Source organism: Marmota flaviventris, chromosome 9, assembly GCF_047511675.1.
Source record: "Marmota flaviventris isolate mMarFla1 chromosome 9, mMarFla1.hap1, whole genome shotgun sequence".
NCBI classification, from domain to species: domain Eukaryota; kingdom Metazoa; phylum Chordata; class Mammalia; order Rodentia; family Sciuridae; genus Marmota; species Marmota flaviventris.
The window spans coordinates 116,672,196-117,825,628 of NC_092506.1; the positions used below are offsets into that span (position 1 = coordinate 116,672,196).

The following is a 1,153,433-nucleotide window of genomic DNA, read 5'->3' on the forward strand; positions in this document are numbered from 1 at the left end:
TATTTGGAGGATCCTTCATCTTTCTTACTAGTAGTTTCTTCCTTGTGTTGTGGGCACAGTGGCTGTTCCCCCTTAAAGACTGAAACATTTTTTCCCCATCTACTAAGCTTTTGATGGAGCCAAAACTAGCACAGCATGTATGTAAGAGGGTCAGGCACACTATCTGCCCAGCCCTAGTTCTGAACAAGGAAATCAATATTCCACAGTGTAATTCACTAGTCAGAAGTAATCGCCCTCCATCACAGCAGCATGAGGCAGTAAATTCATTACAATGAGTTTGCTGCTACTTTGGCATGGATGTCAACACTCTTGTTTTACAAACACTGCAGACACCCTGGCCTCCTGATCATGTTTGCATTAATCCATGTCTTTTTGCTCAGCCACATATAGAATCAGTCTTCCAAACATTGGCACACTAGGAACATCTGTATTAATAACTCATCGTTCATTGTCTTTAAAAATATAAAAGAGTAATCAGTCAGAAGAAACCCAAGGCAGAGGATGGCCTGAGCTTTGAATCAATGGGAATCAAGCAAATTTGTGAGTAGAAGTGTAGAATGTGCTACAGCACTGAGCCACGCCCCTGAACTATCACCAAGAAAGTCTTACTGACTAAATAACTAAATAAATAACTTTGGTGGGCTCTCTCACCCATGTCTTATTTGGAAACATTTTCTACCTATTTTCCATTATTTCCTCTGCTTTCTCCCAATTCCTTCTCCCTGTATTGCCTGCCATTGAAGAAAGTTATCTAAGAAGAACCAATTTTAAAAAGTAAAAAGCAACTCCAAGACTGTTTCCTATCTCAGTGTTTACACCAGGCATTTGGAGACTAATATTATAACTCAGAGGAAAGAAAGAGTCAGGTCAGGCTATACCTGAAATTATGCATCATCTATACCTTGAGTTAGATTTACAGTGATCTGAAATAGACACTAACCCATCTCTTTGGTCTATGTACTCAGTTTTAGCCATCTGATGAATAACCCAGATTAGCTACATGAACCAAATCATTGCCGAAGAACACCCAGACTTGATTACTTCAAAAGATTCTTGAGGGACAGGAACTGGCTATATTAAATTCCAGTTATCTAGTGGCCAGTGGTTTCTGGCATAACAGGTACTCAATATAGGCTTATGAAAGTTATCACTTCAACATAAATCTCATTTCAGGACTCCTGGAACATTCATTCTCAACCGAAAGTTGAAAGAGGGGTTCAATAGATTTTTGTTATTTTTGGCATTCAAATCTACATCAGAACTGTCTCCATTCCATTTTTTTTTTGTAATCATTTTATCTCCTTTCTTGTGCAATTGTTCCTAAGAGTCACCAAGAACCATTCTAGAAATTAAAGATGCAAGAAATGCCACCCTAAAGAAGAAAATTAATTTCATTTGAGATTAGTTATGACACCACATATGTTTATTTACTTCCACTATTTATTGAGGACCTAAAAAATCCAGGCTTTATTATAGGTGCCAGGGCTAAAATAGTGAGTAAAATAAAAATATTTCCTTCTCTCAAGAGGTTTCTAATTTTATAGAGAAAAAAGTCAATAATAAAAGTATCTCTCTCACACATACAGAGAATAAATGTGCTATATACAGGATATTATAAACATACACAATGCAGGAGTCAATCTATGAGGCAGGAAGATCTTGTGATTAGATTTACACTGAGCTTCCAGGGATGAAGAGAATTTAACTGCGCAGGTTAAGGAAAAAGGACGTGGTAACCACAGGAAGACCCTAAAGAGAGAAGAGTAGTGCAACAAAGCAAACTTTATCCCTGGGTGGGCACCATGGATAATGGCTGTAATCCTAGGGGTTTGGGCATTTGAGGCAGGAGAATATTCTGTTCAAAGCCAGCCTCAGCAACTTAGCAAGGCCCTAAGCAATTGCTTACTACTTTTTTTTTTCAGATACATGGAGATTTTTTAATGTAAATGAAATCAAACCAATATAATTGTCATTTATTTTGCATACACACTATACACAATAATATGCAGGTGAACTTTTTGAATATAAAATTTTGTGTATTCCAAGACATTCTCAAAACTTAACTCAGCTCATCTCAATTACTGGAGGAGAAATCTATTGAATTATAACCTCTACGGGAAGGGACTTGGAATGTGTGCATTCTTTTTTTTTTTTTTTTTTTTTAATTTTTCATTGTTGGTTGTTCAAAACATTACAAATTTCTTGACATATCATATTCCACACTTTGATTCAAGTGGGTTATGAACTCCCACCTTCACCCCATACACAGATTGCAGAATCACATCAGGAATGTGTGCATTCTAAAAAAGTTCCCACTTAGTGACCCCTCAAAATACACAAATTCAGGAACTAGGAATGCAGCTTCAGTTATAGAGCATGTTCTCATCATAAACAAGGCCCTGGGTTCAACCCACAGCACACAAACAGAAAAACCAACCAACTAAACAAACAAAAATAAATCCCAAACAGAACATGTGATTTTTCTTATCTTCATAAATAGTATCATCAAGCTTGGTTCAACCCCCAAAACTTGGATTTATCCTTGACTTCTCCCTCCTCTATACCGACCTGCAGTCCACCAGAAAACTGTCTCAGAAAATTGATGGCATCCTTATAAGGTATGTTCCAATGTGAAAGTTCTCTCTGACTTTGCTACCACTATCATCTAAGTCCCATTATTGCTTGAACAATTCTATGCCACATCCCTACCTATTCTTCAATAGCCTTTACCTGGCCTCTTTGTTTCTAACCTTTATTCATGCAATAATGTTGGAGTCAGAGTTACACACATACACACACACACACACACACACACATACACCCCTTATCATTCTATGATACATTGCAGATATTGGCCTACTATAATTAATATTGACAACAGTCTTTGGGTTAGCTAATTTTTTTTATTCTAATTTACAGATATGGAAATTCAGATATATAAAGCACTCAACCTCACCAGAGGTGAAGCCAGATCTTTAATCCAGGTGGCCTGATGAAACCTACCAGTTTAGTTCACTACTACCTTTATTTATTTATTTTCTTTTTCATTTTCATTCCAATCCAAGATGCACATTGATTCACTTAAATGTCTTGGAATTTGGAGGTGTGTCTTCTAATTGGTGGCATGCCAGGATTTAATTTTTAGCATTTTTCCTGTGGTATAAAAAATTTTATCGTGTCTTACAACTGACAGCTCTTAGAGTTGGTGAAATACAGTGTTAGCTGAATGGATGGATGGGAATAGGTCAGGGGGCTGCTCTGGATATCCATGCTTCAGGCTTTGTATCCTGGGTAACAAGACAAACACAACATGTTGAACACTATGGAAGAAGGATAGAGAGCTATATAACCATCATATTACTATCAGTATTTAATATTTCAATCAACTAGATTCTAACTTATCTAACAAAAAGGAGATAAGATAAAATAACATTAGAATATTCTACTCTAAAAGTTCCTTGGTAACTTTGCTTGTTAACTATTTAATAATTAGTCTTTTCAGTATTTCTTCTAAACTGTTCTTAGAAGTTTTTTTTTTTTTGTTTTGTTTTTGTTTTAAGAATTAAACTCAATCCATTTTCCATTCCTCTATATGATTTGAATTAGATGTTCCTAATTTTCATCATCATTATTATTCCTCTCTGTGAGTCATGTACTTCTAAACAGCCCAATGTTTTCTTGTGTTGGAGGGGGTGGAATTCCCTACCAGCTAGACATGTCACTTGCTTTTCTTTTCATATGTAACTTTATATGGATAAATTTGATTGGCTCTTTGGGGGGGGGGGGTTAGAATCACAATCAGTAAGAATATTGGTCTAAAACCATGCCTTAGTATGGTAACCAATGTGTACATTTATCTTTCACTTTGTAGTTTATGAAGTATTTTAACATATTCTGTTTTATTTAATCTTATTTAGAACTCTCTAGAACTGTGTGGAGAGGCAGGCCATCAATTGCTGTGCATCGTCTTGGTTGTATTTCTCTATGAATACTCTCAGGGATCTGAAATGAGTAGTTAAGTCCAAATTAGTTAATTAGTCAAGGAGATACTGGGGTCTCAGCAAATTTTGGAGGTGTTATTCTGAGTTGTAAGTCTGCAATGAGAAACCAGAGTTTACCAATGAGGTCTGTGGCACCCTAGCATATTAAGGAATGGGATAAAGGAAAACATCAGACCATGGTTTGGGCAGCTGGAACCCCTAAGCTCACAGCATCTGTGGACAACACTGTCCATTCACTCTATACACATGCACATCTTCTATGTGTGTCAAGATATATAAAGGTTGAACAACTTGTGAATGTTAGAGCAGACTGAACCTCTGTCTGGATACCATCAGTCGAGATGTGTTTTGCTGGATATTAAAGGAGGTGCCATTACCACTGGTCTAGGAGAGCAATGTGTCAAAAGAGCTGTGGAGTGAAGAGCTTGCATAGCATCATGCTAGGGACTTATATCTCCCTGCACCATAGATGCTAAAATTTACTCACCAACCAAGTATCTATTTCCCAGAGATTCCATACTATTCCAGTGGCCCTTGGAAAGATTTGGAGCTCTGGATATTTTTCAGGAATAACCTGATAATCTCTGGGGAACTAAAACTCAGAATAAGAATATACTGTTCAGCTCATACTGCCTGCTTTTTGTCTCCCAGTGATTCAAAATCACTTTCACAGATTGCCCCCCTCTGTGAAAATGAATTTCCTAAGTGAGATTTCCTGGTGTGCCAGATAGTGTTAGGACTAGGTGCATGCTCAGAACACATCCTCTGTGGTTAACCTAGCACTATTGAGCAAGAGCAGGTGGCTAAAACCTATTAACACAATGTGGTACTAACCCTTTATATTAAACAGGATTAGCAGTCCAGCCATTAAATAGAGCTGTAATGCCAGAGGTTTTAAGACCCTCCAGGAGCCTCAAACCTCTGGGAGTTTTTACCTTCGATTCTGTTTAAATCCAAGAGTCTTTCACCCTGCTGGCAGCTCCAGAGTTACTGCTGAGGCTTTAGGGAGAAGCTGTTATGAAAAGCTGAGGTTGTTGCTAAGCAAAGGAAGTCTCAGGGAGGCAACTGACAGAGGAAAAGCAACACCTGGTTAAACTGAAATTGACATGAGAGCTCCTCTTGGCTTTAAGCTGCTTTTGTCAGGGTTAGAGTTCCATCCGCCTAATATCGAAAAGGCAATAAGCATAGACAATCACAGCTCCTCCAGACATGCATTTTCCTAGCAGTGGGAGAATGCAGTGAGAAATATGGCACACCATAAGGGTGAGCAAATTTTGTTTGTGTCTTGGAGTCTGAGCAAATTGTCAATGTATCTTCAATGCCCAGTGCCATTTGTCCTCTGGTGAGGAGACCTGTGCCAGGAGCAAGGATGGAGCTCCTGCCTCTGAGAGGACTCACTGTCCTCACCCAGAGAAAAAATACTATGAATAGAAACAGCTTCTTCTCTGGCTGAGGATACAGCTCAGAGGTACAGTTCCTACCTAGCATGTAAGAAGGCCTGGGTTCAATCCCCACAATGGAGAAGAAAGAAAGAAAAAAGAAGTGACCTCTTTCTGTTGAGGAGATAAGGAGGTCTCCAGGCCTGTCCCCGACCAAATGAGCACAGGAACCCTAACATCTATTGTTTAAGTTGTTTCAAATCAGATGAGTCCAGAACAGTCAATTAGCATCTTTTTTCTTGGGGGTCAGCATGATCTACACAATACTGTGCCATGTGTGTTGGAAGATTCTGAAGACCTACTCAGGGTCTCTCCCTCCAGGCATCCCTTTCCTTGCAGTAATAATAGATAAAGCGTTTATTTTAAAATAATCTTTTCTTATGATTGAAATGTCAGCTACTCAGGAGGCTGAAGTAGGAGGATTGAAAGTTTGAGTCCAGCCTCAACAAGTAAGGGAGATTGTCTCAAAATAAAAAATAAAAAGGAGTGGGGATGTAGCTCAGTGGTAGAGTATCCCTGGGTTCAATTCCAAGTACTGGGTGGGGTGTAGGGAATAGCAGAGCATGAGAACATGCCAAAAAGTGTTGATCCCAGGTGGAAGTCAACAGTGTAAGCATCCCTTTCTCTGGTGAATAGAGATAATGAGAGAAGCTGAGACTCATCATGCATTGCACCTACAATTTCTGCCTACCCCTAACACCCATTAACAAAGAAAATAGATAAAGGGAACATCATACACAAATTCACCCAGTCTATTCCTACAAGGCTGTCACTGTACACATCCAGACAGAACCCCTGACCTTGCAGCTGGACTGGATCTCCTATGAGTCATAGCCCTTTATATCTCTTATTTCAAGACAGGAGTAGCTACTTCCTGTTCTCCTTTGTCAAGCTCAACTCTTCCTTGTTAGAATGGTAAGTTCTAAGGGCAACAAAGCACTACATAATGCAAGTTAACACAAAGAGGGGGAAAACGTTATATTCTAAGACCTAGTACCAGGGATTTAAAAATTATTTACAATAATGTGGCAGGGAATCAATGGAGCAGGCTTGGAAAACCCTGCTCTGCCAAGCATTAAATGCATAGAACTGAGTACCTTCCTTTGGCTTCTGTAAATTAATCTTCCATCCTTCTCCATCCTGCTCTACACCCAAGAGGCTGACCTTGACTTCCAGCCTCAACCAGGTCCCTTGTTGTTTGGCTTCAGGCTGGATTCTGCTGGTGGGGGGTGACCACAGGAAATCAGAAGAGAAAGAAAAAAAGAGTATGGGTTATTCATTCCCTGGGCCCCTTTCGGCTGGGCTGGAGTTGTTAGTAGTAACTAGTACTTGTATAAAGGCCTCAGGCTCCCATCAGTAAGCTCTCCCCTTGGAAGACCACAGATCTAACTAGATGCTTATAACCACTGACCCTTCAAGCCCAGGGATAGTGGCAGCTTTCCACTCTTGCTATACCTGGGGTGTCCTGGTCATTCTTTTTAACCCCAAGCATATCATCTTCTCGAGCCATCCATGAATCTGGCTCTAAATGCCTTTTGGGTTATATCATTTTCTTCAATAAAATAAAAGGAGCAAACAAATTAACAACAAAAACAACAACAACAACAAAAAAAACCTGAATGATACACACATAGCTGGATTAAGGAGATACCAAGGAGGCACTAAAAAAAGGATGGCTGCAGCTCTACATATAATAAGGGCATTTAGAGCATAACCAATGTATAAGAATTTCAAAATGTTAGTAGCTCCTATAATCACCCAGGTGGGCATTGCACCGTCTCCCATCCTGTTACCATTCCTTTCTCATTTTTACAAATAAAGAAGCCAAGACTCAGGAAGGTCACATGAAATGGCCCATTATAATTTTCCTGTCTGCAAGGGTTTGGGGGCAACAGCTTACAAATCCTTTTAGGATGGTGAATGTCACATGCTATATATAGACCATGGCATATAAAGGAAATATGTAAGAAGTTCTTTCAAAAGGGTCAAAACCCTGACTGCATTTATGTTCTCTACCAGTGATTTTTCCCCCCACCAATCAACGAATTTAGTTTCCTTGCTCCCTGGGAAGAGCTGATATTCTAGCAGAGACCTTATCTAATTCTTTGTTTTGGTACAATGTCTAACATGTTTTTGTCACTTAATGAATATCTATTAATAGCCTGTTATCCATGGGAGGCTCTGTGCTCAATGCGATCACTTGCTGTTTCACACACAGGCAAAATAAGGGATCAGGTTTGTTCCACATATCCTAGATCTGCCCTGAAATGGCTTTGGGGGGTAATTTAGATCAGCTTTCTGCCAATGGCCAGCACAGGGCTGGAACTGTGACAGTCTAAGTAGTGTCCCCCATGTAAACCAGTGCTCTGGCCTTCTGATGTCCCTGTGCACCTCCAATAGCCTTGATAGTGTGATGAAGATGCTTCCTCCTGTCTGATACAAATCCCTCCTGCCAGATTCTGCCTGTTGCAATATCATGTACCCAGGGGAAAAAGGGAGCCAGTTATAAGTAGTGCAGGAGAAAACAGGTAAAAATGAGAGAAAACCCAGTGGAGAATTCTGACAAAGGGCTGAAAGGCAGTAGCCTCATCATTCAGAGGGGAAGAGCAAGGAAGATTATGTTCTTAAGAACTTCTGGGGGCAGTCACACATTCATCTAGGGACAGGTGTTGAACATCCACCTGTTCTAGGCACTATTGGGCAGTAAGAATACAGAAATCAGTATGGCATAAGCCCTGCCAACAAAAACATTTCATTTAGAAAGTTGGAAAATTATATAACATTACTATAGTTTATTGTTGACCCCTTCCCATACTCAGGGTATACCTACTATATTCTATAAAGTTGTGATACGAACAAGATAGCTTCTGTCACCCTCTTTATGACATTAACACTTCAGCAGTTAGCCAATAACCTCTCCTGACAATTATGCAGATACTATACAGTATTCCCCCAATATCTGCAAGGATATATTCCAGGGTATTCTGTGAATGACTGTTAGATTTTTATTGCTGGGACCAAAAAATCCCACAAGAACAATTTAGAGTCAGAAAAGTTTATTTTGGTTCACAGTTTCAGAGGTTAAGTTCATGGTCAGTGGACTCCATTGTTTGGGGTCCAAGATGAGAAAGAGCATGATGGCAGAAAGGTATGGTGGAAAAATACTCAGCTTATGGCAACCAGGAAGCAGAGTGAGAAAGGGAAGGGGCTACAGGGAAGATGCACCCTTCCTGGGCATTCCCCCAGTGAACCACCTCCTCCAGCCATACCCCCACCTGCACCCAGTTACTGTCTGGTTAGTCCATTCAGACTAGGATGAACTGATTTGCTCATAGCTCTCATCATATAATTACTCTACCTCTGAGTATTCCTGCATTAATACAGGAATTTGTGTGTGACATCTCATATCCAAACCTGAATGATGCCTGAAACCACAGATAGTATAGAATTCTATAAATACTATGCTGTTTTTCTTATTTATACATACTATGATAAAGTTGAATTTATAAACTAGGCACAATAAGAAATTAACAATGATGATTAATAATTAAATAGATAGAACAAGTATAACAATACAATGCAATAAAATTTAGTTAAAACTTGTGAATAACTTCTAGAATTTTCCATTTTAATATGTGTTGATTGCTCTTGACCACACAAAACTCAAGCCACAAATGCCAAACCTCAGATAAGGAGGAAGTGCTTTGGCAACTATGAGATAGGGCTTTTGTTGAGATTAAATGAGTTATTATGTATGAAGCATTTGAAATAGTATTTGACCTATAATAAGCAATATATAATTATCAACCACAGAAAGGTAAAATATGAACTGAAAGAAAACCTGAGGAATTAATGTGCGCTCAGTGTTCAGAGAGACCTGGAGAAAATGGTGTTGAAGTAAAAATGCGGAAAACAATTTGGTGTTAATCAGGCAAAGGTGGGGTACTATGGTTTGGATGAGGTTTGTATTGGCACCTTGATCCCAAGGGTGATATTACTGGGAGGCAGTGGGAGACTTTTAACAGTTGGAGCCGATAGAGTTGCCTTGGAAAATTGGAAGCAAGCCTTCAGAAGGGACTATTCCATCATTCTCTGACTTCCTGTTTGATGTGCTTGATCTCTTTGACATACATGTGCTCCTACCATGATGTGATGTAATCAGAAGGGACCTCACCAGAGTTGAGTCATTGCCAGAGCCATGCCCTTTAATTTCAAAATCATGAGCTAAATGAATCTCTTCTTTTTTTTGTAAAGTTAGTCTGCCTCAGGTATTTCTTTATAGTAATGAAAATGGGCTAGCACAGACAAAGGAACTGTGCAGTCACCATTGCTCAAATAATTTGGAATAGGGAGTGTTGGCTGGAGAGGAGATAAAGACAATGCTGATAGGATGAAGCTGGAGATGACCTCAGGGCAGGTTGTGCAAAGCTTTGTAGGTTGCACAAAGGGTAGACTAGAGTCCAGTCCAGACCACACAAGTTAAAACTGCCCTTTAAGAGCATGTCCCCCCTCCTAATAAGCACTCAGCCTCCCCTATTGGTTAGGAACAACGTTTCAAAGGGAAGCCTAGATTGACTAGAGCTGTCTTTGATATGCATGGGCCCTGGAAGCTGAGTGGAACCTGGCAGCATCAATTCATTTCACAGCAGAGAAGCTGAGGATAGCTTGCAGATGCTGAAGCAGTACCACTATGTGCAGTGGCCTCTGTAGATGCCAATCTATCCAACAATGCTCTACTCACTAGAAGATCACTCATGAAATTACCCAGAGTCTTTCCTGTTTAAATTCACCTACTGGGGGCTGGGGTTGTGACTCAGTGGTAGAGTGCTTGCCCAGCACATTTTAGGCACTGGGTTTGATCCTCAGCACCACATAAAAATTAATGAATGAAATAAAGGTATTGTGTTCATTTATAATTAAAAATATAATAAAAAAGTAAAAAAAAAAAAAGAATTCACCTAGGAAGTGACGTTTCCAATCAAATGGAGAATTAGAGTAATGGAAGTCAAGATCCCAGTCTTGTTGCACCATAACTGTGAGAAGAGAGGGACTAAGGCTCTGGATAATCAATGTCCCCAGCACTAAGTGTGCTTGAGGGTAATATGCAGCTCAAATCCCTAGTTAATGGGGTCATTCTGGGGAAAGACCTGAAGCGAGTCAAAAACAGGTATTGAACTAACTGTTTGGGAGCGAACAGTGAACCCTCTCCAAGGGTTCTCAATAGTGAACCGTCTCCAAGCTGCAACTGGAAGCAGACCACAGAGGCTGAGTCATTGTCCTTGGCTGCCCCAAGTCCACAGATAAGAGCTTAGGTACAAGGGTCCTCAAAGGACTGATGCCCTTTCCCCTGTCATGGGTCTCTTGCCTTCTGGCTCTAGTCACTGTGATAGTGCTGCTGAAGCTCCATTTTCCACAGAACAGCAAGAAGGAGCTGGCCTTTAAAGTGCTCCAGTGGGGCAGCTTCCACTGCTCACAGACCCTGTCCCTTTCCACCCAGATGGCCACCATGGCCTCAGCATGAATACTGTTTGTCCTCTGGACAAAAAAGAAGTTCTACTCATTGGTTCCTTAGGACAGACAGGATTACCTGCCCTGCCCCCCACAAATACATCTTTCTAAAGGAGGCTGTGCTCAGAAGTCCTTCAGTGACATTCCCTCTAAGGAGATGGTCCAAGAACTTCTTGGTGTCTAGTGATTATAAGGACATGTTTTTTTTTTTCTGACTTAGCTAATGCTCTGAAGGAACTGGGCCCTATTTCCACAAAAAAGAGAAAAAAAAATGTGTACATGAATTTCATGTCAGTTGTAAATCTTGTATCAAAGACTTTAGTATGGTGCCCTAGTTAAACTACTTTTATTTTTTTTTTTTACTATTTATTTATTTATTTATTTATTTATTTATTTAGTCAGTCCTATGGATTGAACCCAGGGTACTTAACCACTGAGACACATCTCCAGCCCTTTTCTTTAATTTTTATTTATTTATTTAGAATCAAGTTCTTGCTAAGTGGCTTAGGGCCACACTAAATTGCTGAGGCTGCCTTTCAACTTGCAATCCTACTGCCTCAGCTTCTGGAGCCTCTGGGATTAAAAGCATGTGCTACTGTGCCTGGCTAATCTAGCTTTAGGAGAATATACCAGTTAAAGATTTCTACTTTCATCCTTTGAAGAATCACAGGAACTGTATTTATCCACTTGCCTTAAGCAACTTAAAAACCAAATAAATATAGAAATATGCAGTTTTTCATAGGTGGGCAGCATGTTCCAAGCATCATAGGATAGGGATAGGAGGAGAAAGCAATGAGGTGAGGCCAATGATTGTTTCAGTTTCCTGCTGGAGAGTTTCTAGACTTCAGTGCAAGAAGTTTTCAAGACAGAGTTAGTGTTCATGGGAGCCAATGCAGCCAGAATTTTCAAGGAAGAATGTCAGAGAGAAGAAAGCTGCACAGAGAAAGAAGGCTCTGGTATGTGCAGAAGGTTCCCACCTAAGTCTTCCTCTGGATGCTGATCAGCACATGCACAAAATTATTGAGTGGTGGGGTAAGAACCCCCCCCCCAAAAAAAAAATCAATACACATCACACTGGTATAAGAATAGTTAATTGTTTCTTCTCCCCTGGACCAAGGAGGAAAGTCCTTATTCCACAACACTGCTTGGAAAGCATGGAAAGAAGAAAGGAAATGAGGGAGGGAAGAAATGGAGGAGGGAAATCAGCTGTTTAACATGGCAAAAGTATATTTCTTATACATGAAGCAGGAGTGGAGCCCAGCTCACGTGCTTCTGGTCAGCATTCAGGGTAAGAGGGTTAGTATCTATAGTCAATCATGACCCTAGACTGTAAAACCTACTTTGCCATATTCAATGCTGGGCTTTCAGGGGTGTTTTGGACTGGATGCACCTCAGCAAGTTGGAGAATAGAGACTAGAGAAAGAATACCCATCCCGTACCCACCCTGTCCTTAAAGCATATCAAGTCTACTTTCCTTATTTGGAAAGAAGTAATCACATCGACCCAGCTATACAATGGCAGGACTTGAAAAGACAGTCTCTGCCAGGACAGCCACTTCTCAGCATCAGTCCTCAACAAGGAGGTGAAGTCTATAAAGAGAGAAAAAAAAAAGAGAAAAATCTGACAGAAGTGGGAGTTCTCTCAACGACTCATAAAGAAAGATAAGGGGTAAGTGGTGGGAATTAATGTGGTTGCCAGCTAAAATTCAAATCAAGGATCTAAAAAATCACCCCCAAACCAAAAGATTGTTAATCATAGTATTGACCATCCCATTGCAAACATCCATTTTTTTCTCGTCCAAACCAGTTCAAGTTTCATCAGATTCTCATAAACTGATATACATTATTGACCATTCAGTTCCATTTAAAAAAAATCTTTTTAGTTGCAGATGGACATAATACCTTTATTTTATTTTTTTTATGTGGTGCTAAGGATCAAACCTCACACTTCACACGTGTGAGGTAAGTTCTCTACCACTGAGCTACAATATCAGGCCTTCAGTCCCATTTTTGTTCATGAAATCATCATCATACTATCAATAGCCAGACTTTTAGAAAGTAAGGGGCAATTTCATAATATTTTAACAAAGTAGTCAAAATTATTTTTTTAAATGGCTTTTTCTTCTTTTGCCCTGTTTTTACTAACAACATGTTGCTTCTAATTGTCATTAATAAAGAATAATAAATTTCTGGAAATTTTGGTTTGGCCTCTTTTTGGACACTTTCTTCTATTTGGTTGTAGCTTTTTTGAGGGTATCAGTTATGAGAAACCTAGGATGTCCTTTGGGTAAGACATAAATCACATTAAGACAACTTCTTTGAAGTAGTTATCACCCCTCCAAAAAAAAAAAAAAAAAAAGAAAGAAAGAAAAGAAAAATGTGCCCAGTGCTGTGGGTTCAAATCACAGAATTTTTTTTATTCCTTTCTATCTTGAGAATATTTTTTGGAAAAATCCTCAAAGAATAACTCAGTCCAGTAAGCCAAAGTCTGGTTCAGTCTTGGGAGACAGTCAAGGGAAAACAACTGCAGCTAAAATCTTTCTTGAACACAGAAAAAAAATGTGAGTATAAATTTCATCTGGGTTGTCACTGGCTGATCCTACACTTACTGTGCACATGTAGGGCCTGTATCTTTCCAGGCTCTTATTTGTATGAGAAGTAAATATAACCTGAAAATAAGTTTTGTGTCCCTAAGTCTGGGTATAGTATGTGTGATAGCCACTGATAGGGTTAAGATATCTGTTCCTATGCCCATGTATGAGTCCCATGAATCAGGTTGTAGTCTTATCACATTTGTATGTGTTAAACATGTTCTCCAAAAAATAAAATGATGTGACTTCCCATGATGAGGGTGTTTGTAGCCCAGTGTAGGAAGTTGCAAGAAGTGATATTTTGAATGGGACTCAAAATTCTCACAAAGGGAACAAAGAGCATTGGGAATGGTTTTGTGCCTGTTGTTGTGGCATTGATTACCAGCATCATAGAGAAATCTATAGTAGAAGGACTTGAGAAGTCATGGCCATTGAGATATATGGATAGAAAGTTAAAAGCGAGAACCCAAGGAGTCATAGCTCAGAGAGGGGATATAAGGACCTGAAGTAACTCAGAGAATCAAAGGCCAGCTGTCTTCTTGTCACAGAATTCACAAAGCATTCATAGACGTATCCCTGAGGTCATTTGGTTATATTTTTGGTGATCTGATGAAAATTTTGGGAGATTGTGGCACAGCACCCATTTGTAGCATGATAGTTTTTAAATAGAGACAGAAGAACGTTTTCACCATTTCTGCCAAACTTCCCAACAGCTCTATGGGCACAGAGTTACCTTCCTCTGCCAGATATGGGAAGAAAAGATAAGTTATGGGAACTACATTGCTAATGGAAATCAGTGCTCCAGAGGGAGGTCTTCTTAGAAACTGGCTATAACAGCCAGGGAGCAAGACCTATACAGTTCTTTTATGGACTCCCTAAAGTTGTAAAATATTTAAAAATCATTCCAAAACATCAAAGATGAAAGGGCCCTGGGAGATAATATGCATGTCAGTACTTATGGACACCAATTTTTAAAACTATACAAGATTTCACTTGAGCTAGAAGGGAGGTCTATACCAGAGGTATTAGGATGCAGTCAGACTGTGTCTGTACAGCTTGGAAACAACTCTGTAGGCCTTGTGGCAGTCTGTGAAGCCCAGAGAAATGCTCCAAGAACACCCAACACTACTGGAGATTTTATTAAGTGCCGTGACAGTGCCCAGCAAAGAAGATTTCTAGCTGAGACTCTATAGAGCCATTTAGATATGACAAGACTGTAAGTCCCTGAGGCAAAGAATGATGATAATTTTAAAAGTCTACAAGATCCTGCACAGAAGGTCATCTGTGACCTCAAAAATGCTAATGCCTCCGTCCCTGTTGCCAAGGCTTTAACAACACGGAAACAGCAGCTGGTCACGTGGAGACCACAGGAACTTGCATGTCAATTTTCTTTACCAGGAACTGGGCAGAGAAGATTCCCAGAGTGCTGTTGATTGATAGTAGAGAAGCTGCTGCAGGAAGTAGAGGAGAATGGAGCTTAGGTTGATTCTAGAAGACTTGCAGATGCTAGACACTCCTCAACTAAAATGGTGCCTTGAGAGGTCACATTGGGACATGAAGCTTCACTAGTGATGAATAAAGTTGATTCTGAAGGAAGCAGAGAGACATACATTGATAGGTATTTATGAGTAAAAGCAGAAGGCATCAAAAGCTAAGCTCTGAAGCTCGAGTGTAGTCCCAGCTCTGGCCTCTGGGGTAGGAATTAACATGGATATGGCATAGCACGTATATGGACATTGTCCAGGACATTCAGTCCAGGTCATTGAAATTTGTGAGGGTGGCAGTCAATCTTGTTCCCCAGGCAGGGCTCTTTAAGTATAGGCTTGTGGCTCTTTTATACCACTATTCTTCTTCTAAGGGACTGAATAGAAGAAATTCATCCAAGGAAACTACCCACTAGTAGTACTGAGGAAATGATAGCCTCTGTGATGGCGTGGTGAAGAAGAGCGCAACATTGCAGAAGCAAAGGGATCATCCTTTTAGGGGAGTGTCCTTGTAGCTGCTTCTACAGAAAGCAACTCAAGGAGAAGCTACATTTAGCTCTCAAAGAAAAATATCTAGAAAGCCCTAAGACTTTGTGTGAACAGTGTCCATTATTGAGGAAGGTAGATGTATTAGCTTTCCATTGCTGCTGTAACAAATCACCAAGTGCACAGTGACCTAAAACAATACACATTTGTTATCGTAGAGTTTGAAAGTCAGAAGCCTAAACTCAGGCTTCCTGGACTATATCTAGATGTCAGCAGAATGGGCTCCATCTGGAGGCTCTGAAGAACCCTTGCTCTCTCCAGCTTCTTAGGGGCACCTACATGTCTTTGCTCGCAGCCTCATCTTCCCTCTTCAAAGCCAGCAGCATAGGATATAAAGTTTGCTCTGTCCCATCTCTGCTTGTTTTGTTCCTTCTCTGACTTTGACTGTCCAGTGTCCCTCTTATAAGAACCCTCATGATTACATTGTGTCCTGTGGAACAATCCAGAATAAACTATCAATCTCAAGATTGTTAAATTAATTGTGCCTGCAAATTCTATGTTGTCAAGTAAGGTAACATATTCACAGATGCTGGGGATTAGGACACAGCTTTCCTTGGGAGTATGTGGGAGATCATGATCAACCACAATGGTGGGCAACTTGTGGCAGAATAGAGTGATTCTGAGAGCACACTCTGTGATTCTGAAGCTATGTCCTCCTGAAAAGTCCAAGGTAGAAGCCACTCTGTGAATTAAAAGTAAGGGAGTTCAAAAAAGAGTTCCTCTACAGATGTCTTTTTTTCCTGTATCAATGGGACACTAGCAAGATCATTAAAATATGACAAAGTGAAGTGCGTAGCGGCCAGTGTCAGCCACTGGCATTCAGTGGTAATTCAGCATTATATTTGGGACAGCGTTGATAGAGCTCTGTGCTATTGTTATAGAACTCCTAAAATCCAAGCATGAGGTATGAGGCTTTCTGTAGCTATGTAGAGAAATATGCTGGTATAAAACCCAGGACTGGATAAAGGAAACTGAAGCATGACACTGGGTCTAGGAAACCACACCCATCCATCTAATCAGATCTCAGTTCCAGACTATCTGTAACTCAAAAACATCTGCCAGCCTCTCAAGCCACGGGGACTGTGGAAAGGACTTCCCCAGACAAGAGACAATAAGTGTGGCCTTCATGCTCAAAGAGCCAGGAGTGGACAAAAAGAGTTTGTTGAGGTGGTTCTCTTTGAGAAGGCCAAGTCCTTGCTTTATTCCCAGCATAATTAATAGTGAATCTGTGAGCGGTGAACAAGAGGATGCATTACCCAGAAATTCTTCAGAAAAAGACTACATGTGCTCAGCAGAGTACCATAGCTGTCTGCCTCTTCAAGGTCTTTCCCACTGCAAATGCATTCTGAATAAGGTAGGTGTATTATGTTCTGTTGCTGAGGTAACAGACTACCATACACATACATACTGAGTTAAACAACATGTGTGTGTGTGTGTGTGTGTGTGTTATGTTATAGTTCTAGAGATCAGAAGTCCAAATTCAGTTCTACTAAGCTAATTCAGGTGTCAGAAGAGCCCATGTATTGTGACTGACAAGGCAGGGTCTAAATACATTGTCATGTTGTAAGAATCAGATAACTGTGAAAGCCAATGCTTTCTCCAGAGCTCCCCACCATGTCAGTCAAGGGTTATTTATGCTGAATCATGGTTAGAATTCTCACTCTGTGCAATTCTGCTTTCTACCCATCATTTTCCTCCAAGCAGTATTGATCCCTAATAAATATCTCTTGCATGCCAAAGAGAAGAGGCAATGTCCCCATGCCTCAGAGAAGTATGATCAGGCTTCTAACCTGAAGTTAAGAGCACAGATGGACATGACCACAACTCAGTGGCAAGGAAGAACATCATCCTGAGGAAAAATAAAATCTGGACAGAAAATGCTTGTTCAGAATAAGGGTTCCTGGGAAGACATGGTTTGGCAGTGTCTGCCATGACAGCCAGTTCCTGAGGACCAGGCACCTGGCATGCTGTTGTGCTTTGAAGGAAAGTGATTGAGCATGTACCTGTGAACTAGAAATCAATAAACTTGGAGACCCAGCATTTGGCCCCACTGTGGTGATAGCAAGAATTTCCATGAGCAAAACCTCTGGGTAGCATAGACAAAAAAGCATTGTCATTCTTAGCAGTGACCATATATAACAGCCAGCAGGAATGGTAGAGGAGCAGTGTGGAATTTCTGTTTTTTTTCTCTGCCTGGCATTGGAGAGAAGAACCCTTTATCTCCTGCCTCCTCTTCTTTTGGACTGAGTGATTCCTCAAGTCTTAGATAATTGAGGAGAGAGTACCCTTCAGAGGCAGAGATATCACTTCCTATTAATGTGGGTGGGCACAATGGCTCTTGGATAGCCAATTGGAAATATAAAAGAGATGTGGATGCATTTGCAATCAAGATTGATGGAACAAGTCATAAGGATTGCATTTAGATATTCAAATTGGCACATTCACTAAAGTGCATAATGCCAAATTAATATTAACACTTTAGAGCTTCCTTTTCACCTGTGTGGAAGAAAGGTTGCTATTCAATTTTCCTTCAATATAAGAGGTTCAAGAACTATGGGTTATGGAGAATGCAAAATGTGACAGTGGATAGAAGGACTTACATTTCTTTTCAGAAAAAAAGGTAGAATACTGGGGAAAGATAAAACTTTGACTTCAGTTTTATGACCCCAGTTGTTCCCTCTGTGTCCTTCTCATGTGTCCTGGAAGCAGGTTGCTTACTTCAGAACATGAGTCACCTTTCGCCATGTTATAACTACAGGGGTTACTACTCTTGCTTGCAAGTTGAAATTAACTAGTCTTAGAAGGAATATTGAGTGTCATTAACCTGCATCACTATGCACCAAACACAGCAATATGAAAATCATGGAACTGCCTCTAATTTTATCTCCCTAAGGCAAACTTTGAAGACGTGCGTTTCCTCATGAAACTGGGGGTGTTTATTTGCACATTGGTGGATATGGAATAGACACAAAGGGTAAAAGTTCTACAACAGCATCCAGGGAATAAATAAGACCAAGTATGAAAAAGTGAATATGAACTACAACTGGTACCTACTAATGTCACACAGGCCAAGCCAAAGGGATACAGACAACAGGAGGGCTGTTCCTTCACCTAGGCGCCTTGCATGACCCAAAGAAACCAATTAGAGAAAAGAAATACTCTCTAGGCTCTCTGAGGACATGGCTGGAGTCCCCACTTTCATAAGGCAAGTAGCCCTTGACTGACTCTATTAATTAGCTGTGCCACAATCCATTCACAGACATGTCACAAGTAATTTGTTGTTAATAATAAAGTAGCAAATTTTGACAACGATTTTATTCTTTGTAAATTATATTTATGTACTAAGACTTCTTTGGTTGTAACTTACAGATAGCCAAATTACATTAGTTTGAACTTTCCTAGTTCAAACTAATGTAATCTGAAGCTCTATGGAACCATAAAGGCAACGGATGCTCAGAAGCTACAACCAGGAATCTACTATCCCTGGTACAGCCTCACTCCACTTACCCTGCAGGATAGTCTCCTTCACATGGCAGGAGATGTAGCCACAAACAAAACACAAGCCTCACATGTCACATAGTTTGCAATGAACATCCAGATTCTCAGTTCAAAATTTCAGTTTGAACATTTTTAGGAACAATTCTGATTGGTGTGTCGTGGGTTATGCAATCATTCCAGAACAGTCACCTGTAGACAAGGAGAGTAACAGAAATCCATGCTTCTCAGGTAATTCTGTACCACCCAGACAAGATCTCCAAACAGCTCATCAGCTGTCACTCTGCTCTAATCTTCTACCTCTCTCATTCACTCTTTTTCTTCTCTGAAATATACAGGCTAACAGCAGATATTGTCCTTGCATCCTGAACTCCTGTCCTAAAAGTGAAACTATGCTATTCTCCTAACTGTTCTTGAGGACACTACCTCTCCAATTCTTCTCTCAAATGGATGTTGTTTGTTCTTTGTCCCCAAATACCACTGAGCCTGAAAAAGCCCTTCTTGCTTCTTGTGGATGCCGCAAATCACCCCTTCCCTTCTCTATTTTTGCCCCTCTGTTTTCAACATCTATTGACCCACTGATTATTTCCTCTTGCTCCACTATCATTTCTGGTACTGCCATTTCCATATTGGAGGCCAATTCATCCAACATTCTGCTGTTTCAGGTGGGGATGCAAGAGTGTATAAAAGACTAAAATGAAAGGAAATACCCTACTATTCCATAAGACAGTGGAATGAGAATTCCACTGTGATACCTGTGTTGGTGATACCTATGTGAATCTATTGTATATTTTATGATCTAGAAATGCAGAGTTTGAAGGCCACAAACATCAAGAAGTGGTAAGGAGAGGAATATTCCAATAACTCTGGAATGATCAGTGCATGCTCTATACATGTGTTGAAATATCACACTGTATCCTGTTAATGAATAATTATTACATGTTCATTAGGAAACACAATTTTAATATTTTAAAGAGGCAGACTCAGCTTAGACTTTTGATTGTTGGTTTTGTACGTAATGCAGGGAAGAGGACACTGGAGATGTGAACCAGCATAGTCAAACTCATAGGGACTAGAGGCAGCTTTTTCCATTTGAAAACTGTAGGGAATTTTGATTAGCCAGGCCAAGACATAAAATTAGTGAAGTTACAAAAGGGTGTGAGAAAATTTTACAAAGAGATTTAAACTATAGAAGGTTTTTTATATCATGTTTAACAAGTTTTTTTTCTCTTTTCTGATATTTGCAATAAGGGGTATTTAAATAGTTTAAATGTACATCTGTATTTTCCAAATTATGTAAGAACTTACTTTACAAGCTCTTTCCTTTGACTTTGAATCTATGAGGGAGGAAACTGTCTATGCATCTTTATATCTTCTAGAACTAATGCATAAGATCATAATGTTGAAAGAATTATAAAGAAAATATAATAAAAATATATATCAACTAACAAATGATAGTTTAAACTCTAGCAACCCACCCAATTCACAACTCAGAAATGAAAACTTTGAGAACATTTTTAAACATTTTTTTATCCTACTCTAGAGAACCATGATGAAGCTGCCTTGTGCCAAGGAGCTTATGAAGAGGGCTAAAGCTTGACATGACTGGACTGGTTTATAGTTTGCAAGATTATTTTGAGGTACAATATTTTTATTAAATCCTCTCCAGCAAGTTCAAGAGAGAGGTGAGAGGTAGGTCTTATTATCCCTACAATCAAGAATATAAGGCAGAGATTTTAAGCCACTTGGCCAAGGTCATGTCTTAAATAAGCAGCAGAGCCTGAACTTAAACTGGGATCTTTGGTTCTGCGCATGGAGATCTCTGTGCTGTTTCACACTGCCTCCAGATTATAGTGAGGACATCTGACATTGAAGAGACTGTAGGTAACAAGTGAGGCTGTTATATGGCACTGCTATAAAAAAAATCCAACGTAAAAGCCATCTGTGCTAATAAGTGTGTGAATTGCCTACAAAAATGGCAATACTTTAATCCTTTAACCGCTTGTGCTATTGGTCAGACCCTTGCATTGTGTGTAGTCTGAATCTTGGTCTTTCAAGAGAGATGTGCAGAAATGTAAAAGGGATTCAACCTATTATATCTGATCTATGAAAGAATATTATAGGGAGGATTATGTTCACCATCTCCACAGAGGTCATACCCTTGCAGGAAATTAGCACATTGCAGCAACACAAATATAGGCTAGACCTAAGAAAAAACTTGCTGCCTGTAAGAGCAGTGAAAGGCAGGGAATCTGTTTTCAAAGCAGGATATGAAATCTCTATCACTAAAGATTTTAAGAATAGGAGAAATTCTGTTCAGAGTAACTTGGAAAGCCCAGGAGCTGAAGGATGTATAAAATTAACTCTGCTTTCATTTCATCCAGGGCAAGATGTGGTGGTAGTGACTTTGAGAGTTACCCTGACCTTATTATTTCCATTGATCCATTCCTCCCACCTTATGTTACTGTGCAGTTTGCTCACTACAAGTTAATTTGTTTTACTTTCATTATTATTTTTTAATGTGATGTATGATCCACGTTTCCATTCCCAAAGAAAATGTGCTCTATGAAAGGAACCAGCTGTTGGTGATACCTATGTAAAACAGCAAATGGAAAAAAAACTGAGCCACCTATTTTCTGTCTTGGTTCCTTGCTAAATCCATAACCATGTTAGAAACATCACAAGACATTTTATTATATGCTATTAGTTATTTTTCACACTCTTCACCAATTTCTTTATTCTATTTTCTTGTCCAGAGCTAAGTGATTATATTTGTCTGCCTTATTTAACACTCATATATGTGTATATGTGTGTGTATAATTATGAATCTTTAATGCATTTCTTCTTACCTCTGTGTACATTTTTGGGGGGTTATGGGTAATAATTTTTTTAAAATGACACATTTTCCCCTGTTTGCATCCATGCATCCCTGAGGTGACTTTCTCGGAGAGACTCACCCTCTCAAATGTAGTCTTAGGTAGAGCCTGGGCTTAAGAATATCATAAAATGGGACAAGGCAGTGGCTTTAGATGTATTTCTCCAGGGCTCATTCCCTCTTTCTGCTTTCTTTGAGCCCTATGACCACCACAGGAAGTAGCCCAGATAACCCTATTAGAGTGAGAAGCTTTATGAAGGGGTACAGAACTGAATTTTCTGCTCAAGATACCTATGAAATCTAGGATCCACCAGCCTGTCAAAAGAGGACATGTACCTGAGTTCATCCTGGGTGACCCAAACTCTAGCCTCTGGCCTCTGAACATGGTTGCTTAAAGTCTGTAGCTTTTATAAGGCATGTTACATGACTACATATAATTATGACAGTTTATAAAAACAGGAACAGCATGATTTGTTTCTAAACTCTCCCCCTTTTAACTTTGACTTAGCATTTACTCTAAAAGTTGGTATGAGTTTCCCTGTTCAATCTTTTATACTTTTGTTATAATAAAATTATGTTTGTGCAAAATTCATACCTCACATATTTATTGGAAGCCTACCATACAATAGGCACTTTACAAGCTTGAAGAACACAGTACACAAAACATAATCATTACTTCCCTCATGGATTCTACACTGGAACAGGAGACAAATTAAAACCAACAAAACTTTGTTTATGGCATTGTAGGGGAGAAAAGATACCTTTGTCTCAACCATTATATGGTTCATGTCTGAAATTCCTATAGTTAAAGAAAAATTAATAAGACAAAGCATAATAATAAAGAGAAGAAGAAGAGAAGAAGGAGGGGGAGGAAGAAATGGAAGAAGATGAGGAGGAGGAGGAGGAGGGGAGGAGAAAGAGGAATAATAAGAAGAAAAGCATGGAAATTCATTTAACATAAGAGGTTTTGTTTTTTTTTTTTATTTGTACTGGTATTAAATCCAGAGGTGCTTTACCACTGAACTGCATCCCTAGCTCTCTTTATTTTTTATTTTATTTTTTTTTATTTTGAGATGGGGTCTTGCTAAGGTCTTGAATTTGTATCAAACTTGTAGTCTTTCTGCCTCAGACTCACATGTAGCTGGGATTATGGTTGCATGAAACACCTCCGGCTTAATGTAAGTTTGATATGACAGAAGAACATTCACAAATTAAGCCCAAGAAGTTGGGAAAAACTGAATTTTGGGGACAGTCATATAGAAATATGATCAAAGGACAAAAACATCTGATGTGATGGTAAGAACCTTGAGGTAACTTAGCAAGGCCTGGTGATTCAGCTTTTTCCAAATGGCCCTGGATGACATTTCTTTCTTACAAGTATGGTGAGAACACCTCTGAAATAACTTATTTTGGCTTATCTGTTAGGCTTTATGACTTGCTTTAGGGGAGAATAGGCTAGAAGGACTCTTATGAGATTTAGTGTCCCAGTTCCGCAGATTTCTCAATTTCCTTCAACTCAAAATCATCAGTATGTCAATGTGCCTTTACTTTGGATAGCATACACTGAACCCTATCAGAATGTTAAAAATTATAAGTACTTTGAGAAAAATACAAAGCAGGATCAGTAATTTGTCATGTTCTTCTTGACTAAAACACTCAGGGTCACTCCAGGTGAATTGGATGCATGAAATAATCACGCTAGAGACAGAGAAAATTTTTCTCTGGGTCCTGTGATGGCTCCTCTGAACTTAAGAGTCTGCAGAAATAGAGGAGAGAGAGAGAGCACATTTTGAACCCTTTTATTGAGGAGAAGCCATTCAAATGAGGCAAGGGTTCAGGTTTCAGGGGGTCAAGTCTAGCTTCCTGATGTCTGCTGTCAGCAGGTTGACTGACATCTAGGAAGGCCACACAAGGCAGAGCAAGAGAAGGGGACACACAGAGAAAGTTTCTCTGGAACATTTTATCTCACACAGGGCAAAGGGGTAGTATTACAAAGAAATAGGTTAGTGTAGCTCCTGAAGATACACCCTCTACTTCCTGGGCTGGGACAAGCCCAAGTCACCAGGAAATGTAATGATCAGTTAGAGCCTCTTGCTTCAGGATGGAAGGCCTGGGTCATTCAGAGTGACTCCCACAGTAATTTAGACTGCAGAAGGCTGAGGATGCAAATTTAGATGAGATCACCAGGGTAGGCCTCATTTGAGGGAAGACAGGAGGAGGTGACATGCAGATAGGTGGGAGAGGAGCACTCTAGTTAGAGGGAAGTAGGCAAGGCAATGCAGGAAGAAAGTAAGAAATACAAAGTGACTGAGCTCTGGGCTTTCTGTTAGATTGTATATGTTTTTAGGGGGAAAACAAGCTATCAAGAAGAACTCTTGTCTGAACAACTTGACAGACCAATCTTCTCTCCACTGGGAAAGGAAAGAACAAGAATAAACACGTTATGGGGAGAAGATCAGGGGTCCAACTTTGAGCATAGCAAAGTTCAAGATGTTGATTTATATCCAAGTAAAGATGCTGAGATGGAATTTGAATATTCAATTTGATGTTTATAAGAAAAGTCTCCTGAAGACGCAAGACTGATATTGTTTGAGTCATTGGCAAATAGACTAAAATAGTCGTAAGACTGGATGAAGTCATTAATAATGAGAACTCGAATCAGAGCCATCCAAAATTAAGCAATTATAGAAAAGATGAGGAATTGGCAAGAGTAAGAGAGAAAACATAGCTAATTGGGAGGAAAATCAAGAGACTTTGGCACTTTAGAAATTAAACAAATAATATGTAACAAGGAAGAAAAAGAATATGTAAATGAAGAATATTCAAGCAAGGTTCTCAAATGCTGTAGACCGGTCAAAGGCAGTAGATCTGAGAATTAACCACTGAATGTAATAATGTGGATGTCATCTGTGACCTTTATTGAGGAGATCATTTAAAAGAATGATGAGCAAAACCCCTCTTTGAGAGATCTGAAGAGAGAATGAAAAGAGAAATCTGCACAGCTGACATAGGTAAATAACTCTTTTGATCTTTTTTAGCAAGGGGCTCAGAAAAGAGAGGGAGAGGGAAAGAGAATAACCTTATGTTTGCTGATGGAAAATACCCTACAAAAAGAAAAAAAAAAGATGTAGGAAAGAGGAGAGAACTGTATAAATAAATCCTCAAGCAAGGAAGATGAAACGGGAAATAATATAGAGCTGGAGAGAGTGGCTTAGATAGGATAAGTAAGGAATTTCTAAAAAAAAGTCTTGGACATTCCCTTCCATTTGAAAACTTTTAGTCATAACTGAGCATTACTTTACATATTGCTCTGACACTTATTTAGGTTATTATAGTATTCTTTTTATTAATATGTTTGAGGATTAGCTTATCTTGTGTTGAACATTGCATAGATGGAAGAAATACTACTTAGTCGTGATGGAATCTCATGTACAATTATCTTTAACATTTTAAGAGCTTTGCTTCTGTGTTTATATGTTAAATTAGCTTATAATGTTTTATGGTCATTGTCCAGTTTGGGTCAATATCATACTACAGCTTAAAATTAGTCAGATAGTTTTGCCTTAAACAAAAATCTCTATCTAAAATAGTCTCTGTAAGGAAGAAATTATCTCTTTATTGGGAATTTGTTGAAACCTATAAACTATCCGCAGTTCTTTTCTATGGCGAAAGCTCTAGACCAATGGCTCAATTCCTTTATGATGATTAGTATATTTAGATTTCATGTTTCTTTTGGAACCAATTTTGTCTTCTGTATCAATAAAATATAGATATTTATTATATATTAGATGAAATATATTATACATTATACATTATATAGATATGTATATACATTATACATTATATAGATATGTATACATTATATAGATATGTATTTCATTTTATATGTTAAATGGTGGTGGAAACAAATTTGTTCAATATATTGTCTCATCGGCATTATAGTTATGTCATATGTTTCATTTTTACTGTATTGGAAAATGCATATTGGAATATAATGTTTTAAAAAGTATCATCATCACATTCTTTTTTTTTCCTTACATAGACGTATGAAAAATATTAGCACACAGATGTTATTTCTAATTCCAGGAGAACTTATATAATTGTGTCTGATTCTTGCAAGATCTTTGAGAACTAAATCAGAAGACAGATATAAAATGTGTATGGGTAAATTAAAATATTAATAACAAATGTAAAATGAGAATATTTGATTTCTGACAGGTGACAAAAAATTGTAATAATCATGACCTTGAAACTAAGAGGAAAATTTCTTTTAAATAAAGCTAAGAAAGCAATTTTATGATAACACACAAGTTTAAACCTAGATACAATTTTAAACATTTTACTAGACCTAGCTTAAAAGTCTTTGTATCTACAAATTACTTAAAGTTTCTAATTATTTAATATTGAAATTAGTAGCCTATGATTTCTTCCAATTTTAACCAATACCAACTCAAAGTACTTGGGGTTTATACTTTTCTACTTACACTTCTTCCACCCCCCTCTCTTATTTGCCATATGTTTTCTATTTTTTTATTATTTACAGAATCAACTTTTGGTTTCACTAAAAATTTCTATAGATTCATTTAGTTTTATTGTACCAATTATTTTGCTTTTGTTTTTTATTACTTTATTCATTTGTGGTTTGTTTTTCTTAGTCAAGATTTGTGATTGAATGCATAAATCATTAATGAATAACTTAAGTTCAATAGTTTTTTTTTTTAAACTTGCACATTTAAGTCATAAATTTCCCACTAATTTCTACTTTCACTGCAACCTACAATTTGCATATATTTACTTTCTTTGTTATTTGTGTCTAGCTATATATAAGCCTATTGTGATTTCTTCTTCACTTCATGAGTCCTGGACATCCCTGCTAGGAAAGGAACCCAGTGCTGCCCTCATGGATATTTCAACCAAGGCTGGCAATTTTATTAAGTTTCAAAATGGAACTGGGTTGAGTTAGATTTGGATTTTGCAACAAGAACCTCAGACTTCCAACAATTCTTACATTCCTTTCTTCTGTGACATACGCTCTAATAGTTCTTTTACTTCAGTATACATTCACTACATATATCCAAACGTTTTGTCCTCTTCAAAACATGTCCTCATTTCCCAGTTCATTCAAAATCAATGTGATAGGTTTTCACTGAAATCACCCTAAACTCCTTTTCTTTCCTTCCCTCATATTCACCTGGAAAGGTTCCTTTTCCTGCACAATCCAAATCCATGCCTCTTCTGTAACTTTTCCAGAACAATTGAGAGCCACCAGAGAAATAGCCAAAACTTATTAACTGAATTTATTTATTTTACTTGTTTGTTTATTTATTTATGGTACTAGGTATTGAACTAGGCACTCAACCAGCTATATCCCCTGTCTTATTTTGTATTTTATTTAGGGACAGTGTCTCACTTGAGTAGCTTAGTGCCTCACATTTTTGCTGAGGCTGGATTTGAACTTGTGATCCTCCTGTCTCAGCCTCCCTAGCTGCTGGGATTACAAGGGTGTGCTACCGTGCCTGGCTAAATTTATTTTCTGACCATGATCCTCAGGAACACTTAACATCATCTGGAAATTCCTCTAATTTATTATTTTATTGTAGTTAAATACACAAAACATGAAAATTACCATTTTAACAGTTTTAAGTGCAAAGTTCTAAGGCATGAACTTCTGTTGTGTAATCATTACCACCATTTATCTCTAAAATATTTTATCATTCCATACTGAAATTGCACTGCATTCCATACAGAAAATTTTACTTATTAAATTACTCCCCTCATTTATCCTCTGACCAGCCCCTGATAACCAACATTTTACTTTGTCTCTATGAATAGAACTACTATAAGTCCCTCATATGAGTAGAATCACACTATATTAGTTCTTTTGTGACTGGCTTATTCCCCAGGTAGCATGTTTTCCTTAAGGTTTACCGGTGTTGCAACATGTTTCAAAATTTTCTTTCTTTTTAAGGCTGAATAATATGGCATTGATCTTTCATATCACATTTTATTTATCCATTCGTCTCTCAATGGACCCTTATGTGGTTTCTACCTTTTGGCTGATAAGGAAAAGACTGTATGTGCATGAGTGTGTAAATATTTTAGTGTCTGTTTTCAGTTCTTTTGTTTATATCCAGTTGTGGAATTGATGGATCAGATGATTAAATTTTTAAGGAATCTCTGCACCACCTTCTACCATAGCCACGTCATTATATATTCCCACCAGCAATGCATAAAGGATCTAATTTCCTTATATCCTCAGCAGTACTTTTCTAGGTTTTTTGTTTGTTTTTGTTTTAATTCTAATGTATGGGTAATGATAACTCCCTGTGCTTTTGATTTACATTTCCTTAATAATTAGTAATTTTGAAATCTTCTCATTTGCCCATTGATCACTGTATATTTTCTTTAGGGAAAAATAACCATTCATGTTCTCTTCCCATATTTTATTTATTTATTTACTTTTTGTTGTGTTGTATATGATATTAGACATATGATTTGCAAATATTTTCTCCCATTAAATTTTTGCTTTTATACTATTTATAGTGACATATTTATTTTTAAAATTTTTTATTCTATTTTTTTTAATTTAAAGTGCTATTGCTATTTTGTGTCATTCCCAATAAATCTTGCCATACCTAATGTCACCAAATTTTCTTCTAAGTATTTTACAATTTTAGCTCTCATGTTCAGGTCTTTAATCCATTTCAGTTATTTTATATGTGATTTAAGGTAAGGGCCTGATTTTATTGTTTTCACATGGATATTTAGTTTTTCCATCACCATTAATTGAAAAAAACATCTTTCTTTTCCCTTTGAATTCTCTTGGAAAACTTACAGAAAATCTTTTGACCATACACATGAGGTGTTTGTTTTCTCCAGACTCTCTATTCTATTCCATTTGACAGTATGTCTACCTTTATGACAGCACCATTCCATTATAGTCACTTTGTAATGAATTTTGAAATCAGGGAGTGTGAGACTTTTAAATATGTTAATTTTCAAGATTTTTTTTTTCTTTTTGCCGTTTAGAGTCATTGAAGTTCCATAAGAATTTTAGCATGAAGTTTTCATTTCTGTAAAAAATGCCTTTGGAATTTTGATAGAGTTGTTCTATTGGATCTGCACATCACTTTGGGTAGTATTGACATCTTAACATGAAGTCGTATAATCTATGAACACATGACACCTTTCCATTTATTGACATCCTCCAATTTCTGTTAGCAATGATTTATAGTGTTCAATGTACACGTCTTCTGCTTTTTGGTTAACTTTATTCCTTAAGCTTTTTGTCTTTTTTGATATAATTGCAAAATGGAATTGGCTTCTTAATTGGCTTTTCTGATTGTTCCATTACTGTAGACGAATGCAACTGATTTTTGCAGGCTGATTTGGTATTCTGAAGCAATACTGAATTTATTAGTTTGTGTGTGTGCCTGTGTGAAAGAGAGAAAGAAAGATCAATTTTTAGGACTTCATACATATAAGATCATGTCTTCTGTTAGCAGATAATTTTAACTTCTTCCTTTCTAATTTGAGCACCTTAAACTTATCCTTCACTCTTCGTAGCTCTAAGTAGAAATTCATGTACTATGCTAAATCAATGTGTTGAAAGTGGGTGTCCTTGTTTTATTTTTGCTGAAAGGAGAACTTTGTCTTCCACCATTGAGCATGATGCTAACTGTGGGGTTTTCACATAATCTTATGTTAATGAGGTAGTTCCCTTTATTCTTAATTTTTTGCATGTTTTTATCATGAAATGTCTTAAATTTTTCAAATGCTTATTCTGCATCAAATGATATGAACATATTTGTCATTATTTTGTTGTTATTGTTTATTTACTTGATAAATTTTTGTATATTGAACCATTCTTGCATTCTAGAAGAAACATCTACTTGGTTGTACTGTAAAATTTTTTTAGTATGCTATGCATTTGATTTATTGGTGTTTCATTGAAGATTGCTGCACCATATTTATCAGGAATATTGTTTTGTAGTTTTGTATGCTTGCAATGTTTTTAATCTGCCTTTTGTATCAGAGTGAGGTTGACTTAAGAAAAGGATTTACTATGTGTTTGTAAGAGTTTGACAAATATTAGTGTCAATTATTCTTTAAGTGCTTGGTGGAATTTAATGAAACAATTAGGTACAGAGCGTTTGTTTTTTAAGAGGTTGCTAATTACTTATTCAATCACTTTACTAGTCATAGGCTTTTTCTGACTTTGTATTCATTCATGATTTATTCTTCCTTGTTTATTTGTTGTGGTTTGAATCTGAAAAGTTATTCAAATGCTTATATGTTAAAGACTTGGTGACAATTCAGCAATGTCCAGAAGTAGGGAGTTTGGGAAATTATTGAATCATGAGGGCTCTAATCTTACCAATGTATTAATCTATTTGATTGATATGTTGGTTGATCTGAATTGTCAATTTGATTGGATTAAGAGATACCTAAGGTTAAAGGTTTCTAGCTGTGTCACTGAGGACAGTTTTAGAAATGATTGGCCTTAGGGATAACAAACAGGAGAAAAATCACCCTAGGTGTGGGCAGCAGTCCAATAGGTTAGGAGCCTGAGTAGAACAAAACGTCAGAAGAACAAGGAAGCATCAGCAGACACAAACTCAATTCTTCTTGGGTTGGTGCTTAGATTGCTGCTGAGACCCCCTGAGGACATCAGACTCCAACTCCTTCACACTTCCAAAGTGGATTCTGACAAGTAACTTGCCCAAGAGTTTCCAGGCCTTCCATCCTGGGCTGGGGCTATATCCATGGATTCCTTTTGTTCTGGGATACCAGTTACTTGGACTGAACATTTACTGGTTCCTCCAGCTCTCTAGCCTGCAGCTGGCCAATGTAAGACTATCCAGTTTTGCTCCTGTAAACCAATCTAATAAACATCCTTTGAACATTCATACCTACATGTAAATCCTGTTGGTTCTGTTCCTCTAGAGAACAGAACAATGGATTGATAATTTGAATGGACTACTGGGAGGAGGTGCTTACTGTAGGCAGGTTGGTCATAGTTGGAGGAAGTAGGTCACTGGGGACTATACCTTGTCCCTGCTGGCTTTCTCACTTTCTCTGATTTTTGGATGACATGAGCTGTGCAGCTTTTCTCTACCACAACTTTTCACTATGATATTCTGCTTCATTTGAGACCTAAAACAATGGAGTCATCCAACCATGGACTGAAGTCTCTGAAACCATGAACCAAACAAATCTTTCCTCCTCAGGTATTTGTCATAGTTAGGAACAGCTGACTAACAATTTTCTTGAAAATGTTTTCATCTAATTTGGATTATCTTATTTTTTGTTTTGTTTGTTCTTATGTTTATTTTCAATACTTTGTTTTTCTCTAAAATCACTAGCAACATCCCCATTTTCAGTTTTAAATTTAGTTATTTGAATCTTATCTTTTTTTTTCTTAGTCATTTTACCTAAATTTTCTTAATTTTGTTGATTTTTTTTCCCAAAAAGCCAATTCTGAGTTTCATTGATTTTCTTTATTGGTTTTCTCTTTTCTATTTTGTTACTTCTGAGTTTTTATTATTTCCTCCCATCTGTTAACTTTCTGTTTGGTTTGTTCTGTTTCTCCCCTCTCTCCTCTTTCTCTCTTAAGATGTAAAGTCAAGTCATTGATTTTAGACCTGCTTTTTTTTAATGTCAACAATTAGATCTATAAAACTATAAACATCTTTCTTACATTAGCACTGCTTTTGCTGAGTTCCATAAGTTTTGGAATGTTATGTTCTCATTTTTATTTGTCTCTAGACATTTTCTAATTTCCATTGTGAATTCTTCTTTAGGCCTTTGATTATTTAAGAATATTTTGTTCAATTTCCATGTTTTTATAAAATTCTCTTTTCCTCCTAGTTTTGATTTTCCAGCTTCATTTCATTGTGACTAGGAAAGAAACATTGTATACTTCATATATGTGTGTGTGCATGTGTGTGTGTGTGTGTGTGTATGTATATATATAATTTATTATGACTTGTTTTGTGGTCTAGAAAATGATATATATTGGATAATGTACATTCAAATAATATGCATGTGTATTGTGCACTTGAGAAAAGTGTGTACTCTGTTAGTGTTGGTCAGAATGTTTTGTATGTTATTATCATTAAATACTTGCATATATACACATATGAAATATAGATCTATAATATTGTTCAAGTTGTCTATTTTTATTGATATTCTGTCTGAGTGTCTTATACATTATTGAGTCACCCACTTCTGTTTTAGAGCTATATATTTCTTCCTTAATTTTAACAATATTTGTGTCATACAAATTGGAATTTAGTGCATGTATGTTTGGAATTATTATATCTTCCTGATGAATTGCCCCTTGTGCCATTTTGTACTATTCTTTGTCTCTTACAAAATTTAATACACTAAATTCTATTTTTTCCTGATGCTAGTGTAGTCATCCTGTTCTCTTTTAGCTAATTTTCCCATATACTTTCTTTTACTCATTCTTTGTCTTTCAACATGTTCAGATGTGTGCGTCTAAAATGAGTGTTGCGAAGCAAATTGTTGGATCCTGTTTTTCTCCCCCTAAATACACAACTTTGTTTTTCCATTATGTCCTCTTATATGTATAGCTTAGTGAATTTAATCTATTTAATTTAATCTCTGATAAAGAGATACTTAGCATTGTAATTTTGCTCTTGGTTTTCTTTGTGTATTATAAGGTTTTTCTCTCATTTTCTGTATTTCTATCTTACTTCGTGGTTCTTTGCTTTTTAAAAAATATATATTTATTTTCTATTTTTAGGTGGACACAATACCTTTATTTTACATTTATGTTGTTCTGAGGATCGAACCCAGTGCCTCACGCATGCGAGGCCAGCACTCCACCACTGAGCCACAACCCCAGCCCCATGTTTGCTTTTTTGTAGTAACACATTTTAATTGCCTTCTAAATTTTTTTTGTGTGTATTTTCTACAGATATTTTATTTTTTGAAATGTTTTATTTGTTTACTTTCTTTGTGCATTCTTCCAAAATGCATTTTGATATATCATATATAAGGGAGTATAATTTCTCATTCCTCTGGTTGTACATGATGTAGAATCCCATTGGTCATATAGTTATATATGTTCATAGGGTAATGATGTTGGATTTATTCTACTATCCTTTCTACCCCTACAACCCTCTGCACCTTCACTTCCCTCCACATAATCTAAAGTAACTCTTTTTCCCTAGCTTCTTCCCATTGTGAATTAGCATTCACATACTCATACATTGCTGATGGGAATGCTGATTGGTGCAAGCACTATGGAAAGTGGTATGGAGATTCCTTGGAAAACTTGGAATAGAACCACTATTTGACCCAGCTATCCCACTTCTTGGTTTATACCAAAGGAGTTAAAATCAGCCTATTACTGTGATATAGCCACATCAATGTTTATAGCAGCTCAATTCAAAATCAGCAACCTAGGTGCCCTTCAATAGATGAATTAATTAAAAAATGTTTTACACACACACACACACACACACAAACACGATGGAATATTAATCAGCCTTAAAGAAGAATAAAATTGTGGCATTTCCCAATAAAAGGATGGAGCTGGAGAATATCATACTAAGTAAAATAAGCCAATCCCAAAAAACCAAAGCCAAAAGTTTTCTCTGAAATGCAGATGCTTACAGATATTTTCTTTTTGATTGTTATGTGAATTAAATGTAACATCTGGAAGTTATAACAATCTATTTTAAACTAATACCACCTTTAATTCAGTTGCATAAAAAATTCACTACCCTATAATCCCACTCACTTGATGTCATTTTATTTAGATTAATAACTATATTTTCATGTATTATGTAATCACTGAGAAGATTTATAATTATTTATAATATATGCTTTTATTTAATTAAAAAATTAGAAATGGAGTTACAGACTTACTTGCAATAATATTTTTATGCTTTTCTTTGCATTTATACTGACCAAGAATCATATCTATTCATCTGCCTTAAGTTATTATTCACTATCCTTTCATTTCAACTAAAAGAATTCCCTTGACATGTCTTCTGGAGCAAATGTACTAGTAATGAACTCATTCAGCTTGTGTTTATCTGGAAATGTGTTAATTTCCCCCTCATTATTGAATAATAACTTCTTCAAAAAATATAGAATACTTGGTTGATGGTTTTCTTCTTTCAGCACTTTAAATATATAATCTCAATGCTTTCTGGATTTTACATTTTCTGCTGAGAAATCCACTTATAATTTTATTCAAGTTCCCTTGTTTGTAATAGTTTGTTTTTCTTTTACTGTTTTCATGAATCTCTCTTTGTTTCTTATTTTTAAAAGTCTATTATACTGTGCTTTGCTTGGATATTTGAGTTATACTTGAAATTGTTAGAGATTTTTGCATTTCTATATCCACGATTTTCTTCAAATTTGGGCAGTTATCAGACATTATTTTTTTCAACCAAACTTTCTGCCCTTTTCTTTCTATCTTTCTCTCTCCTCTTGAAGACTCCCATTAAGTGTATGTTGGAAAATTTTGATGATGTCCCATAAGGTTCTTAGGCTCTGTTGACTTTTTCTTCTCAGACTCAATAACTTTATGTGGCCTTTCTTCCAAGTTCAGTTATTTTTTTTCTACCTATGTAAGTCTGCTATTGAACTTCTCTAATAAATTTTTAAATTTAGTTTTTGTATTTTTTGGCCTCGGTACTTCTACTTGTTCCTTTTTATGATTTTACTTTCTTTGCTCACATTTTAATTTATTGAAATGTTGTTTTCCTGATTTTATTTGGCTCTTTGTGCTTTTTTTCTTTACATCTTACATCATATTTAAGTCCATTGTTTTAAAGACTTTGCCAATCAAAGGTCAAATATTTTCTCTGATATTAAGAAGCTAATCCATAATAAAGCAGGGGATAAAAATAATAGAAGACCAGATGAGTAGATAAAGGGGAATGAAAGGAGTGGAGGAGGGATAGGATAGGGAAATTCAGTGGAATTATGAATCAGACCTAACTGTCTTATGTATACACATGAATATACCATAATAAATTTCAGCATCATGTACCTCCACAAGACACTAATTAAAAAAAAAAAAAAAAACAACTAGAAGTACATGGCAGAAGGAACAGTAGAGTAGGGAGAAAGGAACAGGGGGTGGAAAGAAGAAAATGGAAGGGGAAATACTAGGGGTTGAATTAGAACAAATAATATTCAATGCTTATATAATTATGTCATAGTCTATTCCATTGTCATGTATAACTAAAAAGAACCAATGAAAATGAAAAAAAAATATAACAAATTTTTGTCAAGTAAGTCATATGCCTGTTTTTCTTCACGGATGATTTCTGGAAAATTATTTTGTTCCTTTGAATGGGCAGTGCTTCCCTGCTTCTTTGTTATTATTTTGTTTGTTACCATTTGTTGAAAGTTAAGCATTAAAAATTAAACAGCCAGGCATGTTGGTGCATTCCTATATTCGCAGTGCTGAGAAGGCTGAGAGAGAGCATTTCAAGATCACTTTTGAGCAATATAGTGATTCTGTTTCAAACAAAACAGAACAAACAGAAAGCAGCCATCTCTACAAAGGCTTTGTGTTCTGATTCCACACACCAAAGGCCTTCATTAATAAGCAGGGCATATTCTAAACCTTGAGATCATCTGAGGGGGAAAGCTTAAATTATCTTCAGGTCTTTTTTGATCATGTATCCCGGGTATATTTTTTGTGTGTGGGGGTCAACTTTTAAAACCATTATTTTTCCATGTGTCTGGCTGGGCATAAGGGTCCTGATTTTCTGAACAGACTTAACCCAACTTTTCTGGCCTCATATGTTTTGTTGTGTTTGTTACCTGTCACATCTCATCCAGGCGTCTGTGTATTTGCATTCTTCCTGAAGCTTTCACGGATGAACTACAGCCTTCTCTACAACTTTTTCCAAACTGTGGTGTCAGCTATGCCACTATTCCTTGTCTATGCTCTTTGTTAGGAAATACAAAGACCAAGATTTTAGGCATTCCATAGACAATTTAGATCATTGTGAATCATATCTAGTCTACTCTTCCATCTCTGGGAAGAAACCAGGAGCTGGTCCACCTCCAACTGCACTATGCCAACCAGGCCATGGGACAAGGGAAAGTAAAACTGTGATAAAATTCGCTATCAGTTTGAATGTGCATTTTCCCTAATTGGGTGTTTATGTGGATTCTGTAGATATTTTTTTCTGTTTTTAAGAGTTTCCATAAAGTTAATTAGCCTGTTTTTAGTTGTGTTTTTAATGTTCTCATGGGGTTCCTGAGTTCCTGAGTAACTTCCTAGTCTGTGCTGATGTCACTATTCCCCACTCATTGTTCTTTATGTTTTGTGGATGATTACTTCACACATTTCCTCTCTTAAAATTTTCAATACCCTCTTCCACCCCTCACTTATAATAACAAACAGTTCACACTAGAAAATCTTTGTTGAAATGATATTTTGAGTAGCAGTGCTCCAAATACCAAATATACATATATAATTTTTCTGTATATGCATGCGCGCACACACATATACACACACACACATACATACACACCAACAGAAATCAAAAGCATAGCACATCCATGAAAATATTAGGTATCTCTGTTGTGGGGCATACTGTATTATATGGACTGAATGTTTTAAGTTCCCTCACAATTGATATGTTGAAATCATAACCCTGAAGTTACTAATGTTGAAAGTGTGGTCTTTGAAAGGTGATGAGGTAATGAGAGTGGAGCCTCCATGAATGGAATTCGTGTCCTCATGAAGAGACCATGTCCTTACAGTAAGGATACTACCATTTTTGAATCCAGAAGTAGGCCTTCAGGAGATACCAAATATGCCTGTATATTCTTCCTGGACTTTCCAGACCCCAGAACTGTGAGAAATGAATTTATTGTGTTATTAGGTATACAATATATGGTATTTATTATAGCAGCCCAAATATTCTCAAACACAGTGACATTGTAAAGCACAATTTGCTCCATTAAAAAAAAAAAATTCCATCACACTAAACAAGAGAGATAGGATTGGTGTTCATCTCGTCTCTGTTGGTGTTTTACTGTTTTCCAGAGTCAAAACCATGTTTGCATTTGGTAGGTAAAATATATACTTGATTTTGGAATATTGTTTTAAAATATTCATTGAGTCATCCAGAGCTTTCCAGAGAGTGTTTTGTAGTAGGTTCAGACTGCATTATATGCTATTCTGCCCCAGGACTTATATAATTCAGGTGCTAGAAAATATGTGATAAATGTCTAAATTTTTTTTTACAAACTCCAGTATAAGCCACAGAGCAGATACTTAAGATCCTGGAGCAAACTGTGACTTCTCTATTAGAGAACTACCTTTAACATAGAAAGCAGCTCATAGTAAGTTACTGGAGTATAACAGATATTGAACACCTAATCAGAGAAAGTTAAATGATTGTAAACAGCAATAGCATATGAGCACAATGTCAAGTCCAAATGCAGGCAACTTTTTTTTTTTTTTAAGTTTTATCTGCTAAGTAAGTCATACGTGTAACTTAAAGGCAAGGTCCAGCAAAGTAAATTCTACCCACTCTGAGGGCAAAGTACATTTTATAACCAAGTTTAACACAAGTGGAATTCTCAAGTGTACTACTTTAACAGAGGTAGAGTGCTAAAATGAATATTTTTAACAATAATATATCACAACTACCAAATTATTAAATTGGACGAAGCTGAAACTTGTCTCACATTCAAGCAGATGCAAGAAGTACAATTATGTTTCACAAACAGATGTTATTTGTATTTTATATCATACCTTTGGTCCCTCCACTCACACCTATGGTCTCATTGTGATGTGAGAAGGTCCCTATGGCCATATGACAAAATAGCAGAAGAATTTGATTTGATTTCCAGGTATCAGTAAAAAAAAATATGTTGGCATTGCAAGAAATAGACACTCGCCTCATCATCCCAAAGGCATGACAAACAGTATTAAAGGGAAACCCTTTGGGGGTAGAACTAATCATCTTGCATGGAGGGGAGAGCTGTTCAGAAGAAAAAGTACAAGCTAGCTCCTTAACAAATGGCTTGGATGATTAGTTAGCAATGATAGAAGTAAGACTAGATGTTTATAAATAAGGGGGCTTGGGGATAAAATATGTAGATTATCCTCTGAAAAAGAATACGAAGTATCTTTATCTTTTCTGTCTTCATTGATGCCCAGGAAAGAGAATACATGGCAGAGAGCTTCAAAGAGAAAGGTTGAGGAGAGCTATCTATATAGTGCCTCTGAAAACATCAGAAATAGAAACATGACACCATTTCTTGGGTATCTACAAGTCATTTAGCAGAAATTGAGTCCATTTAACTGTTTCCATCTTGGAGAAGCATTAATTTGCCTTTATTATAGTATGGATAAATATGTCCCTGCATCTCTACCTATTCCCACCCTCCATAGCTTACAGAATACTTTATGTGGACACATAGTATCATACAAGAATGATTTGTATCAAAAGACATATTTAAAACCAAAAGAGATTTGGCCATGATCTAAGGAACATAAGTTTCAAGACTTTCAACTATTTTATCACCCAGAAGGAGTCAGCCCAAAATATTAGTGGAATAGTTAATTTTTCAAAAGGTTCAGCTGAGGCGCACTATATGGCTACTTTCCTCCATGAATTAGTATGTACTATACCAAGCATAGATGCATTATTCTGTTCTCCAGCAGCTATAATACATGGATATGGGAACCAATGGCTTGGAATAGGATGGTTTCTTTCAGTACCACAACCAGTTAGTATATTCCAGTTGCAGAATTTCTGTTTTCTGTCTCTTCAACCTTGAGTTATCCTAAGATAGAATTTCAAATTCCCAATCTATGGAGAATTGGAGAGTTCTTCTAGGAGGTACAATTGTCACCTTGTTAATTTGGGCTTCTCATGTGAGGGTTAAACAGAGGGGCAAAAGAAGTTAATAGAAATGGTGGGCTTAATTGGCTTTGTTTATATTGAAGGGATAGAATTGGTCCTGCATAATAAGGACAAATGAGTTGGTTACTTCATTGAGATATCTCTTAGAACTCCAATGCGTGATAACAATTGTTAAAAAGTAGTTATAGAAAACACATCCAAAGAAGTGCAAGAAAAAAAAAACTAATCACTTGGATCCCTTGGGGAATTAGACTCTGGATTGTGACAAGCCGTCCATGGGTTGTGTGTAAGTCACTGCACAGAGAATCCTAGTGGATAGAAACATCTGATGTCTGGGAATGACCAGTGAACATTTTCTCTGGTCAATTGGGCAGGGACATTGTGAATTTCTATCCTGATCTGCCATGTCCCACAACACCTGAGATATGACCTGCCAAAATACCAATCAATCTGCATGCTGCAAGACCTTATCCTTACCTTTGATGTACTCCCTTAAATAAACCACTGGAGCTATCTTTCTTTTGTCTAGTTCCAGCTCTTGGGTGGACTGGATGTTTCAGGGGCTCCACATTTGTAAATATATTTCTGACTCTTAGTCTTTTGTTCTTCACTAACTACTTTATAAGTTTTCAGATGACTTATACCCTCCTTAGTGGGAAAAAAGAACCCCCCAATGAGACACTGGCCATCACCTCCATTACTGGATCACCCTACCAGATATGTACCCCTGGCCAGAATAGTAGTTGTCCAGGAGTAAGGTGAATCCAGAATTGCTGGAAGAGGAAGGAGATGATGGGGATATCCTATAAGCTTGAGACCAGCTGCAATGGTGGCTGCTCTCCACCATCCACCTAGTTTGCTTAAGTTTTTCAGGAATTCACAATGCACCAAAACCTTAAAGAAGACTTGCAAATTGCTGGACTTGTGTTCCCACTCCCTGCACTTTAGGGGAAAGCGCAAAGGTGGTATTTTCTCACAAATCACACATGCACAGAAGCATGTAAAGTGTACCTTTTATATTAGAGGAAGGGGGTTCAATATAATAGGTAGGCACCTATTATATATAATACCTACCTCTACTACTGTCCTGCCACAAAGCTCTACTCCTCAACCACTGTCACAAAACTTCATTCATGGAGTGTATAACCTCTCCTAATGCTTCCCAACTTTGATGAAACACCGTGCTTTAAGGAATAGGACTCACTCCCTAAGTCCGTTAAAGTGGTTAGATGACCACTCAAATGTGCAGGGGTTAGCTAGGTGTGGTGGCACATGCCTGTAATCTCAGCAGCTCTGGAGGCTGAGGCAGGAGGATTGTGAGTTCAAAGTCAGCCTCAACATAATAAACTCAGTGAGACCCTGTCTCTAAAAGGCATTATTGATCACTCTTTCCCAGCATAATCTATTCCCATCTATTATCAATAGATTATGGCTGGGATGTGGCTCACTTGTCAAGTGCCCCTGGGTTCAATCCCCAGTACCAAGAAAAGAAAGAAAGAAAAAAAAAGTGCAGTGGTGTTTATATTTTATAGCAAACTTGAACGGATGGAAAGCAGGAAATGGAATCAAGCTGAGAAGATACATTCCCCTCATCCTTCTCCCAGAGGACCACTTGGATGCATAGTTTTTGAGTGTATACTATCCAATGAAACCTGTGTTAAGTGGCAGTAAACCTACAGCAACCTGCTGTCTTGTCCACCCTCGCTCACTGTGAAGCAGGAGCCAGGATGGTAAAGCATAAAAGCATTGTGTTCATTTAGCTTGTTAGTATCTTATTGTTGCTCTTCACATTTTCCTTATACCCACTATCCTGGGTCTGTAATTCCCAAGAGGAGATTCAACAGGTCTCATTTTCTAAGGAATCCTGGCCAAAATTTGAGCCTTCTTCTGCACACATCCATTTCTACTTCCTTCCTCTGCGCCCCCCCCCCCCCCCCCCGCCAAATGAATTATATCCATTTCTAACAAAAGACAACTCTGCTTCACAGTTAGGTCCATCTATGTTTTGCCTACTTGTCTCACATCATGTTTTCCAATTATTGACTCTCTTTCATGAATTGTCATTTTTCTTCTCAATTGAACCATTCTCAGAAGACCTCAAACATGTTGCAACACTCCCATATTTAAAAATCTATGCCTTATCGTCACCTCCTCCTCCAGCTACTGCCAATCTCTACGATATTTTTTAGCAAAATTTATTTAAGTGGGACTTAATTCTATTTTCTTGTCATCTATTATTTTTTAAAACATCCCAAGATTCTGTCCTCAGCACTATATTTTCTAAAACTTCACATGTCAATGTCCTCTCCTTCAGAATAGGATTTCCCCCACAAATATGTTGGTCAAGTTTCATTTGATGCAGTTGATCGTTGCCTCTTTCAATACATTGTATTCTGGGATACCACTTGTCCTTCCTCTTCCTACCTCAATGACAACTCATCCTCATTCCCTCTTTATTGATTAACCTCTTGTTCCTTGCCTATGAGGGTTGCATTACAGATCTCTTCACTCTCTATTTGTGATTTCTCATTAGGTGATTTCTTCCAGATCCTGTTTTTCTATTTATCTATATCCTGATAGCATCCAAATTTTTGTCCTCAATCCCAATCTTTCCCCAATACTTGCATGTCAAACAAAAATCTCTAATAAATCCTACAAGCCTGTGTACACACACACAGACACACACACACACAGACACACACACACACACACACACTGAGAACACACTCCTTTACTCACTTCCAGAACAATGCAATACCCCTTTTTGAGTTGGTCTCATTGGAAACTTATGAGGCATTATTGATCACTCTTTCCCAGCATAATCTATTGTCAATACATCATTAAATCTCATTTGCATTCCTAAAAATAACTTTTAGATCCTGATGTTTTTTATGGTCTCCACTGAGAGCATGTAAGGGAAGTCACCAAAATGTCTAGCCAGGATGACTGCAGTCATTACAAATCTACCTCCTTTTTTCTTCCCTCCCTCTTGCCTCTTTCCTTCCTTCCTTGCTTTTACTTTCTTTTAATTATAATGATTTTCTTTCAATTATAATTGATATTTTACTTATTAGCCAATTTGCTTCAAATAGTAGATTAGATCATTTTATTATTAGTTTACAAACTTTCAGTAATTTCCCAGTTTACTTTGATAACACAAAACAAATAAATGTTCTTATTATACTTATAAGATCTTACATAGTCAGGACACTGGCAACTTTTGTCATTTCATCAGTTAACTCTGTCTTAGGCAGCCTAGGCTCAGACCCTTGTAGTTTTTCCAACATGCAAGTGTGAACCTTTCCAACGAGTTTTGCATCTGCTATTTTGTGTGTTAGTAATTCATTTTCATAAGATCTTTATTGCTTGCTCTTTACAATATTCAAATCACTGTGCAGTTTATCTTCTCCTTTTTGGTTTTTATAATAATTTGTATTTCTTCATTCTTTATGTTTCTAAAATAGCATTACCACTGCCAATATCTTACATATTTACTTAATATATTCTGTCTTTCCCATTAGGTCCATGAGAGTTGACATAATGTTTGTTCATCTTTGCATCCATCTAGCACTTAAAGAACTAACTGTATCATGGTTGGAATTGATAAGTATTTGTTGAACTAAATGAAATGACTTAATTGTTCTTTACCACTAATACACATATTCATGCTTAGATTTATTTATTTATTTATTTATTTAAGCCATCTGCTATTTTCCGTGTGCTTATTTATGTTTTCTTACCTTAGGGATTTTAGGCTTCTCCCAATTGCTGCATTTTTTTCACATTAAATATTGCAAAGTTGAATTTTCTTATTTATTTTAATGTTTTGAATTATGAACTAACTCACTTTCCAACCATTTTCCTCTGTGAGAGCTCCTCCTGTTCTGTGGATTATCAAACCACTTTTAAGAGGTAGTTTCACAGTTCCTTTGCCAAATTGTTACTAATTTTGCAGATTCAAAACCAATTCTACTTAATACAAAAGTTTGAGTTTTGCATCCTACTGCAGTCCAGACTAGGGTCTCTGATTTCTTGCAGCTATCATTGTTTTATTGTGGTCTAGACAGAGGTATCACATCATGTTTTGTTTTGTATTTTTTTTTTCAATTTGAAGGGGTTTTCCTTGAGTGACCATATTTTAAGGCACCTAGTTTTATTAAGAAGGAAATTTCAGCTGCTCTATACACACAGGACTGGCAACTGATTGGCATTGCAGTAGGTGTTAAGGCCTCTACAGTCTACATCCTTTCTATTTCTCATCACTAGTTCTGTAATTTCATCATCTATACACTTTGTCTGTGTTTGGAATAATGGAGTTAGTTTCTTTTTTTTTTAATTTCCAGTCTCAGTTACATAATTTATTTCTTTCAAAATATTTTATGTAGAAATGTTATGTGTTTGAATTTGAAGGTGGCTTCTCATATTAGTTCACAAGAGTGTTGACTAGAAACCTCTACCTTCATTTAAAATTTCTGGGATAACTCCATGGACCAGCATTTCTCAATGTATGATTGGTGGTAAAAGCGTGGTACTTCATGGTAGATTATGGTGAGACTCTGAAGAGACACTTAGTATTTGGAAAAATTTCCAATTATCTGAAGTGAATTAATAGATGATGTATTAGTTTTTTTCTGGCTGGTGGAACAAATTACCACAAATGTGGCAATTTAAAACAATATGTGTTTATATTCTTACAATTCTAAAAATCAGAAGTCAGAGAATCAGACATTATTGGGAAGAATCATAGTGTCAATAGGATCACACTGCCTCCAGGGTCTCCAAGGAAGAATCTATCCCTTGCCTTTTCCATCTTCGTGTGGCTGCTGGTATTCCCTGGCTCATTGCCCTATCACTTTAATCTTGAAACCAGAATCTTTGAATTTCTCTGGGCTTCATCTTCACATTGCCTTTTTTCTATGTCAAATTTCTCTCTGCCTCCCTCCCATAAAATACTAAGGTTTGAATATCCCCACCAAAACTTATGCTGAAATTTTATTTCTCTATTTGATATTAAGAGGTATGGCCAGGTGGGACTTTCAACAGGTGACTGTGTCACATGTCCTTGGCCTCATGAACAGATTAGTCTATTCATGGATTAATGAGTTAATAACTTATCTTAAAGGTGGATCTGTTATAAATTTCAGTTTGGCTCTTTCTCTTGAACGTATCCATTCAATGTGATGTCCTCTACCACCTCAGGACACTTCAGAGAATCCCCCACAACAAGAAAGGTCTTTTCAAATGCAGTTCCTCAACCTCCCAGCCTTCAGAACTTTGAATTGGGTAAACCCATTTTTAAAATAAATTTCCAGTCTAATTTATTTTGTTATTGCAACACAAAACAGACTAAGGCATATGAGTACATATGATTGCATTTAGAGTCACCTGGATCATCCAGGATAATCTCCTCATCTAAAGAACCTTAACTTAATCATACTGTAACCCTCACCCCCACTTTTTCATTTGTTTCTTTTTAGTTTGTTTCATTATATAAGATAAAGTTTGTAGACTCCAGTGTTTAGGACATGGATATTCTTTGCCAATTTTTTTTTCAGTCTATCTACCACAAATGGCAATGGTGAATTTGAACAACAAAAAAAATTGTCCTATCTCTCTCAACATCCCCAAAACAATTTCAGAGGGAGAATGCAGGAATGACCAAACATATGTGAACAGAGACCAGGAGAATGGATCTATACAGAGGGGGAAGAAAAGGATATGAGCCGAATCACAATGAGAGGGCATATCAGAGAAATTAGTGTTTTGAGATGATTCTGTTACAGGGGAAATTCTAAGATAAATGTTGAATACCAGGACGATGATGGAACTTCCTTTGGCATCCCTCATTCTACATAGCTTGATCGATTTCTGGACAACACTATTTACTGGTAGAATTAAAACAGTTAACACTAGCTATGAATAGCTAATGGGGGAAAAGCCTGTAAAACTTGTTATGTCGTGATCTTCTATTTGAAATTATAAAAGTAAAAGTCTACTACTTTGGAGGCTCTCTGAGTGATAGGAAATAGAGATGATGTTGAGATATGAATTTTAATTCATATCCTAGACCACAAATTCCAGTATTTTTCCCCAAAGTGGCAGAAGAAAGTAGATCAATTATTTTAATTCTCATTGCTAAAAGGTATGTTGCCTAGTTTTAATATTCTATCTCAAGTAATTTTAATGCATTTCTTGGAAAATTCCTCCCTTTTCTCTTTTGTCTTTAGGGCTGTCTCCTAGTAATTCCAGAAGCATAACAAGCTCATAGATCCTGAGGACTGGGGCTACACAGAGATCAATACATTCATTTCAAGTTCACTAGGATCAACCAAAGGTCAATGAAGGTCCCTCAAAATAAATTGAGACATTTTCTTCTAGGAAGAATGTATTTCCTAAAATTGGGGAGGAGAGAGAGTAGGACCCCAACCTACAGGGGTCACATAAAAAGAAAGGAGGGATCACATAATGTTCAATAGACCACAAAGTTCATCAAAGTAAAAAAAAAAAAAAATTAGAGATTAAGTCAGAACTCTGCCTAACAAATTAAGCACACTAAGAGATATTTCCTGTACAGAAAAAGAGAGCAAATTCTCAACAAATGCATTAAAATTATTTGAGATACAATATAAAAACTAGTCAATGTACCTTTTAGAAGTGAGAATCCAAATAATTGACCCACTTTGTTCTACCACTGGGAAAAAATACTGGGGAATCAGTGGTCTAGGATGCAAATTAAAAGTGAAGGAAAAACCTTTTCTCTCAACCTTTTAACATGATCTCTGAATATCTCCAACCCCTTATAGAGCCTTCAAGGTAGCGGAGGTCTTCTTTCTAAATGTAAATAAACGCTGAAAGAGCAAATGTACTGGTCATTTACAGACTTCAGTGTCAGTATCTTCGATAAACTAAGCACATATTTTCTCCACTCCAGTTCTCAGGACTAAAGTAAAAACTTTTTTCTTTCTTCCCTCCCTTGTTCCTTCTCTTCCTTTCTATGTCTTGTTTTAATTAAATAATAATGTTTATACATCTTTATGGGGTACAGCGTGATGTTCTGGTATATTTATATAGTATGTAATGAACAACTCAGGATATTTAGGTTATCCAGTGTCTTCAAACATCTACCATTTCTTTGTGATAAGAGAGTTCAAATACAATACAATGTTGTTAACTATAACCTCCTTGTGTATGTAATAGTAAGCCAGAACTTATTTCTCCTATTTGGTTATGACTTTGTGCCAATTAACCAGTCTCTCCCTGCATCCTCTTTCCCCTATCCTTCCTGGCCTCCAGTGAGTATTCTTCTGCTCTCAAATTCTATGAGCTCAGCTTTTGTAGTTTCCCAAAATGAGTGAAATCATGTATTATATGTCTTCCTGTGCCAGCTTATTTCTTATTTCATACATTATGATCTCTAGGTCAATGTGGAGCACCACTAAGAAAAGAAAAAGAAAAGGTAGACACTGAGGCTGTGAGCTTAAGTCAGCCTCCAAAAAGAAAGGGAAATTCTCTATCATGTACCCAGCATACTCATGGAAAATATCTCATTGAAATTTTCTCACCAACTCTGTGAATGGTAGGACTACTACGTTTTATAAATGAAAGAGAACCTCTAAGGGACACTGACTGTTTAGGGTCATGGTGGGCAAGAAGCCCAACTACGTCTCTACATCTTATATCATGGTCAGGAGCATTCTCAGCAGGGGTTTTGGAGGGGCTGGATTAGAAATCACAAAAGAGATGGTAATTTGCATTTCAAGTGGCTCACAAATTGGATGAAGGAGGTAGTTAAAATCCTCTTCCCTTATCTTGCTCCCTTTGCAAGGTGGGATATGTTTTCCCACCTTCCTGATCTTAGCAACATTGCTTTATGTTTAAATGACCCTGTTCCAACTGCCACCCAGGGCAATTTAAGGACAGGAATTGTGTACTATTCAGTGTGACCTGTTCCTGCTTAGCACAGGTTTGCCTCGAAATAATTGGTAGTAAAATGACAGGCTCTATGAAGGGATGAGTGTGGCAATAGTTCGGAGCATCATTTGTATCCAGCCAACAGTTATAAAGTGCCCTCTGCTCAGGCACTGTGCCAGGTGCTTACAGACAAGTTTTGTTCATTAATTCTCACATAACACTATGATACAGTTATGATTATTATTAATTAACAGTTGCAGAAAATGAGGTTCAAAGAGATGAAATGACTTGCCCAGTGTTTCATAGCAATTGAGGTTGTTAGGATTTGAGCATGTCTGTCTTGTGGCTCCTACTGAATATCTTCCCTCTGTGGATACAACTCCCTATCTGAACCAGCAGGAGAAAACATGGTCTTTCACAATGGGAGCTTGAGATAAAGAAAAGAAAGAAAAATACCTAGGGATGCTTTAAAATACAACATGTTCAATGCCAATAGGTAAAGGGCCATCTGACCAACACGCTGGGGAGCCATGGGAATTTGAGGCGATCCTGGGTAACTGGGGTTAATCAGAGAAGGCCAGCCTTCCTAAAGGAGGTGACATTTAAGCCAGCAGAGCCAGCAGGTCTGCAATGCAGAACTCTCTCGCTGAAGAGCACGCTATGCTCACTTGGAAGTGGGTGTAATTAAGTCCTTCCCTGAGCAGCTGCAAAGCATGCAGGTTGCTGGGACTGCCGCTGGTGTATTGCTAGTGCCCCCCTGTGCACAAAGGAAGAACTGAGCAGTTGATGGGGCAAGCTGGGGTGGCACTGCAGCTACTTCTTCACTTCATCAGGAGCATGCATTTCATTCTTGACTCTCCCAAATGCCAAATTTTGAAACCCCTTCTTTAGTCTCAGCAGTGAGACTCCCCTTTTCTGCCTCACCTGATGCAGCAACTAGCAAGCTTCTGTCCCTAAAAGTGCTTTCTGAGTTGTCTCCTGCAGGTTCTCCTTTTGTAGGTGTGCTCTGGACTGGATAAGCTGGAGATTTTCCCCAGGGACAGAGCGGGATTTTAAATCCCTGGTCAGAGGTCCCTGCAACAAAGACAACCTGGATTCCTTCAAAGAGCCCTGGGCTAAGCCCAGAAAATGTGAACTCAAAATGTTTGTGTCTTGCCTAACTGTTTCACTGGGCATTTGTTCTCTGGACTGCTGTTTCTCCATCTACAAAATGAGCACTGTCTCACACTGGAGTTGACCTGTCTTCATCCTGTTCATGGCTCCCTTCTGCATCTTTCTTTAACTTGCTGGGACAGTAGATTTTCTCACCTCCTCTCCCCCATTCCCCCATTCTCTCCTTCCATTTGGAATCAGTAATAACCAAATGAATGTTTTAATGGGTTAGATGGTTTATTTAGACTAGAAAATAAAAGAGACACTGAGATTTCTCTGGCTTCAGTGTTAGATTCTATGTAATAATTAGCTCCCACCCTGAAGATGACCACACCTTTGTTCCTTCATTTAGTGCAGTTCAACATATATGTATTCAGTGACTGTTATATGAGAAATGATCCCTCTACCTCCCAACAAACTGAGAAGCTAGAGGGATTCACCCTTGCATCTTGATCACTGTGATGAAGTTGTATCTTCATTATGTTTACATCTCTGTAAAACGATGTATCTATGTAGACAAGAATTTGTGAAAAAAATAATAAAATGTAAGAGGCATGTTGACTTGATAATGTGTTGGGAAGGTAAGAATGGACAGCTTTGAGCATTATATTTTTTTCTATGCAAATATACACATGGACCATAGTCAGTATTTATGGGTATAATAAGTTTAATAGATACAGAGTACCAGAAAATTGTGGCAGCAGGGAGCCACTTTCATAACAGCATGTAAAACGTCTCTGTACAGATGGCCCTTCAATGTCAGCATTAAAGGAGGAAGTTCACATACCCAGTGAAGCAGGCCAGGGAAAAGAATGAATAAATGGATTCATTCATTCATTTATTTGTTAATTCATTCATCTAGTCTTGGAGATATCCACATAATTAATGCATAGTCCTTTCCCTGAAGGAAATCATAGTGGGAATCAAACACAAAAGAGTCAAGAAATGTTCTTTGCCAGGTGAACACAAACCCAAGATGTGTTTCCTAATTAACAATTAATGGTAGCTTGCCATCTTGACAGCTCATTGTTTATAAGCAATCTTCCAGTAATCAGTATTATTATTTATTATTAATATCATTATTCACTCTGTTATCTATTGTGGTTACTCAGAGAAGGGAAGTGGAGTAAAAGAGAGAATTAAGAAGAGGATATTTTAAATGGAAATCTGAATAGGGATTATAAGCATGAAAAGAAATAGCCAACTCTTAACATGTAAATGAGCCCCAGAGTCATGCATTAACACCTTAGCCTCCCTGACCTCTACTATCCCAAGGGCAGTAAATGGGGTGGTCCATATTATTCTCTTCTCTTCTTCCCCCAGCAGAAACTCATTGCTGCTTCATCTCCTGCTGTTGGGCTGTGCTGATCAAGGCCTGATCTTCCCCAGTGATTCAGATGCATGGGAAGTTCTTCTCCTTTCACATACTTTTCCTATTTGCCTCTGATCCAGAATGTTGGCCAAAACTGAGGGGAAAGGGCTGGAGTGCTGCGGATATCAGCAGGACTCTCTCCTCACCTCCTTATTAGATATCCAGGACAGTGTGGGGAGAGACAAATCACATCCTCTGTCTGCATTACCCACCAATGGCACCAAGGAAACTTTACAGAAGGGGCAGACTCCTTGAAAGGAGGGGGTCTCCTGACCCTAGCCCAGGAAGACACCACTTGTGGGTTTTCCCCGTTCTGCTTCACTGGCAGTGCAGAAACCTGGGCACTGGATAGAGGCGCTCTCAAGTCACTGAGCCGCTCCATTCTTGGCTTCCTTTGGGTTAATGTAAGATTTAGTCTGATAAAAACAGAAAAACAAAACTCCCACTTAACCCCATTTCCACCTTTACTACCAAAATTCTTTTTTCTCTCAAGGACTTTAGGTTTAAAGTTCATAGGAATAAAATAAGTCCCTTTGCCCTCTTCCTCATCCCACTTCAAATAGCATTAAGCACTCCTATAACAAAAAAAAGGTGTGTCTTTGAAAATTCAAGGATTGTTATTATATGGTGTGACACAAGCTGCCATCTTTAATAATTTTATTTTACCTTAGTCTACAAGCAAAGTTTCTATAAGAAGAATGAGTAAATTTGGTGGAGAAGATTAACAAAAATCAGATTTTCTTTTTCTTTTAAGAAAGGTATGGAGGCTGAAAAGAAACAACAAAATACCTTTTAACCGAGAGAGGACATCACAGAAGGCCCCACATTCTGACATCTATTCATTTCATGTTTTAAAACAAGTATATCTCAGCATTAAAACTGAACATGGGAAAAATAGAATGTGGGGAAGAGCACGGCAAGGAAGGGTTAAACACCTCTTTTCTTCTTCAGCAAGATGCTCTGGGGACACTAGAAGAACCCTGGTCAATAGACAGATATATTGACTTGTTATTATTTAAAGTTGTTTAACCAGGTAGAGATAAACGAAAGCTTTCAGCAGCTGAACTATCACACAAATCACAATTAAGGTGGCATATGTGTTTGGAAGACGTAAAATCAATTCCCGCGAAGATAATGTTTTAGTCTCTATTTGAACTTGAAAACAGAAGTAAATTTTCAGCGGCAACAGCTGGGCTTGCTCCATTGAGGAGGCTCTCTATTAACTGTACAAGAAGGGCTTTTATTACTTCTTCTAATGGTTTTCCTCTATGGTTTTGTCTTCATCAAAAAAGCCAAATTGATTGCTGTGGTGCTGTTTACCGATGTGGCCAAGAGGATGGAGGCAGCTGGGCATAAGCTCACCCCAGTGCTTGGATAGACCTGCGTCTTTCCTGCTGCTGTCTATTGTTTATAAAAGAGAACAATGCAAGCCTGGGGCTGCTGGTTTGACTGGGTTGGGGAGGGAGGGGTTTTGTTACCTTCTCAGCTTTACCTCCTTAGATACTGTCTTCCCAAGAGCTTGACTGAGTAGGGGCTCGTGTTAGGAAACACAGGGAATTTGTACATTTAGAAGAGCTTACAATGACAACTCAGCAACAGCATATGAAATCATCTGTGCTACTGCTCATAGAACTCCAATTCATGTCTATTTGGAGTTTGATGCTTATCCTGATCGGAGAATAGAATAAACGGCAAGGCCTGATGTGGCTAAAATGAATAATGTTTCCATATTTATGCTGATTAGGGGTTGAAGTATTGGGAGTGGAATCTTTATAGTAAATGCAAGTGTTAGGACTGGGTGAGTGCAAAAACAAACAGGAAAAAAAAAAATTGATGATGTGAGTGGTCAAAGTCTTTTGAGAATCATGTACCCAAATTTCTAACAGTAGGATGTGACCTCTAAAGACATTTCCTCCTACATTTAATATTTTAACCATATGAAATTGTACATGAATGAGTGTGTGGGGGGTGTCCTCTCAATTTTATTTTACACTCTTGGAAGCAGAGACCACATTTTGTGCCACTAGAATCTTTATTGGATCTAGTATACTGCCAGAACATAGCAGATACTCTTAAAAGGGGGCCATGGACAACTGGATTATTACTGGTCCAGTGACCTATAACTAACTCTCCTGAGTTAGCCTTTGCATTCTGTATAAACAATAGTTCACTGGAAATACTGCCAAGTTAATGTCTTGCTCACTTTTTGTTACCCCTGTACTTAGGCAACATTGAAGACTCAGTGTATGCTGGATGGAAATGAAGGAAGGACAAAGGTGGTCCTCTTGGAGGTCATAATACTGATGAGTAAGAAGAATAACCCTCTGGTGAAATAGCAATGAACCAGGAGCCAGGGAACCGGGATGACAGCTCTCCTCTGCCTCTGACTACTTGTGAGATGGGGACCAGTCATTGACCTCTGTGTTATAGATGCTTATCTAAAAACTATGAATGCTGACACCCAAGATTCTTATAAAATAAATTGTCACAAACATAAATGGTTAGTATTACCATCCAAGATAAAGCAACAAAGAAAAAGCAAGATTAAAAGAGACTCTGTGTTCCATTCAGCCCTATTTCCTTTCAGATAAAGAAGCCAGTGAGGAGGATGGACATTGCCTTCTCGGTGTCTTTCATATCCATACGTTTCTTTCAACATTTTGACCACTTCTGCATTAGACACTCGTGGTCACAAACAGGAACCATGCAGAGCTCGCTCCCTGCACCTTCTCTACACTTCTGGTTCTGACTTTTTCCTTTTCATTCTATCCACTATATCTCTACAAGGCCTCTGCCCAAAGGATTGTTTTGTTTTGTTTTTCTTCAGCTCAGAAGCCCTGAGTTCTGGCTGGGGTTGTAGCTCAGTGGTAGTACACGTGCCTAGTATGCAAGAGGCTCTGGGTTCCATCCCCAGTAACTAACACACACACACACACACACACACACACAGAGAGAGAGAGAGAGAGAGAGAGAGAGAGAGAGAGAGAGATCACAAAGCCATGTCTTCACCAATGCAGGTGTTGGAAAAGGAGCAAACATATAAACTATCTGTTGTCTTTTAGTATGGGGCAATGGTGGGTGACCAAGGAAAAATGATAAACAGATGTATACAAGATGGACAGAGAATTGATGATAGAGAGGCAGATAGAGAGATGGGTAGATATAAGGTATTTTATATAGAAATACACACTTAAATTATATAATTATACCTCAAATCAATAGTTCCTATTTGCCTAAATGGAGTAATATCTAAGTCAGTAGAGTTAATGTTTTGTAGTTTATAATCTGTCTTTCTATGCTGCAATTTTTATTAACTTTTCTTGTTTTGTTCAAACTAAAAAAAAAAACTATTTATTCTTAATTTTATGACACTCTGTTGTGCATGTAGAGCCTGGAATTAACTATTTCCTCTCTTTGGTTCTTCATAGGACTGCCAGGTTCCCTCTGATATGTTGTTTCCCTAAGGCTCTCAGAATCCTACATAGTTCAAGGTCTCACATGAGCCAACACCATAGAGCTTGTTCCACTATGAGAAGATGGACAGGGTCAATGCAGAACAGTACAGCCATTTCCTGATCCTAACACTGGAGCCAATAGATTGTCTAAAAACTTATGTGTTTTCTTCAAATAGATAGAAACCCCTGACCTCCTTTCTAGAAGCTCACAAAGAAGGCAGACTTACCAGAGACTTAAGTGACCTGTTCTGTGTTCAGCAAAGAGTGTCCAGTGTGTTTTGGAACATGAGGTCAACTCTGCGGCCAGGAGGCAATTTGGTGTTGAATTGGAAAGAGCATCAGTTTGAATCAGATGGACCTGCCTTGGATTTTCAGCCTTGTCAGTCTTTGGCTGGGAACCTGTGTTTCAGTAAGGATGACACATGTCCCTTTGTTTTTTTTTTTTTTTAATACTATGTGAGCTAACACACATGAAGACCCCTCACCCAACTTATGACTTCGGTATATATATATATATATATATATATATATATATATATATCAGCTTCTGCCTTCCTCTGCTCTCCCCCACCTGCCTCTTCATGTACACACACTGAAATCATCACATTGCTGTTGTTCAGGGATGTGTCTGGTGAGTTATGATATTCACCGATAGACTTCATCATGGCACTGCAACAAATCAGGTGTCCCCAGCCAGTATCCCTCACCCTTACAGCAACTTCTGTCTTTTGTCTTAGTGCTTCCTTAACAGATTCTCATTTCTTAAGGTAAGAATGAAGAGAAGGAATAGGAGCAATTTGAAGAGTGCTGAAATTGCCTATAGAATAGAGATTAATACAGGAAAAAGTGAGACAGGGACAATAGGGATTTCTGAGAGTAACTCAGCAAGAAATTCACATCAAAAGGCATATATTCAAATGAGCAGACTAACTCAGTACTGGAGTCACTTTTTTTTTTTTTTTGGTGGTGCTGGGGATTGAACCCAGGGCCTTGGTGTAGGTGAGGCAAGCACTCTACCAACTGAGCTATATCCCAGCCCTCTGAAGCTAGTTTTGCACAAGCTGGAAACTATGAGACAGAAACAAATCACAAATGTGGTTGTCCATGCTGCTGTAGAACTGAGATTAAGACTGGCTGCATTAAGAAGAGTTGGTACCTGTGTATCTGAGGACCTCCAGTGAGTCCCTTTACTGTCCTTGGCCAACTCAAACACATAGGGACTATTTCTCTATTAAGCTGATTCCCCAAAGACCTTTAGTCACAAAAGAGATAGAAACAGAAGTGATTTGGTCTTTTAACCAGAGCAACTGTTCTTGAAAATCCACCCTGTAGGAAACAAGATCACAAGCAAAAGAGCCCAATCTGCTGGCTGTGATCCTCAGGGACAGCCAACCAGGAAGGCACCAGACATTCTCTATGCATTTTTAGTTTGTTTGTTTATACTGAAATGACTACACCAAAGCACAGGACAGGGGGAGAAAGGGAATAGTCTTTGGACACACAGAATCTGGGCACTATGCTGGACTTCATTTCATGGGATCCCAACCACAACTCTAAGAATATGAACTTACATTATGCCTTCTGGACCATCAATGTGTGATAGGTGGGAGTGGTTTGGAAGAGGGTGAAGAGAGCAAAAAATGAGGAATGACATTAAGGAATTGGCTACCTCTGTGACAAACTTCTATAGGCAAAGAGCAATGCCAGAGATCTTTTTTTTTTTTTTTTTTAATATCACATCTCTTCTTATACACACTGCATAACCTTACCATGGAGTCATTACTTACTTGCTCTGCTGTGTGTAGGGGGAAACTGAGGTTCAAAAACATCATACTATCAACTTCCAGGCAGAATCCAGACTTAAACTCAGCTTTCCCTGAGCTGAATGACCCTGCAGCTTCCCCTTTTAGGCAGTATACACATGGACCTACACTCATGTGGCTATGTGTGGGACATATACTGATAAGGCCATTTGAATACAGCCAGACACCCTGGTTTCCTCTCTAGTACTAGGAGGGTCTCTCTGGGAGCACTGAGGACAAATGGAACAGACTAAACCTAACTCTATATTATTTTTTTAAATTTTTTTATTTGTTTTAATTAGTTATACATGACAGTAGAATGCATTTATGCACTTTGATATATCATACATAGATGGGATATAATTTCTCATTTTTCTGAGTGTACATGTTGCAGAATCATATTGATCATGTAGTCACATTTATACATACAGTAATAATGTCTGTTTCATTCTACTATCTTTTCTATCTCCACATTCACTTCCCTCCCCTTCCATCACTTCCCTCTACCTAATCTAAGGTAACGCTATTATTCCTTAGTGCTCCCTGCCTTATTGTGAATTAGCACTATATTCTTAAGTCATTCAAATGAAATGCATTCCTCTTAATCAGAGGTAGGCGCTCTGATGAGACTTGGAAGCATAACATCCCTCCTTGAATTTGCAAGTAAGCATCAAACTATATGGTAAAATCACAAGTAGAACTTGCATCACTGTAATGTATAGATAAATTGTTAAAAAAAAAAAAAAGTCTGAATCTTCTCTAGTTTCAATGGTTCTCACAAAACCCAGGGGATAATGGTCTGACCTTTTGTGTAGCACAAGAACCAAATCCCATCTGGGAGGTGGGACAGCTGGGCTGTTTTCCTCCTTCCCTCCTTAAATCATCTGTTACTTCCTGACTGCCTAATCAGAGAACTGCTCTCCACCCTTCCAATGAAACAAGCAATAAAAAACAGTACCTTTTTAAGACAAAATCAAGAGATAGAGGAAATGGAGGATGAGAAATGAATTGCAGATGGATGATCCAAGGAGCTAAAGTTCCTATGGAATTAAAGTGGGAGGCAAAGAAAGGAAATCAGGCATCCCTTGTGGATGGCAGTGGATATAATTAGATGACTCAGGAAAATGCTGATGTTGCTTAAACATCTCCACCTGGAGGTTCTACAGATCTTTGAATATGCCAAAAACTGCATGGAATCATATCCTCCTTCTAAGTGTTCAGAATCATTCATCTTCCACCCATTTGGCTCAACTGAAAACATGGACTATTTCCCATATTTGGCATCCTCCATCACACCTGCCTCCAGTCCCTTCCATCAGATTACCCCTCTAAAAACCATCCCAACTTGCCTGCTGCTTCTCATTCCTCCTCATCCCTTCTCACCTGAAGTATCCCTAACATGTTTTCCTCCCCTCATTTTAACAGATGCCTACTTAATCTACCTGTGGTCCGAGAGATCTTTCTAAACTGCAAACATAATCTGGTCACTCCACTGCTGAAATCCTACAATGTCTTCTCTTTTTCTTTTCCGGGAAAATCCAGCTTAATATTCCCTGTAAAGTTTTTGAGGATCTAAAGCTTGCCCACCCTTTCCACTTTTCTTTTGCCATACTGCATTGGCCCTCCCCCTTCTTGGGGGTAGTCTGCACTTGTAGTTTTTTGACCTTGCTACGCTTCTTATACCTCTATGTGCTGGTCAAGGATGCCCCTCTGCTGTTTGCCACTTGCTTCTTTTCTCTCCTTTTCCCTGGGTAATTTCTTTAAGCTTCAGCACACACAACATGGAGTTGTGGAAGGGTCCAGAAGAGTGACTGAAGTTCCACTATCTGGGTTATGTGAACTCTAATGGGCTGGTCTAGCCTTTGAATAACAACCTAGCATGCTGTTTGGGGGCGTTTATATTATTTGGGGGGGGGGGGGTTCTGGGGATTGAACTCAGGGCTTCCTGCATGTTAATCATGTGCTCTGCCACTGAGCTTCAACCCCAGCCAGTATTATACTTTTAAGTCTGGGCTAGAACACTCTTGAAGATAGACACTCTCTCCAGTTTGTATGCTCTGTCCTTGTCTTTTATAACTACATAATACCTTTTTCAAAAAGTAAGTTCTACTCTTTCTATTTTTTCTTCCACACTCTTATGTTATCCTACCAGAAAAATATCTAATTGATGTCAATTTCTAAGCTGGTGTCCTTCAATAATCCATGACTCAGAAATATATTTCTGCTTTTTTAATATTTATTTTTTAGTTGTAGTTGTACACAATACCTTTATTTTATTTATTTATTTTTTTAATGTAGTGCTGAGGATCAAACGCAGGGTCTTGCATGTGCTAGGCAAGTGCTCTACCGTTGAGCCACAACCCCAGCCCCTGTATTTCTGTTTTTAATTTTAACAAAGAAATAGCATACAAAATATGAGTTTATTTTTCACAAATCAAATATCATTGAAATGAAAGCTCAGGAACAGTGGGAACATTGAGGAAAGTCTGAGGGAAGAACACAAAAACTAATGTTTAATTTACAGCTAACTATGTACCACATATTATGCTAACTCTCCTATTTACATCTAATATCTAATACTTCTAATAGTCATTCTTCTGTGGTGGGTACTAAGAGCACCACATTATCAAAGATTAGACTGAAGTCCAGAGACAGTAACGAGGTGGTCCAAGACAACATAACCAGTCATTTATTGGTCATAAATTTAAAAAATAGTTTGGGCCAGAGTTGTGGCTCAGTGGTAGAGCACTTGCCTAGCATGTGTGAGGCACTGGGTTTTTGATCCCTGGCACCACATAAAAATAGACAACAAAAATAAAGATATTGTGGCCATTTACAACTAAAAAAATAAATTAAAAATAGTTCCCCCAGACTGCATCATATTATACTTCCAAAGAAAATATCTCATTTGAGGACTCTGATGTAAGTGAAGGGATGTATTTCATGGGAGATAGCAGTTAATGGACAGAAAAAAAAAAAAAAAAACTGTTACTATCGCTGAAGTAAGAGATGATTTTAAACACTTACATGCAAATAAGTCAAGTATTTTGCCCCAGACTACAGCATTTTAGGTAAGTCTTATCTGGAAAAGGTCAGCTTAGAGAAGCATTTAACAGGTCCACACTTAACCTTGGCCAGTATCCTTCACATGTGTGCCAGGGCCCCACTCCCAGCTATGGTTTCCTCTTCATGAGTAGAGTTTAGGGAGCTTTGAGGCTCAAGGGAACATAATATGGTCAGTAATCCTGCATGGGAAGGGAACTTTAGATTCTACAGGTTTGGCATTCTACATGCTACTCTCTCCTTTCCAGGAGGTCTTGTACCACTTTCATCATCTACTGCAGTATAGACTTTTGGTCATTTATAGTTTTAACTCCTTTTATACTGTTCATTAATTTCACAAATATTTATTGACGCCATCATAAATTCCTGAATATAGAATGCACCACGGTCCTGTTAAACTTTCTTTTTATAGTCATATAGCTTTATGTTAGTATACTGCCTATCTTGGTTGTTTACATTCCAGCTTTTTATCCCTGGGGAAAAATCGGGGGAATAAAAAAGCTCTCTAATTATCTCTCAATATTTGTTTTGTGGTATGCAACCATTTTCTTACATCTCTATCATTATACTTGCAATACAATACTGTAATTTTTCTCTTTATACAACTATTTTCATATCTTAAATACAAACTCCTTAAGGGGACTTTCCAACTAAATGTGATGCATGAGCAATGAATAAATGGAGAAATGTAAGGCAAAAATGAAGATTTCCTAATGACAAGACAAACATGTTTAAAGAAGGTAGTGTTATTTGTATCTTTAGCATTTTGGTTTTCAAAACTGATCATAGGGTTTAGTTCCAACTTTAATTGTTTGCCTCCTGAATTTTCAATAAAGTAAGTAATTTTTTCAACAGCAATCCAAACTGTGGGAAAAAATGGTAGTTGCCAAGTACAGTCTCTTGTGTTTTATTTTTTCACTGTAATTTGTTGTGCTCTTTGCTGATTGCAATCCTAGTGTTAGAAAGTTAAGCATGCACATTTGCTCATCTGGGTGTTTCCAATCCACACCCAATTCTCCATCCTTTTCCTAATTTGATAGGGAAATACATGCACTAAATATATCTCCAAAACCACTTCTCTATGTATGTGTTTTTAATAGAGTATATTTTGGTTGAAGATACTGAAAAACACATCCAATAGTTTAATGGCTATGCTTAAGAATAACTAGATAAATCCTCCCTTGTGGAATAGAGAGATAACAGCGAAGATTTTCATTACCTTGAAGTGGACTGGGAAATAGGAATGTCTGCCAAAGGCGAGTTGAAGGATGCTTGCTAGATGGATTGACAGGTAGGGAATGGATAGATGGCTTAAATAAATAGATGAGGAACAGTCACATTAGGGAGGTACATGATTGTGTAGATGAAATTAGGGTTATATAAATGGGAAAATAATATCTGAATGGCTAGGTGAGTGGTTAGCTGATGGAAGTACAAATCGGTACCTTGATGTTTGATGGAGCTGAGTGGCCAGATGGAGTGAAAGATTTATAAATGCCCATGCCAGCAAAAGAGCAGATTGGTGAGTAAATGTTGCAGTTTGAACAGGAGCAGAAGAAGGTCACCTGTAAAGGGGAAGAGGATGATGAAAAGGAAGGAGAACAAAGAGAGGGAAAGGGAGTACAGGAGGTATGAAGATGGTCAGGGGAATAGGAATCCCATTTCCTCTACATCCACAACTCATGATTTTACAATAAGCCTAAGGAAATTGGAAACTCTCAATCATTGGTATCTAGTGTTTACTTGCCATTTTGATTTACAAAGAGCATACATCTAGTCTATCAATTTGTCTATATTCCATCCCATAGGGGGTAGACTGAGTCATAAAAATTCCTGATTAGCCTTTGCCTATATGTGAAGTTGACAGAAATATCAACCCCATAACTTTAGCTCAGGGTGTTTACCAGAAAAGGTGCTTGTGTTATGAAACTGAAGAATCTTAATCCACATTCTACTGAGTTTCCAAACCATTGCCAATCATTATCTAGGCTTTATTTGGAGAAAGCATTGAGAAATCCAGTGGGGACAGGTTAAAAAAAAACAAAGATTTTGAATTAAAGTATTCAGAGGGGTGTAAATAAATTCACAAATGGTGCAGATGAGGAAGCAAAAGCTAAGATCAAACACCCATGGAAGTTCACATTCTTGGTTAATGGCAGAGCTAGAAAGGCTTCATGGAGCTACAAATTATTGAAGAGAAACTGAATTGTAAGAAATAGGTTAATATTCATTCTTTCAGAAAAGCAGATGAATGTGTGACAAAGGAAGAGGAGTTAGAATTATTTTGGAAGAGAATGATGCTTTAGAAATGGCAACTAGATGAGTGAAGCATCTTCTCTAGGGCTCTCTGTCATGCTACTTATGGATATATATTCCAGCAAAGCCTAAAATAATAAAAATTAAACCCATGTACACACTTTCAAGAATAAATGTACATCATCATGTATTTGCTCATATCCATCCACTTCAAAGCAGTATTACTTTAGTGGAACCAAGCAGCAGGGTTATTAAGAAGTGTAATGCCCAAAGTTAGCAGTATCTGGTCACTATTTTTTCAGAAACATCTGTTCTGATTTCATTTTATCCTATGAAATAAATAGTTTAGTCTTTAAGGCTTCAACTCCATTTCATATTATTTGTAAATAGCATAATATAGAAAGAAAGTGTTTAGAAGGCTTTCTGCCCTCTGTGTCTTTGTGTGTGTGTGTGTGAGAGAGAGAGAGGGGGCGGGGGGAATAGGACAGGAAGGGAGGAAGAGATAGGGGGAGGAAGATGGGGGAGATTATTCTCAATTTTTGGATTGCATTTGGTCTTCAAAGTCTAAAACACACACATGAGAGAAACATAATCTTCTTCACTTGTTTTTTCATTCCTGGAACTCAAATGATATCCTAATAAACAGCCCCCTAAAAGTTACAAAGTTCTTCAAACTTTATTGATACACTGCACAATCACAACCATCTCATATTCATCCTGAATTAGAAAAGGTTACAACTACAATGTAACATGCACAAAATTCAGGTAGTATATTCACCCTTGATACAATTATTGACAGAAATCAAGTCTTCATTGAATTTTGAAGGAAAAATATATAAGAAAGAAAATAAAAGGAAAAAGAACTCTAGAAGGCTGACAAAGTTATACTCCTTTATCATGTGATAAATTTTTAAAGCATTTGAACATAGATTTGTTTTAAGGATCATTGTGAAAATGGGCACACCCATTGTTGGACACGGCTATAACGGCACCATTGTTAAGTCATATATATATTTTTTAAAACCTAGAGGACTCTGAACTTGACAGATACATTTTCGTACACCCACACATTCCTCACAACTGCACTTTACATGTCACAAAATTTTCTGAATGATTAAAAATTCTCCCTTTAACTAATGCAAGGGCAGCTATTATTACTTATCATTGTGATTATTGATATCCTTATACATCTGCCAAATAACATAGAATGTAGTCCCACAAGGATGGTAAAGGGTCCACAATCTTTCTTTCTCTACCCAACGGTGTGAAATAACTATGTGCCTTAAAAGGGCACCATTGGGGGGGGGGGGGGGTAAAAGGAATCTGTTTCAAAATACTGGAAATTAGGTTTAGCTGACAACTTTCAGGAGAAAGACAATTGCATCTAATTAAGTCCACCTCACATTCCTTTGGACTCAAAGTATTTTGCACCTGAAGGCTAAATTGCACTGGTTCAGCTATATCATTTTGCCACATCTTTTAATTGCAAAACTATTTCTTCTTCCTTTCATTTACTTCTCTTCTCTTAAGGAAGAAATGAGGGAAATGAGACTGGCATTTTTATTTGTTTGCTTTCAGTGATCATTAGGAGTCCTCATCATATGGCATCTCTTTCAAAATGTTGTCTTCCTAGTTACACACCTGTGAAGTTTTACCGCAACTGCTCAAACTTATTTGTCTTAAAAGAAAGAGACAGAGAAACCTTGATGGGAGGGGAAGCACTTGGCTATGAGAATTTCCAGGAATGGGGGTTGTGCAAAATAAATATAAAAGAGATTCTTGCCATTAGAGAAAAAGAAAAAAAATGCATTTTACACAAAAGAAAAACTTTGTTGCTTCCCCTAATTCTAAAGGGACTTAATTTTGTTTGTGGTGAGGGTGTGTTGGGGGAGTGCTGGTCCTGGTATTGCAAAGCCAGTTTTACTTTCTCAGTGAGAACTCAGGGTCCAACTGGGGAAAGAAACTCTTCACCAGGGGTCCTTCATTTTAAGCCTCTCCCTTCCCTCTTTCTATGATGGGGCAGCCATGTTACAACTACAGAGAAAATTTGCCCATTGGCACTACAAATATTCAATTTCTATCCACTTGTGATGTCATGTTACTAATAAGCTCTCCCTGGGATCAACTGCCCACTTTAGAATTCTCTGCTCTTTTGATGTAATAGTTCTTCAATGTAAATAGAACTTGCTACCTCCTCCTTGTTCAGGGCAAGTTGACAGGTTTAATGCAGACTCAGACCCTGAAATTTGCCTCAGTCATGGAGCTCCAAGAATCTCAGAGTACACTTCCCAATTAACAGCCTAACTTGGAAAGTATCCTCCAGTAAGAGGTGTGAATTTCAGAGGGGAGAGACCCATTCTTCTTTGCAATACCAAGTCTTCCCTATTCTTTTGTTCATTTTGAGCACACTTGCAGCTAAAATACTGTGCACTGTACTCTCTATAAAAAATATGTGCATGTTTTGACAACTGCTCCCCTACATCTTCACCCTCCCCAATAAAACAAGAATAAGAAAAAACTAAATACACTTGTTTAGACTTGCAGATGACTGTATCAGGCACTTGGCATTAAACTACTGAAAAAACAGCTTGGCTGGAGCCTTAACACTAGCACTTTCATTGGCATTACTTTGGTGGTAGTACATATTAACTTTGGGGAAAGGGAAGGGTTTCAAATAACTGCTGTTGCTGAATTCTTCTCACCTAATCTGATAAGCTGCACTTGGTTTCCTTTGTATGTGTTAAACCCACAAATGATATATTGCCCAGAGACATATTTCTTTTTCCTGCCCTTATCCCCTTTTTACCCCCACCATTGGCACTCCGAACAAATCTGTCCAGCAGGCCTTATCCACCCACCCTCCATATGTAATGTTGAAAAAGCATGTGTAAGTGTGGATGCCATCTTTAGTAAACATTTACTACATACTTCAAGATATTGGGCAACAGCTCTCATCCCATGGAGCCATTCCGACCTAAGTGATTCAAATAATACAGAAGCTGGAATATGTCCACTGAAATGAAAAGTCATTTCACTTCCAGTATCCCAGTTGCCTTGGGTCTTATGTTCTTGGTCTTCCGTATTTTAGAAAGAAGAGGATTGGACTTAGCATACTTTTCACTCTGAAACATGGCTGGAATAGGTATCCATCAGAGATGTTTCCTAATATCCAGTGGAACAAGACAGAGCAGAGTTCCATGGTGACCTTAAGCCCAGTATTGTTGGGTTTGAAAGCATACAATGATCTACTTGGCCAGAGGAAGGACCCCTTGCAACATAACAGTTCTTAGAGTGAGGAACAGGTACAGGTTGTCCATTCCAAGCACCATGTTCTCCAACACCATCCACTCCCCAAAGCCTTCACATTTATTTTACTCCAAAGTAACAATTTAGTACCAGTAGAACACTCAAATGACACATTTATTTCTCATAAAATGTCTGACACAACCCAATTCCAGATGCTGAGTGTGGGAATAGATATGAAACGTCCATGCCTGACCTTAATTCTGAGTTTGTGCCAGCTCATGATTGTCTCTGGAAGTTGTAATCAATAGGCTCTTTTTGGCACATCACTTATATTCCCAGAACCTGGTTCCTAGTAGCGCACTAGGAAAAAAAGATGTCTGTTGACAACTGGCAAATGCAATATTAATTTTGTTCCCATTAGCTCTACTTCTTATGACAGTGCCTAGCTTTCCATATGCCAAGGCAGTCTTCAATTGTACATATATTTCCCCACTCTGGGTGTCATATTCATGTTGCCATAGCAGAAAAACACAAAGAGGGCACTTACGTTGGAGGAAGAGATCAATTAAGCACTAAGGGAATGGAACTCTATTACAGAGTTCATATTTATTCTCTATAATGTAGGCCTGGAAAAGATTTCCAACTGAGGCAGGGCAGGTCTGTAAGAAAGTCATTGTTGATGCATAGAAAAGCATCCCCTCTTTCTCATGCCCTCATGTGGTTTTCAATGCTGTTTTTTTTTTTTTTTTTTTTTTTTGAATCTCAGGCTCCCTTGTTGGCTGAGTCCTTCTTGTTTCAGGAGAATGCGGAAAGATCTGGTCCACTCTTCTTTATATGCTAGGTCTATTGGAACACAGGAAGCTGGGGACATCCTTCCCAAAGCCATTAGAGAAGCAGCCTGTATCTGAGAAAACTGTGTCACTTACACTTTCCCCCTTCTGTTTGCAGTGTTGTGTTAATCAAGTGCTTAGAAATTAAGTCAGTTGCTCAAGTGCCCTCAGCTCAGAAGAGCTTCCTGAAACAAATACCAGAGTTGTCAACACACCCGCCATGTAATTGGCCTCCATAAGCTTTTTACTGGATGGTTTTCAAACAGATCAAACCAGAACTGGGACAGAAAGGAAACACTTAGAAGTAGTCCACTTTGGAGAATGGACTGCTGACTTTACATTGCAGACACAGATGTGTGTTTTCCTTCATGTTCTTGCTCCTAAGGAAAATCTGCCTTGAAGAAGGTCTTGTAAGTTCCTGATATGCACTTTCTGGAAAGGCTGAGAGAAGCATGAAAGTTGGTAGTACAATCCTTTGAGCACGAAAGAGGAAACGCAGTACTAATCAAGGTTTGTCCAGAGCTGATCTGCTTCCCAAGAAGATGTTTTAGCAACTATAGACTCTCCTGGGAATAGTGAGTGACTGGTTTACATTGCTACTTTGGTCCATCTGTTTACAGGGTTTAATTTGGGTGGATGGGTTTCCACATTCTAAAGAGTCCATGACACAGGGTACAGCTTTTCTATGTTGTTAGCCTGTGAGATCATTGGCTTTCACATGATAAGTTGATAGGAAATTTTGAAGATGCCAATGTCTGTTGATGGTAGAGGAGAGACAAAATAAAGTATAATAGACACAATATGATTAGAGATTAATATGGTGATGAACTGATAGTAGTGGGGAGAGAAATAAAAAAAAAACATGTTAGATAATTACATTGATAGATTGATAAATAGAGTAAATAGATCACTAGAGAGAAAGACAGGTGGGTAGACAATTGGATGGAGAGATAAATCAGACAATTGGGTAGATGAATAACCATATGATTACTTTTATAGATCACTTGATAAAACCTAAACAGCCATTTATTGATCATTTTTTATGTGCTATAAAAGAGAAGTACTCCCCTTAATATACTTCCCCCATTTTTTTAATTGTTGTTGTTGTTTTTCTTTTGGTCACTTGACTTCTACATGTTTAGTTTTTAGTTGCATGCGGAGCCCCTAGCTTCTAATGCTCACAGCTAGTAGAAAAATGAATAGGGCAAAGTGATTAGAGAAGTTGGCAAGATTTTATATGTATGTGTGTCTGTTTGTGTATATGTGTGGCTTACACAAATACACATATTTGTATATAGTGAGATAACTCTCTAGAAAGAAAAGATATGGACCCTAATGAGATTTGACAATCGTTTGAATGGAAGATATGTACATTATAATCAAGAAAATGATTCAATGCTCAAGAGACAGAAGTAACAAGACACATGGATATAACTCTTACTGTGTATCATATTATTAATCAAGTTGTGTCTTCAGGGTGTTTATGAGGCACATTTTCTTTGCTCACATGAAACTCATGTTTTGGGGTATGTGTTTGTGTGTGTGTGTCTGCATGTATGTGTGCATGAAAGTTGCTTGCTTGTAATGATTATGGGAAGAGAAGCAGACAAAAAGGAAGGGCCAAGATTGCAGGAGCAGATTCCATTTTGGGACACACCAATAAATGATTATCCTACACATGGTAGAACCCTGCCCACCCCTCCCCCCAATCCCATTCATTCCAACTGGAAAAAAAAAATCACAATTAAAAGAAAAACAAAAAACCAAAAATATATCAAGAAGAAGAACAGAAACAAGTGAACAAAAAGAAGCCCAAACTGGTTTGCCCTCCGCAGTGTAGATTAAAGTCTGTGATATGGAGAAGCAGGCGTTGCTCAGAGGACCTAGGGTTTCTTATCAAAACTTGATGAAGAAGTGGGCAAAGAGGGTCCCTGAGAGCCACAGACAAGCCAGCGCTCTAGAGGCCGAGTTTACACCATCAATGACTGCTCCAGGCCCTGTGTAGGGGAAAGAGAGACAGACCCATTAGCATGTACCCACAGGACACCATACTCATCTCTGACAAGCAAATCCACAAACATGCTTCTCTGTGAGCATTCCCCCAAGTCCAACCCCCTCCCTTCCAAGTCCGCAGAAATGGAAGATGCTCACTGGAAGGGATTGGAAACTTAAAGGATGCCCTGAACACTATTACCTGCTCTGAAAGACTGAGCTTAATAAATATATAGGGAAGCTGAGGGTAGTCATTTAGGCCCATGGTCCCAAAGGTTAGGGCAACAGACAGGGCTCCGTGGTAAGGCAAGATAGCCTGGCCTCTTTAAAATCAGGGCCTCTAATTGTCCTCTCTCTATGGAGATGGAATCCAAAACAGAAAAGGCTGAAGAGGGAAAAGATAGGCATGGGGGGAGGAGATGGTTCAGAGAGGTGAGAAGTAGGTGGTGGGTGGGAAGAAGGAGAAAGGGATGGAGATATTTTGCTATCAGCAGAAGTCTAGGTGCTAATGAGATGGACTTTTCATCTTCAACACATGTAATTTAGGTGTTGGGGGAGGGTTCTCCTGAAGCTGCTGAGGAAGGATGGATAATTATTCTCCAGAGCTTGAAGAGTGGGAGTGAGTCTATCCAAACTGTCAGCAGTGCCTCTCCAACAGCATCAAAGAAGACTTGGCATCCCTGTAACAAACTGCCACCTGATGCTTCCTTGGCTTCTAATTCCCTCCCTCTGGTCCTTTCCCATATCCCTACTGAGTCCTTCACATTCTACTGGGAAATAAGAATACAGAATCATGAGCACTATTTTTCTCCTCAGCTTCTATGCCTCAGGAAGAGAAACCACATGAATCTGGATTGTCCTAGTCTGCCTTGGCCTCAGGGCAGATGTGCCAGTGATGAATTCTGCCTCTGTGTTCCTCCTCCACCTTTATTTGCAAGCACAGTGTATTCCAGGTGAAGCAAAATGGAATATGGTCAAAGGATTAAAAGACCAGTGACAGGGGAAGGAGATGCAGACAAATAGTGTAGCTCTTCCATTGTCTAAAACTAAGACTTTGCTGAAGTAAACTGGCCTGCTAGTAAAAAAAAAGCTTTAAAGAGCTAACATGGGGTGAGTCTTCTTGGACTAGACTCAAGCCATTTGAATTGCTTTGCCTACTATGAGACTGATTCATACCTTTTGCTTAGTAAATTCCAGGTCTCTCACTTTAGCAATAAGTATACAACTGTTCCTACCTTAAGGACTTCAACATAGATATTTTTTCTCTGACTTATAATGTGCACAATGCTCAGGTGGACTAAAAATTATATTTACTTTATAGCTGAAGTCCAACTCATGTTGCTGTGCATTTTAGCTATTGAATATTCACAAACAAGGGCAGGGTGCAGGTTCTAAAACAGTTGTCTGAGTTTCATGGAGGCTCCCCAACAATTTATGAGTATTAGCCTGATTCTGGGTCCTCCAGGAATCCTGGTGCACATCCTAAAGACTAGCCTATATAATGTACTAAGTTGGAAAATATTCAAGTGGAAGCTCCATGTCATCCTCTATATTGTCTTCTGCAAAAGATGATGATTTAGGTTTTTAAATAAATTTATAAGGAAATGAGCAATTCAAATTGTTAAGGCTCTTATGTTAATTTAAAAGCATTATTCTATATATAAATTGCCACACACACACACATAGAGTTGCTCCTCATTCTCTAGAGAAGATTGTTCTAGGACCCTGTATATATATACCAAAAATCTGCAGATGCTGAAGTTCATTATTTTAAAATGCCACATTATTTTCGTAAACCCTACATACATCCTCTTATTTGTTTGTTTAATTTGAAGTACTGGGAAATGAACTCAGGGCTTCATGCATGCCAGGCAAATGCTCTACCAGTGAGCCACATCCTCAGCTTGTCCTTCTGTATACGTTAAATCATGTCTAGATTACTTATAATACCTAATATCATGCAAATGCTATGTAAATAGTTATTACATTGAATTGGTTAGCAAAGAACCATAAGAAATAGATGTTCAGGACAGACACAATATTTTCCATCTATTATTGTTGAATTCATGGGTGCATAACTCATGGATACAGAGGGATACACATGCATGGATACTTTTATTTAAAAGTATCTTCCATTTTATATATATATATATATATATATATATATATATATGTTAGATTAGTTAATGTATATACATATATGTGTGTGTGTATTCATTTATCATGTTTATATTAACTTGAAAAACAATTAAAGCCTATATTTCACTTTAAAGAAATGTAGGTGTAGAGATCTTATTTTTACTGGTTCTACCTATGGACTTAAGCATTTCTGTAACTGTAATGCTACGAGCACTGCTCTGGTTAGAGCTAAGATAGAGAGGAGAGAAGCATAAAGGGAAAGCAAAAACAAGCAAACAAAAAAAAAGTGATGTATGGAATTAGAAGGAAGTGGAATCCTAAAGAGAAATGAGTGTTTCTTGTGGTTATGGGTAAGATGCTTGGTGCTGATCAGGTGGAAGTTTACAGATATCTTCAGTTTCTGCTGAATGTACCATCAAGTGGGAACCATGAGGATGACTTAGAGATATGTAGGCTGCCCAGCTTTCAGAGGATAATTGTGATGACACAGTACTGTGCTCTCTATCTACAATTCAAAGAATCTAAATAGATTCTTTGCTTTTGATGTTTTCAACTCTACATCTTCTCTATAGAAAGTAATCATTTCCCCCAGTGGTCATAGCATCATGTGGTAACAGGAGCAACCAAGTGGGGACACAATTTCTCTAGTGCCTCTGATGTTTTCTAGTTGAGTAACACCTCTGTGGGCTTTTGTTCTTCCATCTGAAAAATGAAAGTAGGTGGAGCTTGATGACTTGTATGATTCTTCCCCTATTAGCTTTCTGAGCTATCTTATAAATGGAACTTCTATATCTAGTTCTAGAAGGAATAGCTTATGAGCACCCAGACAGCCTTCTCCAGGGGGTATAAAATAATCAACACCTTGGCTTTTAGCACCACTGCATGACAGCTCTTCCTGAAACATGAAATATTACTGGACCCAATAGTTTCCCTTTTTGGTCCCAATTCCCAGGTAGTTCCAGAAAGTTGTGAGGTTCTTTAGAAGACATGATGAGCAACTGCTCTGGAGCATCAAATAAAATTTGCTGCCAAAGTGCCTTTGGTCAATCAGACTGTGAAAAATGGCTGGGCTATTGCAGCCAGAGAATAAGTCTAATCCATTCTGATAGAGATTAAAACCAACACTGCTTTCCTCATAAAGATTCTGGACATATTTGAGATTGACTTCAGGGCCAAATGACAGGATTGTTAGAACTATACAAAAGGGTTCTCAGGCTTTATTTAGAGCAGAAGACAGTGGCTCACATCTTTATACCACTCTCTAAGTTGCAGGAATGTGAGGAATAAAACCATTAACAATGAACTGATTTTTAAATCACATATTTACAATGATCCTACTTGACTGGAAATGAGGAAAAGAAGGTACCAGCATTAGGTCATTCACACTGGACTTCAGTATGCTCTAGTCACTTTCTTCACTTGGGAAAATGCATAGTTTGAAAAAGTGATGGATTGCTGTGCTTTAATTTGGTGCAGTTTGAAGACCCTCAATGACCTCTTGGGGCTCACATTTGGTCCTTAGACTGCCACAGCCTTTTGCATACTTGTTTAGTGAATCTGCAGAGCCAAACTCTGTACCAGGGGAGGGATTGGCATTGAAGGAGCTCTTCACTCTGAGATCAGCAATGCTCCCATAAAACCTTGAACATTCATTTCAGAATCAGATTGAATATGTTTTTCTACACCATGGCTTCTTTAGGTGAAGGCTGCATGAATTTTCATGTTACCCAAGATTTCAAGACATTAACTTGAGTACCAAATTCATGGTTCCCAAGATGATGTCAATTTTAACTTTAATAAATATAGTAAAGAATTCAAATGTTTTTTTCCCCCTTTTCTTGGCTTGTTGGAATGTCTGTTAGTGGTAATAGGGATAAAAGTTAATTCTTACCTAAAACTTAGACTCCGAGATTTGGAAAAGCAGGGTAGATTTTCAAGGAGGTTTTCTCCTTGAGAAAACTGACCCTGAGGGGCATCTGGATAAAGGCCAGGGGTTTCAAGAAAAGATGGGACTAAAAGTTGCAGGTGGGAAAAACATCCACTAGGAAGACAGGAAACATTCTCTGTGTATTCTGCCTCCTGGACCTCTCTGTGTTATATATGAAGCCCTAAATATTCTTTGGGGTAACATCACTTATAATATGTAAGTGCAACTATTCTGACATATAAGTGGAACTAATCCTGGAAACTTTGGAGTCAGACCAATTTGGCTTTAAATCATGAGTCTTTGGCTTGCCAGTTACGTGGTCTTAGACAAGATATTTTGTCTTCTCTTGTTGAAAATAGACATAATAATACAGAGTTTACAGGATTAAAAGATCAAGATGATCAGTATTGTGCCTCTTGGAAAGTAGTTATGAGATAGAGGTAACTGCTGCTATGGGTTAGTGGTTCCACCCTCCCTCCACTTCAGTTTCTTAGTTGCGATTAATATTAGGTTATTTAAATCTTTTCCAAATTCATTGAAATTGGGGTGAGATTTGGGTAAAGGAGTGAATGAAAAAGTGTGGTAGTGTAATGGTCACATTGCTACTGAGAGAGGCCATTCTTTGGGGGGCTTTGGAGGATGAGGGACACTGACTGAGTAGGGAGAGATCTAAATCCAAGCTCAACAGTAAAGACCAATGGCAAAGGGGCAGTTCTCTGCAGAGAAAATGGATCTGGGCCAGACTTGGAGAAGTCATAGTACTTATTGGATGTCTCCATGCCCAGACTCTATTTTCAGAAAAAAAAAAAAAAAGATAGTCACAGTCTCTACCTTCAAAAAGCCTTTCCCCAGTAGGACAGAGACAGTTGGACTTTAAATAAATAAACAAGAAAAAAGACAAATCCTTTTTTTTTTTTTTCAAATTCTCTAGGTTCTGGAAAGAAATTCATTTGGAACAAATAACCTCAAATGTCTTTCATCTCAGGAACATCCTGCCTGTTGGGTAGTCTTAAAAGGATTAAATTCAAGAGTTAGAAAGAACTGAATTTTCATTCTTTCTACCCACTAGCAGGAAGACTGGATGAACAATTTCTCTAGAATATTTTTTTTTAATACATAAAATGGGGAAGGGTAGTTGCATCTACCTTGTAGATTAGTTAAAACAGTATGTAAGTGTAAAGTCCCTGAATACAAATAAAAGATGAATACATATAGATTGAATTAGAATTAGGACCACAATGCTGATTTTGAAAATAGCATGTTGTATGGGGATCCTGTACAAAGAGATGCTTTGGGATACTAGGTTTTCAAACACTGCCAAATACCAGCTGAAAGCAAACTTGGCTGTAGTACTTGAGTGACCGGATTCCTTCTGGAGGACCTGAGGTGGCTGCTAAACACAGATAAAAGCTTCCTCACGAAGACCAGTCATTCTGAGGAAGTGTATTCAGAAGCCCAATTCTTTCTCTGGGCAAATGCCACATTTAAGGAATCCTGCTCTATTTATGTTTAACAATGACTCAATTCAAGAAGAATGGCTGCTGCAAATATCAGGCTTCATTAATTTTTTTTTCAGGGAGATAAATTGACAGTGAGAACATGTAATTATGCCCTTTCTCATTATTCCAGTCCCTCCTCCTTCACCCTTTCGAATGCTAAAAATTAATTGCTTCCTTCATGCCTGAAGTTGAGCATCTTTAAAAATAAAAGCTGAAATGAGGATGCAAAGGCAGAAAACAAACTGTGAATGACAACAACAAAATACCTTGAAAACCAATATGCAGAAAAATATAAGTCAGGTTTCAGCATATAGAAAAAAGAAAAGTGATTGATAGAAAAAACTCTAGAAATGGCAAAATGTCATAAAGGTCGACTATTGTGTACACTATGGGCCAGAGGAGAACTATCTGTCCAGACTTAAAGTCCAGCAAGAACAAGACAAATAATAAACAAACACATAAACAAAATAAAGTCTATCTTTCAGAGGCCTACTTTGGGAAGCAAAGTGTACTATATACTATATTTTTAAGAAACAAACATGTTTGAGGACTTGAAATAAAATTAAACCATTTCTACAAAATAAGAACTAGGAACATGTGTCTAGCCACATGCACTTGCTGCTTGCATTCAGAGTGTGGCTCCTCACCCTCTTGCGCAGCAGGTGTTGACAATCACAGTATGAGGACTCAGTATAATGCTCCTGGCAAAGGGATTCTCTCCTCTCTCTCTCTCTCTCTCTCTCTCTCTCTCTCTCTCTCTCTATATATATATATATATATATATACACACACATGTGTATATATGTACATATATATATATATATATATATATATACACACACACATGTGTATATATGTACATATATATATATATATATATATATATATATATACACACACACACACACAAACATATAAACTTCCTAATGAGATCCTACCTTTTAAGAAATTCTGAAGTTTAAAAATGTAGTGTACATTATAAGGAATGAATGTATTAGAATGTGTCTTTATTTTTCTGTTCTGGATCGTAGTATAAATATAGCACTTTCTTCAACAGCAGCAGCAGACCAAGTAGCAGTAATTTTACTAAAGTGGCAGGTGGGAGAGTGAGCACATTTAAAAAAAATAGAAAGAAAGAAAAAAAGAAACTCACAGGCAAGTTGAACTTGTTGATAGCACAGTGAGATCAATGGAATATCTGAAGTCTAAAGAAGATACAGTTTTGCTATGAAATTTGGATGGGTTTTATAAGTATAATTATGAACTGTGTGACCTTCCTAATGAGGAACCAAAAGGATAATGATGTTCTCGGTGATTAAAAGAGGAGCAAGGAAATCTAATTAGAGGATGTGTGTGTTACACTTGTTGGTGAAACAGAAACCTATTTTCAGCAGTGCTGGGCAGATGAAGGCTCCTCATTTCCCTTGAAAGGGAACTTTCCCTCCATTGTCTTTAATTACAGAGAAAAATGTGGCACTGTGTTGTTTTACAAGTAAGATTAACCGGGCTTTCAGCGCAAGGAAAATGCATGGATCAGGAGGGAAGAAGGCAGCCATCTTCGTTTTCCTCTCCTCTCACACTCCCTGTTTTCTGTTCATCGCAAAGACAAAAGCTTAGCAAGTTAATACCAGAAGTTAATTCAAATCTGTAAGCTCATCACAAACCTGAAGGAGACAAGACTTTGTCTAAGCTGTGTGTCTGTGCTGACATCAGCACACACTGAATGCTCAGTGTGAAAGTCTAAATGCTTAGGCTAATAGCCAGATGTCAATGATTCACATGGAGGAGGGTGGGGGTGCAAGGCGATGACAAGGAACCTCATCAGAAATGAAATGTGAAATGTCTGCATTTTTTCCCCTAATATGTTGACATCTTGCAGGTTGGGGAAAATACAAATGATTACACTTCTGTCATCAGCCAAAAGCAATGGTATTTCTCTCTGACTCATTCTCTCCCACCTGGATTTATATTGTCAATTTGAAAAATAAAAATCATGTATATTTATCAGCAGGAAATGGACAAATAGGTTCAGCATTTGATGTTTCTGCAAGAGTGCCTTCTTAAACAGTGAACTGAAATGTTTGATAGAGTTTCCCTCGCAAAGCAGGCTTGGGAGGGGACCCCTAAATTAAAATTAGAATTGGGCCAATTGGAGGTTGGAATGCAAGTAAAGTAAGAGAAATAGTGATGTGGCTTCCCTGAGGGGAGAGAACTACAAGTCCTTTAGAGTATTTGGCCTTTCTTTGGTTAGTGAAGAGTTTCAAATATATGGAGGCTGTGACTGATGTCCCTATTGACTGGGAGATTTATTTATTAATTCCACAATCATTGACTGGGCAACAACCATTGCAAGATACAGTGCTGCATCCTGTAAATGCAGAAACAAATACAAACAAAATATAAGCCGGAGGGCAAAGCACCACAAGAGCCCAAGAGATGAAGGATTTATTCTTCAGTGGAGCTCAGAAACGCTCTACAAATGAACTGCCATAGAGTTGAGTCTTGAAGGATAAATATGATTTTATCAGGCAGAGAAGAGGACAAAACCTGTATGTGTTACCCTTTAACACACGGGAAGAGATAGAGTATATATAGGTTTGAATGAAAGGTGGGAATAAAGTCAGACTCCAAAACCTGGTGTTGACACTCCTGTGGTAAAATTCCTATGTTGGGGAAATTCTGTTGCATCATTTGAATTCTCTAAGCTCTAGGCCCCTGTGAAATAGAAAGAATAACAGTGCTATCTCAAGGAATTCTTAAGTATCTGAAGGTGTGTGTGGCTGACAGTTAATAGATGGAAACTATTTCTTCATTCCTTTAGCATAGCACCTATCATATTCTATGATAATGGTTTGTTTCTTTGTTTATTAAAGGTCAGAAACTCTGTTCCTCCTGATCCTCCATCCTAAATATGATTACTGGCATAAAGTAGGCACTAAATAAATATTTTTTGACCAGATGAATAAATTGATGGTTGAATTCAGAGTGAAAGCAGATTCATGAAAGGTTCATTGTGATGACCTGGGGTATAGCCCAGCCTAGAGGGTGCTTGAAGCTATACGGTAGGTAAATCTGAGATTGCATACAGTCTTAATGTCATGCTTCTTTGGTAGGAAAGAGTTTTCAGCCAGGTAAATGACAAGGTTCATTCTGAGGTTTGGAAAGGATGCTTGGCCCTACTGGGGCAAACAGATTGAAGAGGAATTACCAAAGATGAGAGGACCCATGAGAGCATATTGTAATTGTTCAGATGAGAATGGGGAGTGGGAAGTCGGATGCAAGGTTGAGATCTACTTGTTAGGACTCATTGGCTCACAGAGTGAGAGGAAGTAAGAAATGATGGTAAGGGTTCTAGGAAATGTATGTAGGTACAAAGCAAGTCAAATGCTGAAGAGAAGGGTCCCTTGGGGAGAAGGACTGGATTTGAAATTTCCAAGGAGGATTCTGGCAGGGACAGTGGTCTGTCACTCAGCATTCCGGAGAGTGCTAAAGATACAGATTTGGAAGTCATTTGACTACTTCTGAAAGGCTACCAATCTTCTATGTGCCTAAAATTCCCTTGGAGAGTTTGCTTTAAAAGCACATTCTCAGGGACATTCAGAAAGATTTTGATTAGGTGGTTCCAGGACAAGGCTCACACTCTTTTTTTTTTTTTTTTTTTTTTAAAGCATCCAGAGTAAGTCCTATGTAGGCTAAGAAATAATTCTCTTAAGATGCTTGAAGATGTGGAAGATTCCTTCAACTCTCACTGTAATCCTCCCCTGTACTGACTTATGGGACACCAAGGAAGTCACCTCCTGTTTATATCAGAAATGCCAGAAATGGGGAATTAGAGGTCACCGGGGTCTAGAACCAACAGAAAGTGGGTGTTGGGAGGGAGAGAGACCCTGGTAGCCTGAGGTGAATGGAGCTTGAGAAAGTGGTAATTGCAAATGCTGATGTGGTGATTTCCTTTTCTGAGAGGACATGCTAAAGAGAAGTTTGGAGTCTTCATGCCCACTCTTTGTATTCCTCCTGGAAACACCTGGGGAAATGTATAGCGGTCAGGACACCTTAAAGGAAAGGAAGGAGAAGACGGAAGCAGGAGTATGTGTGGGGTGAGAGGAGTGTACAAAGGCAGAGACGCTAAGGCTCAGCCCACAATTATTAGTGGGGTGGACTTGGAAAGGACTCTAGTTGAAAATTCAGTTTGGAGATACAACCTGATATGCATATTTATTCTGGAAGAACAGCTATTAGCAAAGAAAAATAGAGATTCTGCCCTTAGTCTTTCAGGAGCTGCTTAGTTAGACTGTAGGCATAGCTACTCCAAGGGCACTGAAGCTTTGCCTGAGGAAAAACCCAGAGCCCAGATGTTGCTTTAACTGGAGTATTTTGCCATGCTCATTTGCAGTGACAAGATTCCTATGAGTTGTCCGTGTGCCTGATACTTAACTCTTAATGTAACTAATTTTTGTTGCTCAAATTTCACAGATAAAATGTGAGAAATCTGTTTTTCTCTGCAGTATCCCCCCTCCTTTTTGGCTTTGTGTGCGTTCTCTGTCCCTCTCCCCTGCCAGTTCCAGTAATCCAGGCGTTTATATGCCTCATTAAGCACATCGCACTCTCTGCAGTGCCAATGTAATCAAGTCCAGTGTCTTCCTTCTGTGCACTCCAAGGACAGAGGGATTGGGCCTCTTGCTCAAGGCCCAGAGGAAGCAAAGTGAGTTGGCATGTTGAGGGAAAGAAACAGAGTGGTAAGCACATAGTTCTGGCAAGACTTCAATGTGCCAGGGCTCTAGGTGGGCCGACAATGGCTGAACCCACTCAATAAAGCTAAGGAACACTTGGAGCAAGCTCCATTTCAAGAGCACAGGGGGCATGCCACCATCTCCAAGGTTATGGATCGCAGCTATGGAGATCTGTCCCTCATCCTGCATCCTCAGTTCTTCTCAATTCAGGGAAGACATCTAGAAACCTAAAGGTAAATTGGGTGTTCTTGTTCTTTTCTTGTATTTCAAAAACAACTGAGAAACAAACAGTGTGAAGGCTTGTCTACTAGAGTCAGACCATAATTCAGTCCTTCTCTCTATAGAAGCTGGACTTTTCTCTGCATTCTGTTGCCTTTGCACAAACTTTGGTTGCCTGGGGCTGAGGGAAGTGGGTGTCTAGTTCGATACTTGAGCTGAATTCTACCTGGGCAACAGTCCTGTCTCTGTGGCTCTGTGCCAGGTAGTAATTGGTGTGATGAGGAAGAAGTGCTTCATGCAGATGTCAACCACTGGCTGATTTTTGGTGATCACCCACATGCTGTGTTGCTATTCACTTTTCCTAATCATTTCCTGTTTCAACCCATTCACCCACCCATTGTTGCCATAATCTTCTATATTTTTTGTTCCTTTGAAATTGCTTTTGTCCTATTTTTATTTTTTCTTTGCATGTAGGTGCAGAAATATACAAAGGGTATGTATGAGGGAAGCATGTTTTGCTGGAACCTATAGGGACATAGTTCAAGGGGCTTCTCAAAATATGGACTTACAGATTGTGAGGTAAATACAAATGAATACCTGGGAATAGTGTGTGTGTTTAGATAGTATGAACATATGAATTTTAAATGTAAAATTTGTCTTTTAGCAGAATGAGTAGATAAGAGAAGGGAGAATTTTGCACAAGAGTAGAATCCAAGCAAATGGCTTATTTGTATGGGGTTGCATCCAGATCATCTACCATATCCATGATGGGTTGCCAAGCGTTAACAATTAGTTTGGAAGTGTAGTAAAGCCCTCAGGTACTGAAATTAGAGTGTATGGTTGCAAATCACAGCTCATGTGCTTATAAATCAGTGAGATTGAGTTATCTGCCTCACCTCTCAATTTCCTGTGTACAAAATCTGGATAAATATGGTATTTATAGACTCATTCAGGGAGACAAACCATGTAAAATAGTTAGTTCAGTGGTGCTATACATAGTAAGTAGTTTGTGGCTATCATTAGCTGTAATTATGAGGCACTGAGCACTAGGATGAACAATCATGGTCAGCAGAAAGGTGGGCTGGCTGGACACTATTACTCTGATATTGTGCTGCATCTATTGCTACTCAATCCTAGCATTAGAGAATTAGTATGTGTGAGTTCCACAGAAGACATTTTACACAGAAGGCTTTTACTGATGAAAATACCAGGCCATCTGAGACTGACTTTCTTCAAGTCACTCAGCCAGCAAACAGCAGAGCCTGATCTTAAAGACTCTCTGAGAACTATTTCCCTATAACATCCTGTCACATTTCATTCCTGGCCACTGAACTTTGGGCATCAGGAGCACAACTTTTTTATTTTAGCATATTCATGCATTCTGTCAGTCACAAAATTTTCTTGACCAGTTACTGTGTGTGGGTCTCTGTGTTGGATTCTACGGATCAAGCCAGATATGGTCCCTAGTTCATGAAGCTTATAAGCTAAATGGGAAGAAGGACTTTAATTGAATACAATAGTTAAAACAAAAGCAAAAGTTCAAGGAGAGGATTATGCCCCAGAAACAAGGAGCCTATCTGTCATATCTCTACTGTATATCATAAACAGTGACCTGCTCATGACAGGGACTGAGTATATATTTGTCAAAGAAGGCTAACCAACACACAGTGAGTACAGCAGGCAGAAACAAAGTATGGGAGTGTGTACAGTGGGGGAAACTGATTTAAGAAAGGTCAGGGAAGGCTTTCCTCAGGAATAGGTGATGATAGGTAAGTGGATCCTATCAGGTGAAGTGAGACAGAGTGAACATTAGGGACTGGAGTGTGCTGTAATTGAAGGTCAAAGGAGATGGAAGAAAGGAAAGCAGGTACAGGAATGGAAGCAGTGATAGCATGGGCCATGACAGAGAGGCACATACCAGGGGGATTCACAGTACCTAGCAGGTATGCAAGAGTTTTCAGTTGGCCACATATTATGAGTATTATCCTACTGACATTTCATAGTGACACTCTTTTATAAGCAGGCCAAGAGAGCATCATCCCAGTTTCAGCTCTACAAACTGAGACCTACCGTCTTTGTGTGCTGTCAAAGTCACACACTTAAACCTATTTTGGGGTGCCCTCATTTACCCACCTCACCAGCCTTTTAAAGCAAGCATTAAAATCCCAATGGTATATGAGGTAAGAATGGTATATGAGGTAAGAAATCTTCATCAAGTATGCAACTGACTTGTGGCTGAACTGAGATGGAAATCTATGTCTTTGCTACAAACTGAATTTCATCCATCCCTCCAGAATTCTTAGGTTGAACCTCTAACACTCAGTGTGATTGTATTAGGAGATGGAGCATATAAGGAGGTATTTTAGGTTAAGTGAAGTCATTGGAAAAACCCTGATCCAATACTATTAGTATCCTTATAAGAAAAGACACTAGTAAGTTTCTCTCCACTCCTGTTCCCTCATAAAAACTCAGCAGAAAGGCTACATAAGGAAACAGCAACAGGTGACAAGCCATGAAGCAAGCCCTTACTCAAATGGAACTGACCGAACTCACACTTTGGATTTCTAGCCTCTAGAATTATTAAAAAAAAAAAAAAAAGTGGTCTGTAATTTAAGTCACCCAATCTGTGTCATTTTATTACAGCAACCTGAGAAGATTCATATGGTCTTAGTATACATTGGCTATTGTTATCTGTTATGACACATCTCTTTCCTTAACAGCAGAGAGAGACGAGAATTCAAGTCATCTGGTTGTCGGTCCTAGGCCTTTCCATTGTCTGTTTTCCCTGCTACTGACACCCTTACGAACTGAAGACATAAGTGAAGTCACAGGCAGGACAGCACCCTAATTCTGCTCTTTACCTGCAGTGTCCTCAAGACTAAGGGATGTACAGTTAAGGTAATTAAGGTGTGACAGGCTATGTTAGTCTGTGATTGCCCTGGATACAGAGTTGTGAGAAGTGACAGTTGCAGAGATGATTTTAGGTCTCTAAAATTCAAATGTTATCACTTTCCAAGTGATAAGCCCTACTTAGAAAAGTAGGGCTTTGAGTTTTCCATCTCTGGAAGAAGAGCTGGGCACTAACTGCTGCCTTTTCCAAATATACAATGGGTGTGTGTTGTGTGTGTGAACGTGTATGTGTATGTGTGTGTGTGTGTGTGTGTGTGTGTGTGTGTGTGTTTGTCTCTCCCCCCAGTTATCATTGCTGGGTAAATACTCAAGTACTTAATAAAGGAGTCGAGTTTTATATCTGATTTTGTGCCTATTCATTAGCTACATGCTTCAGTCTTTAGTGTCACACAACCTCTTTGGTCCTCCTTTTACTTATCTGTAAAATGGTGTTAATAACCTGTTTTATGCTACTGGCTTGATGCCTAAAAACTAGTAAATATTTGGCAAATAGTAGGTATAATATTCATATACTTCTATTTTAAAATAAAACTTTATAACTAAGTCAGTATCACTCTTTGCTTTGGGCTAAAAGAATGAAACATTCATACTAGGGTGACTTCTCCTTAAAGACAGTCATCTAATAATCCATTTGGCTGGGTTCCTCTTGATACTTCTGTATGCAGAAATACTCCTTCTTGTTAGAGGCAACCAAGTAGAAGTTTATTATTTGGGGGCTGAAACCACTTCCCCTGAGATTTATAATGATATTCTATAGCTCTGTGTGTGTGTGTGTGTGTGTGTGTGTGTGTGTGTAAGCCATCATATTCTACATGCTTGTTATCTAAACTGTGCAAACCATACCCCTTGAAGTCTATCCACTATGGAGAAGTACATCAGGGATGGGGAGCAGGCAAGCCTATCTTTGAAGAAGGCTTATATACAAAAGCATAAGCATTCAGGCAGGCAGAGGAAGGAAGGAACATGCTGTACCCACCTGCCACTGCTGATGAGGGGCTTATTTCTAAGACACACACAGCACAATGCACACACAATGCAGAGAGAAAACAAAGACATAGATCACACATTTCAGATGGTTGGTGGACAAAGTTTAGTTCATCTCAATGCTGAAAGCTTGTTCAGGGTCTGAGATGCACATGGAAATATGGATCCCTCCTCATCCTACTTACTGGATGCTTCCCTCTAACTAAACCACAGCAAATAAACACATACATACACAAGTAAAAAAAAATTAAAAAAAGAAAAAAAAACCACACACACACACACACACACACACACAAATAAGCTGGCCCTGGCCCATGGTGTGAAATGTCGGACAAGAATATGCACATAGCGGGGTGGGAATATGAAGTTAAGAAAGGAAAGGGCTTCTAGGAGGCCAGTCATGGCTCCTGAGACCTAGTTCCTCTGAAGTACTTCTGTCCTATGGGAGAAACGACTTCAGAGGAGGGCCTCATGCTGGAGTTGTGAATAGAGCAGTCATCTGGTGAGGACTCAGACCTCTGCTCCATTCATCTCAGTCAATGAGAATATGGCACAGCAGTCAACATGAGAATCAAGATGGCAGCAGTTGACTTAGTTTAACACCATAAATGAAAACTCCAGAATCACAGAATTTTATTGTAGAAGGTATTGGATCTTAAAATCATATCTGGTTTGTCCATGCAGAACTTAACAAGGTAGTACAGTTGAACTGTCTGTGGTTGTCTTCTTTATTGTTTCCACATTCAAATGGATTCGAAATTTGGTTTAGTCCTTTTAAAAGGAACAAACTGCCTTTCAATGATCAGGAGAATGAATCACTTTGCAAACATCACTGTATCACATGCCAGGGAAATGACAGGGAGAAGGAGTTCTTAGCTAAGGGTGGTGATTTGAGTAGTATGGATGGACACAAGCCAAGCAGATCATGTTGTCCTCCCTCCTGGGTCCCTGGAGCTCCCCCATGTGGCTGAGCCCACTGCATCCAGGCGTTCTGCACTCACCATACAATGTGATGCTGGCATTGGTATTCCCAAGCTTGTTTGTGGCAACACAAGTATAGTTTCCATAATCTTTCTCTGAGACATTGAAGAAAGTCAGAGTGGATATGCGGCCTTTGTTCTCAATCCTCACTCCATCCAGGCCCGTGGCTAATCTGAAATAAGAGAAGGTACTGTTGGTCTGGTCCCACCAAAGGAAGGAAACAGCAGACAGTGGGCACTGAGAGAATGCAAAGACCTCATAGACAAATTCTGTAAAGAGGCTTTCTTTCCCCAAACCCTTTTCTTTAAGTAACTCAGTCCCTCCAACTCAAACCCTAAGTACCACAGACTCCACCAAGAGGAAAAATGAAAGGATAAGCACACTCAACACTCAAAATGTTTTGATTTCTAGTCATCAGAGACTACCACATCTAAAACTCATCTCAGATTCTGAAACGAGATCAGTTCATTTTGTCTCTTTCCAGCTTACTTCATTTTTATTCTCCTAGTTCTAAACCGAGACTCTGTCACTAAGGAGGCTGTAACACATTTTGATTTTGCCTTATCTTTCTCCTGTACTTTATCATCTTCCTTCCATGTGAGGAATGGTCCATCAGCTCTGCTTCAGAGCTGCCCTAGTTCAGAGGTACCTGGTGTCTTCCTTGAACCACTGGAATTCAGCCATCGGGACCGCAGAGGCTTCACAGCTCAGGATACCCTTCTGGCCAACCGAAACACCAGTATTCTTGGCTTTTGAGATATAGGGAGGGTCTGTGGACAAAATAAACAAGGAAACAAACAACAAAACCATACAGAGTGATTCCAGTGAAAGATGAGAGGCATGTCCAGCCATTTGCTGTGTCTGGTGACACAATTCCTTCCCAGTAAAATAACAGAGAAAGAACTCCCTGTAAGACACTGTGATGAGAACAGCATCTTCTTCTGGCCTTCAGACCAAGTCTAAATTAGCAGTTGTCTCCACTGGCTGAGAGTTCTGAGGGTCTCAGGAAGACTCCATGGACAGACGGCAATGGAGGCAAGAATGGGACAAAGCCATCTGTAAAGAATCTTCCTGATGGCAGCCACTTGAATGTGGGTCTCTCAGCAAATGGTACTGCCATTCCCTCTTCTCCCCCTCATCTCTATTCCCTCTTCTCCCCCAGAATTCTCGGACGGCCGGTCAACTCACAGTTTACAGTGATTTTTACTCTCCGCACATCGGGTGCGGCAACATCATTCAAGGCGCTGCATTCATACTCCCCAGACTGGTCCCGCTTAATGTCAGAGATCTCCAGGTACTCATCCTCACTCACAAAGCCCTGGCCTTCTGGGGAGAAAGAGATAGAAAACAATAGAGAGACGGTTAAACCAGGAACAGCGCCACAGTAGATAGAATAGTTATGGTCGTGACCAGTGGGTTTGAACAGCCCATCAACGATATAGGGAGGGCACTGTGAAGAGAGAAATCCCTGCCTGAGTCTTGGATCAATGTTCTTTCAGCCAAGTCACTTTAACTTTTTAAAGACATTTGATAAGAAAGGCATATCAACATTTTTCTTACATGTGTTATATAGAACACAAGCTACTAACTACTTCCAGAACAAATAAGTGAATATTTTACATTTTAAGACAAATAAAATCAAAACAACTGGTTTAGTTTCAAACTGAGGTAGAGAATAACTAGTTTGATTGAGGCATTTTACAATTAATATGTATTTTAAAGCATCATGTTGTATACAATAAATAAATACAATTTTTATTTATCCAATAAAAAATAAAACATTTAAAAAACGGTAAGGAAGAAAGAGTGAAGAATAACTGAATGAGAAAGCACCATGTGACTACTATGTATTAGATTCTCAATAAGCATTTGCAAACATAAATAAATGGTAGTTAGCTTCAAATGATAAATCTGTGGTTACTAAAACAGCCTAGGTATTTTAATACCTGATTTTGAACGCATTTGGGAGTTATCCTTCTCAAACACTTGTGAAATTTGAAACTCATGATTCAAAATAGTTGAGTACTACAAAATTTGCTTTGCTTTCATCCATCATTACGTGCTGTTGTAACAATCTGGGTCCTCTCCCTTTCTGATTATCCCATTCCCTATAGTTCAGTGTGAGAGAAGAGCCCCTGTGTCAAATTTTCTGAACTCTGTTGAAACACCTGGCTGTGGTGAAAACCCAGCCAGCAGGAAGGTCAAGAAGGCACAGCCATCTTCCTTTCTCATATACCTGCTACCTGGTTCCTTTTGAGCTCAGGGCAATTGAAACTCTTTATAACTTTCCCCAATACCCTATAGGGTTATATTCTTACCATCGGTGCTTATTCAACCATATCTGGGTCCAGCCCAGGTGTCCGTGGAGAGGAGCTAATGGTGGGGTTGGAACTCAGGTGCTTTGGCACCCTGACTCTGCTACAAGTCCAAGCTTTGAGGACCTCCCACCTCTCACTGTGCCCATATCCCCAGCTCATTTGCTCTTTGGCACTTGGTGACTACCCATCTCCATCCCCTACCTTAGATCATATCTATCTAGGATGAAATGTCAGTCTTTGGATGTTGTTGGCAAAGTCATTGCTAAAAAGTATGGTACACCAGGAAAATATTTTTTTTTCAGGGCTCCTATCTATATAAAAATAGAAGTCATCACCATGAACAGTACTTTTCTTTTTTTAAAAAAAAAATATTTTTAGTTGTAGATAGACATAATACCTTTATTTTTATTTATTTATTTATTTATTTTGTATGTGGTCCTGAGGATAGATCCCAGTGCTTCACATGTGCTAGGCAAGCACTTTACCACTGAGCCATGACCACAGTTCCCCCATCAGTTCTTTTCTGATAGTTCAATCCCACATAATTTCATGGGGAAATATTACAGTAACCCAAAGGAATTTGTCACACCACCTTTCTAGAACCTGCACCTGGTGACAAGGCTCCAAGAACTACATGGGTATGATGTTCAGAGTCAATGGGGAACCTGGAAGAAACCATGCGAAGAGTGTCTGCCAGGTGCTGAAGAGTGTCTGAAGTGTGTCTCCCAAGGGGGATAGAGCAACTCCACACTCCCGACCTAGCATGGGCATGCCTCCCTGAATGTTATCGCTCACCCCACCTATCCCTAGGGGTGAGAGAAGAGCTTAGAACATTTTGCAGAAGAGCATCAGGATGTGGTACCTCCAGGGACCTGAAAGCGGGCCCCATTTGCTGAGATCTCAGGACAGTGTTGCTACTCAAGGACTCCACCCCAACAGCCATTCTGTTACCAGACTAGATCATATTCAGACTCCTCAAGGTTAATCAGGGAATGCAAGCTCCTTCTCATCCTTTTTTCCCCCCTTTCTTTTCTCTTAGAATCTCAGAGTTAAGGGGATTCAGAGAGTATTTATTTTGGGAAGTCTAACAAAGATAAAACTTACCTTTCCTTTTGGAACAATGCTGGCTGATCAATGTGAGCATTTTTAAGGATGAAGCAACAATAAAATCAAACACCAAAATGAATTTCCAGTCTCACTTCACTGTTTCTACAATGAATAACAATGGCAGAATGGGAATTCTGGTCTCTTCCTCCTAAGACTCCATTATTCTTTGAAAATATACCATAGAGTATTTGTTAGAAGTAACTGGACCACACTGCATTTACTCCAACAAATGAGCTATCTGCCCAGGACCTGGCAGGAACCTCCGGCAGAGTCACTGTTTCCCCTTCCTTGGGGAGAACAAGAAAGACCCACTCATGCTGCACAGTGGACACTGGCCATATGGATAAAACCTCCTGATAAAGCATCATCCATGCATGCCAATTAACTGAGAAATGTGTGCAAATCAACTGAGAAGTGCTGACTCACATAAAGGCACTGGGTGGCTTCAAAGAAGGAAGAGGCCATGAGCATTTGTATGAGTAGGACAGATCCTGGGTCCTTTGTGGAGAATTACCAGACAACATGACCACTCTCTGGAATGTGGGAACTTATTTTCATTTGCCGCAATGCTGCTTTTATGGGATGGATATGTGACAGCAAAAAAAGGAAGGAAAAAAAATACATTTCATGTGAAATGGGGATCGTTATGATAATACTACCTCATTAAGCGAGAAAACGAATTTTGTCAAGTTCGTCCGATAAAGTAAGTGCTTCTCAGATTTTAATTTGCATATAAATTCCTCAGGGACTTTTTAGAAGTTAGATTCTGATTCAGTTGGTCTGGAGCAGGGTATGGGATTCTGCATTTCCAGCAAGTGCGCAGGTGCTGCTCATGCTGCTGGGCTGGAGACCATACTGAGCACAGACATCATCAGGCAGCACACAGGACTGGACACTGGTTCACTCTTACTCACACACTCACAATTATATAGGTCTATGTGGTTGTTTGGATCCTAAATGTCACCTAAAGGCCCACGTGGTGGATGCTTGATCCCCAATTAGAGCTGTTTAGGAGATGGTAGAAACTCTAAGAGGTGGGACCTGATTGGAGATCAGGAGAGATGTGCCCTCAAAGAGGATAGTGGGATCCTGGCCCCTTTTCCTCTTTCATCTCTCTCTCCCTTTCTGTTTCCTGACTATGAGTTGAGTGGTCTTCCTCTGTCACATGCTCCCACCATGATGTGCTGCCTCACCATAGGAACAAAAACAACAGGGACAACCAATCATGGATAGGACCCTCTAAAAATTGTGAGCCAAAATAACCTTTTTGTCTTAAAAAGTTGAGTACCTTGGGTCATTGGTCATAGTAACAGGAAGCTGACTAATATAGTCTATAAAGGGCATCTGGTTAAGAAAATACACTGAGCACCCCTCATACTGAGATTCCTGTGGAGTTTGCATCTCAAGAGACACACTAATTTAGGATGTCAGGGCTCAGAAGATACACTGAGGATGGGAATCAAGACATTTGAAAATAAACATTGTATCAATTCTTTGTGATTAGAAATAGACAAACAAAATCCCCCATAAACACAGACTCCTTTCCTGGAAAATAGGAAAAGGCCCAGCAAAGGAGACTTATATGTTCTTAACTATTTTCAATGCTTGGCAAAATATCTGAAGCACAACCAATCTGGGTTGCTAAATGCCTGGAGACCTAGGAAACCAAAAAGTTGAATGCCTGCTCTGTCCTCTCTGGTTCTAGCTGCAGTATAAAATTTTAATTCCATGCTGTAGAGAAGGAGGTAGAAGTCAACCAGTGTTTGAATCCCCTTTGCTAGCTTTCAGGAAGCCTCATTGCTAACTATGGAGTTACAGGTAGATATACAGGGCTGGGAGAAACATCTGAGAGAATCAAAGGGGATGAAGAAGACAGGAGGAGAAGGAAGAATTTGTTGGAGTGAAGATGGGGAGAATGACAGCTGGGATAGGCAAGATGGCCCAGGTAGCCACCAGAAGATTCTGGGCACTCATTTAAAAGGGATTATTTTAAAGTCTACAAGACTATAGTGTGTGTGTGTGTGTGTGTGTGTGTGTGTGTGTGTGTGTGTACCATGTCTGCCCAGAGTTTCTCCTTATGGTGCAATGTCCTATAATAAGCCAATAACCAAGAGGTATTATGAACCTGCCCTAAGCATCCAGGCATATCACATACGATGACTGAAAGCAACAGAAAGCTTATTCTGAATGAGTAGCATAAATGCAGGGGGAAAAATGGGGGATGGGATGGTTGTTGCCTTCCAAGGAAAGAGTTCAAAAAAAGATAAGTTCAATTCATTATATAAGTGAGATTAAGATCTGCAAGGATACAAATAGTGCCATTTATCAGGGGATGTGGGAGGTCAGCCTCTCAGATATAGTATGCATGCGTGGGGGAGGGTGAGCAAACTTGTGGATGCACAGTCACAGAATACAAAGAATATGCAACAGCCACAGTCAGGAACTGCTCTGTCTTACAGTGCAGGAGCAGACAGAGAAACTGTTTGAGAAAGAGAAGGCTGCTTTGCTTGCTTGCTGTCCCTGAGGTTATCGGCAGTCATTTAATTGATACCTGTTATGTGCAAGGTGTTGTGTTGGACACGTTGGGTGGTGGAGAGATGATTTAGGGAAAAGATCCTTCACCTTGGGGGGGTCAGCAATCTCATGAATCCAGATCTTGAAGCAGTTTGTGTGTTTCTGTATTAGGTTTAATATTTCAGTTCTTTGTCACTTCTAGATCTTTCACATAAGGTAGAGTAGGTCAGAAAGGTGTGATACAGAGGGAATAAATCTAAACATCTGAGAAAAAGAGATCTACCAGGAAGCCCAGGGGACAATCCAGAAGCTTCTTGACCTGCTTCCCCTCTTGTGCATCCCAGGGTCCCCTGCCAGGGGCATCTTAGCCACTAGTCTTGCATCAGATTTCCCTTCTAATTTCTCAGCCAATTCCCAAGAAGCCTAGATTTGGAAACATGAAGGGTCAATGATTTTAGCCTTCACATTTTTGCATTAACATTCCTGATAAAATATATTTTCTTCTGCCTGGAAACTCCTGGGAACAAATTTAGAGTGTGGCCTGTTCCCTTACCTGACTACGCACATCATCAAAATAATCATCCTCACCTTGAGACAAAGCTCAACTGGCCTTTCTTTTGAAAATAACTGAAAGTTGCACCGTAGGTGTCCCCATATTCACTGTCTCTGTATAAATGCTGCATACAGCTGTGGCTTTATCTATGGAAACTGCTCTGTGAGGTTAAATGCCAGCTCCTATAACAGCTTTTGCCATGAGACCTGTCAGGAGGTGACTCACAGAGAAACATGCGCTGGAGTGAACAGCAGATGAGATCATGGAGGAGGGCTGAGAGTGTCAGGTGGCATAAAAGACAGGAAAAATTACGGAGAAGGGGAACTTGGAGGAGGAAGAGAGAGGGAGAAGTACGTGGCCCGAAGGAAGCCAGAGGGAATGAAGAGATTGTGGGCACCACAGTTGTCTATTTGGTTCAAATGAGAGAATTTCTAGAAAATAAGAGAATTAATTTCCCTGATGCCCGACAGAAAGGACCCTTATATATGATCCCAGTTGATCTTGAATTTGGAAAGTTGGAACTATATATACAGGCGATTGTGTGCATAATTATTTCTGGCCTGATAAGCTACAATGAAGCTTTTTTATTCATGTTGGGAAATAGCCTTTGCCTACTGTGTACCAACGCTAGCCAGCAATCCTAGCTATCAAAAAAAAAAAAAAAAAAAAAAAAAAACAAAGACTTTGTGCCCACCAAGAGCATACTATGCTTATAATGACATGAGAATTGGCTGACATGCTGTGTATTTGCTGGAAATCCTGCCATGGAGGTCTGGAGCAAGAAAAGGAAGCACTCAAGGCTATCTGTGCCCACCCACCCCAAAGCTTCTTGCTTATGAGGTGAGTAGGATGAGGCAAGGACTCAGAATTTCCTGAAGGGAAGTGTGCTGAAATCCACCCACTCTTTTTTTTTTTTTTGCTGTCCAGGATATTGACCAACAGAACATCACCACAAAAATAGCTCTGAGCAGATCAAAAGACCAGCTTTCTTGTCATTGAGCTGGACTAAATTCTGGGCCAGGGATGCAGAGCTGACATGGAGGTTTCTGCCTTTTCCCTTGTGTGCTGATGACAGCTGGGCTTGCACACTGGGACACATGGCTTTGGTACTCAGCCACAGGTTAGAGTGTTAATGAGAGCCATATGGAATATGGAGGGCAGGATCATAAGGTCTCTGGACTCAGGCAAATGTTGGCCAGGAAGGTGAAGGGAAACAGGGGTGCTGTACTTATTTCTAGATAATTGTCTTATTCCACTTTAACTAGATCCAAAGGATGTTCAAGCAATTCATTTAATATGTTCTTTAGTTGACCCCTTTCCATGGGGAGACAAAGAGTGAACAGGGTAGAAGGAAGCTACCTTCTAAAAATGTGAGTGTTTGGAATAGGTAGGGTTCTTCCTCCTTCCTAGAGATCTCGTGGCATGATTACCAATCATGACACAACAGTTCTTATTTTGAAGGATAAAAACATTGAGACTATGCTTGCATTTGGAATTGCTATCAGGTTTTAGCATTTGGGACACAGTTGGGCCCACAGAATCTGATTATTATATTGTTTGCTCCATACCATGTAGTAGTCATCCCGTTGTCTGAATGGCAAGCACCCTGAGCAGAAATGACATTTTCCACTACTTTGAAGTTCTTAGGGCATCTAGTGTGGGCTAAATATACAGCATATGTTCACATTATACCTAGTGGCTAGAGGTCAGGAATCTCTGTATCTGCACAAAAATCCCCTCTCTTCTTCTTGTTATTTTGACCTGTATTTTTCTCCTCTGAATATTGAAAGAGCTCTCCTTAGAACCCTTGGCAGTAAGCAGTTCTTTCCCCCACCCTTAATTAAGCCAGGGAGTGTGGACAGCAGTGCCAAGCATCTTCGCCTGCTCCTGGCTTCCAGATCCACTCTTTCCTTCACTGCATTGGAGTTAATGAAAAGTGTGATAAACCCACTATTTCATTTTCTCTTAATTAATACAAGCAATTGAATTGTGCTAAAGTCATTTTGGTTTGGAGAGTCAGCCCTCTGGGTCAATGTCTCACTTGCTGGCTGTGACAAAAGCACTTTGTCTTGGGCTCAGACAACCTTTCTCAGGCTGTGGCCACCAGGATCTTCCCTGGGGGAGGGGTGGCCTGCCCCCTCCAGGGCATTCTTGCTGGCTGCCATCCCTGAGGCTGACAGTAAGTTGGCTAAGGATAAAATCAATGTGTTCCTGTGAAAGTTCCTTGAGCTTTGAGTAAGGGAAGAAGTATAGCAATAAAGCTCCTTGTAGCTGGGGGCACAGAGAAATTCCCTGGCAGTGGTGAGTGTCTGAAGTCCTTCCCTCTATGAATGGGTGAGAGTGATGGAAGCAGTTTCTATCCCCTATCTTCTGATTGGGGATAACTGAGAATAATACAGGAAGAGAAGGCATCAAGTGACTTATCTGGTATAACTGGCCCCAAAGATAAACACAGAGGAAGTAGAGAGTTTTGCCCAGTTGGTGGACAGGAGGAGGCAATGCCAAGGACCGCACCCCCCACATAATCAGGTCTAGTGTTCTCTGCCCTTGCCAGTCCCCAGCACTGAGAGCCCCAAATATAACCACCAAGAATATAAAGACAAGAGTAGCTTCTTTCAAAACCACAGTGGATGTTTAGACAGACTGTGCTTGTATTCTGTTCTGAGATGGGATCATTATGTATAGAAGAATTTGGACGAAACTAGATTCTAGGACTTTTGGCCCATTGGGGGTGGTCCTAAATGAGTGACTCCGAAGGATGCAGCACATTCCTTTTGAATGAAAGTGCAGAGCATGTGCCAGACAGAGAAGTGAGTTAGAGTCTGTAAACAAGTCAAGATGGCGCCTGGATTTTGCAGAGGGAGTGGTTTGTGAAGTAAGCCAGCGAGCCATTAAGTGTGGAGATTAATTTTATAGGTTGACTGGTGTATCTAGTTTATGTTAATTAAGATAAGCTGTGTGGAATGTATAAATACCCCTCCTGTCCTACAATAAACGGATCCCACTCCTGCTGTATCAATCTACACAAGTTGTTCATAACCCCCCGGTTATTTTGCTGCAGCCAGACTGCGGCAGATGGTGACCCCGTTATGGGGAGCCCCGGGACACTCGGGGGTAAGTGACGGAAAAAAAAGCTGCCTGTCCCTAGATAGGACGGGAGCAAATCTGCTCGTCCCTAGGCAGACAGGGCGAGAGGAAAAATGGCCATTTTGAGAAAATGGAGAGGATTGATACAGTATGTTTGTGTCTTGTTTTGTCTTGAAATGTTGTATTGTCTTTGTGACGAAAATATGGAAGGGGTTAAAAAGTAAATTTCTAAGGAAAGAGGCACCCCAGTGGAACCAAGAATAGTTAGGACATGTGTTGATGGAAGCCCAGGAACTCTAGTCAGAAAGAAGAAAGTTCAGAGGAGGAAGGATTATCAGGAAAAAAGTTGCAGCAAAAGGCTATTACTGAATACTTTTCTTTACCGGAGAGTGCCTGAATTGGCTTGTTGGCTGCCACTTGTGCAAGCCGGTCATGGCGCAGCAAGGACTTTCCAAGCGGTGGCAGCCGGCTCTTCCCCGCCCCCGCCTAGGGATTGGAATGCAACTGCAAGAGCCCAAATCCAGACCTGACCTGGAGGCATAGTCTCGCAGGCTCTTGCTCCCTGTGCCCAGAAGCAGTTTGAGTCCTGGACTCTCCCCAGGGCCATCTGGGGCTGCCCGGGATGCTGCAGGCAGAAGACTGCCCCCCCACCCCTTGTCCCTGAAGTTTGATCATTTCCAAGGCCAGTAACTACAATGGTTCTCTCACACCTGGAAGCTAATGAGTAATGAGCACTATTAAGGCTTATTTCAAATGTAAAAAACCTTGAGAAATGTACTAAATTGTTCAGAAGGTTGTTTTCTTAGTGGAATGCTACAGGATTTTCTTTAGCATCATTGCCTGAGTTCTGCCTTCATCCCAGTGCCGGTGAGGACAAGCGTGGAAAAATTTCCAGTGTTACAGAAAACCAGACGAAACTTCGGCTGAGAACCGGACGAGACTTCGGATCAAGCTAGCTGCCTGCAGAACTTACCTGGACTGTGATTTACCTGGACTGTGAGTTAATCTATTGAGACACTGCTTTACCTGGACTGAGACAACAAACTGTAATCTACAACAAATTGTAACTCGGTATCTTTGCTAATGGTGTCATTGCTGGTATAATTTTTCCAAGGGCTTCTTGCATGGAGCCATCAATTGGCTTGGTATTGTGGCATTTTGTATCCTCCCCTTCTGCTTGTAGCAGATTATTTATGGTGTTTGTGTAAAAACCACTATGGTCGTTATTTAAATTAAATAAAAGGGGGAAATGTTAGTCTGTAAACAAGTCAAGATGGCGCCTGGATTTTGCAGAGGGAGTGGTTTGTGAAGTAACACCAGCGAGCCATTAAGTGTGGAGATTCCTTATTGGTTGACTGGTGTATCTAGTTTATGTTAATTAAGATAAGCTGTGTGGAATGTATAAATACCCCTCCTGTCCTACAATAAAGGGCTCCCACTCCTGCTGTATCAATCTACACAAGTTGTTAGTTACCCCCGGTTATTTTGCTGCAGCGGACTGAGGCAGAAGAGAGATTTGGACACACATACACACACACACACACAGAGAATGAAAATGAGGAGGGTGAGAACTGAAGCTTAAATCCATTTGATGAACAGAGTAATGTACTTGAGTTAAAAATAAAGGAGCTAGCATTTACATTCTAAAATGTGTTTTAATATAAACAACACAAACAGTTCAGATCAAAACAATATAGAGGGAAAAGGGAAAAAAGACACCACTTTTAAATAGCAGAGTCTAAATAGCTAAATTATTGACAAAATGTTTAAGGATATATGAAAACCTTTTGTTTTACAGGTTTTTTTTATTATTATTATTACTATTTTATTTGCCCTCTGAACCAACAGAGTTATTTCAGTATTGACAACTAGAGGCGAAAAGAGTTTTGAGCAGTAAGGCTACTGCATTTATAAAACAAAATAAAACTCAATAATTGAAAAACAACAAAAAGACCTGATGAAGGCATTGAATGAAATACTGATGCTGTCATCTGTATAAATCTTGAGAGGTGGACTCAGTCTTACTTGCAGAAGCCTAAGCAGGCATTGACAGGCACCGAGGCCTAGTTTCTTGAAGAAAGCAATATTCTGGAGGAACAAAAATGTATTGAGCCACAGTGTTACTATCTAATCCAAGAATTGCATGAGAGCACTACATTTTTTGATACTTGAGGCAGAACCTAAGGGCACTTTGCCACTCAGCTACAACTCCAGTCTTTTTATATACTTTTTTTTTTTTTATTTTGGGACAGGGTCTGAATTGCTGAGGGCCTTGCTCAGCTACTGAGGCTAGCCTAGAAATTGTGATCCTCCTATTTCAGCCTTGTCAGTTGCTGGGATTACAGGCTGTGCCATGGGGGTGGGCTTAACTGAGGGCACTTTGCAAAAGTGAGTTCTTGATCCCACAGTAGACCTAAAGAGTCTTAGTCTGCCAGGGTTAGGTGTGTATGAACTCTAAGTATTTACAATAATACACCAATCTCAGTGTCAATGATTTAGCTTTTGCAAGCTTTGGGAAACATTAAAACACCTACTGAATCTGACTCACTTTCCCTGGAGATTTATTTATAGTCCTGCACCACATAATGATGTTTTAATCAACAACGGACTATATACATACAACCATGGTTCTATATAATTTTAAGGAGGTGCAAAATCCCTATCCCTAGTGACATGTTCCCTGTCATAGTGCAATGTATGACATGTTTGTTGTTAAGCTGATGTTCACAAACCTGCGCTGCCAGTGGCATAAAAGTATAGCATGCACAATTATGTTCAGTGCATCATACTTGATAATGGCAATAAAAACCTACCTCGCTATGCTGGTTTATGTGCATACCGTACTGTATTTCTATTGTTATTTCAGCATGTATATCTACTTATAAAAAAATGGTTGACTGTGCATCAGTATGTCCTGCTTTGCCAGCATCCTCTTCATACACTTGTGGTACACCACAAATCTGCATTGCATCCAAAAGCCACGTTGAGTGAATGACCACTAAGTTACATTCTCTGAAGTTTATACAATGAAATCATGTAATCATGCACTTAATTAGAACATAGCATTGCTCACAAACAGCATTTAGGAACATGAGCATGTTTTTATTTTGACACCAATGACACATTTGTTGTTTTGTAGAATGAATATCCTGGGACAGCCCCTTTGACAACTGCTTTCCCAGCACAATTATTAACAGTTGTCTTCATCTCTTAAGGGTACACTGGCTGTATGATAAATTGGGCAGCTATGGTCCTACAGCCTGTGGAAATTCTGCCATCTGGCCCTGGGTGTTGCTTGTTGCCAGCACCCATGCTTTTTAATCTAATGCGAGGCAGTGGTTTACCTCCAAGTATGCTTTGGACCTGTACATGCAGTACTCTCCTAGAGTGGTCAAGAAAGATCCTCTGTGCATGTATTCACCATAAGCTTGTAGGCCATTGGGAAGAGAGACAATAACAGGTGCCTGGAACCAAAGCCAACCAGAGAGGGCTGCAGTGCTGATGCAGGGTGGAAACCCAGCTAGGGTTCAAGGGATCCTGGCCCAAATCCCGGGCAGAGCAGATACCAGATCTATAGTTTTCTGAAATGGTTTGGATGCCCAAACTCCCAAAAGAAACAGCCCTGGGGTGTTCCCAAGCTGTTGAAGAAAATGCCTTTCTATGAAAAAGCATGGCCCAGTCTTTGAAGATAGGCCTGGACTCAGTCTCATTCTTCTTGTTTCCTCCCTTTCTTTCCTTTTCTTTGATTTTCTCTCTTATCTTAGTTCTCTATTAGCTCCCAATAGAACAGCCGCATGACAATGATGTTAATTATCAGTGTTCATTAATATTTTTGAAATGCATGTATTAGCTTCCAGGCAAAATACCCACTGGCCCAGCCCAATTGGCATGCAGGCAACAGCCAGAGACATTCTGCACACTTCATGGAGCATAAAGGTCTGGGCTCTGAAGCATCACAGGGAGATAGCATTGCTCACTCACTCAGCTCTAGCAGCCAGCTGAGAGGAAAGGATTAGGAGCTGTGCATTCAGAGGGCACAGACTCTGCTCTTGGAGGCAAGGGTGCCCCATTGGAAACTTTCTTGTCAAGGGCAATTCCCATCTGTACCTTGAACTATTCTGGGTGACTCGATATCCCCTTTGCATGTAAATTGAACTAAGTTTAAGCGGACCTCTCTCTAGAAACTTCCCTTTTTCCCCAGGCCACCTCTCCTAGCCTGGTCACCTTAGAAATGACTTCATACACATGACCTTCTACAACTCCATGTCAGTAGTAGGAACAATGAATAAAACCACTGAATTAGAGATCAAAAGACCTGGATATAATCTTAGTTTTGTTCTAACACAATATGTGATTTTCAATCAGTAATTTTTAGCAACCCCAGCCTCAATTATTATTTTTTCTATCAAATACAAAAAGTGTATCAGGTTAGGTCACTATCATTTTCACTGTTTTACCATTTTTGATAACCTAGCAATGTGGTCCCAATCCAGGAATCTTAAATAATTCCTTAAGGTTTAGAAATCTGAAGATCATGGGGTTGATGGACAGAATTCAAGCTCAGCAGCTTAGGCTGCCTGACCTATCAGGTACTGTAAGGCCCCTGTAGTCAGAAAAGATGGTGCATAACTGCCCTAGATTGCCCCCCACTTTATCTGGTGTCTTGACAACTCAGGCAAAAAAATAGAGACACTATGTCAATTTTAAGGTAGCTCTCATCTGTTACTGTGCTATAGCTGTTTGGTGATAGGGAGGAAAGAGAGGTTTTGACAATTATGAAGGACTGTGTGTGTCTGAGGGTAATGTCTTGTGTTAATGGGGGAAATTAATTCTTTCCTTTCCTTTCCAAGTCTCCTATTCATGCAGATTTTGACAAGTAGCTGTTCTTTATTCCCTCTTCTTGATGGGTGGATTGGAGTAATGTCTTGTAGGTGTAACTAATCATCCACTTACATGATTTCAGGCCCATTTTCATGGGTTCGAGGGTACACTCGAAATGCAGGAAAATGATGCTTTTCTATGATTTCTGCCCTCCTCGTCCTTTGCTAAAATTATCTCTTCATAGTTGCATGGCTTACTTTGATAATCCTTCCAACTAGAGAACAAATATTGAGAGATGAGGAAAAGGGCATCTGAGGAAATGAAGATGCTTGGTACTACATAAATCATCCAGTTCATGTTCACCGTCAGAACTTGTCCAAGGATACACCAGATGAGAACCAAGTGCTGAGGGGACAAATGGAAGGCAATGAATGTAAGGTTCTGGTCTTCCCTCTATCATGAAAACAGCCACCGCCCCAGAGCACTTTACTTCACCTAGCCTCAGTCTCCTAATATAGAGGTGATCTGTCTATCTTATGATATGGATCCTTCAGCCACTGTTCTTTATTAATTCTGTCCATGATGGTCCTTCAGATCCAATATGCAGGGTTTCTTATACCTGTCATCAAATAGCACCCAGTATTTATGTGGAGATGAACTTGTGGAGAGTGAAGTGTGAAGGTGTGGATTTTTTTTTTAATCTTGTTTCTGCTCTAGGTACTTGGACTGGCTCTGGTTTTGGATGGTGATGCTGCTGAGCACACTGTAATGTGATGGCTCAGACAAGGGCTCACCAGCCTCTACAGCTCCACTCCCCAGGCCCTGTGTAGAAATCCACCTGCCTCTGCTGGAATTTCTTGTACTTAGTGGTCACTCCCCCTAGGTCTCTATTCATATTAACATCTTTCCTTAGAAAAAAATGAAGAATCCCATAGACAACTGGACATCTTTCCCTCTAGCTCGAATTCTTAGGTTGAGTTTTATGGTCTTGGAAAGCATGAAGCCTCCATCTTGCTGGAAGGCAATGTTATTCTGTGTGAGAGAGACAAGGAACATTGGAAGGGGGACTAGTCTCCAACACAATAAACCTGGACTGCAATATCCTCCATCAAGATGTGTGGGTGGAAAGGGTTGGTGTTTACCAAACCATACAGAGCAGCTGCTGGGAGCCTCTTATCTATTGATACATGAAGAATTAGGGCTTCCAATGAAGGAGACTTTTGAAGGGAATAAGCCATGATGTGGCCTTGAGTTTACTTCACTTTTATCAACTCTAAAGTTTTTTTTTCAATTATAGAATATTGCATATTGATAGAAAATCATGGAATTAATGCAAATGATATTTGATATATATTTCTTTATATATATTATACATGCATACAGAGACAGATGTATGTGTGGCCTATACAAGTAAGGTAGGGAAACATTCAACAGAGCAAGGAAAATTTATAGCCATTCTTTTACAACTTTCTCATTTAGAAAATAGCATTGTACTAGATTGGTGAACAATCTCTGTTCACAATTGGATAAGTTATTTAGCTACCCTAGTCTCCTATCCTATCAAAGATGAATACAAAGAGATCAGTCTAGATGATTACTAAAATGTGTTATTAGTTCTAATTTCTGTTAGTAGATGGTTGAAAAATAATATATATTTCTTCTAACCATTGACACAATGGTGTGTGTGTGTGTGTGTGTGTGTGTGTGTATATATATATATATATATATATATATATATATATATAGAGAGAGAGAGAGAGAGAGAGAGAGAGAGAGAGAGAGAGAAACTAAGGACTGCATTTCACCTGGAATCTCATGAGAACAACCAAAGAGATAAAAAATAAATTAAAAAAAAAACTCCAAAAGGTTGGAGCTTAGCAAATCAGAAGGCAATTCATCTTGAGAAGAAAACAAGTGATATTTATATTATTAAATCACAATTACAAAGCAAATCAGCTGCAGAAAAGAAGAGATCATTTCCATCAATTATTACTGAACTGAACATAATTTTTCAATCACTAGCAGATTGTAAATGGGAGCTACAGCTCATCCAAGAACTCTTCTATTATAGGAGTTATTAATCAGGTATTAACTTTGTCGAATTAGCAAGGACACTGACGAGATGGTGAGGGAAGCAGGATACAGGAAGGACGGGAGGAGGCAGCCAGGTTAATTCCCGTGACAGGCACAGAGCACCCTAGAAGACCAGGGGTCAGATACCTATACAACTAGTCCTGCTGATGTGTTGAAGAAAGCACTTAGCTCTTGTGTTTACATTCCGAAAGAGTCAATGCATGACCAGGTACATATAAATAAGTAATGCATAATTTACTGGCTATTTGGCTGTGTCATTTGGAGCACTGCAATGCTGACCGTTTGCACTGAGACCTTTCTGAGTACTCTGAGTCTGGTGTTTAACTCTGACTGCTGCTTTGTTGCAGGTTCTCTATTTAGTCCCTGATAGTCTGGGTGCTTCAGACTTGTTGGAACATGTGGGCCATCTGCTAATCTCAGAGCCTCATGTAGGTTGGTGGAAATCTTTCTGTGCACACCTTCAATGTTCTAAGGTTACAAAAATGACTCCTTATAAGTCTTGGTAAAAAAAAAATTCTATGAATTAAATGACTTTCCAAGTTCTTTGGGCCCCCTGCTTTCTATCTTCCACTATCTTAACCACTTTTTCAAACTTGAGCCTCTTATATTTCTATGCCATACTGAATAGCCTCTAATTCCCCTACACTGCTTTGCTCGCTCTCTGGGTTCTGTCCCTCTCTTCTTCTATAACAAGACAGTCTAATCTGCTGTGAAACTTATTTGTGTTTTGTTCTCAGAGCTGTAGAAAACTGGAAGGGAAGGGAGGCGTGAGCTCTCCCCCATCCCAACAGGTGCAAGGCTGGCTTTGTGTATTCTCCTTGCTGAGCTCCTTGCCTCCGGGTTGTTAATGACTTTCATGTCATGGGGTCTAAGGCAGTTGCTAGGCACCCAGATTATTACCACCCAGGCTTTTGTTTCAAAGAAACAAGCAAACAAAGAGTCTGGGCTCATGGAAATGGATATGGGACAGGCTGGGAGAGGATGGACAGTCTGGGCGTGGGGTTCTAGAGGTGACACCTTAGTTGGCCAAGTACCTGTGTACTTCGTGTGCAAATCACCAGCAAGTGACAGCTCCTGAGGCTGTGTGACAATGAGGCTAGATCTAGAAGCCATGATCAACTTGCCCACCCGTCCCTCCCCCCCTTTTTTCTCTTTCTCCCTCTATCCCTGCCTTGATCTTTTATTCAACAAACACTTTTTGAGCTCAAGACAATAAACCCATTACTAGACACTAAAAAAAAAAAAATTGAGAATTTTTAAAGCATTCTGTGTATTTTAACAAGGGAAGATAGTCTTCCCAAACCTGCCTTAGATTGTATTTATCACCAGCCAGAGGGATAGGGCCTGAAGAATTTAACTAGAAATTTACAGAATAGAAGTCATATGTGTTTTTTATATGAATCCTTCCCTGCTTCTTGATCCCCAGGAAACTGACTCAGCCTTCAGATTTCCATTGGGATGTCACCTCCTCAGGAAAGTCTGCTATTTGGAGATTTCCTTTTTGATCCTCCCAGCATCGTTCTCCCCTGTTTCATCTGCTTTTTTTCTCCTGGGCATCTGACTTCCATGAGGTACTCCAACTGACCCCCTTGCCTTTGGATTCTAGGTGGCATGTCCAGTGAGACACCCAGCAGTTGATCAAAGGAAGGAAATAGGGAGCTCAGATGTGTTCACCTCTGAGGCCTGTGTCACTTCACCAAAACAGACAGTCCCTCTCAAGTCCACTCCTCAATGCAAATTTTCCCTTTTTCTTTCAGTAACTGCCTCACTTGCACCTTTGAACTCAGGGCCTTCAGTAGCCCTGCTGTTATTAATCAGGAAGCCTGGAGTATGGTTTATTCACACCTCCTAAATAATCCCTTCATTAAACCTAGCTAGTGTTATTCAGGGTGGAACCTGCCCCTGGTTTCCTGCTAGGTCTTGAAGGACACACCTTCCTTGACCTTAAGGTCTTTGTCTGATGTTCCTATTCTAGACTACCATAAAACCTGCATTTATGATTACACTCGTCACTTTAGAGTCCTGATTTTCAGCCTTGTGATTCTATCCCCAGGGGTTACTTGTTAATATTTGGGGACATTTTGGTCACCATAACTGGTTATAATTGGGGTCAGGGAGATATGCTCCTAGATCAAGGAGACAGAGGTCCAGGGATGCTGCCAATGGTCCCACAGTGTGCAGGGGACACCTACGAAAAGGAAAAGTCTGGCTCCTAATGTCACTAGTGCTGAGGTTGAGAAACCTACAATGAACATGGAGACACCTGTTTAATCACCTACATTTCCCACTACAGGGACAGAGATTCTGTAAATTTCAGGATCATCTATCTCATTTCCAGTGCCTAATGCAATTCCTGACATGTGGTATGGCCTCACAAAAGATTTGATGAAAAATATGAAAAGTAAATATTCACTAATGAAACCCAGTCCTAGTCTTGCATCATCTAGTGCTCTGAGAAAAAGACTGATTGTTCATAAATAAACATAAACCTAGCAAAAACTAGCCTCCCCCCATGCATGGTGTTTAAAACCCTCATCAGGGTTTCAAGGAAAGAGTATATGCTATACAGATGGGAGGGATGGGACAAAGCAACATCACTCAGTATGTGGAATAAATGGCATTCAAAGCAGACTTACAACATTCTCATTTCAACAGCAGATCTGGGATGCATAAAAGGCAAGCAGGGGCATAGAATGAATAAGGTAGTGGTGATAGAAATTGTAGAAATAATATTGTAGGTCATTTTATAATTTTTTCTAGATTCCAGAGAAAAATTACTGATGAATCTTGGTTAGTGAATTCTGGTTCCAGAAGAAAATTATTTCCTTTTAAATAATCCCAGGGAAATTACAGCCATGCACCAACAGCTCTATCCATGTTTTGCCTTCTCAGGACAGTTTCTCACTTTCACATGTTCATCAAGAGAAGAGTCATACTCTGCATAAAGACATGCTAGGCAAAATAGTTTCATTTCAGTTTAAGATACTAGGACTGGCTGAGTGTGGTGACACTCACCTGCAATCCCAGTGAGTCAGGGGACAGAGACAGGAGGGTCACAAGTTCCAGGTGTTATAGTTTAGATGTGAGGTATACCCTAAAAGCATATGTGTGAGAAATGCAAGAAAGTTTAGAGGAGAAATAATTGGGTTATGAGAGTCTTAATCTAATCTGTGAATTAATCCCCTGATAGGGATTAACTGAGTGATAATTCAAGGTGAGTAGGGTGTGGCTGGAGGAGATAGGTCATTGGGGGTATGGCTTTGGAGCATGTATTTTGTATCTGGCAAGTGGAGTCTCTGCTCTGCTTCCTAATCATCATGTGAACTATTTCCCTCTGCAATACTCTTCCACCATGACATCTTGCCTCATCTTGAGCACCAAGAACTGAAGTCTGTTGTCCACGGACTGAAATCTCTGAAATCTTGAGCCCCCACATAAACTTTTTCTCCTCTATAATTGTGCTGATCAGGTCTTTCAGTCACAGTGGCAATAAATCTGACTAATACAACAGAGCAGCCTCAGTAGCTTTTTGAGACCCTGTCTCAAAATTTAAAATTAAAACAAAAAAATTACAAAGGGGTTAGGACTGTAGCTCAGTGATAGAGTGCCCCTGGGTTCAATTCCTACTACCATAGATAAATACATAAAAGACATCACGACTGCATCATTCAATGAATGCTTATTGAATTGGATCTTCCAAAGCACATTGTTTTATAAGTAGTCTCATTTATATGGTCTATGATTTGAAGACTCCAAATGATCTGAGAGTCACCTTTTATGTCTATTTATTTATATATGAATGCAACTTCTTCCAGAGTCTATGAGAAATAAAGTTTAAGTAAATGAGTATTTGCATCCAAGTCCTAGGAGAGGCCAGCAACAGGAAAACTAATCTTAAAAGTTCATGATGGGAGGAGGATTTGAAAGGGCAAGGACAAATGCTCAGTGAGCCAGAGTCCACCTTTCCAAGGTGAAGCTTCAGTGAACTGATATCTAATCAGGAGGCACCAAGTACCTCGGTATCCTGCCCTCCACTGTTGGGATGCACTGCTGCCTCTTCCATACGCTGTTCATAGTGATAGCCCCTCTGAGGGCTTCAGGGTGAGCACCAAGAGCAGATGATATGAGGGAACCAGCACCAGGGGCATGTGGGGGACTTGGCACTAGTTCAATTGCTGGAATCAAGTAGAGTTTGTGGCTTCCTATAACTGATTAAATGGCATCTATTGCAGAGAAGTGAGGGGCTGCTTTCAGATATAATCAAGTCAGCTCTATAGGAAATAGAATGGACTGACTTGTAGGAAATCCATGCCAGCATATAAATTGCTTCATGACTGTAGGGACATATAATATCTGCACATAGCCAGTATGCACACCACCTAGAAATGGTGTGATTTTCAGTCTAAAATGTCAATTTATTTTTTTCCACTAGGATTTAATAATCATGCACTGACCCTGGACTGAATAAACATGCCCAGGGCCCTGACAGTATAACATTTGACTCACCCTTTTCCTGGGAGACATTTGTAATTTTATGAACAGAGTGTAACACCATTATAATAGAATGTATCACATAAACTTAGATATATTACAGGTCAAACTCTGTCTCCTAAAATGTAACAGCTACTTTCTTAAATGGCCTGATCTAAATCCAAAGCTCCAAATGCTGGCATTGTAAAAGAGCTTCATAGGATTTGTCTAAATAATCTCTGCTTAATTGTACACTCCTTAAATTCAGCACAGGATGACAACATTCCCTTACCTTGCCAATATTCACACAACACATCATACACCATCGGATGGATGATTCAGAGAAGCCACATGGTTTGTTAGCTAGAAAAGTAGCCTATAGTATTCACTCAGCTGAGATAACCTACCTGCTACAGGTGAGTGGGGTGTTAACTCAAGAGTCACTTTATGCTCACAGGGGAATGCCTCCACTATTAATGATTATATCCTATACATTTCTCATTTTTGGTATTGCACTTAATATAACTGTCATCATCCTCATGAACAGAAATCTACCAAGGGGCTTGGGAGGGCCATGGTAGCATAAGTGGAATACATCAGCTGCTTTCCTTGCTAGCTGAAAAGCAGAAGAATTTCTAAATCCTTTAGTGTCAGAGAACTTGAATCCCTGAACTTTTCATGGATATTTCAGTCAAGCTCAAGAGTAATTTTTTTTTTTTTTCATTCTGGGGGTAGTCTTAGATTTCAGTCACCCAAACATTTGAGAGAAGTAACTGTAAGACAAGAGAAGGAATGGATGGTTGCTTGAAAGTAACAACTATTTCTAATTGTGTAACAAAAACTGGAACAGATATCCCCTTTAGCAAAGGTTAAATTTTCAGATCTATCCATGACAAAAAAACCCCCTAGAGCTGCCACCCAGGAGACTTGATTATATATCCTGTCTTGCTAGAGAGAGTCCTTGTTTACATCTGTTGTTCTGTTATGATTATGAATTCTACTACTTTCATTTCAAAATAGTATCAGTTTAGATAGTACATTATGTAGTCATGCTTCATTCAAATCACTGCAGACTCCAAAGAAGTTCTCTTTTGGAGAGTTACACATTCTAAGTCAATTTGATATTGATGGCGTACAAATTTACATAACACCTCCTTTGTCAAATTAATTACTAATTCATTAATCCTACATAAGAAAGATTCCCTATGATACACCTAATCTCTATCCCCATGAATCTTACATTTTAGTTGGGGAAGAACAGTCAGCTGTTAACATAATAGTTGATATGAGTAAGTGGTTAGTGACTGTACCAAACTTAAGTACTAGAATCCTCTGTCTGTGTCACTGATATCCTACATTAAAGATTCATTAAAGTTATAAAAAAAGAAGCTGCTTTATTTGGATTGGGATATGGGAGTACAAGCCTAGGATTTTATTATCTAGTATTTGCTATTGTTATGGTTTGAATGTAGTATCTCCTAAAAGCTCATGTGTGAGACAATCCAAGAAAGTTTAGAGGTGGAATGATAGGGATATGCAAGTCTTAACCTAATTGGTACAATAATCCCCTGATAAAAATTAACTGTGTGCTAACTATAGGCCTGTAAGGTGAGACTCAGGAGGTAGGCCACTGAGGGCATGGCCTTGGGGTTTATACTTTATCCATGCTGAGAAGAACTCTCTCTTTGCTTCCCAGTGCCATGTTCTGAGGTACTTTCCTTCTCCACACCTTTCCATCATGATGTCCTACCTGTCCCGGGCCCAGAAATATGGAGTCTATGGGCTAAGCCCTTTGAAACTATGAGCCCCAAATAAACTTTTTATTCTCTAAAATTATTCTTATTCCGTGTTTTGTTCACAGCAGTGAAAAATCCAACTAAAACAGCTATCTCATCCTCATAGCCATTCACATCCTTCCTAATACATTTTCTCTGTTCCTCAGAGAGGCATCTAGGTAGGTTGAGAGGAGCCCTGAGAATTGAAGCTTTTGTTGAACTTCAGTTAAGGATAAACATTTTCCCCTTGTTAGGGAGAGCACAGTGAAACAGAAGAAACAATACATAAACATATGAAACTTTAAATAATAATGGAAATTGAAGTAGCAAGTCAGAACAAAAGAAAAGATGTCCAAGGCTTTGTGAATTAAACAGCTAATAATTTTCATAATTGCCAGAGGAATTTTAAGGCAAGAGAGGTCACACTGGGCAGGGGATTCTAAAACTTATTTTTAGTTAATTATTTTATGGTTTAAAGATTTTAATTGGAAGAAAACGCCATATAACTAGTCTAATACCCACATGATGTGTCTTGTTCATTTCCACCTACACTGTTGTCAGGAGCAATAGAAAGTATTTGAAAGTACTTTGTCTTCTAGGTTAGTCCAAAACTACATTATTCATCCATTCATTCAACAAATGATAAATGATTCCCCTTGTTTTCATGGACAGGTAGGTGAGAGTGGGGGACCTACTTACTCCCATCAAGAAGCATCACATGTGGGAGCTAGAACAATAGTTAGCATGCAAAGTGTATTGGATTTGTCAGAGAAAAGTTATCAAATACATTTGTGGTATTATTGTTGTATTGTTCAACATAGTCTGGTTGAAATTATCTAAAGGTTTACACAATAGTTTTTTATAATACTCTATTTTTACAATCCCCTGGTTAAAGAAAAGCTTATTAATCATGATCATTAATCCAACAATGCCTGAGTTAAGCAGCAGGAATACAGATACTCAAGATAATCTCTCCCTTCAGGGAGCTGGCAGTCTCCCGGTTTCAAAGATGATGACAAAAGAGTGTGATAAGTCCATTAAAGAGTGAAGCATTGGAGTCACAGAGCAGACAGAGCAGAGCACTGGACTGGAATGGATGGTTTCCAGGGAAAGATAGCCTAGAGCTAGACCTGGAGAGGGAAGAGGAACTAGCAAAGCCAAGAAGTTTTGGAAGGGCATTCCAGGCAGAAGAGGTGTTGGATTCCCAACTGACAATCAGGAGGAAGTCACTTTGGTCTGAAAGCATGAAGGGAACCCTGAGGCTAGCAAAATAGGTAGGGCCAGTCATGAATAACTATTATGGTTTGGATGTAAGGTGACTCCCAAATGGTAATGTGGAAGATAATGCAATATCACTCAGAGGTGAAATGACTGGGTTATGAGAGTCTTAACCTAATCAGTGAATTTCTCCATTGATGGGATTGACTGAGTGGTAATTGAAGGTGGATACTATGTGGCTGGAGGAGGTAGGTCATTGAGGGTATGACTCTGAGGTATATATTTTGTATCTGATGAGTGGCTTCGCTCTCTCTGCTTCCTGATCACCATATGAGCTGCTTCCTTCCACCATTCTCTCCCACCATGATGTCCTGTTCACCTCGAGCCCTAAGGAATGAAGCCTCCTGTCTGTGGACTGAAATCTCTGAAATTATGAGCCCTCACATGAACTTTTCCTCCTCTAAGATAATTCTTGTTAGGTCTTTTAGTCATAGTAATGAAGAACCAGATTTTGAATTCTCTCTGAAGGAATGGCTGCTTCCAATATGCTACAAGATCAGTAAGACAAGGTGTAAGAAATGCATCATCTGTTTAAAAATGTATGCAGTTTATGTGTTGAAGTTTTGGTACCAAGTGTGGAAGGTTTGGTAGCAAGCCTGTGGTGCTACAGGGAGGAAATGGAAACTTAAGAGGTGAGGGCTAGTTGGAAGCAGGTATCACTGGAGGCATCCCAGAAAGGGATATTGGGACCCCAGGCCCTTCCTGTCTCTTGTTTTGCTTCCTGGACACCATACAGTGAGCATCCTACTCTGCACATGCTCCCACCATGATGTGCTGCACCACTGCAGGCCCCAAGGCAACGGGACAAAGCAACCTGGGACTGAAACCTTTGAAATCTTAAGTCAAAATAAATCTTTCCTCTTTAAATTTGATTATCTCAGGTATTTTGCCACAGGAATCAAAAGCTAACAGTTTACAATACAGTTATTGAGTGAGACTACAAACATACACATCCATGCTAAAACAGAAGTGGGATTAATGATAAAATAATTTATCCTTTCAAAATATTTATTGAATGTCTACTCTATTCCAGGGACTGATTAATTACTGATAATACTGTAGTTAATGCTACAAAAATCATGTCTTTCTAATTGAGGGTCTGACAGTAAGCATATAATGAAATATATAAATATAATACCAGACAGTAATAAAGACTATGAAGAAATGCTGAAACAATAATGATAAAACCAACTAAAACGAATTGAGTAATTAGTACATTCTAAGCCTGTGCCAAGAATTTTCTTGTTTCACTCTCTATGGTGAAGGCTGTTGTATGTGGCCCAGATTCCCACTTGCAGACTAAAAAACTCATTCCCTAGCTGCCTGCAGTACTGCTCAATCTCACTGTCTCATGGGATTGTGGAAGTGGGCTGCATCATACAATGCCATTTTCCAGTCAGTGAATGATTCCATTTGACTAGTATTTAATATCTACTTTGTGCCAATCACAGTTCTATGCACAAGGGAACAGCAAGGAACAGGGCAGGAAAAGTGTCTGCCCTAGAAAAGCTTGGGATCCTGGTAGGCAAGCTGGTCAAGAAACCAATATTATCTAGTCTGTCAGTGTTAAGTGGTGCAGTAAAATAAAACAAAGGGAGCTTCAGTTGCTTGAGAACTATGGGGGTGTCCAGTCTTTCTAGGTGGCCAGAGAAGCCCTCATTGATAAGCTGATATTTCCACAGAGACCTAAAGGAAAGGAGGAAATGAGATCTTAGGATATGTGGGTGTTAGGGGAGGTAAAGATATCTAAGCAGAAAAATAGGAATGATATACAATCTGTGCACAAAAGAGCATGCGTGGCTAGTAGAATATCCAGGTCCCCACTGAGATCTGACTTATCCTCAAATAAGAATGAAAGTTTCATAAATCTGGTTATGTTCCACTCCCTTCTCCAGGACAACTGCAGTATAGCACTCCCAAGCAGGAGCTAGAAAATGTGGATTCCAATCTTGACTGCAATTTAGTTATGTCTAGGAGCAAGGTAAGAATGGTAATTTCTTTCCCACTTGCCTTAGATGGTAAAGTTCTTATGAGTAGAAAATATATAGGGAATAAGAATAAATCTACCACTGTAATGCAAATGTTATTAAATATTTTGTTTTAAGGACCCGCTGACATCTTAAAACATTGTTGAGGACACCTAAGAACACAATATTTAACAAATTAGAAATGTAACTGAAAATTAAAATATTTGTATAATAATTCATTAAAACAATAACTACTTATATCATAAATGTATACTACTATGGAAAATAAATATTTCCCAAAACAAAATTTGATGAGAAGAATTTATACATTTTGGCAAATATCTTCACTATCTAAGTTAGATTCCTATAAATCATATTGAATACTTTAGTACCCAAGTTTTTATTCTTGTTCAAATATATGGAGAAAATGTGGCCTTACACACAGATGTAATTAGATAAGAAAACTTCTTAATAGCATTTTCAGATAATTGTGGCTTTTCTTCTTTGTTATACACCCAAATTCAGCCACTAGTAGTTTCCTGAAGTTTAGTCTCAATGTAGAATCTGAAACCATATCAATGATGATTTTGTATTCTGTTACTTTAAAATTCACTGGTCTGAACCTCCAGGTGCAGATGGATACCATTTTTGCCACTGAGGACCTGAGGAGAACAAAAAGGGAGAGGACAACAAGAACGTCTGCTGGTTTGTCCTGACTGATTAAACTGGGATATTGATCTATTTCTGCAGTATTACTCAGACTTACATAGCTGATCCTCCTCATTAAGGATAAGATGTATGAGGCTGCTACTAGTGTAACATAGTACATTGTTTTAGACTAAACTGTTTTTTTTTTAATAAGTAGGAATATACTCTAAAATAGATAGGAAAAATTATATGGTAACTACTTAACAAAATCCATAGTTGTTTCTTATCATTTTCAGGTATTATATGCTGTACACAATTGTAAGTGCTACACTTTCACATAACTTGCACTACAGAAGGTTGCTTAACCAGCAATCACCAGAAACATAATGCTTTGTGCTACAACTTTATGATGGCTACAATGTTACTAGGTGATAGGAAATTTTCAGTTCCATTATAATTTTATAGGATCATTGTCATAATATTGAGTTCATCATTGTGTATCATAAATATATAAAATGTAAATATTATACCATGTGTATATACATACATTTATAAACAGACATGTATCATTATAGATCCTATTTCTCTTGAAGACCTTGAGTCATAGAAAGTTCGTCTTTTGCTCCACACATCAATTTGGTATAGTAACACTAATTATTAGAGCATCTTTATTCACTGAGATATGCAGATCTCACAAATGGTAATATACTTCACTGTACAACTTTTAAAAATTGGATCTTCTAGTATCATATGCAACCATACCATTAAAGTCTTTAGGCACTGAGAACCTGTCAAATTCATGCAAACAAATAAAGGTTTCCAAAATTTAATTTTAGCTGGGTAGCTCAAATTCCATTTTTGGCAATGAATGCTGTCAGTTGTTTTCCTCCAAGTGACAAGCCCTCATCATTCACTTTCAAGAAAATATTTGCCAAATTTAAGTGCAAATAACCATAATTTATTTGTCAGTTGTTCTTTTCAACAAGTATGCAGTCCTTGGCAAAAAAAAAAAAAAAAAAAAAGTGGTTACTACAGCTGGCAACTCATTTTTCCTTGAGAAAAAAATTGTACTTTGTTTTTGTAGACATAATTCTATTTCATCTGAGAAATTTCAAAAGTCATGTATTAAAGAGTTGAGATATAATAAAATTAATTTCTACTGCCTCAACTAAAACACTCTTAAGTTAAAGTGGCATTTTTTTTTTTTTTTACCATATGTGGCAATGAGGAATACTATACCTACTAGCAGAGCTCAAGTTCATTAGCTTTATTGTTGCTAAGGTTCTAGCATGTGTACCATCATTGCTTTTGTGCTAACAGGACAATTTTTAAAAAGCAAATAATTCTTAGTATTGCTGCAAAAATAATTTTGACTTCATAGAAAGAATAGTTTTCACCTCACAAACCCTCTGAAAAAGTCCTGGTGATCCCAGGGGTGAATGAGTTTTACTTTGAGAATTATTCTCAAAATAGAAGCTTATAGACATTGAAGTAGGCAGCAAGAAGAAGATGAACATTGACTAAACTAAGTGAAATTTTAGTAGCAAAAATTGTTGACTGATATCCTGACAGCAAGGAAGAATAAGAAAAAACTATAAAAAGTTTGAATTCAAAAGCATATCAATTTGAGGCTATCTTTTGCAGGAGCAAATAACCATGCACTTCAATAGTCTGGAGAGTTTCACTGAAATTCACTGCTGTACAATAAGCCTTGCTCAGAATGATGACCCTGAGTCATTAAAATAAAGTTATGGAATATAAAATGTACTATGATTAAGAAACTGAGAAAGGGAAAGATTCTTCTTAGGAAGAATCCCTTAGAAAGAGTTCCTTATCAATAATTGGAATTTTATAAATTGCTTTGAGGTTTTATTTAGGTATTTATTTTTGTGGACTACTTAATTTCAGATGGTGGATAAACAAAGCATCTCAGTGATTAAATAAAAGCCTAGGAAATTTGGTAGTACTATTTGTCCCACTTTACAGATCGGCAGTTGGGCTGCATGAGATTAATGAGGTACCCAAGAATATGAGAATATAAAGTATCAAAAGAGAACAAAACATGATTCAGGTTGTGAGGTTGTGAAATGTATATTTTGTTTCTGGCCCAGTTTCCTAACATACAGATCCTTTATAAAACCCTTTGAATCTCTAGAGTGACAAGAGTGCCTTTTGTATGCTAATAAGATGATTGGGATCAGGGGGCCCCAGGGTACCATTATGACGGGAGGTGGTCACCAGAAAGATCAAGGCAGGATAAGATAGTTGGAACTGTCAGCCCCTACCCCATCCCCCACTCTTAACTTCTGCCACCTCCAGGGAAGGGAGAAAGTCAAGGGCTGAAGGTTAAATTGATTATTAATGGTCAACCATGTGATCAATTCCACCTATTAATGAAACCTCCAAAAAAGCTTAAAAACCTTGGGTTTTGGAGTTTTTTGAGATTCCTGGAAAGTGGAACCATACCCTTTTTTCCATGTTTCTCCTTGTGCATGTCTTTCATATTGTTCTTTATCTATATCCTTTGCAATATACATTACAAATGGGTAAATGCAAGTTCCCCCGCTGAGTTCTATGAGCTGCTATAGGAAATTAAACTCAAGAAGTAGGTACTAGGAATCTGGGCTTAAAGCAGATTGATCAACTGGTAGGTGACAGAATACAACTTGTGATTGATGTCTAAAGTGGAGGGGAATCTTGTGGGGTCTAAGCCTTTAACTTGGGGAACTGATGCTATCTTCAGGTAAGGAGAATTGAATTGAATTGAATTGAATTATAAGATTCCCAGCTGGTGTCTTAATAGTTGGTCACAGGTGGGGAGAAAACCCTGCACATATTATAGTGACCAGAGATACAATTTTTAAGTGTTATACAGTTAATTGTTATACAGTTGTTAACTGTATAAGAGGAAAAAAAAAAAAAACCCTTTGGTATCTCTTGCTTTTTTACCACCTTTCCTCAAGTCACACAACCATACTGCACCAACTATGATAAAAGATTAAAAAAAAAAAAAAAAACCCTCATCATCTCGAAGAATTTGAATCCCACACAGGAGATCCCAGAGAAGCTGTATGTTGGATGATGTTAAGCATGAACTCTGCCTACCAGTGATTCTGAGGTGGGAGCAAGTGGCATTGGAAAAGAGATGATTTATAACATCTAACTTATACAGTTGGTTTTCCTTCTGGCTAGATTCTCCTTGTAAAGGGTCCTGAGAGGAAGTCTCTCTGCCATGAAACGACAGAGAACAAAATTTAAATTACATTGCACCATAATCTTTCTGGAGGGGAAGAGGGAAGAGAGGAGATACATTCAATAATAAAGACAAAACATCTTAATTCACCTGACCCATCACTTAGACAAACATGGAAGTCATAACTGTAAAATGAATTTCTCCAGAGATATGGTATCTGGTGATCATTCTTGAATAATTAGGTTTTGCTATAAAGTAGTGCTTTAGGTTTGACCAGGAAATTGTCCATGAAAGTCATATAGGTGAGGAGTGGGTAGTAAAGATGGCAAAATTCCCAGATATTCAACAAGATCATGAACATTCTCCACCGTCTGCTGCAATGTTGCAATGTCTGTCACAATCACAAGTCATTAAAGAAATTTCCTTATATCAATTCCCTGGATTTCTCAAGGTAAAAACTATGCACTAATCTGGAACAATGAAGCCAGAACTTTGAAATCTTGACTCGTGTTATTGAAAGTTTCCTCAATTTTCTCCTCACTATTTCTGTGTAGAAATTTGCAAGTTTCACTTTGAAGGTCTCATTCCACCCACTACCCACACCAGTTCATCTCCTTGCCTCCTCATTTTGTCCCATTTGCCACCATCTCTTTCCAAATACTATTTTCTATTGCCAAGTTCACAGTAGTCTTTAGGTTCATTTTGACACACTCAGATGACAGCAAGCAGTTTCCTAATCTCTGTGCCTACAGTTGGGTCCTAGTAACTCTCACAAGCTCTGAGGGAAGTTCTAAGTTGTTTTTCTTTGAAGTGTGGCTCTAGAGGGGCAGCACTGGCATCATTAGAGATCTGGCTAAAAATGCAGAATCTCAGATCTCACACCAGGAGCACTGAGGAATTTAATAAGATTCCAGGTGATTCTTACTCATGTCAATCTTGGAGAAGTCCTGCTTTACTGTAGGGGGTCTGGTCTTAGACCCTACTCTGCCTCACTGTGGGATAGCTCATGGGCCATTCAACCTCATAGGTCCTCCATTTTCTCATATGCCAGGGGGGCCAGTTGGAGAAGTAGGCTCCAAAACTTTTCTGATCAGTCACCAGCATCATTTAAGAAGATTTCTGAAAATTCAGGTTATTAGTTCCCTGTCCTGGGTGTTTTGATTCTTAAGTTTCTGAAATGATGACAGGTATGAGCACTGCCGATCTAGGAACCCTGCATATTTCTCAAATTCAAAGAGACTTAAATTCAAGCAGAGCTCAGCCCCAGGAAACCCATGCAGCATTGCACAAGCACTTCATTGTTTTGAGTCTGTTTCTTCATCCTGAAAACAGAAATAATACTGAGTTTGGAAGATTAAATAATTTATGTAGCTTATGTAAATCACTGAGACATAAATGAAATGCACTATTTCCCAGTCTTCCTTTCATTTCCATGAACTCATCATCCATTTACTACTCTGCATATCCCCCCTCAAGGCTCTGCCCTTGCTATCTTTGGCCTGGGACATTTTTCCAGATAGTGCTTCCTCCATGCCTCCTTCAGGTCTCTCCTCAGAATTCATGTGATCAGGAAGGCCTTTGCTGACTACCCCATATAATATCACAAATATTCCCTACCAGGGGATTCCCAACCTTCTTACCTTGTTTCTGAATTATCAGAGGACTTTGCACCATCTGGTGTTATACATGCACTTAATTATTTGTGTATTTTCTGATCCTTAACCCCATTCCACCCCCTGTCTTCAGAGTAACCAGGATAATTTAAAACTTCAGGAGCACAGGTACTTTGTTCGGTTCATTGCTATATCTCTAATGCTTGGAATAGTGCACAGTTGCTTTACATTTGCTAAATGTGTCAAAGAATGAATAAATACCTTTTTCCCCATTAATCATATCTATATATTTTAAAAGTTATTTTTAGTTTTTACGGCCCTTAGCTTCACAGACTAATTTATATCTAGGAAAACAAACAAATTATTGATGCTTCCTTAGGGTTTTCTAAATCAATTCCATATAGACTAAACTCCTCTATATATTAATAGTTAATTAGCCATATTACTGGCATCTGCATTTGTTTTTCCATTATTTCCTCTTGTGTAATTAGTAAATGAGTAGATTCATTGATAGAAGATCCAAACAACAAAGTATGTTCTACAAAATGTAAGAATAGTTCTTACCTATAGCAACTCTTTTCATTCCCTTCCAAGAAAAAAGCAGGTTATCAGATTGTGGTGCATACAAACGTTACACGTCCTATGCAGTTCTGTATATAGAGGTAAATGTATACATATTGGATCCTTCTCTTTTACATAAGTGGGATAATGATACACTTATTATTCCACAACTTTTTCATAGCTAAATACAACATTTTCATGGAAACATACCTTTCCATGTCTATGTGTTTCTGCCTCATTCTTTTTATGGGCTGCATAAAACATATACTATAATTAATTTAAATGTTTTCCTCAGGTGGGCTTTTGGGTAATTTCTAATTTCTCCTCATCATGTTGTCATGCATATCCATCTGCACACAATGTATATCTGGTTATAGTACGAGAATTTCTTCAGAAAGTTTCTTTCTTACAGGAAATGCTCAATTAAAACTTGATCAATGCTACCACACTGAGCTACACTGAGCTTACAAATTTTCACTCCCAACTCTGGTCTGTAAGGATGACTGCCTCCCTTCTGCTCACCAGAACCCATGCTATTTATCTACTTGAATTTTATTAAACTTACTGCTGTAAAACATCTTCTGGTTATAATTTGTCATGCGTTGATTTCTAGTGAAATCAATATCCTTTTTATCTTAATTATGCATCTCTATTTTTCTATTATATATTTCCTGTTTATTTACTCATTTTTCCCTATTAGAGTATCCTTTTTATCCTCTTTCATTAGATTATTTTGTTAGAATTATTTTCATATTTCATGCCTGGCTCCTTTTTATTTCTCATAACTGTTGTAGATATTTTCATCCAGCCTGCTATACATCTTTTAATTTCATTTATGTCTTTCACTTTAACAAGTTTTTTAATGGTTGCCAAATCTGTCAACTTTTTTTTAATAACACCTGCACTTTGAGTCTTGCTGAAGAAATTATTTCAAACTCAAGGTTATAAAAATATCCTTTTTCATGCTCTTTCATTTTTATATTTAACTCCTTTTGAAATTCACTTTGAAATCTTTCAAATATACATTTTAAATAAAACAATTATTTAAAAATTTCTCATCACTAACTTATATCTGTTTTCAAAATTGAAAAATGTAAAGGTGAGGATAGGCTAATTTGTACCTTCACATTCTTTCACATTCCTGTCTTTCTTTTGCTTATGAATTAGACATCATTTGCCTTCAGCTTCCTCCAACACACACTTATCTAGGGTGATAAATTTTGATCTTCTCAACTATGCCAGTTTCCCTTTCCACCTAAGTCCCCCTTCCCTTCAGACACAAATTGAATGCCTCTTAGAGAGAAGACCACAGCAAAGGGAGGTATTGTGGAGGAATAAAGTCAGATACTACACAGAAAAAATTATTTTCTCAAGCTGGTTCAATGCCTATGGAATAAGAAATGGCTTTTAAAAGGAATACATTGAAACAACCAATTAGTACTTTTGTACGAAATCAGCAACATAGTGACCCAATATCTTATTTCTTACTTGATATCTCTGAGTACATACAAAAATGAAGAGGTGCCTCCAGCATAGGGTCTGTAGGGTTTGTGGCATGTAGATGAGTCCCTTCTTTTCTTGGAGACTATGACCCCAATCAGCACCCAGGGCTGGCACAGAGTCTATATCATTAATATGTAACTAGTATGCATTCATCTGTTTTGGACCACATATTGAACAAAATAAACTGAGGCAGGTAATTTTACTTTTTCATGAACATTTGTGTATTTTTATAGAGGTTCATTATAATAAGGTAGCTTCAAAGTTGAAAATGGAAGGAAAAGGCCACCTAATATCTTTTCCTTTGTGGAGGGGGAGAGGGCTGCACACAACAACAAAAAGGAAAAGATAAGACTGTTCTTGGGCTGAGAAGTGTAAAACTAAAGGATAATAAAATTGAACTGATGGAGTTTAAAGACTCCTCATTACCTGGCCTGAGATATGGCACCCATTGTTGCTAGTGGCTAGAGATTATTTCTCAGCCTGCTGCAGGCTGATAACAGACTCTTCCACTGGCCTGAAGGCTCATTGTTCTGCAAGCAGGGATGGTGCTTGGACAGAGGCAGAATTGTCCTTGGCTTGCAAAGCTCTGTAGCTTTGGCCCTTCTTCTTCTTTCAGTGGGATTACAAAGAAAATCAAGAGTTTATATCACCTGAGAGATGCTCTGGGACTTTTCCAATCCTCCTCCTTCAGCCTCTTGTGACCTAATTTGAATCAGGGTAATTCTGAAAATAAAGTGCTGAAGTATTCTCTTCCTGGAGAACAATGTCACATTAGTCAACTTAAAAAGACTTGCTCACAGCACAAATTGTCTGTACAACTCATTTTGCCCCTTAATTATATTCCACCTTGTTTTATTATTTAAAGGCATCATATGAGTCAAGTGTTTATACACATTTAAAACATTGCAGTTGAAAATGGATTTGGAGATGGAGCTTAACACTCTCGTGAAATACGCTGGCACATTGAAGCCCAGGCAGCCGTAAAGAAGATGCTCACGGGAGGATACTGAGTGGGGAAATGAACTTTCTCCTCCTGCTCCCCAAGGCAACACTGTGAGAAAGGGGTTTCTGGGTCAGGAGGAAAGGGAGCCAAGTTCTGTCACATTAGTTGAAATCACAGCCTTTCACACATCTTGTAACTAAGTGAGAATCAAGAATTTTAAAATGCAAAATTTAGACTTTTCCATCCATTAATCCACCTGCTTCTAAAAGGGGGAGTGCTGGCTACTCCAGGGCGAGGTACTTAGCATGAAGGACAGGGAAGGTGGATTAGATAAATGCGAGGATTCCAGAGTCATCCCTTTGCCTTTTGACTCCACATAAATAAATTTACATTTGCACCTGATCTTACCACCTACTGGTTCATAGAATGTGCCCCTTCATGTGGACAGAACTGATCTCCCCAGTTTCCCATTCTTTCTAGTTGCTCATCTAATAGCCTTCTTTCATCTTTAAATTGCTCACTCTTTCCTGGTTGTTTTTTTTTTGTTGTTGTTTTTCAACCTTATAGACGCCAGACACCTTCATATCACTAGAAACAACTCCTCAAACTGCAAATTCCCCTTTAGTAGTACATACCTTTCTTTCCCTCGATGTTTGAACTAATTGTAAGATCATGTTGTATTATGATCTTCTATTATGCACCATCATCTTCCAATGATGCAAAATTATACACTAAACCACTAGTACCTTTTTGCATAAAATGTTATTTTTCTTTTTACAGGACTCTATAGATTTGTGATTTGTACTTAATTTAACTGTGTTGATTTTTAAAATCATTGCTAAAAAGTCACATTGCAATGATATCAAACACTTGCAGTGGTTAGACCACAGCTACAAAAATAAGTATTAAGTCAATGTTAAAATCTTTAAACTATTTTTTTTAAAGAAATTGATTGTATAAGACAACCTCCTAAGTATCACAAAGTAGCATTGATTAAAGTAGTTTCAGGTTAATCTATTTGCCGAAACATTACTTTATTTTGTAAGTGAGTAATTAAGAGAACACTTTGGATTATGGAATCTGCTGCACAGACTCAAGGCAAAATGACTCTCTCTTTTCCTGGGGGCTAGTGTTAGGGAGCAGTGTCACACTGAGTTGGGCTATTTATAATGGATCTTGAAATTACATGTACCTCCCAGAACTCTTTTACATTCTAGCAACATGGATCTAACTGCATTCCCTCCCAGTCACAACCAAATGCCCACAGGCACACCCCATGCAAGATGTCCAGGGTTATACTCTTGTCCTCATTATACCTTGTCTTCTACATTTTATTGAAAGTAATGATCACCCCAACCAGTGAGATCCAATTATGATTTTTTGTTTTATTGGTTTTTAATCATTAAAAAGAAAACAGAATGAGCACTTACTGTTTTCTGAGCTCCATTTATGCTAGAGATGCACAAATCAATAGAGATATAAGGCCCTTATTCATATAGAATTTAGGATCTATTAGGGAAATTTTGAAGCAAAATAAAGAAAAATATTTTTAAAACATAAGGAAACTAAAATAAAATCATGATGATGTAAGTAAAACAAAGAGATGTATTAGACAATGACTGGGTGTTTCTGTAGATGGGAAGATCATGGGAGTTGACCCTGATGGTCAAGAAGGGAACAGCCATGTGCAGTTACAGGGAGGACATCACAGGTAGAGGATACAGCATATGCCAAGGCCCTGTTATGAGGATAAGCAATAGATGGCGACCAGAGAAAAGTTTTTTGAGGTCACAACAGACCTGGCAAAGCTCAGGTTCTTGTGTGTGTGTGTGTGCATTTAAATTTAGAGAACATTGATAAAAGTAGCGAAAGTAGTAGCAATACTATGAGCCACCCATGTTTATTGGGTGCCCTTTAAATGTATTAATAAGTACTATTGTTATCCTAATGATAGGATATGTAATTAAGTAATTTTCCCAAGGTCATCCCAACATCAAGTGAAAGGTCTCTCGGAGCTGAAACAGATTTTCTCCTTCCTAGGTGCATGCTCTTAACCACTCTACTCAATTGCCTCTCAGATATGGATTTGTAAGTCATCATCACATTGTTTGTATTTAAACTGGAGGACTGTTTAAGATCTTTCATTAAAAGGTACATAGAAAGTAAAAGGTGTTCCAGAACTTTACTCTCCAATGACTTGACATTTAGCATATGAAAAGAAAAAAAAAAAAAAACCCAGCTGGAACTGAAACAGAGCTCTTGAAATCTAGGAAGAAACTTATGACAATTGAAAGTCAAGAAAAGAGTGGCTCAAAAAGAAGAACATGATCAACTATTTGAAGTAAAATGAGAACTGGAAAGGAGGACACATTTGTGACACATTGTTCAATACTGATTTTGGTACAAGAACATTCAGCAGAGTAGCAAAGAAATGAATCCCAGAAGCGCTATTGGGAGGAGGGACATTGGCAGCAGGTACAACACTTGGTCTATGGCACAGTGGGAATGTGAGTAAAAAGCATATTTATATCCTTATTATTCAGTTACTGATAGCTGCATAACCCCAAATTTAGTCTCCTAAAACAACAATAGCAATTTATTGTCTCTCATGATGTTGGGGGTCTTAAGAATTTGGGAGTGACTTGGTTGAGGGTTTCGGGCTCTGTGTCTTAAGGTTGTATTCAAATGCAGCTGGGGCTGTAATCATCTGAAGGCTTGACCAGGGCTGGATGACTATTTAAACTGGTCACTCACATGACTGGAAATTGGTTCCACTCTATCTGGCTCTCTGTATAAGGGTGCTTAGTTGTTCTTACAACAAAAGATTGAGTCAGAATCTGCTATGTGCATAGGACCCAGCCTTGATAGTCACCCACCATTCCTGCCATTGTATCCCACTGGTCTCACAGCCCAGCTTATTCAGTATGGGAAAAGATTCACAAGAGCATGATTATTAGGAGTTGAAGATCACTCCATCCTGGAAGTTGGTTATCAGGCCCTATCTAAGCAAACCCTGATTTTATTCAGGATAGCCAAAGACTCAAATGAAAACACTCAGCAATTCAGGATGTCTTACAGCTTGGGGGGCCATGCCACTGAATGGGAACTTTAATAAGATTTGAGAGACATTTATACCAATATGTACCTCCTTGCTATTTGCCTTCACTCTTTCTTTGCCCATTTCTTGTCTGGAATATAGTCACAATAAAGGAAAAGCAGCTTTAGACGGTCCTGCCCTTTTCTTGTGAAGAAAAACTACACATTCAAGACTCAGCTGGGGATGCCTCTTTTAGGAAGTCTTCCTGACTAAATATATATAACTCCTGTGTGTGTGTGTGTGTGTGTGTGTGTGTGTCCGCACGTGTGTATGTATGACCATGACCCCTGACTATGTTTATGCCTCTTTTCATTTGGTACAGGAGTCCACTACAACATTTTTAAATTGTCATTTATTTGGAGTTTTATCTTTTGCTTCTTGATCGTATAATCATCTAAGGCAAGGTCAGTATCTCATTTGCCTCTGTAGTCCCAGTGCCTAGCACATACTAAGCTCTACAAAGTGGGGGTGGGGGACCTCTGTTGATTAAGTAACTTACTTTAGGTCTATCTAGTAGGTAGCCAAGGGTTAACACAATCCATTCCTAGCAGGCTTATCCATCCCTGGAAAAGCCTACCAAGCACTCATTATGAAGGACAATGCTCTGTAATGAAGTCTTCTTGCATATCTTTGGTAATAATCATCATAGAGGGAGAAAATGAGCATCTCTCCATAATATTTATATTTCCTAGCAGCAAAGACATTCTCTTCTGTAATTCTGCCTGTAAAAGCAGCAAGGAAGCCAAGAATGTACAAGTTCTCCATGGTAACTAGGTCAAAGCAGCATGCAGCTTGGCCAAGACTTCAGATAAATGGAATACATGGAAGTTTGCTGCCAGCAGCAGGAACTGTGTGGAGCACTAGAACTTGCACTGAACCATCTCACTCGTACCCACAGCCTCGGCAACAGTGGCCCATTCATCATCTCGACAAAGACAGAGAAAACTGGGCCCAATGGCATTCTGTCTCAGGACCTCAAAGGGTCTTGCTGACATCTGAGTCTCATCAAATCAACAGGCCAGCAAGTGAATCAACAGTCTCCAATCAAAGTCATTTAAAAATGACCTTTATGCTCTGAACATTAACACAAGAAAATCTACCCTAAGCCACCGAAGAACTCTTTCCATGGATCCTTAAGCTATTAGATTGCTTCTCTGAACTGCAAGCTAGAGAACTCACTCACTGGGCTTGATAGAGGAACCATATTAAAGCATCTGGTAAGAGAGAACAGCTGTTTAATGCATAGCAATGAAAACTTCTAATTCAAAGAAGTCAACCCTCCATCAAGAAAAAGAGGTGCCAAACAGTCGCAGCCAAATAAATGACTGTCCTCAAAGCTATTCCTAGGGGCAGGATTCCCAGTCAATGAACAGATTTATAAAAATTAATTTGTGAGTTTCTAAAAATTCATGCAAAGGAAGAAAATAGATTTAAATGTGAGAAAAGAGTCCTGAAATAACCACAGACATAGAAACCCCGTCTTCAGGGTACTCTTTATAGGACAGACCCAATCTACAAGCGAGGCAGGGGCCTTGATTCCACAGATTTTAAAGAGCAAATCCTAAAGGAACTTGGTCAGTGATCCAAATCCTCCCTACTGGTGCTTCTCAGGAAGATGGGATGTAGTGGTCTTGGATGGGCATAGAATTAGGGACCTGATAAGGAGTTTAGATTCTGAGAGCAGGTACTTCTCATTCATCACCAAAGTCAAGATTCATAATCCATTAGTACAGTAAGGAACAGATTTATAAGGGGTTCCAAAATCCCTGCAGAGGTGGAAGTCCAAACAGAGCCCTATATTGGGAGAAGAAACCAACAACACTCTGCAACCCAAGGCCAATTAGCTAGCAGGAACCAGCAGTACACTTGCCAAACCTCAGATGTATGGTTGAGTCATCCCTGGAACAAGTGACAGGAAGGATGGGAGAGACAGATGACTTCAGGTGAGGGAGAGGGCCCTGTTGGTGTCACATGAAGGAATGACTGCCCTACATTTACCAGCAGGCAAACTGAATATACATCAGCAATCATATTCACAGAATCATAATCATGGAGTCAGAAACATTAGCAATGGAAAATGACCAATTTGCTTGGATGGCCTGCCTTTTGCCTTTGCAGCTTTATTCCCTAGAGTAAATTGCTTGGCCCAGTATTTATCCTTTTTATAATTTTCAGTGAGAAGACACCAGAGCAGGATGCACTCTGGAACCTGTGGTCATGGAAAGATCACAAGAAGAAGTTGGCCTCAAAGGAGAGTATAGAGCCCAGGGGATAGGAAATAGTAAAGTCAAATATGAGCCAGGTCTCAGAGGCCCTCTGGGATGTCCTTGTCGGTCCTTACTTAATTCAGATGTGTTCAGTAGCAATATCAAGCACCCTCTAAGCCTTCCCACCTATAAAAATGGCAGGTTACCCCTATCCTCCCTTTCAGAACTGATCGTTGCTATAGTTTGTTGCTATATTTTGGTTTTGTATATCAATCCCCTGTTTATACTCGTGTCCACAGGATGCGGGGTCCTCCACCTTGAGCCTCAGCATGTTTGTTATATTGCAACAAGGACACTAGCCTAGGTTCCATGGGTCCTCCTCTGAAGTCCTGGACTTTATTGCAGCTACTGCTGGAAAAAATGGACAGTCTTTCTTGGCACCTTGGCTTTGTGGCCACCTGTCTAAGAGGAATGTGCTGCCTGAGTGCGCAGTAACTGTCCCCCTGGGCTTGGTTCCAGCCCTGTCTGTTTTAGCTTGCAGCTGCAGAGGTCCTTCTGCCACCATGATGAAAAATGTGTTTGCCATGTTGCTGGTGTATTTCATGAGCTCTGGACCTTCGGGTCTTTCTTATTCCCTGCTTCCCACCTGCTTGTGAGGTTGCTGCCTGAGACACAACAGAATCTGTGGAGTTAAAACAAAGGATGGGTTTTGGAGGGTTTTGCATAGAAGCTCAGAAAGGGTCTACCAAATGCTCTATAGCTATGTGGTTAGTTTAATTCTGCTTTTCTGTTATTGCATTTTACTGAGTTACTGAGTTTACTGAAACAAAGATGTTACTTGGAGGGGTATTGAAATTTGTCTTATACATATAGCTCTGGAGAACACACTAGAGAAATTCATTAACCTCCTGCTATGGGCTGAATTGCATCCCCCCACCAAAGTTCCCACGTTAAAATTCATACCCTCAGTACATCAGAGTCACTGTTGTTGGTAGACAGGATCTTTAAGAGGTGATTTGGATAAAATGAGGCTGTTAGGATGAGCACTAATCTGATCTGACTGGCATCCTTTTAAAGAGAGAAGATGAGATCACAGACACCCACACACATAAAGGAGTGGCCATATGAGGACACAGTGAGAAGGCTGCCACCTGCAACTAAAGAGAGAGGCTTCCAGAGAAACAAAATCTGCTAACACCTTGATTTTGGACTTCAGGTTCCAGAGCTGTGAGAAAATACATTTCTGTTGTTTAAGTCACCCAATCTGTGTATTTTGCTATGACAGCCCAAGCAAACTAACACACCTCCCTCCAGGCAGAAAGACTACACACTCCCTAAGTGGTACTGTGCCACACCTTGGGTGAGTGCTGAATTCACATGAAACTGCTCCACCTCAATGCAGAAACCTGTGTTGTCTCCAGCATACCTTATGAATAGCAGATATATATACAGAAATTCCTTTTTATATAAATTCACAATAGACTGACATGCACACAAATCAATCTGTGTAGCCCTGTATAAATGCCCTAACCTTTCTGGGCCTCAGCTTTCTCATCTGTAAAATGGGGATGCTAAGAGTATCTACCTCAAAGAATTGTTATAAAGTTTTAGAGAACCCTGAATTGTCCAGGTCTATCAACTATAGAGTTACATGTTAGATAATAACATTTCAGTTAAAGAAGGGTCTCCTATGTGACAGAATTCCCATACAAACATATCTGCTTGTAACAATGTAGTCATCTAGGTTTTGTGTAAGTTCAATGTTGTGCAATGCCAAGAAAACTTGAAACATATCACCTTGGTTAAGTGACTGTATATGTACAGTCCTACTCAGGTCTGTACATATATGTACAATACATATATGTACAGACCTATGTATACACACCTACTCAGGCTTTTACCATGCACATTACACTTAGAGGTAAATTTAAAATAAAAAAAAATCATGTTCTTAAACTTGAGAGGAGGGGCTGGGGTTGTGATTCAGTGGAAGAGTACTCTCCTAGCATACATGAGGCACTGGGTTTGATCCTCAGCCCCACATAAAAATAAAATAAAGATATTGTGTCCACCTAAAACTAATAAATAAATAAATAAATAAATAAATAAATAAATAACTTGAGAGGACCTAAGAAATCATACAGCATTTTCATCATTAAGTATCCTTTAAAAAGAGTTACCCCCATGAATCCCATTTTTTAAAAAAATATTTTGTATACCAAACAAATTGTATTATAACACTTTTAATTGAGTGCAGATATCTTTTTAATCTAAGTCTTCATTATGCTGAATTGATATGATTTTACTAAAAAAATATGTAAATGGACCACCACAGACTTCTGGTAAGCTTTTCAAACACTGAAAGTAATGGATGGGTTCTCATGACCAACTCTGTGGAATCCTGGGGCACTCCAACCTCTTGGGTTGAAGTCCACGGTTGGAGATCAAACCCTTAGCTTTCAAATGAAGATGCGGAGCACCAGAATAACCTGCCCAAGATGGCACTTGAAGCCAAATCCACAGATGCCATCCTCAAGGTCCTTGACCCATACTTTGTTCCTTGCTATGTACTCTTGTCCCCAGAGAGTCTGCATGCCTAAGGACAGGTGCAGATGGAGCATGTATCATATCCACAGAGAATCTCTTCCTCTGGCAGAGTGACAGCCAATGTCCCCTCTCCTCTCAGACCAAATGAGGGCATGAAACATAGGACAAAGACTTCAGGCAGGAGTGAGGAGGCTATCAGTCTTGTTGAAATCCTCAGAGTCTGCTTTTAGGGGAGAGCATGCCTGTTGTGATAAACTTAACTTTGGTTTTGGGAAAAATCACTCTATTGTTTTCCTTTTAATTGTGAACTCTTAGGTTATGTAGAGAATTCACATGGAAAAGTTTGGATTTATAGATGAAAACATTTCTAAAATTCAAACCTTCTATCAAATTTATACATTTATTTCTGAGATAATAATAAACAATATTTACTGAGAGATTGCTTTGTTCATTTTTAAATATGTAGGGTTTTAAAGGAAAAAAAGAAATAATAATGGTAGATAGTTAAAACTGAAGACTTTAAGGAAAGTAGAAATCCAGAAAGTGTGGAAGGTCTGGTTGTGTATATATTACAACATTATCTACACTGAAGTGAAGGTCAAGGCATGGTGAAGTGTTATAACATGGTATATAATAAGTTTGTCTCTGTGATCAAGAAGCCCTATGATCAAATCCAATTCTTCCTCAGGTGCAGTTGAGCATACCTGTGTAATCCCAGCAACTCCAGAGACTAAAGCAGGAGGATCAGCAGTTGGAAGTTAGCCTCAGCAACTCAGCCAAGCTCTAAGCACCTTAAAGAGGCCCTGATTCAAAATAAAAAATGAAAAGGACTGGGGATATATCTCAGTATTATAGTGCCTCTGGATTCAATCCAGGTACTGAAAAAACAAAAACCTTAATTATTCTAAGTTTAAACTCTGCATTATAATATAAAATTTCTCTCAATTTTTTCAACTTGTAAAATGGGTTAAAATTACCATTCCTACCTTTAAGTTAGAAAATCATTAAATCAATAATGCAAATGAAAGTACAAAACAGAGAGATACCAGCACACAACAAGTTCCTGATAAATGGGATGTATAAGGAGGAGAATAAGATGAGAAAAAAAAAATGAGTAGCAAGAAGAGACAGAGAAGAAGACATGCAAACTCCATTTTAACAAGTATGCTCCAAAGAGTCATTTGCATCAAAATTCTTGTTAGTCCATGTAGAGAATCTGAGAGCAGCATTGGGGGGAATGAAGTTCTTAAAACTGGAAAACTAAAATACATAACTGTTCATCAATTCTAAACTTATTATGAACCATGTTTGTGCTTATCCTTCATTTATTCATTTAGTGACTTGCTAAATAATCACTGACAATTGTCATACTTATCACCAAAATGATACTGGCAGAGCCCAGTAAAGTTATTAACTTTGGTTGTCTTTACTCCTTGGCATTTAAGGTTAATTGATGTTGCATTTAAAGGCCCATTGGTTGCTTTTAGAGTATGAATAAGGGTAGCATGTACCCATGAATAAACAAAATGCTATGCTGAGATGAAGAAAATTAATTTGGGCCAAATATAAGCATCAGTAATTATTTTAATTGAAAAATAAAGGGCAACTCATTAGTTGACAACCCATCAAAAATACAAGGAGCACATGAAAGTAACATACATGGAATTGGTTCTTAATGTCACTCTTCAGGAGAGTTGTCCTAGTTGATCCGAGAATTAGCAACCAAGGAAAAACCAACTTTGTTTCAACAAATTAAAATGAACATTGTCCCTTGATTCATGACAAATGATATACATTGCATTATCTTGTAATTACTTCATTAACAAGTATTCACGATGACTCCTGTTTGGAGGTGTCAGCTAACACATCTCACCAAGCTGCTGTTTGAGGTAAAGTGGTCCAATTATTTCTGTTTCTTTGTTTTTACTGAGGCATAATTTACATAAAGTGAAATGCACAGATCCTAAGAGTTTAGTTTGGTGACTTTTGACAGGTGTTAGCACTCATGCACCTAGCAACACAATCAAGGCATAATTCATTTCCTTCTTCCCTGAGTTTCTTCTGGGACCTACCAGTCAGTTCCCACCCACCCAGCTGATACCATCTGTGCCCCACAGCTACAACAACTAGATTTCTATTAGGACGAATTAGTTTCAATGTTTAGAACATCATGTTAATGGAATCATATAAATGTAATATTCTTTGTCTAACTTTTTCTGTTCAAATTTTTTTGAGATTTGTCCATATTTTGTGCATAAAAGTGAAAATTTTCTTTTTTCTTTTTGTTGGATAGCATTCCACTGATGAATCTACCATAATTTATAAATTGATTCCCTTAGTGATGGACATTTATATTGTTTCTAATTTATTCAACAGTTGTTATGAATAAAGTATTCTTATGCAAATATTTTTTTGTGGACAGATCAATTAACTTGTTTTTAACAAATACCAAGAGTTGAAGTTACCATGTTATAGTGTAGATGTGTCACTATGCTCTGTTTTGATACTCAGTGTAGGAAGTTCCACTTCCTTATCTTCAGCAACACTTGGTATTGTGTCATGTGATTTTAGACATTGATTTATGTGACAAGGGTTCCAATTGCTTTAATGTAGGTCTAATTCTCCATGGCCAAAAGAAATGTTTCAGAATTCAGATTCAGCCTTTGCAATATGTACCTAGTTAAGAACACCTAATCTCAAATTCCAAAATCTGAAATGCTTCAAAATCCAAAACTTTTTGAGGATCATGGTTAGTACTCAAAAATTTCATATTTTGAAGCATTCCAGATTTCAGATTTGTATTAGAATGCTTGACCAGTACTCAAAAAATGCTGGTTCTCAACTCTTCATACTATGGTGAAAAGACTGTCTCCATATGTCACACAGTTGCCCTGGGTGACCACAATGTTGTAGGGATGCTGGGGAAGGCTCTCTGGACCAGCTGATATAGTATGGGCAGAAACTTGAAAGAAAGAATGATATTCTCCTTTTAGGTTACTCATTTATGAGTACAATGGTACCTTAATAATAAGAAGAATGTGTCACAAAGGTTTTGGTGATCTCAGAGGACAGGGAAGGGACCTGAGGAATAAAATTCTTCGTTGTGGAAACAAAACAAAATACATTCTGAACTTAAGACGGGATTATTGAAACCACATTTACAGTCTTTTAGAAAATGATTCTGAGGGAATATATTTGGAATATAAAGTGTATTCCTTCCCTCTCTTGGTGCTTATGAAGCACATTAGCCCAAACTTCAGCAAAATCCTAAAAAAAATACTTTTATTAAAACTATTGCTTCCAATTTGTTTTTCTGAGCACCCCTTCTTTTCCCTGCACAATATCCTTTGTACTCAACATATTTTAAGAAATATTGATATAAAACATTGATGGCAAGCTTAATTTTGTTTTCTTTTATCAGTCATTTTTAGCAAAGCATAACCAAGGGGAGCCTGTGAAATAAACATATTCTGAAGAGATTAAAATTTGGGTGATAACTTGTTTTTTTTTTCTTATTTACAAGCTCACTGGACAGAGGCCAAATCTAATTCAATGCTTATTGAGTTCCACTGCACATTAATGGTACTCAGTAAACATTAATTATTAGTGGTAGTTGAATAAATGATAATGGTGATAATGATCATGATAATGCTATATTTTCAACTTTGCTATAAACGAAAACATCTGAGAGAAATCTTGAGACAGCCTGTAAAACCCAAACACAGCTGGGCTCTCTCATCTCCAATGGGGAATTTTCACCCTGAAACAAATAACAGTTGCTACATAGAGAAAAACAGGTTGTTCTGGGTCACTGAGAGACTGTTGCTCAGCCCATCATGTATCTAGTGACAAATTCCAACTGTCAGAATTTTGTAAGTGTGATTGAGACAGTCAGTACTACTGTTGTGTCCCCAAGGGTTTGATTTCCTTGTTATCCTCTGTTTCCTCCAGGTAGGGCCAATATGACCTGGATCACCATCTGCCACATTTGCTAATATACCCAAGGGGCCATCCCTCTTTTCTTCATTCATCTGTTTCCATATTTGTTCAATAAGCATTTTGAGAACAGACTGTGGGGTCCAGGTTGGAAGGTACAAGGCCACTGAAATGGGTGGCTCCTGTCTTTGCAGAGCTGGCAGTTTGCTGCATGAGTCATGTCATTCTTCCTTTATCATCATGTTTTCCTTGCTAGGCTATCTTTTCTCTTCCTCCTTTTCCTTTAAGACCCAGTTTTACGTTGAGTTCTACCAGGAAACATTCCCTGATCATACTACCTGGCTAGATGGAGTCACAGAAATGTTAGTGAGTGGGAAGAAATCTGAGAACTCTTCCATTTTAGTCTCATTTTCTGGTAGCTGAAGACACAGAAGACCAGAGACAGGATCTGGGCACATCACCTATGGTTGGTCATGATCCCTACCTTAATAGATACATCACATTACTACATTCTAATATGCATTTTGGTGTTGCCTTCTCAAAACTAGTTATAAGCTTTGAATAGTTTTATCAATGTAGGTATGTTTATTTTACTCTTTTCTCACTGCTTCAGGATAAGATCCAAGCTTCTCAGCTTGATGTGCCAGGGTCTTATTAACTGGCTCAAACCTACCTTTCCAGCATTACCCCCTGCTATGTGACTCTTTCCATTTGATGCCTTGGACTCCCTGGGTCTATCCTACCACACACCTTTGCAAACACTTACACTGTCTTTGCCAGTAAAGCCTAGGGCTTCTTTACCTGGAAAACCTGTGTTCTTGCTGAGAGTTCTTGTTAAAATATTATGTCTTGTGTGAAACATTATTTGATCACTTCTTACCATGTAGGCAAAGTTAATCAAGGAACTCATTCTACAAGGGTTTTTTTTTCTTTTTGTACATTTTTTCCTATTATACTGTAATATCTTTTGCCAAGTTCAAGAGCACTTTGAGAATAGAAACTGCATTCCACTTATTAACACCTCTCCTAAGAACAACTTATTTTCCATGCTCTTATGAACATATTCTCGTGGTTTTCCTCCTACTTCCTGGAACTTCCATTTTTGTTCCCTTTGAAGGATCTACCTATTTCCCCTGACTTTTGAATGTTGAGGTGCCATTGGACTCAGGATACAGCTATCCTGCTTATTTTTACCACTGACCTCTTTGGTGATATTACTGAATGTCATGGCTATAAGTATGTTTTTTTTAATAGAAATGGCCTCCATGTTTGTGCCTTCAACCCTGGCCTACTCTCTAAAATATAGCTCTAGATATTCTGCAATCTAATAAGTGTGTCATGTTGGTCCAGTATGAACCACATTTTTATTTTTCTCTCAAAAACTACGCCTCTTTCTCCGAGAAAATTACCAAGTAACTGGTAAGTCAGGTCAAAAACCCCAGACTCATCCTTGTCTCACAACTTCCTCCATTAGCAAATATTAGTATTAGATTTCAAATATCTTTTAGACTCAACCATCTCTCAACACAGGCACGCTTCTTGCAGCCCCTCAGTTCATGCTATCTCTCATTTTGAACCACTACAACCTCCTCACTTTTTTCCCAGCCTCACATTGTTCCCCTCCTTCTGTTCATCACAAGTTTGAGAAAGTTAAAAAGAAAAAAAAAAAAAAAACAAGTAAGTCAGCTTATGTTATTTTCCTGCCTAAACCGCAATAGATACATTTTGTACTTGGAATACAATCCAAACTCCTTGCGATGTCCATTCTTTGGGCTCATCCCACTATTCCAACCTCAATCACAGTCATTCAGACATAATGGCCCCCTTACTCTTTCTCAAGCATGCTCCTTGCACAGATTTTGCCTATTTTTCTTTCTGTTGGATCCCTCAGCCCCTAAATACCTACTTGGTGCCCTGCCTCATCTAATTTAGATCTCTGCTCAAATATTACCTTCTCAGAGGGCATCTGTGGCCATGGTGCATACACAACTTCACCTACTCACTCTATATCCTTCTACCTGCTTTATTTTCATTCATAGGATTGATCACTGCCTGAAAATATGTTATATATTTCATTCATTCACTCACTCACTCACTTATTCATTCATTTATTTATTTCTGATTATGTGTTGAGTTCCTGTTTTAATTGAGGTCTTATTCTAGGGGCTAGGTCTTTTTCAATGGGCAAATCATGTAAAAGTCTGACTCAAGGAAATTACAATTTTGATAGAAAAGGACAGATCACATTGGTGTAGCAAATAAATAAAGGATATTCAGGGCTAGTAGGTGTTAGCAGAAAAAAAAATTGATAAAGAAAGGGATTGGGTGTGGTTTTTGAAACTACCCAGTGGACAAGTAAGATTTCACAGGAAAAAGTGGTACTTAAGCAGAGACTTTGAAAGATGTGAAAGTGTGAGCCATCCACATATCCAGAGAGAAAAGGTAGCAGTGATTTCAGACACTATGAGACTGATGTGGTAAAGATTTTAAAGATGCTTCAGTCAAACAGGGACATGGGGAGGATAAAAGGAGTTAATGCCAGAAAGACATTAGCAATGAGGATACATGAGACCTTGATGTTCACTGTAAAGATTCTATCCTTAACTCTGAGAAAGAGGGGAGCTCACTGGAGGGTTTTAAACTGAAAGGGTATCCCCTATTTTAAATAATTCATTTTGGTGTGGAGGGTAGAATCAGAGATAATGGTTAAAAGACCCATGTGAATCTCTAAAAGGATGATAGTCCCTTGCATTGAAGAGGTGGGGGCTGAGATAGTGAGGTTTCAAATTCTAGATATAATTTGAAGGTAGAACCAGCAGGGTTTGTGGATATAAAGGTATAGGGTGTCAGAGAAAGAGAGAAATGGAGGATGACTCCATTATATTGTGGTCTGAACAAGTGGGAGGATGGATCTGTCTTTTACAAGGATGAGGAACATGAGAGAGGAACTGGTTTAAAAGGCACTAGGAACTCAACAGTTTGATTTGTGGCATAGATATTCAATCTGAACCCATGCAAAGGCCAAGTAGGTAGATGAATATGTCCTGGGAATTCAGGGGAGTGGTTTGAGCATCATCATCACATGAGAAACACTTCAACTCATGATATGGGATTCATTCATCTTCTTTTGACCTCAACATGAGGGCTTTTATCTCTAATTTTCATAATAGTACCTGGCACAGAGTCAGTGCTCAAAAAGTAATTTGAATGAATGAATGAATACACTAATAAACTGCATTTATCTTAGGTACATTATAAAAACTTCTTGAATAAATGGCCCAGAGAGGCTAGTACAGTACCTGGCATAGAGTAGCTTCTCAATAATTAGTAGAAAAATGATGGAAAAATTAAACATGACCCAATATAGAAATGGCATCACTTGTATAGATTCAGAATTGAGGACAAAGAGCTATGAAATAAGAGGTTCCAGCTAGCTTTTTCTTTAAAGCTAGAATAAGTTGGGAGGTTGAATCTCTGGGTAAAGCTGGATAGACAAGAAGTTTACTTGCTGATAATTTTAACTTTCCCGTAGAATCAAGGGAGTGGAGAAGGATGGCCATGGCCAGCCCTCTTATAGGCTGGACACAAAGAGACAGCAGGGAGAAGGGAATGGAAAGGACTCTGAAGTGAAACCAGTTCCTCCTCTTATCAGACAACTACAGAGATGCCCTTTGCCCTTCCCTTTATACCAGCCAAGGAGGAAATGGACATATTTGCCTTAAGGGAGTAAAATTTTCACACTGATTCCCTGGTGTGCAAAATAAATATTCTAGAAGCCTATCAATTTCTTGTCCTACTATTCCCCACTCTCTAGTTTTTAATTCAAACTGTTTTCACCTTCTGCTTCCCTGTCCGTGTCTCTTTATAGTTTTCTTGGTTTGTTGTTCTCTTTTGGGGTCTGCTAGCTGCTGTCTTTCTCCTCTTCTTTCTGAATTCCCATTTCTTTGTTGAAAAAGGCCCCCAGAAAAGGAGAAGAGGAGAAAGGACGCCTGTAGCATCCCACTGGGACAGAACTGTAGAAAAAGAATTGGCAATTTTGAAGAGCCTTTCCCTTTTTATTGCAATGTTTTGTGCCTGCCCGTATCAAATCTTTAAAAGATATACTAACATTAATAATACATAGTTTGCTTTGTTCAATTCAATTTTATCTTGATCCAAAGGCCTTGGAATGCAAGACATAGGATCTTGTTTATGCCATGCTTCACAAATAACAGGATGATTGCTCCTACCCTGTTTCTATATGCCTCTTTTCTCCTCTGTTTTGTTATTGGGTGCAAAATAATTTTAGTTGGTTGTAGAATCCCTTACATCCTCTGCCAGGGCTCCCTGAGATTCATATCCTAGCTGCTGCCAGCCCTGCTCCCTATAGGGAGCCTTTTCCCATGACAGGGCTTTGGCTGCCTGCAAGGTCTCCTTACTTGTTAGTCTCCTTTATGATGTTTGCCATGTCCACCTTGGATCCCAGGAAGCTGTGGTATGTGCTGCCAACTTTCCTTTGAATCAGAAAGTTGTTCTCAAAAACATTTCTCTAGATGCAAGAAGGGCAATGGCAGCTGATAAGTGTTGGGTTTTTCTTCTCATATAGCCCTATGAATCATGCACATACCCTATGTGCTGCTGCTACTCAGAATATGCCTGCTACTTATAATAAACCCTTTAAAAATAGAGATTTTCCTTCTGGTTTCAGTAGTGTTCAAGGTTGGGCATTTTGCAAAAGTATGAAATAAAGTTGGCTTCTTCACACAGAGTGAGTTCAAGTAAAAATTGGTCTTGGTGTATTTCTTTTTTCTTTTCTCTTTGACAGCTAAAGAAAAACAAGGAAGTCTTTCCTCTCTAACCACATTTCTTCCCTTTCTGTCTTGTTCCATATAGAAGTTGGTGAAACCCTAATGATTTTCTAAGAAGATGGTTCCACATGAGGAAGGGAAACAAAAACCTCAGTAACTGGAGTGTCTTCAGTCAGCAGAAGGGGAGGGGGAAAATAAAACAAGTAGTATTTTTGTCTTGGAATGTTTCCATGCTTTTTCTGACAAATAAACAAATAATTTACATCCACTATTAAGGATATGGCTATTCCTTGTAATTATTCCAACCAAATAGCAAATAATCTTTAAAAAAAACAAGCATTTGTTGTAGAAACTGGTCTTCTTCCAGCTCTGTACATATACCAGACCAGGAGATGTCTCAGGGGACTGGGACATGAGACCCTGTATCTTCAAGACCTATGGGCATTACCCTTTAGAAGAAACAAAGGGAAACTCTTAATTGGCTTAGACTCAATTTAATACAACTTGTGCTTTGAGAAATAAACACCCGACAGGGAGCAAATTTCTACCAAAATGGATTTTCTCTCTGTAACTGTGGTTGACTTTTCCCCGCCTAGAGTGCTTAGTTCAAAGTCCTACTCATTGTCACCCCCTTGGAAGCTTCCCTTAGCATTCATTTTGCGTTTATATTACTTCAACCCACATTATTCCTTCTTTCCTATTCCATTCTGTTCCATTTTACTCAGTGTGCCCTTATTGAGCATCCATCCATAAGATCTCTGTTTCTGACTTTTAGGAAGTCTATTAAGTTGGAGTGACAAAGCTAATAACACTGTTACTGATGACTATAACAAGACAACTACTACCTCAAATAGAATACTCATGTTTTAAAAGAAATTTCAAAATACATGCTAGAGATTAAGAGAAAGAAATTGAAACAACTATGGATATGCTGTGTAAGGACAGCTTCTCAGAAATCGTACCTATGTGAATGAACATATAATCCAGAGTGCATTAAATTAGACTACATGTTCATCAGCTCCCTTTAGGAGAGCTCATGCAGATTTTAGCCTCACACACTCATATTTTACAAGGATCCACATACATACAATTGTGATATTACTTGGGGCTTATGAGACAGGTATTTTAGAGAGAAATTTGAAATACTTGCTCTACGTGATCGGTTAAGCCATGTCTCACAGTCCATACCCCTATCTGTTGATTCATTTCATGGAATCTTACTGATGATGAATTTTGTGCTGTGATAGGTACTGCAGGTAGAGTCACAAAGAATAAGGAAAAGCTGAGGTCCATAAGGAATGAGTAGTATTTTGCACAGGTCATCAACAGGATGTGGAACAAAGATATACCTGATGCTCCAAGACAGTCCCACCCCAGCAGCTGTGTGCACCATACGCCTCAGAGCCTTCCATTATGGCTGGAAGTGCCATCTTGCAACAAAGAAGTAACAAGACATGTGAAGGATGTGTTGTGCAGCTGACACCCACCCCTGGGAAGCCATACTTGTCTCATATGAGACAGATAAATGTCTGATTTTAAGCCATTACCTGATTGTCTGTTCCTGGCAGTCACACATATTCATATGTTTATTTATTCATACAGCAAATATTTATTGAATTTCTACTAGTTGCCTGGTATTGTTCTAGATGCTAAAGGTAAGACACAATAAATAAGATAAACTTGGATCCTTCCCAACAACTCATATTCTAATGTAGAGTACACAGACAATATAAATAAAATTCTCTGTGTGGAGGGGGCATTGTAGTGTGAGCTTGTATGTGTGTGTCTGTGTGTGACAGTGACAAATTCTGTGGAGACAATAAAGCAGGGTAACAGAGAATGCAGGGCTGAGGCTGGAAAAGTTGCTATTTATGGAAGCTGGTCAGAGAAGTATTAATGTGATCCAGTGAGCCATGAGGATTTGGGGAGAAATAATATTTCAAACAGGGGTGAGAACCAATACCACTTTGTGGAACTTCAGGGAACATTATTGGAAAGTATGTTAAAGGAGCCTTATTGGTTTGTGTGGAGTGTGTGGAATAATGACACAAGAAGACCATGTGATATGGGATGTTTCTGATGACAGTAAGGCCTTTGACTTTGACTCTGTCATTCCTTGAAGCAATTGTCAAAGATACAGGAGAAAATTATGACACTACACCAAGATGGGATGCAGCATATTCTGTACTTTTTTTTACATACTTTTTTCAAACTCTGTGTGTAGCAGTTCAATATATTTGCGTATAGTCAATATTCATAAACAAATTTCTCTGACAACTTTCAAAATATATTGACTAGAACTCTACCTCTTTAATTGGATGGAATATGAAAGTATGGAAAGGAGTTCATGGTTTTAGAAAACATTAGACATTTGTCTAAATATTTTGTCTATTTTTATAGATTTCATTTAATCCCTCTGCCTTAAATAAGGGGATAAAAGAGAAAAATATTTTATTTCAGTAATTTAACTTTAAATCAAATGAAAAGTATTGGTTGCATTATTTAAGCAATGTATTAAAGTGACTTTACAAGTGTAGGCATTCAAAGAGAAATAAAATTTGGATGTTTTGCACACAAAGTATATCTGAAAACCTAGATATCAAGAACAGAGACCATCAATCAGCTTATATTATTTCTTTTCTTTTCTTTTTTAACCAGGGATTGAACTCAGGAACACTCAAACACTGAACAACATCCCTGGTTCTATTTTGTATTTTATTTACAGAGAGGGCCTCACTGTTGCTGAGGCTGGCTTTGAACTTGTGATCGTCCTGTCTCAGCCACCATAACCACTGGGATTATAGATAATGTGCCACTGTGCCTGGCAGCTTATCTTAATTCTTATGAACCTCACAGCCTAGTAAATGAACATAGCTGTCCACATTACCAAATAAACTAAGTGTATTCATTATATTGAAAGAAATACCAATTGTTAACTCAAACATTTTCCATGCAACTTCAGGGTTGTGACTTGTCTATTAAATTTCAGACAGAAGAATTACATAACTTCTCCCCAAGATGTTTTGAATAACAATGTCTATGGATGTTAGCACCAGTCCAGATTGCTTGACTATATTTTTACTCAACAACTTCCCCATAAAAGAAGTTTCATTTTTAGGATTTTGGAAGGCAGTTATGAAGAGGGTCCTGATGTTTTAAAATAATACATATCAAGACATAGAGTACTTTACTGGTAACAGTATACCTTGTAGATTTGAAGAGGAATGCAAATTCACATCTTGAATAAATTTGGTTGTTCCAAGCCTTAAGGGGAAAAAAATGAAATCCAGCAGAATTGTGTGTGCTATACAGATGGATTTGAATTTAAATATGGGTAAAATTCCTATGGAGATGCTATTTTAGTCCTTCTGGAGTCTTAAATTTAAAAAAGCCTGCTTTTAGAATTCTGTGAGCTGGTGGTGATAGGACACCTTAAAATTCAGCTAAAGACTTAGATCATAGCTGGTCAAGCAGAGAAAGAATAGAAATAAACTAGGTGAGGCCATTAGGGACTTAGATAAAGCTGGGACAATCCTCAGTGTAGAACAGTGAGGAAAGGGTTCTTCCAGGCACAAGGTAGCACAAAGACAGAAGCCAACTCAGCAAAGACTAAGCAGGCAGCCTGCAAAAACAATTTAAGCTTAGTTGATATGGTGCACTGATAGTCATTCCTAAGGATGGCCCCTAGTAACTATCATCCTAGATCCCTCATGAGAGTTGATTCTCAGGACTTCTGAAGGTTCTTACCTCAGTACTAGATCATAGATATCCTTGGTAGATCTGGCACAATGTGATGATCTACAAGAATGGAAGTCTGATAGTTGCCTGTCCAGGGGTGGACCAATTCAAGCATAAAACCATTCATCTTAGAGATGGGACATCAGAGTTCGTGCAGAAGAGTTTCATCCACAAAAGCCCAAAGACTAAAACTTTAATGTTTGGTACTAAATCCTGTCTGACACATACTGCCTTGTGATATTTGGCAGTTGGTTTGCATTTCAGTACCTAAGCATCCTAAAATGACCCACAGGAATACTAACAGTAACTAGGCTGTAGGGTTGTCCTGAGGATAAAATGGGTATTATTCAAAAAGACATGCTACCATTGAAGAAGAGTTTAACAAACTTTAATTATTATACTAACTGGTTAGCTTCAAGATATGTTCTGTCAACACAGAGCAATATTCAAACAATAAGCCAGCATCCTGAGACAGTATGCTAGTTCCTGGGAAGTAGAATGAAAAGAAAAACTCAGGACCTTAAGCATACAGGACTAAAAGAACCAAGGCAAAGCCTATTTATCTTGTTTTGGGCTTAAAGTCATATCTGAAGAAGCTGTGAAGATAAAGGTAATAAGTTGTGAAATGTAGCTCTAGACTTGCTTAATTACCTCATACATCAAATCAGGACACCGATTTTAAAGTGAAGTCTAAAAATGGGAAATCCAAGTAATTATTTAGAATGTTTAGGGAAATTATGTTTCATCATTAGAGCCTTAAGAGTAGATATTTAGTCTTATATCCCCCTTTAACTAAAATGATTCAACTCTTTTAAGAATTGAGATATATCAATCTTGCCTTGTTGTTTGTTAAATATATAAAATCCTGATCCAGATTGGTTAGTCTGGGTCAGGGACTGAAATATATAAATTTATAGTAATATATATTATGTATATGATCAGGTAAGTGTAGACAAATTTAGGAAATACAATCTCAGGAGGAAAGGTAACCCCTATGCTAACCATGGCTTGAGGGAAGAGCTTTCCAGGGCAAATTACAACAAGAGACAAAGGGTTCTGAAGAAATAGGCTAAGTGGTCCTTGGGTCTGGTTGACTGGTCTCTTTACTGGTTGTGGACTTACATGGTTCTCTTTAACCAACAGGAATCCCAGTCCCTGGTTTCATAGTGCTGAGGCCCGTACTTCAATGGCATAGTTTCTTTCTTACCATTAGCTCTGGGACCTATTACTTGCAAGTTGTTCAAGTATCTTGGGCCTTCTATGCATATTTGCCCAAGATGTTGAACAGAGATATGGACAGTCTTGCATGCCAATGGGCACGGCTTTCATGATGAACTATGGTAGAAATGATCATAAGGTCACATGGTTGCTCTAACTTCTAACATGAGCCCTGCTCCAAACCCAGTATCATTATCTATAGCTGATTTGTCTCTTTAAACCTTATAATTTTAGAAATAGATGATACGTTTTATGAACAGAATGGGCAAAAATTGAATAAAAAGAAACTGGACAGACAGGGCCCAGGTGCACAGAGGGTTGGGTCCACCCATTTCCCCGCAGGGGCAGGACTGCCCCTTCTGACCAGTGCACTACCCTGCTAGAGCCAAGATCCAGCCCAGACGGCTCACAGCCCACCCAGGATCCAAGATTTAAGTAGGCCGGGCCCCATCCCCAACCCCCCCAACCATCCTCCCTCCACACCCCACTCCTGCCGAGGGGCAGACACTGCCAGAGCCTAGCCTTTGGTATAGGATGGCCCCTTCCTACCAGCAGACTACCATGGGAGGTCAAGCCTAATGGCCCAGATCCACCCACTCGAACTTTTGCAGGTCCCAGACACACGATGCAGTAGCATCCATCGAGGGATACCAACAGGATCTAGAAGCCCAACATCAAGGTGAGGAACAGACAATCTGCCCAAGTACTATAGGGAAGAAACTGTAATATCTCAGATTCACACTGCAAGAAAGGAAGACATATAGACAACATGAAAAGGCAAGGGAGGAAAGTGCCCCCCCCCCCAAAAAAAAATAGGACACTATAATTACAGAATCTATGGACAGCAAAGTTGATGAAATGTCAGAGAAGAAGTTCAGAAGTCTCATAATTAAAATGATCTGTGAATTAACGAATGACCTAAATGAGCAAATACAAGCAAAAATTGATCACTCCTACAAAGAGATAAGAGAGCAAATACTGGTAGCAAAAGATTACATCAAGAGAGAGACAGAGACGCTGTGTGTGTGGGGAAACAGTCAGAAATCCTTGAAATGAAGGATACAATAAATCAAATAAAAAACTCAATAGAAAGCATAACCAACAGACTAGATAACTTGGAAGAAAAAAATGTCAGATAATGAAGACAAAGTGTACAATCTGAACAATAAAGTTAATCACACAGTGAAGAAAGTTAGAAATCATGAACAGAACCTCCAAGAATTATGGGACAGCATCAAAAATCAAATGTAAGAGTTATTGGAATAGAGAAAGGCACAGAGTTTCAAACCAAAGGAATACACAATCTCTTCAATGAGATAATATCAAAAAATTTCCCAACCATGAAGAACGAATTGGAAAACCAAATACAAGAGGCTTACAGGACACCAAATGTACTAAATTACAACAGATATACACCAAAACACATTATAATAAAAATGCCTAGCAAGCAGAATAAGAATAGAATCTTAAAAGCTGCAAGAGAGAGAAATCAGATCACATACAGGGGGAGACCAATTTGTATCTCAGCAGATTTTTCAACCCAGACCCTCAAAGCCAGGAGATCATGGAACAACATATACCAAGCTCTAAAAGAAAATGAATGCCAATATAGAATCTTATATCCAGCAAAACTAAGCTTTAGATTTGATGATGAAATAAAACCTTACATGATAAATAAAAGTTAAAAGAATTTACAACTAGAAAGCCCGCACTACAGAACATCCTCAGCAAAACATTCCAAGAAGAGAAAATAAAATAAAAAAAAAAATGATGAAAATCAGCAAAGGGAGGGATTACACTAAAAGAAAATCTCATCAGAGGAGAAACCAAGTCATGTAAAATACCAAAAACAGACAAAAATGTCTGGGAATACAAATCATGTCTCAATAATAGCCTAAACTCAATAATCAAAAGTCATAGATTAGCTGATTGGACAAAAAAAAAAAGACCCAACAATATGCTGCCTCCAAAGAGACACATCTCATAGAAAAAGACATTCACACATTCACAGACTGAAGGTTAAGGATTGGCAAAAATCATACCACTCACATGGGCTGCGGAAGGAAGCAGGGGTTTCCATCCTCATAACAAATAAAGTAGTCTTCAAACTAAAGTCAATCAAAAAGGAAAAAGAAGGACACTACATACTTCTCAAGAGAACCATACACCAACAAGACATAACAATCATAAATATATATGCCCCAAACAATGGAGCAGCTATGTTCATCAAACAAACTCTTCTCAAGTTAAAGAGTCAAATAGACCACAACACAATAATTTTGGGTGACTTTAACACATCTCTTTCATCATTAGATAGATCTTTCAAACAAAAGCTGAAAAAATAAACTATAGAACTCAATAATACAATCAATATATTAGACTTAACTGACATATATAGAATATTCCAATCTTCAACAAGAGAATATACTTTCCTTCTCAGCATCACATGGATCCTTCTCTAAAATAGACCATATACTATGCCACAAAGCAACTCTTAGCAAATATAAAAAAGTAGAGACACTACCTTGCATTCTATCAGATCACAATGGAATGAAATTAGAAATAAATAATAAAATAATAAATTAAATCCACTCCAACACCTGGAGACCAAATAATATGCTACTGAATGAACAGTGGGTGACAGAAGACATCAAGGAGAAGATTAAAAAGTTTTTAGAGGTGAATGAGAACACAGATACAACATATTGAATTCTCTGGGACACTATGAAAGCATTTCAACAGGAAAGTTCATTGCATGGTGTTCATTCCTTAAAAGAAGAAAAAGTCAACAAATAAATGACTTAACACTACATCTCAACACCCTAGAAAAAGAAGAACAAATCAACACCAAAAGCAGCAGAAGACAGGAAATAATTAAAATCAGAGATGAAATCAATGAAATTGAAACAAAAGAAACAATTGAAAGCACTGACAGAACAAAAAGTTGGTTCTTTGAAAAAATAAATAAAATTGACAGACCCTTAGTCATGCTAACAAAGGAGAGAGAAAACTCAAATCACTAACATACGTGATAAAAAAGGAAATATCACAACAGACACCACAGAAATACAGAAGATAATTAGAAATTATTTTGAAAACCTGTACTCCAATAAAATAGAAAATATCAAAGGCATCAACAAATTTCTAGAGTCATATAATTTGCCCAAATTGAATTAGGATGATATACAGAATTTAAACAAATCAATTTCAAGTGACAAAATAGCATACACTATCAAAAGTCTACCAACTAAGACAAGCGCAGGACTGAGTGGATACACAGCCAAGTTCTACAGACGTTTAAAGAAGAACTAATACCAATACTCTCCAATTTATTTCAGGAAATAGAAAAAGAGGCAGCACTTCAAAACTCATTCTATGAGACCAATATCACTCGGATTTTAAAACTAGGCAAAGACACATCAAAAAAAGAAAACTTCAGACCAATATCTCTAATAAAAATAGATAAAAAATTCTCAATAAAATTCTTGCAAATTGAATACAAAAACATATCAAAAATATCATGTACCATGATCAAGTAGGTTTCATCCCAGGGATGCAAGATTGGTTCAATATATGGAAATAAATAAATCTAATTCACCACATCAATAGATTTAAAGATAAGAATCATATGATCATCTCAATATATGCAGAAAAAGTATTTGACAAAATACAACCCCTTTATATTCAAAACAGTAGAAAAACTTGGGATAACAGGGACATATCCCAACATCATAAAGGTTATCTATGCTAAGCCCCAGGCCAACATCATTCTAAATAGAGAAAAATTGAAGGCATTCCCTCTAAAAACTGGAACAAAACAGGGACACCCTCTTTCACCACTTCTATTTAACATAGTTCTTGAAACACTGGACAGCGCAATTAGACAGACAAAAGAAATTAAAGGGATATACATAGGAAAAGAACAACTCAAATTGGCACTATTTGCTGGTGATATGATTCTATACCTGGAAGACTCTAAAAGTTCTACCAGAAAACTTCTAGAAGTAGTAAATGAATTCAACAAAGTAGCAGGATATAAAATCAACACCCATAAATCAAAGGCATTTCTGATAAATCTTCAGAAAAGGAAATTAAAACCACTCTAAGAATTCATCTCACTCCAGTCAGAATGACAGCTATTATGCATAGAAACTTCAATAAGTGTTGGCGAAGATGTGGGGAAAAGGTATCCGCTTACATTGCTGGTGGGACTGCAAATTGATGCAGCCAATATGGAAAATAGTATGGAGATTTCTTGGAAAATGGGAATGGAACCACCATTTGACCCAGCTGTCCCTGTCCTCGGTCTATATCCAAAGGACTTAAAAACAGCATACTACAGGGACACAGCCACATCAATGTTTATAGCAGCACAATTCACAATAGCTTAACTGTGGAACCAACCTAGATGCCCTTCAATAGAAGAATGGATAAAAAAAAATGTGGCATATGTACACAATGGAATATTACTCAGCAATAAGGCATTTGCTGGTAAATGGATAGAGTTAGAGAAGATAATGCTAAGTGAAGTTAGCCAATCCCAAAACCCAAATGCCAAATGTTTTCTTTGGTATAAGGAGGCTGATTCATAGTGGGATATGGAGAGGGAGCATGGGAGTAATAGATGAACTCTAGATAGGGCAGAGGGGTTGGATTGGAAGGGAGGGTGCATGGGGTAATTAATGATGGTGGAATGTGATGATCATTACTATCCAAAGTACATGTATGAAAACACGAATTGGTGTGAATGTATTATGTATACAACCAGAAATATGAAAAATAGTGCTCTATATGTGTAATAAGAATTGTAATGCATTCTGCTGTCATACATAAATAAAAAAAAATTAAAAGAAAAAGAAACTGGACAGATGATTTTTAACAAATTCCTGGTTAATTGTGAACTAATTTCCAGGAAGTGTGTTAGTGATGGCATGACCTCCAGAAATGATAAGTAAGACTCATATTTGGCTATATCATGAAGATACAGAAATACATTCAGAAGATTGTGATTCTATGTCATATTTTTGTGTGAAAACAAAGAAAATCAAGGATGTGGAATATGTCTATACTGTTAAGTTATACCATAAAAGCCTATGCAGGGGAGATCAATAGAAAGCCTTCATATTAGAATTTGTTTATGGTGATGTATTAAACACACTGTTTATGGATATGTACAGGAATTTCTTGAAAGATCTATTCCCTCCCTTCCCTGCCATTGCTCTGCTGACACTCAGAGCATATCTATCCCCTTGAACTACCTGCTGTGTAATAAAATAGTGTGTCCTCCTTTAGCTTCATAGTTTCCTCTCTACTCATCTTGTCATCTTTGGCCCTTTCCTTCTCCTTCCGTTCTTACTTTTTCTCTTGTTTCCTGGAACTTTTCCATTTGGGGGGGCCCTCCCTTTCTCATTGGTGTGCCCTCTTTTAAATTATCCATAACCTCTCACTGGACGACCACCAACATACTTTCTTCTGAACAATTTTCCCTTCACCATTCCTTTTGTTTGCCATTGTCTTCCTCCGCTCCTCGTCCCCTCTCCCTTCCTTCCACCCTCCTCTTGCTTCTCTTGAGCTCCTGCTCTCCCTTGAACCTTTTTGGTTGCTTTCCTCAGAACTCTCAGGATGACAGAATGGGGACACTGAATACAGTTACAATATTGTCAGCAGCTCAGGGGAGAATAATGAAAAGGGGAAGAGGAAAAAAAAAAAACAGAACATTTTAGTTAGATATCAGCGCTACCGATTCACACTTAATATGTAAAATTTTAGCCATTTCATTGTTCAGTGAAATAAGAGGTTTTTTAAATGTGAAAATGTTTGGGGGATGAGGAAGGATATTTAAGCATCCCTGAAATGTAAACCCATGTTTCACAATGGCAGCAAGAGGATTCTGCTCTACATAGGGAGTGGTGAGCCTTGGCTTAATATTACTCTCGATGACGATGACAATGGTCACAATGATGATGATGACCTGATTTTACTTTCACATCCTGTATGGCAATATTCTAAGTGAAGGGCTGATTGGTAAGCCCTGTTGCACAGATGATAAATATGAGCTCAAAAATATGCATGACTTTTTCCAGATCCCCCAACTAGGAATTAGAAGAGGCACTGGTAGCCCTTTCCTCCACTCTACAACTTGCAGTTGTGGGATCTCAGCACTAATAAAAATAGTTTGACTATAGAGGCAATATAAAGTGCTGAAGCTTAAAAAACTAATAAGTAAACTTTTTATATTTTTATGTATCACTTAAGAAATATATTTAATGAAAATTTTAAAAATGTATAGCCCATCTGCTAATGACATGTTATTGTAATTTGGGGGGCTAACTCTATAGGTAGGAAAATCACTAGTCCCTCAGAGTTTCTCATGTTACTGTCAGTACCTGGAACCAATCTAGTCCTTGAAAACCTGTAATTCACAGTACACACTGCAGTAGTAATTGCCATAACTTCAATGGCTAAGATGTACTGATCACCTACATATTGTCCAGAAGCATGTATTTTCCTGTCCAGACTTTTGTATGTAGTGCTTTACTTAATAACAACAACAACAAAAAGATTATATTTGCAAATAGAATCTAGTAGTGCATTAAACAGACGTAGTGTGACTAAAATTCTTCCAAGAAAACAAACATGTTTTAGTTTTCTAACTATAAATAGTCTTAGAAATTCCCAAAGTAATAAATTTAATAAAAATTCAATATATATGAATGATCTCAGTGAGATATCACTTTAAAATTAGAAACTAGATAGTAGAGGGAACTGGGACCAAACACAGAGCAGGCCCAGTGGCCTGCTGAGGGGCAGAGCCGCCCCCCACCCCCCTCGCCTGCCAGGTAGGGGAAGGGTGACCACCGACAGAAAAGGCCCAGTGGCCCGCAGCGGGACAGAGCTTCCAATCACTCCTGCAAGGTAGGCGGGCCTGCGACCCACCGGCAGAAGAGGAGCAGCCGCCTGCTGAGAGGCTGAGCCGCCCCCTCCCCCTGCGCCGGCATAGTAGAGGGAACTGGGACCAAACACAGAGCAGGCCCAGCGGCCTGCTGAGGGGCAGAGCCGCCCCCCACCCCCCTCGCCTGCCAGGTAGGGGAAGGGTGACCACCGACAGAAAAGGCCCAGTGGCCCGCGGCGGGACAGAGCTTCCAATCACTCCTGCAAGGTAGGCGGGCCTGCGACCCACCGGCAGAAGAGGAGCAGCCGCCTGCTGAGAGGCTGAGCCGCCCCCTCCCCCTGCGCCGGCATAGTAGAGGGAACTGGGACCAAACACAGAGCAGGCCCAGTGGCCTGCTGAGGGGCAGAGCCGCCCCCCACCCCCCGCGCCTGCCAGGTAGGGGAACTGTGACCACCGACAGAAAAGGCCCAGTGGCCCGCGGCGGGACAGAGCTTCCAATCACTCCTGCAAGGTAGGCGGGCCTGCGACCCACCGGCAGAAGAGGAGCAGCGGCCTGCTGAGAGGCAGAGCCGCCCCCTCCCCCCCGCGCATGCAAGGTAGTCGGAACTGAGACCACCATCAGAACAGGTCAGACCTTCAACCGAGAGACAGAACAGGCCCAGTGGCCTGAGGAAGGGTAGAGCCGCCCCCCCCCCCCACGCCTGCATTGTAGGCGGACCTGCGACCCACTGGCAGTACAGCCCCAGAGGCCTGCAGAGGGGCAGTGCCGCTGCCTGCGCCTGCAAAGTAGGCAGAACTGCGACCACCGACAGAACAAGCCTAGCGGCCCGCAGAGGGACAGAGCCGCTGCCCGCGCCTGCAAGGTCGGCGGACCTGCTACCGACTGGCAGAGCAGGCCCAGCGGCCTGCCGGCGTGGTAGGCACATTGCCCCAATTGGAGGAGGGGCAGAGCCGCCGCCCACGCCTGCGAGGGACACTTTGCAACTATACAAGACCAATATAAATATATAGGGGGAAAATTCAATAGCACAACAGTTTCACCAAGAAGAAAGGAACGCGAACAGTATGAAGAGACAAGGAAAGAAAGGACCACAAGCATTGCAGGTCAACTCAACGTTAGAAGAGGTAATAGCTGCAGCTGATGGAATGTCAGATAAAGAATTCAGGATATACATGCTTCAGATGATCTGGAGTCTCAAAGAAGACATCAGACAGCAAAATCAGACAATGAAAGATCACTTCAACAATGAATTACATAAACAAATCCAAGAAGCAAAAGCTCAACTATACAGGGAAATAGAGGTTATAAAAAACAAACAAACAGAAATCCTAGAAATGCAGGAAGCAATAAGCCAACTTAAAAACTCAATTGAGAATACTACCAGCAGAGTAGAACACTTAGAAGACAGAACATCAGACAATGAAGATAAAGTATTTCAACTTGAAAAGAACATAGACAGCTCAGCAAGACTGTTAAGAAACCATGAGCAGAACATCCAAGAAATATGGGATAACATCAAGAGACCAAATTTAAGAGTCATTGGGATACAGGAAGGAACAGAGTTTCAAACCAAAGGAATGAGCAATCTATTCAATGAAATAATTCGAGAAAACTTCCCAGACTTGAAGAATGAGACAGAACCCCAAATCCTAGAAGCCTACAGGACGCCGAATGTGCAAAATCATAAGAGACCCACACCTAGACACATTATAATGAAGATGCCCAACATACAGAACAAGGAGAGAATTTTAAAAGCTACAAGAGAAAGGAAGCAGATCACATTTAGGGGTAAGCCAATCAGGATAACAGCTGATCTTTCAACACAGACTCTGAAAGCTAGAAGATCCTGGAATAACATATTTCAAACACTGAAAGAAAATGGGTTCCAACCAAGAATTGTGTTTCCAGCGAAATTAAGCTTCAGGATGGAAGATGAAATTAAAACCTTCCACGATAAACAAAAGTTAAAAGAATTTGCAGCTAGAAAACCATCTCTTCAAAACATCCTTGGCAAAACATTACAGGAAGAGGAAATGGAAAATAACAATGAAAACCAACAGTGGGAGGTAGGACACTAAAGGGGGGAAAATAATCAAAGTGGAAAACAAACCATGTTTAGTAACATAAATAAACAAATATGGCTGGAAGAACAACCCATATCTCAATAATAACCCTAAATGTTAATGGCTTAAACTCACCAATCAAGAGACACAGGCTAGTAGAATGGATCACAAAACAAGACCCAACAATATGCTGCCTACAGGAGACGCATTTGATAGGAAAAGACATACATAGGCTGAAGGTGAAAGGTTGGGAAAATTCATATCACTCATATGGACTTCGGAAACAAGCAGGAGTGTCCATACTCATATCAAATAAAATAGATTTCAAGCCAAAGTTAATCAAAAGGGATAAAGAGGGACACTACATACTGCTCAAGGGAACCATACACCAACAAGACATAACAATCATAAATATATATGCCCCAAACAATGGTGCAGCTATGTTCATCAAACAAACTCTTCTCAAGTTCAAGAGTCTAATAGACCACCATACAATAATCATGGGAGACTTCAACACACCTCTATCACCACTGGACAGATCTTCCAAACAAAAGTTGAATAAGGAAACTATAGAACTCAATAACACAATTAATAACCTAGACTTAATTGACATATATAGAATATACCACCCAACATCAAGCAGTTACACGTTTTTCTCAGCAGCACATGGATCCTTCTCAAAAATAGATCATATATTATGTCACAGGGAAACTCTTAGACAATATAAAGGAGTAGAGATAATACCATGCATCCTATCTGATCATAATGGAATGGAACTGAAAATCAACGATAAAAGAAGGAAGGAAAAAGAATACATCACTTGGAGAATGAACAATAGGTTACTGAATGATCAATGGGTTATAGAAGACATCAAGGAGGAAATTAAAAAATTCTTAGAGATTAATGAAAACACAGACACAACATATCGGAATCTATGGGACACATTGAAAGCAGTTCTAAGAGGAAAATTCATTGCTTGGAGTTCATTCCTTAAAAAAAGAAAAAAAACAACAAATAAATGATCTCATACTTCATCTCAAAATCCTAGAAAAAGAAGAGCAAAACCACAGCAAAAGAAGTAGAAGGAAAGAAATAATTAAAATCAGAGCTGAAATTAATGAAATCGAAACAAAAGAAACAATTGAAAAAATTGACAAAACTAAAAGTTGGTTCTTTGAAAAAATAAACAAAATCGACAGACCCTTAGCCATGCTAGCGAAGAGAAGAAGAGAGAGAACTCAAATCACTAACATACGGGATGAAAGAGGCAATATCACAACAGACACTTCAGAAATACAGAAGATAATCAAAAATTATTTTGAATCCTTATACTCCAATAAATTAGAAGATAGTGAAGGCATAGATAAATTTCTTAAGTCATATGATCTGCCCAGATTGAGTCAGGAGGATATAGACAACCTAAACAGACCAATATCAATTGAGGAAATAGAAGAAACCATCAAAAGACTACCAACTAAGAAAAGCCCAGGACCGGATGGGTATACAGCAGAGTTTTACAAAACCTTTAAAGAGGAACTAATACCAATACTTTTCAAGCTACTTCGGGAAATAGAAAAAGAGGGAGAACTTCCAAATTCATTCTACGAGGCCAACATCACCCTGATACCTAAACCAGACAAAGACACTTCAAAGAAAGAAAACTACAGACCAATATCTCTAATGAACCTAGATGCAAAAATCCTCAATAAAATTCTGGCCACTCGGATACAAAAACATATCAAAAAAATTGTGCACCATGATCAAGTAGGATTCATCCCTGGGATGCAAGGCTGGTTCAATATACGGAAATCAATAAATGTTATTCACCACATCAATAGACTTAAAAATAAGAACCATATGATCATCTCGATAGATGCGGAAAAAGCATTCGACAAAGTACAGCATCCCTTTATGTTCAAAACTCTAGAAAAACTAGGGATAACAGGAACATACCTCAATATTGTAAAAGCAATCTATGCTAAGCCTCAGGCTAGCATCATTCTGAATGGAGAAAAACTGAGGGCATTCCCTCTAAAATCTGGAACAAGACAGGGATGCCCTCTCTCACCACTTCTGTTCAACATAGTTCTCGAAACACTGGCCAGAACAATTAGACAGACGAAAGAAATTAAAGGCATCAAAATAGGAAAAGAAGAACTTAAAATTCACTATTTGCAGATGACATGATTCTATACCTAGCAGACCCAAAAGGGTCTACAAAGAAACTATTAGAGCTAATAAATGAATTCAGCAAAGTGGCAGGATATAAAATCAACACGCATAAATCAAAGGCATTCCTGTATATCAGCGACAAATCCTCTGAAATGGAAATGAGGACAACCACTCCATTCACAATATCTTCAAAAAAAAATAAAATACTTGGGAATCAACCTAACAAAAGAGGTGAAAGACTTATACAATGAAAACTACAGAACCCTAAAGAGAGAAATAGAAGAAGATCTTAGAAGATGGAAAAATATACCCTGTTCATGGATAGGCAGAACTAACATCATCAAAATGGCGATATTACCAAAAGTTCTCTATAGGTTTAATGCAATGCCAATCAAAATCCCAATGGCATTTCTTGTAGAAATAGAGAAAGCAATCATGAAATTCATATGGAAAAATAAAAGACCCAGAATAGCAAAAACAATGCTAAGCAGGAAATGTGAATCAGGCGGTATAGCGATACCAGACTTCAAACTATATTACAGAGCAATAGTAACAAAAACAGCATGGTACTGGTACCAAAACAGGCGGGTGGACCAATGGTACAGAATAGAGGACACAGAAACCAATCCACAAAACTACAACTATCTTATATTTGATAAAGGGGCTAAAAGCATGCAATGGAGGAAGGATAGCATCTTCAACAAATGGTGCTGGGAAAACTGGAAATCCATATGCAACAAAATGAAACTGAATCCCTTTCTCTCGCCATGCACAAAAGTTAATTCAAAATGGATCAAGGAGCTTGATATCAAATCAGAGACACGCCGTCTGATAGAAGAAAAAGTTGGCTACGATCTACATACTGTGGGGTCGGGCTCCAAATTCCTCAATAGGACACCCATAGCACAAAAGTTAATAACTAGAATCAACAAATGGGACTTACTCAAACTAAAAAGTTTTTTCTCAGCAAAAGATACAATAAGAGAGGTAAATAGAGAGCCTACATCCTGGGAACAAATCTTTACTCCTCACACTTCAGATAGAGCCCTAATATCCAGAGTATACAAAGAACTCAAAAAATTAGACAATAAGAGAACAAACAACCCAATCAACAAATGGGCCAAGGACCTGAACAGACACTTCTCAGAGGAGGACATACAATCAATCAACAAGTACATGAAAAAATGCTCACCATCTCTAGCAGTCAGAGAAATGCAAATCAAAACCACCCTAAGATACCATCTCACTCCAGTTAGATTGGCAGCCATTATGAAGTCAAACAAAAACAAGTGCTGGCGAGGATGTGGGGAAAAGGGTACACTTGTACATTGCTGGTGGGACTGCAAATTGGTGCAGCCAATTTAGAAAGCAGTATGGAGATTTCTTGGAAAGCTGGGAATGGAGCCACCATTTGACCCAGCTATTCCCCTTCTCGGTCTATTCCCTAAAGACCTAAAAAGAGCATGCTACAGGGACACTGCTACATCGATGTTCATAGCAGCACAATTCACAATAGCTAGACTGTGGAACCAACCTAGATGCCCTTCAATGGATGAATGGATAAAAAAAATGTGGCATTTATACACAATGGAGTATTACTCTGCATTAAAAAATGACAAAATCATAGAATTTACAGGGAAATGGATGGCATTAGAGCAGATTATGCTAAGTGAAGCTAGCCAATCCCTAAAAAACAAATGCCAAATGTCTTCTTTGATATAAGGAGAGTAACTAAGAACAGAGTAGGGTCGAAGAGCATGAGAAGAAGATTAACATTAAACAGGGATGAGAGGTGGGAGGGAAAGGGAGAGAGAAGGGAAAATGCATGGAAACGGAAGGAGACCCTCAGAGTTATACAAAAGTACATACAAGAGGAAGTGAGGGGAAGGGGAAAAATAATACAAGGGGGACAAACGAATGTCAGTAGAGGGGGCAGAGAGAGAAGAGGGGAGGGGAGGGGAGGGGAGGGGTGATAGTAGAGGATAGGAAAGGCAGCAGAATACAACAGACACTAGTATGGCAATATGTAAATCAATGGATGTGTAACTGATGTGGTTCTGCAATCTGTATATGGGGTAAAAATGGGAGCTCATAACCCACTTGAATCAAATTGTGAAATATGATATATCAAGAACTATGTAATGTTTTGAACAGCCAACAATAAAAAATTAAAAAAAATAAAAATAAAAATAAAATTAGAAACTAACATCATATTTAATTGACAAACCACTAGTTGTAACTCAAAGAAAATAGAATAAGATTAAGAATGCCAGTTTATAATTATTAATAATCAACATTTTGGTAAATTCTAGCCAATGCAACACAATAAAAAAATAAAGTAAAGGAATGCCTAAAGAATAAGGCAAAAATAATCTTTATTTAAAATTGAAATGATTTTCTATCTCAACAAGCCAAGAATTGTATATATTTTATCAAGATTGAAAACTTGAAGTGATATCTTTTAAAGTAACCTAGTATACTCAAGACAGAAAGTTATATTTTATGCACCCTCACTGAGAGTAAGGAGAGACATCTGCTTCAAAACTGTATGGAAGTAGACAACCTTCCAGGTTTCTACTAAAATAACTCACAAAAAGTTTTCTACTAAAAATGATACTCATATTTTTAGAAAAACTGAGATTGAGGAAAAAATTATTTTTTATAATTAAGCCAGGATAGTACTTGTGATAAGGGACTGAACATGGATTGAAATTCTTAGTTGAAAATTATTAAAATAATTTTCAAATCATGATATAACCAATCTTTATGAAACTAGAACATTGAAAAGGATAAGAAGTTAGTATATACCTCTGTAAATATCTCTTCACTCAGGGAATGTCTTAAAACAAAGGAGAGGATTGAACAACCATTAGTAAAATAAGAGCTAACTCAAGTGGAAGCATTACTTAGCTATTGCTGAGTAACAAGTCACCTTGAAACTTAGCACTTAAAACAATAAATATTTATTATCTCACACCAGTTGGGAAGTCCAAGAAATTAGAGAACTGCTTAGGTTCTGGTCCCAGGTTTTCCATTTGGGTACAGTCAAGTTGTCATTTGTAGCTATAATCATTTGAAGGTTTGATTGTAGCTGGAGGATCCCCTTCCAAAAGGGCTCACTCTCACATCTGGTAAGTTAGTGCTGATTGCTGGCCAGGGTTTCTCACCATGAGGACTCTTCATGCCTTCATATTATGGCAGCTGGATCCCTTCCCCATGGATTGTTCAATAAAAAGGACAAGAAAAGGGACAAGCGTGGCTTTTATGGCTTAGCCTTAGTTACATGCAATCACTGTGAGCTATAATCATACAAACTAATGCTACTGCAATTTGGTAGAGAACTAAACAACAGTGTGAACATCAGGAGCAGGGATCACCAGCAACCCTTTAGGAGGCAAGCTGCCACCATACCTTATCCCTGGAAACCCAATGGATTTGCACTATCAATGCAGTTTCACCAGATTAGCAAATGAGTGTCTCCAATCCCTCAATAATTCAAATTCTTCCATCATTAGTATGTACCGGAAATATCAGAGGACAAAGAAAATAGTACTACTTCAAGGACACAGAAGCATAACAAGTGGAAGCCAGCTAGACACTGAGAAATGACTGAGGAGTTCTACATCTGAATGTGTGTTTCAGAAGAAGCATTAAAAGGGATTACACAAAGGGCAGAAAATACGGAGCAAGGCAGCATCCACTTACCCCACAGACCACACCATTTTTGAGAATATGTATTAGAAAATATAGAAGAAGAAAGAAAAAGGAAGATCATTCACAAACATTCCAGGAAGAACACACTTAAAAATGACTTTCATTGCACATCAATGTGAATGGACTTAATGTGACTGAATTGCACATTTAAAAATGGCAAAGTGGTAAGTTGATTGCTATGTATACTTTATCATAATAATAAAAAAAATGACTTTCAGGACCCTAATGAAATTGTTGAAAAATTTCTGATGACTCAAATGAAGCAAGAAAATATGGCCTCTGAGAAAAGACTGAAAGAGGCAAAAACTAAAGAATAATGAACTAGAATTCAAAAAGAAAAGTTAACAAGATGAAATAAAATGCCCAATTTACTAAATATAGGGAGCAAGCCAAGGGGTCTTAAAAAACAATAAAATTTAAATCTATATGAGATGTAAACATATTTGATGTAAGCCTTCAAAATATCAAGTGTGTGATTCAAAATCCAAAAACTCTCCCAAGATACACAGGAAAAGAAAAACATAAGGATATAATGAGGGGAGAGAAAAAGATGACTGGTAAGGAAAGTGTCAATGTGCACATACTGTTTCTTCAGAACAAGAATTTAATACCTACTTGCTTTCTTCTTCTGCAGAAGTTGTTTGGGCATAATAATTGGCTGACCACATGCTAAGAGAAATCAGTTGTTAAAAGAGACATTCATGTGGGGAGTGGTGGCCCACACTTATAATTCCAGCAACTTTGGAGCCTGAGGCAAGAGGATTACAAGTTCAAGGCCAACCTTGATAACTTAGAAAGACCTTGAGCAACTGAGAGAAATCCTCTCTCAATATAAAAATAAAATAAAATAAAAAGAATGGGGGATGTAGCTCAGTGGTAAAATGTTCCTGGGTGGCTCAATACCAGTTTCAGAAGAGAGAGAGAGAGAGAGAGAGAGAGAGAGAGAGAGAGAGAGAGAGAAATCTCCACATCTTTATGAAAGACTTGTGAACCCTACAGATTAAAAAAAGGATATCTTCATAAATTTATGCAATAAGTGGATTATTCTAAAAATATTGAAATAAGAAAACATGTGCTCAGATTGCTGTACTTCATTACTAAAGGCCAAATACAATAAAAAATAAACAAACATCGGAGATCTAAAGATAAATATTATGATTCTTGGATTTTATGTGCCCATCATATTTGATGGTAACACAAAAATCTTTCAACATATACATTCTTTGAGAGTTGGTGATGATGATGCTCATTATTGTGTCTGTTAGCACCTTACCACAGCTATTGTTGCAAAAACAGGTGTTCCATAAATGTTAGCTGTACAAAAGAAGACTGCATTCTAATCATCAGGAAACAGAGCACTCACACACCTTTTCAGTAAAACTTCTCTTGAAATGCATTCCAGACAACTGAAGATGAAAGGAAGGGAAAACTAGCTAATGGTGACTACCAGGGATGCCTGGCATGAAAGGCCCCAGTTGGGATCTGATTTAAAGAGATGAGGCAAAGCAATTGTTATAAATCTAATAATTAAGCTAAATGCAAATACTGATGTTTCAATATCTGACTTGTGATAACAATTTCACAAGGCATTTATGAAAATCTCCAAGAAACACACTGTTAAGGGAGGAGAGAGGATGACAGAGAAGCCATCACAATTTTTGTCTCAAACAGGAGACATGAAAAACATTCACCAAGCTTAAATCATTAGATTTACATAGGCTGAAAATGCTTCTGGGAAATTTAAATCTAAGGACCAGCATGAATAAAAACAGGATATACTCATCTCAAAAAAACTATGTAGGATAAAATCAAAGAAAATGTGTTTCAAAGAACAAAAGATATGAAACACGAAGGCAACTAGACAGAACAAAAAGCAGAAAACAAAAAGATGACAGGGAACAAACACATCAGTTTTAAAAATACCTGCAAGTGGGTTAAACTCCCCATTAAAAGGAAAGAGAGGCTCAGTTCACATTATAAAAGGAAAGAGAGGCAGAGAAAAAGGGAAAAGAATATATCTCTATTCTGTTTTCAAGGATACATCTAAATCTCATTAATACAGGTTTTTTTTAAAGGATGAGAAATGTATAAAAAATTGAAGCAAGAGATACAACAAATATAATATTAAAGTTAGAAAAAGTTACGTGCACAACTGAAATCTTTAAATTACAATACAAAGGATACTCTTATATCGTTAAAGGTAGATATGTGGCGTCCCCCCAAAAGCTCATGTGTGAAGCAATGCAAGAAATTAAGATGTGAAATAATTGGGTTCTGACAGCCTTAGTCCAATCAGTGAATTAATCCCCTGATAAGAATTAATTTAGTGGTAACTAAAGGCAGGTAGGGTGTGGCTAGAGGAGGTGAGTCTAGGATTATGTGCCTTTAGGATATGTGTTTTGTGAACTGAGCTTATCTCTCTGCTTCCTGGTGCAAAGTATCCAACTGCTTTCCTCCACCACCCACTTCCACCATGATGTTATGCCTCACCTCAGGCCCCAAAGTATGGAGTCTGCCATCTATGGATTAAGACTTCTGAAACTGTAAGCCCCCAAATAAACCTTTTATCCTCTACTTTTCTTAGCAGATCTTTCCGTTACAGCAGTGTAAAAGCTGAATAAAATAACATTACACAAAATATTAAGACCAAATGTTTCAACATACCAAAATATGATACCCTTATGTATCAGAAACATGGATCAAGAATGATAATTTTCATAATTTTTTTGAGAAAGATAGTTTGATTAAATCTACCTGTATGAGTAAAGATTTCTATGGAAAAGGGGTATTATTATTTAATATAATAAAGTAATTCACTGAAACCAGCATTATGATTCATAGAGAAAAAAAACAAATATTTCTTTCACTAAAATGAAAATGAGTTTCCATTCACTGCTACTATTATAAATATTAGGGTTTTTCTTTTTTGTAGCAGTAACACCATTTAAATTCTTTCCAAAAATAAATTAGGAGAAAACACTAACCAACTCAGCTTATAAGGTTAGAATTTCCCTGATACCAAAACCAATTATTAAAATTCTATATCACTTTCCCTCATGAACACAATAGATGAAATACCCATAAGAAAATATTGATAAATTTAATCCAGCAATTTTTAAAAAAGTATGAATATGTTGTAATCACATGAGATTTACTTAAGGAATACAAAGTTGATATTAAAAAAATTTCACATAATTTATCATAAGGTTATCTTATGATAAATAGAGAAATAGATGACAAACAAAATATCTGATCAAGCATACGTACTTTACATACTCTCTCTCTCTCTCTCTCTCTCTCTCTCTCTCTCTCTCTCTCACACACACACACACACACACACCACACCTGTGTACCAGCAACTATTAATAGAAGAGAACTTCATCGGTCTTATAAAGTTTATCTGAAAAAAATCTAAAAAGGATAATATATTTAATAGGGGAAATTGAATGCTTTTTCTCTTATCAGAAATTGGACAGGAATATCAGCTATCACCATTCATACTTAATATTATATGAATTGCATACTCAACCAATAAGACAATAAAACGAAGTAAGACAAATATTAAATACCAAGGAAGAGGTAAAATGTTCTTATTATAGAGGACATAGCAATTTCCGTAAAAATCTTAAGTAATCTAAAAATAGTGCTAGAACAAATTAATAATTTAACGATATTACAAGATGCAAAATCAATATATAAAAGTCAACTTTATTTCCACATATTTTTAATGAACAATTAAAATTAAAATTTTAAAATTATCATTTGCAATGGTGATTGAAAACATGAAATACTTTAGAACGGTATATTGAAAGCTACAAAATACATGAAAATAATAGAATAGTACCTAAGTAAATGGTAGAATGTATTTTTAAAGATGAAAAACTCAATGCTGCTAAGAAGTTTATTGTTTCCAAATTTATTTATAATTCTGATGTATTCACAGTAAAGATTTCAGCATCATTTTTGGGTAGATATTGTTTAACTGATTCATAATTATGTGAAAATATTCAGACATAGATTGGCCACTATTTTGGAAAGGACAAAGATTTGAATTCATCCTATTTGATTATAGAACATTATCAAGTTACAGTAATCAAAACAGTATGGTGCTGGCATAAAGATAGAAATATGGAATGTTCAATTGATTTTTAACAAAGAAACAAAAGTCATTCATGAGGAACAGGATAGAGTGATTTTGACAGGTGTTTTGGATTAACTGGATGGGTATAGCAGGGAAAATCATCTCAACCTTTATCTCATACCATGCACATGAATTAGTTTATATGGGTTTTATACTTGAACAAAAATCTAAACTTCTATAATGTATAGAAGAAAACATAAGACAACATTTATCACTTTTTGTTATATCTAAATTTTTGATAAGACATGAAAAACTGGAATTATAAAATGAAATAATGATTAGTTGGACTTCATTAAAATTAATGTATTATTTCTTGAGAAGCATCATCAAGAAAAAGGAGAAGACAAGGCACAGTCTGAGAGAAAGTATTCTTCATGCATATATCTGACATAGACACATATTTAGAATATATAAATAACTACATAACTCAATTAAGAATGGTCAAAACACTTGCAGCAATGTTTTACAAAATAATATATATAAAGGGCAAATAAGCACTTGAAAAGATGTTCAACTTCATTAATTGATATGGTTTAGATATTAGGTGTCCCCCAAAACCTCAAGTGTGAGACAATGGAAGAAAGTTTTGAGATTTATAAGAATTTTAACCCATCAGTGAATTAATCCCCAGATGGGATTAACTGATTGGTCACTGTAGGTGGGTATGGTGTGGCTGGAGGAAGTGGGTTCCTAGGGGCATACCTTTGAAATATATATTTTATATCTGGTGAATGGTGTCTTTCTTTCTTTCTTCTGCCTGATCATCATGTGAGCCACTTCCTTCCATCATACTTTTCTATCATGAGGTTCTGTCTCACCTTAAGCCCCCAAATAAACTTTTCCTCCTCTAAAATTGTTCTGGTCAAGTCTTTTAGTCACAGCAGAAAAAAAAAATGACTAAAACATTAATCATCAGAGAAATGCACTTAAAACCAAATATATTTTACCAAAACACCTATTAGAAAAAATGACACAAAAGAGAGAATACTGTATGTTGGCAAGCACATGGAGCAACCGTGATGCTTACACAATGCCTATAGTAAAACAAAATGGAACAACTCCTCCAGAACAGTTTGCCAGTTTCTTATAAAGTTAGGTGTGACTCCAATTCCACTTCTATGTATTTATTCAAGAAAAAAAAATATAAATCTGTGTTCACAAAAGCTATGTACATAAATATTCATAGCTACTTCATTCATAATAGTCAAAAAAGTAAAATAAACCAAATGTCTATCAACTGGTGAATGAGTAAACAATATTGGTATATACATAAGATGGAATGCCACTCAGCAAAAAAGACGAAAGAACTCCACAAAATAACATGGATGAAACTCAAAAGTTGAGTGAAAGAATTCAGAAATAAATATGTACATATTAGAAACTTACACAAGACTTTACATATTTTTCTAGAGTGTATATATATTTTCTAGAAAATGTCTCATATAAAGTAGCAGAAAGCATAGTGTTTGATCAAGTGGGTATTGGAGTAAGTTTGGGGAAGAAGAAGAAGGCTGCAACTATCTGAGTTAATGGTAGCATTCTATATGTTGTTTGGGGTCATATAAATGTATAAATTTGTCAAAATTCACTAAAATCTATACTTATATAAATTATCATCACAAGATTCTTTTTTAAAGTTCATGTTCTTACCTTGTGCTCACTGTCTGCTCAGCAATTTATAGTTGACTCCATTTATATTTTTCACGAGTCATGTAGAGACCAAAAAATTAATACACAACAACATATAACCAAAGATGTTTTCTTGGTTCTTAGGCTTAATACTAATCAGAATAATCAGTAGAGCTGCAAAATGAAGGAATTAAGAGGAGAAGCTAAATTTATTTATGCTACAAATCTGTGGACATTACTACTGAAAGATGAGGGCATGTAAAATGAGAAAGGGGAGATCCAGACAGTTTAAATTCTCATGGATGCTGAGGGAAAAGAGAAAAGTTTGCCATGTTGTAAATGAAATGGAAAAAAAAATGGCAGAAAGCATCCTTCAACTATTCTACATATTATTTAATACATTAGTCCATTTGGGATCACTTTAAAGATTTGGGTAAATTTAGGTTGCATTAAGCTATTTTTGTTTTCTTTATTGGTATGATAAAATCTGTTTCCATGTAATCCAATGTCATAATTAAACAAATGACAAATGAGCTCAGTGTTGAGTTACAAGTGTTTTGTACTTGGTGCTTCAAAAACACTTACCTTTTATATATCCAATGATACCATGATATTTCTTTTTTTGTAAATTAACAATATTCTATTCTTAAAAATTACTGAGCAGATATTAAATATTCTCATTGCAAAAACTGATAAATATGGGATGTGTTGCAAATGTTAATTAGCTTCATATTTCTAACTTCAACATATTTTATCTTTATCTCCACTGCCTAAAATACCTCTCTTCTCCTGCACCTCATCTGTATCATTCCTTCTTTTGACTATTTCTGCATCAGGTTTTATGAGTCATTTTAGTGGTGCCTCTTACAGGAAGTGATTCCTGATTCTCCCAGATTTCATGGCTGTACTTAAATAATCCTTTCTATGCCCTTGCACAACTTTGCTTAGATGACTAATGCATTTACCTTCACTTCCAAGTTACTATGTCTATGTCTCTTTAAACTGTGACCTTCTGGAAGAACTATAATATTAATTATCTTTCTTATTCCATTTTTATGCATAGTACCTGATATGTAATTGACACTCACTAATTATTTCTTTAAAGAATTAAATGAATGAATGAATAAATAATATTATTTCCAGTTGCAATCAGTTGAACCAGTCTAGGCTCCAATTCCCTTCTCTGTAAAGGGGCATACTAGTTCCTGCCCATATTTTCTTTGCTTTAATTAATTAATTTACCAATCTACCCTCTAATAGAAACCTTTATAAAGACAAAAAGAGGTGAAATCAAAGTGGCATGCCAATACATTTAAAGAATAATTGTGGTAAAAAAGTGATAAAATTGGCAATATGTCATCATATTATTTTATTAAACTGACACATACATAAAGTCAATGTGAAGAAAGTCTCGAGTACTAAGCATCCAGCAGAAATAGAAGTCTTGGAGGGTTCCCTGATCTGAAAGAGTAATGGATGAAATCTAATGAGACAAAGCTAAAGGGTGGGTTTTCTGAGCGTCCTGCTGGGTATTAGAGGGCCTGGGCTCCTGGGAAAATCATTCCAGGTAGAAACCATGTAGGAGGCTTCTAGGTACTTTACAACTTGAGGAAAATCAGAGGTGTGGGACATCAGGACATTCTGAAACTGTGACTCAGAATATTATGGCACACTGCCTTCAGTCTAACTGCTTTCACATCCCTAGGGATAGGAAATCTTGCTGAAAAACTATCTAAAAATTTGTAGGAAGTTTGAAACTGGGTCAGGAGTAAATAAGAGAAGGGTGACAGGTAGGGGAGAGATTGAGGTATAAGTTGGAATGCAGTGTAACCCAGGATGGCAAAGCTCCAAACAGTTTGCCAGCTAATTTCCCAGAGCTTCCCATGGCCCATGGTGCTCTGCAGAAAAGGCTCATTTCTTCATCAGTAGTGCCAGTAATATCTTTACCACCCATAAGGGAGAGAAACTATTTCACTGCAGATATAATTACTGCATCCGGTTCCAATCGTGAAGGGACAAATAAGCCCAGGCTCAGTGCAGCAGGAGGAGGCCCTAGAGATGCTCCTGATGAAAGCATTTATGGAACTGTGATGGTGTAAGGAGCAGAGGTGAGCTAAGCAAAGCTTCTGGGGAACAGGAGAGAGCTGGGGAAACAAGACGGGTAGTCTTGTTTTACTAAACATATCGTTAAAACCAAACTATTTCTAGCATCCCCAGGGGTTACTCTCACCAATAAGTGATTCTAAAGTAAGAAAGCTGTTAATATTTGAGAAAAGAATAAATAAATTAAAGCATGAGAGAGGAGGAAAAACGAAAAAAAAAGTCAGAAAAAACTACCCTGGCTGTCTCTATCAACTAGGGAGGCTTCACACTTTTTAGGCTACCAAGGGGAAAGCACAGTAGGAGGGGGTACCTGGGCTATGCTTTAAGTATTCTTTGGGAGATCAATTCCCTTACCTCCTCACTCAAATCCAGTTCTCGTTAGTGTGTGAGTCAATCACAGCCTCCAAGTGTGCAGCCCAGATTCAAAGTGACAATCAACTATTTTTGTTTGATGAGATCAGTTTCCCTTGACCCTGTTTACCTCCAGTTGAGGTTCTCTCTCTTGCTGAGGCTGGAGTATTTAAGACTGGAGAGCCTACTCAATTGAAATGTTCCCAGCAACCCTTGCCTTCTCATTTCCCTCCCTCCTCTGAATCTTATATGCAGTCAGACAACTAACTAACCATTGTTGTTACACTGGAGAGGATATGATTCCTATTACTACCATGTCTAGAGTCATTTCTCAATCTCAGCATATGGGAGCTAAGACTGAGCATTGGTGGAAGCCTATGATAGCAGGTAATCTTAGGAGGAAGACAAAGAGAAAAAGAGCCTATAGGGATAGGAAAGCCAGAATTTTGGTGTTACACTGAGAAATGCCTGGTGTACAATGCTATTATCATTCCCCCAATTTGTTAAAATCAAATCATATATTGAGGAAAGTCATTGCAAAGCTTGTTGGACCTCTCTTTGTGAAGTTGGGGAGATTTCCTGAGCAAGTCATCCGTTTCCCACAAGAACTTTATTGGTCAGTAATTGAAGAATACATTCTCTCTCTCTATTCTATATATAGGTCACCATGATATAGAAACATAGACTAGAGCAAATGTTTCTACTTGGTTCAAATGTTATATAAAGAAGACATCACATAAGAGCATTTGATATCCAGCATATGTTTTATTGTTTTTGTTTTAGGGAAAAGGGGACCAAGAGTTTTACTGGGCAAATGGAAGAAGACCACTTTATATATAAAATTGCAAGTTCCTAAAGCCACTAAATCTTGGTGTGTCTTCCCCATATGACCTTCTCCTACACATCAAAAGTCTCTTACAATCTCACACAGATGGTGCTTCCTCTACATAGCATCCAGTCTAGGCAGATCCCCACTTCCTTCCCTTTTCCTTTATTCTAGCTCACTATAGTCATTTAATAGTAACTCTTTGATCACCTTTGAAATGCAAGGCATTTTGCTTCATGCTACAGAAAATCACATGTATCCAAGCCTTATTTCCTTTAAAATCTGGAACAAGACAAGATGTCTGCTCTTACCAATCCTATTTAATACAGGTCCCATGTACATAAATGGGCAGTACTAGAAATTCTAGCCAGAGCAATTAACCAAGAGAAGAAAATTAAAGGGATAAAAACAGGAAAGGAAAAAATCAAATTTTCACTGTTTATAGATGATATGATCCTATACATAGAAGGTTCAAAAAGCTCCACCAAAAGACCGTTTGAACTAATAAAATCAGCAAAGAAGGAAGTTATAAAATCACAGCTTTCTTATAAATCAACAGCTTTCTTATATATCAATAATGAATCTACCGGAGAAAGAAATTAGGAAAACAATCCCATTCACGAGATTAAAAAAAAGATAAGGAAAAAACCCAAGAATAAATCTAACCAAGGAGGGGAAAGACATCTGCAATGAGAAGAAAGAAATTGAAGAAGATATGAGAACATGGAAAGACCTCCCATGTTCATAAATGGGCAGAATTAATATATTAAAATGACAGTACTACCAAAAGCAACGTACAGATTCAATATAATTGCCATTAAAATACCAATGACTGTCTTCTCATAACTAAATAAACAAACAAAACTAACCCTAAAATTCATTTGGAAGAATAAAAGACCCAGAGTAGCTAAAGCAACTCTATATCAAAAAAGCAATGCTAGAGGCATCACAATTCCTGACTTAAAATAATACTGCCAAACTATGGTAACAAAAACTGCATGGTACTGGCATAAAAAAAAAAAAACAGACACATAGACCAGTGGTGCACAGTAGAAGGGATAGAGAAAAACTGCACAGATACAAAGGTGTCAAAAACAAACACCAGAGAAAAGAGAGCTTAGTAATAAATGGTGCAGGGAAAACTGGTTAGGCACACGTAGAAAAATAAGACCAGACACTTATCTCTCACCCTGCAAAATGAATCAAAGACTTTGGAATTATACCAGAAACTATGTAGGGTCAATACTCCAGCATGTAGGTACAGGCAATGACTTTCTCTTTAGGATACCTAAAGCTCAAGAAATAATGCCAAGATTCAATAAATGGGATGACATCAAACTAAAATGATTCTGCATAGCTAAGGAAAACAATTGAAAGTGTGAAGAGAGAACCTGCAAAATTGGAGAAGATCTCTGCTAGATACTCTTTTGACAGAGGATTAATATCTAGAATATATAAAGAACTCAAAAAACTTAACATCTAAAATGAAAAGAGAAAGCCCAGTTAATAAACCTAACAGATACTTCTCAGGAGAAGAAATATTAATGGCCAACAAATTTATGAAAAAAAATTTAAATCATTAGCAATTAGGGAAATATAAATCAAAATTACACTAAGGTTTTTATCTCACTCCACTCAGAATGGCAGCCATCAAGAATATGAACAATAATAAATGCTGGGAGAGAATATGGAGGAAAAGGAACACTTTTATACAGCTGGTGGGTTTGTAAATTAGTTCATTGTAAATTAAGAAATCAGTATGGAGTTTCCTCAAAAGACTAGGAATGGAACCACCATATGACCCAGCTACACCACTCTTTAGCATTTATTTTAAAGAATAAAAGTCATTATATTATAGTGATACATTCATACCCAGGTTTATAGCATCACAGTGGAGTTTTATTCGGCTGTAAAGAAAAATGAAATTATGCCAGTTGCAGGAAAAAGTATGGAGCTTGAGATCATTATGTTAAGCCAAACTCAGAAGGTTAGGAATTGTATATTTTCTCTCATATGTGGAAGATAGAGAGGAAAAAGGAAAAGAAAGGTAGTGGGGAGGGGTGGATCTCATGAAAATGGAAGGAAGATCAGTGGAGTAGAGAAAGGGAATCAGGGCAGGCAGGAGAGACAGGAAAAAGGGCAACACTGGGGAATTATATTGCACAATTTATAATGTTATGTTGTGTGCAGGTATGAACATGTAGCAACAAATCTCAGCATTTTATACAACTATAATGCATCAATAAAAATTATGGAAAGAAAAAAATACGTAAGCCACATGTACAACATCTGTTCTCCAATGGCCTAAGTATAGGGAGGGAAGAGAGGAATCCCATTTGGCCAAAGTTGGGTAACTGATCCCAAGTAAATGTCAGTGCATAAGTGAATCGATCAATTAAGACAAATTAAATCTTTGCTCCTTATGAGGTTTGCCCAAAGAAGTGAAAGCTTTATAAGGACATGGTCTGGGTATGTCTCTCAATGCCTTGTTTATGGTGAGTGTTATGCTGTGGACATGAGGTGTTCCCGCAGAGCTCCTGTGTTAATTTAGGACTATTCAGATGTGAACTTCTTAGACTATGAGAATTGAGTGGGTGGTAACTGTAAGCAAGTGGGGCACAGCTGGAAGATGATTTCAGGCAGCATTCTCCCTACCTCTTTCATATCTGAAAGAGGGCTTCTTAGAGCTGGTTTGGCCCCAAACATTCTGCAGTGCAATGCTGACTTTACAGGTCTCTCCCCTGTCAATCTCGATATAAGTATAAAATGGGGACTATGTTCCACTTGCCTCAGTTACGTAGTGTCCTGTACATTGCATGATGAATTTAATCAGAGCTACTTTGGCTGTAAGTAATGGAAACCCAATTTAAAATAGTTTAACCAAGGAAAAGTGATTTATAGAAAATTTTACCCTAGGGATGTATAGGTTTTTTGAAAGAAATAAAAATGCGTGTGCAACCAGCAAGGTAGAGGGAACTGTGACCACGCACAGAGCAGGCCCAGCGGCCTGCTGAGGGGCAGAGCCGCCCCCCACCCCCCGCGCCTGCCAGGTAGGTGGAACTGTGACCACCGACAGAAAAGGCCCAGTGGCCCGCGGAGGGGCAGAGCTTCCAATCACTCCTGCAAGGTAGGCGGGCCTGCGACCCACCGGCAGAAGAGGAGCAGCGGCCTGCTGAGAGGCAGAGCCGCCCCCTCCCCCCTGCTCCTGCAAGGTAGTCAGAACTGTGACCACCATCAGAACAGGCCAGACCTGCAACCGAGAGACAGAACAGGCCCAGTGGCCTGAGGAAGGGTAAAGCCGCCCCCGCCCCCGCGCCTGCAAGGTAGGCAGAACTGCGACCACCGACAGAACAAGCCTAGCGGCCCGCAGAGGGACAGAGCCGCCGCCTGCGCCTGCAAGGTCGGCGGACCTGCTACCGACCGGCAGAGCAGGCCCAGCGGCCTCCCAGCGTGGTAGGCACATTGCCCCAATTGGAGGAGGGGCAGAGCCGCCGCCCGCGCCTGCGAGGGAGACTTTGCAACTATACAAGACCAATATAAATATATAGGGGGAAAATTCAATAGCACAACAGTTTCACCAAATAGAAAGGAACGCGAACAGTATGAAGAGACAAGCAAAGAAAGGACCACAAGCAATGCAGGTCAACTCAACGTTAGAAGAGGTAATAGCTGCAGCAGATGGAATGTCAGATAAAGAATTCAGGATATAAATGCTTCAGATGATCTGGAGTCTCAAGGAAGACATCAGACAGCAAAATCAGACAATGAAAGATCACTTCAACAATGAATTACATAAACAAATCCAAGAAGCAAAAGATCAACTATACAGGGAAATAGAGGTTATAAAAAACAAACAAACAGAAATCCTAGAAATGCAGGAAGCAATAAGCCAACTTAAAAACTCAATTGAGAATACTACCAGCAGAGTAGAACACTTAGAAGACAGAGCATCAGACAATGAAGATAAAGTATTTCAACTTGAAAAGAACATAGACAGCTCAGCAAGACTGTTAAGAAACCATGAGCAGAACATCCAAGAAATATGGGATAACATCAAGAGACCAAATTTAAGAGTCATTGGGATACAGGAGGGGACAGAGTTTCAAACCAAAGGAATGAGCAATCTATTCAATGAAATAATACGAGAAAACTTCCCAGACTTGAAAAATGAGACAGAACCCCAAATCCTAGAAGCCTACAGGACGCCGAATGTGCAAAATCATAAGAGACCCACACCTAGACACATAATAATGAAGATGCCCAACATACAGAATAAGGAGAGAATTTTAAAAGCTACAAGAGAAAGGAAGCAGATCACATTTAGGGGTAAGCCAATCAGGATAACAGCTGATCTTTCAACACAGACTCTGAAAGCTAGAAGATCCTGGAATAACATATTTCAAACACTGAAAGAAAATGGGTTCCAACCAAGAATTGTGTTTCCAGCGAAATTAAGCTTCAGGATGGAAGATGAAATTAAAACCTTCCACAATAAACAAAAGTTAAAAGAATTTGCAGCTAGAAAACCATCTCTTCTAAACATCCTTGGCAAAACATTACAGGAAGAGGAAATGGAAAATAACAATGAAAACCAACAGTGGGAGGTAGGACACTAAAGGGGGGAAAATAATCAAAGTGGAAAACAAACCATGTTTAGTAACATAAATAAACAAATATGGCTGGAAGAACAACCCATATCTCAATAATAACCCTAAATGTTAATGGCTTAAACTCACCAATCAAGAGACACAGGCTAGTAGAATGGATCACAAAACAAGACCCAACAATATGCTGCCTACAGGAGACGCATTTGATAGGAAAAGACATACATAGGCTGAAGGTGAAAGGTTGGGAAAATTCATATCACTCATATGGACTTCGGAAACAAGCAGGAGTGTCCATACTCATATCAAATAAAATAGATTTCAAGCCAAAGTTAATCAAAAGGGATAAAGAGGGACACTACATACTGCTCAAGGGAACCATACACCAACAAGACATAACAATCATAAATATATATGCCCCAAACAATGGTGCAGCTATGTTCATCAAACAAACTCTTCTCAAGTTCAAGAGTCTAATAGACCACCATACAATAATCATGGGAGACTTCAACACACCTCTATCACCACTGGACAGATCTTCCAAACAAAAGTTGAATAAGGAAACTATAGAACTCAATAACACAATTAATAACCTAGACTTAATTGACATATATAGAATATACCACCCAACATCAAGCAGTTACACTTTTTTTTCAGCAGCACATAGATCCTTCTCAAAAATAGATCATATATTATGTCACAGGGAAACTCTTAGACAATATAAAGGAGTAGAGATAATACCATGCATCCTATCTGATCATAATGGAATGGAACTGAAAATCAACGATAAAAGAAGGAAGGAAAAAGAATACATCACTTGGAGAATGAACAATAGGTTACTGAATGATCAATGGGTTATAGAAGACATCAAGGAGGAAATTAAAAAATTCTTAGAGATTAATGAAAACACAGACACAACATATCGGAATCTATGGGACACATTGAAAGCAGTTCTAAGAGGAAAATTCATTGCTTGGAGTTCATTCCTTAAAAAAAGAAAAAAACAACAAATAAATGATCTCATACTTCATCTCAAAATCCTAGAAAAAGAAGAGCAAAACAACAGCAAAAGAAGTAGAAGGCAAGAAATAATTAAAATCAGAGCTGAAATTAATGAAATCGAAACAAAAGAAACAATTGAAAAAATTGACAAAACTAAAAGTTGGTTCTTTGAAAAAATAAACAAAATCGACAGACCCTTAGCCATGCTAGCGAAGAGAAGAAGAGAGAGAACTCAAATCACTAACATACGGGATGAAAGAGGCAATATCACAACAGACACTTCAGAAATACAGAAGATAATCAAAAATTATTTTGAATCCTTATACTCCAATAAATTAGAAGATAGTGAAGGCATAGATAAATTTCTTAAGTCATATGATCTGCCCAGATTGAGTCAGGAGGATATAGACAACCTAAACAGACCAATATCAATTGAGGAAATAGAAGAAACCATCAAAAGACTACCAACTAAGAAAAGCCCAGGACCGGATGGGTATACAGCAGAGTTTTACAAAACCTTTAAAGAGGAACTAATACCAATACTTTTCAAGCTACTTCGGGAAATAGAAAAAGAGGGAGAACTTCCAAATTCATTCTACGAGGCCAACATCACCCTGATACCTAAACCAGACAAAGACACTTCAAAGAAAGAAAACTACAGACCAATATCTCTAATGAACCTAGATGCAAAAATCCTCAATAAAATTCTGGCCACTCGGATACAAAAACATATCAAAAAAATTGTGCACCATGATCAAGTAGGATTCATCCCTGGGATGCAAGGCTGGTTCAATATAAGGAAATCAATAAATGTTATTCACCACATCAATAGACTTAAAAATAAGAACCATATGATCATCTCGATAGATGCGGAAAAAGCATTCGACAAAGTACAGCATCCCTTTATGTTCAAAACTCTAGAAAAACTAGGGATAACAGGAACATACCTCAATATTGTAAAAGCAATCTATGCTAAGCCTCAGGCTAGCATCATTCTGAATGGAGAAAAATTGAAGGCATTCCCTCTAAAATCTGGAACAAGACAGGGATGCCCTCTCTCACCACTTCTGTTCAACATAGTTCTCGAAACACTGGCCAGAGCAATTAGACAGACGAAAGAAATTAAAGGCATCAAAATAGGAAAAGAAGAACTTAAATTATCACTATTTGCAGATGACATGATTCTATACCTAGCAGACCCAAAAGGGTCTACAAAGAAACTATTAGAGCTAATAAATGAATTCAGCAAAGTGGCAGGATATAAAATCAACACGCATAAATCAAAGGCATTCCTGAATATCAGTGACAAATCCTCTGAAATGGAAATGAGGACAACCATTCCATTCACAATATCTTCAAAAAACATAAAATACTTGGGAATCAACCTAACAAAAGAGGTGAAAGACTTATACAATGAAAACTACAGAACCCTAAAGAGAGAAATAGAAGAAGATCTTAGAAGATGGAAAAATATACCCTGTTCATGGATAGGCAGAACTAACATCATCAAAATGGCGATATTACCAAAAGTTCTCTATAGGTTTAATGCAATGCCAATCAAAATCCCAATGGCATTTCTTGTAGAAATAGAGAAAGCAATCATGAAATTCATATGGAAAAATAAAAGACCCAGAATAGCAAAAACAATGCTAAGCAGGAAGTGTGAATCAGGCGGTATAGCGATACCAGACTTCAAACTATACTACAGAGCAATAGTAACAAAAACAGCATGGTACTGGTACCAAAACAGGCGTGTGGACCAATGGTACAGAATAGAGGACACAGAAACCAATCCACAAAACTACAACTACCTTATATTTGATAAAGGGGCTAAAAGCATGCAATGGAGGAAGGATAGCATCTTTAACAAATGGTGCTGGGAAAACTGGAAATCCATATGCAACAAAATGAAACTGAATCCCTTTCTCTCGCCATGCACAAAAGTTAATTCAAAATGGATCAAGGAGCTTGATATCAAATCAGAGACACGCCGTCTGATAGAAGAAAAAGTTGGCTACGATCTACATACTGTGGGGTCGGGCTCCAAATTCCTCAATAGGACACCCATAGCACAAAAGTTAATAACTAGAATCAACAAATGGGACTTACTCAAACTAAAAAGTTTTTTCTCAGCAAAAGATACAATAAGAGAGGTAAATAGAGAGCCTACATCCTGGGAACAAATCTTTACTCCTCACACTTCAGATAGAGCCCTAACATCCAGAGTATACAAAGAACTCAAAAAATTAGACAATAAGAGAACAAACAACCCAATCAACAAATGGGCCAAGGACCTGAACAGACACTTCTCAGAGGAGGACATACAATCAATCAACAAGTACATGAAAAAATGCTCACCATCTCTAGCAGTCAGAGAAATGCAAATCAAAACCACCCTAAGATACCATCTCACTCCAGTTAGATTGGCAGCCATTATGAAGTCAAACAACAACAAGTGCTGGCGAGGATGTGGGGAAAAGGGTACACTTGTACATTGCTGGTGGGACTGCAAATTGGTGCAGCCAATTTGGAAAGCAGTATGGAGATTTCTTGGAAAGCTGGGAATGGAGCCACCATTTGACCCAGCTATTCCCCTTCTCGGTCTATTCCCTAAAGACCTAAAAAGAGCATGCTACAGGGACACTGCTACATCGATGTTCATAGCAGCACAATTCACAATAGCTAGACTGTGGAACCAACCTAGATGCCCTTCAATGGATGAATGGATAAAAAAAATGTGGCATTTATACACAATGGAGTATTACTCTGCATTAAAAAATGACAAAATCATAGAATTTACAGGGAAATGGATGGCATTAGAGCAGATTATGCTAAGTGAAGCTAGCCAATCCCTAAAAAACAAATGCCAAATGTCTTCTTTGATATAAGGAGAGTAACTAAGAACAGAGTAGGGTCGAAGAGCATGAGAAGAAGATTAACATTAAGCAGGGATGAGAGGTGGGAGGGAAAGGGAGAGAGAAGGGAAAATGCATGGAAATGGAAGGAGACCCTCAGAGTTATACAAAAGTACATACAAGAGGAAGTGAGGGGAAGGGGAAAAATAATACAAGGGGGACAAACGAATGTCAGTAGAGGGGGCAGAGAGAGAAGAGGGGAGGGGAGGGGAGGGGAGGGGGGATAGTAGAGGATAGGAAAGGCAGCAGAATACAACAGACACTAGTATGGCAATATGTAAATCAATGGATGTGCAACTGATGTGATTCTGCAATCTGTATATGGGGTAAAAATGGGAGCTCATAACCCACTTGAATCAAATTGTGAAATATGATATATCAAGAACTATGTAATGTTTTGAACAGCCAACAATAAAAAATTAAAAAAAAAAATGCGTGTGCAAAAGGAACACCAAGGATGGCAGGTGGACGGAGCTGGACCTGAAGGTCTTTTAAATATATTCTCAAGGGTACTCATTCAGGAGGGAAGAAGAAAACAAACCTTTCTGAGGTTCCATCAACCTCTGGCCAAATGAAGGAGCTCAGTGTCTAAATTAAAGTGCATTATCTCCAGAGGTGGCTGCAGGATGCTAGTGTGGAGCCAGCCTGCTTATTATTTTCTATTGAAGCCCACAATTTTTGTTCAGCAGCAAGAGTCACTGTGGACCCACTGCTGAGGCCAATTAGATCTACAGTACTTGTAAAGCTGGTCTCAATTTTATCAGTGTCCAACTGATTTCAATAGCATAATTTGATATAGCAATTGCATAGAGAAGGCTTTGCAACAGACGCCAGGCAGCACTGGATGCCTTTCCAATTCCAATTTTACACTTGCTATGATACACGTTAATATCCATTTTTATATTATAATCTGAAAAGTATTTGGAGTAGATACCATCAGATTCCATTCTTCCTTCTTCCGTAAAGAGAAAGTATTATTACTAATTCCTTTCTGGTTAATAGGCGGGGGAATGGAGACAGAGGTTTAGTCGATTGCCAGATTTACATAGAAAATGAATAGATCAGAAATGAGCCATTCCTAGTTAAATCTAGCCACAAGAACATCTTGTTTCCAAGCTCTCTTACTTAAAACTTTTTTGTATTTTTCTAGTGCTCTAGGAATAAAGACCAGAATCTTCATGGGCTCTGTATGATCTGGTCCCCCATTACCCCAACTCAGATCATTGTTTCTCCTGCTTTCTCTGCATTCAAGTATAAGCTCTGTTTGTTAGGAGGCCAGCTACCTTTCCCCTCAGGACATTTGGACATGCTGTTTCTCACCTGAAACCATTTTACTCAGCAAGCCCCTCCATATGCCAAGATCTCTGTCCCTCTTGTAGTTGACTTCCATAATCTTTGAATGCAGTCAAATTTTAGTGCAGTCAAACTTTACCTTAGACTGGGTCATATATCCCTGTTACTCATCCTCACAGGAGTCAACATACATTGAAATTAGATATTCTTAATTAAATTATGAATGATTATCTCCTGCTCTATATCATAAGCTCCATAAGGGCAGGAATGCCATCTATCTTGCCTATATCAACACTATTATTACTAAGAGGCAAAAGTGGATATTCTTAATGTGTACAATGAATGCAGGAATGCATGGATAAGAAACAAAGACAGAGAAGTCTTTATAAAAATGAACAAAAAGTTTTCAATTCCAATTTTATATTTGAGTTAGTTGAATTTTTCCCTATACATGTTAATATCCATTCTTATATTTATTTTCTAAAAGGTCTAGGGAAGAAGCTAAGCATCATTCTAATAAATGCAGTTCATTTCCACATACGTAGTTTCTCAATTCAGTATGGGAAATATTAAGTAAAATTATGAAGTATGCTCACATGTCAAGAACCACATCTAAAGACATCATAGTTGTTTGCTTCGAGGTGAGTTAATTCACCTGGCCTAGGGCTTTTCCCCCTAGGCAGGCAGATAAGGGGTCACCACTAATCTCATTATAAATCCACATTTCTCCTTCTTCAATGGTTAAGATCCCACTCCAGAGCATGGGTTGGGGCATCAAGGGTACCATGAGTGACACTGGCTAACTGCATCTGTTTGCCAGAATAGCTTGCTCTACCCTCCCCCTGCTCACACAAAAGAACTGCAGCCTCCCAAGGAAGAGATTCTCAGGAATTTATGACTCAATCAAATCACCCAAAAGGAGCATAAATGGGATTAGTTTTAATATTGTTAAGTTGCAAAAATACAGGCATATGTGCATGCCAAAGCGAAAATGTACGCAAGCAAAGGGGGAAAACATATGGGCACCCATATGGTGAAAAGCGCATTGCTAGACCTTCATACACTTCTCATTTACAACAAGAACCAAAGTTAGTGAACATAAATTTGCTTTGCAAAAATGTGAGAGGAACAGCTTGTTTGCCCATAACTGTTCCACTGAGCAAGATATGTATAACCTTGATTTCTCATCTCAGACACCTCTTTCTCACACTGTAGGGATTAATTAGGCTCTAAACATGGCTTCAGATTAGAAACAAGGATCCTGGCTGCCTTGCAGAGACAAAGAAGTAGTAGCAAGACTGGATGATGCGGCAGGTCAACTAATAGGCAATTCCTATTAGTGGCTGAAACTTGTACCTGGGATGGCTCAGAAGAGAAATGAGGTTGGTAGGTCTCAGCAGGCTTATTTTAATTGAAGCAGAGGAACAATGGGGACCTACAGCAGACAATGGCATGAATGTGGTTTTGATTCAGAGGCTGTGCTTTTGTTAGAGCAATACTGCGTGGCGATAGAAAGTGCCTAGACAGAGGAAAGTTGGTGGGGAGTAAGAAAGGAATATGTGAGAGTGTGGATGATGCTTTAAGTTAGTGAGCACCTTTGGGTGTCCCAGATAACAAAAAGAATTTGATAAAAAAAAAACCCACATCATTTTACATTGCACTTGTTGCAACCTTAATTCATGGGAGCCATATTTGTAGAGAATTAAAAAGCTCCAGATTTGACAATCAGGAACTAGGTTCTTTTCATAGATCTACAATTTTAGTTAGCTGTGAGTCATTTATCATTACTTAACCTTTCCATCTGTTTCCTTACCCATGAAACAGGCAGACTATTCCTTCTCTGACTTATTTTAGATAACTGCTATAAAATTGTTTGAGATGATGCATATAAAATAGTTATAAATTACAAATTCTATAGAAGCATATGCACAAATAGGTTAAAAATAGAAAACTATATATTAGTTTTACTTATAGTTGTATTATTTTGAAATAATCAGTGATTTAGAAGAAATTGTAAAAATAGTAGACAGGTATCATGTACTTATCAGTCAGCTCCTCTATCGGTGACCTTTTATGTGATTGAATGTATACACACACACACACACACACATATCAAATATTCACATACATGCATATGTACTATAACTACTCTGTGGAGCTTATTTGGATTTAACCAGGTTTTGCATGTACTGTTTTTTCATGTATTTGTGTATGGTTCTGTGACATTTCATCACACATGTGGATTCATACACTTAAAACAGCAATTAATATATTATGCTGTTCTAGCACCAACTCCCTCCTGTGGGTTTCTCCTTCCTGTGCCCTAAATTCTGTCAATCATAGGCCTTTTGTGCATATTAAAATCTTTCCATCACACAATAGCTAAGGAAGTGAAATCATACAGTGTTTTACTATAAAGTTTCAATTGATATGGACTCTTTTTATTCAGCATAATGCCCTTCAATTTCATCCATGTTGCTGAGTATATTAAACAGTTCATTCCTTTTTATTGATCCATAGTATACCATGATATATTTGTACCATATCTTGTTTAACCACTCACCCAATGAATAACTTTTAGGTTGTTTCCAATTGTGGATGTCACAAATAAAACAGATGTATTACTCCTGACTTTTAGGCAGATGAATGAAACACTGAATCACTGAATGAATAATCCAGGAGTACCAAGAATTAAGACAGGAAGGCAGAAGTAGAATAATAGTAGATATGAGCACTTTTCTCTCAGGGTTGCTGGGCCATTAAAGAAGTTAAAACATAAAGTGTACAGAAGAGTATTTGGCACACAGTAGAAGCATTCATCATAATACCATCATAAGTAGTGTTTCGGAGAATGCATTGGAAGACAAACATGGCACAACTGTAATTTAGGAGGAATGCATTTAATATGCATTCAACACTATTACATGTTTTCAATTTGTCTTCTATTTTCATCCCTAAAATAAAATCTGATGTAGTCGACATAGAGTTCCATGTCACAGTCATAGGAATTGAAGATAATGGAGATGAAGTAATGTTTCTAAAGTCACTTGACTTCTTAATAACTTAGCCCGGATTTCAAGTTCAGGTCTGTAAGACTTTGAAGTCTGTATTCAACTTACGATCTAACACTACCCATCTGAAGGGACTGACACCTAACAATATGTGCAGGTTAGTGCTTCTTTTATTTGGACTGTCAAGGACTTGACCATTTGTTTAAGACTTTTTCTCAGGAATTTGTACAGTAACAAATATATAAAAGCTATAGTATAAACAGTCATGGATCAATGCATTTCTTAACCTTAACATTTGGCAGGGTGAAGAATAGAAGTTAGAATTGGCCAAACAGGTCAGAACTATGGAGGATACTATGGAAGACTTCTGGCAACCTCACACATCTAAAACAATGCCAGCCATTACTTCCCAGACAGCTATCATCAGACCCTTTCATCACAGTCATGATACCCTTTCCTCAGAGGTCCTCTCCCACCACTAGTTTTTACCCAGGATTAATCAATTTAGTTATATGGATTCTTTATCATAGTACATTAGAAGCAAATAATCAGGAGAAATGTGATTTTAAAACTGCAGATACACTAACTTCAGAAAAATTAACAACACATTAAGACCCAAGTTTTCAGTTCTGCCAATATGTCAATGAAATTGACAAAGTTGCATTAAAATAGGTTGGAAATCATAATCTAGAACACACACACACACACACACACACATATATATATATATATATATATATATGTGTGTGTGTGTGTGTGTGTGTATAATTGTATTATTAATCATGATTAATATTATTATATAATTATTTTATATGATTATAATTAATATATTTTATAATATAATTGGATATTATTGTATTACATATCATTATATAATGCATAATGTAATATATATAATATAATTGTGTTATATTATGAGACATATTATAAAATATAATTAATATAATATAATTATATAACATATAGTATAATTATACATTATATACCATATTTACATTTTTAGAGGTGTTCCGCACTTGGGATAATGGGAGAAAATGTGTTAATAGTCTGACTGGAGGGAAGAAATAAAAAATAGAGAAACTATACCAAACAGAACAACTTCTAATGGCTATATTTCTAGTCATCCCAGTCTCCAAATGCTGAGGTACAATTGATGTGTATAATGTTAATATTACAATATAAAGATGAGGTTAGATGGCATTCACTAGACTGAAGGAAAAGAGAAGATAACATGGTTCATTTTTAAAGTGCTTCCATTAAAAGTGACTCAAGTCAATGCATACAGGCATCAGCTTCAGTTACCTAGAAAATTCACCTCTGCAAAATAATTCACTCACTTGCTCCCTGAGGTATTACTGTGTATGGGTAGATTGTAGGAGCAACTCACTCACAGGTGAATGGCTGTCATCTTAAAATCTCAGTGGAGGGAAGAAAGAAAAGAAGACTTTATTATGTTTCCCAAACATCTGGCCTTCCCAAATATGCCATCAGAAATGGGGCCAGGTGCATAAGGCATTAGAGTGATCACTGGCTTAGAGGGAAAGCTGCTGTCTTAGAACAGTGGCAGTTTCCTGTGCCTCCTCCACCACTCCCAGGCAGCACTCTTGTTTTCACATTACTCCTGTGCCCCAAACTCATGATGATCTGGCTCCCTTTCTCCTGTTCTTCAGAAACAGAACTGAAAATAATTCTTGAAACTTGGTAGATTCACAATAAATACCAGACACACTGGCCACTGGCTAACCCCGTCACCTACCCTATTTGAAACCTGCCTACCCTATCCTGTGGAAATCCCTTAGAGACAGCAGCCTGTGATTTTCTCATTGCCCTTGTTTCTTGAGCTTTGGGTCATTTGGTTCATATTTCTAGATGTGGGAAGTCTTTTAAGTGCCATGTTCTATGGCAAATCCATATGAATATATGTTTTTAATTACGCCATTATCTACTATTTAAAAAAATTAAGTATAGCTTTTTATATTTAAAGAAAAATAATAGATATATGATCAGTTGCTCTGTGGTTTGCATGTCAATAACAAAACCCAAACACATATTTATAGAGTACTTTTTAAAAATATGTTCACAACATTTCATCATGATCCTGTAAACTTTCCAGCTTTCCTGAGAAGCGAGTTCCATGTCACCACTTCTGGAAAGGTCATTTCTGAGAACCCTGGCATATTGAAATATTGCAAAGGAAACAGGTAGTCCAGAGGTTTCCAGCTGCCTACTCAGTCTAGAAATCAGAGAAGCTGGAAGGCTTTTAGACCCACATCTGGAATCCTTGTGATTCTTCATTGCTTTTGTAAGAAAGACTTGTTGGTGATGTTTTTTTGTTGTTATGAGAAAACAAACCTGAAAAGCAAAGCCACTTCAAAGAGGCTCGAGGAGAGTGGCAGAGATGGAAATACTGGCACCATGAGAACTGGTAATTGGCAACCAGAGCTCCCTTCTTTGCCTCCCCTCATCCCCAATCAGTTTTATGCATTTATCAGTGCCCCTTACCTGAACCCCTTCATTTTTCAAACACCTATCATTTTGAGATCATATCCCTATATTTTGAGTTGTACTTCTCTTCGTTATATTTATCAACTTTTTATATTTATGACATTCATCATGATTTTGGACCCACCAAACTACCATTATTATTCTCTAGTGTAATAATGGGTTTATTTTTACCTCTTCCTATAATTCCTATGAATTGGTAGCACAAACATAGACAGTCATTTTAAACCATTAACATGAACATTCTTTTTAACATTTAGTCATTGTTCGATTAAAATATTTGTTCCTAAATGAAAAAAGATATTTATTCATTCCCATTTTATAGAGCTACAAATTTAAGCCATGTATTAACATTTTTGGGATCATAGCTGTCCAGTGAGTTAAATCCTTACATGTAATCCTATTGGAATTTCAAAGGAAATGTCATTGCAACCTTTATTTCTTATTATTCCATGCAGAACTAACCAGCAACTTTTTATAAAAATGCTGCTTGATGTTCAAGTTTTATTGGATGTTCCTCTAAACCTTTAAGTCAACTCCCTATGTCCAAGTAGATGGAGCATTCTTCTAAAACATTTTTTTTTTAAATATTGGAAGTTACTTGGTATATGCAAATTTTAAATTTGCAAACTCTCCAGGTTCCTAATCTATTCAAACTTTGGAAACAATGCTTTGAGTAGAAATGTTTAAATGGTATTGAAAGCAGGGAGGGGAAAGACAATAATAGAAATGACAGATAGGGAAGTGAAGGCCTAGATGACAAGACAACGCCACCTCAGAGTGAAGCACTGCCATCCCTGAGATTTAAAGAGGAGAAGATCCTTTAAATTTAGACTTTGCTGTGCTTTTTTGAGGCCAAATTGCAGCTATTACATTATATATAGATTGGGAATATTTGAATGAATCTCCTTTCTTTTAAAAAGGAAATTGTACCATTAGAAAGAATTGCTTAGAAAGACTTATACTAAATCCAAATGCCTTTTAAAATATTTCTAGGCTTAGAGAACTATATATTTAGGATCAAATAAGTACATTCTGATACTGCAAGCATTCACAAATATATTTTACTTTACTAAATACATAAAAAGTGTTCTGATGGTTAGACAATTTTTTGTATAGCATAAATTCAAAAATTTTCCCTGACTTTACAACAAAAGCTCCTGGTGCCCTTATCTTTTGGAACATATACTATTGCTATATTTGTATTAAAGGTGATCTTTGTGATGTCCTTCACATATATTTTAAAATTCTTGTTAATATTTCTTTATAATATTGACATTTTGGGTTTCAATACCTGAGGTCTTTATATAAAGATTGTTAACTAGATTTATTAGCATTATCTTTCCCTAATAATAAGACAGGGAAAGAAATACAAGTTCTGAATTTCTGTGCAAGAAAACAGCAATGCTTAAGTAGTGCTCCTAGTGATAAATCCAGTCCCTTATTTGGTGCCATTGATATACTGATGTTCCAAATTAGGGAAAGAAAATCACGTCATTTTTTCCTATGTGTCTATATTTATCTTTCAAAATGCCTTGAATTTTAATTTACACACAGTATAACACACTTATTTTTAGCATATGGTTGTAGTAGTTTGAACTAATTTCAATACCAATGTAACCACCATTTCATTCAAGATATAGAATTTTTCCAAAATTCCCAAAATTCTTTGTACCCCTTTTCTGTTCATTCTCCCCAAAGTCCTACCCTAAGCAACCACTGGCATACCATCTATAGGCTAGCTATGCCTGTTCTAGAACTTCATGTAAATGAAAACATGTTGTATGCAGGACTTTATGCTTAGCTTCTTTTCCTTGGCCATTTTGTTATGTGTATCAGTGGTTTGTTTCATCTAATTAATGAGGGGTGGTCTATTGTTTGAATATATCCTAAATTATCTATGTGCCTATTAGTGCTTAGTTGGGTTATTTCTACTTGGAGGAAAAGAGAGCTATTATAAACATTGTGTGCAATGTACTTTTGTGGATGTATGGTTTTGATGTATTTTGAGTTAATATCTAGGAATAGAATTGTCAGGTCATACTTTAAGTGTATGTTTTAACTTTATAACAAATGTCAAATTGTTTGTCATGGTGCTTACACCATTTTACAGTCCCAGAGTGGATGGACATGAGCTTCAATAGTTATCTTCACCAACACTTGATATCATCAGTCTTTTTAATTTTGGTCTTTCCAAAGGTTGAGCAATGGAATCTCACTGTAGTTTAATTTTCATTTCAACATTAATGATGTTGAGTATGTTCTTATATGCTTATTTGCTAGTCATAGATTTTCTTTTGAAATTGTTTATTCATATTGTTTTTTGTTTATTTTGTAGTGGGATGTTATTTTGCAAGAATGCTTCATATACACTAGATTTAATTTTTTTCTCAGACATGTGTACAACATATATCTTCTCTAAGCCTGACTCAATTTTAATTTATTCTTATTGATGTTTTTAATTTTGATGAAGTCTGTTAAGGGTTGAATTGCATCCTCCTCAAAAAGCACTTTGAAGTTCTAATTTTCAGCACCTCAGAATGTGATCTTGTTGGAAACAGATTATTTACAGAGATAATCAATTAAGATGTGGTCATTAGTGTGGGCCCTAATACAGTGTTACCCTTACCCCTTTAGTGTTTCCCTACTTTAAGGGAAAATTTAACACAGGAAGAACTCCATGAAAAGATGAAGGGAGAAATCAAAATGATACCACTAAATATCAAGAAATGTCAAAGATTTACATCAATCACCAGAAGTCAGGGGGAAAAAAGCATACAAGAGATTCTCCCTCTCACCTATCAAAAAGGAGCCAAACCTGTCATCACCTTGATCTTGGATGTACAACCTCCTGAAATGTGAGGAAATGAATTTCTATTCTGTAAGTCATATGGTTTTTTGATATTTTGTTAGGGCAGTCCCAGAAAATTAATACAGAGTTTTTTTTTTTACCCATTGTTGGGGTTTATTGTATCATAGCAGACCTTTGTCTTTCTCAAGATTATTAAGATTTACTCCTGTGTTTTATTTTAAAGCTATATTACTTTTAAATCACACATAAGATACACTCCACACATTTTCCTAATCACTATTCACTGAGTTTCATATTGAATTTTCTAATGTCTAAGACAGTACTTATTTCTGTTACAATTCCTAGAATTAATCATAGTTTCTAATAGTCATGCAAATATACCACATGAATTTGTGCCCACATTTTCAAGTTCAATTTGGAGTGAGTTTAGCTTCCAAGAGGATAAGGCTCAATGCCCCTTTGGTTCCTTCCCACTACATTGGAGATGAAGTATTAATACTAATTTTTGAGTGCCCAGCAGAGTTCTGATATTATTTCTAATGTCCTTTTTTACTCAAGGTGGACTGTTTATGTGCAGATAAGACAGGTGTAGCTTTGGATTAATATTTACAAAGTTCTGAAGCAGGAAATCTCTTTCCTCTTGGATTCTCAATAATGCCAACATTCCCAATGACAATGTATCACCTTACCACTCTACTGCAAGAAAGCAGATATTACCTCCAATTAAGAAATTAACATCTTCACTGAAATTTACTTTTATAAAATTTTGTTCCTTATAGTTTAGAAAACAAAAACCTTTTAATATTATAAAAAGTGCTATGAAAATAATTCAGTAAATTTCCTCTATAAATTCTTTTGGACTGGAATACTCAGAAGCTGATAGAAGTTCCTGTTTGATTTTTACATTGTTGTATTACAGACACATTGCTGTTTTCTGATTCTTGGAGTTCTGTTGTGTGTGACAGTCAAGACTTAAATACACTAACTCTGAATGTTTTCCATACATGAATACCTTACCCTTGACTGATAGGTGTCTCCATGTCACAGTTGGCTCTGGTCTGCCAATAGCAAGACACAGCAGGGTCACGCTGCTTCCCTCATTCACGGTGATGTCTGAGGATATGTTCATGATCTGAGGAGGAACTATAAAGAAACAGAAAAGAGAAGAAACACCTGAGAACTATTCTTTCCACTTAAAAGATGTGTTATCATGATGAATATTGTTCTCATTCACAAAAATTTTATGTTGCTTGGTTAAATAAAATTTTGGCCACCAACAGCATTTACGGTGTTCTCCTGAAAGGCAAAGCTCAGTATTTTATTTGGTTGAAACAGGAGACAGGGGCTTCTGTGTTTGATGGTGAGGGAACAGAGGAAATGAAGACATGGACATTACTGCTATTGACTTAAGGCAAAATCAAAGCAAAAATACAAAGTCTTCCAAGGGCCCAGTCTATCCATATACTCATTCCTTGTATTGGAATCAATGGCTGAAGTGAGTAACCATGAGTAGTCCCCAAAGACCTTTTCAAAACTCTTACCAAAAAGATCAAACACACTGAGATAGTTAAGATTTCCTAAGCATTCCAGATCTTTTCAAAAATTTTTGAACTTGTACAAGAATAGTCCATCCTGGAATTTTCTTCTTCTTGTTGCTTAACCTAAAAATTTCTGACCACTCTTAAAACACACCCTTAAACACTCAGTGAAATTTTCTCAGACTCTTTCAGAGTTATTTGGCTTTCTCCCTGGACTCAACCAACAAGCATTAATGTCCCTGCTGCTTTTGTCAACATGAAATTGTACAGACACTCTTCAACTTAGGATGGAGTCATGTCTAGTAATACATTGTGACTTCAAAATAACCTAAGTCTAAAATGCATTTAATATACTTAACCTCCCAAATATCATAGTTTAATAACCCAGTACATTGTGGAGTATAGGTGGTTTCCCCTTGTGATCATATGGCTGATTTGGAGCTTGGCTCACTGCCACGGCCCAGCATAGTGAGTTTTATACTGTATAACATTAACCTGGGAAAATATCCAAAATCAAAATTCAAAGTAAAATTTCTACTGAGTGAGAATGATTTCCTATTAATGAAAAAGTTAAAAAAATAATAAGTATAGCCATCATCAGTATGGAACTAAACTGTATTTTAAAGGTATGGTATTCTAGTGGTCAGGGCCAGGGTTCTGGGTCCATTTACATCAAGATTTGAATCTTGGCTTAGCTCCTCATCTACTGTATTTCTTCATAAGTAACCCTCCTTTAACTCTTTGAGTTTGGTGTGCTCACCTGTGAACTGCAGGTGACACTAGCAACTAAATTCACAAAGTTGTGAGGTTTAAATGAAATAATGACATAATAGAGTATCTGATTTAAAGGAAGCACTCAATAAGTGTTAGTTGATAGGACAATGATGATGATGATGATGATGATGATGATGGTGATGATGATGATGTTGATGACAGCAACAATAACATCTTTCAAAAATATCATTTTCCACTCATGGGCCAATACCATCTCTCTGTATCTTTAGCACTGCAGAACATACACAATCCCTTATCTTACTACCTATCTTGCCTATCTCAAGCCTTGATTATCAATTCAACTCAAAGCTCATTATGGAGAAAACCTAGATTCCTTCTCAATTTTTACTCCACATCACCATTGTTCTGGTTGTATTTCTCACTGATCTTCACAAGGACATCTGCAATACCCTCCAATCTGAAATCTTCCATTTGGTCTCTGCAGTTTTTGGTCCCTCTAATCTATTCCTTACTAGGCTAGAGTGATCTTTTCAGGCAATAATCTAACCAAACTACTCTCCTTTGTACTCCTACAGCTCACCATGACCAACCAGATGTAGACAATCTCCTCTGCATGACTAAAGGGCTGGGCACTCTAACCCCAAATCCACTGCCAATCTTCCTCCCCAGGCACAGTTACCTCTAACACAGCACACTGTGTATCTTCACTCTACCTGCAATATGAGAAAAGCATAGGTGCTTCCATAGTGTTGCTCCTCCTCCTCCTTTGTTGATTCTTTTCTTATAAAGGTATCTTTTAAGATACCTTCTTTTCTTATAAAGGTATTCAAATGTCACCTCCCCTCTGCTGTTTTCCCTAAACTCTTCTCACATCCCAAAACCATCTATTCAGGTGCATCTTGTCCAAACCTGATTCAGGAAGGAGACTGAGCATGTGGCATTACAGGCAATGTTTTCATGCCTGTCTCTTTCCCAGGAGAGCAAGTGGTGGAGGTCAAGCAGCGATCACACACATCTCTATTTCCTCAGTGTCTGGCACAGAGGCTGGAAAGATTGCATGCTTAATTCCTCTTTGAATTAAAGATTCAAAGAACAGATTTAGCAGAATTCCAAAAACTAGGGTAGTTAAAACTTTGAATGGGAGATTTCAGACACCTAATATGTTATTTCCAATTTTCTTTCCGATCTTCAAAATAAAAGGAAACACAACAGAAAGAAGGCTTACAGTCATGCTGATTTGTATGTACTGCACTTTAATTATGAATTATTAATTATAAAACAGGTAAAGCAATAGTAGATTATAAACCACCTTGAGTCAGTGACAAAAGAGAATTATAGCTGATGCTCAATTCAGACGACTATGCAGCCTGAAGTTTTATGTGGCTGAGACCTTACAGGTAAGTCTTTTCAAGGAGAAGCCATAAGTAATGAGCAGAACATTTGAGCTCTTAAGGGAATCCACATTAGCAAATAAATAAAAATTGCCTAGCTTATAAATCTGCCATATTTTGTATTATTTCTGCATTAGGAATTGCCCTGAAATTTCAGTGCACATATTTTACTGAAATACACAGTGGGAAAAAAATAGTGTACATTCTAACTACACTGCAATCTCTTGAGAAAATGGTTCTACCTGTTTTTCAGTATTTTCTAACTTGTTAAAAAATAGTTCTGGGCTTAGAAATGCCAATACTTTTTTTTTTCACTTCTGTAAAGCAACAACTTCAGTGCAACTTCCAAAATATTCTCAAAATAATGTCTACTTTAGCTGGAAGTACTAGGCCATCTGAAAGTCCCTTTTGTAGACCCTAGAGACTCTCCAGAAGGAAGCTAGACACAGCGTGAGGAAGCACAGTCATGGTGGTGAGCCAGGATTTAATACATTGCTGCCATGGTGCTGTGGAATGCAGTGCTCAAGCACAGTGCCTCACCTCAGAGCCATTATTTCCATGGACATTGTATCTCATTGGATGGTTTGAGGGCTGGATGAAAAGATATTTGTAAAATTCCATAGATGTTCATCACGATCTCCTCATTCTCCTGGAGCTCAGTCAATGTTACCCATTAGGAAAGTTTCCTGAAGTGGGATTGCCAGTGGCAAGCCAGACAGTCCCACTAAGTCCACAGTTCTATCTCTCCTTTTCTGCAACTGGATAATGGTCTGTCATTTATCAAAGGAACAAGTAATTTCAAAGGTGTGAGTAGCCAAGTGGAGAACGTGGTTTGGCTTTGTTTATTTTTATTTTTATTAATGCAGTGCTGAGGATCCAACACAGGGTCTTGAGCATACCAGACAAGTATTCTTACCATTGAGCTAGCAATCCCCCCAGCTCTCAGAAAGTGAATTGGGAAGAAGGAAATACTTTTTATTTTCAATTATGGTATTCTCAGCAACCAATGTTAGTAGGTAGCTTTGATTGTAAACTGTCTTGCACATGCATTATCTCACAGATTCCTTAAAATTAGGAGATAAATTGAATAAATATTCCATTAAAATAAAGAAACTGAGGCACAGGGGGAACTAAGTAAATTGTCCACAATTACAGAATTCATAAATGGCAGAGCACATATTATAGTGCCTTTTGATTTAATCTCTTTTCAATCCCCCAAACACAATATTTATATTCATTCGCTTTTGCATATTGTTTCCTTGGCTTCCTAGTCATCCCAGAGCGTCTTCTTTCAGAGCACTTGCCACAATAAACAAAGTCCTCTCATTCAAGTCTGCTTCCCCACTCACCTCCGTTGACAACAGGGATCCCTCTTAACCATTCTTGTTTCTCCAAGGCCCTGTGCATTTTTTGCCAAGGGAGGTATTCAATAATGCTAATTTAAATCTGAAGCAAACTTGGCAATACTATTAAGACTTACTCTTGCTTTCATGATAACTTTTTGCAGAAAAGATCACTTGAGGATGGCTTTAAATGAATCTCCATATTTTGGCAAGAGATCATCGTTCAATGCAGATGAGCATCTGTGGCAAATGAGTCTATATATCACGCTAGTGCTTATAAATATACAAATAAACACAAAGAATGAATAACAATCTTACTTTAAATGCCTAGATTACTCAAAGAAAATGAAATCTTAGGACCTGAGGAGCCTAACTAAAGGATTACAAATAACAGTGTGTTTTTAAATCATGCCCCAAAAGTTATTTACCTTCAGGAACAATTTTTTGGCTTTAATACACACATACACACACACACACACATACACACACACGTGTCTCTGTTTGTGTGTGTGTGTGTATATATGAATATATATGTGTGTGTGTAAGTGTATATATATATATATATTCTTAGACATACACAGTAATTTGTGTAACAACATACATATTAGATATTTACTTATGCAACAAATCTTTATTATGGGTCAGCCATAGTTTTAAGTAAGGGGACTATAAGTGATTTATAAAGTCCAACATTTAGTGGGCCTGAGAGATGAGGGGGAAAAAAAGTCATAAAAATGAATACAAAAGCCAAAGCTGTATAAGCATTCTGAAAGAAAATGTAAAGTCTAAGGAGTGATTGTAACAAGAGGATCCTATTGTACAAGAAGACATTTGGCTCCTCTGTTGATAGTGTAGGCTTCTGATTATCTTTTTACTGGGTGATGGGTTATAACAGGCCGTTTGCACAGGCTATGTATTCAGCTCAATGAACTACTATGGGACTTCAAATGTGGTCATCTTAGATAGATGATAGATGTATAGGCAGACAATCCATTACCAGATTATAATCGAGTATTTTAAGGAAAGGGGCAGATTTGTGAAGGTGTCTTTGGGGTCTGGGTCACCATGAAATATGTATGCATTCTTTCTATTTATAGTATATTCAAAGACTCTTTAAGTACCCTAAACACATTCTCAAGCTTGACCCTTCTTCTCCAACCTCATTGCTATTGATTGAAAATGAGTAGAAAAGACAATTGTCTCATGTTTGGAATGTTACCAAAATGTGATCATTTTCTAGCACCACCTTATAAGCCAAATCCCACACACTTAACACCTGTAAATGTCTTGTTTCTACCTAAAACCTTCCACATCTGCTCTTTGGTAAACATGTAAAGGACAAACTTCTTGGCAGGATTTATAAGACCTTTTACAGTCTGGCCAAAGCCTAACTGCTAGCCCTTCTCTGGCAGGTGTCTCCAGGGCTAATAGAGACCGTACAGCCATTCTCAAGTGATCTTTTCTGTGCCTTCACATACACAACTCCTTTTGTTTGGAGAACATATCTCCACTTCTATTTCCTATGAACCACGGATACTTCAGTACTTAGCTCCTTCACAATGCCTTAGTTGCTCTACCTTCTCTTCCAAAGGCATTCTCAACCATGCCCTCATTATATCATTATCTTTGCAAGTGAGCCTTTTCAAGGATGGGTCTGTTATCTTTATCCTTGTAAGCCAATTCCTGACATGTACTAGCATCCTTCCTTCCCTAGGTGTAATGTATGTGTGCACAGGATTTTAATTGAGTACCACATCAAGAGTTTCAGGGAGAGGAAGGGCAAATGTCAATTTCTAGGATGGAAATACTCAGCGCTCTTACATGCTTACTTACATGATTTTTTTCTTCTGGATTTAGGTTACTTTCTCAGAAATCTTTGATAATGGTCCCAGCTCCCCCCACCATGCCTGCCATATCTAAGTCAAGTCCTCTTGCTACATTCTCAGCTTAAACTTTCCATTTTTCTGTAGAATACTTATAATGCTTTGTGCTTTTGTATTCATTGTTATGACTTTTTTTTCCTTGTTTCTCTGGCCCACTAAACTTAAGGCTGCATAAGCCATTTATAGTCCCAGTACTTAGAAATATGGTCAGTGCATAATAAAAATAAATTTTTTTTGAATAAATAAATACCTAGTATATATACTGTGCTATGCAAATTAATATGTACTTGTAAGAGCAAGCTTGAATTAGAAAAGACTTTCCTGAAGGCAAATCATTTTTTGTGTGCAAAGCTAATTGAGAATTGAACTGTGTGACTTTGACAAGTGAGTCCCCACCCTGCACACAGTTGATATGGTGAGATGGAAAAATCATAAGAGAGGCCATGTACCAGATTCTGGAACCCAATAGACCTGAATAACCTGGGATAGGTTTTACTTAATCTAACAGGGCCCCTGAATTCTCATCTGTAAAATAAGGACAAAATTTTTATCTCTCCAGTTTTTTTTTTTTTGTTGTTGTTGTTGTTGTTTTGTTTTTAATAGCAAGGATTGAACTCAGAGGCACTTGAGCACTGAGCCACATCTCCATCCCTTTTTTTGTATTTTATTTAGAGACAGGGTCTCACTGAGTTGCTTAGTGCCTCGATAAATTGCTGAAGCTAGCTTTGAACTCCCAATCCTCCTGCTCCAGCCTCCCAAGCTGCTGGAATTACAAGCATGTACCACTGTGCATGGCTTCTCTCCAAGTTGTTGAGAGAACTAATGTCACCGTATACAATACACTAGTACAGTGGCTAGAAATAAGTATTTAATAAGGTATCATGGATAAGTGTTAACAGTTACTGTTCTTTCACATACTCATTATTGATGTTGTTCATGCTATTTAGAATAAGAGAAAAGACTTAATCTATGCCTAATGGAATATTTTCTAAATCTCAGTTACTTTTATGTTATGGATGGCTTGGGGAGCAGGAAAGAGAAGATTTCCTTATGGTAAGTTAAATTAAATATAATAAATAAATAAACTTAATTAATGACATTAAATTATATATATAATATACATTATCTATAATATATATAATATATGTAATATATAATATATTGTTTTAATTATGTAATACAATCTATAATTACAATCATGTAATGCATATTTATATAATTTATGTATAAATTATACACACATGTGTATATTATACAAATATTATAATTTTATTATACAACTTGTATAATTATTCAAATAATTTTGCAAATATGTTAATTCTATAAATAATATTATATAATTGAGTATTAATAATATAATTATAATATTATAATATATATTACAAATTATACAGTATGCATATAATAATTATAATATGCATATAATTAATGTGTATTACTATTCAGAAATTTCATTATCTTTATATGTGTGTACACACACACACAAGCACATACACACATACTCTGGCTACTGAGTCAGTATTTGAAAAATAATTGCTGGTGTCCTCCTCTTTGACAAAGCTTAATCAAATTCATCAGGCACATCTCACACACATGTAGAGAAATCACTTGGCTCTCCCTATCTGTTTTCCCAGAGGGAACAGGGTACAAGGTTTCAGCACAATGTCCTGCTCAGCAGGAACTTGTTTCTCACCTCAGCTGAGAGCACAGAAGCAAAATTGACATAAGGCAGACTGCAGAGGTGACGGCCAGTTCTCCAGGCACCAGCCTTGCCCATCCAATGAGGCCAGACATCCATCATTCTTAGCAATACAATAAGTAACCCTTCACATACAATAAATTATTTTTACTTCATTATCTTACATTAACCTGATAACATCTCTGAGGTGCATAACACAAGTTAAAGAATTAGAAGTCTGTGAGTTTAGCAGGAGGTAGGGACACAGTTCCATCCCAAGGCTCAGTGCCAGCCCTGTTGAGATGTGACGGTGCAGCAGAACACTGGCTTTGGGGCACTCAGCTGCTGACTCTGGTACTGAATTGACTGTACTAACCAGACACCTGTGTGCAACTGAAATCCTCTGATCTCACTCATTTCCTGTGAGGTAAAGTTTATGACACCTGTTGATGGGTAGATGGCTTAATATGTGTCAAAATGACAGTGACACATATAGTGAATGCATGTCTTTTCTCTACCACAGAGAGTCCCGACACCAGCAAGAATTCTGGGGAGATGATTTTTTGTTAACAGTCAGTGAGGTTTGGCCAAGATGAGGAGCCATTGCCTCATTCTAATGTTGGGCCCTATTTTGAGCTGAGCCTCAGAGTTCTGCCCTCACCCAAACCCTGCTGCCCACTAGAGATGATTGCTCATGTCCTGTTCCACACAAGTCTTACAAGGACAGTTTTCCCAATATGTATACTCTACCCTGCTTCTGTCTACACATAGGATTTGAGTCTTAAATGTTTTATTTAAGACTGCATGGCACAGTTTAAAAGCAAAAGAGTCTCTTGATTTTGAGTCATAGAGGCTGAAGTTTGAACATCATTTTTTCCAACTATTTCCATCATGATTTTTGAAAAAGTAACTTGAGCTATTAAGTTTCAGCTTCCTTGACTGTAAAATGGACATATGAATATTTGCCTCACAGGGATGTAGAGATTAGATTAGAGATAATGGTTTCAAAGTGCCTTAAATAGCTATTATTATTGTTTTCACTTTAATGTTATTATTATGCTCAGGGAATAACAAAATATTAAGAGACCACGTGAAGGCTAATAGAAATATGAAATGCTTTTCATTACAGTTTTAAACATTTAAGGCTAATTTATAAAAATAATACAGTAAAGGCTTTTAAGGATCTAACGTTTTATTCTTGTGGGGTTACCTTTCTGCATTTTAATAGGAGAGTTTATTTCCTAAACCAGAGGCAAGAATAAATTGGGAATTGTGGTATTTGTGCTAGGCTGGCTTATGTGATATGTTACATAAAATAGCATGGCAATGTACAGAGAAGTATTACATGACATGTAAGGAGAAATGGGTTCTAGTCCTCTTTCTTCCAGAAAGCTGTGTGATTTATCAAATTCATTAACCCATCTGACTAGTGCTATGTATAGGTGTGTGTGTTTTCTGTGTTTTTGTTTTGTTGTTTATTTATTTATTTGTCTTCAGAGTTCTAGAATGAGGGAAATAGATTGTAAATTATCAGGTTTCTTCTGGTATAAAACTCCTTAAATTGATTTTCTAGCAGCATTGCAAGCCCAATCTGTACTTATGCAAGAAAGAGGATAACCCCCTACAGTAGTAACAAAAAAAAGCTCACATTTATTTCTTTGAGCTTAGCATTGACACTATATATACCTCATTTTCTTTAATCCTCAATATATTCATAGGAAATGTTCATTATTAAAAATCAACATAAGAGTAGGCATGTACTTTAAGGGAACAGAAATGAAAATCCAAAAATACAGGCTTACATTTATGGCCAATTCACTTTCAACAAGATGTGAGACGACAATTCAATGGGAAGAAGATAAAATTTTAAAAAAATCAAGTTGCTTGGACAACTTGATATTCACATGCAAAGAATGCATTTGGACCACAACTTCACATCACATGTAAAAATAATAAATTCAAAATTGATCAAGGACCTAAATTTATGAACTAAAACTTAGAAGAAACCAGTGTTAAAAAAAACTCTGTGATTTTTTTATTAGGCAATGTTTTCTATATCCAACATGATAATTGCAAACCAAAAAAAAAAAAAAAAGAATAAGTTTGATTTATCAAATATAAGAACTAAAAATGGGCAGTATTCATTTGAAAAGATATTTAGCATCATTCTTCACTTTACAAGATGCAGATTAAAACTATGATAAGATTCCACTTTATACCCATAGGATGATTATAACTAAAAAGACAGATAATGTAAAGCTTTGGCAAGGGTGTGAAAAAAATTGAAACCCTTATACACTTTTGGTATGAATGTAATATGTTGAAACATTGGAAGACAGTGGGTGCTTCCTCAAAATGTTAGAGTTAACATAAGATTGAGAAATTTTCAATCTCAGTTATCTAACCCTCCAATATAATACATCTTGTACACAAATTTTCATATAAATATGAAAATAAATATTTATAGTAGACATGTTATAGAACCCAAATATCCATCAACTGGTGAGTACATCCAAATAATCAAATATTATATAGCAATGAACATTAGTGCTGATATGTGTTCCCATATGGATGAACCTTTTAAGCACTATAAGTAGTGAAAGATGTTTTCTAAAAATGAACATATATTGTATTATTTCATTTAAATGGAATATCCAGAACACAAAAATTTAGAGGCAAAAAAAATGTAATGATTTTACTTCTTGTCTGAAAGTTGGCAGAAATAGAGAACAATTTGAAGTGATTGCTACTGGGGTGGATTTATGTTTTTGTTGGGGTGATGAAGCTATTCTAGAAGTAGTGGTGATTGTTGAATAACTTTGTGAACATGATAAAAGCCACTGAATTATACAGAACTTGCTGTGAATTTTATAGTTTGTGAATTATATTGGCTTACAATCATTATAAAAAAAATCAGTTCTAGCCCAACAGCTGTCGAAAGATGGAACCAGTACTACTTACACTATAAGGAGGGAAAGCAATTTAGTACCTATGGGTTCTCAGAATTCATTATTATCAGTTATTGATTATTCGTTGCATGATGCTGACCTTGAATCTTGATATCATTTAGATCTGAAGTGTCCCCCAGATTTTCATGTTTTAAAGGCCTGGTCCCAAGAATGGCACTTTGGTGATGAGAATGGAACATCTGAAGATGGGGCCTAGTAGGAGGTCTCTGACTCATTGGTGGCATGCCCCCAAAGAATACCCCATAATCCTGGTCTTTTCCTATTTTTCCATTTTTTCAGCCATAATATGATTGATTTTGCTCAGCCCTGTACCACTATCTGTTTTGCTAACTTGCTACAGGCCCAAAAGTAATGGGATCAATTGATCATGAACTATAAAAACCTGAGCAAAAATAAAGCTTTTCTCTTTCTAAGTAAATTTCCTCAGACATTTTGTTATAGTGACACATGTCTGCATAACTGTTTATCTCTCATTACTTGTGTTGATCAGCTTCCCATTGCTATGAAAATAACTGAGACAAACAACTTGACAAAATAACTGAAATAAACAACTTAAAAGGAAGATACTTTGGCTCCAGGTATTAGAGGTTTCAGTCCATGGCTCCTTAGCCCAACTGCTTTTTCCCTATGGTAGCATAGTACATTATGAAACAGTTCAGAATAGGCCTGTTTTCCTCATGATAGCAGAAAACAAAAAGTAAGAGAAAGGGTTAGCAATCCCAATATTCCCTTCAGAGGTATGTTTCTAAATAACCTCACTTCCTTCCATGAGGCCCCACCTCCTAAAGGTTTTGCCACCTCCCAAGAGCACCATCAAATGAGGACCAACCCTTGAACAAATGAGCCCTTTGAAGACATTTTAGATCCAAACCTCAAAAATTGAGCAGTACTGATTCCCATTCCTTTCCCAAGGTAACTCATGCTCTAGCCATGTCAGCCTGTTTGGCAATACTCCAAACACCCAATACACATTGAAAATCCTAGAACTTTGCATATGCTCTTCTCTCTGTTCATGTGCCTTCTTACCCTCTTATCCACCCTACCAATTTCCACTCATACTTGAAGACTTATACTGATAGAATAGCCAGTTTCCAACAGTTATTTCCATGTAAATATAAGTCCAATCCACAGTCACTAATGATTTGATTATATTTATTCCTGAGCATTTACCAAGTGCCTTGTATGTGCTTTGAATTATTCTGAGGGTAAAAAAATAAACAGATAAGGTCCTGCATGGATATTGTGAAGCTTAGTGTCTAAAGGAACACTAACACCAATAAATTTATAGACTCTGTGAATTCATACTCCCTACAGGTCCTAGTATAATTTTATGCAGGAGGTGATCACACCAGCCAATGTAAGATTGCTACTTTACGTGTGCCACATAGTGGGACAAGGCTTCAGGATAGCACATAGTAGAGTGCTGGTAGCAGGCCCGCCTTGGCCCCTGGGGACTCAACCCCCAGTTCTTTGTTATGCATGTCAATGTGGCCAGCTCACAAGGCCATGACGCGGGCTTGCGGTTCCCTGTTTATCTGCCTCGCATATATGTGTCTCTCGGGAACATCTTGACCTGTTCGAGCCTCCTGATAGGGGATGGTGACGTGACGGTAACCCAAGGACACAGTTATTACTCTTCCCTCCTCACTTTTGAGTAATTTCCCGCAGCTGTTAAAAAGATATATAAGGGGAACAAATCTGGCAATAAACGCTCACACGCTCCCTCCTGGATGAAGAACCTTGGTGTCCTGTGTATTTTTAACCCCGTTGTCCCTCGCCGGACTCGGCTCCGTTAGCCGAACGCGGCATCTGGAGGTCCCACCGAGATCCGGAAAATAGGGGTAAGCGTACGGGGCTCACCTTCTAAAGGTAGAAGGGGGAGGATTGGTTTAAAGGTAATTTAAAGAGACAAAGTACGTACCATGGGTAACTCAACAGCGAAGGTTCATCTGGCCAACGAACTAAAAGAGCTATTAAATACACAAGGAACAAAAATAAAAACTAAGACTGCAACCGAATTCGTTGAAGTTATAGCCCAGGCTTATCCTTGGTTTCTGACAGGAAGTTTTCTCAATAACAATGATTGGGATTTGGTTTGGCAACAGCTTCGCAGGGCTATGTTGTCCGGAGGGGATTTTTTGTTGTGGAAAAATGAAAATCAAGAGAGGTGTCACGAGCTAGCCCGAGTCAATCAAGACGCCAGCTTCCCACGGCGTAACCTCGAAATGTTAACAGGCTCAGGACAATATGCTGTCATAAATCAGCAAATTAATTATGATCCTGGGGGTCTATGCTCAGATAGCCTCAGCTGCGGTCCATGCCTGGAAAGCCTTGCCCGTTTCTAAGACTGAAGCAAAAATTTCCAAGATCTCTCAAGGGCCCTCTGAACCTTATTCGGACTTTATAGCCCGCCTAATGCAGGCGGCTAGAAAAATATTCCCTAATCTGGAACAGGCTATGCCACTTATTAGACAACTGGCATATTAAAACGCTAACACTGCCAAAATGCTATTAAGTCCTCCCGGGCCAAAAGCATAGATGACATGATTCGAGCATGCAAAGATATAGATGGGCCTCATATTACTGGTCAGGTTTTGGCTGCTGCCCTTAAGACTGGAATACAAAAATCTGATAACAGGGGAACCTGCTCTAAGGGGTGTTTTAAGTGTGGGAAAGAGGGACATATAAGGAGAAACTGCCTGGAAAGGAGCAAAAGTGCTGGCAGAGGGATGCTTGGAATTTGTCCTCGATGTCATAAAGGAAATCATTGGAGTAGTGAGTGCAGGTCAAAATTTGACATCCAGGGTAACCCAATACCGTCGGGAAACGAGAGCAAAGGCCAGCCCCGGGCCCCAAAAGCCAAAGTGTACAGGGCAATGTAGGGACGAAACAGTGCCGCGGGGAGTGGGCGTCTCTGCCGCCTCCCCATGACCAACCCCTTTCTATCCGGGAACTCCCCAGGGGAACACCGGGAAGTGCAGGATTGGACCTCAGTTCCACCTCCCGAGCAGTACTAACTCCACAGATGGGTCCCCAAACCCTGCCAACTGGAGTCTTTGACCTTTTGCCAGAGGGAATTATGGGACTGATACTGGGAAGGGGCAACACTCTACATAAAGGGCTCAGAATTCTTACAGGTATGGTTGATGGTGATTACCACGGGGAGTTAAAAATTGTTGCCGAGGCTACCCAAGGGATCGTTATTATTCCTCCCGGAGAACGCATAGCACAATTATTGCTGCTGTCGGTGGCGTCTCTACCCAGCCGCGCCCTACAGGCAGCCCGGGGTAATGGCGGTTTTGGTTCCACCGGCTCCCCTCAAACCTTTTGGGTAGCACACTTGGACTCCCGACCACAGTTAACCATTAAAATACAGGATAAAATCTTCAAGGGGATATTAAATTCAAGAGCTGATGTCTCTGTTATCTCTAAGAAACAATGGCCATCTGCTTGGCCTCTCCAAGATCCCTCAGCTGTATTACAGGGGATTAGGCAGACGAGACCAGAAAAAAGTGCCTCCTTTCTAAAATGGAGAGATGAGAAAAAACACAATGGTTATTTTCAGCCTTACGTAGTGGCTGGACTCCCCACAAACCTTTGGGGAAGGGACCTACTTCAACAAATGGGAGCTATCCTCACCACTCAGACCCTAAAAGGGAATAATAAATTTGTTAATGACATGATGTTAGATATGGGATGGCTTCCCGGAAAAGGACTGGGGAAAAAACATGAGGGACATGCAACGCCTGTGGACCCTACAGAAGAAATTACCAGAAATGGAGGAAATTGGAGGGGGCTAAGAAATTTATCCTAGGGGCCACTGAAATGCGGCCACGTCCTCTATCTATTACTTGGTTATCAGATGACCCTGTGTGGATAGAACAGTGGCCCCTAACTAAGGACAAATTGCAGGCCACGACCCTTCTGGTTCAGGAACAGCTTAGGGTGGGGCATATAGTGCCTTCCACTTCCCCCTGGAACACTCCTATTTTTGTCATAAGAAAGGGGTCTAAAAAATAGAGGCTTCTCCAAGACCTGCGGGCTATTAATAATACTATGCAGCCCATGGGACCTTTACAGCCAGGACTACCCTTCCCCACGGCTATCCCTAAAGATTGGCATCTTATTATTTTGGACCTAAAAGATTGCTTCTTTTCTATTCCCCTGGCCCCCCAGGATTGTAAACGTTTTGCTTTCTCTTTACCTTCAATAAATTTTAGGGAACCCTATCAACGGTTTGAATGGACTGTCTTACCTCAAGGAATGGCCAATAGCCCTACTATGTGTCAGTACTTTATAACAAAAATTCTGCAACCCTTTAGGCAACAATTCCCAAACTTTTACCTCATCCATTATATGGATGATATATTGTTGGCAGGCCCTGATAGGAAAGCACTTTTCCGGTCTTATGAAGTCCTCCAGTCCCTGTTAAAGGGGGCCAAACTGATTATAGCCCCAGAGAAGGTGCAGATTCAGTATCCTTATAACTACATAGGATATACTATTAACAAGGTAGGGATCACTCCCCAGAGGCCTCAATTTCAGGTGAACCAGCTCAAAACCCTGCACCAATGGCAGACATTTCTGGGGGAAATCCAATGGCTGCGGCCTTCCCTCCATGTCCCTACTGGTGAACTTAAACCCCTGTATGACCTTTTGAGAGGAGACCCCTCACCCACCTCCCCGCGAAAACCTACTCCAAAAGTAGATTGATAGAGACAGCCTTACAAGAGATGCAGATGATGCAGGTGGACTACTCCCAGTCCTTGTTATTCATTGTTCTGCCATCAAAACTCACCCCAACTGGAGTCTTTTGGCAGACTGGTCCTATTTATTGGGTTCACTTACCTGCATCCCCCTCCCGGGTCTTGATACCTTTCCATGATCTGGTAATACAATTAGTTTGGAAAACAAAATATCTAGGAGATGCCTTGTTTGGGAAAACCTTTGATGTTCTCATATTACCATATAATCAAGACATTCTTTCTAAATTAAGACAGGAACATGATCTCTGGTGTCTTTTCTTCTGTAGTTTCATGGGACAGGTTGACAATCACTACCCTAAAAGCAGGCTCCTTGAAAGTCTAAAGACATATCCAATAATTTTCCCAAAGATCCTAAAAAAGGATCCTCTCCCGGGGGCACAAACCGTCTTCACTGACGGGGCCAAAACTGGGTTTGCTGTCATTTCAGATGGGACCCAAGTCATCCACAAGAGAGTGGCCGATTGTTCGGCCCAAAAAGCGGAGGTTGCAGCCTTAATATTGGCCTTACAGACCTATAGCTCGGTGCCCCTTAATGTTTTCACAGACAGTCTCTATATCGCCAAGCTCGCCTCCGCGATTGAGACGGCACCTTATATTGGAAAACAATCCACTATCATGGATCAACTACAAACAGTGCAGCTTCTTATATGGGCTAGGGCAGACCCCCTCTTCATAGGTCACATTAGAAGTCATTCCGGACTTCCAGATCCTCTGGCAGCGGGCAACACCATGGCAGACGCTGCCACACATGCCACTAATTTTATATATACAATAACTGAATATGATAAGGCCCTACAACTTCATAACATATTTCACCTAAACGCAGAAACTTTGCGCTTCCACTCAGGATGTTCCCGGGATCAAGCTTTAAAAATTGTCTCCCTATGTCCTACTTGTGCACCTTTTATCCATTCCCCTTCTCTGGGAGTCAACCCAAGGGGCCTTCAACCAAACGACATCTGGCAAACTGATGTAACTCATATTCCTAGTTTTGGAAAACTGTCTTTTGTGCATGTCAGTATAGACACGTTCTCTGGTTTTATCTCCGCTACTTTACATTCAGGAGAAAAGGCTAAGGACGTGATACAGCACTATGTTAAAACCTTTTCCCTTATGGGAACCCCTCGATATATAAAAGCACATAATGGCCCAGCTTATATTAGTCAAACCTTCCAAAAATTTTGCTCACAGTGGGATATTATACACAAAACAGGAATCCCATATAACCCCCAAGGACAGGCCATTGTTGAACGGGCCCATCAACATCTTAAAACCTATTTGCAAAAAACAAAAGAGGGGGAGATATACCAGAATTGTCAGGGACCACAAGCACTCCTATGCATAACTCTATTCACTTTAAATTTTTTGCTCACTGACGCCGAAGGCCGTACAGCGGCGCAGCGTCACTTTTCCCCTCCCACCATACAAAAAGCACAGATAAGATGGAAGGATCTGGCTACAGGGAAGTGGAAACCCCCTGCTCCACTCTTGGCTAGAGTGAGAGGAGCTATATGTGTCTTCCCTCCAGGGACAGAAAAACCCATTTGGATCCCGGAGCGCTGCACCAGACCAGTGAATGAAAATTCAAGACAAAATGAAGTTCCCAAGATGGCTGATCCTGCCGCTGTTGTTCCCACCCCTTCAAGTGAGTGCCGAGACACACCTCATGAGCTGGACCCCACTTGTGGCATTCCTTCTGGACAGGTTTGTTGAAGGAGGGCTTAACCCCCCACCTGGGAATATTCATGAATATCTTTTTGGAGCCCCTTGTGAGTGTAAGGGAGGGCCCCGGCACTCGGCCCCCTCTGGTTATACCCAGAGCGTTGATTGTGGGACTAAAGTAGCCTACATGGCGGCTGAACTCAATCAAAACATCGGAGGATTTGAGCAACCAAAATGGGTATGTGTCAATAAGCCCGGACTTAATGTCCCCAGTTCGACCGAGACTCTTGGAAGCTGTTCCGCCACTTGTCATTACACCCCGGCAATGCACATCTCCTGTTATACATCAGCCTCAATCTGTGTTAATAATCAAGGAAAACAGTATTTTGAGGCCATCCTAACTAACACCCGTGGAGAAGGGGGGACCACCTATAATTTTATTCCTTTTCTTGGTGACCGGGGAGGAGAAGGCATCACGACTCGGTTAACGGAGGCAAGATGTGAGGGCGTCATGGGTAAACCCTCCTGCTGGCCCATGCAGGCCCCCATCGGAGTCTCTGATGGAGGGGGACCCACTGATGCTATCAAACACCTTCAGGTGATTAAGCTTTTAAAGCCGGAGATCCCTAAGCCTACATACCACCCCTTGATATTGCCCAAATCCCAGGTTCCTGATTTAGATGCCAATACATTAGATATCCTAGAAATTACTTTCTTTACTTAACAGTTCCAATCCTACCCTTGCTAGTGATTGCTGGCTCTGCATGACGGCAGGTGCAATCATGCCATTGGCAGTCCCCATTAATTATACCATTGATGATGACAACACATGTCAATCTGGGCTACCCTTTAAGGTGCAGCCTCTAGGTGGTTTTATGTCTTGCCTTCTGGGCATGATGCAAAATAATACCTATGATGTTGATGTTGGAGTCTCTTCCTTTGGGAACTGCTCATTAGTAAAGAATTATTCTTCACCTACTCCGCCCATTTGTCCCCCTAATGGTACAGTTTTTATGTGTGGTGGAAATTTAGCTTTTCCCAGGCTCCCAGCAAATTGGACTGGTGGTTGCGTTCTGGCATTACTGCTTCCTGATATCACGATTATTTCAGGAGATGAACCCCTACCCATTCCTAGCCTAGACACCCTAGTTAGAAGACATAAGAGAGCTGTTCAGGCCTTACCACTCCTTGTTGGCCTTGGAATAACTGCTGCTATGGGCACAGGCACAGCTGGACTGGGTACGGCTATACATTCTTATCGCCATCTATCTCAGCAGCTTATAGATGATGTGCAGACCCTATCTGGCACTATTAGGGACCTACAAGACCAAATTGACTCTTTGGCAGAAGTGGTCCTCCAAAATAGGCGAGGCCTAGACTTACTGACTGCCAATCAGGGGGGAATCTGTTTAGCCTTAGGAGAAAGGTGATACTTCTATGCCAATAAATCAGGCATAGTTCGCACTAAAATCAAGGAGCTTCAAGAAGACCTAGAGAAAAGGAGAAAAGAATTATTCGAGAACCCTCTTTGGACTGGGATGAATGGGTTCCTGCCCTACCTTCTTCCCCTCCTGGGGCCCTTACTGGGTCTTCTTTTGATTGCAACCTTGGGACCTTGTGTTGCAAATAGGATAACTCAATTCATTAAGGACCAGATTAACATTTTAACCTCCAAGCCAATACAGGTTCACTACCAACGCCTGGAAATGGACGACTCCGCCCACGAGGTGTACTTACGACCCATCCGGAGATGAGATGTAACTGGACAGGAGCCAATACCCAAGCCCTTCTATGTATGCCTGCTTTTGCCCAGGTCCCTAATTTCCCTGCCGACTTGGTGCCGTCATCCCAGACCCTTACGTTCAGAAAGCTCCCTGGTCATAGCTATCCCACTGGCAAAGATGATGACTGGGATCCGCAGTTGTGTCCTGCTGGCCATGACATCCTTACTGAAAAGTGTCCGTTTACATAGGACAAGAGCTGATCTTGTAGTACCCAGTGACGGGCAACTTCCACGCTTGCACTGCAACCTAAGCCAGGGGAATGGGGCCTCCCCAGAGACGGGTAAGCAGTGCAAGGGCAGTGGATGACCTAAGACAGGGGCTACTTGATTCCCATTGACATGCAAAAAACAAAAAAGGGGGACTTGCTGGTAGCAGGCCCGCCCTGGCCCCTGGGGACTCAACCCCCAGTTCTTTGTTATGCATGTCAATGTGGCCAGCTCACAAGGCCATGACGCGGGCTTGCGGTTCCCTGTTTATCTGCCTCGCATATATGTGTCTCTCGGGAACATCTTGACCTGTTCGAGCCTCCTGATAGGGGATGGTGACGTGACGGTAACCCAAGGACGCAGTTATTACTCTTCCCTCCTCACTTTTGAGTAATTTCCCGCAGCTGTTAAAAAGATATATAAGGGGAACAAATCTGGCAATAAATGCTCACACGCTCCCTCCTGGATGAAGAACCTTGGTGTCCTGTGTATTTTTAACCCCGCCGTCCCTCGCCGGACTCGGCTCCATTAGCCGGACGCGGCAGTAGAGGTTTTTTCCTGGTCAGTGAGTGTGGTGAGGAGTTTGTTCTGGGAAGACCTGGGTAGAGGAATTAGCCTATGGAAAATCTTAGTACAGACAACGGAGCTTGGTCCACTTGGATGACTGTGGTTGAAAAGAATAAAAATCCTGCATGTTGATGCTGGAAATGCAGATAGATGCCAGAAGTAATAGTTCCTGGAACAGGCACTAGGTTTTAAATCTTTATCATAAAAGTAAGTGGAAGACCCATTAAAATATTTAAAGATGGTGATATGATGATGATAGTGATGATAGTGATAGTGACAAGGGTGATGGCAATGATGGTTATAGTAATGATGGCTGAGGATGGTGACAGGGATAGCAAGACTTGGGCAGGAGACATTTTCACTGGAAATTGACCAGGCTGTAGTGTAGCAAGTGGATTAGAAAATGGCCAGCAGGTTTTCCAGGCATAAGATGGTAGTGGTTTAGACAAATATCAAAGCAAGAGAAATGGGGACAAATTTAAAAGACATAATTGGAAATAAAATTAATGAAGCTTGGAGATTGAAAGGATATGTGTTAAGTGTCAAAGACCTTTTCACACTGGTGTGTGGTTTTCAATGTTTCTCTCACACATGAGAACAAGTATCCTTGTAATCAAGGAGAGTTGTTTGAATTTTGACACAATGACTGGTAACTGGTAGGTGCTCTATTAATGTGTGCTGAACCTAATTACTAATGCAAGAAGAATTTTCAGAATGCATGAACTCTCAGGGAGTATCCAGCAAATTGGAACAAGGTCTAATTGACGAGGTCACATCCTATGCTTGAAAGCAAGACCAGATCCATGTTATTTGGTTTTATAGACTCTGTGAATTCACACTCCCTACAGGTCCTAGTTTAATTTTATGCAGGAGGTGATCAGATCTGCTCTGTTTTGAATGCATTTTTTCCTTCTTGGTTCTATTTTGATGAAAGGAATGATAGAAGAGAATAAATGATTATTGTGTTACAGATACATGAATACATGTGAGGGGCCAGGTGACATCACAGACCACTCATGCTTCACCAAATTCATTTATAATGGCTGTCTGCACTGTGACTCTTGCAGAAGTTATTTATAGACTTACATACACATTTCCTTTTTTAATTTGCACAATTCAAGCAGCTGACCAAGATCAGAAACCACATGCAGTAAAAGAGTCATTTTCATCACATTCTGCTCTTTCTGGGGCATGGAAATGCCCTCCCTCTGGGAAGCTACTTTTGTTCCATCCTCCCATGAGTGGTGATTGCCCTAGAGAGTTCTTCTGGCCACACACATATTTAGGATCATAGGGTTTAATTTACATCATAGAAGTTTCAAGTCAAAAAAAGACCTTAGGGATCACCCAACTCTGCCACCTCTTTTTGTGGAAAAGGAAACACTTTGGTTCCAGTCCCAATTCTGTCAAATATTTGTGATGTGGCAGCCAAGCCCCATGACCTCTGTTAACCCAAATCTCTCCCTCACATCAGGGACCCTCAGAATATCAGGTTTCCCAGGAACTTGTTTCAGACCTCTCTATTTCTCTACCTTCCCTCTTTAAAATTGTCATATCTATATCTTATTAACACAATCTGAGCTCCCCCACTCTTATTCATAGAATGACCTTGAATGAGTTACTTAACTGCTTTAATCTCTGTTTCTCAAACCATAGAACAGGGTAGTGACCTTAAGTAACTATGAGGGTCACTGTGAAGAAATAAGGGTAAATGAACATAAAAATACTTTAAATGCTTTATCATGGTGCTTGGCACATAGTAAATGTCAGTATTCTATGTTCTTCATTCAACTTCTAGATTTTTGTTTTTGCCAGAAACTCTCATTTATTGAGAACTTAATAAGTGTCAGGAGGCACCACACAAAGGGATTGCCACACTTCACTTATTTTCTCCTTCAGAAAGCTCCATGAAGCAGTTTTAATACTTCATGTTTTAAGGATGAGGAAACAGAGGCAGTGAGGGTTAAATAAGTTTCCCAATGTCATGCAGTGTGATAGAAATAAAGCTGAAATGGTTACACAGTTCTGATCAATGGTAAAGTCCCCAGTCTCAGCCTCCGCAGGTCACAGCCCAAGGTGACTCAAGTTTGCTTGGCATCCTAGCTTGACAACCTCCAGTGTGGACACACTGTGGTATGTATTGAGGCATTCTTGCAGGCATTGCAGCCAAAGTTTCTCTCACCCTGATTGATTAGAAGAGCGGGTAATATTAGAAGGACCTGCCTCAAGGAGTAGATGTCAAAATCAAAAGAAGTAAAGCAAGGAACATCTTGCATCTTCCCATTATCTGCTTCTAGTTCCTTAATCTCTGATTTTGCTCTCCTGGATCACGGATGATTAATGTGAGAAGTTGGAGAAGGAGTGTGCTAGTCATCTTTCTGGTTCTGTAACAGAATATTTGAGATAATCAGTTTATCAATATGAAAGAATTATTTTGGCTCACAGTTTTGAGGTTTTGGTCAATGGTTAGTTGGCCCTGTGCATTTGAACTTGTGGTAACCCAGTATATCATGGCAGAAGAACATGGTGGAGGCAGCACACTCACTTTATGGCAGTTAAAAGCAACATAGTAGCCAGGCCCACTGGTGCACAACTGTAATCCCAGCAGCTCAAGAGGCTGAGGCAGGAGAATTGCGAGTTCAAAGCCAGCCTCAGCAAAAGTGAGGCACTAAGCAACTCAGTGAAATCCTGTCTCTAAATAAGACATAAAATGGAGCTAGAGATGTGGCTCAGTGGTTGAGTGCCCCCAGGTTCAGTCCCCAGTACCCATCCCCTGCCAAAAAAAGAAAATAACAGAGTTCCAGATGTGGTGGTGCACACCTGTAATCCCAAGGGCTCAGGAGGCTAAGACAGGAGTTTCGCAAGTTCAAGACTGACCTCAGTAACTTAGTGAGACTTAAGCAATTTAGGAGGAGACCTTGTTTCAAAAAATAAAAAAGGGCTGGGGGTGTGTCTCAGTAGTAAAGTGCCTCTGGGTTTAATTCCAAGTCCAACCCACAAAAAAAATTAAGCAATAGAGTGAGAAGAAGGGCTGGGGTCCCAATATCACTTTCAGTAGCCTAAAATCTCTCACTAGGTCTTCTCCTTTAAAGTCCCATCATCTCCTAACTGTTCCACAGGCTGGGGACCGAGCCCTCATAACACTGGCTTTTAGGGACACTATCCAAACAACACCAAGGGACATTTCTGTCCCAGAATTTGTTAGCCCCAGCTCTCTAGCTCTCCCCAAATTCCCTGAAGCCTCCAGTCTTCAACCTCAGTACTACCAAACTTCAGTTTTTTTCTGTCCATACAGATGGCAGTAGAAGGTTGTAGAAGCTAATAATTAGGCCAAATGTACCCATTCCATGCCCCTACCTGCCCTCCCAACAATGCCTGTCTGCAGGTGCTTTCTGATATGACTTACATGTGTATTACTTTCTGATATTACTTTTTCTATTGCCCTTGTCTCAAATCTTTAGAAGGAAAGGGGTATTTCCATAACTTTCCTTACACGTCTGTCCTAGAACCCTGCCTAGCACCTAGTCTAAAACTGTCCTTTTCTAGATTCTACATGATTTCAATGAAAGAAGGTGTTTGTGAATGTATAACATTAGACTTGGCCTATAGATGTGCTTTATCGTGTATATGCTTCAAATCACACTACTGTGAATGCCACACCAATCCCTGGGCTAAAAGAATTGAACCAGTGAAATCAGTCTGATCCAGGGCTGAGCAAATGCTTTGAAATCCACATCAACAGACAGTAAACTCACCCAAACACTCTGAGCCTCTGTGATTTGATCTCGTTGATGGCCTAGTAGCTAGCAATTGGTAGTATTTGATCAACTCCTGCCCTGATGTCCACCACAGTCCACCCCAGAGCATTCCAAAGATAAGGATGGATTGCAGGTCCCTGATGAACTCTGCTTACTTGAGGCTCAGGTGGTGTCATGACTGAGCTGGCCACCCTTGGGAGACAGCCTGACATTTGCACTATCCATCAAGAATCAGGGGTACTTGGGCTGGGGATGTGGCTCAAGTGGTGGCGTGCTTGCCTAGCATGCGTGAGGCACTGGATTCGATTCTCAGCACCACATAAAAATAAAATAAAAGATATTGTGTCCACCTAAAACTAAAAAAATAAATTAAAAAAAAAAGAAAAAGGGGGCACCTTTCCCAGTAATTTCCCTCTTTGTCTCCTACTGGAGATGCCACCTTCTCTTACCGCCCTGTGCTCCCAAGATTATCTCATTATGCTTTATCCCCACACACAAGTTGCAATCATCATGTGCCCATGTCTGAGATGGAATTTGAAGGAAGAAATTCTCTGGGAACACACAGAGAAACTCTTCATCTTGGGAGGCAGATGGGAACTGGAATATCTTTAAGAAGTGAGGTATCTGTCCATTAGCTTGCTCATAGTTACAGGTACTGTGGGAAGAGTGATAGGACATGGAGCTGACATCTCATTCTTCCATTACTACAGGAACATGAGCAATGTTTTTGTAGTAGGAAGATGATATTGTTTTTCTCAAAATATTCTAGTTATAAACAAGATGACAGAAATGTATATACTTTCAAAAACAAAAATTATAAAAAAATATATATAATTAAGTATTATCATGAAAGAAAATAAAAGCTATATGTTGGGTTCCCAGAAATTCCAGTGGTTCAAACTTAAGAAATTTTTACTCAGTCTTTTAGCGCAGGGGTTGGGTGTGGCATTTGCAGCAATGGGATCTGAATCATATACAAGATAGAGCACATCTATAGGCCAACTCTAATCTTATACACCCCACACACCTTTTTATTTCGTTTTAAATCATGTAGAATCTAGCAGAGGACAGGATTTCTAAAGTGAATGAACATGGTTGGATTTATAAATAGAAAGAAAATAGTCATTTGTCCCCAAATACTTAATAAATATGTAACTCTTACATAGCCTTTTTCCAAATCTTTAAAACTTCCCTCAATTCTAACAAACCTGGAGATTCTGGAAATAAGGATTTCATTTGCATGTTTTTATACTGGGAAAGGTGAGCGGGGTCTGTGACTGAATATCACTGATAAAAACATGATAACTGAGTCTCATTACAGCCAAAGACAAGTCTCATATTTTAGCATTTTTATTAAAGCTTTTTAAATTACTGAGTGTCTGGTATATTCAATACCAGCCTAAGTGATTTATATTAGTCTATCCCTAGATACTCCATCTAATAAATAACTTGGCAATCTCCTCACCCATAAATATCCCTGGCCCCAGCAAAAAGCAATTAAAGCACGTTAAAAAAAAAAAAAAGTGAATTCCCTGTACTCCAGACTGCAATGTCATTGGGTGCTTCCAAAAGAATAATTCACACTCTTTACCAAGGAGGGGTCCAGTGTCCCTACTCATCACCTGTCCATCAGGAATTGACACTCCTATTCCCTAGAAAAGCAAAAGCAAGATACATACAAATCTGTCTTTAAACATTTATCTTGTCCCAAAGATTCGGGAATTTTAACTGTGTGAAATACTACTCCCAGAAATAATTGTTCTATAATATTTTAGACAGCTTAGAATAAAAATAATGTACAAAATCCTTTTGGAAATCAGTTGTGCCAAAAATGTCTAAAATACATTAAATACAAAGGCAGGCGACTAAGAGGTTATTAGAAGCTCCAGAGTCACCAGCCCAGAAAATATTTCAGGTTAATAAGGTTTAACCTGTGTGCCAGGTAAAAAGCCATTGATATTTATGATACCACTGTAGAGTCAAGTTCAATTCTTTTAGTTGCAAAGGAGGCTGCTTTCTGGAAAAAAAAAAAAAAAAAACAACGCCTCTTCACTGGCCTTTCACAACCTCCAGGAGTGTGTGAAGGAAAGGCTGGGTCCTCACTTCCCACCTCTGTAAATTAGTGTGCTCTGCATTGTGTACACTGTGTCAGCACCCCAGCAGGAGAAGAGAATCTCATACACATAGATATCTCCTTACACTCAGGGAAACTGACAGGAGCATTTCCTAGAGTAGAAAAAAGAGTGTCCCATCCAGGTTTTATAGGGATTTCCCCAAATTACAATCCCAGTGAGTCTATGGCAAACTCATCAGGAGTTACAGCGTCTTGCAGCTTAAAATTTAATTCATCTTCTAATCATATTTTCAGTTGTTTCATTAAGCATTGTATTTTTATGTTCTTCACATTCCAGATAATTGTCACATACATATTATCGGAAAAAGGGAACAGTTGCCTTTTATAATTTCACATGAGCCTAATAACCCACTGTGTACAAGCTTCGCAGCTTCTGGGTACATCAAAGAGGTAGACAGATGTTAGGCAATAGTAATGTCACTACACTTGAACTTGATTATAGGGCTGTGAAGTGGGGGGATTTGGAAAGAAAATATTGTTATCTTTTCATTTACTATGAAGAAGAAAGAGCAAAAACTAAGTCTCATTTCCATAGCTAGAGTCAGAAGATTTGGGTAATAAAATGAAGGGTTTGGTGAATAAATATTTTATGTTTTTATTTTTGCATAGAGACGTATCCTTCTTTTTCTCTGTGTATAAGAGATTTATTCCAACCAGGTTCTCTGTACTCACCAGAACTCTGCAAACTGCATAGTATCTGTTCTTTTTTTAAAATTTCAAATTATTTAATCTTTTGAAGAACTGTTTATGGTTATAGGGTTACAACACCATCCTACTTTCAAAAGTACACCCAGTTTACTCCTGCCTGTAACACCCCATCCCTTTTATCCCAGTTTCTATAACTTGTTTTTATTTTGCTTATCATCCAATGCTTAGTTATGTAAAGCAAGCATAAGTAAATAAAATCACCTTTCCTGATACAAAACACAAAAGGAAGCAGAGTAGACATATATACTGCTTTCCCATATTTATAAAAATATACCTCTTCAGAGCTAAGTAGTATTTCTTTGTATGAATATTTTATAGTTGATGGAACTAGTGCCCTGTCCACAGCAATGTGAGCTGATTGCAATTTTAGTTTGTTGCTGTTACAAGTCCCCAAAAGGTATGTGAAAGCCTGCGTGTGGAAGAATTCCCAAATAGGGACTAGTTTGAAATATAAATGCATCTATAGTTTTGATGGTTGTTGACAGATTTCTTTCCATGAGGGTTTTACAATTTTTCACATCCACTAACAATGTGAGACAACCTATTTTCCCAAAAGTCCTGTCGGCAGCATATATTTCTAAACTTTGGAATTTTTGCCAATTGGATAAACGGGAAATGGTATTTCATGTGGGTTTGATTTCATCATTGCACATGTGTCAGGGTGACTAGTATCGTCTTCTATTAACTCTCTGTTCCTGTCCCTTGCCTAAGCGTGCTGGCTTCCCAGTGTCCTTTTTAATAAGTAATCAATCCTCATACATGAATTAGAGTTGATTTACTGTGTTGCTTAGCTCTCCATCTCAGGAGACAGTGGGCCAGGCTGCTTCCTGGCTCTTTCATTTGCTGGCTATGTGATTTTGGGGAGTTTCTTAACCTATTTGTATTTCAATATTTTGAATCTATAAAATAGACATACAGTTAGTACCTAAGAGGTAGAATAGTTTAAGGAATGAGTTGATTCACATGAAGTAATTAAAACAGTGGGAGTCAAGGAGTCGAGGGTCACTGGCCTCACATATTGCTTCCTGCAAATGTTCCCAGGGGCTCTCTGTTGCCTTGTGGCTTAGACATTGGTCTATATCCACTTTGGGCAAAGAAAAGGCTTTGTGGTTCTATCTTCTATCTCTTGTAGGCAAAGAATTCACCCCCAAAGATTCAGCCTAGCAAACAGTCTCTGTAAACAAGCACAGCTGTGAACTGGCGCTTCTCATAAACTTAGGTACAAATGTAAAGGTTGCTTTAAATTTATGTCACCAGAGAAAAATGTCGAATGCTCTCAGGACACAGCAAGATGACAAGGGTGAAAATGTGCTGGCACATACTCAGTGGGGGCCGCAAGCCTTCACTTTTTTTGAGCTAAAATTAATGAAGTTCTTTCCTCTTTGGAGAGAGAGAAGAAATACTAAAATTTAACTGAGGAAAATGTGATAATTAAAGGCAGAAGAGGGTGGGTGAGGTGGCAAAGTTGACCCTGATATATGTATTTATTGCTTCGCTAAATATTCACCTATCTGCCAAGACAAAGAGGTGGGGTGAATCAAGAATACAAGGGCTGACCGAGGTGGCACATTCCTTGCCACCCCAGTTACTGGAGAGGATGAGGTAGGAGGAGTGCAAGGTTAAGGTCAGCCTCAGCAACTTAGCAAGACCTTGTCTCAAAATTAAGAAAAAAAAAAAAAGATTAAAAAGTATTGGGATCTAGCTAAGTTTCAGAGCATCCCTGGGTTCTATTCCAAATAACCACAAAACAAAACAATAATAAATAATGAGTAAAAAAGAGTAAACATATGCATGTTATAAAAAGGGCAGAAAGAGCTCAGGAGGATTCCTATATTTAAGGGTTTAATATGGTGAAGCAATATGGAAAGAAGATAGCTGTGACCAGAGATTCATAGAAAAGACAGAGGCAAGGAATCTGCTAATGTGAATAGCTAGGTTTCCAATGCAGCAGAGGGTAATTTGTGACTTGCAGAAGAGATGAAGTAACCCTCTAAGTGTAATGGCAAAGGCCTTCATCCCATTTATTCTTTTAGGAAAAAGCCTTTTTGCTAATTATCCAACTTATTGGAAGATGTATTGCTTTGCTTTGGTTTTGGTTTTTACCTCTGAATGAGGCATCTCCTAACTTCTTTTGAAATGGAAAAGATAAAACCTCCATGAATAAAGTTGTTTGACACTGTCACTCCTGCTGTGACACTACATTCAGCCAGTGAGTAGAGAGGGACTCCTCTGTTCCTAGAGAAAGTGTCAAACAATATGTGCTGGTGTCCTGATGCAGCCCTGTAACAGTAAGCAATCAGTTCCCGGTGAATTTCCTTTCTCCCAGGGGTGTAAGCATGAGAGCTTAGATAGGGAACTTGCTGCAGTACTTCTCAAAGTGATAAAAACTCATTACCATTAGATACCATACCATGGGAAGTGCCAGAAACAGTAACACAGTGTTTGGGAGGATTCTAAGTGGAGCTGGGATTACACAGGGGCTACCTGTATGTGGCAGAGACTCCAAATCATTTTCCTATCAACCCACTCCTCACTTGCCCAGGGCTTGTACTCTGGCCATTTGTATTGAGGTTGAGGGACAGACTAAAGAGTACATGAAGTAATTGAGAATAAAAAGACTGAAGAGGGAGAGAGTAGGGTCTAAAGAAAGTATAGGCAGAGGGAGAGTGGATCCTAGCTTAGAAACAGGTTCAAAATTCCTGTCTCCATTTTTCCCCCTCCCATACAAAACCTGCTCCAAAAACAGAGAAGAATGGAAATAATGAGGTCCTTTGTGGCCCTGGGAAGACAAGTGAAGGGCAGAAGTGTCACTTCCCACCCCAGCTCATTTACATTCTTCTATTTATTTTTCCTCTAAATTAAGTGACATCTAAAAAGCTTGATAAGGCAACAGACAAGAATTAGTAATTACTTACCAAAATACAATAGTTACTCAAAGGCAACAGAGTAGAGCCAGGCAAGGAACTCTCCTCTATCCATTTCTCTTAAAATATTTTAAAAGTCCAGAGATTTCCTGGTTTGGGAGAGATGCCTACCTCTCAAAGAGCAAAGTGAATGTCAAGGCTCAAATCATGTTAAATTAAAGCTGAGATCATTTAGCAGGTTGTATCATTTTATCTGTGTTCCAGGAGTCCTCCACAATCATATCAGTTTTACTTTTTCTTTCATTATTTTCTCTTCTTCAATCTTCTGCTGCATACAATGTCTAGCAGTACATTAAGAATGCAGACATTCTTAAGTACTCGTAAATTTGTATATAAAGATATAGTAATATCTTCCCCCATGAACTTGACTAAAAAGTATCCAACCCAACAGGCAAAATCATATCAATCAAAGTTACCTTACAAACACAAAAATAGTAGCCAAGGAGACTGACGAAAACAAACCTCATCTTTGATATTAGCATTTCCACATGAATCCCACATAAGTCAGAAGGAGATATATCTGGAAGCACAGAGAACACTTCAAGAGAAGGAAGTGCCCTGAATGTAGATTTCACCTAATTTCTATGGCAGAAAATAAAAGTTGTTGAATTGTGTGCATTAACCAATCCCAGAATAGCCAGATGCCAGGAAATGTTTGAATAGTGCAATTATGTTCCCTTTGCTTCATTGTGTGATTGTGCCATAGTGTAGTCTGGTTCAGTTTAGTCTTTGTATGGGAAGAAAAGTGGGCCAAAGGGTAGATTCCTGGTGCTAGCCAATGCAACATTTTGGCACATTATAAGTCAGTTAATGGCATTTGAGTTTCCATGTTGGTTCCTGGAAGTACCTTATTGTGAACTTTCTAGACACCTGGACCATTTCTCATTGCATTCAAAATAAAATTTCTGAGCCTTCAGAATCAAGTGCCACATGAGGCAAAAGGGGATCTACCTTATGTTAAATAAAAATTGTCAGATGTCTTTGTTTTAGATGAATCATTTGTACTGGATCCCAATAGAGAAGGCTCATGGAGTCACTCATGCTAATGTCCCATCCACCACACTAAAACTAAGTTATTTATCTGATCCTTAGAGAAATCAGGATTAAAACAATAATTATCATTTTTTCAAAGACACCAGGTCCAATTTGGTATGAGAATGATATTCCCTTTGCCTTCATCCTTTCATAAAAAAAGGTATCCTGATGTAACTGATATTAACCAATTATTTTTCAGTTGTTCTGTCTCCCTTTCTTTGCTTTACAAGGAAAGCAACTTGAAATGACCAATCTATTTGTTGTCTTTTGCTTCTTCTTTCATTATCCCTTTTCTGTCTATAAAGCCCAGATTTTCTGATTTGCTCATTGGAACATTTGTTGTATTTTATGAAGAGTTGCCCAATTTGAGAATTAAAAATAAACCAATTAGAATTTTAAAGGCAGTTGTTACAGTTTGTCTTTGGACACTGATAAAGCTGACTCTGCCCCACTGTGACTGGTCAGCTCATCTATGCCACAATCAGGAAATGGCATAGAGGGAACCAATATCTTCCTCTGTCAGGATTTCCCTCTGAGTCTGGGGCCCTTATCTGTATTCTCAGAGAAGTGTTTCTCAAACATGAGAGGGCATTCATGTCACAGGGATTGCTTGTGAGACAGAAGGCAGGGCCCCTAAACCCAGAGGTTTTGGGTAGGATCCAAAAATTTCCTTTCTAACAAGTCCCCAAGTGATGCTGATGGTGCTGTTCTGGAGACTACAATTTGAGAATCACTGTGCTTTAAAAAAAAATTATGAACCACAATGCACCCAATTTAGAATTGGTAAAATGGGTCAGGCATGACAGAGCACCACTCCTCCAGTCATGTGAGACTTTGTCACCTTGGGAGGAAACTAAATGTCAAAAATTGGAAGTACTCCTCCTTTATGGAATCTATTCATCTCCTCTTCTCCAGTATCCCTGGTATTTTATCTCTGTTTTGATACTCTATATTGATACAACTTCATCTTCCTGAACTTTTTCTTTCTTTCCCATGGAATAATGAAGGTTTTCCTTTAAATACACTAAATGCAGTAAACAATGTTATCCCCCAACCCATGTCTCTGAAAGAGATGGAGATACGCAGACATTCTCAAATATGTGGACAATGCTACAATATCCTGTGTCTACAGCATATTTATCCATTTATCTCCACTTAGAGAACTCCTATTCATCCCATTAAATCATTTAGGTATGATTTACCTTCTACAGTCTTCCTAGACTCTCTGTAACCAAACTGAATTAAATCCTCGCTTCTACTTTTCTACACTGTGCTTTCTTCTATTGATATACTTCAAGCAATAAATTCAACTTAGGGTCTTTACCTATTTGGCATTCCTGATAAATGGGAAGCATCTGTTTGCCTTTGCTAATGGATAGTAACCACTTAGAGGGCTCTCTTTATAATCCCCATTTCCACACAAAGCATCCTCACTTAACAGACATAGAATAATTGTTGCACATACAAACTGAATGGTAGACTTCGAGTCAAGCTGAAAATAAAGTTGCTGATTTAACAGGCTTGGTTATTTGTTTTTCCCTGGAGACATCCATTTATTCCTAAGTCACTGTGGACAAAAGATTAGAAGAAAGAAAGGGAAAGAGGGCTTTAAACTGATGCACTGACAAATGACACCCCACAGGGAAGAATGCAGCAAATTCACCACAAAAAAAAAGGAGCTAAAAAATGTGGAAATAGCGAAGGGCATAGCTAGGTGGCATCTCTGTGAGAAACAGAAAAATAATTAATTTCTGTTAAAAATATGATGATATTTCAAGATATGATTAAAATATAATCAGGTATTCGGGGCAGAGATGCCAATGACACACTTCAACAAAATATATAAATATAGTTCAAAGTTAAAAGGAAGTTTGAGTGTTCAGAAAGGAAGATGCAGGTATCTAGAAGACTCACTCATTTGGAACATCTCATTATCTGATAATGTGGGATGAATAATGCATTCCTGTACATTTTCCCCAGATTGCCCCATATTCTCTCTTTCCAAACTCTCTGCCAATCTGACTTCACAGATGAAAGTGCCCGAAGCTGAATTGGATCTACTCCTATGTTGGATTTTGAATGCAAAATGAGAGGAGAAAAGATATTAATTTGGAATCACCATCTAACACCTCCTTCTATCCTCTTCCCCAAATTTTTTGCTCTTTATCATTTTTGTGCAATCACTCAGAGTGAAGAGGTAGGCTTTGGAAAGCCCTCCTGACAGTGACCTCTATAGGAAGGACCTGTCCTGCTGCAGCCTGCTGTGGCCTGCAGATGCAACAGCAAAGAGGATGTGACAAACCTAAAACATAGATTACTAAACTTGAGGGGGAAATAAACCACCTCCATCCACAATTCTGGCTGACAAATATCAGCTAAATCGAATTTCCTTGGTTCCAAGTCAGATTGTGTGGCATAGTCATCAAACTGTGTTTATAAGTTGATATTGTTTTAATCTGAGCAAACACTGGGCCAAAGGTACAGAGTTTTTGGTTGGCTCCTATTTACTCTAAAAGCCTCAGACCCTGGCATGATCCTTGTATTTGGTCTTCAACACTGTGTCTAATGGGAATCTCTCAGGGACAGAATCAACCTCAAAGAGGATAGCAAATGAGCCGTTTCTAGCAAGTTTTCACCAAGCAAGTTAGGAACCAGCTTACTCCTAACACCAGGAACAGACTCATGAAGCTTCTCTGTGATCAGAGGTGGTCACAGGAGAGACAATCTGGCTGAGGTATATTGAAGACAGTGGGTTTCTTGGCCCAGGCCTGGTAGGTACTGTTCTCATGGTTTAAAAAAAAAGAACCTCTTCCTGAGACTTGTAGTTCACTAGACACTATGGTATGGACATTGTTTGATCATGTCCCCCAAGATTCATGTGTGGGAAGCTAGGTTCCCAGTATGGTAATGTTGAGGTTGTGGAACCTTTAAGAAATGGAGCCTAATCATACCTAATTAGATCACTGGGGGGCACTGCCTTCAGAATGTTGATGTTGGTCTGGTGAGATTCTCTCTCGGAAAAAAAATGGGTTGTTGTAAATGATTTTGGTTCCCTAGATTTCTCTCTAGTTTCCTGTCTCTCCATATGTTCTCTTCTGCATGCTTTCCCACCATTGTGATACCATGGGCCCTATTAAATCCAATCAGAGGTCAGAATCATGTTTTTGAACTTTGAGAGTTATGACTTCAATAAACCTATTTTCTTTACAAAGTACCCCGTTTTGAGTATTTTGTTATAGTGAAAGAAAACAGACTAAATAACAAGTCAAACTAATCCAAACCTTAACTGTTTAGTTACAAGAATGACCCTATAAAGTCTCCTTAATATGTATATATTACTAAGTCATTGACTGTCCCTTTAACTGTAGGTGGTTTACACTAAACATTTTTTTAAAAAGAAAGGCCAAAAAGGAGAGAATACAAACTATTCTTTTGCTTAAGCTTTATGTCCAAATTAGCCCTAGTTGAAATTTTATGTTTCTTCCTATTTTGGAAGATTTATGTGCCTTACTTGGGTTTCCCATGATGAGAACACAGCTCCTAACACAGCTCTTCAAGAATATGGCCTTGAGGAGTCCCTAAGAAAATGGTAGGATCATTGGATGATTGAGAGCAGCCAGACCCTTTGAGAGGGCAGGGGATGAACATTGGAAATGTCAGCAATTATCATGTTTGATATATTTGCTAGATGTACTTAGGAGAAAAACTGTTTGTTTGTTTTGGGGGGTATAGGGAATTGAACTCAGGGGCATTCAACCACTGAGTCACATCCCCAGCCCTATTTTGTATTTTATTTAGAGACAGGGTCTCACTGAGTGGCTTAGTGCCTCACTAAATTGTAGAGCCTGGCTTTGAACTCGTGATCCTCCTGTCTCAGCCTCCCTAGCAGCAAGGATTTCAGGCATGTGCCACCGTGCCAGCTTGTTTTATTTTTTTTTTAATGAAAAGAAAACAGCCAATCTAAGTTATTTTAAATTTATCTTCAGAGGCAGCTCAATCTTCAGAAATGTTCATAAGATTCTCCTGGCTGACAAATCCATTCTGAAGAAGGGAGGCAAACAACAAAAGTGCACAAACACATGGATTTCTCAGGATATGGTGGTGAGTAACCACATCCCCTCACCCAATCACTATGAATCAGAATTCCGGGCCCTTGTCATCACCCAGGCCGGTCAAATAACTGTTTATGTGATCTTATTCACATAAGTGCTGTATCTGTGTGTAAGGTTGCATATCTCTTGTGAAGTGAGATAAACAAAGGATGACCTCTTTACAATGTAAAAATAACTTCACAGGACTGTATACAATGTTCTTTATTCTAATAAAATCATAGTCAACAATAAGGGAACCATATTATACTCAAAAATGGGCATATTGTCACTTAGAAAAAATACAGGTCTCACTTGATTCTTCTCCTGGTGCTGTAGTCTGTGCTAGTCAGCTTTACATCACTGTACCAACATACCTGAAATAATCAAACTTTAAGGAGGAAAGGTTTATTTGGGCATATGGTGCCAGAGTTTTCTGTCCATGGTCTGTTGGCCCCATTGCTTTTGGGTCTGTGGTGAGGTAGCACATGATTGCATGAGTACCTGGTGGAAGAAGCTGCTTATTTGAAGGTAGTAGAGAAGCAAAGAGAAAGAAAGGGGCTTCAGTCAATTATCTTCAAGAACATACCCCCAGGGATCTACCTTGCTCCAAGTAGGCCCCCAACTCTTAAAGGTTCCACCACCTCCCAATACGTTCTGGCAACTAAGCCTTCAATACACGTGGGACACATTGGGGACACTTAATCAAACCATAACACAGACCTATGCAAAGATCATTGAAAGCACTGAGAACATTTTGGGACTTTGCTTTGAATTACGGAAGCATTAAATTTTAGAAATGAATGACATATTAGAAATTGCCAAGTGATCCAGTCCTCAGATCCTGCAAATCAGAGGACACTTGCACAAGGTCACACAAACCAAAGGGTATGTGGCATCTAATCTCATTAACCAGCCTACAGAAGCTGAAGAGAAATTTCCTTGGAATGTAGGAAGGAGAGATGGCTCTTTCAAATTTTGAGAAATAGACCCCAAATTCACAAATACACATTTCCCATTGCCGTTATGAGGAAGAAAGGCCTACTCCTTCTTCCTTCCTGTGATTTTCTATCTTCTGCTGGCTGGTCAAAGCTGTAGCCCCTGTGGTCTGTGACTATCAGACCCTTCATAACCGTTTCAAAGCTTCTCTTGATATTAGTATTAAATTTTCCTATACTGGGCATTGCTGACTGGAGAAGTTTGATTTGAGTTGTGCCCGGATCTACATATTGAATATTGGATTATATTTTGGCCATTGAACTATGCTGAACTTGAGGATTTGACCCACTTGAAACCCACAGGGAGGAGAGTCTTTCTTTCACAATATATGTGCATACTTAGGTCTCAGTGTTCCCTTGGCTAAAAATGAGTCCTGATTTCGTAGGTAATACTGATTGTATGGAAAGAGACATTTTAAAATCTCTTATTCTTACCCTACTCCACCAAGTATATATGAAAAGAACAGAGACTGAATAATAATAAAATAATAACACCATCATTTTGCCTTTTATTGTATTTAAAGCTCTTGTTATTAAGTACAGTGCTCAGGGAAGGTGCCAGATTAGATCAGTAGGAGCTGGAAAGCAATTTAGATTCCGCACGTGGAGGAAGCTGTGGCGGCAGTGGTGGATTCCAAGGTCTTTTCCCCTCAGTCATGGAGATAGACAGAGGAATCACATCCATTAGAAAGAAGCTAAAGAGGCATCTATATAAGCTAAGCTAAGTAGAATAAGGAATTGGGGACTCTTGGTTTTCTTTATTTCTTTTTTAAAACCCTGGAGACAGAGAAAAGCCTCTGCTTGCCTGTCAGCCTGGTTCCAGGATGTTGCTGATGGCCCCTAGCCCCCGCCCTTGGAAAATGGAGTGCTTGCTAATACTGATACCTGGGCTTCCGTTATGACTCTGGTGGACTGAACTAGAAGGGGACCTGACTCCAATGCCTTTATCAATCTACATCCTTTATTTTATTAAAAATTCAATTCAAAATTGGGAGTTCATAACCAACTTGAATCTAATGTATGAAATATGATATGTCAAGAGCTTTGTAATGTTTTGAACAACCAATAAAAAAAAGAAAAAAAAAAAAACAAAGTTGAACTCTTCAAGAAAACTTTTCTTGGTTAACCTTGCCTGATTCACTACACTCATTAAATTGTGTCTTTTCTTAACAAACATTTACTAAGCACCCTCCCATATTCTAGGAACTGTGCCAGGCACTCAGAAAATAAAGACAAATAGGATTCCATTCCTGCAGTGCATGCTTTGTAAGAGGAAAATATGATGGGCACACAAAGAGTGTTGGGCACTTTACAGAGGTGTTATAGGTACAGGGGAGTCAGGAAAAGCTTCCCAGAACAGTTAATACTAAGAATTTTTCAGGAGTATTTATAGATAGCTAACTTTAATTTATTATTTTAACATTTCCACTCATTTCCTTATGGAAAAAATGTGTTTCTATTTGATGGAACAAATGAAAAAAAATGAATACACACACATAAAATTAGAGGTTATTTTTTAGTCCCTACTAACCAATGAGAATACAAGTAGATAAAGAGGATTTAGTGAGGAGAGTCTACCTGTGTGTTTCCTGCTTCCCTAGTATTTCTCCTATATTTGAATACCCTCCCTCCCTTTTTTGCATTTAAGCCCTATTCACTTCTTCACAGCCCAGTTTACTTTCTCTCCTCTCTATAAAATCTTTTGAAACCATTCTGGCTCATATTTGTTTCTCATCTCACTATTTCTTAGAAGATAATAAGCTTTTTATTTCATTCATTCATTCATTCATTCATTCATTCATTTTGCAGTGCTGGAGATTGAAGCCATGGCCTTACTCAGCAATAAAAGAGAATAAAATCATGGCATTTGCAGGTAAATGGATGCAGCTGGGGAAGATAATGCTAAGTGAAGTTAGCCAATCCCCAAAGAACAAATGGCAAATGTTTTCTCTGATATAAGGTGACTGACTCATAGTGGGGTAGTGAGAGGAAGCATGCAAGAAATAGACAAACTCTAGATAGGGCAGAGGGGTGGGAGGGAATGGGAAGGGGCTGGGGGTTAGCAATGATGGTAGAATGTGATGGACATCATTATCCAAAGTACACATATGAAGACATGAATTGGTGTGAGCATACTTTATATACAGAGATATGAAAAATTGTGTTCTATTTGTGTAATAAGAATTTTGATGCATTCCACTGTCCTATATTTAAAAAAATAAATTTTAAAAAAGAATAGGAAAAAAAGAAGATACTAAGCTCATAATAATGACAACAACAAATAACTTTAAATTGACCTCTGCAGAGTACAAGTATGTTAATATGGATATACCATTTGATTCTCATATTCTCATAATATCTGCTTTCAGACTCTATACTCTTCATTTTGCAGATTGAAAAAAATGCAAATATAGCTAATGATTAATAAAAATCCAACCATACGTGATTGCTGTAAGTCACACAGAAGTAGCTCTGCAAGAAACTGAAGTATTGTCTGTACATTCCTTGCCTATGCTTTCCCATGACCTGAGTTGATTATCATCTAATTGTTGAGTGTTTTACCTCTTGAACCGTCCCTTGACTTCTATAGGAATTATACAGGCAAGAACAATCTTTTAGACTCCTTATTGTCGTATGCACATGCCCAGTCCCATTAGAGCCCAGCTCAGGGTAAATCATGAGCAAGTAGTTAATTAACACTTCAAAAAAAAAAAAAAAACTGATAGAGGTTACCATTTCAATCTCTGATGCATAACATGATCTCTATTTATATCTAATTTGAGAAATGGGAGAAAGATGAAATCTCAAAAGATAAAAGGAGAGAGAAAAAGAGGGCTAGAGAAGACAAAAGGGAGCCAGGCATGATGGTGTATGCCTACAATCCTAGTTAATAAGATGTTAATAAAGATATTGAAGCAGGAGGATTGCAGGTTTGAAACCAGGTTGGGCAATTTCACAATACCCTGTCTAAACATGAAAAAAAAAAAAAGATGAAAAGGGCTGGGCATGAAGCTCAGTGGTAGAGCATTACTGTGTTCAATCCCTAGTAGGAAAACAAACAAACAAACAAAACAAAAGATGAGAAAGGGAATGGGAAAGAGAAGCAAGAAGGGGAGAAAAAAAGAGGAGAGAGAACAAAAGTGAAGGAGGACAGAATAGTGTTGCCTATCTCCCACTCCTAAATCCATCTTGGGTCTTAAAGGGAAGCAGGTCTACAGAAAATCAAGCAAGTGCTACAAGGTTATGAGGAATAATTGATGTTTTTGTGGGGCAAAAGGGAAAAGGAGGGGTTGAAGATGAAAGAAGTCAGGAGGGAGATGGAAAAGTTTTCAGGGTCACAGGATGCATTTATCAGAAGCTTTTAAAGAAGTGTTTAAGAGCAGCTAAGCTGTTGCTATGGAAATAGGTAAAAGCTAATCCATTATCTGCAACCTCTGGGTGCCACCAGCTTGCCGCTGGGGGGCATTCTGCTTTTTATTAATATTTCTTTTTCTTTTCTCTCTTCTATTTTTTCCCTATCCAAACACATCACTAGAATTGAAAAAAAAATTAATAAAAGCTGGAGGAAAGGGAATTCGACTCCTTCAGAGATTATATTAACACATGAGGGAACCTTCACCCTATGTGTCAACTCGTAAAGACAGAGGAGATTATTTCAAGAAGATAAGACAGAAAAAAACAACAACAACAATATATGAACACCTGGAGGGATAAATGTCCTGTCCCTCCTGAAGCCACTTGTGTCCTTCATACATCTCTGAAGTTTGAGCTAAAGCCCACAGAATTCAGCAGATGCCTCCTGGTTTTAGACCCAAACTGTGGACCTTCATTGGAGCCATTCAAGAGAGTTTGGAGCTTCAGAAAGAAATCAGCAGAAGGCATTTTACAAATATCCCTAACTTCACAGAGAAGCTGTGACTGAGCCACAGGCTCACTCTGAAGCAAATGTATGTAAAGTTAGTATCATTTCCCACAAAATTACCTGTATAAAATATAGATCGTAATCATTCATACCTTACATAAGCATATCTGTGGTGAATGCTAAATATGTCTGTTATGCTGTTATTGTTATCCCACAGCTTCCTTCCCCAACTACTTTGTCTTGTCACAATTTTTTAGGCAATAGAAATTTTTATCATGATTTTGGGTGAGTAGTTGTGATTTCACCCCATCAACTTTTGGAGCTTGGTTACATTTTTCCATCTGCCTACAGAATTACAGGCCCAACAGTTACATAAAATTCTTAGTAACTTCTTGGCAATACATAAACATTCAAAATCATCTATCGCCAATACCTAATCATTCATTTTTATCCCCTATATGCTTAAACCTGAAACTGAAAGCCAATTTAGTCTTTTTCGACTTCTCAATTCCAGCACCCAGCAGGTCACTCCATCTTGGTCATATTTATTATATAAGATGACTTATATCTCTTCATTCCTCTTCATCTCTACTACTGTGATCTTAATTGGGGCTCTTATCCTTTCTTAGATGAATTAACTACTTTCTAACTGACTGTCTTTAAGATTTTTCTTTAGAGAGCAATATTTCTAAAAAGCACTTGGCTGAGCTGCTTAAAAATCCTTCACTGGGTCCTCAGCTCCTCTCCCACCCTCCTTAGGATAATCAGGTACTTCACCCTTTACCCCTACCTATATACATTTACAGACACTTCACTTACTCCACTCCTACATGTGTTCTGGGTTCCAAGTTTGCCTGTCTTTCCCACTACCTATAAGCTCTGTGACAGCCAGGCCACTTCAGCACCTGGGCCGGTCAGTGCCTAGAAAAAAACAGGTGAGCAATAATTGCTAGTTTTGGGTCAGAAATAGGGATTCATGACCTCCCTATGCTAATGAAAGCCAACATGCAGCTGATGTTTCAGTGGACTGAGAAAATTATTCCCATCCAGGGCTCCTCTGCAAAATGAATTCATGTGTTACTTAATCAGTTCTGTGAATTTAAATTCTGAATCATGAGCTCACTTAGAAGGAGATGTAACTGCTAAATACCACATGTAACTCAGTGACCAATGGCAGCACAGGCAAGCAGGACTGTGGGCAGACAAATATATCTATTGATATTAAAATGTAAAACAAATTATGTTCCATTTTGCAGCAGATTTACCTTTCCAATTGAAATTACTGGGCTGAAGAGCTCCTAGTCTAGTATCCACACAACCACATCCTTAGCAATTCTTTGAGAGAAGCACAGTTACAAAAGGGTCACACTTGAATTAGACAAAACTGAAGGCTTCCAGGGTTAAAGAGAATTCTTGCAGGCATTTACAGTAAATTTCCTTTCCTCCCAGTCATGCATGAAGTGAAAGCACTGACTGGGGAGAATCAGGAAAGAATGTACTTGAGTTATAAAATGTGTTCTTGTTTGAGCACAAATGATTCACACTTCAAAATGAGGGCCTGGCAACATAGGTTCCTCAAAATTAAAGAACTGAAGCACTAGAAATTGATGTTTTCAGGGTATGGTCTGTAATTACTTAAAGTTTCTAGAGAAATGATGGATTCAGAAAGGGGGTAACAAGATTTTCTGTGAAGCACTGCGTAGAAACTAGGGCTCTCAGAAATAAGGAAAGGCTAGTGGGGAAAACATTGGAGGTAGGACCCAAGGGAATCACTTTGTTGGAGTTTGTTGGGCTGTAAGGAGAGCCGTTTTTGACCTTTATGTGACTAAGAGGGAATCTGTAGACCAAGTTGAACAACTGTTGTTTTTACTAGGCCAGAAAAAAAAAAAATGATCTCTGGTTAGAATTGAAAAATGGAACTTGAATTAATAGTGAAAACCAGAACTACATGTCCATATTATATCTTATTTATATATAGGTTATATCTCATGATTCTCTTATTCATTTAATAGCCCAGTGTAATGATATATTAAGATAAAAATAATGAGGAGTATGAGGAGGGAAGGCAATGTCTATGAAACAGAGATTTTCAACATGGGTGAGTCCTGGCAGAAAGTTATCCAAGCAGGATGGGTGCTTTCCAGGAGACCTTTTGGATGGGAGGCACATATCACTGTATAGCTAACGACTACTTGGACTGGGTGAATCTAATATTAAGATGAGAACAGGCAAAACTCAAATGCCATCAGTGGTGGCCCAAAACACTGAAAATGCTTTCTGGTTTCCTCATATCCACTGGCTTCAGTAAGAAGAGACAGAAGTCAGTAAGACATTTCTAGCCAAGACTGCCCCATAACCCCTATTCACTTTGCTGCTTTTCAAAGCATCTGTCTCTCCTTGTGACAGACAGCTCTCATTATATTGGCCATGACCAATTTTTTTTTCTATTTATCAAGATAAATGCTTACATAACATTGTAACTCCATGTCATGCTAACACTCCTCTGAGATATATGTTATTAACCCTCAACCTACAGACAAGACATATGTAGCCAGTTCATCTCAGACATAAAATTCAAAGCCAGGATGCTTGACCTCAAAGCTTATGCTTGTTAACACTCTGTTATGCTATAGGGCAACATGGTGTTTATAGCATAAAGAATTTGTGTTAAGTTTGCCACTGTAAATGAGAATCAGGAAGTGTGTACGGATGACTGTGTATTTGGAAGGTGGCCATATCTATCTCCCACTACCTCTGAGTCATCTGTTGGCTTTCTCAAAATTCACCTTCTCCTTGGGGTAAAATTGTTTAATGAGTACAGAGTTTCACACCAGAATGATAAATGTTTTGGAATTATATGAATTAGTACTTGCACAACATTGTGAACTGTTCACTTTAAAACAGCAATATTTTAAATATTACTAGCAATGTCCTGGGTGAACATGTGCAGAGAGTCACACTACCATGCAAAATGGAGAATTATAGTGTCAGATTGTTGAGAATCATCAACCCATTGCTTTGTCTCTTCCGTAAGAAAACTGAGACTAAAGGAACAACTTGACTAAAAACACAAAGAATGTTGGTGGTGTCCCAAGCCATGGAAGCCAGCTCTCCACACTGATTCTAGTCTAGGGCTCTCTTGATTGGTTTATACTAGTTGCAGTGGCCCTTGGTTTTAGCTAATCAAGTTTCCAAGAGCTAAGATATTCTTCTTCTCTTCAACTCTCTAACAAAATAAACTTCACAAAGACAGAGTTCTTATTTTCCTGGCACCTGAGAGTATCCAAAGACTGCAAAGAACATCTTGCACAAAGCTGGCAGACCCAATCCCTTCAATACCCAAGCTTCAGAGTTTGCTTTAGCATTACTTCACCGGAGTGGACAGTTTTGTAGATTCTTTTCAGATTGTCAGTCCTCCACTGTTTGTCCACTGGAAGAAGGGCTTAATAGACATTGTTCACTGACTGAATAATGTGGGTTACCATTTTAGGAACGCAGTATAAACTGATTAAACCAAGGAAGTAATCCTGCTGTACCCCCTAAGGTTTTCTAATGAATGTGACAGGCACTTAGAAAGTAGGTTCCTGAAATGATGTGATGCGAAGGTATTCATTTGCACTACTCCCAAGGGAGTTTTCCCTTGTGCGCATGCATTATGCACTCCACAGTGTCGAAAGTCATAATTATGATTTCTGTAGTTGGGTTTTATATGCTGGGTTAATCATGCTAGGCAAGCTCACTAGGTTTCACCTTCCTGGTGACTGGACAAAACAGATGTGGAGTAGTGGATAAGACACCTAGAACTCCAAGTCAAAAGACCAATATTCTACTTCTGTCTTCTTCATGTTCTCTGAATACAGCCTTGTGCATGCCTCTTATTATTGGAGGACTTCTGTTTTCCTAGTGTACAAAGCAAAAAACATAGTAAATATCACCATTTAAAGTTGTGGTGAGATTGCAACAAGAAGGTAAAAGTGAAAGTACTTTACCAACTGTAAAAGAAAGAAAGAAAGATAGAAAGAAAGGAAGAAACTGTAAAAAATTCTTTTGTTATTAAATAATCATTACAATGTCTTCATAATCTGTCAGAACTATACCCTTGAATAGTAGAAATGAATAGCATATACTAAGCATTTATCACTAATGTTTTTCTACCTCATAGGGAGGCCTCTGTGTTGTCTTCTCCTTTATTCACCAGATCTGTCCCTAAATCATGCATTCCCTCTTCTCAATGTCCGATGTTTCTTTTTTGTTTTTTGTTAGGGCACCTGGGATTGAACTCAGGGGCACTCAACCACTAAGCCATATCCCCAGCCCTATTTTGTATTTTATTTATAGACAGGGTCTCACTGAGTTGCTTAGTACTTTACTTTTGCTGAGGCGAGCTTTGAACTCACGATCCTCCTGCCTCAGCCTCCTGAGCTTCTGGGATTACAAGTGTGAGCCACCATACCAGCCAATGTTTCTAATCATACATGTGAGTATTCAGCTTTTCAACTTTAGCTGATGTGTGCCTTGAAAATCTACCGATAATTTCATAGCAGTTTCAATACTTGGACCAAGTTCTCACTGCTCTTTACTTTTGAATGTTAATTTTGGAATGATATACTTGCATTACCACCACCCCAGCTTGATTTGTTTTGGCCACTAGCTCTCACATGACTACACTGAATAATACCCTCAGGAGTTAACAAACTTACAAACTCCCATCTCAGCTCTATCCCTTGCTCAGGCCCATATCTGGGCACCACTATATATCAGGTTTGACATTGACTATTGCATAATGAAACTTTCTCATGCTCCCCAAACCACCCCCATGCCTGTATTTGGCATTTCACAAGGCATGCAATAAGCTCTTAATTTTCATTTAATTCTCTAGATATGTAGAACACAGTACTTTCCACATTTATGTCTATAAACATTTGCCTAGACATGTTTAAACAATTTGTTTCCTAATATTTCTCATTTATCTGTCTGATTAACATATATTAAGCATCCAATGATGACAAAGCATGGTATTAGGCAATACAAGTAAAATAATTTGTAGGGCCAGGCACAGTGGTGCATGCCTGTAATCTCCGTGGCTTGGGAAGCTGAGGCAGGAGGACCGTGAATTCAAAGCCAGCTTCAGAAAAACTGAGGTGCTAGGCAACTCAGTGAGACTCTGATTCTAAATAAAATACAATATGGGGCTGAGGATGTGACTCCATGGTTGAGTGCCCCTGAGTTCAATCACTGGTACCCCACTCTCAAAATAATAATAATTTGTAGAGGAGAAATATAAAGTATATATTAAGAATTTGGAACAACAAACTAAAAATGTTTTCTTTTTCCTTAATCTTTGGTGAAAAACTTGGGCCAACATTCACACCACATTATTGTTTGTGTATAATTAAGGAAGTTAGAGGCATAGGGTTTGATGTTTGAATTAGTTTGTCTTTTTGAGCACAGCATAGAGGAGGAGGGTATCTGGATATTTATTTGTTAAAACTTCTATTCCCTCAGTATAGCTCAATTTATGGGTGTTTTGCCCTGAATCACCCTAATAGTACATCAAAAGAGGTATACAGCTAGAAAAACTACTTGTTAATAGACAAAATCACTGGGCCAAAATGTTCAAAATTATTTCAGAGATCTAAATAATATGTGGAATATCACAAATGAGTTTTTCAATTTATACTAACAAAATTTTTTTGAAGGATCACTGTTCCAGGCACTGTGATAATGTTAGAAAAAACAATAAGAAGGGCATTCCACAGAAAAGCTATTCACTGCTGGGAGTCACCAGGCTGCATTTTCTGTTGACTGATGTTGAGTATTCTCATAGACTTTGGAAACACAAGGTATAGAAATATGGTGGAGGGAAACCTAACCAATCCTGGAACATCAGGGGAACATCTCAAGGAATTAAAACTTATCTAAGTCAAGATACAAATAAGTTGGTAGTATAGGAGTAAAACTGTGGTATCATGATGTTAATTAGATGGGAAGTGATGAAGGATATAAGGTGAATTCAGCACTCCAGATTAAGTGACCAGACTACACAGAATCCAAAGGTAGAAAAGCATGTGGTGTATATGGCAGCAGCCTCAGTAAGTGACAATGAAAGGAGTTTAAGCAAAAAGGAGAGTTTGAAAATAAGAATATAAGCTGATATCCTAGATTACAAGGGAAGAAACAGAGTGGCTCAAGGAACAGAGAGGGATCAGGGAAATATGCACAGTAGGAATCCAGGAAGTCTTCTCTCCCACTAACCTTCCTCTGTTCCTGAACCCATCATTCTTCTAATTTTTTTTTCTTAATGGTAAGAAGGCTTTCTACCATTTTCTAGGCCAAATGTGGAAATGACTGTAAACAGCTGCGATGCCATCCCTTCATTGGAAATGGCTAAAATATGTTTTGGCTCAGATTTCAACTTCTTCAAGAAAGGGAGTCATTGGCATCACCCTGATCAGGTGCTACCTATAACCCACTGAATACTGTCTAGGAAATAAAGTCATATGAGTCATGTGTTTGGACTGGGCACCCGCAAAGGGCTGCAGACCAGACCAATGTAAGTTTAATCACAGTAACTGAGAATTGGTTGGTTGCAGGAGGCCCTATTATGTATTAACTATGTAAGACACAGAGAATTAACTGGTTGATGGCCTCAGCTGTAGCCAATTAAGTTTTCTCTAAGCCCCACTTCTGTTTTTCTATAAATTCTGTGTGATCACAGCATTGGGTGGAGTTCTCAGAACCTACTCTGGTTGCTGGGAGCCATCCAACTTGTGAATTGTGTTTTATTTTGTTCTAATCTGTTCAAATAAACTATATTTGACATAATTGGCCTAAGGAATTTTCCCTTTCAACATAACCATGTCCCAGCGTGGGAAGACTGGGGAACAATAAGGAGAGATGGTGCATTTGTTCCAAAGGAGGAAAACATGGTGAACTAGAGAGACTACTAGATGTGTTTCTCTTATAGGAAACCATACTTAATCCAATATGTTCATGGCTTGTATCATAAAACTTATTGTATTGCTAGAGGGGAGGCCAGGTCCTAAAAGGACTTGAAAAATACATTTGAAAGAATAGAATCTAATCTTGAGGATGATGAGAAACCCTTGAGGCATTTTTTGAAACACCTAGAGGGGTGGCAGAGAGGGTTAGATAATGTTTTATTTTTGTTTATTATGAAGTTTGACTCAGAAATAGATTAGATCTGACATATCCTCTAGAAAGAGCACTCTTGCTGCAGTTCCAAGGAGGGATTGGAGGAAAGTAATAAGCTGTAGTCTAAGATGACAGTTTGGTAATTAAGGTACTGGCAGAAGTCTGGTGTTGTGCATAATAGTGTATGTGAGTTGACTTTGGTCATGTGTATGTGATGCACAGACAGAATCCTGGGCAATCAGTGGCATGGTTAAGGGGTGTAGTGCAATTTGGAAGCTAATGTAACAAATGGGAATGGATCATTGGTCAGGATATCAGGATAAAAGAAAACTATTTCTTTTCATCCTTTTTCGGAACCTCCCCCCTTTCTCTGCTTATCAGAAAAGAAACTTCTATATTCAGCACTGAGCAGTATCAGATAGGTATACAAATGCCAAGAGACATAGACGGAAACAAGACCTAAAATTAACAGCATTAATCAAACAACTTCAGCACCAGAAATTTATCCCATGGAAATAATCACTGACATGCAAAGCTCTTTATGCATGGCTGCTTATTGTCATGTTATTAATAGAAGTAAAACGGCCTAGAATCTAGAGGCAACTTATATTTCCAATGTTTATGGATTAATTAAGTGAATCATCTCCATAGGTTAGAATATTATGTAGCTGTGCTGGGTTGAATATACTCCAAAATTCAAAAGAAAGAGGAAATCAGAAGGTACAGCTGACATGATCAGAAGGACATTGAATATATAATAAAAAGTTCAAAGGCATGGTGTCACGGGCTAAATCATGTCACTCCTCCAAATTCATGTGTCAGATTCTTAAGACCCACACCTATGAGTGTGATGAATGTGACCATCCCTGGAAAAAAAATCTTTATTTATAGAAGTAATTAAGGTTAAAATGAGGCCATGAGGGTGGGCCCAAGTGTAATCTGGGTAATGTCCCTACAGGAAGAGCAGATGAGGACACAAACACACAGAGATGGGAGATCATGTGGTAACACTAAGGCAAGACCGCCATCTATAAGCCAAGGACAAAGAAGAAACCAACTCTGTTGACACCTTGATGCCAGACTTCTAGCCTCCCAGATTTTCAGAACTGAGAAGTACATTTCTGTTGTTTAAGCAACTCAGCCTGTGGTTGGCTATGTTATGACAATCCAAGAAAATTAACACACTTGAACAAAGAACAAGAGGGTCAGTATTCACGGGACAGGAGTTCTTGACAGACAGGAAAGAGAAAATATTTGAGGAGCAAATGGCAAAGAATTTCCGAGAATTAAAGAAAGACCCCAGTCCTTAGAGTAATGGGTGAAATAAAAAGAGAAAAAAAAAAAACCTTATTGAATGTTGAACCAGAAAGTTAAAAATAAAACAAAACTAGAATATATTTCTAGACGTAATGAGAATGAGGAAATTTGCAGGATGTCATAATGAGAAAATCTTAAAAATCACCAGAGAGAAAAGATAGCTCACATGAAGCAAAGAAAAAAAAAAGACAAATCAAAAGATTTCTCAGTGTATTCAGAGAACAACAATAACATAACACATCCAGGTGACAGGAATGGATATAAGAAGCAGAAGTGAAAAATCAGTAAAATACAGTTAGTTTAAATGTTGATTAAAAGCAAAATTGTAATTTTCACATTAAAATGCTGATATTTAATGTCATAGATGAGCATGTCTAAAATTTTTAGAAATTTTCCATGGTTATTTTCACATGCAAGTGCATTATTGAGGGAGTACCATAAAAGTCATGTGGACTTTGAAAAATATTTATTGGTTGGTCCTTTACAGATAAAGTTTTTTGACCTCTGGTCTAGATGAAAATGATATGGAAGTATATGACAAGAGTAAATATTTTGAAGAGAATAGGGACTTGAAAGCATACCACCCCCCTCATCTTTGGAAGGAGGCATGATATGCTGACATTCTTTAATGTCATTAAGAACTATAAATATAACCATGCATGCAGACTGAAATCTTAAAGGTAGTTGTGGAAATAACAGGAACAATCTATTTTATTCTTAAATTTGTAAATTTAAGAAAATGGGATGAGAATAGAGTTTTAAAATCTTTATAAACTAACTGAAAGTCAAAAAGAGGGGCAAGGAAACTAACAGAATACATAAAACATATAATATGTTTAATGCATCTTGTGCCTTTTAAATATTTTAAAATATGTTGAGACTGTTGAGAGGAAGGAAAGTGGGAAGGAAAGAATTGAAAGAGGCCATCATGTTTCTATTTTTTTCCAATTCATATTATCAATAAAATTTTGGTGTATATATACACAGTGGTATAAACACTTGACATGAGACCCACCCCCCACTGCATTTTAAATTTGTAATATGACCCTATGGTCACAATGACAGCATCAGATCTCTATAGTTTATTCATCTCAACCAAAACTTCATGCCCATTGACAAAGTATTAATTTATTTCCCCTAACTCCTGGTAGCAACCAACATAGTCTTCAATTTTATGAATTTGACTATTCTAGATACCTCATATGCTTTTGATTCTAGCTTATTTTACTTAGCTTAATGTTCTGAAGATCCATCTATATTGTCACATATTACAGATTTTCATATTTTCTTTTATGTGTGGTACTAGAGATTGAACCTAGGTGCACTCTACCACCAAAATATACCCTCAACTCATCTTTTTTTGAGACATAGTCTCCCTAATTTGCTGAGGAAATTATTAATTTCCTCATCATTGTGATCCCTCTGCCTCAGCTTCCCCAAATGTCTGGGATTACAGTCTTTCACAGCATGCCTGGCAAAATTTCATTTTTAAGGCTGAATAATATCTGATTAATAGTATATGCCACATTTTATTTTTCTAATAATTTCTCAATGAACATTTAGGTTGTTTCTACATCTTAGCTATTGTGGACAGTGCTGCAATGCCCATGCAATTGATAATAATACTTTGAGATCTTAATTCCAATTATTTTAGGTATATACCTAGAAGAAGGATTGTTGGATCATATGGTAGTTCTATTTTGATTTATTTTCATAGTGCCTGAGTCATTTAACATTATCACCAACAGTTCCTAATCCTCCACACTCTCACCAACACTTGCTATCTTTTTTTATTTTTTTTTATTTTCTCTTCCCCTCTCTCTTCCTTCTCTCTCTTCCTCTCTCTCCCCACCTCCCTTCCCCCATTTTTTTTCTTTTTTTGCCTTTCTTTTATATATATATATATATATATATATATATATATATATATATATGTGTGTGTGTGTGTGTGTGTGTGTGTATGTGTGTGTGTGTTTTGAGACAGGATCTCACTAGGTTGTTCATGGCCTTGTTAAGTTGCTAAGTTGCTGAGGCTGGCCTCGAATTTGTAATCCTTCTGGCTCATTCTCCAGAGTTGTTGGGATTACATATGTGTGTCACGACATGACACTTGGCTACTTTTCTTTATTTCTTTCTTCCTTTCATAATAGGAAGTTGATATCTCACTGTGCTTTTGATTTGCATGTCCCTAATGATTACTGGCAATGAACATTTTTCAAATACCTGTCATTTATTTGTATGTCTTCTTTGGAGAAACATCTATTCAATTTTGCTATCATTTTCAGGTGATTTGTCCTTCAAAAATTCCTGTGTTTTGGAATTTTGGCCTAACTTCCAGGCCATCCAGGGAAACTCAGCAAAGCCCTGTCTCAAAATAAAATAAAAATGATATTTGCTAAGAGTTGCTTTATGGCATATTATATGGTCTATTTTAGAGAAGAATCCATGTGTTGCTGAGAAGAAAGTGTATATGTTTGGTGCAGGTTGAAATGTTCTATATATGTCAGTTAAGTCTAAATTATTGATTATATTATTGAGTTCTATAGTTTGTTTATTCAACTTTTGTTTGGAAGATCTATCCAGTGGTGAGAGAGGTGTGTTAAAGTCACCCAAGATTATTGTGTTGTGGTCAATTTGGCTCTTGAACTTGAGAAGAATTTGTTTGATGAACATAGCTGCAATATTATTTGGGGCATATATACTTATGATTTTTATGTCTTGTTGTTGTATGGTTCCTTTGAGCAGTATGTAATGTCCATCTTTATACTTTTTGATAAACTTTGGCTAGAACTCTACTTTATTTGATACAAGGATGGAAACCCCTGCTTGCTTCCGCAGTCCATGTGAGTGGCATGATTTTTCCCAGCCTTTCACCTTCAGTCTGTGTATGTAGTTTCCTATCAGATGAGTCTCTTGAAGGAATGGCAGCTATTATGAAGACAAAAAACAATAAGTGTTGGTGAGGATGTGGGGAAAAAGGTACACTCATATATTGCTGGTGGGACTGCAAATTGGTGCAGCCAATATGGAAAGCAGTATGGAGATTCCTTGGAAATCTGAGAATGGAACCATCATTTGACCCAGCTATCCCTCTCCTCTGTCTACACCCAAAAGACTTAAAAACAGCATACTACAGGGATATAGCCACATCAATGTTTACAGCAGCAATTCACAATAGCTAAACTGTGGAGCCAACCTAGATGACCTTCAGTGAATAAATGGATTTAAAAAATGTGGCATATATACACAATAGAATTTTACTCAGCAATAAAAGAGAATAAAATCATGGCATTTGCAGGTAAATGGATGGTGTTGGAGAAGATAATGTTAAGTGAAGTTAGCCAATCCCCCCCAAAAAAACAAATGGTGAATGTTTTCTCTGAAATAAGGAGGTTGACTCATAGTGGGGTAGGGAGGTGGAGCATGGGAGAAATAGATGAATTCTAGATTAGGGCAGAGGGGTGGGAGGGAAAGGGAGGGTGCAGAGTATTAGCAAGGATGGTGGAATGTGATAGACATCATTTTCTAAAGTACGTGTATGAAGACATGAATTGCTGTCAACATACTTTATATACAATCAGAGATATGAAATATTGTGCTATACATGTAATAAGAATTATAATGCATTCTGCTGTCATTTATTTAAAAAATAATAAAAAAGAAATAAAGGACATAAGAAATGTAAAAAAAAAAAAAAATGGCAGAGGGTGTAGCAAAGTGGTGGAGTCCCTGGGTTAAAATCTCCAGTGCCTTGGGGGAAAATAAAATAGATCAAGGATCCTCAGTGTATTGGTGAGACCTTTAAGAGACAGAGCCTAGCACGAGGTCAATGGACAAATGAGGTTTCAGGCTGGTTCTCCTGGAATGCTGAGTCAGTTCTCATGAAAGCAAGCAGTTGTAAGAATGAGCCTGACCCCAGATCACTGTCTGGCTTCTACATGGTCTCCTCCTTTTTTGAGCATTCTGCCAGATCCCATCCAACATTAGTTTCTCACCAGAGGCTGAATAAATGGGTATCCTTATGGACTTTCAGGCTTCAAATTGTGAGCTAAATAACCCTTTCTATTTTTCTATTTAATTTATTTTTGTTTTAATTTGTTATTTCATTATTTTTTTGTATAATTAAACTTGGGCTTGATTTGTTCTTTTCTTACTCCTAGAAGTACACAATTAGGTTGTTCATTTAAAATCTCTCTCTCTCTTTTAAAAAATAATGCATGCGTTTATTACTATGATCTTCCCTCTTTGTGTTGTTTTTCCTGCATCCCTTAAGGTATTAATAAATCTTCAAATTTTTCTTTGATTAATTTTTGTTTAAAAGTATGTTTAATTTACACTGTTTTGGAAATTTTCAGTTTTCCTTCTTCTTTGGCTTCTAATTTTATTCCAGTGTGGTCAGAAAATATACATGACAATGTCAACTTATTTTTTACACTTTGTTGATTTTTTTTTTAAGCTAACCTGGTCAATTCTGGAAAAAAGATCTATGTGCACTCAAAGATAATGTGAATGTTATCATTGTTAGAAAATTCTTTAATTTCTGCTAGCTTTATTTGGTCTGTGGTATTGGAAAAGTCCTCTGTTTCCTTGTTAATCTGCCTAGAAAATATATCCAGCGTTAAAAGTGGAGTACTGAAATATATCATTGGTAATGTCTTGCTGTCCACTTCCCCCTCAGTTTGTCAATCTGTTTTGTATATTTAAGGGCCTGATACTGTTCACCTATATATTTACAATTATTGTATTTTCCCGATATAATGTCCTTCTTATCTTTATTTAATGTCCTTTTTTTCCAATTTACAGTCCATTTTGCATTTAGTGATTTTATTACCTTTAGTAACTATTTGCATGGACTTTTTCTATCTATTCACTTTTGATCTATACTTTAAGAATCTGAAGTGAGTTTCTTGTAGGCAGAATATATGTAAGCTGTATTTTTTTTTTAATCCACTAGGCAAAGAAATGTGCTTTAATTGTTGAATTCCATATATTTAGATTTAAAATAATTATTGCTAATGAAGTTCTACTATTGCCATCATGTTAGTTGTTTTCTTAGTCTTGTAGTTCTCTTGTATTTTCCTCTCCTGCTGTTTTGTCTTTTGCTAATTTTTCTCTGATATCTATATGATCTGATTCCTTTTTAGCTTTTCTGTAAATTCCATAGATTTTTACCTGTGTTTCCTTTGGGGGTCACATAAGAATCTTCTAGAGACAATAGTCTCCTTTACACTATTAACAATTTTTGTTCAATCACATGCAAAAACTTTGCACCTTAACTCCTATCCTCTTTATGTTATTGTTCTCATAATTTACATATGCTAATATTATGCATCTTCAAACACATAGTTAATTGTAGTATTCTAGTAGTTTTGGACTTTTACACTAGAATTTAAGTGATTTACCCACCTCCATTACAGTAATGCAGTATTCTATATTTGTTTATCAATGAGTTTCCTATTTTCTGATGTACCATGTTACTTTCATTTCAACTTGAAGAACTCCCTGTAGACTTTGTTACAAGACAGGTCTAGGGATGATGACCTCCTCAACTTTTGTTGTTGTTGTTTTTGCCAGAAACTCTTTTTCTCTCTTTTTGGAAAGAAAATTTTGTAGAGTATACTAATTTCAATTGACAGGGTTTTCTCCTTCTGTCTATACCCTATGGCCTATAAAGGTTCTGATAAAAATCCCTTCATGGTTATATGGAGGTTCCCTTGTAAGCGACCAAGTGCTTTTCTCTTTGTGATTTCAAAATTGTATCTTGGTCTTTGGTTTTGACAGTATGACCACAGTGTGTCTTGATGGGGATATTTGAGGGTTAATTATAGTTGTTTAACTCTGGGCTTCTTGGATTTAGATGCCCCTTTCCTTCTACAGAGTTGGGATTTTACAGTCATAATTTCCTTGAGGAACGGTCCTTTTTCTTTTCCTTCCCCTTCTCAAACTCCTATAATGCACAAATCAGTCCATATGGTGGAATTCTATAAGTTTCTTAAGCTTTTTCCCCTTTTCTAATTAAATTTTGCTTCCTCTGATTGACTTATTTCCAATGACTTATCTGAGTTTGCTGCTCCTCCCTTCTGCTCTCTGCTGTTGAATTCTGTGAGTGGATTTTTTTCAGTTCAAATATTATGTTCTTCAGCTTTTTAATTTCTGTTGACATTATAAAAATATTTTAAATTTCTTTGTTGAAATCCTCACTTTGTTCATCTAGTGTTCTATTGACCTTGGCCTGCATCTTTATGACTGTTATTTTTAATTCTGTCAGTTAAATTATATAATTCTGTTTCCTTGGGTCAGTTTCTGAAGATTTATTTTGTTCCTTTATTTGGGATATGTTTTCTTACTCCTCATTTTCTTTCAATCTTTGCATTGGTTCCTGCACATTAGGGTGGGTGTATCCCCTAGAGCCTTCAGTGACAAACATATATAGGAAATTACACCCCCAACCCTCAATCTGTCCAGCCAGAGACCATGCAGGCCTTTACCAAATCTTTCCTGACTCAGGGAGAAGCAGGCAACTGTGATTTTGGTCAGCTTGGTATACTGTGATCCAGGAGGAGGAGCTTATGTGTTTACTAGCTCAAGTTGCCACCTCCATTCCCCCCCAGGCTTCTGAGTGGTAGTGAGCAAACTCAAGTTCCAGGACTGGGAAGCAGAGGTCAGTCTTCTGGGGGAGCCCTCTCAGGAATGTTGGGGTTCCAGGCATATTTACCAACCATTCTTCTCCCCTGAAAAAAGCCAGAGGCCCATGGGTTCTGTGCCAGACACAGGAACTCCCTGAATCTCCCTACAGCTTTAGTGGGTCTGGTTTGCAGGAGCTTTTCACTTAGTTTCTGGATTGCTAAAAAAAAAAAGGTAATTTGTTTATGAATTGTCACTGAGTTGGTGAAAGATGGTCCAGGGCTGCCTACTCTGCCATCTTGCTTACTTCACTCCTTTGTTCCTTATATTAGGAAGAAACTAAACAAAATGTCAACCATTGTCAATTTCTGGATATGAGGATTAAAGGTTTTATAAAATGTCATCTTTAATATTCTACAATTTTTAATTTTCTGAAGTAAGACTTTATAAAAGATTGATTAGTAGTGTGATTGAAATTTAACCCTATCTATAGGCTCATATATTCATAAACATACAAATAGCACATGGGATGCATTCACATCAAACTTTTAAGCAATTCTTCTACAGATCTACCATGTGAAACACAGCCATAGCAATGACTATCCTGTGAAGAAAATGGTAAATTATGAATTATTTTAGTCTTTTTGTAAGTTGTGTGATGATCTCAAGAGAAGGACCAGAAATGAGACAATTTCCTTAGTTGGGTGACCAAGCTGTTTCTTTGATGAGATCTTAGATGGTACTTACCATCTAAAACTACAATCTTTTGACTACAATTAATTAGTTACATAAGTGGCCATATTATTACTCAGTAACCTGTCTACAATCAACCCATGCTATAAACTTGTTCTCATTAATGCTTTTTTTTTAAGTTTTAGGAGTTGACAGACCCCAGTCTAAATGCTTAGGAAGGGGCATCCTTCAGTGAATTAGCTATACTTGAGGTCAAACTGATACCACTACATAACAGGTGATGAAACAGGTAATGTCTCATGACAGCTTAATAGATTACTCTATATATAGAAGCACATGTAAAAGAGACATTGAAAAATAAATCTGTAACTTAATATTGATGTTTTTCCTTGCCTGTGAAAGTGGACTTTATCTAATGTCTAAGTCTTATGCACATAAGAATGTCTCTCGAGTTTGCATCTCTGGGTTTTCAACAATGAATTAATTACACTGGCTTCCACATAGAGATGCCCAGCCTACTTAGCTTTTACAGTGATGTCTCTTCTGTTTGTTTACAGTGCAATTAGAGAATCTTGTTTTCCAAATTGAGTTTGCTGAGTTGAAAGTAGTCTTCAACCAATGCTTTGAGATTACAAATCATATTCCAAAGGAAGAGAAAAGAAACCCTCATTACAGCAGAAGCCTGAAGGAAAACAATAGCACTAAATTCTACCAGAGGCAGAATAGAAGGCTTTGTATCCATCACTAAGCAAAAAATTGAAAAATATATATTTTAAAAAGTAAAAATAACTCCTGATTCATTCTTAAGTCCTAATGGTATCTGTTCTGCATTTGTGGAGCTTTTCTACAAAACACCTTTGTCCACAACTTGTATTCATTTTAAGGTACGACAGCTCCAAAGCCTTGGTAATGTACAAGCCGTCCTTTTTGAATGTAACATATTAAACAGTTCGCTAGGCTTACAATGGTTCAGAATGTCAAAAATAAAATTGTACCAGTAACTCTGCCGGTCTTTGTGCCAAAGCAGTAGAGATGATTTTTGAATAAGGAAAACAACGGTATTCATCTGAGCTTGCTAACAACACCCAATGACACATGCTGCTGTACAATACTCTGACTCTATCTCAAACACGCATTAGGGAGCATTATCATATGCAATATTACATATTCAAGAACTGACAACAATTGATGCATGGCTGGGAAAAAAAACAAGATATTGAAGTCACACTTGGGTTTTACCCTGTGGAGATTACTCTGCAGGCTTAATTTGTACTTCCCTGAATCAACAAGCTCCAGTCCCTACCTCACTTCATTGAAAGGAAAAAAATAAAAAAGCAAAAATTTTGAGTACCAAAATTTACTACTTATTTGTAAAAGAATAGTAATAAACTTAAAATGTACTCTGACTTTATCTGTTATTTTTCTAGGGCAGACAGTAATAATTGAGTGGGGTCCTTATATGAATCAAATAAATCTGAGTGTGAATCACAGAATTAAGGATGCCAGCAAATTGTCCAGTTGTCCATCTGCATGTGACCTCTTCCAGACAATAGCTGCTGTGCATTTTTCTACTAGGTGAAAAGGACAGTGGTTTCTCCTAGTCGAGTATTTTATCCACCACCACTAATTACAAATTCACATTTTTGACTTGAGTGACATTATCAGGGACATAGCTTAAATAAAGGAGAGAGGTTACATTTTATACATATGTGTGATGAGGGAAGTCCAGAAAACTGAGGGTAAAAGCATATGCATATCAGGTTTGATTCTCAAGCATGGTGGTGATACATGGTTCATGTGTAATTGAAATGTACCTAAAAAATGTAGACACACCCAGTGATGCCTTTGACGGAATACCCACTGGAGGCCAGAGGCCTTCCTGCCCAGTTTCAGAGGCAGAGAATCCTCCTGCTCCAAGGTTTGCAGAGCCTGAAGAATCCATTTGCACTCACTCCATTAAGAGCTGTTGCTCAGTACAGTGGCACATGGGGACGAGTTGTTCTAAGAAAGACGATCAAGCTCTGATAGACTGAGACACACTGAAGACAGAGTTGAATCTCAGCAGTCTAATGGGCCCAGTGAGGCAGTAAATTTCACAGCAACTTGACACATTAATATAGAAGTACAGTCTGTTATATCAAAGGGAGATTGTCTTAGTCCTTAAGGAGAAACCAGCAATCCAAAAATGAAAAGTGGGCACTGGTGACTTGTGAAAAATGTAGTTAACACTGAGAGCAGAAGTGCAGAGCTCAAAGCCTTTCCTGGTTGGAGTTCTCATCAAGGTCAGGCTCCAGCCCCTCCTGGAGACAAGGCATCCCACGACATCTACCTCTCCTGTCTGGGCTGTTGGGAATCTTGCCATCTTTGTGCCAGGGAGAAGGAGAACCAGCAGTCTCATGGACAATATAGGCTCTTTATAAATTATGTTTTTCCTCATACTTTTGTTCCACGGTAGTGCTTGGATCTATTCTGGTACCATACCGCAGGGGAAGAAAAACTTAATTACCCAATAATAAGGAGGTATTTTGGCAAATTGCAGAATATCCACAGGATTAAATGTGATGAATCTGTTTAAATTATCATTATAGAGATTAAATAGGAAAAATGGGAAATATGTATGATTTAATGTTCAATGAAAATGCAAACTACAACACTACCAGAGTAAATGTAAAACCATGGATTCATGGCAGTTAGAGGATTGGACAGTAATATGTGAGGAGGGAACTAGTTATATTGGAAAAAAGAGATTGTGGGTATGTAGGGTATTTTTTTATCATTTTGCAAATTCATTTAACAGTGTTGTAACATTATATTCTTAGTCATATATTTTTAATGAACTATCAGAAATAGGAGTTAACTTAATTTATTAACACCTTTTGCCTTTCTTGCTTAGTCATTATCTAATTCTAATATATTTAGGAAACAAACTTAATTTTATCTCATACCTGTAGCTAAAATATAACTGGAGTGGAAAAGTACTTTCTTATGTCTATAATTCAATCCCTTCTTACTTTGCCTTACTTACTTCTCAATGGCTTTAAAAAATAAACCTGGTCCTGTGTAACATAAAGTTAATTTAACCAAATCAATGTGCACTAGTATGGCAGAAGAGTGAGCTACTTAGGGGAGCTTTCCATCATTCTGTTTTATTCTGTTGTGTTTTTGTTTCCAAAAATGCTCTAAAAGATGCTTATCACTATGGTAAGGTTGATTGAATGATATTATCAGCTTGGGTTCTAGGGGTTTTGAGACCAGTACAGGCTGTTTTATGCATTTTGGAAGACAGTCTGAATGACACATATCTGGGGTGAAAGCATCTTGAGTCTTAAAAGAAAATGATCTTTAATGTGCTAGGATTAAAATAGAGAGAAACAACTAAGTGTGACTTGCCCCAATTAAGGAAAATGTCATTCCTTATACCAAGAATTGTATAATGCCTCTAATCATTACAAAGACTAACCAACTCTCTCTCATTTACATGGCTGTGGGATAATATTATTATTTATGTGGATGCCCATCAATATTTTAATATCAAGCATAGTCAGGCTTTAGTATAAGTGAGCAATTTAACTGAGCTCATCATATTATATCTCCGTTGTCTAAGTATGTGTTTAATCCATACTGCAAAGGAGCTAGTCAGATCATAAAGACTTCAAGCCAATCTCTCTCCTATACTTTAATTTATTTGTGATTGTGCATGCAGTTACTGGATGGCAGGCAGTCTTCCAGAGAAAGAGGAACTGCGTCTCACCTGCTCTGTTCTTATATGGGTAACAGAAATTGTTTCGAAAAGTGAACTGTTTTGCTGGCCTCTGATGGCTAAGCAATGAGGGTAGAGTAGGATGTGAAGCAGAAAAGAAATCTGGGCTCCTTATCTTGTTCCTATATCCCCAGCTGTTAAACCTGAATGTGGACTTGACAGATTCCACAGGTTTCTTGTGAACAATCGTAACAGTAGAGACACATTTTTATTTAGAGAGAATCTTTTCCTTTTTACTAAAGAATAGAGGTAATATCTATGGGGAGAAACTGAAAAATGGGGCTTCCTCTGCTTGAGTTTGAGGCTCAGGGTTGTTGGGGAGCACTGTAAAGCCCTAGGGCATTATCTCCTGAGAAAGGAATTCCCAGGCACTCTAGGTATTCTTATGAAAACAGTCACCTGTCAATAATAAAGACTGCTCACCCCAACCCCAGAAATGTGTGTAGAGCAGTAAACAATAAACCCTCAAGCTACAGCTTTGAGTGAAACCAATGGTCTTAGATTTAGCAGAAACAAATCATTCACTTCTCAGTGTCTATACAGAGCTATCTAAGCATAAGCAAAATGAGAAGAAATGATGTGGCAACTATGCAAACTTGTGTATATGTGTATGTTGGGTGGGGGGAGGAAGAGATTGTACAGAAATATATACAAGATTCTTCTAGAACTAAGGGTGAGAATGATTTCCCACATTTTTAACGATAGAACAAACTAAAAAAGAATGTTTTGGGCTGGGGATGTGGCTCAAGTGGTAGCACGCTCATCTAGCATATGTGAGGCACTGGGTTCAAGTCTCAGCACCACATAAATGTAAAATAAAGATATTTTTAAAAAAGAAAGTTCATTTAATAAAACAGAAATTTATACCAACACAATGACATTAAAAAAGTAGATCACAGACAAGTAAGCAAGCAGAAGGGCAAGCAGTGTACATGTAGAAAATATCTAAGTAATATCAAGAAATAGAAATGAAAATACTAACAAAGTAGGAAGGTTGAAGTGATACCTTTCATTCAACCAACAGCAACAATGGCAGAACCAATGGTAGAAAGCTGCTAGCATGTAGAAGGCAGGCGAGGATCATCTATGGTAAGGCTAGTAGGGTTCCTGTAATATTCAATTAAATGAATGAAATAGAGAAATATTTTCAAAGATAAAATGTGAGAAAATGTCACCAAAATGAAGGTAGAACTAATTTGAAAACTGGAAGACACATTGAGATCCAGGAAGTTTTTTATGGATAGTAGTCAATACTGAGATATGCTTTTCATTTAAGTAATGGATTTTAAAGATTTAAAAAATAGTAATTGTTCAGCCATGTAGACAACAAAACGAATAACCTACAAGAAGGAAATAATCAGAGTGATCTCAAGCTTTTTCCATAGTAACAGTCACTGCCAAGTCAGTGGGAAAATATCTTTAAAGTTCTATCCCAAAATAAGTCTGCTTGATCTAACATTATTGTACTCAGCCTGGTTTTTGTGGTTCTCCAATAAAAGGTCATACAAACATTTTTCAAATAGGAGTGAACCAAGAGAATACAACATCTATGAATAGAATCCTACATGATAACAGAATTCAGTAAATTAATTCATAACTCAAAATAAGTGACTTGAATAATGAAGAAGACATGACAAGAAATACAAGGGTAGAGTCATTTAAACAACTTTGAGAAATTGCATCTACAGAACAAAATAAACATTTATATATTTGAATATATAAACAAATGCAATCAACAGATACCAAGTGATGAAAAGAGGGAAGATGGGATAAAATGTGGACTAAAGAATATGCTTATTATCTGAATTCTGGTGTTGATTTTTATAGGTGCAGATAGATTTCAAAACCTATCAAAGTATATGCTGTAAATACCAATTTATTGTATATCAAGTATACCTCAGTAAGGCTTTTTACAAAATCATGTCCTCATCTTTATTGGAGAGAATTGTTTGATAGTGTTTAAATTTAAAACACATTTGTTTTTAAAAAGGAAACCTAGATACAGGGAAACTAGCATCTTAATGATTTTTATAATCTTTCCTTCTTCAGAGGTAAGGGACATTTTAAGTGCGTTAATGTTTTTATTTAAAATAAAATACAATTTCAATTCTATAGATTAGAATAACACATCCATTTATACAGCTAACTAGTTCACTGGATCTGTTTGGGTGCATGGTGCTGGTCTCTGTGTACCAGGGAGGTCTATGTAAAATGTTCTTACAGAACTGTTCTCTCAGTGAAGACAAATAATAACTGATAGATAATAGAACTTCAAATAATAGAAGCCAGGTAACAATTAAAAATCATCATAAGTAAAATGGGGACAATTGTCAAAATGAGCAACAAGATTTAAATGGTAGTAAATCAGGATTCAAATTTTCAAAATTGGAGATTTGAATTGATATATGATATCTTAGAGGCAAGAGAGACAAGTTTTCCTTAATTTGTACATTTCAAAGAAAGTAAGTATATGACCAGGTAATGCTAGTAGTAGAGTTACCAGGAGTCTAAGGACAGTTACCATAAGTTATTACCTCTCACCATTTTCTTAAATATTAAAATAATTTAAGACCCACAATCCTTTAAAGGATTTAAGTGAGCTAGAACCATACAAAATGCTGGCAAATGCATTTAATAGTTATTCCTTCTGCCCTTAGAGGGCTCAAGACTCAAACATCCACATATTTAAAGAAAGGTAAATCACTGAATGTTGAGTCTGAATTGACATTGACAATCAGGATACATGACTGCCTTCTAGAATGGAATCATAGGGATTAAAATAGCTTCCTCTAAAATACCCAGTGCAGAATGGGTGCACTGAGTCTACAAACCTACATGATGGTTGTTTACCAGTTCCCAAATGTGCCATAGGATGGACAACTGTTACCTGGTAGAACAATCACATGGTTTCTTTGCCTTTCAACAGCTACCATACTAGAAAAGATCAAGTAAAAAATCTTCGTACCTGCTCTGCACCCCACCATTTAAAATAACAAGGGAAAATCAAATTTATCTCTGAGATCCTCAATTTCAGAGAACCTAAAAAATATATAAGTTTTCCCTGGCATATCCCCATTTACTTCAGAATTCTTTTCCCTACAATAACCAGATGGGTCATGACTGATTACACTGAACTTCTATGAACTTAACTCTTATTCCAGATGCTATACCAGATGTGGTATATTTGTAAGAGCAGATTAAAACAGTCTGGGGGGCTTGGTTTGTGACCAGTGATCTAGGGAATGAATTCTTTTTCTTTCCTATGAGAAAGAAGAATCAGAAGCATTTTGTATTCTCAGGGAGTGAACAATAGTGTACATTTGTGGTGTTCCCAGGAACTATGATAATTCTTCAATCCTCTGACATAGTCTGAAGAGCCATAGAATGTCTGGACAGTCTGTGGAATGTCACAGTCATCCACTATATCAGTGACATTGTGCTCAGTAAAACAGGCAAGCAAGGGGTGGCAAGCATATTGGAGGTTCTGGCTGAAAGTACTTACTCCATAGAGAAGAAATAAACCCTGGAAAGAGTCAGAAGTCTACAACATTCATTAGTGAAACTTTTAGATATTTGGTAGTCTGAGACATGCTGAGGCAGCCTCTCTAAAGTAAGAGATGAATTACTGCATTTCACACTTCCTACCACCAATAAAGAAGCACAAACAAGGCTTTGGAGCCATCTGCAGTTTCTGGAAGCTGTACTTTCTGCACTTGGGCATACTGATCTGATTCATCTACTGGGAAAAAAAGAAGGTGGCAGCCTTCTTTGACCAAAGCCCAGAACAATAAGGTGCTTAGCACCAAGTTCAGGTTAAGATGCAAGTATACCTTATGCATAAGCTATAAGACCAAGAGATGGTATGGTATTAAATCTAGCTACTGTGGAGAAACATACTGGGTGGGGTTTATAACAAACCCTAATTGAAGCACCATAAGGAAATTTAGGGTTTTGGATTAGGCATGCCTTCTCCAACAAAGAACTACATACCACTAAGTAGGAAACACTGCTCTCACACCATAACCATCAGGACCGAAGACTTCTGTGACCCTCAAAAGGTACTGGGTTTCTCCCTATCAGTAAGCATGCAATTCTGCAGTAGACTCCAGTTGAGTGTCCCCTGATTTAATCAAATCCTGATACAAGCCACCTGGAGATAGGGTCAGATGCCATAGTTTGTGATTCAGTCTCCATGAATCCTGTGCCATTATCTTTGAATGCCAATCGCAAGCCCCAGGTTGTTTAACTTGTACTTCTAACTGGCCTGCTATGAGTCAGGGTTCCCCTAAACCCCTCCTCAGATTTATTCAATTTCCTAAAGCAACTCACAGAACTCAGGGAACGTACTTGTATTTATCAGTTTATTACAAAGAATGGTACAAAGGGTACAAATGAAGAGAGTAAGGCTTATGGAATGGAGTCCAGAATGTCCGTGACCTCTTAGGATGTGTCATCCCTCCCGCATCTCCACACGTTCATCTAGTTACACAGAAGTTCTCCAAAGCCTGTCTTTTGAGATTTTTTGGAGACTTTATTACATTGGCAGGATTGATTAACATTTTGTCTATCAATGATCAACTTAACCTTCAGCCTCACTGACCTGTTTGGAGATTGGGGGGGGGGGTGCCTTGATCTTTCTGGTGATCAGTCCCCATCTTGAAGTAACCTGGAAGCTACCATTTATCAGTCATTGCATTAGCATATGAAAGACACATCTCTTTGTAGATTCCAAGAAATTTAGTAGTTATTCACCAGGATATAGGACTAAGACTAAATATTTATTTTACAATATGACAATCATTCCCCAAATAGCTTCAAGAACGCTATTTGGTCTGGGAAGAGATGAATAATCTGCCTATGGGACATCAAATGACCATGTGTTCAAAACTGAACATCATGATCTTGGTTCTTCAGGCATATCAAGTTGTAACACTGAGTATCCTAAGGGCAGTCAATCATAAGATCACACACAAGCATGATCACAGGAAATGAGAGAGCCACACAATTAGTGGCTGTTACCAGATTTCCATCACAGTTGCAGTGTGCTCCTCTCTCATCTCACTAGCAATACTGAAGATTTGACCAGCTATTGCAGGGGGACAAAGGACTTGCTCTATTCCTCAATAAGTCCAGGTATTTGCTCCACAGGCAAGAAATCTTGAACAATTCCTTGAATTAAAGTAGTCACTTCAAAACAAAGAGGGTGCTGCGATGGAGACAGGGCCATGGGAATCTTATGATTCTATCACATTCTGCATTTCCCTGAAGCCTCCCATCGAATGGAATTGTGAATGGCCTCTTATAACTTCAGTCAAGGTGTCAACCTGGTAGCAATACTCTGTAAGAACTCTAATGTATGGGGCAGATTTTTCAGGAGCTGGAATACCTGGATACAGAATCACATGACGTAAGTAAAAGTAACTTTGATTCTCATCACTAATAGCAATTCACTTGAGTAATCTCTCTTTCAGTTCATGCAACTTCAGGTAGTTGGTGTAGATGGTCTGGCTCCTAGAGGTGTAGCGCTTCCACGTGGCAATACAGAATGAGTCCCACCATGCTATAAGCCATGCAGGCTGCCAGGCAGCCTACCAGGTTACATGTAGCTTCTCATGCTAAGAGATCAGCAAACAACAACAAAAAAGTGATCATATTGATATTGATAATCAATTCTAATCAACAGGAAGTGGTAGGGCTGCTACATCATGTGGGGATCAGGTAAGACTATGTTTAGGATACAGATGGTCCACTGACTCTAAAGCCCTTGCTCTTAGCCATGACTCAAATGAATTAAACAAGTGGCAGCTGTATCACATTGCACAACTGCAGAATAAACAACAGAGTGAAGGATGGGGTTGTGGTGTGGGCTGTTGTCAAAGACACCCCCACTTCTGGTTGTTCTCTGTTTACTGGTGCCCTTTGCTCTGGGGCCTCCTGGAGACTGTTTCCTTGGCAATTTATCTGACAGCTTGCTGAACACTAAACACACATTTTATAAAAATATTTTTTTAAGTTTTTAAGGCTAAGATAATTATATTGGTGCTTTCCATAATTCTATGGAAGAACCAATATCTCCCAGAAACCTCTGAAAAACAACTTATTTAAAACCAATTTCCTCTCAGATCATAGATTGCCTGTATTTCTCCTCACTTCCCTCTGCTCTTCTTTTCAGATTTACACAAAGCAAGATTGTTGTTCAGTAGGAATCTATCTCCTTCTGCTTGTTATCACTGATCTGATGTTATATAATCTCCTATCTATGGTGCTGTAATCATTTCCACAGCAACTCAAATGGGTGGATTTGAGAAGTCATGAGGAAGCAGCAGGAGGAGAGATGCTTTGAGAAATGTAGATCCTCAAATCAGGAAGGTGCTCTTAATCCCAAAGAATTTGAGTTCAGACACGAAACCATTTTCTCTCTTTCTTTCTCTTCAGAAATGTATTTCATATACTCAGTGGTTCTTAAATTAAACACTGAAAAATCTGCCTCATTACGTGTAGAGTACAAGAGAACTGCACTTTGTACCTTTTATGTCTGACCTTTCTATCAATTTCTTTTGGCAATATTAAGCACCTGATTCTCCAAGTTCTAAGAGGTTTGATGCATGACATGTTCTGAAGATCTAATCATAGGATTAGTGAGTTTGTCACTGTGAATTTTAATCCCCCACAGTGGTGAGGAATCTCCTTCTGTACCACATTGAAGACGTCAATTCATCTCTTTTGGTCTCAGTCTCCTTATCATTAAAATGTGGACTATAAGGATCATGTTTCTTTGTGCAATGATGGGGACTAATTAATTTAATTATTAAGATGCTATGTAACTGCTTTGTATTATTCTGTGTTTTAACAGAAAAATAAAAGGAAACATTGTTCCTGCATTTCAAAGAAATGTTAGCACCTATACATTTCACTAGAGACATTTATGTGTCTGTGTGTATATAAAGAGAGGAAGAAAGATTGATGGGCAAACAGATTGATACTATATAGTGGGGAATAAGGCTGTGCCCAGCTCTACGGCATAGCAATCAAATGTGATATACTCAGGTGGGGAACAGGCTGCGAGAGGAGATGAACACTTGAAAAAAAACACAGATTCTGTTTCTAGGCAAGTATCCTTAATAGTAAAAAATGAGAGAGTAGAAATACAGAAAATGTGTGTTATATAAACAGAGTTGTTTCCAAATAGAAAGCTATACAAGGAGCAATATCAACTCATCAAGCTAAAGTAAGACAGAAGCCTCTCTCCACGCTTTGTCTAAGTAAGGGATATTTTCCAAATGTGGCAGGAGCCATGAGCTGCTCTTAATACCCAGCATTTTCCTTGGGTGTAGCAGCATATGTGCGTGCATGCAGAGGTATAGTGGAAGAGGTCCCAGTGCACTGCTAAGCCATGGAGTTAAGGGAAGGGAAAGGGGAGACCATAGACCTTTAGGGGAAAAACCCAGGCCAGGTTCAACCTGGGGGTTTGACTGTCATCAAGGGGGAAGAGGAAAGATTATAAGATTACAATGTACTAAACTATGTGAGACAGAAGCTGGGGGCCCAAACTGCTGAAATATTTTTTATTGCTTAGGCTTAGGCCTTGTCCAGACTTCAAGCTAGCTATGTGTATAAACTAGAGATCTACCTAAAACAGAGACTGAGTTCGCGCGTAAATGGCAGTACCCATAGCAAAGGACCCACCAAGCATGCCTCATTGATATCCTTTGCTCAGACTTTCTGAATGCAACCTGGATTCTCAGAAGAGAGCTTTCTCTGCTACACAGCTTCCAAAATTCATAATGTGAGGTTTGAAACAAGGGACTTAGTCAAATGATGTCCAGTCAAAACCAGTTTGTGATAGGCTGCTTGGCCTTAACTGATGATGAGGGTACATCTTGATAAGCCTTTCCTAAGTTGAAAATGTCTAAAGTTGAAAATACATTGAATCCTCCTAACCTACAGAATACCTTGGCTTAGCAAAACACTATAATATAGATATCAGTGGCTTTCCATTGTGTTTGTATGGCTGACTAGAAGCTATAGCTTGCTGCTTTTGACCAGTATTTTGAAAGAAGATTGTATTGCATACCAGTAGCTCAGGAAAAGATCAACATTCAAAATTGGATATATGGTTCCTTTTGAATGCATGTCACTTTTCCACAATCATAAAGCCAAAAATTTGTTAAGTCCTAACATCCTAAGAAGAAGATGTTTAATTCTCTGTGTACCTTGAATGTGGTAAGCCCACAAACTATTTGCCCTTTTGATCTAATAGTGTCGATTATCTACTGTGTTACACATGCAGTGAACCTAGCAATACACAACAATACACAATGATATACTAATATCATTATAATAAATGTTTTAACAAACATTTTATTTATAGGAGCACTCTTCATTCCTCTACTTCCTGAAACCTTTACATTTAGTTTTACATTAAAAACCTTAATCCTAACTTTGACTTTCTTATGAGCATTGTACCAACAATTCCACTATGACCAACTCATGCAACTATTATCATTCCAGGAGATATCATGTTCATGAAATTCTAGAGAATGAGTGATAGACAAGGAGCACAAGAAAACCTACACAGTAATGACTACAATTTTAGATAGTGATGGAGCAATTAAGAAAGTAGAAGTGGGTACATCATGTCAGAAGGTTAGGCAGGGGAGGCACATAGGTGTCCAGGAGAACAGCAGCCTGTGGAAAAGTCTGGGAAAAGGATGACTGAGAAGCAAGTTCACTGCCCCTCATAGGAAACAGCTTGGAGAATGTGAAGACCAGTTAGAATACTAGTTGGCTGGAGAGATGAACTTTTGGAAGTACTCAGTAGAAAAATAAATGATAGAAGGTAGGCAGAAGCTTATCACTCAGAATCTTGTAGACCATGGCATGGAATACAGATTTTATTCTAAATGCCATGAGGTAGCAGTTAATGATCAAAATAATATAGCCTGGTTTATATTTATATCAACCAGGGTATCGTGGAGAGGTATTGTGGGAGAGTCTCAGTGCACTGCTTGTAGTATTCAGAATGGACCGTGGTGGGGCTGTCAGGAGAGATGTAAAAAAAGTGAAGCCAGGCAGAAGATTGAGGAGATCAGGGGGAGAGATAATGGCTTTAACAGACCCTGGAGAGAAATGGTGGGATTCCAGATAACACTCAGAGGTATAGCCAATGGGACTATTCATAGGTCAGATGGTGGTGTTAGAGGCTTGGGTAAGAGAAAAAAGATGACTTCTAGGACTCATTGAATAAACAATCAATTAAGAAATGGCTAAAATAACTAATTGGTTAATTAATGATGTTTGTCCTAGAACTCTGAAAAACAAATTCAAGAGGAAAGTAAAATTCATTAGGTTGAAGGAAAAAAATATGATCATAATGATATGATCATATGATCATAATGATAACATTTTAAGAGGATTTGCTAGTGTGAAAGAGTATGCCAAGTGTGTAAATATATTTTCTCATAACAATCAAGAAGAAAGTTGTATTACACTCTGTTTCTGCAAGCTTAGAGAGATTAACAAAGATTATTAATGCCACACTATTAATGAGAGAAAGAGAAAGGATGGGTGCCCCAACCTCTGCTCTTTATTATAATCCTATAATGTCTCACTTTCCTGGAAAGATACAAAAATGTTGAATATACCAAGAATTATGTGAATAAGTACAATTTTATCTGAGAAGAGATAGGATATTTTTTACTATTAACATAAAAAGGCATATTAAAGAGACAACATTTAAGGTCATAAACACTTAAATAAATGAAAGTTAAATGATACTAAAATAACAACAGTTTTCACTTATATAATTGCCAAAAATATTTTTAAGTGATTACTTCCAGTCTTGGAATAGATATGGGATATTGCAGCTCTCATGTGCTTGTTGAATTTCTAAACTCCTTGAAATATATGCATTGGAGAAAATATTGAGAATACAGCAATAGCTATAATAATGACATGATTGAGTAGTAATATTTGCATATTTAGAATAAATGAGACACAAGCTTTTGTAATTTAAAATTATCATTTGCATTCAGTTTATAAAAATTTTTTGTAAAAATTTTCATATCTGCAAATTTCTAATTCATGAAGTTCTTTGTCAAATAGTGAGTACTCTATTCATTTCAGGAAATTTAATGAACATAAGTTATAGAATCAATATCACACATCCAGGAACAGAGAAAAATAGTGTACATTTCCAAAGCGATGGTCTGATTTGCCTCAAGAGATTCTGTAGGTTAGGGGTGAATATCCAGTTTTATTACCATGTCCATAATAGGTACAAATGTTTTTGGAAAAATGAGTAAATCTGTTCATCAATCTAGTACAATGCCCTCATTTTATAGATAAAACCCATGTCCACTGGGTGGACACTTCTAGCTGATGGCAAACCCAGATATAACTGGCATTTTTTATTTCCCGTATTTTCCAGCTCCTGGTTCAGAGCTTTCTTTTGCTCTTTTTCAAATGTGCATGTATCCTATAAAATTAAATCCATATTTAAAACATTTTCTTGAAAATGTTTGAATATGTTTTGACCTGCATTGGAAAATACCACTTTCAGTAAATATGATCTGAGTTTCATCTGAACTTGGGTACTATTCCTGTTGGTGATGACTTTGATTTTAGTCTTGTGGTTTATAGCAAGGTTGAGAAAGAATAGTCACATAAGGAAAGAGGAGCAGGAGGTGGTGGGGAGCATACTGAGAAAAGTATCCAAGGAGAGGAAGATTTTTAAAAGTAAATTAAAAAATATGGCAGACTGTGCAAGTAATAATATTTCTACAAAATTGATAGTAGAATGGAATGGTCCTAGCATCACATAATAAATATTCCCCTGTCCTGATGCATGAAAATCTATGGGTAAGTTACTAACAAGCAGACGGTTCTCTCTAACACCTGTCTGTACCACAACCCTTCTACTTCTTTTTTCTTTTGCTGAATTGCAGAATTCTATTAATGAAAACTCTGAAGATTCTGAAACCTATTTCAGCTTCAGCAACTGCCCACAGACAATCAACTATAGTACTGAAAAGGTTCAGGAATTTAGAGGAGATGGGGCATTCATTTATTTCAGAGACTCCTCAGAACTCCCCAAGCCCCAAAGAATTAGGACCTGTGCATCCATAATAAAACAGAAATTCCCTTCTATGACATTTAAAGGTCTTGGAGGAAATTAACACCAGCACTTAGGCTGTTAGGGCTTCAGGCATCAATAGGATGGATCACAGGCAGCAGCCAGAGGAACTTTGGATTGGTTTCCTCTCTTGCGCTATGCCTAACCAGTGCCTCTGTTGTTTCTCCTTGGGAACGACAAAAGATGATTCCATTATAAGCCATACTACTATGGTTTGAATGTGTTCTCAAAAAATCACATGCTGGAAACTTGATCCTCAGTGCAACAATGATGGGTAGTCCCCCTAATGGAGAGTGTGTGACAGGGCTCCAGACCCATGAATGGATTAATGCTTATTTTAAAAGGTTTTGTGGCTGCAAGTTTGATCCCATGCTCATCTTGCCTTCTACCATGCGCTATGAGGCAGCAACCAGGCTCAAATGTGGCCCTGCAATCTTGGCCTTCCCAGCCTCCAGAAGAGTAAGCAAAAAAAAAAAAAAAAAATTCTGTTCATTATAAATAAACCAATCTGTGGTAGTCTGTTACAGCAGCATTAAAATGGACTAAGACACATGGACAGCATGTGCCTGAATTAGATTTGGCTGCAGGTCAAATATTGCTTTTCCTAACAGCTACTTACCCTCTATTGTTGTTGGCCACAGTTTCAATGAGTAAATGCTACAATAACAAAGTTAAGAGAAGTAGTTTCAAATTACTTAGCATTGGATATGGTCCTGACTCAACCACTTGTTGGCTGTGTGACAATAATCAAGGGATTTAACTTCCCAAACAATGGATTTCTACATAAGTATTACTGAAATTAATAATATTGTGTCTATAAGAGTGTCTTTTTGCATGTTGAATGAGAAAATGATTTTGACAAGGCCTATTACAGAGTTATGTAATCAGGAAAATTTAGTAGTGATGATGATGACAATGATGATGTCATCTAGCTAAATTATCAATTGCAAAAATGCCTAAAAGGCCAGATGGGTTTGAGCAGATTTATGTCTGTCACTGTCTATATCTTTGTTTTCTTGTGTCTCCCTCTCTTTTTTTCATTTTTTTCAACAAAACTGCCAGTTGGATTCTGCCCTACAGCTTTGTTTCTGAATGACAGCTATTCTATGAAAGAAAATTATCTTTTGTGAAAATAACTTTTGTGTTGAGGCCAGTAAGCAAAAAGCATAAGAAGAGAGAAAATGACAAAGACACCGAGTGGCTTTCCATACCTACCAGCTACTACAGTCCTCCAGGCTCATAGTGAAAACCTCTAAGGATTCACTCCATCAGTCGAGTTGTGCTTGGTCTCTGGAGAGACACATGATTTCGGGTACAGGAGGCGGGAAGGAACCTATCTTGCTTCTGTGATTAGCAGATACATTTCCATACTGAACAGAGCTTCCAGTCTTGGGGAAACTATCTCCCTTACTCTTAAATCCTAAGCACCATATCTGTCTTTCACAGAAGATGTGAAAATGGCCTTTGGTTTAAAAATATAGCAAAAGGGTCCATTGGAATTGGCTTCCCATTGACAAAGCTGTGCTGCAAATGGACTAGATTGCTTAAGAGGATTCTGGAGGCTGTAATCCTTCCTCCCAGGTAGCAGGGCTGATGGTTTTGCCCACATAGCTATCTACAGCATACCTCCCTGAATCACTTGAACCTCCAGGAGCTGTATCACACCCCCTCCACTCTACCTGTGCCTCTTCTCTATTATACGGGATCTGTGTAGACAGCATGACACCATCCTTTTGGCTAAATATAGAACACACACAGACATGTCTACTCAAAGAGTGTGATAATACATAAAATCAAAGAAAGAGAAAGAAAGAACATGCTACTTAGTCTATGAAGTCTATACTGTTATTCTCTCTATTCTTCTAGCAACTTTTCCCAGACACTTTAGCTCTAAAACAGCTTGATTTCAACTTATTATTACTGTTCCTTTTCATAACATGCCATATGCAAAGATATTAAATAATGGAGGAACATTTTCTCATTGTTAAATTTGAATAAAGCTGAAACGAAAGAAGATAACATAAAGGCATTGAGAAGAGACTATATTTAACCTATCTCTAAAGGCTTTTATCATATGGTTGACTTACATATGTCTGGCCTATGATTATTCAAAAGATCCTACTGGCCTCTTATTCTTAATTCCTTCCTGCTAACAAGCTTTGGAATAGCCCCACATTTTATCAGAGCCAAGGGAAAAAGTAAAGAGACAAGATCAGATTCCAATTGGTACTTTAAGCTCCTAAAAGGTTTTGTGGTAAGTATTGACAATAATTAATGAAATAAATGATGAACAGCAAAGCCTGAGAAGCACAAGATTTACACAGAACACAGCGACAATAGAGATGGCAAGGGCTGTTAGCAGAGAAGATGGGAAGCAGGGCTCGGCCACAGTTAACCCTACAGAACCAATGGCTTCATGACTCCAGAAATTTTGAATTTCCTTATATAGTATATGTAATATTTGGATAAAACATAAGAGAATAATGTATGTATGTATATATATATATATATATATATATATATATATATATATGCAAGCAACATTTACATATGTGTGTTACTTTACCCTATTAAAGGTATTCCTTTAAATGTTGTGTAATTTTATTCCATACATTTTTCTTAAGCTTTTTCTAATCACTCAAATTCTACTTGGAATTTTTACTTGCTTTTTTAACATTTTACTTCTTTCTCCTTTTCTTTCCCGACTAAACTCAAATGCTATATCTTCCATGAAGATTCCTCTCCTCGAACAACTCTCACTTCACTCATAGCTTTATCCACTGTCTTACTCAACATATAATTAATAAACACATCCCAGGTATCAGAAACTATGATTGGAACTTTGTGTTAGTCAACTTTCTTTTTTTAAATTTTTTTTTTTTTAGATATTGATGGATCTTTATTTTATTCATTTATTTGTATGTGGTGCTGGAATCAAACCCAGTGCCTCACACATGCTGGGCAAGCGTTCTACCGCTGAGCCACAACCCCAGCCTTGTTAGTCAACTTTCAATCACAGTGACAGAATACTTGAGATAATTATATTATAAAGAGAAAATTTCTATTTTTGTTCCCAATTCTGGAGGTCTCAATCCATAATTGATTGGCTCTGTTTCTTTGATGGTGAAGCACCACATCACAAGGAAGAGAGAGAGAAAGAGAGAGAGAGAGAGAGAGAGAGAGAGAGAGAGGATCCCTCATCCCTCACAGTCCCAATGACCTAAGAACCACATCCAAGGTCCCACTTCTTAAATGTCACACCACCCTGGGGACTATGTGGGCCTTAGGGAAAAATTTAAGATCCAAACTATCATTTGATGAAATAGAAGTATAAGAGATTCTTAACCTAGCTTTTGCCCACATGGAATCTGCAGTATTGTTTTCTTCTATTCTCATATGACTGTGAACTGACCTCTTTTCTATTGTATTTATTCTCATTTTTGATATGTGTATCTGTTTCACCTATTGGACTGTTTATTGAAGTTAGAAACAATGTTTTAAAAACATTCTCTGTCAGTGGTGGCTCAGTGGTAGGAATCTGGCTTACCATGTAAAATGCCAGTTCAATCCCAGTCTCTCTCTCTCTCTCTCTCTCTCTCTCTCTCTCTCTCTCTCTCTCTCATACACACACACACACACACACACACACACACCAATCTATCTACCTATTCTTAGTCTCTTAATCCTAAAATATAATTGGCTATCAAAAAGCTTGTCAAAATAGAAGAAAATCAAAGAAGAGGCGAAGAAGACATGTTAATGCTCAGTATTTCTGATTATTAAAATAATTTTCCAGCACACAATCTCTCTGAACATGAAATTGAATATGCAACTAATAGTCACCATAAAAACAAGTATCAACACATTTTATTTAAGAAAAAAATGCTCTCCTTTTAGCTCTAAGCAGTGCTTAGAAAATTTCATCAACACATTGTAATATTAATCAAGAATAAGTTGGTACATAATGTTTTGTGTGCCAAAAAATACATTTGCACTATAATTTGTTTCTTAGAGAGGCCATAGAGAGAAGTGCAATGAGAATGGCCTGCCTCCGAATTTAATACAAATAACTCCCTGATTGATCCTCTTTTATAAATTGAAGTTTGAGTCACTTATTATTCTTTTCACCATAGTTCAGTCAATATTTGTGTGGATTTTCTAGTTTCCTGCCTGCCTCTCTCCCTCTCTTCTGTCCTCCCTTTCCTTTATCTTTCCCTTCCTACTTTATTCCTTCCCCTTCCTTCTGTCTTTTCTTTTTTTTCCTCCATTGGATATGAAAGTCAATTTTTCACAAGCTTCTCTTTAATACAAACTGGCTTTTATTTGGGTAGTTATTCTTTATTCTTAGCTCAGTCCTAACTTTTAAGCAGGGGAACTTTACCTGCTCTGTGATCAGTTTTATCACTTGTCAGCAGATATAAAATAAAAACCTAAGCCAAGCACAAAACAAAGATCTTTGACCCAGAAATAAAACCCATAGCAGCAGGCTCACATTTCACTTTCTCTACTTGGCTTTGGTGGACTCTACTTATTCCATTACCAAAAGGTCAACTTGCAGGAAGCCCCCCAAGTGCCTACACCTACTTGTACATAAAGAAGTCTATCATGTTGATTTGTATGTATTGTTACACTAATGGGATAAGGCAATACATGGTATTTTGTCACTTGTCTTTTTAAAACTTAACACTATTACTCTTCCCCTATATAAAAGCATATTGATCTACCTCATCATTTCTACCTGCTCCACTTATCCATAGCAAAACTGAGCCATGGCATATCCTAACATCCCTATTCAACTTGTCTTCTAAATATTTATGGATAATATCTTAAACTTATATGACTGAATAATCATTGTCTACGTCCAAATGAAATGTTACTGAGTTCTCCAGACACAACATGATAAATAAAAGGAAAGTTGCCAAATTCAAAGTCAAACTTCAGAAAAGAAGTATGGTAGGCTCACTTTAGGCTCCCCCCTGAAGTGCTATACCTGACTTCTCCTGCAGCAGCCTCAGAGATACCTTGATTGAATCTAGATACGTCTACAACTTAGGATGGTAAACCTGAAGAATAAGGAAAAAATGTCCAATGATGCTGTGTTCTAAGAAAGCATCTGACAAGTTTAATTGTCCTAGAGACCAAAGGAGACACTCATGTTGTGGGGGTGGGAGCTGTTTAAACAAACATTTTTGATTCAGTATTTAATTTGAGATATTTACAAAGAAGAAGATTCTGCAAATGACAAGGTGTTGACATTATGGAAACAGTCCTCACATATGCATAAATGTGGAAGGACAGAAGGCCATAATAAGGCATTCCAGCCTCTCCAGGTGGAGGGTTCTCTCTCATTATTTGAGATGATGAGTGACTGTCATTTATTTGATATGAAATGGATTGTAGGAAGAAGTCTTTTATTGCAGCAAATTCATCTTCCAAATTGTTTTCCTGAGGCTAAAAATAAAGAGCATTTTAACTTGCATGCACACCAACTGACAAAAAATGTCAGCAATCCTGATATACTGTGCATGACAACAAGAAAATAATTTGAGCCAAAAATTTATTTATAATTCAAAGAGGATAATTCATACACTATTAAGTGAGAAACTATAAGAATAGATATTTTTTCCCACAATAGGTAAATTCCAAAACTCTTTAATGTATACCATACTTCATAATTCCCAGTGAAAAGTCATCATTTTTGTGTGGAATCAAGTGGTTTACATTAATCAAATTTGTTTTCCAGTTATAAGTATCTAATATACACAAATAAAACGTGCTTGAGGGGATGAAGGAAGATTCATTCTGGGTTCTCTGTTCTTTTCCATTCTCTTCTCTGGGGCTACTTTGTTCACCCATACTCACTGGCAAGTTGCTCAGAGAAACCCATTGTGAAATGACCACTTGGGGTTAAAAATATAAACAAAAAAATTCTGCAGCACCAACAACTATCTCTAAAGTACCCTTATTTTTTTTAAGGAAACAACCCCATAGTTAACATTACTACACAATCTCAGTTCTTCCTAGAACTGCTCGGTTTTGTAGTAATCAATCTTACCTTATAAATAAACTCATTTGTCAAAATATGCTTCTTGGTTAGGAAATGTAGCCACACTATCCATGCTACAAAGCAATCCTCCCTACTTCTCTCCACTTTACAACAGCCAAAATCACCATCCTCTCCAAAAAGACAACTGGAAAACATCTGATGAAACTAAACCTTACCAAGAAGAGAATGACTTAATCAGCATTAATTGTGTTTTAAGAGTAGAGTTCATACAAAGCCATGAGTCTCTAATTCTAGTAGATATGTATTGATTGGTCCATAAAGATCTTCCTAGTTCCCATCTAATTCCATATTACCTAACCATAGATACATACAACTCACTACTATTTCTACATTTAAGTTTCCATATACAGTAATATTTTCTCCAAATGGGGTATGGATTGGGTGAATATCTGTTTATATTTATACATAAAAAGAGAAACTACCAGAGTCCATGGCATTTTGGGTACACACAATGGTTACATTGTGGCATTCTATTGTACCAATATTTCCCTATTGTCCTTAATGCTCTTAATCATAAATATTCCATGCATTCTCTATTCCCTCCAGGCACTATGAGTCATGTCTTCTCAGAAAGACAGTGTTCTCACGGGCTGCCACTCACAGCCATTGTGAGAGACAGACACTTCGGCATGCACTATGCAAGTGTTTACTGAATTCACAAATAGGAGACAGCTTCACAGAAACACATATCCCAGCAGAGCCTCCTGCACAGATGTCAGATTTCTGTAGAAGCCTCCCAGAGGCTCTCAGATCCCACAATGGACTATTTTTAGTCCTGATAATTAATATTGGAGGAGAAAGGGAGGAGGATGAAAATGTAGCTCTGGCAGAAAGGCAATTAACATCTATACCATATATTCTCACCTATGAGCTGTGTTGTTTCCAAAGAAATAAAAAGATAAATCCTCCCTGAACATACAGATTTTTATATTACACTTACTATGAAGTACATGTTTAATTCTTCCCCTTCAAAATTCTAGAAATAGCTTGGTCTTCTAGGTTAATTTATGCAGCAAACGTTATTACAACCTGGATTTTACTACTACAAAAGAATCTCTTTGTTTCTGAGTGTCAGAAAATAAGAGATAGCTTCTCACACATTCCAAGTCATCTGGATCAATAATTGCTATGAGATAACTTTGGCAATGCCTTCCTGTTCCTTTGTATGTGGTCCCAGTGTCTTATTTTTAACATATTTCACCATTCCCTTCCAAATTTGCTCAGATTTGTCTTGTGAATGAAGACCTTTGCATTGTCATCAAATTCTCTTAAGAAAGGGTGCTTTTGTGCCATATATCTTAAATCCAGTCCACATTCATATATAAATCAACCTTGAAGTCCCCAGGGTCCAGAAATACAGTGAAAAGGATCAGGGGCCTGGGGGGTGGTGCACAATGAGGCCAAACTGCTATGAGGTAGAGCTTGCTTCAGTTAACTAAACCCACAGCACAGTGCTGAAATCTTAGAGGGTGAAAATATACATCAGAAGGATTACTGACTTCTTAGATTCCTTAACATGGTCTTTTATAATGGAATTTTGGTTCAGTGTCCTCTCCTTGGAATACTGTGGTCTCCTCCCTTCTATGAAACTTGTGGAAAATCCAGTCTTTCTGACAGCCTCTCCTCTACTTTCATTCCAATCTGTTCTTCCTCTGGTTGCCTCAGATATGTTGGGGTTGATTAGAAGTCAGTGGGTTTTCTAAGTCTATATGCCCAGCCTAAACTTCACAAAGATTTACATTTGTTTATTATTATGTCTGCCAGGCATCTCCTAGTGGTGCATCATCATAGGAACCCCAAATACAACACATCACAAACGGATCTAACTTTTTCCTTTAAACCCATTCTTACTCAAATGCTCATACCTCAGTTGCTGCTGCTACAACCTCCTCTATCACCCAAGATGGACCTGTATGTAGTTTCTATGGCTCCTTGCCATCTTCCTCCACTTCCATTTTACCACCAGTCCAAGCAATTTCATCTTCAATAGCTATTTTACTTTTTTAAAGGGATTTGTGAATACATATATTATTCTGTATCTATACAATCATTCTTCTGATTCAAATCCTTATCATTCCTCACTTGGATGACTATAACAGCTTCCTAAACTACCTTGCCATTTCTGCATTCTCCAATTCATTCTCCTTCTGCCAGGGGGATATTTCTGAAATATCATTTGAACTATATATTTGCCCAGCTTAAAATCTTTCTGTGGTTTCTTGTCATATGAAGGATAAAATCAGAACTTAGCATGGTATATAAATGGCCTCTGATTTTTACTCTAATCTCTTGCATGGCTAAGATCATTCCTGCCTGGTATACTGTACTCCAGCAATAGTAAACTGTTTGAAGATACTCTCATATATCTGCCTTTTTTATGTTTTAATTTGATCATGTCTTTCTAACTAATTTAATCACATTATATCCAAGATTTTTCAGTGTGATCTTTTATCCTGTAAGCTCCTGCTCCAGATCCTTCCCTGATGGAGTTCACCTAAAGCATGTGCCACTTTGTGCTAGCCCCATCACTGAACTTACAAAGTGAAGTCGTCCACCAGAAAGCAAACTCCACCAAGGCAAGGACTTTGTCTTATCATGGTTATAGACTCCATACCTGAAGCCCTGGTTTATACTCTATACTTATTATCAAACATTTCCAAATATCCTTTAGGAAAGTAAAATCCACAGTATGAAGATGAGCAGGAGCCTGAATGCATGTAATGTATTGGGCTCCATGACTGTACTAAACACTAAAGGTAAAGTCCCTAAAAGTAATAGGGCAAATTAAGGAGTCTTAGTTAGGAAATTAAATTATTCCCTTGCTTTTTTGTGTTTGTTTTCCTAAGAATATGTGAGAAGAAATCTATGCTTTTCTCTGGGCTCTCCTTCCATTTCTTCTATATCTATACTTTCCCATAGCAGATCCTTGAGCTTCCCTGAAGATTCAATCTGGGGCTCTCTGTTCTCATGCCACTTTCTTCTCCTGGGTCTCCTCCTTCATTCCGTAACTTCAGCAATCATTTCCTTTTTGATGGCTTCCAAAATCAGCCTCTCTAGCTCCAGCCTTCCTTCTGAACATTGATCCATTTCTAACCAGAGGCCAGGCGGTTCTCCATCAGAATATTCTACCTTCAATTAAAACAAGTCATCAAAACAGAATTTACCCTTTCCCCAAAAACCTCCTCCTCAAGGCTTTGTGTTTTGTTTCATGGAACCAACATTCTAAATCACTCAGCCTTGAAAATGCAAAATCAACTTTGTCATCTTCTTCTTCTATGCCTCCCACATTTAATCAGGAACAACAGCCTTTTTAATTAATATGGATGTGGGAAAATTAACGAAGTTTTCAGACATGACAAGTAGGCTGATTTAATTGATGTGGAGGGTATATTAAGACACTGACAGAATGCAAGACCAAAATGCAAACAGAACCAAAGGCTGTGGGAGCTTTGAATTCTGAGCTAAGGAACTTGGATTTTATTCAAAAGGACATTTTGAAGACAGTTTACTATTATAAGAAGCAACTTTTAGTAAAAATTAATCTGGTTTTGGCATGTAGAAGGGTTAGAATGGTGGGAAGGAAGCATTTAAAATGAAGAATATTGTAGTATAATCACACACTAGTTGTGAGTCTCTGGTCAGGCATTGAGCTTCTCTGAGCTTAAATATTCTCTCTAGAAAATAAGTCTAATAATATCTATGTTAGTAACATTTCGTGGTTTAGACATAATGCATACAAAAGTACCTGTAATAGTGCCAGTATATTGGAGGCCCTAAACTATTTGTTCACAATGACTTGACAATATTCACTGATATCCAGGGGATTTTTCTTATATCACAGATAAAATTCAGTCTAGCTCCAAGGAATGCGAAGAATTTTCCTGGACACCCCCACATTTAATCAATGCCCTCAAGGACCTGCTTTGCATCCTTGGTTTAGACCATGAACTATTTCATAGCAACAACCATGGGAGTCCATCTCCCATCTACAAAGCATAATTAGCACCCAATGCACAGTGAGAGTTCATCCTATATTGATTGAGTGGATGCATGAATGAGTGAATGAATGAATGGAGCCAAGTTCATGCTTGTCAGTGACCGGCTCCCTTTCATCTTTGGGTATATTCACAGCTATCTGAGCCAAAGCATAATTTTCCAGTTCTGTGAGTACTTTAGAGCTACCCTCGACACCTGTAAGCACATATTATCTGGTGCTTGGGTCCCTTTTCTTCTTCCCAAGTGCTCTCGAGTACACTCTAAAGTTGTTCAAATTGGCAGAAGGAATTTCCTCTTATATCTTCAAGAAATAAGGTAATAAGAATGCTTCAGTCCTATTTACATTAAAAGTTAATGTCTTTATTTATTCATCTCCTTTTATGGATCTATTGTGCCTTCTTAAATCCATCTTCAGCTCTTTGGGTTTCTCTCTGGACAGAGTTGCCCTTGCTTAAGCCGGATATATATATAGAAATGGGCAATTAGCAGCCTCATAAACTGCCTGTTGGGGAGACACTCTTCCTGTTCAGATAATGGCAGCTGTCCCAGACCTCCCAGACAGACTCTGACTTCCTTGACCTCTACCCTGCTCTTTTTAGACCTCAGCTGCCTGCTTCTCCTACATTTGTCTGAGCAACTTCTTTTGCGGGATAATGTCTGAGTGACTTGGCTTTATAATTTGAGGGAAAAGGCAAGGAATATTAGGCTTTTCCCAGAACAGTTGACCTCAGGAGACCCACCAACATCACCCAGCCCTCCTTCCATGTCCACATAAAGTAAAGCTACACTGCAAATATCATATCCCTAGCCTTTCTCCCTCCCAACAGTTCCAGAGTTATGGAACTATAACTCCATTCAGAAACCAAACAGGACATGCTCCTGAACTTAGGAGCTAAAGAAAAAGAAGCTGTAAAAATACATTAAGAACTAGAATTGGAAAAAAAATCTGGAAGTAAAATAAGAAAAAATCTCTTGGCCTTTGGACTAGAATTGATTAAAAAAATGTGAGCAGTTCCCACCACACACACTTATTATTTTAGTTAATGCTCTTATAGTCAGTTTGGACAACCGCATATCAAAATTGCTTCCCAGGAGTTTCTGTCTATTAGGTTTTAATTCCATAAGTAAGAGTAATGTGACTTGGAAGAAAGAGGTTACTGCTTGGCTTGTGTTAAAATTTTGTTTTCAGACTGATCTGAATTTTAATCATATCACTATTTAAGTAAGTGAAGGAAGTTACCACCGTGATTCAGTGGTAGATACCCAACAAATACTGGGACACCTAACAATTACTATTATTATTACTAATCTCCTATAACTACTAATATTTTGTTTTCATTATTATTTTGGAAATTAAGAAATGATTAGGAATTAAAAATCTTAAACATCAATTATCCCCCTTAACCTCTGTGTTCTTACCAGGGCGGAGAATGTTCACTGGGGTGAAGAAGCACCCCATCTATAAGGGCATTATGGGATTCTGGTGGGGCCTGAATGGACTAATCCACATCTGAAGTATATGATGTTTAAGAACAAATATTGAGGCTGTGATGTTTTCCAATGAGCTTCTTTTCTAACAGCCAGTCACTACTTTGGGCAAATAGCAGGAAGTATACAATAAATACTGTTTGAGCCAAACTGATTTTAGTCAGGACCTTGATTCCTACATCCTAGTGTTATTTGTCTAGTATTCATCATAAAGAATTGGTACTAGAAGTCCACACTGTGTATTTGAATCCCAGAAAGAATAGAGACAGAGACTCAAAACATCTGCTTTCCTACATTGAAGTATGTCACATAGTGGTTAGGGTATGGATTCTACCGTCAGATTTGGGTTCCAGCTCTGCCTCTATTAGTTCATTCATTGTGTGATTTTGTGTGATTTCACTAATCTTTCTAAGATTCAGTTTCTTTTTATGTAAACCAACACCACTGGTGACAATGCCATAAAGGCAAAAAGAAGATTTATTGGAACAATTAAATAAATCAGTACACATAAAACATAGACAAGAGTGCCTGACATGAAGCATGTACCCAAATAAATTCTGTATGTTTTACTTCTATTGGCAATTGGAGATCTGTGCATTTAGTTAGTAGCCAACTTCTTAAACGTTCAGAAACACATTGTTCTCAGAGATACAATAGTATTTATCTTTTTTTTTTTTTTTCCTCCTTCTGACCACCAGTTCAGGGATAAAGGAATGCTATTTTTTTTTTTTTTGAACAGAGGAGGCTGTTCAAACCCTGCCATTGAAGCTTGTTTCCTTGATTTTAATTAAGTGAGGCTTTACAGTACTTCCTTCAGTAAAGCCAGTGTAATAGACAGGAGGTTAGCTGGTTGAACCGAGACTCCAGGGTGTTAGTCCCAGCTTTGCTGATGATACTGGGAAATCTAACTTGGTGTCTTGAGGTAGAGAAGAATTAATAAAAGTGACTGTGTTGCTCTTTGCAAATATACTTTGCAATAGAAGTAATCAATGACAATAATAGAGGACTAGAGCCTCTAGGGAGTAGACTTGATTTTATCAGTGGGCATACTTTGGAAAACAGACCTCCCTCTACACTACTAAGAGCTGTTGGTGCTTAGATGCCATCTGGGTATTCCAAATAAATGTGCAAGATTTCTTTAGAGAGTTAAAGGAATTCTCTGATCACTGTAGAATAATCATATCAATTTTGATTCCTTCCCCTATATTGTAGATCTTAATTTTGTCACAAACTCTAACATGTCTGGAATCTATTTATTTCTTACCATTGCCACTAAAATCACCCTAATTTAAGCCCTTAATTCTCCTTGTAACATGGAAAAAGGCTTACAACTGATTTCTCTGTTACTGCCTCACTATAATGGAGGACTTATTTCATACAAGAAAATGATATTTTTAATAAGCCCAGAATTAACCCCATTGCTTCTTTGATTTAGGATCCTCACTGGTGCCATCTCTTCTTGAATGAAGAATAATCATCCAATCTTTCACATGCATGGCATTCAAAGGAGGGAATGCCAAATGGAACTAACATTTAAGACTACATATCTTGTGTCAGGAATTTTCTCCAATGACATAATAAAACAAGTTGTGTTATTATTTTCATATACAGTTCAATGGAACTGAGAATCAGAAAGTTTTGATAATGTGTCAAAGATCTTACAGTGAATATTTGACACATATTATCTAAACTCTGGTTATTTCCACCAAGCCTCACTGCCTCCTTTGCAAGCTATTCATGGAAGACTCCAGTTGACATTTTTAGCCTTATCTGTTTCTCTGCTAAACAAGCCACAATTTGTTCACCAGTATGTTAATATTTATACTCTACACCCTTGTACAGAGTGGTATGTCTAGCATACCTTTACTACCACACTCCGCCTCCACACTAACACTGTGGCTTAATTTCTGTTCTTTCTCTAAAGAACCAGTAGAATGTCACTCATTTAGGAAACCTTCCTCTATTTACAGTAGCAATCCACATCTGTGTTATTACTTCATCATTGCAGTCGTTTGCATGTCACTTGATATTATGGTTTAGATATGATGTATGCCCAAAAAGCTCATGCATAAGATGATGTAAGAAATTTAAAAATGAAATGACTGGGTTACATAAATCAAAGGCATTTCTGTATATCAGTGACAAATCATCAGAAAGGAAAACTAGCCCATTTTCAATAGCCTCAAAAAAAAAAAAATACTTGGGAATCAACGAAAGAGGTGAAAGGTATACATAATGAAAATTACAGAACCCTAAAGAAATAAATCAAAGAAGACCTTAAAAAATAAAAAGATCTACCTTGCTCTTGGATAGGCAGAATTAATATTATGAAAATGACCATACTTTCAAAAGCACTATACAGATTTAATGCAATTCCAATAAAAATCCCAATGGCATTCCTCAATGAAATAGAAAAAGCAATCATGAAATTCATTTGTAAAAATAAGAGATCCAGAATACCTAAAGCAATCCTTAGCAGGAAGAGAGAAGCTGATGGCATCACTATACCAGACCTTAAACTATACTACAGAGCAATAGTAACAAAAACAGCATGGTATTGGCACCCAAACAGACTGAATAAATCAATGGTACAGAATAGAAGACACAGAGACTAACCCACAAAAATACAATTAACTTATATTAGACAAAGTTTCCAAGAACATGTATTAGAGAAAAGATAGCCTCTTCAACAAATGGTGCTGGGAAAACTGGAAATTGATACACAACAAAATGAACTTAAACCCCTATCTCTCACCATGCACATAACTCAACTCAAAATGGATCAAGGACTTAGGAATAAAACTAGAGACCCTGCATCTAACAGAAGAAAAAGTAGGCCCTAATCTCCATCATGTGAGATTAGGCCCCAACTTCCTTAATAAGACTCCTTTGGCTCAAGAATTAAAATCAAGAATCAATAAATGGGATGGACTCAAACTAAAAAGTTTCTTCTCAGCAAAAGAAACAATCTGTGAGGTGAATAGGGAGCCTACATCTTGGGGGCAAATCTTTACCCCTCCACACATAATATATAGCACTAATCTCTAGGGTATATAAAGAACTCAAAAAGCTAAGCACCAAATAACCAAATAACCCAGTCAATAAATGGGTCAAGGACCTGAACAGACACCTCTCAGAAGTTGATATACAATCAATCAACAAACATATGAAAAAAATCTCATTATCACTAGCAATTAAAGAAATGCAAATCAAAACCACTCTAAGATTTCATCTCACTCCAGTCAGAATGGCAGCTATTATGAAGACAAAAAACAATAAGTGTTAGTGAGAGTGTGGGAAAAAAGGTCTACTCATACACTGCTGGTGGGACTGCCAATTGGTGCATCCAATATGAAAAGCAGTATGGAGATTTCTTGGAAAATTGGGAATGGAACCACCATTTGACCCAGCTATCCTTCTCCTCAGTCTACACCCAGAAGACTTAAAAACAGCATACTACAGGGACACAGCCACATCAATGTTTATAGCAGCACAATTCACAATAGCTAAACTGTGAAATCAACCTAGATGCCCTTCAATAGATGAATGGATAAAAGAAAAAAAGGCATATATACACAATGGAATATTACTCAGCAGTAAAAGAGAATAAAATCATGGCATTGGTAGGTAAATGAATGGAGTTAGAGAAGACAATGCTAAGTGAAGTTAGCCAATCCCAAAAATCCAAATGCTGAATATTTTCCTTGATATAAGGTGACTGATTCTTAGTGGGACAGGGAGAAGGAGCATGGGAGGAAGAGACAAACTCTAGAAAGGGCAGAGGGGACGGGAAGGAGCATGGGGTTATTAATTATGGTGGGATGTGATGATCATTATCATCCAAAAAACATGTATGAAGACAAGAATTGATGTGAATATATTTTGTATACAACCAAAGATATGAAAAATTGTGCTCCATATGTGTAATAAGAATTATAATGCATTTTGCTGTCATATATAAATAAATAAATACATAAATAAATAAAATTGTATATGGTCTCCTGCAAAAAAAAAAAAAAAGAAAGCAAGAAAGAAATGACTGGGTTATGAGGCTTAAATAAATCAGTTAATTAATCCCCAAATGGGATAATTGGGGTGGTAACTATAGGTAGGAAAGGTGTGACAGGAGTGTGTGGGTCACTTGGGGGTATGCCTTTGGGGTATATATTTTGTTCTGGTGAGCAGAACTTTCTCTGCTTTCTGATCATCATGTCCTGAACTGCTTTCTTCCATCACACTCTTCTACCATGATGTTCTGCCTCACCTCAGGCCCAGAACAATGGAACTGGCTATGTATAGATTGAGAGCTCTGAAACCATGAGCTTTTCCTTGTCTACATTATTCTTGTCATGTCTTTTGATCACAGCAGAAAAAAACTGATTAAAATACCTGCCCTCAAGTATTTGATGTGTGGGAACCATCTAATCCATAGCTATATCTATGGTCTCTGACATAGCACAGGGAGATTGGAATATGCTAACTCTACTTTGGGTGAATAAAAATAAGTGGAAAATGATATGTGAAAATTACTCTTCTCCTGTACTGACATTTGCCTGGTTTTGTAGTCACCATCATGCAAACATTTTTTTTTTCCTCCTTAAAAATTCAGGTTAGGTTAACATTTTTCAAATAAATTTAGCAAGGATTTTTTTTTTTAATAAATCAGTCTATATGAATCAAGTAACCATGCATGTGCATGAGTATCAGTTAATCTACATACTACTTTTTAAATATAATATTTCTACTACCACCCAAGTCATTATAAACTAACTCAAGTATACCAATGATCAGATTTTCAACTCTCCTTTACATAATAGGACATAGTAAAATATAAATCAAAGGGGATTTCTTAGATGTTCCTTGAAGTCAGTAAAATCACTCTGGAAAATGCACTGAAGAAGGAGTCAAACTGCTATAAAATAGATATCTGGTTAGAAATCCCTTTCCAGTAACTTTTAACTAAAATAAGATGATGTGTGAAAGCTCTCTCAGTTTGACCTTCAGCAGCGCAATTCTAGGTTTCTTATTTCCATTGATTTCATAATTTATAATCAAGTCCACTGACAGAACAGGGTTGAAACCATGGTAAAGAGCCATTTGTATCAGGTTATCTCAAGGGGTAGTTAGCTACCAACTAGCCCTAGGGAGAAATAAACTTATTGAGAAGAACATTTGAAGTAACTGCCACTGAAGAATAGCTTGGAAGTGGGGACACAGTAGGAGAGGCTCTATTGTATTTGTCATGACTTACAGCCAAAGAAATCACATCATTATTTCCAAAGGAGACTCTGGTCAGACATTTCATTTGAAAACTGTCATTTTACAAATGTTTAATTACTTCTCAAATGCAAAGGATGACTGCAAATTTGTAATGTGTCGTGTAAGAAGCTATCAACCTCCACCTCCTTGAGTCACTGGAAAGAAAAACATTTTACATACAAAATTAAAGTGGTTTGATCACTTTGTATGCAAAGTGATTTTTCTGTCTTCCCTATGGCTTTGTTCTCTGATCTCATCTGTACCTCAGGGGAGATTTCCAAGTTGAAGTCCCACAGCGAGGAATGGCTTCTTTCTCTCTCTGCTCTGTTCATTTCAGGTATTCAAGATTTATTTTAGTTCAAGCTGCACAGCTAAGAAATCATTTGAAAATTAGGTTCTGATTTTAATTAGGAGAACTCCATGGCATTTCTCTAGAATTCTTTGAAGACCTTGCTCATTTGATTTTCATGTAAAATTTGAAGCTAGGATATTTTTTAATAGGGGTAGTTGTGATTCTAATGATGTTGTGTGTTCATTTTAACTTGACAAATATAACTTAGTAATTTAAGGCCCTATGTTTAAATCCAGAGTGGCCATAAAACAAGAAAGGAGAGACTCTTGACCTTGATGCTCTGAGTCCACTGATCTCTTCTCCCGGAATTTACTTCAACCACCAGCACTTATTTCCCAAATCTGAATACACTGTCATTCAGCTCAAATGCCTTTTTCTTCTCAGAGCTTCCCATGGTAACCAGACAGAGTCATGTCCTTCAAATGTCCACAATATTCTCATGCCATGGACAGTCAACAAGCGTGGGATGTGGTCAATTTCTTTGTTATTCTCTCCTCGATTTTAGTTTTTAAGTTATTTGAGATCAAGCTGTACAAAATACAAATTTTGTATTTCACCAAAGACAAGCATGCCCTAGGCACTTAAAATATAAATTACATTAATGAAAGAACAAATTTCCTCAGATTATTTATGTTCTAATTGGAAGTAAATGGAGAGAAAGGGGAGGAATACATTTTGAAGCAGAGAATGATTGGTTAGTATTGTGAGATAGAATTCAAGGTCTCTATGGATCCAAACATAATGTAACCGGAAGAACAAGAAGTAACTAAGGCTATGGTGATCAACTTTCCTGCTTCCCAGGACTGAGAGGCTTCTCAGGATGGGAAAACCTGACATACCTTGGGAGTTGGTCACCCTGCTCAAGGCTGAAGCTGATTTACCATAGAGTGGGAGGGGACAACCCATAGGGACAATAGCCTATTCGTGGCCAGGGGAAGGTATTGTTTTGTGAGGAGGTACCTACATACTAGAATCATTAGCATAAAGTATATTCAAGGGTGTGGTGGAACATGAGATTAGAAAAAAAAAGAGAGGCTATGTAGAGATAAGTCAGGGTACAACATACACCTTTTGAAAAGGAAAGGAGGCATGGAACACAGGGGCAGAGAGGCTAGTAAGTCATTTGTCTGGATTCATCTGAAGACTCTTTTGACACTTTACTTCAGTATCATGGCTAATACTAGTTCTTGTACATTCCCATAAACAGGAGAGAGAGAGAGAGAGAGAGAGAGAGAGAGAGAGAGAGAGAGAGAGAGAGAGAGAGAATTAGTTCAATATCTATCCACTGCCTGGCAAAATGGATTCCCTTCTTGTTCATTGAAGTTTTCAGTTCATCCAGGAGTATATGAGGATGGGAAATGAATAGAAATCAAGGTTGACAGTAGTTCTTGTTCTAAGCATGCTGTTTGGAAACCTGAGAGCTTGAAGGCTGGCCAATGTTTTGTAGATATCTTGAGATATCTTGCTTCATTGCCTTGCACAAGAGCAGTATAAACCCACACTGGTCACAACTGCTTATCTGTTCACTGAGGAGGGGAGAGCAGCCATTGCTCAGGATTGCAGTTCAACTTCTAAGTGTTTAAAAGATAGGATATGGAAAATAGAAGTCCTGTTTATGCATAGGCTCCATTCTTGGAAAAAGCAAACTTGCAGCCCAAGCTTCTGACTGTGGGGCTCAATTTGTACTGCCCCAAATTGTATAATTATTTCCTGTAAGAATCTCTATAGCTATTAACAGGCATGGTAATGGAATAAGGACTTACAAACTGACTCTTCATTTGGGCCTGCAGATGTTCAATGGATAACTAAAAATGGAAAAAAGAACATGGCATTTCTGCCTTGAAATTGCATCTGTCTCTTTTTGCTACACTAAATTTTGAGTCAAATTCCTTCTCAATTCTGCTTGCATACATGTTAATTATTTCAGGAGTATTCATATATGTATCTGGTAATCTTTCCTCTTCAAGGCTGAGACAAGATTTTCTGGAACATCATAAACAATAGATTGTCAATCAACAGCTTTACAATGGCATATTCCAGACCATCAGAGCAATGTCTAGAAGACTAGTCATTGTCCTAAACATGAAGGAACTCTACCTTGCCTTTCTGATTTTTTGTTTTCTCTGTTCTTCTCTTCTCCAGTCACCTTGGATTCCAGAAACAACACACCTCATTGATAAACATCTTGTGACTCTTCCCAGGGAATGTTCTTACAAGGCTCCATGTGGCTATGCTCAGACAAAGATTAACCAGACCAATTTGACCAAGACTGTTTGGCCTTGTATATTTCTTGACTCCCCATTTTTGTTCCTTTTCCTAGATGAACCTAAATGTCTTGTTAACTTGTCAAAGTCAGGGCTGAGGATGCTTGTCTCCTAATTCTTCCCAGAATGGCTATACTCAATAAATTTCTTTTTACATCACCATTATTTTTCCCATTGTGTTTTGGGGGTAACTAGCTGGATCTGGTCTGTTAAGGCACCCTAGAGTTTGTCTTCTGGCCTTGGACACCATTAACAGTAACTAGCTGCTTATTATTTACCAAAGGCTACAGAAGCACTTATTAAATGGACTTTCATTTCATCAAGAACGATTGAGGAAAACATTATCTTACTCTATGTACTATCCACATTACGAAGTCTTTTTCTGCAACTTGGAACTGAAAGTTTTGGTGACTTAGTTTCTAAGTGAACTTTCTTGGTACTGAGCAATGAACATACACTTATTCTCATTGTGTAAACAACTGATGTTAACTAGACAATAAAATGAATACTACTTTCAACTTTATGCCCAAGTAGCAAACTGAGCCAATCATAACTCTTCTTATTTTTCTCAAGTTCTATATCAGTAGGATACTCTGAGAACCATTTTATCCCAAGGATCTTTTCAATGTGCTAATTCAATAATTTGTCAGAATTGGAGAATTTGGGAGAAGAGAGTATAACAGAAGTGGAAGCTGGGAGTTGATAATAGGCAAGGGCAGAAGACAAAGCAAGCAAGATGAAATTGGATCAAATTGGCAGTGAGTAGTCACAGCAGAAATAGAAGCTTCAGAAGCCAAATAAGGTTAAACCAAAAAATATGGTGCCCTGGAAGGTACAGAAACCATAGGAAATCAAAATGGAATGGACCCGAGGAATTTCTCATTCACAGACAGAACAACCACATATTTGCATAGGGCCTGTACAATCTTGATAGATGCTAAGATTGCTGTGTTCATTCTTCAATTCTTTGTTCTATGAGCAGGAAATTCTACCTCTAGAGTACCAGCAAAGCTCTATGAGCAGTTTCACATAGTATTCACGCTCACAACCTCATTTTATCTAGATAGCTAATGTGAAGATGGTCAGAGGTAATCTGTGACAAAGAAATGTGTTTAGAGGCTTATTCCCAGACAATGTCATATTACTAAAAGGAGATTTAAAATTAGATGTGGCAGAATGGATTGAAAAAAAATGGTGAAAAAAAAATCCCTTTTTTATGCAAAGAAAATGGCATGGGATGGGCTATGGCTCCGAAGGGATTTCCCACTTTATCCACATCTAGGTCTCCTGACTGACTGATAGCTCTTACCCTGGAGAAAAACAAAAGATATCATAATTTTGCTCCTGATAAAATTAGCACATTTGCACCCTGATAAACCTTTCCCAGTTTACATACAGATACACACCCTTTTACAAAAGTAGGAACTCATTGTTCAAGAATCTGAACTAGGACATCCTCATTGAACCCTGAATTGATTCCAGCAAACCTCAGAGACAGCTACATTTTCAGATTGTTGCAAGAACTGCAAAAACTCAAACATGCATACAAAACAAAACAAAACTATCTAATTGATTCCATACATGTAATCATTCACCTATAAGAGAACTCTCTTGAGATACTCCTCTGCTGAATGGTAAAAACACTCTAAAGAAAGTCAAGGAACTAGATATTGAAATGTCGGCTATTTCTATCACTTCCTGGCATAACATATCTTAGTGAGGAATAGCTGTTCATGTTGAAAGATAAAGCAAAATAAGGAGTTTTAATCAGGCTTGAGAGGGAGTGGTCATACACGACCTATAAAACCCCAAATATACTATCTATATACATATACCATATACACTACCCAAAATGATGAATCTTGAAAAATACAGAAATGCCTTACACATGAATCAATTTATTTGAACAGGGTAAAAGGAAACAAATCATGCTCTCAAACGCTTTCAAAGGTAAAATCTTCAGGTTGGCATTGATGATAAGATAGGCATTTTCCCCAATAAAGTTTTATTAGAGATCTTAAAAGCTAGAGGTCATATCTGAGAAAATGTATGCATATGGAAACTATCCATTTTCATAAATATTTGCTCATTGGACATTTTCATACGTCTAATAATACACTGAGCTTTACATTTTTATCACCAACTGTTTTAACACTTATTACTTTAACAAGTACTTCCTAATGTTCACCACTATACTGAGTGTTTGACAGCTTTTATTGCCAGGGGACTCATTAGGTGTAGAGTCTAATTAATATTAAAACTTGACACATTCATTATATATATATAAATAATGCACATATATTTTAGTCAGGAACATTTAGATTCTATAATGAATTTTAAAATTGGCAAAACAGTCTTTGAGCCTCAAGATGGTTACCTTTTAATTCATCAACTTTTAAATTTATTTTAGATGTGCTTAAGGTGTAGGATACAGCAGAGAAGATAGAGCAAAAAATAAAAATTTTAAAGGGCAAGAGGAATAATGACTCCTGCAAAGGATCTACAAATGTGGCATTTGTGGTCTCTGAGACAATCATTATAACAGAAGAAAGAAGAGAACATAAATTACAAGATCCATCAGAACTTAAATAAGTCCTTGCTCTGCCATTCATTAGTTGAGGAATCCTGGAGAAACTGCTTTTTTCCAAACCTTGGTTTGTTCATCTGTAAAATAGAGCTAATAATGGTTTTGTCCTAAAATGCAGGGGTTGAATGAAGCAATACATGAAAACTACCTCCTAAAGTTCTTAGCAGGAAATCAATAGACATGGGCTTTTATTAGTTTTAGGAAGAACCTATAGAAAAAGGTACATTTTAGTTGTGGGCAGAAAGTGAATAACCAAAGATAAAGAAAGATGGGGGGAAAAGTAGATTAGTGAGAGCAAAAGCCACAATACAAATTGGTATAAAGGTTAATTTAAGTGAGAGGAAGAGTCAATGAATATAAACTTCACTTGAAGAAGTGGTCTGCTTATGTTTACCTGGTTCCCTTAACACCAATTTGGGTAGAAATAAAGAGATTACTATATAACATTGTTTCTGAGACATTGTTTCTGAGATAACAGCTCAGATTAATGCTACCTACACTCATTAAAAAATGTTTTGTTACACATCTTCTCTCATTCTTCCTCTTTGGAGGCATGGCTTGAAGTGTGGGGGTTTTGTTTTTGTTGTTTGGTTGGTTGTTCTGGTGCTTAATCAATGAGCTACATTCCAGCACCTTTTTTTTTTTTTTTTTTGAGACAGGGTCTCACTAAGTTGTTTAGGGCTCACAAAGTTACTGGAGTTGGCTTTGCACTTGTGATCCTCCTACCTCAACCTCCCTCCCTAGGATTATAGGCATGCACCACCATGTTCAGCTCAAAATGTGTTTCAAAGTTGGAGATGAAGAACAAACAAAACTTTTATATGAAATATCCATGGACACAAATATCTTAAGCAGCAAAACAAAATTCACCCAGCCATTATATGGTTAAGATTTTATACATACATACTTGCTTAAGAATGCACATATTGATAAGAAAAATCCATAGATTGACTACTCAAATATAGTGTCTTAAAGCTACAGAACATGACTTCTATTTATATTGCCAGCAGAGTTAATTCCATTATATATATTAAATGTAGGAGTCTGAACACAGTATTAGTACATGATTATTATGTAATTTGTGTATTAGCCTAAACAAGTCTATTCTAAATGGGACTCAACTGATGGTAGGATGCAGTTGAGCAGGTGACATACAGATGCTGAAAGGAGCCTGGCTTAGAACATAAATATGTCCATCTCTGTGGGTGAATGTGGATACAAGCAATTTTCATGAGATCTAATCAATCTGTTATTTATATTTCTACAATATGAAATAAATGGCTTATAACTTGAGTGCCTCTTATATTCTCCACCCTCTGTAATACTTTGTACTGACCAAGAAACTTTTGTGAATAACTTTTGTAGCACCTTAAATGTGACAGTATAACTATATGTGTCAATACCTTACAACATTGTTAGTAACTTAAAATCGAAATCATTCATTTCTGTATTTCCAGTTCATATCAGACCAATGGAAGATACCCTATAAATGTTTTCTGAGGAACTGAGTATCATCCATCCCAGATCAAACTACTGTACTCTATAGCTACTGAGGTTTTTGAAAGAAAGTGATCACAGTTGCTGTTTAAATCGTATTCTTCCCAGAATCCCTTATAAAAAATGAATGTAGAGATTTATTGTTCTTCAGGCCACTCTTCAGCTTAGAGTGAGATATTATTAGCACCAAAGTCCTTCTCCAACTACAATGCAATGATGAGGGCGGGGCACAAGCAGCTTCTCCAAAATACTGCCCCATATACCAGATCCAGATTAGAAATCTCCTGAAGATAGAGGCCATTCCAAAAAGCAATCAACCGATAGCAGGATATGGCAGAAAAGGTGATTCATGGACCCTGAAGAACCTGGCTTTAAACATGGGTACATGATCCATTAGTAGAAATGAATCTAGCCTCAAGCAAATTCCATGTGGCCAATGCCTAACTGTCCTGTGCACTCCTGGTGCTTTCTTGGTATCTCAAAAGCACTTAATGAATGTCTGTGAAAATATGAAAAAATAAGAAAACTAATATTTACGTACCTTTCTATTTATGGTAGAACTTAAATCAATGAACAGAAGTTAGAGCAAACACCAAAATCTAAAATGCCACTCTAGAACCAGTAACATGCAGAAATGGGAACTTTCAGAGTAAGCTGGCAGCAAATGCAAAGGATAGAATTTTGCTGAACAAGGGCAATTACTTAGTCCATGGGCTAATATTTTTTTCTTTGAAGCTGAAATTCAAAGGTAGTAACTGAAGGCACCAAAAGATGGAGGTTTCCGAGTCCTGACCAGCCTTGTCAGCAGGACTAATTTGATATACACTTAGAGGTTGGCTAGCATGAGTCCAGATATTTCCCTGGCTCTGGGAGAGGCCAACATAAAAAAGTGAGGTTGACAGGTCTTGATAATCAGGCTTAAGAATTAAGGATTAGAAAATGCTGAAACAGGGAGGAAACAGGCACATCATTAAAGGGACAATTGGATGTATCTCATAGACTTGAGATTTTCACCCAGATAAGACTCACAGGAACAAATCAGCTTCAAATTCAGTGGGGAAAAAATCTGGTTATTTTTCTAGGTTTAACAACCACAGAAATAAGAAATATATAAATGGGTAATATGAGCCTCATAGAGTCATCTTTCTTTGTGCGGAAATGCTTGGTTAGTTGATGGTATGACTTCGAGGAAGCCAGATTACATAAATGATATTCAAATAGCTTTGCCAAGAAAGCAGATAGTAACTCAACTACATTTTTCTACCAAGATATTAAAACCTTTGAAAATTGGTTCTTTTTTTTTTTTTAACATTGCAAAATTGGATTTTTTTTGGTTCTTTTCAGAAGAAGAGAAAAATATTTATGAAGCTTATTAGTGAGCAGACAGCATTTTACCTGATAAATATAAACTATCCCTGAGCTTCCCAGTGTCTTCTTTACCATCTCCCAGGGGAACAGAGCAGGGTTCTTACACATTAAAATAAATCTACAGTGCTTTATCACCTTGGGTCCTGAAGGGGTTGAAGGCAGTGTCAAGAAGATTATTCAGAGCTTTTTCTTTTCTACTCACAGTTCTGTAACCTTAATTTAGTGTATCATCACATTCACTATTTTATTTCTAGGAAAAGTGGAATAAATACATGTCAGGATGCACCATATGGAAAGCTCATTTGCTTGGACATATTACCACCGGACTGCCAAGGATCTCCTTCTCTATTCTAGGATGTGTTCTAAGGAGAGGCTGAGACTGCCCAATGTTCCTAGGTCCAGGACTGGACTAGATAAATGAAGTTCAAAGCTATGTCAACTAGTGACCTAGGCCCTTTCTTCTACCAAAAAATACCAGAATCATGACAAATATCTTCATGGTTCTCTATTTACCTTGAATAGCTCAGATAATTGTTTTAACCCTACATTTCACTTAATTATTAAAAATCCATTCATTGAAAGACTTTAGAGAGGTTTGTTTCAATCTGGATCTTAAGGCAATACAATTTTCCAAAGCCTCATTTATCCTCAGAAAATTTAAACTAATTTTACTAAAATAAATAAATAAATAAAAGTCGTTACATAGACCCTAACATATGAATTTAGCAAACAGGTAAATAGGTATGCACAACACTGATTTGCATATCCAATCAGGCATTGTGAAAGCATATTCCCAATTGTGCATGTAAAAACTGGTTTTATATGCACTTTATGGCTTCAAACAATGGGCAACCTATATCTTAGGGCTCTGTTTTCAACTTCTAACTTTATATATTTACCATTTCAGCTGTCTTTCCCTTAAACTTGAATATGGTCTGAAGGCTACTTGCTTAGGTTCAACATCCTCCTGTATGGCTTTTGTTTGGGAAAATTCTAAAGGATGACTTAGGATCCTCATCCTCTGGCAAACTTCCTGGGGCTTCCAAGGGCAGTGGAATAGAGTGACTCCAAAAAATGTAAAGTTTTAAGAAAGTACTGCTTGTTGATGGCAAAGATTATCTTGTTTGATAAAATCAATTTTGTTGACAGCACAATCTGAGATCTTCCTTGAAGTTGATTTTATCAAGTAATACATTAAGTTATGTCTGACAGTAAGAGTTTGGTCAACAAATTTTATTTTCTGTCAAATTTCTCTGCTGGGCAAGGCATGCATTATGAATTCTTGTCTTTTATCTCTAAATATAGCTCCATTTTAGAAAGGAAAAAAAATCATGACAAAATATAGTGGGAAAAAATGAGTCTTTTTCCCCCCAGTTTATTTGCTTCAGAGAGGACTTTTCAAATAAGCCATCAATCATTCCTAAGCCTTATCAGCATTTGAATATGTTTTTATTCTTTATGAGTTTTGGGGTTTTTTTGTTGTTGTTGTTGTTGTTTTGTTTTTTGTTTTTGCCTCAAGAACAAGGGATAAGAGAAAGCAGATTAGAAATAAATTGTCCTTTAAGATGTTTCATATCTATTCCAATTTTCATTTTGCAATGGCAGAAGAGCTCTATTTTATTTGAAAAATGAACTGATCCCATAGTTTTAGACTGAGGAATTTAGATATTTACAGTGTACTCAACTGTTTCCAAGAAGGGGGACCTCTAAATAATTGCTTGTCACCATCCTAGATCCCAAAATGATCCAAAAGGACTACCTTATGCTGTGTTTCTTTCTCCCAGTAAAAAAAATAATGTTGGATGGCCAAATACAATTGCACATATCTTATATCACTGTGATCTTTTGGAAAATGTTCCTTTCTGAAATTAAGCTTGTTTACAGAAGATCGTGTGTGTAGTAAAGGAGTAGGAAGGTCTTAGCTTGCAGATAAAGTTGACTTAGAATCTTGGGTTCTGATCCTGAGTATATGGGCTTAGTGAATCCTCACTAACAAATTGGGCGATAGTGGAAAACAGCTATTTCACTCTCTAAGACCTGGGTTGGACATCTTCAGAGATGAATAAACAGGACTAAATAATCATCAAGGTCCATTACTAATATTCCATATATCTGTTCAATTGATGACCCTATTCACAAAGCAAAAACCCTTGAAACTTGGGCTTAGGTATGACAATAATATTTAAGTTAAAGTCTTCTTTTACTTCATTATATTTTGGACAGAATAAGGAGAACTAAAAAATGTATGACAATATTAGAGGTTCTGGTCTATAGTTTGCTATAGCGAGCTATTTCATTCATGTAGATGTTTTTGAAAAACTTTCATATGTAATCACAGCAGATATTATCACTACTCTGTTCGATAGCTATTCCCACCACCAATAGCAATCTTCTTTCTAGACAACAGAGGCCAGTTTCTTCTAAAGAGCTCAAACAACAGGAACTCATTTTTCTGAGGTTGCCTTGAAGGTGGGATATAGACAGATCATCAAATTTTAATTAGCATGGTAGATAACTGAAGATGCTTTCTCTCCCAAAGAAAAAGAGGCATGGGAGAAAGTCCCCCTTACATTTATTATTCTCCTAAATATTATCATGTCCACATGTTTGCCTGAAACAGCTGCTACTATCTTATTCTTATGGTTCAACGCACATGCTTAGAAAACAAGAAAGAATCTAAGTCTTAGAACTATAATTGCAGTCCTGACTTCCACCCTTCTCCTAAATTTGTAGTATCTTCATTTTAAAACCCCTTTTAATTGGTGTTGGTAGGAAATATTGCTGCTTTTTTTTTTTAACTTGAGAAAAACTATCAAGCAATACTATGGGCTTTTCTCATCATCTTCATTTACTGTCTTACAAATCCCAATCTGCTCTAGCTTCATTTACATCCCTCATCATTAGGAGAGGAGAAATATCCTAATTTGATGAGTCATCTTGGATGGAAAAGCAACATGCATAAACCCCTTTCTTGCTCTTGGTCCATGAACAAACCTTGGACCTGTGCTGCATGATGGCAGAAACCAGCCTCCCTTGGGTGCCTGAACTCTCCTAGCTCTTCTTGTGACCAGAGGTATGGGTATCTGATTCTGACATTCAATATTGGAAAGCCCATATGCCTGAAGATATAAACCATAGTCCACTTTTTTATTCTTATCAGAAATGAAGGTGCAATTTTTATCTCTATTTTCTCCATTTATATCTCTTAGGCTGTTTTGAACTTGAGCAGTACAAAGAGATATTACTGATTGCCCTTCAAACTTTAACCATTGTATGTTTTATTGTTTGCAGCAAACAACATTTTGGCATGTTTGCACATATTTTCTGAATAGACAAGGACCACCTTTAAAGTCAAAATTTATTTCCTTAGGTTCTTCTGTCATTTCTGTTCAGAACCCAGATCTGGTATAATCCTGGTTACTGAATAACTCTATCACTTGTCATGAAGGCACCCGGGAATAGATCTGTCATCTTGATTTTTTTTTTTTTTTTTTTTTTTACAATATGGCAAGAACATCATTAGTTAGGTATGCGATAGATGTATGGAAAAGGCTGAGCCATCATGCTTCTTTATGTTCTCTGGTGAAGAAACTCCTCCCTGCCCGTCTGAAGAGTTGGAATGAATCCAGATTTGAACAACAGTTATGCTGAAGGCAATGACTTACACGAAAATGTGGAGATGATCAAATTTGCATAGTCTGGCTAAGTGACAACTGAGAGGCGGATATGGCAGGGCATATATACAGTTCACATATCAAAGAAAGAGAAAGTGATTACTTAGCCTTGCTGAAGGTGGGGAAACAAACAAACAAAAAGAATAGAAAAAAAGATACATTCAGGCTAAATATCATGGAACCATTTAGGAAGAGACTCTTTTGAGGCTACATTATGTCATAGTAGAAAGAGGATGAAATACTGAAAGTAATATAGCTACTAGAGAAAGACAGACCTTAGTTCAAGTCTCAGCCCCATAACTTAAAAGATATCTGACCTTACAAAAATTACTTTACTTTTATGAATATAAATTTTATCATCTTTAGCCTGGAAATAGTATTGCCTGCTCTTCTATGTCACAGGCTTGTGAAGGTCTAATAAGTTAATGAATGCAAAGGAAATGCTTAAATCATAAAATATTACATAAATGTCAGATAATGATTTGATTGTAGTTCTGCAAATTCCAATCTCCTCCCTGACTCTCCCCACTCTACCACTCTGTCACTTGCTCTGATAAAGGGTACTAGAACAAGGATCTGAAGACTTAAAAAGATACTGCCTAATTCTTCATGTGGCACAACCATGCTGATTCTCTCTCCTAGGAACATTTACAGAAGGGACTCATTCAGGCAGAAAACACGTCTACAGCCAGGTCAGTATGACTGCCAAATTTTCATTTCCAACTATGTGCTTTATTAGTAATCTGAATATATACACAAAACTTACATACAATTCAATAGCCTTCTAAAAACTTTTCAAAGTTTTGATTGTTTATAGTAAAAACAACAAAAAGAGTTACTAATTTGACATGTGTTTTTAACAAATATTTCATGATACATTCGACATAGCATTTTAAAATATTATATCTTCTGATTTTACTTATGTATTTATTCAGGTACTGGGAATTAAAGCCACTGAGTTACTGAGTTAAGTCACCAATCACTAGAATATTTTTTTTGTTTGTTTTTTTTGCTTTGTTTGTAGACATGATCTTATTCATTTGCAAAGGCTGGCCTTGAACTTGAGGTGGAACAATCCTTCCACCTCAGCCTCCCAAATCACTGGAACTACAGGTGTGTGCCACCTGTTTTCTACTTTTAAATATATTTCCTCATATTGCTAATCTACTGAATTTTTGGTAATTTTTTTTCCCTTATTATAGTAGTTTTAAATAAGCAGAGTTAAAAACAAATATATTTTTGTTGCTAAATTAGTTTCAGGATCCTTACCTTGGTTAAAAAAATAAATGTCCCAAAACCTATGGATAAATATATGCTAAAAATTTGTGTATATGTACATGAATTATACCTAGACCTCATATGAGGTTACTTTCATTATTTTTAACATTTAAGTGTTTAACCCACTTCTTAATTCATTTGGATTTTTTTTCTTGAGATAAAATTTACATACCACAGATGTTAAGTGTATAATTTGATGATATTTGAAGTGTTTATGTACTCAATAAACCAATACCCCAAACCAGAAAGAATGTTTCCTTAGAGCAGTCTCTTAAAACTTTCCTTCAGAAGCAGCTAGCATTTTGATTTCTATCGCCATATATTCATTTTGCCTAATTTTAAGCTTTATGTATATGGTTTTATATAGTATATATCCATTGTATCAAGTTTTATAAATTAACATAATGTTTCTAAAATTCTTTGCAATGCTTACACAGTCATGTTTTAATTATTTTGCTGAATAGTATCTCATTTTATGAATATATAACGATTTATTTTACCAATCCCTTCATGTATACCGGGTTGTTTCCTCTCTTTTTGGCTTTAATGAATGAATTTGTTATAAACATGTTGTACAAGTCTCTTTGTGGACATATGTTTTCATTTGTCTTATGTAAATACCAAGGCATATAATTGCTGAATCATGATAGAGATGCATGTTGAGATTTAGTAAAAACTACCAAATGTTTTAAAAATCATTGCTGTTTTTCACTCCCACCTGCAAGAATCACGATTACTTTGCCTGTCATTTATACGTTATTTCAACAGTCTTTTTAGTTTTAGTTATTCTAACAGGTGCTGGTGGTATTTGCTCTCTCAACTATGAGAATACACACACACACACACACACACACAATTTGTGTCCTGCTCTTTTAACTTATCATTGTAACATACACACTCTTTCATCTTACCAAATGTTCTTTGCAATTTTAATGGCAGTACAGTTAGCCACCATTTCTTTTCAAACTAGAACAGGATTTATTAATATTTTTTAGTGTCACAAACAACAATGTGAAGAACATTTTTTTATATGTGAAAAGCTAAATTTTAATTGTTCCTTATAAAAATTTAACAGATTATCATCACTGGCTTCAGAGATCAGAATATTTCAAAGGCCCTGGGTATATACTGCAAATTGCTTTCTCAAATAACTTATGCCATGCCAAAAATGCATGGCAGTGTCTTTTCTAACTACAGCTTCCCACTATAAATGTTCCGTTTTTTAAATGCCAACATAGTAATTGGAAAGTGACATTTTAATGTGTAGTATATTCATACTTAAGTAAATTATATTATTTTGCAAATATATTGGATTAATAATTTTTATATCTTTATTTGAAATACGTATTGATTTCTTATTTCCTTAATCTACTAGTGCTTTTATTTTCTTTAAATCAATAATTATAGCTTATTTACAGAATAATAATATTAACTCCCTTTTTAACATTTGCAATCAATATTTTTTCCAGCTTTCTTAACTGTTTGACTTTATCTGGAACAAACTTCCACAGACAAAAGTTGACATGTCATAAGCTAAAGAATATGGTGACCTCAGGTTGCACCTGGGTCCAATGATGAAAAAAAATTAAGCAAAAAAAAATCATTTTTAGATGTTTCTGACATTTTGAAAAGATATTTTTGTTGGCTTAACTAAAAGGAGTGGTTATTTCTCTGTACTATGTTACTAATTTCTGAAAGTATCTTTAGAATTACCTTCTATGTTTTATATGCAATAAAAACATCATTAATTCAGGAAATGTGAGTTAGTTGATCATATTTAAGATGGTGTTTGTGTAGTCCAAGTACCAAGTGGAGGCTTGATTTCATTGTATATAATTCTCATAGGTATTTATGTTCTGACCAGTTAGACTTCATAAACATGCTGTGTTGTAAACTTAAACTGAGCCATATGTTGCTTTAACCAGATTCTGGGGATTTGTTTTAATCGGATAATGTAAGACATGCAGACATAGGAAAGACTGTCACAAAATAGAAGGTCATTATACTCATAGATTACTAGAAACAGGGGGAGGCATGCCATGCTGTGCTTCATGGGAAAGCACCAATGTTGGTCAGGAGTCAGAGGGAATAAGGAAGAATCATGGGCAAGAGCCATTATTGTCATTTCCATGGGAAGGAAAGGGCAAGGCAGTGTGATCAGGATTAGTATTGGTTGTTTTGAATAATTTCAGACTTAATGCACATGTTTACAGAAACATGCTTCTCACATTCCTGTATGTTTCAAGTAGAATTTGAAAAACATTCTTTCTCACAGTTTGCAAATAGGAAAATCATACTTTTCTTTTTATCTGAATAATCTTCAATTCCATTCATTTCCAATTCTTGTCTTCTTTCTAACCTGTTTCTCTTTCTCTCGTCATTCCTTTCCAGGTTACTGCCCCCACTCCCATGATGCCTTCTTGCTTCCTGTCTTTTCCTCCCTCAACTCTGCTCATACCTGGGGCAATCTAATCTTTTGTAAATACTGCTTTTCTTTACCATATACTTGCTTACAAATTTGTCAGTTTTGCCCTATTTTATATCATATCAAGCCCAAAATTTCCAAACTACATCAAAATATTCTTTGTCATTCTCTTTTTCCTATTTGCCTTGACTTTTCCAAATATTACCCTTGATATAAGGCCTAATTCAAGCTCCACCTCCATCTCCAAGCACTGACTTATTTTCACCAAAATTTTCTTCTCTGGGTTTACAAACATCAGCTCTGATTGGGTTCCCCCTATTATTGTTTATTGTACGTGCATCAGCCTTCTCTGACTCGATGCTCCCTGAGGGATTAATGTACTATTTGGTTTGAATTATTCTTTTCTTTCTCCCTTAGAGGGCACTTTACATTATACCTACAGTTTAGTAAATCCAATCAATTTATTTGGGATGTTAGAACTATTAGATAATTCACATCATCTCCATAAGAATTCCTTCAATAGATATATAGAGCTCTAGGCCATTATCTATCTTATATCTCCTGTTCCTAAGTTTTTGAAGCAATTTAATAAGCATTTCCCTCTAGTCTGTAACCAAAATACTCTTCTAATTGCAATAGATATATAATGGATCTGCATGTTTTTCTCTCTAGATTTATATTTCATTCTCTATTTATAGCCTTTCAGTGTTGGCAGGTGTGATGTTTCATCATTTGAATATATTGCAAAAAAGGTCATTTTTAAAAAGTCATACATATGTGTGTGCATATATATACACACACATATATATTTAGAAACTTCTTTTTAAAATGTTCTATATTCAAGAGATATTTTCAGCAAAAGAATAAATCTGAAAGCGTATATAGTCCAAAACCCAGGCAGCTTGAGTAGTAAGTACATTTTATTTTTTTTTCAATCTATACCAAAGAGCAATGAACAGTTTGCTTGAATTCTAGAACTGCTTCTGCTTCTTATTATGGTAGAGCCATTTATTTAGCTACATCAAGATGCCCCGATTGAATCACTATGTCCAAGAGGAAGGCCTATTCATATAGATAAGCTGATTTTTCATATTTTTACCAGCTCCTTCCCTCATCCTTTGTGCATATTATCTGCATTCATATTAAGATATGTGTATTTTTTAAATCAAAATCTAGTCACATTAATCACATTTTTCTCCCAGTTTAAAATCTTTTGCTGGTCTCCAAATTTCTTATCTTCATATTTAGTTTCTCATAGTATCTTACTTTTTCCTTTTTGCCCACCTTTATCTGCCCTTCTGTGTTCCAGTCCTCCCCACTCCCAGAGAATCTTGAATAGGCTGTGCTGCTCACAGATGCATGCCTGTAAACGCCGCTCTCCCTTGCCAGTTGGGTTTGCTTCTAATCATCCTTCCAGAATCTTACAGACTTTTATAAAATGTTTCCAGTCGTCCCCACAGAGGCAATGACAACTTCCTCCTCTACATCCCACTGTACTCTCTTCAAGCATCTATTAATATTACCTGAGGTGTTTTATCTATTAATGGTTATTTGTTTTATTTATACCAAGTGCAGTGTGCACCTTTAAGAGTGGGACTACATGTAGCCTTATGCTTTACTCATAGGAGAAATTCAGTTTCCTAAAAATTTAAGTGGTAACAGGCATTTAATCATAGAAATAAAATACAGTGCAACAAATGCTACATTAGAGATGAGGTCGATATGCAGAGAAGCTAGCTCTAACAGCTCTATTCAGAACATTTCATTTTGGTCAAGGCCTGAAAAACTCCTAAGACCCAAGAAAATTAGTAATCGTGAAAGACATTGGCAGGCATGGCCACAGCCCTCCCAGCACAAGCATGCTACCACTCTGTGCAAATCCTCTGGCAGTGCACTGTTGTACGTCACTTTTCATATTACATAACCTGACATTCAAAGGTCACTTGCTATCTTGGGCCACACAGACAAAAGGAAGGTGAAGCAGAAGAAAAATCATCAGAAAACAAAAGGCAAACAACAACAAAAACCCAGGAGGCACATACAGGAGTCCAGATGAGAAGCCCAAGACTTGTATTAAAACCATAATTTTACATATAAAGGAAAGTATTAAGGTAATTAAAAGTAGAAGACTTAAAAAACATATTGTGCTTATAGGAAAAAAAGAGACAGAAGGGTCTAAGTTGGCTTACCGGCTTTTGGCTTTGGTGACTGGCTAGATTATTTGGTTCCAAGCTAAGAAATAGCAGCTTTAATTAAATTTGGATTCAAATATTGAATCTAGGAAATTCAAATTCCGTGGATACTCTGTTGTTTTGTTGTTGTTGTTGTTTTCATTGCTAAACCTGGAAATTCTAATAGTGGTTTGTTTGATAATAGAGAACAGAAAAGAAAGAGCCCAAAGTAGGTATGGAGAACTAAGAGATTTTGCTTTGGACATGTTGGGTCAAAGCCACTTGTAGGATACTCAGGTGTTGTGTCTAGTAGACAACTGCTCAGGAGCTCAGGAAACGTGTCCAGGCTGTTGTAGTGATGACTAGGGCTTGGATTGAGGAGGTCAACATGAACAAGTGCATATAGAAAGCAGGGGAAGTCATGGGTGAAATTTTGAAGACACCTATCATCCAAGGTTGCACATAGGAAAAAATATAATTTAAAGAGAATGAGAAGTAGTGGGGAGATGCACACAGACTGTGGAGTGCATGGAGTTATAGAAACAAGGAAAGAGGATATTTCCATGGGGAAAGAACAGCAAATAGCTTTAAAGTGTATTAAGAGATGAATTTTAAGAAGAAATAATATCAGTCACTTGGATGCTAATGGTAACCTTGATATGAACAATTTCTATAGGAGTGGATTTAGAACATGCTCTTCCCCCTCCTCAATTCTCATAAGCACTTAAACCTGGTGAATGAACTCATTTGCCTGTAGTTGTCTTTAGGTAAATCATATAGTTATTTTTTCCATGACAGGATAGTTTTATTAATTAATATATTAAGCCCTGCAAATAAATGATAAATAATTGTTGGGACAGTAAATTGCAAATATTTCCTGAGTATCTATTATGATCTAGAAGGAATGCTAAGAACTGAAGATATGGCTAAATTATGTTAAAATAATTCCTAGACTAAATGTCTTAATTTCAGATTTAAAATTCTAAATGTTAGGCTGAAAAGAGCAATTCAACTAGGGGTCATCAAGTGACCACTAGTAATGACCTCTAGTGGTCATCAAATATCAAGTGTTTAGTGTACCTGTATAAAATCTGTTCTGTCCCTAGTAAGGAACAATTCTGACAGATCTTTCAGTACAAGTGAAAGAGATTCTTGAATCTTATTTTTAAGCAAAAAAGTAATCATAGGAAAGCAATTTATTTTTACTGTCATCATCTTAATGTATTCCAACCAGGCACAGCTGTCCAGATTGACCCTATGTGAAGGAAGCCAGACCTAGGCATTCTTGGGAAAGTAGCAGCCTTGGGCTGCGCCTGCCCACCCACACATTTTCAGGGTACATCAGATGATATATGATATCCAGCCCTTCCAGATTTTCTCGTTAAAACAGTGTATATAATAAAATGAAAATAACGATGTTATACCTACTGTGTAACCACCTGTCAGTAAATTTATGAACAATTAGAAAATGAAAGTACTTTCCAGGGAGCAATTTGTAGAAGCAATAAAATTCTCATACTTTTTTCCAGAAATATAATAGGACAACAACTTTTTACTTTCCCCCCACCCCCGCAAAACGGCTTCTGCAATAATTAATCAACTCTGGGTTTTGTTGTTATTTTTAACGTTTCAGTTCTTCCAAATGCACTGGATAGGCACAGCTATGGGCAATGAAAGAGTCATTTCAAGTTTTTTAGGAGAAATGAAGCTTAGAGCCCAGAATATTTCATGTTTCTTAGGTAGTCACACTTCTCAATAAAGTTGGGTTTATGCACACTGTCTCAGGGGTTTTACCACTCTGAGACAGAGGCAACCTTTTCCTAGTGAAGCAAACATTCAGTCCAACACATCCAATCAGAACATATGTGCTCTTCTCCTTTAACTTTATTAGCAATGGACCCAAGGTCTGCAACAACCTACAATAACAAAAAATGATGATAATAATTGCTAAATTTTATGTAGTACTTTACTGTGAATGAAATGTTTGTTGTATATTATTCTCATTGGCATGATTGCCAGAGATTATTTCTAATTTAGAGTTGAGGAAATTGAGGCTCAGAGAAATTGAGATGCCTACAGGTACACAATAAGCAAAAGAACTAGATATCAAACCCAGGTTTCCAACTCTAAATCCTTCATTTGGTCCACTGAAGGAAGATACTTTCCCCATGTCGATTAAAACTGATTAATGCTTTCAAACAGGATCCACAGAAGACAAAGACATAATAGCCTGCAAACCCAAACATGCTACCTTGGCCAGAGAGAGAGCTGTCTTCCTGGCACCCTAGTATTCCTTCGAGGACCATGAAATCCGAAAAGCAGGTTCATTGTCTCTTTGGGGCTTCCTCTCCATTGGGGTCCTGTATGGTCACTGAGTTGTCAGAAATAACTAGCCAAGGCCAACAAAGAGGATGGCGCCAGCCTCCTGCCGCTGCGAAAACATCAATTTTCTAGCAAAGCTGTGTTTTTCCTCAGAGCAATTGGTTAGTTCCTCTCTCTCTGCTATTTCACCCCCTCCTTTTAATCTTTTTTTATTTTTATTTTTCATCTCAAGTCCTTCCCTTTTTTTGTGTGCATTTCGCTTTTTCAGTGGCCTTTTTATAGATTTCCACGCTTCTCTCTCCTCTTTTCATGTTTGGCTCTTTTGTAATAGGCCTTCTTTCTTTGCTTGTCTTTGTTGTTTGACTCCTCTTTTGAGGATGCCTTTCCCCTATGTTCATTGTTATTCTCCCTGAGATTTTTCTCTCATCACTGGATGGACTTGAATTTTGATCTTTACTGCTGGACTTGAAGCTATGTTATCTTTCTATGGTTTCTTTGTGAGTGAGTTTTTTTTTCCCCCTCATCGTTTTTCTTGGTGTAAAAAATCACATATTGTTTAGCAATCTATGGAATTCAGTTGGCAGCTTGTGTTTGGCCTAAACATTTGTTCTGTGTTTGATAATCAATTATTTTAATTGCAACTGTCAGGGCTTAGAGATGGGAGGAGACAATGACGGGTCTCTTTTCTAGTAATTGAAAACCAGTTCCGATCTTGTAGTTTCTACAGATTCCATAGAGGGGAAACTGATTCCATGACTCCTAAACATAATAGCTCAATGGACAAATCCCAAAACTGTGATGCTTTCATTCACATGTTTCCATGACAACCTTAATATTTACTTCATAAAATCTTAGGGAGTGGTTTAGGTTTTTGTTTGTCTGTGTGTAATTGAACGCCAAAATTGCATGCTGAAAAAGAGGCAGATTTTAAATGTGCAATAAGATGAACTTCTACGTGGGTATTCACTCACCTAACTACCACATGGATTAAGATATAAAAACATTCCATCATTCTAGAAGCTTCCATTTTGTCCTTTGCTATTTAATATTTTCCCAAGAGATTACCCCAATTCTGACCCTCTTGAATTTCACATAAACAGAATCATATAAAAAGTACTCTGTCTTCTTTCACTCAACTTAATACATTTGCTATTATTCTATGTTATTATGTTATTATGTGTTTGATAACTGGTGTTCTTTGTCACTGTTTTTCATTATGTATGTCCCTTAATTTATTTATTCCTATTCTTTTATGATGGACTTTAGCTGGTTTCCAGTTTGGGACTATTTTAAATAAAGCTACCATAAACATTTTTATTTATATTTTCTGATAAATATACATATACTAATTTTTCTTGAGAAAATACATGGAAGTTAAATTTGGAGATGTGAAACAGGTGTAGATTTAGATTTAATAGAAATAACCCAAGAGTTTTCTAAGATAGTTGAGCCAATTCCCAGCAGCAATGTTTGAATATTTCAGTTGATACATTATCACCAAAACAGTATTGTCAGTCTTTTTAAATTTGAGCCATCTGGTAGGTAAGAAAGAAGGTTGGAATTTTAAAGCTAACTATATTAAATATGCCAATATTCCAAACTATTGTGTATCACACTTATCTTAAGTGGGTCCTTATACTCATCTGGCTTCCCTGACTCCTGAACCTTTGACTGCTTATTTAGTGTCCTCTGCCACTGAAACTGGACAGTTCTGTGCTTGACCTTGTAATTCCATCATCTGAAGTGATCAGCGGAGCCCTCAGATGAAATCATCCTCTGCTATGTCCAAGCTCAGATGAAATGCAATACTTTAGGGCATGTAATCTGGCTTCAATAATGGTTGCAGCATGGGCCATGTACTGTCCCTGTTAAGTCTAAAGCAGTCACAACCTATGCAGAAAACTTACACCAAAGGAAGACATGGGATGCAATGAGGAAACAAGGTCAACAAAATTTCTCTCCATCCTTCCTGACAATGGATGGTTTCAAGGCACACTCCTTCTTTACAGCCTGTTTGTAGACTTCCTGCATGGCTGAGCAGGAATGCTTGCCAAGTTGACTGCTGAGTCTCCCCGTGGTTTGCTGTTGCTCTGCAGCATTGGGAAGGCATCACTGTGTGTTGCTTCTCATTCTCTTCCTCTTTCTCTCTCCCCCCACTTTCTCTGCCCTGGGATTTTTCTCCCAATTTAACATCAGCATCCAATTATTCCTTCAGGATCTATTTTTTAGAATGAAGATACTTTGTTAAAACATTTCTTAAGGTCTTAAATAGATTTGGCCAATATTACCATCTATCCATCAAGATAGTATAGTCAGTCTTTTTAAATTTTAGACATGTGTTAGATAAGAGAGGAGGTTAGCACTTCTAGAGAAGAACCAATATATTATCTTCATTACCAGGACTGAGAGAGTGAGAAAAACAACTTACCTGAGAGTTTAAGTGACCATGTTCTAGTCTGACTTTTATACTTGTGAATTGCAATGCATTACTCTGTGGCTCATACTCAGGTTCATTTTCTTGTTAAAGCTCTCAAGGACATAGTAGAAATGTCAGCAATACCTTATTAAGGGAAGAGTAATAACAAGTATGCTATCATATGGAATTTCTTATCCAGTGTTTACCATTCATATTGGTTTTTCTTGACCTTTCTTTTAAAGAAAAGCATGTTCTAAAATTAAGATACTATTTTCATCAATGATATTCTATTATACCATTATCAGTAAGATTTTTTATAGGTGACATATTAAATGGACTTGATGCCCAATGAATAAATAATAAAATGACAAACTAATTACGCTGCTTCACTCAGATGGGAGCCTAGTTCTATTTGTTTTAGGCTATTTTTACTGTTGTTTTCATATTCTTTTCTTCCAAGCCATCTTCTATATAGCTCTGATTGCAACCCTTGCTGGTGCTGTTAGCATTCATCTGTTCTGTCATTATTTATTCATCAAGTGTCTAATAAACACTAGCTGCTAGGTTTGGTCCTAGGAACAACACAAGGAACATAAAGAGCTCAGCCTCTGTATTTATGAAAGTTGAGTCCAGTACAGAGAGACGTTTGTCCAAAAATTAGGAAAGTATAGGTAATAATAGAACAAGTGCTTTGAAAAATAAAGAGGGAAGCCTATCAGAATCAGCTTTTGAAAAATATTAATAGTTAACTAGATGAATGGAGTTGGAAAAACATTGAAGGGAAACAATAACATAAAGACATTCAAGAAGGAGAAGACTTAAGAATCATTATGCTCTGAAAAAGGACTACTTGGGCTGATAGGATTGCAAAATATGTAGGGACTGTTTCCTTTGTATCAGCCAGATAGGCAGCTATGAGTCACAGGTCTGATGAGTAAAGGCCATCATAAGAGAGATCACAGTCTTACTAGAAGCAATAAGTTCTAGACAAAGTTCTTTCTGTGTGTATGAAGGGGGTGCACATGCAACATGGTTAAATCGTTAGACTTTTTAAGGATACCAATCTGTTTGCAGGGGTAATTGGAGGTTGCTAAGATGTGAAATCATTAATAGGGGATGGGACAAAGAAAAGGTGTGGAGTTATTGTTTAATGGGTATAGAGGTTGAGATGATGGGACAGTTCTAGGGATGAATAGTGGGGATGGTTGCCCAATACAGTGAATATACTTAATGACATGAAATTGTACACTTAGAAATGGTTAAATTAGCAAACTGTGTTATACATGTTTCACTAAACAAAACACCTTTAAATAGGTTTTGCAATAATTCACATGAGTGATAATTGTTTCCTATACCAGATTGTTGAGTAGTAAGGTTAGAAAGATATGGAAAGATTTGGGAAATATTTTTAAAGAATACTATTTAGTATGACAGCAATAGATAAGTTATTCATCAAAACCTTAATCTTGCTAGGTCCATGAAGGTAATCTTGGTGGCACATGAAGGTAATCCCAGTGGCTTAGAATGGTGTGGCAGAAGGATCTCGAGTTCAAAGCCAGCCTCAGCAACCTAGCAAGGATCTAGCAACTTAGTGAGAACTTTTATCAAAAATAATAATATAATAATAATTTTTATCATTTTATATATATATATATATATATATATATATATATATATATATATATATATATATATATATATATATATATATATAAATAAATAACTGGGGATGTGGCTCAGTGGTTATTTGCCCCTGGGTTCAATCCTTATTCCCTTAGTCTTTTCTTCTCGTGCATATAGCTGGACTATGTTCCAGACTGTTGGGGACTTAAATTAAAGGAATGTAGTGGCCTGCTCCTTTGGTTATAAACCTGGCCCATAATAAAACAAAGAAGCAAACAAAATCTCTTCCCTCCAAAAAAATCACTACCTTTTTTCTTCAGGCTTTATCTACTTTCAGTTGGCCTGCTTGATGTCTATGACCAAAGTTGATATTGTTACCAAGTCATCATGTTTTGAAGATGGCAGAGCCTCCTTGAACATGCATTTCTGAATGACCGCATGGAGCCTGTCTGTCCCTTTGTTCTCTGCACCTATGTTTCGATCATATGAACAATCAGTAGAGCTTAATTGCATTAAGCCACTAAGATCTTGAGCTGTCAAACATTTGATTTACTTTACATGGTATCTGTTATGGAGTGAATTGTGTTGCCCAAAATTCATATATGGAAGCCCTAACCCCTAATGTAATGGTATTTAGAGATGAAGCCTTAGAGGAGGTAATGGAGGTCAAATGAGGTCATAGCATAAGTTCCCTAATTTTATAGGAATGGTGTTTTTCTATGAAGAGGAAGGAAACCCACAGATCTCTGTTTCTGCATGCACAGAGAAAAGGCCATGTGAAGACACAGAAAGCAGGCATTGATGACAGGGCCAGAGAACATGCTTTCACCAGAAATTGCCAGGATCTTCATCATGGACTACCAGCCTCCAGACCGTGAGGAAAATTAATGCTGTTTAAGCCACCCATCCTGTTGTGTTCTGTTATGGCAGGCTGAGAAGACTGTGATTGGCTAAAGGTTCTAAAAGGAATGTTGATGTCCAGGAAAATGCTCATGCTTCTGACTCATTTTCCTAGATACATTGAGGTTCTAATCACTGGGAAAGGAACACTGGGTATAGTCCAGATTTGAGCTTAGTTCTGGAGGTGTTGACTTGAGGTATCCCGAAGACACTCAAGATAAATTGTCAAATCAGCCTCTGGAAAGCAAATAGACATGGGCAGGTCATAATGTATTTGACTTGTTTTTCAGTTGAAGAAATTTTCTTAATTGTTTTATGAATATATGATTTTTCCCCTCTCAAGAATGAAAATCTCCTTGGACTTTTCTTCATACACCCCACAGTTTCTAACAGTATAAATAAATAGCTAATTTAACTTATTTCTTAAGAAGTGTCTGGGTATCCAGTTGGAATAGAACTGCCCAGAGTTATCTTAGGATGTTTAGGGTAAAGCTACACAAATAGATCAGTCATTCATCTGCAACAGCATTTCTGAACATAAAAGTGTTTTCACTCTTAATGAAAAAGAAAACTCAATAATTGTGATTACCTTCTCCTTTGCCAATGTCCTTGCTTCCCATTAAAAATATAAAAATAAGGGCAAACATTATAGTGGGATTAAATTTAATTCTATTAAGCAAACATTATTGCGAGCTATCATCCATATGGCACACTTCAGGGGCTTGGGTGGACACAACCAATCTGTCCTCCAAGTGCTTAACATACAGTGTGAGAAGGTTTAGAAAAAATCCTATGAAGGATTCTTTAGGTTACCCTTGGTATGTAGTAAAGAGCCTAATGCAGTTATTATGATCAATGAATTCTCAATGAATATATTTTCATATAGTACTTATTTTGTTATTTTTTGGTACCAGGGATTGAACCCAGGTGTGCTTAGCCACTGAGCCACATCCCCAGTACTATTTTTTTTGCTTTGAGACAGTGTCTCACTAGGTTGCTTATAGTCTTGCTAAGTTGCTGAGGCTGGCCTCAAACTTGTGATCCTTCTTCCTCAGTCTCACAAGTCACGGGGATTACAGATGTGTGCCACCACACCTGGCCACATAATAGATATTAATAAACATTTGGTGAATAAACAAATGAGATAATGGATAAACTATGATATTAATCTTCATATCATATATACTTATATATTTATAAATGCAATGTTTATTATCTTTCCACTTGTTGAAAAATAATGTACAAGAAAATGTCTACTCTCAAGAATAAAAATCTAGAACTTCAACCAGGAATGAATTTCAGAGACCACTACACCTTCATCTTATACAGTATGAAATAGATATTGGAAAGTTATTCTTTGTTCTAAGTTAGCACAAGCAATGAATATTGGAGTCATTTTCTAGATATTTTGACTCACAACACATCTCCTAACTGTGCGATTATTTTCTACAAAGGGAGCTCTGGACCCTTGCATTTAGAGGATGCTGGCAAAATGATGCCACTTCAGGACACTGCATTGCTGGAAAGAGTACCTTTTCAACATAGAAGGAAAGAGAAGCCTAGCTGCTGGTCTGAGACCCATTTTAGCAAAGAGATGTGCTGAATTTACTAAAAGAGAGCTGAGGCACCTAGGAAACTGATTCACTGAGGAGAAAGCTCCAGTAGCTTGCCAGAGGGCATGCTATCAAAACTTAGAAGCAGCATCCCAACTTTTCACCTAACTATGTGCAAGGTGACACTTGGGGAGATGTGAGAGCCAGCGAGGCAGAAGCCCAGCTGGATGACTTCCTAACTTGGAGCTATCCCTCTGACACCTGGGCCCATCACTCATTACTATAAATCACGCTCAGGCATTCCACTCTGGAAAAACAATCATTACAGCCCTTCTACCTAGTTCTGTTGTATGGAACTTGAAAGTTGTTCCTGAATCCAAACAGATTATTTTCACTACTAAGAGTAGAACTTTGCATAATCATCATGTTTACAGGCCAACTAAATGTAAATATATGCAAATGCTTTGGCAAAGTAGGCTGGCCCTCAGGCCTTCCAAAAAGGCCTTCCTTGCTGTAAAAGTTGAGCATTGCCCATTTAGAGGGAGAAGGATAAAGAAACTGGTAGGAGAAGAGAGGGGAACAGGTAACTGTAGAGAGTGATAAAGTAGGGAAGAACAGGTAAACAGAATCCTTGTGTAAATAAGCAAGACATGAATAAAAAGCAAAGCCCTTCCAACCTGGCTCATTTCTTTTTATCCACAGTGGCTGGAGCCTGGGGACCATTTACTCACATGAGACAGAAAATCACTGCAAGGCAATAGTTTTTGAGAGCAATGGGAGCATGTTCCACATTGCATAATATCCAGATATTGGTTCCCCTTCTTAAAGTTAGAGAAGGCTATAAAACCACTCTTGCTACAGCCACAATAAGGACTTGATAGTTGATGTTTCTGCTAAACCTTAAAAGGATCTGTTCATTCTGGCAGAACTTTCCTGCCAGTGTACCCACAGACCTCTGTAGCAGAACGTGGAAAGGACGAAAACAGGATGGATATCCTAAAACCTGAGCACTGAAAAACCCCCATGATTAGCACATCATCTCTAGCAAAATGCAATGAGCAGTGTGGGTGGGATTGCAAATACTGGTGGCTGGCTTGCTGGATGGAAGAAAGAATTGGGAGTACTGTAATTAGCACAAGAATATGTCTTTACCACTCCTGAATCAAGAATTATGTTAAGTGAAATAAGCCAGACATGGAAAGACAAAAACTGTATGATCTCACTCATGTGTAGAATTGTAAAAAGTAGATCTCTCATACATGTTGAGAGTAGAATAATGGTTTCCAGGGTCTTAGGAAGGGAGGAGTGAATGGAGAGAGACTGACCAATGGTACAATGTTATGGGTAGAGAGGAGAAATAAGTTCTGCTGTTTTACTGCATTGGAGGGTGACAATAGTTATCAATAATGTATTATATATTTCAAAACAACTAGAAGGGGTTTTGAATACTTTTCCCTTAAAGGAAAGGTGGTGAGTATATGAGATGATGAATTACTAATCACCTTGATTTGATCACTACATATATATTGAAGTATTACTGTACACCAAAAATATGTAGAATAATTATGTGTCAATTAAAAGAAAACAAGAAATAGAATTGGCTCACAGTTTAGTAAGAAAGGATTCTAAGGTAAAACCAGCAACACTTTACAGTAGCAGCTATATAATAGGTGATTCTACATTATTTTTGCAGGTATATATGTGTCTAAATCAATTTATTTCCATTTTTAAATAATATTTTCATCCCATTTATAACTAAACATGTATTGAATACTTGCCAGGCTGATTTAATAGGCATTTTTGTGCATCTAATACATGTTAATCCTAGGAATACATTGGAGGTTAACCATTCTTTTGCAGGGGGAGGGGTACTGGGGATTGAACTCTGGAGCACTCAACCACTGAGCCACATCCCCAACCTTATTTTGTATTTTATTTAGAGACAGGTTCTCACTTAGTTGATTAGTGCCTCGATAAATTGCTGAGGTTGGCTTTGAATTCCTGATCCTCCTACCTCCTCCTCCTACCTCCTCCTCCTCCATCCTCCTCCTCCCTAGCCACTGGGATTACAGGTGTGTGCCACCACGCCCAGTGGGGTAAACATTTTGGTCTACATGGAGGTAATGACTTTGTCACCATCTTTGTGGAGTTTGTATGTTGGAGGGGAAGTCACACAAGTATCACTGAGGTTACAGTATTGTATGACAGAGTCATTCGTTGCTAGGATTTTGAAACTTTGAAGGCTTGAGTTCAAAGAGCATGTTCTGATATTGATAAAAGGAGGACCCTGCACTAGGCAGTCAGAAGTGGGTCACTGAGATACCATGAAGGTCAGAGAGAGGGTAACGGTCTGGGATCCTCACTTTTCAGTCAATAAAACAAACACCTAAAATAATCAACTTATAAAGTATTATTTTGGCCCACAGTATTAGAGGTCCAGTTGTGACTCAGTGATCTTGTTGTTCTGGGCCTGTGTCAAAACAACACACTGTAGAGGAAGCATGTAGCAGAGAAAAAGCTGCCCACCTCATGACCAGAAAGTAAGAGTAAAATGAGAAGAATGGGATTCCTCAATCCCCTTTGAGGACATACCCCAGTGACCCAAAACCTTACACTAGGTCCCACCTTTTAAAGTTTCCTCTACCTCCCAAGAGCACCTGGCTGGACACTAAGCCATTTTCACATGGCCGTTTGGAAGATAACCAAGGTTCCAACTGTAACATGGCCACCATGATCTTAGGCCCCCATGACCATCTGGGCACATTGGTGAAGACCAAGAACAGGGTGATATCTGAATGGCACGTTGACCCTCTGTTCTGAATCTTATAATGGAAAAAAGCCAATCATTGGTCCCTTCACTGAACAGCCACCTTGTCAGCTCCACATCTACCAATTCATAGTCAGCAGGCATCACCCAGATAGAAACAGGTGGAGAGGCAGCGTGGGCCTTTGTCTCAGAGACACCTAGGACTGCCTGACTCAGCGAAGTGCACCCTATATGATGGTGAAGCACCTTTGGATTTGACATATTATAAACTCCCAAATGTGTATTCATTAGGGACATATTAGTCAAAACAGGAGTCAAATCTAATGCCGTTGAAATGCACAGAACCAGATTTCTGATGCTGACCAGAGCCCACTCACATCCCATCAGAGGACCTTCTCACCTCAGACTCTTCTCCCTTCTCACAGCTTCCATGGCTACCTCTTCTGGCAGCATCTCACTGCAGGGCTTTTGGGTGTGAGGTGCTTCTACCTCCTGCCTGGCACTTTTTCAAAGTGAGTTTCCTTTGAAAGTTGCCTGGGCTCCTGCTGATTGCCCCCTGGTCTTTCTCAGAGCTATCCTTGGGCGTCTTTTTAATGGTCTGACCTTAATTGCATTTTCCTGTATGTGCTGTGGCAGTCAGCATGCAGTTTAATAAAACATTTTCAAGCTGTTGGGGCCATTCTTCCCTCCCTACCTACATCTTATGCAGTAGAAGATTTTAAGCCTTATTTTTAAGGTGATTGATTTGGTGTGTTTTCCACTTTCTTTCCTGCTGTGGGGACATTTTGCCTCTATGTGTGATAATTTTTTTTTTTAAAGGGACTTTGATTTTCTTGTCCCCTCACTTTCTACCCTGCTGTTGCAGAACCAAGGACTGGGAAGCTTTATTCCTCAAGTAGCTATTTTGCCTTCTCTGATTCTGTTAATAGTTGTTGGTGCTTTGGATTAGCCATGGTCAGGGCTCAGGGCTTGTCATTCAACACTCACATGGATGGGGTGTTTAAAGTGGGCACTTGGGGATGTGTGTGCTGTGGCCAGAGCTTTTTTTTCTTTTTTTCCTTTTAAAACCGAGAAAGAGATTTGAATCTTATTTTATTTTTGATGTAATGTCAGATAAAGGGAATTAATTCCAAATAAAGAGATTCCATTTAGGATGTAGTAGTGGACCCTAAAACATGTGCTAACGCAAAGGTCTCTAATTTTTTTTTTTCATAACATAAGGTCATATTGATGCTAAGATGGAAGGGTGGTTCCTAAGGAAAATAAAACCTCTGTAGAAAGCTTTGATAAAGACTCAGTGGTGTTTTTTTTTTTGGCTCAAAGATGTCTTCTTTGTCTCTTGATGGGGGAATAGTTTCTCTTCCTCCATCTAGGGAGGTGACTATGGAACAGCAGGCCATGTGCTAACTGCCCCTGTCTTTTCTTTCCCCTTCTGTTATCCATTCTCCTCCTTTCTTGGCCCTATTCATTTTCAGTCTTATCCTCCATTTGTAGCTCTGTGGCTTTCTGCAGGCATCTTGAAGATCTTCTTCCATCTCATTACTCTCCTCTTTCCTTGCTATATCTTCCAATCCCAATCCTCCTGCCTCTGCGTCCTTGGGCTCTTTACACTCTTTATCAACAGCAGAATCCAGCATCAAACTCCCCGCCCCCACATCTCTATTGAACAAGCTCAGTGTTAAACTTTTTGGAAAGCTATGTGCCAAGGACTGTGGATGTTTTGCTAATAATAAATTGAGTACAACATCTCTATCCTGGGTAAAAAAAAAAAAAAAAAAAAAAAAAAAAAAAAGAACATTAACTTTGTCACTGAAGACCAGACATTTTGTCCTCAAATAATTTGTGCTTTGGAGATGATACACATTCCACACTGAGATCAGATCTCCCAGGCCACAGAGTGGTTTTCAGACAAAACTTATTTCCATTTAAATTTACCCTTTGACATTTCTGGAACACAGAGGATCTCTTCTACCAGCCTATAAATTTATTTACAATCTGTTCTCCCCCCTTAAAAATTCTAATAACTAAAAAGAGCCAGTAACAATTCATAGTTCATGATTATCTGTATAAAGCTTATTCTTTCCCAATACTAACTGGAATTTAGGTGGAATCTTGAGGGCTGTCTATCTGTAGCTTTATTAATCACCATTCATACATCAAGCCAAAGGAATTCCCCTCTGCTTTCAACTAACAAAAATCCCATAATAAAACTCCAACTCTCAGAGGATGCATGGCTCACTTGCCTGGTGACTGTAGATCACCCAAGTAGCTGTTCTGTTGTCTTTGAAGGGGAAGAATCTATCTGAACAGAAATTAAGAAGGAATTAAGACTTTAAAAAGGGAAATAAAAGTGAGAAAAAAAAGAAGAAGAATTGGGAGAGGATGAAACCTGTATTTCAACAATATCTTCTTCTAAAGCTGTTTATGATAAAAAGAAGATTAGGTAGCTTGAATCCCAGCAATATTACATTGAATCCTAGATACCTTCTCTCAGATACATTCTGGCCTGAGAACATCAACCCCATCATGACAAAATAGCCTTTGGGAAAAGGAATCCTCCTGGCAGTACGCCATCCAGCTCTTATAAACTGTTAACCGTGGTAATGAACCAATCCAAGAGACATATTAATAATGACATGAAGAGACACATTTATTGTTGATTGTTGAGATGGTGGCAGATTTATTGCCAGGAGGGAAGGCTTGGCCCAGCAATGGTGCAGTTAAAAACAAATTGAATACAGGAACAAAGAATCAATAATCTAACAGGGCAACTTTTAGTTTGCAAAATACAAATATAAATTAATTGACCTGAACACAGTTGCTAACTGGTCATTAATGTCTGCTCGCTGGCCAATTGGAGCACATAATCCATCCCATTAAGTTGATTGCAACAGCCTGGGTTCCCGCACTTCCAACTCACCTGCCAAGGCTCCATTGGGAGCACCTAGTTTGAGGTGATTTCCAACACCACTGAAGGAACTCTTCCCCAGAAGGTCTAAATTATAGTCTCGTTTTACAGGTTTCACTAAGAACTTCTTTATTCAACAGATATATTTTTGATGCCTAGAGTGTACAGCAATCTATCCTAAGCACAGGGAAGCAAAGGGAATAAATCCAAGCTGTATGTTACTTTTTGTGGTATGGTCTCCTTTTATCTCCACTATTTCTCCCAGTAAAATCTGTCTTTGAGAAGCTTTTTATCTCCTAAGAATGGTTGACATTTTTTCTTGATTTTTGTAGAAAATGTTAATGAAAATATATTTATGGCATATTGGTATTATTGTTCTAGATTTGCAAAATGTAATGTAAACGTCTTAAAGAGCTATTTTTGTGGCCATGCTAATTCAGATTGCTGTCCCTGAGTTGTGCCTTCTGAAAAATTATGGAGCCATCTCTGGTTTTTGCCTTCAAGAATATTGTAATCTAGGGGGAAAAGAAAGTTAGACCGAGCAATAACTGAAATCTTCAAAAAAGATAAAAAAGTAGCAGCAGCAGCAATAGTGGTGGTGGCTGTGGCTTGGAAGCTGCTGCTGCTAAAGGTATTAGAAAGCAGTAATGAGGTAAAACAGCAAGTGGAATTTCAAAGAAATTTAGCAGCTTGAGTGATTTAGCAGCTCTGTAACTGTGTTGTGCAATGCAATAGCCACTAGCCACATGTGACTATTTCAAGTTAATTAAACTTAAATAAAACTGATAATTCAGTCCCTCATTTGTACTAGCTATAATTCAATCTCAGAAAAGCCACAAATATAGAGTATATTCATCATGACAGAAAACTCTATTGGGCAGTGCTGCCTTAGGTAGGATTGGAAATCCAGAGAAAAGAAGAATATTCAAGACAGATGAATTGTGTAAGAAATGGAAAATAATCCAGGATATTGGATATGAGGGGCTGTACAAGAATAAATGCAACTATGTGTTGTATGGCATGCAAAAATGAAGAAACACAATCCAAGACTGAAAGAGCAGGATTGGCACTGGGTTTTTCAGTGCCTGGAAAGATGATCTACGAGGTTTTGACAATTTTATTATCAAAAGAGAGTCACTAACAATTAATTGCATATTTTAGAATAGCTAGTCAAAAGGATTTTGAATGTTCCCAACATAAAGAAATGATAAATGTCAGAGGTGATGGATATGCCAATTACATTGATCTGATCATTACACATTGTTTACATATACTGAAATGTCACACTGCACCCCATAAATATGTACAATTACTGTGTCAATTAAAAATAAGAAATATGTTTTAAAAATCATGAGGAGACAAGACACGATCAGATATATGCCTCGGTAATACTTTAGCAACGTTGTTAAAATGAATTATAGGAGGGAGAGACTGAGGATTGGGTGTCAATTAGGTTGTGACAGTGAAAAGACAGTAGAGAATGAGATCCTGCACTTGATGATAGTGGTCGTGCGAACAGAAAGGAAGAGAATGATTTTATTGGACATGGCATCTGCTTTAACCGAGAAGCAAAAGAGAAAGAAGAATCAGAGCTTAAGCCTAGGTTTTACATGAGGGTGGTGTTTCCATGAATTGGAACGTGATTTAAAACAGGAGAAACAGGTTGGAATCAAGAAGACAAATTCAGTGTGGAACATGTTAAGATAACACTGTGATCTACAGATTGAGGAGCTCAGGACAGAATTAGAAATAAGATATTAGAATTTGGGAAGAAATTAAGGACTGGGAATGTGGATCCAGAGCTGATATTAACTATAAGAAAAAAATGTATAATTACTGAGATAAATCAAATGGAAGGAGAGTAAAAAATTTAAGGTGGACAGATTTTTTTTTTTTGTATCAGAGATTGAACCCAGGTTTCTTAACCCCTAAGCAACATCCCTAAGTCCTTAGGGCCTCTCTAAGGTGTTGAGGTTGGTCTTGCACTTGTAATCCTTCTGCCTCAGCCTCCTGAGTCACAGGGATTAGAAGTATGTGCCACCACACTGTAAAGAAACTAGACAGAAGTTTATTATTCAGAGATAACCTGACAAGGAGTGCTTACCTATGTATCACTCTGAATCTGTTCATTTAAAGGTATGGAATGCAAGCAAAAGGGCTGAGGGCAGGCTTTCATTGTAGACTGAGCTGGGATCAAGCCCTCTACTTATTACCTGGTGCCCTAGAACAATTTCCTTAGCCTTTCTGAGCCTCAGTTCCCTAATTCAAAAAATAAGGAAAATGACCAAGTGCAGTGGTGCATGCCCATAATCCACACTGAATTAAAAGCTGAGGCAGGAGCATCACAAGTTTGAGGCCCGTCTCAGCAACTTAGCAAAACGCTGTCTTAAGAAAAAAGAAAGGAAAAGAAAAGATAAAAAAAAAAAAACTCAGCATCACACTACAATGATACATATATACCCATGTTGATTACAGCACAATTCATAATAGCCAAATCATGAAATCAGTCTAGGTGTTCACCAATGGATGAATGGATAAAGAAAATGTGGTATATACACAATGGAGTTTTATTTGGCCACAAGGAAAAGGAAATTATGTCATTTTCAGGAAAACAAATGGTATATAAGATCATTATGTTAAGTGAAATAAGTCAAAATCAGAATGTCAAGGTTGCTATGTTTTCTCTTATTTGTGGAAGCTAGAGTGGAAAAAGAAAAAGAAAGTTGTGTGTATGAGATCTCATGAAAATCAAAGGAAGATCAGTAAAATGAACAACAGGGATTAGTGGGTGAGAGGAGGGGAGATTGTGTAATTTCTGGGGAGTAATATTGTCCAAATTATATTGTGATATTGTGTGCATGTACAAATATGTAACAAGCACCAATTTTAAAAAGTATTGCGGGGGGACTTTGGTAAAGTGCTGCAGGGTTCCATCCTTGGCACAGTGAGAGAGAGAGGAGGAGGAAGAAGAAGAAAAGGAGGAGGAGGATAGAAAGAAGAAGAAGAAGAAGAAGAAGAAGAAGAAGAAGAAGAAGGAGGAGGAGGAGGAGGAGGAGGGGGAGGGGGAAGGGGAAGAAGGGAGGGAAGGGTAGGGAAAGAGATGAGTGGAGAAAATTAGGGAAAAGAATCCCAACTTCTGGTGGTTAACAGGAAAATATGATTGGGTCTTGGGAGTTAGCTCCTAGCATGAAGAAAGCCCTGAGTTTGATCCCCAGTACAGTAAAGCAAATAAACCCTGAAAATGGAATTGGGTAATATCTCTAAAATGATTGCCATAGTTTATGATTATTAAAAAATAAATCCTTGAATCCTTTTCCTATGATAATCTTACTTCACTTTCATTGCTCTTCAATTTCTCTACCTAGAGAGGAGAATTATTAGTGAAAGAATAGCCAAAGGGGTTTCAATATGCTTGCGAAGAACCAAAATAGGAACAAGAATTATGGACAGTTATTGTTGTTAAGACACTATGTTTAAACGTAAATGTCAAATTCCCCAAATATGTATTTACTTGCTACATGTAGGAAAACATTACTACTCTAGATTCCATTAGTCTTGATATTAAACTATGACCAACCAAACTTGTGAATGGTGAAGTATACTATGTGACTGTTATTATAGTCATATGTTACTATTGATGGTACAATGACACATAACATATGTTATGATATGAGAGTCATGTTGAACTTTCATCTAAACATTAGAAGACTTTATAGAACATTTACTAATTTACCCTTCTTCTAAGGTACAATTGCTCCTTTGCTCTCAGCAATAGGAACATGTGAAATCAGATTGCTGTATTTACCAGACCTACCCGTAGACTGGCTTCTTAGGAAATAAGCTCAGATCACCATGTAAATTGAGCAGAACTGTAACAGGCATTTTAATTTTTCCTTCATCTCCACATCAGTGATTATTTTGAGAACAAGCTTTATTATGAGTCTTCTGTTTATTTAATTGTATTGCAAAGAAGGCAGATGACAAGCCCAGGCCTTGACACTTCTCTTTTTGGCTTCTATATGTATGACCAAATCACTGGCAGCACCTTCTTGGATCAGGTTGAAGAGAATTTCTGCCTTTGCTCAAATCAAGCCCACACACTTTCCAAGCCAGGACTCTCAAACACAAGGGCTCTCCTCTTGGCAGTCAGAACCAGTCATTGTCAGCCATGGCAAGGAATTTATCCCACACTAAATTTTGTTTTTGTGTTGTTCACCTTGGAAAATATCATCTCTTATTAGTTTTATAATCAATAGAGTATAAATGTTATAAAATGAGCATGTCCCCCCATTTCTTTTGTAGCTGGAGGCTGAACCTACATGTTTAGTGGAAGGTGGGATGAAATTCAAGAAGCTACAGAAGAAATAGCCAGGAGGCCTGTGAAATCCTGAGTATGTGTGTGTCTGTGTGCATCTGTGTGTGTGCACGCACACACACGCACGCACACACGCACGCACACGCGCTCACATGTGGGTTGTGGGCTTAGAGCCTAAGCAGAGCAGAACAGTCTCACATTTCTCCTTACAATAATGAGAGAAGATGACTGATAAAAGGAGAAATCATCTTTTTATATAAATGTGTTTTGAACTATGTTGTCACCAACTATACAACACATCACGAAAGGTATTGCTACCCAGGAGATTTGGTGGCAGCAAACATCAATTCTGTGCTGGCTACAGGAGGTGTCAAATTTAGGTAACAGCTGAGTAATATGATGTGAGAACAGGGATAGATGGTTGTCAAGAGTACTAGACTGAGGGTCTCATTCTACCTGAGGACAGGAGAACAGGAAAGGCATGGAGGGAGCCTGCAGGAGGATGCCCTTCTTGTGAAGGAAGATTCTCAAGATATCTTTTCTTATAGGATGCAGAGGGTATTCTGAAGACAACAGGGCATTTTTGAGTCCTTCTATGTTGTAGTTGCTTCCTTAGTTACACTAACTCTTCGATAAAGGGTGGAGGGATGGATGGATGGATGGATGGATGGATGGATGGATGGATGGATGGATAAGTAGACAAACACATACACACACACAATACACCCCCCACCCTCCACCCTCCCCCACACACAAGTAAAAACATTTGATGTAAGTTGTGGAGCTTACAAATGTAAGAGAGGAACTGGGAAGGACAGATGTCTTATTTTTCCAATTTCACTAACCAAAAAAGCCAAGAATGCTCAGTCACCTCTAACTAGCAGTATCAGCAAATCCTAGGAACCCTAGAGAAAACACAAATAGGAAAGAGATTAAGATCAACTTTCTCATTGCTCTGCCAGAGGGTAAAGGTAGAAGATATAAACAGTAGAAGATCCTGGTCACATCAAATTTCTAATACAATTTATGTTTAAAATAAATAAAATGGTATACCTAGAAAGGAATTCCATACCATAAATTCAGCCCTTACATTTCAAAATCATGGAAATGAAACCTAGATAAGTTCTTTAATTATTTTGCTTGCATAATGTTTTATTTGTACATATATATTGAATTTGCAGCTTAGAGACCCTTGTCAAAATATTTTTTTTTTCCAAATGGAAATACACACACATACACACAGGATTAAAGAATGCACATATGCACATAAATAAAACTAATTATATTAAATTCTATTCTTCATCCCAGGAAAAGAAGCCTAGCAAAGCAATGTCCTGAAGACACAGGCTTGAGATGCTCAAAGTTGAGCTCAGGCTGTGGAGTGAGTGTCCTCATGCCCAGACGTGTTCCCTTCCACTCTTCCACCCTGCCTCTGTGAAGAACAAGTGTGATTATAATTTAAAATAGAGGCTGAATAAATTAAATTTATTTCAGGTTGACTGCTTGCTTTTCTTTAAGCTCATAATTACACATGTTAATTTAAATGACTCTCTAATATTTGGGAGAAGAAGTGGAAATAACTGAATAACTGGCAAAGAGAGGGAGGGAGAGAGAGAGAGAAAGAGAGATTTGTTACAAAAGAAAAGTTGAAAATAGTTAATTCCCTAAAGAAAAGCCCTGTGTTTCTGTCTCCTTCACCCTACTGTAAACACTGCAGGCTCCCACTGCCCCCACCCCAGAACTGTCTCCTTGATATCCTCTCTTCTATGTAGCAATCTAGAACTTTTGCTTTGTTTTGTTTTTTTCTTACACAGGGGAACATTTGCCTGTCAATCTACTTAGCTCTGAATTAGTAGTACGGTACAGGCAATACATAATGCTTGGATATAGAGTAAAAACAACTGGCATTGAAAAGATGCTTGGCTACTTTCTAGCCAGTTTGATTCTTCCAAATCATTTTCAACTCTCTGCATCTCCATTTCTTGTCTTTTGACCTGGTGACTTCCTGCTCTGTCTTCCAGGGCTTTTGTGAAAAATAATCCAAAAGGATAATGCATGTAAAGTGCCTTGTTGACTGTTGTAGTTTGATAGCTTTTTTTTCCTGGTAACAAAAACTTAACTCAACTGGATAAATGGAGTGAAGTGAATTTAAAGTACTTAGTAGTTCCATTACCTCTAGCTAAGTTTTCAATCTTTCTAAGCCCCAGTTTCTGTTTTTGAAAGATGTGAAGATGATGTATATTTTGTAGGCTAGATGTAAGGATGTAAGATGTAAGGTTAGATGTAAGCCTTATCTAAGATAAGGCTTATTATACTTAATGTGACTATGCAGAACTTGGCTGGTACTCAGGGAAACCTAGGTTTAGGCTGGTTGGGAAATCAGACTTCTTAACATATAAAACTAAACTTAGTGTAACACCCAGTTTCCCCATGAACCGACTCTAAAGACCCGAAGTCTTCCATATATATGGAAAGTGCATAAGCTTGCTGTGGAGTCTTATATGTGAGAATTCAAATAATGCATCATTTTTAGCCCTCTGAATAAAATTGGACTTCATAAAAGGTGTCCATTCCATGAAAGAAAAGAGCTCACAGTAAATAGATTTCTAACGTAGCCAAGAGAGACTATTGAGAATATCAACATTAGAGGAACAAAGATAGACTTGGCCTTCCTGTTGCATCCAGCCCTCCCTAACAAACACCAGCAACAGCCACACACCACGGGCAGGCATAGATCTCTGTGTAGTTTCAGAAGGCTGAAGAAGTAATGATGATTAGAATGACAATTAGATTCTGGATCCTCAAAGGAGCCAGGGTTTTCAGTACTTACACAGGATAAAGTGGAAACATTTAAAATGTGTATCCCTGGAGGCTTGAGCTACTAGAAAATTAATTATCTTCTTCTTCCTTGCTCTCAGCTTCTCTATACCATTTATGGTAGGTTTGGAGTCCCACCCTCATTGTTAATTCCCTTTGTTGAACTTTGTAGATTTGTCCTTAATTTCTGTTGGCACAATGCAATGTCAATAGCAGAAAAAAGAGAAAAAAAGAAAAGAATTCACAGAAAACCTGGGAAATTTCTATCAATCTGGAGCAGAAGTAACTGGACATGGTTGACAGAGGAGGGCATTGGTGTGTGCTGGAGAGACACTAACCTTGGAGTCATATGGCTATGGTTCAAGACCTTTCTCTGCTACTTACTCACTGGGGGCCCTAGAGGGTCTCCTAACCTCTGTGAGCTGTGGTTATCTAATTTTCAAATGGAGATAAAATTCAATACACTCCAACCTCCCAGGGCTTGTTGTGAGGATCAAATGAGACAGAGATTGTGACTGTCTTTGTAAGTGCTAAATAAATGCATGGGTTTCATGTTATCCCTGCTATAAAAGACCTCCTTATGCATCACATTCAAGACCTCCTTCCCTCCAAGGAACTTTCCCCATTTCTGTCTACACCAAGTCATGGGGACAATGTCAGACTCACCCCTCACCCCTGCCTACTTGCAGAGGTGTCATGATCACCATGCCAGTGTGCTATCACAGTGGAAGAATCAATCCATTCTTCTGCTGACCTTACAAACAAACATTTGCTGAGTGCCTATACTGCCTCACACAGCATGCTAAATCCTGGGGATAGATATGATAAATTATGATTCTTGCTGTTCTCTGGAAATAGCTGATCTCAGAAACTTTACCTACTTTCAAACTAGTAAATTCATGTTGAATCTCAAATACCCCTAAGTTAAACCTGTGCCCTTATTCCATAGTACCAATGTGATGTCTGTGTTTTCTTTATCCCTAAACCCAGTGGGCCAAAAACTGTTCTTTCTGAGTGCACAGTATCCAACCTCCCCAGTTGCTACCAAGACCACCAACATTATCCCAATCTCAAAAATATGGGTGATATCATTTAATCCTTCTTCTTTAAAGGCATTGAGATTAATGTTCTCCATTTTCTTGGGATAATATCTCTTCATCACTTCTCTATTTCTACAGGTGGACTCACAGTCCACTCTCATCACAGCATTTAGATGGTGGGAGCAACCTGTAGCCTCTCCTTGTTCCTCCAGCTTATTCCAGACAAATGCCAGGTGGATTTTCCTACCCTGAATGACCTGATCACAGTGGCAGTCCCCTTATTCTGGGTTTCCTTAACACCTATGTATGCATTCTAATCACATTACCACACATGCTCACATGGTGACTTGAAATGATCCTTTCAGTGGCAAAATTAACTCAGGTGTCAGTGATCAGATTTTAATGAAGACAGCTTCTTGCAAGGAGATGGACTTAGAAATCAATTAATCAGATATGTGGCAAAGGATGCTTTATACAGTAAAGGACAGGCACTGAGGTTAGCCACAGAGTATCTCTCAGTTCCTTACATAGAAGGAAAAAGAAAATAAAGCTGGGAGTCCTGTGGGAATCATCTCCTCATGCTAATGGCACCTAGTTGGCAGAAGTTGTGAGATATTAACATTCTCAAATGGACAGAAGATAAATAAACATTTTTTTTAAAAAACAGACAAGTTGCAGCTCGGAAATTTTTCAGTTTTTCTCATTGCAAAATCAATATCCATCAGCAGTTTGAAATTAAAGGCAAGATTAGGCCTCAGTTTTATACACACCTTATTGTATTCCAAAAGCTTTCTACTCAGTCAGATAAATCTTCTTTAAGAGGATTAGGAAACTTTCATTATCTTTATCTAACCTGAACTAACACTAAGTCTAAAAAATTAATCTATAGACTGGACAAAAGCTGATAACTCCTGGGAGGAAGGAGAATGCTTGGGCTTCTTTCTCATTGAGCAGTGGGGTCTCTACATCCATTTCAGTAATTCAACTGGTTTCTAAAGTGAGAACACATTGTCACATTGCTACCAAGACAGAAGGGAGCACAGCTCCCAATTTCCTTCGGTGTTGCCTCTTTGAAAAGAGAAAGACCTATCTGTCTAGTGTTCCAAGAGCAGAGCCTCCCCTTCCACCTCTACTCACCCCGATGTTTGCATTTGGGATTCATAGGCTGCCTCAAATAGCCAGAGTCAAGGAGGGCTGAATCTGAAATGTGAAGACTGTGAGGAGCTGACCTTTGGGCTAGAAGAAGCTGCTGCCCTGAATCTCCTCCATCCTCACACTGTTTCTGACCAGAGGCTGGGAGGCCTCCAGAGAGATACCATAGGCTTCCTCATTCCTGTCCAAAGAACTGCTCAAAGTGCATTATAAAGAACATCATCCCCCAAAGCCCAGCATCACAAACTCTTCATGGCCTGTATTGACTTTGATGTGCTTACACAGTCTGTCTCATTCCTTAGAAACCAATAGCTTTGTTCTATTTGAGTCTGTTTCTGCACAGTGCCTGACAGTTATTTTTTATTTCAGTGCCACATTTCCTGAATGTGAAGATGACTTTGTTGTCCAGGCCACAGAAGTGCCACTGACATGTCATTTCCAATGCTGAGAATCTCAGCTCCTCTGGAACCAAGCCCAGGTGGTAGGTGGAATAGCTAGAACTCCCCCATTTTCTACATTCTCAGAAACTTTCTGCAGACATTCCAGTTCATCTCTTACAACTATCCCACCAAGTGCCTCCCCCATCCTTTGAGATGTATCAGATGTGACTGTTGTCTTTATCTCCAGATAGTAGGCAGTCTTGTAGCTCCAAAAAGTGATCATTGCCCAGCTATTCCGTTGGATGGGACATGTATGGAGAATGGGCACAAGAAGCACCTAGAGGTATCTGTCATATGGCAGTGTCTGTATCTGAAAGCATGTGGGAGTGAGAGAAGGACTCATAGGATGGATGGACGCCATGCTTCAAGCAATATGGCTGTCCCAGGGACTGCTAGGGAACAGAAGTTGCAGCAAACGAATCCCTGGTCCAACACATCCATTACAAATGGCCCACAGAGGCAAACCTGGATGCTATGCTAGCAAAGAGTTGCTCTGTTCAAAGAAAAAAAAATGGACATTCTGAATTGTGGAAGTGACTGAATGTGAATAGATACTAATACCTAATCAATCACTTACCATGAAATCAACTGAAATGAATAGCATATTAAAAAAAAGCAGAGATGAGGACATCTTTTAATCAAAGATGTGGTACACTCTCATAATCTTAAAGAAAAAAAAACTGTTGACTCGTTGGCAGATGTGATATTATAAAAGGAAGTTGCTAAAAACTAAATTACAAAAGGAGATCTTAAGAGCTTAGTGTATGTCCCAAAGATGTCAACCAAGGATGCTCTGAGAAATGTCCATCTAAACCTCTCCTTTGGTGGAGAAGGGATGTCCCTCTAGATGATGGAATTTGTCTGCTTGGAACTTAATCCCTACCGTGAGACAGTATCTCAGAAAATGTTTTGCACAGTGATGGCAATTGGATCAGTCCAAAATAAGTTCATTTTGACTGCTGCCTTGCCTCCAAAGGGTTCTCAAATTCTCACAAATTCTACCTGAATGAATTTTTAATTCTTAATATTTAGTACCTAATATCTGAGATTATGACATTTCTTTAATTCTGTGTTTTTATGCTACAAAGAGTAACTTAAATTTAAAACTATTTTAAAAAGCAAACATGATACTGTGCCTGATCTATACTAATTATTAATTAAAGAGAGAACGAGAATTCATCTATTCCACCTATGCTCCCTCTGGCAGAGGGGAGGGAGAGAAAGAGAGAAGGGGCAGAGGACTAGCAAGGATGGTGGAATATGATAGACATCATTATCCAAAGTACATGTATGAAGACACAAATTGGTGTCAACATACTTTATATACAACCAGAGGTATGAAGAATTGTACTTTATATGTGTAATAAGAATTGTAATGCATTCCACTGTAATTTTTTTTAAAAAATCAATTAAAAAAAGAGGATGAGCTAAGCCATTCTACCCCTGTCCTATATCTTTTTAATTATATGTATTTGCTTCCAACATTGACATGGAGATATTTGAGTAATGCCCCTCTTGGCTCTAGGCTCCATTGTAGAAATGAAAGAGTTTAAACATAGAAGCAATGCCAGGCAGGAACTTTTTGACCAGCATGAGAGTCCAACTCAGAATATGCACAACCAGCAGCTATGCAAAAATAAAGTCACATGATTTCACATCAACATTAGCCTTTTATTATAAAACAATACTCAGAAAGGCAATAAAAAAGTGTCTTGAGTGCTACTGCATTCATATATCATTGAATATATCATTCCCCATCTCTAGCATGCCAAGTTACTTAAGAGGTTTAACTGGTACAGGCAAAACAATTTACTATTGAGAACAGAAGGACTAGAGACAAAATATTTTTAAAAAAAAAACTTTCAAAAGATATTCAGTTCTCAGTCTATGTATTTAACAAAGTAAACTTTTGTGCCTTTTAACATTACAGAACAAACACTAAGATCCCTCTTCCCCTCCATCACTGAACAGAATGTCGGCCCTTGGTCCAGGTGTGACTTACCTTGCACTATGAGGTGGACCCGGGAAGTTTTGGGATGATTGTCTGTCTGAACAGAGCAGGTATACGGACCTTCATCATACACATCCACGTTTTGGATCATGATGCTATATTGGGTCGGTGTGTTGACTAAGATGATCACACGAGGGTCTATGGACCACTTGTCATTGCCAGCATAGAGTATTGTGCTGCGGTTTAGCCAGGCCACCCGAGTGACCCGATCATCTATGGTACACCTGTGAGTGACATGGGGATAGGATGGGGAAAGAGAGAGGAAGAAAGGAGAAAGAGAGAGATGATAAGAAATTATATTATCAATATAGTAGTGTATCTCAAGAAGTAAATGAATCTACATAACAGTGCTACAAGGAAACAATCAATTATTTATGAAAAGTCCTAAATATAAGGTAAGAGAGGTTTGAATCATTCTGAAGAACTGATGATGCAAAATCATTTCTATTTGATGTAGGAACATATTATGTGAATATCTTCATTGTGCATTTGGTTTCCCTCTTATTTTCCCCTTAGGCTTATATGAAAATTAGTTTATATTTCTTGAGCACATTTACCATCTTGTGGGAGAAATGGCCCAGAGGCACAGGGGTGCAAAAGTGGATCAGTATTTCAAATAGGTCACAGATAATCCACAAAGCAAATACTTAACTTTTAGTTAATCAAAACTTGAACTTATTTACCTCCAGACCTTCCAGGTGTTGATAATCTCCTTGTACCCCTAAGCTGCCCAAAGCCTGTGAACTACAGTTTATTATAGGGGTTGTAAAATTCACCTTGGAAAGCCAACATTTTTTGAGAAAGTCATCACTGCCTCAAGATTTTAGGGCAGGGAACAAGGAAACTATCAACAGCACACCCCTTCCTTTATGTACTTTTCCCCCTGCCCAGTTGAGAATGAAAACAATGTTATTTTCAAAGTGGAGAGTCAACCTCACCTACTTGGCCCAGGCTATATATGCAAATGGAATTTGCTTGTTGATATGTATGACCTTCAGGCTATCAACCCTCATGCAGAAATAAATGTACCTGCAGGTGGGGAAGAACATTTGCAGATGAACCATAGGAGTTTGAACATGAAAATAGAAACAGGAGAAAATGGACTCCTTTATAAAAGTAAGTATGCTCCGAAGGACCCTGGTGTGCTTACTTGCTACCCATGGCTGTGTACAGGCATATGCAATGACAAATAGCAGCAATAATGACCTAGCACAGAAAGGAACCTGGGAACTCCAGGGAAAAGGCCTTGACTCTCTATATCTGATCTATCACTCAACATGCAACAGAGATCCTTCAGATAAGGTTCAGAGATAGGAGAATACCAAAGAACAGGCATTGACAAAGAGACCAACCTGACATTGCCTGAATGACCCAGGGTCTTGGAGAACCAAAAAGACATCTTTTTTTTTGAAGGGGTCAAGAAAGGTCCTCTCCCTCACTGGTAGAAGAGATAAAAATAATGCTAGCCTCCAATTACCAATGTTTTCTTCATCCCAGCCCACCTGTCACTCTGCAGGTACCAGTGACTGTGAAGTAGGGATGGAGTGGTTTTCATAGGGGTGGTGCCTTCATTCTGTGGTAAGGAAAAACCGTTCTTTACTAAATCCTTTTCCTATTTTTCCATGCTATAAAAGCATAAAAACAAATAAAAAGAATGTTTAAACATGTGATCAACATAAAGTGTATATGTGTATAATACAAAGATCACAAAAAAATCAAGCTAGTCTTTTCTTCCTCATCAACTTGCAGTGCTCTTAAGTTCTTGTTTCATGGACATCTTCTCATAGACATCTATTCACATGTATAAAGCTTGTGTTGGCTTGCTTTTCACCCGAAGTACATTCATGTGCTTATATTCCTATTGAAACTCTAATTACAGATCTAATTCTGAATCATTTCCAGGTAAGTCTCAGATCAGTGAGGTGAGTTTTGGAGGTCCAGTTGCATTCATTATTGTAACCTGATAATTAAGGTGCCATTGAATGATTCTTTCCTACCCTCACGGGTACATCACTGGTATAGGTATACCTCCATATCCTGGGGCCCTAGTGTATTTTTGTGCTCAGTTTTATTTATTCTTTATCAATCGTCCATTTTCCTTATGAAAACTGAAATCCTAATGGAACTTCCTTGCTCCTCACTTTCAAAATAATTTCTTAAAAGAAAAAAGAATAATAAAATTATTCCTTCTCAGTTTTCAATGATTAATAGAGACTAATGTATAAGATTTCATAAAGATGGTTATATTTTCATAAAGACCAAATCCCTGTTTCAATAACTCCTCCAAAAGAATGAAGTTCTAATAGTAGAATTCCAGGAATGGGCAAGTGTTAAAGTGGATGAAAAATTGGGACACAGTGAAGGGGGTTACCTGCCAGTCTCAGGTACCATACATATCCCATGTGCAAATATTTTTAAAATTTTTATTTTGGTTAGCTGTGTAACCCTTTGCACATGTGTAAATTGGCATAAAATTTATTTAAATTGTAGTTTCAAAGGATTTATTTCTTGGCCAGTAGAGAATATGTTCATTTTAAAATGTAAAAAGTCACAGAATTCCTTGTGCATGTGTGAACATCTGTGTGTTCAATGAAATTTAAACACCACAGTGATTGACACTCATGATTATCCACTTTCAAAATACATCTAAAAGCTCTTCTTTAAAAGTCATAAAATGTGCATTATTTTCTTTTAAACTTAAAAAAAATTATATTTCCATTATATGTTCCCTGCAGAATATATTTTATACTTGAAAATATTTTATTGATCACATATCATATTGATTTGCAACAAAAAATATAGGGATTGAAATCTAAATTTCTTTTATATCCTATGACTATAAACTTCCAATTTATAATATTTGCTTTTAAAATGAGTTATGATTACAAACATAAAATAGATAAAGCAACAAAAATATATTGCACATTTTAAGTAATAATCAGACATATAAAAGTTAATTTTTCCTGTAAATATAGCTCTTAATTACATTGATAAGTCTTTTTATATCATTAATAAAAATGTCACATACTGCTAGAATGAGATGGAGTTTAGGAACAATTCTATTTCTCTTTTTGCTTTTAGAGAAACCTCTTCACATAAGCATAGACATGGAAATTAAAATTTTGTGTAACAATGACACTCAATTCTTTGGATACCTCCCAAGATATATACCAAAAAATCACATAGGAATATAATTTCAAAAATTATTTTAATAATCTCAGTGCTGACAACTCCATTAGTTCCTCTTTCAATTTCTTTTAAAGAGATGAATTGGAAAATACCTGATATGTAAACAGGTTTGGAACCTAGTATTATATTCACTCAATTTCTTAAAATCTGAAAAGTATACTCATAACACCTTTCCAGGTCTTATTAAATAACTATAAAACATAAGATATTCATTCACCTGGAGAACCTTGTTTAACCCAAAGCACTCAGTAATATTGGGGAAATCAGAATACTGTTTATATTAATGTGTTAAATCCATCCTCAGTAAGACAACATCTCTGATATCTGAGTTCTAATTTGATGACAGAGAATTCACTGGCTTTGCAATGAACTGATGCAATAATGTGCTCTACCATTGTCTTTGGTACTTCTCTGCCTTACTTTTGTAGGACTCTCCCAAAAGAGTGACGTATATTCACAAGACTATGATCCTACTTAAAATAAGATATACTCCATATTTGTATAAATATGTCAAAATTGGCTCTAGTGTCATGTATAACTAAAATGAATACAAAAAAAGTGACACTGTGCATAATAGGCAGATGATGGAGTTGACAAAAAAATTCAAGGAATATTGTTTCTTGGACATTTTGTAATGTGGAAATTGTTAGAAGGGAGAGGCAGAATTCAAAACTAATCTTACAGAATGTCTCAAGCAGATCAGTTTTAGAGAGTTTCAGATATTAAAATACATTTCCTTAAAGCTTACAATTCTTTTGTAGAGAATAAACAAGTGTAAGATTGAGCACATGGAGCACATGCAAATTATAATGGGGTCCAGAAGGGGATGATGGCTTTGAAACATATCAGTTCAAATATACTATCTCTGGGCTGGGGATGTGGCTCAAGCGGTAGCGCGCTCGCCTGGCATGCGTGCGGCCCGGGTTCGATCCTCAGCACCACATACAAACAAAGATGTTGTGTCCGCCAAATACTAAAAAATAAATATTAAAAAAATCTCTCTCTCTCTACCTCTATCTCTCTCACTCTCTCTTAAAAAATATATATACATATATACTATCTATGGCCAGCACACTCTGTAAGCCTGGCCACATAGCCCCTGGCAAGGCTATGTACCCCTTAGTATAAAATACTTCAGATGGATGGTCATGGTCCAATTAACTAGCTCTTCAACCTGGACCTCATTAGTGGACATGGAGAGAAATAGAAAGGAGTAGCTGTGTAGACCTCTCTGTGATAGGGCAAGAATGGTCATCAACTTTATACAGTTCACAAAACCTATGGACAATTATGTTGGCCGAGGAGAGTTACTGTTCTCATGATGTTTCTCTGCTGGAGAAGAAAGTGTAGCTTCATAGCTTCTTTTTTTCTTCTACACCATAGGACTCTTCTATAGTCCTATGAACAGCAGGAGAAGGAACTCAGGGAAGAACTTTAAAAGTCTGCTTAAGTGTTCTTCTAAACCTGTTCTTTCCCTGCTGTTTGGGGCAATATCCTGAATCCTCTTTAACAAGAAACATATATGGGACATTTTTTATATTAAAGAAGACATCCAAGAGGCAAGTTGAAGAAGGTTAATGAAAACTTTCTGATCTCCTGAGAACTCTTTCAGAGATTTTAAATCCTTACTTTTCAAGCCAACTCTATCTACAGATCCTTGATAATATAAAACTCATTAAAACTATTACATACAACAGCTAACCTTATATATTTCTTGTACTGCCCCAAGAAAAGTTGTAAGAACTTTACATATATCAAATTGCTCATTCCACATAACTACCCATTGAGAAATGCTCTATAATATCCACATACTATAGATTAGGAAACTGAGGCACAGAATAATTCAGTAATAATCCTAATATCACAGCAAATAAAATCATAGCAGGGGATTCAACTTCTGTAACAGCCTGGGATTGGAGTTCCTGTACTTATCAGCTAGGAGAACCTAAGCAATAAGACCAACTGGATTTGGCTAGCATCGTTCAGTTTTGCTCAAATTATTAATACTTATTTAATTTTTATTATAAATAATAAAATAACTCAAGAAAAGGAAAGCTATTTAGAAGTGACTTTCATAAGTTTTAAACTCCATGGAGTCACATTTGGGTAAAAGGTAGAAATAAGAGTCTGGAAGAGCAAAGAAAAGCCTAAAAGACTTCCAAAGGCAGAGATCCACATGATCAGAGAGGCAAAGTGTTATTTTGCACTCCACTGGATAGTGAATAAGAGATTAGGATGTGGGCTGTTTTGTGTAGTATTTATTGTTTTTTGTTTGTTTGTTTGTTTGTTTTGTTTTGTTTACTTTTAAAGGAGTAGTTGCAGTTGGGGAAATCCATGTGTTAACACAGTGGTTACCTGCTGGGCATGGTGGTGCATTCCTGTAATCTCAGTGGCTTGGGAGGCTGAGACAGGAGAATTGCGAGTTCAAAGCCAGCCTCAGCAATTCAGTGAGCCACTAAGCAGCTCAGCAAGACCCTGTATCTAAATAAAAATTTTTTTAAAAGGACTGAGGATGTGGCTCAGTTGCTCAGTGTTTAAGTGCCCCTTGGTTTAATCCCCTGTACCAAAAAAGAAAAAAAAAAAAAAAAAAAAACAGTGGTTGCCAAACTTTGGTGTGCATCAAAACCACAGAGTGCTGAGCCCAACCCCCAGAGTCTCTGGTCAGTGGGCTGCAGGGGATCTGATAATCTGCGTGTTTGACAAGTACCCAGCTGATGTTAATGCTGCTGATCTGGGGATGCTTTCTTGAGAACCACTCACTTCTTAAATCAGACAAGAGGCAAGTTCAAATTTTGATTAAAATGATAAATTGCTTTGAAAAGAAATCAGAAAGATTTAAGTTTTTAAAATTTCCTTAAATTTTGTTTTTATTTTTGTATTTTGTCTAAAAAATTCAACAGAACATGTGCTATGATTCATTCAACTGATGTTTAGTGAGCACCTAATGTATACCATAGAACTCTCTAGGAGTTGAGAATATAGCGAGGAATAAGCAATTTCCCTTCCTATGAAGCTATACTTACTGAAAGACAATGAAACATAGAAGTGTAAATATATTCACTTCCGAGAATGACACATCATAGAACACAAAGCAGGATAAGGAATGGAGAGGGCTATGCGGACTGTGAGCATATTTGGGACACAGTGATCAGAAAATTCCCTGCTGTGGCCCGTGTGCCAGATGTTGAATATGTACAATCCTAAATCTGAATGCGGTAAAATGAATGTCTGAAAACCACATGTAACTTAAAAATAAGTGTCATATCTCACACATATTCACAGATCACTTAGGTAATTTGTATAGCTGAGAACCAGGTCTTTTAAACTAGCCTGACAAATCATCTCCTGGTGTATTTATAAATTTGTAGATGTTAATGTTGAAAGGATGGTTAATTGATATTTTGGAAAAATGGCAAGTCATAAAAATATATTTATATTTCTGCCATTTTTATTGGAATAATACCTAAAATATGGTGCACACCCTTTGCCTGAGTAGACAATGGGGAATATAACTATACATGTGCCTTCCTGTGAATTTTATACTACACTACACTACACACACACACAAACACACACACACAAACACACACACACACAAACAAAAGATCTCTATTTTTTTAAATGTAATGCTTTCGTCTCTATTATAATCTAGAAACATGTAATACATGCATATTCTGGAAGTTATATAACAACAATTAGATTTAACTATTCAAATTTGCACTCATGCACATTATCGTTGGTGGGGAGAGGGCTCCTTTCATTTGTCTCAGGCTAATAAGAAAAATATAGAGGTGACTTGCTGTGTCAGTAGTATATTCCTGCCAGTGAATGCTGAATGATGCTGGATCTGCCATAGTAATGAAGGCCCCAAAGGACTGGAATGAGCCCACAGGGAAGGAGGACTTAATCATAGTATGGCCTGTGCTAAATTAAAAAGTGATGGCCTATGGTCGTCAGTGCTATGTCCACACTGCCACTTGGGATTTAAATTTGAATAAAACATCATCTGGTCCATTATATGAAAGTTGCAAAATTAATTTTTAGTGGTTATATATGTATAAAATTTATATTTTCAGAATTGAGTCACACAAGGTTATGAGTTTAAGGCATTGATACCTAGTTTTATGATTGTATGTATATAAAATTTTTTAAATGTTAGACTGGGAATCTATGAAAATATCATCTCTCTTCCCATTTCCAGTCCCTGTCTTTAAAATGGCCTTCTCTAGAGTCTTGAACTTAAGAAATACCAATAAAGATGATGAGTTAAATGTGAAAGTCTTGAAATGCATTTCTCTGAATTTCTTTTGCTAACTCACCTTAGTGTTTTTTTGTCTTATTATTTGCTGTTTTTCATAAATCAAGACCTAAGTGAATTTCCATTAAGAAGAATCTTAATATATCAAATCTAACTATGCTACTTGATACAATATATCAAAATATGTTATTAATGCCAGTTCAAAAAAAAAAATGGAAAGAAGATCTTGCTTTAGAAAACTCATAGAGCAATAATAAATGAATTTTTTTTAAGGAAAGGAGAATAGGCAAGCCAAAATGAAATATTTTTAGATCAACTCCCAAGGCATTCTAAATAGCAAAAGCTGTTCTCCTGGGAGGCTTTAACTCCTCAGTTATTTCCTGAGTTACAAATAGAGCCAACTGTAGAGCATCAACAAAACCTTAAATTATGTAAGGGAAAACTTTATGATTCAGATAGTCGGAAATTCAACTGGAGTAATAACTCTGCTAGAGCTAATATTTGCTGATAAGATATTGGTAGGGAATATATCTGAAAGACTCTGCAGAAGCATGGAGAGGGATAAGAGTTGCTTAGAGAGTGTATGGCAGAAAAATATTTCAGTGGTGCAAGAGGTTGACTTGGAAGGCTGGTATGTATGTACCATCTGCAGCTTGTTCTGCAGGGAAGGCAGTGCTGCTCTAACACCAGCTGGAGTGGGAACATCACACTAGAACATAGAAAGGGTGAACTTTCCTGTGTCTGTGTGCACGTGCATGTGTGTGGAGTGGAAGAGATATTTCCAGAGGCAGCATACACACATGCATATAGGGTGAGAGCCCTGAAGAAAAAAAAAAAGGAGCTGAAACCCCACCACACTAGTGCAAACAGTGTCACCTGAGGCAGAAAATCAGCTTCAGGATGATGATGTGTTGTGGTTTCAGCCATGAACGATGATGTATGAGTTCATCAGAACAGTACTCACTGTGTCCCCACATAGCTTCTTGTTCCCGAAGCACAGTGAGAGCTCTACCTGCATACAGAGAGCAACTTCACCCTCTGCACAGCCCATATGAGGCAGTGGACTGGGGGATAGTTCAGAGGAAATGAAAGGGGTGTCTTACATAGAGAGATGGTTCTATGAGGCAATCAGGAATTGCTTTCAGCTACAGAAGAAGGCATAACCCACCTGGCTGGGGAGGAGAGAGGAGATCTTCTAGGTTGGTAACAGAGAGAAAGCATAGGGTAGCAAAACATTAATTATGAAAAGAAAAGCTAGCAGAAAGGCAAAAGAAAGCTCCCTGAACAAAATAATGAATGAATAATTGAGCTAGTTTACTTCTAGTCTTTAAGTCACTCTGTAAATCCAGAGTGTGTTTTGAACAGATCATTTTTGCCTCCCAAGGGGACAGGGGCAAGGCCAACATGGAGAAAACAACAAAACCCATCAAAATATTCAGTGCCTGCCTTCAAGTGTCATCTGTTCTTAGGCAAATGACAGAGAATGAGAGCATGCGAAGACATCCTTTCACATCTAAGGGAACCATAACAACTATAAATTCACTCCCTCTGCCCCCCTCCCCCATGTAAAAGCTATTTATTAAGCTCCTACTATTTGCTAGATACTCTTACTACTAAGACGCTAAGCAGAAAGTTACGGTCTCTATCCTCATGGAACTTTCAGCCTGATTGAATCAATATGCAATAAACAAAGTGAACAGACCTTCCATTGGAAGATAAATTGAACAAAGAAGATTGCTGCAATGATCACGTAAAGGAGGTGGCTTGGGCAAACCCTACTCAGACATATAGTCTAGAGATATGCTTCTTTGAGGAAGTAACTACTTAACTGAGGTTAGAAACTGAGAAAAAAATTCAGGCATATTGGGTCCAGAGAGTTTTTTGATTGAGGGAAGCTGGTGTGCAAGTTCTGTTATAGAGGTTGGCTCAGGTGAAGAACACCTGGAAAACAGAGTGGCCCAGGTGGGGAGAAGGGAGAGGTGAGAGCACATGTAGGTCCCATAAAGCTGGGGAGAGGCACATCTTACTGAAAAGTGTGCACTTTTTTCTAGTTGTAATGGGGAACCACTGAATAACCTTTAAGTGAGAGGCATGGCACGATCTAATTTATGCTTTTTATACGAATAATCTGGACTTTCTTTGCAGAATGAATTGTAGCAGGCCAGAAGCAGAAAGCAGTGAAGGGACTATTGTATCCCTGCCAGAAAAAGAGTATGCTTATGTGACAAGAAAGTCTGTGCATTAAGGAGGGTTGGGGGAGCCTGAGTGAAGGAAAGAGTGAATAGTGGATGGGGATTAAAGTGTTGATGCAAAGTTTCTGGCCAGCCCTTTTAAGGATTTGGCAACTAAGGGGGAAAAAGACATGAAGATCATTTGTTTGTTTTAATATTGGAAAGAGATGGGCACTAATTCATTTTGCAAATATTTAGTGAATACCTACAAATTACCTGTGCATTTTATTAATTTGCTAGGATTGGACAAGGACTGATTCTGCATTTCTGAATGCTCCATAATTATGCCAATGTGCTGAAAACCAGTTGCACTTTGAGTAGCCTGACTTTAGGCACTAGAGATGTAACTGGGAACAAGACAAGAATTCAGCCTTCTTGCTTTCCATAGGAGAGCATATGTAGATGAGAATGGGAGCAAGTGGTGATACAGAAGAAAGAGAATAACTCACCATCAGAAATTATAGTAAAGCAGGAAAAGCATTACATCTAAAGCACATGAGAAAGTAAACTTAATCTACTGTTTCATAAGTGAAAGAAAAATACTAAAAATGTGCATAGCCTTGTCTACAGGAATAAGAAAGCAAGGAGGCAATTGTATAATGGTTTCTAATTTCTTCAAGTATATGGCAAACTTGTCAGTTGAATGTAAATGGAAAGATAGGAGAGGGAGATGAAGAATGCAAGAAAATGTAAAAAATCTATTACAGAAAATGAGAGCAAAATTGCTATGGAACTGTACTATGTATAATTAGCTGGATGTGTTGTGGTCCCTTTTGCATATGATGGTCAAGAATATCTAGTGGTAACACTCAGCCTGCTTTGACTCTCTGGCAATGCTCAGCTTCAGGCATAGAAAATGGGATGATTGGTTGCTCCAGTGTTGGGTATGTCAGAGGAGCAAGGGAGAAGAGGCCAAGGATGAGGGGAATTAAAACCTATTAAGTAAGAAGTGAAGATAGCAGCAGCTGATGGATAGAAAAAACATGCTACACTCAATGCACTGGAGGTCTCAATGAGGTTCTTGAACAAATGCAGTAGAATAAAATTGCACATGATGGAAGTAGGAATATGTGTTGACCATGCATTGGTGGCTCTTGTCAATGAGGGAATCAACTTACAAGCCAATAGAGCATATAAGTGGATTTTGACAATATTGAGAATGATATTGGTAGCTTAGATTTCTTTATGAGATTTGATGACATATACATAAGTTGAGTATTATATAGATAGTATATTGTGTTGCTAAGGAGAGACCTTGGCATCAGACAAAGGCTCTGCTACTTACTAATGGAGGGCACAAGGACAGGCATTTTAAAATATTTCTCAGAAATTCCATTACCTGATCTGAAAAGTGGGATGGAAATTTTTACATTACAGCATCAATCAATGTTATTATGAGGACTAAAGGAAGTAATGCATGTGCAAAAGTCATAATTGTACTGGGAACCAAAGACAGCCTGTTCTGTAACTACTATCAGAGAACTCTGTTTCATCATTTGGATAAATACAATTCAACATCTGTGATATGGGAATCCATTCAGGTTTAACCATGTGTTGCTGAGTGTATTTGCTTATCATCTTCTGAAGTCTTCTCCTTCTGTATTCAAACATACAAAAATTAGATTTCGAATCATAATGGTTATGAACACCTATAATACTGCTTCTCAAGAGGCTGAAGTTAGAGGATTGAAAGTTCAAGGTGAGCCTGGGCAACTTAACAAGACCCTGTCTCAAAATAAAAATAAAGGAATCTGGGGATGTAGTTCAGTGGCAAAGCACCCCTGAATTCAATCCTTTGCACCTTCCTCCCCTCAAAAGAATAGATCTTGGGTTGGGGATATAGCTCAGTTGGTAGAGTGCTTGCCTGCCTCACATGCACAAAGCCCTGGGTTCAATCCCCAGCACCACAAAAAAAAAAAAAAAAAAGAATAGATTGATTTAACATTGTTGAATGCAATTTCAGAACAAATTTATTCTGCTAATAGATCAGAAATAATATCACATTTATATTTTTAGCATTCCCTAGCTAATTGATGCAGTACTTTTCCAGGCAACCTATAAATCCTTATCTACTTCCAATAAGATTCTGTTTTTCCAAAAATGCCCCTCTCTTCAGTTTTCTATATTCAACCTATATGAAGTCAGTAGTAGGATTCCATTTCCCTCCAAGTTTCATTACTTTAGCTGAAGCCAGTGAGACAAGTTTAACTCTTAACTTTGTATTATTATCAAGCCCTTTTCACAGTGTGTTGACATAGTAGTTGATGGGTTGGTTTCTAGATTGATGACTTGTGGTTGGTAAAATGCTGTATTCCTAAAAATACATAATTGGGAGATCAATCAATACAATTGTGTGCACCTGAAAGAGAATTCAGTTGGTCCACAGGCCCTGACAGCTCATGCAGCGGTATCCTTGTCTTGGGAAGCTTCACTATATAAAGAGGACAATCCCCAGTCTAGAACCATTCTCATGCAGACTGAGACAATACTGAAATCGGATGCAAACTGTCCAAGATGGCACAAGGTAATGGAGTGAGGTGGATGGGATAGGATGACAGGTGAATGGGCTAAGATAGGTCACAGATTCAGAGAAATACACTCCATCCTCTTAAGAGACATTGACTGCACAGATGCATCATGAAAAAGTGAAAATGAGTCCTTAGGGTCTTTATTCCCAAACCAAAGACACACCCTTAGCTGGTCAAGTAGTTTTACAGTGATAGGAATAGGACTGCATCTTAGAATGGATGTAGGACAAGCACAGATTTCTGCAAATAATTTTACTACAGAAAAATGCATTGGGCAAGCCACTTATGTAATATCATCTCTTCTTTAAAAGTCACAATCTGGCTTTGAGAGGCCTCCTTTTATCCTCCTTCTTCTGTTGTGACTGATTTAAGGCAATGCCATTTCAGGAGCAATAAGCCCTCTGTAATGAAGAAAAGCGTCTTTTCAAGGTGAGAATCATCAAAGAATCTCCTTTCTCAACAACCAGCTCCATTTTCCTTGCCCCTCTGGTCTTTGCCAATGGGGCAATTCCACGTGGAGTTGTAACACATTGACTCCCACACCTGCCAACTTGTCTCCTACAGTTGTTCCAAAAGCTGCCTACTGGCTGGTCAAGGATGCCTTAAAAAGCTACTCAAAACAATTCATAGTATTTGTTTGCCACCTGCTCCTTCTCTGCCCTCCCTTCATCCACAGCTGAACAGCTTTAAAACTCAGCCTCCCAATTTGTTCATAATACTTGGCAAAGAAGTGAGCAAAATGAAATTAAAATGTTTCCAAGCACACACCATTCCAATTCCATTCAATAGATTATCCTGACATATTTACTCATGGCCATGTCTGTCTCAGTATCATCCATAGAAAAGTATAAATTAAAATTTTAAATTAAAAGCAGAGAGTCGGGGGAGCCTGATATCTTTTTGAAGAATGGTGCAAGTCAGCCACAGGCTCCCTGCATGAGTATCGTGGGAACAAAGACTCCGGCACTGCAGAAATTACAGCCCACAGATTTCTCCACAAACACCTTCCCACATATAATGTACGGGATCACAGAATACCAAAGACAGGCTAAACCTCAAAGGTTATTCTTCTTCCTCCATTATTGTTCATAAACAACCCCCCCCCCCTCTTTTTCCTGGCTCAGGTGAAACTTATCTATAACTACTAAAGGACTGATTTATATATTAAATCAAATAATGGGCTTTAAATTGATTAGTTTGTATTCTATCTGTAGGATTCTTGTGTAGCATATGGGTTAAGGGAACACATATTTTAATAAGAAGTACATGAGTTCCAGTACTCCCAAACCTTTATGAGCATCAGTTTTCTCACTTAGAAAATGGGAAACATATTTTTAAAAATCATAGACTATGGTGAATATTTCAAGAAACAGTCCTCTCTGATATTATTATCATTGCACTGACCTGCAGTGAATGGTCACTAAATATTTGTTATTATATTTCTTTAATTGCTGAAAACTAATGATATACCAAAGGTTATAATGATTTTGAATTTCCCCTAAAATTCATCTCTTAGTCTATAGATATCATGGATTATGTAGCTTGGAAGCAGGGCATCCATCCCCTTGGCTTCTAACCCATAGACCATGCTGTGTCAAGTTTAAAAAATAGAGATTGTATGTGTTCATGTAATCCCGGTTTAATGGCCAAGTAGGAGACTGATAAGTTTGTTTGATTCATCATGTGCCATGCTAAATAGATGGCATATCTGAATACTACCTTATCTGAGTTTTTAGAAAAATAAATTCCCTCATTAAACAGACAGATGGGCAGGGACAGATTGGGGAGGAAGGATGGGAGACGAAGCTTTCACCATTCATACAAGCACTTCTTCAGAATGTCAACTTTCTGCCTGTTTAAAAATATATGTTATGTATTTTTAATAAGCCAATCATCTTTCCCAGAATAGTGGCTTATTTTATATAGATTATGCGAGCTATCTCCCCTTAAAAAATAAAATAGAAGGAAGGCAAACTTCTTTCCTTCTGCCATGAAAGGCCCAGAGAGAGAGAGAGACTCCCTCAGGGCAATAAAGTCACAGGGTTAACTTCTGCAGATGTTACCAGTTCGGCCCCCAGAGTTGCTGCTTTCAATTTATGTCATGTAGCCTCCTGAACCCCAGGTTTCTAATAGGGGAGGAAGAGGGTATTCTTAGCTCCTGGGATTCTCTAGATTGTTCAGAGGGAACCAAAACAGCAGGAAGTTCGACCTGAAAGCAACCTGAATTACTCCAGCCTTCCCCCTGTTACTCCCATCTTGAGTAAAGTGTGGAAGCATGTATGTGATAATTCTCAACAGTATGTACAAAGCCATAATAAAAGCTGAGCCTACAGATTGCCAAAACAGATCGTCCTTGCATAGACACTTTCACTGAGGGGTTTGAAAGGCAATGGCACAGAAATAAAATTTGTCATCATACATAGCGAGAGTTGAGTTTTCTGATTATGTATTTTAAATAAATAAATAAACTGGAAAAGAAGAAGGGAAAGAAAAAGAAGGAGAAAAGGAGAAAACTCCAAAAGGAAAAAAAGAAAAATTAAAACTTTTAGATTGGATGAAAATATAAAATTGACAGTTCACAGCAGATGTACCATCCTGATTGTGTTCTACTGAGGAGAATATTGTAAATAATTATGCACTTCCTGAGCATACATTAACTACTGATTGCATTTTTCTTTGACAATTCCTCTGCAATACTTCATTACTTGGCATCCAATGGATCTGCTGCTGGTGCTCTTAAAACTTGACCTCGCACTGACCTTGCTGGTGTCTGTCTGGGTCTCCCACTCTCCTTTTCCCACACACACCTCAACTAGCACAAGCCTTAGTTAGGCCACCTGTCCAGAGAGAAGAGTCTCCTACTTAAATTAACTGTGGGAAAGCAAAGCATAGTCTGGATAAGTTAAGCCCTAGGGGATTCCAGCAGAGTGGAGAATTACTCCTGTCTCAGTTCATTATAATGAATAATAAAGAGATAGTTACATGTGCTTTTTGTTAAATTATTCATCTTGTGCACTGAAGAATCAGGGCAGTAATATGTAAAGGAGAAAACTGGTATGTCTGGGTTCCTATAAATACCCAGTACAAAGCATTTCCCAAGATCCCTCTCCTTCCCTCATTAAGGGTGGAAGTACTCAGGGACCTTGGATAGAAGAGGCTTCCATCCCACCCCTCTGCCTCCCTCCTTGACCTCTCTGTGCAGCTATCTTGAAAGCTGAGACTGTTCATAAAGTACTTGTTATTTTAATGCAGCTCCAAAGTCACTTGAAGCAACCTGAGGAGCTCAGGGGCTCTCCTTCTTTGTTTCAGTCACTATCAAAAGGTAATCAAGAGAGTAAGATTTGTTTCCAAACCAATAAGGCTTTTCAGGACCCTCCACCATCCATAGTTCCATCTTAGCCACGATCCTTGTCCACTAAGAATAGAGCTATAAATTCCCACCAGACATAACAATCTTGATTCTTCACTCTAGTCTACCTGATCCCACTGTTACTGTTATTCGTTCATGCTTAGGACAAGAAATCTAGAAATCTTTCATTGTGATCTTCCCATCATCTTCATTTTTAGGTAAATGGACATAGGGAATGGAATATTTGGGGGTTAAAGAATTTACTCCTCCAAGAAATAAGAGAATTTATTCTTCCTAGACTTTACCAATCAAGCTTTGGAAAATGATATAAGACTCCTAACTATCATTTATCCTGTTCATACTCTAAATGATTCATATTTAATACCACTGAAGTTAATGTTATTAGCCTTAAATGGTATGGTTCATACAAGACGCTTTTCCCAAAGGATGCTTAACCCCATTTCCTACTGACTTGTGCCATCATTCTTGATATTGTGGTCAGATTATTGTCCACTTGTGACCTTGTACTGACTTCAGGAAATGAGGGCAAGGATTCCATCTAATATTTGTTTGCAAAATCATATCTAACACAGAATGTATAGTGATGATGATTGTTGACCAAGTAGAGAGAAATAGAGCAAAGAAAAGTGGAGATGGGTGGGGCACTGGGGTATCACAGGACAGGAAAGATCTCTGAGGGTCCTCAAAATCCAGAAAATGAAAAGAGTTCATTTTTTCAGCAATGAAAATCAAGAACCTGGGCTGGGATGTGGCTCAAGCGGTAGCGCGCTCGCCTGGCATGCATGCGGCCCGGGTTCGATCCTCAACACCACATACAAACAAAGATGTTGTGTCCGCTGAAAACTAAAAAATAAATATTAAAAAATTCTCATTCTCTCTCTCTCTCTCTAAAAAAAAAAAAAAAAAAAAAACAAGAACCTGAACAAGAGTTCTACATGATGTTGAACATGCCACTGATGACCATTAGTATTTGGTTCACTGCCCAAATATGTGTTGATTAGTTGCAATTGTGCTCTGGTGGAAGTCAGGGGAATTAGAAGAGAAGCTCTGTTTTTTAAGCAGAGGGACTTCCTCAGAGTTCCAGAGCAGGAGCACATTCTACTTTGGCCACTGGGTGTTGGGAGCACTTATCAGTAACCATTTAGGAATCCACAGGAAAAATATTTCCACCCATATTTTCTCACCTGATAATGACCTCTCAAAATAACAATGTTAATTTTTTTTTTCAGAAGCAGAGTATGGACTAAAAACTAAATAGCAACTAAAGAGCATGAGCCTAAAGGGTAGATGTCTACCCTATTCTGTAAAGTTCCTCCATCCCATCTCTTTCCTCACTCCCTTCCTTCCCTTTCCACTCTCATTAGCAATTTACCCTAAGGCGTTTCTCTATCTGTGCTACCCACATTCTCCACTTTTCCAATTGACCAGTATTATGAAAATCTATATCGTAAGCATATAGGCAGTATATGGGTGAATAGAGTTCTATCAAAGTATTTAGATAAAGCAGACAATCTCTTACAAAGCTAGATAATAAGACAGGCCAGGAGGTTTCCCCTTGAAGGAATCTAATTAAGAACAAAGCAAATTTACATTAACATTCTCCTCTAGGCATTGCATTCACCTCTGAAGGTATTTTTGTTGTAAAATCCAAAAGAGAAACCTTAGTGTTAGGGCAAAGAGGGGAAGCAAAAGTAGAGAGAGTTAGAGAGATTTGTAATTTTGCTGTAGGTGGAAGGGCCATCTAGGGAATGGAAATTCAAAGGCCTCTGATACAGGAAGCATTTGAAGCTCCAGGAAACTAAGCAAGGCTCAACAGATGGTAGGGGAGGGAACCTGGCCTGCCCATTGAAGGCTGAACATTTTAGCTGAGTGAATGGCCTCAGGGAATAATCAGATTTATTTCCTTTTGTATTTTTTTCAATGGAAAATAGGTCAGTTTCACTTGCTGATCCAACAAAGAGGAAGTGTCACCAAAGTCAGCACATACAAGTTAAGAGACCCATGGCAGAGTGGCCTTCCTCTTAGAAAATTATATGAATTTCAAAAGCACCTTTTATTGACTTTGTGGAGTGACAATTGTTGCTTTACTTTATTAGTTTATTAAATACTTGTAATACATTATATAGGTGATTCAGGAAGCTTATGAAAAGGAGCTTATTAAACTAACAAGGGACTCATTCTCACATGGAATACTTAGGATTTTTAAAGACATTCTTACATAGTCACCCTCTCTATAGCCTTCCCACTCATTCTAGCTCTTCCCTGGGGTCTACAAATAAACCCAGTGCTTCTTCCTCATGGCAATTTTTTAAGTCATATTTTTATCACTGTCATCAAAATATCTGACAAGAACTATTTGGAGGAAGAAAGGTTTATTTTCACTCTCACTTTCATAGGTTCAGTCTATGGTCAGAGAGCTCCAAGGCAGAAACATCATGGTGAAAGGGCAGGCAGGAAGAAAGCTGTTCTGCTCATGGCAGCCAAGGAGCAGAGGAAGATGAAGCTGGGGACAATATAAACCCTTCCAGAGCACACCCCCGGTGATCTACTTCTTCCAACAAGTTCCCACCTCCCAATAGTCCATTCAGCTATCCGAGCCCTCACGCTCCAATCATTGCCTAAGCCCAATATCTGAGACTTGCTGCACTGGGTACCATGCTTTCAGCACATGAGCCTTTGGGGGCACATTCTAGATCCAAACCATAATAGCAATTCTTCATGAAGATGAACAAAATTATGTTATTCACTTTAAGTTTTCTCATTTTGAGGTTATGTTTTCCCACTTATTGTGTTTAAATAAGCTACTATTAATATATTCTTTGTTCATATGCAACAGTTCATATGGATGTTTACCCTATGGGAAGAGAGGCCAGCCTTGAAAGGTGAGTCATATTAGAAAGCAAGTAGAAGTTATAACTTAGTGGTTTCATTTTTGCCATGTTAAAATTTGAGAGCACATATGTAAATTTACTCCAAATATTTGAATGTACACAATATTTCATTCTGACAATTTTCAAAATCCTTGGAAGTACACACATACATGCACATCCTCTCATATAAAACATATAGCTCTAATTATACTCTCATCTCCTTGAAAGTGATACTTAGTTTTGTACTAAAAATATCATCAAATGAATAATCTACTTTAAAATTTTTTAATGAAGTATAAAACTTATACTGTAAAAACTAGAATTTATTGGATAAAGTAAGAAATATGATATTCAAAAATAAAAAAAAATATTTTTGTCAAGATGGAAATAATCTCTAAATTGATCTGCATCTAGTGCAATCTTTATCATAGTTCCTGCTGGCTTCTTTGAAAAAATGGACAAGGTAATTCTAAAATTCATGTGAAAATTTAAGAGATCTAGAATAACTATGTGCTCTTGAACAAGGAGAAAAATGTTAAACCATTCCCACTTTCCCATTTCAAAACTTAACTAAAAAGCTATAGTAATCAAGATAGTGTATTGATATAAGGATGAATATATAGAATGATGAAATAAAATTGAGAGTTCAGAAATTTTCATATTTATGACAAAATGGTTTTTGACAAGTGTACCAAGTCAATCAAATGGAGAATAGGTAGTCTTTTAAATGAATAGTGCTGAGAAAACTGGATATTCACATGCAAGTGAATCAAGTTGTCTGTTTACCTCACACTATATACAAAAATAACCCAAAGTGTATCAAAGTCCTAAAAGTAAGAGTGAATGTTTTAAGATGCTTAGAAGAAAATATACATATAAGGTTTTGTAACCCTGTATGAAATAATGATTTTAAAATTATTAAAAGCATAATCAACAAAAGATAAAAAATAGATAAATGTTTTTTTCATTAAAAATAATAACTTTTGTACTTTGAAGAGCACCATCAAGTAAGTGAAAAGAAAATCCACAGAATGAATTTTGTTCATATGACTGAGATCAACATACTATAGTAATGGAGTCACAACAATGTTTATAGTAGCCCAATTCACAATACTCAACTTATGGAACCAGCCCAGCTGCCTGTCAACAGATGAATGAATAAAGAAAATTTGATATATATGCAGAATGGAGTATTAGTCATAAAGAAAAATAAAATAATGTCATTTCCTGGTAAATGTATGGAAATGGAGAACATCATGTTAAGTAAACTAAGCCAGACTCAGAAAGTCGAGAGTGAAATGTTTTCTCTCATGCAGAAGATGGAGCAAAATAAGGAAAAAAAAATAAGGGACAACCCCATGAAGATAGAAGTGAAATCAATGGAATACAAGAAAGGGATTGAGGAAGAAGGAGGAGGGACACAGAAAGGGAGAAACTGAAAGAACACACCAAATTATACTATGTACTATATTATTATAACATGGTAAATTGTACCTTTATGTATATTTATAAATCATCAATTAAAAATAAATAAATAAATAGAAGAACGACCAGTAATAGAGGAAGGCAAAGGAGAAGGAAATGGAAAGAAAAAGTAAGTACTGAAGATTAAAATGGAGAAAATTATATTTCATGTATATCAAAATGAAACACATTATTATGTGTGACCATAGACACTATTAAAAACATTTTTTAAAAGAAAAAATACACAGAATGGGAGAAAATTTTATATCTGATAAATGGATATGTTTCTTGAATATATAAAAGCATGTCTCAAAACAACAACAAAAAAGAACTGAATTAAAAAGAAAAATAAATATTTCCCCAAAGATAGGCAAATGACAAATAAGCACAGGAAACAAAGCTGGTTATTATTAGTCATAGGAGAAGTGCAAATCAAAGCCATTATGAAAGCTGTTTTATGACCACAAGACTTGTTGACAGAGAGAGAGAGAGAGGGAGAGAAAAGAACCAAATGAACTCAGGAACAAGGCAAAGATGTTTCCACTTACCACTCCTTTACAATTTTGTACTGGACATCATACCAAATGCAGTAAGATAAGAAGAGGAATGAAATTGAGGAGAAAACACAAAAACCTCCTTTATTCACAGATGACATCATCACCTTTGTAGAAAAAGTTTGAAAGAACTGATTTAAAAAGAAAAAAAAAAAAAAAAAAAAACCATGCACGTAGAATTAAAAAGTAATTATAGCAAAGTTGCAGGATAAAATAGACAAAAGTCAATCACTGTCCAATACCTCCCAGAAACAAGTGCAAACTGAAGTTAAAAACACAATGATGTTTTTATTAGCACTTCAAAAAATTGATGAAAATTTAAAAGTTCTGCTCTGTGAAAGATGCTGTCAAGAGAAAGAACAGAAAAGCCATGAATTGGAAGAAAATGTTTGAAGATATATATCTGATAAAAGTCTGGTGCTGAAAATAGGTGGAAAACTCTTAAAATTTAACAATAAGAAAATAAATTATGCCTTTTAAAAATGGGCCAATGACCCTAAAAAGACACCTCAGCAAAAAAAAAGAAATACAGATGGCAAATAAACATTTGAACCAAATTTCCACATCAGATAAATGCATATTTAAAAAAAAAAGATATACAATTATTCAGTTATTATCAAGACCAAAATCCAGAACACTCACAATATGAAATTTTTACAATGTTGTAAAGAAACGGAGAATTCCATTCATTGCTGATCAAGCAGAAAATATAAAATGGCTCCCTCTTATTTTCACCTTCAATTTTAGCTATTTAGGTTACCTGTGGTCAACCATGCTCCAAAAATATAAGGTGAAATATTCCCAAAATAGGTAGTTCATAAGTTTTAGACCATGTGCTATTTTGTGTAGCCTGATGAAATTTTGATTCATCTTAATCTTTCCTTCTCAAGATGTGAATCATCCACATCTCCAATGTACCCATGCCATATACATTATCCTCCCATTAGACATTTAGTAGCTACTTCACTTATTAGATAAAGTGTCACAGTGCTTGTATTGGAGTAATTCTTATGGTAACTTACCACTGCATTACAGTGACTCATCACATAGGTACTATATCACTTCATATCACCAAAAAAAGAGGGGTGAGTACAGTACAAAATGATATTTTAAGAAGAGAGACTACATTCATATAACTTTTATTTTAGTCCATAGTTATAATTGTTTTATCTTATTATTAGTTATTGTTGGTAATATTTTACCGTGCCTAACTTATAAATGAAACTTCACCATAGGCATGTATGTATAGGAAAAAATATATAAATAGTTTTCAGTACTGTGTATGGTTTCAGGCAACCACTGGAGGGTCTTAGAATGTATCACCTAAAGATAATAATGGACTAATGTACAGCCAACTTTGAAAACAGAAAGTTTCTGGGGAAAAAAAAAAAGAAAAGAAAGGAAAGAAAACTAAACCACTTTTATCATATAATCCCACAATTGGCCTCCTTACTATTTTCAAAGGAGTTAGGTTCATGCACACGAATATTTATGACAGCTTTCCTTAAAATTGCCAAAACACAGAAGCAATCAAGATGTACTTAAGTAAATGAATGAATATGTGTTAGTCAGTCTTTCATAATTGTGACCCAAATACCCAACAAGAACAACTTAGAGGATGAAAGATTTATTTTGCTTCATGGTTGCAGTCCATTGTTGGCCGACTTAGGGCCTGAAGTGAAGATGAACATTATGGTGAAAGTGCTTGGCAGAGGAAGGCCGCTCAGCTCATGGCAGCTGGGAAATAGAAAGAGGGGGGAAGGGATTCAAGAGAAGATAAACCCCCAAGAACACACCCCCAGTAGATGCCACCTCCCTTTACACCATTCAGCTATCAGTGGATTAATCAACTAATAAGGTTGGAGCCCTCAGGATCCAATCATTGCCTGAAAGCCCACCTCTGAATTTTGCTGCATTAGGTACCATGCTTTTGACATGAGACTTGGGGCACCTTTGAGATCCAAATAGTAATAGGTTACAAAATCTCTGTATATCCAGACAACAGAATATTATTCATCACTAAAAAGAAATGAGCTTTGAAGCCATGAAAATACATGGTGATAACTTAAATGAATTTTATTAAGTAAAATATATCAATCCAAAGGCTAAATTACATGATTCCAATTATATGACAAAAGTACGAAGATGGTAAAAATATAGTGGTTGCCCGGGGTTAAGGGGATAGATAAATGAAGAGGGGGAGCAGAGAGGATGTTCAGGACAGCAAAATTACCCTCTATGACACAATAATGGTGGATATATGTCATTGTGTATTTTCTCAAACTCATTAAATGTAAAAATACAAGACTAAACCCTAATGTAAATTAGGAGTGATTATGATGTCACAGTAGGTTTCTCAATTATAATGAATTAGTGGGGACTTTTACAAATGAATAGGCTCACTGTGATGCCTACAATGCCTTGGAATTCAGCAGAGTCTCCACAAGAAAAAAGGACCTCACCAGATGGGACCCCTCATTTTTGAACCTCCAGAAATATGAGCTGAATAAACCGTTACTCTATGAACAATTTAGGTGGTGATCCTCATTTATACCAATAGAAAATAGTCCAAGACACCTGGTGAACCAGTAATTTTACTTCTAGGTATACATCCAAGGCAAATGAACATATATGTCTGCACAAAATCTTGTTCAAAGATGTCCATAGTAACATTTCCATAACAGACAATAGTAAAAGTAACAGAATTGTTATAACCTGATAAATGGATAAAAAATCATGGCATATTCATTCAGTGAAATGTTATTCAGCTATAAAACAGAATAAAGTACTGATGCATAGTCAGTATGAGCCATACAACTCATATTGATCATGAATGAGCTTTAAAAATATGCTAAATGAAGGAAGTAAGCCAGTCTCAAAAGACCACATATTACATGATTCCATTTAGATGAAATGTCCAGAAAGGGCAAATCTATAGAGATACAAAGCAGTTTACTGGTTGCCTAGGATTGAAAAAAAGAGGATTAGGAGGAAATTGGGAGTGATTGCTAAAAGGCATAGGGTGGCTAATCTTGGGAGAAATGAAAATGCTAAATTTGGACGCATAGATAGTTGCACAACTCTGAATATGTTAAGAATGAATGAAGTGTATAATTTAAATAAGTGAAATTTATGGTTACATAAATTGTACTAAAAAATATAAAAAGGGAGAAACATGCTTATACCACGATGGGAGTTGCTGTTTAAAGAGATATTCTCAGTGCTCACTTGATGTTCAGGTGATCACTATTGTGATTATGAACTAGGATTATGAACATATGTCTTACATGATGGCTGTCCTTGGGAACTATTTGAGGAAAACACTAGAGGCTGGCAGATACCATGCATTTTCAAAGAGAAATACAACTGGAGAGATAATTTTTACTCAGTGTCTTTATCTTCCTATTTTTCTTGTCCTTTGGGGATTCAAAATGCTTTACAAACCCACATGTATTTCAGAATGTGCTTTATTGGTTGCCTAGGATTGGAAAAAGATTAGGAAGAAATTGGGAGCTAAAGGCTGTTATTGCACATGGAGTTGTGTTAACCTCAAGTTCTGCAAACAATTCTGGTTTATATATGGAGCTGAATGGCCATTGCCAACCCTCTGAGCAATGGACATGCCTCTCACTCATCCTCTCAGGTTTGGATTCCAAATGCTCCTGATCAGACATCTGATCTAATGACTCCTATCCAGGCTTATGTTCTCCTTATTATTGGCCCATAACCTCTTGGGTAACCTGTATATTTTAGCAATGTTCTTGTCTGGGCAATTATCAGCATTACTTCCTATAAAAGATTAATACTGATGGGCAATAGTTACTCCAAAATAGGATTGTGCCTTGGCAAGATGATAAATGATACCCTACTAGTCAGCAACCCCTCCATGTCCACATAAAGACAGTCATAATGTGCCTTCTTCAGGGCTGAGAAAGAATTTCAAAATCAGAACCTTAAAGAGAAAAGGGCTTGAAGTGAAATCAAATGAGAAAATGCATGATCTAGGGAATCAGAGTGGCAGTGGCCAAGCTAATTCAATAATTGTAATGATTCTTCATTTATGCATCCTAATTCTGAAGTTTCCCAAGGAATTATTTTCTTTAATATCAACAATACTGGCAATACTGTTGATCAGCTCTTTCTCTTACTGTTTTCTCTGGAGAGCTATTAGGCAGGCCCCTGATTGAATCAATGTGATGGGTGTGTGCCCAGCTTCATCAGTGATGTTGGTAAGCCACACCTTTAAGTGAAGGATTCAGCAATAGAAGCCACCTGCTGGCCCTTAGACACCTCTCTGCTTTCTTTCTCTACTCCAGGTGGCATCCTCAGTGTTGGCAATCATGGTATTAGTGATAGTAGAGAACCATTTGGAATGATCTCCAAAACTGCCAGCATTTCTTCACCCAATCACAGTCTGAGATTGTCTCCCCAAGAGTGGAGAATAAATAATTGGAAGGGAGTGAAGTTAAATGATTATTCTTCATGTTTTGACACTACAGGACTACCCTGCCCAAAGCCTATTTTTCTGATGGAATTTCGTACCTGAGCTGAGAGAAGCACTAATAAAAGAAACCACAAAGACCACAAGAATTCACATTATGCAGAAGGGGCTGTGAGGAAACTTCTACATCTCATTTTTATTTTCTAACATACCATCTTAAAAAAAAAAAAAAAAAAAAAAAAACACTGCCTTCCCTATTTTTTTTTTAATGTTAAAAAGGTTAAAGGGGGGAACAGGCTCTTTAAAACATTTGCAAAGAGAGATGAAATCTGAGAATTTGAATTAAGACAGAGCAATCAACTTGGGGACACTAATTAAGCACCTGCAAAGGAGAAATTGTGATCAGAGCCAAGGGCTGCCTATGGCAAACCCAAAGCATTTTGTGCTCACAGAGCAATAAAGAGGTGCCAAGGAGCTAATTAGCCATTCATCTAGAAAGCTGCCAGAAAGAGAAAGAAACGTTGGGGCCCAAGACCTGTGGAAAGGACCTACGTTATCTATAAGTAAAAGTTGATCTCAATAAGATCTTCCTCATACTATTTGCATAACAAATCTAACATACTAATTTCTTTTCTCTAAGACTTTGCAATGTGTGAACCTCTTTCAAGTTGTGCCCAAAGATGGAAGTTCCATGTATGCAGGAGCCATCTGATTGCTTTTCCTTTTCATCCACATGCACCAACATTGCAAAGTTTCCCCATTGTTCAGACTGGGACATAGAAGCAAAATATGTTGAGGTCACCCAGAAGAACTAAGCCTCAAACTCATATTTCTCTTTTTATTACAGATATGAAGTCATTTTAATATGTAACAGATATGAAGTCAATTTAATATATAACTTAGATATGAGCAGGTACAATTTTCCAACAGAAGTATAGCTCAATATAAACAAAACAATTAATAAGAAAAAAATGAAAGTTGATAGAGATATTACTCCTTGAGGAAGAAAATCTTTGTGTGTGTGTGTGTGTGTGTGTGTGTGTGTGTGTGTGTGTTGAGTTTGAAGTGGACATTATTTCCCAAGATGCATCTCCTATAGTGGAAGTATAAGTCATTTAGAGTCACAAAAACTGATATCAAGCCTAACCCCTGCAACTTACTAAATGAATGATCTTGGGTAACTTAATGAACCTCAATTTCCTCATTTCTAAAACTGTGATGACTTAATCCAGAACTGGAATGAAATGAAATGAGGAGTTTCTATGAGAGGTTTGTAAACTGGAACTCCTGAGTCCAGGTGGCAATATTTCTATGGTCCTCACTCCCTGTTTAGAAGGTAGACTATATTGTTTCCCAGAGTTCAACTGCAGGAAACCCAGTGATCAGATGGCAACCTGCACCTGAAAAGATACAAAACAGATCACTGAGGGGTCTTTGATAAGTGATTGTAGGCACACCACTCTGCATGGATCTCCTCACCTGTGGAATGAAAAGAATGTATTGTAACATATCTAAGATCCCACTCAGTTCTAATATCCTATGATTCTACTTAAAGGTACCTCATAATTTTGCTTCCTTGCCTTATCCCTTTCTGAATGTTCATCTCCAATTTTTACTAGTTTTAACCCCTTTTCATATTGTTATCATATCACCATAGACTTTAATTACATACTGAAATACTGGGGAATGATATTGGCCAAATTATAATTTTTATTGTGTACATTACAAATATGGCTACCAAATCTCACCAGGATGGTATAATTAAAAATATTGAAAAAGCAAAAATACTGCATACTGAAAGACTTCAAAAAATACTTTTATTAAAAAAAATTTAGCAACCAAATACTGCCAAGCAGTATGAACTAAAAGACTAAAAATAAAGAACTTCCCATACCTGTCCTAAGGATTTTAAATCTAAACTACTCCGAATTGATAATAATAACAGAAAGTTAGCTACCATCATTTTCAAGTGTCTGGCATTTGTATATGTCAGATATATGTAGGTAGTGTATATATATATATATATATACATATATATGAACTCGACAATGCATTCCAATCATTAAGGTGATTCTCTAAACATCTATAAGTGATTTTATAAATTAATAAACTGAGTCTTGATAAGGTCAGGTTCAGGTTATATAGTTAGCAAGTGGGACAGCTGGATTGACTATGAAGCTCATGTTTTTATCCCTAATTCATATTATATCTTTCTATAATAAAGGAGACTATATTAATTGACACACAAGAGTATTAAGTCATTTCCATTGGGGGACACAGTAAATCTAAATCGAATTCCTTCATTGACTGGTAGAAATGTTAATTTATATTTTTTACCTAAACAAGGAAAGAAGCAAGGTCCCAGGGATATTATGAAAATAAAGATTATAATTATAAAACCAGTGAATTCATGAATAAAACAAATCTGAAGTGCCTACTATGTACTATATACCTCTTATGCACAGAGAATTAACAGTGAAAAATGGACATAACTCTATTCTTTGGGGGCTTTGCCTTTGGTATGTATTTGCTCAAAAACCAACCAACAGACAGACAAATAAATAACCTTGTGGTCACTCTTCTGAGATGATGAATGTCTCCCCAACGTTGATTTTCTTTCCTTGAATTTCCCATTTATCTTAAAGCTATAGGGAAAAAATATGTTTGGGCTCAAGATTGGTTACAACTATTAGATATTTAAGACTCTTAATCTCTTTGTACCTACCAATAACTCTCTCATCATCTTCACCTATGTAACAAATTATCTTTAGAATATTTATACTTATATGAGGTTTATTTTTAATTTGATATCTGCACTCACTAATGTTCAAACCTGATTAAATTAAAATTATCAACACAACTTTTAAGTGCATAGTTTTGGATTAGACCTGCATCAAAAATTACTCCTAATTCATTCTCGCCTTCCAAGCCTGCATCAGTCCTCTATTATAATACATAAGAAATGGATTTTCCCTTTTAGTTTCTGTGGTCAGTGAAAAAGCTCTTAAATACCTCTGAATGATGCCAGTCTTAGTTGAATTCAGAAATACATATGACATCTTCCCCTTGCTACTTTGACAGACTTAAAATTAGTCATCTTTGGGAGACTGGCTTTGGTTTCCTGAGTGCTTTTGAAATAAATCATAAAATGCTTTATCAAATTTTGAAGTCAAAGCTTTAGTCTTCTCTCACCTACATCTATCTTGTCCTATCATTTTTCATGACACACCTCGTCATGACATCCTGGTTTGGAGTCACTGTTACCCATAGTGCAGATTCCCCTTCGACAAGCTGCAAAAAAACTACAAAGACCAGAAATGTTCTAAAATGAAATGTAGCAAGCATCCTCTTTGAGAAGAAAACATTAATTACATTTTTGAAGGAGTTATAATTGGATTTTACTTCTCCCTATTTTCATAGTTATTCAAGCTATGGCATTAACACACTCCTAACATCTTTTATTCAGTCATTTTGAGAAAAGGAAGAAAGATTTATTTGTAATTATCAGAAATAAACATAGTTCCCGGGAAGTAAACACAAAGGAACAGAACCTGGCTTGAATCCCACCTCGTTAAAGATGCAAATTAGGAACAGGCCATCGAAATGGGAGGTTTCACTAATCCTCTCTCAACAATGTAAATCATTAAATTAGCCTCTGGTTCAATGGCATCTGCAGTGTGTAACTTTGGATTTAATACAAGGGATCCCAAAAGGAAGAGCAACTTCCTTTGGGCCTCCATTATTGCTCTAGTTGGTATTTATTTTGAGTCATGGGACAGGAGGGTTATTCATTTAATACCTATTCTTGCCTGCTGTCATTTTATTGTCTACCTATCCTATAGAGCTGTCCATTCCTTGATTCTGGTCCATCTGTGATCTCACTTCGAGCCTTCTGGTATATTTCCGGTTGATCAGCATCAGGCTGTCCTTTGGGCGTTGGCCCCAGGTTCCCTGAAGCAGATGTGTGCAGATCATCAATTCTAACTCAGACTGTGCAACTTGCCTTTGGGGGACATGACAATTTCAAATACAACAACACTGAAAATGAAAACAGAGATCACAATGTCTCACATTGGAAAATGGAGTTTTAATAATGATCTTCAAGTTTTCTCAGTAAAAATTGGCTGAATCAATGGAAGTCTGACCTAGCCTCCCCAAGAACTCACCCAGTGTACCCAAACTGACTTTAGAGAAATTTGCAAAAAATAGATTCATATAGAGTCACTTCATTGAACAACATCCCAAACCCCTACTCCAGATCAGAAGTTGTTCCAAAACATCAAATGCTATGCAAACAGTTTTGATTTATGGAAAGTACATGAAATCTCTAGAACAAAGTATACTTTACCTCTTATTATTCCAAATCCTTTACTACTCAAAACCTTCAGTGGGAGAAAATTCTATTCCTATCTCCCAGTGTTCTGAGAAGATTCCTTACTTTTCCATTTATCTTAGGTTTTCTAGGATTATTAAAACATCATATTTGTTTTAAGTTACCTGTTCTGTCATATTGATGTCCTATTCTGGACACATCAACACAGGTTGACCACTGGTGGTTTTCTTTCCATCCAAATCCATTTTCTGAATAAAACTCTCCTTCTTGAAGGATATTAAAATTATAAGGCTGTGAGACAGACCTGGTTTGCAAATTTGCTGTCTGCTATACTAGAAAATAGATACCCATCTTGGATATCAGGATCATTTTTATGCTAATCAGCTGCCCCAAGATATTTTAGTTTCATAAGTCACACAAATATTTTAGGGTTATTGGGCATAGACCATAACTAATCCCCTTTTAAGTAAAAGCTACTGTAAGTATTGTAGGCACTTAATGAACACTGAATAATAATACAAATGACAATTTCCTTAGGAAATGATTTTACTGTCTCAAATTTATCACTTTTTGGAATTTTTACCCTTTACTATGAGAGCAAATTTTTCTTGATTTAGCTTTATCCTGCTAAGGCCAGTTTTACCATACTAAATATGTTGATTTGAATGCTCTGCTCAAGGCTTGGACTTCTATTGCTCAATCTATGTAGTTCTATAAACTTCTCTGCCTTAAGGCTGTATGTATAGATGTATCTTTTTTCATCTGGATAGCAAGAAGTGCCATAGCATTGATTTGTGATTTGAGATCCCTGACACAAATCCTATGCTCCTCTGCAAAATTTAATACACAGCCTTCCCTCAGCATAGAAACTATTTTTTTTATTTCTTCTTTTTCTATTCTTTTCTTCTTAATCCCTCAAATACTCAGGGAATTAAAAGCAAAACATATTTAAATCAGTTTCTCCTATCTTAATCTCACCATTTTATGTCATATCATAGTGTTTTCCATCTGAAAGCAACCCTCCTGTTTGTCACAAAATCAACTTCTAAATTGAAGTACTAAGTACTAAGTATTTAGAAAGTGATTTGGTTCTTGTAATATCTCTAGTCTAATTTGCATCCACTGCTGTACTTTCTTTTGCAAGCAACTGAAAAGCAGAGGGCTAGAGTTTTTTTAAGTTAAATGTTTGATATAAAACAGATATTCTGCTAATTTGCTTTGCAAATTGAGTTCTCTGTGATTTACTGCTTAAAGCACTCCAAGAGACTTTAAAAATCTAGGGATAACTAGCTGTGCAATTTACACAAAGTCACTTACCCATTCTGGTTTTCCCTTTCTCCATCTGGAAAATGACAGTTCTATCACCTATTTCTTTAGAAGGGATGTACATGAGGATTCTAAAAAAAAAAAGATGTGTGGAAATGCTGCCTTTTTTGGATATAAGTCATCTGCAAAGATAAGCATTCTTGCTTTTTCTGTTTGGGAATTATATGATTTTTTCACAATTATGGACAGAAATTAAACTTGAAAAAATACCCACTTGTCTAGTCTAGACACAACATCAACTATTTTTTTAACAAAGAAAAAAAATGCTGAATTCGATGAGTACATTTTTCAGCACCTGTCTTCTAGGACCAGGCCAGCAAATGACAAAAATAAGATGAAAACAAGAACACTGAACTAGTACCCACAATTTAGACTTCTCTTTGTCACCAACTTTGAAGCATGGGTATGATCTTGGAAACCAAAAGTTTTTTTGAGCCACAATTATCTAATCTGAAATACAGAATATTAGATGCAGTGGTTGCCATACCTTTCCAATTAGAGGCTCTAATTTAGAATCCATCTCTTTTAATCTCTTTCAAGGAGTGATATTATATTCCATGGGACCTGGAAATAACAGTAGTATCACTGTTTTTGGTGGAATTGATACTGGATAACCTTACATTAAGTAGAACCAGGCTGCATTTTAAGCAAAAGAGCTTCTAGCAGACTAAATTTGTGAAAAAAAATAAATAAAAGTTCCTTTTTGTGCATTTGACAAACAAAGTTAGTAAAATGAGTCAACTGTGTCCTTTGAGCACCTAAGCTCTCCCATGGATTATATGTGACAGGTAACAAATCCTGAGACTGCCATTTCAGTCTATAAAACAGGTCTCCACAATTATTTTCAATACATTTCTAAGCTTATTTCCAGAATATAAAAAGAAAACACTCAATAAGATAATTTAGATTGTGAAGGGTAATTTGACTGTTATGTCAGGATTTTCACAGGATTATATGTTGAAGTTTCTTCACTGGAATAAGCCCCATCTTTGTTTTCTCATTGATTTGGAATGACAAATTTATGAAGAGTAAAGACTGCTTGGATGACTGACAGCCTAAATTTTGCACTAATGGTGATGGTTTTGTTCTGAGGAGCAGGGCAAAAAGTCTGTGTATTGATAAAACTTTGATTCTAGAAGTCAAACCAATCCCATTCCTAGCTAAGGGTATTGGAAGGAAATAAAATGTCTGCAACCTCATCTCTTGGTTCAAACCAGACATAGTTTCAGAGACAGCTCAGAAGAAAATTTGCTTAGCTATATATTTGAGTGAAATTGTTCAATTTCATAAAATGATATTTAACATCTCTGGAGGACAGGCAGGAGGTGTCATGAGGCCTGACAGAATTCAAGAACACTGTCAGTAGAGTCAGCTCAGCCCTGTCATTTACTTACCTGGAAGATCCTGTGTAAATGAATAAACCCTAAGGAAATCTTATCTCATGAGCTGAACTTTATAAAAGGTATCAATAGAATGGGATAGATACATTTTGCTACAATAAATGTATTCTGTAACTTCTCTGTAAATATGTTAGCAGAAGATTAAATTGCCTAATACCTTAAATAAGCATTTGTAAGTAGAAAATTATGGGAGTGTTCATACCTAATCCTAGGAAATCATGACTTTTCTTGTAGCAGAAGCTACATTCAAAGCAAGTTTCCTGGACCTGCATAGAATACACTTCATTACACTAGTCCAAGAATATTAACCAAAATATGGGTTTAGATTTCACTTAGGCCAGGTTTCCAAACTTTAGTGTGCATACTCTGGAGAATCTGTGACAATAAGATTCCTTAGTCCCACGTCCAGAGTTTCTAAATCAATGAGACTGTAGTGAGACCAGAAGAATTACATTTTTAACAGGATTCTGAGTAATGCTGATGCCACTGGTGTGGCAAGAACATGTTGGGAACCAAAAGTGTAGATGTATCAAAATCTCCCAGTGCTTCTTGCTATTATTAAAAAAAAAAAATCACCATTGAAATGGGTCAAAAGAAAGCTCAGAAGGATCACATTGCATGGACTGACTGACTTACTTCTTACTTTCTGAGTTCCAGAGCTTGAGGAGATAGAATGATTAGTGTATCAAATCACTCCTATTTCTCTTTCCATGGGCTATGTATAAATATATTCATTCAATCACCCATCCAAATGGTATGTATGCGTGACGCATGACATGACTACACGTGTGAGTGCTGAAAAACAATATGTGCATGTGTATCAGGTACAGTGCTCAAATCCAGGTTAGATCATAAAAGAAGAGAGTCCATGACATAGCCTCACCTCAAGCTTCAACCAACAGGATTCCAGAATATGCTGTACACCTTACCTAGACCGTAACTGTTTAAAGGGAAACATCATAAGAAATTAGAGACCTTTTATAGAAAAGTTCACTTATATAAAGATGACAGGTTAAACAATCATTTCAGAAATTTTCTTCTTATTAAAAATCTTATTATTCAGAGAATGATAAGATCAAATTTTGATAAAGGTCTTACTAGGAGGAAGATAGTGTTCTGCACATATTAGTCATTTTAGAGCTAAAATAATTTGAAGAGGTAGGTGCTACATTTCCCACTGGGACAGGAAGAAACTGAGGCATTGCTCATAAATTCTTTACTATTAAGATCATTTTACCTATTATAAAATATTTTACTTGAGAAACACATTTGAGTATGTGAATTATTTTCCTTCACTATTCATAGCTCCTGATCTTCCCTCTTGTTCCCTGGCCAAAATTGCCACTGAGCCTACTAGAAGCTCTCTGGACCAACTGGAGACTAGGTTAGAGTATTTGCAGAAAAATAAAGGTTCATTAACTTTCACAGAATCACTCAAGCTCTTATTTCCCATTCTATCTAGGTCTGTGTTATTTCTCATAGTGACTAACTCCATTTTCTTCCCAGTCAGATGGCCTCTACAGTGTGATAGAGTGTACATAGTATGCATTTTTAGAGTATAGGATAACAGTTATTGACTGTTGGCTACATGTCCAGTGCTGGCCCACACCATCCAATGAGAGTACTTGATGTACTCCCATAGGGAGTTTCAAGCATTTTGGGTGAACAACTTATAATTTTTTATCCTATTAGCAAATTGGATCCCCTTAAATGGAGAATAAAAGGCCCATGTACATCCAGTGTCATTACCAAGTCTGAATAACATGATTATTTTCATCATATAAATACTCGTGTACTCAGCATAAGAAGAATACAAGAATTTGAAACCAAGGTTCTTATTTCTCCAGAAATCTATTCTTGTGCTTGTGACTAGCTTAGGGTACTATTTTAAAGAGTGGACTGAGAAATCTAAGTGCCAAGTTGACGGTATTGACAGATTCAAGGGTGTTGATTAAGGGACATGATATGGCAAAATACCCTCCTGGTTGCAACCTAGTGTTTGCAGAATCATAAACTTGCAGAACACGTGCTTCAATCAGCTGGCTGTGTAAGAATTCAATCAGCGTTAATCTAACACAATGCAGCACCTGCTCCCCAACTGATTTCTAGTGTTCTTCAATCAAAAGCAGCAGAAGAAAAGCATCATTTATTGCAAGCAATGTTAGCAGACCTGAAAATTCAAGAACCTGAAGTTCAATAGGAAGATCAGGTTTGCCTTTGCTCCTCTTTCTCTCCTTGTGGATGTGTCAGAGGGAAAAAAATGAGTTGTTTTTCACAAAGAAAGTGGGAGAAGGTTGAATATGTCCAGCACAGAATTTACTCCATATGAAATGAGTTCTGTAATTAGGTGCTGGTAATTAACACTCGTTGCCATGCCACTCATGCATCTATAGGATCATGCATCTTTTGGGGGTTGGCAGATTTTCTCTATGCTAAATCACGGAACAGAGAGGACAGATGATATTGGTAGGCTGTATTAAAGAGAACTTGAATATGTTGTTAAGTCTTGGAGCTAAATCCAGCTGGCCAATTGGGTGGAAATTAATAAACTGCTCATTTTGTGGAAAATTAATAAATCATCCAAGGGAAATATTTTTACTTCTATAGAAAGGAAATCACAGAAATATAATTCCCCTTCAATGTTAAGCTTCCAGGAGCAGGAACTAGCAGGTCTTGTTCAGAGCTTCATCCCTGGTAGTTAAAAGATATGTGGCTCAAAAGGGGTGCTCCAAGAATGTTTGCTGAATAAATAATTAAGTAAAGCAAAGATTTTTCTTGACACTCACATACCATGCCAAAATCAATAAATAAAAAAGAAAAAAGAAGTGCCCACTGACTACAGTGTTTTAGTTGACCATGGAACATCATTTTCCATTGCCTTTAAGGTTCTCCTGAATAGAAATAACGTAATTTTACCAAAGCAAACCCGTATTAAGAATGCAATTCATACTTTGTAATCCAAATGCTTAACTTGATGATATAATGAGCATTATTTGACTTAAGATAGAAAAATCTGTGACTTACAAGTAATGGAGAATTTGGGATCATTGGAGAATATGTCCTCAGTTCTGGCTCTTTGCCCAGAAGGATTATTTTATAGCAGGTTGAATTCTCTACTAATTATCTTCAAAACAGTTGGACTACTGGATAAACTATTTTAATGCACAGTACAAGAGCAAATAAGGATAATTAAACTTTGATTTCAGACTAGACTGACAAGTAGAGTAAGTAGAAAGACTGTGTTAAAAGATAGAAGTACAGGAAGACACTATAGGAATTATAAAATCCCTCATCAATGCTAAAAAGTATAACTTAGTATGCTACAGCTAATTTTAATAAATTTCTACCTTAATCCTGATTATTTAGTTTGCTTTGGGGAATGCCCAAATCTATTCTACTGGGGCCCTAAATTATTCAGAACAAATTATTTTTAAAAATCACTTGATTCTGTCAAACACATACAGCTAAACAAATTTGTACCTAAGTATCCAGTGGGCTAAAATAGTAGTAATATTCTTAAAATGAAATATATATATGCACACATATATATACCTACACACACAGAGAGACACACACACACAGACACACACACACATACACAGACAGACAGACACACACACACACACACACAAAGATTTAGCTGAGAGATGGATGTTGAAACCATACTTCATGGGAAATGTTATAAAGCATTCTTGCCAAATGAGAAATCTGTAGATTACCTAGGTAAGCAATCAGCTCCAGATTATAATTGCCAATTTGAGAAAATTTCACCAACAATTAAGCAAAATCAAATAACCCATTTGAGGAAGTGGAGTGGTGACAGGCCACCACCTTCCCCTTCTTGTTAAGGTTTACTGTAATTTGTTTTTATTTTCCTTTAGAAATTGAAATTCCATTTTGTTTTATTGGGCTTGAAATAATCAAAGAGCCACCACAGAGAGAGCCAGGCACATCTGAACAGTAGTCTCTGAGTGATTTGGTTTCAGATTGAAAATAAGGGTTATATAAGGCTGGCTGGAAATTGTTGTGATCCAGTAATAAGAATTTTAAACTCAAAACTACAGAAGAGCACACAATTCATTATTCCAGTTTATCATACCAGATTAGTTCCAGAAATTAGAATACAAAATAAATTCCCTGCAGGATAGTTGATAGAGGCTCAGATTTGATTTTCTTCCTAAAACTTCCCACAGTTCTGCCATATTTAACTATCTCAGTGAGGTCATTTAAGTTTTTTGGAGTTCAACTTTCTTCTTATAAAGAGTGAGGTTCCTTCTATGTCTGTAAACCAATGTTTTTTTGTTTTTTTTTTTCCCCTATGGAAGCTTATTGTGTGCCAGGTATTATGCATAGTCAAAAAGAAACAAAAATAAGCTATGACCTTGTGTTACCTACTATTAATTTCTTCCTAAATCTCTGTGTCCCCCTTCTTTCTTTATGAAAGAAATCCAGCTGATGGGCCTATAACAAACACATTTCTTCCTATATTTCTTTCAGCAGAGGTGGTCATGTGATCCAATTCTGTCCAGTGAAAAGTAGATGGAAGTCTACCAGGGAATTCTGGGAATTTTCTTCTTCCAGACACTGCATTTGCTACTTTCTCCTTCTTTCATTTTGTTCTGGTCTAAAGTGAAAAATCACAGATGGATCTTAGGCAGGCATCTTGAGACAAGGAAATGATAAGCACAGGAGTAAAATCCATAGAGTAAAGTTGACATAGAGAAAGGGAAGACAATGCTTAAAGGCATAAACCAACTTCTACCTAGTTCTTCAATTCACATCCTCTGTCATCTTAGTTGAAAAATCAACTCATATTTAATTCTGCTACACTATTTGGGTTTTTTCATTTGCAGCCAAATGCAACCTCAACTGACCCAATGTTTCTAATGCCCTTGGAACATTTAGGGGATTACAGGCAAATACAGAAATTAATTACAAAAAAAATGTGGTGAAGGTTATGAAAAATATCAGGGTGGCAATAGACCATTATTCAGTAGCACTGCATCTTAACACTTTAGTGAATTGCCTGTCCTTTTGGGTCTGGAGGTCAAGTAAATGTTCCTGAAATAGAGTATGCTTCATAATCCTTGAAACAGAAGTGCTGTTTTCACTCTGTCCATGAAGAAATTATCTTCATCCATTTTCTGTTGCTAATATAGAATACCTGAGATTTGGTAACCTATGAAGAAAAGATATTTATTTTGGCTCACAGTTCTGGATGTTCAAGAACTCAGTGCCAGCATCTACTTAGCTTCTGGTAAAGGACTCAGGGTGGAAAAGAGAGGGGAAGTGCACACAGGAAGAAGAAAGACTGTGTGGTGAAAGAGAAAAAGGGAGGGTGCCAGGCTCATGTTATAACAATCTAATATCACGATAGCTACCCCATTCTCATTGGAGCTACATGAACCCCTCATGAGAGTGAAGACTCTGTGACATCATACCTCTGAAAGTTCCCAGCTCTTATTGAAATGATTAGCTTGGTAATTAGATTTCAACATGAATTTTGGAGAGGACAAATTATACCCGAACCATAGTAGAGATAGAAGATGTGGTACATTTTAAGCAAACAACAACAACAACAAAATTGTATAATGAAAGACATGAATGTGAGGGAGGCATAGGCAGTACTAATGGGAACATGTGATTTGAATTGGCAATGAACCAGGAGATAAGGGGGTTCAGCCCAACAGCTTATATAATATATTAAGAAGCTTGGTTTTACTTTGAAGGAGATAGACGCAGAAGGCTTTCTTGAGGGCACTTAATAGCTTCACTCCTCTAACCTACGTTTAGCTAACCCATGGGAAATGCATTGGAAGATTGGACTGCACAGTATACTTATTAAAAGGCACATAGGATGAGAGGAGTTGTTCTCAAACAAGACAGAAAAGCCAAATTAAGAGATCTCACTAGGCACATATTTTGACTATTTCTCCTTCCTGATATCTGCTAAAATTACAGGAAAAATACAAAACATGGTCATATAACATCAAAGGACACAGGAGGACAATGAACACAACAATCTTTCAATAAAATCCTGATAGTATGGATAATGATGAAGAGAAGGAGCCACAACTCAGGAGAATTCTCTAAAAATAATGTGATCTTGTCAAACAGAATTCCAGAGCAGCATGGAATTAAGGAAGAGGTATGGAAGGCAAGAATGGAGAGTGGGGTTGAAAGAGTAACCAATCAGTTATTTCTCAAACCCTTCCTTTACTTTTTTGCATGTAACACACAGGCAGCCCACTATTGACCCTGACAAGTAGAACAAATTATTACAAGGAAATGAGCTTCTTGAGAGTTATCCCTGTTATAGCATTGGAGAATGCCCTCTCCTAAAAGTCACTTCTACATGTATGGTTAAAAAAAAAAAAGTGTGACCTGACAATATATCAGCTTAAGCACTTGTAGTACCTAAGTAATTTGGATTTCATGGGAGGAACCAGAGGGGAAAAGACATCTAGACTACCAGTAGCAGAGAAAACCCACACTAGCTATAGTGAAATTTGATTTAGTTCATCACTAAGTGTATATAACAATTACAAAAAGAAAGTCTGTAATTATTTTTTAAAGGCCAGGATAAATAGAATTGCCTATAGAAGGAACAGGGAAGTGAAGAGAAGATATTTCATTTAAGCATCTCTAATTTGTATTCTCAGAGATTTAAAGTGGCACAATATCAAAATAAAAAAAGATAATATAAAAAGGTGACAATAAGTGAAACATAACAATCCCATGAAATTAAAAATATTACTATCGCATTAAAGTAAAATTAATAGTCTATTAGAGAAATTCTCTCAGAATAAGAGAAAAAAAGACAAAGATGGATAACACAGTTAAAGAAGAAGAATACAAAATGGTTAACTGTGGAACCAAATTCCATGGAATACAGCTAACCATTCAATGGTTTACTCTTTTATCTCATGTCCCTTATTTCTTCATCTTTGAAAGCATGATAATATTAGTCCTTATCTTATAGAATCGTTTTATTTTTTTTTAATTGATTTTAGTAAAGATACAAAAGGTAACATAAGTGGTGTAGATAGAACAGTCCCATGTAATAATATTAAACACAAACAGAGATACAGTCACCCAAGAAGTCCAGCCTTGAGCCATCACTGTTCCAGAATTAGCATGGAGAACCCTGAGAAAATTATTGAAGGATTAATGGACAAAAATATCTTCTAAAAAAAACTTACAAACTGTATAACAAGTAAGATGAAAGTAAAATGACTTAAATAAAAGTATGTTATTATGAAAGTCCAAAACATGAAGAATTAATCAGCAATAACTTCTAAATAAAAATAAATATATCTGCATGCTCACATGGAGAGGTCCTCTGTACAAGATACATTATTAGGATTGGCACATTTTTTTAAATTTTGAATTCTGGATGAAAAAAGTTAAATGGGACACAACTAAACTCTTCCCCTACTCCCGTTGATTGAGTTATAATCTCAGGTATTCTATATTTAACAACGGAAAATGGATGAAGATACTTTCTTCTTCTACAGAATGAAAACATCACTTCTGTTTTAAGGATTATGAAACACACTCTATTTCAGGAACATTTACTTGTATATTTAAAATGTTCAGCATTCTGTTTTTGATATATGTATGTATGCATTGCAACATGATTGTCACAATCAAGCTAATTAACACATATATTGCTTCACATAGATACCTTTTCCTTTGGTATGGTAAAAACATGTAAGTTCTACCCTTTGAGCAAATTTTAACTTTGCAATACAGTATTGCTAACTACATTTACAATGTTATACATTAGATTTCCAGAACATATCCTTCAATCATAACTCTTTGTACCACTTGAGCAATTAATCTCATTTTGCTTATCTGCCCCTCACCCAATACCAACTCTTGGTAACCCCCACTGAATTCTCTGTTTCTATAAGTTTGACCTTTTTTACATTCTAGTTAGAAGTGAAATCATGGAGTATTTTGTTTTTCTGAGATATATATATATATATATATATATATATATATATATATATATATATATATAGTTTTTATAAGGTTTAAGGGCATTCATTTTCTACTTAAGTTATTAGTAGTGTTTATCCTTAAAATATGTTTTGGGTGTGAGGTGTCCCTCAACAGCTCACATGTGAGACAATATGAGAGGGTTCAGAGGGAAATTATTGGGTTGTGAGAGCTTTCACCCAATCAGTGAATTAATCTCTGGATGGAATTAATTTAGTGGTAACTGGGGGCATGTAGAGTGTGACTGGAAGCAGTTGAGGTGTGGTTGGAAGACGTGGGGTATTTGGGACATGACTTTGGAGTATATATTTTTATTTGGCAAGTGGAGATCACTCTCTCTGCTTCCTGATCATTATGTGAGCCACCTCCCTCTGCCATACTCTTTCACCATGATGTTCTGCCTCACCTCAAGCCCTGAGGAATGAAGTCTGCTGTTTATAGACTGAGACCTCTGAAACTGGGAGCCCTAAAACAAATTTTTCATTCTCTACAGTTGTTCTGGTCAGGTATTTTAGTCGCAGTGAAAAAACTGACTAAATGAATTTCTTTATTTTATTTATTTATTTCTGAAGGACAGCTTTTTCTAGTTATAGTATTCTTGTTTAATAGTTTCCTTTTCATAGCCCTTTAGATATGCCATCCTACTGTCTCCTGGTCTGCAAGATTTCCATTTAGAAACTGTTTCGTTTTTTTTTCAATATTTATTTGGTTGTAGATGAACACATACCTTTATTTATTTTCATGTGGTCCTGAGGCTTAAAACCATGGCCTCACATGTGCTAGGCTGGCACTCTACCCCTGAGCTATAGCCACAGCCCCTAGAAACTGTTTATAATCTTAGGAGGAAGAACATGAGACCAATTGCTGCTTTTCTTTTTTCTTTTTTAGATATCAAACCCAGGGCCTCACACATGCTAGGCAAGTGCTGTTACATTGAACTACACTCCCAGGCTGTTGGTACACTTATAATGTATGAATAGATCACTTTCATTGGGTGGTTCCACTTATGAATTATTTATTTATTTATTTATTTTTACTTTAGGATGATTCAAAAGTGATATGTATTCAGTAGGAACCATACCTTTCATTCTAAATGTTGATCTTTTGTTTGGCCATATGCAGAATGATAGTCCTCTGTGATGCTGGGCAGTGACAGTAACCTGCAGCTCCCAGTCAATTTCATAGTCTGCTGAGTAAACAACTGGTACTCTATAGTGTACTATACTGCTAAGCTGTGGTATTCAGAAGGTTAAGTGCATTAAGTGCATTTTTGACTTATGATATTTTCAACTTATAATTGTGAATTTATTGGTACTATCCCCATTGTAAATTGAGGAACACCTGCATTGGTTTGCTTGATGGTGTCTTAAAAGTAAATTTCACTCATTTATTTTTCTTTTTTACTTCTAAATAGATAATTTATAATGACATATTTTTGAGACTGATTATTTTCTCTGCTTGATTGAGTCTACTATGGAAATGGCCATAGCCTTCTATAGAGCTAGAATTTCTATTTCATATTTTTTGCAGGGGGGAGACAGGTAAGGCTCCTATATTTTTTATTTAACTTGTAATTCTGTTCATAAATTGGTTTTCTGATTTGTTCAGCTATCTATTTGTGTTCTCTTATAGTTTACCCAGTTTTTTAAAAAAAAATGTTCTAATTAGTTTATATGACAATAGAATACATTTTGATACATGGTACACAAATGGAACACAACTTCTCATTCATCTGGCTGTATATGGTGCAGAGTCACACCAGTAGTGTACTCATGCATGTATATAGGATACTATATACTCATTCCTCCATATACTCATTCCTCCATCCTTCCCACTCCTACACCCCATCCCCTCTCCACACTCCCCTCTGCCTAATCCAAAGTTCCTTCATTCTTCTCTACCACTCCCCATTATGGATCAGCACCCACTTATCAGAGAAATCATTCTGTTTTTTGCTTTTATGGGTTTGGTTTATTTCACTTAGCATGATATTCTCCAGCTCCATCCATCTGCCTGCAAATGCCAAAATTTCATTCTTTTTTAAGGCTGAGTTACTCAGCTTATTAAAGGCAATTATTTTTTTATTCTATTTCAGGTAGTTCATAGATTTTTATTTTTTACGTTAGTTGCTAATATTTTATTCTTGTGCTGGTGTCATGTTTCCTGATATTCATACTCCTCATGACTTTGCATTGGTTTCTGTGCACTTAAAGAAGTAGATTCCACTGTCATTCTTTATGGACAATTTTAAGAGGAAAATCTTTACCAGTCAACCTGTCCAGAGATTTTGGAGGGCTGGTGAATTTGTTGTTAAAATTCTTGGATGGCATAGCCTTGTTCCTGGTTCCTGTGTCTGCAAACAACTAGATCTAGTGTTTGGTTTTACAGGACTGACCTGGAACGTGTGTCTTCTGAAGCAGTCATGGAGCCTGTGTCTACTGGGGTAGGCCTAAAGCTTGGATACAACTGGATGAGCCTAATGCCTGGCTCTAAAGTGGGCATACCTGAAGCCTGAATCCACAAGGACCAACCTGGCCATAGGGTAAGTTCAGCCTCAGTCCATGGGTCTAGCCTGGTGATATGGCAGTTCTCATGACTATTGGATCTATAGAGACAGACCTTGTCATGAATCTGTGTGGTTCAACTTAGAACAAATGTTCATAGGAATGGACCTGGTAGCTAGAAAGATGAGGGCAGATCTGAGGTCTGAGTCTCCAAGTGTAGGTCTGAGTCTTGAGTACATGGGGGCTGACCTGGATCCTAGGTCTGCTGAAGCTTGGAGCCATAAGGACTGACCTTTTAGAGAGGTAAACCTGGAGCTTGAGGCTCCAGGTGCCAGCCTGTGTCCATGAGAAACTACAACTCAATTATAATATGCAATGAAAGGGTAAAAAAGTAAAAGTTATTACACAGCAAAAACAACAAAATCCAGTTATGCAAGGAACCAGAAATTGTAGCTATCTGATATATTTTCTATGTATATTACTTGAGGAATAACTGAAGACAAATTGGCTTTGAGTAAAAAAGAGTCTGCCTTGTACTAAATAAGGGTAGACACAAAGAGTGTATTACGGAGTGAAATAAGTGGTGGAATTATAAGAAAATTAATGACAATAATCCTAAACTAATAGCAGAATTGCAGGCCTAGAAATCAGCTAGCCCAGACATCAACCAGAGGTTAGTGGGCACCCCAAAATGCCTTTGGTATATTGTTCTCAACATTGGAATGGGAAATGACAATAAACAGAAAGCATTATGAATATGTTGAAGATGCGTGCATTTTCTTGGCAAAAACAAAAACAGTTGTTTAGATACTCTAAGCAAACATAAAAGGTGAAAATAGTTCAGGTCAAAGTAAAGGTTCAAACTGAAATGTGGAATAAATTTGAGCAATTAATGCAGAGTAGGAAAAACAATCCATTTAACATGGCTGGTAAGAACATTTCAACTCAAATGGTTAAGAGACTGTGGCTCTGAAGCTACTGAGAAGTAAAGACATTCTACAGAAAGCACCATTTATAAAGTTCTAATATAAATGCTCTTTATTGACTTTAAACCTTTAGAATTGACTGAGAGACAAAGCAATAAAGTGAAATATGCTTACAGACAGAAGGTTAACATCGGTGAAAGTTAATGTTCAACCAGTAGAAGCTGGGAGTTGGAAAGAGTAAGGAACATAGAGAGGCTGTTCCAGTGCTCAGATCTCCACTGTATAAGTGGTGTATAAATAGGCCTGACTGAAAGTTAAAATATGCAGAACTAGAGTGTCTATTTGTTTTACCTTGCACATGCATTATTTGGATAAAATGGAAAAACCACAAAGTTGAATGCATTGCACATAATTTGCTAGAGTCAATCACCTTGATACCTACACAGACTCCAAGTCTTTCTGCCCCTCAAAACTAAAGTGTACGAAAAGCTACTAAAAAAGAGTAACAGAGTATGATGATGATTTTCAGTCCCATTCCTGGGTACAATTGCCCTTCTCTGGTCTTTAGAAATATTTTTTTCATGATACTTCTTCCTAGATGTTGAAAAGGATGCTTCCTGAAGATTAGAAGAGCTGTGCTTGAGGGCAAGTGCTGTTTAAGAGGTAAAAGATATAGGTGTGTTCATATGATGTACTAAAATCCCATTATGCAAGTCTGTTCCCTCTCCTTGAACCACACCCTTTGAAGCCTCCACTTCAACTCTGCATAATTTAGCATTCCCCCTCCCTCTCAGAGGTCCCTGAATGAAGTACATGGTTTTGGGGTATGTGAACCCGCTAAACTGGCAGTGTGTACATGTAGCTGAATGAGTTCATCTAATTAGGGGTTTATTTGTTTGAGTTGTACATGAATATACCAAATTATATTATCAGATCATAGTCCTGTTTCTGATTTATTCCTTCTTTGTTCTTCAAGGCTTCGTACATCTAAGCAATTAACCTCTCAAAGAGCTGGAGAACACATAATTATCCTCATTTGTCTAAACGTCGCCAAGATGGCCGCCTTTCAATTAACCTTCTGGGGATGGAAGAAAGTTGGAGTGATATAGTGATCATTTTTAACCTTACTATATGCTTTTTTAATGTAATTTAATTGAAATAGCCAGATGATAAAATAGTCAGATACTGTTTCCACAGGTAAAAGGATCAAGGGGGGTTTGAGGGAGAAATGACTATGGAAAGTTGACAGAGCTAATGGAATAGATGATGCATTGTATGAAAAAGAACTTAGGCACAGCAAAATATGGAACTGTATCGACGTGTTTCTGAGCCAATGCCCAATGGAATGCCAGAGCCAGATAGCAGCAAACACATATGCTCTAGCCTTTAATTATCTCTAGCAGACCCGGGGAGATCAAGGAATAAATGATATGATTGCTCTAAGCATGAATATTAAGGAAGGAGAAAGAAATTGTTATTAACCACTTAGTATCAGCCAGCATTTTGCTAGGCACTTCAGGTCCAGGATCCCATACATCACGTTTTAGTCACTTGAATGTACCAAACAACATCTCCCTGGTGTCCATAAACAGACACAGAGAATAAAATGAAGGCACCCTGATAAAGACTTTTTGTAAAGATACATTATTATACTCAGCAAGTACATAGCCGAGAAATGGTTCAAAGGTATGGTTTTTTGATCAATCTGCAGAATTATTTCACCAAATAAAATCAATTATTCTAGTAGAGCGATCTACAATATCATATCTTATAAATGTTTTCCTTACATATACTCTGGCTGTGTGTGTGTATGCTTTAATGATGATACATACAGACATATCACATTCTAAAATTGATGATGACTCAGATTTCCAGTTCTGAGTGGACTCCTTAAGAGGAATATTAACTTATGAAGAATATTAATAAACATGAATATTTCTCCTAACCATGTTATAAAATAATTCATGAAAGCACTGTATTTGTTGGGCTTGAAAATTTTTAACTTGGGACAGATTTGATAGCTCTCTTCAAAGAAATAAAGGGCTGTCATGTAAAAGAGGATAAAGACTTATTTATAGAAAGTAGTAAAATCAAAGGCAGAATTTCCAAGATGATAGAAATTGCAAATTTAAATTTCACCGAAAATCAGTGTTTCAGTGTGCCATGATGGAATGTGCCTCATGTCTTGAGGTACTATATTTGGAGTTGTTCCCCCTACAGTGAGTATTTGAAGGTGGTACTAAATGGGCATTTGGGTAAGAAATACTGGAAAATGTTTCCTATGCTGCATAAGGAGATTGAAGAATTTATATAGCTCCTTATGATTCTTTAAGTTATAAATCTATTATTTACAATGCTCACACTCACAAAGCTAATGATTTTACCTATAGGGATTAACATTCCTTTTCTTTCCCCTCAAATGTACCTTCTTTATTCCCTCAGTGATCCCTAGCCTGTAAGGGAGTACCATTTTTTTTTTCCCACAGGTACACCATGAATAACAACAGTAAGCGACTCTCCAATGTCAATTACAATCCCATACTTGCAGGATCTCACTATGTAGAATGCAACTTGGTGTGGAAAAATAATCCTCATTATACTTAATACTCAATTCTGCTCCAAGGTCTTCTATTATATTAAGTGAAGAACTGAAAACAGCCAAAAATGGGACAGAGGTAAAACTCACCTGGATCTAGCTTACCCTATTGGTGTTACTGGAGAATAAGAAAGTTAGAGAATAAGGATATGTTTTTTTAATCCTCTGGAAATATTGAAAATTCAGTAGTTGTAGAATGTAATAAAGTTGGGGAATTTATCAGTGAATCTGAATAAGGCAGTTAAATACAAATAGTAACACCTTTTCTTTACACATACATGGCTACCAATATCATCAGATATATAAAAGCAGACTGAAAAAGGCTTAATGCTTTCACAAAATAGACTTTTAATTAAAAAAAAACTCCTATCATTTCTAAGCTTTTTAAAATATAATAGGCATTGGTCAGTTCCTACACCAAGTTTCTTATTTTTAGCTTCACAGGTCATAAGTTTCACCTGCCTCAAAATAGAAATGGAAAGTATTTAACAAATTTAAAGGGATTCTCACCAGCTGTCACTTATCTTCTCTGGAGTATTCTTACAAGCTGTGTTCTAACCTCCTGCAATGATATTCATCAATAATGCAGAGTGGATAACCCAGTGTCTCCACCAACATCCATGGAACACCTTTCACTTGCCTAATGGAAACAGGTCAGCACCCAGTGTGGTTTGTCATAAAAGGTGAAGCCTATCAAGCAGACTTTTTCTCATGTTCTTAAAAAAAACTTTTAATTTTGACATATTTTTAGACTTATAGAAGGTTGCAAAGACCATATACAGCACACCTGAGTACTCTTTATTGATTTAACTTCTGATATAATATGATGTTAAAATCAAAGGACTTTAACATTGGTTCTACACTACTAACTAAACTGAAAGCTTTATTCAGATTTCAGCATTTTTCTTACTGATCTCTAGGACCCCATCCAGTCACAGACACTGCATTTATTTGTTCTGTCTCCAAATTATCTTCCAATCTATAATAGCATCTTGGTCTTTCCTTGTCTTTCATAACTTTGGTGTTGACAAGTAGCAGGCAAATATTCTGCAGAATGTCTCTGAGTTTGTTTGTCTAATAGTCCCTCATGATTAGACTCAGGAAGCATATTTCAAAGCAGTTCTTCTTATTGTATCATATCAGGACATACATAAAATTCATGTTACATTATTTGCAATGTCAACTTTGGTCAGTTGGTTCAAGTGGTGTCTGTCAGGTTTCTCCACTGGAAAACTATTTTTTTTTTCCTTTCCACTGTTTATGTAATTGAAGGCAGTCATTAAGTCTAGCTCTAAGGGAGAGAATTAAGCTGCACCTCCTGGAAGAGGGGATATCAAAAACTTTGTAAGTCATTAAAACCAACACAATAGGGGAGGAATGTAGCTCAGTGAGAGAGCATGTACTTAGCATGCTCTTGGTGCCCTGGGTTCAATCCATAGCACGCGCATGTGCACACACACACACACACACACACACACCACACATTAAAAAGCACTAGGGGAAGATACTTTGATACTATGCAAATATCTTGTTTTTCTTTTAAATTTTGTCCACTAATTTGAGCATTTATCAATGGATCTTGCCTCAAGCTGCATTATTTTTAACTCAATTTCACTTTAATGGGATACATGGATACATTTAAATAAATTACCATATGACATTATCTCTATTAAGAAATAAATGCTTAGTGTTTACTAAATATCTGTAATATAACCAGTAATCTTATAAGCATTCCCCATTTGTAATATAAGGGCACATTTGAGTGTGTGATAGTGGATCTCTAACTCTGGTGTGCACTGTTATCTTCAATGAACCTTGTTAAAAAGGAAAAGACTTGGCCATGTGTATTTTTGCTGAACATGTATTAAATGTCAAGCATATTTAAGTGGACTAGAGTCAGATGTAAACTACAGAGTGAGAAATGGCTGTCTATTAGGAAGAGCCTGCTTTTTTCCCAGTTAAAAATATATCAATGACAAAAAATAAAATAACAGTTGTATTCAGTCATGCAAAACCTCACAAGAAGGATATGTCCTGAAAAATTCACCGTTAGATGATTTTATCATTGTGCTAACATCACAGGGTATACTTATGCAAACCTAAATGTAGCCTACTACACATCATGTTATATGGTATAGCCACTGGTGTATATATGATTCATCTTGAGTGAAACGTGCTTACAATCATGTGGTACATGACTATAGTTTAGGGTTTATGGTATTTATTTTGGATACAAACTTCCTAAAGATGAAAGTCATCTAATCAGAACAATAATCAATAAGTAACATACCTGTGCTGTGATTAGCAGGGTGACATACATTATAGAAGAGATACAACATATATATATAAGATACAACTCTACTTAAAGTTGCTCATAGTCTAGTTGTGAGAGATAAAATGATTAGTTAAGTAACTGTTTACTAGTTGTATAATGGGCAGTCTTTTTGCTAACCCTAATACTAATCAGAAAGGAGATATAGGAAAAGCAGGATAGGCTTTGTAAAGGAAGCATGATGAAAGATGGACTTTATGTGTGGTAAAGGGTAGAGAGGAAATATAGGAAGATGCAAACACTGAGTCACATGTTCAAGACTGACCATGCAGAATCAATACCAGGAATGAGAGGCAGGTAGATGAATTGTATCTTCTTAGAAGCACACTGGAAGTTCAAAAATATAATCACACTTGATGTGAATAAAACAAGGAACCAAGGGCATACCAAAGGGACAGCCTAATGTCAGAGGTGCTTTATGAAAAGCCACCCATTCCTTACTCCCTTTATCTCTAAATAAACCCTCATGTGTTTCTCTGCAGGTTGATATGGATCATCTGGATAATATGGATACACTCAATTAATATGGATAAGAATTGATGCTGTATGATGACATCATGTATATATGATCTTATCAAATAGAAAATATAGAAAGAACTCAAAAAAGTTAACTTCAGACCAAATATAAGCAAACACTGTTAAAGGTAAGGTAAAACTGCCCAAAACATAGTAATAGAAATTCAATCATAGAAATTTTTCTAAATTGATACAAATTGATAAAGCAACTTAAAATGAATTACTTGATTTTGACCCAGTTTTATGTGTTTACTTACCTATGAGGAAATCAAGGCTCAGAAAACATTGTACCTTGTCCAGGCCAACAGAGCTAACATTTGGCAATCAGATTTTTTAAGGTCAGACCATCATGAATTGTTAAATTACACAACACTGTTGTTTGTATCTGAGTAGGTGTCCATATGTGTGAGTATAGATATGCATGTATACATGCATGAACATGTATATAATATAGATAGATATATGGTATGAGCATAAATATGGTTTGTATGAATAAATGGTATATATGTTGTATATGCATAATGGCATATGTAGGATATATATGCATAAGTGGTGTATATATGTTGTGCTTGTGTATAAATATATACACTGCTATATGTGTGTTCACAAGAAAAGAGCTCTTCCCTTCCCTACCCCTTTCATCTCACTTCTTCCTTAAAATAACACAACATATATGTAATAGTGTGAAGCAAATATTGCACCAAATATCAACAATCTTCCTTAAATACACGAGATTACTCTGTCTCTCACAACTGGCAGAGCCTATTTGAAAGAACCTGAAAGCATATTGTTTCCATGTGTCTGCCCTTCATTCCTCACTTTCTAAGCCTTTGTCCCATGGGTGGTGGTGGCAGGAAACCATTCCTGGGGAGGAGGAAAGGGGTGGGAGTACAGCTGTATCTCACAGAAATGTACCGCGGAAAATGAGATTGGATGTTGTTTGCAATTGATTTTGTAGAGGCGAATGAGAGGAAGAATATAATTAGCGGAACCACAGGATACTCAGGATTGCAGACGGACTTTCTCGAAACCCATAAAATGCTCCACAGGTACCCCCCCCCACCTTCCCCCACATCCCTCCACCCCAACAAGTGATCAGGTGCAAGCTCGCCTTTCTCTCTGGAGAGAAGGGAGGTCACCAGTTAATATAGCTCCCCCTTGGAGGAAGAGCTGTCACAGTGAAATTGTCTGTATTTATTTTAATAAAAGAAAGGTTTGGTTGTGATAGTGTCTGACACTGGGCACATTCTTTCTCTCTTTTAAGTTGTATCATCTAATAAATATGTATCATTTCTAACAGAAAGCACGGGGTCAAACTCCCACCCCAAGAACATGGGATTAAGAAGAGGCTATGCTGGCTGCTATTGCCAGCTCCGCCGCAGCATGTCAATAAAACTCTGAGGTTCATCACATTTCATTCGCTGACAAGCGTGGCCTTCCAATTCATCTCTGAGCTACCGCTTCCCGCTCAGCATGAAATCGGACCCACCAAAAAGCAATTTCAGTTTCTGCTTCTTGCAGTTTCCAGTTTTGATGCGGAGATCTAGCACTGGGCAGCCTGGCGGTCAGGGAAGGAGAGGGGAAATAACATGCAGTTTACAAAAAAAAAAAAAAGTTATAAATGAATTTTAAAATCCTTCCAGCTCAAATCAGCTTAAAGCACATCTCTCTTCCTTTTTAGTATAGGAGATGTCTATCTCTCTCTAACAGTGTGCAGCATTTAAACAAAGTTCATCTTTGCTTATCCCAAGGCCAGGGTCTGTGTATGCTCTGTATACACCCAAACTTCCCTCATTTAAAGAAAAAAAAAGGCACACAAATTTCCTGCTTGTGTTCCTACCTCCCTTTCCCCTTAGTTTCCAATCTTCTATATGGAAGAGCTTGGGAGTTCCTGTAAGATTTTTGAGGGAGCTCATCACTGTTTCATTCTGCAAATGTAATGTCATCAAGAAAAAGATGCTTTACCATAAAATTATAATGGCACTGTGCTTCATAATTCATCATGTGCTTTATTTGCCGATTCATTAATTAATCCATCCAAGATTCCGGGATAATGGCCTCTAATTCTACAGGTGCAATAGTTTGCCGTAATTGCTCTAAATTACAATTACCTTTTCCAGTTTCCAGGAAGGGTTTGCTAAGAAATCATCCCATGTATCAATAAGCTGAATATCTTTATCATTGTATAATAAGAGACATTAAGAGTGTTACAAAATGAACTTTCTTTATTATTATAAGTCAAAATTACTTTCCGGTCACCTAAAGCACAGCATGTTCTTTAAAAATAATTTAAATTATAATAACGATCTTCCATCACTGTACAAAACTTAAAACATAGAGGAGCACTAATCACCCCAAATCTCCCAAGCTAGATATACACAACATTTTCATAGATTATACCTAAGATGGACTCAGCCAGAAGCCTGAAACTAACCAAAGAAGTGGAATTCTAGCCCATTTCTTGTACCATTCACTGTCAACACTTAAGTGCATAAGTTGCCAACATGTGCTGCAGGCAGGCAAAGAGAGGCAGTTATCCAGGGCCATTTGCATGTGTGCTCCACCTGTGGAAAGCTGTTTGCAAGAGCTATCAAGATTCTAAAACAGGGCTGGGGGTGTGGCTCAAGCAGTAGCGCGCTCGCCTGGCATGCGTGTGGCCCGGGTTTGATCTTCAGCACCACATACAAACAAAGATGTTGTGTCCACCAAAAATTAAAAAAAATATATTAAAATTCTCTCTCACTCTCTCTTTAAAAAAATATTCTAAAACATTCACAGCTATTGTCTCAGTATTTTTGTGCCAGGAAGCTTTCCTACAAAAAGGATCTTTTTTGTATTGGGCCTGCAAATAAATTATAGAAAAAAATTATTAAGGTGTCAGTCATTGCAATGGAAATGACCTAAGTAAACAGTGACAGAGAACTGGGTATTTAGATTATATGATCTCTCCAGGACAGAATACTGTATAGACAATTGAAGATTCTTATGAAAATTGTGAATGATATGTAAATATTTGTTACAGTCTAAAGGGGTAATTATAGGATAACTTGGACTGTATGAAAATACAGCATGCAAGTCAAAGTATATCTAGCCAAATGTTTTTTTTGCCTATCCAGCTGGTGGGACTAGTGAGAACTTCTCTTTTTTCATATTTTTCTTCTTAGGATGTGAAGACATTTCAAATGAAAACATTTCTAATTTTTTTTTTAAATTCGGAATAAAAAGCATAGTAACCATATTGTTGCACAAACAACAATGCCACTAAATATCTCATCTCCCTAAGTGGTTATCTGCATGTAAATATTTTTCAGTTGATTTATCTAATGTGCTAGTCACAGAGTAGAGTGTTCACTGGAAACACCTGGGGGAGGATGCTTCAGAACCATTTCTACTTCTACATTAACTGCAAGCACAGGGGTAAGAAAACTGCAGAAATCTAGAGAGCTGTGGCCAAGCTCACAATGCAGCGAAATAATGAAAGTGTAAAAGTTAAAGTCAAAATATCAATTGATAAATCTTGACTTTGGGCTCTGAAGCTTGACAGGAAGCCTATAGTTGGTGCTGTTGGTGCTGGAGTGGAAACAGGCCGAGAGCACTGGCTTATCGAAGACTCTTTTTAATGTTTTATTTGAGTAATGGGCCTTGCAAATTAGCACCCCTGCGGCCTGAAATACATATCTTTTCAAGGACACACTGGTTTTCAATTCGACAGGTGATACAGGAAAAAATCCCCAAGGGGAGCTTTGATTTCTGTACTTTACAGACACAGTTATATTTTATTCCAGCTAGGATGATGTGGAAGATAACAGAGAGCTCTGAGGGTGATCTGAGGGCTTGGAGAGTAAATGGAGCAGAAAACAGCTCACAGTACAAAGGAAGGGAATACTCCTGGGAGGGAAGGAGGCTTCAATCCCTTCTGCAATCTTAGTGACACCTAATGGGGTCTTGGCCATCTTCCCTGCTCTTGGGCAAGGGAAGATGGGCAGGGAGTACATACCACCCATGGCCTTAACCCTCAGCAGGAGTGGTTACTCTCACTATGGCTCCTTATTATTGGATGCTCTCCATATAACTCTTGCCCTCAAACCTGTTTTTCGCACTCACACACACACACACACACACACACACACACACAAGCTGTATTTAATGCTAACTTTTCATAAAAGATCCTTTACTTTCCTCCTTCATTCACTAATCCATTATAAACATACTTACTGAGCATCTATCTACTATTTGGTGGGTATCATACTGAATGCTACATATATGTGGGTGAATAAAATACAATTTCTGCCTGTGAGCCATTCACAAAGTGACATTGTGACATAGTGTCAAGAACATATGGAGATTTGGATTTTATCCTAGGCTCCTCTACTGCTAACTCAGTAACAGAGATGTTGAATAATTTATACATGATTACTAACTTCCTGTTCCAGACAAGGTTTTTGTCCTTCCAAAATTCATATGTTAAAATGCTGACCCCAAATGTGATGCTGCTGGGGAGTTGAGACTTTCAGGAAGTGATTAGTTCCTGAGAATAGAACCCACAGGATGGGATTAGTACCTTTATAAAGTGAGATGTGGGAGTTTGCTTTTGCTTTCTGTTTTCAGCTAGGTGAGGATTCAGAGAGTTTTCAATCCAGAAGAAGACACTTCTCAGAAAAAAAAAAAAACACACTGGCACCCTTATCTTGGACTTCCAGTCTCCAAAATAGTCAGGAATACATTTCTATTGTTCTTAAGCCATCTGTCTATGGTACTTTATTATAGCAACCTGAACTAATCAAGACAATTCTCATTTTCTCATGTATGAGAGTAGAATAATGAAACCCACCCAACAAAGTTAGAGGGAGCAATAGAGGTAAATACATGTAAAGTGAATGACCATGTTTTATGCTCAATTGATGGCATGTTTTAAATCACAAACTTATCTGACTTCCCAAACAAATTCATGTTACTTTAGAAGAAAAGTCAGTATCAATTAATTTTCATATCTCTCTCTGTGAGGTGATTTAGCAGAGGAAGTAGTTTCCAACTCAAAATGTATTTACAGAAGGAAAGGTAGTATGAGGGGCCATTCCAGATGAGAAAGCTGTTCTGACGTCTTACCTGCACCCCTCCCCTGATGGGCAGGTAATGAGAGCAGAGTGAACCTATACTCACTCCAACCTTGATCCCTACTGTCACTAAAGTGAAAGTCCCAGAAGGTCAGCACTAAGAGGCAAAGTGCAGACTAAGGTGACCTGTACTCCAGAAAGAAAAGTCCCTCCCAGCAGACAGGGGAGGCAAAAATCTATCTATCTATCTATCTATCATATGTCAATCACCAATCAACTGTAATCTACCCTGGGAGGGTATTTATAACCCACTAACTATAATCTAGAATGTACCAATTTATTTATCACATACTGACCACAATTATGATCTAACCTATTATCAATCTACTTACCTAACTACCTATTTATCATGCATCTATCACCAATCAACTGTGACCCACGGTATTTTTTATCTAACATGAATTTATTATCTATTTACTATAATCTAATCTATTATCTGTTTGTATACCTATATACTTATTACCTGTCTATTTATCACCTAACATCTATTATCTAAGTATCATCTATTTATCTGTGTATATATCTAACCTGTAATGGCTTTCATAATTCCTGAAAGTATTGAGAAGAGTGGGCCCTATGAAAGATTATATGTAGATAAAAATTGTATCAGGAAAATTTAATTTAAATTACCTCTCTGGGAGATGCAATTTAATAGAATTTCCTTAAAAAATACATACTCTTTCTATTTGATGTAACTTTAATACATACATTTTAAAACATCAGAGGCTGATGTAATTTATTTTTAAAGCCAGCACTCAGTGGCTTAATTCCATAATTTTAAATTAATTTTTAGGCAAATCTTAAACTGAGTAAATATTTATTAAGAACATGCACAGACTCAGCATTTGGAAAGAACCAGGTGAGACTCTTACATAAACAGCATTTAAAATGCCCCCAAGATATGAGATAAGAAGTGTTCTTCCTTGTACTTATTCTTTAAAACTATCCCCAGAGAAATATAGAAACAGGGCATCAAAAAAATTCACAGAAAGAAGAATTTATTGTCTGTAAACATCTAAAAAATGATCTTACTCATTAGCAAGAAGCCTAAAATTTTAAAAAATTAAAACGTTGAAGTAATTTGTACAGCTATCATACCATAGTAACAAATAGTGATGAATAAATAATAATAATAATAATACAAAAATGACAGTAATAATATTGAGAAATGCTGAGAAGGGTCCTGTGGAACTGGTACCAGTTTCCATGGTTGACAAATACATAAGATGAACTCGTTAGGTCTAACTGGATGCTTTTGATCCAATGATCTTACTTTTTGGAATTTAATTCAAAGTAGTAACTGGAGATTAAAATATAGATTAATGTCCAAAGATGTTATCAGAATCTAATTCTATTAGTAAGAAAATGAAGATAATTTAATATTCAATACTATATAAGACTTGAAGAATCATATCAATGTTATAAAATAGCATGCTATATTCTTTTGTGGCAGTTTTGAATAGTTTTTAAAAATATTCATAAGGAGGAGTTCTTATTATCTATTATCTTGTGTGAATTTTAAATGATGTTTATATAAGGGACATATTTGGTGTTTTCCCAATGCCGAGCCTGTACCATATACTTAATAAGTGATTACTCAATTGTAGACAAGTTTTAAGTGATATTTTACAACTTGAGAAATGTCTACAGACTTGACTAAAAAAATCAAAATTCCAAATAGTATGCATGTAACAATGATCCTATGCAAAAAACACAAAACATGTATAAAGCAAGACTGGTAGGAAAGATTAAAATTTGAACAGTGGTTGTATCTGATTGGTGAGATTCTTAGAAATATTTGTTTACTTCTCCCTACTTTCTTTACTTTCCAAATTTTCTAAAATTAACACAAACTACATTATAATCAAAGAGTTAAATTTATAAAAGTCCCTTTTTGTCTAAAAGAAGTGAACAAACTTGAACATAAATAGAAAGGAAGAAATAAAAGACATATAACTAGAAAGGAAGAGCCCTTAGAAAGTGTAAGTAGTTCGAAGATAGGATCATCCACAAAGTAGATTTTCCCCTACCTGCAAAATTTGCCTCTTTTGTTGGAGAGAAATAAAGTTTGAACTCTGAAAATTTATGGTTTTTGAAAGATAAAAAACAGAGACAAAGAGTTGTGCTGAATTAGGAGGCTAGGATGGTATTAGCTGGGAATCTTTATGGGTGAAATTTACCAACAATGGGAAAATGGAAAGGGTCTAGTGTTTCCTTTTGCATTCTGAACTGGGTGAAGAAAACCTCCCTTTTCATACTTATCACAAGGTGGAGTGACCACACACCTCCTTCCCAGACTGCTGGAGAGACAAAGAAATGAGATGCAGGGACTACTTGCAGTCCTCAGAGGACTCAGGTTTTGAGGACTTAGTGACTTCACTCGAAGTTGCTGCCTACTGTTTCCTCTTCAGCCCCTGGATGAGGCATGCTGCTCTTTCTCAGATCTCAGAAGTAAACTCTCCTCTATCACAGGAGTGGAGCAGACACAATTTTGTTCATTATAATCTCTAGCCCTATAGGTAGGTTCAGGTGTTAGGTACATCTGCAGCTGTTAAAATTTGGTAGAATTGTTTTAACAAAAAGAAAATAAAGTTATTAATACTGAATGAGAATCAAAATGAGTATGCAGAATGATAAATCACAATATATCACAACGTTTAAAACATCGTGGGGTGTGTTTTTAATTTTATATCATGTGCATTCCTGACAAAAGATATTTGTTATGACTAGGTATTTTGTATGAGAGATGAATCCCGCCTGCATTAGGAAATTTTTCTCAAGATGTTTGGGTTATGTTTCACCATGACTAGCCTCTTTCACTTTTACCCCAGTACCTGAGGTGACCCTGCACTTTTGATGCCAGGATCCCACTGGGGAGCTAGGTGGAGCTCACCACTTACCAGATCAGCAAGGACCTCACTGTGTTGAAAGTGCACAGGGAACACATAAGCATGGGCTTTTCCTCATTCAATTTTCCCTACCTGGATCCCATTTTAACTCCACCTGACAGAGGTAGACGGAAGTGAGAAGAAGACAGAGCCAGACTAGAAAGAGACAATGATCTCCTAGCAGTAAAATATCCTTTTTACAAATGTTACAAACAGATGACCATCTGGACGCATGACCTCAGGGTCTTGGAAGGAAATGATTGACTGGAAACAGCATCATGGCTTTGCAATGACTAGGCTCTCCCCCAGGCACAGGGAGATGATATGAAGAATCTGAGTCTTCTACAGCCTGACACACAAACAGAGTGTTGTAGGAGGAAAGGATTTCCACTTGAGCAAGGGACTTCAGTTAGCAGGACCAAGTGTTATGGGTTGGATCTGTAATGTCCCCCAAAGTCTCATATATTCAGAGGTGGGGGTTTAGAAAATAATTGGATCATGAGAACTTTGACCTCATCAGTGGGTTAAACCATTGTGGGCTGAATGAACTACTGGGAAATGGGACCTAGTTGTACAAAGTAGGTCACTGGTGGTATGCCCTGAAGGAATTTATCCTTCTCATCCCCGAAAGGTTGGCCTTCTATCCCAGCACCACCACTGCTGTCTGCTTCTCTGTTTGTTGGCTGCCATAAACTTAATAGCATTCCTCTACCATGCCCTTCTGCCATGTTGTTCTGCCTTACCTCAGGCCCAGGAGCAATGGAGCCAGCCAACTATACACTTGAACCTTGGAAACCATGAGCCAAAATAATCCTTTCCTCAAGTTGTTTGTGTCAGATTTTTTTGGCCACAATAATGAAAAGCTGATTAACACACTGAGGGCCTGTCAGTTCTTGGCTTGTTGGTGTGACATGCTATCCTAGAAAAGCCAGTAGGTCACACATGCTTTCTGAGCAGTCAGAGGGAGCAGCATTCTTCTGTCTTTTCAGAAAGAGAAATAAGTCTTGCTCTATGTATTGTGAAGGTACATCCAGCCTGATAAATGGTTTGCTTTTTTGTTTTGGTTAGTATTGGGAAGGGTAAAAGTAACATCTTCCTCTCCTGAATTTGGAATTCAGTGAGGGAATGATGGAGTGAGTAGGGTCATGTGTCACTTCTACTCCTGACAGAGGAGGTTGTTTGACTGTAGCTACCAAGGATTCTCTCTTACTTTTCCCCTGATTGAAAATAATAGTATCATCCCAGGCAGGTGCCCAAGGCGCAGCATCAAGCAAACTGAAATATGTGTGTGTGTGTGTGTGTGTGTGTGCGCTGTGATCAGGCTACCTGAAAAAGAGGACTCAGAAAGGGTTGGTGGCCACAACGGCAGACGCTTTCTCACAGGTCCAACGGCATAGAGCTCCTTCCTCCCTGAGGAGTAAGCAAAGAATAGGGAGAGAGGCAAGGAGCTATACTCTCTCAAAAAATCCCTCTACAATGACAACAACAACAACAAAGAGCTGGAAAAATTGATGTGTTTTCTTAACAAAACCACAATGAGATGATCATCAAACTTCAGCAGATGGAACAGAATAAACTGGGTCCAGGTTCTATCAACTGCTACACTAAAAAGTACTCCCTGAGTGTAAACTCTGCCTGGAATAGTCCTCTCTCCTGAATGCAGTTCTACAAAGGCTTAGGGTAAGCTCATAAAAATGTCTGGAATTGGATACACATATGGGCCAGTCACCTGCTTCTTTTCCCAAGATCTACAACAGTCCAGACACAGCAGCAGAGAGAAAAGACACAATCTTGGTAAAACTTACATAATTCCTAAGTGAGCCTGAGGAATTCCTGAACTGAAATGGAAACATCCCCTCATAAATGAATAAAGAAGCCCACTGGTTTATATGTTAATCTTAAGAATATAGCCCAGGTACAATTGAGTTATACCTGGATATTTGAGATTGATTTATTCTGGATATTTGGTTGAAGTGAGGCTATGATCTGATAGGACTGAAGATCAAGACTTGAACCACATATTGACCAAAGTATAGTCCTTGCAACTGGGAGTGGGCAGCCAGCCCTGCTCTGGCCACACCCTTCTTCCAAAGGTACTATTGTCTCTCTTCTTGGGCAGCTCTAATAAGCTTTCCTTTGAGCTGTTTGCTTTGCTGTATTTGCTTAGTGCCAGAAAAAGATAAATAGTCATCCATTTTAAATTCCAAACTCATTTCCCCAAACATTTGTTCTAAAGTCTCAAAAAGCTACTTGCAGTTAAAAACTGGACTTTCTAAAAAAGCCTGTCAATTCAAAGTTCTTGATGAATCCAGGCACTTAAAAGTCTCCATGAGTTCACTGGTGTGGCTTTCAACAACTCATCAGAACACATATATTTCTCTAATTGGCTCACTATTTACCCAAGAATTCATTCTGGATGGAATTATGGAGATACAGTTTCTAAATGTCCACTTTATTGTTAACTCTAATTCTACAGCTAAAAACTGACCTAGGAACCAATTATTGAGATAACTGGCAAGAAAATTAGCTGGAAATACAGCATAGTCAATGGTGACCTATTTATAAAATTCTTCCTCAAATGTCACACAACAACGTATGCCATTACCTTGCACATGTAGACTATTTTATAACTACAATTCAACACATACTTGTCATTTTTTCTAATAGCCTTATCTTCAGCTTTTTCAAGTGAGGCAAAACTATATCTTAGAATTTTGGATAAATTAATTAAAATGAGATAATTTAGCCAGAAATAATTTAAAATTATATTTAAATTCTAAAACCTTCATGCAGAATCTCTATTTCTTTTCATGACATTACCCCACATTAATGGACATCTCAGGATCTAAAATACAGTTTGATGTCTCATTGATTTATCCATTTGTTCTTTCATTCTCTTGTTCATTCACATTACGTGCCAGAGCAGTTGTTTAGCAATGGAGACAATAACTAAACTCTGGGTGAGACCAGAGCTAATGCTGGTGTGTGTGTCTTGCAGGACACTTAGTGCAAAGTGATGCACAGTATAATGCTCACAGTATATATGTATGCGTGGGGGCTGGGGATAGGAAACATTATAGAAAACTCAATGCTTCAGATGCATTCTATAGTTAGCTAGGAGACAAGTGAACCACACACAAAATCATCAGGACAAATGTTTGACCATGTGCAAAGCAAAGGTTGGCTGAGGAGGCTACAGCTGGTAGTAAAATCAGCATGGCGTGGTGAAATATGAGTGACAGGTGGCCTAGCAGCAAAGGCTGCTTTTAGGAAAGGGTGAAGACCTCAGATGCTAGGAGAAGGGCTGCAAACTCATTTCTTGGAGTAGATCCGCAAAAAGGAAGCTTTAATCAAAGAAGCGTGATTATTTTGAAAAGATTGCTCTAGTGGTAGAAAAATGGATGGCAACAGAGGAAAATGTGAGGGACAAATTGGGGACATCTACATCTGCAATGTTGATGAGAAATCCTTTGCAAGCCTGTGTTGATGCCATGGTGGGGGGAAAGCTGGACTGCAGTCCAGGAAGCCTGGATAGGAAATTAGAAAGTAGTGGCAAAAACAAAACAAAACAAAATATCCTTTCTGAGGGCTTTCAAGACACATGGAAGTGAAAGAAAGGAGAAAGAGAGGGAGAAGGAGAAAGAGGACAGAGAGAAAGGCAGAAAGATGTGACAAAACTGTGAAACTTATTAAGGCTATTTGTTTTTTGTTTTGTTTTGTTTTTATATTGGAGGTATTTATGCAATGAAGCAAAGAGAATGTATGGTCTCTTTCTTCTTTCATTCTAACAAGTACCTAAACTCATGTAAAAAAACACTTTATAAGTTATTTTTAGAGGGGATGCATGTGGCAAAGAAACTTTCTGCATTTAAAATAGTTTGTAGATCTAAAATGGTTGATTCTTATCATATTTTAAAAAAAGAGAAAGAGAAGGAGAGAAAAAACTGCACAGATAAATACATAAATTACTCCAATCAGCTGGTTCTCTCCTGTGTCTGAAATGTAAAGACAACCATGGATGTGATAGCCAAGCTGGACAGTCTTGAGGGACAAAGATGGTCAGTTCTCACTTGACAGGTCTACACTCAAGAAGAAAGCACAGTGTCTTGGGAAGAGCTCATTAGTTCACTGTAATGTCACCTTTAATTGGCATGCTTGCTTTTTATAGTAGCTATCTATCATGTTCCTTGCTTATTTATCAAAAGTCATTAGTAGTTATAGGGAGATCTGTAAGTCACCTGTCAGCCTTCCATAGGTCTGGGGCAAGATTTAGAAGAGAAGGCCAAGTGCCATGTGGAAACCTCCAAGGCCTTATCCTTACAGGTAAAGGTGAAGAGTTTTAACACCATCACTGTAGTGTCATGAAATTGTCACATCATCACTTTATTTGCTTCCCTACTATTCATGCAAATTTCATAGCACACTATTAACATCTTGTAACTCAGTAAAAATATACCAAGGGAACAATGAGAAGTGGAAGTGGATTAGAATGCACCAATCTGACCTCAGAGATGATGTTCTGGAGCTGCCTCCACTAAATCCCAAAGAATTGACTATACTAGAACACAGAGAGAGCCTCAACATTCACTTAACCTCAAGAGACCCTGGTATACCAAGTCTACTGAATAAACAACAGAACAAAGAATGGGATAATCACTTATATTTCAAAGGTGTTCAAACCACAGCATCCCTTTATATAAAGAATGACAACAGTCAATTTGAAATATACATTTACTTACCAAAATTATATATCCAAGTCAAACTGCTCAATAATATTGGGGGAATATTGACCTGATTTTTTTTCTTGCACAATTTCACACATTAGGTGAGGGAGGTGTGACAGCAAAGTGATTCAATTCAGCCAAGTGATTTGGGTTGAGATCCAAGCACTGCCACTTATTACTGTGTAATGAAAGCAAGTTAGTCACTCACTCTAAACCCCTCAGTAATATACCAACTTCTCAGGGGTAAACACTAGGAGAGTCAATTAGGTAAAAACAAACAAACAAATAAAAAACACTTAGCACAGATTGTCATGTAGTAAACATTCAATAATTCTGGTGGTGTTAACCATGAAAGGTATGGCAGGATAGTGTTTTGGAGTATTTACCTATGTTTCATTTTCTACTAAATATAGCTACATTATCTTCCATTCTCTGTCCTCTTTTTTTTCTTCTCATTTTATTGAAGCAGCAAAGGCATTCCAGGCTTCCTGCCTTCCAGGCATGATTGTTAAAAACAGAAATGCAAAGACGAATCACATACCTTAATCCCTGGCCTTAGAGTTTCTAAAGTAGACATCCTGTATAAAATATTTGTAAGCCTACTTGTGGAAGTACACTGCTCTCCAGCTTTCTCCTCTAGCTTCAGATGAAAGGAGAACTCCCTGGGCAGTAAGGTGAAAACTAGAAAATCACAGATAATGTAGTCTGCTCCAGGCCATGGGATACACATTAGAAGTGTCTGCATGGGGTGTTTAGGGGACAGGACCAGACAGTCACACAGAACCTCCTAAGAAAACCACCAGGCTATTATAGCTCATAAGTAGCTGAGAAGGGTCTGTGGAAGCCTTTTAGGGTGTCTTATGTACGTTGATCTGCAATTCAAGACCACATAAGTACAAGGACAAGGTACAAGGATCTATCAAAGGATAATTGCCAGATCAGTAGGTTCCCAGAAACAGAACCCTCCTGTATCACCCTGTCTCCAACATGGGACATTAAGTAAGTGCCCTAAACAAAAAGGATAACAGAAAAAAGTGGGGGAGAAAATACTGAAATGATCTAGCTCCTTCTGAATTGACCAAGAATAAGCTGTAGCCTCCAGAAAGAATGAAGACATGAGACAAACATTAAGTTCAGTTTTTAAACAACAATAATAATATAATAATGAAATTTTTAATTTTGCAGCTTTGACCTTATAAGATTCTTTCCAGTTATAAAAGAAATACTGAGCTGTTTCCCAGTACTACTAAGGATGAGGTTAGGTAGTTTAAGAAAGTGGGGGCTGTCAGGCTGCAGGCTAGGAAAATCAACTGCTATAGCTAGAAACAGGATCATGAAAGACGAAACAGATATTCAGAATGTGGAATTCTTTGTGATAAAAAATAATGAGTCTGCTTTTGCCTGTTTCTATTCCTTTAAGTTACAGATCATTCAACAGACTTAAAGGACATAATTCCAAATGCCAGTAGTTGCTTTAATCCCTCCCCTTTCCCTGCCAAACTCCTCCCTCCTTTTTACTTTTTCAGTACGAAAGAATCTGAAACTCAAACTCAATTTCATGTATCCTATATTCAGTTCTTTCCTTACTCCTTGCATAACGAGCCTCTGTGCTTCTGTAGCACCTGGCATATACTGCACATTCATCAACACTTATCACCACACTGATAACTAACATTTATTGGGGACTTACTTTGGACTAGACACTGTCATAAGCACTATATATATATACATCAATCAACTAATTCCCTCATTCTTTGGAGGTGGGTGCTCTGAAGAGCTCCTTTTTTCAGGGAAGAATACCAGCAAAGATGAACTGTGTCTCTCTCCTGGAGCCCTTGGGTTAGACCAGTGGACACCCAGGGGTTCTAAGTCCAGAGCCATGCCTTTCAGAACCATGCTATTTACCCTTTCACTGGTACCTAGAGCTCAAGGGAAATAGAGCTTCCTTTCTTTATTTTTGCCTAGTAATTTGAGCTCCTTCATTTATCTCTTCCTCAACAAATAGGTTTTGAGTGCTCTTTCTGTGCAGGATACTATTCTTCTTGGGAGGAAAGTCCTCTTTTGTCAGGATTCTGACAATGCTGTGGGCCTTTGGTACATTCTGCATAAATGGGATCCTAATGTCTCTCTTCCAGACTCAGTCATTCTCAATTTCAGCCGCACACTGGAGTCATCTCAGCATCTTTATAAACATACTGACATGGGTTTGGGATATAGTTCAGTTGTAGAGTGTGTGCTTTGCACATTCAAGCTCCTGGGTTCCATCTCCAGAACTGTAAATGAACATACTGACATGTGGCACCATATCCAGAAATTATGATTTAATGGACCCCAGATATGTACTGGGCATTGTGATGGTTTCCGTCTCCCAGCGGTTGAAATTTCTGCTCTGGAACCTGTACTCTGGAAAATACTCACAGAATGAAATATCCTTCTATAGCCACATGAAATTATTTCCTGAGATAGATTACTTCCTTATGTTATAAAATCTCACCCTTTAAAAAGAAAGATGGGCATAATATCACACTTCCAGAGAGGCAGGGGTGAGGATGAGGGCAGGATGAGAATCTGAGACTTTTGTGGCTCCAGGCTTCCCAGACCAGTGTGACAGGTGGGAAGAACCAGAGCTGAAGGGGAGTGTCAGGAACTCATTTCCAGGGCTGGGAGGGAGGGAGGAAGAAATGTGTGTCAAGCAGCTCACCAGAGACCTTCAAGTGCAGCATACACCTTTGATTTATAGGGGAAATTGATGAAAGAACACTTCTGCCCCCCTCCAACAACCAAGGTCCCTATGGAACACATAGTCGACCACCAGGACTGTTTCCTGTCTCTCCCAACCAAGCTCCTTTAGCTCTGGGCAGAAAGAGAGTTGTGAATTATTTGAGAATATGCTGAGAGTGTCCTGCCTGGGTGACAGGAGTCTCATAAATCATTCCTTTCTGTACTTGATCTCTCTTTCAAGTGGAGTAATGTCAACTCACTGGGGAATCTGATGCCCAGGAATCAACATGAAGGCATGATTTGGGTGTGTAGAGCTGCAAAAAATAACGGCAAGGGAAATGGTAGAAGAACCAGCAAGAAAAAAAAATGTAAAACAACACTAATAATCACAGTAACTTCAAATACTGCCAATTAGTCCGCCTTCTAGAAATTTTTATCACCAGCTAACACGTAACTTATTTGTTTTTTGAAGCTCTCTCCTCACTTGAATATAGACTCCATGATGACATGCATATGGCTTGTGCCTGCTGTAACCCAAGGGCCTAGAATAGTATCACGTACACAAAATGCATAGAAAATCACAATTAAATATTTGCTGAATTAATTAGGTACAACAAGACCAATCTGCCACACATTTAGCCCGCAGGAACTCATTTAATCCTTGTAATGATTCTGAAAGGTACACAGTACTGATGTAAATTATAAGTGAGGAAACAGAATCGTATGGGTTATAAGAGTCCTCCAAGTTAATATGTAACCAAGTAAGTATTTCCATATGAACATTTTTTGCCACCAAACTCATGTTCTTTGTGCCACCCAATTCTATGTCCCAGTGAAAAAAGAAAAAGGAATAAGAAGGTAACAGGAGGAGAAGAAGGAGAATAAAGATAAGTATATGGTGGAGATGGATGAGGAGGAGATGAAATAAAAGCATAAGGAGGGCTGGGGATGTGGCTCAAGCGGTAACGCGATCGCTTGGTATGCGAGGGACGCTGGGTTCGATCCTCAGCACCACATAAAAATAAAATAAAGATGTTATGTCCACCAAAAACTGAAAAATAAATATTTTTTAAAATCCCTCTCTCTCTCTCTCTCTCTCTCTCTCTCTCTCTCTCTCTCTCTCTCTTTCTCTCTCTCTCTCCTCTCTCTATCTCTAAAAAAATCATATGGAAAAGGAAAGAGAATAATTAAAAAGTTCAATGTCAAAAGAAATGCTGATGCCTCTGGTGAAAGACGCACTCTCAGATAAAACAAATTGGTGAGTGACTGTGGGTCAATGCGCCTTATGCATTGTTTTATATAACAGTGTTATTTTTTTATATATGTGTTTTATATAGCACACACAAAAGCAGCTATACCTCATACATACCCTGGCACCTCTTTTAAAATTCCTAAAGAACTGACATTTGACAATACTTACAATACATATTCTGCTGCAGTATTTCATTATGTCCTGGAGTTGTAATAAGGCAAAACTGAACGCTCCCACTTTGCAGATTTACAGGCTACAGTGGTATTAAATTGTGCTTGGAGAGACCAGAGATAATCTAGGAATACTCACCAGCCAGGACTCAAGGGCCTGGGAGACAGGCTGCTGCCCTTTCAAAAAGAACGGCAATGGGAGCCTCAGATGGCCACCAGAATTCACTGCAAAGCCCAGACCCTCAAGATTATATGCACACATACACACACACAAGGTTAGACAAAGGTTAAATGACTTGACCAAAGGTTGAACAGGGGTCATACCTGGGTTAGCATAGAGTACCAAAAGATGCTTATTGTTATTCCAGGTGCTATGTGTTCTGGTTCTCCCTGACAAATGTGTTGTCTACTATGTTCTAAGGTTCATTAGCCACAGTTTAATTAGACATTGGCTTTTGGAAAAAATTTTGAACCCATTGTATCTGTTCAGTCCAAAGTGGTACAGATGAAGAAAGGATTTAATCCTGGTATTAAATATTTCTAGAGATTAAATTACTAGTCAATGTAGTTTGCAATCAAGTGACTTCTGAAGGATAGTCATGGTTTTACCAGGAAGAAAGAGACACCTTTGGAGGTCCTGAGCAAGGGCAGCTGTCAGGCACTGATGCTCTACAAAGAGGATGAGAAAACAAAAGGACACTCCCCCACTCAAGATAAGAAGAATTTCTCTTGTTTGGCCTCAAATGGACTTTTTTTTTTCCAGGACACAGTGCTCTGAGTCATCACCAGGAAAACAAACCAACTGCTTGTGTGTTGCTTTCGAGAGTTCAGATCGTATCTACTATTGTGCCTTCTATCAGCCTCACTGGGCAGAGAGAGAGCTGTGCCAGGTGCAGTTGACTAATAGAAATATGTTTTTCAGTACTGAGGATTGCAGGGCTTGTTGCATGCTAGGCAAGTGCTCCATCACTGAGCTACACCCCCAGATAAAAGTATGTTAAAGTAAGAATGTAAATCTACATGAGGCTGCCATACAATGCTTTAGAGATGCAATAATAATAATTCAACTAAAAAAGAAATAAATGTTAATTAATAGCACTAACCCACCCATGTACTAGAAACAACTACACAACTTAACCAATCAAGTCCCATGTTTGCAATTCTCTAAATATTTCCATGAAATTGTCATAGGTGCATCAAAATAGGTTTGAAATCATAATCTATAGAGTTTATATATCATATATGTATATATATGTATATATATGCACACATAGATACATATACATTCATTTTCAAATGCTGTATCCATTCAACTATTACTTTTCTCAAAATAATAGAACTCTAAAAACATGCATTTAAAGAATTACCACAAGTAGTGTATGTGTTGCTCAATTTAAGTTTTTATAGGTGTCCCCACATCTGGGACAATGGAACTTAATGTATTAAGATTGTATTATTATCCCCTCCCCCTGCGCCAGCAAGGTAGACGGAACTGTGACCACCCACAGAACAGGCCCAGTGGCCTGCTGAGGGGCAGAGCCGCCCCCTACCCCACCCCCACCCCCGCGACTGCCAGGTAGGCGGAACTGTGACCACCGTCAGAAAAGGCCCAGTGGCCCACGGAGTGGCAGAGCTGCCAACCACTCCTGCAAGGTAGGTGGGCCTGCGACCCACTGGCAGAACAGGAGCAGCGGCCTGCTGAGAAGCAGAGCCACCACCTCCCCCCACGCCAGCAAGGTAGACAGAACTGTGACCACCCACAGAGCAGGCCCAGCGGCCTACTGAGGAGCAGAGCCGCCCCCCACCCTCCGCGCCTGCCAGGTAGGCGGAACTGTGACCACCAACAGAACAGGCCAGACCTGCAACCGACAAAAACAGAACAGGCCCAGTGGCCTGCGGAAGGGTAGAGCCGCCCCCCCCCACCCCGGCGCCTGCAAGGTGGCGGACCTGCGACCCACCGGCAGAACAGCCCCAGAGGCCTGCAGAGGGGCAGTGCCACTGCCTGCTCCTGCAAAGTAGGCAGAACTGCGACCACCGACAGAACAAGCCTAGCGGCCCGCAGAGGCACAGAGCCACCGCCCGCACCTGCAAGGTAGGCGGACCTGCTACCGACCGGCAGAACAGGCCCAGCGGCCTCCCGGCGTGCTAGGCACATTGCCCCAATTGGAGGAGGGGCAGAGCCGCCGCCCGCGCCTGCGAGGGAGACTTTGCAACTATACAAGACCAATATAAATATATAGGGGGAAAATTCAATAGCACAAAGTTTCACCAAGCAGAAAGAAACACGAACAGTATGAAGAGGCAAGGAAAGAAAGGACCACAAGCAATGCAGGTAAACTCAACGTTAGAAGAGGTAATAGCTGCAGCAGATGGAATGTCAGATAAAGAATTCAGGATATACATGCTTCAGATGATCTGGAGTCTCAAGGAAGACATCAGACAGCAAAATCAGACAATGAAAGATCACTTCAACAATGAATTACATAAACAAATCCAAGAAGCAAAAGATCAACTATACAGGGAGATAGAGGTTATAAAAAACAAACAAACAGAAATCCTAGAAATGCAGGAAGCAATAAACCAACTTAAAAACTCAATTGAGAATACTACCAGCAGAGTAGAACACTTAGAAGATAGAACATCAGACAATGAAGATAAAGTATTTCAACTTGAAAAGAACATAGACAGCTCAGCAAGACTGTTAAGAAACCATGAGCAGAACATCCAAGAAATATGGGATAACATCAAGAAACCAAATTTAAGAGTCATTGGGATACAGGAAGGGACAGAGTTTCAAACCAAAGGAATGAGCAATCTATTCAATGAAATAATACGAGAAAACTTCCCAGACTTGAAGAATGAGACAGAATCCCAAATCCTAGAAGCCTACAGGACGCCGAATGTGCAAAATCATAAGAGACCCACACCTAGACACATTATAATGAAGATGCCCAACATACAGAATAAGGAAAGAATTTTAAAAGCTACAAGAGAAAGGAAGCAGATCACATTTAGGGGTAAGCCAATCAGGATAACAGCTGATCTTTCAACACAGACTCTGAAAGCTAGAAGATCCTGGAATAACATATTTCAAACACTGAAAGAAAATGGGTTCCAACCAAGAATTGTGTTTCCAGCGAAATTAAGTTTCAGGATGGAAGATGAAATTAAAACCTTCCACGATAAACAAAAGTTAAAAGAATTTGCAGCTAGAAAACCATCTCTTCTAAACATCCTTGGCAAAACATTACAGGAAGAGGAAATGGAAAATAACAATGAAAACCAACAGTGGGAGTTAGGACAGTAAAGGGGGGAAAAATAATCAAAGAGGAAAACAAACCATGTTTAGTAACATAAATAAACAAATATGGCTGGAAGAACAACCCATATCTCAATAATAACCCTAAATGTTAATGGCTTAAACTCACCAATCAAGAGACACAGGCTAGTAGAATGGATCACAAAACAAGACCCAACAATATGTTGCCTACAGGAGACGCATTTGATAGGAAAAGACATACATAGGCTGAAGGTGAAAGGTTGGGAAAAATCATATCACTCATATGGACTTCGGAAACAAGCAGGAGTGTCCATACTCATATCAAATAAAATAGATTTCAAGCCAAAGTTAATCAAAAGGGATAAAGAGGGACACTACATACTGCTTAAGGGAACCATACACCAACAAGACATAACAATCATAAATATATATGCCCCAAACCATGGTGCAGCTATGTTCATCAAACAAACTCTTCTCAAGTTCAAGAGTCTAATAGACCACCATACAATAATCATGGGAGACTTCAACACACCTCTCTCGCCACTGGACAGATCTTCCAAACAAAAGTTGAATAAGGAAACTATAGAACTCAATAACACAATTAATAACCTAGACTTAATTGACATATATAGAATATACCACCCAACATCAAGCAGTTACACTTTTTTCTCAGCAGCACATGGATCCTTCTCAAAAATAGATCATATATTATGTCACAGGGCAACTCTTAGACAATACAAAGGAGTAGAGATAATACCATGCATCCTATCTGATCATAATGGAATGGAACTGAAAATCAACGATAAAAGAAGGAAGGAAAAAGAGTACATCACTTGGAGAATGAACAATAGGTTACTGAATGATCAATGGGTTATAGAAGACATCAAGGAGGAAATTAAAAAATTCTTAGAGATTAATGAAAACACTGACACAACATATCGGAATCTATGGGACACATTGAAAGCAGTTCTAAGAGGAAAATTCATTGCTTGGAGTTCATTCCTTAAAAAAAGAAAAAAACAACAAATAAATGATCTCATACTTCATCTCAAAATCCTAGAAAAAGAAGAACAAAACAACAGCAAAAGAAGTAGAAGGCAAGAAATAATTAAAATCAGAGCTGAAATTAATGAAATCAAAACAAAAGAAACAATTGAAAAAATTGACAAAACTAAAAGTTGGTTCTTTGAAAAAATAAACAAAATCGACAGACCCTTAGCCATGCTAGCGAAGAGAAGAAGAGAGAGAACTCAAATCACTAGCATACGGGATGAAAAAGGCAATATCACAACAGACACCTCAGATATACAGAAGATAATCAAAAATTATTCTGAATCCTTATACTCCAATAAATTAGAAGATAGTGAAGTCATCGATAAATTTCTTAAGTCATATGATCTGCCCAGATTGAGTCTGGAGGATATAGACAACCTAAACAGACCAATATCAATTGAGGAAATAGAAGAAACCATCAAAAGACTACCAACTAAGAAAAGCCCAGGACCGGATGGGTATACAGCAGAGTTTTACAAAACCTTTAAAGAGGAACTAATACCAATACTTTTCAAGCTACTTCAGGAAATAGAAAAAGAGGGAGAACTTCCAAATTCATTCTACGAGGCCAACATCACCCTGATACCTAAACCAGACAAAGACACTTCAAAGAAAAAAAATCACAGACCAATATCTCTAATGAACCTAGATGCAAAAATCCTCAATAAAATTCTGGCGAATCGGATACAAAAACATATCAAAAAAATTGTGCACCATGATCAAGTAGGATTCATCCCTGGGATGCAAGGCTGGTTCAATATACGGAAATCAATAAATGTTATTCACCATATCAATAGACTTAAAAATAAGAACCATATGATCATCTCAATAGATGTGGAAAAAGCATTCGACAAAGTACAGCATCCCTTTATGTTCAAAACTCTAGAAAAACTAGGGATAACAGGAACATACCTCAATATTGTAAAAGCAATCTATGCTAAGCCACAGGCTAGCATCATTCTGAATGGAGAAAAATTGAAGGCATTCCCTCTAAAATCTGGAACTAGACAGGGATGCCCTCTCTCACCACTTCTGTTCAACATAGTTCTTGAAACACTGGCCAGAGCAATTAGACAGACGAAAGAAATTAAAGGCATAAAAATAGGAAAAGAAGAACTTAAATTATCACTATTTGCTGATGACATGATTCTATACCTAGCAGACCCAAAAAGGTATACAAAGAAACTATTAGAGCTAATAAATGAATTCAGCAAAGTGGCAGGATATAAAATCAACACGCATAAATCAAAGGCATTCCTGTATATCAGCGACAAATCCTCTGAAATGGAAATGAGGACAACCACTCCATTCAGAATATCTTCAAAAAAAATAAAATACTTGGGAATCAACCTAACCAAAGAGGTGAAAGACTTATACAATGAAAACTACAGAACCCTAAAGAGAGAAATAGAAGAAGATCTTAGAAGATGGAAAAATATACCGTGTTCATGGATAGGCAGAACTAACATCATCAAAATGGCAATATTACCAAAAGTTCTCAATAGGTTTAATGCAATGCCAATCAAAATCCCAACGGCATTTCTTGTAGAAATAGAGAAAGCAATCATGAAATTCATATGGAAAAATAAAAGACCTAGAATAGCAAAAACAATGCTAAGCAGGAAGTGTGAATCAGGCGGTATAGCGATACCAGACTTCAAACTATACTACAGAGCAATAGTAACAAAAACAGCATGGTACTGGTACCAAAACAGGCGGGTGGACCAATGGTACAGAATAGAGGACACAGAAACCAATCCACAAAACTACAACTATCTTATATTTGATAAAGGGGCTAAAAGCATGCAATGGAGGAAGGATAGCATCTTCAACAAATGGTGCTGGGAAAACTGGAAATCCATATACAACAAAATGAAACTGAATCCCTTTCTCTCGCCATGCACAAAAGTTAATTCAAAATGGATCAAGGAGCTTGATATCAAATCAGAGACACGGCGTCTGATAGAAGAAAAAGTTGGCTACGATCTACATACTGTGGGGTCGGGCTCCAAATTCCTCAATAGGACACCCATAGCACAAAAGTTAATAACTAGAATCAACAAATGGGACTTACTCAAACTAAAAAGTTTTTTCTCAGCAAAAGAAACAATAAGAGAGGTAAATAGGGAGCCTACATCCTGGGAACAAATCTTTACTCCTCACACTTCAGATAGAGCCCTAATATCCAGAGTATACAAAGAACTCAAAAAATTAGACAATAAAATAACAAACAACCCAATCAACAAATGGGCCAAGGACCTGAACAGACACGTCTTAGAGGAGGACATACAATCAATCAACAAGTACATGAAAAAATGCTCACCATCTCTAGTAGTCAGAGAAATGCAAATCAAAACCACCCTAAGATACCATCTCACTCCAGTAAGATTGGCAGCCATTATGAAGTCAAACAACAACAAGTGCTGGCGAGGATGTGGGGAAAAGGGTACACTTGTACATTGCTGGTGGGACTGCAAATTGGTGCAGCCAATTTGGAAAGCAGTATGGAGATTTCTTGGAAAGCTGGGAATGGAGCCACCATTTGACCCAGCTATTCCCCTTCTCGGTCTATTCCCTAAAGACCTAAAAAGAGCATGCTACAGGGACACTGCTACATCAATGTTCATAGCAGCACAATTCACAATAGCAAGACTGTGGAACCAACCTAGATGCCCTTCAATAGACGAATGGATAAAAAAAAATGTGGCATTTATACACAATGGAGTATTACTCTGCATTAAAACATGACAAAATCATAGAATTTGCAGGGAAATGGATGGCATTAGAGCAGATTATGCTAAGTGAAGCTAGCCAATCCCTAAAAAATAAATGCCAAATGTCTTCTTTGATATAAGGAGAGGAACTAAGTACAGAGTAGGTTTGAAGAGCATGAGAAGAAGATTAACATTAAACAGAGATGAGAGGTGGGAGGGAAAGGGAGAGAGAAGGGAAATTGCATGGAAATGGAAGGAGACCCTCAGGGTTATACAAAAGTACATACAAGAGGAAGTGAGAGGAAAGGGAAAAATAATACAACGGGGACAAATGAATGACAGTAGAGGGGGCAGAGAGAGAAGAGGGGAGGGGAGGTGAGGGGAGGGGGGATAGTAGAGGATAGGAAAGGCAGCAGAACACAACAGACACTAGTATGGCAATATGTAAATCAATGGATGTGTAACTGGTGTGATTCTGCAATCTGTATATGGGGTAAAAATGGGAGCTCATAACCCACTTGAATCAAAGGTTGAAATATGATATATCAAGAACTATGTAATGTTTTGAATAACCAACAATAAAAAATTTAAAAATAAATAAATAAATAAATAAAGAATGAGAGAAGAAAGAAACACTTAAAACATTAATCGACTGTCATTCAAATAAAATAATTTCTTATGTCTGTGGAGTTTTATTATTTAGAAAAACTAGTTTTAAAGGAATTAAGATTTGTACAATATTGGTAAAACAATAACTGTTGTTTTAAAGTATCACATTACACTCCAGATTTCAAAATTTTTTTAAAAAGCTTAATTTGTTTAATATAAAATAATCAGTGTAATTGTGATACTGTTATTGATTTTTACATCTATTAAATAAATTTTTATTTCCCAAATAAAAAAATAGATTGTATTATAATGTTAATTACCTCAATGGTAGTGGAAACAAACAAACAACTAAAATAATCTTGTCTTAATAAAAAGGTAGATATTGGCTAAAATGCTCTAAAAGCAAGTGAAGAATAGTAGTTAAGGGAAAATGACTCTGATTCTCCCTTGATAGATACTAGGTCAATTATTTTCTACACTGTTAAATGTAATTTTGATAGTACAAAAATGTAGTGATGGAATTTAAGAAGATCCCTCCCTGGAGAAGGACCCAAGTAATAAATTCTTGAAGAGATGATTCTCTGCAGAAGAGAGCTGATCTGGTAAACCTGGATCAGGGGAAGCTAGAGTGTTTACTGGGCTCAGGAACAGATGTTATCACTTTTGGGAAAATAAACTGAAACTGTGAAACAGGCACAAGGTGTGGACAGAAAGTGACTGAAAAACTGCTGGACCAGGAAAGGAGAGCCCCAGGAACTGGCCTTCAAGACCCTGTTGTTTACCAGTAAGATTAAAACCTAAAGATGGCTAATAACATCACATGAAGCTCACATTTGCAGAAAGAGAATCAGCTGATGAGTGGGAGAATGAAAAACTAAACATGCCCAGGAAGAATTTTAAAAAGATCATTTTGGGACATGTGAAGTCTAAGGGAGGTGCCACATACACATATTCTCTGGTGGAGAATAAAGGTATGTACTGCTTTATTTTATTATTGCTATTTTTAAGCCATCCAGGAAAACTCCCAGGTGTAATGAAATATTGCAGTCTGTGGCGTCCAAGAGGGTCACCACATATGGTTATCTGGTACTCAAAATACATGTGACTAAGGAGCTAAGTTGTTCACTTTAAATGATTTACATTCTAATTAAATGTAACTCACATCTAGTGACAATTGTATTGAGAAAGACAGATCTTAAGACTCAAGAACCAGCATAAGACTCAAGAAAGAAAACCATTTGCTTAGAAATTAATTTGGTCCAAACAAGATGTACTGAAATAATTATGAGAAGGGTCTAATCCTCCTAATATGTCTGATAGTGATGCCAATCCATGTCAATTTTAGTTTATCTAAAATGCTCGGTTCTCTTCAATAAAACTAAGACAAATAAATGTACCACTATTCCCCATAACCACAAATGATAAGCCACTAGTTAAACATGATAGCAGAATGCATTTGGATTCATGAACATAAATGGAACACAATGCTTCATTTCTCTGGTTAGATGTACAGTCGCACCACATGTGCAGTCATACATATTCCTAGGGTAATGATGTTCATCTCATTCCATCATTGTTCCTGCCCACATGTCCCCTATCTTTCCCTCCTTCCCCTTTGTCCAATCAAAATTCTTCCACCCGCCCCCCCCATTATGGATCAGCATCCACTTATCAGAGAGAACATTCAGCCTTTGGTTTTTTGGGATTGGCTTAATTTGCTTAGCATGATATTCTCAAACTCCATCCATTTACCTGCAAATGCCATAATTTTACTCTCTTTTAATCCTGAGTAATATGGAATCATTGTGTATATATACCACAGTTTCTGTATCCATTCATCTGTTGAAGGACATCTAGGTTGGTTCCACAGTTTGGCTATTGTGAATTGAGCTGCTATGAACATTGATGTGGCTTTGTCATTATAGATGCTGATTTTAAGTCCATTAGGTATAGACCGAGGAGTGGTATAGCTGGGTCAAATGGTGGTTCCATCCCAAGTTTTTAAGGAATCTTCATTCTTAAACTGCATTTTAAATGTATCATTGTGTATGCAAAGAGCATTACCAATTCTGTGTGGTAGACAATGAGGATGTATGGTAAAGCTTGGCAAATGATGGTAGAAGAATGTGTATAGGCAGTTAGAGGACATAAAAGACTACTTTTTAAAAGTTTAAAGAGAAATGATACAAGCCTAAATTAAATCACTAGTTCAGAACTTAAAGAAGTGAATGATCAGAAAATATTTATGATTACAAATTTACTGTCCTCACTGACAACAGAGGTATGGGTGATACATGGATGGAAGATTCATGGACTAATCTTAGTTTCTGATTTGAGTGACAGATGGAGATTATGATGTTATCAAGAGAGAAAGGGCTTATAGATAAAGTAAGAAATGGGGAGATATTTGATGAGTTTCTTTTAATTATATTGAGTTTGAGGTTCCTTATGAGATATTTCCATATACACATCTCAGGAGAGAGGCCTACACTAGGAATACAGATGTGGCAGTCATTGAGATAAAATGGCACTTTTTTTCTGCATTTTATTTTCTTTTATTTTTTTTTTAATTTTTTATTGTTGGTTGTTCAAAACATTACAAATTTCTTGATATATCATATTTCACACTTTGATTCAAGTGGGTTATGAACTCCCATTTTTACCCCATATACAGATTGCAGAATTACATCAGTTACACATCCATTGATTTACATATTTATATAGAGAAAATTCTGAGGGAGGCTAAGTAAAATAATGGGATCTGGTCTGGGCCTGACCTCCCCTGGTAGGCTGCTGGTTGGAAGGGGCAGTCCTGTGCCAGAGTCTGAGCTCCAGTGGGTGTCTGCTGGTGGCGGAATGGACCTATGCCTACTGTGAGCCTGGGTTTCACCAAGCCACTGTGGGTGGATGATTCTATACCTAGAAGACCCAAAAACTTCCAACAGAAAACTTCTAGAACTAGTAAATGAATTCAGCAATGCAACATAATATAAAATCAACACACATAAATAAAATGCATTTCTGTATATCAGTGACAAATCCTCAGAAAGGGAAACAAGGAAAACTACCCCATTTACAATAGCCTCAAAAAAAAAAAAAAAAAAAAAAACAAAACCTTGGGAATCAATGAAAGCGAACAAAGGTCTATATAATGAAAACTACAGAACCCTAAATAAATAAATCAAAGAAGACCTTAGAAGATGGAAAGCTCTACCTTGCTTTTGGATTGGCAGAATTAATATTATCAAAATGACTGTACTACCAAAAGCACTATACATATTTAATGCAATTCTGATCAAAATCCCAATGACATTCCCCATTGAAATAGAAAAAGCAGTCATGAAATTTATCTGGGAAAAATAAGAGACCCAGAATACCTAAAGCAATCCTTAGCAGGAAGAGTGAAGCAGCTAGCATCACTATACCAGACCTTGAACTAAACTACAGAGCAATAGTAACAAAAACAATATGGTATTGGCACCAAAACAGACTGGTAGACCAATGGTATAGAATAGAGGACACAGAGACTAACTCACCAAACTACAATTATATTATATTACACAAAGGCACCAAAAATATGCATTGGAGAAAGAGCCTCTTCAACAAATGGGGCAGGGAAAACTAGAAAACCATATGCAACAAAATGAAATTAAAACTCTATCTCTTACCATGCACAAAACTTAACTCAAAATGGATCAAGGACCTAGGAATAAAACCAGAGACCTTACATCTAATAGAAAAAAAAGTAGGCACTAAACTCCATCATGTGGGATTAGGCCCCAACTTCCTTAATAAGACTCCTTTGGCTCAAGAATTAAAATAAATAATCAATAAATGGATGGACTCAAACTAAAAAGTTTCTTCTCAGCAAAAGTAACAATCTGTGAGGTGAAAAGAGAGCCTACATCTTGGGAGCACAAATATATAGGGTATATAAAGAACTCAAAAAACTAAGCACCACAAAAACAAGTAACCCAATCAACAAATGAGCCAAGGACCTAAACAGACACTTCTCAGAAGAGGATATAAAATCAGTCAATAATATGAAAAAATGTTGAACATTGTTAGCAATTAAAGAAATGCAAATCAAAACTACTCTAAGAGTTCATCTCACTCCAGTCAGAATGACAGCTATTAGGAAGACAAACAACAATAAGTATTGGCAAGGATGTGGGGAAAAAGGTACACTCATACATTGCTGGTGGGACTGCAAATTGGTGCAGCCAATATGGAAAGCAGTATGGAGATTTCTTGGAAAATTGGGAATGGAACCACCATTTAACCCAGTTATCCCTCTCCTTGGTCTATACTCAAAGGATTTAAAAACAGAATATTACAGGGACACAGCCACATCAATGTTTATAGCAGCACAATTCACAATAGCTAAACCTAGATGCCCTTCAATAGATAAATGGATAAAAAAAAAGATGTGGCATATATACACAATGGAATATTACTCAGCAATAAAAGAGAATAAAATCATGGCATTTGCAAGTAAATGGATAGAGTTAGAGTACATAATGCTAAGTGAAGTTAGCCAATCCCCAAAAAACTAATGTTGAATGTTTTCTCTGATATAAGGAGGCTGATTCATAGTGGGGAAGGGACGTGGAGCATGGGAGGAATAGATAAACTCTAGATAGGGCAGAGAGGAGGTAGGGGAAGGGAGGGGCAAAGGGTTAGAAATGATGTTGGAATGTGATGGACATTATTTTCCAAAGTACATGTATAAAGACATGAATTGGTGTGAATATACTTTGTATACAACCAAGGATATGAAAAATTGTGCTCTATATGTGGAATAAGAACAGTAATACTTTCTGCTGTCATATATAAATAAAAAAATTAATAAAAAATAAAAATACACACAAAATTATTGTTAAGATAACAGAATTCTTAAAGCAGAAACTTAATATAGATGATGATTAAAAGAGAGACCTTGGCCAGAATCTTTTTAGAAGTATATTTGAAATCACAGGAGGTACATGACTCAGATAAACAATATAGTAGAGAGTGTGTTAGTCAGCTTTTCATCACTGGGACAAATACCTGATAAAAACACCCTATGGAAAAAGGATTTATTTTTGATTCATGGATTCAGATTTTTCAGTCCATGGTTCCAAGACAGAAACATCATGGTGGAAGATCATGATGAAGGAAAGCTTATCAGCTCATAGAAGCCAGAAAGCAGAGAGACAGAGAAAGAAAGAGGGGGAGGGGCCAGGGCCAATGGCATATACCCAATGACCTACTTCCTCAAAGTATGTCCCACCTGCCAACAGTTTCTGTCAACTCCTCATAGTACACTAAACTATCAATGGATTAATCCAATGATGAGGCAAGAACCCTCATCTCACTTCTCCAAAGTTCCATCTCCGGACACAGCTATGCTGGAGCCCAACCCTTCAACCCATGAGTCTTTGGGAGACATATATCCAAACAATGACAAAGATCAAGAAGGTGAAATGAATAATATATGAAGGAGGAAGAGATAACTGATGTAGCAATAATCCATTGCAGATTAGTGAGAAGAGGATTATAAGAGAAAGTGTATGGTAAGAGATGCAACATCTGGAAGAAATAATATGGGTATAGATAAAACTTTTGGGCATGTGTATGTGGTTGAGAGGAATTAGATCATTCCACTTACTGAGACTAAGGGGTGTTAAATGGAGAGCTCAAAAGATAAATGAAAGTCTGAAATGGGAATTTGAAGAATGGGAGAGAGATCTTGCCATAATAAAAGAAATAACTGTTGTGCTTACCTTGAGGACCCAGCTGAGGCCAGAGGCCACAAATTATACTGTCACAAATCCAGAGTGTGTGATAATTTACTCAGCTGTGCTCAGCAGCTTAAGTATGGAACAGAAAATGTGACTGTCATGTTGGTCCTCTATGGTGAGTGTGGTAGGAGAACAAGGCTACAAAAAGAAGGAGTTGTGCTGAAAAATACACGAGATGATCAACAACCGCATCAGAACTGAACAGGGAAAGAAATTACTTGAACAGAGGTGCATGAATTGGAGAAAAAGAAGGGCTTAAAATCTCTAAATTTTAAGACATGTTTTTTAGGATGGAGCACATGAGAGCCAAAAGCAAAGGAGAAAATCACTATCACGTCAAAGAATAATAACTTTTATTTCATAGTTTTTATGAATGCTAGATAAAATAATCCAACTAAAGCACTTATCATAATTCGTGTTACATGGTAAATATTCAGTAAATGGTAAGAAACAAGCACATCTCCACAAGTGGAGTTTCAGATTCTAAGGTTAAAAAAAAATTGTGATAGCCAGTCCCTTCTAAAATGTCCCTTCAACAATCCTTTCCTTATATAAAGTCTTCCTACGCTAAATCCTGACTGACTTGAGCACTTAACATAATGTTTCAAAAGTAATGGTGTCTGACCCACAAACCTAGGTCATAAAAGGTGATCCAATTTCCACTTTGCTACCTCTTGAATCATTAAAACAACCAAAAAGACTGCACATTCTATCAATAGCCAGCACCCATTTGCCAGCCATATAAACGAGCCATCTAACAAGTGAGTGCTCCAGTCAACATTGTGGTTTCACATGCAGACATCATGACTGTATCTTCATAAGAAACACAAGCCTGAATAAACCCATCTAATTCATTCTTGATTTCCTCACACACAGAAACTAATATGGGAGAATGAACACTTATTGCTTGGATCCACTAAGTATTGGGAGTAATTTACTACCAACAATAAATGTATAATATAGAATTTGGAACCTAAAAAGGGGGCACTGCCAATAATAAAGGGGATATGAGTGTAGAAAGGGTATTGAAATGAGTGAACTCCTGAAGATGTTCAAAAAAGCTATTGGCTCTTGAAAAGGTCATGAGTGAGAGTTTAAAGAGAAGAAAAGAAAATGTTACAAGAGACAGAAATGTGATTAAAATTCTATGAGGCAGAAAGTTTAGTGTCACTGTTGCCTGCAAAAATATGACAAGTTCCAAATGAACCTAAAGAACTGTTGGATCTAGATAAAATTTGGGGCAGAGCATTGAAGAAACCACCTAGAGGCAGAAAGTTTAGTGTCACTGTTGCCTGCAAAAATATGACAAGTTCCAAATGAACCTAAAGAACTGTTGGATCTAGATAAAATTTGGGGCAGAACATTGAAGAAACCACCTATGTTTTTCATGATGTTTATAATAAGATAAGGGAGATAGGGGAAGGATTATTACATATAAAGTACCTAGGTCTTATTAGTGTTGTACACTCCCAGATTCTCTAGGTAGCAAATGATGTTAAGATAAAAAAAAAATCTGAGGAAAAAAAATAAAACCTATTGGGTAAAACTTAATACTAAAGATAAAACTTAAAAGTATGGCTTCAGATTATTTTGTTGGGTTCCTTTAAGATATGAGAAAAATCTACATTGGTATCTCACATAACCTTCCAGTGAAGGAATGGAGCTTCTGAGAAGCTTGAAAATATTGTTCTGCAGTAGAAGCCCAAGACAGATGGAGTCTTATCTGGAATATATTTTTTTTTAATTCTTTTAACTCCAATAATATTTGCAGGAGATCTAATCATTGTTTAAAAAATTCTATTGGTAGAAACCTTGCTATTGTTGTGCTACCTTGAGGACCCAGCTGAGGCCAGAGGCCACAAATTATACTGTCATAAATTCAGAGTATGTGAAAATTTACTCAGCTGCGGATTGAAAAGAACAGAGACAGTAAAAAAATGAAAGACTTCTTACATCTGCACATAAGAAGGAAAAATAAAATGTTCAGCTGTAAAAGTAGACTATGTTGAATGGAAAATGAAAGATGAATGAGAAGGTACATTCAAAAGCCTAGAAACCAAAGTTGAACCACTGCCAATTGTTCCCAGGTCTTGATTCTGAATTGAGGAAATGTGATTGTGTACCTTGTTGGATTTCAAAATTGCTATGAACCAGTAACTTCTACATACATCCTTTTTTTGGAATAGGCCAATCCATACTGATTAAGCCATGTCTGTTCAACCATTGTCTGTTGCATTTTTGTAAGAATGTGTGTGCATGTGCATGTGTATGTGTAATCACTGGTAATGATTCTTCTTTAGTTCACAGTCCTTCTAATTGAGAGAATCTCTATATTTAAGAGAATATACAAAAGGAAATACACCAGAGGAACATCATCATCACCTAGACCCAAGATAGATAATAAGATGCTGCGTTTCAAGTGCGTGCTGAATAGAAACTTTTCAGTGCACTGTGAGGAGATGAATGGAGCTTACATTTCAGAGAGACGTCAATCAGTAAGGGACAGCAAGTGAAGTATGTTAACTAACTTCTAACATGCACCCAGCCATTTTTGCTTAGGTAATCATGCCCTTTTGTAGAACTCCCCCCACACTGAATTATGTTTGATCAGTGTGTACAGTAGAATACAGAATTGACAGTGTATAACTCTTGAGCCTATGCTATAAAATACAATAAAGTTTTCACCACAATCTGTCTGTAGATGCCATGTTATGAGAACACTCAGCAGGCCTTATTGAGAGGACCACATATTAAGGAAATGAAGTCTCATACCAATCAATAGCCAATACTAGTTTGCCAGTGTACAAATTAGAAGATCCTCCAGCCCAATCTGAGCCTTTACAACTGCTGCCTTGCCCAATATGTTGAGTAAAACCACTTCAGAGTCTCAACTAGAAACATGCAGCTAAGTCACTCTGGATGCATGCCTGATCCACAGGAATTGACTGATATGTTAATTGTTATTTTAAGATGCTAATTTTCAGAATAGGACATATAGGAATATCAAATAAATATTAGTTCTAGATGATGAAATATTTTATGACTACACAATATGAATGATGCAAATGAAATGGATTTTGTTCCTTGGAGTTGAAGAGAACATCTCAAAATCAAGTGGATGGATTATCTCTACCTGGACAGTGTTGCCTGCTGGAACATGAAAAAGACCTATAATATAAAACTGTACTTTCTTAGTCTCAAAATTATTCAGTGAGTAGGGGTAGGTGAGCTGGAAATAGGTCAAGGTCTATAAAAATAAAGAAAGAAGGCATAGTATAACAAGGTTAGGAAAAGATGGACCTCTTCCCTCTTTGTTTTTATGAGTAAATGATCAATGTTATGAATGTATTTTGTATATCATGGTATTCAATACATTTGATCCCTTGAATTTTACTTGTTTCACAAATGTAATAGCAATCATAAAGACTATGAGGATGAGAAATACGCAATCTCAACTTTTTAGCACATCAAATACTCTTTAGATCTTGTACATGCTAATATTTGTAAATAAGTGGACTGAAGATGTAGCTTAGTCCAGGCCCTGAGTTAAAACTCCAGCACAATAAAAATAAATATGTAGCATGTAGCATGTAGGTGTGTGCATGAATGATCACATAACTGGAGAATAAAGTTATTATTTTCCTTTTTATTGATTTCTCTGCTATAATCACTTATATACTACTATTATGTACTTTGTATATTTCATTTAAAATAATTCCCTGAATAAATATAGAGTAATTTTCTTGGTCATTCTCATATTGCTGACTTTTACTTTTTCACCAATTAAAAATCATGCTGTATAGAGAGCTTCTGACTTTGAGTTATTTCTTAATGAAAATTTTTCTTGGGTGAAATTACTGGATTAAAACGACCCTGGGTCATTTTAAACAGAAAAAAAAAAGTAAATTTATTCTTTCTTCTTTATTCTAGTCTAGACTTAGAATAAACTATAAAATGCCATGGGGATTAACTAAAATGGGGAACAAGAAGGAAGTCAAACTTCAGGACATTACTATTTGCTATCTCAGAGATAAAAGGTACAAATTGTGACATTTGTTGGACCAAAGCCATTGGTGTTTCTCTGTGCTTAGAATATACTTGAGAATTTTTCCAAAATCTCACTCTAATAAACTGCCATACCTTCCATTTCCTCTCCCCTCATTTTATTGGTCAGTGTTTCTCAGGAAGTCTGTACTTTGTAGAACACCTGATCAATGTACCCTGGGCAAAATTATCAAAAACACATGTCCTGATCATCAGGCAGGCATTGGGCCCCATTGTTGTGTTGCTCTCCTCACCGTAGAAAACAGGGCAGAGGCTGAGATGTTAAGCAGATTGCCTAGATCTGAATGATAAAAAGTTAGTGAAGCATGGATCCAAACCATGTCTGTTCTTTTACACATTCCAAGTCAGTGGGATTTAGTGCCTTATAATCAGAGCTAATCTAAATAACGTGTTGATTCCTTTCTGAACTTCAGAGATTGGATTATGTGAAAGTTCTTTTCTTAAGTCACATAGTTTAAATGTCTATTCATGTTAGTTTTTTCCATCTTTCTTGTGAACATAGTTTTAAGTGGTGACATCTCTACTCCATATCTAGGAACTAAAAATTCAAAGTTTCCTAGAGTGATCAGCTCACATATTGAAGTTCACATACTCCTTTGTCTAAAGGCTTAAGTGCCTTGACCCATAGCACAAATACACACAAGTATATGGACCCACCTCTACTAGTGTAAACTTCTATTGTATTTTTCAAATTTGAGCTGTACAGAGAGTACCCTTTTTTTGTTTGTTTGTTAGTACTGGGGATTGAACCCAGTGATGCTTTACCACTGAGCTACATCCCTGTCTTTTAATTTTTTTTATTTTTATTTTTATTTTGAGATGAGCCTTCAATAAGTTGCTAAAGCTCAAACTTGTTATCCTGCTTTAGCCTCCTGAACTGCTGGGATTGCAGGTGTATGCCACCATGCCCAGCGAGAATGCTAGTTGACTTATGAAAATAGCAACTTGGAAGAGTAACACATACAAAGAAATATACAACCTGTCCTCCATACGTCTCATAGATTCCTATGTTTGGACTTTGTTTTCTGCTATATTTTGCATTCAAGAAAGCAGCTCCCTGCCTTTTCTATACATTAAATGCTGAGTTTGTCATACTGTAGTTATTGACTACTTGTAATGTTTTAAAAATACCAGATGTATCCTTTATTAAAAGTGGCATGTTTTGTAGTGCATTGACTATTTTACAGATGGATCAGCTAGTTTATATTAATTAAATCAAAACAAGGAAAAAACCATAGTGATTTGTGATATGTTCAACAGTGCATAGGAAACTGTCACAAAGGTGAAAAAAGTCCAGAAGGGTTACTAAAAAGGCAACTGAAATATGGTGCCTTTGGCATCAGTATTACTTGGAGCTAAAGACTATAGAGGAAGAGCAGAATATAAAAAATAATAATAATAAAATTTAAAGAAATCTCCTAACTTCCCAGTTGCCTATAAGCAGGTTTAAACAATTACCCGAGTTAATTTTAGATTCTTATTGGCCAGACATGACTTCAAGCAGAGCTACACGGCAAATCTTGTCATTATCTTCCATTGGTCTCCCCTATGTATATGCATCTTCCCATATCAATTGCCCCTTAGCCTAAATCTGTTTTCCTTCATCTTGTCAATTCTGTAAAAATTTATAGTTCTTTGTTAAAATACTACATAAGTCCAAGTTCTAATAATTCCATTGAGTAGCTGTTTCTCCCAGACTGCATTTGCAAATAAAATTTTTATGTATTTTTTCTTGTTAATCTGATTTTGCAGGACTTCACTCAATGAACCTAAGTGGGTAGAGGGAAATGTTTTTGCCTCCAATATACTAGAATTCTGGAACTAGCTTCCCTAACAGTTGAAATACTGGAGATATAACTGACCACAGACCTGAAGCCATGAACTAAGTTGTTGCAGATGCACAAAATGCCATTGGGGCAGGGCACATACCAACCTATTAATTTCCTCCTGGAAAACCCCACCAGCTGATAGCCAGATAATAAGCATGTCATGCATTTCACAATAGCCAAGTTAAGAGAACAGCCTAGATGTTCATCAACAGAACAATGGATTAAAAAAATGTATGTATGTGTGTGTGTGTGTGTGTGTGTGTATGTATAAAATGGAGTTTTATTTAGCATTAAAGAACAAAATTATTATGTCACTTTCATTCAAATGAATGGAACTGGATAGCATTATGTTAACTGAAATAAAATAGATTTAGAAAGTCATATGTTTTCTCTCATATGTGGTAGTTAGAAAGGAAAAATAAAAGGAAAAAGGAGTGGCGTGGGCAATCTGATACAATTAGAACGGAGACTAATAGAGTAGAGGAAGGGGACCATGGGTAAGGAGAAGGAGAAGGAAAAGTGGAGGTAATGAGGAATTAAATTGATCAAATTATGTTATGTGCATATATGAATATGTCACAATAAATCTCAGTATTATGTATAATTATAATGCACCAATAAAATTTTAATTGAGAAAAAGATGTTATGCATTTGTGTATGCTGGCATGGGAAGACAGTTGTGTAATAAGAAGATTGAAAAGGAATGATGAGAATAAAAGTTTTTGTCCATAATATTTTCTGAATTCTTAAATGACGTTATTATTCAAGTGTACTAGAGCCCAAAGCAAACTTATCATCTTCATCATCATCATCATAATCATCATACTTAGTAATTTCTCTTAAGTCAAAATAAGTTGCCAGGCCCAATCAAAATCAAAGCTCTGTTATACCCTCTCAGCTTTGCTACTTAGTTTAGTACACCTTGGTCCCTTGATCTCTTTTCTGCTTCTTCAAATTATTTCAACAAATACAAATTAAGAGTGCAACCATGAATAAGATAGATTATTGATTTGATTTTTGTTTAATTTTCCCCCTTAAAAAAGATCTTGGTTGGTGTTTGGGTATAATCTGTCACTCCTACATTTCCATAGGGCTTAGAAGATTCAGATGTGATGGAGACAAGCCTGTGCAGAGGAAAATAGTCAGGAAAAGATTTGAACAGTTGAACACACTTATTTCTATCATCTGCATTTTTTACAGCAGCTTTATTTGTTTGTTTTTTTAGAGATTTTTTAAACTTGTTTTTATTAGTTATACATGACAGTAGAATGCATTTATGTACTTTGATATATCATACATTGATGGGCTATAATTTCTCATTTTTCTGAGTTTACATGTTGCAGAATCATATTGGTCAAACAGTCACATATATACATACAGTAATAATGTCTGTTTCATTCTACCATCTTTCCTATCCCCACTGAAGAAATGAAAAGAGCAGTAGTAGCTCTATGATGTATCTATTTACATGTTCATTTAATTAATATCTGTTCCTCACCTGTACCTTGACTCCAGAACCTAGGGAAGGAGGACCAGGTAAGCTAGATTCCCTGTGTTATTCCCAGAGCCTCACCTTGTGTCTGATACATCATAAATGTACACATTCTATTAGTTTATATTTGTTAAATGAATGAATTTGATATTAAATAAAAGCACTTGAATATGGGTAGAAAAATCAGCCCCAGGTGTTAAGGTTTTCTGCCCTGAGACATTCTTCAATGTTTCTTCAGACTATTTCTGTACCATCTGCACTGGTAGGGAAGAAAGGCCAAGGGAGCCCTCTCAGTATAATTTATTATATTTATGTAGCACCTATCACCTTGTTACTGGATCTAGGTCAGTGATTCCCAAGGTTTATTTTGTAATATGGCAGAGTATCTCTGTGGGGCCATAACTGCTTAAAATAGTCTCAAAATAAAATTAACTTCATTCTACTTAACTTTTAAAAAAATAAACATGGTCCATAAAAAGGGGGAAATTACCAACACAAGAATATGATTTTCTCAACTACAAAATTTCCAGGGATGCTGGTCACCAGAGATCTGTGCTTTCCCAAAATAGTAATTGATTCATTTATTTGTTTATTTCTTCAGTAAATATTTGTTAATCATTTACAAACATCATATCAGGTACTTGAGATACAACAATGAGTGGTGCCCATTTCCTGCTTGAAAGTTCTTCATTTAAATGGCAGTGTGGTGGGAAGACAATGGAACATAAAACCCAAAGATTCATATCCAACATCAACTGGGAGGCAATACTGGTAATAGGGAGTGAATTATTCTATGCATCTGACCTTTCCTTGGCATCTAATTTCTTCAAAATTAGCACTACCTCACGATGCAAGACACTTGAGCAAAACTTAACTTGTCTCATATATTCATCTCTGTTCAAAGACACTAAGATTGAGGTAACCAGACTCAGTCCCATAGTCTGCCAAATAAGAACAAAGCTAAACATCCTCATCAGAAAACCAATTTTGTTACACAAATACCTGCTTTCTTCTAAGCATATCTAGGCTAAAAATCTGATGCTTTAGAATATAAGAAAGCACATGATCATTGGAGTCCTAAAGATATCAGTTCAAATACTAGGTCTGCCTCTTATGCACCTTGAGCTACATAACTAGTTCTCTTCTCCCATAAAAAAAAAAAATAGTAGTTCTAAGCTCTTGGCATTGGTATGCGAATTAAATGAGAAAAACATTCAAGGCTCTTAAAACAGTTTCAAAGATAGTGAAGTTCAATAAATATTCTTTCATTCACAGAATAGTGTAAATCATTATAACATTATAATTTATAATTATATCCAAACAATGGCATAGTTCTAAATATATTTTAAGTTGCTCATTCACTTAAACACCATGACATTGCAATAACTAAAAACTGACGTACTTTAGTGAATGATGCAAAATAATGTTTTGGTTCTCCATGCTGTGAATGTCTGGTCAATGATGTCAGAGCACCATCCACATAGTACAGACATAACAATGTTCTTATTAAGTTATTACACTTAGTAAGGTATGCATAAGGGTGCATAAGAGGCAGACCTAGCATTTTTATGACACTCCCCCAAAGTTCACATGTTGAAACACTACCCCTAATTAAACTGTATTATAAGGCAGGTTTTAGGGAAAATAATTAGGTTCAGGTAAGATTGTGAAGTTGGATTCCACATGAAGGAATATGAAGAAAAAAGAGTAAAGCCTGTATTCTCTAAGCCATATGAGCACAGCCAGAAGGTGGCTGTCTACAAACCAGGCAACATGTCTTCATTAAACATTGAATATGCCAAAACCTGGGTCTTGGATTTCTGAGCCTCAAGAACTGGGGAAAATAAATCTGAGACTGAAGTCACTCCATCTATGTTATTTTTGTTACTCGGCCTGAGCCAACTAAGACATTAGTAATGCAAAAACTATAATGATTCAATCATATATTTTACATAATATATGATACATATTTGGGCACTTTATATATAGGATGCATTTAGTAAGTACATACATGCATATAGGTAATGACTCCCTCAAAATGTTAATACATACTTTTGCAAAAATATATATTGAGGTACTTGTTTTCAACATTAATTTAAAACAGATTAAGTCAGTATTCCAGGTAAATTACAATATGTCACAGTAAAGATTTTCTCTAAATTTGCCCTGTGTCTTCTGCTTTCTTCTCAACTCCTTATGTACTCCCAAGACAAATGCAGTCATCAATATGATTGATCAGATGGTGGGGCCATGTTCTGGTGCAAGGTTCCAGTGCATTAAGATATCATGCACTTGAATGAACTTTCTTTTTTTTTTTTTTTCCTACTATATGTTCAGAAATTGGTAAGCTGAGCCAAGGCCTTTTTCTTGGACTCTCCCTTTCTCTCTGTGTGATAATACTGGTTATTACTTCCAGTTACTGAACCATATGGCAAATGGCACATACTTGAGATTTAGGCTCAAAAGGAGGTAGGAAGCCCCATTAAGGACATGCACACCCCATTTCTAATAGATTTCTGCATTAGGATTTGTTGGGAGCTGGAACAGCCAACAATAAAGCAACACTTCCCACCCACCTGCCTCTATTCATCTCTTGACATCTCCCTCCTAAGTCAGCCAAGAAAGAGATTATGGGAAGGGCACCAGATCAGATCAGAAATAGAACAGCTTTCTGCCTGAAAACATTTTTAGAAACTGCACAAAATAATTAGTAAGATCATGGAATTTTCTTTCTTAAAAATATTGTTTTTTTCAAAAAGAAATGATCCTTCCTAAATCCTTGATCTAGTTGGAAGAACATAAGTACTTCTTTTTCTGGAACCCAAAGGAAAAACTAAACTTATGTATTAGAATCCAGAATAAGATACAAATCAATCAAGCATGCTGGTCTAACATTTCTCTGCACATTCCTCAGAATAGGGAACATCTTCTTGAGGTTAAATCCTAATTGCTTTCCACAGAGATTTCCTTTCATTCTTACATTAAAGAAGCCTTAAATGTTTCCCATCATAACATTGAAGTATTTACATAACATAAAGGGGGAAAAAAGTACCAATACTTATTCCTACCTTGCAATAAATTCAGCTCATGTTCCAGGAGACAAGAGGATATGTGACCATTTTGCTAGGCAGAAGGTCTTTACAACAGTGAAAATTTAAAACAGTGTATATATTATAATGCTTTCTTTCAGTAATACACACCTGCTCTAATCACCTCATGTCACAAGATTCTTGAAGATTAACATCAACTTTGCTCTGGGTACCAAAGTCACATTTGCCTATTCTGCCCACAGTTAGCATTCACTACATTTTTAAATGTGTTATGGTTTGTGCAGAGATAGTAAAGAATAAACAAAGAATGTGACAATAGAAAATGTTATGTTGCAACTCCTCTACTGATTTTTGGCAAATAACCTACCCTCTCTGCAGTTCAGAGTGCTCCCAACCCATTCACATCCTTTATTGTACATGAAGACAATCCATGAATTATAGCCAGAGTTTTTCCGGAAATCACCAAGACTCCCCTTTATTACTTTTATTTTGTTGTTTTGTCTCCCTGCTTCAAAATCTTATGACTTCATTCTGATATCTACTTCGAGTTCCTTGAATTGGTTTGTCCTAGTTCTTAAACTCAGCTCACTCCTGAGAATTGTCTCTAAGATTTGTCTTGGCTCATTTCAAACTCTCTCTCCACCTCTAGCCATGAGTAATGCCAGCCTGGTGGCCATGGGCAATAGTACAAAGTGTTGGGTGGAAGGTCCCAATGCTAACTACTTAAGTAGATTCTCTTTTTGCCTGTTATTGAGAAAGCAATAAGTAGCAGAGGTGTGTAGGTGGCACACAGCAAGCATTGAGTGTCTGATGTTCATTGAACAACAGTCAGGCTGCATTGGGCACTGCTGGGGAGATCCACACAGAATACCCCACTAGGAAATCTATAGAGGTTGAAGAACCCGAGCCAATAAATAAACATGTGCAAATGAATACAGTACAAATGGAGCAAATAAGTGCTGAGGGGACACAGAAAATATAAAGAGAAATGATTCTCCAGAGAGTGGGAGCTATAAATACTCACTAGAGGCTACATTGGTGAAACACAGTCTGACCTAAAATTCATGAGCATGTTTACTGCAGTGAATGAGCTTATGTAAATATTCAATATATGGAAAAGCAGGCAGTTCATTGATAAATCACACCACCCCAGGAGAAATGTTCTCAAACACATACACAGAATACACACATGTTCTTCTACCAGTTGCTTTACTCTGAAACAAGGCCACACACACCTTCACACACACGGTGCACTTCATGACTATTGACTGCATTTTAGGGACCCTAACTGACTCACAGAGATAGGCAGCTGAAGATAGTTTCTCCAGAGTCAAACTCCTTTATGCCAAGGCCTGTGGAGCCATGGTCCAGCATGCCAGGCAATTCATTCCAACTTCCCAATAAGAGTTCATTTATAAGGACCGTGCTCCATAAAATCCATCGCTCTAGTCTTTGACAGAGATGAATTATAGTTTACAAATGATTAAAATATTGTTAATGATGATATCAAGATACTTGAGGCTCTGAAAGGGGAACTTTGAAAATGAGACATTACCAGGACCTCTGAAGTCTTAAGCACTTGTCAGTTCATGTTTTTAAAAAGCACATTAGTTTTATCCAGTATCCATATAACCTTTTTCCTCTCCCTTGCTCTGTTTCCCTGGCAACCATTTCAAAGTACTGCAAAAGGCCCTGCTGTCTTGAAAAAAGAACAGAAAAAAAGGACAATGGTCTTAGGCTTTCTCCCTTTCTTGAGGATTTTTCTCCATCTTCCCAACCACTTCCCTGGCTCTTGGAGGTTTCAGTCTCCAGAGCCATCTCACCTTCAGTGTGTGACTACAGGTAATTAAGGAGGTGGGTGTTAGGCCAGGTGGAAGTAACTTCTTTGAGATTGTGGTTAGACATTCAGGGTCAGCTGGGAGGCCTTGAAACTGGGCTGGAACAGTACTTAGCACAGAAACAGTGACAGAAGCTTTCAGCCAGGCTCCTCCTGCTTTCAAACCTCCTAGCTGAGGGAGAGGTGTGTGTGAAAGGCCGGGATACTGGCTGTCAGCTGCCACTCCAAGGAGCCCACCCAGGGATGACAGATAAACAAGTGCTGTCCCAGGAATAGAGCTATGTGGAACCAGCAACAAAGGCACCTTCCTGTGCCCTGCCTGCCCAGTCTTTTCCAGTGATTTCTTTTTCTTTTTTAATAACAGAAAATTTTATTATCCTATCCACCCTAACTTTCCTGGCTCCAGAAAATGTACAAGGAGAAATGCAATGCTTTACAGGATTCCCTATCATACTCAGGACAAAGCCTCAGCTAACAAAGGTCAAAACTAGAACTACAGGCTGATGCTAGACAGGCGTGCACCTGTAATCCCAGCCACCAAGGGGCTGCGGCAGGAGGATTACAAATTCATGGCAAGCCTTGACCCTGTCTCAAAAATGTAAAATAAAAATGACTGGGGATGTAGCTCAGTGGTAGAGCACTTGCCTGGCAAGTAATAGGTCCTGGGCTCAATCCCCAAAAATGCAAAAGACAAACAAAAAACAAACTTGAGGCTCTCATTCACCATTCTGGATCAGTTCTGTTAAAGACCCCCTTTTAAGGAAGCAAGGACAGATATGGACTCCCCTCTACCCATGTGCCAGAAACCATGCTAAAAGATTTATTCCAGCGATCTCTCAGAATGCCCCCCCAAAAAAAATCTCCCCCCAAAAGCTCCATGACTAGATTCTATTCTCATTAGCATTTGGATTTACCTCTGCCCACCCTCCTCCCGTTGCTTACAGACTGTGTTGTTTGCCCCAGGTCCAATAACAGTTCAGAGTGGCCTTTAAACCTAGCTGTTTCTAACTTTAAAAATGCCATGGTGTTTCTGGGAGGGCTTGCTGCTTTCTTGGCATCCCCTGTAAGGGCTGAACTGAGAACAGCCCGAGGATAGGATTAGGAATTTCATGTAAAATAAATCTGGGTAAGTCTTTGTCACTCACTCACCCCAGGAAAATATATCCCCCAAAGAGGATCCTAGGGAACCTCCTTCTTACTGATGTTATTGCAGTAATACAGCCTCACAGAAATTGATTTTGGACAATATATATGCATGAGTATATATTTGACACTCCAAGAAACAAACAGAAGAATGAGATATAGTGCTGTCCTTTCAGCTGGGGATGTAGCCCAGTGGAGGAGCACTGGTCTAGTAATGTGGATAAGGCCCTGAGTTCAATCCCCAGTAACACCACACACACACACACACACACACACACACACACACACACACACGTACTGTCTCTCCAAAAAAAGGTGGCTTAAGGCTTTTGGTGACAAAAAAAAAAACCTTGGATATTCACAGAGCAGGAAGGATGAGTGCTCTACCACTCACTGACTACCTTACCCTGAACAAATTCTCTGAGCTTCAGTTTTCTTATTTATAGAGTAAGTACATAAAGTCCCACCTCAAATGGATAGAAGCATTAAGTGAGATAATATGAACAAAGAACATGTGAGAAGATAATGGCAGACACTATTACTATTAGCTCATATTACAACTGTGGTCATAAAGGTACAACAGAAAGACAAAATAGTAGAAGGTTCCACAGCTCAAAGTCATTTTTAAGAATTTTCAGAAAAAAAAAAAAAAAAAGATGAACTTGAGCAGACACTGAGTACAAACCGATAAAGGAACTGAGCTTGACTCTGTATTTTTAGAGGCAGGAAAGAAGACATGAGGGCTTTTAGGCAGCTGGGAAACACATAAATAAAGTTACAAAGTTGAGGAGAATTTTAGAGGAACCAGTTTGGTCATAGAAGAGTGACAGGCTCTTCTGAGGAAAATGGAAACAGAAAAAAGTTACAAGATGGGCCTGGTATGGGAGGCCTTAATGTTGCTACTTTTCCCATAGATGAGACCAGATGTTACAGCCATTTGTCAGATAGGATCCCCATAGAGTATCCTTAGTAATTACCAATCTGTGGAAATCTCTTTCAGTCACATTAAACATTGGGACCAACCAGAGCTCACTAGAAGATGATGCAATTATAAGGAATCAACCCAGTGTATCTTCTTCATTTCTCAGATCTTTAACTCAGCAACTCAGGTGACACACAGAACATCAGAAGACAGAACTCCAAAATGGAGGGGAAGTTTAAAAAAAAATGAAAAGATAACTAGACCAAGCTAGTTGAGCTAGAGTTAAAGAGGTATTAGCTGTGTCAAGAAGAATCCGTTCTCTGAAGTAGATTTCAGAGAGGTTAATGGAGGGCACCACATGCTGTCTTGGTGACTTGAAGATATTTTAATAGGTTTAGCAAGCAAGTGCTTGAAAGGGTTTGTGTCATCCTATACCAAACCCTTATCTTACTCCAACAGGTTCTTCTGTTTTAGTCATTTTATTATATATTCTTTTATCCTCCAGCAGCCTGTTTTGGAAAAAAAAAAAAAAAAAGTAACAGTCGAAAGCAAAATTAAACCTAAGATTATTCAACACTGATTCTTTCAGTGAAGTTACATAACAAATTGGTCTTAGGAGGGGTACAATATTTCAGGGAATTGTTGAAACACTGACTAACACAAGGTTCTAGAGTTTGGCTGAATTTAGTTAGCCATATTGATCCATTTGCAACCGGCATCATGGAATCCTATCTCGTTCATCACTTATTCCTCTCTTCTATACTTTCAATCATTCACAAATATTTAGTAGATACCTGTTTACTATAAGGTGGTTTTCTAGGGCAGGAGACACAGGGAAGACTGCAAGAAAGTATCCAGATTCATGGCACTGATTTGGGAAAAACACATTAAAATACACTAAATAAATAAATAAAATAAAAGCACACCCATATATTTTCTTCATAGCTGAGTTTGGACTGTGCTTATGGGAAACACAAATGAACGTGGCTGAGGAAGGGTGAAAACCAGAATGAAAGAAAATGCATTAAGTGCTGCACCTGTACAGGGGAATCTACAGGGCCTGTGGTCCATTCTTAGGAATGTGTCCCCTGCTCTGACAAAAATGGAACACCATTGGAGGATTCTGAACAGAGAGGAATTACAAAAGGCTGTACTTTAACAGGATGGTTCCTCTGCCCTACTGGGAGGGTATTATTAGTGGAAGCAAGAAAAATAAATAGAAGTTGACTATACACTCCAGGAGAAAGACTATGAGAACTAAGATCAGGGAGGTTGAGATGAAGAAACTAGTAAGTGCACAGATCTCCAATATATTTCAGAGGTAGATCTGGTAAGACTCATTGGTTGATTAAATATAGTTTATATAATGAATGTTTGTTGACCCCTAAAAATTTTACATGTTGAATTATGAACTCCCAATGTGGTGTTGTTAAGAGGATTGTGGTGGAGCCCTCATGCCTGGGATCGTGTCCTTAAAAAAGGAACCTTACAGAGTACTGTTGCTCTCTTTCTACCATGTAAAGAATAAATGAGAAGATGGATGGTTATATGCAACTTGGGGAAGGCCATCACAAGAACCCAACCATGCTGGACCCTGATCTAAGTCTAAAATTCTGGCCCCCATAACTATAAGAAATATATTTCTGTTGTTTATAAGCCACACCATTTGTGGTACATTTTGTAACTACCTCAGCTGAAGAAAATAAGGTATATGATATAAAAGGAGAGCCAAAGACAGAATTAGGCTGGTTTGACTAAGCAATAAGAAGGATGAAATTATCATCCAAGGAGATAAGGAGATGGGGGAGACTGCCAGAGGAGCAGGTTGTCAGGGTGTTTGAGTGGGTGGTAAGGTACTGCAGTCTAAAGACCCAGGGGGTTAACTTTTGGTAAGTTAAGTTGGGAAAACCTGTTAGAGATTTAAACAGAGATGTCATGTAGATATTTGAACATGCAAGTCTGGATTTCAAGAGATATTTCAGGGCTGAATATATAAATATGGATGTCTTCAGCATACAGATGGTATTAAAAATCATGAAACTGGATGAGGTCATCTGGAGAGTCAGCAGAGACAGAAAAGCTGACGGAATCAGAACTGAGAAATCCAATGTTTCAGCATTGAAAAATTAAGATTTGGTGAAGGAAAACCATTAGTTGAAAAAGCAAGGAGATGTGGTGGAAGCCCCGTAGCCAGGGAAGTGGTAATTTTTAAGAAGCAGCAACAAAATCTGCTTAGACCACTGAGTTGGATTAGATGGAAGTCATAAATGTCATTGTCAAGGATAATTTTGGTAAAAAAAAATAGGCATGTATTTAGGACTAAAGGTTTATGCTCCCCCTGCAAATATATATAGATCTCTAACTACCAATGAGATAAGATTTAGACCCGGGACCTTTGTGAAGTAATTAGGTTTAGACAAGGACTTGAGAGTGGCCATCATGATAGAATTGGTGTCCTTGTAAATGAAGACACCATTTCCTCTCTTCCTCTCTCTTCTCTTTCTCTCTCTCTTTCTCTATCCATTTCTCTCTATCTGTATCTCTGTTCCTGTGTCTCTACCCTACTTCATGTAAGGACACAGTGAGTGGCCATCTCAAAGTCAGGAGGAAGTGTGCTACCTAATAGGAACAATCCAATAGGAAAAAAAAAAGATATTTATAAGATTTATGATGCAGAAAAAGATGCCAGGATCCAGAGCATAGGTAGAAGCTCAGCTTCAGATAAATTTGACTTCACCATTCATTCCAAAGGAAAGGAAAGCAAAGTGTTTGGGTCGATATGGTGACATGTGCATGCTTCTTGTATGATGGCAGCCACATACTCAAGGAAATAGCAGCAGGTCAAGAATGAGAAGGGGAAGGAAAAATTGGAGATCTGAAAACCATTTTAACATAATTTACTCACTTATTCATGCACACCTATTTGTCTAGCAAATATTTGAATTTCTATGTGAATCCATGTGTAATATTTTAACAATAAAAGGATAATAATAGATGTTAAGCTTTTGACAGTTATCTACCTTGGCAATATAGAAAAATTTTTGTAAGGAAAGTTTCACCCCATTCTCCTCTAAAAGGCACCCCAGGCCTGTCTTTGGGTATTATCACAGTATATTTTGTACAATTCTGAATACACAACTCAGGTTCATTTGCTGGACAATATCACCTACTCAGTGTCTTTTAACAATTCATAAATTGTTTAGAGGATAGAGCACCAAAAAAGAGGGGGATGTTTTTAGTGCTGTCTTTTCACCTCTTCACTTGGGGACTCATTCAGGTATAGAGCAAATCTGATCATGATGCCTATTCTAGTTTGAGTCAAAAATTCAACCTGCATTGTGTCTTCCTTTAACTGAACACAGATCTTCCACTTTACCATATCCAGTCTCCTTTTATTCTTCATGGCTTCTGGCTGTGTTTTGGGTTCACCTTCTGCATGCCCTGGGTATCCATTCATAGAAGTTACAGATGCTAATCCTAAGATGTCCACTAGTATTTAATGTTCTGTGACATCTTGTGATGCAGAAAGACACAGCTGTGGGTGAGGGGAGACAGGATCTGGAATACGGGCAGAAGTTCAGCCCATGATGAAAACCAAGATTGCCATCCATTCCAAAGGTAAGGAAGGCCAACACATAGCCCTCAGACATCCATTTGGAAAAGGGAAATACAGTGTTGATGAGAGTCAAAATTCATAGCTATACATATTTAGAGACTATTACCTTGAAATTTTATCAAATACCAGATTCATTGCCATTGTATTAGTGGACCAGAGGCCAAGGACCTGCCTATGGTAAAAGATAAATTTACTGAGCATTTTTCTTCACATTTTTAAGGGGCTGGATTCAGAAAGGTAATTAAAATACATGATCTCATTTTATCTTCACTCCAAATTCAAGAAATAGAAATAATTAAACTGATTTTACAAATGAGGAGCCTGACACTCAGACAAGATGCAACTTGGGTAAAGTCAGGCAGCTATTAAGTACCAATGCTGGAATTCAACCAAGTTCTGTCTGTATCCAAAGCCCTCTGCACTTAATCACAACTTATTTTCTGAGTCTCTGAGCCCTTCAGTGAACTATTTTGCAAGCTTTGTGTCTAAAATAAAAGTGCCTGTATATACTTGAGCTGCTCAAGGAGGAAAGTCCACCATTTCAGCTTCTCAGCATATGTGCTTCCAACTATTGAAGGGGAGAAGCTAGGCTTCCCCAAAGAAAAGCCCAGTAGCACTATCTATGCATTTCAGTAAGTGGGTTGGGAATTGGACTCATGGTCTAATCAACCCACACACACGTACAGTATTTAAAGGCACAAATACTACAGAACGATACTTCTCTAGAGACTGGATGTTGGCAATGAACAAAAGGCTAAACAGCTGAACCAAGGACCCAAGAACACAAAAACAGGCTTGAGTGTGATCAGGCATGATATGTGCATGGGGAGGAGTGTTTTTGTGTAGTTTGGGTGATAGATTGGTTGTGTTAATTAATTGTGTATTTTGAAGTTTGTTTCTACTTCACACCAAGCATTTCCTTAAAATAAGAAAAAGAAAAAGAGATACAAAACAAAAAGCCTAATCTAATATTCAACAAACATTCTGCACCCAAACAGCACATCTTTGTCTGAAACCTTAGTTCCAAGAACCACTTACAGGCTTTCATCACCACATTATAATATTAATCAAGACTCATAATGCAGAATGATTTGCATGCCAACAAATATATTTACACTGTAAATTGTTTGTTGAGAAGCCTTGGAGAGAAATGCAATTCATTGCCATAGAACTGAATAGTAAAGAAAAATCCCCTACTAAAATCAGGAGAAAATAAAGCATCTGTAGATGCAGATTCTCCAGAGCCTTGAGTAAGAGATTTGTTAGCATTCCTCCCAACTCCTTGCAAAAAATTTAGCTCCCAATGTTTCAAGAAAAATCAGTTTCACTGTAAGTGTAAGTTTTTCTCCTCTTACTGACATAAAATTGTGCTACAGCACAATTATAGCTTTCATAGGGAGAAAGATGGATAGATAATAGACAGACAGACCTCTTTCCTGAGGCATACCTGAACAACTTAGGCCTCCCAATTGCACCTTGTTGAGTACTTCTTATAAAGACTGTCAAATTTATCCACTTCTCTTCATTCCTATAATTACCACTACAGTCATCACTACCAAACATCTCCTTCCAGGACTATTGCAATGGTAGACTTCTGGTTCTCTGCATCGACTCTTGACATTTGGTTCCAATGTAATGATTTACATCACCCAAATGCAGTTAGGGTGATATGAGCTTGTATGATAAACTGCACGGTTACTCTTCTCACAGGGTTCTTCATGATCTGGCCACTCCAGTCTACTTGCCACTCTCCTCCACTCTCTGAGACCTTCTAATAGCACCTCATAGAGATGACACTCTTTCCCTGGCTCCCAGCCTATCTCACGGATCCTATTGATACACTCTCTCAGTATTCTACTTCAATTTCAGAGCACTTATTATAGTGAGCAATTAAATAATCATTTTTAATTCATTTAATTTAAAGTCTATCTTCCTCATTCTGATTCATTTCCATAATATATTCCTGAATTATAAGAGATGCAAAGTCCAAGAACAATATACTAGGAAAGTGCTGTTGAAAATATAACTGTCTTCATTCATTCTCTCCTATGGCCAATATAAATTTAGTGCACATTATCTCTAAGTATAGCTACCTGGTTATCTAGACAGATGCATACATATATACCTACATAGCCATACACATACCTATATATCTATATGGATAAGATAAAATAACAGATGCAAAGAAGGTGGGAGAAACAGAGAAACAAAGAAGAGGGAGAAACAGAGACTTTTTTTAATCTACCTAAGTGCAATGATGGTACACACAGGTACTGAGTCTCAATGGAGGTAAAATTCATTTTGGAGTTGTGATCAGTGGAAATTTCCTACGGAGGAAGTGGACCTGAAAGGAGCACTAAAAACATCTATTGCTTGACCAGCAAACCCCAAGATCTCTACTGCACCAAAAGGAATTATGGGGAAAATAAAATAATCCTTTAATTTCCAGGTGCCTTTGATTTTGTATTTACATTTGTCTTCCTGAGTTGTCACCACTGTGCGCATTGATTTTAATTGTATTTCTTAGCAGGCAAAGAAAGGCCATGATGTTAAGTGGAAAGAAGACTTGCTTGGATTCAAAACCTAACCTTTACATAGTCATTCAACAAACAGTCATGCATTTAACTTTGATCCTGTACATGTGCTGAGGGATCGCTGAGAGATGGCCAGAGAGCTGTTATGAGCTGGTAAACACAGAGCAGGGAGCATGTCAGCCCTTCACTCATAGTTAAGGGATGCTTCCTGGAGATACAAAGGCTAATAAGTGATTGCTTTGAGGGACTTAATGGATTAGGGAAAACAGACTAAAGAAATGGATGTAATGATGCATAAGGTGCAGTGCAGAGTTCTACCAAGGTGGAGGGTGAGGGACTATGATATTGATGAAGGGGCAGACTCAGATGACTTCAAAATTCATGTGACCAGGAGCTAAGACTGGAATGTGAGTGACTTTCAGAGTGGTGCAAGGAAGTGTGATGTGCTGGAGAAAAGAGAGATCTTCACAAAGTCATAGGGGTCTGTGTGGCTAGATTCTGAAAAGCAAGTATTTCAACAAGGGCATGGAACTGAAGCTCCACAGAGTCCTTGGGTGGGTAGGTGGGAGAGAAATAAGCATGTTGGAGAAGTTGAGGTGGATAAGAGGGCTTGGCTGACTCTGTACCCTACTTGAGTGTCTGGAAGTTTTTTCCTGTCGACAACAGGCACCTTTAGAAAAGTTTTCATTAAAATATCAAGTGCACAGAAAATTAGAGACCAGTCAGGCATGGTGGCAGTTGTCTGTAATCCCAGCTACTTGGAAGGCTGAAGCAACAGGATAACAAGTTCAAGGACAGCCTGGGCAACTTAGTGAGACCCAGTCTCAAAATAAAACATAAAAAGGATTGGTGATATACCTCAATGGTTAAGTGACCCTGGATTTAAAAAAAAGAAAGAAAGAGAAAATTGGAGACCAATATAAGATTGAACCATAGGAAATTGCTGTTTTTAAGTTAAAAATGATCTCATATTTGCATTTTCCTATTGTTCAACCTAAGTGTAATGGACACTTGTATACCATTATGTGGATTTGGTAATTTCTGATATTTTGTCATATTTTCTTCATCCTTTTAACTAAAATATTTTAAAGTAAGTTATAGCAAGTATGTCATTCCACCCATAAATATTTAGGATGCACCTTTGAAAATTTGATGTTTCTACAGAAACACAATATGTTTATGTGCTTAATATAATCAAAATATAGCCATTCTTATCACCTGATAGTTAGTCAATATTTAAATTTCTCCAGTTACACAAATGTACATTTCACACCTGCTTTAGTCAAGCCCGGATCTCACTAAGAACCATAGATTTTACTTTGTCATTATATTCATCAAGTAAAAGAATCCCCTAAAATATTGTTTTTTGGCAAAGCATTTGGAGTAGTTGTTTTATCTCTAAAATAAGGATCTTAATATATTTTAAGAAATAGAATTACTTGAACAAGTAATAGATTCATCCCCGAGGAAAAGAATTGTATGTAGTTACAGAAACTAAAGTATGAAATGGTTACGTGACTGGTCCTAGATCACACAGTTTGTTAGTTATGTCAGTATTTTCAAAGTCTTTTACAGTTGAAAAACACAAACAATAAAACATAATATAGATTTGTTATTGTCAAGTTACAGTCTCCCACACATCTCCAAAGCATAGGAATACCATGAACAATGCTCCCTTCTAACACTGTGGCTTGGCCTTGGCTTGGCTGTGCCATAGAGCAAGTGGCTGAAAGCAGGCATTCTGTCCATCTGCTAGGTCAATACAAAAAGCACCATGTCCCTAATCTAAGCAGTTAGTTGAGAAGCCATCCTTCTGTCCTCAGAATCCTGTAAATGGGTTATAAGAAACCATGCTTGGGTAAGATAAGTGTTAGAATATAAACGTGCTCCAGATGTGATCTGTGACTTACTTGTCCCTGTAACCAGGGTAGCAACAGCTGTGTGGTTCAAGCATTGACTTCATGACTCAATTACAATTAGTACTAATAGTACAATAAGTATTTGAGTACTATTAGTAATATTCTAAATATCTCTATACATGCATATGATAAAGTGTAATTTATAAATTGAACTCAATAAAGATTAACAACAGCAGGGTGTAGTGACCCACATTTGTAATCCCAGCAACTCAGGAGGCTAAGGCAGAAGTATTACAAGTTTGAGGCCACCCTCACAACATAGTGAGGCCCTAAGCAACTTAGTGAGATCCTGTCTCAAAATAAAAAATAAAAAGGCTGGGGGATTTTGCTTAGTGGTTAAGTGCCCCTGAGTTCAAGCTCTGATACAAAAGAAAAAAATTAGATTAACAACAAAACTTATGATAAAATTCTATAATAATAACAACACACTGTAACAATGATTGCACATTAGAATGATTATTCAGGAAAATAAATGTTACTTGAAGGCAAGCACGGTAATCCTGTGATGAATAATGGGCAGGTAGCATATACAGCATGAATACACTGGACAAAGGATGATTAATGTCTCAAGTGGGACAGAATTGAATAGCCCAAGATTTCATCACACTACTCAGGACAATGCATAATATATGGCTTAAGATGGTTTATTTCTGGAATTTTAATTTAAGAGTTTCATACCATTGTTGACCTTAGTTAACTGAAACTACAAAAAGCAAAAATCACAGATGTGTGTAGGAGTGGGGGGCATTCTACTGAATACTCATAAGAGTGAATGTACTTTCCTATCTAGTTTTTGAAATAATCTGATGTTAATGATATTAAAACACTCTGAGAAGAATCATTATAATAAGAGCACAAAAAAAGTAATTAGACTGCAAGAAATAATTGAGACACTTCGAATGAAATGTTAGTATTTTTGAATGTTAAATTACCTGGGTTTCTTGGAGGCCAAGACAAAAAGAGACATGCAATGAACATATAATTTCTCCGACTTATATTTCCTTTCATTAAAAGTGTTAGTATCATGGTAATCACCACCTTCATCACTTATCATCATCATCACCATCATCATCATCATGATTATCATCCTCATTGTCCTCTATCATCATTACCATCACTACCACCACCATCATCATTATTACCATGGCACCATTAGGTCGTGTTAGTCAGCTTTTTGTAGATCTGAACAAAATATCTACCAACAACAATTTAGGAGGAAAGACTTATTTTGGCTCATGGTTTCAGAGATTCAATCCATGGTCAGTTGATTCTGATGTAGAAACCTCAGAGTGGAAGGGTATGGCAGAGTAAAGGGTCTCAGCTCATGGCAGCCAGGAAGCAGAGAAAGAAGAAGGGACCAGGGACAGATATACTCCACAAGGCTGCCCCCTGACAGTGACCTACTTCCTTCAGCCATGCTTCATCTATCTACAATTTTCACCACCTCCAACCAGTCCATACAAATTATTATTCCACAAAATAGATTAATCCACTAGTAAGATCAGACCCCTAATAATCCAATCCATCTTCTAAAAGTTTAACCTCTTGGACATTGCTGCATTGCCTAACATACAAATTTCTAGGGGAACATTCCAGATCCAAATCATAACAAGGTACAGCTATGTTTCACACTTAGTAGTAAGGAAAGAACCTACCAAGTTAACTCACTTTATAAACCTGTGCTCTTTGTGTTAAGTACATGGTATTATGCCTAACAGCATGAAAAATGAAATGATGGACATATATATGAAGTAAATGAAAAACAAAACTACACCTCTTAGATGAGATGTGTTGGCAATCAAATAAGTAATTTCTATATTACTTAAAATAACTCCAATTTACAGAATACCCTACTAAGAACCATAACTTGTTCAAAATCTTCAGACCTATTCCTTAATTTAATCTACACAATAACACTATGAAGGCAGAATTTAAGAGCCAGAGTACTTAACAATTTACAGAGTTAATTGGTGGAGTTGGGAATACACTTACATTTGCCTAACGTGCAAAGTGATGCTCTTTCTATTACACTCTATAGCTTCCTGGGATCACAATGCTCTTTGGGGATGTATCTCAGTGGCTTTCCTAGCATAGGCAAGGCCCTGGGTTTCATCCCTAAAACCACAGAAAAACAATTTCCTTTTAATTTACATGTTCAGGAAAATTAGATGAGTTCATCTCTAGGGAAATCTGTTAGTGATGCATATAATGACCATATTTGATGGCATGACTTGTAAACATCTGAACGGAGCTACTGATTAATACAGAATAAGAGAGGGAAAGAAGAAAAGCTGGCAGAAATCATGTTACTACAGCATCTCAGGTTTTCAGATGAGAGCCTTGCAGCCTGCACTGGTCATGTCAACACCATGCTGCCTAGCTAAGTGAAAGGGCTGTCACTCCCCATGATTTAGTCACCCTGCTCTTACTGAGCCATTCCTCACCCTCTCTCATTTCTCATCCTATCACAAGGACAATGCAATTGGTTCCCAATATGAAAACTCAATGTTAAATAAATCAGCCTGTGAATAAAAAACAACTACTTCTAATCCCAGAAAACTTGTTTTGGCTGGTGATCACCAATGCTCCAGAGCTCTAAAACTCAAAGGGATGATGGCACTGTTATAAGGAAATTAAAGTGAATATTTTGAGATGTTCTTTAAACTGTTGGATGACTGATTAGTGGGAGGCATTGATCTTGCAGCACAGAAATGCTCAGAAGAGGGAAGGGGAAAATAATCAGAAAGTGAAAGAAATCCCTCTTGTCAGCTTTGCTTTGGTTTTATGTGCTGAATGAGGAGTCCTTATTCATATATCTTGGTCAGGACCAGCTAGACACTGGAAGCACGGATAAGATGATGTTCTATATTTGGTACCTCCTGCCTTGAAGCAGGTCCACCCACTCATTGCTTTCTCAACCTAACATGCACATGCTCATTCTGGGCATGATTTCCTACTGGGTTACTTTGCCTTACCTGCAGGAGACAGGTCTCCCTTGAGACCAGCAACATCAGGGACTGACCACATGCCTCTGCAGACAGAACACCTAGGTATAGACATTGCTTTCTATAATGAACCATATGATATGGCTTAATATCCAGGGGTCAGTCTCCCCATCTGTAAAACAGGGCTTTTAATATCTACTTTGTAAGATTATTGTGAGGATTAAACCTTGTAAGGCATGAAAAGTTCTTGTCATAAAATCCACAAATATTAAGTGATTTAGGAGAATTATGTATTTTCTCATTCTACCCTGTTTCCATAGAAGACTCCCATTCCATTTAGCAGAATCAAACAGGAATGGACAAAAACATCTTTTCACTCTTTTCCAACCTCTTACTCACTCCTAATGAAGAAGCAGTAACTTCACTGGTTGGTGAGAATCTGTCTTTACTGGGGCCACATTTAAGGGTAATGGAGTTTAATAGTGACCTTGTATGTTCCCCTTGCTCCACCAAATTCACATCCTAGCAAGGTGGCAGTTCTGCTCTATCAGGGCTTCTTCAAGGCCAGCAGAGCTGACACATGGCCTCACACCTGCTTTCCTACCCTAGTGTGAAACCTCCTTGACTTTCGGTCTTGTTTTTTCTCACTGAATTTGATGGGACATAACCCTCTGTTCAGATGGCTGGTGTGAGCACCTGGCTCATACTGATTTCTCCCCAGGGAAGGCCACAAGATCTAGTTCCCATGGAGGTAACATCTTCTAAAAGTGATGCCAGGAACTGTGGGCTTCAGGGTAATAAATGTCCACATTCTTGTTTCTGTTCTTACTTTCCAAAGGACTTCAGCGGGAGGAATGATACAAGTAAAAACTAAACGAAATGCTGTGCATGGTGGCTCATGCCTATCTCAGTGGCTCCGAAGGCTGAGGCAGGAGGATCACAGGTTCAAAGCCAGCCTCAGCAGCAACTTAGTGAGGCTGTCTGTCTCAAAAAAAAAAGAAAAAGAAAAAAGGGTCTGGTGGTGATGTGCCTCAGTGGTTAAGCACCCTTGAGTTCAATCCCCGGTACGAAAATTTAAAAAAAAAAAAAAAATCATTAACCAGAACATAGTGAGAATAGCCTGTGGTATAATTCCAAATGTTACATATGTTAATAATTACTATTATTAATAATATTAATTGTAATTAACACATCATTCATAAGTGTAATAGTAAACACAATAATTATAATTGTGGTTAGTATCTAATATTAATATTTTTGTTATCCAAAACATTCCTTAAGGGAAGATACTACCAGGCGCTTTTGACCTTTAATGTGAAATTTCTAAATTGGTGACAACATAGACCACAAGCTCTTAGAATTAATAATAGTTATTAATCCCTTCTGATAAGGCTCCTCTTTGTATTTCCTGACATGGACAGACAGTTATTCTGTTCCTCTCTGAAACTTTTTGCTTCTTAGTTAGCAAAAGAACCCAAACCTGGAGTTGAAAACCTTTCTAGGCTTACAGAGAAGCAAAGTCCAAATTTTCAGCAATCTATTTTATCAATGAATAACCTGAGTTCAAAGATGGGACAGCAACAGAGATTAAAATATTCTAGAAAGAAAATTTTTAAAAAAATATATCTTATATCTGCCTACTTCTACTTTCCAGACACAATGATATCCCAGTAACAAAAATCACATGTGACACTCTGAGCTTTGTTTCTAAATGCCACACCCTACTCAAGAAAACCAAGACTCCTTGAAGGAATGCTTGACTTCCGGACTGGGCAAGAGAAAGCAGAAGATGAATTTAAAACATCCTGTTTCAGAAAGAAAGGAAGTGCTTACAGAATGATGAAAACATATATAAAGGAAACGGGGAACAGCTGGATGGGACACCAACTGACCAAATATAGGACAAATGAACATCTAAATAAGTAACTCAAATGATTTTAACCCACCGAATAAAATAAAATTTCAGAAGCATGTTGGAAAACTGAAAAATCATTCTTACAGAAACAAAATACCTAATGATATATAAGGGATGATGAGTTAGGAAAAAATATCACCTTTTCAAAATCATACCAGTAACAATTAACCTAGGCAGGAATTGTCAATGGATGTTAAAACAAAAATTGGATGAAGACAAGTTATTTACACTGTCTCAAAATATTTTGTCAGAAATTACTCATTTCAATAGACAAAACAGTAACATTAAAGTGGAGTACCCTGGTGACAGCAACCTACCCAAGCAATAAATATTAGCATCATCAATAATGAGGCAAACCTGCTTCACATGACTCTTAAAATGACATATCAAGAAAGACACATCATATGTACAGTATTCCTGCATCAAAACAAGTCCAAGCATAGGGCATATCAGAAGACCTTGTTCCCTGTAGCCTCACATTAAAGAAGGGGCTGATATCTTTGGGACACTTTTATAAGGGCACTAATACCATCAGCAAAGGCTTCATCCTCATGAAAACAAAATTTCCCAAATGCCCCACCTCCTTATAGTCCCACATTGAGGATTATAATTTCAATATACAAATGTTGGGAAAAGTCAAACATTCAGAAAATAGCAGGGAAATTCTACAAAAAAAAAAAAAAAAGTCAATATCCTGAAAGAAAAAAAAAAAAAAAGCTGGGACTTAAGAAAAATGAAAAACCAATGGACTGTGTGCTCTCTTCCCAGCTCCTGAATGGAAAATAAAAATGCCATAAAGGTCATTGCTATGAAAGTTGAAAAATGTCTAATAATAACCTTGTACCTTGCACTAAATGATAACGTGGTATCAGTGTTAAATATCACTATTTTTATAATCATAAGAAAATAAACTGTTTTCAGAAAATGCATACTGTAGTGCTGAGGAAACTGGGCCTGAGGTCTTCAGTTGACTCTGCAATAGCCAGAAAAATACTGTGTATGTACATACATTACCTGTCTCTGCCCATCTGCCTACCCATAGAAAGCATGAGAAAACAAATGTGACACATGACAAGAGTAGGACAATCTTTTAGTGAGTGTTTTTTTTTGTTTTGTTTTTTGGGTTTTTTTTTTTTTTTTTTTTGCTAGTCTTAGGATATTTCTATAAGCTACAAATTATTTAAAAGTGATAAGTTCAAAAGAAGCTTATATGTGTAGATTATACTTACTAGAGCAACCACACATATTAGTTAGCGTGTTTCATCTCTCTAAAAGAGTCTTGTTTGGTTTGCAAGTGTGTGCTCACATAGGCTAGTTAGTCATATCTTCTCATTTTACACATAAATAAACTGAAGCTCAGAGAAGCTATGTCATTTGTCTGAGATCAATAGCTAATATTAGCACATGAACCTGAGTCCACATTAAGTATACCTTAAAAGCTCTCTTAGCTAATTTCTGCTTAACTGCATTTGACTGACATGCTGCATTAATGGGTATTGTCCATTCTTTCTGTGGGTCATATAGTCTGCAGTCCACAGCATGCTGAGTTCCTTTAAAAAAAAAAAAAAAAAAAAACTAATGAGTTTCTCTCTGGTTTACCAGGCACTAAGGTATTTAATATTTGAGCCACATGCTTACCAAGAGTTGGTTTTATCTTCTCCCAAACCTGTTCTTAAGAGGTTTACTTATATAAGTAAGTTATATGATTTACCTGAGACCCTCATAAACTGATACAACATGAGCATGAAAGGAGAACCGCTGTGTCCATAAAAACTAACCTGAATGTTTTGGAAAGATTCAATAAAACAAGCTGGGAAAAGAAAAAATACTGAAATTAAATTAGATATGGAAAATAATGCACCATAGAGGAGAAAAATTGTTAAAAATCTAGAAGTATTTTGTACTCAGATTGCTTCACAATAAGAACCTTCATGCTTGTCTGTAAAGAAATCCACACTAGAAAGCATGGGTGGTGACTTCTGAATATTGTCTGTTCAAAAAGATACAACAAGTCCCCATCAGCAGATTCACTCCCACAGAGGATTTGTGCCACACATCAAATGAAGGTGCATGCATATGTGCTGGTTTATTTGCAATGCTTTTCCATCAGTGGTTAAGAATCACCACTGTACATAGCTCTTTTATCTTGTTTTAAGAACCTCCTTGTTGTATTTGAGACTATAAAAGGAGTTCTATTATACTTATTTTTAAACTATCCCCAATTACCTGCAACTCCATTCTCCTAGGGTTAGATTACATAACAGCACTAGACACCATCTATGATTCAGACTTGGGGAAGGACATGCTCCAAATTCTCTGTATTTATATATAATGCCATCAACTCATTTTTGGCAGGGTATTTTGTGATCCATTTAAATCTTCCCCTTGCCTGCAGACCACTGAACTATCCATTCTCCAAATTTCAGTACAACTAAAGCAAGATGGGAAGCACTGTGGTTCCTGCAATCTAGTGGTCTACTAATTAAAAGAATGTAATTACAGAGATATATATGGAGTCCTCTCATCCTTTGACCTGGGAAAAAATTAATGTGTTTTCCTTCTATTTTTTTAAGCATTTGGGGGATCTGCATAATTATCATATATTTACTTTGTTTTGGTCTGACCTAGAAACTTAGAAAATGCCAAGAAAAAACTGAAGCATTTTGAAATAAAAACAAGAAACACCTTTGTACACCTTTTTTCTCCGAATGTCTGCCTAAATAAAAGAAGAAAAACAGAGTACACACCTTTTGCAGTGGACACCAGTCTGGCTTAAGGAGTCAACAGGCTTTCCAGATGATGGTCCCTAAATTTTGCATTTGTGTGTGCTACTTTTGTGTCACTGTGATCAAATACCTGATAAGAACAACTGAGAGGAAGAAGTTTATTTAGGACCCTACTTTCAGAGGTCTAAGTCCATGGTCAGCCATGGAAGAGAAAATTTACTCAGCTCATGGCAGACAGGAAGTAGAGAGAGAGAGAGAAAGGGAGAAAGAGAGAGAAAGGAGAGAAGCTAGAGACAAGATACAGTCCTCAAGGTCATGCCCTCAGTGACCCATTTGCTCCAACCATGCTCCTCCTGCCTATAATTAACACACAGTAGTTTATTTAAATTATTAATCCATCAAATGGATTAATCCACTGATGAGGTTACAGCTCTTGTAACCCATTCTTCTCTCCTCTGAACATTACTGCATTGCTCAATACATGAACTTTTTTATGTGTGGGGTGGGCTTCATATCCAAATCATAATTGAATTATTGTCCCATGCAAGACCATGGGGTTGATGGAAGCAGACAGTGGTGGGAGGAAGCAGAGAAGAAAGTGAGGTGCTGGTAAAAGCAGCATTTTATTTGATAAAATTTTAAAGAGCAGCTTGTGCTGTGGAGAAAGAATCTCCAAGTAATAAATGTCAGGTTTATGAACAATTGAGTCTCTCTATTCCTGAATGAAATTGCTCTTTAAGGTCAGCACCATAAGTGCTCCCTCTGGTGAGGAAGCTGCTCTGCTGAGTAGGTTTGTGGCAGTCTCTGTAGCATTTTTAATGAGGAGGAGGAGGATGGGGGGTGTCAGTGTTGTATATTATGTTACTGGAGTATGCTGAGTATTTTACTGAAATATGCTGAGTTGTTTTAAAAAGGTGACATATTCAGGCATCATCCTTAAAAAACATGTAACTGGAGCCACTGTATGTCATTATTTAATGCTAAAACTATACCCACTCAACAAGACAAAATAGCCTCCTTAATACCAGATTTTTGGTCCCATAGCTGGAACTCACTTCTCAAATAATGAGAGAATTTTCATTTCAACATCTACTCCAAACCCTCAAAGTAGATGCTCCTGTTGGGTGTTAAAATTAAGGTACACTCACTCATACATTGCTGGTGAGACTGCAAATTGGTGCAACTGCTATGGAAAGTAGTATGGAGATTCCTCAGAAAATTGGGAATGAAACCACCATTTGACCCAGCTATCCCACTCCTTGGTTTATACCCAAAGGACTTAAAAATCAGCATACTATAGTGATACATCCACAACAATGTTTATAACAGCTCAATTCATAATAGCTAAACTATGAAACCAACCTAGGTGTTGAATGGATAAAGAAAATGTGGTATATATACTCAAAGGAATATTTCTCAGCTTTAAAGAAGAGTAAAATTATAGCATTTTCCAGTAAATAGTTGGATTTGGAGAATATCATGCTAAGAGAAATAAGCCAATCCCACAAAACCAGAGGATGAATATTTTCTCTAATATGTAGTTCACAATAAGGAGGGGAGCACTAGGGAAGAATAATGTTACCGTAGATTAGGTAGAGGGAAGTGATGGGATGGGGAGGGGATGTGGGGATAGGAAAGACAGTAGAATGAAACAGACATTATTACTGTATGTATATATGTGACTGCATAACCAATATGATTCTATAACATGCACACTCAGAAAAGTGAGAAATTATAGTCCATCTATGTATGATATATCAAAGTGCATAAATGCATTCTACTGTCATGTATAACTAATTAAAACAAATAAAAAAATTAAGTAGTATAACAAAGCAACAGAAATCCTCAACATGCAAAGGGAAGAACAGGCCTGAATAAAAGCAGGCATGTGTGTGTGTTTGTGTGTAAATATGCATAACCCAAGACTGGTTTTGATAGGTAAAGGTGAAAGTGTTATATCTCCTCTTCTTATATTTGTATGCCAGGGTCAAACAGAAATTTCATCTCATTGCTTCATCATATACAGAGAAAGAAGATGGTGGAATATGGATTATGAACATTTAAACATTCCAGAGTATTGAAGCTCTGCAATTGAATCATAACAGCTTATTTTCAAATGCTATTCTGAAGATATTTGCAAAACTGGGGAGACCAGAACAAGGTCTCAACTCCAAGCACTTGTGTTAATGAGTATATGTCTGGAAAAGGGAAGGAAATGATAGCAATTCCTGGTGATTCTGGAGCAAAATCCTTCTGATTTGATTTTGGGGGTAATATTATAGACAGAAAAACAGTCTAGAATTTCAGCTTCTATTTTCAAACATTATTCAGAAGTCAACAATTACTTGTTGAATATTTACTATTTCAAACATTATATTAGATGGTAGGAATACTTTAGTACAAAATGGATATAGCTTTGTTATACTCTTGATAGAAAGAAAGCAAGAATTTGAAGTCAGTTAGCTTCATGCTGAAGTAACTGCTTTCATAACAGGAAGAAATGAAGAAAGGATAGAAGGAAGGAAGGAAGGAAGGGAGGAAGGAAGGAAGGAAGGGAGGGAGGGAGGGAGGGAGGGAGGGAAAGGAAAGGAAAGAGAAGAAGGGAGGAAGGGAGGGCTAACAGGGAGGAAGGAAAGAGTGCTAGCTTTCCATCACTTTGACCAAAACACCTAGCATAAACAAATTAAAGGAGGGAAGGTTTAGTTTGGCTCATAGTTTCAGTCTATGGTTGGCAGCTTCATTGGTTTGAGCCTGAGGCAAGGCAGACAATCCTGGTGGGAGGTCACGGAGTAGGAAAGTTGGTAAGCTCATTGCAGCCAGAAGGAACTGGGGTGAGAGAGGGTGGGGGAGAAAGAGAAAAGAGAGTTCTCAGCAGAAGATAAACCCAGGGCAGGGCGTGCCTTCAGTGGCCTACTTCCTCCAACTAGGTTCTCCCTCCCAGTATCCAATTCTACCACCAGTTTAATAGATTAATTCACTGATGAGCTCAGAGCCCTCATGACCCAATCACTTCCTAAAAGTCCTACCTCAGAACACATGAGACTTTGGGAAATGTTTCAGGTCCAAAGCACAAAAGATGAGAGAGAGAGAGAGAGAGAGAGAGAGAGAGAGAGAGAGAGAGAGAGAGAGAGAGAGAGAGAGAGAGAGAGAGAGAGAGAGAGAGAGAGAGAGAGAGAGAGAGAGAGAGAGAGAAAGGAGAATAGAAAAAGAATAAGAATAAGGAGAAGGAAGGCTGGCAAACAAAGCATTGATAATTAAATCTGTCTCTACCCTGGCAAGTGATGTGTCCCCAACTTCCCCATAATGGCATTGAGGTTTACTTGCTTGTCAGCATGCAGAGCTAACAGTACAATTGGTTTTCCTGCCAGGGTAGCTGAGTCAGAGGTATCCAAGCCACATGCTTTAAGGTTAAGAAAACACCTTCCCTGTGTCTTTGTAAGCCAAGTCTCCCACTATATCTTTGTTGCACTGTTTAATGCTGTGGCCATTTTGAATTAAGTTCCAGAGGACTTTGGTAGAAGCAGTGGCAGCTGGAATTAAACAAGTTACTGCAGAAAGAAGCCTGTGATAAAATGTAGTGCAAGAAGAAGTTGGAGAAGGGGGCACTTGGGGGGTTCAGTGACTGACACAATAGGAAACAGAGATGATGAGCAATCCTGTGAGTTGATTTGTATTTCCTAGGGTTACTGCAGCAGGGCCTTGATAGACCATATGGTCTGGCCTTGACCCTTAAATCTCTGCATGCCCTCAGAGCAGCAGCCCTCACTGTGGCTGGCTTCCACTTCTTGTTATTCTTGGCACTAGGAGTTCTGATCACAGGGTGGTTCAATATCATAATCCAAAGAATTAGATAGAAACCATCTGGAAGAGCAACCAACTTTAACCTTGAGGGCTATTTGAAAATAACCTTCATCCACGGAGCCCTGTGTTCACATGGAAAAAGAGGTTATTTAGAGCATATTTCAAAAATCATCAGGGTCTTGGGAGCCATCCACCTCAGAAGAGACCAATATTTAACCAAGAGAGCTTTGATATCTATAGAATGCATTTTTCCCTATCTGCTTAGTGCCAAGTTTCCAGTTATGTGCACAATGGGGATGCAATAAACAGAGCCAAGAAGGTAACAAAACTCACTGCAGGATGCTAAGGAATAGAAAGCCGAAAAGCCACGCCTGTAATAAATCAATTAGCCGATTATTCAATAGAGGAAATGCAGCTAAATATACCAATGGTTCTTTCTATGGACTTGGAAGGCAAAAAAAAAAAAAAAAAAAAAAAAAGGAATAGCTGAGAAACTGGAGATGAGCAATTTATCCTTTTAGTATTATTATTATTTTTTTATTCGGATGCTCTCTAGATTTACCACTGAAGTTTTCACTGAACATGTTAATATCTACATAAGCTTGTATGGCAACTTTCATGTACCCGGCATTCTCAGCATATGTCCTATTCTCAATAAATCTGTGAAACTTCATCAGTTAACAATAACAAAGTAGAAATATAATTCTCCATAAAGCCACAGAGAAAGTAAATGAAAATGCACAGAATATAAACTCAGAGTTCTGTTTTATGGTTCTCTGACTTAACTGTGGCAGGCAGTGATTCTTCACAAGAAACTGTTTCTTGTCAAGGTGACTCTTCAGAAAAGAGTTTTGTGCTCTTAGGGAAAAAAAAAAAAAGGTTGCATCTCACGTCTATTTAACACTGCATGAGATAGGCGCTAGTGCTGCCTCTTCTTCTAAATGAAGCATAACTGCTCAGCTAGGCAGGATGCCGGAGCAGCTCAGGAGTGAGCCAGGAATAGTGCCTCTGTTCTTTGGATTCAGGCCAAGCAGCCCAGAGCCCAGAATTCTTCCTTGGGTACCACCATTGTAGGGTTGCCATTTTCCACAACACCAACTCTTAAGTTCAAACCCTTGCTCCTATCTGCATTTCTGGGAGACGAAATAATGGGGAAGATAAGATACCTGGATAAACTCCCCTTTCCTACCCCCTGATATAGCAAAAGAAGGGACAAATTACTAGCCACTACTATTTTTTGCCAAAATCCTCCTGCAGAATAGTAAGGACCTTATTATCAAAGGGCTAAGATTAAAATCTGTATCCTAATTATAAACAGATTGGAAAATGCATGCAAAAGGAACACTCCACAACACGGTGCATAGCATGTTATGATGATTAAGAGTGAGATATGTATTAGGAAAGAGAACCCTTTCTTTCTGAAAATTTGGTAGGGCCCTACCTTAGAACACAAGGGTCCTAGTGAAAACAATATGGCTGCCAGGATGGGGCCAGCTACTGTTGCTTATAGGTACATTTGTGTGACTATAAGGAAGGATGCCTATTCATCCAGGATGTCAAAGCCAGGTGTCCAGGAGCAAGGCTGCACAATGGCATGTGTGTGGTGGCTCTGGGTCCTGGGAGATAGAGCAGCTGAGTAGGCTAACTTTATGCCCCCTTTACCTTCTTCCTACCCCTGTGCAATTAGAACACATCCACTTCTCTCTGGTTTATATAATAAGATTATCAATGATATTTTTCAGAGAATGATTCCACGTTTAAATAAAAACATCTAAGGCCACTGTGAGAAATAGTAGTTGCTCCACATTTAAAAATGATCCCTGAGGGATCAGAATTAGCTAACTTGCAAAAGATAGCATAACCTGGGAAGAAAGAGACTCTGGACTCAAAGTTAGAGTGTGATCAAAACCCAGCTTAGTTCCCCTTTAGTCACTTAATTCTCATCTTGTCTTGAAGACCTGACACACATTGGAGAAGCACTGTTTGGAGCTGTGGTATCAGAGCTGTTGTTCTCTTGCTCTGTCTGATAGAAGATAAGAATTCAGGGCACAGAACAAATCACATAACAGCACAAGGAAGGTAGAACTGACTGGCAGGGAGGGGCTGAGACCCAGGGAGGGCCAGAGCGACAGACAGACAGCAACAGAGGCACCCTGAGAGGTGACATATGATGACACATCCTCTTTTCTCAGCCTGCAGCTCCCTTCTAGGAAGGAGGCCAACATAAATTCTTCCACTCAGCAGTGCCTAGATAGACCCAAAAGAAAACAAAAAGGGGATTAATCTCGGCATTGCAGGTGCCCCTCAGCCACTCTGCTAATACCCGCCTTCCAGGGAGGGTTTGATTTGAGGAGGGTTTTGCCAGGAGCTGAAATACCAACTGCAGACTCCCCCCTCCTCCCCACACATTTCATTTTATTTCTATCAAGCCGAGCTTCTGATTGCCTCACTCTGGAGGGTTGGCAGCGGTACATTAACCTGCCGGATCGTGGTGAGCGACGTGGGCTGCCAACGTGGCTATCAAAGGGCCTCTTCTGTATTTGCTGGTTCCTGGAGATGCTGACAAAAAGCAGCAATAGAAAAGCTTCAGCTTCATGGTGGTATTTTCTTGCCTCATAATTAACCTTCACATTGGTAAACATGCAGTGAGGTTTGAGTTGAAACCATTCTCCACCCCCATACTAGAAGCTTCTTCACTTTTGAAAATGGGCACAGCACACAGTTCATAGGGGACTGACATCTTCTATCCGCTCTCCTTCTTGGATGGCATGAAGCTCAATTCTCTTCTGCGTTTCTTCTAGATGTTATCAACTGCTCTGGCTTTTAAATTTTTATTGCCTCTCTTCCGTTCTCTTCTGTGCATATGTGCTGCAAAGGGTTAAGTGATCCGCTGAGCCTCAACACACTTAGAAATAACTCCATCAATCACCATGGGTGTGCTGAAAGGGGAGATTATTGCCCATGCACATTTTAATTGAGTTTATAAAGAGAAAGAAAAAAAGGCTCAGAACTTAGCATCCACTAGTCTGTAGTCATAGTAGAATAGCAAGAATTTGGCTTTCAAAGATTTCTGTTCCAAAATTTTGTCCTTACAACACAGCTTGCCTGAATGGAACTTGGGTCATGCTGTCACATTTTACCTATAGTGGGGCTCATTTTAAACAGACTACTCTGCATGTTAAGCTTCACCAGGGCCCATTCCAAATGAAGCACCTGTTAGAAGGTTACCTCACACATACAAATGCAATACTGATTAGGTTAAAAATATGCATCTACTCGCTTCCTCTCTACTGCTCTGATCCACACACTGAAATAATTTCCACTAATTAAGTCTATTAATTTTTTTACTAATGTTTAGAGACAGGGTCTCACTGAGTTGCTTATGGCATTCTATCTGCTTAAGAGCACTGTTACCTCACCAGGTAACCATACACTAACCTCAGTATGGCCTATTCACTGTATAGGCAATGACCAATAAGAATGGGCAATGTTACATATAAATGATGAGGTGGGAAGGCAGGCTTAGTGCCTCATGCCTGTAATCCCAGCAGCTCAGGAGTCTGAGGCAGGAGGGTAGCAATTTCAAAGCCAGCCTCAGCAAGTAAGTGAGGCTTAGTAAGACCCAGTATCAAAACAAAACATAAAAAGGACTGGGGATGTTGCTCAGTGGTTAAGCACTCCTGAGTTCAATACCTGGAACCAGAATAAATAAATAAATAGATAGATAGATGAAACATCAAGGTAAACATTCAAAAGTGTAGCTCTTTCTTGGGTTTTTCCCCTTACCATTAACATCCACACCAAGCCTTTACATTCTTCAAGCTCTGTGTGTAGACTGGAGTTAAGATTCACCACCTATAACCTCAAAGAGTAGGGAGATTACAAATGCAAATTTATTGTGCAAGCACGTTACCCAAAACTTCAGCTGACAAAGTTTGACTTCCAGGCTACAGAATGAATTGGCTCTTTTTTTCTGAGATCATCTTCATGGCCTCACCATGTTCTTCTCTGTCCTATTTCTACAGAAGTCTGTGTGTCCCTCTAAACAAGGATCATTGTTTTCTGTTGCTCTTGGACTATGAACATCATCAGGGCTGAGCATATAATAGGTGATTTTTTTTTTTTTTTTTGTTTTTGTCCTGGGGGTTTAAGCCAGGGACGCTCAACAAACTGAGCCACATTCCCAGCCCTTTTTTGTATTTTGTTTAGAGACAGGGTCTCACTGAGTTGCTTAGGGCCTTGATAAGTTACTGCGGCTGGCTTTGAACTTATGATCCTCCTGCCTCAGCCTCCCAAACTTCTGGGATTACAGGCATGTGCCACCATGTCTGGTGTGATTAATACATACTTTTATCAAATAATACAAATAAGATCACATTGATTGACTGCACAGTATTTTTATTAATTCCTTGAATATCACTTAACCCAATTTACTTTGGAATATTTTTCCCCCAATCCAGCCTTACAAGTATGTATTCTGGGCATAAGTGAGCATCCAGGAAAGATTGCTGTTGGAAAGAAGAAAGTGGTTGTTTTTCTGCATTCAATTGTTCTAATTCATGGATGATCTGAGCATATTACTAAATATTAATTGAATCAGATGACTTACTAAGTACCTAGGCAGCATCTTTCTGGATGCTAAATTTCCTAGCTAGGCCTAGAAAGCACATCAATGACTACTGTAGCTGGGGCACAAGAGTTAAAGAGCTGATTGAAGGCTATCAGAGCTACTTGTAGTTGGAGTTTTGCTTGATGACATTGAAGGTTTGCTTGCTTATTGGGTTTGATTATTTGCATTGCGTGATTATAAGGTATATTGCTCTCAGAATTGATGTGATGTGTTGTGATTGCAACAGCTTTTTGTTATGTGACCTGATAACTGATTGGTTCAAGTGAATTTCTCTGCAGAATTATGTATCCATTTTCCTCCCATAACTACCAAATGCACAACTAAGAACTGATTGAGAGAAACAAGGACAAACTGTACATATGTAACATCCATCACCCAAGTCTCCCTGGCAGTGTGAGATAGGATTACCACTCCCGGAACAGACCAGCAGGCAAGTACCACTGCAGAGTCTTCTCTATGTGTGGGTGGCAACATATTGCCATTGAGATTTCTGTCCCAATTAATGCAGCTGCTTCTCAGTTGACAATCATTACAGTGCCACAGATGCTGGACCTACATACCCTGTAGAGTCTCACAGAGTACAAATGGGTTCCTTGGCCTCTTTCAAAGAATGGCACTTGTGACTCCATGGAGACATAAGATCTGGGACACTGTACCACAGGGTAGAAATATTGCCTACCACATTTAGCCACAGCACACTGCAAAATACCAAATAATAATATAAAAGACAGGAGGGGAGATGTGATTGGGTTGCATCCTCTTTTAGAAATATTTCTGTATGTTATTTAATATTTTATGGCACAGCTACAGGAAGCATGCCTTAAGCATTCATGTATAGACACCTATATAACAAACCCTGGTGGTAAGTGTATCCATTCATTTCACAAAGATTCTATGGCTTAGAAAGTTTACGTGATTTGGGTGCCACATGCAGTGCCACTCTGAGCAACTGGGGAAGCCAAGTCAGAATGCTCACAAGTTCAAGATTGGCCTTGGCAATTTAGTGAGACCCTGTCTCAAGGGAAAGAAAAAGAACTTGGATATAGCTCAGTGACAAAGTATTCTTGTGTTCAATAACCAGTACCAAAAGAAAAAAAAAAAAAAAAGGACAACAAAAAATGTAAAAAATAAACCTTACCTAATTTGGTAAATACAAAACAGTTATGGAGCCATAGGTATGTCCCAGGTCTGTGAGAGCAGCAACAGCTGTGCTCTTTGAGTTCTGGAGAATTTCACCAACATACAGAGGGATCCTCTCATTAGCCCCATTATCATCAAAAGAATGTAAGGTGCAGAAAAGCAATCTAACAGATTGCACAATAATCAGCTGCCAAGTTGGAACACTTCTCACATTACCCCGCTTACCACAGTCTAACACAGACTTTGTTTCCCCAACTAAATAATAAGCTTCTGAAGGACTGGATCTCCTTTATTTATTCTGTTATACTCTCCAAGCACTCATAGAATATTATGTACAAAGACCCTCACCAGAAAACAATTATTATTTACATCCTAAGAAAAAAGCCCCATCTGTTGAGAGCTCAGTCAGAAATTGTCCATTCTAGAACCTTCCATCAATTCTACTCAGGTGCCTACACTTCCCTCAGTCTGTGTCAGGATTGTTTGACTCAGGGGGTAGACTCTCAGAAAGATCCAGTAAGAGTACTGCACAAAGTAATCTTCATAAACATAATTTCTTGATGTCCAGAAAGATGATGCCTGAATTGAAAATAGAATGGAATAAAACCAGTGGGTCTTTCACCTGAGAGGATTTGGGACTCCCAGGAGGACATCATCATCCAGCAACACGTGCTCAATGCCTGGGTGTAATATTAATACGTGAACTTTGCCACTGTTCATTCGCCCAGCCCATGCTGTCTACTGATTTTTATACTATGTTGCATAATTAATCTGTCAACATCCTGTGACAGGGTATAAATATTAATAATATGATCACGCAGTTAGCTGTTTTCTTTAAAATTCAGTGCCAAGGAGATAAATCGGCCATTTAATCTTGCTAGATTCCAAAAAGGGGAGGAAGGAGTGGGAGAGGAGGTGCGGACAGGAAGAAGAGGGAGTAGAGGGGGTGGTGAGCTAATTGACAAGGGAGCTTTCTTATTTGAATCTGGTCTCACACTTGTACTTTCAGATGGATGTTTAAAAGCAGACCACTTTGAAACTAGCGTCCTTCTTTTATTCCCATGTAATGAGATAAACCTTTTTTCTCTACTTTTCTCTGTACTCAAGGGAAGGAAAACTCTGGTCTCTCCATCTGGCATTCCTCATCTCTGGATCGGCATGAACAGTAAATTCCAGGGGAGACCTAAGCCAACCATCCCCTTTGTTTCCTGAAAGAAGAGAGGTTTATGTTCTCCTGGAAGGCTGACCAACAATAATTTAGAAGATCCACAGGGCAGCAGCAGCACTGAAATGCAGATGTGATTAGATAAACCAGGGAGAGAATGCATGTTGTGTCATTATAGCTTTACATAAAGTGTCTTTTCCCATTTGGCTTGCCAAATGTTCTTTGTTTGCATTAATCAAACAGCCCTAAAAACTTACAGTTTCTAAGAACTCTGCAGAATTGGGCTTCCAGCATCACTGTGCTGGCCCTAGGCTACCACACTGGCTGAAGCTTTTGGCCCTTTTTTGTCTTGCCACTCTACATATGCATTTATTCAACCAAGAATATTTCTTGATCATGTACTTCAAGGAACATAAAGTTCAGCATTAAGATAAATATGAATAACAGCAACTATTAGATAGAAAAATTACTAGTAAAGCAAGAAAAATTCTGAAGCATTTTACATCCTTTTTTCCTATGGAATTTTGCAGTCTTGTTCTGATAATCATATTTTTGTTGTACCTTTTATTTATTTGTGCATTTTACTACCACTGCAATTCTTTCTCAAAGACACCATGAGCAAATAAGAATGTGTAAATGAAAACAGAAATGGACAATTCAAGATCATACAATTTTACCAAATCATTTCACACATGAGGAAAATCAAGGCCCAGGAAATTAAATGAGTTGCCCACAGTCCTTACTCACAACAGAGGTAAAATTTGATACAGGCATCAACACTCTAAATTTAATGCTTCCAGTACAAACATACTTTTGGATAAAAATATAAATAAAATAATTTTGATTAAAGCTTCCTTTCATTTAATTCTAATATATGATTAATAATATTGAATTGCATTTAAGTTGTGTATTTCTTTAAGTTCAAATGAGCCATGATAAAAGTCCCATTGAAAGAATCTGAGGACACTCTTCCTATAATATTCTTACATATTTGAGGATGGTATTGACTTTCCCTCACTTTTACTCAAGTTCCATTTATTAGCTTCTGGGGGTCCCTGCATTCCCTAAGTCGTGTTCATATTTAAATGGTTAGTTTTATAGGCTTATTTGAGGGGGGAGAAGGAATTAGGAAATGCTTCAGAGTTTTTATCATATTCTCCAAGTTATGGGTGATGATAGATAGATAGATAGATAGATAGGAAGGAAGGAAGGAAAAGAGAGGAAAGAGACTGCTTGCAGGTTTGTAGCAAGCTGGGAGAGACCTGGAGGCCACCCAGGCTTTTCTACTGGAGCATTCAGCCTGAATGTGTGGTCCCTGACTGACACAGAATGCTAATGAGGCCAGAACTCCAATCTGTGTATTACAAATAGGAACCAATGGCAGATCCTGCCATCAGCTCTCCATCACTTTGTTTTACAGGGTACCGAAATGAAAGGGTTGCTTTAGATTAAAAGATTTGTTTAATGGTCTGATTAATTCATTCCAAACAGACCAAAGCTGTTCTATGATTCCCCTTTTGCTCTTAACCTTTCCAGTTTGTTTTCATGCAGGCTGACTTTCCTTTCTTCATTTATTTATTTATTTATTTATTAATGTTTGTACTTTATTATTCAGTAACTGCTACTATAAATCTGGTGTAGATCATGTGGACTCAGAGTATGTGAGGGTGTGAGAGAAAGAGAGAGAGACAGAGAATGTGTGTATGTGTGTCTGTGGGTGTGTGTGAGTGTGGGTGTGCGCACGTGCATTCCAGGAGAAGAGTCCAAAGGTTTCTTAAATTCAAACTTGTCATCATAATACTCATCAAAACACATTATTAGGCCTTAAACAATCACTGCCGAGCTCACTACAATAAAAGAGCATGCGCCTGTCCTGACCTTCTGTACTGTGGACATGAGTCCAATTGCTTGCTGCAGTGTGCAACATTAATTAATGGTATAGATCTCTGGCCCACATTGGGCATAAGACACTGAGGGATTTGCTGGCTCTAATGAATGTGAGGGGTTGTAAGAAGGATCAGCAGGTGTCAACAGTAGGAGGACCAAGCACAGAAGCTTTTTGATGGAACATTCAAGGGCTTTTTTCCTTAGTATATTAACAGTGAGTTGTTTGTCTCTCTTTCAGATTTTTTTTTCTTTCTTTCTTTTTGGCTAAATACCCTATTCATACCCTTTCCAAGTTTGATATCTGGGGAAATGGCTATAACCATTGCTTGATGCTATGAGATTTTTGGCAGTCAATAATAGGAAAAATTTAGATTAAAAATCACTATTTAGCTTCCGTAAATTCATTAGTCTACAGATGCAAATGGAATCATGACAGATCTGAGAGTTACCAGAATATAAGAGGTAGAGATATTTTATGAAAACTGATAAGCAGTTGAGGATCACATGTATGTGGAAGGTTGCTAGTCCACAAGTCCACGTAAGCAAGTGTGTGTTTGGCAATATTTTGGTGTTTCCCACACTTTGGCAAATGTGAGGGAGTCTAGGCTATTTCATGTATATACTTTTAGAAAAACAATAACTAATTAATTGCAAATAACTTAGTCATAGAAGGACAATGAAGAGTATATCTAGTTTATGAATTTTAAATTTTTGACTAAAGGGATTTATAAACAAAGACTCATGGGGAAAAGTTACCTATACAACACAATTGTAAAAAATATTGTGCAGCATGTCAACTTTATTTATCTATTATTTACATTTCCCCACTTATTTCTTTATGTTCAGTCCCTCTCCAGAAAGGCTTAAGGGAGTTCATCAGGAACTATTAGTAAGGACTATTTTTAGAAGTTAACATCAAAATAGTACACATGAAAAGCAGAGGAAGAAACTGTGGTGGTTAATTTCATGTGTCAACCTGACTGGGCTGTAGAGTGTCCAGATATTTGGTCAAGCATTATTTCAGGTGTGTCTGTAAGAGTGCTTTATTTATTTTGAGTTAATATTTGAATCAGTTGACTATGTAAAGCAGATTGCCTTCAACTGAAAATCTCAATAAAACAAACAAACAAAAAACAAGGAAGAAGGAACTTATACCTAATTCTATGAGCCAGGCATTGGTCTTTTCTCACTGTGACTTCCAATTACAAAATCAGGTCTTTCTATTTCTCCACCTGCAAGACTTCAGACTGAAAATACAACATCAATTTTCCTAGGTCTCCAAATTTCCCACTGTAGACACTGAGACTTCTAAGCCTCCATAATCATATGAGACAATTATTATAATCATATGTGTATGTGTTCACAAATGCATACATATATATTTGTCACTTATTATCCTATTGGTTCTTTTACTCTAGAGAACCCTGACTAAACCAGATGAGTGTGGGCCAGAACAGTGATGATCAGTTTTCCAAACATAATATAGGAAGTCTACATGACAGAGAAGGAATTCAAACACCTTTTTGAAACCATGTAAAAATAATACTGAGATTAAATAAACTTTTATGTCAGACCTCAGCAGAAATTTAATAACCCCCGTGATCAGAGATTCACAATTAAATGGTGTCTTCTATTAGATGGTGTCTTCTAAGAACTTAAATTATAGATATATACTTTAATAAATTATATATATATAATTTCTCCATGTGCATCTTGAAATAAGCTATTTTTACTCTTTTGTAATATATTATACACCCATATGTGGAATTTTTTTTTTCAGAGAAGGAGCACCCAGAATAATTAAGTCATTCAATCCAGAGAGGGCTGTCATGTCTTTAGTTTCATCTGCAGCATCTCTATACTATTCTAAGTCTCTGCAAATTTTTGAATTGGAAGTTTCATTTTTTCCCTCATCAGAACCTTGGGATGCTGTCTGGAAGAGACAGTGGTGACAAATCGACTCATTTAATAAAAAGAAGTGAATGAAGTGAGGGGGAGGAAATAAATGTGCTGAGACTTAAGAGCTGCAGGTGTGTCTCCTTATGGAGCCATCACTCACTACTCACAGATGCCGACTGGGTTTCCATGGAGACAGCTGGGCATGCAGGCACCCAGGCCAGTCTATCAGCCCCTAGCATGGCATCTGCATACTTACCAATAGAGATGGATTATGCAAATAAGGGCCAACTTTTCTGTGGTCCTCATAGGTTCAATTTTCTTCTTTGCTGCAGACTAGAGGTTTCTTAATAAAGTGAATGCTCAGCAATGAGAGTAGCCTACGCCACAGAATGCTAATTCTGGAAAGGCATTTAATTATACTAAGATATGACCTCACTTATACATGAGATCATGGTTCTGGCTTTTCTACTCTCTTTGTTTATTTTATTTTGTCTTTCTTTTTGATTACTGGTAAAATTTGAGAGCTATAAATTACAAATGTCTTGTCAAGTTCTTCCTTAACTTCTGAGAAGAATAAATGTTTTCTCTTGAATATTTCTTCCCTTAATTTTGGGTAAAAATACTATCTCATCTCTTTAAAATAGGTAGATTGATGCAAAGACTCAAAGGAATAATGTTATTGTTTACTATATGTATATAAGTATACACATTTACTATATAAATTTGGGTGCATTTACTTTGTATCTATATATGTGTATACACGGGTTGTATATTTATTACTTTAAAAGAGACATAAGAGCTTCTCAGGGTAGAGTAGAAATCTAATTTCTGATTTTGAATTTTCTTTTATTTCACTGTGTGAACTTGAAAAGGTCAACTGACCTCTTTGGATCCCAATTTATTCATTTAATTCAAACATTTTGGAATAAACACATCAACATCTTTCATTTCTAAAAGTTTTAAAGTCCCTACTTTCTTATGTGAGACAAGCAAGAGCAAAATGCTCCAGCTGGAGCATTCAAAGCTTACTGGTTACAGTATGAAAGCCAATTACTAAACCTGGTCTTATTTGTCTTCATGATGTCAGGAGTCATAAATTTTCCAAGTAACATACCTCTCTACTAGTTCAGCATATCAAAGCTTTACCTTAGTGGAGTCAAGTTATATGCATAAAAGTCTAATGCCCCAAAGGCAATAAATACAACACAAGAGGCCAGATTTAAATGCCACCTCATAACAATTCCACAGTGTATCATTACCCTGAAACAATTAACTCTGGGTTTTCCTAGGTGGCTTGTTTCTTGCCAAATTTTACTCCTAAGCAACTTACTCTCTATCAACTAACAGATTTTGAAATTTTGTTTTTACCTGAAGTCTCCATGAACACAGTTCAATCACAAAATTATCCTTAGCAAATATTTAAATACAGTCATCGCTCAGTAACTCTGTATCCATGGAAGAGTGGTTTCGAGAACCTCTCAAACAATTCATGGATTCTCAAATCCCTTATATAAAATGGTGTAGGATTTGCATATAACCTATGCACATCCCCCACATACTTTAAATCATCTCTAGATTACTTACAATGACCAATAAAACGAAAATACTATGTATATAATTGTTATATTGCATTAAGAAATAAAGGCAAGAAAATCTGTATATGTTCAGTAAACACAGTTTTTGAAATATTTTTGATCTATTGTTAGTTGATTCTGAGACCATAGAATCCTAATACATATACAGAGGCATTTGATACATTCTAAGCAAAAAAATATACGGAGAAAAATAAAAGTCTAGTACTCCCCAAAGACATTAGTAAAACATTACCTAATAGTGTGTTCTCTTGTATCATCTAATTTATCACCTCTCCCCCCACTTTAAAAACATAGAATTATTAGCTAAATTTATTAAAAAGTCTAAATGAGACTAAGTAAAACCTAACTCCAAATCCAGTGGAGAAAGAAACAGTATGCATTAAAATAAGGTCTGAAATCAATTTGATTCGAAATACTTATTCATTTAACAACTACTATGGGAATATGTTTTTAAAAAATCAATGCAATATTATAAATTTTGTTAAAATATTTATAACTTAAAGCAATTTCTAAGTCCAGGTTTTAGTCACTCTGATTTAAGGATCACAGAGACATAATTAGCCAAATTCATTTGATACTGTTATGGTTTGGATGTGAGGTGCCCCCCAAAAGCTCACGTGTGAGACAATGCAAGACAATTCAGAGTAAAAATGACTGGGTTGTGAGAGTCTTAACCCAATCCTGATTGAGATTAACTGACTGGTGATGGAAGTGGTAGGGTGTGGGTGGAAGAGGTGGGATTTGGGGGCATGGCATTGGGGTATATATTTTGTATCTACAGAGTGGAGTCTCTCTCTGCTTCCTGTTCATCATGTGATCCACTTCCTTCTACCACACTTCCACCATGATGTTCTGCCTCACGTCTAGCCCTGAGGAATGGAGCCAGCCTTCTATGGACTATGACTTCTGAAACTGTGAGCCCCCCAAAAAACTCTTACTCCTCTATAATTGTGCTATTTGGGTCCTTTAGTGACAGCAGCGAAAAAGTTGACTAAAACAGATACTAATTACTAATATAATAGGAAACAATATGGAACAGGCCAACAGATAGACCATATGCAAAAATAAAACTTACCCACAATTGCAACAACATTCCTATGAAAACATCCCATTATCTATAGTAATCAGCCAGGAAATCCAAGTGCTATAAATCAGACTTGGATTAAGTATGATCACTATTGCTATCGACAATCCCAAATTTTAAACAATAATCATGGAGACCATCAGCCCAACATGGTCAAGAGGTCAGGACTTAATTCATGATGAACAGCTCTCCTAAACTTTATTCCCAGTTCTAATTTAGGGACTAACTAGCAGAGAGCCAAATATATACCCTTAACCAATCACATATGATGACCCTCTTCTAATGAGGCCTGTCTACAGCTTCCCTCTATGGAAACAACCTCCTCTTGGGGCCCAACAGAAGCCTTCACTTCTTATACCACAAAGTTTCCTCAATCTTCTGCCTGCCAAAACGCAAGTGATGGTGGCTGACCCTATTGCTCCAGAAAGATCTAAATAAACAGGGGTGGCTTATTCTCATTTGATTTGACCTGTTTTTATTTCTACAGTGATAAATATTTTTGTTTGTTTTATTTTAAGTAGGCTATGAACTATTCTTAGCATCATGTTTGTGCAATTTATTTACCTAGGCAATTTCTTCTTACATTGCACCAAAAGAACCTGAAGTTGAGTCCACAGGGCATTTTCACAAATAAGAATGACAATGGTGAATACCAAGACAAAGATCAACCCATTCAATATGCATCACAGCTCTTTGCTTTGAATAACTAATTTACTTCTCAGAACAGTCCTATGAGACAGGTCTGTGTTAACTCTATTTAACACAGGCGGGATGGAGTGGCCAAACCTAGGCTCAGTCTCACCAGCTCCTATAAGTGACCATTACAACATTCCAAACAGCTCACTGCTTCTGTATCTGTGGTTTGTGTCCATATACCCAATTTAATGATGCTTGTAATATAAGACAAGATGCCTGGTGAAAGAGAAGTTTTGCAAAAAGTTTTCCATAAAATAATAGCAAATATTTGTTTTCTTCATTTAATGGAGAAAATTTAGGAAAAAAAAAAAAAACAGCAGAAAACAGATACAATGTAATGTTTTCTATTATGTGTAAAACAGCAACCACAGTCATCTATAGAATACAAAATATTTTTAAGTGATCAAAAAGTAAATTTTTGCCAATACTCTAGTATTCTTCTGTCTGTCTATAGCAGAATTACATGGAGCCTTTGTAGCATGCACATGACTAAACCTTACCCCAGACCTCTAAGGTTTAGACTTCTTCTGAAAAATATGAGGCAGGCAGGTATATCTTAAAAGAAATCTCTGTAGATAATTCTGATCTTGTGGAGAAAAAAAAAAAAAAAAAAAAACCCTCCCTTGATTGAGAGATCTCAACCTAGAGATGAGGAACTCAGATCTAAATTGTCTAAACAGACAGATGATCATATAAATGGTGCAGTGAAATGATAAAATTTTTGTTGTTGTTGTTCTGGGGATTGAACCTATTGCTGAACTACATCTCCAGCACTTTTTATTTTTTTATTTTGAGACAGGGTCATGTCACTAGCCTCAAATTTCTAATCCTCCTGACTCAGCCTTTTAATTTGCTGGGATTACAAGCATGCACCACTGATCAACTGACATTAAAAAAAAAAAAATCATATAAGGAATTTATGAATTTGTCCAAACACAGAACCCAGGCTTGAATTTCCACTGTTTTATAGAGCTGAATATGGATTATGCATTCTCTGCTTAACTGGACAATAAGAGAGGATGTAAACACTGGAAACAGCATCAGAAGTTCTCTCTACCCACACCCCATCCCCCTTCATCTCACAATTTATCCTAATTTAGCTCCAACTGCTCTCCTTACAGACCAGCAGGGCTTGTAGAGTTTTCCTTTTATTGGTTTTTTTTTTTTTCCTGGCTTTGAAAGCTTTCACTACGTGGTTGTCGTGGAAGGGAAGAGTAATGAAAATTGTCATTAATGAAAGTAAATACTGTTCATTACTTCAGCTGTAACTCATCGAAAAACTAAAATGACTTCGTAATTAAAGTGCTAGCCAAAATTAGGCATTAGAGTATAATAATTAATTTAAAATTGCACACAATGGTACAAATCTAAGGTAATAACTAAAATGAAAAGGAAGGGGGAATGATATTAACATCAGAGATATCTTTTGGATAACTCAAATAAAGTAAGCAATTTCACTGTCACTTCTAAGGAAAATGAATAGCTTTGATTCTGACATCTGGCATTTCCCAGTGTGGTTCCCTTTACCTTTTCTTACCCACCTGGCAGGTAAAGATAATAACATTTACCTTTTGTGCTCCACAGGAATATTAATATTTTAGAAGGACTTAGAGATCACTATGAAAAAGACTCATTAGGGAAAATAAAATTATTATGATATAAGTTTAGGTTCCTATAATTTGTGGACTTAGGTTGTGCCATGTAGGGTTTTTTTTTTATCTAGTCATCAGAGGCAAGCATAGTAGGCACTGAAGCAATGTCTGCTGAACTGAATATAGTTCACATCTTACATAAAGAATGATTAATTATCATTCTTCAAAATTAATTTCCCACCACTTAGAGATACACAGAGAAACCTTAAAGTCTTTTTTAAGTTCTATGCTCTTCTGAGTGTATATAGGAGTTGGGATTAAGTGTGTGATGGGAGAGGAAGCAAGCAGCATAAAGAACAGAAAAGTTCAAGTCCAGACTAGTCTAGACCATAGCCTCAGGGAGTTACACACTCACCTGGGGACATGCAAACTCAGACTGGGCCACAGGCCAGAATTTCAGAATCAGTAAGTTGAAGGTAAGGCCCAGGAATTAGTATTTCTGACAAATGTTTAAGTAATTCTGATGCTGCCTCTCTGAGGACCAGACTTTGAGAATCAGTGATTTAGGCTGAAATAAAACTCCAAATTTTTCTGTTAACTGAGGATATGTACTCTGGCTTCCACTTTGCTATAAATAGATTGTACCCCAAATTTAATATGCATAGTGACAAAAATTCTAACATTCAGTTCAAGTCATACTGTGTGCTATTTCTTTGGACCTATATTTCTTTATCATAAGCAAAAATATGCATCCAGTTAATGAATGGACACATCAAAGAATCGTTCGTTTTACTAATTAAGTCTTCAGTTGTTAGCAAAAAGCACTTTGTGAATATACAAATAATTCAGTTTTTACTATTTGAGGACAAATCATACATCTTTGTTCCATTTTCTCATCTGTGAAATGGGAACAATAGTCCTTGCCTGGCTATCCAATACAGCCATTGTGAGAAATGTGTCAGCTTTATGTTAACAAAGAATTCTTGAATATTGTAAACTGGTTTATAAACTTGGTGTACTTATTGAAACTTACTGAATGAGTATAATGTGTTGTATATACTCTCAATAACATTTTTATATGCCTATGTATGAGAAACTGATGTGACTCAATTTTTGAGAAACCAGCCTCTACCTCAGGGCAAAGCCTGTCCAAGGAAGGGAGTGTGGCTCTTGTCCTTGGAAAACCCCACAGAGCACTCCTAGGCATATACCCACCCTGCTGAGTTGTTTGTCTGCAAATAAAAGGAGATATCTGTGGCGCCAGGTGTCCCTGACTCAGGCTAGGTGAGAACCCATAGCAACCCCCTAGCAACCACCAATCAGCATGAGACAGGGAAAATACCTGGGATGCCAGATGACCCTCCCAGTAGTTTATGGTGGTTGATAACATGTTGGGAAACCAGGTAGTTCAGCAGGTATTCCACTTGTGGCTTAAACCAATCAGTTCAAACGAATCCCCCTCTTGTACTAACCAATCACCCCTACCCAACTTGTTCCCGCCAGTGAATGTGCTAATCAATGTTAAGAGTTGTTGTTTGATTTTCCCATGGTGTGTGATGATTTGCTAAAAGATGCTATGATGTATGTAAAGTCCCTGCCTTCCCCAAAGAGGGTATAAAACTGCTGCAAACCCTGGGCTTGGGGCCTCTCAGCATCACCAGTTGCTGTGTGCATGGAGGACCCAGCTAGCTTGCAATAAACACCTCTTTGCTGCTTACATCAATCTTAGTCTCTGGTGGTCTTTTGGGGGTCCTGAACTTGAGCATATCATGTACAGATAATAATAAAAAAGATATCTCTCTTTTACACAGCAGTGTCTTCAATTCCTTAATATTCAAGTATTTTAGAACTTAGTGTTGGGCCCTCTTCTCTTTTGATTATGCCCAAGCCTGCCCAATCAAAACCCATTGCTAAAAATATATTTCTTTGGATAAAAAAATGTTTTTTGTAGTCCTGATCGGTATGTCCAAAAAGCTCTTCAATCCTGAACTCTTGCTCTTTTTCCCTAAAACCCTACCTTCCTCCTTCCTAGTTTAACTCTATTTTTTCAGTTAATCGTGCCAGAAAAAAAATGGAAATCTTCCTTGACATCTCTCTCACCCTCAACCTCACATTCAATCCATCATCAAGTCTATTGATTCTGCCTCCCAAATGTATTTATAATCTATTCACTTCTCTCCTGTCCTTTCACTGTCACCCAGATCTAGGATAACACTAGCTGTATCCAGGACTAGTACAAACAAACAAACAGCTCTCCAATTCAGTAGCTACTCACTTCTCCTCTTTACCTGATAGACCTGTTCTTTCAAGTTCACCCCTAGACAGAAGATACTGAAATCTCTTTGAATGGCCAATATCATCACCATCATCATTGTCATTATCATCATCATGATAAATAACAGAGCACTTTCTATAAACAGGCACTTGACTCAAACCATTTTTTCCTATTAACTTATGGAACAACATTATAGATGCTCTATCATCTCACTTTTTTTGAGAAGAACTGAAGCACAGAGAGTTTGATTAACTTGCCCACAGTTATGCAACTTGTACACACAAAGCTGCAATGCAAACCAGGCAACCTGACAGGGGCCATCCCTGTTATGTATTCTATACCATCTCACATGTCCCTGAAATGTCACTGCTTAGATTATACCCATAATGGCTTCCTATTCTTTTTAGGATAAAATCTGTTGTCTTTACCGGGAGTTTAGGTGCTTTCTACAACCTGGCCTTGCCACTGAAATTCACCTAGCTTCACCTTCTGACTCGCTCCTTCACAGGCCACCAGCCAGCTATGCTAGCTTTATTCCTTTATGGAAAGATGTCAGGTACTCTTCTCCTTTGGGAACTTTGAAGATGCTATTTCAGCAGCCTGAATCTCATCCCTTGGATGAAGAGGCTTTCTCTGACCCTACAAATCTAAATTAAGCTGTTGTCTTGTCATGTTTATTATATGCTATATTTGATAGCACTCTACATTTACATATGTATTTATTCTATTGTTTATTTCCGATCTGGCTCCAGGAGGGCAGGGACCCAGTTTCTCTTGTTCACCACTGTCTAGGCAACCTCATACCGAGAGTACAATATGAATAAAAATATGAATATCCTTACAGAAAACAATAATAAAGAAAAAAATATTTTTAAAAAATAGGCTGCAAATCGGGTGAAAGGAAAGGTGATGGATACTTAGAAAAAAGAACTGAAAATGAGAAGAAGTGAAGTTTACAAGGAATCAATCATGTTGGATTAGATAAAAGATGAAGAAAATGGAATTTGACCCTGACCTCCGCTTAAGGCCTAGGAAAAGAGATTACATGAACTATTTCTGGAAAAATGGACCAAAAGAATCATCCCATGGAGCAATGTGGGTTTGATCCTGGAGGTTGTACTTGAATACCTAAGCAAAATATAATCCTTCCCATGGGGAGGGAAAGTGGAAAGAGCACCAAATAGCCATGAGGGAATGAGGTAAAAGCAATATACAGAGAAATAAACCTTAATTTACTTTCTGTACTATTCAATGCAAGGCTTCCTGCAACAGACACCCTTAAAAACCAGTGCCAGCATGTGTCTCTGATCTGACTGAGCCATTATTTAGCTAAAGGCACAGTACTGTCCAGTGAGGAAAAGGAATTCCCAAATCTCCCATCTATACACTGCCTTAGTGAAGTTGCATTGGGCCACAGTGACCTCCCCCACAGGTTGTTACTTCTGAAAAATTAAGCAAGGTGTCTCAGATGTTATGGTTTGGGTGTAGTCTGAGTGGCCATTATGGGTCTATTATGAATAAAAGCTTGTTCCTCTGGTAGTAGTCTTGGGAAGTGCCATGGAATCTAGGGGAAGTGCTTGGGCCATTAATGGCATGACCACTGGAAATAGATCTTCAGAGAGGGTTATTAGAAAAGTCAAAATCTGTCCTCTCCAGTTTTCTCTCTGGTCCAATTAGTGATAGAATCTCTTGCATGCTCCTGCATGTGCTCCCCCCATGACCATCTGCAGCCCGCCCAGAATTGAGTTAATGCAAGCATCATGCCTTAGAACCTCCAAAACTGTGAGCTAAATAAACTTCTCTTTTGAAATTAGTTGTCTCAGGTATTTCATTGTAGTAACTCAAAGTTGCCTATTACTCGGGACTTGCCAGGAATTAAGACCAGAGTGTTCCAACTTCTTCATAAAGATGGGGAATAGGAAAAAAATACCAATGGAACTTCACAGAATAACAAATGTGTTTACTTTGGCTGTGCTTTTACTTGTTACTTTAGAACTCAGTAACTAAGCAGTGAAGTGGTCATTGCACAGGTTGGTCTTCCAGTAGGATGACTGTCACTGATTGCTTTACTTGAAATGGTTTGGCAGCAACTCTCAGGAAAAGGCCCACTGTTGCAACAGATGCTAGGAAAGCTCTGTTTTTGCCTCTCCAATCAGAAATGTGCATACATGCACCTACCTGCCAGGTAGCCATGAGATGCATGAGGACCAACATGTATAGCTGGCTGGAGCATATCCCTTCCAATCCCTTTGGTTATGCTGGAGAGTGAAAAAAATATTATTCATCACAGAAACCACCCTGAAAACTGGGTAAGAAAGAGACTTTGTCTTTGCTATAAGGACATAATGGAAAAAAACCCTATAACAATAACTATAGTTATTGTTTCAGAATAGTAATTTGTATATAAATAGAAGCAGTAGTGACAACAGTAAGATTATTATTACCTCCTTATGCTTACCTGGCATAACATAGTTTTCAAAAACTATCATGTTATTGGATTGATTGTGAGGAGTGGTAGAGTCCCCATCAGAAGCTGAGATCCTGGTTCCCATAGGTCCTGAGCCATCTGCAGCATAGTTGATATAGAGTGCAATAGACTTGTCCAAAATCACACCGTTGCAACTGCAGAAGACTGCTGCCATACATTCTTTGGACAACTCATCTGAGACTGTCCCTATTCCTCCAGGTCATATCATCTACCACCCACACTGAGTTTGTATTAAGTGATCTTCTCTCCTGCTGAAGTCTGATGCCCTGGAGGGCAGGCAATAGGTGTGTTCAGTGTTTGATGATTGTGATTAGTGTTATCACATGATTGGCACCCATTTTTGTGGGGAAAAAAAAAAAGGAACACATAAGCAAATGAACCATAAATAAATGGGAGATTGTTTGATTATAAGCCCAGATATCTCAATGTCTCTACATAAGAGAACACCCTCTCCCTTGGAACTGTTTTATTTGGTTATAAAAGCCAGATAGTGAGAAGCCCCTTTATTTCTTTTCTCTTTTGTTTTCTTTAAAATGAGACCTTGTGGCTATTGCCTAATCCACCTTTACAACATAAAATCCCAGGGCATTGTCTTGTATAGAGAGACAATTATTGCTCCCTGTCATCTGTGATAGAGTTAGCTATTTCACCTGCTTGATCCTCACATCCAGAAACAAAGGAGAGAGAGAGAGAGAGAGAGAGAGAGGGAGGTGTGTGCAGGAGTGTATTGAGTACAGAGAATTAAAACATACTTTGACCTATTTGTTGTAAACACTTCATTATACTGAGAACTTTAACAGTCTCTTTTGAAGCCAACTTAATTTTGAAGGAGAAGTGATGGATTTGAAGATTGATGTCATTAGTGCTTTTAGGAAACTCCTTCCTAGCTTTGGTGGCTGACTGCCCCTCCCCCACCAGCTGCCTATTTTCCTGACAAAGATTGTGGGCATTAGTACAAGCTTTTATTCCTTTTGCTGGGATGTTTCCCTAGGTTTTTAATAACATCATGTCTTTGCAGGTCATGAGAGGTCTGGAAGAAGAGCAAGTCAGGGTGGAAGGGTGCAGAAGGTTCAGACGGAGGGATTAGCAGCTGCACATATGCCACCCCCCAGTAGCAGGATCCAGTCCCAGGTGAATGAAGTGGAAAGCCTGCCTTCCAGAGCTCCAGTGTGTCACATTCAGCTGAGTGAAAGGCTGGCTCCAGCAACCCGTGCCTGTCAATTGTGTTTGTCTCCAGTCCATGGAATTTTCATTATTCATTATTCGCTGGGCTTGGGCAGCATAGGAGCAGCCGCTTCTGTCTAATCCCCCCCTGATAATGTATTTCTGATAAGCATGACGGAGCCAGTGCTCCTGACAGGATTCACATTTCCAGCCGGATAAAGTGCCATTTACATGAAGCAGGCTCTGTGAATTCAGATCAGGAAGATAAGGGCAGGCAGTGGACTCAGAGCCACTTTTCACTGGGATTATAGACTGGGGCTTGGGGGTGCTTCCAGCTCCATCACCCCCCAACATACCCAGAGGATCAGCCCATGGACCACTCTGAGTGTTGGCATGAGGGGACTGATAGGGATTTTCTGCCCTGACTCAATGCCCTACACTTGAGAACTCTGTCATAGGACAGTGACAAGAATTAGATTTGAAGTTCTCAGTTGCCTTTATTTTTTATCCTAGGATTGCATACCTCTTCATTTCATTAAATGGATTGAGTATTCTGATAGACTGGGCAGAAGAGTTTGGCTCTATAGACAGAGAAGAGCTACAAGAATCAAGAACAAAGAACAAAAAGCAGGTTGGTTGTTTCAAAATTACTTTGCTTTTAGATGGGGACAGGGAGACAGAACAACAGAAAAATACTGATTGGTAAACATCAGATTACCTCAACTTAGTTTTTTAAGGATTAAAGAACTAAAGGCTGAAAGGATTAAAGCAGAGGGATTAATTTTCATGTTGTATAGTCAATTTCGTCAATTTGTCAATTTGCCTCTCTCATTCTCCTGATTTCTTGATAGGTTAGATAATAATTCTGTTTCAGTTTGCAAGGGACATTAGCATGAGTGACTCCATTTTGACTTTTGGGATGGTCTGTTGAGACTTAGTACAAGAATCTACTCCAAAGCAATAGCCCCCTGAAATTTTTATTTAACATCCCTAATAGGTGGAAGCAGCCACAAAGTCATTCTAAATCAGAGGGGAATGGATATGTTGTTTTTTCCTCAGGGCCAAAATCCATCCAAAGAAATCACAGTCTTGCCAGCACAGTGGCTCATACCTGTAATCCCAATGACTCAGGAGGCTGAGGCAGAAGGATCACAATTTCAAAGCCAGCATCAGCAACTTAGTGAGACCCTGTTCCAAAATAAAAAAAATAAAAATAAAAATGGGCTGGGGACTTGGCTCAGTGGTTGAAGGACCCTGGGTTTTAACCCTGGTTAAAAAAAAAAAATCAGAAAGTCTTTACTATCAATTTGTTATTCGTAATTTTGCATATGCATATATATATATTTACATGAATTCCTTATAGTTATGGTTTAGATATTAGGTGAAAGGAAAGCAAGGAATGGGGAGACAGGCAAGGGAGAAATGAAAGACAGAGACCAGGCAGAGATACAAGGAGAGGTTTTTTTTTTTTTTATTTTTGTCAGGCTGACAATAAAGGCCATCCCTTTATAGGAGAGAGAGAGGCAACACAGACTTGGGGTTGGAGACTTTAATGGAGGAGGCTCAAGGATTAGAGCTAGGTGGGTCCTAATGTGGGCATAAAGGGTTGGGTTGGTATGAGGGAGTGGTGAGCCTTTCTCAGAAAGGCCCTTGGGCTGAAAGTGAAAGTTTTCTTAAGATGGCCATCCAGATACTAAGCAAGGACCTTACTTAAGGTATCTTCCAAAAGCTCAAACGTAAGACAATGCAAGAAGGTTTAGAGATCCGAAGATTGGATTATAAAATCTTAACTTAATCAGTGCATGAAGCCCCTGATAAGGATTAACTGAGTGGTGACTGCAGGCAGGTAGGGTGTGGCTGGGAGGTGGGTAGATAGGGACGTGCCCTTGGGGTTTATATTTTCCCCGGAAAAGGGAACTCTCTCTCTGCCTTCTGGGTGCCATGGCCCTTCCTGGTTTTCTCCGCCAGGCACTTCTGCCATGATGTTTTACCTCCAGCCCTGAGAAATGGAGCCAGCTGTCTATGGACTGAGGCCTCTGAAACTGCGAGCCCCCAGATAAACTTATCTTCCTCTAAAATTGTTCTTGTCAGGTCTTTTGGTAGCACTCCAAGGTAGGAACCTTATGCCAAAGCAAATGCCTGGTGTATCTTGACTATTCGACATCATTTGTGAAAGGAACAGGATTAGCACCAGTCAAGGGAATCCAATCAATTCAAATTACTTGGGAGTGTTAAATGCTCTTTGGGGCATACAACATATTCTTTATATTTTTATAACTTAGACATAGTCTGAAAAATCAATCATTTTGAAGGTCTTGATCAATTGTCAGCCCACCAGTGAAAGCACACACTCATGATCCAGGGTTCTAAGTATTTCTCTGTCCTCCCATCTCTCCAGTCACATCCCTATACTTGGCTAGATATTCCTTATCTTCTGTTGAATTCATGCTAATAGAGTTTCATGTAGGTTAACAAAGGGGATATATTCTGAGAACTGCATCTTTAGGTGATTTTGTCATTGTGACAACATCACAGGATGTACTTTACACAAACCTAGATGGCATATGTCAATCAATTTGTCTTCCTGATGCAACAAAGAGATAGAGGAAACTAGAGACACATGAGGTTGTTGCCAGTATAGTACAGTGCACTATTCTATGGCAAACTTTTTTATTTATATATGTAAGAATATCATCCAAAATAATAATTAAAAGTGTAGTAAATAACCAGTAAAAGAGTTGTTAATTATCAATTATCGTGTGCTGTACATAATTGTGTGTACTATACTACAATATGACTAGCAGTATAGTAGGCTACACTGGTAACCCCATAAACACATTATATAATGTATTGCACTACAACCTTACATCAGTAGGTGACAGGAATTTTCCACTATATTTTAATGTTATGGAATCACCATCATATTCATAGTTCTTTATTGACTGGTATGTGGCACAAGACAGTAATTTGTTATTTCAATCTACAGGCCTCAGATATTGCCCTTCAAACTCTGCCTTTTACAACCTCTATACCTTCTATGTGGCACAGGGGCTTGGTTGCATCTGGAGCTGCTTTATGCTCCGTGGTGGCTCCCTGTGCTCTCAAGTGAAGACAGCTACTGAACTAAGCCACGTAAGGCCCTCAGGCAGAACCAATTCCCACTCGGACCATACCTTCTGTCTCCAGTTAATATAATGTTTTTATTGTTGCTATTGTTTTGTTTTGTTTTATTGCCTTAACAAGAATTATATAAAGAATGACTCCATTTGGAGTTCCCTATGTCCACTGTGCAGCTTCCAAGCACACATTGTTGTTGTCCCCTCTTGTATATTGCTAGTCCCAGTTCCCTCATGTTACCAGGAAAACATCTTCTCAACATGGACACTGCAGCTGAATTACTGTCTCATTCCTATGCTCCCATAATACACTGAGCATGTTTCACCCTGGCTCTTCTCACATTTTATTCTAATGTTCTCAAGAATCTGTTTCTGCTATGAGAACTCAATACTACATATTATTAACATCTTCAGGGCCCAGAGCAAGAGCTCAAATAGAGGCCCAGCTTCCAGACAGATCTAAAGATGTATAAGTTAAAAATCAAGATGTGAAATCACTTACTAAAGTATCATTTTTGATGTTTTTACCTTAATAAATAAATTCCTTCCTCATGATTTACAAACCCAGGTTCAAATTTAGAGTCCTTGGATTCCCTAGGGTTCTTCATAGGAATGCAGTCATACAAGGTGAACTATCCTGATTTCTGGCTCTCCTCTAATCTGTCCTGTCCCCTGGATTCATCTTGTTCATGAAGGGCCTGGTGTGAGACTGCTCTGCCCACTATCCCTGCAAATAGCCATTTCTTGTGCCTGGAGATCACACAGCAAGTCTTAGTAGCACGATCTTAGGGAAGAGGCTGAGTCCATGGAATAGAGTTGGGAATGGTTCTAAAATGTAATTTGGTGATCTCAGACACAGAGTATTTTATAAAAAAATATGCCATAGGCTTCAGGTGATCATTTCCCATGGTTCTATATTGCCCTACTTCCAAGAGATATAACACAAGGATTCCAGAGTGTGGGGTCCAAGGTGTGCATCCCTCTTTCCTAGGCCAGGAAAACACTATACTAATCTCTATCTAACCAACTGCTAGAACCCAAGAAGAGCTTAATAATGATTGGATTAATAGCCAAATAAAAGAATGAAGAAATCATTATTTGAAAGCACACAGGAAGTTGTACCATGCTGGATACAAATAGGTAAAGCAAAGTCTATCTTTACCATTTAAGTATGACGACGGGGCTCTGAGTTTGAAAAAAAAAAATGTGCATTTCAACAGACATTGCCTGTTAAGTTTAGTCAGAAAGATAATATTTCATACAATTAGGAGTTAGCTCAATTTTGCTTTAAAGTGATAAAAAAAGACATAATGGGAAGAATTGACTATAAAGCCAGGCTTAATTCTTATTGACCTTAGTTTCTTTACCTGCTTGGTGGGAATTACAGTATTATACTTTTAAAACCTAAGCAAAACATCTTGCTCTAGATGTGGAAGGTATATATTGCTTTCCTCTTTTCATTTTCTAAACCTTGAAGAACTATTTTATTAGTAGCCAACAGTATGACTAGCAGAGTAGCTACTCTGCTGTTTGTTAAAATTCAATAAACTAAAGAATAACAAATGATGAGATACCTATGGTTCAGCAACATGGTAAACTCAGGTAATAGAGTTATTTTATCTTTCTGCAAACACATAAAAATATCCAGTAAAAATATAATAAGGCCAAAATAATTAAATACCCATTTGATTACAAAGGAGAAAGATAAAGAATCACCTAGTACTAGGGAACTCAGCATTACATTTCAAGGACACTGGGGGCAGCCAGGAGGGCATCTAACCTGGATATGGAGTCTCTGGGGCTGGAAGATGAGGTTTTGGCATCCATGAAAACACAGACATGGTCATCCATATAAAATAGGAAACAAAACTAAGACCCTTTCATGAAGTCACCGCTCTCAGACATCTGTCAGTGCAATGGAGGTTGAAGAGGGGGCTCTACTATCAACCCAGAGAAGGAGACTCTGAGTCACAGTGTCTGAAAAATCACATCCTTAAAAACATAAGTCATATGTGGACAGAGCATTGGAAATTACATGATGCAAAAATCTCCTCTCATCTAGGTACTTGGATATACGTTGCAAAATATGTTCTAGGTGACAGTTATAGCCTAGGAAATACTGACTTGAAACTTCAGCTCCTATCCATATAGCTCAGAATCTCCCTGCTGTCTCTGGTCTGGTTTGAGCCTTCAATTGTTCACCATTCTGCATTAAGTGAGCTGTGGATTTTTATATATGTTCTATTATGATTTCTTCAGGGTTTCTATCATAAAGAAGTGTAGAATTTTGTCAAACCTTTCTTTAGTGTCAATGAAATAATTATGTGGTTTTTCTCCACCATTCTATTAATAAGTAGATTACATTAATTGATTTTAAGATGGTAAAATTTGCATTCTTGTGATAAGTCCTATTTAGTTGTGATATACATGATAATCCTTTTTATATATCACTGTGCTTAGTTTGCTTGTATTGTTTTGAAGATTTTTAAATTTATACTCACAAGAATTTTTTGTAGTTTTCTTTAATATGAAGCCTTTGGTTTTAGTATCACAGTATAATGATATCATAAAGTGAGTTGAAAAAAATACTTCCTGATCTTCATTTTCTTTTTAAGTTTGTAAAGAATTGGTGTTTATTTCTTTTTTAATTATTTTATAGAATTAATCCGTGAAGCCATTTGGACCTAGACTTTTCTCTGAATAGTTTTTGTTTGTTTTCTAATTATAAATTAATTTACTTTTTCTGGTCTACTCAGTTGTTTAGTTTCATCTTGAGTCAATTTTAGAAGTATGAATCTTTCTGGCAACTTTCCCATTTAATCTAAGTTATAGATTTTATGGATTTTCAGCTGTTCTTTGTATTCTGCTATAATTCCTTCTGTCTGTTAAGGTCATTAGTAATGTATCCTCTTTGATTTCTGATTGTAGTAATTTGAAACTCCTCTCTTTTTCCTCTTGATATTTCTAGATAAAAGTTTGTTTTTAAAGAATCAACCAGTAGTTCTGTTTTAGAAAAGTTTTTGACATAGACTTTCATTTCATTACTTTTAAACCAAAACTGAGGAAGATCTCAAGACTCAAAGTTGGTGAGAACATTAAGAGTTCAGCAGATCTCTCTTACACTATGTGCAGAATGAGCAGTAACTAATTCCCTATATAGTCAAATGTAAGGGGAACACTCAGAATTCTTAAAAAAAAACTTCTAATCCAAAGAAACAAACTTCATTAAATATTAGCAATTATAAAAAGCTCTCAGATATAATTTGAAATCTCTTACAGAGGAAAAGCAAGGAGACAGGTACTTTCTCTTTTTTCCAGCTTTTCTATTCCTGTGTTTAAAGAAGATGCTACATGCTGATGTCACTCAAAGCTATTCTCTGAGTCTATGTTTCAGCCTATTCTCTGAGCTTCAGACTTGAGAATTCATAGTATTTATTAAATGTTATTATGTGACACACAACATTCTTTGTGTTTTTATGCAGGACAGATGACATCCCTGTCCTCAAAGAGACTATTTTTTGAACCAAATTGAATGTTTACCTTTGGACATGTCCCTGAGATGTCTGCAAGTCATTTTAAAACTAATATTTACCAAATATTACTTGATTTCTTTTCCTCCAAATCTATCACTTCTCACTATGGCCCCAATCACCTCAACTCAGGCTTCACCATCTCAGTAAACAGCACCATTAATTACCAAGTTCAAGACAAAATCATTCTTGGTTACTCTCTTTTTCTCATAATCAGTAGAAAATCTTGTAGCTTCTGACTCAGATTTGTATCAGGAACAAGTCTTCTCCTTGATTTTACTAACCCATACCCTCACTGTGATCTCTGTACTCTAACACTTTCCCATCCTTTACCTTTTACCCATGAACTGTTCTATACCCAGAACCCAGAGTCATCTTTAAGTGAATCAGACCTCATCGCTGGTCTCCTTATCAAAAGCTTCTTTGTGGCTTCCTACTGTACTTAAGTTAAGTACTTCAGTTAAGCCTGAAGTCCTTGATATATGTAGACTTAGCTGTTCCATCCCTGTTTGGCTTTCCAGCTTCATTGCCCCATCATGAACCACCCCTTGCTTACTCAGTAAATCTGTGCTCACTATCCTTCTGAACTATAAGCACTGTTCAATGAATGCGATCACTAATCAACCCCTAAGAATTTCCTAGAAATGGTTTCTCAGAACTCCTTTGTAATCCAGTTACAACATCTTAGTTATCTCCCTATTAGAGTTTCTGAGTCTAACAAAATAAATGCAAATTCAGTGTATAACACAGAAATTTCACTGGGTCATCCTAAACATCAAAAGCTGTGGTATCAATGATGGGTGTGTATTCCATCCTGAATACTATGGCAGTACATCAAGTCAAAGGCATTTCAGAGAGTAAATTTTCTCCTGCTTCCAGAAACACAGTAGAGCAAAACTCCTTCAATTTCCTCTGGAAATAAAGTCTCATTTCCATAGGTGGACAGCAAAAGGAACAAAAGGGTCTTTGAAGCAATTTATTGTGCTATTTCCCACCTGCTATTGAAAGTTAAATGCTTTTTCTTCCTACCACTTAGAGTTGACTTAGAATTAAAGTTGGAAAAATAAGAATCATAACTACTTTCTTCAAATGATCATAACTGCTTGATAGAAGGTCTTTAACATGCTCCCACTCTAACAAGTGGCTGTTGTTTTCATGTTTTGGAATGGCTTAATTCTGTACATGAGAACATCCTCAAAAAGCAAGTGCATTAAGCTGTGACAGCTTTCCACTGACCTAAGCAATTGCATTAGGAAAACACCATTAGCAGCTCTCTCTTTTCATCTGTTCTCCTTCCTCCTCCCCACCAGTAAAAGCTATGTTCAATACTACTATTAAATTACCCTTAGAAATACGCTCCTCAAAGAAAATCAATGCACATGTGTTTTAGCACTTGTCACAGATAGATCAAACAGCCAATCTAGTATATATTATTCCACCCAAAGGTTTACATCTTAAATGAGTTTCTTCTCTTGGAACATTTTACAAGCTCACATCTAAACTAAGAAAAGGAAAAAAGGGTGAGTGAGGATGAGTAAAAGAATAGAAATAAATCTTAGTATTATTCCATGTATTTCCCCGCTGTGGCTCCGTAGTATTTAATGATGAATATAGGACAACCTGGTGGCAGGGATGGTACATAGTAGCAGAGAGCCAAAGACTTAATGCTCAAATATGCTATGGTTGGACTTATGATATGCATCTCTTTACTCCAGAGTTTGCATGCACTCCCTCTTATGATCATTTTCCCCTGTTTAGTCACCATTCATCTTCTACCCACAGAAAGCAAAATACAGTTGTTAAGGAATTAGAAATAAAACTGGTGAGTGACTTAATACTTTGCAAATATACCAACTTGGGCAGTTCATTTAATCTCTCTGGGCGTCAATTTCTCTATTTAAAAATAGGAACAGTGACAGTATCTAACTTAGAGAGGTATTTTGAGAATTAAATGAGTTTAATAAGTAAGGCATTAAAAACAATGCCTGGGCTGGGAGTGGAGGTGCACGCTTGTAATCTCAGCAGCTCTGGAGGCTGAGAGAACGATCACAAGTTCAAAGCCAGTCTCAGCAGTGTTGAGGCACTAAACAACTCAGTGAGACCCTGTCTCTAAATAAAATACAAAAATAGGGCTGGGGATGTGGCTCAGTGGTTGAGTGCCTCTGAAATCAATCCCTGCTACCAAAAAATAAAATAAAACAATGTCTGGTATATAGGAAGTCACACTGACCATGTGCTATAATTATCCAGTGTGCTTATCAAAGACACAGATATCATCACTAATAAGGACATCTGATACAAATTTTATGAATACTTTTCACTTCTAGTCATACAGAGTAACTAAATGTATTGAACTAGCCTCTACAGCCAAAAATAACTATGAAATATGGGATACAACTGCTTTCAGGCAATGAAAATCAGAGAGTACAAGTCTGAATGGCTGAGACAAGGTGAGCCCCACAACAATCCAAGTTGTCCTGAAGAACAACTCTATAACCACATTGCAGAATTCATCATCAGTCAGAGCAGAAGCATTATGTTCCTGCAGAGCTGAAGTGGTAGACATCATAGTTCAAAGCAGCTGAAAGTGTTGGGATTCATAGGGTGGCAGACCGGAGAGGAGGAACCAGTGCCCAAAGGAAGCATCCCAAGTCTCTCTGGGAGTTCCCTACAAGTCTGGGATGATGGAGTCCCCACAGGGAGAGACACCAGCAGTTTACCAGATGGCAGCTGCTGTGGAATTAAGAGTAGAACATAGCTACTGTGGACACTGCTGGGGGAAAAACAGTGCTTGGAGACTTTGGAGTTTTGGCTCTGCTCGAATGATTAGATCTGCTTCTAAACACACTGAGCTCTAGCTGTGGCAGCAAACAGGGGTCCCCTAAGAGTAAGGACCACATACAGAGCAAACCCCATGCTAAGTCCTCTCAGGCAAAGTCTCAAATGAAAACCAGACAAAATCCAAAGTGAACATAAAGATTGGAGACTGAGTCTTGGCAAATTAAATTAGCATCATCAGCTGGTAATTGAACTGCCTGCTAACACAAAAATCAATAATCTTCAGAGTAAGGTAAAGAATCTATAGACTCTGCAGTATGTTTTTCATAATACCAATGTTCCATCAGAAATTGATACTCACCAAAAAAAAAAAAAAAAAAAAAAGGTGACCTGACCTGTGTTTAAGAAGAAAAGCTACCAATAGAAACTGAACCTAAAGTAACTAATGTTGGACTTGGCAGACACATATTTAAGTCAATTACTTTACATATATTCAAATAATTACATAAAAGTATGTTCACAAAATTATAAGAGAATATAAATGTACAGAGGTAACCTCAACATACAAAAGGAACCTACAAAAGAACCACATGGGAATTTAGAACTGACAAGTATACCACTGAAATTAAAACTCACTGGTTGAACTCATTAGCATATTCAAAATGGCATTTAAAAAGTCAGTGAATATGAAGACAGATAAATAGAAATAATCCAATTTTAAAACAGAAAGAAAATATATAAGTTAAATTATAACTACCAAATGAGCTAATTTAGAGGCAACTGGGGTCCATGAAAAAGAAGGGAATTATATTAGGCACATATATGAAGATACAATGGCAAAGTACTTCCAATTACTATTTTCTAAATTACCAATCTATTGATCTTAGAAGTTCAGCGAGCATCAAGAAGGATAAATATAGAGAGATCCATCCACACATAGGCACATAATAATCTAACTGCAGAAAACCAAATTAGAAGAACACATTGAATAGACTTAATAACACCAACAATACCCTGACTTCACATCAGAACAATAGATGGTGGAAAACAATGGAACAGTCTCTCTAAATTGCTAGAAAGAAAGAAGAAAAATCAACCCAAAGATTTTGCAGCCAGCACAAATTTCACAAACAAGAGTGAAATAAAGACTTTCCCACAAATGAAACCTTAGAAAAATTGTTGACAGGAAACCTGCACTATAAGAAATCTTAGAAAACATTTTCAATTCCAAGAAAAGTGATACCAGATGGAAATGGAGGTCTAAAGGCAGAAATGATAAATAAATAAGTAAACATAAATGACTATGTTTACTTCTTGCAGCTTACTTTATAAAGATGACTCTTTAAAGCAAACAATAACAGAATAAGAGTAGTTCAAGAGAAAATAATCACACAGAAAATAGGGGAAGGTAAGTTACATGGAAAATAAGAAGTGAGAATTAGTAAATGCCAAAAATAAAGTGTAAAAACTTAAAGAAATATACCATTCGACATAGAGAACAACTAGTAGTAATAATAGTATAGTTACAGATAAGAAACTAATACAAGAAATAAATTGATAAATTAAATTAAAACTATCGGACTAACTTAAAAAGGAGTCTGGTCAAAGAAAAATTGAAAAGAACAAAACAAAAAGTACACTTAAAAAAACAACTGGCAATATGGTAGATTTAAATTAAACAAGATAATAATACATAAAATGTAAAAGGATTTAAAATTACAATTAAATGGCAAAAATTGTTATGCTAGATTGGAAAACAAAACCTAACTACTACCTAAGACACATTTGAAGTATGTAGAAATATACAAGTTGTATGTAAAAGAAGATACATCATGCAAACAGCATGCACAGAAAAGCTGATATAGCTATATTAATATCAGATAAAATGACATCAGGTAAAGTGCATTGCTAGAGAAATGAGAAATATTACACATTACAAAGGAGTTTTCCTGATAAGTATACTAATCTTACATATGTATTCACAAAATAACGGAGTATCAGAGTATCAGAATCCATAAAGCAAAGACTAAGTTGAAGGGAGAAAGAGACAAACCACAATAAAAATTGTATACTTCAATTCTATTTACACAGTAATTATCAGAAAAACCATGGGGGGAAAAGAGGAAGGAAATGGAAGATATAAAAACATTATCAACCAACTTGACTTAATATACATTCTTATAAAATGTACATGGGTGTTCACCAAAGAATATAACATATCTGTGGCCAAAACATAAGCCTAATTATAACTTTGAACATAAATAGTAAAACACACATACATGCACACACACACAATACACAAGCCAAAACCACGTAGTTCTAAATAACCCTCAGGTCAAAGAAGAAATCACAGGGAAATTACAAAATATTTACAGCTGAATAATAATGGAATATAACATCTCAAAATTTGAGAGATGCACCGAGAGCAATGCTCACAGGGAACTTTATAACTTGGAATATCTCTATTAGAAATGAAGACATACAGTTAAAAAAAATCTGTATTTCCAACTTAAGCTGCTAGACAAAAAGAACAATTCTAAACCTAAGTATATAGACACAAAGAAGTAATAAGTATACCAGAAAATATTAATGAACTAAGAAAGAAACAATAGAGAAAACTGGTTAAATTTTGTTTCATTGAAAAGATTAGTCAAGTTGACAAAAATTCCAACAAAGACTAATCATGCTGAAAACAAAAGGCCAAATTACCAACATCAGAAATGAAATTGGCACTGTCACTAAAGAGTCCATAGATATCAAAAGTATGGACAGAAAAAGCATTCACAACTTTCCCCCTATATTTGACAACTTGAATTAAATTTTTAAATTCCTTGAAAAAATACATTTTACATAAAAACCTCAAACTCCCATATAAATTAAGGGGATAGAGTTAATCAGTTTATGGTAAATCTTACATTTATTTAAGGAGGAATTAACACTAGTCTTACACCAACTGTTTCAGAAAATTGATAGAGAACTCTCTCCATTTCTAAGAAAAACAGAACTCTGATTCCTAATCCTGACAAAAAATATTACAATGAAACAAAATCACATACTGTATGCAGGAGTAGAGTGGCTCATTCACTCATTCATTCAGCCCAGATATTTTTAATAGTTCTTTATGCCAGCAATGATTAGATTCAACTATATGAAGCTTTTGTCTCATATAGTAGTAAGTTAAAAAAAAAGAATCAGGTCTGGGGACATTTCCAGTGGCACAGCATTTGCCTGGCAGGTGTGAGGCTCTGGGTGCATTCCAAAGCACCACTGTTTTAGTCACCTTTTTTGCTGCTTAACTAAAATACCTTACCAGAACAATTGTAGAGGAGGGAAAGTTTATTTGGGGACTTACAGTTTCAGAGCTCTAATCCATAGGCAGATAGCTCCATTCCTCTGGGCTCCAGGTGAGGCTGAACATAATGGCGGAAGAATATGGAAGAGGGAAGCAGCTCACATGACCAGGAAGCAGAGAGAGAGAGAGAGACTCCACTTGCCAGATACAAATACATAGCCCAAAGCCATGCCCCCAATTCCCCACCTCCTCCAGCCACACCCCAACTGCCTTCAGTTACCACTCAATTAATCCTATCAGGTGATTGATTTACTGATTGTGTTAAGGCTCTCACAACCCAATCATTTCCCCTCTGAACCTTCATGCATTGTCTCACACATGAGCTTTTGGGGGACACCTCACATCCAAACCACAACAACCACAAAAATAAATCAATTAATGAAATAAAAATTTGAATATCAACAGTTAAATTGGATTCAATTTCCAATAAGAGGTGGGAACCACATACAGTTCTCTACCTAAGAAAGTTCATAATTTACAGGAGGGCATATGTCTCCTCAAATGTCAACAAGAATATGTGATAAATGCCCCTGCTATAGTACATCAAGGCACTTTAACAGCATGACTAGTGAGAACATGAGTGAGAAATCCCAGCCGGTTCTGTCTTGAAGTGCAATGTAAGCAAGTGTTCAGTAGACAAAGAGGAAAAGAATTCCCGGCAATGGGAAAAGAATGTGCAAAGGCACAGAGCTACAGAAGCACAGCTGGTCGGGGAATAGAACCATGCATCTTTTTACAGTAGAGTTGATGGAGCATAGGGGTAAGACCATTGCTCAGGTGGTAAAGGCCAGAGACTGGATCCTGAAGAACAACAAGTTGTTTGTTTGTTTGTTTGCTTGTTTGTTTTTCCCCAAGAACTTTAATGAACATTTTTGGGATCATATCTTTCACTTTTGGAAGATACCCAAATCATGAAGTTTCTACTGCACTGGTTGGAGAAAATGAAACAGGACTATTGAGCAGGCATGATTTTTTCTTTCCTTGTTTTATTTTCTCCTGAAACCTACCTGCTGCTGAATATTGAAACAGATTTACAGAAATTTTGGATTACAATGAATTTCTCTTGGCAAAGTACATAGGATTTGAGAGCTGACAGGAATCATCCTAAAAAGCGGTGACATATCATTGGTTACCCTATTAATATGATTTTGAGTGTGCATTGAAAGGCTATCTTGGACCTCTGGCCAAACTGCTACACTTGTGAACTGCCTAAAGCTTAAAGATATGAATATAATTCATATGCCAATACTTTGTTATTTTAAAACTCAAAGAAAAAAATTTTGCTTCTTGTGGGAGGAGAGAGTTGCCTCTCAAAGAACGCTACTCTCAAAATAAAAAAAAAAAACTGTCTACAGAGTTGAAGTGCTACTCACACTTTGGATTTGAAAGGAAAAAGAGAAGAAACAGCAAAAATTAATGCTAAAATAATTTTAATCAATAATGCTAATGATCTTCTTGACTACACCATTCACTGAGGCCAAGAAGCAGCACAAATGACTGATTAAACATTCATTTTCCTTGTCCACTGTGATTGTGGTTGGAATAGTCAGTAAAATACCCAAATGAGGTAGGAAGACAGAAGGAAGCAACCAGCCCAAGTTTCAGGGGCCTCAATAACCCATACATTAGACTCTGACCACTCCAACTCTCCTCCGATGTGAAAGGTTGAGTTAGGAACCTCAGTGGGACATAGCAGCCCCGTGGCATACTCACTACATACCAGGCACTGTGCTAAGTGCTTCATCAGGATTGTTTCATTTAAGGTCATGTGGACATACAGAGTTTATATGTCATGTTTAGCACTGTAGAGTATAAATCTTAACATTTTTAATATTATATTTCTAAATGTTCCTTAGGGTTAATAAATGACTAGAGTATCCAGTAAGTATAATACACTGATAGCCCATTTATTTAAAAAAAACATATTAACAAATAAAAAAGTTTAATTAAAAAGTGCCATCTCAGAGCATTTATTTATGATTTATAGCTAAATTCTATGAACCCAGCCTCTGAGTGGTGCAGGTTCTTCCCCATTTGACACATACTGACTCCAAATCGGGCTGGCTTGGAAGCCAAACATTAAGTCTCTGTGTTCTTCGACGTGGGGATGTCACTATCCAGGATTATGTCCCTCCACCTTCAGAAGTAGGATGTTGGTGCCCAATTATTTGTATAGGTTGCCAGACTCGAGTGAAGTGAAATCAAATCAAAGATAAAAGGGCAGGTCAGACCTCAAGTAGCATTCTTCCCTGGGAATCATTCTGTTTGAAGTTCAGAATTTGACTAGGTGGATACAGAGGTGGAAAAAAAGGAAGGGGTCTGGGTATGAAGAATTCTCAGCACCAGCATGTCTAGGCTTGGATAAGAAGAAAATACCAAAGAGTGATGTGGAAAATGGAGTTGGTGGCTCTACCTTCAAAATGTCTGCTTTTGGGTTCTCAAAATGGTTTCAGCCTGAGGGCTGAAGGAGGGAAGAGGGACACTGTTATATACCCCAATAGTCTTTATAAAGCCCGTTCTTCATCTCATCTTGGCTTGCATTTGCTGGATTTGTTTCCTGTTTACATAAATATTCTAGGGGTGGGAAAAGAATGGAAATAATTAATTCCCTTCTTGGGCATTCATTCTAGTGTTTGACAATCTTCCAGGTGCTTTTAGAACTTAAACTGACTGATTGTCACAACCAGAGGGCTTTATATGTAACATCTGGCACAGTTGTAGGTGCTCCAGGAGTGGTGTACTAACCCCTACCAGCTCTGCGAATAGGGTTTAGTATCTTATAAGAGCCCCCCAAATACTACTTAAACCAACTGAACTGCCCCCAGCTGCAATCAGAACTCACTTCTTCTCTAGGTTGGAAATGTGGTCATTATTCTTCCTATTAAAATCCTGCCTAGAAATAAAGATGCTTATTAAATCCCTCTTTCTTCTCTTTTTGACATCAAGGGACTTCAATTCTGTCTGCCTTTCCTTAGAGTTGCTATTCATAGAATGGCAGGTCCAGAAGAGACTTAACAATATAACCCAATCAATAATTATTTCCAGGGCTGATCAGGACCCTCGCAGCTCTCCTCCCCTGCAGTGCTGTCTCATCCAGATGCAGCTTCCTACAAGAGTCTGATTAGGCCCCAGGAGAGTGTGCAGGAGGAAAGCAGGGTCGCTGTTTGGGCTTAAAGATCTGCCCTGGACACGTCAACACCTACTCCTTTCAGTGACGGTTTTGTGTGTTTTCTTCTTATATTTATAATTTCGTTAGATATCAGAGTAAGGATGAGACAGATCCTTTGCTGGCTAATTAGAGCCCCATGTGTTAAAAAAAAACCCACCACTCTGTTGCCTTACAGTGTTGGCAGTCCCACAAGAAATTAATAAGAGCTTTAATCACTCAGAGACTGGAAAGGTCAGTGCCCACTAAGGGTTCAAATGCAGAGACAGCAGCACAATATACCCTGTTTTTAAAGTATAGCAACAAAATGCCATCAGTGTTAAGAGAAAAATGCTCCATCAACAGGCAGATGGATAGAAGCATCAACTTGGTCATGGGACTGAAAGAACAAAATCACAGAACTGTTAGCTGCTGTGCTCACATTATATATACAGCAGTGTTGGCATCTCTTCTACATAGTTAATTGCTCCAACTTAGAGGCACTGGCTTGCAGCATTAAATACCTATACTAGGAGGGTCCTCTGCAGTTTTAGTCTAACTTCTCTCATTGCTAGCTGTGAAATCATAAGGAGTAAATTAGATGGTGAAGCAGCATGTTCATACTCAGGCCATTCCCTGAGCAGCTGAGGCTACTTCCTCCATGCCAAGAACAAAGATCCTCACACTGCCCATTTCACATTACACATGAGTTTTCTCAGTTGCACTACCTGTGGAGGAAGTTGAACTTGAACAAGATAAGGCAATCAAAGGCAGGAATAAGGCAGAATACAATGTGTTGCACTCAATGTTTCCACCCACACTGCAGAAGGAAGAAAATACAACCAAAGAAATCATCTTGATACTTAAAAAATTAACATTAGAAACCAGAGAGGGAGCAAGTTTTAAAGTCAAATAGTACAAAGAGGATAAGAACTGAAAGCTGAGGAAAGACTATTAGAGATAGCAATTAGAAGGTTATTGAAAATGTTTTAGAGTATAGTTTCAATAGCATGATAAAGTAGAAAACCAGATGGTCTTCTCTTTTCTTTTATTTGCCTATTAAAAGTGGCTCCAAGATTTAGAATGCAGCTAATATTCTACTTCCAGCTATATTTAATTGCTTGCTCCTTAGAACTACAATGATCTTGATTATCTTATCACTAATTCATATCCTACTCTCCCTTATTAGAAAGATTGTGTCATTAGTTATCTTTTTGTGTATATCTCCCTCACTAACTTGAATTCTCCCTGAGGGCAGGAGTCTGTTTTTACTAGTACTTTTCCATATTTCTCTAGCATTTAATACAGTGATTTCCACATTGTATGTGCTTCAAAATATTTGTTGAAAGCAAAATGGATTTGATCTACATGGAAGTCCTATAATGATAATTTCGCCCATATACAATTTAATAAATGATCCTGCCCTGAAAATACTAAGTAGTTCTGTGTAAGTTAGAAACTTTCAAGTTAATTTAAAATACAACTGGTTCTCTCTCTCTCTCTCTCTCTCTCTCTCTCTCTCTCTCTATATATATATATATATATATATATATATATATATATATATGGTTTCTTTGCTTTTGAATTTAATTTCTGTGAGTTTGGAACATGTTCATTTTTAGGCAATGCACATTTTGATGGTATTTTAAGAAAATCTTGATTCAGACGTTTCAAAATCCAAAGGTCATGCACATGTGCATAGTTCTTAAATAAAAATTTATACCTGGAAGCAATTTCTAAATTATAATTAGGTAGCATTTACAAAGTCCCTTTTTTTTCTTGGTAATTAGAACTCTGAACATATTTTCCTACCAAAAATGTATGAAGATGGTCAATTAATTTACTGGCTGAGTCCACTGAAGCTTCTTCAAGTACTGGTACTACACAAGTACTAGTCAATGATAGATAGCATCCACCTACAGAAAATGGTTTATTGTATCATGGTGAGTACATATCCAACAGTGGGCATCTCACATTTTAGTACAGCAGTACCACCAAGTAGGAATTCTCTTCTATGCACTTAGGTTAGGTTCCTTTCTAATCTGACTCTTCCATATTTAGAGAAAAAAAATCTTTAAAGGGTCACCATTTCTACCTCCTGATTCAAATCTAAATCCTTGGTGTAGATATATGCTGAGCTCTATGCCCAGCTCCACCACTCATATTTGCCGTCTATACTCTTCCCTTCAGCGACATAGAACTCCTGCAAATTGCCAAACTCCCTGCCTTCTCTCACATCTCTGCTACTTCCCTGTTGTATTGCTCTCTCCAATAAACCTTCCCTTGGATAATTACTATTTGCCCTCAACCTCATTGTAAATACAGTGTAATTCAGATAGCCAGCATTCCTTTTCCTAAAAGGTCCAGATAATGAAGGTTTGGTCCCTGTGGTGCTATTGGGAGATGATGCTATTTGGAATGGTGGAATCCTTTAGAAGTGGGCCCTAGTGTGAGGTCTTCTGACACCCCTAGTGACATCCCTGATTTATTCTTCTTTTTCTCTTTTGCTTCTGGACATGAGATGACGGCTTCCTTCACCAAACTATCCCACCATAGCAATTGCCTAGCATATGCAAGGCCCTGGGTTCAAATCCCAGCATTGCAAAACAAACAAATACCAACCAACAAACAAACACTATGAAATGCCTACTATGTACCAAGTTCTATGTACTAGAAACTGGAGTGTAATTAGTTAAACTCATTGCTTCCTGAATTAATCAGGGTTCTCTAGTGCAACAGAAACACTAAGAGATTAGATATAGACATAGATATACTTGTAGATACATATACAGATGAAAAGAGACATAGACACAAATAGAGAGATATACTGATTTTAAAAATTAGTTTATGTAATTTTGGATACTGGGAAATTTTCTAATCTGCCATTTGCAAGCTGAACACTCAAGAAACTCTGGTATAATTCAGTCTTAGTCCAAAGACCCGAGAATCAGGGGAATCAATGGTATAAATCCCAATCAGAAACTAAGAGAAGATGAGATAAGATGCCCCAGGGAAAGCAGTGATGCAGAAAAAAAGGAAGGTATTAAATTCTGTATTATTGACATTTTGTTCTATTCAGATCCTCAATGGATTGGACGGTGCCTACCAACACTTAGGAGGGTTGTCTACTTTCCTAATCCGCTAGTTCAAATGCAAATCTCATCCTAAAACACCTGCACACACATTCCCAGAGATAAAGTTAAATATGGTTATCCCATGGCTCAATCAAGTTGACACTTACCCTAATGGTGTTTGTTGTAATGAGAATTTGCTACAGGGAATTATGGGAAGATTAGAATTTCAGATTTCTGACTCAGACAGAATAGAAGGTTCTTGTGACTGCAGCACCACATGAGGCAAAAATACGATCTCCAATAGTATACAGTTATTCATAAATGTTCTGAACTAAATGGAATGACTCTGTTAGAAGTGAAAAGGTTACACTTAATCAATGTGAAGTCTTTATTATGAACTTAAAAAGCATCTTTCCCCAAAGACCTCAGTTCCATTTCTACCTGATTTTAGTGACCCCCAAAAAATCCTTTGCTATAAAGTTGAAGCCTTTGCCCTACCTGGACGATTTTACCAGTTTCCTAACTCGTCTCTTTGTTTCCAGGCTCACCAAATTAAATCCATTCCTCATTCTTTCATGATTAGTCTTTCTAAAACATCTATCAAGTTGTGTTTTTTTTTTTCCTTTTGATGACTCACTAGTCTTTATAAGAACATCAGGTTCATCATCTTAAATCACAGGCTCTATGACTGTTTGCAGGATCCTCTACTATATATAGTTCACATGGCAGGGACTTCTTGTGATGTATGTGAGGATGTGAAGGGGCTGCACAAACATGTAATACATCAGAAGAAAGGGGACTCAGGGGATAAAGATTGAAATGTTTCCAGTGACTGCACTTCACTGTTAAGATCAAGTTCAAAGCACTTAGCAATGATATTTTAGGTGTCTTTAAGACAGAATCTGACCTCCTACATTAGATTCTCCTCATCCCCACTCCCAAAACATGATGCATCTCTAAGATTTCTATGGATTGAGAAATGAAGGGAACCGTTAAGAAGAGTGAATATAGACTATCCTTCCAAGGAGGTTAGTTAGGCATGAGGAGAAAAAGAGAAAGAACTGTGGCTAAAAGAGAACATGGTGTAAAGGTACTTTTCAAAGTTCTTATTCACTGATGTTTTACTCTTTAAAAAAATTTGTTTACATGTTGTCATAAATATATATGTGTGTGTGTGTTTGTAAATATATATATTCTATTGAAGACCCCTTTTATGTATATATACATATATAGACACACACACACACACACACACATATATATATATACATATATACATGTACACATATATACATACACACACATATACATATGTATACATATACACACATCAAGGTTAAAGGGGGTCTTTGTTAGAATAAAATCCTGGAAGATAAAGAAATAGATGCAGGTTGAAAAATGAGACTTAAATGCTAAGCTGAGATGTTCTGAAGCGAGACAATTTGGGCATTAGATACAGATAAGACAAGGGGAAGAAAAGACAGCCTGGGGTGGTTTGTGTGTAATTTTCCTCTATGTGAAACAGAACATGAATTTAGTGGATGCAAATATAAAGGGTATTAAGAGATGTTTGGAATCTTGAGGAAATGAAAAGTTTCAAGATGGTTCTACTGGAAAATGAGAGAGGTGTTAGCCTGTGGTCTCAGAGGGTTTTTAATATGCATAAGAAACCATGTAGGATGGTATTGATTCCAGTTTGCATGGTGTCGTGATTAAACATGACCATAGACAAATGGTCACTCCTGGGTCCGTTTCTACTTTAGAAAAAAATTGGAAAACTCCTTCTTCAAAGAGCTAAAAAGCAAATCCTATAGGCTTTGCTGGCCATATAGTCTCTGTTGCAAATAACTCCATTTTTACATTTAAAAGCATCCATGGACAATATGTAAATGGATGAGTGTGGCTTTGATCAATAAAACTTCACTGACAGATACTAAATTGGAACTTCATATGATTTTACATGTTATGAAGTATTCTCTTAGATTGTTTTCAACAACTTAAAATTTAAATAACATTTCTATCTCATTGGTCATATAAAAACAAGAAGAGGGCTGATTTGCCTCTTAGCCATAATTTACCTATCATTCACTACAATATCTCAAATGCTTTTCTTGGTTTTTCAGGCACTTTTACCTTCACAACTGTTTGGTGATTATGTTTAATTTATTTCTCATTTATAGACCATCTGGACTTAAAAACAGACAAAATGCACTTACCCTAACTATAGGTAAGACTTCTTGTTTACCCCTTCAAGAAGGGATAGCCAGATGTTTAGGAAGCAAGGAGACTACTCATCAGGTAAAACTGAGAATCACAAAGCAAGTTCAAGAGGCCTGAGTAAGTTGTTGTTCTGTTGTGGGATTGCCTGATAACATTTCCACAACCCAAATATAACACCTATGTGCAACCTGCTTTTTCTTCATCTTAAGACTGCAGATAAAAATCTCCCCTCTCCAGAGCTATATTCTCCTTTTTCAAAACCATTGGTACAAAAGGGAGGGAGATACAGTGAGTTGAAAAACAAACAAGGAGAGCTTCTGTTCTTTATCAATATCATAAGGTCAGAGGTGAGTAGGGAGCTGGCATCAGGAAACTCCAGAATCAGAAAGCAACCATTTACCTTCATGTATATAATTCTGCATTCCTGTCCTCTCCTAATAAAAAGGATAAGTCCCTTTAGTTTACCTGAAAACTCACCATAGAAAGGAACAGGCCAGCACAAGGAAGCTGGCTGAGGTGGCATGAGATGCAGGTAGCTCTTGTAAAGATGATGGATGTTGCCAAATGGTAATTTGCTCTGTGTGGTGGCTGTGATTGATCTGTGGCTTGATGCAATGGTTGAGACTTTCATATTCAATCTTAAAATATATCATGTCATCATACAATGGGAGTTTCGCATGACTGGAGGAGAGGGGCTGGGATATTGCTGAATTATTGAAGATGATACATGTTGAAAATAAAATATTTCTTAAGACTCAAATCTACTAAACTAATGGAAGCCAGTGTATATAACTGTATTAATATAAAATTCCAAAGAAATTGACTTTGTATCTATATTGACTCTATAGTCCTAGATAGGAAATTGAAGGACTCAGGGCCACAGGTGGTATTTTCATTGCTTCTTCTTCTTTTTTTTTTTTTTTGCCTGTGGAAAATAAAAAACGGATCTATGAAGCAGACAGCTGGCTGGGAAGATGATCCTCAAGGAAAATCAGGTTTGCTGTTCTGGAAATATGCCTAGGTTATCAGAGGTGATCTTGTAACAGGGACTGAGAACATCTTGTAATTCCCTGAAATAGAATATCAAATTTGTCGGGAGACGACTCGGCTTTAGCAAGAGGACTGGGAAAAGGGCAAACGTGAAATTAGAAAAATCCATATTTTAAGGAGATAATAAATATAACATAATTAAAAAAATTGTAAAGGAGGAGGTACCTAGCAATTATCAGGGGAAGTACTTATGTCTGCAGAATTCTATACATCAACGTGAAGAATATTTTCTATACATCAACGTGAAGAATATTTGTAATACAAGAATAAACTTTAAAATATTGGTCAATGAAATAATTTATGTGTTACCAAGATATTTTAAAATAATGACCATATTATGGTGATGTGCAAGGGTGGGACTTATTCTGATTGGAGAGCAGGTGGAGAGATGCAATTTGTGTTAGGAATGAATAAACCTGGATTAAATCCCACAAAACTGAGATAGCTATTTCACTAATCACATTAGACCATGTAGGAAGTTAGGACAAGAGGCTCCAAATTCCAGCCATTAACAAAGGAAACAACTGCATAAATACTGAGCCTGAAAAAAGAGAAGATCTTTGTTTCATTTTTTAGATTTTATTTTCTTATTAAAATTCTCCATTCTTTGATCCGTTTTGCTAATCTCTTCTTTTATCTCTTAAACATGTTTAATGTGTCAATTTGGCAGGGCCACAGAATCCAGATGTTTGGTCAAAAAATTATTTCAGATGTTTATTTAAGGGTGTTCTGGAATGTAATTAATATTTAAATTGATGGGCTCTGATTAAGGCAGACTGCCTTCCATACTGTGGGTGGGCTTTACCTAACCAAAGTGTTGAACAGAGCCATGACTGAACTATCCAGAATAAGAAGAGAATCTGCCATCAGATGGCCTTTGGACTTGAACCACAACATTGCCTCCTTCCTGGGTCTCCAGCCTATGGACTGTGTCAGTCTCCATGATCATATGAGACAATTTTTTCAATAAATCTCTCTCTTCTCCTCTTCCTCTTCCTCCTCTTTTCTGTTTTTCTGGAGAATCCTAAAAAGCATGTTAATCATTACCTGCTAAACCCACTATAGGGATTGCATGTGGGTCTACCTCTATTGTCTTTTGTTTTATCGATTATCGATTATATTTTTTTGACTTTTCACACATTTAGTATTTTTATGCTAGATATTTTGTGCATAAAAGAAGGAACAAATGCTTTCTGGAGGAAAATATCTACAACCTTATGACTTCTTTGTACGCAACATGTTGTATACACTACAAGATTACTAATAGCTGACTGAGAAGAAAATAAGCAGACCCACAGCTGACACTTAGAGACAGCAGACAAAGACTTTGATTAAATATGATTTTTTTTTAAATTGAGGAAGAATAGATGTAACAGATGGAAAAATGAAGAGTTTTAAAGGAGTTAAATGTTTACAATTTTGAATTGCATGGAAATTCCAGAATTAAAATATATAATATCAAAGATCATAACTCAATAGGCAGATTTAATGGTGATTGGACACAGACTAACCAGTCTGGAAGATAGGATAATAAACCTTAATCAAATTGAAGAATGGAGAAGAAAGAATTTAAAGAGTTATTCTTAATGTTGCCTTTACAAGAAATTTTTGTTAAGACACAACATATGTATGTCTGAACATATGATATCAGTACTTATTTCTGAGTTGTAAGATAAGTGAGTTTTACATTTCTTCTTATAATTATCTACACTTTCCTCAAGATATATAATGACAGATATCATCAGTAAAATATTTTAAGTATATTTTGATTTCCAAAGAATAAAACATAAAACTCAATAAACAAATATATTTGTAACTTGGAGGCTCTTATGCCGTTCATCATGGTCAGAAGGAAGGATATGCTGAACCTTCCTGCAGTGATGTATGCTACCCCACAATCTGCATAGCCTGGCAGTCATGTTGAATGCTAATATTCCTCTTCTCCTTCCAAGGTTTCCCCTGTCTGAATCCTCAGCTGAGAGAGTTGAGAGGGTCTTACCTTCATGGTGAACACAGGAAAATTTGAACAAATGAATAAACAGGTGAATGAAACAAAGCATAATATTTTTTAAAAAATGAAGGTAAGAATTTTCTTCCTGACTATCTTTAGCTTGCAAAGGTCAATAATAGGCAGGGCCTTCATCTCTAGGTAATGAGGATCTTGCTTTCATATGCAAGTCCTTATATCCTATTATCACAAGAACTTGGTATGCCCCTTGTCATCATTCTGCCAAACCCAGCTTAGGAAAAAAAAAGAAGCATTTTTTTTTTTTATTTCACAGATAGGCATTTGAGGGAAATCTAATTAGGTTCCCTAGTGCATGTGCAGAGCACTAGCAGGTATCTAACATATACCTGGGATATCAATAGAGCTCTGACTTCAAGGAAGCCACAGACTTAATATATACTATATACTATGTCATGTAAATGCATGTGCAATCTACCTTTTGAGAAAAATGTTGTCAAATGCGACAAGTTCCTTTATCTCATACTAATTCACTGATATGTGCCATTGGACACCTGGGAATTTGACAGTGTGGTGGTGGCAGATGGAGGCAAAGTCAGGACTTCCAGAAATGACTGAATTCATGGCACACATCCAAGCAGTTAAGTCTCAGTTATGTCTTTGGTGATAGGAGGAAACACTAGCAGTAGAACAATTAAAGCTTTACCAACATTATAAACTAATAGGGCATTTTGTACCTATTTTCACCTTATTTGGTTTGTGTTTCCTTTACATTTAACTACTCTCCTCAACCTTGTCCTTTTGAAGGGGTCCTGTTAAGATACTTGCCAAGCAAAATGGCACATGTCTGTAATCCCAGCTGCTCTGGATGCTAAGGCAGGAGGATTACAAGTTCAAAACCAGCCTCAGCAACTTAGCGAGGCCCTAAGCAACATAGCGAGACCCTGTCTCAAAATAAAAAATAATAATAATAAAAAAATAAAGGGCTTGGGATGTGGCTCAGTGGTTAAGTGCCCCTGGTTCAATCTTGGTACCCCCCAAAAAAGTGTATGTTCACCCCAGTGTTTGGATTATAAAACATTAAACATTGAATAACACAAGTCTATAATTGTTCAATCAATCAAATTGTACTTCACTTAAATATATTATCAACAATCCATCTCTGAGTGCTTGAGATCATAAGGAAAGTCATTCCTGGCTGGAGAGGTGGGGTGGCAGCTATAGACTGGACTGTTCTTTTGCCCTTTCCGGCATACAAATGTGTCAGGGTTACAGGTAAGTGCTTCTGAAGCACTTCCAGTGGTATCTTCACCATTAGTATGACAGAGGCAAGATGAAACTGAGCTTCTGTTAGCCAAGACAGCTTGAGCCCAGGGGATATCCCTGGAGTTCTTTCACATCCCTAGTGAGGAGCTCCAGACGTCCCTCAGGCACAAAGCAAGATGGAACAGAGGCTCCTTGGGAACCAGCCACAGCTCTCCCCAGATGCACATTCCCCAGCTGCCTCTAGAAGGAGGGGTGGGAGAGGGGAGCCACCCATTCTTAATGCTGATTGGCTCCCATGTGCCAGACAAAGCAAGAACTTTGGACAGCTACAGGGAAGAACAGCCCATTTAATGTGCTCTGATTCCCTCCTGGAAAGACTAGGAAATTATCTGCTTGCCTCAAATATCTTCATTAAAAATGCATTTAAGCTGTGAAGCTCTACGAAGGAGAGACCTGTAATACATGAAAGATTAGCCCCAGATTGCTGATTGGACTATTTTACATCATTATGGTAATTAAGCTAGCAAAGCTGTTGTGCTGACTCCAACACTTTCCATTTGCCTTTGTCTCCAATTCAAGGTATTCTCCCCCTCTTTCCATCTTTCAGCCTTCTTCCTTTCCAGCCCTCCCCACGAAACATCTCCTCAGAGCCTTGGCTAGTCTTGCCTCATGCATATGCATTGTACACCATCTGATTCAATCTCTCATGGCTTCTCTGCCAACCTTGTCCTGACTGTGCAGAGCAAAGGGAAGAAATTAATGGTAATTACAAGGTGTGAGTGGGTATTACAGTTCTCTATCTGATTGCCAGTGAAACCAAATAAAAATGGAACATAATCAGACAATTATTAAAACACAGAGTAAACAATGGAGACTTGTCACTTATTTGCTTACTTTCCATCCTCAACCAGGAAGCCTAGCTCTAGGTGGTGATTAGAGACCCCTGTGATATGTTTTGCATAACTCTCTGGGAATCCATGAGAGAGCAAGCACTACACAGAAAGTATAAGAGCCACCTATCCCAGGGAGATCCAGCGAGCCTGTTCAAAGACCCTCTGTGATCACATGAATCACTCTCCCCTGCCACCTCTGCCCCCTGCCTCTCCGCTAGAGTCATCTGTGCTCCCAAGTCCGCCCATGGAAAAAAGTACATCCAAATTTCTCCCTATCATTTGTAAATACGTGGAAAACTCCCAGCAGTGGATGCAAAACACTGCACTCAGAGACTAGGCAGATCTGTGACATTTCCCTGAAGGATTGGGAGTCTCTGAGGCAAGGAGAAATAATAAGAAAAAGGCTTTTCATCTGTGACAGGTAAGAGAGCAAGTGAGTGTGTATGTGAGTGTGTGTGCACATGTGCATGTGTACATGTGCTGATATACACAAATAGATCTGCTCCCCAGGATGGCACCCTGCCCTGGGTAACTCCGAGTCCAAGGATGGGAAACGGAAACAGACAAAATCCCCAAATAAGTCTTTCCCCTTCCCTAATGTTACCTGTTGTTTACAGCTGAAAGTTTTAACTAAAGTACCATAAGTATATGTCAAACCCACAGCTCAGTTGTATTCTGAGGTGGCTTGGCATGTAGGTGTGAGTCACATTCTCTGTCATTAAGCACACAAGTACCTTCCCTTTCTGACCAATTTGCTAGCTGTGGGGCCTTCTGTTAGCTTCCTTCCCCTCTCTTAGTCGCAATTACTTCATTTGTAAATGAAGACTATAACACTATCTAACTCATGAAGTTGTAAGGATTAAATGAAATAATGCATGCAGAGTGCACTTAATGAATATGCATGATTATTATAGTACGATATATGTCTGTAGTAAGTCAGTTTTTAATCTCTGAATGTATTTCTTCATAGTTCATACTGAATGCCAATTATTTCAAGCAAATGCTTTACCTTGCTTTTAGGATTCTAATGGGCAGCCACCTAGGTCCAATCATCATACGAGACTTTGCTAATATGTTTGTCTGTTTGTTCACCCTGTTTCTATATCATTTGTTTTTTCCCTTTGGACTCTCAAACCTTCACACATCCTCATGCCCCACTCTTCCCTCCTTTTCAGTGAAACCCCAATTCATTAACTCTTAAGAAGACAGAAACATTCACCCTGGGTGCACCCTGTTCTTCCCAGTGATATATTTAGAAAGCTTTCACTATCACCTGCCCTGTATCCCTTCCTCCCACTAAAAGAGGTGGTATATCTCAGTCACCGTCAGTTGCCAGCACCTCCCCTGGAACTCTAGATTCCAAGCCCTTGCCTGCCTGCCAAGTGCAGTGTGGACACTGCTCCTCTCTCCTGCATCATTAGAAGCATTAAAGTATGTCTCTATGTGAGCCCATCCCCATCAGCATTCACAGATTATCTAGGGTACCTCACCTTATAAAGAAAAAAAACAACACAAACAATCAAAAGGATTTCTTCTTACAGCTTTTTCCAGTTACCACCTTAATTTCTTTTCTCTGTTTCAGAACAAAACACAACAGAATTTTATACACTCTGTCTCCACTTACTCTCAATTCAATTTCCCCTGAACATACCCTGTCAGCCTTTCATCTCTACCTCTCCACTAAAATGATTCCCTGAGGTCATCAACTACCTCTCTCATGTGGAATGTGTGTGCTCTGTGCCCTGAAAGCAGTATCCTCCTCAGAGGGCCATGCCCATCATGCTGGAAAGCGTACTTGTGTTTCTTGTGATGCAACACTTTTTAGTTTGCCGTCTACTCTACTTCTTGGTCTTTCTCCACTTTCCACACTGATGGCTCCCCTTCTGCTGTCTGATATTTGTCTAATTGCTGAAATGTTTGAGGATTTAGTCGCTTTCCTCTACCTACATCCTTCTTCATTGATCTAACTCAGTACCATTAGCAAACATACTGTAAGCTGTTGTCTCCCCAGTTTAAATCTCAGCCCTGGATGTAGACTAGATCTCTCCATTTCAGCTCATTTCACCTAACATCTTATTTGGTGAACAATCACCCAACTCTCACCAAAAATAGAAGTCATCCTTTATGGGTTTTCTCACTGAATTCAACTACCATTCAGACTAACGTGATCATAGCCCTTTGTTTCTCTCTTTCCTTTTAATTTCATCCACATGCAATCCATCAGTTGTCGGTCCATTGCAGCACCTATGTATATCCACAAGTTTCTCAGTTCCCTCCATCCCCTCTGTTATTCTTCCTGGGCTGAGTCAATCCCAGGTCCCACTTGAACATTGCAATGGAATGGTCCCACTCTACATACAACTCCAACCAGAAGGGGCTTTTCTACTCTGAAAAACAGAAAGCATTTCCTTGAAAAAAAAATTATAGTGCCTTAAACATCAATTAGGAAAAAAAAAAAAAAAAAATATATATATATATATATATATATATATATATATATATATATATATATATCTTCCTGTGATTTCCATTTCTCCTTCTCTCACTCGGTCTCATGCCTCTTCTCCTTACACAGTGTGCTCATATCACACTTGCCTTTAGGTTAGCCCACCTGCCTAACACTTAAGCACTCTACTTCCTGTGTCTAGAAGGCTCTTCCTATATATTGTTGCACAGGAAAATGCCCCCTCTGTTTGACATGTCAAACCTACAAGAGCTGCTCTGATACATCATCCAAAGGTGCACTCTACCCTGCACCATCAGTCTCTGTCACATTGTTTTTCTTTCTCATTTCTCACTACCATTATCTGATATTCACTTTCAATCATTTAAAGTAGCCCCCCATCTGTCAATTTACTTTCCCAAGTTTCAGCTACCTGTGGTTAATCGTGATCTGAAAACATTAAATGAAAGATTCCAGATATACTGTAAAAAATTCACAACTTTTAAATTGTGTGCCACTTTGAGCAACATGCTGAAATTGCACCATCTTGCTCCATCCCACCTGAAGCATGAATCATTCTTTTGTCCAGTATATATGCTATCCTCCTGCCAGTCATTTGGCAGCAACATTCATTATCAAAGCCACTGTTATGATACCACAGTGCTTTGTTCAGTTAAACCTTATTTAAATTAATAATGGCCTCAAATATAAGAGTAGTGAAGCTGCTGTTTCAGATATGTCATAGAGAAGTCATAAAGTGTTTCCTTTAAATGTAAAGGTAATATTATACAATAATATGATATTTTGAGAGAAACAGAGATACAGAGACCATACCATTTTACATAACTTTTATTGTAGTATATTGTTTAAACTATTTTACTTTTATTAATCATTTTTGTTAATATTTTACTGTGCCTAATTTAAAAGTTTATCACAGGTATGTATATATAGGAAAAAATACATAGTGTGTATATATATATATACACACACTATGTATACATACTTGTTACTTTTTAATGTCTCAGACATCCACTGGAGGATGAGTGGGGAACTATTCTATATCCTTGGTTATTATCTCTTCCCTTACTAGATTATGAATCTCATGTCATCTGCCAATTTTCAACCATCTACGAATGTACATCAACTTGAGAAGTATCTGGAGTATAGTCTAATTTAAAACATATCTTAGTCATTAAATGAAGGAAAAACTATTTAGAGACTAACACCCTGACAATATATAGGTCTTCAGATATGCAGGGTTCAAAGGATTTCCAGAGATCAGATCGAAAACCTTCAAACCACATCCTCTATCGCTTCCTCCCTTCATCAAAGTGCCCAGTTAGTCGGGAGAGAACTGGACTTAAATTCCACTCCCTCTATTGGACATGGTGATACTGAACAAGTTCTTAAACCCTTGTATGCTTCCATTCTCTTAAGAGTAAAAATACCTATCTGAAATCCCATTGTAAAGGTTGATGATAGAAAGTTTATAATGCTACTGAAGCTGGCACATAACAGGCTCTCAGTACATTGCATCGCATTTCATCTTCCTTCAGTGTAGATGATCTTGGCTTGCCCTTGCAAGGGGGTCAGAAAAAAACAACTTTAATTAAACAAATTTAACAACAACATATGAATGACTCTTAACGCTTTAGTCTTCCCAGAAGAAGCTTATTAACCTGAATGCATTACTAATTGGTCAAATTTCTGTTAGTTTAACAAAGTAAAAAGACAAGTGCAGTCAGAGAAGGGTATATACCTTTGAGCTAGGTGTCATAAGGGAACAACTGATAAACTTGCCAATGGACCTATGGGGTCACCTTCCAGTCAACAGCTCCATCTTTTTCTGATGTTTTCTGTGTGTGTTTGTTTTGTTTTGTTTTTTCTCTTTGTCTATGTTTGAACACACTACCTCCCTAAGCACTAAAGTTGGTTTTGTAGACTCTCTCAGAAGGAAAGTTTCCACAAGTATCCAGGGCCCAAAGATGAGGCTACTCTTTGTTTGTATGTAGTAGTTGCATAGAGTGTAGGTACTGTCTATCTCTGAGAATTGTGGGCAGACACTGTCTATATATAGGTAATTATATGCACAGGTGTGCTTTCATGTGTGCCCGTACACATTAAGTATTCTTGCTTGTCTGTCACACAGTTAGCCAACCGTCAGAAATTTCAATTCAAGACAAGCTCCTGTTGGCCTGGAAACTATGAAAAATGCATTTGAGAAAGCAAGTTTTTGATGACAATTGTCATTAACAACTTTATTTTCAAACACATTTCACGGTGCATTTCATGCCAGGGAAGGCTTCTTATCTTCTGAACTTTCAGCCTGCCAGGCTGAGCGGAAGGGTGACAGCTTCCTTTGAACACAGGCAGTGAGAGTAACCCCAGTGAATGGCAACAGCAAAGAGAAAATGCAAAGCAGGGGTAGAAGAATGTCAAAGGCATCCCTGTTGCCTTTACAGGCACCTCCAATAGCCACTTGCTCCACTGTTTCCCCTTCCTGTTTGTCCCAAAATTATTCCACAGAACAGAAAAGCCTACTTCAGATAGCACTGTCAGGGTACATCCCAAATGGTCTCAGCTGCTGTGTTGTCCATTTGTCTGATCAGAACATAATTCTCTTAATTACCTACGGTGCATTGTTCCCTCCACAGTTTTTATTCTATCATGATTTTTTTTGAGTCTTCCTAATAGATAAGGGGTTTGGAGCCATAGTAAAGATGGTATTTCTTATTACTCTTGCTCTAATAAGAGGAAGAGTCAAGGAAAAGATGCACTTGTATGAACACACACAAAGAGAGTGTATCTCAATACTGTTCATGTCAAAAAAATAGCCTTTACTAGAAATCACTTCTCATGGAGCCATATATTCCAAGGAAGAAATGTAGGTACAAACAAAAGGGGATGGGGAGACAGAAGCATAGACCACAAAGTTTCTAAATATCTATCCTTTCAGAATCTGATCACCAGATCCTTCCTAACACTTTATATCATAATTTGAAATCTAAAGTTTTCATGTCCCATTTTTGTTTCTTTTTGAGGACAGAGATTACCTTTTTTAAAGTTCCATGAATCATTGAGAAAATGAGAATAAAAGTCACAGGCTGGGAAAAAACATTTGCAAAAGATATGAATCTGATAAAGAATTGCTTTACCAAATATAGAGTATAAGGGAAAGGGAATAGGAAAAGGAAGATAGTAAAATGAATCTGACACAATTTTCCTACATACATATGTGAATATACCACAGTGAATCTCACCATCGTGTACATCCACAAGAAATTAACTTAAAAAAATAACTGAGTAAATGGCAGAAAGATCAATAGTGGGAAGGGAAATGGGGTAGGGGTAGAGAAGGAGAAGGAAAGGTACTGGGGACTGAATTACAACAAGATATATCCTATGCTGTTATTATGTCGAATGGATTCTTCTGTCATGTATAACTAAAAAGAACAATTTTTTTAAAAGAAGAAAAAGCACATAATAAGAAACAAATGACCCTTTTGAAAAACTGGACAAAAGATCAGACATCTAACTAAAGAGGATATAAAGATGTCAAATAAGCATGAAACAAGCTCTATGTTATACTTCACTAGGGAGCTTCCAATTAATACAATGACAAACCACACATACCTATTGTCTCTGTTTATAGAAGACATGATCTTCATAGTCATGTGCCACACAGTGACATTTTGATCAACAATGCCTGCATACACAATGGTGATTCTACGGAATTATAATGGAGTTGAAAACTTCTTATCATCTAGTGATATGGTAGCTGTCATAATGTTGTAGACAAACACTTGACTCATATGCTTAAGGTGAAGCAGGTATAAGCAAACCTACTACTGCCAGTCATATAAAAGTACAGCACAAACAACTATGTGCAGTATAGAAAACTTGATAGCAATGATAGGTAATCATGCTACTGCTTTACACAAGTTTTTAAAATAATGATAATATCTAAGAAAAATATTTTTATCATTATTTTAGAGTATATTCACATATACATACAAACTTTTTAGATATATAAAATATACTTGTACATATGTACAAACACACTACACATATGTGTTTGTTAGTGTTAGCTATAAAACAGCCTTGGACTGGTCCTTCAGGATGATTCCAGAAGAATGCACTGCTCTCATAGAAGATGGCAGCTCAGTGAGTGTTGTTGCCCCTGACAACTGTCTGGTGGGACAAGATGTAGAAGTGGAAGACAGTCATATTGATGATCTTGATTATGTGCAGGTCTAGGTATGCTAGTGTCTTAGTTTTTAAAACAGAAAAATTTTTAAATAGAAATATAAAATAAAATAAATAAATTTAAAATAAAAAAAGTTTGTAAAATAAGGATATAAGGGAAGAAAACAATTTTGTACATCTGTACAATGTTTGTGTCTTAGGCCAAGTGTCAAAAAGTTTAAAAAATTTGTTTCTAAAATAGAAAAAAATACAGCAATCTAAGTTTAATTTATTACAGAAGAAAAATTGTTTCACTATAATTTACTGTAGCCTGGAGTACAGTTTCTATAAAGTCTACAATCAAATACAACGATGTCCTAGGTCTTCACATTTGTTCCCCATGCAAATTACTGACACCGAGAGCAACTTCCAGTCCTATAAGCTTCATTCATGGTAAGTGCTCTATAGAAGTGTGGTTCCGTATCGTCTATATTGTTATCTTTACTGTATTTTTCCTATGTTTAGATGTGTTCATATACACAAATACTTATCATTGTGTTATAGTTGGTTATAGTACTCAGCATTGTGACATGTTGTACATGTTTGTAACCCATGAGCAAAGTGCTATACCAAATCTCCTAGGTGTGAAGTGGGCAATACCCAAGCATAAGTGTAGCCAGTGATGGGTGCACAGAAGCAAACTTTCCTGATATATTTCTCAGAATGTATCCTTATAATTAGGTGATACGTAATTGTGTATAGAACTCCCTGAAGATTTCAGTAAAAATCTGTTAAAACTAATACATTTGGTAAAGACGCAGGACTGAATATCAACCTACAAAAATCAGTAGTATTTCTCTATATTAATAGTGAACAATGTGAAGAAGAAATTAAAAAAAAAACAACAACATTTACAATAAAAACAAAAATACACAAAATATTTAGGAATAAAGTTAACCAAGGAGGTGCATACTGAACACTACAAAAGATATATGAAAGAAAACTGAAGAAGAGCCCTTCTTTTCCAACTGCCTGGTGGACTGAGGCCCAGAGAACACTTGAAAACTTCATGTGGAAGGCGTTTCAAGATGGTGGAACAGAGGAAGTCACTTTCTTGGCTGCTCTGTGGCATGCAACTAAGAAAGCAGTTAGGTAGCTTCTCAGCAAGGTGCATGCAAAAAGAGCAAGGGGGAGGAGGTTTACTTGGAATTAATACTGGACAGTCAAAGCAGATCAGAGACTCAGGAGGTTGGATATAATAAAATAAGGAAGAAATCCCCAGCACCAGTGCCACTGCCACCATCAGTGGCACCACCCGGAGAGGTTCCCCCACAAAAAAAGTGAAGAGATAAGGAAATTAAAGGAACCCGCATTTTTAGGAGGCCTGAGGCATGTCTGGGTACAGAGAAATCAGAGATCAAAGACATTGGCATACTAACCTAAAAGGCATGCTGCATAATATCCTAGTTCGGGAAAGAAGCTGCATTTCTTCTGGCTGCCCGCGGAGCACAGAGGGGGCAGGCATTTTGCATCTGTTGCACAGAGTCTGGCAGCTGGGGGAGCCAATTCTTGGCAAACCCATACAGGGCCCAAAATACAGGCCTGACAAACCCACACTGCATGACATTTCCTCCTGAGTGACCAGGAGAAAATCAAACACGGAGAGGTTGTTTACAGAGGGGAATCCCAGTTCTGTTAACCCACCTGGCTCTCTCCTCCCCATTGAGTCCATTGGCATGGAGGACCAGCTGGGAGAGAGGAGTCCAGCTGCAAATTTGAAAGCACAGGGACAGGAGTGATTGGGTTTGGAAACTGAAACTGAGACCAGGAAACCCAGAGTTCACGAGTGATGGAGGGGATTAAGGATTGGCTCTTCTGCTGCACAAGTGGAACCCAGGGGAGATTCCTGGGGTGCAGTCTCCCAGCATGACTGGCAACTGCTGGGCCCTGGAGGTCTGCCTATTTAAAATCTTCAGACTAATTGTCATTCAACACAAAACAGGGAGCCTACCTAAACCTAAACCTGGCCTCCAGGAGCTCCGCCTACAGTATTTCCTCTTACACTCCAGTGACCTCACCCTAAGGGTGAAGCAAATATCACACTCTAGTCCAACCCACCTAACACTGCTGAGAGGGTGCCGCAGTCTGGCTGGGCACAAATGCCGCAGTCTGGCTGGGCACACAATCACGAGCCACCACACAGCTTGTAGATTCAAACAGCAACTCTTTATTCCCGAACTCACACCAGCCGTCTACAATCACGTTCTGGGGAAATCCACGTTCTCTGCCCAAATCCACGTTCTCTGGGCTTCTATCTCCAAAATATACTGTCTGAATCCCGTGAGAACTCAAGGGGAACTCAGGCAGCAGGATACGCCCTATTCCCAGCAGGAATAATCTTAAACCTTAAACCTGGAACCTAAACTGGGAACGCCCTAAACAGGATTATCTTAAAACCGGGAACACCCTAATCTGCCTTGGTCCTTGAGCAAGGTCACCTACATTCAATGTCGCTGCAACATGTCAGCAACATGGGGTACGCTGGCAAGGAAATTGTCATACCTACTTGGCTAATGGCTCCCAGCAAGAGGGGAAGCCAAGAATTTCTGCACTGCAATGGAAAAAATTCTTTAACTTTTCATTAAGATTTTTTTTTTCTTTTTTCTTTTTCCCTCTGTTTAATGGTGACCTGAATGGTTCATGGACACTTATAAATATTTGTTTCTTTTATTCTCATTTCTAACATTTTTTGAAAGCAGTTCTTTTTTTTTGTTTGTTTGTTTGTTTATGTATTTTAAGGACTAGGATGTTTGATCAGTTTATTTTAGTTTTGTTTTGTATTGTTTTTTTGTCTTTGATTTGTATGTTACACATTTTTTCCCTCACTTTATCTGTTTCCCTTGATTCTCTTTCTCTCCTTTCTTCGCTAACAGCCAAACTATATTGTTCTCTCTTTCACTCCTCCTTTAATGTTTTATTTCTATTTTCTCTCCTTCTATTTCATAATCATCACATCCCACATGTCTTCTGTTCTCTCCCAGTTTACCATTCAAAATTATAAACCCTTTTGCAAACTTACTGTTTTTACTGGAGGCAATAACTGATCACATCATTTCTATTTATCGTGATAATTGACATGATAGATGTCATAGCAGGAACTATTTGGTTTATTGCTGTATATTATTTTTATTGGTGTTATTATTTCTCTCCCTCTACATGGTGAGGTACTACAAACCTTCAGCAACATTATACGTCCACAGTGTAGACACTCTACTGCCTCAGAACCTTACTGTTAGATGGTTAGACACAAAACAGAATGAAAAAGCAAGGGTGGGAGGCGAGAATTCTACCACTGAACCACCAATGCTCCAAGCGGTAACGCGCTCGCCTGGCATGCGCGGGGCGCTGGGTTCAATCCTCAGTACCACATACAAATAAAATAAAGATGTTGTGTCCACCGAAAACTAAAAAATAAATATTAAAAAAAAGAAAAAGCAAGGGAATAAATTGGCCAAAACAAACCAAAATACTTCAGTAACAGAATCCATTGACACCACTATGAAAGAAATCTCAGAGAAGGGGTTTAGAATAGTCATAGTTAAACTGATCTGTAAGGTGACAGGCAATATAAGGAATGAAATCAGACAGAAAAAAACAGGAGGTGAAAGATCACAAACGAGAGATTCTGAAAAATAATCAAGCAGAAAATTGAAGAAGATACAACTAAATTGAAAGATGTTACATATTTATGAATTAGAAGAATTATTATAGTTAAAAGATCCATATTATCCAGTGATCTGCAGATTCAAAGCAACCCAATGAAAACATCAATGGGATTCTTCACAGAAATAGAAAAAAAAAATCAATTCTAAATTCTCTCTATGAAAACACACATACACACACACACACACACAAACACACACACGACACACACACACATGACCCCAAATAGCCAAAGCCATCTTAAGGAAGAAAAAACAAAACTAAAATAAAAAACAAAAAATGAACAACAACAACAAAACACTGCAGGCATCACACAACCTCACCTTAAGATATACTACAAAGCTGTGGTAACAAAAATAGCATGATACTGTCATAAATCCTGACACATAAATGGATAGAACAGAATAGACAACACAAAAATAAATCCACACACTTAAAATCAATTGATTTTTGAAAAAGATGTCAAGAAAACACAATGGAGAAAGGAAAGTGTTCAATAAACAACACTAGGAAAACTGAAGATCCAAATGCAGAAGAATAAAGCTAAACCCTTCTTTACTATATACAGAAATACACTTGAAGTGGATTAATGATTTAAATGTAAGATTCAAAATGATTAAACTACTAGAAGAAAACATATGAGAAATGTCCAATAATATTAGTCTGAGCAAAGGATTTTTGGATGAGATCCAAAAAGTACAGGCAACAAAGCAGAAATAAACACACAGCATTATATCAGTGTAAGAGTTTCTGCACAGCTAAGAAAGCAATCAGCAGAATGAAGAGTCAGCCTACAGAATGGAAGAAAAAATTGCAAACGATGAATCTGATAAGCACCAAATATCTCAGAAGCACAAAGGAAAAAGAACAACAGTGATAAAATATCCACAAATAATCCAATTATTTTTAAAAAAGCACAGAGTTTAAATAACTTTCCCAGTGATATAGCAAATTGGGAGAATTAACATTCAAAATCTGATTATCCCAACTTCACAACTCAGCTGCTTCCACTAAAATGCTTGAGTCCAGATAATATTTATTCTTGACTTTGAAAAATGAGGGCTAGTCATCTTGCATTTTTGAAGAAAGGGTTAACTTATCTTAACATGGTCATAATTCAAATGGAAGATGAATTTAACAATGACAGCTGCTAGGATATATGAGGTGCTTATCATGTGCTAAGTGCCTCATATGAATTAATTCATTTAGACCATGTTGCAACCCTTGAGATGGAGACCATCATAATCCTTATTTGACAAGTGAGGACCTGGAAGCAAAGCAAGAATAACTTAAGTGAGGTTATTTACCTCATAAGTATTAGAAATAATCCATGTACAGGGCAATGATCAGGGTGGACACAGTGAATGGTAGACATTATTATGAATAAACCAGAGTTAATACCATTGAGTGAGCCAGTAAATGAATGATGAAAGTGTAGGGTAGAACCAGTAAAAAACCCAAACCTGGAAACTTACATAGTAAATAGCCATTCTGTGCAGACAGTATTGGAGAAGGGACCTTGGCCTACCTGATTGACTCATCTTCTAAAGAAAAGCATATATCAGAGATCTATGGCAAAAGATCCTGCTTCTATCCCTTCTATCCAATGTTGGCCTACACAAACAGCCTCTCAGCTCACCTCTGACAATACTCTTCATTTCTCCTTGCCTTTTCTAAACACAGAATTCAGTGGAGGGCTCTTTAGTTTTCCTCTCATTTTAGTTTGGTAAAAATCACCCTGCTTTAGGATTAGAGATCACAAACTATCTTTCTCATAAATGGTCTGAATCCTCTCATCTGGGTCCCTATCTATCTACATCTGCTGTTATGAACTATGTATTAACAATATACTTTTATTATTAACTCTATTTTATATTAACCATATATCATTCATTCAGATTTCAGAGGCAGTATAGGCAGAAAAAGAAAATACCCCACATTAACATTTGTAATAGTACAATGGTAATGTGGAGATGTCAAGGTGTACCTAACCTCAGGTTCACAAATGCTGGATAGAATCTTTTTTAGATCTTGTTTATTTTCCTCCAATTTGGGTTATTTTCATATGCATATGCTATATTCATATTGTTTCATGTACTACTTCTCTTCTTGATTCATCATTCATTATTTTTTAATCAACTGGCCATAAGGTCACTCCCCATCTGATGTTTCACTCAGTTACTATGGGGATCAAACTTGAATTGTGGTCTCTTCTCAGCAATATTGGTGAAAGAAAATGCAGAGGAAACATAACTGAATTCAATAGGTTTGATGCAATGGGATATATTTAGAATATGTCTATGTGATGCAAGGTCTCTTTAAGTTAGATTTCTCCCTAGAGTAAATATGAAATTTACAATTTCATCTCAACATATATTTACAACTGTTTAGACTCTGTCTTCTAGTTGCATGGAATAACCCCTGCCTTGTCTTGTAAGGTTGGTAGTGGCAGAGCATTCCAAATACCAAATAGGTGCCTTAATTTGATTAACCAGCTCTCAGCTTGCAACTTCCTTGCATGGAAAGATTCTTTCTTAGAGTTGGCTCAGCACTATTTCTTCTGCATTTCTCACTTATCATCAGACCCTTCATATTTGCTCTTTCCTCCAAGAATATCAGAAGCCAAAATCATACCACCCAATTATAGACAACACCAGGAGATGCTGGCTTATGGATGGAACCCAGAGAGATTTCCAAGGATTTGTTTGCAGAGCATAACCCATGAGAATTAGAGGGTTCTTTGTGTGTGTGTGGAGAGGATCTTTTCTGTAATGAATTCTGTCTCTCTACCTTGTCTTCTGAATTGTACATGTGTCTTACCTTTTTAAGGACAAGAAACATATGTGGGTGCTTTCTTCAAAATGAAAAATAGAAATATGTTTTAATTTAAAACTACAAGAGACTGCATCTCTTCACAGAACAATCTTGATACTCAGCAATATTGGTGAAAGAAAATGCAGAGGAAGCATAACTAAATTCAATAGGTTTGATGCAATAGGATATATTTAGAATATGTCTATGTGAGGTAAGGTCTCTTTAAGTTCAAAATCAAATTTCTCCCACCTGCATTTTTTTTTCTTATAACTGAGCTACAGTCACAGACTCAGATAATGAAGGCTTAATTTTGCTCACTGACTCGTATATCCCAGTATCATAAACCTGTCTCACTGCATGTACATGAAAGCAATTGGGCAAATCACGGCAATTACACTTGGCATTAAAAAAAAAAATCCACACAAAATACAAGAGGAAATTTCAAAAGCATAAGGTTAATATACCTCACTATCACCCAATGAACAGAGGTCCAAACTCCAAACAACAAATTGGTGTTTAAATGCTCATTTAGCAGACAATAGGAGGCAATGATTCAACACCCTTGGAAGAAGCCAGGTAGAAATGATTTTCAGTCAAAGGGGAATAATCTACATTCATAAGCCCACAGGTGATGCACCACTCTCTACCACAGCTCCATCACAGGCGATGAGAACTGCTATTTTCAGCCACATTAATGCAGCTGTGTCAGTTTGTAGGTGAATCAGTCTTGCTTCATCAGACACATCAACAGCCAGAATTGGCGCTGCCATTTTCCCTCTACTTAGACATATTTTCTTAATTGCCATCTTTAAATAATTACTCTTCCTCCTGCCTCTCCAAACCCATCCATCATGACTCATAATGGGGCTGGAAATGACCACGGTGGTCATTTTCTCTTGACCGTTTCTCCTGACTCCCCCTCACCCATTCAACATCCTCCACACAAACTGCTCCTTTCCTTTCCTCCCTTCAAATTTTCAACACTTCAAAATAAGCTCATCAAACTTGTATAAGCACAGAAAACCCTGTATAGACCTTGTAGCAATGGAGATCTTTATTGTCATTTGAGCAGGGTATTTTTTTATTTTCCTTTTTCTTTTGTACTGTCCTACAAAATATGGTCCTTCCATAGCACCTCTGTCCTTCCAAATGCACCTCCTGTATGCCCTTTTCATATCACTTCTGCCACCCCTTGACTTCTACTAACCTCTTACTTTTCTTCAAGGAGAACCAGGCATGCCTTCAGTATTTCCTACAAAGCTTACTTCTCCTGTGGGACCTTGGCAGCATGACATTGCTGGTACAAACACTGACTGAGTATCTACTAGTCCTGCTGAACCACAGTCTGCCACTGCAAGTCTTCCAGTGACTAAAGAATCCCCAGCTCATGCTGTTATTCTACAATCCTCAGCTACATCAAAAAGAGATTCATCATCGAACTGCATGTTTATTCTCATTCTCCTCATCCCCCTTTATTTTTTCCTTGTAATAAGGGGGAAAAATGATCATATATATTCATCTAAACTCACAAAATCAACAGTCCAAAGTAAAGGAAAAGAAAATCAAACCAACATCCTTAAAGGCTAGAATCTAAACTTTAAAGCATAATTGGAAGAGACTACTTATATTGAACTTTGATACAGGATTTCTATTTGTCTTCATTATTCCAAACAAAACATAGACAATCTTCACTTACATACTATTATTCAGTTCATATGGACTGTGGACAAGCTTCTGAAATGATGTGCCACTTACACAAATGCACACCCACATACGCACAACATCATAATAGTTTTAATCAGATTTTCAAAAGAGCTGATGTTTTTCTTTTTTTAAATCAAAATACACAAACAAATTCCTGTAAAACAATGATTCATACCTATTCCTTTTCTTTTTTTAAATTGATTTTATTTTTTAAATACATGACAACAGAATACATTACAATTTTTATTACACATATAGAGCACAGTTTTTCTTATCTCTGTGTATAAAGTATGTTCACAACAATTCATGTCTTCATACATGTACTTTGGATAATGATGCCCATCACATTCCACTATCATTGCTAACCTCCTCCCCCCTCTAGCAATTTGGGGTTGGCAGGACTTATTAAATATGTATAGGCAACCCTATACAAGGATTTAAGACGTGACTACAGTTTGGGGAAAAGGGTCTGATCAGAAAAAAGAAATAAAGTATGCAAAGGCAAAACTGCCCACTCATCCAGGCACAATAAACAGTTTAGAACAATAAACAAGAGATGATAACACTTGACCTACTAGTGCCTTGCTTATAGAGAATTGTTTTGAATAAAGTTTATGAGATTTAATGAATTATTACTTTAAATTTCTAGGTCATCACGTCCTGGATCACAGCTCTTTTTCAGAGAGTTTGTCTGACGTTTGATGATAATCCACTTAATAAGCAATAAGCCTTCTTCATAAATGGGTAAAAGAACAAAAGAACATACTGAAAGTGAGAGGAGATAGAGAAAAAATGCCTGCAGGGTCTTTGGAATTCAACATTACCTTTTTCTTTTCTGAGCAGACATACATATGCAAACAAGTTACATGACCTCCAAGTCCAGTTTGAAGCTGACCACCACTTTCTGTATGCATTTCCTGGCTTTACCATAACAAACTACTGTAAACTGAGTGGCTTAACACAGGAGAGATGTATAGTCTCACAGTACTGGAAACTGGAAGTCTGAATCAGGGTGCTGTCGGGCACTACCTTCTTCCTGGTGAGCCCCCAGGGGAAGATTCTTCCCTGCCTCTTCTAGCTGCTGGTAGCCCCAGGCATTCTTCAGTAAGTGTCAAGAGAGCTATGATCTCTGCCTTCATCTTCACATAGCTGTCTTCCTTCTGTGTCTGTGTCTTCACATGGTATTCTCATCTTTCTATATGTGTCCATATTTCCCTCTTCTTCTTCTTGTTCTTCTTCTTCTTTACTGATGACAGAATTTTTATTTGCGAAATAAAAAGTGTTAACAAACAATAAAATAAATCTGTTACTGTGTACCTTACGATAAGTGAGAGAACGAACAATTGGAACAAAAGCTTTCCAACAATCTTCACTTGAGCCTGACAGCAGGACTATTCAACTTATTTTCCAAAATATTCGATCATCAAACCTATCATTTACTCAATTTTCCACTGACCTTCATGCAGGTGTACTTTTCTTTTCAACAATATCAATAATTACTTAAATATAAAATGAACTAGATATTGTATTTAAAAGGTATAAAGCAAGCAAGCGATGACTATATGTTCTATACAGTTGTCACACTTTAGATTTCAATACACCAATAGGTTAAAAGCAAAAGATGGGAAAATACACATGAGAAATCTGAAGTACAGCTATTAATATAAAATACATATTTTCCTCTTCTTATAGGGACACACATCATATTGGATCAAGACACACCCTAGTGACATCATCTTAATTTGATCACAAGGCTATTTTCACAAAAGGTCATACTCGCAGGTAAAATAGATTAGGACTTTACCTCAGCAGACCTTTGAGGGAACATTTCAACCCATAACACCTTGTTAGCTTGATATTTTCTGAGTGCAATGACATTAATATTAAACAGATAAATTTGGGGTTGGAGCTGTGTTGCAGTGAAGTTTGTAATTAGGAGGAGAGGTCAATTAGCCATTTCAGGCAGAGTCCCTGGGGTTTAGGCAAGAATGAGGCCACCACCTTGCAAGCAGGGCCTCCACTGTGTTTGGGTCATAAAATCAATTTCATCAGTTCAACAAAGGTGATCAGGCTATGAAAGATTGATTCATGCCCACCTAACTGACAGAAGACAGATTTATAAACCAACATAACTGTGTATTCATTACCAGTGAGGAATCTCCCTGGTCTGAGAGATGAACGTTCATGCACATGGGACATGTCCTTCTCCTAGGAAATTCCACTTGGAAAATAAATTGCAGATTAGCAGACTGCTAGTTAGGGATTAATACAAAAAGAGTTAGAAATGGCCTGGAAAAGACATTGAAGTTATAAAATGTAGCTCATTTTCTTTTGTAACATTCCTTTTTAAGAAAGTTACAACTAAATAAGAAATTAGAATATATAGTATATAGTAAGCAATTAATAATGTGTATATATTAAGCAATTAATAATGCCCAGTGACCAGATTAGTGATGTCTAGAACCAGAGTCTCTTTCTCCTTGGTCTGTATCTGGGTTCTAGTGGCCTGTTCCTATTCTGAGTTTCCTTTTTCTGGATTCCAAGCAGCACTTTTATTTGCATTTGTTTGCAATACAGGTGAATGTTATTCATCTCTGCCCCTGACAGACTATAAACCCTCCATGAGATGCCCATACTGCACTCATTTGTCAATTTCTGGGTCCTGAAGGAGCCCCTGATGCAGGAAACATTTCACTGTGCATCCAAATTGAAGTGAGCCTTTGTACCCCTATTCCTCCTCCATTTCTCTCCCCACTCTCTTTGATAGGAGCATCTATGTAGACCAAAATATCTTATCTAACACAATAATCAAGAACATTGTCCTTTATTTGTTTTTTTTTTTCTTTTCCTATCAAGAATACGACAGGCCTTCATACACACCATCTACATATAGGTGTCAAATTTTTTATCCGTATTCTCTATCCTCTTTGTGTAAGGAGAAGTGGCAGAAATCCACTGTCCAACATTTACCCATAGATGAGTCTGCATGCTGGCTCCTGGGCCAGGCTGGGTGAAAAGGGGCATGCTTCAAAAAGCAAAGTAGAGCAATGAGAACACATAACTAGGCAAGCTCTCTACTACTGAGCTACATTCCCAGCCCACACTGCTTACATTTCTTGACAGGGAACTTAAGCAGACATATCTAAAAGGCTTAATGCCTGTATCCATGGTGTCTAATCCACAGATAAATATTATGTTGGCCTTTCCCAAATAGTGAAAAATACACAAAGGAAAACACTGTATAGAATCTCATCAGTGTTAGAAAAACTAATACCCTGCCTTCTTGGTATTATCTACTAGGTTAAATTGAGTGTTCTGCTGAGAATTATTTGTACAGTATGAGCCAGCTCTGGTATCATCATGTGACTTCTGTCCCCTTAGGATTCTCTGAGAAATGACATATCTGTTTCAACACTCTGAAGTTCAAGATGTATATGATGTGTGCATATGAGATTTTAATGGAAGTAATTAAAATATTATAACTTTGAGGGGGATTGCTGGTGTTATTTCATCTGTTTGAGGATAAATTTAGCCTCATTGGATTGTGACAGCTCAAATCAAGAGTTTTATGAATATTACACTAGCATGAGCCCTCTTTTCATCTCTTGGCTACCAATACATTATCTGCTAATATTTGTTCTATATTAATACAGACATCAAAGGACAGATAAATTCAACCACTGAGAGCTGGAAGCAGAGATGTGCAGAGTATGTGGAATAAGACTTGAAATTTATTTAAGCCCAAGCAGTAAAATCAATGAGCAAGGAAGTGTAGACCTGGGTAAAAAAGGGGGCATGGTGCTATGTGTACATTGGGTGGAGAGAGGCAGAGGCAAGGGGATATAGAAGGTAGAAGTAAATTAGAGGTGATTTTAAAATTTATTGGATGAGGAGACAACTTTAGACCAGCAAGCTTCCATAAAATGCAAAAGGAGCCACCAGAAAATAAAGTTAATACCTGTGAATAGATATTTGTGACATGGAGAAATAGAAGTTTTTAAATAAGAATCATGAAATCCTAGGAAGGGAAGAAGTTTTCCATGTTCTTCAATATCCTTCCTTTATATGTTTATCCATTGTTAAATGTGCCAAACTAAACCTTATGTGCAAAATTAGATATTCATCTAATTACCAAGAAGTCACAATTGGTATCTATCCTAAATCCTGTGTAAAGGGGGGAAATCATAGTATCTGCCCCCAAGAACAATACAACCAGTACACTACCAAGGAAAATATACAAACCATTGAAATAAAGAAAAAAAGGTCAGTTCCTAGATATTAATGTAAGCATGTGCAAGAGACAATACAGTCATATAAGGGCCAGGATCTTTAGGGAGAGGAAACAGGAAAAAGTCCACATGAGAGACAGTCCCTGAGCTAAGACTTAAGAACAAACACCATCCACAAAAAAGACCAGATGAAAGTATAAGTAGGCAGAGGAGACACTGTGGGCAAAGAGCCAGGCTGAGCAGTCTCAAAGCCATGGATGGGTACATTCATGCCAAGACACACTCTTCTGCTCCTTCTACCACTCAGTTCTTCTGAGAAGGTTCCACCTTCTCCACCTGACTTTTGAAGATCCAAGGGCTTCAAGCTCTAAATGAAGCCACTATCCACTCCCTTATTATATCAGTAGTCCTTGAGCTTCCAGCCTCCAGGAACAACATGACAGTCCTAGAGTTGGAGAGATTCTGTTGATCCCACACTGAGAGATCCTCCTCTTTGTGCCAGTTATGTGCTGAATTGTGCACCCCCTGCCACACACACAATAATTCTCTGAATGTGACTGTATTAAGGCATGAGGGCAGTGTGAGTGAATACGAATGGGACAGAGAAAGAGGGACAAAGGTTAGTGGAAACTACTAAGTTACATGGATTAGTTAAGGAAAGTATCTCCAATGTCATGCTGATATTTGTCCTAGATAAATGACAGATCCTGCTTGGAGATAACATACAATTTTATAAAAGGGACATCTGTTGAATGTTGATGAAAACAGAGGAAAAGCTACCAGTTCTGATAATGGACTAATAACTCCATTATATAAGACCCTGGAGAGTATTACTTGCCTAGTTTTATTTCCGATAGGCATATGATAACACAATCACAATCAGCTACATTACACTTATGTTCAGAAACCAGACTTTTAAGATTTATTTTTGTAACATGCCAGTATTATATTAAAGCATTTCCATTTTGAGATGTCCAGAAAGTAAACAAAGTAAGAGAATCATTAAGTGGCTGCGACTTTAGTTCATTGGCAGAGTGATTGACCTGCACATGTAAGGCTTTGGGTTGGATCTGCAGCACCATCAAAAACAAAAGTTAAAAAACAACAACAAACAAACAAACAAACAAAAAAACATTGCAAGTTCCTGAGAAGAGTAGTCAACCTGTGAAGAGAATATGCAGGGCAACTAACCACAAGGCCTTCAGCATCCTCTAAGAAGAAACAAAGAAATGGCCAAGGATATGGTTATTAATTTGTAGAAGGAAGGAGAGCCTAAAAATATGCTCAGAGTCATTACCAACCACACACCAATAGAGAACAATGTTTTTCTGCAATATACTTTCTCATGAACAAGAAAACTGGTCTCCAGAGAAAACAAGGGGCATGAGCTACTTAGCCTCCCAAACATCACATTTCCCTTAAGAGAAAAATCAAGGAAAAATCTGCTTGTATGTTCCCCTAGGGAAAGCGTTTTCATCAACTTCACAGCCTTGGAAATCCTGTTTGTCTTGTCAGAAGAGAGAGGTGGGGGTGAGAGAGATCTTGCAAAATTTTGATCAAAATCTTGAAATGGTCTTGAAAAATCAGGTGGAATATTGGTCTGCTCCACTCACCATCTGCCTGACATTTTAGCTCAGCAGAGATCACAGGAAAAGATCATCAAAGGAGGGCCACTGACCAGAACAGTGAATAAGGAACCATGGGACCTTCAATGCTGAACACCAAAACCCAAGGGCAAACTCTTGGCTATTGCTTGATGACACCTGGCTTGGTCCTCTTAGACACCACGCACTTGGTTGGCTTCGATGGCTGCTTTTCCTAATTTTCCAACATGCTTAAATTAGGATTGTTAGAGATTTATTGTAAGTTTGTGCAGGCTGCTAATTAAATGCTTCTTGCCACCCATTCCGTATTAATTCATATGAAATTAGGGCAAGACTACAGAGCACTACTCCTGCAGTCTCCCATACTGACCTACCACTCTGCTCATGTTGACACTGATTATTTAATCTGAAATCTTTTCCCCACCCAGCATCCCTCCTCCTTCTCATCCTCTGAATAAAATATGGATCAGATGCTACAAAATTGCTATTCTTAGGAGCAACAGATGCAAATAGAGTTGCTTTTTCAATTATTCGGCAACTGATCCAATGGTTCCAAGACAGAAGCTAATTAAAATCTAATTGAAATAAAATCATTTCCAATTCTGTTTTCCTACATCGACTGCCTGAGTGGAGGGTTTTTTTTTTTTTTTTTTTTTTTTTTGCTTTGTGGACAGAGCCTCTTCTCTCCTATTACTTCTTTCTGCTTTGTAAATAGCCATTCACGATTATATCACAGAACATCTTGGCTCATTGGAGGAAGGAACACAGGCAAGGAGGAGGAAGCTCCTGGGAGAACTACAGTGAGAATATTTACTGTGAAAATGGCAGGCAAAAACAACGGAATGAAGATGGTGAAAGAAAGAAATGAGAATAGGGGTCAGAGCTATAATCAGACAACTCAGGAGAAGGGACAGGAAGCAGGGAAGTCGCAGGGTCTGGTGTATAATGTGAGCCAGTGGCCTTGAGGCAGGATGCAGCTTGCGAGTGTGGTGTCCTAGCCTCCCCAGGGTGCTTTTCAGATATGTCAAGTAGTAAATGACATTTAAAGATCAGGGCATTTTACTTAACTATGCAGATTTCTGGATTCCCTTGAAATATTAGAAAAATCAACAGCCCTGTGCCTGCATTCCCATATGGCAAGAGGGGGTTGAGGCCAGGAAGCAGCTGAACCCTTGTTGAGGTTAAAGACAGTGCCCAGGTTTTCCAGCTCCCCTGGAGCCCTTGTGTTCATCCTCATTCATGTTGATTTCACAGGAAGTTGAATTTTAAGTTTTGTCAGTGAGTGAAAAGTCTCTAAAGAGAGTAAAAAAGGGACAGATTTAAACCTAGTCTCTGCTAATGATTTTGGGAGCATCCTGGGAAAGTATTTTAAGGTCCCCAAACCTAGTTTCTCTGCGTAAGAAAGAGTGGGATGAGGTTATTATCACAGGTTTCTCAAATCAAAAGTACTGAACTGTCTTTAAATACTCAGTAAATTGTGAAATGTTACCATTTTTATGATTTTATCTTTTTTTCTGATTAACTTTGAGAATTAATTCTCTTTTGTGGAGGACAGTAGGAAGTGCAGAGAACACTGGCAGGGACTGTGGAATATGGTTGGAAGAATGTTGACAAGGGTGCTAAAAGAGCTTAAAACAGCAGGGAATGTAGCAGGAGCAAGCAGTAGAGGCCAGTGGACTTGCAGGCGAGATTTCACAGGGCACTACTTCTCATGGACCTGGTGATCTGAGTGAGGTATGGTCTCAGAACTTAAGTGTCTTTACTGTTGAAGAAGGGCAAATAACACCTATACCTCAGGCTGTTTGAAAATGAAGGATGAAAAGTACTTATAAAATACCTGTCACAAGTAAGGGCTCCATAAGCTTCAGTGGTTAAATTACTCATTAACAAATGCTGTGTGCAATTATCCACGACTTCATGCTGTGTTAGAGGGGAGAGTTTCTTTCTCAAGTCAAAATAACACATACTTTTCCCCCCTTTGAAATATAATGCATATGTGTAGAATTTACATACTTAGCACCTAAGGACCCTATCGCTCTCCCCACATAGCATCACTAATTATTACTTTCACCAACAAAAGTAATGGAAAGAGAAGTCTTTCAGGGAAAAAGAGTGTAAATCAAAATCATGAATTTTTAAGTGTCTGGTGACAATGGGGCTGACTAGATAATTCTATAGCTGTGGCCTGTATGACGGCCTGCCTGCCCAGGGTGTTTCAGCTGTGAAGTCTATGAATGCACAAAAATCTATTGGGTTTTATATCTTAAGGTGACAAATTATATGATACATGAATTATATCTCAATAAAGCTATCTTTAAAATATAATTAAAAATTAAAAAATGATTTCTGCATAGCTGTTGATTGAAAACCTGCAAAAATTTCCCCAGGCTGAGAGAAAAGATTGAGTGTAGGAGGAAAAGAGTGCTCCTCAAAAATGCAATATGCTTTAAAAAGAGGAGGAGCAATATCTATATTAAGAAGTTATATTAGTTTGTTTTTATATAAAACAGTTCCAACCAAGACAAGATATCATCTTACCTAGACCCAGGTTAAACAATCTGTGTTCTATTGAAAGAATGTACTTTTCAAATTTCATCGTATGGAAAATGTTTAAGAAGACAGCCTTCAAGAGCCATGAAAAGGAAGTGAAAACTACAAGTACTAAAGCAACAAGCAACTACCATTTTCCTGTTCATGAACTTGACTTTATTCCCTCCTCAGATATGTGTTTTCTTGTACCCCACTCCCTGTTTTCTTCCCTCATTCTCCATCTGGCCTTCCCATATAATCAATTAGAGCTCCCACAGGGAGCCTGTAGCTGAGTCTCCTCCTGCACTGTCCAACATTTCCCTCCAGTAAATCATTCTCCATTATTAATCCTTCTAAGAGGTCACTGAGGATCACATTGATGAAATGATATCTGTATTAACAGGATCCTGGGAAGCTGTCAGTGCATTACTCAGTCACCCTAGCCACAGTTTTCCCTCTTTCCAGCAATATTTGCAGTAGCTTTCGGGCTAAACAAATTTGGTTTGAGGACCAAAGAAGGAAAGCAATTTGCCTCTGCTGCTGCTATTAACCATGGGGTTTAAGAAGGCAGAAGCCCTCTAGCTCTGAGGGAAAAACCCTGCTGATACCAGAATTTAAGAAAGACTCGGAACCAAGTATTGGACAGTTCAGTGATGTAATATTTGCTTGTCAAAGTTGTTTTTTGTTTGTTTGTTTTTTTAACCCCTTGGCACTGTTTTCAAATCCTTCCTGTACAAGTAGAAAAAGATTCCTCTCAACATATGGATTCAAAAGTTTGTGCCAATCCTGGTCACAGGTGAAGGATCTGTGTGAATACACTGCCAACAATGCCTATGAAAACGTAGATGTACAGCTGTGTCCCGTCTTACACAGTCTTCCTATGTCATATTGTTCTACATCAAGGGTTTCTGGCTCATACTGCTTCCTCAAGGTGGGCCATAGGAACTAGAATTTCCTTCCCCAAAGTGGGTCAAAGAAACTCTAATCATCCCTGCCTTTCTATCTTGGAGCTTGTCATAAAGAAAATTTTTGACCTACCTTATCTGCTAGTAGGTAATAAAACTTGCATTTGAGAAGGAGTCCACACCCATACCCAGGAGGAAGGAATGTTAAAGATTCTGGATGGGCTTCTCCAGGTCTTTCCACCCAGACTGAGCATTAGATCATTCCCTTTTTGTCTAATCACATCTCACACAGTTGCCTATGCAATAAAGGATCCATGAAAAACCCAAAAGGACAGGGTCAGGAGAGCGTCAGGATAGCTGAACACATGGGGTCCCCGGAAGGTAGTGTACATAGGGAGGGTATGACAGATCTGTCCCTTCCCACTGTCTTGCTCTCTGCATCTCTTCATCTGCACTCTTCGTAATCTCCTTTATGATAAACTGGTAAATGTGTTTCACTGAGTCCTTTGAGTGACTCTGACAAATAAGTAGAACCTGTGAGGTAGTTGTGGGAACCCTGATTAAAAGGAGGTTGATCCAAAGCACAAGTAAAACCACCTGGGGCTTACAAATGACATTGGAAGATGGAGTCCTGGGGATTGAGCCTTCAAGTTGGGTGCTCTGATGATATTTTCAGGTAAATAGGGTCAGCATTGAATGGCTTTGGAGGACACCCAGCTAGTGTCCTCTGCAGAACTGACTTGCTGATGGTGAGAAACCCCAACACCATTTGGGTCATAGGAGCTGCCTGTGTTGATTGCTGCTATGTGAAAGCAAACAAAAGCCAGTTTCCTTGCTCATCCTTCAAACCTCTTCTTTGACACATGAGATATACTCATCCTAAAACATTAGGATAATTTAAGACACTGAGAATGAGAAAAGTCTAATGATGTACAGACTAAGACTGGTCCCTGGGTATATAGATTTTTAAGACTAGTCACTTTTGGGTCATAACTGGTTTTTAAAAGATTGTTAATCAGTTAATTGAAGACATTGCATTTCTTTGTAGAAATAATTTGGCAAGAACTATTTCCATTATTTTATACTTCTTCCCATTTTAAAGTGTGGTTCTTAGTCAGGGGTTGTCCTTTCTTTACCTGAAAAATGTTTTTCCAAATAAGTTCTATCTTTGAGATTCTGAAGCAACAGAGCTAGAACAAGGTACTAGACATACGCCTAAGAAGAAGAGCCTTTGTTTAAAACATAGCTGCCAGTATTTTAGAAGCATGTGTGTATGTGTATGTAGCTACAACACCTATATCCATGACATTTGGAGAATAGCCTAGCACATACATGGAAAATAGAAACACAAGCAAAACAAACAAACAAAAAATCAAATATATCAATTGATATCTGTTGAAGAATAAAAAACAGCTTCCAAAAAATACTTTAGTCTACCAAATGCTGACCACAGTTATTAAGATTCAAGCAGAATATTTATATGTGTTATAAAAGTCTATAATACTATAAAGGACAGAGGGCCTGCTGTTGACCACATTGTACCTGGTCACATCTATATAGGCTTTGCTGAATCGGTGTGATAGTTTACAACAAAGGTGTTCAGGGAAGGATTAAAGAAGTGTGGTTCAGACAGCTGAAGACCAAGCTGAAGACCACACAGCTAAATGTATGATTTAACTGGTGACCAGTAGGGGATCTCAGGGACACACCTGGAATATTGGGAGGAGCAGTCATTAACTGATTCATTATATATATATATATATATATATATATATATATATATATATATATATATATATATATATTTTTTTTTTTTTTTTTTTTCCTTTAGTCAGTGGCAGAAACTCTGGTAGGCAAATAGTGGAGGGGTCAAGGCTTAGAGAGCTTACCATCTATTGGCAGAAAGAAAAACAAGTAAGCTAACAAATTTTAACTGGATTCCTAAGTGACAAAGTCTATCTTGGAGATATGCACTGGCATGCAGTGGGAACATAGGGGAAACTGTGGGAGACGTTAGAAAGATTTCCAGGTGAAGTTTGTACATGAACATAGTTTAAAACAAGGGGTGATAGAAAAAGAGAAGAAGAAATCTTATCTCAAACAAGTGAATCAGTATTTGTAAAATTACAGGGTTAGGAAAAGAAAACATGTTCCATGTGGAAGAGTGTAAAATTAGTGGGAAGAAGTAGTAAAAAATGGACTTGGAGAGGCTGAATTGTCTTGGACACCATGCAGAGTACTAGGTTTTATTCCACAGAGAATAAGAGGAAGGTGACATAATCAGAATTAGAAAGATTTCAAAGCAAAATACACTGTAGATCAGAAAGACAGAAGACAAGACCAATTTGGAGATTTTTGTAATGGATCCAGATGAGAAATCATGACCTAGAGGCAAGATCAAACTGAAATATTTTCTGTAAAGGGCCTGCTAGTAAATACTTTAAATTTTGCAGGGCATTTTTTCTGTTGTAACTGTTCTGCTCTACCAGTTGAAGTTGGAAAGGAACAATAGAAAAAAAATTAAATGAGCCATTCTGTATCCCTGCATAATTGTTTACAAAAATATGCTACCATGGACCAGATTTAGTCTGTGGGTCATGTTTTCACAAATCTTCCCCAGTCCAAGAGATCATTCCTCCTTAGTCACTGAATACTGTATTACTCACTTAAGAACCTATATAGTTGGTTAATTTCTATCCACATTAAGAAATAGAATGAAGGTATGCAAATAAAAGGAATAAATTTTTAAAAACCCACTATAGTTTTGGGAAGGAATCAAAGGCTTACACCTGTGTAGACAACAAGCATATGCTCATTTCCACAAATACACATCTGTTCAGTTCTTCCTCTTAGTGGTATAGAATCATGCCATGTACAGAAAGTCTACAAGATTATTGCTAGAGAACCACAAAATAGGAAATTGCAATCTGGCTCTAAACTCACTATTTATCATGATTCTCATGATCTTTGAGTCATCAAAGACTCAAATTTATTTGTGATTTTTTTTCTCCTAATAACTACAGCACTGAAATTTCTGCACATTGAGTAAGCTTTGCATTGCTATTTTCCTTATGTTCAGGCTACCTCAGTTATTCATCACTGATTAAAAAAAAACAACTCCTTTTTAAAACTTAAAAGAGTTACACCTAAGGAAAGAATATGCAGTAAAGAACCATGTACTCAAACATCCTAGTAGGGCCTTGAATTCTCCCTCTGTTGACACCCTGCAAATCATTTCTAAAGCTTCTTATATTCAATTCCAGAAAAATTTCCCTTTCTGTCATCCTGTCACTAGTACACACACTGAAAAATCACTTTCTCTAATTCTTCCTTCTTTTCTCCCTTCCCTCCACAAAGAAACCCCTTTTTCCTTTCCTCTCCTTCCTCCTCTTCCCCCTTCCCTTCCTTCTTTCTCTTTCCCTCCCTGCCTTCCCCTACTTTTCTTTACTATTATTTTTCCACTTGACCTAGTATGATTTTGTGTCCATTTATCTAGCCCATTTCCTGTTTAGTTTTCTATGCAATGAAAACTCATTCTGTTTACTGGCTGTGATACAACATGGAGCAACTGGACCCAGCCAAGCTACCTGGGTCCAATATACACACTTGACATTGACCTTTTCTCTATAATGCTTTAGCATGCTAAGAGAAATATCCCATAGAAATTAAAAGTTTATTAGTGCCACAGAAATTAAAACTTAATTAAGGAGAAGACCAGAACACATTCACATTAAGTATCCTAACACTTGGAAGAAAATTCATTCAGAGTTTCCTTTACAGCTGCTGTTGACCAGGTTCTTCTTTCCTGTATTACAGTGCACTCCCTGGAAATATCTCAGAAAACAATTTTTACAACCAAGAGTTTTTATTGTCTCAGTGTACTGAAGTGTGACCACACAAAAGAGAACCCTCTTCAAAGGCTGAACCCCCACATGTAGGGCTGCCGTCCTAAGCCATTCCCATTGCAGCACATGAACATTAAAATCGTTCCCAAGATTCATTATTCAACTAAGCCAGGAATTGGGAAATAAACTCAAAAGTGATTGGGAAAAATATATTTTGTCTGGCTTGTGGGAAATATTTTTACTTCTCCCTCATAAATATTTTCTGGTTAATAAATATTAAAAGGAAAGATAAGTTTTAAAAAATTCTACAGTAGTCAAAAAAAAGAAAAAATATAATTTTTAAATTCTACCACACACTATTCACATTGGAAAAAAATCATAGAATGATAATAGCTTTAGCATTTATCTATTGCTTAACATTTTCTCTTAACCTGTTAAATGGTTTTGTAGTCATTGGGCAATACATGACTGTTGAGAACTTATTATGTTTAGGCACAATGTAAAATGCTGGGGTTGGAAAGACAAAATTCCCAGCACAGCTATTGTACTCTCTCTTTTTTTTTTAATTTTTTTTTTTATTGGTTGTTCAAAACATTATAAAGCTCTTGACATATCATATTTCATACATTAGATTCAAGTTGGTTATGAACTCCCAATTTTACCCCAAATACAGATTGCAGAATCACATCGGTTACACATCCACATTTATACATAATGCCCTATTAGTAACTGTTGTATTCTTCTACCTTTCCTATCCTCTACTATCCCCCCTCCCTCCCCTCCCATCTTCTCTCTCTACCCCATCCACTGTAATTCATTTCTCTCCTTGTTTATTTTCCCATTCCCCTCACAACCTCTTATATGTAATTTTGTATAACAATGAGGGTCTCCCTCCATTACCATGCAATTTCCCTTTTCTCTCCCTTTCCATCCCACCTCATGTATCTGTTTAATGTTAATCTTTTCTTCCTGCTCTTCCTCCCTGCTCTGTTCTTAGTTGCTCTCATTTTATCAAAGAAGACATTTGGTATTTGTTTTTTAGGGATTGGCTAGCTTCACTAAGCATAATCTGCTCTAGTGCCATCCATTTCCCTGCAAATTCTATGATTTTGTCATTTTTTAGTGCTGCATAATACTCCACGGTGTATAAATGCCACATTTTTTTTTATCCATTCATCTATTGAAGGGCATCTGGGTTGTACTCTCTTTTTGTCAAACTGTAGTGACAGGGAACTTCTTTTGTATACCACTTCTGCTTGGGACAGCTCTGTATGTCTGAGTTCTTATTTAAGCAAATCACTTAGCTTCCATTCATGGATTGTAATCCTATCACTTGCAATCCACACAGTATGACTTTTCTAATTTTAAGTTTTTTTCCCCCAAGTTGATCTCATTCTCCTTCTTGCCAAATTACTTGACAGTAAAGGTAGGATATATGTCAATGGAGTTCCCCATTGACAGGAAAAGCACAAAGCATGTCCTTCTTAAAGTGTTATAGATAATATGACCATGTAGAGAGCTAGGTTATTCAACACCGTGTCTCAGAATCTGAGGTCAGTATAGAGGATAAGGTAGTGGTAGTGTGTGTCATGGTCAAGTACAGAATAGAAAAAAAAAAAACTAAAAAAAAAATCCTTCAGAATCATAAACTCTAATTCCATCATTTTATACATTTTTTATTGGAATGCTTCCTTTGTTGGGCAAAGGTATATCCACTATATTAGAATGAGAGGTATACATTCCTATCAAGATGTCCTTGGAGTAGGACTCCAGGGTCATACTAATTTGAACATAGTTATTAGAATTAAAAACATCAAGAAAGATCACATTTCTGAAACTGAATGTAATAGAATTCAAGGGCCCTATCTCCTTTTGATTATAATAAATATTAGTGTTAGTGGTTTCTAATACTCATCTTTTCTTCCTTATACATCAATCTTTATGGATAAATACCTCTCTTGACTCCTTCAGGGAGAAGACAAGAGAAAAGACAGGAGGTCATAATTGGATCCTAACAATGGGTTTTTCAATCTGTTTCAGGAATCCCAGATATCACTAAAAATGCTGTCTTTTGGTAAGGTATTTGAGCCTGAAATTAAAGTTGTGAAGTATAGTCTTTGGAGAATTCTGTTTCTTTTTTTCTTCCCCTTTTAGTATTGATTTTTCTCCTTTCATTTGTAGGTGCTACTTCTTTTCTTGTTGCTAGGGATTTGTTACAGCCACATCTGTACATGATTTCTTATTTATGTTTGTTTTGTACATAAGCACCAGATGCTTCAACTTCCAGCTCCTCAATCAGTCAAAGGAGAGCTATGAGTAGTCAGGGCCATTGCTCAGACAGAATGAGGAATCCACCCAATCCCAAGATAGGTTCATCAGAGTAGAGGCATCAGCAGTGGGTTGATAAAGTGCCTATTGTATTGAAAAGTAAAATGGTAAAAGCATGCAGCACTAACTACTAAGAGCTTGGGAATCTGTGATTAACTAAATTTTATAAGGAGGAAATTGAAAAAAAGTTTATAAATATCCCTGAGACCATGTTTCTCAAGAGAAAGCACTAATGCTGGGGATTCCATGAAAACTGTATTTATTTCTATAGCAAATTGCACTGCTATTTTACAGGTATGATGTCACCTTTAAGGAATGTCCTCCTTTTTGTGAACATGGTTTATACAATTCTAGAAAGGTGATGGATGATGTTTTCCCTTGCGGCATATTATATATTCACACATGCATGACTTCCTACTCACCTTGGAAAACAGCAAATTCTTCCCTTAAGACATCACAGGCAAGCTCCTAGTCTGAGGTCTCTGTTTGGGGTATGGGTGTGGAATAGCCTGGAGATCCCTGTGTGCGCTTGGGCTCCAGCCACAGCATCTCCAAGGAAATATGTGAGAATTGAAAGCATGCTCCTATTTTCCCTATAATTTTTGGTTGAGAACAGAGAAGCAAAGTGACTGGGCCAGGTTAGGATAGGGCTTGTGTTTTGTGAGTATGAAACACTAACAAGCCAAGATCTTTCCTGATTCATGTGAACAGTAGTCAGTGAAATATTAGGAGATACTTATATCCAAACTCTTGTCCTAATCTCCTCTGATAAGTTGGGTGATTTGGGTAGATCACTTCACTTCTCTGTCTTTTACAATGTTACTCTGACAGTTGGCCTTCCTTTTTTACAGAGTAATTGTAAAAACTAAATTAGATCATGACTACCAAAAATCTCTATAACGTCTAAAACAGAAAGCAGAGGCAGGACTGTGGTTTGGCAAAATTGGTGAAGATAGACAGCAGCTCCACTTGCCCTGCCCTTGACTTGCTCTCATACATGCTCAAAGCATCAGAGAACTGGTTTTGTTCAATGGGAATGTGATGGGACGACGACAAAGAGTAGGTTTAGAATTTGGGCTTTGCTTAGAAGGATACTAAAGAGTAGCTTGCAGAGTAACAGTTTGCAATGCTCTTTTATTGGCATAGTCTTTTATTTTTAATTTCAAGACATACTAATTTCTCTATTTCATAGGCATGAAACCGATGTTAAGGAGAGGATGAAGAAGTTGTTCAGTTGCAGTGTTGGTTATTAGGAGAATTTAGTGTTTAAAGGTAAGAAGACTCCATATGATCCAGCATTGTTATATGAGGACAAATATTGTCTATTCAATTCACTTACTTATTCATCCTATTAAGCACCATCTTTCTTTTTTCTTCTTTTTCTTTATTTCTTTTTGTTTTGTTTTGTTTGTACAAGTTTTGAAGCCAGAGGAACTTAACCATTAAGTTAATTTTCCAGTCCTCTTATTTTTTCTATTTTGAGACAGTGTTTCCTAAATTGCTTAGGGCCTCACTAAATTGCTGAGGCTGTCATGACCTTGTGATCTTCCTGCCTTAGCCTTCAGAGTGGCTGGAATTACAGACCTGCACCACTACACCTGGCTAGAAAGTTAATATTCTAAAGAAGGATATCTGATCACAACAAAATAAACATGAAATTAAGTAATATGTCAAACGCTGATATGTGATATGAGTGAAGTGGGGTCAGAGGGATAGATCCAACCAGAATAGGTGAAGATGCCATCATGTATCCTGAGGAGATTCCTATTTGAGAAAGCTACCAGGATGCAGAAAGCTGGATGAAGTTAAGGAGAAGCTATGCAAATATCCTGAAGACCAGCAAGCACCCAGCAAATGTATAGTTCTTGAGCAGTAAAGAGGGGATAAGTTCCAGGACCAGCAGGAAGCAGAGTGGTCACAGCAGGTTGGCTGACTGAGGGAGTATAAACAGGAGAAAACAAGTTTTTCTTGACCACAATATAGGCATATTTGGTTCTGAATCTTGGGGAAAGTGTCTCATAGATCTCTGAAATTGTTTGCTGTTTTCATTCTATCAAAGGCAATATCAACACTCCCCAACCCTAACAATTTGAACCTGTGTATTTTAGACATCTCCCTAACTGCTTATATTTCTAACCTGAGGGTAAGGCTACTTCTGTCCTAAGTAGGAAGTTCAAACTGGTTGTATGGGTTTTATCTAAAATCTTGTATTTATATCTCCTTCTAAGTGAAATAATCCTCCAAAGAGACATCCACATTACTAAGCAAAGTCTAAAGTCCCTATAGGAAACCTCTCCTCCCCATCAGGATTCACATCTCATGCAAAGAAAATAAGCCCTCCTACCACTGGTGGTGATGGATGACTGTCCCTACCTCATCCCACTGTACCAATCAGGTGCCACTTAATATGCTCCCCAGCCATCTTGAGAAATTAGATCAATCCCCCTTTGCCCATTAAAAGGCTCATAAACAGTTGCAGCATCAAATTAGTGCTGGTAGATTTCTCCAGCTTGGAACATGTTAAAGTGCACAGTTGGGTAAGGAGAATCAATTAGGGCCAGACAGGGTGTTGGAAGTTAAATCATTTGTTTATCTTATGATTGTGCATTGTGAAGTGTGTGTGAGTGTGTGTGCGGTGTGTGTGTGTGTGTGTGTGTGTGTGTGTATGTTTACATTTCGGTTCAGATTTAAAATCACTCATGTGTATAGTTTGTATAATGCAATCCATGATTGGAGTGGAAACTACCCATGGAGGTTATTGTGTGAAAAGACAGAAAAGGTTTGGATTTGTAAGTTGGTAATTTGTAATTAAGCTTATTGTACCTTTACCACCTCCTAAACCTCTGTCAACTGAGCTTAAATTCAGATGGGAAACTAGCAATTATTCAGCAAATAGACCATGCATTCACTAACCATAACCCAGATAAAAACAACAGACCTGGTGGTTGCCTCTTCTCCCAAATTTATCAGAGTATTGATAAGTCCCTAATGTCTTTTCTGCCTTTAACATGTTTTCTAAATAGAGCACCCCAAAAAAATAATAAAGGAGATAACACAGAATAGAGATTACTAACAAGGAAATCACAGGCCTCCCCAGGAATCTTTGAAGAAAAGATTCAGGGAAGTCTGTCCATTTCAATGGAGAAGAAAATTACAATTTTATTTTTGCTAACCTCTAGTTGAAATGTAACATAGCCCTCATTTGTGACAATAGGGAACCAATCACAGTAGTATCAGTGGTCCTATGACTTTTCACCCAGATAAATCACAGTTATTTTCATATTATACTTGTTGCCAATATCTCGAAATATCCTTTCATTCAACACTTCTTCAAATTTATGTTAGTTTACAAACTCACTGCTAGATTTAATTTAATGCATTAATCAGAATCATATCACATTTAAAAATATTTTAATAACTTCATTTTAATACAATTTTTTTGTAATCCTATGCACATGTCTAGATTTTAAAGAAGATAATGAGCTCAGGCTCTAGGAGAACATGGTACTGTCATTCTAAGGGGCTCTGTCATTATGTCCAGTGTGAGACAAGGGCCTCCTGAATGCTCTTCTCAAAGACTTCCCCCCTGCCTTGCTCTTCAAAATATGTAAAGTCTACTAATATAAGAGTCCATTTTTTAGTATGATATTCCTTTCTTGCACATATTTTATAGAAACAGGAAATTAATTCATAATTAAATAGAAAATTAGAACATAATTGGTAACAAAATAGTTACTATTCTGAGCACTCTGCTAAACATCTACTTAAAATCTCTTTGAGTTTTCAAATCATTTGAGTGTGCTCTAATATCCTCCCCATTTTATGGATGAGAACACTGAGATTCCAAAGAGTTAATGCCTTGAGCCCAGTCATATTCAACTAAATCATTTCTGAAGTCAAGTCAACCAGATTATTAATCTTTCACCCCAGGAAACTTGATGTGAAAGGGTGGGATAAAGGTATTCAGACCAGTAAGAGAGTTTAGGACATATGACTCCAGGCTGTGCCACTTTAGTGCATAGGCTGTTTTGAACTAAAAGCACTTGAAAATCAGGAATTAAAGAAGGACACTCTGACTTTTCCCTGCCTTCCTGAAAGCAGAACAGGATAGTCCCAAGTAAAAGATGGCCTCCCAGAACAAAAGGAAAAGAGTTTCTCTTATCACAGGGAGGAGGGGTTGACACCAAGTAAAATCTGTGCAAACAGCCTCTGTTTAAGAAATGAAAGAAGGAGAAGGGGAAGGAGAAGGGAAAGGGGAAGAATAAGGAGAAAAGGAAAAATAAGGAGGAGGAGGAGGAGGAGGAGGAGGAGGAGGAGGAGGAGAAAACATGTCTTTATCTTCACGTACATATTTAGTTACTCTTCCAAAATTGCCTTTCTTGCTCAATTACTGTATAAACACACTATTGTTTTTATTTAATGAGGATTCCCATGTCTATGTAGAAATTACAAAATTAAATATGTATGGTTTTCTCTTGTTAATCTGTCTATGTCAGTCTCTATACTAACAGTTTTCAAATTATGAGCTGAGATTACCAGGACTCCCTGAGAATTTTTTGGAGGGCTTATGAAGCCAAACCAATTCTTAGAATAATTCTAAGACATTATTTATCTCTTTAATTGTGTTAAAATTTGCAACCAATGTTCTAAAGCAATAGTGTGTAAAATTTCTAGCACCTGAGCATGAATCAAAGCAGTGGCCTTCAACTAAACTGGTAATCACTGTATATCACCATCCCTGTATATCACTATATATCACTGTACATCACCATCCCTATTAACAAAGATGGAGGGGATAAAAGGCCATCTCATTTAACAATATCCTTAATGAAGCAGTGAAAATAATTTTAGTATATATTGGCCCTTAGCTACACATTTTTAAACATTTCTGTTGTAAAATAGGAGGCATACATGCAGTGCCTCTACATACAAGAATATGACAGTTGTCCAGAAGTTAGGGTTGGAAGCTATGGCCTGGGGCCACATCTGCCATGCCAGCTGCTTTTGTTTGGCTCTTGAATTAAGGTGGTCTTGTTGTCATTGTTGCTTGTGTTTTTATTGTTTTATTTTTACAGTACTGGGAATGGAGCCCAGGGCCCCATACATGCTAGGCATGTACTCAACCCCAAGCTACATCTCCTGCCCCTTTAAAAAAATGTCTTTAAAGGACTATAAAAAAGAAAAAAAAAAGACTATGACTGAAATCCTATGTAGTCCACAAAACCTAAAAAAATTTACTCCCTGCCTTTACAGAAAAAAAAAAATGTCAGTAAGACAATAGCATATGTGTGATCATTTGAACTAGGAGCAGAAATATCTGTGTTTTTTAAATAAAACACTATTTTTCCTTGAATGAATTCAGACAAACCACAGATATTCAGAATTGATATCTCACAGACAGTATCTCAAATGAATAAAGTATCCTTTCCAGGAAAACAATTGATATTATTTGTTGGCAGTGATAACATTTGAGCTTCATGAGGAAAAAAATAATTTTAAAACTTTAAATTCTTTATCATGAATGGACAACTTCCCAATATTTAAAGACTTTTCAAATGAGAGTGGTAGTGTTGTTAGTACACTTTATTTTTGTGTTTCATAATCAAATGTGCCAATATTTGAAAGGTCTGCATAGCCCTCTGAATCAATATTTTCCAAATGACTACTGTGTGATTTTACAAAACTGAACCTGATAAAATATCCCTTCAAAGTCTAAGTGGACCAGTTGATGAATATGGAAGTAATACTTAGCATAAAATTCACCCTTTTTAAAAGTTCAGTGTTTTTAGTGGACATAGTGATGATTGCACAACTATCACCATAATTTTATTTAGAACACTACTATTCCCCCACAAAGTAAGCCCATGTCCTTTACAAGGACTCTCATTCCCACTACCAGTCTTAAGAAGCCACTAATCTACTTTCTGTCATTATAGATTTGCCTTCTTTGGACAATCTATATAAATAGAATTGCAAAGTATATGCACTTCTGTGATTGACTCCTTTCATTTATTACAGTATTTCCCAGACTTATCCATGCTTTATTACGGATTGCTACTCCAGTTCTTTTTACTGCCTTTATGAGATATGGAACACCTAACAAAAGTGTTTTTTTTTTAAATTTTTATTGTTGGTTGTTCAAAACATTACATAGTTCTTGATATATCATATTTCACACTTTGATTCAAGTGGGTTATGAACTCCCATTTTTACCCCCATACAGATTGCAGAATCACATCAGTTACACATCCATTGATTTACATATTGCCATACTAGTGTCTGTTGTGTTCTGCTGCCTTTCCTATCCTCTACTATCCCCCCTCCCCTCCCCTCCCCTCCCCTCCCCTCTTCTCTCTCTACCCCCTCTACTGTCATTCATTTCTCCCCCTTGTATTATTTTCCCCTTTCCCCTCACTTCCTCTTGTATGTACTTTTGTATAACCCTGAGGGTCTCCTTCCATTTCCATGCAATTTCCCTTCTCTCTCCCTTTCGCTCCCACCTCTCATCCCTGTTTAATGTTAATCTTCTTCTCATGCTCTTCGTCCCTACTCTGTTCTTAGTTACTCTCCTTATATCAAAGAAGACATTTGGCATTTGATTTTTAGGGATTGGCTAGCTTCACTTAGCATAATGTGCTCTAATGCCATCCATTTCCCTGCAAATTCTATGATTTTGTCATTTTTTAATGCAGAGTAATACTCCATTGTGTATAAATGCCACATTTTTTTTTTATCTATTCGTCTATTGAAGGGCATCTAGGTTGGTTCCACAGTCTTGCTATTGTGAATTGTGCTGCTATGAGCATCGATGTAGCAGTGTCCCTGTAGCATGCTCTTTTTAGGTCTTTAGGGAATAGACCTAGAAGGGGAATAGCTGGGTCAAATGGTGGTTCCATTCCCAGCTTTCCAAGAAATCTCCATACTGCTTTCCAAATTGGCTGCACCAATTTGCAGTCCCACCAGCAATGTACAAGTGTACCCTTTTCCCCACATCCTCGCCAGCACTTGTTGTTGTTTGACTTCATAATGGCTGCCAATCTTACTGGAGTGAGATGGTATCTTAGGGTGGTTTTGATTTGCATTTCTCTGACTGCTAGAGATGGTAAGCATTTTTTCACGTACTTGTTGATTGATTGTATGTCCTCCTCTGAGAAGTGTCTGTTCAGGTCCTTGGCCCATTTGTTGATTGGGTTATTTGTTCTCTTATTGTCTAATTTTTTGAGTTCTTTGTATACTCTGGATATTAGGGCTCTATCTGAAGTGTGAGGAGTAAAGATTAGTTCCAAGGATGTAGGCTCCCTATTTACCTCTCTTATTGTTTCTTTTGCTGAGAAAAAAACTTTTTAGTTTGAGTAAGTCCCATTTGTTGATTCTGGTTATTAACTCTTGTGCTATGGGTGTCCTATTGAGGAATTTGGAGCCCAACCCCACAGTATGTAGATCGTAGCCAACTTTTTCTTCTATCAGACGCCGTGTCTCTGATTTGATATCAAGCTCCTTGATCCATTTTGAGTTAACTTTTGTGCATGGAGAGAGAAAGGGATTCAGTTTCATTTTGTTGCATATGGATTTCCAGTTTTCCCAGCACCATTTGTTGAAGATGCTATCCTTCCTCCATTGCATGCTTTTAGCCCCTTTATCAAATATAAGATAGTTGTAGTTTTGTGGATTGGTTTCTGTGTCCTCTATTCTGTACCATTGGTCCACCCGCCTGTTTTGGTACCAGTACCATGCTGTTTTGTTACTATTTCTCTGTAGTAATATCCATGCTTTATTACGGATTGCTACTCCAGTTCTTTTTACTGCCTTTATGAGATATGGAACACCTAACAAAAGTGTTTTTTGTTTGTTTGTTTGTTTTTACTATCATATTTAATGCTTCTGGTGACCAAAACATGCAGGGACTTGTGAAAGAAATTAAAATCAAAAGACACTGCAGACTGAGGCATCCCTAAAATATTAGGCAGAGAAGACACAGAGGGTCTATAAGTCTCCGTTACATGTACCTCAGAGAACTTTTGACCCTGTGCAGACGTACATACCTTTCCCAGCATGTATTAAGAGTCCAGCAGGACAAAACTTGCTGTCCTTAGTTTTTGTGCTGAGAGCAATGGTTTTCATTAGTGTGGAACATTCCAATCCTGTAGCTAACTCTCAAGGTCATCTTTCCCCTTGCACTTTTCCTTTCCCAGGAATTTCTTTGTTCTTATCCTTGGCCCCTCCCTGTGAACTGCTTTATGCACATTCTTTAAATTACTCCAGTTTTGCAAGACATCTTTCCACCTTGCCTGCACAAATCTAAATTCTTGGCAAACAACTGATTTGGTTCCCCTCCCTATTTGAAGTTTTGTCCTTTCAAATGGTGGAAATCTGTTAGACCCTGAAGCACACAATCAAGTCTGCTTGAATCTGTATTTTTCTGAACTGCAACTCTGATCATCTCAAATAAGCTCTTTGTTTCTTAATCAATGTGTGCCTCAGTTTCCTTCTTAAGAGTGAAAGGGTAAAGTTTCTAAGCTGCTTCTAAACTGCAAAGCCTGAGTTACACCCAGAACCTGAAATTCCTGAGGCAGTTAAGACAATGCCCTACTGGCCATTTAGTTGATTAATAGCCTAGGGCTCTGTGCAGCTTGTCATGTAGGCATTTCAGGGCCTAAACCAATCAGTTTGAATGTAACCCCCTCCTTAGGAATGACCTATCACTCCAGCCTGCCCTGTTCCCGCCAATGTATGTACTAATCAATTCTAAGAATTGTTGTTTGACTTTCCCACGGTGTATGGTGATTTGTTGAATGAGATTGTGATGTATGTAAAGTCCCCGTCCTCCCCCAAAAAAAGTGTACTTAAGCATTGTTCAACCCCAGCTCTGAGCTCTGGGCTGCTCTCCCTTTTTGAGTGAGCACGGAGCCCCAGCGCGCTGGAATGGATCCCCAATAAATAAATCCCCTTCTGCAATTGCATGAGTCAGTCTCTTGGTGGTCTCTTCCTCCGATGCTTCACCGGACCCTTACAAGAGTTGACTAAATTTTCCCCACATACCAAGATATTCTCTAGTGGATAACAGTTGAGTTACCTACAACTTAACTCAATTCTGATATTATTCACCTAAATTCAGCATCAGATTCCACAGGTAAGCGCTCAATCCCACAAGGCTGCTCCCACTTCAGATCCAATCCCAAGTACTCTACATTCTGGTCCCACTGACCAGCTACAAAGACAGAGATCCCAAGAACCCCTCCTTGGGTCTGATAATTTGCTAGGATGACTGGCCAGACTTCAAGAAACACTTTACTATTGTCAGTTTATCACAAACAATGTTTTTAAAGAATACAAATGAACAGTCAGATGAAGAGACACAGAGAATAAAATTCAAATTAATTCAAATTCAAATTAATTCAAATAAAATTCAAATTCAAAAGTCCAAATTGCAAGAGTTTCTATCCCCATGCAGGTGAAGAATACCACCCTGGTTAGCATGGTGATATGTGCTTGTGCATCAAAACTGAAGCTCTCCAATCCCAGTGCTTTAGGGGTTTTATGGAAGCATCATTGAATAGGCAGGATTGATTAAATCACTGGCCACTGGTGATCAATTCAACATTCAGTCCCTCTGCATTCCCCCAAGTGGGGTGAGGGAAATTCTGGGAAGTGTAGGACTGAAAGTTTGAAGCCTGAAATCACCTGGTTGTTTCCTCACAACCAGCCAGCCAAATAAACATTGCTGGGCACTACCTAAGGGCAATGGGAATGACCCATCTGAAAGGGTATGAGCTTTCACCTAGAATTTGAAAAACTCCTTCCAGCCCCCTGCAAAAAAAAAAAAAAAAAAAATCTAATAGGGCTTTTGGTGGGAAGAATATGCATATCCAAGTCCAGACTGACAGTCATTAGTCTGAGCCTGATTTTTTAATACACAATATGAAGGTTATGAATTTCTCTCATGTTAACTGAAGAAACACATAGGCAAGTGTTTTTAAATGCAAAACTCCATCAATATAAGTTTCTGTTAATACATCTAAAAGCACATTCTAATATCTAATTCAATGGGCCCTTGTCAGTGTTTCATAAACTAACATGAATGAATCTTGACCATAGGGTAATGCAGCATAGAAATGCAAAAGATTTTAAGTAACATTGTTAATATATATATAGGCAGAAATCAGAAGAGCTTTCTATAGCCTCTTCATTTTCTGAGCGAAGAATACTTTGATTAAATTAAACATTGAAGCTATCTCTTTTCTCTTTTTCTCTAATGGGCTGGATTTCTCCATGAAATATGAATATTTACTTTCTTCATTTCATTTTAGAATTTGCTTAGAACCACAAAGGGAAAAAAAGCATGAAATAATGCAGCTGGAATTTTTATGATTTAAAATAATAGTGATATGATATTCTTGACAATGAAAGCATATATATATTTGGGAAATGGCAGACTGAAGGAAGAATTGGGTGGATAAAACTCAATTGTAGCCTCAAAACAACAAGTAAACCTTGTCTGCTTTGCTGAGTTTCATGACCCTAAAAGAAGTACTGAGGACTGTAACAGGTTTTCAAAGGTGAGGCTCCTCACAGGAAAGATTTAGGCCACCATGTCTTAAATGCCAATAACTATATTGGAAGAAAACCTTCAACTTATTTTGTTGCCTGACAGCGCAGAGAATCAATTTCTAAGTCAACTGGTTCCCAGACTATATACAGCTGTAGAGATTAGATATGATACTCTGCAGCATATTTTTTTTTAGTAATGAGGAGACTCATGTGGACTTTGGAAATGAGAGAAATATTCTCTCCCTAAGAGTGTTCAAGAGTATCATCTTCCTTCACAGAAGAGGTAGACCAGAGTCTTGATGAGCCTGAATGTGATGGTTACAGCAGCTGCATACTTGGTCAGACAAAGCATTCTGGAAATTTCATGAGACTCTAATGTCAAAGGTCAGCAACAGGCTAACTTTTTGTAGGAGGTGATCAGGAGGACAAAGAATACAAACACCATCGTACTCTTAACTACTCTTCACATTTCAGAGACAATTTTCAACACTAATGTTTCCAGTATCTCACCTTGCTTTTAATTTCATAAAGGTTCGCTGCTTCTAACATGCCTATTTATTTCTACCATTTCCTCAGCTATACTATGAGCTAGGTTATCTGTAAATATGAGATGTCAGCTTCTAACATTAATACTAACCCTTTCATTTTCTGCTTTCCATTCATTAAAAAGGAGGGCAAGTGAATGAAATCAAGCATTGACATAATTAAATGCACAAATACTGCTGTACAAAGATCCGCACACAGCTGAAACGAGACTGTTGGCCCACAGACAACACTTCATGAGATTCCCCCCAAAGGTTAATTAATCAACTGTAGTAGGAAGGGCTGATTTAGCATATGGAAGCAGTTTAGAGGAGTCAAGATATAATTATGCAAGTAAATATTATTTTTAAAACTGAGTGCATGGAAGTCAAGGATTCCTTACTGGGATCATCTATCAATGTTATCCTCTTTCAGGGAATTTACTAACTTGCAGCCACGGGATTCCTCACATGCCTGAGCATGACTCTGAACAGAGACCTGGGGAGGAGCCAGTTTTCATCTCAAAACCTAAGTTATAGTAAGTGTCCACTGGTTTGTGCCCCACTTGCTTTATTCAATAACTGATTTTTAAACAGAACAATATTTGATGTGACTGTTTTCAAAGGGTGTTCTTAAGTCATTGTATAGAGGGAAAATATGGTAACCTTATTAAATTACCTGCCCTTGTAGACTGGATAAGGTAACAGGCCTGTCCCCTGAAGGCCTGTATTGAGACATGATGCATGGAGAAAGCCATCGCAATCTGCTGTGTCCAGCTTCAAGGTGAATATGACAAGAAGAAAACTTTCCCTTTCAAATCCCCTGGAGGAAAGCTGACTCAAACTGGAGGGATCAAGACAGTAGGAAAGACAAAGCTTAGGGATATTTTTAGCTTTACCGAGTTAATTGTAACAAAAAAAGCAGACTGAACTGTTGGGGACATTTACACAACTGGGATTCATGTTATGTCCTTAAAGGTGAGCCTCACAGTCCTGCGCAAAAAGTTTCATAATCATTCCCTCCATCAACTCTAAAATTTGACACAAAATGTCATTATGCAATTAAAGGTGTTCAATAAGTATTTGCTTACTTCTTTCAAGTAGGAGGAAGAATATTTTTCCCTCTAACATGAAAAAAAAAGTCTCAAATCCAAAGGGAGTTGGAGAAAATGTAATGATTATGCTGTACTGTACAAGCCAACAACCTGCCAGAAATTTTGTGAATATTTTCATTTACTGTATCTGATTTAATCCTGACAATAGTCCTTTGAGGTAAATATTTTCATGTCTTTTTACAAATAAAGAAATTAAATCTCAAATTATTAAATAACTTGCATGATTTATTTAAGTTGATTTTAATAGTTTATGAAATTGGGCCCTCAGGATCTCCAAGCTCTTACTTGAGAAAATGGGGTATAATGGAAAGACAATGATTTTTAGGGCAAAGCCCTGGCTTTCAATCTGGGTTTCCTCATTTACTAGCTAAGAGACATCAAATGAGTTACTTCTGAATCTCAAGTTCCTTGGCTGTAAAGAAGGGAAATAATGCTTATGTGTTAAGTTGGTATTGAGTATTCAAAATGACAATGTATTAATAAGCATATGCATATACATATAAATACAAATACGGGCATTTTCACACACATATGCTTAACACTTGTATGTATATGTATCACTGTGTCTGGCACAAACTAGGAGATCCACTAATTACAAGTTCTTTTAATTTTACTCTCTTTAAACTCACTAAATTGCTTTATAACCCTCTCTTATCTATGGTCCCCCTTATCTTTGAAGGATATATTCCAAGACCCCCAATGGATGCTTGAAACTGCAGATAGTATCAAACCCTATATATATTATGTTTTCCTCATACATGCCTATGACAAACTTTAATTTATAAGTTAGGTACAGGAAAAGATTAACAACAATAATTCTTGATGAAATAAAATAATTATAACATAGAGCAATTATAAAAATAGGCTATGATATTTTATGTGAATTTTGTATATCTAAAAATGTATAATATTCTGAAGTGGTACATCTGTTACGTGAATGTGTTCTCTCTCTCCAAATCTTATTGCACTATAGTCGCCCACTTTTGTGGGAGGATGTGAGATGATACAATGCATACATAATGAGATGAAATGAAGTGAACAGCTGACTAAGCACTGACCATACACTGTAGCCCTAACTTTTTCAGTTTGAGGTGCTACAGAAAAATAAGCACAAATTTATTTCACCATTTCACAGAAGATCCCTCTCACCATTGATCTTAGAAATCTCTACATACATTTTTTTTTTCTTTCCTGAGTATGTCAAGAACTTTCACCTTTGCATTTTAAGGATGCACTCTTGGGTTCCTATTTAGCATATCCAAATTGCCAGCAAAACTGCCATTGCTCTGTGAGGCCATTATTAAGTATGATAAGGGTTACTTGCACATAAGCACTGTGATACTGTAACAGTGGATCTGATAATCAAGGCACCTACTCAGCAATTAGCAGGTGGCACCACATACAGCATGGGTATGCTGGACAAAGGGATGATTTGCCTTCTTGGACAGGGTAAAGTAGAACTTTGCAAGATTACACCACACTACTCAGAACACCATGCAATTTAAAACTCATGAATTGTTTATTTTTCAGAATTTTCTGTTGAATATTTTCCAAACACAGTCAATCATGGGTAACTGAAGGAGGGATTTCAGGATCCTATTGGATGCTGCCACTTGTTCAGCCTTTTGTGTTTTTCCCTTCTTTACATCATTTAAGTTAAATTTTATTTTTCTGTATACACTCAATATGGATTATCCATCATTTACCATTCATATGTTTGCCAACTTTGTAAGTAGGAATGCAGCTTTGCACAATAAAGGCAAAAGGCAGGAGAGAATCCAGAACAATCTAGTGTTTAAATAGCTGGCAAGGGAGCATTGTGATTCTAGAACCATGCATTTTAGAGATGTCTTTTCCTTTATATTATTACTTTTAGCAATTAGTATTTTTCCAAAATACCCAGAGATTTTTTATCACTTATGCATGCAAGCTGTTTGTTTATATTTACACCCCAGATGGGAACCACAAAGGTTTGGGTAATCTGGACTCATCATCTGTTTCTAGTGTGGCTTTGTTTTAAAATATCCCAAAGTATTTGAAATTCCTACCAAGAAAAGTAATACAGAAAAGTTCTTAATATTCACACAGGGCAAGGCTGAAGAGGATCTTGAAGATTATCACATCTAAATCTTTCATTTATTGGGAAAACACATACACAGGAGAGAGATGTAATGGCTTCTTATAAGTCAAATTGCTATATTCAGGACACTTTCAGGAATGAAGAAGGAAAGTTCAGTTTTGTTTTGTTTTTTCTCACTGTGTATCCAAGTATCTTAGGTAGAATAGCGACAGCTAACCAAGACAGTGGGTTAGAGAGAATATTTTGGACATGGAGATACCTTTACTTCAAAGCAAGTTAATAAGATTTTAATGGGCCCCATCTCCTAGACCATACTAGCCTTCACTTGCCACATCCTTAAGAGTTATAGAAAAAAGCTCCTGGCAGCTAAACTCTTCCCTAAAGCTTTTCTTTTTGGATTAAAATATTTCAAATCCTTAGACACAAGTGTGACCTAAAGTTTCTTGGCTATTCTTTCATAAAAGAAGATTATAACTTATAAAGCTAAACCTTTATGCAAAATCTTATCTTGGATGGTTACACTAAGATATTTCTTTGAGGTTCAGAAAATATTTTCTCTAGTATTGCTTTTACTACTTTCAGGATGACTCCCAGAGTAAAATGTGTGCGCTGCTGTTGTTGGGCTGAGGTTGGAGGCAGGATCAATATCACTCCACAGAATAGTCACCATGGCCAGATTCTGACTACATGCAGTTACACTGCATGGAGCATTATTTGCCTCTGATGTATTTGCTGCAGAGAATCCTGAACCCATTCAGCTCACTCTGCCCTTTTATGGTGACATGAATTAACAAACCTTAGAGGAAACTGAACAAATAAACACATTGAGTTCAAAGTAGGAATGGGTGGTGAGGATACAGAATATGGCATGGTATATATCCACGCCTTTCCTGGTACAGGGCTTTAAAGTCAAGAGAGAAGAGTTGGGTTGAATGAATCTTTGATGAAAAATTGGATTAGACTCTGGGACAAGCCACAAATTCTGGGACCAAGGTGGTAAAATGCCACACAAGGTCTGTCTTTCCCATCGCCCCTATTTTTGCTCTGCATTCACAGAATGGGGTTGGTAACCTGAGTTCTTGGCCAGCTGCCAGCAGGGCATGGTTGTGCCCACAGGAGCAACATGATGACAGAAGAAACTGGCAACTGAAGAGTTAATGAAATGATGAAATCAACAAGAAGAAAGGGATCAGACTCCATCCAAGGCAGGTGTGCTGCAGTCCTAGGAGGGCTCCTAGGAACCTAGATACCCATGTGGCTCCATCAAAATGACTCCAGTAGAAGAAGCTTTCAATACCTCCACAGGCTGGAAGGCCTGTGTCAAAATGCACAACATAACTAACGGAATTAAGGCAAGCTCCTCCATGCTAAGCAACAACAATGACCACAGGTGATTAATGAATCAGCCTGAACTGTTTTCATATTTTAGGCTCCATCCATCTTTTGATTACATCCTTCAGTTGAACAAATCCTTTGCTTCTGGCTTTATTCTATACTTGCCCACAAAACAGAGAAGTGAACTCTAACTCATCCATTCCACGGCTTTTCTCCATCAGTGCCCCCTCATGTCCCCTTCATGCCCCTTCATTCCCTCATGTCCTCCATGATCCCATCATTTTGCTCCTGGTGTCACTATCATGTCACCACTGTGTCCATCTCGTATCCTAATCATATTCCTCTCATGCTCCTATCAAATTTCCATCATGCTTCTCATACCACCATTATGTCTAGTTCTTCACAGTTAGCCTCTCTGTTCTTCCACCAGTTCACATGCCATGAGTCCATTTCTTCCCCTACTAACCAGATGCTCCCTGTGTCCTTTCTTCTACTTCCCCTTTCCTTGGTCACCTCTACACCCCCATTTTGTGGCTGTTGTTTTCAGTGTTCAGAACTCTGATTTATATCTCCCAGGTTTAAGCCTCCTGACAGTCAGAGGCATTTCTAATACCTGGATTGTATTTACTGACAAAGAGAAGCAAGAACCTGGTGCCTCCTAGGTATTCAATAACATTTTTGAATTGGTTGACTGACTGAAAGCTTCACATATTTTGAACTGCGGATCTTTGTAAGTCACAGCAGCCAAAATGGCAGGACATCAAGAGGCAGTAAGTTTTCTGCCAGACAGACACAGGTGAGTTTAGAGCTCAGGCAGAAATATTGTAAAGTACATCAAAGAATCAGAAACTGTCTTGCAGCAATTGTGGTGTCATGGAAACAGCACTGGATTTAGAGACGAATGATTGTTTAAGGCTCAAATCTGTCACCAACTCACTGTGTAACTTTAGTTAAATTGCTTAACATCTCTGAGCCTCAGTTTCCTGATCTACAAAATAAAATCAAATATATATATATATATATATATATATATATATATATATATTTCCTTTCCACAAAGCCTGAGTAGTGCTTTGAATTATCAAATAGAAACATTTTAACTGCAAGACAGTAGGTAAAGATCAAGTATGAAAAATCCTTTGCCATCAGACATCTATAAATAGTAGAGTCTAATTGAAAATGCAAGTAGGAATTCAATAAATTTGAATAAAACTACAAACATGAGACAGGATAGGAAAATGTACTTCAGAGTACAAAAAAAAAAAAAAAAAAAAAAAAAAAAAAGAAGAAGAAAAAATCTCAAAGAAAAGATCTCATTTGAAAATGATTTCTTTGGTCATTCAAAATGTTGTTTTTCTATATTGGGCTCTTTGGGAATCTTCCCTAGGATAGCTAAACAGAGCAACATAATAAGGGAAGCCCTTAGAGCAGTGGCGTAAAGGGGAGGGAAGAAGAATGCTGGCTTAAAGAAGTGGAGAACTGTCATGTGAACCCAAGCTTGGTCAGTCCTGAGTCCTTCTGTTATGAGTCAGCATTTCAGGTTCTGATTTCCTGAAACTGGCATTGTGATTCTTTTTTAAGAATCTTTTTTAAAAACATTATTCTTTGTGATTCTGAAAATGAGAGGTTTTTTGTTTGCTTTTTCAGGGGGACAGGTAGGTAAGTAAAGGATAGAATTCTAAACATGATGGATTTATTGAAAACACACCTTTTGTGGGGATTTTTACCATCTGACAGAGCTCAACATCCAAAAAAAAAAAAAAAAAAAGAAAGAAAGAAAAAGATATACACACACACACACATATGTATACACCCACATCTATATATACATTCATAGTCATGTGTTGCTTAATGACTGCAATACATCCTGATGAATGCATCGTTAGGCGGTTTCATCATTGTGTGAACACCAGAGTGTGCCAAACCTAGACAGTGTAGTCAATCACTCAATGTGGCGTCTTGATGAAATCAAGAGATACAGTAAACAAGAGATGTATGAGGCTGCTGCCAGCATAACACAGCACACTGTTTTACAGTAAACGTTTTCCCATAAATACAACTACACTCTATAATAATATTGAAAAGCATAGGATAGTACATACATATATCTGTAACACAGTCAATCCTTATCAAGTATTATGTACTATATGTGCTATGCTTTTATGTGGCTGGAAGCACAGTAGATTTGTCTACTTATAGCATTGCTATAAACATATGAGTAACAAGTTGTGTTGACCTTAGGACCACTATGATGGCACTTAGCAATAGGAATTTTTCTGCTCCTTTATAGGTTTTGTGATCACCCTCATATATGTGGTCCATCATTTACTGAAATGTCATGTAGCATGAGACAATATATACACACATATGTACATGTGGATATATATATGTATTTCTCCTTATGCACTGAATTTAGTAACAAGTAAATAGCACAGTTGTAACTATCAAATATGGCTTGTTCATCATTCTCCCATAAGCATTTTTCAATTCAAAAGGAATATTTTTGAAAACGGTACAAAGAGGAAAGTGTATTTTTCCATTTCTGCTTAGGAGGCATTTTTGCAAACACTATAAAAAAATCCATGAAAAATGTTTACTACGTTTGAACAAATAGGAGACTGAATCATATGCTCAACCCAGCAGAGGAAATACAGCTCCTGGGCAGCCACCGTCTCTTCTAGTTCCTTCCATTAGCATTTAAACAGCAGAATATTTTCATGGTGTCTCTGAAGCTGATAGAACTCAGCTTATTGTTGAAAAACCAGCAATGTTATGAAATGCTTGTAACACCAGTGTAGATGCTAATGTGGTCCTCTATAGATTCAGATCAAGCAATAAGCAGATTGGGGAGTCCCAAAGACCAAGGCCAAACAGAGAATAATCATCCGAGAACATGGCCAGTTGTAATTACGATGCAGCTCAAACCTATACATGAGTGATTATAGCTCAGGAGCCAATTTCAGTGGTTTTATTATTATTAGGAAAAACTCATAGATAATGTAGAAGGAAATGGCAGGTCATCTGGCCCCCGAGAGTATTTTATCCAGTTGAGCAGTAAATGTTTCTACCACTTCCTGAGAGAGGCAATTCCACGATCTAATAATGGCTCTTGCCAGGAATCTGTTTATTCCTGTTGGTCAGCTGACATTTTTTTTTTTTTCATATTTCACTTTATCCTGTTACTCTTACAAATTCCAACTCCTTGGACTCTTAATTTCAGCACTAGCCCTCATTTTCTCTGCCCCTCAGTAAGAAAAATAGCCTAAAAATGATAGAACAAAAAAAGCAGGAATTCATGTTAATGAGATCTTAAATTACAGCGACCATTTCTACAGCCTTGCACGTAGAGTCGCTTTTGATTCTTACATTATGTGGTCAAGTTACAAAAGAGTATAAGTTGTTTTATTCATGAGAAAACTGAGGCAGAAAAAGGTTAAATCGTTTGTCCATGTATATTCTTTGTGAAACTAGGAATTCCACAAAACCAAAGGGGATGTGATGAAGTCCATCCCTAAATCATCATATGCTACTTCTGATCATATTAAGCTACAAATACACCTTTACTCTAACACCTAAGCAGCAAGGCAGATGGCTCTTCTGAAGCATTGTGTCAAGAAAAGATTCCTGATTGGTCATCTGCAAGTCTTACTACTTTTTTTTGCCAATTTTTGACTTTTTCAACTGGAGTTGTAATTCAAAGAAGGGATGAGGCAACTTAATAGACAAGGGACAATTGTGAATTTTGAAATCCTTATTTTCTATGTTGTTTTGGATACATTACTTTTTGTTTGCTGTGGATTTTCCTTTGTAGTGAGGTTTAGTTTCAACTAACAATGGTAATAATGATGAATGCTTGCACAACACTTTAGATTACACAAAGGACTTTCAAATGCTATCATACAAGCTATCGTTTCCACACTGTGAGGTACATGGAGGCACACTTGATTTCATTACTCTCAATTCAGAGATGAGTATGTAAAACTAGATTCCGAGACACTTAACACCTTTCTTGAGGTCGCAAAGCTCTGAACCTGATTCTGTATATTTTGATTTCAAATCCCTTGTCCTTCTTTCCACATTATGCCTCTGCTCATTTGTATTCAGTGATAAACTTCTAAAGGTGTGAGAAGCAGCCAAGAGGACAGTATTGAAAGAAAATAGCCCAGTCCCAGACATTTCCTTAACATATCTCCTGCCACATCTCCTTTACTTCCCCTTGCTGAGGTTTAAACTCCTTGTACTTTAAAAACTCTGTTATAATTTTTGAAAATTTTGGTTCAATTAGAGGGTAATCTCAAAAAGTTACAGAGAAGCAAAGTCTCCAAGTTTTTCCAACCACATAATTCAGTAATAATCTGAATTGCTTTGTGCACAGCGCTATGTTGCAGCTAGTTTTATTTTACATCTGACATCTTGATGGTTATGGAAATGGACTGATGTTGGGAAGTGTGGCACTGGAAGAGAACTCAATTCATTAAAATGACAAGACGCTGCTTCCTCTGTCACAGACTCAGAGTCTCAGGCACCAAGATGCAGTAGCAGAAAGTGCTGAGAACAAAGGCGATCTGACTGGTGACTGTAGATTAGCTAGAATGGGAACCTCACCAAGATAAATAGAAGTTACTTTCATTGAGGATGAAATAAAATGGTTGTTTTGTTTTGGGACTGTGAAAGATGATATAAAGTTAAACCCTCTGCCAGCAGAGCTTCAGGAAAAGCAGACTGTCAGACACATTTAATTGATTTCTTTATGGAAGTAGCTGAAAATAGAACATGCCATGAATCCACTGCAATTTTCTAGCATTTTAGACTGGGCATCCAGGAAGAGAGGATGGAGAGACCCACGAATCTGAGGGGTTACTCATTTCTGGGGCAGGGATGGAAACCTAGTTAGTGTTCTGGCTCAGGAAATTAGAACTAACTCTTGCCCCTAATTCTCTGATCCTCAACCCACTTCTCTGTTAAGCACAGTGGTCCTCATGACACTTTAACTCCATGGAAGGATGCTTGATTTAATAGTGCTGTCAAGGCATTTGGAGTTCCCCAAATGAAAGGTACTGGAAAAGTTCAAAATGGTGTTATTATCTAGGTTAATAAGCATGTAGTTGCACAGCATAGTGGAGAGGGTCATAGAAAATAGTACCAGTGTGCATATAGAGAAGTGACAAAGGAGTTCTTCTCTTGGGGCTCCATGTTCAGGCCACTCTTCTTTATTAATAATAGATGTGATAATGCCTTGATGTTCTTTAGTGAAAGATACTCTGAGAGTGCAAAGTGCCTTGCTAGCATTAAATTATTAAGTTTCTCCACTATTGTTAAAAATCGGGAGGAGGCATTATTTTATCAGTTTCACACATGGAGAAACCAAGGCATCAACAGCTGTCTTTCTCAATTTCTCACATTTGGGCAATGAGGACAGAAACAGTGGAAGGAAGTACATTTTTAGCCCATGAGATCATGCTTGGCTTCTAATATTTTCCACTGTTTCCATGATATTATGGTTTAGATATGAAGTGTCCCCTAAAAGCTAACATGTGAACCAATGAAAACAAAATTCAGAGGTGAAATGATTAAATTATGATAGGTGTGACCTAATTAGTGCATTGATCCACTGCTATGGATAAACTGGGTGGCAACTGTAGGTAAGTAGGATGAGGCTGGAGGAAATAGGTCCCTGGGGTCCTGCCTTTGAGGTTTATATTTTCTCCCTGATGAGTGGTACTCTCTCTTTGCTTCATGGTTACCATGTCCTAAGCATCTTCTCTCTACTATGACATTCTTCCATGATGTTCTGCCTCACCTTGGGCCAAGAGCTATGAAGTCAGCCAGCCATGGACTGAACCTCTGAAACCATGAGCCAAAATAAGCTTTCTCTCCTCTATGCTGACTTGTCACATCTTTTAGCTACAGCAAAGAAATAGCTGACAAAACACATGAGTTTTAAAATATAATAAATAAAGACATGTTATATGTAGTTGGCATCACAGACTGCATTAACTTCAGTAAAATAAAACCATATGAATCACCAGATGATTTGTACCCTAAATCCTGACAAGCCTTAGTGGATTTTGAGTATCTACTCAACTTTTCTATATGGTGTCAATGTAAACATTATTTAAATAATTGAAATGAAATTTGTTTTCTTCCTTAATTGGGTCTCATGGGAATGAGAGAATAGTTCTAGTGAAGTGTAAAGCAGAGTCTAAGATTTTTTTCTTGGTTGTGAGAAAGAAAACTTTTACGTCAAATTTCTGTTTCGGAAGACATTCTAAAAGGTCACTGATTCTCTTAGAATTAGGACCATGGCTTGGGAACCTGGAGATGATAAAAGAGAGGGTATGGATGGTCCTTGGATACATCTTGACAAGGACAATCAGACCATATGATACTATGAAAATAATAGACTTGTATTGCTTGATGTGGATTTGGCTGTCTTGTTGTTGTGATTTTTTTTTTTTATTTTTGAGGGTTAGTGGACATGTGTGTGTATGTGTTTACTTGATCTCAAATTCACCTGCAGAGCAGGTGGACGAATATGCTGCTGTGGATCCTATAGTAAGCATTAACCCTTTTGAAGAAGGACAAATAAATCAGAGACCACAGGTGAATTCTACAAAGGATGGGGAAGTGATCACTCCCTAATCACATGGAGAAAGGGGTAGTTCATAAAAAGAGAGAGCTGGAGCTCAGAATAGGAGCTGAGAGAAGAAACAAAAATGTATCACAGGGCACCCATCTCTACCATTCCTATGCTATGTGGTTGGCAGGAAAAACTGAGACGGTATATCAAAATGTCTTCCTTTCTCAAGAGCACATGTGTTATAGCAAGAAGGTACATCCAGGGCCTGACCTAAAGCTGTTAAAGAAGTGAATAAATATTGAATGTCCGTTTAGGTGACAGACCCAAGAGTGAAGAGTTGATGCTTCCACATTCCCTGACACCAAAATGCCCAGGGAAGAGGAAGAGGGCCTGGAGGGAACCATTTGGGTTGTATAGTACTGTAAGTGAAAGCAGCACACAATCATCTTTGAACATTATGAGAGTAAATAGGTAAATATAGAGTTGCATCTGAAAAAAAAAATCTACAACCTATGAGGAATGACCCTGAATTGATAAATAGAAAGTGGTGGGGTTTGGAAATGTAGCTCAGTGGTAGTTCACTTGCTCAGCATTCACACGGATCTGGGTTCAATACCTAGCACCACACACAAACACACACACACAAAAAAAAAAAAAAAAAAAAAGAAAGAAAGAAGAGAAAAAATGGTGGTGGAATAATATATTGTTTTATTTACCCTTTTCGCTGCTGTGACCAAGAGATCTGACAAGAACAATTTTAGAGAAGAAAAAGTTTACTTCAGGGCTCATGGTTTTAAAGGTCTTAGCCCATAAATGGCTGACTCCATTCCTTAGGGCCTGAGGTGAGACACAACATCATGGCAGAAGAGTGTGGTGGAGGAAAGCAGCTGGGAACATGGCACCCAGGAAGCAGAGAGAGACTCTATTCACCGTGGAGAAAATACAAACCTAAAAGTCACCCCTCCAGCCACAGCCCACCAGCCTACAATTACCACCCAGCAAATCCTTGTCAGTGGATTAATGCACTGATTAGGTTAAGGCTCTCATAATGCAATTATTTCCCCTTCAAGCTTTCTTGCATTGGCTCACACTTGAGATTGTGGGCTACCTCATATCAAAACCAAAACATGGATCTTTCTTTTTGAGGGGGTACTAGGGATTGAACTCAGGGGCACACGACCACTGAGCCACATCTCCATCTCTATTTTGTATTTTATTTAGAGACAGGGTCTCACTGATTTCTTAGCTTCTCACCATTTCTGAGACTGGCTTTTAACTCACAATTGATTCTCTTACCTCAGCCTCCCAATCCACTGGGATTACAGACGTGTATCACTGCGCCACCTAAAATGGGTCATAACTTAAACATAACTTGATAATATGGGCTTAGTAATACCATCTCCATAATGAGAAATACAAGAAATTTCATAGCCACATCTCTACCCCTCATTTGATTCGATCTACTACCTCACATTGTTAATGATATTATGTGAAATGTTTTCTCAACTAAATTCTTAAAGGATAGAGAGGTTTTAGCAAATTGTCTGCACCTCTTGATGTATTCCAAATATACTTTGCACAAAGGAGGCCTGGTAATTTGGTACTTCATGTTCAGAAACATACTAGGCTGCACTGGCAGCTGAGCACAGATGTATGTACCATCCTTCTTATATACATTTTCAAAGAATGACACAAAATAATGATATATGTTTGAGAAAAAAACAAACATTATATTTTCAAGTCCATGTAGAAATCATAATTATTACTGCATTCAACAATGATTAGGATTAGTAGTTACATGTATAGTCTCTTATAAGCTGTGACACTAGTTAGATCTTTTTACATGACATTATTTCAGCGACCATATCCAAGAGATTTGAATTCCATTTTAAAGGTAAGAGAGGTGACATTGGGGAAATTTAATTACATTGCTAAGGGACAGAGGCCTAATAGTTCCAGAGAGTCAGTTTGATTCTATTCCTGTATAAACTCTTTCCAGCAAATGTAAGATTGTGGCCTCCACACTGCCAATCCACTTATCAACAGTAAATTAAGCCAATAACTACCATATTATTTACTCATGTGTCACAATGGCGATTATTTAAAAAAAAAGAAAAAGAATATTAAAGTGTTGGCTGATGTTTGGAGAAAAGGGATCCCTCACACACTGTTTGCAGAAATGTAAAATAGTATAACCATTATGGAAAACATTATTCCTCAAAAATTAAATATAGAACTCCCAGATGATCCAGTAATACCACAACTGGGTATTCAAAGGAAATAAACTCAGCATGTTGAATAAATTTCTACCTCCTACTGTTCATAATTTGCAACATTCAGAACCAGTCTAAGTGTCCACGAGGGAATCTATGGATAAAGAAAATGTGGTACTCATACACAATGGAATACTAGCCAACCAGAAAAAAAGGAGAAAATCCTCTCATTTGGGACAAAATGGGTAAGCTTAGGCACATTGTTCTAAGTAAAATAACAGGCAGAGAAAGATAAGAAGCACATAATCTGACTTACATGTGGAATCTAAACTAGTTGAAGAAGCAGAGAGTTGAATGGTGGTTAGCAAGAGCTAGGGGGATGGGGATGGTTGGAGAGTCGTTGATCAACTGATACAAAATTTCAGTTACAATAAACTGGAGGGATCTCTGTGCCAAATGATGACTATGATTAATAACAGTGTCCCACGTTCTTGACAATTACAGAAAATAGATTTTAAGTGCTCTTTACACACACACACATACACATAAATGATAACTGAGGTAATACATATGTAAATTAGCTTAATTTAGCCATTGAACAAAGCACACATATTTCAAAACAACATATTGTACAAGATAAATATGTACAATTTGCATTTGTCAATTAAAAATAATTTCATTTTAAAAGCTATATTATTTACTTATTTGTTACATCCATTGTTTAGTGTCTGTCTCCCTCTGTGGGAATAGTACCAGGAACACGGGGTACCTTCTCTGTTCATTTCCTGCACAGGGCCTGGCTCAGGTCGTACACCCATTTCCTGGGTTAATGCACTCTGAGGCTCTTCTTGGAGTTGCCTTGCCTCTGCAGAACACTCCAGAAAAGTAACCATTCCCTGTATTTCATCAGTATCTCATCAATATATTTGTACCCTTATTTTGCTTTTATATCTATTGTTAAATAAAATTCGCTTCACGGTATCAGCAACCTTTGCCAAACCTGTTTCTGGCTGAATTTTCCTTATTTCCAAATTCAGTCCCATCCACACTGAAAGGTCTTCTTTACCCACTTCACACTTTGTTTTTCCTCAGTGGCACTAATTACTTTCTAACATACTATGTCATTTTAAATTATTTATCTGTTTTCTTCAAGGGAAGAGCTTTTATCAGTTTGTTTGCTCCTAGAACATTGCCACACTGTTTGTACTGAAAAATTATTTAAGAGGATGAACCAAAGGAAACATACTTTTCACCTTTTAAATATATTCAAAAGAATATAACCTGTACTCTAAAAGAATATTAAGACAGGAGTTCTTTTTTCCTAAGTATTCTGCCTGTGTCATTAAATTCACCTCCGGAAACGTGACTGTTTTCCAAGAGACCAGATGCATTGAGCTGCTTCAGATCAGGCATGTTCGTAAACTAATCACAAGTCTAAAGGCTTCTGTGTACATAATCATTTGATGAGACCCTCCCCACCTGGTAAGCTGTAAGGTTACAACAGGACGTCACTCAACAAGGTGCCAGTTTGCATAGCTCATAAAAGGCACAGGCTTACATTTTAAACCACTGGATCCTTAACAAGCCCTGAAGCCAGGCACTGCATTCATTCTCAATTCATAGGAAGAACTTTAAGTCTGCTGTTAGCCAGATGCAAAAGATAAGAGATTGCTGATGTTTCTGACTTTAGAAAATTATCTTAGCTGCTTTTCTTAGGTGTCGAATTTGTTTCTGTAATATGATGATGGAGTAAATAAAGGAACCGGTGAATAGGGCTTTGCATTCCTGATTTTGCTACCATCCTGAATACTCCATTTCTCTTTTTGTCCTGCCATTTTGTTTTCTGGCATCACTCAGTACCATTAGTTACATCTTAGGATGAAAGTGTCTCTGTTCAAAAAAACAAAAAAAGCACCATTACTTGGGAAATTCCCGTGGCCAGCACTGCAGAGGCAATTTACACCCACCCCACATCATGTGTTTCCTTGCAAGCTCTGTTGGCTGTCCTAAAACCCAAGCCCTGCAATGGGGAAGTGTCCATAATATCACATCCCATTTGTTGTCTTATGAAAGTTGAGGATTTCCTTCAGGTTGAGGCTCTTATTCTGTCAAGAAAGAAGCTGTTTTTCTTCCAAGACTGGTGACCAAAAGTCCACGAAAGGATTCCTGTGATAATTTTGCTAGCTGGGCTGAATTTAAGCTTCATGAAAATTCCATTTGAACGACTTCGTAATTCTGCTTATTGTTCTCTCTCTTTCATCAATATTTCTATACATTCAAATTAAAAATTAAACATTTAAATAATGTTTGCGACAAATGAGTCTAGAAACAAGCTAGGTGATATGCTTTCTCTCAAGTAAACCATTTTAGTTTCTTTCTAGGTCCAAGGGCCCCTGCATGTCTAGTTGACCTACCAGACCCCCAGTGCCCAAGTGCTTCGGGCTCCTTATTGCACCTTGGTCCTCAAAGAAAATAGACTGGATTGCACATTCATCTGGGATTGTCATCATTCATTCAGGGGACAAAGCATTCCTTGTTGCCCAATAGGGTGGTAGAGAGGTATGGCACAGCAAAAAGGAAGGGACATATTTTGTACAAGATACAAGCAAAAGGGAAGGGGGAAGAACACAGAAGAGGAATAAGGGGGAGAAAAACAGTACAAAGAAAGCCAACACAAACTGTAGAAAACTACCACGGTGGTGCACATCTGTAATCTCTGTGACATGGAAGGCTGAGGCCAAGTTCAAAGTCTTCCTGGAAAATTTAGCAAGCCTCCACCTTAAAATTAAAAAGTAAAAGGGGTGGAGATGTAGCTCAGTGGTAGAGCACTCCTGGGTTCAACCCCTAGTAACTCCCCCCAAAAAAAGTTAAATGAAGAAAGATAAAAAATTAATCTGAAGAATGGGGTGAAAAAATTCAGGGAGGAGAAAAAAGGAAAGATAGTATTATTTTTTTTAAAAAGCTATTGAAAAAAATTCTAAAGAAATATGAAAAGAGATGAAAAGTAACTAAAGCAAATAAAAATATAAGTAAGAGAAAAACGTATGAGAGGATTGAAATACAATCAAAATATCAATAGCGTTGTATAGTATATTTGCTTAAAAATATAAAAAGTTGCTCGATATAACAAATTTATCTCTCTTCCTTGGCCCTGGGGCATTTTAAAAATGAGTAACTGAAGAAATAACTAATTACCCTGTCATACCGAATCAAGTGTCTGCTTTCACACCTGCCCTGGTTAAGTTTCCTGTTATTCTCCATTAAAAGAGGGATGTGTCCTTGCAGGGTACAGGTCCCCCTCCACCATCTCTATCTATATTTAATGACTGAAATCAATTATATCCTTCTTTTCTCCTCATGACATTTTGTCAATCATAACTGGTGTGGGTATTTTCACTATTATTATTATTATCATTATTATTTTCAGTGATAAACGATCAGAGCCTCGCTGGGATGATAGAAAATCTATGTGGATCCTGGCTGTCAAAATGGCATTGCTGATTACTTTGAAGAAACCTGTACAGAGTTGGCAGAAAATAGTCACTGAAATTATCCAAAGGAGTAATTAAGGAACAGTCTTTCCTTCTCTCTCTCCCCCCACCTCCTCAATTTTCCTAAAGGAACAATTTTTGTTGTACTTTGACCTCAAATTCTTTGGGAATATTCTCAGAAGGAATGTCTGAGTTTTTTTCCTTAGGAAATAGTCTGTCCATGTTCTTGCTTCTGAGTCTCAGGAGAAAACAAAGTTGTTATCACTGATCAGAACAGACAGGTAAAACCACCAAGAGATGGGCCTTGGTAAGGCAACATGGGACTGAAAGAGACCTAAGAATAAAGCCTTAAGGTGGGTTAATGAAAAAAACTGCTCTGACAATCTGTTTTCAGGGGAGCAGCCTGACACTAACAGAGCTCTGGAGCACAGGAGTGTACTAGAAATTAAGGATGTTCACTTGGAGTGCGTCAAAGTGTAAACAAAGGTTGAGAAATGTAGATACAGCTCAACCCAACTAAAAAGGCCTTTATTAATCACCACAGAGCCCATTTCCCACTTCACCAACTCACAGGTATGATTTAAGACACATACCAGCCCAAGTAAATGTTTAAGGAGTAGTCTCAGATTCCTAATGGAGTTTTAAGATTTTCTGGAATATAATCAATATAAACTTTAAAGCATGCCAAGTAGTGTATTTTAACATACCTAAAGAAAAGGGAATATGTACTTTGAAATCCATGAAACTTTCCATTTTTGCACAAATAAATTACTATTTGCTTTATAAAAAATAGAAAATACAAGTTATTCTTGCTGTATTAAGGAGATACATACTTTTGAACCCATCTTTTTCTTTGCTAGACTTAAAATTGAAATAGTCTTGCATGTAAACCCTGTCTTCATTGCCTTAATCGAGTCACTTCTGAGTCTGAATTCATTCTTCTACACAATGTAAATAAGAATATCAAATTTGCAATTTGTTAGATAAATCACTGATTATACAATATTATAGGTGCTCAAAAAATAGCTCCCATTTGTTTACTCATCCATCTATCTGTCTACCCATCAGTTTATTTTTTTTATTAGTATTTATTAAACTTCTCTTCTGTGGCATCCTTTGGGCAGTGTCATGCTTTACCATAACAACAGTTTGGGTTCCTCTGTTTTTTTTACTATCAGGCACCAAAGGTCACAGTTACATATGTACCATGGTATTGCAGCCTGGGTGTCAATAAATAATTGTTGAAATTTGCACTCAGAAGCACAGATGGGGCTTATTTTAACAAATACAATTTGAGAAACAATAGAGAGTTTCAAGTACTTTGCATAAGATCCTTTCAAATTTAAAACATAAAAATGCAAGCCACAGTTCTTTCAGGTCCTGACAGGACATTGTTTTCAGGTTCTCACTACTGCCCAAGTCCAAACTAAGTCCAATGTAAGCAAGAAAAAAAAAATCACACTGGTTTTGCGGAAGTTGGGAATCAATACTTCTTGATAATCACTTCTTTCCTATAAATCTTAAGCCCAGCAGGTCCTCCTGGAGAGGAGGCTCATGCCTCACAGAGGGTGGAGCATTTCCAGGGCACACATATTGTCTTTTAAAGCAATCACTAAAGTATCCTAGCAACTCCACAGAACAACCCCTTTAAGATCCTAGTTCAGGGCCTTCCAGTTCTGGCTCTTTAACACTGTCAGTCAGGGCTACACAGAAAACATCATTACTCAGAATTTCACCTTGCAAATAAATAGCTCTGAACAGGAGCCAGAAGCAGTGGAATCTCTCAAAGACATTATCTGGAAATAGTCGGTGGACAGCACCTCAAGTCCCATTAATCATCCTCACGCTTATAGTTCTTCTTAATGGCTTTTATGGTTTATCCTTTGAACGCCAACAAAAAGTGTGATTTTTTCCTGGCTTATTCTATTAAACAGAAATCAATATTTAATATAAATGTGCCGACAGTAGGGTGTTTAGAAAGCCCAGGAATGAGCTGGTACCCCGGCTTTATCTCTCCCTCTCCAGAATGAAGTGTGGAGATTGAAGATTAAAAGAAAGGGTAAATATGGAGTGCCTTCAAGGAATCAGAACACAACAGCTTCAGGAAGGAAGGGCCGATGTACCACAACTGACTTGGTAAGGGGAAAGGGATGTGGTTTTTGCTTTTCAAGGTAGGTAGGGGCTGGAAGTCACCACAGATTGTTAGAGGAAGCAAAACAAATGATGCTTTAATTTTCTCTAGGGAGTGATTTTAAATAAGGAAACAGGACTGTCAATGGTCGTCCTCAAGGGAGAAAAGCAAAAGCTTTTGCCTCAGAATTCTCTGATGATCACGAGCAAGTGAAACCTGGTGTATCCACCAATCAGTTCTCAGCATGCCAAGAGGCAGCGGTAGCCTTTTAAAAGTGATGTATGTCCCACAAAGTGAGAAGCAGCAGCCACATTCTTCAGAGGTGGATGTGCAAAATGTGAGATCTGACTTTTCAACCTGCAGGGAAGGTTTGAACTGATCGGTTCTGAAATTCACGGTCAGCATTTTTGATGGCAGTCATTGATGAGAACTAAGCTGGCCGGCAAAAAAAGACCAAAAAACAAAAAACAAACAAACAAACAAAAACCCAAAAAACGAAATTAAACTCTTAGGTCAGAGCCTTCTAAAAACCTTGGGAAAAGGGTAAAAGGAAACCAAAGCCGTAAAAGAGTATAAAGAATTAAATCACAGAACCAAGTAATGAACTTGACAGTCCAACACGTAGCACTGGGCTCCCCAGCTTTGCTACAATTAATCCTGGTAACCCAGGTGTTCATCTGACCTCTCAACGCTTTATTCTTTACTTGTAGAAAAGGAGAGCAATGATTGAGCTGCTTACTTTTCGAACTTGTTCTCAGAGTTTTAATAGGTACAATGCAAGAGATTAAAAGCTTGGAACTCAGATTGCAGAATCTCTCACAGCTGAAGATGGCAGTCCTGCATGGAGCTGGCTGGAATGTGGATGTGGTTCATGGTCTTCACTATACTCAGGGAAAATCTGTGAGGATCTTCACAAATACTCTTGTCTGATGGAGACATTACTAGAGCAATGAAAATTCTTACTAAGTGTAGACTTATGATCATAGGAACAACATCCAGAAATGTTTATTTCTAATTGCATCTCATTTTATTGATGTTTCTGACAATATGGATAGCAACATTAACTCATACACCATTTCAGTAAATGCTTTTAATTGACTGGAAGTTGTTTTTTGGATGGTGGCTATTGTAATGGTTAAACTTTGCAACTTGCGTCATGGTGTGCCCAGACATTTGGTTAGACATCATTCTGTAAGGACACTGTTGAATGAAATTAAGGACTGACTTGATAGACTGAGTAAACAAATTGCCCTCGCTAGTATGGGTGTGACTCATCCAATCTCTGAAGCCCAGGTTGAAGAAAAAGGCTGAGGAAGGGAAAATTTGCTTCTCTGCCTACCTGCCTATTGTCTAAAACACTGGTGTTCTCCTGCCTTCAGACTCAGGCTTGAATAGGACCCATACCAACAGCTCTCTCCCTGAATCTCCCATCTTATTGAATGCAGAACTTAGGGATAAGTGTGTGTGTGTGTGTGTGTGTGTGTGTGTGCATATATGTATATATGTATGTGTATATATACATACTTATATAGAAAAACAAAACCAATAGATTTCTTGATATAGACAAATATAGATTAAAAATATATTGATGGAACTATAACTAGAAATGTTTCTTTAAGTATATTTAGAGAGAAAAAGAGAAAGAAAGGAGAAAGATCTTCTATTGGTTCTTTCTCTGGAAAAATTTAACTTATGCAACTACATAAGAAATGCTGACCATAATTTTCAGGTCTAGAATGCACAAGCATCCTATGCTGATATTATGACAAGTACAGCTTAGATCATGATTAAAATTCAAGGATTTTTGCATTGAGTGCTCCATATACAATTTTGCATACTCTGGTTAAAAAGTGAGCTCATCAACGGCTCAGAGGTAAATTGAGTGGCCCATGCACTTGTCCAAAATTATTACTGAATACAGGTGGCAAAAGGTAGCTGAATAACATTTTTCAACATGCCCTGCTTCACATGACTCAATAGTAGAAAGGTTTTTTTTTTAAGAAATTAGTACAAATAAATTATTCTCTTTAGAGTCAAAAGTCTAAAACAAAATGTAGTAGAAATCACTGATTGTATTTAATTCCTAATCTCAGATATTTATAGAGAATTTACTATATGAAAGTCATTGTACTCGGCACCTGGATAAGAAAGTCATAAAAAATAGCATATGTCTTATATGTATGTGTGTACCTGTTTTTATGTGCATCAAATGATATGCAAAATACTGATAGTGAAAATATGGAAAGTATGCAACCAACGCTATAAAGTCCTGAATCATTTGAAAGACAAATGAGGTAGAGACTGGATGAATGAACAATCTAAAAGCCACACTAACCTTCTCCACCTCATAGCTTTTCAGAAATCAACAAATTAAAGAGAGGCAGAATTTTCAGAGCTTCTGTGCATTTCAAAAACAAGATGAGGTGTTATTAAAAAGGAAGATTTAAAATAGAAGTCAGACTTCACAAGTTATTAGTAGCATCCCATGATCCAAATTACATTTTGCAAGAATTAAAGTGGGAACGATACTGGGAAAGTGAGCTTCTCCTTCCAGAGCGACACATTTGTGATAAAAATATGATGGGTGAGAATAACAAACTTCAGTGTGAAGTTACACTGAACAGCTATTAAAACTCTTGTACTGAGAAACTAAGTCTGCCCTAGGTAAAAATGATCCTCAGGAAGAGCACAATGAATTAACCCTAAGACTAGTCCAGTTCAGGGGTAATGAATAGCTTGCTTTTTGAATTGTATTTGTAATAATAGTGGGACATTTCTGAAAGCCTATTTTACTCATGGGCCATTTTGGGAAAACAAATATATAGAAATACATATATTGCACCACCATATCTTCTTTATGGTAACTTGGTCATTTGAGGTATTTTACTTCACAGGATTCCAATTCACAAAGTGAGGCTTCAGCTATATACAATTACACATTTTCCACCAACCTGTAGAACTGTAATCCAGCTCTGCTCTATCATGAACCCTCAAAATCTTCTACCTTCCCTTATACTCTTTACTTCCAAATCCTTTCTCTATTCATTGCATTATGCCCTCTCGTCCATTTATTGTTTCTTAACTTCTCTCTTAGCTCCTCCGTTTTTTTCCCCATCAATTTGTAAAGTCAGTAAGAACATGAAATTAAATAATTAAGACCTGTGTTCTTACATATGTTGATCACATAAACTACACAGGCTCTCTTTTGATCATCTATAGCTATTATTAAAACCCTTAAAATCTAAGTGCATCTGTGCCTATTTATCACTCCTAGATTGCAAACCCAGTGGGCCTTATCTTTTTATTAACTTGGTATCCTACTTTACACTATTAAAATATCACAAATATATTCAACGTTTAGAAAAAAGGCTTAGTTGACTATGACAATAATTGAGATGCAGTGATTAATTTGAATTAAGCAGCAACTATGTAGATATTCAAAACAGAATTCAGAACACTGTGTTGCCTCTTCTCCCCCTCAGCACTAGGTAAGGCTATGGAATGCAAACCATTGTTAGCACATTTTACAAAAAAAGTCAATTAAAATGTATGAAACAAAGTGAACATCCAAAAGAAAATGTGATTTGGGAAATGAACTGGTTAGCATTTACAGTAATTACTAGCGATTACTACCAAATTACTAACCAAATTACCAGCAGAATGGTCATATTATTCTACTCCTTATAATAATGCTGCATACCAATTTCAAGTAATTGTACGTAATTTCCTTAAGTGAGTCGAGATAGTCATTTGAAACTGATCTCCATCCAGTGTCTCAATACTTCCTCCCCTACCTTTGAAATGGAGTCTGATATTGCTTTAACCTGAGGACACTACTCTCTCTCTCCTCACCATCCATTCCCAGCCTTTTGCCACTTTGGGCCAAAATAATAGCAGAGTGGAACACAGAGGCTGAATGTTTTGTTGTTATAAGCCCAACCTTACAACTGTGACACTAGTTCACATGACACAATTTGAGAAGGGCACAGGCAAGCTGTCCTCATCCCTCTGGGATCATGACTGTAAACGCCACCATTTACACTTCAGTTAGGATGAAGCATTAGAAAGTAACTGCCTGACCCACTTACACTTGAGAGGTTGATACTTCTAGTTCTGAAAACAATCTTCTAAATGGAATTGGAACCTGGGCTTCAAGATGTTTGGTAGGGATAAGAAAAGAAAGGAAGCAGGACCCTCTGGTAGAAAAGAAAGTCAGGGAGCATTGCAAGACTCCTCCAGTTGCCAGGTCTGACAGAAGATCTGGGGCAATGATGCCTGTCATGGTTGTCTTACCATGAGTCAAGGTGGCCTGAGTTAGAAACCTCTGAGCTTCCCGGGAAGGCGTGGGGATGAAGCCACAAAGGAGGGCAGCTCTACTGCAACTGAAGTATAGAACTGAAGTATATGTAGGTCAGCTGTGGCCTGTGCTGACCATGCTCCCTCACCTGGGTAGAGATCTGGGCAGAGGCACATCTTACCATGATCAGGCAAGGGGCACTCCCAACAAATGCCTACTCTGTGGTTTAGGTGCAGACTTTGTACAAAAGAGCTGGGAAAGATCCAAAGTTTACAAAGGAAAAAAAAAAGGCTATCTTTAGAAAACAAGAAATGGTACGACCAGCTCTATCATAAAGGATACACCAGTGATTGCAAAACTGTTGTTGTCTTTTCAAATCAGCCTAAACTGAATTTTCAAATTAGCAGCCCCAACTGTGACTGCGCAGTTGCTTGCATTTGTAGTGCTGAAAAGTTGTGTTCACAGATAAGAGAGAACCATCTAACATAAGGCTACCACATTTCCCCCTTCTCCAAATCTGGGAAATGTGGCTGATTTGCATATTTAGCATACATTTGCATTCTGTGTTCAATAGCCCCTAACTCTAATTATGTAAAATAAGATAAATTAGTACATTTCACTGCCATTGCATTCTAGGCCTGTGGTTAGAGGCTAAGGAGACTTAACCCAACTTTCTTCTCCTTATGGGACCAAACTCACTTGGTGTGTAGGTTGGGGACATATTAAAAAAAAAAAAAAAACCTAACTGGAGGGAGAGAGAGGAAAGAAAAATGAATAACCAATGAGATCTAGAAATAAGATTGTGGATGTTCATATCAAATAAGTAGATTTAAAATGCCAACTGAAACAGTAAATATAAAATGAATTCTGTAAATATTTTGATAAATAAGTACATTAACCAATACAAAATGTAGCATAAAACTAAATCTAGTACATCAACATTTAGCAATATGCACATTCAGCTGGTCATATTATTCTACTCCTTATTATATTAGGAAAGAAAAGGATAGGTTTACAAATCACAAGCAGTTCTGAACAGCAATAGGAACCTTGAAGGAAGGCAGACAATGGATATGGGAAGGTTATCTTATATCCCAGTCCTTCATTTCTGTCTCATTGATATTATTCCAGGTGATCGTCATATCCCACTGGAGATATACTTGATATTTCTGTATCATTCTGGAAACCAGACATTCATTATCATGTTCTTGCTATCTCACCCCTTTTCCTCATTTGACTAATATTTGTCTATCTATTTTATTGGTTATTTTTAGTTACACATGACAGTAGAATTTATTTTGATATAATTATACAAGCATGGAATACATCTTTTTTCTAATTAGGACCCTATTCTTATAGATGAACATGATGGTGGGATTCACTATGATGTATTCATATAAGTACATAGGAGAATTGTTTCTGATTCATTCCACTCTCTTTCCTTTTCTTACCCTCCTTCCCTTCCCTTCATTCCCCTTTTTCCAATCTACTGAATATCTATTCTTCCCCTCTCCCTTCTTATTGTGGTTTAGCTTCCACATATCAGTGAAACATCAAATCTGTCATTTGGGGAACTGGCTTATTTGACTTTGCATGATAGACTCTAGATCCATCCATTTACTTGCAAATGTCATAAAGGCATTCTTCTTTATGAGTAAGTAATACTCCATTGTGTATACATGCCACATTTTCTTTATCAGTTCAACTGTTAAAGGTTGATTCCATCATTTAGCTATTATGAATTGAGCTGGTATAAACATTGATATGACTGCATCACTGTAGTTTGCGATTTTAAGTCCTTTGGCTATATACCAAGAAGTGGGATAGCTCTGTCAAATGTGGTTCCATTCCTAGTTTTTGGAGGAAACTCCATACCGCTTTCCAGAGTGGTTGCACCAATTTTCAGTCCCACCAGTTTTGTATGGGTGTACCTTTTCCCCCACATGCTTGCCAATATTCATTGATACTTGTATTCTCACTTCTAAGAACAAGAAATACAAATGGCCAACAAATATATATAAACATTTTCAACATTTCTAGCAATTAGAGAAATTCAAATTAAAATTACACTGAGATTTAATCTCACTCCAGTCAGAATGGCAATTATCAAGAATACAAACATTTGACTAACCTTTATGAGGCACTTTGTGTGTGTTAAGAAGCCTGTGGGGATTGAGAATATGAAGATGCACAAGAAATATACACCCAGCTTGCTAAAAATCCACATGGAAACTGACTGAGGAATACAATACAATAGGCATAATTAGAGAGATGAGAAAAAAACACAACAAATACACATGACACCAAGTACTTTCATTTGCTTGAGAATGATGGAAAAATAGGGATGATGGACTATGAGAGGTTTTCAAGAGGTTTCCCAATGCTTCATTGGGCTCAAACTGGAAGAGTAAAAACAAATCACTGGCCAGAAGAATGGAGTAAATAGGTCTCATGCAGTGGGAATATTCATACCAATGTATTTTCATCCAGGTAATTGAAGTCCAGTGAAGGGATCTGAAAATATATAATATGCTTATGGAAATCAAGAAAAACTCATGCTAGCAGTGATGTTGGGAAGGAGTTCACAGTGAAGATAAGACTTACTTGTAAATGCCAGAATGGTCAGGTTTCAGGGCAAAGGGGCCTCAGAAGGAAGAACCTTCACAACAAAGGCATGCCAGGGAACTGCACATGCCTTATGCAAGAAATGAACAGACTGGTTCAACTGAATCCATGCAAAGGCAGAGGCAAAATAGAGAGTGAGTTACCTAAGAAAATAATTTATACATGATAGAGGCCAAGCTCATTTTATTAAATGGAGCAGAGGAAAGAATCATATTAAATATTATTTGAGATCAGACACCACGGTGGGTATACATGTTTAATCATTCTTCATGGAAAACACAGACAGGTGAATTAGGAAGTTTCCAGACAGAAAGTACAGGATGAATGAGCACTGCAGACCAGAAGGCTGCAGTGGAGCTATTGTAATGTTACAGGTGTGAAAGGACGAATTTCCAAGCCAGGACGATTCCACTGGGAATAAAAGTAAAGGACTGTACAAATGGCATTTTAAAGATGGTCTTAGAATGAGTCAGGGTAAGTAGAAAAATCACAAGAACGGGAGATTTAGGATGATGGGGGAAGGTAAGAGCAGTGGAAACTGGCATTTATTATGTGCTGATTATATTTTTAGTAATTACTATAATTTTATGTATTCTAGTTCAATTAGTGCTTACAAAAGTCTTCAAGAAAATAAACTTTCTTGCAGATGATGAAATTTCCAATCAGAGAGAGTTTGCAAGTTGCCCAGGTGCACAGGGCTAGTAACTTGGAAAGCCAAAACTGGATCCTCAAGCTACCGCACTCTAAATTCTGCAGCCACACTTCAATATGCCTAACATGTTCTGATGAGAAACTTAATGTGTTTGGACTTAAGATATGGTGAGTTTGAGATGATAGTGGAATATCCAACAGGAAATATCTAGTGAGCAGTTATACTTAATAGGATCACAGATTTATAGACCTGAAAGGCATCTTAAAAATTATATAATCATAGAACCAAAGTTATAAAAAGAGATTAAAGCGGGGGTTTTCCATTTGGGAGAAATTCATACACTAGGAAGTGAATGAAATCACCATATGAGAGGAAATATTTATTAGAAGGCTAATGACTGTCCTTTGGATGTACCTACCTTTCAGGTCAGGGAAAGGGAAAGAGCTCACTAATGGTATAGGGCAAAGTCTTCCCGAAAAGTGAAGATGAGATGTCTCCCATGTCAGGAGGGCAGATGAAGAACAGGTGGGTTGTCAATGATGCTGAATGTCTTCAAGCAGTCAAAAAAAAAATGAGGCAGTTGTCTATGGCTGTTCATAGTCTTAGAGGCTGTGTTGACTGCCTTGGAGAGATCTTGCCAAATAAAATAATATAAGGAGTCAAATTTCTAGGTGAGAAGGATTACTTGTGTTTTTTTTTTTTTCTTTCTTTTAATTTGACTAGTTTTTGGAAAATAAAATACAAGATTCCAATGTTGGCTAGAACTAAAGTTCTATGTGCTTTTTGCATATATAGTAATGATGGGAAAAATGTAGGGCTATTACTAAATTATTTCTACTAAAGCATATAGGTGGATATGCACAAAGATGCTATTTAACAGAACTGAGGATTGCTCAGATTCATTGCACATCAGTTTTCAAACTGGATTCTAATAAAAGACTGTTTGCAAAGGTATAAAAAATTAGTCACATAAAACCCTTCCTGGCTAAGCAGTGACAGAAGTACACAGGAGTCAGAGTTGCATCTGAGCTCTAAAGTTTTAGCTGTGACATTCATCATGTGCAGTAGACAGCATCCACCAGGAACATAAGCTACCCCTTTTCATCCAGCTCCCCCTTCCACCATATAAATTAACTTACCAATGAGCCACAAATGCACCCCACCACCGAATGTCATGTATCTCCATGAGAGCCATGGCATAAGCTCTCTTCCTAAATGGACTGTGACATTATCTGCACAGCATCGTGGTGGATGCCACTTGCAAGAGATGTCTAAAATGTGGGAAACTGGTAAGGTCTGCATTTCACTGGGCTGTAAAACACAATATGGGTATGTACTAGAAAAGCACTAGTGCATTCAATAACCTAAAACCACATCTTGCTAATTACCATTCTCTTTGGGTGACTGACTTAATTTCTGCCCGTAGTTAAACATGCTGTTTATACTGCTTTAGTTGGGGGTCAAGAGGTACAGAAAGAAAATATAATTCCCTAATAATATCATCTGTTTCACATAACATCACATTTTATATTACTTTGTGCATGACATGTGGGACTGAGCTATAGAGAAAATTAAATTGGTATGGAGGAGTATGAATGTTTTCTCAAATATTAAAAATTGGTTTTAATTATTTTGGGGCCACAGTTAAAATATATAATTTCAGCTGGTATATAACAAAGAATTTTTTTTTCCTCTTTGGAGGTAGAATATAGAGATTTCATTGCCTTAAAAATTTTGGAAGCATTAACTTCAAAACAATTCACACTTGTGGAGGAAAATTAAGCGGTAGAAGAGAGGGTTGCATGAGCAACACATTTGTGCTGATACCTAACATTTTCTGTATCCTTGTTCTTCATTCCCACACTCCAGAGTTGACAATTTAGTCATTTTTCTTTATTTGTCATTTTATAAATTTATTCTTTGTTTTGTTTTATTTTGTTTGTGGTGCTGGGGATTGGCCCCAGGGCCTTGTGCATACTAGGCCAGTACTCTAACCCTGAGCTACGTCCCCAGCCCCTCCTTCCAGAAATTTCACATGTCCATGAACACACAATTTTCTTTTCCTTATTTACACAAACACAATTATAGAACATGCAGTGCTATGAACCAGCTTTTCCCATCTTGAAAATGTCTTATATAAGTCTTTCCATAATAGGTATACAGATAGATCATATTCCTATAAGGGCTACAGACCAGTCTATTTTAAGGATTTCCATAATTTACATAACCAGCCCTATATTGATATGCCTTTTCAAAATTATTTCATTATGTATGAACACTATATTAACATTTTTATTACAACCAACATTGTCCAATTTTTTTGTTGCTACGTAACAAGTCTCTTCAAACTTATGAACCTAAATAGCAACTACAATATCATAGGCACATACATTTTTAAAAAGATTTCTGGAAGTATAAATGAATTATATAAAACTGTTAACTCTGGATAGTAGGCATAAACAGTCAGTAATTTGAACAGGGTAGGGATGACTTACCTCTGCTCCATAATGTCTGGGGCCTTGGCTGGGGAGACTCAAATGACTAGAGACTAGAAAAGCAACTGGTCCTAGGAATATGGTGTTTTCATTGACATGTCAGAATTTGGCAGGGAAGACAGGAAGGTCTGGTTCCATCTGGAGCCTCTGGGTAACCAGACTGTTTTTTTTTTAGGTTGGTGGCTCCTCCAGGTGAATGCCCAAAGTTAGATGGGCTGAAGCTGCACCACCTTTTCTTGCCTAACCTCAGAGTCATGCAGTGTCAGTTCTACCATATACTACTGGTTATCAGCAAGTCATAATGTTAGACCAGGTTCACAAAAGATAAAATGCTATGCTGGGTACAGTGGCACATGTGTGTGATCCCAGCAGCTTGGGAAGCTAATGCAGGAAGATCATGAGTTCAAAGCCAACCTCAGCAACCTAGTGAGGATCTAAGAAACTCAATGAGACCCTGTCTCTAACTAAAGTAGAAAATAGAGCTGGGGATGTGGCTCTGTGGTTTAGTGCCCCTGGGTTCAATCTCGAGTTCCAAAAGTTAAAAAGAAAAGGAAAATGCTGGGGGTATAGTGGCAAGGTCAGCTCAAAGAGGAGCAAATAAGATGAAATGTGTAGATACAACATCTTGGGAAATGTAATCTCCCAAAAGTGCCTTCAAAACATGTGTCTCTGCTTCTGTCCTTAGCAAAACCCTTCCAGCCATCACAAGTGCAACTACAGACAAGATGGTTTTCTTACTCCTCATGTTTGCATCCCAGAATGTTGTCATACCCTACTTGGAGAATAAGAAGTACAGCATATTAGAAAGGTCATTATTCCCCCCAGGTAAGTAGACATGGATACTTGTCAGTATGTATCTCAGAGACCACATTTATCAGTAAAAGAATGTTATTGATCTAAATTAGGTCCAAGGCCCTTCTCAATTATAAAATTCTATAATTAAAAGATCCTATCTATGTATTTCAGCTTCAAATTCCTTGATCTATGAAGAAAGGGTAGAGAGTAGAAAGGTTAAAAGCAGTTCCAGTTTTCTGATCATTTTGTATTTGCTCCAAAGACATGTCTCTTTGAATATAAAGAATGACAAATATATGGTTTGGGTTTTTAATATTCCCTGAAAAGTTCATGCATCAATGCAGGAATGTTCAGAGGTAAAATGATCAGATTATGATAGTTGCAACCTAATCAATGGATTAATTAATTTGGCACCTTAGTAATATGAATGGATTAATGGGCAGTAACTGTAGGTAGGTGGGGCACGGCTGGAGGAAGTACATCACTGAGGGCATGTCCTTGAGGATTATATTTTGTCCCTGGGTCCTCTACCTCACTCTCTGCTTTCTGGCTGCCAAGAATGGAGCAATGCTACTTCATCACACCCTTCTACTATGATGGGTTGTCTACCTTGAGCCCAGAACAATGCAATTCACTGATAATGGACTGAATTCTGAAACCATGAGTCTAAAATATTTTAAACTTTTTCTCCTTTTTGTTTTTTCTTGTATGGTATTTGAAAAGCTAACACAAAAATTGGTACCAAGAAATGGGGTTATTACCATTACTAGACATATGGTTTAAAAGCCTTTGAAACTGATTTGTAGGAGGAGTTTGGGAAGGTTTTTGATATGCTGGATACAGAAATCTTAGAATTTTGTAAGCAGAGCTTAATGGGTGATTCTGGTGGGAACTTGGAAGACCAGAATGCTGATAGGAACGATCACAGTAAATACTGTGCTTATGAGATTTCAGAGGGTAAATCGGATTCTATTGGGAATTGGACCAGAGGCCATTCATGTTACATTCTGGGGAATGGCTTGTCCATGCCTTGAGATTTTTCTATGAGGCTGAATTTAAAAGTAAATGACTAATATCTGGCAGAGGAAGTTTCAAAGAAGCATAGAATTCAGGCAGAAGCACAGAAATTACAGACAGCTTTTAGCCAGATTCACTGTGATTTGAAAAAACTCTTCTGTTTGACCAGAAAAGAAGCAGAGAAGATTGGGGGCAAGGAAAGCATGGTTGCTAAAGAAATTACTGACACTAAAGGGAAACTAAGTAATTTGCACAGACACTAGGATAGATGGCTTGAGGAAACCTTGGGAATCATTAAGAACACATATATGGCAGGACCAAGGGTGTAAAAGTGAAAAATCCTTTGAGAAGATACCACGTGGTGCCCTTCTTGCACAGAGGTGCTTAGGAAGTTCTAGCCTCAGGATTCATTTCAGCATGCTCAGCCCTCAGAGGGTTCCACAGCCGTGAATATGGGGATGTGACTACTACTTGCCCTGGAAGCAGACCTCAGCATTGTTCTTGTGGTGCTGCTTTTGCAGGTGTCATTGTTTGGATGTGAAGTGTCCCCCAGAAGCTCACATGTGAGACAGTGCAGGAAGGTTCAGAGGAGAAGATTGAGTTGTGAGAGCCTTAATCCAATCAGTAAATTAATCCCTTGATAGGAATTAACTGGGTGGTAACTGAAGTGGTAAGGTGTGGCTGGAGGCGGTGGGAATTGGAGATGCTGTTTGGGGATGTATATTTATATCTGGCAAGTGGAGATCTCTCTCTACTTACTGATCATCATGTGAACAGTGCCCCTCCACCATATCCTTTCTGTCATGATGTTCTGCCTCACCTTGAATCCTGAGGAACAGAGACAGCCTTCTATGGACTAAACCTCTGAAAGCATGAGCCCCCAAATAAACTTTATCTCCTCTGAAATTGTTCTGGTCAGATATTTTAGTCACAGCAATGAAAAGGCAGGAATACAGAATGCTGGAGTTAGGGTGGCATGGAGGCTTCCACCAAGATTTAAAGGAAGGCTTTGGAAGCCAGGCAAAGTGTAACTGGGTCAGAATCCTTATAGGCATTCCCTGAGAGGGTGATATATGAAGCTGTGAAGGTGAAGCCAAAACTCAATAAAAATCCCAAGGATTAATAGATGCCAAAACATGGAAAAATCTGCCAAGGAACATTGCTGGCTACAGACAGAGATAGCCTAAAACAGAGGCTGAACACTGGCAAGGACATAGTGGTGAGGCTGTATAAGTCCTTGGAAGATCACATCATGTGTCCATGTACCCCAAATACTGGATATGAAGCTAAAGAATTTGTTTGCCCAGCTGGGTTTTGATCTTGTTTTTGTCCCATCCTTCTTTTTTTTTTAATTTTTTATTTTAATTAAATTATTTGTTCATTACAGCAGAATGTTCTCTGATTCATTATACACAAATGGAACACATTTTTTTTTTTTTACTTCTTTGGTTGCACCCAAAGTAGGGTCACACCATTTGTGAAATCATACAGGTACCTAGTGTAATGTTGTCCCTTTCATTTCACCACCTTTCCTACCCCTAGGCCCCCTCCCTGCTTCCCATTTGCCCTATCTAAAGTTCCTCCACTCATCCCATGCACCCCCCAACATTAGGGATTAGCATCCACTTATTAGAGAAAACATTCAGCCTTTGGGTTTTTTTGGGGGGATTGGCTTACTTTGCTTAACATGATATTCTCTAACTCCACCCATTTACCTGCAGATGCCATAATTTTATTCTCGTTTATTGCTAATATTCTACTGTGTCTATATATCACAGTTTCTCCATCCCTTCTTTATATGCCCCTATCCCTCCCTCTTGAAATGACAGTGATACTCTGTGCCATTGTACACTGGATATATATTTGCTTTTGATCTTTACAGGGTCTCACACCCAAAATTTGCCTTGTGCCTCAGGAGACTTTATTCTTGAACCTTTGGGCAATATTGAAACTGTTAAGACTGTTGGGACCCCTGGAGATGGACTGAATATATTTTGCATTGTGAGACAGGCACAGTTTTTGGTGACCAAGGGTGGATTTCTAACGTCCTCTGAAAAATTCATGTGTTAATGCAATAATGTTCAAAAGTATAAGTATTAGATTATGAGAGTTATAACCTCATTAGTGGATTAATCCTTTGGATGATTAATAATTGGAATGGGTGGTAACTGTAGGCAGATGGGCTTGGCTAGAGGAAGTAGATCACTGAGGGTATGCCACTGAGGATTATATTGCCTGGGCTTCTCTCTCCCTCACCCCTCCCCACCCACTCTCTCTCCTGGATGCCATAACCTGAACAGCTTTCCCCAAGCACACTGTTCTGCCATGATGTTTGGCCTTACCTCAGCCCAAGAGCAATGGATTTGGCTGACCATGAACTTCACCTCTAAAATTGTAGTCCAAAGTGAACTTTTCCTGTTCTAAGTTGTTCTTGTCAGATATTCTGGTCACAGTGATGAAAAACTGACTAACACAACAATACATATGACACAATCTATGGATGATTCCAACCCTGCCCATTGTCAGCAGTGTAAGATGGAAAGACTAGTCACATTTCTAAACTTTTCAATGAGGATAATGAACTCATTCTGGGAGAATCCAAGAGAGAAAATGGAGGTTCTAAAAATTTCATCTTAAAGAGTAATCACTTTTCCTTTCCTTTTTAGAGCAAGGAATTGAGGAATGGAAGAAGTAGGTGGGGTTGGTGTGATAAGAAATGCTTCCTAAATAAAAAAGTGTGTTGCAAACATAAGGGATTGCTATTTTAAAGAGGCCCTGTTCACACATGAGCTTCTCTGCCATATTTTATACTACGTTTAGCTTTGTTACTTACTTTGCCTAACTTGTGTCATGTAAAGTGTATTTCCAATCCCAGAGATAATTGCTTGCATGGGTTTATATTTATCAACTCAAAACCAAGCCAGCAGGCAGCCTCATAGTAGTCTAGGTCTCCTTGCTTTCAAACTGGGATAGAATATCTCTTTCCTTTTATGGTAAGAATTGGGAGATATAGAGAAGAACCTTTAACCTTTGACTAGCACTGTTGAAGAGAAATTGCTGGCAAAGAGAAAAGGTGGATAAAGGAAGAAAGAAGGAACAAAGAAAATTAGGGTTTAGGAGCTAATGTGCCTAAGAGTACACAGGTGACTAGATGTCTGATTCTTGCTGTCAGGACTGTGTAGAGAGTCTCACCCACAGCATGCAGGCAGATGAGCCAGACCAGGGGACCTGAGGATAGAGGGGAAACATTCCAGGCTTCTCTTTATTTTCCAGGCTCAATGCATATTTATTATCTAGATCAGACTGACTGGAATGGATAATATTCTCCAGAGATCAGAGGCTGTGTGTCCTCCTTCATGTGTGACAAATAGAAGGAAGCACAGCCATGTCTTCCACATGCTATGTGATGGATGGACAGTGAGAAAAAAGGAGAACTCATCTGACTTACTATCTATTTATTTCACTTTATCCCCCACCCATCTGCTATCCTTGCAAAGCAGAAGAAGGGAGGGGAAATGTCGTTTCTCTGGAGATGCATCAAAAGGTTATTTTGCTTCAGGAGAAGTCTGTCTTAAATAAATGAAAGTTGTCCATATTGTTCATTTGTTTATTTGGTGTTTTTTTTTTTCCTGACTCCTTCTTGAGTCACCCCATAAATCATAAAAAAATCACCTTACCATGCCCCAAACTTGTAGGAATCTCTTGTTGCTGTGCAAAGGCACAAGAATGGGCCAAGGCAAATATCTCTAATGTCTTCTTTCAAAACCAAAATGCATTTTAATAATTTAAAGCTGCAGCTCTTTCAGTCACTTGATAAATTATTCACAAATTTTACAAGAAAAAAAAAAGAAAAAATATGTTCCCTTTACAAGTTCTGGAACATTAAATCATGTCAGAATAGATGAAAAGGACAAATCAACCCTAAACTCTTCTAGAAATCATACATTTTCCTTCTTTATCTGAGAGCAATGCCACAGTTTATAGGGTATTTGGCACATGAAGATGGCTTCACATGACTTTGCCCAGGCACAAAAGAAAGATGACATTATAAGAATGAGATGTGGCTTTCAGTAGATACATACAAAACATCGTGCTGTTTGCCTCAGGATGGCAAATTTGGGTACTATTTCAAAAAGATCCTCAAAGAGAAACAAATGAAGGAAATCTCAGGACAACTCATATAAACTCTGAGCAAAGGAGGAAATTGCAGTAATGTTAGCTCTCATTGTTCCTGTGATCTAAGTAAGACCCCCTTACATCCTCCTACTGAGCATGGGCAAGTACTAGAAGGATGAATACTGTACAATTGTTCATCGAGCATAAACGTCAGCTGCTTAACAAGAAGGTGCTTCTGACCTCATGGAATGGAAGCTCTTCACCTAGCAGAGACTTTTTAATCCTGAATGATACCCTTGACTCCCCACTCCTCAACATGTTCACCTTGCAGCTGAGGATCTTGGAATCTTGCAAGCATCTCCCATCTTGTTAGAAAAACTAGCCACTCAGAGTTTAAAGTGACAAGCATCTAAAGATCAGCAGACCTTGGGCTGGGGTTGTGGCTCAGTGGTAGAGTGCTCACTTAGTATGCTTGAGGCACTGAGTTTGATCCTCAGCACCACATAAATGTAAATTAAAAATAATGTGTCCACTTAAAACTAAAAAATAAATATTAAAAAAATAGAGCAGAACTATTAGATTTTCCTTCTAGATATTTCTTACCAGAGATATCTCCTTCCTATGGCCAGTGGCCACTTTATTATTGACATTAACACATTTTGTCATCAACATTTTTCTCCTCCAAATCCTTGGTTTCTTTCTATTCCACTAGAGCTGGGGTTTTGGGGGGCAGTCTTGAAGGAGAACTCATTAGGATGTCACTCTTCAATGAGACTGGGAGTGAGGTTTATCTGAATAAACATTGCCAGTACCAGTCTAACACATAGCTCATGTACAGGGGATATCAATGAGTGTTTGTTTCCTACGGAAATAAATGAATAGAAATTGTAAGTCAAGTCAAAGATTTTATTTGCTCTTTGCAAAATAGACATAAGATGCTGTTGTACCTACCATTTTAAGAGGCAGAAAGAGACTTAAATTTAGTAGCAAAATCTGAAATAAATTAATATTTTAGGCAAAGGATTCTGGGTGGTCATCAACAAAGAACTTTTTTATCTTTGAGGAGCTTTTAAAATTCTCTTTTACCTTCTACCTTTCTCTTCTTTTAATAACCTAGATTTTAAAAAAATGCCCCCAATGTTAATTTTCAAATAATTCAGTGATCAGAAGTATTTCTGGAGGCATCTGAGTGTTCGTTAAAATATCTTATCTTCCACTTTAAAGAAGATTTATACAGCTAGAACCATCTCTGCTGACAATGTCTTTCTTTACCCTCCAAATCTCATGCTCAGCTTCCAGGAGTCAAGTTACAAAAAAAAAAAAAAAACAATCTTTTATTGGTTCTTTAAGTTTAATTCAGCAAGAGTTATACAGACCTCCACATCAGTATTTGGAAATCAGAGGAATGAAGAAGCAGAGGAGAAAAATATAGAGTTTCTAGAGTGTACTATTTACTTATTTATACGTACAATGTTTTACTCTACAGAATTTAAAGGTGGTTGCAAAGATGCATACAAAAGAGCAAGATAAATTAAAAATAAGACAGAAAAGTGACCCTAGGATAGGAAATAAAAGATAGAGTTGGAATTCAGTGATCTCAACAGCATTAATATCCTTCACATCTCCACTTTTCCCTATGGTATGCTGGCATACTCTTACCATGTTTGTGTCCCACTTGGTGGGAGCATGCAATTTATAAGCAGCATTCAATGTTATCTGCTTTATGAGAAATCAGTATACATAATTCAGAATATTTAGAGAAATCAGGTAAGGTGGTTGGAATGATTATTGGCGAATTTTTGGGAAGTGTAGATTACAATGAAAGTTTGTTCAATTAATAAATGAGTAAACAACTGAATGAACAAATAAAGAAATATTGGGGGCAAAATTCTGCCTCATCTACTCTGGTTTAAACACTATCTTCATCATGTTTATTATCTCAGTGAGTTAACTGCGTACAAGAATTCTCTTAGCATCCAGCCTTTTCACTTCAATGCTCACCTGCAAGGACATCCTCTTTGTCCCTCCACCCCTATAGCATGATCCCTGCTGCAATAAACTGCAATGCCCTCTTCCTGCCCTCCATCCTCCATTGTACCCCTCAAGCTGCAATGAACTACAGTGACCCCTCCTGTCTGAGGTTCTTACTTCCACTTGTGCTCTGGTTCTGCCTTTCCTTCCTCTATAGAATGTGCTCAATTAATTCAACTTACCAGCTCCTCTTCCTCTTGCTCTTTTCCAGTGGCATTGGAAAATTCTATGTCAAAGCAAGCTAAAACATGAATGTTTAGGACCATCTCCTCCATCCTGTCTTTTGTCCCCAGCATCATCATCTAAAAAGGTCTATCAATCACTGCACTGAGTAGTACTGATTTAAAAAGACATTGGAGAGATGAAGAGGTCAAAACCAGCCGAATCATCAGTGCAAAAGACAGAATGTCCCACCTGGAAGAACAGAATCAATCCTAAAAGTATGTAGAGAAGGCTGGAAAGTCAAGAATTTATTCCAACCCAGATTAGAAAGAAAGTTCAAGGTGATAGAAAAGGAAAAGAGAGCTGTGTGGAGTGGGAAAGATGATGGGCATATCAAATATTAAAAGAAATACAAGGAAAAACAATCTTAAGATACTTTTATATGTATTAAAAACACAGAGATCCTTTCTGATTTTCAGAAGTAAATGTTCAACTGTCTTCCAATAGTATTCATTATTGATCTTTGCAAGACTGCTGTTTATTTGTTTGAATGGAGTGTACTAAAGAAGTAGGCGTAAGCTAGAAGCAAGAAAGCTTGGCTTTGTTTAGTTTCACTCAGATGCTGGCATTCCTGAAAACAAAACAAAAGCCTTTCCTAGAGCTGGTATATTGTATCTCTCTTTACCCCAACTTCTATAATGGTGGTACCCAGTCACTTATAATTCCTCACTTCCCACACCCACTTCACCTCTCTTGCATCAATCTTTCACCCTCACTTATTAGTTCTTCTTGAGTCACCAACCCTTCTGGCTAATTACAATGGATGCATTTGCATCCTTAATTCTTAGGGTACTGAATCATTTGGTTATCCCCTTGGATAAGATGTACAAAGCCCTTTGCCTAATCGTTATAGTGTGACTCACATCTCATCCTCAGGAAACACAGATCTCTGACTGTGGCTGAGGGGAGTACCTTTTCTCCCCAAGGCTGCCCTATTTTCTGCTGCCACTTGGCCATTGGCAAGCCCACTATGTTCTAGTTTTGCTCCCGGGGATGGGGTTATCAAGCTCTGTACATGGCCTCCATATACCTTCTTCATCTGGTATTGGGTAAGGAAGACACATCACATGGGAGTGCATCTCACAGACCATCAGGTGATCTCTGTGCAAGAAGCCATAATGCATCTCTGTAAAGTCCAACTCCCTTTGTGTCAATCTCTTTTGGAGGTGAGAAGTGAATATTTAGCAAGATTTTTAACCCAAATTTAGTCAACCACTTTTGCAAGTCATTGCCAGTGTTCTAGCACCGTGCTTTGAAACTCAGAAGTAGTTAATACCCACTGTTATGGGGTCTCAGTCAAAACTCAAAGAGAATCCTGTTGTAAACCATGGTTTCCAAAGATGGTGTGATGCGCCTCTCTGGTTTCATATACTCCAAGTGGGGCTAGTGGTTGTGACATTTTCACTTATCCAAATGCTGAACACTTGTTTCTTTGTTGGGCTACATTAACCAGTCAACTTCCAAATGATGAAGACCTCTTCATGTTACTCACACACAAACACACTTACACCATGCCACAGTTTACTCTCCCACTCCTACTCCAATATTTAAACTTCTGCTTCTTTCCTCCTCTAAAGAGCCCCATGTGTTGTAAGAATTGTCATTGCTTACTATCTCCACCCTTTTAGCTTCTAACTGGTTGTTAGCCTACTTGAGTTTCAGTTCTGTCTTATTCTTAACTGAAATATGCCTCACTGATGCCATCAGTTATCTTGCTATTAGACCCAACCGGCCTTTGATTAGTCATTGTGCTTGAGTGACCAGCAAGCATTTGAGTGTTTGAACAGTTCTCTCCTCCTAAAAATTGTTCTTGGGCTTATCATATTTAAAAGAGTCTTGCTTCCTATTAATTTTCTCACTGATCCTTACTTCTTTTTATTCAAGTTCTAGCTACTAACTACCAAAGATTTCCAAAGGTCTCCCCAGCTCTCTCTCTCTTCTGTATTAATTTTTTATTTCTCTTCCACAGATCCAATCCCTGCCCAGGACACTGGTGTCTCACATTACATAAGAGTCCACAAGTTTCCTCTGAGCTCATAATTTGTCTGTTTTGCATTTCTTTTAACAATTTTTAACTCCGAGAATTCAAAGAAGCCATATCCAAAGCAAATTCATGATGTGCTCAGGATGTACTCCCTCAGTTGGGTCTTAGTTCTGTACTTTCTATTTCAAAGAATGTCTCACTAACCATTCAGTTAGGCCTGTGAAAAACTGGGTGTTCTCCCTAACATCTCTCTTTTCTTCTTTAATATCCAATGTGTCACCTAGTTTTTAAATTTTATTTTCAAAAATAAAATGGGGCTTTCAAATAGGTGTGTTTTTCTCTGCCGCCCCCCCCCCCCACCATTATTCCAGTCTAAGCCACCTTATCTCATTTGAACAATTATTGCATTGCATCCCCAAGGGTCCCCAGGTGTACACAACCTCCTTCATATTAGTTTGTCTACTCTACAGCCAAAATGTTCTTTATGCAGAAAAACATTCATTTCATTATTCTCCCTAAACACCACTCCCACTTGTTTCTTTTGGTTTAATAAAATGAAGCTCCCAAATGTGCCATAATAGACCAAATATTGTCTATGTGATCTCTAACATCTAGATACACTGGCTTGCTTTTCTCCTTCTGACCTCAGGGCCTTTGCACAGTCTGTTACTTCCAATGTGAAGCCATCCCTATCCAAATTAAGTCATTCAGCTCTGCATTTGGAGAGCTTCTAACAAGTCCAAGTTGTTCCTTGAAATCCTTCTTCCCTATTATATGTAACTGCAGGTAGTTCTCCATTCAACCCCATAGTGTCCTTGTAGTCTCATTAGTACATGCAATTATTTAAAGTCTATCTCTAGTTTTTGGTCCATATTTTAGTCACAGTAGGTAACAAAGTGCTTGACATTCAGAGGAAGCTAAACATTGGTCAGATAATTAAAGCTCACCAGGACAAACTACAAATGAACAACTCAGAGTCTTCTTGAACTAAATAAATGATTGGGAAACATTTAGATATTCTGAGCCTCAGTTTCTTAAAGTATACAAGGAGAAAGTGATTAACACAGATCTGTTTTAAAGATTACATTAAATAATATAATCAACAAGCTAGTCATGTAACAGATTTTCAATAAAGGTTAGATTTCTTTATCCCTGCAGAATATTCACACAGTATAGCATGGATCTAGGTGATAAAGTAGAATTAATATTTGGGAGAATAAGGGCAACACATTTAGGATGCAGACTTCCCACTACTATGAAAGTCACTCTGGATGCTCCATTTTCCCTAGGAAAGTCCTTGTCAATGGTGAGCACTGTGCATCCTCAGTTTTTTACCTTGTGTGTTTCTCTGTGACAACAGAAGAGTCATCAGAAGCAATGAAAGATAAAAGATACAGAGACATAAAAGAATAAGAAATGACAGTTTCCAAGAATGGCAAGTAGATTATTCAAATGCATCTTGATTTACAAATGACAGATGTGTTCCTGAAAAATATGTGTAAACTGAATCATACTTTGAATTCACAAGAGAATCTTGGTATTTAAAGGAAGCCTCTATTGAATCCTTTTAGAAAAAGAACCACCAACAGGATAACTAACCTCTCCTGCTGAGTTTGTATCTTGAGCATTATGTAATCCCCTTTCTCTCCAGTCTGGGGTAAATTTATGTATGGCTTATGCAAATGAAATGCTTTTAAATGTTAATTTCTGATGGAGAACCATCAACAGGGATACCAGCTCAGAGGAAGCATTCAGTAAACCAAAGCTCAGGATCCCAGTATCTATGGATTACAGCTACTTGGAGCTTTCCTGACCTTCCCTTAGAGTTCTGAGAGTCAACATTCTTCACTGCAAATGGAGACTGAATGAGCTAAGGGCACTTGCTCAAAAGTCACAAAAGAAGTTGTTATCCTAGCAGGGATCAGGCTCAAGAAGTCAGGCTTGAGAATGAGTTAGTTAATAGCTCTATTAGTTTGGAGGAAGTAAAAATGAAGAGCTTCTTCCTGAGGGCTTTTGTGAGTAAGACACTCAGTGTGAAGTGTCTGGCACTTGGTGGGTGTGCACTGGTGTTATTTCTGTGACTCAGCTACTTAGCTGCTCAAATTTACTGGGAACCAAGGGAAAGAAACCAGAGAACCAGCAAAGGCTGCGACCTGGGACAGTTGGGAGGAAGGAAAAATTTAGAAAGAGATAACAGATGTTTTATCCAGGTACAAAAATAAGACTAGTGTGCTCAAAGACTGTCCATAGGTGGCCAGAGAACAGGAGATCTTTAGATAATATTTATGCCATAAAAATGATACCAGGCTGAGATCTGTAACTACACCAAGTAGTTATTATGTCCCTTTTATTCATTGAATTTATTGAATTCCTCCAGAAGCCTGACATTACTGTCATATGACACATGGCTTCTAATAGGTAAGAGCCAATGGTAGAAAGAACAACAGGATAGGAAGCATACTTGGTCATGGGTGTGACCTGCCACCTCCAGCAGAGTGCCCCTGTACATGCCCGTACTCTCTCCTCTCTGAGCCAGAGTTCTAACTTATCACATGAGCTCTGATACATCATCTAGCTGTAAGAATTTGAGGAATTTCTGGTAAGAGGCACCAAGACTCAGTACAAATGGATATTCTTTCAAAATGAGTTATGATTACTCAATTTAGGGAAAAAAAATAAGAGAAGAGGGAAGATATCAACTGGGACTTTGAGGTCAGTGCATCACTGCTCTCCCAGCCAAGACAAATGATGCAACATTACAGCAGTGAGACAGGGAACGTCCTTGGAAATGTTCCTTTCCAACCTCCCCACTCACTGCTATTCAATATTCAATCTCTTCCCTCTAACAGAGCAGGGAAAAATGTGTGTGTGTGTGTGTGTGTGTGTGTGTGTGTGTGTGTTTTCACTGGTAATAGTTGATAAAAGTGGTGTTAAACTGCAGTTCAAACATTTGTCTTTGATAGATGGTCTCTCTATTTGAAATTGGAACGTGGCTATATGGCTTCCAAAAAACGTATTATCTTCTAACACTTTAATGTCAATATATAATCCTGGGTGACTGCCTCAGGGGCTGGCGTTTCCTGGTGGATCCTGGAAGTTTTGCATTGGGGCTGTCAAACAGATTAAGCCTACAGCACCAGGGAGGGGGGGAGGAGAGAGAGAAGACAGACCCTCACTCAGCGAGAAAGGAACTTGGACACACTTTTTGAGTTCAACAGTTATCTATTTGCCCATTTAGGACAGAGTGTTCATTCATTTGGCCATTAATACAACACAAACACCAACCAGAGGAGGATGCATTTCTATCTAATGCAGTGGCAGATGCCATGAATTGCCTGGCTCTCATCCACACCCAGCTTCCCTACTGCAACAAATTGTAAAATAATAATAAAAAATCTAAATAACAACAGCAGCAGCTAAATTATTCCTTCATTCCAATTGATTCTTTAGATGGAATGTCATCTTGACAGATCTATTTTGATCAAGTTGTCTAATTGAATAGAGTTCTCATTGCTCTTGAATTTGTGACCTCAGACTGCTGTGAAATAAATGCAATTTGGGGAATTATTTCCAAACAACAACTGCTACTCCTCTGGGAACTTACTGGTTTTTGAAATTGTTGGTGAACCACCTACTGACTAAGCCATTAAGACTAGGTGCTTTGTTTGGATTCCAGACTAATGGTTCTATAAATTCCAAAGCAGGGAACACTGCAAAAGGCTGCAGAAGACTGCAGAAGGCCTGCACTTATGGGTGGGAGACACTCACAAGATTTCTGGTCAGGATCCTGGGATCCTGACCTTATTAGCATTCTGATCCCCTGGGAAATCTGAGCGGTGGTAGTTAGAGCTATCTGTGAAAAACTTGTCTGATGGAACCCCCTTCAAAAATAGCAAATTTGTTTGGCTATGTTTTTTTTTTTTTTTTTTTTTTCTAGACCTAAATCTTAGACTGAACTTATTCAAATGCTCAACAAGACAAAATATTTTAGACACCCAAGAAAGCTCAACACATACTCAGAAATGCAGCATCCCTGCCTACTGAAGCTGAGACGCCTTTATCTTCGGAAATTCTGCTACTTCTTTGGAAGACATTTACTGGGTTGTGATGCTCTGGCACTGTGTGAGCTCACTCCCTTAGTTTAAACACCACTGGAGGTGCTAATACCGTACCAGTTTTAGAATTATTGAGGCTCAGAGACACGGTGTGACTTGTTCAGTGTCTTTTAAGGATCAAGAGGCAGAAACTAGAATTAGAAAGATATTCAGACTCCAGAGCCCAAAGAATAACCCTATGCTATGTAATTAAATCTCAGAGATATGATGACCAATCGGACATACCTACCTTCATGATAAAAAACTAAGAGATTGATATCACTTACACTTCAGTAAAGATAGGATAATATAGTTAGTTATGTAAAAATAAAACAAGCAAACAAAAAAACATGGGCTCTTGAGTCAAACTTCCTTTTCATAAATTCTAGGTCCAACACTTTCTTACAATATAAACTTGGATAAGTTATCAAATGTTTCCAAGTCTCATTTTTTTAATAGCAGGATTGTCTGAGAATCAAAAGGACTAATAAACATAAAGGCAGAGGTCACTACGTGGTACATAGACAATGCTCAATAAATGAGAATCACAACTTAATTAATGGTATATGTCTTAGCATTCAGAGCCTTCAACAATTTCTCAAATGCACACATTTTCAAAATTACAAGTAAGGTTTTAGAATGTGAGCATGCAGCCTTTATTTAGGTAGGAGGTTTTGAAATGAGGCATGAAACGTGATTTTTTTCTATACCACAGTTCTCTTCTTTCTGCTCTTTCTACACTCTCTTTTCTTCTGCCCCAACCAGAATGGGGGCACCTTTCATCAATACATTAATCCGTGGTTCAAATATGACTCATGGTAAGAATGCAAAGGAATATTCTGCCTGTGTAGCAAGCAAGAGCCCGTGGGGCAGATTCTCATTAGAATGCTTTACAATAATATCAATCAGTATTAAAAATGTATGTTCTACTCAATTTTTAAAACATCTTAAATAAATCTTTAAATAAAGCTATTTTGTTTTATCTTCAGGGCTCTCTGAACAATCAGCCCTAAGGGGCCCTTTTTACCCCAAGTACAGGCCCTGAAGTGCTTTCTACAAAAGCCAGACTCGGTATATGGCTTCCTGGGGGGTCTTCGTGCTGGTGAAGTCAAGTCTTTGGGGTAATGTTGATTCTTTGTTTGGTGGGCAGCACATTACCAGGGGAAAGGAATATGTTTCCATTAGACTCATTTGCCATTCAGAATTGCTCACAAAAAGCAGCAAGTTATTGCACCCCCTTGAGGAGCAAATACTATTCTTTTAATGCCATTGGAAAGGTCAGTGAGTCTACAGGACAGAAAAGGAAGGCAATGCCCTTGTTACAGAGCTGGGAAAACTCCAGAGGAAGCAAAAATGGAAGTAGATATTTCCAGAAAGGAGCATGCTGCCTCTTTTAGAAATATGCCTTTTGGTTGGCAAAGATTGCTTTCTGCTGTATCCCAAGTAATAACACACTGATGGGAGCTCAAATGCCTGCAGGGGCCAGAGTAAGGCTGGTTTGGCGCAATGCAATAGAGAGTAGAGGGGATTGAAACAAAATGTAGAGTGTAGGATAGCAAAAGACATTTACATTTATTTAGGCAAAAACAACATCAACAATTCTTTTTATTAATATTTATTTTTTTAGTTGTAGTTGGACACAATACTTTTCTTTTATTTAATGTATGTGGTACTGAGGATCGAACCCAGGGCCTTGCACATGTTAGGCGAGCTCTCTACCGCTGAGCCACAACCCCAGCCCATCAACAATTCTTTATATGTCCAAATATGTCTGCTTCCTGGAACTGAAAATAATTTCCTATCTTCCTAGAATAATGCCACAATCTCTGCAAACCAGTTTTCCTGCTTCTAACTCTCATCTTTCCAGTATATCTTATGAATTGCTATCCATTTTTATTTCAAATACTGCTCTCTGTTCCTCTTACTGGCTCCCAACAGAGGTGTACAGTTCCTTTTGCAGTATGACCCCTGCATATATTTTTTAGTCCAATCTTCTACCACTTTAACCAGTAAAAGCTATTTCCCATTCTTTGGGTTTCTGTATGTTTTTGTGTCTATATGCTTTTCCTTTTGTGTCTGTAGGCTTTTCCTAGAATGTACTTCCTTCCCCTTTGTTCTTTGTATGCTTCAAGAAATTCAACTTCTTGTAAATGTGACTTCATCAATACAACTTTCAAAAATGACCTCTTCCCTTGACCAATCTCTGGGTTGGGCAAAAGAAACCACCTTCTCATCCATGCTCCAATTACTCTTTGGACATTGCTCTTTACAGTTCCTGCATGCTATAGCTTAGGATGTAGTATATGAGGTTATTACTCCCATCAAACTGTGACATCCGGGAATGTGGAGGCCTTGTAGAATCCTCCTAGTTGTTCTACTCCTAGCACATCGGCAGACCCATGGTAGACAGCTGGGATATGTTGAATAAGCCAATGGGGGTAGAAAAATGAATTAAATAAGTTCCAAAAATATTGTGTTCCAAGAGGTTACTTTGTAGCTTTGTCTGTGGAAATCATTTGTAGTCAGGGATTCAGTTCAGAAACAACTATTTTCAAAATGAAGCCAATGGTTACTGTCACCAGTAGTGGTATGTATCTCTAGGAGACAAAACAAGAAAACCATGGAAGTACAAGCACGAGGAGTTTTAGAAAGAGAATGGTTTCTTGTCAATCAGGTATAGCCTGCTAAGTAACCAGAAGACTGACAAATATGTTACAAAAAAACAAAATCAATGACATCAAGCTCTTTGCCACAAGAAATATAAGTAGTACCCCCCTCTGTCTCTCTTTCCCTCTCTCTCTCTCTCTCTCTCTCTCTCTCTCTCTCTCACACACACACACACACACACACACACAAACACACTCACATAAAAATGGAAGCCAGGAGTCCCACATTGGGATTGTCCCTTCCACCAGGTAGCTGTTTAACTTGTGGCAAGCTATACAATCTCTCTGAATACCTGTATAAACATAAATTTAAAAATAAATCTAGTATATGGATCTAAGTTTCTTTCTTGCTCCACAAGTTTATGCTTCTAAGTCCTCTCCCTGGGTTTTCCTGGTGGCCTTGTAGGTTCTTCACTGTGAGCTTCCTTGTGCTATTCAGGCTAAGTGGCCTAAGTTCAGGATACTAAGACTGCAACCCTTGGTTGACAACAGTGCTACCAATCCTTACCAGACTGTGAATTTCGTTTATTGTAAACATGGGTACAAGGTGCTGCTTTGTGTTAAAGAACAACTTTTTAAAAAATTAAACTAATTGATTTGTAGACACAATAAAATTGTATTGGTCTTTGCTCATTCATATTAATAAGTAAACACAAAAGAGTCTCAGACCAGATTCTCCTGGATTTTCTAGAAATTGTGTTTGGGGGAATCACAGCTAAAAATGTTTAGCCTCCAGAACATACAGAAACCTACTGTCCAATGGGGCAGCTACCTTAAGGAATCTGAACCAGAGGAGTTCTCTGCCACCGGAATTACAGATGCCCCAAGTCCTATCAACCCATTAGAACATTGTTCTGGTGTTCCTTCTCAATGGTCCTTCTTCAAATGCCTCTGCTTTAGAGACAAAAATGGCCACACAGAGTACATGTCATTCACACATGGCGTAGATCTAGTAGGTGAAACAAAATTTCAGCTGTATCCCTCAATGATAGCTGTTTCTCCATGTGAAAAATTCACATGTGGCTGATGGGTATGCATTTCTATATGTCACACACTTATCAAAAAAAAAAAAACAAATAAACAAACAAAAAACCTAGTTTAATGGTATGTCCATCATTATAGATGGAAGCCCAGACCTAAAATATTGAATGTAACAGACACAGGTCAAAACACTTAAATGTGTTCTATAGGTCCAAAAGTAGAAATGGTCTTGAAATACAGCAGAACAGAGGAGATCACTTCCTCGGAATTTCTTATAAAAGAAATGCCTGAGACCAGAAACACCACTGCATTATGTGGGTAAAGGAAGACAACACCACACCTACAACCAACAGTAGAGTCAGTGGCAACTAAGACCAGCAACACTTCTAGTGCAGCCATCTGCCAGAAGCACCTGCCAACTGACCACTGAGTCAGATTTCAATCCCTGTGGAAGAGTGAGAGGGTGACGGCACCAGAGGACATGCTTCATAGGGCATTTCGTTCAAGTGTCAGCCTGTCACATCAGTGTCAGACAATGTCACTCCAAACAGGAAAGCATTGGGGCCCAGAAAATGCCAAGAAAATGGCAGCCACTGGGCAGGGCAATTGCCAGCCTCCTCTTGTTAATGTATGCAGTGGATGTGGCATTTCTGACAATATTGCTTCTGCCTCACTTGCCATTTAATGTTAAGAGGCTTCTAGAGTCTACTGCATTTAAAGAGTAATGACTGTTTTCAGGGTAAATGCTCTGTTAAATAACCCTGGATTATTGTGTCGTGTTATTACATTTATAAAATGGCATTTCAAAAAATAATAATTGTTTTAGAGTTAATTGATGTTTTTAACCATCACTGTGTGGAGAATTTTTTATTCAGCAGACAGGGAGTGAGCAAGGGAGAAAGAGATTTCCATCGGGAGAGCCGGCACTGAAAATAGAAATCATTCCTGCATGTGAAATCCTGGTACTGAAGGCCCTCCTCCTCTGAACAGTGCTTTCAATAAGCTCTTTTCACTGCAATTAAAGCAACCACAGGACAAAGGTAAATCTCAGCCATATTCCCGAATGCAGTCTGCAGGCGTTGGGATTGGCAGTGGTACAAGGGACCACTGGGGGACTTGGCACGGATTCCCTGGCCATTATCACCCCATGTGGGCAAGCCTGGCCCCTGAGCAGCCTGAAGCAATGGCAGGGACCTGCAGCTCTGCAGAGCAGTGACTTTTCAGATGTGAAGTTAATTACACGGACGAGAGTCTCAGAATCTCATAGTGCCAGAGGCAGAGTTGAATACGGGGATATTACAAAGTATATCTTGGAAATTCCAAAATCTCCATATTGGGAGGGTATGGATGGTACATAACCCTGAACCACACCCTTGTGTGGTGGGGATGATGTCACTGTCTTCTTTTTATAAAAATGCTTCCATCCTTCTCTTCAAGCTTATCCACAGGGAAGTACCTCCTATCATGTAAAAGATTATCTCTTCATCACATGGTTTTCTCTGCAAAGTAGGGAGTACATATTATTTTTAAGATATAAAAATGCACACACAGATGAACTCTAGATAGGGCAAATGGAGGAAGGGGAAGGGAGGGGGAATGGGGGTAGGAAAGATGGTAGAAAGAGATGGACATCATTACCCTAAGTACATGTATGAAGACATGAATAATGTGACTTTACTTTGTGTACAACCAGAGATATAAAAATTGTACTCTATATGTGTAATATGAATTGTAATGCATTCTGCTGTCATATATAACAAATTAAAATTTAAAAATGCACACACAGAAGACAAGGTCCTTTTTCACTATCATGGAGCTTGATGGAGAACATAATTCTTTATATTTACAATTTATTCCTATTTCCATTATATGTACATGCTGTCCAGTACCTTCATATAAACCTTCAGAACTACTGTAGCTTCATGTCAATAACGAGATAATAGCAGTAAGTGAACAAATACCCAGACCAAATTTGGGAAACTAAGTTGTTGGAATGTAAAGGTAGAAAAAATGATGGAGATGATTTAGTGCAAACCCCTAATTTTTTTTTAAGTTTTGTTTATTTTATGTGGTGCTGAGGATCGAACCCAGTGCCCCACACATGCCAGGTGAGTGCTCTGCCTCTGAGCCACAGCCCCAGCCCAAACCCCTAATTTTTAAAGATGCAGAACAAGCAAGAATGTTAAACAACTTTCCAACATCATACTTTTAGATATTAGAGCTAAAATAAGAACTCACATCTTCTTACTGCAAACTCATCATATTTTACCCTAGTACTGCTCTACCATTCTATATGAAAGCCTGCTTTCATGCTTGGAAACCATGTCCACTTTCTCCCTTGCCATCAATTACCACCATCACAGTTAATGTGCAGCTTCTATTTTGGAGAATTATAAGGGAATTTTGACTAATTCCACAGGTGGAAATCAGTCAAGTGGGCAACAAATACCTCAGTTTCTTGAACTGCCAAATAACCAGTAGATGAGTCATCCATTCTGTGAAATAGAATAGCCACACAAATAATAATTGGATGATGCAGAGAAAGACACAGCAAAAGGAAATTGGACTCTATTAGCTCCTAAACAAAGTGCAATTGGCAAAAGTCCCAGGTTTTGCACATATTCATCAAGATATCACTGAGGAGAGTTTTCCTGATTGCTTTGGTCACTCTCCCAATGGTAGGTGCTTTGACATGATCTACAAAAACACAGAGACTAGTAGGCACCATCTGAAAACAGAGATGTCAAGTAACTCTCTAGTTACACAATGTGCCGTGGGTTTTGGCACCACATACATGGTAGGCCCACTTGACTAGGTCTCCATATTCTGCGGCCTCTTTAGTCACAAGGACATCCAAATAGTATAATAGGTCTTAATGACTATTTGCACAAAGTCCTCATCTTTCTCTACTTAGTTTCTAAAAATGGCAATTTTTTAAATTCCATCTCTGTGTATTAAATATAAAACATATTATAGACCTGTTGAGCAGGAAATTCCAAGAGTTGGAATTGTTCTCCCTCTCTTCCAGGATCCAATAGTTTATTAGACTCAGAATGTATAATTTTGAGGGATTTGGAGAGTTATCCCTGGGTTCCTCTTCTGGACATAGTAAATGGAGAAGGTAGAGCTTAATCATCTTAAAAATTGGGAACTAATTGAGATAAATGAGATGGAACCTGGAAATTAAGCTCTGAGGACCTTTGAAACACATAGAGTTGTGGGATAACACGGGATCTTTTGCACACTAGAAGAAATAAAGTCTTCCAAAAATCCAATAAAAAGAAAGAAAAGACAAACAAATAGCTAAGACTGCAGGGCTCTCAAATGTAATATTAAAATTCTGACCTTATATTTCATAAAGCTAGAAATTTTATGATGGTAAAATATCATAAGAAAAATATTTATATAATATAGTAAGCTGTGAACTCAGTAGGTGACGAAGATAGTTTTAGATGAAGATAAAACTTATATGTGGAGATATTTATATATCTCACCAGGACACAATGAACTCCTTCCCACTTCTTGTCTTGGTTATGGGATCAGAGAGGCATAACAATTAACTTCAACAATGACATCATTATCAATATCATGAATATAAAATGTATATTCTTATGAATCTCTTTATAAAACAAGTTAAATAAATACTTGGAAATCTGTAATCAACATGCCTTTAAAAAATGAAAGAAAGACTAAAATGGATTAGAAAAATAACATTTCAAAGACAATGGGTTGGTTGGATTATTATTTCCAGGTACTGCCAAGGTGAGAGGGTACCTTATCTGACAGCTCTTTAAATATTATGGTTGTGTCAGTCCTAAATCCAGTGATGCCAATATTTCCCATCATAATCTTATCTGGAATTCTTATTTATCTCTAAAACCTCCCTCTCCTCTTTATTTCCCCCTCCAATTTTTAATTTCTCTTTTCCTTTTAATTCATTTCAATAACTTCTACTATATTTATCATTCATAAGTCTGAAGTAAAGAAAACAATTTCAAGTTATAGTGAGAGAGTGGAAAAGAGAAAAATAGAGAAAAGAAGGGTTCTTTGCAGTTGTATGATGAATACTAGCATAGTAAGCATCAGTACTAGTGTCAGACCAGTTGCTGGTCACAACAGAAGGACTGGATTCTCTCTTTACCAATAGATCTCAGCCCACATTGCTCTGTCAGCCATATGCTGCTGCCACAATGATCTGCTAACACATTGTGATTTTACTTAAAACCTTTCAGTGTCTCCCCAAAGAATAAAAAAATTCATGCCAGATCTTCCAAAGAGTCTATGGAAAACAAATGAGCAAATTATCAGACAACTTTTACCTTACACAAAATATAAGTCAGGGCCTATTTGATACTTCCATATTTATTATGTTAACTAAGAATAATCCTACAAAAGAGGTATCGATGCAGTTAAAGTTGCCCAAAGATACAGTTTGAGGACTCTTATATATAACCTTGCAAATATTTAGGATGACACAAACATAATATTTAATACTCTTTCCTGCATAGATTTATTTTATTATTTGAAAGTGAAACACAAACAAATCATTTTAGACTGTCATAATCACATTGATTGAAATTGATACACAGCAACACTATGAGATTTTATGTATTTGCATTAGCAAAAGTAACTTAAAATCAATGATTTGAAGAGAAATTATTCAGGAAATCTTAATGACTTATTATAGTAAAAACACTTATAAGAGCATCCATTAATGGAGGACGATTACTGGAAAGTTAAATTTATTATTCAGGAAATCAGTTAACTAGTATTTAATTACTTAAAATTATGATCGGTTAGTAAACATTGGTACACTTTGCTTACAAATATCACTTCTCATTATGGTTCATCAGGAAACAAAATGGCTAATGTGATGTCATGGGAAGTGATTTGATGAATTTCATATTCCTTCCTTCTTTCTCTGTGAATTATCATTGTGTAAAGTCAGAGACCATTAATGCAGACAGGTACACTGAGGTTATCCCACCCCCATCCTTTTCACAGCAGAGGTTGGTGCTCTGGTCTGCCTATGGCTGCACAGCTCATTCAATGCCCTCTTGGGACTAGAATAAATATCTCCCGATTTCTACGCAGTCCTTTTCTGATCATGGTTTCTCTTGAAATAATCCACAACTCAGAGAAGAAACCAAAGGACATACACCTTCTTCCCTTTTCTTTTTTATTTGGAGCTAGTGAAAATCCATGCATGCTTTAGAGAGTCACAGGGCCAAAGCCAGTCACTAAGATCCAGGAGAGAAGGTAAGTTACCTAGCACACCCAGCTGACTCCTCCCTTCTCTGCCTCTGCTTAAAGTTTACTAGGCATCCTTTTGACTCATTTTCCGGTGTTTTCTGTGTTGCTATTGGCATAACATCCTATCAGTGCAGTTAATTACATCCACTTGGAGTGTGAAGGACAACTTGATTGTCTCAAAGAGCCACAGGCCATATAATCCATCTCACTGCTCTCACACAACACGTTTGCAATTGTCTCTGCTGTAAGGAGGTGAGAGGGACTGATGATCCTTGGCAAAGTGCTGGCACCTGTCCTCTGCCTCCAAAAGGAGAAGTCACAAAAAAGGTATCTGTTTCTCCCACTCTGCGGGCAGAGAACTGACTGCCTTGTGGGTTTCTGCTCCAGATCCACCACTGAGACTCTCCTACGCCTCCACATCACATGGCATCCTTCCATTTATAAGTCAATGTCTTAGCATCCATTCTGAACTTGGTGACACCTTGATGTGGCTACATTCACACATCTGTTTACATAGCCTGATAATTTTTGTAACTCTTCTGGAAAAAGAATAGTGTGGTTATTTATCTTACTGTGTAATATGGCTAATCCCTTGTGACCATGTTTCCTGTTCCAGCATAACATTTATGTAATCAACATCTTGATTCTGTATATAAAAAAATTGACTAGAAATTCAAATAAGTTGCTATTGTAGCCACAATAACTTTTATCCCTTTCTTTTTAATCTTTGAATTTGAGAGCAGGCTGAGAAACCAGAGTTTGAACAGAGAGAGTAAGCTACTGTTCTAGAAGACAGCTCTGACCTGATCTAAATTACATGAAGGATTACTTCTCTAAGAGCACTACCTCTCTAGAGCTCTACCGCTCTAGAGCACTGGGAAAGACCAGAATGTTAAAATGCTGATAGTTTGGCTGATTACCAACCAACCCATAGCAGCCACTGAGTCATGAACAAAGCTGGCCCAGGAGATGGGGAACCCTTGGGTAGGTGAAGGCAGTCCCCTAAGGAGCTGGCTAATAATGTAGTGCTATAGGCTACTATACATACCACACACCACAAGGTATTTTGTGGCTCTCAGGAAGGTGGCTATGGACACAGTGTGAGAGAACATGATTTATCTTTATGAGGCTGATATTGTAATTATGGATCCCATTGCTCTCTGGGTTTTTTAAAGCCACATGGTCCAGTGTGTCACCTCTGTTCTTCTCTTTATATTATTACCTTTATTTTATGTTTTTCCTAAATTTTTCAGATTTCCTCAATGTAATATATTCCACATTTCTATAAAAGGGATGTACACAGAATACCCACTTCCCACCTTTCCTTCACCACCTCTCAGCAGTCCTGTTCCTTGTTTGTATGTGAGCTACCAAACCCCCATCTTCAAACCCATCATCAAGCATTATACATATGTGAATGTATGCACAGATGTATCTGTGTTTTAAACATTCCCATGTACTATATACAATTTGTTTTCACCTTCCAGTGAGGTGTGCACTTTCCAGATGTCAGTGTATCCTATGACATCTCATTCTCTGCAATAGTTGCAAAGCATGGCATAGAATATTTAGCCATTTAGATGGCTTCCACTGTTTTTTTCAGGCCACCATTTCCCATGGGATAGATCCTTTTGGAGGGCTGGGGAAGTACTAGGGATTTAACCCAGGGGTATACAACCCTGAGCCGCATACCCAGCCCTTTTAATTTATGTTTTTTTTATTTTGAGACAGGGTCTTGCTAAGTTACTTAATGCCTTAGTAAATTGCTGAGGCTCATCTCAAACTTGCAATCCTCCTGCTTCAGCCTCCCAAGTCCCTGGAATTACAGACATGCTCCACCACACCAGTATTGTTTTCTAAGTTCCCTAAACTGAGATTGGGACTGAAAGTCAATCACCATTTAAATCCTTAACTTTTAAAAATATTTGTTTAATTGTTGATAGACCTTTATTTTATTCATCTTTATATGTGTTGCTGAGAATTGATCCCAGTGCCTCATTCATGTAAGGCAAGTACTCTACCACTGAGCCACCTAAATCCTTAACTTTTAAAGATATGATAATTATCTTCTCCAAAAGATTCATGCCTTTATATATGTATCATTAATGCCTCAAAAATGACCTATTCCTAGGGTCCTCACTAACACAAAAAGTTATTTTTTAATTACTTTTTATGGGGCAATTTTTTCTTCATGATTTAATTTGTATCTCACTACTGAGGCTCAGCATCATTCCACATATTTATGCACTCTTTTATTTCAGTGAATTGCTGATTCATGTCCTTTGTCTGCTTTCTTTTGTATAATTTGTCTGAGTTCATGGTGAATTGTAGCTATTCTTATATATTCTATATATTAAAGCTATAACTATTATTAATTGTTTTCCCCAGTACACAAGTTGCCTTTCATATATTTATGTTTTCTTTTTGTTTCAATCTATCATATTTAATGAGGTCCCTCTATCCACATGTCAATCTTCCCCTTTTGGATTTGGAATTTTTGTTGTGAGTACAAAATGTTTCCTCACCCCCAAGATCCTATAAGTCTACATGTGTGAGTATGTAAAATTCTTTATTTTTACAATACCATCAGCAAATACATATTTATATTAATATGCAGGTCTCTGATCTACCTGCCATTTTGTTTTATGGAGATTTTCAGGGGGTGCTTAGATTTTTGTGTATGATAAGCAGAAAATCTACCACTAAGCTACACCCCAGTCCAGTATCCTTTATTTTTCATTGTGGCAGAACATGTAATTTTATCAATTTCAATTTGATAGCAACACATGATACATATTCATTCTTACAAGTCTTTCTGTACTCCCTTAAAATAGGACAGTATAGATAGGTAACAAAGAGTCACCTTTACAAAGCCATCACTTCCAAGAGAGATGACTTCCTACCAAGAGTTTGTGCTAATAGCCCCCAAGGGCCCCCTTTCTCCATGACTTTGGGTCTCCACAGTGCAGCCAAACCATGCCAAAGTGAAACAGGAAAACCGGAGTCCTGTGTCTCCTCTCCTTCTTCTGTCTATGCACTAGCATTCTGATCAGATATGGGTGCCACTGAATTTCCATGTAATTATCAAGACCTAGAGAGGTCAGTAAATTCACAGTCCCTAAACCTGAACGTACAACTTAAGTATCCAAGATAATGAGCCCCAAAAGAAAGCAGGACAACAGAAGATGTACATGAAGATATAAAAACAGAGTAAGTACATAAATTAAGTACATAGTTTATTTAGACCTCCAGAAGCTAAAGGAATATGATGGAATGAAAGAGGTATAACATTAGTTGAAGGAAAAGTAAACTATGTGAGAGTTAAGTAGAGAATATCATGGCTAAGTTTCTGTAGAGACACCTGAGTGGGGAATGTAGAAAGAACAGAGTTGAGGTCACCCTTGAACTGTGTCACCATCATGAAGGGGTCTCAGGATACCATGGTTGTGGGCAGTACATGGCAGACCAAAGACTAGGCCCTTCTAATAACTAGGAAACTAAACCTTAACTAAGGCAACATTATTTTTCTCATCCTTATTTTATTGCAAACAGTGATAGGAGATTCACATCCAGCCCCTGAGGTTGTTTTGTGGATGCCAGACCCTGGAGATGAGCCCCCCACGCCATAGAGTATGCAAGGCTCCCAGTAATCAAGCCCAAGCTACCGTCACTAATCCATCATCTTTGGCCAGCAAGCCTGGCTCCTGAGTGTCAATGTGGAGTTAATTAGACAAATATTGTACGCTCAAGTCCAATTGATTATTAAGACACCATAACGAGGATTTAACACCACCACATGTATTGGAAACGCTGTATTATATCTTGCACGTGTCTGCTCACACTCGGAAACTGACATCAACTGACAATTAGCATTCAATAGCAGCTATGGCCTGTTTTTATCATAGCTGATTTAATAAGACAGTTATTATTCTCTCTGTTAATTAATATCTATGGATTAAAGTTGAAGGCTGGGTATCAGATATATGTGCGTTTGCTTAACTCAAGGGTAGTTGGCCTGTTTCCCTCTTAGCCTGGCATTCTACTTCTTATCTATGCTGAACGAGGCTTTCTGGCTCTGAAGATACTGGACAAAGAGGACATTGACTGCAACTGATAGAGCTAGAAGACAGGGGCTTCTTCCTGAGAAACAGGGCAAGAAAAATCATGCAAAGGTGTTCTAAGGTACCTAGTGTCCTCTAAAGAAATTCCAAGTCTAGAGGCTGTTGATTTTCAGGTCACCATGGTACCTAGGACTAGATTAGTCACTTTAAACCTTCCTTGGAGTCCATACCAGGGTGTTGTTCTAACATCCTTAATATGATGCAGAACAATAGCTGTGATCATCAATCTCCACCTCTTGGGCCAGGTTTTCTACTGTGGTGGTGTTAGTGGTTAATGTAATTCAAGGACCTACTCAGATCACTCCAAACTCTCATACCTGTACCTTAAAATGAAATAAATGGAACTTTAGTTCTACCGATTTTTTATGGATAAAATAAGCTAATAGTTTCTGGTGTTTCATGATTTTTGAGAGATGCTTCTACACATTCTCCCCCATTTCTATATGGAGTGGTCACATTATTTTTTAAATTGTTTTAATATGTTTCCCTATTTTATGATTAGGGTTAATTCTATGTCACTGGTCTTGAAAATTATCTCACAATAAGGTAAGTGCACAATCTAATCTTTAATTTACTAATTTAATTACGTGAATAAAATCTGCCTTTCCCTTTCTTATAATGATACTTTTAACATTTAGATTTCAACTATTTTGCATATTTTTGGTGTTCTATTTACTGAGAAATAACATTTATCAAGTAAAGATAATGTAAAGGACACTTATCATCAGAGTAGCTCCATGATTTTTTTCACATATAAAAACACTGTGGTACCACACCCAGGTCAAAATATAAAATACTCCCACAGTGCCACAAGTTTTCCTCACACCAGTACTTAGAACTACCCCCAAGCCTCTTCCTACCACCTTCTGTGATAACTATATTGATGTTTATCATCATTGATTTGTTTTGCCTCTTCTTGGGCTTCCTAAAATTGGAGTCATGCGGTGTGTATACTCTATTGTCTGGGAAACATTCATTTTTAAAAGCAAAAATAAGAATATCAAAGCCACTGCATCTTAGATTTTTTTTTTTAATTCAGTTGACCGCATTTTACAATATTTCCAATAATCCAGTCTCCACCCCCCCTAATAAGTTTAGATAAAGATTTTGGTCTTTCTTAAATTTGTAAAAACCTAGACATTCTTAGTGATGGTTCCCTATCACCACCAATCATACAAATGGATTCAATGAGAACATTTAAATTATAAAGGTTATAGAGGTTTCTATTTCACAGTTCCTTCCCAGTGCAGTCTTGCCAACATGAAATGTCAGAGTTTGTAAAAAGTTGCCATCTTTGTCATTATAATCACCTTATGAAATAGTAAAGCTAGGAGCAGGAAGTATAACAATGGCATGTTGGGATGGCCACTTTTTTTTTTTCTAATCTTTGGGCATTGTTGTATATGACTCAGTTAACTATAGAGGTGGAAATGTTAAGACTAGATTTGGCCTAGGAGCTAACTATAGATTTTGGTGAGATGTACAATAGATGGAATTTAGTATACATGATTAGTGGGGATCAGAGGAAACCACCAAACTGAGAAATAGGCAATGTTTGGGAGTGTAAGCAGACAGCTGGTGATTTGGGCCTCAAATCTTGAGCCTGAATTCATTCACAGGCTTGAATTCTTGATAGGAGACTAGTGAGAGAAAAGAAAGGCCTCAACATGAAACTCCAAGTTGCTAGGCTTGCTACCAAAGAAGAGAGCAAAAGGGAAGGGATATATTCTAACAGGGTGATTCTCAAAGTATGATCCTTGGACAAGCAGCATCAGACTCACCTTGAAAAGTACTAGAAATATAAATTATCAGACCTACTAAAACAAAAACTCTAGGTCGAGGCCCAGTAATCTGTTTTATTAGCACCTGTGGACAATACTGTACAGGTCAATGCTTGTCTAAGCAATTAGCTAGGGTGCTGAATGGAACCTGCTCTCAGGAGTGCAGGGATAAAGTTAGAGCTGGGCTGGAACCATGGAAAGCAGTGCTGAGTACCAGGGCAACAGGCTGCAGTTCCCCGAGTCTCCCCAGTGTAAGGGTTGCTACTTGACATGAAGAGACTGCTTGGACAGAACCATCAGTATTAGGAAGAGCCTGACTATACACAGGGACCTTTTTAGAGAAGTCAAACACTTACCATGATTTGAACTGTTTTGCTTCTATCTTCCCCCCACCTTGAAATTATGGGTTTTTTAAAGCTAGAGACCATGCCTATTCATCTCTATTCACAGTGCTGAACAAAACACTGGAACCATGGCAGGAGCTTAAAAAATGGTTATGGAATGAAGGAGAGAGCAAGTGAATAAAAGAATGGATAAATAAGAGAATTTAAAAGTGAAGTGTATATTGTATGAGCCCATGTAATGAAATGTCCAGAACAGACACATTCATTAAGCATAGGAGGTACTTGCTAGGGGCTAAGTGAAAAGATGGCCTGGGGAATACCTGCCAACAGGTATGGAGTTTCTTCAGGGAAAGGGGTAAAAAAGGTCTCAGCATTACAAAGTGGCAATGGTTGCACAACCTTATGAATATACTAAAACCCACTGAATTGTACATTTTTAAAGGATGGATTTCATGATATGTGAATGATATCTCAGTAAAAATAATTACTTTTTTTTTTACTAAAAAAGCAGAATGTGTGAATATCAAGCAAGGCATCTTGGAAGAAAAAAAAAAAAAAAAACATTTCATAAGCCAAACGTTAGGCTGGGAAGACAACTGGAGTTTTATGCAATGAAACTTAGCAGGACAAAACCAAAAAATATAAAAGGAGACAACTGCATTTAGACTGCAACCTCCAACCACCTCACACATGTTTCACTATCTCAAAAAAGTAATGGTAACCAGGTTCCAGGCTGCAAGATGGTCTGTAATAAGCTGCACCAAAGGCACTGGTGTTTCGAAGCAAATGTTTTCAAAAGTGGGCCACAGAAAAGCACTCAAGATCAAAGCCAGCATCAGGAGGAGGGGATTCTAGAGTCTGCTCCTTCCCTCTGACTTCTTATCTATAGACTGAAGAAAAGCATACCAAACCATTCCCCAGGCCTTGTGGAAAGTCATGTGGGCTCATTCCTGGGGTCACACTTGGTGAAGTCAAAAACAAGACCAAGCGCTGATGTTTTCAGGTGGTGTAAAAAGAGTGAGAAGAAAAGTGTGGCCTAAGAAAAGGCTCTGGGCTTTTCCTCTGCTCTCTGTACAGTGGAAAAGGATGAGAGTCTGTGTGGATTCAGCTGCACCCTCCAAAAGCAGAGGGACCAAACACAGCCCTGAGTACAGACAGTAGCCAGAGCCCAGGGTGAAAGCTGCAGCCAGCTCTCGGGGCTCTTTATAGCCATCCTTGTTATGACCACCTGTTTCTTTTTATGCTACTGCCAAAACACCACCATTAATCTTTTGCACTCCCTGAAGGCAAAACACGGGTAATTGGATTTATCTGGTTTTAGAATTTGTTAGGTTCCGTTACAAAATAAATAAATAACTGACCTGCAAAGCGAGGGGCGTCTTCGTGGCTTCACGCTGTCATGTCTGGGCTCTCGCCCACAGGAACGTGCACAGTCCGGGCTCATTAATCTCAGCTATCTCCTCCCAGCACCTTTCCCTCCTGTCCTCCAGCCAGCCTCTGGCTTTACCTCGGCTTGATTTAGAAGTGTCCCCACCTCGCCCACTGCACTCCCCAGGCTCCTTCCTGGGTGTGTTATTTTCCCTGTGGTTCCTAGTGCCTCACCTTATTTGCTTCTCATCACTCTTTTCTTGTCCCACCTCCTAACACCACGGCTGTTTTCTTTCCTGATTGTTCTAAGTAAGGCTGTTTCAAGCATCCTTTTGACAGCCTGAAAACTTCCTGTTTCTCATCTTCTTGTTACTTCAGCTTTTTAATTTTTTTTTTCTTTTTTAAACGTGGGCTGATTCAGGTATCCTGGATGATGAAATGAAACCAGTGAGCCTCTGTTTTCCTTTTAATCAGGATGAAACCACCACAGTGAGCAAATTCAACAGGAATTTTTGTTTTACCCTTTTGTCAAGTCCTGTGGAAAGCACCTACTAGGGGACTGAGAATTTTGACCACCTGCTCTTCCTCACCATAAGAGATACATGTAGCTTGGGAGCTGTGTATATTACCTGTTCAGACCTACAGCAATCTCCCACAAGTACCTTGCCGCTATAGCCTACCTACTGTTATATGGGCTTTAAATTTCAGATCCCCTCTTTCTAGGCCCACTCTTCCAGCCAGGGCCAGGACCTATAAGGCGTCATGGCCAATGAAATCAACAAGGCAATCTGCGGCGAGGGGCCTTCCAGAGAATATTTCGAATAGAGATACCCACAAGCCTTAATCACTGATTTGTTGAATGAAAACGTGATGCCTAAGGTGGCTGCAGCTGGCTTGAGGCTCTCTAGCGTCCTTACTAAGTGAAAAACTATAAATATTACTATTATGCACATCATCATCAATGTCGTGTTTTATTACTTGGTGATAAAATCATCCTGTCTTATATGTAATAATTTACTCCTAGCCATGATCTGACTGGACCAGGAGTGGACATTCAACCTAAGCTGGGAAGTTAGGTTTTATCTCCTGAGAATTTGAAAATGAGATAGAGAAATACCAATATGAGAAGACTTGCTGAAACTGATAACCTGTGAACTCAGAAGACGTAGAATGGTCATATTTTGCCCTGTGAGAGCAGATTAAACCACAAGGACAGAGAAGCATGTGTGTAGGAAAAGGTGATAAAGGAGCACGTGACCTCATTGACAGAAGCAGAAGACGTGCCAGCAGCTGTCTATATTCTTAAGAAGATCGAGTCCCTGTCTATTCTCCTTTCAAAATTCAAAATTCTTCTCTTAAGTTCCATGGTCTTGGTAGCACAATCTACTTCCTTGCTTAAATAGTTTGCATTTTTGTAAATCTTAACAAAAGCAGTAAGGGAAAAATTATGTTATACTCAAGACTGGCATATAGAGATTAATAAGATATTTTATCTGCCTCTTAGAAACATAGTCTTGTGACTGGGAGATGTGTAAATACTGTTGGAGAACTTGAGAGGTTACCTCACAGGAGGCTAGAAATGCTGGGAGTATGAAAAGAGGGACAGTTCATTCCCTGCACAGGCCCCAGTGAATAAGGAACACTAAGAAAGGTCAGACACAATATTTCCAAAGAAGAGTACACATAACTATCATTGGTGGAATGAAAATCAGATTCATGAGTGAGTGTCTCAGCATTACTGATTCTGTGTATATACAGTTTGGACAGGACTCTGTCTTGTAAAGCGTCTCCCTGGTCCTTAGTCTTGGGAAGCTTAGAAACTATTGAGATAAATATTTTATCAGGAAAGATTAACAGAGAAGGAGAAATTATTTGAGAGACCCAAATACTAAGCAAAACCTGTCATATTGTAGACAGAGATTGAGAAATAACTTTTCAGGAAGAGTAGAAACAAATTGCAAATCAGTACCATAAAAATCATTGATGTTCATTACTATTTTCATTTTTGTTATGTTTGTAAATATTGCCTAATTGTGCCTATTTACACAATTAGGAGGTAGAAGAAGACAGAGAAAGATGTAACGTTCCTGCTTTGTTAAGATATCTCTAACAAGTTCAGCACAGCATTATAGCAGGGGCTTGAGACAACAGCATTGATATTCTATTCCTGCCCTCAACAAACTAACACCTGATTGAAGAGGAACAACAACAAAAAACCCTGTGTGTCGGTGGGGGCCAGGGGCAAAGAACAACTTGATTGAAGGCATAGGCTCAGCTGTACTTGCACATGCTAGGAGATGGAACAGGTGCAGTATGGTCAAAATTAGTTTGAGTTAATCAAAACTGCCTGCGATTCCTGATCCATGACCCTGTTCTCCAAAGAACTTCTTTTAACATTTCATGGAAGGCAGATCTATTGAACACAAATCCCTTCAATTTCTGTCTGTCTGAGAAAGTCTTTATCTAGGTTGGTGATTCTTTTCTTGCAACACTAAATGTTTCACCCAACTCTTGTCCTGCTTGCATGGTTTCCAAACAGAAGGCCAATGTCATTCTTATTCCTTGCTCTTCTATAGGTGAGGTGTTTTCCCCCTTGAGTTTCTTTCAAAAGCTTTTTTTTTTCCCTCTGCATTTAAATATTTTTCTGTTAATATAATATACCTAGGTATAGATCTTTTTTTTCATTGTTTCTTCTCAGTGTTTTCTGAGTTTCCTGAATCTGTGGCTTGGTGTTTGACACTAACCTTGGGAATATTCTCAGACTCTGTTGTTGTAAACATTTTTTTTCTCTTTTCTTTCTTTTTTCTTCCTTTCTGAATTTGCATTACATGTTTGCTCTACCTTTAGAAATGATCTCATAGTTTCTGGCTTTTCTGTTCTTTTTTCATATATCTTTACTTCTCATTTTGGGTAGTTTCTATTGGTGTATCTTGAAGCACTCTATTCTTTCATCGACTATGTCCAGTCCGAAAACAAGTCCATAAAGACATTCTTTATTTCTGTAAACTTTTTAACTTCTGGGATCTCATTTTCATTCTTGGAATTCCCATCAGTATGCTTACATTACTCCTCCAGCTTTGCACATGATTCATTTTTCCCATTGGTAACCCTAGCATATATATCATAGTTTTTATAGATCCCCAGCATGATCATTTCAATAAATCTGCCATATCTGAGTTTTGTTTTGATATTTGCTCTGTCTCTTCAAATTATACTTTTTCTTTTTGTTTTGCCATTTAGTTAGAGGAGGAAGGAATTATGTATTTCCTATATTTCCCATCCAGAGAATTTGTTTTGACAAAATACTTGAGGGCAGGCTTTACTTAAAACAGAATTCCTTATGTATATTTCAAATGGTTTCTTTCCTTTTGCTGATTGTCCGATATTCATTCTGAGAACTTGGTGGGTCTCCTTGGGATAAAATTCACAAAAGTGCAGAGATTCCCCCAATACTCAGCCTCTGGAGTTTTTAATGCTTCCAGTTAGTCCACACTTAGTCTTTTTAGTGTCCTAGAAAACCCTGACTCCAGTGATGATGATTTTGGGGTGACTTCTGACCATAATATTTTATTTATTTATGTGGTGCTGAGAATCAAACCCAGTGTCTCATACATGCAAGGCAAGCACTCTACCACTGAGCTACAATCCCAGTCGCCCCCCTCCCCCGCCATTGCCTTTTGTTGGACTACTTCTGCATGGCTCATGACTCACTTTTGCATTTTGATCAGATTTCTTCTCAAATGTCACCTTCTCAACCTGTCATCAACAAACAGGTTATTCTATTGATCTTCATAGGAAAAATAGACATACCTGTCCCTTTTGTCTAATTTACTCAATTATTTTTCCAAGTACGGATGATAATGTATTTTAGTATAGATATCTTTTTTTATGATCTGACTTTATGCCCCATATTGCAGCTTTGTGCTGTCGGAGGCTTGGTCTGTTTTGATTAGCATTGTAACCCTCATTACTATTTCACTCCCTAGCATATACTATTTAATAAATATCTGTTAAATGTATAAGTGTATAAACGCATCTGTCCTCCATGATCTATAAGAATAGTCAGTGTGAAAAATACATAAAGACACATAATGATATACTATTTCACATTCACTAAAATGATAAAAATTATAAAAAAATGACAAAGCTCAAAACAAAAACAAAAAATAAAACAGACTAGGGAAGCTGTGAAACAGATGGAGCTCTCATAAATTATCTATAGAAATTTATTTAGGTATAAACTGGTATAATAATTTCAAAAAATATTATGAAAGCTTTTCTAAAAATTACTTTGTCCACACTTATCATTTGACCCAGTGATTTTACTCCTAGATATTTCCTAAGAAAAATTAAAATAGATTTTTTTTATAAATACATACAGTTAAGTACCGCTGTAACTTTATTTAAAACAGCCAAAAAGAAGAAATAATCCTAATGTCCATCAATAGGTAAATGGGTAAATAAATTTGGTATGTCTATACAATGGAATATTACTGAGCAATCAAAACCAAAGAACTATAGGAAATAACATGCATAAATATCAAATACAGTATGCTTCAGAAAATGCTTCAAATACCAAAACAAATATGACATACCATCATTTTATTTATATATAATTTCAGGACAGAAAAAAAAAAACAAAAAACTATTGTTCTTATGTCTATGATGTCACAAAGAAAGAAAGGAGATTGGTGTTTACCTAGGGCCAGAGGATTGACCTCAAGATAATAGAGGGAAATGTCAGCAACATGGAAAAGGAAAGCCCTAATTTCTGAGATTTACAGCAAACAAGAACATGTTTAAAAAAATTTTTAAAAAGGTATCACTTTAAATAGTAATAAATTTTAAGGAGTTTTTCATTTATTGCTACTCCACTTCTCCCTGATAAAGAACAGTGAGGTTTGTGGAAAGAAGTGGCCTGACTCTATCCTTTCTATCAAACAAAGCAGGGAGGACAGCATTTGCAAAATTATGACCTCTTTGCAGGCTATCTAAGGTTTTCATCTATGTGATGTCTAACTCAGGGTTCAAACCAAAAGCAGCCTGAATCTCAGGCAAGGGGAATCTATGATAGGCAGCAGGCACAGCTCTTTGAGAGCTACAACAGACCTATGAATATACAGTTGCCTGGAGTAGGAGATTATGCCAGAGGAATGCTAAAGCATCTAAGAACCCTAAGAAGAAATTGGGATGAGACCCTTTGAGAAATTACGGCATTTAAAAATAGTCACATGCTAGGACTGCCCCACAACCCGCACCAAGCCTAGGCTAAGTTTAGGACCAGGACTGCCCCGCCAACTGTCAGACCCATGCTGAAGCCCAGGCCTACCCCACCTGACTCTTGGGACACTGCAGTCATCACCATAGCCCTCCCCATGCAGCAGCCTCCACCTTGGAACAACAAATAGGCCCTGGAGGCAGCTGAATCTCCCAACAGGCAACCCACCCTTTCAGTTCCATCTCTGAAAGTGGTTGCAGTCATCTTGGGACACCCCCACTGCTATCTTGAGTTCTCTCCACTATTACCACCACCACTTTTAGTTGCAGTAGCATTTATTGTGGGACACCACCTGGGGACTAGAAGCCCAACACAAACAGGAGGTACAGATAATCTGCAGGTATACTACTAGATTATAGGGTAGAAACTGTAATACCTCAGATCCATACAACAAGAAAGGGAGACACATAGAAAACATGAAAAAACAAGGGAGGAAAGTGCCCCAAATAAACCAAAATACTACAATAATAAATCCATGGACAGCGCAGTTGATGAAATGTCAGAGAAGGAGTTCAGAATGTACATAATTAAAATGATATGCAAATTAAAAAATGACATAAGAAAACAAATATAGGCAACTATTTATTACACCAACAAAGAGATAAGGAAGCAAACACAGATAGCAAAAGATTATGTCAAGAAAGAGATAAAGATTCTGAAAAAATAATCAGAAATTCTTGAAATGAATGAACCAATAAGCAAAATAAAAAACTCAAAGAAAGCATCACCAACAGACTAGATCACTTGAAAGACAGAACATCAGATAATGAAGATAAAATATACACTCTTGAAAATAAAGTTGACCACACAGTGAAGATAGTAAGAAACCATAAACAGGACATCCTAGAATTATGGGACAGCATCAAAAGACCAAATCTAAGATTTATTGGGATAGAGGCAGGCACAGAGATTCAATACAAAGGAATGCACAATCTCTTCAATAAAATAATATCATAAAATTTCCCAAACATGAATAATGAATTGGAAAATTAAATACAAGAGGCTTACAGGACATCAAGTGTACCAAATTACAACAGATCTACACCAAGGAACATTATAATGAAAATGCCTACTGTACAGAATAAGGGTAGAATCTTAAAGGCCACAAGAGAAAGGAATAATATCACATACAGGGGGAGTCCAATTCATATTTCAGCAGATTTTTCAGCCCAGACCTTCAAAGCCAGGAAATCCTGGAACAACGTATACCAAGTTCTGAAAGAAAATGGATGCCAACCAAGAATCTTATAGCCAGCAAAATTAAGCTTCAGATTTGATGACAAAATAAAAAACTTTTAATGGTAAACAAAATTAAAAGAATTTACAACAAGAAAGCTTGCACTATAGAGCATTCTCAGCAAAATATACCAGGAGGAGGAAATGAAAAACAACAATGAAAATCAGTGAAAGTAGGAACTACCCTAAAGGAAATACTGATCAAAAGAGAAACCAATTCAATTTAAAAACCAATAGTAAACCAAAAAGCCTGGGAATACAAATCATATTTCAATAATAACCCTGAATGTGAAAGGCCTAAACACATCAAATAAAAGACATAGACCGACAGACTGGATTTAAAAAACCACCCCAAAATTCATTGCTTTCAAAAGACTCATCTCAAAGGAAAAGACATCCACAGACTGAAGGTGAAAAAAAATGGGATAAAAAAGTACCACTCACATGTACTATGTACCATGTACCAAGCAGGGGTTTCCATCCTCATATCAGATAAAATGGACTTCAAACCAAAGCTAGTGAAAATGGATAAAGAAAGACATTTCATACTGCTTAACAAATTCATACATCAAGACATAACAATTATAGATATCTATGCCTCAAATAATGGGGCATCCATGTATATCAAACAAACCCTTCTCAACTATAAGAACCAAATAGACCACAACAAAATAATACTGGGTGACTTCAATATACCTCTCTCAGCACTGGACAGATTTTTTTAAATAAAAACTAAACAAGGAAACTATAAAACTCAATAATACAATTAATAAGTTAGATTTAACAGACATATATAGAATATTCCATCCAGCAATGAGCCAATACACTTTCTTCTCAGCAGCACATGGATCCTTCTCCAAAATAGACCATATGTTATGCTACAAAGCAAGTCTTAGCAAATACAAAAAAAAAATAGAGATATGACCCTGCATTCTATCTGACCATAGGAAATGAAATACTATTGAAATGCAGAACACAATTAGAAACTATTTTGCAAAATTTCTAGTAAAATAGAAAACCTCAAAGACACTGACAAATTTCTAAAGGCATATGATCAACCCAAACTGAGTCAAGAGAACATACACAATTTAAACAGATCAATTTCAAGCAAGGATAGAAGATGCTATCAAAAGCCTACCAGCCAAGAAAAGCCTGGGACCAGAAAGATTCACAAGAATTCTACAAGAGTTCCACAAGACCTACAAAGAAGAATTAATGCCAATACTCCTCAAATTATTCCATGAAATAGAAAAGGAGTGCACAATGATCAAGTGGGGTTCATTCCAGGAATGCAAGGTTGGTTCAACACAACAAAATCACTAAATATAATTCATCACATCAATAGGCTTAAAGATAATAATCACATGATCATATTAACTGATGCAGAGAAAGCATTTGATAAGATACAGTACCCTTTCATGTTCAAAACACTAGAAAAACTAGGGATACTACAAACATACCTCAACATTGTAAAAGCTATCTATGCTAAACTCAAGGCAACATCATTCTAAATGGAGAAAAAAAAATTGGAAGCTTTCCCTTTAAAAACTGGAACAAGACAGGGGTGTCCTCTTTCACTACTTCTATTCAACATAGTCCTTGAAACTGTAGCCAGAGCAATTAGACGAAAGAAATTAAAGGTATGCAAATAGGAAAAGAAGAATTCAAATATCATTATTTGCTGATGACATTATTCTATACTTAGAGGATCTAAAAAAAACCCACCAGAAAACTTCTAGAATTAATAGATGAATTTATCAAAGAAGCAAGATATAAAATCAATACCCATAAATCAAATGCATTTGTATACATCAGTGCTGAATCCTCTGAAAGAGAAATTAGAAAAACTACACCATTCACAATAGCCTCAAAAAAAAAAATATTAGGAATCAACTTAACAAAATAGGTGAAAGATCTGTATAATGAAAACTATAGAAGACTAAAGAAAGAAATTAAAAAGACCTTAGAAGATGGAAAGATCTCCTATGCTCTTGGATAAGGAAAATTAATATTGTTAAAATGGCCATACCACCCAAAGCACTATACGGATTAAATGTGATTCCAATTAAAATCCCAATGTCATTCCTTATACAAATAACAAAAGAAATCATGAAATTCATTTGGAAAAATAAGAGATCTAGAATAGCTAAGGCAATTCTTAGCAAGTAGAGTGAAACAGGAAGCATCACAATACCAGACCTTAATCTATACTAAAAGCTGTAGTAACAAAAATGGCATGATATGCACACCAAAATAGATATGTAGACCAATGGTACAGAATAGAAAACACAGAGACAAAGCCAAATAAATACAGTTATCTCATACTAGACAAAGGAGCTGAAAACATACACTGGAGAAAAAAATAGCCTCTTAAACAAACAGTGCTGGGAGAACTGGAAATCCATATGCAGCAAAATAAAACTAAACCCCTATCTCTCACAAAACTCAACTCAAAGTGAATCAAAGACCTATGAATTAGACCAGAGACCCTGCACCCAATAGAGGAAAAAGTAGACCCAAATCTTAATCATGTCAGATTAGGCCCTGACTTCCTTAAAAAGATTCCTATAGCACAAGAAATAAAATCAAGAATCAATGAATGGGATGGATTCAAACTAAAAAGCTTCTTCTCAGCAAAAGAAACAATCAATGAGGTGAAGAGACAGCCTACATCTTGGGAACAAATTTTTGCCACATGCACATCAGATAGAGCACTAATCTCTACAACAAAGTCACACAACTTAACACCAAAAAAACAAACAACCCAATCAATGAATGAGCTAAGAAGCTGAACAGACACTTCTCAAAAGAAGATATACAGTCAATCAACAAACATGTGAAAAAATGCACATCATCCCTAGCAATTAGAGAAATGCAAATCAAAACTACTATAAGATTTCATCTCATGCCAGTCAGAATGGCAGTTATCAAGAAGACAAACAACAATAAGTGTTGGCGAGGATGTGGGAAAAAAGGCACACTCATATATTGCTGGTGCGTCTGCAAATTGGTGCAACCAATCTAGAAAGCAGTATGAAGATTCCTTTAAAACCTTGGAATAAAATCAACATTTGACCCAGCTATCCCACTCCTCAGTCGATATACAAAGGACTTAAAATCAGCATACTATAGTAATGCAGCCACATAAGTGTTTACAGCAGCTCAATTCACAATAGCTAAACTATAGAAGCAACCTACATGCCCTTCAATAGAGGAATAGATAAAGAAACTGTGGTACATATATACAATGGAATATTACTCATCATTAAAAGAGAATAAAATTATATGGGATTTGCAGGTAAATGGATGGAGGTGGAGAATATCATGCTAAGTGAAATAAGCCAATCCCCAAAAACCCAAAGGCTAAATGTTCTGATAAGTGGATGCTGATCCATAATGGGGGAGAGGGGTATGGGAAAAATGTAGGAACTTTCATTGAGCAAAGGGGAGGGATGGTGAAGGGGGTATCGGGGCAAGAAAGATGGTGGAATGTGACAGACATTATTTCCCTAGGTACTCATACAACTGCACATATGGTGTGATGCTACATCATGTACAATAAGAGAAATGAAAAGTTGTGCTGCAATTGTGTACAATGAATCAAGATGCATTCTGCTGTCATATACACCTAATTAAAATAAATAAATAAATTTATAAAAATACTAGTCATGTACACAGAGTAACTGGAGAAAGCACATTTACTGGGCCAGTAAAGACGTAAGTCAAGAAAAGGCTGAAAGGAGTCTTCATAGGATATTGATTATTGATGATCTTCCTATCCTGGAGGTATTCTGCAAAGATAGGCAAAGATAGCTATTTTTTTAAATGCCCAGTTTTCAACAAAGCATCACAAGGTACACAGCGAAACAGGACAACATGGCCCTTTCAAAAGAACGAAGTAAATTGCTGAAATCATTCCTGAAGAAACAGGCTTTGAACATACTTGAAAGAACTTTTAAGTAACTGTTTTATTTATGCCCCAAAAGCTAAAGGAAAACACACAAAAAATAACTAAAGGTAATAAGAAAAATAATATATGAACAAAATTAGAATACCAACAAATACAATTTTAAAAAAATAAAGGAAATTTTGTATTTGAAAACTACAATAACTGATTTAAAAAATATCACTAAAGATGTTCAACAGTACTCAAACAGGCTGGAAAAACAATCTTTAACTTGAGTCACAGTCATTGCTTAACACTGGATATGAAGAGTAAAGAAAAGGAAAGAAAATAAAGCTGAGCCTTAGGGACTTGTGAAACACCATCAAACAGACAGATATGCATTTGAAAGTTCCAGAAAGAAAAGAAATTTCAAAGAGGGGAGAAAGCTTATTTGAAGAAATAATATACAAAACTTCTCAAATTTGAGAAGAGAAATGAACATATAAATATAAAAAAATTAATTAACTCAAAGTAGTTTGATCCCAAAGATAACCACTCTGAAATACAGTAAGACCAAACTGTCAAGAGCCAAAGACAATGTACAAATATTAAAAGTAGCAAGACATCAACTCCTTAGGTACAAGGGAACCTCAATAAGATCCTCATTGAATTTTTTCAACAGAAATCTTGCTAACCAGAGGTAGTGCACTTAATATTTAAATTGCTACAAAGAAAACACAAACAAAACCATCATTGTAAAGTTCTATATTCATTGTACATCATTGTAAAGCTCTATATTTAAAAGTGGCCTTTTAAAATGAAGGAGAAAATTAAGACATTTTTCTCTGATATAAGGTGACTGACTCATTGTGGGGTAGGGAGAGGGAGCATGGGAGGAATATACAAACTCTAGATACTGCAGAGGGGTGGGAGGGGAAGGGAGGGGGCAGGGGGTTAGCAATGATGGTGGAATGTGATGGACATCATTATCCAAAGTACATGTATCAAGACATGAATTGGTGTGAACATACTTTATATTCAAAGTTATTTCAATTAAAAAAAAGGCACTTTCAGGTAAATAAAAGTGAGAAAATTGTTACCAACAGAACTGGCCTCTGAGAAATTCTAAAAGGAGTATTTCAAATTGAAATAAAAAGAAGTTAGCAAATAAACTAAACTGTATGAAAATAAAGTTATTGGTAAAGATGATATATAAAAATAGGAAAAAAATATTATTTTGGTTCATAACTACATTTTCATTCTTTTATAGGATTTAAAAGACAAAAATATAAAAAGAATTATAAGTGTATGTTAGTGGATACATAATATATAAAATAATATTTATAGGATAAATAACACAAAAGGGGATCCAAGCTGCAAAGGAATAGCATTCTTGGTTCTTTTAACTTATACATGACAATACAATTCATTTTGACAAAATTATAAAAGCATGAAATATAATTTTATCTAATCTGTCCCCAATACTTCCCCTTTCCCTTCCTTCTTCCCTTTCCCGTTCCCTTCTCTCTACTAACCTTTTGCTATTTACTTATAGTTTATTGGGTTTTTTTTTTCTAATTAGTGTCTTATATATGTACATGGTGAGATTTACTGCAATATTTGTACATAGGAATGTTATGTCATATTCATCCCACTGTCTTTCCCTATCCCATTCCTCCTCCCTTCCCTACACTCCTCTTTGTCTACTCTATTAATTAATCTCTTTTCTATTCTTTTATTTTATCCTCTTTCCTTATTTTGGATTAGCTTCAGCATATTAAAGACTACATTCAACATTTGACTTTTTGGGACCAGCTTATTTCACTTACCACAACAGACAACAGTCTCTAGATCCTTCCATTTACCTGCAAATGTCATAAATTATTCTCTTTTATGGCTGAGTAATATAGCATTGTGTGGGTGTATATATATATATATATATATATATACACACATATACACACCACATTTTTGTTATCCATTCATTTGTTGAAGGGTACCTAATTTGGCTCATAGTTGAGGACAGTGCCAAACATATTGTGTATATCAAACAGGCAATCTCTCCTGCCACTTTCTTGCCTGTTCTTCTGAATTAAAAGAGATAATGTTAACAGTGCCTGGGATATAACTTTGTTTATTGAGCATTTACTGTTTTTATTTGCTCTGTATTTTTTTTCAAATAAGTGTCATACACTTATATTTAAAACAAATTTCCACAAAATATGGAAAAGCCTATCAGTATTATTTTTAGAAATATATTTGAATTAAAATTTTAATAGCCATTAATAATATTTATGAACAATTTGCTGCATGTTGTGGTGCATGTCTGTGATCCCAGTGACTTGGGAGGCTGAGACAAGAGGATCACAAGTTCAAGGACAGTCTCAGCAACTTAAGGAGACCCAATCTCAAAAATGGGCAATTATCAAGAATAAAAATAACAGTAAATGTTGGTGAGAATGTGGGGAAAAGGGTACTCATACATTGTTGGTGGGACAGCAAATTGGTGCAACCACTTTGAAAAGCAATATGAAAATTCCTCAAAAAACTAGAAATGGAACCACCATTTGACACAGTTATTCCACTCCCTTGTATATTTCCAAACAATTTAAAATCAGCATAATATAGTGACACAGCCACATCAATGTTTATAGAAGCACAATTCACAATAGATACGCTAAGGACCAGCATTTTTGAAAGTGACTGAATTTATTACTATTTTAAAATAAATTGTTCTAAGCTAGGCATGGTGGCACACGCCAATAATCCCAGCAACTCAGAAGGCTGAGAAAGAAGGATAACAAGTTTGAAGCCAGACTGACCAACTTAGAACCTATCTCAAACTAAAATATTACCAAGAGCTAGAGATGTAGTTCAGTAGTTTGAGCATATGCTTTCCATGATCAAGGCCCTATGTTCAATCTCTAGTACCATAAAAATAAATTAATAAATAAATAAAATAAAATGTGTAAGCGAGGAGAATATGCCACACTAGGAAAATATCAGTAGAGTGTACATACAAGAGGAAATGACAGAAAATCAAAATGTGTCACTACAAAGGTAAATCAACTAAACACAGGGAAAAAATGAAGGTAGGAAGCTGTGCTGAAAACAAATAAAAAAACTGCCATAGTTAGTTATTCTTCATTGTTAATTTCTTTAAACATAAATGAAACAAACACCCCAATCAAAAGACATAGATTAGCAGAATTGATTTAATAATAGCAATAGAAACCAATAATATGCTGTCTATTAGAGACTCATTTGAAATTGCTTCATACATAGGTTCAAAGGGAAAGGATGTTGAAGTATTTCTATACAAATTAAACTAGAGATTAGAGGTAGCTATGCCAAAATGACAAATAAACTTTAAGAAACTCTTACCAGACATAAGGTATACTATATTATAATAAAAGGATAAATTTACCAAGAAGATACAATAATTGTAAATATATATATATATAACAAACATCAGAACATGTAATCATATAAAGTAAACATTGGGAGAATTAAGGGGAAAAACAGCTCCTATAACAACAGAAGAAAACATTAATGATCCACTTTCAGTAATGGACGGAACAACACAAAGATCAAAGAGGAAATAAAGGATGTGAACATCACTATAGAGGTAAACTGGACCTAACAGAACACTTCACCTTCCAGAGGCAGAGTATACATTTTCTCAAAAACAAATTGAACATTCTTCAGAATAGATTACACACTAAGCCACAATACAAGTTTTTATAACCTTAGAGTGAAACCATACAAAGTATTTTTTTCCTGATCGAAATGGAAAAAAAAATAAATAAATCCATAGCAGAAGGAAAAGTGAAAAATACACAAATATTGTGTGAATTAAACAGTACATTTTTAACCAGTGGATTGGGGGGCAAGGTAAAAAACTTAAGATTCTGGGGAAAACTGAAAATTACCAACAGTTATGAAATGCAGTAAAGGCAATAATAAAATGGAAATTTATAGCCTAAACACCTATAAAAAGAAAAAAAGATTCTCAAATCATGAACCTAACTTGAAACCTTAAGGAATTAGAAAAAGAATAAAATAAACATACCTTTAACAGGAAGTGTATATAGATATTGCTATATATTTATATATGAGTAAAGATAAACATCATAGAGAAATATAAAAATATAAAAAGTAAAGAAAATTAACAAAACCACAAGTTTGTTCTTTGAACACATTAACAAAACTGATAAGCTGTTGGCTAGATTGAATGATCCAAATAACTGAAATCAAAAATTAAAGGGAAGACATGGAAATGTTAGAACAAATTCTATTCAAACAAGAAAGATAATAAGTATTATGAACAATGCATACAAAAAATTGGATAATGTAGGTGAAATTGATATAGTCCTAAAGAATTCAGCCTACCAAGAATGAATCATAAAGAAATAGAAAATCTGAATAAATCTATGATTGAAAGGAGATCTAATCACGAATCAAAGTATTAGACAAAGAGGAATGAAGAAAAGAGATAGGGATGGGAATAAGAAAGTAGAATAAATCAGACATAACTTTCCTATGTTCATATATAAATACACGACCAGTGTATTTCTATATCATGTTCAACCACAAGGATGGAATCCTAATTAGAATAAGTTAAAATCCACATATGTACACTATGTCAAAATATACTCTAAGTCATATATATATATATATATATATATATATATATATATATATATATATAAAACAAATAAAGGGGAAAACCTCCTAACCAAAAAGAAAAGAAAATCCCAAGCCCAGATGAATTCATTAATGAATTCTACAAATTATTTACAGAAGAGTAATAGTCCACTTCAGATTCTTCCAAAAATATGAAGAATGGTGAATACTTTCAAACTAAATCTGTGAGCCAAGGTTTTCCTGTTAATAATGAAGCAAAGACACCTTGAAAAAGAATAGTAAAAATTATCACCTCTTATGAATATCGATGCAGAAATTATCCACAGAATTCCAGCAAACTGCTTTTAACAGCTTTTTAAAAGGATTATACACTTTGACCAAGTGAAATTTATTCCTGCAATGCAAGAATGATAAACCTATGAAAATCAATCCACGTGCTTCATTAACAGGTTGAAGAAAAAAATAAAATAAGCAAATGATCATCTTAATTTATGCAGAAAAGAAAAGAAAAGGCATTGGAAAAATACAACACACACACCCCCACACACACACTCACACACATTTTCAACAAAGTAGAAATAGAAGGAAACTATCTCTTAAATATGAAAATCTCACAGTTAATAACTCAATGGTGAAAAACACAAGAGCTTTTTCCTCCAACATCAGAAAAAAGACAAGATGCCTGTAGCACTTCTAATCAATATAGTTTTAGAAGTTTCAGCAGGAGCAATTAGGCTACACAAAGATGATAAAGGCACTGGAACTGGAAAGTCAAAATGGGAAATTATCTGTTTACTGATGACATGATTTTATGTTTAGAAAACTCTGGACTCTACCAAAAAACATACAACTTACTAGTTCTAATAATTAACTGGCAAAGTTATAGGATACAAAATCAGTACACAAAAATAAGTTGCCTTTGTATACACTAAAAATGAACAATCCAAAAAGAAAATAGGACAATTCCATTTTTGATAGTATCAAAATGAATAAAATAGGAGTAAACTTATTTAAGAAGGTGAAAAAATTTCATGCTTAAAAAAAAAACAAAAAAAATGCTGCTGAAAAGTTGAAGAAGACAAAAATAAATAGAAAGATATCCCATGTTTGTGGCTTGAGAGACTAAATATAGTAAAGATGTCAGCATTCACAAAGTGATCTATAGATTCAATGTAATTCCCATCAAAAGTCCAATGATGTCTATTTTTTCAGAAATAGAAAAAAAAAATCTATCCTAAAATTCATGTGAAATGGCAAGAGATCACAAAAAAATCTTGAAAAAGAAGAACAAAATTGGAGGTCTCACACTTCCTGATTTAAAAACTTAAAACAAAGCTATAGAAATCAAAAGAGCCTTGACCTGGCATAAAGACAGATTAATAGACTAATGCATATAAATAATCCTTTGTTATAATGATTTTCAACAAATGTACCATTTGTTGAAAGACCATTCAATGAAGAGAAGACAGTCTTTTCAAAAAATTGTGCTCGGAAAATTAGATATCCACATGCAAAATGAAGAAGTTCCACTCCTACTTCATATAAATTTAACTTAAATACATTGGACTTAATCATAAAATCTAAAACTTAAAAAAGGGGGGCAGGGCAAAGCTTCATGACATCCAATTTGAGGACAGTGATTTCCTGGATATGACATCAGAAACATAGGCACCCAAAGGGGCAGGGGATGCATGAACTAAAGCAAAAAATGAAAACTATTACACATTTAACATACTATCTACATAGAGAAAAAGCATCCCACAGAATCAGAGGAAATATTTTCAAGTCATATATGTCTGATAAAAAATTAACTATCCAGAATCCCAAAACCCTCAACCCAACAACAAAGAACTTATCTTTATAAAAACAAGTGGCAGGAGGACAATCAACTTGAGTAGGCATCTCTCCAAAGAGAATACTTTATACAAGTCAATAAGTATATCAACATCATTCATCAACAGGGAAATGCAAGTTGAAATTGCAATGAGATACCAATTCAACCCATTACACCTGCTATTATAAAAATTAATAAATAAAAATAGAAAACAAAAAGTGTCAGCCAGGGTGTACAGAAACAGAAACCCTTAGGCACAGCTAATTGGGAATGAAAAGCAGTGCAGTTACCACAGAAAACAATATGTAGCTCCCCAAATAAATAAGCAGAAAATTATCATATGATCCAAAAATTCCACTTTGAGGCATAATACAAAAAAAAAAACATTGAAAGCAAGGGCTCAAAAATATTTCTACATTCATGATCAAGGCAGCACTATTTAGAATAGTGAATTCAGCACAAGTGTTCATCAAAGGATGGACAAATGAAGTACAGACAATGATTTGGTCTTAATTAAGGAAGGAAGTTTGACACATGCTTCAACAGGAATGGACCTTGGCGACATTATGCTAAGTTAAACAAGCCAGTCGCAAAAGGACACATTTCACATGGCACCACATGTCTGAGGTATAGTCAAAATCATAGACACTGAAAATGGAATGGTGGTTTCCAGGAGCTACAGGGAAGGAAGAATGGTTGGTTATTACTTAATGGATATAGAATTTCAGTTTGCAAAGGTGAAATAAGTTCTGTAGATGGATGGTGATGATGGCTACACAGCAATATGAATGTACTTAATGCTACTGAAATGTACATTTCAAATTGGCTAAAATGATAAAATTTATGTTAAGTATATTTTACAATAAAAAGGGAGGCACGAAGAGAACTTTGGGGTGATAAAAATGCTCTCTACCTTGTAGGGTGGTAGTTACATGAGTGAATATATGTGTTCAAATTTATTGACATGAACACTTAATTTGGGTGTATTGTATTTAAAACAAATTTGCTGCCTCCCTCTATTTTTCTCCCTAGTTTTTCCTCCCCATTTCCTGATTTATGGGCTCTATGTTCTGCCAACATATTCACTATATGTGAATGATTAGAGAAGAGAGCTTGAAATTAATTCAACTTTAAAATGTCTGCACTGTCTAGAGTAGTGCTTGGCATACAGTGGGCACTAAACAAGTGTTGGTTGTTTAAATTATACATTCAGAACAATTATCCAAATCCTCATATTCAAACAATAACAGCTTGAAAATATTTTTAAATCACATATCCTAAACATATAAACAATTTTTTCTTGTCATTATTCCTTAAACAATATAGCATACAATTCACATAGTATTTACATTTTATAGATATTATAAGTGATCTAAAGATGATTTAAAGTACATGGAAGAATATGTGTAGTTTACATTCAAATACTACAGCATTTTATAGATGAGACCTAAGCATTTACAGATTTTGGTATCCCAAGGGTTCCTAGAACCAATCCTCCATGAATACTGAAGAATGACTATAACCTACTTTTCTGTTTTGGCTTTTTTTTTTTTTGTATTTGTATTTTTTAAGTAGCTATTGTTTACTGCAAGCTTGCTACAGTATCAGACTTTAGCTCTTTGCAAATTCAATGTCGTTTGCTCTCACCCAACGACTCAGTGAAGTTGGTATATAGTCCCTGGTCTTTTTAATCAGGAAATTGAGGCTTAGAGAAATGGAATCCAACCACATGCAGCTATTACTTATGTAGTAGATTTGGGATTCAAAATGAGTCTTTTGGACTGTAAAGTTGCTGTTCTTCACCTCTTGATAGAGGTTATACTTTATCTTACATTTCGCTAAGCACCCATTGACTTGCCAATTGTAAACCAGAGCTTATAATCAAGAGCATTCTATAAATTGTTTGCACTGCACAGGTGCAACATGAAGCATGCTTCTGAGGCACGTTCAGAGGCATCACAGTGGGCGCTTGTTACAGAAGCTGTGGCACTTCAGATAGCCAAGAAAATGGGTCCATAAATCCCTTCATCCCAAGATGCCCACTGGAATGTTAAGAGATTACTCACTGTGGCCTTTCTATCCTCTAAAGTTTGCAGACACTCTTCCAGAATGTGCCATCCTTGATTATGGAAACATAGTGAAAAGGAAGGAGCAAGCCTCCCTGGCGTCTGCTCAGCATTTCCTGCCAGTGGCTTTAAGAATATTGTGAAATTCACAAAAAAATGCAATTCTAACAAGCAAGAGACAGGACAAGTTATATACCAACCATTTAGGGAGAGATCATTATCTCAACCAGAATTCAAATGCCAGAATCTCTGGTTGTAATTTCAGCGACTTCCCAATTACTTCAAAATGGTGAAAATATCTCCATTAGAATAGATAGCTCAGAAGTCAGTGCGTTTGTGTATGTGAGTGCACCAGTGTGTCTATGTGAAAAGGGGAGAAACTAGAAAAGAAAGAAGTAAAGGAGAAGTTAATACTTCCTTTTAAAAAGCTTGGAGTGCCTACTATGCATTAGGTATTGTACTGAACACTGGGGACCCAGAGATATAATGCATTTACGACATGGGAGAAGCAAAGGAAATGACAATGAGAATAGGAATATCTCTAGAGACAGTATAAAAAGCACAGGAGAGTATAAATTTGAGTACTATAATTCCTTGCTCTTACACAAGGTGACTTACAACCAATATCTCAATGTGAGCATGGCCACTCTGATCAAACACTGAACTGATTCAATTCCCTGTATATACAGATAGTGGCTCTCCTTATATCCCCCTGGGAAGTTCCAACCAGCCAAACAGTAAGCAAGAAGCCTTATGTCAGGATGGCATCACTGGGTGGTCAAGGTAGACAAATAACTGATATAGCAAGCCATATATCTGAGAATGAACTATGTAATTAATTGTAAAGGAGCAGAACAGACAGGAGTAAGCGTGAATTGGTCTTGACCACTGTTGAAGAAGTCTGCAAAATAAATAATTTTGGTTAGCAGACAAACAGTAAGCATTCAAAAGTCACTTAACCACTTAGCTGGGACAAGTGGGGTCAAAGGCAATTCTAGTCACTCTGAGGGGAGGTCCTGGAAGGACAAGCCAGGGTGCCTGATCTCCCAGAGTCTGGTATAGCTTCAGCATACATTATCAAGACATGGACTAGGACTCAGTGGCAAGAAGATTTACAGCTATGGGTCAGGTGGGAAGCGAGTTTCTGATAGAGCTAGCAATGAGCAGAAACTTCCTCTTTAAATTGCTCTTGCCTCTGCTGGCTCTGCAGATACTGGACATCAACATGCGTATGACCCTGTGTCCTGGACACCAGAATCTTGGCAGGTGGCTAACAGTGATTCTTATCATTCCATTCTCTTTCCTCCATCTATTTTCTACCTTTGACTATTCAATAATGCCAGTGGAAGCTTTTTGTCCCCTACATGTATACACATTTCCCTGCTCCTTAGTTCTTTCCTTTATCTTTGTTCAATTCTGCTTTGATACCTTCAGAAAATCTCTCTTCCCCTTTCTCCTCTCTTGTGTCTTTGCATTTTTTATCTTTCATTCCCTGTGTCTTTCTTCCCTTCCTTGTTAATGTTTATCAAAACACCTCCAACCATCAGACAAATATATTGTGACAGATGTGGGCTTGGATCCAATAGAGTGAGCGCTATGCATCTGAAAATTAAATTTGGCTCAAATAGAAACAATACTACAAACTCCAAAAACTTCTGAAAGTATTCAGAAATATCGTTGAGAAAATGTCTCCATATTATCTTCCTCTAATTACACCTACTTTTCTTCAGCGTCAGTACTCACAATAAATAGAAAATTATCATATCCATTTTTTCTCTTTTGTGTAATTACTTCTACAACAACATTATTTCATATTATTCTTCATTGCTAGTATGTAGCATTTTGGGTAATTGTGAGTTAAATCATCTTCAGTGGACCAGCCAAAAAACTTAACAACCACTTATAACATTCTTTGTTCCCAATATACAATGAAACTTTGTTAACCGAGCTATCATAAATCTTTAGACTTGACGAAAATGTTTAATATTCAAAACCAATTTTTAAAAACTTTATTGATCAGCACTTTTATGGGAAGCCAGGTCAAGTCCTTCAGCATCTCTTTGATTAAGGAAAATGTACCGTTTCCAGGGAAAAGGAGGTTAAAATAGGTCGCATGATTTTCTCTAGAGTATGAATCAGCAGCAAGGTGAGGAGAAGGCCAGTGGGTATTTTCACAACCTTAATGGATTAAATTAAAATGTGAATATAAAAATGGAGAAGGATTACAGATTGAAATGTTTTAGGTTTTAAAGAAACTACTTCTTTTTATTCTATACTTTGGGATCATTCATTTCTTCACAACTGTCAATGGTGGATTCTTCCCAACAAATTACCTGATTAGATTATTTTGTTTTAGTTCACAGGCCCTTTGAAGTACTGTGTATACAGTAGGAGGTAAATAAGTGGATAGTAGGACATTTAGGGTAGGTTCACAACCAGGAACACCAATGACCCCCTCTACGGTGTGCTGAACCCTTTGGTGACCATCATTTTGTGCAGTGTTCCCAGCACACATTATTTCTAGCTCCAGAAGGTGGGTCAACATTTACTTAAGTGCAGATGAGGGAAAGGAGACCCTAAATATTCTACAGAAGACAATTAAAACACTCAGCTTAAATGCAGGTTTCCTGGACTTCAATCCAATATGTGTCCAGGCAAAAGAAAGAAACCTTTTATTTGTTTCTGCTCAGAGTGCATGGAAACCTTCTCTGGTCTCTATATCAGGGAGGGCAGGGTAGATTATGTAATTGAGAAGAAGCAGAAAAGTCTTCTAGGAGCAAATCTGAATTCTATCACATAATAACTATGTGAACAAAGGCAAGTGGCTTAATTTCCCTAAACCTCAATTTCCTATGCCATTAATTGGGATTGTAATATTTTGAAAGTTACATTAAATGATAGGTCATTTATAAAGGCATATGACATACATTAAATCATGGATAATAGGGTTTTTGTTTTAAAAGCACCCCACTTCCTCTCCCAGGGCCTTGATAGTTTTATTAAAGGGCCTGTGGTCTTATCCTATAGGGAGAGTGATGAAAGTGTCAAACCTTTCCTTTCTTCACCTTCTCTACAAGGAAAACAAAGTGCAGATCTAGACGGGGCAAGTGCTGAGCAGACTAGACACTGGAGCTTAAATTTTCACTTATACAAAAAAATACACCAGGGTATAAGCTATACTAAATAGGTGTTACTATTGGGAGACAGGAAAGGAAGGAGAATGGACCAAAATTAAAAGAACCCACCCTTTTCCCCAACATCTACTCCACACTAACTGTAGCTCTGATTTCCTTAAATGCAACATCAGCAAAATAATCTTCCTGCAGGGCAAACAAAAATCAAACATATTTGGAATAATCTGGGGCTGTCTTGTCTGTATTTAAAAAAGAAAATCAAGAAAGGCTAATACTTAGTTCCTAACTTAATAGGTAATGCAAACGTCTACAGATGTCTTAAGATGTAATTCCTCCTTCTTATCTCATGACTATGAAGACAGCTCCCTGTTAATAAAAAGCAATTTTTAAAGTTCTCCCCTGGGAAGGTCAAATAGAAGCTACTTTGCTTTTCCTTTCTGATGCATCTCATTTTTGGATCCCATCAGATTTCTAACACCAGGATCCCCCATAGCTTGCCATGATAAACACAGTAAGGTGGTCATGGGCAGAGTCCTTAACAGAAGTTGGAAGGAAGGGAAGTGGAAAGACAGAACTAAACTGAACCCAAGGGCCATATTTACTAAAAGAGGCCAAATAATTACTAAAGGGCTTAGATAAGAATTGCTGAGTTTTTCCACTATGGTTCAAGCAGTCTAGGGGCCTACATTGTTAATGCTTTAAAACAGCTTCTTCCATTACCTTCTTTGGACTGTGGACATGTTAGGTATGTGTATGGGGAGGCAGACACATCCCTACCAATCAGAGATGTTAGAGTGTCACAGACTCAAATCAGCCCTACTCATCTTGGCCTGGGTGATCCTGAAGCCATTTGCCAATGTGGGACACACTAAGTCCTCAGGCAGGATTACGAATTTCCTTGCTCAATGCATCTCTTTTTCTCTGATAAGGAAAATCTCTGCAGAAACATGACAGCCTCCTCTTCCAAATGTGTTATTTTACTGCTGCTAAGAAGATTCCTCTTAACTCTGCCACCCTGCTTGTTGTCTTGCCCTTAGGGATATTGAAGACTTCGTGTGTAGTTTAAGATCAGATTGCAACCACTGGTGGATTCAACTGTCCCCTCTGACAAGTAATTTGAGTAGAATCCAAAAATCCTTCAGCCCTCAGGTCCCTGAGTGTTATGCCTGAATGCCCCAGCATCATATTTTAAAGAGAATAAAACTGTTTAAATATAAGCAGTTCATTGCTGTAAGGTAATACTATATTAGAAGAGGATGGGTCTCATTAAAATGGCTCAAAGAGTCCCACCAATACTTAATATTTTTAATCCCTAGTACTCAGTACAATATCTGCACTCAATACATAAGACATAAAATGCAGGAACTTGCAATGTAACAGTGATCACACATGAAGAAATCACAGGTCCACAATGTGTCTCTGTTAAAAGAGGGGTGTAGCAACTGTGGCTGGAACCCAGATGACAATAATTCTTAACCAAAAGCAGGAAGCTGAGTGGAACTGGGAAGAAACTAATACAATTTAAAGGTGTGTGTGTAGGTGGAGAAGGAGACGGTAGAATAGATGAAACTAGGAAAAAATGAGAATATCAATTATTACTGAGGAGTTCCATTTAGTACTAGTAACAACTAACACACACAGTCAGCCCTCTGTATCCATGGATTATATCTGCAGATGTGCAAAACAGCAGATCAAAAATATATTTAAAATTTTTAATTGCATCCATATCGAACAGGTACAGATGTTTTGCTTGTCATTATTGCCTAAACAATATAGTATAACAACTATTCACATAGCACTTACATTGTATTAGGTATTATAAATAATCTAGAGATGATTTAAAATATTGGAAGGATGTGCGTAGGTTAAATGAGATGTGATCATTTGAGAACTTTGGTATCCAGGGAGCCCTTGAACAAATCTCCCATGAATACCGCTGAGAAATATACTGCTGCTCTAAAACTAACAGAACAACACCATATACTTTGTCTCACCTGATATTACAGGTCTGGTGGATATCATTCCCTTCTATATACAATTACACTGAAGTGCTCAAGGCTATGTAGTTAGTGAGAGGTAGAATGAGAATCAAACTGAAGCACCCAGGCCCTGAGCCTAGCACTTTCTAGAGCACTAATGTAGCTATAAGGTGGCTGAATGCATGGAAGGGACACTTTAGTGGACAGTAGGGAGGAGGGAGAGACCCTGGACACCAACCTTGCTCAGATGTTATAGGGCATAAAGGCTTTAGAACAGAGTTCATCAACTTTGCTCTAAACTGGAAATACTGGAAGAGATACATTAAATACCCATAACTCCAGAGATGTTGATTTCTTTGGTTTGTGAGTTTGGCATTAGATTCTTTGTCTTTTGTTTGTTTGTTTTGGTGTGGAATGAATTCACTGCCTCACATACTCTAAGCATCCTCTCTACCACACTAAGTTATATCTCCAACCTCAAGTGGAATTTTTAGAAAGCATTCCAGGTAACTTCAAGGAGCAAACCAGTTTATCATAGTCAAGTGAGAGGGCTCTTCTGGACCTGGGCCTGCTTGTAAGTCTTTTTATGTCTCCATTTTCTTAGCTCAAGAACAGTGCCTTTACACTTGTATAGTCCTTATTTAGCTTAGGCACCTTAAACATTGAAACTCAAAAGTCATGCACATGTTTTGAATAATCTACTGGCTGCTCTGAATTTCCAAATTTAAGCCAGATGACCAACTGCTGATGACAAGTGAAAAATACAGAAAACCACCCAGGTGGACAACAGAACATTGTACTCAGGAATTCTATTGCCCAAGTTGCTTTGGAAAAATCCCACTACTCAGATTATTCCTTGGCAGCATTTAAACCTCACCTACTTGTTCTGAATGGATTAGTTCAGAACTCCAAATGAAAATGTTGGGACAGGGTAGAAATGAGCCTGTAAGCATAATCCCATATCAACAAGCTAGAATTATCCAAATTTTTTATCCTATATTGAAAAATAAAATAAAAACAAAAATAACAAAATAAATCACCATGTTGGTGGAAACTGATGAGAGCCACAGCCGAAGGAGCCCCAGCAAACTTCCAGCTGCCAGCAAACTTCCAGCTGCCAGCTGATGATTGGCTCACAGCGGCCCCAGCAACTTCTAGCTACCAACTGATTGGCTCCTCTGCGGTGATGCTCATTGGGCTGTTTCCCTGCCCTTTCAGACCATGGAGCTGCTCATTGGGGGACTCATTTTGGCTCTGCCCACGTGACCCAGCCAATTGGCCTCAAGAGCAGGAGGAGTGGGGGAGGTTGAGAGGCTTGTGGGAAGCCGGTGGTGGCAGTTGGGCTCTGAGGGTTTTTCCTGAGGAGCTGTTTTGTTTGGCGTGTGTGGTTCTAAAAATAAAGTTTGTTTCTTTTGACAAGTGGATCCTGAATTGTGCCCAGCCAGACTGCGGCAGAAACTTTTCCCATTGAGTAAAACATCCATAAGTAGTGAATACAACCACTGTTTTAGGGTATCCCTCAAAATGTCTATGTACTCAGATACTGTGGACTAACAGAAAAACCAAAGTAAATTTAGAGGTATCAGAGCTTCATGAAGAAGGTTCAATTGGTGGGCATCTGTGTGTCAGATGCCAGCTGATAGGTTTAGGATGCTAGGCTCCTTTCCTGATGTGGCACTGATTCAGACAAAGGACTCCTAGATACTTGTTATATCTAATCTAAAAGAAAGGCACAGAACATTTTTAACCCAACAGAAGATAATTGTAATGAAATGATTCTGGCCAAGAGGGCCCATTTGTAATAATGAATTCAAATCAGATTCATAGAAGCTATAATTCAACCATAGTGAATAGCACCTTCATTTTCCATATCATCTCTCTTCCAAAAAGGCTAAATAACTCAATATTCAAATAATTATTTTTACTTTTTAAGTAGCCTTATGAAGTAGTTATGAAGAAGATAATATTGCCTCACTTACATAAAATGAGTTTCAAAACTTCAATGTCGTCTTTAGCACATCACTTCCTAATGTCTCTCAGTGTAATCAAAGACCTGTCACAACAAAACTGATATCCCAAAGGAAGGAAATCATTCCGCCTCTAAGCTGTACAATTTTTCATTGGAGAGTTTGAAGATGGACCCAGGTTTCTTGATTCCTTTCCTTTTCCTACTAGGACTTTGCTTCTTATCTGACTCCATTCAACATTAAAAAACAGACTGGAGATAATTTGATCCAGGACAGTTATATTAAAAAGACTTTCTGTGGCTGATAGGAATAGACATCATTTAATTTTTTTTAGCAAATTGTGAATATTTAATGCATTTGGAACACTAAATTCCCAAGCAATGAATTCCCAATGAACACTTTTAAGGAGACCATAGAGCTAAAGAATTAAAGAGCTGGGGATGTAGCAGAGTGTCATAGCATTTTCCTAACATTTGTGAGGCCCTGAGTTTGATCCCCAGCATGACAAAAATAAATACATAAATAAGCATGGTTTTAAAAGCAAAAGGAACCATCAAATAAAAATCAGTACATTTATCTGGGGTTGAGGGAAACTGTGGATTTCCAATGACTGGAAACATGGGCTCTCCCTCCAAGTACTGACAAGTAAGTTTTTTGTTAAGATTAGAATGTGCCTGTTTGCCTCTAAAGCAAAAATGTATTAAACAAAAACTGAAACAAACAGAAATTTGCAGGAGATGTTTATGTTCTTTGAAGATACATTGTCTCCAGTGAAATCAAAATCTGTAAAAATCAGGGAATAATAAGAATTAAGTGATGAGGGAAAGAAAGAAGGAAGAAAATGAATATAAGGCAAAAGCATGCCACATAAAGACACTGATAAAAATAAAGAAAGAAAGCCATAAGAGATAAGATTGCATAAGCTAAAATTTAGAGGATAGAAAGAGATTAAAATGTGAAACAATATGCTAGATTTCTCTCTTCCTGGGGTAAAATGCACAGAAAAGACAAGAAATCAACATAGGATATGTGCTTACTTTTTTTTTTTTAAAGCAACAACACAAAATCAGGTAACAGATAACAGTTGTATTTGAGTATGTAAGTTTTTTTCCCCACAAAGCACAAAAATCAAGTATTCAGCTTTTCCTTTTTTATTCCCATTCCCATTACCAAGCCCAGCTGCTAAACATTAGATTTGAAGATCATGAAAACAGGCCACTAGCTAATAAAAAATGGTAGATCTAAGCTGGCCCTCTGCTGGTAGAATTGTTTCACTGCATCAGAGAAAGCAGAAAGCTCAAGTTTTTAAGTTTCTGCTTTAATTCCAAGGGGCAAGAAGAGGCCAGATGATTTAGCAAAGTTTAACACTGAGTCCCTATTCAACTCTGGACCTCTGTGCCTCCAGTGGAAGATTAGAAGATAAAAGATAAAAAGATACATACTAACGTCCCATTCAGACTACTAATATTTGCCCAAATTTCCTCCATGTGCTACTCAGATCTTTGAACCAACCAGTCCACTGCAAATGTACATCCCACGAGTCGTTTCCCAGGGATCAGACTCAGGGGTCTTATTTGAAGCAACTCTTCAAATAAGTACACTCTTGCCTGGGACAGGCATACCAGAAGGACTTGTCTTTCCTGCTGTAGGTGAAAGACATCTCTGTCCTCCTTCCTTATCTGTCCTTCTTGGGCCTCCATGCACCAGAATACAAGGGATCTGGAACCAGTACTCCAGCTCAAAAGAAGATTTAGCTAAGAATCATAAAGTTGCAAACTTAACATTTGGGTTCAAGAAAAGAATTGCTGGTTTCCCAAAGGCATTCATTCTTTCCCCAGGGAGATGCTTATCTCCACAGGGAGGGTTCCACAAGGAAAGCCAAAGGAAGAGAGGGAAGGAAAGCCCACCCTCATTTTCCTCTTGCAGAAGCTAGGCATTTTGGCTACAGAATCTGGGTCAGAATGTTTTATTTTCACCATAACCATCAAAGTCACAGGCAGGGCAAATGCATTCACCCTGTGTACATTGGGAGGCATAGTTAAGCTGGGACGTCCCTGAATCTGTCTCCTAGGACCAGACTGCCTCATTAAAGGGATAAAAGATGATATCTGCTGAGCTGGTGGAAAGTGGTGGCTGCATTTTTATTAAAGTCTCTGCTGCAGCGGGCCTAGTCCCCAAAGGTTCATATTCCAAGAATCTCCACCCCTCTGCCTGGAGTGTGTAAGTGATTCTCTGTAACTCATTAAGGTAAAACAAAAAGCTTCTGTATTGTGCTTCTCACACAGAAGTGATGTCGTTGCATAAAAGCTACATGTTTCCTCTCCTTTGCCCCAGCTGGAAAAAATAAAATGGCCCTCATAATTTATCACACAAGGTTGGCATGAGTGGCTGCATCTTCAGCAAACTCTTCACAGGCCATGGCCTGGCCCTGGTAATTCCAAAGCCTTCAATTGTTAAGAATCCCGCTGAAAGGGACAAGTCTAGCCATCCTGAGGATGACCCCACTTCATCACATATCTCCTGGTCTGGGAGAGAGGATCCAAGGGGCTGGCTGACCACTCAGTATTTCAATTTCAATGCCCACATGTTTTTATCTTGGTACACACACAAAAGTGAATCTAGCCATGTCATGGTTCCATGTATACATGGAGTTCCAAATGCAGACTTCCGGCCAGATAACAGACCAGAAAAGCCAGACCAAGTGACAAACCTGTCCAAAGAACTGGTATCATCAACCACAGGACGCAAGTTGCCACCTTTTGGGCCTGCAAAAGTCCCTCTCACATGCTCCAATCGCCCACAGGAGCCTTCCATTCTCTCCCTCAGCCCCTCCCCATGAAACCACGTCCGAGGGACTCAGTCCCCCTTTGAAGGATAGCTCCCTACCTGAGGGTGGCGCTCTCCCCTTGCCGGACCGTCACGTTGTCCATAGCTTTGGGGAAGGTGGCATCTCCGCTGCGCACGGGCACTCCTGTGGGTACAAGGAACAGCAGCCTGAGAGACACGACCACGAGGCACTTCCAGGGCAGGAACAGGTACCCACAGACCCCCATCCTCGACAGCCACAACTTCCCAGAACTCAACAGCAGCACAGTCCTGGTCCCCCGCCACGCACACCAGCCGGTTTCAGGAAGTGGTGTGGGCAGAAAGGAAAAGAGAGCACACCAGGAGCAGAAAGGAGGAAGAAGGAGAAGCAAAGAGTCCAGGCTCTCCGGAGTCTAATAATTCTTCCTCAATTCCTGCCTCAGCTTTCCAGCCTAGCAGAACCAGATGCCCCCTCCTGCATCCAAAAAGAGCTTTCTCGACGCTCCCCTGGGGAGGGGGTAGACAGCTGGGAAGGGAGAGAAAGAAGGAAGGTGCAAGGATGAAGGTCACAGATTGCGCTTTTTCTGCCTCTCTCTTCAAGATGCTACTTTAAGATTCAGTTGGGCACGTTCTGCAGAGGTCTGGCATCAAAAGTTTATAACCCAAAGAAGGCAAGTGTCTCTGACATAAAGGAGATGTCATAAAAAGCTCCTGCTTCAAGGAGAGGAGAAAATGTTTTATTAGATCACACATATGTATAGATATATTTATAAACCAGCCCCAAGTCTCGCATCTGGAACCCGAAGGCGATAAAAAGTTCCAAGCTGGGACACGCAGCCGGTGCAGACCAAGATCCTCCGGTCCGTGGATGTCCTCACCGCAGCCCGGTCGGAAACTCGCGGCCAGCCTGGCCCGCGCTCGCCAGCCCGCGGAGCGCCGCCCGGCGCAGGCTCTGGGCTCACGGGGAGCTGGGCGGACGGCGCCCCCGCCTCCTCCGGGGACGCGGCACGGGACGCGGGGACGCGCGGACGCCACGCTTAGAGGCCGCCCCCGGCCTCTGCGCCGCCTTCCTCCCGGGAGCAGCCCGGACGCGCGCGGGCCCAGACCGCCAGGGTTGTCATGGCAGCAGCTCCATCCCTGACCGTTACTTTCTCCCAGTGCCGACTCGGAGCTAGCAGGCGGGCAGGCAGCGCTGACTGTGCGCTCATCCCGACCCGGTGCAGGGCGAGGGACGCAGGCGCCCACCAAGTCCCGCTGCGCCCACCAAATCTGGGAATCCCTGCGGGGATGAGTCCGGCCCCTCACAGGGCTCCACTCTCCCCCCAATAGCTGAGCAAGCCAAGAGAACGTCGCGCCCCTTTCAGTGGCTCCCCAGGAATCAAAGCGGGGATGGGGGGTGAGTAGGGGGAGGGAGGAGGAGAGAGGGAGAGGGAGTTCTGGGGAAAGCAGCAAATTGAAAACTGACACTGGCATCTTCCCTCCCTCCCTGATGCCAATGCAGAAGTTGCCAAACCCCGCCCTGGATACTGAACTACATTTCCCATTCCAGGTAGCTGAACTAGGCTGCCTGGTCCACCACTCTGCAAGCTACAGTTCTATGGCTTAGCTTTCCTGGGCCTATGCAGAAAGCCGGAACGAGAAGCTTCCTACTATGATGACCTACCTCAGAGACCTTTATGCCCCTACACTTGAAGTTTATTGGTCAAGTGGGCAAGTGTGCATTTCTTCTTACAACACAACATGCAAAGTTGTCCCTATTGTCCATGCATTTTATTTCAGTAAAAAGCAAGAGCTGGGAAAAACATGGATATCCTTAAAAAAAATAGTAGGAATAATCTTTATAAATCCATCTATAGCTTTCTGATTACAGGAAGGGTCACCATAATAGTGTTAGAAGGGGAGATGGGGGCATGGTATTTTTAGAGGCCAATCTCTGCATTTCTTTGAACTCAGATTCATTTTCTTTCAGTTCTAAACCTAAGAACTCCAGCTTTCCTTGGGTTGGTCATTATTCTTTTTCCTGCTTTGCCTGACAGAATCCTCCCTCACTGCGTGGCTCTCGCTCTTGTATCCTAATTTAATGGTTGCTATGTGCATCTGCCCTACTGTATTCTTTCTCAAAGCCTTTTGTTAAATTAGACTGGGCTCTGCACAATTGGCAAAATGAAATGTAATTCAAAAATAAGCATTAAGCTCTTAGTGTTTATTACTTTAGTTGCTGAAGGATACAAAGGCACACTACCTGCTCTCAGTTCTGAGGAACTGAGCACAAACAAATATTGCCCCAGTCCCCCTTGTAAAATGGTTTAGCTCACATATATGTTTATGTTTAAAAATTTTAATTAGCACATCTTACCTCAGGAAGAGAGACTACTTATCACTAGTCATATCAGTTATGGCAAAAACTTGTATTACATCCTTTTCAGAAAGCAGATATAATTCAGACAAGAGTGGGAGATGACATTTCTCTGTGAGCTCCAGAGCTATAAGGCTACAGGGAACAGTGATGCAGAAAAGAGAGACTGGGGCTCTGGAAGCAGACCCACTACATATTTTAGGATCACCCCATAGTTTTAATGACACATGTCTTTCCTCAAGACTTGAGCATCCTTGTGTTTTCTGTAAAAATGTCATACATAATCCTCATAACTCTGTGATATGCTGGTCCAGTATTAATCGAAATGGCTCTTTTCCTACTGCAACCTGTAAAAAGCTGAGAACATGAGATATGTCTTCAGTCACAGGGCTTATGTCTTTAACACAAGTGGGTAACAGCAGTGACATCTGGTCAAGTGGCAGCCACATCATGAGTTTCCTGCAATTCAGTTGTAGGATGCTCAGATCTACTCATGCCCCTGTTGGCCCTGTTGTTTCTCAGGAGATGAAAGATGGCTGGAGATAGGAAGAGTTAATGCAGATTTAAAGGAAAGAGAGAATAGCATGAGATTCCAGATGGGAAAAGAATGGCTAACGCAAGAAGGTGGGGTGGAGGAGAGACAGAAGCAAGACACAAGTTGTCTTAATAATGTATAGTAAGTCCTGTTCCTGTGAAGGAATAAATGAGGCACTCCATTTTTTAAACAGCTGGATTCCCCCAACCAAAGGCATCTGAAGTCCTAAAGCACAGGATAAATGTCTATCCTCTTCCATTAGACTGGTTCCTAGTTCAATATCTGTAAGTGAATAAATAGTCTGAATTTAAGGGCCAGTGAATAAAAGAAATTTCTGCAATGGTGTGGTCTTTATGTTAATCTGTCAGTCCAAAATTTAATGGAGGAAATTTCATTTCTCTATAAGGCACTGCAATGGAACAGTGTCTATTTATAGAATATAGGACTTAAACCAAATTGAAATTTGAGGAAAAAAAGTTCAGGTTCACCATGAACATGACTAAATAATTTATGTTGGGAATATCCAACTGCTTGACTAAGTGCCATGATAAGGTGGTCCCTACCTAAACCTTCTTAGATATATTAAGACATATATAAAGACAAATTAATGTAGAGTACTGGATCAGAAGTTAGGTCATCTGTTCAGATACTGACTCCTCATCTCTCCAGCTGCAGTACTGGTACTAGTAACTTTCATATCACCTATTTTATACAGATTTGGAATCTTAAAATATACCTTGAATTTTTTTTTTTTTAAATCAAGAATAGTGAGATGACAGAGACAACTGCCTTGAAAGAAAAAAATCATTGCTTACACTTTCCAGGAAAAGGAGGCACACTATCCCATGCCATGTAGGGAAACATGCGGGAGCACCAGGGTTTGTCAGGAGTCAGAAAATGTGAGGAGAAAGCATGACAGAGAGCCTTTATTGTAGTTTCCATGGGAAAGAACAGGTGCTAAATTTCAACACATTTAGGATTACATCATTTGAATATTTTCAGCAGGCTCTAGGTTTTAGGGACAACCTCTAGTTATTCTGAACCGGAATCTAGGGTGTGGAAAACTTGCCTCTCTGTGGGAAGGTTAGAATAAAATTTTATTTGGAATGTGGACTTTGGATTGATTGGATTGCATTTGAAAGGCATGCTCAAAGATAAGTTGTTTGCCATCTCCAGGAATTAGATGGTTCTAGGAGGGGCCAACTCTTGTTAAGGATGCTTTGAGTATCAAAACATCATATAATACAGAAAATAAAACCAATGATTATTGTAGGGAACAGTTAATGAGATAATGCATGCAACATATCACCAAAGAAACTTGGCAGGTTGGAAAACTTCCTATATTATAATTGTATTGCATAATCCCCATTTTCATGTGATAACAATTTGTAAAATGGAAGAAGATACGAGTGAAAAGATATCAATGCCCTCTGAACAAACAAGAGTTGTACTTGGACCTACAGAAGTCTTGTTGTTTATGAAAATTTGTAACAGAAAATGCAAAAATTTCATTCAAATTTCAGGGATATTTTAGTCACAAGGTGAAGAGACTTGGCTAGCCAGAAAGAAATAATTATGAAAGTCTTAAGAATAGGGATCCTGACCAGAGGGCATTTTCTCAGGTAACAGAAAAAGAGGAGTAGAGAAAGCAAAAGGAAGGCTTTAAAGAACCTTGCGTATTTCCGGTCATAATTCAGGTGACTCTAACAAATTAAAACCAAAAAATAGTATCTACAGCCTACAGAAGATCTAATGGCCCAGAAAAGCTGTGTAAAAAGCAAGAAACCACATGGGAAAACACCTGTTGTAGTAGAATCACATTGGGTCAAATTGGTTTAAATGAGATGGGGTTGCCATAACTTTCCCACTTTCATGTCAACTGTGCTTGGTGATTGAACCTTAAGAGGTGCATCCTGGCAGAAGGAATGAGCAAAGGTGAATACAGAAGTTATTCCATCAAAAGAGCAAACAGTAATAGGGAAAGGAAACACAGAAAAAGTCAGTCTTTGTAAGCTAACAACTTCGCTCAGAACCTAAACAATTGTCCTGACTACAAGCTGATTGGAATGATAAGCCCTGATACAGCTGCCTAGGTGTGCCTGGATGCCTCTCACCAGTATCAGGAGCTATGCAAACTGTCTTACCTATGGTGTGACATTACCTGCCTTATGTTCCTTGACAGATCACTCTCACCCAGAAGGGGATAATCAAGACAAGACAATGATCAACAAACCATTGAAAAATGACAGAAAACTTTCACACTATTTTCATTTATTTATGCACTAATTCATTCACTAATTCTGTAAACATGTATTACATGTCTATTTTTTGTGGCAGGCACTGTTCTAGAGAGTGGAGATGCAGTGGTCCCTGAGAAAATCATTTTTTGGGGGTGTGCTTTCCTTCAAGGGTGTGTGACTAGTGTAGAGATGAGGGGGAAGAGATCATAAGAAGTACAAATAGACTGCTGTAAGTAAAGAAAAAAATTGATAAAATTTGATAAGATACAAGAATGAGAAATTGGATAGTCTAGGATGCCTCTTTGAAGAGGCAGTATCTGAGGAGTGACCTCACTGGTCAAAGGAGCGAACCAAGTGAAAGGTGGAGTCAAGCAAATGACTTCAACAGAGGCAAATTTCAGAGGACCTTCACTAGACCAAGAGATAGAAGAAGGCATAGTAACACTGGGCCTTAGAAGTCACAGAAACTGTTTCAGAGTCAAAATCTAAATGTGCAAATAACTTTGGGAGATTTTCAGCAGGTAAGTAACAAAATCTCATTGATAAAATTTTGTGAAATCACTTTGACCTGTAAAGAATGGGTTACAGGGGTACAGAATGAAAACAGGGTGTATCAGATGTAGAACATGCCAGGAATGATGGCAGAGGGGGAGGGGGAGAAAAAAATGGTGTGGAAATGGGTATCTTTGGGGATTAGAAGAATTAGGACATCCTGAGAGTTGTGTTTTTGGAATTGAGTAAAGAAACAGTATTGAGGATGAGTTTGTAAGTGGATAGGCAGCATCCAATAATAGAGATAACCCCAGAAGAAATGAGGGTAGGAGGAAGGATCTCGAAGCATGAATAAAGAGTTCTGACTAAGTTGTGAGTATCTTAGCTCAAAGAAACAGCCAAATATGCAAATGTTAAAATGGCCGGGGTAGAAAGCAGATTGGATTTTTACAGTAGAGGACTAAGGACAAAAAGTCATTTTCTCATTCAAAGCCTACTTTCCTATTGACTAGTAAACAAATAAATAAAACTCTGCTGTATGCATTTTACTTGGGGGTGTGCTCTTCCCATCTGGACCTAGAAGCTCCTCTGCCTTTGTTTGTATTTCAGCAATAGTCCTGTCCATCCCACACTGTAGGACATAAGCTCTTCCAATTCATTGAAAGTGTCTGTTGCTGGCTTGGTGGCATTTCATCTTTCGAGTAGACTCTAATACTGATTGTGGATGAGAACATGAAGTTATCATGACATTTTTAAGAAAGCAAGAAAATGGTGATCACTTACCCTTAATGTAGATTTATGACCTGGATATACTTTAACTTCCCTGCTGTCATCTAGGAAAACAAAGCCTGTGTTTTATAGTGTCTTGGGGAAGACCAGAGATAGGATGCTGTAGTCAGAGACCGGCTTGCCTCTCAACTTGACAGCTTGCTATCTAGGGAACTAGGGAACATTACCCCTGTTCCTCAACTTCACTCATCTTCAGCTTTCATATCTGTAAATGGAGGCAATGATATCAAAACATTTGCACAGTATTCGTGAGTGCCTGTTCATATCAGCTCATGTTGCCATAACCAAATTCTGTGGACTAGGTTACTTAAACAAGAAAAAACTTCTGTTTTACAGTTTGGCAGGATGGAAGGCTGAGACCATGGTGCCAGCATGGACATTTTTTGAGAAGGGCTCATATCCTGGCTTGAGACAGCCACCTTCTGGCTGTGTTCTTACATGGTGGGAAGACAATGCTCTCTTTCTCTTCCTCTAAGGTCACCAATTCTATAGGATTAGAACCCCCAAATCATAACCTCATTTAACTTTAGTCTCCTTCTAAAAGACCTGTGTCCAAATATGGCCACATTGATGACTACAGATTCCAAATATAAATTTAGGGGAACAGACTGAAGTCCATATCAGCCTTAAATAAAATACTACATGAAATCAGCATCATGCCTGACACGCAGTAGGCACTAAATAAATGCTAATTCTTATTACCTGTGAAAGAGGCCTAATACTTTCCTCTCCCAGGTTTCTTCTTTGAAGTGTTTCTGGGGACAGATGTGCTATAATAAAGACTGAGGTAGAAAATTGTCCAAGGCATCCAAAGGTTTCTGTATTTGTCTGATTTTTAAGAAGAAGTGACTTTAGAATTAGAAGACACCTAAGGATGAAAAGATTTGTGTGGCTATCAATAAGCTCCCATTTTACCCTAGAGGAATTACTTAGTTGAGGATGGCTACTGGGAAATTTGAGATCCCACAGAAATATCCAAATTTATCTAATAAAATTTATATCCAGTAGTAAAAGCAATTTCAAACTGTGTCTTATTCATAAATAAGGAAAACTTGCAGCTTGTGTTTATCTGAGAGAAGATTGTACCCAGCTGCTCTGTATGTACATTAGGAAGAAACATGAAATAAGATGTTTATATTTGATGCATATTCCTACTGCAGAAATGTACCTAAGTTGGTGTGAATCCATGGATTGGAGCAATTGAGGAGACATTGTGACTTAGCTTCATAAAGTTGGCTTCCTTGGGGCCCTCGGGATGTGGAGGAGAATAGAATAGAAGTGTGTTGCTAGTGAACAAAGCCTTTTTTAGACTAGGAAGTTACACAAAATGACATCACACACCAGAACAAAATATTGTGGATAAGGTGTAAGTACTGTCGCCTACAAAACCCAAAGCAATCCTCATGAAGTAGCCACGACATGATGGATATAAAACATCAATGAGAAAACTCACTCCTCATTCTCTTTTTGCACTCTTACAAACTGAGGTAAATATATATTAAATGGTTTTCCTAGTCACCTACTGAGCTGAGGTCAGAATTCAGGTCAATTGAATCCTGATCCTTTCTCTTTTCCATTGTAGACCACATCACATAGTTTTCAAGGCAGGACACACCTGCCTACACTACAAAAGAACCAATACTGGACATGAAATAAAGTGCCTGGTTTCAAATCTCATCACTGCCTCTTACAAGCTCTGTGATCTTGGGCAAACTATTCATCCTCTCAGTTTGTGTCTCTTCATCAGTAAGCAGTGTTAATAAGAGCTTCTTCACAGGGTTGCTCTGAGCATGATGACACACATGGAAACTCCTATCACAGTCCCTGGCATAAGGACAGCTACCAATGATGGGAGATATTCAATTCCTCTTCCTTGTTCTTAATACCAAAATGATAAAGTTGACAAAATCCAAACACATTAAGAAAAACAATAAACATAACCAAATGGACAAATAGCAATGACAAAATGAAAACTCTTAAGATAAGCAAACCAACAGAAAAATATAAGCACACAAGATCTACATTATAAAATGATATCTATGAGGTTACACAAGACTTAGAGTAATATACTTAGAAAGTGATTTCATAGCAATAAAGTTGCTATAGTATCAGTCTTTTAAAATACTCTCTTTCCTTCCAAGTTTCCATGTTCATCGCATGCGTTTAACTAATCTCTCTCCCAGTAGAGTTGTAGGATCCCAAAGGGCAGAGTATTTCCTTATCCGGATTCCACTACTACAGTCTAGAGCTGGGCACAGGGTTAAAAACTCAGCCAATATTTGTTGAATGAGAGAAATTCATCTAGAATTTCATCTCCATCTAGAAATTCTGTCCCTCCACTTTTGTTTAAGAGACCTGGGTCATTGGAGGATTCCTGGCATGTTGAAGGATCTTCCCTACCTAGGCCATGCAGATTCATATACCAGTCTCCTCCTGAAACATCTCCTAGACACACCCAAACCTAAAGCCTTACAATGTTTTTAGGTTTTCCTTAATCTAGCCAAATTGACATCTAAAATTTATGCTCATTTTTTTCCAGAGTTACAGGTCAATATGATAGATAGATAAATAGATAGATAAATAGGTAGACTTGTGAAGAGAGAGGGACAGAAGAATGGAGATTGATTAGGGGAATTGGCCCTCATAATTATAGAGTCTGAGAAGTTCCACAATATTCTGCCTGCAAACTGAAGAACCTTATGTTGGAAGCATGGTTGGGTCCTATCTAAGTCTCAGTCTAAGTCCAAAGGTCCTGAGAACCCAGGGAGGCTGCTGATGTAAGTCCCTATACTCCAAAGGTCAATGATTGGAGTTTTGAAGTTCAAGGAGAAGAGAAGAGTATATCAGCTCAAACGCATAGAAAGAAACATTTTTCTTCCCTCCACTTTTATTCAAGGGACCCTGGTCATTGAAGGATTCCTGGCATGTTGAAGGATCTTCCCTACCTAGGCCATGCAGAATCATGTGCCAGTCTCCTCCTGAAACAGCTCCTAGACACACCCAAAACTAAAGCCTTATAATGTTTTTAGGTTTTCCTTAATCTAGCCAAATTGACATCTAAAATTAATGCTCATATTTTGAAGAAGCCAAGTGCACAGACCTAATGTCATCCCCATTAAGAGACTCTTGGTAACCTTATCCTGCCTTCCCTAGTCCCCAAACACTCTGACAGTGGAGAATCACAAAGCATCAACCACATTAAAGCATCTCCATCTAGAAAGACTCAACACTCCAATAAATAGACCATTCCATGAGCCATTAAAACAGAATCAGCCTCATTATTTTATAGTGACAAGTTTTTGTAGTTCTGTAAATTAAATAGCCACAATCATTATATTAAGATTTCAAGACATTAAATGTGCTTTTTTGAAGTCCAATAGTATTATCCTTGTCTTACCCACTCCCCATTCTCACTGGAGTCTCCACTGGAAAGAATGGAACAGGTGGAGAATAGATTCTTCCTCCATGAGAAACCCAGGGTGTAAAAGAATAATATCCTTTGAAAATCAACCTTCCAAGGTTGCTATCTGGACCTGCCAGATGGGAGCTAGGGATCTTTGGCACATACCAGCTTTCCCTGAGCCCAAGTTTTTTCATTGGTTAGATGGGGAAAACAATATTGACATTTTTCCTTTAAAGAATTGAACAAGTTGTATGTAAGAAATCTTATATTTAAGAGAACTTGGCAAATAGTTCTCTGTAAGCAACTATTCCCATGAGCTCTTTTCACTTCCTGTTAAAATGATTCAGTTATTCCTTTTTTTTTTTTTTTGTGGTATCAAGCATTGAACCCAAGGCTTTGCACATAAGCGCTCTACCAACTGAATAACATGCCCAGCCCTTTCTTCCTGTTAAAATGAATCTGATCTCTCTGGGGCTCCAGAAAGAATCTAAAACTTGAGTTTCATATTACATTTTGGTTACTTGCAGTCTTATCACACTTGCCAAAACTTTTCTGTATGCCTCATTTCTTCTGTTAACTATTTTATTGATTCATTCAAAACATTTTTTTGCACCAACATTATTGAACATCTAGATACTTTTCTTGGCCTGGGGAAACAGAGATCATTTTATATATATATATATATATATATATATATATATATATATATATATATATATATATATATATCAGATAGCATAGTATGGTGTGATAGGATTTAAAATAAAAAATATGTATAAAATGCTAAAAGATCTCAGTATCAGACCATCTAAATGAGGATCTTGGGAAAGCAGCTCAAAGAAAGAAACTTCTAAGTTCAGTTCTAAAGACTGAGTAAGATGTAGGCTTCTGCTTGGTTTCTGATTTTGGCAACTGAGTGGATGATGTTACCAACCACAGAGACATAGTAAGAATAGTTGATACTAAGTGGAGAGCAGGGTGTTAAATGTTGAACTTGAGGTGCTGGTGAAACATCTAAGTGAAAACATGTTGTTGGCATTTGGATGATTAGGTTTTGAGCCTGACCAATAGACAATGCTTACATCTCAGGATTTTGGAATCATCTTTGTATAAGAGTAACTGAATCCCTAAGTGCTAATGAAGTCACTCAGCAAGAGCAGGAGAGTAAAAAGGAATAAAATATTAAATGTGGATTCTGGGCAACACAAACTTTTAAGGTGTGAGCTGAAGGAGAACTATTGAAGAGTGGCAAGAAAAACAGAAGGTAAGCAAGGAATAACCAATTTCAAAGAAATCTAGGGGAAGACTTTTAGGAAGAGAAGAGTGGTGAACAGTGTCACATACTAGAGAATTCAGGTAAGTGAAGAATGCACAATCACGTGTCCAGTCTCGCATAGTGGAGGTCACTGGTGGACTTTGGAGAGCAATATCACCCTGGGGGCAGAGGAAGTGAGGTAGTGAAAGCTGAAGAATGTTGGAACCTGAGGAGTGGACGTAACAAAAGACAAGTTTTGCTATTAAAGAATGAACAAGGAGAAAGCACAGACCTCAGCCAGACAGGAATGTAGGTCTGAGAGCGATTATCATTGTGCTTAGTTTTATTTTATCTTCAGTGACAAAGAGTGACATATCTACCTATGTTGGCTGAAAAGTAAGAGTTCCTTGAAGACAGAGTTGCCTTTGCCAAAGACATGATATATGCACATAGCCAATGATTAATAAATACAGAACTAGAAATCAAGATCAGAGATTGCATCTCTGGAGTTACACAGTGGTAAATAAAATGCTATGGTTTGGATCCGAAATCCCCCAGAAATGTACATGTTGAAGGTTTGTTCCCCAAGGCAGCATTGTTCAGAAGCCTTTGGGAGGTGACTGGATCATGAGGGTTGTAAGTTCTTTGATGGATTAATCCATTGATGAAATTTAATGAGTTGTTAGGAGTTGATGGAAACTTTAGGAGATGGCAGCTGGAGGAAGTAGTCCATTGGAAGCATGCCTTTGGAAAGCTATATTTTGTCCCCAGTCATTCCCCTACTCCCATACTTTCTGGTCTTTATGAGGTAAGCAACTTTGCTATACCATGCACACACTGCCATGATATTCTCACCACAGGCCCAGAAATAATTGAGCCAAATGCCATGAACTGAAATCTCTGAAATCATGAGCAAATATAAGCCCATCCTCCTTTTAAGTTGTTACATTGTTTTCTTCAGGTATTGTGTTACAGGGACACAAAACTGACTAACATTCCAACCAAGCACCATTTTCAAAATAATGGCTATTATCATCTGTCCCAGTGAGGAAATTACTTCTCCACAATCCACCAAACACTAGGATAAACACTTGTCACACACTATGTAATGTTATCCTCTTAACACCTTTAAGAGGAAGGTATTAATTATTAAGTAAGAAATCAGCACATAGAGAAGAAAGATTGCTCCAAGTCATTTCTAGGATGCAAAGTAGTACATGTTAAATCTTTACTCTTTACCCTCAAGATTCATTGTTATATCACCAATACCCAGAACAGTTGGAGTAAGTTTTCAATCAATATTTATTCAATTAATAATAAAAATTGTGATGTGTTTCTAACACTTACCCACTAATAAGCTCACAGACATTTGAACTATTTAAGATTCTCATACCAAACATCAAAAATAAAAGATATTTGTCCTCATTTGGACATTGGGGGAGATTTTATTGGTAGCAATTTTGCTAGAGATAAAGAACAAAAATCATAGTAGTTCAATTTGTATTACTTTAAAATTCTTGTGTCTGTGTACTACTGTGTTGGAACATGCTATTATTTATACTGTGAAAAGTTAATCATGGTGGAAAAGCAGGTGGCTGTACCACATGGCTAACAAACAATGAAGATGGACTTCAGATATGAGGATTCTAGTCAATAAAATATAGCCAAAAACATAGCTCATGATTTACATAATCATTGTGATATACAGCAACTTGGCATCATAAGCAAGCCTCTCATAAAGTATGATCACTGATTGCCTTCCAGAGCCAGCCTGTTCTCATGTATTTGTACATACTCTCAAGCTCTCCCATGTGCACTTGTGTGCTGGTCACACTTGAAGTGTTATTTTTTCCTGTGGGTTTTGCCCAAAAGGTTTGAGGTACATTATATAGGACAACCTCTACGATTCTGCTAGCTATAAGCAACAGCATCATCACCACCACACCTAGGTTAGACACCAATGTTAAAATAGCCTCTTTTTGTCCTCTAGGGAAACCCACCTGCCCCTTACCCCAGCACTGAAACTTTCCTGTGTAAAATCCCTAAATTCCTCTTTCATCTCTTCCCAGCCACTCCAGCTTCCTGTCACCTGGATGAATGGAATCGGTGTTATCAAAATTGAGTCAGGAGAAACAGAAACAATCACTATGGGTCATGAGGCTTTAAATTGTCTATGGTGGTGGGAAAGGAGTCCAGGGGATTGGGAGGGGACAAGATTCTCCTTCCTCCAAGCATCAGGAAAGTGGAAAGTCTAGGGCAAAGGCAGAAAGGAAATGGAAAGAGAGCGCATAAGAAAAGGCAAGAAGAAAGGAGCAGGGAATTACAGGAGAGGGAGGAGGAGGATGAGCCTCTGGTATTACTCAGGGATTTCCAGAGAATAAGACCAACAGAACGTTTCATATGCATAAAGAGAGATAAATAAAATTTCATTGAAAATGTGTAATATATACAGAGAGAAAAAGAGACAGAGAAACTGGTTTATCAGAAGGAACTGGTTTGCATGATTGGGGAGATTGCCAAGTTCACAGCAACATGGGTAGGCAGGTCAGAGATCCAAGAAAATTGGTGCTGCAGTTTGGGCTTTCAGGCCATCTGTTGGAAAAATTCTTTCTTCCTCAATCTTGGTTCTATTCAGGTCTTCAACTGGTTGAATAAAGCCCACCCATATTATGGAGGGCAATCTGCTTTTCTTAAGTCCTATAATTAAAATGTTGAGCTCATGTTTTTTTCTTAAAAAATAGCTTCACATAAATACCCAAAACAATATTTGACCAAATGTCTGGGCACTTTCCAAGCCAAGTTGATACAAAAAATTAACCATCTCTGGTCACAGTGCCCTTTCCAAACAGCCCTCCTACAAGGATTAACTAAGTATTCTTTTATGAACATCATAGAAAAGTAAAGAGAAGAAAAGGGCCTTGTCCCTCTTCCCCAAATACTTTTTACCATGGACAAATTAATTCCTAACATTTGTCCCTAAAAAGACAAAGCCAATTAAAGTTTGAAGAGTTCAAGTTACAAAATGTTTAGAAAGAGTTAGTGCATTAGTGTGAACAGATTTTATCCAAAGTGCAGTTTGTTTTTCCCTTTCATAAGTGGGGAAGAGGTTCTAAAGAGGTACAGAGCAAAGGGTCAGATGCCACCAAGAGCAAAGAAGAAACGAACTATAGAGAGGACAAAAATAGCTTTGTAAGAATCATAATTATTCACAGGGCTTCAATTTACCTTCGTCCGCTTTGGAAAAAAAATCAGAATCTTCACCTGACCCTAATACATGGCCCAGATTTAAATATGGCACTTCGAATCCAAGGAGAGAAAAGAAATTGGAAGGAGAAGATATTAACAGGGCCCACCCTGGCACTATTCAGCAAAAGGAGGGTAAAAGCGAAGCCAGACCAGTCTCAATGCACACATAGTAATCTCCATTGTTCTTTCAAAGTAAAGTTGGATGATCGCCTGCCTTATGTTCCAGAATGGAGGATCATCCAACAGATTCACTACTGCAGGGCAACACTCCAACCATCAATTAAGAAATAGAATTTGGAAAACATGTGTCTGTCTTGGCTCTAAAACTGATTTAAACACACTGCTTCAGTCTCTCCATTTTGATCACAAAGACTGAACTACAAGATATAGAACACCAGAAAGACAAGTTAAAATCTCCTATTCTTGCTACTGCAGTTAGTCAGTTATCTATCACTGCGACAAAATACCTAAGATAATCAACTTAAAGGAGGAAATGTCCTTTCTGGCTGAGAGTTTCATATGTTTCAGTCCATGGTCAGTTGGCCTCATTGCTTTGGGCCTGTGGTGCACAGTGCATCATATCAGACAAGGCTGCTCATGTCATGGTAGCCAAGAAGCAAAGGAAGAGAAAGAAGAGCAGACTGGGGTCTCAACATCCCCTCCAGGGACATGCTCTCAATGACATAACTTCCATTCCACTGGGCCTCACCTCCAAAAGTTCCCACTACCTCCTACTAATGCCCCAAGTTGGCAATAAAGTCTTTAGCATATGGGCCTTTGGGTGGCATTTAAGAACCAAACCATAACTGTTAATAATGAAAATAAACAACTTACTTAGTTAAACAACATACCAGATTCTAAGCAAAATGACTTGCATTCATATTCTCACGCAGCCTAGAAAATTAATGAAGTCAATAACCCTAGAAAATTTGAAGTGGAATGGGGTCAGTGACTTGCACTAGATCTGAGTGTCAGGAGCCAAGCTCTTCCTGCACAGCCCAGCCCTTTCTTCTTATCATGGCTATATAAGAAGATTGCCACACTCAGCATAGAGAATGTTTCTTTCTTCAGGAACTGGGAATCCCATGTGTGTGTGAAAAGCACAACTGTTATGGTGGAAGTGGGAGTATGGGGGGAGTCCGGGAGCAGGGGTTGCTCATGGAGAGGTCAACAGGGGAACAAAAAAAGAGAGGCTAAACAGGATCCCTGCAAAAGCACAGGCTGCTTCAGCAGAGGGTAAAGCAAGGCTGTGAAATGAAGCTGTGTCTCAGCTCTATTTTCCACCATCTCCCTCCCCCTCTCCATCTGTCTGTCTCTTCCCTTTTCGTTCTCCCTCTGTTTCTTCTCCCTTTGCAAACCTTCAGCTGCTAATTTCCATCCAACACGTTTATGAATTAATTCCAACACTTCTCTCTGTCAAGATATCCTGCTTCCTAACATCCCCCACCTTTGGCAATGTGCACATTTTATTCCACAGACTGTTTGCCCGACAATTCCCTGACGTGGTGATGTGCTCTGACATCTTTGTATGTGCAATCAACCTGTGTCACCAAGGGCCTGAAGAGAATGCAGGAGACCAGATCTGCAGCTGGACAACCTTGTAACTGCTGTGGGACTGAGGACACAGCGGGGCTGGGAAGGAGAAGCAGGAGGTACCACAAACATCCTGGGCTGCTGGCTACTAGTTTCTCCATCTGGAGCGAAGCTTACTCCCTAGATCTCTAAATAGAGCATGTGTGACTTTCTTCTGCAAGTGGCAAGGGTCTGTCAAAAATGAATCCCCATAGTCCTCATCTTAATTAACGTAAACTAATGATGCTAGGAATGGATTCCTAAAAATAGTTTTCCTGGACAAACTGAGACAGAAACACAAACAGCATTACAAGCTGTACCCCTGTGTCTGTTCAACTTTGAAACAGTCATGCTAGGCATACTGAAATGTTTGAATAATGGATCCTAAGGGTTTTTTTTAACATCTTAAATCAAAAAATTTAATCAAAACTTTTTTGGTGATAAATGTACTGTGCTTATGGAGTATGGTAACAGGAGGGTTGAACAGGAAATCTCTAGTCTATATTTGTGATTTCTATAAATCTAAAATTACTCCAAAATAAGACATTAAAAAAAGGACTAAGAGTGCAGCTCAGTGGTAGAATGCTTGCCTAGCATGCACTAAACTCTAGATAGTCCCCCAGCACCAGAAAGGAAAAGAGTGAGAGAGGAGAAAGAAAGAGAGAAAGAAAAGAGGGAGGGAAAGAAAGAGGGAGGAAAGAAAGGAGGAAGGAAGGAAGGAAAGAAAGGAAGGAAGGAAGGAAGGAAGGAAGGAAGGAAGGAAGGACAAACATTTTAAGGATAAGCAACACAAAGAAACTTAGTTCTAAAACGTACAATATATAAAAAAATAGTTCCATAGATTGCCTGTCAAAGTAGTCTCTTTATATGTGTTTGATACTGATCGGTGAGCTGATGGATGCATTTAAGGTGTAAAAGTCAAGAGACACTATTTGTAGACTTGGTAAGAAGAAGAAAAACCAATGCCAGGCACACTGATATGAGATGCAAGTAACCCCATTACATAAATATGTCTGAAGAATGGTAAATACAAATGCACACACCGAACCAGTGTGAGTAACTACATGTATTCAGGCTTCAGAGTTGGAAAAGTCAGTTCAGTTCTCCTGCTTTGGCTTTCCTCATCTGCAAACTAAATCTTTGCACCACATGATTTGCAAAACCCCTTTTGGATGTAACAGACTACAGATCCATGACCACTGCTGGACCATTAGCCTTTGTAGAAAAATGTTCACATGTCTATCTCTCTCTGCTTTATCCTTTTCTCCCTGCTACTTCTCCCATCTGATGCGTCCTCCTTTGTGGATTAAATTCCAGACTCACCCTGAAGGCCCACTTCAGATGGTACCTTCCCTGGGCAGTTAGTTTCCCAATGTCCTTGGCAAAATCAATTCCTCCCTCTTCTGGACCTCCTGAGAATTGTACTCTCCTTTCCATGATCTTTATAAAATGCCTTGGAACTGGTTGAGTACAGGACATTTTCTCTTTGCTAATTTATTGACTGTATGCTCAGTACCAAGCACAATGCTTAGCAAAGAGTCAGAGCTCAATAAATGCTAAATGAATGAGTCTGACACTTTTCTGTAGGAGGCCCATCTTCATTGTGTCATTTGTTTCCAACTGGATGCTTGCAGAACTGTACAATAGAAGGCCAAGGAAGCTGCTTGATGAATCATCTCAGGAAGGAAACTGAACAAGGAAAAAGCAAACCACATGAAACTAGCCCAATTATCTTATCCAAGTGAGGCCTGGGTTCTCCCCTCCTGTACACCCTCCCCCACCATGATGAAGACAGTGTTCCACAAAGAGTGTGCCTGGGAACTCACATTCCAGTGCAATTAGCAAGCTCCCACATGGTAAACAGACTAATTTTGCCCTGTACATCAGCAGTTTGCCTAATCAGTAATTTCCACTCAGAGCTTGAGGAAAAGATTTTAAGTCTAGACCATGGTGTGAGAGAATGAAAAATTGTGGTCCAAAAGAATGCCCTGCTATTATTCTGATATTTGTCACAGAGGGAGCACCAAATTAAAAATATGTCATTTATTTCTTTAAAAAAATACCTTCTCATTGTGCAAATCTGCCTATAAAATGACTTCCCATGCTGACCTTGACGTCTGTTGTTGTTCTCAACTATTCAGAGTTGGAAGACTATTCTCAGAGAGGGCTCAGACCAAAGCTGGGGGAAACACTTTTAGGATCCATCCATTCACTGGCACATGAATAAATGTATTTATTTTTCAGGCTTGTGCTATTTTGTATAATATTTACTTTAAATTTGGAGGTCCCCAACTTAGTTTTTCATTTCAGCACCTCCAACCTCAGGAACACTTCATTCCTACCAGCCTACCTTCCCTCAGTGGAGGGGAAAACAGGACCAAGATCTTTTCTCCGGTCAGACAGAGCAGGAGTCCTGCCTAGTAGAGAACAGAGAAATCCACAGCTATGTCCCTATAATTATGAAGCTAGACACTGGCCCTTGGGCTCTAGGGCATCGAATTGGCATGTCTTTATCCACCTCCCATTGAAAACCTCAGATGCATGACAAAACTGCCCCCAGATCACTTGTGAAATAGCTGTCGTAGAATTTTGAATTTGGGAGAGGCCTTAGACATCATCTTTAATATATGAAGTTAATGCTGAAATCCCTCAGGTGCAAATCCTGATTCATGATCCTCTGGTTTTGCTTGAGCATTTCCGTGAATTTGGGAATCAGGATACCACAGATTGTCCTATGATACTGGCTCTTGCTATTCGGGTGTTCTTCCTATCTCCACTTCTTCCACCATTCTGACACAGCAGAAGGGAAATGAAAGGGGTCTCAGATTGCCAAAGTCCAGGCTGGCAGCAGTTATTCTAAGCATTATTTTGGTAGTATGATTACTAATTGTTCTGTTATTATTGCTGTTTCATTATTGTTGATTATTATTTTGCACTTGACCACTGTCTCTGTCCTCATTCTATTTATCTCCCAGCCACATGTGAGGGCTACAGACTGAGACCTTAGGGCCACCAGCTGTATCTTGAGCCTCTGTTATTACACACTTAGAATTGGATTTAATTATTTCCTCATTCAATATCAGTTCAGGTCAGCAAATGCGTATTGCAGGGTTGAGTCTGTGCCTTCCTGAAAGTGGCATCAGTGTGGGGGAGGGAAGCCTCTATCTAGCAGAGGGATGCTTCTGCATTGTATCCAAAGGGAAAGATACATATCAAGCCACTGAGAGGAAAAGCACCATCCAGGAGTAGCCAGGGTGGAGAAGGGGTAGCAATTGAATTTGAAGAAGGAGCTAACATAGGTGAATAGGAAGAGTTCTTTCTACACAGACATGGTCAGAATCAGACTGACCCCCAACACTTCTGGAAAAATTATTTTAACTAGAAGAGAGAATCACCAGTTAAAAACCTGTTTTGCCATTGCGTGCAACAGTTCTGCCTCTCTTAACAGACATGTCATGTAACAGATATGAGCATGGCATTATGGTAAGAGTATGGATTTTTAATCCTCACATATTGATCCAAATCCTGGTTTTACCATCAAGAAACTACATGAACAGGTAGATCTCAAAACCCTCCAGAGATTCAGTTTTCTCATCTGCAAAATGATGTAATAATAGCACCTGTCTAGACAATTGTGAGTTCATAAGAACATACGAAAGGTCTAGAATCTTAGCAAACCTACTCACCAGTCCCTCCAGCTATCTAACTTCTTCCTCCTCCTTCCCAAAGCATCACTACAATTTAAGACCCAACCTAATTCCACTCCTCCATGACCTTATATTTGTCACTGAGATCCTCTGATCCTTTCAACAGGTACAAATGGATGACTCAATTTCACATGTAATAGTAGGTATTATTGTGCCCTGCTATGTGTAGTCTCTTGTCTCCTTCTGTAGGCAAGAGAGGAAAGTATTATCATGCCCATTTTGAAAAGGATAAAACAAAGGATAGGAAAAGGTTTTATGACTTGCTCAAAGCTATACAGCCATAAGGCAGTGAATTCAAAACCCAAGACATTTACTTCAAATCCCTCCTCTCCTTATATTATAACATGCTCTATTTTGCATCTTATTTCTCAAGAATGTTATTCTTATTTGTTTAAATAAATTCTTAGTCAGCTTCCCATTGCTGTGACCAAGATACTTAACAAGAGTAACTTAAAAGGAAGGGTTTATTTTAGGCTCACGGTTTCAGGGTTGATGTACTACTTTGTACTACTGAGATGAGACAGAAGGGTGTGGCAGAGGAAATCTGTCAACTCTTAGCAGCCAGGAAGCACAGAGAGAGCAAGGAGCAAGACACAAGATATAGTCCAGAGGTCATACTCCCCATGACCTACTTCCTCCAGTCATGCCCCAACTGCCTACATTTACTATAGAGTAGTCCATTCAGCTATCAGTGGATTGATCCATTGGCTTGATAGATCAATCCACTGATAAGATTGCAGCTCTCATTATCCAGTCTTTCTCCAAAATCCTCACCTCTGAACCTTGCTGCACTGGGACCACACTTTCAAACATGAGCTTCTTTGAGAAACAAATTCATATCCAAACTATAACATAAATCATTTGTTTATGATTTATAATGATCATTATTATGAACTTTGTAAGACTGTTTTCTGACATCAAAATTTCCTTCACACATTTATTGTGAGAGTTAAATAAAACACTATGTACAGCCCCCCATACCTGGTAGATGTTCAGTCAGACAGGAGTGGCACAGCTAGAGAATTTTATATTTAATATTTCATAGGAGAATGGACCATAGCGCAATTGGCTTGTGATGCTAGAGTATGGAACTGATGTTCTGTAAATGTGGCACCACATATTGACCAGGCTTTCTAGATGCCCGAAAGGAAGTGTTGCTATCTCCCAAATCACTTTGTCATGAACCCACATTCTATAAAATCCTTTATTTTCACTGTACTTGAATGGTTTATGGGTACTTATTAGAAGTTCTTAAATGCTCATATAATTGGTTTGGCATTTTTGTGCATATTATATTTCTCATGGTGGCAATTTTTGCTTCTTTTACATCTTCCCACCAAGAGCAATGTTTCAAATACTTGCCTATAATCTTTTATGGAAAAAAAAACAGCACAGAAATAAATAAACAAATATCTTAGCAATAGTAAGTTTTGGGGTTTGGATATAATGTCATATCCACCTTGTTTTAGCACCACCAGATCCCTCTAATTCTACATGCTGAAAGAGAAAGCAATTATACGTCTAAAAAAAATCCATTTCCCAATGTACATACCTACCACAAAAGTCATTGCCTTTTACTGGAAGGCTTTTCACTGTTTGCCTTAACCTGCTTCCTCCCCATGGTAGAAATGTGGAATCATTAAGGTCAGTTTACCTTCACTTTGGAAGGCAAAAGCAAACAATTCTACCAGACCCAGCAAGAAAGACTGAAATTACCTCATCTTTGTGTCATGACAACAGGTCCCAAGCCACTACATGTGCTGAATCTTTTGTCTCCTGAGCAGTCCAGACAGAAACCCAACCAGTTTCAACCACATTAGTGTAGTCCAACTGCAATGGCCCCTGGCAGAAAAATGTGGGAATTGGAAAAGGCATAAGCTATGGAAGAAGTTTCTAGATAGAATAAACTCTAGTCACTATGATGGGAAAAAGAGAGAAGTCAGCATGACTCATCCTTTCTTTCAGTGAATCTTCAAGGTCAATGATGAGTGTGCTAAACAAGAGAATGAAAATAGTAACGATGGGGTTTGGTTTTAAGAGAGTTTGGGGCATTCATTTGGGGTATATGAAACTTAAAATGCTCAACAGAAGAAAAATTAAAACTGATGGGTTGCCTTTAGATTTCTAAAAGTAAAGTTGATTATTAATAAAGGACACAATTGGCTTAGAAGAAAATGCAAGGAGAGAGAAGGTAGAAGACAAAATCTTAAAGATCAACAGCATTCAAGGAGGGAGGTAAAGAATATGATCCAGTGAAGGAGAGAGAAGGCAACCTTAGACATGTAGGCTGAGAACCAAGGAGGTTGCCAAGAAGTGGGCAGAAGAGAAAGATAAAAATGCATAGGCAATTCTGCCTCATGATGAACAGAAGGTAAAGGTAAAGGGCAGACATGAACCACACTACTTTGGAACTAACTTAAGGAGCCACAGTTTCCACTATGGGAAGATGAGATAGCAGTCCTAGGGTGAAAGGTCAGGTTAAAATGAGTTTAAAAATCCATTTAAACTGAAGTATAGAAGATAGAGGTTATTCTTTCTAGAGATTTACATAAAGAGAAAGAAAGAAATAGATGAGCACTTTAAAAACAAGGTGCTATTCTTTTGACATTAGATGTTCCCCAAATTCTCATGTGTGATAGAATGCAAGAAGGTTTAGAAGTGAAATGAAAAGGTTATAAGGGCCCTAACTGAATCAGTGAATTAATACCCTGATAGGATTAACTGAGTGGTAATTGTAGGCTGGTAGGGAATGACGGAATGAGGTGGGTCCCTGGGGGTGTGCCTTTGAAGGATATATTTTGTCCTTGCTGAGCAGATCTTTGTCTATGCTTTGTGATCATCATGTGAGCCACTTCCCTCCACCACATCCTTCCACTTTGATTTTCTGCCTTATTTTAAGCCTCAAGGAATGGAATTAGTTGTCTATGGACTGAGAACTCTGAAACTGTGAACGCCTAAATAAAATTTTTCTCCTCTAAAATTGTTCACCCAGGTCTTTTGGTCACAGCACTGAAAAATATGACTAAAACACAAAGAGTATTGAAAACTCTGTTGTCATCCTTTTTGCATGTTCAGGCTTTACCTTACTTTGGAACCTGAGTGTGTTTGTAGACAAAGGAGGAGAAACAAGCAGCAAATGAGTTATAAAAGAGGAGGAATTATAAATGAGGCAGCAATCTAGATGGGATGAGGTAAGGAGGGATGGTGGAGATTACAGAGAATAGTTTGGATAGAGGGAGAAGACAGTGGTGAGAAGGTGACACTGCAGTCCAATTTGAGGGCAGTTCAGATTCCCCATCTCACCTGCTCATCATGCCATGACACTGTAGGGCAGAGAGAAATGCATATGAGATCCATGTGACCCCTGGATACTTCTTGATACTCTTGTGTATAGTTTTGATAATGAGTGAACTCAGACCCCTCAGGGATGAGTATCTGGGTCATACAATCAGGCAATCCCTGGAGAACAGGAGAATGATTAGTTGAAGGTGACAGTATATAAAATGGAGAGTAGAGGAAAGAGATGATGAGTATAAGTTGCAATGCCAAGACTAGTTACAGATCTTGGGGGCTCTAGTTCATCACATTCACCTTTTTTCTCTAGGTTTCCTCCAGGAAGAAAGTCCCACCATAATCCTGGAGATAACTGGTCTCTACACAAATGAAGAACCTGGTCTGAATGGCAAAAGTGTTACAGATCTTGATGGAGATGTACTGCCATATGGTTTTGGTATGTTTCACTGTGTTCCCCCAAAGGTTCATGTGCTGAATCCTTTGTCTCCTGCATGATAATGTGGAGAAGTAGAAGAAGCTTTCACAAGTGAGACCTAGTAGGAGATAATTAGGTCACTGGGAGCATCACCCTCAGGAGAGATTAATGTTACATCATTGTAAGACCCTGCTTAATTTTCACAAGAGCAGGTATAAAATGAGACCAACCCATTCAATTGGCCCCTTAGAAATACAGCTCATTCCTTTTCCATTTCTAATCCATGTAGTGGCACAGAGAAGGGACCTTACCAGGATGCCAACATCATATTTGGGACCTCTAATCTCAAGAATCATGAGCAAAGTAAACATCTTTTCTTTTTAAACTTCCAAGCTTTGAGTATTTTATTTTAGCAACAGAAAATGGACTAAGATCCAGCTCAAATCCTTCAGATTTATCTACCCCTTCAGAGTTTACCTCAGCTTTAGAAAATGGCCTTGCGCAAAGTCACATCAAGAGAGGCCCTTGATTAATGCCTGACTGTGATGAATTTAGAGGCGCAATTGGCCCTAAATTCTAGAACTCCTAGTGAAGTCAGTGAAGCTGTTTCTTCATTGAAGAGCTCAGTTTCTCCTTTTGCCCAATTCTGCTTCCTTCCTCCTCTTAACTTCTAGGAGGCACTTTGAAATGAACATCACTCATTAAGCTATGATATAAATGGAGATATTATGTAGGCTGATAGGAATTGAAACAATACAAAGTAACTCACATAACTGGTGGCTTTAATTTTCTTAAAGTTAAGGGACTAGGATCATTTTGAAGAATGCAGAAAGAATAGGGGGTTTGCAGAGGGAAGTGCATGTATGGAGAAACCACCATTGGGAGTATAAATGGGAGACAGTCATGCAACAGTGCTGAGAGTTTGGATCTCATGTTTGTGTTTCATTTCAGTAGAGTTTCCATTACATTAAAAGATCAATAGGAGAAGAAATCTTTAAATAGTAACCATGGTGACCACTAGGACTTTACTAGTTTTATGAAATGTTATATCATATATTTTCCATGAATATTTTAAATCCAAGACAAAGGAAATCCACGTTTTAATTGTTTGCTGTCATCAAGCTTCATTTCTCCATGGAACAGAGCCTATAAGCTTTCCACTCATGCCTTGGACTGTCCCACACTGGCAAGGTATTAGCATCTCATACCTGACAGCCTTTGTGAAATCCCAGAAAGCCATTCTCAGAGTGCATGTAGCAGGTCAGAAGTGCTAATAGCATCTCCATCAAAAATGGGCACAAATCAGTATTAAAAATTTACCAGTTCTCTACTCTTTCTAGGGAATGATTCAGTATATGTCCCATACCATCTCCCAGAGGTTTGGGAAGGGTTTTATTTCCAGTTACTCACTCTGGTAACTGGCTAAATGATACACTCTTTGTAGAATGTAGAGTGTATTCTCTTATCACTTTCTCATTTCTCTATGCCTGATCCTTTTACTTCTCTTCAAGAGTGATTCCTGGCCAGGCGTGGCGGTGCACACCTGTAATCTCAGCAGGCTTAGAAGGCTGAGACAGGAGGATCGCAAATTCAGAACCAGCCTCAGCAACAGTGAGGCATAAAGCAACTCAGTGAGACCCTGTCTCTAAATAAAATACAAAGTAGGGCTGGGGATGTGGCTCAGTGGTTGAGTGCCCCTAAATTTAATCCCTATTACCCAAAACAAAAAAAAAAAGTGATTCTTGGTTTTAAATCCCAAATAGCCCCCCCTTTCTTTCTCTATTTCCATATATATATAGACACATAACAACAAAACAACAACATAGTTTTATGGAGAAAAATGTTGCATACAACACTGGCTTTTAAGTTGTGCAATTCAATAGTTATTAACATGGTCAAAGAATTTACAGCTAAAATCACAATTGATCTTGGAATATTTTCATAACTTCAACAAGAAAGGCCAATCCATTTAGCTATCATGCATACTAAAAGGCTTTATCTAAACCCAAATCACAAAGATTTACTCCTACATTTCCATGTACAATTTTTATATTTTTAGCTCTTACTTTTAAGCTTATGATCCTTTTTGAGATCATTTTTGCACATGGTTTGAGTAAGTGGGCCAATTTCATCCTTTTGTATACGGATATTCAATTGTCCCAGTGCTATTGCTTATGAAGGATATTCTTGGCACTGTTGTTGAAAATCAAGTCACTGTAAATGTGTGTGTGTGTGTGTGTGTGTGTGTGTGTGTGTTTTCTGAAGGCTTTAGGTCATTCCATTGATTTACAAATCTACTCCATGTTAGTTTCACATTGTATTTATTACCTTAGTTTCGTAAAAAGTTTTGAAATTGGAAATTGTGAATCTGATAATTTTGTTTTGCCTATTCTAGTTTCCTTAAATTTCCATCTGAATTTTAGGGTTAGTTTGTCAAAGAAGCCAGCTAAGATTTTGACATAGAATGCATTGAATCTGCAGATGAACTTGGAGAACAATACTAAATTAACATTATTAAGTCTTCTAATCCATGAGCATGGGGTACTTTTTCTTCTATATTGGTCTTCTTACTTTTTTTAAAAAAAAATTAATCGATTTTTAAAAATAAATGAGAGCAGAATGCATTATAATTCTTATTACACATATACAGAACAATTTTTCATATCTCTGATTATATATAAAAGTATGTTAATACCAATTTGTGTCTTTATACATGTACTTTGGATAATGATGGCCATCCCATTCCACCATCCTTGCTAACCCCCTTCCCCTTCCCTTCCCCTCCCACCCCTCTGCCCTATTTAGAGTTCATCTATTCCTCCCATGCTTCCCCTCCCTACCCCACTATGAGTCAGCCTCCTTATATCAGAGAAAACATTTGACATTTGTCTTTTAGGGATTCACTAACTTCACTTAGCATTATCTTCTCCAACGCCATCTGTTTACCTGCAAATGCCATGATTTTATTCTCTTTTATTGCTGAATAATATTCCATTGTATACTTTGCAAGTAGAAGTTTTGTACTTTCTTTGTTAAATTTATTCCTAAATATATTATTATTCTTTTGCTTTTATAAATGTTAAGTTTTAAATTTCATTTTTTAAAATTTTTCATGTGTAGTTTACAATCAACTAATTGTTTTGTATATTGATCTTATATTCTGCTCCTTGCTAAATTGTTGTGTGTGTGTGTGTGTGTGTGTGTGTGTGTGTGTGTGTTTTAGTTCTATTCATTTTTAAATGTATTCCTTAGGATTTCCCTTAATGCAATTTCATGTCTGAAAAGAGATACAGGTTTTGTTTTTTCTTTCCAATGTGAATATCTTTAATTCATTTATTTATTTAGACTTTTTTTCCTGGCTAGAACTTCCAATGTAATGCTGAATAAAAGTCATTAGACATGGGTATAGCAGCACGCACCTGGATCCTAGTTACTCAGGATACAGGGGCAGGAGGATTGCAAGTTCAAGGCCTAGGCTGCATTGTTAAGACCTTGTCTCAAAATAAAATTTTTAAAAGAAGGCTCAGTAGTAGTGCATATACCTAGCATTTGCTATGCCCTGGCTTCAGTCCACAGAATGGCAAATTAATTAATTGATTAATTCATCATAAAAACACAGAAAATGTCCTGAAAGCAGTCATCATTTTCTTTGCTCAATTTTAAAGGGAAGAGTTAAGTTCGCTTTGGGTCTATTTTGCAGATATTCTTTTATAACAAGTTGAGGATATTCTCTTCTATTCTAATCTCTTCAGTGTGTTTGTCTCATAATCCAATATTGGATTAAATTTTTTTTTAGTTGTAGATGGACACACTACCTTTATTTTATTATTTTATTTATTTATATGGTGCTGAGGATTGAATCCAGTGCCTCACACATGCCAGACAAGCACTCTACCACTGCACCACAATCCCCAGTATTGTATTTTGCCAAATGCTTTTTAGGACACTATTAAAATAGTTCTGTGGGTTTTGTCTTTTATTTCATTGATGTGGTAGGCTACATTAATTGATTTTGGAATTTTAAACCAATATTGCATTCTAGGGATAAATTTCCTGTGGTCCTAGTGTATAATTCATGTTATTCATTGCTTTAGTCACTCTTCTAATATTTTAAAGGGTTTTTGCAAGTATACTTTTTATTGATATCAGTCTTTAGTTTCATTTTTCATAATGTCTTTGCCTAGTTTTGGCCTCAAAATAATATTGGCCTAAAAGAATGAGTTTCCTCTTTTTTTAAAAACATTTTTTTTTCTGTAGTTGTAGATGGACACAATGTGCTTATTTTATTTGTTTATTTGTTTGTTTTATGTGGTGCTAAGCATTGACCCACTGTCTCACACGTGCTAAGCAAGTGCTCTGCCACTGAGCTACAGCCCCAGCCAGAGTTTCCTCTTCTTGTTCCTAAATTTTCTTTTACTTTCTTCCCCTCTACTCTTGTTTTCCCTTACTTACCTTTCTTTATTTTGCTTTCTTCCTTTTGAAATAATTTATATTAATTCTTCCTTAAAATGCTAGGTAAAATTCACCTGTAAAGTCACTGATTATAGATTTATTTTTCCTGTGTATGGAAATTGTAAAATGACTAATTTCTTGTCTGTTTACACATTTACTACCCCTTGAGTCAGTGATGGTAGTGTGCATCTGTCTGGATATATGACTATTTTATCAAAGTCATCTAATCTGTTGGTATTTGCAGTTGCTAATAGTATTCTGCTATAATTCTTATATATATGAGGTCATTAGTAATGTCCTTTCTTTCATTTCTGGAATGTAATTTTAGTCTTCTATTTTGTTTTTGTTTAATCTAGTGAAAGTTAATATTGTCAAAGGATCAACTTTTATTTTGCTTACTATATTTTATTCTCTATCTTATTCATTTTCTCTAATCTTTTCCTTTTCTGTTAACTTTAGTCTTAGTTTCTTATTCTTTTTCAATGTCTAAAGTTGGAAGGTTAGGCTGAATTTTTCTTCTTTTTAAATATATCTATGAATTTATCTCTGAACAGAGTTTTAAATCCATCACACTTACTTATGTACATTATGTCATCATTTTCATTGATAAGTTATTTTTTTCTAATTTGTCTTATGATTTCTTCTCTGATTCATTGGTTATTTGAGTGTGTTAATTTTCAGTTTCCAAAATTTCCTTCTGTTTTTGTTACCCATTATAATTTTATTATGCTCAGATACCATATGGCATATGATTTCAGCCATTTAAAATTAATAAAAGCTTCTTTGATAGCCTCCCATCTGATCTATTCTTTATCATGTCTCATGTGTACTTCAGAATAATGTATATTCTGCTGTGGTTTATTGGAATGTTTCATATGTGTTTTTTGCTTCTAATGTAATTGTAGTGTTATTTATGTCTACTATTTTTTTGTATCTTCTTCCTAGTTTATACACACATATATCATCATCATCATCATCATCATCATCATCATCATCTTCATCATCATCAAGGATGGGGTATTGAAGTCTCCAGATATTCTTGTATTTTTTTCCTGCCAGTTTTTGCTTTATGTATTTTGGGGCTCTGTGATTTTGTGCCTATATTTTTTTTTGCAATTTTTTATAACTTCTTAATATACTGGCTCCTTAATTATTACAAGATGTCCTTTGATTTGTAACATAGTTTATGCTTTAAAGTATATTTTGTTGTAGCCATTCTAGCTTTTTAGTTGCTGTTTGCATGGTCTATATTTTTCTATCTTTTATTTTTACTCCATTTCTATATAAAGTGCATCTCCCATGGGTGGCATATACTTAGATCTTTCATTTTATCTAGCCTAACAACCTCTGCCTTTTGATAGGATTTTAAAAATCAATTCACATTTAATGATATTATTGATTGTAGTTAGATTTCCTTTTCTTCCTATATTTCTCACATCTTTTTCTCTATTCCTCCTTTACTACTTTCACAAAAATGAATATTTTCATCATAATGAATTTTGTGATTTTCAGTCTATTTGAGATATTTTATTAGTACTTGCTCTAGGGCTTACCGTGTATATCTTAACTTATTGGAATCTACTTTAGATATATGCTAATGTACTACTAAAGTGTAATACATGAGATAGTTAATTTTATAGAGAAAAGGTTTATTTATCTCATAGTTTTGAAAGTTCAAGGGCATGGTATCTATATCAACTTGGTTCTGCATTATAAAGTTCTGTTGAGGATCTCAGGGAGAATGGTGGATGGCAATGTCAGGAGCACATGTCAGAGATAACAGTCACATTTTGAGCCAGGAATCAGATAACATAGGAATGGCTAAAGTTGCTCCTTTTATAATATTCCTCTTGTGAGTACTGAAGAGATTGCACAAGAACTATCAAGGGGTCACATGTAAACTACCTCATGCCTCTAGCGATGTAAGAAACATCCCAGACTTGACTATCCTGGGATCAAGACTTAGACTAAAATGGACCCTTGGGGAACATAAACCATATTCAAACCACAGCACTACTTGAATTCCAAAGAGATATAGACACATTAATCATGTAGAGTTCTATTTCCTCTCCCTACATTTGTGCTACTATTCTTATGCAGTATAATAATATACATTATGGCCCAATAGCGAATTCTTTGAAATTATTATTTTAATTAATTATATGAGTTTTATAAAAGCTAAAAAAATGAGTGCAACTATGTATTTATAGTTTGTTGTATCAGTCATCTTATGTACCATTTCAGCTTTTTTTTATTTGTTCCTATAAATTGAGTTACCATCTGGTGTCACTTCATTACTCCAGTAGAGCTTTGCTCCTGCCCACCTCTCCCACTGCTGTTATCACTAGATATATTGCATTTTTATATATTATAAGCACAAAAATACAATTCTATGCATATTGTTTTCTATAATGTTTTAAAATAATTTAAGAAAGGAATAAGGATTTATGCTATCTTCTTTTATAATTCATAGTTATTTTTATCAGTAATATTTGTGGGTTTTGTGTTAATTTGAATTTACTCTCTAGGGACACTTTGTTTCAAATTAAATGGTATCTTTTAGTAGTTTTGGTTAGGTGGTAAGTTTGTTCATCTAGGAAGGTCTTTACTTCATTTTTCAATTAAATAGCAAGTTTTTAGAACAATTTTAATATCACAACAAAATTGAAAGAAAAAGAGATATCCATATAAACTTATGCCCATATGCATGCAGAGCCTCTCCTGTTATCAACATGCCCTACCACAGTGTTGTATTTGTTTCATTTGGAGAACAACATTTATACACCAAATCACTTGAAGCCCATAATTTTAATTAGGATTCACTCTTGATGTTATACCTTTTGTGAGTCTGACAAATGTGTATTGACATGTATTCATAGCCATGGTATTATGCAGAAAAGTTGTACTACCCTAAAAATCCTCTGTGCTCAATTTGTTCATACTTCTCTTTCAAACTCTGAAAACCACTGATCTTGTTACTATTTCCGTAGTTTTGCCTTTTCCAAATGTCATATAGTTGGAATCATACAGTATGTAGCCCTTACAATTTGGCTTCTTTCACTTAGCAATATGCATTAATGTCTTCCCTGGGTTTTTCATAGCTCAATAGCTCATTTCTTTTTAACACTGAATAATATTTTATTGTCTGGTTGCACCACAGTTTATTTATCCATCCATCTACCAAAGGACTCCTTGATTGCTTCCAAGTTTGAGTAATTATGAATAAAGCTGCTATAAACATCCATGTGCAGGTTTTTGTGTGGACATAAGTTTTCAATTTATTGTGTAAATACTAAGGAGTGTGATTGCTGGATTGTATGGTAAAATATGTTTGGTTTTGTAGCAAACTGCCAAACTGTCTCTCCAAAAAACTGTCCCATTTTGGATTCCCAAAAGCAATGAGTCAGACCTCCTGTTGCTCTCCATTCTTGCTAGGATTTGTTATTGTCATGTTTAGGATTTAGGTCATGCAAATAGGTATACAGTGGTATCATATTATTGTTTTAATTTGTATTCCCTGTTGTTAGATATAAAGCATCTTTCCACATGTGTTGTTGGCTCCTGTATATCTTCATTGATGAGTTTTCTGTTAAAGTCTTTTGCCTTTAAATTAGGTTCTTATTGTTGAGTTCTAAGAGTTCTTTGTAAAAATTGAGTATGAGTCCTTTGTCAGATATGTCTTTTGAAAACATTTTCTTACAGTATGTGGCTTATCTTTTCCTTCTCTTGACAGTGTCTTTTGTCAGTGTAGCACTTTTAAATTGTAGAAGGTCCATTTTATCAATTCTCTCTCTCATGGATTATGCCTTTGGAGCTACATCCAAAAATTATCACCAGACCCAAGGTCATATAGATTTTCTCCTATCTTATCTTGCAGGAGTTTTGTAGTTTTGTGTTTTATATTATTATCTATAATTTCATTTTGAGTTAATTTTTGTTAAGGATGTCAGACCTATATTTAAATTCTTACATTTTAATACCACACATTATTGATTTCTATAGCTTTATAGTAAGACTCAATGTTCTGTAGATCAGTTCTCCAACTTTGTTTTTTCTCTTCACTGTTTAGTTGGATATCTTGGATCTTCCGTTTCTCCATATAACTTAGGTATGTGTTTGTAGATACCCATATAATAACTGCTATTTGAAGAATATAGGTATTTTAGGTAACACATTCTAACATCTCTAAGTAATGATTCTTCACCTTAAGAAGATTTGTTTTTGTTTGTTTGTTTGTTTAGTAATTTGCCTCTTTCCCTGTAGATGCTTTCCAGTTCATTATGCCTCCTCAACTTCTGTCTTGGAGGGCCCAGATGTATCAAGATATCTCCTATTTCATATGTCCTTTTCATGGTTTCAAAATATATCTTGTCACTTTAAAGTTTATCTTATTCTTTGATAATCCTCACAACTTATATCAGCACATACAAAATACTTTATGCATCTTTAAAAATGTTTTGCCTAAAACACAAGCACCTTTTAGGAAAGGTGAATTTTTTTTTTTACTTTTATTTTTCTTTTCAAAATATTGTATGCTTTTTCCATAATCCAGTTGGAAGGATCTGGCATTGACAGCAGTCAGGTGGAATGTTGTATGATTGTCAGCATGTCTCAGCAGGAAGATTTGGTGACCACAATTTGGACACACTTCAGGTGGCATCCTGGGTCTTTCTCTCTAGACACTATGAGTGGCCATATGGGTGACTGGTTTGAGGTGCACTTGGAAAAGTCTCCACACTTTGGTTCTCTGAGAGTCTCTTGGGTCCAGATCAGTGGGGGTTGTAGCTGAACACGCATAACTGAGCAAACGAGAAAGTCCCTGACTCCTCAAGACCTGGACTAGAGAGACTTTAATCCTCCTATAAGATCCCCAAACCTAAAGTGTTGTCATCCTTTTCTTTCCTTTGTCTGTCTATTCAGCTTCCTACCCAGTTGGGCTGTATTTCATGCAGATCTTCACAGGGAACATTCCAGGGGCAGGGACAGATGCTAAGGTCTGCATTACCATCTAGGAAAACCTGGGGGACACTGGGGCACAGTACCTGGACAAGTTGGAGAACAGTACCAACAAGTTTGAGAAAAGAATGGTATTCAGGGCCTGCTGAGTTCACCACCTCCCTTCCCTTCTATTCCCTGGGACAGTTATTTGAGTACTAGCTCTTCTTAGTGCTGAGAGATGTTCAGGATGTTTGTGGGGTGTTGTGAATGCTCCTTTGGGCTTTTGCCCCTTGCCCTTCTGTGCAGCTCATCCTCCTGCCCCAACAGATGAAGTTGGGTGGGGCAGAAGATGGGGCTTGAGCTTCAGGTTTTGGGCTACATAGGAGTGTCTCAGCTTCACTATGGGTGAATCAGGCACATGAAAGTGAGAGCTGCAGAGTGGCATGGGCTGTGCTGACAGAGGCTTGACTTGGGGTTCTGAATGCCTGGCTCTGCTATCAACTAAAGGTGTGTTATAATATAGAGAATTACTGTGGTTTGTTCCCCAAAATTTTATGTGCTGGAGGCTGGATTTGCAGCATCAAGTTGATCTACTATGGAATGGCAATAGCTTCACTGCCTACAGAGTATTTTCACAATTATCTTAGTATTCATGAATCCTTAAAATAAGAATCTTACATTTTCCCAGCTCCTAAAATTTTATTTTTAATAAAATCATATCCATGAATTTCCTAAAAGCTCTCACTGCAATCAAACATCATTCACTGTCTCCCATTTATATTTGTCCTTATGTTCTTTCTCCTACTGAGGATGATCTTATTTTTCCTTTCTATCAGAGCCCATTCTGCCTTTCCTTCAAGACTCAGCTTAAATCTTACCTCCTCTTCCACACCTCCCACTTAAGTGATCTTTCATTTTTCTTAGCTACTATAGGATTTCTCCCATTCATATCCATGTACAACTTCCCCTTGGCAGTTAGGAATTCACCACCTTGGGTCCTCTATCCTTTTAAGTCTTTGCCAATAAAAATGTGTACTACAGGTCCTCAAGTGGACTATGACCTCCTTTCCTACAGTGGCACAGTCTTTATTTTTGTTTCTATCTACAGCCCAGTGCTAATGAGCCTTTAACCTTTAACATGTAGTGACCAGCTGTAATAAAAACGTATTTTCAATAGTGAGAAAGAAAGCAAAAACTGTATCTTTTAAAGTTATTTCTGGTGGGAAAAAAACATTCTTTGAGCTGATGTCTCTACAAGATCAATTTCCTAAATTTCCTAAAGGACAAAGATGAAATATTATTTTTATTTTGCTCTAACAGCTAACACATAGTAGGTGGTCAGCAAATATTGAACAAACCTTCCCAGTGGTTTGCATATACTTTATTGTGTAATTTGTTTTCATGTTTTTTTTTTTGTCCACTGAATACAATGTGTTTTTAATGTGTTAAAACAAACAAAACTAGATCTTATGGATTTATCAATGTCATATGCAGGTCTTCAAGTCCCCAGTAAGTAGAGTCTTTCTTTATGTGGTTCTGTCTAAGTTTATGTGTTTAATCCCACCCTAGTTCTGGTTTTTCTGCAGTGTTGATGCTCTTTGTGCTATAGTTTTTCCTTAACCTGATAACTTTAAACGGGAACTTGGAATAGCCCCTCAGTGGAACATGCAGTGGCTAACAGTTTTCTTTTATATAACTCTTCACAGGTGACATGACAGTAAATGAAGTGTAATGACATATAGCTATCAAAACTCCTGGGATGCCCTGTCCACTGTTGTCCTGAGGCTGAAGACAGGCTGCTTTGTCATTACACGCTCACTCTCCTTACTTTTTCATCAGTTTCTTTGCCTGCTCCTCCAAACCACACCATTATTGGCCTCATTATATACTTTCAAATCTGGATATCCTAAAATCACTAAGCCCTACTAATCCTAACCTATCATGTAACTTATCTTGCATGTAACTTCCTATACTTCAGGTACTTCTACAAGAGCCACCATGCTGCTGCCCCTAATGCAGCAATTCTTCTTGGCAAATATCATCATGGAGGCATTTACTTTTTTGGTGTCAAAATATCAGAAATTCAAGAACTTAAATATTTGTTGTGTCCAGGACACAGAGAGAGAGGAGTGGGGGCATCCATATTGGTGCTGGTTACAAGGGCAGATGGGCAGACCAAGTGGTCAAGGCAGCATCTCAAGCACAATAGTTTCCTAAGATCGGTGGCTTCTAGATTTGGGGAGCTTTGATTAGGAGAGGTGGCAGCTTTGGGATTGTAGTCTTTGTTGTGCTTTTCCTAAAGTTTGACCTGTTTTGTAAAAGCTCTCAATGACTGGGCAAGTCATCTCATGCCCTACAACAAATTTCTCTGCTAAAACCAGTTGCTAGGTATTCTGTTTTCTACAAATGTAATTTGACTGATACAAGAGCCCACCACCTACTGAAAGCAACTGGCAACACAGTTACCATGGTCCTATTCATTGCTGAGTGAAAATGCTCCTCAACATGTCAGCATAGAAAGCTCCATTATTCATTTTCTGGAGCTGCATCTCCTTGTGTGCATTTTTATTAAAGCCATCGTTTGTCATGTTAAGCAGCTGTTGCAACATAAAGAGTAACTGTCAAATAATATGGCATTTGGAAATGGTGACATTTTCCTTTTAATGTCTTTTTCTCCATCTCTCTCTCTACCCTCTTTCAAACTATCACTGCAGTGGTAATGTGCAAGGACCATCAGCCTGACAAGGGACTCTGTTTGCTGCTGAAGAAAAAGAAAACTGTGAACAGGCCCCTCCTTATTCTCAGTAAGTTCTGCAATCTTCATGAGAAACTATAGCTCCTTGCTGTCTCTGCTTGAGGTACTCAATACCTGGATGCCCTTACATTATGGACCAGAGGTTGGTTATCTGTGGCTCAGAATTTGTTGATGGAAAGTGAGCCCCTTCACCACTTAGGATTGTCTGCCACCTGGAACCACAGGTAGGAAGCATGGATGTATCCAGGTCGAAGAAGAGCCTCACACGGCCCATGCCTGGCATCAGGTTCCAGCTATCACTCTACACTAAGCTGTGCCAGCAAGTATGACAGTTTTGTGTTTGTTGCTTGTTTGTTTTTAATCAACTTGTGTGCTACTGCCAGAGCCTGCCTTGGCAAGTGTTTTCTACTTACTGATGAGGCCTCTTCATTCGCAATTTGAAGCTGCATCCTGGCTTAGATTTTAAGATGCATGTTCTCACTCTAAGGGATTTTATAGAGTTCATAGTGCTAGTTTGGCTCTGAGGAAGTAGGCATTGTCACAAAATACAATTAGTGCCCCCACGTTCAATGTCACTGATTCAAATACCCCACGTTTTTGACACCATTCCTTGGCTTCCAGTTTGCTTGTCCAACTATTCCCACCACAATACATCTTTCATTGCTTTGAGACGTCCTGACCACTAACTCCTCTATTGTACCTCAATTCCTCAGACCTCTACTCTCTTCTCTCTGAATCTAATGTAAATTTCATGGTTATAAATATAACTGACTGCTACCTCAGTCTCCCTTGCTCACTAAAGTTTTATCATAAATACATCACCAAATTACAACCAGATAAACTCAACTTTCTGCTTTCTCTGAGTGTGCAGCTGAGAAGTCCAGCTCAGTCAAGGGCACATCAATGTTGACTGACTCCTTTATAAATTCATGCTCACCCAAATCCACTGACCCCTCAACTTTATTTCACATTTTTTTCTACTAGTCTTTGGTCAACTCAGACTTCTCCTTTTCCACATTCACTTTTAAAATTATTCTTCAGTCATCTCAATCCTTTAGGAAAATCTCCAATCATCTCAAACCTTTGACTCTTCTATCTTGGCTAGCACACCTTCCTGTTTAAAGAAGAGGAGAAATCACTGAGAGTTCTTTAACCATGCCTTGACAAGCATGCAAACATCTCTACATGTGGACCTTTTTTCCTTCCTGGTTTTCAGGAGGAGCCAGTCTTTTTCATTTATTGACTAATATGTCCAGCTGTGTTTTGAATTTCATCCCATCTTGATTTCTGAAAACAGTTATTCTAATTATGACTTCTTGTCTTAATTGTACCAAGTCTATCCTTCCTAAAATGGTTTTTAAGTACATGAAAAAAATAAATAAAATAATTTTTTTCCTTAGACTTTAATCTTTCAGCCATCTCTGTATTACTCTTTTCCTCATCATCCAAATATCTCAAATAGTTTTCCTAATATTCTTATTCCCATCTCTTATCTTCTGTAATGGTTAATTTGAATTGCCAACTTGATTAGCTTAAGAGATGCTGAAGATTAAGGGGCTTTTGGGTGTGTCAGTGAAGGTGCATCTAGGAATTATTGACATGTGAGAGACCCTCCCTTCGCTTGGGCAGCACCATCCAATAGGATGGTGGCTTAGATGGAATAAAGTTGGAAGAATAAGAAAGCAGCAGAAAATGCAAGCTCAGTTCTTCTTGAATGGGTTCTTGGTTGCTGCTGTTACAGCCTGAGGACCTCAAACTCCCACTCCTTCATTCTTCCAAAGTGGACTCTGTCAGTGATTCTCCAGGGAACTTCCAGAAGCCTTCAGTCTTAGACTGGGGTAATGCCAATGATCACTCTTGTTCTAAGGCTTCGGCCTCTTGGACTGCACAGCTACTTGTTCCTCCAGCTCTCCAGCCTGCAGATGGCCATTGTGAACTAACCAACTTCTGGTTGGGTAAGCCAATTTAATAAATTCCCTTTTTATAATCATACTTCTTGTTTATTCTGTTCCTCTAGAGAACCCTGACTAATATATCTTCCAAATACACTTCCACACATGACAATATGGCCTTGAACTTGTCATTCCACCAAAGAAATTCTTCCTCTGGTCATTATTGGGTGACCTCAGTAATGTAAATTCTGTTGAATATGCTTAAGTCTTTATCTTGAATTCTCTCAGTCCTACGTTTTCTCCTCTCTCATATACTACCTTCTCTTGATTTTTTTTTTCTCAGCTCTAAGCCTGTTTCTTTATTTTCACAGAAAACTTATCTTCTTCAGCCTGGCTTTGGAATGTCATGGTTCTTCAAGACTTTGTCTGAGGTTCTCTCATTTTTTTTTACTCTATATTTTCTCCAAAGCTTGCAGATTCTTAATTACCTATAAGCTGATAACTCAATGATTATTCTCTAAAGTCTGGAGTCCTCCAACTGTGATTTTAACATCTTTTCTGGGTCTAATTCATTCATTCTCTTAACAATTGCTGAGCATCAACCATAATCCAAGTATTGCTCTAAGCTCTGGAAAGAGCAGTGAATAAAATAGACCAGGACTTTGCCCCATGAACCATGAGACTTTTGTGGGGTGATAAATAAAAAAACAAACAAGAGATGAAAAATAATGATAGGAAGTGCTGGGTCTCTGAAGAAAAGCAAAGCAGGGTGAAGCAAGCAATGTAACTTTTGTTTTTTTAAAAAAATATGTTTATAGAAGCCCTCTCTGATGAAGTGACATTTGGTCAAAAACTCAGAATTAAGGGAGTAAACCACAAAAGGTTTTGGAGTAATAAAATTCCAAGCAAAGAATACAGCAAGTAGAAAATCATTAAGTTGCAACAAAAAAAGTATATAGGCATATGGAGTTAGCATAAGAAAACACAACTTCTAAGATTCCCTTAGTTTATCCGAAGTATTCGGTTTCAGCTTCAGTGTCCTTCCTCATTTTCAAGAAGGAAAAAAAAAACCCAAACTTTTCATATTTAATCATTGCTAACTCCTTTAAAATGTATCTCTCTGAAAATTCTATTTTGTTCTACTTAGTTGGACATTTCCTGTTGCTAATAACTGTCTCTCTTTCTTTCTTTCTTTCCCATGTGCCAGGACTTGCCCAACATCGCAAGTGTATCTTCTAGATAGTGGTCTCTCTCGATTTCTGCCAGTAGATTGCATTTAACACATACTTAGGTAGCTGTGTCTTGGAACACAAGATTGAAGTTACGTTCAATATACATGCTGATATATGCTTTGGACTCTTCTACTTGTCCAATATTAGGTGGTGGCTAATGGGGTAATAAGACAGTCCTTGTATGTACATTTTATTGGAAACTCAGAACCAAGGTAGACTTGCCCACAATGTTCACCACATTTGAATGTTGTTGAATAATGGAGTTGAGTAGAAAACTTGAATAGGACAGCAGCTGGGGGAAAGACTCAAAGAACATAGAATTTGATTATCTCAGTACCTGTTATTTTAATGAAGTAGTATTTGCTAAAAGAAGGATTTTTTCCCATCAAGAATATCTCCTATAAAACAGATGGCCATCTATTAATCTTTAACAGGTGATGTGACCAATATCATGCTGCCTCTGACTTGCAGTTTATTTCCCTGGTGGAGGCCAATGATAAGGTTAGCACATACAGTAGCAAATAGCTCAAAACTCCCATCATCAGGTGTTCTAGTTGATTTGCAGAAAAATGGGATGATGATTTTATAATAGCTAATAGAGTTTCTGATTTAATGCAGCTGCTAGAAATTAGCACAGACTCCATTGAAAGCTTCCCAGTCACTTATAATAACAGGATAATAAATCATTCCCAGCACTTTCTGGCATTTATGATTCTATTAGAAACCTAAGACCTGGTTCAGCTACTCTTCTCAGTTTATTTTTCATTTATTTATTAAATTACCTTTTAAAGTTCAAGAGACAAAAAATAAAAAAAAAAACATTGCTTTCACTTTGCTGTCAAACATGTGAATGAGTGATAGTATCTGTATGGAATTCCTTATTTCAAATGAGCAGGGAGTGAAGAGAGAGGATATTTAGATGAAGCCAAGGGGGACGTTTTGAAATGTGGGGACAACGTGATAATTATACAAAGCACTGATGTATGGGAAGAGTCTTGTATTACACGTTTGCCTAGGTGAAATGGGTCAGTTTCTCAGTATCTAAGAGTTTTAATTCTCCTACTTATAGAAGTCAAATCATAATCTCTTCTCAATATCTACTTGCAAGGTTGTTGGTATGCCTAATAAAATAATAAATGTGAAAGCATTTTTTGTAACTTGTTAGGCTCAATGGATGTTAGTTATTTCTGTTTATGAAGGGCTTTGTTTTTTTTGCTTGTTGGAAACACTTATTCAAAATAGGAAGCCCTGATTGCTAAGCTATTTACAGCTGCTTTGTTCTCCTGCTCTGGGCTCCTAAGGAAGACCTAACTTTCTTTCTCTGCTGGATCTCTGTGCTGAATTTTCAACTTTGTCAATAACAACTAAATAATACCCCAAAATACCCAGGATCTGGAACTGGGCCAGCTTTCTACTAGATTTAGCTCACAGACAGCTATCTATTCACATTGCATTTCCCAAATCACACACACACTCAAAAATGATGTGTCACACTCACCATGCATGCAGCTACACATTCACTCATGTGGCCATGTGCTTTTTTTCATATTCTCATAAATATACTTCAGCAGAACCTATGTCATCTGGTCCTTGACTTGTAAATCTAACCAAGAGATATTTAGGAGCAGTGGGAACTAGTGTACCCACCAACAGCTGGCAGACAGAATTATATAGAGCATGTGTAGGAGTCTTTGGTGACCCACCTGATCTATGAACTTGCCAAAATAGGAAGAAGTTTCAATATATTTAATTCAATTCAGGAAAGTATTTATTAAAATGACTCTCCACAGCTTAGTGCTATGGTGAATAGAAAGAAATATGGTATGTTACATGGCCCTAAAGGAGTATGTAGTATTATGGAGAGATAAGATGTGCATGCAGGAAATCACTGGAGGACATTGTGAGTTGACATATGAATCACTAAGAGCTGAAATGGGCCAGGGCACTCATGGAAGTCCTGGTGGAAAATGTAAGAGCTGCTAAAAATGGTTTGTGGGTTTGGGGAGACTCAGAGGAAAAGAAGGAATAGGCAAATGACTGTGTTAAACTCGGAAAAGCAGAAATGAATACTGAAGGCAGCAGGACTAACGAGGAGGATTCCAGTCTGACTGTGGCAGATAGGGTCATCACGTTCAGAGCAGAAGTGATGTAAAGAAATGCAAGTGGTTGATGACCATTGAGGTGGGAGGTCGGGTAGGAAATAAAAGTTGGAAACAAGTTTGGATCAACCTTGGAAAGCCTGAAATAATTTGACTTTTAATCTTTAATAAATGAAAAGCCACATGAGTTTTTAAGAATGTCATAATCAGATGTTGGGTTAAAGTAGTGACAGTGATGTCACAATGGAGTAAAAATATTGGAAGCAGGGAGACCAATCAGGAGGCCATCCCCACTGGGAGGGTTTCAAAGCTTAAATAGAATCGCCTGTAAAGCAGGACAGCACTCTGTAAAACAAGGACTTTTCATTTTGTAATTTTTTTCTAGAGAGTTTCCACTTAAATAGGTTATGATGTGACTAGATCCCCCTGAGGGTGGGTGCAACCTGTGGCTCTGCAGAACGTCAGAATAAAAGATATTTCTAGGATCATGAAGGAAAAGGTTTGCAACCAACCAGACATTCAGAGTGAGGGAGAAGGGGCCAGTCCTTGACTCTCTGTTCTTTCTCTATGTACATGATCCCACTTGTTGACCTCATCTTGTCTTATGGCTTCAAATGTAATTGCTGTCTGTGACTCAAATATATATATATTCTATGTATATAATTACTCTATGTATAAATATACACCCCCTCTCTGAATTCCAGAACTGATTATTCATCTGCTTACTCACCTCTCCTCTTGGATTTCTAGTGGGTATTTCAAATTTAACATGTCTAAACTCAAACTACTCACTTTCTCACATTCCCAGCTCGCATCTGCCATGTTTCCCATCTCAATTTCAACTTCATCTTTTCAGTTGTTCCGGATGAAAACATTGGAATCATATTGACTTCTTCCATCTTCTTCCATCTCACACTCAATCCATGACCAAAAGCTGTCAGATCTACCCTCCAAAGCACACTCAGTATCCATCCCTTCTTTCCATCTCTATCAATATCAACTTGTTCTAAACTTTTCTTACATCCCACCCAGATCATGGTGACAGCCTCTGGAATGGGTGCTGTTTTGCACATTCTACAAGACCACTAAATCTCACCACAGTAGTGAACATAGTCTATTTAAAGTGGGTCATATTGCATCACTCTTTATCCCATGACCCCAGGTCTGGGGCACAGCACCTTGCATGACCTGCTCCTCTTTTTCCATCTGACATCTCCTCCTCTCTAGTCATGCTATTCCTTCTTATTCCTCAGACAAACTATGCACATTTCTGCATCCACACTTATAAAATACCATACTGCAACTCATAAATATGTTCAGCTACTATACGTTAAAAAAATTAAGTTTAAAAACTTTAAGGCAAAGGAAATACTAATTGTGCTGATTTGTTCAGTACACATTATAAATCTTGTGATTTGTATCTGTGATGTCCCCCAAAAGCCCATGTGCTGAAGGCTTGGTCAACAGCACAGTGATATCCAAAGGTGGAACATTTAGGAAAGTATTGAAATCATGAGGGCTCTCACCTCATCAGTAGATTGATCCAGTTGATGGATTTATAATTTGGATTGATTAATGCAAGATGGTAAACCAACGGCAGATGGGATGTGACTGGAAGAAGTAGGTTACTCGGGGGGGGGGGGGTATCCTTGGGGATTATATGTTGTCTCTGGCCATGAGCTGAGCAACTCTTCCACTACATTTCCACCATGATGTTCTGCTTCACCTCAGGCCTGAAGGAATGGAGCCAGCCAACCATGGACTGAAACTATGAGCCAAAATAAATGTTTTCTACTCAAGCTTGATTTTCTCAGATAATGGGGACAAAGAGCTAATATAGTATACATGTTCTGAATTATCACACCATACCCCATAAATATGCACAATTATAATCATAATAATTTACAAATAAGAATGAAAGAAAATAAAGCTCTCTTCCTCCCAGCATCCTGGCTGGCTCTATGGTGAGTTTTACTCTAACATCACCTTCTCAATGAGATCTCCTCTAACTATCCTATCTAAAATTGCCACTCCCCCACATTCTGTCATTCGTTCTGTCCTTATCTTTCTAGTGCATATTATCACCACTAAGACTGTGTTTTAACTTGTGTATTTATGAATTAATATATTTTATTATCTTTTCCAGTGGAACAAAATCTTGCATAATACCTCAGCACTCCATACATATGTGGTGCTGGATAAGTAGACTTGATAGTCATTAAAACATTTGAGGCTATGGAAAGTCACATATTTACTCAGAAAAAGTTTGAGATAGAAAATAATATTTAAAAGAACTTGGAAGATAAAAATCTAAAGCAGAAAGAGAAAGGGGTGTTTTAAAGGTAAGTGGAAAATTGATTATTCAGACTTAAAGGGTGAAAATTTTTAAAACAAAAAATTAACCATTTTGTCAAATGTCATAGAGAGATTGAGTAAAAAATATATAAAAGATAAAAGCCAGGCACTGAGTACATTGAATGTGGAGTTTGAGAAGAAGTTGACACCCTTAAGGAAATTAGTTTTAGTTGAGTAGGGCAGAGACCACATTCTAGTGACTTGGAACATGAACACAAGGTAAAGAAGTATAGATACAAAAGATAGCCCTTCCTCTCTTTCACCAACTTTGAGAAGGTACAGAAGAAGGCACACTAGATGCTGAGTAGACAGGCAATGGCTGGAGATCCCACCAACCTCTGTCTGGAATTACAATTCATATAGGAAAAGAAAGCCACAGAGATCTTTCCTGGATAATAAAACAGACACACAATGTAACCAAAAGAGGTCCCTTAATTTCTTAATTTACCAGTTAGGTAATTCAATTCTTGCAAGAGGGATTCTTTAAAAGTTTGACATCTATGTTATTATTAAAAATGTCATATTAATAATAGTCTTACATCTTTAATCCATTCAGCTAAAAGTTATTTGTTTCTTCTAAAACCCAAATAGAGAGTGGGAGGAAAGCACAGTGTTTTTATTTGTTCTAAGTATTTCTTATTCTCTATAAAACATAGGCCCTGTGGATTTATTACTGATAAGTACCTTGTAATGAAGTGTTAGCAAGGAATGCACTTGAAGTGCCTTTAGCAAATTTAATTTTTAAGTGCATTATATAGTCAGAAAATTGACATTAAAAACAAGTGTGTACTTTTTCATCTCCATTCTCCCTTGGTGGTTTCCAGACCATCTCTGCTCAGTTCGCAAGCAAGAGATAATTTAGTAAATGGCACAGTCACAAACAACCCAAGTGTTTCCTTCAATTTACTATGTCCCTGTGGACAAGAGAAGAGAATCTGTTCTGAATTTTGAGGTAAATGGTGGCTTTATTTATTTCAAAAGCATAGATTAGGCATTTATGTTATGTCCTGAACAGTGCCAGGCATGAGGGAGGATACAAAAGGAGCTGAAAAGGTATTCAGTTCCACAGCAGCAATAAGATGGAGCAGATGCAGTGGAATGATCAGGAAGTGGTCTTCAGACCCAGCCCTGTAATGTTGTAATGTAGATGAGCCATGCTGTGGTTATAGAAAAGCCAAAGGTGTCAGGAATCACCCCTGCGTGGCAGAAATGGGCTCTGAAGGCAGAGTTGTGTTGAGATTAGAGGATGAAGGGGAAAACCTATCATAGCTAATGGAGAACATGAGTTAGGATCCACATGTGTGTTCATTATATCAAAGAACAAAGCTAGAATGGGCTGGAAGTAACAGAGAGAAAATTGGGGGGGGGGGGCAGTGAGGGATAAAGTGGTATGATGGGTAGGGTCCTTGATTGCATAAGGAATAAATGATTTTTTATGATGAGTACCGAAGTGGGGGCACTCTACATTTATAAACTGTTACTTTTTGACTACTGGTTGAAGTGCTACTTAAGAAAACACTAATTTGGTAGTTGCTTGTATAAGTCAGTAGATAAGAGAGGTTTTATAAGAGAAATGAAAAGATAGAAATGACTATGATCTTGGTTTATGAACTGGTCTTAAGCTTAGCTAATTCTAGAAAAAAAAGATACAGGTAAAAGATAAGTGACATCTCCAAATAACAGTAGACAGAAAACCATAGTAGCTGAGTCATTTTAAGTTTCCAACACAAAGTAATGAAGAAACAGATAAAATCTAATTTTCATATGCTAGCTATTATGTTAAACATTTCACATTTTAATCATATTTTATGATACTTATTTTGTTCATATTTTAAAGAAGAGCCCTGTCACTGACTTGACTATTCTATTTGTCCCTCTCTGACTCTGTTTGCTTCTATTATTTTTCCTTCTATGTTCTTCTGAGCCACTCTCTCTGTGGTTATCTTTGATATCAAGATCAGCAGGTTTGATTAATAAATATCTTTAGGATAATGACCTGAAACTACCCCAGCAATTTCAAACCTCACAGATATATCACCCAGTGATGAGATTGTTCCCCTAGTGGGGAGCTATTGCCCCATGATGGGAACCAAGGCTGCCCCCTAAGCAGGGGCAATTATCAAAACATCAATAGTCCCTGAAGTGATGGCGACTTCCCTGTAGCTTCATAGAACCAGTCCTGATGTAATGATCAATCAGCTCAGGTCCTGACTAACATCATGCATCTTGGTAGCTATGCAATCCCCCAACAATTATCTTTGTTCCCCTTTAGTATAAAACCTCACAGTTCCTAACGGTCCCTCAAAGACACTAGACCTTTTCCTATTCTTTCTTTCCTGTGTGGCTACACTCATTGAATCTTCTTTCTTGCCCTTCATTACAGCTCATCTCTTTAACTGACATCTAGAAATGGGTGGCCAAATCTAGTGTGTGGGGATCCCTGGAGCTGGGGCCTTCACCCTACACCTCTGGTAACATCTCCATAATGAACTAGTAAGAAGAAAAATCAAGGTTTAGAGTTCTAAGTTATTTGTGTATTACTAACTTAGAACTGAGTCACATATCCCAACATCTTTGTAGTTGAAATTCAAATGCAGGCTTTTCGGCTCCAAGCCCAAGACTCACTCTATGAAAAAAGTTCTTCCAGCAGTTGGCCTAGACTTTGTTGATCTCATAGATGCATTTACACCTTCTACATCTTCTTTATTACAAGTTCCCCACAGCCCAAGCCAATTCAGCTACTCTTGCTCCTCAGGGAATCACCATTTTCCTATGTCTTCACTGTTATTAGAACCCATAATGTTCTATTTCTCTCTCTTCTCCTTTCCTTATGTCTATGAAGATGTAAAGTCTTGTGTGAAATATCATTCATCCTAGGAATCTTTTCCTTTTCTCCCAAATGTCTATGATCACTGTTTTCTTTAAAGTATTTCAGCCTTTCTCCACCTCCTTACTTTATTTATTCTGCAATTGCTTGTGTATTTGTTTCATCCAAAGTATTAGACTACAGACTTTTAAGAATAAAACTTTTGATATGTCCAATGATCTTCATCATTCCATTTGAAAAGGAATTTGTTGAACAACAACAACAACAAAAAGGGCCAAAACAGTTGGAGGAGAAAAATGATAGGATTTAAAAAAAAAAACAAAATATGTTATAGCTACACAAGTTTAAGAGAAAAGCAAGTTCTATGTAAAATGTCCCCAATTTTGGAAGAAGGAAAGCTGGGCTTTTTGGTCAAAATCAACTTCACTACTCTGAACCTTAGTTCCACCCCTGCACATTACAAGTGTTGGACAACTGGCAGTCTTTAATCGGTGTTCACCTTTAATATTCTGTTGCTGATATTTCCAGTCAAAAAGTAAAACTCCAGGCCTTGATTACTTTGTTGAACTCAAACATTATCACTTTTAAAAGAATCAGCTTAACTCCAACAGTCACCTTTAATAAGACAGCTCAGCTGACCCCTCCAGGGTGGGATGCATGCCAGAATATTCTCCAGCCCCTGGGTCCCTTGTAAATCAGAGTTGATATTCCTGTTCCCAGCCTGTGTAATGTGCTGTGGCTTATTTGCATAACAATTACACGCATTAAGGAGGCTGCTGATAGGAGCGCTCCTTGCCAAATTATGATGGCTCTTTGAATGAAGCTGCCTTTCCTGTCTCTGAACAGCTGCTGGTGGTGTGCTGGGTCTTCAGTCACCAGAGGGAGACTGGCATCCACGGTCCCCCTCCCCAAGCTTTGAAGTTGCTTTTCAACAGATAAGCTTCCTAGGATTTCTGCACATCCAAATCTCTGTTAAAACCATTGCCAAGGGACCTTTCCCAAGCAGGACAGCGAAGACCCTGACGGGGCTGAGGTATTGGAGGAATACCGGAGACTGAGCCAGCACTCAAGAACAATGTTGGGCCTCTGGGGTTGGTTCAGGTTTGGTATCCCCTTGATTAAGTTTCCTTTAACAAAAGTCGCTTACTTAGGAAATAAACTGTAGCAGACACTGGTCACAAGATATGAAACAGACACAATTCTAACTCATGCAGCATAGTTGGGTGAGTGAATGCCCATGAGCCCCTTAATGCATGCTGTCCAGGTTCTTCTCGTTATGTAGTGGTATAAACGTTTGTGTTCCTTTCATGTATTCTGTATAAGCTCTTGGACAACACAGAACATAACACTTTTTTTTAATCATGTCAAACCCCAAACAATAGTTAAATAGCTCAAGGACTTTGAGAGCAAGATTATGTCTGATGTTTATTCTTCCCTGTTTCCTAGATCACTCTCTATATATTTAAAATAAAAATGTCAGCATATCCTGCAACATATGACTGTGTTGTTAGGAGGCTGAACTGATTATGTTGTCCATTACTGTTTGATTGGTAAACTTAGAAGAAAGAAAAATAAAGTGGGTTGTGTTAGTCAGTTTTTTGTCACTGTGACAAAATGCCTAAGATGATAAACTTAATAACAGAAATGGTTTATTTTTGCTTGTGATTTCTAAGGATTCTGTCCATAGTCAATTTTCTCTTTTGCCTTGGGCCTGTGACTAAGCAGAGCATCATGGCCTGAGTGTGTGACAGAGGGAGGTTTGTCTACCTCATGCCCATGAAGCAAAGAGAACGGAGAAGACAGAGTGCCAGTACTTCATCAAGGGCACATCCCCAGTGACCTAACTTCCTCCAACTAAGCTCCATCTCCTAAATGTTCCACTATTACCCTATAGTACCAAAGGTTGGTGACTGAGTCTTTAATACCTAGGCTGTTGGGTGAAATCTCAGAAGCAAATTGTAGCAGGGATTAAGGAGAGCACTCAATAATCACCTAATTAATTAGTATCACTGTGGGGCAGCCACTTTCCCAAATTCTAATCTACTGAATTTAGAATTATGTGTATTCCTCAGTAGTTTCCTGGAGGGTCATGTACTTACTTGTGTTACACCTAAGGCCTAATAAATCTACCACATTGCCTAAGTTTTGCATAAGTTCTTAATTCAGGAAAGCACTCTTATTTCAGTGAGGTTTAGAGTCATGCTCCACATGATCTTCGTCAGTGTCAGAAAGCTGTGTATCTAATGCATTTACCAAGATTTTGGTAGGATATGATGCCATATGTACCTGAGGCTTCTACCTGCTAAAAGATAAAATAACTTCCAATTTTAGTTTAGTTTTATTGAATGATTATTATGTTTTAGAAATACAACTCTTGGAATCTTTATACAATTCAAGATTATTTTCACAAAAATCTATTAAGTATTTATGATATAATCTCAATAAATATATAATATGGTCCTCAGTATAGGAACCTGGGGAAACAAAGATATATTACTTACTACATGGCACACTGGAGGAGACATATTAATTAATAATTACAAGTTATGAAAATATTTATGATCTTATTTAATCATTAAAATGCCAAGCAATTGACATTATGGAAAATCATTTTCCATTTTTATAGGTAGATAAGGAAAATAGGGCCTTAACATGTTTAACAACTCATCCAGAATAAAGGGAAAGTAGAGTCAGAGTTGGAACTCTGATAGTCTAAGTGCACTGCTCATATATATATTGTCTCTCAACCTTGCACCAGTAAAATTCATAGAATTCCAACCAAAGGCTACTGAATTCTGATTGTACCCCAAACAATGAGAATCACCCAGCTTCAGAGACCATATATTGCCTCCATGCTCATTGGCTTGAAAACAGTAGGTGATAGCAACACTTGGAATCTTGAAAGTCCATCTAATTGAATCAAATATCTGTCACTGTGTTACTGTTTAGTGTGAAAGCCCCTTCAGTTATCTGTGCTCTCTCACATTTTTAATCCATAGTGTCTGTACCCTGTCACTCACTTCCTCCACCTGTTTCCCCATTGCCTCCTTGCACTGTGCATGGTAAATCTGCTATAAATAAATTCTCCTGCAGGCTTAGCTAACAAGTATCTCTGCCCCAACCTCTCCTTAGCTCTTCCTGAGACCTGATTTTTCTGTCACATCGAGAGAGTTGTTTCATCCACTCTTCTCTGCCCATAATAAATTTATCATCTTCCATTTACTCCTCAGAATATATCACTGGGCCTTTAGTCCCACTACTCCCCTGAAACCTCCCTGACCTGGACACCTAGGGCTTCCTGCTGTGAACAAAGACCTCTGACATATTGACTTGAAATCATACAAATTAGTTTTGTCACAGATTCTCTGAATCAGGAGTCAGTTAGATCCACTATGAAGGGTATCATGAGGCTAAAATCTAGGTTGGATTAGACCAGGCTATGATTCTCATCGGAGACTCTGAGATTCCTGGTGGCTGGCAGATTTCAGTCCCATGCAGTTTTAGGACTGAAGTTCCCATTTTCTTGGAGGCTGGTAGTGAGGCACTGTTCTCAATAAATAAAACCACCCTGAGGTCCATCTCCACCATGACCACCCTCCATCAGTAGTTCACAGCACAGCATGGCTGTTTGTTTGTGAAAGCCAGCAAAAGAAACCCCGCTCACTTCAAATCTCTCTTTCAAAGAGCTTACCTGCAGAAGTCAGGCTCCTGTAGGATTAACTAACTTACGATTAGCTCAAAATCAATTGATTAAGGGCCCTATGATGGTTGATCTTGGCTGTCAACTAGACTAGATTGAGAGATGCTGAGAAAATTGATAAGTCACACTTTTGGGTGTGTCTGTGAGGGTGTTTCCAGAGAAGACTGGCATATGGGTCAGTGAACTGAGTGAAAATACCCATCTTGAATTTGAATAGCACCATTCAAAGTACTGGGAGGATAGATGGAACAAAGGGTGTGATTTTGGTGCTGCCGTTGCCCATGGACATCAAACTTCAGATTCTTCCTGCTTTAAAAATGACTTGCAACAGTGATTCTTCAATGCAGCTTCCAGACCTTCAGCCTCTGATTGGTTCCTCTTTTTCTGACACTTCCAACCTTGTAGACCAAACAGCTATCGATTTCCCTGGCTCTCCAGCCTGCCAACAGCCATTGTGGGAGACTATCCAGCCTCTGATGATGTAGCCCAATCTACAAAATCTATAAATCCATAAATGTGTGTATGTGCATGTATGTAGACATATGAATTCATGAGCTTGTATATATATATATATATATATATATATATATATATATATATATATACACACACACACACACACTTGTGTGTGTGTGTGTGTGTGTTTGGTATTTTTGTTCCTCTGGAGAACCCTGATGAATACAGACCCTAATCCATATGAAAAGTCCCTCCTTCTTTCCCATCTAACCTAATCAGGAGTGTGAAATCTTACCATACTAAAAAATCCCACCCATAACCAAAAAGAAGATTATCTGAGTAACTTACACTAGATCCATCTTAGAATTCTGCTGTTGCATATTTTCAATCCACTTTTCTATGTTCTCCCACTGGGCTTCTTTCCTTTTCTTCACATGAGCTACTATGTTCTCCTAATCTAAACAGACTCTCTTGGTATTCCAATTGTCTCTCTGGCTTTCTTTTCTACCCTTTCCATAGGTTGTGCTTTTCTATGCTCTTTTCTGAGGAATGTTTTCACCCAAAAGAATTTTTTGGGCTGAGGATATAGCTCAGTGGCAGAGCGCTTGCCTAGCATGTGTGAGGCACTGGGTTCGATCTTTAGCACCACATGCAAATAAAATAAAGGCATTCTGTCCTTCTATAACTACAAAAAACAACTTAAAAATAATTTTTTATGCTTCAGATTTGGAACATACTTTTACCTGTGCCTAGAATGTCTTTCTGAGGACTTCTTCCTCTGATTTTCATTCAACCTTTTGAAGTCACCTTGAGTATGAACAATATCTAGGAACTCTTTTTAACTTCCCCTCTCCCTTTGCTAACAGAAGTATCTGTACCACCTCTAGGCCCCCACAGCATTCCTTGCAAATTCTAACTTAATATTTATTTCATTGTAGTAATCTCTGACTTACTCCTCTATTACTGTGAATAAATTTTTTGAGATCAGAGAATTTAAAAGTCAAAAGTTGTATGTTTTCTCTCATATATGTGAGTTAGAGAAAAAAAATTAAAAAGGGATCTGTAGTAGTCAGCTTTTTCACTGCTGTGACTAAAAGATCTGACCAGAACAGTCACAGGAGGAAAAGTTTACTTGAGGGTTCATGGTTTCAGAGGTCTTAGTCCATAGAAGGCCAGCTCCATTCCTCAGGGCTTGAGGTGAGGCAGAACATCATAGTGGAAGAGTACAGCAGAGGCTCACATAGTGATCAGAAGGGGGAGGAAGAGAGAGAGAGAGAGAGAGAGAGAGAGACTCACCAGATACAAATATGTACCCCAAAGCCATGTTCCCAATGCCCCACATCTTCTAGTCACTACCAAATTAATCCCATCAGGGAATTAATTCACTGATTGGGTCAAGACTCTCACGACTCAATCATTTCTTCTCTGAACTTTCTTGCATTGTCTCACAGGTGAGCTTTTGGGGAACACCTTACATCCAAATCATGATAGGATCTCATGAAAACAGAAGGGAGAACAATTAAAAAGCAAAAAAAGGAAGGCCATCGATGGGGAAGGAGTAGGAGAGAGAAAAGGGGGGGTACTAGGGAATGAAATCTACCAGATTATGCTATGTATATATATGAATATATCACAAGGAATTCCACTCTTATGAATAATTGTTATGTACCAATTAAAAAATAAGTAGAGGGAGACCAGTAGAGAAGAGGAAGGGGATACAGGGAAGGGAGGAAGGGACAGAAAGAGCAAGTACTGGGGAATTATTTGAAGCAAATTATATGTGAGTGTTATGGTTTAGACATGAAGTGTCTCCCAAAATCTCCTGTGTTAATGCAGGAATATTCAGAGGTGAAATTATTGGATCATGAGAACTGAGCAGCTGTAACCTAATCAGTCCATCCCATTTTGAATGAACTGACTAGGTGGCAATTGTAGGCAGATGGGTTATGATTGGAGGAAGTGGGTCACAGGCGGCATTCTCTGAAAGATTGCATTTTCGCTATGTCCCCTTACCTGCTCCCTGGCTGCCACGATGTGCTGACTCACCTTGGGCCCAGAGCAATGGAGTCAACCATTTGTGGACTGAATCTTTGAACTCAGGAGCCAAACTAAACTTTTCCTCCTCTAGGTTGTTCTTGTTGAATATTTTGGTCACAGTAACCAAAAGCTGACTAAAACAGCATTTCTTAATATGTCAAAATGAAACCTATTATTGTGTATAATTATAATGCACTAATAAAAACAAAAACTTGAACAAAAATTACTTGTTGAAGAAAAAATATAAACTATCTCAGAAGTCTCTCAAACACAATATGAATGAAAGAGTGATCATTTTATAAGTGAAAAAGCAGAGAATAAGTAAGGGTTAAGTAATTCAATGAATATCACATATTCGGCAATGAGTAGGAGGGAAGAAGGACTCGTCTAACAGACTTTGGGATGGTTTAGCTATTTATAACTGAAATTGCTGGGTCACTGGTTTACGAATGTGGCATGACAATTACAAAATTTAATCTTGAAATTAGAATTCCTAACAATATTTTGCCTGGATCATAATAAATAACATACACAATAAATGTTTTTGAATGAAATCACTGAATATTAAAACAAATAATCTGAATAGGGAAACAGTATAGCACATTAAATTTGTGAGGGTTCTGGATCTATGTAGCTTTAGAAAGTTTCTCTTCTATTTAAATACAAATTGAAACTTGCTTGAGAATTTGGAATCCTGAAATGTAAATGGTTAATAGTTAATTATGATCAGGGAAAAAGACAAGTCCAGAAAATTAAAATAGGAAATTCTCAATAGATTCTAAGGACCCTGTAGAGGCAAATTAAGCAAATCTACTAAAGATGTAGAAGGAATTCCAATAATGAGCCTTGTAAAATTTGAATCTCTTAAGCTTTACCTAATACATAATCTTACAGGTTATCCAAACAAGCACTGTACCAGGGAGGAGCCAATTGTAAGCCAACGAGATGATGTGAATATTGTAAAAGCTACAGGCTTTCAAGACAGGTTTTAAAATCTTCCTTCTCCAGGAGACCATGTGACTCATGCACACTCTCATTCATCCTCTCACTTATTTGTTTATATATGCTTTGACACAATTTATACAAATAGTGTATACAAATACTGGTGATCAGGAACTGATTCCTTTTCTTTAGAAACAGGCTGTCTTGTGGGCAGGATAGGTTAGTAGCCCACTAAAGGTGCTCTGAGAAGAATATTAGAACAGTCTTTAAAAAGACAGTTTTTGTTGAAGAGAGGGATGAAAGCAGGCATTTGGAAAAGAAATGCTTCTACATTTATGCCCTAAGACAGATGGTGGAGCACAGGGAAGAAAGCGTTTAGGTAGAGAACCTATAGGTTCTCACATGAGTCTGGAACGGCAAGTGGTTCAATGTGACTGAAAATGGCAGCAAGAAAAGGGGAGAGTGACCTTAGGCCAGACCTGAGAATGCAAAGTTAGACACTCAGAGTAGTACAGATAAGAACCTTGTGTGCTAGACACTGTTTCAATTCTGAAAGCAAGATTGAGCTATGGGAAGGTTCACAGCTGAGGGGAGAGTGACTATAATCAGATTTATGATTATAAATGATTACCCTAGCTACAGTTTGGAGAATGGATTTTAGGGGGTAAGAGTGGAAACCAGGATGGCTCTAGATCAAAGGCAGTTGTCATGGGAATGGGTATGGGGAGAAATGAATTATTTGAAGTCCTGTAGAAAATTATTAAATTGCAAATGGAACATGCTAGCACTTTACCTTATATGTTAGTTGCAAAATTTAAATAAGAGAGTGAATTTGAAATTGCCCTGTGAAAATAATGTGCTGCTAGTTATTGTCAACAAGGTCAGAAATGTGGAATTTTCTCTTAAGCAGCCCGAATAATGAAATAATGAGAGGTCTTTTATGCTTTTGAAATATTTCCATCTCTCTTTTTATCAGGGAAATTTTGATAACAGCAAAGGAACAAGATTCTTCAGTATAAATGAGGGTGTTCCATGTTCCAGCAAGTGACCAGGTTGATATTCAGCTCCCTAGTCAATGCTGTGTTCTTCTCCTCTTGTGTTTTAACCTCAGGGTAAAATAGCAGTTTTATTAATATTAATACACTTGCATAAAGTGCTAATTTACTCCATCATTTTCCTAATTAGCTCTATTGAATTGTGAGACTCATCTGCATGAATAATGAATCCCTATATGCTTTTTCTAATGTCTGTCTCATCTCTGCAAAGGGAAATACAGGAAGAAAGAGGAACTCATATGCTATTCTTTGATTATTTTGGAAAAAGTATAGTCCACTCTCTGAGAAGAAGGTGAAGACATTGAGAAGGCACACTGGTTAAACCTAGGCAGAAATGGGAAGGCTGCACCATCTTTTTTACAGAGGAAACAAAGAAGGTTTTCTTTGGATTTGGTGAACCCTGTCATTTCTTTTGGAATATACTAATGGATATAGCCTCCTCTCCAGTTCTGACACAAAGTAATTCCATCTGCTAGTACTACAAGAAAAAAGATTAAAAGCAATGAGGTGAGGTCAAGAATAGTGGGTTTATTTGATCAAAGGATAGAAGAAATTCATGCTTCCTTTTTCCTCTGGACTAATTATTCCAATTAGATTGAAAATGGAGCTATTTATAAAACTGACAAAAATCAATGTCAAGAATATTAAAAGAACTTCTAATAATAAGTCAATGAGAAAAGCACAGCAATGAAGTAGAAAAATGGGCAAAATAAATGAACAAATAAAGCAGAGGAGAGGAAACACACGTAAGTTCTATAGATCCTAAAGACAACAATATCATTGCATTTACACAGAAGCAATTGGAAAATATTAAAATTCTGGACATTACTAAGTACAGGAGAAGTGATAATTACTTGGGATTTTTATGCATTGCTGATGTGATTAGAAGCTGGTGTTTTGGTGAGCTATTTGGCAATACTTTCTATATTTAAATACTCCCAGAAATCCAACTTCTCAGTTTATATATTCACAGTAACCTTGTTCACAATAGAAAAAAAAATGATGGAGTCAACCTAAATACCCATCAACATAAGAGTGGATAAATCAACTGAGGCATATTCACAAATTGGAATAATATGCATCAGTCAAAGAAAATGAACTACAGCAATGCAAAACTATGGATGTTTCAAGTATAACGAATGAAAGAATTCCCCCAAAGCACATGTCATAATGCATACCCTAGCTATGAAAATGAAAAAGAGCAAATAAATAAATAAATAAATAAAATTAGAGACTCACAAGCAGTAAAAATTACTTAAGAATGAAAGCAAAAAATGAACACAGAATTTTAAATCATAGTTTCATTGGGGTAGAAAGCGGAAAGTATCAATATAAGGGGATCATGTGAGAGAGATGTAGGTCAATACTCAGGTCTTATCATGCGTGTGCATGCATGGGTGAGTGTGTGCGCGCGTGTGTGTGTGTGTGTGTGAACAGTGTTGTGAATCTGTGATGGATTATTCTATTACTTTTTTTTTTGATCAAAGGGAGGTCTTGGGCTAGGGCTGTGGCTTGCGGTAGAGTGCTTGCCTAGCATGCATGAGGCACTAGGTTTGATTCTCAGTACCACATTAAAAAAAAAAAATAAAGGTTATTGTGTCCACCTACAATTAAAACAAGTATTTTTTTTTTTTTTTTATAAAGGAAGTCAGGCATAGAATACTGAGAAAAGAGAAGTTCACAGAATCATGAACTATTGGCTATAGTACAATTATGTATACATTAAGTTCATTTTAGAAAAGGGAAAAATTGAACTAACAGATACCTTTTGCCCTTTTATGGTGTTTTTTTTTTTAAAGAAAAAATAAATTCTTCTCCTTTGCCATTGACTTAGCTCCCTAACCAATGCAATTATTTTAAGATCCTTCAGTGATTTTCCTGGTCTACCAAAATTATAGCTAGAAAAGAAAGACAGAAAAAGCCACAGTATGAAATGTTGTGTATGAACCAAAAGGTCAAGGTTGGCTGAATCCTGAGATACAAGGAGAGGGACACAGCACTCTTGGGGTGATCATAAGAACTGGAGGAGAGGGAAATGGGTCAAACAGGTCTCCATACAAATTATAAGGTTATACAGCAATGACTTAACACGGGTTGAGAAATTACAGAAAGTTGTTGTCCAGAGGGATAGAATCTCAAGGAAAGCTTCCTAGAGCAGGAGGTTAAAAGGAATGTATTCAGTTGTCAGTGTGCTCAGGATATCCATGTGAAATGTGTGTAACTCAGAGAGTGCCTGCCCTTAGTTTCAGTCTCTAACTTGCTGCAAAGAAATACTCCTACAACATTCATCTCAACCATCTTCTCCTCCAACATTTCTGTCAGAGCAACTTGGCATAGAATTGAGAGAAATGATGGCCTGTACTAACAGCAGCAACAATAGTTTATATTTGTATAACACCCTCCTGTGGCTGTCAAAATGATTCTCACAACAATCTCAGTAGGAAGGGATGGCATTTTGTTTTCTATTTGTCATATGAGGGAACTGAGATCTGAAAAGACTTCATATTGGACACCTATAAATAAGAATTCTGATCACTGGTACCTTATGTCCCTTCAAAAATGCCACCAGAAGTAAGGGGCTGGTAGAAATCGGGAGCTCAGACCAACATTTATTGAATACATGGGTCAAGTGCGTTGTAATCTTTATCTAATTTGATATTTACAATACCCCATGAAGTAGGCATTATCATTATCTCTGCTGTGTGGATAAGCAAATGGAAAATGCAGAGAACTTCAGTTATTAGCTGTGTAACCTACAGCAAGTAGCTCAAGCACTCCAAGACTCACTGGTCTTATCTACAAAATAGAGCTGATGATAGTAACTATCCTCATAAAATTACTGGGTGGATTAATGTGATGAGATAGTTAATATGTTTACTTTAAAAAGACAAATTGCACAAAGCTTATAAATAATGGAAGTATGATTACACCCATGAGTACCCGATTCTATATCCTGCCCTTTCTACTAAGTTGTGCTGCTTTATTAGAAAATCAGAACAGATAATGTAAACAAGTTAGATTTCACCAGCTAAGGAAACCACAACCACAATCCAGTTCTCTGAGATGCACTGCCCATTGGATTTCCATAAGAAAAATGTCTACAACTAATTCTTACCAGGTATCTTTATTCCTACCTGCCAGAGCTTCACATAAAGCATCTCCCCTCTATTTAGCTATTATTAGAACCACAAACCAGAAAACCTTTTGACTGGCAAGAGACCAAGACATAAATTTTCATCCTGCATCTGCTTGAAAGAGTAGGAGTGAAGCTATATTACCAGTGACATTTTCTCACTGGAAAGATTGCCTGGATCATATTTGTATTCATTTTCCTAAATGCAATATACAAGCCACTAATAGAACAAAATCTACTAATTAAATTTCATTCAATAATGCATTTTTCACCTTAGATTAGTGGTGTCCTTGTACATTTCTGCCAGTATAGTGCTAATAATATCTTATTTAGCTTATAAATGGTGCTAATCATTAAATTTGAAAAATTAACAAGCATCAATGAGCATAAAGTGACAGCACAGTAAATAATTTGAAAGGGCTCTACACTGTAGACCTATTATTATTTTTTGCTTAATTTAATTTATTTATTAAAAATTAAGCATATGGATTTGGAAAAATGCTAGCTCAGATGCCATTGCAGTCGAAATCATCAGCATATACTCAAAACAGGAGATACAGAAACAGCTGCAAATCTGAAGCTGACACTCTTGAAAAGGAATGACACTTTTTATAACCTCTTCACATCATGAGTGGAAAATGCGTCCTTCTCAAGATTCATTTTTGATCTGTTTCCATTGTAGTTGACCTTGAGTGGTAAGACCTTTGGGTCAAGTGAATAATCTAGAAAAGGTCTACAATTTCCATGTTCCTCCCTGGAAAATATTATAATTACCCACATTGTAGACAGTTGTGAAGGTGTCTGTGTTCACAGGATGTGTGTGGTTGGGCAGGACCTGTATAGTTCAGTCAATGCAAAACCCATTGTGAACTAATCTGTGACATGTTATCTCATGAAACCCTTAAGGGTAGGTCAGGTAGATTATGATCATCCTATTGTAATGACAAGGCAGCTGAGGTTCAGAGAAGCTATGTTTACTTCCCAAGTTAAGAGAGTATCCACACTTTGAGTCAACTCAGAATACCCTCCCAAAGCTGGTATTTCATGAGTTTAGGCATCTGCATCTATACTCTTTGCTCTAACAATGCATTTATATACTTTTAGAGGAGAAGTGCTATTAATTGAGATAATGTCTCTGTCCATTTACTGACCAAATTTCATTAATCCATATACTTGTATGATTGTCTGTTCAAAACAAATTTTTAGCAAACACCTACTTTATGCTAAGCAGTGTTTTAAAGCACTAAGTGTGCAGTATTGGATGAAGATTCCTGAGCTCTTGTAGTTTATACTTTAATATGTTCACTTGGGGTGGGGTACTGAAGGGAAGACAATAAACAAAATAAATGAAAATGTTATGTGGTAGATTAGAGAGTGCTAATTGAGAGAGAATGATAAGTGGAGAATGGGAAAAAGGAGTGCCAGAGGAAGTGTGGAGGTTGTGATTAAAGGGCAAATATGACAAAATTAGAATCAGTTAATTTTCCTTTTTGGTTGGCATCTAACCTTCCTCTTCCCCATTACATTTATACCATGAACTGATCTCTGCCTAAAACTATCCTTAATATAAGACAGAAGAATATTGGGATTTGTTTGTTTTTCCAATTGGCTAGAGCAATGTTGACATCCAGTGGTGAATTTGATTAATCACAGGTGCCCACAAGCTTAGTCTACATTCTATGTATAAGAGGATGGCTGGGACCAGTACTGGTTAGTAGTTTGTACTGCAGTTGAGCCACAGGGTTCCTCCACAGATGTATACCCTCCTTGGCTCTTGCTTCCCACTACCTTTCTTCCCCTGTCTTGACTTAGTTTCAAGAGTGTGTGTGTTACCATAGCAATATGACTTTGCTAAACCCAGTGCATATCCAGGACTGTGTGTGTGTATGTGTGTGTGTGTGTGTGTGTGAATCAACCCACCTTGTGTTCAATTATACATGCCTGCATTTAATGTCTATGTAAATCTGCATGCAGTTGAATTTCCTCCATTACATACAGATCATGAGTCTGAGGCACATTGTTCTTCCTCACTTGTTACCCTTTCTGTCCTCAGGAGCATGGTGTTAGGAACTTGAAGTGAAAATCACCCTGCATCCTGATGTCCTTTTCCATCTGGCTGATGTTACAGTGTCAGTTTCTAATGAAGCAGAAACAAGCATGGCTGCCTTGGGCTTACTTCCCTCTTGATCTGCTCACAGCAGCTCAGATGTCAGCAGAAGCGTGCAGTTTATTCATGAATGACAACAGTCTAGGAGGTTCATTTTCTTCCTTGACTCTGGGAAGCCGGCACTCTGTCCAAACTCCCTACTAGGAGAGGGCAAAACACATAAGATATGGAGCCCCTGCCCTTTTAGGTGCTAGAGTTTGGAACTACCATAGACAGAATAGAAAAAAGATCCAGATTTTATCTCATCTTTAAATTCAGCAACTATCAAAAATGTCATGCCACTATTGATTGATACATTTTATGTGTTCAAATAATTTCTATTCAGCATTGACAGTCTACTGACGGTTTTCCCACTGGAAACAGAGGCTCAGGCCACCCCACAAACCTACATTTTGAAATCCTTTTTACCTTTCGGTACGGGGAAAAGGGAAGGAAAAAAGAGGCACTCTAACGAGTTTAACACACTACACAATTAAATATTGATTGGAAATTCTCCCTGAGTATTTTTCCCTCCATCTCCCTGCCTCCACAGGGAGATGTCTAGATGTGATTCCTAAGCTGTCCCCATCCAGTGATTACGTTCATTAGGACACCAGCCTTGTGGTTAAAGCACTTTCCTTACTGCTGCACGTTTAATTAGACAACTCTTCCCCAGAAATTATTTATAGCCAGGCTCCAGAGCTATTGTTAGTCCGAATGTAAATAAGATTCAGGGCGGGAGTCCCAGCGCTCTGCAGTGGCTGGCACGCTCCTACCATTTTCAGGCGCCCAGCGCGAGAGCCCAGGACCTCAGCCAGAGCCTTAACCGCCACAACTCAGGCTATTAAAAAACCCAGGCGCGATTTTCTAATTAAACTTTTGATACAGGACCACCCAAAAGACTAAATCTAACATGTCAGTGTGTGCACAAGGAGGTGGAGGAGGAGTCAAAAGAAAAGCGAAGGGCCAGGGGAGAAGAAAGGAGCATCTTGAGGGCGCCAGCCCTCAAGGGGGTATCCCCTTGTAGGGCCAATTTCAGGGAATTCAGCTTCCAGTGTGTTCACAGAACCTACCTTAACAGACACTTCCCAGGAAAGGATACAAATAAGTGAAATAGAGGCAAGTGGTAAAAAGCCAAGATAGAGATGTTTCATGTGTAAATGCACGTTTATAACCCAGGAGGCTTCACATGGATACAGGAGGACCTGACTTGAACTTCAGTTGCGTACATGGCTTCAGTTCAGTTTAAATTAAAAGTGCTGAGCAGTTTCTAATTGCCAGGCATTGTACTTGGTGCTGATATAATACCAGCTGAGTGGAACGTAGACCCTGCCCTCAAAATGCTCACAATCTTATTTAAGAAATAACAACTTGTAATGAAATTAACAAGAACATAATAAGACAAAAATATGATAACATTGACAGCCACTATCTATTGAACACTTACTAGGCATGGGCACTCTGCACATCTTGCTTCACTGTAGGCACAGAATGTTGAGAAAACTATGGCTTTAAAAGGATGATCTTAGGGGCTGGGGGTGTGGCTCAGTGGTAGAGCGTTGGCCTTACATGTATGAGACCCTGGGTTGGATCCTAAGCACCACATAAAAATAAATAAAATAAAGATTAAAAAAACAAAATAAAGATAAAAAAAGAAAGAAAGAAAAGGACAATCTTAGAGTTATTTGTAATGCCATTAGTATATGGTTGGCAGCGAAACCCAAGATCCTAACTATCTTTTTACTGTCTCCAGGGGCACTTTAGTAAGTTCAACATAACCAAATGTGTAAATTTCAAGCAAGATTGCATAAAGAACAGAATGTTTTAGGTTACATAGGGAGGTATTGATCAGAGGGAGCTTTGCCAAGGAGACTAAGGTTGAGTTGGGCATTTGAAGACTGGATACAAGTTTGTTGACAGATGGGAGAAAGAGGGCAGATGTTATTGTTGGGCTGTTATCACAACCTCCATGTTCTGTACTCATGTATAAAGACATGGTTCAGAGCTAGGGGTATAGTCACTAGTGTAGTAAATATTGTTAGTAGTAGTAGTAACAATGATATTAGTAATAACAAAAGAATATAGAAGATTGGATTGGAATTCAAAATGTTGAAGACACTAAAATCTCTTCTTTCTCTTTTTCTTCCTCTATTTCTCCCCCCTTTCTTTTCTTTAAATATTAATTGTATTCATATATGGTTAAGGATTGGTAATAAGGAAATAGAGGGTGGGAGAGCTTGAGGAATATAATTAGATTCCTTCAAAATACACCGCAAAAACTGCCCTCACTATTTATTATATACTCACTTTGAATGAGAATTCTACATAGATATCAGCATAATTTTAGTAAATGCACATCTTCATTGTAGATTGGGTTATTAAACATGTTGTGCATCTGAAAAATAAAGGCACTGATATTGTTGGATCTGGAGTTTTCCCATAAGGTCCATATGTCAAAGATATGGCTACTATTCCATGGCACTATTGGGAGGAGATGGAACTCTTTGAGGTGGGACTAGAGAGAAGAAGTTACGTCATTAGGGTTGTGCGCTTGAAGTGTATATTGACTTTTGAGGGGACCCTCGACTCTTTCCCTCTTTGCTTCCCAGCCACCATGAGGACTCCAGCTTCCTCTGCTGTACAATTCCGCCATGATGGACTGTAATGCTCAGGCCCACAGGCAATGTGGTCAAGTGAGAATGGACTGAAATCTCTAAAACCATGAGCTAAAATAAACCTTTCCTTTATAAGCCCATCGTGTTAATAAGGTTTTTGTCATTGTGAGAATATACTTGAGAAAATAAACTTTAAGGAAAACTTATTTAGCGGCACAGGGCCCTCATATTTTCTGTCCATAGTTGCCTAGTTCCATTCCTATGGGCCTGTGGTGAGGCAGAGTCACAGGTCAGGCATGGTGGAGAGGGCATGGTGGAGCAGAAGTGCTCAGCTCATGATGGCAGGGAAGCAGAGAGAGAGAAAAAAGAAGGGTCCTGTGATAAGAAAAACTCTTCCAGGGCATGCCCCCAGTTACCCACTTCCTCCAACTAGGTCTCACCTTTTGTATTACAACCATCTGCCAATACTGTCATCATCTAAGAACCCATCAATGGATTAATCCATTGATGAGATCCCAGCTCCCATAAGCCCCCCCCCCAAAAAAAAAATTCACTTCCCCTAAATCCCAGCTCCAAACACTGCCACACTGCAGTCCAAGCTTTTAACAAAGGAACCTTTGGTAGACATTCCAGATCCAAATCATAACACTAATTATCTCAGGTATTTTGTCACATTGATGGAGAGTTGACTAACACAGGCATTGTATAAATACTTTGCCTAAGTCTTTCTTATTCCAGTGACTCATCTAATGGTTTAATCCTGACATAGGATATGAGGAGAAACTTGTCAGTGGGAAGAAGGATGAAAATTAAATCTTAACTCATGACTCTCTATGTATTTTTTTTTTCTTTCTTGTAACTACAAAACAGACAATCAGGCCAGAAAAGTCTATCTAGGTAATATTTTAGTCTGTCTGGTACAGACAGACAGAGTCACTCTTCTGTTGCTACCTCTGAGGCCAGTCAACACCATCATATCTCCAGTAGGAAAGATGCGGATGTCTATTATTTTAAACATATAATTGATTCTAATTCAATACTTATCGCTCAGTGACAGATTTTTATATAGTTTATTATCTCTACAGCAGCACAGGGCCCTGAGGGGCCGTCTCCTATTGTTCCACATTCCCTGGTACAGCCTCAGCTTCAGCAGCTCCTGGTATCTGTCTGATTAAGTTAGGGAGTCTGGTATCTTGGGGTCCCCAGGTAACTGTCAGTATTGCATTTCCTCCAATTGCAGGATTAAAGGAGGCTTTCGCCCCTCTCTTCCTTGACCTGTCACAGTGTGTCTTCTTGTTTGCTGATTAATTTGGGACTATGGGTCCCCAGGACCTGGGAGATAGCTATCACTCTTGTCACCTCACCCTCACATATATCTGCACATGCGTGCTCATTCTCAAGGCTCTGGCAAGGGGACAGAGACATGAGAATAGGGAGGGTTGGGAGGGTAGCCAACTGATCTCACTGCTGACTGGGTTTTTGTGGCCTTTCTGTCAGCACAAGCCACCAAATATTCCATCAGGTTTTCCCTTGCTGTGAACATCTTTCTGTTCTGTATTGATGAACCGGATGCATTTCTCTCTATGAAGAGTTGGGGCCCTGCCGTGTGTGCTATTTTTCTTTTATCTGCCTCTGAATTGCACAGCCCAGACACAACTGGGGACCCACTAGAGAGTGCTATGCTTATGCACATGGGATCCACATTGCAATGCCAGAGACTTGTGTGTGCTCCTAGTCAGCAGGAGACAAGCAGGATGCTTGGATGACAGTGGAGGTTGGGAGGGGACCTTCATCACAGGTTTCTCTCAAGAGAATACTCATGGTGGGGTGGCCCACAGAAGCTATGTCAGGCTGATCTTATTTTTGATCTCTTCAAAGAACCCAGTGTGTTTTTCATAGATATTAATTCCTGTCTAATGAAATTAACTGTTTCACTCTTGGCTTCCTGACCCAGAATAATAGCATCTTTAAGGTGATCCTTTATCCAGAGAGATCCTGGAGGCGAGTTTTATATCCTCCATTTCACTGAAAATACCTTTTCCCTGCACAATTCCTTTAAATGCTAGTCAGTTTGAGGTCCCAGTGGAGGATGTGTCCTGTTCACATTTTTTTCCAAGCACTTTCTTGATCATTACAAAGACTCTTTCTCCTGCTTCCTCGTTAGATACCACCCAGATACCACATTTTCACATACTTTCATCATCTAATCTGAACATCCTGTGTCCACTTGTTCATCCTTAAAGACCTAGTTAAAATAACCAGTCTCCCTGGGGATCCTACGTGCATTCCCCAAGAAGCATCTCTATATCTGCTGCTCTTGTGGCACCATTATTCAGTACGCTTGTGTTTACTCATCAGTATGTGTACTGTGGGCCTATTCCTCCTCCAACTCCTTCCTCTAGAAGCTTTTTTTTGTACTCCAAAGGCTCTTTAATCCCTTTAGCTTCTCTGGGGCATCTCGGTATTTGCCACTTTCCATAAGTACAAATAAGCAAGAGGGTGAAATACCCATCCCCCAAACAATTCACATTGTGTATAGGCATGCATTCAGCATATTTTTGGAAAGAATCTTGTTGTAATCTGAATGAATTTTAAAATTTTAACCCCCAGTAAAAAGGTGGACCATGGGTAAGTGATCGGTCATGAGGGTAGAATCCTCATGAATGGGATTTAGAGGACCAAGAAAGACCTGTCACCCTTTCTATCATATGAGAACACAGTTATAAGGCACCTTGCCTTGATGTCTGGCTTCCCAGTCTATGAAAGTGTGAGGGAAAAAAAAAAAACTCTGTTGTGTATAAGCTACTAAGTTTACGGTATTTTGTTATAGCAGCTGGAATGGACTAAGACAAATCTCAAACCTCCAATATGCATGCAAGCTTTATGTACATAAAAGATCTCTGAAATCAACCAGCCAAACTGTTTTTTTTTTTTTTTTCTACAAATGATGAAACAAAAATCAGACCACAAGAAACTTGTCCCAGGTCAACTAGTTGCTCCTTGGTACAAAAAATTCTCTTTTTATAAATACTGTCAGAGTAGTTCCTTGCTCCCAGCAGCCTTGCCCTGTTTGACAAGAGCTCATCTCAGCTCATCATGGGGATAAGCTTTGCCTCTGGAATTTGAGTCTCTAAACCTACTATCATTTCTCTTCCAGAACTCACCCTCCCCAGGTGGTGCGCCCCCTCCTTCCAGGCCCCCACCATAGCAATGACACTGCTGTTTTCTACAGCAAGTGTAAAGCACACACAGACTCAGTTTAGGGACAGTTAATTTCCAATTCTTTCCAGATGGGTTGGAATAATATCCCCAGGTGGTAAATACATTATTAAGAAGGCAGTTTGGTGTGAAATTGGCTATTAAAATATAGATAAAGTTTAATATATTGAGCTCCTTGTCAGAAAAATCACTTTAGAGGGAGCTTATTATTTGTTTGATATTAAAAGAGTCACAGCTCTGCTCCAAGTGACAAATGGGGGGGAAAAATGCCACCGGTAATGAACAAAAGCTTTTTAACATTTAAATTTAGGTTTTTCTTGTAGCTCTGCATGCTGCCATGAGCATGCCCATGCGGTGCAGCCAGAGGCAGGCATCAGAAATGTCAGGATTTCAGGAACCAAGGAGGCTGCCAACCTGGCTTTAAACAGCTTGAGTCTCCCCAAAAGAAAGAGCTACCAGATAGCAAAAAAAAAAAAAAAATGGGGGATCTATCGCAAGACTGACCATGGAAGCTGAGCCTCTCAACTTCTTCCTAAACATCCCAACTTCATGCCACAAATTATTCCCTACTCATGTACAACCTGTTCCAGGAAAGCCTGTCTGCACTAACTCCCAGACTCAGAAACCCATCCTCCCTGCACAAACACTCTGCTGAGCCAAATTAATTTTAAAACAAAACAAACCAAAAAAAAAGTTGGCAAAAGAGAAAAGTATGTTACAACTTCAGAGTACAAATCTAAAGCTATAGATTCACTATAAAATATACCAAGCCAAGTGCTTAATAGACAGCAACCATGCTTAACAACATCACTTCTCAATTCTACAAGGGAAGTTTCAGAATCTGTAGTTAGAGCCAACTTTATTCTTCCTCATTCTAGCAAAGTCCTCCAGGAAATATGCAAAACTCCAGAATGGGAGAGTAAAAATTGTGAAGAATACATAAAGGCCACAATTCCATTTTATTCAACGAATAGGCCAAGAGCCCACAATGCTGGGGGATGGTGTTCTTCGGGAAATATGGTGGGAATATGGCCAGGGTTCTTTCAAAAGAAAATAATAGCTTGGCATGCTGGTGCACACCTGTAATCCCAGCTACTTGGGAGGCTGAAGGTAGGAGGATCACAAGATCCAGGCTAGCCTCAGCAACATAGCAAGACCCTACCTCAAAATATAGTAAAAACGGCAGAGGAGGAGCTCAGTGGCAGAATGTTGGCTTAGCATGTGTGAAATTCAGGGCTCCAACTCCAGTACTGCAAAAAAGAAAGAAAATGATAATAGTAACTAACAACTAATCACTATGGTCAACCTGGTGGGTTCCCTATTTTTCGTATGTAGTGCACACATGCCTATATGCATACCCAGAGATACCTGGATGCTCCTGATGGGGTGGCCTCTTTAAGAATGGACATTTGTAACAAGACAAAATGGTCTTTAGTTTTTAAGCTGAACTGATAGAAGGACATCTCAGCAAATCTGAAGAAGGTTGTGCTTTTCACCTAGACTCTACTGTTATGTGACTTAAACTTCAGTCTTTTCTTAACACCATAGTCACTAGTTGTAAAGGAACAGTAGTGATATCCATGCCAAACCTTTCCTATTTGCCAAAGCCTGGAAAGTGGAAGTACAATCATGTGACACACTCAGTATGACCAGTAAAGAATAAGTGAATGAGGCCATCTTGAGTACCAAAGTTCCAGGCGCACTCTATCAAACATTATACAAAGAAGAAAAAAAAAAAAAAAACAAAAACACTGGGGGTCTAGGATCAGAACATAGAGGTTTATAGCTTGCCTCTCAACCTCAGAGCACTCAAGCACTGACCCCTCTTTCAGCTGAACTCCGGATGAACCATGGCAACTGTGTAACTTCTGCCAGGAGAGGTGTGTGCTTGAAAAAACCTGCACAGTCTACAAAGGTGTTCATGGTGCCCTTGCGCAATGTGGTATAGATATTGCAATAAGTGCCTTTGTAGCTATAAGCAATACATTTTGTCTTTAAGTGACAAGTGGCTGAGGTGGTAATTTAAATTTTTACAAACAGAAAGAGAGAAAACGTGAATGCAAGTAGTTTAAAGGGACCAAAAAAAAAAAAAAAAAAAAAAAGGGAAAGAAAGAAAGTAGGTCAGATGCCAAAAGTGGGATTGAATCTCTTGAGGTCTAAAAAGACAGGAGTTAAAAACTAAAATTAAAATAAAAACAATAACACAATGCTTTCTGAAAGAAGAATTTTTTTTTTTTTTTTTTTTTTAATTTTTTATTGTTGGCTGTTCAAAACATTACATAGTTCTTGATATATCATATTTCACAATTTGATTCAAGTGGGTTATGAACTCCCATTTTTACCCCATATACAGATTGCAGAACCACATCAGTTACACATCCATTGATTTACATATTGCCATACTAGTGTCTGTTGTATTCTGCTGCCTGAAAGAAGAATTCTTGAGACCAGAAATGACATTTTCCTTTCTACTGAATGTCACTCAGCCCCGTAAAGTATGTACTGTTGTCCCAGTTTGATAGATAAGGAAGGTGGCACAGAGGTTGCATTAGACAGCTTTTCGTCACTGTGACAAATATCTGAGAAAATCAACTTAGAGGAGAAAAGATTTATTTTGGCTCAGGATTCAGAGGTCCATAATTTTCTGGCTTCAAGGTAGAAATATTGTGGCAGAAGGGTGTGGCAGAGGAAAGTTCTCACCTTATGACAGCCAGGTAACAGAGAAAGAGAATGAGGAAGGGGCAGGGGACAAGATATATCCTCCCAGGGCACATCCCTAGTCACCCACCTTCTCCAACTAGGCCTCAACTCCTACAGTTTCTACCACCTCCCAATAATGCTATCAGATTATTAATCAATCAATAGATTAATTCACTGATAAAGTCAGAGCCCTCATGATCCAATCACTTCCTAAACCCCTCCTATGAAACTTGCTGCACTGGGGACCAAGTCTTCAACACACGAGCATGTGGGGGATATTCTAGATCCAAACCATGGGTTTGTAAATGACCCAAGTTTCAGAGCTAAGGGATAAAGCCAAGGGTCAATCTGATCTGAATAGGTAAAGTCCCTGTTCAGTTGTCACTAAATCAGACAGAGAAGAAAACTTCCTAAATGAAAGTTCTTCATGCAGGTATTCATAAAGACTGGTGTTTGAGTCCTGGCTCACTGCTCATATCCTGCTCATAGCCTTTGAACATTTTCTATTGGGGAAGGTTCTTCCATTTTTCACTATAAAATGAGTAGGATAATGCCAGTTCTGTGTGTCCCTGGGGGTATTGTGAGGATTAAATAAGATGAAGTCTGTAAAGGTTCTCAGTAAACTCTAAAATGTTAAGACATGCTTGTAAGATTATTATTGGTTACCTCTAAATAGACTTATTTTTCATAAGTAACGTGGATATGAATGTGTAAGTGGAAGAAAGCTCAGGAGAGAGCAAGCACAAGAGAGGGGCAGAGGGAAACTGAGAAAGGGAGGGAAGAAAGAGTGATCAGTTGTAAGTCATTCTATCAATTAATCAATCTGAGAAAATCTTAAACTCAACTTTGCAATTGAGTGCTGGATAGTTTGGAGATGACTTGAAACCACTTCATCTCATTTGACCTTTAAAAAAATCCATGATTATGGGCACCATCTTTTTTATGCCAGTAGGGGAATAAAGTGACCTAAAAGTCATAGTGCCTTTTTTGATAATACTATAAAACATTAAGCACAATTTCTTCATTCATCTGTGAATGCTAAGATATGTCAAAGATTTGAAAAGAAAATGTTAAAGAAAATTTACCCTATTAACTAAATTCTTCTTTAAATTGGGAAAATGTTATAATTGATACTCACAATTAGGGTTTTTTTGTTTGTTTGTTGTGTGTGTGTGTGTGTGTGGGGGGGTGCTGGGGACTAAGCCCAGGACCTTGTGCATGCGAGGCAAGCACTCTACCAACTAAACAATATCCCCAGCCCTTGCATCAGCTTTTATAGCTGGTATAACAAATTACCACAAAGTCAGCGGCTTGAAACAACAGACAATTTTCTCATGGTTCCAAAGACAAGAAGTCTGAAATCAATATTGAACCAAAATCAAGGGACTTGATGCTTATTTCTGGGACTCATTTTTGCCTCTTCCACCTTCTGCTGGCTGCTACTATACAGGAACTTGTAGCTACCTCAACCCAATCTTTAAGAACAGCATCTTCAAATATCTCTCTGTCTCTGTCTCTGTCTCTCTCTCTGGTATTTCTTCCCATCACCACTTAAACCCTCTACCTTACTCTTATGAGGGTGTAAGTGGTCGTTTTAGTAGCCACTCAGATAATGCAAGATAATATCCTCATCTTAAAACCTTAATGTACTCAGTAAAAACCTGTTTTTGTTGTATAAATGAACATACACAGGTTCTAGGAATTAGCACACAAATATCTGTTTTGAGGGGAGTGTCCTTTTTTAGCTTACCACATTATTCTTTGTTTTGCACCAGCGTGCTAGGAAAACATTGCATCCTATTCTTCTAGTAATGAATTAAGACCTCTAATGCTTAAATATCTTAAGTTCTGGAGGCCACAGAATGAACTAAAGTCTGAGCAGTGAATCAATACAGTCCTCTTTGTTCTGTTTCCAACACAAAACTTCTCTAAGAGATGGATAAAGAATAGAACAGAGATCTCCTCTACTTGCAATACATTTTTGTGCTCCCAACTTTTAACAAGTGTCAGAATCCACTCCTATCCCCACATGGAATTGGATGCACCAGTTATCTGTACCATGACATTAGCCTGTAAGAAATGAATCCATCCAAGAAGTCTCTTTTCTTCCCAAGATGTGGACTCATCTCTCTCACCTCACTGAATTTGGGTGGAAATGCCAGTTGGGAAAGAGGGGGCGAAGAGGCAAAGAGCAGGGATGCTATCAGCTGTGTGCTAGTTTGGAAGGAAGTTGGACACCCACACATCTCAACAGAAGAAGCAGAATCCCTGAGAGTGAATCTCACTCCTCTGCCATCTGATCTGAGGCCCTCTCCAATCTGCCTTGCCTGGAAGTCAGTTCCCATAGTCAGTGCCCCTTGAGACCTGTCTCCTTAGAGACTTCAGGGAGGAAAGAAAATGTGATTTTGCTATAACTATGACTTATTTAATTTTTATTTTATTTTTTGCTCCTTTGGATGCCTGTGGTGTTGATGTTTTATTAATCATTCTGTTTTCCCTTTGGAACTAGGTAGAATCCTGTCTATCAACTGGCAGTTGGCAGCTGAACACCAGCAAGGCAGGGAAGGGGAATCTGTGGTGTGCTTGGTAGAGGCGAGGCAGAGAAATCGCAAATTGCCCTCTGCAAATGACAATGATTTTACCTTGGTTAAGCCACCTTCACCTCATAGCTTTTCCTATAACTGCCTAGAAGCACCAAGGCAGGCATAACCCATTCTAAAGGGAGGCTTTCCTCTTTCTGGTCATGTTCCAAGCCACCAGAGTTAATAGCTGCACTGGAGATCAGATGACAAGGGACCCATGCTTCTGATTTTCCTTAGAACTACCTTAGTTTTTTTTGTTGCTGCTCTAACAGCATATGTGGAACTGGGTAATTTATAAACAACAGAAATTTATTTGGCCCATAGTTCTGGAATCTGAGAAGTTAAAAAAAAAAAAAAAGCAGCAGATATCTAGTGAGGACCTTCATGGTGCATAATCCCATGGTAGAAGATGGCAGGGCAAAGGAACTTCAAGACAGACAGGGAGAGAGCCAAACTTAATCCTTTTGTAGGAAGCCCACACCCAAGATAATCAACCCACGTTTGTGATAACAGTGTTAGCCCATTTACAAGGGTAGACCCCTCAGGACTTAGTACTTTCTTTTTTAAATTTATTTTATTTTTTAAATACATGACAATGGAATTCATTACAATTCTTATTACACATGTAGAGAACAATTTTTCATATCTTTGTATATAAAGTATGTTCACGCCAATTCATGTCTTTATACATGTACCTTTTTTTTTGCATTACAAATCTTATTACACATATATACCACAATTTTTAATCCTCTTCTTAAAGATCCCAACTTGAATTCTGAGGAACACATTCTCTTATTGTGTGGATATGAGATGTCCCTAAGAAGCTCAGGTGCTAATGTATTAATATTCAGTGGTAAAATAATTAGACTATGTGAGCTGTAACTTCACAGATTAATCCATTTGATGGAATGATGATGATGATGGTGATGATGATGATAATAATAATAATAATAACAATAATAAAGTGAGTGCTAACTATCAACAGGTGTAGTGTGCCTGGAGAAAGTATGGCACTGAAACATGACCTTGGGATTATATCTTGTTCCTAATTTCTGACCCTCTTTCTTCTTCTCAGTTACCTTGAGCTGAGCAGCTTTCCTCCATCGTGCCCTTCTGCCATGATGTTCTGCCTCACTTAGGGTCCAGAGTAATGGAGCTGTCCAATCATAGATTGAGGCCTCTGAAACCTTGAGCCCAAGATAAACTTTCCCTCCTCTAAGTTGTTCTTGTCAGACATTTGGTCACAGCAACCCAAAGCTGACTAACACACATTTTAGCCATAGCAAGGATGTGAGTGGAAATTTGCCACCTACTGATCAGATCTACATCAGACCCTTGAATGGATGAGGCTCAGAAGCTAGACCACAGTACTTGCTTCATCTAATATTTGCCCTAACATATTCTACCTTGGTCTGAGATGAATTGGTTCCATGCCATTGCCCAAACAAAAAACTAATTGGTTGTGATGTTTCTGTTCATTTATTCCTCAATAAACTCTAAAGAGTCCCCTCTGATACTTGTTCCCTCCCTGTCATCTCTGTGTTTGGAGCTAGTTGAACACTGCCATTCCTATTTTGTCCCTGCTCTGGATTCTCCATTTTTGTCCCTCCCATCCTCTTCCCCACCTCTCCCCTTTCCTGACACAGTGAGAGCCTGCAGATTTTCACATGTGCCACAGCCTCACTAGAAACCCTATCTCCTTTAATTTCTTTCTTAAACATTCTGTAGTTTTCATTGTAGAGATCTTTCACCTCTTTTATTAAGTTGATTCCCAAGAATTTTATGGTTTTTTGTGTTTTATTTTTTTTTTTGAGGCTATTGTAAATGTGGTGGATTTCCTAGTTTCTCTTTCTGAGGATTTGTCACTGATATACAGAAGTGCCTTTGATTTATGGGTGTTAATTTTATATCCTGCTACTTTGTTATATTCATTTATTAGTTCTAGAAGATTTCTGGTGGAATTTTTGGGTCTTGTAGGTATAAAATCATATCGTCGGCAAATAGTGATAATTTAAGTTCTTCTTTTCCTATCCCTATCCCTTTTATTTCTTTCACCCGTCTAATTGCTCTGGCTAGAGTTTCAAGAACTATGTTAAATAGAAGTGGTGAAAAAGGGCATCCCTGTCTTGTTCCAGTTTATAGAGGGAATGCTTTCAATTTTCTCCGTTTAGAATGATGTTGGCCTGGGGCTTAGCATAGTTAGCTTTTACAATGTTGAGATATGTTCCTGATATTCCTAGTTTTTCTAGTTGTTTTGAACATGAAGGGGTGCTGTATTTTGACAAATGCTTTCTCTGCACTAATGAGATGATCATATGACTTTTATCTTTGAGTCTATTGATGTGATGAATTACATTTATTGATTTCCATATGCTGAAAAAAAACTTGTAGCCCTGGGTTGAACCCCACTTGATGTGGTTATACTATCTTTTTGATATGTTTTTGTATTCAATTTGTCAAAATTTTATTGAGGATTTTTGCATCTACATTCATTAGAGATATTGGTCTGAAGTTTTCTTTCTTTGATGTGTCTTTGGTTTTGGAATCAGCGTGATATTGGCCTCATAGAATGTTTAGAATTGTTTCCTCTTTTTCTATTTAATGAAGTAGTTTGAGGAGTATTGGTGTTAATTCTTCTTTAAAGGTCTCGTAGAACTCAGCTGTGTATCCATCCAGTCCTGAACTTTTCTTGGTTTCTGTGGCATCCTCTACTTCCTTGTTTGAAATTGATGTGGTTAAAATGTATATATCATTCTGATTTAGTTTGGGCATGTCATATGCCTCTAGAAGTTTGACAATGACTTCAGTATTTTCTATTTTATTGGAGTACAGAAATTAAAGAAGACCTTAGAAGATGGAAAGATCTACCTTGTACTTGGATAGGCAGAAACAATATTTCAAAATGACCATACTACCAAAAGCACTATACAGATACAAAACAATCCCAATCAAAATCCCAATGGCATTTCTCATAGAAACAGGGAATTCATCTAGGAAAATGAGAGACCCAGAATAGACAAAGCAATCCTTAGCAAGAAGAGTGAAGCTAGAGGCATTACTATTCCAGACCTTAAGCTATACTACAGAGCAATAGTAACAAAAACAGCATGGTATTGGCACCAAAATAGACCTGTAGACAAATGATACATAATAGAGGGCACAGAGACAATCCCATATAATTATCTCATACTAGACAAAGGCACCAAAAACATATACTGGAGAAAAGCTGGACTCTTCAACAAATGGTGCTGGGAAAACTGGAAATCCAATGTAACAAAATGAAATTAAATCTCTGTCTCTCACCATGCACAAAACTCAACTCAAAGTGGATAAAAGACCTAGGAATTAAACCAGAGACTTTGCACCTAATGGAAGAAAAAGTAAGCTAAAATATTCATCATGTCAGATTAGGCCCCAACTTCCTTAACAAGACTCCTATAGAATAAGAATTAAAACCAAGAATCAACAAATGGGATGGATTCAAACTAAAAAGTTTCTTCTAACAAAAGAAACAATCAGTGAGGTGAATAGAGAGCCAACAGAATGGGAGCAAATTTTTATCATAAGCACCTCAGATAGAGCACTCATCTCTAGGATATATAAAACACTCAAAAGCCTTAACACCAAAAAACAAATAACCCAATCAATAAATGGGTCAAGGAACCGAACAGACACATCTCAGAAGAGGATATACAATCAATCAACAAGTATATGAAAAAATTCTCAACACCTCTAGCAATTAGAGAAATGCAAATCAAAATTAAGATTTCATCTCACTCTAGTCAGAATGGTAGCTTTCAATAATACAACAACAATAAGTTTTGGTGAGGATGTGGGGAAAGAGGCACACTCATACATTGCTGGTGGAACTGCAAATTGGTGAGCCAATCTGGAAAGCAGTGTGCAGATTCCTTGGAAAACTTAGAATGGAACCACCATTTGACCCAGCTATCCCACACCTTGGTTTAAAAACAGCATAATACAGGGACACAATTCACAATAGCTAAATTGTGGAACCAACCCAGATGCCCTTCAGTAGATGAATGGATAGGGACACTTTGGTATATATACAAAATGGAATATTACTCAGCATTAAAAGAGAATAAAATCATGGCATTTGCAGGTAAATGGATGGAGTTGAAGAATAATGCTGAATGAAATAAGCCAATCCCCCAAAACCAAAGGCTGAACGTTTTCTTTGATATGAGGAAGCTGATTCATAATGGCAATGGGTGGGGAGTATGGGAGGGATGGAGGAACTTTAGATAGGGCAAAGGAGATGGAGGGGAAGGGAGGAACATGGGGATAGGAAATACAGTGGAGTGAGTTAGACATCATTACCGTAAGTACATGTATAAAGACATGAATGGTGTGAAAATACTTTGTGTACAACCCTGACTTGAAAAATTGTGCTCTATATGTGTAATATGAAATTAACTGCATTCTGCTGTCATATATGATAAGTTAGAATAAATAAATAATTTAATTTTTTAAAAAAAGAAAGAAACTATATCTCCACTGCCAACCCTAATTCCTGGGAGGAGTGCATTCTAAAAGGTTGTAAGACATGTACAATAATGAATGAATAAGTAGCTAGAACCTCTCCCCCATGACTGTAACATGATTTTAAGTGTGATGTGGACACTCCCGACAAATGCAGTTTCTAAAATTCTAAGATTTCTGTCAAAATTAATACTTCCTCAGATCAACACCTATGTTCTTCATTTCCCCTCCCACTATTCCTGTAGCACTTGGGGCATCTGTTTCTCTGTAGGAACATATGACAGGTCACAATTGGGTAAGAATTGTGCAGCTTATTTTCTCTGCATTTCCATAAATGAAATGTACTTTCAAAAGACTGTTTTGGGAGGTTATTCAGATGAGAATTTGGGGATATAGAGAAAGATATACTGTATCTTTTTTTACCTTTTTCTTTATTAATTTTTTATTTATATGACAGCAGAATGTATTACAATTCTTATTACACATATAGAGCACAATTTGTATATCTCTGGTTGTATACAAAGTATATTCACACCAATTTGTGTCTTCATACATGTACTTTGGATAATAATGTCCATCACATTCCACCATCATTTCTAACCCCAGGCCCCTTCCTTTCTCCCACCCCTTTGCCCTATCTAGAGTTCCTCCCATGCTCCTTCTCCATACCCCACTATGAATCAGCCTCCTTATATCAGAGAAAACATTTGGCATTTGGTTTTTTGGGATTGGCTAACTTCACTTAGCAATATCTTCTCTAACTTCATCCATTTACCTACAAATGCCATGATTTTTTATTCTTTTTTATTGCTGAGTAATATTCCATTGTCTATATATGTCACATTGTTTTTTATCCATTCATCTATTGAAAGGCATCTGATTTGATTCCACAGTTTAGCTATTGTGAATTGTGCTGCTATAAACATTGATGTGGCTGTGTCCCTGTAGTATGCTGTTTTTACATCCTTTGGGTATAGACCGAGGAGAGGGATAGCTGGGTTAAATGAGGGTTCCATTCCCAATTAAAAAAAAGGCACCAAGAATAGTTGGAATGCAGGAAATGCACATGAACTATTAAAATTCAAACAAGTGACTCTTGAGCAAACTTCCTCATGTACTTGTTCAAGGAGAGGAGGGAAAAACATTAGCACAAGAAAAATTGGTGCAAAATTGTGTGACTCTGCCCTGACTTCATCTCTAGTTTAGCCCCTGCGTATTGTATCTCTACAAATATAACATGTCAGACCAAGGAGGTTCTGTTTCTCCTTCTGGAAATAACACACATTCTCCCTTGAATGTATATCTGCTTTTCTAAATATCTGTGTGTCTCTGTCTGACATGTCTGAATTTTTTATTACATACATCCAAAGTTTTCACCTGTTCTGAGTTAAAGTCCCCTCTCTGCTGTATGTGATCCTTTTTATATGGACTGTAGACATATTCCAAATATACTTCATACAATCCTCCTTGACTTCTCAGTGTTTCAAGAAGAAAACTATTAGGCACCAATAGACACTTATCAATATATTTAACACATAAAGTCCAGATTTTTCTGTGGACCTGTTCTATAAATCTGAACAAGTTCTTCTTCTTTTTTTTTTTTAAGTTTTTCTATCTTTCTTATCACACTATTTCATGAACTCCTTCATTTTAGGAGATAAGCATTCCCCAAGCACTGTGGGTCAGAGACTGAGGATTGTTACCCAGAATCTATTCTTGTCTTTTCTCTTTATTATAGAACCTGGAATTTCTAGGCATCCCTTGGGTTAGCTGCAACCTGGTGACTAAATTCAGGCACAGAGATTATAGTCAGCTTCCAGGAAAAGTTCTTAAAATAAGGAAACCCCTTTTCTTGCCCTTTTCCCTTCCTTCTGTCTGCAATATGGAGCAAAATTAGACATTTGGGATCCTACAGGGGCACTGGCAATGGAGAGATGATTAAGAGTAAGGCACAGAAGAGCAGGAGACTGATTCTCTGACTCTGTGTTACTGCAGAACCTTGAATGAGCAATTTAAAAGAGCAAGAAAGAAAGTTCTAGATTGCATAGTTATCATCCTTCTTGTTTTATTAAATTAATCAGAGTTTAATAACTTGGAAATTTTTGCTATAGGTTTCTGCTGAAAGTTGCTGGCTGCACTTTTTCTACCGACTAAACTTATGTGAAATGCACAAGGCCTGGAAGGCAGTTGGCCCTTTCTCAGTTCTACATTGTATCTGCCATTTCCCATTTCCATTAGAATTGCCCCTACATTGTGTCTTCCTGTACTGTGAGGTTTGAACACCTTTTATTTGCCTGATGTCTATTCTATACATGCTCCAAGTCATGCTTTTCATCTTGATGTGAGCAATGCCCTGGGGTGGTCAGGCATAAATTGCAGGTCAGTGTGAGTAGGTCTGTAGCCACATTCATAGACCTACCTGGGACCAGACAGGATGGGATGTTGCTTGCAGTCAGAACAAGAGACCTGACTCATAATTATCTGCAAAATACCTGAGTTCTTAATTCTTCACTCACAAAAGCAATCATATTCATTAAATTTAAAACAGAAGAGGAAGGGAAGCAAGAGAAGAATTGTTCTTTTCTTTCTGGATTTTTCGGATCAGATGTCAAACCACTTCAAGAGCAGATGCACCCCAAAGCATTTTCCCCCACATTCATCAGGTATCTCTACAGACTGAGCCCCACAACTTGTGACCTTGGGGACTTCGCCCCACCTAACACAGAGCAAATTATTTGAAAGTTCTCTTTTTCCTGCCACCCTCCCTTTGTTTTAGCACTTCCCTGTTATGTTCAACATACCTGAGATCCTCTTGTTGCTGTGGAGTACAGCTCCATCTGTAAATGACCTCAGCAGAACTCAGGATTGATTTAACCTCCCTTATCTGTGTGATTAGCTTAGCCACAGAGCAGATACTTGGTGCTTATCGGCCCATTAAAGAGTCAAAGAATGCTGTTACCAGTTTTTTATCTCTAAAATGCACACAAAGCCCTGCTGATTATTCTATTAATTTGTTAATGAACCTGTCCGCTGACAGATTCTCTATTCCTTTGGAAGGGAGGGTAGGGAATTGAACAACTAAAGGGGTTTCAGCCTTCAGAGGTAAAGCTTAAAAGTTTGGAAGTCCTTGTGGAAGCTGAGATATACATGCTTATTTTTATTGTGTTTTTATTCTCCCTTAATCTTTTACTGAAATAGCAGGCACACAGAGGGACAGAGAAAAATTAGGCTGGGAAAAAATTCATTGTCTGATGGAAGCAGATTTGGGCCCATACCGACCAGAGGAACAAAGATGCCTGGCAGAGACATTTTGAATAGGTTAGCACATGTATCAGGATTTCTTGGCTTTTTACAATTGATACATGATATGGCAAATCTATTCAAGCACAAAGGATTCTGGGGGAAATGGTTTGATTTTGCATGTATTGTCCCATATGTGGTGGATATTGCAAATGTTTGTTTTATCTCCCCAGAAATGCAGAAAATTTCATGAGGGTAAACACATGCCTACATATGCTACAAGAACACCAGCAGTGTTGTATCAATAGAATCATCTCTTCAGGGTTGGGTTTGTAGCTCAGTGGTAGAGCACTAGCCTAGAACATGGGAGGCCCTGGGTTTGATCCTCAGCACCACATAAAAATAAACAAATAAAATAAAGGTATATATTAAAAAAAAAAAGAATCATCTCTTCAGTGGGATCATGTGGTATGGTGACCTACATTGAAAGTGCTTTGATTTTCTAAGGTTTTTACCTCCTGCTACAACTCTTTATAAGTATTTTGGGCAGAAAGATGGCTAACAAATGACATCAATGGCCAAGGAATATCTGGGCCAATGAATTGCTTGCAGAATGAAGCAGACCATAGTTGAACCATTTGCAATTTACAGCAAGAAACTGAGCAAGTCAATCCATTATGCCTGGCAAATAGTTACAATAGGAATGTGGAATGAGTGTGCAAGGAATCTGCATCATCAAATCAGAGCACAACTTCAAGCAGAAGTTCAAGACTGTGCTCAGGATATTTACATCCTGATTTTTTTTTTTCTGGTGGTATAGTGTATACCATGATACATTGCCCAGAATACACTGAATAAAGGGCATAAATTTCCCCAGATTCCAGGAATATTGGCGAGAAAAACTGAGCCCCCAAGATCTGTCACCTTGCCCCCATTTGGGGACAACTTTGAAGGTCATATCAGCACCAGAATCTCCATAGGATTCACTGAGACCTCTGATACAGTTACAACAATATCCATCATTCCCTTGTCCCAATTCTGAGCCCTTCCCTTACCACAGGTGCTGTTCCTGAGAGCTTTCTCTAATAAGCTTTTCCATATGAGTCTGTTACCACTGAACTCAACCTAATATATTTGTTAATATGAATGACATGTGCATAAACACCCTTGGTTAAGGAAACACACAACAAGGCTAGGCAAATTTCTACATTTCTAAAGACATTAGTATGGATTATATACTGACACAGATTGGCTGCTATTTGGACCTCTGTATCTAAAGCTTTGATTGCCTAACTAAAATCTGTATGTTTAGAAGTTTCCACTAGGGTTAGACACATTCTTTGATGCTGTATTATTTAACCTAGAAAAATGATTTTGATTATCATTTATTTCCTTTTTTCCTTTCCAGAAAAATGACAATGAACATTTTACACATTAGACAGGATTTCTGATCTCCAAAAAATTCAAGCATTGCAAGTAAACAGACATCAAAATATAGTGTTAAGGTGCTGAGAGTGTAGCTTAATGGTAGAGAGCATAGGTAGCATAAGTGAGGCCCTGTATTCAGTTCACAGCACCCAAAAAATGTCCTCAAAACCAAAATGTAGTGGTACACACTTGGAAGACCTGGCTAATGTGAAGAGCAGTAGAATCTAGAATAAAAATGATGTCCCATTTGCTCAGATACACCAAGTTAATAAGACCAGGAACCCATTAAGAAAGTCTGGCACTTTATTCTGCCAATTAACTGTACTGATGCAAGATTATTTGACTTGGATTAAGAGTCAAAATTCAAAATACCCAGGAGATTTACTGCACAACATAATATTCAAGCTAAGCTAGATGTCTTTTCTGTACTAGTTGCATAGAATAAAGTACTGTTGGGTTCAGAAAATGATACTCCCAAATATGGCACTCTGGTGTGCTGATTATTTTAAAGACCTTTATATGTCTAAAGACTAGACCTATTAAAGAATAAAACAAGTACCTCTGGTTCTTTCTCAGGAATTTTTTTTTTTTTTTTTGGTACTGGGGATCTAACTCAGGGGCACTCAACTACTGAGCCACATCCCCAGCCCTATCTTGTATTTTATTTAGAGACAGCGTCTCACTGAGTTGCTAAGTGCCTCTCTTTTGCTCAGGTTGGCTTTGAACTCCTGATCCTCATGCCTCAGCGTCCTGAGCTGCTGGAATTATAGGCGTGTGCCACTGCGCCTGGCTATTTCTGAATTTTTATTAACTAAACTCATATCTTCAGGAATTGAAGTTAAAGAATGTAACCACACTTGGACAGATGGTGTCACAAGCCACTGTTCATTTCTTAGGCCCATTAACTTCCTAAAGAGAATCATTCACTCACTATTGTCTGTGTGTTGGGTCCACTCATTCGAGTAAAATCATTTCTGCCTCAAAACTGTCACCTGCTTCATCTCGCTTTCCTGTCTGAGGAAGTGTTAACGAACATCTGAACTTTATTGGGGACAACACCGCTGTGATTGTTCTCCATGCTCATTAATAAATGTGTGTACTTCTTTCTCCTATTAATCTGTTCGTTGTCAGTTGATTAGAGCCCACCTCCAGAAAGCAAGAGAAGCTTTCCTTCCAATCCCTCAGTACTATCTTCAGTTCTGTATGCCAGCATTAGAAGGCATGAAACCACAAACGGTAAAAGATGGGGAAATACTTTCACTTCAGAAACAGTTTTAAAGTTCCATCTCCCACTAGGACCTTTTCATAATCTGCAATTCCAATTAAGAATTAAAATACAGTAAAATTCCTCTTTCAATGCCTGTGCATGTTCAGCCCCCTGTCCTGTTAACCTCTCCTCTTCTCTCTTCAGGGATTGGCTTGACAGTTGCCTTCATGCTGAATTCAGCTCCTCCACACCTGGGGAGTTGGTGGGTCCCTTCTCAGTGTTGCCGGGGAGCAGTGTGTTGAAACCCATATCACAACATTCTTCATAGCTCTTTGTCCTTCTCATGGCATTAAAACAAAAGGACTACAGGTATGAGAGCCTTGTAGTTCCAGCATCTAGTGGATTGTCTGTCACACAGCATGTGTACTATTTGATGAATAAATAAAATTTGTGAGCTAATAGGTAACAAATGAATAAACATTCTCTAAATGCAATAAAAGGAAGCTTGGAAGGGAACACACTTACAAGAAGTGGAAGATTTTTCAACTATTTAAGGAGGCATTAAAGTATCCTTGTAACACAATAAAGAAATATAGACTGAATCATGGTTTTATGGAGTGAAACTATAATTAATTTAATAACTGTGACCAAAAATTTCTGATTAATGAATTAGTGGCAGTGTGAAAGGTGGCCTTTGGGATGGCTTGAAGAATCTATGTATATTCTTATTCTTCTTAACATATTTATCAAAGTCTTAAATAAAGATACCAAAAGCATAGTTGACAAAAATTTGTGGATAACATGAAGCCAGGTAGAATAATAAATAAATTGGAAAACAAAGAAAATAGGATGCAAAAATATTTCATGAGCCTAGAATTATGAACTGGATTTGCCAAGTTGACATTTGAGAGAAAGAAATAGGAATCCATGCCTTCATATCCTGAAGCAATTATAAAATAGACAATGGAAAAGGAGAAGCTGAGCTGCAGCATTTGCAATCCTCCACAGGAACTTAGTTGAGTCTAAGTTTTTAATGACTTCATATGATGAACCCACTGGAAAAAAAAGTGAATGCAATTTTAGAAAACATGAAGGGTAGCAAAGTATCTGCTAATTTTTTAGAAGGATATGAGATAGGACTATAGTTTTAAAAGTTGATAAACAGTTAACAGAAAGGCAGTACATATCCTTTGCTTAAGATGAGTGACAGGGACTAGAGTATAGGGTTAAGCTTTAAGTTGGAGATAGTTAAAAGAAAAGCACTGCAAGCTTTATATTTAACATGTCCTACATCCATTTCTCGAGACAAACAAGAAAGCACCAAATCAATGGTGACTACAACTCCTTGACAAGAGTAACCAGGACACCAATTTAAATACATTGTCATGTTAAAGGATTTACCCAACAGGGAAAACTAATACAATTTTAGGTACATTTTGGACCACGTGCCAAAATTTTAAACATGCATTTACACAGGCACAATGAGAGATTGCCCAATAGCTTATAAATATGTTAATTTATAGTTCAAGAATTTATAGATACTGTTCATTCCTTCACTGGTTTGCTATTCTGGCTGTGAGGTAATCATCTTCCCTTACCAGCCCGACTAAGGATTAGTTACCTTTCCTTGCTACTCTGCCTCTGGGATAGCCATCTTGTCAAACTTATCGACGCACAAAAGAATCTTTCTAACCTCTTTGTTAGCTGTGTTTGATTTCTGTCCTGCATGAGCTAAAGGACCCACTGATCTGACAACAGATGTAGATAAATTGTGTTCAGAGCAAAACCATCAAGCATGGCAAGAGTTTTTGAAGTCATGTGGTTTAAGGAAATAAGAATCTGGCAGGGTAAATAATATGGAGACAGGAACATTAAAGAGGGATCCTATTGTTAACTTAATAAGAGCTGAATGATTTGCATCTAGCAAGTGAGATCAGGCTCTTCCTGTAGATTTTAAGTGGTACAATGATGTTAATGGCAGCAGGTGTAGAAAAATTGATTTCAACTTGATAGAAAAAAATTTTAGTCCCAGCTATTCAACAACAGTGTAGGCTATAGTGGAAGAAGTAAGTTCCGTTTTGATTAATTACTACAGGTATTGAGTCTGTAGCTTTGGATAATAACAATAGGGGACCCCCCTGGTGCAGGTTCATGTATGGCATGGAAAATTGTAGTCCATGATCTTTGGATTCCTGAGATTCTGCAATTCTACCCAGAGGACATATGCTGTAAAACTCCAGAAAGCACGATGATGCTTAATTTAAGAAAAAAGAAAATTACACTTATTTAAAAATTGAAGAAAAGGCTAATGTTATGGTTTAGATTCAAGGTGTTCCCCCAAAGCTCATGCAAAAGACAATGCAAGAAAGTATAGAGGTGAAATGATTGGGTCATGTGCCCACTTGCTGCGTGCAATGGCCCATGCCTGTATGTAATTCCAGCAGCTCCAGAGGTTGAGGCAGGAGGATTGCAAATTCGAGACAAGGCTGGGCAACTTAGTGATATCCTGTCTCAAAAAATACAAAGCATTGAGAATGTAGATTAGTGGCAAAGTACCCTTGGGTTCAATCCCCAGTACTGTGCACCCCACCCCCCAAAAAAAGTGTGTACCTATATTATGATATAGGATTATTTACAAAATGGGTGACTCTCTAGATTTGGATTATGAACTACAGTTTGTCAATTCCTTCTCTAGGTAAATGTTCTCTACTGGGGGCAATTTTGTCCCACAGAGAAACTTAGTGTCTACAGAAATTTTGTTTACCACAGCTGTGGTGTGTGTGTGTGTGTGTGTGTGTGTGTGTGTGTGTGTGTGTGTGTTGGAGGGTATCATTTTATTGGTATCTAGAGGATAGAAATTAGGGATGACCTTAAACATGTCATAACATCCAAGACAACCCTCTATAGCAAAAAAACTACCAGATCAAAATGCCAACACAAATAATGATTTGTGCTTATCCAAGATGCTCAGCATCAAACTCAACTTCATGTTTCACTTTTGGAACATAATCAATTTCAAAAATCCTAACAGATTTGGATTGGAAGCACTTGGAAAGCAGAGGGGGAAATGTGAATGTCCTTGTTAATTCATATCAACTATAAACCAACTCAATATAAACATTCCTTAACAGTTTTCTTTGATTTAATAATGGTGTCTTTCACTGAGCAGAAATTCAACTCATAGTTTAATTAGGTTTAAAACAAAAGAAAATGGAGAGATCCTCCAGTGCTGATTCAGACAGGTTTGCACTTGGACTTTCCCACAGCATCCTGGGTAGTGTTAGCATTCAGACCAGGACCAGAATGGCTCAGCTTCCAAAAGACTTTGGATGTTTATCTGCATCTGAATGAGACTAGGATCTTATAAAGGAATTAACACCAGTGTTATTTAATCCCATCAGATCCCCCACTTGCCCTTGCTCATTCTCCACACAAGTGAGGAGTCACAGGAGGTAAAGTAATAGGCTTTTGGTCACTTGGCTACTATTTAATGGCAAAACTGATAGCAGAACCATTTTTCCTGGAAATACTCACTTAGCTTTTCTTTGCTGTGCAGATGCTGCTTTATAGAGGAAAACATAGTTAATTTTTTTCTAGATAAAACCACTCCTAGATTTATTAAAAATACAAGAAACTTTTCTTTTTTTCATGACCTAAATCTTTTTGGTTAACCTAAAATATCTCACAAATGAAATGTTTCAAGTAATACAATGAATTAGTTTAAGCATTGTACACATCCAATTTATGCTAGACCCCCAAATAAGGCCAAATTTCATTAAAATGAAACTCAATACGGCATATCATATTTAAGTATTCTAACAAAGGTTTATTTAAACATTTTCTTTGAAGATGAAGTATTTAAGGATGATAAAGATAATTACTCATTGTAAGCATAATGGCCCACTTGACAGAGAAATTAAATGTAAGGGTAATTTCTAATAAAAATGAAAAATTAAAAATCTCTCTTCTTCCACACTGCTTTGTAACATATTTTAAAAGGATCATGGTCAAATGTGCCCCCTGTTGTACGTTCTCATAACTTCAAACTCCTGAGTAGAGAGTCAGGGTTTCTCAGGATTACTTAATGAAGTGGAGCCCTGTAGCCTACTGAGTAGTCAAGGTGGTTATCTAATACCTCCAGCAGGTTGTGAATTGATCTAAGGCAAGTGTCAGAAAAGCTCAGTGCTATAATCAATTCCAATCATCACATGTGAAAGACCACCCCAAAATACCAAGGTTTGTTGAACCGAAGACAATTAAGAAGATGCAGACGCAGTCAAGTTTTCAACACCCCCCCACACTTTTTTCTTTTCTTCTTCTCCTCCTTCTTCTTCTTCTTCTTCTTCTTCTTCTTCTTCTTCTTCTTCTTCTTCTTCTTCTTCTTCTTCTTCTTCTTCTTCTTCTTCTTCTTCTTCTTCTTCTTCTTCTTCTTCTTCTTCTTCTTCTTCTTCTTCTTCTTCTTCTTTTGTGTCAGACAGAAGGACATAGATTTACCAAGATAAAAGCTAACCCAACCCCCACTCTTCCAGAGGTACAAAGGTTAACCACTAAAGACAATTTCAGACCCTTCACTTCTTTGATTCAAGATGATACACATGCTTTACTAACTAGTCTTTTTCTGCCATTTATTTGCTTTCCCTCAAGTTGATGCCTTTAGAGACTCAAGTCCTTTTCCTTTGTCTTGTCATGTCTCTAAAAGTACACTGTTCTTGGTTGAAGGTGCTGTATAAACTGGAATTCTAAGGCTCCTCTTGAAGAACTATTCATTCCCTGTGTGTCTCCCATGCGTATATGTGATATACATACTAATACATTTCTTCTTCTTTTTCTTCTTCTTAATCTCTTTTGTTGCAGAGGTCTATTTCAATGAACAGACATTTGAGGTGGATAAAACATTATTCTCTCCTAAAGCTACAAGATATTCTGTGCCTGTTGCTTCTACGCCTTAAGAGGATTATTCCATCACAGCCACCTTCTCCGTAGGAAGGAAGGGTAGGCAGGCTTCAGAGGCTTCATAGCTCACTCAAGTATTTACCAGCAGAACTCAGAAGGCTGTGGCCCAGAGCTGTATTTCCATGAAGGAAAAAGTCTACTACTCTTCTTCTGTGATGAACGTAATGTATTGATATTTTGAATTGCATACTCTGCTCTGCTCTTCTAGACCACAGCTGGATGAAGATATCATTTGTGTGAACACAATGTAAGATCTAGTAAAAGAGGGAGGAAGAAATATATGATTCTAATCTGAATTGAGCAGAAATGGTTCCTAAGTTAGACATTTGAATATTGATCCTGGCTATTTTATTTATCCTAGGTTTCTAGCCTGGCCTCTTCAACACTCTATTACTGCCCTAGAATTGGTGTAGTATTTTCTATTAAAAAAGAACTCTTGCCTAATCTTCCCATATTTCTACAGATAGAAGAACTGAAGAATGCACAAATATATTACTGTGTGTATACTCACTGGAATAATACACAGCAATCATAGCAAATGAAATATAGCTGCAGGCGACACTCCTGATGAAACTAACAGTGCAATTACAGACACAATAGATTACAAACAGTGTGATGTTCTCTTCTTTAAAAAAAAAAAAACAACAACAACTGAATGGTATACAGTTAAAATGAACATAGTATAACAAAACCACATACATAGATAGTTTGAAAAATAGGTGGCTTGATACACTGATAGAGCAATCAATTAATCTGTAGAAGACAGGAGGATAGGGAGAACAGCTGCAGGTAGATATAAGTTGCTAGAGCTATGACTTCTGTGTTGGGTGTAGTATTCAAAGGTATGCATTATATTAGAAAGGAAGAGAGAAGGAAGGGAGGAGGAAGGAAGGGAAGAAATGCCATTGTACCTAACAATCACCAAAGCATGACAAGAAACTCCCCTATCAATGCACTGAAGCAGCTGGTTTTATAGTCCTTGCCTCTGTTCCAAACATCTTTCTTTGAAGACTCCTCCTTTGTAGGAAAAGAGAACTAGATGCTTGAAGATGGGAGCCATGGCAGGAGAGCCATTCTGTGTGCCTTGCCTGGGTTCCAAGTGGAAATACAAATTTGATCAGTCATGCTTCTGCTTACTTAAATGCAAGGTATTGCCCCATATCTTGTGCATGATTTGAAAAAATTCTTTAACCTCCTGACTGCCACCTACCTTTCCAAACTCACACATGTCTATGTATCATAAGTTTTGACTGGTGACTCCACTCTCCCATTTATGACAAGTACCCTCTGACCACTCCACCCTTTCTCCTATTTCCACTGCCTACTCCCTCCCACTTCTTAACACACTCCTGTGCACTCTCCGTGACCCAGCCCATGCCACTCTCTGAGCTCCCTCTATCATCAGCACATCAAACAAGAATGATCCCTTCCCAGTTCCATAGTTCTTGGTGCTCAACTCCTTAATTAATGCTTTGTACATCATATTTTAATTAATTGTCTATTATTGGCCTCTTCTGCATTGTGAGATTTGGAGAGACAGGACTATGTTCTTCATAGTAATTTTCTACTATGAAGTGTATATACTGAATATGGCAGCAGTTTCAAAATGGCTTCCTCAAAATGTTTCATAGTATAGTATTAGATGTTCATAGTGTAGTAGTTTGTTATTTCTGTTTAACAAAGTACTGAATATGTATTGGAATAGAACAGGTTATTACTTCACAATTCTGTAGATCAGAAGTTCACTGGACTTTGCTAATCTTTCTGTTATGGTCTCATGAGTTTAAAATCAAGGTGTTTGCCAGGCTGGGCTCTTTTTGAGAAGCTCAAGGGAAGATCAGCTTTCAAGCTTGTTAAAGTTGTTGGTTGAATTCCTGGCTGTCATGGAACTGAAGTCTCCAACTCTTTGCTGGCTGTCAGCATTGGACTACATCAGCTCCCAGAGATCATCAGCATTCCTTGGGATGTGGCCCCCTTCATCTTCAAAGTCAGCAAAGGCCTATCAATTCCCTCTGATGCCTCAGCTCTTTCTGATGTCTCCTTCTGTCACCAGCTGAAGAAAGCTTTCTGCTTTTAAGGGTTTATTTGATGACACTGGGCCTACTTGGACAGTCTAGCATTCTTTTCTTATTCTAAGGTTAACTATGCCAGAGAACATTAACATAATCACAGAGTGATATGTTATTATATTTATAGGTACCTGGAATCAGAATGAAATATCTTGAATAAGACAGTTTTGAAAGTTTCCCTGCCATATTTAGTATCTACCACAGTTAATAAAGAAAAAAAGAGAGGACAAATAAGTCTCTAGAGCTGATTTTATACTTTATACTTCCCCCCCCCCACGCACACACGTGCATTTTCACATACAAATATACTGCAAACAGAGTCCACTCTGTTTCTTTATAACTAGACCTATGGTTTTGGGCCAAAGAGATATTGTAGATATGTCCTCAGAAAGGACAAGACGTGAGGATGCACTTAACCTGGACTGCATTGTCCAAGTGAGATCTAGGAACCATTTCCATGAGAATTACCCCCAATATTTTTGTGAAAATGCAGAGGTCTGGACCCTATCTCCAAATGAATGAATTACAATGTCTTAAAAGATGCATTTTAAACAAGCTCTGACTTAGTAACCTTAGCCAATGATAACACAATATCATAAATAGGTGGTTTAAACAATAAATATTTGTTTTTTGTAGCTCTAGAGTTTAGAAGTCCAAGGTGCCAGAAGGATTGAGTTCTTGCTGAGACCCCCTTCCTTGTTTACACATAACTATCTTCTTGCTGTGTTCCCACATGGCAGAGAAAAATAAAAGTTGCTAGCTAGTTCTCTGCCTGTGTATTGAGGGGTGGTGTGGGTATTGGGGATTGAACCCAGGGGCACTTTACTACTGAGCTACATCGCCAACCACTTTTTATTTTTTATTTCCAGATGGAGTCTCGCTAAGTTGCTGAGGGTCTTGTTAAGTTGCTGAGGATGGCCTTGAACTTGCAATCCTGCCTCAGCCTCTGGAGTTGCTGGGATGACAGGAGTGTGCCACTTCCATTTTCTTATATAAGACAATAATCTATTTAACTAGGGCTCTACCATCATGCTCCAATCACGTCCAAAAGACCATATCTCCAAATACTAGCAAATTGGAACTGGAATTTCAACCTGTGGATATGGAGCAGGTATAAACATTTAGTACATACCAAACTCCCTATGTGATTCTTGGGTAATCTAATATTTGCAAACCTCTGTGTGAGCCCCTTTATTTTTTGTATGGTATTTTATTCTTCAGTGCTTTCTTTTCATTTTTTTATTGGTGCATTTTAGTTGTACATAATGATGTGATTTGTTGTTACATATTTGTACATACACACAATATTCATCTAGAGTACTTTCTTATGATACCTATTAATGTTCAATTGGGCAATTGATGCCCAATTTTTCTTTTTACCTGAGTTCCAGCATAACCAACTCTACCACAGTCTCATTGCTTGCTAGCAATGGGAGGAATCACAACATATATGCTCTTGGAATGATCAAGCAATAACTGAGCAGGAGTCACTGTGAGTATCAATCTCTATTTTGGCAGAAACTACACAATTGGTGAAAATAAAGAGCTGGCGTTTATGTTATAGGTTGTACAGCTCTTGCTTCTGAGTGTCTTTTTCTTAGGATCTTTTCTTCTGGGCATGACTGGAAGAAGTAGATCATTGGGGTTTACCCTTGGGAACTGTGTCTTGTCCTTGATGCCTTTCTAAACCTCTCTTTCTCCCCTTCTTGGCTGCATGATCTGAGCAGACTATCTCAACCACACCTTTCCACCACCCAGAGCTTGGGCCCAGAGCAATGGAATTTGCTGACCATTAACTGAACCTCTAAAACCATAAGCAAAATAAACTTTTCCTTCTTTAAGTTGTTAAAGGCAAGTGTTTTAGTCACAATAATGAAAAGCTAACTAACACAATTGGGCAAAATGGTCCAACATAGAGTTATTTTATAATAAACTCTTGACTATTTCAAGTTATTTATTGGATACTTGTATCCAAAAAATACCGGTAACACAATACATGGTAGTTACACGTTGTTTCCTCTCATAATGACATGGCTAATTAGGAGCTGTGGCTTGCAGTCACTGCCCAGCAGCAAGATTAAAATTCAAATTGCAAAGAACAGTTTCTATTGAATGTGTATCACTTTCACACTGCTGCTGTCAAGAAAGTGTTAAATTAAACCACTGGAAATAATGAAGCCAGATTTAAAGATAGATAGATAGTGTAGTTAGGTGAATCAGTTCTGATATCCAGTCTAATAAAGAACATGGTATCCATAAAGAAAATAGAGTCCGATCTGAGCTGGGAAATCAGAACTACACCTGGGAGATTGAAATGTAATGTCCCCAAGGCCCAGTCCCATTCTAAAGAACTACTAATGAAGTAGCTCCCAGCCAATAAGGAGGTGCTAATCAATCCACCCTAGGTCCTTCCTGCTGGGATCACTCCTTCCCTGCCCTATTGGCCCACCTGTTTTCCACCTTTTGGCCTTCCCACCTGCATTCCCCATCACAAGCAAGATAGAGGGGAATAAACAAGATAAAGGACAGAAATGTAGGAAGAAGACCTTAGATATAAAAGGGATAAGACCCATCCATCACATGGATCATGCCTTTCAGATCCCTTTCCTCCTGGTGGAGGCAGGGGAGGAGTCTTCTCTGCTTTCCTTTAATAAAGCCTTTTACTTTCCACTCTATACTTGCCTCCACAGCAGCGTGGTTCTCTGGTATTATTCTTCAGCATTTGGGGAAGCAAAAACTCCTCAAGATAACCGGCGGTATCAATAAGAGTCCACCTGCGTGTGTATGTATAGATAAATGAATACAGATGTATTTTTGCATATATGTGTACACAGATATAAAACATCTGTACACAGATGTTCTTAGGAAGATTTATATATATGAATATATATGCTTTCAACATATAATGAGTTTAATACCCCAATAAATTCATCATCATTTGAAAATATCATTAAGTGCATTTAATAAACCTAATCTACTGAAGAGATTGTGTTTTTTCCCCTTTCTTTCTTCCTTCCTTCTTTCCTTTGCCTCTCTATTTTCTTTTCTTTTTTTTGAAATACCAGAGTAGGAAAAGCATAAGCAGAAACACTCCCACCCACCTTCAAAATGCACATCTCAATTCAGACATGCCCTTTGGCCTCTTAGGAATATCCAACCTTCTTTGAAGCCAGATGACCAGTGCAACAGGAAGAAAAGAGAAAAGAACTATGCTTGAGCTGTATTGAGAGGTCAGTCTTTGTGCTGCTGCCTTTTCACACCAGCCCTTGAGGAGCCAGGCAGTATAAAGAGCTCCAACTGGGCTTGTGCTGGTAAACAGTCTCTTCTGATGGCAGAGGACAGAAGTGTGCGAGGCCACGCTGCATTTGGATGGCTCTCTGTCACCCAGGCAAATGTTGTGCTCTCACGGCAGTATGCCTCAAAGACTGCTGCACTAATGTGGCGTCACTAGGGTCAGGCCTTCGTTAAGCACTGACAAACCCAAAGCTCTGTCCAGTTCTCATGAGCCACTGGGATAACTCCAGGAAACTGACTGCTCCTGGTTTTTAGTTTGTGGAGTGAGTTTCAGCAGAGCCTTATGCCCCCTGTGTCCACCTATAGTTCTTACCATTGCTAGGCTTTGTACTTAGAGATGACGTTACTGTAGGTGATTATGATCCCTGAGGCTTGTGAGACAAAGGAGTACAGAATGCTACTGTCTTGCTTTTGTTTCCTGAACACATGGAACCTGGCCTGTGGATGGGGGCTTTGTTTTTCTTTGGGAAAGCTAGGCTGAGAAGAACTGAAGCACTGGACTCCCATTTGCAGGCATTATGACACAAAGCCGCAAACCAGATTGCAGCAGAACTACCACATACTAGCCAGCCTCATGCCCTTGGGAAGTTGAGAAGAACCTCTAGACATCTAAATGCAGTTTTGGTGGGAATGGCAATGTGATGGGACGGGAAAGTTGAGATTTGGCCCAGCCCTGAGGTGACCTCTGAACTAGTCCCTTCGGTGAGCAGAGATAAGTGGGGTCAGGCAGCTCCATCTCCATGCCTCCCCTTGCACACTCCACTTGATATTTGAATCTAAAGGTTAATTAAGTGCAGCTGCCAGACAGAAAGGCCACAATCAATTATCATGTCTTCTTACCCATTTCAGCCTATTCTTAATTATGTTCATTGGGTTTTGGAAAGGAGGTCTTTCAGCCAAGTTATTTTTTCTCTTTTTTTAAGGAGCAATTCTGTTTTGAACAGACAGATCTGTCCTCCTAGATCACAGCATTCATCTCTGTTGCCCTGTGGTATTCTACAAACCCGTCTGTCACTGTGTCAGGAAAGCATCCCTGGATAGCCCTATGGGCACAGAACAAAGGGCCCATCTAAGGTCTTCCTTTCAGGGATTTTCTAATATAGGGTCCACTCCTGTGGAACCAGTGGTAGCTCAATAATATTCTCTGGAATTGCCCTCCCTGGACATACTGCAAAGCCTAGGCTCACACACGAGCTGAGGATTCTATCAACCATCCATATGTCAACTCATGTGTACATGCATGCTCATTTGTGCACATGCCTGTGCACAGACTGACCCTTTGTCATAATTAACTATTTAAAATTCCACTGCTGCTAATCGAAGCAGCATGGGCTGTGTTCTCATTAAGGAGATCAATTCCTGTTGAATATTCACCTCCAGGGGAGGATGCAGTCGGAATAAGCTGATGGTTTCTGTCTGGCCCGCCAGAGTTAATGAGTGGCTGCTGCCATTACAAAGCAGTCACTCGCCTGTAATCTGTCAAAATAACAAGCCCTAGCTCCTTGCAGGGATGCTGGGTGTTCTACATAAATATACATAGAAAGACAGTTGCAAAAATGGACTGCACATCTCAATGAGTCAGGCCTGAGGTGTGACCTCCCTGGACTGAAATAGACTGGGAGCCCACCTCCATTTTGAGCCTCAGCTTCCCATCCCTTCCTTCACACTCTGCATGGCTGTCTGACACAACCCACTTAAGCACCTCTGACCTAACACTTTCTATTCTCTAGTCTATACCTCAAGAGGATCACCCCACTTTCACTCACGAGAAAGTGGCCTGAGTGCTCAGAGAGCTGGAGCTCCAATGGCCCTGGGAATGCTTTAGTTGGTGGCCCCATCTGTCCTGAGCTGTCTGCATGGCAGAGAAGACAGCTGGGATTCTTTTTCCTTAATTTCAGGGAACTCAAGTTTGCAGAAGGAGTGAGCAAAGGCAGCAGGGAAGGGGGGAGTTCAATATAGATATAAATATGCCATCTTTGGAAAATCTTGGCTGGTATCTGGATACATAATTGGGTAATTTTTCTAAGCTTTGGAGATGAGACCCCAAAGAAAGATTCAGGGTCAAAAAACATTCAGAGACAATGCTTTCCATTTCAGATTTGGGTCCATGCACACCAACTATGACAGATCCCTTTAAGAAACTTTTTTTTGTCTATATCTTTTAGAAAATATTGCATTAGTGACCTGAGCAAGACACAGATTTTATTCATTTCTCTCCTCTGCTCCCTACTTGGCATACATGGACTTTCATAAACATTGCTCCAACTGATGCATATGACATCCATGACATTTTACCTAAGATTCAATTGCATTCTTGCTCATTCATTGACATTCATTTCTATGTTTATTGTAGAATGCATTTACTCCTCACTTTGTTCCTTCAATGCAACTCAGTTCACAAAATGAGGACTTAATTGTATTGTGTGAGCAGCATTTGTAGGTAGGATTATTCTCAACAGCAATTAGGTTTGCTGCATCAACTGAGAGAGGATAATCAAGTGGGCAGGGACTGCACAGCTTCCTCCCTTGCCACAATCAGAAGGGAGATGCTTGTTCACTTAAAGGTATGAGCCACATGTCACTGGAGAAAAAATGACAATAAGTGGATGTCATTTCTAATATCACTTCTCATGGACAAGACTCAAGACAGCAAGGAAATGGGAAATGGCAGCTGGTGCCACTCAGCATTCTGGCTCACCCATCCATTGATCCTTACCATTAGGAAAGGTAATTAAGCCCGTGTCTTGCTCACACAGCCAATACTAAGTTGGTTGAAAATAATCTGCACCCAGTGAACAAAGCAAAATACAACACCCTGAGTCACAGGCACCAAGGGACACTTCAGCATCCACTTGCCCATGACATGGCAGTGTGCTAGGCCTTGTGCTACAGAACAAAGCAGATCAAATGCTTACTCTTTCAGAATCTGCTATCTAAGCACAGGCGATGATCCAAGTATACATGCAAAGGTCAAATTGCAGAAATAAGGCCATTAAAGGAAGTCATGAATGAGAGAAAGGTATTGACACCCTACACAGGATTAAGTTGGTTGGTTGAGTAGGGGGGAAATAATCTGGAGTGCTAATTAGCAGGAAGTCCTGAGAGACTCATCATGTGGTTTTCTGATTTGGATTGAAAGGAGCCTGTGTTTGTTTGCTGATAGAGATGGCATGTTTTCCTGGAGGTGGTAGAATTTCAGGAGGTGTCAAAATGATGAGAAAAATGACCCCATACAGTAAACACTTGAAAGAAATAATCTATAAATCTTGATGGCAAACTTCAGTAAAGGAAAACTTAATAGATGAACTCATCATTCTTTTCTACTCATATCCTTCCTGTCTTTTTGCTTTTTAACAAAGCAGTGTGTTTTTAATATCTATCATTGTGTTTGTAAACCAAGGTAGAGGAAAAATCTAGGTAAAAATTCATCATAGGGGGTTCAAAGATGGGTCTCCAATTTTTGGATGAGACTTTCATTTTATTTGTGGAATAATAATCATAAGCAATTTGCTTGAATTTATACAATAGATAAGATAGATAAATGGCAATGTGATCCAACTTAAAGTACTGCTTCCCTTGAGGATAGCCATTCTGCTATATTTGTCTTTTTTTTTTTTTTCAATTAACAGAAACAGGAAAGAGTGCTTGGTGCAGAAAATGCTTAGAAGCATTGGATCATTATGGCAATATAGGAAATGAAGTTGTTACTGCTGAACATGCCATGGATGCATGGCACGGGGAACTTAAGTGCTGTCTCAGAAAGGTAAGCCCTTCTAGCTGACCAGTTCCATTGCAACCCTGAGCTGGTGCAGTGGTTGTGAGATTTAGCATCATTAACTGGAAAAGAGCCCTTCACACACTGGTGGGCATTAGGTGAAAAAACATAACCCCACTTCAATCTAGGCAGCTATAATTGTCTCCTTAAAATAGCTTTGGCTGGTCAAGGGTTTTCTTCTGGTATCCCAAGCTGTGGTGCAGCCCAGCAGTGTGGCTAGATAACTCCTGCATTTCACCTGTGGGGTGGGTGATGGATTTCTCCATACAACGTCATTACGTCTGCGAAGCACTTCACCAAGCTTGGGAATGAAAGGAGTTATAAATGAAAGATATTATTATTAATAAGAATGTAGATGAACAAAGGGAAAATGTACTGGCCCTCACTATCCATCACCTCACCACATTTCACCTAAAGCCCATGATCTGCAGGAGCCTCAAGGAAAGCCTATTTGCAGAAATCAATAACTGGTTTTAAAAAATAGATCTCAGCTCTGCTGGAGCCAACTACTCAGGGGTTCCTCATAATTCTATGCAACAGTCAATATTAGCTATCACTGCCTCAAATAAAGATTGAATTCAAATTTAGTTAAGACTAGTTTTGTATGCTAATCTACCAACTGATTATTAAATGTATTTGCAGATGGTTTTGAAAAATAGGCTGTGGGGAGGGAAAAAAAAAAGGACAGAAAAGCTTTCATGAGTTTCCTCGATATGAGCTATGAGGCTAACAGATAGGATGGCCTCGCATTAGTTCAGTTCTCCTGCTCTTATAAAATTAACACTCGAGGAGATCGCGTTTCATTCTGCGGGTGGCAGGAAGCATTTCTACTCCATGCATCATAAGGAGAAGGAAGAATAACAGTCACCAAGTCATTTAGCGAATTGATCAAGCCCCTGTTTGGCACAGAGGCCCAGAGCTAATTGTTGTGCAGAGTGTTGAGTTATATTTTGTTAGATCTTACGAAGAAAGCAGTAGACAGCCCTGTCCCTTAACATTGTCATGGCCCATGAGAAAATTATGTTAAATATCAATTTACATGTGTGTGTTATAGAAACATGTATGTAGAAGTTGAGTGTCTTCCATATGACATGTTTGAGACCAAAAGTGCTTTAGATTTTGGATGGCTTTGGATTTGGAATGTTCGCATATATATAGATAATAAAATATTTTAGAGACGGGAGTCAAGACTAAATAGGAAATTCATTTATATTTCATATATACCTTATAAAATGAGGCAAAAGATAATTTTATTCCGTATTTTTAGTAAGCATTTTTTTAAGGGATTGGGGACTGAACCCAGGGCCTTGTGCATGCTAGACATGCTCTCTACTACTGAGTACACCCCAAGCCTTAGAGCCTAAGTTTTGACTGTGATCAATCACATGAGGTAAGGTATAGAACTTTCCATTTGTAATATGCTGAAATTTAGAGTTTCAAAGGTCTGAGAGTATAGCAGTGGTAGAGCATGTCTACCATACACCATCCCCAGCAACACACACACACACACACATACATATACACACACAATTACAAATTTAGGAGCATTTCAGTTTTGGAGTTTGGGATGCTCATTTTGTATTGGCAGGGGACATTCAACACTTTTTTTTAAAGGAAAGATTAAAAAACTCAGCAGAGAGGAGACAGGTTGGAGAAAAAAGAAGGAAAGGAAGGTTTCTAAAGCAAGTGTATTGAAGGTCTGCTTTGGGAGAGAAGTATGCTATTAACAGGTGAAACAGCAGACATAGCCATTGAATTTATATGTTATATGAACTAATTCATAGTTATTGAGCCAGGTATAGGAGTTTATTGTAGAACCCCCACATTCTAATACACATGTGTATAAAAAAGACCCAAATTGGATTTGGGGTTTGGGCTTTGTTGAGGGTAAAACAATTTATAAGGATATATCTGAAGAGGTATAAACATGGAGAAATCAAAGGTCAAGAGCACACAGAAAGAGGGGTAGCCGCTCACATGGCAGAGAGGGATGGGTTTCACAGTTTATAAGATACACAGTTTAAGAGATGCTCATTGTGAGGTTTGTGAGGCTAGGAGTATATAACTCAATAATAGAATACCTGCCTGCCATGTGTGAAGCCCCAGATTCAATCCCTAACACCACAAACATAGACACAAAAATGTTCTTTGCCTGTTATAAAAACCCCCTTGCATTTAATTCATGTACAACAAGTAACTACATAGGAATGTTTTGCTATGTGAACAGGTCAAGCAAATCTCATACTTTCCCTGGACAGTACTGACCATAATGAAGATCTTTGGTCAACAGAAAATTTGGTAGGGCCAGAAAGTTCTTATACTATACGTTTTTGCAAATACTTTCACGTAACTTCTAATGCCTGTGATTATATAAGCTATAGTTTGCCTATCAACAGGTTTATATATACTGATTGTATAACTAAACTTATCTGCAGTGTAGGCCTTTGAATCTGCATTTTAACACAGCCCTGATGATTCTGAGGCAGGGTGTCCTGAAGTTGTACTTTGAGAAATACTTCTGGGCTGATGTGCTGAGGTGTCTATGCAGACCTGCATAAATAATCTTTTAGCTCATTTTCCTCCATAGAGAGAAAAATGGGATTGATTTGGGAGTAATTAGAATATTAGACTGCAACATACAATCCACTGTTAAGTATAAATATATAAATGTGGAGTGACTCACTCTATCGTTCACAGAAATGTAAATTAGTTTTATTTGTGCAAATATATGCAGTCTCTTCTCACTTGTGAATTGCACCTCCACTTATTGGGACTGTCAGTTTTTAATGTTGGCATTTCCATGAGTGAATGTAGCTATTAGTTCGTTCTTGATTATACAGCTTGTTGTCTATTGACTTGAAACCAGTACTGAGTAAAAGTACTTCCAAAACTTATGACTCACATGAAGTTTGGATAACTGCATTTAAGAAATTAAAACTATGTAAGCCTTAACTATTTGATAACCCAGTCAATAATCTTTCAGGAACACTGAATTCATTGGTTGGAAGCAAGACTTGGAAAGGGGTGTTTCTTTGGGCATTTGGTTTTGTGTCATTTTAGTTTGATTTCTGATGTATTATTGTTTCTCTTACTATAAATTGATGACCAGTATGGGCACATATATTAAAGTTTTCTTCTATACGTAATAACTCACAGAAAGCACCACCTATCTAATGATTTTGATTTCAGTAGCCTTTTTAAGGTTAAAAAAAAAGTCATAATTCATAGTTCTTAAGCCAGGCTATGGGAGTTTATTGTAAAGTGCACCTCCACCTTCCAATACACGTGTGTATAAAAAAGACCCAAATTGGATTTGGGGTTTGGGCTTGGTTGAGGGTAAAACAATTTATAAGAATATTTGAGAGTTGTTCACATGTAGTTCCCAGATCAGTGTATGGTGGATAAGGGAGCACAACACCTGCCTCTCGTCTGCATCTTTTTTTCTCGTCCTTGTTTCCTATTTTGCAACCTTATCCTGCACATTCTCCATACAGGAGTGTTGTTTCTACATTTTCACTTGTTTTCTCACCTTGCAATCTCTCCTTCCCCAGCATCTAAATCTGGTTTGGTAGATCTGATGGTCCTTCCAGTTAATGCCCCACACTTGCCCTGTGCTGTCTCACCCCTCCCCTCGATGCTTCACATGTTCTTCTTAAAATTCTCACAATGTGTAACACATGTTTAGAGGTCACTTTATCTTTTTTTTTTTTTGTGGGAGCACTGGTGATTGAACCCAGGGCACCTTACCACTAAGCTACATCCCCAGTCTTTTTTGAGACAGTGTATTGCTCAGTTGCTGATGGTCTCACTAAGTTGCCTGGGCTGGCCTTGAACCTGCAATTCTCCTGCATCAGACTCCTGAGTGCTGAAATTACAGGTGTGTACCACAATGCCACCTGCCTATCAGTTTTATCTTTCCAGCTAGTGCGTCAGTATGAGGACTGTGTAGGTTTGTGCTTTGTAATTTAAAAAGTATACTACTGGATTTTTAATGCATTATTTTTTTCCATTTCTAGTTGATATGTTATATGGAAAAATATGTGAGGATGTGCTGATATACCTAATAATTTATAAGACATATCACTAACCTTTTTACATTTTTATTTTCATAGATTGATCATGGTGGGAAATTGTAATGTGGGTCAACCAGGTTGCAGGGGCAAATGAGAATTCAAGATTGTGGGATTTGTATTTGAAACACTTGGGTAACATTAAAACTTAGCTCCACGACTCATTAGCTGTGTGATCTTAAGAAAGTTACACAGCCTGTCTGTGCCCCAGTTTGTTGGCTACTCACTTGTCTCAATTTTTCTGGGATTTTCAGTTTTAACCCTGAACATCTCATGTTCCTAGAACTCCTTCAGTTCCAGGAAAACCAGGATGTTTGGTTTTGGTGCCAGTTTCCCACTCTGTATTTAACAAGGAGGATGAAAGTAATATGTAATACACAGGGTTGCTGTGAAATTCATGGTAAATGCTAAGAAAGTGCTGAGAAAATCTTAACTTTATATATCATAGACTCACTGGACAAAGCCAAAATGAAGACCTGGATAGTTGTCTTAATTCCTGGGCTATGTACTGTTATCTTCACTACACAAATGTGCTTTTCCTGCAGCAGAGCAGTTCCTAGTGTGGCTGGGGTGTGACCGTCCATACACATCTGTGTGGTCTATGTTTCCTGGAGCTCTGCTGTCAATCCACCACCCATCTGATGTGATGCAAGGACCAGGAGGCTGCAATGGTGTGGGCAGTGATCCCTTTGGCTGTTTTCACTCTGTTGCAGCCAGGGAATAATGCTCCCGACCTCCAAGGAGCTCTGTCTGGCTAGAAAACCTCTTAGTCCTCATGTGGATTCTGATTAGCCTAATTCCTTAAGGAGGAAACTGAGGCCCAGAGACTTCAGTGACTTGGCACATAGAAAGAAATGACAGGAGGAATTATGATCTGCAGATTTTGAGGAGGTAGATATGTGTGTGTAATGATGTGTGTCAGTGTGTGGAGTATGGTGTGTATATGACCTGTGCAGTGTAGTTTGTGTGTTTGTGGTATATATGTGTGGTATGTGGGTGTGGTATGTGTGTGATGTGTGTGTGGTGTGTACATGGTGTGTATGTGTGTAGTATATGTGGTGTATGTACAATAAAAACCATTTCTGTATAAGGAAATGCTGATGGACGCTGATAAAGTCCAAGTCAGAACTCCAGAAAGTGTCAATATGCTTTTATAAATCCTGCATATATTGAATAAATTTATTTAAAAATATAAAAAAAAGAAGAAGCTACTTTCTAGCTACATGGGGATTTAGCCCTTCCTTCAGGTATAAAAGTGAAGTTTGAAGATGGTGTTTAAAATGTGAAGTTTCTCACATCCTTCCTCAATAAGTGATTCTCTCTCTCTCTCTCTCTCTCTCTCCCTCCCTCCCTCCCTCCCTCCCTCCCTCCTTTCCCTTTTTTCTTTCTTTTTTTCCCTGTTACCTTTCTCCAAATGTAGACACCACTCAATGTGATACTTTTGGAGAAGTGTTTAAAAGACACTTCAAGTATATTTAATGGTCAGTTACTAATGGTGGAAAGCCAGGTATTGTGACAGGCTGAAGAAGGATTATTTGAAAAGAATTCATTTCTACATTGAAGGTGGTGGCCTCATTTGCTCTGATGAAACTTACTGAGGTAATTATCCTTCCAAATCCTACCATGCCATTCATTCTGACAAGTACATACACTGCTTTATACAAAAGTTTATCACATGCATAAATTTTGATTTATTTGTTTGTGTGAAAAAATGAAGAGAGAGAGAGAAATTGATGCATGAATAAATGGCTATACTACTTAGCTCCTCATTCAGTTCATAAAGCCTTTTTGATACCTACGGCAATCTGAGTAGGCAGTGCTTCCTTTCATATCATACAAGAGGGAGATAAAACACAGAGAGAGGAAATAACTTGGTCAAGTTCACTATCATCTTGAGAGTCACTATTTGGATCTGGGTCCTTGGCTTGCTAGCTAGTTCCAAATGCCTGCTCTTGCCATATCCTGCACCATTCCTTAACACCAAGAGCATATTTGGGAGAAGGTCACACTGCATTCCTGGAAACTGTTTTTTAGCAGGCCCTCCCAAAGTGGAAGTACTTCTTGGATATAACAAAACAATACTAGGTCACACCCCTTACCAACATTCCAATGCTAAGGATTGTATTATAGACAAAGGCAAAGTAAAATCATTGAAACACAAGATTAAAGCAAATATGTGCAAAAGGTCTAAAAAGTGGGTAAAAATATGTGCCTCCCATCTTCCCATGCTACCCACTCACCAGCCCTCTGAGGTGCAATAATTGTGAAGGGCTCTGTTCTTATTCTGACCTGGCCACAACTTGTCCTCTAAATCTGAACCCTATACTCAAGGTAACTTAGCTGTGGTTTCTTAATTTGAAACATAAGAAGAGTGCTCTAACCTAAGTACTTAACTTAAAGATGGTGAGTCTTTGAGAGAAGAGTCCATACGAGACCACGACAGTAAAGTACAAGGTATTAATATTCACCACACTCATAAAATAAGGCAGCATATAAAATGCAGGCCACTGCTTCATGAATTTTACCTAAAATTAATATGCTAGCAATGATATTCATTAAACATTTAATTAACAAGACTGTTCTTTTTAGATTTAAAGGGTTAGTTGAAGATGATTTTGATGGTCTGGCTCTCTGAAAAAAGCTATCCAAGGAAGTTTAAACTCCTACCTATTTTTTTCTAAATGGATTTCTCTCTATCAATCCCAAATTATTCCAGTATAAGAATTTATTTTATAATTGCACTGTGCACAGTTTTGAAGGTTTATTTTTCCCCCAATGAAAGCAATATAACAAAACACATTTGAAAGTTTAACTAAAGCTTGACCTAGGGAAGGATGAAGAAAGGACTTTTTACTGTATCTCTTTGTAAAGTAACTTGAGCAGAATATAAACTTCAAAAGATGATTTCACCGTTTAACTCCACTAGGCAGGAATTTTGTTTAATGAATGATTGTATGGCCAGTACTTAGCAAAGCTTCTGGTTTTTAAGAAGTGCTCAAAAATGACCTCTTCAAGAAAGGAAGGGATGTATGGGTGGGTGGATGGATAGATAGATGAGTGGATGGAAGGGTAAATGGGTAGAGAGAGGGTGGATGCATGCATGAATGAAGTGGATAGATAGATGGAAGGAGAAATAGGTTGGTTCATGGATGGGAGGGTGGGTCAGTGGGTATGGTGGAAAGGGGGTTAGGTGGGTGGATGGAAGGGTAGATGAGAAGCTGCCAAAAGGCAAGTAATAATGTAACAGAAGAGGTGGCCTTAGGTCTTTGTTTCCTTGATGGGTTTCTGAGGAATTGAGGGAATTTCTAGAATTATTACAACTGCTATAGGATAGTATGGCTTAAAAATTATTTATTTCTACTTGTTTTCTCCTTAAATCACAAGCCAGTTAGAAACATGAGACCAAGCTATCAAATTAGCACTTTGAGTCCTCTGAAGAAGAATTAGAATATCAATATCTCTTTGGAACTAAAGGAATTAAAATTTATTGAGTGTTTCTTCTGTCAAACACAGTATGTTGTATTTTATGTATGTTAACTCATTTAATCTTCTACCACATGAAGGAAAAATTACAATTGTCACTTTTCTTGAGCTAAAATAGATCATTCTCTGCCCAACATCACATAGTACAGAGGGAATAAACAGTCACTTAATCTGTCCAATATCCTTTCATTTAACCTCTGAAAACAGAGTTTCTTTTCTTTCTTCTGTACTTATTAGGGCTGGCCCTACTTTGAACATAAAGGGTCATGTGATCTTGATCTAGTTAATTATATTATTTATCTCTCTGGCCAAAATGATTGGTCAAAAGTTGGGCATTTGACTCAAGTCTGGCCAATTAAACAACTCCTTCACTTGTCTCCAGTCAAGTAGCTCCATCTGCACAGAACAATGAGATTTATATAAATGTACTGTACTGGAACATAGTCTTTATTGGTGGATTCAATCATCATGCAGAACATGGAGCTGAGCACACTTTTCCTTTGCAAATTCACAGGTGACTGAGAAAATAATTAAAATTGCTACATGTTACCATAGACTTTGGCTATAAAAGCCTGGGGATATCATTTGGAAGCTGACTCCTTAAGTTTGTGTTGGAAACTGGAGCAACCAGTTCACAACTCACAGCAGCAAATGACAATAGACTTTACATAAGCATGTCCTTCTGGTAATCACCCCACACATGTGGTCAAGGAGGCAAAGAACTTCAATCTGTTTTTAAACCAATAATGTAAGATACTAATAAAAGAAGTCTCTCCCTGGACTCTAACTCCCCAGGACCCAGTTATCACCTGGAGCAGTTTCCTTAGTGGCTAGTGTACTACTCTGACTAGGCATTTATTCTAAAGCAATAGCTCAATTACAAACATTTTGCCCACTTTCAGAGCTGGCATTTCATAGGAAACTTCCCAAACAACGGCCCAGCACCCTATGGCTTCTCTGACTGCACCAATTCCCTTCTGAAGAGAGTTTTATCTCAGCTCTGCAGTGAGGATACTGAACATAAATATATATAATTACTCTACATTAATATAATTAGTCTGTCTCTCTCCTGATCCAGAAATGGTTGTCCATTTTTAGCTGCTAATGGTTGAAATTATTTATGTCCATTTGTTCAAGGACTAAAAATGGATTCATAGAAAAGGAGTGTAGCAATATTACCCAGAAAGAGCCCTTTCATCTTTTCCATTCCAATTGCTTTAGTTTGGGTTCCATCTTCTGTCTTCTTGAGAATTGAGTGTGGAAAATTGAGGAGATTAGATTTGCACAAGACCTTCCCTCCATTTGTTCCCTTTGATGAATTAGCAGAAAGCTGACAAGACAATGCACTCCGGTTGTTCCAAGGCTGGAAGCACTGGGCACAGACCTCCTTCTGTGCAGGGCAGGGTCAAATTCAAGACAAAGGGTGCACTTGCTAAGAACTAGACAGCCATCACGTGCTCTGCCACTGTCTAGCTCCTGTGGCTATTTTAGTAATCTTAGACACTGTCCAGATTTACATGTATCACTCATATCCATACATTCTGAAATGAAAACCAAAAGTAGACATAAGAATATAATTGTATATAAATAACTTCTCATTTACAACTAAAGGGGTGTAGCTTTTCTTGTAGCTCATATAACTTTAATTTGTTGGTCTTCACATAATAGCTGCCTTGTCAAAGCGACACTGGTTTTTGCATCTATCATTTTGTTATCAAAATAAATTGGTGACACAAAATCACTATGCCCATTTTATAAATATAAACCCCGAGGATAAATAGTTAAAAAAACCCCACATATTCAGCAAGTGGTATTGAATACAAAATCAGACAAACATGGATCTGAATACCATCATGAGTAGCAACCTTGCGGCAATATTAAGTGGTTAAGATATTCCCACTTTTAAAGATAAGAAAATTTTGGTTCAGGAATTTATGTCATTTAAAAAGTCCATCTCACTGATAGGTGCCAGATGCAGAAGATCCAATTCTGTCTCCAAAATGAATAGAGTTAACCATCATCCTTTATTGCCTCTTTGATACAGAAAATGACTTAGTTGGTATTGAAACAAGCATAACAATGAATTTCAGCACAGCCTAGAAGAGCACTTTTGCCCATGTATGATCACAACCACGGCCACAGCAACAGTGGGCATGGCCCTCCTGTAAGAAAGGGGAGGGATTGGTTGTTGCTCTGGGAAGTGAGCCTACTGTGGTCAATCTTGAGATCCAGTTATATCTCTGTTCTCTCTAGGGTTCTTTTGAAACAGCAGATCCCAAGGAGCTACCCAAAGCCCAGTGGCAATACTTGGGCTGAAAGAGGAGTTGTGTGTGTGTGTGTGTGTGTGTGTGTGTGTGTGTGTTTGTGAGAAAGATGTGGGGGAGAGAGAAAGGGAGAGAGAAATACATGTAAGTGCATGTATATGAAAAGTCAATTCCTCGTTTTTTTTTTTTTTGACCAGACTGTCTCCTGTCCATTCCTTAATAAATATAAGGGTTTATTCATATAGAGTACAGCATTTTAAAAACATAGATAGGGAAATAGATTGGGTGGAATTCAATGACAGTTTATTCTCTTTCTAACTTCATAACCTTGGTCATACTGCTTTACCTTCCCATTCCCCAGTGGGCTCCAGAGACGAAGGCTGCTGCATCTGGAAAATGGAAGATGGTGTCTTCCTAGAACAGAGCCGTGAGGACTGAATGAGATACAAAGAACATCTAGAACTTGGGCTGGGCTTAAGTCATATTTTAAAAAGTTAATTTTCTTCTTCCTCTCCCCTCCCTTCCCTTACCCTCCTCTCCCCTCCCCTCCCCTCTCCTCTCCACACTTTCTCTCTCATTGTTATTAAAGCATAAGAACCAAGACTGTAAGAGGTATGCACTGCATCATAACTTGGAGACAACCACCATTTTGAACCCTGGGTCTTCTTCTTGAGCCTCACCTATGCTCTGACAGTGCAGATTCCCACAGGCACCCACAGAGGCATGTGCCAATCATGACATGATGCAGTGGGAGCTTTTTTGCAATCATCATCATCATTTCCATCTTCTCCTGCAAGGACCCTTCTCCCCAGTCAGGTGGATGTGACCTTCACCACCAGATGGATAATGCCCCAGGCAGGCAGAAGAGATGTGCTGGGAGAATAGCTTTCGATACCCATTATCCCTTACTGATTTATGTGGAGGGGCAAGCAGGGTGGATGTGCACACATGCTCATAGATTATCTCCATTCCTGCTGCAGGCAGCTGACAGGGGAGGCGGGTGCAGGACAGCCTGGCACCCGATCTGTCACATTGCTGGCGGCAGTGGCAAAGCTGCCTCTTCCTAGAGAAACTTTCTACTTCATCAACCACAAAAGTAATACTGCAGGTGCATATTCATGGATTTCTTCAGCAAGCCCCATCTTCAGGCCTTTTTCTTGGATAAATTGTGCAGAGTAAAGAGGAAACAGGACCTACAGACCCAGGCAATACACACCAGCTCATGCTGATAGAAGGAAACAGATACCAGGTACCTTCAGAGAGAAAAGGACAGTGGCCATAAAAGGCCATGAGTCAGGAAGCAAAGCCAAAACCTGACCAGATTATTTAACAACTCCCTTGTGATCTCTTGTTCACAGGCTTAGTGCCGCCACAGACCTCTCAGTCCATGCACATTCTTTTCCTTTCATGCCCTAAAGCTCTGGGCTAAGTCACGTCACCCCCAAATTCATGTGCTGCAGTCCTAACCTCCAGTAACTCAGAATGTAACCTCATTTGGAGATCAAGACTTTAAAGAGATAATTAAATTAAAATGAGACTTTTAGGATGGGCTCTCGTCCACTATGACTGGTATCCTTATACAAAGAGGGAATTTGGATGCAAAAAGGGACATCAGAGGCACAATGACCATTTAAGGATAGTTGAAAGGAGACCAACCCCCTGAAAGTCAAGAAGAGAGGTCTTGGGAATAACCAAACTTGCCAGCACTGTAATCTTGGCCTCCCAGCCTTTAGGATTTTAAAGGAATAAATTCCTATTGTTTTAAGCCACTCAGCCTGTGGTATTTTGCTATAGTAGCCTAGAAGACTAAAACCCCCTGTGAAGACCAGGTTTTCTCAAGGAGCTAGTGAAGATGGTGGTAAGTTAAAAATTCAAAATCTACTGACAAAATAAGAGTAGAATAAAAGAGAGGTTGGGGCCTAGGAGTGGTTTGGGGTCAATGAATGATGGTACAGTGAAATAAAATTGAGAATGTCCTTAATGCCTATTCTTTCCCAGGATGATATAAAAGTGTGTATGTTTACTTTTTTTAAAAAAGTAAATATAGAGCAAATTCTTATGTTCTAGATACTGTTCAGCTACCAAGGTGGCAAAGATCAATAAAATATTCTGTGGACTAGTGAGAGAAACATTGATTTTATTGTTAACTTTTGTTTTCATGCCCATGTGCTGTAATTAGGTGATTTGATATTTCGTTATCTTCTCTTTAATACATATTCACCAAACTTTGCAGTAGGTCTTTGTGTGTGGTGGTGGGGGGGGGGGTAGTAATGGGGATGGAATCCTGAGGTCACCATTGAGCTGCATCCCTAGTCTTTCTTCATTTTATTTTGAGACAGGTATCTCTCTAAGTTGCCCAGGTTGACCTTAAACTTGCAATCCTCCTGCCTTAGCTTCCCAAGTAGATGAGCTTATAGGTGTGAGCCACCACTATGCCTGGCATAATAGTTCTGTTTAAGCATGTTGAATACCTGTCAAACTGAAGAATATGTTTCAGGGTTCTGTACTTGGCACTGCCCTATTGTGTATGTAATTGGAATAATGACCTTTTTTAAGTTGCTAATAGATCTTTATTGTATTTATTTATATGTGGTGTTGAGAATCGAACCCAATGCCTCACACATGCCAGACAAGTGAGCTACCACTGAGCCTCAGCCCCAGCCCTCCTATTGTTTTTAATAAACCACATAAAGCAGGGGAAAATGGTGAACACCTAGGAAAAGAGAACTACGATTCAGAAAGATCTCAATCTCTGGAAATAATGATTCAAGAAATTGTGGTATTGATCCAGGATTATTCCTACATTTGGTAAAGGGACAAGCAATGTAAGTCCTTGTTGGTGTGGAGAAGGAGAGTGGCCTAGTCTATCAGTATGAGAATAAACAGGATCTTTAGTCATCCCTCATCTTTTTCTCCCCCTGCCTTTTTTGTGGTGCTGGGAATTGAACCCAGGGCCTGTGCATGTGAGGCAAGCACTCTACCAATTGAGCTATATCCCCAGCCTTCCCACTTTCATGATTCATTCACCATATTTTGCTCTCTCTCATTTCTCTGCACCTCTGCGATGCTCTGCATGATTTTCCTGGACGCAAATTTGGTCCTTCCACCCCTTTCTGTCTGGTTTCTCCCAGCCAACCCATCTTAGTTGACAAAGAGCTTTCCATGGCCACTTCACAAGGTGCTGATGGAAATTGTTCATGCCAGATCTACCCAGTGGCCTAAAAGAGATCCCTGGGGATAGTGACAGTTTGAAAGTTATAGGCAATGGCAAAATACATAGAAAATGAATGCAATTGGAAAAATAAAACTTATATGGGTCAACAGATTGAACTCAGAACACTGCTACAATGATGTAGACTACAATGAATTAAGATGCAATCCCCACAAGTAAGTTACAGCAAACCAAAGCTGAGAGTCAATGTAAGAAAAAAAAAAACATGCAAAAAATATATATATATTTTTTAATTTTCCAGGTGCTAAGCTCTCCATTATTGAAAGTATTCAAATTGAGGCTGCAGGATCTCAATTTGCAGGGGCCAGAAAGAGGCTGTAGGCTCTTGTAAAGGGAATTCTTACATTGGATAGTGGGGAGGTCTCAACTTCTAAGTTTGCTTCTAAGTTCAATATTCTCTTCTAACCTAGCTTGACTGTAATTTATTTGGCTCTGGGATGGAGTGGAAAGTGCAAGCCCCTATATAAGGGTTCATTTTGCCACTGTTTCAGAGAGCCAGTAAAATTTATACTTAGCTCAAATGTCAATTTTAGGAGTCCACAGCTGCTGGGTAGGAAATTCAGATCCTGCTAAAGGAAAGGAAGGAAAACCAGCTGTCTTTGACTCATCACTGTGTTGTGTTCTCAAGGTTACTGTCACCTTAAAATTAACACTCACCTTCAAAGAAAAGCAAACTCATCCTCTGAGCTACACTGGATAAAATGCTCAGTGGGTAGAAAAAAGGCCAAGACTTTGAAATGGTTGGAATTTGTGTGAATTAAGATAACCTGTGATATTGATGGGTTTTATCATGTTTTGAGTTTTATCATGAGTTTTATCATGTTTTGCCCCTTTTAGCTGTAGAGGGACTAAGTCCTTGAGAAGAGGCCCCAATTGAACTCAACATGTTGAACTCTTAAGCATCAAATGAATGCACACCAAGGAGGATGGTGTGACTTCTTTCACTGTAGTAAGTGTCATGTTTCAGTGAAAGGATTTTAGAGACAACTTAACTATTGGCCTCCGATTCTGCAAAATCAGGCCAGCTCTCTTGATGAATCCACACTCATAGGAACCTCTTAGGGCAAAGTTAGGAGGTCTGAGCACTGGCTCCATTGTTATCTTCACATGCCCACCTCTACAGTAGGGGTTGTACCCTGGATCTGGATCAATTTCTTGTACCTTAGCATTGATCCACCCAGGAGTTGTTTACAGTTCAGGTGGGACTCTTCTCCTAACCCTTTTTTACTTCTCCTTTTATAGACCTATAGAACATTTTTGGGCCTCAGTGTCTTTATCTGTAAAATATGGGAAATGTAGTTGCTTCTATAACTCAGGGTTCTTAGTTAAGCAACTTGGGTTATTGTCAGTGGACCATGGTAATCAATACATAAAACTTGACCTACATAAAAGGATTTATGATCTTTAAATACCTTTTCTAAATTTTCTGAAATTAAGTTCCTATATGTTGCCAGACATTTGGCCAAAGTATCAGGCAATGTCTAATTTAGCTTCTTAAAAAATCCCTGTTTGGAGGTTTTATTGTTACCTTTCATTATGAATGAAGAACTTGCAACATAGAGAGGTTAAATACATTTTGGAAGGTCACACAGCTGACAAATGGCAGGACCAGCTTAGGAACCCACACCTCTTAAGTGAATGCAGACCAAGATTTTAAGAAACAACTGGTTGTAATAGTCAAGGTTGATCTACTTCTTGTTCTTCTGACTCACTGGTTGCCTTGAAGTTGCCAAAAGAACCCCGCTGCTGTTTTTGGTTGAAACAGCTCCTCCCCCAAGCCTCTGTGATCTTGGCAAGGGTGCCAGACTGAGCGCTACAAAGCATCCTGCCATTTCATGCTGCTTCTCATCTGTGACAGTTTCAGGAGTCAGCGGGACCCACACCTGTCTCTTTCCTTTCAAGGCAGTTAGCAGTTAAGTGGCAAATGCCCCCGTCCCTACTTTCCAAGCTGGCTGGGGCAATTTTTGGTTTTGTTTTTTGTTTTCACCGTAGCTGCATTTGCAGATTCCAAAACTCCAAGATCTAATCAGTGCCTTCAGAGTGCCTGTCATAGGTAGAAGGTTTGAGGGGAAAATGCCAGGGGGAGGAAGAAGAGAAGAGACCTGATCCCACCACAGCTTAAGGTCAGTATCTTTGTGCCTGAGATAATGAAGATAAAGGTAAGAGCAAAACCACACAGTCCAGCAGTGCAGCCTCCTGCACTTACCTACCCTCCTATTTGGGGAGCACCTTTTTCTCATATAGCCTCAACATGGCTTAGGAGAGTCATGCTTGATTAAGGGAATATTCAATTTCCTTCAGTTTTTCCCTCTCTTTGCTTTCCATCCCCCCCAGTACATCTCAGAGTCTCAGGTTTTGAGTGAATTACAAACAATAAATGGAGACACCTCTGCTCACTGTCCTCTCATCACAAGTCATTTTTAAAGTGGGGGGTACAGGAGTTCCCCTCTTGTCCATGGTTCTTTCCATTTTCGGTTACCCACAATCAAGTTCCAAAAATATTAAAGGGAAAATTCTACAAATAAACAATTCATAAATGCTAAAAGACTTTTATTAAAACATATTATTATAATGGTTCTAATGGTTCTGTTATATTATTAGTTGTTGTTAATCTCTTACTGTGCCTAATTTAAAAGTTCAACTTTTAAATTATGTGTATACAGGAAAAAAACAACAACAACAACATGGTATTTGGTACCAGGGTTTGGTACTATATGAGGCTGCAGGCATCCACTGGGAATCTTGGAATGTGTCCCTATGGCTAAGGATGAGGGAGTTAACTATATCACCTGAGAAGTGATAAGGCTGGGAACATGAAATTGATAGTGTTTGTTTTCAGTACATAGAAGAGCCCAGAACATCTGGGATGGGTGTTACAAGGGAAGTTTCTAACAAATAGAACCAATACAGTGATACCAACCACATTGACCTTTTGGTCTATCATGGGTGGCTATGTCTATGTCTGAATTGTCTATCATTGGACAGAGGGCACAGCCCAGAAAGAAGGCTTGTCAATCAGGTGAGTGTTAGGGAAGGGAAATTCCCCACTTCTTTATCTTCTCAATCAGCCACATGTCCATTACTGATGTCCTCAAGTCAACTACTCGATCCCAAATGTTAGACAGAAGGTGATGAATGTCAGTACTCTCTTAAACCACACTATCTGATCTCCTTAACTTAAAATACTCTCCCTTTTGAGAATGGATTGTATCACCTTTGGTTACTGCATCCTCCATTGTCTATTCTGGTCCTTTCCAAAATCATTCCTAATATTTATCCAACATGCTCACACCTATCCTAAATTCATCTCCCTAAAACACTGTCTTTTTACCCTCAGACATCCTCAATAACTTCCTATTACTTTGTGATTTTTTTTAGATAAACTCTTCTGCTCATCAGTCAAAGTCTTTCTGTAATTGACCCCTCCTGCCTTCCAAATTGATTGCAGATGACTTTCCTATAAGAATATTTAATTTTAATTCCTGCTTGTGTGTGAAGGGAAGGAACAGATGTCTGAAAAAGGTTTCAGAGGACTTGGCTTGGGGAGGAATATGGAAGGACATGTGGAATCTACCCTGACGTGGAGTGGCAGGAGGGCATTCAGACTGTTTCCACCAGGAGTGAGCAAGTGCTGTGTGGAAGGGGTCTCTGGTCTGCTTGGGGGTGGTGAGTTATGGAGAGCAGCACTTATTGGACTGTCTTTCCCTGCGGGAACTCAATAAATGCTCTCACATTAATACAAGAATAAATACCACCACAACCAGAGGAAGAGAAGGGACACAGTACAAGGAGGCATATCAAATGCTCCTGGAAGTGTTTGTGCAGTTTAATAAAAACCACACCTATAGGTCTCATAATACAAAGAAATGAATGTAAAACTAGACAGACTATCTTCTTACCTGGCAGAGATCAGCAGGGAAGGAATCAGAACTCTTTATGGGGATCTGGATTATAAAAGCCTAAGAAACACTGCAAGTTAGCTGGAAAAAAAGCTCCATGATAGGATTAACTATTTGGACAGCTTGAGTTCAAACACCAGGTTCTTATTTAGCCCTCGGGCATTTTTCAGTTGTGACCTTGAAAAAGTTATTTAGACTTTTTCCATTTAGGTTACCTATTCATGTGTGTGTGCTTTGTTTTTAATCTGTGTGATGGGAAAACCAATAGTACCCACTCCTTAGAGTTGTTGTGATGATAAAATTAGGAAATGCTTATAAAGCATTTGGCATACATTGCTGGCACATGGTAAGTGCTCAATATATCAATAAATCTTCAGTGAAGGCATCATGTTATTAATATTGATTGAATCTATTTTCAAACAGAAGCGACACCTTATGGTTTGGATCTGTCTCTTGATGTGCCTGCTTCTCATTTCTCTGTGTTTGTCACTGCCTCCAAGTATTCCTGCTACCTCTCCATCCCTATGTTGTCTCTCTCTGCACTTGTTAATTGCCTTTAAACTACTTTCTCAAGAAGCAGATGAGGAATAACTTCCAGGGAAGGAGCAAGGCATCATGGCCTGTATTGTTATGCCTCCTAGCCTGACCTCTTCCAGCAACTGGATTGCGTATTCCCTCTGCTCAAAGACAGTTTATGCTTTTTAGAAGAAACATACCGTGTGACCCATTTTGCTCTATCTTTCTGTCAGCACAATAAGAAGGCATCCCTGGGAATACAGCAGAATAGAAAAGGATGCAGTGGGCATGATGGTACACTCCTGTAATACCAGTTACTTGTGTAGCTGAGGCAGAAAGGTAGAAAGTTCAAGGCCAGCCTCAGCAACTTAGCAAGACCCTGTCCCGTAATAAAAAATTAAAGATGGTTAGAGTTGTAGTTCTGTGGTATAACACTCGTTTAGTATTGTAAAAGACCCTGGCTTCTATCCTCAGCAACACATACACACACACACACACAGGATTGAAAAATATACTAAAAGGACTCTATACCAATCAAACTGATTATTTGGGTTTGGTAAAGAGGTTCCCATTTGTCCTCTCCAGCCCCAAGGCACAGCAAGGATCCTTAGCCCTCTGGCTGTTCAGAGCTATCCGTAAAGGCATAACTACAGTCATTCCTCAAGGAGGGGCTGTGACTTGCCTCCAGATCTCAAGACCTGGATCCTTGGATCAATATTCAGTCCTGTTGGCTAATGACCTTTTCATCCCCCTCATCGAATGCATCATTCAGTAAGTGGGATGGAAGTGGGGGTAGGGGTGGCTTGCTCATTCCCTTGCTGGACACTGACTAATCACCATCATTAGGCCCACAGTCACATGTGACAAGGAAATGCAGAGAGGCCCTTACTGGCTCTGATTTTATAAAGATGGGCTCCTGGGGCCTGGCATGGCTAGTTACAGACTCAAGGAATGACAATGGCTTCACCCACCCACTCAGCCCTTGTCTCACCCCTCAACTGCTCTCTTCCATGCAAAGTAAACTTTCTGAACATTCATTAGAAAGGGTCCTGGACACGTAATGGATAGAAATGTACTATGTTTACAAATTAGAGAAAATTAAGTAAATATGCAGCCCTCATCTGCAAACACCAGACAATGTAGAAACTCTGTGGCAGACACGCTCTCAATCTTTTCAACAATTCTCCTCGGTAGTGGTGTCATGACCATCACTCTACAGAAGGGGTTAGAGAACTTCAGAGAGGGGACAAAATAGTGTGATTAGTAAATATGCCATCAGATGTCTGCCTGTTTCCACCACTCTTTTGATGGTCTCATGGGAAGGGCTACATTCCCACCAGCTGTCCCCATACTGGTTTCATGGAGCTCAGGCTGTCCCCACATGAGCTCAAAATAGAGAGACTGGTGAGTTGTCTCTCTAATGTCATTGTGGCCCTGTTCCTTTTGTATTTAGCCCAGGCTCTGCTGTGAAAATTTTTAGGGGAACCAAATGGTTAGAGCTTGGCTAGTTTCCACAAGTATGGGAGGGCACCTTTAAGTGCTGGGGTTGACACTGGGACCCTCAGTTTTTCGCTGAGGCAGAAAGCCTCAGCATTGCCAAATCATATTTCTGTCACAGGATGAATTTAATTCTGGAGATGTTCAAACCGCCCCCTCTATTTTTGGCATCAACCTGTTACGGTAATTTAATTATCAAGGGAGAAAATTAAGGGATGAGATTCAGAGAGAAAAGAAAGTGTCTTCTAAGTGCAATTCCACACAGAAAAGATTTCCTGTAAAACGTTTACAGACATGCCCTAACTTTTCTCTGAGGCAAGACTTTCCACATTTCCACAGGCATCTCTGCCTATATGCCCAACACAAACACACTTGAATCCCTGCATGACCAAGACAGCTCTAGCAAACCCCAGATGAATTCCCTTCCATCTTCCATATCATCGACTCTCTTCCTGTCTGAGAATCTTTATTACCAGGGAGGATGCAAGAGGCAGAGAAAGCCCAGCTGGGATTGGGGGTCCAGGTGCAGTTTTCTGAGATGGCTGTTAGAAAAATCCTATTTTGACTTGAAACTGGCCTAAATTTTCCCTGGAATTGATCGTGAGAGAGCACATATGAAACCCCACCAAGCCAACCTAAAGGATCCATTCTTCTTATTACCTCCGTCTTTGTGGAAGTCAAACTGACCAGGGCCTCCACCTCGTTGGGCCCCTCTGCTCCTCAGCTCCTAAATTAACCAGCCTTCCCTTTCTGCCTTCCTCATGAACCACCTGCTGTTCTCCAAAGGGTTAGGTGACAGCTGTGCACACCCAGGAAAATAGATTTCCCGCCTCATTGTGATATTGCTTTAGGAGGCTCTGTGCTACAGTCTGCAGCATTGGTGTGCAGGGGATTTGACAATATGCATTCTGACAAACAGAATCAGTCCTCACCCATGCCGAGTCTTTTTCTCATACATTCTTGTCCATCCACTGATGCTCCCAATTGTGAGTGATTATGTGTGGTTGTTTTGTATGTGTATTATGAAAGGGACAGGGGGAAGAAAAGGACAGGAAAAAATGATGGTAGAAAGACAAATCACTCACAGCAGATAGTGCTCAAACAATTGTGAGCCAGGAAATACTTATGACAAAAGAAATGTATTTAAGGGTGACTGCATCTGTTGATACATTCATTCATTTGTCCATTCAGTTAATAAATAAATAATTCTGGTTGCTTTTCAAGTGCCACACATTGTGCTGGGTTGGGGAGATATAACAATGACGGTTCTCACTGTGGAGTTTACAATGGGAGGGTGGAGGGGAGTAGGCTAGCCCAGTTCAGAGGAATGAGTCACACCACTAATTGGAAGCTCTTCAGAAGAGAAGCCCACATAAGGGCCTAAGAGTGAGCAACCAGAAGATAAAAAGTTCTATTTATTGAATATGTTCTGTCTGACAAGCAATTTACATGTTACCTCCTTTAATTCATACTCAATTCAGGAGATAGGCATGATTATTATCCTTATTTTACAGATGAGAAGACTGAGGCACAGAGAGGTTAAATAACTTGCACAAAGACACAGAGCTAGTAACATAAATAGCCAGACTTTGAATCCTGCTGGGCCAATCTGGAATCTGTGTTCTTAAAATCAGTTCCATACCAGAGTAGTAGAGAATGTCCAAGCAATGGGACAGTCACAGAGTCATTAAACAACAATGAAATATGGCCTCTAAAAACAACTCGCTCATTTCAAAATGAAGAAAGTGAAGACCAGCCTTGAATTGATTAAAAATGAAACTCTCCCAAGTGCTTCCTTACTTGTTATAAACAAAAGAATAATGAAAATTTCCAGAATCCACAAAAATTGTCTTCAAGGAACATTTGACCACTGTTCAAAATCTGATTGCAATCCTCAATCCAGCAAATAAGCTAGCAGATCGAATCTATGAACCTCAAACTTATCCCTTTACTCTGCTGCAAGGCTAGGGTCCCTCAAGCAATTACTCCATCAATTCTGGGTTCTATTAGTTTACACTGCTGGAAGGGTAGAGTCTAACACATGTCACATCATTTCACATGTATACATTGTTTCTTCAGGTATTGGCTGGTTCTTTAAGTGCCAGGGAGACATTTTTGCAGTTTGTGTGTGTTTTGTTTGAGTTTATATGTGTGTGTGTTTCCATGGTTTTACATAAAGTTCTGCTGCAACAGACACTTAATAAGTGCTTGCTGGATGAACAAAGGGTCCACCCACCTCAGAGGAACATTCATAGGTAGTTTAATAGCTTTCCTCCTGAAAATACAGTTGCTTCTGGACCAGATCCCTGAAACAGATTGACAGCTCCTCAGTGATGCAGCATGGTCCTGGGAGATGGAGAACTGGATAATTCAGTCTCTCTAAAATAGATGATAGGAGATAAAGAGTCATGGTTCCACTGCCTGGTCAAGGTAGGATGTGGTTTCGCAGCTAGATAGCTATACTCTGTGAATCAATTCCTAACACCTTCTTGCCTCTGCCCAATCAGGACGTCCTCTATAATCGGGTACCACATTTAGAGAACTACATACAACCAGTGATGTCTGCATTCTCTCAAATGTTAGAGACATTTACCCTGAACTCTTCTAAATTAGCTGAAAGACATGCACAAGTCTCCTTTCTAACAGACAGCTTCATAATGGTTAGACAGGCTGCCAAATCTTCTTTTTTAAAGTAACTTGCAAATTAGGACACAGTAATGGCTCAATAGTCAACTGCTTCAGCTGGCTGCCTGTAGCCAAGTGAGAGGTGAACCAAATTCCTGTCTGTAGGAGTTCCTCCTTTAACACAAGGCTACCAGATGCTCATCAGCAAGAGTGTTATATTAAGGGAAGATAGCACTGTTTTCTGCTCCCGTGGGATGTGACCAGACTCCGAGTTTTCTACATCTGTTTTCCCCTGGAGACACCTGCCTCAGAGATGGCTAGAAGATGCATATGAGAATCTGTCCTCTTTTTGGTTCTTGACTTGCTCTGTGTTCTCAAGGGACTTATTTAGACTCTCTGGGAAAACTAAGAGGAGAACATCATACCCCTGGTCAATATCTTTGAAAATTTTCCCAACCTGTAAATGTTTAATTAAGTTCCTTGGAAGGAGGCAGTGTATATGTGAATACAAGTAAGAAGCAGTAGTTCATATTTGACAGACTGAAAATGATGGATGACCAAATTTGCAAAAGGAGCTAGTCCACTAAAGAATATCATATTCAAATGTCCTTTCTGCCCGACACTAGAGCCGCATGCAGCTGTCTCCCAGTTGGTTCTTATATTCCGCTCTTGAATGAATGAGCCATGGTCTCCCTCCCTTTGTCCTCTTATCCCTTGTCCTCGGCTAATAGATTTCAACACCAGGACACTTTCACATAACACTAGAAATTATTATATGCATCCTATGAAAGGAAGCTGGGGTACAACAGCACAACTCTAGGCATTTACCAGCTGCCATACCAACCACATTCTTCTTCATCTTATCCACTGACATTTGGGGTTCTGTGCAGTACAGGCTTTGAGGTCCCCACACATTGGACTACTCTTCCTTTCCCTTTGCATTATTTTCTCAGCCTGTCTTATGGTCCATAGCATTTTAATGCCACAAGGGGAAATTTACAAAATTAAAAAAAAATTCTGCTTAATAGCAGTCTCCTCCCAGAGATGTAAATATTCATAAACATATCAACTCTTCCAGACCCATCACGAATAGAACTGCCAACGACACCCCTGCTGCCTTAGGCGTTGTTCTAATAAGTTAGGAGCAGGAGAGTGGAAGGGGATATTTTTAACTTTAGATTTTTTTTTCAAAAGCCATTTTAAAGTGCCCCGCTGGGAGCAGAGCTGGAAAGAAGCTGTTTTCTGGAAACTGAGAATGCTTCCAACAGCATTGTAGGTCAGATCTGAAACGGTGATTGAGACAAGGTGATCATATCATGTATTTCCATAGCACAGGCCTCATGGATGATGCTCAAGAGAACAAAACTGATCACAGATTCACGTGGCCTAGTGTGAAAATGTGTGTCACCTTCTCAGCACACAGGGCTGCCTCAGTCTGAACAGAACATGCCCTCTCTGGGGAAACCCCGGAGAGCTGACAGGACAAGATAGAGCCTTGAGTGTTCCTCTGAGTTTATTCTCACACTGGCAGATCTCTGTACAGAGATGCAGCTCTGAATACAGCTGAGACTCAGCTTCCCCACTGGCGTAGCCACAATTGCATTACCTGGGCACAAGTGCTTGATAAATATGTTTTCTTGATTTGGTGGTTATTTATTATTCAATAACTGTCCTATTAAACTAAAATAAATGGGGTATTTGGGATCCATCCCCGGATGCTTCTTTCACTTTCTACTGTCAAGGGAATTCTGCCAGATCTTTAATAACACCCAGCTCAGGGCTGTCACTGCAGCCCACATGCATTTCAATCGGGGTCCCTGGGCGTGTCTTTCACAGTTGTAAACAGATAGCTGAGGGACTGCTGGCTGTGGATCCCGAGCTATCCATCACTCCTGCTGGACTCTACCACCCTTGTCTTCATCTCTCTGCCCCTTCCTTCCTGAGCCCACTCCTCAGGGAGCAGCTTGAAAGATTACAGCTTGGAAGTAGACAGGGTGGGAAAACGAGAAGGGATTAGAGAGAAAATAGATTCATGAGAAGACAGATAACAGAGTTGTTGGGGCTCTGTTAATTAAAAAGCAGCAATTTGTCTGAATTCTGAATGTGAAGAATCCCCTGGGAGATATTAGCCCGGCTTCCTCTGAGAATTAGACGTGCTCAATTTCTGTGTTGGAACATGCTATAGCCAGAGGACTATGGGAGGAGGTCTACCCTATTTGTCCTTGTTCAGAAACCTGAATGTCCTTGGAGAATAAAGGCCACAGTGGCCACTTCCCCAGAGACTTTTATAAGGGCTGAGGGCCTAGGCTTCTGAAAAGAGTTTAAGAATTACCTTTTCCTAAATATGACATCCTATTACCTCCACAAAGGAGGCCAAACACTCCATGAATACTTACTGAGAATGTTCTCTAGGTCAGTCATCCTCAGATGCTTTTCATAGTTAATGCATTTTAATTTTTGCAGCAATCCTACAAGGCAGATGCTCTACCTGGGCCCACTTTATCTGGAGGAAATTGACAGTGTATAGACTCGATTGACTAATAGATGATGAAATTAAGTGTCAAACACAAGCAGAGTGACTCTGGAGTAGGTCTTATTAACTACTACACCCTACAGCCTATCACAAGGACTATCTACTGCACTGAGAGCTTTCTAAAACCCCATCAAAGGATATAGCCAACACAGAGCACTTAGAGTCAGAAACTGCACACTCCAAACAGAAAGTGCCCCCTGGACAAAGAGCAGCTCTCAGTTTATTGCAGGTTAATTAATCTTGTGACTTTGTGTTGCCTTGAAAGGAAATGAAAGTCCACTTTTGTCTGTGGCATTTACTTATTTGGAAATAAAACAAAACGTTTTTCTTATGGGCTCATGGCTCCTACCAACAAGCTATCCCAGAACAAAGAACTACACAGTACCTCAGAGTTAAGACTAAGAGATGTTTTGCTGTGGTACCCCAGGGAGACATTCCCTTTCAAGCTCTGTTCCTTCTGGATTACTCTGGGCCATGGCTCTTTGAAGATGTTTAGGATACGTTCCCCAGGTTGACCAGCATATATAATGTACATTTTGACCAACAAGGTGCAAGGAAGCTAGTACTATTAATGAACATAATAGGTTAAAATGCTAGATGATCTCACTTTACAAACCTCAATGACAGAAAAAGTGATTCCCATTAACTTAGCATTCATATGTTCATAAAACATTAATACTTATACGGAGATATTTATGGAAAACCTGCTATGTGACAGACTTTATTCTGAGTACTCTGGATACAATAGTAAAGGGCACAAATAGAAATTCCTGCCTTTGTGGGACTCACATTAAAGTGGTTTTCCTTTGAATAAGGAACTTCCTGTGAGCATAACATTGTATTCTGTGTGATTTTCAAATATCCAAGATGACCAATTGCATAGACTAGAACTTATGCATGGATGTATTCATCACTATGCCCAAAATACCTGACATAAACAACTTAAAGGAGAGAGACTTTACTTAGGCTAATGGTTTCAGCGATTTTAGTCTGTGGATGGCTGGCTTTAAGGCAGACACATCATAGCAGATGGGTGTAGTTAAGGAAAGCTGCTTGACTTGTGACATCTGGGAAGCTGAGGGGGTGGGGGATATGGAGACAGAGACAGAGAGGAAGGAATTGGGGACAAGATATAATCCCCCAAAACACATCCCCAGGGATCTACTTCCTTACTCCCATTTCACATACCTTATGAATCCCTCAATAATTAATCCATTGATGAGGTCAAAACTCTTACAATCCAATAACTTCCCAAAGGACTCATCTCTAAACACTACTGCATTTGAGGACCAAGTTTGCAACACGTGAGCTTTTGGGGGACATTATAGATTCAAACCATAACAATGGAAAAGAGCAACCCATTGCCACAATTTGAACACAGACTCTTTAGGTCATTTCCTAGTGTTTTAGACACTCAGTAGTAACTGAAAATGTCACTAGGGAACACTTAGCAAGTTGTGTCTTATGCAGGGTGGTGGAGTGAGCCCAGAACAAGTAGTAGAAAGATCTGGACATGTCCAGTCTCCCACATAGTAATCATGTGGCTTTTAGCAAGTGGTTTAACTTCTATGGCTTAATATCTTTGCCTGTAAAATAAGAGAGCATAATGCCCACCACATCGATTTGAAATATTGTATAAAGCTTAAAATAAAACCAAGAAGACTAGAAGTAAATTATACATGAGAAAATGTTTGGGATCTGTGAAACTACATGGAAATATGGATGCATTAATATCAATAAAGTAATGGGTAGGTAGGTGTGACAAATATAGGCATTTTAAAAAATTTTGACACTATATTTTTATTTATTTATCTTTATGTGGTGCTGAGGATTGAACTCAGCGCCTTGCACGTGTTAGGTGAGTACTCAACTGCTGAGCCACCACCCCAGTCCATATAGGCAGTTTTTTTCTTGAATATTTATTTTTAAGTATTAGGTGGACACAATGTCTTTATTTTACATTTATATGGGTGCTTAGGATCGAACTCAGTGCCTCATGTATGCTAGGTGAGCACTCTACTACTGAGCCACAATCCCAGCCCCCACATAGGCAGGTTTATAAACTGATCTGCTGCCTTGTCAATGTCAATAAGGTCACAGTCCTTGTAGAAGCCAGCTTCCCCCCTGTCCTTTGCTCTCCATCAGTGAGTGCTTTTTGATGTATGAGCTTGGCTGGGATGAAGGACAGTCCCCAGATTTCCTCTCCTAACAGTGTTTGCATGTAGCTGAGGAAAAGGAAGAATCCCTTAGGATAACTGGAAAACAGACCAGAAGTTCCCATTGTGTAGCAGATAGTCAGTCCCCTTATTCACAGATTTATTTTCTGTGGTTTTAACTATCTGTGGGCAATTGATGTAAAAAAAATAGTAAGTGGGAAATCCCAGGGGAAAAAAATTATACTTTTTAAATGGAATGTCTTTGTCAATGGCATGATGGAATCATTTGCCATCCTGCTCCATCCTGCTCTGTCCAGCCTGCAATGTGAATCATCTGTTTAGCCAGTGTATCCACACTGTATATGCTACTACTGTTAGACACTTAGCAGCCATATCAGTTATTAGAGCTACTATTGTGGCATTGCATTGTTTGTGCTAAAATAAGCTTTATGTCGTAGCCTAACACTATGTCCCAGTGTCTGTGACATTTACCTCACTTCCTCTCATCACTTGGGCATTGTATTATATCAAATCATCTCAAAGGTGAGTAAACACACACACACACACACACACACACACACACATATATGAAATACATCGTATTTATAGCCTAGTATTCTTGGATGTTAGCATCTTCTGGAGGTTCTTGGGACGTATCCCACACAGATGAGGTACATTATTGTACATGCATCTTCTCCCAGTTATTTAGTCAAACAATAATCGAGGTTCTACTGTAAAGGGAATTTAAGGATATAATTGAAATCCTTATCAGTTGACTTTAAGTTAATCAAGACAAAGATTATCCTAGGTCAGCTGCCTTAACCAGCTAGAAGGTTCTCAAAGAGGGCTTGCTTGATCCTTCCTGAGGAAGAGATTCTAAGCAGCCCTGGGACCAGTGATGGCTCTCCTTTCCCCAGACTATCTTTCATGTTTGCCTCCCATATATGCAAGCTTTAGCAGACACCTATGGAATTCTACTCTGCTCAAGATCTTTTCTTCCTGATTCCCCACCTAAGAACTATAGATGTGATTAGTCATCATACACAATGAGGTAAACCATCTGCAGCAAAACCCTTCATCCACTTACATATGTATATATTTCCTCCTAGCTGTGTTACTCTCATTGAACCCTGGTTTCTAGTGGTTTGCTTGTAAATATAATATTATTCTTACCCATGGGTGTGCTTGTATTTAAAGTTGGCCTTGGTTTCCAAGTACACTTGGGAGACACAAGCCTCTGGCAGATTCCATTCCGGGGTAATGAGTTGAAGAACTAAGCCAATTTTTAATGTAAGAATTAATAAAGCATAACAAGATAGAGCCCAGTGATGACTTGCTTTGGAGTCTTTGTTTTCAATCCCTACCATGAGGGAAAATTCCCTGGATTAACAATGTCCTGGATATAGTGTTCCCTTGTTAGGGTTTTCAGTGAAAGCCTAAGTGGTCCACCAGCATTTTTTCCCCAGTACAGTTTGTCCTGAGCAATCAAGATAGATAGCCAGCTCAGGTAAGTTTGTGCAATAATCTCAGAAAAAGAAACACTAAATCAATCTATTGGGGAAATATTAATGCCCTCATTAGGAGGCTTAATTATTCACATCAGCCTCTGTTTTTTTTTTCCATGACATTAATTCCATTTCTGACTTCAGAGAAATTGCTCTGCTCAAACTTGCAGGACACCCAACAGGTGTTCTCAGTTCCCAGAATGTTAAAATATTTTGCATATCAGCCAAGAGAGATCTATTGCAGAACCAGCCTTCCCTCCTCCTGTTCCTCTTTCCCCTCCTACACACACACACACACACACACACACACACACACACACACAGCTCTTCTCCTCTGAATATGGACCAAAGCTCATAACTTCTCCCATGTAAACTCAAAAATACATTCCTATCATTTTCCCATTCAACCTAATAACAATGGAACAAACCTACATATATTGATTTCTATGTGCCAAGCACTATTTTAAATGCTTTAAATATATCAGCCAATGTCTAGTATCTATGAAGTAGTACCATTTTATTATCCATATTTTATCAGTAAGGGAATTGAGACACAGACAATTAGCATCTTGCCTGAAGTCTCCTAACTGGAAAAGGAGGAGTGATGGGATTAGGGTTTGAACCTTAAACCCTAGAAAGCATCCTTTTAATATTTAGAATAATGTGCCACTCCCTATACAGGACAATTATCACACTATAGTTCTCATGTATGCATCTTCTCATATATAAGGTTTTGCTATGTTAAAAAACATCTCTCCATCTCCTCTTGACTGCCCCTCTGCCTCCCTGTTTCTGCTAGCAGCATACAGCCATCTCTTAATGACTGTGCATCAGATTTATGCAGGACAAGATCAGCCTTCTGGATTTTTCATTATAAGCCTCCTCCCACAATCATTGAACAAAACTCAAACTTCTTTCTGTACCATCCAAGGCCCTTCAGCATCCCACATTGACATTGCACACGAGAGACAACATTTCAAATCATCTTCAAGGAGAGTGGGAGCTCGTCTCTCCACCCACAAGAGCCAGCGTTTTCCAGATGGATAGTTCTGCCACAGGCACTGTGACACAAAAGCAAATACACCCAAACAGCTTTTTGTCATGTACCTGTCTTTCCCTAGAGCTCTGCCTCACCTTACAGAGTCAGTGGGGAGGAGATAAACCCCCAGGGGTTAAACAAAGCAAAGCTTCCTTAGAATTTGAGGGGATTTCGATTCTGACTAAACCACCAGGTTCATACCCTCAGGGGACATCACAGAGAAAGTTGAAGTTTTTATACCAAGGCAGTTTTCTCCCCTTTGAATAAAATAACATCAAAAACACTGTTCTGATGAGTAGGACATTAATCGAATGCACTGTTTCCAAATAAACCGAGGGTTTGGGAGAATTGGAAAACTACAGGTAGGAAAAATAATAATGAGTTTCAAAGACATGAAGAGCTCTCCAGCTAAAATTAAAATTCTAAGTGAATAAATCAAATGAAACAGGACAGCATTATAGAGGGATCACTGGAGGTCACTCATTTATTGAGTAAATACATTTTTTTTTCCCAACCTGATCCTACACTGTGCCAACCACTGTACTACAGCCTGCCTCATGAAACTTATATTCTGATAGATTGGAAGGAAGCACACTATGACACTAGGTGAAAGAGCCCACATCCCAGTAATTCATGATTTGGTAGACTTTCCTGTTCAGCGTGCCTTCTTTTAATAACAGCACCCAGATATTTCCTTTGGAAAGCAACTTCTATATCATTATTGGTCCTTTTGGCTCTGAAGACAAGAATGTGGGCCAGGTTCAATGAGACCATCATGTGCCCCTGGGGACATTGATTGCTTCAGAGATGAGCAGGTGGCTAAAGTCATGCAATCAGAGTTATCCAGCCACTTGGGACTTCAAGATTTTCCAGTCTCTGGGCTGTAAGCCATGAGTTGTTAGAGATGGCCATGTGGGGATATGTTCCTGAGAAGAAAAGCAGCAGAGTGGAAAGCACAGTCCAGTGGTCTAGAGGTACAGAAGATCCTAATTACACTGCTTGAGCCTCTGAATCCAGTTACACTGAAAAACATCTACTTTGGACTTTTTTGTGATATATGAATTAAGCTTTCCAACTTGCTCATGACCTGCAGTTAGTCAGTTTGACTTCGGATTCTAGCCCCTGCAATTAGAACAGGTCCTGACTAAGGAGAGTTAAGAACTTCATTCATTTTCAGCTAGACTTTTAAAGGGAACATATTTATCTGCTGTGTTGGAGAGACTGATTTAGAGTCAGACACCTTAAGGCTGGGATCCCATTTCATTGCTTAACAAGTTCAGAGCCCTGGTTTCTTGTTTTTCTCATCTTCAAGTTTTAGGTAATAATATCAGAGCTTTCTTTACAGGTTTTCTGGAACATGCAATGGGGTCAGGGATGGAGAGTGCTTAGCACCATGTCTGGCACATGGTAAGCACTCAATAAATGGCAGTGAGTGTCCTTCTGATGATAATGGTTATTATCATAATCATCACCATAAACATTTCAAACCCTCTCTTGGCCCCCTGTCCTCCACTCCCTGATCCCCTTCAGTAAAACTCTTTTTAAAAGATCAGGGATTCTCTTTGTTTTGCTCATTTTACTTTCTATCCCCCAATTTCCATCTACTCAAATCAGGCTTTGTTCCCATTATACTATTGAAATTGCTATTGTCAAGATTGCTTATGAACTTCATCTTACCAAAAACAATGATGTCAGCTTTGACTTGGCTCTTTTCTGGGGACCCCAACTATCCATTAGTAGCCACTGTATTCCACCTCATTTGTTCCACCTTTCCATCTGAATCCAAGCACATGACCACATCATTAGTGCCTTCCACACTTACAGAAGAAGCTGCCGCCACAAACCTCCACAGCTTCCCAGTAAATCTCTGATAAAATCCTGTGATGTCAATGTTGTATGTGGATTCTCTTTGTCCTTGGATTACCACTCATAACCTTCTGCCTGCCTGCTCCTTCCTCATCACACTGCAGACACACTGTGTGTCCCAGGAGCTCTTACACAAACTACCTTGGGCTCCCTGGCTGCTTCTCATCATTTAGCTCTTTTTCCAAATGTTTCCTCTCCACAGAGCTCTTGCCCAGCCATGGCTACCAAAGGAGTTTCTTTCTCGCCCCCATTCATTCTGTCTCTCTTGTATTCTGCCTTCGTTTCTTCTTATTTGTTTTTGCCTGCTGTTTGCCTTCCCTGGTTACATAAGTATTGATGAATGACTTACAGGGATTTAAAATCAATTGCAAAAACTGTTCCTGACTAACAGAATAGGCAGAACATCTAGGCTTCTCCCAGAACACCTTGGAGAGTCTTGCTGCCTCCTTCCAGCCTAGTCTGTACATTTGGGATTAAAGAACATGTTTCCGAGTGTGAAACTTACCCAATGATGATTCCACCTCTGTTGTAGAATATCGCCTCTTTTGTAAAAGAAACAACAATAATTTAAAATGGCATTTAAACAACTTAATAAGCCCAATTACCATGGATTAGAAGAAACAAACAAACAGAGAGGTGCAAGACACAGAGAATGAGTCATGAATAATTTTTATTCTATATGTGGCATTTACTAAAATGTCACCACTGGTCACTTCTGAATGTCAGACATAAAATTGATTGTAATTTCACAAATTACCTTGTGGCCCTAATAGGAAAAAAAATGGGTGACTGAGACAAGCATAGTGAACATGAGTACAGAATGATTAGCTGCATAAACATCTAAATCAATGCTTGTTTAGAGTCCCTGGGGAATTGGAAATCAATAGGGTAAGCCAGACCAATGCTAAATCTCTCCCAAGATTGAGTAAATCTCACAGTTGAATGTCTCTTTCCTCGAAAATAAAAGTAAACTAGGACACACTAAAGAATAAATATATTGTGAAATTAACTAGTTATTCAGAGATTCCCCAAATATTAAATATCTAGGGGAAAAGTTTCTTCTTTCAGTTGGTGTAATTTTTCTCTAAACTCAGTTAAACTGGACTTTATCCTAAAACTAAGATGTTACCAGCTGATTAATTCAATCTGATTCTAATCACACCTAAGCTCTGCCAGTCCCCAAGCATGTGCAATATTCAGATGATTTTATATTAATTTTTAAATGTCACCTATGGATTTGAAAGTGAAAAAATCTCATTCGTGGAAAGTGTTTGCTTCATAAAACACATGCCAACTTCTTGACTTGGGCAAGGTCAAAGGCAAGCTAGATTTGAAGCAAACACACACATCTATGTGTATTGGCTACTCTCTAACCACTTTTCCAGATTTATTCTCCACCTCTTTTGTCTTATTCTATACTCTTGGCAATTGGCCTCTATAGTCTCCACTACCCAGGTTTGCCTGGCCCGGAGCTTTAAGTTGAGTTTTGCCAATAGAATCCCCCAGCAGGAAGTGGGAAGAGGGAGAGAGGGGAGAGGAGTAAGGACCTATAGTCCAGCTCCTATTGGGCAGTCCTTCTTCCAACACTTTGGCAACACCTGTACTTGTCCAGTACTCTTCTCTCTGCCCTTGTATGACAGACATGGTGACAATTCCCACTGTTACTGGCCACCATCATACATTTGCTTCCAGAATTTTGCCCACCACTCCATAATTGTCCTTTCATTACACATTCTTCCATTGAGTCCACTGGGGTTTCTACAGGGCTCTCTCAAGTCTTCAGTGCCCTTGAGTGCCCAAAGAAGGTTATGCTCACTAAGCAAAAATGTGTGAGCTCCTACTATGCATAAAACAGTATTTTAGATAATTATAATATGTAAAATTTATTAAAACCTTCTTTAACACGATATATCTGTTTTCTTTAAAATGTATTATAACATACTCATTTTTTCTAGTGTATGTCTACCTATAGGATTAGTCATTCCTTGAGTGCTGGGACTATGTCTGTTGTTTTTAATATATTCCTAGCACCTTAAAAGGAGCTTAATCTGAGCTCACTTACATCTGTGAAAGTTCTTAAAATTTAAGCTGAGCGGTAAGATGTGTGTGTGTGTGCGCGCGTGTGTGCACGTGTGCACACACACAGAGAAAGAGAGAGAGAGAGAGAGAGAGAGAGAGAGAGAGAGAGAGATAAAGGTTTAAAAGTAGCATGAATAAAATTGCCAAAACATAGAGGGAAGGAAGGACTTGATTCTGACGTGTTCAGGTAAAATGAGAAAAGAAATCATAGAGAGGAGGTTAAATACATCATGAGAATGTAAAGGCTGAGTAGAAATTTCTATAAAGAAAGTGAATAAAATAAAAGTGTTCTGATTAGAGGAAGCAACCTTAAGGAGGGGCATCAGAGATGTAGAGGATCCTGATATTTGGGGGAGTGAATGTCTTTATCCACACTGAGACATGAGGATTCCTTTGAAGAGAAGAGGCAATGCGATATGAAAGACAAGTCACATTGAGAATGCTGTTCACTTCTGACTCAGGGAAGCTATTCTTGCCTCAATTTCTATCTTATGGTACAATACCCAGGGCCTTTGCTTTTCAGAAAGAAGCTAGTCACATGGCATCTGGAAGGAGTGACCTGTCCCAGAGGCTACTGTTGTTATAGTTAGCAATGGCACCCAACCCCTTTCTGATTCTCCTTTGGGCTTCTGAGTACCTCCCACTAAGGAACATAAGAGTTTTCATTTCTACTTTTGTCCAAGTTTATGTCAACTGCTGAGTGTCTATATATAACCTAAGTATTTTAAAGATAAAAATAAAAATAATATAGCAAGATATCTTAACAGTCACTAGACAAATATAACATTTGTGCTTTTGGAGACAAAAGAAGCCTAGTGTTTGAGATACCCACAGTGTATATTCCAAGTTGTTGCAGTCTTACTGACCTATGCTACCTTCACAGGAGTCCTAGATAAATCAGGAAATGAGAATTCCAAGGAAACTTTGTTGTAATCTTTAGTCACATGGTAATTTTTCAATGACCTCTATTTTTTACCTTTCCTTTCCTCTCTGTCCTCCTTAGGTTTCACAGGCTCTAAGTACATTAGTCAACTTTTCATCACCATATATCTGAGATAATCAACTTATAAGGAAGAAAGGGGTTTTTTTGGCTCACAGTTTCAGAGGTTACAGTATATGGTTGTTTAGCCCTGTTACTTTGGGCCGATGCTGAGGCAGAACATAATGGTAGGGAGAATATGATAGAGGAAGCTGCTCACTTCATGATAGCTGGGAAGAAAAGAGATAGAGAAAGGAAGGGTCTGGGGTCCCAATGTCCCTTCATGGTTATTCTCTCAGTAATCTAACTTTGTTCATAGGCCTCACTTCAAGTTCTATCAGCGAATGCTGGAGTTGTGGCTCAGTGGTAGAGCCACAATTGCCTACTATGTGTGAGGCACTGAGTTCGATTCTCAGCACCTCATGTAAATAAATGAATAAAGATCTATCAACATCTAAAAAGTATTTTTTTTTTAAAAGTTCTATCACTTCCAAAAAGCATAATGGGCTGGGGATCAAGACTTTAATGTTTGGTTCTTTGGGGGACAATTATCCAAACCATAGTCCTTAGCTTCTTTGCAAGAAGAAAGGATGCTTGCTATTGGAATAAAGAGAAAACAAACATATGAAGATTGCCAAATGTTGTTGCAGACAGCTACATGTAGACCAGCAGTGCTTCACTCTTAAAATACCACTCAGCACCTATGTGCAGATTTGTGTTGTGACCCATCTGCCACATGCTCAGGGGAATGTCACCCCTAATGGCAGAGGGAGATGCTGGGTTCATGCCAAGTGTGGAGGGGAGGAGGCAGCCATCCATGCTTGAGCTTTGCAAGTTCCACCATGTTAAGGCAGCTGCAGCCATCCTATGGTGCAGCCTGATAGTCCCTAGTGGGTGATAAAAACAGATATCCTGCTGAGGGGAAAGGCTCCCCATTCAAGAGAGTAAGTTCTTATGAAGGATGATGATAAAGCCCTAGAGTAACTTAAAAGCAAGGCCTACAAGGAGGCTCAGGAATACTGCACAGCAGTGCATCACCACTTGCAGAGACAATGAGCATGCCAAACTCTACCCAGATCCAAATTTGCATTGGGCAGCAGGACCATTGCTTCCAGGAACTGCAGAAGTGACCTTTGCTAAGTTATATTTCCCCAACAAGATCTGTTTTGCCTCCACTAACTTATGTTGCAGTTGAATTCCCTTAGAATATATGCAAGGGGATACAGGGTGAAGAAAGAAAGGAGGCTGGTCTCGTTGGTTGATTTTCTATAAAGAAATAGACCTTTCTGTGTTATTTTCTTCTTTGTTCAAAGCTGTCTGATTAAGTCTTCTAAGAGCTAAGGTACTGTTGGCAGTGTCCAAAAGGGTTCTGCCTTCTCTTTCTTTCATTTACACACTGCAAAAACTGCAGCCACAAAGCAGAACTAATCATACGGTGACTGTTTTGCTTCCTTATATCTCAGTATGAAGGAGGAAGGAAAGTGGGAAGCGAGAATTGGGAACAAAGCAGGCAGGGATGCAGAGAATTCTGGAGACAGACAGGAAACATCCTTGTGGGGCTAAATTGCATTCAACATAATAAACTATCATCGTGAAATGAGTGTTCCAATTGAGTTTTGATGTAAACACTAATATTTCCTCCACTCTGCGATTCTCTTCTCAGGAGAGCTCATGTATATTTCACTATGTGTCCTACCTACTATTACACTCATACATCAAAGGATCTGAGGACAAGGAACCTGATTTTGAAAACATTATTCTTTTAAAGATTTATCCTCTCATCTTGACCACCTCCTTAGCTGAAAGGGAGAGGTTCTCCATAAATTATTTTAATGTGCTCTGCAAAAGGGATCTTCTCACCCCTTCTTCCAAAAACTTTTCCACAAGTAAAATTAGAAAGGGCTCCTGATTTCATTTCCTTTTCTTTTTTTTTTTTTTTTCCATCCAAGCGCACTTAGGGACATTTATAAATGGTACAAGAAAGAAAAACCTAGGTGGAGGTGGGGATTGAAAAATCTGAGCATTTCAATGAAACCTTTGAGGACACCCGATGAAGGTCTTGTTTAACTGTAAGAAGGGTCACAAATGGTTTTTGAATACATTTGCTAGAAATGGATGTAAAGACAACATTCAGAGCATTCCCTTCAGACTGGCTTACGTTCAGTGTCATTTCAAAGGTGTATGTTTTGCTCATCTCAGCAAAGCTCAGAACCCTACCTCTGTAACTACAGTCTACAATGTCAGGACAGGAACCCTCAAACTACATCACAAACACCAGACCCCATTCCTAATATGCCCAAACCTCTCATTCCAGAAGTCTGTTATTGCTTCTTCCAGAATGGTCAAACCCTGAGTGGAAGGAAGTTTGTGATCCCTTGCTTGCTGAGCTTTATGCATCTTGATTCTCACAGATCCTTACTATGTAGACCAGGTCAGTTTCAATGTCTTCTTATGTCTTTTCTCTCAGACCCTGATGGGAACCAGTCGTATTTACAAACAGGCCTGTGAAGTGTCCCAGAAAATAAAGATAGATTCTCACAAAGCAAGGGTTCAGAGTCCTCCCTGCAGTTTAATGTCAGGGATTTGGGTACAGTTCTCATCCCAGAATGTTACACCCAGTCCAGTTCCACAGTCTTCCTTGTAACTTTCTCCATAGATAAAGTCTCCTGAGCCCCTCCTACGAATTTAACAGGTCATTAAGACCAGAACTGACTGAACAGGCTCCAGGGAGACACCACCACCTCATTCTGACTGCTAGTTCAGCTATAATCTCCTTTCTCATTCTGATGTGAGCTGCATCAGGAGTCACATCACTGCTCCCAATTTCAGTCACTGTTTCCAAGAATTGCTGCTGCACCTGAGACTCTGCTGTGGTCAGCTGGGTTCCACCCCAGTCTCTCCTAAACAGATTTCTGCCTTTTTCCTATTGCCACAACATGTAACCAGCTGTGAGCCAGACTCTAGTACCAGGTGCTATATGTCCTTGCAGGACACTGCTGTCTGTAGAGAATATCTCACCATCCTTGTATCTGCCTAATACCCCTTGTCACACCCAGCCTGGGTCTCTAGGGATCATGTAGTCCTCTTGTTTTATTCTAGTCACTCACACAGCACTTGTGGTAGTGTATGTCCATCTGAAGATCAGTCATCCAGTGGGCAGGTCCAGTTGCTGTGTCCAATCTTTCCTCTTTCTGAGTGCTTCAGCATTTAAGAGTTTATCAAGATGGTGAAGGTTCTTGGTTGGGACAGATAGTTTGTCTCACACAGAGGGAGAAGGAAGTAATCAAATAATTGATACCTTGGGCCCTGGATACCCTTCAGGAATTCCCTTTTCACTCCTCATTTATAATATAATAGACTAGACAGCAACCCACAATGTCAAAGTGGAGCAAAGGTACATTTTATTTATGCACAATGCCTTACAGAGCCATAGTCCATGGGCCCTACAGGATTTTCAGGATGCTGGCATTGGGAGGCACATCTGCATCAAAACTTGCTTTAATAGGATTTGAATGATGACTTTGAGTCATATTTATCTGCTGTGAGATTCTCTTCAGTCTCATTTTCAAAAGGGGGAAAAAAGGTCATTTACAGAGCAGTTTGTGATCATTAATATGAGATAGATCTTCAAAGCAGTTCCTGAATTGAAAAAAATTTCCTGGATGTTTTCATCAAGCAGGCTAACTGTGAACAGGGTTTGATCACTTGAATGTGTCAGCTGGAGACAGGGCTGAAAGATATTGCTTTAAAATCTTGAAAAAAAAAATATTTTCTCAAGCCCTTGTGTTGGGGTCTATTGAGGGTACAAGGCCTGAAGCAAAAAAGAAGAAGAAGAAGAAGAAGAAGAAGAAGAAGAAGAAGAAGAAGAAGAAGAAGAAGAAGAAGAAGAAGAAGAAGATAGCGTTGTTCCTTAGGAGGCAGAGAAAGAGGCAAAGGCAAAAGGGCAGAAAGAGAGAGAGCCTCCTGACTGCCCAGTGTGCAGGGCTGTGTGGTTGTCAAGGCATGAAGAATCACCTGAGTGAAGACTGCAGAACTGAAGTGATACACAGACAGGGCCATTTCTTGGCTCATTTATGGAGATTTGTCTCCACTTGGTGGGCATTCTCTAGAACTGCAATCTACTCCTCCTGGATTGCAGTTAAGGACCCAGTGCAGATCTCTTTTACAAAGAATATTCCAGAAGTCAGTATCCATTAGTCAAACAACTTGTGGGTTGTGGGAGGGCTCACCACACCTGGAGATAGTAGCACAATATCAGTCTGTGGCAGCAGAACAGGATGAATAGTCAAAGGAGACAAAGTGGCTCTGAGCTGAATTCTCCCAAATACTGTTCCAGGGCAGTCCTCTTGCAGCCAATTTCAGAGGCCAATTTCTTTAGTGAACTCGTTCCCATTCTGGATTGCCCATGCAATTGAGGACATGTATTGTGCTGTGGGTACAGTTCCCAAAATCATTTTTCTTGGAAGACCTGATTCCCATCCAACTCTTTGTGAAGAATAAATAGATGGAATTTGGGGGCGTGGGATATATAAGAGAAAGTCTTTAGAAAGAGATCCCTGGGAGGGTAAACCAGATTCTTATCTGTCTCTGCAGTCATATTGGCTGGTGTGGAGTGGGTAGTCAATTAATGTAATAGTTTCTATTCATTTATTAAAAAAATACTTGGAAGCCTACTGTGCTAAAGATACAATATTGAACAAAAAAGACCAAAATCTTTTCCATGGAGCTTTACTGTGTCCATCAAGTAGACAGTCACCAATGTACACATGTGAAGTATAGAATCAATTGATTATAAGAACCAGGAGGAATATAAAACAAAGAAGGGGAGGGAGTGGTCAGGTATGGAGCAGGTGAATTGAAGAAATGGTATATCCCTGGATGACAGACCCCTGATATTCCTATTGGCCTCACTTCCAGGTGCAGAGTAAATGCCTCATTCTGGTGCTTGGAAAGTCAGGGTCTTTGTTAAAGCTTATTTTGAACAATGTGACATACCACAGGAAGTCCATGCTGCAGCCATGGGAAATCCACCGATGTACTATGCTGGGACAGGAATCTTACCTAGGGCCTCAAGATATAGGAAGAAACCCTGGGGGGCAGCCCTTCTAAACCAGGTAAACAGATTCCTGCCATGTTAACAAGCTTAAAAAGAGCAGTGCCTTGTGGAGGAGGGGGGTGCTATGAATATCACCAATCCTTAGGGGCCACCTATGTTCCCTGGGAAGAGGTAACTGTCATATAGTCAGACTTCCCTCCAAGATTTATCATCTCCAGGGCTGTGGCCATAGTCAGAGGTGCCCTAGAGCACCTGGCAATGGCTGGACACAAGCAGTTGTTTAAATGTCATTTCTCCTATGTAAATATGGTATAGTTTGAGTACCTCTTATGCAAAATGCTTGACACCAGAAGTGTTTTGAGTCACATATTTTATCTTTTCAGATTTTGAAATATTGGCATAGACATAATGAGATATCTTAAGGATGGGTCCAATTTCTAAACACAAAATTATTTGTGTTTTGTATACACCTTATACACAGGACCTAAAGCAATTTACACAATATTTTTTTTAATAATTTTGTGCATGAAACAAAGTCTCACATTATACAACTTTCTACTTATGACATCACTTCAGTGATCAAAAATCTCCAGGTTTCCTGGTTTCTGGATTAGGGATGCTCAAATTGTATTTATTTCTCTCAATACAGTGGCTGAAGTTTAGAGTCAACTTGTGATAAACCTCTCCACAGGGTCCTTTGGTGTATGATAGTCTCACACTTGGCTGCAGTCTCACCAGGCAGGTAACTCAGGACCATCTGCTGGACTCTTTCTTGGGTGTCCCCACTATGTGGACAGCTTGCTTCAAGTGGGTTTATGGGGTGGAATTCGAATGATTACAGAGACAAAGTTGAGACAATCTCTGGGTCTACTGTGCCTGAGGATGCACAGAACCACAGGCAGATCACAACTCTGCCTCCTGCATGCCTCCTATGGATGATCTTTTGCTGGGAATGTCCTCCTGTTTCTCCTCCACCCATCCATTCACATCCTAGATGAAGTTTTTCTGACCCCTTGTAATAATAGTGCTCAGAGGCCAGATCCCACACTTACAGCTTGGTACCCCATCTTGCCTTGCTTTCTATCTTCTCCTTCTGACTACATCCTTCTCCTTAGGGTATATGATACTTGAGGGGACAAGCTATTTTTCTCTGGTCATAAGAACCACAGTGGTCTACTTTCCTCATAGTGCTAAAAAAAGAGCTACCCACACAGAACCATTATGTCAGCAGCATCCTGTCTACCACACTGCCTGCCAAGGACAGGACCATAGCCAGTGTGCATGAGAAAGTGACTGGGACCCTGGCATACACCACATCTACTCATAATAAAAGCTGTTCCTCTTGGAAAGGAGATCAATGCCATATCCAGTTCTCAACTAGAACTTTCAACCACAATCATCTCCTCAACAGTGGAAATATTCTTTGAACATTCAAAACAATGAGCTAACAGTGCTAAATAAAGTCTGAAAATATGCTGCCAGATTAGCCCAACACTTTTCTTTTATATATAAGTTTGCTCAGATGCAGCAAGGCTATAAGACTTGCTGAGATTCAATGTTAGTTCAAGGAGCTAAGCCAGGGTGCCTGCTTTGGGTTTTGTGATGTTTTCATTATACCAGTCTGAATCCAATTCCTTATTCTAACTATGGTATGCAGAAACAGCCAAGTCAATCTATGTCCTGTGCAATAGCTTAGGCTCCATTCATCTGTCAAATGAGGCTTCCACTTCATGCCCTACCTATCTCCCATGGAAGAAAAAACCACTAAACAAAATGAAACCATTATTAATAATGATCTGCAACATTTGGTTCTAAGGAATTACCCCTTTTTCATTCTTTCCTTGTTGCTTACTTACGGTATAAAGTTCTTTTGAAATTGCACAGCATTTCCATATACAGTAACACATTCTCACAACAATATTTGGAAGATGTATAACTCGTTCCATTTATCAAATTAGGAAATGGAGGCTCAGAAAGGTTAAGTGATTGCCATTCGGTCAGAGATCAACAGCCAGTAAAGAGCAGAGCTTGGACTGGAATAAACCCAGGTTCTTCCTACTGCAAATTACTCCTCATGTTAAAATAGCCACCAGTTCCTTTTTATTTGGGGGGGGGGGTTCCCTGGGGATTGAAATAAGGAGCTCTTGAATTCGGGAGGTCTCGGGTTCAACCTTGGCTGAACCATTGAAAGCACTCTGGAAGAACCAGATTTCAATTCTTTTTTCAAGTGGAATAAATCCATAGAATAAAGGGAAACTTACTAGCCCGGTTTTCTTATTTTATGAACATGTCCATTAATATCCTTGGTGATTTGAATCAGTAGTATAAACTGCCTTTCTATACCCATAATACATGTTGGCAAAGTGGCCAGGTACATAAACTGGTTTCTTGTAGCTTCCATGGCTCTCTCACTGTCCCAACATGCTGTCATGTTAGTTTTTCCCTAGAGGAGAGTGAGGTCATCTGGAATCCCATGTGGCTAGGTCCAGACCCACTCCATCCCACAGTGAATCCTGTCTCCCCACCCCTCTTCCAAATTGGCTTCTACTTGGGCAAAGACTCATGACATATTTAGGCAAAGTCCTATCAACTCTGTCCCATGATATGTAGCAAGAGGCTTCGAGGATGGTTATCTTTGAAAGTGTAGTTATAGATAATTGTTATTTTCTTCTCCATATCTTCACCTATATTTTAGTCTTAATGATGAAACACATTTCTATTCTAAACATGAAATGATATGTCCCTTTTTAGGCCTTTTCTTAGCACATTGTCAACCAAAATTGACCTGATACATTTATTTATAATTATAATAATATATTGTTTTAATCAGCCTTTTTTTCTTTTGCTTTGACCAAAAAGCCTGACAAAAACAATTAGAGGAGGAAAAGTTTATTTTGGCTCAAGGTTTCCAAGGTCACAGTCTGTAGATGGTCAGTTCAAACAGCCACACAGAAGGGCATGGTGGAGTAAAGCAGCTCAGAACATGGCAACAAGGAAGGAGAAGGGTAGAAAGGGAGAAGAGGGGAGGGGGCGGGGGAGAGGGGGAAACGCGTGCCAGAGCGCATGCGCATTGGAGAGCACAGGTGTGCACTGTGCCCACTAGTGACAAAATATGAACCCCAAAGGCATGTCCCAAGTTATCTGCCTCTTCTAACACACCCTACCTGCAGTTACCACCCAGTTAATCTATTTCAGTGTATAAATGCAGTGATTAGGTTAAGGGTCTCACAACCCAGTCATTTCACCTCTACACTTTCTTGTACTGTCACACATGAGCTTTTGCGGGATACCTCATATCCAAACCCTAACATGTATCAAGGGCTGATACTGAAAAATGATTTTAATTATAGATTCAGCAGTGAAACTTTGTGTATTTTCTTAAGTCAAATTGTGAGCTTCTGAAGTGGACTCCAGTCATTCTGATTTATTGGGAATATAGTTTAGCACTTTGGGCACAGTAGGAGTGAGTAAAAAAAGATGAAGAAGACCTTAAGCTCTGCTTGGACAATTGGTCCCTAAATAGCCATGTAATGATTTTTTTTTCCCTTAATGGTTCCAAAAGAAAGAAAATCCTTGTCAGATGGATTTCCACTTACATATTGGAAATTTGCACTAGTAGCAATCTTGTTCTGTGTTATAATGGTAAAAGAGAAGGCCAGCTCTCACCCTGGCTTCTGAGCAGAAACTATCCACAACTTTCCCAGTACAATTCTTGTATCAAAATTCATGCACCTTGTTCTCTCAGTTCCCTCCTATTTGGGTTCTGATACCTGTTAAACACATGCTAGTAAATTATCTGGCACAAAACATTGACATGTTGCCCCATGTAATATGAATTTACATGCTATCAGAAGGAGCTGTCAGGATAACTTGAGTCTAAGAAGTTATGTTATTGAGGAAAAAAAAAATGTAGGTACCTGACATATAAATGCAAGAGATATTCTTCAGCAGATGGACATTTTGGCATTCCCCGAATATAAGTATACATGAATTAGCATATCTGGTTGACAATTCATTGTATTGGGATAGCCTAGATTCTTCATAGACTCATTTTTTTTTTCCATGCTGATGTCAAACAAAACAATTGTGGGTCAAGGTGCCCTAGAAGACTATAGGAGACTAAAGAGGTAGACAGCATCAGTCAAGATTCCAGCACATAACTAGCTGAAACTTAGTTCACAATGAAAGTTATAGACAAACAGAATCAGGGAATAGTTACTTACATTAATCCTAGAATAACATCATCTGGAGCTACATGGATCAAAGAACTGAGAGCATCAAATCCTACATCTTGAAATGTAGTAGAAATAAAAACTCAGATTTACAGACATATTAGCTAGGAGACAGAATGGGATAGTGAAAAGAATGTGAGCTTGGGATCCTGAAAATATGTTTGAATATATATTTTACTCATTATTTACATGTTAATAAGTGAAATAAACTTGGACAAGATTTTTGAATCCCACAAAATCTTGAACAACAGTTATCCATAGGAAAATGAAACCATGTTAAGTAAAATGCCAAGCATTATGCCTGATGCAGAATGGTAACTTTCTTTTCTACAATTTGATAGAACTTTAACTAGAAACAATAATAATCCTGGTCAGTGTGGTTCCCTCACCCAGGGATGGAAGTTTTGTACCAAAATTATTTGGAGGAATTTTCCCAAGGACATGGTTCATCTCCTCCTATTCATGAAAGAGTTAGAGTCACATGGTGGATTGGAATCACAATGGTGGTTTGTATGTGGTTGAGGTTGTGTGTAGAGACCAAGAGGAAATGTGTAGAAGACTGTATGAAGACAGGTGAGCCTGTATCAATGCAGATGCAATTTTTCATGGGAGGAAGGGGGTGTGAACCTGTGAGAGCCCTGATACGTACAAAACAGTGTGAGAGAGGGTATGTTCATGTGCGCATGGCTTGTATGTGCTTACCCCCACACTTCCACAGCACCTCCTCTGTTGTGGGCAGGTGCACATTCCTCCAAGTATGGCTGATATTACAAACACGAAGGCAGAGGTGACAAAGACCATTAACTCTTAGGAGCACCATATAATAATAACGAATATGATAAAATTGCTATTACATGGCTGAGCCTAATTTGACAGCAAGCTCAAAGGAGGAGAAAGAAAGACATGTGAACAGTTCTGGCATAGTCCAAGCTGGTACTGTGGCTCTGGCTAGGTGGAGAAAAAAATGCTGCCACCTCCTGATGCACAAACGCCAATCCCCTGGTCTCTGATAAATTCCACTTCTAACAAGTAGTGGGGGCTGTTTAGTTGGTGTCCTTAGTACTTATTAACAATAAATAAAGCTTCAATAAATATGCAAAGCAAAAACTAATTTAAATTGACATTTGCACCGGGTGGGGTAAGAGAGAGTCCCCTTATACCATAAAATGATTTAGGATATATTACCTCGGGCATCTGCATTACAAATTTACCTCTCATTACAGCTATGTTAACGGGAAAAGGCAGCTTCTCAACAACATTCAAGGCAGAGTTTATTAGCATAAATTTGCATAATAATTAGCTCTGCAGCAAGCAAAGGCTGTCGTGTCTTTCAAACAGGCAACTTCCAATGTCAATTTTCTGTGCTTCACTGCTTGTCCCTGTTCTGTCGAAAGCTCCTGCAACCCCCCTTGGCCTGCTTCTGTGAGTTGCTTATCATCTTTCCTACTGGTTCATTTAGGCTCAGAATTTCACAGTCTTTACCCAGCTTCTCTTGGGAGGAAGCGGATGCCAGTCTTCAGTTGAGGATGGAGGTGACCAGAAGCCCAGCTGGCAGTTTGCCAGCCTGCAAACCAAGAGGCATGGCCTCCAACACCCACTCTCCACTCTCAGAGAATAAAGCACTATGGAGAGAAATATGGTGTGGTTGGTTCCTAAAAATGGTGTGATTGTAAGTAATGTTTATTTGATGTTTGGAATGCCTAAATCCATATTGTTTATCAGCAGCTTCCTTGTGTTGTGTTTAAGCTAAAATAATAATTAGCTCTCATAGCCTGGATTCATACTGGCTGGGTGGTCAGGGCAGGCTGCTGAGAGTACGAGAAGGAAAACTGTACCAGGGAAAATGTAAGGAAGCAGGGGCTGAGGGTACACTGATGCCGCTTCCCAAGTCTCTGTCAACATGGGGATGTTTCTGAGAACTCCGTGACAGCCATCAATCTTCTAAGATACAAGACACATTACTCTCCAGCACAACAAGGCCCTTTCCACCTAGTGAGATGAATGTGTATGTTCACCTCCACAGGAGCTATGGTAAGAGAGAAGTGATGTCCCTGTAGTATACATTATCAAAGGGTCAAATGAGACAGGGTATTTAAGAATATATCCTAGATATGTTTCATCCAGAAATATAAAATATTACAAGTTAGTATATGCCAGATGCTGGGGAAGATGAGTATCTCACCAAAGATTATACATAGGCATATACATAAATATCAAATATATACAAATATGTATACAAGTACATATTGACACATATATGATAAATATATACAAAGTTCCTACTAGCTCAGAAAAGTTTTACAATTTAAATGATGATTAAAATATATTATTGAGTGTTTACAAGGTCTGAGACCTCCTTTTAAAATTATCATATTGTCTCTAAGAGTTAAGTATTATTAGTTACCCATTTTGATGTGTAAAATGATACTGGAAAAGATTTTTAAAATCCAGAGTACAGATTCTGTGAGAAAGATAGCAGAGTCTTAAAGAAAAATGCCCGGCCAAGAGTCAGATACATGCTCACATGCTCCTGTGTTAGTGTTACCTGTCATGTGATGTGGTCTAGTCACCCCTGGAAACTAAAGTCTCCCAAATCTAGAACCTACAAACAACAAAATGTTGGAGGTAGAAGAGGTACTTTATTATCTAGCCCATTGGTAGTTAATTTTCTAAGTGATGAGTGTTAGACTCTTCTCTAGTTTTGGTAAATATTTGGAGACTTCTCCAGAAAAAAAAAATAAATACAGTTAAAAATATCCATTCAAAATTTTGAGGACTGAGCATTCATAGGCTTCTTAAAACTATCTAAAAATCCTGCAAATCTAAGAAAAAATATTCCTGATATGCTCCAATGCTATCCATTTTATTGATGTAAGATGTGTTCAGAGAAGACAAAGTATTTGCCCAAAGTCACGGGATTAGTAAGTAAAGTCAGAACAGCCTTGTTCCACCATTCACTGCATGCTTAGTTTTTTAAAAATATATTTTTTAGTTGTAAGTGGATACAATACCTTTATTTTATTTATTTATTTTTATGTGGTGCTAAGGATCGAACCCAGTGCCTTACACATGCCAGGCGAGCTCTCTACCACAGAGCCACAACCCCAGCCCCACTATATGCTTCTTAAAGAACATTTTGGACTTATTCATAATACTCAGATGAGACAGGCATAACAAAATTAACCAATGGGAAGTTTAAAACCACCTGTTGGGAGGTGGGTGTGGAGTGACAGCTAATGGGTGCTGATTTCTTTTGTGGTGAAATATTTCATCTTCTAGAATTAAATAGTGGCGATGGGTGCACAACTGTGTGAATATATTAAAAACCACTGAATTGTTGACTTCAAAATAGTGAAATTTTATGGTATGTAAATTATAACTCAATTTAAAAATACCTACTGTGACAATCACTCAAAATGCTATTAAAATGCTTCATATTTAAGGAAATAAATGAGAAACTAAACATTTAAAATAATTCAAAGGCAATGACAATATAATCCTCCTGTGCATTTTAGGGAGGAGGAGAAACTGTTAAAAAGAGAAAACAGAAAAAGCAGACATGGTTAACCACACCAAAATCAATTGATCACTACTTGAGGCCTATGGGCTATTAGTCAAAGGAGAACTCATTCTGAAGTTAACCACACTTACCTCTGGGGACCACATGATGATCAATGTGAAATAAGTCTTCAAGGGATAAAATGTATTTTGAAACTACTTTATTATTACCAATATGAGAAGTAGAATTCTCTGTCTGGTAGAAGAGTTACATGTTCATGGGACCATGTTGACTTTCAGCACAGTGCCAGTCAAGAGAGGTGACAGAGCAGTGTGCACTGCAGTAATTGGGGACAAATCTCCATGGTGGGTCTGGGACATGATGCATCACCAGATCATCACTCCTCAAAAACACTGGGGTTCTACATAACCAAAGGGTGAGTTACAGAGAGCTTAGTAAAGGCATTGATTCAGTGTTGTGAGGTAGCCTTCCCTGATACACTGTGTCAGCTGGAAGAAGAGGGTTGATATGAATACATCATATTTGGAAGTGACCCCAGGTAGCAGGTGTGGGAGACTAGGAAGTTAAAACCTGGAAGGGGTGATCTTGAGTTAGTTACCACATCAAAGCTGAGAGCTGAGGTTCAAGTGAGGCTTGATTTTGCATAATCCTTCAAAGGAATTATTTAAGATTCCCCTTAAAATCATCTGCCTGAGGAATGAAGGGGAAGAACCACTTCCACCATTTGTAATGGTTTGTTATTTTTATTTGTTTCAGGCATGGGTTAACATCTGAGTGTTCCCTCTTTGCTGCAGGCACAAGTTAATCTTTGGGACAGAAAAGCTAGGTATAACCTAGGTGAGATGTTCTTGGTTTATATTTATGAGAAGCCCACTATGGCACCATTGGCTGGGGAAAAAAAAAAGGACATAACAGATATGACAGAGTGCAGGTGCTGGTCTGATGAATTTTTGTAGACCACAGAAACTAAAGAGGAGCAATGCCAAGTAGCCTCTCTTGCCTCTCTTGCAAGACTCCAACAATGAAAATCTAAGACCTCCCAGGTTGGAGTGGAAGGGAATTCCCAGCACCACTCAAACTACTTGCCCTTAGAAGTGAAGTCTGCCCATCTCTGTTCTGCTGGTTGCATAAACCACCATGGAATCTAGACTGTAGGCTTCTTGAGGGTGAGGATTATGTCACCTCCATTTGCCCCTGTGTTCTCAGCATGCAGATCTGTGTCTGCCAAATAACAGCTCTCAATAAATAGCTAGTGAGTACAAAGTCACCTCATTGCAAGGGATGTGAAATATCTGCTGGTCTTGACATTCTCACCCTCAACAATGCTTTTGACAAGCAATTATAAGCAATAGCACTAGCAATTTACTATTTATTGATGCAAACACACTGCCATGTACTTTATATACATTATCTCACTGAAAACTCACAAAACCCTTTATAAGAAGGGCAGTAAATTATCATCTTGTTTTGTGAATAAGGAAACAAGGCTTAGAATATTGGCCCAAGGTCATATAAGTGGTAAATAGCGCACCCAGGATTGAAAACCAGTTTGACTTTTTCCAAAATGTATATTCTTAAATATTAATCTGTCCTCCATCCCATGCCATCTATTCTCTACATGAATGACTCCAGTAATGGGAATCTCATTCATTATTTGCCGAGATCGCTCTTTCAATCTTTAGAGAGCCCTTGAGGCCATAGAGAATAAGTCAATCCACATTTCTTTCTCTCAATATGCAAATCTACTTAAAACATCTCTATCTTTGTAGAGCTCATTTCAAATGATAATCTTTCATTTTTCTAAGACCACCAAGTGAGTTACTTTACTTCCCTGACATCTGGCCTCAGATGTCATATCTGGGATTTATGCATCACATAAGAGCTACACTAGAGGACCTCTAAAATCTTTTCTGATTCAGATATTCCGCCCTTCTTGTGCTAGTACAATAGTGGTCCCTCTCTTTGCTTTGGATGCTAAGAAGGCTCAGAGTTTCAGTAACTGTAAAGTAGTAAGTTCATTATGATATATTGTTGTTGGTTCAAGTACCCTTTAGGGCAAGAAGAAAGCTCCAATGCTTACCCTGGGTGTGAGACAGCATTTGGAGACTTGTAAGACCAGATATTAAATATCCTTTAGTTCAGCTTCCAGGAAAAAGGAAGCTGAGGTCTGGAGATAGTAAAGAATAATCAACAGCTAGGTAGGACTACTGACTCCCAGGATCCTTATCGAAGATTTGGATCCCAGATTGTAAGCAGTAGGATATTCTTACTTGTTCATTTAGTCTTGCAAAATTAGAATGAATATCAATAAATCTGTCCCTTCTCATAATTATGTATCCTTATCTAATCCTTTTACAATACAAACTTCTAAGCCTTTTGATGCTGGTATAGGTGAAAACACAGCCATCAGAAGCCACAAGTTTCAGTTGCACTTCAAAAAAATCATCAAAACCAAGGCACAGAGGTGAAGAACCAAGCACAGAATCATGCCCTGTCCCTGTATATCTGCCCTCATATGTCCTCACAGGTATCCCTGGCTCATTTATAAATGAGTCTTGAGCCAAATATTTCAGGACCAAAGGTTAGAGAGAAGAGAGAAAGAAAGCAAGAGTGACTTGATGTCAACATCTCATGTGGCCCTACCTCTTCTGTCAACATTTGTCACAGACCACATAGAAAACAAAGCATACCCCCCTCTGACTCACTCTCTCTCCCCCACCCCGTCTTTTCTCCTTTCTTTCCTGAAGTACCTGCAAGAGTGCAAAATATTGACACTGACAGATATTAGAGGTGACTGTAGGATCAATATTTCGATGACAGTGTCAGGATCGGTTTGGCAATCTGCTATGTGCTCACAGCCTTTCATTACTAGGTCATGCAGAGCCACGTTTCTCCAAAGACAGAACTGAAACAAGGTTCAGTGGGTCTCAGAGGCTTCTTTTCAATACACCTTTCATGTGGGCAAGGTCCTACAGCAGGTGAAACCCTTTATTCTTTGGACACTTCTCTAAAGAAAGGATGCCATTACCAGAAGGCACTGGGGAAGTTCAGAGCAAGGCGTGGGATCAAGCTGCAGCATGTGCTGCAGTCCTACTGGTGCCCGGGAGGCCTTGGCTAGCTGATGCTTTGCTGCAGGGCGTTCTTCTCTGAAGCTGGACACCCCTATGTGCACACACAGATTGTTTTATTGAAAGTGATGCCTTTCAAACCTGAGGCCTATAAACAAATCTTAGTGAAGAAAAAACATGATCCTTCTATTCTGGGGATTTTGACTACTTAACGGGGGGGGGGGGGGGGTGGATTCGTTTCTGAGGCACTTTTTACCTTGAGGAGCTACTAACAGAGAGCCGGTGACCAAGGCCATGGGCAGCTTGGTCCCATCAAAGCCTAAGCTCTTGGTCATTCATAAACCTATGTAAGAACCAAAAAGAAACTACAGCAATGGATACCACCAAAATCCCAATCTTCTATCTTTTTCACTTATTTGAATTACTAATTTAATACACACTGTTTGACATAATTTAAAAAATATGAAGTACAAACTGTAAATTCCATGGTCTCTGTTTTTTTCATATACTTGGATATTACTATTTTGGGGGTGTATTTTAGGAATATACTGCATATTCTTCCATAATTAATTTTTTCTTGCATAAACTATAAAATCTTTGCACACTTTTTTGTATTTTGTTCATACAGATAGGGTTATAGAATATATATTATTTTATTTGCTTAATATTTTGTAGACATCTTTCAAGTTAATGCATGTATTTTTTTTGGCAAACAAATTAGATATTTCTGTCTATACTTATTTTTCCAAATAACTTGCTCTTCACACTCTATTCCAAAAATGCTTCTATCTGAATTCGTCAGGTTTTAAAAAAAGCAGGCAAAGATCAGCATCTCTCTACTTCTCTCTTTTGTGTAGACCTGCATTCTTCATTGATTCATTTGAATTACTCACTTCTACTTGCAAGGAAAAAAAGTTCCTGGCTTTGGAGTTTCATTTAAGATGTGGCAGAATAAGATCCTTGAAGGACTTTATAAAGAATTGCAGAACTGAGATCCAGAAGCAGTTTTAATGTCATGTAAACATAGGCAGCAGTCTGATCTTGATCTGCCTTACCCTGGCTGGCTTCCTCATCTGTAACACCAAAATAGTTCCTCAGTGCATAGTAACCAGGCTCCAGTGAGATAGCCCCATAAAATCATGTGTGAATGCAATTTTCCATCATCATCATCATCATCATCATCATCATCATCATCATGATTATCATCCTCATGAAGATGCTAAAGCTCAGAAACCCTAAGTGACTCTCAAAGCTGGTCATAGGTTTGTGATGGAGCTGGGTGAAACACAAATCTCTTGACTATTAGTAGTCATCTTTTGTATTCTGACATACTTGTTTCACCCTGCTTTCTTCCTTCAAGCAGATGAAGGCTCATATGAAATAGACTTAAATCCTTAAGCAATCCAATTAATTTTCTAGTGGCACAATATTTAAAGGCTAGAGTAGGAAAATACTTTGTGATCAGGTAATGAGAGTTGGCAGTGATGCCCGGGCCCCTGCCGGCCGGGCTCTGTAAACCGCCCCCGGCGGTTGAGCGCTGCAAACGACACTCCCTCCCCCTGCGCAGGTGAACAGTTCCCGACCCCGGCTCTGCGAACAGCCCCACCTGCCCCGCACTGCAAACAGCCCCTCGAACACCATGGCGAACGGGATACCACCTTGGCAGAGAGCTGACATCACGGGCAGAGGAGATAACTTCATTGAAACCAGCGTGACAGGTGTGTAATCCCCTAGCCATCTCTCTCCACACAGCGGGGAACCTTAAGAGCCCCTCCCAGCTCTCCTGTGAGCTCCATAGCCAGACCGAGGGAATCAGGAGTGGCGCGGGACTCGCGGTGCGGAACTCCTGGCTACCGCTCCCACCAGTGCTGACAACTGAGGCCTCTTAGAGCACCAGCTACTGGGGGCGTGGCTACAGGAGGTCAAGCAAATTCTCTGGGGGTTCTCACCCCCAAGCTCTACAAACTTAGGGTCTGAGGGAGGCAAACAGGGAGAGTGTGCCCAGGCATTCATGAAAACAGGGCTCCCAGGAGCAGCAGACCTGGTGTGTAACCAGTATTGTGGTAAGCGTCACAGGTGAGCAGGGCCTGGCTTGAGGAAACACAAGAGAAGGCCCTAGGCACTCAGGATTGGAGACCCGCCCAGTCTGGGACTAAGAACTGCTGCACAGTGAATGGTTCCCACCTATTGAGAGGAGAAGCTTGGCCCAGTGGCCACAGCTCCACCTACAGGAAGAGAAGTTAATCGAACTCTATGACTGCATTTATTATTATTATTATTTTTTTCTTTTTCTTTCATTTTCATTTTTTTGTTGGTGTTGTTGTTCTTTAACTTTTTTTAATGTTTTTAATTTTTCTATTTTATTATTAGTAGTATTATTTCTTTAAATTTTCATTTTCATTTTTTTTATTATCTTTATTATTTAATTTTTTTTTATTTCTTTCTTTATTTTCTATTTTTTTTATTTTGTCTTTTCATTTCTTTTCAATTTTCTTATTCCCCCTTCCTTGAATTCTACCTGCCTACTCTCATTCTCTTTAGTGACTTCTTCCCTTCCCTTCTATTATACTTCCTCCCAAGCATCAAATAAATTTATAAGAATAAACAGTAACTCAGCAGTCAAATAGAACAAGAAGTAACATGAGCAGCATAAAAAAGCAAGGAAGAAAAGGAGTACAAACAATGAAGGACAACCTAAATATTCAGGAGGATCTAGAGTCATTAGAAAAATGGTCATATAAAGATCTCAAGGAATACCTTAGACAGATGGAATGGAACCTTAAAGAGGATACGAGACAGCAAATCCAAACAGTGAAAGAACACATTGAAAGTGAATTACATAAACAGATAAAAGAAGACATTAAGCATCTTTATCAAGAGATAGAGATTATAAAAAAAAATCAAACAATAATTCTAGAAATGAAGGACACGATAAACCAAATTAAAAACTCAGTTGAGAGTATCTCTAACAGAATGGAGCAAGTAGAAGCCAGAACGTCAGATAATGAAGACAAAATATATCATCTTGAAAAGAGTCTAGCCAACTCAGAAAGGCTGGTAAAAAATCACGAGAAAAACATCCAAGAGATATGGGATAATATAAAAAAAACAAACTTACGAGTCATCGGGATAGAGGAAGGTACAGAGATTCAAACCAAGGGAATGAGTAGCCTGCTGAATGAAATAATTACAAAAAACTTTCCAGAAATAAAAAAGGAAACGGATATACAAATTTTAGATGCATACAGGACACCGAGCACACAAAATCACAGTAGACCAACGCCAAGACACATTGTTATGAAGATATCCAATATACAGAACAAAGAGAAAATATTAAAAGCTACAAGAGAAAGGAGGCAGATTACATTCAGGGGTAAACCAATAAGGTTAACAATGGATTTTTCATCACAGACACTGAAAGCGAGAAGATCCTGGAACAACGTATTTCAAACACTGAAAGACAATGGTTGCCAACCAAGAATTCTGTATCCAGCAAAACTAAGCTTCAGGTATGACAACGAAATAAAAATCTTTCATGATAAACAAAAGCTAAAAGAATTTGCAGCCAGAAAACCAGCATTGCAAAGCATCTTTAGCAAAACACTACACGAGGAAGAAATGAAAAACAATAACCAAAACCATCAGTGGGAAGTGCCTCTGTAAAGACAGAGGGCGGGGGGAAAGCTAATCATGGAGAAACAAACTAATTTAAAAAAAAAAAAAAAGAAGAAGAAGATAAATAATCAAACATGGCTGGAAGTACAAACCATATATCAATAGTAACTCTAAACGTTAATGGCTTAAACTCTCCAATAAAGCGACATAGGCTGGTAACATGGATTAAAAAAACAAATACAACAATATGCTGCCTCCAGGAGACACATCTGATTGGAAAAGACATACACAGGCTGAAGGTGAAAGGTTGGGAAAAAATATACCATGCACACGGTCCTTGTAAGCAAGCAGGGGTGGCCATCCTCATATTGAATAAAATCAACTTCAAGACTAAGTTAATCAAAAGGGATAAGGAAGGACATTATATACTGTTAAAAGGAACCATTCACCAGCAAGACATAACAATTATCAATATTTATGCACCAAATAATGGTGCTGCGACGTTCATAAAACAAATTCTCCTCAAGTTCAAGAATCAAATAGACCACATCACAATAATTATGGGTGACTTCAACACACCTCTCTCACCATTGGACAGATCCTCCAAACAAAAGTTGAATAAAGAAACTATAGAACTCAATAACACAATCAATAACCTTGACTTAACTGATATATATAGAATATATCAACCATCATCAAGTGGATATACTTTTTTTCTCAGCAGTACATGGATCCTTCTCAAAAATAGACCATATATTATGCCATAGGGCAACTCTCAGTAAATATAAAGGGGTGGAGATAATACCATGCATTTTATCTGATCATAATGGAATGAAACTGGAAATCAATGATAAAAGAAGGAAGGAAAAATCCTACATCACATGGAAAATGAACAATATGTTACTGAATGATCAATGGGTTACAGAAGACATAAAGGAGGAAATCAAAAAAATTCTTAGAGATAAATGAAAATACAGACACAACATATCGGAATCTATGGGACACAATGAAAGCAGTTTTAAGAGGGAAATTCATCGCCTGGAGGTCATTCCTCAAAAAAAGGAAAAACCAACAAATAAATGAGCTCACATTTCATCTCAAAGCCCTAGAAAAGGAAGAGCAAAACAACAGCAAATGTAGCAGAAGGCAAGAAATGATTAAAATCAGAGCGGAAATCAACGAATTTGAAACAAAAGAAACTATTGAAAAAATTAACAAAACTAAAAGTTGGTTCTTTGAAAAAATAAATAAGATCGACAGACCCTTAGCCATGCTAACGAAGAGAAGAAGAGAGAGAACTCAAATTACTAACATACGGGATGAAAAAGGCAATATAACAACAGATGCTACAGAAATACAGAAGACAATTAGAAATTATTTTGAAAACCTATATTCCAATAAAATAGAAGATAGTGAAGACATCGATAAATTTCTTAAGTCATATGATTTGCCCAGACTGAGTCAGGAGGATACTCACAACTTAAACAGACCTATAAGAATGGATGAAATATAAGAAGCAATCAAAAGACTACCAAACAAGAAAAGCCCAGGACCAGATGGGTATACAGCGGAGTTTTACAAAACATTTAAAGAAGAATTATTACCAATACTTTTCAAGTTATTTCAGGAAATAGAAAAAGAGGGAGCTCTGCCAAATTCATTCTATGAGGCCAACATCACCCTGATTCTGAAACCAGACAAAGACACCTCAAAGAAAGAAAACTACAGACCAATATCTCTGATGAACCTAGATGCAAAAATCCTCAATAAAATTCTGGCGAATCGGATACAAAGGCACATCAAAAAAATTGTGCACCATGATCAAGTAGGATTCATCCCTGGGATGCAAGGATGGTTCAATATACGGAAATCAATAAATGTTATAACCACATCAATAGACTTAAAGATAAGAACCATATGATCATCTCGATAGACGCAGAAAAAGCATTCTACAAAGTACAGCATCCCTTTATGTTCAAAACATTAGAAAAACTAGGGATAACAGGAACTTACCTTGACATAGTAAAAGCTATATATGCTAAGCCTCAGGCTAGCATCATTCTGAATGGAGAAAAATTGAAGGCATTCCCTCTAAAATCTGGAACAAGACAGGGATGCCCTCTATCACCACTTCTATTCAATATATTTCTCGAAACACTGGCCAGAGCAATTAGACAGACGAAATAAATTAAAGGCATAAAAATAGGAAAAGAAGAACTTCAATTATCACTATTTGCGAATGATATGATTCTATACCTAGAAGACTCAAAAGGGTCTACAAAGAAACTACTAGAACTAATAAATGAATTCAGCAAAGTGGCAGGATATAAAATCAACATGCATAAATCAAAGGCATTTCTGTATATCAGTGACAAAACTTCTGAAACGGAAATGAGGAAAAACACTCCATTCACAATATCCTCAAAAAAAATAAAATACTTGGGAATCAACCTAACAAAAGAGGTGAAAGATATATACAATGAAAACTACAGAACCCTAAAAAGAGAAGTAGAAGAAGATCTTAGAAGATGGAAAAATATACCCTGTTCATGGATAGGCAGAACTAACATCATCAAAATGGCGATATTACCAAAAGTTCTGTATAGGTTTAATGCAATGCCAATCAAAATCCCAACGGCATTTCTTGTAGAAATAGATAAAGCAATCATGAAATTCATATGGAAAAATAAAAGACCCAGAATTGCAAAAGCAATTCTAAGCAGGAAGTGTGAATGAGGCAGTATAGCGATACCAGACTTCAAACTATATTACAGAGCAATAGTAACAAAAACAGCATGGTACTGGTACCAAAACAGGCGGGTGGACCAATGGTACAGAATAGAGGACACAGAGACTAATCCACAAAGCTACAACTATCTTATATTTGATAAAGGGGCTAAAAGCATTCAGTGGAGGAAGGATAGCATCTTCAACAAATGGTGCTGGGAAAACTGGAAATTCATATGCAACAAAATGAAACTGAATCCCCTCCTCTCGCCATGCACAAAAGTTAACTCAAAGTGGATCAAGGAGCTAGATATCAAATCAGAGACTCTGCGTCTGATAGAAGAAAAAGTTGGCTCCGATCTACATCTTGTGGGGTCGGGCTCCAAATTCCTTAATAGGACACCCATAGCACAAGAGTTAATAATAAGAATCAACAAATGGGACTTACTTAAACTGAAAAGTTTTTTCTCAGCAAGAGAAACAATAAGAGAGGTAAATAGGGAGCCTACATCCTGGGAACAAATTTTTACTCCTTACACTTCAGATAGAACCCTAATATCCAGAGTATACAAAGAACTCAAAAAATTAGACAATAAGATAACAAATAACCCAGTCAACAAATGGGCCAAGGACCTGAACAGACACTTCTCAGAGGAGGACATACAATCAATCAACAAGTACATGAAAAAATGCTCACCATCTCTAGCAGTCAGAGAAATGCAAATCAAAACCACCCTAAGATACCATCTCACTCCAGTAAGATTGGCAGCCATTAGGAAGTCAAACAACAACAAGTGCTGGTGAGGATGTGGCGAAAAGGGTACTCTTGTACATTGCTGGTGGGACTGCAAACTGGTGCGGCCAATTTGGAAAGCAGTATGGAGATTTCTGGGAAAGCTGGGAATGGAACCACCATTTGACCCAGCTATTGCCCTTCTCGGACTATTCCCTGAAGACCTTAAAAGAGCATACTACAGGGATACTGCCACATCGATGTTCATAGCAGCACAATTCACAATTGCTAGACTGTGGAACCAACCCATATGCCCTTCAATAGATGAATGGATAAAAAAAAATGTGGCATTTATACACCATGGAGCATTACGCAGCACTAAAAAATGACAAAATCATGGAATTTGCAGGGAAATCGATCGCACTAGAGCAGATTATGCTTAGTGAAGCTAGCCAATCCCTAAAAAACAAATACCAAATGTCTTCTTTGATATAATGAGAGCAACTAAGAACAGAGCAGGGAGGAAGAGCAGGAAGAAAAGATTAACATTAAACAGAGACATGAGGTGGGAAGCAAAGGGAGAGAAAAGGGAAATTGCATGGTAATGGAGGGAGACCCTCATTGTTATACAAAATTACATATAAGAGGTTGTGAGGGGAATGGGAAAATAAACAAGGAGAGAAATGAATTACAGTAGATGGGGTAGAGAGAGAAGATGGGAGGGGAGGGGAGGGGGGATAGTTGAGGATAGGAAAGGTAGCAGAATACAACAGTTACTAATAGGGCATTATGTAAAAATGCGGATGTGTAACCGATGTGATTCTGCAATCTGTATTTGGGGTAAAATTGGGAGTTCATAACCAACTTGAATCTAATGCATGAAATATGATATGTCAAGAGCTTTGTAATGTTTTGAACAACTAATAATAAAAAAATGAAATAAAATAAAAGGAAAAAAAAAAGAGATTTGGCAGTGAGACAGGAGGCAGCATGTGTGACTTGTTTTAATGTCCCCTATCCAAAATACCTACAACAGGTGGCTGGTGCCTTGTCCTTCAGGGAATTCTCTAGTCCACCAAACCATTGTTTTCTATACACCCAAAGCCAGTCTCTAACAAGTGAGGTTATCTGGAGTGAGAATAAGAAAATTGGGCAAGGTCAACTTCCAAACTTCATATACAACTCTGTGAACTACTTAAGGACTCTACCCTGCCTGGAAATTTGGGGGGCTGAGGTTGGCTAGAAGTATCTAGAAGAGATTCCCTCCCCTAAGCAAAGGTACTAGGATTATTCCTGTGACTCACAGAATTGTTCCTGTGGAATCAAGTGCTATAGTCCTGCCCTTATTTTCCCTGCTGGATCAGCGTGATACTTTGTGTAAATAAAAGGTAGGAAGCAATCTGAAATCAAGATAAAATAAAGCAATATTCTTGTTTAATGTCACTTGCAAAGCTGGATTCTTCATGATTTCAAGGTGGAAATGTGAAAAAGTAAAATTATAAAATCAATAGAAGAAAATGTTGAAGCATGTCTTTGTGAACTAGGAGTGGGGAAGAATTTCTATAAATAACTTCAAAAGCAAAAAGCACAGGAAAAATGATGACTGAATATGACAGAATTAAGGATTTCTGTTCAATGAGAGAACTATCAGAAATGTTTTAGTATTCAACTTTTGGGGAGAAGATGTTTGCGATGTATAAAAATATCAAGAAATTAATACTGTGTTTCTACAAAGAAAATCTTCAAACCAATGAGAAAAAAAATCATAACAGAATATAGGCAAAAAATATGAGTAGATGACTTAGAGACAAAACCTAAATGCCTATGGGCTATAAGAAGGGATTCTCAGCTCATTGGCAATCAGATAAATACAGATTAAAATAATAAGAATATGTAATAAAATCACTTTACACGTAAATGACTGGCAGAAATCACAAAGCTGGACAATGTCAAGTGGTTGGGGGGATGCAGGTAACATGAGAAACATTAGAGAGGCTGCTATTCCAGAGAGTGATGTGATAACATTTAGATTAAGTAAATTATAATCTTAAGACCTAGCAATTTCACTTCCCCCCAATAAGTGTCCTGAAGGGGATATCTGCAGGGACATCTCCTGTAGTATTGTTGCAGGGAAGGGGAAATGGAGACACTGGAGGGGCACAAAAATGGGTGGATAGTTGTAGATGCACAAAACACAGCACAGAGGCTAGAAACAATCAAGTGGATGCACACGGAGCAACAGGGATGATCTCAGAAACATGTTGCCAGGTTAAAAAAACAAACAAACATGGGGACAATGAGATATCCAACACAGCATTACTTACCTGTGTTAAAATGGGTGCACATCCATGCATGATTAGCAGCAGACATACAGGCTCAGCCATACAACAGACACATGACCTGTGTATGGTGATCAGAATGGAGAACAGGGATAATACAAGTGGATGAAGCAATGAAGGAGTGAACAGGCCTATATGTGAACTGCTGATAATGAAAGAAGTATGACTCAGTCATTAGCCTGTGCCTGGGTAAAAATCAAATAAAATTAAATGAAGTAAAATAAGATAAAATAAAGTGCAACATGATTTAAAAGTATAGAGACTTGGAGTTCTACACTGCCCTTTCACTCATCCTGAGTAGCTTCTTGCTCCTCTTCCACCCAAAGAGGAAGTAAGCCACCCTTTAAGTCATCTCCAGGTTAACTTCTAGGAAGCCTTAGGCTCAGCTTCTTAGCTCATTCTTTTACAGAGCTGTATTGCCTATAGTAGGCACAAGAGGGCACTCCCTGCTCATGGATTTTAATAATCCTGGCTGTCACTCCAAATTTAAGACATAAATGTCTCATTTCAGGATGATGCCCTGCTGCCGCCGCCGCCACCACCACCGCCGCCACCACCACCGCCACACACACACACACACACACACACACACACACACACACACTTCATTCTGTGCTGTTGAAACACTAAGTATACACCTATTCGGAGTTATAAGTAACAGATTTAGAGAATTACTGAGCCATATTAATCCTTTTTACTGAGTGGGGTGTCCTTATGTTCCCCAAATATGCCATGCATTTCTTCCTCTCACTCTTCTTAGACCACTCCCACTCCAATATTCTTCTGATCCACCCACAGTTCCCATCTTGTGTCATCCAGTTTTCTACATATACATCTGCCTGTATTATCTCTTGGCCTCTAACTCCCTCCAAATGAAGACATTTGCTCTAGCCAAGCTTATTCAATATGTAATTGCATAGATTTTGAGATGTATTTTGTGCTAGTTTAAGACAAGGGAGGCATATTTCAACTCAATAGAAGGGAAGAATTAATGAATAGACTGTTATAACTCACAGTAAGGTTATATCATTAGATAGTGATTGCCTCCTTTCTGAAAGCATTCGAGGCCAGCCATCCACAATACAAGCGTGAGTGGGGAGGGCCCAGATGTTGATGGCTATCTAGAGAAGAGGGTATTTAAGATTATTTCCAACCATTATTTATTTTTTTAGATGAGCATTCAACTTCTGATTTGCAATCATATTTCCTTTCAGAAAATAAAAATTTCCTTTTAAGAATAGAAAGAAGGATCGGTTGTGATGGTGCACACCTATAATTCTAGCAGCTGGGGAGGCTGAGACAGGAGGATTACAAGTTTGAAACCAGCCTCAGCAACTTAGTGAGGTCCTCAGCAACTTAGTGAGACTCTGTTTCAAAATGTAAAAAAGGGTTGAAGTTGTGGCTCAGGGGTAGAGTCCCCTGGGTGCAATCCCTGGTACAGAAAGGAAAGGAAGAAAGGAAGGAAGGAAGGAAGGAAGGAAGGAGGGAGGGAGGGAGGGAGGGAAGAGAGAGAGAGAGAGAGAGAGAGAGAGAGAGAGAGAGAGAGAGAGAGAGAGAGAGAAAGAAAGAAAGAAAGAAAGAAAGAAAGAAAGAAAGAAAGAAAGAAAGAAAGAAAGAAAGAAGCTTCATGAGAACTCTAAACTCATTCTGGGTGAAGGACAAATGACTACAAGACTGTAAAGAACATAGCTGGGGTGGCCACATGTGATATCTCAGGAGGCCCTGAACGGTAAGTTTGTCCCTTGTACCAACTCACTGTGTGACCTCATAAATTCAGAAACAACCACCCTTTCACCTCCAATGGCTTGTTGTCAGGTGAAGTGGAGATCAGTTACTATGTATGATCCCCAAAGTTCCTGCCACCTTCACCCTCTCAATCTTCTCCAGCCTGCTTCAGGCTCTGCCTCTGCCTGTGATGATGCCCAGGACAAGCTAAGTGCCTGTCCAAGAGAATGGGAAGACTGGCACCATTCTCTTCTCTAAAAGTCCACAGGGAATGCTTTTTGAACTTCAACCATGTCAGCAAAAAAAAAAATTGCAGAATTAATGTGATATAAGAAGGATCATTTCACTAGAACTGTCAGAACCCATCACTACCAGTGAATAGGGAACAGAGCAATGACACAAGAAGAAAACTCCTCATAGACTAAGAGCAGGGCTCCCACCCACACAGTCTATCATTCCAGGGCCAGAGCCGCTGGCTACAGCACCTCAGCCCAGTGCAGATGCCTAGCCATGTAGACCTGACTTTGAATCAGCAAAACTAGGATGGCAGGCAGTACCTAGCAAACTGAGATATCTATGCTAATTACCTATTGAGGCTTGCTAAAACATGGGCTCTGTCTGCTTCAGTCCATCAGGGGCAGGACCTGAGTCTCTTCATTTCTAAAAAGCTTCCAAGTACCACGACCACAGCTGTGTGCAGACTGCACTTTGAGTAGGAAGGCCCTCTAGGAGGGAGGATAAAATAGAATGTCAACAGTTCTATGCACAGAGTGGAACCATAAAAAAAAAAAAAATCTTCCTCTCTTTCTTGGTGAAATTTTTCCCCCCTTAATTAGGCTTCTGTCTCATCTATGGAACATTTTAGGTATGTTAGTAATTGAGACTAAGGGTCCTCAATTGAAAGGATGGCCACAGGCCTGGGATTCCATAGTCCTATAATTCATTCAACAGTTTACTTCCTGCTCTCAAGCTAGAACCATACCTGAATTTAATGTGTCCATTTTTTTATTTATACTATTAAGGAGCCACCAAGCACCTTGAAGATGGAGAAAAAATTATAATAAAATTTCTTGTTGCTTTGGAACTGGATGGTATATAGCACGTCTGTCCACTGAATACACAGCAGGTGTCTGTTTGCTTCTCCATTCATTCACTGCTTACTAACCTGGGCTGTCCTCTGCATGGCAGATTCCATTCTGGGAGCTGAGGGTTTGGCATAGAATAAGACTAAGCTAAACAGGTTAGTGGGTGTTATGGCTTGGATGTGAGGTGTCCCCCAAAAGCTCACGTGTGAGACAATGCAAGAAAGTAGAGGAGAAATGATTGGGTTATAAGAGTCTTAACCCAGTCAGTAAATTAATCCCCTGGTAGGGATTAACTGAGTGGTAACTGAAGTGATAGGGTCTGGCTGGAGTAGGTGGAACTTGGGGGCGTGGCATTGGGGTATATATTTTGTATCTGGAGGGTAGAAACTCTCTGTCTGTGTTTCCTTATTATGATGGGAGCTGCTTCCCTCTGCCACATTTTCCCACCTTCATGTTCAGCCTCACTTCAAGTCCTGAGGAATGGTGCTGGCCTTCTGTGGACTAAGACCTCCCAAACCATGAGCTCTTAAATAAACTTTTTCTCATCTACAGTTGTTCTGGTTGGGTCCTTTTAGTCACAGCAGTGAAAAAGCTGACTAAAACAGTGGGGGTGCAGGTGACTGGAAGAGAGTGCAATGTGGGGAGAGGACTATAAAAAACATTGGCCTCACTAGCTTTTGGTGGGAAACATTATATTAATAACATTAATATGGCAACATCATATTAATAACATTAATCAGAAGTTTTAGAATTAGAAGGATCCCAGGTTGAAATATTCAATACAGCTACTCCTTGTGGGGACTTCCTAGAGCATCCCAGTCTATGATGAGGGTTTCAAGGTGATGGGCCCCTCTGGCATCCTGGAGAAGGAACCTTACTAGGAAGGGGTAGGGTGACAATAATCTTAGCTTATATTTATATGATCCCTTTTGGATGGACCAAGGCTACCTGGTGAACTTTCTTCCATAATGATTTTCCTCTGAAATACTCTGGCATTCTTGGGAGAGTTCATTTTCCTTTCCCTATAGGAGGCCATCACACTGTGTACACACATCACTTAGGATGTTATATACTCAATTAACTGAATGCCTCCTCTGTTAGATTCCAAGTTTGAGACTTAGGGTCTGAGTCTCATGCTTCTTTCGTATTCTTAGCACTGACTGAGCACAGGCTGTGATCTAAAAGCTCAATGAAGCACTGATGAATTCACAGGTGGTTGAGGGAATGAATGACATGCTTTATGCACAGTAAAATATTTGGTGGTTGCAGACCATCTTCTGTTTTAAACATGGTGGATTGGGAGTAGACTTAACTCTTTTCCTAAAGAAGCTTCTATCAAAATCTCCCATGCCAATGCTGTGAAAAGGCCAGTGCTGTACAAAACACATTCCTGATATAGGGTCCTGTGATTGGACCTTTCTCAGAGACTCCTAAGCCCCAGAAGGAAGCCTTGTGGTGTATTTCAATGGTACTTACACTCAATCAAGCTTATTCCTAGGAAAAGAAATAGAGCCAAAGTAAGAATCTTACTTCAGCCTTTAACATGGCATGTAAAGTCCTAGACACTGCCCACCCACGTTCCCACGTCTGAGTCCTTCTGCTGCAAACCCACCACATAACAAATTCCCCTTTCAAGCCTCAGAGACACTCTTCTGCCTCTTTGCCTGTGGAATTCTGTGTCTGAAACATTATGTTCTTAAGAAAAAGTCTATCCATCCTCCCACCTCCTCTGGGGTGTCACGTCCTCTGGGAGCTCAACCAAGAAGTTCTTCCCACCTCTTGCAGAGTACCATACTGACTTCTGTGTCATTTCTACAGCACTGTACCCGTTGCTGAGAAATCCTTGAAGTCCAAGGATGATGTTTGCCTCATCTGGAGTATCTAGGCCTGGAAAAACACTCGTCTTGCAGCATTGGTCACTGATGCCTCCTAGAACTGGTTCAGAGAAGGGCTAGCCTGGGCTCCTGGCCTTGGCTTTAGCACTTCAGTTCCCACTCCAGCCTCTAGAGGGAGGCCTGCGTCTGTATCGGCCAAGAGAACCCCTAGCTTACTCCAAAGCATCGCAAAGTAGAAATTACCCCCTGACAGGAGTCCAGCAGATTGCTGACCCACCGGTTCTTTACACTGAAGGAACTGGAGTGCGCGGAGAGAGGCAGGAGGTCTGCCCTCTCGCACCCCCGCATCCCCAGCGTACTCCACTGTGAGCCTCTGGGAGCCACCCAAGACCTGTCGGTGGTAATTGCAGCGGAAAGACCCCTGCGCTCCCGCCCTGGGTCAGCGCGGCCCGTGGCGCACCTGCGCTCAGCTTCAGCCCAGCCCCCAGGGCGAGGCGGCGAGTGGAGCTTAGGGGCTGGGTGGTGCTGGCAAGGCCGCTCCGGGGCACAGGTGCTCCCCGGGAACCACGCCTCCCCCTCTTCGGCCCACTGACCCAGTGAAAATTCCCTAGCATGTCTGGAGCAGGGCTACTTATCACGAACCGACCAGTCTTCCAAGTCAAAATCAGCTCTGGTCAAAAGCACAGCCAATTCTGGTGGAGCGACTCTCAGCGCAGGTTTCTCCTAGGATCCGACCTCACAGGGTCAGCATGGCCACTGGAAGGCGCCAACGCAGCTGGCCCCGGACTAGTCTGGGACAAAGGGACAGCTAAGCGGGTTCCCGTGGGAAGGCCAGCCTACCTTCAAGCCTGCGTGGAAGAGGACTCTGGAAATAGGACGGCCTTTTGCCATGTAAAAGGGCTTTGAAGGCTGAGGGAGCCTCCTGTCAGGGAGAAAGTTGTAGACCAATGCTAGTACTCTCTTGTCCCTTCCTGTCTGTCACTCACAGATACACTACCAGAATATAAACACTGCATACACACACCACACGCCACACACACACACAACACACATCGCATGCACACAGCACACACACCACACATAACACAGCATACATACACCACACACAATGCACACATCACTCATCACTTTCATACCATATATACTACATGCATACACCATAAGTAGCACACACCACTACACACAGAAACCACACATAACACACCTATTACATACAACACACCACACACATATACCACACGTACTACACAGTGCACACACACCACATATACATGCCACATAAGCCACACACCACATACACATCACATACTTACTCCACACTTACCACACATACCACATAAACACTATACCACACACATATACCAACTCCAACATATTTACACTATACACAACAAACAGAGCACACACATCGCACAAACACCACACACCACAGATACACACCACACACATACTGCAAACCACAGACATACACACACACCACAAATACATCACAAACCTCACTTGCAGCATAGGTATACACCCCATGAACACACACACAAACCTCCATGAATCCTGAGTCAGCATGGAGACAATTTTCTTTTATATCTATCTCCACTGATAAACAGGCAATATTAACATGCTTGGGTTTACCCCATAACTTGACATGTTCATTCCTTGAGAGAGCTCTTCCCCATGATCTGGAGGGACCATAGTCCACAACTGCTGGGAGGGCCTGGAGCAATGGGTGGGGAGAGAATGGTGCTGTTGTCTCTGGTCACTAGCTCTAGAGAGCTGGCTTGAAGGGAAACTACCACCCCATCCATGGGAGGAAAGCTGATCAAAATGATGAAGGGACCCTGAGTCCTCTGATCTGCACTCAACCCCATGGATTCAGTGGTCTCCAAGTCAAGGACTGTATCACCCTGGATTTTTTTTTAACCTACTGAGTTGGTAAATTTACATTTAAAAAAAAAACTGAATTGAGCTGCATTTTTGCCACTTGCAATCAAAAGAGAACTGACAATGCATAATTAATAGACCAAATATTTTATGTTCTGGATATTCTTGGGTATATTAATGTGAACATGGCTTTGTTTTTAGGAGACTAGATAATGTATCCAACTAGCTGGAATCCTAGGTAGAATGTCAGACACCAGAGGCTGGGCCCCACCTGGGCTGTAAGGATCCAGGATGGTTCACTTTGGGGGCAGGAAGGATTCCCCTCATGGAAGAGTATTGAATGAGGGGGTGATGAATTTGGTAGACATCCAAATCTTAAGATAATTTCAACTTTCTGTGAATTCTTATTGTGTAAAGAATTCATTTGGCAATTAATCTTATACAGCCTTGTGACATCTTTCCCATTGTTGTCTGGAATTGTTATTTTAATCTTTTGTTACTAATTAACTTTTTGCATGCTCCCAACTTGTCTCCCTAACAAGATGGCAAATTCTTTCAGAGCAAAGACCTGTCTTGACTATTTTTAACCAGCAAGCAGAGACCAGATTATACATTGCATCTATCCTGCAGGGTAGGGTTTATTATTTTCATTTATAGACAAGGGAAGTGAGTAATGGAAGGTAATAGCTTGTCTAAGAATGAGTAAACCAGTGCAAGGCAGAACCAGGATTTGTACCTGGGCAGTCCTCCCAAGCCCACATCCCAGATCCCTGCCCACTGCCCTACACATGCCAAGCACTCAATAAACACTGTTTGCTTCTCATCATTCTTAACCATCAATGTTTTAAGATGTATAATTAAAATTTGATGAAGGTCAATTTTCAAATTCAAGTTTTAGTTTCCCATAAAACTGTCTTAAGCTTCAGCTGAGAGATTCAGCTCCAACACAGAGAACTTCATACCAGGGAGGCAAATATTGACCCAGGCATCTCCTGAGGGTGTCTAAGTTTGAAAATTTGAAGTGCTTCATTCTATAAAATGAAATCGAAGGAGATTAGGCTCCACTTGATAGCCTATCTGGGGGCGTGTAGCATGTTACCATGGAAGGGATTTGAGGGAGCCCCAGGCAGTCCTGGGACATTTCCTTGCCTGGGGGAGGGAGGCTAGATTCTGCCTCCAACATTTCTGTTCAGCCTCATGGATCTGCATGTCCCTCTGTGGGTTTTATAACATAATTCCCATATTTTCTATTTAAAACATCACCATCTTAATTTTTATTTCATTTACTTCTATTTTTGTCTGCAGTGCTGGAGAAAAAAACTCAGGGAATTTGGGGTTCTAGGCAAGTGCTCTACCACTGAGCTATACCCCCAGCACTTCATTTTAAAATTATACTTTGGACTGGGTAGGGTAGCTCGATGGTAAAGTGTTTGCTTGGCATAGAAGAGGCCCAGGGTTCCATTCCCAGCAATTCAAAAGAAATTAAAAAATACAACAAATTTAGAACTCAAACACTAATTCAAATGAACATGATCACTCATGATACAATAATAGATCTATTACAATAACCATAATCTAAAAATATAGACATCAAACACTAGTAATATGGGATGGAGATGTAGCTCAGTGGTAGAGTGCTTGCCTCGCATGCTCAAGGCTCAGAGATCAATTCTCAGTACTAAAAACAAAGTAAAGTGGAGAACTGAGCATATTATTTCTCTGCTCAAAGTCCAACTTTGTTTTAATTACCTACAAAACAGATTAAGTCACATTAAGTTATTCAAGGACTGAAATACCTTTTCCTACCTACTTTAACAAATACCTCTCCTTCACTGTCCCTAAATGTAAGATCCAATTAAAGGGACTCCATGTTATTTAATGCAGCTGTTCATTCCTCCTTTCAGGTTTCACATCCTTCGTGCCTTTGCCTGCCAAAATATATTCATCTCTTAACTGATTTCATGCATTTCATGAGAACCTACTCTGTGCAAGGTATTGTGCTTCACAGGGACCACAAATCTGTCTCACAAACAATGTACAGACACTGTGATCACATGCTCCTCTTCATGAAGCTCCCCCTAGTTGACTCCCCCACAGGATACCCTCTGTCTCTTTTCAACAGCTAGGCTGCATGCTACTTCCTGTTATAATGAGCTGCATGCAATGCCATTCTTCACACTGGGCTCTAAGCTCTTAGAGATCAGGGATGGTGTTTTCTTATCTTTATGATCTCTTTGGTAGCCAGCACACAGAGGAAAAACTATTTGTTGAATTGATTTGAAAGAACATTCAATACATTTGGCAAAACAAACTATACCTAGCAATTAACTAATGAGACAGTGCTGGAGCGTATATATATATTACATTATATATATATATATATATATATATATATATATATATATATATATATTATGTATATTTATATTCTCATGTAATCAAGCACCAAAGCATGTGCTATTTATGAGAAAAGAGCAATATGTAATAGGGTGTTATAATAATAAAGAACCATATATACCAAATAAATAAGTAAGAAGTAAAGATCCATGTGCACCTCAAAAATGAGTTGGGATTTGGATATAGACCCAAGTAGATATTCTGTGTTGGAGAGAAATTAGAAGATAATAGATATCCAGGGTCCCAGTATAATAAAATTAATTATAAAAGCAGAACATAATCTGGAAGATTGTGTATATGTTAAATTTGCAATAAGAAAGCCATCCGTGAAAGTTAGCTGCAAAAAATGTTTAATTAACCTGTCAGTTCACCTATTATCTAACTCAGTTCTTTGTTGCTGCACTTGTAATCCCTCTTCTTTTTTTCAGTCCTCAGAGAAACAGAAGCCAGTCAATGATCCTCCTCTGTACATTTCAGAAGATGGTATGAAACAGTGCCAGAGAAAGCTTTTTAATAATATATTTCAAATATGCAGATCCAGAGGTGATAATTCAAGTACAGCTTTAAGATTTTTCAAATACCTTATTCCATCTGCCTTGCTCTGATGGTTCCTATGAACACATTTTCATTTTCTAAATCTGGAATTAGTAGAATCTACTTGAAAAGAGATATTACAGTCAAACAACGTTCTCAATTCGAGGTGTAATTATTTTTGCCCCATTTTGAAAGCCTAACAGAAAATGTGATGTGATCTTTTTTCTAGCATTGCAAGGGACATCAACTTTTTTATGAGTTTCATTTTTCCCCCTCTGGGCATCCTAAAACTTGAAGAATAATATAAATAAAAAAGGAAATGCACATAAGTTTAATTTCTAACTTACAATAAAAAGTCAATTTATTACTTGATAGATGCCCTCCTCTCTATCCCATCTTCTTGCAGCTGAACACACTGCTTAAATAAATGAAATATTTAATTAGAAAATAAAGGTAGAGTATATCCAAGACATATAATATGATGATTTGATGTGCATGCATGTTGTGTAATGATTACTACACTGAAATTAATTCACACATCCATCACCACCCTCACTGGACATTAGATCCCCAAAACTTGTTCATCTATGATTGAAAGCTTCTGCTCTTGGACCAATGTCTCCCATTCCCCCCACCCCCCGCCCTGCCCCTGCAGGCTCTGGGAACCACTATTTTATTCTCCACTTCTACGAGTTCCACTTTTTTTTAGGTACCTCATAAAAGGGAGAATATGCAGTATTTGTCTGTCTGCGACAGGCTTGTTTTACTCAGAATAATGCCCTACAGGTTTATCCACATGGTCACAAATGGCAGGATTTCTTTTCTTTTTCTTCAAGATTATTCTCAAATCAAAGCTCTTCTGGATGCTACATTAACCCTTAGAACCCAAATACACACTTGAACCTGCCTCAAATGAGATTGCACTTGGTGTCAGACATCAAAAATGTCAGCACTGAGAGGAGCATTTGAGGTCATCTAGTTCAATCTTATAATTTAACAGATGACAAACTTAAGACCCAAAGAGGTTAAGTGACTGAATGACAGTCATGCTGCCAGAGAGCAGGGAACAGAGAAACCGACTGAGTTGCTGCTTATGTCTCTTTTTCTACATTTTATTGCATTTACCAATGTTTTCCAAGTTGTGCTTTTTAAAGTCATAACTTCCAAGCATTTAATGAATTAATAAATATGAATTAATAAAAAGTTTAAGTTAATAGAAAAAAATGTGCTGGACCAAATTAATTTACCGAATGACAGTTTATCCAGAGAGTTTAATACATCAATTTTTGTGATTCTCCAAGACAGAATATGTCATACACCATCGAGCTCAATTTTAACTATGAACATTTTAAAATTTATTTTTAGGAGCATCTCTTAATACTGCTCAAATCCTGTTGTTTGGGAAAAGTTGCCTTCTAGAATATTGCAGGAGGATGGGTTTGGCAGGCAAGGGTTGATGCTTACCAGCTCCTTCCCATATTCACTAGCTGAGGAATCTCACATATGTAGATTACACTCTGTGCACCTTAGAGTTCTCATCTGTGAAGGGGGAACTTACTTATCTTGCCAGAATATTAGAATATACTATAAGTGAGTAAAATGTGTAATCTGGAATGACCAAATTCAGTCTGTCACAGCATGCAAGTGTCTGCCATAATACAATATTACACACACACACACACACACACACATATACATACCACACAAAATGTGTGTCAAGACTATAATGGCAAAAAATAAATTACAACAATATTTAAAGTTAGTAAAAAAAAAAAGTCCATATGATACAATAGCATATTAATGTAAATAGAGGGTGGTGTATTTGACCATGTTATCCACCTAAGATATAAAACCACCATTACCTACTATAGGTCCACAAAGTAACAATGAGCCCATTTTTTAGCTTTTCTCTATACTGAAACTTCCCATAAAACTCCAGGGTTTTCTATCAACTTTTAAGAACACAAGACTCTGAAGTCACATAGTTCCATATTTGCCTCTTTCTTGTTTACTTAAATAAAATACAGAAGGTCTATAAATCACAATTTCATCTTCTAATCAATGGGTAAGCAAACATAAGTGACCATGAGTGCCATGCCTATATCATGGGATAATTCAGTCCACAACCTTGAAATAGTAAGTGACCTCACAGTGAAAGAGGGCTACTGTGGACACTTTCCTCAATGACACCCTGTAACACAAAATGATTTTTATCATCTGTTTCTTATGCCATTGACTTAGCTTACAAAGGGGATTGTAATAAAAATAATTTGACATCAAACTAAAATATGCAGTTGTCTTAATTTAATTCAAATAATGAATTGAGTATATAACCTGGATTAATGACTTTTCCTACAATTGGACTTGAATTGTCAGTGCAACAATAGAATAATACAAGATGTGTTTCTAGCAAACACCTGGAATTCAGGTAGTTTATGTGACCAGGTCAGATGTTTTGGTGACCATTTTTATCAAAGGTAGGATTGGTATTGCTTATAAACTTATAAAACAGAGATAAAGGATAATTAAGCCTCCATATTCTAATATATTAAGTATGACTACCATAATTTCATCCTAGAAAACTTTTGAAGCAAGTGATATCAATCATTCAATCAGGTAGAGTATATCCAAAAATTCCCATACAATGGCTAATATGACATAATGTATTTTCTGGGTGGACCAGATACTGATCATCAGATGTATCACAATGTAATGGAATTATCTAACCCATAATATAAAATTTTGGGACCTAACCTAACTACATTTTGAAGGACCTGTGTCAAAAAAACAAACAACAAACAAAAAAAATGCTGATCCTGAGGGATTCTTGCTGATAATAGTGAGTGAACAGAGCCAATTGCTTGTTGAGATCATTTCTGCTTTGTGAAAAATGTAGATACACAGATAGTACTGAGACATCATATATCAGATAGGCATTTATACCAAAAGAGGAATTTTGTATATTCTAAGCAATGAATAGATGTTAATAATAGTATTAACATCTCCCAGGATAATTACTTTGATAGGAATTTTACTTACCTAGATAGATGTTATTTTTATAAGTAAAATTATAAATATTCTTCTTAGGCTCCTTATTAATTACAAACCTCTTTAGGGCTAAGCATTAATTGTATTAATTAATGAATTCACTCATTTGTTTGGAGATATTTCCTGAGCATCTAACAGGCAATAGCAACATTCTCTGTGCTAAAGGCAATATATATATATATATATATATATATATATATATATATATATATATATATATATATATTCTGTTGACACGATTCTTGTTTTCCAAGAACACACAATTATTTAGTTGTTTTGGGAGTTACATAGCTGAATTTATTAAGCAATAAGAAATGATATGATTAAGAGACTTGAAGAAAAACAAGCAATAACTATTTGTTGAAGTTTTCAAATATTGGATATCTTTGTAAACTGTATAAGAAGACTTTGCTGAACAAGTGCAACTTCAACTAGTCTCTTACCATTTCCAATGGCTTATCTTTGGGATGGGGAAAGGAAGTGAAGGAGAAAATAAACCCCAAATCTGGCATCTATGTCTACAGGCTGGATTTCAAGTGTCTCCCAAAGACCCTTGTATTAAATGCTTGGTTCCAGGGTAGTGCTGCTGGGATGTAGTAGAAACCCTTAAGATGTGTGGCTAGAGGGGATCTCCAGGTCATAGGGGGATCCTGGCCCATTTCTCATCTTCTGCTTGCTTCCTGGCCAAAGGGTGAGCATGTTACTCCACCACCACCCTGTACTTCCACTGTGATGTGCTTCCTAGTCACTGGACCAAGTCAATGGGAAAATTAGTCGTGAACTGGAAGCTTCAAATTTGAACTAAAATAAATCTTTCCTCTTTAAAAGTTGATTATCTCAGGTATTTGTTATTCAATAGAAAGTTATGTAATAAACCTACTTTCAATGATTTAATAAACATATTTATTTAACATATGCCATGTATCTGGTACTGTTCTAAGTGTTAAGAATAAAATGGTGCCCAAAATTTGGTAAGATCTCTATTTTTAAGGAGATGGTTTTCTAATGGGAGATATAATAATTGTCAAAATTTACAAGAACTTCCTCTATTACCATACTTCATTCAGGCTTCTCTTCTATATCCTCTTCTATACCAAGCTTCATCCTTGGACCAGTTTTAACAAAGAATCCTGCCAAGCCATTCTATTATGAATACCACCAAACTGTCAAGCTCCTTTTCTTCTATCCTTGATACTTAACCAAGTTCTCATCAGTAATTTTCCATTCACTCTCTTCCCTTGCCCATTTGATATAAATCTCTGTCATGTTTGTTATATTCAGAGTTATAATCTTTGTTATACTGAGTTCAATCTCTTTCCCCTGGAATTATATTATCTCCAGTCCTACAGTTTAGAACATTTTGCCTGGATTAAGATTTCCCTCCACACTATGTAAAATTATCAAATTCTCCTATATAAAATCCTTGAACGGATCTCACCATCTATATTCAACCATCTATTCCTTCACATTTCGGGAAAAGCATTTCAAAGTATATAGCCTTTTTTTATCTTTTAGGACAGCATTCCTCCTTTTTCATGGAGCCTAACAGGGCACTCCAAATAGCAATAGTAAAGCACCCCCAGGAATTTCCAAAGCCATCAGCCTTTGCCTGTGTTTACATTCGTTCCTATACCCATCATCAACATCTCCTATGTACACAGGTATGTGTGCACACATCCACATTACCCACACACTATGTTGTTCAGCACTCAGCTCACTTCCTGTGTAAGTCATGAACTACCCTATCCTCCCCAACCCCAACAACAGTTAGGTGGCCATTTGTCTGTACTTTCACTTTTATACCTCTCTTTAATATAACTTTCAGCACACTAACAGTTAATGCTGTGATTGTCTGCCTCACTAGACTTCAATGTAAGGATAGAGATTTAATTTTTCTGTGTTTATGCACTCAGATTCTACAGTAATTTAAACCAATAATCCATGGTATGTTTAATCTGATAATAATCTTTTTCTTTCTTGAATTGATTTCCAATCTACAGTTGTATAATCTTAGTGTCCATGTGTAGACTATGACTGCTATTCTGTCTACAGTTAATTAGTGTGATGGTCTGAATACCTCCCAAATTTCAGTGTTAAAACTTAACTGTCCATGTGATAGGATTCAGAGGTGGGAGTCTTTAGGAGGTGATTAAATTTTGAATGCAAAGCCCTAAATAATGGGATTAGTGACCACATAAAAGGGATTAAGAGCATAAATTTGACTCTTCCATCTCTTCTACCATGTGAGGACACAGTGTTTGCCTCCTCTGAAGGACATGGAAACAAGGTGCCATTGTGGAAAGTAGTGCTCACCAGAAATTAACCTGCCACAACCTTTGTTGCGGACTCCCCAGTCTCCAGAACTGTGAGGAATAAGTTTGCTTTTGTTTCTTAATTACCCAACAAATCTGTGATGATTTTTAATAGCAGTGCAAACAACTGAGATAGAAATTATTAGTAGAGAAGGATGCTGCTGAAACAAATATCTAAATACGTGGAAGTGGCTCTGAAACTGAGTAATAAATGGGCAGAGGCCAAGAGAGTTTGGAGGAAATACTAGAAAAATCTAGATTGCCATTAACAGAGTATTAAGGGAGATTCGGTGAAGGATTAGAAGAGGGAAGCTGTATGGAGAGCTTAAATTTTCTTAGAGATTATCTAAGTGGTCATAGACAGAATGTTGACAGAAATATGGACAGTAAGTACCATTTTGATGAAGTTTTAGATGGAAATAGAGAATAACTTATTGGAAACTAGAGGAAAAGCCATTGTTTTTACAAAATAGCAATGAACTTGGCTCAGTTGTGCCCATGCCCTAGTAATTTGTGGATAGCAGAGAGTGATGAACTAGGATATTTGGTGGAAGGAATACCTAAGCAAATTGTTCAGGTTGCTATATAGCTTCTCTTGTTGGCTTATAGTAAAATGTAAAAAGAGGGAAATAAATTAAAGACAGAATTTATCATGAAGAGGGAAGGAGAACTTAAATATTTGAAAAGTTTTCAACCTGGCAAGATTGCAAGAATAAAATAGCACATTTGGGGAAGAACACCAAGGATGCAGCCAAGTTCCTATTTGGCAAGATTAGTATGGAAAGGAGGAAACCAGACACTATTCATCAAGACAATAGAAGAATTACCTAGAAGGCATTTCAGAGATTGTCATTTCTGCCACTTCCATCATAGGCTCACAGTGTCACAGCCTTGAGGGCAAAACAGTTTCAAACAAGTGGCCCAGGGCACATATGTGACCTCAGTGCTCACTGCTCTGGGCTGCCTTCTGTCTTTGTTTCCCACATTACAGCATGACACTCCCTGGCCACTGCAGGCTCAAATCAAGTTGACCAGGAGTGCAACTTGTGCTGCCACTTCAGAGAGGACAATAAGTATGCCTTGTCAGCACCATGTGGTGTTACCTCTGCAGCTGTGTAGAATGCTTGAGCAGCATGGGCATGGCTTCCTCCATCTAAATTCCAAAGGATGCCCCAGAGAGCCCCAGAGTATTACCACAGAGGAGGGGCTACCACAGAGTGTCCCCACTAGGGCAATGCCTAGTGGAACCATGGGAGCGTGGCACCCATAAGGGCAGAGCCTGCAGCATACAGTGACAGTCTGGAGAAGACACATGTATGCAACTTCAATGCATGCAACCTAAAGCATAGCTCTACCAGCAAGGCTTAATGCCTGCTCCAGCATTTCCACAAGGTGAAATATGAAGTTAAATAAGATTCCTCTCCAACGACATCCATTTACGTGAAAATGCCATGATTTTGTTCTTTTTTAATGCTGAGTAAAATTCCATTGTGTATATATGCCAATTTTTTTTTTAATCCACTCATCCACTGAAGGATATCTAGGTTGGCTCCACAGTTTAGCTATTTGTGAATCATGCTGCTATACATATTGATGCGGCTGTGTCCCTGTAGTATGCTCTTTTTAAGTCCTTTGGGTATAGTCCGAGGAGAGGAATATCTGGGTCAAATGGTGATTCCATTCCCAGATTTCCAAGGACTCTCCATACTGCTTTCCAAATTAGCTGCACCAATTTGCAGCCCCACCAGCAATGTATGAGTATACCTTTTTCCCCACATCCTCACCAACACTTATTGTTGTTTGTCTTCATAATAGCTGCCGTTCTGACTGGAGTGAGATGGTATCTTAGAGTAGTTTTCATTTGCACTTCTTTAATTGCTAGAGATGATGAACATTTTTTTTTTTTGAGAGAGAGAGAGAGAGAGAGAGAGAATTTTTTTAATACTTATTTTTTAGTTCTCGGCGGACACAACATCTTTGCTTGTATGTGGTGCTGAGGATCGAACCCGGGCCGCACGCATGCCAGGCCAGCACGCTACCGCTTGAGCCACATCCCTAGCCCCAGCATTTTTTCATATATTTGTTGATTGATTGTATATCCTCTTCTGAGAAGTCTCTGTTCAGGTCCTTGGCCCATTTGTTTTCTCTGATATAAGGAGGTTGACTCATAGTGGGATAGAGAGGGAGAGCATGGGAGCAATAGATGAACTCTAGATAGGGAAGAAGGGTGGGAAGGAAAGAGAGGGGGCAGGGGATTATCTAGGATGGTGGAATGTGATGGACATCATTATACAAAGTACATGTATGAAGACTTGAATTGGGTGTCAACATACTTAACATACAGAGATATGAAAAATTGTGGTATATATGTGTATTAAGAATTGTAATGCAAAAAAACCCAACAAAGTACATGTATAAAAGCATAAATTGGCATGAACATACTTCATATACAGAGATATGAAAAATTGTGCCTTATATGTGTAATAGGAATTGTAATGCTTTCCACTGATGTTGTGTATTTAAAATATATATATAAATTCTCTCAAAAACTAGATTTAATTTTAACTAAATTGTGCCTTATATGTGTAATAAGAATTGTGATATTTTCCACTGCTGTTGTGTATTTAAAATATAAATATATAATATTTAAACTATATTTTAAATATATATATTTAAATTCTCTCAAAAACTAGATTTAATTTTGTTTGCCCTGGTGAGTTTTAGATTTACTTAGGATTCATAAACTTTTTCTTCTTTCCTCTTTATACTTTTTGGAATGTGAATGTTTATCTAATGCCTGACCCATTATTATATTTTGGAAACATAACTTGTTTGATTTCACAGGGCACGGCTGGAGGGGAAGTTTGCCTCAGGATGAATCACACCTGGAGTTTGCCTCACTTCATACTTAGATGAGACTGTAGACTTCAGATTTTGAGTTGATGATGGAAAAAGTTAATATTTTAAGGCTGTTGTGATTAAATGCATGTATATTGCATATGAGAAAGACATGAATTTTGGAGTCCAGAGGAGAATATGATAAGCTATATGTCCTAAATTTGTGTGTTGAAGCTTAATTGCCAATGCAATACAATACAGGTGGGCCTTTCAGAGGTGATTAAGTTACCAGAGTAGGGGCCTTGATGTATTAGTGACCTAATAGAAGGGATTGAAGGATGAGTTTGCTCCTTGCATCCTTCTACGGTGTGAAGACATGACATTTTTTCCCCTGTGGAAAACACAGCAACCAGATGCCATGCTGGAAGCAGAGAACAGCCCTCACCAGATTGCATTCCTGCCAGTGCCTTGACTTTGGACTTCCAGACTCCAGAGCTGTGAAAAAATAAATTTGTTAATCATAAGTTTTCCACTCTGTGGTATTTTGGTAGAGCAGCAAAACTAAGATAATTGGTCAGAGGATAGGCACCTAGTACAAGGTGAAAACAAAACAACCTTCCTTGATACTTCTGGATAGAGAATCACAGAGAATGTGAATCAATCAATCACCAGAAGGAACTCAAGAGCTATTAAGTATCTTTTCTTTACATGTGAGGATGTCAGTCTACAATATATTTTAGAAAATAGACACATATAAGGGAGCAAAGGAAAGTAAGAAGGGAGAAAGGGAAGAGATTGAGATGAGTTCTGGTAGCATAATTTGAGTTCCTAGTGCCAGTCATCTTTGAGGCCTCCTGTGCCCATTTTCATTCCAAAGCCTGGTTATAAAATTATCCAGTATTCATCCAATAAACTTCATTCTTTCCCTATAATTTGCAATGCATAGTAATTATATAAACTATGATTTATGGAGCACCTGTTACATGTCAAGTAAAAGCTTAGGAAATTGATGATTGGAATCTCAATCTCATGCTCATCTGTTGTTGGTATTACTCTTCAATAATAGAGCCCAAGTTCAGCCCTAGTTCTTTTTGTGTCAAAAGCCAGTAACAAGACAATAACAGGCATTTATGAAATGTAATTTATAGTATGGCTGTAATCCAAGTGTTTTGGGAGGCTGAGGCAGGGTAAGTCCAAGTTCAAAGCCAGCCTCAGCAACGTAGCAAGTCCTGATATAAAAATAAAAATAAATAAATAAAAGGGCTAGGTATATGCCTCAGGAGTTGAACATCCCTGGGTTCTTTTCCTGATACAACAATTTTTTTAAAAAAATTAAAAATAAGTAAGTAAATAAAAAGAAATGTAGCTTAAAAATAGAAATTAACTGGAGTAGAGGGAAATTTTTCAGGTTGTGTGAAAGATTGATTTTGAATATAGATTTCATAGAATCTTTATAAGAAAATTAGGAATCTTCACTTTTTATACCTTTCTTTTTTATCTTTTTTGTTTTGGGTCATTTTTGCATTTAGTTTTCAAAGAAGAGTATCAAAGTTCTTGAATACGGTGGCAAAAAATAGGACTCCTAATGCAAATGCTATCTTTGCATTAGCTTCAGTCAATTCAATTCACTTAAAGAACAGGATAAATAGATCTTCATTTTCATCTTATAGGAGTATAATAATTAGGCAGACATAAAATATGTGTGGATGGATATGTTTGGCTCATTGGTGGGATAGTTTTTATTTCTGCTAAGCTAACTCTAATGTGAGTGCTAAGAATCAGAATCCCTGGTGTGTCTAAATATCAGCCTTATTTAAATGACATTATTCTACTTCTATGGACATGCTATAAACTATTTCTTTAAGAATATATATTTAGGAGCAGCTATAATTACGTACCTCTACTGGATGATATGAGAAGACTGCTAATTACTTTGATTTTGAGGTTTTCAGATCAAAGTTTCTTTAAATGAAAAAGTAGCATTTGAGGTCAAGAAGGTCAGTGATAGCAAAACATTTAACATGAAGTACATTTGGCTGAATTTGAGTTACTTAAAGGCCAAATTTACCATACAAGGTTTAGGACTCTGAGTATTCTGTAACAAAATCCACAATACCAGGGGCAAATACTTAGATTTGATTTTTTAATTGTACAATTCCTGGTAATTTCATTGAAGAACTGTGTTCAACGTTGCCGCTCCCTTTGTAGACCCCTCCTATTTATCAGCCCTGGCAATGTTGCCGTCTCAGTGACCCAGGGCAGGGGGCGTGGGGTATTATTGTTTTTATAAGTGAAAATTGTTCCAAATTTATTTGGATTTGTTGATCTTGTTAGTAAACTATATGCTGCTACTTCTGTTTTGATGCAAAGATATAAGTGAATGTTCAAATCACCAGAAGTAAGTTCTTATTTATTAAATAACAGAAGATAGCAAGACAGCATCAAATAATAACGTAATAAGGAATCAATGTTTGAAATGAACTGTATGTCTACACATTCAAACACCTGCCTTAAAGTTCTCTTGAGATGCTGGCAATGAGTTAGCAACAGCAGTGTTTTGAATCAAGTATCTAACAGATGTTTGAGCTTTGGAAGGAAACATCATGACAACATGAATGTAAAGATAGTACTGGGATATAACATTCAATATTTTCCCTAGTGATGCAGGTCATTTAAGTATCAGTGTGCTTGGGCACACAGCACTCTATCTGGTTGCTAGCATTTGTACATAAGTTCAATTATTATGCACTGGAATTCAATTGTCCTGTCATATAGGATAATTTCCCAAGAGGAAATCAACAATGTCATTAGATATTGGAGAAGTACGTGGCATGACTGTGTACACAGCACACTGTTTATGTGGCTGTTCTCTTCATGTTAGATGATATTTCACTGGAAAAATGTAAAAAGATTTGTATGCAATTTCCTCTTTTACTAAGTCAAAGGTGTATTTAGCTACATCTTCTAATAAAATAGTTCTCTTGACCCAATTTCCTGAGACTGGAATGATCTTAGCGTAAGTGCCTTTTGCAAGTGCAGGTATGTTTTGATCAGCATGAATAGTATGGAATAAAGACCAAGGAAGTTAAAATGAAGCCAAAAAAGGAAGAAATGAGATCTTTTCAGAATTGAGTTATGAAGAAAAATTAAAGGGAAACTATGATAGTGGAAGACACCAATGATTTGAATATTATATGATACCCAATTATAAGTAGGTATTTTTCAGAGAGACATTAAGTAAAAAAAAAATGAAAGAATGGATTTAATAGATTTGAAGGAGAATTCAGAAAAAAATTTAGTTATGAATCTTGCCCTTACTCTTCTAAGGTAGAGAAAAGTTTACAGTTTACTTCTCAGATTCAAAGGAAAAGAGAGAATTTACCTGCTATACTAACATGGAAGATTTTATTTGGAACTATTGATGCAGTAACCAAAATTCTGATAACATGCCTAAACATCCATATTCAAATCTCATAAAATCAAAGATAACAAAATAATCTTGAAAAAAAAGAAAGGAAAAAAACCACCATGACTATAGAAAAACATAAGAATTACACAATGCTGTAGTTTGGATATACAGGAAATCTCTATTTCTGTTCAATATTGCTGTGAACCTAAAGTTCCCCAAAAGTTCCTGTGTTAATACAGGAATGTTCCTAGGTAAAATGACAGATTATGAGAGGTGCATCCTAATCAGTGAATTAATCATTTTGAAGAATTAATAATTTGAAAGAACTGTTATTCTGGGTGGCAATGGTAGGCATATAGGGTGTTGCTGGAGGAAGTAGGTCTCTACGGGTCCACTCTTGTGGATTATATCTTGTCCTCTGCTTATTCCTTTTCACTGTACTTCCTGGTGGACATGCACCCTTCTGCCATAATGTTCTACCTCACCTTGGGTCTAGATAGTGGAGCTAGCCAAGCATGGACTGAAGCTCTAAAATCATAATCCAAAAATAATTTTTTCCTTTTCTAAGTTGCTCGTGGCATGTACTTTTGTCTTGGTGATGAAAAAACTGAGTAAAACAATGTTCATATTCAGAATTTATAAAATCAAATATAATAAAACAATCTTGAAAAAGTCAAAACGATAAAGACTATCATACCGGGGCTGGGGTTACGGCTCCCTGGTAGAGTCCTTGCCTACCATATATGAGGCACTGGGTTTTATTATCAGCACCACATATAAACAAACAAATAAATAAAGGTCCATCAATAACTAATAAAATTTTTAAAAAATCACCATACCTATTAAAAAACAAATTTTTCTGACTTCTCTGAAATAATGTAAGCACAAAGAGAGCATAATGAATTAGGTAAAATGTAGAGGGAAAAAAACCCAGCAACTAAGATCTCTGTATACTGAAAAACTATCCATCCAAAGTGAAGGATAATTGAAGACTACCTCAGACAGACAAAAATTGGGACAATTTTCTACCAGTAGACTTGCCTTGTAAGAAAGTTTTAAAGTTCTTTAGAGAGAAGACAAATTATTTAGGGCAGAAAACTAGGGTTTTTTTTTTAATTAAAAAGTAAAAACATTAGAGAATGAATAAATGATAATCAGATACAAACTTTTAGGTTTTCTTATTCCTAGTTGATCTGACAGTGATATGTTCAAAGTAATGGTAGCAACAATGGGAGTGTGTCTGTGTTACATGTAAGTAAAATGAATGACACCAATAACACAACGAACAGAGGAAGGAATTAGGGACATTTTGCTATAAGATATTTACACTACTCATGAGTGGTATAGTATTATTTAAAAGGTGATTTGAATTATTTGTGACTGTATAGTGTTAACTCTAGAGCAACCATGGAAAAAGTTAAAAAAAAAAAGTACTGTATATTTGATACGTTAAGAAGATGCTAAAACAGAAAATGGGAGCATGTAAAATGAGTATGTAAAATGATGAATTAAAAACGCAGAAGGTAGAATAGTTGTGGAACACAAAAATAGGAAAGAAGAATATGAGCAACAAGTAGAAAACAATAACAAAAATGGCAGATATCAATCCAACTATACCAATAATCATTTTAAATATTAATAATATAAACATACCAATTAAAAGACAGAGGTTATCAGAGGATAAAAACTAATACTCAACTATAAGTTGTCTATGAATATCTTCTTTATAAGTAAAGACTATATATATATATATATATATATATATATATATATATATATATATATTTTAAAACTAAAGTTACAGAGAAATATATACTAATACTACTAAAAAAGTGAGCAGACTTTAGAACAAGGTACAGGTGTCAATTCAAGAAGACATAGAAATTCTTAATATGTATGCACTTAACAACAGAACAGCAAAACATATAAGGCAAAAACTTACAGAATGTCAAGGAGAAATAGAGGAATCCATCACTATAACTGGACATTTTAAAAACCCTTCCTCCAGAAGTGGACAGATTCAGCAGGAAGAAAATCAGTAAAGAAAAAGTTGAACTCAAAATGGATCATAAGCCTAAATGTAAACTGGGAGATAACATAAGAAAAAACCTATGTGACCTTGGATACAACAATGGTGTTTTAGATATAATACAAAAGGCATACTACATGAAAGGAATAACTGAAAAGCTGTACTTCATTAAATTAAAAAGTACGACTCTATGAAAGACACTGCCAAGGCAATGTAAAGATAAGCCACAAACTGACAGAAAATGTTTATAAAAATATATTTGTTAAAGGTTGTAATCTAAATTATACAAAGAACTCTTAAAACTCAATAATAAGGAAAATGAGCAAAAGATCTGAACAGACACCTCACAAAAGAAGATATACAGATGAAATGAAAGCATAAGGTTAGATATTTAACATCAAATGTCAGTAGGGAATTGCAAATTAAAAGGAAGAGACACATGCTGCACACAAATTTGAATGCTAAATACAAAACAATGTAAATACTCAATGCTGATGAGGATGTGGAGCAATAGCAGCTTTCAGTCACTGATGGCAGGAATACAAAATGGCACAGCTACTCTGGAAGACAGTTTGTCAGTTTCTTACAAAACTAAACATACTTTTACCATACTATATAGCCATCACACTCTCTGGTATCAGCCCAAATAAATGTAATACTTTTGTAAACACCAACTACTGCTCATGGAAGTCCACAACATCTTTATTAATAACTGCCCAAACGTGGAAGCAACTAAATTGTTCTTTGGTAGGTGAATGGATAAGTAAACTATAGTACTTTCAGACATCTGGCATCATTATTCAGTACTGAAAAAAAGCTACAAAGCCATAAAAGCATGAAGGAAATTTAAATAAATATTGCCAAATGAAATAAGCCAATCCTAATAGACTACACACTATATGATTCCAACAATATGACATTCTGGAAAATGCAGAATTATGGAAATAGTAAGATAAGTGATTGTCAATGGGTAGGAGAAAGGAAGGGAGAGATAGGCAGACATCTAGGGCAATGAAATTCTCCCTTCTGGTACTATCATAGTTGATACATTTGTATACATATTACACATCAAAACCTATAGAACCCCATAGGGTCCAAGAGTGGACCCTAATGTTAACTACACACTTTGGGTGATGATGATGAATGTGTCAATATAGATTCACAAATTATAAGAAGTGTATCACTGTGGTTTGGGAAGTTGATAAAGGGGAAATCTCAGTATATGGGGAGATAGAGGATTTAGAAGAAATCTCTGTATTTCTGCTCAATTTTGCTGTGGACCTAAAATTTCTTGGGGGGGAAAAAAAGTGAAACACCCTCATTAAGTTTAAGAGAATTGCTTGAGGAAGTCAGAAATTCTCTTAAGTACTATACTGGGAAATTAAAGCCTTAATACTAAGCCAGGCTTGATTTTGACTATTCAAGTTTTTGTATCTGTGTAGATGGAAACTGACATCTCTCTAAGTGAGATAAACTCATGGACATGGGCTATGGAGCAGGAGAGTAGAGTGCCGGTGCCATAACAAGTTCTCACCAGCTAGCTAGTAAACCCACTCTGGGGAGTAGAGAGAGACAGGAAAATATTCCTCTGATTATTGTCATCAACTTCTCAAATTTGTTTACAAAAGTAATAACTTAATGCAAATCACGTCTACATCTACAATTGACATAAAGCCACAACATTGTTTTATTCTAATGCTTTTTTGGGTTTACATTTAGACAAATTATATATATATATATATATATATATATATATATATATATATATATATATATATATATATATATATTTAGTTGTAGGTGGACACAATACCTTTATTTTATTTATATGTGGTGCTGAGGATTGAACCCAGGGCCTCATACGTGCTAGGCGAATGCTCTATCGCTGGGCCCCAGCCCCAGCCCTAGACAGCCAATCTTAATTTATGCATTTGTTTAGGCCTATATTAAATAATTGTGAAACTATAGTTTTACAACTTATTCCACTTTGATCAACTTTTACACATCTACTATTTTTCCTGTGTAGTACTTTGAAACTTAAAGCCTCTTCTTTTAATAGAAAGAAATACCACACCCCCCCAAATACACATTGCATTTTGGGATTAGTCAAGAATAAAATCTAAACTATGCCTCCAACTAAAAATAAATGCCCCCTGTATTCCAGGAAACCTAAAGACTGGGAGCCTTAACAATGCTTTACATTCAACTTGCAGATTCGTAGCAGATTTTGTGAGAGTTGGGATCAAAGGAGGAGGGCCAGGCATGGAGGTATAGATTAGAATAAAACAAAATGTGACGGGAAAAAAATTACAAGGTAAAAAGTCTTTTGTTCATACAATAGAACATAATTTTGTAGTAGACATTTTTAAAGCTTGTATTGTGTCACACAGTGTTCCTTTGCAAGATTTCATGTGTTGTTGTGTTAAAATGAATTTCATTTTGTCCCAATCAATGAATCTCCCCACTTGCTATTACCTACAGGCCTGCCTAGCAGCCAGAGTTCTGGCTACCCTCCAATGCCAGGCTGGCATTAAAGTAAGTAAAGTTGCTGGTGTCTGTCCAAATGCTCAATCGAGGTAGCAGGAAAATGTCACCTACACCCGGATAATTTTTAAATTTCTTTCTCTTTCTCTCTTTCTCCCCATGCTCTGAAATTACCTCTAGCTTATTTGTCTGGCTAGAGGTTAATGGAACACTAATGATGTTAATGAGCCTTTCACAGTGCAAGTTTTTTCAAGAAAGAGATATAATAGCTGTTTTCCTTCCCTTTTAATCTTTTTCATCATTCAAGAGTTACAGGCTGAGACAATTAGCGACTTGTACAGCTCTGTCTCCCTGCTCAGTCACAGCCCAGTGGGGCAAAAAGCAGGAGCCCATTAGACAGCTTCACATGTCCACAGGTGAGATCTCATGGATGGATGCAACACACTGCTTTCTGCCAGAAGGCATAATGCTATTCAGGGAGAAAGGAGGGAAATTAGCAATCTGTTGATAAAGCTTTTCCAAGGCAGGCAGGCTGGCTGCAGGAGCTGTCCAGGGTACTGAAAAGGCCTCACAAATTCCTCCCCTTTCCCTTCATTAGAAAGAGGGGGTGTGTGACAGCAACAAAGCTTGGGGATCACAGAGTCTGTTTCACCAAAGCATCCAAATGTTTAGCTACTTAGAGTAAACTCTCCGTGAACTAATAGGGATCCAAAGTAAAGAAGGGCATTTTTATAAGACAAATTATTTAACAAAACTTCCCAATTTCTTGGGCATTTCTCCATTTAGTAGTGTATTGGCATTCTGCCTCCCTCGGTGCTTTGAAAGTATACATCCTAGATTCACATGGTAATTAAAACATGAACTCATAGTGCCACTAAAATGGAAAACCATTGAAAGTATAACATGTCCAAGATTTGAACCAATCTTGGTACTGACTCAGCTGGTGCTAGGTTTTATTTCTGGTGAAAAGGGTCTATAAATGCTTCCAGCAAATACTTCAAGAAGAAATTCAGAGCACTCAGGGGAGAGAGCTGAAGAATGTGACATTTCACTTTTTATTTTTTTTTTTAGAATGTTGATTTCTTTTGTCTCTGAAAGTGGATTTTAATTAAATTGATCATGGTTCACAACCAAGCTACACAGAAAAATACCAAAGGCCTAAATCAAAATCAGGAACTGTGAGCATAATTTTCCTATAAAGGTCATTCTCAGTCAGAATTCAACCATTGATACTAGCTAACCCAAGATATAATATAAAGCAAAACATTAAGAGGCCAAAATGATTTTGAACAAATTATATGTTATAGGTATATAATAGGTTGTTAGACACATTAAGAGTTTTTGAGGTATCCTTTAGCTTTATGGTTTCAAGATATGCCTAAAAATGATCGAAAGATTATTGCCTATCTATCCTATATGTTCAACCTATTCTACCATAGGTGGTGGCCAAAAAATGCAATGTGAGGTTTGGGTCCATGACTGTGGGGATAAATGAATGTATGAAATAAATAAGACAATATCTCATTATATAACTGTGGTGTTGCTATAAATACAGAGTTCAAGAAAATGAGCCTTTTATTTATATTAAGAATAGTTATTAAAGGTTTCATTGAAGAGGTTATAAAGTGTAAATAAGATACTTTAATAATTAAATGATATAAAGAAAAAGTATCCAGGTGTAGAAAATGAAGGAAAATGTGGATTTATAAAGTCATTGAGGTACATACAGGTCAGAACCATTGTTTAGCACTAGTGGATAGATGGATTGAAATGGGCAGACATCAAAGGGATGGGGATCACCTTAGAGATAGTTGCCAAAATTCAAAAATAGTTTTAAAGCAAAGATGACAATAATTGAATGTTGAGAAAATGAGAATAAAACCCTTAAGACTTGATGACAGAGTTGATTTAACAGAAGAGGAGGAAGAAAGACTCAAAAAAGATTTGGAAAATTTTAGCCAAGGCAACTAGAATTACTGGGTCACAAATAGAAAATGAATCATTTTGTGAAAATCAGCATGTTCAATGGCACCATTTTTAAAATAGCTTAATATTTTATCTAGATCCATCATCAGTCTAGCCAAACTGAACTATTTTAATGTTTTAAAATCCTGATTCCCCAGCTAACAGTTGCTCCAATTGCTCAATAGGACATATATACTCTCACGACAATTTAGAAATAATTTTATCAATTTACTTCTGTCAAAAACTCATTAAAGTAAAAGATATTTTGTGGACTGTGCAGTTAGATATCATTATCAATGTGTGCTCACACCATCCACTCAGCTCTACAGGTTTTTAGAAGGCAAGCATTGCACCCATTTAGCAAACTCTGCCACTCTGTGTAGAGCACCATGCAAATACATAACACAGACTTTCTGCAAGAAATGATGATGGTAACTAGAAATAGTCCCAAAGAATTTATCAAGTGCTTTAGATGGTAAAATCAGCACTAAAGCTTTTATGCACATCGCATCCTTGTTTTCTAAAGAAATAACGAACCCCCCAGCAGTGTAAGGAACTACATAATTGTGTATATGGGGCTGCAGTGCTAACAGCAATGTGCTACATCCAGATGGCAAATGGGATGATGGTAAAGCCAGGATGAGGAAGCAACTAATGATACTTCAAATAGCAATCCGCAAAGCAAATGTAAGCACAAATGACATACCCAGGACCAGACAATGAAGCACATGTCAAAGTCAGCTGCTTGGGTTGGGGGAGGAGGAGACGAAAATAAAAAGTAAATATACACTATATAAACATAAATATGAATGCATGATACTACTTCAGAATCACTTGCTTCTTTGTAGATCAGCCTTCGTTCCCTATGCCTTGCCGCCTCCTCTCCTGTCCCAACCACACTCAACATAGAATAAATCACAAGCTGCCTGTTTCACCACAGGCAGACATGGGCTCTTTTATCCATCGCCCGGAGGAGAAAATTACCCAATAAACAGTTACCTTAAACTTAATAAGTAATCAAATTCTTCATAATTTATTCCCAATATAGGCATTCTCATTTGGAAACTAGGAAAAACAAAGCCAAGGGCCCCCAGGTGAATCGTGCCAGGATCAAGAGAGACAATTTTCTCTAGTCTCAGGCCAGCTTCTCTTCTCCACTCAAGAAAATGCTTGCAAAGAACACCTAACCTGTGGTGGAACCCTGGCCCCTTTTGGAACGTCAGTGGTGGAAACAGGGCTCCCTATTTGGATAGAAATGTCATGGTACCTATAAGTAAATTATTAACTGGTATGTATAAGGACTGAAGACTTCTGTTTGAATTTCCATTAGAGGGTATCTGTCTGCATTTAAAGCTGCTGCTCTCTGATAAAGAGGAGGGAGAGAGCTCTTTGGAATTGCCTGGACAAGCACTGAGATAATGCTTCTCAAGCAGACAAAATGCCCTCACTGATTTATAGAGTCATTGCTGTCCTTGTCAGTGCTTCTGGAGCTCCTGATACAGACTTCATGGAGAAACTTCCATCAAAAATGGACATTTCCAGCCCCAACCTATTTATCCAGACAACCTGTCAATCTACCAGAGCCAAATTTTCTGTTGACATGGACAAGATAAGACAATAGCTGGGATTTCTTCTCTTCATTTTTGTTACTCACCTTTCCCTCCTCAGAGTCATGCATGCTTTCTCTAAGTAATAATAAAGATCCTCAGTGACTCAGTTTCCATTTTCATATTATCATTTCCTTCACTTGGCTATTTGTTTATGATTGCCACTATAAAGTACTTTTGTTAAAGATACTATTATAGCATAACGATGCTCTCTTGACATTGAAGATTGAAATGTGCACAAATGTTCTGTAACAACTCATTTTAATGTTTTCCTACTTGTCCTAATTTATTTTTTTTTATTTCTGATTCTTGGTGTACTGAAGACAGAGGGAGGTTTGCTTCAGCTTGGGGAGATATGCCACAAATCTAGCTGAGACCACAGATGGTGTGGGTTGGGATGACTTCCTCTTTTTCAGGCTTAGAGTAGCTATTGGTATGCAGCACACAGTCCCATGTGCGCATCAAGTTTGTTAAAGGATAGGGTTCAGGATGCAAAAAAGCAGAGCAGCCAAATTATTCTTGTTTATGGCAGGAAAGAGTTCACTTTAGATCAAGACAGAAGTATATTAACAAAGAAATAAACCTTGAAAAAAAACTTCCACTTTTTAATTTCAGAACATTTCAGCTTGCATGGGCTGATCACTGTGTCAAGGTATATTTTTATGTAGGGCCAAGAGGTGAATTTGCTGTGAATTAATATGCAATTCTATGTTCAGTCTTAGTCCTTAGGAGGCTGTTATTCTTCCCAGTGATCATCTATTACTAAATCATAGAATTAAAACTACACAAACAGTTGACTACACATTTAGTGAGACTTTTGGTGTAAAATCATAGAACACAAATTCAATCCTTCCTACTAAAATTACAACCAACAATGCATCATATTGCAAATAGAAAAGACCCTTCAGTTTCCCATCTTGAATTGGGTGAAAATATTCTGTACTAGCTTAACATAGAGGTAAAATCGGAGCATTGGAGTTCTAGTGAAGAAGCCACTTTATACACGTGATTGGAAATCTCAAAATGAGCCTCTACTGAGAATTGTCTAATGCTTCCTCAGGTCCCTATTGACCCTTTTCTATTGATTAAGTACAAACGTACAAAACACACTAGATTTTAAATCCCACCAAGAGAAGTGTTTTGTTTAATTAATTTTCATCTTGCCAAAAATAGCACTTTGCAAACTACAGTGATCAAAAATAGGTATCAAATGCACAATGAAACATGTTCTATTAACCACACTAGACAGGAAAAGGCTTTCACTGAGTGTTTACTGCAAGCATATCTCTATGTGCAGGAAGCCTTGGGAATTCCATAGCTTAAGGCTCTTTAAAAGCCTTAAGGCTTCATCAAGTCTCACCTCCCAAGCTGATGCTTCAAAACAAGTCTGTGATTTGCCTCTTACCTTTTCTACTCCCTGCTTGCACTTTTAGGTTTTCTCTGACATCCTCACTGTTCTTCCTTGTTTCTGTCTGGGTTAATTGGTTTCTGTAGCTCACAAAATTCACCTTCTGTGTTCCCTAGTCTGTACCCCTTATTGTCTACCTTTTTAGCTCCAAAAGTGTGCTTTTGGATTAGTATACCCAGGTAAATTAACCTTCTCAGATTTACCCATGAATTTTCCTCTGGAAGCATTGTTGAGCCATGAGAGATCAGACCGAGAAAAAGAAAAATGAGTCTTTGAACTTAGGAATGGGAAATTAAGTGTTTATCTCACCTAAACTTGTATTTTACAGATGAAGAAAATGATATTGGAACCAAAAGCAAATAGAACGGCTGTTACTTTGACCTGAGGAAGACTCTAGCCTGGTTGTTTTCAACCAAGGGCAATTTTGTCCTCCATGGGAAATTTGGCAGTGTCTGAAGACATTTTTGCTTAATATGACTTGAGTAGAGGATTCTCCTGGAATCTAGTGCACAGAAGTCAGGGAAGCTATATGTCTTAAAATACATAGATCAGTCAGCCATCTACCCATGAAGAATTTTGGGTCCAATACATCAGTGGTAATAAGGTTAAAAAGTCCTGTTCTAGTTCATTAAGGCAACATAAAGCCAACAGAAAATAGTGGGATAAAAAGGCAAATTATGAGTTTTGGCTACTGGTTGTGTACACTCTCCACACAGCAGGTACCTTAGTATAATACATGCCCTTAATAGTGATGATTATGAGATAGTTCTCACATATTAATGAGCACAAGTAATGCATGGGAAACCTTACTTTAACCAAGTATAGAAATACAGCCTCCTGAATGCTGCTCAGACTGTTTTCTGTAGCATGAACTTGGCAAGGTTAATGTAACTTGGGCTCTGGGCATGTATTGGAGGGCACAGACTCCTGTGGGTGGTCCCACATTTATTCTGACCCATAAACTGGGTGGCCATATTAACAATGAAAATCAGTGTTTTCAGATGGGCCTTGACCTCAAAGTCCATAGATCAGGCTCTCAATTCCAGCTTAGATGCAGACTTTTTTTTTTTATGTGACAGGGACCAAGTTGTGATTTCTCCACTCTGGACTCAGTATGCTCTTCAATTTGTCAAATGATAGGGGGACTTTGACCTCAAACATGAGAGCTTTCAGTTCTGATAACCCACAGAATTGTTTTTCCTATCTACACACCTCACTCCTAGTTTTATAATCAGGTTATAAAGATGTTATGTAACAATGTTTCCATTTTTATTAAGAATAAGAATAAGGGGCCAGGGCTGTGGCTCAGTGGTAGGGTGCTTGCCTAGCATGCATGAGGTACTGGGCCCAATCCCCAGCACAACATAAAAATAAACAAATAAAATAAAGGTATTGTGTCCATCTGCAACTTAAAGAATAAGAATAAGGAGAGAAAGGCAGAGGTATGTGGGACACAGAAGCTAACCCAGGAAATGTAGTGTGATGGTTAAGAACATGAGTGCTTAAATCATTTGGGATTAGAACCCTGATCATAGCCTCTTATTAACTCCATGTTGCCAAAGAGTTATTTACCCTTCCTGACCCCCAGTTTTCTCATCTGTGAAGTGGAAATGATAATAATACCTGCATATCTGGTTTTGGGCAGGAAAAAAAAAGAAAATATGCTCATAAGGATCAGAACAGCCCCAAGGTAAAGAGATAAGTCAAAGAGACCAGACTACATAACTTAATTTCTGAGTCAAAGGTTAGAAATATTATTTTCCTCCCTGAAGTTGGGTTTTTCTTTGAAAAAAAAAATAGAATTCTGAACATTGTTTTCTGTAATATATTTAAATCTGTGCAAGTGAGAAAAATGCATGAGTACATATATTCCTAGCAGAATCCTCTTGTGCCGTATATAATACAAAAATAAAAGAAAATAATTTACCCACTGGCACTGTAGCTGATTTCTCTGTCTATTCTGGTTCCATATGCCACTTCACTATGATTTAGATTAAAACCCGAGTGTCTCTGGGAAAATATTGCTCCCTTTCTTTTGCTTATGGCTAGGGAGAGAGGCTTTCCAAGATCATACTCTCCGTGTCCCTGTTCTCCAAGAGGTCACTTGGCTCTTCTTTTGGCATGTTTCCCAAATGTTAGTTAGTGCAAGTCTTTTTCAGATATCAGAACTCTCATTAGTTCTATTGGTTTCAACAGCTCCATGGACACAGTAAATGTAATATTTAACACCCGGGAGAAAAGTGTTTCACTCGAATGAGTCTTTCATCATCTCTGCCCATCTGGAGCTCCCTTTAAACTCATGTAGCACCACCTGCCTAGGAAAACAATGAACTTAGGTCACTTTTCCTTTTCCATGCTGGCAGCACTCCCATAAAATAAAGCTAGTGCCAGGAAAGGTGTTTTTTTGTTTTTGTTTTTTTTGTTTTTTTTTTTGTTTTTTTTTTTTTTTTTGCTTCTGTTGTTTTTTGAGTGGGTGGGTGGGGGAGTGTTGATCCTTTATAGATCATATTGGTCCTATCATTTTCTGAAGAATTGCACTGAGATTTGATTAGATTTCCACCTTTGATTGACACCTGTAAATAACCTGCAAGATGGGTGAAGGATGCTAATATTGTCAGCCAGATTTATCTATGACTTTATTTTTCATCAGCTTTGTCACTCAAGGGCAGCAGTGAGGATATTATTTTTTTCTTAAAATGTTGTTGTGGATCCACAGACACTGGACTAGGGAAATTGCCCTGTACATCTACCTTCACTCTGGTTCTTAAGAAATATATTGCCAGGATTGTATGTGATATTCAAATAATTCATTTATACAATCTTATTACTTGGGTTTTGATATGGTGATAGACAGCTTGATGACAAAGCTATTTATTCCCTATATTAATCTTGGGAGTATGGTTTTCTTCAAGCTTCTTTTTAATCAGATTTATTTACTTAAAAAAAGTTCTAAATAATGTCCAGACCTTGAGAAATTCAAGTTCATTGACTCTGAGCCAAAAAAACAAAAAGAAAGAAAGAAAGAAAAATAATGCTAAAAGAAATAAAATGTCTCATAATCACTTAAACAACCCAGTCATACAAATGCATAAAAATAACTGTTGATATTAAAACTCAATTGTTATAGTGCTGAATACATAACAGATAAGGACTGAATAGAGAACAAATAAAATATAGTACAAAATAGAAAACACAATTGGCTTATTCTTGAATTTTTAAACAATTCACTATATATGCATAAAAAAGAACTATCTGTGCGATATTTCCACAAATGAAAAAATAAGACTGGAATTGTTTATAAAAAAGTGATCAGAGTTGAGCAAGCCAACAGAAGACCTGCAACGAAGGGTATTTATTTGCTTCTTATTTTTGTGGGTGGTTTAATATCCTCAGGTTTAGTGAGGCCTATCATTCTTTCAATGCAGCAACACTTCCTTCTACCCCTTCCTGCAAAGTGGCTCTTGAAGAGCATGCATCTAGGAAACCAAGCTTAACCAAGTTAAGGACATGAAGGATCTCTATTTACTTGAGTCTCAAGAAAGAGATGTCCTCTACTTTTGGGGTGATTTCACTGCCCCTACAAGAAAGATTCTGAGGACAGATGCTAGGATACAAGTCCCCTTGCTGTAGTTTATGATACCAACCTGAAATTTATCTGCAAATACTGAATGCATATACTCTTTTCATCTTCCCCCATCTCCCTGCTAAGGTAAATATATGTCAAATACGTTTTTAAACAACTCATCTAAAGTCCCATGACACTGCTGGCTTTGTTTCTAGTCATGCGAAAAAGAAGGCCTTTTAAATGTCTTTACACAGAGCTAAATTGAATGGGTATAAAATTTTTCCACCTCCTTTAATCTGTCTTATTTTGGATCTCTTTAAATATTTGCCATGTTTTTTTTTTTTTTTTTTCTCCTTTTGGGATTATCCTTCAAGTTGACTAGTGAGATTTCTTCTTCTTCTTCTTTTTTTTTTCAGAAATTGCAGCTCATTGAACAATCTTTTTAGTCAATAAATCACTTCATCTTTTATTCACCTAAAGTATGATTTTAAACTTGAGGGTTTGGAAACTTGAGCAAAAAAAAGAGGAACGAGGAGGAGAGAAAAAAAATAAGTACATTAATGTAGGAATACATTTGCTTTTAAAGTGCTTTAATAGATTTGTGTTATAGCTGAAATCTTTGTAATCCACTAAGGTCAATAATCCAACAAAGCCAAGACATGACCCCTGATATAGGACTGTAGATCAGAACAAAAGCAAGAAACTCAACCAAAGCTAAAGACACATACTAGCAATTGTTAACTTATTTGCTCTTCTGTTAATGAATAAAACAATTTTAATAATGACTAAGAACCAAAAAGTAAATAATTACTAAACAAGATTTTTTTTCTTTATTTTCTACCACAAATAAGGAAGTATTTGCAGGAGCTGGGGTATAGCTCGGTGGTAAACATAGTTTAGCATGTGAAAAACTGTGGTTTGATTCCCATCCCCACTCCCCCCCCAAAAAAGAGAGAAAGAGAGAAAATTGAAATTTCCCCTTAAGTGTATATTGTGTAAAGCTGTTCATGTTTCTTTATCTAGTTGGGAACTCTGACCTCTGAACTTCAGATGCAAACGGGGTTACCTCATTAGCATAAACAGGAATGTCTTATCCCTTATGGAAGAATGAATCTTTTAAAAACCAATATAGACTTGAAATGTCTAAATTGTCTGCTGGGCAGTCATCCTGAGAAAAGCCCAACAGACCTCACGTGGTTACAAGAATATAATCATGTAATGTCCACATATGCCTTAGACACATGGGAGACTTTTTCCTTTGCATCACTCTGGAAAACACTCTTTTTCATACTTTAAAATAAATTATAAAACAAATTATCTAAGGTGGCTTAAGTTCATTAATATATAATTAAAAATTTCAAGGAGACGTCTACAAAATCTGCCAGATAACTTCATCAAAGTTCACCAAGGATTAGCCTTTTAGCTAATTTTCTTTACCATTTGTGCTTGCATTCTAGGTTTCTTATATTTTTACTTCATATATGTATAATATGTCAACATACACTCTACTGTCATGTACTCCTAAAAATAAAAATAAATAAAATAATTTAAAAAATAAAACAATGAGAACATTTTAAGTCAAGTTATGCCCTTTGTGGGAATTTGGGTCCATGCCTGGCGAGGGACCACAACAGGCACTACTTTTTTTCTCAAGTTCCACTCTACTTTCTTCATAAACACCATAACTACAAGATAGGAAGAATTATAATTCTTTTTTTAAGATTTATTTTTTAGAAGTAGTTGGACACAATACCTTTATTTTATATATTTATTTTTTATGTGGTGCTGAGGATTGAACCCAGGGCCTCACATGTGCTAGACGAGCGCTCCACTGCTGAGCCACAATCCCAGCCCTAAGAATTATAATTCTTGATATTGAAGAATTTCCACATATTTTATAATCTTATTATTCATAGAAACCTTATTCCACAGATTACAGTGACATCCCCAGCAGAGGCCTCTCCTCAAACTGCCTGCTCTACTTACACATCCAGTGGGTGCTGGCAGATGGACTTCTGACCTGTTTCCAGTATTTTCCTCCCGAGTCCCCCATGCTAATAAATGTAAGTACCATCTTTCTACCTGTCCCTGCTAAAATTGGGAATCACTCTAATCCCTTTCTTATTCACAGTAAATTCTCTACCCAGGAAATATCATCAGCTCTGTTTCCAAGATATAATCAAAATCTTACACACTCTCTTACTACCTCCATTGCTTCCCATCTTGGACCAAACCAGAGTCTTCCAATTGTCTTCTTCTATTGCCTCAAAGATTCTATTCCAAACCCACTGCCACAATAACCTTCAAAGTTGTAAACCATATCTTGTTCAAAACTTGCAATGGCTTCCCATTTTTTTCTCAATAAAATACATGGCTTTTCTGTGGCACCTCTTCACCCCAAATATAATGCTTCTTTTTATGAGATGTAAGATACACAAGGATGGAAAATGTTATATATTTAACACTGTATACCTAGGGAATAAAATAGTAATTGGTAAAAGAGGAGGTGCAAAGCTATAAGCTGTTGGATGGTTTTAATAAGTAGAAGGAGTTATTGGGCGCAAAGCTAGTTGGGAGTCTCAGAGAAAGGTGGTCATGTGTAAAAAATGGAAAATGAGAAAGAATATTTAAGATGTTTTGTTGTACATTAGAAAAGTTCTCTGTCCTCTTTCATATTTCTTAAAATTGAATAAAACTTGAGATCTATTTCAGGTTTGTCTTTGTTCTGTTGGTATGATTTTGACTTGGCAGTCTTCAAAGGCAGGACCATACATAGCCCCAGCTGAATTCTGTTTACTAATCATTTGTATATTTTTGAGTGGGAAGTCAAAGAATATATCAAAATTCTACATGGACATTTGCCTATATACTTGTTACTTATTCCCTGGAGCTGTTCAATCTGCATTTCAGCCTAGGGACACCCCACAAAGGTATCTGGCCTGACATCATTCCCAAAGGTAACTTATTATATTGGTCAAGATCATGAAGCCTCACTGCCTATCAGATTACGGGATGGCTGCTTTGACACCCGGTATGCTTTCAAAACACTTGCATGCTTTTAGTAGGACCTAGAGGGTATTCTCTTTAAGGCCTTTGCAAATCTATCACATGTGCCTGTCCAGTCTATGTAATAAGGGGTGCCAATGAGAGCACCTTAGAGACTGACCACCACTGGAGGAGACATGAAATGTGTGAATTCTCTGCTGGGAAGTCATCCTGAGAAAAGCCCAGAAGACCTCACATGGTTATAAGAAGATAATCATGTAATGTCCACATATGCCTTGGAGACAAGGGAGACTTTTTGAATCACTCTGGAAAACACTCTTTTTCATACTTTAAAATAAATTATAAAACAAACCATCTAAGGTGGCGCAAGTTCATTAGGATATAATTTAAAATTTCAAGGAGATGTCTACAAAGTCTGCCAGATAATTTCATGAAAATTCACTAAGGATTAGCCTTTTAGCCAATTTTCTTTACAATTTGTGCTTTCACTCTGGGTTTCTTATATTTCTATTAATAATTTAAGGTAAATTTGAGCCAAAATGTCCATTTCTCTACTAAAGTATTTCAGTGTTTACTCTCTGAAAGTGAGGAAATCTTTTATATTATGATAGTATGATTTTCAAAATGAGGAAATTTTGGTATGAATATAGTACTAATGACTAATTCACAATTTATATGCAAAGATAATGATTTTTTTTTTTTTGAGTAGGCTTTAAAACTTTCTGTACTGGTTCAGGAGTCATTGCAGAAGAGATCGTGACATTTAGCTGTCAAACAGCTTTGGTCTCTATGGTCTGAAGCCATCCTCAGTGAAATGGTAGCTGGAAAAGGAACATGGAGCTCTGAGGCGGGGGTGTGCCTGAGCTATCCCAGCCTCTTCTCTGATGGTCTCTTGGCCAGTAGGATTCTCTCAGGCTTGGCTGAAGGGGTGAGGCATTTCCAGAGCCTGGGGCATGATGGCTATAGTAGTTGCCTGAGTGGATGCTGATAAAAACTTGCCAAGCCCTGGCATGGTGTGATATTTATATGCACAGTTGGCCTCTAAAAAAAGTGATTATCTAAAGGAAGTAATTGTTTAGAGCCTCACGTTGAATTCCAGTCCTCCTTTGGCCTGTGGGACTAACACTGCTAATCAGTGCCAAATCACTGCTATTTTAATTCTTGAATTAAAAACCAGACCAGCCATTTGCTCAGTGGAGGGTCTTCATGGACCTCATCCATGCCCGAGTCTGTGCAGGAGGGCACTTTGCTAAGCTCCTGACTGCCAGAGATCACTTTGTGGAGAGGAGGAGGCAGGGCCAGGAGCACTTAGCTGTTGGCTAGATTCTGCCTCCCCATCCTTAGGAAAGAGCTGCAGAGTGGTTTGCAGGGTGAGTAAGGGTTCTGTGATGAGAAACCAGGAGTGGATAGGGGATGAATAATTGTAAAAAACCCTGAACTGGGCACTGAGTCACCCAATGTAGCAATATAGTTGAATATTCATGAAAAACGTGTGCTTTTGCCGGAGAGAAAAACCAGTTAACTGATGTACAGTAGTCCCCTTTCTCCATCCATGTTTTTTCTTTCTGCAACTTTAGTTGGCTATAGTCAGCTGCAGTCCCAAAATACTAGATGGAAAAGTCTAGAAATAAACAATTCATGAGTTTTAATCTGGGTTCCATTTTGAGTAGCAGGATGAGATCTCATACCAGATCCTGCTCTGTCCTGCACAGGACATGAATCATTCCATTCTCTAGTGTATTCATGCTGTATATGCTATCTGCCCATCAGTCACTTTGTATTTGGGGGTAATCACATCAACTGTCTTAGTACTACAGTGAAAGGATTCGAGAAATCCTTATTTTACATAACAATGATCCAAAAGTTCAAGAGTAGTGATGTTTGCAATTTTATTACATCACATCATCATATTATTATAATTGTTCTATTTTATTAGTTATTATTATACTTGTGCTGTGTTTAATTTGCAAATTAAACTTTATCATAGGTATGTACATGTAGAAAAAAAAAAAAACATAGTCTATACAAGTTTCCACACTATCCATGGTTTCATTCATTCTGGATTTTATCCTTTTCTTTTTCTTTTTCTTTCTTTCTTTTTTTTTTTTTTTTGTGGTACTGGGGTTTGAAACAGGGGCTGGCACTTGCTGGCCAGCACTCTACCACTGAGCTACATCCTCAAGCCCCGTGCATCCACTAGAGGTCTTGGAGCATATCTCCTACAGATCAAGGAGGAAGACAATAGCTCAAAACAGTGAGCATGTTAAAGGTATGCAAGGATTTTGTGGGACACTTTCAAAGAGTAAAATTCATACTGGGGAGAGAAGATGAACTAAAGGAGATAACTGAGCTATAATAAGAGGGACAAGAAGACTGACAGAGAAGAAAGGGGAAAGGCAAACTTGTTCAAAGGGTAAGAGTCAGGATAGGAAAAAGCTGAGTTCCACTTTCTTGTAATGGAGTGGGCTGTGGGAAAATGTGGGACAGACAGGAAGGACTAGAGGGGGAGAAGAGTGTGTGCTAACAGCAGAATAGAACAATTACAAGAATATACTGAAATCTCTTAAAAGAGTCAATTCTAGTATTAATATTTTCCATCTGTGGTTGACTGAAGGGTAGGGAAACTGGATGTGTTTGTCAGCTTTTTGTCACTGAGACCAAAATAACTGACAATAAGAATTTAGGAGGAAAAACTTATTTTGGGTTCGTGGTTTCTGTTGTCTCAGTCCATACCAGCCAAGACCATTATTCTGGGACTGAGGTGAGATAGAGCATGGGAAGGAAGCTGCTCAGCACATGGCAGCTGGGAAACAGTGTTGGGTGGTAGGAGAGGGAGAGAGAGAGAGAGCGCGCACCCAGGTCAAAATGTAATCCTCAAGGGCATGCCCCCAAGATACTTAACAGGCTTACGCCACACCCTGTTTGCTTATGGTCACCAACTATTAATTCACTCAGATTATTAATCCATCAATGAATTAATTCATTGATGAGTTACAGCTCTCATAATCTGACTATTTTACCTCTGAACATCACTGCATTGCCTAACACAGGAGCTTCTCATGGGACACTTTGTATCCAACCCTAACACTGAGAAAAGTTGTCTTGGGTACCTATATGTATATGTAACAGGTGGAATTTACTGAGCAAAGTGCCTTTCATCTAGCCTGTGTAAGTCATTTGCATTGGAAAGACCACTTTGGTTAATACATTACATTTATTAAGCAACTACTATGGGCCAGGCACTTCTCTAGTTATTGGGAATAGAACAGAATCCATGTCCTCGTGGGATTTTTAATGTAGTTCAAAAAACTTAAGTTTTCCTGAGCACTTCCACATGATGGACACTGTTGTAAGCATTTTTTATGAACCAACTAATTTGATCCTCTCAACAACTCTACAAGGCAGGCATATTGCCTCCCAGGGCACTTACAAACTGAAGTACAGACATGCTGAGGATGTTGCCCAAGGTTTCCCACCTTATAAATAAACAGCTAGTAATTAAACTCAGGAAACTTAGCATGAAGTGATTCTGTCCCTGAAAGGAGGAATCCAAAGGTCAGAGAGGCTAAGTAATTTTGTGAATACTACTCAGGAATTCTGTTCTACATCAAAAACTCATACTTGAACCAGTCTGCTCTAATCACATGCTTCCTAAATGTCTTTTCAGTTAACAATAGATGGTTTATTCCCAGGATTAGAGCTTCCAATGACAAGATACTAAACACCATCACTTATTCTGGTAACTGCCCATAATTTTACTAATTTACTGTAACTCATTGAACACCCATGACATTTATCTAGATATTGGATTTGTATACCAAACTGTAGCATTTCAATTTATCTGTAATTGCATGTAGTCATTTCCTCTGAATACTAGAACTCTTTTTTAAGGCTCTCTCCTTTGTAAAATCATCACCACCTGGATTTTCTACTCACCTGTCTCTTTAGTGAGTGTCTAGCAGGTATGTATCATTTGGATATGTAAAAGCTGTCTTCGGGATGTCTCTATATACCTGGGTGGGAGTGATAGAAATCATGTACTAGGGCTTAGCAAGGAGAAGAAGTTAAAGAACGTTATATTTGCTTATTTTCATTTATACAATTCTCTTTTCTTTTCAGTACTGGAGATGGAACCCAGGACACTCTACATCTGATATATATCCCCAGTCCTTTTCATCTTATTCTAAGATAGGTCTTGCTAAATTGCCAAGACTGGACTCAAACTTTTAATTCTCCAGTCTCAGCCTCCTGTAGCTGGGATTAAAGCCATCTTGCCTAGCTACAATACTTATTTTTTAAAGACACAATCTATTAGTTTATAGGTAATAAACTGTTATTTGTTTCTTGACTACTTATCTAAGGTTCTTGAAATCTGCCAGAATATTTTTTACATAAATACTATTTCATTTCTTGATAATCCTTAAGACCTTTTAACGTTTTCAAGATTAAAACTCCTTTATACAGGGAATAGGGGTGGGAGGGAAAGGAGAATAACAAGGATGGTGGAAGGAGATGGTCATCATTATACAAAATACATGTATAAAGATGTGAATTTGGTGTCAACATACTTTATATGCAAACAGAAATGTAATAAATTGTGGTATAAAGGTATATTAATAATTGTAATGCAAAAAAAGAGAGAGAGAGCTCATGTATAATGGCATAATTGGCCATGAACATACTTTATATAGAGAGTTACAAAAAAATTGTGTTGTGAATGGATAATTATGAATGTAATGCATTCCACTGTCATGTATGTAAGAAATAAATAAAAAAAATTTTTAAAAAACTTCTTTATATGTACATAAATATTGAATATAATTATCTCAGAAAAATGCCCCGACCAACTTCCAGTGTAAACATTTTTTTTCCCAGGAAAGTGATAACCTGTGTTTTATTTTTAACCCTTAGGAATTAAAAAAAAAATACTCATGTCATCTCCTTACGTTTATTTTAAAGATATACCTCTTGATGGAAGAATTGGTTAAATGCTTATTTAAGATTCATATTTTTGAAGTTCATAAATTCATGATATTCATATAACATTCTGAAAGCAATTTTGGAATAGCATAAACTTATTATTTCTGATAATGTAGAGATACTTCTAGCAAAATTAGGCAATTATACTTGATCACTGCAGTGTGTTTTTAAAAAGTTCTCATATGATGGTGATGGTATAGACATGAATGAAGCTCAGGAATACTCAATTTCAGCCCCAGTTTATCCACTAACAGGGTGCTTGACTTAGTGAGGAGTCTGGCAGAGCAGTGGTTAATTTTCTTGGTACTTCCATTTTCTTGTCCACAGTAACAGTGGTAGGGTAAAATTACCTCCACGGAGGATGGGGTTTGCAATGTCATGATTCTGGCCAGTAATGGACTCAGTGTTAGGGAAGAGTTGTCCTGAATTCTGAATCCATCCTCTAGTCCCAAAATGTTAGCCTCAATTTCCTCCTGCACTTCTGGGCAGGAGTCCTCTGATTCTTGATTGCTTTTTCTTTACCTCCTCTTTGTTACTTAGGTTTTCTCATTCCTGCACATTTTCCTGATTTGCCAGTGTTTCTTCATAGAAAGGGGAGGTTAGTAGCACAAGGAGTAAATCAGGGTCCCATGGGGACCTTGTACTGAAAATGCATTTGTCCTTCTTTCACCTTTTCTTCTCCTCTCCAGCATAGCTTAGGCTTCAATTATGTGGAGAGTTACCTATTTGTTTCCAGATGATTCTGACATGCATCTGTAAATTCCACCTTAAAGAACCTCAATTAGGACATTCAACACACCTGCTTCCAAAGGTAAATTGGAAATCTTATGTCTTTTCCAATAAACACTTGGCAAAAACTTGTTGGCAGAGCTATGACGTTTTATCCTATGGTCGGCAAGTCATTCTTCTATTCACCAGCTGCTTTCTTCCCTAGAAGGTATTTAAATCCTCTTTTTCACTTGGAAATCTCTAGCAAGTACTTCCAAATACCGTGAAGAAGATTTTCTACAATTTTCTATAATTTTCTTAGAGGCTTCTTAAAGCCAAAATTATGTTTCTCCATGACTTCTTCTTAAGAAGTGACCTGGAAAAATATTTCAATCGGTAGAATCAATTCCCTCAGACTACTGTGTGTACACCAGGAGGACCCCAAGGACACAAATTTGAAGGACAACTTTCTCCTATGAGATCATTCAGTAAGAAATTCCCTCAATTCCAGACACTCTATTGATTATATGGTTTTGGATCAGCCAGTTCATTTGGGTGACGGATGATTCTTGCCCTTGTGTTACCCTTGCATATCTCAGGCTTTAAAAGATTGTGAAAGGATCATGAATATTAAACAGACAGAGACCCTGGGTGGAGAAATTCTTATGCTAGACATCATATCCTTGTTTATCAAGGTCTGTTTGTGTTTTACTCAGACGTGTATTTGCTGGGCAGTCTTTTTTATTATTTGCCCTGGTAGAAATGACAACACATGCACACACACAAAAATTCTGCTTTTAAGATTTAAACAAGGGATGCACTAGAGCCAAGGGCAGCATGCCTCTGAGAGCAAAAAGCTATTCTGGATAGGTTCCCTGCCTCCCTCCTCTGAAGCTGCTTCATCAAGGGCCATCTGGTCAGCTCTGCATGCTTGGAGGAGCGATGCAGGGGTCCAGATGGATGGGCTCTTGGAGAGTTCTTTAAAAACCCATGCATTCAACCCTTGAGTCACCATATGCCAAAAGGTCACCTCATCCTGAGTGGCATCCTTCCCGGGTCTTTCTCTGTGGTTTATCATGTGGAGTTGGCACCCTGGTGCTTTCAGGGGTTATAGGTTTTAATTAATGCATCATTATAATTACTCTAAGTACTAGCGAGCATCATTGATCTCAACTTCATCTCATCTGAGGTTTTGGAAAATAAAACTAAAAGGAGGAGGTGGGGCATGCTGTGTGGACCCCGTGCCAGGTAAAAGGAGAGTAGTCTGTGGTGAGTTGGCAGCAGGGGTTGAAGGTTTTTAATTTGGTCACTGTTCTTCAACAGGAGTACCAGCAATGGCTATCACACCTTTGAGGCATAGAAAGGGTCTTATCTCTGCTCTGCAGGTGGGTAACCAAAGGCTTAAGGGACTCAGCGGAAAAGAAGAGTACAAATGAGAGGGAGAATTAGTCCATTTTTCCAATAGTTTTGTCTTGCCCTCAAGGAATTAGAAAAAAAGCATTTTAAGACAGTGCATTTAGTCTCTGATTCTCTGAAAGTGCAGCTTTTCCTGCAGGTAAAAGGTTAAGCAGTATGACATTTACAGTTCTTTCTCAGCTCCAGGCTCCCCTCATCCTTGGTCTCTTTGCAAAGCACTGAGCAAATCGGGGGGACAAGTTAATATGGAAGCCTGGGGCCCGGACATCTTCTCTGCCCAGGAGTCCCAGGGCCCCTCTGCATGATTTATCTGCTTCATCACAGATTCAGTGGCCCTTTCCCAGAGTGGCAGGTCGATGTAACCTCAAGCTGGTGTCTTACTGTGAGTGGCACACGCTTCACAAGAATCCCTAGACAGTGTGGGAAATCTCATTAAAGCCTGACATTTGCTGAGCATCCCCAAAGGGCAAAGGTGCCCGTTCCAATCACAGGGCCCCACTGCAGGGCCCAGCAGGCAGTGTGGTAGCATTGAGGTGGAGCTGTCATTCCTCAGTCTCCATCACCTCCTGCAGCCCTGAAGGGCTCATGCACCTTTTGATTAGGAGCCTGAAAATATTCTCCTGACCCCATCCTCTTTCCCTCCCCAACATCTCCCCACACAGCTATGATGTTGCCTGCAGTTTGTTCAGAACAGCACCAGCATGGGAACCTGAATAATCCTCAAATCCAGTGCTTTTTGACTTGGCCATGTGCAGAAGACCTGAGTGACTTGAGGAAGCAGGGTTCTCTCTACAGGTGCTCAGAGAGAAGCCATTTCACTCTTGGACACATCTGGATGTACTGGGCAGGTATGTGTGGCTAAACCTCTCAAGGGGCAGGAATTAATGCAGATAAAGAAAAAAGCCCCAGTGGTGCATGAACCCTATTGTCCAAGAAATCATACGGAATGATAGTTGTCTCCAATGAGTATACATCAATGAGTTATACTCCTGGTTTCCAGAAGTACAGTGTGGGGAGCAGCTTCTTTATTAGGCTTCTAGACATGTACAGAGAGTATACAGATCAGCCTCAAATTGATCTCAATATCAGGCTTTTGTATGTACACTTTCAGCATCCAGGATCTATTTTCTCTAAGTGAAATACAGCACTCACACACTATATAACATTTCAGAGCACATGTAAGGTGGGGGTCCCATAAGATTGTAATGGAGCTGAAAAATTCCTATCAGCTAGTGACATCATAGCCATCCAAAAATCATAGCACAGTGTACCACTCATGTGTTTTGGCCCCTAGGCTGCCTGGCATATTAAAAATACAGCCCATAAAATTACCTAGAGGAGACAATGCTTGATGTTGATAAATGATTGTCATTGCTTATATATTTACCATATTATGCTGTTTCATTATTTTACAATATACTCCTACTTATTGAAAAACTTACTATAAAATAGTATATTCTGTTATATCAGCAATAGATGCATTTGTCTCATGTTTGCATCTCTTGATTTCATTAAGAGGCCACATGAAATAATTGATTGACCTATATCATCTAGGTCAATCTAAGTATGTTCTATGAAGTTGGCACAATGACAAAATCTTCTAAAGGTAAATTTTTTCAGGAAAGTGTTCCTATTGTTAAGTGAAGCATGACCATAATCCCTTCCCTTGGGTTATTTTTGGTTCATGGATCAAAGCCATTCTTCAGAACTTATGTTGGGTTTTATCTACTTGAACTTTTTATAATTCAGTCTCTTTGAATGCAGCATAAATACTGGCACCCACTGTGTCTGCTATATATTCATGTTCTACATACAGAATCCTTACTTTTTTCAAACTCTGCGAGATATTTATTATAATCCTGTCATTTCTCCCTTAATGTTTTTAGGTGAACTGTGTATTACATTTCTGGAGAGAAAGAGGGGAGGGGTGGGGAGAAAAATTGGATTACAGAGACCAAGGTGGCTCACATTTTAACAGGCTGGAGAATCAGAGAATCTGATGGAGGTAATGTGATCTGAGTCTGAAAACTCCAGTGAGAACAGGAGGAGTGTCAACATGCAAAGTTATGAGAAGATGGATGCTGCAACTTAAAACAGAAGGCAATCAGCCCTTCCTCTGCCTTTTCATTCTCAAGTAGGCCCTCCAGGGATTGAAGAAGGTCTACTCACGTTGGTGAGGGCAGATCTTCCTTACTCAGCCTTCCAGTTCCAATGATAATTTCTTCCAGAAAAACACTATCACAGACCCACCAGAAGTAATGTTTCACCCATTCTCTGGTTGGCCCTTAACCTAGTCCTGTGAACATATATTCACCACCCCAAATTTCATACAGAAAAACACAGATGCACGCTAACAAGTGTTATATTTTTTACCACGTTTACTTTAGAATTTTTAAAAGAGTGAAAGAAATTCTTATAGACAGAGTTGATCTGCTTTGAATTTCAATCCTTTCAATTCTACAGAGGCAAACACTTGTATAAAGTTGGTGGATATCTTTTCAGTCCATATCTCCATCCTCATCTTTAAAGAAAGCATGAGGCTGTGAGAGACTAAGAAACTCATTAAAGGCCAGATGATCAACCTGGAACTGGAATGACAGTTCCCTCCTAGAATCTGAGCCAGGGTCATGCACGGAGACCTGCAGGAGGTTGACAAAGCATCAGGAATGGAAATGATGAAAAAGCAGCAGCAAAATTAGAGAGCCCGGAAGTGTGGAAGGTAAAGAGACATGGTTCTTTTGGATTTAGATTTCTGGCAGAAAAATGACTGGACAGTATTTTGGGCAGCTTCCACATGTTTGTCCAACTCTATTGGCACTTCTTTTATCCCATTTCCAAACTTTGAAACATTGTGATAGCATCTGTGAACCCTGGGCTAACTTTCAATCTGCCTCCTTTCCCTCTCTTGATCTTTCATCTTGTTCTTACAAACTCATGTATGTTTTTTGTGATGTCCTACTATGTCCATTCAATAAGATCTTTTCTAGTGTAAAATGAAATGTTTTAAGGTTTGAAGATCCAACCATTTTGGACTTCCTTTGTATGTCTATTGAATGATGGCATCTCACAGGTCATTTGAAGAATGAAAGAAATAAGAATCATCTACTTAATAAGTATTTACTAAGTAGCTACAACTCACAGAAGCTTGTCCTAGTAATTGGAATACAACTGTTAACAAAGCAAATTGTTATTTTCATAAAACTTATAATCTACCTGAGGAAAAGAAAAAGCAAAACACTTAACACTCCTAAAGAAGAAATTTAAGGGTCTATGCAAGCATCAAGGAGGGTTAGATTATACAGACACATGAGATAGGAGAAGCATCCAGATTTTTCTCTTTGGGGATTGTCTGCTTGGCAGGGAGAAGGAAAGGATGACTATGTGCTTGGGCCACCACGAAAGATAATATCATTTTTAGGGCATGATTCTATGATGTAAATAATCATCAATCTGCATCAGCATGGAATGACTCATTTCGCTTGATTTTTTTCCCCCAGAAAACTTATAAGCACTCTTCAGCTCTCCTCCATTGGCTCTTAGCCCAGCTCTCCTCCATTGGTTCTTACCCCTTATATTTTCCTTTACACTAAGTGTGCTCATAACTTTCTCTCCATCATCTTATAGTAACTGCTGAATGCAGAGATATGATAAAAACTGATGAATGAAGGAACTAATGAAGAATGTCAAGTGGCACGGGCAGCCCTTCCCTTTATGATTAAGGGATTCCCCAAACACATCTGTGAAGGTGGAATCCAGATCCATTGCTTCTCTTACAATTGCTCTTGAACCAGCCTTCTTAATCAATCTGTAGGATCTGGCAGGTGTTTTACTGAACTTCTTAACCCTTTTCAAATTAAAAAAAAAAAAAGTGGAAGAGAAAACAAAAGGGGGGAAATAATCCCCAAACAATTCTTTTATTTTTTTAGAGCCATTTTTTTCCTGTATATTTTTCTATGCAAAACTCTCTACTTCACAAAATAAACTCCTCCCTCATGTGGTGGACATAACTCTGATTTTCAGAAGGTGAAATCACTAGCATGAAAAGAACCACTGGAGGTATTTCAGAATAAGAGTAAGTCAGAGAAAGAGCTTTGGTTACTACTTTGTTTTCAAAATAGGCTTTTTGTCCACCAAGTGAAAACTCTAGGATAAAAAAGATGCGAACTTCCAAGTTTACTAACATACCCCTCTACCCCGGAGAATAATCATTTTTGAAATCAGCTTTCCATTGACACCAGGAATAGAAGAACTATTACTAGGACCGAAAGTGGAAAAGCAATGCCAATTAAATGAAGCAGTTAAGCCTATCTTTCTCATAAGCTTCTAGGAAATTATCTTTTTATCAAGAGAGTTCTGCTTCTGACTACAATGGAGTAATAGGCTCCAGTTTCACCCTCCTTCCTGAAACAAACAAACAAACAAACAAAAACCCCCAGAAATATATGAAATAATGATTTTCAAGTTTTTAAGTATTAGGTAATGAGAAACAACATTCCATGAGAGATGGTAAACAAAGAAATTAACTGCCACAGTTGCTGCAGTTTATTGCCATGAAAGTTTACAGGCAACAGTTGAGGAAAAGAAACAGATGAAACTTGAGGGACACTTTGAATTGAGATAAAGTTGAGAGTCTAGGGAAACTAAGGCAGTTAGAATTTGCAGAATAGAGCACTACAGAGGATAGAGTTAGCTAGCCAAAGAGCAAATTTCTGAGCCCTGAAGGAGTCCACTTAGGTACTCAGCTGAATAATGTTCAGTTCATGCAGGTAAGGAAACTGCCTGAGTCAGAGGAAATCATTCAGACAGATTAGCAGTAACAGCACACAGGGCAAGGAAAAGTGCCTGAGAGCAACCACATGACCCACAGGATATTGGGTCGCATATGCAAAAAGATCCTCAGTACTAAGGACTGATTAGACTTAGAGTGAGCATGACTAAACTTCTGTCTAATAAATTTTTAAATCAAATCCCAAGTGCATCAATTTTTTCCACATAATTCAAATTCATTCAGAACAAAAGTCAAGAATATTTAGAGAAAAGCAAAAATATTTAGTGTACAAGACAAAATTTATAATGGCTATCCAATAAAAATTAGCAGGCATGTAGAAAATCATAAAAATATTACCCATATCAAGAAGAAAAATAAATCCATTGAAAACAATCTAAAACTGACATATATATTAGATTTAGTAACCAAGAATATTGTGATAGTTATTCCAAATCTTCAGAGACATGAAACAAATGAAAAAAAAATTTAAACTTCCAGAGATTACAAATATAACATGCAAGATGGAAAAAAAAAAAAAAAAAAAAAAAAACACGGGGTTGGAATAATGGCAAATTAGACAACAAAGAAGAAAAAACATAATAAACTTATAGAACAACAGTACATTTCTTATGAAGCATAGCACATAGGAAAAAATAGTTTTAAAAATATATAGGACATTAGTGATCTGCAGGATATTTCTTGTGTTCAAATGTAAATGAAATTTTGAATGAAGGTTGAGAAATACATTAAAAATTCTTTTTAAAATGTTGACAAAGTATTTTTTTAATCTTTGCATTAGCACTCAAAACAGAAATAGTTTGATATAAATATAACCTAAAATTTAGGCCAGTATCTTCATCATGTCATATTAGGCCTGGACTTCCTTAACAAGATTCCTAAAGCTCAAGAAATAAACTCAAGAATTAATTAATGGGATGGATTCAAACTAAAAAGCTTTTCAGCAAAAGAAACAATCAATAAGGTTAAGAGAGAGTCTACATTTTGGGAGCAAATTTTTGCCACACACACAAGATAGAGCAATAATCAGATAGAGCAATAATCTCCAGGATATATAAAGAACTCAAAAAACTTTACACACACACACACACACACACACACAAAATCCAATCAATAAATGTTCTAAGGAGCCAAACAGACACTTCCCAGAAGAAGATATACAATCAATAAATATATGAAAAAATGTTCAACATCTTTAGTGATTAGAGAAATGCAAATCAGAACTATTCTAAGATTTCATCTCACTCCTGACAGAATAGCAGTTATCAAGAATACAAACAAAAGTAAGTGTTGGCGAGGATCTGGGGGAAAAGGCATACTCATACATCTCTGGTGAGACTGCAAATTGGTGCAACCACTCTGGAAAGCAGTATGAAATCCCTAAGAAAACTTGGAATGGAACTACCATTTTATCCAGTTGACCCTCTCCTTGGCATATACCCAAAGGACTTAAAATCAACATGCTACAGTGATGCAGCCACATCGATGTTCATAGCAGCTCAATTCACAATAGCTAAGCTATGGAACCAACCTAGATGCCCTTCAACAGAAGAATGGAAAAATAAATTGGAATATTACTCAGCATTAAAAGAGAATAAAATTATGGCATTTGCAGGTAAATGAATGGAGATGGAAAATATCATGCTAAGTGAAGTAAGCCCATCCCAAAAACCCAAAGTCCGAATGTTCTCTCTGATAAGTGGATACTGATCCATAATGGGGGGAGCATGGGAAAAAATGGAGGAATTTTGATTGGGCAAAGAGGAGGGGCATATTGGGGCAGGAAAGATGGTGGAATGAGATGGACATTATTACTTTAGGTACATGTATGACTGCACATATGGTGAGACACTACATCCTGTACAAAGAAATGAAAAGTTGTTCTGCGATTGTGTACAATGAATCAAAATACATTCTGCTGTCATATATACCTAATTAAAATAAATAAATAAATTTTAAAAAAAATCAATGTGAAGAAAACTACATAGTGCTTAATCAAAAAAATCAAAATAGGCCCACATACATGGAGAGATAGATATACCGCATTCATGGATAGGAACTTGTATCATTTGACTTTCCACTGATGTGACAAAGTACCTGAAATAAATCAACGCATAAGGAAGGCCAGTTTATTTTGGCTCATAATTTGCAGATTTCAGTCCATATTGGTCCTTTTCTTTTGGGCCTGTGATGAGACAGTACATCATGACAAGTATGCGGTGAATGAAACCGTTTACCAGGCAGCCAGGAAGCAATGTTGGAGATGGGGGGACAGGGAAAGAAAGAAAGAAGGAAAATCCAGGGTCCCAATATCCCTTTATGGGTACATTCCCATCAGTTTCTCGCAAAATTAAACATAGACTTATGCTATGATACAGCAGTCCTACTTTTGTGTGTTTTTCCAAATTAGTTGAATACCTATGTCCACATAACGACCTTTCTCTGCATGTTTGCATTTATTTTAAGACCTCAAATTTTAAGTGCTTTCATAACATCTTTGAAACTCAAAGAGCTTCAAAATCTAACTTTGTGTCCCTTTGGGTCATTTTATGAACAAAAAAGTTTTTGACAACTAGCTTTTTGACAAATGTTTTATAGTGATTCAATGAAAGAATAATAGTCTTTTCATCAAATTGTACTGGAAAAGTTACAAATATATGCAGAATAATGGACTGGAATCCATTTATCATGTTACATACAAAAATTATCTTAAATTGCATCATAGCCCTAAATGCAAACCATAAGAATATAAAATATTTAGAAGGATTTACAAATAACAAATTGGTAATTTGACTTCATCAAAATTAAAGCCTATTTTTTATCTTCCCTTAATCCATTTTGGATTAACTTTCACATATCAGAGAAAACATTCAACCTTTGATTTTGGGGGACTGGCTTATTTCATTTAGCATGAGAGTCTCCAATTCCAGCCATATTCTGGCAAATGAGATAATGTCATTCTTCTTTATGGCTGACTAATACTCCATTGTGCATATGTGCCACATTTTCTTTATTCATTGATCTGTTCAAAGAAGGGGAATCAAGGGAAGGGAGAGGAAACAGAATAAGGAAATTCAGTGGAATGAATCTGACATAATTTCCAATGTGTATGTATGAATATGCCGGAGTGGATCTCATCATCATGAACATCCATAAGACACTAATTAAAAAATTACATAAGTAAATAGCAGAAAGGTCAGTAGATCAGAGGGAAGGAAAAAAGAGAGGGGAAGAGGAGGGAAAGAGGAACTACTGGGGACTAACTTAGAAAAAAATTACATTTCATGCTTTTATAATTATGTCAAAATTAATTCTATTGATATGTGTAACTAAAAAGAACCAATAAAAACTAAAACCTATGTTTGAAAGACACTGTTTATAGAATGAAGATACAAGTGAATACTAACATAAATATTTGAAAATAATATGTTTTATGAACTTACAATATATGAAAACTACCATAATTCAATAGTAAGAAGATAAAAATCAATTTAAAAATAGAAAAATGTTTCAAAATATTTGACCAAAGAAGGAACACTGATGGCGAGAGAGAGAGAGAGAGAGAGAGAGAGAGAGAGAGAGAGAAAGAGAGGCAGAAGAAAAATAAAAAAGCCCATGAACAGATGTCCAATATCATTAGTCATATCAGTAGTTATTAACAAAAATGCAAATTAAAACCTCAATGAGAAACCACTACAAATTTATGCAAGTAGATAAAATAGTTTAAAAGATGGAATAACCTGGTATTAGTAAGGTTGCGAAGGATATAACATTTCATGTGCTGATGGTGAGAATGTAAATTAACAAAACTGCTTTGGAAAGAGTTTGGCAGTTCCCTAAAAAGTTTAACATGCACCTTTCATATGAGCCAGCTATTTCTCACCTAGGAATTTACCGAGGATAAATAAAGATATGTATCCATAAAGACCTGTGCACAAGTGTTCATATCAACTTAATTTTTAACAGTTCCAAACTGAAAACAACCAAATATCCACCTTGGGTGAGTAGAATCAATGGGTGAGTAGAAACCACTAATGCGTAAGTAGAATTCCTCTTGTGGCATGTCTGTACAATGGAACACTATTCACCAAGGAAAAAAAATGACATTTAGCTGAATCTCAAAATTATATTCAGAAAAAAAGTACATGTTCCATGTACTTTTACATATTAGAATATATGTATATGCTAAAAATGTGAGCTCGTTGATTGTAAAAGGAGGGAGAATTGTGGTTGCCTGGTTGGAGAGGAGGTTTACAAAGGAAAATGACAAAATCAGGAAAAATGGCTGATACGTTCTAGGTTCATTGCATTAATGGTTACGGTTTAGTGAACATGATATGACTTACCATCCAACATTTTAAAAATGTACACTTTTTACATGTCAGTCATACCTCCATAAAACTATTAAAAAAAAAAAAACATAAAGCAACTCAGTGGATTTTGCACTAGATTACATGTGTGGGTTGGGGAGGCACAGGATTCCACAGTTACTCAGGATCCAAGCATAAATGAAGTACTTGGGCATTGGAGTGACCACTGTGAGAGCTTAAAGCAAGTCAGGGAAATCAGAAAGTGTACTTTGGGTTGTTGGATGGTTAATGACTGTCTGATTCAAATCCTAGTAGCAAAGTAGGCCTCACAGTGGAGGAAATTCTCTGTTTTGTTTTGATGCAGACTGCATGGTTCCCGAGTGTTGCCTAATGACAGGCTTAAGTTGGATGGATAGAATAACTTCTGAGATCTGACATCATCTTTTAGTGGCCCCAGGCCCCAGAGTGGAGGTGGGGCTGCAGTCTGGTTCAGAAGCAGTGTCCTGATTGTGCAATCAGAGATAATTGGTTTCTAACTCTGATCCCATTTGTTCCTCCCATCTTCAGCGAGGAAAAGCTGCCTTAGCTCCTTTGCTTTTAGTCTCTAAATTTTCTTACTGTCAGCTGCTAAACATTTCTGTCTCCTTCGTTCATTCATCCACTACTATCCCTTTTTTTCCAGCTCACATACCCCTTCCCTCACTGTTCATTTTTCCCACTTTGAAGTCTGTCTTAGTGTGCATAACCCAATTTTACAATTCTCCTTTTCAAAAGAATCACTCATCACCTTTAAAAGTAGTGTCCCCTTTATGCTACCTTGAGGGAATGGCGGTAACTTCCCTTGATTGGTAACCACAGAACCAATCAACAACCCCTCACACTTGATTAATAAAAAACACATATCCTTGCTATTCTTTAAAGATATATTTTTCTCTTACACCAAACTGTCAGCTTCCTCATGGCTTTCCTGACCAGCTCCTACCCCATCCACAAGATCCTTGCCTCACTAAAAATGACACTAGTTTTTTTTTTTTTAATTTCCCCCAGAAGACTGAGTAAAACAGAACTCATTCATTCAGGAAAAAAAGCAAAAAGCAAAAGAAAAACCTAGGTTGCAATGACTTTACACATCAATAAGACATATGTATGAAGCTGTTCAAGTTGTTAATGATTCACCATGAAACATCCAATACCATGGGGGACAAAGCACCTTACTAACCATTAATGAATACACATACACAGAATATGAGATAGCTCTCTATCTCCTTTCAGCTGCTTTGATAATACAGTCTCCTGTATCATCCCTGCTATATAATGAAAACCCCAGCCTGAATTGTATCAATGCAAATCACAGGAGCTGCCTGCAAGCTTGTGTATTATAACTTATCTGTGGGGCCAATAAAAAGATATCCCATTATTGTCCTTGTCCACTTAACTATTAATAAGTCTGCTTCAGTCCTTTCATTCCCGTTCCCCTCTCCAGCTCACATTGCCAGCACCAAAGCTTGCTTAATGTCCCCGCTGGCAGATGTTACCAGGGAAAGGTGCACCGGGAACTATAAGTGTCTAAAAAATGAAATCTGTGTAAAATAACCCAAGAATTCTTTGATGGTACTCAGTCTTTCATACCAAATACTGAAGACACCCCACTCCCTCGTTCCAATCTACCACCTTTCAATTCCTCAGAAAAGTCTTTTTCAGGTTTTGGGTCAGGGTACAACCTTGCTTCTGGGGGCAGTGAAGGCAGGAGGGCAAAGAGGGCTGGGCCACCACTGTTTAGGGACTCACTCTTGGCCCACTCCTCTTCTGGCTCTGTGTCCTCCACCATGACTCGTTTCCTGACACTTCCTCCAGTGCTCTATTTCTGCTCCTCTGTCTTTCTTGCTGTTCTAGGAAATCATGCAAACTTCACCAAAGGCAAAGGGGGCCTGACCCAGACCCAAGTGAGATGAGACTCCGTCCTGTTATGATGGCCCTACACCCGATGACCTGCACCAGGAGGAAGCAGAGTCCCCGTGTTAAGAGGCATCAGTGAGTTTCTTTGGTTCAGAGCTTTTCTGCATCATTATAATCTCTACCACAGCTCTCTACCACTACCTCCTGGAGCATTTTCCACGTTTCCAGACCCTCTGCCTCTTCATTTCTTCGCATGGTTCTACTACATGTTTGGCCCAAATTTACTAACTTCCTTTTATTCTTGAAAACAACTTCATATTCATTTTAGAATTAAGTAAAATGCCTAGAATAGCATAATCACTAAAAGAAAATTTCTGGAAGAAAAGTTCTAGAACGTATTTTTCTTGCTGGTTAACCTAACTTTTTACAGCTGGTACACCACTCTGGCTCATTAAAAACACATAGGACTCATATTTTATGGTATTTTCATGCCTTTATTGTCTCTTGAGAACTCCATGACAATATTCCTAATAATAAATAACAGCTTAAATGTCACTTATCTCATGACAATCAGAATCACCTTCATGGGTGGTTTGTTGGTCAGTCCCTGTTCTGGTCTTGTTTCTCCTTCAGTGGCTTTGGTTCTTTGTGCAAGAGTTAGTCATGGGGACTACTCTTCTGTATTCATAGTTCTGCCTAAAGCCCTTTCACTTGCAATATTTTGTGCAATCCTGCTAGTATTTGGAAAATGAGATTCACAAAATACAAATACAAAACTGAGGTTCTATGAAGTTAATGTCCCTAATAGAATTGATGACAGGGTCTGTGCCTTTGACTCCTAGAGTTCCCTTTTTACTCTGATATTTCTCTCCAACCCATCACCTCTGCAAATAGCAAAATCAAAAGTAGGCTTCTTTGTTTTATTTAGGAAAGGACATGAAGAGTAAGTTATCTTAGAACCACAGGAGAAACAAGAGGTAAGCAGAATGTAATTACCCAAGTTGGAAACTTGCCATAGCCAACAGCTGCAGAATTCCTCTGTGGGACAAAAAAGCAATATTGACCAAGAAATAGCGTATTACCCCTCACAAACCCATTCTGATAGCTTGTTCCTCACTCGTATTTATTCAAAAGACCTCAGAATCTACCTACTTAGTATGAGAAACTCATTATTGGCATTTGCAGATGCTCAGGGATATAGTGTCTGAGATTGAGAGTAGGAGATGGGTAAGAAACATTAAGAATGCATACAGTAAAACCTATTTAGTTTTTTTACCTGTGAAGAAGGGCTCTTGTGAGTCAAGACAGAGCAGTCAGCGTTTGAAATGAGACACATGTGGAGAAATAAGGTGATGGCAGGATGAGAATCAAGCATTTGTCTGTGATGCGCAAGCCACTTCTGCCAAACCCAGAGCTACCCTTGCATAAGACAGAATGGGCTTTCAGTGCAGAGTAGAGCCTCCAGCTCTTCTCACTGCTTTGAAAATGGAATTTGTGAGCACCGCAGAGGCAGAGGAGGATAGTGGCTACATTAAGCAGGCTTCCGGATCAAGAGTGAAGCCTTTGCAGCACACCAGGAGTATAGAGCAGCTTGGGAAATTCCAACACTAAAAACTGAGCTGCTTCCTGGTTGAATGGGGAAGGTTTCACGAGTCAGAGGTGAAAGGAAGGGTATTCCAGGAAGAGGGAGTCCTTGCACAGGCTTGCAGGCTAGAAAGACAGAGAAGAGGAGAAAAAGTAGGACTAAAGAGAGGCATAGAGAAATATAGGATTCAGGAAAAGAAATTGGAAACTTGACGTGTGGCTAGATTTTGAAGGGCTTGGAATGTGAGGTCTTTTTATGTCTATTATAAAAAAAGCCACTACAGTTTCTTTATATGAATGGTAGGGAGAGACATTTTGAAATTTTCAATGTGGACATTTTAGGAGAGATTATTTTTAACAGAATGGGATGGTCACCAGAACTCTTCCTTTTTTTTTTTTTTTCTCATTTTGCATTTTATTTTATTTTTTTTTAATTTTTTATTGTTGGCTGTTCAAAACATTACATAGTTCTTGATATATCATATTTCACAATTTGATTCAAGTGGGTTATGAGCTCCCATTTTTACCCCATATACAGATTGCAGAATCACATCAGTTACACATCCATTGATTTACATATTGCCATACTAGTGTCTGTTGTATTCTGCTGTCTTTCCTATCCTCTACTATCCCCCCTCCCCTCCCCTCCCCTCCCCTCTTCTCTCTCTGCCCCCTCTACTGACATTCGTTTGTCCCCCTTGTATTATTTTTCCCCTTCCCCTCACTTCCTCTTGTATGTACTTTTGTATAACTCTGAGGGTCTCCTTCCATTTCCATGCATTTTCCCTTCTCTCTCCCTTTCCATCCCACCTCTCATCCCTGTTTAATGTTAATCTTCTTCACATGCTTTTCGACCCTACTCTGTTAAAAAAGGTAAATTTTAGGGGAAATCAATTGTGACAGATTCACTCAGAATCATTTGTATATCTTCAGAACCAAAAAGGCCAAAATTTCCACCAATGTGAATGGTGATTTTTGTCCTTACTGGCGTAGCTACCATTCAACCACAGGAAGCTCTAGGTACTTTTGGAAAGGTTTCAGGATAAATTTTATAGAGCATTTGTTTGCACATCTCTTGAAAAACTTCTCTAGTTATGTGCTTTTCCTAATGAGTTTGGGGCTGCCTAATATTCACTCTCTTGGGAAAATGTGGAACCTACTTAGGAGATAACTGTGTAAACTGTGTTCTTAAATTTGTTTCTTCTTTATTTTGTTTAACTCTACTTACAACAGGCTTACATTATTCTGAGATTTTACTTAGGCACAAAGAAGAATGATGTAGGTTCAACCTTTCTCTTTAATATGATGTCACTTGCTGCTTGTGTGCTTTATTTTACCTAGAAGGCTCATGGATTCACTGCTCAGAAGAAAAGTCAAAGCGTTCCAGGTGTCTCTCACCTAGAAAGCACCTCAATAAGAATCAATATCATGCTGGCCATATTGCTTCTGATATCTGTACAAGCCATAAATTGAGATTGGGATATTGGGATATCATCCTGCTATTCTGTTGTGGTAATCAACTTCTCATCATTTGACAAAATACCTAAGAAAAAACAACTTAAAATAGAAGAGATTTGTTTTGGTTCACTGTTTAAGATGTTTCAGCCAAAGGCAGGCGGGCTCCATTGCTGTGGGCCTAGGGTGAGGTAGAACATCAAGGAGGAGAGGCATGATGGAGAACAACTTCTCACTTCACAATAGCAGCCAAGTTGAGATGGGGATGAACAAAGCCAGGAACAAGAGAGAGCCCCTCGGGGCATGTTCCTTCAACTATGTCTCACCTCCTACAATTTCCAACACCTCCCAAGAGTCTAACTATGTATCCATCCTGAATTAATCTACTGATGAGGTCAGAGCCTACAAGAACATGAGTTCCACCTCTGAACATTGCTGCATGAGGGGCAAAACCTTCAACACACAGGCCTTTTGGGGACATAGCAGATACAAACTGTAGCATCAGTCATTTTGTCCCTCTAAATCCACTCAGAATATCCAGTGTGCCAGAAAGAGGCAGGGGCTCTGGTCTGGAGGGAGGCTTGTTTCACTTAATATTCTACATCTTGCCTGGAGAAAAGAAACTAAATGGTACAATTGTTTCATATTCCTCCCCTTTCCATTTAGGGCAAAGTTTCACACTTTAGCAGCAAATTGCACTTCTAGCAATATCAGGGCTCTTAAGCATGTCAGGAAAAATCGACCTCTGGCTAAAGTGGGAAAAGTCTAGAGAGGTTTACAAACAGCAAATTACATGCACCAACAAGCTAAAACACAGGTTCTCTTAAGGGTACTTTGTAGGAAAGTAAAGGCACTTCCATTCAATCAAGTTGGTGATGGGGGAAGGAGCTCTTGGAAACCTGGTGCCTCTCCTCCTGCATGTGCACAGATTCTTGGCTTCTAGTTTGGAGCAAGCTTGCTGACCTCTCCAAATTGTTTCTTTATGTGAAAAATGAGACAAACTTCTCAGTATTTTGTGTGTATGTGTGTGGGGGTGTGTGTGTGTGTGAGAGAGAGAGAGTATGTGTGTGTGTGTGTGTGTGTGTGTGTGTGTGTGTGTGTGACTTCTTAATACATAACTTGCTTTCATAACTGTCCTCTTCCTCTTTGGTTATAAAATCCCATTTATGTCTAAAAAGAAGATTTCCTATGCCAGATGTAATGGACACCTCCCATTCCACCCCTGGATGATCCTGTAGTTTCTCCAGGCTTCAAAGCTGCATCTTAGAACCAATTCTTTCTGGACCCCTCAGTTTCACTCAAGTTGCTCCCGGACAACATTCTTGGAGATGTCCACACAATGAACTTGTCTTTCCTGGGGCCACCAAGCATTGCCAGGGATTATTAAATGATGGAAAGTCTCTTACCATTCAGAAACTTACAGACTGTCTCACATCACCATGAATTGCCAAAAGAATGCTTAGAATAGTAAGAACAAGATGTGTTTCCCAAGTTATATGATGTATTTCAAAGGTTTTGGTTAATTGATTTTATGGAGCTCAGCATGCATTTTTCTAGGTAAGCCATAAATAATTGTCAGGGTTCTCTACTGGCCCATCAAAATAATAATAATAATATAATGCTTCTGAAATGTTCTTATAATGGTGTTACTACTACTTAAGTTTGTTTAAAAAAAAAGAAAAAAAGAAAAAAAACCCTGCGTCTGATTACTCTTTTCACAATAGAGCAACTGCAAGGTTTATAAAGGGATATTAATCAAAGTAATCCTCATGTCAACCTAATGAATTAGGATGATTGTTATGATATTATTAGGATATCCACTTTATAGGAAGAAAACTGAGACCCAGAGAGATTGCCCATTGCTTTAGTTAGGAAATGATAAAGCTGGAGTTTGAATCCATTCTATTTACCTTCAGATTGTATATTCTTGCACAGAAAGCTCTAAAGAGGCAATTATTGAATGTATAGATGTAAGGAAATAGCTTTGTTTCTTTGTGGCTTCTGATACTTTCAATTAAGAATAAATAATTAGAAGAAGTGAGGTAGAGAATTTTTTGTTCTGCCTTTTTTGAGCCAGAGTCTTTCTTTGTTGCCCAGGCTGGCTTTGAATTCCTGGGCTTGAGTGATCCTCCTGCCTCAACCTCCCAAATACATGCCTCCAGACCTGACAGTAAGATCAGTATTCTTCAGAGGGAGCTGTGGGTGGCTTAGGAGCTGGAGAACTGGGCATATCACCTCTGTTGTTTCTAATTTCACTTGTGAATGCAGAACCTGAGCTCTCCTCCACATGAGCATCGCTATGGCTCTTCTCAGCAGAATCAGCCATGATTAGCCTTTTATATTTTCCCCTCACAAAGGGAAATATAAAAGAGAGCAAGTGTGATTTTCCTGAAGTGACTGGGGAATTGTTAGCAAAAACAAGAAAGGAAGGGAAAAAGGGAGCTGAAAGTGAAAGCACATGAACTGGAGAGAGCTTTCCTCCTGAGGTGAAGGGACTGTCACTACAGGAGGCGAAGGAGAAAGAAGCCAAGGGGAGGGCGTCCTCTGTGCCTTGTCTTCGTCCCAGCCTGGGCCACTCTCTCACATCCCACCCACCCAGTGCACATTTCTCAGTGGACATCCTTCACTCTTGCTTCTCAATCCACTCCTAACAATGAACATGTTTTTTTTTTTTTCTTTCTCTTTCTTTTGTTCTCTCTTTCCCTTTGGTCTATGTTAACTGGGTATACAGAATTGCTTTCAACAAGTGTTCAAATGTTATTGGATAAAATGTTCTTTGCCTCTTTGGGATTCCTTAAATGCTCCCTCAACAAAGGCCCTACTCTATCTTTCCCCCACTCTTCTTGAGCCCTAATTCTCTTCTCCTCTCCTTCATTATCTGCAGAATATTTCACTTCATATCTGTTACTTCTACAGAGATGCTTTCCATGTCTTTAATGAATCCCTTCTTTCTTGCTGCCTCTTGGGTCCTTCACCTGGATTTTACCAGACCAAAAAATAAAACAAAAATGGAAATCTGCTTTCTCTTTCAGGAGAAGATACATTCTTGTACTAAATTATCAACATAGCTTTACTTTCATCCTCTCCCACTTGAAACTCAACATATCGGAAGTTAAAATTAATCTCTCTCTCCTCCTCAAATATTGTCTTAATACTTTTTTAAGTGATTTTTTTCTCATTTATACAGGATAAAAATGAGGACTAATGTTTCCTATTTCCTTTATCTCCTAAAGTCAATCTATCAACAAATCGGATCCATTCTTTCTTCAAAATATCTACCTCATCCATCTTTCCTTTGATTCTCATTACCACCACCTTGACTTCCAAGCTGTCTTCTTAACCATGCCAAGTTCCTAGTATTTGAGGCCATGGGCTTCCTGGGTTAGAGCCCATGCTCTGACTTTTATTAGAGCAATTAAATAAAATAATAATAATAGCACATACCTCATTGAGTGTTTGATGTAATTAAATGGTCACATGTTGAAGTAAGTTCTCAGTACGAATTGCTTAATATGATTTGCTTCCCTCTACTCTCGCCTATAATCCACTATGTCCTCTACCAACAGAAGAATTTTTTTAAAAACATACAGTTCTGACAATATGAATTTACCAATTCAGAGTTACAAAAAGCTTCCCAATGCCCAATAAATAAAATCAGACTCTGTAGCCCAGCACTCCTTGTCTTCCCCAGTCCTCTAACCATCTTCCTTCTATTCTGGTTTGAGTGATTGATTTACTGTTCTCAAGATTTATGCCCATACCACTTTTGCTGTTTGAAAGTCTACACAGTCTCTTCAGATTGGAGCATGAGCTCTCCTCATAACATTCACTGGTCTCCTCTACAGTCCCTTCTTAAACCTCCTCTGACCCTGTTTTTCATTTTTTGTAAGTATTGGTCACTCAATATGAGCTATGAATTGCCTTTGTTATTTTTAGCTCTAGACTCTACATTTTATAGATCTGGTCTTACTTATAGCTACAGTCCTGGCAGTACATGTCACATGGTAGATTCTCAATGCTTTTTGCTAATTAAAAGTATAGGAGATGCTTATCTCTATTGAATCACTAAGGGGTTGGTAAATGAGGCACATGTGATGATAATTCTGATGATTTCAGGCCCAGGTCAAGACTTCTTTCTTCAAAGATCCTGTACAACACAGTCTGGGCAGAGACCACTAAGTGTCTTTTCATATTTCTGACTTGTATATCCTTCCATGTGAATATAATTGTGTAGTTCAGGATAAGTCCACAATACTGGTTATTGTCCTTAAATGTGGTCAGACACTGTAGTCCAGTCCCTCCAGAGAACATGTGCTTCACAAATATCTTTTCCACATGGGAGGCTTAGCAGGTACATCTGATTCCAGAAGACAACCTAAGTTTGAATGGATGGAAGTAGCCCTACTGCCCCCAGTGGCTAGATTGAATGATGAATGACATTTGAATAGTAACCTACATTGACTAGACCAGGGATTGGCTAGATGGCAGATCCATTTCTTTTTCTGGTGCATACATAAACTGTATTTCATTGCTCCCTTGAATTTAGGTGGGACACTATAATTGGTTTCCTTGGATAGAATGTGAGTGGAAATTATGTGACCTTTCCAAGCTGAGACCAAGCTGAGGCCAAGTGCTCTCTGTCTTTATCTCATTCTTTGTGTGTATATATGGAGGAGGGCATGTCCAGGATGCACTTGAAACAGACTGTTTGCAGACAGCTATGTTGCAGCATAAAAGAAGTCTGGGTCCCAGAATGACTGCATGGAGCAAAAGCTCCTTGCTGACTCACACAGTATTGTGATGTGTGAAAGAGCTAGGACAATTATTTTTTGTAGTAATCACTAAAATCCAACTTTTTTACTATAACGCTTAGAACGGTTTAGACCCACTGATACACTGATTATTTCCCCAATATCTTATCTCAATCGAAACCCAGAGCAAACCTAGGAAAAGGAGAGATGAATCTAATTTTGTCATTTTCCTTATGAGGTAACTGTGGACAGGAATGCATATTGGTTTGTGTTAATTCCACAGCTAGAAGCTGTGACTTTGGAAAAATTGCCTACTCTCCCATACACACACTCTCTCTCTCACAAATATAAAAGCTAATTTTTAATGGATATGTTATTTTTTTCCACACATTGCTGTGGCACAAGCTGCAATCTAGGCTTATCAACCACATCACTCTTTTGAAGAGGGAGGAGACAAGGAAGGCAGAGGGCTCTTGAGACTTGGCTCCATGAGCTGGAGGAGTGCGAGCTGCACTTGAGCACAGGCTGTTGTGTTCGGTTCTTGTTTTATGTCTGAAAGTGAAGAGACACCACTTAGTCAGGGTCTGCCTGTCTCATTGTATCTTGTCCTCTTCTCTTCTCTGACAAGAGGACTTTGAGGGGAACTTCAAGAAGGGAATGTGAAGGAGGAGCAACTTCTCTTTCCTAGCATGACGGATACTTCAATTGCCTGAAGAAAAGGGGGAAAAAATAGCAGTCCCTCTCCACTTCCCTGTGCCCGACTCCTGGGCTGCTTCCCAGGGATTCAATGAGGATCTAGTCCCAATTCTGCCTGTCATTCTCCCTGCCACCTGCCTACCACAAATCCTGAGCAGAGCCCGGCTCAGACCCAAGAGGAGACACAGGCCAATGCCATCAAGCAGCTCGGCATTTTTCCCTCTTGGAGGGTGACTTTTTGCCATTTTCCAGCAATTGTGAGGTAGCTGGTGTATCAGTTTCAAATACCTCCCAATGCAGAAATGAGGGCAAGTAGAAAGGAACACAATTCAAGTGGACCTACCTGTGAGGTCACGAGGCACCAGCTATGCTTTTCTACACACTTAGCATTTAGCAAAGTGGCTGGCACAGTCAAACCTTTATAAATGTTTATTGAGTCAATAAGTGATTGTGATTTTGGTTATGTTCATACTTCCTATGAGTGTATATCCATCACGTTCTTTATGTCAATCTTATTTCAAATGGAGAAAGATGTAGAGTGTAATTCAGTGGCAGAGTGCTTTTCTTGCATGTATGAGGACTAAGGTGTGATCTCCAGCACTGTAAACAAAACAAAACAAACAACAACAACAACAAAAAATAAGCAAGTGAACAAAAAAAAAACTGATTGAGCTGAATTATCAAATACTTGTAGTATAACAAATGTAGTTAACTTTATGTGCTATCAGGTTATATGAGGTAAGAGATGCTTCTCTCACCTCTGGTGCAAAGAAATAAAAGCTGTGGATCAAAATTTGATCAATAAGTCAAAAACAGTACTCAGTCACCTGGATCACAGACAAAGTTAGCACAACAGAGTGGTGAATTAATTTGAGTTTCTGGTAGGCAGCAAACAGCTACTTCTTGTGTGTAGAGGTAAGAAGTATCCTGGGCTCTTAACAACAGTGGAGGACCAGACAGAAACTGAGTCTTCAAGTCCTTCTGGGAATTGGCAGGAAATGGCAGTGAGTACCTGTGAGAATTCATTGCAACAAATATGCTTGCAACAAAGAATGGCCAGATGTGGTGGTATAGTCCCAGCCCCCAGGAAGCTGAGGCAGCAGGGTTATTTGAACCCAGGAGTTCAAGGCAAGCCTAGATAACAGTGATACCCTATCTCTGGAAAAAAATGATCAGAATTTTATCAATTTCTCAGTGAAACAGAAGACCTAGAGTTGCTTACTATGCATTAATCTAAGGCTGAGTATAATTAATGATGATGGCTATAATAGAAGTACAGACCAATGTGAGAATGATAGAGGCAACCATTTTGTCAAGATGGGGTACAATGGTGACATGAGATGACATTTATAGGAGATGGGATATACTTTGAAAATTGGACATGATGCCTGCTTTCAATTATAGAAGATAGAAGGAAAGGTGATTATAGCAAAAAGGAATGTCTTAAAAATAAACCAGAGAGAAGTAACTATTAAATTGGTTTGCAGACAAATTATGTGCAGAGATACAGGTATGAGTGGAGAAAAAGATGTGCAGGAAAGAAACTTGAAGAGTTTGTCCGGGTTTTCCTCTAAATGCAATGAAGAACCATCCAAAACTTGTGAGCATAACAGAAAAATAATAAAAGAACTACAATGTACTACAAAAAACACATTGAATAAGGTAAGAGCTTAGTAGTAGAAAGATTAATTTGAAGGTGTAAACATGGCCATGGGACTCTGAGCTGCTGCAGAGTCATTGGCATTGTTCCGATGGGGGTTCTGCACTGAATGAAAGGTAACCAGTTTGTCTGGCTATGGTTGCTGAATGAATGTAGGGATGCAAGAGAGGAAGACATAGATGAAAATTCTGAAAGTTTGAACTAAAATGACAAGGAAAGGGAGGCAGATAATGATATTAAATAAGTTAGGGGAGAAGGGAGAGTGACTTCACAATGGATGGATTCCTTTTTTTTAATAGAGTAAGGATAGGAGTTCTGAGTTGAGCAAAAGGAAAATTGAGACAGCTTTTGGAGTTTTAATAAATGGCATATGCTTGGAGCACGTATTGTGAGTTTGATAAGAGGTTAATTAGAAGAAAATAAAGGTAATAAAGAATTTCCCTCTATTTTAAAAGGCTGATGGAATTTGAGCGGCATTAATTGACAGTGATGTACACCTGTTGAGGGACCTCCTACCATGGAAGACTAGTACCCACCAGGAGAAGACTGCTCTTGTTCTCCGCTGGAGAATGTGGACTCCTAATGATGTACACAGCTCTTTTTAGCATGCACCAACAATGTAGCTCATCTCAAATTGCTTGACAACTGGATCAAGGTAGAGTCTCATTGGGTATAACTCTCTTTGGATTTTACACATTCCCATATAACTCCTTACAGTTTATGAAGTACAGGTGGTTGAAAAGAATGAAAGAAGTACTGTGTTGGACACCTTGAGGGTCATACTTTTTTGATAAATACATATATAACCATTACTATCCTCCTAGATCCTAAGAAGTTAGAAACCTCTGTGCTAAATTTCAAATGTGTGTTATTCAAAGATAAACAAGACCATGTGTTCTTGGTAAAGACATAGCCAGTTATTTTGTTCATATAGAATTCTAAGAGTGATAGCTCTGGGAGAACGTCTTATTGTTCCCATTTTAACGTGCTAGCAGAGATCTACAGCTGAGCCAGGGAACTAAAATTCTGAGAGTTGGGAATTTTACTACTGGCTCACTACTCACTGCCTGCATGCTGCCGTATAAATTACTCAGCATTTCTGTGATTCTGACTGCATGACAGAGAAATGGGGCCACTAATGCCTGATAATGGCCTGCTTGATAAGGACATGGAAATGATGAATGAGCTGATGCTCAGAACTCTGGAAAAGAGAAGCCACGATCAATTAGAGTGCAGAGATAGTTACCACCCTAGGTCTATCTCCCACCCTTGTCTATCTCGTACAAAACTAGGGAACTCCCTCTCTGGGCCTAGTAACATGACAGGAATAGAGCCACTGTTCTGTGTAGACAAGGGGAGAAAAAAAATCACATTTAAGATTAAACTTCAGAAAAGAGTTGTACAATTTGTCAGCTGTTCCCCTCCTGACCTTTGCTGAGTACTGAGAAGCTGAGGTACCTCCACAGCACAGGACCCAATCGGTGAGAGTGAGGGGCTCCCACCTTCTCTGATCACTGATCTTCAAGTAGCTCCCAGAGTTGCTTACTAGGTTCCAACCCTTTGGCCTGACTTTCTGAACCATATTTCATATGCTGAATTGGGCTTCAGTATCTTCAAAAAATCACAGAGGATAAAGCATTCCTGCTGACAGCTGAGAAGGGGAGAGACCAATATTGGGAGCCAGGGGAGGCAGAATGTCATGGGACATTTGAAAAGTTATCAGATGAAGAAGTAGGTTAAGAGAGGCTAAAGCTAGACTGAGAAACCCTGTGCACAACTACATCTGCACAGGGAAGACAGGTAAATTTGAGCAGATATAGATAGAAAAGTCTCACCTGCTTCAAAATAGGAAGGACTTATCACCAGAGCAGGAGACAGGTGATTGTAACAGCATTGAGTTTGACAGTGGCAAGTTTGTGTGGGTTTATAAAATGGGGATATTAATATTTACCTGTTGGGTTAAATGAAGTGTTATGGTTTAGATGTGATATCCCCCAAAAGTCACATATGAAACAATGCAAGAAGGTCTGGAGGAGAAATGATTGGGTTGTAAGAGTCTTAACCCAATCAATGAATTAATCCCATGATACATGTTAACTGAGTGGTAGCTGAAGTGGTAGGATATGGCTGGAGGAGGTGGGAAATGGGGTGTGACTTTAGGGTTTATATTTATATCTTCCACCATGATGTTCTGCCTCACCTTGAGCCCTGAGGAATGGAGCTGTCCTTTTATGGACTAAGACCTCTGAAACTGTAAGCCCTCAAATAAATATTTCCTCCCCTACAATTGTGCTGGTTGGGTCCTTTAGTCACAGCAGTGAAAAAGCTGACTAAAACACAAGGCAACATATATAAATCAGTGCTTGACACTTCCTAGGGGTTTAACAAATGCTAATGTAATACACCTTGCTCCTTATTTTACCATATCCTGCCTCCTCCATCTTTTTTTTCCCACAATTAAGAATTTATGTATGTGCAAAAGCACCCTGAACAAAATTTGAAAGCAAAGCACGTGGAAAGCTCTCTTTGCAGCATTTCTTGACAAATAAAAAATAATATTGTTCATAAAATTACAAATGGATAATAAACATACCAATATTAAATAAATAGGAAATTCACAAGGAAAGAAGTACAAATGGTCAATAAGCCTATGGGGGAAAAAATGTTCAGTACCAACCAAGTGCCAGGCACCATATCAGGCAGGTCCTGGTTTTACAAAACAGCATGGGATAAAATTTCTGCCCTTGAGAAATTTGACAGCCAACACTTCCTTAATTTATCCATTGTGCATACTCAGCTGGTTCATAACCTCCATTACTTCATCTGCAAAAATGGAATGATGATCACATTTAACTCAAAATCACCCAGTCTACTGCCTGCCTTACAGTGGTCACTCAGCAAACACTTTCTTCCATTTGCCTGTCTCTTATCCCCTTTGTAGTTTCCTGTCTGTTGTGTGGGATGGGGTATAATGTTCAAGGTGAAACTGGACAATACTGACCTGATGGGGTGTGCTAGCGGTGGCCTCAAGGGATTTTCCCTGTGGAAACCAGGGAACCAAACTGCCAGCTTTGTCTTTGTCTGACCCAAAGTCACTACCTTTCAGAAATGACATTAGGAGATTCCTTCTAAGGCTAAAAACAATTAGAATCCAGAAGTTTTGCTTCACTCTTCCATTCACGACATTCACAGGGAGCCTCTGTTCCTTCTTGTTCTTGACTTAGTTGGGCCTCTCTTTCATGGACGGGGTGCTGTGAGAAGGGTTGCTTAGAATCTCCCTCAAGCATTGACTGAGCCTGCTACCCAGTGCCATTGACCAGAGACCTCAGAGTGGTGGGTTTGGCAATGAGCCGCTACTGTGATTTAGGGTTGAGGATCCTTATTAACTAAGCAGGCTGGTGCATGGGATCTTGGGAAGGACAGCCAGGAAAAGATGAGGGTGGAGATGAGAAGGAAAATTCCCTCACCAATTTCCAGCCCTGGTTTTCCCCTCTTCCTTGGGCCACCACAATTCACCTGCTCTCTGAAATGGGAAAAGCTATAGACACAGACAGCTACCTCAATTCTATTTAGCGGTTTAAAAATCTAAATTGATGGCTTTCCTCTTCTCTTCTGAAGGTATTTTATTTAGGTCTTGTGATTTGTTCCTCCTAACTTTGTTATGCACCATGATACTTGCAAATGGGGCAGCATAAATTAAGAATTGGTAATGATAACATTTGGAGCAGGTCCTTCGGGAGACTCAGATGAATCTGGTTTGTGGATATGAGAAAATCTCCCAGTTTGACATTGCAGTATACAACCCATATATTTCCCCCTGCAAATTCCATTTCCTACTCTGTCAGCCTACCTCTTTGAGTCAGTGCAAGGAGAAGCCCCAGGCAACTCCAATGCTTCCCACTTCAAGTAAAGCAAAGTTAATTTACTTGCAAGAAAGATGCAAAATTTAAAAATCCTCTCTTTCATCCTCTGTACTATTCAGGTTGTTTCTGATAAGCTACTTGCCCCTTCCAAATTCCCTCAATCCCCATCCCATTTGCTGCTGTCATGGAGGAAGTAGCTACTGGTTTTTCATTTAATAATCAGCTGTGGACACCTGGTCCACTTTGTTATTACAACATTTGCAGGTGTGGTGCTGTTCAGACTGAAAGATTACTGAACTGATGGAGTGCACTCTGATTTGGATCCGGAGCCTGACCATTTGGAGGAGGATTGTCTGGGAGATAGAAGGGGAGCCATCTTTGGGGGCTGTGAGATGTTTATGTCAGGGGAGACAAGCATAGCTGTTGAGGAGCTGTGATGTGCTTTAACCCAGCACTGAGAAGGAGAAGCATGTAGAATGTGTGTGAACTCTGTCCCTGTCTATAGAGGGACTGCTCCCCTCTGCTTGCTCCTTCCTATATGGGGTCATCCCCAAAGCAGAGCAGTCTTCTTTTGTTATCTTATTTAAACCTGAAATAGTGACCTTGGGAAATATTCTCACACTTTTCAAATGAGGAAACATCCTCACAGCAAGTAATGTGCTAGAAACACACAGAGACTAACATGACAGCATCTAATATCTGTTACACCCCTACTTTATGGTGGGGACTGTGCTGAGTGCTATGTGTGGCTGGTCTCACTCTATTCTCCAAAAACCCTGTGAGGGCTTCTATCGCCATCTTCATTTCAGAGGAGAGGAAACTAAGGCTCACAAAGGTTATGGTGTTCCTTGCCTGAGTTCACACCATTACTGTATGGTGCAATTGGGGTTTAAACCCAGGCTAAAGCCTGTGCTAAATTTTAGTTGCCACTTCAGTAAAAATCGGAATCATGTCAATTTGAACCCTTACCTTCAAAGTCCATGCACTCCAAACACTTTACACTGCTTCTTAGCATTCTGTTTAAAAGGTGAAAGCATATAATGTTTTATCACCTGACTCTCAACTATGTTCCAGCAGCTCTTGACTGTAGGATATTGGCTGTCTTAGGACATTATAGCTGTCCCCTGATATCCACAGGACTAATCCCAAGAAAACCATAATCCTCCCATATTCAGTTCCCTTACTGAAAATGGCATTGCATTTACATGTAACTTACACACATCCTCCTGTATATTTTAAATCATCTCTAGATAACCTAATACAATGTAAATGCCATGTAAATAGCTTTTACACTCTATTATTTAGGGGATAATGAAAAGGTGAAAAAGTGTGCACGTGTTCAGAACAGATGCGATTTTTTTCTTTAAATATTTTGGATCTTCAGTATTTGAATCCACAAAAGCAGAATCTGCAGGAGTGGAAGGCTGCCTTAGTCTATAAGAGTCCTACCCCACCCTAAACCAGCACCCAAGCTGCAAATCTCTGCAAAGTTGCTCAGGCATCTTGCAAAGCTTTGCTTCCCTCTCCTCTTTTACCAGCTCTTGCCCTTCTAATGCACCCCATGGACCTGATCAGGAGAATGAACTTCCATCCTGAGCACTGCAGAAGGGACCAGGCTGTGTTAAATGGCTGCAAGGCTAGGTGAGTGGGTGGAGGTGCTGGCCTTGGAGAAGGACTGAGGGATCCATCAGGGAGTCACACAGTCCCCTGCCATAGAACCATTCTCAGGAGAGAGTGGCTTCTGAAACTATTTCAAAGACATTAATAATTCATCAGCCCTAGAGGGGAAAGGAAATTTTTTAAAAAGAGGAAAACAAAGATCTAATGGGCCTCAGAGACTCCCACACAATTGGCAAAGGCTGTTTTTATATTCAGCTGCTGGAGATACAGAAAGATGGCAAAGAAAGGAAGGAGGATGGAGAGGATATATTTGCTTTAAAAAGAAAAAACTCAAACATATCTTTTTAAAGTGAAAACAGCCTATAGCAATATGATCTTAAACTTGTACTGAATTTATTAAATTCTTTTTGTATATAGATTTTGATTCTTAAAAAAAAAAAAAAAACAGGATGAGGGAAGAGTAGCTATAATTAACCTATTTTTTTCAGATTAGATTAGAAGAGTTTGCACAGGCCCCGAACCTGGTCTTCCACAGCTGAGTCCAGGAGGCCAGTATTCACACCCTGCAAAATCCTCTCCTGGTCCCTATCTTTGCTCCAGCCCAGGAAATGCTAATGCTTCTGGAGAGAAAAGCAAAAAGAACAAGGTGGGTACCTGGTCTAGAGTTCTCTAGATTTCAGCAAAGATCTCAGCTCTAATCCCCAAAGCTGAAAACACACCCTAGGGCCACAGAAACCATCTCTTTTCCATTTAAGAAAACTGAGGAGAGGGTTTTCTTGTTCTGCCTTGGGAAAGCCCCCAAAGAAGAAAATTCTGCTTACACTTGAACTCCCAGAGGATTTTAGTGATTCCTATATGAAGAAAAGGTGATATCTTTGTTCACAGTGATGGGAAAAGAGACAAAGATTTAAATTATAGTCTATTGTAGGCTTACTTTATTTTTGTTATTGTTCAAAGCTGTCTAACCTTATTTTTAACTGTTAGTTCCATTCTACAAAGTAGAGAAACTCTTTAAAAAGAGGTTCAAGTACCCCACATGCGTTAACTTTCCATCACTGTAACAAAATACCTGAGATAATTAACTGATAAACAGAACAGGTTTATTTTGGCTCATGGTTTTAGAGGTTCTAGACCATGATGAGATGGACCCATGGGTATTAGGTTTCTGGTGGGGTTACTAGATGGCATGATGGGAGGCATATAGTCAGCAAACTGCTCATCTCATGGCCAGGAAGCAAAAGAGAGCAAGAGGACCTATATTCCCGTAATTCCCTTGAAGGCACACCCCATGACATAAGTACCTCTTACTAGGCCCCACCTCCCCTAACACCACCCTGGTGACCAAGCCTTAATATATGAGCCCTTGGGAGACCTTCAACATCCAAACTATAGCACCCTTCTATCTTCCTCCCTTTCTTCCTTCCTTGCTTTCTCACTTCCACTATGATTCCCTTACTGAAGAGAAATAGGATATTTGCCTTTTATTTTGTAATTTCTATTGACAGAAGGACTCTATTATTATTACAGCTTTGTGTCATCATTCATGTGATTTCATGTATTTTAGAATTTGGAGGTCCTTAAACAGGTTGCCGCAGCAAAATATGCCATTACAGATTTCTGTTTCGTTATAAACCATGAAGAATGTCTAATTACCAGTATCTTTGAACATCTCCACCAATCTTCACCATGCAAGCCATCTCCACTTCTGCCTTAGACTCAGGTAACTTACCCCTTTCCTCCCAATCCTCACCAGAAAGTGGTCTGTTTTGACTCTGCCTGGTAGAGATATTTCTTCAGTAATCTGGGAGTGTTAATGTACTAATGCGGGTAAATTGTAATTAATTTTTCTCTAATTGATGCGTGGGCCTACCTAGGCCCCTCATTTTCCTCCCTTCATTCCTTTATAAATATATGATTTGACAGGTTAATTTGAAAGCAAAAGTTAGATGCTTTACAGCCATCTAAGCAGAAGCCCCAGCACGCGATTTGCTGTCTAGTTGTGTGAAACATAATAAAAGGGTTGAAGTCAGGTTATCCTTTTTTTATCGTCATTTTGCTAATTTAATCTTTTTCCCCTTCATAAGGTAATAAAATATTCATTTCACAGCCTGAAAACCTTGGCAGCCATTGGTGAGGGAGCAGTATCCACAGAGTACTGTGTGTTTTGCAGGGTGACCTTCTCCCAGGTGGGCCTTGCAGCCGCAGTAGAAGGGTTGTATGGGCGGCTCTGGGGGTGTTCCGCTTTGGCATCTGAATCAGGACTGAGTCAAGACTCCCACATACTGGTGCAGCAGAGAAAAGCACTAGAAATTGCTGGAGCTTCTGGAACTGCAGGGGAACCAGCCGCTCAGTCAGGTACTTGCAGCTGTTTTCAGGAGAAGGGGGAGGAGGAGGCCATCTTCTGTCAACTCCTGCTTGAGCTTAGGGTGGGCTTATGGATATAAGAAGGCAATGGTGGAATCACAAAGAAGACTTCTCCACAGGAGAACTAATCCTCCAAAGGGCGAGAAGAGAACTCAGCTGCCTAAATGGTAGGCTCAGTTGTTACTCAGCTCTTTGCAATTACATGGAAGTAAGGGGTTCTGAGGGCCATGTAGCCTCCCCACATAAGTGAATGTCCCCTAGTGCTGAGATTGCCTTAAGTCACTTGTGGCATGGCTCCCTGCTAGATTGCTAAAAAGCTCTCTATTCCCAGGCCCGCTTATTTAAGAGCTTGCCTGACTGCCACTAGCCAACCCATTTGAATGTTTCAAGATTCTACCTAACTGAATTCCTCTTTCCAAAGACATGGTCTAACAGCAGAGGGTAGAAGCATACCTGGTCTTCCACTTCATTCTTTCCTTATTGTCCAAATGCAAAAGCAGGAGAAAGAAGGGAAAAGTGTGGGTTGTTCTTGCAAAGTGAAGTTCAGGAAAGTGACCTGCCCCCTAGGAAATAAGCTTCTCTGTCAAATACCACACACAAAAGTTCCATTTAGATATTGAAACCAAAGTCCCATAATGTTAAATGCATGTACAGGAATACCAAGGAGACACATTCACCCCTAAACACTGCTTCTCTCTGTAGATAATGGGAAAGTGCCCACTCTTTGGTTGGAAGAGGATTTAAGTCTCAGGAGTCAGGCGACTGACTGATTAGAACTCAGTAGTCACCATGCTTGTCCTGCAGACATAATGAAAAGGAGCAGCTCTTCCAATGAACTCTGGCCAAACAACTGTTGTTCAACCCAAACCACTTCATGGTCCCCATCTGTGGAGGTTCCTTAGGGAATGTGCTGAGCACCCCAAAGCCAGGAAGGAGATGAATACATACTTCCCTCTTCACAAATGTGTTCATGTCCTAGATACTTTTTTATCTTTTAAAATTTATTTTTTAAAAATTAAAATGAGTAGATTGACCTGGAAAAGATAAAAATGTGACAAAATAAGTGCTCTGATAAATGCCTTCAAATCACTAAATTTTTATATAAATTTTATACAAGCTCATGATTTACTGGTTATATCACTCCACCATTTTTGCATGTCATTAGAATCTTTTATTTTCATAACAAATTATGCAATTGTAACTATTCTTCCACATAAAATTTAGTTTCATTCTTTCTGTCCAAATATTTGGGGAACTTCATTCATTAGGAAAAAGGTCTCTTTCACTCACTGTTATTTTTAATTATCAGCATTAAAATATCTTGAAAGGCTCCCTGAAAATTGAAGAGGAAACCATTTATCAGGAAAACAACTCAAGCACATCAGAGGGAAAATACTATAAAAAAAATGTCAAGAGCAGACGAACTGAAGAGACACTGAGAGTGGAGAATGAATTGAGATTGAGAGGTGGGTGATGAAGGGAAAGAAGGAAAGAGGAGGTAATCATGGTGTCTGACAAGGAAGAGTAGTGAGTAGGGTAATAAAATGCTGAAGTTTGCATAGACAGTCCCTGGGTTTCTATGAAGGGAAGATACACTGTGTCGCCTTGAATTTCAGTTTTCTTATCCCAGAGAACATTTTATCTGATTGACTACTCAATCGTTGAAACACTCTCCTGCTTTGGTTCCTCCCAGTTCTTTCAATGGCTACTACTTTGGTTTTCCTACAAAATCTTCTCCCAGTTCTTCCATTACATCCTCCCTTTCATCTTTCCTGAATATTTACAATTCTTTGCCTATGAGTGCTCTGCAGTCATTCTCCACCACCACTTCTACTTCATGCTAATCCACACCCACGGCACCAACTATGCTGATCAGACTACTATATATAATCTATACATCTATATGGCATATCTATATGCAGGCTGGAAGTCTTCTCTAAACTCAAATTTATTCATCTGCCTACTAGACAGGTCCACAGATCCAATTTTAAACCTACATCCCCCCATTCCTCAATGCCTGCTCCCAGCTTGTCCCTCCTACTCCAGTCCTCATTTTGAACACAGCTCCTCATCCACTCAGGATTTGGAACCACAATTCTGGGGTCAATCCCCACCTGCCTCTCCCTCTCATCATCTGTTAGTGGTTATCATTTGTTGATGAGGATTGTGTTTTGGGTTTGGGTTTCTCATCTAGGACTCTCATTTATATTTTGTTTGGAAACAAATCATCTTCAGGTAGCAAGGAGAGCATTCATTTCAGGAATCAATTATGGGAACACTAACAGATCCTGAATGAATGCCTCTCAAATTTCCCTATTCTCTGATCCCGTGATCTTTGTATGAGGTCAGGATCTCACCTGACCAGAAAGCCTACTAACTAGTCACTCTACCAACAGAGTTAATTTTTTGATAGCCCATTCTCTTTATTCTCAAAGCATCTTTACAAAACATGAAACTAATTCCATCACTCCCCTGCTTACATGTATTCAAAGTATGCCTTTAACCCTCAGGATAAAATCCTAATTCCTTAGCATGCTGGGCAGAGCTTCCATTTTTGAATGCTTTCCACCTGCCCATCCTCACCTCTTTGCTCCACCTCTTACCTGTACCCTCCTCTCTATCCATCTCCCAGCAATGTCCTTGAAGTCACAGACAGGCACACATTTCCATGGGACTTCCTTTTCTACCTGACCCACTATTTCTTAGCCTTTATGACTCAGTGTTTACCACCACTGTCTGCAGGGAACAACATCCCCTTCTGGTGATTTCTAAGTTCCTAGAATTCCAAGAACCTTTCCTATGAGCCTACCTCCCACACCCATTTCCATCATTTCTATTCACTTATCTGATCAGCCCACTCGACTTAGAACTTCTTGGGAGCAAAAAGTGGTTTTCTGTGTCATCCGTTCATAGGGTATCTGTCGTATAATAGATACTAACAAAGGTTATTTAATTGTTTATAAAATAAAAATATAATATTTCGCCACAGAGCTACCTATAAAGAATCATGAAGAGAATCTAATATGTATTTAAAAGGTGTTTTCCAAGTACTATTCTGTGGGTCAATGATTAATTTTTAATCCCTGAAGCAGAAAAGTCTACTTCTAATATTAAAAAAAAGGCACCTTCAAAATCAAAACAAAAACGAGAGTGAGCTTGTTTTTGTTGCTGTTATAAAAACGGAGCTTAAAAACCCTGACTCAGACACCTAAGAGTTTATAATCAGCAATAGCCCAGCCTAAGAAACCAGGAAACCCTGTGTCTGTCAATCCATTTCAGCAGCTCTCACGGTTAGCCTGTTCCCTGTTCACCCTGCATCTCTTAGTCTGTGAAACCACTTAGAAAAATGCATCCTCACAGCCCTGGAGATATCAGATGCTGGGCTCCAACTACATTTGCACATTTGCATTCTGCTTATCAGGTCACCCAATGGCAAAATCTTCAGAGGGAGCCGGCAATTTCTCCCTCATACTGAAGCTAATGAGCAAAATAGCTCTCACTGAAGGACAAGAAAAAGTCGGAACGCGCTCGGTGTACTGCAGGCACCACGGGCAGGCTGTCATGATTATGAAAAACCATCACGAGACCTTACAAATTAAAAGCTTCAGAGAAAACTTTTGCCCTATCGCGTTCTTAAGGAAGCATCTCGCCATTCATCAGGGCTAGGCAGCTGCAGTAGGAGCTCGTCCAGAATGCTGACGGGCCAGCTATCTCCCACGGGCTCCCAGAGGGGCACAACATCAGCTGTCAATTTCCAAGGAAAGGGAGATTGTTTTATACCCACTTTGGGCTGTCCTTTCATTTCCAGACAGGCCTCCCAGAGTTGACTCTTATTACCAGGTTAATCACAGGCAAGCTTAGCTCAGTAGTAATAAGCAGTATCCCATCGTTCTCACTTTTTCTTGATCTTCTCTTTTCTGCCTCTTCTCTCTTCTCCTCTCACTCCAACCCCCTTCCCCAGTTTGCAGTCTTCCTTGGCTGCTGCTCTGTGCATCTTCTCAACCAGCTCACACAGAGAATGAAGGAAGCTCATTTCAGAGTCAGTAATCAACTCCCCCTTTGGATCAAACTGCAAACTCAAATTGTACCAATCTGTCTAAACAACCCAAGGAAATTGGGACTTAAATTGCCCAATTTTGGTGTGTCCACATAACTTGCTAATTTAATATTACTTCCCCAAAACCTGAGACCCCAAACTGCCTCCTTCTCTGCATTGATCAGGGAAAATGTGAAAAGGAAAAAAAAAAGCACATCTCAAAAAACAAATCATTCTGCTGCCCTGTGGGGCACTGGTGATGCAAGAGGCTGCTTCTTCGGGATCTGTATTCAGGTCTCCAGTGAGGACCAGCAGGAAGTACAGAGCCATCGGAATTGAAAAATAACAGGGAAAAGGAAAAACAGGAATTTCAGCTTTATCTGAAATGTGTCATTGAAATTTGGCTTTGGAAAAAGATAAAGATAAAGATAAAGGTGAAGACAAGCATTTCCAAGCAGTGGCATATTTTTTTGGCTTTATTTGGGGATTTACCAAAGGGAGCTGGATTGTTGGACTTTTGTGTCCTACACCTAGTTTAGAAAGGTGGGGCAAGTCTCTTCCCATATTTGATTCCTGAAATGAATGCTCTCCTTGCTACCTGAAGATGATTTATGTTTCTGAACAAAATATAAATGAGAGTATTAGATGAGAAACCAAAACCCAAAACAAAATCCTCATCAACAAATGATAATTACAAGGAAGGTGTCGAGAATATAAATACTGTATTCCTAAGTGTCTCAGATTCATTTCTCCAAATAAGCTTCAAGAGGTGTGAAAGCCCCTAATTAGAAAGGGAAGGGAAGTCCTAGAGAATGCCACATAGGCAGGGTTGACTGTCTCACTCCTGTCTACAAGGGGCCATTCATACTACCAGTAAGAGCCAGCAAACTGTCAACATTTCGTTTCCCATCATTGACTTGCACCAAGTGAAACAAACACATCAGCAAATAATATACTCAGATGTCATGTCCCCTTCATCACAGATCTGTTAATAAGAAGAGTTTCATTATTGCCCAGTTCCAGAAATGTTTTGGGAACATTCCCTTCCATTTTCTCCTTCTCTACTAAGGTGATATCCTGATCCTACATGTGAATGATACCACAGGATATTAAAAAAAAAAAAAAAAAAAAAAAAGAAATCTTCACAAGCTAGGCATTTGAAAATACAGCCAGCCCATTCTCTGGATTCCAGCAAACACTTATGATTGGGATGCATTATTCCCATATGTGCTCTGCATATTCTGGCTCCTGTGGAAAGATAGAAGTCAGAGGTCTTAGGGTGAGAGGTACAGATTAATCAGGATAAGCAAAGTTATGCTGTGATAACAAATGGTCCCAATTATTAAAGGCTGTAACGAACAAACTGTGTTTTTTTTTTTTTTTTGCTCATGAGTACTCATTCCTCTATTTGGAACTGAGTTTGCTATGCGCGGAGACTGATAGAACAACTACAAACTGGCATACTGCCATTCTCATGTTAAAGCAAGATGACAGCATGGCAAATAAAATATCTGTTCAGAATTGATGGCCATCTCTATTCACATTACATTGTCTAAAGCCAGTCATGTGGTCACCCTTGAGTCCAAGAGGAAAGGATAAATAGGTCTTCAACAGAGAATGAAAGCAAGTATTTGCAAATCTTGTATTGTGAGAGTCAGTGTTCTGTTGGGTTTTTTTTGGTTTTTTTTTTTTTTTTTTTTTTTTGAATATGGACGTCCCCAGCATTGTGGATTCTCTCATAAACATATTGTCCTATATCTCAATGAAAAATAAGCATACAGCCATGTGTCCACCCTAATACATCCCAGCATTATGCCCACAATGTCTCAGGGCACTTTGAGTTATCAGTGGGGTTCCAGTCTTCTCTAGAACACTGTGACTTTGACTTCTTCCAGGGTCCCTGTGGTTTCAGCTATGTTTAGGAATACAGAATCAAAGATAGAGAAGACCAAACTATGGAGAAATAACCACCAATCAAAAATGTACTTTGGCAGAGGAAGGCAATTGGGTCAATTACATAATGGTTTTTAAGCAAACCTGACAGAAAGGATTATGTGCTCTATTATTTTTTTTAGTTCCTTTAGAAACTCAAAGTTATACTAACCAGGGAACTTCTAGGAAACTTTAATGTGAAATGTACAGCCACAAATTATGTGCAAAACAGCTGAGCCCACCCAGACATTTCCATTAAAAGGAACAAAGTAAATCAATCCACAGCTAACAACTGTTCCCATCGTCTGGTGGCCCCTCGGCAGGATCAGAAGAAACAGAGCAGAGAAATAGTTGATCACTTACTATGTGCCAGTGGTTGTCCAGTCCTAAGTTCCTGCCCTAGGAGTGGCAGATACTCAAGCTTTAATGAAGGGCCCATCAGAAAGGTTTTCCCATAAACTGACACGCTTGCCATGTTAGTCATGAGCCTCTGTTGGAGTTAAAGCATGATTTGTCTCATTTGTTTCTCCTTTTCTAATCCTTCTATTGAGCTCAGGTTTTCTACTTCATTGGCCTACCAACTTAATGGGCTATTTTGTCTTACACATTGCTTCCTGGCCTTCTTCCTGTTTCCCAACCTTCCAGTTTTCTATTCTGATGCACAGTCTCTAAGGACCAAGAGCCTAGTAAAGAACAAGATCTGGCCCACCACCCTACCAGCTCAGAAAGCCTTGACTGAACTTGTCCCATCCTGGCAGAATGCTCAAGCACATTAGAATTAGAAGACATAGTTGTTCCTGAGAGAGCTCTGAGAGGTCTGATGGAGTACTGGAGGGCAACAAAGCCAACAGAACATATGGAGGGCTGGAGCACCACATGGCTTGCCTCACTGAGCAAGCAGACTGCCATGTCCTGCAAAACACAGGGCCTCCCCTGGAAATAGCCCTGGCCCAGGTACCTTAAGGCTAACAGAAATTAGGCAAGAGGCCCAATGAGGAGCAGGCAGTGGGCCGAGGGGGAACAGCATGGATTCTGCCTTACAAATGACATGCATGTTAGTGGAATCTAGAGGAGGGAGAGAAATTTTTTCAAATTGAAGTGATGAGGACTAGGGATATAGCTCCATTGGTAGAGTGCTTGCCTCATATGCACAAGGCCCTGGGTTCAATTCCCAGCACCACACACACACAAAAAAAATTCACAATGAAGGTAGAAATAAGTCTGAGAAGATGAGAATCCCTGTAGGTGGGCAAGAGTGGGGAAGGCGTTCTAAGAAATGAGTCTAGGTGTGGACAAGAGCATGGGATGCAAAGTAAATATAAGAGGCAGTTGGCAGGAAAAGAATCTGTCCATTTGCATGGATAAGTGAAACCTCAGGCTGGCAGGACAACTTAGGGGGCATTTAGGTGGGAATCTTAAGAGTTCTCTCAGCTTTTAAAAGTGTAGGTTTACCACATAGAGAATATGGGGCAGAACTTTCACTGTAAGTCATGTCAAATTGAAAAATTTGAAACAAATGTTGTTTTGTAATTTCATTATTATTAACTGAAAAGGGTGTGTATCTATATATGCATATATATATATTATATACATGTATATATATATATATATATATATATATATATATATATATATCTCATCTAAAAAGCCTCAATGGGCAATGTTACCCATATCATGTAACTTCTGATGATTTACTACCCTATATATATAAATAATATTTTAACCCAAAAAGAAATAAAGCTGAAAATTAGTGTGATCAAGCCAGAAAACATTTTTCAAACATAGAACAGTGCCTGGCCTATTGGTGGCACCTTCCCCAGCCAGATCAAAGACCACAACAAACAGAATTATTTTGAATTTTACGAAGAGTAAAGAGGTTTCTTTATTCTTTGCATAAGTTGGTGTTACATACACATCTGTTAATTGTTCACGTCTTAAAAATATTGAAGAGATGGGGAATTTTTGTTTTTTACAATATGAATAACATTCAGTACATTGTCAACCACACCTAGATCTTGCCAGGGTAGGGTGAAGGGGGAAGTGCAGGCAAACCATATAAATTGCAGAAAAAAAATCCAAAGAAAATGAGAGAGTGTTATGTTTTGGATGTGAGGTATCCTCCAAAAGCTCACAATGAGACAATGCAAGATGGTTCAGAGGAGAAATGATTGGGTTATAGTCTCAATTGAATAAGTGAATTAATCCCTAATGGGATTAACTTAGTGGGCACGGGGGTGTGGCTGGAGGAAGTGGCTCACTGGGGATGTGGCTATAGGGTATATATTTTGTATCTGGAGAGTGAAGTGTCTCTCTCTCTCTCTTTCCTTTCTGATAATGATGTTAGCTACTTCCCTCTGCCACACTCTTCTGCCATGATGTTCAGCCTCACCTCAAGCCCAGAGAAATGGAGCTGGCCTTCTATGGACTAAGACCTCTGAAACTATGAGCCCCCAAATACACTTTTGTCCCCTAAAATTGCCCTGGTTGGGTCCATTAGTCATAGCTGCAAAAGAGCTGTGTAAACAGAGAGGGAACTCTCAATTAAAGTATATGAATGATCCTTCAGCCTATAAACTGGTCTATATTTTCCAAGACACACAGGGCAGGACCAATAAGGAATACGGAGTATTCTCAACATGACAGGTTGACTCTGCCCTCCACTTACTCAAGCATTTTACTGTGAGGTTTTATTGGTGCAAAGGTGAAACAGAACACTTCTGAGTTACAGAAACCCTAGTTCTTGTTTGCTTTTTTAAAAATGTCCCATTCTTAAATTTTCTTGCTTAGGCTGGGGGACAGCAAGATTTTTCTCTTTTGAGCCAGTGCTAGTGGTTCACAGAGAGACTAGAGATCTGGGATGCTGCTGCTGGCTTCTTAGAAATCCACCCACTCCTGGCTATACCAAACCAGACTTAATCCAAGTAAGTAGATGTGACATTCATCATGAGAGTGTCCCCATGCAAGAAACTTTAGTGACAACCAAAAGGGAAGAAGGGAGAAGGAAGAAGATCAGAGGTCAGGTAAGCTAGAAGGTTAACCTAGAGGCAGGCACATGGTTTCTATTGTGCTATGAATTTTATGCACATACCTTTGCTTCCTTACTGAAAATCCTGGATTAATCTTTTTCATCAAATGTATACTGTAAACCAAAGTCCTATCATGGTAATGAAAACATTTGAGGCTCAGAAAAAGAAAGCTGGAGTTCGGATCCTGATGCTGTTAGTAAATTAACCTCTTGATCTTAAACTTTCCAACTTGAACCTCTGTTTACAGTTCTACAAAATGTGATGTTTAATCACAAAGGTTTTCCTAGACCAGGAGATCATTGTGATGATAAAGTGATAACATGAGCCATATATGTGAAAACTTTTTGGAAATTATTATCCAATGTAAGATGATCTTGATACAGTAATCCCAATTGTATTTATTGGTGCACTGAATCACCATATTTGTGTGTGTGTGTGTGTGTGTGTGTTTTGTTGTCTTTATGTGTTTTGGCCCCCTCTTTATTTCAGATGGCAAGCAACCTCTGCAGATGCCTCGCTTTCTTTAATTTGGGGACATCATCTTATAACACAGTACAAATGCTAGAGGATATTCAAAGCACATTCTTAAAGAAATGATTTATACAATATTCTGAGACCATTGAGTTATGGCCAAGGTGAAGTGTGCACCGCGATAACTATAGGATAAAAGCTGGGTAGATAGAAAATGTAATAAACCTGAAAGTTATTGATCCTGGAGCACATGCCAAGGGAATATGATGTAGGAGTCAGAAGTGAAAATTTTTCTCCCTTCAGTCCTATGAAGAAAGCAAAAGGCTCATCCATATCAGAGCTGAAGGTACATGTCCATGGTAGTTTACAAGGCAGGAGTGATTCAGGAATAATAGTTTGTTTGAAGGTTACAGACCACTGCAAAAACTCGTGAATGAATTTCTTCCTGTTGATTTCCGAATATGGTGTTGATTGCCTCCTCCTGGTCTTTCTGGCTGTTGGGACAGCACCCTCTAGTGGCCCCTTTCTCTCCAAACACTTCTGCATGGGTGATGAAGGAAAGATAGCATTTAAATTCAGAATGCCCTCCCCCCAGCCCACCCATTTTTTATCCTTAGCAGTACAGAGAAGTGTCTATTTTACTCTGCTATAATTATATTAGGCAGAGAAATAAGAGCTGTACTTCAAATGAGTAGGCACCACTGCTCCTTCCCAAATTTCATTTTATTTTTGCTATCACAGCAACCCCAGCCAGACTTTCATTTAAAATCTAAAGTAAGATTCTTGACTTAGTGTCTCTGTGTGATCTGGAGAAATTCTCTCCTGTTAATGAACTGAATAAGGTTATCTCTCTCCTACTATGAATAAGGGTCAATGTCTTACCTACAACTTCTCTACTTAAAGCTCAGCAGTTGTTCTGCCAATTTCACAAAGGGCAGAGCACCGAAGTGGCACAACTGCACAAGCTAACTTACCCCTTTATTAAGTGGCGTCACATCAAGTTGCTACTAAAGATAAGTTTTCCAAATCATAGCAGCTACAGTGCAGCACCCCCAAGAGACCCTTCATGTAGAATTCATTTGCCTCAGAGAGGTACAAACAGACAGGTAGTTTTGGGTAAGAGAACCTCTGAGACTTGTTTCCAATCCCCCTCCTCCCATTTCCCCATATGTGAAGCAGACTAAGTGTTATCTCATAGAATTAGACTAAGTGTTAATACCCAGAACTGAGGCCTTTAATACATATTTCTCAAATGCACAAATAAGTATTGAATGGATTATTTGCTGAAGTTTGTACACATTATCAGTATTTCGAAAAGTCTTCTTAGCCTAGGAAAATGTTCAGGGAAGTGGATGAGAAAGCTTCAGAGTCAAAAAGGTAGATCCCAGTGTCACCACTTGAAACCTCAGACAAAACGAAACCCTTTTTTAAAACCCTATTTGAATAATGGAAATTATATAGTTTGGATCATAATTTGCCCCCAAACCCCAGGGCTCAGTCCCCAAGGTGTACTATTGGGAGGTGATGGAACCTTTAAGAGGTGAAGCCTAGTAGGAAGTCTTTAGGTCACTGGGGGTGTGCCCTGGGAGGAGACTGTGAGACCACACTACTCCTTCTCTCTTTTTTACTTCCTGGATATAATGTAAGTGGTTTCCTCTGCCCCATGCTCCACCAAAATGTGCTGCCTCACCATAGGTCCCAAGCAATAGGGCCAGCTGATCACAGACTAGAAATTCCAAAACTGTGTACCAAAATATAACTTTGATCTTTTTAAGTTGATTATCTCAGGCATCTTGTTATACTCATGGAAACTGACTAGCACAGGGGACAATTCCTTCCATGCAAGCTATGGGATGTGACACATAAAGTTCCAAAGCCTAATGGCTGATCTATAGTCTGTGTACTATACATATTATCCTGTGTTAGGTTATTTTCTCAAGAATACTGAGGTAAACTGAAGGCTCTCTGCTAGGTTCAAAGTGGGCAGAAGCAGAATTAATTTTCCGCCCTCTCTGTACTGAAGGGAGTGTATCTTTTGTCTAGTTTGGGATCTTTTGCTTTACAGAAAATACCTTATGAGAGTTTTAAACCACACTAGCATCCTCTGAAACTCTGAGTCCATTGCTCCTGACAAAACTGTAGCTAAGGGGAGAAAAGAGTCTTTTAAATGCTTATTAAAATGGCTAGAAAGCTCCTTGGATGCCTAATGTTCTTAAACAGCATTTTAATGATTTAACGGTAAATGAACTAGAAACCCATGGATTTAATTTCCCCTGAAATACATATACATTTAAAAATTAAGGGGGAACGTACTCAGAGCAAAACATATTTGTGATTTGGGCTCAGCCAGAACACTCACAGAGTTAGTTGAGCCATGGTCCAGCAAGCTGCACATGCAGCCATGCATACCCCACTCTCAGCAGGAAGCCGTCTTGTCTGCAGTGGCTCTAGAACAAAGGTTTTCCTGTGCCAAGGCTGTGGCCCTGTGCCTGTGCAGGAAGCTCCTATGGAGTGCTATGCTTCTGCATCAAAATGCAGGGCTCAGAGGTGGGGGTGGCTGCTCATGCCCCAGAAGCCCATATCTGATGCAGTAGCAGGAGCCTGGTGAAAGTTCTTCCTGTTGGGGAGTCTCATGAGGACTTTTAACCTCTAGGGTGGGGGTGGCACCTGTGGGGCTTTGTTTCTTGTGTTTCTTGCTGGTTTTAATCACAGGACATGGATCTGAAGAAGACAGAAGCTACATGCTTGGTTGAGGCCTTCTATCCACCTTGGGCTCTCTAGTACTGGCCTATCATTTAAGCTCACTTCTAGTGTGTTCTCTGGGGTGCTTCCTTGACATTTGTAGACCATACAGGTCTCCAGACCCTAAAATTCCACACTAGATGGACTCAGTGGAATCAATCAACAATGCCAGGGAATGCCTTGATGATGAAGACAATGCCTTATATTTGGAGTGATTCAGTAAATGCCTACTTTTTTTTTTTTCAGCCACTATTCTGCAAGTTTTACAAACTCACTCACTTGATTCATTAATTGTCAGACACTGCGTTAGTCACTTAAGGATGAAAGCCACTTTTCTTTCAACCAGCAGTAACTGAGCATTTTTTCTATGCCAGATTGTGCTTTGGGGAAAACCACAGAAATGCTGTGGAATGACCCATGCCTCCAAGATCCTCACAGTTCAGTAAAAGAGGCAGCTTTACAAAAAATTCGTGAGCATAACTAACATCTGTGTAGTGATCTCTAGGCACCAGGAGCTGTTATATATTCTTCTGTGTATTATCCCATTTAATCCACACAATAACTTTATGAATGATATAAATGACCCTCCCAAGGTCACACAGCTAATAATGGCAAAGCTGGGATTCAAACCCAGGAATTTTGAGTCTAAAATTTGTGCTCTTAATATGGCTCTGTGCATAATGAAATTTTAATGTTACAATATTGGCATATGTCATGGGAACACAGAGGAAGGAGCAATTACATCTACTGAGAGTAGAGACAGAGGTAGCAGGAGACTTGCTGAGAAGAGTTGTATTGAACTTGACCACACGGGTGTGTGATACAGACAAGCTCGATGAGCAGAATAGCTCTAAGCCATGCCCTGCACTACATCAGAGTATCCCTCTTAACAAGGGACAGCATGTAGATCTGGAGACTGACCTGACAAACTCGAGAAGTAAGCCAATTTGGATACTAAGCCCAGGATAATTCAGATGTGAAACAGATTAAACTCATTTGCAGTGACCAGACCTGTTCCCCCCAAAGGAGGAACATTAAAATCTCTTAGCAATTCAGTTCAATGAGTATTGGCATTGTTTTGGATCACTGCCCTTGCTTCGTTTGTATGTTATCTAGAAGAAAATTGTGTGATTAATGGAAGATACGTTTGAATTTTTCTCCCTAGTGTTTTGTTGTCCCTATCCTCTCATTATCAGTCTAAGGGTTTTCATCAGAATAGCAAAATATCAGTACATAGAAGCAGAAGGTAAAAACAGTTAGGCCACAGAATGATTAGAATAGGTTCTGAAAAAGAAGAGCAATATGCAGAGTCTTTGGTACGAATGATAGGATCCAGAGCTGGGTGGGCAGGGCTGAAGTCTGTTCTGGCATTGGGGTGTGCATCGTGCCTCCTGCATGCTCATTCCATTGAGACTCTGTTTGTTTCACTCATCTCTAATAATGGAATAATACTACCTAAATTGCAGAGTTGCTGAGAAATGTGAAATAAATAATGTATGCAAAAACCACTAGACGCATGTTAGAAGTTATTGGTAAACACAATCCTATTTTCTTGCATAACTCAGTTGAATTCCAAGCAGATCTAAAAGCTGGTTGCCTTCTAATTTGGGTCAAAAGGTCTGACCACGGTTGACCTTGTTGAAGGCTGCTGCCACAGGCTAACAATGTCTCTGGGAATTTTTTGCAACAATTTTCTCTCTTATCCTTTTACTCAGGCTACAAATATGCTTATGCATATAAGTTACTCCATTCTTAAAAAAACAAAACAAAACAAAACAAAAAAACAAGCTCAATCATTGCTGGTTTCCCAGATTTCAATTTAACCCTCTAAGCCCCAAGTTTTCAATTTTGTGAATACTTCAATGAAATTGACATGGGTGCATTAAAATAGATTGGGAATCATAATCTAGAGTTTATTACATAATTTATTGTCATAAATAATACTAATGATGTCGTTAGACATTTTAATGAATATTATCATCAATCATTCACCTCTTGCTTTTAGCAAAAGAACAGCAATCTAAAAACATATTTATCTCAAAGTTACCATGAATGATATATTTGTTGCTGAATTTAAGTTTTCTAGGTGTTCCATAAATGGGACAATAAGTTGTTATGGCTTAAGAACTCTAACCCCCGTGACTAACCTCTGGGATGACTGCCTGTCCTGTGGGATCATGAACGATTTCACCCATATGCTGGAGGCTCTCAAGCTTGAGTTTCAGCAGAGACCTCTTTATAACAATTCTCACTGATGTAACTATCTGACTCCTCTCTTCTGAGGTCTTTTTGAGTTTTCTCTATCTTGCTTGGTGTCTACACCACCCACCCACAAATTTGACCAGAAACTTGCATGTTTTTTTGTTCCATCAATTTCCTTTCCTTTCATTTTTGTTTATTCATTCATTCTGCTTTGCTCCTACTCTCTAGGCAATGACAGAGAACAAATTTCCCTTTTAGGAATTAGATTCACTTATCTTGTATTTTTAAAAGAACATAAGAAAAGTAGGAGGTGTGGCTCTGAACTCCCACAGGAAAAAAAAATGAGAAGTAATTCTGTCTGTCCCAATAAGAGGCAAGGACTTCACTGGACTGCAGGTGGCCATTGAAAGTTCTATGTCACTTTTATCTTCCTTGACACCATCCTGGTGAATGCCTCCCTGAATTACAAAACAGAACCAATGATATCAAGGAGATGGCCAATGATATTCTTTCCTTCTAGAATGAGATGTTTTGCTGTTGGAAAGAACTGTCAGCAGCAAGACCTCCAAGAGGTCAGATACAAGAGGAATGGAAATAGAGTCAGTGGGAGGAAAGGAGAGTGGGCCAGGAGATCATGGCAGGATGGTTCTGCTTTGTCCGACTATTGTAGATCAGGAGGAGACAGTCATCAAAGTTTTAATTTAGCCCAATGTGCAAGGAAATGGTGTTTCCTGAATAGATAATGATCAACACTGAGTAACCAAAGTTTGTCCTGAAAACAAGAAAAGCTTAAATCTAAATAACAAAGCTGAGGTGGAGCTTACAGAGGCCCTAACTGATGTGATTCTGCAATCTGTATACGGGGTAAAAATGGGAGTTCATAACCCACTTGAATCAAAGTGTGAAATATGATATATCAAGAATTATGTAATGTTTTGAACAACCAACAATAAAAATTTAAAAAAAAGAAATACACTGAATGGTACAACCTAGGGAAGTCTTAGGGAATTACTTGATAGCAAGCTTTGATTCATTCCATCTTGCCTAAGAGTAAATGGGCCACAGGCCTTCAGAAACCCACAGACCTTCCCAAAGTCAAGACCAGGAGCAGGAACACTGTAATGACATGCATTTACACCATGTTTTTATATTCTAAGAATTGTTGTAACTTCTTCACACATATCAACCCATCTGCTTATTACCAGAGCCCCATAAGAGTCAATTATACTATTTCAATTTCAATGATAGAGAAACTGGGGCACTAAGAGAGATCAAGAATATTTCCAATGTTGTATAGCCACAACGTGATGAGAGTTTAGATTTACATCTAACTAGGCTATATCTATATAATTTTTTAACCATTTTGTTACATTATCTCATAAAATTACATGATAAAACAGAGTAAATATTCCTAACCTGAATTTTAAAAATCAAACAAAAATAAATAACAAGCACAGATGGAAGAAGCTAAACTAAGTGACTATTTGGCACTGATTTCTGCCAATTATCAGTCAAAAATCTCACTTTGGAGAGTTCCTTATTTCTAGTTCAGGATACAAGTTTTGCCGATGTATGTCACACTTTTTAGTTACTGTAATTTATTTCTGTAAAGGTATTCAAACACACATATTCACCAAGTTTGCAAAGGACTAGGGATATAAAAGTAAAAAGAACAGCGACAAAAAATTCTGCCAGAATCATCTTGGTGTTCAATTGGTCCAATAATACACTCCTAAAGCATATCACCAGGGATTGGCAAGTGGATAGAGGTACATTATACCCCAAAGGAGGTAGCAATCATCCATTCCTGAAGAAATCTGGGAAGGATTCTTGAAGAAGGTACAAGATTCATTTTAAAGAAAGGATATGAGACTTCTCTTCTTTGGGGGGCATGTTACAATGTTGAGATACTTATTTGAAGAAAAATATGTCATATCAACATTTTATATTTGGAATGCAACACAAATATTTAAAAAATAATATTGGCACCAAAACTAAAACTAAATAATATAATTTTTGCTGGTGAGATATGAAGAAGATCAGAGAACATTGTGTGTTTCTGTTTATAAAGGATGGAGAACATTCCAAAAGGTTTAGAAACACTTTTTTGAAAAAGTGGGGCAACAAATACCCAACATGACCCTTCCAATCTATTCTGAAAACCAAGAAATATATGTATATTCTGTTTAGAATAAAAGGATATAGCCTCTCTTGACAGCAAACCAGATGGATCATGATTCAGAAAAGGAACACAAATACTATAGTGAGTGGGGGTTAGTTTCTCCAGATTTAGCAAATAAAAATACAGGACAACCAATTAAAATTGAATTTTAGTTAAAAATGCCTGAGATATTTACACCAAAGAAAAAAACATGACTTGATTATCTACAAGTCAACTTTAACTGATTGTTCTGTATTTTATCTCACTATCCCAGAAAATGTAGAAGCCACTATCCTGTGAAGCTCAAAAAAAAAAAAAAAAAAGCAGAGTCATCCTGCACCCATGAACCCTTACACATATAAAAGGCAGATCCTGGAGAAAAGTGGGAAAAAGGGTGGGCAGCTTACACTCTATAGAGCAGCAATTAGCCAATTCCTCATGTGAAATGAAGGGTTGATAAGGAGATATTTGGATTCAGACTCCCTGAGTGGAATCCTTGTGCAGTTACTAGGCAGTCGACACAACTAGATTAACAGCTCTTTGCTCTGTCTTCATTTGTATCAACAAATATCTGCATCCAGTGCTAGGAAATAAGTGGCAAATATAAAGCATTTAGATCTTGTAATCATTGTCTAAGAATTCTAAACACAATTAAAATGATCATTATAAACATAGATAATCTAATAGCTAGTAAAAGTGAAATAACAATAGTTGAACAAGTGAAGACTTTAGAAATTGATGAACTCATCAGTTAATTCATTTAACAAATATGTGTTAAGTACCTATTATACCTAAGCACTGGGGAGATTGAGTTCCACAAGGCCCATGAGGCCCTTTTCTTGGAACCTACATGTCAGGGCACAAGGCACATAATTCACAAGTAAATAGTCAAACAAAACTAGTCTAGAAAGCAATACACTGTGCAAGAAGAACAACATTGGTAGATGTGAAAGATGGTATCCAGAGGTTGGGTGCTGATTCAGGTTTGGTTAGCAGGGTTCCTTAAGACACTACTTTCAATTGAGCCTTGAAGAACAACAAGGTTCCAAGATGTGCAGATCTAAGGTCTGGAAAATTCAGGAAGAACAGGTACATAAGCCCCATGGTACAAATACATATGGCATGTCTACATTAGAGAAAAAAGTTCAGGGTGGCTGAAGCCTTGCAAAAAGGGGGGTTAGGAAAGGGGAGTCTGAGGTAAGACAGGCCATTGGAGAGCATCAAAAATATGAGATGTCATTCAAAGTATGACATAAAGCTTTAAAGATTTAAATTTCAAGTTGGATAGTGGCATGATGTGATTTAATCTGAAATAGGTTATTGTAGCTACAGAGTGCAGAAAAGATAGTGTACGAGCAAAATTAAACAAAACTACCTGTTAAGAATATATTTCAATGATCCAGGGCATATTGGTAGTTGGGTTTAGACTGTGGCAATGGATATGGAGAAAAATGCATGTGGTAAGATATATACTGGGGGAAAAGAATTAAGAGGATGGTATATGAGAAAGAGAGGGGTACTGGGCAGGCCAGGGGTGGGGGGCGGGAATGAGAAATTGAAGCTCCCAAACGGCTATGTCATTTGCTGAGATAGAAGATTGTGGAAAAAGCAGGTTTGTGTTGAGATTAGAGATCAAGTGTTCTGTTTTCAATATTAAGTTTTCTGTTTTGAGTTATTTATGCATCTATTTATTGAGCAGTCCTGGAGATTAAACCCCATACCTCACACATGCTAGGCAAGTATTCTATCACTAAGCTACATACTGATCCCTTAAGTATCTTAAATTTGAAATGTCTGTCAGATATCCAAATTAGGTACCATGTAGACATACACATGTACCCATGATATGTATTTATATATAATATACAGATATATAATATATACATACATAATATGTATTATATGTTAATAAAATATGTATTACTATGGGAATATATATGAATTTCATATTATTTTCATTATGTTTTCGATGTCTTCAAAGCAGAGATCCTTTTTAAGGTTGTAAGACTGAGTGAGTTCCTCCAAGGAAACAGCAGAACCCGGAGCAGAGGACCGAGGATATAGGTGATTCAGATCCCTGTTGAGTTAAAGTTGACTCTTAAATATCTGACTTGAGTAAGTGCTCAGGGGTAACTTCATTAACCAAAAATAATTAGAAGGCAAGAAACAAATTTTGAATTAAAGTGTTCCTTTCAAGCACACATTCAGTTAGAGTTGCCTATGGTAAATACGGGCAGAAGTCTTCTGTGGACAGTTTAAGATAATGTATGATTTTACAGAAAACTGGACTAAAGGATCTGTTTGAAAAATAGAGAAGGTCAGTGTGAAGTGTCTAGGCATAGGCCTCGACCTATCTATTCACAATGAGATGGACAGTAAAATCTATAATGAAACCCTTACACTGAATTGACCAGATACTGGTTGAAAGCCTGGTATGACCTAAAGACAGAGTATCAAAGAATAAAAGAGCAAACAAGTGCTAAGCTTAGGCCAGTTATAGGTCATGAGGTTGGGGGATTGGAATAACAAGAAGGAGGGAGAGTCAACAATCCAGAGGGATATCAAATGCAAGTGAGACATAAAGTACTAGGAAGTTGTCAATATAGGGATTCAGTTGACCAAAGTTAAGAACCCAACCAGACATGGAGGGCAAGGGGAGAAACAAACATCTGGAATAAGAATTATCTTTGTTGACTGCCAGCAAATGCTAGATTAAAGTCACTTGGTAAACAATTGGGACTGAAATAGTGTTCTTGAGCATTAAGCAAGAGTTCCTCCAAATTCTCCTGTAAAATAGAATTTAATATGAACTGTGGGGATGGGGTTTAGTCAATCAGCCTTGACATTTGGAGCCTCACTATCAGGAGAGCTGGAGTCATCCACAGATAAACGCCCAATTAAAGATGAGATTCTCAGAGAACAAGGTAGACCATGTAGCTCACTGCTTTATTTAAGAATTGGTCACCAAACTCATAGTTTTCACCTACTTACAGTTTAACAATCCTAGTGTTACAAGAACAACATAAGAGTTATTTCTGGTTTTCTTTGCAAGGCTATTATCTCTGTTTTTCATTATCTCACTGGATTTGTTTCTGGATGCTTTAGTAGCCCACTTTTTCCAAAATGCTCTTATCTTGCCATTCCTAATGCCTATCATTTACCTCTATCTACTCCACTTTCTGAAGTCCACTTGAGGACCCCTGAAGGACAATAGTATACTTCATCAGTCTCCTCTCCACTGGAATTTTCGCCTAACCGATGATGCCAGAATAGCTGTCACTTATAGCATTTTTAGTTTTTCAAATCTCACTTTTCATTTTTTCAGTGGATGCCAAGGGGATGAGGAAAATGCTGTTGCAGAGAGGGAAAATCAATATCCCACAGGAAGCCAGGGCTCTGACTGTTTGCTCTTGTGTCTGATGCCAGATCGTCTAGGGAGAATTTCACAGTCAAGATCTGAGACTGCTTGTCTCTTCCCAAAGTTTAGTGAAGAATCCTTCTAAATATGTGGTCTCCCAGTAGAAGAGGCCAAGACATTTAAAGTGCTTCTTAATGCTGAAATTCTTGAAATATGTCAAGGAAATAGGTGCCTGGAAGAATCTTTGCTCTTTTCCCAAGGTGTAAAAACCACCTCAGGGGAGAGAAGAGATGAACAAGGTGTTTTGCTAAGGAGGAGTTCAGGGGCAAGAATGTAGCTGCTACAAATATAGCTGGCTTATACTTTCATTCTCAGAAAATTTATGGAAATTGATTTAATGTTGGTCTGCTCCTTCTGTAAATTTGAATCATGGTGGCTGCTTATTTGAATGTATAGCAGAACCCCAATGTATGAAAAGAGCAAGTAAATTCAGATGCTTTGAACTCAATTGGAAGAGTTCCTCCTCCTTCAATTTCAAGTGTCCTTTCAACTATTTTTGAATTCCTCTCTCTTGGAATTGGCTTTGAAGATAAATTCATTCATTCAGTGAGTGCAGGACTGAGCACTTACTCCTTCATCTATAAAAGTCACTGGAGATATATATGTGATTAATATGAGTTACGGAAACATAGTAATCCTGGATCTTTATTTACAATGCTATATGCTAAATGGCTATGATGAGAACAATACAAGGCAACATTAAGTGCTTAGAAGAACCCTGTAAGAAAGGCAGGGAGGGTTAAGGAAACTTGTTGGAAAGGGACTCCTACTTGAGACCTGAAGGATGCATTCTAGATAAAAAGCTGAAATAAGAGGAGATGGAACATTTCAGTTAGAGAAAACCACATGAGCAGAGGTTCAGAGGGAGCAACTCAAAGAGCTCAGCAGGCTGGGGCCAGAGCATAGGATGGAATAAGTGGGAGATCACACGAGATGCCTGACTTAGGCATCTCTGCCCATGGTGGCAGTTACTCACAGGAATCAGGCAGCGGGAAGAACAGATCGGAGTGAGAAAACATTCAGCTCGATTTTTTATTCTGATTTTGAAGTTTCTATAGACTGCCTACTAGTTGATGTCTAATAAACAGTGTGTGATTCAAAAACACAGGAGAAAGATCTGTGCTAGAAAAAAATAGATTAATACAATAATAATAGAAAATTATCCAGATACCTGAAGATGCAAGGCATTATGCTAAATATATTATACATCATCTCATTTAATTTTAAAACAACTTTATGAAGTAGGTAATAATTTGAAATTTTAAAAAAAGCAATGTTGACTTTTTTGCCTGATATTCTGATTTGAAAATTATGAATCAATGTTTCCTTAAAGAGTTCCATGCACTGATAATCAAATATCATTTAGATAATTCTTTTAAAAGTTAGTATTAGTGAACTTGATCTTATACTTTATCATGGAGTGGTTTCCAAGTAACATTAGCTATTTATAATAACTAAATTCAGGCCTATAAAAATCATCTATAGTTAATACATTTAAAATAATGCTTCACATGAATTATCAAGATGTTAACTTCTTCCTTATTTGCTTTAAAAGTTTAGAGATAACCTACGTGACTTTGATCACTTATAAGAATTAGCATTATTACAGCTGCAATCACATGGTTATTTATTTGGTGCAATGTTTAATATGTCTTCTCCCTGTAGATAATAAAGGAATTCATAGAACTATATTATAGACAAGCATATAAGACCTAGTATATCATGCGTAGTATTAATTTAAAAGAAAAAATTGAATAAACATATGGATAAATGAGCATCCATCCGGTCACAGATAGATTTTTTTTTTTTTTTTTAGAATGGGCAGTAAAATGTTTCTGACAATCCTTTTTCTCTAAAGGAACATTGCAGTGGTAAATTGGTTCCCCAAAGGAGGAAGCCACCAGCATTCAAACCACATCATTTTACAAATCACCCCCTAGGTGCCTCTCATTATAAAAATTAGCAGTAACTTGAAGAGGCTAACATAGGGGTGGATACCTCCCTGCGGATAATAACAAGTAACATCAGCACTGATTTAGCTCCTATCCCATAGAGTTTTGAGAATCTCTAAGAATGCATAAGCAAAAATAGAAAAAAAAAATAGATGTATACTTTTTTCTTTTTCACCATCTCAGCTTCCATAGCAATATGACAGAGCCTAAAGATGCAGACATTGAGTTTATGAGGCAAATAATGAAGTTGATAGATGAGTCTTGCACTCTGAGGGGTGGAAGGAAGATTGGACCAGGGGCGGCCGGCATTGGAGCAGCCCTGTCCCTTCCATCCATCCTACAAGGATCCCTAGTCAGCCAATGCACTGAGACGCTGACATAAATCAGGGGCAACAACGGATGAGCATGAAGAAACAGCCTGGCAAGCGCTATGCTACAGCCATAAATCAGGAACTAATTCAATCCTGTGAGATGCCTCGTTTGATTAATTTATGTCAGCATTTTCAGTGTTGTCAAGCTCGGTCCCTGTGTCTTCACTTCCTTCTCATTCTCTACCTTATTTGGCACAAAGGGGTGGTCCCCTCCCCTATGATGACAGAATGAAGGAAATGGAACTCCAGAACATACCTTTAGAATACTAAGCACTATGGCACCAAAACTTCTTGAAGAGATAGGACAGGTCCTTCTAGTGAACCCAGGTTCCAGATCTAGCTGCTCAAAAGAACAGTTTCCTGCACTAAGCAGTTAACGTAACCAAGCCCTAGTCCCCTATTGTAGAAGACAGAACAGTTTTCTAATCAGAGTTAGAAAAATACATTATGGTTTAGTTATCATGATATAATAATTATTATAAACATTACCATTTATAACAGTGGAAGGAAAGAAACAACATAGATACACCAAATAGTAAAAAAAAAAAAAAAAAAAAAGTGTGCTATTCTATTCAATAAGCACATGCATTTATTTATTTATTTATATGGAAAAGTGTTCTTGGAATACTATTTAGTTAAAAGTGGCAGGGTGGTTAAAATGCTTAAATGTATAGCGTATTTATTTATTTTCTTTTTTGAAAATGTAATCTAGAAAATACAATAACAACGTATGACTATTGTATTTTCATCTTTCTATTTTAGTCGGTTATTCTTCATCTTCTAATTTGTTTGTTATTAGTACATATTCCTTGTGCAATGGGGAAAAAGTACTTTAATAATAGTCCTGGAAGTAGAATTGTAAGTCTTTGTCATGAGCTTGCTAACATTATAAAAGATTTACTTGATGTTACAGTATCAGTCTAAGCAAATGTAAAAAGGAGCCTGTGTTGTATTTGAGAAGACCATGGGCTGTGTGGGCAGACAGAAGAAGACCACAGCTCGATTCAAATGGAAAAGGCAACGATCAGAAAGGATGTGGCTGAGAGGAAGGACTTTCATCTGCTACAATCCACTGCAGTCATGAGTAATAACAGCACCTTCTATTTTAGGGCTGACGGTAGTGAAGTCCTTTCAAAGCTGAACAAGTGATTTCTTCTACTGCTTATTTATTCTTGTTATTAAAGATGTTTATACCTTACCTGCTTTGGTATATGTTTACAAGTATAACTGAAGGGGAATAAAAGGGGAAAAAAATCAGACCAACTAGGTTTTCCATTATGGACTGCAGTACAGGACAGGTAACATCTATCAAGAGCACAGTTTCTCTGTTCACACATTTAATTAGGGAACTTGAAATTGAAAGGAAAGGACAGGAAAGGACGATGAGCCCTAAAACAAAACTCTGTAATTCACTGGTTTTTGTTTATTTTCTTAAGAGAGTATGGATTTAAAGGGTCTCTAGATGATCAGCATTAGATAGAACTAACCCACTCAGGAAAGGTATCCACAATGCAAATGGATATAGTTGGGAATCTAAATCCTGTCTTCCTTTGTGAAAAGGCAAATAAAAATGTGCAGTGAATGAGACCTGTATATTGGGAGCTGAGTTCTTCATTCCATAAAAAAAGTAGTGCCTTTGGGTTATAAAAAAAAGAATGTTCAATTAACCTAGAATAGTTCAGTTCCCACCTGAAGGATTGTGGGAGAGCAGTATTTTTCAAACCTCGTTGTGCATCAGTAATATCTATGAAGGTTTATAAGAATATAAATCTCTTGGGCCACTATTATATCAAATTTATATGAGTCTGGCAGCCTCAGAGTCCATGCTGTAGAATGAATTTCCATACAATTCCATGTTCACTCACATGGGGTAAATACCAAGTTTCATGCATTTGTTGCTATTTCAAAAACCAAACGAAACTCTTGTATGGAAGTTACGGAAAGCCAATTTTTAGGATGGAGTAAGAAGTATTTTTAATATAATCAGTATAAACTTGAAGTTGTGTAAATCTAGAATAAATGCTTTGGTAGATAGTCTCTAGTAGAAAAAGAGAATAATGCAGCAGTCTTCCACTTTTTGTATTTGTAGCACTAAATCAACACAAGGTTTTCCAAACAGCATTAGAAAATTATCAATAATAAACACACAATTTCTATTGGGGTCTAAAATAAAATCTCCTTGTCTCCAAGAGCTCCACAGTTGTCTCAAAACACCTTCTTGGTAGACTTTGAGCAGAGCTGTCTAGGGCCCTGACTCTGCAACCATGGTCTTGCATGTTCCTAAAGTAAAGTATTTGCATGTCTTAGGTATATGGCTTGTCTTGAGCACCAGCTTCAGCTCCACCTGTGCTCTTACCCTGCACACTGTAACCCTCTCAGCACTGTCACACAACACATTCAGGCAGTGTTCCAAGTGTCAGGCATCCACAGAACCCCACATGTGTGAAGGTTTTGTAAAAATAAAGTTTACTCACTTATTAATATTTAGGAGCACACCTGTGAAGGGCTCAAGGCACACTGATGTGTGTCTGTGCACCTGTTGAGAGTCACTGATCCAAGCAGGGGCTGGATGCATGCCTAATGGAGAGCTAATAAATGGTGGGAAATAAGACTGGGTGACTTTGAAGGCCTTTTTAAGATTCTATAATTCAAAGGAAGGAAGTAGAGATGGCTGTAAATTCTGGCAGAACCCTGAGGAAATCAGTAATCTTGAATCACTAATGCTAATTTATGATTTTGGACAGGTTGCTTGAACTTTATTAAGCTTAGCTAAATCCACTGAAATGAATGATAAAATAAACAAACAAATCAAAATCCAGCTCCCCCCTGGACAGAAAAGACTGTGCCAGAGCTCAGCTTTCCCACGGAGAACTCAAGAATCTTAACTAGTAGGATAGCAAAGAAAACATGAGTACAACTCCAATTCTTTCCCCCACCCTGCTCATCACTTGATTTCCCCAAAGAATAAGACACCTCAGAACTATCTATCAAAATCTCAACAATGATGGGTGCTACACAAATGTCCACAGCTTTTCCAGCTGCTCCAGCAAATGTGGAATCTCATTGTGGAATCGGGGCCACATGCTCACTGAAATGGCTGCACAATTTGATATCAAAGCATCAAATTAAACATTCAAAATCAGTTACTGCAGATTTTCATTTACTTCGTGAGGAAGAAAGAAAAAGAGAAGCTGGTGCGTGGGGCCATCTGGCCATTTTCAAGATGTCTCTGTTCTTTTGAGCCATGTTGAACAAATGAAAGCTGGCAGGAGGCGAGTCCAAGGTTTAAGGCAGGCTTACAATGGCTCTGACCGTACACATATTCTAGGATCTATTTTGATCTGTAGAGTGGTATCATCTTCTAGGACAGATGACAATAGAGAATCAAATTCATTAGCAATTTCATGTCAGGAGCCCTTAGAATTATAAGTGTGAAAATGCATGAAGGTCATAAAATATCCTTGGGACTCAATAGCTTTAGACACAAAATGGGAATGACTCTCTGTACCACACAGTCAGTTGTGAATAACTGGCTTTTAGAAGCACAGACTTTCCACTCTTTGATCAGGAAAGGTCAAGTGGTGAACTTCTCTCCTCTCTCTCTGTATGTGTGCATGTGTGTGTTGGCGCTCAGGTAGCAAGACAACTCCATGCTCATGGTGCAGGCTCACATCTCCATGTCACATGGTTGACAATGACCTTCCCCACAGCCTGTCCCAGCCTCCAGAACCTTCTGCAACAAAGACAGTTGTTCTTCAAATATGCCAGAAGCCTGTAGGCTAGATGGAAGAAATAGGATATATTCACCTAAAAGCAAGGAAAAGGATTGAAAGAAATAGTATTATGAAGTAGAGGCAGAAATTATGCAGTTTAATGTCACAAACAGGACAGTTCAGACCTGAGCTTGAGTCTGAGTCTTTAAGTGAGCAGGACAGACATGAAGAGGCCAAGGGTTTCGGAGAGAGAGATCTAGTATGCAGAATATTCAACTGAGGAAGATTCTTCCATAGAGACTTTAATTAATAACTTGGGGGAGTTTAATAAGCATAATTGAGATAATTATTGCTCAAATTCTGAGACAAGAAGACTAATTTAAGCATGCAGAGATTATACAAACACATGTACAGTATGCAGATGTTTCAAAGAAAAATTAAATTTCTAAATTGCTTTCCCTTACTGTCTCTAAAGAGTGTGAAAACTCATTCAGTTCCTCTTAGGTAGGCAAAAATACTGTTTTCACATGATTGACAACCCATCTTTTCCTCTAGGCCACACCCACTGTTTGCTAACTTGCTGGTCATCAGGTTTGAGATCCCTCTCAGTATCCCTATTAAGATTAGCTAGAAGAAATTTCTAATGTCTGTTCATGTGGCATTGTGTTGGTAAAGTGTTTGTGAAATACACAGACACCTGAAAAATACAAGTAAGAGGTTAAAAGGAATCAAGCAATTAACAAGTAAAATAATTAAATAGCCAATGAAAGAGAAGGTAAAGTAACGTATGAGAAGAGCATTTCTGGGGAGGGAAAGTTTTACAATAATGATGATGATGATGATGATAATAGACATTCCAGGGGATGGGTGGCATTTCCAAGGATTGGCAAATGCCTGTAAATTGCACTGTGTTAATGGAACGAATCCTCTTCTCTATACATATGTCAAAGGACACCACAAGAGACATGGAGAAAATGACTCCTTGTGGATTAAGAGAGAAAGATAATGGTGAGCAAAAACCATGGGTCTTCCCAAGTCCAGGATGAGAGGCTGACCACGTGGGACCACCTGATCTGAGATTTTCTACCTCCAAACTTTTAAGCTAAATAAACCTCATTTCTTGATAAATCACCCAGCCGCAGGTATTTTGTCATAGTAACTGAAAATGGATGGATTGATACAGTTGGTGAGTAAGCAAACAACATTGATAATGCACCTTGAAGGTGAACTAGAAATTTGCTAGTAAGCACAGGGGAAAAAATGCATTTCAGAGAGATGAAAAGCATTGCAAAAAGTAGATAAAAGCAAGATATGCTCAGGTAACCATGAGAAGTTTGGTGGCAGGAGAATTGGGGACCTGCTGGCAGTGCAGAGTGGGAGAATTGACAAGGAGTGAGGGTGGAGTCAAAAAGTGAGATCAAGTCCAGGTGATGGAGGGGCTTTAACAATAGAACATTTGTTTTAGGCTACTAGAAGCCTGCCAAAGATAACCATAGGACTAAAAAATGATCCACAACCCTGCTTAATAAAGACAACAAAAATAAGAAGGGGCTAGAAGACATAAGTGACAGTGATGAATATGACAATACCATTAAGGAACAGTATCAAGTGCAGCACTTTACACTCAATCCTTCCACAGTGTCACCACCACCATTAGTGAGAAGGAGTCAGATGGATCCAGGGAGCCAGTGCCAGGGTGATTGTACTTCCTACCCTGCTGCATCCTCACAGCTACCTTCAGGCATGATCAGTCCCTGAGCTATTCATTAGTGAGACAGTGAATCTTCTCCAGTTCCAGCCAGAGGAAAGGATACCAAATCGGGAGAAGAGGCTGTGGAGCATGATATTCTTCCTGCCTTGGTTTTCTCATGAATGAAGTGGGCATGAAACGGTAATGTGGGTGAACAGTGAGAGTGGCAGAATTGACAAGAGTGGAGATTGGAGCATTCCTCACCCTCATTAAAGGAAAGTTGTGAAGACTCTTAGTGAGAAGTCAGAAAGTGTGAGGGGAGATAGGATTTTAAAACCTTGTGCAAAAACATTCTATAGCAACTTTATTCTTAAGAAGCAAGAAACTGGAAGCAAACTAGATGTCCTTCATCAGGTGATTGGTTAAACAAACTGTGACATGACTACCACAGTATATCACTTAGCAATAGAAGTGACTGAAATATTAGGAGAACAATCAAGATCAAACAATTCTGTGGAAAAAATCCAATCCAAAGAGTTTCATACTGTATGATTTCATTTAGGTAGCATTCTCATCATAGCAGAATTATATAAATGGAGATTAAGTGAATGTTTGCCATGGATTAGGAGTAGGGATTGGGGGGCAGGAGAGGTAGATGTAGTTATGAAAGTCCAACACAAGAATCTTTGTTGGGTGAGATACAGGAGTCTACAGGTAATAAAACTTCTTCGGACTATGTACATACAACTTTGGACAAGAAAAACTAGGGAAATTTGAATAAGATCCATTGATTTTATGAAGGCAATATTCTGGTTGTGACATTGTACTATCATTTCACAAGATTCAACCAATGGGGGGGGGACTCAGAAAATGGAACATGGGATCACTTACAACTGCACTTGAATCTACAATGAACTCAAAACAGGAAAATCATGAAAAATGACATGGGTCGGAGGATAGCAACATTTCTCCATCAATGACAACACTTTCTGCAGAAAAAAAATTTATTTTTAGTCTGAATAATTAGTCTCAAAACAAAACTCTAAGGTGATTCTTCTTTCCTTACTCCTCAGAAATACTTCTGTCTGGATTGAATATCAGCTACTAAAGCTGCACATGGATCCCTCTCAAAGCTGGTCAATGTTCCCCAAGTCTTCAATTTGGAGAAAAGATATGATTGGCAAAAAGCTGCCATCAGACAAATTACTAATCCATGTGCTCACATGCATGGTGAGGATTTACATAAATTGGACATATTTCACACTCTCTTTACTGGCCCTTACTCAAAGTCCCATCTTCAAAAGGCAACAGCCTAGCACTGATCCCTCAGCAAAGTAATTGGATGGGTGCCCCATGCTGCATCCACCCTTCATAGTTGGCATAGAACTGTCTCTTACAACCTTCCCCTCCATGGTCCAGCTTCTCTTCCAGTCTGTCTTCAACAGGGCCAAACATAGCCCTGAAATGAAATAAGTTTTCCCAGTGGATACATTCCAAATATGCCTTCTTTGAAAAGTACTGTTATGGCTCCTTCATTTCTTCCCTTTAGGTGTTTAATACCTTGAGATTTTAAAGACCAAATGTGATACCATCCCTAAAGCCAAATAATTTTACTGCTCTTGGATAATGACATATCTTCGGTGACTCACAGAGGAAAATCCATGTATACAAGAATAAAAAAAAGGCTTTCTTTGCAAGATGTTAACCTTCCGAGAGATGCCTAATCTCCCGTAGTTGAAATGCATGCTAAAATGGGTCCAAAAGATTAGCCATTTCATTGATTTCTTATTATTTTGGTGCTAGAAAAAACACCTTAACCTTTTTTTAAACATAAAGAGGAGATGCAGCAATGCAATTTGTGTGTTTATCTAAGCTGAACAGATCTCTTATTCTTTCCTATTAATACCAACTCAAGGCTAACACAGTTGCCAGCTGACTGCCACTCATGCCCTCTGAGAAAAACATAGCAGGAATGAAAAGAAGTGGTGATCCTTTTCTAAAGAAAGCAGCCAAACTGGATGCTTAACTTAGGAGAATATTAGCTCAAAGGGGGTATCGTAAATCTCCAGCAATAATATCAGGTGCTGAGAATTCCCCAGGACTGTGAATCATGGCAATGCCACTGTCAGAAAGCAAAAGAGCCAGAGCCAATTTACTGAAGGGCAGTTCACCTACAAGGAAAACAGTGATATTCCAATCAAGTCCCTGATGATGTGTGTGTAAGAAAAGGGGTTAACCAAGCTGCGCATCACAGGGATGTAAAGAAATTAAGGGGTGTTGAAGCAAAAGTAGAGGAATAATGGTGGAAATTGAGGATGGTCATAGATGCCTGTTCTTTTAAAGAAGAAAGCAATAGGATCATGAGGGAGCCTGGTGGTAATGGAAATGGCTAATCTGTGGTTCTAGCCCACAAACAGCCTCAAGTGTGCCAGGGAAATTGACAATGTGCTGATATCGTCAGCACTGCCATAGGAGGTAGGCTGGTAGAGATTATATGGGACCATTTTTAGCTCAAAATGAAATCCATTAATACGACTTTCTGTGGATCCAAATCTCCTTTATAAATATGGATGGAAAAGAAAATCTCATGAATCCCAATCTTATGGGAATTCTAGGTAGACATAAAACTAAAAACTGAAATCTGCTTTGAGCTAAGTCTTTCTGGACTCTGCCCAAAACAAATAGAAAACACTCACAGGCTGCACTGTTTCTGCTGGCTGAGGCAGAGAAAGAGAGAAACTCTTCATCCCAAACTGTGTCTTAAACCTAATCTCATTCTATAAAATTACAACTCACTGACTAGAGCAACATTTCACTGCACAAAGGAGAGTCCCTAAACCTGTGGAATTTCCCAAAGGGGAAAAAAAAAATTCTGGTTGGTGGTAGAATTCCAAGTTGAGGAATAAGACTGCAGTCTTGCTGAATTACTATCACATGACTGTGAAATATTTTGTTCTAACTACTGTTAGATAAGTACCATGACCATAAAAAACCCCACTATTTACAACTCTGTTCTTCTCATTAATTAAGGAGGTACTATACTGACAAAATTGCACTTAGATTTTTGAGACTATATTATATATGAGATGATGGCCTTGTTATTTTAAGACATACAAAGAATTATAAGGCCTTAGTATTTGCCTTCAAGGTACTCATAATGTTTTTGGAGAGAGTAGACAAACATTCAAAGCACATACATAGAAGTAAAAAGTAGTGTGATCTACTGCCAAAAACGAGCTATTCACCTGGTGAATGTGAAACTTAAGCCATAAAGAGAAAATGCACACTTAAAGAGCTCCAAAGAGCTTGAAAATGCTTTCTGCATTCACTCTATGAACTAACTCTTTGGCTTCCAGTTATGCCCAAGTCTATTCTTACTCATATTGAGATTCAATTAACCAGTTTTTATCTGTGGTCCACTTTTTATGCAGCATAATCCTATCAGTTTGTTTGATAAGATTCCAGTTATCTAGCTCAGCAGAGATGATCAGAGATTGGATATGTAGGGAAAGAAAATATTACTTCAGGAGATAACCCTAATCCTGGAGAGGAAGCCAAGGTTAAAAAAAAAGAGATGTTTCAGATCAAGATCAACTAGCATCCACAGTCTGCAATTCATTCATTCATCTATCAATGGCTTCCTTCACAATGAAGACCCACGTTGTAATAAGATGCCACTAGATATTTGGGAAGAAACTAGTAATGAATAATGAGGAAACGGGAAAAGTGATAACTGCTGCCACAAAGTATAAAATTTCAGATCAAAATATTTTTGGAAAGTTCTATGAAGTCAATATAGTAGTTGATACAGAAAGGAGACTATGAGGTGGGCGTGGTGGTGCACAACCGTAACCCCAGTGACTCAGGAGGTTGAGGCAGGAGGATTGCAAGTGCAAGGCCAATCTCAGCAAATTCATAAGGCCAATCTTCAGCAATTTGACTATACCCTGTCTCAAATTAAGAAATAAAATATTTTGGGGATGTAGCTCAATGGTTAAGTGGTTAAGTGCCCTTGAGTTCAATCCCCAGTACCTTCCAAGAGAAAAAAAAAATGAAAGAAAGAAAGAAGATTGTCAGTTTAAGTTCCTAGAAAAAGGAGCTGACTTCATATGATGAGGCTTTCTGGAGAAGATGGGCTGTAAGCTCTCTGCCTTTAAGGATGAGAAAGTTGTGAATGAGATATAATCTGGGTGATTGGATTTTCCATGTGGAGGGAAGAAAGTGAGCAAAAAAAAAAAAAAAAAAAGCTAAAGACCAGAGGGGAAAGACTGTGCATGACAGAAACATTTGTCTCTTAGAAGTGCATTCTGCTGCCCTTCCATTATGCACACATAAAAATCACCATTGGCAGATCTATAAAACCCAGGTCCATTAAATTAACTATCTAGTTAAAGTCATTAAGACAAGGAGTTCTATCTACTTCAGTTCTATAGGACAGTAGATCTCTGCTACCAAATAGGAACCTATTCACAGAGGACATATTGATGGCAGTTATTAAATTTCAACAAATATGTTTTTAACCACATGCTCTTTAGCATAGGGCAATGACCTTATCCAGGAAATATAGAAACCTTTTCCTAGACTGGTAAATTACTGCCCTGACAAACACAGAATTGTTTCCCTCAGGGCATTTCCTAGCCTCATCCTAAGTGTTTCTTTCCTAAAAATGGTTTCTTTCATTTCCCTTGGGAATCTGGGTGAGTGATAAGCACACATTGCCAAAGGGAAATTTTGTTTGATGACTATCTTGATTTTTCCCCAATCTTGACTCTATCAAGATTGACTCTATCAAGATTGCATGGTTCACTGCAGAAAATTTTTGGAAACTTCTACAAAGTTGATTCAGCTTTAAACCTCAAAAAATTGGGGGGCACAGAAAATCCAAATTTAAAAAAAAATGCAACATATTAATGACAATCTTCACACTTTACAGAGAGTAAGTATCAATCTATCAATCAGTATATCAACCCTAAAAAACCGCAAGAAAGGCCAGAACTGACACCCATAATCAAAGTTAATCTCCAATTACATTAGGATAATCATTGTCCGGGCCCATTTATGTTTGTATAAGATTATTTGATTTCCTACACTAAAAGGTCTTTTATTACCAACCATCAACACTGTAATAGCAGTCCTAGATGTGAAGAAAAACCACTTAAATTAATACAGCTTTCTGACTTCATTTCACTGTGTCAGCAGGGCCTCTCTGAGAGCTGCAGTGTGTACAGCCAATCGCAGGCAAGGAGACAGCTGCAATTAATGAATCCCACAGGAAGACCAAATGGGTGGGATGAGTGGGTGGAGGAATTAGAGCACAATTGCACATAGAGAATAATCCAGAAGACTAAGCCTGCTAAGAAAGCACGATAAGAAAGGGAAAGGTAGAGAATAGGTGGGAAGCAGTGAATAAGAAAAAAGGAAAATAGTGTATTTTGGTTCTCTGGTCCTCAGGGCTATTTATTTCAGAGGGAAAAAAATGGTTCACAGTTGATATGGTGCCTTTACTGGTAGATCTCTGATCAATTCATTCCTTCCTTTCCTCCTACTCCCATTTTCCTAGCAGTGTTTGTTCCTAGCAACAGACAGCACTTGCTTCCATTCCACTGATGTGGAAATTTAACTACAGGTAGCTTCTGATCTTTTTTTGTTTGTTTGTTTCTAAAAATTATTGTATATATTTAAGGTGTAGAATGCAATGTTACAAGATGCATATATAGTAAAATAGTGGGACAAATTAACATAGCTATCAACTCTATAATTATACATTCATTCCCTGTGGCTGCTGTAATCTCACTTAGCAAAAATTATGAATAAAATACAAAATTATTAACTGTAGTCCTAATGTTCTGAATTAGACATTTTGACATGTTCATCCTACATTTTTGAACATTTTATGTGATTTGACCTGTGTTTCCACAATTCCTCTCTCCCACCCAGTCCCTGTTTTATTCTCTGTCTCATATGTTGACTTTTTTTTTTTTTTTTTTTTTAAGATTCCACATATAAGTGAGATCATGCAATATTTTCCATTCTGTGTCTGGCTTATTTCACTCAATGTGTTCTATAGTTATCTATATTATAGCAAATGGGAAGGTCTCATTTAAGGCTGAATAATATTCATATATATGTGTATATAGATATGAGATGTGTGTGTATGTATGTGCTTCACAGTTTCTTTATCCAGCAAAGTTGTCTACACATCTTGGCTATTGTGAAGAATGTTGCAGTGACTGTGGGAATGCAGGTGTCTTTATGAGGTGGTGATTTCATCTGCCTTTGGTACATTCCTAGAACAGAGATTGCTGGGTCATATGGTAGCTCCATTGTTAATTTCTTCAGGAACTTCCATACTGGTTTCCATAGGCTTGTGAATTCTATAAAAGGCATGAGGTCTGATTACAGAAAACAGGGTGTTTTTTTTGTTGTTGTTGTTATTGTTTGTTTACATCAAATCCTCAGAAGTCATATGTAAGTACCATTTTTCAAAGAAGTGATTCTGAGAGCATATATTCTTATTCCAACAATGCCATGACCATGATTCTGGACCTCTTTAGCTTATCATTGAGTATTGATTGTTTATTATTGCAGTTACTTTAGTTCAGGTCCAAGGAGATACTATCCAGCTTGATTACTTAACTCATTTATTGGATTAGGCATTCCATAGTGTTTAATTAGCCTCTCAAAAGTGAGCCTGCTCTAAAAGATTTGTTACTTCTGACCATATGTCAAAGAATAGACTGCAAACTGAACATGTAGCTCCAAAACAAAAGCTTTCTGAAAATTACATAATATAAACACAACATAAAGTACCTGGACTTTCTGAGTGTCTATTTTAAGGGCACATAAGTCATTTGCTTGCATCAAGTTATGAAGCTTCTTTCTTTGTAAATATTGCTTTTCTGGCCATAGTAAGGATATATTTAAATAAGGTCAATTTCCTGAGTCAGGTAGCCTCTGAAATGGGTACTCACATTGGGTAAGGCAAGTGAGGACATAGGACAGATGAGGGAGAATAGAAATAAGGGAGGAAGAGGAACTAGGGGAAATAGTGGTTGGGCAAAGGAAAAGGAAAAGGACTAGAGCTTGTCTTCCACATGCCCTCTCACTAGTCTTGCCTCCCTGCAGGTTTATGACCTCTGCTCTCAATCATACAAGTAATATATACCATGACGCATCTTCTATGCCTTGATGTTCTAGATGTTTGGGATGTCCATGAACAAAACAGGCAAAAATCATTGTGCTCCTATATTCTATTTTATAAGGCACAGGCAAGCAATAATCAATAATGTAATAAGTAAGCCAATTATACAGCCTGTTGGATGGTGTTAAGTGCTGGTGAAAAGTTTTCAAGCAGTCAATTAAGTGAAGGGAATTGAAATTTTAAATATGATTTTCAGAGTAGACTTCATTGAGAGGTGACAAGTAAGCAAAGATGTGAAGCAGATGAGGGAACTAGCCATGAAAATGTCTGAGGGAAGGATATTCTAGAACAACCGAAGTGAATTCTCTGAAGCAAGAGTATGTCCAGGGCATACACATGATAGCAAGTGAGTCAGTGTGGCTAGAGCATCGTCAGAGGGTGTAAGGGAGGAAGTCAAAGAGAAATTGGTGATGGTGGCAGGTGAGGAGCAAGGAAGGTTCCTAATGATGTGGTTTGTTAGAGCTGAGCATTTACTCTGAGGGAAATAGAAAGTCACTGAAGAATTCTGAGCAGAGGATTGGCATGATCTCATTTGTATTTTAAAGGATGCTGTATTGAGAGTATATTGCAGGTAAAAACAGTAGGATCAGGGAGAACAGTCAGGGTGTGATGGCAATAATCCATGTCAGCATGGTAGTGGTGGAGTGGGGCACAGTGGCCAGATACAGAACTCTCACTGTGTATAAGCCACATTGACATACAGATGCTCGTGTTCTCACTTATCATATATTTCCTTCATCTTTCCACCCCAGCATGTCTCCTCAAGGTTATTTATCCTTGGCTATCAGTTCTAGTTCTGGCATAAATTCCATAAGAAATGCATGGGGGACCCATACCAAACTTCACAATCAGTTCTGCTTCATGCTTCAGTCCTGAAGATTTTCATTCAAAGTGCAGTCTGTTAAAGGCTGAACCAGCTTTCTGTCTGCCCCAAACTCAGACTCAAACTACTCCGTGCATTATTTTTGCTTGGTCTACCTGTTTGTTTGACCTGGTCTCTACTCAGATTTCACTCCCTGCCCCATCTCATATCCTTCTTCACTGAGGAAGAGCTGTGGGAAGATGCCAAAAACAACAACCAGAGTTTAAAGATGTGGGGACTTTAAGCTTTCTCACAAAGTAAGCAACCATCAACTGTACAATGTAACCCACAGTTACTGCATTTAGGAAATCTGAAAAATCATCTCTTTCTCAGTGTTAGGTATAAAATCATGCATACATTTTGTGTACAATGATGTATAAAGTGCCATCATATTCTTTATTTCATAGGATCTTTGTAGTGCCCCTGTGAAGTAGGTTGTACAGATGGAACTGTCACAGTTTTTTTTAAATATTTTTTCTCTCAACTTATAAAGTGGGAAACTGAAGATCAGAAGGATGAAATAAACTGTCCCAGACTAACCACACAGCTGACACATGGTAGAGTCAGGACACATTTCCAAGTTGTTTTGCTCCTGGTGCACAACACTGTCTAAACACGAAGTCAGCTTTGGGTGATAACAGGAAACAGATTTGGTAGCCCTCTGGCCCAGCTGGTGGTCAGAAAATATTTTGTCTGATTTCTGACCGCTAGGTCTTACTACTATTTTGTTCTCAAGAGGAAATGACACCAATCAACAAACTGTTTTTTTGTTTGTTTGTTTTGTTTTTTCCTAGTCAGGTTCAGTGGATAGCAAAGAATGAATTTATCTACCTGGAAATAGTTATTGCAATTATCATTAGGACTTTATCAAGTTCCTCTCTGAATTCTATTACACATCATAAGGATCCTAGGAACCTTATTCTACTTCCAGGTGCAAACAGTTTGGGCCATCTCTTTAGGCATGCTTCTGTTCACTTCTCTCCTAACTATTGGCTCCTTCTCTGAAGTCCAATATAAAATCATTTCATCACTTGCTCAATAATTCTCTGGGGAAGCAATAGGGAAAGCAATTCAAACTTGCCTTCCTGTTATCTACTTCATGGCTATTTGTATTGCCACAGGTTAATTCAAAAGAAAGAAAAATAAGAGGAAATATCTTAATTCTTTTTCCATAGAAAATAGGAAATTGAATTAAACTAAAATGTTTCAGATGTGTCCTATGTGAAAGATAAGACGAAAAAAACCACAGATGCAGGGGTAGAAAAAAATGTTGTTTCAAAATATATCCAGATGAAAATATTTTCAAAATGCTGAAGACCAAGTTTCTAGAGTTTGGGGAAAAAATTAATAATCAGGAAGCAAAGGGAATCTTTTCTTTCTCTTCCATTTTTAACTAAATATATTTTATGTCCTCTGAAATTATAGAAGATCTGCAAATTATCCTCATTAATGAGGTTCTGCTGCATTTCGAGCTGACATAATTAGTGTACTTACCTTGAATGCATTCCCTTTCCACCTCTCACTCCTTCCCAGGCCTCATTTCTGCTCTTTGACACGAGTAGGAAGCCATTTCAGCAATGGACTTACATGTACAGCTACCGTGTATTGTATCTACTGATATTTTAAATGGCACCCCAGAATTAACTTAGTGCATTCAAAACAACTCTTGTCCCTGGTCCCCCACTGTTCCAAGTCAGTTTCCCATGTGAAAGATACACCCTTGTTTCCTCCACCTCCCTCACCCCTGATTTCCTTCCTATTCATCACTAGGTCATATTTCTTTTTCTTTCAATGTGTTTTTTTTTTCTTTTCTTGCCCCCTGATTAAACTCAGGGGCACTTAACCACTGAGCCACACTCCAGTCCTCTTTTATATTTTATTTGGAGACAAGATCTCATTAGGTTGCTTAGGGCCTCACTAAATTACTGACGCTGGCTTTGAATTTGAGATCCTCCTGCCCTCAGCCTCCCGAGTCACTGGGATTACAGGCATGTGAAACTGCACCCCGCTCCACACATATTTTTAATGTGCTTTCTTCTCCCCAGCTATGTCAGCACCATTGCCTAAATCCCCATCTGCCCTCTTTCACTTTGAAGAATACAATAGCCTTGGTGACTGGTTCTTCCTCCTTCAGTTTCCCCTTTAAATCCATCTTCCACAAAACAGCTATAGTGATCATTACTAAATGTGAGTCAGTACATTCTTCTTTGGAATGAAAGTCAATCTGCCCGCCACAACTTTCAACACCTTCTATAACTGCTTTCATCTCCAGCGGCCTCTCACCCCTCTCCAACTAGGTAGGCTCTCACCACATGTCCTTTTTCTATGCTTTGAAATTGCATTCTTCCTCAGAGTGTGTGAACTTGCTTTCCTCCCGGCTCCTTTGTCCCTCAAGACCCAGAAAGATTGGCTTGCTCTTATTCTCCAGTGTTGACTCAGATATCACCTCTACAGGGAAGCCTTCCCTTAGCAAAGCTGTATTGGCATCTAGTCCCAGTCCATCAATCACCTTGTCTGTTCCCTTTGGTGTAGTCTTCAGACTTTATAACTTGTGTATTTGGTTGCTTGCTTTTTTTCTAGTATCTACTCCACGAGAGCAATATAAACTCCATGAAGTAATACAGTTTTACTTTTGTATTTCCAGTTCTTAGCACTGTGGCCACCGTATTATAAGGGTCACATATATGTTTGCTAAACTAATTAATGAATCAAGATGTACGTTAAAAAAGAGCAAATTAGTGTGAGTTCCCAGACATACACATTTTGAATATCAGGCTTGCAAGTTGACCTTAGAAGTTATCTTGACTCATCTGGGCGTGTGCCACATAATTCCTATGATTTAGATGGCTGAGACAACAGTATCCCAGGTTCAGGACCAGCGTCAGCAGCTTAGTAAGGCCCTCAGAAACTCAGAGAGACCCTGCTTCACAATAAAAAGTAAAAAGGATTAGGGATGTAATTCCATGCCAAAGTGACCATGGATTAAATTCCCAATATCTAAACACAAAAATAAAGTTACCTGACCTCAGTCCTAGCTAAAACAACAAAATAAAACTCTTCCTTCAGAAAAGTCCAGTGCATTAGTATTGGGTATCTGGTTTACCTGGAGGATGTACTAAGTTCAAAAATTCCCTATTTTATCCCTCCTCCTCAACCATTGTTATCTGTTGGGTACTTTGTCATATGATATGCAATCATATTATTAACATAAATTATAGGACATTTGCCAGGTAAGCTTCCAATCCATTCATGGTTGATTCCAAGAGGAAACACTTGTCTAAGGAATTGGGGGGAAAAAAGAAGCCATGGTTATATCACATCTATCTCTGGAGTCTGCTTGCAACAAGGGCAACTTGACTCCTTTCTCACTGAGTAGGGAAAACCAGGAGTGGTTGCTGCCTTGTATCAAACAGACTCCACACAGATGCTTCATCCGTCCCTAGTGGAACCTAATTGTGTTTTCACCAGATTCTAAATTTTCATTCCAAGGGGCTTCATCATTTCCATATAGTTCCCATTGGTCACAGGCAGGCAGTATCAATAAAGATATAATCTTACAGACAGCAGCAAACACAAATGTTCCTGAGGTTTTCCAATCCTGAAAGCCAGAGTCCAAACATGCTGTGACCAGCTGGGAATTTGCTTTAAGCTATCATCAATTCCCAACATCTAAAATTCCCAATGGAAACAAAAGATGAAAAAAAGCTATATACAAGCTTAGTTCCATCTTGCAAGGCAGCATGCTGGAAACATAACTGCTGCCTTTTCCAGAGCCATGAAAGGGGTGGAAAGAATAGGGTAGAAGGGACTCAGTGTGCATTAAAAATGTTCTGGTGATATTTTAGAATGACTATCAACATGAATTCATTATTTTCTTTTCTATTTGATTCTTTTATTCCTTTCTTCCTTCCTTCTTTCTCTTTCTTTCTTTCTTTCTTTCTTTCCTTCCTTCCTTCCTTCCTTCCTTCCTTCTTTCTTTTGCCTTATTGAGGTATAATTTATATACCACACAATTCACTCATATGAAGTATTCACTTCATTGGATTTGGTATCTTCACTATGTTGTATAACCATTATCACAATCAATTTTAGAACATTTCATCATTTCCCCCAAAGAAACCCTAAACTCTCCCATTTTCTCCATCTCTTCAATAATAGTCACCATCAATATACTTCTTTTCTCTCTAGATATGACTTTTCTAGTCATATTAATAGTGTTATACGGTATGTGGCTTTTTTTGTGAATAACTTCTTTTAATTGGTAAAATGTTTCCAAGGTTCAACTGTGTTGTAACATATATCAGGATTTCATTTCTTTTTTATGAATAAATCATATTCCACTAATGTATTTATTACATTTTATTTATCCATACATGCACATATCCATTAATTGGGTGTACATTTAGGTTGTTTCCACTTTGGTCCTACTATGAATACTGACACTTTGAATATTGGTGTAAAATTTTTGTGTGGAAATGTTTTCATTTCTTCTGAGAGATGCCTTAGAGTGGGATTACTGGGTAATATGGTAACTATACTCAAACTTTTGAGGTTTTCTGAGAGAATATTTCAAAAGAACTGTACCATTTTACATTCTCATTTATATAAGACTTACAATTTCTTTATATTATAACACTTATTATTACTTGATTTTTAAATTGTAGCCATCCTGGTGGGTATGTAGTGGTATTTCATTCATTGTGATTTAGATTTTCATTTCCCTGATTAGTGATGCTTAGCATCTTTTCATGTACTTATTGATTACCTGTGTACTATTTTTGAAGAAATATCTATATGGATCCTTTGCTCATTTAAAAGAAAATGGCTTGTCATTTTATTATTAACTTGTAGGAGTTCTTTGCCTGTCACATTCTTCCAAATAATTGGAACTGGCAATTTAGAATGTTCAATGTACATTTCTGCAAATTAGCAATCCTTTGAGACAAAATAAATTCCACATTTTGATTAAAGAATGGAAGTGTCTCTGTACCTCTTCTTATCTCCCAAAAGCTCACAGGTCCCCACTAAACATGTAGTGTATGTTGGAACCTGTGGAAGGAAGGAAAGAAGGAAGGAAGGAAGGAAGGAAGGAAGGAAGGAAGGAAGGAAGGAAGGAAGGAAGGAAGGAAAATAATCAAATAGAAAAGAAAAGAATGAATTCATGGTGATAGTCATTCTGAAATATAACCAGAACATGTTTATTGGACATATTTGTAAATGGGCAAAAGTTTTGCTGAATAATCAGGTTGTCTCTAACCCAAAGTATAGAAAACCTTAGAGCTTAATTGATCTGCTACAGCTGTCCACTGTTTAATTCTGAGGCAAATTTGAAGACATATTCTTTTGTGATAGACATAGTTGAGAGAAAGAGAACAATGAAACATCATTACAATAGTAAGTGCTCATTAAATATTGGTTGAATGAATAAAATGCATGTAAGGCCTCCATGAAGCACTGATTTTAAGTGCTTGCTTTTGTTCATTTAATAAAAGCAGATGAAGGGGCAGAGTGATCTCTTTCTTGGTTCAAGAGGTTTTGATCTTCTGAAGCCAGAACCAATAATACTAACATCTTGATGGCCCTGAATGCTTTTCTAAATTTGGACAGGGACAGAAGCTCATTTGCAGATTGATAGCCCTATCTACAAATGAGTTCATTTTCCAGTGTATGTCATAATATATACATGAGATGGTTTTTATCTAGTTTGGAAGATAAACATATCTAAGTTGTATGTGATTATCAGACCAACTGCTTACTCATAAGAGCCAGAAGGATGCTGAAAGTCATTACTTCAACAATTCTACTGCCCTTGTAGCTAGCACTTGCTCTTTAAAGATTAACTACATACCCTTTACTTCTTTTGTTTCCACTTCTAGGTGATTGTACCTTGGCCCATTGTCTTGTCTAATTATAAATACTAAAATAATATAGGCTGCAATTTCTGCAATGTATTAGCTGTTTAGTTGTGGGCAAGTCACTTAACACCTCTGAGTCTTTGTTTTCTCTTCCATACATTTTAGATGTTAAATATAACACAATTCTTTCTTTCTCCCCAGTATTTTTTTGTGACAATCGATTAAGATATTAAAGGAGAGCACCTTGCAAAAAAGTAAACTTAAAAACCAATTTTAGTAAAGGTGGTCTATTCATCTGGTAGCCTCAAATTAACCACATGAATTACTTCTGCTTTTTCTTTTTCCATTTCAACTCCTGTTAACACAGCATTTGAAAACAGTTTAAATAAATTACTAAAAGAAGGGTTGAAGATAAATGGCTAGATTTTCAGCCTGTGTTTCTTTTCCACTTACACAGAGCATAGGAGAGTCTTCTGGAAACTGCTCCCTCTATGCTTAGACATTGCTTAACCTCACCCAAATGAAAGAAAGCAAGTGCTTTTGTAGATGGTGGCCCTTGAGATGCAGGCAAGATAAGGGGAGCTACTGTATCATTCCTCTAAGCTGAGCCTGACATACAGGTGTCTTTCCAACTCACAGTTGGTGGAACCAGAAAAATCCTGTTTCTGTATGTCTTAGGTTCTCATCCCACCTCTCCTCAACCACTACAGAAGACATAAAGGAAGGCAGCTCCTGGTCAGCCTGGTTTCTTTTTAGTTGGCCAAGAGGAGAAAGCCAAAGGACAAGTAAGAGCCTCCCCCTGAAGAAATGACATAGTTTTGTTTAAGTCACTAATTAAGAGAAGTCTTGAAAGGTATCAAGCCAAAGCTACTGCAGTTAAATAATGAATAAATCTCAAGAAGCAGGAGATAATGCCAAATTTGGAAACAAGCTGGAAAGGGGAGCTTTCCCCTATTATCCCACTTGAAATGCAGGAGAAGTTGAATGACCACAAAGACAATATTTTCCAGAAAATGAAAAACCACTAATGGGCATTATTTTGGTAATTCAAATACTTTCTTTCATGATAAACACCTGCTCCTTTTGGAAACACATTTAATGATGATGTTTATCCATTTATATTTGTATACTGCTGAGCCCACTGACAGCACTCAATAAATAATAAATAATGATAATAATAATCCTGATCCAAAGTCTTCAGGAGGAAAAATAAGACCCAAAGATTTATTGTTGGCATATCCTGTAAAAATCGATCCAGTTCTTTAAATAGAAGCAGTGCCTTGAGGAAAGAGAATCTGTTGATTTATGATTCAAAGAAAATGTAATTTTAAGAATTACAATAACAACAACAATAATCAATGTCTTATATGTCCTGTAATAAAAAAAAAAAGGAGAAAGGAATAAAGGAAAAGAAAATGACACTCAGAATAATGCAAACTATTACTTTAGAAAAAGAGGAAGTTTTCAAGAGCATGATACTTTTAAGTTACAGGAGTCAGAAACAAGGTCTGTCCCAGATATAATTACACAGTTTTATTTGGTTTCAGAGGAGATAGGTCACATGGCTTAGGTGAGGAAAAAAGGATGATATACCTCTTTCTAACTCTCTAATTCTACTGAAAACTAACTCCCTCAGTGAGTTAAGTTCATGTCCATGGCTGCAATTATTGGTAATGGCCACCCTAGCTTTACTTCAGGCCATGTCTTCTTAGAGTGATGAAGTTATAATGAATTATAACAACCTCATAATTACCTCCCAGACCTAGACTTTTCACCTTCAACACATCTTTCACATTGCTTCCACAAAAGCTTTGTGATACACAAAAGTTCCTCTTCTCGAGATTCCTAAATTTTCTATTTACTATTGAATAAAATTTGAAATCTGTACTGATGACCTGGTCCCACCTTGACTTCTTGGGCTTCTTGTCCCAGCATATTTATGCCTTCTGAATCTTTAGCCACTGACACACTCATGCTTCTCAAACTCCATGCATTTTCATCTGTCTTTGGCTTTGATCAAATGATTCCCAGCTTGGAGCTCACTACTTTATGTGCAGAGCTACTCCTTTAGGATACAGCACAAATGTCATCTCCTTCATGTAACCTGTCATCATTTCTTTATTTAGTATTTATGCTTGCGCCTTGTACTCCAGTAAACTCACAACTTTACTTATGGAAAATTTACTTGTAGAAAAGTCTACATACGGGGGAGTCATTATGAGTTAAAATCATAATCACATTTTTATAGCATTCAATGTTAGTTGAATATATACTCAATTCTCCCCTAGTAGGTTGTAAGGTTAGAGAGTGCTTGAGTTTTTCATGTAGTAAACACTTAATATGTATTTACTAAATTCTATTGTTAGAGCAAGGCAGATAAACATTGGGGGGAAAATCTAGAATCTTCAAATTTTGTCATCTTCAGCCTTCAGTAAAACTCTGATCATGTATGTTCATGTAGCATCATCCTGATATTGACAATAATTTCTCAGATGCATAAAAGTTTCACCATGTACTGTACATGGCATGTAGCAGGTATTCAAAGATGTTGGTATCCTCAACATGTACAATCTGTGCCTTTGTGTAAAACCCGTTTGTCCTTGTGAAACCTCATTCTGACATTGACAAACATTTCTTAAATATATTTAAGTTCCTTTGGATTCTATTTCTGTCACTCATTATGGCACCCAATCAAGTGCCATTGACAAAATCAAAGATTATATTCTGCCATCAATCACACAGTTCATAAAACATCTCCATGGTATCTATGTAGGGTTAAATTAGTTCAGGAAGAAGTATGGGATTAAAAGTTATCATAAAAAATGGTCTTTATCTTCAAAAGGATTGCATTTACTGGCATATGTTAAAATTCCCCTCTTATGAATCTTTACTTTCCCACTAAGTTATAAACTCTATAAGGACACGGGCCACATCTGTCTTCTTCATGGTTATATTCTCCAGCACTAAGCATAGTCTCAACATAAAATATATGCTCAATAAATATTTGTTACATGAGTGAAGTAAATCAACAGTGGCTCTGAAGGATAGCACAATAGATCAGAATATTTATACATTTTGTAGAAATTTCTCTTCCTAAGTCAGAGAAATACTAAAAACTTTCTTGAGCATAATGGAGCAGATAATGTAAATTTAAGGTAGTGATTTAGGACTTTTGTTTGTTAAGTTCCTTTTCAAGAAACTTTAGTTTTCAAATATTCATGAGCTGCTGAGATCAGTGTACACCTGTGTCTTAACAAATTGAAGAAAGAACTAAATAGGATCAAGGAAAATAAATGTAGGAAGAACAAAGGGGCTTAACTAATTCTTCATAATGACTTTGGGGTATACTGCACCAAGACAGGTGTGGAATTTCTTGAACTACCTTAATCGATTCTGCCCTCGAGCCTTGCAAGGTGTTATTAGTGGATTTCTTAAACATGTTGATGATTTTTAATATCAGCTTAATGTATCCATTCAAGCAGCTGTTCCCTCTTTTCTCTGTCTTTTCTCTAGGGGACATCAGTGCCTGGGTGTCTACCTTCCACCCAACAGTCTTCCGTAAGAGACTCTTGGGAGATGCTCATGCATGTTAATCTTTGCAAAAAGGAAAAGGGAAATGTAAGCTCCTTGATGAATGCTATTTTCTAACTCTCTTTCTAGGCAAATGTTTCTTGATACTGGAGGGGATAACTTGGTGACCTAAGCACAAAATCTGAAATATAAAACATATGTTGCCCCTTAATAGCACCATTCACTGAAAGATTTAGGGACAATCAAACATTATTTCTTGCCTTTTATGCAGAAGCTATAATAGAGTAATGGAAGAAAAGATCAGGATTAGTTAGAAGGGTGAGGGACAATTGAGACCTTACCACAGCAAGAGCACATAAAAGGGAGCCCAGTCTGCCAGCAGATGCATGGTCCATCACCCTGTTGTACTGGGGTTGGACACTTGTAATTGATGAGCCTCTGAAATGCTAAAGAGCTACTTATTTACATGTCTGAGGCATAAAGATTTGTTCCTGTAACTGCAGTGACCCCAAAGGCTTACTGGAAGCAGGCACAATGAACAATTTGACATTCCCCAAAGAGAGGGCACCCTGCCTTTTCTAATAAAGGCATGGTGAAGAAATTGCAAAAGCAAGAAAACAAGCTCATCAACAGAGAGATACCAGCCTTGAGAGTATTGTCTGGGTCCAAATCAGTATACTACCAGAAATGTGCTATCTTACGTTAAATGAAGTTAAGCTTTTCCTATACTAGAAGATGGAATCTATTGAAACACCTATACAATATTTTATATTTATTGCAAACAATATAGCATTGTAGCAAAAATATTTTACTCCCTTATTCTAACTCCCGTCTTCCTAGCAGTCTGGTCTACCATCTTGGAAATTTGTTGTATGAAATCTAAAAAGGTTGGAGAGATGTAACTAGTAAGTGTAATTTTACTTCTCTAGTGAAATATTGTCCTTTCCCTAGGATTGGATCAATCCTTTGATAAAATATCATTAAATCTTTATATGTTCACTCATTAAAGGCAGAAACCATGTCACTTCAAAGCTCTGTACCATCCTCAACACATGGTACCGGCCAATAGATGTGACAATAGGAGAGCTGTCACAATATTAAGGCTGCTAGTCTGAACTCATTTCCACATCTCACTGCTTCTCACAGGTGAATAAGGTCTGAAAAAACCCCAACAATAACCCATCAATTATATGGGAAGGACAGTCAGGGGATCAAGCCAGGCTTTAGGTTGGTCATGGGACTCTTTTCGGTGGAAGGCTGACAAATGGTGTTTATGGCCATGAATTCCAAGTCAATAGCTGCACTGCTGTACTGGCTATTGATCTTGTGAGAGCTTGAGATCCAGTTAGTCTGAGTCATCATCTCTTTCACAAGAACCTGTGTGTGATCGACTTTACTGATTCTTGTTTAAATAAGGCAAGCATGATCTGAGCAGGACAGCTCCCCCAAACAGCCTTTAGTCAAACAGCAGGTAGGTAAGGGAGAAAACAGGAAGTTTACAGCCCACCAATAAATAAGAGGAGAGTCGGACACTAAATGACTTCTTCCAAGAGGCTTCACTGTACATCTCCCAAGCCTGTCTTGAAATCATAATGATCACCCAACAGACAAAACTGTTTCTATGGTACTCCATCCCCCATTTAAGTCACCTATACTTTTTTAATACTACTGGGAAATTAATGAAATTGGCATCTTTCAACTTTGCTGAAACAAACAAAAACTCACTTGGATATTCCTCCAAAACAAACTCAAGAGTTTGCTATCCCACACAATAATTTTTGTATGAATGGATATGATAAAATTTTAAAGCGATATTCCATTTTGAATGTTATAGATCCTGTGCAATAACTTAAAAGCCTAGTGGGGACATGGGCTTTCATGGCCCTATGGGTGAAAGATCCTTCAGAACGGTATAGCATTATCACAGTTTAAAAATGACGTGGCTGTTGAAAATAAGTGAATTTGGTCATAGATTACATTTAGTTTACATAGGAGGTACATCAAGCAAGTGAAGTACCAAAGCAAAAGAAATAATACTTACACTCTACTCCACTCTGGTCAGACCACATCTGGGGACAACATGTAAAGAGGCCTAGACAAACCATGTATTTGGGGAAGAAAAGAGACAGACCTGACAGGGCTTCATCATCACACTCAGGTTGATATGAAGAAGGGCAATGTCAGGAGAGATGACTTAGTGGCCTTCCACATGTGAAGAGTTGCTGTGAAGAAGGATGATTACACTTCTGTGTGGCCACAGGGTCAGCGTGAACTCAACTGGCCGGCCATGGGTGTGCCACTTAAGAAGGGCCATTCCAGAAGTCCCAGCCACACAGAGTGGCCTGTGTCCTGTAGGTTGGTAGAGGGTTCTCAGGGATGCTCAAGTGAAGGTTCTTTGAGTACTTGATGGAGAGGCTGCTGAGGACATGCATATTGAATGGGGAAGCATTGGAAATGATGAGCTAGGAGCTTTATTCTAATATTAATAGTATACGAATCCCTGATATCCATCTCTTTATATCTTAAAATAGTTTGTATGAGAAGGTACATAACGGAAGGTGTTAGAATAAATAACATATTCTCCCATACACAAAGAAGTACAAACAATATGATGGATAAGAACAGCAGGATTTCTTTCTCAGAGAAAAAATAATGCATATAAAAAAGGGGACGAAAAGTCTTAAGCTGGATAACTGTGAAGAGCAGGAGCTCTACTTCACGCAGAGATTTGGGCAGGCCAAGGTCTTCAGGAGAAGAAATTCATGAAAAGAATGTGAATAGCCTGACTGATGTAGTAGGTGGAGAAAAGGTGGCAAAGGTGAATGTTAGGTGGAGTTCTGTAGAAGAACTTAGGGTAGCTTAAAACTAGCTCTGGCAGGGGTGGGGGTGGGAACAACGCAGAAAATATGGTACTTTTGAAAATTATCTTTATTTTCATTATTTTTTATAAGTAATCAAATTTTAAAAGCTTTAAGATAAGGCATCCCTCTCTCTTTAATAAGCTTCACAGTTCAGTGCTTCAACACAGACACATGATTCTCCAGTCACCTAGTGATAGAAATCCAATAACACACAGGAGAAGGAAATAGCTAGCTAGACAGAGGAGCTAAACAAATTAACCCTCTATCTCTCAAAATGGCTGAGAGCAGAGTAAGCACCACAGCTGTTTTGATGTTGATGTAAAGATCTTGGCTCCACCTATACATCTCCCTTCCTGACAAGAAGTAGGGAGTATCCAAGTGGTTCTCATTATGCATTTGAATGCTTAATCCTTCAGCAACACGCTGATTCTTCCTAAAGATCTGTGGTGCTTAGTTAATGCCAACAACTAGCAACTCATATTGCAATTTGCTATCTCTTGTCTTTTCAGAGAAGAAAAAAAATTTTTTTCCAAGTCTATTAGTTTTGGTGTTATTATGTATTTTTTAAATCATTAAATCATCAAATTCAGTAAAAATCTAACACTAATAGCTGTTAAAAATGTGTTTATGAGATACAGGAATAACGTGAATCAAACTCTATGCTGACTTCACAGAAGCTTCTGGAGAGAGAAATGTTTCTCAATCTGTCCTTAGACTATCTTTCTGGCCTTCCTCATGTCTCCACTAAGCACACCTATTGCTCTTTGTTGCTCACGTGAGTTCTATTTTTTTTTTTCCCAGCTTAAATTCACCTCCTATCTTCCCAGGAACACCTCTATCTCTTCTGAACTTCTGCATAGCCTTCGAGAACCAAGTCCAGATTCTTCCGAGAAGGTTTTGTTGGGAAAAAAAAAAAACAAAACCTTTCTTCCTTCAATGCCATAATATCCATAACATCCAACTCATGTCCTATGTACGGTGAGTTGCACACCAACCTGTAATTATTTGTATGCACCTGTCTTTCTGAATAAGAGGACATGGGCTTGTTTGAGGAGGAAAGCAGAACAATTTCAAAGATCTTCATTGTGAAGCATTTCTACTATTGTGTCCTCTTATTTTTAAATTACAAATATTTTTCTCATCACATGAAAGCATTGAAAAAATATCAAAGTATATAAAGCAAAAGTTCCACCCTCGTTGATTCCATTCTTTTAGAGGTGGCCACTTGTATCAAATTGTTGTGTACTTTTAGAGGTATTTTTTAATGTTTTTGTTTGTTTTAATTAGTTATACATGACACAGTTTGATGTATCATACACAGATGGGATATAATTTCTCATTTTTCTGAGTGTACATGGTGCAGAATCATATTGGTCATGCAGTCATATATACATACAGTAATAATGTCTGTTTCATTCTATTATCTTTCCTATCCCCACATCCCCTTCCTACCCTCCCATCACTTCCCCTCTACCTAATCTGAGGTAACACTATTCTTCCCTAGTGCTCCTGCCTTATTGTGAATTAGCATCCACATATTAGAGAAAACATTCAGTCTTTGGTTTTGTGGGATTGAATTATTTCGCTTAGCGTGATATTCTCCAACTCCAACCATTTACTAGTAAATGCCATAATTTTAGTCTTCTTTAAACCTGAGTAATATTCTATTGAATATATATATATATATATATATATATATATATATATATATATATATATACCACATTTTCTTTATCCATTAATCTATTGAGGGACACTTAGGTTCTTTCCATAGTCTAGATAATTGTGAACTGAGCTGCTATAAACATTAATGTGGTTGTGTCACTATAGTATGATGATTTTAAGTCCTTTGGGTATACCAAGGAGTGGGATAGCTGGGTCAAATGGTGTTTCCACTCCAAGTTTTCTAAGGAAACTTCATAGTGCTTTCCAGAGTGGTTGCACTAATTTGCAGTCCCATCAGAGATGTATGAGTGTACCTTTTTTCATCACATCCTCGATAATATTTATTATTGTCTGTATTCTTAATACATATGTATACCAAATTATAATGACTGCCATTCTGACAGGATTGAGATGAAATCTTAGTTTTGATTTGTATTTCTTTAATTGCTAGAGATGTTGAACACTTTTTCATATATTTGTTGATCAATTGTATTTCTTCTTCTGTGAAGTGTCTGTTCAATTACTTAGCCCATTTATTGATTGGGTTATTTGTTTTTTTGGTGTTAAGTTTTTTTTAGTTCTCTATATATCCTAGAGATTAATGCTTTATCAGAGGTGCATAGGCTCTCTCAAAATCTATGGTATATATCTAATCTATAAATATATACATAGATATGGGCTTGGACCTAGACATGCAGGTATGGACATAGATACATTGTGATAATTTAAAACCAAGTTCTTAATACATATGTATACCAAATTATAAATTATTTTTTCTTCTTCACTATATGTTGTGGATTTCTCCCATGTCATTACAGATCAAAACAATTTGTGTTTCTTTTATAGTTGAACACGATTACATAGCATTCCATATTTTATGGAAGAGTAAATTATATAAAATATATTTCCATCACTTCTGTATATTTACAGGTTCATTTTTCATAAAACATACTAGACACATAACAAATAACCAGGTCTAGACTACAATTCAAGGTGGTCAAATATTTTGATGATTTTTTTTCTTTCCAAATGCTCTAAAGCTTTTCTTCAAAGTTTGCCATATCTCATTCCAGTTCATCACTTGTTTTTGATAATCTTAAATTAGTGCACCTTACAGAGAAACTTCTTACAGTAGCAACTAGCTCAGTTATACTGCACCATACAGATAAGTAAGTTGCATTCGGCCAGAATGTTGACCATCCTGTGTGTCAGGAAGATGTACTGTTATAAACCAGAGAAGAGTACAAGACAGGTGGAACGAGAAAGAGTAAGTAAAAGAGAAAAGGAAAAGATGAAATTTTCTGGAATGCCATATAGCTGCAGAGACAGAGTGGCAGGAGAGAAGTGTCTTTGAACACTTTGCTCTCCTGTTGTGTCTGCCCCAACTCTCTAAAGCTCATGGCACAAGGGCATAAGGATGGAAGGCTCCAATACCTCCACTCTTACCTCCTTCCCAGTCTATTCTTAGTTCAGTATCTCATGTCATTCACATAGTCAATGAACATTTGTTGAATATTTATTAATTTCTGTAATCCAGGTCTGAGATTCTGCTGTTATCAGAATGAAATCCCTGCCTTGCTAGATATTGTACTACAGTAGAAGAAGCAGACAACAAACACACAGTATAACATACAGTCTGCTCCCAGCTACTGGTAGTTGCTAGGAAAAAAAAAATGTGAAACATAAAAAGCAAAACAGAGAAGTCTTGGGAATAATTTAGATTCTCACATAAGGGTCTTGGTGAAGGTAAGTTTTCCCAAAGATTGGCATGCAGTGACAGTCCCATGCCTGACAGAAGCCATCTTTTCTTCATTTGTTAGATACAGTAGAAAGGTGGCTGAAATTTTACCTGTCCCCACCTATCAACTTAACCCCTCCTCCATTGTTTCCTCTCTGCCACACATTAGCTATATAAGATTGACCAATATTTCTACTCTCTGTCTTGTTTTCATTGTTGGTCAAATAAGGAATCAGATTGTGGCTTCTATGGTCCCTCTATCAATAACAATAATCTACAATGTTGTGTCTCTAGAAGATAAAATTACTGTGAGACGAATCTCAACATCTTATCCCTTCATGTATGTTTTCCTAACACAGAAAGAATTGGGATGCCCATTCAGCAGTAGAACGTGTAAGGATCTTGCCTAAGTACCAAGAATGAGAGCAGTCCTCTAGTAACTTCATTTGTTATTTTTTGTTTGTTAATGAGCTCAAGGTAATACTCCTTACAGAATCCTTCTTCTAGTAGCAACCAGCTAAGTTGTTCTGCACTTTGGGGTACAATAATTTGTGTGGAAGCTCAGGTGGGAGCCGGATTTAGCTGACACTGACTGGTATGGTCACACCTCCCAATAAATCCTGCCAAGACTCAACATGCTGATTCATTTCACTAGAAAATCTTAGCCTCAGGGTGGGGACACGGGTAAGAGAGTGAGTGATAGTGAAATCATATGTATGGGCTTTTGAGTTTCCCTCTAGGACTTACATGGTAGTTCCTCTTCATCCTAGCAGTATGATCTTGAACCACAATTAAAACTAACTAGTGTTATAGTATAGTACTTCCTGTGTGCCAGAACCAAGCATGTAACTCAAATTGATTGATAATTTAGTACAGAGACACGATGATGTTCTATTACTATGTCACTGTTATATAAATGTAAGTTGAGGCTCAGAGAGAAAGAGAGAGATAATAAATTACCTCCTGGTAACTGGTAAAATTAGAATTTGAAACTAAAATCTCCAAATTGAACCATCTAAGCAAGTTACTCAATCTCCTTGGAGCTGTTTCCTTATCTGTAAACCAGGGATATAACAGCCATCTGCTACGCAGCAAGGGACAAATGCACAGAGCAAGGGTAGATTCTCAATTGTCTTACGTTTGTTCTACTCAGATCCAGGCATTGGAAGTGTTTCTTTTTCTGCTATCTCCCCTCTCGGTCACTGACTTGCTGGGTTTACTGGGTCAGGAGTGGGTGTTCTTGCCTCTCAGGTGAAAGCCACAGGACTCTGGGTGGAAGGGTGGAAAGATGGATGGGTGCTCAGCTAAGCAACTCTCAAGATTTTTTGATCTCAAAATATAGCCTGTAGATCATTGCAAATTATCTTTATGAAGAAGTGGATCTGGGAGATGAATTATCAGAAAAGGTAGATCTCCCACACTCTCTGGCTAGTCCTGACTATGAATGATTATAAAATTCTTAACTATTCTACACTTGTGGAGGCCAAGTTAATGAGGCATTACTGTATCTATCTGTCAGATTATGCTAAGCCTTTTAAATAACATAATTTCTATTCATTGCTGGGTAGTTTAAAAAGATGCAGTGGACAAGAAACTTCTTTCATCTTAATGGAGAATTGGCATTTTCAATTAGGAAGTATTTAAACTATGCAAAAATATATATTCGGAAAATAACAGGATAAAAAAGAATTTAGGCAGGGTTATTATTATCTGAATGTCAAAAGAAAAATAATAAACTGATCATTTGACTTGCCATGAAAATTCTTTGCAGGGCCAAATTTGAAATCTCTATTTTTATATTAGCATGTGTGGGTAGATTCTCCCTGACCTTTTAGCTAATTCTCCATTGCATGTTAGTTTGAATATGAAAAGAAACTGGCTTAGATGCCTTTCAGATCACATGTGCCAATCAATCTTTATAAAGATGGATATCCTGACTTCTGAGTGAGGATGTAAAGGTTGCTTGTGGGCCAACAGTTCATCATGACCCTGTAGCCTGAATATAGAATGGCCTGAGATTTTCACCAAGCATCTGTGTGATGCATATACCTCCACAACCACACTAAAGAGTGTGCATGTCTGTTGCAAAGAAGGAAGCAAGATGGTGACACTTAGGGGCTGGAAATACACCAATTCAATTAGTTTCCTGTTTGGCCTTGACTACAAGATATTTCCTAAAGAGCAAAGGCAAATCCTTTTCTAAAAGGCCCCATAATGGCAGGTTAGGAACTAGAGAGAATACTTGAGTAGCTACAACTTTCTCGGAAGTGTGAAAGTCAAAGTTTATCAGTTATGCTGACTTTAAATGAGTGTAAGATTAAGAAGTATTATTGTTTGAGCCTGGTGTGTGGACCCACACACCCTCCAGTTCCCTGGGAGGCTGAGGCAGAAGGACAAGTTTGAGGCCAGCCTTAGCAATTCAGCATACCTTGTCTGAAAATAAAAAGGGCAAGGGTATAGCTTAGTGGTAGAGCACCCCTAGATTCAATCCCCTGTACCAGGAGAAAAAAGAAAAGCATTGTTTGTATTATTCTTTACAATGAAAAGTCCCAAGGGGATGCCACTTGGAATAAATTGTACTTTGTGCTTATAAACTTAGAGTCAAGCATAGTGAGCAAGAGCATCACACAAACCTGAGTTCAAATCCAACCTCAAAAGTTTCCATGGTACAATGGCTTAGTGAGATTTCTGATGGAAGCTTGTCTCTAAGTCTTTTCTAGCTCTATAATCTTGCACAAATTACATATGCACCCTTCGTATCAGTATCCTGAGCCATGAGATGGGGATTCTGGTACCATTGTGAGAAATAATAGAACTTGCACATGCACATGAATAATTTGGAACAGCATCTCATGAATACAGTAAGCATTTAATAAAATGGTATCTGCTATTCTACAAAACAAGGCTGAGAATTATAATAGTTGCACTTCTTAGGATTATTTTAAGGCTTAAAAGAGACAAGGACAAAAAAAAAAATGTTTCACTTAGTACCGAAACACAACATCAATGGTCAATGGATAGGAAACTATTACTATTAAAGATGGGAGTAATCAATGATAGCAAATAAAACTTGCCATAGTTACATCTGTTCACACGGCTCTTTTGTAGAAATGCCCATTCCCTTAGTTCTGCATTTACTACCTAGTAGCTATAGACGGTTTAGGAAATTGCAACTTCTGGGGTCTTCAGTTTCCTGAGCTATAAAATATAAAAGCTTAGATTATCAAAGGGCATTTCAGCTCTAAAACTGCTGGATTCTATGATTCTTCAGTTAGAGTTCTACAAATGTGTTAATAGAGCAAAGGAACAAAGAGAAGTCACTGTTTCTATTACTCCTCTGGTACATCCTGTGCTTCTAGAAACATTTGCAATTCTAAGCCATTAAATAAATAAAGGGAAGTCAGTTTGGAAGGCCATTCATAAGCTAATCCAAAAAGCAAGCACCCAGTGTTACCCTGAGAGATCAATGGGCTGGGCAAAGGTTGTGTTCTGGGCTTTGTGTGCCTTTTACCCATCATCACAGGTTATGCTTGTGGACCAGCTGCTCTCCCTGGCCCAAAATGGAAACAAGAAATGCCCTGACTCAGGAATCTTCTGGTCAACAAGTTTATGAATGAACACAGCACACATTTTTACCCTGGCTGCTCCCAGGAATTACCATGTCTGTGACTGGGAGGTTAAGGGAGCCTGGTTCCAGAACTATGAGAAATCTTGAAAATGTTGCCCTGTAGTGCACACACCCAATCTTCCAGAAGAAAGCTATTGAAAAATCTCATGTAGGTATGTGTTTTATGTTAACAGGTTTTAAGTCGAAAGTTAGCAATTAAATATCAGAGCTTTTAGATGCTTCTTCTATAAGATCTTAATTTTAACTTTAGATGTGCCTGTATTTCTGTTACCCTCAGCAATTTGCTGTCACTAAGCCTCAGTTTTTTCATCTGTAAAATGGCAGGGATGGGGATATGGTCAGTAGAAGGTGACTTGTGAGTTGCCCTTCATTTCTGATTCTAATCATATTCATTCCAAGAAAACTATTTCTGAGCTAGTCATTCATTATCAGAGAAAAAAGGCACTATGTACATTCTCAGAAGGCAATCTCAGTCAAAGAAGAAAAAAGATTGCCAAATGCTATTATTATATCCAGGCTTTGGAATTTAATGCTGTCACTATTATTATCTTTTAATATGAGAAAAAACAGACATTTTTTATGACATTCTTATTTCTTGCCATTGTCCTCTGCACTCTAGGGTAGTCACATTGAACCATGGAAGATGCTCTGTGCTAACCAATCATCACTTATGCTGTTCTTTTTCCTGAAAAAAAAAAATCCTTTCCTTCTTTATTATTCCCTCTCTACTTAACATCTCCAATCCATATAATTAACAACTCAGGCTCCATTCAGCCAACTTGGGGCCAGGGTAAGCGTCCCCCACTCTGAGAACTCATGGGATCTCATATTTTCTGTATTTAGAACGTTTGCCATGCTATATTGTAATAGCTTATTTAATTGTGTGTCTTCCTAACTCAGTCATAAATTCCACTGGGGAAGGGACCCTATCTTGCTCACCATTGTATCTCAGGAACTCAAAGCATGGCTTGGCAAAAAGAAGAGACTTAAAATGTGTGCGGTTGTCTTGTGTTGTGCTGCATTTTATTCTATTGTCACGTATAAATACAAGTAAGTAAATGAATATAAGACAGCCTAAATCATGTGTGTTCTGCTAAGTCAGTGGGACATAGTGGAAGGAGACGATCAGAATTTTGGATCTCTCTGGAATTAACTGTGGGAGGAGGATGTGCTGCAGAGTAGCTCATTAAACCTCTCTTGATCACTCAATTTTAGCAGGAATAGATTGGAATGATAAAGTGAAATGAAGTATGTCGGCAGGGCATCATAAATATAACACCAATGCTGGCTATTCATGCATGTATACTAATGAACCTGAAATAGGAAAAGTTGGTCTTTGACGTTCATTTGACACATGTCATTTTCTAGTTACCCTTTCTCTGCTGCTAAACCTCATAAAACTCTCATATCCCTTTTCTGAAGGAATTTGTGTTTGTTAACTATCCCAGAAGATAGGTCATGTGAATACAGATACTATAAAACTAAAAAAAAAAAGCAATTGCCTTCTCAGGACCAAAGGAATACAGCCATAACTGGTTATAGTTTGAGATATGGGGCTTCTCATACCTTATAAATCATGCCACTTCATAGCTATCTACTCTCAAGACAGCTCTACTTTAATGTCCTTCATTGGTCTAATAACCAAACCAAAGCACTCTTTAAGAAAAGACATGCTTATATGAGAACAATAACACTAAAAACCTTACCTGAATATCGTCTTAATATCCTTCTCGCATGAATAACTCATATTGCAGACTTCATTGACCAAAAGTGACTTTCAAATATCTCCCTCTTACCCAAAACTATGTTGAGAATTTATCATCTACTTTTAACCCATTCCTCCCCTTGTCACCATATCACTACACTACAGTTTAATGAAATATTATTTGTATAATGATTTGTTTAATGTCAAGTTTCCTTGATAAATTAAAAACTTTACGAGGACAGGGACTGCATGTTTACTCCTGGAATTTCAGCATCGAGTACAATACCTGGCTAGGTAGGACAGGATGACCAACAGGTATTAGTTGAATGAATGTTTACGGAAGGAGACAACTTTTGATAAGCAAAGGCATGGATACTGAGCTCTTGCTTGCCTTCCTCATTCCCAGTCCCACCAAAGTGGAAATGATCAATGGAATTTGTTTGAATGGAGCTGGGGGCTCACATGTAAAGTGAGTCTCTCATTCTCAAATTCTCAAATGAGAATGAGGAAAGGCATATTTCTCAGCTGTCATCATGCCACAGCTTAGGTTTGAAATTGGGAATACAAGCATGCATACTTTGAGAAAGAGTTTAGAATATGACACACCCACTGAGATAAATCTATAGGGGCTGATTCATATTGTGTTCTATTATCCTGTGTAAATACAAGTAAGTGAAGCACATAGAATTTGAATGACCTCATATCATTCTTCAGAGATATTCTGGTAGAATATATAACACCCTCTGTTCTACATATTTGGATTTTGATGTATTTGTCTTCTCTACCAGATCAGAAGTTCTGATAGAGGATTACTGCTCACTCAGCTTTGCTCTGCATGTGGCAGAGAGTATGCTTCCATGAAGTATCTGTTGAATGAATAGATAGATGGATGGATGAATGGATGAATAAATTAATGGATGAAGATATCTAAAGCAGTGAATAAAGAAATGAGCCTAGAATGTAAGGCCAAATTCAGTCATCCATTAATTCCTTTACATTAGGTATGGGAAAACATATCCACTTCCAAGTTTCACCTCTATTTATTATTAATAAATAACTTCCATAATAAACATGACTTGTATTCAGAAAACTACTAGATTTTCAAGAGGTAGCAACTGCTGTGATGAAATGGGAAGGAAGAAAAAAAACTAGCCTCTCTCCCAGGAGCAGGTGCCTTTCAATTTAGTTTAAGTATGCATGTTCGCACGCCCGCTCGTGCACCCCCATGTATGCTGCAGTGACAATCCATAATGTCTCTTTCTCACTGCATGTCTCTGACAGATGAAGCCAGTGCTGGGACGCATCTCATTTGGCCAGGCTGTCACTCACCATTTTATTCATTACAGGGAAATGAAGTCCATTTCCAAGCATCGGTGGGACACAGAGTAATTGGGCTCTCCAAAGCCTTTTCACTTAATTTGCTCAAGTTATATTTATTTTTTAGAGAATTACGTGCTAACAGTTGATGGATAGAACGTCAGAAAAATGAAGCCAAATAGACAGGATAATAAAGAAAATGATGTGACTCTCGTTCCCTCTCCTCCCTTGTCTTCTCTTTCCTGTATCAGCCCCTGTTTTCTTTCTTAGTGCAGGTTTGCTCCACTGTTGGATCAAGATTCCTTTTGGCCTGGGCTGCCTTTCTCTGATGAGTTTATCTTTAAAGTTTTTGTGTCAAATACTGATGTGCATTGTGTGTCTTTCAGTAAATCTCTCTTTTTTGTTTTTGTTTTTGATGAGCAAAGCCAAGGATACTGAGCTCTTGCTTGATTTCTCATTCCTAATTCCACCAAGGAGAAAATGATCAAAAAATGGTTTCAAAGGAGATGGTGGCTCTTCCATGCATTACTGGTTTTCCCCCCTTGTTTTGGGGGAGCTTATAAAATGAAGGTGGTATGAAGCTGTTTTCAGTGAAAAATCTACCTGCATTCTAACTCAGAAAGATCAGAACTCAGATTCCACTTCTGGGTACTAGCAGATATATGATCCTAGGGGATTACTTAAGTTCTCAGAGCTTGCTGTATCAAATACACTACTTTTATGAGACTACTGAGGATTCAATGAAGTGCTGGTATAGAAGGGCTGCACAGGAAGGATTTGGTCTCTATATACCTCTTGTTGCCCAGACTTTTAATCATTGCAATATTTTCCTGACGACATAAGAGGAAAGGTTTTGCTAAAAACAGAAATAAAATAATATGAGCAAAGAAACTTCTCTCAAACTATAACTACCTTCTAATAGAGATGAATGAAGTATCATTCAAAATGGAGGTTTGCCTACTGCAACTCAATGGAGCTGATTGATGAGCATGCCTGATGGAATCAGATGTTTCTGCAAATTCTAAATATGCAGCCTGCTGATTTCCTTTAGGGCTTGATTTCCTGGGGCCCTGGGAGTGAAATGGTTATTATTTATTATTTTCAGGGATTCTAAGTTAGACTACAGCATCTAGCACCCAAAAGTCCATTCTCTAGGCATATAGTTCCATTGATTTATTTAGTGATTGAACTGTGGAAGTCTGGAGTCCTCTTCTTCACACACCTAGAGCAATGGAATTTCAAACTTTATACCTGTGATGGATGAGTTTCCTACACTATTATGAGACATTGTCAATAAATAGTCTTGATTCCTTAGAGATAAATATTTTTTTATACACAGTCTGCATATAAACCGTGATGGGTTGTGAAAACTATGAACCTTTTCAAGAGTTCTGTAGCCACGGGATGATGAAACATCAATAGAATGGAATGTGGTCTCCCAGAAGGAAACTGAAGTTCTATGAATGTTGTACCAAAAGGTGTCTCTAGGGCATTGAACTGCCCATCTTTGAGGGCACACAACTGCCCATCTAGAGTGCATGGATTAAATCATCATGATCTAGAAAGAATAACTTTTAACATTAGTAGAACAACCATGGTTGACAACAATTAATTATATTTTTAAAATAGAAAATAGGTTTTGAATGTTACTGACAAAATAAATAATAAATGTTGGAGGTGATGAATATGCCAGTTACCCAGATCTGATTATTACACATCATCTACAAAAATTTAATATCACACCATACCCCATGAATAGATATAAGTATTGCCAATTGTACATATAAAGTATATGTATTTAAAAATCATCATCATCAATATTACTGAAACCATTTTCACACCATACTTTTCACGAAATCTTTAAGTCTCATAATAACCCTACAAAATAAACAAAGCTAAAGTTTAAAGAACGTGAGCATTTTATCCAACTTACAAAGTAGAGAGTGAAGTAAAGTAGGGTTAAAGCCTAGACTGTCTACACCAAGAACTGAGATCACAAATACTATAGAGCAGTCCACATGCTCAAACAGCATCAAGAAGTCAGGGCTATCAGATGAAAAGCCTAGTGTACTCAGACTGGTGACATAAGACTGTCTGTGCCTAAGGTCACCTTCACAATCATCATCACTATAAGCAGAGCCAAACTAGCAGGAACAACAACATGCTACCCAGCCCTACCCCAAAACCAATGAGATGTATCAAGTTCTCTCAAAAGTCTAAATGGCTAGTCTAAACTGTCTCTTATCTTCCCTGTTACCTTTCAGGTCTCATCTTCTATCGTTTGTCCCCATTGTCCCCGAGTTCTAGCCACACTGACTATGCTACATATAAAATATGTCAAGTGTACTTCTACATCAAGACTGTTGTGCAACCATTTCCTCTTCCTGCAAGGCTGTTTCTTCATGCTTGGCCAACCCCTCACCTTCTCTAAGTCTTTGTTCAGTCATCTCCTTGTCTAGAAAGCTGACCCTCAACTTCTTATTGCAATTGCAACCCACTCTCCTCACCTCACTGCACACTTCACCCCCCACTTTCCTCTGTTTAACCTTCCTGTTTTTCTGAAGAACTTTCATCTTCTCACATAATCTGTATGGTTTACTGATTTACTATGAGTATTGTTATTATCTGCCTCCTAATAGTGCAGAAGTTCCATGATCACATGGCTTTTGTCTAATTTATCTATATGCCTAGGATAGTATCTAAGTGGATGCATGGACTAGGGTTCAGTGATGACCTAGAAGATTTCAGGCCCTGTGGGGCTAAACTTGTCCCCAATGAGAAAAGTGATTTCACAACACAGCATCCTTAGTATGAATTTCCAGATATGCATCAGCATCATTCTTTTCATCCATACATCAAACTATCATTTTGTGTGGTACCTCGAAAAACTCCTAAAATCATGACATTGATATTGGGTAGACCCCTTACAAGCTGGCAGTATATAGCAATGAAACATAGAAAACTGAAAGAGACCTTGTATAGCCCTCTACCTCCACTGCCTGCCACCATCAACCAGAACAACACCAGGGGCTTTTCTGTGCTTCAATTTTCTCATTTCTCAAGCTTCTTTCTTTCTTTTTCTCTGAACATGCAACATCTTGATGAATTAAGAAAAAGATAATGTTCTAGAACACAACACAATAGAGAATACACAATATTCACAGATAATGGACGTTTTTGCCAAATATTGCTCATAGTGCTTAAATTCTAAAGAAAAAAAACATTAAAATCAAGCAAAAGGATAGCCTTAATAGAGTAATAATAATAATAATAATAATGAATAATTAAAAAGATGCTTTTTCATGTGCAGCCTCATTGGGTAATAAACATGTGATATAGAAAGAGAGGTCCTTAGGTTGGAAATTTATTTTTTTTAGAGCAGGATCATTTCAAATGTGACTATTCTCACAACAAAGTACAAACATCCTTTATAAATTAATTGAGCAAACTGAGGGACTTTAGTAATAAGTTGGGGGTAAAATGTACATAAAGACATAATATTCCAATTTTAATAATAATAAAAATGAAAAACAATACCCAGAGAAACAAAAGAACAAGTATTTTAAATTAAATTATAAAGGCTTTTTTTTCTAATCCATGTTTTCAAATTCACAAGCAGAAATTTTGCTCATGTATAGTGTGTGTGTGTGTGTGTGTGTGTGTACACACACAAGTAATCATTTATCGAACATGGTTACAAAAACTTAGGCTAAATTTATACACTTTATATGGTGTGTGTATAAATGCATGTATTTATTTGAATGTGGGTATAATTATTACTGAATTGTAGCTTTTAATGGGAAGATCATTAGGGACAGTTAAATCTGACTGCATTTAGTTTTCATTGAGATGCTGAAATTATTTTTTCAAAATGTTCAGTATTTTTAAAAAGGCAAACTGTGTTTGTCTCAAATAGGCTGTCCTTAATTTTTCAGACTGGTACTTTAAGGCAAATTTAATCCATATAGTTCATATTCATTTACACTTAAATTATCCAACTAGAGCTTTTAACAGCCATTTAATATCCCAGGCACCTTTTGAGCCTTTAAAGTGAGCTCCTAAAAGCCTTTTCCATCTCTTCCACCCTCCTCTCATCCGCTTAAGAGGGTGCATTTTGCTCAGAGTAAACAAATTGAATACTGAAACTTTTGGTTATTTTTCCTCTCGGTTTATGACCTATGAATGTAAAGTGGCTTTCAGATGTGACATAACTAATTTTCCCATCCCTGCAAACCAATAGAGGGTGTGTGTCACATTACACTTACTTATGAACAGCTATATAGCCAGCAAATGAGGCAATCTCTGGACTCCTCGTTGGGCATCCATAGCATATAAATAGATAATTACAGAAACTCAAACCTCTATGACATTTTTCATCTGAAAATTGCCAAGGCTGCCTTTAGAATGGTATAAGTATATGTCTTAGAATTTTCCATAGACACAAAATACCTAGTTATAGACCTAAATATCTCTACCTTTTCACAGATGGCAAATGCTTAAGCAGGTATAAAGCAGCTATAAAGCAGGGAACCAAAGGTCCTGCCATCCAGGGTTATGATCTTTTGAAGCACAGAGGAGTTTTTTAAAAGATCATATTTCAGGAATATGTGTGTGTGCATGTATGTATGTGTGTGAGAGACAGAGACAAAAACAGAGACAGAAATGGAGAGGAGAGCCTGAGGACTTAAGAATCATATAAACACTCATCTCTTAGGAACTATGATGCTTCTCAAATCTGGAGCTTGAACTTTATGAACTACAGTCATATTTATATGATTTGTTTTCAATTTTTGATTAATATGTATTAATGGTATATATTAACAGTGTTCAGTGTGATATTTCAACATATACCTATAGTGTGCCATGGTCAAATCCAAGCTCCCTTTATTCTCCCATCACCTTCTCTTTCTCAACCTCTAATAATCACTGTTGTCTTCTTTATATATAAAAAAAAAAACTTACACTTGATACTTTTAGACATTATAACTGTCTTCCTGTGTCTAGCTTATTTCACTTAACTTAATATTCTTCATTTCCATCCATTTTGCTGTAAATGACAGGATTCCATTCTTCTTTATGGCTGGATAATATTCCACTGTGTATAGATACTGCATTTTCTTTATCCATTCATGCATTGATGCTAACTTAGGGTGATTCTATATCTTAGTTGTGAATAGTGTCACAATACATATGGATACACAGGTATCTCTTTTTGCATATTGATTCTATTTCCTTTTGATATATACCCAGGAGTGGAACTGTTAGATCATATGGTAGATCTAATATTAGCATTTTGAGGATCTTCCAAACTGCTCTCCAAGATGGTTTGTCAATTTACATTCCCACCAATAGTGTATGAGAGTTCCCTTTTCTCCACATTCTTGCCAGCATGATATTTTTGTCTTTCTAATAGTCATTCTTTTTAACAAGATGAGTCTTCATAGCTACTGCTCATGTTATTTCCACCTATTCTTGTGCTTTCCCTGTCCTCACAAGCAGAAGGTATCATTTTCCTGAATATTTCAATGTCACTTTGTAAGTCACCTTCCTAATTCCCCTTCGTTGCTATCAAGGTTAATCCCAAACTCGGTGTACTCTATGTTCTACTCCCAGGGTCTACTATAACATGTTTTCATATCTTCAGATTGGTAAAAATAAAATATATATCAAGAATGACCTGGGGGAACATTCAGTGAGGTCAGGAAAGAAAGTCTTCTGGAAGGAAGCTCAGAGAAAGTAGACCTGCTAGGCAGGGGCTGACTAGCATCAGGACTTGTGCTTTGATCACAGGAGGGAGCTGGAGTCCAGGTTGAGCTGACCTGGCAGGAGGCAATGCAAGTGTGCAAAGGAGAGTCTCTGCTACCTGCAGAGTACCCAGCCCTGCCCCTCTTGCCACCTGGAGTGCAGGCAGAGCAGTTCTGGATGGCTGCATTTTCTTAATAAGACTTTGCACAAACCGCTAAATGAGGCTGGCAGCCCGGTTGAGTTCAATCCTAGCCCCATTTCAGTTCACCCATTTGCTCAGAATGTAATCTCACCTCCTCACTTTTGGATTCCTACAGGGCCTTGTAACTGATAAGTAGAGGCCACCAAGGATGGGAGGGGGATTTAGATGTCCAGGCAATACAGCAATCACAACACCACACTCAGAAGACACTGTCTGAAAGAGCCAGAGAATGTTTGGGGTCAAGTTGCACAAGGATTTCAGAAAATAAGTAGTGCCACTCTCATCTGATATTTGAAGCAGGTTTTATTTATATATTTATTTATTTCTGTGTGTGTGTGTGTGTGTGTGTGTTGCTAGGGATTGAACCCATAGCCTTGTGCATGTGAGGCAAGCACTCTACCAACTGAGCTATATCCCCAGCCCTCATGTGATATTTGAATTCCCACATCTGGTTGTCTTGCCTTTCTTGAAGCATCTTATGTAACAGGAGACTCAATGCCTCCGGGTCCACTTTCCCAGGAAGAGTTTCTTTGTACAAAGTTGACATTTACTTCTCTGAAATCGTGTTTTATAAACCACAACAGGGAATTCCCTCAAATAATCACTCAGTTTAAAACAGAAATGAGTTGTTCTTGCTTTAAAAAAATTCCTTATGAGGTTTGTGGAAAGTACATATTGGATGAATGTGTTTCAAACACCCTAAAACTCAGGGTAGGGCCACCAATAGCTCTTAACCTGTTTCTTACCAAGAGAAGGGGGTCCATTCTTTAACTCAGTGTAGTAACAGAAATGTCAGTAACATAAATAGCTGTATATGCTACTTATCACTTATTATGCATATTATATAATCATTTTCATATTCCTATAATATCTATATGGCATTTAAGTGTATCACTATTCCTACTTTATGGAGAAGGAAATTAAAGCTCAATTACATAATCCACCCAAGGAAACACCTTTGCTAAATGATAGAACTGGGATTCAAATTGGAACTATTTGAACTATTTGAATGTAAAGAATATGCCTTTTTCAATGCTGGGTAGAGTGGTACATGCCTGTTAATCTCAGTGACTCAGGAGGCTGAGACAGGAGGATTGCAAGTTCAAAGCCAGCCTCAGCAATAGCAAGGTGCTAAGCAATTCAGTGAGACCCTGTCTCTAAATAAAATACAAAATAGGGTTGGAGATGTGGCTCAGTAGTCAAGTGCTCCTGAGTTCAATCCCTGGTACCCCCCCCCAAAAAAAAGACTATACCTTTTTGACTATCTAATAATAATGTCTTTATATATTCATATATATGACAGACAAGCATATACAAATAATTTATCTTTGATCATTTTTATTTTGGCACATGTATTTGATTCTAAAAGTATACATGCTCATATGTGTATATGAATGAGTACAGAGGTATCTATAGGCAATATAAATATATGCATCTATAAATAAATGCTGTATAAGTAACAATTACATAAATCTGTAAATAACCATAAGTAAATACAGGTTTGTGTCTTAGAAATAGAGCTAATCAGGGTGTGGAGCCTGCCTTGATTAATCCACAGATCATATTGAAATCTGGTTTTCACCCAAGTCAACTAGCTAAACACATTTGGGTTTTTTGGTGGAAACTTCTCATTCCATCACAGAGCAGGAATGGTCCCTTGCCTGAAGCCCTCTTACACTAAGCTCACCTGTCCCTCTCGTTCTGGTCACCCCCAAAGAGCCAGACTTTACTAGCTCCTGGTCTATTGCTATAGCATCTTGCTGCCCCCATGAAATCTCCCTCATAAACAAGGTCCCCATTGAGAAACTCTCGTTTTTATTTCACTCATTCTACTTTCTTTCCCCTATGGGAAAAATCAGGGGTCCACTGTCTTGTTCCCATCCAAAGACTTCTGGAGCCCCTGAAAATGAACATTTCTGAAACTTACCTTCTTGTCAGATGTTTTTAAATATTTCTATATATATTTAAACAAGGGGATCACTGAGGGGTTTGACAGAAGAAGGACATTTTTACAGAGTTGTGGAACTGAAGATGACCATCAGAGCAGTGATCTGCTTTTGGCCACTTCACCTAGCCCATCTATGAGATGAATGCTTGGTCAACTGGCTAATGTCCTTTGTATTTCCTTATTTGGTGAGGCTTTGTTTAGCTTGTCTCCAGCAGGGACAAATTGCGTCGAACCTACTAGACTTCCTGATGGAGGCTTAAGAGCTTTTTACCATGGAACAAGCATCTCTGGAGACTGGGCTTCTTCCAGAGTCCTTGATGAAACTGCTTCACTTTCATGCTGGGGTCTCATACAACTTGAATGGGAATGCAATGTAATTTTTTTTACATTTTATTTTATTTGATTTTTGGTTGAGAAGAAATCAGAAAAGACTTGCCAGGCTTGGTATAATCCAAATTGGAATCAAGATAAGAAGCAGCAGTGAAAACCTGATCCAGGAGCACTTTTGATGTTGACTGAGTCTGTCCAGCTCCTGACACCAATAACTGAATGTGGAAAGGAGAATTATAGTTTGTGTTGAAATATAAGTTTTGTTGATAGAAAAGGAATGAGAATGGTAAACACTAAGTAATTTCATTTACAAAGCCAGTTAGCTAAAGAAGAAATGTCCTATAACATTCAGCTGTACAGAAATTTGAATTTATTTTCCAAAAAGAAACTGAGGTAAGTATAAGAATCTGAGCTAGTCAAAGATGGAGGATGGCAAACTGGTATCATTCTGGAAACTCAGATTAAGTGGTACTGGCTATAGTCTAAGTTCATGGAGAAGAGTAGGATTATTACTTAGTGATGTCTCCAACTGGCAGAGGAAGAAGAGTTGCATGAGGAAGCACTCCTGCAACTGCTTAAACTACTCCAAGGACTGCCTGGAAGTTTGGTGTTATTAGGATCGTTGTATTTTACTCTGAAACTGCCATGTTCTGTTCATGGATTTCACAGTAAGAACCCCAAAAAGAGGTCTTAGAAGTCTTTGGGATGAGCCCTTATCTGAGTACCGCAATGCATACTGACCCTTAGGAATGACATCAGAATGGGCTAGCCTCCATCATATCACCATAAAGTCCAGTGTCACAGCAAAGTACCCAACAAACAATATGCCTCTATCCCATTGTTATGGCTAGGGTGTTGGTTGAATTTGTGATTTAAAATCTCCCATAACATACTGCACTCATATAAGATTTAGGCATTCACTGAATTATGTGTTTTATCCAAAACTTTATGTTTCTCTGTCCAGTTGCCTTGAATAGTTACCATAGTAGTCTCTAGGAAGATAAGGGCTGTTAAACACACCTTATATGCAAACATAAAGAAGGAAAAATTATGGCTTCTTTCAGCTCACTTCTATATCCAGCCATACACCACCAAAAGGAAAATGGTGAATAGGCTACAAAAATAAGAAAGAAAGAAAATAAGAAAAGACAGTCTCATAGCCAAAGGAACAGGCTTGTGGCTCTTTTTTTTTTTTTGAGGGGGGTTGTTACCAGGGATTGAACTCAGGGACACTCCATCACTGAGTGACACCACCAGCCCTATTGTATATTTTAGTTAGAGACAAGGTCTCACCGAGATTTGCTTTAGTGCCTCACCATTGCTGAGGCTGCCTTTGAACTCGTGATCCTCCTGCCTTGGCCTCCTGAGCTGCTGGGATTACAGACTTGTGCCATTGCGTCCACCATTTTTTTTTTCTTCTTTGGTTCTAGAGGTTGAAACCATGGGCACTCAAAACCCAGGCCACATTCCCAGCCATTTGTTTGTTTGTTTTTAAACAGGGTCTCCCTAAGTTGCTTAGGGCCTTGTTAAGTTGCCAAGGCTGGCTTGAACTTGCTATCCTCTGGCACTCAAGCTGCTGGGATTACAGGTGTGCAACATCATGCCCAGTGTTATGGTTTGGATGTGAGGTGTCCCCCAAAAGCTCACCTGTGAGACAATGCAAGATGGTTCCTGATAGGAATTAACTGAGTGGTAACTAAAGGAGTAGGGTATGGCTGAAGGAGGTGAAAATTAGGGTATGGCTTTGGGTTAGGGTATATATTCATATCTGGCCAGTGCACTCTCTCTTCCTGCTTCATTACATGATGACCGTCATATAGATGCTTCCAACCCTGTTCCACCATAATATTCTACTTCACCTTGAGCCCTGAGGAATGGACCTGGCTGTCTATGGACTGAGACCTCTGAAACTGTGAGTCCCTAAATAAACCTTCCCTTCTCTACAGTTGTTCTGGTTGGGTCTTTTAGTCACAACAGCAAAAAAGCTGACTAAAACACTCAGCTAGGCTTATCGTTCTTGGAAGCATCCATATTTGGTAGCAACTTCATTATAATATGGTCCTATAAAAGTTTTGCAATTATGGAAATGTTCTATAACGTCCTGTCCGATGGAGCTGCTTCAAGTTCCATGTGGCAAATTTTTTTTAGAGCATTATATTTATACATAGCAGTTGGGTTCATCCTGACAAAATTGTACATGCATGGAATGTGATTTCAGTTCAAGTTTCCTTCCTTTTCCCTCCCCTTCTCTTTCACCCATTCTCCTTCCTCTATTGTACTGATCTTCCTTTCATTCATTTATTTATTTATTTTTATTGGTTCTTTCTACTTATACATAAAGGTGAAATTCCCTGTGGTATATTTTGCATATGATTATCGAGTACTTGAAATATGTCCAGAGCAACTAAAAAAGTGTTTTGTTTTAGTTAATAAGCAAGTTAGATAGCCACATGTGGCAAGTGGTTACCTTCTGTCAGGGATTCTCGTATTTTAGCATGTATGTGAATCACCCAGAGGACTTAAAACATAAACCTCTAGGTGTCACAGTCAGGGATTCAGTAGGTCTGGGGTGCAATGTAAAATCTGTGTTCCTACCCTGTCCTGCTGTTCACTTTGTGTTCCTTAATGGAGGCGCCCAAGGTCACGTAACTCAGTGGTTCTCAGCCAGGGACAACTCTGGAGGACATCTGGCAATGACTGCAGACATTTTTGGTTGTCACAAATGGGGCTCAAGGAGAGTTACTGGCATCGATTTGAAAGAGGTCTCATGGATACTGCTAAATATCCTATAATGCACAGGACTGCCCTACCCTGTCCCAATAAAGAATGATACTACTTAAATAATAGTACCGAAGACTCCCCTAACCACTCGTACCAATTAGGTACTGGCTGTGAGATTGGTTACAGAACACTGTTCCTATTCAGTGTTAACCTGTGTCCTTGATAGGCTTTGATTTTATTCCTTGAACAGATATTATAATGTCATTTCTTCCTTCAACTCCAAGACAGTTCCAAGCTGAGAAGGTGAATGCTGGCCCTGGAGTATGGCATTTGGGTTTCTCCCCTGGGTTTCCTCACTATGGGATAGGGCAGAATGCACAAGGAAACCAGGTCCCAATAGATCACTGTTAAAAGAATGAAAAGTTTTTCCAACAAGAGGGAGCTATGGCTTCTTGATCTAGTCTCAGAAAAGTAATAAATGGGTACCTAATTTTTGCACGCGAATCACACCAGAATCCCTCACCGGGAAATGTATTGGAGGCATGAAACTGAGAAGTGCATTAGGACATAAAATAGGGGTATGTCCATGGGAAAGCAAAGATCCATACAATTCTTGTAAAGGACAATCTCTTTCATGTTGTTTGAGTGAGCCCCCATAGCTGCCTTTGACTTTCCTGGGCTTCTATGCTGTTGGACAGGAACCTCCATTACCCTGAGTCCTGAGGAGTCTGAGGTTGGAGTGATGAAAGACCCCCTTAACATCTCTATGTCTTCTAGATGCAAAGGAGAATTAAGTTTCCTCAGGAGATACAAAGCACATTAGCTTTTTAACAGTAGCAAAACTTGGATGTCTTTGGTCTATCTAAGGATGTGCTTCTTTCAGATCTTAAAATCACATAGGCAATATATGCCACCTTCTGCCTCCACTAAATTCTCTGCCAAAAATCTCAAAGTCCTGCCTACTTTCTTCATTTTTCTCCCCTCTTCTCCATTTCTAAGTGGACACCACAGGAGCTTCAGAACCTCTAAATGCATAACAGTCCCCCTAGTTCAGAGCCCCTGTGCCTGTTAGAGTCTGTTTACAAACCAATGTGCAGCGGAAGATCCCCAGGCCTCAGTGGTGAGTCACAGATGTTAGATTGGAAGGAACTAATCTCATGGTTATATGGCCCTTCCATCTTTTTTTGTCAGAAGTGAGAATCTGAGATCATTCAGCAACTCTCATCACGGCCGGAACCTGCTTTCCTTTTTTAGACTCCCAAACTATTTTATAATGCTCAGAAGGCCTTTCTGAACGCAGCTGCTGTCTCTTTATATGACACAGCGAGGGATTGACTGTTACCATTTTGAGTCTTTGGCTGGTCATACTCCATCAACTGCCCCCTTGGCAGCTCAGGACAGAGACAGTCCAGTGTGTGATGGCTTGGTGACAGTCGATTAGCTCACCTGAGGATAGCAAGCTGTGTTTGCAGTACCAACCAAGTTGAAGCAGATGGGCACCTATAAGGAAATCTGGGTCCCTGAAGACATCTCAGCCTCATGTTTTCTAATCCTTTCTAAAGCATACTAGTCTTCCCTCTCCTTCACATACCAGCTGTGTGATTTCAGGTAAGACTTGTTTTCCTCTTCTTTAACATGGAGCTGACACTGGTACACCGAGTTGTTGAGACAGTCTGAGGTGCAAGATGTGATGATCCCCAAGCAAATTCCAAATACCCAAAGTATGTGAGACCTGGACATGGGGACAGTTAAACCGGTATTATGCTAATTCCAAGTACCTTCCTACCAGCTTGGTAACACTTATTCAGTGCCTCCTCCAGAACAGGCATTCTAGAAATGCTTCTGAGGTGTCCATGCCACTAGCCTCCAGGCCTGGGACCTGCCCTGGAGGTACAATAACATGTCTCTGAAGAAGAGGGAGAGACATTTGTGGAGAATGTGCCACCACTCCCTCTGGATCATTCTGAGGCACCCAGGGAATTAAGTCAAATGTGCGTGACTACACACAGAATGCTGTATTATTACAGAAGGCTGTTTTTACACTCTCACTAATGAGTTTTGACCTGTGTGAATTTGGTCTCATAATTACCCAACTCACATTTCCTGTTAGCCAATCAGACAAATGCTGTGATTTCAGCCATTTCAACAATTCTTGATTATCAGAGCAGACACCAAAGACTGGGAAAAATAACTAATGTTCTCCTCTTCTGAATATGTCTCAAGTGAGCTGAGCTGGCTTCCTGGGGATGCAATGCGAAAGAGGTTTTCTCTTCCCATTTATCAACTCCAGCTCTACCTACTTCCTTCCATGCTTCCCAAGGTCAGGACAACAGGGGCAAGCTTTAAAACCTTAGAGTATAGGTCCTGCTCTCATTCTATGTCCACCAGGATCAGATCCATGACTCCTGGGTTCGGATGGGCAGGGCTGAATAGGTGGGACAGGAAAGATGATGCTTATATAAATCCAGAGGCCCATGAATAATCACATCCCCACATGAAACGGAGTTGCACTAGAAATGGAAGCAACACACAGGTCAGGTGTGAAAGAGAAAATAAGGGAAGAGCCTCCATGGATGCAGGCTGGGGCAACTGAAGAGCATACTGGGGCTGGCCAGATAGCAGTGGAGGCCCTGGGCCTCTGATGCATGACTTAAAGGTAAAATCAACAGAATGAGCTGCAGGATGTGGAAGCAGGATGCTGCCCTTTGCTGCAATGCATGCTGCTTCTAGGGAGGTGTAAGATTTGATGATCCCCAAGCAAATTCCATATGCCCAAAGTATGTGAGACCCAGAAGTGGGGAGAGTCAATCTGGTATTCTGCTAATTCCAAGTACCTTCCTACCAGCTCTCTCCTCTCCTCCTGTCACTATGCAGTCCATGTGTGATCAATGATGGACAATGCCTTCCTTTCCTTGCTTGTGTACCTCCGTCCACTTCCACGCATGTCTATTTTAATTCTCTCCTCCTTCTTTTGGCATCTGGTTCATTTTGTCTATAAACTGCTGATGCAAATGTTCAAAATAAATTATGCTGAATAATAGATGAAGACAACTACATTATTTATAATGCTAGAGGCCAGGCAGAGCTGGATGGGCTGTGTTCATGCCCACAGCCACGTCTTGGCCACTTTAACATGATCTACTGGTGTTTACAGCCTCAGTACTAGAGTACAGGAGGCAATACCTGGGACTCAGGTCATCTTCTATGTCTTCCTCTATAGTGACTCCCAATTTCCCTGCTCAAGCAGCAGTCAAGATGTGGGTGGCCCAGAGGTCACCAGTTCAGCCAGGAGCAACTGTGCCTCACTTTGCCTTGGCATCTGTCCTCAATGGAGTATACCACAGGGCCAAAGCCCTTGACCATGGAAGGGTCTCTACTATCCAGTGCCTGTTTGAAAAGTTCAGTGGCATGCATGGTTCTTGTTTTCCACCCAGTGCAGTGATTTCATATCTAGAAATGGGTTTGGGCATGAGCCTGCTTTGTGCAGGAAAGCCCTTTGTAACAAATCCTAAGGCACTGATGAGGAGGATGTGAGAAAATCAGGGCAAAGCAAGGAAAATAATAAGTCATTCTTCTTGGGTCCCAATCAATTGTAGCTTTTGGTAGAAATGATTAAGCATGCATAGAATTTTGTTTGTTTTTGCTATTTTTAAATCTATTTGAAGTCTCTGATCCCTTTTTCCCATTCACATCTTGTAGCAGAGGAAAAAAAAAATAAAAAGAAACAATGTATGGGAGAAGGATATAGATCCAGAGAAAACATGGGGACAGGGGTCAGAGGGAAGAAAGTGTGCCAAGGGAGAGCTTAGAGAAAGAAGACCAGTCACATTTCCAAATAATCAGTGAAAGCTTTTGTTTTTGTGCTTCTGAAACCTGCAGGGTAGGATTGGAGACAGTTATGAAGTACAAGTTTTTCTATAGCAGAAAGATGTTTCCATTGTTTGAAAAAAATGCATCCCTGCCTCTTCTTACCTAAGGGCCAGGGAACTATCCCAGAACAGAAATTCAGTGATGCAGCCTGTCTCATGCCATTTCACTTTTGAAGGCACTCCCTCAGCCACATGGGCCACATCAGACACACCAGCTCCTGTCATTAGCATCCAAGTGTTAAGCCAGAGGAACTCAATCTGGGAACACCACCAATGTGGCCAGTAAGCCACAATTTAGTTAATGTGCACCCCTTGTAGTCTCTGGCTTTGGCCAGAGTGTGCTTGGGTACAGTGCATGATGGTGGTGGTGGGACCTGGCGAGGAAGGGGAGGGTGAAAGTCTCATTTGCAAGAACTGCCCAGCTGAGATAACATTTAAAATGAAAATGAGAAGGTCCAATGCTCTGTAATCCTTTAGCAGCTGCTGGTTTTGGGTTGAGATCGAAAAGGAACATTTTGCCATTAGTTAGTAACTGAGCCAAAAGTGTCCAGCAATGGTTTCTGGTCTCCCTAAGCCACCTCCAAGGGGATCACTCAGCTGTGTCATAAGGACTCAGAACAAGAAAAAAAGAACAAGATTGCTTGTAGGCTCCATCCATGTGGCTGGCCCCTGGGATGCCCCTGCAGATGGGCCTGGATGGAGACAGTGTTAGCTTGGACTGGTTCACTGTAGCTCAGTGCCCAGGAAGGGCAGCTGGTGGCTTGTTCCCCTGTTCTTCAGCCTGTCATGTACCACTCTTAACAAGTTATGTGCATCCCAGAGATGCAGATTATCCCTCAGTGCAAAGGGCCAAGACTCCCTCTAAGAGATGGAGCTTGCAAGAGAGCAGCCAGGATTCCTGGAAGCCTGCCCACATATCACCTGCAGGGAGCGCAAGGAGCTGATCTTTGGTTCACTATCCAACCAAGAGATCACCCAGGCTGGATGTCTTCTTCCCCAGGCCTGTAGTTTCTCCTGCTTGAGGATGAAAAAGTTTTTCCTTTTGCACTAAAATAACAAATAAAACTAAACTGACTTTAAACATATTAATGATACCAGATGGCTTCATAAAGTGTAAATAGAGCAATAAACATATAAATGAGGCCCTCCCAGTAATTAACTTTTGATTTGCACAGTCCAAAGAGATTTGGATCAAGTATTGCCATTCTAATGTATTAGGTGATAATCCATGCTCACTCATTCTTCTAGGCTTGGCCTTGCTGGTTTTCTCACATCTCTTCCCTGACCTTCCATTCCAAGATGAGAGGTACTTCTAAGTTTCATGGCACTGAAGAGTTGAAATAAATGTTTGCCCTCATCCCTCTAGAATGTGTCAACAGGCTGCCTAATTAGGATACCATGAAGTACTTGGGGGACACAAAGTATTCCACAAATGCACATTATTCTTGTTATAATCATGACACAGTAATAATAATTCAGCTTGTTGGGGGCATTTTCACAGTAGCAATATGTTCTCTTATTTATTTGGCAATCATGCACTTTGCTATTTACAGATGCTAACAATTCTCAGATGCCAAGTTCAGGTCACTGGAGAAGGCCAACAGAGGACAGACACGCTGATTTCTAAGTTCACCCCACATTCAGGAATATTCACAAAACCATAGTAACAGAAAAATTAAATAAATAAATAAACAGGACAACTGCTTCTGCTCCACAAGCCCAGATTGAGTAGTGAAATACTCTAGATCTGAATATTGTTTGTTCCACCTAAGAGCTGGGTGATATCGGGCAGGGGAGACTTTCTATGTCTCAGTTTCTTCATCTTCAGAAGGGAGGTACTGATGTCAAGGTCCATGATGGAATTTCTGTGTGAATTAACTGAATTAAGTTAATCTCCTGCAGGGAGCCCATGTATGTTCTATGTACACTTAAAAGTGTACATAGAACATACATGTTCAGTTCACGTAGCTGCTTGCCTCTGTGGCTATGGACACCGTGATGGGAATCTTCAAGAGATCAGTTGATGTGGCCTCCACAGGACAGAGAAGAACAAAACTGAGATCTACAGACAACCAGACATTTATCCATACTCACATTTACAGTTTTGAGAGAGCATCTGGGTGACCTGTGAGGCCCTTATAATAGAAAGAGCCTTATGTTAGAGCTAAATCAACTGCAACTTTTTAAAGATAGAGTTTCTTATCTTAATGAGTCATAGGATGGATTAATGAAAAGAAAGATAGAAACAGCATATAAAAACAACAGCAACTAACATTTAGGTAATTATGATGGATACCAAGTATTCTTCAGCTTTTCATACAGTAAGGCATTTAATCTTCAAACAGCTCTTTGAAGCATGCATTATTAAAACTGGCCATTTTACAGATGAGGGAACTTTACAGAAAGTTTTAAGTTACCTGCACCAGGTTGCATAGCAGTTAGATGGAAATGTGGGATTTGAAATTTTCTCTGGTGCATGTAAACCATCTACACATGGGATAATTCAGGGAAGAAACACATTGGATATACTCCCATGTGCTCTTCTAATCTTATGATTCATTCAATAAATTTTTCCCATTTTCACACTTCCTTATACTCCCCCTCAGGCACTGGAATAGACCTTAAGGATACAGCATTAACCTGAATCATGGCTCTTGTCCTTGTGGAACTTCAGCCTACAGCTCTAAAATGCTACAACTTATGTGTTTGTTGGGGTGGAGGTACCTTTTTACATGTGAAATGGTCATGATTGAGATGTAGAAAAGCACACTGTAACAAAAATCTCCTGACTCATTCTTGCATCCTTGAGGGAATCCCATCTTGATTCAGTGGCCATTTTCCCTTAATTAACTAGATATTTCACAAATGATAGCCTCAAAGGCTGCCAGCATCCCTTTCTCTATATTTCCAGCTCACTATGGCAATGGCAATGATGAATCTAGGTCAATCATATGCGATAGTTTAACATCTAAATTAAATGGCAAGCAAGTCCAGAATCCATTACCTTCTCCATTGCTACTAAAAACAAGCTATCAGGACAGATTCAATTTTTTTTCTTATGCATGGAGATTGAGAGGGCACAAATGCCAATGAAGACTGAGGCAACTCTGTTCTGGGGGGGAAATGAAAAGTGGGGGTGCTAGATAAACAGTCCGCATGACCCAAAGGAGCCCAAAGCAGCCCTATTATCAACAGCAAATCCCATGTCCCATCCAGCACCCTGGGAAGAGACAGACCCTTGGCAACCGCACTTAGACATTCATAACATTCTTGTCATGATCCTATCTCACTGGAACAGATAGTGAGTTCAAAATATATTTCATTTTATCAATTCCAGTTAAATCATTACATCTGAGGAAAAGAAATTTACCTTTGCTGATGCGGCTGTGTCAGTTCAAACCTGTTTCAAGGAGACTGAAGTGAGCAATAGCTGCTGTCCTTGCAGGTTCCTCACCTGCACAGCATGGGAGTTGCTGCCCCAGCTGAGTCCCTACCAACGTCTCTGAAGGGCCCCATAAACTTTGAGGGCTGTGCCATATTGATGGGATCTTTGATTCAGGCTGCACCTCGCACCAGCTCCTCCAGGGCCTCTTGTGAGGCACAGTCTACATTCGCATGTCATCTTAGCACATAAATCATCTGTCAGCTGCACACCCAAATATCTTCATTCTCATGGTTTTGTCAGATCATCACCACTAATAGGATGTTGAAATTTATAAATGCATCTATTTCCAGTAATAGGCCTATGTCCTACCATCTCCCAGTTTGCAAAGAGAGAGGATTTTCCTGGGGACAGGAATGCCACACATCTCGAGAGGGCACCTGGTTTACTTGAGTTGGGGAGGTAATTTCCTCCCACTGTGATCTTTAATACTGGAAGTTTAAATATATCGGTGGCTGTGAAGCACAGCCAGCAACCTCAGAACTGCTCAGGAAATCACAGGATTTTAAAGCAAGGGGAGAAGAAAAGGCAGTTTCCTTTTTCCCCTCAGGCTGGGCTCCCTGTGGCTTTGTCTAGAAATGCTGTGGCCTCCAGCATGAAGGGCATCTGCAAAGCCAGACAGTAGCCAGGGGTCCGCCTGCTTCTCCCAGACGTCTTTCTTCTCTTCACAAGGAACAGTGGGTACAGTTTTATTGGGATTAAAGCAATGAAGAGCAGAACTTAATCTCTCCATCTAAGACTTCCTTAGGCACAGTAGCTGGGCTCTATGCCATATATTCAGGAGACTTGGGGTCAGGTATAACCTACTGAGGTGCCCATTTCCATTTCCTGGGTGCCAGTGGAGGATAGCAATCAAACCAGGAGACTCTACCTAGGTTGCTGGGATCCGGTTTCTTATTGCTGGTTGAGGCCTTTTCCTTCACTGGGAGAACACTGCCCTTGATCTAGAGTATTTCACTACTCAATCTGGGCTTGTTGAGTAGGTGGGTAGATAGGTAGACATGAGCAGAGGAATGGGGAAGAAGGAGAACAAGTCTGGTTTTATCTTGGGTAATGAAAAAATCATTCTATCTCAGGTGATGGAAACCCAGCCCATAAACCCTCCTCCTATATGGTCAAGTCAAAACGGCCTTCTTAAATTAGTAGTTAAAAAAAAAAAAAAATTAAGAGACTGTACAACTTTAGAGCATGTGCAGAGCACTGAGGCACTGTCATTTTGGGTACCCTGCTTCATTAAAATATTTATATTAGAACTTTGCCAACCAGAAGGGTTTTTCTCTTGATGGGAAATTTTTCAACGTGGAGAAACTTGCACAGGTGCACCAAGCCACGGAAAGAAACCACAGTAAAGTCCCAAATACATAATAGAAATGGCAGCAGTTCCCCAGACCAAATATAAAAACCCACCACGGGGAAAATACCAAGCAGTTTTCTCTCCTGAGGCAGCCCAACCCGCACATCTTGGAGCATACTTCCATTTCACTAAATAAACCCTTTATGCTTATTCTTTCTAAGTCTTTTGACTGAAAACTTTATTAAGACAAGAGGGGAGTAGTGATATCATACAGTAATAAGATGGCACGGTCCCATTCATTAATTATAGTACAATAGCCCTAGGTATCAGAAGAGTTTGGTTCTAGGTCACCTACAGATATGAAAACCAGGGATTCCCAAGTCCCTTATACAAAATGGCATAGTAATTGCATGTAACCTTCATGCATATTCTCCTACTTATTTTAAAATCATGTCTAGATAACTTATTATACCTTATACTATGTAAGTGCTACAAAAAATAGTTGTTATATGGTATTGCTTAGGGAATAATGACAAGAGAAAATAAATTCTGTCCATGTTTAATAAAGACACTTTTTTTTTCAAATATTTCTGATCTGCTTTTGGTTGAATACATAAATGCAGAACCTGTAGATACACAAGGCCCATGCATTCTCTGTGATGGGGTAAGAACCACCAAATTAGGTGAAAGCTACCCCAATCATTGAATTCCAGTTCTGTTGTCACCACCACACACCATTCATGTGTACAGCACTGCATTTTACAAAACCCTTCCAAAGCAGCTGTTCAGTGGTTCCCCTCAACAACACCAGAGGTGAGCACAGCAGAGAGAAGCCCCCATGTAACACACTGAAACAGCCTCCGTGGTGAAGATCTGGAGGCTGAGGTTTGCTAGGTTTAATGTGGTGAAGGTCATTGCAGCAAAAGAGCTTACCCAGAAGGACTAGATCCCAAGTTGTCTGTCTTGGATTTTTTTTTTCCTATTATTTTCCTGTGCTTTGGAAATAGAATCAGATTGACAATTTTCAAGTTCATTCATACTTTAGCCACACAGTACCTGCCATGGGCCTGCAACCAAGCTGAGCTGCTTGTTGGTGCTCAATAGTGCCAGGAAGTATGTGGGGCTCCCAGGACCCAGACCCCGCCAGGCCTGCCTTTCTTCTTTCTACCTGATCCTGCTGGGTCAGGCTCTCATTTAGCTTTCGCTGCCAGGCAGCACGGGGCCTCCCACGAATTTATGGAAAGAGATTGGATCCTGCAGGGCCCCTCAGCATGAGCTCAGGAGGCTGCACATGAAAAATGATTGCACCTCACACACAGAGGCTGTTTAAACCTGTCACTTTAAAATATCCCTTCTCCTCTGCCTTGGCTGGGCCAGGAAGAGCAGGCCAAGGAAGGGGAAATCAGTTTAAAGTGACATTCCTGACTTTCTGAAGCCAAACCCTGGCACACTTGTGGCAGAATCTTTGTGTAATGAGGTCTCAATTTAAAAACCAAGGGGTCCCAAAGGAAACCCATAATTCTCCATAAACTTTTGTACCTCATCCTCCAGCCTTCTGGTCAGAAGTAGTCCAACCAGCTTGGAAGACGTTTCCTCTTCATCTTGGAGCAAGCTTAGCAAAGCAGGCCTGGGGCAGGGAAGTAACAGCAAAGGGTACCCCAGGGAACCAGTGGGGCCTGCTTAATTGCATTTCTTTTCTTAAATCTGCTATTAGCAAGCAGCCTGGGGTAAGGACTAACTGCTCAGCATTCAATAAAATAGATTTCATTATTAGAGGAAGATTCTTATCCCTAAGCCTAGATATCCAGTAGAAGTTTGTAGCATCCCCAAAGGGTCCAGTTGATTGTCATCTCTTCCAGGAAGTCTTCCCAGACTAGCCTGAAGTCTTTACTATGTGCAGCTAATATGTGTTTCCCTGTCAGTTGTATTATGTGTATACATGTGACCAAATGCACGAGTGTATTTACTGTTTCTCACCAGAAAACTCTACTGTAGGCCCGTATTCTCCCTTGAATACCTAAAGCAGTATCCTTTCTCTATTAGATATTTCATTAAAATGGCACGCTAAGACTTTTAGGCAGAACAGAGGAAATTACTATTTCATAGGATCAAGAAAAAAATATCTCTCAACACATCCCTTTCCGTATTTCCACTCTTTCTGTTCCCAAAGCCTAGTTTTGTCCATGCACAAAGTGAGATGCTTCATGATATTTATTGAATGAAGAAATCATGAATTTTGCACAGAAGTAGGAATACATGTAGGGGCTCAGAAAACAATACCCCAAAATGTAAAAGTTTGGCATGAAGAGTGATTTCAACTGAAGAAAAAAGGATGTCTTTCTATCCTTCTCCAACCACCTCACACTCTCACCCAACTTTTCTTCCTAATTTCCCTGAAGCTCTCCTATCTATAGAATGCTTCAGAAGGTCAGAAGATTAACTTGCAGAAATACAGGCTACAGTTGACATCACAACTAGAGCCCAGGTGAACTTTGTCCCAGGTCATTGTCCATTCTTTCGGCCCATTCAACTCTCCCCAAATCATTTTCTCTTCTTCAAATATTATCTACAGCCCCCATTTTCCTCTCCCCTATGCAGACAGCATTTAAATCTTCAACCATCTGGACCTTCTCTGAGTTTCATACTTTGTGTGACTCCAGTGAGCTTGCATGTTAATAAATGTATATACCTTTTCTCCAGTTGTTAGAGTAGGCACAGAGATAGACATGAGCAAGGGAGGTAGGGAAAGGAAATTCAGGCTTCTCTCACTGGCAGCACCTAACTGGCCATTGTACCACCCAAGGATGACCTTCTTGTGATCAGACAGTTCCCTGTCAATCAGGAGAAAATGAAAACAGTTTCTGCTGGAAAAATTTCCAACATTGTGAAATTGGCACAGGCACACTAAATGTAGGTGGGAAATGGCTGTAACCACCCCAAGTGAAAATTCATGCACTGGGAGGATCTTGGAGCAGGCCATAAAAATCCACAACATGGAAGCTACAGGGGCACTTCCTCTCTTAGGGTGGCATTCTCCAGGTTCTCCCTGGAGCATACTTTCATTTGAATACATAGACAATTTATGCTTTGCTCATCTATGTCCTTTGCTGAAATCTTTCTATAGAGAAGACCAGAACCAAGGAATCCTCTGCCTAGTTGTACTGTCTATTGTCAGTTTGTTATAGGCTCAAATTATTGAAACTTCAGAGACTGGAAAGAAAGTCCCTTGTATCCCTGAAAACAGCACTTTAAATGAAGTAGAAAGGGGAGCACTCATCTGGCTGCCTGGTGGGTGAATTGGGGGAAGTAGGGGGCAACTGGGCTGCTCTGACAGACATGTAAATGTTAAGTGACAGTCCCATCTGAGATCTGGATCATGCCATGGCACTCATGCTCCTATTCTATGGTCAGCAAGGCTCTGGAGCTCCAGAAGCCACTGTCTCTCCTTCCTTCCCCTTTTCTCCCTCTTACTTTTTGGTAGACCAGGAAGGGATTTTTACAAATAAAAATCAAAGGCTTTAAACCATAACTAAAACAAGAGACTTTCCCAAGGGGCCTTTCCCTCGGGTCACTACTGAACCCAAATTCACTTTGTTTGTGAGATTATTAATTTTAGCACACAATTGTCCAGCACTTCACATTCTTAGAATGTTTTGTAGTCATAGCTCAGTTAATTGACTACATATAATCCAGGGCATCATAAAAGCAGATGATCTGCAGAAAGTGAACCTGTCTCAGCCTGGCCTCTCCATCTAAACTCCCACTGGCAAAAATTAGCCTTGTTTCCTCAGGGATAAACCCATTTCCCTGAGCTGTCCACTTTTGCAATGTATTGTATCGCCAAGTTGCAGGACACTGTTCCATAGCTCGGCTGATCTGTTCTTCATATCCTTACTGTATCTGAAATGTGAACAATCAGTTAACAAAAGAGAGAGAAAAGGGAGAAACATATCTAGAAGCTTATGATTCAGATCCATGATCTGCTACTGTCATAACCAGGGGGCTGTTCAGGAGACTTTGCACACATTTGCAAATAGACTTAATAATAAGGGGCTGTCTGCCTCAGCATGTCAAACTCCCTGCTAGCTGCACAAGACACTACCAGGGAGGGAGATATAATGCAAAGCAACGCAAGGTCATGATCTTTTCTTTTGTCTGTTCTAACATACGATATGACTTTCTTCCAAACAGAGATTTCTTAGTAGTATAAGCAACCACCTAAGGAGTGTCTAGGAATAAAACATTGGAGAATAAAAATTAAGCTCCAAGGAGATAGGAATAGCAAGCTGTTCTTCTCATTGCCCCTTAAAAAATACAGACAGGCAGTACAGCAAAGTGAGGTAAGATCAGGTCCTGGACCTCAAAACCGGGAATCCATATCCTTCATAAGTCAAAATGGCTTAACCTTTCTTACCTTCAATTTAAAAAGAGGGTGTGGGGGTTGGCAGCTCAGGGCAGCCTCTACTCACTTTTTGACATTTTGTGATTCCTTGATGAAAATGTATGGTCTTGTGCTGCACAAATGTTCATTCATCATTTTAGAGAAATATACTCCTTTGGGGAGTTCTAGTAGAAAAATACACCATCTTTTTTCTTCTCTTTGGGCACATCTTATAATACGGAGCTCAGTGGAGCACAGCTGATAACCTCCTAGCCAGATGTTGTTGAACACCATCAGTGATGAAGATCTGGGCTCTGAGGTCAGACTTGTAGCTCCTCATCTCCAGTTCTTGGACCTTGGTCCAGATGCAGAATCAGCTAATAACATGATTTGCTTCAACCATGATTAACCTGAAGGTGCGCTAACTTTACTTACATATTGTGGGGATTAAATGAGATGGCACCTATAAAAACCTTGTAAAGAGTAAGCTCTCAGTGAATATCAACTACAAATATTAAAATAGAAAGGGACAGGAGAAAGGAAAAAAGAGAAAAAGAAAAGGAGAGAAGAAGGAGGAGGAGCAAGTGGTGAAGAATGGAAGTCAGTAGATCAAGATGAACACAGAGAGTAAGAATCTCCTGTGGAAGAGACCAATCAGCAGCATCATGGGCAATGTAATTGAGGTAGAGGGTAAAAGAAAGCGAAGAAAGCAAATTGGTTGTGGTTCTGGATTTACTCAGAGGTCTGAGCTTCTGGTCACCTTGACCATCCCTTTATGCTTTCACAGCAAAAAAGTAAAACCCAGACTGTCCCAAGGCTTGACTGAGCCCCAGCCCGAGATCTCCTTGAATGTCTTCTATCAAGAGCAAATTTACAGTGCAGAAAGCTCCATGCTTTTTTTCCAAGAAGAGAAGATACAACTGTTCTTGAAAAGAAGCTGAATGGTATAGTAAAGAAAGTGCAGAATTTAGACTGGGGTTTTGTTTTGAATTTCTGATATACTGACTGGGTTCCTAAGAGAGATGGATGACAAAATCTTCAAGATTCTGTCCCTTCATCAGAGGTATAACGAACCTCATAGGTTTATTCTGAGATATAACTTACATGAAAGAACATGGAACCAATTCACAAAATGTAGTACAGTATAAAGTCATGCTAATTGTTAGAACTTTGTGTAAAGTGGAGAGACTATAAGGTTGTAAAAGAAGATTCCATGTGCGGATCACATTGAAATGAGAAAAACTCACTCTTCAATTAATACTATTAACACAGCACATGCACATACATGTGCATGTACACAGATATGCACTTGCAGAGGCTGGTGTTGAGAAGATGACTTGTGACATTGCTTTGATAGATTTATTTATTTACTTATTAGATAGTTTTGGGTATTGTAATTTCATAAATGTTTCAAACAGGAGGAAAAGGGTGGGGAAAGAGACCCTCACCAAACAGTTCTGACTGCCACCAAGTGAATAAAATTACCTTCTAATCAAATGCATCATTAAAAGTACAGACATTAGAGCCTGGTTCTGACAGCTTTATGAGCAAGGCATTTGCAGTTAATTAGGATATACTGCCTTTGTAGTTGGAATTGCGTCAGGGGTGCCGTTTGACTCCAGCTAAATAACACCTGCCTCTGTTGTCAAGCACCTGGGTACTTGGACTGTTCTTTGGGTCTTCCACCAGAGTAGTCTTGAAGGTAGCTATGGATTGTGCTTAACCTGTTAATGCCAATCTTAGATCATGTAGCAACTAAGTTTCTTTTCAAAGAACAATAACAACTTTTGTGGATATATATTCAGAAAAACTGTGTACCAAAAGAGGCACTGAACTTCCAGGTTAGGGAGAAGAACATGCATGTGCATTTCTCAGTTGCTGAACCATCCCATGTAGAAAGGATGTAATGAGGATTAGAACACACCATCTCAAAACATGCCACTTTGGCTTAATGATTATTTTGATCTGCAGGCAATTGGAAAACATCATAGGGCATAAATTTCCTGTTTGAAAAATGCCTCTCTGTACCAGGAAGAGGAGGATATTTTTATTACAGGAGATGGATAGTCAAAGCCACAAGGAATCTGCCCCAACAAACCTACTCAAATAACCCTCATCTTCCATTAGTTTTCACCATGTTTCCTAGTCACCTATGGTTTATTATCCTTAGCCTAAACCTCTTTTTTCTTTGTCTTGTCACATCAGCACATTGTATTGCTATTTGTTAAAATGGCATATGAGTCCTCATGTCTTGATGCTTTTTTGTGGTTTTCACATCTATGTAGTCCCCCTATCACATAAAAATATTAACCTCAAATTAAAACTTATATGCTTTTCTTGTGTTAATTTGTATTTTGTTGGCATAATTCATAGGCCTCTACTACAGAGACTAAGATGGTAGAGAAAATGTTTTTCTTCCCATGGGATGCCCACAGAGTGTCACCCTCCTAGAACACTACACTGCCCACCTTCTGAAGAGCCTCAGAGCAATAAGAGGCAGCAGATATCTGACTGCTCATTTGTTCCTGCAGCTCCTAGATAATTGGAATGTTTGCATTAACTGGCAGAGGGGAGACTTGCAAAATGCTGTTCCTTGACTATAAGAAGACATTGGGAATGTTGTTATAAGAATAAGGATTATAATTGCTGACTCTTTGCCCATATTAATGGAAACTCACAGTCTCCTGAACCCTACTCCACTTGCAGAGTCCAGTTTCTTTCCATTCGCTAAACACACACACACACACACACACACACACACAAAATCAGATTTCATTTTTTTCTAAATTGTCTAGGATTGCTTAGCAGCTTCTTCTGTTTCAAAGTAGGGCTGCACTAGTCAGTGAGAATTTGCCCTTTGTAATGTAATCAACATTTATTCTACTGACTCAATAGAAGTACAGAAAATAAAGCAGGCCATTCAGTATAAAGTCCAGAAATCTAAGAGGTGTGGCCAGCATTACACAGTTGACTTGCAGTGGAAGGGCCAGGACTAGAAATGGGCCCTCTGCCTGTGCAGTCCACAACTTAGTGTGTGTCTTCCACAATGTCCCTTGTTTCAGCCCCAGTATGGTCTCAGCAGCCTGTCATCTCCCACCTCCTAATTCCTCCTATACTATGAAGATAGTTATTAAATCACCTCTCAGTCTTCTTCTCCAAGTTAAATATTACTAGTTCTTCACTGTTTCTTTGATGGTTTTATTCTCCAAACTCCTATTAAGGGATTATTATCTTGGGATTATTCCAAGTCATTTTTAAACACTATATCTGATCTGAAAAGGGAATTGACAAAATCTTAAAAGTAGCAAAGAAGCATTAAATCATTTGATAGAAACACTTAGGAGTAATGATCAAAGCACAGAGGCATCTCTGGACAAACCTATTTCCATGGTGTAGATGGTCTGTTGCCATTTCAGAGGTGCCACACAAGGAAGGTGGCGCGTTCCACCCTAATGCCGTATTAACTGCTGCTGCAGACATTTGTGGAGGTTGCTGGGTAATTGAATGACCGACAGCAGTATCGGAGCTGTGCACCAAGATAAGGGTAATCAAATTTCATGCTTCAGGGGCTCTGCAGCTTTAGCTGGCCACCTCAGGGGTCACAAAGAATCCCTACCCCCACACAACCACACTATCTGTTCCTACACATAGTTCTGCACAATCGGTCAGTTGCGTTTTGTGCTTTTGTGTTTTCTTCCGAAGAGTCTCCCAAAGGTAATTCCTGGAGGGGAGGAACCCTGGGCAAGTGACTGATGTGGGCCAGCTGATCAGACACTCCAGCGGTCTCAGGAAAATGAATTCTTATTGTTATCCACCCCCTTTCCTAAGGAGGCAGGTGATTATTGATGTAACTCTCTGACTAGACATTTACATGGGGGGAGGGAAATGAGAACAAAAGCAGGAAATAAACTGTGGGGAAGAAAAAGGGGAGGATAAGGGAAAGGAAAAGTAAACCAGGAAGGAATTCAACATATTTAATTCAAACACAAGGCAGAATGAGGATTGCCCTGTCAGCACCGACACCCAAGCTGCTTTACAAGATGTGGCAAAAGTCAGAACACATTGCACACAGCTGACACAAGAGCTGCAAGGGATCGAGTGATTGGGAAACTGAACCCTGGCTCATCAGCCTACATGGTGTTGCTCCCTGGATTTCTCATCAAATTGGGCACTCAGGAAGAGCCTCCTCCCTCGCTGGTACCTAGATTTTCTGTCTTTTGTTGTTTTTAGTTGATTAATTCAGAGACCTAAGATTCATGGGGGAAGGGTGTCAGGAACAAATCCGGATTCAGTCACCAACTTCAACAGGAAGGACCTGAATGCTTGCAGCCTCAATTATCAAAGGACAAGGTGGGCAAGATCCACATGAAGGCAGCTGCATCAGTCCTCTTTCCATTACTGTAACATATACCTGAGATAAATTGATTTATAAAGAGGAAAGTTTTATTTAGTCTCATGGTTTTAAAGGTTTCAGTCCATGACCAATTGGCTCTGTTGTTTTGGGCCTGTGGCAAGACAGCACATCATGGCAAGATCAAGTAGTGGAGAATTATTCACCTCATGGCTAGGTATGAAAAGGAGAGGAAGGCACTAAGACCCTAGGATTCCTCTTGGAAGCAGGTCCTCAATGACCTATAATTTCTGAAAGGTCTGTTCTCATAAGGGTTTCACCACTTCCTCCAGTTCCACAAGCCAAGGACAAAGGCTTTAACACATGGTACTTTGGGGGACAGTCTAGATCTAAACTACAGCAGTACCTTCTGTATAAAGAGCTGCAGGATTGCAAGAAAGAAGTCCCCTTGTTGAGTTGAGAATCTTTAAAAATGCTAACTAGTAGGGTCTAAAGAGGTCTCTAGAGGCAATGCTTTTAAAATAGTCCAGCTTGCATAACCCAGACTGCTTCTCATTTTAAAGAACTTTCGAGGGCAGGAATTCCTGGCATGGGTAACATCTGGAAACACTGAGTTCTGGATAAGAGCTCAGAGCACCCTGCATGTGCATAGATAGAAGTAGAGGATTGGGCCAGCACACCTCTGGCAGTGATCTGTATTCTCCTGACATGAACTGCTTCTCTGTGGACTCAGCAAAGATTCAATTGAAAAACTAATGTGTTCCAATTGCTGTATTTTGAACAATTAAAACAAAGGTAGAATGAAGAAGTGCCAGAATCCTTAATGCAATATCCATGGTTGGAGAGAGAAGGACATCATTCTAGATAGACAAGAAGTGAAGTAAACAAAGGCAGGGGACACAGAACATGCTGACGTGCTTGGAAGCTTACATCATTTGAATGGCAGACCAAGTCAGACTGAAGGTGGGCAAGAGATATAAAAAATCTACTAGTCTTATTAAGAGATAAACAATGGAAAGTAGTTGCAAGGGACAAGGGGGTATGGAAATCACCTTAAGGTCCCAGGCTGCCTTCATTCTCCCAGTATTCAAACCATGTGACACTGTAAGAGCCATTTGCCCTGGCTGTGTAGAGCTACAAGTACATATTTAAGCAGAAGACATAGATAATACATGGGCTGAGGTTATGCAAATCCATCTATCATGCTCACTGCCCACATCCAACCAACCAATTGCACAGTTAGAAGTGAGATGTGTGATACCCACTGAGAATGAGATATAGCCAGGGCCCTGAAATACATTCTCAACCTTTCCATATGAAAATATCTAAATGTTTTTGCATTATTATTGCATGATATGTATCATACTAAGTGCTTTCCAGAAGTGATCTCATGTAATTCTCATAAAAACTGTTTGGAGATAGTGGCATTCCTATATGACATCAGGGAACCAAACTCAGTTGGATTAAGTAATATGTCAAATGTCAAACAGCCAATATTTCCAATCAGGATTTGATTTTATCTCTGTCAGATTATAGACTATACATACGATCATGAACTACCCTGCTCTATGAGCCACAGACCCAGAAAACAAAACTAGGTATCTGAGACTTCTTTATCAAAGTCCGTTATAGATCTGTGCTCTTCTGCAGAGTACCACTAACCACATATGGTGTTATGGCCTGGATATGAAATGTGTCCCCAAATGTTCATACATTGAAAGCATCCAATGTAGCAATGCTCAGAGGTAAAATGATTAGACTATGAGGCACGTAGCCTTACCAGTAGATCAACCCATTTGATTGATTAGTAAATTTAAATGGACTACTGGGTAGTATCTGTAGGAAAGCGAGCATGACTGAAGTAAGCAGGTCACTGGGGGCATGCCTGGTCACTGGGGCATGACTGGGGGCATGCCCTTGCTCTCTGCTTTTCAACTATGATGAGCTAGTACCTTTCTTCTGTCATGCCCTTCTATGATGATATTCTGTCTCACTGGAGCTCAGAACAATGGAACTAGCTGACTATGGACTGAACCTTTGAAATTGTGAGTCACAAATACTTTTCCTCCTTTGAGATGTTCTTAGCAGGTATTTTGGTTACAGTGATGAAAAGTTGACTAACACATGTGGCTATTGGGCATCAAAAATGTTGTTGGTCCACACTGAGATGTGCTATAAATGCACTGATTTCAAAATCATATTACCAAGAAAAGACAAAATACTAAATTTATGTTGATGACTTGTTAAGCTTATGGTGCTAAATAAATATTTAAACTAAATCACCTGTTTCCTTTTACTTTTTCAATTCATGTATGCAATTAATTTAGAATTGCATGTGTGACTTTTATTGTATTTCTAGCTTGGGATTCCAACTTCATATCCATCCATAAGGGCAAATCAGGTTCTTTCTCTGGTGGTCAAAATAGACTGCCTACGTAGACCAAAAATGGCCACTGCAAGATGGAGGTTTCCCTTCCTCTATGTCATGGAGCAAAGTTTCCATTTAAATCCAGCCTCAGAGAGGTACTACCCCCCAGACCTTAAGGGGGTAGGGAGGAAGGCAGTATTCTGTGTTCATTAGTTAATATTTGTAAAGTGCTTTGAAGATGAAATGTGCTACATAAATGCTAATAATAGTCTGCTGTACTTCTGGGAGCCTTTCATCCGGAGATTTCAAAGTCCCCATAACAGGCAGGCATTATTGTTCTATTACTTTAACATTAATTGCACCTCACTGGGGCACTGGATCATTATCTTCCTCCATTTGGCCCTAGGGAGACTGAGAAGACACCACACAGTGGTCAGGGAAGGGTGGTAGCTGGTGGGGAGGGAGCACACAACTTTCCATGCATTCCAGTCCAGGACTCCAATAAAGTTAACTCAGAAGACTGAACTCATACATATGCAGGGAAGGAGCATCTTCTAAGGAGGGTGCTGGAAACTTGCTCTAGGCAATACCTTTCTTGGGAATCTCTCTGCTGTACCCTTGGTATTTTCATACCTCCTAATCACACACCAAGTACAATTGGTCCCTGACTTAACAATTGTCTGACTTCACAATTTTTCAACTTTACAATGATACAAAAATGATAAACATTCAGTAGAAACTATGCTTTGAATTTTGAATTTTGATTTTCTTCTGCGCTAGTGACATACAGTGCAATACTCTCATGGTGCTGGGTAGTAGCACGCCTGTAGGTCCTCTTCAGCCCTGCCATCTCCAGGGAAAACCACAACCACCCCACAGTGTACTGTGTTGTTTATACTTTTTGAATGTTGTGTTTTGTGTTTTCATAATGTTTACAAAATGCCCATCTGTGTGTGTACACTAGATATTCAACACTTTGTTATAAAATAGGCTTTTTGTTAGATGATTTTCCCAACTATAGGCTAATGTGAATGTTCTGAGCATGTTTTAGTTGGCCAGGATAAGCTAGGATGTCCAGTAGATTTGGTGTATTAAATACATTTCTGACCTATGGTACTTTCAACCTACGATGGGTTTATTGGGACATAGCTCCATCTTAAATAGAGGAGCAGGTGTTCGCAATTAGTGCTCACTGGTTGATGGAGCTGTTTGGTGGAGGAGGTATCTGTCATTAATCATCTATCAGCCTTGATGGTAGATGTGACAGCTTTGGAAAGGGAGGGCCACAGTGCTTAAATGCGGGTCTCAGTTCAATCCAGACCATCCCTCACTTGGACCCCTACCACTTTCTGTAGTCTACAGCTGGTTGACACAAGGAGAGTGACATCTGGTACTGAGCTTAGTCAAGCAGAGAGAAAAATTCTACAAAAATAGAAAGGGGCATGGGAAGAGCTGTGCTTCCTGCCGCCCTGGTCTCAGCCCCAGCCTCAGGTGCAAAGAGCACCAAGGCCTTGAGGAACCAGGCCCTCTCAGAGTGGCCTCTGCACCAGACGCCACATCCCCTGCCTGCCAAGTGAGAAGGACCAAAAAGTAGGTTTGCCTACGAAGGGCAAAAGCCTTGGTGCAACATCTCCTTGGAGGAGAAATTCCTTTATGCTAATTACAGCCACCAGGAAGTCAGACGGTGTGAGATGACACAGCTGGATTCCCCCACTGCTCAGGAAGAACTGCTGGAGATGCCTAATCTTTCTCACCAAGAGAGAAGGGGGAGCCAGGGAGGGCTCAGGAATACAAAAGAGCAGGGAATGACAAATCCTCCACCACCAGGCGAGGGTTGGGTGTGTATGTATGTGAGCTTTTATAAAAAGGAATAAAATGTGTCATTTCAGATTGGATAAGTTGAACATTACTAATTAAGAAATTACTTAATTATGGAGAAGAAAATAAAATGAAGGTATTTTGCCCTTGAGGGGAAAAAAATCTTTGATTTGCTAAATCAAGGAAATGATTAGATTCAAACATTAAATAATTGGAAAGGGCTCTAACAAAAGCACTAGAATGTGCGTGCTACACAGCCCTCCCAAGCAACTCTGATTTTTCCTCCAAAGCCACTGTCTTACATTTTGCCTTTCTGTAAATAAGTCTTGTCTAGAATAGACTGAATATCCCCATACTTTTGGCTTAGAGAGGGGCAAAAAACAGATTTGCTTGAGTGCATCTCTTTCTATGCTAAGGATGTCTATCCATAATGTTTTATTCATTATTCCTTAACTATTTTTTTCCTCCTGCCCACCAAGTGTGGGTTTTCCCCAAGGCACAGTTGATAGCTTGCTTCTTCCCACCTATGATCCTTCAACCAATAGATGACCTATTGTTTCACTAGACCAGAAACCAGCATTACAGTGTGGTAGTCTCTCTATTGTCCAACTGGCCTTCACTCCATGGCCTAGAAGTATCCCCATCATAGATTAAAACAGCAAGCAGCCTGCCCACCAGGCCTCAAATCAGCAATATAAAATTTCAGAATTCCAGAATTCTTTTTAGAAATGACATATGGAAGGCTCTTTTGCATTTCTTTTGCTAAAAATTGATTTTGCTCCAAGACTTCACCTCTATGTGGATCATTCTTCTCTCCCTAACTAAGCTCTGCCTCTCTGTCCTGCATTTGCAATTGCTCAATTATATGTTCCGAGGTCACCTCAAAATTAATATATTCAACATTTGTCTAATCATCTTCTCTTTATGAAAAAGTGTCACCTCCCAAAACTTCAGAATAATTTCTGGGGCTGGGAGGGTGTGGCTCAGTAGTGGAGGTTTGCCTAGCATGCATGAGGCCCTGCATTCCATTCCCACACCACAAAGAAGGATAAGGAAGAGAAGGAGGAGGAGGAGAAAAAGAAGAATTAATTTTAAAGTACTTTAAGATACCCCAGATTCTTACAGCATGAAAATGCTGCTCTTACTTATTTGTCTTTCCTCCATATGCAGTCATAAAATTCCATCAATTCTTTCTTTAAAGCATGAAATCTTATATTTATTTAGCATATAGAGATTCCAAATATTTTCCACACATTTAACTCCTCAACACCCAATATTTTCTCCATTATTAACACAAGGCTGTTAGATCAATGACAACAGTAATTATTCACCATCAATTCCACATTGTTCCAGAGAGTGACTAGAAGATGCACTAAACATGCACTAAATCATTCCCCCATGAATGTGTGCATGTAATAGAACAAATGAATGAGCTTGTATTCCTAAAGTCACTTAGGTAGACCCAGAGACAATAACTGAACTGAACTGAACTCTCTCTCTTTTTTTTTTTTTCCTAATGTGATTTGAAAAATCTCTTTGACAGGTGTTTCTAGTGTAATATGAGATTATCTTAGGGCATTTTTAAAAATCATTATTTTCTTAGTGCATTGTGTGTTGCTATAACAGAATATCTAACTCTGGTATGTTATAAAGAAAAGAGCTTCAGAGAGACAAAATGCTCACAATTCTCATTTGATGGTTGGAAGTTCCCCTGGTGGAAAAGCAGGTGCATGCAAAGGGAACATTTGTATAAGAGAGTGGAAGTAAAAGAGCAACCCAGAAAGCCAAACTTGCTGTATGATAACCCAGTTTAATAGGAATATATCCAAGTGACATGAGACCTGACCTAATGCTGGAGGACATTAATTTCTTTGTGGGGTGGTTCCCTCACAACTTAATCACCTTCCACCAGACTTCACCATTTAGCATCTTGAGCTTCCAAGCGTTTCCCATATGTGTGTCTAGTTTGAGACACTCTCAGTACTGTTACATTGGGGACCCAGACTCCAGCAAATGAACAAAGGGAGACAAATCAGATGCAAACATTTACTTGTTCCCAATTGTATAATAAATGCAGTCTAAATTTCCTAACATACTTAATTAGCTCTCATTCTTTCTTTAGCCATATTCAGGAATCTTGTAGCTAAAAGAAGTCATAGATAACGAAGTCCAAATTCCTTCCCAATGGAAGAAACTCTTCTAGCTCATAGGGTTCCCAGAAACTAAAGAGAAGAACTCCAGGTGCCAGCTGCACTTAAGGGGGACACCTTCAACCTTCATGGTGTGCTTCATGACCACTGTTTTTGTGCATGTGCATATCCCCAGTGCCTCTTTCTGCTCCTTGAATAGCACCAGCCATATTGAATTTGGGCCCTGTCCCCTGAGCTAGCATGAATTTGCTCAAACTCTTCCCTCCATTTCAACCTCTTAGATCCCACTTATCCTGTGATCTTGCTTCAAGCTTACTTGCACCAGATTTTTCCTGGCACCCCAGAAAATATCCATCAACATTCTTTCCTGCAATCTCTTAAGACGTATTTATCAATACTTTTCCTCTTGGAATAAATTATATATGTAATTTTGTGTGTGTATTTGTGTGTGTTTGTGTATTGCTGGTTCTGGTAAATATTTATGACTTATATGATAGCTAAGTCATAAAATTTTAGACCTTGCCCTTCCTCTCACTCCCAGAAAAAAAAAAAATCACCAAATGTACATTAAGAACCTCTGTGCCAGGCCCTGTGTTCAGGGTACTTTTGTGCACATTCTGTAAACATACCATCTTGACATGATTTAAAGAAGGATTTTACTACTGGGTAGTCAGATACAGAAGACCGAGCTTCAGAGAGATAAAATGATATACAAAAGATCAAAGAGAAAGTTGAATAATGTAGCTGTGATTTTAATCCAGGTACCCTGATTTATACTAACGCATTTGTATTAGTCTGCTTGGACTATCACAACAAAATACTACAGATGGTATGGCTTAGACAATGCAACATTTTTCTCATATTTCTAGAGGCTATATGTCTGAGATCAAAGAGTCAGCAGGGATGGTTTCTTCTGAGGCCTCTCTCCTTGGCCTGCACAAGACTGCCTTCTTGCTGTGTCCTCACGTGACCACTGTTTTTGTAGATGCGCACATTCCAAATGCTTCTTTCTGTTCTTTGAAAGGCATTAGCCATATTGAATTTGGGCCCCACCTTTATGATACCATTTCATCATAATTGCCTCTTTTAGAAAATCCTTTCTCTAGACACAATTATCTTCAGAAGTAGTGAGGGTTATGACTTCAACGTAGGACTTTTAGGGAGGAGTAAGAAAGGGGGACACAGTTCCACCAATAGTCGTAGTCCTTTCTATTGTACTCTGAGATAGAAACTAGCTAAATATAGTTGAGAGGGTACAGGTAATTGTTGGAGAAGAAATATTGTACATACTTTTGTGATTTCATTTTGGTCATTTTCATTTATTTATTTACTGGCATTTTCTTGCTCTATTTTAAAATAACAATAAACATCTGGATGACTCCTAAGGTCCAGATCAAAAGAAATAAGAATATGTCTTAAAAATAAGGGAAGAAAAAAGTTCAACAAAACCAGGTTGTACAATTAAAAGAATTTTACACCGTTGCCTTTGTTTTCTTTGTTGTTTGCCTTTGTTTCCCCTGTATTCTCTTTACTATGGGAATGGGGAGCTCATGATGTGTTTGCTGCAGACAATTGCTTGGAGCCCAGAAAGTCCTATGAAACTCTAGCGTCTACTGAAACTTTCAGGAGTCTGAAACTCAAGGCAAAGAAGATATTCTTAAGTGACTGTTTTCTGACATGCTTACAAGGCTGAGAGTGTCTGGTTTATAACTATAACCCCAGAGGGTGTTCAGCAAATATTCTATGGATGTGTCTTGAGTAGGGTTTCTGCTGTGGGCATGGGAAGAGCCTTTCTTGGAAAGGTGTAGGCTGGGTTTCCAGGAGAGCTGCATTGAACAGAATGAGCTGATTTGCCATTTTCACCTGCAGTTATTTTTGTTGCAATAACCAGCCGCCAAATAACTTGATCCAGGGGACAAGAGGTGAGAACCATTTATCCTTCCAGGTGCAATGGAGTGAAGTGCAGTGACTTATTGCAAATGTGTTCACAGCAAGGTGACAAGGCCCTGCAGAGAAGACCAGACATCTGCTTTGAGAAAGGTAGGAAAGCAGATAATGCTGTGAGGCGGAGGAAGGCTAGAGGAAGCCAAAGAAGCCAGAGACCCCCCACAGACTTCAAAGTCCATGCCATTCTCATTTTTGCTTTCTTTAGAGCATTGGTAATTCTTGCAGGAGACCTGGGACTAGGCAACAGTCAGTAAGTTGTCTGTTGTACTCAGAAGCTGACACTGAGATGAGGATATGAAGACAAGTTGTTTATTTGGAAAGGAAAAAAAAAAAAAACACCTGTAGGAAAAGCAACGGCTGCCAGCTAGTTGGTGTCAGTCCTATCTGGAGAATTCTTCATGCCATCATACAGCACACAGCTCAGACTTGTCCCAGTCAAGTGAGTGTGGGAGTATAGTGTGAACATGCAAACTCCTCCAGTCAACGATGGGGCTGCTGTGGGAATTGGTGGGCATACATTTATTCCAAATCCTTCCAGCAAGCTTCCTGGGAATAGAGTGAGCTCCAGCTGTGAGAAGGTGGGATCTACCTTCAGGCAGAGACACACAGGTGCTGACAGCAACATGTCAAAGGTTGTACATGGACACAATGTTCATATATAGCCCATTGGAACAGGGGAGGTAAGAATACTGACTTTGCCACCAGAATGCCTGACTTGGAATTGCAGCTTCTCCATCTAATGATGGAATACATTAAGCCAAGCCACTTGATCTTTCATATCCCAAAGACCATGAAGCCTGTCAAAGAATTGGCTATCAGGTTCCCACTGCCTGGGAACTCTGTGCTCATGGAATAGCCCACAAAGGGGTGGGGAATACCTCCATAGGCCTATCTTCTTCATGATTTTGCTTGGTCAATCACACAGAGAGTCTGCTATTGTGTGAGAGGTGACTTTCTGAAAAGTTCTGATCAGATCTTGAACACATCTAGTTCTTTGTAGTATGTAACTGTACACAGAAGTGTTCAGCTTTCCTCTCAGTTAATTCTCAATATTCTGCCTTATGGGAAAAGATAAAAGATGCAGGCACAGACTTTTGGATGATTTGAAAATGTTTGACAGTTAGCTTTTAGGAACTTTTTGTTATGACAGATTGTCTTAAAACAATATTACAAAGAGTCACTATTTTTTTTATGTATAGACTAACTGGCATTAAAAAGGGTCAAAGCCTTGTGAATGTCCAGGGATACTATTTGGTACATTGCTGTTGCCACTGTCATTGGTATAGAATAAAACCCCATGAGCAACCCGTGTAGCCTCAGGAAAGAATAGAGTCCTGGAGTGTTATGATCTCCCTGAGGCCAGTGAGTCAGGATTTTCTGCATACTCTTTCCACAGTTCAGTAACAGTAGACCATGCATTCATTCTTTTACCCCAGACTCATTAAGTATTTTTTTTTCAATTAAGAAGCTTGATGATAAAAAGTTTCAATTATTTTACACTGGGGGCACAAAAAGAAAAAGTTCAAGTTTCACTCAATGTACTCTTACTAGATGATGAATACCTTGAGTATTAGGCTTTGGGAATATGCAGTCTCTGCCCTTCATTTGCTTATAGTGGAGGTACAAAGAAAGAAACATCATTAGAGATGTGATAAGCAGTAAAGCAGAATTAGAAATGGAATACTAGGAAAAAGAAAGAAGAGCACATAGCACATGATGGTCTAGGAAAGTGTTTCCTGCATTAATAATGAATGAACTAAATTAGGAAGCAAGAAAAATTCTCCAGGCATAAAGATGAGTTGGGGGCAATAGTAGGCACACACTGGGTTGATGAAACAGTTTGTGCAAAAGTAGTGAAGCATGAGAACATACAACATGCTGGGGGCCATTAGTAGCTCAGTGCAGTTGAAAGCCAGGGAGACGATGGAGTGAAGAGGAGGACTAAGTCCATACTGAACTTAAGTGCATAAAGTCTTTTGCATTTCTTACCAAAAGTACTCAGAAACTTTTCAGTGCTTTTAAGGAAGGAACTATATAATTATAATTCTGTCATAGAAAATAGATTGAAGATGGCAAGTTTGGAGGCATGGAGACAAATTAGGAAACAATTTTTCAAGCATGAAATTATAATGATAGTACCAGAGGGGATGGTCAAATTAAAAACCTATTAGGTAGGTAGAATGGGTAGGATTTAAGAACAGTAGCAATAATATGGAGGACAAGGTAGTAACTTCAAATGCCTGTCAGGCCTCTTGGGCTTTTGTATTTCAAATTGTGTCAGTAGGCATGATTTGGATGAAAGACTAGAAATAAAATACAGATGATGAGTTTTGCTTTTGAAGACATGAATTAAAGCATCTAGGTCCAGTAAAAAGTAGGGTAGATAGGTTTAAACCTTATAAAAGTGTGAGTGCTTGCAACCACAGTCATAAAAAAGATTTCATGGTAACCAAATCTTGAAGAATGAGAAAAGAGAAGCTAAACTGATACCCTGAAAACCAATAACATGTAAATGGGAGGACTAGTGAGGGGAATTAAATAGGAGAGCTCAAAAGAGTAAGAAAAACACTGGGAGAGAAAGCAATGCTATATTTTCCATGAAAATATTTATTGACTCATTCATTCAATTAAATATTAATTGCATACCTACTATGTGTACAAAGTACTGCAATTAGAATGTCTGCAGAAATGCATAATAGGAATAGATGCATGTTAGTTCAATAATTATATAATCAATTAGTTACATAAACAACTTTTACTTCACTTAATGTCATGGAGAAGAATTCCAAAGTGTTAAAGAGAAAAGAGATGAAATTGTTATTAACATCAATGACAGAGAGATGTGAAGTCAGATAAGTGCTAGGGCTGGGCACTGACCATTCTTATTTTAATGAAGGTAATATGAATAAAGAGGCATATAAGGAAGTTAAGCTGCCCCATATTGAGGAGTTCCAAGAAAAAAGAAAATGGGAATAATGACTTCAGATTACTTTCATTCCATGGGTTAGAAAGAAAGAGATAGTCCAATTACAAGGAACGGCAAGTTGTAAAGATAGACAAGACCTGAGCATGTATTTTCTTTTTTTAAAGATGATAACCAAAAAAGTGATTTTAAAAATACAAGAGACCATATGGGCTCATTAACAGGAATGGTACTCACATTGGGTGGGGCTTATCTTCAAGCAGAACAGGGGACTTCAGTTTGATTGAGGTAGAAGAGAAGGGGCAGGGTGAATACGAATACATATAGTTTGTAGTTGGTGGAAGGGTATAAAATTTCAGAGAAGTCGTACTTGACCCTTTATTCTATGAATTTGAATATCTCCAGAGAATTGTCTTAGTCCAATCTCGGTGGCTATAACAGAATACTCAAGACTTGGTAATTTCTAGAGAACAAAGTTTTGTTTGGCTCATGGTTCTGAAGGTTGAGGTTGAGAAGTTCAAGATTGGTGATGCACGTGATAAAGTCCTTCTCATTGGTGGGGAACACCCTGCTGAGTCCCGAGAGGTAGCTCAAGGCATCACATGAAGAGAGGAGTACATACAAAAGAAGAGTTTTATAGCAGACCCACTCTTGAGATAACCCATCAATCCATTAATTGAGGAATGAACTAATACACTCATGAGGACAGAGGTCTCTTGACACAATCATCTCCTAAATGTTCCCCCAGTCCCACCTCTTAATACATTACAATTGATTTCAACATGGGATTTTGGTGGGAGACATTCAAACTCTATTAAGATTAAAAAGGATATATAGGAAGCTTGAATGGTCAAGAGAATAGTGAATTAGAAAAATACTATAAAATTCAGAGGGCTCAGTGTAGTCTAAGTATATAACTTTATCGTCTCAGTCTGCATACTTAAACTATCTTTTTGAAACTGCTCAGAATCCTGAGTTCAGAAGAAGACATGATTGTGTGGATGCTCAGCGATGAGGATTAACAACGCACTTGTGGCAAAGAAATGGGAGGTTGTTTAAGTGGAGTGGGTGTGTTCTAAGATGAAAAGAAGAGTTAAGTGAAGCCAAAAGAAATCCAACAGATTGGGGGAAATGGATCAATCCAGAGAATGGAATCTTAGTTGTGGCAAAAGAGGAAATGCCACAGAAAGGGAAATGTTAGTATCCGAAAGTGCAATGAGTTTAAGGTTCTAGAAGTTTCAAAAAATTAAAAATCCCAGGGACAAAAGAGGAAATCACTGAAAAGGAGTGAAGGAGAAGGTTTATAATTCAAGAGAAACTATGAGATTTAAGTGTTATCTGTGTCACTAAGTCAGGTGTTAACGTGTCTAGAGAAATGCCAGGACCGCATTCTCCTGCACTGAAGAGCTGTTTGGCAATGCAAAATCAATTTTTTATTCCAGTTCTTTTTACTAAACCACCTAGAGTCTGTGCATCAAACGCTACCAAGGAAGTAGCTGTGGGCTCATCCCTCTCTACCTGACCCTTGAACAGGCCACCCTCTGTGATGCACTCTCTGTTCTGGAAGCGGCATTTACCACAGGGGTGAGGCAACCAATTTAAAGGCAGAGGAGGAAAACCTGGCAATGTCACCACCCATTTCTGATCTTTCTGACAGTTCATATATTTTAAACTTCACCTACCAGAGCTGTCAATTCAATCTAGACTCCCTCTGAAGATGTGATTGGAACAAGACAGCTCCATGGTAATCCCATCATCATTAAGCAGTTCTATAGCACTTCAGAATGTCAAAGCACTTTATGGCTGTGCTTATTAATTTTCTCACATAACAATGCCAGAAGGCAGTCCAACAGTCAGAGTGAGACTTGTCAGAAATGTAATGAAGAAATAGATACAGAAATGGACTCTGGGTAAAGCTGATCCCATATCACAGTATAGCTAAGAAAGAAGCAACACAATTCAGGTTCCCTGAGCTTGGGAAATGCCAATTAACAACTCCAGAGACAGGACTTTTCTGGTCAGAGGCAATGAGGAAGCATGCAAATCCCTGGTTTATCTTAAAGATTATCATCATATAACTCAGATAATTTTTGTAGATAATAGGTTTTCAGTAACATAATAAACACATCAAGACAACCTGAAACCCCTGTTGTTGACAAGGATATGTTTACTGCTTGAAAAACTTGTTTTTTTCTTAATATTTCTAACTTATTTACTCTTCCATATTTGTTATAATTCAAGAAGTTTACCAAGTATACATGAATATGAATTACAAGAAAGTGAGGCTTTCAAAGTTTTCAATAAAACCTATCATTCTCTATCAGTCAAACTATCATTCCAGAGCTTGGGAGAGAAAACTAAATTTTTAGCCAGAAGGAAGAAAGAGAGGGAGGGGAGGAGGGATGAAGAAAGGAAAGAAAGAGTAAGGGATAGACAAAGGAGAGGAGGAAGAAAGGAGGGAATTAAAAATCTTTTAGAAAATTCAGTTTTTAATCGTGACAGCAAATGAACAGAGTAAAAAAAAAAAAAATCCCAATGTTAACTCACTCCCTCAGACTGAAAGAATAGTGTTTACCAAGAACCAAATCAGAGGAGATTCGCTTAATCAGAACTTTTTCAAACACGTGTAAAGGGCACCCGAAAGGAGAGAAAACATTTTTTAAAGAGCAAGGAAGAACTATATTTGACAGCTCTTCTTCCATTTAATTACTATGAAGATCATCAGCAATGGACCTCTAGAATCCAAAGCTCTTGCCAGTCCTATCTGCTTCTCATTCCTGCTACATCTGCACCACAACACCTTACCACACAGGGCAGCAGCCAGTTTTCTCCAACATACTTACTGGGGCTAAAAGACTCTGCTGTGCTTCCAGGAAAAGACACTCAGTGGAAATAAAAGAAGACTTTTGCCTCTGAATAAAGGACCCATGGGCAATCTGATGACCCTATGAGGTCTATGGAGAGCATTCCATACCCAAGTGCTTACTCTAAAAGATTATTGAAAAAAGAAATTCTTCACTAAGGCAGGAGTCCTCAGGGTACTTAATAAAATATGCTTCACAAGAGTCAGCTATAACAGAAGACTATGTAGAGTATATTGTAGATGTTCTGAATTTGAACAGGAACCATTTTATAGAAAGGAAAAAAAACTGATAGTAAGACAAAATTAGGGATCAAGCAGTAGCGCTGGTGTCCCAAGCAATAGGGTATCTATAGCTACAGAAATAGATGACATAGAATTCTGGTCCTGGAGAGAAAAAGACACTTTCTCTCTCTCTCTGAGATGTCAAGTGACAGATAAAGGTAAATAGCTACAGTTTTCTTTTTTTTTTTTCCTTTACCCTTACCATTCAAGTACCTTCAAGAACCACATCTAGTTTTGTAGTTTAGGAAGACCTGACAGGGTTTTCTTAGGAGGTTTGGGTACAGGAAATAATGTAGTTGGAAAAATTACAATTTCTCAGAAAACTCAATACCAAAGAGTTTGTGGAAATCATATGTCAGATAATCTGAAAGTACTTGGTATTAGGAGGTGATAGGTGTTTGTCATTCAGCCATCCTTTACATGAAGGCTGATAATTGTTTTCTGGAGTAATGAAACGCCTCTTGATTGTTCAGGGATATGATGTTCAGGGATAGGAAATGGATGAGTCTTAATTTCTGATGCTATAACAGAATATCTGGTGCTTGGTAAAGTATAAAGAAGAAAGTTTGCTCAGGAAAGCAGTTATGTATGTTGCTAAGGCATTAAGAGATATCTCTCTATAGTATAGGAAAGAAAATACTATATACAAAATAACTCTTTACAATGCCTTTTTAAAAAAGATTTATTTATTTATTTATTTATTTATTTATTTACTCATTTATTAGTTGGGGACTAAAAGGCCAAGACTGGGTGGCCACAGCTGATGGCCTCTGGTGCATGGCTACATCACATCATGGCAAATGGCATCATGGTGGGAAGATGTGCAAGAAAGATTTGCAGCATATTATGGAAGGGAGATTCAAGGGAGGTGCCAGCACACAAGTCTACAACGACCCCTACCTATGGGATTTCCCTGGAGAGCAAGAACATATTCAAAGCCCTTGCCAGAATGTACTCCCTCTAGAAAAGCATTAAGGTCTCCTAAAGCACTAATCACCTCTCTTCAGGGCTCCAGCTCCTCAATACTATTACATTGGGAAATTAAGCCTCAAAATGAGTGTTGACGGGGACAAACCACATGCAAAACATAGCAGGGTGCAAAGGCTGTTGCTATTAAAAGACTAAGCTATTTCAGACTGCAGAAGGTGCAGGTATATGAGAATGTTATCCTTCATCTAAGAGAGATGCTGTCGAGAAGTTCTGGTCTGATTTCACAGCTGCTGTTCAGGCAGGCTTCCAGCCAGGGTCCATGGGAGAGCGGGCCTTTAGGAAAACTGCTGCTTCAGGCAGGGAATTTTCTAGAGGGATATGAGAAAAAGCCTACCCAATACAATCTTTGTTGTAGTAGGAATTTTATTTTTAAAAAATAAATTCTATTGGGTATCAGCAAGGTTAATCTATTAAGACATCAGTATTAATTCCTAATGAAAATTTATAAAATACACACACACACACACATATACACACACTCCATTAAAGTAGGAGAGACAAGTCAGGCCTAGAATAAATAGGAGATGGATATGGTACAATTTTCAGTAAATTTCTCATAATACTTAATATTAACGTTTCATCCAGTTTAGGTATCATCTAATTATGGGGTTGATGAAGCTTCCCGTAAAGTATGCAGCAGAGTACAGAATCACATTTCCCTTTCCTTATAAAGTATATATTTGGTTTATTTTCAAATTTGCTGTTGCTCAACATTCTTGTAAATTAAGTTGTCACCCATCAGCAAGTTAAGTCACCTGATCAGGTGCTGTAATGCTTAGCTGGAGACGAAAAACCTCTGGAGGTTCCATTTCTGATTAACTCTCGTAGTTCACCTGGTTCTCAGCAACTCCCCAGATGTTTCAATTCTGGATATATTGTTCTAACAATTTCATTTGCATTAGCTACTGGCCAGTGCTCCATAAAACCTCCAATCTGGTCTTCCCATTCCCCAACATGACTAGTGCGAGCCTGCCAGCATCTCAGACTTTTCTTTTAATCCCATTCTATTTCCTAAGTGGGGGAAAGGCTAATAGGAGTTATATTTACTTTCTTAAAGAAGTGCAGCAAACACACACACACACACACACACACACACACACACACACACAGAGAGAGAGAGAGAGAGAGAGAGAGAGAGAGAGAGAGAGACTATGCTAACTCCAGATGGTATAGAAAAAGTCCTTTCTTATCTTTAACATGCATTAGAATCAGAACTGGAATGAATGAAAATAGACATGACCATGTGACTAATGATGACAATGTTAAGTACCCTTTTGGGCTCCCTCCATATGTTTGATACAGGGCAAGTCAGAGGTTAAATCTTCATGACAAGCAAAACTTGTAAGACAGCTTCCACACCTGGTTTAAAAGTTCTTATTATGTTATTTGGAATCAATAAGCAAATAAGCAAGTAAAACAAAGCAAGAAGTCAGGAAGAAGCTGACTGTAATGCAGGGAGGTACTTGTTGAAGGCTACAACTAACCATTTACCTTGCATCACCCCTTCCTTCATGCCCTTCCTCCCTCCCTTGATTCTGCAAAGGTATATTGAGAAATACTCACAATGTGTAATGAGCATCTATCTACTCAACAGAGATGACTGTGATGCTAGCCTTACCTTAAAAAACATGCTATCAGTCAAGATGTAGCATAACATCAACTCACTGAGTACAAATTGTACAAATTGTAGAACTTGGGAGCATTTCAAAGAAGAAATGATCCTTATATTGGGCTTTTAATAATGTGTAGGACTTAGGTTTTCAGATAAATAGGGAAAGGAATGGCATATACAATCCCATTAAGAAACAAGTGATGCGGGAATGGTAGGAAGGGACTTTGCTCCCCGCTCTACCCAGCTCAAGACTCTAAGGTACTGTGAGTTTTAATGTGCACAGTCAGGGAGAAAGAGATTGCAAAGGTAGATTAAAGTCAAAACATGAAGATACCACACCAAAAAATTTGGATTTTGATCTCTAAGCACTAGTGATTCTTCAAAGGGAAAGGCAAAAGAAATGCTCTCATAAGAGAGCTTTGACATCAATTTGGGTCTGAAATGGAGAATAAGCCAAGTGTTGATCCTATAATAATAGACTGGGGCAAAAGAGATGGCCATGAATCCTAGAGAACCTGCACAGACTGTATTTGAATGTATACTTAAACTGTGATGAGTGAGGGGGAGAGGAGTCACAGGTGAATTGACAACCTCTGACTTGGGCACCCCGACACCTGGGGACAGGTGAATGTAAATAGAGACCAGTTTGTATGAGAATGTACTGAGACCACAATAAGCAGAGGGTAACCAAAGAGCTTGCATACTTTTCACTGCTCAATTATTCCATTGAGGCCCATGGAATCTTCATGAGAAATATTAAATTAAACATAGGTTTGACAAGCCCATTAAACACAGCACTGAGTTCAAAAGAAGAGAAAAATCAGGCCAACAGACAAAATAATTGGCAAGAAAACTAAATTAAGAACCTACCTTGATTCAAAGATATGCTGGATTTTTTAAAAATCCACAATTGTAATAGGACATAATGAAGATTTAAGCTTTAAATATAGCCTCATACCCATCTAATTAAAATAATAAAATGCAAGGAGTTGCTGTGCCATCGGTATGCTAATGGAGTTCAGCTCCCTCCTCTGCCTTTTTTTTTTTTTTTTCATGCTCCTATTTTGAAGCCCTCCCATGACTGGCACAGGCTAGTTAATAGATCACAGTGGAAGCACAGAACTGGAGCTTAAAATCTTTAAAGAGGGATGTCTTCAGCCATGGTCATCTGGAGCATTTTAATGGTACAACATGGAAAGGGTCAGGGCATGGTGTGGATGGGGATCCCCATTAGGTTCTGAGTCTTGCTAGAAGACACACCTTCGGGCCAGTTTTATTTGGGCCTATCTAATGGGGTTTTGCACCTCACCTCTTTGCACTTTGACCTGAGATTGAAAAAAGCAGCAGCTTAAAAAAAAAAAAAAGGAAGATAAGCATGTCTAATCAATTACATAACAAACTAAAACTTTGTAAAAATACCCAAAGATAAATATAAGAGATGGTGAGGGAGAGGTTGGGGCAGGGGAAGTACATAGCAGATTCCATACATTAAATATAAAACAAAAAATACACTATTTAAATTAAAAACAGGTTATTAATAAAAATAAATAAATTTGCAAAGGCTTATTCACAGAAAAATGCAAATGAGAAGCATGAAATCATGCTCCTATTCACAAGTAGTTTGGAAATACAAATTAAGAAGCTATTATTTCACACTTTATTAGATGGGTAGTCATTTTTAAGGCTGATTATGCCCTTATCTGCAGGAGAAAACATATTTTAATGTATATTTTATTTCAAAAATGGGGTTTCTGCACATTTTTGTCTATAATTTCCTTTTCTTCTTTAAAGGTGCTGTTGGAAATCCTTCCAAGTTGTCTGGCATAATTTGAATCCATTCTTTGAAAAGACTGTAATTTCACATGGTGAATGTATAGTCTACCATTCACCAACTAGTAAACATTGATTTTTTTTCCTACTAAAATTGGTGAAAGCTGTAATAACAAATATATATTCTTATTTATATTGATTTTATTTTCATGGCATAGCATCTAAGGACTTCCAAGATTTAGAATTGCTAGGGCAATTCTAGTATTATTTGTATTTTTAGCTTAAACAGAAGTTGCCAGTTGTAGCAATAAAGTATACTTATGAAGAACAGAAACTCAAGAGCCTACTGCCTAGAATTCACTCTGGCTTTGTTGCTAAAATTAGGCATGTTTAAACTCTCTGTTGCAGTTTCCTTATCTATAACATTCAGATAGAATCTCACCTTCATCAGTGGAAATTGTTTTCAATGGTAAAATAATATATGTAGCCATTGCATTTGTACTAAGGTGCATCTGATTATATGTGCACATTGTATATGTAAGGTCCTGATACCTCATTCATAGTAGGGTTAGAGGGACCTTTGCTCTTATAATATCTTAGAAGATACTGAAGATTATCAGAAGAATCTATTTAAAGCCTTTATTGTACATTGCATAAACATCCTGCAGAGTGTAAGTTAACTTGAATGGTATATGGTGGGGTTATTTGTTATTTATTTATTGCAATTTATTACAGGGCTAGAGATACAGGTTAACATCTATAATCTAAAAATCCAAAATCTGAAATGCTCCAAAATCCAGTTTTGTTTTTTTTTTTTTTTTGAACAACAGCATGGCACCACAAATGGAAAATTTCACATCTCATTTCAGTCAAAACATTCATGCACTAAAAATATTGTATAACGTTACCTTTGTATAGTTTACATGTGTAAAGTATATATGAACTTTGTGTTTAGACTTGGGTCCCATCCCCAAGATTTCTCATTATATATAGGCAAATAATTCAAAATATGAAAAAAATTCAAATTCTAAAAACATCTCTTCTCCTTCAGATAAGGGAAACTGAATTTGTACTGTATTTCTTTTTTCCATTTATAGGAGTAATAAAAATTCCTTTAATAATACATTATATTTAAGTAAAGACATGAATAGTTTTGATTTCAAAATAGCAAATATAATAATGTAGGTTATATACAAATATGGTAAAAAAAATGTGACATTTGGGAATGATTCATATTTTGTATTATTATCATGCATTTTCTCCAAACATTTTTTGTGAAAAAACCCTCTGAATCAATTCTTTTAACTGGTGTCTGAACAATGTGAGTTCTATCCAATGAAAGTCTGGTAAACCCACTCCTTGGAAAACAGAAAAAGAAAAACTCTTATTTGTAGTGTTTGTTGATTTCTGCGAGGTAAGTACTCTCACCAGGGCCAATTTCAAATTACCAACAATTTAATTGGCTTACCAAATTCCTGAATATTTAACAATCAGCTCTTTGCACCCAATATGAGTCGTTAAAGCCAGATTTTGGTAAATGAATTGGACAAACCAAGTATGAAAAGGCATTTAGAATTCTGTCTCAGTAAGTTGTATTTCTATCTCAATAACCTACAATTTCAAAAATGTTCAAGAAAAGGTTAGTCCTGAATAGGCATCCAAGTGTTTAGGAACAAGTGAGGATTCTTAAATTAAAGGGCAACATTCTGAGAAAAGGTGGCACCATGGGATGATTCTCATTTTACTCTGCTTTGAAACAAATTCATGGTTTTGTGCAATGTGCCTGTCCATAGTAGAAATGTGCGGCATCCCAACCTGTTGTTTCTGTACCTGTGTCATGTGTTGGGTTGTGTGTGTGTGCTCCAAGTGTAGATTCCCCAGCTTCTCCCTGCTCCCCTGGCCTGGAGTTGTTTACACTACTATATCCATATATACCAAGCCACGCTCCTTATCCACATGACTGGGAGCATCTCTCAAATCCTAATGTCCTCCCTTTTCTATTCCCAGGGACTGGAAGATGTGCACACTCATAAACATTTGTGGTGTAGAGGAATAAACAATCATTTCTTAGATTTAGCAGGAGTCAAGAAATTTTCCAGTTTGATTCTTTGACATTATAGATGAAAAACCTGAGTTCTTCTGTAATTAGTGATTTTGTCAGAGGTCACACTGTGAGACAGCAACAGAACTATTGTAACCTTTTGTTACAACATATGGCTCACCTGTCCTTGTTACCCAAAGAAGTTTAAATTGGTGTCATTCTGGTGACAGTAACAATCCTTTTTTGACTTATACCTAATAAACATTTATTGAGCACCTACTCTATGCCTTCCTTTTTCCCACCTTCCTTTCCTACTGTCTTATTTTTTTCTTTCTTCCAAGAGATGAATTTAAGTGAACACTTGAGCTTTTAGAAAATACAAGGCCAAAAATTAATTCCATTGATTACTGGAAAAGTTCATTGGCCTTCAGATTTACACCAGGATTACATATGAGAGTGCTTTAAGAAACTATAGCAGACGTCTGCTGAGGATTCGAATGTTTTAGCATGTGCCCACAGTCCCTCTGTTCTCTTGCTGGCACGGCAAGCCACAGACAGCTACAGATCCCAAAGCCTCTCCCTAGGGTCTCCATGTCTGAACTCGTGCAGGCTGTTCAATGGCACCAAGGGTAAAGAGGAGGATAGCCTGGAACAGCTGGCTGGCTCCAGTTCCTACCATTTGAATGGCATCCAGCTTTGGAAGGCCACACACATCACAGTTAGTTGAGAGTGACAAAGATCCTTTTATTTCTGTGAATGGAGGATAGAGGGAACAAATTATATGAGTAGGAAAGAGTGGCTCCACAAGAGCTTTACAGACAGACAATTTCTCAACACTTGCAGAATTAGTGGGCACGGTAAGTGAGGGCAGGATAGTATGCCTACAGGCGTATGAGTTACAGGTACAATCTTTCTTCATCACATTATTGAGTGGCAATTAATTCATTGTCACTTTCAACAAGAGGCTCACCAGATGTCACAATGATTCAGTGTCTGTAGGAGTTTCTCCTGAGGAGGTAACAGAAGCCCAGACATCATGTAAATTTGGGTTCAGTCCAATCTTCCATTGTACCACCCAGAAGTTAGGGTGCATCAGTCAGCATCCTATGCATTTTCTGGACTGGATCACTAGGGACTTTTGGCCAAGACTTATACAAAGTCCTCCTGAGTCACATATGACCCTGTCGCCTTCAGCCCACACCATGCACATTCATAATGTTGCAGATCTAAGGCCCTCCCTGCTTCTCTTAGCCATGCCAGGAGCCCCAGCAGCCTTGCCTGCCCAGAGTGCTCCTTGGAGGCTTCTCAGAACACTTAGGAGGTATCGGCTCCACATTTCAGGAAAAAAAACTCTAGGGGAACAAAAGGCCCTGGCAGTCTTTGAACTTGAAATCTGGATAATCCATTTGAAACCTCAAGGTCTGAGCAGAACTAAACTAAAAACTAAATTAAACCAGAATCACAAAATCTGTCTTCCTGGCTATAAGATAACCTCACCTCAGACTTTTGAATGTTACAGTGGATAAAATCACAGTCAAAAATTATTCAAGTTTTTTTACTCCCTCTCCATTTTTCAGATAGGGATGTTGAGGCCCAGTGAGAGGAAATGATTTATTTGTGGTACTAGACCCAGAAAAAGGAAGTGCTTCCCCCACCCCCCAAAAAAACAATTTTTTTGTTTACTTATATACTAGGCCTAGTTTTCATAACTTTTCAGGTATTAACACATTAGCAAATTCAATTCTTAATTTAAATTCATGAGATGATAGTCTTAATCCTATCATTATCATTTCTGGTTTCCACAAGCAGAAAGAAACTAAAGCACAGAGAGGTCTATAATTTGCTCAGTTTACACAGTTCATAACTGACTGAGCTGGGATTTGAACCTTGTCAGTGAGGTTATAAAGTCAAAGCTTTTCATCATTGCTAGACCACTGGAATTTTTTTTTTCTGTAAATCTTCCCCATTCAGAATAAGGCTGGTCCTTAAAATTTGAAATTTAGAAACTCTTAATGTTATGAAAACCCATGTGTTTCTCTCTAGGAAAGAAAGAAAGAAACCCTCAATCAATTTGCTAGAAAAAAAAGCTAATTACTCAATCTTTGATGCATACATGAGAGAAGAAAAGTAAAGAGGAAATCATAATTTAGCGCCTGTGTTAATGTGGGAATATTCAAAGGTAAATAATTAGATTACAAGAGCTGTATTCTAATCAGTCCACCCTAGTCTCGTCTTAATAGGTGCTAACTGTAGGCAGGTGGGGTGTGGGTAGAGAAGGTAAAATACTGGGGATGTGCCTTGCAAGGGTGCAGCAGCCCTGTAGCCCCTTCCCCAGTCCCACTCCTCTCTGCTTCATGGCTGCCACAAGCTAAAGCTAAGGAACTATCCTTCTCCAGGATATTCTCACAGTGGGCCCTGAGCAATGCAACCAGCAAACCAAAGACTGAACCTTCAAAACTGTGAGTCAAGAGGAACTTTTCCTCCTCTAAGTTGCCTTTTTAGGTGTTTTGAGCACAGCAAGGAAAAGCTGACTAACACAAGCTCCTTTGAGATTACTTCAGACTAGAGCTATTGATAAATGTTGAGGAAGCCTTCGGTGTAGGACCAAGGCCAGGACCTCATTAAAATTCACATCCTGGCTCTCTGAGTGAGAAAGAAACTCTCCTTCCAATTCCTAAAGTGTTTTCTCTGGGCCTGTAGGTGATTGACTCTTCCTGAAGTTCACATTTCTCTTAGAGATTGGAAGGTCTGCTCCTGAGCTTGCTTTTCAAGCTTGTCTAGTTTGAAACATTTTTACTGGCTGGATATTAAGAAAACCATGGTGTTTTCACCTTTGCTCAGAGTATCCTTGGAGGGAAGAAGTGTGAAGCTATAGCATGGTCCACATCAGCCTTGGCCTTTTGGGAGGCTCTGTATACTCACTAGTCCTGACTCCTGGATGCTGATCTCTGGGATGGGGAGCTCTCAAGGTTTTCATTCACTGTCATGAGCTCAGTATTTAAGGGAAACACACACAGTAGTTGTGCAATGTTCCTTGTGAGGAGAAATAAATGATGGAGAAAGGAAGAATGAATGAAAGCATAGAAAAAAATAAGTTTTTTTTTTTTTTTTTTTTTTCTGTTTCAGTAGTCTTCCACTCACAGGGGCCAGCTCAGAGCATGCTTCAGCCAAGGATGGCATAGGTGGAATGCAGTGGTTGCAGCAAGGGCTGGGCAGGGCATACCCTAGTCATCTGACTGCTTCCCTCTGCCTGCCATGGAGTGTGTAGATGTTCTTTTGTTTGGTTGTTTGTTTTGGTACTGGGGATTGAACTCAGGGGCCCTTGATCACTGAGCCACATCCCGAGCCCTATTTCTATTTTATTTAGAGACAGGGTCTCATTGAGTTGCTTAGCACCTCATTTTTCCTTAGGCTGGCTTTGAACTTGATATCCTCCTGCTTCAGCCTCCTGAGCCACTGGGATTACAGGCATTCATCACTGCACCTAGCTTGGATGTTCTTGATTCCACCCCTGTACCATTCTTCCTATTTTCCTTAATGCGTGATGGTCCCACTGCTTGACATGGGAGCAAAGTTGCTTAATTATTCTTAGCCTCCATTTTCTTTCTGCTTTTTTAAAAAATAATTATTTATTTTAATAGACAAGTAATTGCATATGTGTATGGTGTACAACACAATGCCTTGATGTATGTGCACAATGCAGAATGGTAAAATCGAGCTACTAAACATTTGTATTCTTTTATATACTTTTTGTGATGAAACAATGCCTTAATTTTCTTAGAAATCTAGCTAGTAGGATGACCCACATTTAAAAAACATTCACTGAATCAAATGTGATAATGCATTTAAAACGCTTAGAAATATCTTTGTGTGCAGGATGCTTTCAATGTTACTGCCTGTCCTCACATGAAGGGTATAAAGTGTTTTCTGGTATAGAAAAAAGATGGGGAAAATGGAGAGACTGGAACCAAATGCCATCTTTCAGGTATTCCTGTAGTTCTTACCACAGGATGGGAAAGCAAACATTGAATCCATTCCATTGATGAAAGAACTGAGGCTCTGCAACCTAAGTCTCACCCTCAGAATCACGCAGAGGGTAAGTGGGTGGACTGAGATCTATGCCCACGTCTCTGACCCAGACACCCTCGCATCACACCTGTCACTTCATCTACCAATTGTTTGACTATTTTTAGCAATCTTTTGGGGATTTCTATTCAGTTCTTGTAGGCATGTTCCCTTAAAGTGCTTCCTGATAAGAATTAGGATCTCTTAAGTGCAGAGTGGGAATATGTACATAGAATAGCAGATGGTGATTTCTGCCAGGGGAAGAGACTGCAGCCCTAAGAAGAATAGGCAGGCTCACAAGAGAGGCTGGTAGCAGAAAGGAACTTGTGGTTGCTATATGTCAATGGAACATCCAGAGATAAATGACATCTAGAAGAAATACAATACTGCCATAGAAAATGGGAATGGCAGTAGGGAGAAATTTTGACCTCTAAGGATAACAGAGAGAATATCTCATTTAAAGTTACACGAAATGGGTGATGCAATCACAGAGTGGTCATGTAAAAGCCAATGTACAGAATATGAAATCAAGCAAACATATTTGGACCTTGGTTCAGAAATGTACCACTTATGTGACCCCTCACAAATTTCTTAATTTCTTGGGTCTCCCAAGTAGAAGATGGATGATAACATAATCTATTTGCCAGAGTGACTTTCAGAGATTAAGTTTAACAATTTATGTAAAGCAATCAAGCACTCAAAATTACTCTGCCCTGAATCATTACATTTTCCTTGTGAGAAGTGAGCCAGGGAGTATTGCAGAGTCACCTAACAGACTACATCACTAATGGACCTCTGGCCAAGTAATTGGCCCAAAGGTAAACTATGGGCCTTAAGATTTGCTGAGACGAAGCTGGGAGCAGTGGCACACTCCTGTAATCCCAGCAGCTAGGCAGGCTGAGACAAGAAGATTGTGAGCTCAAAGCCAGCCTCAGCAAAAGCAAGGTGCTAAGCAACTTAATGAGATTCTGTCTGTAAATAAAGTACAAACAGGGCTGGGGATGTGGCTCAGTGATCAAGAGCAAAATAGGGCTGGGGATGTGGCTCAGTGGCTGAGTGCCCGAGTTCAAGCCCCTAGTATCCCCCCTCCAAAATAAGATTTGCTGAAACACAAGTAAAAATTCACCCAGGAAAAGAAAACAAAAACCAGAAATTAATGGCACATATTTCCTTTTATTCTTCACTCAGATACAAAACACACATGCACATATAAAACAAAACAAAACAAACAAACAAAGAAACCTGACATATTTTTGCTTTCCAAGCTGTGTTTGGACTCATTTTGTAAAGTTCTGCATGATTCAGTTTGGGAGGACTCAGCCAAAATTCCCATTACATAGACTGTTCCCAAGACTCCATATCACATTTAAAATCAAAGAGTGAAGAGAGATTGTTTTACCTTTTGTTTTTGTCTTTATCTTTCTTTTTCTCCCTGCTGGACTGTGGAAGACATCAACAATAAAAAAAAATCCCACTGGAAATTAATACATTGATACTAAAAAAATAGAAAAATCAACCACTGAGCTGCTGAGCATGAAAGGTGGGGAAATGGGAAATCTGAGAAACAAGAAGAATGAGAATAAAGGAAAGGACCAAGGAAAGTTAATGCCTGAAGGAAAAGAAACCCCAAAGTAAACCTTGATGCTGAGAAGAAATGACTCCGTTCAAGAGGTGGAAACACCTTATTGCAAATTATTACATGCGGGACAGGATATTATCGTTTCAAGAACAAGAGCATGTTCTCATCTCCTGGACTTGATGAAACTGACAAATGCAATCAAAGCCTTCCTCAGTGAATTCTCAGGCGGGTACTGCTCAGGAGAGTGTGCTATCCTAAAAGTGAGAGTAACCTGAGAACTCCTATGCATCCTCTTGCATCCAGCAGAGACATGTAGACTTCTGGCAGGGGGACTCCATCTCTGGGTCCTTGTCTGTTGTGGCAGACAAGGCACACATGGCTACTACACATTCCACATCGTGGCCATGATGGTGGCCTTACACACTAGAATTAACAAGAAATGAAAGCATGTATGACGACTGCACAAGAGCTCATAGAATCAAGTGCAAGACTCAGATTCCTTGATGCTAAAATCAATATGATAATAATACCTTCTTCACCTAATTCACGGGGCTTTTTGCAAAGCAGTAGAAAATAAAATGCACATAAGAGTTCTTTAGAAAATGTACACAGCTATACAACTGTCATTGATATGTCATAATTAATTATAAATAGTGCAGAGAGAACATTCAGTAAACTAAGTGCTTTAAGTAGGTAGGATTCTAATATCTGCTGCATATAGCAGACCTCTTAAGTTAATTATATGTTAGAATTCATCTGCCATCTTTATCGGTATAATGCTCACATCTTCCACAGGTGTGAAGTCAAACTCAGATTTAAACTGCCTGGCATCATATAGAACTTTGGGAGAACTGGGTTTAAGTTTAGGTCAGCTCTTTGCCATCATCCATTTAAAAAGGCACACTGTTGATAAAGAGAGTGACAAATGAATGACATGACTCAAGATGACTTTCTGAAAGAGACAAGGCACACAGTGCAATTCTGTGACCAGTTTCCAGAGAGGAGTGGAGAGGAAGGGGATGGGCCTCAGGTGCAGGAGGACAATTTCTTTATCCTCAGTCCTCTCTCCCAGGCACAATATGTCCCTGCCTTTTGCATGGGCTGTTCCCTCCTTAATTGCCATGTGCAATGTCTCTTGAAAGTCGGAGAGAAACTGTCTATCTCTGACACTGTGATGTGCATTCTGTTTTCTGTCTTTCTAGAAAAAATGCAACACCAGGAGAAAAGGCTGAACATTTACTATTAATTTCTCCTTTGAAAACAAGTAAGAAAAGAAAGTTACCATTAATTGTTTCTGACAAGTGTTGAAGAATGTACTGTCCCCAAGAGCAAGCTAAAGTGGAATATGATTAAATTGAAAGAAGACAGAGAACCCAAGGTTGAGGAATGGAGAAGCAGCTTCCATTCAAACAAGAATCCAAACACAGGCCAGGTTCCTATGACAGTGGGATTGGTCCAGCATCCCTCCTCCTGCCGGTGGGTGAAGATGTGTCTGAAAGAATCAGAATGACTATCAGAGATACTGCCAGCCCTCCTCCCAGGTGTCAGATGATGAGTAACAGAATAAGGAAAATAGTCACTGGGATAAATTGCTGCTGCCATCCCATGAAAACTGAAGGGGAAAATATGCTGAAAGCAATCACAGGCTTTGAGAAGCAAGGAGACTTTATGGCACATCTTTCAGCCAATCATCTCAGATGGCTTTACGGGAATCAGATAATTGTTTTCAACAATTTCACTGTGAATATAGTATTAATAGATCTCCATTTACAAAAGGGGAAAGACATGGAGTAAAATGAGACAGCTGGCCAAAGATCCAAAGAGCAAGCTGATAACAGAATTGGAAAATAAAAGTCATGTTGGTAGACATCAGATTCGAGGTCGAAGTCGCCAATCCCAAGTTTTGACAAACAAACCTGTTAAAGAAACCAACAGATGGATTTTTACTCTATGCAAGACCAGGGCTTGAGGACATCCTGAGCTGGCTCCCAAAGCTTTCCTTCTTAACTCCCTCCTACCCCGACACATGTGGGACTCTGGCCAGACAGAACTTCCAATCAAATATTTCAAATTCCTGCTCATCTTCACTCCTTCAAACACGCTGTTCCCTCAGTGGTGGGCCCTTACCTGCCTCTGTGACCTCCAGCCTCTCATAACTTACTTTCACCTGTCCTCAGGTGCTTCCTCAGGTTTCCTCTCTAACTTCTAACTCCGGATGGAATGGGCCCCTAGAATGCACTGTTATCTCATATCACAGTTTTTGCCACACTCCTTTGCTGTTTTTGCCCAGGGATATCTTCCACAAAGTATATGGTCAGAAACTTGTGTCTCTCTTGCTCAATAGTTTATCTTTAGGGCTAGAACATTGCCTGATACCTATTAGGATCTCAAGAAATAAGTATCAAATGACTGGCTGAAGACATTCTCTTTGCCTTAAGGAATTGTTCGATCAAGGGAGTAAGACAAATATGTACACACAGAATGAGAATGTGGTGAGTACAAAATAAGAATAGAACTAGAAAACGTTAATGCTCCAAACCAGAACATTATGGTTAATATGATGGTGTATGTTATTGCTTTAGATTCAAATCCTATCCTGATAGGTTCTTTCGTGCTTGACAGCTTTCACAGGCTTCAGGGCAGGTGAGATGTCTAAATGGAAGGTCCTTTAAAGTTCCATCTCAAAGACCTACCTGTCAATCTTTGGACAAATAAAAACCTTCCAGAGACACCAACTATAATGTCTATCTTAAAGGGAGAACTATGATTTTGCATCATCCACTTAAAAAGGTACACTGATAAATATTTAAATAGTTGTTTGTTTTTCTGAAAAGGCTGTTTAGTATAACAGATAGGACTTTGTAGGCAGTGGAAGGCAATGTGTTGGAAAGAGCATAAGTTTCGGAATTAAAATGACCTTGGCGTCAATCCCAGCTTTGCAATTCACTAGCAGTGTGATTTGGACTAAGTTACAATCTCTATGAACCTTACTCTGAATATTGTTACAGAGTTGTACAGATTAACGTTATATTACAGACTTGAACCTCAGTAATTTTTAGAAATGGTACATAAAACAAGATTACATGTCCTTCCTCTGCTGCCTTTTAGCTACATGCTCTTGAACAAGAGTGCTAACCTGTCAAAGTTTTGGTTTCCCATCTATGAAATGGAGATGATCAAATTTTCCTTGCCTACCTAATGTGAGAATGAAATAATGGTATGTATCTGAAGTTTTTGTTTTAGTACCTGCATAATAATAGGCACTCAACAAATATATGTGCTTATTATCATTTGTTTTTCATGTTAATTATTATAAAATTTTGTCAAATAATTATTTTGTCCTTATCCACAGTAAAATGATGGAAGGTTTTTTGACTTTTAATTTTTTTTTCTCTGTAGCTCCTCCTATAGTTAAAGTATGGTCCAAGCTTCTCCACCCATTGATATGATAATAATGGTCTTGACATTTTCCTTGATTGCATTTCCTCCTGTCTCTCTTTTTAACCTAGTCAAGGATTTCAACTAACCTCTTTAGGCTGGAGTGGAGAGCCCTGGATATTCAAACCATATTTAAGGGAAATCCTTATATCCCACTGACTTCACTGTCTTGAAATTAATTTAGAAATAACATTCACCAAACAGTTGAATAGACCCTTCTCATTCCACTCAGCTGTTAGAATAGTGTCACAATTCACAAGCCGCTAGAAGTGACTAAAAGGAGCATTTCCCTAAATATTCAGATTTTGTTCCTAACTGAAGGAGAATATTAGGTTGTTAACATAAAATTGTTCCATTCAGTCTTCTGTGTCTCCTTTATAGAAAAGAGAGCTGATTTCCTTTTTAGATCCAAATATATTAAAGTTCACAATTAATTTAGATAACACCATATGAGCTGATAGTAAAATGTCTAGCAATTAAATAATGAATACTAGGGAGCCACAGTCATCAGAGATATCAGAATACACCTTTATTATAATGATGTAAAATCAGTCTGTTTTCATATGATTTAATTATAGATTGACAGGAAAAGGTGCAAACCATAGATTAACAATTTTTAGGTAATGCATATATTAGAAACCTTGTTTCCAAAACTATGATTAATATTGAACATGCTAAATTCACCATCTTATAAAAGAACATTTGTAGATTTTGAACATAATAACTTAACATGAATGGAGATAGAAGAGCTCTGAGTGTGATATGAGCAGATAATCTCTCATAACATGGAATGAAATGAAACTACTAAGTGATGCATGCGTTTAACTGAAGGCAGATTTTACAGCATACTTTTTTAGGTTTTATAGTAGAAAATGTTGGTCCAGATGGCTTACATACCATGTAAGATGTAGAACCAAATAGTATTGTATTTTTGTACAACTGTAGGTAGTGCCTCTTCAGTAAGTGCTCAGGAGAGCTGGTAGCCCCCAAACCAGTACCCTGCCTCTTCACAGAGATCATAAGATCTATAAGCTCAGATGCAAGCCAGAGACACAACAAAGACTATGGGTTCTTTAGATGGAAGATGTCTTTAGGTCTCAGAGTGATGGCACATTTACCTGGGAAGAGTAACACCTCTGCGCTCCAAACATTCTATGTACCTGGCATTTTCAATGATACCACTGAACATGAGAGCCACTGGATTGATCAAAGCCCAAACTGGAAATTCTCCAGGGGTAAGGAAATTGGGCTCAAACATTTTTCAGAGAACAGTTATATGGAACTCTTAACTATGAAGAGAGACTGTTCAAAGAACCTCAGAATGGGAAGGTGCTTTCTTTCAGGGGCAGACTAAACAACTAGTTTGGGATTCTATGACTTTCTTCTTGACATGCTGTCTCCCAATAACAGTCAAACAACCCACATTTTCACATTGACAGAGACTTATTTTCTTTACTACTTATTTTTTTTTTCTGGTCAAAGAAAAAATAAAGATGAACATTGTTCATTTCATTCAAAGTCACTTGCTACCATTTCAGGTAGTGGTAAAAAAGTAACATTCACTAGTGAGACCCAGCAGCACACAGAGATTGAATTCCTTGTTAGAAATGGACAATGATGTTAATATGCACTGAGAGCAGAAAAACATCTCTCTAGCCAGGGAAACACTGTTGATAAGATTATCATTGTGAAAAAGTAAGAAGAATATCCTGTCATTCTCCAAAAAGGAGAGGGTCTGGGCAAACCTCGGTGCCCCTATGGGTAAAATCTTTCATGATAATGACAGAAATGAATAAAATGAAAATACCTCCAAGAGGTGTGATTTCATACATTTTATTTTTGTAGCTAGTTAAATATGAGGTATTACTACAAAATAATACAGGAAAGCTTAAATAAAAGATGATTCTTGGGAGCATCTTCTCATAGACTTTTGAATCTCATTCTCACATCATCTGCTATCCTTTCTGTGTAGAGATACCAAAGATGACAGCAAAGAAACAAATAATACATTAATCATTACTTTCTTATTATTTGTGTTTAATTTCAAATTTCATTTTTGCAGTTTTTGTTGAATTGATTGATGGGAAGAAAAGAGACCAAACCTATCTTTGAGACCCATTTGGTATACTGTGGAATATGATACCCTATAATATTTCCAATTTTTTTTCCTGTGGCCTCATTCCATGAGATTTAGCTATATGGGAAATTATGCCACTAGAGAACTAAAAATTATTACACAGTTGGGATAAAGTAAAGAACTTCTCTACTCATCTGAAAAATGCATAAACAATCCCTCTCATGTCCTCAGCAACTGGAATTCTATATTTCTTTGATTCATGGAGACATATTAGGAAGTGTTTTAGAAAAGAAATACTAACTACCACAACATATTTGGGGCTTCCATTTCAAATAGGTATCCCAATACCTGTTTATTCTTTCAGACATGTGCATTGCCAAAGTAATTTTTTGTTTTATACAACATGGAGTTTCACTGGCTGACAGATTGAAAACATTATAAACAGCTGGCTTTAGTGATTTATGTTTAAATGATGCAGAGGCTCAGACTCTCAGACAACCAGAAAAAGGAAAAAAATCCCTTCAATTAAATTGTTTATATATATCATAGTCTGTTTACTGTAAGTGTGACCCATCCAAGTCCAGAGTCATTGATATGATCATGTAAGGGACTTCCAGAATCCACCTTATGGTCTCTACAGTGCTACTCATTTTACATGGAAGTCTTTAAGGCCTAGAAAGATCCTTAGAAATGCTTGTCTGAAGATGTGAGTGACTAAAATCAAGACTGCAATGTCCTAGTTGAGACCTGTGTGTGTGATTCTGAATTGCTCTTTGAAGTAGATGTACTGAATTGACATTTGCCCTAAGGTTAACGAAGAAGAAAGCACCAACATAATCAAAAGAGAGTGGACTTTGCAGCCAGGAATGCTCAGAGTCACCATTCATTTAATGTATGTCATTAAGCAAGTTGTATACCTTTTGTGCCTAAATTCCCTAATCAGTAAAAATAAGAACATGATGATGTCTACCACAAAACACATTTCACAGGATAACATATATAAAGTTTCTCACTAGGCCAGAACCTGGCATAGCATAAACTGTCATTAAATAGCCATCCTCTCTAGCCCTTTTCAAAGTTTTAAGTTTTGTATGTAAACACAAAGTGTTCTCTGAAGAAGTTCTTATAACTTGAATCCACCTCTCCACCCCCTCCCCATCCCCTCCACCCCCGCAGTGTTAGGGATTGAATATAAGGCCCCATGTAAATTAGGTAAGTGCTCTACTCCCAAGCTTCATTTCCAACCCAAACTTTAGTCTTTGCCTGAGGTTGATAGATGTTGCCTGAATCTAAACATGACAGGTCTTAAACATATTAAGGATAATAAAATTTTCATAGAATTAAATGGTAGGAAGTGAGGAATCATCACAGCCATCAACAATAATGATATCAATTACTTCCCATTTGATGAGCACTTACTGTCTGTGTGACACTATGCAAAAGACAGCGTTACTTCACGGAATGCAGACATATGACACTAAGAAACAATGTTGCTTCCATTTTATCAAGGAAGAAGCTGAAATTTAGGAACTGATTGCTAGAACTGATGTTCTTACCTAGTCTATGACAATGCACCAGAAACTACTACAAGTATAAAATTGCCACCAGAATTATACCTGTGCAGAATATGCATTGATAGACTGCACTGAATCCAAACTGATTTTCTTATTTGTGTATCCATTCATTCTACAAAATTAGGTTAGGATAGGTAACAATAGTTAGGATAGGTAACAAGTTACAAATTGAAGTAGTCTTTATTTAAGCACCTGTGGATTATTTGAACTGGAAAATACTAGTAATAAAAAAAAATAAATGCACTTTACTTGTAGAACAGCAAGAAAAAAATCCAACAACCCAGTGTGGACGGTGTGAGGTTATAAAAATGATAACACATGGCTGGGTGTGGCATTATACACCTGTAATACCAGCTACGTGGGAGACTGAGGTAGAAGGATCACAAGTTCATGGCCAGCCTAGGCAACTTAGTAAAACCCTGTATACAAATAAAATATTCAAAGGGCTGGTAATGTAGCTCAGTGAGCTACTCCTGGGTTCACTCTCCAAAACTGAAAAAGAAAAAAGGAAGAAGAAGGCAACATGCAGTTCTTGCATCTAAGTAGCTCAGGGTTTACACTATACACAGCTAGAGATGCAGACCAAGTAAAATACAATAGTAACCTTCCTTATCCAAGAGAGTTATGTTCTAGGACCTCAGTGAATACTTAAGATTATAGACTGTTCTGAATCTTATACATACCACTTTTCCTATACATACAATCCTGTAATAAAGTTTTACTTTTACATTAGTCACAGTAAGATTAATGATAATAAAATAAAAATAATTATAATACTATACTAAATAATAGTAATGAAAGTTATGTGAATGTACTCTCTCTCAAAATATCTTATTGTATCATTACCTTTTCAGTTAAAAGAAGGAATTTATGGCTTCTCTATAACATATCTGAATTGCAGCATTACTACTGTTGCACTTAGGGGTCATTATCAAATAAAACAAGAGTTACTGAACATAAGCTCCATGATGCAGAAATAATCTATCTGATAACCAAGATGGCCTCTAAGTGCTGAATGGTGGGTAGCATATATAGGGTGAATGTGCTGGACAAATAGATGATTCATACTACAGAGTGAAATAGATAAGGAAATCACAGGATTTCAACATGCTACTCAGAATGGCATGTGATTTAAAATTTATGAATTACTTACTTCCAGTATTTTCCACTTAGTATTTTTAGATCTCAATGGACTTTGGGTAATTAAAGTTGCAGATAAGGGGTGACAACTGTAATGCAACATTTGGGTGGACACCCACACGCTGCCCCATCTGTGCACACCACTATGGGTTTTCATCTAGGCATAAGCTCTCTGAGTGCAAGGACAATTCCTAAGCAGAAGAAAAGTATTTTGTCAAGAGTCACCACCGTCATGCAACACTAACCAATTCACAGATTAGACACTTAGAGGATACTCCTGTCTCTTAGCTCTGGTTCTACTTGCTGCAATAGTTAGGATAGGTAACAAGTTGCAAATAGAAGTAGTCTTTATTTAAGCACCTGTGGATTATTTGAACTGGAAAAAAACTAGTAATAAAAAATAAATGCACTTTACTTGTAGAACAGCAAGAAAAAAAATCCAACAACCCAGAACATCATGCAAATTGTAGTTATTTATTATCAGACACTGTAGTACAAGATTATCGACTAAATAAAATCTGCTGCAGTGAGACCCACAAAGCACTATGTTATAGGGCATATATCAGGATGTAGTTTTTCTTTTCTTCTTCTTCTTCTCCTCTTTTAATATACTGAATACTATTTTGAAACAGTATTTCTTGTCAGGAAATTAAATTTGTATTTCTGGCCCAGCCTGTCCCCTGTGGTCACATGAAAGAAAGGCAGAGTGATTCTGTTTCAGGCTGGTCTGGCCCAGTGATGCTGTGGGCAGTGCTTGAGTTCAGAGAAAGGGAAGTGAGGGACAGGAGAAAGTGGTTTGGGGGAGGCCACTACCTGAATACACAAGATTGCATGCTGAGTGCACAGCTTTCTTGTTACCAAAGTCACAAATATGCATCAGTTTGTTTCCTTCCTCAGTTTCAATCTATTCCCTGCTAAAGAACATCTCCTTGGGAAGAAAGCATTTGACAAAATATCCAGGCACAAAAGAACACTCAGATCAGGAGAAGCCAGATTTCTACAAAGCAGTGAGTCAGCAGGGAATGGAAGAAATGTTATCACTTCTATTCCTTGTTGGAAAATTAAGGACCTTCCTGTAAATCAAATTTTCCCTTTGCTCTTAATGAGATGACAGTCTAGAACACTAGGCCTGCTGCTGAGAGAGCGACGTCCCGCTGGGTTTAGATTACTCAAGAGCTCTGCATTTAATCTCAGAAGGCTGCCTGGGTTTTGAGGAGGGCTGACAGAACAAGAGACTGCAGCCATCCACTGGAAGGGGTGTCCCATGCTAAGAAATCAAAGCTTGTGAATGTGTGCGGCCTTCTGATTTCTTTTATTCTAGCTGACATCAAAGAACAGTCACAAACCAGCACTGTCTCTGAAGTACCTAAGTGACCAAGAGGGTGGGGAGAGGTTAAAAGCAAAGAAACAGCCTTCTGATCAAGGAGGAAAGAACAGCAGACCTCTGAGCACTACGTTACAGGTGTCAGCCAGCTGCACGCCCCCAGAGTGAGGACAGGGCTGTGAAATCAGCCACAAGCACACAACAAACCTTTCTCCCAAGTCAAATCCCACTCCCAAGTCTTGCTGCATCCTGAAGAGCTGAAAGCTGACCCCACACCCATCAAAACAACTTCCTATTGTCTCATTAAGCCTCTCCATGAAAGGTCAAGATTGTAATAATGTGAGTCTGTTATGTTCTTCCTCTTTTGCAGAATCAGATTTTAAGAGGCAGACATTTCTTTTTGACAGAAAAAAATATTTTTTATTAATCAGTAAAAACTCTTCTTAGACTTCAAATAGTCCTCCAGGTAAGCTGCTAAGCTAGCAGCTGAAGAGACATGATTTTCCTCATTCTACAAGTAGAAGATACCATGTTTCATAAAGAAGAAGCCACTTTCGTATCTTGAGGCCCTCCCAGTGGTAGGAACCCTAGATTGTTTTAGGAGGAACTTCTTCCAATTTAGGCTGATTTTCTTCAGTAGCAGGAGAAACTTTCATTGAGGTGAAGTTTCATGAGTGTGAAAAATTGGTAAGTCCATGGGTAAGATCTGCAGTCTTGTGCAATTTTATTATTTCTTTGAGATTTGTGTTATGTCTTCCAAAAGCATACATTAAAAATTTAATATAATAGTAACCATTATACATACTGTTATATATACATGTATTTAATACAATTTAACTATTATACATGTATGTTACATGTGTATTACATGTAATATACAACTATACTTTATACGCTTTCTTATATTTTATTATATTAAATACACACATATGTCTATATCTCTGACTCTATTTCTCTGTCTACCTACATTTATATCTATATCTGTGTTAAGCACTAAGGAATGAACATACCATTTCCAATATCTGTCAGCCACACAAAGTCCCATCAGTGGTATTTTCAAGAATCATTTATTCATGTGTTTATTATTGATCACTTATTATGGATTGAACTCTGACTCCTCCCAAAAGACATATTGAAGATTTAACACTTCAGAACCTTAGATTGTGGATGTATCTGGCTATAGGGTCTTGGCAGATATATGTAGTTCCAATGAAGTCATATTGGAGTAGGGTGGTCCTTAGTCCAATGTGACTAGTGTGCTTATAAGAAGAGGAGAGAAGATACAGAGACCGATGAAGGTCATGCGCAATAGAAACTGAGAATTGTGTGCTGCACCTGCCAGCCAACAAACACCAAAGATTTTCCATAAAACACCAGAAGCTGAGATGCCGCTCAGTGTAGTGCTGACCTAGGATATGGGAGGCCCTGGGTTCCAACTCCAGCACTGAAAAAACCAAAACAAAACAAAACACCAGCACCAGGAAGAGGCAAGGAAGGATTCTTCCCTAGAAATTTCTGAGGCAGTGTGCTACCACGTTGCTTTAGGACTTCTAGCCTCCAGAACTGTGAAACAATAAAACAGTTGTTTTAAGCCACCTTCGTGTGACACTGTGTTATGACAGCCGTAGGAAATATCACAGAACCTCTGTGCTAGATCTGGGTAGAGTGAATGATTAACAAGCCTGATCCCCAGCTTCCAGGGGTCCATGGTTCAGCTCACATGGGCTCCCACCTTACTATTTCCTCTTGAGTAACAAAGCTTTTTAAAAGAAGTAGTGAGGTTCAACTCCAAGTTTGTTTTCCCTTGGAATTTCTTTTTTGAAAACTATGAAACACAAACAGCCAGAGGTAAAAAGAAATGGTAGAAAGAAAACATCTTTTCTTTCCCATAAACACTGGGCATCCTTTATATTAATTTGCTTGGTTTCCTCTTTCAAACATAGGTCTCCCATTCTTAGGGTCAGAGTAGCAGCTATGATTTTAGATGCCTCGAGAACATTTCAGAGCCAGGCCACAATTAACAAATTAAATTGGTTTGCTAATAAGCTTCCTTAAATTTGTGTGGCAGAATCTATAGTCTATATTCAGGCAAAGGGAGTTGGGAAAGTGGAAATCCATGTAAACTGGATCAGTTGTCAACACCCTTCTTGGATTATGTCGACTGGGAATTCTCTTTTTCTTAAACAATATGTATTTTCCATTCTCTGGATCATTTTTAACAGAAATTTCCTGACTTTTGGGTTGTATAGAACAGCAAAATGTGGAAAAAAAAGCGGTGAACATTTTTATTTTGCCAAGAAAAATTACCAATTTTCTTTCATAATTAATTCTTTAATTCTTTAATTTCACAAAAATAGAGGGGACATAATCTCTTCTTGAAGAATAGTGATTGCCATGACGGAACGTAGATGACCTCCCATGGACTATTCCCCTTATTTCCTTCACTTACAGACTTAGGGCTTCATCATAGGGTAGCATCAGTTCATGGATCACCATTTTGAAACCAAAGACCAAGACAATGTTATCACTGTCCATCTACACATGGATGAATTCTAGTCCCCTGGAGGAGAATGTCAATTTGAGATTAATATACCACAGTTGAAAATACTACCTCTCTCTCCTGGAAACTAAGAATGCTGTCAGCTACAGATCTATTTATTTGCCATTTCTTTACCCTAGCACTCAGCAAAGTGCCCAGGACAAGGGTGTTAAATAAATAATTGTTCATGAAAGTAATGAGGGTGCTGTATGAATAACAATTGATGTTATTATTTTCTTCCTGGATACTGCATCATTAAACTACTAAATTATTATCATTTTTATCCCTCTAAGATATTTTCTTCTGTTTCCTACTTCTGCTCATCATTGAGTGAGTATGTTCTCCATGAGATGGTTAGGTTGCCCACATCCTCACTAATGTAGATAAAGAGATACAAAACAAAAATAGGAGATGGTTAAGGAATAAACAGTGGTCAAAGGCTCAAAGACAGGATTAATTCTGAGATTCAAATTATATAAGGAATGACTTTTCAATAATCATAAAAAATTAAAAATGCAACTCTCTATTTCAGATAGTTTTATAAATGAAATTATTATATTGAAAATCTCACCCAGATAAATCAGTTTGATTAGAAGTGTACTTATTGGTAGAGTGTAGGTGGTTCCTTCCATGACTCAAAGCAGAACACTGAGAAAATATTCTGACCTTGGCAACTGATACATGCTACTTCAATAAAATGAAAACAACAATAATAAGTAAAATAAGCCCAGAAATAAAGGATGGAAGGATGAGCCCTCACTGCTCAAGTATCCTTTCTGGTTCTGGAGAAATTCCTGCTATTTTCCCTGCATGAAAGTGGACTCCTTATGCTTCTCCCTCCCTCTCAGAGAGGATCCCTCTGCCTATGACTAAGAACAAAGCCCAGTAAATTCCCTGCCTTTGCCCCTTCCCCTTTCCCCTTGCTTTGGGCTCTTCTAGCTTAAAAGATCATGGTCCACTCTTACTTATAAATCTTCAACTTCTTCCACTTTTATTTTTGGTGGTGCTGGGGATGGAACCCAGGGCCTTGAGGATATTAGGTAGAACTCTACCACTACACCTCCAGCTCCATTCTTTATCCAGTCCTGTGAACATGCTCAGGTGTCAATGTTTCTTTCAAAGAAAGAATGAACAAAAATCCAGACTCTCTCTTTCTTTCATTTTTTTTATCTCTTTGTGTTTAAGCCTTCAAAAGAGTGCTAATGGTTTTACCTCTGTGTTCATCTATTCTATAATCCCTAGGACACTGGCATTTGAAAATATTCTAAGTCCTTGGTGATTCCCTAATTTTCAAAGATCTTTTCTTTTAAAAAAATTGATTTTATTATTTTTTAAATACACAACAACAGTGGAATGCATTACAATCCTTATTACACATATAGAGCACAATTTTATATGCCACATTTTTTCCCTTTTTTTAGTGTCCAACTTTTGATCATCCCTTCTTAAGATGTTTTGCATGCTCCCAGCACCACCAGACCACCACAGTTTGTTTGTTTCTCTGATGGGTCTGTGTCTTCACCCACTCCTCTATCTCAGTAATTTTCACAGTTACCCAAGATCTTTGAATGACCTTGTCCATTTCAATGGCTTCACTCATTTCATCCATGTAGAAGATTTCCATGTTTCTCTCAAGTTTCAAACATATGTTCAAGTTTGTAGTTTATAGATAGATGGATATAGATATGGATGTAGATATAAATACAGAAATGAATATGGATAGGGATGTAGCTACGGATATGAATATAGATACAGATATAGCTATAGACAGATGTCCTTAGGTATTTTAAATTCATCTACTCCTTTACTTTATCCATGAGTTCTACTCCTGACATCCTTAATTCTCTTTATTGCAATATGCTTCAGAACACTCTGTCCCCAGGCTTAATTACTCAGACTCTAATATTTATTCACCCATCACTCTCTTCTGTTCTTGAGTAACTCACCAAACACTTGTAACATCTGATCCTTTCCCTTTAACCTACTACCAGTCCTCTAGCTCCAACCAGCACAGATGCAGTTCATTTGCTCACCTATTCAAAAGACCTTGTATTCTTAGCAATTTGTTTTTTCTGGAATAAAGAAAATGTGCTGTTGATCAACACAAGGGCTTGATGGGCCATACATTTCATGGCAAATAAAATATAAGCCATTTTTTTTAGGTTTGAAAACCTACAAAAAAATTCCCTTTTCTGCATCATGAATTGTGTTAATTTAGGCATTTGGGTCACTTCTAGGCGAAGTTATTACATCACATGGGAGAAAATATTACAATGTGAATGCTGCTGTCCATTCATATGCACTTGGACAATGATCTGTCTATATTGTTCTCAAATCACTCACCTTCCAGCTGTGGTGGGGCTGGGGTCGGGGTAGGGTGGACAACTGGATGATCCTTTGTTTTACATATTCCTTTCAGATTCTGTGTATGTACATCTGGTCACTTTGTACTGTCAAGACTTTTTTAGATAATTACTTTATTTGTTCCTACCAATAATAATAATAATTATTGTCCCCATTTTATAGGTGTGGAAAGTGGGATTAAGAAAATGAACATCTAGGTGACTCTATGACCAGTGTGAATCTGCAATCTGTACAATCAGAAAAATGAGAATTTATACCCCAATTGATTCAAATGTATGAATTGCCAAGATCATTGTAATGTCATGTGTAGCTAATAAAAAAAAATCCATTAAAAAAAAAAAAGAAAGTGAACATCTGTCAAAGGTCACTAAGCAAGCACATGGTAGAGATAGAATTTAAGGGGCATCCTAACCCCAGGTTAAAGGCTATATCTGGAATTGCCACAGCAGCCTTTCTAAATTCTGGAGTTTTATAAGTGTGATCTCTCAACCCTGGAATTCTGCAGGTAATCCTGGGAAATCTTAATCTTCATTTCTATATGCTCTTGCAAGTCTGCTTGAACATCAGGCTTGGATCTTTGGCATCCAAATTCAGTGGCAAAGAGAATAAAACCATGAGTATCAATTTTTGTCTTCGAGTCACTATGAAAACCAATACAAAGAATACAAAAGGAAGGACATGTACAATGACTAGAATTTCTTGTTGTTATTTTCTTTACCCTTAGAAAACTAAAAGTGCTTCATAAATCAGATCCTTTAGGGATACATAAAAATGATAAGCACTATCAATAAAATAATAATGCTATTAATGTGGAGAGCCAGAAGCTATTTGATTCACCTTTCTCATTGTCAGCTTAGACTCCTTGTTGTGTTTGTATTAGGGAGTCTGTGTATCCATGCTAGAAAAATCCATGTGTGCACGCATGTAGAGTGTAAGTGAAGGGCACAGCACTGAGTGTTGTGAAAAGGACAACACTGAGCCAGGAGGCTGTAATTCTGGCTATGTGAGTTTCATTCTGTGGATGTTAGGAAGTCTAATTTTAAGCTGAAGATCCTAGTTATATTCTCTAATTTACAACAAATGGCAATATAATTCAATTTTTTTGTTTGTTTTAAATCTTCCTTTCCTCTACTTCATTGGTTCTAAATTCAGTGGTGAGGAATAAAGAGGTAGGATTGACTCTAGTATCCCTAATTCAAGTCTCATAGGAACTCCCTGAAGTCAGCCTTATCCTCATTTTACAGTTGAGAAAACTGAGGCTTACAGCCTTTAAGTAACTTGCCTACTTGCTCTTGCCCAGTCAACAGCAAAACAGGAATTAAAACCCAGTGTGTACAACTCCAAAGCCTGTGCATTCAACCGGTGAATTACAACACTGGTGCTTAAATCTGGGTGATTTTAGAGTCAGGGTCTTGTTCTCCAAACCTTGCCACTGGTAGCCCAGAGCTGATCAGACAATCCTCAGTTATTCCAAGCCTGGGCTTCTAGTCATTTAGCAGCCAGTTAAGTAAATAGCAGCCATCTCCCATCAAAGGCATTCACATAGAAAATTTTACAGGGCACGCATCTCTCTATCTCACACATAGTCATCTTGTTATGGTTAAATTATCCCCAGAGCTCTGACCCTCTCAGAACAGGTCACTTCTTTTCTAGGTCTAAATTTGTGCAACAAAATGTCTGGTGCTGCTCTTTGAAAGCACAGAGGTGTGGCCAGGATTTGGTGTTGTGAGTTCTCCCAAGCAACCATGGACAGCTTAACACAAATGAGCCTACAATCCAACATTAATTTCCTGTCTTCCCGTCTGAGGGCTCCTGATAAGCAGTTGTCTGGCTAAGGACTGAAGGCAGATTCAGGTTCTGGTCTTAGCAAACTCACCACTTTGTTCCTCCCTGCCAGAGTTCTTCTCTCCAACTGTGGTTGCCTGGAGCTCAGGATTCCTCCTAAAACAGTTTTCAAACAGAAGTCCCCTCCTTTTCTCCAGCTCACCCCCACTTCTGGCTTCTGTTGGTGTCTCTGCCAGCCTGGCCATTCACTTCTTCAGAGAATCTCAATATATTAATGAAAAATGTCTTACCACAGGCAGAGAAATAAAAAATTCTCCCTATTTCAATTATTTCCCTTTCTCAAATATAGAAATGAAAGTTAATTCTGTTAAAAAATAACATATCTACATTTTGTAAAATTAAAATTTTACTCTAAACTTAGTAAAGAAAACAAAGGTGTTAAAGTAAATACTGGTATACAATGAATTAATTGTTCATTCGGAGGAAACAGTCAGAGGGACATTACCAGATCCCTTCTTCTTATCCCTCAATCTAGGTAAAAATTAAAACTCAGGATTGGAATAAGAAGTGGGTTCTGATAAGGGAGAAATATGTATGAACCTTACCAGTGAAATAGTGTACAGGCATTAGGAATGTGTGTTCTTGATGAGTTTATACTCATCAGGTAAAATAGTTGTACCCATCTCAATTTGCATATGAAGCCACTGTATATGTTTTATTGTAACTTTACACTAACTAAAGCCTTGAAAATAAATTCAGTCTTTTTACCAGCCTGTCCTTTTCTCTCCTTATAAATAGTATGTTCAGAATTTTGCATAATCTTAAAGTATTTATTGCAGTTTAAGAATATAAACATCATCAGATATTACAGCAGAAAAATTTGAAAAGGAAGTGATCTGAACTACTGTTCACTCATGAGAAGGGAGAAAGTGGTTTGAATGAACTAACAGATCTTCTGGTCACTTCAGCTAAAGCCAAATTACCATATAGCTTTTGAGAAACATTCCATTAGGAAAGCCAACTCTGCCCCCTTTACATTTTAAAACAAAAATAAATCATCTAACAGTATGCATATCTGTTCTGCTAACCATCAGTTGCCTGAAGTACCATGTTTAAATATTGTATTTCCTGTTCCTTGCAGAGTGATTGGCACACATTTCAGGAAGTGGTGGGTGTGCAAACAGGAGGGCAGTGCGCATGGGATATGACTATATGGAATGGCATTACCTGTTTCCCTAAAAACAAGTCCTCTTAGAAATTTGGTGAACCATAATACCCACTAGGAATCTGGTGCTGAGGATGGTAAATATTTCAAGAGAAAAAAAGACTCCTTGTGACTGGGAACTAATTGCTAATCACAATTGCAACTGGTGAGAAGGTAAGTGTTTTTACAAATTAGGTAGGGGACAGTGGTCAAATATAGGAACTCAGTCCCTAATATTCTCATCCATTAGAGAAGATTAACCCAGTCTGGCAGCTAAAGATTTTTTTACAGAGGATCTGGTGCAATTATCTGAATAGGAAAAGTGATGAACTGTACTGTTCTACCAACTCTGGCCCTCGCTGGGAGTTTCCTTTCACTGCAGGGACATTTTGGAAAGCTTAAATCAGGGACACACTGCTAGGCAGGATAAACCACAGGTGCATTGCTTTGTTGCTGTCACCCTAGCCAGCAATCTAACAGTTCTTGGAACCAGATGGCTTTGCCTTTTAGCACAGACCAAAGAAAGTATCAAAGACTGAAGTTGGGAGAATAGCGGCTGGAGGCCACCAAAATGATGCTGGGTATGGTGTTGTAAACACTGCACCACGTCTTATGAAATTCATATTCTGATCTGGGCTCAGCTCTAAATACCTATACACCCTTGGGAAACCACCATCTCCAGAGCTTCTTTTATTCATCTGTAAAGTGAGGAGTAAAGTCTGACACTCTCCCAGACCTCTTCCCCCTCTAATGTCTAAAAGTCAAACCCAAAGAACCTTCTCACTCCTTCACTTCCTGGAATCATCAGTCATCACCCAAGCTCTTTTACCAAAACGGAACATCACTGGAAATATTAACAGGAGAGGTCAATATATTGAGCTGTGTGGCCTTTTCCTGTTCCGAGAATATTTCATGTCTTTATGTTCTTACACTGAGAAAAGTGTTCTCTGTGCCAGTCTATGGCAGGGGAGGCAGGAGGGAGGAGGAACCTAGGCAAAACCTGTGATCCAGGCCTTTCAAATGGCAAACTCATTATGACCCAGCACTGACAGGCTCAGGGATGGTGTGTCTTGTCAGAGGCCCTTCCAGGCAGCTTCCAGAGCTCACACACAGCCCATGTCATGAGAATCACAGCAGGTCCTGGCAACAGATGCTGAAAATGTCAGAATGTTAAAGGGGGCGTGAGGGAGATGTCATTGAAGGCTGGGGGAGCAGTTGCAATGTTTGCAGTACAAACAAAGCAACAACCAACCAACTAGGACAATGACCTTTATGATCAGGGAGATGGGACAGGTGAAAAGGAGGAAGAGAGGAATGGGGTGGAGCACCAAGACAAGTGGGGAAGGATGAGACTTTTGTAAAGGAAATTAGAATTCTTGTTAAGTGTAAAATTCAAACATGGGAGCAGAGCATCCCAAGAAAGAGTCATCAATGTGTAATTTGACCTTACCTATTTTAATTTCAATGTTATTTGCTGCCAGCTAGGAACAGAAGGTATAAATTTGAATCAGGGGAAGTTAGCACATTTCAAGGAAAAGTCCATCAGCTTTGGTGCAGAACACACCTAAGATTTAAAACTTGGCTTATCACTTGTCAGTTATGATTTTGTATAATGCCAAAAATCTCAGAGCCTCCATTTCATCATATCTAAGATAGGGATAACAACAAAGTCCTGTAAGAGAGTGGAAAGATAGAAATAAGAAACTACAAGTAAAATAAGAGTTTACTATCTAAATGTAAGCTAATACACTTGGGTCCTCACTGAGTCAGCAGGGAGTCTAGGAGTGGGGACATAATTATGGGTGGCAAGCAATAATCATAATTCAATATGCTATTGGAGAAAGAAAGAAAGTAGAATGGGAAACAGTGAAGTTATTAATAAGAAACTTCATAAGGAAGGGAAATAAGGAAAGAATTTCAGATGAGGATCCAAGAAACGAAAGAGGACATTTGAAATTGGAGAGGTAAGTCAAGAAAGCTGTGTTTTTTCAACTGACAATATGTTTATGGATAAGCATAGGGTATGTGGGGAACATATTGGCCAATGCAAATTCTATAGGTGCTATTTGACACAGGCAATGATGGATTACTGAAGACTTTTTCACCCTTGGAATGACCTTGGAAATAACACTTAGCTGCTAATTTGGGGAATAAATTTTAATGATGGCTGGACAGTAAGAAGAACTGTGGGAGATCCCTAAGCATACAATTCTTGTCACACAGGTATGCGTTAATCACTGGGATATATTAAAAGCCTTCATTTGGAGTAGTGTGATAAATTTGCCCATCAATAAAATGACAGCCTGATCATCAGAATTCTGGAAGAAGCAAGGAAAACAACAATAAAGAAGAAGGGTTATGGCAAAGGATTGACCTTCAATTGTCAAAAGAACCCAGTGTGATGACAGGGCATTGAGTTTCCCTTTACATATAATCCATGTGTGGTACACTCTTCATTAACATAGCTTTATTTACATGATTATTTTTAAGTTATTAATAAACTTTAAATTTTTTTTCCAGTTGGCAAATGATTTAATACCTTAAAGAAAGTTTAGGAAATTTTGCTACTTTATGAAATCTCTTAAGAAATTGAAGTGCATTGGCATAGTCAGTCCCTACTGTATAAGGCACTGAACATCCTGTGAGTCTGCAGTACAAAGAAGAGTTCAGTGAACTATTCGGTCCTACCTAGTAGGAGTTGACTGACTCATTGGGGGCACATTAATACACACCACGTGCACAAAGCCATTCAAAAGACAATTGACAACTCAAAATTATGAAACTAATGATATGCAAAATATATGCTTGCCAAATAAATGTATTACAGAGTTCCCCCTAAACTTAGACTTGGGAAAGAGAAATGACTGAAAGGGATTGGAAGGGTAGCAAAGGAAGGCTTCCCAGAGAGGGAGAGATGAGCTGAAGAGTATACGGAAGATTTGGTGACTGGGAGAGAAGGGCCACCTCCTGCCCTCCAGAGCCTGGCTTTTAGTCTGTTTCTCCAAATACACTTAAACAAACTTCACATCTGAAAAAATACTCGAGGCTAAATGCCATATTCAAACCACCTCAGTTCTCATTTGATTTTTCAGTGACTATTTCCTATTATTAGGTATTTTGCCCACAAACTGATGGAGGTGTGTTTCGGTGTGAAGATCCATGGTTGATCCTGGCCTCGTTGCTACTTTACTCTTAGTGTGATACATTTGCCCATCAATAAAATCACAGCCTGATCATTTCAACCTTGAGAGTGTGCAGATAAATGCATTTATAAATGAAATGCACCCAAAGTACTCTAAACTCTTTGAAAGAAAGAAACAATTTTGATTTTAAAAGGTCTATATAATGTCATGCTGAATAATGCAGAATAAATAAAAATTTCATAAATAAACCAATCCATAATTATTTCTTGGTCACCTATTCTGATTTAGGCATGTGCAGAGGAAGTTTTGAAGAGTCATAAAAAACAAAACATGTCACAGACAATCCAAGGGTCAGGGCACTATCTTGTTCATTTTTTTGATCTCAGGCACAGTACCTGAAAGGAGACTGTTGGAAGGTGAGGGCAGAAGGAGAAGATAAGCTGTAATCAGAAGAAATGGACAGAGCAATATCTGATATTTTGTTTCATACTGTAGACCAGAGTTATTCCATAGAAATATAATAAGAGCCATGTATCTTTTTTTGTTTGCCACAGATATAATTTTAAAGGTCTTACTGCTCATATTTTAAAAGTGAAAAATATGAACAGTGAAAGTATTTTGTCATATTTTGTTAACCACATATAATAAAAATATTATCATTTCAGCCTATGTACTAGCTTCATTTCAACTTTCTGTAGCTCCATGAGGACAGTGGCCCCAGAAGGGACAATACAATTAAAACTAGTGACTAGTTTCTTTCATTGGAATTCAGCAAAACAATAAATAGGTGCATAAATAAATACATACATAAATATAAAAATTAAGTGCAAAATTATCTAAAGGGACGTGCAGAGAGGGCTGTAAGAGTTCAGGTATTGGGCGCCCAGTCAACTATGGAAGCCTGGAAAGGCTTTCCAGGGAAGAGACCCTGAGTAGTACCTTTTTAGACCAGTAGGGGAAGCTATAGAGGAAAGAAGGCAGAGGATCTGCTTGAAATTACTCAGAATAATGGAGGTATGTTTGGGGGATGGTCAGAGATAGAAGACTAGAAAAGGAAAACATTAGATTCTGAGGAGCTTCTTCAGGATCTGGAAATTGTATTGCATCCTGAGTGAAAGGACAAGGAGTAGGGCGGACCCCATTAAACTGGCTTCTGGTCTCCATTGGGTTACAGGGACCTCAAGGGCAGAGTTCTAGCTTGTAGTCTTTCTGCCCCACCTGACTTTTCAGAAATGGAAACTATCTGCTTCATTTCTGGCTTAGTTCCCTCCCTGACTTCGCTTCCAAGAAGGATGAGAACTGAGAAGGTTGAGTAAATTCCAAGCATTTTATTGAGTGTCAATGATAGGAGTACGGCTTCCCAGGATAAAGGAAAGGATTAATGATGTGAACCACTGTGAAGAGTTCTCTCTTTAAACTCTGTTCTTCTGCAGACAAAGGTTGGCATAGAAAGAAGAATACTGGAAAGATATTGAAGAGGCTCCTAGCCTATCTTCCTATTTTCTCTCTTTCTGGACTTTTGTTTCTGGGTTTACACTGAATTAGAAATATTTCTTTTAAGAATTGTCCCACCAACAAAACAACCCAAGGTCAAGTGGCCTGGCCCAACATCTAAGTACTGGGAAAATCTATAGACAAAGAATTCTGAGTCCCTCAGCATTTCTTCTACCACAGTAGTGTTTCCTCCCAAGCAAAGTGCTTTGAAAAAGAGGGGAATGACCCATCTTTGAGCCAGAAAAAGGCAATAAAGATAGTTTGGCACCGAAACCAGGTTATAATCTATGTAAGAGAATTCCCAACCTCCTTGGCGCTCAACCCTGACTGTACATTAAAATCATCTGGGAATTTTTAAAGCACACTAATGCCCAGGCTGTAGCCCAACCAATTAAATCAAGTCCTCAGGGAGAGTTTCAAGCACCACTGTTTTGCTTGCTTGCTTGCTTATATTTTTCAAATCTCCCAGGTAAATCCCATGAAGAACCAGAGTTGACAGAACCCTCAGCTCTACACCACTGGGCTAGTTCAGAGGATTAACTATATTGGGGTTTAGACCAAAGACTCATGGAAATGAAGAATGTGTATTTGCCTAACCTTGTACCATAAATGATTTCTCTTGGGAATTTTGAAAGGGTAATAAAAGACAAGACAAAAATACCCATCACAGCACTGGGGCCATTGTGGCTCTTTTTACTTGTGTTGAGCTCTTAGAAAGAACACCCTCATAGAAACTTGGGGACTAATTGAGGGCACTGAGGAAAGGGATAGAAAATCACAGTCACAATTCAGATAAGAAATAACGAGGAACAGAATTTTCCTAATATTATATCATGGTGTTGTTTGCTTTCATTGAAATGAGAGTATAGAAAAGAATGGGTGAAGTTGATACTGTTTGTTTATTTGTTTTGGATGGAAACACTGATTTAGCAGACTGTCATAGAAGAGATAAGGCAAATACTTATGATTTCAGTCATCTTTTCAAAAAATATTTCAATAGCAATTTAATTTGATATTAAAATAGTCATATAATTTGCATGGCCTTATCTTCAGTTAGAGGGCAGACCAGTTTTGCTTACTCCTTACTCACAGTTAAGGAATGTGAGATAGAGACAGTTGGGCTGAACTGGGTGGACTGAGGCCACACAGCTAGTTAATGGACTAGTTTGGACCCAAGCTCACATTCTTGTTTCTTTTTCCTTGGTCATTTCAAAATTAGAAGAGTCCACAGGAGCCTATTGATAATTCTGCCCACCACTGCCTTCAGATAACTGTAAGGAATGCTGGGTCTTCATAAGTTCTGTGAGGATCAATACCAATTTCCTCTCTGTGTCATTCTGACCAAGCACCAAACCTTGCAAAGGTGCATAAGGAATCTTGGAATAAGATGTGATCACAAACAAGCCTTTTTTCCCCAGTCCTTCAGCTTGGAAAACTTTTCTTTCTAACTCACTGAGAAAATCTGCTCTCATAGCTCCACTCATGACAGTGACATGGGCCCTGCACAAAAGAAGCCTCCAGGAAAACCTGTTGAGTGTAGCATTTCCAAGTTCCACCTCCACAGCTGGACTGTGTGGTCCCGGCATTCAGGTGTACCTGGGCACCTCTGAAGGCCTGGAGGGTCCAGCATCTAATGGGAATAGTAAGCATTACCATCACTTTGTTCAACAAGAGTGGGCAAAAGCTGGAGTAGAGAGGTGACCCTTAACAGAGAAGGGTATCTGTAGTTCAGATTGCCTTTTGGCTGCACATGAGCCCCAGGATGACTTTGACTGCAAAAAATAAAGAAAAAGCTTGTTCCCTGTCCCCTCTCTGGATCATCAGAAAAAAAAAAAAAAGCTAGCACCTTTAGGAATTTCCCGTGCTGTGAGGCAGTAATAAGTGGAGTTAGTTGCAGGAAATAAGCACAGCACCCTGGGCAGACGGCTGCTCTCCACATCAGCTTCAGCGTCACTGTGAGATGCTGGCACCTGGTGGGCACCTGTTCTCAGGGGAGATTATCAAGAAATGGGACCACAGCCAACAGAAGGGGGAAAGCAGGAGATAAAAGACAGCCAAGAAGTCCATTTCTCAGAGGACATGGGAAGCATGGCTTGGCTTCCAGAACTCTCTGGGAGGATTTCAGAAGTGTTTCCATTTGGGGTGGAGAAAGAGCCTAAGAAGGACTTGTCTAGGCTATTATTGAGACTACTTTCAGTCCTTTGCTAGCAAGGCCAGAGGAATGGAGTTTCAAGAACAAATAGTCGCAGGGTGTAGTTGTGCACGCCTGTCCTGTAATCCCAGCATCTTGGGAGGCTAAGGCAGGAGGATCATAAGTTCACAGACATCTCAGCAACTTAGCAAGGCCCTAAGCAACTTAGCAAGACCCTGTCTCAAAATAAAATATAGAAAGAGCTGGGAATATGGCTCAGAGTTTAGGCTCCCCTGGGGGCAATTCCTGGTACCAAATTGGGGGGAAAAGAAGAAATAGTAACTCTCAGAGACACATGACATGTTCTGTCTCAACTTCTCTCCAGCTGTGGAAAACAGCCTGAGATGTTATGATGAGTACTTTGAGCAGTGAGATTTCTGGGCAAGGGCATTTCCTAAGCATTTAAAATCACATCCCATAAAGAGTTGCCTGCTTAGCTTGAATACAATACCACCATCACTAGATCCATGCCTGAGCAAGGCTGAGTGGTCAGATAAAAACCTGCAAGGAAATTTTGGCTTTGCTTTTCCCTAGCTGAACCACCAAGAGGCAAGTTCAGATTTTTATTTTATGTTTTGGATGTTGTTATTGATCTCTTTAAGGGTGTTTGTTTGCTTTGTCAACTTCTGAGGTTGTTTCTTCATGTCTAAAATCAGGATAATATGTGATCCATGGGGCATTCTGGGATTAAATAAGATGATGCATGTAAATTGTTAGCATGGTCACTGTCCCAGTGCTTTTGAATGTTGGCCATGAGCTCTGTTTGGTCCAAATTGTAGAGGCCTCCCTCCACCGGTTTAGAGTACACATTTTTATGGCCTTGGAATCTTCACCTTTCACCTTTTCCCCTGGCAGTCAAGGTGCTACTGGAGAGTAGAACAGGCCGTGTTCTACCCCAGGGAAACCTAGTATCTACCCTGGCTCCTCTAAAAGGCACCTGAACTTGCGGCAGTTACCGCCTACACCCTGAGAAGCCAGCTTGCCCACTTCCTGGCCCTCCCCCTGCTCCCAAGTCCCTGTTTCTTGACCCTTTGGCAAATGGTGAGATCACAGAGGCTTAAACCACTTTGGGAGGGTTTTCCACAGCTGCTCAGTGAACATCAGACATCCCAGCAGCAGCAGCATCTGAGCACAAATTGAGCGACATTAATGAAACACCCAGTCTCAGTATTTTACTCTCTGCTGCTCTTCCAAAGTGTTCATAGGAAACTTCAGGTGGTTGCTTTGAAGGTGTATGCATAACACACACACACACACACACACACACATACACACATAAAACCTTCCACCCCGGGGTTGGCTTGTGTGTGAGAAACCAGCTTGCTCTGGATGTGCGATCGGCAGTCTGTGAAAGCACAGTGGTAGATTACCCAAGAGAATGGCCTTACAGTTTTATAAACTATTTATTAGGCCCGTCCTGGAGAGCGACATCGATATGGCCGTCGGTGAAGCAAAGCAGAAGCTATAAAAATATCATCTATCCCAAACAAGCTTCATAATCAAACAAAGCCCCGTGCTGGCTGGGACAGGTTGTGTTCTGACACATAAGGGCCCTTTCCATCTTTAAAACAGACCATTAAAACACCAGAGCACTTTGGCTCACAGAAGTCTAAATCAAAAAGGAGGGGGAAAAAAGAGAGCTCTTTTCTCCAAGAGTAATAATGCCTTTTTCAGCTCCTGGAAAAGCTCATTGCAATAGAGATGCAATATTGCTTTTTTCATTGTAGCTTCTCAGTTTCTTTCCAACATCCAGAAAATCTCCTAGAGGTTCAAAATGTCCCCTTCATTCCCTCCAGGAATTTCTTTTTTTATAATCAACATATGCACAGTGACTAGGCTTTGATCCCCTCAGTATTATTTTTTGAATCTTTTCCCCAGTAAATAAAAAGATGCAGTTTCATGCATTTACCAGAAAGAACATAATAATAATAACAATAATAACCTGAATTAGAATGATATCAGCCAATGCTGTGCTTCAATTCCCCAAGGCAGAGGTGAATAGAATGCCAGTCAACACATTGGTGGTTACTATGATTAACATTTCCAGCCAGTGACCCCTCTACCTGGCTCCAAAACATGTCTTAATATACTGCATTCCAAGTATCCTTGTATTCCTACCTTATTGCATCTGCTAGAGTGAGATAATATGTGGACTCCAAGAAAAATTATATTGGGTGAATGAGTTGCAGACTTACATAAGGAAGCTAAATCTCATTCCCCACCACTTGGCATTCTGCTTGTGACTTCTCATCATGATTCCAGAAATGAATCTGCAACTAAAATTCACACCGGAGATGCTCTGGTCTGGACTGAACTAGGGGAGGAGGGTGCATAATATTGAGAGCAAAAGAAGAAAGAAGGGAAGAGAGCTATAGGGAGTGTTTCACTTCAAGTTAGCTATTTGTTCTATAAAAAAGTCTGAGAATGTTGATATACACAGCTTAATAAGCCAGATTATCCTGCGCTTTAGTCTGAGAGAACTTTTGTCCAACATTTCCAGTAGTTTTAGATTTGCATAAAGTTTATGGACAGGGAAGGAGAGGAACAAGATAAAAACAGGAGCCCAAGCAAACACACACAAAGGACGAGCATAACTTCCCACATTCTTTCTTTGAGTCCTCATCCCTGTCTTCATGGATTTCCATCTGTCATTCTGAGATACTTGCTCTGTGATGAAAGATAGTGCATAGCTGGAGAGGAAGCTAGTGTCTGGGGTCACACTTCATCTATTCACAAAATATTTTTTGTTTTTCATAACTTAAAGTCAGAAAGCTGATTGTCTCGAAACAACATGAGCCCTTAGGTAAAGCAAGTAGATTTCAGACTAATGGGTACTCATCTCATGTGTATGACCCACAGGTCATTCTTAGAGATTTGGGGGATCTTCATGTAATTGTAGTAAAAGTTGGTTGCTAAGAAATAAATAACCATTCATTTAGGATCTACTCTTCATATCTTATTCCTGCATGTGTCATTGGAGAAACTAACAAACAAATTGCAAAATAGTAAATAGATCTGGACTAAATGCAGCTGATGTTCACCTTTATTGTCTTGGTTAAGTCAACCAAACTGGTGGATCCCAATTCACATCAAAATACTAAAGTTCAGGCTGACATATGGTACCTAATAGCAATCATGAGATCTGATCTCTAAGAGAATCCCACACAGGAAATCCAGTAGCACACAGGTGCCTACTAGGGTGTAAGCAAGTCAGTGGGAAGTCTTAGTTGAAGAGACTGATTAAAAACAAAAAACTCAAAAATTAAAAAAAAAAAATCCAGATGGTTTATGAAGAAGAAAAATACTGGAACTTTTCTTTCACTTTCAAACTTGTCTCAGTGGCACAGCTGGGATTTCCTTAAGAGAGGAGTTAGGGAAATTTCAGTGAGAGCTGCTAACCGTGAAAATTATATGATTTTTCTGGGACGTGGTGGAAAGCAGCACCTCCCCTCTGAAAAGTCATCAATATGGGTCCTTGTGGCACCACAGCTCTAGCCCACCGAGAGGGATTTTGATCAGCAACAGTAGCATGATGCAGAGTCATGCAGAAGCAAACAGGAACATGCAGAAGCAACACAAACACATCTGCTGGGTGTCAGTCAACCCATGGGTGGAGCAGACCAACAGGCTCCCCGGAGGCTTGATCAAGATGCCACACCAAGGAGGCATCCTACAGCTCCAGGGCAATGCTCACATCTCTCTTCAGCTTGAGTCACCCTTTTTCATCTGGCCCCTTCTTCTTTGGGGAGATGGCCCCAAACTGAAGAGTGAGTTCCTTGATACATATCCACATTTGAACAAACACATCACATAGCTAATATATTATGGCCACATCAGTTTTCCATTTACATGATCAACCATGATATCTGAGGAATGTTTCTCCAAACAGTCTGAAGAATTAATATGGACAAAATGTTACAAGGGTAAAAGAAAACAGAAAGTTTCAAACCAATATTCTTCCCCATAGGAGGGGTATTTTGATAATGTCACTCAGTAAATAACCAGAATAAAGAACATCTAATTAATGCATAGCTTTAAAGATCTCTTCATTTGTTGGGCAAATCTTTCTTATGAATCTGTGCTTTTCCATGTAAATATTAAAAACTCCTTCTTTTATTATAGGGGTGAAACCAGGTATTCCAGGAATTCACAGAGAAACTGGGGTAGGTATGTTTACCAAATCGAAGGCAGGTGGAAACTACAGACTTTACACAGATCTGAACTTTAATAAATAGAAATGTAGATAATTAGAACCTGAAAAGTGGTAGATGGTGACTTCCTATTTTAAAATCCATGATTTTAAGTGTATAAGTACATTAGAATGAAGCAAAAATAATTATTGAGCATCTTCAGTAGAAAGCAACGTATTTTTTAAAGCACACCCTACTGGGTTATTTCATTCTCGCCTTTCATTGCCCTTGAGCTATTTTGCAACTCTGGAAATTGCAGATAATTGATAGTCATGCAAAATAGTTTTGTCTATAGACATGAAAATAAATTCTGTCTGGGTAAGGTTTCTTCAAATTCTCTTCTATGGGGGTGGTGGTGGGGGAACAGTTCTGTATCCATTTATAAATTGATGTCAATTCCATGTCCATTTGCATGACTCTGATTTACATTTTGGAACATAAATAACATCTTCATGTTGTTTTCATTAATAATGAGTTAAATAACATATTTAATACTTGTTCATTTCCTATGTGCACAAGAATCAGGATTTTACTTTTTCTAAAACTAATCTTTTAACAAGTAAACAGAGATGCTCCATTTATTTAGCCTCACAAAGAAAATAGCCTAGATATGTAGTGTTGTGGTGTAAAAAAGTGTTGATGAGTAATATAGGACTAGAAAGATGAAGAAAGGGCTTGTCCTCTTAGAGTAAAGAACTTCCTTTCACCAAACCTGGTCAATGTTTCCATTGGTCTAACAGGGGATGGGGGGGTTTCCAGTATAAATACTCAAAGTATACTACTATATTCATATCTATATTTTCTATAGAGCCAGGACTACAGTAAATTTTTTAGTGTACCACCATAGTTTGTTCCAGGGACAGATTCAGTCCTTGTTTGCCAGCTCACATTTTGGCCTTCACAACCAACTGAAAAACAAAACAAAACAAAAAAACCCAACCAACCAAACAAACAAAAAACCCTTCAGGAGCTATAGGCTAAGGTTCATGACTCTGGAAATCCTCTCCACAATTCCATTAAAGACTGATCCTACTGATCCTAGAGTGGATAGCACACTTCTGCAGTAACTTTTATGGGAGGTGCATTAATGTGCCCAAAGCTATAGACACATAGAAAATATATTATTTCTGTCCTCAGAATGGAAGCGTCCACTGTCTCTCTGCATTTATTTTCTATGTTCTTTAAACAATGTTTTCAATTATATCTACATATATGTAGATATAAAAGCATGCCAAACCCCATAATTTGGAAATATGGTGCTAATTGACCATTCTCATACCCAACCATGGTACAAACTGGTAAACAAAATATATTTAAACCTTTTTTTTCTTTATTTTTTTAACAAAAAGGCAAAGGTATTTGTGATGCCATTAGTAGAAATTAAATTCTTAAAATTCATATAGATATTTTATGAAGTTCATTTTTATTAGGTAGATTAATATAGAATGCTTGAGAACCCATATACTCAGTTGATGTGTGGAAGTAAAAAGCTGATTGTTGTTTGGCATTCAGTTCCCTGTAGTTTCTCATAATTGTATCATTGACAAGGATCCAACTCTTGCATTCCTTTTACCAGGAACAGATGCAAACCCATTAACAGTGAACAGCCATACCTTTATATGCCCCGCTGAGCTGCTGGAGCCAAGAGATGAAATAGAAGCACTTGGGCAGGATGAATAGTAACTGGCCAAAGACATTCTTCCAACATAAATGAGAGCTGGGGAAGTCTCTGAGCTCTCTCCTGAAGAAGCTCAAAACAATAACCAAAATATCACTTACCTAGGAAAAGACAAAAGGAAAAGGAATAAAGAAAAAAGTGAGTTTATTGAAACTACATCATGGTCCATTGAGATGATCTATTTTAATCTAAGAGATGCTTAATGCATTTCAAAGTTCTCCACAAGCTCCAAGTAAAATCCAGTTTTTAAATATTACAACCAAGTAAAGGTCAGTTGGGTAAATGGTACATTGTTGCAAAGTCATCCTGCTGGGTTTTTTTTTCTTTCTTTTTTCTGTCCTGATGATCTTATATAGTGCATTTAACTACTAGAACATGGGCCTGGTAACAAGAAACTGGCTAGGGAGTCAGTTATCTGCCAAGGAAAAGGGAAAAATTGCATACGACCCAGCTGCCTTAATGATTATGGAGGTTCTGTCGCTATGTGGTTCAGATGCTGAGAAGATTGAACTAATAAAAAAGAAATGAGAGAACTGTCATCACAGATTACATGGTATTTATTCCAAAATCTGTTCATTATAGAAATTTGCAAGACAAATGGCTTTTTAGCCAGGAATGGCAGCATTTTCCTCCTAGTAAGTGCATAACGAGGCACCCAATTTGTCTAGAGCATGGTCTCTCCCCCCTCTCTTTTTTTTTCTTTCCAAATATGCATGGCTCTAAATCCTAGTAAAATTTCTGAAAACATTCATTAGAAGGTCAACAAAAACAAGTTGAATTTGTAGCACTCTATACAATTTATAAAGGATTTTCATAGACGCTATCTCCTTTAATTTTCATTGCAGCATTTTATTGTGACTAGAACAGCTATTATCCTTCCTCTCTCCTCCTCCTTTGTAAAAAAAAAAAAAGAAAGAAAGAAAGAAAGAAATAATAAGTAAGCTGGGGCCCAGTTTGATTAGTCAGCTTGCCCAAAATCACATGTAGAGAATAGTAGTTCCAGAATTGAGTAGTTTCCCAATGCTTTTTCTTTTTCACTTGATTTAAATCTCAGACCCAATATAAACATAGTTAAGAAGAAAGACATGGAGAATAAGATAAAGGAGAAGGAAGGAGATGAGCAAATTGAGGAAGAGAGAGATAGTAAAGGGAATAAGGAGGTAAGAGAGGTGGAAAAAGATGAAGGTAAACAAATATTAGAAGCAAAGTCTTCATTAAATAACATTATACAAGTATAGGGCATGGAAACACCCAACACATATAAAACCTCATTATTCTTTCCTTTAACCCTATTGATCTAAGGAAGACTTGACTAGAGCAGAGGATTTCATCTGACAATGGCTACTTTTGATCCATCTGCCTTATTATCTAAATGATATTGGTCAGGGGAGGAACTGTGTCAGAGAAATGTCATTCTGCAGAAAAAAAATCCTCTAAAAAACCATTTTCGGGTCATATTTTAATCCCTCAGAATTGATGAATGGTTAATTCCTGGCCTGCTCACTGCCAACAAAGTACTTGGCATTTTGTTGTATCCCAGTAGTTCTAATGACATCTTGGCTTTCTTCCCAGGTAATTCCAAGAGTCTGAAGCTTACCTGACATCTGCATTGCTTGTCCGACTACTTGTGTGATAACAAATGCGGCCGTAATAAACGATATAAAACAAGCTATGCACTGTAGGTTCAGAAAGGCCATGACACATTAGAAAGAGGAAGTTGTCAGCTTTCATGCATATCCATAAGATTCTCAATGACACAGATATTATTTGGCTAGGGAAAGGAGTTCTTACATCCACACCAGTGGAGGGAAGAAAGGAAAGGGAACTTGGGGTAGTATCATGGGATCATGTTTGTAGATTTTTATTAGAAGGTAATTATAGCCTTATTCAATTTATGACCCAGAATGCACCTAATCCTCTCGTAAATGCTTCTTATTCACCACCCGCACTTTCTGACGCTGCTGGCCAAATACATGGTGGCTGTTTCTACCTGGGTGATGGCAAGGCTGTTAATTGTAACACTCCATGAAACTTAATTATGCAAAGCAGAGAGGCAACTCTGGACCTATTAATCAGAGGTTTGATTCAGAAGTAATTTGTTGTTGGGACCCAAGGAACTGTTCTTCTAGTTCCTTCCACTGTGATACACTAACAGTTAATCCCATACTTTAATGGAAAGCTGCTGGGGTTGAAGTTAGGAGCTTGGTGGTGACACGGCAGTTTATGAACATCACCTTGCTTATTAATAGGCAGATACTTAATTTCTTCTACTTAAGTCATCTTTAATTATAGCATCCAGAAACTAATATCATTCATGGACCATCAAGAGCAAGTTGCCAGTCCCTGATTTCCCAACTGCCTAAAAGTAGAACAAGATACATTGGGTAGGTTATGAAAAATGGCTGAACAGGAAAGTGGATGTGAGATAAATCATACCTGAAACTGAGAGAGGAAAATCATTTACATAATCTCTAAATGTCTTTAGAAAGAACATACTATATATAGAGAGAGATTTCTAATAGTGATGATTTTAGTGTTTGCCCCTAAGTAGAAGAAGGGTAAAATTATTAGACTGGGCCAGAAGGTGCCTGAGAAGTTTCACACTCATTTGTGAAAGAAGAGCATAAAAATGGAAAGTAAACTAGAAAAAGAGTCACTACCTGAAAAAATAAAATTAAACAAGTACCAATACCCTCACCATCCCACCTTCTTCACTACTTTTGCTATTATTAAAGAACCTTGGGTGAAAGGTTGATTAAACCTATATACCATTCATTCAAACACCATTTGTTGTGCATACCCTGGAAATTACACCCTGTGTTAATAAAATTTTGGAGACACAAAGGCACACATGGCATGACCCTTTCTTTCAATGAACTCATAGTCTAGTACAAAAAGTTCTGCAAAGTATAGTAAGAACAATAATGCAGAAGAATAGAAATCACCCTGGCAAGACAAGAAAAGTAGAATTTGAAGAGAATGTGGAAGTATATTCATAAAACTTATCAAAGGAGGAAAAGAAACAATGAATCATGGAAATTGAAAGAGGATTAACTGACAGAGAAACTGGGAGAGAGGTAAATACAGTAGAAAGATGTGGAAGCTCAGCATAAGGAAAAACCAGAAGTCTAATGTCAGCCTTTCAATCTTATCCCACTGCTCTCAGTATGAATGTGGTTTAAAAGCAGGGTCATATCCTTTTCTGTTTCCCAAACATCTCTGTTCATTCATCCTCCAAATTCTTGAAGGTGTGGTACCTGCCTGGAATGCCTTCCTCCACGTTTCCAATTTCCCCCTATCTTTAAGGGTAAGGTTGTCTCAAAGTGAAATGACTTCTGTGTCTTCTATTACTTTATAATGGTTCATACACTTGTGGATTCTGAAACATAATATTTCCTGCTATGGTTTTTAATTTCTTAAGTGCAATTTTTTTATTTTTTAGTAATTCCATAAATACTTTAAGGCCATGGATAGAATGGCAGGCAGTAAGGAAAGGAGTCTGCAGATGTGGTAAAGTCAAGGATCTTGAGATGGAGAGATTATTCTAGATTATCTGGGTGGGTACTAAATACCATCACAATGTCCTTATAAGTGAAAGGAAAAGGATGATTTCATAAAAACAGAAGAGGAAGAGACCTGTGGCCACAGATATAGACACTGAAGGTATGCAGATATAAACCCATGAACACAACAGTAACTAGAAGCTGGGAAAGCAAGAAATGGGTTCTCCCCTAGGGTTCCCAGAGAGCACAGCCTGTCACCATGTCACTGCTGCCCAGTGCCACTGCTTTAGTGAGGAATGCCGGCCTCTGAAACTGTGTGATAATATATTTCTGTTGTTTCAAGCCATCAGTTTGTGGTAATTTGTTGGAACCTGATCCAGATGTTATAGGTGACCATCCATCCATTTTCCCTGGGCAATCCATCTGTGCCCATCATCTTGGCATAATTATAATAGCTCCCCTCTCATTCCCAAAACGGTTCTAGTTTGGTGATAAATTACGTAGTCAACCCAGATATAGATGGCATTTTAGTCTTTTACATCATCCATGGTACAATTAACACAATGTCATTTCTATAATAAGCATGCAATATGCCGTTTAGTTTTTTGAAGTAAAGAAAAAACTGTCATTTTAGAAATGATTTACTCACAAGCTTTTCCACAAAGTTTGGAAACAAGGAACTATTTTGGGTGACTAAAGAGGCGAGAGAACCTGCTCAGAGATATTTGTTGCTGAACGATGAAATTTCCAAATTGGCTTGACCATCAAAACCCTGATCTAAAGTTTGTCTTTAAATGAATAAAGATTTCAATTTAAGATCAGATTTTGAAACTCAGTAACACTGATATTGTTTGGTAGAAATGAAGACATATTCCCTATATATAAGTTGTAAATGCTTTTAAAGGCTTTCTTGTATTTATTTCAGAGGAAATAGCTATGTAACCTTCGTTGATAGATTAAAAGTTGAAGAGCCTATTTTTAATGATCCCTTGACACCCAGCTTAGACAGTGTACCTCATTTCCCTTACAATAAATATTTGCTTCTTTGTGCATATTTACATGAAGAAGGCAGGGAAATAATCGGGAAACTATTTAATCTAGGCACTGAGTATATATGAAATAGCACGAAGATGCATTTTGTAAAATAAGTAGATATAGTTACTGATAATGATATCCTTAGGATCGATAGAAATTATTCTACACAAGTAATAAATATTGCATGAGTATAAATCACTAGGCCCTGAAAAATGTAAAAAAATAGAAGATTTAGTCCATATGCATAATTTTACTGGGAACAAGGAAGGCTTAGAAAGGCACAGGATAAAGTAATACTTTATTGTGCTAAGATATAATGTTGACTATAAGCACCAAAATAATCAAGAGAAGGGACACTTCATTGTGAGAGAGGACAATTGTTAAAAGCTTTCTCAGAAAAGCAGTGTGAATTCTGTGTGGAATTCACATCAGTGTTAAATAGGGAGGTGAGAGCAGGCAAAGCTGCTGCAGGTAACAGTGTACACCAGAATATTCAGCTGGCACACACAAGAAGCATCACACATCACCTCCATCGTCTTCAGTATTTACAATCTGTGTCATAAGATTTCTGAAATCTGTGGAAATTAGAACTCCTTACTGTCTATTCCTTGAGCTGTATAAAAACTTCAACCTATTCCCTGAGTCAACATTCTTGAGAGTGGAGTTGATTAGGTGAGATTCTCATGAGTTAAAGGAATATGATGCTGTTATACATTAGGATATAGCAATAAAAATTCATTTAAATAAATTTAATTTAAAAATATCAACCAAAGTTTTCCTTACCCTGGTACCACGGAACTAAAGCATCTTAGAAATGATTAGATAATTTGCTAACATACCAGAATTTAAAGCTTTTCTGTTAAATTGCAGTTTTCATAAAACAAATGTGTTTCACTATTGGTTATTGAGCACAATATCTGAGCACTGTATAACTTGTGTTTATCTTGGTTGTGAAATAGTTGCAAGTATGTAACTATTGAAAATAAACAAGAAATCTGAAAAAGGAAGTGTAACCTGAATGTAAATACACCAACGTCTGTTTTTGGATAATGAAGTTGGAGAGAAAGAGGGAAATTCTGAGGCCCTTTGCTACATGGGAAAGACAATTAAGAAACAGAAATGGGAATAGGCATAAGGGGGAAGCATCACTTGGAAAGTATTTAAGCATGTAGAACCAATTTCCTTACTGGGAGGCAATCATACATATTGCATTGGAAGAGAAAACTCTTAACAAAAATGTGCCTTATCACATACTCTCTACCCTCATCTACCTACTGCATAACAGAATGCAAATGATAAGCTAGATGGTTTCATGATTGCTGATTGCTGAGTCTGCTATTCATTGCAGTTGGCCTGTTGATTCCTTAGTGTTTCACTAAATAATAGAGCTAGAAAGTTTAGCAAGAAAACAAAGAACACCTGGATCTATTAATATCTTGCATCATAATGAATGTTCAAATCCTGTCTGATGTTGAATGACTTTCTGAAAATATACTACTATATCTATAAAGTTGACATTGACCCTTGTTGTTGAGCATGCTATTGATAAGCTGATATCAGTTGTTTCTAAGTTAGCACAAATTAATTGTCAGAGAGCAACTTGAAACCTGGGGAAGATAACTCTTAGAAAACATGCAAAAACAAAAAAGATGGAGAGATGATACCACTGAATAAAAGAAAAGTTACAGAGTAGGGCCATCAAAGACAAAACATGCACATGTAGCAAGTTTCTTTATGCTATCTGGTAATCAAAATGGAGAAGAGACTGAAAAAAATTATCACTGTCATATTATATTCTTGTTTGTAGATTTAAACTTTAATAAATATGAAAATAACTTTGATGAAAATTGCTTTTCCTAAGTCAAATTTATGTGTAAAAATTTTAACTGAGAAAATTGATAAATTTGGGTACTGTCATTTGAATTTTATAAAGATCTTTGAAATTTAGAGAATACCATGTGCTACATGATTGAATTCACAAGGGAAGTAAGAGTCCACAGCCCACAAGGACAGACTTGTAAATGCAGCAAATGACTACAGTTAAATGAAGCATCTATTCACCACCATTTAGCCCCTTGATCATTAAGATAACAAAAAGCCAAGTATATGAATAATAAGCATTATTTATGGAGCTCAACTCTGTGCCCCTTTTCCTTGGAAGAATACCAAAGACCTGACAGGTCACAAAATGAACATAGGGAACTCAGTGCATACCAGACACTCTGCTAAGCCATTTACAACAGATCCCTGAACTAGGGCCTGATGTGATTTTTTTATTTTACAGATGTGGAAACAATATCCAAAAAAGAGAAGCTTTAGCTCTAAAATGTGCTCTTGAATATAAGAACCATTCACTTAGCCATTCTATGCCAAATTTCTGGAACTCTCTCGAGTGTAAGGGAATGAACCTATACCAAGATATATATTTGCTAGACAGACATTGCCTCTTGACTTTGTAGTTCAGATGGGGGAAGCAAACCCTCCACCTTACAGTTTTCTATGCAGAAAGCAATAAGGAAAGTCTGCTTCCAACTCTGTTCTACTTTATTATAATTATTCTCTTCTCCTGTTCCCATCAAAGAAGGAAAGTGCCCTTTCTCTGAATACTTATCTCACAGAGATGTTGAGTATGACATAACACACAGAAAGCATAGTGACTGTCTTAGAATCAATAATATTATTATATTGTCTTTCAGACCCTCCTGTACCCCACTCTAAGGATGATCAAAACAATATGAGCATGCTATCCTCAAAAAAGGATGGCTGGCTCACAAATATTTTCAATGCATGTAGAAATAGGCAAAGCCCTGCGGGAGGTTGAAGAGATTTCCCTTCAGCTACAAATGCAGAGAACTGGAATAAAAATACCATGAAATATAGGAAGTCTGACTGTGAGGATCATTTAAGTTCCTTGCACATGGATGTGCAGTTACTTTTAATTAAATCAATAGTTTTAAGTGATTGCCTATTACAGTCAGGCTTATCATTTTCCTTAATCTTTCCTCGAAGGCCAAATTTCACCACTCTACACATTTAGATTTTCTGATGTATAGATTTACATCAGGGTTTCCCCCAACCCTACATATGCACACAGGTGTCTGCCTCTCCTCTTCCCTGAATAATTTAATACCCATTCATGTTTTCAGGACATCCTGGGAACTTCTTCCACAGGCATTCTCTCAGAGCAGCAGTCCTTTTCTGTAGATCATAGGCAGTTCGTCTTAGAATTACATGAGCGGCAGCCAAGATCAATGGCAACCTGATTTACAGCAGCTCTTACCAACAGCTTGTGGAAATTAGAAATAAATATGGGGTCAAATGACTCACCAGTAATTTGACATTGGTAAATCTGGCTTACTAAGAAGTCTTAAATAATAAGGACCTTATCACTGTAAAGAATACCAGTGCATTGCCTGAAGAACCTTTGAAGGCAGAGAAGGTGCTTTAAGGTATATAACTATTAGAAGTATTTTTCTGTTCTCTTAAATATTGCAACATATATAAATTGACATACAATAGCATAACCATTCACAGCCCTAATCAACATACAGCAGTGACACGCCTATTGGGAAACTGCCATTGGTCCTAAAATCATGACTGCCACCCAGCTCTGCATGTCTCTTTTTTTCTTTTCTTTCTTTCTTTTTTTTTGCAGATTGCATTACAAGTGAATAAAACAGGTATCTATATTTCTGAGTACCCTGAGAGTCAAGAATGCCACAACAAAGTAATTCAGAAGCATCATAAATCTAATTGAAGAATAAATTATGCAAAATATAAAAAACTAATTATAACTTTATACATAACTATACTATTTTAAAGAAATGACCATGGTACTTATTTTAAATGGTGATTTGATTTGATCAGTCCAAAGTTGATGTTGGTTTTGATTTTACAAATGAGAATATCTTGTCTTGGAATTGCTATAAAATATGAGTTTTGAACACATGAAGTGATCTAGCAGAGGTCTAAAATAGACATAGGAGTTGTAGCTTTGATTTTCTGTGAAGTTGCACTGTGATACACAATGACAAAAAGGCAAATACTACATTTCAAAATACAAATGTAAGAATGGTTCTTAAGGAGTTTATTCACTACATTTACCTCCTATCATTTCAGTTAGGGGATGAAGGGGATAAAAGATGAAGGGGTAAAATTTCCACAATGAAGGACATTCTATAATTCCCAGCTAGTTCATTGTGTGATCAAGGGCTAAGTTCCTCTTCATGCCTACCAAAACTTTTTCATGTAGGAATTTTACTCTATTTCTTCTCTGATTTTATACCTAATAGAGACACATACAGCTGGCCACATTCTAGGTTGTTTTACAATTGAATATTGTCTGGTCAACTCCAGGGCAGTATTTATGTGGGAATTGGAGGATGATGTGTCATTCATATAGTGAATTAGTTATGATATAGTTTACTAAAACTCAAAAACTTGGTAATGATACAGATTTGAAGCTAGAGTTGATCTCTGGCAACTAAGCTAATCATGCACTTAGAGGGCTGGGGATGTGGTTCAGTGGAGAGTGCATGATTAGCATGTACAAGACCTTGGGTTCATTTCCCTGCACTCCAAAGAAGGAGAAGGAGGAAGAGGATGTGGAGGAAGAGAAGGAAACGATCTCACAGAACTGGTAGATTCTAGGGAAAGGAATGAGAAAATATAAATCTGCAACATTTTCTAGTGCCAGGAATGAAGGAAATGTTTTGAGAGAGAGAGAAAGAGAGAGAGATGTGTGTACATATAAAAATACACAAAAACCAACCTGAAAGAGCTCCCAAAGAGTAAAGTTGGAACAGTGTAAGAAAACAACAAAATAACAGGTGAAAATAAAAATCTATGATTCCATACTGATAGATAATTGAATACATAAATAAGCGGAGGAGGAAGTTACTCTGCCTTAAAGAATTCCAGTAAATGAATGTAGAAAGAACAAGAGAAACTGAAAATCATTAGAAGCCTAGAGTAATCATTGCTTCAGGCAAGAACCACTGATCAGTGCTAACAATAATGGGCATCATATTAAGCAGAAACAGGAAATGTTTTCCTCCTAAATATTTACAAAGGGAAAAAAGCAACTTTACAATGGAGAATTCTGGCAGACACTAGACTCACCATGAGATCAGAAATTATATCACCAGTGAGTGACATATGTCATTATCAAGTACTGGCTGCTGTCATAAACTGTAAAGGGCACACGGCCCCTGAGGTATATTTTCCATTAATTCATGATCTCATACTAATCATAAGAAAACATCAGTCAAAGTCCAATTGTGGGATATTGTACAAAACAATAAGCATGTACTCTTTATAAGTGTCAAGTGTGTGCTAACTGTGGTGGTACATGCCTATAATCCCATCTATTCGGTAGTCTGAGGCAGAAGGATTTCAAGTTCAAGGCCAGGCTTGGTGATTTAGCAAGAATTTGTCTCAAAAGAAAAAAGGGAAAAAAAAGGGTGTGTGTGTGTGTGTGTGTGTGTATGATTGAGTATAACTGAGTATGTAGTTAGTGGCAAAACTTCTCTGGATTCAAAAGAAAACTTGAAACAAACGTGTCAAGGTCACACACATACACACACACACACAAAACAAACAAACAAACAAACAAGGAAAGACTACAGAGCTGCCACAGACTGAAGGATACTAATAAGTGCTGAAAGCTAAATGAAGTGTGGCTTCCTGGGACAGATCTCAGGACAGAAAACAAAACAGAAAGATGTCATGAGTGAAAAAAAAAAAAAAAAGACTGGTGAAATCTGAATATGTTCTGCAAATTCATTAATAAGATTATACCCAGGTTAATTTTAGTTTTAATAATAATTCTGTTTGACATGATGAGAAACTGGGTGAAGAGTCTGAGAGATTCCTAAATTTTTCAAAATAAAAATCAAGGAAAATTGTAGTCTCTGGAATTGGTGCTAGAAAGAAGAGAGGGTAACTAAACCCACAAGACCAGTGATGTATATGATGTCCAGTGTGGGGAGAGGTCTGACTCAAGGATGAATGTCTCTGACCAATGCAGGAGATTAGGTGGGAGTATAGGCTTAGAGGACAGTGAAGATTTGTTCTGAGACATGCTGAGTTTGAGGTGCTTCTGGGACATCCAGATGGACATGCAAATTAGGCAGTTTGATCAATGTGTCTAGAGTAACGAGAGACATGTAAATTGGAAATATAAATTGTGAAGTAGTCAGAATCCAGAAATTTGCTAGAGGCATGAAGATGGATACGATCATAAAGAAAGAAAATGAGGAGTCTGAAGATGAAAAAGTCTGACATTGAAAGTAAAATTTAACTCTTGTTCACATTACTCTTATTTTAGAAACTTTTGTGGAACAGAGAATATGATGTGGCTTATTTATTTCTGTATTCTCACCACTTTATATTGTGCCTGGCAAAGAATGTGTGCCCACGGTTGTCTATGGAATGCATGTTTGCATGAACAGGTTCATAAAGAAATGTATCTGTCTTTTTGGACATCAGGATTATATGGAGTTTAAATCTTTATGTATATTTCATTCTGTCAGCTCATCAGGCCTGAATCTCAGGTTTCATTTAAAAGACATTTCTCCCCAGTTTAAAAATCTAGGTAATGGTCAGAATTGATACCTCAAGTCAAGTCATAGTTCATGGTATAACATCGGGCTGTATCTGATCCATTTATTCCCCTCATTGCTTCTAAGAGAATGGAGAAACCATCAACGAACAGTCTTATCAAGAAAAAGAAAAGAAAAATGTATGAAATGATTTGCTTGATCCTCTACTTGGAGCCTCATCTAGAACAAAGAGGAGCTCATTTCATTTCTATAGTCCTTGCTGAATGCTTAGGTATCATTCTTCCCTGCAAGGACTGTTCCTAGCCAGGAATCAGGTGGAATGAATCAATCCATGTCAAATGAAAACCCTCAACCTGAACTCCCAGCTCAAATATAAATGGAACAACTCACTCTCACCTACAAGTACTCCCAGTGAAGAGTTACTATCTTGTGCTTCTCAGCACTCCCCTCCCCCAACTCTGTGTGCTATGCAAACATCCTGCGAAAGTAGTTTGCTTTGTTCTGGAAAACAGTGAAATATAATGATATTTAAAAGGCTGCCGAAATCCCCATAACATCGCCCTATTTGAGAAAATAGAGCTTACCTGAATATTTTAGGCTTTACAATTGCCAACCAGATGGCAGGCAGCAATATAAAAGGTATTACAAAGCTCCAGCTCCTTATGTGTGTCATTTAGTAGGATATTGCGCTCAGAATCCTGTTCTGTCATTGTTGTGTTAGTTATTCCACACCCTCCCTCCTTTCAATTTGATTTTCTCATGCAAACACTTCATGGAAAAACATCATTTTAAAGTATTGCTATGGATTACGAATTTATAATCTTTGAATTTACTGGCTCTTTCTATGAAGTTCTCCCAGAAATAGACAATGGGGAGGAGAGGTGGTTAACTGGGGGGAGGTTTAAGACGCAGAACTGGAAAGAAATACAGGACTCATATTTATTCCTCTTGTTATGTAACCACACTGCTTTTCCTCTAGTTTGTTAGAAGCATTGAGAATTTGGCCCAGACATTCTAGAGATTGCAGGCAGGCAAGACGGCATCATTAGTGATGGTGACTTAGAATTCTGAAAGCAAAAGTTTTAGCTGATATTCAAACAGAAGCTCGGGGCAATGGGATGGTGTGTTTTGGTAAAATCCAGCTGCAGGAGGGAGATGAAATAAATTTTAAGTAGGAAGACAGGATAGAGTGTTCCAAGAAATATCTATTCAGAGGGGTCAAGTAGAAGAGAGTTCAAGCAATTTGGGAGGCTTCCATAGGATTTGGCAGGCTGGCCACCCTAGCTGTAGGTAGAAAATCCACACCTTGGGCTAGACTCCAGTGTCTAGAGGAAGGGAGTAGTCAAATCAAAGTCCAACTTTTGAAGAAAATGCACCATAAGAGAAATTACTAAAGCAGGCATTCTGGCATGGAAACAGGGCAGTGGCAAGATATGAGGACAGTGTTACAGCTGTAAGCTGTGACAGCAGCATCATCATGCTTCTCTATACAGAGCTGTGGAGACGGTAGAAGTGGCACAGAATAGGCTCCATGCTGATACACATGATTTAATCAGTGGGATTTACTAACTCCCCATGGCAGTATCTGTCCCAAATGCTCAACTGGGAGCTGACCTGGCAATATAATCTCTGACCAAGGTGATTAGGACAGCAAAATAAAGACATAAAATGAAATCATAGGACACATATTTTAAAAGGTAGTCCTTTGAAGGCTTATATGCTTTATCCCTTTCTTCTGTGGTAGTCATGAATCCATTTCTATCCAAATTTCTCTCTAAAATATACTATGGCAAGCATATTCAAGTAATGAATGTATATAGGTAATGAGGCACATCTAATTAACCAAAAGGAAAAAAAATGACCCTCCTCAAAATAAAAAAGAATAGCCATCATCACAAAGGACATCACCACCAACAAAACACTGCATTTAGAGACCTCTGTTTTGCATGGATTCTCTGATCTCTCTGTTCCTTCCTTTCACCCAATCTTGTGTGTATTGAGCTTCTGTATCTGAGCAGAGAATGAAATAATAGAGAATGAGCTGCAGCCCTGAATAGGCTGTTTAAATTAGTTCCAAGGCATGGGTAATTGTCTAACTCTTCCCTCTGCTAAGCCTGTGTAAACACAGATTTAAATGATTGATCAAAGATAGAATAGTCCCATAATGATCAAAAGAAAATTAGTCGAAGCTCAAAGAAATTGTATTATCTCAGGGTTGGAGGAAAATTAAGGGTTTCAAACCCCAGCCCAGTCTTTACTCTCTCTTCTACAGCATACAAAGGTGTGACTCCCTACCTTAGTAAAAAAAAAAGAAAAAAAAATTAAAGTTCAATTTTAATGGTATTCCAAAACTTTTAGTCTTATTTGTCTTATTCACTCCCACATGATAAAAAAAAATCACACAAGTAGTCATTAAATTTCTTGGAGCCACAGTTTTCTCATTCACAAAGTAGAAAAACATCAACTATCTCATATTTATGTGTTATCAATAGGTAGGTGGTATATTAAAACCCTTTATAAGCTGGGAGTGTAGCTTAGTGGCAGAATACTTGTCTAGCATATGAAAAGCCCTGGATTTGATCCCCAGTATTAAAAAGTAATACAAAACAACAACAACAACAAAATACTTTATAAGGCCTTATTAATTGTAAGTGTCCTAATGTCATATCTGATGGTGACATAAGTGAATGAATGAATGAATGAACAAATTATATCATGGTTACAGTGACTGAGAGATTTCTACACTTGATAGCCTAAGTCTGTCCTACCATTCATCCTTTGGTACTCATCCCCATCTGACATTATATGATACATTAATTTATATACTATCTGTATTCTCTACTGCAATATAAATGTCTCTTGGGCAGCAAATTTGTCTTATTCACTGCCATATTCTCAGGGACTGGAACAAAGCTTAACACTTAGTAGGAATTCATTGAGTGGTATGGTTTAGATATTAGATGTCCCCCAAAAGCTCATGTGTGAGACAATGCAGGAGGGTTTAGAGGTGAAATGATTAAGTTATAAGAAACTTAACCTAATCCGTGCATTATTCTCCTCATAGGGAATTAACTTCTTGGTAACTGTAGGCAGGTAGGGTGTGGCTGAAGGAGATGGGTTCCTGAGACTGTGCCTTTGTGATAGATATTTTTGTCCTGGTTTAGTGGAATGCTCTCTGTTCTCTCTACCTGCTGGTGCCATATTCTTAGCTGTGTTCCTCCGCCACACTCTTCCGCCATGATATTCTGCCTCATCTCAAGCACCATAGATTGGAGCCAGCTATCTATGCACTGAGACCTCTGAAACCATGAGTCCCAAAATAAACTTTTCCTTCTCTAATTATTCTTGTCAGGTCTTTTGATCACTGTATTAAAAAAGCTGAATAAAACAGTAAATATATGTTACATGAATGAATAAATGAATAAATTAATGAATTGGTTAGGTTTCAAATCCAGATCGACTCCAAAGCTAGCATCTTTAATGAATAACTCTGCATAAATAAATATGCTCAAAGGATGGAGGCAAATTTCATACAACACCACTGAATCTTACATAGTTTTGGTAGGTAGAAAAATGCCCTCCAAACATATCTACATCCTCATTCCAAGAACCTGTGAATGTGTTACTTTGCATTGTGAAAGAAAGATTGTATGGTGACACACTTAATATTAAGAATCATGAGATAGGAGGATTATCCAGGATTATCCAGTGGACCCAGTTCATTCACATGGGTCCTTAGAATCATCCTGGTACTTTTCTGGGATATAGTCAGAAAAAGAGATGTGATGGCTAAAGTAGGATGGGGAGATATTGACACTGGCTTTGAATATGAAGAAAAGGGCAAGAGCCAAGGAGTGTAGGTGGCCTTCTAGAAACTGGCAAACACAAGGGAATGGATCCTCTCCCAGAACTCTAGAGAGGAATGCAATCTTACTGACACTCTAATTTCAACCTAGTGAGACCCAAGTCAGACTTCTGACATATAGTACTGTAAGAAGACAAATCTGTTTGGTGTTCAGACACTAGATTTGTGGTAATTTGTGATAGCCAGGACAGAAAACCAGGATCATGGTAGAAAGGACATTATTATTATGAGGAAGTTTGCTGCTTACTTGTTGTGAGAATATGATTTTAGAGTCGTTTTTTAAAAATTATTTGAATGAGGTAAGCTAACTTCTTATTGAAGACCACCAACATTTGTGCAAACATGAGACAATTTTAAACTTGGGGTCCACTGTAAATTTGTGGGGTGTGTGTGTGTATGTGTGTGTGTGCGCGCGCGCGTGCATGTGCTCTTTCATTAGCATATGCTTCTAAAATAACCTTAGTGGAGTTTCTTAGCTGTGGAACTACAGGATGGGCTTCACATACTATTCATTCATCAGTGGGCAGTATAATATATCCACACAATATATCCAGAGCCAAAACCTTCCTCTACTACTCATTCTTCTGCTGCCCTTCATAACAGAAAAAAAAAAAAAAAAATCATGCTGCCACCAACTCCTACCTTAGCCACATCTCTGAAGCACACACATTAGTGCAGCCCTTACAGGCCAGGGACCTGGTGTAACTTCTCTGTAACCCAGTGGCTCAATTGTCTCCACCACAGAGCCATCAGGCATGGCTGGCTGAGACACTAATGCTCTAGGAGTCCACAGCTCCCAAGTAATGGACATTGCTGTGAAAAATGAATGTGCATCTGTTCATCACTGCAGACGGTGGAAAGAGTGGGCTGTGATTTTAGCTTCTATCCCCCAAATAATGTTTGCTGTCGTGCTGAAATCTTGGCAATCAGTGTAACAGATGAACATATCGTTTCATCTGAAATATTTGCTAAACACGATAGGACCTTGAAAACCACACCTCAGCATGAGTGTGTGTGTGTGTGTGTGTGTGTGTGTGTGTGTGTGTTGGAGGAGAGACCATGTGTGTTGGGTAGACGGTAGAATTAAAAACAGAATCTAGGAAAAGCTAGCTGAATAGGTAAAATGGGAACCTTGCAATTTCATTAGAAATAAATTACTTGCTAATACTTCCTAAATCTTCTTCTAGCAGAATTTTGCTTAGAATATGTGTTTTTTACCTTTAAAAATGAAAGCTTCAGACAGATCCAAGAAAACTATGCATTTACATTTCCTCTTTTAAAATATGAAACTTAATGCACGTGTACCTTCTAAAGTGGAATCTAATGGCAATAAAAATCAATTGGCCCCATCAGCATTGCACATATTACTCTTGTGACATTATATTAACTTCAGTGCTATGAAACTCATTTGCTTATGAAATAGCTTCAACCACTGAATGGACTCTTCATTTTCAGAGTGGACACACTGGCATATATGTTTGATTGACCCTTGGGCTAACCATTCCCTGATATTAAAATAGGAAACTCTTTTGTTGAAGTCACCCCAAGGTAAAATTCACATGTAAGGTCCTTGCTAGAGAAGAAACTTTAAAACCATTCAAATCCTTCTTCATCTTACTTTAAATTAGAAGTAGCTCAGTATCAATACTTGGTCACCAGTGAACTCATTCAATAATTGTTTATTGAGGTTCCACTATGTGGTAGTTACTGTTCTAGATTTGAAGGCTGTAGCAAGAATAACATATTTAAGAGTTTTTGCTTTTATTAAGGGGAGCTACCAATGAGCAAAATAATAGAGCTTTCTAGGAGTAATAAATGCTAAATGGAAAAAAAAAATCTAAAAGGAGGATGAGCAGTGGGAAGTATAGGGAGTAGGAGGTAGTACAGGGGAGAATGAAAATTGGAGTGCATAGGAAGAACATTCAAGAAAGATGAGACAAGCAGGTTTGTGCAGCGGTGACCTATTCCCTGTCCTTGAATAGAAGCAAGACAAGGTGACTGGAGCAGAGAGAGGAGATTGGCAAGAGGTAAAGACAAACATTCTCAAATAGGCAAAGAACCAAGTCCTCTAGCGTGAACAATGTACCATTTCTAGACCGAGTAGTCATGAGATCCTTTTTCATTTTGTTCAAGGGATAAGAGCAGACAAATTAGAAATTAAATTTTAAGATCTTTAATGCTTGGTTTTTAAACACTAGGTTTTGGGTTTGAGTTTTACTAATATTATGGGGATGTGATAAGGTATAAATATATGCTTATGTATTGTAGATGTGAGAATACTCAGCACTAAAAAAAGCATGATCTAATAATGAAATCATAATTTTATCACCAAGCCCCATGGGGACATTTTTTCACTTCTTGATGGCTATTTTTCCCAAATATGTTTCAAATACTATATTTCATCAACTCTAAGATGTCATTTTTATACATCATTATTTTATGAGTTTCAAAGAAAAAAATACTTACAACATGCTGTCAAAAGCATATCACAATTTTAGGAATGTTTTAAACATTAAAAACTGGTTTATTATAGAATGAGTTAAACATAGTACAATTATCATCTCACCTGATCTATATAATGCATGAACTTTTACTTATCTTGATGTACTGTTTGTTGCAAAGCTTGACTGTTAACCTTGACACAGAGGAAGATATTGCATTTTATTTCTTTTTCCTTGGGCCTACTTGCTGAGAAACAGAAGTTTTATTCTGAGCAATGCTCAATCTCAATTGTCTTTAATATTATTAGCAGAAGTGATAACTGCTGCAGTAGCAATGGAGCTCAAATGAGTATCTCAATGAGAATATGTCATATATTTATTGAGAATGTAATGAATGTATGATATATGTATATATATATATGTATATATATAATTATATATATATATATATAATTATATATATCATATATATATCATTGGCTCTGCCTGACCTAGTGCCAAATTTAAAAAGAAATTGAATTTAGGTGAGGTGGGAGTATAGTTTAATGGTAGAGCAGTTGCCAAGCATGTGTGAAGCTCTGGTTTCCATCTCCAGGGTCCACAAAAATTTTTTGAAATAAACAAAAGTAGATGAGAAAGTTCAACAACAATCAGCATATTAAGTGATAGAAATTGACTTGTTTATTTTGTATCCACATTAGTAGCTTCTAGATACTAGCAGAATATTGAAATTCTGTTTCTTGAACTTTTTCATGTGCTAAACATGAATGAGTCAGTGCTAACATCATAACTCATGGTGATATCAGATATTTCTATGGTTTGGTTTATAATACTAACTAATGTTCATTGCATGCCTATTATCAGACCTGCTTCTAAGTACTTAATGTGCACTTAAGGCTCAGAACTACCCTGTGAGGTAGATCCAGCTATTTTTATTCCCATTTAGAGATGAAAAACTGAAGCTCTGAAAGGGTAGGTTATTTGGCAGCAAAGTCCTAGGGAAACTGCTGACATGTTAGTTGTCAGACTTAACATGATGGCCAACAATTTTACACTTTCTGTCAAATGTTTCGTATGAGGTATTTTATAAAATATGTTGTTGTACCTGAATATGCACATTTAACAGTTGAAAAACATTCTTTGCTTTCCAAATATTAGACTCCTGAACTCTCTCCTAGGCCTATCTTTATACTTTCTTGTAAAACCGAGTTTAATCAAAGATCTTTGCTAAGCCAGTTTAGCAAGAACTCTACAGTCTCCATATGTGATCACCTTCAATATTCCATCAACTTCCCCATCCGTATGATGTGATGTCCAATCAACCTGGCCAAGCTTCTGTGAGAATCTTGTTAGGTCAGTTTAACCAGAATCTACTTTACCCTTCATGATTCCTCTAAGTAATTCCACCCTGTTCCTTGGCTATAAATTCCCATTTGCCAAGATTCTATTCAGAATTACTCCCAGTTCTATACTGAGGTCTCTTTTCTCCTGTTGTAATAGTTGTGAATAAAATCTCTTTGTGTCCCTTAAACTACTGTCCCACTCTGGTTTTCTTTGACAGTATCTGCTAGGTCACCCTGTCTCATTCAGCATGGTAATGAACACAAATACATTTGTTGAACCACTTTGATTCTATATGTTGAAAAGTACACATGGAGATAGCTGAGCCAAATATGCTGTAGATATTCACGATTGCTTTGCTCACGGTCCTAGTCATTTCACTGGTCTAAGATTAGAGTTAAAACCTGATCATTTTAACCCAGTACATTAATCAGTGCCTTCTGTTTAAGATTCATGTCATGTCATGTTGTGAAGTCAAGATGTTCAAGCAGCCCAATCTGGTTGTGCAACCAGGTGAGATGCCTGTGAATGGAAAATCAGAGCATCCTTTCTCGCCAGTGCTGCCTCTGAATTGACCGCACACAGCACAGTGCACAGGCCACCCAGCTGTTGCTTAACCCTCCCTTAACAGTAAGAGGTTTCTTTTGAGCTCCTGACAGGGTGCAAATTCTTTGCTTAAATTCTTTTCTCAGAATGGTTTGGAATTTGTTGCACTTAGTGGCAACCCTGCTGCGCTCTCCCCAAAAGGGAAGATTACCCATGAATTAAAACATCACCACCATCAATCCTAACACTTATTTTCTGGATTTTTTAACCATCTAGACCTAAAAACACATCAAAAATAGCAACCACAAAATACCTCCTTTGTTTTGCTTTATCTTCTCTTAGCTCTTTCCTACCACATTTTCTATTCTTCTAAGTCTGAGCCTGCCTTGGGCTTTAACTGACTGAGTATTCACTCATCCAGTGAGTTCAAAATAAAGGTGCACAGCAAGAAACAGAGAGATACCAGTGTACAACGGTACCCAAACTAGGAGAGTTCAGGCTTACAGCTAGCAGCTCCAGGTGACAGCCCTGAAAGAAATGCTAGGACAAAAGTATCCTTGTGACTCTACACTACCGACAAAATTCTTTGGCCAAATTTATTTATGTAGTTTAGGAAGGAAGAATTTTCTGGAATTTTGAAGCCATTTGCAGTAGGTTGTTATGGAACCACATTCTTTAACCTTCAAAGCTTCAAGGAAATGGCTTAAAGAAACTGGTATTTTAATCTGTTTTGCTCTTGACACTGAGGGAGTGCCAAGAGAAGCAGTCTCTGTCCTGTCTTGGTGCACACTAAAGTGATACATTCCTCATAAAACATTTTCTCATTTCTGATGGCTTCAGATATCTCTGAGATTATACAAATTTTATGTCCCCCTAATATATACCAAAACTCATTGAATGACACACTTATCTTTATAGCTTTACCATTTGTTTGATTTAATCAATATAGACGATCTACTTGAAAAGAGAATCTGAAAGATTTTCCTTATTGCCTTCTCTCTCTCTCTGTCCCCCTCCTCCTCCTTTCCAACAGCAGCTGTCTTTTCTGATCCTATTGACCTGGAGGCAGCCTGGGGGAACTGGTTTTGAGTCCTGGTTTTGCCACTCATTTTATATAAGGCTTTTTTTGAGAAGTTCACTTCTCTGATTATTTATTCCTTACACATAAAATAGGAATAGTAACCCTACCTAAATCAGAGTTTCTTGTTGCAATTAAATGAGATAATTTGCATGGAGCATTAGAGTGCCTGCCATAAACAAGTTATCATGAAGCAAGTATCAGAGTGCCAAATCATAAACATTTAATAAATGTTGTTCTATCACCACCTTCCCCCTTCATAAATTAAAAAAGAAAGTTATATATTTTTGCCAATTCCAGAAGTATGCATCTGATAATTAAAAAAAATAAATTTCTTAAAAACTTATGTTCTTTTCTGGAAATTCTCCAATTGATCCACTTTGCCAATGTGTAAATAAACGGCATTGATCACCCCACAATTTAGAATTGGATGCTTTCCCTGGCCCTGTGTCACCTTTCCTTATTCCCAAAACAGTGTGTCTGCTAGAAGCATAGTCTAGGAGGATTTTGTGAGATCTATGTGTCTGACCAGATACATAGTATAATGGTGAGAGTAGAGCAGAGCCAGCTTGGGTTTGAGGGTGTGGTCTTATCATCCAAGAGATCAAAGGACCATTCTCCTTCAAGGAATAGAGGCCAACAGAGAATCCCATAGCTCCTCTTATTAAGGGTCTCCTTAATTATCTCTTAGCCTGGTCTTCACCAAGGAAGAAATCATGTTGTCTGATACAACCAGGAACAGAATTTAGGCTATGGGGGAACAAGTATGCATGTTGTCTCAAGGACAGATGAAGAGGGGGAAATATTTTGTAAAAACAAAACGTATATATATATATTTTTCATTTTCTGCACACTATCTAAATACTCTTCACTTCCTGAAAGGAAGGTACCATACTGGACAGAGGAAGATCTCCAGCTGCTGTCAGAAGTTCCATAAGCGCTGCATTTACAGAGGAAAAGCGGCTTCATATGCTTCATTTCCATGTAGAGTTTAAACAGCTCTAAAAAAGAGTATTGATTTTGGACATTCTTGTTTGGATGTTTAAAAGATACATCACATCAGACTGTCAGCATGTATGAAATTGTGTGTGCATGCATGTATATATATGTGAGAATATTCATGGTGTATATGTGTGCATGTATATAATATGTGAGAATATTCATGAAAGTGTGTATGTGTGTACACATTTGTGTGTGGAAGTGCATGTGTCCAAATGTGTATGCATGCATTTGTATATATGTGTGTAAATATGTGTGTAAGATGTATGTATGTGTGGGTAAGTATTGTGTTCTGTGTACATATATGTGTGTCTATGCCTATGTGTGTGCATGCATTTATTCCCAAGCATTTAGTCCTAAATTGGTAGGATTTAGCCTTATTTCCTGTGCAGTAAACACCATGTGTCCTATTACCTTACATTATTGCAGATTAGCTATTGGCTAGCATTTAGTTGAAATAAATAATACTATAATAGACATATGTATTAAGTGCCAACAAGTCATTAGAAACTCCAGTTTGAGCCCAAAGGTTAAGGGAGGTGGCTCATCTAGAAAATAAAAAATGCCTGCATGACTATTTTAAACATGAAAGTAGGTGTGAGTACTCTTGACCGCTGTATTTGACTGCAAAGCTGAAGTGGGATGGCATTTGGAAACAATTCATTTTCAAAAATGGCAATGCCAAAAAGAAGATCTCTGTCAAAATGTACTAGAAATTACACATGAACATATGAAGCACATGTGATTTATATTAACACATAGCATAACTTTTGATTATTTAAGTGAATGGGATTTGCTAGTTTAAAAATATGAGAAAAAGACATTATACTTTTGAGAATTTTTTTCTCTGATTATTAATTCTTTACACATAAAATAGAAATAGAATCCCCATCTAACTCAGAATTTTGGTATATGTTAGGGGAAAATAAAATGTGTATGATTTGTATAACTTTAGAGACATTTAAAGCCATGTAAAATGAGAAAACAGTTGGTGAGAAATGTCTCTCTTTATTGTGCTCTGTAACAGGGACAGAGACTGCTCCTCTCTTGGCAATCCCTCAGTGTCAAGGGAAAAACACATTCAAAACCTGCTTCTTCAAGCCATTTCCTGAAAGGCTTTGAAGGTTAAAGAATGTGGTTCCATAACAACCTAATACAAAGGCTTCGGAATTCAGAAAATACCTCTTTCTCTTACTCAATTCAATTTGGCCAAAGTTAGTACTGTGGAGTCACAAGAGTCCTTTTGTCCTAGTATTTCCTTCAGGGCTGTCACCAGGAGCTACCAGTTGCAAGCCTGATGGCTGATGGCTAAAAGATGCCTCATAATGTCTCACTCAGCATGTCTGTATACTTATTTAGGCTCTTTTCCGATCAATATTAAAATCAGTTTCATTTTCTAAGTAGCTCCTGACTGATGGTAATTGGCCAGTAATGAGTTAAATGTAAGTACTTGGAAAACTCAATTTGAGATTAAAAACATGACATGGCCAGGTTCAGTTGCACACACCCGTAATCCCAGTGACTTGGGAAACTGAGGCTAGAGGATCACAAGTGCAAGGCTAAACTGGGCAACTTAACAAGACCCCTGTCTCAAAACAAAAATTAAAAACAATTAGGGATGTAGTTCTATGGTAAAGTGTCCCTAGGTTCAATCCTCTGTTTAAAACAGAAAAAAATTCAGATTGGGTTACATAGTTACACGTGACCATCACAGACACACATATTATCACATTTATTGTGATACTTTTTGCAGTACTCTGTTCTTTTAAAGGGATATGGAAAAAAAAGTCACCCAGGGATCTTTTTCAAACACAGATGCTTATACTCCACTACCCAAATGTGATGATTTAATAAGATTGAGGCGGTCCCCAGGCAATTGGGTAAAAAAAGAAAAAGTAAACTCAGTTGATTCTGATATCTCTGGTTAAGTAACTGCACTAAAGACCAGGAAAAAAAAAAATGCTTTTAAGCATTTGAGAAGAGCCCATCTGTCTTTCCCAAGACACATACATAGTCCATCATTGACCTAATTGCTAAAACTAACAATATAGAAATAATAATTTATTATCCACTTTCTTCTTTAAGTCTATCACTCAGCGGTCTCATTCTCCAAAAATTTCTCAACACTGTGTATCCAGTGTTTTTTTTTTTGTTTTGTTTTGTTTTGTTTTGTTTTGTTTTTGTCCAAGCTGGCATCCATCCATCTACCCTTCTGCTTTATTCCTGGAAATTAGCAAAGTATTAGACACAGAGTATCTGCTCAAGAAATATTGTTGAAAAAAATGGACAACTGAGCAATTGAAAATTATGTATTTCTCAAGAACTACTTGTGTATGACCTGGTATTTATAAAATTGAGTTAATATCAAAAGGCATTGAATTAAAAATACAATTTCTATAATGTTGAATTGTGGAGCACATGGCATGCATTAGATTAAAAGTAGCAGGGAAGACAGTTGTTACAGATAACAATGTCCACCACTAGCCCCCAGGAACACAGATACCTGTGGTCCAAGGCTACCATCTCCTGTTTCACTTCAGCTCACAGCAGATGAGCTGGGGAAATGCATGTGCCAGAACCATACCAGCAACACAGTCCACACAGGGGTATCTGGTGGCAAAACATCAATTATCACCTCCTTATCTGAGAAGCAGAAGATTGGATTTCTAGTAGGTCCTGGGGGCCCACTTGAGATCTATTCAGTCTGAATGCTTACGTAAAACACCCTCCCTCCTAGCAAGGGAGAAAAGCAATGAAATCACTGCTTGGAATGAAACAAATAGAAATGACAATAAAAAAGGTAGTATGATCTGAACTAAAGAGGTAGACACTATACAAATGGGAATCTCTAAAAAAACATGCATCCCAAAGATACCTCAAGAAAGCAACCATTAAGTGATCACTAAGGAAGGAAATGTTCTAGGTCCAAGGACAATTTTGGGGGGCCATACTACTGGTACTGATGGGTCAGCACCCTTTGTTTAGGAGACAGAGTTTAAGGCAGCAGGTAGAACTAATCCCATCTTCAAGTGGGCTAAGCCATCAACCAGGTCACTTTGGCACAAGAAAGGAATATCAACCCCAGATAGTCATGGGTGACATATGGATGGAACCATCCTCCAAGAAGCTCCCAAGACTGTGGGTTTGAGATATATAAAGAGAGTTTGGGGAAAATTTTAAAAAGGAGACAAAATTAAAAGAATTGAGTGGCCACTGAGAGGTGATCCTGGAAAATGGATTCTACCTTCCAACATCCCCCAAACTTCACTCGCGTCCCCCAACCCAGCAGGAACACAAAGGAAAGCAAAGGGGCGTGGGTCTCTCTGATTTAGTTAGAATGTTTATTGTTTGTCGTCCAGGACTCTAAATCACTCAGAAGGGAGCTTATTTGTTCTCTCAAGTTCTCCATTACCCCTGTGGGGGCTTGAGAAAGAGCTTTGAACTGAGAAAAATCCCTGGCAGTAATTAAATACAAAAGGCCTCCCAGCGGCTGCCTGCCTGTGCCTTCATTTTGGCAGCCTGCGCTAGCCGAGCAGAAGGGGGAAGATTTGATTTTAATCACACAGATTTCATATTTTATTTTGCTCATTAAAATTCCTGATAAGGATTTACTTCAGCATTTTATGGCGTTCCCTGAATATTTGAAGAGGGTCTTTTTGTGTTTGTTTATTTGTTTGTTGCTCTTCGCTATCAATGTTGTCTGATTTGACAGTCTGAAGAGATTGCTGTCCATGTTGCTCAAATCTAAGGTGTGAGGCATTTCTGGGGAAAAAGAAAAAAGAAAAAAATCTAGGGACACACACCCCACTCTGTAATGATAGCTGTACTCAGCCAAAGTGAAGGAATCAATTATCTAAAAATGCAGGCTGGAATCAAGATGAAGAAAAACATTACTATCCGAAGTTTTCTAGAAATTCTAAGAAAATGAGGAATTTTATATCTATACAAAACCATATTGCTTGATTAGGGAAAAAAAATACTTTTTAGGAGGCATGACCAGAGAAGCCTAGGTGGTTGTGACCACACCCCAGTCTTCTGGACTTTCCAGGGACTGTCAGAACCCCCTGGGAATCAGTTCCATGCAGCAGGATTTATTTCTGTGCTAATGTCAGTGTCAAAGTGTCACCAACCAGGCATGAGTAGACAAGAGCTGGTACTATTTTATTCCCTTTTTTAGATATACCTTTATTTAATTTATTTATTTTTTTAATGTGGTGCTGAGAATAAAACCCAGTGCCCCACACTTGTGAGGCAAGTGATCTGCCACTGAGCTACAAACCCAGACCTGTTTTATTCTTTAATAGAGCATCAACTGCAACTCTTTTTTGCCCACAGAGAATCAAATTTTAGTTTAGATACATGTATAAATATATACTCATATATGTGTATATACATTCAATATATATAGAACCGGATCTATGTTATTACATATATACATAGAGAGAATATATGTAGAAAGTACATGTGTTTTAGAGGAGAATAGTACACAGTGTTGAAAGTTACATACTTGATATACGGACAGACTATATAGAGAATACCATATGGTGGTATAGATATTATTCTATAAAAATATATTCTATATATAGTATCACATATACACTTCGTTTATACATCTCCACATGCCAGGATTTCCTTCCATGCATCTATGATTCTGATTTGCAAGTATTATATTTCAACATTCCAGATTCTTGAAGGATTGTCCATGTTCCCTGGATCAGGTCTGCCCTCCAGGAACACAGAGGAAGTGGGGAGGCAGAGGCCCAGGCCTAGTGCCCAGTAGTGGTGCACTGCTCTCATGCTCACTGAACCATCACCAGGGATGCTCTAGAATCAAATCCAGTGAGTCTGCACTGGGTTTTGCTTCAGATTTGTTGAGTTCTGATGTGGAAGCACCTTTTTTTCCCCCTCTATACATACAAATTTTAGATTGCCAGATTGCATTATTTGGGAGGATCACTCTCATTCCATGTTGCAATAAACCAATTCTGCTGGCTGAAACACCTATAAGTGTGATTACTCCAGTGGTTGTCAGTTTGTTAACTCTCCCCATCAAGTGGAGACAATTTACCTTTTTGTCTCTTTCTCCATCAAAATTCCATTTCCACTGAAGTGATTTTTAACACTTATCAATGTGCAAAAATTGAGCCAGAAAATAGATCTCACGTGTGTGTTTATACCTATACGTCCTCCTTTTAGCATGTATTAGAATACATATATGAATGTTAATTTTTAATAGGTATAAATAGTAATGCGGTTTTAAGCTGTCCCAGAAACCCATCCTTGGGAAAGCTGATCAAGTTGCTCTAGGAGGGAGGAATGATTCCTTGCCAAGATACACAACATGTTTCTATGCTCAGAGTGTTCATATGGAAGAAAACTAGGACTTACAGATTGAGAAAGACATGTCCTTAATCGACCTCCAGAGAGCTCATCTGGGAAAAAAGTGGGTCCCTTCTCTCCTATATTGCCAGCCTCTGCTTTCTAAGTTACACCCAGAGTTTTCTGCTTCTCAGTTTTTTGTGTGCTAATGCTGTTTCCTAAAGAACAAAATCTTGTCCATCACAACGGGAATATGAGGCCCTGCTCTTGTTTGCATTCCAAGTACTCCCACTTCCTGCAATCTCTCTACTTAGCTGCAAATTTCCCTTCATTAAAATTAAGCCTCATTTCTTACTCATCTTTTCCTGTTTTCTTCAGCAAAACTGTGTGCAATTCTTAAACCTGTTTTTCTCACTGCTTTATTTTCTTGTCACTTCATCATGAAATCTTTCCTCCAAAAAACAATTAAGGAATTTATTCCACCCTGTTTCCCCCTCCTTTTTGTGGGAAACAAGAGAAAGAGAGGATGTGTGGCGAGTGTGTGTGTGCATGTCTGTGTGTGTGTGTGTGTATGTGTGTATGTGTGTGTGAGAGAGAGAGAGCAGGTAGGGGGATAAGAAGTGTTTTACTAGGCCAAGCAGCATGGTGCATACCTGTAATCCCAGTTGCTTAGGAGGCTGAAGCAGGAGGATCACAAGTTTAAAACCAGCCTCAGCAAAAGTGAGTCACTAAGCAACTCAGTGAGACCCTGTCTCTAAATAAAATACAAAATAGGGATGGAGATGTGGCTCACTGGTTGAGGGTCCCTGAGTTCAATCCCCTGTACCCCCTCCCCCCAAAAAACGAAGTGTTTTGCTAAGTTCTAGAAGGTACTAGAAGAATTCATTTGGTATATTTTGGCATGAAGTTCTTGCCCAGACGCTGGGATTACTGGTTATGCTCCATATATTATGCTAATTGTAGGGATAATATGGCCTTATACATCCATCTGGAGTGGTGGCAGCTCAAAGAAACTCTCCAGGGTCAGACTTCTAGATAGGGAGGTAAGAGAAAAAAAAAATCGTGGGGTTAGCATTGGATTCTCTAAGAGAGGAGCTCTAAGGCTCTGATAAATCTACCCCGACATATAGCTATCCTGTCTTCTCTTTATTTTCTTTTAACTCTTTCATTCAGGTTATCCACCTAACTTCTTTTTTAGGGCCAAAATACATACCAGGAGTTCTGTGAAACTAAACCTTCATAAGCCCCAGATGCTCTGGAAGCACCTAAGCCTCCATTTTCCTGGCAGATACAGAATTGCCATTTAGTGCTCTCTAGCAGAATCTGGGACTCAGGTGTAGCTTCTACTTGGAAGCCAAGAAAAATAGAGTCTACCAAAGACTGGAAGTTACATGCAATAGGGTCCTGAACAAACTGACATGGAGGATCACAGTGAGATGCTCTCTCTTCAAGGAGGATTTAACTATGATCATTAGAAAGACACTTTGAGGTACTTATGGACAAAGCTTCAGAGGACACTATAAGGATGTGGTGGCTACTTAGCCATTCTTCAGTTCACATTTAAACTTTCTTGACTCTTGGGCTTACTGAAAAACTGGGTACTCATTAACTTATGGTTAAATACTGAAAACTAGCTAGGTAGCCTAGGGGAAGTTACTAAAAGCTTGATTTAGAAAACAGGATAATAATATTACAAATCTGGTGAGTTCGTTTCAAAGATTAATTGATAAAATCAGAGTAAAATGTGTAGCATAATTCCTGACTTATTGCAACACAATACTCAAAAAGTTGGCTTTTATTATCAGTATCATCAGGTAAGCATTGAAGACATATCGTGAACAAAGGCAAATAAGAAACGGTTTGTGACCTCTACTAGCTCACAATCTAGAAAATGTTTTTAATTGCATACTTAAGAAGGGTAGACTTATTTTAATCTTCCCTCTTTTATTTGAGTCAACTGAAGTTCAAAGAAGGTAATGAAATTGTTTAACAACTACATAGATAATAATGGACAAAATTGGGATTTGAACCCAAGTCCAAGTTATTATAAAAGATCTTCCTTTCTCTGTCTTTCAAAGAAATCAGTGTAGATAAAGTGATATTTATGGAATAAAAATGAAAGACAAAGGGATTTGGTCACTCATGGACCTTTATGCTCTACCTCCCCAAAATGATGAAGGTTCAAGAATGAGCAACAAATGAGAGGCACAGACCCAGCGAGAACCAGCCTTATGGAATCAGGATTTCTGAAATCCCACTTGCCGTGTGGGCCTTGATCAACAGGTAAGTTTCAAAAGGAGGGGTTGGCTGTGGATGGTAGCTCTATCCACCAGCCCAGGAGACTCACATCTCAGATCCTTACTAAAAAGGGCTGACAAGGATCCTCAACTGGGGCATGCCCCTGCTGGCTCCCTTCACCAGGCCTCTCCTCCCAGGAAGAACACTGCCATTCAATTGTGTCTCAGAACCACGAATTGATTTTGCTTGCTTCTAGCTGCAATTTGTTTTTCTTACTATTTTATATAATATTCAGGTACTAGCTTATTTTATTAAAAGGGAGAGAAAAAACACAATATTTTAAAAGTATTACAATAGTTTCCCTCTTCTAAATCTCATATACATTTATTTTTGCTTTGTTTATTTATTTATCTGTTTATTTAGCTGTTTATTTATTGGTGCTGTGAAGTTGAACCAGAGTCTTACACATGCTAAGCATGTACTCTACCACTGATCTATAAGCCCAGCAACTTTTGTTATGTTTAACTAATATTATGGGTTTAACCTTTTGTTTTAATCTTTTAGTGTTATACTTCATTGGCTTCCAAAGCCTTTTATCTTGTACCTTTGAATTACATAGATTATATACTATTTTGCTACCCTTAACCTTTTATCTTTATGGTGGCTTGAGATCTAGGTTATTTAAAGATTTTCCCTTATTTCTGTCTACACCTTAGCAACTGTAAAGAATTAACTTCATCCTATTCTTAGACTATCCCATCTATTTATCTATCTATATATCTATATATGTACACACACACACACATACACACGCACACACACACAATAACATTTATCTTCTTTTTCCTGATTTTTACTGTTTTATTTTATAGCCAGCAACTAAACATATGACCATTCTTTTTTTATTTAAAGAATTTTACCCACCAGATATTAGGTTTCAGAATAAACAGAGGCCAACTACCAAGCAGCCTACCAATGGGCAAGAACAAACAGCTGCATAATTAGTGTACCATGGTAAGGACTAACTTGTAGGCTGACAGGTCTCTATGGGAGAGGATTGTAGAGGCCTCTCTTTGGTCAGTTTCGGTGGCCTCTGGGCAAGACATGCAAGGAAGCAACAAGAACAAGTCCCTTGATGATGTGGCCCTTTTTCTGCTCACTTACTAGTGAGCTCCATGGGGACAAGGCTCAGTATGTAGGCTACTATCTGAAACAGAATAAATGAATACATTTCTCCACTTGAACTTTGGACATGTTGGATAGGGCATTACTTTGTTCTCCCATATCTGTGTTATACAACCACTATGACCTCTGCTTCTTCCATGTCTGCTTCTTTCACATCCTGAGTCCAGTTGTGACAACTGTACATATCTCCAGGCATTGTGAAGTGTCCCCTGGGCAGCAAATCATTCTCCACTGAGAATTTCTGATTTAACCCTTTTAACCTTGTGATGGGCAAGAAAATCATTATCACTCTGTTTTGTAAGAAGTGATGGTCAGGCTGAAAGATTGTAATTTTCTCAAAGTTACACAGAAAGAAAATATCTTAAGCTCAAATCCAGCTCTCATTTAATACTTTGTGTCATCAATTCATACCTGTGATTAACTTGCTTAGGACTAGCTTACCTACTGGAGGCTGTCCCAATGAAGTCAGAGCCTCTGTCCATGTGACTGTTGGTATAGGCTCTGTGTCTCTGTGTAGAGGAAAGGAGGGTAAGGGTCCTCAATTTCCTTGAAACAAAGATTTCAATGAGGGCCTCTGAATATGAGGAGAAGTTGACTTTTAATGAGAAAAGTAGTAAATTCAACTCTGGAATAGCATCACTCTCATTCTTTTTTCCAAATATTCTTATAACAGATTCTTGGACAGTTACCTGGGCCAGAATGCAGGAAAACTAAGAGTGGACGTGCATGCTAAAAACAAGTATGGCTTCCAAGAACCAAACTAATAACCTGTTGAGGTCTAAATAGAAAGTTGTAGTTCCTAAATAAAAGTCCAGGATGTCCTATCATGTATAGTATACAACCCTGATGGAAATCCTGAAACAAAGGATTCTTTATCTTGGGGGTCTCTTTGAAAATAGAAGAAATGAGCCAGAGATAGAGTCTGGCTCATTTCTTCTATTTTCTGGAAGGAGAAATCAACAAAAGCTAGCTGGGTTACCTATAACAGGATGAAACCAAGGGGTCAGTTCAGAAAATGGAATCAGTATCACTAAGGAAATGGACTTCAGAACAAAGAGAAGCTGGTCATCAGAACCAAAATATGCATTCAAAGGTAAAAAGCAAAGCCCACTTGATTGAGAAGCCACAAGTACAGGGAAAAATGTGAACAATGTCTCTGTCTTAGAACAGTGTCCATCTTGGGAACTGAAGACAATGAACCCCCAGAAGAACTCAGGAGGCCTACAAGGCATGAAAGGTCAAGATCAGGAACCAAAGAGACTCTTAGAAAGAAATTTAGTCTCTTTGGGTCTCACAGAATTTTAAATTCTTCCTAATGAAAATATAAAGACAAATAAATTTGAGTATTAAAATCTAAGAACTGAGAGTCTGGAATAGAGCAACTATAGGTCAATGTTTGTATATTGAATAATTGCATGGTCCTAGAGAAGTTCCTAATGTCTCTTTAGATGTGATTTCATTGCTTTTAAACTGAAAGTCGGTAAACAATCTCTTTCATAGAACTGGGAAATTCAAATGAGATAATAAATAGGAAAGTTCCAATGCCCTAAATATAGTAAAAATTCAGCAATAGTAGCTTTAAAAGGAAATGATTTTTTCCTCACCTCAATTTAGCACTTCATTTGAAGTGAGAAGAACAAGTTGAATAGAAAAGCAGGTTACTGCTGCTGTCAGAGGGTCTAATTTTAGTGACTGTCCTTGCTCTTAGTATCTCTCCTTCCTAACTTCCTCACACTTCTGTATATTAGTAAAAGACATTAAGACTTCCCCTCTCCCTTTTGTGACATTGGAGGATTTCCTACACCAGAGATATTTAACATTCTCTTGACGCTCAAGGCCAAGCATTGAATTAACATCATTACACCTGGGTCTGGATCTGGAGACAAATTGCTACTCTATTATAGAACCAGTGAGAAACATCCAATTTTTAGTTGTTAAACTTGGGCAACAGAGAACCAAATGAATGTGTAATGAAAAACTACTTCACATGGGTACAGCATCTGGTCTTAGAGTCAAAAGAGAAATGCACACAGATGCATGCACGCAAGCACACACACACACAAACACACAAATACTCCTCATGCTCTGGAAAGATAGTTCATGAAGGTAGATACAGTTGGCATAAGACTATAGAGTTTAGATATGATAAGCAGGATATGAAATACCAAAATCATTTTTATTTTCCTAAAGTGAGTGATGCTAAAGCATCTGCCACCTTTCTGAGAACTCTTCTGAACACCTGTCACCTGTATACCCTCCTCTGAAAGTGTTAAAGACACAAAGATTCCTTTGGTTTCTAAATGCAACCACCTGCTGGCCCACTCACCCATCACACTACTTCTGATAAACATGCACTCAAAAGATGACTGGTCTTCCAAGCACAAGAAACAATCCTCTTCTTGCCTGGGGAACCCATGGATTCATGCAAATTTCTAGGGTCTGCCTATGGGGCAACTGGGATAGCAAGCTCAGTTTCCCTCAGCTTGTGACATTTTCTTCAGATTCCTGAGCTATTTGGGGAAATCAATAACCACTTTAGTACCTTTATCTGATGGTGGAGGAAGGAGTCTGGCATATTCTACAGTCAATTGAATTCAGAGTAAACGAATCCAGCCTTCATTTCCATCAATTCTCAATCCTTACCTCACATGCTTTTGTAGTGGTTTGCATAAAAAATTGTAAAAGTGGCCTTCAAATAGAAATGAAAAGAAGGATAATTGGGGTGAGTTTCAACCCAGAGCAAAACCTGGTATATAGAAACTCTAAAGTCACTCTAGAATTTTGTAAACACTGAGCTTAAGTAAAAAGGAGAGGATTATAAAGCAATATAAGATAATAAAAATATCGAGACTGTATTTTGAAATTGCAAAGTCCTACACACTATTTTTCTACCAATTGCTTTTGAAAATTTTCTGTCTCCTATTTGGGAGAACTTTGGGCTACTGTGCCTGGACCTGCAACCAATCCTGGGTCAGGCAGCAGAGCAAGGAACCCCTATGTAGTTTATCAAGTCTCTGACTCCTCTATTACAGGGAAGGAGGGTTTTGTTGCTTTCTCCTTTTCCATCAGCTTAGCTTCTGTTTCTAAGAATCAAAAGATGCCTGTTGGTGGAAAGGAAGTTTGTTTTCTTCCATTGAATTCAATTGTTTAGATGACAGACTGTGAGTGCTGCAATCTTGCAGGCCTCAGACACTTCATTCATCTCAGATGTGATATTGCAAACAGCACAGAAGGCTCTCACCCGCCACTGGCTGTCTTGCGAAAAAAAAACCCTGTTTCCATCACTCAGGGCATTGTTGACTAACTCAGCTGGCTGAAGCCTATGTCAACTGGGAGAGGGAGCATACCACAATTGTGTGGAATACCATGCTATAGATAAAAGAGAATCAAAGTGAAGGGCCTCTATTGGCCAGTGCCTGGGGTCTCCCTACCTCGCTCCTAAACTCTACTTAAATACTCTCCTATGAAATGGCCACTAGTGAAACCTCTCAGCTAGCAAATGTATTCTGTGCATGACATCCATCAAAAATGTTCTGAAGGCAACATTTACCACTTTTATATGGCTGAAGCCACTAAGATAGATCAAATCAATGGACAGGGGCTCAAAAAATGCCTCATTCCAGGCCCGCTAAAAGAGATAAACAAATATCCTCAGCCTCCCCTATAATATTCTGGTTGATAGTTACAGCTCCAGAGAGAAGAGTTTCTGCTGGAAAAGCTTAGTCAACTCACCAGTAACTTGGCCTGACCAGTAGCATGAGGAACACTATCTGTGGATTCTCAGCATGGGAGAATGAAAACTGGGAAGAGATGCTCAAAGAGCTGGCTCTTCTCAAAAGAAGTCCTGCCAATCCCTTTCCCAAATAACTCTGAGATTCCTCTCATCATACTGGTTCCCGTTGTTCCCACCCTGCTGCAAGTCCTGAGTGAGTCCAGAACCATAAGAATAAATTTCTATAACACAACTATCATCATCTCCTCTATAAGACTACAACTCTTTATGACTATCTGCAACACCCTCTGCACTTTCTACAAGAAAATGTGGTTTTATAATTACTAAAAATTGCTCTTTATGGAATGCTTAATATATGCTAGGCACTTTCTTATAACTTTGCACATACTGACTGCTTAGTGACTAGAGCAACGTATTTATTTTAAAGATGAAAAACCTAAGACTCAGCAAGGTTGCAAAACTTTCCAAGATCACACAGCTATATGGTGTGGGTCCACATTTTAAACTAGGTAATTGTTTTCCACATGTTCCCCATATCCCTAACTCCTAAACTCTCCCAATGTCATAGAAGACTGCTTGTGGAGTCTCCTCACCATGCAACGTTTTCATCCATAGCTTCTCTGTGCAGAGGCGCACCCCCATTCATTCAGTCCAGCCTCCTCATTGTCTTATTACAAACCATTCACTCCTTCTCCCATCTTGCCTGCTCTGTCTTACCCTTATCTGAATCCTAACCCTCAAATGCTGGCTTAAGTCCTTCTAGCTTTCTAATGTTCTCTGAAGGACTCAAACCCACCCTCCTCTCCTTGGAAGACATGTTCCTCTGTACTAGGCCCCAGTTGGTTTATGTCCCTGTACCACCTTGCTATAAGAAACTATGTCCCATTTAAGAGAAAGAAAAGTATCTTACATTATTTTGTAAACCTTGCCAATACTAGGAATGTAACAGGAGCCCAGTTGAATTAGATCAGTATAGCGTGTGTCTCCTGAGAATATTCTAAGGCCTAAGTCTTATAAAAATTTTGTAGAAGAAAATGAACATTCTGGCTAAAATCCCTGAGCCTTTAATGCCACACACAGCATACTTGGCCCTGAGTGTTGCTGTTAACACACTGGAATCTTTGGTGCTTTGTTTCAGGTTAGGAAAATTAAAGTTTTCTTTTGAACTTTGAAGAACTCCCAAGTGTACCCATAAATGCTGTTCTTTATCTATGGGACATAAAAACTCTAAATTACAATAGCAGAACGCTGCCCTCTAACATGCTGGTCTCTGAGTACATGTAAAAAAGAAACTTGGAATCAACCTCCAGGCCCTAAAGAGTGTCCTGACTCTGGATGATTTAGATGTATGCAGTGGAAAGCTGACCAGTTCCAAGTTTAAGGATGCACTTCTCAGTTCCATTTCTGCCTACCTTAGCACAGACCAGGAAAGGATGGCTGGGGACTGTTCACCTTGAATTTATCTGTAGTCTGCAAATCCTATACTTTCCACCAACCTTCTTTTTTTTTTTCTTTTTTAATAGCTGATTTCTTTGTAACTATTCTAGCCCACTAATTAAGAGTGTATGCGTACGTGTGTGCATGTGGGGGTGTGTGAGAAAGTGAGAAAGGCTTAAATGTTTGGATAAGAAAATGTATATTTCTAAGTGCTTATTTCTATAATGAAGAGTAAAAAAAAAAATATGAGATTCAGGGCCTCTGCAATTGTCTCCTCTGAGAGGCCACATGGCTCACTCCTAAACCTCCTTCACCTCTCAGTATTCCCATCACTTTCTCTCTCCCTTACTAGTTTTCTTCATAATATTGATACTGTGGCAATACACACACACACACACACACACACACACACACACTTGCCTCTCTGCCTTCATACATGCTCCCAGAATGTAAGCTCCATAAGGGTCCCTGCCTATTCAATTCACTTCTGGATTCCTAGTACCTAGAACTCTGCCTTCCCAGTGTACAATTGGAACTTAAAAGAACCATAAACCAAAAATTATCAAACAGAAAAACTAATTCTAACAGATAGATAAAAAGAGAGTCCTGAAAATTAAATTCTAATTTAAACTAACTAAGATTGGGACTTGCAAATAAAAATCCATCTCTGTGGACCTCAGCCCTCTGTTGGGTAAAGCACCTAGACAGGATAAACAATCTATTGCTATACAATTTTAACTCTACTTATGTCTCCTTGACATAAACAGAAGATACAGGAGGCCCTGTCTTCTCACTGACTTTCAGGTGACCTTGAACATGAAATCAGGACTCTCAGCTTAGCATCAAGGTTTATCTGGAAACTTGCTTCCACAGACAATCTCATATTGCTTCTTTTTGTTTTATAGCAGGAAGAATTGCCTTCCCTTAAAATGCCTATGCAAATTATTCCTGTGAATGGGAACCAGGAATTAATGCCACTGAGGCTAAAGAAGCAGCACTCTTTCTTGGGACCCACAGAGGAAGACTCTTAGAAGGTGTCTGAACTCTGTTTAAGGAGTAAGCAAGAATGTGTTTCCAGGGGCAGCAGGAGGAGGGTTTGAGACTCCTGTATAATATCTCTCGGTGAGGCATTAGCTTCCAGAGGCATCAGAACTAATCACAACAGTTTTGCGGTTCCCTTTTCAACCATCCCTAGAGGCTTCTATCTTTCTGAGACCCCCAGAGAGAAGAGGAGAATGAACGCACTAGAAATAGCTGTGCTTTTGACGCAAAGCACATCAGCAAACAGGGCTAAGATGGATCACACAGCCCAGCACCACCATCACTCCATGAGCACTTGAAACGCCGCGCCCCACGCTCATGGTTATGCAATGCAACAACTTGATAGAGTGCCACTGTCTCTGTACTAGAAATTGAAAGCGATCTACTCCTACCTGTACATACAGCAGGGAAAATCACTTTCAACTCATTGAGAGGCTTCAACAGCAAAAAGATTGATCAAACCGATGAGGAGCAAATCTCCCTGCCGCCTACTGATGCCAGACACATAAACAAGCCTGGATGCAAGTCATCTCCCAGGAGGAGCTGGTGGTGAGGCTGGGTAAGACGTGCGTAACTTATGGAGCGTGTGAAGAGAGAGGACAAAGGGCAGCAGTTTAGAGGCAGGGGACTGCCTAGTGTTTGCAAAGATGGACACTTTAGGTCAAGTCTTCTGAAACAGAGCTTGCACTGGCACAGGATGGTGCTGATTCCAACAAGGTATAGGGAGTGAAAAGCTGAAGCTTGTGTTTTGCCTGGAGGTGACTATAGTGGTACCTTTGACCTTCATGGAGATTTTTGCTGAGAATCATTCATTTTGGCTATTTGTGAGGAGAAAGTGGTATATTTCTAAAACCTGCTATTCTGGGGGAATAACAAAGTCCAAATCCACCCCAATGACACTTGGATGAGTCTCAAGAAAGGGAGAAGTGGCAGAGTCTCTGGTGTGGCCACCTGTCTCTCTTGACTGTGACTCACAGTGATTTGTGGGGTCTCTTAGCTCTTCACAGGGCCCAGCTCATCCTTTAGCTATGAGACCGACACTTGTCATCTTTCTGTCTACCCATGTCAACTCAAATATCCCTCATAAATGGAAAATTAAATTTTGTTAATTAAAGCAATGGAAATCAATTAACCTTATCAGGCAACAAGTCCTGTTGAAATAGAGCCAAGTCTTATATTGCAATTTCCTCCTGCCTGAGATCGGAGATAGAGCCATGCGATTTGACTCTCTGAGAGTAATTTTCCCATCCTGGGAGAGAGAAGGAATTTTCTCTGCTAGGGCTAGGGAAGGAGCTAAGCTATTAACAACCAGGTTATTTATTTCAAAACTATGAGCATTTGGATTAAATTTCACTGACATTTAAAGGTTCAATTAGTTTCTTTTCAGCTGTCTACCTAGCATTGCAATGGATTTAATACAAATCAAGAATGTTTAAAAGAAAACTCAATAACTTGACAAATAGAATAAAGAAGGGCTAATGCAGAGTGGTTGTGGTTTTTTTTTCCCTTCTCATCTTCTGTACTACATCTCCTCAGAACAGCTTGAAAATTCATCACTTTTATAAATATCTCCGTACAATTTAAACACAGTCATTATTTCACTTAAAAAAAAAAAAAAGTGCTGTAAATGCACAGACTAAAGTCTCCTGAGCAAAGTCCCTGCGGTTTCCTCAGTTTATTTTGAACTAATTGCCAAAGCAGCATGTGATGAAATCCCTAATAGCCTTCGAGAAAAGATTAAACCCTGTAAGGAAACACATTTAAAAGGTGAGCTGCAGACTCCAAAATTCCTCCCGCTTTGGCAATCTATGATGAATGCCCTCTCCATTAGGCAGGATCCACGGGGCAATCAGCATGCTCTCGCCCAAACTCATGGCTTAGTCACACTTATACAATAGCAGCCCAGGCTCAGGTCGAGAATGAGGGACAGGATCTGGCAGTCCCAGGTTATATTCTCCTGCTGAGTCACTGCTGAAAAATAAAATAAAATAAAATAAATCCAGTGGCAGTCTCTCTAAGCTTAGCCCCTGGAGCCAATTTCTGACTCTGAAAAAAGGAGTTGTTACCTAGCAGTTTAGTCCTGGTTTGTCACTCTTCCATGACTTGTTCTTCTCCACCTAATGTCCATAATTCCCTTTCTCTAACAAACATACTTTGAACATTTCACTCACTATCCAGTTCTCAACAAAATGTAAGAAATATCATTCTGTTTCATTCAGATCTTTAAGACCCTTCTTCCCTTCCATCTCATAATATCAACAACTTCGTTTCCCCCTATGTTTTGCAAAATGTGGTGCTCAAATTGAGCTACCTCACTCTCTTTCCTTCACATGTGGCATGCCGACCATCATCCTTGCCCCAAATAAATTAAGAATTCTGACCTTTTTTCTCTGTTTGAAAACTCTCTGTACCCTTCCTGTATCTCACTGTGGCACTGTGCACATCAGAATTCACAATGCAAGAAGAGTTTTCTTGCATTTGCTGCAGTGAATGTATGGAGGCTAGGATCTTACTAAAGGAAAACTACAACATGATGCTACTTCCATTCATGATAGAGCACTTTGAGGGGCACATGCAAGTTTTTAGTTCTAAAACTTAGCACCTGAAGACTGGATCTGTGTCCACTCTAAGAACAATATACCTTCCTAGGAAAGGGACACACCTTGGTACCACTCAAAGAAACACCCAGGAATTGCCAGCAATGACCCTTACAGAGTATTCTTCATATAGACCAGGGATATTGACTTATGTTTTTCCCAGTCACCATGGTCTGCATGATTCCCTTTAAAAATCAATTCAGATTATCATATTAACCTCATAAAACATAAGTGAGCCCACCCTATGTCACACTGGGAACAGCATAATGTTGAGAAGTGCTAGCATCACAACAAAGTCATGTCTGTTTTATGGAATTTGGTATTTAGTATTCAGTCAAAGCAGGAAAGATATATAAGAAAGTATTTCCCAGTGGGTATGGAAAAGGTAGACATATGAAATTATACTTTGAATAAGGATCAGTGGGCAATTGCCAAATGCATTTCAAAAAAACCTGAATTAAGATAAATTAAATAAACATATTTACTATTTTAAATATAAACATGCATCTCCAAGAGTGAATTCATTATGTTTATTTCCCAAATGTATTTATCTTGCTATTCCCCTTTGTAGTGAACAATCATATAGTAGTAATGTTCCAAAGTCCCAGCCCAATCCTTATTTAAATGTTCTACAGTGTCATTCTGGGTTAATAATTTGCTCTTTGTTAATATCTACCATCAGAGAACTTACTATTTGTGACTTTTCACTATGACAATGTTCTTTTCTTCACTGAACCAAGATGTGCTTCTTTGAAACTTCCTTCTCATGCTTCAAGAATTGTCCTCTGAGCCCAATAGAGAGCAAACTCAATCTTAAGATTCATGAAGGAGACTTCTATGGTGCTTCTAATATTATCCTCCAGGCAAAAATCCACCCAAGTCTTCAATGATTACTCTGGTATGTTTCCCATTCTAGCATCATTTTGGTTCCTTCTGTTGGATGCTCTTTGGTGATCAGTACACCTCATTAAATACAGTGGCCATGTGTACATCGGCTCTCTACATCTGTTTTATTCAGCATAACTTAAAACAAGACATTCTTTTTACCTCTGGACACCAGTATACCAGTCAGGCATCAGAAGATTTGAATAGGATAAAACAAAAATTTTATTTTTTTTCTAAACTAGATCTTGAATCAAAATTGAAGTTATTTAGGCACATACAGATAGAGGAAATTTTGTTATCCCTATGAGAAAGGTGACCTGAGTGTTAAGACCCTAATAATTTGGTATAGACCCTTATAGAGCACTATACTGTGAGTTAGATCCCCCTGGCTATAATGGACTTTAGTTGTCAACATTGCCATTGTCCTAGGTAAGAGGTCAGAATCCATAGTGGGCATCAGCAGATTTGGTTCAGGTCGGTTCCTCCTGTGCTCCTCAGCAGGTAAAGCATCCCTGAATGCCAAGCAGGATGCTTGAGAGTCAGCCAAATCCCCACTGTCAAATAAGCATCAGCATGTGACAGGCAATTCCCATTATTTTGCTGAGTAATTCTTGCTTCCAAAAGCAGAAGAGAGAACAGAGGCCAATATCTAGAGATGTGAATGGTGCTAGGGGACTGCAGAAGAATAGAAATGCAAATGCAATGTTTGAAATGCACCCTGCTGAACAGTTCAACTGAAAATATGAAGGCATATAGGAGGCAATGCAGTCACTAGGTGTCTAGTCTCTGCAGGACCATGTCAGTTTTCAGAATGACCAGCATGAATTCGACAGGTACTTTAGGCATATGCGTTTCCAAGCAGACTAAAGAAAATTTGAAAGAAAATGGTAGTAATGGAAAGAACACAGAATTTTGCATCAGCAAACTGAGGTTCCAATCTTAATTTGACCCCTCACTGGTTAAATAAGCTCTGATAATTCACTTAACCTCTCCAAAAGCTTATCTATTAAATCAAAATTCTGGACTACATATTAGCTGTGGTATTTTGGCCATTGTTGTTTTTGATGCAAATCTTCTATGATGCATTATAGTATGCCCTATTAAAGATTATCTTTTCCCTTTCAGAAGGGATGGCCTCGTGTTATTCTTAAAGGCTAATGGGGTACAGAATGTGTGGAGTTGAAGGAAACTAAAAACTTAATTAAACTCTTGCTTTAGGTTAAGCACAAAGTTTTTATTTTATTTTTTCTTGTTGAAGAATTCATTAATTATGTCATTTCATTTCTTTGCTCTTCAGAATGTAGTCTGAAATTTGTGCCTTTGCTTCAGTTTTAAGCACATTAAAAGGACCCATGGCACAAGAGTATCCTCACTACCTCTTCACACTGGCTCTCACAGTTCCCTCTTGGCAATCCTTCTCTTGGGAACTGCACCTAGTTGGATATGACATAAGATTTGAAAAGAGCTCCTTGGAGATCTTTGACATGGAGGACCTTTTTTTAGTCACACCCTGGGAAGATTACAGGGTGATGAGGGATCCACATTGAGATTATGGGGACTAGATACCAAAAGTAATCTTGTATCAAAAGTAGCAACACAGGGCTGGGGATGTGGCTCAAGTGGTAGCACGCTCACCTGGCATGCGTGCAGCCTGGTTTGATCCTCAGCACCACATACAAAGATGTTGTGTCTGCCGAGAACTAAAAAAAAAATATTTAAAAAAAATTATCTCTCTCTCTCTCTCTCTCTCTCTCTCTCTCTCTCTCTAAAAAAAAAAAAAAAAGTAGCAACACAGCATGAAGACATTCAAGGGTTCTTATGAGGCTTTTGTCCTAATCCAATACATGACTGATTATTACCAGGTGACAGGGAGTTTATAGATAGATGTAGGTTGGCCTTTGAAATCAAGGATAAAGATGAAAAGTAGAAACTTCTGGCAGACAAAGATCCTAACTATGTTTGGACACAGCAGAAAGCTATTAATTTCCTTTCCAAATAATCAGAGAGATTACCTTGACTTGGAAAGTCAAGATTCTACTGACCAAAGTCTTCTTCAACTTATGGAGCTAGAAGTGTCTATCACTCATCTCAACATTGGTTAGGTGTACTTGTAGGTGAGATTAAGGATAAAACAAAATGAATGATCCTCAAATTACCCAAATTACTATGATCTCAGTATTTTCAGGTGTCCATAAACAATGGTAATGAGTGAAAAAAGAGGCAGAAAGAGGAGAATCCTGAAGAACAGTATGGCGGCCAGGGCAAACTGTATTAAAAGCCAGACACAGAAAATGTGATAATATACACTTTGACCCAATAGCCAGTTGTAGATGCATTCACTTTGACCCAATAGCCAGTTGTAGATGCATCCTATTAATCAGCTGACAAAAGCTTTTCTTTCTCAGGAAAGGAGAAAGAGCTCAAGGCAGGAAGAGCCATAGAATCTGTCTTCTTTGATTAGTCACTATGACTAAGGTCTCTGTTATGGAATGTGTGCGCTCAGTGACCATTCACTAACTGCTCCATGATGGTGATGAATAAGATTGACTGCAAATGAGAGCATTGATTCGCCAGAGCCCAGATGTCAAAGGAGTCTCATCTAGCACATCTCCGCTGTGAGCTGCTTGTGGGCAAGGACCGTGCCTAATTCATCTTTGAATCTGCCCAGTACCTAGTACAATGCCTTCCACAGAGCAGGTGCTGGATAAATGTTTGATGGGAGATTACTTTCATAAATGAAGGGGAATGTTTGGCAATATAATCCATGAAGTAACCATAGGTAAACATTTAGAAAGGCTTATTTCTCTGGTACTCAGTCTGCTGGAAGAAAATATATACTCCCAAGCCTCCCCTAATGATGTTGCAGAAAGAAGCCATTCATAAAGAGATGATCAGGCAATTTCTGAGAGTACTTGGAACTTCAGTGTGAAGATCTAAGAACTCATGGATTGCTGCAGAATTTAATAACAGTGGATAGAAAGTGCTATATTAGAAGGCTGAGGATGTAGCTCAGTGGTAGAGCACTTGCCTAGTATGCACAAGGCCCTGGTTTTGATCACCAGCACTACAAAATAATAAAAAAGGAAAAAGGAAATAATAAAAAGGAATGTGTTATTTGTGCTGTCAGCTAAAGAAAGTACAAATTCATTTCAGTTAGCCTAAAAGTGCCGATACAGAGAATGATGAGGGAAACCATTTCAAGAGGACACTGACCATGTGGGGCAAGTTCAGTCATACTTAAAAAATAATTATTAAGAAAATAACATGAGGAGGATGGAAAGGTGAGGTGGAAATGCCTTTGATGTTTAGGGAGTTCACAGCCTGGTAGGAGAGAATCAGAACCAACAGCAGAGACACAGGGAACACAGTCATGGGTGTGGCACATGGGCCTTAAAGGCAAAGGGCCCAGCTGTGTCTGGACTGTGTGCTTTAGCAACTCAGTGGCTTCAGCAAGTGACCTGACCTTCTTCATGTCTCACTTTCTAGTACCTTAAAAAACATTAACTGTGTTCATTTCATACTTGCCACACATTGACCCTTCAAGCAGTTTATGTACCTGGTAACTTTTCAATAAATCTAATCTTTCATGAGCGGATAAGAAAAGCAAAAACAGAGGAAATTCCTTTAGTTACACCTGGCAAAATATTTTACAGATCCCTCTTGAGTATGGATTGGAAATTAATATCATTCTCTCTACACATTCTACTACAAATCTATGATTAAGGGAAATGCTCACTTAACTGTCGGCAGTCTCAAGGAAAATTTTTAACATTTTAATTGCTAGTTTTTTTTTTTTTTATGTAGCCTTCTGCTACTTCTTGTCTTTTATTTTAATTCAGATGAAAGAAGTGGAATCAAGAGAGAAAAAAAGGAGAAAATCAGAGGGGGAACCTCATGAGAAAATAGAAGGGATACCAACAGAATAGAGAAAGAGGTCAGGGGGTGAGGAGAAGCAAGGGGAAGGGAAAGTACTGGGGAAAGAGATCGAACAGATGATATCATTGTGTTGTGTGCATGTGCAATATGTAATAACAAATTCCACTATTATGTATAATAATAATGCACCAAAAAAAGAGAAAATAATCCTTTCAGGTAGGATCATGAAAAATACCTGAACAAGGTGGTAAATAAAAAATAAAACCATAAATGGAGTTCAGAGGTGATAGCAAATAGAACTCTTCACAGCATGAATTTTGAGCTAGATCTTTCCTGAAAGAGAATACCCCAAAACAAGTGGAGAGCATTATCAGCTGAAGAAACATGAGGGATTCTTTCTTACTCAGGGGCACAATTTTCATAGAATCTATTTAAGACACCTGGGTGAGCACAGTCCTGGTGTCTTTCTTCCCTAAAAATTTTATGTAGTCTATGGCCACAGTCCCTTGGAGGAGTTTCTTTCTGAAGGTGAAGTGTGTGACAGGAAGAACACCATTGTGCTTTCAGATATCAGATGGAAATAACAGAACATGCTATGCAGCCAGAAAAAAAAAAAAAATATTTTGACTTACGTATGAGCACATTTTCACTAGAAACTACCAGAGAGAAAGAGCAATCTTTGTTTTTTTCCTGAAAGAAATGTCAGAAATGCCATTTCTTTCCTGTATCCCAGCCTCCTTTTCATAAACAACTTTTCATTGAAAGGTAAGTGGTGCACAAATGGTGGACTGGACAGATGTGCACTGCCTGGCTGGCCCCATGTTGGAGCAGATGCAAAGCAGTTAACACTCTTACGGAGTGCAAAGGAGCCCAGAGTCTTGCTCTTTTTATAATTCCATGATGATCTGGATAGAAAAGTCAATCCTGCTGTTTTGATGGCTTAATTTATTTTCCTCAGTCACTATAGCAGTGGCTCTTCTAAAAAGGCCAGCCCCCTCTTCTGTGGATACAACTGCATTGGAATTCTACTAAATGGCACTAAATGTCTACAAAATCAAAGGGAGAATGTAATTTAAGTGCCACTCGGATCGTCCCACAGTTTCTCTGTACCCACACGCTAGAACACTGCCTGGTGACAGGCCTATAGTTTAGGGTAACACACAGTGGAGAAAAAATGATGGTTTTTCAACCATGTATTTCAAGAAACTGACAATTTTAATAGCACATTTCCAGTGGAGAATCATCCAGACTTTTCCCCCTTTTAGGTTGAAAACATCAGTAGGTTGTGAGAAAGCAAGGTATTTGTAAGGAAATTAGCATCTGTCTTCCTTCCAGAAATGGAGAGTCACAGATTAAAGGTAGAACAAATAATAGCATGGAAGTATTATTCAACCAAAATAAGAGCTGAGTTAAGAAATTTTGGTTGGGAAAGGGAAGAATATCATACTTTTCTCTCCAAATGACTATACAGGGAAAACTACATACTCCATACATAGTACATGACCTCAAGTATCATTATTCAAACTTAAGAACAAGCAGATAAAGATTAGAAAAGAATTGAAAAGAAATAATTGCATTCCATAAAATGTAATAAGTACTTACTATGGACTAGTCATACATTCTTGATGTGACTTTCTGTAAAGTCACATGATAGTGAGTCTGTACTATGGTCTGTATATATTTTGCCCTCCAGTGGTTCTTGTGCTGTAAGTCTGGTCACCAGAGTGACCATGTTGAGGAGGTGGAACCTTTAAGAGAGAATGGCCTAGGGGAAGATAATTAGATCATACAGTATCACCCTTGGAAAGGATTAATATAGTTCTCGCAATATTGGTTTAGTTCTCACCAGAGCAGATTGTTATAAAGCAAAGCTACCCATGTGCTTTGCCTCTTTTGGATTTGCCTACTTCCCCGTCTGCTTCTCCATCATTCTGTGATACACCTGGTGTGGGGGTGGGAGGATACCAGAGGCTGGTACCATGCTGCTTGAAATTTCCAACCACCAGAATCGTAAAACAAATAAACTTCTTTCTTTATATGTCACTCAGCATTGGGTATTCTGTTACAACAACACATAGCGAACAAAAATAGTTCCCAATATAGAAACAATTGTACATAGTTCTATGTGGGAACTGGATAATAGTTCATGCAGAGATATCAGTCATAAAGATCTAGGTATGGACCAAAATAGAAAGGTGGGAGGATTATTAAGGCATATGAATAAGGAGTAGATATTATTGAAACTTATTATGTTTCTATCTCCATAAAAGTAAAATGTGTGTACATCTTTCAGGTCAATAGAAGAAATAGCTTCCTGATAGTGAAAGCTGTTTAAAACTGAACTGAGTTACAAAACAGGACCACAAAATTGGCTTTTCCTCCATTTACCATGGTTATTTTAGGAACGGCAAATGGCTTTTCAGAGTCTTGTCAATATCTAGCTTTTGTGGCATAGGACTAAGTGTAATTAGGAGTGGATTGAGAAAAGTGGTGTCTATATTCTCCATCTCTCCCCTTTCTCACCTCTCATTCCCTTCTCAACCCACTACAATTGAGCTCTCAACTCCTTCTATTCCAACAAAACAGCTGTTATCAAGGTCATCAGCTACTCCATCTTACCAAATTGCCAAAAGTCATTTCATCTTCCTATTGTGTTTGTCTTTTCTCAGCAGCATTTAAAAGAAATACACTGTCCTTCAGTGTCCATGGGAGATTTGTTCCAGGACCTCCTGTGGAACAAATCTGCAGATGCTCAAGTCCCTTATATAAAATAGTGTAGAATTTGCATATAACTACCCACATTCTCTTTTATCCTCTAAAGATCTCTAAATTACTTTTAATATCTCATACTGTGTAAATGCTATATAAATAGGTGTTATGCTGTATTGTTTAAGGAATAATGACAAGAAAAAGAAGCCTCTACATGTTTAGTACAGACACAATTTTTTCCAAACATTTTCAATCTGCGGATGGTTGAGTCTGTGCATGTGAGTGGCACAGATACACAGGACCAACTGCACTTTCCTCTTCAGGCTACTGTGCCACCACACTGTTTGTTCATTTACTTGCTAGATGCTCACTCCTCCTTGGTCATCTCCACTTCTCCTCTTCCTGACCTCTAAGATAAGAACCCCTCAGGGGGTGCCCCTTGGTCTTCAACTCTTCTGTTCTTATACTCTCTCTGGGAGGCTCTTGTGTAATTCCATAGTTTTAAATGCACTTTATATACTGGTTATTGTCAAATCTATACCAGAAGATTAGTCCATTTTCCCAAACACAAAGCTTATACCTCTAAATGCACACTTGAATCCAGTCTCCTAAAATTTAACACACACACACACACACACACACACACACACACACACATTCGCACGCAATGTAATTTGATACCATGCCACGCCCTCTCTATAAATACCACTTCCATTGTCCTTGATACACTTCCATCTTTGCAAACAGCATCACTATCCAGCCAGTTACTTGGGTCAAAAAGAGAGGAATTATCTTGAATTTTAAAAATTTTCCTTTCATTCTATATTAAATTCAAAGAATAAATCAAGTCTTCATTTCCTTTTATTTTCATTGCTATCTTTCTAGTTGATGCAACTGCCTTTCACCTGGGTGATTGCAATAGTCTTCTAACTTATCTCCCTCCTGCTCTTTCTCTCCTTTAATCCAATTCCAGCTAAAAGCCAGGGTTATCTTAACACTTAAATCAGACCATTTCACTTTAATGTTGAAAACTTTCAATGCCTAACTATTGCATTTAGAATAAACTTCGAATTTCTTACCATGAACTGCATCACATCACCTTAGGTACTCTATTTCCCGAAAGTTTCCCATTTTCATTGTGTTTTTGCCATTTTAGCCTTCTTTCTGGCCCCAGAGCAGGCAGTGTTTCTTGTTATCCTGCCTTTCGCACCTTTTAAGAATCAGAAATGCTGTTCCTGAGATCATGGCATAGTTGTCTGCTCACACTAGGTCTTTCTGAGCTTTCTTTGAATACTGAACTGAAGCACCTCAAACTCATCACCAATGATGTTTATATCATTGCCTTATGTCATAGACAGAATCGACACATGCATTTTGCATGTTTATTACATATTTTACATTAATGGAGATTCTTTTTAAAATATTTTTTTCGTAAGGATAGGAACTTCATCTCCTTCCTTGCTATACCCTTGTGTTTACAATACTCTAAGAAAATAAGTGAGAGAGATTTCTCCAAACACAAGAGGAGTGAGAGCCAGAAGACTGGGTAAACACACTGTGATCATTTCTAGTAATATTTCATAGGATTAGACAAGTGATTGGAAATACTAGACTTTGGATCTGTAGGTCTATGTTCAATATTAATTGTTTGACCTTGGGACACTCCCAGCCTATCTGGCCTTCAATTTCTACATCTTGTAAATGAAAATAACAATGCTTTTATCATGATGGAGCTTAAACAAGATAATTGAAAACTCTCTAAACTGAAATAGATGTTCAATAAATGTTGCCTGGTTTGTAGGCTGTATATCTAACTATGTATTCCCACATTTTAAAGTTCCAAAGGTGGAGGCTTTAGTTCTTTTCCTTAGAATCAGTCTCAGAATCATATCTATCCGAAATATTCTTCTTTTATACTGTAAGCCCCATTTTTGGCCAATTTTCTTTAGGGATGGAAGGGAGCATCTGGCTAGGCTTAATATTTTAAGTGCTTTGTCCCCATGCTAATGGGGCCACAAAAACAGATGACAGGGAAGGAATCAGTCTGTGCAAATCCTCTGGTCTCTTTTCTCCCAGGAAATCAGTGAGCTCAGTGTCATCTGCTCTGCCATCATCTAACTGGTAAGATCCTCACTTGGCAGGCAGGAGCCTGCTCTCTGCTTCCAGCCACTCTGCCACCAAGCCAGATTCTTTCTAGATTGACTCTATCCTAGGGCATCACAGGGTTGCAAACTTTTGTATGATGTGGATCAAATAAAATTAACAGGATTTATGCCTGGTCTTCCTTCAGTTTTCCAGAAAGGAGCTCAAGTTATTGAAGTTTACCTTCCAGTGGACATGGTGACTTAGGTGATACCTCCAAACCTCCCTCCCCCCCCCCAATAGACCTGTTACCTCATTCTTGCCCATTTATTACAGTCCTTGAAGACAGTTTTTTTTTTTTTCCTTTTATCCTTGCACCTTTTGCCTCTGAGTCTTCTATTATACCAATCCAGGGTAAATGAAAATCCTCTCTTGACTATAGCTTTATTCCAGTTTTTAAAGTTTAAGTCTGCTATGATTTTTTAGAGTTCCAGATTTAGGCCTGTGAGACTCACAGGTCATTTATCCAAATTTAAGTAGTTACATATGTCTTGTTTGTGCTACTGCTATTCAACAACTGGATAATTGTGGTGGTGATTATGATGGTGACAGTTGTGGTGGTGGTAATGATGGTGATGCTGGGGATAATGGTGATGCTATTGGTGATGGTGATGCTGGTGGTAGCAGTAATGATAATAAAAGGAAGAAGAGAAGAAAACTAATGCTTATCTAATTCTCCTTGTAAGAGAGATATTATTGTCTTCATTTCACAAATAAATAAAGAGGAAAAGAGATGTTATAAGTATTGCTTGGCTATTAGGCAGTACCACTGGGATTCCATTCCAAGCAGTCTAATCCCAGAACATCAGTTCAAGCAACAGACTATTTTAACTTTTTTCAACTTTGATAAGTACCTCCACTCTGCCATTTATTAACTGAGAGTAATAACAGCTGTCCCCTCCCATGGTAATATTTTTCTGTGTATTCAATATTTTGAGAGCTATGGAAGAAATATGCTTAATAAGTAGTGAAAAGTTATTAGATTTCAACATACTATTCTAAATCCAGGATCAGTGGTTTCAAAGTGAAACAGCATGCATATTTACAGAAGGCAAGGTAGTCAATTCAAGAAGTTGGCTCTGTAAATGCCTTAGCAATAAAAATGACTTGGTATACATGCAGAATATGAAATTGTAAAAAAGATAAGTTCTCCTCAAACAAGTTGTGGTGGGAAAAAAAGAAAGAGTAGATAAACTTCTAGGTTTTCTTGAAGAAATACCATGTCAGGTTAGAGAAGAACAAGGATGGGGTGAAAGAAAGAGGAAATTACTAGCTACTAAGTTGTACAAATATCTCACCAATCTCTTGATTTCATTTACCTACAAGGAAAAGGTCATAAGGTTTACCCTGCAGAACAAAGGTAATAAGTACTTAATAGAAGGTTAAGAGCTTTGAGTTAACTGACTGAGAGGAGTTCTACAAATTTGAAGTCAATGCCAATGACTTTTCAAATTAAGTCTAATAGCAGCTGCCCACATGGAATAGATTTGGAAGCCTCAGTCCATTTTCTAATTGACCGAACAAAATGAGGTCTCTGTTGCAGCTCATCCTTCTAGCATTTCCTGTTTCTCACTTCCATGGTAACTGCTAATAGATTTAACCAATTTTCACATGTACTGAGGCCTAACACAAATATATCTGGCAGAAAGCAGGGAGCACTGATTTCAGAATCAGAGATCCAGGATTCCCCACTCATGTCCTCCATGAACTAAAAATATGACCATGGAAACAGAGTTGGAACTAAGCTTCTGGGTCATTGGGTGCACATCTAGTACTTAACACATGAAGAGCTATGATTCTGGGGAAGTATGTAGTCCATGGACTCCTACTATGCTGGGGCAGATCTGAGGTTGGAAGGTCAGTCCTGGTGTCCCTTTGCCCATCACCCTTACTATGCCACTGCATTATTTCAGTAGTCACTTTTAGCTCTAGAAGTCTAAGAAGTATGTGAAGTAGTTCAATGTACCTTGCTAAAAACAAGATGGCATTTGATAAAAGGGTCTTAAGAGAGTACCTCTTCAGTGATTTAAAATAAATTTCGGTCAAATTCAGTACCAGTCCCTAAAGCTTAAAAAAAAAATGTGGTTGTAGGTAGTGAGGTCTACAATTTAGAGAGACCCTATTGTGCAGATAAGACCAGTGTTTATAGATGCCATACTAATCAGCTTTCTTCTTCTGACAGTATTAGAAGAAGGACCAGAGGGATAAAGCAGGCATTCAGAATAATCTTGTTGATTTTGTGAGCAAGTAAAGAAAATTTCCAACAGCTTCAAAAAGCTGGTAGGCAGAGGGACTGGGTTGTAAACTAGGAAGAAAACAACAAACAAAAACAAACAAACAAACAAACAATTAGAAGTGCCAGTAGATAATTTAGGGCAAACTTGCGTTTCTCACCTCACTGCAGTCTTAAAAACACTAACACAATTCTCTGTCTCTGTCAACAACACTAAATTTATCCTAATAAGAAATATAATTGGATATCTCTAAGTGCCATGGTTGAGTCATAAAAATAACATTACATTCTAGGTGAAGAGTGTTTTTTATTTTGTGGGTTTGTTCCAGTTTATGCTCTGTGCTGTTAAGTTTCCTAATCTAACAGAAGTTGTACTAAAACAAGTTTGCACATGTAAATAGTAGAAGTGAACTGAAATTTCTTCTTATAATTACACAGCCATATCAGACTTAGACATGACCATGTGAGGAAAAACTCTGGGTTGTCAGGTGACTTGTCACCATGAGGACAGAGGGTCCCAGCAGCTTGTGGTCTCCCTCTAACACTTCTCTGTGTTTAACTTGAGCCAATTAAGCCCTGCACTATCATTAATTGTCAAACTAGCACTTTTAGACTTGAGAAAACCCATCTGGCAATCACCTTTAAATTAGCCTTCAGCCCCTCTAAATAGCTTTAATTAAAGTCACGGCTGGCATGGAATCTGTCCAGGTTTTGCTTGTGGTTACAAATTCATAGTGTCACAGGTGTGGCAGGGACAAGACATATATTAATTCTGGAACCTCAGGGTCTCATGCAGGCCAGGCTCAGATGTTTTGTAAATACATGTCCATGCAAACCGTACACTGGACAGGCATGGCAGACAGTTCACCTCCAAGTGCCCCCTGCAAAAGGAATCAAGACAAACTTTGTTGTATACTTAGAAACTGATTTATTTAAAAACTGTACCTGCTGGGGATGAAATTCAGTGTTATAGCACTTGTCTAGAATGAGTGAGGCCCTGGGTTTCATCTCCAGCACAGAAGGGGGAAAAAAAAACAGACCACTAACTAATACCAATCAATCAAGACAATGGGCTCCTATATCCATACACAGATATATTGAAAAAGTCAGGATATACACTTGAATTGTCATTAACAGTTCATACTAGGAGCAAGGAAGAGAAAGGGATAGGGAAAGAGATAAAGGGGGTTGGAGACTAACTGACTATGACCATCTTCTGCAACATTCTTAGAAACAGTCTGGACAAGGAGACCCTAAATATTACTATACCATGTACTGTGCCTATCCCAAGATCACTGTTAAGAAAGCATCTCAGAGAGTTCACTTAGGAGAGAATAAAGCCTAATAAGTAGATGCACTGACCATATGCTTTGTCCTGGCTTCGACCCACTTCTTCCAGTAGCTATCTAATTCTGGTGAACTCAGAATAAATTTATGCAGATAATAACCCTATCTCCATAGGGTAGTTGGAAGAATTAAAGTAGAAACAATACAAGGAATGTACAGTAGAGTTCTGACACATGCCAGTGAATGACAAACCACAGTTTTATTAAAGGGGCATGTGATGGTTGGGGACACCTTTCATGATGCTGCAATATGCCAGTGCTTTATAGATGCCACTGAACTTTTTTGCTCAGGGTATATAGTGCCATCTTCTAATTTCTTTTCAAATGTAAGCATTTTATTCATTGATAATGACACCAAATCAGATAATGAGGGCCCAAACTCTCCTCCAAATCAAAAGTGTCCACACCTTGGGCTAGGGTTGGGGCTCAGAGGTACAGCGCTCTCCTACCATGCATGAGGCACTAGATTTGATCCTCAGCACCACATAAAAATTAAACAAAACAAACCAAACAAACAAACAAAAACAAAGATATTGTGTCCACTACAACTAAAAAATAATTATTTTTTTAAAAGTTTCCACACCTCAAATCATCCTCTGTGGTGATTCTGATAATCTTTTTCTGAAGAATAAATTCTCTGCACTTTATCCCATACCTTCCTGTCTCCTCCATGATCTTCTTCTGTCAAATCAAGTGAGGGGTTAGCACCTTATTTTCACTTAACTCATTTTATGCCAGACTACAAATATGTTCAAATCTGAACCCTTCCCCAAACCAAAGATTAAATAAAAACTAAATTAAAACCTCACCCTTAAGCCACCCCCTCTCAATTCTCCATTCTGCCTGGCCAACCTTCTGAGAGTCATCTGCACCCACTACCTTACTTCCTCATACCTAGCCGACTGCACACCTAGGACATTAAGTGCTTGGCCACTTCCCTGATTTCTTCAGCCTTGCCCTGTACTATTCTCAACTCAGCTAACAGTAACAACCAAGATGGAAACAGATTTCACTTTTCCTTCTCCTTCATTTCCCAATTGGTGAACTGAATGACTAGTTGATGAAAATGCTTATTGTGCTAACCTATCCATGTATTCCACAGTACCCTTATTTCTTCAGTCTCTTTATTGTGCTCTCTTGTAATCACCTGTCATGTTGGTTTGGTCCTCCCTAGAGAACTGTAAGTTATGGAAATACACCATACATTATGTATTCCCAGCACTTGCTACTGAAGGTTTGACATGACACAGATATCACAAACCAGTAGCCACAGAATTCACTGCTCTTTATTCCCACAATGCTTTAGTTTAGGGCCTCATCATCTCATCTGCACTACTAGATAATCCCATTATATATTAAGTATTGTATTCAAATGATTCATTTATTCAACAAATATCTATTGAGCACCTTTCTATGCTTGACTATTTTCTTGGTTCTGGAAAAAAAAAAAAGAAACAGAAATGTTCTGCTCTCCTGTAGTCTAAAGTTCAGGGAGCCAAAGCAAATGACACAAATATGAATGGGGGGTACTAAGTGCTCTGAGAGTAACACAGTAGGGCAAATGTACACAGACTAAGAGGCAGTGCTATTTTAGAAAGATGGTCACCAAAGGCCTTCCTGACTCATTGGTGTTGGAGCAGAGATACAAATCAGGGAAGAAGAGTGCCTCCCAAATATATGACCAAAATGTTCTACCTGGAGGGAAAAGACAAGGAAATGGCTCCAGGGGCTCATGAGCAGCAAGGACCCACAGGCTGGGGTGCAGTGTGTGTGTGTGTGTGTGTGTGTGTGTGTGCGTGTAGGGGGCTGGGGTGGCAGGAGATGGGAAGTAGGTGGAATGGGCAGAGACTTGCAGGCCATAGCAACAACTTTTGAGTTTGTTCTGAATTATTTGGGAAGCCATCAGAAGAATCTGAAAAGGAACCATAATTTTTGATCCCCCAATACAGCTCTGATCACATTCTGCCTTTATTAAATTCATTTAATTTACTTGCTTTCTCTTAATAAATAAATTCCAAAAGCCTCTGCTTAACATTTCAAATCCTCTGTGATCCAGATTCTTATATTTCCTACCCCAGCATCCTACTTCTCATCTCCTTTGTTTCTTCCCTGGCCATGCTTGTGAATGTCTATGCCTGAGCATGCTGAAATGATGTATGATCTTCCCTACATTAAGAATACCTTTTCATATTCTTTTATAAGCATTCACATTCATTAGGATTCCCCATAACAAGTTATGAAGTCTTGGAAGTTGAAACCTCCACAGCATGGTATTGATGACTTTTGTCTGATTAGTCACGATATCAGCTAATGTCACCTTAGCATGTACTATGTGTCAGACACTCTGCTGAGCAATTCTCATTAGTATTTGTAACACTTCTGAGAGGTAGGGTTATTAAATTTTTCACCCCTCCTTTACCCATGAGAAAACAGAAGATCAGAGACATTTAATAAGTTCCCAAGTTTACACTGGCAGTGACCAAAGCAGCATACATTAGGCACCAGGCCCTCAAATGATCTTCCATCAATTTGCATAGAAAGTTATTTATGAATGTTTCCAAATAACCATATGCTCCCTCATGGCCTCTTGGCATGGACTTTATTTAATTCACCTGTTATCCTCAGTATTTAGAAAAGTAGTTGCTTCACAATTACTTGCCACTATGAATAAAACTTTGAGAATGATAACCAGGGGAAGAACTCAGAAGATTCTTCCATGAAAAACTTTTTATTTGCTCATACTTTATTCATTCATTCAATTCTGTATCCATTTGTGCAATACATAAAGGCAAATTTTTGGTACTATGGAAAATGCAAAAACAAACACAATGAGCCCTAACTCCAAGTAGCTTAAAATCCAATCAGAGAAAAAGTTGGGAATTAAAATATATTGAACATTCATAATGTGCCAGGTACTATGCTAGGAACTTAACATCAATTTTCTTGTTTAATTACTAATCAGGATGGATTATTACAACCAGAAAATCTAATCCCAAAGAAAGTGAACACATTTCTTGAAAGCACATGGTTAATAAATAGCAGAACTGAGATTTGATCATATCTGTGGCCAAGTCCATAATCTCTTTTTTTCCTACTATGCCACATGGGGTTCTAAAATTCTAAATATGCTCATATAATTACATCAGAAGCCACAGTGAAGTTCTAGCACAAATTTCCATGCAAATGTTTTACTTGTAAAAATAAATGCAAGGGCATAAAAATGCCCACAGATGAAGGACCTGAGGATGATGATAATTTCAGTACTGAGCTTAAAAATGGAGAGAAGGTTCAGGTAACTTACTTGAGACAGAAATTGTGGAAAGCACACCTTTTAATAAATGTTGATAGAGGAAGGAAGGAAGGTAGAAAGAAAAAGAGGGAAGGAGAAGGTTTAGAAAGAGAGACAAAATAGAAAGGGAGGGGAAGAAAGGGAGAAGGAAGACAGGAAGAAGACAGAGAAGAAGGAAAGAATGAAGGAAGAGAGGGAGGAAGAAACAGAGAGAGGAGGGGAGGGACTGAGAGAGTGAATCTATGTTGCTGAACTTCATTGATAAAGTCTATCTGCTCTGTGTTTCTTCCATCCCATTATGCACTGCTTATACCTTACTAGCAGTTGTATAGGGGGAGGTTCATGAGCATGGATATAAGGGTCAGATTCACCTAGGTCCAAAGTCAGTTCCAGCTCTTGTACAGCTTGGCCAAGTTATTAAATATCTCTGCTTTCTCATTTCCTTCTTTGCAAAATAGGGATCACAGTAGCTCCATTTTAAGGGGAACCGTGAAGATCAAGTGATTTGCCACCATGCTGGTGACATAGCATTTGCCTAAATAGTGACAGCCTGACACCATCTCACTTGACTCCAGGCTACTGCCCTACCATCCTTCTCTGCTTGATCTGTTCACTTAATCCCATCCAGAGAACTGCCCTGTGTCCCTAGACCCAGAGGGTATATTTTATGGTTTCTGCTTGTTGTAAGCATTAAACCTTCATTCTCTCACTGTTTGACCCACTGGAGTTCATAATCCCCCCAGAAAGATATTATTATCTCCATCAGAAAATGTGCGGGAGTTTTCTGAGCTGGATCCTCCTTGAGTGACCATTATTCAGAAGAGAAGCTCATAGATGGAGGTGAATTTGGCAGCACAAAGCTCTCTGGCTGCCTGGAAGCAAGGATAATGTGGCCTAACAGAAGTTAGAAATACAAAGTCAAAGAAGAGACCAACCTGTCCAGTAACTGAGGGAAAGTATCACTATGCCAGTCACTCACTTGAGGCAAAAACCCTGAGTGCGACAGAGGATTTGGGGGCAGAATTTCCACCAGATAGGGGTCTCAGAAATTTTCTCCAAGGGGATAGTGGAATTTTATCTCAGCCTGGACAGATTCTTAAGCCACCCCCATATTTTTTTGTTGGTGCATGGCAATTACTCATAATGGTATGGGTCATTGTTACATATTTACATGCATTCAATCTATCTATATACTTTAGTCAATATTATTTCCTAGTATGCAGGGTTTTTTTTTAACTGAACAGAGTTTCTGGACACATTGAAAGAAAAGCACAAACAAAAATTTACTAAAGGACAGAAAAGCAAATTTATACACACTCTATTATGGTTTGGGTAGGATGTCCCCCTAAAGCTCCTGTGTTAATGCAGGAATATTCAGAGATAAAATGATTGGATTGGGAGAGAGATAACATGATCAGTTCGTCCAAGTTTGGAAGAACTTACTGGTTGTTAACTGCAGACAGGTAGGACTTGACTGGCAGAGCCCAGTCACTGGCGGCATTCCTGGAAGGGTGCATTTTTCCTGCAGCCCTTTCTCTTTTGGCTTCTAGGCTGCCATGTCCTGAGCTGCTTTTCTCCACCATGTACTTTGCCATGATGTTCTGCCTCACCATGGATTGAGCAATAGACTTGTATGACTGTGGACTAAACTTCTGGAACTGTGAACCAAAATGAACTTCCCCTCCTTCAAATTTCTGTTGGCAAGTTACAGAAGTCCCTTACCTGTCAGAGAAGACGACTGACATACCCAGGGTTGGGCTTTCTGAATTTTCCTGGGAAAATGCAGGTTCCTAGACAAACTTTTTTTGAAAATCAAGTCCTGTGTCAATTATTTGTTACTTGGGGATTAGAATGTTTCTTCATGGATAAACAGTCTAGCCACGAATCAACTACAGGTACATTGTGTAGGTTATTTAAATCTGGTGAAATTTAAATTATATTTTAGTTCTAATTAATCTGGTACCAGCATTTGCTGGAGGTTTTGTTTATCTAAAGAGATAAGCATTGGGCTGGGGTTGTGGCTCAGCGGTAGAGTTACTCGCCTAGCATAGGCGAGGCCCTGGGTTCGATCCCCAACACCACATAAAAATAAATAAAGATATTGTGTCCAACTACAACTAAAAAATGAATACTTTTTTTAAAAAAGAGATAAGAATGGCTGCTCATATTTATAGATCTGGGTCTACATTTAGTAAGGGTCTCTTTCTTTCTCCCTGAGAGACTACCTATCTCAGAGTGACAAAGGAGACAAAAACAAATCTCCTGCCTTCCCACTGTTTGTGACTAGAAGAGAAAGAACTTAACTGCAAGATGTGAAGACTTGGCCCACCCTGCCACACTGCGGTCGGAGATCCAGAGAGTCATCCTGCACCCACGAAGAGAGCTACCCCATGATGGGGTTCCTTATACACCAAAGCGTGGCTCCACAGCCCAACATACGCTTGAGGTTGCCACCACTATGAAACTGGGATATTGTCGCTTCTCTCAAGGGACAAAAAGTAGGACCTGCTAAGGTGTCATCAAGGTCCGTGTGGGCCTGGCTGCACCAGAGGTTTCTCTTCTAGGGGTGCTAACATTTATCCTGCTACTGAGGTAACAGGGAGTCTTGCATGGGATTGCCTATCTCTTGTTTCCCCCACTAGCAGCCAACTTCTTATGATTACCCTCTCACTAGTCATATAATCTTAAGCCTCCATATTGTCACATCTTACTTCATATACATCTCAGCCACCTCCCCAGTCCCCCTTTTCTGTCATTAGAAACTGTAAACCATTACTCAAACCTATTGACTATATGGTAGAAGATAACTGAACTCATCATTTGATTATAGTGACAAAACTTTAAATGTAAAAATAGAAGCTAACTGATATATAGCTGCATGTTGGGTACAATGAGTGCTGTGATATTGATCTTTCCTTTAAAAGTAAGGTATTGGTAACCTATAGGGACACTTATAAGACAACAGGGCAAAAGCTGTAATACCTCTGATCTACATTGCAAGAGAGAAAGACACATAGACATCTTGAAAAAACAAGGGAAAAAACTGCCCCAAACAAACCAAGATACTACAACAATAGAATCCATAGATAGTACAGTAGTTGAAATGTCAGAGAAGGAGTTCAGAATACACATAACTAAAATGATTTGGGAATTAAATAACGACTTATGTGAGCAGATACAAGCAAAAATAGATCACTCCAACAAAGAGATAAGAGAACAAATACAGGCGACCATCGATCACACCAAAAAAGAGATAAGAGAGCAAATACAGGTTGAAAGAGATTACTTCCAGAAAGACATGGAGATACTGAAAAAAAAAAAAAAAAAAAACAGAAATCCTTGAAATGAAAGAAACAATAAGCCAATTGAAAAACTCAATAGATAGCATCACAAACAGGCTAGATCACTTGGAAGACAGAACTTCAGACAAATGTAAAATCTTAAAAATAAAGTTGACCTTACAGTGAAGATGATAAGAAACCATGAACAAAATATCCAAGAATTATGGGATACCATCAAAAGAGCAAATTTAATATTTATTGGGATAGAGGAAGTTTCAGAGATTCAAACCAAAGGAACGCACAATCTCGTGAATGAAATATTATCAGAAATTTTCCCAAGCATGAAGAATGAATTGGAAAATGAAATACAAGAAACCTATAGAACACCAAATATACAAAATTACAACAGATCTACCTCAAGACATGTTATAATGAAAATGCCTAGCATACCAAATAAGGATAGAATTTTAAAGTCTGCATGAGAGAAAAATCAGATTACCTATAAGGGAAGACCAATTTGGATCTCAGCAGATTTTTCAACCCAGACTCTCAAAGCCAGGAGATACTGGAACAACATATACCAAGCTCTAAAAGATAATAGATGCCAACCAAGAATTCTATATCCAGCAAAATTAAGCTTCAAATTTGATGATGAAATAAAAAAATTCCATGATAAACAAAAGCTAAAAGAATTTACAGCAAGAAGGCCTGCACTACAGAACATTCTTGGCAAAATATTCCCTGAAGAGGAAATAAAAAACAACAATGAAAATCTGCAAAGGGAAAAACTACAATAAAGGAAAAGCCAACCAAAGGAGAAACCAAGTCAAGCTAAATACCAAAAATAAACAAAAGTGACCAGTAATACAAATCATGTCTCAATAATAACCCTAAATGTTAATAGCCTAAACTCACCAATCATAAGACATTGACTGGTAGATCGGATTAAAAAAAAAAAAAAGACCCAACAATATGCTTCCTTCAAGAGACTCATCTCATAGGAAAAGACACTCACAGACTAAGGTGAAAGGTTTGGATAAAACATACCATTCACATGGTCTACGTAAACAAGTAGGAGTTTCCATCCTCATATCAAATAAGGTAGACTTCAAGCCAAAGTTAATCAAAAGGGATAAAGATGGATATTTCATAAAGCTTAAGGGAATCATACATCAATAAGTCATAACAATTATAAATACATAGGCTTCAAATAATGAAGCATCTACATTCATCAATCAAACTCTTCTCAAGTTCAAGAGTCAAATAGACCACAGCACAATAATTCTGGGTGACTTTAATACACATCTTTCACAAATGGATAGATCTTCCAAACAAAAACTAAAAAAATAAATTATAGAACTCAATAATGCAATCAATAACTTAGACTTAACTGACATATATAGAGTATATTATCCATCAACGAGCAAATTCAACTTTCCTCTCAGCAGCACATGGACCCTTCTCTAAAATATATTATGCCACAAAGCAACTCTTAACAAATACAAAAAAGTATAGATATTACCCTGCATTCTATAAGACCACATGGAATGAAATTAGAAATCAATGATAAAATAAAAAAATAAAAGATACTCCAACACCTGGAGACTAAATAACATGCTATTGAATGAACAATGGGTTGCAAACAATATCAAGGAGGAGATTTAAAAACTCTTAGAGGGGCTGGGGTTGTGGCTCAGTGGTAGAGAGCTCGTCTAGCATGTACAAGGCCCTGGGTTCAAACCTCAGCATCACATAAAAGGAAATAAATAAAATAAAGGCTTTGTATCCAACTACAAAAAAAAAAAAAAATAGAAAAAACTCTTAGAGGTAAATGAGAACACTGATACAACTTATCAAAATCTCTGGAACACTATGAAGGCAGTTCTAAGAGGAAAATTCATTGCATGGAGTTCATTCCTTTAAAGAAGAAAAAGTCAACAAATAAATGACCTAACATTACATCTCAAACCCCTAGAAAAAGAAGGACAAATCAACTCCAAAATAAGCAGAAGATAGGAAATAATTAAGATCAGAATTGAGATCAATGAAATTGAAACAAAAGAAACAATTGAAAAAAATGACAAAACAAAAAGTTGGTTCTTTAAAAAAATAAATAAAATTGGTTTATCAATTGATAAACCATTAGCTATGCTAACGAAGAAAAGGAGAGAGAAAACTCAAATTACTAACATCCATAATGAAAAAGGAAACATTATGACATATACTAGAAATACTGAAGATAATTAGAAATTATTTTGAAAATTTGTACTCCAATAAAATAGAAAATATAAAAGGCAATGACAAATTTCTAGAGGCATATGATATGCCCAAACTAAATCAAGATGATATACACAATTTAAACAGATCAGTTTTAAGCAAGGAAATAGAAGACTCCATCAGAAGCCTACCAACCAAGAAAAGCCTAGGACCAGATGGATACACAGCTGAGTTCTTACAAGACCTTTAAGAAGAACTAACACCAATACTTCTCAAACTATTTCATGAAATACAAAAAGAGGGAACACTTCCAAACACATTCTATGAGGCCAATATCACCCTGATTCCAAAACCAGGCAAAGACACATCAAAGAAAAAAAAAAACTTCAGACCAATATCTCTAATAAACATATATGCAAAAATTCTCAATAAATTTTTGGCAAATCAAATACAAAAATATATCAAAAAGATAGTGCACCACAATCAAGTGGGTTCATCCCAGGATGCAAGTTTGGTTCAGCATACATAAATAAATAAGTATAATTCATCACATCAATAGACTTAAAGATAGAACCATATGATCATCTCAATAGATGCAGAAAAAGCATTTGACAAAATATAGCACCTCTTTATGTTCAAAATACTAGAAAAACTAGAGATAACAGGAACATATCTCAACATCATAAAGGCTGTCTATGCTAAGCCCCAGGCCAACATCATTCTAAATAGAGAAAAAATGAAGGCATTCCCTCTAAAAACTGGAACAAGACAGGGATGCCCTCTTTCACCACTTCTATTTAACAAAGTTCTTGAAACTCTAGCCAGTGCAATCAGACAGACAAAAAAATTAAAGGGATATGGATAAGAAAAGAACAACTCAAATTAGGACTATTTGCAGACAATATGATTCTGTACCTAGAATACCCAAAACATTCCACCAGAAATCTTCTAAAACGAATAAATGAATTCAGCTGGATATGAAATCAACACCCATAAATAAAAGGCATTTCTGTATATCAGGATAAATCCTCTGAAAGAGAAACTAGGAAAACCACCACATTTACAATAGCCTCAAAAAAATAAATAAATAAAATATTTGGGAATAAGCTTAATGAAAGAGGTGAAAGACTTCTACTATGGAAACTAAATCACACTACAGAAAGAAATTAAAGAAGACCTTAGAAGAAGGAATATCTCCCTTGTTTTCAGACAGGCAGAATTAATATTGTCAAAATGACCATACTACCAAAAGTGTTATACAGATTCAATGTAATCCAAATCAAAATCCCAATGACATTCCTCATAGAAGTAGAAATAGCAGTCATGAAATTCATCTGGAAAAATAAGAGACCCAGAGTAGCCAAAGCAATCCTTAGCAGGAAGAGTGAAGCTGGTGGCATCACTATTCCAGACCTTAAATTATACTGCAGAGCAATAGTAACAAAAACAGCATGGTACTGCCACCAAAATAGACCTGTAGGCCAATGCTACAGAATAGAGGACACAGAGACTAACCCACATAACTACAGTTATCTTGTATTAGACAAAGGCACCAAAAATGTACATTAGAGAAAAGATTGCCTTTTCAACAAATGGTGCTGGGAAAACTGGAAATCCACATGTAACAAAATGAAATTAAACCTCTATCTCTCTCCAAGCACAAAACTCAACTCAAAGTGGGTCAAGGACCTAGGAATTAAACTAGAGACCTTCCACCTAATGGAAGAAAAAGAAGGGCCAAATCTTCATCATGTCAGATTAGGTCCCAACTTCCTTAATTATACCTATAGCGCAAGAATTAAAACCAAGAATCAGTAAATGGGATTGACTCAAACTAAAAAGCTTCTTCTCAGCAAAAGAAACAATCAGTGAGGTAAAGAGAGAGCCTACAGAATGGGAGCAAATCTTTACCATAAGCACCTCAGAGAGAGCACTAATCTCTAGGATATACAAAAAACTCAAAAACCTTAACAACAAATCAATAAATGGGCCAAGGAACTGAACGGAAGAAGATATACCATCAATCAACAAACATATGAAAAAATATTCAACACCTCTAGCAATTAGAGAAACGCAAGTCAAAAGTACTCTAAGATTTCATCTTACTCCAGTCAGAATGGCAGCTAAGTGTTAGTGAGGATGTGGGGGAAAAAGCACATTCATACACTGCTGGTGGGCCTGAAAATTGGTGCAGCTAATCTGAAAAAGCAATATGAAGATTCCTTGGAAAACTTGGAATGGAACCACCATTTGACCTAATTATCCCACTTCTTGGTTTATACCCAAAGGACTTAAAAATGTCATACTATAGAGACAGCCATATCAATGTTTATAGCAGCACAATTTATAATGGTTAAATGGTGGAACCAACCCAGATGCCCTTCAGTAGATGAATGGATAGGGAAACTTTAGTATAAGTACACAATGGAACATTACTCGGCATTAAAAGAGAATAAAATTATGGCATTTGCAGGTAAATTGATGAAGTTGGAGAATATTATGCCAAGTAAAGTAAGCCAATCCCAAAATCAAATGCTGAATGTTTTCTTTGATATGGGGATGCTGGCAATGGTTAGGGGGAGGAATGGAGGAAATTTAGATAGGGCAAAGGGGAAGGAGGGAAAGGGAGGGGGTAAGGGGGTAGGAATGATGGTGGAATGAGTTAGACATCATTACCCTAAGTACATATATGAAGACACGAATGGTGTGAAAATACTTTGTGTACAATTAGTGATTTGAAAAATCGTGCTCAAATATGTAATATGAAATTAATTGCATTCTGCCATCATGTATAACAAATTAGAATAAATAAATAATTTAATAAAATACACATATTTAAAAAAAGATGTGAAGACTTTATGAATCAATTCGTATGAATGTGAACTTAGGGGAAGATGTGCATTCACTGTGAGGGGGTGGTTTGTTAGCCTATGACAAAGCCATCTCCCTTACCTGACTAGGCACCCTGTCATGCTCACCTTTCTAGCCCCACAGCACTTGACATAGTTGCTGCTCTGTAGAAGGCAAACAGGTGTATTTTATTCAGTCTGCCCACTCTTGCATAGCTACAGAGAGAAATTCAACACAAAAACTGTGCAAGATGGCAATGTAATGGGAGGCTCAGCCTTTACTCTCAAGGGAGACATGGAGCTCTGTAAAATAACAACAGACCCTTCCAGAGCAATGGTGTCAATCAGCATAGGATAGCAACACCATTATTAACTGAGGAGTTTACAAGGCACCTTTCACAGGCAACCCAAGGAGGACCATGTATTAGTATCAAGGTTCTCAATGGACAGGTCATTGGGCTGGGACCTTAGATGTCAAACCATAAATGAGTAGGAAGCTACATCCTGAGCTTTGCTATCTAGGGCAATTCCTAAGTGAGTTTCCTTCCAGCATCCCAGAGCTATAGAGATGCTGTGGGATCCCAGCATCCCACCCTCATAGAGCTGATCTAACAGACTTTCTGGAAGGAGGTTGTTACTGGGGATTTTGAAAATGAGATCATGGGGAGAAAGGGTATTTGATGTGAAAAGATCAACAAGATTTGTGCTTGGCTCAGGAAGCAAATTAACTACCAAGAACAGGGGACTCTGCATAGCAAAAGGAACCAACTTTAAGCTTCCTGTGCACTCTCGATGTGCCTTCTCCTCCCGGCCTGTGCTCCTCTTCCTCTCTGTCCTTGAAGGCTGCCTGCCATCAAAAAGGACTTCTGGGTCCCATCTCTCATGAGAATGGAGGTTCAGGGCTGTGAGCTCATGACTCTGGGCAGTGTGAACTGTTTCCTTGATGCCTCACAAACAGGATTATTTACTTGGAAAAAGTAAAGCTTGTCAAGCTGCCAGGATCACAAGGGAAGATTTCATCTCCTTCAGATGGAAATAAATGTCACGGGAGACATGGGGATGAAGTGCAGAGCTGACTGAGGGAATGAGGTAAGAAGCATCTAGGGTGGAGGGGACATTAGTCACACATGTTAACCCTCCCTTAGGCTGAGAATCCAGAAATGAGAAGTAAAGTAGGCCAGATGGAAGGGTAAGAAGAGCACAGTTCCAGACTCTCAGGAGACCCAAAGGCATTTAAAGAAAGCCCCCAAGGCGAGACAGTCCACACACTGTCTTGTTCCCTGACCCCCCCTCCTGACTCTCCACCCCACTCCATATGGCAAAGCCATTTCTCCTAAAGAGGGCAGAAAGGGGCAGTGCCATAGCAACAGTCCAGTGCCCTGAAGTGGCACAGAGTGGATGGAAAGAACAGAGCTCTCCTGCACTGTGTTGTGTTTGATAGGTGGATCAAACACATTTCTGACATAAGATATTTCCAATTTATGATAGGCTGATTAGGATGTGATCCCATTGTAAATTAAAGAACATCAGTATTTATATGGGACTAAATATTCTCAGATGGCAGTTTAGTTAATTAGGGAAGGTTCTGAGATAGAAACTGCAGGCCAGATGGATGTCACAAGAATGGGTCAAACACTGACCCACAGAAGGACCATTCAAGGGAGGAATTTGACTGGCTTGTTAAATGGCTTGTGCAGACAGCTGCAAGTTATAATTTCTTGAGGGCTAAAAGAGAACAGAAAGGGTCCCAAGGTCACTGGAAACCTCATCATGTCACTGAGCATGGGGTTCCACTTTGCTTCTCAGGGACATGACAAGATAGCTCTTCCTACATATACTTTAGGAGACTTCCTGGGGTGGACAGAATATGATAATGGAAAAGATACTCCACCAAAACAGCATGAAGGGCCAAAGGCTGAGACAGAATGAACAGCATCATGATGAATTGTCTCACTGAGTGGGGACATGGCTAGGCCTTACCTGGTTGAGAATAAATTCTCCATATGTGAGAAGATGTCTCTCCCGTTTAAAAAAAAAAAAAAAAAAAGGCAGGTGTTATTGGCTCTCTCCTTTCTGCTTCTTTAATACTACTTGAAAGCAATGTTTTTGGCTATTACTGTAATAGAGATGTCCATTAGGGCTATTTCCTCCTTAAGAGATGCTATTGTGATAGGGAGATGCAAAGACACAATCTTCCTCATGCAGGTGATTCTCACCATCACATGGAAAACTGCACTTCAAGCAGATGGGATATGAGGGGAACTGTGGCAGGGCAGAAGGGCAGGGAAGAGGAAGGAGTCTCTCTCCCTATACTGAGAAAAAACCCTATGAAGGTCAGACTGTCAACCTGCCAGCCTGCTAGGTCTGGAAAGCTGCATTCTGAGCCAAACAGAAGGGGTTGTGACTTCCTCTAAGAAGAGTTGTCAAGAACCTTTGTCATAGGTAACCCCAATCACACACTTGATTTCTTCCTCTCACTTTATCATTTCTGTTGGCCACACGGAAGTCTCATGTGACCCTAGCATCTGTGGCTATACAACATCTCCATTTTCATGCACACATTGTCTTCATACAGGGCTACTCCATGCCCACTCTTGTTCCTCTGCCCAATAAATGCTTCTTACCCTTCAAGCCCCAGCTCAAATGTTTGCCTTCTTTGTGATTTCCTTCAGTCATCCATGTCTCCTTCTCTTTGTTGAGTAGCAGTCCTTTGTAAGTAGCAAATATAATTATCACATTTTATTTCCATCATTTAAAAGTCTATTTCCTGCACATGCACATATATGCACACACACATACACACAAACTACCTCTATTACCAGCTATCTTGTATTAAATGTCTACTAAAGTAATTCTGGCAAATAAGTAGACATTAATATTTTCACTTCTCAAATTTAAAAAGCTGTCTAAGATGTGCTAATATACATAACTACCTATTAATGGAGTTTAGAATCCAGCTCTGATTCTCTTTGACTCCTTATTTTAGGGAGTTCAGTTTAGTGGAATGCAGAGATTCTGAATTTAGACAGATCTGGCTACAAATGCAAGTTTCAGCAGTGATCTTAGAGAAATTACTGAACCTTAGACTAAGCTTCAGTTTTCCCATATGTTAAATAACAAAGGAAACAAACAGGACTACTTATTTCACACTATTACCTGAAGCATCAAATAGAATACTGTATGTTACATACTGCAAAACCTACTTCCTCTTAACCAAAAGGCCAGGAAGTGATAAACACTGCAAAATAAATACCCGTAAGAATATAAGCTTAAGAATATAAGCTTCAGCCCTTGGTTTTATCTTTATTACCCCAACCCTTAGAATAATGCCTGGCTCTTAGTGATGACTCCATGAATTTTTGAATAATGAATACATTTCTAAGAAGTAGATTGGACTCCCTGGAAGGCGAAAGTGGCAGATTGCTGGTTAGAGGCAGGAAGGGAAAGGAGCATTTATTTATGGTAAATTTTTTATTTATAGTAAATGCAATTGATAGGGCCAAAACTAAAATTTTGAAAATTGAAAATTGGATTTCAGGGAAGCTTTTTCTGTCATGGATGAAAAGCTACAATTTTTCCAAATATTTTATTTTGGTAAATATTTCAATAATTTGCCTTTTCTCTTTCCTTTTCATCATTATGTCTCTCTCTACCACTTCTAATTTCTCTTTTTTCTCTCTCTCTCTTCCTCTCTCTCTTTCTCTCTCTCTCTCTCTCTCTCTCACACACACACACACACATATGCACACATATATACACACATATTTCTTATACCCTTATTCATCCACTCTAAGTTACCAGGAACCACTTCTTTGCATCTGTTTAACATGTTAAATGTGAAATCAGCAGGATCACATTGGGGATACAAAAAGGTGATGCCAAAATGACTCCAGGATCATTCCAGGACCTTGCCAGGATCACACCAGGCCTCCAAGGATACTCAGAGAATCTCATTGTGTTGTACCAAATACCATTTAGGAATGCTTCTTACTGGAAATAGCAACTTTTTTTTTTCTTAGTTTGGAATGCAGTAACAGAATACCACAGACCCATAGACCAAGTGGCTTGAACAATGAACATTTTTTTTTCTCAAAGTCCTGAAGACTAGAAGTCCAAGATCAAGGAACCAACAAATCTAGCATCTGATGAAAGCCCGCTTCCTGGCTTATAGATGGTTGTCTTCTCCTTGTTTCCTCATATGACTGAGAGAAGCCATATCCCTCACATTTCCTCTTATAAAGACTAATCCCATTCATGATGGCTCTAGCCTCGCGACCTAATTACCTCCCAAATATCCTGCTTTCTAATATTACCACATTGGTGGTTAGGATTTTTAGAAAGTTTTATTGGTGCATTATAATTATAATTCATAGTGGGACTTATTATTACATATTCATATTTATATTTCCCACAATGTAATTTGTTCAATTTCATTCCTCAGTATCTCTCCTTTCTTTCCTCTCCTCCCTCTTCCTGGATATTTTCCCCTATTCTCCTGGTCTCCCTTTAATTACTTTTCATGAAAAGTCCCTGAGAAGGGGTGGGGTATCCAGCATATAATACTCATGTATAGTAGGTCAAACAGATTTTTCTCTTCTCACAGAACATGAAGTTTGGGTAATAAAAGTCACCAGTGTTGAGATACACTCAGGGTAGTCATCTGCTGTCTAGGAACTGCCTTTCTATCCTCAGCTTAAGGCTCTTGTGTTCAGACTATTCACCTCTTGGTTGTGAAATGACTGCTGACATTCAGGCAAGAAGGAAAAAGCATAAATGGCAGTAGTCACTCAGCTTTTCATCCATTACAGAAAAAGCTTCCCTGGAATCCAATTTTCAATTCCATCCCATTGGCCAGAACTAACCCCAGGGCCACCCCAGTTGCAGAGGAGGCTGGGAAATGATGGTACATGATCAGTGCTTAGGACAATGTCACCTGATGCTCCACATAAAGGATCTTATAATCAAAGAAGAGGGATGATCATTGTAGGCTACTGGCAATTCCTTCTACACTCCAAGTCTTTTCCTCTTTTCATTTTACTTTTCACTTAGAGAAGTCTGTTTGCAGAAACACAGACTAACAGTCAGAGAAATATGTTGGCATCTTATTCTCCCTTTCCTTCTCAACAAATGTTTTGCCATACATATTATTGGCAGGAGGGGAAAAAAATGTAAATCAGGTCACAAATACAAAATCCCCACTGGGAGAGTCTGGCAATGCTGGGAGCCACCCCTGCTGCTGTTTATTGAGGGCCTGGGAGGTGAGCAGGTCATGAACGTGAGGCTGCATGACTTAGTGCCATCACTGCGAGTGTCAGCAATTCTTTTCAGGGGATCAGAAAAAGGAAGGGCAGTACGGCTCTAGCTAAAGGTGAACTCTTCACCCCTTCCCTATGGGAAAGAAAAGAGCTCAATGTGTCTGAAGACATGATAAAAACTGTCAAAACAAAGGCTGGAATTATACCAAGCTAGGGCTTGAAGTCAGCAAGGAAAATAGTAGTTTTCTTCCTCTTCCTTCCATCTCCAACCCATAGCTGCATGATAGGAAATAAAAGGGAGGGAGCCAAGGCAGTTGAAGAAATAGAAATGCCTCTAGTGTAGGTATCACAGCTCCCAGCCCAAGTACAGAATAAAATGGAATAATATTAACTTCCTCCTCTAAATAATAATAGTAACAATAATAATAATAGACCCAAATTCCTACCATTTAGCAGTAGCAACAACATTTTTCCTATCATATTTGTAATGTTTAGTTTCTGGAAGAATTTAGTGTTGAGACTGCTTAGTCTTCAGAACCTACACATGTAAAAACTGCCCATTTAAGAGCTGAGCATGACACTATGATACTATAAAAGATTCTACTCAACACACACCAATGCCACAAGAGCAGGAGAAATCAACTGCAGGCATAGGTAGGTGTAGCAGGGTGGACCCCAAAGGGATAAGCTGAGTGTTCCCCACTTCATTCATCTACCTGTGTCCAATCATTAATTCAAATGATTTCTAAGTCAGGAGAAAAGTCTCCTCAGGTAATTAAAGACAGGGGATTCATATTATTCTTTGTCCCTATCTGCATGTGCCCATCAGCAGAAGCTCATCAAGGGAGACAGGAAAGAGATGGCTAGAAACAGGACAAGAGGGATAAAGGACAAAACAGGAAACAGGACAAGATCCAGAAGGTTGGGCACAATCCATGCACTACTTCCCCTTGCGCTGCAGCGTAAGTCCTCATAAAGCCTCTTTCATATGGGGAGTGGAGGGTTCAGAAGGTCACTAACTTCACTCTGTGAATAGATTGGGAAACCTCCCCACATTGACGTTCATGTCCACCTTTGGTTTACCATCCCCACCTTTTTCAGCAACTGTTATAAGACAGACAATTAAAATTTGATATCTTTGCTGGGGGTAGTAGTACACTCCTATAATTCCAGCTATTTGGGAGGCTAAGGAAGGAGGGTCACAAATTAAAGGCCAGCCTCAGCCATTTAGTAAGACCCTGTCTCAAAAGAAAAATATAAAGTGTGGGGGGATATGGCTCGGTGGTAGAATGCCACTAGGTTCAAGCCCCAGTATCACACTTTTTAAAAATTAAAAGTAAAATAAAATTTGTCATCTTTGCTCATTCAGTCTACCTTTACTGAAAACCACAGAAACACAATCAGGGCTTTTAAAGTAAAATGATACTTTGGGGGAGGCAGAGCAGTTACAAGTGGTTCAAATTTAGCATTTAATAATAATAGCTCAATTAAGTCACAGATCCCATCTGTTTCTACTTGAGGAATTTTGCAGAAGTCAAAGACTAGTTATTTTCTTTTCCTTTTCTCTTAACTTGTGTACACTAGCCCTTCCTTTATCACCCTTCCAAACACCCACAGTGAACTCAACTTTCCTCCAGGGGAAGGACCTCTGCTTCCTATTTAGCACCCCATTAGCCACTTCTCTGGCAGAGCAGCCCAGCATTTGAGCACAAACATGGGGATACTGGGTGCTATGTGGGTCTGTTTCCTGACTCAGCATGTATCTGAGCTGTGCTTGTAAACTTGTCTCACTGTCTAGCTACAAAGATGGGAAATTGCATTATTTGCTCCTCTCACCTCCCAAAGGCTAGGTGAAAATTGATGCAAAGTACTTCAGCAGTCCTTGGAGGAAGACACCCTGCCAGGGTTGGTCACTGTAATTTCTGTGGTGTTGCTGCAGGTAGGGAAACAATGTGAAAAATCCTCACACTTTCACTCCCTTTGGTTCTTGTTAATCCAATGTGAAAACAGGAGGAGGGTAAGAAGAGGGAGACAGGGGAGATGGGAAAATAAAGGGAAGGGAAAGGGAGAGAGGGGAAGGTAAGCACGAGGGGTTAGGATGGACCATCAAGGTCAAAGAGTACCTAGCATCAAAATAGTGTTTTTAAAAAAATAGCATAAAGGGAAGTGTTTCCTTGCTACTTTGATTCAAGGCAACTGTGCGCCTGTCTCCCTAAGCCTATAATAAAATAGAAAAGGAGCAAATCCTTGGATCATTTCCCAACCATCTTAAACACTTGGAGGCAGACTGTGAAGGGAAAATACATTTCCTCTACTTACAACAGCACTAAAGAGCTTCCAGTTGGATTTGTTCTCTTTCTTACCTTCGTGTTCCTATAAATACCTATTTCTATCAAAACAAGTTATTTTCTTCCCATCATTTTAAAAAATCCAGAACTTTTTGGATATTCATTAAGGAAAACTCCATGTGCAATTATAGAAACATTAATGAAGTATACAGTTTGAATATGACTCCTACTTTTAGAATTATGCTCTTAACTTCCCAGCGTATTATTCTATTTGTCATAGTAAAGCCATCGATATTTAAAGTCTCAAGACTTTGTCCTAGATATCTGATTCCTCACTTGACTTCTCTGTATCAGAATAACATAGCTATGTAATTAAATGAATTAAAATTTTCTAGAAGAAGCCCGATTGCACTTTCAAAAGAAGGGTGACACTAAAAATCAAAGGCATTCTTGATCATGGGCAGAAGGCCAGGAAATTCCATCTAGAAACAGAACAACCAGATCTGGTGCAGCCAAGTCTCAACTGATTGAAACAGCTACATAAACTCCAAGGGCGTTAGTGTGCCCTCTTGTTTCCAAGAAAAATCTTGGACCCTGCCTCGCTTAACTTGCAACAAATGTAGTAATTTGTTATGCAATAGCATAAGTGGATTAATCATCTTAACAAGGAAATTTCTTGTCCTTGGTAAAAATACTTAGGATTAAGCACAAATGAGAAAAGTATTACTAAACACTTGATGTTAAGCCAATCATTTCACTCTTAGTAGGCGATGCTACCATGACTATCACCTTTAAAATTGTCACTGTGGAAGAGCTTCCCCAAAGAAAATTCCAAAAGCAAGAAGAGGACAGTCATTAACTTTATTGAGCTTCAGAAGACAAAAGGTTTTTAACTGAGTAAGAGTAGTAGCAATAAATAATCAATTTAAAGCACAGAGCCGAACACAATGTCATATCTGCACTTTCCAACCACACACACATACTGACATAGATGTTGTCACAAAACACAAAAGTTGACAGCTGCATGGAACAACACATCTTCCACAACTCCATGCCACATACTCCAAATTCCATGGGTTTGAAATGAATCCCCAGTCATGTACTGTTCAACACACACACACACACTCACATCTATCAACTTCTTCACTTTCTGCTATAGCAAATAAAGCAAGAATGGAAGGTGAAGAATATGGGGAATGTGGGCACTCCCACTCACCAGGCATAGGGAAGGGGCATTTAGTCAGTTGACTGAAGTTAAGCGGTGGCTTCCATACCCATCAGCACTGTGATTATAGGCATGTCATGGTTGTGGAATAAGTTAAAGAACGCTGGCTTTAGAACCCAGGTCTAAAATATGAATCTCAGAGAGTCACCATGTGTGTGTCTTTGTTCAAGTTATTTAATCTAATTTAACTCAATTTCTTCATCCAGAAAATGGGTAGGAAGAAAGAAAATCACATCTGAACCCTGTTCTTCTTCCTGAGATTGTTGTAAGAATTAAATAACACAATACACATGAATGTTCTTAGGGAATCTTTATGGAGCTATACTAATATTTGTTGTTAACTTATTTAACTTTTATGAAGCTTACTATTCTTGCTTATCAAATAGGAATTAAAATGAAATTCTTCTCCTGTTTCCTTACAGGGTTTACACAGGTCTATGCAAACTAATGTATATAGGTGTGTTTGGAAAATGAGCAGGCAGGCATTCTTTATGTGCTTGTTATGATATTAGATTAACCTTGAGATTCCCAGTATCATCCTACCTAGAATAGTTGGGTCCACTCAAAGCTTCATGTCCTTCATTTCTCCATTTCAGTGGCCTTGTACCAAGGAGTCCTCCTGACATAATAGCAATCCAGCAAATATTGCCATTCTTGAGTACCCCATCTTTCCTTTTCTAATTTAAATAATTGTTTGCATAGATCTGCATAAGTTATACATCATTTGTTACTTTACTTAGGCATTGAAGTTGAAAATAATCAAGCTATTATTAACACTCATTCCTGGTTGATTTTTTTTTCTTTCTATGTACCAAAAAAGAAAATGCTCTTCTCTTTCAGGGAAAATCATATAGTTCATAATTTAAAAGTTAGTAAAAGAAAAAAGAATGCAGTGCAAAATGATAATGATGTCTTTATTATTTTGTACATTCACATACTCCAAAAGCTGCCTCTACCACCAAGAGACCACACAATTAATTAAACATTTTATCCAACTCCCCTTTCCAACCTCCAAATTTAAAATAGCTTTAATTAGTTTGGGGGAAAGGTTGTACAAAATTTGCAATGGGGGGGGTGTTGTTAACCAGGGATTGAACCCAGGAGTGCTTAACCACTGAACAGCCTCTCCAGTTCTTTGGGTTTTATTATTATTATTATTATTATGATTATTACTATTTATTTATTGATTGATTTTTTTATTTTCAGTCATGGTCTCACTAAATTCCTTAGGGTTTCCAAATTGTTGAGGCTTGTCTTGAGTTTGTAATCCTTCTGTTTTTCCTCTTGCATGGCTGGGAGGCATACTCCACCACTCCTGGCTGTGTGAAAATGTTTCAGCTGCTACAGAAATTAAAGAAGACCTTAGAAGATAGAAATATCTCTCCTGTTCTTGCATAGGCAGAATTAATATTGTCAAAATGCCCATACTACCAAAAGCACTCTACAGATTTTATGCAATTCCAATCAAAGTCCCAATGACATTCTTCATAGAAATAGAAAAAGCTTTTCATTGTTATTTTCCATTTCCTCTTCCTGTAATGTTTTGCTGAGGATGTTTTGAAGAGATGGTTTTCTAGCTGCATATTCTTTCAACTTTTGTTTATCGTGGAAGGTTTTAATTTCATCTTCCATCCTGAAGCTTAATTTCGCTGGATACACAATTCTTGGTTGGAACCCATTTTCTTTCAGTGTTTGAAATATGTTATTCCAGGATCTTCTAGCTTTCAGAGTCTGTGTTGAAAGATCAGCTGTTATCCTGATTGGCTTACCCCTAAATGTAATCTGCTTCCTTTCTCTTGTAGCTTTTAAAATTCTCTCCTTATTCTGTATGTTGGGCATCTTCATTATAATGTGTCTAGGTGTGGATCTCTTATGATTTTGCACATTCGGCGTCCTGTAGGCTTCTAGGATTTGGGATTCTGTCTCATTCTTCAAGTCTGGGAAGTTTTCTCGTATTATTTCATTGAATAGACTGCTCATTCCTTTGGTTTGGAGCTCTGTACCTTTCTGTATCCCAATGACTCTTAAGTTTGGTCTCTTAATGTTATCCCATACTTCTTGGATGTTCTGCTCATGGTTTCTTAACAGTCTTGCTGAGCTGTCTATGTTCTTTTCCAGTTGAAATACTTTGTCTTCATTGTCTGATGTTCTATCTTCTAAGTGTTCTACTCTGCTGGTAGTATTTTCCATTGAGTTTTTAAGTTGGTTTACAAACAACCCAATCAACAAATGGGCCAAGGACCTGAACAGACACTTCTCAGAGGAGGACATACAGTCAATCAACAAGTACATGAAAAAATGCTCACCATCTCTAGCTGTCAGAGAAATGCAAATCAAAACCACCCTAAGATACCATCTCACTCCAGTAAGATTGGCAGCCATTAGGAAGTCAAACAACAAAAAGTGCTGGCGAGGATGTGGGGAAAAGGGTACACTTGTACATTGCTGGTGGGACTGCAGATTGGTGCAGCCAATTTGGAAAGCAGTATGGAGATTTCTTGGAAAGCTGGGAATGGAGCCACCATTTGACCCAGCTATTCCCCTTCTTGGTCTATTCCCTAAAGACCTAAAAAGAGCATGCTACAGGGACACTGCTACATCGATGTTCATAGCAGCACAATTCACAATAGCAAGACTGTGGAACCAACCTAGATGCCCTTCAATAGACGAATGGATAAAAAAAAATGTGGCATTTATACACAATGGAGTATTACTCTGCATTAAAAAATGACAAAATCATAGAATTTGCAGGGAAATGGATGGCATTAGAGTAGATTATGCTAAGTGAAGCTAGCCAATCCCTAAAAAACAAATGCCAAATGTCTTCTTTGATATAAGGAGAGTAACTAAGATCAGAGTAGGGACGAAGAGCATGAGAAGAAGATTAACATTTAACAGGGATGAGAGGTGGGAGGGAAACGGAGAGAGAAGGGGAATTGCATGGAAATGGAAGGAGACCCTTAGGGTTATACAGTGGAGGGGGTAGAGAGAGAGGAGGGGAGGGGAGGGGAGAGGTGGGGAGGGGGGAGGGTGGAGGATGGGAAAGGCAGCGGAGCACAACAGACACTAGTATGGCAATATGTAAATCAATGGATGTGTAACTGATGTGATTCTGCAATCTGTGTATGGGGGGAAGGTGGGAGTTCATAACCCACTTGAATCAAAGTGTGGAATATGATATGTCAAGAAATTTGTAATGTTTTGAACAACCAACAATAAAAAATTTAAAAAAAAATAAAAAATAAATAAATAAATAAAATAAAATACAGTATAAAACTAAAAAAAAAAAAAAAAAAAGAAATAGAAAAAGCAATCATGAAACTCATCTGGAAAAATAAAAGACCCAGAATAACCAAAGCAATCCTTAGCAAGAAGAGTGAAGCAGGTGGCATCACTATACCAGACCTTAAACTATACTACAGAGCAATAGTAACAAAAACAGCATGGTATTGACACCAAAATAAACTTGTAGACCAATGGTACAGAATAGAGAGCAAAGAGACAAACCCACATAAATACAGTTATCTCAAATTAGACAAAGGAACCAAAAACATATACTGGAGAAAAGATAGCCTCTTCAACAAACAGTGCTGGGAAAACTGGAAATCCATATGCAACAAAATTAAATTAAGCTCCTATCTCTCACCATGCACAAAACTCAACTCAAAGTGGTGCAAGGACCTAGCATTAGACCAGAGATCCTACACCTAATAGAAAAAAAAGTAGGCCCAAATCTTCATCATATTGGATTAGGCTCCAACTTCCTTAACAAGACTCCTAAAGCACAAGAAATAGAATCAAGAATCAATAAATGGGATGGATTCAAACTTAAAAGCATCTTCTTAGCAAAAGAAACAATCAGTGAGATGAAGAGAGAGCCTACATCTTGGGAGCAAATTTTTACCACATGAACATCAGATAGAGCACTAATCTCTAGGATATATAAATAACTCAAAAACCTTAACACCAAAACAAACAAACAAATAACCCAATTAATAAATGGGCAAAGGAACTGAACAGACACTTCTCAGAAGATGATATACAATTGATAGATAAATACATGAAAAAATGTTCAACATCTCTAGCAATTAAAGAAATGCAAATCAAAACTAAACTGAGATTTCATCTTATTCCAGTCAGAATGGCAATTATTAAGAATACAAACAATAATAAGTGTTGGAGAGGATATGGGGGAAAAGGCACACCCATATATTGCTGGTGGAACTGCAAATTGCTGTAATCAATATGGAAAGGAGTATGGAGATTCCTTGGAAAACTTGGAATGGAACCACCACAGATATCTCACTCCTTGGTTTATACCCAAAGGACTTAAAAACAGCATACTACAGTGAGGCAGCCACATCAATGTTTATAGCAGCACAATTCACAATAGCTAAATTGTGGAACCAATGCAGATGCCCTTCAATACGTGAATGGATAAAGAAACTGTGATATATATATACACACACACACACACACACACACACACACACACACACACACACAATGGAATATTACTCAACATTAAAAGAGAATAAAATCAGCCAGGTGTGGTGGCACACACCTGTAATCCCAGCAACTTGGGAGACTAAGACAGGAAAATTGTGAGTTCAAAGCCAGCCTCAGCAACTGCGAGGCACTAAGCAACTCAGTGAGACCCTGCCTGTAAATAAACTACAAAATAGGGCTGGGGATGTGGTTCAGTGGTTGAGTGTGCCCCTGAGTTTAATCCCTGGTACCAAAAAAGAAAAAGAAAAAAATCATGGCATTTGCAGGCAAATGGATGGAGTTGGAGAACATCATGCTAAGAGAAGTAAGCCAATCCCCAAAAACCAAAGGCTAAATGTTTTCTCTGTTATGTGGATGCTGATCCACAATGAGGGTTGGGCAGCGGGGCATGAGAGGAATAAAGGAACTTTGGATAGGGCAAAGAGGAAGGAGATAAAGGGAGTGGACATGAGAGTAGGAAAGATTGTGGAATGAGATGGACATCATTACCCTAAGTACCTGTATAAAGACACAAATGGTGTGACTCTACTTCGTGTACAACAGAGACATGAAAAATTGTGTTCTATAATTTCTAGAATTAAAGTGCATCCTGCTGTCATGTATAAAAATGAGAATAAATAAGCAAATTTTTAAAAATGTTCAGCTTACTTGAAAACAAAGTTAAAATACCTAAAAGTACAACCAACTTACCAAAATTGAAAAATAAAATTTTATAAATGTCCTTAATATTTTGAAGAACATATAATATTCTAAAATCCACCAAACTTCTCATGTGTGATAATCTTTCTGCCTCAAGTATAAATTTATAATCATCATTTTTTAAAAAATTCCATATTTTCTATCACGTTTGTATCATAATACATTAATCATTTATTTAACTAACTGCTATTATTTTAGGAATATAAAAATGGTATACCCAGTTTTCCGAAATATTTAAATGCAAGCCTGCTATATGATTTAGACATTTTTCTTCCAGATATTACCTAAAGGAAATGAATGCATATATCCATAAAATCTTGTACACAGATGTTACTAGTAACTAATTATTTGTAACAATCAAAACTGTAAATAACTCAACAATGCATCAATAAGTGAATGGATAAACAAATTTAGGTACATCCATAAAATATAATAAAAAAGAATGAACACAATAGCATCAGTGAATCAGGCTCAGTGAAAACAGCCAAACCAAGAAGAACACACAATATGAATCCATGTATATGAACTCTAGAAAATGAAATATAGTCTACAGTAATTCCAAGTAGGGTGCTGGTGATGTAGCTCAATTGTATAGCACTTGTCTAGTATGCACTAAACCCTGGGTTCGATCTCCAGCACCACACACACACACACACAAAAAAAAAAAAAAAAAAAAAAACAGAGACTAAAACAAAATGGGATGGGGGTTGGGAGACAATGCTGCAGGGAACATTCTAATGAACTAATGGAATTCCCTCCTTGGAATCTGTTTGCCTTTGGCATTGACTACCGTGATAGCTTTTTTTTTCTTTTTTTTTTTTTTTTAATTGACCCTGCTGCTACTAACAGGACCTTCCTGTAGACTATTCCAGTAGCTAAATGGCTTCCTAAACACAGAACTTTTCATTTACTCATTAACCAGTACATTTTTTTATTTAGTTAATTCTCCACATAAACTCTTCATCTTAGCATCTGAGCCCATAGCAATTTGGCCCCAATCTCCCTTTCTAAGTTTTTTCTCTCATTTCCTACTTTCATACAGTCCATGTATCTTTCACAAATTGGGTCAACTGGGGCATCATGAAACAAGTCTCTTCATCTGTAAGACTCAATTTCCTCATCTGTAAAATATAAAGTATAATAAATATATAATAAATTGTAAACTATAATAATTATAATCTGATAAAATAGTTATTAGGAAAATGAAATACTTTTAGGAAGAATTTTAAGCTATCAGTTGACACCACGTTAATCTATCTAGACATCCCATGCTCTCTCATTCCTGCAAAGCACACACTCCGCCTTTTAGTTTTGCATATCGTATTTCTGCCCATCCTTCATATGCAGCTGAAAACTTTATTCTTTAGAGTCCTCCTCTGAATTCTCATGATATACTAAATGTACTGGCCTTATTAGCTTGCGTGTTTATCCAATACGTAACTCCCTGTGATTGTCTCATATATAAGTAGATGGTTTCTTTTCCTCCACTCTGGACTGTAAGCTGACCTCCGACAGGACTGCCTAATTCATCTTCACATTCTCCATTGTGCATTGTAGATGGTGTGCCATAAATACTTAATCACAGGTGAAAAGAAAGAAGAATCGTAGGTGTCCTGTCTTCTGGCATGAGTCATTGTTGCATAGACCTCATTTCTCAGCTTCCAAGAAAAAAAAATGACACTAGAGATATTTCTAGAAAGGACTTGAGAACTAAACTTTAAGACCTCATATCCAAAGGACAATGTTCAGGGTCAGGATTGTTACCTGACATGACCACATTGTGTAGCCTGGATATAAGGACTTCACCTGGGGTCTCCTCAGTGTATACCAACCTTCATCTGCTCCTTATAGTTACACTTATCTATCACTATTTGGGTTGTTACTATAGCTTTAACATCTATTAAATTCATTAATTTTTTATAGACTCTTGCCTAGTTTTCTTTATAATCAAACTGTCAATCTTCCTTGGACAAACTCAAGTCTGTTCCTATAAAAAGTGGTGGTAGGGACAGAAGTCACTGGATAAATATTGATTGAATTGCATAAGATTTAAATAAACTTGAAAAGTACCTCAGAAATCTCAATGCAAATGTATATGTTTCTAATTGTTCTTTATTTCCAAAACCTCTGAAATTTAAAAAATGATATTTTGATTCAAGGAACAAAGAAAAGAAGCAGAAATTATACTGCCAGGTATATCCACTGATATTTTGTCAAAAAGAAAGAGTTTGCTAAGGAAATCAAGAAGAGAAAACAAAATAAGCTAGATTTATTGTGTATTTAACAATATCAAGAAAGAAAGCATTGGATCGGGGCACAAAAACTCAGATTCAGTGAAATATCATAGGTTTGCATAAGCATTAAACACTTCAATAATTTTTAAAAATGTGTCTTTTGTAATAAAAAGATACCTAGATATTTTGTCTATTAAATGGTTATAAATGTGTGAACTGAAAAAAAGACAAAGAATTTATTCTATTATACTAACCAATAGCATATACAAATATTGATAATAGTAACAATTTCTAAGTAACCACATGTCCAGTGATAGATGATTGGATAAATAAATTATTATACAACCATATGTTACAGTATCATTTATACATTAAAAATCATTATGGGTGATTTGTGATAAGAAAGATGCCATATAAATAAAAATTGCTAATAATTTTTTTAAATATATAAAAAATCCATTTGTGATGAACAATTGAAATGTCAAAAATACTTATAATTATTTATAAATACATATTTATGATTTTGAACATAAAAAATGACTAGAAGATATTTAAACATTTGATTAGTGATGATTGCTTGCAGGAGAGATTATATATGAGCTATTTTTAGTCTTTTTGTTTATCCATCTTTTCTAAATTTTCTCCATTAGATATGAAGTACTTGATAAAGGGAGTAATTGGGAAATCTGTAAATCTGGACATAGGCCATCCAGTGGCACAAAGAAACGAATGCAATGAAGCTACCTAATGCAAAACAGCAATGACAGTAATAACCTGTTCATATTTAAAACATTGAAAATTTGGCATTAAAGGAGCATGGAAGGAGCAGTGAAAATTTGGTATTGAAAGACCAGTTTGCTGTAACACATTACAGTAATCCTGTCTCCAACCTTCTCATTTGTAGGACATGGGAAACGAATGGAGGTCAAAGGAGGAAGGGAGGGAAAGAATAGAGGGAAGAAAAAGGAGAGAAAAGATGAAAAGGCAGGAAGAAGGAGGGAGCAATGCTACCTCTGTGTTTATACATGCAAGTGTAAATGTTAGTGCAAAAGCTGATCAGGAGCCCTGAGGACTTGCTGATCAGGAATAAATTTGGGCTGTCACTCCAGGCAGAGAATCCTAACATGTCCAGGCACTGTCTCGGGGCAAATGGACAGGGACATGGGTAGTTAATGCTAGAAGGAAGCATAAAGTGGCTCTTTCACATGTTTATAAGAGGTGTGTGTGGCTCCTTAAAGGATAAAGGGAACAACTGTGTTGATGACTATCTCTTTAGTCCTGATGCAACCTTCTATGCTTTTCCCTGTTCTGGGTCTGGAATGGCAAGGACTATGTTTTTCAGCTATTTCTCCCATCAGCTATCTATTAAGTTCTGCCATTGAAGATACCAAAATGGAATTCAAGAGGTGTGGGAAGATGCTTCCTTTCTTTTCCTGCACAGTTTATGTGGTCTCAGCCATGGCATAGACCCCACATCTGCAGGTGCTAGATCCCAACATCCAGTTTCTTTCCAAACTCCCAGAACAATTCTCATCATATGCTCTCAGAGGAGCCTGCATTAGTCAGCTTTTCCTTGTATGATGGAAATACCTGACAATCACAATTTAGAGGAGGGAAAGTTTATTTTGGCTCATAGTTTCAAAGGTTTAGTCCATGATCACCCAAGTCCATTCCTCTGGGCCTAAGGTAAGGCAGAACATCATGGTGAACACACATGATGCTAGCTAGCTACTCAGTTCAAAGCAGCCAGGAAGCAGGGAAAGGGAAAGGAAAGTGTTGCAGGAAAGATGAGCCCTTCAGGGGCATGCCCCTGTTGACTCACCTCCTCCAGTTACCACCCAGTTAGTCTGTTCAAATTAGAATAAACAGATTAGGTTACCGCTTTCATAATTTAATCATTTCACCTCTAAATATTTCTGCATTAACAAGAATATTTCAGGAGACACTTCATAGCCAAAACACAACAGAGTCCATTTTCATAAAAATAAGCACTAATTCCAAAGGGCTTCTCCTCTGAGCTCCTATGACCTAGGAACTTCACCACTGCCTTCTATCCTACATCTCAAGTGGTATTTACTCCCTATGGTTGCCTTTGGGATCCTCAGTGGTGATTCCTGATAGCTCACTCTGTCCCACATCATCTGCACAACTAATTCATTTTATCAAATTCTCTCTATTTGAAATACATAGTATGGTTCCTCTTTCCCAGTTGGACTTAGGTTCATATAGAGGGAAAGGGGGAAGTGGCTTCAGACCATGGGTGTGCCTGCTGTGTGAGGGGTCTGCAAGCACACTAATTTATTTGAATGACAGGCAGTTGATTCAGAACTTTCAGAGTGAGCCAGTTTTTTGCTGGACATTACTAGTTGTTAAAAAGTTTAAAATATCATATCAAGCTGAGATCTGTCTCCCTATAATTCCTAGGCATTTTTCTTTATCTGAAACTGTAAGCCATATAGCTTATCCAATTTTTCTTTTTTGTGCTTCAGGTGTTTGGAAGAAGCTATACCTCCCCAAAGTCTTTTCTTTTCCAAATTAAATATCTCAAGTCCTTCCAAACATTTTTCTTCAGATACGATTTTTTTTTTCCTTCACCTTGCTATATTTTATTCCACTAAATAAAATCTTTGTGTCAATATAACTCTCAAATCATACCCAGAGGAGAATAAAATACTTCATATTTTGAAAGGCCTTTTGAAAGACAGTGAAATTATCAACTTCTTTACTTAGACACTAGTATGAAATTACTTGATAATTGGTAGTAAATATTTTTATTTATTTACAGGTGATGGAACAGAGTAAATCCTACTTGTCTCTTGTATTGTGGTGTCAGTATCCCTGTAATTTTTCTTCTCTCCACATGCAAATAAATCAGATATTTTTCATCCCATACCCCTGCAAAGTTTAAAGTAATTTTAAATATTCATCTTTTACCTCTACTTGCTTTCATTTTGTAAGCATTTTAATCAATTACTTTCAGCAGTTAAAATTTATTCCTGATTTCCTTCTCCAACATATTGACAACCCAGATCATTGCTTTGTGCAAATTTGATAATCACACCCTTTATTTTACCATATAATTCTTTAATAAAGGTAGAACAACAACAACAACAACAAAGGTCTACATCAAAACACATGGTTAATGATTTTCAAAACTAGCTACCCAAAAAAGGTAGTTTACACATACAATAAAGGAATTTTTGTGCCTTCTAATTAGTTCACACACAGTTGCCTTGCTTTTGTCCTGATCTATCAAATCTCATCTCTGGATGACATTCTTTTAGTTCCTCTATGTCTTACCCTGTGTTTCTGTCTCTACTTCCTTGCTATGGGATGAGCTCTTCAGAAAGCATCCTCTGCAGATGCATGCTCTCCCACCCCATTGGGTAATTTGGAGATTCTGTATTAAGAGCATCCCTATCTTTTGTGGCTCTCATCATTTCTAACTTTTCTGTGAATTTTAAAACACATAATTTTTAAGGTCAGAATGTATATCTCAATGTCTGATATCTCCGTTCACCTCATGAATCCTCATGAATTAATTTTCAGGGTTTTATCCCTTTTACTATAATTTCTGGCACTTTTTAGACTATGTACCTTTTTTCTAAAGATGGGTTCAGTTTAGCATTACTCAAACAATGTTTTATAACATGTCAACTCATGTGGTGCAAAACTCATCTCTATGGTCAAAATGATTTTGTGAGTTCTTAAACATAGCTAGAATTTGGTGATATACAGTATACATTAATATTAAAGGCTCTAAATAATTGTGGAGTTAAAAAAAAGTCAGCCTAACTTTATTTAAGTCGCCATCTCTCCTGTTAAACCTCATAGAACTTTTTCTGGAATATGTATTCATAGTGGAGCTCAGTCTCCCCTATGAACTTTCTGAATAAATATAACACAGTTTGGTCCAGATTGGTTTAAAAGAAATTTTCTGTTTCTGAGTTCCTTCAACACTTACTAATTATGTGCTAGAGTCAGTAAGTTCTGAAATACAAATATGATGACCACAAGATATCCATGCCCTGATATTACTTACAATCTGGTGACAGGGGAGAGAAGTACAAATGACCAGAATACAAGCAGATGTTCAAGCAAAATGCAGTGGGCTCATCAAAGAAGATGATGTTGAGTTCAGATGAAATGTACTAAAGAGAGTTTAAAGAGGTGATGTTTCATTTTTACCCAAAGGAGTAAAGAAAAGTTCAAAGGTCCTCAAAAGGTAAAATGGGTGGGAAGGACTCACACAATTTCTGTTTAAAAAAAAATTAAGAGAAATAATTCCTTCAATAATTCACATATATTTGGTTTATTTTTTAATGTTCCTAATTCATCTATAATAAACATGCTTTTCATTTACTTCTTCACAAACTATAATATTCTTAATGTAAAATCACATTCTAATGTAATATGGCTAACAGAATAAATGCAGATTATCACCATATTTCTTGTAGATTATGCCAGTATTGTCTCAAATCATTTCTGCTTTTTTGGTAATGATATACTGTGGTGTCTTAAATTATGCTTATTTTAAGTAGAAAAAAAGATTTAATTGTACCTGAACTAAGCCATAACTCTTCTCTCCTACATCTTTCTAAATATTATTTTTTATTTTAAATAAGAAATGTAATTTCATAGTTATTACTGTTAAATTCATTATTATTAAGCATTCAGTTCCTAGACTGCCATTTTCACTTTTTATTGTGATTTTGCCATCCAACATAACTAGGCTCTTTCCTAGCTTCTTGTTATTCTTGATCTTGGAGGTGTGCTTTCTATAATGTTATATAAATCTCTGAATCATTTAAAAAATAATTTCCAGTACAGAAACCTGAGTCCTAGGTACTCACACCTAGACAACACCATAAATTAGACTTGAAGATATACCTCATCCAGATAAGGAAATCAGCCCCACATGGAAAGGGAAAGGGGAAAGGGGAGAAGTGCAGGAAATGGATTAAGTTCAACCCAGAGTTTGAAGAGTCAATGGTGTGATATGCATGAGCCTGTCAGTGTGGATGCTCTGAAAAGCTGGGAGTAGAGAACCATGCTGCCTAGAAATGATAGTCCAGGTATATTGACTGGATACAGAGTTAGGGGTTGAGAGACTCTGCAACAGTATAAAAGAGACAATGGTGTCCTGATCTTCGTAAGTAGCACAGGAAGCCTGCAAAGACACAGAAGATTGAAGCAACAGAGGAAAAATGGCATAGTCCAGACAAAATCTTATGTTTCCGTACCAGGGAGGTCAAGTAAATGTATGCTAGGAACCAAACAATGTAAAAATAAAATTTCATCATGATGTATATTGCATTAGTGGTGTTATAGAGGTCATACATCATGATGTTAGTCACATCGCCCTGACAAAGACCTGGAACTCAGAGAAAGATGATGCCTGGACAAATTGCTTGGGGAGACATCTCTGACAACTGACTTCATGTAAAAGAGCACAACTCATTCCTAGAGAAAGAGTGCAGAATAAAATGAAGAGGACAGAAGAAAGAAACTTCAGGGGTTTTTTTGTTTTGTTTTGTTTTGTTTTGTTTTGTTGTTGTTCAAAGTAGAAGATGAGAGAGAGTACGAACCCAAGGAAGATAGACACAGGCATATAAGAAGTGAGCACTATTCAACTTGCCAAATAAACCAAGTTTTCCCAGGAGTGACTGCTTCAGGATTTATTTTTCCAAGTTCATCTCAGTGCTTGAAATACTTTATGTGGACATGTTCCTAATGGGGTGTTTCACCACCTATTTAAGTTTTAGGGTCTGGGTCTTTTTAAAAGATACTGAAGTCTGGAACGTGTCATTTTCATTCTCCATAGCTGCCTGCACCTCTGAGCCTGCTCAGTATCAGAATCCACCTTCCAAGGTAGCTGCTGCTCCTCCTTGGAAGGAAGCAGGGACAGCTACAGCCTTGGTACACTGCTGACGATGTGAACCAAGACAAGTGCCAAGTTGCTGTGAGCCCTCTCATCAGTATGCCTTTTCTCCACTTGCCTCCAGCTGCCAACTTATTTCAGGAGGCGGAGGGATGGAAGGTGGTGTTATTGCTTTTGACTTGGCTTACTGTTTTGGTCTTTTACACATAATCTGCCCCCTGACCCAACATTAGCATAATGCTCATTAATCAAGCTCTGGACTCCAATTAATGGCCAGCTGTGTGGATGCCATACATTTAATAGATTCTGAATCAGTCAGGCAAAAGGTTAGGCAAAGGATTTTGGCAGGGGGGGTGGGGGACATCCTAATTCTGAAAAAGCCCGGAGGCATCTACCCATACAGTAAGCATGTTTGATCTCATTTGTGAGTGACTGGAGAAGAAGGGCAGGAGGGGGCTTTGGCCAGTCATCCTCCTCAGTCCCCCTTCCCCCAATCCATCCCAGATGGCCTGAAGACAACACTGTCTTGCATCCTCTGGCCTGGGGTTATGCACCCCCACATCCCTGCCAGGCAACCAGCCAAAGAAGAAAGCCCTGATTTATTGTTCTTGGCAGTGTCTAGGCCAGGCATTTCTATAACCCAGTGCTGGGGCTGACTAATAAAACATACACTCAGATTCTTCCCTCAATAAATGTCTTTCAACCTTTAATCCTATTTGTTGCAGTCTTTAAGGGAGCATTGATTCAATGGGCAATGAGGGCTTTTCCTCTCATCTATCTCCTTACCGATCGATGTTCTGTCACCCTACTCCACCCAGCCCGACAAAGGAGAGGCCTCTGAGGGAAGAGGAGGGCATCTCTCCAGATTTATTTCACTTCTCATGAAAGGGGTTTTTAAAACTTCCACCAGAATCCCACTCCTAGATAGGTTTTCTGATCCTCAGTTATTCTTTGTGACCTCCTTGGAAGTACAGAACACAGGGACTAGAATGACATGGGCACTAACAAGTACTTTGTACGACTCATCCCAAATGGAGTGACATCTCTGCCATTTTCCAGTCTTTACTCCTAAGTCTCCTATCTCAGTTAAAATCACCAACTTGTCCCCAGTCACCCAGGGGACACAGCTAAGCACCCTCCATTCCTTTCTTTCCTCTCTGCGTATCATCACTGCCTCTGGAATTCATATCTTTCTTTCATGCCATTGTCATATCCTCAACCAGACTCTGCATATCTCTTATCCAGAACACTGTGAGAAAGCTCAACCATTGATCCACATTATTCAAATCCCCCTTCCCTACCACCAAATACCTTGCTGGAATTGTGATGTTGCTCTTTCTAAGTTACAAGTCTGGCCACACTGGTCCTCTGATTATAAAAGGTTGGATAACTTGCCTGAAGTCATAGATCTGGTAAGCATTTGTGCAAGCACAGGAAATGTGTCCTGCAATCTCTAATGTCCCATGTGAGACACTAATTCCCCTCTTAATGTAAACTATTTGAGGGCAGAGATCAAATTTTACTTTGTTTTTGTGACCACCACATGTTCCTCAGTATCAAACACAGAGCCCAACTTATTACTGATGTTCACTAAAATTTGCTCACAGAACCTTTTGGTATAGAAATGAGTTATCCTCCAAAAGCTCATATATGAGATAATGCAAGAATTTTCAGAAGTGAAATGATTAGATTCTGAGAGGCATAATCTAATCAGTGAATTAATCTACTGATAGAGATTAACTGGGTGGTAACTGTGTGCAGGTAGGGTGTGGTTGGAAGAAGAAGGTCACTGTGGATGTGACAGTGGCATTTATATTTTGTCCCTGGTGAGTGAATCCCTCTCTGCTTCCTGGCCACCACATCCTATACTGCTTTTCCCCCACCATGCCTTTCACCATGATGTTCTACCTCACTTAGGGACCAGAACTAGACAGCTGGCCCACCATGGACCAAATCTCTGAAACCATGAGCCAAAATAAAGTTTTTCACCTCTAAATTGTTCTTGTCAGGCATTTTGGTCACAGCAATGAAAGCTGATTGAAACACATAACAAACTCCATACTGAAGTTAGGTCAAGAATGAATGACATGCATCTTCAGACATATCCCTGGGGCATTTGTTTCAGAGCAATCATCAGAATACTAAATATCATTCAAAATTCTTAGAGAGAGATCTGTAAGATCTTAATGGGGACAGAATCAACCATTCAGTGTTCAGCTAAAAATAAATATGAAGATACAAAAGATCTCTGCTACAGAGATGAAGAGAAAGATGGACACCAAGGCAAATTGACTACTCTCTCTAGGTACAGAAGTGATGTACTAATAGTGCTCAAGGACAGCATAGTGCTCATCCTCACTCATCTGCCAATCTGTTTTGAAAGTCACTGCCCCACCCACTGGACCTCTTTAGTAGTTTCTTTAGTAGGAAAGACAGGGAAGTTTATCAATGGTCTGCCACTAAAAATGCCAGCCTACCTCAACTGTGTCATTGAACTGGTACTGTATCCAACTTCTAGACTTTTCACATAATTTTTCTCAAAGTCAGGTGCATCACTGAATTCATCAAAGGCAATTCTGCCAAGAAAGCCAACTACTAGAGCTGCTTCCCTGCATTCCACTGTTTACTCCTGCCTGTAACCCACCTCCCCTTTCTTTCCTTTCCAAGTCATAGGTCAGAGAAGAATAGAAATTATCCAGAGTTAGCCTTGATATAGACCTTATGTTGAAAGAATTAGTATCTCCCTCAAATGTTGGCAAGAAAGACACTAATAGAAAGAAGAAGCCAACCCAACCAGATGAGCAATGGAAGTCAATTAGCTCTGTGATGCTGTTTTCCTTCTCCTTTCTGTTGTTAAAAATCAAGTTAAATTCTATTTTGTTACCTTCATTTTCTATCGATTCTAACTCTTGCCATTTACCACAGAAGGAAGCTTCATAGCCCATTGTGCCTTGCTCTAAATCTTCTCCAAAGCATTTCATAGCCAGAAGGTTGAAAGCATGGTTGGAACCAGTCTGAAGTACAGATATAATCTTTCAAAATACAGCTTCTTGTTCCACTTATACTTGAAACAGTCCTCTTCAAAATCCCTCTGAAGTGGACATTGTCCTATCCCCTATAAAATTGGGTCTGAGTAATTCTGCAAAACTCATCTTCCCAGAATGCCTGTGCTGGGTAACAGATTGACGGCTAAACAGAAACTATAGTCGTAACAAGGTCTGAATCTAGTCTGAGCACTGTGTTGTGGAACCCCCTTCTTGTGACCTGTAGGAAGAAATTGTTGACTTGTAATGTATACATGGGGCAGAAGTGAGAGTGTGGGCTCACAGACTAGTCATAAACATCAGGGATTCTACTCTCTTCCCTTATTGTTCATCACTCAGGGAAGGCTGCCTGTTCCATGGAGATGGTCTCTTTTGGTGAGGAGTTGAGCTTCAGCTGACAGTCCCATGAGTGGTTCTGTGTGTAAATTCTCAGGTCAGTGCAGTCCCTATTGGCACCAAGATTGCTGGGTCTTTTGGGAAACTGTGAACCACAATTATCCAGAGAAACAATCTTAGATTCCTGGCCCACAGAAACTGTGAGGTAATATTTTGCTGTTTGAATCCTCTCAGTTTTAGGCTGCCAGGCTCCATCACTTGGCAGACCAGGGGCCAAGCTGAAAAATAAAGCCCATGGTTCTGTCTTCCACTCCAGTGCTGCAGTCTCAAAATTAGGGAAGGAAAGAGACACTTAAGCAGGCTGCATGCTTCAATCACCAGGTAATCTCCTATGATAAGCTTGAGTGCTTTTAATTTTCGTGAGGACTCTTCCTTGACTGATGAAGAAACTGAGACCCAGGTCATGATAACCTATGGTGTGTAACAGAGTTCTTGTTCCCATTGTCTTATCTCTGAACTCAGACCAGATGCTCAAAATACCAGCTACTGAATCTAAGAAAATCACCCTCTTTCTTGTAAAATATTATCTGTCTTACATAAAATACTCAGACTTCTAGAAAGAAAAGAGAAGCTGGAGAAACAACAACTTGGCTCCAAAATTGAAATCCAGATGTTTTCTTTTCTTTTTTTCTCTCCCTCTCACTAAACATCAAATCAGGCACAGCTTGCAACACTCTGTGTGGCCCAGCTGAAGAAATTCTAAACATTGCTTCGAGGATCTAACTCACAACTCATCTTTAAACCATCACAAGAAAACTCCCATTAAAGAGGGAGAGGGGAAGTGTGTGTTAATGAGCTGAAGTGTGAGAATGGGTATGAATAAGCAGACACAGAATACAGCATGGGAGGCAAATGAAATAATTACCCAGCTTACCATTGTTACGACGCAATAAATTTAATGTGATTCCTAAAGGCCAATCCATTTTTTTCTTTCTTTCTTTTTTAAACTCCTTTTTACATTTTCAGAATTATACTTTAATTAGCATAACATTTAAATTAGCGAATGGAATCTTAATTAGCGGAAGAAATAGACTTTTGTTGGAGTGGTAACTAAAACAAATAAATCCACTTCCTCTTTCAAAAGACATTTGCTTATGGTGCATTTAATAGCCTAGTGTACCATAAACAATTTGAGGGAAAGATAAGTAATTAAATTAGAAGACATACTGGCCAGCTCCCAGCTCCCTAGAATGGCTCTTCCTTTTCCTCAAATGGACTCCCTCCTTTCACTCTTTATCCTAGTGAATCTCTGTCCTCTGAGAACAAAGATATGGTCCACTCTAGACTTGTTGGATGTGACCCCAAAATTGCAATTTTTTAACAATTGGAAAGTTCAAAAACAACACTTCAACTCCCCCTCTTTCCCTCTGAGGGGAGCTAATTTCATTCCCTGAGTCAAAGAAAGCTAGGCAAACCCAATGTAAACAGTGACTTGCTACAAGGCACCTCTCCCATCCTTTCTCTTCTTCCCTTAACACTTTCCAGAATGACCATGCTTCACTCTGCTTTGAGTCACTGGGAGAGAGGAGAAGCCTGACTGTATAATCTAATGGAACTTTGCACAGTTATAGGAGCGACTCCTGGAGCTGAAATTATTCTCGAAGGTTACAGATGGTCCTAACTACTCATTGATCTCAGATGAGGAAACAGGTTTGGGAAGATGGTGGGGCTGGTTGCAGAATGGCCCAGGATTCCGCTGCCCTCAGTTCAGATATTCTGGCTCTCATTTTGGGCTCTTTGCATCATATTCTAGATAAATGTTCTTCAAATGCATGGCCAGGATTTCTGAGATGATTTCCTAAAAAAGGACTATTCTTGGCTTAGGACTCAACACGGCCCTTCTTCCGGGCTGGCCTACTTCATCATTCTATTCTCACCCAGTGCTCAAGAACCTAACTATGGCCCCAAAACAGATTCAAGATATCATGTGGGTACCATCAATGAGGTCAGTGTTTGGCCTTTTCACAAAAAGACCTTAAAAATGAAGGAAATAACCATTAGCTTAGTATTTGCTGACCTTCACCCTGACCCTAACTTCTCATGAACGTGTGTGCAAGTCATAGGCTTCCCTAGGCTTCTCTGACTTCTTTTGGGACTAGATGGTCACTTGGTACTTCCCTTATTATCAAGGTTCTCCTAGGAGAAGTTACTTGAGAAACTCACCAGATGAATGAGCAGAGAAAATTAATCCAGCCCCCTAAGTCATCCATTTGGTTGATTGATTCCTTCATTCAATATTTTTTCTTTATTCAATAAATATTAATTCAGTACTTGCTATATTTCAGCTTTCCCTGGGTAGAAGCATAGGGTGAACAAGACAGACAAAATTCCTGTCCACATGACCTGTGATTCTAATGAAGAAGTAGACTACAAACCAACATGATCATATGCAGTGATAAGTGCTGTAATAAAACTGAAAATTGTAGAGAATGGGAGTTCAGAAAGTATGGAAAGAAAGCTCTGTCTAAGGTGATAGCTTCAGCAGAGATTTAAATCCCAGTGTGGATGGGACACTGAGGACCAGAGAGAGCCTTTTTCCAGGCAGAGGGACTCCACGTGCCAAGACACTTAAACAGGAGCCAGTTCCCTATGTTTCTGGTGAGTAACAATACAGTGATCAGAGGAGGTGAATGATGTTAGAGAGATTTGCTATGTACAGATCCCATTGGGCCTTAGAGTCTGTACTTGTTTTTATTCTGGGTTTTAAGGGAAGTGCTAACATGGATATTATGCCTCATATCACTGTTGCCAAACTTGGCCCGTCAGTCTACCTACACCATGGCTAGCCCCATCCCAAATGCCCAATAAAACTGATGATAATAATTATATATGTAACTATAATTATTATGTTCTAACAAAGTCTAGAAGGAGACTGGTTTGTTAAACACATAGACACATGCATGAAATGACTGTCACATATGTTGAATTTCCCCTGCCTATTTCAATTTGCATTCTGGAATAAATGAAATGTCATGGAAAGTTTGCAAGGGTGAGGATGTTTGAGAAAAGATTTGCCTCTTCATTCTCATTCCTGTTCTTTGGGATGTGTCAGGACAAAGGTGGGGGCAGAGGATCTGATAAACCATACCTGGATACCTGGGAGATCTACAAGAGTTTCAGATGCTTTACATCATAGAAACAATACAGGGACAATTAGGTGATGAAGAAAGCAGTGTCTCTCTCAAGGGAATTGTAACCAAATGTTACATTTCAGGTTAGCCTTAAAATCAGAAAGTCTGCTCAAAGGATTCCTGATTTCAACAAGGAATGTAGAACATACTAGATCTATAGTAATGAGAAAATAGTTTCTCTGACAGAGAGACTCTAATGAGGAATTTGAAATTCTCTGCTCTGCTTTGGATTCATTTCAGTGAATTCCAATGCCTTAGAACATGTGTCTTTCTTCTCTCCGACTATGAATGCCTCCTTAATTAAATTATTGTATAATGATAGCTTTTACCCCAGATTATGAGGTTAAATGTAGCAATATGTATGAATGACTTAAGATACTTGAAAAGAGAGATATTAAAATTTAAATTTTATTGAGAATTTATTATGTGTCAAGCATAGTCACTAGCGTTTGAGATGTAATGACTTTCACTTGGCCCATGCTAAGCATATAATTAAGTTCCTTAATCATCCCCAGGTTACAGATGAGAAAAGTGAGGCACACAGATGGTAAAGAGCAATTAGTTAATAATAACTAGCAGAAGCAATAATTGAACCCTGGAATTTTAGATTTTAGCCTTAGTATTTGTCCCTCAAACATTGTTGGTCAGCCTTTTTTTTTTTCTTTGTCAAGACCTAAATACCTGAAAAGAACAACTTAAAGGAAGAAAAGTTTATTTTGACTCACAGTTTCCAAAGTTTCAGTCCATGGTTGGCTAACTATTGCTCTGGGTCTGAGGTTAGGCAGAACATCACTGCAGAAGGGCATGGTGGAGGAAAGCTTTCCACTCACAGCAGTCATGAAGTAGAGAGAATGAGCAAGCAAAGTGGTAGGAACAAAATATAAACCCCAAAGGCACTCCCCCCATAACCTACTTCCTCCAGCCATACCCACCTGCCTACAATTACTACCCACTACAGTAGTCCATTCAAATTATTAATCCGTCAAATAGATTAATTAATTGATTAGGTTACAGCTTTTATAACCTACTCAATTTACCTCTGAACATTCCTGCATTGTTTCACACATGAGTTTTCAGGGGTCGCTTTATATCCAAACCATAACAAACACTTTGGGGTCTTACTTTCAATCCCCAGCAATACCGGAGAGTATTATGGATGACAATTGTGGAAGTGATTTCATACAAGGTGTGCATTGTCAAGATTCCTACACCCGATGATAAAGTCTTACAGCTCATCCAAAGCTTTCATTCCTAAAATGTAATTGCGTATGTATGCTAAACTAAACATCAACTTGAAATTACTTGGAAAGACAGAGGATTATGCAAACCCTCCTGGGGTTGACAGATTTTCAGTGAGACAAAGAGAGGGAATATATGATTTTGTACAGCCTCAATCTCTCTTCTAGCCACATAAGCACAGGACAGTCAATGTATCCTCATTGAGCTCTTATTTCCTTAACTGATCACACTCAGCTTAAACCCATCTTGTGAGATTTTTATCAGGAAAAAAAAATGGAATAAGCTCTGTATTTAGCACAGTACCTAAATAAAACAGATGCCTAAAGATTGTAATTATTATTACTATTGCTGTTGTTGTCACTGTAACTGTTTTCATTATATGCTGAATGTTACCGTGTTGACAACAGATTTTTCTTTAAGCTTGGGTCTTAGTTTAATAAATGATCACAAAGTCCAGGTAAACCTGGGATTCTAGGTACTGTCAGGGAACACTGTTTAAAATTATCTTCTGTACTAAGCTGTGAGCTCCACAGATGCATAACCTGCGTCTCTGTCATCTCAGGAACTTCCGTGTTGTTCAGAACATAGTTAATATGCAAAAATGACTGTTTCAGGTTTACAATGAATGAGGAGGTCTTCTTACAATAGAAACCATCCATAGCTATCTGTTTCAGTAAAGGCCCAATGAAAGCCTGGGAAAAAACTGAGGTTATTACCTGATCGCATTTCCCTTTTTTTGAATCTGGCATAAGAACATCTGCAAACTCTTCCTTCAAGATAGGTATAAGGGTACCTCAATTGCCACTTGAACCTGAGCGATATTTAGTCACTGCTTATGTTGAACTAAGGGATTTCTAAGCCTTCCCCCATGTTTAGTATTATATAATTTTAGGATTTATGACTAGACCATCTTAGATCTGACTCAACCCAAAGAGGTAGCTGCAAGTCTGAAAAAAAAAAAAAAAAAATAGACAACTAAATCTGAGATAAGAAAGACCACTGAGATAAGAAAGACCACTGAGATAAGAAAGATTTTGGGTTGAGCCAACCAAGTAAGGGGGTATTCAGGGAAGTCCATGGCCTTTATTTAATAAATAAAAGAAGACTTGGCAGAAGAGGTAGGAGTTTATTGAGGTCTTTATGGAATGGGAAGGCTAAGGATGCAGTGCAAATTATATGAAGAAAGTCAAAAGAGTTCAGTGCAGTTTGGAAAAGGGGTAGGACCAAAATGAGGAGACTAAACAAAAGAAGAATCTCTTCTCTTCTTCCCCCCAATACTCCCTGTGAATAAGCCAATGGGAGAAAAAGCTTTCAGAACTGCAGGCCCCCTCAGTTCCACTCTGGCCAGGCAACTGCAGAGAGCAATAAAACTTTAATGGCTCCCAGTGGGTCGATTCGGCAAGAAGGAAAGTGCTATAAATCTCACCCGATGCTTATGTGCAGCTTAAAAACAAACGGCTCCAATCACACTTAGTAGAGCCAGCCAATTTCCCCAGAATGTGGATGTAGCCAAGGAAGATTTACCCATCTTTGTGACTTGGTGGATAAAGAAGTTTGGGGAAAATTAAGGTCAACTGTAGGATGAATGTCAACAAGTTTGCAATGGATGGTTTAATGTGAAGACATGGCTTACGCATGGTGGGCTTCCTGAGCAAACATGGACAGGAAGCCAAGATAAATTGTCATGAGCATTAAGAAGTACCCTTGGAACCATATTTCTGGCTGCAAAGTGACCTACTGTGTTGGCTTTTGCAAGCTCATAGGGAGACCCATCTGTCCCATCTTAGTCTCCTGTCATTCCATTTTGTCTCCCAGTGTCTACAGAGCACCTTGGAAACACTGCATTTTGTCAGTAGTTGTTCTCCTCCTACAACCCCAGGGACATTTGAATTGGAAGTATTAGGAAGTAAAAAGCCTAGGAAACCTGTGGATAATCAACAGAACTTGACACTCCAGCTCTACCCATCTTTTGGCTACTCAGTCCTCAGTTCTCACCTTTGGAGTATTCTGCAAGTCCACAGAGAAATCCCTCTATCTCAGAGGAAGACACATGCCAAGGTTGCATTTATTTAGAAAGAAATTTGTTAGTGAAGATAAGAAATAAGTCCAGAAGCTATAGAATATACTGAAATGCACTCTCAGAAACACAGTTAACATTATTATTATTATTATTATCATCATCATCATTATTTTAAAAATAGCAAATATTTTTCAAGGCTTATACTGTGTCACATCTGATGTTAAAGTGCTTTCAAGTTCATTACATCATTTAACACTCCAAACAATCTGAGAATTAGACTTTATTTTTTTCTCTTTAAAACTCAGAAAGTTAAGATTCAAAGAAGTTCAATAATTTATCCAAAGTTACCCAGATCAAAAAGGAGAAGATTGAAATAGAATTGAGATAATCTGACTCCAAAGTTTATACTCAATCATTAAATTATATATGGAAAAAACCAAAGGTTACTTTTCTTTCCAAATTATGTACAAAAACTTTAAAATTTAATGCATACTGATGTTGATGTAAGTTCCTTCTTTCTCTCAACTTTGTAAGGGCTATATACATAACAAATGAAAAGCCAATATCATACTGAACAAAGAATAACTAAGAAAATTTCCTCTAAAATGGGATAAGGCAAGTATGTTCATATTAACAAATGCTATTCAGTATAGTTCTTGAAACTAGCCAAAACAATCAGGCAAAAGAAGAAAATTAAGGAGATATAAATAGGAAATAAAGAAATAAAACTTTCTCTATTTTATGATGACATGATCCTATAATTACAAGACACAAAAATCTCTACCAGAAGACTTCTAGAGCTGATAAACAAATTCAACAAAGTAGCAGGAAACAAGATCAACATATAAAAAAAGTCAATAGCTTTCCTATACTCCAATAATGAATCTGCTGAGAAAGAAATCAGGAAAACAATTCCACTCACATTAGATTCAAAAAATAAAATAAAATACTTGGTAATAAGTCTAACCAAGGAGGTGAAAGAACACTACAGTGAAAATTATAAAACAATGAAGAAATGATTTGCTAAATTATTTCTTTAGCAAATGGAAAGACTTTCCATTTCATGGATAGGCAGAATTAATATTGTCAAAATGGCCATATTGCCAAAGATTCAATGTGATCCCCACTCAAATACTAATGACATTCTTCACAAACTAGGGAAAAAAGCCATAAAATTCATATGAAAGAATAAAATTCCCAAAATAGCCAAAGCAGTATTGCACAATAAGAGTGATGCTGAAAGTATCACAATACCTAATCTCAAATTATACTGCAAATATATAATAACAAAACCAGTATGGTATTGACATAAAAACAGACATGAAGACCAATGGTATAGAATAAAAGACACAGAGACAAATGCACCTAGATAGAGTCATTTAATCCTTGAAATAGTTGTCAAAAAATGTATGGCAGAGGGCTGGGGTTGTGGCTCAGTGGTAGAGTGCTTGCCTAGTATGTGTGAGGCACTGGGTTTGATTCTCAGCACCACATATAAATAAATAAAGTCCATTGACAACTAAGAAAATATTTTTTAAATAATGTGTGGCAGAGAAAAGATAGCCTGTTTAATAAATGATGCTAAGAGAAGTGGATATCCATATATAGAAGAAAGAAACTAGATTCCTATCTCTCATCATGCACAAAAATCAACTCAAGTTAGAAATAAGACATAGGAATTAGACCAGAAACACTGCAACTGCTAGAAGAAAACATAAGGTCTATGTTCCAACATATTTGCACAGGCACCAACTTTCTTAGTAAGACTTTGAAAGCTCAAAAAATAAAAGCAAGAATCAATGAGTAGAATGACTTCAAATTAAAAAGCTTCTGAACAGTCAAGGAAACAATTAAAAGCATGAAGAAAGTTCCTAAAGAATGGAGAAGATCTTTGCCAACTGCACTTCCAACAAGGGATTATTAACAAGATATATAAAGGACTAACAAATGACAACAATAACAACAACAAACCAAGTCAATAAATGGAAAAATTAACAGACAATTCTCAAAAGAAAAATACAAATGGCTAACAAATATATGAAAAAAAATGTTCAACATCTTTAGCAATCAGAAAAATGAAAATCAAAACTACACTCAGATTTAATTATACTCTAGTTAGAATGGTAATCATTAAGAATACAAATAATAAATGCCTAGGAGAAAAAAGGTACACCCATGTATTGTTGACGGGACTCAAATTAGTACAACTGCTTTGGAAAGCAATGTGGAGATTCCTCAAAAGACTAGGAATGCAACCATCATATGACTCAGCTATTCCGCTCCTTAGGATTTTCTAAGAACTAAAATCTTCATACTATATTTACACATGCATACTAATGTTTATGCCAGCATTAAATAGTCTAGATCATTTGCTAATCTATGTGTCTGTCCATAGATGAATGGATAAATAAAATGTGGTGTGCACATGCACAATGGAGTTTTACTCAACCATACAGAAGAATGAATTTATGTAATTGGCTAGCAAATGGATGAAAATGGAAGACATCATGCTAAGTGAAATAATCCAGATTCAGATATTCAAGGGTTAAATGTTTTGTTTTTGTTTTTCATATGTGGAAGCTAGAGGAAAATGAAGCACTTAAGGAAAAGGGGATATCCCCAGGTGTGGTGGTGCAAACCTGTAATCCCAGTGATTCAGGAGGTTGAGGCAGGAAAAAAAATAAATAAATAAGTTTGAGGTCAGCTTGGACAATTTAATGAGACTTTGTTTCAAAAAAAAAAAAAAATATGCTCAGTTGTAAATGCTCCTGGCTTTAATCCTCAGTAAGGGCATGCACGGACACACACACACACACACACACACACACACACACACACAGTAAGAAAAAGGGGTAACATGAAAATAGAAGAGAGTACAATGGAGTAGAGGAAGGTGATTTAGGGGAAGGGAGGATGAAAGGGACAGGGAAATAACTGCAGAATAAAATTGACCAATTTTTTTTACTTCTTTTATAATTATTTTTATTTATTTATTTGTTTAGGGTACTGGGATTGAACTCGGGACACTCGACCACTGAGCCACATCCCCAGCCTTATTTTGTATTTTGCTTAGAGAGAGGGTCTCCCTGAGTTGCTTGGGGCCTTGGTAAATTGCTGAGGCTGGCTTTGAGCTCTTGATCCTCCTGCCTCATCCTCCTATGCTGCTGGGATTATAGGCTTGCTCCACTAAACCCAGTTTAATATATATATATATATATATATATATATATATATATATATATATATATATATGTGTGTGTGTGTGTGTGTGTGTGTGTGTGTGTGTGTAAAATTATAATGCACCAATTTCTAAAACAATGAATAAATAGAAGGCAGACCACCAATAGAGTAAAGAAAGGAGATCAGGGGGTAGGAGGAGGGAAGGGAAGGGGAAAGTACTTGAGATTGAAGTAGAGTAAATTAGTTATATTCATTTAAGAATATGGCAAAATGAACCCTGATATTATGTGCAGCTATAATGTAGTAATAAGAAACATTTTAAAAAGTTAATGCTTACTGAATATTTACCATATGACTGGCACAGTATCAAGCTCTTTATATTACTTGGTATATTTAATCTTCACAAAAACTATAAGAAGTAGAGCTAACTCTTACTTTCATTATTCAGATGAGGAAGCCCAGGTTTTAAGAAATAATTTATAGAAGATCACAATATGGGTTAAGGATCAGAAGCAGTTATGAACATGAATCTCTCTGATTCTAGAAACTTCATTAAGGAATTTCCATTTTCCTATTACATAGAAATCTACACTTTGTTGTTGTTGTTGTTGTTGTTTGTTTGTTTGTTTAGACTTTATTCAAACTAACAGATTTTGAAGGCAAGAACTGAATGAGATCCATCTTCATCACCCCTCCACAAGGTACTCATAGTAGAGATTCATGTCTATTTATTGAAAAAGCAAATCGTGTAATAAGAATTATAATGCATTCCACTATCATATAGAAATAAAAAGAAAAGGAAAAGAAAAAGCAGATCATGGAACATTTTCTTGGCGATCAAATAGTTGCAATAATTAAAACATTTTTCAAACAGCTGGTCATTTTTAAGTAAATCTGAGTGGAGAAGGAATAAAAGTGTCAGTGTCTTCCCTAGGTAAGCTGATATCTTTCAAGTTCATGACTTTTCATTTTCCTGTATGTCTCTTCAACACCTGGTCTAGGGATATGAAGTCTTTGATACTTAAAAAATATTTCATTTATCTGATGGAAAAAATAAACAGATGGATTGGTATACCAGTAAACTTACCAAAAAAAATATCACTATCAGATTTGTACTTTACCTATAAATGGGCTTCTGGTGGCGTAGCCACGTAAAGCAAGTATTTTAAGGATAAGTCAAAATAGAGGTCATCTAGAGGGAGAAGGAGGGTATGTATCAAATATCCAAACCAAGCAGGTAACACCTGGGTAATACATTTTGATCTGAGTTTGTGCCAGTTAAGGCAAATGGAAAAGACATTGGTTTATGTCATTTATTCTCTAAAAAACAGAAAGCATACAAATTCATCAGTCAAGACAGCATTTTCCTTGGAACCAAACTTAAGCAGAAATTTACTGTGAGAGATACTGTGGAGTTGCAATCATCAAGATTTATAAAAAGGACTTTGAGTGACATAGTGGAAAAATACCTTCAACCCCATTTTTACAAAAGATACAGAAATGCTGTTCAATTGCCAGGTCTCATATTGATCCCTTGTAAAGGTAGAGGCATTACATTAAATCCCATCACAGTGAAGGCATTTCTTCAAGGAAGATGATGCCGTTTACCCATCATTAGTATGGCATGTTTTCTGAAATGTTTTTCTAGTCGTGATGATGAATTCCAGCTTACCCAACCCTGCACTGTCACCTAGTCCTTTCAGTTGCCAAGGGCAAGTTCCAGCAGAAGCCTGTCTCTGATGAGAGACCTCATCCACTGCCACTGAAACAAAGAGAGGCTGATTGCTGAATGGGAGAGCCTAGGAAACACACAGTCCTAATGAGTTAATAAATAACATTGTCCAGCACAAAACATAGACCAGCATCATGGCAAGGAAGACTCATTGCATCTACGCTTCCAAGCTTTGTCTCTGATCTTAAATTTTGATGGTGACTCTCCTGTGCCCTTTTCTGTCCAGTATGGTCTCACAAAGCATCATTTAATTGACTCTTCACAGGCAGTAAGAATATCTGTTGTTTTTATACTCTATGCCTATTACAACATGGGGACCAAGGTGGCAACTCATGGTGAATCAGTGAGATGCTACTTCTCCATTTCTCCAGGAGAAAATATAAGGAAGTTTTGCTAATGTTGCATCTTAATAAACATATCCTCCTTCTTTCAATCCAAAATGACAAATACCTTTGTGGGGAAGAAACAATCTAAAGAGAGGGAAAGATGCAACATTTAAAACAAACTTGAAGCAATATGAATGTCTTTATTATCTCTAAGACATACTGAGTATAAATCTTTCCTCAGATATATATATATATATATATATATATATATATATATATATATATATATATATATATATATATATAAAATATACATATATATTAATTATATACAACAGAGGAATGCATTACAACTCTTATTACATATATAGAGCTCAGTTTTTCCTATCTCTGGTTATATACATGGTATACTCACACCAATTCTTGTCCTCATACATGTACTTTGGATAATAATGATCATCACATTCAACCATCTTTAATTACCCCATGCCCCCTCTCTTCCCCTCCCACCCTTTTGCCGTATCTAGAAGGAATGAAAGTGGCAGTGTCCTCCCCAGGTAAGCTGATATCTTTCAAGTTCATGACTTTTCATTTTCCTGTATGTCTCTTCATCACCTGGTCTAGGGATACAAAGTCTTTGGTACTTAAAACATATTTTATTTATCTGATGGAAAAAATGAATAGATGGATGGGTATACTCTATGCCTATTACATGCTTCCCCTCTCTGTCCCCCTATGAATCAGCTTCCTTATATCAAAGAAAACATTTGGAACTTGTTTTTTTTTTTTTTAGGATTGGCAAACTTAGCATTATCTTCTCTAACTCCATCCACTTACCTGAAAATGCCATGATTTTACTCTCTATTATTGCTGAGTAATATTCCATTGTGTATATAAGCCACATTTTTTAAATTCATTCATCTATTGAAGGGCATCTAGGTTGGTTCCACAATTTAGCTATTGTGAATTGTGCTGCTATAAACATTGATGTGGCTGTGTCCGTGTAGAATGCTGTTTTTAATCTGATATTCTTTGGCCAGGCCTCATTCCCCCTCTTCCAATTACGCAATGCAAACATCAGCCAATTGTTTCTCATCTTTCTATGAAGACTGCACTCCTCACCAAATCTAAGTTTTTATTACCACTATTTCCCCCCATATAAATTGGGAATCAATATTCAGAAAAATTCCAGAGTATAAATCTCAAATCCATTCTATATGATTTTTGTATGATAAAGGACTTGTTACTGATAAAGAACAAGCCCTCTCAAGCAAAAGGAAAAAACAAAACAACACACCTACTGAAAGCAAATACAAATATATATTACTGGGGTCAGGAATACACAAGCAATTGCATCTCTGTTGGAATAACTGAAGATGAAATTTTGGTATTTATGACATAATTTTATAGTTATTTTTACCACCTGAAATTATTTCAAATATGATTTTTAACCCCCTGTGTAGAAGAATGAATTTTAGAAAAGAAACTATAATATAAAGGGAAAGAGGACAAAAGGAAAATTATGTTTTTGTTTTTGTTTTTTTTAATGTAGATAGAACCCAAGGCCTTGCACATGAATGACACATGCTTTGCCACTGAGCTACATTTCCCCACTCTCCCCCTCACAGTTTCTGTTATTGATGTTGCTGTTGTTTTAATTTGTGGACTTCTTTCAGCAAGAACTAGAGCAGGCCTGCCATTTTTATGAGGGTACAGAGTTGCATTTAGGTTTAGGAATAAAAGGGGCCTGGGTTTGAACCCAGCACTATCCCTTACTGGTTATATGACCTAGAGTAGTATGCTTAGTCCCATTAAACTTCAATCAATTTAACAGTGCTTATAATCACAGCAGTTTAAGAGTCTGAGGCAAGAAGATCCCAAGTTCAAAGCCAGCCTCAGTAATTTAGTAAGACCCTAAGCAACTTTGTGAGAACCTGTCTTAAAATTTTTTAAAAAATTAAAAAATTTTAAAAAATGGACTGAGAATGTATCTCCAAGGTAAAATGACTCTGGGTTTAATCCCCAGTACTAAAAAAAAAAAAAAGAAAGAAAAAAAAAAGAAAAATTAATCTATTATACTTAGATTGCATATCAGCTATTTTATTGCCTAGACTGTGATATTGGTCCAGAAAATTTGAAACAAAATCCACTGTTTTTTAAAAGGACTACTCTTAACTCTAAGGCTTTGCACTTATTGCTAAACCATCATTTGTTTAGCTAAGCCTTTCTGTTAAATATCATTAGATATTGGTCCAAAATACAAATTAAGAAAATAAAAGAATAATGTTTTACTCAAAAAAAATTAAATATTAAAGACAAAAATAAAATAGCTTTCATGCTTGTCAAAGTGCCAGATATTCAATAAGCATGCAATAAGTACCAGCAGTTTTCCTTGTCACCATCACTAACACCTACTCTTCAGTGCACTTGCAGACCAATTTCACTGCCAACATACACCTTGTTCGTGCATGGAACCAGGCAGTGGAATCCCAGGGAATATTAGAAACACACATGTCACCCCACCATTCTCCTTCTCTGGGTGAGTAAAGGATGCAGATACTAGATACAAATGGCCATTCTCCCCATTCCCCTAGAAATTTAATTTCACAAGAACACAGTGTTTCCCCAAATAACCATAAAGAGCATCCCCAGAGATCCAAGCCACTGGATTTCTCCTCCCTTAAGCAGCATGTTGTTTCTACATTTGTCTTCTCCTTAATCCAATTTTCAAATTTTAATCAGATTAGAAAAGTGTATATTGTCCAATGAATAAAATGCTTTCATGCATTTATCTACTAATGAATAATGCACAGGAAAGCTCTGTATTGCACTTGGGAAGCAAGACAAATCTTCCTTTGAACCAAAGATGGAAAACTCAATCAGAATAAAGTTAGAAGACCACACACCACCTATAAGAACGTCAAAACTCTGTATTATAGAGAGCTCCTTTCCCCAGCTTGTTTTTAGACAATCAGGCCACTTGGGTTCCTTTCCATGACACTTCAACTTTTCTGACCCACATTATTTCAAATGTCCAGCAGGAGAAAATGACTAGACTCAAGTGAGGAAATGATCAATGCAAATATATAGAAAGTTTAACTTGGACATGACTTCAATTATTACAGGTAATCCAAGGGGCATCTCCACTAATTTGAATCCTTCAGGAGAGATAGTTTTTACTCAGCCTTCTCAAACCATTAAGAAGTTAAGCAACCTTTTGGAGGTGATCTTTGCCCCTTTTGCTAAATTATTGGGAAATAAGAGTCATAACAATATTTTTGCATTCCTACAGTGTGTTACACTCTTCTAAGAGCTTGCACAGAAATGATTTCATTTTTCTCTAAAAAGAGCCCTTTTCAGTTCTGGAGATAAAGAATAATATTATTGCATAATGATGGGAAGGTACTTAATGCCACTGAATTGTACATTTGTAGATGGTTACAATGTGTAATTTCATGTTTTTTTTAACTACAATAAAAAATTTTAAATGAGAAAATAAAGATGAATGGGCAATACTGAAAAGGGAAGTAGCATACTGAAAGCAAGAAATGCCTCAACATCCAATTTTCAGCTCCGCTCTCTTCCCATTGAGAGGGGGGAGCTCTGAGCCTTGCACAGGATGTCTGCATTCAGATGCTGGCACTCCAATTAGATGCCTAAGATGGTAAGCTCCTAAGAAGGCTGTCCAACATGGTATATTAAATATCAGACAACTCAATCACACTTCGGTTGTTGTAGGTAAAACAAATTATGACATATGAGTAAAATGAAATAATTAATACAAATGTACAGAGTTTCAAGGAAGGAAGAAAAGAATTAAATACCCTGATCTTCAGACCACTAGAAAATAGAGAAAAAAAATGAATAATTCAAAAGGGCAGAAAATCCATATGTATTTTCTGAAAAAATAAGCTTTGTACAGTGTTCTGTAATTTGCAAAAACATCCTCACATGCATTATCTCTATGAAATAAACTAATATTATGATGACGATGATTTCCTTTTTATAATATGGGAAACTGAGGCATTGAGAATTTACATTTTTATCCATGGTCCTAGATGGAAAATGGTAAAACTGGATCTCATCCCAGGTCTTTTTAAATGCTGTGTTGATATGATTAATGTTAGCATTTTTACACAAGTTGCAAGTTGAATATTAAGGGGATCAATTTTAATATGACTGAAACTTGAGAGATTCACTCCAAAGAGCAACAACAACAACAAAAAAAAAAAAAAAGAAAGAAAGAAAGAGAGAGAGAGAGAAAGAAAATCACCTGGAGAGTAGCTGGGAAGATGTCTAGTTTCCCTGAGGCTGACTCTCCCACTCATAATCTCCTCAAAACCAACTACCTACTAAAAATAGCCATTCTCTTTCAGACTTGTCCTCTTTCAAGCTGTCAGTGAGTGGGGAAATGGTTGAGTGTAAAATTTTCAAAGGCCACCTCTGGGAAGTCCACTGAAGCTGGAGGCAATACTCACAGCAGTGACTTCTCAGTACTGCAACCAAGCGAATTCTATACCAGAGTAAGTGCTGATTACCAATCTCTAAAATCAATTGGGCCATGAGCAAGTGAAGCCTCATAGATTCCAGGAAGATAGAAAAACATTCCCCAAACAGTGCATTGTAAGGATTTTAATACTTTAGAGCTAAAATCTAGAGAAGGCAGGTGGTTGGTCCTTCCATGTAGGTGATTCCTCTCTCTTAGTCACATGGCTTTGCATCCTAAATCTCATCTCTCTGAAAAGACCAAGAAATGTTTTACCATTTGCCATAATCCTTTAGGCCTGTTTTGAGTTATGAAACCACGGAATCTCCTGGATCAGATAAGACCAAGAGAAAAAAAAATGCTAGAGTCTGAGATCATGGGAGATGCAGCCTTGGCCCAGCTCAGGCCCTCCTCCAACTTTTGCTCTTAATTGAAAATGCTGAGTAGGCTGCTGGTTTCTGCCCTGCAAGAATTTGCAGAAATTCTTAACCACAAAAAACACTTCTCAGGTGGCAGGACACCTGAGGCCAAACCTGAGCAGGTGTTGTCATGTTAAATAGTCAGGTGCTGCTGTCTCTTCTCTCTCTGCCCCAGCTGATACAGGACAGAATTGAATTGAACAAATAAGCAAACTTTTTAAAATTCAAATGGTTGAAACATAAAATAGTCTGATAACCTCAATTTCTACCAAAATTCTGTTCTCATGTTAATGATCCAAAAAATATCCATTGTCTAAAATCTACCTTCCATTTCTTATCTTATGTGTTGTCTTGGATGAACATGTCAAAAGCCAAGATTACTTGGTCTGTAAATCACCACAAACTGCATAGTTTTAAACAACAGATGTTTCTTCTCTCACTCTTCTGGAGGCTAGAAGTTCAAAGTTAAGTTGTGGACAATGGGAGGCTTCTTTTTGAAGCTCCAAGAACTGTTTAATGCTTCTCTCCTGGCTTCTTGTATTTGCCAGCACACCTGGCTTCCCTTGGCTTGTGGACACATTACTCCAACCTCTTTCTCTGTCTTCATGTGCTCTTCTTCCTGTGTTGTCCTCTGTGTTTTCACATCTTTCCCCCAAGTGTGCCCCTACATCCAAATTTCCATCTTCTTATATGGACAAGTCATTGACTCAGGATTTATTCTTTTTTTTTTAATTTATTTTTTTATTGGTTGTTCAAAACATTATAAAGCTCTTGACATATCATATTTCATACATTAGATTCGAGTTGGTTATGAACTCCCAATTTTACCCCAAATACAGATTGCAGAATCACATCGGTTACACATCCACATTTTTACATAATGCCCTATTAGTAACTGTTGTATTCTGCTACCTTTCCTATCCTCTACTATCCCCCCTCCCTCCCCTCCCATCTTCTCTCTCTACCCCATCCACTGTAATTCATTTCTCTCCTTGTTTATTTTCCCATTCCCCTCACAACCTCTTATATGTAATTTTGTATAACAATGAGGGTCTCCCTCCATTACCATGCAATTTCCCTTTTCTCTCCCTTTCCCTCCCACCTCATGTATCTGTTTAATGTTAATCTTTTCTTCCTGCTCTTCCTCCCTGCTCTGTTCTTAGTTGCTCTCATTATATCAAAGAAGACATTTGGTATTTGTTTTTTTAGGGATTGGCTAGCTTCACTAAGCATAATCTGCTCTAGTGCCATCCATTTCCCTGCAAATTCCATGATTTTGTCATTTTTTAGTGCTGCATAATACTCCATGGTGTATAAATGCCACATTTTTTTTTTATCCATTCATCTATTGAAGGGCATCTGGGTTGGTTCCACAGTCTAGCAATTGTGAATTGTGCTGCTATGAACATCGATGTAGCAGTATCCTTGTAGTACGCTCTTTTAAGGTCTTCAGGGAATAGTCCAAGAAGGGCAATAGCTGGGTCAAATGGTGGTTCCATTCCCAGCTTTCCCAGGAATCTCCATACTGCTTTCCAGACTGGCCGCACCAGTTTGCAGTCCCACCAGCAATGTACAAGAGTACCCTTTTCCCCACATCCTCTCCAGCACTTGTTGTCGTTTGACTTCAGAATGGCTGCCAATCTTACTGGAGTGAGATGGTATCTTAGGGTGGTTTTGATTTGCATTTCTCTGACTGCTAGAGATGGTGAGCATTTTTTCATGTACTTGTTGATTGATTGTATGTCCTCCTCTGAGAAGTGTCTGTTCAGGTCTTTGGCCCATTTGTTGATTGGGTTATTTGTTTTCTTATTGTTTAATTTTTTGTGACTCAGGATTTATTCTGATCTAGTTTGGACTTATCTGAGCTTGGCTAACTCTACAAAGACCTTATGTCCAGATAAGGTCACATGCATGGGTACTCGGAGTTAGCGACTTGAACATTTCTTTTTCAGGGACACTATCCAACCCACAATATTACCCTTCAGGATTATATTGAGAAAAATCTACCACTTATGTAACACTACATGCCAGGCATTATTCCAACTAATGTGCTACTCATTACTCATGTAATCTTTCCTGGAATCCTACTCATCTTACAGATAGGAGAAACTAGAAATAAAGTAACATCCAAAGATTCTATAGCCAGGTTTCTAACCATTAGGCTACATTGCCTCTTACAGCTTACAGACAAGATGAGGCCTATTCTGTAATACTAAGAGAAGCACAAGTACAACAGGAAACCAAAGGGTGCTAATCCTGTGTAGGTTGAGGACATCTGAATTGGGCTTTTATTTAATTCAACTTAAAGGTAAACAAATATTGTCAAGTGCCAGGGGCAATACTAATTTGATGGGATTCAAAAATTTGAATAAGCCAAAACAAAAATGACAGGTCCTGCTTTGATGAAGCATAGTCTGGAACAGTATAAGATAAAAGCAGATAATCACTATACAACATGTTAAGATGAATCATAAACCTTGGGAAAAATTATAAGAATCATCACAGGAAAATGGGACTTGACATTTTAGAGTTTCCTTATGTATGTGTTTCCATACCCCAATCAGATTACAAATACCTGGAGAGACCCTCCATTTCATGATTATTCATCCTAAACAGGCTTTCAGAGGGCTTCCTGCACACAGGGCATTCGGTAAAGATGGCTATTGAGGTTGCTTGCTCAACCAAGCATGTAAAGAAGAAGACAGAGCATAAATCTTGTTGTCCCCCAAATTCATAACTGCCCCCAGCAGGCTGAATCCCCAAGAGAGACAGGTGAGGCTCTGAGGTATTCAGCACAGGAATACACTATTCCCTCTCACAGAGTTTCAGATGCTGAACAGAGTTCTCCAGGAAACCCGTTTCCTCTGAGAGTGTGGGCTGAGTCTTGGGGTATATGAAGTACCAGGCAGACAGTGTCTGGCAGCCACAGGCTCAGGATTGCAGCTCCTTTTCCTCTGCCCACACTTCTTTCCCCTGCTGTGATTTTCCTTGCTTATCTACATGTTTTCTTTCTGTCCCCATCTGCATTTGTATCTTCCTTCTCCACCACATGGGATATGAAACAAAAAACAGTCAGCACAAGGGAAAGGATGCCCCAAGATAGAAAACCTGCAAATTCCACATCTTATGTAAATCCATCTAACTCTATTGCCAGCGTCTCACCTCACCTGTGTCCCGTTGCATGTTCTGCTTCCAATACCCTGGTAGCAGACCTTCCATGGTAGCAGTTTGGGCCACTAGCAGAGACAAAAACATCTGGTTTGGGCCTATATCCAAAAAACTTCTGAGCCTTTGCAAGATCAGTTTATGTCAGTTCAGTCCCTGCAGCGATAAAAAAATATATATATATATCCAATTTCTTGTCTCCCAACCTACCATTCTTCTTGCAAGCCCTCCAACCCCAGGCTCAACATCCCAATTGGCTAAAAAGTTTCATACCCAAAAGAAAATCTTGAAGAAAGCAGAGCCTAGGCTATGTGGCCCAGGTAAGGCAGAGAGTCGGCCTCCACTGGCCACTGCTCAGAAAAGAAATTGTTTCTTCCTTTCTCTGCTCTCCCTGCAGCTAATTTCTATGGCTCCTTTTGTTTGGGGTTTGCCTTGCTTCCTCTTACATAATAGGTCCGCTGGGTAGGGACTGTGTCTAATTGCATGCTGTTTGCACTGCCTGGCACATTATAGTACTCAATAAACACGTTATTATTATGATTATTGTTATGATAGATCATAACAATAATCACAATTCAGTGTGCATTCCTCTAAACTTCAGGCTGCTTGGAGAGCCAGGAAAATACACATAGTCCCTTGGATATCCCTAAGTGCTTTGGATAAGGATCTAAATTTAAGGGGTGTGTATCTGAGCTGCACCTCCAAACCTGTGGAGATCGGAGGGTAATTACCTGGTATCCACAGAGGAAGCAGAACATGAGACCATTCTCCTTCCATGCAGAAAGGGAGAATAAGAAGTAGGGAGAGATCAGAAAAGATAGAGAAAAGAGAAATTGTATTAAACCATAGTTGTTTTTTTTTTTTTTTTTTTTTTTCAGAGACAGCAAAGACCACAGCTCAAGCTGACCCAGTGGCAAAAAACCTGTTCAAGCAATGATAAGAAAAATCATTTACTGGGCACATTAATTTAAGTTGTGGGAGCCGGGCTTCCCTAAGGTTGCCCATTGGATAAATGCTGTCAGGATATGCTGTGAGCTGTTCCAATGAGATGTAATAATTGAATTTGTTTTCATTTAATTTGGAGGGCCTTTAATTAAAAGCCAGGCTTGTGTGTGCAGAGAGATAAAGCTGGGCACATGGAGACTGGGGGTAATTTGGGTGCTGAATGCAATAATTAATTGTAAATTCAGAGGTCAGGAGACTGGCACTATCTTTGTGAAATCAACACAGCAAGCAGGCCATCCGGCTGGAATAGGCTCAGGAGTGGCAGAGGAAACATATGCTTAAGTGATTTTTTTGAAACCTTAATCACAATTATAGAGTAGTGTGGAGGTTAATTGGCAAAGTTCATTAATCAGAGAAATAAACACATCAGCCATCACACAATGGAAGACAACTGGAAAATCTAGTTTTCCAACCACAATTTCCCAAATCTCTAATTTTGTTTCAAAATGGTGAGGATCTACTTTGTGATTACTTTTTTTTTCCATTGAACTGTCAAGATCTGAGTTTAAGCCTCTCCACATGACCACCTCAAGTTGATTCAAACACACATTAGAAAGATGGGCTTATGTTGAAAATAAGCCACAGAATTCTAGAACATTCTATCAGCACTCAAGAAATCAACACCTATAGTTAGTATCAGAAGACAATGCTTGAGTTAATGCCCAATATTAATCTCTGGAGTTAGGATTAGAGGGTTAACAAGAGTCATCAATCTTCAGATTTAGTTGAATTTCATGATATAAAACAATCAAGTAAAGATTTTGTGCTTACATGTGAATTTTCTGCTCTGAAAAATGACATTCCATTAGACATACATTTTGTGCTTGAGAGAGCTTTATTATGGAAGCACATCCCAGCATGCAACAGTGGAGCTAATAGATGGTTGCTTCCTTCCTGCCCTCCACATGGGGTGGAGAGATGGGATCACAGTCACTCCATCACCACCATGCTCAAGGATTCACAGTTGGTGAGCTCCCCACTGCAAACAATGGGTTGCCACCTGATGACAAATGTGTGCCAGTGTTTGTGCCCAGACATACATCTGGAAGTTTGTCACTTTCAACTCCTATTTTCTCAGGGTTATAATCACTCCCTAGAGAAAGGAGGTTTCACAAGTTCAGGGAAGGGGAAAGTGGACTAGATCAGAAAGAGCCCAGCAGAATTGCTAAGGAAGATTTTTTTAAAAAAACATACACAATCTATTACCTTTCCCTAAACCTTTGGAACAAGGACCTCAGAGGGCTGAGACCCAGGTGATTCTAAATCACTCAGCTCCGAGGGAACTACATCAGCTCCAAGCTCTCTCCAAAACATGAGTCTTGTTATTCTGGGCTGCACTTTGAGGAGCTGTGCACTCACTAAATACTTAGCAATTTGCAGACCTAGAATGTAATCATAGCATCCAAGGACTAGAAACTTTAGTTTAATCATTTCTCATCCACTGAATTCTGCCAACCAGTGTCTATCCTCTGTTGATGTCCTGGTTTTTCACCCACTTAGCTGCCAGTGATCCTAGGTGTCCCTGGCACATCTGGAAGAGCAATAGACAATTGCATGTTCCTGAATACATACTAGACCAATGTGGGCATAAAGAATCAGAGTTGCTAAAGAAAGGAGGTAGTGACCCTCAAGGACAAGTCATATTACAATGCCTGCTCCATGGATGCAGAAATTGAGGCACAGAGAAAAATAATAGCTTGCCAAAAACTTAGCTTCAGATGGCATGATTCTTAACCTGGACTTTTATCTGTGTCACAACAGTACTGTTCTCTCTTCTCCCTCCAGGGCCCTTTTGTAGATAAGTGGTGAGTTCAGAAAACCTGACAGAGGAAATAAGGATGTGATTAAAAGAAAGAATTTAAAAATCTTTGGGGTGAGGTGTGAAAAGGCTGGTATTGCCAATGAGAACATTTACTCCATAAATAGAAACTAAAAGCACCTCATCTCAGCAGGAACAGAAGATACCAGCAACATCAACAAAATTTTCGTGAACACCAGCTGTAAGCATCATAATAATTATTACTATTGAGCTCCTACTACATGCCTTTTATATACATTTTATCCTTAGATTTTTTTCTACCCACCATAAAAGATATTACTATCCCCAATTTATGGCTGATAAAACAGATTTGGGCAGTTTCCTACAGTGCCATTGATAGTTATAGGTCTAAAGGTCTCCCTTGCCTATTAAAAACAAGTAATTTAGTTTATGGAATTACTGACTTAATCAAAAGTAATCAAGTAATAGTCAAATATCTCCTAGGTACTAAACACAGTGCAAGAAACTACAGGACACTTAAAAAAAAGAAAAAAGTCTCTGCCCTGTAGATCTGACAGTCTAATCAGTAAGGCAGACAAACAGAAAACTCCGTAGCATGTGATTCATTGCTATAACAAGGAGAAATACAGGTGGAACTTAAGGTTTCCACAGAAGGTGAGCCAGGGTTAGGCAAAGAAAAGATGCACTGGAAGGTGAAAAAGGAGGTAAGAATGGGACCAGTGGAAAAGATAGCATATTCCAAGCTTTGAAAATGAAAATGAGAACAATAGAGCTCAGAAACCTGTAACAGCCTGATAATAACCAGCACCTGCCTGCAGCATATTGGAAAATACTGAGAGATGACACTAGAGCATTTGTTAAAACTACTGAAGGGAACTCCCAGTTATAGCACGAGGGCCTAGCACAGGGCCTTCCTGGCCTGTTTTATTGGGGTCAGTGTATGAAAAAAAAAAAAATCGGTGTTAGGCTGCATCAAGATTCCACTCTTATCTCTAGGTGTCCTGATTATTGTCCAGAACTCATCTGACATTCCTAATACTCCAATCTCCTTAGGGGCCTGGTGAACAGTTTTTGCTATGATGCAGTCTGTGGCTTGTAGGAGGCAGGAAGGGAGATACCTCTGCACTCGGACCCGTTTCTAGGAGCCGTGCCCTCACCATGTCTTTTTCTCTAAGTTGTAATTGCTCCCTTGAGAAAGGTTGCATAGCTTACTTTGGTCTTCCTTTCTCTCTGTGTCTATTTCGGGAGCTGGTTTAGAAGTTGTGGGGTTTGGTTGCTTTTTCTTTTTTCTTGAGTGAAAGCATATGTTAAGGGAAAAAAAAAATCATTCCCATCGGCTCTTTTGACGTTGCTGGGAGACAAAGCAAGCAGCAGCAAGTCTCCAAATGGGCTTTAAAGAAGAAATATATTTTAAATAAAACCCTAAAGCAGAAAACATCACTTGGCGACACGTTGTGCATTCTGATTCTCCTCCTGCTGCTATAAGGAAAAGGCTCTCCTGTTTTTTTTTTTAAAAAAAAAAAAAAAACAATAATAATAATGTACAAGAGCCTCATTTAATTCTTAGAAGTAGCAGGACCACTCATTCCAATGATCTACACTGAAAAAGAAATGCCAAAAGCAGATATTGTCCCTAAAAGTTATCCCAGTCATCTAATTTCTTCCCTCAAGCATTGGAATCTCCCTTGGTTAAATTCATGGCTGGATAAATCTCCTTACAGGACCCTGAGGAATTAGATGGATATCAGAAGAGCTGTGGTTAATGGCAAAGTAAGGGGATGCAGGACCTGAAACAAAGACATTAGTGGGAAGTACATGATGTAGAGCTCAGGAGAATACAGACTCAAACTGAGATTTAATATGAATTAACTTTTTAAAACAGCTTGCATGATACCTGAGTTTTTGGAGCAAGGTTCACAAGCATTCCTTGTGAATTAGAATAAAACCATACTAATTCTTCTCTGAGCTTGAATTTTAAAACATCACTGGGCAAGCCAGCACAGTACTGGACTGCCCCACCCCACAGGAAATGGGAGCCAGGCCAAAGGAAAAAGGTAATAGCCTGCAGTTATAGAAAAGGAACTGATGCACAAAATGCAGCTACCCAGGCCTAACTGGCCCTCCCTATGTAGAGAAACTACTTTTGGGGGGTTTCACAAAGTTTCTTTATTCTGGGCCCTCTTATAACTCTGCCTTAAGAAGCACTTCTGATGGTTTTTCCAATAGCACCTTCACCAAAATTATGTTATTATCATAACAAACATGAGCAGTAGGATGGGCAGATTCAATATTATTAGTCCAATTTATCAGTGAGCAACTCCCAGGCTCACCCAATGAAGCCTGGGATATAACTCAAAGTCTCCCAAACCCTGGATTTTTTTTATACTTCTAGGCTACTTGTGGTGGAAAATAATAGGATAATACACCTCCCCTGTAACTGTAGCCTTTCGTATTATATTTAAATAGACATCATCAATGTAAGACAAAACTTAAAGGAAAAGTGACTTCCCCTCACACATAGACCATCAGAAGGCACCATTTCTTGCCTAGGATTTCATCAACACCCCAGTCATATCTATCGTTTATAACTGTACCACTCAGAGTCCCAGGTGAAAACACCTGGCACTTTCAAGTGGACTAATTTGAGGAGAATACAATGAAGGTACTATCTCAAAAACAAGGACAAGTATAAGTAAACCCACTGGTGCAATAAATCAAGTCCTTAGAATTGGTAAGTCCAAAGCACTGCTATCATCCCTTCACCCAAGAAGGAACAGTTACTGAAACAGTGAGCAACTGGAACAACTGGAATTACCCACATAGGAGAAGGTATGTTCTTCAGTTGAGAATAAAATGACCCTAGAGGGAGAGATGGAAAGAATAAATACCCAGAACTTATTTTTCTCCCTCCAAACTCTCACCCTTTGTCTCCATTAGCCAAAGCAATTGGAAACCAGATCAGGTCAAAGAGCATATTGTGATCACTCCCATTGGTCAGTCACCAGGACATAGAACACTCTAGAGGTGGATGTGAATGGTGGCTGGCAAAAGCTTTATCTTCCTCTTCAACATCATTATATTGTTGTTGGTATCATAGGGTCTGAGCTTTTTTGAGACTTATTTCTATAAATTAGAAGTTGCTTCATTACCACTAACTCAGTCTATAAAGCAAGAATGAAATAGGACACTTGTCTTCTTTCTTTCCTTCATACCCCAGAGTTCCCCAGTTTGGTTTATTGTTTGTTTTTTAATTGATGGTTTCAGCCTTGATTTTGGAAAGGAAAGATGATAAATGAGATTGCTGTCAAATAACAGAGTGTCTGGGAAGGGAATGGAGACAGACATCCAGTGACTTCATGCAGGACAGAATATTCCAAAACTAGTAAATTTGAACTGATTTGAAGAATGTCAAAGATATCTCCTCTCATGGCTTAATTCCCCTTCTCCCATCTTGAAAAATCTACAAGGCTTCTTTTGGAGGGCTTGTCATTCAATTAGATCAAAGTATGACTTAGGAGCATCACTACATGGGATAGTTAATATACGCAAGCCACAGACCTTCAGCAGAGATTAATGGCCTACAAGGAAAGGATGCAGAATTTTACTGGGGAAAATTTGAGAATATGTAGTCTATAATGGAAATTATAAGACATTGCTGGCAGCTCTGAAGACCTATAAAAAGTCTGGAGATGCAGAATTAGGGGTAGGGGTTGTTCAAAGTAAGTATGGAAAAATATTGAAGTCCAAATTCATATCTACCTAGTTTAACCCAAGGCCAGTCTCAAGTGAAAAAAAAAATTTTAAATGTTTCTCCTCCTGTGTTAGTCAGCTTTCTGTCTCTGTGACAAAATACTTGAGAAAATCAACTTAAAAGAAAAAGGATTATTTTGGCTCACAGATCCTAAGTTTCAGTCCATTGTCACTTGGCTCTGCCTCTAAACTTTCCACAACCTCCCAATAGTGCAGCCAGCTGAGGATCAAGCCTTCAACACATGATCCTTTGGGAGACATTTCAAATCCAAACATAAGCCCCCCCCTTCATCATGGTATAAACTTTACTGATGGAAAAGTAGAAAGGTTTTGCCTGCATTTCTTTGTTCTCTTTCTCTTCCTTTACTCCAAGCCTGTGGACTTAAACAGGATGAGCACTAGCTTTCTGCTGCTAAAAATGTGCTTAATTAAACATTTTAATTAAAACCTACAAGAGTGATTGTGCCTGTCAGTTTGTGAAAAGAAAGCTAATAAAGTTCCTTACATTCAGTCCAACGGGCATCCCAAGGACATGCTGCAGGAGTGAAGGAAGAGGAGCCTCAGGAGTGGTGGGACTGAGCACTATGGTGATGCTTCCTCCCTTCAGAGAAAAATGGGCAAGGGGAAATGTTCTTTTCCTTCTATCACTTCCTAAGGTGACTTAAAAACATGTGTTTGGTGAGAAACACGGCAGGTTCCGGATGGCAGAAATACAATAATTTATACTCATTGATGTGTTTTCCTTTCAACAGATACTTACCTACAGCCTACCATGTACAAAGCACTCTGCTCCTTGCTTGGGTATGGGCACCAGAATGAGCATATTAGAATTTCAGTACCGTTAATCATCGGGGCAAGGGAATCAAGAATATGAAAGACTCCACAACCTCTCACTCTAAAACATTTATTTTTTATGCTAGGCAAGCATGAACTTTTAAAAGATTTATTAAAATCACTTTGATGGCCTTTTTCAAATTATGCACTAGGTTCTCAGAAATTCTGACATACTATCCTAAAGTCAAATTGGGATGGAGGAATGCATCAGGGGAAATCCTCAACACAACTACTTCAGCTTGCATTCCATCATTCTTCAATCTATACATCTACCTCAGACCCCATGGGCTATTGTTGGTTATAGACATATATCCTGTCCTCAGGTAGGGTAGTAACAAAAGTAAATCAAGAATTACTATCATAAAGTAAGGTTTGCTTTGCATCATCCTCCAAGTCAATCTGGCCTTGTGTATTTACCATTTCTACCCCACAGACTTTTAGATGGAAATGATTCTTAGGCTTTGACAACTCCCCATGTAGCCCAGCTTGCATCTTGGATTCACAAACTCCCAGTTCCTGGCTCTTCTGTGCCTCATCAGCATAGTGATTTGAACAGACTGTGCCATTTAAAAACACTTCCTTCCTTCACCCCAGGGTTCTGTGCACCTTCTACCCCTTGCTGGCAGTGACATTGTGACCTTAAAGAATTTCAGATTCTACAAACAAAGACACAGACCCCAGAAATGGTATCACCTGCTAAAAGTGATCAGATATAATAAGAAAATTTGGTGCTCAATGCAATGAATCTGCTTGATCAACAAACTCATTTCAACAAAACAAAGAGAATTTAAATGTTGTAAGTTCAGAGGGAGATGGGAACATTTGTTATTTAGAGTACTGTTTTACAAACTTTAACATTCTTGTGAATAATCTGACAAAAATGCAGATTTTCATTCACTGAGTCCAAGATGGGCTTCCAGTTTTCAATATTTCTAATCACACTTTGAGTGGTGAGGATTTAGAGAGCAACAGAAGGTACATGACCTAAAAGCCAAATAGTGTTACAGTCAAGGAGGATCAACCAGAAGGAGGGGACAGAGGCTACCACCTATTACAGGTGGAACAATGTCCACTTAAAGATGTCAATGCCTTATTCACTAGAACCTGTGAATATGTCACTTTGCAAGTTTTGCAAAAGGAAATTTACAGATGTGATCAAGGATGTGACCTTCAGATGAAAAGATTGTCTTGGATTAGTCAAGCAGTCCCAATACAATCATATGAGTGCTTAAAATCAGAGAATTCTTACTGGTTGAGTCAGTAAGGATTGCATGTCCCTTTACTTCTGAGACATACAGGCCCATGTGCAAAAACAGAAGAGAGGTCCTTAGAAGATTATGGTGGCTACCAAGAGAACAGATGCCTCGGTCTTAAAATCATGAAAAATTGACTTCTTGCAATGGAGATGATTCTCTCCTAAAGCCTCCAGAAAGGAACACAAGCTTATCTATGCCTTCATTTTTATCCTACATGAAACTCTGCACTATCAGAAATACAAGATTTTAAAAAATTGTGTTGTCTTAAGCTACAAATGTGAAGTATTGCTACAACAGCATACAAAATTTATACACAATCCTTCTGAAAGCCATGCAAAGAAGAAAATTCTACATCATCATCAAAATAATAAATCTGATTTCTCTGCTTCTAGGTGTTTTTTTTTTTTTGCTATAATTGACTATGCATAGCAGTGAGTGAAGGAGAGAAAGAGCACTCCCTAACAACAATCATATCTCACCCCCATTTATAATTATTTTATTGCTCAGACTACTTGACAGGAATGAAGTATTTTATGATATTCCCTTGCTTAGTTATCAGTCTATCTTTGCAGCATAACCCAATATAACCACCTGTCTAATCAAACTAGCTTGACTTACTCTAACTTACCACTCAAGCAGGTGATGGGTAGACACATAGGCTCTGAGCTTTGGTAAAGTCAGTACCAAGAGGAATGAAACAGGGAACCAGCCATCTTACAAGCAGCTTTGACTGGAGATGGGGGACTTCCAAAACAAGGAAAGAAACAAGGAGTAGAGGGAGTGGTAGAGACGAGGAAATCATATGAAATTACTAACCAGGACAAAGGGCCCTTCAGGAACCACAGACCTTGATTTGTGCTTGTTGAAGCCTAAGTCCTGGATGTTGTTACCAAATCCCAGCATCTCATAGGTCCTTTTTATGGTTCCTTTGCTCAGTCTATTCGTTTTCTAGGGCTGCCATAACAAATACCACAGACTGGGGGGGCTTAAACAACAGAAATTTTCACAGTATAGAAGATGAAAGTCCCAAATTAAGATGTTGGCAGGATGGCCCTTCTGGGGCCTCTCTCCTTGTCTGACCGACGGCTGCCTTCTTGTTGTGTCATCCTTTAGTGTCTTGTGTGTCCTAATCCCTAATTCTTAAAAGGACAAAAGTCATATTGGTTTAAGAACCACCTATCTGATCACTTTACTTTAATTACTACTTTCAATACTTTATTTCCAAATATATTAATATATAAGGTACTGCAGTTTACGGTGTCACCATAAAAATTTTAGCAGGAAGCAATTCGGGCTATAAACTGCAGGTTTTCATTCATTTGTTTTAAAAAACTTCCTTCTGAATGGCAAATTCCTTCAGACACTTGTGTAGAACTTGGCTGTGTCAACTTGTTTAAAATATTTTCGTTATGGGGGCTGGGGTTGTGACTCAGTGGTAGAGCACTCACCTACCATGGGTGGGACCTGGGATCCTCAGCACCACATTAAAATAAAGACATTGTGTTGTGTCCATCTACACTTAAAAATATATATATTTTTTAAAATGTTTTCATTATGTCATGTTGCTGCACAAGAGCCATCAATAGCTTTCATTCACTTTCTCTGATTGAATGTTCAAGGCCCTAAGATCTACCTCTTCCACTAAAGCCTGGGCATGATTCCACTAGATAAATGCCTTGTCTCTCTGTTTCTTATATTCTGTGCATTTTGCATGAGAAGATCATATCAAATATTTTCATCTTATTTTCTAAATGTTTCACGTAAAGACATCTTGTTTCCTTACACCATAAATTCCCTTAAAATAATAACTATGTCTTAGGTTTCTTTCATATTCTGCTGACTGTAGGTGTTCACTTATATCAGATAATTATTTACCTTATGAATTCACCTTGTTGCTCCCAGATTTCCAGATTGCCCATACTTAACCTTGATATAAGAGGGGAATCTAAGACAAGCCCCTTTTTTGTCCCATAAAGAGCCACTGAGCAGATACCATATTCCAAGGACTACACTAGGTCTGAAGGAAGTAGTCATAAGAAAAATTCATAAAGAAAAATATAATTAATACATTGTATAAAAAAATTGTTTTGGGAGAAAGAGAACTAACATGTATTGAGTTCCTGAAGTGGTCCCAATAGTTCATCAAAAGTATTTGATTTAGTCTTCCCAACAACTCTGAAAGATAGTTGTGTTAGTTGTTGATTCTGTGATCAAAACATCTGACAAAAACAAACAAACAAACAAAAACAATTTCAAGGAATAAAAGTTTATTTTAGGTGCATGGTTTCAGAGATTCAATCCATGGTTGTCCCATTGTATTGATACTGGCCTGAATAAGGCAAAACATCATGGCAGAAAGGTGTAGCAGAACACAGTTGCCGAGTTCACAATAGTCAGGAACAGATCTTGAGTGTCCAGAGCCAGGGATAATTTAATATCCAAGAACATGTCTCCTATAACCTATTTTTTCCAACCACACCCTACCTGCATACAGTTAATCACCTATTAATCCATTCAAATTTTCAACCCATAAATTAATCCAATGATTAGGTTACAGCTTTCATGATCTAATTATTTCTCTTCTAATACATTTCACATTATCTCACACATGAGCTTTCAGGGGATACTTCCTATCCAAACCATAACAACAGGCACCATCATTTCCATTTTACAGATGAAGATAGTGAAATGTGAAGAAGTTGTATACTTTATCCAAGATTATAGAACTAAAATGTCACTGTGACCTGGATTTTAAAACTCATGTCCTTGCCCAGCAAATAGGGGACAAAACTGCCAATTGAATCTTTACTCATTTATATGTCTTATGTAAGGGGCTCTGTGTATATTTCATTTAACTTGAGACAAATACAAACAAGTGGTAGGGAGCCAAGAGAAAGAATATGTAACTCCTATTCAGAAAGTCTGGTAAAGCTTCACATTTGAGTTATTCCTTGAGAGACAAATATAATATCCCCCAATGGAGAAGAGTGGGAATAACATCATAGGAAGAGAGGATGCTTGAACAAATAGCACAGCCTGTGAAGGATGCTATCAGTGCAGTGGAGAGTGGCTGGAGATGGAGTAATGTACAGAATAGCAAATCAAAAGGAAAACCTGGACAATACTCTCCAGGGTCTGCCACCATGGAATGTTTACCCAAACACCTAATAATTATGGTGACCAGTATCTAGTTTCAAATCAAGGAAAGTACAAGAGCAACACTAAAATGACATGACAGATTCATGAAGGAGGGACAGTGCAGAAATAATCTAGAGTTTCTAGTCAATAGAGAGGAAGAAATTCAAGAGCTATTTCAAAAGCAGCATAAATAGGAATTGGAGACTGGGGGTTTTAGAGCTGTGAAAAATGGAATCTGAAATGACTTCTTTTTTTCTAACTTGTGTGGCTGGGAGGAAGGGGAATTATAGTCACAGTTGGGGGAGAGTAGATGTGTTTGGTTTGAAACATGTTGTTTGTGAAACCCAGAATATTCAGCATAAATTTTTTTAAAAGGCCTGAATCTCAGGAGTGAAGTCACTGATAATGTGTACTTACATTGCTTCAATAAGACTTATCAGAGCTCATTTAAATTTTCAGAAATTATATAAGCCAATTGTTAAACACAGCCATTATTAAATTTGAATTATGTCAACGTTGGATTAAATAAATTATATTTTAAAAGGCAATGAATACTCAAAAGTCATCACATCTTAATTATTTTAGCATATTTTACTGTTATCTATGTTCTTGAAGTTATATCCACTTTCTTTATATGGTGAAAACTCTGTAATGGTATATCACTCCGTTTTTTCCCAATTGTTTTTAGTGAAATAACCTGAAAATTGACTATGGTGAGAAGGTTTAGACCATGAAAATGAGTAAATGCTACAAACCAAGGTTTGACTGTTTTTTCTAGACTTAAGAAAGGTATAGAAAGAATGTTAATAATAAAGACAAAACAGTCTGTAATTATTACGGTATGAATACCACAAAAGTTGTAGAAATATTCTTTGGTTATTCTAAAATTATTATCTAATTCAGCAAAGAAGTTGTTAAGTTAGTTAAAGAAGTCTTTTAACTAACAAAAGAAGCTCAGACTTGTCTTTGTTGTTGTTTCATTTTTATTTTACTCCATGTAAGTCAAAGTATCAACCAATATTCATGTCATAACTATACTTGTTCATCATAGATTAGCTATAGTATATAAGAATTTTGCAAAAGTCAAAGCATTATGTGAGAATCAATTACCTTTACTGAATTTACAATAAAGAGTATTATATATTCATTTTTTTGTAAATAATGTGCTATACATTCTTTGCCTCAGTCTGTTTTTGTGGCTTTTAACAAAGTACCTAAACTGGCTAATTTATAAAATAAAGAAGATTATTTAACTCACAGTTCTGAAGGTTCAAGAGCATGGAACCATTATCTGCTCAATTGTGGAGGTAGTCACATGGCAGAAAAGAGAATGAGTGAAAGAGGGATTGATTCAGGGGATATGCCAGACTTCCCTAAAACAACCCATTGTCATGAGAACCAATCCAGTCTCATAAGACCTGAAGTAAGCTCTTCTGAAGATGGAGTCCCAAAGTCTAGTCATGTTCCCTTAGGACCACCCTCTTAAAGGTCCCAGCACTTCAATACCACCACACTAGGGAACAAGCTTTCAGCCCACAGACCTTGGGGGACTCACTATATTCAAACCAGAGAAACCTGTATGCCAGTAAATATTATAGTGATCAAGTGTATACACACACACACACACAATGTTTCCCCCTTTAGAGATCTGGTAGTTAAACATTTACTAGCACAGCACTGGTCACAGATTCAAGGATACTTCTGGAAGGATACTTTGGTATCATGTGTTAATTAACTTAATTCACAGATAAGATCCCCCTTAGATATCCTTTGGTGTTCTTGTCTTTCTTTAAGCCTCTAGACACTAGTTGGATTTTTAAATCAGCTTGTTGTTCATTCCCATAATATACAGAATATCAGCTGAAACTCAATTTGCTTTCATTTCTATTTTTCCTCTTGTATATTTCTACTTCTTTAGAACTTTTATTATTTTCTTTCTGGCCTCATTGATGTTAACAACTTTTCCTAATTTAGATCTATCTGCAGACGTCATTAACATGCTATTTACTCCCTCATTAACACTGAAACATTATCATTTATCATTATCTTTGGTAATGATCATGGGATTAAGGGTGTGAGCGCCTTAGGAAGTTTTGGTTCTAATCAGCAAGTTGAAAAGGATGAGTCTAGACAGACTGTGAATTGTTCAGTGGCATGCCAAGAAGGGCTTGGGGACTAGGTTTACCAAGTAACTGAAATTTAGTTTCAAGTTGAAATTCAATATTCCCCATCATAGTGTTATTTGAAAACCAGAAGGAACATAGGGAGATTTTATACTAAGATATTGTTATGTCCTGGAAGCCAAAATAGGTTCTATTTATATGAGTGTCCCATGAGTCTTCAAGGAAAACAGTTACAAGGATCAGAGTGGCAGACAATTGGTGTTAAAAAATAAGATCTTGAAACAGGTGGGTGCGTAAGTGGCAAAAGAGCACATGAGCAAGAATCCAGCTAAGATGGGAGAGAATTGTTGGGTCTAGATTTTACCTTGAGATTTTGCCTGGTTATTTGAGAGCAAGCATAATTTGGGGTCAAAAAGGCAGCGTTATCAGAAATGTCCTTCAAACCCATGTTAAGAATTCCTGCAAGACTCTGATAGTCTTCACTTGCAAAAGAAAAGGTGTGTTTCAGGAAGCAAGATCAAAGTCGAATTGCATGGGGTGAGTACCAGTGAACTCATTGTTGAACACAAAGTTTGCAGAATGTGGTCAGCCAAAGACAATTCATTTAAACCATAGAGGAAAAGATGACACATCATCAAGGGACAGAACAGGATGCCATTCATCGATTATGAAAAGGAAAATCAGGAATTTGGCTATATCTGGTTCTCACTATTTGTTTGCTTTTATAGCTATCTACACACCTGTTTTTTTGGTCTTTCACTCTTCAGCCTTGGCCCAAACTGTTGCAATCTATAGAGTCAGGATGGTTGGTTCAGCTACTGTGAGAAAATTGAGCACTGGGAGTTTTAACCTCAATAACCCTGGAATGTTTGGCTCAGTCATTCACTCTTACTTTGCTTCTATTAGGTCTAAATGAACCCTTTATTTATTGAAACTGGCCTTCCTTCTTGCGTATTAAGGAGTAAGTAAGATAAACATCCCAGGAAACAGTCTGCAGCAATGACAACAACAGTCCTTAATGCTCTAGATATCAATTGCTTTTAAGTCTCCCGGCTGAATCTCCAGGCACCATGGAGAAGCCACAAGCCATCTCCACTATAACTTGACCGACCTCCAGAAACTGTAGGAAATAATGAATATCATTGGCTTCCCAACTAAGGGGTGAAGGTAGATTGTTAAATATCAACAGAAATCCAACACACCTGTGATCCCAGTGGCTTAGGAGGCTGAGGCAGGAGTACTGGAAGTTTGAGGCCAAACTTAGCAACTTAGTGGAATCCTGTCTCAAAAAATAAAAAGGGCTGGAGATGTAGATCAGTAGTAAACCATTCCTGAGTTTATTCTTCCCCAGTACCAAAGGTGGAGGGAAGTAACAGCTCTAACTAGAAATGAACTGCAGCTTCAGCAGGAATGACTGACACTGAGTTATGCAAAAGGACTAAATTTTCATGATGACTAATTAAGAACATAAGACACTTGTTTCTAATAATATAAGAATATATGAATTCAGCACTCAAAACCAAAGACAAAACCTTAAAATAATCAATATGTAACTACTTGGTAGTCCCAAGTCTACCTCCCTCCCTACCACTGTGTAAGAAAACTACACCCTAACCCCATGTTAACAATGTAATTGTTTTCTTTTTATATGTGCTTAGGGGGACATGTCATGTTATATATTATAACTTAAAATTTCATATCATCATTTGATATTAGATTGCTAAAATGTATTCATGTTCTTTACTATGTTTATTTTGACCACTATATAATGTTCCTTTGTATGAATAAGCCATAGTTTGTTTAGCCATTTGGATGATGGACATTTGAGTTTCTGTGTCAAAAAGGCTTTGAAATAGGATTTTATTTTTTTTAATTTATTTTTTATTTTTTGTTTTACTTAGTTACACATGACAGTACGATGACCTTGACATATCATACATTTGAATCAGATGGGATATAATTTCTCATTTTTCTGAGTGTACAGGTTGCAGAATCATATTGGTCATGCAGTCACATATATACACACAGTAATAATGTCTGTTTCATTCTACTATCCTTTCTATCTCCCCAACCCCTCCCCTCCCCTCCCATCACTTCTCTCTACCTAATCTAAGTAACGCTATTCTTTTTTTTTCTTTTTTTCTCACATCTTCATACATGTGTTTTGTATAATGATGAGGGTCTCCTTCTACCATCCATGCAATTCCCCTTCTCCCTCCCCTTCTTTCCTATCCCTCTTCCCTATGTAGAGGTAATCTTCTTCCCCTGCTCTTCCTCCCTACCCCATTTTGAGTCACCCCCCTCTCTTATTATACATGTACATGAATTTTTCTTGGGTATAGACCTAAGAAGTATAATTGCTGGGGTTAATTTACAATGTTTTTTAAGAAATGTTTTTTTTGTTTTGTTTTTTTAAAGTACCTTATAATTCAGAGCATATTAATACATATTTTAAGAGTTTCACAATTTTAGCTTTTATATCCAAGTATTTGATCCATCTGAAGTTGATTTTTGTTTACTGAGAAATAGGTTGCTAGCTTTTTATTTTTCCTTATCAATGTCCAGTATTCTATTTCAAAGTTTGCAATTGATTTGAAATAAAACCTGTTTTAGTTAATTTTTTCACTGTTATGACTATAATATCTGACCAGAACAATTTTAGGGAAGGAAAGTTTATTTGAGGACTCACAGTTTCAGAGGTCTTAGTCTATAGAAGACCAGATCCATTCCTTTAGTGTCCAGGTGAGTCTGAACATCATGGAGGAAGTGTGTGGTAGAGGAAAGCAGCTCATGTGATGGTCAGGAAGCAGAGAGAGGTCTCCACTTGCCAGATACAAATGTATACCCCCAAACCACTCCCCCAATACCCCACCTCCTCCAGCCACACCCCACCTGCCTCCAGTTAACAATTGGTTAATCCCATCAGGATTAATTCACTGACTAGCTTAAATATCTCACAACCTAATCTGAGCTCTCTTGCATTATCTCATACATGAGATTTTGGGGGACATCTCACATTCAAACCATAACACACCTGTCTTATATCAAAGCTTCATGCATGTATGAGTCTGTTCTTGTAATCTCTATTTCATTCCCTTGGTGGGTCTCTCTACCCCTGTGCTGACACTTTATTATCTAATAAGCATATCTAACTAATCCATCATAATATCTGGTAGAGCAAGTCTCTTATTCCAGTTTATCTCTTTAATTGTGTACATTATTCAAGCATTCAGATTTTTAGAAAAAGAAAATTATGAGGATCCACCAGATGACCTGCTGACATTTTGAATGAATTGTATTGAATCTCTATACATAAAGTTTGAAAATTCATAGCTATATAATATTGTCTTTTTATTCATGAATACGGTGTATGCTTCCAATTATTTAAATATTCTTTAATATTAACTAAAGAAATCAGATAATATTTTTCTATAGAGATTTTGTACATCTACTGATAGCTTTATTTGTAAGTGGTTGGTATCTCTCATACTATTGTAAATAGTATATTCTTTTCCATTACAGTTTCTAGTTTGTAGCCACGGGTGTACAGAAGAGTTTCTGACTTTCTGTGTTTTATGCTTATACCCAGCTACTTTTCCAATGTTCCCCAAACACATGAATTTATAATTATCTTACTAATTTTTTATTTATTTCTATGTAAATTATTATATTATCTGTATGTATATTCTCATTTACAATCTGTATGTCTAATTTATTAATTCTTGTTTCATTTTACTAAATAGGACTGTCAAAACAAGTTTGAATATGGTACTGGTAGTCAATTTCTAGATCTCAATTGAATTTTAGACCAAATTCTTCTAGCATTTTCCATATGGTATGATATTTGCTCAGGGATTTGTTTTTTTTTTTTTTTTTTTTGGTTGTCATTGATTATCTGTTTAATATCTTAGGTACTCTTCATGATGGTTCATTTTATGAGCAACCTGACCACAGCATACACAGATATTAGGTCAATCATTATTTTTAGTGTTTCTGTAAAGTTACTTGTGATGGAATTAATATTTAAATTGGTGAGCTTTGAGTTAAGCACAATGTCACCAGAATGTGAGCAGGCCTCCTCCATTCAGTGGAAGGCTTTAATAGAACAAAAAGACCAGCCTCACGTAAGCAAGAAACACTTCTTCAGATGGTTCAGATTTTATGGGCAAATCAGCTCATTCTTGCTCTCTAGCCTGCTTGCCCATCTTGCAGATCTTGAACTTTTTAGCCTCCATAATTTCAAGAGCCAATTCCTTGAACAACACCCCCCACACACATACACACAAATGCTTTGGATCTGGAATGTCCCCCTAAAGGCACATTGTTAAAACTATGGCCTCTGATGCAACAAGGTTCAGATTTGGGGGGCTTTTAGGCAATGATTGAATCATGAGGTTCTGACTTCATCACCAGATTAATTTATTTGGATTAATCTGTAGGAGGATGGACCCAGTTAGAGTAAGTAGGTCACTCAGGACATCCCATGGAAGGATTTATCTTTTTTTGTTCCACTCCCTTTCTTCTCTCTCTCTTTCTCCCTCTCTCTCTGTCTCTCTATGTTCTGTATGTCTATCTATCCTGTCTGTCTCTCTCTTTTCTGGCTGCCATGAGTTGGGAAGCTTTCTTCTGTCACACCTTTCCTCCATGATGTTCTGATGCGCCTCAAGCAGAAATCAATAAAGATGGCCAACCATGGACTAAAACTTCTGAAACCATAATAAAATAAACTGTTCTTCCTCTAAGTTGTTCTTCTCAAGTATTTTGGTCATAAAAATGAAAAGTTTACTAGCATATATAGAGAAAGATAGATAAACACACGTATCTTTGTTTCTGTGAAGAATTCTAATACATTTTTATCTGTCTTAGGAACTTCCTAATACCATAAATAGTATATTTTCTTAATTATAAATGGGTATTGAATCTTATTGAAAACTTTTTACACATCTATTGAAAAGTCCATAGGCTTGTTGTCTTATAGTCTTGTCTTTCAGTTACACTAGTCCCTTCTTTTCCAAAAACCTAAAGTGGCTGTCCGAAAACCATATAGAGTACCAAACAATATAAATACTATTTTTTTTCCTATATTATTATTCTTTCATTATTTGTGGAAGATCGGTTCCAGGCTCACCCCTATGGGGTTCGGAATCTTTAGCTGTTTAAGTTCTTTTTATAAAATGGCATCGTGTTTGCCTATAACCTTGCACATCCTTTCTTTCTATATTTAAATAATTTCTAGATTACTTATAATACTTACTATAATCTAAATGCTATGTAAACCATTGTTATAATGCATTGTTTAGGGAATAATGACCAAAAAGGTCTGTATGTGTTTAGTACAGATGCAGTTTTTAATTTTTTTTTAATCAGTAGTTGTTTAAATCCATGGGTGTGTAACCCACAGTTATGAAGGATGAAGGGCCATAGGTGTGCATATATACCTATGGTAAAATTTAATTTATAAATTTATCACTTTAAGAAATTAACAATGATAACTTTTATTAAAATACATGTTACAATATACTTAATAAAAGTTATAGGAATGTACTCTTTCAAAATATTATATTATAGTATAATATATATATATATATATATATATATATATATACTTTGACCTTTTTCACTCAGAGGAAGTACTTTATGGCTGCTCTTTGGAATATCTAAATTACCAATATCACTACTCTTGTGCTTTGAGGCCACTATTAAGCAAAATAAGGGTTACTTGAACACAAGTACTACAATATCTACACAGGTAACCCAACACCAAGATAGCCACTAAGTGGCTACTCAGGGACACAACTAGTCAGTTAAGAGTCCATTCTGCTCTTCAGAATGGCCTACAATTTTAAACTCATGAATTGAATATTTCTGAAACAGAATTTTCTGACTTAAGTATTAACTAAAACCTCAGAAAGTAAAACTACACATGAAAAAGCATTTTATGTACATACCTCATAAATTTTCCAATAATAAATAATTACTGAGCACATTGGATAAGCCCAATTTGATGATGAAATAGTATGAGATTTTTTTTTTTTTCTAATACACTCTTGGACTCAATTTCCTAACATTGTTTTGTAATGTTGCTTCCTTATTCCATGTTAAAATGAAGCAGTGGTTTTTCTTCCTAGTTTTTCTTTCCTTCTTTCTTCATCTGGGATTAGTAAAATAGTGATGCCACCATTTGAAAACAGATGGGAGAGTATTTCATTTATTTTCTACCTGTAAAAAATCTGAGGTCAAATAAGGACAATATATCCTAAAAGTGTTTTCTACAAAACACATAGGCATACTTTTTATTCCAGAAAATTTATTAATTTCTTTCTCATTTTCTTTATTAGGTGGAAGGCTATTCATTGATTCTTCTTCAGTTAATTTTATTGAGGTATACTTCTAGAAACTCATCTACTTGGTCTAAATTTCAAAATAATCAGCATATTATTTTGATGAGTTTCTGTCATCTTTTAAACCTCAGCTTTGTTTATATTTATGTCCTCCTCCATAAGAGTATTTGTATCATTTTTTTTCCTTTTTGATTAATTTCAACAGAAGTTTGTCTATTTTAATAACATTTACTTCTATGCATAACTTTTGACTCTGTTGATACTAATTACATTGTTTTTCTCTCTCATTTATATTTGCCATATGTTTATTTTCTCTTTCCCCTGTAGTTTTATTCTCTTATTCTTTTTCTAATCTTAAACTCTAAAACTTGCTCACTTTTTCTAAGGGTTGTTTCCTTTCAGCACTGTGAATTTTTTGAAGCACCACTTTTGCTAATTCTACAAGTTTTAAAATGGATAATATTTATTTGTTTATTTATTTATTTATTTATTTTAAAGAGAGAGTGAGAGTGAGAGAGAATTTTAATATTTATTTTTTAGTTATCGGCGAACACAACATCTTTTTTTTTGAATTTTAATATTTATTTTTTAGTTATCGGTGGACACAACATCTTTGTTTGTATGTGGTGCTGAGGATCGAACCCGGGCCGCACGCATGCCATGCAAGTGCGCTACTGCTTGAGCCACATCCCCATCCCGGATAATGTTTATTTTTATTCAGTTGTTGAACCACTCTGCAAGCTGGACAAGACCTATCAACTCTCAAGAGATAAGTGTTGACATCTGTCCCTATGGTAGAGAGTTTTTCCTGTAGTTCTATCAGTTTTTCTCCATATATTTTTGAAGTTATTGTAATATGTGCAGATGTTAACGTGTATATATCTTTTGAGTAATTTGAATCATCTATCATTATAGAATGTGACATTCTATTGTAATATTCCTTTTTTATCCTGGTTTTAAAATATTTTTCATCCGATATTAAAATGTGCACATAAGCATTATTCAGTTAGCACATGCTTGATATGTCCATTTTCCTTTCTATACTTTTAAGTTTTTCATATCTTTATGATCTTATGCACCCCTTAAATATCTGTGTATTTTAATTTAATTAATGCTTACTTTCCAATATAAAGCTGGCTCATATATTTTTACTGTGATTTTTATTTTGTTTCTATAACCTTAATTTATTTGGTCATTTCTACATTTTCTGTTTTTTATTAATCCATACTGCTGGGGTATTTTTTTTCTTTTTTTATGGACATAAATATTATTTTATTAGTATACCTCTTAAATCCTTTGTGATATACAGAACATCCCATATACAAATGTTCATTTTATAGTTTTAACATACTATAACAGTGACATTATAAATGGATCATTGGGTATAATATGACTAAGTTGGAAACATGAGTGTAAAGTTTTGAATATTTGTCAAACTTAGAAAATAATGCATTAAAATTATTTTGTTATTTGCAATTAAGCAACAGAACTTTAAGCATAGTATCTTTCTGGAATTAGTATGTTTCTGTACATTCAAAATAAGATTATATTTTAGAAAGAATATAATTATGTGTAACTTTATGTTTCTGAATAACATTATTTCAGTTTATAGAGTAATATATATAACTTTAATAATCATGATTTAATATAAAGTATGAATAAGAATTTAGTTTGAGGAGTGCACTTCAATATTTAGAAATAGAGATATGTGCAAATTTTATTCCAAAATTTACAGATAACTAAATATTGGAGGTTTTGTAATTGGAGAATCATTATTTTCTGCATTGCAAAATATGTGATAAAATAATGTAATTTATGAAATTTTTCAAAAATTTTATGGTATAGACTTCACTCTTACAAATATTATGAAAGAAATAAATACATATGCCTTGCTTATGTCATATTGCTACACAATGCTCCATATATCTAATACTGTAAAACATTGTTGGGCTTATCTCAAGAGTATTTTCATGTTAGTCAATCTACAAATTTTCATTAAAAGTTTTATGTACTCAACTCAATCTTAATCTTCTTAAGACTTCAACAACAGTGGAACTTATGATTCTCGCACTTAAAATAAGATTTGCTTCTCTTTTCTCAAACCGAACTTTTTTTGTCAATAAATACTTAAATAAATGTGATATTTCATTGAAACTATGTTAATGTTTTTCTTACAGTTTTCCCTCTCATAAATATGAAAAGGAGATAGAGACTACATTGTTTTCCATTTGAAAGATAGTGAGATTCTTTATTTACAAAATAATGCCTGGGTATATGTGGAAATTGCGGTGATAGGTCAGTTGGAAACATATGTCTATTTGTGAGGATAGGGGTAGGGTAGAGTAGTATGAAGTTCCTCCTATATGATAATATTAAGATAACAAGTAAGCTTTATTGAGTTTTAACACTTAAACATCATCAGAATTTAGGGAGAATTCTAAATAAAATATAAGACCCACCCTGCTTCTTTTTTTTTTTTTTTTTTTTTTTACTCTTGGGGTTTATATTTATTTGGAAAGCTATAAGACTACATCTGATGAAACTTTAATCTCCCCTTTCTCAAATGCCTGTCATATTGACAGTATATTTACCAGTGCAGTCCAGCTAAAATATAACTCACAACTGTAAGCCACAAGTAAAAAATTTAAATTTTCTAGTGGACATAAAAGAAAGTATATAGAAATAAATGAACTTTCAATTATATATGGGGAGTTCCTGATTTCTGACATTTCAACTTACATTTTTTTCAACTTTACAGTGGTGTGAACGTATGGTAATTTGAGTAGAAACTGTACTTTGAATTTGATCTTTTCTCATGATATGTGAATATGGTACAATACTTTCTTGCAATGATAGGCAACAGCAGTGAGTCACAGCTCCCAGTCCCATAACCACAGGGTAAACACCTGCTACACTACCATGGACTGTGTTGCTAAGTTATAATATGTTGTAGGTTAGGTAAAACTAGGTATTGTGTTTTGGATCTGGAATGTCCCTCAAAGACTCAGGCATCCAAAGGCTTGGTTTCCAAGGTAGCAATGTCCAGAGGTAAGGCTTTTGGGAAGTGATTAGTTCCTGAGTGCTCTGACCTCCTCAGTGAATTAACCCATTGATAACTGTTTAAATGGCTCTTTCATCTCTGAAACAAAAAGAATTGAAAAGAACAATACTGAGGAGTAAAAGTTTATTTTAGCTCATGCTTTCAGAGGTTCAGACCATGGTCAGCTGACTTCATAGTTCTGGGCCATGGTGAGCAGTGGTGGAGAGGCATGATGGAGTAAAACAGCACAGGATATGAAACCAGGAAGCAGAGAGAACTCTGCTCACCAGGGACAAAAATAAAACCCCCAAAGGCATACCCCCAGTGATATATCTCCTCCAGCCACACCCTACCTGCCCATAGTTACCATTCATCCATATCAGCAGATTAATACCCTGATTAGATTAAGCTTTGCATAATCTATTTTTTCATCTCTGAAAATTCTTTCATTATCTCACATATGAGCTTTTTCAGGACATCTCATTACTAAGCTGTAAAAATTGTTGGATTACTGGGAGGTGGGACCTAGTTGGAGGAAATAGGTCAATTGGGGGCATGCTGTGAAGTGCTCCTTTGCAGTCCCTTCTTCCCTCAACACTTTTTCTCCTTTCCGGACACTATGAGGCAAACAGTCTTCTTCAGCCATGCCCTTCCACTATGATGTTTGCCTCATGTCAAGGCCCAGAGCAACAGCGACCACCATCTATGAACTTATCTTCTGAAACTGTGAACCAAAATAAACCTTTCATCTGTAAGTTTTTTTTGTGTCAGGTATTTCAGTCATAGTAATGAAATGCTGACTAACACAAGTATATTAAAGGTATTTTCAACTTATATTCAATTTAAGATGGCTTGATCAGGACATATCATGTAAGTTTTAGAGCACCAATATTTTTTATTTAATATAATGTTTTCAATACATCATTTCAACATGCAATTAATATAAAAGTATTTATGACACATTTTACATTTTTTTCTTGATGAGCTTCTAAAATCTGACTTGTACTGTTAGCAACTTAATTTATTTTAATTCAGGATAGCTACATTTCAAATGGTTAATTTATACCATATTTGGATAAGTCCAGATCTAGACTTTTAATTCCTATTCTATTTTACCTTTGATTTTGGAAATTAAATTAAAAATCTTAACAAGGTATTTGATTACCCTCTCTTCAAATATCTCTTATGAGAACCTCCCAATATCTTGCTTCTTATTTCAACATGTCACAAAATCTATTTAATCCAACCAATTCTGAGATCCTGACAGTTTCTGAGATCTTATATACATAAGAATATTTGGATCACACTGTCATATTTTAGTGAACATTTCATCCTATATAAGCTCCTAGGTTTTAAATGTTTGCTTTCTTGCATGCATTGTTGCTATTGAATATTCTACTAATCATTTCATTCTTATCCTTTTATCTCTGTAAGCTTTTTAATTTTTCCCTTAAAAAGACTTACTATTCATAAATGTCCTTATATCTCTAGGTGTGAGAGCTTTCTTTTCTCTTCCTTCTGACATTCCTTGAAGTTTTTCTTTTTATAATATTTTTATTGATTTTTAAATTCAAAAAATATATCTCAATTTTCTCCATTAAGAAAGATCTCATTTTGAGACTTCCGTTTTCTAGATATTACCATACTTATCTCTATCCTTTGTATTTTTTAACTTTTAAAAAACATTCTGTTGTTCTGTCTTTTTATTTTCTTGTGTGTTGGAAATTCACAGTGAATTATTTGATTCTTCAATTATATTCACTCTGTTTACTTTTTTAAGCATTTGACTATTTTATTTTTCATACTCAATATTCTCTTTGGTTATTCTGATGTTTTGTTATTCTTGATTCACATTACTATTCTGTCAAACTAATATTAATTTTTTAGTTTAGATGTTCTAATATTTTTTGTCTTTCATAGAGTCTATCATCTGATGTCTTGTATTTCTTTTGAGATAGTAACACTTCTCAAATAATGTGAGTTCATTTTCTTCTGGGGTTTGCTACAGTCAGTGGCAGTTCACATTCATCCACAATAGCTCTGAGGGTAAAAAGAACATGGAGACCAGACACCAGGAAAAAAAACCTCCAGTTACTTAGCATAACTGAAAACAACCCCAGTGAGGGTTTCTCCAGCAAGGAGAAGCCATATTATGGGAAAATACAAGTTAAGCTGCAATTCATAGCCTGTTTTTATTTTATTTATTTATTTTTTTTTTTGGGGGGGGGCATTCCCTTCAAATAAAGGGCTTTGGCTGTATAAAGACTTTACATCTGAGCCACCCTATACCAGGGATCTGAGTTGCTGCAAGTATATCGTGGGAATCACTGTAAATCAAAGAAATGTGGTAGGAGGTATAGGAAGAGAATTCCACAATTCTTTCTTAGTTTTATCATCCAAAGCCACACTAGGCTGTCTTTTCACAGATCACAGATATTGTGTATATAAACATCCATCAAACCTGTCCCCCATCCATCTATCATTGCTAAGGCATTGATCCTGGGAAAGAAAGCCTGCTGCAATGCTAGTTCAGTGTCTTGCTAAGAACCACTAATTGCCTCTTAATAATTATTGTATCACTAACAACCTCAAGTACATACAAACATTCCCAAATCTTTACATATTTCCAGTCTGTATAATATGTTTAGAATAATGAATTCATAATGGAATTCTGTAATGTGCTATATTACAAAAAAAATGTTTTTGTGTTTTGTGCTTCTCAAAGAAAATACCCAAGTCTGGGTGACTTATAAAGAGGCTTATTTGCGGGGCTGGCGTTGTGTCTCAGTGGTAGAGTGCTTGCCTTGCATGAGTGAGGCACTGAGTTTGACCCCCAGCACCACATAAGAAAACTAAACAAAATGAATGTATTAAAAAAAAAAAAAAGAGGCTTATTTGGTTCACTGTTTTAGTGGCTGGAGGACTTTAAAGAGCATGATGCTGGCATCACAGAGAAGGCACCTGGCTGCATCATGATGTAGTTTAGAAGTGAAAACATGACTGTATGTGGGAGGAACACACATGAATAAGCTAGGAAATGTGAGGCTGGGGAGGATCCAGGCTCCTTCTTCGTATAACAACCCACTCTGAAGAAAATTAATCTCCTCCTACCAGCCTTTATTTGCTCCCATAAGACAGAATTAATCCTCTCATGAGAGCAGAGCCCCCATGATATAACCTCTCACCCCCTCCATGCTGCCACATTGAGAACCAAGCTTCCACTTGAATTCTTGGGTGTAAACCACATCCAAACTATGGCATAAAATAGAGCAAACTATTATTTAATCAAAAAGTATTCTCAATTCTGATTAACTCCCAATTCTCCATGTAAGAAATCTGAGGATTAGCGTGAAGAGATTCCTTCAAATACCTGAAGATCATTCAAATAGCTGATGGCAGAACTTGGACTAGAGTAAAATGCTCTGATAGTTTCTCATAATGTACACAAAATGTCTCACTTGTTGTCACCTTATCCTTGCTCCATGCAATAATATTCTACTTTTCCTCTTCCTTTCTTTAGATTTCAAAGTTTACCCTCAAATGCGAACTCTGGTATTGGATTTCTATTTGCCTTTCAGGATATTATAAACATTCACTTTCTCTCAAACTTTATCTTTTCATTCTGAAGAATTTTTATCTTTTTCCTTCTCAGAACTCAAGGATCCCTTTGATCACACTAACTGCCACTTTTGGAGCTTTTCTACCCCATTGTTCTGGACTTTCATTTTGTCAATTTAAATTTTAAACAAAATTTGTGTTTAAAAATGCAGTTCTGATTAATCTCCAACTAATGTTCTATACCTGTTGGCCATTGGCCTGTAACAGCCTGTAAATAAATGGAAGTAGTCAATAATTCCAGGATTATTTCCCTAGGTGAAAGCTAATTTTAAAAAGTCAAATGATAAGGTATCTGTAGGTAAATCATTTAGATTATCTAGACTTTTTCACACTCCTGACAATAAGCAGATCATAGAAGTTTCCAAAGGGAGAAAAGAATAACTAATAAGAAATTCTTAAGGAAATTCAACCCATAAAAACAACAAAAATCTGATAAAGATGATAAGAGTGTTAGTCAGCTTTTTGTTGCTGTGAGCAAAACACCTAATAAGAACAACTTAAAGGAGGGAAAGTTTATTTAGGCTCAAGATTTTAGAAGTTCAGTTCATGGTCTGCAAACTCCATTGATCTGGGTTCATGGTGAGGCAATACACCACAGCAGAAGAGCATGGGGGAGGAGTGTTTGTCTGCTCATTGCTGGTCAGGAAGCAGAGAGAGCAAAGGGAAAGAACTATAGGATGCAACCTGTCACTGCACATAACCAGTCACCCACATCCTCCAGTCATGCCCCACTGCCTACAGTAATCATCCAATTAGTCCACTAGGAGGGACTGATTAGGTTACAAAGCTCACAAACCAATCATTTCACCTCTGAACATTCCTGCATTAACGCAGGAGATTTGGGGAGATACCTCATATCCAAACCATAAAACTAAGCAGTGATGAGTTGGTGAGTCAAGGAGGAATAAACACACCTGCTAAGCAGTTTCTGAGATTTTCAGTGTTATTTGTGGCAGAAGGGCCCTGAGGCATATGCAGTTTTTCTGATGTCATGAGCCATTGCTATATTAGAGTCAGGAATGCTTATTAACAAGAGGAACCCTTGATTGGTCAGAACAAGTCTGAACTTCCCTCTAACTCTCCCTTTCTGCAGAGAACTCTCACTTTGACTCTCCTGCCTTTGTTATGCCATTTGCTACATGAACAGATTTCTTTGTCTTTGAGAAAAGGATAGGCACCTTTTCTCTTTAGAGGGTAACTAGACCAGCCATAAAATTTTTATTATTACGATTAAAATAGTGTTTATTTTATAATAACAAAGAGTTTTATTTTAAATATTTGTAAAATATAGAACAAAATACAAAGAAGAAAATAAAATCTATCTATAATCTCATAATCTAGAGATAAACATATGTATAACATTATATGTTTCCATTTAGTGATTTATAATTTTGTATAGCTGTGTAGTCTAGTTTCATTTAATTTGGAGAAAACTACCCACATAGTTAGTATTTCCAGAAAATGCAATTTATCCTATTATCACATACTGTGGCCCAGTCATAATTTTCTTTCTGTTTGCCCATTTAAGATCACTGAGTTTACTTTATATTTTCTATTCTAAAAGTGCTATGATAAATATCTTTGTTTACCTTTTTACATGTCTTTGATATTCTGAATGACCCTGATTGCTGGTAATAAAACTGGTAGTTCAAATATTATTTTGAAGTTTTAGTACATATTGCCACATGAATGATGAACTTAACTTTACCAAACTATACATGAATCCATTGTGGCAGTAGCAATATGCCACAAATACTAAATTCAAATGGAAACAAGTCCTACCATAAGCTCCCCTGTGAACTGAAACTATCTACAGCCACACATTTTACAGTTGACAAAACAAAATTTTACTACATACAGAGCATCCCTAAACTGAAAGTACAAAATGCTCTAAAACCCAAAACATTTTGACCATTCTCATTATGCCGCAGGCAGAATATTTTGTTCATTAACATTTATACCTATACATTTTATACATAAAGTTTTTAAAAATATTGTACAAACTTAGTATCACACCATGCATATAAGATATATATAAAACATAGATAAATTTTGTGTTTAGATTTTCTTCAGATCCATTTTGGTACATACAAGTATTATCTAAAAATATTAAAAATCCAAAATACTTTTTGTCCCATGTATTTTGGAAAAGGGATATTCAACCTATATTTGATACTCATCATTAACATGACTTTACTATTCTAAGAAAGTATGAACCAAGAAAATGAGGTTGCAAATAACTTTAGTGTTTCAGGAACTGCTTGAAAATTCATTGATCTCAATAATAGATTACTTGCCTTCATCTATCTTTCTTAGAAGAATAGATTGCTCAGTTGGGATCATTAAATTGTTTTCTCCTTGAGGTTTGCTTCAAAATCCTCACCTTTTGAGTCTACCAATCCAAAACATTATATCACAACATTGACCCAGTCCCAAGTAGCCCTCTTTTTGCTTTCTGGTGCGCTAAGTAGTCTGCTTGGCCATATGATTCCCACTGTTCTCATATGGCATCCCTGCTGAAGGACCATAGCAATGGGTCTGCCAGATATTAAACTGGAACTTCCAAAACCATAAGCCTAAACATTATTCTTCTTTATAAGTTAACCATCTTACGTATTTCATTATAGCAACACAAAGCTGCCTAGTAAGTCACCATTATTCAAATGACCAAATATTGCATAATTAAATTTTGTTTCCTTTTTGAAAACATGGTCTCACTATGTTCCCCAGGCTGGCCTAGAATTCACGATTCTGCTTAAGCCTCTTGAGTAGCGGGGATGCTGAATGTGCACCACCATGTAGGATACTCACTGTATTATAAATTCTACCCCAGAATATAATAGCTTCCACTATAGCTTCTACTTTATGGCACCCAACTAGAAAAACTTCCTATTGATCAGTAGAGAACTGCTTCTCTTTTCTATTGCTGCTAATGTATTTAATCACATGAAACAAGGGCACTGCCAGCACCTTAAGACATTGTATAACAAACTGCAGCATCTTTTATCTACATATAGAGAAGTAGAGAGAAGAGTAAAATAAGGACTAATATATCCATTTCTTGATTTAGCTACTCTACTCATTTTTTACCTTTAATTTATCTAATTTTTGTGATATTGTGTTTTTATTATTTTCTCTTTGTTTCTTCATAAAATAAAAATTAAGACAACTTCCTATACAACTCCAATTATTTTCTTTTCAAAAACTGCGATTCCTTTGGCAACATGGAAGACATTTCCATCAACTTATGCTAAGAAGTCCAGCATTAATTTGGATTTTTCCCACACTTTTCTACCTACATAGAAATTCATCTATTTTTATTTTTCCATTGTGTGTATTCTGCCTCCCTAATCTCTCTCTCTGTCACTTACTGCTTGCTCCATTCTCAATATTAGAGGCTATGACAGTCCTTGGACTGCTGAAATTACCTCCTACTTAAGTGCTATATTATTCTCTGACCACATAAGAATTCTTAAAATACAGCCCTGACCAAACATACCATATTGATTTATAGAAAGTTCAGTGAAACATTTTTTTATTTTATTATTATTATTATTATTATTTATTTTTTTTTTTTACTAGACCAGCAGCTCCTGATGTCTCTATCAACTTTCTACAAAGGCGCCTATGAAGATACTGGAGGAAAAAAAGAAGAAAAAGAAAACATATCAAATCTCCCAAACAGACTCATACATATCCTATGTAGTATGAGAATCTGGGAACAATGTCCATACATTGGTAAGGTTGAAGTTGCACACAGTAAAATAGCTCAGGCTCAATGGGATGTGCCCAGGAACTAATAGGAAGCTATACTCTCTCTGCCCTACAGCTCTGGGATCCAAAGGCCCACATCAACCTAATACCTTGCAAAGTGGCCCAAGTATTCAGACCACAAATGTAGTCCGAAAATGCTGTTATCAGAAGAGAAACACACAGTGAGGAAAGAGCTCTTCATTGGTAGAATAGAATATCTATATGTCTATTTTGGGGTTCTTATGTGTTCTTTTTCTCTCCTCAGTAGGAATGCTCCCTGGTTGATCATGTCACGTGTGATGGCAAGATGAAAACTTTCATAATCAGTAAATCTGAAGACTGGGATTTCACATCTCCCATAAAACATAAATAGAAAGCTATGTTGGAAATACTAATATCAGTTAAAGTCAAATTCAAAGTATGAGGGAATGACTTATAGGCCAAATATTACAGTACAATAGTGATATTTCTAAATGAATAATTTTCAAGTGTGTCTGTACTAATATATATATCACATGAAAATATACATGCTATATAATTAGTTTAAAGCTAATTATATATAATATGTATATTTTTAGAAACATTATTAAAAATCATTTTTTAGAAATATCACTCTTACTGCATTATATATATATATACACATATATATGTCTATATGTAAACTAAATCAGTCTATAAACTACACAAATAGACAAACCATTGAAAGTAAAAGGCAAAATTAACAAAAGGACTATTGCAAGAGATTACAAATAAAATGTAAACAGATCTTTAAAAACTATATGAATGTAGAGAATTTGATAATATAATTTACAGGTGGAACTTAAGTTCAAATGACTATAGGCATTAAAAAATAGAGCAGATTACAAAAAAACAAACAAACAAACAAAAAAAAAAAAAACAGCATCAGTACATTCTCAGCAGATAGTACATGGATCAAATTCTGACCACAAGGTTTAAAAATGAATAAAAACGTAATCAGAGGGAAAATAAAAATCAATCCTCAAAATGAATAGAGATCACATGAAAACTAAAATGGATGCCAACTCCTAGATACAAGACAGAACTAAAGACAAAAATCATCAAAATGGTAGGATAGAGAACTTAAATACATTATATCAGAAGGAAAACAAAAAATTTGTAGTTGTTGATGGGCACAATACTTTATTTTTTATTTATTTATCTTTATGTGGTGCTGAGGATCAAACTTAAGCAAGCACTTTACCACTGAATACAGCCCCAGCCCCTAGAAGGAAAAATTTAATAATAGTCAAACCTCTTGAAAACTAATTTAAAAAAAAAAAAAAAACTGGAGGAAAAAAAAACAAAAATAAACAGAACACAAAATGCAAATGGGGTCACAAACAAAAAATATTATTTATTTATTTATTTATTTATTTATTTTTATTTTGGGGGAGTACTGGGGATTGAACGCAGGAGCACTAGACCACTAAGCCACATCCCCAGTCCTATTTTGTATTTTATTTAGAGATAGGGTCTCACTGAGTTGCTTAGCACCTCACTTATGCTGAGGCTGGCTTTAAACTCATGATCCTCCTGCCTCAGTCTTGTGAGGCATATGCCACCACACCCAACAGGAAATAATTTTTTACCATAAGAAAATTTTATATACAATTCCACAGTTATATAAACATTTTTCAAGATAGATCATTTACTGGAAAAATATATTTTATATATAATTACATATTATATATAAAATATATATATATATATATATATATATATATATATATATATATATATACACATATATATCCCTTTTAAAAGTAGTACAACACTGAAATGTACCAGTACAGATGAAAAAATAAAAAAGTTATCACAAAGATTTTAGAGGTTTGGGACCAGGTAGTTCTTCAACAAAAAATCTGTCATATTTCTTAGAAGGTCATAGATATAAAAATATGCATGTTTATATATGTATACACACATACACACACACACACACACACACTCATATACTGCTTTTATCCTACACACACACACACACACACACACACACACACACACTCATATACTGCTTTTATCCTAAGTATGGAAGAAGACAAATTGCTTCTCAGTGTATCTCATTAAAAGTGCCATAACACCAATTCCAACGTTTGATAACAGATTGAGATGGAAACTATAGATGAGATACTTTTATGAATATAGATAAAAATTCCTATTTAACAGTAACAAATTATATTTGATAACATGTCTTGAAAACTTCAACCATTTATAAATTTGGGGGAATCTATTAAGGAAATCAATATGTCATATTAACTCAAGTGATACAACAAAAGTCAAAGGACAAACTTCACAACTCTTTTTCATTTTTAAAAATTTTTAGTAATCAGAAACTTAAGAATACTTCCTCAATATAATGAAAATATCCATCTTATATTAACAGCAACCACTGGACTAGGAGAAAAGGAGGAGAAGAGGACTGAGAAGCCAGCTATTAAAAACTGTTACTCATCACTGTTATGGAAGTTTTAACCAAAGTTTTATAAACTGTCAAAAAGGGTACAGAATTATCATTATACCAATTTAGAAAACACAAGAGAACCAACTGAAAATCTGCTGCAACTAATAAGATAGTTGTCAATGTTGTTACATACAAACTTGAAAAATAAATACCTATCTGGAAATAATCTTTAGAAGGTATATAATGGAGGAAAATAGCAACAGTAGAATATAGCAGAGAAAATATGTAGATTAAGCCATATAGGAATGTATTCAACAAGGACTATGTGAAATTACAAAAATATAGACTTACAAAACAGATGACAAAGAGCAAGTAGACTCAAACAAATGGAGAAGCATACCACATTCTCAGAAAGGAAGAGTGAATAATAGAAAGATATTAATTCTTTCCAAAAGAATGTCTATGTATTATAAAATTCCAATAAAAAACTCAACTTGAATTTTCTTCTTTTAGAACATGACAAAGTGCTTTTAAATTTAAGCTGGCATAAAAAAGCTAAGAATAACTAAAGGGATTTTGTAAAAGAAGAATAATAAGGAAGACTTGCCTCACCAGACATGAAATATGTTTTACAAAATTTAATGATTAAATCAGATGTAACCGGTTCAATAATTGACAGGAAGATCAGTGAGAGAGGCAGAGTGTGATTCAAATGAGATTCTAATACATATAACAATGAATTAGATGATAAGAGTAGCACAGCAGATATAGAAGTGATATGAGAGTATGAGAAGGAATAAAAGTGTGAACTGAGGTGGTAGGAATGCCTCACTAGAAGGTAATTTTAAACAAAGATTTGAAGAACATAAACGGGTGACATGTGTACATATCTCGAAGGAGAATCTTCCAGGAGAAAACAGCAGCTACAAAGCCTATGAGGAAAGAATAGTGCCGATGTGCTTAAGCGAGAACAAAGAGACCACCAGGTCAACCCTCTTGCTGATGTAAGTGAGTAAGAAAAGTAGGGGAAAATAAGACCAGAAGGGCCTGGGGTTGGGTTAGGAGGTTGGTCATATAAATTACAAGGATTATAATTATAAGGATTTTAGCTTTGACCCCAAGTGAGATAACAAGTCACTGGAAGGCACAGGACAGAGACATGTCATGATCTGATTTATGCTTTTAAAGGATCACTGTGGTTTCTTTGTTTAAAGTAGACTATTTAGAAAAAAAAAATGAAAATGAGATCAGTTTAACACTATTTCAAAAATCCAGGCGAGATATGAAGAACAAAGGGCATCTGATAAGGAAGTTTTGCAGAAGGTAAGGCCACAGGACTTACTGAAGGAGGGAAAGTGAGGTAGAAGAAAAGAGGGATCAAAGGTGATAACTCTAATGTATTTGGTTTAAGCACTCAACAGATTCCATTGGTTGAACTGAACCGACTTCATGGCAAACAGTTTTGGGAAAAAGATCAGGATTTAATTTGGGATATGATGCATCATCATATCTGTATAGACATTCATGTAAAATATTGAAAAAGCTGTTGTATATATAGACTAAGAGAGGGATACAGGTTATTCATACCACCTTGGGAGTAAAAACATAGAAATTTTATTTAAGACCATGAATCTGGCTGAAATCATGGTGGAGTGCAGATAGAGAAAGAAGTCCATGGACAGAAGCCTGGGACCTGTCAGTATTAAGAGTCAGGATCATGAAGAAGAAACAAGCAAAGGAGACAGTGAAGGAATTGCCTGTGGTTTTGATTTGCATTTCCCTGATGGTTAATGCTATTGAATATTTTTCACATATTTGTTGGCCATTTGTGTTTTTCTCTTTTAGACATTTCTATTCAGATATTTTGCAATTTTTAATCAGATTTTTTTGTTGTTAAGCTTTTTGAGTTATCATATTCTGAGCTATTTGGGGGTACAGATAGATATATAGATAGCATACATTATATTCTGGATAATAATAATTTGTAAGATATGAAAGAGAACATGTGGCATTTGACTTTCAGAATCTGCCTTATTTCATTTAATATAATGTGCTCCATTTTCATATATTTTGCTACCAGTGACAGAATTGCAGTCTTCTTTATAGTTTAATAATATTTCAAATGTAGTACATGTACCACATTTTCTTTATCCATCAATCCATTGATGGGCACCTAGGCTGCTTCCATGTCTTAGCTATTAATACGTGAAAGGAAAAAGAAAAGAAAAGAAAAAAAACCTGAGATAAATGTAGAATAGTGATTACTAGAATTTGTATTACTGGACATATATCAATGCTCTCATGGAAAAAAAAAAGTGAAAAGTAAGCAAATATCAAGTGCATTTGTAAAGAAATTATTATTACAATCAATTCAGACAAATTAATTAACGTTCATAACATATTACCAAAAGTTACTAAACTCTAAGATCAGTTCTTAGGCTCAGTATTGACAATGTTCTTTTGAAGATCTGGTAGCAGTGTTATAGGTAAAATCTTCCCAGAAAGCTGATTAGATATAATCACTATCTTTAAAAAGTTCATGAAATTTAAGTATTAGTTTCACTTCTAAAAACTTATGTCACAAAAATAATGTCAATAAATATGTATGCAAAATGACACCTATCATGTGATATTTATGATTTTGAAAATTAAACAGAAAGCATCTCTGAAAAATAAGAATAATAACTACCTCATAGAGTTGTGAATATTAGCATTTAGAAAGAACTTATAATGTTTAGTACCAAGTAATCAAGTGTTAGTCATTAATTTAACAATAATTTTCTAATATTGGTTAAGCATTATTTACCAGTTGTTTGTTAAATAAATGAATAAAATAGTCATGCAGTATTAATTGAAAAAATGTAAGATACAAAACTATACTTACCGTACAAATCTCAAATATTTTTAAGAGAAAGAATTTTTAATATTTATTTATTAGTTTTCGGCGGACACAACATCTTTGTTTGTATGTGGTGCTGAGGATGGAACCCAGGCCGCACGCATGCCAGGCGAGCACGCTACCGCTTGAGCCACATCCCCAGCCCTCAAATTAAAAAAAAAAAAAAAAAATTATACATGCATTCAAAGGAAAATAATTGGAAAAAATATACAAAAATATGTATGAACATTCCCCCTTCCTTCCCCATAACAAAACTCACTGTTACTCTTAAGTCCATTCTGTGTCTGTATTTTTATGGTCTTGTTGATTTTGCTGTTCTGCATGTTTGATACCATGCATACACACATGTATTTTATTGATTTATCCTTCTTGTAATTTGTTGTGTTTCCTGAGTCTATAGCTTTGGTTTTATTTCTGGAAAATTCACTGGCCACATCCTCTCCCTTTCTTCCTTCTAGAACCCCAGTTAGCCATATGTTAGGCTCACCTTGAAGCCTCTTTAACTTGTTTTGGATATTTTTCATTTTTTTTAAAATTTAATAGGCATGTTTCCTAAACTATAGATCAAGAATTCCTGAGAAACTAGAGTGAGCTCATGGGAACACTGAAGGAACTGCAAAAATTTTAAGGGAAACTCAGCATTATATGTTATACATATAATGCAAAATATTTCTAAATTCTTTGAGCTTCACCCATAATGTTCATTGTCCTATATATAAGTCACCCATAAAAATTTAAGTTGAGCAATATGCCACTTATGGTTACTTTGAAATAAATATTATATTTTTAGAGTTGTATTCTTCTGATGGAAATAGAAGGTGAGTAATTAGAGTTTTTAAATAAATAAATATATATGAAGGATATGTAAACTCCAGATTATAATTCCTGACCTAGTTTAATTCACCTGTGCTGATTTTATTCAAATTTTAGCAGAATTGAAAGCATGAGACTTAATGGGTTAATAAAAGAAATGCTAATTATTTTGACTGCTCTACAGGTGTTATAAAAATTATTGAAGTTAATGTACTAATAGTACCATTAATGGAGGGAATTTTAGGAACCTTAATTTTACATTCTTAGCATATACTTTCTTAAAACCTATCTTCTGATTAGTTAACTGTTTCCATAGCTGAAACTAATTTGCTCTTTGTCTATCTTTTGAAATTGTACTCAATTGTTATGTACAATTTTATTTTAATTTTGAGAAATTTTGTTTGATTATTTGAATAATATTGATAGTTTTTTATGTTCTCTTGTTCCTTAATTATATATTCTGTTTGTTTCTTTGAATAAAATTGACCATACATATTTTATATTCCACTTCTCTTAAACTGTAGTATCTGTAGTTTTTGTTCATGGTGGTCTGATTCCTCATGAATTTGGTGAACTGCACCTCTTAAAATGTTGTGGAAATATTAGTGAGGGATGCCTGATTTGAAGTTCATTCTTTCAGTTGAGGATTTAAATTCCTATGCAAAGAACATGAAGTCTTATCAACTCAGTCTCATTTCACATTTCCTCTTAGAGATTATGGGAGCCATGCAAGAATTGGGAATTACCCTGAAATTTATGTGAGGTCAGTCTCATGGTTTAGGATGCTCAAGAAAGTCTCTCTTTCCACTTCCATCCAGAGGAATCCTGCATACAGACAAGTATTCCCACCCTTTCCATCTCCAAGGCAAGTGTTTCCTCTTTTGTTTCTTTGGGGGTTTGTCCTTTAGGGTAGATGGCTCAAGGATGATATCTGTAATCTCTTTTCTCATCTTGACCAGGTCCCAGGCTTTCCCTACTATCTACACATAGTCCTTTAACTTCAAGATCTAAAAAATGAGGGATAAAAAGATACCTTAGAGCAGAGCTGGCTCCTTGTACAGTTTCTCTTTTTGAAGTAATTCTGTTTTATTGCCTTGTGCTTCTTGAACTTTCTCTTGCTTTCTTGCCAGATTGCTGTGCATTTAAAAGTATTGTTTTAATGTATTTTTCAACTATTTCTAAATATTCTGGGAGTGTTTCTATGTATGCCTTATCTGCCATATTGCAGAAAAAGAAGAAAGCATTTCCTGTATTTTCTACATTGAGTATAAATTATCTTTAGAACTATATGAGAATATGCTATTCCCTTTTCCAGGGAGGTTCCCCACATCCTGTCTTTGCTCATTCTACTTCCTCTTCTTAAAATATCTTTATCCTTGACACATTTCTAAGTCTATTATCAAAGTCTTAGAAAAGTGAAGCTGCCTTGATGAAGTCTTAAGGCTCTATTTCCACTGTAGCTTCTGAATTTTCTTGGATTATCTGTACCTTTCCTTTGGGAATTTGTAACTTTATACCCTATGTTGATTATATAAATATTCTGGAAATCCAGCCTCTACCTCACCTTTGTCCTTGGAAAAACCCACAGAGCACTCCTAGGCACATTCACACCCTGCTAAATTGTTTATCTACAAATAACAGGAGAGATCTTCTGCGCCAGGTGTCCCTGACTCAGTCAGGCTAGGTGGGGATCCATAGCAACCCCGCAGCAGCCACCAATCAGCATGAGACAGGGAAATACCTGGGATGCCAGATGACCCTCCCAGTAGTTTATGGTGGTTGATAACATGTTGGGAAACCATGTAGTTCAGCACATACACCCCTCTTGGCTTAAACCAATCAGTTCAAATGAATACCCCTTTTGTACTGACCAATCACCCCTACCCAAATTGTTCCTGCCAGTGAATGTGCTAATCATGTTTTAGAGTTGTTACTTGATTTTCCCGCGGTATGTGATGATTTGCTAAGAGATGCTATGATGTATGTGAAGTCCCTGCCTTCTCCAAGGAATGTATAAAACTGCTGCAAACCCTGGGCTCGGGCCTCTCAGCATCACCAGTTGTTGTGTGTGTGCGGAGGACCGAGCTAGCAATAAACACCTCTTTGCTGTTTACATAGATCTTGGTCTCTGGTGGTCTTTTGGGGGTCCCGAATTTGAGCATAACAATTCAGGCCTTGTTCATTTGTGGCTTTAGAAGTTAGAGCCTTGACTATTTACAAAGACTTCAAATTTCAACATTGACACTGTGATTTTTGCTGAGGAAAAATTTGAATCTATACCTTATGTCTAATGTTCAGAGGTTAAGTCCCATAGCTACCAAGAGCAGCTATAAAAACCCTTCAAGGTAGTTTGTTTACCTGCATAGACACACTAATAAAACGATAGGACTTTGGTTCTTCCAAGGGAAAAAAGTAAAGGAAAAAGTTCCTAATAAGAAAATTTGCTTCTACTGTTGGTAATGAGCATGATGAGAAAATGAGGCGACGCAATCAAGTAATGTTTTGGTTGGGAAATAGATTTTTTTTTAAATAAAATTTAAGAGTGGAGATTCTGACTCTGCAATGGCTTAGACATGGATTCCAACACATGTTATGTATGGAAACTGGGGAAAGCAATTCATGCAGCTAATTTAGCAAGTGCTCTGCATAGTGCACAAAAATAAATAAATAAATGGCTTGAGTGAGAGAACAGAGTTTATGTTAATGGCGAGATTTATTTTAATAGCTATGTTATTTGAGCCCTGCATTTTTAAAATCATTGAGGGCCAAAGGGGTCACTTACATTTTTCAAATATGTTTTATTGCACTTTATGTAGCAAATTATATGCTATAGTAGGATTCATGAATATAGGGATTGATGAAGATCTCAGAGTACATGCTTTGTGAATGTCAAGGATTTTATGGATGTTTCTTATATCTTAAACACAAAATTCAGGTGGTAATAACATGGTTTAACATCTACTCCTCACTTCACTGAACAGTGCTTTTCTCATAGTAGGCCCTCACTTACTTGTTGAAAAGAAGAGGGAAAGGCAGAGTTATTCTTATGCTGCTGTCCCACATTCCTGCATTTCTCCTGAGGTGAGTTTGTTTAAGTAATGTCAGGAGGGAAAAATGGGGAATATGGAGTCTTTCTTCAGTTTCCATTTGTGGAAATGTAGCAAATAAATAACATCCTCATTCATTATTAATAGGCTTTCTAGAGATCAAAAAAAAAAAAAAAGTGGATTCCACTTTCCAATGAATAATTCTACTGGCAATTATTTGCAGTTTAAATAAAAGGAAAGGCATTTTATGTGGACGATACAAGCAGTGGATAATTAAAATAAAGTAACCGATTTCCATAAATAATGAAGACGGGAAATTATCTCTGACTTCGTTTGCAAAGCTCAATTTCCAATTCATCCCCCGTGAAGAGGATTAACCACTTCCACTCTAGCCCCCACCTCTCCATGGGGGGTGGGCACATTATGCATATTGCAGTTTTGTTCCAACAAGGTATAAGAGGGAGCTAATTTCAGCTGCTCACACTTGAAAACAAAGCACTGAGCCTGTATAGTTCTTTTCATAAATTCTAATTAAGAGCTATAAATAATGTTTTCAGAAATGCACGTGCACACTCTCACACCCACACCCACATACAAACACATACACAAAGTACAGTTGGAAAATACCTAATTGAAAATTGAGTAGTTCAATGAGTAGTCAATGAATTTTATAACTAGTAATACATTGTTCATTTTGTACATTTAAAAATACTAACATATTTACTACAGCAAGAACAACAAAATGGTTCATTGTTTTATTATTATTTTCAAGGGAAAAGAAATAAAAACCTAGGAGCAGTTTGTGACAGAAACACATGCTAAAATACTGTAAATTTTAGTTACTCAATGTAATTCAGATATGGCCCAATGACATATGGAATCTGGTAAGGTCAGTCCTCCTGTCTTGAAGGTTTTTATTTTGCTAGAATTCCCCAACTCTGAATGAAGTCTAGACATGCATTAAAGTTAGAATGCCATCTTGAGTGAGTTAACAGTTTCATTCTATTTACTTTCCCAGTGAAGATGAGTTTTTCCAGGATACATAGGACTCTGGTTTATCAAACTCACCAACGTGATCTGAGAATTCCACATATCATAGTAAGAGTCCCTATACTCATGTGTGTTAGTGCCAGAATATAGTATGTCTGGGGGCAAGAAATGCTTATGAAAATCCAAGAGGATGTGATTAGAGAAATATGAGTTTATGGCACAGTTCCACTTTCTCTGGCTGTATGGCTTTGGACAAGTTACTAAAATCCTCAATTTCTATAGTTGTGAAGTGAGGTTAATCATAAAAATTACCTCACATGGTTCTTCTGAGGAGCAAGTGCAATACTTTATGCAATATTTTATGTGAAAACCCTTGCATGACTAAATACTCCTAAACCCTTTCAGTTATTAGCACCCAGAAGTGTGTCAGAATGCTTTTCTATTTTGGTTCATTTACACATACTCATGGCTTCTTTTCTTCTCATTGAAGACTAATAATTATTTAAGTTTCTAGCACACACATCTAATTTATATGACATCATATTTTTCTGATAGTAAATTAATATTTGTTTACAATTAACTTATAATATTGCTGAAGGATCATGGCCCAGATTGCAGAATGTTAGGCATTAGCCAAAAATAAATAAATAAATAAATAAAATTCAAATACTCTCATTAGATTGAAAATAGAAGACTGGTGCCTGTTCTAAGGGTCATTGATCAAAAGGGTGTCCAAAGGCTGTGATGAGATGGAAATAAGAAGCCATTTCCTCTATCCACTCTCTAGATACACCCTTTTTAGTCCTTTCTGATGAAACAAGAGGTGTTGGGGTCCACAGAGTACATGTATCATCATGTGCCTTTGGGAAATCATCCATAGTGAAATTCCATAGAGGACAATTACTACCTGGTACATAATTCCTTCAGAGACCTATCACACCTCAACTACATGTCTCTTCCCTTCTGCTAAAATCCAAGATAACCTGCTTAACATTTAAAAATACACCATGAACTTTAGTATCTCTGCAAAGTTGCTCAACTGCATCCTTGAGAACACCTTCCCACTCCACACTACTGACACCCACTCATTCTCTGACTAAAAATTTCTCTTTCTCCTAGAGTAAGCCATTCAGAAGTCACCTACACCATGAAATGGTTCCATCATGCTTTCCCTAATAGATTTGGTCACTCACCTTTTTATCTATAATTCTTTTGACATTATGAGACATCTTCAAAGTATACACCAACATACTCTATATGGGCACAAACCTAAATTTTACACATCCTTAAAGGCCCATACTGCTACCCAAGAGAATATAAGTTGAGAAATATCAATAAAAGGATCCATAAAATCCCTCTACTCCCTAAAGAGTTAAAAAATCTAAGTCCCTCCTCCTTAGAGGAAGACCATCATAAACAGATAAAACCATGACTTGACCAAGAAGATAATCCCAAATCATATAAGAGCTGTGTCCATTTTGATGATTGTCTAAATAAAAATATGTAGATAATATCAGAGTTGTGAGGGGAAGAAAAGACATCAGCTCCAACAAGAGTTCAAAATGAATTCAAGACATGACTTTTGGAATAGGAAATCAAGGATTTCAGAGCCCATAGTTTGTAGGAAAAAAAGTGTGCAGAAATATAACTTGAGATATGTGTTTGAGTCTCTAAGCCTACTAACCTTTTCCACTGTACTCTTCGCGACTTGGGCAACTCATCAGGGTACAACGGTAGTATTAATACTATTGAAAGGCCATTTGTGTGGGCACTGGGCCAAAGAGGCACAAAGAATGTGGACCCAGGAGAAGAACTGGTCCTTCAAAATATGAGATATACAGAAAATCAAACCTACTTTCTCAGACCCCACCCAACAGCAATGAGCCTCCCTCCCCAGTCACCTGAACCAGATTATGCAATATGGCATAATGGGGAAATATGGCACCCATCAAAAGAGAAGAAAAAAAATTCAAAACAGAGAAACAATTTAGACTCATTCACCATTCGAAGGAAAACAACACAATAATGCAAACAACAACAACAAAATCACTGAATGAAGCAAAGAAATATAAAGACCTTAAGTGTCCTTATAATTATTCTAGAAAAAACTAAATCTTTAAACAGAAACAATTAGATCTTGGAATAAAAAAAAGTAAAAAAAAAAACAAAAGAAAAGAAAACAAAACAAAAAAAAAAACCTAAAATAAAATAAAACATTATAATGGATATAGCTGAAGAACAACTTAGCTAGGAGATCATGCTAGGTTTCTCCTGGGGAGGGGGGTCATAAATAAGAAAAAAAAAAAAGAATAGAAAGTATGAGAAAATTTAAAATGTGGAGAAGTGTTGTGGGAAAGGAGAAAACAGGAAAAAAAATAAAGGTTTTAAAATAACTGAAGAAGGTGTTTACTTAGAGCTGAATAAATACATTGATCTTCAGACTGAAAAAGATCTACCTCATGCCAAAATGATGAGTTTTAAAAGATCCACAACTTTAAACATTATGATATGTCAGAGCACTATACATAAAGAGTAATCCCCCAAAAGTTCAAAGAACATATTCCTTAGAAGAATGCAAAGATTAAAATTATATCTTATTTTTCAACAAAAAAAGTGGTTGATGCAAGAAAACATATCAGTATTGCTAATTTGAACCCAGATTAATACCCTGTCCAACTTGCATTCAAGTATGAGGAAAGAATAATGACTTTTGGAAATATGAAGACTTGGAAATTTTGCCATCCAAAACACCTCAGGAAAAAAAAAATATGTAAGGAAAATAAAATAAAATAAAACAAGGAAAAGGAAACAAGAATGAGTTGTGATCAAATAAAACACTAAAAGTTGTAGTTAAGTTTAAATAACTGTTGATGCTTGATGTTTTTTAAATGTATAAAATAACCATCTGGAACTAAAATACCAGATGTTCTCAATAGCAGATTCTGCAGAGAGGGTAGTGGGAAGTGTAAGAATACTAAAATTTTTATTATTATGTAAGAGAAAGATATAGATATTATGGCTATTGACAGAATAGTTAAAATTGTGAAAAATATATGCAACCATTTGAAGAGAAGTAGATACATAAATTCCAAATTACTATAGAAATTATAATAGGATATTATATTAGTCTCTCTTTCTCAAATATCTATGTATATAATAGTATATATAATGATATTATAGCTAATAAACTAATTATATATAATATACTACAATAATAGTTATATTACATATATAAAGTAATTAACCCAAGAGAGAGAAAGAAAGAAAAGTATATCAACATTAATATATCAAAAAATGTCTATTTTTACTCTGTTCAAGTTCATGTAAAATACAAAATGTCCAATGAAATTAAAAGACAAAGAATGAGTAACAGAAACATCATAAGGAAATATATGCAATATGATTCAATAAATACATATTTGGTCTTGCTCCCAGTTCCTGACAGAGAGTTCTTAAACCCCTTGCAATTTCCTCAGTGATAATAGTATGGATTGTCCTAATGAGGAGACTATTGCTCCAGGATAAGGACTGGTTCCCATAAAGACCAAAGAATGATCACAGGGTTGGAACATTTAGCCACACCCATCTTCTCCCAAGACAAGGAAGGGAGAAGATGGAGCTGAGCACTAATGGCTAATGATATGATCAATCAGGCCTATGCAATGAAACCTTGGTAAAAGTGCCTGAACAATGTGTTCAGAGGGCTTATAGTTATAATCACAAAGTTATAACAAAATTATAACCACAGGGCTGGAGATGTGGCTCAAGCGGTAGAGCGCTCGCCTGGCATGCGCGGGGTGCTGGGTTCAATCCTCAGCACCACATAAAAATAAAGATGTTGTGTCCACTGAAAACTAAAAAATAAATATTAAAAAAATTTTCTCTCTCTCTCTTTAAAAAAATATAGATATATACATATATGTATATATATATATATATATATATGTATACACACACACATATATATATACATATATGTATATATATATATATACATATATATATATATATATATATATATATGTATATATATATCTGCAAAGGTTCATTTATTTCTTTCACCTTAGTTCTTTAACTATTTTACAATTTTTAAATTTCTTGTGTAGATATGGTATAAGATAGAAGTTATAAAAGATTGCTTATGATACCATTATTTGCAAGAGTTGAAACTCAGAATCAACATGCATGTCAGTAAAAAGGATTATGGTGAAATATGTTGGAAAAAATACATACAACAAAATAGTAATCAGTCTTTAATAAAAATGATACAGATTCATTCTTACTAAATTCATATGGACTGATAGGGAACAATGCAAAACTCACTGTTTTGCTGTTCCATAAAAAAAAATACAGAAACAAACATATTTATATTTCAAGAAGAAGAAAGGAGAGGAGAAGGAATATACGCATGAGTGTGTATGCTTAGAAAAGAGGTTGGAAGACACACACCAAGCTGTTTTCAATTTTACCAGTGGTTCCTGTTGAAGAGAGGAATAAAAGTAGGTTGGGTTTGCAGGTAAAGACAGGGAAAATATGGACTTAAACATTATACTTAAAATAACTAGCTACTCCTTGGATTGTCTTTACAGTGAGAATATATTCATGTGATATTTGTGAAATGAAGACAGAAATAAAATAAAAGAAAATAAAAGTGATGAAATCAAAACTGGATGCATAGAAAACAGACAACAAAATAAAATTTGAGATAGGACATTATTGTCATAGTTACATGCATCACACCAATTCAGGGTCATGACAGGGATACACAACACCTGGAAAATAAATGTGATAAATCAGTGTAAAGGTCCAAGAGTGCTTTAAAGAGTCCAAATCAATCATTTTGCTTCACAGCACCTACTTATTTTAGGAGAGTTGGGTTCTACACTGAGTGGTTTTTGATATATCATTGCTAAGATCTGTTGGCAATATAGCCTGAAGTTTTCAGATTTCCTCTCATTTTTCCAACATTAAACTGCCATCTTAACACAAGTCTGATCCTGAATCAACCCCCAGACAGATGCAGAGGAAGCTATCTTACAAAGAACTTTAGGTTCCTTTTCTCCTTTTCTCGTTGACACATGCATGGCATTGCTCATTACAGTGAATCAGACTCACAATGCTGCATCAGAACAAAAATAACAGGCCCTATTATATGTTAGTAACCAGGTTGCATTGCCTGTTCATTACTGCAGTTAACACCTATTTCCTCCAGGCACCAATATTTAGAATTAGGGTCATTCAGGTCTGAAGTGAGGTAAGTTGTTGTGCGAGCAGTGCGTCTTTTGTCAGGAGGGACTCAATGTTGCTGAGCTTCTGTTCCAATTGTTGAGCTGCCTGCAAACAGTCAACAAAGATATCCACAGAAAGCACCCTGCAATTAGAAGGGGGAACTTGGCAGTCTTATTAGCATGTAGTTACCACACACCATGTCTGAAATACAGAAGAACAGAGGATTGCAATACCTCCATACCAGAACCACTCTTTTCAGTAGGAATCTCTGGGAACAGGGGCAACACCAAGCCTCTTCTAAATGCTTCTACATGCTTCCAGTAGAGGCAAGGAGGATTGGAGCAAGCAGGCTGCAACCTTCCTCTACTTAGTCCCAAGAATGTGCGAAACAGAGAAGGATGTAGGTAATGAAGAGTGAATTACTCAATATGTTTTTAGAGAGAGAAAGCAAGAGACTAGTCACTTAGTGAAATAGAAACAAAATATTTCTCAAGTCATCTAAGTATAATTTTTTAAAAGTCAAACATGCTGCTTCTATAACTATTAAATGAACATATATCAAGATTTATTTAACTCCTTAAGAAGCAAAGGGATATTAAAGCTAATTCAAAGATAATTTGTGAGACTGACTTAGTTACATATAGACTCTGAAAAAATTCTAGAATATGATTGTCAAACTAGAGCCAACATTGGTTATGTCCTACAAAACAATAAAAACTTTACTTCTATGGTTATTTTTTCTTGCTTTGGTCAAGAATAATTTGCACTTATATGAGTTTTATGAAGTTAATATTTACACTATGGAGTGATTTGAAAAAAAATTAATTAATAAGAACTTGTAAGACAAACAAAGAATCATATCCCAGGGGAACTAGGTAATGTTCCAACATCACACTGAAAAATCACACAGTTCTTCTTCTCCTCTTTATAGCTTTGGGATTATTTTTTTTCCCTAAACATGTGTCCATGATGGACTTTGGTGGATGGACAGAGGATCCCCATAGCTCTTCTACAAGGTTAGAGTACAAAGGAACACTAAGAACTATAATGTTCAATTCCTGTCCTCCACAGTGTGGAGGTCAATGACAAAAAGTTGGTGTCATGTAAGATTATGTGTACAATCTAAGAATTCAGGCATACCTGAGTTAAATCTGCTACTTTTTAAAAACTACACTTATTTTTAAACTAGTACATACAAATATAAAAATTGTATATCTTAATGTGATATTTTGATACATGTGTATACTGCGTAATGCTTTAATCACTTAAAACCTATCTATCTCCTCAAATATTCATTTACATTTATAAATAAAAACTTACAAAATCCTTTCTTCTAGTTTTTGTAATGTACATTATCATTATCTATAGTCACCCCATTGTAGAATATCACACAAAAAGCACTTGCTCCTATCTAAATGTACCTTGGTATGTTTTGACCAACCTTTTCCCATCCCTCCCTCCCCATGCTCAACCTAGCCTCTGTTAGCCACCATTCTACCCTCAACTTCTGTGAGATGTTGAGAGTTTAAAAAAAAAATTGTTTTTAAGATTCTACATATGAGTGAGAGCACAGGGTACTTGTCTTTCTGTGTCTGACTTATTTCACTTAACATAATGATCTCCAGTTCCATCCATTTGTTGTGAATGACAGGACTACAGGATTACATAGTTTTATGGATGAATAGTATTCCATGGCATATATGCATCCAATTTTCTTTATTCATTCATAGTTGTTGGAGATTTAAGTTGCCTCCATTTCTTGGTTGCATGAATAGTGCTTCAATCAACATGGAAGAGCCACACTTGAAGAAAATTTCATCTCGAACATGATTTTCTCATATGTAGGTAGGAACATTACCACACTTACCTCAGAGAACTGGAGTGATAAGTAAATGAGAAAATCCAAGCAAAGTGTTTACCAAACTGCCAAGTATTTACTAAAGGGTTAAAAAATATTGTTACACCTTGCAACTAAATTCTGTCATCACTTGTGGTCTGGAGAATGTGGTCAAATTTAATTTAAGTTAGATTGCACTTGAGGAAAGGAGGAAGAATTGCAAAATAAGAAAATTGATTGCAAAATGTATAATTTTCCTTCTGGCTAAAAAGATTTCTAGAAATGCCAGTGTACACTTTAAGCAAAGACTAGCTCAATGATTATACTAACTGTTCATCCTTAGAGAATAGGAAAAGTGAAAAATGAAGTTGAGAATGGAGAGATGGGGTTGAGTAGGTAAATGGAGGTGGACCTCCCAAGACTGTTTAAAAAGTTACTTGTGATTTTACCTTAGTAATGTGTCTGTGGTTTATGATCTAAAAGGGGGCCAAAAATATCTATTCAGCCCACCTTACAAGGATATTATAAAGATAAAAGAAATAAAGAGAGAAAAGCTTTAAAAGTATGTTCTGCTCATTCAGCTAATGGGATTTTTTTCCTTTTTATCTGCTTACTCAGTCAGTAGGAGGCCAAGAAACTCGGGCATTTCACTCTGGGCTACACAATGGTGATGAGATTTAAGCTTGTCTTTGACAAGAATCCCCCATTTTCCTTCATCCTTTTTGCAATCAGGTTTTGAGTTGAGATAGCAATGGGCACAGCTTATGTACTTTTTTAGTTTGCATCTACATTTCCTGGGACACAGAGGTTAAATGATTTGTAGAATGTCTTTAAAATCATTTATTTTTAGACCATTTAATTGAGGTTCAGTTTACATTCCATAAATCCAATGATTTAAATTTAATGTGTAGAGTTATGCAACTATCACCCACAAACCAATTTTAGAATCTTTCCCTCAGGTAGAGAAGAGGCCTGATTTTCATTTCTGGTTACTCCCCATTTCCACTCCCAGCATCAGACAACCCTGGTTTACTTTTTCTCTGCCGATTTGAACATCTATGAAATCATGCAGCATTTTGTCACTTGTGTCTGACTTCTTTTATGTAGCATCATTTTTTCAAGGTTGATGTATGTTTAAACACATTTTAGCAGTTTGATATTTGTTATTATTAAATAGTACTTTATATGGAATACCACATTGTCTTTAACTCCTTCTCTGGTTCATGGACATTTACACTGTCTTCAATTGTGTTTTAATATGACTAAGGAACTTCTGTGTAGAAGTGTTTTTGTAGACACTTTCATTTCTCGTGGGTAGATAACTGGGAATAGAATCACTGTTTCATATGTAAAGAATTTTTAGTTAAACCTCCAAATTATTTTTCAAAGTATCCATACCACTTTGCAGTCCCCACCAGCAATGTATGAGAGTTGCAGCCGCTACACATTTTTGTCAACTTTTGTTATTGTCTTCTTTGTTTAAAACAGCATCTCATTGTGGTTTTAATCTGTGTTTCCCTAGTGAACAATGATGTTAAGCACCTTTGCCTGAGCTTCTCAGCCATTCAGATATTTTCTTTGGGTAAGTGTTCATTTAAATCCTTTGTCTAATTTTAAATGGACTTGCTTGCCCTATTATTATTGAGCTATAAATATTCCTTCTATAGGCTGTGTACAAGTCTTTCATAGACTATCACATTTGCAAGTGTTATTTCTCAAATAGTAGCTGTCTTTTTGTGTCCCCTTAATAATGGCTTTAGAAGCTTGGGAATTTTTAATTTTGAAAAAAGTAAAATTCATTGTTATCATTATTATTATTTTCTTTCAAGAATCATGCTTTTAGTGTCAAATCTGCAGACTCCAAGGTCATGATTATTTTCTTATGTTTTATTCTACAAGTTTTATAGTTTTAGCTCTCACATTTAAGCCTACAATCTATTTTTCATTAATTAGTATGTGTGGTGTGAGACAGGAATCAAGATTTATCATCTTTCAAGTACATATTCAATCGTCCCAGCACAATTTGTTGAAAGGATTATTCTTTACCCATCAAATTACCTTAACATCATTGCTAAATTCAGATATATATATATATATATATATTTTTTTTTTCCCTGTACTCTCTATTCTATTTCATGAGATTTGTCCCAGCTTGCATCGGTACCACCCTCTCTTTATAATTATAGAAGATTCCAGTGATTTTTTTTCAACCTCACCTCTCAGAATATATCATCTATAGATCCAAGACTACAAAAACGAATATTCCTAACATGCACTTTGTATACATAAATCACAAGAATGAGATGATCACAGTGAATATTATGGTTCATAATTACCACTGCCAAATTTGTAATCTATTAACACATAAAAATATAGGGCTACTGATAATTTGTATTAATACCAAAACCCATCTGGGAACCTGTAAATTTGATGAATTTCCTAGATTAAAACTACAAATGTGGATAATTAATGAGGATTAATTTATTATCATGCACAGTTCTTGTTTAGTCATTACATATACCTGATTTTTTTCGGCTGCCTGTCCATAAGCCATCCCCCATTACCCTTTTGCTAAAAAGAACCTCACCTGTAAATGTCATAATGTCATTCTTCTTTAAGGAAGAATAGAGAAACTGTGGACTGCACAGGTAATGGAGGGAATCCCTGGTATGGTTCCTAGAAGCTCCATATACCTTGTATAAGTCTGCCCTATACCTTTTAAAATTTTTTAAATTAGTTATACATGACAATAGAATGCATTTATGCACTTTGATATAGCATACATAGATGGGATAGTTTTCTGAGTGTACATGTTGTAGAATCACATTGGTCATGTAGTCAATAATGTCTGTTTCATTCTACTATCTTTCCTACACCCACATCCCCTCCTCTTTCCTCTCATCACTTGCCTCTACCTAATCTAAGGTAATGCTATTCTTCTCTAGTGCCCCCCACCTTATTGTGAAGAAGCATCTCATGTTAGAGAAAACATTTGGCCTTTGGTTTTGTGGAATTGGATTATTTCACTTAGCATGATATTCTCCAACTCCAACCATTTACTGGCAAATGCCATAATATTACTCTTCTTTAAAGCTGAGTAATATTCCATTGAGTATATGTACACATTTTCTTTATCCATTCATCTATTGAGGGACACCTAGGTTGGTTCCATAGTCTAGCTATTGTGAATTGAGCTGCTATAAATATTGAGGTGGCTGCTTCACTAAAGAATGCTGCTTTTAAGTCCTTCGGGTATAAACCAAGGAGTGGAATAGCTGGGTCAAATGGTGGTTCCATTCCCAGTTTTCTGAGGAATCTCCATACTGCTTTCCATAGTGGCTGCACCAATTTGCAGTCCCACCAGCAATGTATGAGTGTATCTTTTTCACCACATCCTCGCAAACATTTATTGTTGCTTGTATTCTTGATGATTGCCATTATGACAGGAGTGAGATGAAATCTTTAGAGTAGTTTTAATTTGCATTTCTCTAATTGCTAAAGATGTCAGAATATAAAATCAATACCCATAAATCAAACACATTCCTATACATCAGCAAAGAATCCACTGGAAAAAAAAAATTACAAAAACTACTCCATTCACAACAGTCTCAAAAAAATATAATATCTGGGAATCAATCTAGCAAAAGAGGTGAAAGACCTCTACAATGAAGACTACAGAACACTAAAGAAAGAAATTGAAGAAAATGTCAGAAGATAAAAAGATCTCCCATGCTCCTGAAGAGGCAGAACTAATATTGTCAAAATGTCCATACTACCAAAAGTGTTATACAGATTTAATGCAATTCCTATTAAAATCCCAATGACATTCTTTATAGAAATAGAAAAAGCAATCATGAGATTTATTTGGAAAAATAAGAGACCCAGAACAGCTAAATCAATCCTTAGCAAGAAAAGTAAAGCAGACCTTAAATACCAATATCAGACCTTAAACTATACTACAGAGCTGTAGTAACAAAAAGGCATGGTATTGTAACCAAAATAGACTTGTAGACCAATGGTACAGAATAGAGGACACAGAGACAAGCCCACTTAAATATGGTTATTTTATACTAGGCAAGGGTGCCAAAAAAAACCATTCACTGGAGAAAAGATAGCCTATTCAACAAATGGTACTGGCTAAACTGGAAATCCATATGTAGCAAAATGAAATTAAACTTCTCTCTCTCACCCTGCTCAAAAATCAACTCAAAGTGGATCAAAGACTTAGGCACTAGAACAGAGACACTGTGCTTAATAGAAGAAAAAAATAGGCCCAAATCTTCACCACATCAGCCTAGGATCTGACTTCCTTAACAAGACTCCTAAAGCACAAGAAGTAAAATCAAAAATAAATAAATGGCTTGGATTCAAATTAAAAAGCTTTTCTCAGCAAAGGAAACAATTAATAACGTGAGGAGAGAGATTGGGAGAAAATCTTTACCACTGCCCTATACATTTTAAGGAACATCAGAACCTAGGAGGCAGATAACAATGTGATAATACTGAGGCTCTAAGCAGGATAAATCGTCAGACAGAAACCCCCTTTGTTAGGTTTGCATCCTGAGCCACAAATAGAGATGGCCCTATAAGGACTACTCCACAGTCACCTCACAGAACTAGAACTGAGAGAATGATCAGCCAGACCACAGTTTGACCAAGACTGTTTAATACTGTGTATCTCTCACGCCTTGCCCCAATTCTTCCTTTATTTAGCCGTATGTTCCTATGAACACCTTTAAGACAGGGCTTAAATGCTTTGCTTCCCAATATGGCCAAGTTTAAAGTTCCTTTCCTGTTATGCACTTATTACTTTTTTTGTTTGTTTATTTTGTTTGGGGGCAAGTGGCTAGACCTAATTTGTTGGTGTTCCTATAGTCAGTCCTCTGAACTAGGGCTCCAGAAACAACTTGAGTAAATGCACATTTACTTGATTAAAAATAAGTACATGCATTACTCTTACAGCTTTCTGCCTCTCAATGTTCTCATTGAAGATGTGATGCATATAGTGGAGGCAATCGACTTGTGACCATAGGAGGAAAGGCAGAAGAATTACAGTGAAGCTAACTCAAAATCTTCCCATCACTGAAATATTAAGTTTACCAACTTTGCAGTTTCTGTACTTCTTGTAATGATTGATAACAAACTCCTATTGATTAATTTTCTGGGTTCAGATTTGCTTTGAGTTGTTTCAAAATCATCTCTGCTATTCTCTGAACACAGAGAAGTTCTTCCTAAGTACTCTCAGAAAATGACAACTAGAGGCAAGAGTAGCTCAGGAAGTGGTTGATCTGCCCTGCAGCAATAGAAGACACACCAGTACAAATCCATTTTCTTTTCAAATTTTCTCATGTTAACATTGAATCACTGAGCAAGAAGGCTATAACCAACCTATCAACCTATCAACCTATTTAATTCTGGATGTAATATGGAGACTGGTTTACCCAATCTTGGAATACCTATGGGAGTGGCAATAATTCTCTGAGGGAAAAAAAAAAGTGGGACTACCAAAAAGGAACAAAAGAAAACAAAACGGGAATTATAAAAAAAAAGATTGCTTCCTTCTCTCTGATCATTCTGAAGATTAACATAGGTAGGTAACAATTCCTGTGCATCCTGTGACTTTCATGGGTAAAATGAGATCACCTGTTGAAGCAGAAGTAGAGACAATACAGGCAGATAAGGGAGGCTGTGTTTGGATTAGAGATGAAACTGTGTCCCTGGACAACTAAAATCAAGTTCCAGGGATGCTGACAAAATAGAGGCCCCATATGCCAACATAAGTAACAACATAAAAGGTGAATATACAGCAAACATTCTTAAAAGTGTGTTATATAAATAGATGGTTTCTATATTCTATGTGTATATGCCACATACTATATATGGGCATATGTAATCTGTATAATCAAAATGTAGGTTATATAAAATTTTTATATTAAGTGTTCATTTTCTGTGTCTGTAACATAGAAAAAGAGGACAATAGAACACAAAAATATATTTTTTTTTATTTTTCATGCAATCATGCCGCATACCATATATGGGCATATGTGATCTGTATAATCAAAATGTAGGTTATATAAAATTTTTATATTAAGAGTTCATTTTCTATGTCTGTAACATAGAAAAAGAGGACAATAGAACACAAAAATAATTTTTAAAATTTACTCCTGAGAGGAATCCATTAAAAAAATCTACTCCCAACTTTGGCAATAAAAGAGCAGCTTCTAATGGATCAACCTTTGCACAGATAACATCTGTCAAAGCTGGATACATATACACCACCCACACAGATACACACACACACACACACACACACACACACAGAAAGAAAACTAAACTAAGGGGAAAAGCACTACCTGAAGGCATTGAAAGCAAGCAAAGTAGGGAAAAGTTGAGGGAAATTTACACTTAGATGAAATGACACTGGTAAATTTCCAATGTTTCATGAAATTTTGTCTGAAGCCAGCCCTGGTCAGCCCTGAGTGGAGTTACTAAAAAGCCTGCAATCTCACTGTCCTGTGAAACTGAGGGCAAAGTTTAAAGAGATCACAGCAGCTACCAAATAAGACAGAAATCCTAGAAAAGAGATATCCACAGAAGGGGAACACTAAATTTTGCATTAAACATCGTTTTAAATCTCTGACTGACCCCTGTACTCCTCAACTGCAGAGAAGACTATATGGCATCCAGCTAAGGCTAAAAAGGACTGAATGATGATTTCCACTGCTGCCCATAAGATGGGAGGCCAATTTTAAAGTCTGAATATTGCTAAGTTAACTTCCTGCTAAAAAACCAACTACAACTCAGAGGAGCAGGGTAGAATCCAGATTTTTGTATCATCACGTTGTCCAGATATGATCAAAATTATAGGCCACCTGGGAAATGTGGGCCATAATCAAAAGAGAAGGTGATCAATGAAGATCAGCTCCAAGGCAACCCAGATGATTGGATTAATTAGGCAAAGAATTTTACAGCAGCTATTATAACTGAAGCCAGAATTAGACAGGCAGTCAGTATAGACAGGTAAATCGAGTCAGGTCAGATCAAGGAGGCCAATTTTGAGTGAGTCCAGGAAGTTGGAGACTGTCCCCAGAGAGTTTTAAATGTTAATTCCTTCAGAGCCCTTCCTCCTTTCTTAACAAGAACCTGCCCCAGTTCCAACTGGTTGCTAGGGTAACCAGTCCCAGGAATTGCCCCTCCCTACAAGGTTGTTAATGTGTCCTGGGCGGCTCTATCCTGCCCTTCCCCCTTCAGCCCACCTGTTTCCCACCTTTTGGCCATCCCACCAAGCATTCCCAGCCTAGTCACATACACAGGAAGGAGAGAGATAAGGGAAAGAGAGCAGGAGAACAAAGAAAGCCAAGACATAAAAAGGGCAGAATACCTCCCTTTTGGGGATATAAGGATATCAGCTATAGCTCCCTTCTCCCTCCTGGGAGAAGTCTGTTAGCCATTTTTAAATAAACCTTGCTTTATATGCTTGCCTCAGTGTGCTTCTCTAATGTTCAAACTTCAACATTTGCAGGAGCAGAACTCATCACAGAACTCATCACTGGTAAGCAGCGATATCATAACCATGCTCAAAGACAGAAAGGAGAAGTAATGGATAGCTAGGAAATCTCAGGAGAGAAATATTTAAAAAGTATAAGAAATGCACAAATAGTGGTAGCACTTCAATAACTTATTCTACATGTTTGACAAGAATTGCATGTCTGTTTTCTTCTTTTAAAAACTCATGTAAGTTGGTCGCTCTAGTGTGGTTATCTTAGAGATTAAGCAGCTGATGTAGTATGATAGTGGATAGTATAGTAAGAACAAGTATGCACATTAAGTCAATAAAACCAAATCTTCACTCAGTTATGAAATTCTCTGCATGACATTAAGTGAGACACAACCCCAATGGGCCTTGCTGTGCTCTCTTCTATGTAAGGCTGGATCTCTTTTGATAAAAATCTAGGCAATATTGGAATATGGTGTCAAAACTAGCTAGGATAAATGTTAATACTAAAGTGTTCAGGAACATTTAATCAAATAAATACCATCTTCAACAATTTCTGTGTAAATGAATACAGAGTAGTACCAATCCCAGCTCCTAGTCTACCAAATACCTCTTCATGTGCTTCAAGAAAAAGGCTTTTAGAAGAGCATTAGACTAGATGCTCCAGTTGAGTGTCAACAGAGTATCACTTTCTCCCAGTCTAGATTTAGCAGAATTGCATTTGAAAATCAAAATAATTAATATTACATCAAGTTCCAGCAATTCTAAGCATCATAAATAAATACATAAATAAATAAATATTTATTTTCCTTGAAGCCCATCAAAAATAAAGTAGGTGGTGCCTGAATTGAAAATTTAATCAGAATAAGGTTCTGTTCTTAAGTGTGTGCATTTTTAAAACCCATGTATCTAATGTTCTATAAACCTAGACAAGGGACTTTAAAACTTTTGATCAGATGCTGGAATGTTAAATGCTGACAGGAGGAAGAGAGCTGTTTGTTATTTATTGCTTTATTTTTTCTTTTCATGGAGAATAATTTATTTATTTAATTTCCCTAGAAGGATTTTTTTTCTTCCTCTGACAAAAAGTGCCAAAAATGAAGACAAGCCAAACATATAGATTGTTTAAAAATGGATGTGTATTTTAAAATTTCACTGTTTTTAATTTCACAGTGTGGAGCTGACAGCCCTGGCTACCCTCAGGGAATCTGTGGGCTGGTGTTGGGTGCACCAGCTTTCTAAATGTGGCTAAGCCCTGCTTCTCACTGTAGTTCAGGGCACTGCTCAACAACCCCCAAATCCTCAAAATGTTCTTTTGATGTCTATATCCTCACATGGCATAAGCTTTGCCTCAGATAAAGGGACCTATAGTCCACAAATAACACAGAGATATATCTTACAGATGGAGATGAAAGAAAGCCAAAATAAATATGAATGTTTAGGGACAGAATCTGCATGTGAATTCAAACACATGGGTTGCCTAAAGTGATGATATTAATAAGATATTTGAATGTAGATGAAAAAAATATGAACATACAGGAATCTAATGGGGAAAAAAGCAGAATTTATGTCCACTTTGCTTTCACAGAATCACATAACCAGGTTTGGAAGGAACTTTATGGGACATCTAATTCAGCCACATTCCCAAGGCAGGAATTCTGATAGTTACCAATTCTCCTTAGGATTATAGGAATTCATACTAGAAGAGCCAAATTAAGTCTCACTGGCTTCCAGAGTAATCAAAGTTGCAGAGCTTCCTGGAGGGAACTTTGATCTTAATTGGCTCAGAGTTCTGCAATCTGAGTTCTAAAAATTCATCTTCAACCTGTTCATTGATACCCTGTCTCAGACCTGAATTGCCAAAAATGTAGTGTTAATAGTCTACCAAACACCTCTTCATGTGCTTCAAGAATAATGGAGGACAAGATAGCCATCTGTTACCACAGGGTGCTGCTGTTAGTGAGAGAATTAGAAGGCATGGCTGGTTTCTGCCATAAAAAGATTCATAATTTTAGGTTAGCAACAACACAAATACAATCAAACACAGGCAAGTTCTTAAGTTCTTCTCCCAGTCAAAGTGCTTAGGGTATTGGAAAATATGATCAATATTTATTGAGCATTGACTAGGGTTTTGGAAATATTTAGCTGGGAGAATAGAAGCCTAGGGCAGAATTAACAATTTTCTCATCTATAATGGTTTCCCCTAACAAGTTGCTGATTTACCATTATTAATGTAATTCCAAAGAACATAATGAAAGAAAAAAAGAATATAGAAATGAAAGAAAATAAAGCATTAGCATTCTTGCCATGAAAGTCATGGAAGAGGTTATTTTAGGGGAAGCTATAGCATGATCTCTTCAGGTAACCTAAAGAATAAGGTCAAACATTCATCTGTTTTGATGATACTGAGAAGAATGCATAATGACAGGAAATAAATGTCACCTGCAATATCTCCTTCTTTAGTCTCATAAAAAGTAAGGAAGAGCGGCTCTAAGTTAGACAAAAGGAAAGAATGTCCCTTGAGAGTTCAAATTTTTCCCATGATTTTTTTTTTTAGATGTACATGACAATAGGGTACATTTTGACATGCTATATATACATGGGGTACAGCCCTTTACATGTTTGATCCCATTCTTGTGATTGAACATGATATGGTTGTGTATTCATATATCAACATAGGAAAGTGATGTTCTCATCATTTAAAGAGATAAAAAGTAATGTATGTACAACCTACCATTTTTCACTCACAATATTTACTATCATCCTTAAAAGTTTGTATCAATAACTAACAACAGGTTTTCATATCATGTAATATACACAATCTTCAACCCAAAGCTCATTAGTCAAAACCCAAAGCTCATTGTCTTGCCTTATTCCCTGAGTTGAAAAACATGCTTTTCTTACTAAAAGCTGATAAAAGTTGAATACTGATTTTTTGGTAGGTTTAGAAAAATATGAATCTTAAAATACAATGTCTCAAGTCACTATCAGACCTCCCTTTATGTGCTATCAATGTTTCAGATCAGGAAATATCAAAAGAACGTTGTATGAATTCTCTTATTCTTTATTTAACCACCACTTTCTTTGGGAAACCAATCTAGTTACCAGAAGCTCCAACCTCAGTCCCATGGTTCCTGCATATTCTACTTCTAGATTACATACTAAGCACAGTTTTGGGGTTCCCTTCACATCTAGTGAATTTTCTCGGAAAAACGAAATGCCACCAAGTTGTAGGCAGTCATGCACATAGTGCAATTTAAGGGATGTCATGGAACCCACCTCCTCTCAGTGCAGTCAATAAAAATAATTTTCCAGTTTGCTTCTAGTGTGACTGCTGCTTCTAACGGCCCTTAGAAGCAGTAAAAATGTGTTCATAATTGTAAACCATAACAGCAGTAATAATATCATTGTTTCTATATGCAAGGGACTAATGTATAGGTACCTCACTGGCATGGTGTCAGTAGGATGGCAAGTTAGGAAGCTCCATATCATCCTTATTCTTCCACTGAAATATTAATAAAAACAACTATAGAGTGACTTAAATAGCTGTATATAGGCTCTGGAACCTAGTCCAAGATCTATAGCAACCAAGTGAATGCCTCTCAGGGGGAAAAAAAAAAGTCACAGTCAAATGGCAGAAAGCTTGGTGGTGTTTTTAACTGACTGATACTTTACCTTTTCCCAGTATGGCATGTTTGGGAGGAAGTGGTCCAGTTGCCACTTTCCTCCTTTGGACTGGAAAGAAGAGTCTAGAAACACTTGAAGTGTTCTAAATTTTTAGCTATTGAAGGTACTAATTTCTGTTCAGGCTGATTTAGAGCCAGCCAGTGGCACTGTTTGAATCTCAAGCTGGTATAAGTCCTGGAAATTAATGGCAGATGGCATGGTGTGTAAAATCTTCAGTTCTATAGATACCTAGGGACATGAGATCATGGACAGAGGAATATGGTAGAACGTTTAAGGCCTCAAGAAGAAACTGGATTGAGATTCTTAGGCAAATTAAGACATTTAAAAGTAGCTATTACTCTGTGCAGGGCAGTGGCTGTTGTCTAAAACCAACCAACAGCAAACAAACAATCCCCCATATATCTTTAAAAGATCTCAAAATATCTTAAATATAAAGTCTCACTGTGGGATGATTATAAGCCTGAGTCACCCACTGATCAGTGATGATCTTCTTCCAGGTCAACTTGCAAAGATTAAGATTGGCAGGGTAGATGAGTTTTCAATGCTTACTTTCAAAAACTATTCACAAGACATTAAAAACAAAAAGCCTCAGAAAAATATAGCCCAATTCCTTAAAAGGCACAGGCATCGTACCCACCAGGCAAAAACTTTTAAAACAATTGTCTTAAGTATGCTCAAAGATCAACAGAAAAATATGAACAAAGAACAACAACAAAAAAAAAAAAATCAAGTAAATTACACATGGAAAATAACAATATCAAGAGATATAGGAAATGTATTTTAAAAGAAGTAAAATTCTGTACTTTAAAAAATATAAAAATTAAAGACAAAATTCATTGAAAAATACAACAACATATTTGATCAGGAGAAAGAAAAAGTCATAAAACTTAAGGACTGATCATTTGCGAATATCAAGTCTGAAAAGTGAAAGAGAAAAGTATAAAGAAAAGTTAACAGAACATAAGGGGCTTTTAGTGCATTGTTAAGTGGGCAAAATGTGCATTATTAGAGTTCCTAAAGAAGGGGAAACAGAAGCAGAGAGATTATTCGCAGAAATAATGACTGAAAACTTCCTAAAGTCAAGAAAGATATGAACATGCAAACACAAGAAAACTCTAAGTAGAATAAACCCAAATAGACCCATACCAAGGTACTCTGTAATCAAACGATAGAAAGCCTTTAGATAGGAGTAAGAAGTTGTGGTGTTATTTTTGTATACTGGGGAAATACAGATAGTGATAATAATAATAAATGATGTTTTAAAACTAGAAGAAAGAATTTTGAGCATTCTTTGATAAATATGATAAATATTAAGGAAAAAGATATGTTCAACATAACATTATACTATATATATATATATGTGTGTGTGTGTGTGTGTGTATGTATTAAAACATCATATAGTACTCCATAAATATGATATTTTTATGTATCAGTAGAAAATAAATTAAATTTAAAAAAAAACTGTAGAAATCCAAAGACACGGGGCTTGACAAAGGATGCTAGAAAATAACTCAAAATTGTATGAAAATATAAATTGTCCAGTAAAGGGAAATACATAGATAAAACTTAAAAACAGTGTCATTGCAATTCAGTTTGTAATTCCACTTTTAATTCTTACATAATATTTAAAAAGCAAAAGCATAAAAATATTTATAAATCTATGTTAGTGGGGCATAAATATATAATGATATAATTTGCAACCTTAGTAACATACAGTGGGGGTAGAGGAGAGCTATAAAGAAGTAGCGCTTTTATATGTGATTTAAGTTATATTGCTATCAATTTAACACAAATTGCCACTACTTAGGATATTATATATAATCCCACAACCACAAAGATAATATGATAAATGCATAGGCACATAGATGAATAACAGGGAATTTATTAGGAGAAATAGCTCTTCTGATCATGGATGTTAAGAAGTCTAATGACAGGTCATCTGCAAGCTGGAAACCCTGGGATGCCAGTGGCTAGTTCAGAAGCCTCAGAATCAGAGAAGGTGTTGGTGTAACTCTCAGTTCCAGGTTGAAGGCCTGAGAACCCAGGAGGGCTGCTGGTCTAAATTCTGGCATCTAAAGCCTGGAAAGCCCAAAGTTCTGAGGTCCAAGGGCAAGAAAAAAAGATTCAGGACAGAAATAGATTAAAATATTAATTTCTCTGTATTTTGTTTTTGTTGCTGTTCATTCAGGATCTCCATCCAATTAGATGAAGCCTGCCCACATTGAGAGAGGACCTTTCCCACTCAGTTCCCTTCTCTGGAAACATCCTCATAAGTACACCCAGAAGTAATGCTTTACCAATTCACTATTCATTCTTTAAACTCAGTTATGTTGATACCTAACATTAACCGTCACTCCCCCGTGAAAAAACACAGTTTGGCAGAATGGATTTAAAGGTAAAATTCAGTAGAGCATGGTGAGGTAGGCCTGTGATCCCAGCAGCTTGGGAGGATGAGGCAGGAGTATCACAGGTTAGCCTCAGTGGCATAGGGAGGCCCTAAGCAATTTAGTGAGACCCTCTCTCAAAACAAAAAATAAAAAAGGCTGGGAATGTAGCTTAGTAGTTAAGTGCCCCTGGGTTCAATCTTTGGTACCAAAAAAAAAAAAAAAAGAGGTAAAATTCAAGTACATGCTACCTACCTATAACATTGGATTGGAAAACATTCATAGGTTCAGGACTAAAGATGTAAAAAAAAAAAAAAAAAAAATACATGCAAACAGTAACCAAAACAGAGACAAGGTGAATATGAAATTGGAAAAAAAATCAATTTTAAGTTAAAAAGTATTACTAGAGACAAAACTGCTGTTAAATATTGATAAAAAATTAATTTACTGAGAATATATAAGTGCTTATGAGCATAGTACAAAAAAATCAGAAATCAAAAATATAAGTAGACCTGAAAGAATTCAAGGCACAAATAGATTATTCTTCAAAAATAGCAGAGTTTTTAATATGTTAGTTTCAATAATGGATAGAACAAACAAGACTGAACAAAGAAACAGAGGAACTAAATATACCATAAACTAATTAGACCTAACATAGAGACACAGACCACTCCATTCAGCAATAGCAGAACATGCTTTTTTTTCCCTTAAGTGCACTTGAAGCATTCCCCATGATAAACCATAATTTAAGCCACAAAACAAGTTTTAGTAAATTCATAAACGATTCAAAATGTTATTTATTATTATAAGGGGATGAAACTAGGAATCAATAGTGGAAGTAACAGACAAATTCACAAAGATTTCAAAATGAAACAAAATACTCTTAAAAAAGAAGAAGAAATTACAAAAAGTAAAATATCTTGAGACAAACAAAAAATTAAAATATTATATACCAGAATATATGGAATTAAGAAAAAGCAATGCTACAAAGGAAAATCATAACTATAAAAGCTTCCACTAAAAAAAAAAAATCTCATATCAACAACTTAACTTTAGGCCTTAAGAAACTGAGACAATAGACTATTCCTTAAACTATCAGAAGGAAGAAAATTTAAAAAGATTAAAAAAAATAGTGAATAGCAAAATAATAGAGAACATAGATTAAATCAAGATTTGGCTCTTGAAAGATCAATGAAATTGAGAAAATTTTAACTAAATTTTAAAAGAGACAAATTATGAAAATCAGAATAAAAGAAAGTATATTACTACTGATTCATAGAAAAAGAAAGATTATGAGAATACTATGAATAGCTGTACACCAACAAATTAGATAAATTAGATGAAATGAACACATTCTAGAAACAACCTATCAAGATTAAATCATAAATAAATAGAAATTTTGAATAGACCTATAAAAACTACAGAGATTGATTTATTAATAAAAAATATACCAACAAGGAAAAATCCAGATTGCTTCAGTGAACATTTAAGAAAAGTAATCCCAACCTCCTCAAATTGCCCCCCAAAATTAAAACAAAAGGCATGCTTCCTAACTCACTCTGGCACTAGCATTTTTCTGATAACAAAGTAAAACAAAGATAACAGAAGAGATTTGCTTATCTATAACCCTTATGAACACTGATCTCTTATGAATACTGAAAATTCTAGCAAACATAACTCAACAGCATATTAAAATGATTTCATACCATGACCATGGGAGATTTATTCCTGGAATTCAGAATGGTTCAATATATGAAACTCAATCAATGCAGTACACCACGACTAATGGGATGAAAGGGGAAAATTTGAATCAAAAAGTATGTGACAAAAATTAATACTCTTTCATGATGAAAAAACACTCAACAAACTACAAGGAAACTACTTTAAGGTAACAAAGGTCACAAATGAGATATGTGGTCTAAAATTATACTCAATGGTGAGAGCCTGCAAAATTTTCTTCTAAGATCAAGAACAAGACAAATATGCCCACTTTCATCACTTCTTTTCAAAGTAATATTAAAAGTTCTAACCAGAGCAACTAAAAAGAAAAAGGAATAAACAGCATTCAAATTTCGAGGAAAGAAATAAGATTATCTCTGTTTGTAGATGACATGATCTTATATGTAGAAATCCCAAAAGATCACACACACACATTATGGTCAGAATCAATCAATGAACTCAGTAAAGTAATAGCATACAAAATTAAGGTGCAAAAGTTGTTTAAATTTCTATATACTAGAAATGAACAATCCAGAAAGGAAATGAAAAAAAGAAAACAACAGTTCCATTTACAATAGCATCAAAAAAATTAAAACATTTAGGAATAAACTGATCCAAGGATGCAAAAGATTTATACATTGAAATGATAAAATGTTTCTGAAATAAATTAAACATAGATAATAAAAATGCATCCCATGTTGGTGAATTGCAAAATTTTAAATTATTCAGATGTCAATACTACTCAAAGCAATCTAGATTCAAAACAATTCCATCAAAATCAAATGACATCTTTGTAGAAATAGAGAAATCTATCCTAAAATTTATAAGAAAACTCAAGGGACTGCAAATAGGTTTAAAAATCTTGAACAGGAACAAGGGTAGAGATTTCAAACTTCCTAAAATTAAAACTTACTATGAAATGATGGTAATAACAAGTGTGGGGCACAGGCACAAAGATAGACATATAGACCAATGGAATAGAGAGGCCAGAAATAAATCATCATATAAATTGTTAGGACTTTTAACAAGGCTACTGAGACTATTCTATGGGGTAAATGATAGTCTTTTCAATAATGCATTTGTCTCTCCACATGCAAAATCTTGAAGATGAACTCTCATACTATACACTAAAATTAGCTAAAAATTTGTAGAAGAAAATGGATAAAACTTGAGAGAATTGTGTTAAATAAAATAAGTAAAACTCAGAAAGCCAGGGATCATATGTTTTCCTCTAATATGTGGAATCTAGAGAGGAAAAATGAAGAGAAAGGGGAAGGGGATCTTATGTAAATAAAAAGTAGACCAGTAGAGTAGAAGAAAGGAACCAGGGAGAAGTACCGGGGAAGGGAAAGAAGAAATACAGGGGGACAATATTAATCAAATTATATTATGGTATTGTGTACACATGTAAGTATGTAATGAGGAATCTCATTATATAATTATAATACACCAATGAAAATACGGGAAAAAATTAAAAATTGAAATGTGTACAGTGAGGGAAAAAATTTTGTAAAAACAGAGGAAAATCTTCTTGACATTTGATTTGACAATGTTTTTTGGATATAGTGTTCAAAGTATAAAGAACAAAAGAAAAATAAATAAATTGTAATCCATAATTAAAATTTTGTATATCAAAGGACACTGTCAACAGAATGAAAAGGCACTAGAAGAGGTGATAAGGAAGATTTCTTTGTTGAAGTAAAAGGTAATTTTAAGGAATAGTGGGAAATAAAACTAACCAGATAATTTGAGATTAAACTACAAGAATACTTAATACCAGGCCAACAAGTTTTAACGCATCCTCCTACAAATACTAGCCATGTGTTTTTGTTTGTTTGTTTGTTTGTTTTGTTTTGTTTTCTTACTTCAGAAAAGATAGGAAAAATATACTTTTTCATATGTAATAGTAAACTTAGATTATTTTCAATTAGAAACCACTAATACTTCAGATTCAGAACCCTAGATGACAAGAAGGTAAGGGTATGGAGTGGGAAGGAGTAGTTTGGATCCTCACTGACATCTAACAGACAGGACAGGACTCAGGACTCCCCCAAAAGCATTTAATCCCACATAGCCTATAGAAGAAAATGGGAACCCACTGTTGTAAAGATTTCTGGTGTATTCTCTCTCTATTAGGGTTTTATTTACTTTTTTAAAACAGGTGCATATATTTAGTTAAGTTCTAAAAAAAAAAAAAAAAAAAAAAAGGAGACAACTCCTGCTATTTTTCCCTACCCCCCCAATTTTTTTCACTCAAGGAAGCTGTTTGCTTTCTGCATCTGTTTTGCAGTTGAACATCTGTGAACTGTGAATTAACCCATGCTATTCCTGGTGAGGTTTGGGGACACACAAAGGCACCTCAGTGCATCCTGAGACAGTGACTTCCTGCCAAGGCATTGCCAGGCCCAGCATCAGGCAAAATGCACAGAGGATCCCTGCCTTCTGAGGGCTGGTAGTCTCCATCCTTGCCCTTCTCTCTCTGGTACAAAAGGTAACAAGATTCATGCTATGAATGGAAGGCCTCATGGATTTTTTTTTTCCTAGCCACTCTTTGGGCTGTCTATACCTACCCAACTTAACTAGCCAAATGTTCAACATGTCCCCTCATTCTCAAGGTGAAAAAGTGGCAAGAAATTAAATTGATGAAACAATCTTTTGTCTGAAGCTTAGGAAACAGTGTGGTAGAAGGGAAAGAGTGACAGTTTTGTAATGTAGTAAATTACTTATAAAGTAATAGATCTGGAGTTTCCTCCTTTTCAGCCACTTGCTTCCTCTGGGATATTGGCAATTTGTCTGGGCAGTACTTCAGTTTTCTCATCTCTACAACAGGAATGCCTCATGGAAGATGCCTACAATCTGGCACAGGTGAAATGCTCTTAATAAATGATACCTTGGGGTAATAAGGGCTGGCTGCAAACTTCAGCATTATAGTTTAAAATGAAGTAAGTGTTAAAACAAAGCTGGGAGTAGGGGAGCATCGTTCGCTTTTCATCAATGGTAACATTTAAGACTTCATATGATCCTTGCCAATACCCTCTCCACAGTCCATGGGACTGTCAAAATGCAGTACTGTGTTACTGAGAACCTCCTATAGGCTAAATAAACATGGTTGTCAAGGTTCTTTTGCTGTGCCTGAAGAAAGGATCCTGGGCGCAGGCAGTGGAGACTGAGAACCAAGGGAAAATCGTCATAAGGCAGCAAGTGCAGTTTTCCCCTCTATTTCCATCATATTCATACCATCCCAGGGCAATGCTTTGGCCCCTGATGTGGCTGCAAGGTGTGGGCAGAACCTTGGTAGGGAAAAAGGGGTTAAGGGCAGATGACTGACTCTGATGCACTCTCAGAACCTCATGTAAAATTGACAGAGAAGTCCTGGGGAAAGTGTCCAAAGCAAATGGGATTAGAGTACAAACCATATTTGGCTTAGAACTCTTAGAGGCAACTTGGCCTAAGAGACAATGGGTTCTACTGAGATATCTAGGAGAAAAAGATAAACCCTTGACAAGCATTCATGAGGACACCGCACACCCTCCTTTCACCTTTTGAAATCATCTGAAGCAGGCTTAGCTCTGCAGGTGAGGGAAGAGAACATTATGGATAAAAAAGTAATTGCAGATAGCCAGTAACATGCATCTCAAGGTAGATGCATCACCCCACGTAAAAAAGACAAGGGGATCCTGAGCAACTGAATATCTAGGCTGCTCCTATATAGAGACTTGCTGGCCCACCCTGACATAGCCGGTGGGAGTTGGTTTGGCTGCAAGTCCTCCCCTAATAAGGAAAGTGACCATCTCATTCACTCTAAGGTATAAATTACTAAATAAGTACAATTTCTATCAGAAATATTTGTATCTTAATACTCATCTTACTGATAAAAACTAATGTAATTGCCTCTGTCATTGACTTCCTCCATAATGAGAGCTCAGGAGTTTTTTTTTTTTTTCTTTTCTTTTCTTTTTATTAACTTCCAGGAAGAATCCATTGTTATAAATATGACGTCACATACCTCTGTCTGAACCCAATTGCCTTTTACATTTTTAATTGCACAAATTCATGGGGGCACAGTGTAATAATTATATATATATATATATATATATATATATATATATATATATATATATATATATATACACACACCCAATGTGCAATAATCAAATCAGGGTATTTTTTTATCATTTCCATCTCCTCAATTATTTTGGAATTTTTGTTAATTCTTAATAATTGTACTTGATTTCTTAAAGCAAGTATATACTAAAATCGGGGTACTTAACATCCATTTTCTTATCATTGCTTTGCATTTATAATCTTCTAGCTCCTCTTTTCTAGTGATTCATAAAATATATTATAGGTCCAATTGCCTTTTTAAGCTTCTCAATACTTTAACCTCCAACATAGAAGTCACCCTCCAACCAAACTGCTCTTTTCTCTATGAAGAAACCTCAGTCAGTTCTTTGTAGATCTCCTTTGCACATTTCTTCCTTCTACCTTTAATGCCTCCCTCATTTCTTCATCTTTCATGAAATCCTGCTTTGGTCTTATGAAGGCTTTCAAATACAACTCTCAGTAAATTTTTCCTGAACCATCTTAGTCCCCAGTAATCTCTCCCATTTCTAAACAATTGAAATACTTACTTGTCCATAACACTTAGAAAAGTATTGTCTCCCATGAGTCATCTTTCTTCCTTTAAATTAAGACCTTCTAAATTATGACACAGTAAGCGATTTGAGATTGCACACTGATTAACTCTACCCATCTTAGAATTCTCAAACAACAAAAAAAGAATGTTTTCTACTATGTCCAAAAAGCCACCTCCATCAGGGCATGTTGACTGTAAGGAAATTTCAGAAACTAGAAATTTTTTTTTTTTGTATTCCCAGAAGTCAAGTTTGGAATCTCAAACTTGACAAAAAGCAACATGATTTTCTCACAAAAGAAAACACTCTTCACAGCTTTTGGCCATCATTCCCTTGAGAATGAGCTCAAAGACTGAACTAATGAGTCTATTAGAATTAATTAGACTAATGTGAAATTATTTACTTAATCTAGGGACAATCTCACAGTGGAGAAAGTCTCCAGGGAAGAGATGACCAGAGTTTGAAAAAGTAGCACAGCTTCCCCTACGCCCTTGTCCCTGTGGTTGATGCAGACACACACAGCTGGTCCCAAACAATCTGGCAAATGTCACTTAGAATGAGAGTAGGTGAGCAAGTTGGTGAAGTGTGATATTCCTTTTTCCCCTTGTCTCTGCAGCCCTGATCAGCGGTTGGATTTCTGGAAACCTAATAGAGTGCCATGATTCTGCCAGTCATCTGAAAGTGGCCTTGACCTTGAGCACATCTGACTTAGAGAACTGATCTTTTCTATTCTGCACTTTGTGCTTTGGCAGAACCTACTTATTGGCTGACTTTTCGAGAAAAAAATGAAAAGAGCATCTAACTATTGAAGGAAAACAGGCATGGAAATGCTGCCCTTTATGCCTTGCTCAGGACAAGCACACATTTGCATTCCCACAGATGCCTGAGTAGGCTTTTTTTGGCTGGAGAGATCATTCAGGGTCAAAGCAAGCAAACGTGGGCCCTGACACAGGCTCTCTGGGAAGGCAGAGAATTGGAAGATTTTATTCCCTGAGTTGTCCATCAAATCAACAAACTAACTGTGTCCCTACTATGGACAAGACCTTCTGTTAGATATTGTAGTGTTGTAGACGCTACAAAAGAAGATATGACATGGTTCCTGTCCTTGAAAACAGTACAGTCTACATGAGAAGCTATGACCCAAGAACAATAAAAGCAACTAGCAATTCAGGGGATGAGAAAGTCAGAAAACAAACAGAATCTACAGCTTGGCATTGGGAGAGATCACTGGAGGTTGAAATGACTGGGGAAGGCTTCCCAAGAGAAGTAGCACTGAAGTCAGAACTTGAAAGAAAGATTTCACATAAACAAAAGAATGGAAGGGAGAAGCAATCAAAGGGATATGTAAAATAGAGTGGAAAATCACTTCATGTACTGATATGGAATGATCTCTAAGAATTGTTGCTAGATAAAAGGGCATGATGCAGAACTGTGTACATTATATGCTGTCATTTGTGTAAGAAAAGAGAGAGAGGGAGAAAAATGAGGGGATATTTGCTTGTTTATGCACGAGAATTTTGGAAGGATACTAAAGATCTTATGACACTGAGTAGCCTGGGAGAGAGGAACTGGTTGTCTGGGGCATAGGGATGGAAGAAAAGACATCTCACAAATATTTCACTGTATTCCCTCTGTGTCTTTTGAATTTCAAAATGTGATTTGAGAGAGAAAGAGGGAGGGCGAGAGAGAGGTGTGTGGAATGAGCAATAGAAAACTCACAGCATATTTTACAAACTACTCAAGCTGAAACAGAAGGATTATGCCAGAAAGATCTGGGGAAAAGCATAATGGAATGTTTCCATGAGATCACAATTGTTCTTGAAGGGGACTGAGAGCACATAGGTTATGTTCAGAATAGGGAGATGAGTATAGATGATAGACTAGTGTGGGAAATTTTGAGGCTACAGAAGGTTCCAGTATGGACCAGGCATACAGTTTATAGTCTAGCTTGGCAAATGGAAGTGAAAATGGAGACTTAGATTTTTGTTGTTGTTGTTGTTTGCTTCTGGCAAAAAGACAAATGACACACTTTCTTTCAGAGAAGAGGGTCTTTGAGTTGCTTTCTTCTTTTCACATAACACTTACCACTAATCCTCAATCTTCTGAAAATGCCAGAAGCCAGACCAAAACCTTTGCTTCGTGAAACTTTGAATGGCACAGTGTGGCCTTTTTCAATAGAAATATGCTGGTAGGACTGCAAATTGGTGCATCCAATATGGAAAGCAGGATGGAGATTCCTTGGAAAATTGGGAATGGAACCACCATTTGACCCAGCTATCCCTCTCCTTGGTCTATTCCCAAAGAACTTAAAAACAGCATACTACAGGGACACAGCTACATCAATGTTTATAGCAGCACAATTCACAATAGCTAAATTATGGAACCAAACTAGATGCCCTTCAATAAATGAATGGATTAAAAAATGTGGCATATATACACAATGGAATATTACTCAGCAATAAAAGAGAATAAAATCATGGCATTTTCAGGTAAAGGGATGGAGTTAGAGAAGATAATGCTAAATGAAATTAGCCAATCCCAAAAAAACAAATGCCAAATGTTTTCTTTGAAACAAGAGGCTGATTCTTAGTGGGATAGGGAGAGGGAGCATGGGAGGAATCGACAAACTCTAGGTAGGGCAGAGGGGTGGGAGGGGAAGGGAGGGGGCATGAGGTAATTAATGATGGTTGAATGTGATGATCATTATTATCCAAAGTACATGTGTGAAGACATGAATTGGTGTGAATAGACTATGTATACAACCAGAAATATAATATATTATGTTCTATATATGTAACAAGAATTGTAATGCATTCCACTGTTATATATAAATAAAAAAATATATATCCAGTGTGAGAAACCAAGTAAAAAATATCTTTTATTGTATCATTAAAAAAAAAGAAATATGTTTCTCTGCATTATCTTCTCATAATTACAAAGAAATGGGAGGCAATGGGCTATGCATCTTAGAAGAAGAAACACAACTGACATTATCCAGGTCGGACACAAGAGACCCTTGGCAATATTCATGGAATAGCATTTCAGAGAGTCATTGCCACCTGGGCAAAGGTGGAGAAAAGAGGCTTTCTACCATGGACCATGGCATGACCCAGACAGGCAAACCCTAATTTTAGGCTGCCATTCTCTACTACAAAGCACTGTTTGGGGAGGTCATGGGAGCTCTCTGGATCATATCACCCTTTCTCAACAGGGTATCTTGCTGAATTTTAATTCTGAGACAGCCAGCAAAGCCCCCAATATTCCTCATTTCCGGAAATAGTCTGTGACAATTGTGTTCATCTTCCTACTGCAAGGAATCCTTTCATTTTTTTCCTCATCAGTGAGGACTAATCCTCCAGTGTTTCTGGCAAATGAAAATCCAAGATTTGCTGAAAATATCTAAGCTCTGACCCTGCAGCAATTGGCAATGTCCTCTTGTAGGCATGAGGATACTGACACCATCCTGTTACACTGAGCCAAAAACACTGCCTACAACCACCCTGCCTGCAGACCTATCCCAGCCCCCTAAGAGCCACCCTCACTCCACTTCCCCATACCCAAGCAGCCCAAGGCTAACCCAAGGGACAAGGAACCATAACTGTGGCTCATGGGACCATCTGTTCCTCTTTCATCCATTCTGGGAGCACGCAGAGACTGGAACTTCACATCACTCTTGGAGAAAAATGAATCTTACATGGACCACTTCTGGATTTTGACCTCTTACCTCAGGGCAGAAGAGGAGTGTTGAGAGCAGAGGATAACCCAGAAACTTACTCCAGACTCAAAGTTTAAATAAACCCAGATATGGAGGACTGGGGATTAGGAGATGGCCTCCATAGAAAACAAAAACATGTGTCTGTCTGATAAAAGAATGCTAGCTCTCTCCAGTAGCATCCTAGTCCCTGTGAAAATGTTTGTTCAGTCTTATTTTAAAATTGTGATGCTAAATAGGTTTGCTGACTTTAGAGTTGCCTGTGGTTTTAAATAATTTCAATTGTTTAAAAAGTCGAATTGCTGAGTCATATACTTAGAGGGAGACAAGGAAATAGGGGTTGGTTGGGGAACAAGGTTACTTCATACTTTGTCACTTCAGAAAAATAAAAAGAAGAAGAAGAAGAGGAGGAGGAGGAGGAGGAGGAAGAAGAAGAAAGCAAGGGACAAAGGAAAAAAAACAGGGGAGTCAAAGAGAGTCACTGGGAGGTCTATGTGCATAGTCTCTCTGACTGTACCATACACCTCTCAGAGTTCAGCTTTATGGCACTGGGCTGGGCCCCATGCCTATTTCTAAATGGGTCATTAGAGAGAAGGAACTGATGCTTCAGTTGGCCACACTGGTCATTGGCCCATCTCTGCAGGTAACTCTGTAGCTAGTACATCCAAACTGTAGGAACTGGTCTGGGGAGAGGGTTGATTTTTTTTTTTTTTTTTTTTTTTTTTAAGAACTATCAGGATAGTGATAGCCAGAAGGAAAGGAAAGCACTATCATGCAAATTTACAAAGTAAATGTTCACTCTACATAGCACAATATTTTGGGGAGGAACACTTTAATAAGGGTATGATATTTGCATTTGGAATGAACTAAACTGATTGAGAATAGGCTGAGCTTGAAATGGCAAAAATCAAAGCTATTATTGACTCATTAGGAATAAAATATTTCTTTAGTACATATAAATTTTGCCCAATGCACACACATTTTTACATCCTGTTTTCTTTCTTCTACTTTCTATTATTTATCTGTTTTTTTCAATAAATAAATTAGCTCATATCTTTTCATGATAGTTAAATTCTTTATGTAAATATTCGTTTAGTATTCCCTAAGAATTCTTAATTTGACATTCCTTGCCTAAACTAATGAGCCTGACACATAATCCCAAGGACATCAAGCATCCCAGAAAGAAACAGATTCCAAATAGTAAAGTGGAGAACTCCTTGGCACAGATTGTCAATCATTT

At 37.9% G+C, this 1,153,433-nt stretch overlaps 1 protein-coding gene across 3 annotated transcripts; it reads right to left on the reverse strand.

The window, feature by feature from the left end:
• Positions 1-65,807: 65,807 nt before the first annotated feature.
• On the reverse strand, positions 65,808-601,894 carry Opcml (opioid binding protein/cell adhesion molecule like). 3 transcript variants are annotated; one of them, XM_027945501.1, is made up of 8 exons: positions 601,728-601,894; positions 310,692-310,924; positions 180,316-180,441; positions 82,481-82,618; positions 81,942-82,062; positions 81,313-81,464; positions 80,304-80,330; positions 65,808-65,908 (listed from the first exon to the last, which is right to left on the reverse strand). In XM_027945501.1, the coding sequence occupies exons 1-8, from the start codon at positions 601,892-601,894 to the stop codon at positions 65,808-65,810; spliced, it is 1,065 nt and encodes a 354-aa protein (XP_027801302.1). The 3 variants fall into 3 exon arrangements, with proteins under 3 accessions (XP_027801302.1, XP_027801305.1, XP_027801304.1); XM_027945504.2 differs by lacking the exon at positions 80,304-80,330 and having other exon boundaries at positions 82,481-82,615; XM_027945503.2 differs by lacking the exon at positions 80,304-80,330.
• Positions 601,895-1,153,433: the final 551,539 nt, after the last annotated feature.

What these genes read in the sequence shown, in the direction of transcription:
- Opcml (XM_027945501.1), bottom strand. Translation starts at nt 601,894, where the DNA reads ATGGGGGTCTGTGGGTACCTGTTCCTGCCCTGGAAGTGCCTCGTGGTC. An exon ending in GAGACACCTATCAGTCAAGG is followed by an intron (nt 82,619 to 180,315) that starts GTAAGGTATTCA and finishes CTTTCTCCCCAG; the next exon opens with AAGGCCAGGGCTTTGTGAGT. An exon ending in CCCCTCATCAGCAGTGGCAG is followed by an intron (nt 65,909 to 80,303) that starts GTGGGTACAGCA and finishes TCCCCTACACAG; the next exon opens with GGCCTGGAGCAGTCATTGAT.